General features: G+C 35.4%; 2 protein-coding genes across 6 annotated transcripts in view; one reads left to right on the top strand and one right to left on the bottom strand.

Moving 5' to 3' along the window:
• The window catches only part of LOC145672532 (serpin B3-like), a 156764-nt gene extending 115280 nt beyond the window's left edge, over positions 1–41484 (top strand). Inside the window, exons 6-8 of the mRNA XM_081741692.1 lie at positions 546–731; positions 16211–16358; positions 36354–41484. Of these exons, the coding sequence (XP_081597818.1) occupies positions 546–731; positions 16211–16358; positions 36354–36496 (477 nt within the window). The 3' untranslated portion in view covers positions 36497–41484. The remainder of the gene's footprint in view (positions 1–545; positions 732–16210; positions 16359–36353) is intronic.
• A 25745-nt stretch (positions 41485–67229) lies between these two features.
• LOC145673227 (cell adhesion molecule Dscam2-like) lies at positions 67230–577696 on the bottom strand. Of its 5 annotated transcripts, none has more exons than XM_081742719.1 (31): positions 577373–577696; positions 482703–482864; positions 397941–398087; positions 303742–303859; positions 278128–278576; positions 272068–272212; positions 206585–206736; positions 202291–202401; positions 196144–196305; positions 193225–193509; positions 185970–186089; positions 182731–182907; positions 160913–161060; positions 157877–158025; positions 149675–149797; positions 146583–146883; positions 140969–141144; positions 133024–133170; positions 122067–122222; positions 119323–119440; positions 115716–115894; positions 113057–113326; positions 110860–111041; positions 105575–105824; positions 101627–101770; positions 96124–96264; positions 94062–94199; positions 91680–91816; positions 85650–85800; positions 81461–81551; positions 67230–67585 (listed from the first exon to the last, which is right to left on the bottom strand). In XM_081742719.1, exons 1-31 carry the CDS (start codon positions 577659–577661, stop codon positions 67330–67332), a joined length of 5574 nt encoding a protein of 1857 aa, XP_081598845.1. In that variant the 5' UTR covers positions 577662–577696; the 3' UTR covers positions 67230–67329. The 5 variants fall into 5 exon arrangements, 2 of the variants coding, with proteins under 2 accessions (XP_081598845.1, XP_081598846.1); XM_081742720.1 differs by lacking the exon at positions 193225–193509 and adding an exon at positions 192845–193129; XR_014128732.1 differs by lacking the exons at positions 67230–67585; positions 81461–81551 and adding an exon at positions 88798–88905 and having other exon boundaries at positions 85770–85800.
• Positions 577697–1042057: the final 464361 nt, after the last annotated feature.

Genomic DNA, 1042057 nt, shown 5'->3' with positions numbered 1-1042057 from the left:
ATTTGTTCGTTTCATTTTACGGACCCCATAATTTCTCAACTTCAGAGCCTCATATCTCCCTTATTTGACAACAGTAATAACGCACTTTTTAAAATTTTCTTTCACGTTTTATGCCAATTGTTTCAATGTCATAAAAATGATATACATTTCATCTGAAAAACTAGAAATTTGTATTAGGATTGCAACACTACTTGTCTGACACTACTGCCGTATTCTTGGTCACGAGTCCCACTCCCGTAGGTATCAGGTTACCTGCATACATTTTTTATTTTCTGCGTTTTTCCGGCGGTTTGGAGTATACTTGTCGATTCTTCGTTGATCACCACTTTCATTTAGTTATATCTTTTCTTCCATAGGAGTACTGATGTTGTTCTTGTAGTAGTAACGTAACACTAACGATAGACATCCCTTCAGGAATTTTCACAACTGTGAAGTACACACTGTATTAATGAAAGTAAATCGTTGCAGTTTATGTTAATGTGACATTTAATGCTTTGAAGCTATTAAATATATATGTATTATAAACAGAAAATATTTTTTTTTAGGGGGAACAACTAAATCTAGTAATTCTGCTTCCTGAATCAAAGAAAGGACTAAGTAAACTAGAGGAGGTCATTGATACGATTGACGTTTTCCAACTAACGCGAAACGTCTCTGAAGAAATGGTGGAATTGGAACTACCAAAGTTTAAGCTAGAGATCGCAGTAAATTTCAATGAAATATTAAAGAAGGTAAGTATACTTTAAGTCATAAGTTATTATTAAGTTTTACAAGCAGTATATGCGTCATGGCTAGGTCTTTGAGTGTCACCGTTAGGAGGAGATAAAAACAATAGATACGATCTACTACTACTTTCCAAACAGTATGTACTTTTTTTACATATACAATGCATAAGTACATAAATGATGTATTGCAATAGAATAAATATTATCAATTACACAGCCACACATAAAAAAAGAAATGTTCTGAGCAGTGGACCCCAAGATAAGGATTCGATACTTTGTTACATAGAATCCAAATTTCGAAATCCCAGGGTGATTGACCGTGCCAATTATTTTATGGGCGAAAAACTTGAACAGTCTTGAATAGAGAAAATACACGTAACACAGTCATACGCTAGTATACACAACACTTATCGCAACAGGAGAGGATCTTGCAGCCCACGTTATTACATATGCCGCAGTGATCTTAGAAATACCAGGCGTATTTGAATGTAGCAGTCAACACCAGATTTGTCGATGCCATCGGTATAATGAGGCAAATGACGGACAGTTTGAATACAGCCTCCGAGGCGGCGTTCCTAATTTTGCATCTATCGTACAAGTACACAGTTTACAATATCAATCAGGGACTTACACAGAGTCGAGTCCCAACAAGTTACAGGGTGGTTTAGGGGGACTGGTTTTGCATATTTGAATACTCCATGTCGTGTTTTTTGTGAGCAGCCTGTCACCGCAATTCTGTAGTATTGTTTTTATCATTATCTGTCTGGAGAGTTCACTTATCCTCGTTATCGAGATGTCTACCTCTTTAACACATAATTTTCAACTTTGTTATATAACCAGTTTTCTTGCTTTAATGTGTCATCAACTCCCATCCATTGTCAAAATTTTTTTGACCCGTAAAGATAAAATTAAAGAAGAGGTGTATGATGAATTAGTGGTAGAATGTTCATTTCTACTACAAAAAGACACCACTTTCGATCCAAGGCCCAGTGAGTTTGTGGTGGGAGAATATAGTGACCAAGTGTTTCATTTTCGGAGATCATTATTGTTCTAATTACTTCAAAATAATTTAATATCATAAATATCTGTCTCTAGCTCACAGAAAACTGAAGATTTTTATTTAGGTCTAATTTCATTTTATCCAGTACAATCATTCCCTTTTGTTGTTATGCAACCATACACAACACATCAAAAACCTTTCGCCGACTTGATTGTTATGAAGATTCCGATTATCTGTCAATGAACTTTTGCTACTCACTGGAACGTTGTCTCATACATCATAAATAGGATCTAATACACTAACGGAATATCGGAGAATTCCTCACTTTCTGTATGTGAATCCTTTGCAACGCCACTAAAACATTTTGAAAATGAAATCTTTGAGTTTTACGTCCCACGATTATGCCGGTTAGGCTAAAGGAGACGGTGATTATGAGAAATGGATGAAATGGAGGAATGAAGAAAGTGGGAGGAAACGGGAGAACCCCGAGAAAACCTACGAGCACGATATTTGTCTACCACAAAGTCCACACGGCGCGAGCTAGGATCGAATAAAACATTTTGAATCATGAATTTTTGATAGACCAGTTTACAATTCTAAGACGATAACGTACCGCCTTAGCTTAATGGGTGGTAGTTTCTGACACATTTACTTTCAAAGTTAAGTTTCTCATGCTTTCAACAGCCTGTAATTCTGAATTAAACGATTTTGACGAAATGTATACAGGGTGGCCTCCTTTTGTCTTGTTTCAATTAGTAGATTTACTTGCCAAGCGCTGTAACATGTATATTTTGCAACATCCTGTATATGTAGTCAAGATGCAATTTATCGGGAATATCAGAAATCATCCCTGATTTATTTTTATATGTTCTTGTCCTTCTCCTGGAATGAGGGATTGACTCCATCAACTACATGGCAGAGAAAATCTATCTAGCTGTCTACTAAAATAAACAAATGTCACCATAACAACCTCCTCGCGTCGTGCCTATAGTTTTCGGGGATGAATGCGTTGTGACGCTGAGAAGTTGCTTCTACCCATTATCTGAAATGAGTAGGTTTTGTTAAATCTAGTTACCAGCGAGAGGATAATTAAGTAAATTAAGAAACTCTAGTTCATCTAAAATTAGGAGATTTGACTTATGTCTGGAGATTTGACCACAAGTAACACTTATAATTGACGTACACATACCTTTAGATGTTCAGGCTTCTTGGGATGACGAATGTCCACTCCTGGGCTTCTTTCTGAACGACGTTGACGGATCTTGGGACAATCGGATGTCTTTAATCCTAGGTGATGACTATGAAAACTATTGCTCTCACGTTGGTCAAACTAAGACTAGTATAGGCGGCTTCGGCTTTATCACGACTGGCCGACTAAAAGCCAACCATCATAAGATGGTAGTTCGTAATACTCGTAACCGCTGAATCTTAGAACTGTGAGTTCTCGTATCGAACTCCGACTTCTGTTCTCCGACTTCTCTCTCCGACTTCTGATTTTTCCCAGACTTATCCTCTTTACTTTCTCGTTTATCACTATCCTGCACCTTTGCTGATAACGCTAACTGGAGCTGGTCTATCTTCTTCTCTAACTGTGCAATCTGTGTTAAACTTTGGGGTTCCTGCTTAATCTTCGCTTCTTCTTTGTTTTTACTATCTTTTCGAAACACCGCTCGATCTATCTCCGTATCACTATCGTCGTCTTCTACTTGCTCTCTTATCTTTTTCACTAATTCTTTAATTGTTACCTTTCCGGTTTCTCGTTTTACCCTTTTGTCTACTTTGCTCTTATTTCGCGCTATCTTTTGTAAATCTTCTACGAACTTATCCAAATTCGAGTAGGCTACAGTCCCTACTTTCTCCATGTAGTAAGGCTGCAATCCACTAACTATAATCCCGATTTTCTTTTTATCTGTCATATTCGAGTCCAATCTCTCGCACATCACGAGCATATCATATACATAATTTATAATAGCCTCATCTTCCTGATGTAACCGTTCCCGGATTCTTTCCTCTATATCTAAGCTTACGTTTGTTCGCGTAAACTCGTTAACTATCTCCGCCTGTAATTCCTTATAAGTTATATCATCCAAATTTTTCCTCTTTAAGAACAACTTGATCCACTGTCTACCAACCCCTTTAAATACGCTTGGAAATAACTCTTTTCTCTTATTTTCCGCGACACCTGCCATTTGACATGCATCATCGAACTCATCAAAGAATGATGTTATGTCTCCATCATTCTTTAAATCAAATTTGGGAAGTTTATCTACATCCGCATAAAAAGTCACGTTCGATGCCATATTTGTTTTACTATTGTTATCTAAATTTTCTGAATTCCCGTCTTTACTATTATGTAACAAATTTTCGTCAAACTGAATAATTGATGGATAATCTTCGGAAAATGATTTCACTACCGGGCTACTTGGAAAATTAAACTCAGGTTCTTTTTCTACTTCAATCTTCGGACTTGCGGGTTCCACTTCCATATTTTGACTATTTATGTTTACTTGTTTTCGTCTTTCAGGCGTTCCCAAACTAAATAAATTATTAAACTCTACTCGTATGCCTTTATTTGCTTTTTGTGCTCTAGTTAGTACTGTATTTTCACTCATTTATTTATAAACTTTTAACTTCAAAAATAACTTAACTGAACGTGAGGGTGGGTGGTGAGGGTTAACCTATTTTTCTTATTACGAATACTATTTTTCATTTCTTCTAAAGTGTCTACTAAACATTAACTATATTCTTAACTTATTGTAATATTCCGGGATATCGAACCAACCACATTTTCACCATAACAATGGTGTTTTAATATAGCTAAGAAACTTGTAATCGAACCGGAAATCGAACCAAGAGTATCCCCACCATAACAATGGTGGGATAATATGCTTAAGAAAATTATAAACGCACCGGGAATCGAACCAAACGCATCTCCACCAATTTAAACAATTGATTTTGTTTAAAACAAATTTTATATACGTTTTAAACATTTTAAATACGTGTATTTTCAAGGCTTGTTTTAAGCATATGTTTATTTTTACAGTACAACCCCTCAAATCCGAACCCCGGAAATCCGAAAACCCGTCAAATCCAAACACGTTCTCAGGAGAAAAAAAATAACTACAGCTGAAAAATGAAAAAAAAAACAGATTTAATCACACAAATTTAGTTTTTTTAAGGTTTTAACATTTTTAGACTTAATGCTTATTCTAAATCATTATCTAATTATATTCTTACAAGAAACAGTTATAGATATGCGACAATCATTTTGGACATGAGTGTACACCCGCCAGTCAAGGTCACAGCCCTTTCGACCACTGGACCACCCTGTCTAACCTTAGTCGTTGTTTTACCGCCAATTCAGTGACGAAATAAGTACGTAATATTATTTCCGAACCCCCCGAAATCCGAACAGGCTTCAGCCCCAATTAGTTCGGATTTGAGGGGTTGTACTGTATTATATTTTATTTTTGTAAAAAAAAATCTGCCAGCGAAGAAAAGATACCAAAAACTGCTCCCCGTTCAGAAGGCTATTTCCTTTCCGTCCAGTGTTGCTATACTTGGTACAATTGTACCAATTCAGTCCCTTTTGTGAAAAATGTTGGTAAAATTCTACTCAATTCAGCACCATCTAACAAATACTTGTTATATTTGCAAAAGTGTGAGTAAGACTTTTCCTACATCTCATATTTGATTTGTTCCTCGTTTTATATATTTTTCATATATGGCAATAATACCGTTTTGGTTTATAGGTCACTTTGAAATAGAGGCGCGTTTGGTTTCCTTACAATACATACCGAAGATAACTGTTTTCCCTTTTAATTTGCGGTCTCTATTATACTTCCCGCATGCGAGAAAAGTTTTATCTACTTCCACGGTTGTTCGAGGTTCCTTTATTTGGATGTTTTTAAAAAAGTATTTTTTATAGAGTATATTCTTGATTTGGACTCTTGGAAGAGGAGGGGGGAGTGTTATAGAGCCATGTGTTATTCTTTTAGTTTCGTGTTATAGAGCCATGTGTTACACTGGTATAAAATAATGAATTCAGCCCTTGTTGTTTCAGTTTGGTTCTACTTTTCACTCCACTCTAGAGCTAGGACTGTGGCAGCACTGTTCCCGTGTGAATCTTTTGATTTCTCGTGGCTACAACAGGTCCATGTGATCTACGATTTATTTTGTCTCTTCTTTCCTGTGCTTTTATCGTTTATTGTGTTGTTTAAATGCTTATCAGTTAACTTGTGAGAAAGTGTTGTAGTCCAAGGTTGGACTGCTTGTAGAAATTATATTAAATAATAAATAAAAGAAGTATCATTGAAACAAATTTTTGTGTTGTATTCAGAAAACAAAGGGCTCTTTACTAAATTGCAGTTCTGAAATTAAAATATTGCAGCCATTCGTTAATACATACAGTACATGTTGGTTCTCAGTCTTCGTACAACTTGGAATCGTTTAACATGAGTTTTACGGGAACAAAAAAAAAAGGACATCATTTTGAGCAAACTAAATAAACTAATTTTATGCGTTTCGAAGATACTTAGGATGCAGGATAAATTTGGCTCCAACTTAGTTTTTTTTTTTTTTAAATATTTTTAGATATGGGGAGTTTAGAGCACAAGGATCCAACTCCATTTTCAAAAAGGTTTATTTTTGCTCAGCAAACGTAGTATCTTCGTAGCGAAGAGTCCGAAATAAATGAAACAAAAACCATATGAAAGGGTGCAGGGTGAGCTAGAGTTTCATATGATAACCTCTAGACAAAGGTGTTTCTGGAACGGGCGAACAGGAAGGCTAATTTCCCGCTCCCTGCTCATAAAAGTGTACGCTGCAGCGTGGGAAAGATTAACAAGCCAATCTTCAAATGCATAATTACGTTAAATAAATACAGGGTGTGTCAAAAGAATACACCGACGGAAAACGTCATATCTTCGCAACCACGAATCCGAAACGAAAGAAAGAAAAACTACTTGACAAAGTGCAATCTAGAGTTTTATATGATTGCCGCTAGAAAGGGGCCTCCGTTTAGAGGTCATCCGCCCTCCTACCTGACTTTAAGATTTTCGGGCAGTAATGCAGATTTAGAAACCTTTTGCTGAGCAAAGTCCAACAGAACAAATTTGAAGTCCTTACACCGAATAAATACGGATTTTGACCAGTTAAAATCCATTTCCATTGGCCGCAAGGAGCTATAGGCCTCTATTGCTCTTATATATTTTTTTGGGCTCAAGGATACCAAATATGGTTCTACTATCGAGTTTCGGGCCTGCTTAAAATTCTAGAAATTGGGCCTAAGCAACTTTCCACTTTTGATCATGTGTATTTCCTTCGTATTTATTCGGTGTAAGGTCCTCAAATTTGTTCTGTTGATCTTTGCTTATAAAAAGGTTTCTAAAACTGCCTTATTACCTCCAAAATCTGAAATTCAGCGTGGAGGTGGAGGCGTTTGCCCTTCTGGTCCCACTGACGTCTCTGTCTAGTGGCTGTCATATGAAACTTGCACACGCCCTTTCACGTGGTTTTAGTTTCATTTATTTCCTACTCTTGACTGCGAAGATATTACGTTTTGAAATATAATTCTTTTGCTGAACAAACTGAACTTTATTGAAAATGGACTTGTATCCATCGTGCTCTGAATATCCCAAATATTGCTTTTCTTCAATGCAATTATTGATTTAAATAACCAATACATAGGCTTGCAGAAAATATTTTAAAGTTAGCACAATATAAAGTGCTTCAAACATTACTTTTTGAAAATGTATTATTTTAAAATCATTTTATTAGCATCAGTGTTCCAAAATAGCAATCAAATTTTGCAACTAAACTTTCACCCACCTCCAGGTGGCCAATTGAGTAAAACTTTTGTACACGTGTGTACAATCCGATAACGATACTATTATTTGAACCAAATACCGCAAAGAATGTTATATTGAATCCAATATTCATTCGAAAGTCATTTTACAAACCACTGGTTTTACACAAATGAAATTAACTAAAGGAAGAAAAAAAGGTTTGTTATCAGTAATAGCTTACGAAGATAGAAATTCAGAATTTTGAATCCGATATGGACACTCAAAAATCATTTCCAAACCGCTGGTGCTACAAAATCGAAATTTCATATATTAAGGTGCATTATCACTGGTGGACTACGTAAATAATATTTTTTTAAATACATTTTTTTTTAGAAAATCACCTTGAATCCAATATGGCCAACAAAAATTCATTAAGAAAACTATATAAAAGCCATTTTTAGTCAAACTATTTTATTTCTGTTATCAATGTTGCGCTAATCGGTATATACAGGATGAATCTGTAATACTGGTTGCAAGTAAAAAGTTATTACACGATTATGAAATATATGTTTAATATCATGTTTTAAACTGTTCAAAATGTTTAGAACATGTATTTTTCGTGCGTGTTTTAAAATATTATTAAAACATTTTGAACATCTTTTTCATATTTTAAACACACGTTTTATTCTTTTGCAAAAAAAAGTCTTTTCCAACCTGTTTCTGAGGGACCTTGCAGGTGGAAGAGAAGAGCATTTCTTCTCATAGAGGATTACCTGCCGTATATTACTCATCCAGAGAACTACTTTCATAACCTTTCCCAAGTTCGAAATTCTTCACTTTATGTGGTACTGGGAAATTCGGGATACTGCGAAATTTAGCATACTTACCCTACTGTATATGTAAAAGAAATATTCTTTTAAACGTCAGATCGTGTCTTCTTCTAGAATTGATTCAATTAGTCCTAACAGTTACAAACATATCTATTACTTTAATATTTCACAGCATTTGATCATATTAATTCGATTTTCACCAACATTCGTACATCTTTTCCAAAGCTAGAAACAATGGATAAAAATTTACAGAGTAATCAGAATTTCGTAATGTAGGTAGGTAGGTAGAATTCCATAATATGCACCATTTTGATTAGTTCAAAAGTTTAAAGTTTAAAATCAATATACATATAGACCTATATAAAGTAAGACAACGTAAATGCATGAATAGGGTACTCGAAACAATAAGTTATTACAACCATATACGGAATAACTCAATCGAAAAGAAATAAATATATAACATGGAATATATCAACTTTAAATAACATTAAAAATAAAGAATAAAGTATCACCTGGGAGGAATCATATCAGGGAGAAAGCTTCTGTTACGGAATGGCCAAGTTATACATGGAATGTTCGGATTTTATTTCTTCTCGTTCTGATCACAAAAATTATCACAGTGTTGTGGAAAACTAAGAAATTAGATCCTTTGCAGTGTATTTTCTCCAATTAATTTAATATCTGAATTTTACTGTAGAAACTTGATTTTATTTTTAAATTCTAATCCACAAGGTAAATTAATGATGAAATGGGCATCTAAGAAACAAGTGTACCTCCTAAAAAATAGCGAAATGGAGCTTAAGTCTCTGATTATTTGATACTTCAGAAAAGCATAGAAAAATCCCATATGCATGATCCATCGTAAAATAAATAATGACTATTGAACAATGTTATTAGCGTTTAACGACTAAAGAATGTTTCAAGATGAAAAATATAGCTGAACAAACTGATATGGGTGAGTAAAAATCCTCATGCGTAGTTTTCGAGAAAATCGATAAGAAAAGTTGCATTTTTATAATCCTAAGAATGTATGCTGTAAGTTAGGCTGAAACTGATCCTGATCAAAATTTACATTATAACAATAGCAAGACGACAGCTTGCAATATGGTAAACAAAGAGTCTGCCAACCTGAAAAACCCGGAAAAGTCAGGAAATTTAGCTTACTTGTAAAACTTCATGGAAAAGTTAGGGAATTTTACGAAAAGCTGAAAAAATCGGAAAAGTTAGGGAATTTTAAATACAAAATTTTAACTTCTCAGGACCTATTTCTCTTTTTGCCTTACCCTATTCGGTAGGAAATATTTTATTAAAAAATAGTTTCCTTTGTAAAATTTCTCTAACTATATATATATATATATATATATATATATATATATATATATATATATATATATATATATATATATATATATATATATGTGTGTGTGTGTGTGTGTATGTGTGTGCATGCATAGTAGATGAGAAACTTCCTTGTGGGGAAAAATATGATTGCTTATTTACATTATATAGACCTGGACATTTGTAAATAATGTACTGAATAACCTAGAAAAGTCAGGGAATTCGTGCTCGTCAAATAAGTGGGAAACCTAGTTAATAAGATATACACAAGTGTGAATGTTCAAATCTAAATATAGTTATGCCTTTGTTGTGATTTGAAGTAATTAAATTTTAAAAAATAAACTTTTAAAGTTGAAATTAAATTGTCACAATAATTTCAAAATTTTCAAATTGCCTGCACGCTAGCGCCATGTATTGGCATCAGGCATGCAGGTAGTTAGTGTAGTGACATCTATTAGTGCTACTGTTATAGCACTACTCACATACCGACACGTTTCACTTTTATAATAACGACTATTTGTTCCCGTCGTGGCTTTAACTTCTGCAAAAAACCTTCAGGTTATCAACTGCTACTACCCTGATTAGGAACTGTTAGCGGCATAACTGGCAGACTGGACATTTTGCTATTATAAGAAGGATAAATAAAAATTGTTGAAAAGGTAGAAATAATCAAATGCAAAGGTTATAGCCAGAGAAGGCGGTGAAATGTACCTTTACACGGATTGCTGTGTTATTATATCAAAGATACTTCGTATCCAAAGATAACTTTGGCCAGAAAATCAAATTCAAATTCCTTCGAATTTCGAAATGATTGTTGAAAATTCAAAAATTCAAAATTGTTCATATCTTAGAAGCGACTTAAGCTACAAGGATGAAATAAAACATGAATATACTTTGTTTGAAGGGTCTTACCGAAAACAAGAAACAATGTATTTCGCCCCTCGAATTTCTAGCGAAAAGCGCGTCAAAAATATTTGAATTCAAATAGTTTGGCTTGATGTTAAAGTAACCACCTTCTATTTTCCACCATAGAAGCAGCACCAACTCACCTATAATATATTTGGATCATTTTTTGATACTCGCGGTGTAACTTGGTGTAAAACGAGGAAAACCAAAGTCGGACACGCCTGGAAAATATGCAAGTCGCGTTACGCTATAAATATTTTGGCCGGCACGAATGCTAGAAGAATTCAAAGATGGTTGAGTTTGAATTTCCAACTCGTCATGAATGGCTTCATAATCGTACTTCTTCGAGAAACCCGGTGAGAGCGCTAGTGCCGCTGATAATTGAACTGTCGTTTAACTACTGTTCCGTTTTTGCTTAAACTATACACTGGCAATTTGAATAGTTATAGTGCTGCAATTCTAGGGCTGGAGAGGGAGCAGCAAGTTTCGGATATGTGTGCATCTGTCATCATGTTCTTCGGAAAAATCATTTTACACTATAAGTTCGGAGTCGCGACCTGTTCGAGAGAAGAGCTCATAACAATTGAAAAAGCTATTGTGACAACGAAACTTCATAATTACTGTTGACCATTTGGTACTAATCTTTGATGGAATATATATATTCGACACGGAAAATGGTCGAATAATGAGCATGAATGAAAATCTTATTCTGGATAAGAAAAGTTGCCTCTATGTAAGCAATTTATTTATACTACTAGTTTTATTGTAGATATGGTATGGCCATATACTGCAATCACAGATGACGCAGCTATAGTAAAATGTGTGTTTCAAGATCCAAACGGATTAGCGATTTTCATAGCACAAGGTAATATTTATTGTGTGGATCGTGGGTTTCGGGATACCACTGTATATATGGAAGGAAGAGGACTTATAGTTTTAAAGCCTACACAGAACGGTAGGAACAGGCAATTGATTACGACTGAGGCGAACTTTCCCCGTTATGTTATAAAAATTCGCTGGTCTGCTGAGGCTGTTCATGGTATTCTTAGACAAGTATTGTCTTCTACGTCAACAACTGGGCAACAAGTTGCTTCTTCAAGTTGGATTGTTATGCCGGATACCTTCTCTTTTGCACAATACTTTCGGTATTCGTCTTAATTCAGATGATAGCCTCGACGACGAATTTCAACAAATGAAACGACAATACATCGCAGAGAACACATTAGGATTAGAAGTAGAAGAACACGGTTGGGACAGGTGTACACGCTATTTCGCAAAAGTCACATCTACGGACACCTGGACTTCTCGGAGTTGACACAAAGAGATCTAAAAATTCTTTTTACAAGTTCCTATCAGTTGTCTCAGGCAGTTTCCTACTCGGTTGAAATGATGAACGGGAGGTCCCTTCGTGGCTAAGCGCTTAGCGCACGCGCCTTTGACGTAGGAGACCCGGGTTCGATTCCCGGAGGGAGTTCATGTGGTTCGGATTCCACATTAATGAGTAGGACCACATCTCATATAGCCTCGTTGCTGAGAGGGACATTAAACTCAAAATTAACTCAACTCATGCAATGATGAATGAAGATAACGTCATCAATTCCATTTCCTGAAAGAAAATACCCACATCGATAAATTCGAGGTACAATCTCGACATACCTGTAACAGGAAGTTATACATGTGTTAAATTGAATTTGTTCCAAATAAAATAGGATATTCGGATCTAAAGCGTATTTATGTTGCCGGCCTTGTCACTCCAGTAATAAACACACATTGTGACGACGATTGAAGGTTCCACATACTGCGTGCTTAATTTTTCTTGTAATGCTTTCTAATACAGGAAAGACATTTCAAAAATACTTTGAATATTTTTCTGTTATCATCATCTTGTGTATTATAATATTTTGTACACTATGTATGGGTATACATTATATGTAAGGACAATAAAAAAAATTCTGGAAATCACCATTTTAAAATATTGGTATCCTACTAAGGGGGACAAAGTCGATGGCACTAGTGCGCTCACGCTGTTTCTGGAAAAGATAGGATTAGAAGAGTTATATTCCAACACAGAACCATTCATGATGAGTCAGAAACTATCGTTGACTTCTTCCAGTATTCGTTCCGGCCAAAACATTTATGGCGTAACACAGGTTGCATATTTCCAGGCGTGACCGACTTTAATTTGCCTAGTTTTACACCAAGTTGCACGGCAAATATCAAACCATGGTCAAACTATGTTATAGGTAGGGTGGTGCTGTTTCTGTGGTGGAAAACAGAAGGTGGTTACTCAAACATCAAGCAAAACAATTTGAATTCGAATATTTTCGACGCGCTTTTCGCTAGAAATTTGAGGGACAAAATACATTGTTTTTTATTTTCGGCAAGACCCTTCTAACACAATATATTCATATTTTTTTCCATCCTCGTAACTTAAGTCGTTTTCGAGATATGAAAACTTCTTTATTTTCGAATTTTCATCAATAACTTCGAAATTCAAAGGAATTTGAATTTCATTTTCTGGCCAAGTTAACTTTGGATATGAGATGCCTTTAGGATAAATATCACAGCACTTCTCACCGCCTTATCTGGATATACTCTTTGCCATTACAAACATACCTACAAGTACAAATCAACTACTTTTACAAATTTTGAGTTCTTTCTTTTTATCTATCTGTAGGCCAGTCAATGAAGGATTGAATAAGGAAAAAAATGGTGAAAAGCTGGAACAAATTTTCTTTTCTTTATAACATACTAATTTTGTACCCCTCTAACACCCCGGATTTGGCCACCATCTTGGAAAAATGGTACCAAAAATTAGTTTCTTGTAAATATCTCGCATGAAAAGCATTTTTACATTAAATTCTCTACAAGAAATGTTTTCATTTTTCTCTAGGATGCACCGTTCAGATACTATAGGCGTGGCTAATTACGCATTGTTTTGTAGCAGAACATTAACGACAATTTTCTGATGGTATTTTGTTTTACTGATTTTTTTTATAAAATATAAATTAATATATTTTTCATTCATTGCAGATGTGACTAAGAATAAGTAATCAGGTCTATTAGATCATTTATGTTTAAGATATCGTCAGCTGAAAAATGTTTTATCTCTGATAGACTTCTCAGTGTATAGTAAAAGAAAAGAGACTGAAAAGATTAGTAGACTGCAGTATTAAAGTGAAAAATGAAGATGAATGCTAACTTAAGAAACTGAAAAGTGTTAAGGTTCATGAAAAGTGTAGGAAAGTTTATGGAAAAACAAAAAGCAGCAAATCGTTGCTGTTACGACGTACTTCATCACCTATACCGATGATTCTTAGGTCAGAAGTACTAAGATTTAAGTTTCAAGAATCCAGCCTGTTTCATGGAAAATGTACATAAAGTGAATTTTTAGAGAGGCAGAGAAAAAAAAAAACAACTTGTGAGTGAGCGTGGGAGCGTACATTCTGTCGAGACCATTCAAGTTAAAGATTTTGTTACGGAAGCAGCGAACAAAAGAAATGACTACTGAGCCAAAAAAGTTGGTATTAGAGTTGGCAATATTCATGATTTAGTTGCTGGTGACGCCAGATACCATTCCCCATGCATGAAAAAGTTCTACAAGATTTCGTCTGGAATGAAACGTGGTCGTTCGAAAGACAATATTGTTTCAGATGCTATTGGTCATGCTTTCAACTAGGTTGAAGGTAACAAGGAACAGTGCCAGTTTTCGTTCAGTGAATTTTTTCAAGATGATGGATGATGCCAACTGCAAAAAGGATAAGAAATAAACTGAGAGAAAAGACAGAAGGTATTATTATATCAACAAACAAATGATGCAGCATGCAGAAGAGCCGAAACTTGAAAGAGAGCAGCCTCAGCATATGATGTACACAGTCCTAACGAAGAGAACACATTAAGAAGATGATTACTACCATACTTTTGATTAAGATGCACCACAAGTTCTATTTGCAATGGGGATTTTTAAAAAAAATGGTCTAGCTGCTGCAATTGTGGCGTGAGAAATTGCTATATTATTTCTTTCCCATTTTTTTGGTATTCTTTCTTGTTTTTCAAGATACGGTGTAATACAGTAGTTTCGAAAAGGCATTTTAATGTCCCAGGAATGAATGGATTAACGTCATTCAAAAACATTATTTGCTGATGGATACTCATCAGTTTCGTAAACCTGGGAGTTGATATGTTTAGCAATTGTTTGTCCGGCTGTCATTCTGATTCTCAATTTCTCTTTTGACGCATTATGCCATGCATTCGTGAGAATTTTATGTCCTGTATTACGGAAGCAAACTACAAGCTTTCTGTTTTTGTTTGTTAATATAATATTATCTTCTGAGTACTTTTCATTCCGTTTTTTTCTTTTTCAGTTCACAGTGCATCATCACAATCTTGAAAACCTTCGCTGAATGAAAATTGTCACTCTTCCGTGTTAGCTTCAAGGTACTGTAGTTGAAAGCATTATCCATAGCATCTGAAACAACATTATCTTTCGAACGACCACGTTTCTTCCAGACGAAATCTTGTAGAACTTTTTCATGCATGGGGAATAGTATCCGTTTTCAGCAGCAACTAAATCATGAACACTACCAATCCTAACACCAACTTTTTTTTTTTTTGCCCCAGTCGTCATCTATTGTGTCAGCTGGTTCACAATAGAATCTTTAACTTGAAAGCTCTCGACAGAATGTACTGTACGCTCTCACGCTCACTCACAAGTTTTTTACTCTGTCTCTTTAAAAATTCATTTGATGTACATTGTCCACAACATGGGCAGGATTCTTGAAACTTAAATCTTAGTACTTCTGACCTAAGAATCATCGGTATAGGTGATGAAGTACGTCGTAACAGCAACGATTTGCTGCTTTTTGTTTTTCCATAAACTTTCCTACACTTTTCATGAACCTTAACACTTTTCAGTTTCTTAAGTTAGCATTCATCTTCATTTTTCACTTTAATACTGCAGTCTACTAATCTTTTCAGTCTCTTTTCTTTTACTATACACTGAGAAGTCTATCAGAGATAAAACATTTTTTAGCTGACGACATCTTGAATACAGATGATCCAATAGATCTGATTACTTATTCTTAGTCACACCTGCAATGAATGGAAAATATATTAATTTATATTTTATACAAAAAAATCATTACAACAAAATAGTATCAGAAAGTTGTCATTAACGTTCTGCTACAAAGCAATGCGTAAGTAGACACGTCCGTAGCATCTAAACGGTGCATCCTAGAGAAAAATGAAGAGAACATTTCTTGTAGATAATTTTTTATAATAACATATTTGGCTCTAAAGTGCTTCCCATGTGAGATATTTGCAAAAACAAAATGGCACCATTTTGCACATTGGCGGCCAAATCCGGGATGGTAGAGGGGTGCAAAATTAGTACGTTGTTACGGAAACATTTATAAAGAAAATAAAATTTGTTCCAGCTTTCCACCATTTTGTCCTTATTTTACCCTAAAGCATCACTTATTGACTGGACTACTGGGCTAGTATTCTTACATCTTGTCATCTAACAAACGTTATTCCTAACAATAACTTCTCGGAGTTCATAATACAGCATGACGTGTATTAAATTATTAAATAATATTATTTATTAAACATATTATGTTTTAACAGATGGGAGTACGTGTTATGTTTGATGAGCATGCGGCAGACTTCTCAGGAATAAATAATGGAGCTGAACAAATTTACATCAATAACATTCTTCATAAATCTTTCCTTGATGTTAATGAAAAAGGCAGTGAAGCTGGTGCAGGTTCTGCCGGTAAGTGATAGTCAATAAACATGAATTTTTGATATTGATCGTCTAATTAAAAAGAAATTTGGCTTCAGAATTAAAGACCAGAGTAATGGAGGACTAGTTATCCTTTCTTTTCACCATATATATAAGACGTCTTGGGCCACTTGCTTCCAAGACAACAACCCAACCTGTTCCGGATTTGACTCCGATTACATGTTAATATAGGTCCCACAGAATCTTAACCTGAACAAGGACACTAAATCAAAAATCTTGTACTAGATAGTGTTATTTGTTAGTCGCATCCTGCCTTGGGATCCAAAGCTTCTTAAAATGTTATGTATAAACGAAGTATTGCTGTATACATGTGTATATAGAAGAAGAATACAGGGGAAAACAATCCGCTTTTCAACTTCAAGAAGTCTGACTGCTTTTCCGCTGAATGCTTTTTTCCTATCAGTATTTTTAGTGGACTAACAATGTTTTTCGCATGTTTAAATGTGTTACAATGTAGTGGTCAATCCTAGAATAGCACTGGAAATTCGACCCGAAAAACCTCGTTATTGTTTGCCCCTTAAACTCTTTAGTTGTGTTTGTATTTTTAAACTGCAAGACTATTTACGTATCAGAAAAGTAATGTAATACATGTTGGATATCAAGATGGTCCCTCTGACGATTGTTTAGAAAACAAGCTAATATTTCCTGAGAGTCACTTTATCATAATTAAGAAATTAATTTTAAGATTTCTCTGGTTATGATTGATATTCTTGTAAGGATTGAGGGTCATGAACTCCCATTAACTTTGAAAAAATGAAATCTTTGAGTTTTACGTCCCACGGTTATGCCGGTTAGGCTAAAGGAGACGGTGATAATGAGTAATGAATGAAAATGGTGGAATGAAGAAAGTAGGAGGAAACGGAAGAACCCCTAGAAAACCCACGCACACGGTGTTTGTCCACCACAAAGTTCACTTGGCGGGGGCTGGGATCGAACCCGGGACCCCAAGCACCATAGGTGAACGCTCTACCACTGAGCCACCGCGGCCCCTCGATTAACTTTGCTATTCTCAATGTCGTTCATAGGGTTAGCATTAAGTGAAGCTAACAAGGGAACCTTCCGAAAATGATAGTTTGTGAGTGTGTAGCCCCCCTCACTCCCATTCCATTTTAAAATTTCCCAGTTACTGTTGGCTGAATTGGAATGAGGCTTCATGTACTGTTCGTCGACGCAAACTATGTTTTGGTTTTATCTTTGTAAAAGTTGGCAACCCTGTGAGTGATGACTCGTGCTTCCTGTGCACCGAACAAAGGAGGTGCAAGAGACTTGACATCGGAGAACGGAAGTGACAAGTTCGAAGATAGTGTCGCTCTACCTTACCAGTGTACAAGTGATAGTTCGATTCTCTTAGTGTACCCCAACTCAAGTTTTGTGTGTGTAATATTTGTAGTGAAGTGTTTGTCTCCAAATAATCTCGTGATATTAGTGAACAATTGCCCCGCCTCATGGCGGAGGTATCGGGAGGTGCTTCCCCTCCCCCCTCGATAGTGACTGTACCAATTAGTCATAGCGGTAACGAGGTGCACATGGACGAGACTATTCCAATAGCTACCGAAGTCACAGTTAATTCCACCCCGGCGATTAATTTATATTTACCTCATCATGCACCACCATATGTGGTTCATGTTGTACCAGCCTCTACTTCAGACAATAATGCAACTACGGTGCGTAAACACCCTCAAGTTCTCGGTAAAATACTCTTCCAAACGAAAGTGACGGGAGTTAAATCGTTTCAACCCACTGGGAAAAACCTTATTAAGATAGAATTTCATACTGGCCAACAGGCGAATGAGTTCCTTCAGCATGACCTCCTCAAAACCCATGGATGGTCGGCCTTCGTTCCGTATTACACAACCCGCTCAGTGGGCATTATTCACGGTGTATATCCGGAGTTTTCAGAAGAAGAAATACAAGATAATCTAGAGTGTAGAGCACAAGTGATACACGTCAGACGCATCAAAAAGCGAGTGGATTCGGACATCCGCGCTACTCACTCCGTAGTAATAACTTTTGACTCCCAACGTCTTCCGGATTTTTGTTCACTGTATCATTCAGGACATACCATACACACATATGTACCGGCAGTCAAACAATGCAGAGAGGGATGTTACCGTCTTGGCCACCTTCAGAGGGCGTGCAGATCAAAACAAAAACTTTGTTACCGTTGCGGAGCTCCTCATGACCCCAATGCATGTACGCAAGATCCCAAATGTATTAATTGTGGGATGCGACATATGGCCACTGATCCACAGTGCCCAGAACGAAAACGCCATCAACGCATCAACCAACTTATGGCGACAGAGAAAATTACATATAACGAAGCCCAAAAACTTATTCCCTCGACCAAACCATCTTCTCCTAAAACCTCCTCTAACCCGGTCAACAATTCCTCTTCTCCCTCTCACACACCGGATCTACCCTATATTTTCAAGGGCCCCTCCACGTCAGCCACTTCCTTCCAACCCCCACCCTCCCGCTTCACTCCACCCACTCCCTCATCAACACATCGAATTCCTCCTCGGCCTGTAGGAAGAACGCAGGACCAAAGCAAAAAACGTAGAGCGCCTCGGCAAGATGAAGAGAAGGGGTCGTCAGAAGAGACGATACACTCGTGTTTTACAGGATCATTCAACAGTAAACAACGTAGGACTCAGGAAGACTTACAAGAACACCCAGAAGAGAGCATACCCATACATCGTCGCAGGACGTTGTGCCATTCAAGGACCTCCGCTGTAACTGATCCATCTCAAGACTCATTAACCAACTTTTTACACAACTTATTGGCTAGTATCGAAAAATATGCTGCTATCAATTATGGTATTCCATCCTCAACGCAACCCACAGAAGAATCTCCGCTCTATAAACTTTTACGCGAATACTTCCGAACTCTAGAGTATGGTCATTAATTCCGCCTTCAACATTTTACAATGGAACTGCAGACAACTCAGAGGAAAGGAACCCTTTCTCTGGCATCTATGCCGTATCTTTACACCCACGATACTACTTTTACAAGAAACATGGACTTCTTTAGACTATGCCCCAAGGATTCCTGATTATCGACTGTACAAACAGCATAGGATAGATGGTTATGGAGGAGTAGCTGTTGGTTTCCATAAACAGATTCCTAATGAGGAAATCCAACTGATAGATCTTCAACATCCTTTGTTGCAACCGCCAATCCAAGCACAAGGTTTCCGATACAAACAGTTACATATTCTAAACGTATATTCTCCACCTAACCAGGAAATTCCGACGAACCTCTGGACATACTTCTTTACGCAATGTAGGCCACCATGTATCATCGCAGGCGACCCGAATACTAAAAGTGTACTATGGGGATCATCGAGAAACAATAGGGCGGCGGACCACCTAATTGAGGCTCTGGAAGGACAATTATTATTAATAGCAAATGATGGAACGGCTACTCGCCTACCCAATTTGAATTCTCCTCCTTCTGCACCTGACATAACTTTGCTTAGTGTAGACATCTACCTTCAACACACCTGGCAAGTGTACGGCTACACGGGAGGCAGCGATCACTATCCTATAATCACCAACTTGGCACACCTGCACGGAGCCCGATCACCATCTCCACCAGGCTACGCTTTTACACCGATGCCCCATGTCAACAGTATTTATGACAAGGAACACTATCAGGTATATATAGACCATGCAATCACTTCTTTGCAGCCTACAGACGGAATCAACTCATTACAACAATTGACGGATTCCATCGTCGCCGGCGCTCATCAGGCGGAACGAGGCAGGGAACCCCGAAGAGAAAGACTTCGACGTTATAAATATCCATGGTGGGATACTTATTGCCAAAAATTACTGAACAATAGTAAAAAGGCGCAGAAACAATATTTACATGATAGAACTCCGGAAACATACTTTCTATCAAAACAGGCACAGGCTAAACTCAAACAATATATACAAAGATGTCGTAAATCACATTGGCAACAGTTTTGCAACACTCTCCAAGCAGGAACCAGCGCAAACTCCATCTGGAAATTCATAAGGAACAATTTGTCATCACGCCCTCTACAGGCAGCGCCACAGCTCAACCCCTCCTGGTTAGAGGAATTTCACTGCATTTTAACGGCCCCAACAGCCTTGTCTTCACGAACAGCATTGATGTCAAACCTTCCTACTACATCACTATCGCCTGCCCTCGCAACCATCTACTCTGAAGAATTTGCAGAAGCCTTATCTGCGGGAAGACACACGAGCCCGGGAGCAGACCGGATCACCTATCAGCACCTGCAAGATCTTCCAGCCTCAGGTCATCAACTACTAAAGCAGTGCTATCAATATGTCTGGTCTACGGGACATATACCGCACAATTGGAAATATCATTTAGTAATACCGATTCTTAAACCGAAAAAACCAGTGGGTCACGCCAACAGTTATAGACCTATTACACTGCTTCCCTGCCTCAGTAAAGTGCTGGAAAAAATTATATTACGGAAAATGGAATGGTACCTTGAATACCATAATATTCTTCCACCTACAATTATAGGAGCTCGTAAAGGTAAGGCTACGCACGATGCGCTCTCCACCTTTCTCATCGACATCTGGCAAGCCTTTCAACATCGACAATATGTAGTGGCTCTTAAATTGGACTTTGACAGAGCATATGATCGGATCAACCTAGATAGACTGGTGCAGCATCTTTCAGATATAAAAATACCATCTCAATTTATCAGGTATGTACACAATTGGCTGGTTAATAGACATATTAGTATAAAATATCGAGGGAAAATCTCTGACCCGCGCATCACCTCTCAAGGACTACCTCAAGGCTCATGTCTCAGTCCGCTTCTATTCAATCTTTACATGCTAGAATTTCACCTAGCATTGAGACAACATGTCAGAATCCTGAGTTATTTCGATGATCACTTAATATATGTACGCAGCTCATCTTTAACTGAAGCCAAACACAAACTTCAAGCCGCTCTACTATACATCCAACATTGGAACTTAAATAACGGTATGCACGTCAACTGGGAGAAAACTACCTATACCATTTTCACAAGGAAACGACAAGTTGGAAACTTTCGACTGCAAATAGACAACCACATACTGACACAACAACCACAGCTTCCTTACTTAGGAATTCACTTTGACTCCCGTCTATCTTGGAAGCCTCAATTAGCATCCCTTCAGGTCAAGATTCAACCTTACATCAATATCATAAGAAGTGTTAGCAACAAAAAGTGGGGGATGGACATAGGACCACTCCTTCGAATATCTCATCAATGTATAGAATCCATATTGAATTATGGCGGTTACCTCCTATCTCCGATTCCAGCGAGACTCAGTACTATACCTCTCCAACTTCAAGCTCTTACTCACCGCACGATATTCTCATTACCGCAATCTGCACCGACAAATGCTCTCTTAGAAGCAGCAGGTACAATACCGTATCAGATACAAACACAGTACACGGCTGCCCGATACATCATGAGCAGATTAGGAACTTCTTCATCTACAGTTATTCCGAAATTGGAACTGCTATATACACAAAATCGAACCGGTTCTTTACCGTATCGCCACAGACTTCCCTGGCTGTATCAGGCTTATGTTAACCTCCGCCGTTGGACACATGTTATCTATCGCAATCCTCGCCTGCCATGTTATAATAGTCAGTATACTACCACTCTTCAATCAGTGGAACTGGGATTTCCAATCACCACTAACAAAAGAACGAATCTCTTATGTCCGCGAAGCGTGGCGCCGAGATGGGAAAATTATATGGAGCAACATCATCCTTTCCGCACTCTGATCTATACAGATGCTTCCAAACGAACGCAAGGAAGACTGGAATATACAGGAGTGGGCATATACATACCCCACACAGCTCAGTTTGTAATTCAACGATTACCAAATCAAATGTCTATATTTCACGCAGAACTCTGGGCTATTCGCACAGGCTTAAGACATGCAATACAGAATAAATATCGTTCCTTCGGCATCTGTAGTGATAGCCTTAGTGCCTTACAAAGTTTACATACAACGGCTTTATCGAATCGAGTATCATGGATTCATAATAATATTAAACAACAACTTTCGATTCTTAGGGAAAGAGGTCAATCTGTCTCCTTTTTCTACAGTCCAGCACATCTCGACATACCTGGCAACACTGTTTCAGACATATTGGCAAAGGCCGGAACACAGGAAGATCATATCATCAACATCCCTCTTCCATCACAGAGTCTACACGCTTTACTTCAGCATCAAAGACAAGAAAACTGGAGACGCTACCAAGAGCAAACAAGACATGGCAAAGGTAAACACTTCTGGAATATATTTCCAAGTCCTACGACCAAAAAGTGGATTTCACCCGAAGGTTGGACGAGGAGACACGTCTGCTTACTTTTTAGGTTATATCTAGGTTTAGCCCAAACGCCCTATCGTTTATATCAGCAAGGATACCGCAATACTCCTTCCTGTTACTGTGGATATTCACAAGGAAGTCTACACCATCTCATCTTTCAGTGTAAGTTAACTCCTGCTTATCGTGATATCCTTTACATGGTTCTGTACCGGTACCACAACACAACACCAGTGAATGTGGCGTTTATCTTAGCGCATAATATACGCACCGTAGTTTATCATCTTCTCCAATACATAATAGTGAACAACATTTCACTCTAACAATACCTTTTACTACAATTCAGTGAACATATTTAACAAGACCAGTTCATCTTAGTGGACCGTATAAAGTGCATCAATACCGTCACAATCCTCAGTTTATAAACTGTCCAAAGGTGAAAGCCGGGGCAAGAAAGCAACAAGAAGAAGAAGAAGAAGAAGGAGGTGCTAAGTGGTGATGACAATCTAAAAAATAGTCCCTTGAATTCAAATGCCATCGTAAAATACTTTTACTGTTTTTAACACTTTAATTATTTTGTTTTAATGGTGAACTTATTTAACGCCCTTTGATATTTGTATTTCTGATGAAGGATATTTATTATGAATATTTATAAAATCTTTTCTGGCATGCTCAGCGTAAACATACTGACGCTGAGGCAAAAAGCCGCGAAAGGTACTCTAAGTGGTTATGGCGGTTGATAGGTTCTACTACAGTGACGCTCGAGAAGAATATCAAAGTTTTTCCTCACAATCCTTCAAGATTTAATAAGTTTGATAATGAAAAGAATGAGCTAAATCTGCGCAGGTATATAAATATCAAATTCATGCAAAATCTATGTTCGTATACCAAGACAACGTTTGATATGTGAAATCATGTAAGCAACGAGGCATGATCAAGGAACCTACACAGGTTAAAGGGTGAATTCAACTTGGAATTGAAAGGTAATAACTTCCACGGAAGCTAAATAATGACTGGCCAACGAGCAACAAGAAGCATGGAGAAATCTTCTTCGTAAGAATAACTACATGATCCCCCCCCCAAATCCATCAATTTATAGTGTGGTTAAGTGTGATACCGAAATGGCGTGTGTTTAACACTAGTGCATTGCGTAATATAAAATTTGGCCGGCATTCGTAGTGCGTCATTTTCCTTAAAGAAAGGAAGAATAAAATTAAAAATATATAATAATTTCTTCGCATAAATTACACATTTATAAAGTTTTGGGCTCATGGTATTTTGGTACATGTTAAGTAAAAATCACTAACAAAATGTTGTAATGTCATTAACGTAAGTACTATACATAACCTGTGTTAACTGAATAAAATTTACATACAATCAATTTCTTTATGTACAATTACCTTTACAGCATTTCTGCACAATCACTACCCAAAAATGGTGGATGTTTTCGTCTAGTAACTTGTACTCATTCCGCTATCGCCAGCAGGCGCGGCAAGGACGGTGGGCGCTCGTAGTTGCAACCTCCATGAAACAGTATTTTGGTTCGCGATCCAACTTGGAGGTTTGCGCACTCTCTATTGTAGTATTATCATTTTAGTTACGAATGCCTCTTTCATGCCAGTGGCTAAAATCCACCACAGGTAAGCTGTTTTGAAAGGGAGTTGTTTCCAGCAAGGTTATAAGATTTGGTTATCCCGAATGGAATCAGGTAAGGATCAGACTCTACCAGTCACAAAAGTGGTTAGCTCGAACAAGAATTAGACTCTGCAGACCATAAGAACGGCTGCCCCGAACTGGAACCGAACCCAACACGATCCAATCGTGTTACAAGAATGGCTTTGCCGAACAGGGACAAACGAGAATCGAACCCTGCATGTTTCGATGGCGCTCCGAAACAGGAACAGAACTCCTTCACCGTACATGTAAAAAGTAGTTATTTATGTGCAGAAACGTAAAGGTATAAAGTATCTGACTCGTACTTAGAAATTTTCTGTAATTGCGAAAAATGGATGAAAGTAATGTTAAGTTAGTGCTGGACGCACTTAAAGCCAACAAAGAGGAACTCATTGAACAAACTAATAAAGAAATGCAAAATTTACGTGAATCTTTAGAAAATAAAATAGAAAAAAGTAATATATCTTTAGAACACAAAATTGAAAGGGTTAGCGAGCAAACTAATAGTGTACGGGAGTTTTTAGAAAACAAAATAGGAAAAGTCGGTAAACAAGGTAACGTATGGGAATCTTTAGAAAGCACAATAGATAATTTTGGTAAATCTTTGGGAAGTAAATTTGTGGAAGTCAATGAAATAACTGTAAAGCACGTTAACGATAAACTCCAGGCACAAATAGAAGTTGCAAAGAAAGAAATTTGGGGTAAAAGTGAAGAAAAGGGGGTCCAAGCACTTGAAAAAATTGAATCAATTGAAGCTCCAATTGAAAAGGCTAGTTGTGCAGATGTAGAACAAAGGTGCCAAAAGGTTGTAAATGAATCAGTTTTTGTTAGCGCTTGCAATGGTAAAGAAACAAATAGTCAGCCAGTGTCATACAAATGTAAAGGTTTAGTTAGCCAAACTGTTACGTCATGTAGGCCTAGTGTTCGTTCGAAGTTTAAACAGAAAGTAAATGCTTTGAACATAAAATATTTGTCATGTTACGGAGGAAAATGCACTGATAGGTTTTGTACGTGTAATTGTACTAATGTAGTAATATTAATGAATGGAGGCAAGAGAATGCGCTCTTTACTCATTAGTCATATGTTGAATTTAATGGAGCTAGGATGCGTCCAAAGCACGTCACAAACAGATAAGTTAGCATGTATTCCAAGTAATGACATATGTTCGTACTTCGTGAACATAGTTAGGGTTCAGATTGACAAAAAGGAAAACGGTGGTAACAGTTCTCACTTGGTTGTGATAAATGTGTATGTTGTAAATTTCAAGCGCATAAGGTTTTATTGTTTTCTATGCACCCAAATATGTGTAATGAATGATGAAATCAGTTCAGGCACTAGTAACATCAATGAGAATAATGTTAGTGGAATATCATGGCACAAACAAGTTGAAAGTTGTCGAAATAATTTTAGTAAGTTGCAGTATAATTTGAATAAATCCGTCAGCAAGTATAAATATTGGTCACAGCGTAGTAAGCACACGTCCGATAAGAAACGAAAGTTGTGTAAATTGAAACGAAAAATAAAAGGAATGCACAAAATATTGCGATCTTTTGAAAGAATGTCAAAGTTTGTCCGTAGGAATTTTAAGAAAACCCAATGTAAGCACAAAGGCAATTGTATGGTGGTAAGTAGTAATGAAAAAAGCAATGTAGTCACTCCAGAAAAAGCACAATCAGAAAATGTAAGTGAAAAGCGAAATGAAAAGTTGAAATCTAGTAAATCTTGTAAGTTGTTCAAAAGGTCAAAAGTCAATGCGAAAGGAAATAATATGCAGAAGTTAGTTGTTAAAAATCATGATGGTGTCCGTGAAAAATGTAGAAATCAGGTAAAAAAAACCGTGTTGTAGCGAAGCGTCGAAAATTCAAAACAAACGTGAGAAAAAAGCAAAAGTTAGGTTAGTCCAACGAACTTGTGCTAGGTGGCACGAGCATTCAGTAACAACACTTACGCGTAATCACGCAGGGAAAATGAAAAACCGGGTTGAGTATAAAAGCAAATTCAATGCTTCATATATAATTAGGCAGAAAAGTTCACGCAATAAAATTTTGAACGAAAATAAGTGCAGTAAACATAATTACAAAATACGTAAAAATTGCAAGTTCGTGAAGCAATGTGGTAAGTCGAAAGTCAAAATTTCTGTCAATATACGATTTGTTGTTGCTACTGACAGTGAAAAATCATACGCGTATGGAAAGCCAGTGTTTATCAAAGTAAATATTTGCTGCAAAAAACATACAAGCAATTACGAAGATGTGTTTATTAAACGTTTTGGAATAAAATTCAAAATTCTTGTTGTACTTGAAAAACCAAGAGTAGGAATTGGATAAAAACATGCTTGCGAGAAAACTGGATGGTGTACATTTTGAAAACTTGACCGTAGCAATGTTTAAGATTCTTGAATATTACCAAAAAAAAAAAAGATGATGAATGCAAGATTAAATATTTTGTTTTTAGAATGTAAAGAAATTAGAAATTGAGAAGATTGGTAAATTGTTAGATCCTTTAACTGGTAAATCAATTGGTTCACATTCAGTGGATAGACTTAAGGTGTGGAAACCTACGAAACAAACTCGTAAAATCTTGTTAAATCTTGCAGTAAAACATAGTTCTGAGAAATACCATGATGTAATTTCAAGCGAATTTAAAAATTCAGATCTAGAAAGCAGTGTTGAAACTGTTCTTTGCAATGCATTAACTACAACACCAGTATGTTTATCTCAAAGTGTTCAATCCAGAAGTAATAACCAACGAATACATAAAATATTGGAGAAATTGCTAGATATTGATAAGTATTTAAATTTTCTGTACTGTAAAAATTTGTGTTCATCCGATGTATTGGAATTTGCGTTAGTAAACTTACAGAATCCTTATGTGGCACTAAATGAACAAGTACAAGGAATGTAAAAAAAAAAAAAAAGGTTGTTTCATATGATATATGCAGGCATCTGTGACCAGCTATGCGACTTCCAGATGGCCGTTGATATTTCTTTTCCAAAGCAATGGAAAAACCAGCAAAGAAATATGCCAAGTCATGGAGATGAGGTTCCCCCCCCCTTTTATGTGTAATGGGTAATGTAACATATTTTTAACGCTCGGAGTAAGCTATTTTGGTAAATCCCATTCTTTATTATTTTAAGTTTTTAACCTTGTATTCTTTAATTCGGCCTCATCTCGGGGTGGTAGAACAAATAATTCATTGTGGGTAGGTTTCTTCGAAATTTAGCCAAGCAGATCCCGTCGAGTGATCAGAGAGAGTCATAACTGAATTATTACGTTGTAAAAATTTAGCTGTGAATCTTTAAGGCGCCGATAAATTTTATTAAATCTCGACAAAACGTATATTACTCAATATTGTGTGAAATAAAGTTTTTAATATGTAATATGTTTTAAAAATTTGTTTACGAATAAAAGATTCCATTTCATATATTCGTGTTACTGTATTATTGCATTGTGTTTGAAGTTAACTAACTAATTAATAGTGCTGTTTAAATGTTGAATTTTGAGTGTTTGAATGATAAAAATTGCACATTATTAGGAGTTATTTTGAGAATTAGTTATAAGGAAGCATATATTGATGAAAAGGTTATTTTTGCATTTCATGTGTCGTTTTTCTCAAAATATTGAAAATTTCATGTGTTTAGTACGATAAGAATATTTAGTGTAAGATGTAAAAACACGAGTCAGATACTTACAAAAAAAAAAATTGAAAATTTTATGATTTAAGTAATAATGTAAGAAATATATTGGTTTGATGTTAATAAATAGAATATGAATAGGATATAATATAAAATGAAAATATAATAGATAATCAATATTATTCAACTTATATTGAAATATTGTATTATGAAAAGAAATGTAATCTTATATTTACGCATACAAAAGAAGAGCCCATTTAAAGTATATAGCCCATAAAATAAAAAGCCCATCTACGTTTGTGTAAAGTGTTAATGAACGATAATGGATCAAATGTTAATAATGGAAGAAAGAAGAGGAATAATAACCGGAAAAATAACTCTAAGAAGAGGAAACCTAAGATCCCAGGGTTCTGATAATCTTCAAAGAAGATCATCGTCCGTGTCGCACGCCATTTGTGAGTGTGTAGCCCCCCTCACTCCCATTCCATTTTAAAATTTCCCAGTTACTGTTGGCTGAATTGGAATGAGGCTTCATGTACTGTTCGTCGACGCAAACTATGTTTTGGTTTTATCTTTGTAAAAGTTGGCAACCCTGTGAGTGATGACTCGTGCTTCCTGTGCACCGAACAAAGGAGGTGCAAAGTGGTGATGACAATCTAAAAAATAGTCCCTTGAATTCAAATGCCATCGTAAAATACTTTTACTGTTTTTAACACTTTAATTATTTTGTTTTAATGGTGAACTTATTTAACGCCCTTTGATATTTGTATTTCTGATGAAGGATATTTATTATGAATATTTATAAAATCTTTTCTGGCATGCTCAGCGTAAACATACTGACGCTGAGGCAAAAAGCCGCGAAAGGTACTCTAAGTGGTTATGGCGGTTGATAGGTTCTACTACAGTGACGCTCGAGAAGAATATCAAAGTTTTTCCTCACAATCCTTCAAGATTTAATAAGTTTGATAATGAAAAGAATGAGCTAAATCTGCGCAGGTATATAAATATCAAATTCATGCAAAATCTATGTTCGTATACCAAGACAACGTTTAATATGTGAAATCATGTAAGCAACGAGGCATGATCAAGGAACCTACACAGGTTAAAGGGTGAATTCAACTTGGAATTGAAAGGTAATAACTTCCACGGAAGCTAAATAATGACTGGCCAACGAGCAACAAGAAGCATGGAGAAATCTTCTTCGTAAGAATAACTACATGATCCCCCCCCCCAAATCCATCAATTTATAGTGTGGTTAAGTGTGATACCGAAATGGCGTGTGTTTAACACTAGTGCATTGCGTAATATAAAATTTGGCCGGCATTCGTAGTGCGTCATTTTCCTTAAAGAAAGGAAGAATAAAATTAAAAATATATAATAATTTCTTCGCATAAATTACACATTTATAAAGTTTTGGGCTCATGGTATTTTGGTACATGTTAAGTAAAAATCACTAACAAAATGTTGTAATGTCATTAACGTAAGTACTATACATAACCTGTGTTAACTGAATAAAATTTACATACAATCAATTTCTTTATGTACAATTACCTTTACAGCATTTCTGCACAATCACTACCCAAAAATGGTGGATGTTTTCGTCTAGTAACTTGTACTCATTCCGCTATCGCCAGCAGGCGCGGCAAGGACGGTGGGCGCTCTTAGTTGCAACCTCCATGAAACAGTATTTTGGTTCGCGATCCAACTTGGAGGTTTGCGCACTCTCTATTGTAGTATTATCATTTTAGTTACGAATGCCTCTTTCATGCCAGTGGCTAAAATCCACCACAGGTAAGCTGTTTTGAAAGGGAGCTGTTTCCAGCAAGGTTATAAGATTTGGTTATCCCGAATGGAATCAGGTAAGGATCAGACTCTACCAGTCACAAAAGTGGTTAGCTCGAACAAGAATTAGACTCTGCAGACCATAAGAACGGCTGCCCCGAACTGGAACCGAACCCAACACGATCCAATCGTGTTACAAGAATGGCTTTGCCGAACAGGGACAAACGAGAATCGAACCCTGCATGTTACAAGTTGCAGTGAAAGATATAGCCTATACCAATTGAAAGAGCTGTAATAGAGATGAGCATTCCCAAAAAATTAGCTGCCCATAGCAATAGGTTCAAGAAATATAAGGGGTGGAAGTTCGGGAAACAGCAAGGTTGGACAAGGGGAAAAAGTGCAAATTCCGCAAAAAAAAAAAAAAAGGGGGGGGGGGCACGGCAAAATACAATGCTGACAAGTGATGTATAGAAAGAGACTTGCCACAATAGGGAATAAATAAAGGCCACCAGTTGGGTTAACAGTGTTGCCAACTGCAATGAAAAGTGCATGTTTTGCAAAGAGCATTATATGAAGTGAGTGCAATATTCAGTGTCATGTAGAACATAAGATATGACGTGTATAATCAGTGGTACAATCTAACAAAAGAGAATAGAAAAAACAGAAGTACGATAAATACGGAAAAGACGAAGTTGGCCATAATGCACCACATTTGATCACGAGCTGTGGATATTAGAATGAACAAAACAAGAAAGCACCAACTATGCAGGAAACCGACGTACCTAGAGTCGAAAAGAAAAACGAGTTCCAAAGTTGGCAGCACTGGCCATGAAAATCCAGACAATTCTCATATAGTTAGGCCACTCGCTTCACAAAAAGAAAATTCCGGCAAGAGGCATTAGCCTTCGCATCATTTGTACATGCACGTCCACATTGTACGTGCAATTGTTCGATGAGACAATGGTCCAAACAGAAGATACATTTGCAGTGAGCACAGCGGAATACTGTCAATCCTTCACACATGGTACAATGATCGCCTGTGAATGTCTCGAAACAGTACTCTAGAGGTGTCGGAACCTTTGGTGGTCTTTTTGTCACGTATCCACATGTGTAGAAAGCAAACATAATCAAAGGCTTGATCTGCTGTGTGTTGCTGTCTGCAGTACTATCACCGCCTATATGATATATCCAGAGTATCCAACCTAACTCTGCGACTGAAATAGTTTCAAAGCGAAAAAAATGTGACACATCCAGTTGTGCAGGAATGTACCCATGTCAGTGGGCGACAAACTTCTGTGAGACGCAAGTGCCCCCAAGTCCCCCATCATAGGGTCCCAGGGGCCAACTTCAAAATTTCAAATAGCACCATCGGTCGAGTTACATTTCTTTCGATAAATCATGGAATATGCAACAACGCATATCAGAAATATTTACTATATGGGATTTCAAAATGGCCGCCAAAAATATCTGCTCGGTGACAAGAACAACGTGCATTTTTGGCGGCCATTTTGAAACCCGTGCTTCATATGGCAAATGTTTCTTATAGGCGATGTTGTATCTATCCAGAGAAATATCATCCGCCCCCTGTTCCTATTTGAAATGTTGCGGTTGACCCCTCGAGCCTTATGATGGGGACCCTGGGGACTTGCTTCTTACAAAGTTTTCTTGACCCTCGACATGAGTACATTCCTGTGCAATTGGATTTGCAACATCTCTTTTCGCTTCGCAGCAATTTGAGATCACAATGTTCGATGCCATGTTAAGACACAACATATATTTTTGGCGGCCATTTTGAAAAACATGCTTCATATAGCAAATGTTTCCTATATGTGTTGTTGCACATTCCATGATCTATCGAGAGAAGTACCACTCGGTCCCTGTTGCCATTTGAAAGTTTGAAGTTGGCTCCTGGGGCCCTATGATGGGGATCCTGGGGGCACTTGCTTCTCACAGACTTTTATCACGCCCTGACATTGGTACATTCCTGCACAACTGAACCCGTCACATTTTTGTTCGTTTCGCAAATCTTTCAGGTCACAAAGTTTGGTGGGACACCCTGTATATTCCCACATACGACCCAACCATGACATAATGTTTACTTCTATTATAGGTTGTTGGCTCAACCCAACCATTTCATGTTCCCCGACTTGGCATAGCCTCAATCACTCTACCATTGATGCATTCCGAGTGATGCCTGTTGCCGGAATTTTCTTTTTGTGAAGCGAGTGGCCTAACTATATTAGACTTGTCTGGATGTTCATGGTCAGTGCTGCCAACTTTGGAACTCGTTTTTCTTTTCGACTCTAGGTACGTCGGTTTCCTGCATAGTCAGTGCTTCTTGTTTTGTTCATTCTAATATGCACAGCTCGTGATCAAATGTGGCGCATTATGGCCAACTCCGTCTTTTCCGTATTTTTCGTACTTCTGTTTTTTCTATTCCCTTTTGTTAGATTGTACCACTGATTATACACGTCATATCTTATGTTCTACATGACAGGTTGATACTGAATATTGTACTCACTTCATATAGGGCTCTTTGCAGAACATGCACTTTTCATTGCAGTTGGCAACACTGTTAACCCAACTGGTGGCCTCCATTTGTTCCCTATTGTGGCAAGTCTCTTTCTATACATCACCTGTCAGCATTGTATTTTGCTGTGCCCCCCTTTTTTGCGGAATTTGCACTTTTTCCCCTTGTCTAACCTTGCTGTTTCCCAAACTTCCACCCCTTATATTTCTTGAACCTATTGCTATGGGCAGCTAATTTTTTGGGAATGCTCATCTCTATTACAGCTCTTTCAATTGGCATAGGCTATATCTTTCACTGCAACTATCATTTTCGGAAGGTTCCCTTGTAAGATCGAAAAAATATATATATAGTTCTTTGCGAATAAATATCTAACACTGGTTGTACTCTTGTTTTATATTCCTTTTCATATCTATATGATATCTTCAAAAGATGTAGTTAAGGGGCCTGATCTCTGCGAAATTAAAATGCCGCTACTTTTACAGTAATTATGTGATATCGATATGTATATATATAGATAGATAGATAGTGCAAATCTAACGATAAATGTGTGTGCTTAGTAGTATAAGTGATATTACCTGTGAGATCGATAGTGAATGGGATAGTAAGCCAATGACAGAATAAGTAGCATTAGTCACCGTGATATCAGTGACAAGACTTTGATCTCTTAATCCCAGAAATGGGAGAAATGTATTCGGTAGATACTTCGACGAACAGAATATGTGTTAATGACGATTAGTAAACGTAATCTTATGTATATTATGTGTGTATAAGAAATGCAATAAAGTGAAATGCATGGACACCAGAAAGGATGCTTAATAAGTATGCTATTATAGCTTGTCTAGAACTACGAGAGAGGACTCGTATAATTACTTTAAAAATTTTCATATATGAGATAAAGACTCATTTCTAACCATCACCTCAAGTTTTTTCCTTCACTCTTCATATTGTAGATTGTAATTATATTCACGAACTTATATTTCCCAAAAGTTATATATATATATATATATATATATATATATATATATATATATATATATATATATATATATATATATATATATATATATATATTATTGCATGTTTATACAATTCTGTGTTTAATTTCCTAATTGATGTAATAAATGTTCGCCAATTGTAGTTAGATGGTTTCTTTAAACTATTTTCACCCATGTCGATACGCTGTCCTGTATATATGTGAGTGTGTGTGAATGAATGATAAATTTACTTTTAAGTGATAGCATTTAATATTGATTTACTATGATAGTGTTCATAATAAGTGTGTAATAGCATGTTATATGTATTAGCGTATGACGGAGGTCATGAAATATAACCAATTCTAAAGTAGTATAAATCGGCGCTGGGAGAAAGTCAAAAATAATAGGATGAGCCTGAATATCGATGGTCTTTTCAGAAATCTCAAAACTTCTATTTGTGAAGAATATATACATTACTTTAGATTTTTTCTTGGCTAATTCAAATGTATGTTCGATCTCCATTATAAAAATTCAAATACTGGATACAGGTTATTTAACATTTCGAAATAATAGACAAACAATTAAATTAAAACTTCTCGTCACCTGGGCTGGGTTAGGACAACTCCCATTTGTGCAGTTGCCTGGATCCAGGTCGGGATAGTATGAGGGAACGTGTCTCTTCGAGATCACTTTAGAATTGATCCTCGAATAATAATATTCGAATATGAATCACCTTTTAATAACTATTCAGGTTTCTTTACCATAGGTTTCTATAATTGTCCAGCAATCCTTTATCCCTAGTTCCTTCTTCCTTTCTCCTTTTATTATTTCTCTTTCCCTCCTTTCTCCTACCTTCTTTTCTTTCTCACTCTTTCTTTTCCTCTTTCTCATAAAAGTGAGGAGGGGTCGTGACTGGGAGTTGTCGTTATAGACACGCTCATTAAATTGTTTTGATGTTTCTATTCGGAAGTCCTATATGAATTAGTTGACAAACAAACACATGAAGCAAGAATTCCAAAATTCATTTTATTTTTTATTTTTTCATTATTGGCTAAATTATCAAGTTAAAGATGCAGTTGAAAATAGACAGCGACACACCATTCTTCCCACTCATGATCAATCATTTCTCTCTTCACAACTACATGGCGAACAAATTTTATCTGATCCCAAACGGTTATCGTCGAATATACGCGGTTAAAGAAGCACTCTGATTAACTAAATTCAAAAGACCTCAACAATTTATCCCTCTACAAGGAACGTTCTCTTCATTGGCTTCGTGACCAAGTCGTGGCGGATAGTAATCTAAAGGTTGGTGATTCGCGCCCACTCTGGGCTACATTTTTTTTTACTTGTTTAAAGTGTTGTTTAGACTCACCTTAATGTAAACACATTACAAATATAGGCGATTTAACATATTTTGGGGGAGTAATTTTGTGGTTCATTGACGCTTACGGCATGGGAAACATAGTATGCACGTTCCCCAGGTAAATGTCAGGCATATGCCTAGGGGCGGGCATAGACTATGACTATCACTTGCCATCTATGTAATTTCTCTCTCGGAGGTACATAAGGCACATAATGGACACATGTGTGAAATGAATAACGTGATAAATATGTCTGAGTAAGAAGCTTCGGGTCTCATGAACTTCTTTACCTCACCGTGTAATGTGATAACTGTTCGTCTCTATATGTGATATGTTTATGTACATGAGGTTATCTGTAAATCCAACTAGTAAAATTACTTTCATAAAATGCAAATAAGGAGCTTAAGTTCTGACGTTAAAGCTTAGTTTCTTTTGTTGATAGAATTTTTAAATAGTGTAAATGTGTAGATTTCTGATATGTACTAGATGGCTGAAAGGAATATATAGAGTCGACAAGTGATGCTAAAGATGGAATCCAACTACAAAGAGGATTTCGAGTTCGAGCTGATGTCATGCCGAACTGAATAAAATAAGGGTTGGTGTTCGAATCCTATATAATTAATTAATCACGCTGTTGACCTAATCTTGATGATCGCCGATGTACACTCATGTCCAAAATTATTGTGGCACGTCTATAAATATGTTGTTCTACGAATATAATTTGATAACGAATTCGTCCGGTATTTCTTATAATGTTAGTATGTGTATAGTCGGTAAAGACATGTATGTAGCAAATTTCATGTCAAAAGAGCAGTAAATAAGAACAATAAAACGAAAACAAAACTTTCTTGTCCATTTAGCAACATTTTATTTTACTCATTATGATTTTCGTATTTATAATTCTTTTCCTATGAAATTTACCGCAAATATATATTTCCCGATCAGTATTAAAAGTACCCTGCAACATCATTATCAAATTATATTCTTAGAAGAAGACAGTTATAGATATGCGACAATCATTTTGGACATGAGTGTACATACAGATATGTTAATATGTAACTGCACACTTCTTTACAAGTTTACTTTGATAACCCTCTCTTTAAGAAACGCCGTGTAATCCAAAATACTATAAATCGCCATAATTATATTCAGGGATTCTAATCCAAAGTGAACTTGGAAAGCGATATCCTGAATCCTTTATTCTTAAAATTGGAGTCCGTATTCTCTGCATTGTTGGACAGAGGACGTGACAGTGCTTCCATCTATTGGTTAATAGCACCCCTTTGAACTAACCTTACCATGTCTGCGTCCCAAAGCTTATGTCCAATAAGATAACGAACATTAAATTGAGTGACACTTGTTTGACACACCGGCTTCCTTTCCTACTTTCAAGCCTGGAGCTAACCTCATAATTACAGTAGCTTTCCAATTGGATCAGACTCCTGTATAAATATTATGATCTCACCAAACTCGGGCCCATGACTATGTGGGAGAAAACATTCTAATAGATGGCAGCAAGCTCTATCTATTAGAGTGTTCTTAAATTTAATTTAATCTAAAGTTCTTGAACCATTCTGTTGCGCTATACTTTCATTAAATTTATTTATTTTCAAACTTTGATTAGATTGCCTTAAAATTTTTTTAATGTTCTTTCATTTTTATATTTTAGTGGAAGTGGGAGAGACGAGGATTATAGGTGACCAAGCAATTACCTTTTCAGTAAATCGTCCTTTCCTTTTTTTCATTCAAGATACCAAGACTGGAGTTGTTCTATTTATGGGATCAGTGCGAAACCCTGTTGAACCTAAATGAATTCTATATACAAGTATTTGAACTCTTGGAGCAAATATATAGAAATAATACATATACCTCTTGAACAAAGCTGTTTAGCTGTTGAAGAAAATCGCTTATGTATGTAAATAACTATTACAATAGAGATCAATTGAGGAGTTTGTAAAAAGAAGTACCTAGAAATTTGTTTGTTAATTATTTATTTACTGTTAGAATAAGATTAATGCCGCTCTGTGATATAATTACGAAATTTGTAACCTAATTTGTCTGAAGAAACTCAACACTGCTTATTTAATTACTGCTATAGAGGAGTCATCTGAAATTGGTCTCTGAAATTTCTTACCACCTGCGGAGGAAAAATGCAACCTCTAGTTTGGTGCTAATATTACCAACTACGTCCACTCTGTATTATACCATTAAGAAAACTGCAATTACATCGATCAGTGATGCCAAAATGTTGACACAAAAGGTCGCTATACGAGAGGTGAAATGACTCCAATTTGGGGTGAAAAGCCGCTTAAAAAAGTTATTCGTGAAATCCGTTGTCTATAAGCATTGTTTAAAAGTTGTAAATGTAAAATAAACAATATGTTCTACTCACATCTTTGTCAACAGGGTACAACCAATCCTTGAATTCAGGGATCATTTCACATTGTTTCGGGTACTTTTGTTCATATTTTGGAGTCAAAATAGTTCCGAAATAATTAACACTACAGTACTTACGTTATGCATTTTTTTTAAAAAAAAAGTGCAGAATAATTAAACGATCCCAAAGGACAAATATAAGAAACACCCACTTCGCCTTTATTCACGCATCTATAGCTAATATCGTTGCTATCGGTAATGCTGTATTATTTGTGTTTCTCAACGGAAGCTCTGCGAATTAAAGGACATCAAGTTTGTAATTGTTCTCCGTTAGGGGACAAGAGTAACAGATAACAATGCAGGATTGCGGCGGAGTGAGTACGCTGTATTCCCAAATCCTTTATCACTTGCGCTGATTAAAACAAACAAAAAGAAAGAACAAAAACTGTTTTGAACTAATAATGTTTTTCTACATATTAACAGGTTGTTTGCAGCAAAAAGTCGCTAAATTTGTAAGTACGTAGCTAAATAATCATTTAAAAATCGCCAATCGGAAAAAATATTTTTTGTCACTATCGTAGAGGTCGAATTTCCGAGATTTAGCGACTTTTCCCCCAAATTGGCAACACTGACATCGATACACCGAAAAACCCTTGATAACTGAGTAGTGACAACGCCGCTGCGAGCTGTCAGAGATCTTCTCTTGCTGGTTCCTCTTTAGTAACTTAGAACCTTTGTACAGAGAGCTATTTTCCGTCGTCTGTCTAAATTTTCTGCATTTCTACCTTTGATGCGGTTTATTTTTCAATTAGAAGGTTACTGATTTAGATCTCACGTTGGACTTTCGATCCTATAAAAGTTTCGGTGCTGAAAGCAGACCTTAAGTAAACAAATTAAAAGTCAATTATTATTTTCTGATTTAATATTGAAATAGAAATGAAATCTTACTTAAGTAATCATGAATTTTAGAAATAAGTATTATTAGTAAAAAGTTGATTGGTGTGCTCATACTTTTCTTTTGGTTTGAATCTTCTACATTAATCTACGCAATTCATAAATTCCTTTTTGATAAGAAACAAAGCTAATTATTTTTTTTAAAGTTGATTTAAAAGGTTATCGATACTTATTAAAGTAAAATTATAATCAATGCACTTTTTTTTACATGGTATTTAAATAAGTTCAGGACAAAAAAATCTCGTTTATGGAAGTTTAAACATTTGTTTGTTGAAATGATTCAATGATGCGCTTTTCCCCTAAAATTTTAACAAAGCACCGAATAATGTCTAAAGGGCACTCGTGTTCTTCATTCATTTTCATGCAAGTAGTGAACTTTAAAAAATTGAAAATTTTCGAAATTTTTATACAAAAAAAAAAAAAAAAATAAATAATTAATACCCTTTAAAATTTAATAATGAAAAGATATTTTTATGTACGATTTTCAGGCGAAATTGTATAGCTTCAACAAGATGAACACACATACTGGAGAACTGAAAAGGTACTTACTCCTCAATAAGAAAACCATATTATTTGTATCTAAGCATCCTAATCTTCCTTATATTTCTCCATGTACACACGTTAGTGAAGGTAATCATTTGCGAGAACTTTGCTTATTATTAGCAGGTGCCAGGTAGGAAATGGTGCATTGATGACATTGATGTTTACCTAGCAGCTCAACCAAGCGTCCTCTGTGGCCCTTCTTAAATTCTAATCTTTCTATTAGGTGCTCTTCCACACTAAGTTTAGTTACTATAGATATAAATATAGACATAAATATAGGTACCGTACATATTTTGGGTGCCAAAATCGCTCTATAGTTACATAAATTTGTGTTAAGCTTACCATTAGATCCTTAAAATGTCATCAAAGGTCTTCCATTTTGTTGACTGCCTTTCCAAAGTGACGTGAAACTTGTGCCAAGTGCCCATTTTCTCTTTTTAATACTAGAATGTTAAACCGTATTATACTACTGGTTCGTTTTCATGAGGGTCTTGGTTCCATTGGCTGCTAGCGATTTTGCTGAATAACTAATGAAATTGCGTACAGCATCTGGCGCTCAAGACCCGCTTAAGAGTAGAGAAATGTTCAACTCATGCTTCAGGAAGTACTCTGTTGAGTAGTCCAAGTAGTTTAACAAGGGAAATATGTTAAAACCGCAACTATTCAGGCAGTTATGAGAAGCTCATGTTTACGTTCTGAGAAGACACTGTCACTAGAGGGAAACTGAGTGATGCACTATCTCCAAGAAAAAGAAGCTCGTCAATTGATCACTTTGACACAATGTAATATTGTAAGAGATGATATATGAGCTGAGTTTTGTTACCAAGTAAACATGCCACTTTTGCTGAACTAGGGAAATACACTGAATGAATGAGAGCGTTCTTGACAAGTAGAGAGAAAAACAATGGCTGATGACAATACAAGTTTAGAAGTGTTATTGCGCAGATTAAGAATAAGGGGATGCTAGACAAAATATTTTAACATCACGTTTCTTGGAATAAGTAGTTTCCTAATGTATTGTATTCGCTTGCTCACCAATAGTGTACAGATTTACAATATGGATATAAACTGGTACGTAACAAAATGACTATTCAATGAACAATTGACTGCGTTTCATCAAAGTTTAAGTGATTGTATATGGGAGGAAATAAGAAAATCAATTATCTTTGATCATGTACGTAATTAGCGTGTTGAAATGAGAGTTAAAATAAATGTAAACAAGTGGAGTACCAAACAATGAATTAATATTTCTGTTTGTTGTAACGTCAATATAAAATCACAGACTTTCTGTTGAAAAAGCAACAGGAAAGAGTAAGTTTGTAAACAATTATAATCAACATGGTACAAATACTACGAAGAATGTCAAAATATATTTCATTATTTGAGTGTGTTACTTCCTTGAACAAAGAGACATGATAATTTAGTAAAATATCGTGTAGTTACCATTTGTTGAAGAACTGCAGATCAATTCATAAATACGTGTCTTTGTTTAATTTTGATTTGAACACAAATTTCAATGAACCATGTTTCGAAGTGTTTTAAAAATCACGAGAGAAGTGCTTCAGAAGCACAGATGTGCTGCACTGTTATTAATAAAATTTGGTAGGTTAGAGGGACTTATTTCCTTGAGATAGGCCTGAATTTAACACTGAAAGAGACAGAGGAAATAAGCGAATTTTGAGAAATCTGTGCGTATAATGTTGTTTGCCATGAGTTTTCAACTATGACATTATTTTCTCTTGTTTCATATTTGTGACCTGCTTGTAAATCTTTAACTTTGATACTATTTTATCTACTAACTTTTACTCTTTAATTATTTTTTCAATTATTTATACTAGTATATTTAGTGGCTTAATTGCTGGAACAAAATATTTGAAGTGGAAGTGGAAGTTAAGTGAAAACAGCATAAATCAAATAGTTTCTTCTCGTAACGAGACGATAAAAGTATTTAGTAACAGTTAGGGTTACCATATATCGTCATTTATGAGAACATGTCCACATTTTGAGAACAAACATTTGCGTTCACGTATATTTTCCGAAACACATTGGTTTTTCTGCATTAAGTAAGTCCAAGTGTATTGTCAAAGCAATTTCAGACATTTCACATGTAAAAATATGATTGGCTATGTGTAATCAAGGGAGCATGCTATGTAAGAACTTTTGTTTAATTTATCTTTCATGTATATCAATATACGTATTTTTCATGATATTTTAAAAGAAAAGTTGAAAGTAAAAAATAAGTATTATCCTCCGTTTGCCGAAAGTGTCAGATGGAAGGAGGTTTATCGGCACTTTGGCATTTCAGAACATGGCAACCTTAGCTTAATTTAATTGCCATTTATGAAATTGGTGGTAACTATACTAGTTTGTGCGGTAGAGTAAAAGCCACACGTGTCAATCACATATATATATATATATTTATTTGATCTTATGTATAAATCGATGGTTTGGTAAGAGTGTACTTTGAGGAGAACAAGTGATTTTGTTACAGAATGTGGCATTGTTCAAATAAGATGAAGTAGGTATAAGTAGTGTAGGGTCGGGTTAGCTTAGGGTTAGGGAAGTTTAGACCCATTTTGTTAAAAAAAAAAAAAGAGTGCAATTCATCGTATTGCTATTTATTGTGAATCGGTTCCTATGCATGTTCTGCTAAAAGTGCACTTTTTGCCGATGTTTCCTCCAGAGATAGAAAAATAACCGGTTCTGACCCGCTTTTGCACCAAGAACCCATGCTAAAAATAGGGACTTGTCCGGAGCGTTTTCACAAGAACCGGTTCATTTTCCAACCCTGGTTTCCTCTAAATAAATGTAAATAAATTTATATTTTTGTATTTGTTATGTTCATAATATATTACACTACTGTACCTAAGACACATGTATATATCTATAGTATATAATTACACAATGCATAAAATGTATTTATTAAATTATTTTATGAATACCAAAAGATATGCCCTTTAGTATATTAATATAATAATAAAGTGTGTTCCTTCAGATTTTTTAAAAATAAAATAAATGTTGTGAAGTTTATATTTGTTAATTTAATTTGTCTACAAGTATTTTTTGTAATTAATTACATATATTACGTTTTATATTGCAAGGTTATAATGATATTGGAAATTCAAAATTGAGCTTACAAGCAACTTGTGCATAATTTGAAAAATGCAATTCTACAAGGGACCGGGAGAATCACGTCTCACTATTTCTCTACGACATATCCATTCTTGACATACAAATTTCACCAAGGATGTACGTAGGGGTGAGTTCAGGGGTCCGGACCCTACCCCGGTATCCTGAATTTTCTGTAAATTTTGTCTAATTTTTGGGATTTTAAAAATGTTAACATAATTTATCCTTATATTGAATTTGGATCCCCCAAAAGTTTTGCATCCTTCCCGAAATAAATTGCTGCGTACATGCCTGAATGTCACTATTTATAAATATAACTAATTAATCTTGCGCTTGTTTTATTGTTTGCTCACGTATCAATTTCATGAGTTTTTCCATCTTTTCAGTTTTTAATTTTACACTGAAAAAACGAATCTTCGTCAAACGTATAGTTTTAAATAATATTAAATTGTACCTTAGACACTGGATATGGGAATTCTATTTACATTTTCAGAATCGAGATAGTCGGAAAATGGTGCATAATGGATTAAGATTGGTTTTACACATAATATAACTGCATATGTATGAAACTAATGTGCCTTGTCTTTATACTACGCTGTGAGGGCACACAAATCCATATGCAAATGAATATTTCCCCACTTTTTTTAAAGTTATTGGCGATATATTCGACGGAATGAACACTTCATGCGCTCGAATAAAAAGCATTACGTTTCATTCTCGTACGATTTCTAATTCAACGTTCTGGAAACACAAATTATTTTAACCCAAAATCAATAAGTCAACTCAAAAACGATACATGTCAGTTGAAATTGATGTTACACAAATAGATATTCATGAATAAAAATTATGTGCTTTGATTTTATGCTATGCTTTGGATGCCTGCGCTGTCCAATGTTTCGTTTTGGTAATATTCTCGAATTTGGCACTAAATAATGATTATCAGAATACAGGATGTCCACATGAAACCTCCCTGGTTACAAATATTAATTGCATGGAAACTATTAGTGCCAGAGAATAACGGTTTGCGGCATCTTAAAGAGCAACTCAGTTTTTTGTTATTGATTGTTAATTGTTATTTGTTGCAGGTATTCAGTAACAAAGTTTATATGATTTTTTGTTAATCGTTGGAGGTGTTCATGAACAAAGATGACAACAGCACAAGAGAGAGCGCAGTGTGTGGTGTGGTTGGCTGAGGCTAAATTACCAACACACCGACTGTTGTTTTTCCACAGCTACTCCCTTTGCAACTAAACGTCATATTCCAACAGGATGGTGCCCCACCGCACTGGCGTTTAGACGTTCGTAGGGCTTTAGACCGAACGTTTCCACAGCGATAGATTGGACACGATGGACCGACTCCTTGTCCACCTCGATCTCCCGACATAACCCTATAATTTCTTCCTATGGGGCTATGTCAGAGTCTACGCCATACCTGTACGTGATATTCCTACTCTTCGTCATGAACTCACACCGGTCATACTACACAACACATGGCAGGATATTGAATATCGACTGGACATTTTGAGAGCTACTAATGAGGCCTATATAGAAGTGCATATATAGACAAAAAAAAACAAAAAAAACTGAGTTGCTCTTCACGATGACGGAAACCGTTATTTTCTGGCACTGTTTCCATGCAATTAATATTTATAATCAGGGAGGTTTCATGTGGACACCCTGTACTTTATTCCAAATCAAATATTAATATAAAGATTACACACAAGGGTTTGACAAATAATTTGGATTATTCCAACAGTAGCAAGATTTTGCTGCGCATTTAGCACAAGTAATATTTATTAATTTAGGCAATTATTTTAAGTTTACTAAATGAGTCCGACGACCTTCTTTAGCATCAGCTTGAAGGTAAACTTAGAAAGAAATAGTGATACAAAATTCATTTACTCTTATCATCAATCATTTTAATCAATTTTTACATTAAAATCATTTTATTACATGAGAATTACTTAAAACAAAATTCGACATCATGACTGAGAATTAAGTCTGTATCTAATGATATGAAACCTCTTCGTGTCCTGTTTAAAGGATTTTTCTCTTTCCTCAGTTCAGTTATGTCAACCCCTGGGAAAAGTCCCATTTCTTGGGATTTTTTAACAATTATTTGAAATTGGATAAAGGGAAATTTCGTCAAAATTGACCACATATATGGATTTTTTCTTATGTGTATAATCCACACCAATAAAATTTTCTACAAGCAGGGAGTATACATAATGAGTCATCAACGTGTTGTCAATATTTAGTCTGAAGCCTTATATTCGCTATCGACAAAATCCATGCTAGTGGGGAGTGACTTCATTATATGTGGTTCTTAAAAATCAAGTAAAAAGAAACAAAATGTATTCTTTGATATTTGAAGAAAGAATACAAGAAAACAACGAACGAAAGAAGGAAAGAAAATAACATATCAAACTGGAAACAATTAATGTCCATACGTTCTGTAAATGAACACTGAGCCCACTGTAGCATATGCATTTGATTGTGTAAGAATAGAAGAACTTGAACTGTTAACTGGATCAATTTGTAGTACTGTAATATTAAGAATTTAATAGATAACTAACATTGGACTCTGGCAACTGAATTGTCAGGGAGAGTCAATTTAAATTGTTCTCTGGATGACACAAAAATATACAAAATGTAACACCACAAAGGTATAAAATTCTGAGCTGTTTTCTTCTGATTGTTACAAAAATGAAATAGAGTAATACAAAATGGTATAAAAATACCGAGCTTGTTATAATGGACCTTCATGGTTGGTATAAAACTAAAAGGGGCTTGCTATAAAAGTGAATAGGTCACACAAATTTATTCCTTCGTTTATTTGAATAACACAAAAAGGTATAGAAATTCTGAGCTTATTCCGTCGTTTGTTTGAGTAGCAGAATATGATATTTCTTTGTTTTTCTCTGGTTGGTACAGAAAGTAGAATTTGAGTAGTACAGAATGTACATAAAATAGACCTTCTCCGTTTTTTTAATTGCAAACAAAATTTTTTCTACTTGGTATAAAATTGAATAGGTCACTCAGTTTTAATAGCACAAAAGGTACAAATTGACCTTCTTTGCTTAAGCCACTCAAAATTTATTATTTCGTTTCTTTGAGTTAGTTAATATGGTACAGAAATACTGAGCTAGTTAAAATGAAACTTCTTCGCTTTATTTTCGTGGTTGGTACAAAACTAAATAGGCCATCTAAATTTATTCCTTGGTTTATTTGATTAGTACAAAATGTTAATTCTTTTCTTTTCCTGCTTGTTTTCAAAACTGAATATGTCACAAAAAATTTATTACAAAATGGTATAAAATTCTGAGTTAGCTAAATTGGACCTCCTTCGCTTTCTTCGTTTATTTAAATAGCACAAAAAGGTATAAGATGCTGAGTTATTTAAAATGGTATTTCTTGTTGATACCAAATTGAATAGGTCACTCAAATTTATTCATTTGTTGATTTGTGTAGCACAAAAATACTCAGCTAGTTAAAATGGCCCTTCTTTGCTTTTCTTCTGATTGGTATAAAATTGAATAGATCACTCAAATTTATTCCTTCGTTTATTTAAATAGCACATAAAGGTATAAAATGATCCTTCTTCGCTTCTTCTGGTCAGTACAAATTCTTTCCTTTTTCTGCTTGGCACAAAAAATAATACTCCATCCAAATTTAGTTTTTTCATTTGTTTGAATGGCACAAAAGTACAGAAATTCTGAGCTAGTTAAAATGATCCTTCTTCGGTTTTTTGTTTATTTGAATACTAGTGAGCTGGTTAAAATGGCATTTCACGCTGGTACAAAAAGTAGGACACCTAAATAAAACGTATATAAATTCTGAGCTAGTTAAATTGGTCTTTTTTCGTTTTTTCTTTCGTTTATTTGAGTAGTACAAAATGGTTCTTCTTTGTTTGGTATAAAAAGTAGAACACTCAAATTTGCTCTTTCGTTCATTGGACTAGTACAAAGGTACATAAATTCTGAGTTAGCTAAATTGGACCTTCTTCGATTTTTCTGGTTAGTACAAAAAACAGGCCACTCAAATTTATCTCATCGTTTGTTTAAATAGTACAAAAAGGTATGGAAATTCTCAGTTAGTTGGGTCTTCTTCGCTTTTTCTGATTGGTACAATTTTGTTCTTTCATGAAAATACTCAGCTAGTTAAAATGATCCTTTGGTTGCTACAAAATTAAATAGCTCACTCATATTTATGCCTTCGTTTATTAGACTAGTTTAAAATGATATAAAATGATCCTTTTTTGCTTATTCCTCTGTTTGTTGAAATAATACAAAATGGTATAAAATACTCAACTTCGGTTTTTCAAATTAAATAGCTTACTCAAATGCATTACTTCGTTTAATTGATTTTAGAGTTGACACAAGTTATAATTCCTTTGTTTATTTGAATACTCCAAAATGGTGCAATTTCTTTTTTTTCTCGGTGGTACAAAAGTAAATACTTCATTGTTTATTTGAGTAGTAAAATTCTGAGCCAGTTAAAAATGCCATTTCTCATTGGTACAAAATTGAATAGGTCACTTAAATTTATTATTTCGTATATTCAGCTAGTTCATTTTTTTTCTCGTTGGTATAAAAGTAGAACATCAAAATTATGAACTTGTTAAAATGATCCTTCTTCGGGTTTTTCTGATTGATACAAAAATAGAACATTTCAGTAGTTCAAAAGTTACATAATGGTCAATTTTCGTTTGCTTAAACAGTACATAATGAGCTAGTTAAAGTAGCTCTTCTTCTCTTTTTCAGTTGGTACAAAAGAAAATAATCCACCTAAATTTTATTCATTCTTCACTTATTTTTTTCTGGTATTCCTTCGTTTATTGGAGTAATACAAAATGGTATAAAATGGAATTTCTCATTGGTATAAAATTTATCTTTTCGATGGTTTAAATAATACAAGATGATTTAAAATTCTCAGCTAGTTAAAATGAAATATCTTTGCTTTCTTTCTCGAAGTAAGCCAGTCATATTTATTCATTCTTCACTTTTCTCTGCTTGATACAAAATTGAATAGGTCACACAGGTTTTGTTTAAAGTTATTAAGGCTTAAATATTTGACCATTGACCTCGATAGTCAGTACTTTTCGAACATGTAATAGTTGATGACGTATTACTAGATTTGGAAACAGCACCTCCATACGTTGCTCTGTTTAAGAGTTATTCGCGTTTTTAAATTTTTGACCTCGATGGTCATTATTTTGAAACTTGTAGTACCTGATGACCAATTACTAAATGTGGCAACAGCACCTCAATATGTGGATCCATTTTCGACTTATTATGTTTTAAATTTTGACCTTTGAACTCGATGGTCATTATTTTGGAACTTGTAGTAGTTGATGACCAATTACTAGATTTGGAAACACGATCTCAATATGTGGCTCCGTTTACGAGTTATTAGGTTTTAAGTATGTTGACCTTTGACCTCGATGGTCATTATTTTGGAACATGTAGTACCTGATGACCAATTACTAGATTTGGAAACACGACCTCAATATGTGGCTCCGTTTACGAGTTATTAGGTTTTAAGTATGTTGACCTTTGACCTCGATGATCAGTATTTTGGAACTTGTAGTAGTTGGTGGTCGATTACTAAATGTGGAAACAGCACCTCAATATGTGGCTCAGTTTTCGTGTTATTAGGTTTTAAGTATGTTGACCTTTGACCTCGATGGTCATTATTTTGGAACTTGTAGTAGTTGATGCCCAGTTACTAGATTTGGAAACAGCACTTCAATATGTGTCTCAGTTGTCGAATTATTAGGTTTTAAGTATGTTGACCTTTGACCTTGATGATCATTATTTTGGAACTTGCAGTAGTTGATGACCAATTACTAGATTTGGAAACAGCGCCTCAATATGAGGATCCGTTTTCGAGTTATTAGGTTTTAAGTATTTTGACCTTTGACCTCGATGGTAATTATTTTTGGAACTTATAGTAGTTGAGGACCAATTGCTAAATGTGGAAACACCACCTCAATATGTTGCTTCGTTTACGAATGATTGGGCTTTAAGTGTCATACAAAGGGCGTATCCCACATAAACTACCAGACCTAGATAAAAAATAGGTATGATATTTGTAATCAGCATGTCCGAAAACCCTCATATACCGAGTTTCATCCAAATCGGTTAAAATTGTCATACAAAGGGCGTATCCTCCATAAACTATAAGACCCCGATAAAAATAAATATGATATTTGTAATCAGCATGTCCGAAAACCCCTATATACTGAATTTCACCCAAATCGGTTAAAATTGTCATAGAAAGGGCGTATGCCACAAAAACTATAGGACCCAGGTAAAAATAAGTATGATATTCGTACTCAGCATGGTCGAAAACCCCCATATGCCGAGTTTCATCCAAATCGGTTCAAAGAGCGTATCGAATCGCTATGTTACATAGGTATTCATTGTCTTAAAATAGGGGTTGAAAAAAAATCTTATGTAATTTCTGCTATGGTAAAATAGGGGTTGGAACGAGTACACCCCTTAAAATGTACTCATAAAAGGGAATGAATCTTATGTATTCTGTGGTCTGCTGTGTGTTCGTAGTGTTAGTGTAATTTCTGCTATGTTCAATTAGGGGTTGGAAAATAAGCCCTATTAGATCTGCTATGTAATCTGTGCTATGTTAAAATAAGGGTTGGAAAATATGCTCATAAAAGGGAATGAATACACCCTTGTTATGTTACGTACTCTTATGTGTTATCTGCTCTGCTATGTGTTCGTAACTGATATGTTACATAGTCTTATGCTAAGGGGTTGAAAACGAATACACCTCTGCTATGTGTTCGTAGGGGTTGGAAAATATGCTCATAAAAGAGAACGAGTTCACCCCTAAAATGGAGGTTGTTGTGTGTTACGTATTTTATGCTCTGCTATGTATTCATAGTCTCAGTGTAATTTCTGCTATGTTAAAATAGGGGTTGGAAAATAAGCCATACTCTTGTATTAGCTCTTCTATGTGTTCGTAGTCTTATGCTATGTTAAAATAAGGGTTGGAAAATATGATCATAAAAGAGAACGAATACACCCTTGCTATGTTACGTACTCTTATGTGCTCTTCTATGTGTTCGTAAGGGTTGAAAAATATGCTCATAAAAGAGAACGAGTACACCCTTGTTATGTTACGTACTCTTATGTGTTATCTGCTCTGCTGTGTGTTACGTAGTCTTGTGTGTTATCTGCTTTGCTATGTGTTCGTAATCTTATGTGTTATCTCATATGTTAAAATAGGGGTTGAAAAATATGCTCATAAAAGGGAACGAGTTCACCCCTAAAAATGTGCTCATAAAAGAGAACGAATACACCCCCTAAAAGGTGCTCATAAAAGGGAATAAATTCACCCCTAAAATGGAGGTCGTAAAAGACCGTGGGCTCACGGTGTACGGTGCTCAATTTCCCAGGGGCTTGTGAGTTGTCCTAGGTTGGCCAATACTGTTCCAGATCGATCCATTTTCTACTACTGACCAGTTACACCTTATGCCATCATGGAGATATTTGGAAGAGCATACCTTAAAGTGCAAACTGGGAAAATAGCTGTAAATGGTTTTAAGTCCACAGGAATTTTCCCACTGAATCCAAATATTTTCAGTGATGCAGATTCCACAACTTCTGAAATTGAAGCACAAAAAACATGCAACTCAACCTTTAAACCTACTGCGACCCAAGATCCTGTCCCTTCTACATAATCGTTTGAAGAGTTTCCCTCAATTAGATCTCAAGATACTCACAACACAGTATCTGGTACTTCAAATCTAGTAAGTCCATTTCATATTTCGACAGTTCCTATAATTAAAAAAGGCTCAGCAATTGAGGTAGAAAACCAGCACGTGCTACTGTTATAACGGGTACTCCTCACAAAGAAACAGTTCTTACTTCCTTATCAACGTCCCGTAAATGCAACAAGTCATTATCGTTGACTACCGTTGACCACAAATCTGCAAATGTAAAAAGGAATACATCTGGACAGAAAAGAAGACAAGGATCTCTGGAATTAGCAAGACAAGAATCAGATTCAGAAGAATGTAGGACGGTGATTTCAGATTTAGATCTTTGTGATGATGAATATACTAACTTAGATATGCCTGTTGGACACGAAAAGCCCGATGACGAAGACGCAAATTGTATATTCTGCGATAGGAAATTCTCTGAAGATACACAAGGGGAGCTATGGGTTAGATGTATAATGTGTTCAATGTGGGCACATAACGAATGTGCTGGTGCGGAAAAGGAAGACTACATCTGTGACTTTTGTAAATAGACAGTCATCACTTCTACATTATTCTTTCACCTTATTTTGTACCTTCAAGCATATTTCTTAGTTCTTTGTGGCAAATTTCGAAGGTAGCCCATATTTAGACAATACTTTCAAAACTTAACATTATGGCCTCTCACAGAAAACTGTTTATTGTTGTTAGTCCTGGAATTTTCAGCTATATTTGTAACTCTGTTACAAAGTTAACGTTTCTCAACATATTTGGAGTTGTTATTTCGTACATTCCTGAGAACATTTTATTGATATTCGAAAAATAAAAATGGTAACCCCTATTTAGACCTTCTCCTCTCTCTCTCTCTCTCTCTCTCTCTCTCTCTCTCTATATATATATATATATATATATATATATATATATATATATATATATATATATATACAGATGGTGATCAGAAAAATGGAAACACCTGTAGTTGGCAACACGTCAGATGTATGGGTTGCCAGTGGTGTCGTGGCGCCCGCAGCGCCGGACCGCTGGTGGTGGTTTGTTAGGTCGGTATCCATACTACGTCAGGCGCAGTGGAACAGCAGTGTCCAGCGGTTGCAGCAGACGGATGTAGTGTAAAATGGGAGACCTCTCAGATTTTCAAAGAGGGCAAATTGTTGGTGCGCGGTTATGTGGAATAAGTGTGACGGCAGTGGCTACTGTGTTAAGTGTGTCGCGTGGGACAGTGTCGAAGGTGATGACGGCCTACACAACACACGGGAAAACCACATCGGGGAAGCGGAACAGTGGGCGGAAGAAAATCATGAATGACAGGTCACGCCGTGTATTAAAGCGCATTGTCACGCAGAACCGTCGTGCCACTGCGGAGCAAGTGACGGAGGAACTCAATCACCACCTCCCTCACCCTGTTTCGACAATCACAGTCCACCGCGAATTACATGACATGAACTTACGGGGTCGTGTTGCACGGACCAAACCACTCATCAGGGACATAACGCTTTCGCACGCCGCAAATGGTGCCGCGACCATGCAACTTGGACCGTTGAGGACTGGAAACGTGTGATATGGTCGGATGAGTCATCCTTCACCCTATTCCCAACCACGGACCGTGTTTATATGTGGAGAACGCCCAAAGAAGCTTATGATCTGCAGTGTCTCCGCCCAACTGTGAAACATGGCGGCGGCTCGGTGACGCTGTGGGTCGCCATATCATGGTTTTCATTGGGTCTTGTGGCCACACTTAGCGGACGAATCGCTGCCAACGATTATGTCGCAATTTTAGGAGACCACTTGCATCCTATGGTCCGGATGTTGATCTCGGACAATGACGCCATCTTCCAGGATGATAATGCACCCATTGACACAGCTGGCGTTGTTGCAGCGTGGTTTGAGGAACATCGGGATGAAGTTCAACACCTCCCTTGGCCCGCCCAATCCCCAGATCTCAACATAATTGAACATTTGTGGTCCGTCTTGGAAACACGACTCCGGCTACGATTTCCACCTCCATCCTCTCTCACAGAACTGGCCGATGCCCTGCACGAGGAATGGTGTAAAATTCCACTTGCTACCATTCACGACCTCTATCCCTCCATCAAACGTCGCATCAACAAGGCTGTTCTGAAGGCGAAAGGTGGCCCGACACCATATTAATCTGGTAAGTTGCAATTTCGTTCAGGTGTTTCCATTTTTCTGATCACCATCTGTATATATATATATATATATATATAATGATCGAAATTGGCCGCTATCAGTGTCGAATGTATAGTTTTCAGGGTCCCTTAGATGAACAGTGATACTTTCGGTCCCGTTTAAATTCAAATTCAACCCCGCAACTTGGGGGAGGAAGAGATATTTTAAAATGATCGAAAATGACCGATATTAGTGCTGAATTCACATATTTTGGGGTATCTGAGATGAACGGTGACACTTCTGATGCCATGGCCCGGAACATGGGGAGGGATATATATATATATATATATATATATATATATATATATATATATATATATATATATATATATATATATATATATATATATATATATGATCGAAAATGACCGATATTAGTGTTAAATCTATAATTCTTGGGGTCGCTGAGATGACCGATGACCGGTGACACTTGCGATGCCGTGCTCCGCAACATGGAAGAGGAGGAGGGAGAGATATATAATAATGATCAAAAATGGCCGATATTAGTGTCTGATACGTAGTTTTTGGGGTCACTGAGATGAAGAGTGACACTTCCGATCCCGTTTAAAACCAAATTCAGCCCCGCAACTTGGGAGACGGGGAGATAATAAAATGATCGAAAATGACCAATATTAGTGTCGAATTCATGGTTTTCGGGGTCGCCGATATGATCAATGATCTTTCCGATGCCGTTTAAATCTATGCCATTAAAAACGAAAACAGCATATTTGACGGGTACTAAACACATGAGAAACGTAGTTGTGCATTTAAATTTTCATCTCAACCCAGCGAAGCGGATAATACGAGTATATGCTAGTTTTTATTTAAATCTTTAAGCGTGTCCAGAAATTCCGTTGCAATCCCGAAAAATCTGAAACAGTGAGACAGATATGAAAACAGAGAAACATGTCTTTCATCATTTCAAAAGTATTTAAATACAAAGTATCAAAGTAAAATAAATTGTCCCAGGGTCCCCCGTAGGATCCCAGACGGAGTCCAATTCAAAATATTGAAATGGAAAGGGGTTCAAGTTGAGTATCGTATGAAACCTTACGTATGTTAAGTAAAAGAAGAGGAAACAAATATTGACACTTGATGATAAGCCTGTGTGAAATGGCAGTGGGTCGAATTATCAAAGTCTATGGCCACTCCTATTAATCTGAAACGGTGAGACAGGTGTAAAAACAAACAAAGAAACAAGCAAAAACTAGAATGTATCAAAGGAAATAACTCGCTGTCATTTCGCAATGCTTATCGATAGTCGAGACTTGTCCAGTGTTCAATTCTGTATAATTTAACACGATCTTTCACATTACGTGCTTATTTACTCCCCTTGGCATTTGAAACTTTAGAGTTGTACCTCGTCTGGGATCCTGCAGTTGAAAGTGGAACATTTCTTTTTTCCTTTGATATATTCTAGTTTTTTGTTTGTTTGTTTTGTTTTTACATCTGTCTCACCATTTCAGATTAATAGGAGTGGCCATAGACTTTTCAATGACGCTTGTGTTGACATTTTAATCACCGCCATTTTGCACAAGCTTATCATCAAGAATCGACACTTGTTTCCTCTTCTTTCACTTAACATAAGCTTTCATGCGATACTAAACTTAAACTCCTTTCCATTTCAATATTTTTAGTTGGACCCCGTCTGGGATGCTGCGAGGGACCCTGGAATATTTTCTTTTTACTTTGAATCATTATACTTTTGAAATAATGACATATCCGTGTTTTTGTTTTTACACCTATCCTACCGTTTCAGATTCATACGAGTGGCCATAGACTTTGCAATGAAGATTGTGTTGATATTTTGACCTACCGCTATTTTGCACAGGCTTATCGTAGAGAGTCGCAACTTGATTTATCTTCTTTGTTTAACACCAACTTTCATATGATATGCAAGTTGATCCTCCTTTCCATTTAAAAATTTTGAGTTGGACCCCGTATGGGACCCTGCGGGGGACCCTGGGACAATGTATTTTACTTTGATACGTTATACTTTTGAAATGATGAAAGACATGTTTTTCTGTTTTCATATCTGTCTCATCGTTTCAGATTTTTCGGGATTGCAACGGACTTTCTGGAGACGCTTAAAGAATTTTAATAAAAATAAGTAACGTGCTGCTCTCAAGCGGAACGCTTGAGACCTTTGATCTTACCTTGACCCAAGCTTTCAAGAAAAAAATATATATCACCCTCACTTTGTGGGTCCCGATTCAAGTACATCCGTAGTAAGAGGTTGTTTATTTATTTATTTTTCGCTCATTGTACTAGTCATACACTCAACGAGATGATTCAAATAAGGACAACACAATTGGCGGAAAGTATATCGTTAGAGGAGTGCATGAGATTGCATTAACATTTGTACAGGAATATATACTTAGTATCATCATAATGGTTAGGTACAGGCAATGTAAAAATTTAATTTGATATAAAGGTAAAGCTGCGGTCATCAGAAGTGGAAAATCAACAAATCCAGGTGATTAAAGTAAATAAAACGCTGTGTTCTGGATGCGAAATAAGGTTTTGGTAGTTCTGATGAATGAAGTTGTCTTCTGTTCCTGGGGCGATTCAGAAACTGTTGGAGATAAAGGAGGCTCTTGTTAGTAGGTAGTTACCATGCATATGATGGGCAAATATTAAATGAAAGTTCGTGTGGTGCTTTGGTCGGTAAATATGAAAGATTTCGGGGTCTAGTATGTCATGGTCTAACTGTAAATGAAACAATATCATAAAGTGCAGAAGAGGAGAATCGACGTACAGTGGTGATGCATCGGTATCACGGCCGTAGCGAAGGATATCGAGTAAACTGGAATGGTGTTGAATACTGACCTAACCAGTGTGACTACCCAGTAAAAATATTTCATACTAACCTAAGCAGAAAAAGTACTAGGTCTGGGGAAAATGTACTAAAATTTTATCTGATCCCGTTTCACCCTATTTATGACATTTTATGATATTAAGGTGGGTCACTAGGTGTTCTCGGTGAAATGCTGAACACTGCTTGAATAGTGCGGTGTTGCCAGATGGTGTCGAGTGTTTACTGATGCCAGATAATAAAGGAAGTAATCGTGGGATTATGCTTGGATACGTACTGGAGAAATTAGTTTACGATCCCTCGGCTACGTTCCACTTCTCGAACTGCAACGCTAGAATGCAACAATGTTCTTATTGTTACTACAAAGTAAATGTACAAATTTGGCAACGACACATTATAGCGTTCTACGTAAGTTCCTTCTCAAAATCTATTTCCTTAAATATAGATTAATATTCAAATAAAATACGAAACATGACACAAAAAACGGTCAAACAATATATCTGTTTCATAATGAGATCGTTATTTTAAAGTACTTTACATGTACAAATTAATATTTAATAAAACTGAGCAATTCTAGTAAGATCTAGCAGCAAGTGCCATCTTGTGTGCTCACTGTAAAACGAATCAATTATTTTCTTTTATTTGTTACCTTTTTCGGTATCACAATACACAACCATATGAATCAGTATCTTGTGTTGTAGCTGAAACATAACTCTATTTTATAGTACAATATTTATAATATGTAACGTTTCATTGCGCAGTAGTTAAGGGAACGAGCTAAAATATGTACTGACTTCCGGGTGGTGATCCACCTATCTTATTAGAAAGTTTCTGGCAGCTCCCTCTCCCCTGTGCATGAGGGAGTGACAACCACATTCTTGAAAGAACCCCCAACTTTAAATTTCTTACAGTAACAATTCGATACAAACTGTGCAAACCACTTACAGCCTCCCAAGTTTGAGTTTACAGCCCCAAACTAAAACTCCTGGCAGAATCCCTGTTTAATTGTCGTATTAGAACTCACTGTAAAAATATTAAAGTAACACAAATATGACAAAAATAGAGGATGTCGGGAGAAAACAAGAAATATAAAATGGGCTTATTGAGAAAATTGAGTTTCAATGACTTAACAGCCTACTGTTTAAACGGATCACCAAATATGTAATATTGTTTACTGTAGTCATTTATTAGTTGGAGGAGGCGACCGGACGGCACCTAAGTCCCATTTTCGCTCTTGTAAATATCATTGTTTAAAGAAAAGAAGAAAAAGTTACCATGAACAGTACAATGCCAAATTTTCATGAGAATCCTTTTTCTCTCGTAAATGTATTTACGAGAAAAGAAGAGGAGACGAAGGGTACTAGATTTGTTAGTGAACGTACTAGAACACTGAAATATTATAAAAGATATTAGATCTAGTACGAAAGTACTAGCGGTGGTTACACTGGACCTAACACGTGAACAAATATAATGGGTACGAATTTTTTCTAGATGGGCTATTAATGGTGAAAAGTCTGTAAGATCGTAGTTTTCGTGTTGGTTGCGGCAAGCTGGTGCGATATTCTAGGCTAGAGCATGGCAATCTAGACTTTTCTTATAAATAATCATAAGTGTATAGTCCGGGACGGCCCTAAACAATTCGCTAACCCGTGCAATAGCAACCACCCTCTTTAGAAATAATATGCATTAGCAACGAATTTAAACAATGAACATTTCAGGTAGTGGCTCGGCGTAGATCCCTAGAGCTGCGAAGTCCCCCTGAGGCAACCTGATCTACAGTATATTCGCTGTACCACTTTTACCCCCATCCCCCGCCGTATTTATTCAAAGTTCTCCTCGGATAAAATTTTCTGAAAGCATCACTGACTTTAAGTATTTTTCCAGTTGTTGTACTCTTTCGTGTTCCTTTTATTTCGAGGGTGAAAATTAAATGCGATATAGCTAGAAGACAATAAGCAGAATTGAGACTCATGCATCTCTATTTTTGACATGTTTACCTCTGAATAAAACCTTACTTTTTAAGTCTGCTCATTTTCTATGCTAGAACTTCCTTAGGTAATGTTTAATTTTTAACTAGTAAGTATTGCCTTTGCCCATAAACAAATCAATAAAGAGGATTTTTTAAACTTGAGCAAAGGGTGATCATGTCGACAACGAAATTTCATATGCAGTTACTCTGCTTTATCGTGTCATGATATATGATCTTAGCACCATCCACATGACCATAAACAAATGCAACGTAAACATGATTTATGAGTGTAATATGGAAATACGTGTAGATAGGTAAGATTAGTAAATTTAACTAACATCGTCATGGCGTCAATCAGGTGCTAAGAAGAAATCTTTATTTTACGGATTGTTTTCGTGTGTAACGATGCTAGTTTTTGTTTGCCTCCGCCATGTGCAAATGCACGCGATACACATACGGTGGAACCGGCTCTGATTGTGGTTGTAGCTACTCTCATAACGTGACATGCATACAATACTCAAAATCTTTTCAGTTACTATACGCAGCATTTCAAAATCTGCCAAAGAATTCTAGCGCAAGGATATTAACTGTATTGTAAATATGTTACTACGAAACTTCAAATTTCGTGTGGAACCATATTCATCTTTCATCTCAAAGTGACAGCTCTTAGACTGGCACCTTATGACGAGAAATAGAAGTATTCTAATGATGTAAAATATTTTAAATTAGTTCTTAGAAAGGTTAATGGGTAGCAAGGCTCTTTCATATCCTAGTTGTTACTTTGAAGCAATAGATTGAAATCGAGGCTTTCGTTATTTCTGGTTGGCCTTGGACTGAAATAGTGTGACGTCACATCCTTCTCGTTGCAATGGTGATCGCAGTTTTATTTTCTAAACAACTTGGCCTAAGAACCTAAGTACAAAGCGAAAACAGTGACGTATTAACTTCTGGATTGCAAACATTAGATTAAAAGGAATACTTGTAGGCCCTATATGTAAAAAAGATTTCCAATGAATGAAACTACGAAAAGATAGGAAAAGCAAGCCATTTTGTAAATAATATGATAAAATATGACAAGCGTTGAAAGTGAAAGGTTTCCTTTCATACCGTAGATTTTGTGTATTTATCTATACATTTGGAGGTTACATTAAGTGTCAAAATACTAACTTGTTTATCATCGGATATTAAATAATTCTGGAAAATTTTTATTTAGTACCATCAGTGTTGGAGATTATCAGTGCGGATTTAGATGAAATCGATCAACTATCGACCAAATATTTACCATTCGCCAAATACTCGAAAAAAAGTGGGAATACAATACCCCGGTATATCAACTATTTATTGATTTTAGAAAGGTTTACGACTCGGTTAGGAGAGAAACATTATACAACGTTCTTACAGAACTTGGAATACCGAGAAACCTAATTAGATTAATTAAGATATGTTTAAATGAATCCCAAAGTAAAGTCCGGGTAGGAAAATTTTTGTCCACGAGCTTTCACATCGAAAATGGCCTGAAACAAGGAGATGCGTTGTCACCATTATTATTTAACTTTGTGCTGGAATACGCTATAAGGAAAATCAAAGATACCAACCAGGACCTACAGTTGAACGGTATTCACCAGGTTATGACGTGTGCTGATTATGTAAATTTAATAGGTGATGATAGAACAACAATAGAAAGAAATGCAGAGATCTTATTAAACGCTTGCAGGGACATGGGTTTAGAAGTAAATGCAGAGAAAACTAAATACATGGAAGTGCGTCGGGACCGGAATACAGCAGATTATGGATGCGTTAAAATATTAAAGAATACTTTTGATAAAGTGGATAGTTTCAAATATCTAGGATCAATATTAACAGAGGAAAATTATATTCACGGAGAAGTTAAATGTCGACTAAAAGCAGGGAATTCGTGTTACTATTCGGTTCGAAATCTCTTGTCGTCGCGAATTCTGTCGAGGAATTTGAAGCTTAAAATATATAAAACGATAATCATGCCTGTTGTTTTGTATGGCTGCGAAACATGGTCACTTACTCTGAGGGAAGAACATAGGCTGAAAGTATTTGACAACAAGATCCTGAGACTAATATTCGGACCCAAGAGGAACGGGAATGGCGGAAACTTCATAACGAGAAACTACATAATTTATATGGTTTACCCAACATTGTTAGGGTCGTCAAGTCTGGGAGGCTTAGGTGGGCGGGTCATGTAGCTAGAATGGAAGAAAGTAGAAACGCTTTCAAAGTTTTGACTGGAAGACCAATCGAAAAACGACCATTGGGAAGACCTAGGCGCAGATGGGAGGATAATATTAAGATGGATCTCGCAGAGATTGGAATACAAAGTAGAAACTGGATGCAGTTAGCTAAGGATAGAAGTCAGTGGAGAGCTTTTGTGAACGCGGCATTGAACCTCCGGGTTCCATAGGCCATAGAGTTAGTTAGTTAGTTAGTATTACCCATTACATTGCATTTATGTGTAGGACTACAGAATTAGTGTTTAAAGCTTAACGGATCAGAAATAGGTTCAGACTGAAAATTCTCAGCAAGCATATGGCTACAAGCCTAGTGTCTTTTTTTTGATTTTTTTTTTTTTTTTGTTTTGTAGCCACTGTAATTATGCACTCACATTTTAAAGTGTGGGTGTAAGAAATCTGAAAGCGCCAATATAATTAACATTATATTCAAAGTAGACAGTGATTTTTCCTTGTAGACAAATCGTATATTTGTTCTAGTTTCATGTGCTGACAGCTCGTCAGTCTCTACCTTACAGCTCTTTCCCATTTGGCGGCGAACTGCCGCGCGCTGCGGCGGCGAATTGCCGCGAAGGGTAGAAAGACATTGCAAGCAATGGGGCTTTTCCTATATGGATGTGTGTGTGTTTTACATATATATATATATATATATATATATATATATATATATATATATATATATATATATATATATATAAACGTGGCGGATCCAGGATATGATCAAGTGTTTAAATAATGCGGTAATATAGAGGTTAGATTTTATTGAGAGGATGAGTGTTATTATTTGTTATTAAATCAATAAGTTATTGGACGGTATTGAAAATAAAAGACAAGTGTTTTTATTTTCCCCTTTGCCAAAATGCAATGTTTTATTTACAGGTAATTACAGAAATTAATTTAATGATTATATATAAAAAGAGATAGCCATTAATTTTGAGGTTTAACTTTATCGTAGGAAACCAAAACTAAAAGCTTGGGCCACTAAAAGTAATAGCGTTTTGTGAGTAAAAAATATAACTTATATTAAACAGGATTTTAGTCTAGTTTTCCGTCGTCTACCCATTCTTCGAGTTACGATTATTGGGAGTTTTTGTTTTGAGATTTAATGTAAACCTCAAAAATGTCTTCGATAGTGTCTGAAGAAGGATATGCTAGATATCCGAAACAGTTACAAATTATAATTTAAAATAAAGTGGGTTTTAAGCTTTGGTCAGTGTCTCTTTTGTTAAAATAAAAATGATATTTGCAATTTTAGAGTCTTTTTTCTTTAACATTAGAGTAATTTTTTTTTCATAAAATATATACATTTATTTTTTAACTTTGTTTTTAGATTTAGATTTTTGTTACACAAGGGAGGGGCTAAACCATAGTTTGCCGCTTTATCCGGTGTAAAACAGGTTTGAAGTCCATTTTATCCAGTGTATACCTGAGAGTCAAGGGGAGCTATAGACCCTAGAGTCCCCTCTTGGATAAGCCCTTATATATACTGTATTTTATATATATATATATATATATATATATATATATATATATATATATATATATATATATATATATATATGATTTATGTATGTATGTATGTATATGGGGGGTTTGTGTATGTGGTTATGTTCTAACTTAGGACATCTGGAGTGCTTTTAACCAAACTTGTTACATACAATATACGGCAAAAGATGACGTAAAAATAATCGAAAACGATCGATACTACCGAAGTGTCGAATCCATAGTTCATTGATTAAAATGAGTCCAAATCAACACAAATTCTTTAATAGAAGATTGGGATAACGACAGCGTCACAAAGTGTCGTATCTCAAAAAAATCGAAAATTGAGATATTTTACTATGTAGTTGCATACACTGACTTCTACCATTTCCCAAAACGACACATCTGTAATGTGCGTTGTTTTGACGGTGGTGATGACGTCACTGTGTCGTATCTTAAGACGAAGCATATAAACCATTTTCACAAACAGTCGTATCTTGAGTTACGACAGTTTGTGAGCAACAGATCTTTCGCAACTGGACAGACACGCCTATATTAAAAGCAATTTGTTTATATATACAAAGTGGCCCAAAAGTAGGTATACATAGTCCCGTACTGATAAACTCATTGCTTTTTATATCATTTCTTATTGTTATCCATCAGGTAGACTTAGTTTCTTTATCATTTGTTCCTAATGTATTTTTACTTATATCTTAAGCTCGGAACAGCCGAAGCAAATAAACTTATAAGTTAGTACGTTATACTTGATCAATGCGGGGCTGCATACATATATATTTACACGGCATGGGATCGGCAGGTTGCGGATCGACATGACATGACATTTTTGACTTTCACGTCCCACGGTTATGCCGGTTAGGCTAAAGGAGACGGTGATTATGAGATATGAATGAAATGATAGAATGAAGAAAGTGGGAGGAAACGGGAGAACCCCGAGGAAACCCACGCACACGCTGTTTGTCCACCACAACGTTCACTTGGCAGGAGCAGGGTTGGAACTCGCGACCCCATGAATCAGAGGTGAACCCTCTACCACTGAGCCACCGCGGCCCCAGGTTGCGGATCGAGAAGGCCTTTAGATATAGAGGTTAGCTGCGAAGATACTGAATAAGCAGTTGCGGGCAGACAAATAGTGGCCCTCCAACTTGGGGGTTTGGGTGAGCCTAACAAACTCATCCTGTAATAGAAAAAAAGGGACACTTTTTCAGAAACAATCACAGAAGCCTCGGACCAAGACTGATAACTTGGCACGACATCAGCAAACGAAAATGGACATGAGATTTGGAACATGAAATATTAGAATTCTTTATTGGGAGGTGCGTTAAAATCCGTAACGAATGAGTTAGAGAAATACAGGATGGACCTACTAGGAGTTCAGATTGGTTGCTATGATGGGGTATGCGGTGTAAACACGTAAGAATATCAGAGAAATTTCTCTCCGATTCTTTGAATCTAGGCATGGACAAAATGAGGAAGATTCAGTCCACAGTGCTATAAGCACATCTATTAAGCACTGTGGCAGTAATTTTGTACCTTCGCAACTTGAACCGATTGTTAAACTGGCAAGGAAAAAGAACCCATATACCGTTCATTGTGTTGACAGAAGCGATGTATGAGACAAGATCCCAATGTCTTTGTATTCTGTCAGTTAGACGTGACAAAATGGAGATCTAATAATTGGACGGAAATGCGCAAAGTGAAAGTGAACAAAGACTATCCAAACTGCATTCAGTTTAAGACAAGTCATTTTGAGGACACTTACATTACTATTTCCCTTAAAAGAACGCAGATCGAATCCACCAGATAGAAGTTCTTACTTTGCAGACTTGTCAAAAATTATCGCTCCAGAGAAGTACGAGGACTCGTTTTGATTGATTGATTTTTAACGTCCCTTTCAGCAGCGAGGCTATATGAGACGTGGACCTACTGATTAACGTGGAATCCGAACCATATGAGCTCCCGCCGGGAATCGAACCCGGATCTCCCACGCCTACGAGGACTCGTTATCATTGTGTTCGGGCCCAACGTCAATCATTCGAAACCCTGAACATGTTCAGTTTTACAGAAACTTACCACATTAGCCATCCTTCTCAAGTGCAATATCAAAGCATGCAATTTGAAAATTACTTTGCAAGATTTTATATTCTGGCAATGACAACTTGATAGCATTATTTTATGTTATGGTTAGTATGCTCTTAATATTGTGTTTCTTGTGTGTTCTCAGGAATTTCGTTTTACTCTCAAGAATCTCAGGAAGCATTTGTTAAATTATTTTGTGTAATAAACACGAAGTTTTTCAATAAAAGTGCGATATATTCCGATTGTTCATCTATTAATGTAGTTCTCAGTATAAAAAAATATGCGTCGTATCTTTCATACAAGAGAGGATTACCATCGTCACAAACTGTCGTATCTTTTTCCCGCCAAATTTTCCACAAGCTTTTACAGGCAAATTCCATAAAACTTTCTATACTGATTTCTTATGATTTAAGTTATAACTTGGTAAATTTTCACTCCTTTCGGTAAAATAGATTTTGAGTTATGGCTGTTCAAAGTTGTGTGAAAACCTAAAAATCGCTCTCCTGAAAAGTTTAGAAAACTGAGATACGACAGTTTGTGACGCTGTCGACGAAATGTGCGGGTAGCGCTGGGCAAATGAGCTTGTAATTCTATAAATTTCTGGTGCTCCAAAACTGAAATACATGCTATCAAATATTTCAACAATATTACATATTTTACAGTCTTTTGCTATATATTTATGTCTATTTTGCTATATATATATATATATATATATATATATATATATATATATATATATATATATATATATATATATATAAGGTAAGTGCACCAATAGCTGACACTTTAAGGATGCATTTCTAAATGTAATGCTTTGATTTGTAAATAAAACAACATAGGAAAATTATGCCTTTAGTAACTGAAAGGTTTAAGTTTAAGGAATGGTTTTCAATTGATATAAGACCTTCAGATAAACATATATGAGTTACCGAAATTTATATGGAACATAACCTACTTGTACCAGTTGCTGACACGCAGAAAATACCAATGATCCAATGCCTGACATAGTAATGTACCAAAAGCTGACATTAAAATGAAATAATTTATTAGTAAGAATAACATCACGTATTCTTTTAAAATATAGGTTAAACAGAAGTAACAGATTTATAATAGGTAGAATATGGTTTTTGTTTAGTATTTATTCAAATATATCCATTTAAAATTTCAAGACATTTCTTACCTTTTGTTAACGCGATAATTCTCAATTTCTTCTATCAGATATGCCCCCAACTTGGAATCAAATCAGATTTAGGTGAATTGATTTTTTTTTAAATATGTCTTCATATGCATACAATAGCTTGTCTTCAACTTTCGGCCAACACCAGCCATATCTAGTCTTTAGCGTAACTTTGACGAAAGCTTCGTTTTGCTTAGTCTTCAAAATCCATCCTGGAAAATATTCACTTTTATATTATATATTTCTTCCACTCTGCCGATGTTGCGACTGAAACTATTTTCTCTCTCCTACTCTTTAAGGTAGGCGTGATTGTATGGTGCGGCAAAATAAAGATCTTTTAAATGGCGAGGGAATTAATAGTATCAGTACTTTTCTTTGCTCCCTGTTCATGGTTAGGAACGTCAATTTCTGTAGTTTTCGAAGTCCTTGGAACTGAAAACATAGTTTCACTTCTATTTTGATGAGTAGAAGTTTTAGTTACTTCTGCAACTTGTTCTTGCGTAGAAACGTGTGTTCCTGTAATTTCCAAAGTGCTTGAAATTGATATATTAGTAGTGTCATTCGTATTTTGTTGAGTAGATATTCTCAACTTCTTTGTTGTCTATTCTGGGTGCAGAAACATGTCTGCTACACTTCTCTGCATCCATAGGAGGAAAAGATTTTTATCTTCTATGTTGCGTAAAAGCGTGCCAATCGGAGATTTCTTTTAACTTTCTCAGTACAAATTCTTTGCTTTAGGAAACACAAGAATTAATTTATTTGGCCGTGATGAGTTTCATTGGAGAGATTTCCGGAAGATATCTCTCAAGTTGTTCCTCCTTTCCTGAACTTTTGATAGTCTATATTATCAGCGTTAAATGCGTAGAGACCACATGCTCTGAATCCATTTTGTATTGCAGTAGGAGTTATTGACATTTTCATTGTATTTTTCCAAAAGAGGTGCAAAGTCTTCATTTCTTAGCTTTCTACCGTCATGTTTGATTCTCCACTGATGCACCCACATTTCCAAGCGCTCTTGAGTGAATGGAAAACTGAAACATCCATCGGTTGAAGAACATGAGTGGAATTCGGATACAAAGCTACAAGCACAATACCATTGTTACTACAAAAAGTGCTTAGAGGCTTAGTGAGATGCTATGCATGACCATCAAGGAAAACCAACACAAGAGTTTTGATATTTGACTTTTCAAGCCATGGTTGAAACACATTAGTCATATATTCATAAAATGTCTCTACTGTCATCCAACCTACTCAGATCTACCAATACTCCAATTCTTAGGCATTGAATTAGCTACAGAAGCTGGTATTCGTTTGCAACTCTATACAACCATCGGGGGAGCCAAAATACATGCACTAGTTGTAATCAGCATTGTAATCATACATTCTTTTTCATCATTGCTTGCATATGTGTATATAGTTTTTTCTTCCTTACGAACTAACACCTTATTTCCTTTCGGAAACGAAAAGGCTGCAGTCTCGTCTGCGTTAAGAATTCTGGATGGATCTTAAGGTGCCTGGATAAAATACCGCACTCTCGGCTGTTCACACACCTCGGCTCATCTGGTTTCCAACTACAGGAGAAAGTGCCACTATCTATCTGTGTTCGTTCTAATCAATGAAAAGTTAAAAAGAAGCAGATCACGAATTTTTATTTTGTCTTAAATCTGTTTCAGAACAACCACATTTTTTTCTGTAAAATGATGTTTGCATCATTGCGCTGCTCAAATCCATTGAAAATGTTTATGTCAGGTCTTGGTACAAAACAGTATTTTGCTGCTCTAATAAGTGACAACCCCTGTCAGCTTTTGGACCGAGACATCCAAATTTAGTGAAATTGATACCACAAGACAAGTGTTACTTTCTCGTGTAAATTATGTATGAAATTCATAAATTAATGTCGTTATGCTGTTTACCAATGCCTGACATGCAGTGTCAGCTACTGGAATAACCCTACACAAAAGGACACCAATACCTGACACCCCCCTCCTGAAGCTTTAGAATTTGAAATTGAACAAAATTTTCCTCCCGCAATTCACTACACTGTTTCACCAACAGAATACATATTAAACATGCTACTGAACTAGAAAAAAATCATAAATTAAGATAAGAGTAACAAGGTAAGTAGGCTTACCGTATTTCTTAAGAATTCTTCTCATTTTTGCATATTTCTTCACAGCACGTAATTCAACTTTGTCATACTTCTATCAGTTGGCACGCAAATTAACCACGACTAAGCAAAATGTTGCTAAACCATCAAGAAAAGTGTGTGCGCTGAGAAATATGTTAATGATCACAAATAACCTTATTGTGTTCAATTTAAGATAAAAGTGTCAGCTTTTGGAGCAGTGTCAGCTACTGGTGCACTTACCTTATATATATATATATATATATATATATATATATATATATATATATATATATATATATATATATATATATTGTTACATAAAAATGTGTAATCCGGATTTTAGTAATAATCCTGTAATGTATCTTACCAAAGCAATACAGAATTGATTATATGATATTTGATAAATATATTGTATATTGTATATTTTATAACTATTTTAACACTTCTATGGAAGTAATTCCTTGAATAGTTCCCTGAATTCAGGAACTAGAGAAGTGCTTTAATGAGACTTCAGTCAATAGTCGGAAGACTTAAAACAAACGAATAAATCCGAAATACTATAATAATAATAATAATAATAATAATAATAATAATAATAATAATAATAATAATAATAATAATAATAATAATAATAATAATAATAATACCTACAGACCAGCCTTGGGCTCAGTGATTGAGTGTTGACTTGGGATTCTGGGATACATCTCAACCACCGACTATTCTAAATAGACTTTATACTGGTTTTCCCAGTCACAACAGGCGAATATCGGGATGGTATTTGAAATATCCAGACCTGGCCACTATTTTGCTGAAGTCTATGAATTCTGGAAACAGTATAGAAACATCTCCTTCAAGATACCACTTCTCTAAAAAAATAGGGTCATGTCTTTTATTGTTGTTTGCTTTCTGTCTGTCTTAACAAGGCGAGTAGAAGACACTTTTTGCGTCTCTACATTGCAACCACCATAACACGACAAGAGTCACAAGGTTTTGTTTCTTCAGTTGCACAGCAACCCTGCTCGCATATTTTTCATTCGCGGCAAAACGCCGCGTAATATGAAAGGGTACACTTCTCATGCGGCAAACTGCTGGGAGCAGCGATGGCAAATCGCCGCCTAATGTGAAAGAAGCGTTAGAGTTTCTACATTGCGTATAATTGCCTTTGTGGATTACGTGGTAATGACGCTAGCATTTCTTATGCAATTTCTATCTTATCATTTTACGTAGAAATGTGGTCCCTGTAGAAGATTGCTTAGATGTTACTTCATGAATTACTGAATTTCACTCGTAAATTTTCTAAACAGTGGCTCCATATTCTTAATCTGTATCTTTTCTTACTAACTTTACTTTGTCTTCAAAACATTTTACAGTTGTCTAATTAACAGTCTGTAATGATTACCAGCAGGCTTAACACTATACCTTTCGATTCATGTATTTGTTTAGAAAAAATAAAACATGGCGATCACCATGGTAACGAGGAGGAAATGACGACATCACTATTTCAGTCTATTACTCTACCCAGCCCCGGGGAAAATCATTTAGTGTTCTGAACTTAGAATAAATGGTTAAATTTCCCATCCTAATTTTCTTCAGTGTATCTTAATGAAAACACATTCTGACCTTTACAATATCAAACATGAAAATAATTTGATTGAAGTTAGAATGTATATTAAAAAGGCACACAATATGTATTGTTTTATTATAATAATAGTAATTTTATTTCCAACTTTACTTTTTCCATATGAATATTTACAAATACACAAGTAGTCAATGTTTAAAATTATTAATATTATACAGCAATAGAAAAATCTTGGTTCGTGTTGGAAGAAGGTCTGGACCAAAGAGAAGACCTTAGTCCTAATTTCAGCTTCTTTAATGTGTCTATGTCACATTCGGCCTCACTTAACTCCAACCGATCGCTGGTGGCAGTGAGCTGCGATTCAGGGTGCGGAGAGCAAAAGGCTGTTTCTGCAAGTGACAACGGAGGGACGAATTGACCGCCAGATGTCCTCAGCGACTGTTTGCTTGGATGAAACCAGTTGGACCTAAAGAAAGAAAAAAATCACTGATAAAAAAGGGTGACTGTATTTTTAAAAACAAAAAGGACAACCATGGTACAGAAATCACATTAGTCTGATGTAAGTGACATAAACTAGTTTTGTTATCTGAATCTCCCTTAAACACGACTAAAAAGGAATAAAAATAAGGTGCAGGATTAGTTTTGGCGCACCACAATTTGGAAGATTTATAGGTAAAATTCAATGCCTGAAAATACATGTTTATAAGAGCCAAATTTCTGCAGGCGACAAAAATAAATACAGCTGTAAAATAAAATAATACAGCTATATTTTAGCTTTCCAAGAGTACAATAACTAGTGTAAAAATATTTCAAATGCTTTACGACGGATAAAGTGAGTGAGTACATATGAAAAATGGCTCTATTAGACGCTATTTCCTACAGGCGGCATATTTCTGCACGATGTATAGAACATGTATTTTATGTTTACAAGTGGAGCATTACTAGTATGAAACCATGACAAGTGCTACTGAGACTCGTGTCATTCCGAAAACCCACTTTTTCCAACTACTCTCGCTTGCGCGAATACCAACCATCGTTGACGCACCCTCGCGAGGGCTAACCAACTTCGCCCTGCATTTACTCTTAGATACATGTACCATTCGTGCTTTTTAGTGGCCACCAAACACAGATTGGTTTGCTTCCCGTTCTATAGTTTTTATGCTGCACATCCGGAAGCCGTATTTATACGCAAATCGTAAAAGAATTGCAATTATTCAACAATTACTTCTGGTGGCCTCCTTGAATTTTATGTATGCCGAGTGAGATATTTTCATTTCGCCCGGTGGAAAGCCTTTTGGGAACAATAAGAAGGAAATTAGTAAAAAATAATATATTTTTTCAACGATTCTTTCTAGTGGTGTGCTAAAAGTAAACTTGTACGAAAAATAGAGTAACAACTATTGAAAAGGGTAAAGAATTAAAAGATGGTACGTATTGTTCATTTAGTGCACAAGAGAATTAAAATGTACTTTTGGTGATATTGTACTCCGGGTGCGAATTACCGGGGGGATGAGAGGGTTCCCCCTCAATCACATTTTGTACCCCGCAAAGAACTTAATTGAAGTATCCCCACCGGGGATGCTCGCTTTCTTCCGCAAACTGTGCTTAATATATTAGTATCAAGTTGGCCCCACCACTTTTGGACGGAGAAAAATAAATAATGCTATTTGTTTGTGCTACGTTAGTGCTGGTTAGTGCCCAAATTTCAGCGTTTGTGCAATCAAAAGAACAAAGTTATGAACAATTTAATTTTCGGGGCGAACTTGACGTCAAGTTGGCACCGCTTTTTTCCCTAATTGAGATAGAATGGATTTTCTAACGTCAAACGTTTGTGCTACGTTAGTGCTGGTTGGTACCCAAATTTCGCCGTTAGTGCTATTCAAATAACGCCGTTATAACGAAACTAATTAGCGTCAAGTTGGCCCCGCCTTTTCCCCCTAATTTAGATAGAATGGATTTTCTAACGTCAAACGTTTGTGCTGCGTTAGTGCTGGTTAGTGCCCAAATTTCGTCGTTAGTGCTATTCAAATAACGCCGTTATAACGAAATTAATTAGCGTCAAGTTGGCCCCGCTTTTCTCCCTAATTGAGATAGAATGGATTTTCTAACGTCAAACGTTTGTGCTACGTTAGTGCTGGTTTGTGCCCTAATTTGAGCTTTAATTCTGTTGAAATAACGCCGTTATAACGAAATTAATTAGTGTCATGTTGGCCCCGCCTTTTTTCCCTAATTGAGGCAGAATTTTATATTTAATGCAAACAGTTTGTGCTTGATCGTTGGTGTTTGGTCGTGCTTCAATTTGTTCGTTAGTGGTGTTGAAATTACACGTCCATGAACTTTGCGTCTCCACTTAACGCATTAACGATAAAATTAGTGTCAATCATTATTCCATCGTTAGTGCTACTTAGTGCAGCAACTTCTTACGTTAGTGATTCGTTAGTGTACATGCTACAAGTAAAACACCTTTAGGGCTTCAAATTATCGCTAGGCCCCACTTTAAGGACTAACGAAATAATTAGTGCCATTCGTTAGTACATCCTCAGTGCTTCTTACTGCACTAAACACTAACGTTAGTGTTTCGTTAGTGTAGGTTTTAGAGCCAAAGCAATGGTCCTCGCTGATCTCTCCACACTATGCATTAATGAAAAAATCGTGCCATTCGTTTGCACATCGTTAGTGCTTTTAGGAAATACTAATAGTTTCGTAAATGCTTTACTATTCGTGCAGATATAGCCAATTGTATGTCACGAAACTCCCTTGAGAAATACATGGGGAATTATTCATTGCGTGAAATTCCCGGCAAATTCAAAAGCACTAATAACTTCTTCTAGTGCAATCGTTAGTGCTTCTTAGTGCACCATCTCCTAACGTTTGTTCTTCATCAGTGTCGATGCAACAAGTGGAAAACGTTTGTGATCAGCGTGATCTTGATCTCTACTTTAAGCACTAACAAAGAAATTAGTGCTTTTCGTCAGTGCATCGTTAGTGCTTCTGGAAAACACTGATTGTTTCGTGAATGCTTCACTATTAGTGTAGATATAGCAAATTATAAGTTCCAAAACTCCCATATAAAATGCATGGACAATTTTCTAATTGCGTCAAATTCCCGCCAAATTCAAAAGTACTAATGACATCTTTTATTGTACTCGTTAGTGCTTCTTAGTGCGCCAACCAATGACGTTAGTGCTTCATTAGTGTATTCTCTAGAACCAAACCAATGATAGGGAGTAATTACCCTATAAGCCCCACTTTAAGGATTAACGAAAAAAATAGTGGAATTTCTTAGTGCATCATTAGTGATTCTAAAAACGCTAATAGTTTCGTTAGTACTTCGTTATTGTTGTAGATATAGCCATTTATATGTCACGAAACTCCCAAAAGAAAAACGTTAATTTTTTACTACTCAAATTCTCGCCAAGTTCAAAAGCAGTAATGATCTCTTCTAGTGCAATCGTTAGTGTATCGTTAGTGGTTGCTAGTGCACCAAGTCCGAACATTAGAGCTCATTGTGAATGTTTTTGTAGGGAAGAGCTAGCGTGTAGTTAGCATCCCCTAAGTTTTATTTTATAGCGTCCATACTGTTGAAGCACTAATGTTCGGAGTTCTGCAATAAGACCTATTAATGAAGTAGAAACCATTACAATACACGTGGTCATTAGTGCTTTTAAATTTGGCCTTAATTTTACAAAATGAAAAATGCTACGTCCGCAAAGTTAGCCCCGTACGGTTCTCAAATGCTACTATTTTTTTTTTTTTACATATTAAGAGCTTCTTTAGTGCACATTAGTGCACTAAACACTCACCTTAGTACCATGGTACTTTAAAAGATATTAATGAATAACTCGGGCAGTTCGAAGTTTAGATTTTTCAACTTTCGCACAATTTTATAGTAATTGTGCCACAAAAGTGGAACTGACACTAGCGGTTAATGCATTGCTAGAGCTCTATGGCACAGTAAGCCCTAGAGTTAGTGCTAGCATAATTTAGGAGTTATAAGTGCATAACTCACTCAGGACTATATTTAAATTTATCGAATTTTACAATAATTGTCTCGCAAAGGTAGAATAAACGTCGAATTTTTGTGCATCGTTAGTATTCCAAAAAGTTTTCACGGTAGTGCTATTTAAGCTCTAAAGTTAGTGGTATCATAGTCTGGGAGTTACTGATGAATAGCTCGTACGGGGCTAACTTTAGATCTTTTAGTTTTTGTAGAATTTTACATTTATTGTCAGATAGAAACAAGATAAACACCATTAATCAGTGTATTGTTGGACCTCCATTAAACAGTAAGCTCTAACGTTAGTGTTGTCATAATTTAGGAGTTATTATTGAATTACACGGATGGTACAGTATTGAAACTTACTGAATTTTACACTAATTTCTCCATAAAGATAAGACAAACTCTAAAGATTAGTGCATTGTTAGTGCTACATAAAACTCAAAGCACTAACGTTAGTGCTATCATAGTTTAGGAGTTACCAATGAATAACAGAATTTAAAATTATCAAATTTTACTCTAATTGTTTCACAAAGGTAGGACAAAAACTGAAGGTTAGCGCATCCTTAGCAGTCAAAAAAGAAAAACAAAAAACTAGGTACTAACGTCGTACTATCAAATTTTAGTGGTTGTTAATGAACTCAAGCGAGGCTATTCATTTTACACTAATTTAGATTCACATTAGATTTTTCACTTACACAATTTTACACTAATTGTCCCACAAAAGTGGGAGTAATACCAGGGCTTAGTGCATTGCTAGAGCTCTATAAAACACTAAGCACTATCGTATTTTCATGAATACTTCAGGCAGGACAATTTAAATTTATCGAATTTTACTCTAATTGTTCGACAAAGGTGGATAACCTCCAAAGCTTAGTGCACTTTTGGTGCTCCATAATACACTAATCACTAACATCAGTGCCATCACAGTTTAGGAGTTATTAATAAATAAGTCGGCAGGGATAAAATCAGGTTTTTAAACTTTTACACAATTAGTGTAAAATTCAATAAATTTTAGTTTAATTTCGTTCGATTTATTCACTTATAACTCCTAAACTATATCATAATTGTCAGTGCTAACTATGTTTTAGAGCACTAACAAAACACTAATATTTAGAGATTACACTACCTTTTGATTGACAATTATTGTAAAATTCGATAAATTTAAATTTAGCCTCGCGCGAGTTATTCATTAATAACTCCTAAATTGAGATAGCACTAACGTTAGTGCTTAATTTATGGAGCACTAACCTCTGGTTTTGTCTCATTTCTGTCTGACAATTAGTGTAAAATTGTATAAAAATTGAAAGATTTAAAGTTAGCCCCGCCCGAGTTGTTCATTAATAACTTGTAAACTACGATAGCAGTAACGGTAATGTTTAGTATCTTTTGGAGCACTAACGATGCACTAACCTTTGACGTTTACTGCACCTGCATGGGACGATTATTGTAAAATTCGATAAAACTAAATTAGTCCCGAGTGAGTTATTCACTTATAATTCCTAAACTATGAGAGCACTAACGTTAGTGCTTGATGTTTCGGCAGGCAATAACGATGTACTAACTTTTGATGTTTATCCCACCTTTGTAGGACAATTATTGTAGAATTCAATACATTTCAATTTAGTCCCACGAGAGGTATTCACTAATAACTCCTAAACTCTCATAGCACTAATGTTAGGTTTAGTGAACGAAGCACTAACCATATGGACTCTTTTGGTAGTAATTCAGATGCGTGCAAATCTAAATTTAGACAAGTGGCATTTTCCAGTTTGTAAAATTCCCGCCAAATTTAAAAGCACTAATGAACATATATAGTGTAATGGTAACTATTACATTAGGAGGTTTTATTGCAGAACTCCTAATATTAGTGCTCCAATTGTATGGATGCTAAAAGGTGAAACTTAGGGGAAGCTAACTACACGCTAGGGCTAGCCCCTTCGCACAAAAGCATTCACGACATGAACCACTAGTGTTCGGAATTGGTGCATTAGCAAACACAAACTATTACACTAGAAGAGATCATTACTACTTTTGAATTTGGTGATAATTTGACTCAATGAAAAATTCCCGATGTATTTTTTATGGGAGTTTCATGATATAATTTGCCATATCTACACTAGCTACTATTGAAGCACTAACAAAACTATTAATGTTTTCAAGAAGCACGACCGATGCACTGGGTTTCATCGTTAGTGCTTTCTCGGGAAACTAACATGTATTTAGACCTCCCAAAGTTTTTTTTCTTCTGGCATTCAAACTATTGAACCATTAATGTTGGGAGTTAATGCTCCAAGAAGCACTAACTAAGCACTAACGATTTTACTAGAAGAGATTATTAGTGCATTTGAATTTGGTGGAAGTTTGAGACAATGAAAAATTGCCCATGTATTTCTTATGGGAGCTTCGTGACATAAAATTGGCCATATCTACAGTAATAGCGAAGCACTGATGAACCTATTAGAGTTTTCTAGAAATAATAACGATGCAGTATCGATTTCTCTAGGTTTCATCGTTAGTGCTTTCTTAAGGGCTAACGTTTTTTGCTTCTAGCGTCCAGCCTATTGAAGCACTAATGTTGGGAGTTGGTGCTCTAAGAAGCACTAACGAAGCAATAACAATTGCACTAAAAGAGATCATCAGTGCTTTTGAATTTGACCAAAATTTGAGCCAATGAAAAATTCCCAATTTATTTCTTATGGGAGTTTCGTGACATGTAATTGGCCATATCTACACTAATAGTGAAGTACTAGCGAAACTATTAGTGTTTCCTAGAAGCATCAACGATGCAATAACGAAAGGTGCTAATTTTTTCGTTAGTGTTTGAAGTGGCGACCAGAGTGTAATTACATACCATCATGTTTTGGCTTTAGAGCCTCCACTAATGAAGCACTAACATTAGGAGTTTGTCCGCTAAAAAGCAGGAGCAATCCACTAACGAATGGCACTATCTTTTTGTTAGTGCTAGAAGTGGGGGCAGAAGGTTTTGGTTCTAAAGCTTACACTCATAAGTACTTACGTTAGTGTTTGGTGCATTAATAAGCACTAACGATGGACTACAAAACGGCAGTATTTCGTTTGTGCTTGAAGTGGGGTCAATGTCAACTTGATCCCAAAGGGTTTTTACTTGAAGCACCTACATACATCAACGAGCACTAACGTTAGAGGTTGCTGAACAAAGAAGCACTAACGATGCACTGACGATTACACAAAAGGAGATCATTAGCGCTCTTGAATTTGGCGGGAATTTTTCGCAATCAGAAATTATCCATAACTACACTAATAATTCAATACTTACGAAACTATCAGAGATTTCAAGAAACACTAACGATGCACTAGCGAATGACAATAATTTATTCATTAGTGCTTAAATGGGAGGCTAAGTTGATACTGGCCCTCCAAATATGTTGTACTTGTAGCATCTACACTAATGAACAACTAACGTTAGTTGTTGATGCACCAAAACGCACCAATGATGTACTAATGATCGCACTAGAACAGAGCATTAGTGCTCTTGAATTTGGCGAGAGTTTGACGCAATCAGAAATTACCAATGCATTTCTTATGGAAGTTTCGTGACATGTAATTAGCCATAACCTCACTAATAGTGAGCACTAACGAAAATATCACAGTTTTCTAGAAGCACTAACGATGCACTAACGAACGCCATTAATTTCTTCGTTAGTTCCTAAAATGGGTGCCAAGTTCACGCTAGCCCTCCAGAGGTGCTTTACTTGTACAACCTACACTAATGAAGAACTAACATTAGGGTTCGTACACTAAGAAGCACTAACGATTGTATTAGAATAGATCATAAGTGCTTTTGAATTTAGCGGAAACGATTAGTATTTTCTACAAGCACTGACGATGCATTAATGAATGACTAATTATTCAGCTAGTGCTTGAAGTGGAGGCCAGCGTCAATTTGGAGCCATGAGGGTTTTCTTTTACTTAAAGTATGTACACTAATGAAGAACTAACGTTAGGGGTTGTCCACTAAGATGAACCAACAATTGACACTAATTTTAATGCCTCAGGAGGGGCCAAGTTCACTGGCGTGAAATTTCATCACAACTATAGAACAAATGGAAGCACGACCAAGTTCTAACACAGCACAAACGCTTGGCATTATAAAAATTCTACCTCAAAAAAGGAACTAAACCGGCTCAACTTAACGCTAATTAATTTCGTTATAACGGCGTTATTTCAACAGCATTAACGATTAAATTTGGACATTAACCAGTACTAAAGTAGCACTGATGTCTGGAATTAAAAAATCCAATCTATCTCAATTTCGGGAAAAAAGCGGGGCCAACTTGACGCTAATTAATACGTTATAACGGCGTTATTTTAAAAGCAGTAAACGTGAAGTTTGGGCACTAACCAGCACTAAGGTAGCACTAACTTTTAGCATTAGAAAATCTATTCTATCTCAATTAGGGAGAAAACGCGGGGCCAACTTGACGTTAATTAATTCGTTATAACGGTGTTGTTTTACCAGTACTAACGGTGAAATTTGGGAACTAGCCAGCACTAACGTAGCGCAAACGTTTGGCATTAGAAATGAAAATGAAATGAAATCTTTGAGTTTTACGTCCCACGGTTATGCCGGTTAGGCTAAAGGAGACGGTGATAATGAGAGATGAGTGAAATGGTGGAATGAAGAAAGTGGGAGGAAACGGGAGTACCCCGAGAAAACCCACGAGCACGGTGTTTGTCCACCACAAAGTTCACTTGGCGGGGGCTGGGATCGAACCCGGGACCCCAAGCACCAGAGGTGAACGCTCTACCACTGAGCCACCGAGCCCCCCTGTTTGGCATTAGAAAATTCATTCTATCTCAATTAGGGAAAAAAGGTGAGGCCAACTTGACGCTAATTAATTTCGTTATAACGTCGTTATTTGAAGAGCACTAACGGTGAAATTTGGGCACTAACTAGCACTTACGTTTGGCATTAGAAAATACATTCTATCTCAATTAGGGAAAAAAGGCGGAGCCAACTTCATGCTAATTACGTTCGATATAACGGCCTTATTTCAACAGCACTAACGATGAAATTTGGGCACTAACCAGCACTAAGGTAGCACTAACGTTTGACGTTAGAAAATCCATTCTATCTCAATTAGGGAGAAAAAGCGGGGCCAACTTGTCGTTAATTAATTCGTTATAACGGCGTTATTTCAACAGCACTAAAACTCAAGTTTGGACACTAACCAGCAGTAACGTAGCACTTACGTTTGGCATTAGAAAATCCATTCTATCTCAATTACAGAAAAAGGCGGGGCCAAATTGACGCTAATTAATTCGATATAACGGTTTCATTTTAACAACACTAACGGTGAAATTTATGCATTAACCAGCAATAACGTAGCGCAAACGTTTGGCATTGGAAAATCCATTCTATCTCAACTAGGGTAAAAAGGCGAGGCCAACTTGACGCTAATTAATTTCGTTATAACGTCGTTATTTGAAGAGCACTAACGGTGAAATTTGGACACTAACCAGCACTTACGTTTGGCATTAGAAAATCCTTTCTATCTCAATTAGGGAAAAATCGGGGCCAACTTGACGCTAATTAATTTCGTTATAACGGCGTTATTTGAAGAGCACTAACGGCGAAATTTGGGTACTAACCAGCACTAACGTAGCACAAACGTTTGACGTTAGAAAATCCATTCTATTTCAATTAGGGAAAAAAAGCGGGGCCAACTTGACGCTAAATAATTTCGTTATAACGGCGTTATTTGAAGACCATTAACGGCGAAATTTGGGCACTAACCAGCACTAACGTAGCACAAACGTTTGACGTTAGAAAATCCATTCTATTTCAATTAGGGAAAAAGGCGGGGCCAACTTGACGCTAAATAATTTCGTTATAACGGCGTTATTTGAATAGCACTAACGGCGAAATTTGGGCACTAACCAGCACTAACATAGCACAAACGTTTGACGTTAGAAAATCCATTCTATCTCAATTAGGGAAAAAAGGAGGGGCCAACTTGACGCTAATTAATTTCGTTATAACGGCGTTATTTGAATAGCACTAACGGCGAAATTTGGGTACTAACCAGCACTAACGTAGCACAAACGTTTGATGTTAGAAAATCCATTCTATTTCAATTAGGGAAAAAGGCGGGGCCAACTTGACGCTAAATAATTTCGTTATAACGGCGTTATTTGAATAGCACTAACGGCGAAATTTGGGCACTAACCAGCACTAACATAGCACAAACGTTTGACGTTAGAAAATCCATTCTATCTCAATTAGGGAAAAAAGGAGGGGCCAACTTGACGCTAATTAATTTCGTTATAACGGCGTTATTTGAATAGCACTAACGGCGAAATTTGGGTACTAACTAGCACTAACGTAGCACAAACGTTTGACGTTAGAAAATCCATTCTATCTCAATTAGGGAAAAAAGCGGGGCCAACTTGACGTCAAGTTGGCCCCGAAATTTAAATTGTTCATAACTTTGTTCTTTTGATTGCACAAACGCTGAAATTTGGGCACTAACCAGCACTAACGTAGCACAAACGAATAGCATTGTTTATTTTTCTCCGTCCAAAAGTGGTGGGGCCAACTTGATACTAATGGTTAATATAATGCCAAATTTCACTGATTTTTGTCATTTCTAATTACCCCAGTATTTTTACCGTTCAATTTAGTTGAACTATATTATTACGACTGCAGTAGTATCCTCGTACCCTTTAGTTCGTCGTCGTTCGTACATTTGAATGTATTAATTGTGCATAACAGAGTCACGTGGCCACTAAAAAGTAAACAAACTGTTTCTTCCATCATGCTTGGCGAAGGACGGGCATGTCATATTTATCCTCTACATTTGTATCGATTATCTTTTTGTTTTAATTTTTATTATATTTCATTTTCTAGTGTATTCTTTGTTAGCACATGGTCCTCATTCCCTATTTATTTCTATCTACGCAACTCAAAAGCTGCATTTAATTTGTGGTAATTGGCATAGTAATTATATGGTTATCCACAATGTTAGCGTTGCGTTGATACACAAATTTTACTATATGGAATGTGCCTTTATATCACAATCATCTTGTTCAGGCAGTTCGGAGTGATATGTCTGTGCCATTTTTTTTTCTTTTTAAGAATTCAGGCATATTCTGATTCATATCTCCACAGACTTTGCGTACGGAAAAGCAATGCAGAAAGTCCAAAAAGCCATTAAGATTTCTATGCCGATTACCGTAAACTAAAACGCAAATTTTGCGTTGTGTCGATGGAAACGGCTAGGAAAGTAAATAGGCCGAATAATTAAGTGAATAAATCTTAGAGAGCTATGGGCACAAGAGTGAATACAACATTTAAACACATTCAGAAAAGTTACGTGTGCTGTGTCTATGTCAGACAACATACACATATTAGTCATTATCGGTAGATTTATTGAATTAATAAATCTTTTATTTATTATAATGTCATATCATATTTATGTGTGTGTATGTGTGTAAGGGCTAGGCATTACTTTCTCATTTTTAATTATTGCACCTTCATATTCCACGTCCTGTTGGCCTAATTTACCCCCCCTCCCCCTATATAAATCATCTAATTCGCACACTGGACATATTTCATTTTAAAGATCTGTGTCTGTAGTTCCTTTCAGAGGTTAAAAGATTCATATTCAGATACTTCATTTTAGATTTCTTATAATCTAAAAACAGTTAGCTTTTCGATGTACTTAGGCATGTCATTCAAATTTTGTCTTTTTCCCTCGTAATTTTCGTAATTCGAGTTGATTCCCTTGTGCTCTGAACGCTCTCCATATGGAAGTATACTTGTTAATTACTTATACAAGGAAGCGTCAAAGCAAAATTTTGAGTGAACGAAGAGGGAGGAGGACAAACCAATGGCAAATTGAACTGGTATGGGATACTGGTAGTAAGATGTCAAAATCATACCAGCTATAAAAAATATAATAAGCTCTACCACTATATAGAAGTTATATTCGTGTGCACTCTTTCATAGTTGATAACGTTCAGGGTAGGTTTTAATGAACAGTATTTTACGAATACTCAATTTAAATTTGTTTCTGTTCGTCTTTTTTCTATCTTTCTTTCTTTCCAATTCTAGCACAGAAACAGTGATTTGTTCTCGGTTTTCAATTTGACCACTGAAACAAATATTTACTACTTCACTCATTCATTTTTTTTAAAAAAGCAATTATATTATTGTCAATATCGATTTGATTTTATATACAAGGTACATATTCCCAATGTCAGCATTAAAAAAAACATAATTTCAAAATAAATACACAACACAACTGTATTCAATATAGTGACTCCACAGTCCATAGGTATGTGCTTTCCCACCAAATTAGACGCACTTTTTCACAGTCAGTTGTAATTTGTGGTGTTACTTGACTAAAAAAATAGTCACTACTAAGTATAGAGAGTTTGGGAGACACTGTATGGTGTTTTATTAGGTACGTAAAGAAAGTAAGGGAATCATTTTTTTATCTCAAAATATTCCGAAAGTTCCGTATTATAGCTACTTTACATAAAATATACACAGAGAAGTTACTACTCCTAAAACCATTTTATTTGAAGAAAATAATCCTGTACGTAGCTTAGCCCTATGGTTTTTGCAGTTGAATACTACAACATACAGTATATACAAATTAAGACAAATATTAAAGGATCGTTCTGTGCTTCTTAGTGCAAATGTAATTACAACTAATATATGCGTAAAAAGCATGCATGCTACCTTTTGCAAACAACAATATGATAGTTAACAGCGTATTTTGCTACATACAGTACACTCTTACTGTACATAAATAAATAACAATTTATTTTGCAGCGAAATAAAAAAGAAGTTGATTATTATTGGCAACAAAGACATACTTTTTAGCGCCACAAAAATTTGTTTGTGTATTTTTTTCAGAAACTACACATGAGAAGTTACCCTCAAAGCAGAGACGTCATTTAAGGGGGCAGGAAGGGGCAATTGCCCCCCAAGAGTTTGAGGAATAGATATACTTTAATCGATTGTTTACTAATATACTAGTACAAAACGTGAAAGTCTTATGTTGGTGGTGCTCTTGCCCCCCCCCCCTTCTCAAGAGAAGTTTGAAATGAACCCCCTTTCTCAAAGCAGTTATTTTGTTCAGCACAATCTGATGTATCCACTGATATATAATTTTGTTCAACACAATAAGTTATTCTATCAGGCCTTGTTTCCATTTTGTACTGAGCAAGGCTATGTGATAATACGTGACAAAACAAACAATCACGTCGTGATTGTGTTTTGTCACGTATTATCACATAGCCTTGCTCAGTGTGTTGTTGTGTTTTAGCACAATAAGTTCTATCGATTAGCATATGTTTCATCTTTGAACATTTTTTTTTCATTCTTTCGATAGGATGGTTGTGTAGCCCTCCTAGTGTGACAGAAACGTCCTGCCAGTAGGACGGAAGTATTGTTATACAATGTGATTTTAATATTTTGTTATATTATATTATTTTTATTTTTTGAGCTCATTTATTAGTTACAATATGGTAATACAAACAGTAAAATTAACAAAGACTAAGAAACATTTTATTCCCTTTTCTTAATACAATATTACAAATGTCTGCAAAGGACATAAATTGCATTTGAGTAAAAAGAAACTATATTATACTTGTATATTCCTCATGTATTTAATAATACTATACTTATTTATGAAGTAAATATAAAATAATAAGTCAGTCACTGACAATAGACTTGGCTTTAAAGCTGTTAATGGAGGAACAATAACATTAAATTCTACCAATCAGGTTTTCGCTAGAGTTTATGTATGCTTAGTACCGTATATGGAAACTCAATTATATTCTACTGGCAACGAAAATTCAATCATTTTCAAAGTTTCTGTTTGCCAAGTTCTAGTGTTTTTTCCCAGGACGCTATTTTCTTCTGGTAGACGCTTGGACATGCTTTCTTTAAAGGTAAATAAACTCTTCACATTGAAACCTATACAGATATTACGTATCTTTCGTTTCTATATGTTGAATCGGTTTTTAAATGAAATTCTCAGTTTAATTTGGGAAGGTAATTAGACGTAAGGATATGAATAATACTTGCAAACAGATGGTAACGAGTTAGTGGAAGAAAATGAGTGAGATGAGATCGGGGAAGGCTGCACACGTCATATTATTCCCAAGCTTACAAGCCCCGGGATTGAACAAGGGTTATATCACTAGAGATTAGAGTTCTCGCACAGATTACAATACTGACAATGTCACACTATCCAATAACATCTCAAATATTTGTTTTTGCCTTAATCTTAAGTTTCAAAATAAAAATTAAATAAATCCTTTATAATTTAACAAATTAAAATATACCTCGATTTTCCTCTTCGTGGTAGAGATTTTTGTTCCGATTTCGGTGATATATCTGGCGAAGTACTTGATTGGCCAGGATGATAAATAAAATCTACAAATAAGAAACATTATGAGATATAATACTTCAATTAAGTATATACATGAAATGTGACAATTTAATTCTCAAATTGGACTTGTAAAACACAATGTGACTTTGAAACTTTACACTCTTGTTTACCTTTACACTAAAGCGTGAGATTAAATAGCCAGCGTGAGTGCTAGACGAATGAAATGACGACTGTGACGTGACTCCATCTAGTAAGTGAGTATGGTTAAATAGTCAATATCTGATGATTAGTTCGTTCAAATCTTTAATGATTAAACATTCAGACATTTATCATTTCGATAGAATGATTGTGTAGTCCTGTTAGTGGGACAGAAACGTTCTGCCCGTCCGTAAGGATGCGCGTGCAGGTGAATAGATGTCAAATATATTTTATTCTCTGTTTTAATAACATAGACAATACTGGCAACACCGCAGTCCTCTTAATTGCTAACAGCGTTTGAAAGGAACTTCAAGCACCACCATCAAACGCCGTCACTTAACATAGTTTAAATATATCTGAAACAGTCTTAATATTTATTTTTGGAATGGTAATGTGTTCCTTGTTTGCTTTTTTAAAAAGTTTAGAGTTACTTTTCAGTACCTAGCATATACAAGACGGTGACCTACGGCTTAAGGTGGAACCAAACTACCATAATGGGTTTAAATTTCAATGCTCTCCAGGGGCGCACTCACGGACCTCTCCAAAACTTCCTAACTAAACATACATTTTCACTTTCTCAATAAAACTATACTTGTTTAACAGGGAGCAGGGGCGAATCCAGGGGGGGGGGGGCGATCCAGAAGAGGAAATTTTCTTATTTTATAAATTAAATCCCATCCCAGAGTTTGGAGCTCTTAAAAGTAGCTCTAGGTAGCAGTATTACAACCCACCGCCCCTAAGAAGTCTGTCCTAGATCCGCCCCTGACAGGAAGTGATTGATATAGGATGAAAATTTGGTCTTACATTTCATCTGTATTCTTTCTATTATAAAAACAATTTAGTTCTATAATTTGTTTTCTGGAAATACAAGTGGAAGTATTTTACAATTACTTATCGTTCTTTTGGGGAGTGCAGAATAATGCCTGTTCTATACTACATAGACGTAGTATAGTATTGGACCGTCTCCCAAAACTTGAACCCATCCCAACAGAAATTTCAGGGTGCGCGCCTGATGGTCTCCCACCAGGAATCGAACCCGAGAGCACATGTGCCAAAGACATGTGTGCCAGCCAGTAGTCGAGTGAGAAATCTCTTGAGTTCTATTATCCTTATATTGCGTAACAGTGTACCAGCAAATAACCTTTTAAATTTATCTTTGATGAGAAGAGTCAGAAATCGCAGGATGATATAGTTCGGTTGTCATTTGTTTGGTCAGGAATTCTCTTTCTCTCACTGACCACACTGTTATGTTCGATCACCTAGTCGCACAGAAAATTGTTTTAATTAATTTCGCAATAATCAACTAAGAAATGGTTTGCGATTTACGAAAACATGACTTAAAATATGATTAACTCATGAGTAACTAACTACATGTTTTTAACCATATGTAAGACATTATGTAGACAATCCGGGCATTAAATTGTCACTTCTTGCATCACTCTCTCAACATCTTTGAACATGTTTTATTTTTAGTGAAACTTCCATACTTAACGATGTTGAATACCTGCGCCATCTTTGCTTTTAACCCCATTGATTTACGTAAAGAATTTTTTTTAAATGAACTGGAAATTGAATGGTTTGATTTTGACTGATTTTGTCTTTAAAATATAAATTTAAATATTGTTTACTTCATAAAAGTTGAAATTTGTTACATATAATTCCTGTTTAAAAATGATTTTAAAAACATATTAAATTTTTATACAGTGTAAATTTCATTTTAAAAAAACAAGGAACATTAAGCTAGACTTGACTCATTTTAAAGAGAAAATCCTATAGAAATAAATGCGCTAAAAACAAAGATGGCGTTGATATTCTACATCGTTAAGCACAAGAATTATACAGACATTGTGCAAAAAAAAAAAAAAAAAAAAAAAAATCGACTACTTGATGGTACGAAACATTTGACATATTGAATAACAATATCATTCTATACAATTTTACCGAGTATCAAAGATAAAACAACTACTGAAAAAAAAAATAGAAAACAGTCATATCTTAATGATGACCGTTGAGAATAAATTATGTACATTTTAGAACTAAAAATAGAGATTATTAAAAGAAGTGTCGTTTGTTTTTTTCATGTAGAGTACATGCTGTTCAAATTAATTTGTTTGTTCATATGCTGTTTCAATATCTTCTCTCATGAATTATATCTTAGGGGAAGTGCATAATGGGACATAAAACACACAAACACGAAAAAGGAGATGAACGAAACAAAACATTGTGATTTTCTGAAAGTACAAAGGGTTATGGCTGACATCTAGTGCTGTTTTCATGAACCTTTCTTGCTTTTAGGGACAGTAAATGTTTCTTGCCAATCACTTAATGTTGTCATGCGTAAAAATATTTATCAGTGAGTAAAATCGGATATTTGTTTTTTTTTTTTAATTTTCTGTTTTTAATAAATTTTATTGTCATAGTCTATTGACTTCTAGACAGGATTTCATTTTTATTTATTTTCGCATTATACAGAAGGAAAGTGTAATTATTGCTTTAATCTTACCTGGGCCAAACAAGAAAGGTATGGTACAGTGACACTGATTGTTACTTTACAATATTGTATTCTCGCGTATATAAACAGCACTTTCTGAATACATAAATAAATAAATAAAAGAATAAATAAAACAAAAACCTTGCTCTAGAAAGCAATATTCTGAGAACCGTTGGTAGAGAATTCTAATACACTGGCCGTAAATAAATGTGTTAATTGCCCAAAGAAAATCTACACTTGTTTCATTTAATAGATAAAAAAAATAATGAAATAAAATCCTTTTGTTTTACGTTCCACGATTATGTCGTGTAGGCTAAAGGAGATGGTGATGATTAGAATGAATGAAAGGGTAGAATAAAGAAAGTGGAAAGGGGAGGACGGATGAACTGAGAGATAATTCACTTATTTGATGTTTATCCACCACCACAGCCTCTACTAACATCGATAAAGTTCAATGGAAATACAGAAAGAGTGTTTTCGTGCAAATGTAGCTCCTTTCACACAGTTAAGACCTAATAACAATCTAAAATAGGACGAAGTCTCCTTTTTAATTGAATAGCTTCTTTAAAAAAAATAATAAACACGAGTCATTTATTGTCCAGATAAAAGTAAACGGGAAATAAAACGTCCTTTTTTCTTAAACTGAACGTCCCTTTTTTCGCTCGTAGATACCTAGTATAATCACAAAGTGTAAGTTTAAACTTGTTTCGACTTCTACAGTTTTTATGACGGAAAGATCAACACTTCTACATGAAATTCAGTCATAAAAAATTACATTGAAGAGAGATTCGATACCCCTAAATTTTGGTTCCTGTAAATGTTAAAAGATAATGTAAAAATTGAAATAAGATTAAATACATAAAAATCTAGTTATTTCAAAAGCTAGAGACTGTTTCGACACTGGCATAAATAACAATTAGTCCTTGAATAATAAAGTTTCAAGAAGAATCATAAAATATATCGTCTGAAGTATTGTATTATATGAAGCAGAAACACAGACATTACGCAAAAATTATGAAAAAAGACTGAATACTTTCAAATATAAGTGTGGAGAAGAATGGAGAGAACTAATTGGGTCGAACGGAAAACGGATGAGAGAGTATTAGAAATGATGGGGGCACAAAATAATAATTCTGGATGTAATTGAAAACAGGAAGAGAAACGGTTGGGCTATTGGCTGGGAAGGAACTGTTCATGAAGATCATGCTGAAAGGTACGATGGCAGGAAAAAGAGGGAGGAAGCGAAGAGGGCTACAACTAATAGGCAGTATTAAAACAGAATAATCATATGTGGAGCCAAAGAAAAGTCAGTTGAAGACAGTGGTGCATGAAAGTTTTACAGTTGCGGCAAGTGACCTACCGATAATGGCAAATACCTATGATGATGATAAATACATATTTTATATTAAAAAAGGGAGAATAAAAAAGAAACAATAGTTAAAGAAAAGCTTACCCCGTTTACTTGCAGATTCCCACTCTTTACTGGAAGTGGTACAATTTGATTTTGATGGTTCCTGATCTGAGTCTGAACCCATTGTGTCATAGTCCTCGCTTCCAAAGTCTACCTTTCTTCGACCTTTCCTTCGTCTTGTGGGTTTTGAATGCTAAATTAAACATAAAAAGAAATGATTTTATTAATATATTACGCTTCAAAATTGTATACTTTAACAAAAATTTTACTTGTGTGTATGAAATATAAAAGTTTTTCTGTATCCTATTTACCTGTAGCGTAATGCAAACAACATTGCATAGACGAACATAATAAATTAATTCAATTAGGATCGTATAAAAAGTGGCGTTTGCAGATCAGTTTTCCCTTTCTACAAGATGTTATGGAAAAATATAAATTTACTATATGAAAATACATGAATTTAAAAATGTTAATGCCCTGAATCAATATAAATTTACATGATTGAACTCCCTCGTACCCTAAAACCTATTCTGTATGTATGTGTCCTCTGTAACTGTTTCAGATTCAGAGAGTAAACTTGAGTAGCACACTGGATAATATATTAGTAAAAGTTATGGGTACTGTAGTTAAAAATGATGTATCTAACATAGGACTAAAGCAAATTTCGGTATTAATTCCATGCAAACGGTAGAACGAGTTCTTTACGAAATTCTGTACACTGACTGCAAATCTTGACTACAAGTTTCATATACAGATTTCAGTTTCCATTCTGAGCGGTGGCACCCAACTGAACTTAATTTTAAGAAACAACTTTTCAAAGAGTCAGTACAGAACAATAGTTGAAACGAAATTTCTAGTTTTTCGTTGCACGATTATGCTCTTTAAGCTAAAGAAGACGGGTGATTAATGAAGTGAATGATTATAAATATATACGTCGTAATTAAGTGAAATGAGAATATCAGAGAAAATGTGAAAACCTACGGGCAGGGCGTTGTCCACTGCAAGGTCTTGTAGTGAGGGATCGAAACATCAAGCCTTCGTATCAGAGCTTAGTTGTTCACTATTGAGCCACCATGTCCGTTTTCAGGACATTTAATATTTTATGAATGACATCTTCCTTTGTCAATACTTTTATGAATGACTGTTTTTAAAAAAATACATGCCTGATCCTAATGTGCTGGATTAAATCTGTGCGGCGGTCAGGCTTTCTTTAGTTAACTATGAATATAACGGATAGCACTGCCCCCATTATTGATGTCATGGGGACATATTGAGTTGTAATAATTGCTAAAAAACCTAGGTCGATGAAAATAGCGAAACGCGAGTGTTGGTGTAGCGTCAGTGCACGCGAGCACCTGAAGGTTAAGGATATACACAGTTTAAGTGTAACATGAATACACAGCAGCTCTTTCTGTCTCTTTTCATTATGATTTTGATCTTTGTTCTACGTCCTGATAGAACACCGTTAGGAAGAATGAAGTCTGTATTAACGTGCGAGCCTAACCATTACTCGAGGTTCATCGCAGACGTTGAACTCAAAGTGCGATCATAAGTACTGAAAGCATATGTACACTCATGTCCAAAATTATTGTCGCATGTCTATAAATGTGTTGTTGTAGGAATGTAATTTAATAACAAATTCGCCCGGTATTTCTTATAAAGTTAGTATGTGTATAATCGGCAAATACATGTATGTGGCAAGTTTCATGTCAAAAGAGTAGTAAATAAGAACAATAAAACAAAAATCTTTCTTGTCCATTTAGCAACATTTTGTTTTACTCATTCTAATTTTCGTATTTATAATTCTTTTCCTACGAAATTTACCACAAATATACATTTCCCGATTATACACATAGCGTCAGTATTATAAGTACCCTGCAAAATCATTATCAAATTATATTCTTACAAGAAGACAGTTATAGATATGCGACAATCATTTTGGACATGGGTGTACCTTAGTAATGAGACTACGAGTGAATCCTACTCAATATTTTGCAACATCTAAGGAAAAATCATCTTATCAGTGGTAATGTGAAATTCCACAAACACTTAAAGGTCACGAAAAACTGATAATTCACATATTTATATCTTGATTTAACTTCAATTTATAAAGTGATTCTTGTTTTGCTAATATTTTGCTCATATGTTTTTTTTTTATTTTCACACCCTTTGTATCCCATGAGACAAGTAAAAAACATTAATTTGTTTCTTTTAACGAGTTCTTTCCATTAATATCAGTCTTATCATGTTTTGTGTAATACATTTTTATTTCAAAATACTTTTATCGAACCTCACACCCTGATCTGAACCTCTTCAGAATGATCTCAGAATATCTTGTGGCCATTTATCATTACATGCAGCCATTTCGTTCTACGCTTGAGGTTTAAAATGATAATTCTCCTTTTAATACAATTCTTTGTTTTCTTCTTTGTAGCCTTATTTTAAAAACTGAAAAATATGTATAGCGAATCCACATAGACACCCTACTAGCTGCTGAAAGACTGTTCTCGTTCTGTGAGTGACAAAGCAGGTACGTTTAAACAGAACTACTATTACCAGCCAGAATGAAATTTGAAATGCAAAAGCTATGCAAATATTAAACATATACAATCAATTATTATGGAAGCTTTGAGTTCGGAAGTTAATAAAGAAAACAAAATACAATACTTAAGCCAATGCTTTATAATAGAAAATCAATAATTTCCTCGATACAGTAACTTAGTAAACATATTTCTTAAAGACTTATACAATCACGTCATCAAACGCTATTTGATGCAAGGTATATTTTTCGATGAAACTTTCTCTCATCTATACGGAACTGAATAATTTTTGCACATGTTATGGATAAACCCATTAGTCTATTGTGGTATCCAAAAATCATTCATTCAATTCTATTCAGGAGCTCCTTCGTGACTAAGAGGTTAGCGTACGCGCCTTTGGCATGGAAGACACGGGTTCGATTCCCAGCGGAAGCTCATGTGGTTCGGATTCCACATTAATCAGTAGATCCCGTTGCACATAGCCTCGCTGCTGAAAGGGACGTTAAACTCAAAATCAACTCAACTTAATTCTATTCAGGAAACTAAAAGTAACATCAAAGAACACTTCTCCGCACTAGTTACTTTTTCAATGACGTGATTTATGTACGCATATTCAAACACAATAATTAACTAAATTTTACTAGACTCACTTGAAATTTATAAATCTGATATTGCTGCTGTAATATCAGTTTCCAAAATGGACCATAGGAAGACGAACAATAAGAACGAGATTTACATTAAGTAAACAAGAACTAAAACTGAAAAAGAAAATCAAAATATTAATAAAGAAGAAAATAAATCTTAAAAATAAAATTGTACCATGCAGATTGAAGAGAACGAAATAAAATGATTTAATATAAATTAATTTAGAATTTAATTAAAAATTGAACTTAAGTAAATTATAATTAACTCAAAAAATTATCTAGATTAGTTTCGACCCTTCGAGTATAGTCTTAAAATTTTGGCATATGATCTATTGATAAATTGCACAACCAAATGTTCAGAGATAATTTGGTCCAAGATATTGATCGAAAGAAAATTGCTCAGAATAATATGAGACAATAACTTCTTTCTTTAGGAGCAATTTATTAACGGTAGTCTTTCCCGCAAGACTTTTTAGCTAGAGGAGTTGAATCCATTCTACAGAACGGCAATGTCAGACATGTGGACATCCAAACACTACGATTAAAATTAAACTTTATTAATTTATTTTCTTGAGATTCGTTTTAAAACTTTGACAAAGATATTTCTGTAAATGTATATCTAAGTGTTACACTGTAATAAACATTAATCTGATAATCAACATAGACCTGTATATAATCTCTTTAATAAAATCTTTGTTATGCCGGCCAAAAGTATCAAAAATTTTCCACTCTACGTGTAGGTTTATGTGTAATCTGAGTTTGAAAGCAAGTTTGAGTGTTGAAAGAAGGCAAATACTGGAATGCAATTTGTAAAATGGATATAAGTAATTATGAATAGAATTAATAAATAACCCAACTTACTGACACAGCGGCGTAACTAAGGGCTTGTGGGCCACCCGGCAGACTACGTGGAGTGGGGCCCCTTCTCTACGTCCTACTTCACGATTTGGGGCCCCATGGTGGATTGTCCCCCAGCAACGCGGGTCTACGGGGCCCTTATTTACGCCCCTGTACTGACACATTCATTATCATATTTCTCAAACTGGTGTTTCTAGAAGCTTCAAAAGTTGTATTTGTTCTGAAATTCGTTTTACTGAAATTTCTTGATTTCACTTGATCCAAACTCAATTGTAATGATCAATAATTCGGAAATGAAATATCTACACATCATAATAATTCATATTATGCTAGTACGCGTGCTAGGATCGTCAAAGTATTTTACCATACTAAGTTTGGTCACTATCGGATGAGTTTTCTCGATCACCATTTAGTGAAATTTCTTGATTTCACTTGATCCAAACTCAATTGTAATGATCAATAACTCGGCAACCAAATTCCTACACACCATAATATTTCATATGCTAGTACGCGTGCTAGGATCGTCAAAGTAGTTTACCATACCAAGTTTGGTCACTGTCGGATGAGTTTTCTTGATCACCATTTAGTGAAATTTCTTGATTTCACTGAATCAAAATCCGTGTTTGATGCTCAATAACTCGAGAACCAACGGTCTTTAAAGCATAATATATGTTATGCATATTTAACTCGTTGAGGTCTATCACCATGCCAAGTTTGATCAGGATTGGATGAGTTACATCAATAGCATGCGAAGTAGGCTATATCCTTTCATTACGTTCAACTCCAACTCTGATTGTCTACCAAAGGTTTGCATAGCATATTATTTCATATGTGTAGTACCTTGTAAGGTTCTATCATAATTAAAATTTTAATCAAGATCGGTTGAGTTCATCAATCACGTGTTACGTTAGTGAAATTTTCTACATTTCGCAGAGTTGAAACGCAATCCGATGGTCTAGAACTCGAAAACTAAAGTCTGGACACTATAATATTTCAAAATATGCTCGAATTTATACAAAGCTTGTCAACATCTACCACTGTGTCAAGTGCTCAAGATTGAATGTGTTTTGTCGATCGTGATTTAATGAAATTTTTTGATTTCACTAAATACAAACCCAAGTTTGACGGTCTATCACTCGGGAGCCAAAGATCCGTGCACCACAATATTTCATATGCATATTGAGCTCATTGAGATCTATAATCATGCCAAGTTTGGTCAATAGTTTGCTATGTATGAGTTTCATTAACAACATGTAATATTATATATACACTGTAATGTCTTTTCATTAATTCCAATCCCAACTCTGATGGTCAGTAACGCAGGAACAAAAATATTTCACAACTATTATATGTGTAGTAAGTTTCTAAAGTTCAATCACCATCCCAATTTTGGATCCAAACTGAATGAGTTTAATCGATTCCGTACGGTATATACTATTCCTGTGATTGATTTTTAAGAGAAAATTAAACGAAGGATGAAAATTTAATAAATATAAATTGGTGATAATAATATCATCACCTATTATTATTATTATTATTATTATTATTATTATTATTATTATTATTATTATTATTATTATTATTATTATTATTATTATTATTATTATTATTCAATGCTCTATCTGAAATCACAGATGTTATCAGATAAAGAGTATGTATAGGGGGCAATGAGCAGGGAGTAGAGGGACATCAAGTATGCACAGTTTACGAAGGGAGTCGCCAAGGTTGGGAACTACTGCATTAACAAAACACACTTTGTAATATGGGTATATTTTAACACTTTATGTACTGCAAATTACCATTTCGGAAGAAATTTAAGGGAGACAAAATTTGATTTCTAGAAATTCCAGTTTATTCTAGAAAAGTTGGCAAATAGTTATGATATATCAGTACCTAGCTGAATTCAAGTTAAATACAATCATATTTGTATGTTTACATTACCAAAGATACATTGGTTTCTTTCTTAAGCTAAAACATACTTAGTCCTAAATTTTCTACTATCAACACGTAAAGTTGTTGATTATACTTACTTTTGTAGGGGGAGAATCACATACATCTGAAAGAGATTGTTCGTGATAGATAAAACTGTGAAGAAGTGTGCTGTTTTGATGATTCACGGGTTCTGCTATATGAAAAGTAGCGTAGGGGGAGATATCCTCCGGATTTTCTACAACAAAGCAAGAAAGAAATATGGAGACAATTACAACTCATGTAGTCATCGACAAAAGAAAATAGCATACTTTACATGAATAAACTGCATATACACTATTCTATGTTATATTTGCAGTACGCACTATAAGATATAGTTTCATTCCTATAATAAAAGTATGAGTGTAAAATTCATTAGTATAAGATTTAATAGATAGTTTTATTAAATATACATATATTACCTTCAACATACAAATTCAGTAAAATAAGACGCTGCAAATACTTTCATCAATGGTAGATACATGTGACTATAGATTCCATAACTGTAGAAGAGGAGGAAGATCTGAGAAGCTCGTGGCCATATTGAAGCAGTGTTCGCAAGTTTTCTGATTCCAATTTCTCACCAACGGCATAAAAAATTCCTATTTAGTGAAAGTTTCCTTACTTTGTATATTTTGATCTTTCTGAATACATGGACGGGTTAATATTAAAAAGTGTAAGTCACATTTTCTTTGTTTCCTAAAAAATAACTCAAAAGTACTGTAATAATTCGGAAACAACAGCTGCTTCTTTTATCACAAGTACATCCACTGCCACCTATTGTCAGTTGAATGAAGCTCTGATGTACATTTTCTGTTATTGGGTTGACTTATTTAGATCTTTTTTTTCTGTCTCTTTCTTTCTAAAAAAAAGTGACTTTTACAACTGTGTCTTTAACCTGTCCATATGACAATATTTTATGCGTTCTTATAAAAAGACGCATGTTGTTACCTGATAAAAAAAAAGTTTCAAACACATTGGCTGAAATATAAAATAAATAAAATAAACAGATCATATTTTAGCAGTGGCGTTTCATGACATAAATTTTCGGTAGTTCAAAGCCGTTAGAAAATGTGATTTCTATAGTCGGTTAGTATTTTCAATATTCTAAATAAGCAAAACGATAAAATCAATTTAAGTAACCCTATATACTTATACATAATAAAGAATATTCATTCATAACAAATGGTCCATTTCATTTCTGTTCTGGACAGCCAATTTGTCAATAACTCTATTGAAATCTAGTCTTCACCATTTTTTCCTCTATTGACCACTATAACTATTGTACTGAGACGATTTTGAGTTATGGCATTTCTTTAAGCTTTTATATTCTTCAGTTTCTGAAGTGAAAATCGGAATATTCACTATGATTTTCAAGAATTTTGCTGTATGCTGGAAGATTCATAAGCCCCAATGTCTTTCCACAGATTCTCCATCAATTTCACGAATATACATTAACGGCATATGTATTCGACTCGAAAGTTCTGTTGTCTCATACACTACAATTGCCAGGTATGCTGTTTCTTAAACTATTAACACAATACATGCAACATGCAACGCAGCAAATTATTATAACGGTTAGAGATGCTTTTAATTATGAATACTTTGTCCATATGCTCCTCTACGTTGTTATCTCAAGACACGCCATGATTATTAATTTTGTATTTACGTTCTCTGTCAGAGATTAGGTTACCTAAGACGATATTTATAGTTTAAAAGTGATATTACTGTAGTGTGTTCGATGCTCTCCATCCGGAATTGGACCCGGAACTTGTGAACCAAAGACATACACTAGTCAGTGGACAAAAGAGGGGGAAAAACATTTTATGTTTGGAAATAAGTAACCAAAAACACAATTTAAGCATAAACACAAAACATAATTTTGAACTCTTCTGTATAAGTACGTTTTTAATTTTTAATTTAATCTCCCTTGAAATAAAAAAGAAAGTACTTTTTGATTCTATACAGAGCTCAAAAGCTGTGCCGGAGAATGGTTCCACTCTGGTTCCACTACACCCCTGGTGATATCTATATATAATGTAAATTATCTACTATGTACTTAGTACTATATTTAGCATGTGACATATCTAGTATTGTAAATGAACTTGTTTGTTGTTCGCGAGCTTGAGACTCGACGCAGAATACATGTGGACACAGTTTGGATTTTATATGAGTCATAAACACTTCTTATTATATCATATAACTCGGGTAAATATTTTTTTTAAAAGAATGATACAAAAGTTCAGTGTTAGATACATTGATATAGCTGCACCCATGCAAGCTATACAAGATGTTGAAGTTGTTGTTTATTGTATTAAAAATCGATTTTCTCATGGACTCTTCGATTACGAAACGTTATTGACTAGCTGCACTTGGTGAAAACTAATTTTCTAGTTAATACTAACAGTAAATAGAACTATGTTTTAGAATCATAGTAACAGTACCTGGTACCTTCTCAGAAGCAGGTCCCAATTTGTTTATAGAAGCATAATATTGTTCTCTTTGTACAGCATTTTGTTTATTATCCAAAGTGGCTGATAATTGTGACTCGTGGAGCTCATTTAAATGACCATGTGCGTTTTCTGAAACAAAGACAAGATTAAATATATATATTTACATCAACATATATATATATATATATATATATATATATATATATATATATATATATTTTAAATTACAATGCTTAATCGCTTAAAACAGCGTTACCGAAACCGTTGTCCGTGGGCAACTAATGGTACTTGAGGTCTATCCTTCTGGTGTGCTCATATTGAACATCACATTTAAAAAAACGTTTAAAAATAAAATTCTAGTGAATTGTGTATCACACACCATAGCTGAGAATCTCAAAGAGATAGAGGTATACATTATATAATAGGGTAAAACTTATACAATTTATAATATTTTATGTAGATATGTTATTCTAAAATATTCTCGATGGCTTCCAATTAATAAAAAAATGTGTGTATACTTCTATTAATACCAATATAAGGTTAATTCAGTTTTAATTGACACTGTTTCAAAAATATAAGTACACAGTAGGATGACCCGCAGAATGTTTTAATAAAGGTGGTCCTCGCTTGAAGAACAGTCTGAGAAACTCTGTCCTATAATGCACTAATTGTAATTGTACTAATTGTAACATTATACAATATGATGAAATCTTAATAATCTTCAACACAGAAAATGTTTATTATCCCTTTTGCCAGTAGTATACTATTTTAAGAAGAAATTGGATAGTAGAAACTACATCATCGTCAACACAATGAGGTTAACATAACACAACTAACAGAATTAACAAGTAACAGTATCATGTATACATCTGTGGAAGAGTTTGGTTTCTATGGTGTGATATTTTTTAAATATTGAAACCAAAAGTGGTGGTATATTTCTATCACTTTCAGCTTCGATAGAAATACTAGAGAAGAGACCTAATACATTCTTGTGACAATTAATTGATTGTAGAAAACAATTTCTCGCTATCTACTACCCCTTTTACTGTCTAGCGATCAACTTTAAAACTGAAAGTGGTTTGACTTATAGCACTTCCGATTTGAAAAGAAGGTTAAGAGACAAGATGGTACCTATTCTTAGAACGATAAATCATTTATAAACGCTTCTTGTTATCTCTTATCATTTTTGTTCTACGTAGATGAAATATTGAAACCGAAAGCAGTAGTGAATTTCTACCACTTCCGGTTTTCGGTAGAGTTTTAAGGATGGAGATGAAATAAATTCTTGGGAAATTTATTCGATTGCAGGAACCTTTTCTTTCTATCTACCGGTATTACTGTTTTTGTTCTGCAGTGATGAACGGGAAAACCGGTAATAGTTAATTACTATACTTGACCGGCGAATTTGATTCCTAATTTTTGACACTTTACATCCTTGTCAAACTGATGGTAGTTCCTGCGAGTTTTTATCTCTCGGACGGACGGACACATAGACAGACAACGAAAATATATAAACAAGTTTTTCTCAACCAAACTCCTTAAAAATGGTTTACCAAAAGTTAAAGGTAAATATCTTAATTGTTGTTTACAGTAATTATGGTATTAGATAACTTTCTCCTTTTAGGTCGTAGCGACAAAATTGTAGTTTTTATCAATGTGACTTCCCTCAGGAGCCTCCATTGGCCCCTGAAAAAGCGTGGTAGAAGGTATGGTTAAAGGTAAAGGAGGATATGATGTACAATATAAAAATAATATATGCCATTTAATGCAAGCAGATTAGCGGAGAACCATGCCGCATGGAAACTTTTCAATTTGTAGCATGTAATCTGTGAGTGGTGGTACTGTCTATGACGAAAACTAAATATGGAGTTCTTGAACTACATATGCAATTTTCGTTTGATGATTACTATACAATACTTACGACAATGCTAGGCAGCCTTTTAAAATCTTCAAGCTACAAGTATGCAGAAATATACTCAAAAAGATCAGAAAAGTTAATATCACGTATTAAATATTAAAAATAAATAATACAATCATATTAAACAGTACTTACTACTTCTCCAATAAAACAAGGCAGCGATTGATGTTCCAAGTAAAGCAAGCGTTGAAAGTACGAAAGGTACTATAATTCTAACATCCATATAGAAAGATTTTGTTCGTTGCTCCACAGTTACTAGTTCAGGCGGAGGAGGTTCTGTAAGTAGTAAAACGAAATGCAATGGTAAACTGTTACCAAATATCTCAAACTATGTTCTTCTTATGTATCTGAATTGTATCTAAATGATATACCATAAGTAGAAAACGTCCTACATAGCACATGTTCACGAGACGGGAAGTGTCCTGGTAATTTTAGATTCTCAGTCGAAACTAAAGATAATGAAAATATCCATGAGATTTCAATGCCATATACCTGCCACGAGATAATATTTGGATGTCGAAAATTCGTCCTATGTTCATTTCGTAAAGAGCACAAAAATCTCCCACAAGAATTCTTCATAACGTCCCGTTTTCGGTACGTAAACACGTATCTAGATTTCCGCAGGACGTTCACCGGCAAAAGTGGTACATCCCGTGGAAATTTCGAGACTAATATCTTTTTGATATCCAAGGGTTGTCTCTGGTATGTGAGATCTGTCTTTACATGCTGTGGACTAATGCCACAGGTAAAGATACAGGAATGCTTCCCTTAGATTCCAGGTGAAGCTATGGTTTAATGCTAGAGTTACAATATTTTTTTTATTTAGATGTGTCTAGATGATGGGCATTAAAACTTAGTTTCATATTAGAAATTGTACAGAAAAAGAATGATAAAAGTTATATTAATATATATAGTAACTTCTACAACCTAAAATAGCTAATGTTCCCTAGAAGTTTCTCATTTTTGAGCTAACTTGTTAGATAATAGTGACAACAGACGCTTTCTTGACTCTCTGACCAACAATGAGTATTTTTTTAGAAACAACACTTCCATGTATATCTTAGAATGTTACATTACTGAAATGTTTCTTCATTTCTAAAAGTACATTTCAAAAATATAAAACATTGTAATTTACAAACTTAATCCATGATTTTAAGGTTCTTTTTCGTTTCATGCTTTTTTCCTTCTTTTCCAAATATAAATTCCAATATCGGCTTTGCGTCACTTCAATTTAAGTTTATGGAGAAGACAGCTAGACAAATAGTTTTTATGTTTGCTTAAATGTAACTTCTTCATACACAAGATGTTTTCATGTTGTATCTTAATTGCTGATAATATTTCGAAGTTGCGTTGTGTACTACAACAGCAGCTATTAAATAGATGCAAATGAAATGCCCATCCTAGACCCATCATTTTCAATGGCGAAAAAAATACTACACTACCTTGTTAATCATAATATTTGCCATCTGCAACCATACGCTCTTGTCATCGCCCAGCAAACGATTGAATTCCGTGGTGAAAGAAATCTGGAGTGTGCATATTGAAGAAGCCCTCAATCGTACGCTACATCGCCTTATCTTCAGCGAAAGTATTCCTTCCCAAGAAGTAATTAAGATGCTTTAAGAGTTTGTAGTTACTGGGAGAAATATTAGGGAAATACGATGGATAAGGAAAGGTTTCATACTGCGACTCATGGAGAGCCTACATTGTCCATTGTGCGTTATAAGGGCCAGAATTGGTGTCCAACAAGAGAACATTATGTCTGTTGACCATTGCTGGAGGCTTGTGGACAAGTTTGCGCTCCATTAAATGGAGTTCAGCATGTAACTATATGCAGTGATGGTTTCATTTCATCTGAGAAAGACATGGTGGATCACTATAGACCACCATACCAGTAAGAACACCTTCTGTGGGTGGAGATGTTATTAAGAAATTGTCTTTCCACCTTACTGATTGCACTGAGTCGCCAAACGATAGTGGTGTCGTGTATGCCTAACTCGTCTGTAATAGCGCGAATACTTTTCTGAGTGTCTGTTTACACTTTGTTCCTGGGGAGCTCGTCCAGACACGACGTTGGTCGGTATCCACGGGGCTTATTTTGCAATATCGGAACAAAATTTGAGAAATTGATGGCAAATTATGCGTTCTTTCACCACTTTGGGTTCAAATGCATCATTAATGTTTCTTGGAGCTTGCTGTGCAGAATGTCTCAGTTTGGACTCGGAAAGAAAATCACTCGAAATTGCATATTATCCATCGTGCATTTCATGCAACTATATTAAAAACACAACCTCCTGATGTCTGGGTACCACAGCCTGTTTGACTACCTCTGAGTAGCGTTGCGAACTTGTTTCCCAAGAGATATCAAAACGGACCTTTCAGTCTCACTAACTTAATGTCTATATATATTTCAAGGTTCTACACGTGCACCCAACCACATGCTGGCTATAAACACACTTCAGATGACACCAATAATGAAGATGTCATGAACCATCGCCAATAATCGGCAAGTAACGAAATTCAAGCAATCAGCAATATTTCTGGATAAAACGAACCAGAACACTTCAAAAGGCGTCAATCTCTACCGATTGATCATCCACCGCTTTCTAGAATGCCTGGTCTCTGAGCATGGGCGGCGATTAGGGGGAGGGCAAAGGGGGGCAGTTGCCCCCTCCCCACTTTTTTGAAGTAACCCATTAATGTATATAGTTTCATTTAGAAATGTAAAGTTTTTGTATGTATTACTGGTTCATAGAAAAAATTGTGCCATATATTTGCCGTTCCGTGAGTAGGTATTGGTTGTCTTCCCGTGGAGTAAAGAAAACTACAGGAATTGCGTTTCAATTGCCACAGAAAATAATCCTAAAATTAACCTATTGGAGCACAACAATTTCAGCATACTTTTACTTCTTACAAGTGCTCGATATCTTAGTCAGCCGCTTTGAAACTAATTCAGAGAACATTTCGCAAAAGAAAAAGTCTTTCACAAGTTATTTTTTAATTGCACAAAAATTGACAGTTCCTAAAATGTCTTTTCTTTCTAAAATAAGGGAGGAAAAGTGTAATAAGAAACAACTCCTACCTTTTCCATTGTTTTGTAGGTAATGTGTGAATGAAGTGGTGAGTTAGAGGTGTACCAGTGTATATACAATTAAATTTAGTGAATTCAACATAATTCTAGGTTTTAGTGTTATTTTGTATAACTGGAGTAGGGAGTGATTCTAAGTATTGTTGTGTTTTGATGTGCTCCAACAAAATTAAAACTGCACCTAATGGCAACGAACATGTTTCGGGAAGTTGCAAAACCAAATATTTCTTTAAATGTCGTAGCATATGCTTGTAGTATTTACTGTCTTTCAGAGTAATAATATACATTTAATAGCATGTGTGGAATTAAAAATTAAGTTGTTCAGTAATCCCTGTTTCAATATAATTTTTGCAAAACAAACATCATTATTAGAGGCAAGAGTTTTTCTCATTGGGCGACAAAATGAAATGCGTCAGAATTAAGTAATTTTCAGTTTCTTGACGTTTTGTGATATTCTATGTGGATTTTCGTTGTTTTCTGTTGCGCGATAAAACTCGAAATTGGCAGCTTTGCACGAAATTTCTAACAGTTCGCGATATAATGCGAAATTTTAAACATACGTTTTCATTAATTTGGAAACACCAGTTTTCCGCTGTCGGAATGGTAGTACGTGGCATGAACGGTGCACTTTGGGTAATTCGGATAGAGAACATGTTGCAGGACCTCTTCGGTGGAAAAACTAAAGCACACTTACGTTTGTTACGAAGTGAAAAGGGGCTAGTGTGGAATGTGACTTTTTAAAAATGTGCTTAAAGTTCATCCTTGAAGCTTTCTTCGCAAAGAGAAGACTCCAAAACTAGAAGTATATGATGCTTTGGGAAAGCTATTTGATCCTTGTGTAATTGCATGTGGCAGTGAACCGGACATTGTTACGTTAAGGAAGTTTTTTTTTTTAAAGCTTGGCCTTCATTTAAAAAAAATGAAAGCATCTGATTATGAAGTAGCGCATTTGGAGTTTTACAAAGTACCCTATGAACACTTCACAAGTGATTCGTCTGGAAAGTACAGTGTAATGAATATTTTGAATAGACAAAAGTTCTGAAGTGATGATTGTTTGAAGTTTGTTGTAAACGCACTCACATATATATGGCTTCCAACAAGCAATGCCAATTGTGAGAGTTTTCTTTCCCCTATGGACTGGTGATAAGTGGCAAACGTACAACAATGAAGGAAAATGTGGAAATGTGTAACATGCTTATGTTTAATGCTTAAATGTAACTTGTCCCTATGTGTTTCATAAGACAGCAAAACTTTCCTACTCATAGTAAGTTTAGTTACTAATTTTCTTTCATTTGATTTAAAATATATATATAATTTCCCATAAATGAAATTTACAATGTCAAATGCAATATTCAGTGCATTTTGTTTTTAGGTTATTAATGGTTTATTTCTGTAGTGATCTACGAATAGAAGGAATAATTATAAAAATGTGGGGAATATCTTTTTCACAAGAGCTAAAAACTGCAGAAGTTATTTGGAAAATGCGACAAAACGCGAAATATGAAAAACGAAACGCGAAATTTTCAAACTCTTAGAGCGAAAAACTCGTGCCCCTAATCATTATTTATTACTATGATTAATATTATCCTTTCTATTTTTTTGTTTTGTAAATTTGTTATTCAATAATCTGATCTCACAGTTTTCCAGACAGAGTTTTAAGATGTTTATGAGCAAGGCATCAAATATCTTCTTACACTTTCGTTCTTTGAGAGTACTAAGGGCTACTACCTATTGGCGTTGCTCTTGTCAATTTACTTAATAAAATATGAAATATTATATACGGTATTTTAACTGAAAAAGATAGTATCCTATTAGTTATACAACCTTTCGTCAAACAAAATATTAGAAACAAGCAGGAAAACTAACATTTATATGCAAATATTCAGATCATGTCTTGCCCCCCCCACTTTTAACGTCCAACCGCCGCCACTGTCTCTGAGAGTTCCTTCTTGCTAGGACGTCTGGTCTCTGCAAGCACTTCACCACTCCGTAGGATGCCTGGTCTTTGGATTTATCACCATTTCTAAGACTCCTGGTCATTGAGTAGCACCTATCTGTACCTTGGCCGCAAGAGCCTTAGTTTCTATTGCTCTAAGACGCTTGGTCATTGGGCTCCTAAAAATTCACCAGCAAACCACCAAAATAACTGGAGGAACTTACATCTTATCTGTATTATTTATTACTGCTGTATATAAGAAGAAACGTTCATAATAAAAGATGATGGGAAAGTCCAAATTCCCGTTTTCCATCTTTTAGCTCTACCCTAAGACAGAGCAAACATTATGCAATATATATATATACATGTTGATCGATATAATTGGTGTTAAATTCAACTAAACTGTTACAAAGGGATCATTGCTTAAGAACCCAAGATATTGCTAACATATTAGTAGTAATGTCCAGTTGTATCCACCTATCTTCAGATGACAACAAATACGAAGTTGAATAAATACATCTAATCATAATAAAATTATTATCACAACTCCAGATTTATATTTTTTGTACTACAAAGTATATAGAAGAAAGGTGGCATATTAGTGAATACATTACCTCCATCTTTTGTTAAAGTTATAAATGTAAATTCAGCTGTTGAAGATCCAGCCATATTGTTAGAAGTAATTTGTAGGATATAAGTTGTAGAAGGTGAAAGACCAGATATAACGAATACTTTTTGCGGCTTTAGGTCATTCGAAACTGGAAAGAGAAACAATACTACAGGTAAGATTTTCTTAGTATATTCCGGACATTATAATAATATAATGCAAGTACATACTGATAATATTTGATACTATGTGTTTCCTTGAAAATGAACCGAAATATCTGCACTTAAAACTATTTGATGTTGTTATAGTAATCACAGTATATTAATAATCAAGCGATCTAATAATGATGTAATTTCAGTATGACGAAAACAGTACATCCTAAGCGCATTTACACTTCTTAAACGAAGCTAATGATGTGAGTATATATCACAAACACATATTAAAGAATGAATTTCTTAATTTATAAAATCAGAGAAATAATGGGGAAAATGAGTGAATACTTACTGACATACGTAAAATGTTTTACAGAACAACGTTTACTTAGCTTCATTTAAGAAGCATTGCATGCATTTTGAATTTAGCGTCCGTTTCAGCAGCGAGGCTATTTGAGACGTGGACCTACTGAGTAACGTGGAATTGCGAACCACATGAGCTCCCGCCGGGAATCGAACCCGGGTCTTCCTAATTTAAGAAGCGTACGTGTGCTTATGATATACTGTTTTCGTTACGTCTTTGTATCAAGGTCATGTCTTCAATATTATATTGTGTGTTGGGTACTATAATTTGGAAAAAGGAAATTTCTGTTTACAGATAATTTATTTTCATCCCTTATAATGCTAATCAGTGGTTTAGGCAACAGATAATATTCTTTGGAAATTAGGCGCTAAATATTTCTCGGCAAATATTGGAATTCTGATACCTTTAACGTCTAGTTACTTCGTAAAATAAACTACACAAGTAGCTTTCGAAATTCATAACTGGATATCAAATTATTTATATTGAAATTCTTAATAATGATATTATAATGTATTCAGAATATAGCACATCATTTGATCTGGTAATAATTTAATGATATTACAATTTCGATCATTTTGTTTCGTATCTACTTTAAACATTTGAAACAAAATACAAATTTCTAACAACTGAGACTGCTGTCCTAATTCCAAAGACAGAAAATTGTTCCACTTATTTCATTTTTTTTATAAATTATCGTATTACATCTTTACAAGATCTAAATATAGTTTTTCTGCAATCAATCATGGATATTGTAGGCTCAAGCCATGCATAAAATGAATATATTTTCATCATTATTTAGCAGTTAAATTTTGTAACTGTATGGTCTTTTCCTTCTCACTTTGTCTCAGTTAAAGTTATACATAAATACTTGGAAATCCAGATTTCTTGAGACTTGATACACACTATTAGTGGATATAACCACAAAATTCCTTACTAATCATTCCTTACCAATAGTGATTATCACATAATTATTCAGCTATACTAAATTTGAAGAACAAACGTTGAATTCAAACAGCAATTGTCAGAAAACATCGAAGTTTATATAGAAATTTATATATATGTTACTAGTTATGAAAAAATAAAGTTTTATATTATCTGAAATACGAATGAGTAAAAGAAATGATTATCTGTCCAACACTGAATTTGATAAGTAATGGGTGATTCTGAAAGTTCTTTTCCTGCTGAATTCGAAAATGGTATTCGTTTCCCTGTATCAGGTCTCAAGTTTAAAAAAAAACGGAAAATGTAATTCCAATTTTCAATTTTTTAAAACTAGCTAGGGATGCGCACGAGACAAGATTTGAGGCTGTCTCGTCTCGAAAATGTGCTGTAAAAGTGATGTCTCGACTCGAAAAATGTGTTCTCTATTGGAAGAGCTGTGTCTCGACTCGAATTTTGTCAGGAAAATTCTGTCTCGACTCGTCTCGTGCGCATCCCTAAAACTAGCTTGGATTTTTTTTAAAAAAAGTTTCTTGATTATAATAATGTTCGTAATGTATTAATATTCATACATTTCAATATATGAAACAAACTTTTATTAATATGAAATAAACTACCCCTTATCCCCCCTAACAGACGAAATGTGCAAAAACTTCTGCAAGAAAACTGACCATCAGAGGGAAATTTAACTATCTATACTTGGTTACACCGACGATGCTGAAAACAATTGAGCATCAATATTACATGTTTACTTTCTTGCTTCTTCGTACGATGAGTTTCATTTCGCTATTGGAGTAATGTAGTACAACAGATAGACAACATTGAAAGTCGTGTTCTTGCGACATATTAACGTGTGGATGTTTCACTGCAAAGCAGCTAATGTTGCTTCGTGTTGTGAAAATGCAGTGCTACATTTCTGACAATGCTTGGAAGTGTATGAACAATCATGGCAATTTCTATTATGTATATGGACGGATAACTCCAAAATTGAAGCTCATGGGGATAACATCTGTTGTTAGAAAAACGTATGAATTACATTTTTTAAATCGAAGGTTGACATGAGCAAATCCTGGACAAGGCAGTTTTGTTGTAAATCCAGTGCAGTGAATCTAAGCGGATGGCTACGTAGTTCTCACAAATGTATGTCATTCGCTGCAACAATGCTATCATTTGAATCACGTGACCACTTACACGACTGCTATTTTTTCAAATGTAATGGGAATAACGTATGTCGGGCCCGCAATCAGAGGGACTAGAGGGACCTGCCCTCCCTAAACTTTTCATTACCCCTCCAGACCTCAACACAAAACACTATTATTAATACAAAAACACAATTTAGATATTTGTAAGTGAATTTTTTAATGACTTGGCCCCCCTAACTTATTCATGTCCCCCTCCTGGAGCCTCTGTGGCTGTTTCGGGCCTGCCGTGTTACTCGCTACGCTGTAATGTAAAGGCATCTAACTCTTTTAGGATTGAAAGCTACTTACCACTTCAGAAATCAGTGTTGGTCCACTTATCTGTTACATAAAACAATAACAATGATCGATACAGACCAAGGGTTACATCTTACAACTTGCTGGTCGACTAGTAGACTGCAGTCCACGCGTTGGCCACTCCTACTATAATGGATAATTTGGCACTAAAATCATTTATGTTACAATTAGTTCCGAGTCAAGTCGATTATTTATTCTCATCTCAAAATGGTCTTCCAAAATATTCCGGCCTGTAATAATAATAACTTGTATACGCCAGTTACCTCACCAGTTATTCCATTTTCACATCTTCATTCTTGCGCGTTGCAATCATTCATCGTATCGAGAATGATAATAAGTTAGTTTACTAACAATACAGTGGAGTTTTTTCTTTACAACGATAACGTTGCATTTTGTACATTTCGTTAGTAATCAGGGCAGCAGTGCTCAAGCACTAGTCACAAAATAGAAGAAGAAGAAAATGAAATGAAATGAAATGAAATTTTTGAGTTTTACGTCCCACGATTATGCCTGTTAGGCTAAAGGAGACGGTGATGATGAGAGATGAATGAAATGGTGGAATGAAGAAAGTTGGAGGAAACGGGAGAACCCCGAGAAAACCCACGCAAACGGTGTTTGTCCACCACAAAGTTCACTTGGCGGGAGCAGGGTTTGAACCCGAGACCCCTAGCACCAGAGGTGAACGCTCTACCACTGAGAAGAAGAAGAAAATGTAATATTTATAGGTTGATCAATATATTTTTCTTTATGCTTGCTATGGTGATGCTAGTCGTTGTCAAGGAAATGTTTATAAGATATAATTGTGAGAGTCGCCATAATTAGTTGTTAGATGTACAATTTTGAATTGTGAAGTAAAATATGTTAAGATCTTCAAATATAGTGTTCTGAGAATTTGGGACGTGTATCTTTTTTAAGCTATCTTTAATATGCGTAATAGCTAAAATATATGTGAGTATATATACGAACTGAGGCATTGTGTGATTATACCTTAACACATTACTTACCTAATGTCCAGTGACTTTGGCTGGTCGTTCGATACTTGACTACAAAATATAGAAGAGGGCATCCATTGTCAGGCCACATATGAAGGAATAGTTTTATAAAAGTAGAATTTACTTCCATTATTTCTGAAGAATCTGGAATACCTGGAACCTGGCCTTCAGTACGGACTACAAGAGTAGAGCTGGCTGGACTGGAACCAATTATTGTGTGCGCAGTTAAAAATAAATTATATGCAGTTCCACACAATAGTTCCTGTTAAAAGAAACAATAGTTAACTATTTGAAGTGGAAGAAATTTCAGATGTACATTCTAAGGTTCTGTCAATTCAAAATTAAATAAGCATACTATACTTCTCAGTGTCAGTATGGATGTATCTTTGTCTTTTAGGTATATCTAATATTAGTTTATTTATATTCTGGTACAATACACGTCTATTCACTATAGCCTATAGTCTATCTGGCGAACTAAAATTCATTTGGGAACGAACCCTCTAGGCATTTCCAAGATAGATGATAGAAATTAAATTACAGTCTATAAATTATTTCAAAATTTGTAATAGATTTTCATTGCTCCACAAAAATTAGTACAAGATAGAAAAGTGGTATTACTGTATATTACAGCTACATGACTAGTTAATGTTTTTGCACTTTCTGCGTGTGGTTACGGAACCTTTTTCCGGTAAGCTTTTTCTTTCTTTCTATTTTTAAGTATAGACACAGAATCGCGAGACGCTACTTGATTTAAGAAAGCGACGATATATCATGATTAGCTGAACACACATAGTCCAGTTGAACATGCACCATCTAGCTGGTGACAGCACTTCATGGAAGGACATCGAGTAAACTTTAATGTCTCTGAGGTTATGAGAGACGGGGTTATTGATTAAAATGGAATCCGAATTTCTGCATAGTCTTTTATGTGAGGCTATTACTCTTTTCTGTGTCGAATCAGAAACAATGTGCATAAACCACTTTGATCATGAAAGGTGTTATTTATGGTTTGATACATTGCATAGAGAATTAAATATACAGTGTGTTTCAAGACAACACCGACAAAATTTCGTAGACGATTCCCGACACCAAAATAGGACGAAAAGAATAGACCAATCTGGGTGCATAAATGCTTCCTTCCGGAGTTATAGGCTGCCGAAAATTTGAAAAAATGAACTTTAAAGATTCATAGCTCCAAAACTATGGGACCTACCGTAGTCGGGTCAAGACTTCACTTAGGAATTGGTATGTGCCCCATCCAAATATCCAGGTTTCAGAATCTTCCGGTACTTCTGCAGCAATTTTTATAGCTGTAGTTGGTGAGTACTTCAAATTATGTGCCCGTAGCCAAACTCCTTCTATAAAAATCGTTGCGTGAGTATCTTAGGATTGTGAGACATGAATTTTTGGATAAGGCACATATTAGTTCCTAAATGAAGTCTTGATCCGACTAAGATAGGTCTCATAGTTTTGGAATTATGAATCCTTAAAGTTCATTTTTTCATGTTTTCGGCAGCCTATAACTCCGAAAAGAAGCATTTGTACACCCAGATTGCTCTATACTTTTTGTCTTATCTTGGTGTCAGGAATCACCTCTCAAACGTTGTTTTGAAACACTCTACATTGAGCATTAACATGAAAAAGAAGAATTTCCATGTTGATGTTATACACCGTATATTATTCGTGAAGAATCAGAGAAGTATCTAAGAATGTACATGAGATAATTTCTGTGTACATGTATCAATGCCTAGGTACACTCATGTCCAAAATTATTATCGCATGTCTATACATATGTTATTGTAGGAATATAATTTGATAACGAATTCGCCCGGTATTTCTTATAATGTTAGTATGTGTATAATCGGCAAAGATATGTATGTGGTAAATTTCATCTCAAAAGAGCAGTAAATAAGAACAATAAAACGAAAATAAAACTTTCTTGTTCATTTAGTAACGTTTTGTTTTGCTCATTCTAATTTTCGTATTTATAATTCTTTCCTATGAAATTTACCACAAATATACATTTCCCGATTATATACATAGTATCAGTATTAAAAGTACTCTGCAAAATCATTATCAAATTATATTCTTACAAGAAGACAGTTATAGATATGCGACAATCATTTTGGACATGAGTGTACATTTCAAATATTTTAAATAGTGCTTATAACTGGATATAGTTTTTGAGCTGTACCTAGATAAAAAAAGTAAATATATTGAACTTTATCGTCTTAAATAGTAAAGTGTGTGTATCATCAACTTTTCGCATAAAACGGATACTTTGTACAGAGATACATCTTCACCAGATCTAACCATGTACGAAGCCCTTTTCGATTTTTAGCTCGGGGGAATTTGCGAGAATTCAAAATGTATGTATATTCCCGGCGATTTCTAAGAATGCCTAGTTTGTATGCAACCAACATTACATATTGGCTATGTAGATTTAGATAACAGCAGAAAATAAATACCTAGGTGATGGAATAATTACATTCTTCTCTCTCTCTCTCTTTTTTTTTAAATCCAGGTTTTGAATTAGGACCCGGCAACAACAGTTGCTTGCAGCTAGTATAATATAAAACCTGTTAACTTGGATCTACGCGTAACTCGGTAATTCGGTTCTTTTACGAGATTTGATCATTTCATTCTGCTGAAGGATTCGTTCTTTCGGAATCATGGAATTACCACTCAGTAGTAGCGAACCGGAGCAAGCACGAGTATTATTGAGTGCAGCGAGCCCAACCACTTTGCAAATGAGAGCCCAATGCAGTTAATGAACGCCAGTCTCATTGCGATAGCAAGCCCGAGCTTGATCCAATGTGAGCTTGAGCTTGAGCTTGCGTAGGCCTAAGTGAGATTAATAAGCGCAAGCTCAATTGAGAATATTGATTCTCAGCCCAAGTGAAGCCCGATTACAAAGTGGCCATTTGAGAATTGTTCCTGTCTGCGTTTTCAATCTCAACAATTCAATGTACAGATATGATATATGCAGTAGTAATTGGCTAACATACAGTTATTATTTACACTATATTAATTATTTACTATTGTCATTAGAACTTTACTTTCAAGTAATAAAAGGGGTTCTATATGTTTACACATATTACACTTATTTTCCAGATTTCTGTGAATTTTCCAGATTCCAGAGAAATGCCAATAATTATCGAGGCATTTCTCTTCTGTCAACATCCTATAAAATCCTTTCAAATATTCTATTAGCAAGACTGACCCCATACGCAGATGAAATTATTGGAGATTATCAGTGCGGATTTAGACGAAATCGATCAACTATCGACCAAATATTTACCATTCGCCAAATACTCGAAAAAAAAAGTGGGAATACAATACCCCGGTACATCAACTATTTATTGATTTTAGAACGGCCTACGACTCGGTTAGGAGAGAAACATTATACAACGCTCTTACAGAACTTGGAATACCGAGAAAGCTAATTAGATTAATTAAGAAATGTTTAAATGAATCCCAAAGTAAAGTCCGGTTGGGAAAATTTTTGTCCACGAGCTTTCACGTCGAAAATGGATGGAAACAAGGAGATGCGTTTAACTTCGTTCTGGAATACGCTATAAGGAAAATCAAAGATAGCAACCAGGGCCTAGAGTTGAACGGTATTCACCAGGTTATGGCATATGCTGATGACGTAAATTTAATAAGTGATGATAGGAGAACAATAGAAAGAAATGCAGAGATCTTATTAAATGCTTGCAGGGACATGGGTTTAGAAGTAAATGCAGAGAAAACTAAATACATGGAAGTGCGTCGGGACCGGAATACAGCAAATTACAGATGCGTTAAAATATTAAATAATACTTTTGATAAAGTGGATAGTTTCAAATATCTAGGATCAATATTAACAGAGGAAAATCATATTCACGGATAAATTAAATGTCGACTAAAAGTATGGAATTCGTGTTACTATTCGGTTCAAAATCTCTTGCCGTCGCGAATTCTGTCGAGGAATTTGAAGCTTGAAATATACAAAACGATAATCATGCCTGTTGTTCTGTATGGCTGCGAAACATGGTCACTTACTCTGAGGGAAGAACATACACTGAAAGTATCTGAGAACAAGATACTGAGACGAATATTCGGACCCAAGAGGAACGGGAATAGGGAATGGCGGAAACTTCATAATGAGAAACTACATAATTTATATGGTTTACCCAACATTGTTAGGGTCGTCAAGTCTAGGAGGCTTAGGTGGGCGGGTCATGTAGCTAGAATGGAAGAAAGTAGAAACGCTTTCAAAGTCTTGACTGGAAGACCAATGGGAAAACGACCATTAGGAAGACCTGGGCGCAGATGGGAGGACAATATTAAGATGGATCTCGCAGAGATATGAATACAAAGTAGAAACTGGATCCAGTTGGCTAAAGATAGAAGTCAGTGGAGAGCTTTTGTGAACGCGGCATTGAACCTCCGGGTTCCATAGGCCGTAGAGTTAGTTAGTTACTAGTATTGCAAGTTATGTCCTAAAGTAATTATTATATAAGTGGGCAATTACACAAATAAAAAAAGTTGAGGCAATCTCAAATCACAAACTTACTTTCTTTTTATTTTTGTTAAAATATCCTCTATGTTAAAATATTAACAGTAAAATTCAACACAAAATTTGGCACTTACTGTATCACTATCCTTTGAAGTCTTTCAAAAATACATTATCACTAAAGATAAAATCTTAATTGAAAAACATAACAAATATAAAATAATTGTTATAGGGTCTTCTTAGAGGTTGTTAAATTAAAAATATCAGCTCAGTAAATTCGCTGCAGTGGTTAAAATTTTATTTCCATGCAACTTACCTTCTCATATCATATTGGTTCTTAATTATATTCCTTATTATATCTGTGGCTAATATTATTTGATTTGATTTTGAGTTTAGCGTTCCGTTCAACACGAGGCTATATGAGACGTGGACCTGCAGTTCAATGTGGGATCCGAACCATATGAGCTTCCGCCGGGAATCGAACCCACGCCCCGTACGCTAACCACTTAGCAACAAGGGAGCTCTGTAGCCAATATTAATTGTTCTAAATGCTGTGTTTTAAAGATAGCATAAAACTAAGTTAGTGACGTTAACAATATATGGCATAGATAAATGCCATATATTCATTTTACCCCCAGTCATTTTACCCCCAGTTATTAGTAAATTGCTAAATTATAATATATTAAATTATGCTACATACTAATATAGTGGAATGGAAGTTTTGATTGTATACAAATATTGCATATATCATAAATCTCAGTGGGGTAATGGTCCCTATTATTCCTGTGCTTACATTTACCTTTAATTGATATGTTTGTATTCGACGTTGTATTGGAAGCTCCTGCCAGTCACCATGAATTCGGCGAAAATGTAGAGTAAACCCCGTGAGTGGGGCATTCCCTAAATCTCCAACTTTCCAATGCAGAAGAATAGTATTGCTTGTAGTACTGGACACATACAAAATGGGCGGAGATGGAGGGACTGAAATTAAAAAAAAAAAGTACTAAATGTATTCTTAAATGTATTCTTGCCTAAAACAATTCACAATTGTAAGAAACCTATGTTGAAGTTACCTGGATTAATATGCTTATCTGCAGATGCCATCGGTTGCACATTGGAAGTTTTATACTGTACAGGATGTCCATAACCTTTTGGGTAAAATTTATACAGATGATAGAGGGGTTCAATATAGGAACCCCTCTCCTATTTTGAGATAGGAAACCAAAGGCCGAAAATGGCTAGTTCAAGCGCCACGCCATCTTGAAGTTACAGCAATCTGTGGGAACAAGTACGACGTTTCAATAACAAATGTGTTTATGAAGTCGATGTAGCCTGCTTTATTGTGCAAAACACTACATCTGAGAATGTAAGGTTTAGTACAAACACAATACTGCTGCACTGTAACTACCAAAAACTCACAGTAACTGTATACAATGACAACCACCAACCTCGACTCACGTAGCACAACGCCTAAGGAAATTTTGCCTTACTCACTCAAATATCCCCGGCGTCTCTTGCACACTCAAGTAGGCAGCTAGAACTTGCACGCAAGTCCTCCTCGGATTCTATTGGCGATTCATACTAAACCTTATATACTCAGATGTAGTGTTATGCACAATAAAGTAGGTTACATCGACTTCATAAACACATTTCTTATTGAAACTTCGTACTTGTTCATACAAATTGCTGTAACTTCAAGATGGCGTGGTGCTTGAACTAGCCTTTTTCGACCTTCGGTTTCTTATCTCAAAATGCGTATATTGGATCCCTCTATCACCTGTATAAATTTGACCCAAAAGTTATAGACACCCTATATATATGAGAATGTGAAATAACATGGAAAAGGAGTGTTAATGTTATTGACTTAGAGATAAGCTACAAAAAGACTGATGCTAAAGAGATTTACGGAAAGAAGAAACGTAATTACAAGTAAAGGTTAATTGTGTTGTTTCCTTACATGTAAGACCGAGACAACAGTGCACTTCCGATGTCGTTTAAATTCAAATTCAGCCCTGAAACTTTGAGAAGGAGAAGGGGGAGAGAACTTCTTGACCCTCACACAACAACTTTGTGTGGCAATGTCTCGAGTTGGAAATCCCGAAAATGTATGCGTTAGTTGAAGAATGCAAGACAAAAGACATCGTGTATCAGAAAGCGCTTCAGTAATAGGAAAAAGTGACTGATTAATGGAACATATTACTAATTTTTCTTGTTTTAACCCAGCAAAGCGGGCTATCTCATTTTCATTCTTTACACTACAAAGTAGTTTATGCATTGGTTTTCTGTGATATTTTCCATAAGTAGAAGCTCTGCTTTGTTATAATTAAAATATAAACTAATTATTTGCTGAGCAAAACTATATATTTTCATTAAAATTCAACACGTGTTACAGTTTCGCCAACTAACTTTTTGGCTTCATCAGACACTATGTAATACAGTACAACTGTACAATCGTATATACATCGTTTATACTGTATCACATAGTGTTTAATGAAGCCAAAGAGTTAGTTGGCGAAACTGTAACACGTGTTGCATTTTAATAAAAATATATAGTTTTGCTCAGCAAATAATTAGTTTATATTTAATTGGTTTTCTGATTACTGTTTGAGAATCATAGAGTTCGAGCATCAATATCAAGTAAATTTATAATGATATGCTATAATACCATAACACAAGAATATAAAATCTCTATTTTTCTACAACACAAGAATGTAAAATCTCTATTTTTCTACATACAAGAGTGTAAAAATCTCTATTTTTACACAACATAAGAATGTAAAATCTCTATTTTTCTTTAATGAAGGAAAATTTAAAATGGAAAAGAAATTTTCTACCTCCAAAAATATAAGTATGTACTTAAAAGTTTATACCATTGAGGGTATTTATTCTGTTTATAGTGGAATCTTAACCATTGCTCGATTTTCTCGTATATCAGATCCAAATATAAACAACAGCAAATGATATATTAGGTAATAGATGCATTAGTCATACTTTACCTTGAATAATAAGTGTATAATGAACACGATCCACGCCTTCGCTATTTTGAGCTTGACAAGTATAATTTCCCGAATCAGACCTTCGAACGTTATCTAATTGAAGAGCAGCTGTGTCCAGAACTCTTAGTGTGTCCGAGGGTCGAACGAGAGACACTCCTCTGAACCATTCCCATTGAGGAGTGGGATGGCCTACCATCAAACACTGCAGCGTCACTTGAGTTTTCCAAGGCTGTGTCACAACGCCCCCAAACGAATAGATTCTTGCAGGTACTAAAAGATAAACATGGATTACTTTCAATACCAAAGAAAGCAGTGTAGAGACAAATATTTTTCAAAATTGTTATAAACAATACGTTACATGACGGTAAAGATCATTCTAGAACCTTGGCTACTGAAATCAATTGTATTCTCTGAATGAAGTACGTTTACACATAGTATTCTATACCATACAGACATTTGAGCGATGGCAATAATTAATTAAATGATCCTTTAGAAACTGATGATACGGTCGAAAATCTTGATACCTCTCACTGCGTCTTTATAGACCTGATATATTTCTCTCAAAATAATTACAACATCGTAATAATTATTAATAATATGCGCATAGGAAGACCAGTTTAAACGGGAATTTAGACAGATTTTTGGAAGATGCACTTTTGCACAATAATTTATACATTGATTGCTTTTATTCAACAATTTGGTACTTGTAGGTTTTCAACTTCTTCGATCACATCTTCCTCAATTATTAGTTTTCGAAAAGAATTTGTTGGACGTTTTGTGCTGAAACTATAATAAACAGCAAGTTTACTTTAGGTTTGCCAAAATTTGAAAATTTTACGATTTAAATTTGGCACTATAAAGGAAAGAGGAATAAAAAAATATTTCTATTTAAAGGTCTTCAAAAATTTATGTTCGTAGATGTTTACACATGCACAAAGACTATGATTATGAAGAAGTCATTTTTTAAATTAAAGAAATCTATTACAAATTTCTATAAAAATCGTATTCCTATAGCCTTGTACATTTCTTAATTTACTTTAGATGGAAATTAAGATTACACATGCATGAAGAAGATAGCCATAGATGTTAAAAGCTTCCCTTACCTAGCACTAACTTAATTAATATTTTCCCAGCCTGGGAAGAATATTTTCCATCCCTCTAAAAATTTTCCTAACAACTTTAATAGAACTTTTAGCAATACAACATTTGTTAAGGGCTGTAGTATTAGGGATGTTGTCAGTTACGAAACACACACACTTTGATTAATACCTTGACTGGGATGTCGTCTGTGACAGCTACACTACACAGCTTTGGTGATGAATTGCCATTTTCAAAGAGAGAAAAAAAAATATAAAATTTGTGTACGAAGTGCATTGTATTAATCATTAAACTAAATCCTTTATTCGCTGTAACGATCGATTTTTTTCTTGAAAAGCTTAGATTTTAAATTCTAAATCATTGTCATTATATTAAAACGCAAATATAGTTATTGAATTCTAACTAAAAATTTCTAACAAAATCTAATACGAAAAGGCTCTAAAATGATAAGAAAATAAAGAAAGATTAACAATTTGAACAATTTTATGATGCATTATCCAGGCCGGTAGCAGCCCAAAAATGTAGTGGGGGCGGATAAAGTTAGGGGGCGATCCAACCATATTATAGTCCATCATCATATTATACTTCATTTGCAAGCCTACCGTGAAAATTTTAGGGGTTAGCAAAAATTTAGGGGGTGCCGGTCCCCCTAGACCTTCCCTGGATACGGGCCTGGTATTCTCTGTTTGTGTGTAGTTGATTATTAAAGTGAAATTATGAAAGTGCATATCGAGCCAAGTGCTATATTCAAAACTTCATTTCAAATCGTTCAGCCGTTTTGTAGTGTAGAGTGACACACACTTCAATTTCATTTATATAGATTGAACAGATTTTCGAAATAACAAAAAGGAAATTTATATAAGGTAAATTTTGAAATTTTCCTATTAGAATTTTATTTTTCTAAAAAAATGAATCCATCTCTGTATCAAACAATCTGAAAAAGTTCTTAAACAATTTTAAGAACAGTAGCTAACACGCTCTGAGTAGCCCCAGAGCAGAAGATTAACACTTTTGTCGCAACTATCACCACATATCCTTGTGTTTTGTTACTGTACTTCATTTCATCATGTAAATTACATACCATGCTCAGGTCACCTTCTTCTGTATGCTTAACCAGATAAATACCTAGGTATATCGAGAAATAAATAAATCCTGATACTCATTTCCCAATGATACTACCTACAAATGAATATTTAATGCTTCAGAGAAGGCGTTACCTTCTACGTCTCGCCCATTTTCAGATGAGAATGAAATTTCTCATTTTTTTAAAAAAAATAAATTTCCTTTACCTGGTCTCAACGAAGCAGCTTGAATGAAGCTAAAGACAAATGAAAAGAGATATAATTTTTCCCCTTTGTGAAATTACACTGGACTGAGAGCTAAGATTGTTTAGAAAAAAACTTGAAGAAAATCAAGCAACTGTCCTATAAGGTTACTCTGAATATCCCATAAAAAGGAATGATGGATTGATTTTACAACTGCAAGGAATTTTTAAGATTTAGATTTCCTCGGATATTTTTTTTATTAAATAACTTTAACTGTTACATTTTTAATGACTTACCTCTTGAGGTCGGGGCTTGTGATACAACCCGTGAACTTTGTCCTTCTCCCACTCTGGTTACCGCTGTAACCCAAAATTGATGTTCCATATGCTGTTGCAGTCTTGTTACATGAAATACCGTTGTTTGGCTGGATAACTCCCTTTTGTTATGATTCACTTCCTGACCACCATCCACTATGCTGCAATTGTAAACAAAATGAGTACTCACAAAAGATACTGTAATAAAGAAATACGAGACTAAAACTAATTTATTTCCTAGAATTTACTGCTTTCTGATGAAAAAGGAAATTCATATATATATATATATTCACCAAGGAAACACCACCTCGTACTACTTCATATTACATACTTACGGTCATTAGTACCGTCATTACGGTCATTTATTTAGCAACAAATTGAACAAAATATATTATAAACATTGTAGTCTTCTGTAAATACTCATTGGACAATAATTATAAGTACTGGGCCCATAGCCAACCCAAAAATGTAGGTGGGGACCCGGTAGAAGTTAGAGGGGGCCCGAACCAACCATTATAGTTCATCACCATATTATGGTTCATTTGCAAGTCTACTGTGAAAATTTCAGGGAAGGCCAGTAAAAATTTAGGGGGCCCGCCCCCTAGATCCCCCGTGGATACGGGCGTAATAAGTACCACATTGGCCATAAAAATAATGTCGATATGATGGTAATGGCAGATTCTTGATAAATACATTACAAGTTATTCCTTTTTCCTTATTTTTATCATTTATAAGAATTTGTTCTTATTGTTCGCTATTTGTTCTTTATACATGTATATTCCAATCTAAATATTATATTTTATAAATTTTAGATCCAATAAATAACTAAATTAGGTTAAAAAAAATTTATAAGAATACAACTTATTTTATTTGTTATGCGTATGTTCCTGTAAATCTTCACAAATACATTTAACTTTGATTTTTATGTACACTTTATCGCAATCGCTTACATAGACAAATGGTTTTCAGAATGAATTTATCGCTTGAACAGAATCGCTGTTCAATGGTTATCGGTTGAGTGGAGTGTCGAAGTTTATGAGAAAGATGTCGGAAGGAAATAAAACAGAACAAATACTTAAATCCAAATTCATTTAGAGTTGAAATTATCCTTTTCTTCTTTATTCCACCATAGTCTTATTAAACTGTTCTTATATCGTACTTTCCATTTCTCCACTTGGATATTGTTGTCTTAAGCTCGTTTCGAGGTATCGCAGTCCTCTTCCACTTTAAACATCATAAACACTTTACGTAATGTTAGATGAACAAACTTAAGATTAACCTCGCGTTGTGTTTTATTAACGTGTTCCATGGAATCAAGCTCCGTTTACCTAACATTGTTACGGCCACTAAGTCTAGGAAGTTCAGGTGGGCAGGTTATGTATCCAGAATTTTAACTGGAAACCAAATTGGAGAAAGACCGTTAGAACGAATTAGGCATAGATGGAAGGACAATATTAACTCCCACAAATACGAATACAAAGTGGAAACTGAATACAGTTGGCTAAGGACATAAGTCAATAGAGAGATTTTGTAATACAGCATTGAACTTTCAGGTTTCATAGGCTACAGTTTTTTTTAATAGCTATACGTTTTTTGTTACAGTTTCAAGGACCTAACGTTCTCTTCATCAGACATTTAGAAATGAGGAAGATATAACGGCTGAGGAAGATATAAGATTTGCTGTCATCTGTCTTTTCTAAATGTCTGATGAAGAGAACGTTAGATCCTTGAAACTAACAAAAAACGTATAGTTATTAATATAATTCATTTTGTTCTGGTCAGAACTGTGTTTTAAATGTTATTATGATTATCCAGAACCATGGAGTTTATTTAATATATATATATATATATATATATATATATATATATATATATATATATATATATATATATATATATATATATATATATATATATATATATATATGGAGTTAAATTTTGTTTAGCTACATCAGTCTAAGCTTTGAAAACATTATTTATAATGTGTTAAATCTTTTTAGGTATACTCATACGTTATAATGTTGTGAGCAGTGGTCTACTTACAGTATGTCATCTGCAGTAAAAAGTGTTATGGTAGTTTCATGGCTGTACTTTTGAAAAGTAAAATTACTACATGTTTTCAACATGTTAAATATTTTGTTACTGTTGTACCTTAATTCATTTTTATCAATGTAGGCATTTAAATTGATTTATCATGAATGAATCAAAGGTAGTAGCTACGAAACAAAACACTGTAGCTCAAACAGAAAATAATTTAACACGGAATATCAGAATGTTAGGGGTGTGTCACATTCAGTAAATTCAAAGTAGCAAAAAGTATTATAACGGAATATAAAACATTAAGCAACTACAGCGAAATTAAACTACCGCTAATTTTAGTTTTTCTGTAATATCTTCGAAATAAATAAAAAATATTCGAAAAGCAGAAACATAGTGAATTAAACAATACGATTTTGCATGTGATACCGTGATCACAACTCATCTATCTGCTTTCGATTTGCAACTGTAAATAGATTTAACATTTTTTGCTGGTTCTGTAAATAACGGAATATCAAAATCAAATCGTTATGTATGAGGGTATTGCTAAACGTGTTTTACCTTGACACTGGAATATCGCACCACTGGTAACAAGCCGGTCATGGCATATAGTGCCATCTATGGAAGAAATAATGTATTAGTTTCAGCTGTCTAGATGCATCAGTTTTTTCCAAGAAATATTTGAATTAGTCACTGTGTGTTAAGGTTGCATACTGCATGACAAATGCTGTAGTCCACATGGCTGTTGTTGTCAAAGCTGCAGTGAAAGATTGTGACTTCGAAGATATTCAGCATCCACTCTACAGTTCACATTTAGCATTTCACCTTTAGTAACAACAGCCGTGTTAACTGGAGCATTGTCATGCAGTGTGCAACCTTAACACACAGAGACTAATTCAAATGACTTCTTCCAACAAATTGACGCAGCTAGATAGCTGAAACTGATACCTTATTTCTTCCATAGATGGCACTCTATGCCGTGACCAGCTTATTACCAGTAGTGCGATATTTCAATGTCAGGCTGAAAACTTTTGGAAATACTCTCGTATCAGTGGTTCATCGGTGGTGTAGATGATAGGAGGTAGTGTCTTCCAACAGTAGACGTGTCTCCAGTCCCCATGAAGATACAAAAAGGAGAGCTGATCGTGCAGCCGAGGTTCTTGTCAGTTCGAGCCAGAGTAGAACGACTTATGCAGTTCAGTCTCTGAGAGGGAAGTACTCACTGTTTGCCGTCTTTCAGGAGGAAGGAAAGGCTTACACTCAGTGCTACCTGGCCATAATTCACAGGCTTTGAAGAGTTTACTATTGTCTAGCACACATATGGCTTAGGTACAATAAAATTTCCCAATTTCCCTTGTTTCACCCTAATTCAATATTATTTTACGAAAAAAATGGAGAATTAGTAACCATCGTTTCTTTCTCTCTCTCTCTCTCTCTCTCTCTTTTTTTTTTTTTTTTTTTTTTGAAAAATTAATACAGATACTCCAAGTTCTTCTTGTTGTAACAATATACAATACAATCCACAATTAATTTACTAACAGCAAGCTATTACCTACTGTACAAGTGATACTTGGTGATGATGCCGTTCTTCTCTATTGGTGGTAACCACGACACGATAAGCGAATCCGATGAACTCACAACTACCTTGATATCAGCTGGTGGTCCAGGAACTGAAACATAGGAAATAAAATAATATTGTACTAATAGCTTTGAAATTGTCCATTCTTCCATTAGTGTCGATTAAAGACTAAACTCATAATTTATATCTACATGTACTTTGTAAATTTATAAGTATGTACGTCTATTATTGCTTTGAATATTAAAATCAATATGCTTACTAATTCTTTTCGTTCCATAGTATTGATACCGCTGGACCTACGGAGTAAGTTGGGAACTTGCTTATTCCCGCTGTTTTATCAGGAGGCTGTATCCATCCGCATTTCTTCCCTAGACGACAAACTCAAATATGTAATACCCAGAATGGCCCATAAAGCAATTTTATTACACAGGGGTAAAAGTGAGCTGGGGTACGCCGTTACCCCACTTCCAAAAATATCTATGACGTCCCTTCACTTCCTAAAAAAAATACAATGAGCAACGATAGGCACGGAGAACGACATGATGTCATGCGTCCCCCTCCTTTTCAGATTTACTTTTACTCCTGGTGGTGCAACATTTGCAGTACAAGAACACACTATTCTGTTGATAGTTTTCTGTTCGTTACTTTTCAACTTACTAGCATTAATAACACCAGGCTCACATAACCTCACCTTACACGAGACTCTCATCACCATTCGTGACAACAGAATTATGGGAACTACTACTCTAGTAAAGTAGCTAATATGCTAATGAAATCAGAATCTAAAACCTGATAGTAATACCTGACATATAAGTCACATTGTATAAATACAAATGTTAATCGTTAGCTATGGTTTTTAGAAAACAGTATGTACAGTTAATAGTTAAACAAAATTTGATAACGAGTACAATCTTTAATAATTAGGATCATTATTTGAAGATATCGAAGGCAATTAATTGGCGCATATAGACTTTTTCTATTTCTTTTCTTAATCTTCACTTGCAATAGAGATCCTAGCTCATACCTATCTATCTGGAAATTTGTAATTTCACGATTCGTTGCATTCACTTTTCACATGATCACAACTTGATTTTAAAATAACTTCACGTATGTGGAAGAGTTTAAGAAGAGCTGTTACCTTATAAATTAAAATTAAAAAAAAAAAAAACGTATTTTGATATCACTTTAAAAGTATATTAAAATCATGTAGAAATTTATTCTTTTAAAGTTTTTAGAGAAATAAAAACATATTCCGAAATAATATTTTAATATGCATTTCCTAAGTATTTCAAATAATCTTTTTTTAAAGTTTGATAACACGATTTAATGCACTATGCTATAACTATTTGCCTTAATACATCCACACTGATGTATTCGGTCAACCAAGTAACTAGGCTAGTTGAAGCCCGGGGCAAGTTCGCCCTAACGCCCCCCTGACCAACCAAACCACAACGTTCTCTCAAATATTTGCCAAATTTTGCGCCCTCCCAATCTGGCGCCCGAGGCACAAACCCCGTTTGCCCCACCCTAGTTACGTCACTGTATTCGGTAAACCGTCTACTTACCAAACACACATTACACGCCCGTTTTATCCGGAATTTATTTTCTCATCTACTCTAGTTTCAAAACAGTTCTTGGATTTTCTCAGGGTCTAACAAATTGTCAGACCCTGAGAAACATTGTCAACCTAACAATCTCAGAAACATTGTAGATAAGGACGGCCAGAGTGTTGTACTAATTTCATAACTTCCTGTACATGTTGAAGGCAAGGGTAATATGGAGCTTTCCCTTGGCATTACTTATGGGCCATGTGGGCCTATCTTAAGTGAAGTGCTCACTATACCATTTATAACTATTTAATTAGGAAGAAAATGAAATTTAACAATTCTTCGATTATAATTATTTATTGAAATTCTAAATTCCAAGATATTTAAATATTTGAAAATCCACATTTATGGAATTATTACATACTACAAGCATGTCGACCTGTTGTACTCCTCCCACGACCTCCACCTTGCACGCATACAGCCGTGCTTTCGGTCACAGCAGCTTTCTTCAATCAGGAAATAACATGTGCTACTCCCATCACACGTGCAACCTCTGTAACACTTTGATCTGCCTCAAGACGACCACCTGTTCCTGCACGATTATCATCACTGAGATGAACCCTTTGTGCCATTTTCCAACAGACCAATTAGCTTGCACTACAGTATCGTACTCACAACAGCGGCTGTCGTGAGTGGCCGTGTCTTTTGCGTGCAACTTTCTGAATCAGTATCAGTCTGGCCGTTGTTCGTGAGCGGAAACCTCGCATAGCCCGGTTGCCTCTCCTCGTGGACGCCATAGCTCACTAGTGCCTTCTACTGATATATTTATGCCACTACATGGCGACGAAGCCGCGTTCTCAAAATTTATGACTGAAAATGTGTTTTATCCCTAGTAATTGCCAACCAGTGTAAAATTCGAAAGTGCCACAATGAGGTCAAGAAATGACTAGATATTTTGAAACACATGTAAAAATTGTAAAACTGAAGATTCTTTAGAAATCATATAGAATAAACTTAAAACTATTTGCTTAAAATAAACTTTAAAACCTACATATATATCTTTGTAATCTTTATTATCAAAACTGAAAATTGTCTTCGTACTACGATATCTACGATCATGTAGTAGTTTATAATTGTCGCGGTATATATGTTGCATAATGGAATACATACCGTCTTCATCTGTTCTGCAAAAAATAACTCTACTGGGCATGCCATCTCCGACAGAAGTATAGGACAACACGTGGACGCTGTAGTTTGTAAACTTCCTTAAACCATTCAATACAGTTGTCAATGCAGTTGTCTTTTTTGATTCTAGATGTTCATCTCCTGAAAGTCAAACAAATACATTAGGAAAAGTCTTAAAAATAGAAATCTAAAATAAAAGGGGCTTTGAGTATATTGCCAACCGTAACTATGTGCAGAGTTACAGTTATAAGGTTTTTGATGAATTACAAAATATATCTGGAAATATTCAGCACCAGTTTTATAAAAGGGCACACTGGGTACGGTATGAACCCTGGAGTGCAACATCCATAGAAAGAAAAAACGAGGGAAAAGAAGAGTAAAACAAAATAGGATCTTTAACTAAAGTTTTAATAAATGTTTTAATCGCTATTATTCATAACAATGTATTCTTACCAGCAACGAAAACGAGGGCGTGATGGATTTTATCTCTGTATAGTGAGGGTGCGGCAACTTGATCCTGGACTAATGATTGGTGCATAATTTATCTTACTAGAATCAGGGCGTACAAGTGAGGGGAAACGTGGGGGACGCCGTTGCCCCACCTCCAAAAAAGTATGTACGGCATCCCACAGTTCCTACAAAATTATAATGGACAAAGATAGGCAGGGGGACGTCGTGATGTCATGCCGCTACCTACCACCCCCCTACCTTTTAGATCCACTTTTATCCCTGACTAGAATACACTTACGACTTATCTTTCGTCCCCTCTATTGTTTTTCCCACAAGTACTTGCTGTTTTCATAGGAAAAAGGTCTGTGATACCATTAAAAAGTTAAATATATATTTTTGCAGTCGCTACGTGAATTGAGGTTTCCTCTTTTATGGATGCGCCTTGCCAATGCAGAAGAAAGGGAGTCTATAGGCTGTGAATAGTGGAAAGACCGTTTGCAGTCCATTTATATTTCCCATGTTGGCTGAACTGGTCTGAATTAATTTACCAGTTTTGTGTGTAATGATAGTTTTTTAATGTTGAAGCTTACAACATTAATACTAACTAATAAAATAGGTGTAAGTCATGGTTTGAAGATTCCCCATTAGATGCAGTGACAAGAAAGAATCAAGCAATTAACACTCAACATTGCACGAAATTAAGCACAAAAAGTACGTGGAGTGTGACTCGACATCGAACTGGACTGGTGTGGAAAAATGTCGAGTCCCACTCGACAAAGGGTCGCAAAGGGTTAACGGTGAAATCCGTTCCGAAGCACAAGTATTATATATATCATGAGCTTAACCTGCGTCTTAAAACATGCTTTTGATCATCGTTGGTGGTTGCTCACAGTGACCCAGGGCGATGTCAAGTCCGAGCCTGCCAAAACTTTATATAAAGTCAGACTGCATAATATAGAAACAACATTAACTGTACAAGCGAATGCCTATGAAGTAAAGCCATAACTACGTGTTCTTGTGAGAATGTCTCCTTAATCTATCCCATCATTTCATTTCTTCAATTCCCAGATTTTATTATACTTCTGTGAGTTACATGGGAAAGAAACTGAAAACCTTATAAATGCTCTACGGTTTAAGGGTTCTACTAGCTACCTTGGTAAGTGAGGTGGAATCTCCCTCTGGGAAGAAAACGGAGACGAGAAAGACATAACAATATATTCTAAAACGCATCATTGAAATTGGAATAACTCATTGAGTTAATCTATGGTGCTACCTGCTTCCTGAAGTAAGAAAGACCATGCAAGAGATTATAACAAATACATATATTGCTTCAAGAATGTATAGAACAGTCATTTTTTCTAAAATCTCGGTTAAATCTTTAACCAATGTGTATTTTCTTTGAGTATAATATCTGTACGTCCGAGATTCTAAATTCATTCCTTTGAGCAAAACTTTCTTTTGGCGACAGAATAGGTAAGTCTAATTTGACGTGGTACACAACACCGTGGTAAAGAATTTATCAAGATTACTTTTTCTTAAAAAAAGTAAAAAAAAAAAACTTTCAAATTATTGAAAATACACAATAACAAGAGAGATTAAAAAATTCGTCCTGAAACTAAACTTCTAAACTTACACAAACTACGCTGCGGCTTATAATAGTAGTTAACCAGTTAAGAATAAGGGTCACGACGCACAGGAAGGATGTTTGGATAAAGTTGCATTTTTCTAGAAAACAAGTTTTTGAATCATAACTCTGAAACAAAACTGTACTGCATACTACAGGGTGTCCAATATACAATGCAGCCAGGAGTTTGGGATAGTAGAACTTTTGAACCTGAAGTGATGTACAAATAATGGTTAAACCAAAATGTAACTTTGTTCATGCATATATTTTTAAACTAGGAAGTAACGATTGAAGTATATTAGAAACCACACAGTGTTGCCAGATGTAGCCGAAGGTGTAAATCAATTTTTATGCAAACCATGTAAATTGACTCATAACTCATACGTATGGATGTTCTGTCATTAATTTTTAGTTTGTTTACTTGGAGTAGCTTACAAACTATGGAACAGAATTTTTTTTTATCTCCACCGATAACTAATCGGATGAGGCCTCTGTAAGGAGGAATTAGAGAAATTGTAGTTTTCATAAATTAACAGTCTGAATTGGCAACATTGCTGATGTTTCAGTGCATCGAAAGGTGTATTAAGAATTTGTCTACATTATGCAATTCCTGAAAACAACGAAAAAGAAACTTTGAAATTATTATGATAAAACTTTTACTTACATGCACCCGACAACACTGCTAATTCATTTCTATGGGGCTACTTAAAGCTAAAGGTATACAAGAACAATTCTCGAACTATACAAGACCTAGAAACAAGCATTAGCAGTGCCATTGAGAACATTAATATTTCTACTCTTCGTAAAGTTGCTGCCAACACGGTGAAAGTGTGAACCAGTGTTTGAATCAAATCAGAGGCACTTCCAGCATCTGCTGTAGAGCTGATAACTCATTGCGTGGTAGTAGCACTGTTCCGGGAGCATGTAAGTAAAAGTTTTATCATGATAATTTCAAAGTTTTTCTTTTTCATTGCTTTCAGAATTACATAATGTAGACAGATCCTTAACGCATCTTTTGATGTACTGAAACACCAGCAATGTTGCCAATTCAGAGTGTTAATTTATGAAAACTACGATTTCCCTAGTTCCTCCTTACAGAGGCCTCATCCGATTAGTTACCGGTGAAAATATAAAAAAAAAATCTTTTTTCTGCGTCATAGTTTCCAAGCTACTCCAACTAAACAAACTGAAAATTAACGACAGAACATCCATACGTATGAGTTACGAGTCAATTTACATGGTTTGCAAAAAATTGATTTACACCTTCAGCTACATCTGGCAACACTGTGTGGTTCCTACTGTACTTCAATCGTTGCTTCCTAGTTTAAAAATATATGCATGAACGAAGCTTCATTTTAGTATAACCATTATTTGTGTGTCGCTTCAGGTTTAAAAGTTCTACTATCTCAAACTTCGGGTTGCATTGTATATTGGACACCATGTGTTACATATAACTTTATTAAGGGAATCAAAGCCACTTACAGACCAAATTTTATCAAAATTGGATTAGTTTCTAAAAAGTAAACATAACTTAATGCGATTATTCTATTTTAACCTCTCTGAGGGTTTCGATGTACGTGCGTATGTCCAGTGCGTACATTTTCAACGCACGCTTATCTCAGAGATTCGACGTACACACGTACGGATTGTGTAGCTCCACAGCAATGACTGGGATGTTGAAATAGCAGGAATATTAACGAACCACTTATTGACACCTACTTAACAACGGCTGTCCGACAATTATTCTCTTCAAGCTTTGATCATCTACATGGCTATAATTCAAATTAAGCCAGCGATCAAGTCAATCTTAACGCGCTATACAGCATGTTGAAAATTCTGTCAAGCATTAAGCATTCTATTAGCCAATACGTAAATCTTTTGGAATCAAACAGGTTGTGTAGATCACATAGACTCTGTTTCTTACTACCATTTATCAAATTTTTTCAATATCATGTGATAAGTTACTGAAAAATCCAGCTTTAATAATTCCGAGAGAAATGCTAATTTTTGTGGTCCATAAACAAGTTCTTCTCGAAAAGTGTTTTATATGGGAAATTGCCTGAAATTGACCTCGAAATTAGTGATAGTGACGCGGATTGTGAACAAGAAGTGATATCACAAGAAATAAGTGATAATGGTACAGATGATAATGTGTGTAAATATCATATAGACCCAATAATACCTTATACCGATCGTAGGTGTAAAGTAGTATGTAGTATGTTTTGAGACGTGCTTCAATACCTTTCATACTACAGTATTGAACTTCAAAATAGGTAGCCATCAGTTTACAGTTTTGATATACATTTGTGGATATACACAGCAGTAAATTTTACTATGTTACACAAAACATTCATAATTCTAAATGTAGCCGTTTTAGAAACATAAAGAAGTAGTTGCATGCTGATCTAGATTCAAACATTCACTTGATAGCTCTCAGCGAGACACTTAATTTAAGCATAGACATAACAAGTAAAACATGACGCTCCAAATTTCTATAAGAAATTTGGTTTAAATCGGATGAGTTCAATATCACGTACGTTATTATTGCTCTTACGATTGATTTTTTAAAAGGAAAAAAGTTAAAATGAAGGACCAAAAGTTCTGAATGGACACGCAAAACTTATATTCAGCGTATATTTAGAAAAGCTACCTAACATTTTAACGGATTAAAATTAAAAATTAAGGCTATGAAAAAATAACTAATTTTAAAAATAACGTTTAAAATGTTTAATCCTTACCAGTTTATTTGACGATTATTATCAATTATAAATTAACTCCTGAAAAAATATTCAATTAAATTAAAAATTAACAAAATTATTATTAGATTACTTTAATTATTGATTTTAATTATTGATTTAATTTAATTCATAAAAACTTCATTTTAAAGGATGAAAAGCTTGCCTTTTACAACTTTCTTACATAAGTTAATTGTGAAATGATAGAAAGCAGATTCAAGGGCACTTCCAAAGTCAGTGATCTCAAATTTCCACTTCGTCATGTTTTCACAAATATAGAAAATTCGCCTTTACATAAATTAACTTTTCAAAATTGATGAGTATAGCACTAAATTTACTTAAATATATCATGAATGTTTTTAAAGTACAGTTTCATTCCCATCCGAAGATGGGTGAGCCGCAGACAATAACGCCTTCTCTGAGGCCACGAGCATCAATTTATTTGTAGGTCTATTTGGAGATGGGTATCACGATTTTATTTATTTATTGCATTTTTATTTACGCATGCATAAGAAGGTCTTAGCGTATCATGTAATGTAAATGATGAAGTGAAAAGTGCAGCTAACAGAACACAAGGACGTAGGATGTTAGTTGTGACGAGGGTGCTAATTTTCTACTATGGGGCTACTCAGAGCGGGTTTAGACACTTGGACCATTGTTTGATAACTACAAAAGGGTACATTGATGAAATTACATACACTGGACGAAGAATGGCGACAATAAATGCGATAATGGGGATTATAAGAGAACAGCGGTTTGATCACGTTCGTGGAATTGGTGAATAAGCATAACGTGGTAAAGTTGGTGTCTTGTCTAAGAGTTAATAAAGAATCGAATGATCGTTTGATATGTGGGATTGAATGTAGCGAGAGCGGAAAGTGAACAGATAACGTGAAAGTGTTGGTATTGTTGTACAACGGTAGATCTCAGGAGTCGGAGTGTGTGGCGGCATTGAATAAGCTAGGCGTAATTCCTGTAGTTGTCATAAAATTTTTGTGTAGTTGATAACCAGGCAACATGTTCATGGGTAAGAGCAGGATGAACAAAAACTTTATATGTATAAAGAATGAGTTCGATGTTAAGATCCCAATTAATGCCTTTCAAACTGTGCAACAAGTTGATCCGACGGCGAATATTAGCTTATAAATTAGAAAGATGGGCTTTCCAAGAGAGATGTTTGTCGAAAGTGACACCAAAGTACTTCACACTGTTTTGTAAGGATATTGGCGAGTCTAGTAATGTAAGATGTAAACGTTCCGGATTTCCTGTTAAGCAGGACTTGTTGCGCTTAATTTCAAATAACGTCATTTGTGTTTAGATAGATTTAATTTAAGTTTCCATTTGAGACACCAACTAACAAGTTTATCAATTGTTGGTTACAATGCTGCGTATTTTCGGTCTACTGAGGAACACAAATCGAGATATGCCGTATCATCAGCATAATAGTGGTGACAAAATACAACCTTGGGGTACTCCAGACCGTGGGATCAGAGTTGTCAACCCCAGAGAACAAAATTATCGATTTTCATCTTTAAAATTATCGTATATTACAAAAAAATATCGTATATTTGTTATGCACGTGATCATTGTAGAAACGAGTGTAATATTGGTAATAATAACAATAATATATAATAAACTTACCTAGTAATCTTCAGTTTTGAACTCGAAATTGGTGTCACTGTCCTATCCATTATTTAATCCTTATTAACACTATTCTAAACAACAACAATTTTTCCACCTCTTCGTAAACGTAATTGAATTTTAAAAAAATGATGCAGAGTTGCCATTTTCCATTTCTCAAATCGTTATTGATTTATTTTAGTGGGAATGATCGTTAAAAACCTCGATGTGTATGTTCTATAATTATATAATGCACATCTACAATTTATTTGCATTCAAAAACTGCAAAAATAAAAGTGTGCGTTCTAAAATTGTCATATATTCACCTATTATCACAAAAGCATTATAGCATTAAGGTTTAAATTATCGTATATCAAGATAAATTATTGTAAGGTTGGCAAGCCGACATGCATAAAGTAATAATATAGTATAAGAGGTTTCAACTGCTCTTCCCGCTGAAACTGTGGAGACTGTAGCGCCGCCACAAAAGTAAGTTGGATACTACGAACTACTAAAAGCAAGAACGAATCAAATCATTCAGAGCGCGTGAGTCTGATAGAATTAGCCACTTAGCGACTGCCAGTAGCAGACGATGCAGTTAGTTACAACTCTAGCCGGTAGTGTCGCAGAGTCACTTTTATTGCATTGTGGGAACGATTTAATTTTCCATTAGAAATATAGGAAGTGGTTAATCAGGGTAATCAGTGCCTGCGTGTGAGATGAAGTGATGTAATTGTGCCTGATTTCTTTGTATGAAAGTTGATTATGAAGAAAACCTTGAGATTACAGGATATAGACTTTTTCAACGGAAGTTAGAGAACATCTATTGATATACGAAGTTCATAATGAATTAATATGCAGAAACTGCAGAAAATCCGATTACTTGAACTTTCTCTTTAAAATGCTTTCTTTGTTCTTGAGATCAGTCAACTTTCGTTTTCAATAGTTTAAATTCCATAGCTTTAAAGTAAAATAAAATTATTTCGCATTCAATCGTATTTACTTATATCGAACTGAAGTTAAGTGCCATCTAATTCCAATAATAACTAACAATAAATTACCGAGTAATAAGAGTATTTAAAAGACGACTTGAGTGAGTGTGTTACTGACTGACTAATCATCACCCAGGCCAAATCGATTAAACTAGAAAGTTGAAATTTTGACAGTGCACAGGATTTGTGATGCAATATCACTAAGGAAACATTTTTAGAAATTCTACGAGGAAGGGGGAGAAATGGGATAGCAATTGTTATAGTATATTTATTGTCCATATCTAAGAATCTCTAGGCGGTAGAAACATGAAATTTTGTTATGGCTTCCCATTTAAAATAATTAAGATATGAATTTCGCCGTTTTTTCATTTCTCCTAGAAGGGAAGAAGAGAGTTGGGTTACAATTATTATAATAGGATGGCCATATCTCGAAATCCCTTAATGTTAGAGATACGTAATTTGGTATTTAGACTTGTTATTTAAAATATTTAAAGACGTGTTTAAGCAGTTTTAATTTTTTCTCTAGAAGGGACAAAAAATGGTGGAAATAAAAATGGGAGTTACAATTATTGTAATAAATCACCGTATCTCGAAATCCCATAAGGTTAAACATATGGAAATTGACATGTTCGCTTTTAATTTTAAATAATGAAAGATATGTTATAGCTATATTTGGTGTTTCCCTTAGAAGGGAAGAAAAGGTGTAGGGATTGCAATCGTTGTAATAAAATGGCCATATTTCGAAATCCCTCAAGACATGTTAGTGATATGTATGAAACTTGGTATATAAACTCCTTATTCAAAATAAGTGGGCATATGTCACAGCGTTTACGAAAATTCTGTCACACTGTTTCCGAGAATTCTACTTTTAACGATAGAACGGGGTCAATTTCTATTTATTTTTCAATATATAAAAATGACTGAGTTTGTCAGTCTCATCATTACGGGAAAACGGGTGAACCATTTGAAATGATTTTTTTTAAAAACACAATTAGTACTTCAGCTTACATGGGTTATCATCATTTCGCTTTGATTAAAATAGTATTATAAGGGAAAAAAATAAATTTTCGCAAAGAATAATGTCATAAACGATTCTTGCCATGCGAAGAAAGGAAGCAAAGGCAGAAATGAAGTGCGAGCCGTAGACCGACAAACACGGGATCTGCGCGCGAAGTCCCCAGGTAGCTGAAGGCTAGTGAATTATATGAAAATGAAAATGATCTTGTGGGTCATCGAGTCACGGGTAAACAGTTAAACCGTTTGAAATGAATTTTTGGGTATATAGTCATCAACTGCCTCAAACTGTTTCTTATCATGTTACTTTGATTAAAATAAATATATCCTAAGGATGTCATAATTTATGTGAATTCCCACTGAGTATTCGGCACATTCTTGTCGAATGTCCTGAAAGAATGTCATGGATTGCCTTGTACACTTATTCGTGTTGGAGAATGATATTAGCATTGTTAGCCGGTACTTCAGTTTGTTCATCGTTCTCACTCACATTCTCTGAGCTATTTAAGTATTTAGTTCCTTTTTCTATCACTGCTATACTTTTATATTTTCTTCTAACTTTTTATTGTTTTTCTATATATTGTTACTTTTATGTATTTCATTTTATATATTTATTGTTTTATCTTCTGACTTTTTTTAAAAAAATATTTTTACTTTAGCAGCGCTGTTTTATTCTCTCTTAGTATATTCTTTGCAGTTTTTCTTCTTTGTTATTATTGTTGCAGTCTGTGTTGGAGCTGCCATATAAATCGTGAGTGGGCCCCATTGTCTCGACGCAGACATCCTCATTATTCCCCTAATCAATCAAAATGTGCGAAAAACTTACTATCTCATGATCCCGTAAAGTTAGAAGATTGAGTTCAGTATATTGTCTCTTCATTAAAATATAAACGCATAAATCCGAGGAGTTTTGAAAATTCTAATTTTAGAGGGGACGAAGGAGACATTTTCTGTAATTTCTTTCTCCATGTAGAAAGTGATGTTACCTGTTGCTTGTGATTGTATCATAAGGATACGGTTGAACAGTTTGAAATTAATTTTTTGACATTTAGTTAAGTATCTGTCTCAACGTAAATTTTCATCATGTTACTTTAATTGAAAAGCGTATCCTAAGAGGGAACAGTGAGAATTTAGAATTTATGCCAAAAATACAATATTTTACGAGACAAGTTAGGGAGATCAAACTTGGTACATAATATCCTCATTCAAAGTAAGGATTCCCCTTCCCTCGGTGTTTTTGAAAATTTCCGTTTTAAGGGGGGGGGGGATATCGCCACATTGAAATCTACGTTCTGATTCTTGTAATGACATCACTGGAAAATGACTATAACCGTTTCAAGTGAATTTTGGAACATAGCTACTATCCACCTCAAGCTGGATTTTATACCATGGTCACTTTGATTAAAGGGCATGTCATAAAGGAATAGAGGGGTTTAAAATTCCTCCCTAAAATATCATCATCACAGGTATTCTGTCATTATGAGCAGGTCACTTGCCGCAACTGAGAACTTCTATGCTGCATTACAACAGCATGTTGTATATTTTACTTGTAACAATCATAATTTACTTGTAATTTTGGGCCATAATGTATTTTAAATATATACTAGACAGAAGAAAAGAAAGACAAAGAAATAATATAGTTATAATGTTAATATATAAAAAATATTCAAATGTTTTTATGTAATCTAATCTTGTTGTCATCGTCATGACAACAAAAATTAAATAGTATTATTCAGTTAATTAAGCAGACATCTTAGAAATTTGTGCAGAAGTAAACTGTACGCTTCTCCTTTACATTTATTAAACAAAGTGTACAAAAAGGGTAATTTGTGTGTTCTATGGCTCAATATTAACATTTAAGAACCAGACATATCGTTATACCATGGTCTTTCCCTAAGCTCTTTGTTTTCACATACGATTTTTCTGTTTTGGTATTGTCCATAATTGTAATCTACTTCGTTCCCTTCCTCTCTTTTCTGCCACTATACTCTCTAACACGATCCACATAATACACTTCCCTCTTAGCCAATGTCTCAAACAATTTCTTTCCTCTTTAACAATATCTAAAATTGTTCTTTTCTCCCCCATGAACATTTTATAGTATTTTATCATTAAACTTCCATTGAAATACATACCCTAAAGGGGAAGGGGATTTAAACTTCTTATTAACCTATTTTTCCGTGCCAAGAACGGACATTTCAGCTAGTATGTTATAAACTGACCACAGATTTGATGGTATCCTGTTTCACCCACTTTCGATTAGTTATCGACACTTATTCGGCTTAAACGACTCAGTTTCTTTCCTAAAATTGCAAAGTTCAAAATACTTTTAAATATTCGTCGTTACAAACACATAATTTATAACTAAAATGGGTGAATTTTATACTTGATAAGAACTAAAATGCTCTTCATGTTTGCTATTGACATCGTAGGGATTCGATTACGGATAACCTGGCGAAAACGCTATTGCGAACACTAGTTCTTTCTTCCAATACACGTAAACGTACCTAACCACTCTTCTGCCTGCTCGTAGTGTAGCTTGTATCCTTGGATGATGCCATTTGCATGAGAAGCTGGAGGTGCTTGCCAACTCACTTGCAAACTTTGTGACGTTAGGGCTGTACATCGAACATCCTGTGGCGGCATACTAGGAACTAAAATAAAATATAACATGTTGTAAATATTTAAGTATTGAGCTTTAGAGTAAAATAGATTAGACTGTCTTCAAAACGAGTAACCAACCTTCAAAGTTACATAAAAACAAGAATTGTATATTATCATGCAAGTATATTTCTTCATTTGTTGTACCGTTTACTATAAACGGCACATTTTACTAGTGCAAATATAAGATCATATAGAATGAATATAACATACGCCAATAAATTTCTGGAATCTATTACACTTCATCCAAAAAATGTGAAGAAAAGCTTTCTAGAAAACGTGAGTATAAAATTCATTCTTACGAAAAACGATAACATCTTTGCGGAAAAATAATCATAGATACGTGCCTTTTCTAAATTTGGAAAAATTATTTTCTTAACTTTTTCTATCGGGAGAGTTTGGTACGGTACAAATTCAATCAATATTGTTCATGACAATAAACAATATACTCGGATATATCACTATTATTACTGAACGAAAGACTAGTACAGAATAAAGAAATTTTCGTAAAAGATGAAAATTAAATGTAGTTATTGACGGTATAATTAATCATTAGTTAAGGTATTATTCCCCCGGGGAAGCTCAACTAAAGAACAGAAAAAATTATGTGTTGATAACTATATAAAATAAAATAGGAATAAACTATGCTGTCTTGCATAATATTCTGATTTGATAATGGTCAAATACAATCATCAATATGTGTTGTTAAGATACTATTTTAAATTGTGAGAAATAAATTTGCTTAATTGCCAGAAAACTCATCTCAATAGTAAACTAACTGTTGGAGATTTTTTCACTAGAAATATGTTGTCATGTTATAAGGTTATTAACGAAACATTTATTTTTTGATTCACGAACAAAATTGCCAGTTGTTTTTGAGAAAATCTTTAAGAAACAACCAATTTCCAAGAGCAGCCATGGCTGAACCTCGCCCGCTTCAAAAAAGACATTTTCATTCTAGATTTTTTCTAAGAAAAAAAAAAAAACTTTATTCGAGTCGTTTACGATAAAAATCACCCTTGGAAAGTACTAGTATTGTGGGGATAAGATGAAAATTCGAAAAAAGTCCTTAGAGAATTTTATAAAAACCTTAAGTTTAAAATTGATCTCGATACGTTAAAGAGTATTATATTTAGACGGTGAACATATTCACGTACGGACGAAAAGATTGACATCCATTAAAAAAAAAAAAAAAAAATCATTTCTCACCATGTAGAGGCTATGAAACATGTAAATGTGGTTGAAATCTCGAACATGAAATCTCGATTTTTCAACAATCACAATACATTCTTCTTTCCTACGGATGTTCAACAGTAAAAGGTACAAACTATTGCGTACAGACTATACAAAATTATAATACTATAATACTATAATAGTATAATACTATACTATAATACAAGATAAACTAAAGTTCTTACTCTAAAAAAAAAAAAAAAAAAAAAAAAAAGGGAAAGAAAGAAATAAAAAGAGAAAAAAAGTTAGAGAACGGAAAAACAATTGTAAACCATTCAGTTCGACGCCACATTGGAAATCTGGATCAAGTGATTATGTTACAGAGTTGAAAGCAGAGAGGCAGTAATGAAAGAGAATAAAATTAATGGAACAGGTTGATCGGTAGGATGGCAAGAATGTAAATGGATAATTATAGAAGAGATCGGTTGGTTTATTTGGAGTTTAATGTCTCTTTCGAACACCGAGTCTGTATGTTACGTTGTCTACATACCAACATGGTACCCAAACCACGTAGATCACACTTGTAATCGAATCCAAATGTTCCGTGTCTTAAGGCACGTACCTAATAATAAACAAACATGTAGAAGCTTAATTAGTCCGTTAGGAACGTAAAAGGAATGAACGCCCTAAAAACCATCCAAGCCTATGGTTGGGTATTGAATGCCCTATTTGCTAAATTAAACGTACATGAGGCTAATAAACCACACCCGTTCTCTGCGTCTAGATGTTGTAAACTACAGATTGTATATAAACTACGGCATACTACCATTAGCAGGCCGTAACCATATTTAGCATAGGGCATTAATCTTTGTATAACTGCAGGATATGTGAGCATAATAAAAAATAGTTCAATGTAAATAATTATAACTTTTGATTAAGCATAATTTTAGCCTACGGAGTACTGCGAAGTGAAGGCTTGAAGGAGGAGAACTAGTGAGAGTTAATAGACAGTAAAATTGTGTAGGAAAAAATACAATGTTCAGCCTGGGAACACTAACACTTGAATCTAGATTTCAATGTGGTACTTAAGTTCATGCATCACGGCTATTAGTGTTTTACTGTTTCCAATTTAGTCTTTTCTTTTAACTTCCGCCTTTTCCCTATCTGATAAAACATTTAGCGAAAGGGTTTATAACGTACTTTGTGCTGTGCGTTTATATTATTTTCTCGTAAGGCATATCAAGTTTGGGAGTTAAATAACAACATTCGAGATTCTTTTTTATGTCATAGATATTATGAGGGAGAATGGAGCTAGTGTTTATGCTAAGGAGTAGGTTTCTTATAATTTTAAAATGACTCCAAATCTTCATTGCGTTTCAAGATTTTTGAGAGATGTTTGGAAAGAAATGCTCATAGAATTAACCAGGTTGTTCCTATATTTCGTCATCTTCAATAATATCTGTAAAAGTGTAAGAAATTGATACGAATAATTAATGTTGGAAAAATCTATTTCAGTGGGTTTCGATATTGAATACGATTTCCGTAGTGCTTCATAATTTAGCTAATATGTTGTGTAATTCATTAAATTTTATCCCAGAATGGAAGGCTATTAACAGAAAATTAATGGCATAATCCAAACGTTCGCTACTTTTAGAAAACCATTTAGAACAATATTTTAGAGGTTGCTTACGTTTAAGACTACAAGTGGGAACATTTGTTGAGAGTTCTGTTGAGAACATTTTATCGATTTTAGTGACACAAAGAAGCAGAGAAAGTCTGATTAGATGCAAGTACATTTATTCATTTTCTTTTTAATAAGCATTGATAATGGCTGGCGAATTGTAAAATCTTCTCTTCTTGGTGTTAAAGGTGGTAGTTCTTATTTTAGGGTCAAGTTAGCATTAGGAACGTAAGTTACTGCATTCTCCATATGATGTTTCAAAATGGCCAAACTGACATACTATATAATCAGTTGTGATATACTAGATATGCATAACTAAAAGAGAAATCTAATCCATTTCGAAACCACTTGTAACGCTATTGCATTAAAATACATACATGCTGTTGTAAGTAGTTTATAAGATTGTAAAAAATATATATATATTTATTTATTAAACTATTTTGGTTAATGTTTACTCTGTTTCAACACTAGTAGTTGTATTTGAAATCATTTAGAGAAAAAGCAGAAAAATATGTTTTCTAGTATGTTTTAAAAGGAACAAAAATTGAATAAGTTTGTGTAGAATTTTTAAATCCACAAAACTAATGAAGAAGACAATTATTTTGTATACAGGATATTGTAATTTGAAGCCATTGAACTCGAAAACGGAAGAGTTTACCAGAAAAAATTAAATAAAATTTTGAGAAAGTGATCAAGTCGTAAAATATTTACTCTGAGTTTTGTTTATTTTCCTTTCATTCACATAAAATATTAAATCTATTTTAAGATTAAGTTGAAGGTTTTGTGTTTTATGAAGAAATGTAATAAAATTGCTTAAGATGCCTAATTTACAATTGCAGTTTACTGGTTGTTTTGCGTTCTGCTAACGTGAATTACCGATATGAAGTACTAAATGTTCTATGAATTCATAATTCCTCTGGTAAAACATATGCAAATGTTACGAATTAAAACCCACAGTTTCACTAACCAAGGGTAGTTCATACGATTCAAAATATATTTATATTACAATAATTATAAAGATTACAGAATCGGTGAACATCACTAAATAGTCCAATATGGGTTCACATAAGGTTGTATTATTCGCTATTTCATTTAGAAGATCGATCCAATTTGTATTCTCATTTACAATATTTTTACAAGGGCACGAAGATATCGGTTGTCGGTTACTGGTACAATGTCGTAATTATTTCTTCGAATTAGCATGTGTTCTATCGTTTTTTTCAATTTTTTCTATAGTTGTCTTTGCTCTATTCTGAAAGTACATAGAATTTCTTGAATAAGTATTTAATGACATACAGTATGTTCCCGTTGGGTTGTTTTGGTTACAAGAAATAATAGATTATGTAACTATAATAAAGATGATAATATTCAAAGGTTCTGAATCGCTACAGCAAAATAGAAATAGATGAAAATAGGGTGACATAATGAATTTTCATAAAATGGAAATTTGTTGTGCCCAATGCTTATATAATTAAATTGAAAATGTAATATTAATTATTTCCATTAAGTCCGGAATTCATATTACGAATTTCTATTGTTTTGGTTGAAACGTATTTACAGAATAATAATTTATTAATTAGGATGTAGAAAGATTTAACCCTTTTAAATTATGGCTTTTTTGAGGTATTTTGCAGACTTTCACTCAATCATCTACTGCGTCAAGACTATTTTCTCGTAGGATCATGGTTCATACCCCGTTTTGTTTCTAGTAAAGCAGTGTTTCCAACTGCGTCCGTAAAATTTCCCTAAAGTGTATCAAATGCGGGAAATTTCCGCTCAAAGTGGGAAAAGGGATTTTCTTTTTTAAAAATAACTTTTATTTATCGCGAATATCTCCCCTTTGGTATCGGATACGATCATGCGAATGCTACTTAAAAAACTTTGCTTTGCTTTATGATGAAGAGAATGAGATACAAAGAGTGGCCCTGGGATGAATAGTTTTGATGCTACAGCCGATTTACATAGTTTCCCTTGATAATACCTTTTTAGTGAATTTCTATACTATCATCATCATCATTAAGACTGTTCATTGTGGGAATATAAATTGTATCTCGTTTTCTTTACCATAAACCAATCTTTCAAACGGTACCATTCACATGTCTCTAGCATGTACCATAGTGGAGAAAATTCGCAAAAAAGGGAAATTTTTGTCAAAAAATCCCTTTCCCCCCGATTTTGGGCTCCTCTGGCCGGCCCCTGTGTCAACCCACAAAGCCCAGAAAAATCTCAAACATACTACATACTATATTTAATAACTGTACGAAGTTTCAATGTTATATCTTGAAAAATAAGAGAGGAAAAAAATATTGCCCCACGTGCAAACAGTATCAGCTTTCCCCTATGTGAGCAATGGATAACCCATTTTTATATGAAAATTTCCTGACTCATCCCTAAATATTGTAGAGACATGATTGATACACCGTTTTGTTTGGACAAAGCCAGTCTTTTAAACGGTACCTCTCGCATGTCTCTAGCATGTACCATAGTGGAGAAAATTTGCGAAAAAGGGAAAGTTTTGTCAAAAAATCCCTTTTCCCCCGATTTTGGGCCCCTCTGGCAGGCCCCATGCTAGAGACATGCAAGTGGTACCGTTTGAAAGACTTGTTTATGCCAAAGAAAACGAGGTACGTATCATGACTTTAGAATAAATAGTGATAACACTGTAGATACTTTACTAAAATAATTGACTAAAAAGTGTAAAAAATGAAAAAAATAAAGAAATCGAGATTTTTTGAAACACGTCTGTTAACTCTAGCAACATGAGTCATACCTCATTTTCTTCAGCATAAGACAACCTTTCAAATGGTACCACTCAAATTTCGCTTTCGTGAACCTGTGAAGAGAAAAATGGGGTAAAGGGATTTTTTTCTTTAAAAAATCCTCTTTTTTCCATTTTGGACGAGATTTTCCCGCTTCTGGTACACGATAGGGACATTTGAGTGGTATATTTCAAAATCCTGTCTTATAACAAAACCAACGAGGTACAAACCATGATTCTAGGGTAAACAGTAGTGTGTCAGGGATTTTTTTGAAGAAACTTCTCAAATATACCCTTTTTTAAAACCCATTGTCCATGTTTGTGACGTCACAGCCCCCAGATAGAACACGCGAGGCTAAAAAATGCCCATAAAATATGTTCTATGATGCTTCCATATTTGAATGAATGCAAAATACCCGGTCTAAAAAGCTTGACTAGAGACTTATAAAGCAAATTCCGAAGGTCGACGCCATAGCACAGGTTGTGCCATCATAATTTAAAAGGTTAATAATTGATTTCTTATATATAATGACGAAGATAATATTAATGAATATGTAGGTCAAGGTATCGTTTATCCGTGAATAAAATTTAAACGTCTGAAATACTAATTACATATTACTATTCGATAAAAGAAAATCGCAACTTACGAAGTTATGTGAAACAGTTATATTGACGTCTGATTAAAAACTGAGTTTTTTTGATAGACTGAAGTAAACTATAACTAATAAAATTGGTGGTTCTAACTGAAATTGTTATATAAATATGGAATTTTACTTTATTTTTACTGTCGTAGGAACAATGATGTGTGCTATATTAAAGAAAATAATCTATGAAGTATTGATGATTTGATTTTAAACTGTTTAAATTGTTCAGTAAAGTACTTTATAATATTTATTAAAATGTACTGTTATTTGGTATGTTTTATTATTATTATACGTTGTATTAAACAATATGATCGAATTTCTCCTCAGACGGGTGCTAATATTTCAAAACGAATCTAAATAACACAGATATTGTTTCAATTTTGTTTGAAGATATTTCTTCTGGCAATCCTACCAAATTTCAATCTGTGTTATATGGTAAAATATGACTATCACGGTTGCAGCAGTACGCATCTTACGCAAGTAACCCATATAATTTCGAATTTGACATAAGCTTGATCAATGCCTGGGTGGCTATAATCTAAAAGGAGATATTGGAAGAAATTAGATGTCTAATTGCAAAAGATGATGATTGTTATTATTTCTTTAGGAGAAGGACTAGAGTACTAACTAAAAAGACAACCAATCAATCAATTCTTAGGAAAAAGAGAGACAATTCTTATAGACAAGTACAAAGATGAACTTATTGTTTTCATTGAAGAGATTTAACTGCTGTCGCTGTTCTGTCTGTATTAATTGATTCTTTGTGTATATATATATATATATGTTCAGTCTCTCAGGAGTTTACGGATCTGATTCCAGTCTTTTCTGTTTGTGTTTTATACAAAGATTTACGTAACTTTTTATCAGTATATATTAGGTTCTTTATGAACCATTTGAACTTAAATCAGTTTTCCAGGTTTATATGTAAAGGTTAGTCAAATGAATCTCGGGAAAATGACACTATTCTTCAATTACCATGTATCTATACTTATGAAATTGTTGGATTAAGAAGCCATTACCAATGTCGATCGATACTTCAACAGCTTTTGACCGTTATAGTGAAAAATCAAGACTTGAAGGTATGGTTTCCTAAGGAGGAACATATCATATTTCAGAAAAAAAGCTAGGATCTACATAGTAACGGTACTTGAGTGGTCTGGTCTATGCAACCTACAGCCTTCCAATCTGTTCCCATGCGATTTCCATGTTTTCCGGGAACTGAAGAAACATTTAAAGGATTTTCTCCGTGTCCAAGAAGTGTGGGAGAGGGTGCAACATTGGTTTCATACACACGCTAAGAATTGTCCCTCACCAAAGTGGAAAAACTTTGTTGTTCATGGTAGAATTATTAACACGTGAGTATATTTAAGATCTTTAACTGACTTTCGCCATATTTCATTTGATTATCTATTATACATTATTTTGTTACAGCCAGGAGACAGAGCAATACAAAGGTTTTTAAAAAATATATAATAGGATGAATAATTATTTTCTAATTATTACAATTTTACACAATACTGATAACTAATACCTACCATCTTCAAGTGTTTGCGTGACAACTGGTTCAGTCAGAGGACCAAGACCGACTTGATTAAAAGCCTGGACCACAACAGCATATTTCGTAAATTTGTTAAGGCCGGTTAGAACCAATTCTCCCTTTTCTTCAGTTTGGAGTTGAACTGTAGTAAAGTTATAATTACTTCCGGTAGACCTAAATATAAAATTACATAAAAATTTAGTACATAAATGGAGCAAAATGCACAGAAAAGATAAATTGTTCGTTGTTTATATTTACTTCAAATTAACTTATTAGAAATCTTATGTTCGAGTTTGCGTAGAAAATCTCAAGTCTTGTCATAAATATCCAACTTTGGGTATTTAAGTTCACACGTTAGTTTTTTTCTTTTAAATTATACAGCTGTACACAAAAGTTGAACAATTATATATTACACATGCCATAACATAAATAATATTTACAATTCGGTTTTGTCAATTTTTCTTTAGTTTAACGTCCCACGATTATGCACCGAGACAAATGGAGATGGTGATGATGAGATGGATTATAATGATGGAATGAATAAAATGGTAGGAAACAGTAGAATCCCAAGAAAACCCATTGGCACATTGTTTGTTCAGTACAAAGTCTATTTGGAATGGACTGGAATTGAACAGGGGCCTCACGAAGCAGAGATAAGCGCTCTACCATGAGCCATCGCAGCCCCGGTTCTGTTTAATATTTCAACCGCTTAAACAGTTGTCACCAAGACTCGCTCCCTTACATTGAAAAGGATCAATTTCCTTCAATCCAATAAGCACAAACTCCTGATCTTGGAGGAATACATTTGCAAGGAAAATATTGTAACTTTTATTAATTACATTACTTTTTAATTTTTTATTAATTTTTAATTTTGAATAAAACTCGTTTATTTGTACTGTACAGTACAGTCCAACCTCTAAATATTGGAATTTAATCAAAAGAACTCAAATTTACTAACGGAAAATTTTACTGTGGATTTCGAGAGTTGTTCTCCTCAGCACTTTACTTTAATTGATCGATTCTGACAAACGACATGCCTCATATGATAAGACATCAATATATGAGAAATTTAGGTTATTCTAATATAGACACACATTAGAATATACGTTTATTGAATTCGAGCAATTGATGGATTTTATTACATAATTTTGAAAAAAATGAAAAAAATATCTTAATAATTCAACCGCTAAGACTTTTTTACGGAACTGTTTCAGTTACTTATACTGTGACTTTTTTCACCAGTTGTCATCACAGAACATGTTAGATTCCAGAGATCTATGAAGAAGAAGTTGATGTATACACATAGTTTCTCACCATAGGATTGCATGAATTCGTCGACAAAAAGTTCACTTCCAAGTTTTTAGAGCCCTTACATCACAAAGTTCAAGACGTTGTGTTCATTATAACTTATTCGATGTTCACTTTAGTCTGTTGAAAAGCCTCACAAGATAAGTTGCTGAAACAGTTCGGTAAAAACTCTCAGCGACGCAGTTATTAAGATTATCTTAACATTTTTCAAAATTACAGAATGAACATGTTTTTAAAATTGGGCTGTGTTTATCTGGTTGCTTATTAGTTGAGCAAGTTTAAACGCCTAAAATCCCCCCTTTGAATGATGACTAATTACTGACAAGGGACGTATGCGAATCGTGACAGCTAGATATTTATGAAAATTTCTACACTGGCTAATTGTAGATCGCTAATCATCGTAATGATAGTCATTCGGTGCAGAAGTGCCTTGTTTACCCGCTGTGCATAATACATATACCAAGCAGTGGCTGAGTGAGGCTGTGTCGAGTTATACCCCAAAAACGCCAGGAAAAGGCAGCAAATGAAAAATGTTTGAAGGTAACCTGATACCTACAGGAGGAGAACACGTGACCAAGAACACGGCAGTAGTATCACACAAGCAGTGCTTCCACCCCAACACACTTATAGCCTTTCAAATAGAACTATACCATTTTATGGCATTAAAACAATTGGCATAAAACGCGAAAGAAAATAAACGAACGGTGGGTTATCAGTGTTGTCAAATAAAGGAGATAGAAGGTTCTAAAGTTGAGAAATGAGGGGGTCAGTACAGAGAAATGAACAAATGTACAACAACAACAAGACTGCAGAAGGAACAAATGTACAATAGGGAGTAAACTACAGCAGGCCTAGCATCCAGTGACTAACAGGATTGATACAGGATTCACCCAAGAAAGGGCACATGTTAGAGTAGTCTTAGAAAGAAGAAGTCCCATTTGACACACAGGAAATGTGAATAGGAAGTCTTCTTATAGCGTAGCAATTCCAATGGCATTTGTGAGAAATCGATAGCTCGAGCCGTTCCCGAGAGCTATAAAACGAACTATCTTGGGGTTGCAATACTGCATAAAATCCTGCATGCCTTCTAAACCACAGAAACAAAAGGGAACGCGTAAAAATATTAAAGAAAAGCTTTGGCACGAAAGGTAACAAACCTATGACAAGAAAGTACGTAAGAATCGATTCGCAAAGATTAATGACCTGTGATGGGTGTCAGTCAAGAGTGTAGGAAACGTTAACATGTAAGACAACGATGAAGACAAAACACATTGCATTCAGGTTAACAGTAATACAGGCGCATAATATTTTAATATAATACACCAATACACACAACAGAAAAAACATAGATAGTATGGCAAAATACTACATTTCTCGCCCTAGTCGCACACTCGATATGATGCATCAAACCCGTTAGTCACTGGATCTTGTAGTTTACTTCCTTGTACCTGCACACATTTTTTTTTTTTTTTTGCCTTTTTCCGGCGTTCTTAGGGTATGACTTACCACAGCTTCACTCGGTAACTGCGTGGTATATATATTATACGTAGCTGGTAAACAAGGCATTTCTGCACCGAGTGACTATCACCACAATGATTAGCGATCGTCGATTAGTCAGGGTAACAATTTTAATAAATATCTAGCTGTCACCGTTCATATACGTCCCTTGTGAGCATTTTTGGATTCCATTGGTAATCAAACATGGGACCACGCACACTAAAGCCTTTACAATTCTAATACAGCCAAACTATTTTCGAAAATATGAACAAATCCTTAATTAAATCTATGTCCATAATACTCTCTCCACTTCTGAAAAAAAAAAGTCTGAAATCCTGAATGATTGGTATTATTAAGGAATACCAAGGACGACTAAAACAAAAAACCTATGGTGAGAGACGTTGAGGAGGGGAAGAAGGACAATATAAAACAGAACAACTATTACAGGATGATTTTTTTTTTAAACTCATGGATTTCATTTGGGTCCACAATTTCTAACTGAAGTCCGATTTTCAAGCGGTTTGTGGCAAATGATCAATGAAGGATGGGAGACTTATGGAATTATGTTTACTGGTTTAAACTTATCCGGGATAATATCGGCCACGCCTAAAGAAAAACAGCAAATATTCGCCACTGTAGCTTACAATTGGAATGAGGTGCAGTGTGGAGGTTTGAGTTTTAGATGGCAACTTCGTCAAGTCAATAAGAAACAGGAAACTGGGCCGTTGTATTGGTAATTGAGCTGTACAGTTCTGTACTACTGTGTGAGTATGATCAGGACACAGTGAGAATAGTGTCCTCTGTGGAGCAACGTGAGTTTATCGTTAAAAGTTTTTGGAGAACGGAATCTGCTGTTGTTACCCAAAGGGCATTTAGAAACAAATTTGAATCACGTTCTTCCTCAGACTGGAACGTAACATGGTCATTAAGGGAATAAATTGGAACAAACAGGATAGCTTTTGAGTGAGACAGGAAATCGGACCCGGCAGGCGGGTGTTGTGGAAGATGTCAGTTATTGACTCCCTAGGTCGCACAAGAAATCTCTGCGTAGTTTGTCGCAAGAAACTGGCTATAGCTATTCAATATGTGATTTATGTGTGTTACCACTAACACTAAATTTGTATTCTCACTCACACTTAATTTATATTTTGCAATTTTTTCTTCCAAAATCCCAAACTTCATTCCAATCGTAAGGCACACTGGTGAATATTTGCTGTTTTCCTTGAGATGTGGACGATAGTACCCCAAATGAATTTAAACCAGTAAACATAGCTCCATAAATCTCCGATCCTTCCTTGATAATATGCCACAAACTGCACGAAAATCGGACTTCAATTAGAAATTCTAGATCCAAATGAAATCCGTGAGTTTTAAAAGAATCACCCTGTATACTATAACAATATTATGAGACAACTTATTCAAAGACTTAAATTAGTAATATACGTCGGGAAGGAAGTAATGCTGGTAGTAACTGCAAAACCTTAGTCTATATGTGCCTTGATAAATAAAATCATTTGTGTATTAAAATATTGCCTAATAATTCTACAAGTTAAAAGAAATTGTAAGTATGGCTTTTCTGTCAAATGCTGAGAATAAATACAATAAAATATATATGCATACATAGTATGTTTCAATGATTTTCACAGTTGGAAACATAAATTAAAACTACAACATTTCTCCTTGTTTCCTGTAGATATTATCCTAGTGCGGGGAAAATTAAGGGTAACGCAAGAAGGAGGTGAAACATATGTGGGGGAAAAACACACATACACACAACAAAATAGGAAACTGTTGTATGTAGCGTTCAGTGCACAAGAGAATCTGGTCATTTTGAACATATTTCATTTCTTAACATGTCTATTTATTTCAGAGCTTAAAATATCCGTATTAAGACATTTAAATATCTTTATTATTATTATTATTATTATTATTATTATTATTATTATTATTATTATTATTATTATTATTATTATTATTATTATTAAAGTGTGAATTTTTTCTTGTAATTAAATATTTTGTACATACTTTTATTTTTCCCACATCTTTGGTAATGTGACTTGATTTACAATACTAAAGGGCAATGTAGATGTTTTTGCTAAAATAAAGAACTTGTGGAGAAGAAAAGTAAATCAATTCCGAGTCATATTTATGGTGTGTTAGGTCTTATTTACTCGTACGAGGAAGTGCAACCTTAATAGAAATTCAAATTTTAACAAATGACTCACAACAATACTACTTGAAACAGATAGGAATTCAACAAATTTTCACTTTAGATTATCTTATTCATACAATAAACAATTCTGAAAAAGGAAGGTACAGGGTGAAAGCAGAAAGAAAGATAGTATTCTGATGTGACTGAATTCATCGAGAAAGAGACAATTACTGAGAAAGAATAATCAAGAAAGAATGAAGAGAGAACTAGGAAAACATCAGAGATATACGTCATTTGAATCTGAGTCACTATCTGAATAATCAGAATCAGATTCATTGGAATCAGAGAGTGACAAAGTACACTTCAACACTTGAGGAATAGGAAGCATACTCTAGAAGCACATTTGATAATTTTACTAGGCAAATGGTCGGTATCGTAGGTAATTACTAATTGCAAGAATAAAGTTCAAAAATGCATTGGCCTAATGTACTTTAAAGTGTACATTGGCTGACTTTTACCCAACAATTTGAACTTCAGATTTCTTACCCAAGTGTACCGGTTTGGAGTTACAGAAATATAGTACCCTTAATTATATATATATTATATATATATATTTATATTAGCACTTTTAGAAAGCATGGTACCTGACATCTACCTCATCTCCTTATATCCGACGTAATATCCTTGAATGTTTCCATGTTGAAGCTCTTTCAGTGGAGGCATCCACGTAACTCGTAAGGCGGTTGAAGAGATTGGATATACTGATAAATGGCGCGGAGGTCCACTTGGTTTCTGAGGTTCTGTTGTCACTAGTAACTCTGCACTTGGATCACTTCGTCCCACTGGACTTTCAGCAATAACTCGAAACATGTATCGAGTGGCTGGTTGCAGGTTTTCTACTAACACACTTTGATCTGCAGTTGCCAGTTCCCTAATGTTGGGTTTATTCCAAGGACCTGAAAGTTATAAAATCAAAAATATTAGATGAGTAGATCAATGATAGGATTCAATTGAAATGTCAAGAAGGAGACTATTTATCTCGGCACGATATGAATCAATGGCCTAAACTTGTTGCTTATGAAAGCACTGCCAAGAATTGATATTACAATCGTTACAGACATAAAAAGGAAACAAAAAACTCTGGATTCATACAAAAGTAACGAAATAATAATAATAATAATAATAATAATAATAATAATAATAATAATAATAATAATAATAATAATAATAATAATAATAATAATAATAATAATAACGTTAGGCTTTAAAAAAAAGCAAAGCAAAGAAGGTTAAAATAATACGTAGATAGAAACAACAATAATAATAGGACTTGAAAACTAACCATAGAAAAGTAGATGAGAAATTAAACATATGAAATGAAAGATTGAGTAAATGTTAGCTAATTTGATATTACGGTTAAAAGCAGCGTCGAATTTTCGAGTAGGCAAAGCAGGTAAGTTGTGTAGGGTTGCAGAACTCAGGAGGGCCAAAAAAGAAAAACAAAATCATTTGGAACAATTCTTTTCTTTTTTCAAAAGAAAAAAAATATTGTAACGTCCAACGTTTTGTTTGAATAGGATGAATGAATTGTTTTAAGAGTTTTGTGTTGCTATAATACTTCTGTAATTTTCATTTTGAATATAAAATTAATAATAATAAAGAAGAAGATTAACGACCTATCTACACCCACAAAGCTGCCTTTTATACACTAAAAACTAAATGCACTATAAAAGTACTCTGGTGTGAGTGAGAGGTCTTCGGAAATTAATTGCTTAGGACCGTAAAATGTCTAAATCCGCCTCTGCATAAAAGTTTGGTACTACGAAACAGGCCAGTAAAAGTTGTCATCTCCGAAACTCTCTTTCTTTTTTACAGCACTGAGAGAAATGTGCACCTGAATCAAAATTGAAGAAAACACGTTTCTTTCTATTTGGACAGGTTTTCGTCAGTTGGTTTCGTTGAACGAATTACGCAAGAATTGTGGTTAAAAGTTATTGGTAATTAGACAAGTTAGGTTTTGATTCCACATTGTTGAACTATGGTAACTTCCAAAACTATGGAGATTCAACGTTGGAACTGGAAGAGAGACCCATGGGGTACAACTTCTAGATTTAATGGAGGGATATGGACGGAGGAAGAAATTTATTCTTTTAACTCTAAATGCATATCAAAGAACAGTTTCTCTCTTTTTAAAATCATTTTAGATTGTTAAACTACACTATACATACCATAAGTATGGAAAGTAGTATAGAATATCTCTGACTGCCCTTCCGTCCGTCTGCCTTTTTGTTTGTCGACAGGAATTAGATAAGGAACGGTAAGAGACAAAGAGAATCTTTTCTTTTAATATTAATTCAACACACCAAGAACTGGTTCCAATTCCACTCTTTATCATTTTATTCAACGAAAAGAGTAGATTTATTCTTACAGTTTTAATATTCGGACCTTCATAGAGAGAGAGAGAAAAAAAAAAAAAAAAATGGCAAGCTTTCTTCTTTATTTTTCAGTTTCGGTTTTTAGGGTCTTGAGATATGTTTCGTCTCTTCTTTCATCTTTCTTTTGGAACTGGTAGTTATGAATACTACTTCCAGTTTTAATATTTAATCCTCATACTTCGGAAGCCCATCTAGTTTCTACCGATGAAACAAAATTAATTATTGAAACCGGAAGCAGTAAATGTAACACTTCAAAATTCATTAGAAGAATAATGATTGGAATCAAGTCTATTGTTGGATTGTTGAATCTATCCTGAGGACACATTGGTGATTTCAGATTTTCCCCAAGAGAGACTTTCAATATTCGCCAACGGGGGAGGAGGGATGAAAGCAGTACTGCAAAACTACTAGTAGCCCATGTTGAGCACAATCGGAGATATGCCGCGAGGAGAAATTTCAAATTTGTCCCCCGGGTCAACTCATGAATTTATCGTTGGACAGATAGGTGGACATAGTTTATATAAGTTTCGATATTTATGTCAAGTATCAGGTGTTCTAAAAATGGCACCAACGGATGACAGAGCGTTATTATTTAGGTCAAAATAAAGCGAAAATGCTATATGATGATATATTCTACAGGGCCTCCTTCAGCGACTAGGGGGAATCAAAATTTCACTATGTAAAAACGTCGCAGATAAAATTTGGAATATTAGCTTTGATCCTCAAATCCATCAAACAATTACCCCGATTGTTACGCTAGTACGTCAACGTTATCAACTTTTACTGCCATCTGGAAAGAATCAATGTAACTATTTGATGGATTGGTAGATTTTCTCTGAGGCTCTATCTACGCGTTGCCAAATAGCTCATTTCGCGTTTCCAGACGAGAACCTGAAAGGAATACAATTATATATATATTTCGCTTCATTACTTATGGAATAATGCTCTGTAATCCATGGGCGTCATTTTTAGAACACCCGATATAATTGAGAAGTCTGGAAGAAAAGAGCCTAGCTACTGGAAAAGAATGACTACAATGCCTGGAAATTCCATCTCAAAACTGAAGTTGAACAAAGAACAAAATTTACACTTTAGAGGGAATTCAAACAGTCATTGGATTATAATCTGAGATTTTCGTTCAACAAGGACTTTATTAATTTTCAGGATAAATGTACGATTCCAATTCAACTATGAAATAAAAAGGAATGTCAATGACTATAGCCTTATCTCTTTAGATAAAAATATGAATTTACCTAAGATTTTTAAAACACCATGGACTTAATTTTAAAAAAAAATATATACTCTTACTTACCTCTTGTTTCTTTAAGTTGTACTATAAATTTTGTGACACTCGGAAAATCTCCTTTCCATTGTAATCGAACGGCTCTACTCCCAATTTCCACACTCTCCAAATGTTTTGGAGGATTTGGTGGCTCTGAAATACCACAAAAGATATGCAACTTTTTAATGATTTATTCAGTTTTCCTCATATGACCCGATCTATTACAAAATAATACTAATAATAATTTTATGTGAGATTAAGTTAACAGGAAACACAGATGTGAAGCCGCGATTCCATCTTTCATTGAAAACAATTCAAAACATGAAAACTTTTAGGGAAAGCTGATGACCTCAATTCTTCTAATATTGTCTTCGGTGAAAAAACAAAAAAAAAATACAAGTAATATCTGTGTCACTGTTAGAAGTGTGGCTGGCACTGTTAGAAGTATGTGTGTGTCACTGTTAGGAGAGCACCAAAAACAATAGATGCAATTTATTAATTAGCAATCTATTTTTTACATACATATATATATTCAGACATTGCAAAACCACACTCAGGAATTGTAACTATCATTCTACTTAAAGGTTTCTGTAATTCGTGAATCTTTAAATTTCCGAGCTTTCGACTCTCCCCTGGAGTCTTTGTCACTGAGGTTAAAAACAGGAAGAAAATGAACAGAAACATAAAGGAATAAAAAGGAACGGACTTAACAAGGGGAAGAGCTGTGTGGAAAACACTTTGTCAAGTGCGTCAGCGATATGCAGATGTTTTTGAAGCAAAATAAACTATAGCGGAGTCAGTTTGTGCGCCTTTTATGTTTCTGTTGGAAGGTTGCCAACTCATTTTTATTATCATGCCAATGCTGTGAAAATTTTTCGTAAAGAAATTTAAAACTTCGAGTAAAAGAACATATTAGAGATTCGAAAGAGGAAAATCCGATGTCAAGTTTATCGAAACATTTAAAAGAAGCGTAACACAGAACAGAATATTCAAAAATTTTATTTGGAGCTAGAAATAGAGAGTAGAGAGACTGTTTTTTTTTTAAAAAAAAAAAAAAAATTATTTATCCATTAAAAAAAATTAAACCTAGACAAGGGATGGCTGAGTGACGAATGGGAGGCGGTTATCACAAAACTTTCACAGCAGTGGCATGATAATAAAAATAACATGAGTTGGCAACCTTCCAACAGAAACATGAAAGGCATACAAACTGACTCCACCATATTTTAGTTTGCTTCAAAAACATCTGCATATCGCTGACGAACTTGGCAAAGCGTTTTCCACACAGCTCTCCCCCTTGGCAAGCCCGTTCCTTTTTATTCATTGATGTTTCTGTTTTTTTTTTCCTGTTTTTAACCTCCGTGACCAAGACTCCAGGAGAGAGTCGAAAGCTTGGAAATTTAAAGATTCACAAATTACTGAAACCTGTAAGTAGAATGATACATAGATGTAATTTATTAATTAGCAGTCCATTTCTTTTACATACATAGAGACAATTTGTTAATAAACAATCTTTTTTTAACATACAAAGATGCAATTTGTTAATTAACAATCTATTTTTTAACATACATAGATGCAATTGTTAATTAACAATTTATTTTCTTGCATAAAGTATCTGTTCCAGAAGAATAAAATCTACCAATTATTATTGACAACGATCGAGCTGATATATACTTTTTAGCATCGTAAAAATTCGTTGTCTCTATCTTCTTGAAATACTACGATTAAGAATTTACTCTTAATCATCTTATTTTGCTTAGCTCAATACGATATGGCAACTGATATATGTCTTACCTCTGGACAATATAATAGCTAAATAAAATTTTAAAATTAAGAGTTAAATCATATTTTTTTGATTATTTCTCATTAAGCATACTGTGTACTGTCGTTGTGCTAGCAAAATGAAATAAAATGAAATCTTTCAGTTTTTAATGTCCCCTGATTATGCCTGTTAGGTTACGGGAGACGATGACTAAAGCAAGTGAATGGCGATGGAAGAATGGGTGGAATAAGAATGTGGGAGGAAACGCGACTATACTCGAGAAAACTCATAGATACGATGTTGTCTACCACCGTCGTACTGCTAGTGTTATGAGTATACCCGAGTAAACTCATAGATACGATGTTGTCTACCACCGTCGTACTGCTAGTGTTATGAGTATACCAGAGTAAATTCATAGATACGATGTTGTCTACCACCGTCGTACTGCTAGTGTTATGAGTATACCCGAGTAAACTCATAGATACGATGTTGTCTACCACCGTCGTACTGCTAGTGTTATGAGTATACCCGAGTAAACTCATAGATACGATGTTGTCTATTACCGTCGTACTGCTAGTGTTATGAGTATACCCGAGTAAACTCATAGATACGATGTTGTCTATTACCGTCGTACTGCTAGTGTTATGAGTATACCCGAGTAAACTCACAGATACGATGTTGTCTACCACCGTCGTACTGCTAGTGTTATGAGTATACCCGAGTAAACTCATAGATACGATGTTGTCTATCACCGTTGTACTGCTAGTGTTATGAGTATACCCGAGTAAACTCATAGATACGATGTTGTCTACCACCGTCGTACTGCTAGTGTTATGAGTATACCCGAGTAAACTCACAGATACGATGTTGTCTATCACCGTCGTACTGCTAGTGTTATGAGTATACCCGAGTAAACTCATAGATACGATGTTGTCTACCACCGTCGTACTGCTAGTGTTATGAGTATACCCGAGTAAACTCATAGATACGATGTTGTCTACCACCGTCGTACTGCTAGTGTTATGAGTATACCCGAGTAAACTCATAGATACGATGTTGTCTACCACCGTCGTACTGCTAGTGTTATGAGTATAACCGAGTAAACTCATAGATACGATGTTGTCTACCACCGTCGTACTGCTAGTGTTATGAGTATACCCGAGTAAACTCATAGATACGATGTTGTCTACCACCGTCGTACTGCTAGTGTTATGAGTATACCCGAGTAAACTCATAGATACGATGTTGTCTACCACCGTCGTACTGCTAGTGTTATGAGTATACCCGAGTAAACTCATAGATACGATGTTGTCTACCACCGTCGTACTGCTAGTGTTATGAGTATACCCGAGTAAACTCATAGATACGATGTTGTCTACCACCGTCGTACTGCTAGTGTTATGAGTATACCCGAGTAAACTCATAGATACGATGTTGTCTACCACCGTCGTACTGCTAGTGTTATGAGTATACCCGAGTAAACTCATAGATACGATGTTGTCTACCACCGTCGTACTGCTAGTGTTATGAGTATACCCGAGTAAACTCATAGATACGATGTTGTCTACCACCGTCGTACTGCTAGTGTTATGAGTATACCCGAGTAAACTCATAGATACGATGTTGTCTATCACCGTCGTACTGCTAGTGTTATGAGTATACCCGAGTAAACTCATAGATACGATGTTGTCTACCACCGTTGTACTGCTAGTGTTATGAGTATACCCGAGTAAACTCATAGATACGATGTTGTCTACCACCGTTGTACTGCTCGTGTTATGAGTATACCCGAGTAAACTCATAGATACGATGTTGTCTACCACCGTCGTACTGCTAGTGTTATGAGTATACCCGAGTAAACTCATAGATACGATGTTGTCTACCACCGTCGTACTGCTAGTGTTATGAGTATACCCGAGTAAACTCATAGATACGATGTTGTCTACCACCGTTGTACTGCTAGTGTTATGAGTATACCCGAGTAAACTCATAGATACGATGTTGTCTACCACCGTTGTACTGCTAGTGTAATGAGTATACCCGAGTAAACTCATAGATACGATGTTGTCTATCACCGTTGTACTGCTAGTGTTATGAGTATACCCGAGTAAACTCATAGATACGATGTTGTCTACCACTGTTGTACTGCTAGTGTTATGAGTATACCCGAGTAAACTCATAGATACGATGTTGTCTATCACCGTTGTACTGCTAGTGTTATGAGTATACCCGAGTAAACTCATAGATACGATGTTGTCTACCACCGTCGTACTGCTAGTGTTATGAGTATACCCGAGTAAACTCATAGATACGATGTTGTCTACCACCGTTGTACTGCTAGTGTTATGAGTATACCCGAGTAAACTCATAGATACGATGTTGTCTATCACCGTTGTACTGCTAGTGTTATGAGTATACCCGAGTAAACTCATAGATACGATGTTGTCTACCACCGTCGTACTGCTAGTGTTATGAGTATACCCGAGTAAACTCATAGATACGATGTTGTCTACCACCGTCGTACTGCTAGTGTTATGAGTATACCCGAGTAAACTCATAGATACGATGTTGTCTACCACCGTCGTACTGCTCGTGTTATGAGTATACCCGAGTAAACTCATAGATACGATGTTGTCTACCACCGTCGTACTGCTCGTGTTATGAGTATACCCGAGTAAACTCATAGATACGATGTTGTCTACCACCGTCGTACTGCTCGTGTTATGAGTATACCCGAGTAAACTCATAGATACGATGTTGTCTACCACCATCGTACTGCTAGTGTTATGAGTATACCCGAGTAAACTCATAGATACGATGTTGTCTACCACCGTCGTACTGCTAGTGTTATGAGTATACCCGAGTAAACTCATAGATACGATGTTGTCTACCACCGTCGTACTGCTAGTGTTATGAGTATATCCGAGTAAACTCATAGATACGATGTTGTCTACCACCGTCGTACTGCTCGTGTTATGAGTATACCCGAGTAAACTCATAGATACGATGTTGTCTACCACCGTCGTACTGCTAGTGTTATGAGTATACCCGAGTAAACTCATAGATACGATGTTGTCTACCACCATCGTACTGCTAGTGTTATGAGTATACCCGAGTAAACTCATAGATACGATGTTGTCTACCACCGTCGTACTGCTAGTGTTATGAGTATACCCGAGTAAACTCATAGATACGATGTTGTCTACCACCGTCGTACTGCTCGTGTTATGAGTATACCCGAGTAAACTCATAGATACGATGTTGTCTACCACCGTCGTACTGCTCGTGTTATGAGTATACCCGAGTAAACTCATAGATACGATGTTGTCTACCACCATCGTACTGCTAGTGTTATGAGTATACCCGAGTAAACTCATAGATACGATGTTGTCTACCACCGTCGTACTGCTAGTGTTATGAGTATACCCGAGTAAACTCATAGATACGATGTTGTCTACCACCGTCGTACTGCTAGTGTTATGAGTATACCCGAGTAAACTCATAGATACGATGTTGTCTACCACCGTCGTACTGCTAGTGTTATGAGTATACCCGAGTAAACTCATAGATACGATGTTGTCTACCACCGTCGTACTGCTAGTGTTATGAGTATACCCGAGTAAACTCATAGATACGATGTTGTCTACCACCGTCGTACTGCTCGTGTTATGAGTATACCCGAGTAAACTCATAGATACGATGTTGTCTACCACCGTCGTACTGCTCGTGTTATGAGTATACCCGAGTAAACTCATAGATACGATGTTGTCTACCACCGTCGTACTGCTCGTGTTATGAGTATACCCGAGTAAACTCATAGATACGATGTTGTCTACCACCATCGTACTGCTCGTGTTATGAGTATACCCGAGTAAACTCATAGATACGATGTTGTCTACCACCGTCGTACTGCTAGTGTTATGAGTATACCCGAGTAAACTCATAGATACGATGTTGTCTACCACCGTCGTACTGCTAGTGTTATGAGTATACCCGAGTAAACTCATAGATACGATGTTGTCTACCACCGTCGTACTGCTCGTGTTATGAGTATACCCGAGTAAACTCATAGATACGATGTTGTCTACCACCGTCGTACTGCTAGTGTTATGAGTATACCCGAGTAAACTCATAGATACGATGTTGTCTACCACCGTCGTACTGCTAGTGTTATGAGTATACCCGAGTAAACTCATAGATACGATGTTGTCTACCACCGTCGTACTGCTCGTGTTATGAGTATACCCGAGTAAACTCATAGATACGATGTTGTCTACCACCGTCGTACTGCTAGTGTTATGAGTATACCCGAGTAAACTCATAGATACGATGTTGTCTACCACCGTCGTACTGCTAGTGTTATGAGTATACCCGAGTAATCTCATAGATACGATGTTGTCTACCACCGTCGTACTGCTAGTGTTATGAGTATACCCGAGTAAACTCATAGATACGATGTTGTCTACCACCGTCGTACTGCTAGTGTTATGAGTATACCCGAGTAAACTCATAGATACGATGTTGTCTACCACTGTTGTACTGCTAGTGTTATGAGTATACCCGAGTAAACTCATAGATACGATGTTGTCTATCACCGTTGTACTGCTAGTGTTATGAGTATACCCGAGTAAACTCATAGATACGATGTTGTCTACCACCGTCGTACTGCTAGTGTTATGAGTATACCCGAGTAAACTCATAGATACGATGTTGTCTACCACCGTCGTACTGCTAGTGTTATGAGTATACCCGAGTAAACTCATAGATACGATGTTGTCTACCACCGTTGTACTGCTAGTGTTATGAGTATACCCGAGTAAACTCATAGATACGATGTTGTCTACCACCGTCGTACTGCTAGTGTTATGAGTATACCCGAGTAAACTCATAGATACGATGTTGTCTACCACCGTCGTACTGCTAGTGTCATAATAAAAAGAAAAGGCTTAATAAGGATATTCTTCAGTATAACTTTCATGTTAATGAGTGGCCTGCTTATTGTAGAGTAGCAACTTTTAAGTTTACAAAAGGAGAAAAATATTTTCTCGAAAATCACACATGAAGATTTACACTCATCCACATCATTTTGTTCAATGTAATTAGATGTATCGATTAGTATACAAACGTCATCTTTGAAAATTTCTTCCTCCTAAACACTAATAATAGGCAAAAATAGGACATTTTATATATTAAACCATGCTTCGTAGAACAATGGGAACAAGGATCTTAATGTTTCATATTATGCTGAATCGGAATAGTGTATTTAAAATTTTCCTGTTTCATAATATTTTGACAAAATTTTCATACTTAGTAAAAAAAAAAAAAAAACTTGGTAAGTAAAAATTTCAAAAGTTTACCTAAACTGATCTCTAACGTTAAATACAATGACCTTGTATCACCTTCAAGGATAAGCACACTTTCTCTCCTCATTTGTTACTTTGTTTATTAAAGTTTAGTGACCCTTCTTCAGCACTGAGGTTATATAGGAAGAGAACTTACAATTTAAGGTAGAATTTGAACCACTGTAATGCATTTTAATGCTCTTCCGCCGGAAATCGAACCGGGAACCTGTGCATCAAAGGCTCATGCTCTAACTCTAGACCAGCGAAAAGAGCACATTTTCCCCATGTAGAAAGAGTTCCTTTCTTACACTATAAGATCAACAGTGATGGACTGAAGTTCATCTTCAAGTTATACCTACTTATGAAGGGAATCCCCTTTATCCACTGAGAGGTCACCAGCATCTCCCCAGTGTTGGCGTCAGAGTGTTCTAAAGCAAGATTATATCCGCCAGGATACGTCCTGACATTACCAAGTACCAAATAACAGATAATTTTTTTCATTGATAATTCATTTCAATTCCGGTTATCACGGATTAAATTATGAAGGTATTTTTTCGTGACTACAATAATTGCTATAATTGAGGTATACCTATATCATTCTCGGAGAATCCTGTGGATTGATCTTATTCCTTTTAAAGAAAATCTCATTGTCTTTGTCTGGAGTTCCAGGTTGAAAAAACTAACGTAAGTAATTTTTTTATTGTCGGTAAGCTGGCAAGCTTCGTGGAATTAATAAGATTTGTAATTTTTGTATTCGTTGGCAATCTGGCAATCTTGGTGGAATTATTATCAGTTAATTGCAATTTTTGTATTGCACAGTAAACTGCTAACCTTGATGGAATTAATACTAGTTAATTTGCAATTTTTGTATTGCGCAGTAAACTGTTGAGTTTGATGGAATTAATATTAATTATTCGTAATGTAACTGGAATTCCAATTATAAGCTTGGTGGAATTAATATTAATTAATTGTAACTTTTTTATTGCGTAGTAAGTTGAAGCTTGCAAGAATAAATTTCGAATTTCAAGTGCTACTATGACTAATGCTATGTATTAATGAACAAGTGGAGAGTTATTGGTAATCTTTATCAAATCTCACTGGTTACTGATTCCAATTAGAATAACTTACGTTGAACTAGAAGCTGCAGTACTTGTTGCTCCCTGCCATACATGTTGGTAGCTTGACAAACGTATCCTCCACTGTCTACTGGAATTACGTTACTGATTTCCAATTGAGAAATGATTCCATTGGTTGTCGACAGTTCTTTTGTTGAATATCTTAAAAGATAAAAGAATTATATATATATATATATATATATATATATATATATATATATATATATATATATATATATATATATATATATATAGAGAGAGAGAGAGAGAGAGAGAGAGAGAGAGAGAGAGAGAGAAGAGATGATGAAAGTAATGGGCATTAGCTAAGAAAAACCATATATCAAACTGAAACTGTTCTTTTCAATGTAACGTCAACTACTGTGTACTATAATAGGAACTTACTTTTGTTTAGTATTCGCTTAAAAATGTTTCAAATTTATCAAAAAGTAGATACATAAAAATAAATATGGATATTTCCCTCACCTTGGGGTAATTGAGATCGATAATAATCCCATATAAAACGTAATGAATAAAGATGCAGTAATTTCTATTTAACTGCAGAGATCATCAATTATCGTACCATAATTGTTGAAACAAATAAACTCGTTTATCTAATTTTAATTTTTAAAATGAATTCATTTCAAAAGACACATTGAAAAAAGAAAAGATTTTATCTGGTGATTATTATGATTCTCATTACCCCAACGGTAACCATTTTTGAAATGGTTCAACTATTCCCTTATTTTTTCATGAATTCAAAGGGTAAATTAGAATAATGCAGAAATTGCCCCTTTTACCTTTTAGAAAAGGAATTTCAAAAATATTTGGACAGTTGACAAGTGTTAGCGAGTATGTACGTGTCAAGTAACGACGAGTATATACGTAGAAGGGCTGCTCATTTTAATTCCTAGCTGATGTACCGAAAATCATAGAGATGACTTTACCAGCTATTCGCACTTGCTTCCATTCAAAATAGTTTCCTGCTGAATCTATGAGTATATACCGATTCCAGCTTTATCACCATCGTTGGAAACAGTCCTGGAATGCTCTTGATGGTGTTAAATATTTTTCCTTTTAAGGTAGATTTCAGTGTAGTAAACAGGAAGGAGTTACATGGAAGTAGAGCCGGCGAGCACGGAGATGGTGTAAGAGGGGTAGTTTTTTTTTAAAGTCTGACATTACTTCTGAAGTGCAACAGGAAGCGTTGTCATGGTGTAAATGCCACTGTCCAGATTCGTTTATTTGTCTGCCCATTTACGACGAACGGACTCGAGTAACACCTTTTTATTTGAAATAATTTTAGTAATCTACTTCCGTCAGAAATGTATTGATTATATTTAAATAGAATCACGAATAATTATAGATGTTGCCATATTAGTATTGATGTTGAGCTTCGGTTAACTTCTATGTAAATGAATGTATATTTTTTAAAGAAAGTAATTCTATCGCGAAAATAATGAACCGATTATACTCGCACGTTTATTCTAATACAGTCAGTCCATTTCAAAAGATAACATCCTCAGCAGAAGAAGATATTCATAACATTCACCCAGTAATATTTGCTTCAAGGTACAAGTGTAGTTTTCTTTTAACATTGCAGAATTGCCTTTAAAAGAAGATATGTGACAACTTCAGGTTTTGAAAGAATCTAAACACTTCCATTGTATTTTTTTAAACTAAAGGTAGTCAAAGTCAAATGAACTTCTACTTATCGAAGGTATTTGCTGAAATGCATATTACAACAATAGTCCTACACAGGAGTAAAAGTGCATCTGAAAAGGTAGGGGGACGGTAGGTAGCAGCATGACGTCACGCCGTTCAACTTTCCTATCTTTACCCATTGTAATGTTTTAGGAATTGGGGGAACGCCGTACATAATTTTCTCGAGGTGGGGACGGCGTTTCCTTTCACTTTTACCTTCGGTCCTACAAGATCTTGTAAAACTTAGTAATAAATATGTTGTAAAACAGAGTGTGAGTAAAGGAAACTGCTATTAGTAACGTTAAATAGAAGAAAAATAATGTTAGATTATTACTGGTACGGTATATTGTAATTTATTGATGGTTGATAGTAAAAGTTAATATATAGTTAGATTTATAGAAGTAGTAATTGTCTCTCTGAATTTAATTTAAAGCACGAGAATCCTTGGTGGATTATGTAGGTGTATTAGTTATATGTAGTGATGTCATTCAACGATTCACACGGTTTCACTCGAACTGGTTGTTAAAAAGTTTCTTACGTTCCCGGAGAGGGTTGTCAAAATTGTCTCTTCACCTCTAGATTTAGCACTCACAGATAAACAAAAGAAAATTATAGTACTACTTTTGAGAACCTAGTGTATAGTTTTATTTTTTTCCTTTCCAGTTTTTAAAAAGACAACTAAGACATGTTGCAGCTAATTCAGAACACTAATTCTCTATACCATCTCATCAATAAAAATTTAATTCTGCCGATGTGCGGACACATATCATTTCTGTAACATATGTGAAGTTTCCTGTTAAAAATGCAAACTGATACGAAATGGGACATCTGATGCTTTTCTGTTTTGATACTTAAGACAAACGTCGCTATTGTCTTTCCATGGGCATCAGAAATATCTTATTTTAGTTGGAGACAAATTTTATATCTAATCAGGAAAATGCATGACTTCCAATTCTGCCATATCATTCGCGTAAAGCTTTAACAACAAACTGTCATGTAAACATGTTGCTGCATGATTTAATCCTAGTTACTGTTACTATTTTATCACTGGAATAAATAATAATAATATACCTAATGATTTGTATATCATAACAATTCTCTAAGCTTCCAAAAGTCTGAATTCTGATTTTCAGCAAGTTATGTGTAGATGAAGATTTCTGTTTATATAGTTGATATTCGATTAATCTTTGCCGCAAAGACTGAGAATTATTTAAATATTAATTCCGCCAACTGTAAATAGTAATCTCCATAATTAGAGTTATACAAATTAATCCACTTACAGTATGATTGACATTTAAGTAATAATAATTTATGTAATTGATAAGTTTTCGGAAGTCAACTACCTTACCTAAAATTAGTAGAAGAGCGTAATTGCTTTTGGTTTCTAATCCAAGTCACATTAATGGGCAGATCGCCTTCCACTTCACATTTCAGAGACGCAATGTCTCCTTTCTTCACAGTCAGCAATCGAGACTGCACCGGGAAGTGAGGAGCAGCTAAAATAAAATTTAAAGACTGTAATTTTTACTGTCAAACATATAACTAATTTAAAAACATAACTATTTTGAATTCTTTTTCACATGTATTTACTATATTATTTACCAAAACCTGCTATAATATTTTACTGATTTCAGTGAATAAGGTATGGTCACATCAGCTGACTGCTGACTCAATGAATACTCACTAAATTTCAATTCCCGCATTGTCTTCATGCACTTGATAGATTTGAACCTAAGAGGTACTTAGGTACGGATATACTACAGTTCCTAAGAAAGAAGTAAACACCTTCCATATATTTTTTCGTTAATAACAAAGGAAACTAGGGTAATTTGATTAATTATTCCTTGTTGTACAACAAATATAATACTATGCAAATTATCAAGAGTGCTGGAAGAGCATTCTCGTTTACATTAGTTAAAGAATAATACCAATCTCTTGTTACTGACTCTCCCCCTAAAAATATTTAACATAATGTGTTTTATATGATGAAATAATTTTAAAAGTTGTAAAACTTTGAATTTGTATTTAACAAGATGCTTCGGGGTACGCTTTTTTCAACGAAAAATAAAAAGCCAATAATTGCCAATGGAAGTGTAGTAACATTTCTATTTTGTGCCGTTTAAGCAAACGTATACGGATGATTAATGAAAGCGTATGATCATGAAAGAATTGATGGATTTATAACGTAGGGAGAAATGGGACAACCGGAGAAAATTCACGGATACGATGTTGTTCACCACAAATTCACATGGCCTTGGATCGAACCAGAGACCCCTTGCGTCAGGTGAGCGTTCTACAACTCTTCTTTCATACAAAGTATCTTTCCGACGTAGACTTTCCATGACTACTAGACATGACAAGGACACGAACATACAGAAACACTGAAGACAGTTAATAATGTCCATATTCTTCAGAGCGACTAGAATTTCCAACAGGTTTCACCTTACGATCATCACCTCACGACTTGGACTACTCGAATACAGCACAGTCGTTTACCAATGAGCCACATTGTCTCCAACTGTACTCAAGTTTCTGTGTTTGTATCACTGTCGAATCCAGTAAAAATTAACAAGTCTAAGAAGGCTGAATAAATAAATAAGTAAAAGAACTAGTTACAGCTCACTTCTACTGGGAGAGATTAATGTTTCGATCCTAAATGGACAACATTGTGTTCGTTGGTTTTTCGGGTTTATTCGGTTTTTTTCTGAATTATGAATCTATCTATTCTTTCATAATCATTTACTGCCATTAACCATCCGTTTCGTAGCCTAAAGAGGATAAACGAGAGACGCAAAATTAGGAACTTCATTTCATCTGTAATTATTGTTTTAATCTCTTTCATTAAAGAAAGAAAGAAAAAAGCCGATACTCAAACCTATTTCTGAAGCATTTTACTTTATACATATATAGCAGAAAAGTTCAAGTATGACAAACTAATTGTAATAGTTAATATATATATATATATATATATATATATATATATATATATATATATATATATATATATATATATTTCAACTTTTACAATTAGTTTGTCATACTTGAACTTTTCTGCTAATAAGTAGAATAATTACTGTAAACGCAAATGACGTTTCAGCAGTCCTCACAACATCTACATCTTCCACACTGCATTGACATGTTTACTATCAGGAATTTCTTTCTTAGCTTTAAAATGGGTTAGGCTCCTTGAATTATTTCGAATTCAACATCTCTTTTAGCACCTACATCATCCTTATTGTATGAGACGTTGAATTCGAACTACATAAACTTTACCGCAAATCACACCTATTTTATTTCTATCGCACCGAAAGCATGTACGCTAATTATATAGCCATGAGAGTAGTATTTGAAACTGGATTTGTCATTATATTAGACTAGCCTTTGGCTAGCTGGGGGCTCCACCCCAGACCCCTTCATTTGTTTGGCCTACGGCCTCGCGTCTCTTATGTATCAGTCTTTGCATCAAGAGTAAAATTTCGTGCATTTGCTCTTAACATTTTCTGAATTTGGCTCAGCTGGGGGCTTAGCCCCCTGACCCCCGCGTTTACTTGTCCTACGGCCTCGCACCTCTTAAATCCACAATTCTAACAAATTTCAAGTCTTTTTTCGTATTGAGTTGAGTTGAGTTGATTTTAGTTTAGCGTCCCTTTCAGCAGCGAGGCTATATGAGACGTGGACCTACTGATTAACGTGGAATCCGAACCACATGAGCTCCCGCCGGGAATTGAACCCGGGTCTCCCACGCCAAAGGCGCGTTTTTTTCGTATTGAAACTATCTAAAAGATAAGATTTTGTATCCAAGAAAACACCCATTTAAATAACATGGAGAATTTCTTCATTCCCCTTTAGCCCCCTGAAAATAAAAAATATTCACTTTTGGCAACTTTCCTGTGGGTTAGTCCCGGAAATCTACAATAATGCCAAATTTTAACTTCTCATGTCAACCGGAAGTACCCATTATTTTATGTCAGTTCATGTAGTTTTATATAATTGTTTACGATACGATGAATCATGAAGAAACAAATATTTTTGTTCTTTACTTATTTGTTTCTTTGTTTAATATATGTAAACAGAGAGAGACTGATAAATGGGTATCATTTATTTTTAATTTCCCTTATTTTGTACCCTGAAATTTTACATGAACGTATCCAATTTGTCAGCTGTTTTATTCCAAACAACAAGTTACATTTGAAGCTTCAACAAACTTTCCCGTGCGCCCGTCCGCTTGGTCAGAAAAACAGAAAACTGTAACACTCCGTGGGATGGGCCTTCTTTACAGTACTTTGCTCTCGCGTAAATGTGCGACACAAGGTTTAAATCCACTGTTTACAGTTTCCTGCGTGTACTGCTCCGGGACTTGGATATGGTGGCCTGCTGTCAATTAGCGGTCGGCCTAGGTCAGATATCATCCCGGGATGTGTCTGGTGTTAATTAAGAAAATCCGGGTAATCTTACTCAGGATGGCTGGCCTGATAAAACTGTTACATGTTTTCGACCGAGTGTTTCCACTGCGAACTAGTTTTAATGCAGTCAGTAAGCGACTTAAGATACTTTTTTTGGGATACGATTTGTACTTGAGAACAAAATTATCATGAGGCATTTTATTTTGCAATAAACGGTCATATAAACATATCTATCAGCGATACTTTTGTTTACTTTTAGACGGGGATTTACCCACCATCTCCGAGTACAGTATTCCGATAGTACTACATGTATAGATTTATATTTAAAGTATTTACTGATTACTGAATTCAATTACTACATAGCTTTGAGTAATTAAGTTTGTGCAACCTCTTCGTAAGTAATACAATAAAACCTTTCTTTAGTGAAATCGAACGGGACTCGCAAACATTTCCGGTAAATATAGGTTCTCGTTAATGAAGGTAGATCCATCCCCCCCCCCAAAAAAAAGTGCATGTATATAATGGACTTCTGAGATAAAATAAGATCATGTATGTACCTTAGTCAATTTACAGTATATTTTTTTCTATTTAGAATTAATCAGGGGCGGATCCAGGACGGACTTTTGGGGGCAGTGGATTGTAATACTGCTACTTAGAGCTACTTTTAAGAGTTCCGAGCTCTAGGATTGGTTTTATTTATATTTAAAATAAGAAAGTTACCTCTTCTGGGAGGAAGGGCGGTATACACGTTAACGTTATTTTTCCAATAGTTAAGGAGAATTGTTTTCTGTACACATTATAGCTTGCCTGCTCTACTTTTCGCAAACACTAGCTCGAGAAACCACACTAAGCATATCAGTATTATTTCGAGCTAATGCAAATTGTCGTTTAAAAACTTTTGACAGTAACTTGGTAACTCATTAACCTACACCGTTCTTCTAACTCAATGCCATATTCCTCTTCTCCTTTCAGATTTTCCACATAATTTTCAATTAAGGCATCTATATCCTTTCTATTTGCACACCACTGTCTGTTTCACTGATGGTGAGCGCATTTCCTAGGATCTCTAAAAACATTCTAAACGTTGCATTCTGAAACTTGAAAAATTTCCATTAAAAGCCTTATTTTGATTTCCATTGTCCACGCAACAGAGTTAATGTTCAATGAAGGGAATTTAACAGTTTTTTTTTTATCCTAAATTCATGAGACCGCGAAATATTTTCGTTTAATAAAAGGTCCGTTTAAAGGCAGGTTTTACTGTAACTCTCATTTAGGTACAAATAATCATATCTCATGGGCTTTCCTATATCACTACCACTATTATTATAAGAAATACAAAAATCATTAAAAAACAAGTAATTTAAAATTTAATTAAAGTAGTTTATTTTGATTACGTTAACCATTTTTGTGAGTTGCCTTTTTTTGCATATAGAAATCTTACCCAAGGAATGAAAAAGAGAAGCACGGTAGAAGGTTTCCTACCCCGTCTAACAATTATGGAACGCAAATAAGCATCCATTCGTAGTAAGTTTCAGTGACCGTATATAGTGATATGAAGCCTTTTCATACGCTGCCTTTTGTTCTGCTCAGAGAGGAAAAAAAGAGAGAAAGGGAAGAGAACGGTAAAAGGAGAGAGAAAAAAGAGAAAAGGTATTTATAGGGTTTCGTATGTTAACATTAGATAAGCAGAAAAAGTTAATGAATGTAACATAAAAGTAAGCCAATGATAAAAAAAAAGTCATTTTCTAGTTTGGATTTTAGGCGGGTGTTTATTCTATAATGAAAGAAATAAAAAAAATATGTATCCAATTAAAACATTTAGGTATTCGTACTAACTTTGAATAATTACTGGATTTTCTGGTGTGTTCTCTCTTTGAAAGACAAAGTTACATTTAAATGGTACATATCTTACGTAAGTAGCTAAAATCTATTATGTACAATATAGTCGGGTGCATCAAAAGTCTGAGGCGCTGGGCCAATTCTGTTATCAGTAAAGATACGAAAAAATGGAAAGAAAAGAACTAACTAACTAACTCCATGGCCCATAGAATCTGGAGGTTCAATGCCGCGTTCACAAAAGCTCTCTATCGACTTCTATTCTTAGACAACTGGATCCAGTATCTACTTTGTATTCCTAATTCTGCGAGATCCATTTTAATATTATCATCCCAGCTGCGCCTAGGTCTTCCTAATGGTCGTTTTCCGATAATTTCCGACTAAAACTTTGAAAGCGTCCCTACTTTCTTACATTTTGGCTACATGACTTGCCCACCTAAGCCTCCTAGATTTGATGACCCTAACAATGTTTGGTAAACGATATAAATTATGTAGTTCCTCGTTATGAAGTTTCCGCCACTTACCATTTCCGTTCCTCTTGGGTCCGAATATTCGTCTTAGGATCTTGTTCTCAAACACTTTCAATCTGCGTTCTCCCCTCAGAGTAAGCGACCATGCTTTGGAATCATACAGCACAACAGGCATGATTATCGTTTTATATATTTTAAGCATTGTTTTTCCTATAATCCCCTATTAAATTTACATCATCAAAATACGTCATAATCTGGTGAATACTATTCAGCTCTAGGCACTAGTTGCTATCTTTAATTTTCCTTATAGCGTACTTCAGGCCTAAGTGGAATAATAATAGAGACAACGCATCTTCTTGCTTCAGGCCATTCTCGACGTGAAAGCTCATGGACAAGAATTTTCCTACCTTGACTTTACTTTAAGATTCATTTAAACATACCTTAATATATCTAACTAGCTTTTCTGGTACTTCAAATTCTGAAAGAATGTTGTACAATGTTTTTCTCCGAACCGAGTCATAATCCTTTCTAAGGGGTCGTCCACATATTAGGTAACGCAGCAAAAGGGGGAGGGGGTTAGGCCATGTGTTACGAAGTGTGACAAAGGGGAGGAGGGGGTTCACGTCTCCGTTACGTAACGCATTTTTTTCCTGTAATTTTTATTCTCAGGTTTATATGCAATCCTTTAAACACGTAATTTTATTTAGTCCTTTTCTTTTTATAAATAAGTAAATAAATATTTCCATTGTTTTGGAAAATTGCGAACAGGCGTTTCAACAACAGGCGAACAACAGGTCTATAAATTGAATCATGCAGAAGAGATTCGAAAACGTTACTAGATACCATATGACTAATGACGAATCCTACATGCATTACAATACAATAAAATTCCGTTTTTTGGCTATCGTAGCATTGCATTTACCGCACATGCTTTTCTGGAGATAGTTGTTAGTGACTGTAACCACCACTTGAAAATGCCCTTGCGTTCCCACTTGTATCGCTATTTCTGAGAATATTATTCCAAACTTTTGATTTGAATCATTGCCCACTCTATTCTTCTAATGAGTTTCGTATGTGAAACAGAAGAAACTCTTCTTCGTAAAATAACATTTTCCGCGAGAGAACGATCAACGATTTGCAGAGCAAAGTAAGGTACTTGAAAATTAGTTTGTCGGGTATTAATTTTGTACTGATTTTTTTTTATTTGAATATTTCTAAAGAAATCGAGTTTATTCGCATTCTAGCATTAATTTTGAATTTGTAAAGGAGTAAAGTGAAGTCCAAAGTCTAAAAATGTTCTAAAGTTTGTTCACAAAGAGCTTGTTCACAGATGTCTCTGCTCCTTCACGTGTGCAGCCACTTCGAATCTGTGGTCGACGAGGAAGACAACTTTGCACCGTCGACATTGGCGAACTTAAATTGCACTAAGGATCCTGGATCCCTGGAAAAGAGGCCGATGTCATTTTTCTAGATCCTGTTTCATCTGCATTTTCGGGCAGTTTTTTGTCCTTGCCAATCATCGGTGAACTAAAAAGTTCGATGAATATACAGAAATACTCATTCTTGATTGAGCGTTCTCAAAATAAGTTTTTAAGGCTTCTTACACTTAAGAAAACAAAATTGTACCCAAAATTTGAAAGCTACATTAACCTTCTTGAAAATTTTAAATTTGAAACATTAGAACTCAGGGGAAGAAATATTGATTTATTATTTTTACACAAACTCTTTCATGGCAAAATAGACTGTCCTGATCTTAACGAACAAATATGTATTCAAGTACCATCCATTAAATTGCGCACTGCTTCGAAAAATACATTTTTTTTTGTATGACAGCGAAAACAAACTTCTTAAGCAGATCTCCTATATGGAGAGTTAGTGCAACCTACAACAGGTTAGTTAAAGAAAATTTCAACCTTGATGTACTGGCAACGGATGTAAGTAAAATATTTTTAAGAAGTCTATTAATTCTGTAAGCCGAATGTAATTATTACCAATAGTTTTACTAACCTATATAATCTGTATAACGTATATACTATGTAACACTGTAATTAGGCTTGTGCCTGTTGTGTTATATGTGAATAAATCAATAAATCAATCAATAAATCGAATCCAATAGACTTTTTCATATTAGCTTTTGCTCTCTTCAATAACTTACGAGTCTTTATCCCGGCGAAATTAAAATACCGCTAATTTTACAGTAATTATGTGATATCTTCAAATAGATAAAAGATAATTGAAATATGGAACAAAAGCGCCCTAGACAATATTATTTTGCGTGAGGTACCGTTATCACAAGTCACCTAGCGGCTTTCCATTTTCAGCTGTTTAGAAACGCGAAAACAAATGCCGATTTACAAAATGGCTCGAAATCGAAAGCAGATAAGTGTCGTGATAACGTTTTCTCATGTAAAATAATATTGTCTAGGGCGCTCTTGCTTCATATTTCAATTATCTTTTTATCTATTTGAAGATATCACATAATTACTGTAAAATTAGCGGTATTTTAATTTCGCCGGGATGAAGACTCTTAAACTACAAATACAAATCACTGAATAAAGCAACGTTTATATTTTAAAATAACTGTGTAACAATTTCGCCAACTAACTGAACATATTAGCTTCATCAGACACTATGAAACCAATATGTTCAGTTAGCTGGCGAAATTGTTACACAGTTATTTTAAAATATAACAAACGTTACTTTATTCAGTGATTCGTATTTCTAGTTTAAATTATGTTTAAAAGATGGGTCGATCTTCTTAGGAAAACGAGAGTATGCAATTTCGAAGAATAAAGACTGGTTAATTAAACTATCTTATGGGGTTAAAATATTATTACGGTACTACGATTTTTAATACTTTGATCTATTGGCGAAAAAAAACCCACTAGAAATGTGTTCAGAATAAAGTATTTTGTAATAAAAAAGTTCTACCATTAAAATAGTTTTTTTGGTAATAACCCCCATAAAAATTCTACTATCAAAATAGTTTTTTTTATTGTAATAACCCCCCAAAAAAAAGCAAAATTGGTTAAAAAAAATCAAAAAGTGTTACGTAACAAAGGGGGAGGGGGTTAGGCCTTGCATTACAAAGTGTGACAAGGGGGAGAGAGGGGGTAAAAATTGGTCAAAAATAGCGTTACGTAATATGTGGACAGCCCCTAAATCAATAAATAGTTGATGTATCAGGGTATTATATTCCCATTTCTTTTTCGAGCATTTGACGAATGGTAAGTATCTGGTCAATAGTTGATCGATTTCACCTAAATCTACACTGATAACCAATAATTTCATCTGGGTAAGGGGTCAATCTTGCTAATGGAATATTTGAGAGGGTTTTATAGGAATATTGGCAAACAAGAAATGCCTCGATAATATAACCAACTTTTGATTATACGTATAATGCCACAGTTCGTTATGTTAGGTCTTGTACAGGTCCTGTATCTACGAATACTGTCACAGCATATTTCACATTTTTTCTTTTTTCACATGTAAGTGTGAAATAAAACATCGCGACACGTGCTATTCCGAACACGAGAGAATGTGGTATTGGCGGTTCCTAAGACTTCTGATTTCTCTTCGAAGCATTCTCTGTCCACTGCTGTTAAAGTTTACCTTTTGCATACTTCGGACCCACATTTAAGTCAGAACATATTTGGAAATTCTGCTGAGAGCATGTTTGGGAATCATACCCTGTAGAAAATCTCCTACACACTTTGCACATTGATGAACTATTGTGCCGGTGCTGTGTCATCAGTTATAGCTCAGAATACGTAATAAATAAATGCAACCAAATGGGGATGGAACTGATGCACAACACGGTACTTAACTGTAAAATGGTGGTTGAATTTAATGAAATTCAAATGCTTTTGATTTGAAAAATGACTAGTTGGGGAAAAGGGTGAGAGAAAGAGAAAGGTTATGACTAAAAGATAAAGGATGAGCACTAGCCTGATAGATCCAACAGGACTGGCGTCGTCCTGGTCATCTGGAATGATGAATATCTTTCTCTGGAGAAGTCTGGATTAGCTGGAGACAGTCAACATCTGGATCTTAATCCTGTCGAACAGCAAGGGGCGTCGATAATGCTTCTTTACGATAATGTCTTTCTACATCTTCATTCTAATAGACTGCTGGAACTTGTTGAGTCTGCGGTGATAAACCAACAGAATGGTACTCTTTGACTTGTGGAGTCGGTGGTCCTCCAACGGTGGGATCCACTTCTCTCTGATGATCCTGCACCTGTCCCAATCGTGTGTTGAATACCCCCTGTTGTTCTGTTCCTCGTGGTTTTGATCAATTCAAGAATGATGACCTAATCGGGAAGTATCAGGCTGTGCTTGAAGGTATGCGGAAAGGAAAGAAGGAAGCTAGTCGAGTTTATTTAACAAATATGCATTTACAAAAGCCGTCTGAGAATGTACACTTCTAATCAAAGTTTTCTTTCAAAGTTTTCAAAAGTTCATGCTTCTTTATATCCAATACATAGTTACTTCATTTCCAATAGACAGATACTTCACACTATGCATTATTGAATTTTGTATGTATGACTTGATTTACTCTTATATGGACCGTCATTCCATGGTTACTCTAATTCGAAATAATATAATGTTGAAATCTAACTTTTGTACGATTCTGGACAGTCCTAGCCGAGAAACTAGACATTTTTCCACACAGGTCCATAAGAAATGTTTCTCTTATTTTGATGTGAGGAATCATCTCTTAGAGTTTGTCACTGTAGTTCATTAACACCCTATACCGAGGACGTTTAGGTGTCGTTAGGACTAACCACTAAACATAACGTAATATGGATAGATGTTCTTTAAATAACTACTGTAGGAAGCAAACCATGATATTAAGCATTAATGGGAAACAGATTCGAGTTGAGTTGAGTTGATTTTCAGTTTAACGTCCCTTTCAGCAGCGAGGCTATATGAGACGGGGGGAAAGAGATTCGAGTTGTTATAGGTTTCCTCACCTTCCAAGGTGCACGTTTCACGTGACAGTTTTTGTATGGTCTCACATTTCGTTCGAAGGACCTGCTGAACTGGTAACATTCCTTATTCATTTAACATACGGCATCTTATCAGACGGCATCGGTATCTTATTCATTTAACATACGGCATCGGCATCTTATTCATACAGCATCGGCATCTTCAGCCCACAAACGGCCAATGAAATTGGAAAAAATCTACAATTTTAGACTGAAATGTATCTATTTCCAATAACTTTCCCCTTTTCTCATTTTTTCGTGTCTACTTATAACGGAGTTGACCTATGGCCCCGGACTTTTGATACACCCGATACAGAATGGACTATTTATGTTGATAATCATTTAACTTTTAAATTAATGGGCAAAAAACGCTTAAAATTTTGTACCAGGTAAGTATAAGCAGGGGGACACTGTTTGGCTTATTCTGTAATAACACAAGATTAACAATGTTTGCAACCCAACATAAAGTTGTAGTGTTTTTTTTTCAAATAACCGAAACTACGTTATGTTATTATTAGAGTTGCTAATGATAACGAAACTGAAAATTCTTCCCAGAACCGAAAACCACATCGTTTAGAGTTTCAATATCAGAACCTAAATAAAGGCTTGAATTCGGTTCTGCTTCCATAACAGATCCAAAATATATTTTGACATATCGGTTTTGTTCCCAGAACCGAAAACCACATTGGTTTAAGCACTGATGCCAGAATCTAAATGAAACTTAATTCTATGCGGTTCTGAGAAGAGAACCGAAATACATTTCCACATAGCGGTTCTATTCACGAAACTGGAAAATAGTGTTTTGGGATCCGGTTCCAGAACCTAAATAAAAGCTTTAGTTAGGTACTGCTTTCAGAAGAGTACCGAAATATACGTTTTCCGGTTCTGTTCTCGGAACAAAATAAAATGAAATAAAATAAAAATAAAATTTAAAAAAATAAAAATAATAAATCTCATATATTTATTTGAATTGGAAATGATAGTGACACTTCGGGGTGTCCCGCGAATGGGACAAGTGAGGCGGTTGCTCCATGCATTGCCAATAGAAAGGATCAGATCTTTCAGAAAAAGTAACAATTTTACTATTTCTAATTCATTGTTGAGATTTAAAGTATTTAGACATGAACCAAAGACATTTTTTTATAATTGTTTACTTCTGTATCAATGTAGCAAAGTGCACTCATAATATCAATAATGGGTTCATTAAACAAAATTTTGTGGTGGATTGCTAGTGTAACGTTTTTCATGTAGGAACTTCTTTATAAAATTCGTACGGAACAGCGACGAAGTTTTAGATACTACTCTAAGCTTAGATGTTCTATATTCAATAAAGCACTGGGCATTAAACGGCTTCTGTACTTGAATGCTTCGTTAGATCATAACTCAGGTGCTTACCAGAAATTTTTGTTGGGGGATCCAAAGTCAAAAGTTTCGACAAATAAACTCCCGCGCGTGCGCTCCTGTTATGTCATGTTAAGATTACTACTACTATTATTAATTATTATTATTATTATTATTAATAATAATAATATCCCGTTGCTTTAAATATTTAGTAGGATATCACTATTACTGATATGGAAAAGTCGAAGCTGGTACAAAACAGTTACAGTAATCTACACCATTGATCTCGTAATTTATTCCTGGCCCCAGACCCCACAAACTTGGGATGCCTCTGATAACATAAATATTTGCATGTAACTTTGAATGTTTGCATTCAGAATAACATTTAAGATAGATAGCAAACAATTGAAAAATTATCTATCCCATTACAAAAGAAATAAGTGATCATGCATTATACCTAGGTATATTGTTAATTTCCGACCATATAAACCGGATTAGGAAAGTGTTATATTTATTACTGATTTATAGATCTATTCATAGTTTATATGTAGGAGACAGTTACGACAGCAAAAATATTATGAAAAAAAAATAGCTATAGGCTATCTGTTCTGTCTGCCTATTACTCTTTAATACCTCACTTGCTTCTCGACAGCGATGTCACGCAAAGCTAGGAGCGAAGCCTGTGCGCTTATAGCTCAAACTATTTCTCTAGTAACCTTGGTCTGTGATGGATTGTCTATGTTATTCAGAACGTAAGGCGAAACGTTTGTTTTCGAAGAAATATTTGTTACTGAACTTTATGTGAGACCAAAAGGAAACTGTTCTTTCATGAGGGAGTGACAATAATATATCTATTTTTTTGTCATAAAATATCATAGATTATGATCATAAATGCATAAATCACATTTTGTGAGGCAATGTTTCGTTTTCATTGCATGTTTGTGATTTTAACTAGCAAACTGCGATGTGATATTACTTTTAGAATACCCTAAGGTGTATAAGTTATATTTGTGTTTCGAATGTTTTGGGGTTTCATACTCCCCAAAATAATAATATAAGGAAAAATATTCTCAAATTTGAACCACATTTCCTAATATTAGAATAGCTTTACCACTAAGTCACCATGAACCCTATCTTTCCAGAGCTTACACATGTTGACAACAATATTTCTAAAACTCATAATTTACAGTGTTTATATGGTAAGACTAAATGAACGCGTTCATGTATTTGAACTCCTGACACATTGAAAGAAATCGCTTTTAGTATTATTGTATTTAAAGAAATTCCTTTTAGTATTTTTCTATTTAAAGAAATTCCTTTTAGTATTGTTCTATTTAAAGAAATTCCTTTTAGTATTGTTCTATTTAAAGAATTTCGTTTTAGTATTGTTCTATTTAAAGAATTTCGTTTTAGTATTATTCTATTTAAAGAATTTCGTTTTAGTATTATTCTATTTAAAGAAATTCCTTTTAGTATTGTTTTATTTAAAGAAATTACTTTTAGTATTGTTCTATTTAAAGAAATTACTTTTAGTATTGTTCTATTTAAAGAAATTACTTTTATTATTGTTCTATTTAAAGAGTTGTTGGATATAGTCAGTGGCGTATTTAGGATTTTGTTTTGGGAGGGGCTTTGCTAACTTTCGGGGGAGGCTTTGCCTGAAAATGTGAAAATTCTGCAAGATATTTCATATACTTTACTATAGTAAGTAAGGTTTAAGCCCGGAAGCCCCCCCTAAATACGCCACTGTTAATAGTATTCAAGAACGAGTATTTTGTTCCGTAACAGAAGAAAACATTTTAATTATTAACTTGGTAAAGAAACTAATCTTGAAATCAGATTTCCTTTTAAACATGTTTGTAATTTCATAGACCTTTCTCAACTTAATTAATAATCTAATTTACTATAATGTTCAGTCGCTTGATATATTCCATATATTCTTAACAATTTTACATCAACTTTATCTAATACCAGTTGCTTCCCGCAAGTCTGTGGCTTGTCTGTAAGTTGCCTACCCTTGCGACATCTCTCTGTGTTAGGCAGAAGGTAGCTTAGCTAGTAACAATTGGCTGATTCCGATGAATAACCGGCTAAGTCGAGAAAAGTAAATTTTATAGGAGAGCAGTTTAAAGTAAAATTTTACAACAGTTACAATGCATGCTACTTTTGACATAACAAAATGCTGTAACTTCCTCAATTTTATAACAATACTTGTATTTCATCACTCTTTATTATATATTTATTTGTATTTGTGGGCAGAAGTACTTTTAAATTATGCACAAGCTGCTCTAGAAAGGAAGAAGATTATGAAAAAAAGAAAAGATATAGATGTAATTTCTTTTCTAGTTGTCATAGCAACGAAGAATAAAGGATCCATCTTGTGTACACTGCATGTACAATTTTTAAAGAGTGTAAAAGTTTAATGTGTCACACATGGGCGGCGATTAGGGGGGGCAAAGGGGGGCAGTTGCCCCCGCACTTTTTTTAAGTAACCAATTAATGTATATAGTTTTATTTGGAAATGTAACGATTTTGTATGTGTTACTGATTAATAGGGAAAAATGCTGCCATATAATATTTGCTGTTGCGTGAATACGTATTGGTTGTCTTCCGGTAGAGTAAAGAAAGCTACAGTAATTGCGTTTTAATCGCCACAGAAAATAACCCCAAAAAATAACCTATTGGCGCACAATTTCAGCATACTTTCATTTCTTCTTACAAGGGCTCGATATGTTAGTGAGCCGCTTTGAAGCTAATCGAAAGAACATTATGCAAAAAAGTAGGGCCTATTTCACAAGTTATTCTTTAATTGCACAAAAATTGACAGTTCCTAAAATGTCTTTTCTTCTTTCTAAAGTAAGGAATATCGATTAAAAAGAGCGTGATAAGAAACAACTTCTACCTTTTCCATTGTTTTGTAGTGTAATATACGAGTGAAGTGTTGTGTTTAAGGATGTACGAGTGTATATACAATAAAATTTAGTAAATTGAACATAATTCTAGGTTATTTTGTATAACTGAAGTGTGGATTGTAAGTATTGTTGTGTTTTGATGTGTTCCAAGAAAGTGAATTCTGCACCTAATGGCAACGAACATATTTCAAGAAGCTGCAAAAGCAAATATTTCTTTAAATGTCGTAGCATATGCTTGTAGTATTTACTGTCTTTCATTTTCTAAGAGTAATAACATACATTTAATAGCATGTGTGGAATTAAATATTAAGTTTTTCATTAATCCTCAGTTTCAATATAACTTTTGCAAAACAAGCATCATTATTCATTACTATGATTAATATTATCCTTTCTATTTATTTGTTTTGCAAATTTATTAAATAATCTGATCACACAATTTTCCAGACAGAATTTTAAGATGTTCATGAGCAAGGAATCAAATCTCTTCTTACACTTTCGTTGTTTAAGAGTACAAAGGGCTAGTATCTACTTGCATTGTTCTTCTCAATTTACTTAATAAACTATTATATACGACATACGGTATTTTAACTGAAAATATAGTATCCTATTAGTTATACAACCTTTCGTCAAACAAAATGTTAGAAACAACCAGGAAAACTAACATTTATATACAAATATTCAGATCATGTCTTGCCCCCTCACTTTTAACGTCCAACCGCCGCCACTGGTGTCACATACTATAATAAAAGGTAATATCATGATATCGTGTGTAAAGGGATTTTGTTAAATCAGTAGCCTTAGTTATATATAAATATATGAACTGGCGATTTCGTTGTTATATAATTTGGTGGTCCTCACCGCAGGATTGTCGTTATAATTTTATGAATTTGCCGTTATAATAAATCTACCATCTATGATTTCAATGTTGATCTTCATACATAGCACAAGCATAACATATATCGAGAAATGGATTCACGTGTCAAAAAGAAATCACAGCTCCGTCCTTTCCTTTCCTCTCTATTTAGCACTTTTCATTCACATCGCTTCTAGTCTTTTCACCTTATGCACACGTATTTTTCCTACCAGAAATAGTAACCGAACATATCTCCTTCCTCCGTGCACGGCGAGGAGGAGTGGTGTGAACGAAAAACAACAGTCGTTAGTTCCTCGAATTTCCGATAGAATGCAGAAATTTACAATATAAGAAATATTGCTGTGGTAGCTCCGACATAAAATTTTTTAACTTGAAAGGTCGTGCAGATCTCGCCCTACAGGCGAGCACAAGTCAATATTTAGACCGTCAGGGTTGCTGCAAGAGTCTAGCGGAGAGGATTAAAGCGAAACTAATGGAAATCTACTCTCCAAATATCAATTCTATTAGAATCAAAAGATAAAAGCTGACATCAACAAATCATTCAAGATGATATTCTAATACGATACTAGATAGAATTAATAACAATTACAATCTATATATAAAGACAAACCATTAAGATAATATAAAGAACTAGAGGTATCCTTTCTTATGTCACAGTATTGTTCAAGTGCAGTGTTGGTAGTTTGAGGGAAATTTCCCTAACCTAATCTAGGGAAATTTCGTAGGTAAATTTAGCGAAAAGGAAAAAGGGGATTTTCTTCGATAAAACGTGAAAATCCAGGGAAATTCTCGTGCTGACTGATTAACCAATATATGTGCTTAAATTTTTCTATGTTCTTCAGAAATAAAGCAATGCAATAGTAACAGTGTGTATGTGTGTGTGAGTGCATGTTTTAGCATAATTTGCACCCATTGTTGACTGGTTGTATTTATGTGTATCTTTTTTGTAAAAGAAGTGAAGGACTAAGTAATAAAAATAGAAGAAAAAACAAATGTGGTTTACACTTCTTTTAAAACAGTTAAATTAATCTTCTCACATTACTTCTGTCATAGGAATTGAACACTCAAGAAAAGAAACTTGGTATGGCCCCGCGTAGCATAGTCAGTAACACTCTTGCCTTCTATGCGAGCCGTCCCGGGTTCGATTCCCGGTGGGGTCACCCGGTCGAAAAAGTGTAAGCCTGCCACCCTGGAATGAGGTTCTCCTGGGTTTTCCTCATTCACACCAGGCAAATACCGGGGTGGTACCTAACTTATAAGTCCCAGGCCGCTTTCATCCTTCCCATATCCTTTATTCCTTCCCTTTCCCCGGATAGTGTGCTCGCCGAGAGACGTCATCCTTCAAATCGTGAAGGGCTAAATGGCCTTAGATGCCGAGAGCCCAGAAATCTAAATCCTAAATCCACTCAAGAAAATTAGATAAGAAAAGAGAAAATCTTGTGTCAGTTGAGGGAAATTTTCTTAAAGAAATCTACGAATACTGTTCAAGTGCGGTCTCGATTGGAGCAATCGATTCGAGATATCCCCTCCCAAGATGGCGTATTCCTCAAGTTTCACTTAGCTGATATATGTTAACAAACAAAGTGCACGAATCGGAACTCCATTTGTATACAATGTGCAGTTCGCAGCAAAGAAACCTGCAACATGAGCATGTAAGTTTATTGTGAAATGACGAAGTCTTTTGCTCCAAAATAAGTGTGCAGGGGAGGACGCCGACGTTTCGCCTGTGTGATTCGTGCCACTTAGACGTTATGTTGATTCCCTGGGCTGTTAGGACTAGTTTAATAATAAACTTTCATGCTCATGTTACAGGTTTCTTTGCTGCGGACTGTGCAAGCATCAGACAACGTTTATTAAAGATTGGTTAGCCAAAATGATGTTACTGTATCCAATTCAATTATCACAGGTAGCTCACTATGCGTGCATGAATGGATACAAAAGTAGAATAAAATTAAACTATGTTTGTTATAAAATATGAAGATTCAGGTTAGCAGACGGTTCTACCAAACTGAAAATTTATGTTGGCATTACTCGAGCAGACGGTTCTACCAAATTTCGACACGTTTCTTACATTTTCAGGGTAGGTTAGAGCTTTGTATTTCTTTTAGCAAAGCATGCACTAAATGAAAAGTACCATTACAATTTGCAGATTGACTTCAGGAGGCCTCTGTATAAATACAATGTGGACATATGGCATAAAAACTACAACGCATGAAACATGAAAAAAAAATTGTATAGGTGACCACTAAAAAGCACGAATACTATGCAACCGAGTCAGGGCAGCAAAGGGTCCCACCGAAAGCGAAGGGGCGCGTCTGTAAGGTGCAGGCTCGTCAACGACGGAGAGTATACGCATAAACGAGGATAGTGGAAGAGCACACTTACATATACACAATACTTTCACTACCACTTAAAATTCATTTCAATATGCTGTGCACTGACAGTAATAACTTATATTCACACTTCCATTCCCCCGAGATAAATGTATCACATCGTACTTTACCTATAAATTTTCATGGTACACATGTGGTGGGTTAGTTACCTACAACTATGGCATGTGTTGTATTACTTGTTATGTTTTTCAGCGCTGTGTTCTTGTGGTATTAAACTAAGCTTAATCCCTCCAATGGTGCAGGAGTAAGATAATTGGTAGTTAAGGAAACTGGAAGACAAACTTGGAACAACAGCCTAAAAATTACCGTAATGTTTGAACAATACAAATCCTACAACCCTTTACGTTATCCGCTCTACGCTTTACGACACTAAATCGGAAATCATTATTTTTAAAGGTAAATCATAGCGCCTGTAATTTTTAACTAACAAATTCCACCAAAACAAAATAATTATATACTATATACAAAATATAGAGGGTTCAATCGAGCAGACTGTTCTACCAAATAGAAAATTTATAGGTAAAATATGTGAAACGTTTTTCGCGAAGGAATGGAAGTGTGAATATAAAGTAATTATTGTCAGTGCACAACATATTGAAATGAATTTTGAGTGATAGTGAAACTATTGTATGTGTAAGTGTGCTCTTCCACTATCCTTGTTTATGTGTATATCCTTCGTTGCTGACACGCCTGCTCCCTACGGATGCAACCCCTCGCCTACTTCCGCTCGCGCCTCCTGCTGTGCTTCTGCCCTGACTCGGTTGCGTAACATTTGTGCTTTTTAGTAGCCATTTAACACAAACAGTTTCATATTTTATTCACTATAGTTTTTATGCCATACGTGCACATTGTATTTATACGGAGCCCTCCTTAGTCAATCTGCAAGTAGGAATGGAGCTCCTCATTAATGCTTGCTCTGTTAAAAGAAATACAAAGCTCTAATCTACCCTGAAAATGTAAGAAATGTGTGTCAAAATTTAGTAGAACCGTCTGCTAAAGAGAACGTGAACCCATTTACAAATATACTTTTTTTGGTACAGAATATCGATAAATAAAGTACGACTTGTATGAGAGACAGGCCTATTGTTCCTTTTAACAGTGAGTAAGGATTATTTTACGCAGTAATTGCCATCATTAGCAATTTTTGACGTAGGCAAAGTAGCCTACTCCCTCCACAATCGAACAGTTACCTTGCCAAGGTGTAACAAAACACTTATACGTTACATAATTTTGGCAAAATTTCCAACAACTCATAAACATACAGTTTAATAAATAAGCAAACTTAATAATAGTTTGACAATTTTCTAGGTAGTAGTCTACGAGCCTTTTGACAGTGTAAACTCAATACATATTCCTATTCACCCAATGTTATTACAAGCACACAACCACATTATATTACTGACTCGTAAAGGGTGAAAGAAGAAAGAAAATGACATATTTGATATATTATGAAATTCCAAACAACGTTGATTTTTTCGTCCTACCATTTTTTCTAGGAACACAGACAATCAACAATAAAACAGACATACTATGGAACATTACGTGAAATTACCTCTTTTTTCATTTCCAATATGGCGAATAGATGCGAGTTCGATAATATCAAAGATCTTGCATCAGGGCACATCTAGGTCTTTATATAATCTCGATGAGACAAACATATCAGTGCGTCACGTTAGTTCCTAATCGTAAACAATGCATGCGGTCCCCGGTTCGATTTCACACTCAGTCGGGAAAGTGTAAAAGTATTTTCAGGCCAACCATCCTGAGTGAGGTTTCTCCTCATTCCCACCACACAAAACGTCGGAATACTACCTAACATAAAGATCCCAGGCCATTTCCTTTCTTATTCACACCTTCCTTCCTTCCCCATTGTTTGATAATAGGAAGCAACGTTTACTGACAAGTAAACATGAAACCTTGTGTGCTTCATAATGTTTCTAGCATATATTCTTTTGTGGATGCTCCTATGATTTGATTTCTAACATATGTGAGCAACGACATGGATTTTTGAACATAAAACCTCAATACATTTAAAATGCTAATTATATATACACACACAGGGTGTTTCAAAATCCGATAAGGTTTGGGAGGTGATTCCTGATACCAAGATAAGACAAAAAGTATAGACCAACCTGGGTTCACAAAATGCTTCCTTTCTGAGTTATAAACTGCTGAAAACATGAAAAATAAACTTTAAAGGTTCATAGCTCCAAAACTATGGTACCTACCGTAGTCGGGTCAACACTTCACTTAGGAATATGTGCTCTATCCAAATATCCAACTTCAGAATCCTTCGGTACTTTCGTACAATTTTTGTGGTGATCTTCATATTATAAGCTCGTAGCCAAACTCTCTCTATAAAAATTGTTGAGTGCGTACCTTAGGATTCTGAAACAAGGATATTTGAATAGGGCACATAGTAGTTCCTAATTGAAGTCTTGACCCGACTACGGTAGGTTCCATAGTTTTCGGCAGCCTATAACTCCGAAAGGAAGCATTTGTGCACCCAGGTTGGTCTATACTTTTTGTATTATCTTGGTATCATCACCTCCCAAACGTTGTCGGTATTGTTTTGAAACATCCGATATATATATAGTTTTATACATATTAACTAGACAAAAGGAAAAAGTTATAAGTTAATAGAATTAGTTGGGCGATCCTGTATTACATTCCTTGGAAATGAGAATAGATGCAAGCCGTAACCCTTTCAATCTCTCTATCCACTCCAATGGATATGTAGCTTATCATGTCATTTGCTATCCTTATAACCAGATGTATCAGTTGAGAATCTATGGTACCCTAGATACAGTGGTGTATCTAGAAAGTAAAGACTGGGAAGCAGTCAGAACTCAGACTATAATAGGTATATCATGAGTTTCTAATTTTTCATGGGTCCTGGAGAAGTCTCTAACTTAACTCTCTTCCGATTGATAGTATGTCTAGGTTGGACGTTGACATTGTGTACCTCAAGTATTGTTCTGTACAAAGAGAAATACTGGAACTGAAACTATAGGGTCTACCTAATGTTTCAAAAATTTCCCAGTATGGAAAAAAGGCAAAACATGCCATAAACTTACACAAATATATAAATAATAGCTTCATTTATTTTTGTCATTCAAGAAAAACAGGGGGGCGTAGGCTTCCCCGACCCCGGGCTAGATCCGCCACTGCCTAGATGGATACCAAATGCACAAACAACCCTTCTGCATCCGTTAGTATCGTATTAATTCCTTCAAACGTACTGTAGATTAAAAATCCAGGATATTCAGAGACGTACGCACGGGGTGGGTACTGCGAATCCGGTCCTTGTAGCTCCTAAAATTCCGACTTTTGTAAATTTAGTCTAATTTTAGGAATAATGTTTACAAATTGTAATATACTTCAACCTCATACTGAACTTAGACCCTCCCGAAATAAAGTCCTGCTTACGTTGTTGGGGACACTGTTAAAATTTAGGGCATGGCCATAGTTATACACCTCTTTTTTGGTGGAATATCAGAATTAATTAAATAATAGGTCTTTAGTCACCAAAAGTGAGTGACAGAGAATAGATTATTCTTACAAGTTGAGTTTTGATGACTAATAAAAGCGGGATCTTTTCTCAAATATCGCACAAATGAGGTTAACTTTCGTTTTCGAGAAACACTGGAACATTTGAACTTTAGAACATTTTTTAGGGGAACAAATGATGGAAATTCGAGGTTTTCCCACATGAATTAGTATGTCTGGTAGTAAAAGAGTAGATTATTCCTAAAGTTGAGTATTGATGACTAGTAAAAGAGTAGATTATTAGTACTATCTAAATGCAGTTTTTTTGAAGCGATTAAACCAAAATCAGGTTTGAATGAGTTAAAGAAACTTGCAAAATTTGGCTGAAACAGAACAAGAAAGTAGAATCAAATTATGTAACAGTAAGCAGAAGTGGAACAGCATTTAGAAATACTTACAGTTAACTCTCAAGATAATGACTTTCCCAAGACCATTCCCGATGCCATTATTGACTTCACACAGGTAGAACCCTTCATCATCTTCTTTGGCATTTTGCAGGAGTAATGAGCCGTTGCTGAAAATTCGAAGAGCATGAGCACGGCCTCTCAGCTCTTGGTAATCACCAGCTTTGCTTTCTGAAGAAAGAAAAGGAAATGACAAGTCACACAAAGTAATGACATACAGGGTAGAATAAAAGTCTGAAAGCAATCTGAAGATTAATGCACAATTCCGTAGTGGTGAATTGGTAAGAAAGATATTTAAATAACTGCCAATTGGACGGTTTTCGATGGGAAATGGATTTGCATATTTCTCGTGACTCAGTGGTTCATTCAGTCTTTGTAAAATGCGTATCTGGGGAAACCTGGAGGGTAAAAATGGCCAAAGCATGGTGCTGTTCTATATTTCTAATGATGGATAGCGCCAATAAAAAATGTATCTGTCTGAAATGTATTTATATGTATGAATAACTGCATTTCAAATAAAGAATGTAACCCAATTGCTAACATGAATTTCAATAAGTGGGTTTGACAACATTAGTATCGGGTGTCCCAAAATTCAAGCAAGAAGTAATTTTTGATAGAAACCACAGATTCTTAATTAAAAATTGTATTTTTTTTTATTGATTCATGAAGTACATAGTATAAGGTTATACATGGAATAGCACATCGGGTAAATGGCCTCCACGGCTTTGCCGGCACATACGCACTTTTTTGTTGAAATTTTCCATAACCGTTTTGCATAAATGTGGCTGAATTTTGTTGATCCTCCTTCAAGGCGTGGGCACGGCGTTAAATCTCATGATCTGGGGAGGGACCAATTCTTATCACCAAAACAGGAAGTTACACAACCAGAATATGACTCATGCAATAAATTGTCTCTCGGGCTGTATGGTATGTGGCACCATCTTATTTTGTGTTAAACGAGTTGTTGAGGGACGGGCAGAGTGATTAAGATCACAAATTGATCCTGTCTCCCTATTTTTTAAAAAAAATAATCTCTACACAATTGAAATTAAATCACTATTCCGACCATATTTTACAAGAAAATTGCGAACTGTAACTGTCAAACCGCCATTATTTTTAAAATATTGATCAAATTTAATGTCTATCTAGAAGAGATAGTGAAAAAGAGCCTACATGATGATGATGATGGCATTTCGGTAGGAGGTAGAATAATTAGATGCATAAGATTTGCAGACGATATGGCGCTTGTTGCAGAATCTGAAAAGAAAATCAATAAAATGTTAGAAAAAATGGGAAAGGGCTTTGAAGAATATGGGGTGCAAATAAATGTTAGAAAGACAAAAGCCATGGTGATTGGAACGAAGGGATCTGTGTCAAATATAAAAGTAAGAGGGGAGAAAATAGAACAAGTGAATAGTTTTCGATGCCTGGGTAGTATTCTTAGTAATGACATGAAATGCGAACATGAAATAAAAGCATGGATAGGAATGGCGAAAGAAGCCTTTAAAAGAAAGAAAAGTCTGTTTTGTGGGACCTTGAACAAAGAGTTGAGAAAAAGACTCATAAAATGCTTCGTGTGGAGTGTTGTACTGTATGGGTCGGAAACGTGGACATTATGTAAAGGTGACGAAAATCGACTGGAAGCCTTCGAAATGTGGGTGTGGAGAAGAATGGAAAGAATTAGTTGGGTCGAGCGGAAAGCGAATGAGAGAGTGTTAGAAATGGTGGGTGAGAAAAGAACACTTTTTGATATTATTAGGAAGAGGAAGAGAAACTGGTTAGGACATTGCCTAAGAGGAGGTTGTACCATGAGGAACGTCCTAGAGGGTATGGTGGCGGGAAAGAGAGGGAGGGGGCGAAGGAGACTACAATTAATGGATGATATTAAAACAGAAAGATCATACGCGAAGACGAAAAGTTTAGCGGAGGACCATGGAGCACGGAAGCTTCTCAGCTGCGGCAAGTGACCTGCCAATAAAGGCAGAATACCTATAATGATGATGATGATGATCAACAATGAAAACGCATTATTCTTTTCATATAGTAGGCTACTCTATTTTGAATAACTGGGAACTGTCAGCTGTCACGCTCTTCTTTCTTTTTCTTTTTGTTTCGTTGGCGACACCTCACCACACAATGGTGCAAAATTGAAGTCTTGCGTGAATTTTGGGACAACTATTAGCATTGCCTTAGAATTATTATTTGTATTTCACTTACATTCCACATAGCATTAAATTTTCTTGGTATGGGAAATACACAATATTCCCATACATTAAAACATGATGTTTCTCTTCTTACTTTTCGAATTTCGTGCTCTTCTACTAATATTGTTAAAACTATTCAAATATTATTAGTTACTCGAATTATTATTTTTATCTAAATAATCTAGTATAACGTTCCACGATTATGCATCGAGGCTAAGATGAAGAAAGTGGGGGGAAACGGGAGAGTTCTGAGAAAGCCTACGCACACGGCGTTTCTTCATTACAAAGCCACGAGCTTCGATTGAACCACAGACCCCACTTCTCTGTGGTGAGCGCTCTACCACTGAACCACCGCAATCCGTTTAGCGGAATTCGTAATAATTCTTAGAATAATGAATTATTCGAGTTTTAATAGTACTATTCCCTTCTCCAAAATTTTGGATGTTTCGTGTAATTTTTGAACTCTTTATATAATTATATATTAAATATTTGATATAGGAAATCATTGTAAAAGAAAGAAAGCAAGTAATTTTACTAAGATATTCACAATGTTTTGAATCAACTAGTAATTCCTAATATCATGTTAGTTTTCATGATCAAATTAAAAGCTGAAGCAAAAGATAAATGAAATGAACGAATCAAAATATCTAGTTTTACGTCCCACGATTATGCTCTTTAAGCTAAAGTACATGAATGATTATGGAATAATTGATGGAATGATATTATGGTAGTAAACGAGAGAATCCCAAAAATACCCACGGACACGATTTAGTCCACCACAAGCTCTCATGACTTCAGATCGAATTCAGCGACCCTCGCATCATAAGTGATACAATTTACTAATCAATATTATATATATATATATATATATATATATATATATATCTTAATTCTTAATTGGGTACTGGGTAGCGCGCGCGCCTTTGGTGCACAGAATCCCGGTGGAAGAGCATTAGTTTTATTAACTTCTTAAATATATCTGGAAAACTATTAAATTTAAGTGTGATTAACTAAAACAAATTAAAATACCTGTTGCTTTCTTCCATATGATGGTTGGTGGCGGCACACCATCAGCTTGACAATGTAACATGATATGTTTATTTCTTGCAACGCTAGTATCTTCTGGTTCCACTATCCATCGTGGGGGAACTGGGGGAACAGAAATAAATGATAACTAACATAATTATATGCCGTGCAACTTGGTAATATATAACATCAATAATTTCCACTTGATTACATGCCACTTCGTACAATAACTTATATTGTTATTTTAAAACATTACTTTGTAATTTTCTTAACTCATATTTACATTTAAGAGCAAACTATAAATTCATGATTTAGATTTCTTTTTATATTAATAGTACAGAATGTTCAGCAGCTTCTATCATGGTTCTGAAGAAGATTTTTTTTTTAAGGAACATAAGCTCAAGGTTCAAAGATGCACATACACGTAGTGAGACATTAAAATGTTTGTGTCATGTTTAGAATATCTTTGGTGTATTCTTTGGTTCTGAAGTTAGAATCAAAGAGTTTTGTTTTGTTATCCAAGTCACAATAATACCAAACTTGCACTTAAAATAATGTACTATTAATTACTAATGAATTGCAAATTATTACTGAATTTTGGGCGAATTATTACATCAATAATATAATAAACATATTCCATGTTTTTATGATTTATTAATGAAACTGAAAATATTACAAAAGATATATAACATTTTCAATATATATTTTATCTTAGAAACACCTACTATTAAAAAAAAATATATTCCAATTCTGATATGAACATGTTGGACATTACTTCGTATAGTTAGTTAACTATTTTGTTCCTTCAAATATTTCAATTTTTCATTTCTTTTTTTTTTATTTATGTTTTAGAATTTACCGTTTTACTGATTTTAACTGCTATACCAGTTTTCTTAAATATGTGACAGCACTGCTGCATACTGCTTTAGTTGAATTTCTTGTTACATTTTAACCTCTCTGTTTTTTTTCTTTTCTAACTGTAAAATATCATCTAGATAAAAGAAGTGGATTGATTAAAATGTGGCATGGAATTCAACTACGCGAGCAGCAGTGCAATTATATATTTGTGAGAATTGCTATAGCAGTTGGCAGCAGTAAAAGGGTTAATGCAACAACATGCTATGATATTAATTTCGACTCTTTTATTTGTTTTCTTTTTAAAATGTATTACTAATGTTATATTTGGATGTAAAACAAATTAATATTTGGGCCTTCACTTCAATGCATGTGTGATACTTACTTGACAGCTGCCGAACATTAAAAATCAAAACTTAAGGAAACTACTAGATTAATAGTAAATATGAAGTTTTCTGAAAGAAGTTTAAAACTAGCGTTACGATTAGAGCAACCCATATTATAGTTTGTTTTGATATTTATACTTTATCTTTTTACAAGTTTATGTTTTATTTTATATTTGTTTTTAACAAATCTTGGAACACAAAGATTGTTCTAAATATCTTATTTTCTGTCTTATTATTAAATATTCTTTATTAATATTTTACAAGCACATCACAATTTCATTCATACCAATGAAGTGAAACCAAATGTATTTTTTTAAAATATTATAAATTGAAAATGTTTGTTAAAGTAAAATAAGTTTATACTGATAAAATGATGAAGGCATACAAGAACACACTGAAATAATACCAAAGCATTGCTTAGGAATGACAATACTCCTTTATGTCCATCTCAATCTCTTCATCTGCACTACCTTAAAGCAGACCCGTACGACTGAGATATTACTAAAACATGGAGGTCGAGATGTTTTTTGGTGCTAGTGATGGAATGGGTTACGAACTTCTAACTTGGGACCCGAAAGATCCAGAGGCAATCAGACCATGACCCACCAGACTCAGGATTAGGGTTAGAATATAGATTCTGAGCTTTCGGCATCTATGACCATGTTAGCCCGTCACGTATGAGGAATGGCGTTCCTTGTCAATGACACTATCCGCGGAATTGGGGAGAAATAAAGGAATCGGGAAGGAAGGAAGCGGTCTGGGACCATGACGTTGGTACCATCCATTCATTTGCCTGTTGTTGATGAGGAAAACTCAAGATGGGTGGCTTGACAAAGCTTTTACATTTTTCGACTGCCTTCACTGGGAATCGAACCTGGAACAGCTTCCACCAGAGGCAAGAGCGTTAGCGACAATCCTACACAGAGCCACCACTAGACCAAATGAACCAGACACATTGTCCGTGTGACTTGGTAGCCCGGATAGGCCCATAAACCAGAGTGACCCGGTCTGACTAGATAGACCCATGATGTGTGGTGATTCGGACAGACCCGAAGACGACGACGAAATTTCGTCACACACACGAAAGTATTTGAGAGATTGGTAATGTAATTTTAACACACCATTATCTCTTCTCTCTCTATCTCTCTTCTCACTAAACCCAGAATTCTCTTTCTTGTTTGTGCATCTGTATGTGCCAAAGCATTGAACTGAAATATAACTACAAGGTATATCAAAATATAAATGCGTGAGAATTACAGGAAAGATGAGGTACATATTTGAATTACGAGGTCATCAAGTTTTAATCAAAAGAACTTTAAAATTGGTCATTTAGAACAGTGATAGGCAAACTACGTTCTCGCAAGCCAGACGCGACCCTCTAAAAGGTTCTATTCGGCCCATGACATGATTCCTAATCTGACGAATTAGAAGAACAGGGTTACTGCAAACGAGTTCTATTAGAAACAGACTGACAGATTATAATTTAACTTCACTTCTAAGAATCACTGTATTCCAGTTCAACCCAAATTATGAGAAAGTTCAATTATTAATAGGGCTTAGTATTACAAGTCACTCAATCTAATTGGATCCCGGGTCTGTTCGGATCACTGGACCTACCTTGGTCATCGGGTCTTTCTGGATCACCGAATCTGTCTGGACCAGACCGGGTCTGAGAAGCGAGACCCAGATCCAGACCCGGAGAAAGGTCGTGATCCATGATCCGTTTCATCACTGGGAGGCTTCACTTTACAATCTTGACTGCATATATTTTGAACATATTATTATGTAGAAAATCAACTGAAATTGACCCTATCTCACCATTCCCACCTACGGGCCTGCCCTGAAGAGGTTGACTTATTGCAAGATTCGAGTTAGTCTCAGGGTTGTATTATTATTATTATTATTATTATTATTTAAAGACAACCTCTGAGAATTCAAAATTGAGTTAAGCACGGAAAAGTTTCCCTCAATTTGAAGCAGATGATGAGTTGCTATGGTTCACGCTGGGAATTTACCACAAAACTTATATGTTACATACTGTAATGTGCGTAAATTGTTGTCCTGTTCCTCACAGAACTTCGATGATACTTTTAAATTCTTAACTTAGAAATCTCAATATAGGTAAGGAAGGAAAAAATTTTTTTTACTGTTTAAAATATCCATTTATTAAATGTATGATTTTTTCTTGTTGCTGGAAATAAAATTAAAATAGTAAATGTAATTCGCAGCTACAGTAATTATTAACTATTAAACAATTTTCTAAGAGTTCTGCTTTATTTTATACATTATGTTTTTACACTTTATTTTGCACAATGTGCTTTTATGTTTTATTTTTTAAAATTATACTTTATTATGTCTATTATAATTAGTTTTATCTGGACTCTTAGAAAACCAAAATCATGTTCAGCGTAACAACCATATGAAAAGTGTTGTAATGATTTTTTATGCTTTGGGGTTGCTCTAGTCATGATCTATCCTTGCTATTGAGGTTTGTATGTTGGGTTTCTAAACCATCTTATACATCAATCTATACAAACATGTATTTATATATCAATGCAATACATTGCGTCTTATGCAATTCTTAGTATTCATTTGCAAATAAAATAAGCATTACACATTCCATCATCAATTGTAGAAATCAGTAATACGAGTTTAGTATTGCATCAAACCAAAACTTAAGACAAGAAAACTTGGCTTTATACATATTGTATATAGCTGTACTTGTGGCAGACAAAGTCATAAAAAGTATTGTTGAATTAAATTGCAAAAAACTTATATTTCGTAGTGGTGGTGTATCTCTTCGTTTAAATATTGTACTACTTATTTTAGGAGTAAAAGTAAAGTCAAAAGTCATCATAATCGTGAGTATCGCAGAGACAAAAGTTACTGAATGTTGTTCCTTCTGAGACATCTATGCTTCATTACGCTACTGGAATGTTATTTTGTCAACCGTCAAGTCGAACATTATTAAGTTAAAAAAAGATCATTAGCGATACATATCACCCATGAAATTTAGAAATAAAAATGTACAGTTTATAAAAATAATGCTTAAATTTTCAGTTCTTTGCTACTACTGAAAGCAGTGTACATGACTTCACGAACATAGCGTGCAGTAGAAGTTATAATACTTTATTTATATGTTTTTAAATGAAATTTAGCCTTTTAAGACAATGTACACAAGGCAAACTCGCATTTTTTAATGTTGAATCGGAACTTCGTTGATTAGCTCCGAGAATTAAATTTGTGCCTCTCGAACGAAAGGAGACAATGCTATACATTTAGGCTAGAATGTTTTTCTATTATTGCCTTAGTTATGTAAATCGTTTTATCTTTGTTCCTTCCATCGAGAAATCTATCATCGTATTATTGTACTAGTTACGTCTACCATTGTATTAGTTACGTAATTCATTTCATCCTTTGGTCTTCATTGGAGAAAGAGTTTTCCTCTTATTATTCTAATTCTGTATACATTCTTATCCATTTCATTCACTGATAAATAGTTGTCTATCTTTATATGAGATGTATAATATGTTTCATCTTTGTTTATTCTCTAGAAAACATATTTTCTTTCGTTGAGTTAGTTACGTAAACCGTGTTATCTTTTCATTCCATCAAGAAACATTTATGTATCGTTATATTGATTACATAACTCTTTTTCTTCGCTCGAGAAACACTTTTATCTATCGTTGTTTTAGTTATACAATTCATTTTATCTTTGATTTCTCCATCGAGGAACATTTGTAATTCTGTTGGTTACACAATTATTTTTTCTTTGTTTCTTCTCTCGAGAAATATTTTTATACCATTCAGAATTCGTTTTACCTTTGTTTCCTTGCAAGAAAAAAATATTTTTTATTGTAAAGATTTAGTTTTATCTTTGTATTTTCATTGTATATTTACTAAGCATCTTAGACTATAGAATTTGTGATAGTTGAATCTTAAAATCTACGTTGACACTATCCTGACCGAGGTATGACAACCACTTGACAAAATTGAAAATGAAATGAAATGAGTTCTTTAAGTTGTACGTCCCACGGTTATGCCAATTAAGTTAAAGGAGACGGTGATGATGAAATATGTATGAAATGGTGGAATGAAGAAAGTGAGAGGAAATGGGAGAACCCGAGAAGACCCACGCACACGGTGTTTGTCCACCACAAAGTTTACTTGGCGTGAGCTGGGATCGAAACCAGGGACCTCATGACTAGAGGTGAGCGCTTGTGATCATATGAATCAAGTTCGTTTGCTTCACTTCGGAAGCATTGCAGATATGGACAAAGATCTCGTTCAACGTCACATATTTATTAGTTTAGCTAACAACAACGGTCGTATTAGTAAAAATTGAACTCTGTATCTCGGTGAACCCAGTGGATAATCCGGTGATTCTGATGTCGATTGGTTTCAGACCTTTTACCCAACATTGAAATAAATATAGACCTGCACTTCTTTTTAAAGCCCATTGGTCTTCATTAAAGTGAACAGCAATTTGTGAACAATCTTCATGTGTCTTTTAGTAAAATGCATGTAAGGATTAAAGAAACTAAGAATTTATCTCAGCTTCATCACTTTGAATGCCCTAAGAAATAAGTCTGTTTGGAAATCTGCTTTTATCACACTCTAATGAATCTAATATACACACAAACGTCAATGCAAGGAAAGACCACAGCATACTCTGTTGAAAGTACAACTAGAATACAATTTGTATAGTCTACGACAAAAGAAAAGACTATATTTCTTATAAAGTTTAAATGTGAAATATACTATTTCCTTCCATCGATGATTGCACTGAGCATTATAATCTTTATTATTATAAAATTACGTTATAGTTATTGAAATTATTAATTGCATGGAAATAGCCTAAATAGAAGTGCATAATAGTTCAAAATAGGAATAAAACACCCTATAAAGAAACTCTAAAACTGGAGGTATTTATTATTACAATTTATTTAAATAAATATAGCAAACAAAACTGACTAACTTTATACTAAAAAAAAAGTACTTCTTTCATTCTAACTATTTCAAGTATATAAAAATATAAATTACAACTATATATGTATTTTAAAAATACTAAAGCTTTGGATCAACATTTGTGGCAGTGAAAACGAAAAATACAAATATCGAAAGCAAAGGTACATTTTTCATGTTACAATCAAGCTATCGTTTACAAACATAGAAAATAAACATACATTTAAAAAAGCTGCCTTATTGTATTAAGTTCTTTTCGTTTTTCAAAACGATATAAAAGGATGCTTGATAATGTAAAAAAGTAAACAGTCAAAAGAATGGGTTAAAACAGACATTAAAAGGTTCTTGTTTTGTTACACACTTATGATTCATGCAACAGTACACTTGCAGTTATAAAGCATCTTCTCCACTAATAAAAAAATACAGTATTCTTTCTTTTTTTTATGTGCAAGGTTTACCTTAGGAAACAAACCTTAAAAGCCGCCAATGTCATCATGGACGGATGCATATCCAAGTGCCAAAGTATTAAACAAAAACGCAAATGGTACATCACATATGGTGGATTCTGGCTACAAACATTTCAAGGGAGAAAGAAATGTTTCTTTCGTTTTATTTTGTTTTTTTGTTAAAAAGAACACAAGGAGGTAGAAGAAATCCAGTTGAAGGTTTTACCTTTGACCTGTAGCTTGGCTGTGTACCTCACCTCTGAGGCAGCATTTCTCGCAATGCACGAGTACTCGCCGGTGTGTGAAGCCGTGACTCTAGAAATAGTGAGAAGACTAGCGTAAGGTTCAGGGTGGGATAGATTCACTCCCAGAATGGGGTCTATCCTTCTGCCATCTTTGAGCCAGTCAATTGTCAATGGGAGATCTCCCTGGCTCACACCACAAACGACGCGAGTACGCATGCCTTCACTGACACCGTCTTGGAAGGAAAAGGGCTCGATTTTAGGAGGAACTGGAAGAGCGAAGAGTATATAAATTTTAAGAGAAAGAAATGTAGAAAAATATATAAAAAACACAGTAAATAAATCAAAGAGTTGATATCATTACCATTAACCATTAATTGTTGAGTATGCATAACTGCAGCAGCAGTATTCCTTGCGACGCAGGTATAGTTCCCATTGTGTTCTGGTGACAAACGCTCAATCAACAAAACGCTATTGAATTTATCCATATGAGTGATTGATATTCCTGGAGAAGAAAGCAGGGGCTGGTCGTCCTTCAGCCAGCTAATGGTCAGCGGAGGATCGCCTTTAGTTACTGTACACATCATAGTGGTTCGCTCGCCCAGATGGAGATCTTTATCGACATAAAATGGACTTATTTTTGGAGGAACTGGAACAAGGGAAATTTATTGGATTTGTCAATGCATCATTTCCATGAACTGGTACTGGTAAAATAAAAAATATCCGCTGAAAGGAATAACTTATGACATGGCCAACAAATAAGAAACAAATCGCGGATGCAAATATGACAGAATACTTTCTTTCGTTTCTATGTTTTTTTATCCTATCTTTTCAATTTCTGCGCTTTTAGAATTTCCGAAATTAGCTTCAAATTTATTTCACGCTTCTGAAGTAAAACAAACTTTCACAACAAACAAAATTTCTTAATCAATTCTAAGTCTTAGTCAAAATTTCTTAGTCTTGAATTCTTACGCAATTGAAACTTTAAAGTTGAAAACTGCTGTAACGATTTTCATCAGATTTGGTGAAAACACATCTTTTGGCATGAGAAATCGATTTAGTTACAACTCTTATTAAAAAAAATATCTCATTTAGAGACGTCAGTAGCATAACTCTTTCTGGGGATACCTTAACTGTATTTTGACAATGACTCCAACGAGGTTTTTACGGAATCTAGTAAAATCCACTTCGGATGCAGATAAATACTTAGGAATGTCTTGTTTTTGTAAAAAAAAAAATTATATAGGGGCATTTATGGAGAACCTCATTCTTAGGCAAATAAATATTTTTGTGGACAACTCTATTATACGAACAGAATATTAAATTAGATCTCTACTTCGGGAAATGTAACTTCTACTAAGATTAGTAAGATTAGGCTGAAAAAATGTGTATTTCATCTAATCTATTACTTCTGTGTTTGTCTCTTATGTTGACCACATCATATTTCAATTATACGATCAATAATAGAAAACAATCATATCCATCAGTTTGCTGAAAAGCGACAATAATTGTAAATTACTTTAACATGCTACTTTCCTTAATTAAGAAACTAAATAATATTATGAGGCACAACTGAAATCTAAATTATTGTTATTTTGAAATGATTACACACTCAATATAAATAATTTAATATTATCTAAAAGATTTTTTGTACATGGAAAATGACTAAAGGTTATTCTGACATTTATATGAATATTGATTATATCTCCTAGTGTTGGTTTAAAGTTCACAATTAATGGTATATGTCTAGTGTTTGTAGAAAGTTTAATAGTTGTTTGTTCGTACAGCGTTGAAATTACAATAGCTCTGAACTTTGTAACCAAATAACAATTTGTTCCATGTTTCTACTTTGGAGTTTATCTTGCTATTCATCTGACGTTATTTCATGATTTTATTAAACTCATTGCACATTAAAACTCACTACTTATATAAGGGTAGGTTTTTCATATATGAGCAGCTCGGGAGAAGACAGTGATAAGCGCCACTTAAGGTAAAATTGAGTTATTAAGTAGAATGGGTTCGGATGGTACCATAGAACAGTATGTAGATAGTTTAATTTCGAAAATGCGCCTGAAGATGGCACGGAAAGTTTGTTTGGTATGTACCATTGCATTGCATTACTTAGGAATGTTGAATTTTCCTTTCCAGTTTAATCCAAAGTTTAAAAATGTGACTCATCATTGTGTTTCCCCGAACCTCTCACATAGAGAGATTGAATTCAGAGTGATTTTTAAAGGGCTAAGAATTCAGAATGTATTAAGAGGTCAAACGCTCGTGAACAAATATGAGTATTTTTCGATATGTGTAACTTATTTTCATTTGATTACATTTGCCTCACTATTTCATATCACAAATTAATTTATAATAATTTATTTATTATCACGTTTTCTGACTAAATAGATGCAATCGGAAGATAATAATTTCTATTATTATTTGTTTTAAAAATAGTATTATATAGTGGACCTTTTTAGTTAGTTTTTACGTTTTTGGTATTTCTTATGCGTATGATGATTGAATATCGTTTCTTTTAAACATACCAATATTTACAGAATATTGAAAGTGTTAATTTATGAAGTACAGTAATACTCTCACTTGTTCCTGAGAATGAAATCCATATAGGGTGAAATTAAATGACAATCTTTACTTAATGTGTTTACAATTAAGTAAATTAAATATGCTATGGGCAGATAAAGATAGGTAATACATTCTATTTATCTTTACTTGTCATGCCTCATGTTAGAGTCGTGTGTATATTACTACAGATGATTCGTTGGTTAATTCTAGAATGTTTCGTTGATAAAAGACAATGTACAATATGAATTTAAATTAAAAAAAAGATAGTCCAGCTAAGTCAAATTTGTTTTAACTATTTTAGCAATAATTTCCAAATATAAAGGTTAAGTTCTGCAAATTAAACATAATGTAATTTACATTTGTGTACAGGAAATATTAAAACATAATAAACTAATTCATTAACACCAATTTGGTAAATATTTTCTGAACAAACGCTAATTTGAATGTTACTGAATAAATGAAGTCTAACAATCAAAACGACAGTGCCAGCTACCAGTTAGAGTATTCAAATGATTGTCAAGTATGAATCATAATGAACTAACCTATTGTTGGAAGGAAAGTGTAATGGATATGTATGAGAATTACAGTAGATTCAAACATGCAATCGATTTCTTCAAAACACTACGAAACTGTTAAAATACTTTGAGATGAGACTAGAAGAACTATTCAGTTTGAATGTCTGTTGCCAAAATAGATTAAATATGTTTACCGATTACGACCACCTCTCCACTACGCCTGGAGCTATGTCCTTGCTTATTGGATGCAGTACAAGTGTAAACGCCAGCATCTGTGGAGGTATGGACACGTTCCACCACTAAAGTACCATTCTCATATACCTTTTGACGAAGGTCTTCAGGTAACTCTCTTCCACCTGGAAAATGATAAATTTGTAGTTAATGACTACTGCAAAATAATTGTTAATAAAGGTGTGACTGTAGGAGAAGAGTTCTAAATGATTGTACTCACAGTATTTGTGGACTGCCATTGGGTGTTGAACATGTGTAAGTTTATTTTATATATGTACTTCTTTAATAATAATTATTCCTTAATCAAGCGGCAATCTGAAAATCATTGTATTATGTACAATTGATCAAATATGTCTATTCAATGGTGGTGTATTTGCTTGATTTGCATATTTACGTTCTTTATTTCTTTATCAGCAGCGAAAGTATGTGGGACAATACCTACAGGTTAAATTGGAATCTGAACCACTGTACGTTTGATGTTCTTCCACCGGTAATCGAACACTCACTTAATGTTAGTTCCAATATATTTCGTATCTGTTCAAATCTATAGGAGTCGTCGGATGGTGTCAACAAATTGTGATACTTGTTGAAAAGGCAGTACAATTATCTACTGGTTATTTATATCTTGAAACAAGAGATCTCGCAAAAGTACTCCAATTTTTGGAGAATTTGAGATCTTACACAACAATGATCAATATAAAAATATGATATTCCCTTCCTTACTAGAGTCGCTTGACCTTTGTTCAACATAGCTTCCAATTTCGTATTCCAAGTCAAGATACTTGGAAGAGACGCAGCAAAATGCAAAGAGCGATACTTAACCAAATGAATGTAGCATCACAAACGACATATCTAACCGACAGCTGTTGAGTATGGAGAGATCTTACGAGCGGACAACATTTAAGTGGAATCTTTGTCGTTGTCAACATAGACCAGAGTTCCCCAACCTTTTTCAACTTGCGGCACACTACGGGTGTAATTTGAATTCTCGCGGCACACTCATAGATATTATCATTTGTAAATATAAAATACCGTGGTATTTTTTTTTCTGTGAATAATGATCTTTCTCACGGAGAAGTTCAATCACTAGTTTTTCCCCGTGGTTAATCATTATGCTGTACTTTTTATTCTAATTTAAAAATAGAAAACAATTCAATGAAATATTTGACTCAGGTTTGCAAAACTACGCTTTCTTTTTCGAAAACTGTATCCAACCTTTCACTAAGAAGATAGAGCACTAAATAACAAACGAACAAGCAAATCTCTTTTACTTTTAAGACACAAATGTAGGTAATTTGTATGCATGTTTGCTTTGTCGAAAGTATTGAATGATATTTTAAAATTTCAGGTTACGAAATAGTCTGCAACAATAAAGGAGCAACAATGGTCATAACAATGATAACAAATACTTCTTTCAACATTAAAATTGTACACGGTATGAAACTTAAAATTGTAGATTCATAGTAATGTGAAATACAAATATACATTTTCCCTTATGTCTTGCAATCTGATTGCTATAGAATTAATAAATTTGTTTCGATTTCCCCGCGGCACACCAGCGGCCCATGCACGGCACACCGGTTGGGAAACGCTGACATAGACGGATACAGGTAACTTAAGTACTGACACGACGACGTTCCATTTAATGGTTTCTCTCTATATAAACGCTTGTTAGATTATTAGCCGTATTGAATGTTTGTACACATGGTGCATAGATATAATGTCTTCATGAACTAACAGTGAAATATATGGACAAAGTTTGTTGTCTTGGAACTCAATATTAAAATCCCTCAGAAGTATAATATTATATATATATATATATATATATATATATATATATATATATATATATATATACAGCGTATTATTTCTAAAAGTAAAGTACGTTGGACTTCAGGTTCATAATGGTTAAAAAGTTGCATACCTTTCAGGGTGTTATTATAATTATTACTATTACTATTATTATTAGTAGTAGTAGTATTAACAATAATAATAATGTTCACTAGCATATCACTGCAGTTTTGTAACTAAAAACTCTTACTGCATATATATAGAGATGATTTAAAATTGTATGATACTTACACTTTAATTTTATAATAGAAAAAACGTAATGATAATCAATATTTTTTTTAGTGATTTGTTTCTTGCTTTTTTCTCTTTTTGAGAATGGGCGAAAATGAGCTGGTATTGTTTGTTTTCAAAAGACATCAAGAGTTCAACAAATACTGAATTTCAATAACAACACACATAGTACATTGTTCTCATAGTATTCTTCAGAATACTAATCATGCTACGAAAATGTTGTACAAATCCCTACTAAATTAATGTAATTAAAGATAGTTTTCTGTAATCTAAAAACAATTGTATTTATCTTAAACACAAACTAATTTACAAATTTAAAGAATGTAATCTAAGGATTATGGTACTCGTAGTGGTATTTACTTTGCGAAAAAATCTACGGAATTTTTTAACGTAATCCTCTTCTTAATAATAAATAAAAACAATTAATTGGATGTATTAAAATAGGAACTGAGCAAAGGCTCCTCTGCGGAGAAAGTACAGAGGTGGAGCGTCAAGAGAATTTTTGTACTGGCTTTCAGTTGAGTCGAACTTCAGCGACAGTCAAATTTGTTGGGATTATTCCATTGTGGGAGATCAGTCTTTTTTTTTTTTAAAAAAAGTCTGGTCGGTTCAGAGCCTTTATATTACCGTACGAAAATGAAATGAACAATGAAATGAAATGAAACAAAGAAGGCGCTAAGAGATGCCAGCGAGCGTACAGAAAGGCCCAAATATTTCTAGCTCCTAAATACAATTAACTGATTCCAAGAAGAAACAACGATTCGCAACTCTCTCTAGAAAGCAAAAAAGGAAAAGAAAACAATAAATACTAATCTTCAATAAAACTATATATTTGCTATTTGATATTTTCGAAGTTTCTCGTCAACTCTCTTTTAAGAAAGCAGATGAAATATTCCGTTTCTTTTTAAAATGTGCCGGTATTCGTACCCTTGTGTACCGCCAGAAATAAAACACTATATCACTCTCTTACAACCAAGTGAAACTAATTTCCTACCCTTTTCTCTACACTTGAACATCTCTCCTATAGTCATATTAACTTTCTCGTCTAGCACTTCTCACAGTACTGGCTAGTGTCTTTACAACTTTTGTATGGTATTTCTGTAAGGTGCTGTAGACTGAAAAAAATATACGTAAATACTATCACGAGTACCATAATCCTTAGTTTACATTCCTTAAACTTATAAATTAATTTGTATTTTAGAGAAATACAATTGTTTTTAGATTACAGAAATCTTCAATTACATTATTTGCAAATATTAATTTTTCAACTTTACGTTTTCCATATGTAATAAGATTATTTCACAAATTACTCTACTGTAGCAGACTTCTTCAGAGGCAGTACTGAAGGTTGTTGATTGGTCACATTGGCAATAACGTTCTGTCCAACAAACAAAAGTGAAATTCAATGCCGTCTGTATTAGAAATGCCGAAAGCTGTTAACAAGCATTTCACCTGAGAAAACATATTAGCATGACAGCTTCTTCAAGAAACCACAAGAATGGTCTTAGTTTATATCTATTACGAAGTTACTGGTATTGGAAACTATCAAGAAATGGACTGGAAAAAAATATTAATCTATAGCATACATAGATAGAATAAACTGTTGCCATAAAACTCCATAACTCCATTTGAAAAATTCATGAAAAAGAAAAAGGATAGAATGTTAAAACATTCCAAAGACTAAGCAACGTTTAAATCTGCTCAGAACGTAATCCTACCAAGTTAGCAAGAGAAATATAGATTGGATATATTATGTAATAATAAGAAAAATACTTAGAAATGTCAAAGAATCAATGTAATTCACCTTACTTTTAAACAAACTACCAATCACAAAAAACATACGAAACGAAAAATTATTTTTGAAATAATATAGTAATGTATATATAGTGTGTTCATTCTGTATGTTTTAATAGAAATTACTTGGAAATTCCTTTGCTGGATTAGTCTAATCTTTGCTAGAGATAAACCAAACAAATGAGAAAGTTTTAACTAAAACAGAAACAACATAAAATTTAAAATACATTTTGTATTTGTCGTAAAAGCATATGTAAACTAGGAAAAATACTAGGTTTCTTCGTCTTTTTCAAACTTTCTGGACAAGCTTCATTTTCAAAACACAGTATCTATTTACTAACTAGAAGTAGAAAGTCTTTAAAGGAGAGGATGAGTATAAGATTTTTTTGAATTGATCGTAAATTATTCAAAAGCCTAGCCAACCTTTCAATACGCAGCAGTGATAAAGGGTATTTCAATTTTCTTATGGAAAATAGGGCATCTCAATCTTGTCGTGAAAAATGTATATTATATATATATATATATATATATATATATATATATATATATATATATATATATATATATATATACCTTCATTGCCTACAACATTTTTACGTTCTCGAACGTAAGGTTCTGTCGCTTAGAGCTCAGGAGGAGATTCTTGTATGTGGAAAAACTGTATGAACCATATGTAAAGAAAGTTCAGTTAACTTGCAAAGTTTTCTACATCCATATTATTTCTCAAATGTACTTCCAATTTGACTTTCACAGAAAGGGAGTATAAAGGTGCTAAAGAATTACAGTTGTGAAATAAGGGAAAAGTGTATTTATTTCACACGAGAAAGGTTCAACACATTGTATCCACATCGCTTCATTTCATACCCCATAATACATATTTTGAGCTCTGAATATGACAATATCTTCACTTTTTGAAAGATGCTGTACCTTAAAATCCGTTCTGTAGTTATTAATCAGTGTTTTAAACTAAGAACTCTCAGGAATCACAAACACACAAATTTTGGAAGTCTCTACTACAATAGTAATAAAGCACTTGAAATGGCCAGGCAATGTACAACAACTTCAATGTAGAATACTATGGTCATAATATAACACATTACAAATGAATAGGAACAAGGTTGCAAGGGTTGAAAGTTTTACTTTTTTGAAAATCTTTTATTTCGAAAACTTAATTGTATAAGTATCATATCCAAGCAAGTAGACGATATTCAATACGTATAAATATCATAATGCTATTTAGCGCAATTTGATATCTCAAACCGTTCCAGAAATATAAAAATCATTGGTAAAATTCGCAACAGTACTTGAAATTAGTAATGGGAGAACTTGTAATTGCAACTACTAAAAGCTATTGCTGTAATATTATGAAACAAATGTCATAATAGCAAACATTTTAAACATTTCCTACAAATATGTCATTTTAAACAGTATACGAAACTCACCCCATATATTTCATATAAGCAACACTAATCTGGTGGTATTACAGAATTGTCAAATGATTTCTCCCTGTCGATATTTGCATCGCACAAAATTTCAGCGCTGTTTTATTTATACGATTATGTTACAAGAGTGCGTCAAATCAAAGACATATTTAATCCTGTTTAGCTGTCTTCAGAATATAAATTAGGAACTCTCTACAAGGAGGAACACAACTACGTAAGGGGAAGCGAAGTTAGTACACTAAATCTAGCTAAACAAGATTTTGTAAGGAAAGAGATTATAGCTCACCCGGTAACAATAGCAACAAATTGACTGCCTTTCAGCTAAGAATATACTAGTCTGCATACACAGCTATGAAAGTTACGAAAATTCTTTTGATGTAATCAATATAAAATACAATTTTTCGGGAAGAACCCAAGAATATGATCCTCCTGAGGGAATTTTAAATATTCGGAAGGGAAAATTGTATACTTATAGGCCACCCCCTAAATTCATAACTGTTGATCAGAGGATCAAAAACTGCAACATTTATTACTACTAGTAAAATTGATAATGGCATCGTGTAAGCTTTCGCTTGAATAAGTTAGTTTTAATTGATCTAAACTCATTTTCTTTAACAAAATTGAAGAGTTCATTTTAAATACCTGCAGGTATGGAAACACATTACATTTATTTTATAGTGTTAATTATTGTACTATCATTGTTACGAAATATTTGGCGTGGAACAGTTTAGCACGACAACTAAGAAATATATTTACGTTACTCAGGGTTACATGGAACACAACAAAACATACCTCTTTCCCAGCGAACCAATTCAATCGGGTATCCTGCCACAGGACACTTCAAAATAAGAGTTTCGCCAGCAACAGCCGTAATTTTAGGTATTGGGCGAATAAAAGGCATGCCTGTAAACAAACAGAGAATGCATACTTATTACAAGCAATATGTGCGTCTCTGTTACGAGTATGTTCATCCTATTAGGTGTATGTGTATAACCCTTTAAAAAACAAAGAACACTAGATACAATCTGATACTTAATATACTTATTTGTAGGTTACACATAGTACATAAATAAATAATCTATTCTAGCAATAGCAATGAATAAGATGCTACAAGTGCCAAACAGGGGCGGACCAAGAGCCTTGTAACCAGAGAGACTATCGGGTTGACACAGTCAGGGGGCGCCAAAACGAGCCTCAAAAAGTAATTTTATAACGTGTTTTCTACTGACTTTTTTGGTTTATATACAAGGTATGTTAGAAAAGTAATGAGACTAATTTTGTACTAACTAAAGTTTTTATGTTTTTCAAGCAACAATGTTATCCCCTTCAAAGTAGTTCCCTTGCGCAGATATACACCGGCAGAGTCGTTGTTCTCACTCTTGGTAGCAGCGCTGGAAGTCTTCAACTGATATGGCTTTTAACTGGTCGGTCACAGTCTTTTGAATGTTCTACAGAGTTCCAAAATGACGTCCTTTTAGGACATGTTTCAATTTCGGGAAAAGGAAAAGGCACAAGGACTCAAATCAGGGGAATAGAGGCGTTGAGGAACAACAGTAATGCGTTTTGAGGTCAAATATTCACTGATGGAAATAGCCGTATGACACGGGGCATTGTCATGATGAAGCATCCACTTGTCTGCAATGTCTGGTCTCACACGAATTACTCTTTTCCTGAACCTTTCTAGGACACTTTTATAAAACACTTGGTTGACAGTTTGTCCTGGTGGAACAAATTCTTTGCGCACGATATCCTGTTCAACGTTTTCGTCAGTTTTTGAAGTTGAAGGTCTCCCTGAGCGAGGTTCATCTTGAACGTGTTCTCGGCCTTCCAAAAATGATTTGTGCCAGCGGAAAACTTCCGCTCTTGATAAGCAATGTTCCTCATAGGCCTGTTTCAAGTTTTCAAAAGTCACACTCGCGGATTCACCAAGTTTAACACAAAACTTTGTTGCACAACGTTGCTCTAAATTCTGATGCTACATTTCTGTAACAGACAACAAAAACAAAACTTCACTGATGGCGCTGTCAAAAATAATGTGTAAGCTGTACGGAGTTATAACTCGAACTGAGGAAGTGGAAGGGATAAACAAACCGGTCTAGCACAGGTCAGTAGACACAACGTTGCCAGATCGCCCGCAGTGTTGCCAGTCTCATTACTTTTCTTACACACCTTGTATTCTTGTAAAGTAGCGTCAATTACATAATCTTTTCCGATTCCATGGAAGAAGAGAGTTTCATAGTACTAGGTGGGCTGTATCGATAAATGGAGACATGGCATGTAGAAGAAAGAGTAAAGGGAGAATTGGTATTATTTATAGAGGGCCGTGTTCTTTATAAATTTTTGCAGGCAATGGATGTTACTGGATTTTATATATTCATTTTTTTCTCTCTCTCTCAGTGGCAGTGAAGGGAGAACAATCTACACAGCACTTAATTTTGATTTCTCAGAAACGACACCGCCGCGCCGCGCCAAACTGTCGGCCTTTGTTGAAAGTAGTGTCTAGGAAATATTATTGTTTTGTTATGTACAGTTCTTGCCAAATCATTCATTTCGACAGTGTTTGTGAAATCGAATATACCACTCTGCAACAAAGTGGGAGGGGGTTAGAAGGGGAGCTAAAAAAAAAATCAGCGACTACCTTTGAATTCTTCCTCCCGCCAGCACATGTTTTCGTTGTTACTAATAACAATGACCGATAAATTAAATCTTAAGCTCATCAGTTTAACAACAATCATCACCACTACAACAGGGACGTGATTTCAGACTTCGCTTGAGGGGGCAAGAGCGCCACCGACATAAGACTTTCACGTTTCGTACTAGTATATTAGTAAACAATCTATTAAAGTACATGTATTCTTCAAACTCTTGGGGGGGGGGAATTGCCCCCTCCTGTTCCCCCTAAATGACGCCCCTGCATTACAATAGAGCCAGTAAACCCGTGCTATCCAAGTATATCGGATGTATGATGTGGTGAGGCTGTGCGGACTATGTTTAGTTAGGGAATATTAATAAAGCATTGTAGAATTTTAAAATGTCAGAAAAAAAAATCCAGATCTTACATTGCAGAAAAAGAAAACAGCAAAAAACCCACGGGGAAGGAAAACAAAGTCGGATATATGTTAGAATAACTCTTGATGTTATTGATGAAAAAATCAAATGAAATCATTGAGTTTTACGTCCCACGGTTATGCCGGTTAGGCTAAAGAAGACGGTGATGATGAGAAATGAATGAAATGGTGGAATGAAGAAAGTGGGACGAAACGGAAGAACCCCGAGAAAACCTACGCACACGGTTTTTGTCCACCACAAAGTTCACTTGGCGCGAGCTCGTATCGAACCAGGACCCCATGCATCAGAGGTGAACGCTCTGGTATTGAGACACCGCGGCCCCCAATGTTATTGATATAACAAAACAATTTACGACACAGCAGTAATCATAGCACCATTAGTAGTATTCAATAAATGCTTTTCGATATTGTTTTTGTTTATACATAATCGGTACATAAATAATAATATAATACAAAATGTAATTGACACCACTGCATATTTTTAAGTGCTAAATATACCTATATCAGTATTTGGGTATTAATTTTTCTTCTTAAAAATGGGTTTAAAATATTAAAATCACTGAAATAAAATTATAGTAAGAAAGAAACTAACTCCATGGCCTATAGAACGCTGAAGTTCAGTACCGCGTTCATATAAGCTTTCCATTGACTTCTGTCCTGAGCCTACTGGAACAAGTTTCTATTTTGTATTCCTATTCCTGCGAGATCCATCTTAATGCTGTCATCCTATCCGAACCTGAATCTTCCCAATGATCATTTTCAGACTGGATTTCCAGTTAAAACTTCCTACCTTCCTCCATTCTGCCTACACAACTTGTCTATCTGAGCTTTCTACACTTGATGACTCTAACGATGTTTGGTAAACGGTATAAATTATGCAGATTATAGTAAAGTAATTATACGATGTTTAGAAATCTATCTATATAATTCAAGTTGTAATACAAAGTTTAATCCGGCATTTGGACAAAGTAAGTAAAACCTAGCCCCAAATATTTGTCCCAGAGTAGGTCAATCCATAATTGGGAACATTAAAGGTGAACTTCATTGAGGTTGGTGACCACAAGCTACATGGAAGATAGTTTGACCTTGATATCGCTTGAGCTCGAATGACTCCCTCCAATTGTAAAATAGCCATTGAATGAATGCATGATCCATCTACTGATAATTGACGAACACCGCTATCTCCTTACAAGTGATCAAACTCCGGAGAACACCGTCCAATTTCAAGCTAAAATGGACTATTGGGATAATTTTACATAAACCACTCTGTCGCTCTACATAGATTTAAATCATACAGTGAATTGTGTGAAATAATTAGCTTTAATAGGAACGTACAGCACTTTAATATTATCAACTTTTCAGGATAGTGACTTGGGGATTGGCACTGTTGCAGGATAAGATGGGTAGACAACTTACATAATTGCTTCCTTCCATGTCACTTGTGGTTACTGGGCGCACCTTTTGCGCACAGAGTCCCGATTTAAGGCGATAGAACGGTGAAATTTGAACGCTTTACGGTGGTTTGGATTCCACTTTAAACTGCAGGTTCACGTCTCATTTAGCCTCGGTGCTGAAAAAGGATACTATATTCCAACTAACCAAGACACATTTACTTTTGGGGGATGTATATCTTAAGCTGCGATGTTTTTACGCAACACTCTCCTATTCTTTACAACCATTTGCAACATCATCTATCGATAAGAGTCGTTTTTGAGCTTTCTATTTTCTATACAGCTTCTGGCATGAGCTCATGTGGTTGGACGTTAATCAGGAGGTCCACGTCTCACACAGCTTCGCTGCTGAAAGGGATGCTAAACTCAAAATCAACTCAAATTCTATTACAACTACAATATGTAATAGAAATACGTATAATAGTACAATATGTAATAGAACTTCGTGAGAAACTAATGCAATTGCTATACAATATTGTAAATCAAAATATTCATGCAATATGAAGTGCGTTGATAAAATGAAATATTATATATGAAATGAAATTATGATATATGAAATTCGCTTACCATAAATATTGAGTCTAGCTGAATGTGTGGCTTGGCCGGCACGATTTTCTGCAGTGCAACTGTATTCTCCACCATCTTCTACTTTCACACTGCTAATGTTTACTAGGCTTATAACGTCTCCGTTTACGGTTACGTACTGTCCAATGACAAACCTGTGAAGAAAATTGTACTCAAATAATAACAATTAACAATTTAAAACTATCTACATAAAAATGATCATCGTGGCAAAACTACTGTTTGACGCTCCTTTACCCATTTAAGCCCACTGTTCCCAAATGGGAACACTTTATTTTTTATTCCTTTTTGTTAGTGAATTACTTGTTATGTATTTATTTCGTCTTTTACAATAAGGTCCTGGTACCAGTCCATCTGCTACAACTAAAATCCTCAAAATATATTAAATGCGGTCAGAATAAATAAGTTTAGAAAAAATTATGAAACTCTGAAACAATAACTAAGTTGGACTTGGATGGGTAACGTAAAATTGGATCCTAGACCTGAGAATATGATAATGGAAGTTCCTATTGAATTTCAAGTTGAAGGTTTAGCAACAATGAACATTTCAAAGACGGCATCACATGAGATTCGTAACATTTCTCTTATGGGTGATAATTGTCCATTATGTGTACTGCATAATTTTCGAATGTTCATTTCAAAATGGATGGGACAAGGGGCATTTACGACGTTTATTTATTATTACTTGTTTCTCCAAACTCAATATAAGTGTATGAAATATTGAATACCGAGGCCTTTTCGATTACAGAATATGAATACATCGCTCAGTTGAACGAACTTTTGTATGTGATATTATTTGAATTTAGAACATATGAATTTGTCACTCCCTTTCACGAAAGTTTGTATAGAATGTTTTTTTAAAGCTTAGAGAATATGAATCCACTATTCACCTGTACGAAATTTTTATGTAGGGTCCTTTTGTTAAGGAAACACATATGAATCAGCCGTTGACTTGCACGAAAGTTTAAGGAGGCCTTTTACTTTAATTTTATTTGCTTCTATTTTAGTCATAATTAAATACATTATCTATCATTGTAGAATTTTATCTGTTTCTCGTTCTACATATTTACCGATACTTGATGCGTTTTCACACTTTAAAAATATATATAAATGCTTTTTTGTGCAGTAAAATGAAGAAATGGGGTAAGATTTAAAAAGCATTAGATGCCTTAAGTGGTTCGCTATAATCTAGGGATAGCCAATTCCGGAAATTTTACTTTTCGGAACCCGGAAAGTAAAATCGGAAAAATTCCGTTTGGGAAAATTTCGGAATTCAGAAAAATGCCGGAATTCGGAAAATTCCGACTTCGGAAAAATTCGGTCCGGAATTCGCAAAAATTCCGAATGTTTTCGGATTCCGGATTTTTTCTGAATTCTGGAATTTTCTAAATTCTGGAATTTTTGTGGATTCTGGAATTTTTCCGAAATCGGGAAAGTGTAATTTTCGATTCCGGAAAATAAAGTTTCCGTAATCCGGATTCCGGAAAATTTTGGCCATCCCTATAATCCATTATAATCAATTGTTTCTAATACTTTTATAGCCTTAGGTCCTTTTATTCATTTTCACCCACAAAAGAATTTCGATTTTGTGCATTTTATAAAAGGGATAACTTTATTATTTTTTTTACTCTTTGTTATGCTTTCATATATAATCAACTCTTGAAGTTTATTTTACTTTCAGAATCTGAACCGTAATTTACACATATGCCCTGTGCGTTATACTGTACATGCCAACTTCTGAGTATTCCAGGTTGTATAACGAAACAGGATAAGGTTGCAGGATAAGATATCATCTGTAGCGTTGTTGTCCTGTGCGATCCAACTAAAACTATTCTTAGAAGTAAGGTTTTTCAAGTGTCACACTCCGATTTGCTTGAAACTCCTAAATAAATAAAGGAATCAAAAGTAGAACGTGCGTGTTTTTTTAAATATCGGTTAACGTGTGGGATGAAGGGGGTAAACACCCCCTAAAATGCGAACATATGGCAATATGACACATTTTAGCAAAGCCATAACTAGCAACGCACAATGGGAATTTCCTTGAAACTTCTGGTACATTAACTATTTATTGATTTTAGAAAGACTTACGACTCGATTAGGAGAGAAACATTGTACAACATTCTTCCAGAATTTGGAATACCGAGAAAACTAATTAAGTTAATTAAGATATTATTAAATGAATCAAAGTAAAGTCCAGGTAGGAAAATTTTTGTCCACCGAGGTTTCACGTCGAGAATGGCCTAAACCAAGCAGATGCGTTGTCGCCATTATTATTTAACTTTGTCCTGGCATAGGCTATAAGGAAAATCAAAGATAGCAACCAGGGCCTAGAGTTGAACGGTGTTCATCAGGTTATCGTGTGTGCTGATGATGTAATGATGATTTAGTAGGGATTGATAGGAGAATAATACAATAGAAAGAAATGCATAGGTCCTATTAAACGCTTGCGGGGACATGGGTTTAGAAGAAAATGCAGAGAAAACTAAATACATGGAAGTGCGTCGGAACCGTAATATGGCGAATTATGGATACTTTTGATAAAGTAGACACTTTCAAATATCTAAGAGCAATATTAATAGACGAAACTCATATTCACGACGAAACTAAATGTCGACTAAAAGCAGGGAATTCGTGTTATCATTCAGTTCAAAATCTCTTGTCGTCGCTAATTCTGTCGAGGAATTTGAAGCTTAAAATATATAAAACGATAATCATGCATGCTGTTCTGTATGGTTGCGAAGCGTGGTCGCTTACTCTGAGGGAAGAACATAGACTAAAAGTATTTGAGAACAAGATACTGAGACGAATACTCGGAACCAAGAGGAACGGGAATGGAGAGTAGTGGAAACTTCATAACGAGGAATTGCATAATTTATACGGTTAGCCGAACACTGTTAGGGTCATATAGCTAAAATGGAAGAAAGTAGAAACGCTTTCAAAGTCTTGACTGGAAGACCAATCGGGAAACGACCATTAGGAAGACCTAGGCGCAGATGGGAGGATCATATGAAGATGGATCTCCTAGAAATAAGAATACAAAGTAGAAACTGGATCCAGTTGGCTAAGGGTAGAAGAAGTCAGTGGAGAGCTTTTGTGAACGTGGCATTAAACCTCTGGGTTCCATAGGCCATAGAATTAGTTATTCACTCCAGGAGTTTCAAGCAAATTCACATTGTGCATTGCTAGTTATGGCCTTGCTAAAATGTGTGATATTGTCCTATGTTCGCAGTTTAGGGAGTGATTACCCCTTCATCCCTCACATTGACAAATATATATATAAAAAAAACACGTATGTCCTACTTTTGATTCCTTTATTCACTCCAGGAGTTTCAGCCAATTTCGCATTGTGAGTTGCTAGTTATGGCCTTTCTAAAAGATGTCATATTGCCTATGTTCGCACTTTAGGGGGTGTTTACCCCCTTCATTTCCCATGTTGGCCGATATGTAAAAAAACACGTTTGTCCTACTTTTGATTTCTTTATTCACTCCAGGAGTTTCAAGCAAATCGGTGTGTGACACTTAAAAACCTTGCTCGTTCTATTGTCACAGTCTTCCGTAGCTCTACAAAATGTCACCTTTGTATGAAGTCAAAAAATGAGTTAAATTAGGGTTACAAGATATGAGAACATCTCCCAACCACTGTAAGTTAAAGAAAAGCACGTAAAAGTTAGTAACGGAGTGGAACTCCTTTCTATATCCACCCCTAATCCCATCTCACCTCAACTTTATTCGGACTGTACTTGGATTGGGAGTGTCACTATTCATCTCAGCCCCCGAAAACTATTTGAGAATATTGGTAGTTTTCTACTTTTTTTTACATGCCACTCCTTCCCACTCTACTCCTGTGTACAAGGGTGTCTCACTGCTGAAGTATTTCTTTTGAGATTGTATGTCGTATGTATACAAAGTTTGGGAAATTGATAAAGGTGCTGTAGAGTTATGGTTGAACATACACACGTTTTGAGTACAAAATACCTCTTTGTCCCCTTTGAAATGAAAATTAAAAAAAAATATAAAAACAACTGGAAATGTTTCTGTTTATTTTTTAATGAGGAACTTGTATACAGAGTTTTACGTTCCTAGCTTAAAGGGTTAGTAAGATACAAAATGTTTCGTATGAATTCTGACCCTCGCTTCCTCTTGGAATATGCATTTTAATCAAAGTAACATGACAAATAGCCATTTCGAAGTAGGTAATAACTATATACAAGAAATAATTTCAATTGCTTCAGCTGTTTTTCCGTGATTTGATTACAAACAAGACCACTTTCACTTATGATAGAATATGATCCATCTCCATACGGTCCAACTAAAAATTACTCTTACTCAAAAATATATAAATAAGTAGAAATATACTAATATAACAATGAAATATTGTATTGTCATTTGACGTCTGTGGCTGTGCTAAATTTCATCATTGTATGACGTTGATAAATGAATGATATTAAGGTTAAAATTTGAAATACGGTCCGTACGGTCCATCTCCGTACGGTTCAAAAAATGAAATGAAATTTTGAGTTTTACGTCCCACGATTATGCCGGTTAGGCTGAAGGAGACGGTGATGATGAGAGATGAATGAAATGGTGGAATGAAGAAAGTGGTAGGAAACTGAGAACCCCGAGAAAACCCACGCACACGGTGTACCGTACGGTTCAAGTATAATTACTTTTTAGTTAATAAACATACACATATATAGAAATACATGAATATAATAATGGAACATATGGTCATTTGACTTCCGTAGCTGTGCTAAATTTCATCAATGTATGACGTCAGGAGATAAGTGAAATGAAGGTTAAAACATGAGATACGGTCCGTGTATAATTATTTTTAGTTGGGAAAAGCATATAAACATTTATGAAAGTAAAACTGAAATAATTCATTGTCAATCGACTTCTATCGATGTGCTAAATTTCATCATTGTTTGACGTCAGGAAATGAGTTAAATTAAGTTTGTGAGATTTGATCCCTCGGATGAACCATTGTGAGTTAAAGAAAAGCATATAATAAAACATTTTTCAAATGAAAGAGGCATACTAAATTTATTACCACTAATTCAAGGTATTTAGGTTATATCTTGGTGGTGGTTGTTGTTGTTTCTCTAAATCAAACCGCCTTCACTCGATCGTTCGGGATAACGACAGCAAAATCAGAGCATAGCTCAGAAAGACAAATACAAGTATTAAATGAACTTGCTTGATTCCTTCCCAAATTAAAAGGTCAACTACGAATATAGCTTTAACACAAAATTTGAATGTGAATTGAACTTCTCTCCTCTAACAAGTGAATATATTTAATCTTGATTTAGGTTAGAGACACATTTTACGGATTGTGGTTACAAACAAGCAGGTTGTGACATACTGCTTGTTTATAGTGTGAATTTTGAAAGGATACATAATGAGATTGTAAAATACGAGGTAAATCTTTTCCACGTAAGAACAAAAACATACAACTCAAAATTACAGCTGGCGTCAACAGAAATGTTTATATACAAAGTCTGAATCACGACTAATATAAATGTATTATGAGAGTAAATTGAGTTAAATGGAACCTTAGTTGTATGTACGAACACAAGGCTATCAAATCTTTGATGAGGTACCTCTCAAAATCCACCAATGAAAGAGTTTTTACGATTGCAAGCTGTAATGAGAACATACGATTTGATTAACAAAGGATGGGTATTGAACTTGAAACATATGAAGTGAATGGAGCACACACGTATACTGTTGGTGGTGCTTGTTCTCATAACAAGAAAACCCTTACGAGAGGCGGAATTCAATGGACGTCAACGAACGAAATTACGTCGTTGAGGATGAAAAGACGAGTTTTTTCCAATGAGGTTTCGTCACTGGAGAACAGTGAAGGAGGTATTATTTCCTCTCTCCGCTGGAGAATTTAATTGTTAGACCGCGATTTCTTGCTTTTGCTGGAAGCATAGAGAGAGTGCCACCTGGAACAAAAGAGGACTCTCCGCGCGACATTGAGGAGGAAGGCTGTTGCCGCGAGCGAGTGAGTGTGGCAGGGCGGAAGAATGGAGACGACAAGGACAGGCAACATTGAGTCACTTCGCATCGATCCCCGTCACGCTGAAAAGAGAAGCCAGAAACGCGTGAAGTCGCGCTAATATGAGAGGGAAAAACCTTCCCTTCTCTTTTTCCATCCCTGAAACCCTCCCCTGACTAACTTCAACCCAATGTAACGATCCGAGTCGCGATCATAAAACCGTCAAGTTGCTTGTTCCCGCCTCGCTCTAATGACTTTCCTTATCAATTCTATTCGTTCAGTTATCCATGCGTTATTTCAGTCAGCTATAGTTCTCCTACCAACATTTTTTCTTCTGTTACATTGAAATGAGAAAAAAATGAAAATGTGTCGTCAGTGTTACGTCGAAACTAGGAGAACAAGATGAATAATTATTATATATTTTCATTCCACTAATTCCTTTCACATTCTTTCATTCCTTTTGGTATTCATAATGAACTTGTCTTTTGCGGAACATCCCCATGCTCAAACGAAGAACGAATAGGAAATCTGAAGAAGTTATTGAAGTCTTCTGAAATGACATAAAAAGCGAAAGCACTTTATTTTTGTAGTAGAAATATTCTAATATATCAAGTGTCAAAATTGAAATTTAAGCAATTCTAGAAGGTCATAGCACAGGAACTCAGGATTTTTTTCTAAAGAGGACATGAGACTTCGAGGCAGAAGCACAGTTGCGAATACATCCACACCTTTACTCCCATGTGCAGATAACATTACATACAAAACAACAATTATTTAGGAGTCGCGGTGTGTCAGCGGTACTGTTGCCAACACTGGAAAATAAAATTACCTGCACCCCGTCAAAATTCTTTATGCTATAGGCCTAATGTGAACTTTCTCTGTTCGGATAAATTCACGGCAAGGAAATTTACTATCGTGGCCAAAGTACACTAGCACCTGTATTCTGCATACCCTTGGTACATTCATTAGTGAGCTTAAGATATACACTGTGCTAAAAATGAGGAACTGAAGTCGGTACTGATCATTTTATTCTATTTACCAGTAACTGCTACTTCTTTAAAATTGCCGAAACGGATGAACAAAAAGTATATTAAACCTTACGTGACAGTTTTGAATTTACAAAATGAAATTTACTCTTTAAACTTATACTTCAACCACAGGAAATTGCTTTAAGAAGTCCTAACGAAGAAAGTTGGAAGTTTAAGAAAAGTTGTCACATGCAGCAGCTAGGAACAGGAAACTGACAAAATGCCTAAGAGTTATTTGCCAACAATCGATGGACAATGTAAATTTATCGCTGTATATATGCCGCACAACTATGACAAATTATACATCTCTGCCTCTATTGTTGAAAACAATGTTTCACAATAAAATCTAATTGCTATCAAATTTCTTATGTTAAGTAAATGAGAAACTACTATAGATTAAAAAATATCGCTTAATGTATAATAGAAGGAAATTTGTATTCATAAAAGCATTGTTGACGGATTTCGATGTTCAATGTTTTATTGTGGATTACAGATTTCGAAATACCAGTCATAAAAGGGCTGGTAAGAAATTTGTACCGGTCACAATCAAAATAACAGCAATATTTCCACTCAGGCCGGTAAAATACCGGCCAGTTGGCAACCCTAGTCAGCGGGTAGATCGCTCATCTATCGTACCCAGTGTCCCTGGTTTGATTCCAGCTCTCGTCAAGTGACTTTGTGGTGGACAACACGACGTGCATGATTTTTTCAGGATTCTGCCATTTTCTTCCACTTTCTTCAGTCCATTATTTCGTTCATTATAATGTTCACCGTCTCGCTTAATCTCGGAGTATGAACGTGGTACATTCAACTTAACATAAATATAACGAAGTATTACGCACATTACATAATTTTATTAATTACAGTAAATATAAACCTGGTATAGTATATTTCTGAAATATATTAAATACTATAGCGTGTGAGTAAGCAAATGTAATGTTTTGACATAGATTTCGAGGAATCGAATCCACTTCGAAAATCCAGGACTCTACAATTTGTCGATCCTTACCAAGGATGTTATAAAATAGAGGATCTGCCCATCCGTATCTTCAACATATAAATTTAATGAAGCCAAAAAACAACCGAGCATCGTCTGGGCCGGCGCGTCTGATTGGCTACTCTCGTTTCCGCCATGATTGTTGGCTCGAAACATTGCGATATTAGTGGGGCGGAGTGGGAAGAGTAGGTGTGGCGAAGCTGTGACGTATGGCTTCAGGATTTTGTTGTATGGGCAGATCCTCTATTTTATAACATCCTTGATCCTTACCCTATCCTGTGGGCAGCTATGCCTTAGTGATTGTTAGTAATTCAGCTATATTTCACCTATAACTTGTAGATTTATTTTATTACCTTAAATAAATCACAATCACATTTTACGCTTTGTTATTGTTTTGGTATCCCACTGGTATACGGCCAGCTCGCACGTTTTTGGTATAGTGGACCTGAGTTCGATTTCCGGTTGAAGAACATCGAGCGCATTACAGGATTCTACCTTAAATGTAAGTCCACGTTCCTTACTTTCCACGCCAACGTTTCTCGACATATAAATTTCAGAGAACTCAAGTACAATACTTTTTGTCGTTTTCTCATAGGTCCACGTGAGTAAATTATATATTCTCAGTTCTGAGAAAAGGGTGCTAAACTGAACAAAATATCAAAAAGTAATCAAAAGTCAGTGCTTTTAATTATAAAGTTTCGGCAAAATTTTATTGTAGTTTTTTAATGCTTTGGTCCGAACTAAATTAGATTGTTAGGAATACCTCACGGATTCAGTAGCAGGCATGTGTCTAAACATTATAAAGTAAATCATGGGCGTCTCTGGCATGAAAAAGTTGAGAGTGTCGACTTGAACAAAGGATGATTGTAGACTCCAACTAACTTTACGCCAAAATCGTACGGTAAACGGAATACTGCTTTAGCAAGCAGGATGAGTTTATACATCTACCGGTACAATTAATCATAGTATATTCTTCCATCAGCGTCTGGTTGCATGTTACATATTTAGAAGTTTCTATATATTATGATCCATAGGGAACCTCACCTGGATGTAGAAATTATACTATTAATTTTATGCCTCTCCACCTTCCATTTTTCCTTCCATCACCTTCTACTACGTCACTCAAAATACAACTTCTTTCCCAACAATGTCAGAACCCCCTTTTAGTAATTATTTCACATATTGTTTCATCCCTATTATTCCCAATGCCTTTTATTAGTTTATTACTCCAATCTGCTAAATTTTTCGATCTTCCTCGACATACAAATTTTGAACTCAAGTACAATATTTTCTGTCTGTTTTTTTCGTAATGTCGACGTTTTTGCTCACTACAATGCAAATCGCACCATTTAACTTCTTTCCGTAACTCTTTATTCAGTGACTCATCATATGCTCAGTGATATGCTTATCATTATCAGCACAATCATAAAGATATTTCACAATTTCTCACGTTGCTTTTTATTTTTCGCTTACATTTCATACCTGTGCACCAATAAATTGTCATAGTCTCGAACATTCCAGCCACCACTGTATCATTCTTTCTCACATTTTTTAAACTTTCAAATTATCTTTCAGTTTTTCTTTACTTTCTTTATAACGAAATACTTTAGTTTGTATAATATTTACCTGTACCGTGGGCAAAAAGTGCTCATAAATATGTAATATACTTAGTAGAATGTTCATTTTAAATTAACAGAAAAGAAGAATGTTTTTAATATATGTAGGAGATTATTATGGGATAGTTGTGGCTATGTACATGTTATGTGTTGACCTAGTCAAGTGAATTTATGTATTTTACGGTCTTAAAAAGAATATTTAAGACATATCAAGCAACAAAGGTGAGACTAATGATCTTTGAATATCTGAGTTGATTCTTGCATAAAGAAAAGTTATTATCGCTTCGTAACATATATTTTACCAGACGGACCAGGTTGACGACGCTTTTCTATAGAGTCGTTATAAAAATTTGGTTTACCAAACCCGGGATCTTTTGAAAATTCAGTTCCCGAAGAAGGAAAGTAGGGCTGAATTTACTTGGATTTTACCATTTATGAATACGAACTTAACCGTATTACGAAGCGGTAAGGTCATCAAAAGAAAAATGGATAGTGAAATAGTGCAACAGGAATCTAATACCGGTAATCCAGGTGAAATTATTGCAACACCAAGTTTGTCATCTGAGGATCGACTTTTGTTAGCTGTGCAGCGACAAATTATGCAAATGACGACTGAGATAAAACAAACCATGGAACAGAAGCTCAATGAATCTAACACAAACATGGAACAGAAGTTCTATGAAGCTAACCAGACCATGGAACAGAAGATAGAACTGAAATTTAATGAAGCTAGCAAGCAGTATGAAGAATTAAGTAAACGAATAGAACGGATAGAACTGAAATCAGACGATACAAAACAAACAATCGTCCAGGTGATGAACGACATATCCTCGCAGTTTGAAGAGAAGTTAAAAAGGTTAGCCGATGAGTGTCAAGAAAAGCACGATCATCAAAATCATGAAATCTGTGCTGTAAAAAAGGATTTAACGTTAATAGAATCTTCCGTTAAACATCAAAAGATCCAGTTGGCTACTATGCAGGAAGAAATTAAAACGTTACAGGCTAGAGACACCATTTATCGCAATAATCTGGGCAGTGATCGCTTCGAGTTTCCCCAATCACCGGATATAAATACGCCTTCGCCGGAATCTGAGGAGGATATTATATTAGAGGAAAATTGTCCGAAGATCACTGATGAACGAAATATAAATGGTATAATGACACAGCACGCTACGGACCGGAACAATCACACCACAAGAACAAGGAGTGAGAAAAGAAAGGTAAAGCTAAGTGTCAAGATGAGCGAAATCAAAGCCATGAGTAAATTTAGTGGTAAGTGCAATGAAAATGCTAGTTCTTTCTTAGAGAAGTTCCAAGACGAATGCAGTATAATGTCTATCGACCGATCACAATACATGAAATTAATACCCCATGTATTACTCCCACCTTGTTCCTTATGGTTTAAGGCAATACGTGATCACATTAGTACATATGAGGAATTTAAAGCGGCATTGATCGCGAATTACGAAAATGACTTTTTGCTGGCAAACAGAGATGCCACTCTTAGAAATCAACATTTCAATCCTCGATTGCACAAATCTATTGTAGAGTTTGTTATAAATGTCTATAATGAATTAAAGGTTGTTAATCCCTTGCAATCGGAATCAAGAATAATTGCATCGATTCGCAATTTGCTTCCATTTAAATTACAGCAGATCTTATTTTCCACACAGTGTATGAGTTTCAGTCATTTATTAATGCTTGTACAATGCTACGAAACTCAATACCATGCTATGAATATAACACAATCAGGAATGGGTAAAAGTAAGAATAATTCAGATCATTTGGTCCCTGTTCGGAATTTGAATATCCGAAGTGTGAATAATAATGAACCGAACCTAAGACGAGTATACTCTAGCAATCAAAATGAACAAAATAGACAAGGCTATGTAAGGAATCCGCCTAACCTAATCAACCGAAGTAGACACAAAAATAATAGAAATACATGTCGAAATCCTAGAGATGCTATCAATCCTATGTATAGACATAATCATTGTTCACGAGATGGTACTTCGTATCCAAATTCAAATCACGATGAAAGACATGTACAACCTAATGTAGAACCTAACCACGATTGTGCGGTACAATGCACTTTATTAGATTCATATGCCAGTGCGAATGTAACATGATTACCGTTAACGAAATTAGGTTAAACCCATGTTGGTTATAGATTCTTGTGAATTTTCGTTTTAAAGTTTGTGTTAATATTAATAATGAAAACGACGGTTATAAATATTTGAAATGCATCTAGTTAAAGAGTTAGTAGCACCCAACATTCTTGATCAAATAATTAAGAATGAAAAATAACAATAATAATGAAAAATGTGTTTATTTAATAACAAAAAGGTGTCTTTTGTTTCTGTAAAATAAATTTATTTACTTCCATTTGATTATTCAAACGTAGGTTATGTTTAATTTTTATTCTTTCTTATTAATGTGAAGAATCATAATTCAATTTATAATTAGTTAAAGGCAAAAAAATTACTTTATATCAGATTGATTTGTGTTTAATTGTCAAAGATTATGTTAAGAATAAGATCCATTCTATAAAATCCATTATTCAATAACTACCTTGAATGAAATTCTTCTTTATTTTGAACATCTTAGTGCTACTATGTATACATTACAATTGCAACATCTAACTTATTTGTTATACAATGCGCCCGAAAAGAATAAATATTATTTGTCACATCATCGTTTGTAATAATGATCGAAACTAGTAATCTTGATAATTTGTGTTTCACCCTCGTTAATTATATTTCTAAGCGACGATGTTTTTAATGATAAAGAATAAATAATAATGTAATAAAAGAGAAATATTAATGAAATCAAAGATTTATTGTAAATGTATTTATGTGAATGATAATAATTAATATTTTATATATATATGAGGGTTAACCAAAAAAAGTAATGAAGATATATACGAGGTGTGATCAAAATATAAAGAACATATGTAATGTACGAACATTAATCTAATCAGACCAGTGGTTCTTGAATATAAAAGCCAAGCCTACTCATGACTTTTATATTCAGTCCCTTTATCGGGCGACATTTTCTATAACGAAATACTTTAGTTTGTATAATATTTACCTGTACCGTGGGCAAAAAGTGCTCATAAATATGTAATATACTTAGTAGAATGTTCATTTTAAATTAACAGAAAAGAAGAATGTTTTTAATATATGTAGGAGATTATTATGGGATAGTTGTGGCTATGTACATGTTATGTGTTGACCTAGTCAAGTGAATTTATGTATTTTACGGTCTTAAAAAGAATATTTAAGACATATCAAGCAACAAAGGTGAGACTAATGATCTTTGAATATCTGAGTTGATTCTTGCATAAAGAAAAGTTATTATCGCTTCGTAACATATATTTTACCAGACGGACCAGGTTGACGACGCTTTTCTATAGAGTCGTTATATCTTTGACATCGTTTTAATTTTAGATTAAGAGTCTGTCAACGGCAGTCATGCCATCAGAAAAGCAAATATGGTCATTGTTCTAGTTTCTATCAAATTAACCATCTGTTCCCTAATCAAATTCTTCCCTGCTTTTCTAGATAGTAAGTAATGCCGTTGAAAGGCAAACGTTTTTTGTCGAACACCTTTTCTAGCTCAATATTCTATGTCATATCTTGTATTCAAATTTTTCATGGTTAGTTCATATATGAGTTTCTTTCGAGTCTGATCTTTCGTTTCATTCCAAGCATCTTTCAGATTGCTCAGTTTATAAAATCAACCAAAACTACGTATAACTTTGAAAGCTTTCATTTAGTTTATTCGATGGAAACTAGTTAACCCTTTTGTGCAATATTCAACACCTTTACTTCTTCGTCAGACAGTTTATTCTTTCTGTCGTACAGCTTAGAACGCAATGTACTTTTCCGATCATATTCTGCATTTCGCTGCTTAAAAACTCATTTCCAATCTTAGTTTCTATGTTGCAGTAGTAGTTTGTCCTTGCTACCTTTCTATTTCTATTGAATTTACCTCCATACACATTATTCAAATTTCTTCATACTTCCTCTTTTTACCTCTATGTCTAATGCATATTTCTTCACTTTTATGAATTTCTCTTCTTAATTCGCATTCAACTTTCTATATATTTTACATTCTTGAGTACAATGTTGAAAAACAATAGAAAAAGTAAAGAAACACAGTTTCTTCTATAATCTCTGCTTCTTATCTGTTCTATCTTTATGATACCATACTTTTACTCTCAAAGTTCAAAATCCTTCCACACTAGTTAGTTTCTGTATCTACTTGCTCTCAACCTATATACTTTTCTTCGACATTTCAAACAAATTTGTTTTTACTTCCCCATCTTTAAACTTTTTAGTATTTAACTTGTCCCTTATTTTTCTTCCGTATATATTTATCACTGTGATTTCAAACTCAATCAGTACAATATGTTCTGACAATTTTCACGTTTGTTTTTCTTACCATCTTCAGTATCTTTGTTTTGACATAGCACTTATATGCTGTAATATTATCTATTAATAGTAGTCATTATCTCTTGCTTTATTTCCACGGCACTCAGAAGACAAGTATACACAATGTAATACTGCTATTTAATAATAATGTAACATTCACGTGTTTCTCCTATTTCTTTATTTCTTCCATGTAAGTACTTTAAGCCCTCATTCATTTCCTCTTCTGCACAAAATTTTGAAGGAGACGCGTCCCCCTATCCTCCCTGACAGAGAAGCCCATGCAGTACGCTATACCTAATTTCTGTTTCCACCAGCGTACTCTATTCAGCAGTGGAGAAGCAGACATCGTGTATCGAATTCAGAGCAATTCATCGTGAGGGAAGAAGAAATAAGGAAAAAGGACTGGAAAGAAAAGTGGACAAATAAAGAAGAAAGTAGAAAGAAAAAATAAGCAAAAAGATTTAGATACTTCTTGCTTTTCTATTAGGGAACAAATTGTATTCTTCTCAACAACAACAAAGGATTACATTCACAACAAATAACTAAGATACATGCAAGAAAAGAGAAGGAAATTAAAAGAGAAAAATACAACACGCTTCAGTAACCAAATAATTGCCTCATAAACAAAGAATATAAATGCCTCCTGTATAATAATGAGAGAATCTCAAAAATGCTAACTGAAGAAATAGGGAAAGATACGGAAACTCAAATAAATTTCCACAATTTAACAACATTCTTATTTTCAAATGAACCTACTAAACTTATCTGGTTACTCACAAGAGATCTATACCAAGTAAGTCATCTAATCGAACGTGAAGTCATCACTTACAGGAAGCGATATACGGTTAAATAATCCATAATAAGTTCTAATCGACCGACATCTTGTTGGAATTGCTGCGGATACAGGCACATCACTTATCTAACAAATCAAATATGTTTGGTACAAATACGTCTTTGGTAGACTTAAACAGGTTTCTGCAAACAGTCACTATTCTGAAAGAAAGAGGCCACGATTCTAAGGCTGGTAGTTCATGCACGCTTTACTTACACAGAATATGTATTCCTAAACTAGAAACATCTAAACTACCAATTGACAATTCACTTCGTTACAATCGGTATCGTGTTGCTAAATCAAGATTTTGTAATTTGTTACTATATCTCCTTCACGTTGTAAGATTTCATTTTCAAATCTTTAGATTATGTTGCGTCATAGTTCCACCCAAACTTGCTGTTGGTCTTCTGATAGCGACTCTAGTGTCCATTGGAGAGAAACTGTTCTCACACGCAGATATTGGTGTAAGATCCTGTGTACTGGTGGCGATGTGATACTTAGGGTTCACTATTGGCATCGGAATGTCGTTTGTGTGTCCGAAGCATGAGCAAACAATTACTTCATTTTCATCAGTCACGGTTGTGATAAGGCGACTAGGTCTGACTTCGTCTTTCAAAGTTACCTAGCCGCACCGAAATTCCGCACATCACCAATTATTTATCCGTTTGTGATGAAGCAAAGTTTGAAAATATGGCCTAGTAACAGTTCATACTGAAGATACTCAGAAATATGTTTATTACTCTTGGCCACTCCAATGATATGGTATGGTTGAATAGTTGTTTTGAGTTTACTAGGATTACTGTGCTATTCATTTTCACACATCTAATTGCTGTACAAACGGAAAAACTCTAGATGATCTTTCCAACTTAACGTCATCCAATTATTTTCCAATCAAATTCGGAACACTAAGCTTGCCAATTTCAACAGCTTTATCACCATTGACATTATTGTTACCTACCACTCTGATTGCAATACTTACAAGATGATTATAATGTAGAAAAGAGTTGTGTATGTATCCATCTAATCCAGTACTTGTTTCATATCTTTATTATCGTTTGCCTACATGACTTACTTAACATGTTGATCACTGGAAATGAAGAAACATTGGAGAATTTCCCTAGACTCTTCATAATATGAGCTACTGCTGGAGCTGTGAATACACCTCGTAACTACGCTATTACTAATACCTCTTCCATGTGTGAGATCTCCAATATACTTCATCGCTGTCATAAGTACTTGTTTGATCATCATGTGTGAACAAATGCAGCTCCAAAATATACTACCTCGTCGAATAGCGAAATAACCATGACTAGTGAAAATTTCAAATTCATCTTGACTCATTCCGTAATAAGCACTCTTGCTACACTTTGAGTCCCTATCTCCACATAAATGGAAACATTTCCTTTACGTATTGAAGATGTATCTGTCGATTTATACTCTTGTGCACAGATGTAGTTTCAAATCATACTACTTGAAATAAATATCTGACTCAAATACCAAGTACAAATTGTTTCCAGGAATTCCATCAGTTTGGTGCATATATTTTCCAATTCGAATGAGTTCTCTATTACCTCCAGCATATTTGAATTTTGTCCAAATCTTTCCACTTAGCTTTGATGCTAAGCCTTTCTGATTGATCCAAATGAACATTATTTTGGTGAATATTCACTGCTAGAGCAGCCTGAATAATGAAATGGGCACGAAGCGCACGTGAATAATTACGCCAGTCAATATACTTTACACTGAATTCTGAACATAGATAAGGAACCAAATTTCCTCAGTTCAACTTCCATTCATTGTGTAACCAAGCGACCGTATATATAGTATTAACATGTGAAAACCATCTAATCTTATAACTACTGAGAACAACTCGTCTGTAGCTCCAACAATGCTATATTAGAACAAGACAATGGTTCTTGGCTTAGAATATTACTATTCTTATTAGTGTCGGTGTGTTAGTACAGTGATAGAGTGACCTATGATTCAATTCCCATGTAGGGTATGCTATCTGCTATGCAATTAACAGTATATGCTTCTTCTTCCTAACGAGGCTGGGCGATAAACCCCTGCAACTCCATCATAAATAAGGACGTAATCATTTTACAAACTACTTGGTGAACCTTCGCTAATATAACGCTACTAGTTCTCACAACCTTTCGTTAACCTTATTTAAGAATTGCAAAATGGAATCAGAGGGAAAACATATAATGATGATGATTGTTTATTTACATAATCTATACATATAACAAAGGGAATCTGCTGGTCACTACTGCTTATCTGCTAAACCAGGGCCAAACTCCGTGTGTTATAAAAGTTAGTTTAACAGAGTTTAATTAAATAATATAGATTCTGTCTGACTTACAAAGATCATCATATTAGCAAAGTGATTTGAAGTAATACGCCAGGCATATGATAAGCCTTGGGCTATATCGCTTAGAACTTTCTTAAGAGTGATCAATTAAAGACTGATTCAGGATGAATCAGACGCTCTTAAGAGATGAAAGAAGGTAAAATTTTCGCACAGAATAGCTGCTGCATCGTTTGATACAAATTTCTGAACATGCTTAACATTTAGGCCGGGCTAGGATTTTATCATTTCATTTTCGTTCAAATACACATTCTAAGGGGAAGAACGGTGGTTCAAATATACATTTCAAATATATTCCGTAAATCTATTTTTCCCTGATAAGGACGAGAATTTAGGATTAGGAGATAGATTTCTAGGTTTTCAACATCTGTGGTCGTGTTAGCCAGTCACGTACGAGGGAGGACGTCCCTTAATGATCACACTATCCGAGGAAAGAGAAGGAAGGAAGCAGCCTCGGACTTATATGTTAGGTACCATCCCGGCATTTGCCTGGTGCGAATGAAGAAAATTCAGGAAAACCTCTCTCAGGATGGCTGGCCTGAAAAATCTTTTACACTTTTTCGACAGAGTGTTCCCATTGGGAATCGAACCAGAGATCGTTCGCAGAGGACGAGGATAGTGTATTTTAAAATCATTAAAAACAAATCACCGAAAAATGTTCTTGTGACACCTCGAAACCAACTGGGTGGAATGGCTGACTTCGGCAACATACTTTCTCATAGAAAAACGAGGAAATATCAGGTATTTCTGTCCAAATCATTCAAGAGTATTTCCTCAAAATTAAGTCAGAAATTTCGACGAATGTGTAATGGGTTACCAACATTTAGAAATTAAATTAGTGGAGGCCCTCGTGTAACTTGATTATGTTTGCATTATATATGGTTGTGTATTGTATTCATTTCATCAATGTGAAGAACAAGATGATTTATACTGTAGTTCAACAATCTGTGTGTAAAAAAGGATATTTTTTTGGGTAAAGAACACACGCATTAAATAAACACATATATTAAGCAATGTAAATATGAACTGCCGAGTAGCAAACAAAGCTAGCTTACGGTTTGACCATATTATGCAGTGCTTATGAGAATTAACACAGTTGGAAGTGCTTTTTAGTTGCTATTTGAAATATCAGAGAAAGCTTTGGAATCATAAGAAGCTTATATCTTTCATGTTTATTCATCAAGAAAATTTTATGAACTTTCCTACTCGAGTTTCCTATGTATTTGCTTTCGCTATATGGTTAAGAGTTCCATTTCCAGCTGAGACAATTCTATAAATAAACGATATTGCTTACAAAGTGTACGTGAAAGCAAGTTATAAAACACGAAATCAAACATACTATGTATGTGTATTCATTGGCAATTCATGTCTTCTCTAATACCGAACTCAGCACTCACTAATTAAAAGCTCACCATTACACTCATTCATTATACAGGAAAGTAAACTTTCAATTTGTGATATATACATTAAATTGAGTATACATTTTACTATATATTGTATGAGAAGCATATAAAAAAGGGGTCAATATTTTTAAAAACAGAAGGAAACAAGAATAAGATAAAAGAAGAAATATATTGTGATTGATATACAAGTACATACCTTGCCTATTTTTCGACATAATCACCATGAACCTCCAGACATTTCAGGGTAGCATGACAGAAATTTTCATGTACAATCTGTGTAGAAAATCTGCCGCTTAAGAATGCAACCAGTCCAGAACTGATGTCCTGAGCACTTCACAGTAGTTGAAACTGTTCGATACAAGCCACTTTTTCAGGTGAAAAAAGGAAATAAATCGCTAGAGGCTGTAAGGAGAGAATAATTGAATAATTCCTATCGATATTTTTGAATTGTCTCAACAATACAAGCAGCTGTATGTGGACAGGGTTGTCATGAATCAGAAGAATTCCAGAGTGTGGCATTCCTCTCTGCCGATTCTGATGGGCGCACCACTGCACATTATTTAGTATTTGGCAATAAACATTTGCTGTAACTCTTCGTTCTGGTTCCAAGAATTCCTCAAGAATAACCGTTTTGCTCTCAAAACACAATTGCCACGATTTTGTAAAATTTGTTCGAATTTCTTGCCTTTAGGAGAACCAAAGGTCCCGTCATTGCATTAACGTCTGTTTCGACTCTCTAGTGGCGTACGATATTCAGGTTTCATCCTGCGTCATTATGTGAGAAAAGAGGGCATCCTCATTCTCCCCTCAGGCGGACCAAACAATCATGTACAGCTGTTATTCCTTGGTCTTTGTGAGCATCTATCAGAGTTTTTAGGACCCAGCTCGCACCCAGCTGGTGATAACTCTCTCGCAGAATGATTCGTTAACACGTTTCACTAGATCGTCTGTCTAAACACTATGCCTTCTGCTACGCATCGTCATAAACGTTTGGACGCCTTTCCTAGTTAAGTTGATTTTGACTTTAACGTCCGTTTTAGCCAGAGTTGACGTATGTCAATGAAAACTTGACCCGCGACCCACTGAACCACCACCCATCGTGACCCACGACCCACATGACCCACCATCTACCGTGACCCACTCTGACCCACCATGACCCACTCTCATCCACTGTGACCGACTCTGACTCATCAAAATCCATCGTCATCAACTCTGACACAAAATCCATCCACGGCCTCTTCTCTACTGACTAAAGAGTTTACACTTGTAATAAAACAAGACTGTGAAATTGTCACTAATCGGAGTTTGAATTTCTATGGTCAATCGCTCAAGCACCACTCTGTTACAATAACGGTGGATCTGACCTTTACGATATAAAATGGTAAAGTGTATGTCAGTGAGGAAACTGAAGCACTTCAAGGTAGGGAGAAATTAGTGTGTGCCTAAAATATACTTGTACTAAGAGAATATTCTTACAAGTGTTAGTTTCTCAACGCATTCCAAAAGAAACTTCGCAGGAAAATATTCCTGTACAATATGGAAAAGGTTATGATTTCTCAGTTCACAGTATTTTTCTCCAAAAGACTTGAAAAATCAGTTTTTCATAGTGTATAAAGGTGCTCGGGTGCCCTCTGTGAGAGCATCTCCACAAAGTATGCTCATAATTGTAATTTGTGTAATCACTAAAACATCACGTTAAATTTAAGTTACAAATATGCATAATTGCAATTATTATGAATATTTATTCAAAGTATATTTATTCAAAGTAGTTTATAAAAAGGAAAGAAGAGACATTAAAAAATCGGTACAAAGTTGAATAACACAAATAAGCCATTAGTAATACAAGTATACATTTTCCATAACTCGTAATTTTCCACCTTAAAACAAATCTGAAATCCTTTTTTATTTTTCTGTTGGCCTCCAGGACTTTTTCGTGGTAAATTATCCGCAGCGAATGATGTCCATCCTTCAGCCAAGAAATAACTAGCTCGTCTACTTTGAGCTTGTCTACCGGTTGGCCATTAACATTGATGAACAACAAGTTAGACAATGTTTGAGAGCTTAGTCTATTTCTAATATCAGTCATCTGCGAATTCATAAGGGGAAATCCCCGTTCGCACTCTGTCGTAGAAATTGATAATACTTCTACCCGACGTAGAAATGTCTGCCTCTCCTCATCGACAATCTGCTTGTTAGACTTACGTCTGATAACGATTTTTCTCGGCCAGTTTTGAAATACTCAGCAAGGAGTATCACCTCTCTATCACCATAGATCTTTTCCATATCGATCATGTCAGTTGGCAATGTCGACTCATGGAGAACAGAAACTTCATCTACCACACTTTTGATAGGAAATCTTGTGCATAAATTACCAATTAAAACCTGATAAAATGATTTCGTATCTGTTTATTTGTTTTGATGTCATTGATGTCATTGTTTTGATGTTTGTTTTAATGTTTATTTTTGTAATTACACATGAAGGTTTGATGTTGTTACCAAGTTCCCTGCCCCCCCCCCCCCCAGAAGGCAAAAGGGAACGAGGTTCCAGGGAAGTGTTCAGAGGTGCCTTGGAATTTCCCCCTTCTTCCCCTTCAATTACCACACTGCTGTTTGTCATTGGCGAAATTACGATGAATTTTAATTAAATTATTATAGTATGATTATTTCCTTTTATCGAAGGACCCTAAGCACCAGAGGTGAACGCTCTACCACTGAGGCACATCGGCCCCTCAGAAGACACTGTCTACAATGCAGTGATCAGAGTGAGTAGGTAGGTCAGACTGAGTCGGTGGGTCACAGTGGGTCATGGTGGGTGATGGGTCGCAGTGGGTCATGGCGAGTAGTGGGTCGCAGTGGGTCACGGTGGGTGGTGGGTCACATGTTGACCCATGACCCACTGACCCACCCAGAAAACTTGACCCACTTTACCCATTGCCTCACCGACCCACTGCCCCACTCCATCTCTGAGAGGTTATATGAGACGGAACCTACTGATTAACGTGGAATCCAAACTACATGAGCTCTCACCAGGAATCGAACCCGGGTCTCCTACTCCAAAGGCGTGTACGCTAACCGTTTAGCCACAAAGGAATTCAACGCCTTCCCTAACACTCTGTACCATTGTCTGACCCTCTCTTCACTCATTATTGTCGGTTCGTAAATGATATACAAAATTTCAAATGGATGTCAGCTGCATTCTGTCTTTAGCGTTCAGAAATCGTATGACAAATCTTACTTCACATTTGGCGGGATTTTGTATTACGGCAGCCATTTCACCTTATTGCTACTCGTACGTATGCACGCAACTCCACTTGTATGATTCTATCTCTGTTCCAGGCACAGAATACTAGAGCATGCTGCTACGCATGCTCAACTTCATCAGTGTTGCCAATCCGGCGTAAAAATTATCAGATTGTTTTGAATGCATTTTGTTTTACATTTGAGATCAACAAATGAAAATGTATAGATCCATCTTTATTGAGTAACCTGGAGAAAATCAATTAAATAATAATTCTAGTTTTATAAATGAACAATGCTATATAATAAACGATGAAGGGTTAACAGCTTTCCGTTTATACGAATGACTCACATATTTGTCTGCTTTTTCATCCCCGAAAAGGCTTTAAACGGCGTCAATCTGCTCAAAGGTATTTTATCCAGATGATTTTCTTTCTATTAGTAAAGTATATTAATTTAACGAGAAATCTCCGAGAAAGAATGGTAGTATTTACTTCTAAGAACTACTGTTTAAAATTGAATTCAAATATATACTTGGAATTGTATCAAAAGTTTGTATCCCATCGGAATTCGAGCCTAAAACCATTCGCACGGAAAGTACAGTGTTAGGCATTCGGCGGTCATAAAGAGAAAGAGGAAAGGTAATGCATTGGATCGTATAATATTAAATACCTTTTTTTAAGGTATGAAATCAAAAGGACATATCACTGTAACACAGAAAAGTATTTAACTGAAATAGTTTCCGTGTACAGCAATACGTTTTCCCCAAAATCTAGAAAATCTTAGAATTTCCGTAACAGCACAAGTCATCTTCCTCAGAGTTCTGATTGATGAAGACTTTCCTGAGCAAAACAATCGCCGACATTCGGGGAAAATGACAATTCATTACCTTTAGATCTTGACTATAGGAGAATCAGGAAGAGTAGAATTCTAGTTGGTTCAGCATTGCTTCCGACGTCATAGACACATTTGTTATCTTGAAGCTCGACTAGCCCTTTTTATGTTTAATTGTAGCTAGCTATTTACGGAAAGTTTAATGATAGCTAGCTATTTACGTAAAGTTTAATGATAGCTAGCTATTTACGGAAAGTTTAATGATAGCTAGCTATTTACGGAAAGTTTAATGATAGCTAGCTATTTACGGAAAGTTTGTAGTGCATGATCTCGATTACATAGCAGTATGTCTCTGTTGTGATGCGTGTAAGGGAAACAGTGGATAACACCTTACGTAGTCTACAAGGTCATCATCTTAGTCTTTTATGATTATACGGAAGAATTTTACACCATCTCAGGCTATTCTTTGGTGTCAATACAGTATGCTGACTGCAATTATCATACAAAATTCATTTCTTGTTGAGTCACTATTATTAACAATTCTACCTGTTGGCAGGTCTTGGGATTAATGAGTTTATCTCTTCTTAGGTTCCAGCCTGGAAATGTTTCTTCCACGTTTCTCGATCTCTTTTAAATCCTAATATTATCTTCTATTTTTCAAATCTTCGATCATTTGTGTTCTTCTTCTTCTTACTTCTCGCTTTACTTTCATCTTTTTCTCTACGGTAGTATAAAGGAGATAATTTCTTCGCAAGATATGTCCAATCCAATTGACCTCCCTACGAAGGATGCTGACTTACATCGTCCTCTTCTCTCCTACCAGTCTTAAAACGTCTTCATTTATTACTCTTTCCCTCCATTTTATCTTCCCCAACTTCCTTCAGCGTCATTAGATGGTCGCAAAATAGCGTTGTTGCATTCCATCAAATTAAGTGGGAACATTCTTCTAGATGACGCTGTTTCAGTTGCCGATAAGTTCGTATGGCACTCACTGGCGAATATTTTGTTTTCAAATAGTCTTTAGACTGTTACCAACTATCTTTTGGGTAGGTATTCAATCTGGAAATTAAATCTCGCAACGTTAGAGATTGACTTTCGTCGACAATTCCTTAGCTACTCATCGTTCATATGTAAGAAATCTTTCACGCATTTCGTTTTATAGGTTGAAATCACCCGAATGGCGCTTCCGGAACTATCATTACATTGTTCGTAATGCCTAACATATCTAACATGCTATCTTATATACCTAAGAGAATAAAATTCTTCAATGACTCCAAAACAGTTCACTCTCACAGTTCAAACGTGCGCTCAATTCTAACAGCTCCCGATTCTCTAAAGAATCCAAACCTCAATAAATGCAAAGCTATAAATCCTGTAGTTTAAATATAGTATATACCCAGTACTAACTTCCGTTACTTATAATAGAACAAAACTTTTGAAGGAAGAATTTTGTTTAAATTACTACACTCCGTACGTATCTGTTCTTACAAGCAACGTACAGAACAAGGCACGATCAGATCCGACTCAAACTTTACCCAGAGAACATATAATAGAAAAGAAGAAAAAATGCCAAGTTAGAGCTGCCCCCATTCAGAAACACCGGAGATATGCTCTGCAACATAACGCACCACGCGACAATATGATATAAGGTAAACGTCGCAAGATATCCGATTATGTCGGAAACGGAAAGGATTGGCAGCACCAGGATATCAAGATATTTGATATGCTATAACACTGACTTGGCGGCCATCTTGAAAGCCGCCATCTTGGATATAGCGTAAGGTATTGAAATGAGAAGCGGGGTGTATGATATATCAATGTAAGGTAAAATGCAAAAGGAAAACCAATGATGTAACCGCGAAAAACATATGTATGATGGTATGGACGGGACGAAGTGTAGAAGACTCGGGTAAAACAAACGTGTATTCGAAGGGCAGAATAATAGGGCAAGACTCCACGATAAATGGTACGCGACAAGTAACTTCAACAGTGTCTGTGCATGGAAGTGCATTCGCCTTGACAGATTATGCCTTCCGAGGATATTGGGATTCCGTTTGGAACAGTGAAAACCACAATTGCAACCAGCGATACGATCACTCGTTTGGAAACTACATAATATACAAAGGACTACCTCTTATGGAACAGCAATTCGGCACCTCACTCCGGAGTGTAGGACATATCATCTTGGATTGGTGATCAAAAGCGCGACCTACCTGTGATTGAAGCCTACTCCTGGACACCGTTTTGTACGTTTCTTGTTCAATTTTCTTGTTGTTTCGTGTGAACAAGAGACATTTCGGCCCACGTTTGTTTAAACAACACTATCTGAAACAAAGTGCGTACGGATGGGAAAGGCCAGCCCTGTTCTAGCTTATATTTCTTTATGAATGTATCTTTTCCTTTGCACGGTTTGCTACACTGTTTCACGACGGTCCCAAACAGTCAGAATATCAGATAAAGGCACCAATATCCTCGGAAGGCATAATCTGTCAAGGCAGATGCACTTTCATGCACAGACACTGTTGCAGTTACTTGTCGCGTACCATTTATCGTGGGGTCTTGCCCTATTATTCTGCCCTTCGAATACACGTTTGTTTTACCCGAGTCTTCTACACTTCGTCCCGTCCATACCATTACACGTATGTTTTTCGCTGTTACATCATTGGTTTTCCTTTTGCATTTTCCCTTACATTGATATATCATACACCCCGCTTCTCATTTCAATACCTTACGCTATATCCAAGATGGCGGCTTTCAAGATGGCCGCCAAGTCAGTGTTATAGCATATCAAATATCTTGATATCCTGGTGCTGCCCATCCTTTCCGTTTCCGACATAAACTGGTATCTTGCGATGTTTACCTTATATCATATTGTCGCGTGGTGCGTTATGTTGCAGAGCATATCTCCGGTGTTTCTGGATGGGGGCAGCTCCAATTTGGCATTTTTTCTTCTTTTCTATTATGTGTTCTCTGGGCGAAGTTTGAGTCGGATCTGATCGTGCCTTGTTCTGTACATTGCTTGTTAGTTGTTGGGATATTTTCAACACCGTGTCTATTATAGAGGTGGCCAAACTTTTAGATTTGAGTGCTATTTCTCATTTCAGAAATCAGTGGCGGTATAGTTATCTCTTAACTAGCCCGCTAAAGGGAATAATGAAATAATAACAGTGATCGATACAGATAAAATGATACAGACCACCACCATCTACCTCACACGACTTGCCAGTCGATTAGTAGACTATGATCTACGCGTTGGCCACCCCTGATGTATTGGTTTACATTTAGTATCGACAGCAACGACACTATGTCACACCTAAGTAGACTGTGACATTGTTATTACGTGTTTTACGTCGATATTATATAAAATACTCAATTCTAAAGCCTACCATAAAAATAAATTTTAATCCACGTACTCGACTAACCAAGACTATAAGGACATTTATTGAGTTTAGGCTGATGCTGTATGTGATAAAGTTTCCAAACTCAAACTAACCAGAATATTTAGGTTTCGTATCACATAACAGGAATCTCGTCTTTTTACGTAAATTGGTTCCTTTCTTTTCGTTGTGTCACAACTATTGGCCGTTTGGATGGACATTCGCTCTGCTGGAAAACGCTCCTTCTCTTCCGGTTGGAAGCATCGGAGCTCCAGATCAACACACACATACACACACACACACACGAGAAGGAAGAAGGAAATTGTAAAAGTGTGTATGTGTGTGTGAAGGAAGGGAGAACGTGGTCTGCTTTGCTTTCCTTTGCTGCTGCTTCTTCATATATCCCACCCACGTTAAAAGACAAAACTCAAGGGGAGGCTCCGTACGACCTCTTAACTTTCAACATCCGCCATGGAACGTTTCTACCACAGACGAGAGAAACGTGAGGCGTTTGTGGCTCTCTCTTGCCATAAGGGGTCGTCCAACAGCAGTTCCGTCCCAAAATCCCGCGTCGGTAATGAAATCTACTCGCTTGACTGAAACATGTCTAACTTCTTGTTAAGCGAAATGAGGCCAAATACCCCGCACGCCAAGTGTTTTAACGTTTATACTAGATACGAAGAAGCTTTCTAAAAGGAAGGATGAGCTAGTTGGATGCTGGAAGGAGTAGATGAAAGATATACAAGATATATATATAGGGGGAGAGAGAGACCGATGCATATTTGAGAATCTTTGAAAGTGGTGGTTATCTCAAAAGGAAAACTGAGTCGCTACTATTTCTAAACACAATGATTCCAACCAATTCCAACAATTCCTTATTACTTTTTAACCCCTCAAGGCCAGACTAATCAAACAAAATGTGTAGATCTAAATTTAATAACAGAAAAAGATAATTTAAAACAAACAAAATATAGTGTGTCCATTGGTAACTTAAAATCCCAAGAAATTAAATCGTTATTCTTCATCAGTCAATAACATGTATGTATGTTTTAGAGAAATAGAATAATGAAAAGAATGCTCTGCTAATAAACTTTTATGAATAAACATTTATTTTGTTTGATTATACAGAACAATGTATATGTAAGAAGATAAAAATAAAGTAATGAAAACTTTACTTACAACTCATACTCATTTCTAAAATTTTCTTATTATAATTTTGTTTTAGGTGTTTTGGTACTACTGTCTTATTTTGACCTCGAAATTATGTTCTACTTATTATATTTACAGAAGCCAAATTATTGTAGGAAGATATACTACGTAGTTGTCATCATCATCATCATCATCATCATTATCATAGGTATTCTGCCCTTATTAGCAGGTCACTTGCTGCAACTGAGAAGCTTCTATGCTCTTCAGCTTCCATGTCGTAGCTAACTGAAAACTGTGGTGTATACAATCTTCTTAGTTTGCGGAAAGTAATGCCAGAATTACAGAATATGTATTATGCTATTCATGGAGAATAGATAACTGAAAACTGTGGTGCATAGAAGCTTCTCAGTTGCGGAAAGTAATCTGCCAGTAATGGCAGAATATGTATGATGATCATGGTGAATGGCTAACTGAAAATTATAACCCATAGAAGCTTCTCAGCTTACAACAAGTGATCTGTCAATAATGACAGAATATCTATGATGATCCTAATGGTAAATGGCTAACTAAAAACCGTGGTACACGGAAGCTTCTCAGTTTGCGGAAAATGATCTACTAATAATTCTAAAATACCTATGAAGATAATGATTTTCATATCTTGCCCTTTTAGAAGGATACTACCATCAGGAACCATTCAATTCTCAGATTAGTTCGTTCACATGTCTACAGTCTTTTCAAACTTGAAGCTCTGAGACGGTATCTCCACACAATTTGTTCCTTCCAAGACAACAACAATTCAAACAATAAGTAACAAGATATGATATGAATATCGAAGAACATGACGTTATTGAATCAGTGTTGTCAAAATTGATTGCTCGATCAACGAAGAGATTATGGAAAAATGTTAGTACCAAACGTATTTATCCCTCTGCGTAAAGTCCAATGGCGGACATACAGGGTGTTCAATGGTGAGTCTTAAAACGGAGGCTGCGCCCATGAGATTTTTTTGGAGGGGGGGGCAATTTCTAATTGCAAATGGCACAACTAAACTTTAATTATACCACAATAATGGTTTTTAGGAACGCTAAATTGAATAAAATTAGGCAAAGCAAGCTATGTTGGTTCTTTCACAACTAACTTCGGTTTCTTCTACTACTATTATTTTTTGGCGGGGAAGAATGGTAAAGTTTGAATGATTGTGCCCAAGCACTTGGGGGAATGGGCAACGCTGCCAACACATGCTTCTCATATAGTCTTATTGTTTAGGAAATCAAGATCACGATATCAATCATGTATCTATACGAGCCGAAGACTCATTACTATTTGTACACTCTGAGGACATCTCAATACTCCCCTGATTCCCATCTACGACCATTTCATGAAATTATTTACTTCTCCAAATCACCGCTCTGGATGGGAAATCATCCTCTCACGTTATACATCAGGCAGTTTGAAGTGTCTGGTCTAATACGTCTGCAACAATATGACTATATAACATTACTCTTTCTGGTTTTCAGGTAAGAAACGTCGTATATTTTAGATACTTAACCAAGCACGTAGGCAGAAATTTATTTCTGGAGAGATCCAAAGCTTTCGGGAGGGGTCCAAATCCAATATAATGGTTAATTATATTAACATTTATAAAAATCACCCCTAAAATTATACTAAATTTATAGAAAAGTCGGGATTTCTAGGTAGATCCGGACCTTCAGGACCTACCCTTTGGATACATCCCTGTACTTAAGCGATAATTGTTTCGCTGCTTCTATCGCCAGCCTCCTCAGAGACTGACTTTATTGTAAAGTTTAAATAATTAGACCATAATTTACTTGCATTATTATAGTACAACACATTAAAGAATAACGAACTTGTTAAATCATGGAAATCCAGAAAACGAATTTAAAATAAAAAAAAATGGCAGAATTCGAGACTAGTACAAATCAAGGGGCTATTTGGGTTTCTCAGAGGGTTATTTGGGTCTTTCGCTGTATCAACATTGTTCATATTAGCGTTCATGTATATTCTTAAATTATATTCTTTTTCTATATAATTTGTAAAAATCATAACTTCAGAGAAAAATAAAATAAGTACGACAATTCTTTACAAAAGGGTATTAAGAATAGGCTAAAACTCCTTCAGCGTTGTAATAATAAAATACCATTTATTTTCTTATCTGTTACATAAAACTTTACACGTACAGGATCGTCTTGAGTGGTTTGACTTATTTTCTTTTTAAAGTAAACACTTTAGTGTAGAAGTAAAAGAAAAAGACTCCTCACAGAATATCAGAAAAAGAAACTTCGGATAATTTAAGATTTTCTACATTAATTGTCAGTGAGTGAAAAAGAATACAAATTAATAATGAAAACTAGTTCAAACTCAATTTTAAAATTAAAAAAAAAAAAATGAACTGACAACAAGATTTGTGTTCAAAATCTTCTTAACTAGTAGTCCAATCAATCAAAATTAAATGTATAAGTGAGACAAAAATAAAAAATTGTACTAGAGAAAACTAAGTGAATTAACTTTTTTTAAAAAATATAAACTTAGGAGAAATTACTAAGTTCTCAAAGTTACCAAGTACAAGACAATGAAAGTTATCGAGAAATGCGTAACTTAGAGGTTTTTGCCACATATAAAGTTTTCTCCCATGGGCACCAACACATATCTTACGGTACCATTGTTTACAATGTTAGCACCTGAGGACGCGGTGGTTCAGTGGTAGGGCGTTCACCTCTGGTGCATGGGGTCCCGCGTTTAAATCCTGCTCCCGCCAAATGAACTTTGTGGTGGACAAACATCGTGTGTGTGGGTTTCATCGGGGCTCTCCCGCTTCCTCCCACTTTCTTCATTCCAACATTTCATTCATTCCTCATCATCACCGTCTCCTTTAGCCTAGCCGGCATAACCGTGGAACGTAAAACTCATAAATTTCATTTCATTTCAATGTTAGCAGCGAATCCATTCCCTTTTGCTCACTGTTTCTTTAGAGTAACATATCACCTTACAGAATCCGCATGATACATTGTCCTCGGATTCATTCTGATCATTATCATCTTCATGTGCAGCCTACGTAACACTTGAAGTCACAGGGCTATTTATTTTTATCTTCTTGATGCTTTTCGTCTTCGAGTCCGCTTTGCCAGGTCGTCCCTCGATTGATAACTTCCGTTTCGTGCAAAGCTGTTGGACAAGTTAATAGGCGTGTAGTTTGCATTTTCTTCGTGGAAATATGACTTTTTTTTGTCGGAGTGCGAAGAATTTAAAGAACATCGATGTTGAGCATGATGTTGCTGATGGAAATTCTTCAGATTCTGATAGTGAGCTTGAAGAAGGAATTTCTGCTGTTGTTTTAACTGTTGATATCTTCCGGTAACGTGAGACATGTACAAGTAGCGGTTGTTTTGCTTGCAAATTCAGTTGTCATGAACATACTGGCGGTAAGAAATTTGAGTAATTGCATCCAGATGGTATGGATATATGCCTCTACAGCATATGATGGAATTGCTGCTCTATCCCATGTGTCCTTAAATATCTTTCCAAAACTGGCTTCTGTAATTCGATTATCACTTGAACTTGTGGGTTCTGACGGACTGATGTTATAAAAATACTTTGTTGCTTCTTTGTGGTGAAAGGTCTTCATTGTTTGAATACTGCTCTATTCAGTGGTTGTAACACGTGGTAGATTGTTTACGGTATTTTTCTCATACTCTAACTTTCAAGAATAACAAATGGTGGGAAGTATTGTTCAACTGCTTTACAAGCGACTATCACAGTGATATTCTCCCCTCTTTGGACGTTAATGAGAGCAACCACCTCATTTCCCCCTTATTGGCAACAATCTTGTTTGATTTGTTGATAAGAGGAAATCCTGTTTCATCCACGGTGTATATACGTTGTGGTCTTGTGTTCGTGCCAATCGGCAACAGATTTCAAGAGTTGAAAGGAAAACTCACTGCTTCCTTATTAATGCCCTCAGCTCCTGCAACACCTTCAGGCTTTCGTAATGGCCAGCTCGGACGTCTTTTACTGAAACTTGAAAACCAATCTTCGCCTGCTAATCCTTTATTTCTCCAAGGATGCGGAATTTGATTTATTGTTAATATCGATGCGCAGCTTTATATATCGTTTCTGGGGTGCAGCCTAGTCCTTTCTCCGCGATACTAAACTCTTCGCAACATTAACTCTTCCTCCTGTTCTTCTGTCAATATTGTGGGATATGTTATGACCTTCGGTTTTGCACTTTGAACTTTTTTTTTATCATTATCACTCAAGATTTGTTTCATCTTTTTTCCTACACTTTCTTCCCAAAGTTTCAAAAGGAACATTCAGTGCTTGAAGCTCCACGTAAACTCAAATCACTTTCAGTTGAAATTTGTATCGCCTTTTCCAGTCTTCATTATTCCACCTATTATTTTTATGTTTTAATTTGTATATCCGTACCATGTAAAAGGAAAATGAAATGTTTTATTTTTCATACGTACATCCTGTAGGAGGCTGAATCATAAATACGAAACTAAAATCCATAAATTAATTATATTTACATAAGTGACTCAAATAGCCCTTATTGACTCAAACAGCCCATTTTCTCGACTTAAATAATCCTGTTTTGCACTGTTTATTTAGAAACGTACTACTTTCACACGAGAGAAAGAGGGGAGAAATATCAGTTATAACATGCGGACGTTCTGTTTTACGTGTACGGTAATAATTATACAAATATATACATTTACACAAGTTCAGCACCTTATGCAGACACTATTTTATATCAGAGCAAATATGAGATATTGCAATTCAGCTAGCTCAGAATAATCACATATTCACAGCAACTGATAAGAGAGCAGCAGACCAACGACACACACAACCTTCCCTTTGCTAACGAACTCACAACTGAAAGCAGCTTCAGCGTGCTTGTGCGCAGTGATATTTTTTTCTTAAGTTTGACCCAAATAACCCCACGCTCCGCCAATTCTTGCCTCAAATATATGATAGAATACCTGGTGGAATTTGTTTCGAATGTGAATATGCTTTGGACTCAACAGGCGCTGTACAATTGAATGTGAATAGAAGCAGTTCTCATAAGGACCAAGCTCTTTTTATTGTGCTTGAGGAATCTTATAGGTATTACGGAGTGGGCAGAAGTGTCAATGCTTTGAAGGATGGGATGTGATCTCTGAAGGTAAGTGCAGAATACTCTTGATTGATTGACCACCTGTGATTGATTGACCGCCTCGTCGAGATATGGCATATTAAAATTTTCGTGGAGCTCGTTGATCGTGGTTTTCTTGGGAGTGACCGATGATGATTCGAGCCGCTGTATTCTACACTCTTTGTAGTACGGTTTTGTAAGATTACGGTGTTTTTTTACCATATGGGATAAATAATTGGGCTCTTATGATCATATCTTACGTTCTAATGGGTGTGGCATGCGTGAAGAAGTGGGCATTTAGAATACCGCAGATGGTCTGGAGTCGGTGTTTAGATATTTCCTGCTGAAATGAATTAGTATAGTTTTCTGAGAGATTGTGGCAACATGCCATTTCTGCATTCAATTTTGCACTTCATTCACGTAGCACTGCAACCATTGCATTACATAACAAATATTGCTAAGCTATGTAGCTAGTTTAGTATACGGCATGCTGGGTACTAACTTTAGTATTGGGGAGATCGAAGACCCTTGTACTACTGCGATGAAGTTGAACTTGCTTGAGGAATGTCCGTTGATGCTCACAAAGAATGTTCGGTGGTGCAGAAATGACAGAAAGGGCGAACAAGTTCTATACTTTCGTGACCTCGGACCGTAACAACGCTGGAAAATGTGAGAGCGTCCATTCAGCAATCTCCAAAGCGTTCAGCACTTAAACAGGTTCTCCAGGCATTTTTTTTCAGTGTAGAACCTGTTGCTCTACAGTTTGATATCCAAACCTGAATAGTTTTTCTATCCGGAACAGAATCATGTCGACCGAGTGCGAACCGAATGCGAAATGCCCGCTGAGTAGTAATCACAGAACCACCATTACGAATATAGTCCTCCACAAAAAAACGCACGATGTTCACTGTGTCACACCATTCCGACTACTGAAAATTGCACGTATACCGCTATCGATCAATATCCCCTACACTGCTGTATTCCCACCACAACTCAAACAGCGCCCTCTCCAAATACGGGAGGTCTTTTTGCCGGCTCCTATATTTTAGATTGTTCCACTGGATAGTGTACTTGATTAAAAGTACGGTATTTTTCTCTTTCGTTTTGTTATTGTGGATATTAGCCATTGCAAACGTTTTCTTAGAAATTACAGACAATCGTCTACAAAGGACATCCATTGTCCCTTTTTAGCTCGTTAAAACGAGGGATAAGTATATTACCATTTGAGACTGATAGTGTTCAATTTTAACTATGCAATTTCGTGTGTGCTGTATGGGGGACAACTCTTCCGTAAACTTAATGAAGAATTTTACAGGGAGTCCATAAAGTCCTGCAGGGAAGTAAAACTCTATAACTTGGAAACTACGTAATGTATTTGTTAATACATTTTTGGTTGTACTTACAGAAAGGTTCAAAGTTTTGTTTCTGCTCGTTATGGTTCATAGCTAAAACTTCAATTGTACACCATTCACGTCCAAACATCTTGCAGTCTTTTTGGGAAACCAAGAATTGCGTGTTGGCGGTGCTCGTCTGGAATGTTCAGAATCACATAAGTTATTTTGTTCTTGAGATCGTGCAGATTAGCTGGCTTCTGCGAATACACCTTGGTCTTCATGTGTCCCAACAGTCAGTAATCACAAGGCGACAAATCTGGTGTTCTTGCAGACCAGGTGTAGGTCCTCTTCGGCCAATCCATCTCTCCTTAAATTCTTCGTTAAAAAACTGTCGAACTTGAAGGGCATAGTGCGGCGGTGCCCCATCCTGTTGCATTTGGACCTCATTAAGGATGCCTAACCTAGTAAATTCTGGCAAAAGGAATGTCTGTAGCATGTTCAGATAATTGTTACCATTTACGGTCTCTTCCTCGAAGAAAAAAGGACCGATAATGTGGTGCATTAAAAAAGCACACCACATATTGACTTTGGGACTACCCCGCTTGTGCTCCTTGACTTCACGTGTATTTTCCACCCCCAAATTCAGCAGTTGTGCCTGTTCACTTTTCCCGTCACATGAAATGTGGCTTCATCTGGAAACAGAAATCGAGACAGAAGGTCACCATCTTCATGTAAGCGGGTAAGCATTGACTCACAGAATTCCATTCTCATGTCACAGTCTTCGTCTATCAGCTCGTGCACAAATTTTAACTTATAGGGCCGGACCTTCAAATTCTTGCGTACGATCTTGTATAACGTTGACTTCTTTATTCCCAGTTCCAATGACCTACGTTTAAGCGACTTCATTGGACTCCTGGCTACGCTGTCCTGCAACGTGTGAATCACATCATCACTCGTTCCTGGCCTTCCACTGCGTGGTAAAGCTGACACACTTCCCGTTTCTTTGAACTTCTCATACCACCTCTTGATACTTATTTCTGCTGGGGGTGTTTTCCCTTACGTTGTCTGGAACTTTCTACGCACTGAAACGCAAGATTTTAATTCCGCAAACCACAGAACACATTGTGCCTTTTCTTTAATAGACGCCATCTTAAGTCACGTGATTACCAGCGCAAATGTCATCGAGCATTGTGGCCAGAACAAAACTTTAAACTTCCCTTCTTCCCATCCCAAAAATTTATACACTTAAACGTAATGGTTTCCAAGTTATAGAGTTTTACTTTCTTGTAGGACTTTATGGACTCCCTGTACTTTCCCTCGAATTCTCCCAACTTTAATCCCTGATGCTAGGAAATTGTGAAGGGAAAAATCAGTCACAAGGGAAAGAAAAATCCTCATAAATGGGAGCAGGTCAAAACTTCCACAGCCAAAACTCCCACATTCAGAAAATGTCAAAACGATCACACAATCGGTCATAACTCCCACACAAATGGACAAATCTCCCAAATGTATGAACGATCAAAACACCCTTGTACTTCTTTTTATTATTTTTAGCATGCGAAACTTACAAGACGTGCAACCAGGATCATTTCAAAGTGTGGGAGATTTGTCCGATTGTGTAGGAGTTTTGTACACTTGTGTGGCGGTTTTGACAACATCTGCGTGTGGGAGTTTTGTCCATTTGTGTGGGAGTTTTGTCCATTTATGTGGAGATTGTGACCGTTGCTATGTGTGGGTGTTTTGTCTATTTGTGTGGGAGTTATGACCGATTCTGTGGACGTTTTGACATTTCTTGATTGTGGGGGTTTTGGCTATGAGAGTTATGGCCGTTCTTGCATTTGGGAGATTTGTCCGTTTGTGTGGGAGTTATGACCGATTGTGTGGGCGTTTTGACATTTCTTGAGTGTGGGAGTTTTGGCTGTGGAAGTTTTGACCTAGACCCTTGAAAATAGCCTACAATTTCATCTCTTACCCTGCTTGTCTACGTTGGTTATTACGAAATAAAGGGCTTTGACTATAGAATTACAATGAAATGAAATATTTCAGTGTAATGTCTCACGATCACGCCCTTTAAGTTATGGGAGACGGATCTTTAAGCTAAGGCAAAGATGATGGAAGAATCAGTAAAAACAGATGTGGGAGGAAATGGGAGTACCTCGAGAAAATCCACGGTCACGATGTTGTCCACCCAACACAAGCTTATTTGGCCGGAGTTCGAACCAGGAACTCCATGCAGCAGAGATAATCACTCTACCACTCAGCCACTCTATCTTCCTATACTATTACTGAAGCTTACGATTTGACCTGATCTTGAAAGGACTTTTAGCTTATCTGCCTTACAAATAGAGGTTAATTAAAATAACCCAGGGATTTACATAATGTACATAGGGGTGGATCCATGGGGGTTTCCCTATCCCTTTCCGAAATTCTGACTTTTCTGTAAATTTAGTCTAATTTTAGTGGCGATTTTACAAATGTTTCCCACAATTTATCCTGATATTGAATTTGAACTTTTTCCATAGTTTTTAATCCCTCTCGATATATATTCCTGCGTGTTTGACTTAACCATTCTATTATTCTACCTAAATCTAGAGTTTCAGAACAGAGCTTTGGAAATTACAAACTCTCTATTTTCGATAAAAATGGTAGTGGAAATAATACCTTTAGTTTAACCAGAACAAGAGAAAAGCTATCAGTTATGTTATAGAACTACGTATAACGCTAAATGGCAATAGAAACTTCTAGGAAACAACACTTGAGAACACTAGCGCCACCGTTCCTAGAAGTTGAAAGTTCCTCAGTTCGGTTAAATCAAAAAGGGAGGAAGTGAGGAGGAAAAGATGATGAATTAAAAAAAAAGGAAGAAAATACGGGGAAATGTATGTGAGAGAAAGAAATGGAAGAAGCCTGTGAAAGTGATTTATAACTGGATGAATTAAAGAAGTCAAATGAAGATGCATGAAGCCAATAAAAGAACCCGGCAATACAATATTTTTTCATTTCACTCCCGAAAACAGATGCTTGCGACGCACATATTTTCTCCCCCACTCTCACCCTTTTGCGTTCTTGGTTTTTGTCACGCTTCAAGCCCTCTTACTCGTTGCATTCCATAGCGTTTATTGAGAAATAGTAGTGTTCTTTGTTTTTTTTTTATTACCGAAGCACAATTCCCCGTTTCACTTAGCCTCTATTATAGATAATAAACCTCTCGCCTTGGAAACAGAAAGAACTCCGCTTTCTTACAGTTTTAAATCTATCTATATCTATCTATCTATCTATATAAGACGTTTATGGATCTGATGAAGAAGTAGCCAAAAAGATGGTTTTTCTTAGCATGAATAAAGTGTATAGGCCAGAATTGAGTATTTCGCCAAGGGGAGCTATATGCGTCCATGTCATTTTCTTCATTGTAAAATAAGATCAACTGTCAAAATTGTCATTTTATCCAACGTAAACTTCAAGCTCAAAGCGGCTATAGTCCCGTATAATTCTTATGGACCCGCATATACAAAAGGTTGTTCGTTCTATATCCGACCATTTTCGACGTGTACTCACCTTAAGAGATACCATGCCGCCACCCCCGATTATATTCTATTGGACCACCAGCGTTGTGGACTATTACACGAAATGTCAGTTTATATTATAGCAAGCTCCGGTACAGGACAGTCAATTGAAGTCTATCCCACTCCTCCCTGCACGCTTTTCTATAGACCATGCAGTGTGCGCGGGCGGAGATGTTGAAGACGTCGTTTCAACAGTCCAAATGAGCAAAAATGCAGAGACTGACATCTGGGCTTTTCAACAGGAATGTCTTCAAACGGAATGACACGAATTCCTAATTGGGGGCGCGGTGGCTCAGTGGTAGAACGATCCCCTCCGGTGCTTGGGGTCCCTGGTTCGATCCCAGCTCGCGCCGTGTGGACTTTGTGGTGGACAAACACCGTGCTCGTGGGTTTTCTCGGGGTTCTCCAGTTTCCTCCCACTTTCTTCATTCCACCATTTCACTCATCTCTCATCTCTAACCGGGATAACGTGGGACGTAAAACTAAAGACTTCATTTCATTTTCATTTCAAGAATTTCTAATTCCTCTGCCATTTCCTGACAGAAACGTAGTGATGTTCTGGCGGTATGACTAATCCTTCTCCAAATGGATCATTGCCTGGTTCGTGTTATTCCATACAATTGTGGGATGCCCCTTTTCTCCGATAGATAGGTATCAGAATGGATTCTTGGAAGTGTCGTGTATTCTCCTTCATGTTTTGGTCCACTTTGTGTATCAGCAACTTACCCTCATATTCGAAAACCGTAACAACATAAAGCCACCAGGAAAACTTTCTCTGTACTGACGAACAAAGTTGCTGCATTCCTTGTTGTCAATGTCACATATGTGGTCGCTCGAATGTAACCACCAGAAGTGAGATGGGCATATGATTCATCCATTGTAACAACCTTCTTCCATTTGGAGCTCGCAAGGTACTTTTCATACAGTTTCCTGCAGTTCGTATTATGTACAGCAATGGATGCTGTAGCAGGTGGTATAGACGGGCCTTCCGTACACTTCAAGCTGAGGCTTCCGAATTGTTTTGTTTGCAGTTGATGGTGCGAGGTCAAATCTGTGGACCAAGGCACGTTGCATCGAGAGATTTTTCCTGGCACTCCAATCGACAGATCCCGCTTTGCACCACTCTTGTCACTTTCCTTGCAGCCCTTCTCCTGGTGGTTTTCGTGGGTGAATGTTTCGCAAGGGGAGCCTGTTAAAACGGGCAACAATAGCTTTTGCAGTAGTCACCCCGAGTCTTAACCCATTCCCCGATACTGTTTCACAATGCGTATGAACGAAAACTTAGCATGGAAATGGGGCATTACGTAACACTTCCACTACTGGTTAATTTTCGGCACCACTTCATAACATTACTACCAACACCCATACACATACAAGGTCAGACACAACACTGCTCCCACCAGCAAACCCATAGTTCCAGCGTGATACGCTAGGTGGCAGCACCGGATCGAAAATGGTCGGATATACAGCGAACAATCTTCCGTAGAAATGAAACCTGTCTCTATTGCTAACCATCAGTTCAATTGAAAACATTCCAGCTAAGGGGATGGCCAATTTGCGCGAAATAAATGTATTTTAAAACAAATCTAGGAGAGACTAATTCTTGGAGTTTCCCTTAGTTGGAGTCGATAAAAACTTAATTCTCTCAAGAGCCGGCACTGCTCCTGGGCTGGTCGGTGATAATCATCATAACAGTCAATTTATTTTTGCGTCTTTTATACTGCATTACGCTTCGCAATCTTCGCGAAGGTTGTTACGGAGTAAGGCCTCTTGACTCGCTGGAGCAATATTTTGTAGTATTGTGGTGCATTTACTAGACAGGATGAGTGTAAATTAGTTGTGATTTTGTCACCATATTGTACATTCGAATGTTTGTCTAAAGGCTGAAGTGACGTGATCGAAGAGACTGTAGATGGCTTGAAGCCTCGTCCTTCCATTCTCTGCAATTCTGGTGTCAAATCACATGTTCCCTTTCTTGTTACATTTTTAGTCTCCTGCAGTGTATTTGACAGGGCGCTAAATATGGTACGGCGCTATGATACTGGTACAGAGTATCTTATAGACCTTAAATAATTTGGAACAATTCTAGAACTGTTCTAACAGGTAAGTAACAAAAACGAGATACAACTAGTTACTTGCAGTAGTAGCACAGGAAAAATATGTTCATACGCCTTAAAAAGTGGAAGAAAAACACGGGAACATTTTGCTATTCGCTTTCTTGAGGACTCATAAATGATATAGAAGCCTGTAATTGGGTCTCCAGTTAGCTGCGTGGCAGGTTGTGCGTTGTGACATGAATATTCAACAAAGGAAGGGTATGGTTTGATACAGTCCCTCTCACTTTTCTACCTCAGTCCAGCTTTAATTAAGTTATATTCCCTTGAGTTCGCTTTGCTGATGCAACTAAGCAACGAAATTGTTCCTTCTTCCTACAAGACCAAGCGTGTAATGCCGTGGAGTAATAGAATACAAGAACTCTCTTGTTAGAAGCTGTGCAATATACAACACCAATTCCTTTCTTTCACTTTAACAGGAAACTTAAAACATATCCAGTACGTACATAAAGAATAGCACGTTTGTTGGTAGAAAGAGACGCGGTTTCTTCTTGGAAAAAGAAACTTAGATTTCTAAGCGCACTGTTGGGTTGGTGAATGAGGTTTTTGTGTGCTTACTGAGTAATACCAACAAGTGCTAATCTTAGTTTTATATTTTAGACAGTCCCTATGTTTATGTTGTGTTAATTGCTAATATTAATTTTATATTCTTTTCTAAACGGAATATTTGATAGTGTACTCTTTATAGAAGATTTTTTAGAGAAATCAAAACTTTAACATCCCACGTTATGCCCGTATGGTAAAGGAGAGGGAGACAGATAATAAACGGGAATGAATAATTACACAACCATACACCAAAAATAAAAAGTTCTGTGTAGCTTACCCCAGGGCATGGATTCTACGTATTTTGTTACACAAAATCGAAATTTTGAAACCTCTACTGTGTCAATTTTGTTTTATGGGCGAAAATGTATGTGCTGTCTCACGTACCAAAATTCACTGGTGTTTCGCCCATTTAAAAAACTTTACACGGTCCCGGGGTTCCGAAATTAGGACTCTCTGTACCAAAATATATCGAATCCATACCCTGCGGGCCACTGCACAGAAGTTTGTTTTTGTATCGCTGTTTTATGTGTATTCTCCCCATGCAAAACCGCTAAAGTTTCTCGTCCATGAAAAAAAATTGACACGGTCGATTGTCTTGGGGTTTCGAAATTAGGAATCTCTGTACCAAAATACATCGAATCCGTAGTGTTGTGTCACCGGCATTACATTTCACAAACCAAAGGCGTATAATGCGTTGTTTCACCATTTACCACTGTACCAGATCTGCAAACTATTCGAATTTGAACTCGTAAAGAAAACTGACTTGCAACTGCGTGTTCTAGATGATACACCTTCACAACCGTGTTCAATAACACACTGATTCCTGAATTACCGGGCATCTCAATTATTTTATGGACATATGAGAAGTCGGAATTGGTACACATGATTTCCGTCCATCCACTGGTTGCACTACATCTTAGTAGCTAACTCTCCCTTTAGGTCTCAGGTGCGAGCGGTTATGGGCTAGATTACCAGTAGAATTATATTGCGGGAAGGTGACGAAACCTTATTCGAACTCTGGATTTGTGTAGTTATTTTTAGCGTATCTAAAGTATCTTTCATTATTATATTAGCTCTCTTCAATACATAAACCAAATACTGATATGTTATCTTCCTCCGGTCTAAAGTGGACTCCTGTTTCTTATTTCAATCCATTTCGTCTCATTTTTTTAAAATCAAAATCTTTAATTTACGGTCCAGCGGTTATTCCAGATCACGGATCCGTGTCACTCCAGATCACGGATTTGTCCGGATTACTGGAACTGGTAGTTCATGGGTCTAACTGCTTACGGAGCAAGGAGCATGAAGTTCGTAACTGTACTGCACTGTACGTGCTTTAGTGTATTCTGGACATCGGATTGCTCCTTTAGTGTGCATTAGGGACAATTCACTATGTTTGATGATTATACAACGTTATTAGAAAAGGACAAGATGTAATATGCCCCTTCCACACACACACACAAGCAATAACACCGTGCAGATGAAGATTAAATAAACAACAAATGATACTAAAATTACCCTGGAGCGTCTGGGAGATACAATAAAACCTTTACGTTTAGGTTCTAGAAAGCAAGCAATTGACTAACTCGTTTTTCAAACTTCTTTTCATCTAGTTTTGACAAAGAACTAGTTTTAAATGGGTATTTACATAAATATATTGCTATGTATTTCAATGTCAGACGATGGGAATTATTATATAGTAGAACTTACGAAAAAGGAGACCGACCACAAGAAGATAAATATATAAAATATAAGTCGCTGTCTCATTTCCTGTGTACTTTGAAAACTGAAGAAAATATATATTTGTTTCTGCAAAGCAATAAATTATGTTCTTCGGTTGTGTTCTTTTCCGATAAGTACAAGTGCTTCCGCAAGAGGGCAGGGCAATAAGTCTTCTTTGTTTGTGTGCTTTTGTGAAGGTAGCTCCGAAACAAGGAAACAAGAGAAAAGAAATGTGTCTGTGCGCCAAATAGGACAGCCATATTGACAGTTAGATAGAGTGTTCGGATAATTTATCTTACGTTAAAGGATTCTTAGATGAAATTGATAAAAACAAACCCAATAAATTATTATATATATTCTGGATCTCTGAATGTGAGATTAATGTATAAAATCAATATAACTATTTATTTGATAAGTTCTCTCTTGCGAAAGGCACGGAAACCAATCTTATTTTTGACTTAATCTGAAAGATTGTTATCTTATAGAATAATTGTTTCCTTGTGTTAGAGATATATCAAAATTTGTATCAAAACTTGGATACAGTCAACAAACTATAAAGTCCTGTTTTGTTTTCATATCATTAGTAAAAATATGAAAAGTAATTGTATTATCATGAATAAAGAAGGAATAGAAAGTGAAAGCTTCCGAAAAGAAAAGGATTATCTTTTCTTGTTATCTTTAACGAAATACTAAAGAGAAAATACTTATAAAATTAAGACCCAAAGAAGTTTACAAGAAATAGCCTAATATAATAATGAAAGATACTTTAGATACGCTAAAAAATAAAAATAAAAAAACCTACACAAATCAGCCCTATTTATAACAAAGGAAATTGCATTTAGCAACATTACATTATCGTCAAACGAGAAAAATAGGAAATTGGACTTCCGTTGTTTTCACGAAGTTCGTGTTTTACAGCAGGAGATACAGGATATTCAAAAAAAATCGATTTACGTAGGCTACCAGAGAATATTGCAAAGATTACGTTTAGTCAACTATCCACAATCTGAACTGGATTTTTGTTTCTTAAATTCAGTTATCTGAAGGAAAGTTTGTCTCTTTGAGACAGCAGAGCTGCCGAACGGAATTCTCTCTTAATATCATATCTTAATATTATACGTAAAACTTTTCAAACAGAAAACGAAATATTTAATTTTAACATTAACATGCAATACCGGTATAGAAAAATAATATTTATTGATAAATACAAATTAACGAAAAATATAGAATTTGATGACTTGATGATGGTATAGAAAGGGATGGATTAACCGGAAATAAGTAATTTATACTACTTCCGGTTTGAAAAGAGAGTTTTTGGATGAGGGTAACCAGAAATGTAATGGGGCGTACACAGTAAAAAATGAGGCGTCAAAACAACACGAAATGACTACCACTTTAGCGTGTTACTTATGTGTTAATTCAACAGCAAGGATATCACCTTCCGAGCCTATTAGAAATAATTAGGCCTATTTACTGGCAGTGAAAATCTGCATTGGTTTGTATAGCCAGGTATAAGCAAAGTTGGCATTTATACCAAGTAACGAATAACGTACTGTGTTTTTTGTTATCGATCACAAAAATAGTATTGTAAGCCTGTGAATGGTCTGATAACAGTTATGTGAGTAGGTGTTCTGATATATGTTGTTCTTATCTGTTATTCTTATGTCCTAGCATACCCTCACATACCCTCACCTCATATACCTACGTCACGAAAGAAAACCAAATGGACTTAAAAGAATGTAGCCCTGGCTGATATTCTACAAGGGTTCGCACAAACGAAAAAAAAAAGAAAAAGAAAGAACGTCAGAGCAATCGAAGGAAAGATTTAGCAACCGGGCCTGTAACTTACCAAACTTTTTTTTTTAAATTTTTTTACGTGATTGGTGCCAACTAACAATTTACAAAGACAAAAATAAAGTGTAGGTAGCATTAAACTTCGAAATTTCAGTATTCCTTGCTCAGTATCGTAAACTCAAATAGAAAAAGGAATATCTCAACCTAAACAATAAACAGGCAAATATCACTTCGATAAGATTTCCTGATCCGTTAAACAATTGTCTGTAACTACTGTGATTCTACTGGTCTTCTTTTTATCTTTTAAGTTTTAAGTCTCACGGTTATGCTGGTTAGGCTAAAGGAGACAATGATGATGAGAGATGAGTGAAATGGTGGAATGAAGAAAGTGGGAGGAAACGGGAGAACCCCGAGAAAATCCACGAGCACGGTGTTTGTCCACCACAAAGTCCACACGGCGCGAGCTGGAATCGAACCAGGGACCCCAAGCACCGCAGGTGAACGCTCTACCACTGAGCCCCGCGTCCCCCATGTGATTCTACTGGTGTGTAATTTGTATGTTTCCAAAATAACTTATGCTACTAACATTGGGTATTATTTAGTTTCTCCCCAAATCACTTGTAAGTGATTACGGTTCGTTACTTGTAACTGTGATGTAGTCATGAGTATAAATAACATGTGGACATATGGCATAAAAACTATTGTGCATAAAACACTAACTAACTTGTGCTAGGTGACCTATAAAAATCAAGAATGCTATCTAACTGAATCAGGGCAGAAGTGCGGCAGGAAAACTCGAGCGGGATCAAGCGCGTCAGCGATGGTTGGTATGCCATAAAACACATGTCTATGTGATACTTCTATAATCAATTTGTACACTGTATTCACATAGCACTGCACTTCAAGTTCGACCTTGAAATCCATTAATTAATTTTACACTTTGAATTTTAAGATTATAAATGTAGTAGTTTATTTGTTGAAAACCGTTTATTTCTAAGGTGTAATCTGATGAAGTGATCACTTTTAAACCACTGCTTAATTTTTCAGAAAGTTTGTTTGGAAACTTCGAATGTCCGAATTTTGTTTAAACTTTCAGTTCAAAAATTTTGGTTTGAAAATTTTGGTTCAAAAATTTGATTTGAAAATTTCAAGTTATAATTTTTTTAGTTCGACACAGGTTGAAACTTTTAATTCGAAAATTTCAGTTTGATATTTTACGTTAGAAAAATCTTGATTTTTTTTGTTCGAAAATTTTCCTTTCAACTTTCTAGTTCATAAAAATTTGGTTTGAACTTTTTTGGTTCGAAAATTTTGATTTCATGTTTCTAAAATTGTAGTTTAAATTTTTAGTTTGAAAATTTCAGTGTGAAATTGTTTGGTTTGAAAGATTAGAAATCGATTTTTTCATTTTTAGTTCGAAAGTTTTTAGTTTTTCAAAATTTGTTTCGAAAATTTTTAATTCGAAAATTTCTTTGAATTTTTTGGTTTGAAAATTTGAATTCGAAAATTTTGATTTCAAGGTTTTTGTTCGCAAAGTTAAGTTTGATGTTTTTAATTCGAAAAATTTTAGTTTGAATATTTTTGATTTGAAACTTTTGTTCGAAAAATTTTAGTTTCAAATTTTCACTTGAACTTTTGTATTAACTGGAAATTAGTGAAGACTCAAAATTTAATCGAAGTTAAAAACCGTTTATTTGTTAATCGAATAGTTAAAAACAGTTATTTTTAATCGAATAGTTAAAACCGGATAAATTTTGACGGTTAACCGTGAAACAATTCCATCTTTGCATTCACTGATAATTTTTGGCACGTACTAAAATATTTTGAGATGATGATTTAAACTAAACCGTCAAGGTTATTTAAGATATAAATCACAAGAACTAACACCAGGACCAAGAAGGTGACCTTAAAGTATCATACAGCTTCGGTGGTTCTTTCTTATCAGAAAGCTTAAGAGGAGTGAATTAAGGTACGCCTATCTTGATTATATGTAAATAAAGTGACAGCAAACTCTACTTTGAAGAGCTCACACAACGTCTATGTAGAGCATAAATCCTAAACAGTAGAAGAATTTAAGTTAATATCAAAGTCATGTAAGCTCTTATCGAGAATCAAACTAATGACATTCGGATCTAGACAGTGCATGCCTATAACTTAATAAAGAGAATACATGAGGTTAGAAACATTCCCAAATTATATCTTTAGTAATTTTAGGTGACCAAATACTAAAATTAGTTCTGGAGACCATGACTTTGGTTCTGCCAAATTAACCCACAAAAAGTTCGTACCAATCACGAAATTTTAAAGTTTTCGTTCATGTATCCTTGCCCTATAAAAGTCTATACTCATCCATATAATGTAATAAAGAACCAAGCAAGCTTACAAATATTACACAATATTGAGAACATTATTATTCATGAACCTAAACGACATATAACCTAAACGGTTATAACAACTGCTGTCGTAACAGTTTTCCATCAGCTAAGCCCTTGCTAATTAAACTAAACATTGGAAAGCTGAACATTTAAATCACTCAAAGCAATAACAATGTTTTGTACTCATTTCTAGCTCGTTAGAAGAGTTATTACAATGAACCAATCAGATTTAAGCAAAAAGTAAATGTGACGTCATTATTATTTATTCACGAACGGAAACGAAAGGTAGTAACTAGGTTCGAAATCATCTCGCCAGTTCCATCTTTTACCTTCTCTAGAAATGAATGTATTCTTTCAAAGTAAACCATTACACACATATGTTCTTGTTTTGTCGTAAGAAATAACTCCTCGATATTATCTCGTTACATAAGTATGATTAATCGTTATTACAATGAACCAATCACATTGAAGCAAAAAGTAAATGTGGCGTCATTTTTTATTTAAATCCGCAAACGAAAACGAGAGATACTAACTAGGTCCAAAATTACCTCATCCCATCCCTTTTCTCCTTCTAAAAGAATGAATATATGTATCTTTTTAAAATAAACCATTACACATTATTTGATAATTAAACACCGTATTTGTTCGAAAAAACAATGCCAACGATACTGACAACGAATACGTAAGCATATGTAACACGATATAGCTGACATTTCCTTTTAAACATATAAGTCAATACACAAAGAAGCTTTTGAAATCTTTCCAACAGTTTTATTTAATCCACAAACAAATACGATATAAATTATTGTTGTTTATTTTAGAGGTAGAGGAAGTTCGTGTATTATGGAATAGTTGGATAATATGGAATACCTCATTATCTCACCTGTGATGCATTGCTTCCAAGTGGAGAGGAAAGAAACTACTACCTCACGTTCCGATGATGCTTTACAGTCAGTCTCCTTGTCATTGTGATATTCGTTGTGTTTCTGATTTCTTATTTCTGAAAACTTTTACAGCTAAGTGTTTTACAACCTGTATTTTCCTATTGAAATCTAATAGAACAACAATTCTTTGTTTACTATGACGTTGGATATACAGAGTGGTAGTTTGATAAGCGCCATTATCCTATACGCCTTCGAATGCATTTAACAGCTCTTTCATTTCCAAGTTGGCGTGGAGAGCAATACGGAATACCCGTAAGAAAAGCATGGTACTCCGTATGGTATTCCGATTACTGAAGTATCTATCGGTATGAACTATGATGATGACAATGCTAAGCATATTTTTTATTACAGCAAATTTTTTGATGATACAAGGGGTGAGCTTGGGTCCAGCGTTCATCATGTTTAATGTGAGCACACAATGACTGCCGATCCTAAAGCAGAGTATTATATTTGTGACTTTTGCGAGTAATCACATTCAGTTATGGCTTGGCATTCAGAAGTTTCATATATTGTCACTGTATTCTTTGTATGTTCAACAGAAAACTCATTTCTTTTCTATATAGCATTTATATTCCATATTACCCGATTATATCATATTACCCTCCAAAGTGGTTTCTTTACAAATTATAAGTTTGGCCCACCCCTGTACCGAAATTTCTTTATCATGATACGCGTAAATAAAGCCAAATATGTAAGGCATATATTTGTTTTCCTTTTTGTTTCAATGTGCAATTCTTAACTGGGTTACAAGCGAAACAAAAATGGTATTCCATAATACCCGAACTTCCTTTACTAGCCAGGTCCGGGATCGCCTTCCCCTTCTTTTATGCATCTCAAATAAATGTATGTTTTCCTGGACACACTTTTTGACAATTGAATATCTTGGGTCGAGTCCCATAAATCCCGTGAATGAAAACTAAATCTTAACCAAAAGTTAAGTATTCCTCCCAAAGTTTTCGAGTTGAGTGGAGTTCATTTGGAGTTTAACGTCCCGTTCAGCAGCGAGAATAGGACCTACTGATTAACGTGGAATTCGAACCACATGAGCTCCCGTCGGGAATCGAACCCAGGTCTCCCACGCCAAAGGCGCATACCGCGCTAACTGCTTAGCCACGGAGGAGCTGCCAAAGTTTTCGAGTTTCATATTAATACTAAAACTAATTCATACTATTACTGGGGTCTACTGATTCATAATGTAATAGATCATCAAGAAAGAGATCAAAGACCTTGTTTCAGAAATTTTATACCCAAAAAAGGAAACGAAACAAGCCATCATAACCTCCAAGTTAAAAATCCCAGTTCAGTGACGTCATACGAACACATTAGCTCGGACCAAATACCTGTAATTCATTCGCACCAGTAGGGGGCGCGGTGGCTCAGTGGTAGAGCGTTCACCTTTTGTGTATGAGGTCCTTGGTTGAATCCCAGGTCGCGCCAAGTGAACTTTGTGGTGGACAAAAATCGTGTGCATGGGTTTTCCCGGGCGTTCTACCGTTTCCTCCCACTTTCTTCATTCCAGCATTTCGTTCGTTTCTCATCATCACTGTATCCTTTACCCTAACCGGCATAAGAGTGGGACATAAAATTAAAGATTTCATTTCATTTTTTTCCATTCGCACCAGTGTTATTCCAAATATATAACGATATAGGATAATAACATCTCATCAAAGGGATAACAATCTCCACATTTTATGCCATAAAAGGGAACGAAAATGAAAACTATACATAACCCCTGTACTAATTCATACCGGTAACGTAATAAATCATGAAGAGAGAGATCAAAGACCATGTTTTTAATAATTATATACCCATAAACCATCCTAACCTCTGATCCAAAAAATCCCAATCCAATGACGCCATGCAAACGCATTGGCCGTTCCAAGGTACCTCTGACTCATTGGCACCAGCGTGCATGGCCCCTGAGTAAGCATAAGCAAAATTTCAATAGGTGACGCAATAATCGGTTCTAACTACCTCTGACTCATTCGCAGTAACGCTATGATCCATGGGCCCCCAAATTGGATAACCAAGAGTGAGATACGGTGACCCCCATTACTACTGCTACACTCAATTACGCTATTAATGCTGTCAGCCCTTGTGAAGTTTCAGTCTAGCTTCAAAGAATATTATTGGATTATAATGTAAGTTACACGTTGGGGAGCACCCACGGGAATGTACCGGGGTCCGGACACCTCAAAACTTCCAAACTCAACATACATTTGTACACTTTCTCAATAAAACGATATTTGTTTTACAGGGAAATGATTGATGTAGCATAAACATTTGATCTTGCTACATCGCGCTATAATTGACTTCATCTATACTCTTTCTCTTATAAAAACATTCTAGTTCTATCATTTTTTTTTTTGTAAATATAGGTGAAACTATTTTACAATTGCTTATTGTCTTTTGGGGTGCAAAATAATACTCGTTCAATACTATTTAGATGTAGTAGTTTGTAGCATTGGATCCCCACCAAGGTTCTGACACCTCACAACAAAAATATCTGAGTGTGTGCCTGGTTACACGCCACCACCGTGGAAGTATATTCTTAAAATAATACTAGTAATTATAATCAAAATCGGTGAATTTATGCCAAAGTTACGTTTAGACATACCTGCACTTGTTGACGTGTTTCATGGTCTGGCTCCAAAAAACTATTATTTGATTCTCATAAAATTTACACGCGACTACAGATAAATATACTTTTTCAAGCACACGCTTTCAAAGAATAAGCAAAATCAGTGCATCTCTACAGGGCCGGATTAAGGGAGGGGCTTACGGGGGCTGCAGTCTCAGGTCTCCAGGTGGACGGAGGCCTCCACTCTGATCAAAATCTCAACTGGCTATCTAAACAGAATCACACAACATACAATTATCACCATGAGATAACAGTATCAAACATATTCCTTTAATTTCCCTGCAGAACTTTCACAGAAATATTTTAGGCGAAGTCAGAAGGGGCTAAATATATTTTCCAGATCCGGGCCTCCAGATGGGTTAATGCTGTCCTGCATCTATATATAAACAGGTCGAATTGAGAACATCCTCCGAACTTTTCAAGTCGGTTAATAATATTGCAATAAAATGGTGTGTGGCAACACTGCTCGTAATGGTTATGTAAGCAAATACATAAAAACAATGTGAGAAAAGTAGAGACAAGTTGCCAAAGCGGAAGTTCGTTGTCATCTAATTAAAAGAAGAGGATAGCAAAATGTATCTGACATCTACTTCCTTCTTGTTTTTTAATATTTGATATATATATATATATATATATATATATATATATATATATATATATATATATATATATATATATATATATATATATATATATATATAATTTCTTTCTGAAGCTATTACGCAGCATCTCTTACAAAAGTGGAAAACAAGAGAAAATAATTAAAACACAGAGAAGTTGAATAATTGGTTAGAATTTAATTTAAACACTTGTAATTTGTACAGAAGGATATTAATTCGTTTCAATCTTAAGTTTGTACTTTAATCTTCAACTTTTGAAACGTATACAGGGTGTTTAAAGTTTTTTCACACTCTTGGATTTAGATTATACTTGTGTAACAGCGAAGTCATTGAATTATTATAGTTTAGCCAATAGAAAATAAATTGAAACTTATAGAGGATCATCCCACGCTTTAGCTCTGTCGACTAAAGAAGACAGATGTGCTATGAAGGTCAATTATTATAGTGGAATAAGAGTGTGGGAGGAAACGGAAAACCCTCGAGAAACTCAGCATAAGATGTTGTCAATCACACACCCATGAAATCGAGCCTGAGACTTCTCGTACCAAAGTGAACACTCTATCACTGAGCTACCGTACCCCATTTTAACGCTCATTTCCAAACCGAAATTGAGCTCCTTCGTGGCTAAGCGGTTAGCGTACGCGCCTTTGGCGTTGGAGTCCCGGGTTCGATTCCCAGCGGGAGCTCATGTGGTTCGGATTCCAGGTTAATCAGTAGGTCCACGTCTCATATGGCCTCGCTGCTGAACGGGACGTTAAACTCAAAATCCACTCCACTCCAAACCAAAATGATGTAAGACATGGACCAAGAGATTAGCGGATTATTTAAACCATACACACTCTCAGCGAATATACAAAACTCAGGTCCCTCACACCAACAGCAAAAATTAACGGCAGAATTCAAGTAAGACTTAAACAAATACTTGGGCTTGTACCCGAGGCACAGAACTCCGAGATTACCCTAAATCTACAATGTATGGCAAGTTATGTTGTCCGAGATCGGACGATAGAACTTCTGAAATAACTGACCCTATAATCTTTGGAATATCTGATGTATTAAAGACTCAGGGAAATCTGGAAACGGCATAGAATGATTTTCTACTTAAAAGAAATGTTATTTTAAACGCACTCTTCTTTATATTCATTACCTTAATATTATGCATTATTCTTAAATCATTGTTGCTATATTTCTTTAATGCATAATTCTGTTTATTCAGGTAAAACGGCGCTGCCACAGCTTCTGAAACCTAGACTAACAGTTTCGTTTGAAGGGAGGTGAAATATGTAATTAGACATGAATATGGACTTCATCAATTTGCTTTGGGTTATTTTAAATTGCGTTGCAATTACATCATCATAGAATTGAAAGTATTGTAGAAAGAACATTTATTAAACTCATTTTTGTTTGGTTTCTTGTATTAACAATTTTGTACGTTCCGAAACACATGTTTCCAATATATAGTATTTTGTAAAGAATAGATCAAAATAAACCGAATCCAAACCAAGTGATGAACCTATGAACTATAAGGCGGGACTATACAAGAAGATCAAAGACAAAAGAAAGTTATATGAATTCCTCCGTTTCCACATGTATTGTTGGAAATGTTGGCTGGCATGTTCCGAGTATAGGTTACTCCGATGGATCACGTTCTGTAAGACTTTCTATAACCCATCTCTTTGTATGTTGTCAAAGGCGTGGCGTGTATTATGTTGCAGTGCCGCAGTGGTTCGTGAATTTCTGTAGTACACCTTGTTTTTCAGGTTGCACCATATATAAAAATCGCAACTGAATAGATGAGGAGACCTTAAGGCCATAGATCATTTGAGACAGTTCTGTCAGGTGTGAAAACAAGCCTTATGTCCCGATCAGGAAGTCACAGTCGGAAAGAAGGATTGCCACCGTCGACAGTGGCAGGCCGCCGGAGGCAGCCGGCACCCGTCTGTGGCGGGACGATGATCTACTTGTTCAAAGTTGCCGACCTTTTGCCGAGGCGGCAAGCGGTCGAAAATCGTAAAATAAAATGCCCTTTGCCGACTCTTTGCCGACTGTTGCCGACCGTCAGAGTCGACAAAACAGTCGGAAAGGCCTCTTTCCGACCCTCTGCCAACTCCTTATGCCGGCCTCTTTTTCACGGCGGTGCCGGCGCATTTAATGCTCATATCCAGCTGTTTGCCGAGTGCTCGGCAAGGCAACTATTCGTCGCGGTCGAAAATCGCCCAGAAAGACGCCGGTGTCCGGTGCCGGCAATCCGACCGCGACATCTGGTCGGCATCGACAAATTGTCCGACTGTAGGCGGCAAGATCTTGATGGGGGTACTGTTTCCACGAAGGAGTATGTTGTCATGCAGTTTTGCTCGAAATATACGAAACGTCGTTTTTCCATGAAGGGCTCCAATATGTTGGAATATAACATGCTGAGTTAACAGTGTCTCCGAAAACAAAATGGGACCAACGATTCCCATCCTCAACACAGCACACCACACTGCAATCTTTAGATCATATTCCGATAGTTCGAATATTTGTTGTGGGTTTCCGACCACCCAATGCGAAAAAAAAATAGTAACAAATAGAACCATGCCTCTTCCGTCATGAGGCAGACATTCGGAATGAGAAAAACATTTCCGATTTCCTGCAGTAGATATGAAATTGTCTAGCATTGACTTCGGGCTACAACTTCTGTAAACCCATAATCCTCTAGGGTGCACCGGTATGTTGTTCGAGACACTACCGTCTACGTAGCAGACGCCTCCTGGACTTAATGGGAATCTGTAACATCCGCTGTTGAATATCTTTCTTCTGAGTCTCGTTCTTTTCCAACGTGGAATTCATGTTCCAATCAAGACACGGATCTTATTGGCCCAAACGTCCTTATGAGTTCGTGTATGGATGATTTTGGAGTGTGGATCACTCTCGAACTCGGCACGAAATTTTTCTTGTACTCCTTTCAGGGATCCGCCCTGTGAATAATATTCCTCTAAAATGAATATCCTAGCCTCCTTCGTCAGCGTCAGTTTCGTGTTTACGCTGCTGGTTGACTTCATCTCGACTCAACTGTTTTTCCTACACAGTTGCAACTAGTGCTTTCCTTTCCGCATGTTTCCTCCTTCTCCATTTAAAGTCAACGTGCTTAGCTCGCTACGTGGAAGACGAAATATTATTGCATGTTGGTATGTCGAATACATTAGCTCTTTTCGGATTCTCATCTCCCAAGACTGGTTAGTTTTATGTAGGTCCAGCTTTATATCTTTTTCTTTCATCAAAAAGTACCAACAATGAACATGTTAGCCACAACGCTTAAGGACGAGAAATTCTTCGTCCGTAAAATAATAATAATAATAATAATAATAATAATAATAATAATAATAATAATGTAAAGGACAATTTTTATTCTGTAAGAGACAAAGAGCCAGAAAAGTATGATTTTGCCTACCTGGTGTTAATTGATCATTTTTGGAGTGTACTATTATCATTTTAAAAGCTGATTCACTGAAGAATTTCATTTCTGAGCTTTTTAATTAACGTGGCTCCACTAAATAATTCCTTACTTCAATGATGTTCAACCTGAAGTACGTGTATCCTCAAAAGTACGAGAGGGCTTCTTAGGAGTACGTAAAATTTAAAATTACAGAGTTCTATTTGATTTATAGGATGATTCTTCTATTTGAGTAAAACTAGGTTATTTAATTAATAAGAAATAAATTGTATAATTTATTTTCGATTTAGTTATATAAATTTGAAATAAGGACAAATGAAATCTAGCATACCCAGTTGAATGAAAAAATCGTCGCTATGCTCGTCGACGTCCAGTAAGTCATTATCAAAGCCGTTCTTGAATTCAAGATGATAATGTCTCAATATGAACCTTATCATCAGAATTGTAATGGAACCGCATGCCTTATGTTTTTAAAAAGACAGTTCACTCGTCATATTCTCTATACATAAACACGTCCACATCATAAAGTTAAAACTAAGTGACAATTGAATTTTATACAGCATTTACTAATACAATGTCTTCTACCATACAATCAAATGACACAGAATCGATTCAGAAACCCTTCGTATATATATATATATATATATATATATATATATATATATATATATATATATATATATATATATATATATATATATATATATATATATATATATATAGTTTTTCTTCATAGTAAAACAGGGCCATAGAATACAATAATATGTTAATAATGTTTAAGCATATAATGTGACTAGCAGAATATCCATTCTTCACATGGGGAAAATAAATATCATTTTGGATATAAAGGGGGGTTTAAACTGCATCAGAAGTGTCACTGTTCGTCTAAGCGACCCTGAAAACTATGGATTAGGGACTAATATCTGTCATTTTCGATTATTTTTTATATCTTCCCCTCTCCTCCCCAAGTTGCGGGGCTGAATTCAGATTTAAACGGCATCGGAAGTGTAACTGTTCATTTCAGCGATTAAAAAAATGAATTCGATACTAATATCGGTCGTTGAATCAAAGGATCCAACATATTTTAATCAAAAATTTTCTTGTACGCCTTATATCTGGAGAACTACATACAGTGTAGCCAAACCCAAACTATCACTTAACTCAGTATGATGTGCTTATTCCAAAAAAAAAAAAAAGAAAAAGAAAAAAGAAAAAAGAAAGAAAGAAAAGAAAAGAAAGAAATGCGAAAACTCGATTTTAGAGCCGTTCAAAAATTTTGTGGCCCCTGATCCAAAAATAAGTTATTGGTCAAGATCGCAATTTTTTAAATGCATTTTTTTGATCATTCCTAACATTCTTGACCAAGATCGCAATCTTTCAATCCATTTTTGATCATTTCTAAAATTCTTGATCATTTTTAAATAATTTGATCATTTTTGATGATTTTTAAATAAAATCTCCTCATCCCCTCCGTTGTACGATTAAAGTGAAATAATAAAAATCATCTCCGGACCAAACCTCATCTATATTGAAATTTTTATCGAGATTGATCAGGTGGTTCAAGAGCTATAACGTCACAAACGTATTGTATTCACTTTTATTTTTATACAGTACATGTAGACAAGGTATTTATTATTTTTTTTAAATAGTTAACAGCGGTATTATAAGATAACCCATATTATACTTCTATATCTGGCTGTTGAAATGCATGCAAACTCACGTATATATTTTTTCACATGCTTTCACACTTTACTAACGCGAAGAATTATATGCTTCCCCAAATAAGCACTGTATACATAGATCCGAAAAAACACAATAATAGTTACCTGTTAAACCATGTTATCACATGTGCTGCAAAAGCAGCGTGTTTTAAAGGATGTCCTTATTATCACACACACATATATATATAGTACAAAGTTACATTACATTTTACGTAGCTGTTTTACATATAATTAAAGCAAGGAAACACCATATTGTATTTCCAATATTAAACTATAACAGTACGGTGATGAAAGGAAAGGAATTTTGTTTAATTATCTTTTTAAAAATAGGTCTTGTTTTAATTAAATTTTTTGTAACGTTCAAAGAAAGGAATAATTTTTCAGGAAAAAATGTAGTATGGTTCTTTGCAATACAAAGGTTGTTAGAAGCAATTTTGGTTTATTTATTTGATGATTCTGTTATAAAAAGAATTACAGTATAAATAAAATCTTTAATACCACTTCAAAAACTGAATGTTTATTTTGAAGAAAATTAGCTGTTCTCCTCATACTACGAACACTGTAAGTAGTTCAATTTTGTGTAGTTGAATTTAATACAGGGAGCAGCATTACTCGTGAGTGAATAAATAAACATGTTGAAACTTGTTTGAATATCTTTAGGACATGTAGTTGGTGTTCATGAGTGTTCTACGTATTTTCTTTTTTTAATTAATTTTTATGATCAATCATTACTCATCTCGTGGGCAACATTACTATAGTCAAGAGAGAGATCTACAAAACCAGTGGAAAACTGCCTTTAATGGTCCATGGTGAATCATTAGTATGAATACAAATTGTTTGCAGCTAGCAACAGCTTGCCCCTTGGTTTTCTAAGAATTCTCACGTTTCATCATCACATTCTAATGGACATTTGCTCCCATTAAACATTTACTTTAGTCAAGCATTTGGTTTCTCTACCATAAAGGGTGTAATTGTAAGACATTAAACAATTTTTTTCCTTTTTTCCCCTCAAAACCTTACTCAGCACATATGGACGGCTTGGGGAAAGACAATGATGAGTGACATTTTCTAACTTTCAAGTAAACTGGAAAAAACTTCAACATTTCCATGAAATTTAATGCAATGACATATACCAACCATGCTTCCTTTGAAATTTGAAGATACATTTCCGAAATAAAATTACTACTTACTTTCCAGTGGTTTGATCACAACTGCTTACACTTAACTTACTTTTACTAGACGTGGAGTTTACTATTGTCTTGTCTCAAGTCTCTAATACCCGTTTCTTGCTTCTTAACACTATAAGTGTGGCCCCGTGTAGCGTAGTCGCTAACGCTCTCACCTTTGGGGCGAGTAGTCCCGGGTTTGATTCCCGGTGGGGACACACGGTCGAAAAAGTGTAAAAGATTTTTCAGTCCAGCCATCCTGGGTGTGGTTTTCCTGAGTTTTCCTCATTCACACCAGGCAAATGCCGGGGTGGCACCTAACTTGTAGGTCCTTGGCCGCTTCCTTCCTTCTCCAATTCTTTCTTTCCTTTCCTCGGATAATGTGATTCCCGAAGGGCGTCATACGTGACTGGCTAACATGGCCATAGAAATCTAATTCCTTATTAACACAGGGTGATTTTTTTTAAAAAAAACTCACGGATTTCATTTGGGTCTAGAATTTCTAATTGAAGTCTGATTTTCATGCGGTTTTGTGGCAAACGATCAACGAAGGATGGGAGATTTATAGAACTATGTTTACTGATTTAAGTTCATCCGGGGTAATATCGACCATGCCTCAAGAAAAAAGCTAATATTCGCCAGTGCACCTTACAATGGAATGTTTTCGATTTTTGAAGCGAAATTGAAGAATTCAAATTAAGTGTTAGTGAGATTACACATTAAGTGTTAGTGGTAACACTCGTAAACACCCATAAATCACAGGTTAATAGTTATAACAGGTTTCTTGCAACAAACAACGGACTGATTTTTTGGACGACATAAGGAGCTGATAACTGACATCTTCCACAACATCCGCCTGCGGGTCCGATGCTTCTCTGTCTCACTCAGAAGCGATCCTATTTCTTCCAATTTATTCACTAGCGCCCATATTATGTTCTTGTCTGGAATAGAACGTGAAGCTATTTTTCTTAAAAAAAAAAAAATGTTAGGATTTTGGTAATTTCTGTTCCTATTAGGTTAATTTAGGTTAGGCTCAGTCAGTTTAAGTAGTTTATATTATATTAGTATAGTTATATTAGTATAGGGGTACAGCATAATTTTCCAAAACAATGATAGAATTTCGCTTATTTCTACTAATATTAGTTTAGTTTAGGTTAGTTCAGGTTAGCTTAGGCTAGTTTATGTTAGGTTAGACTTTGTTACGTTATGTTACATCGAAATACTTGCATTATCCATTTCTCCTGTAAATTTTGTGTTTTTTACGTGCTTCTGGACCCCGTCTGCTAAACATACTCCCAAATGTATTTCTAAATGTCCTTTGCGTAGCAACAACAGATTCTGTGTCCCAAAAATTTTTTAACGATATACTCATGTTGCTCGAAAGAATATACTATTATCACTGTATCCTAATCATACTCACACAGTAGCTCAGAACTGTACAGCACGATTCCCAATACAACGGTCCAGTTTCCTGTTCCTTATTGACCTTGGCGAGTTTGCCATCTATACTATTGGAAATTTCATGACGGCCTTAGGGTGAGGTCCAGAAAATTGACCTATTACCCTTCTCCGCCCATTACATGGTAGTGAAACAGATATTTTTTCTGAAATCCGATGTTGCCAACAAATTCGAACTCCATGACAGCTCTCAGCTAAAATAGGAGGGGGTGAGTAAAAGCTGATCTCCGTTACTTGAGTAGGGAATGGAAGGTTTTAAATGTTTTGGCGAAGAAAAAAGTAGCCTGGAAAGCTGCGAGTCCTTCGTGTTGCTTTGTTATTTGACACTTCAACAGAATATCTTTCTTCTTCCGTTAAGAAGGAGCGACCCATATGTGCAGGTCAGTTGGTCAATGTTAGTTCATCTCCCTGTTCTCTATATAGAAAGAATGAAATAAAGAAGGCAAGAAATACATTTTGGCATTTTTTAAAAGATAAACATGCATCTATTGAAAAAAAGCACGAGGAAGATTTTAATCTATATAAAAGTATCTTCAATTCTAGTCGAATAATAATATCTGAAATGCATGATGAAGAAGTAACTTTCTCATTTACATAATAGATAAGGCAACAAGATATCAAAAATTTACGAATAGTGTATTTCAATTATATTTTACATTTTATTAAATTACATTATTTTTAATTATTTTATTACATAATTACACTATATTTTACATAAATTATTTTTATAGAATTCTTCACTAGAGCATAGGCCGTCTAAATTAATTTTCTTTTACTGAGTTTTCCTCATGACACCGGAAGAACATAGGCATAATATTAAATTTTCTTCTTTCTCTTCGTTATTTGATAGTTATGTATAGGCCACGGGGTATAGATTGAGTTACCCAGGATGACCATGGTTAGTTATTAGCGGAACAACTATTCTCATCTATTATATTATTATTATTGCTGAGAGGTATTTACGTATTTAATAGAGATCTAGGTATATTTTGAATGAATTTTAACGTTCTAATGAGAAATGGGGAAAACATTTAGAAAGGATGCTGACAAATAATAAGTAAAAGGTAGTATCTCACAATTCGTTTGAGAGGAAAACGAAAATCGTGGACAATTCTGTCAAGATTTCTCGTTGCATAATTCTGTAAACTTTCCAATTGTAATGTGAAATTTAGCACCAGGAAATGTTGTTTTACTATTATAGTTAATTTAATATGCTTTGTTTCGGATTGATTCCCGACCAAACACAGAATTTTCAGTTTTTAATCTACATCTTTAGATAATTGAATTAAGAAAGAGGGAACCTTGGCCTAGAACAACAATCAAGAAAGCAATGTGATAACCCCACATGACATAACTTGCCTTCGTTGTAACATTAAATTATTATTTTTATTACCGCTAATCATAAAATTATTTATTAACTGGCTGAAGAACCGGCGTTCACGGGAAGAGTAGATTTATGGAGAATATTTGAAATGTGAATCATATTTGAACCCTTTTTTCGCATTTAGAACAGGTATTTAAATGGAAATTAAATTATAAAAGGTTAGGCGACCCAAGTGCTATTTTCAAAAATTGATTTTAAACTGTTTAACAGCTTTTGACATATTCTATATTTGAACCCTTTCCCCCTAGGATACGCCTTTAATGAAAGTGACATGAAAGGAATCCGACTCTTATAAAAAAGTTCATGTAGGTAATTTTCCTCGAATAAAATTTCCTCAAAACATGTCGCTCGTATTTCATGTTTAAGCAATAACTGCAGCATAATATGATATACTTTAAGAAATTGGAGTGAGAAAATTTAGTGGAGTGGCCTGTATCTTATTACATATTGAGAAAATAATTATAGAATTTTTCCTCTTAAAGTGGAATTTCACAAAATGCTGGAGCAAGTGTTCACTTACTTTTAATAATGAGTTTATATACTGTTTCATCTCCCTAACATGTCGCGAAATATCGTATTCTTGACATACATTTTAAACCCTATTCCTCCACCTTAGCATATACATTTTGATGACATAACGACTATCATTTTACTGTTAATAAAACTTTCAAACTATGCGAATTCAAGAATGAGATTAAAACGTATTCTTGAAACACTAAATCGATTGCAAAAATCCGTTTCTTGTTTTACTCATTAAAAAGCAAATATTTTACTCATTATTTAATTAATATTCTTAATTTTATCGAAACAAAGTTGAAATAAACAAAATAAATAATAACAGAATTCATTCTTCTTAATAGTTGAAAGTGGTGTATATTTTGTATTTTAATACATACTTTTAAGAATAAATTATGACATTTGCATTAAATAGTGAATATTACACATGATTTCTTGCTATAGATAGATCAGACAATAAAAATATGGTATACTCTGAAATATTAAAATATTGATTTGGTCGTGTACTTAAAAATCTTTTTTTTTTTTTTTACTAGCATTAACACAAAATAGAGCATGTACCTTTCGTTGACGAGGGGGGGGAGAGCAAAGCGGAATCCCAAACCCACGGCGAGGGGGAAAAAGAAAGAGAGAAAAGTGACCTCTTAAACCCACATGTGTAAGTCATAAATCAGAGTATAACAGAGACCCAAAACTATGGCAACGTTGGTGGATACACATTTACTTACAATGTCACTAGTAAGGGGATACGAGTGTTCGGACATTGCCGAAACCACCCACGGAGAGCTTTCTTGTTCTTGCGACGAGATTAACGAAGAAAACTCAGATCTCCATACCGCACCGCACGTCATTCCAATATTGTAAGGTACATTGGTCAATTTTTGCTGTTTTTCTTGAGGCGTGGCCGATATTACCCCGAATGAATTAAAACCAGTAAACATAGTTCCATAAATCTCCCATCCTTCCTTGATCATTTACCACAAACCGTATGAAAATCGGACTTCAGTTACAAATTCTAAACCCAAATGAAATCAGTGAGTTTTAAAAAAGAACTCACCCTGTACTATAAACAGTTAAGAGTGCTCTATATCGAATGAATAATAATTGGCAGACTTATTTAGACTTCGGGTGTATAACTGGAAGGTTAAGCTAAAGATCTCCCTCCAACGCCCTTATATACTCGTACCATTCTAAAAAAATGGCTTATTGGCTCTGTTCCTTAATAAATTTCATAACATTTTCCCGATTTTTAAAATAAAATTTGAAGTTCTAAGAGCATTGCTTTTTATAAAATAGTAATTGATACATAATTTGTTATTATTGTACAAGTAGTACATCGCCATTAGTACGTCCATTAGTTTTAAATTTACAGTTTACCAAAAACATTGCCTACAACGTTTTGACGATACACAGTTAATTTTCAAGTGAAACATGATTTGATTGATGCTTATTACGGCGATTTTTATTTCAGATTTTTTCTAAGCAATTCATTCTCGAAATTTAGTAAATAATTTATGAACAAGTGCCTATATTTATTAGCAGAAGTGCCAGTTCTTCGCACGGGAAAAAGAAATTATAACGAGTACAAAACAACAAATTTGAATATTGTAGAAATTGTTGCTGTCCTTCTTTTCTTTTCTTTTCGTTTTTCCATTTAGAATCGGAAATTTCAGAAACTCTGCAACATGTGAATCTTTACATGGGTCACTTTCTAAATACAGAATTCAAAACTTGAATATATAGAAACTATACTCTTTTCCGTTATGAGTAGAAGTTTCGAAAACACATCTTCAATTACTTGTAACGATAAGTTTTAAGAATCCTTAACTTTAGGAATTCGTGAGATACTCCTTTCTTACATTTTATTACTTTAAATTTTAAACTCATTTGTAAAATATTATTTCAAGTAATGTTTTGTTTTTTAATTGCTTGGTTTCGTGACGAAATTAGTTTCCTGTTGAAATTTCATGTTTCAGTTGCAGTAGTGTGTCTGGACGTTGATGATTAGGAATTAGATTTCTGTGCTTTCGGCACCTATGGCCAAGTTAGCTCATCACATATGAGGGATGACGTCCTGCGGGAATCACAGAACAAGGGGCATTTGAGAGAAAGAAAGGAGGCGGCCTGACCCCATTACGTTAGGTACTACCCCAGCATTTGCATGGTGGGAATGAGGAAAACCTCACTTAGAATGACTGGTCTGAAATTTTTTTTTTACAGTTTTTCGACCGAGTGTCACCACTAGGAATCGAAGCTGAGACCGCTCGTACCAAAGACGATTAGGCGTTGAACAATCACTACGCTATTAGTAAATTCGGGTTCCATTCGGAAAGTAACCTCCGATTGGTCACTGTGCGTGAAGTAGTGGTCGCAACGCTATCATCTTTGCACAGACGTGCGCGGCAGATCAGTCTGTATGCAGCTGTGATAAAGTGAAGGTTGTTTGATCACCAGTTTTACTTTTGTAGTGTCTCAAAAAATGTACTGCAATAGAAAACCTCGCCAAGTGCGAGGTGCGACCTGTTACACGTTTTCTTCTGCAAAATAATACTCGACAGCAGCTATTTATCTGGAACTTATTGCCGCGTATGAACCAAGTATGACGAATGAAGAAGTCATTCGTAAATGTGTTCGTTCATTTAAAAGTGGACGAACAAACATTCATGACGAAGAGAGAAGTGACAGGCTATGAGTGGTCACTGATGAACTCGTCCAGAAAATTGATGGAAAATTTCGTGAAAAATCGACGTTTCAGAATGCATGAAGAAATGGCTTGGATCTCAGCGCTTTGGTGATGATGAAGAGCTGAAAGATGCGGTCACAGACTGGCTTAAGGAAACATGCGGTCTTGATTTTTATGCTGATGGAATTTCTAAGCTAGTGCAGAGATATAAGAAGTGCTTGAATGTTTATGGAAACTATGTTGAAAAATAGAGCAAAGCAGAAATTTTCAGATGTATATAATAAATTATTCTTATTTACTTTGGTGTTTCTTTTTTTTAACCAATCGGAGGTTACTTTCCAAATGGCCCTCGTACATAGGTGCTTTTAATTCGTGAATTAATAGCTAACAGCAAACGAAAGATAATCTTCATAGCAGACAATAATCTCTCTCAATATAATATATATGCGTCTTATTGTTATGCAAAGCAGAAGTTACCAACTAATCGAATTGCAACTGACTCCAGTAAAAGTTCCCTTTACGATAATTAACTGCTTTATTGAATTAGACAGACAAACGTGCACCAATAAGACGAAACGAAGATGCGTTTTCAAAGTTTACGGTTTGTAGATACTATACATAACAGACGATGAAATAAGCAACAGCAGTTTACTAGTAAACTTTTGACTTCCTTGTTTCCCAATCAACATAGATAAAATCAAGTGTTCAAATTGCCTATCCTCCTATTTGGAGATAACACGTTTATTTACGCATGCAAATTAGTCTCAAGAACATAAAATTAATAGAAATATGAAGAGTATTAATACAAGATTATCTCTAAATCTATGTGGGTACATTGCTAATCTTGTATGTCGTACGAAGGAAGTTGGTTCTCCAGAAAATCCATTACCTTATTACACATAATCCTATCATCCTTGCTTTGATATTTATGGATTTAGCTGTGAAATTTATGATATCTATTCGGAACAAAATATTAATAAATATCGCTTAAAGTCAACGAACTTTCTGTGTGAATCGCCGAAAGTTACTCTTTTGTATTAATTAATATCTGATTGTGATACTATCAGCGCTGTTAAAGATGGCGGCTCATTTGAAAATGAATTTGATTACACAGAACGTCTGAGGGCACAGTGGCTCAGTGGTAAAGCTCTCAATCCTGATAAGAGGGGATTCCAGATCATGAGAGTTTTTAATGGATAAGATAGTGTCGGTATGTTAATAAAATCCGGTACAGTTTAATTGAACGATCTAAGGCATTAGACTGACCACTCTAAAGCAAAACACATAAAAGGATCGAGTTCTTCTGAAGAGCAGGGAATTTTTTTCATGTTCTCGATGTTTCTGTGTTCCTGTCCCTGTCTATTTGATACGGTTTGCAGTTTAGTATCCCGTTCAGCAGCGAGGCTGTATGAAACGTGGACCTATAGCTTAACATGGAATCCAAACCACATGAGCCCCACCGAGAATCGAACACAGGTCTCCTACGTCAAAGGTGCGTACGCTAACCTCTTAGCCACGAGGGAGCTCGTGTCCCTGTCGAATCTGATAGAAATTGAACAGTGCAAGAACGAGTTTTAAAAGGGGCTTGAGTGCTCACCTATGATGAAAAAGGTATCTAGTTTGATGGCAGGGTATGCGAGTTTATGGCTCATAGCATTGTCTGTAGGTTTGTCCGTAGTTTTCCCGTTTTCTCTACATTTTCATTCTGCGAATTATTTCATAATAACTCACTTGCCTTCTTTAATCTAAAGGACATAAACGTTGGGGCGTTAAATTAAAGCTGTATGTAAACTTATAGAAATTACGCTAGCCTAAAATGATTGTTAGTTAACTATAAAAGGCACTTTCCATTTGATTATTTTCTTCGAGTGTTGCTGTTTTCTATTGTTTTCTTTAAATTTAGTGTCCCTTTCTGCAATAGCATTGTTTAATGGTTATGTGTGCAGAAGCATGCATATTATTTTGGTTTGTGTTGCTTTTACTCACTTAATTCACCTGATATAAATTGTTTTGAATATATGTAGATTTTTCCAAATAATCTATAAAATATTTTTACTAACACTTCATGGGTTCAGTTTACGCTGACTAGCTAATGTTAATGTGTTCCTTATTATGTTCCTTATTAATGTGTACAAAATTAGCTTAGTTACGTAAACTGTACAAAATTACACTGCTCAAGATATTTCAACATTTATGCGGAAACAATATCAATAAACTAAACCAATATATCTAGGCAAAGCCACAACGTGTCAGAAGAGTACACAATTCTAAAGAGGATCAATGGAGGTGATTATAAGGTATACTGTAAATGTGAAAATATCTTGCAACACACACCTTCTTTTTTTCTTTTTTTTTTTTTTTTTTTTGTCCGTCGTCCCGCTAAAGGGTTTTGCCCTTTCTTCGGGTAAGTGCTTTATATAAAATGTAGGATGCAATTTAATGTGGTCGGTCTAAGAGGTGCACAAGTATATAATATTTATTTATTTATTAAATACATATAAACAGAGAGGAGATGGAAGGGTGACAATAACATCTAATGAAGTACAACACACCTTCTTACTCTAATTCCTGATCTATTATTTCTTACGTATTTCTTATTGCGAGAAGCAGGCTTTTTCTTTCTAATACTCTAAATTGGTAGGATGTACAGAATTGCATAATAATATTTACATAACATTATTTTATTGCTCTGTTTAACGTAGTCGAAACTTTTTAAGGAGGAGGGCTAAGACACTAATTTCGTCTACAATAAAGATTCCTTTCCCTCACTAATTAATACCTTATAAAATAGTTATTATGCTACTATAATAACTTTTACAAAATAATCCTCGGTGTAACAACCTACGCAGATCTGTGACCGCCCCGAGATTTATCTTTAAATAAACACAACACATCAACATTGTGGGTCAACATCGAAACTTCTAAACCACTGCCAGAAATCAAACCATAGATCTATATTTAACTATAATTCCTATTTAGAACAAGAAAGACATTAGAAACCAAATGTGTTGAGAGTGTTCGTACCTGTCACTATGAGGAAGTGGAAATCCGTCCAGGCTCCAAGTTATATGAGGGGTAGGATTTCCAGCGGCACTGCATTTTAAAGAGACAGCTGGTCCTGGTTGAAGAGTTTGCTCAATAAATCTATACAATAAGGTAGGCGGTGCATCTGAAAACAAGAGATAGAATATAACTATAGAATCAGTATAATCAAACATGCTCGCACTATAAATTATAGAAAATATACATTAGTGCACAAGAAACTTGTACATCTCTCCTTTAGAAGACCATATTCTAACAAGTGTAATTAGAAGGATTTATCTTGAAATTAGCTTCGAATAAAGGTTTTTAAGAATCAAACCATTCATATTTTAAAAATACATTTTTGCTTGCGGATAAGGGTATAGAGGTAGGTATGTAGAGTTGCTTTTGGATCGGACCATATAATATATATATAGCAAAGAGTAATTTTTTTTTTTTTTTTACATAATTGCAAAATAAGAATAGGTTTCAGAAATGTAGGAAATAGTCAGTAAATGTAATATTGAAAAGTTTAAAGATGGAAACTAACTACTGAAGTACACGTGACATATAACGAATAAAATTTGGCGAAACAAATGTTCGCAGCAATCAAATGATTTCTCCGGTATTTCTAGTGTTACGTACTAACTAAAGCTCTGAAATTTTGTACAGTTTACGTAACTAAGTTTACACTTGGAATAAAGTTTAAATTTTAAAAAGAGCCCCTAATCTGTACGCAACCCACATTTCTGCAGCGTTGTGTGGGTTGCCTGGCATGTGAGCACTTACTACTAAACATGAGATTAATGGACCGGTATTGAACGAAACACTATGTTGCCGGCCCGTTGGTTCTAGTACACACGTAACTAAAAAAAAACATCGATAAATACATCTTATATATAAAAGAGAACGTACAAATCCTTTGTTCCCTCATCACGGTAATACGGCTGAACCAATTTCTTTCATTTTTGGGGGGTTATTAGGATTTGGACCCTAGATGGTTTTTATCATATCACTTTAATTTTTAATTACCAGTGTCTTGAGATAATTGACCATTCAAGTGTCCATAACGTACAAATCCTTTGTTAGTTCATCATAGGTAAAAATAAACGTATTTATATGCAACCCGCATGACCGTGTCACTCGGCGGGTTAACATAAATGACAGGCGATATAATGTTAACATTAGTGCAATCTACTATGGTTTTTATCATATCACTTGAAAGCGAAAAAGTAAAAATTATCTAAGTAACAAAGTTTATTGCGTTCCGGGGTGACCGCAGCGAAGCGGGGAGGGTTAACATAAATGACAGGCGATATAATGTTAACATTTACTGCAATCTTCTATGGTTTTTATCATATCACTTGAAAGCGAAAAAGTAAAAATTATCTAAGTAACAAAGTTTATTGCGTTCCGGGGTGACCGCAGCGAAGCGGGGTGAACGCTGCTAGTAATTAAATAAAAACTTTTCTAAAACAGTGCTCCCTTGTAAAATGGAGTAATATGTACAATTGCTAATTATTCAATAATGCTAAAATACCCACAGTTACATTACGAAAGAGAAAAAATATAACACCGTACTTTCAATCAAGTAAACTATCCAATGAGACAGTCATTATAATAGAATACATTCAACATCTTTAATTTAAAATTAGGACTTTAAGACTAAATCGACTGTTCCAGAGTTTGACCGGTGCCTCCGAAGTCCGTTAAATGGAAGGAGTCGTACTTCAGAACAACGCGAAAATATTTATATTTTGGCAGTGGCGGATTTAGCCCTGGACCGGGGGAACTAAGGCCCCAAGTTTTTGAGTGATAAAAATAATTTAAGCTATTTATATTATTTATATATTTTTTTAAAAGTTTGTAGTAAACTCATATATACTACCATAGCCTGGGTTGTGGCTGGTCCTCCCAGTTTTTAACTTCTAGATCCGCCAATGTACTTTGGTCATACTTCTCAACAATAAGAAACTCCTATTATACTTTGATGTTATACATTTCAACGATAAGGAAAAGGAAAGAGTCCTGGCCGCCCTCGTGTTCTTGAAGAAAATGTTGCACGAATTCAAACTGCTTTCCAACGTAGTCCTTCAAAAGCAACTCGTCGTGCCAGTCAGGAGTTACAAGTGCCAACAACAACAATTTAGCGTGTTTTGAGACGTTGGTTGTTTATGAAACTGTACAAGTTACAGCTATTACAAGTCTGCGTCCTGATGACAAACACAGAGCATTTTGGATGCTATTGACAATGATAAGAGTTTTGCACAACGCATCGTGTTTAGTGATGAAGTGACTTTCCGTATTAGTGGTCAGGTAAACAAACAAAATGTTCGAAATTGGGGCCTACAGAACCCATATGCAGTCATTGAATATGTACGAGATTCGCCCAAAGTCAATGTGTTTTTTGCGATACCCCGATTATCTGTTTACGGCCCATTCTTCTTTAATGGAAACACGGTTGACAATCAGCAGTATCTCGCTATGTTACAAAACTGGTTGTTTCCGAGGCTGCACAAAGACAAATTCATTTTAAAAAAGAGGATTTTTTAAAAAGAAAAGACTTTATTACCTATTTTAGGTAGAAGCGTTTTGAAATTGCTAAAAGATTTCAGTACAAAATTTTCAATAAGGCGATTACAATTTAATTTTAAAACATTTTGAAAAGAAAAGAAAATTAAAGAATGCTGTAAAAGTCTAATAAGAATCTTACTGAAATAAAAATATATGTTCAAATTTATTGCGTTTTACAACAGTCCTAAATCTCTATTTAGAGCTCAAAAAATTATTTAATGGTTCAAAAAATGTACATTTTGCAACCATTATTTCAATTTGCTTTCGAGGGATAACTTCAATTCCATTAGTCAAAAGGTTGTGGCCGTAGAATAAGAAAAAAAGAAAAATAATGAAAAATTGCTATGCAGGTATTGTTGACTTATAGTGCGAAACAACGCTACAAGGGAATGAAAGCAAGGATAGTGAAAAATAACTTACATGCTACATACATTTCGCAACAAAGAAAAATGTCAGAAACATTAAAAAGAACGAAGTATTTTTTACTCGTTTCTAGTGTTTCGAGGCGCGTATTGTTTTACATTTCTTCAGGGAAATGTAAATCTTGAAGTCACAAAAACTGTCAAAGAAGTGGTTGGAGGTGAGTGTGTTGTGTATAGGGGGGGTGATGGAAGTGTAGGGGAGTTTATGTGAGTAAATTACACGCATAGCCCAAAGCCAGCCAGGAAACAGTAGCTCATATTGAAATATGTATGTGATCGTCTCTCTGTCTCTCGGATGAAAATGTATGTTTTGTTCCAACTTCTCCTCCACCCCTTCCTTCTCTTTCTACTCCACAGACGGGAATGGGTTGTTTCAGGAACATTAGTCCCGCTGCAATGGCTATATTTTTCTTAACTCGTTCCTCCACTTGTATGTTTCTTCTTTTCCGGGAGAAAAGAAACGGTAAAGAGACGAATATATATATATATATATATATATATATATATATATATATATATATATATATATATATATATATATATATATATATATGCAAATGGCATGAATAGATGATGTATAGACAAGGAAAAGTCGTGGTTCTTTCTAGTGACCTCTGCAGGAATAAGAAAATTGAGAAAAATAAGGTAATGGATTTGTCTAACCCTCAGAAGAGAAGTTTATTTTATTCATTTTATCATAAAAGAAAGGCGTCGCTTCATTGTGTGTATGTATGTATGTGTGTGTGTGTGTGTGTGTGTGATTGGTGACACTTTATACTTCTAAGTCAACAAAAGTAGGAAATATACCAAATAATATTGTGAACTGTGGCTGTACTTTTCTTTTCACGAAAAAAAAAAGGAAGAAGTTAGGAATTTCTTGTCCTCAGGGGTGTAGCCACGGGTAGAAATCGGGCCTCCGCCCCTTCAAAAGATTCTCTGCTTCATCCCCAAAAGAAGTTTGCCTGTTATTTGTTTATTAAACTTATACAGAAAAAAATGTCTGTAATAGAATTTGAAAGGATATTAAGAAAAAAGCACCTCTAAATGTTAAAATACCTTGTTGTGATCAAGCCTTTGTCCCACTGCAGCAACGCATGCAGGAATTCATTTCGCGGACCCAAAGCTTCTCGGGGGAGATCCAAATTTAATAGGAGGATACATTATATTAAAATTTGTAAAACCACTCATAAAATTAGAATAAATTTACGGAAAAGATGGATTTCTAGTGGTGCGTGGACCCCAAGACCAATTCCTGCGTACGTTCCTGTCCCGTTGTACACCTTAGCTTATCCTATTTGGAAGTAAATAAATTGAAATAATGTAATTTTTAAGTTGCAGTTAAATCAGGCCATAATAATTTAAATATGCAAATTGCTTGCACGTTAGTGATATCTGTTGGCTTTGTTCTACTCGTGGCTATTCCCATCATAGCGATTCCCTGTTGGTGAATCTTTTTCTCACAAGAAGAATGTCGTGACTGTTTCACTAAAAGGAAGTAGTCTGGATCAAGGGTACAAAATCAATCATATGTGAATGAAATGTATACACTTTGTAGTACAAAATATTAATCATTATTACTTTTAATTTTTATTTTATTATGTATAATAGGAACCCAGAGTTAAAGTTTTAAGTACAGTAAGAATAAATAAGTAAATTGTAAATATATTCTATTGTATTCTCGTACTAGATAACTATAACCTTCCTGTGGTAAGATTAGACATGGTTTCTTCTTTCAGTACTAACAACGTAGTACTTTGCAGTTATTTGAATACATAGTAGACCACATAGCTGAAATATGTCAACAAATGCTTGTTTGTGATTGGTCAAAACTGGAAACTATCAATAAATGCTTTAGACGACATAGCTGAAATATGTCAACAAATGCTTGTTTGTGATTGGTCAAAACTAGAAACTATCAACAAATACTTTAGACGACATAGCTGAAATATGTCAATAAATGCTTGTTTGTGATTGGTCATAACTAGAAACTATCAAGAAATGCTTATCAACAAATGCTTTCAATAATTTCAACAATATTATTAGTTTTTAATGAAAAATAAATGTCCAAATATGAGAAATACACCAATGGATAGAACTTATCAAGCTGAACAGAATGGTATGCATAAACGTAAAACATTGTCTGATTTCTCAGAGAGAGGAGGCAGAAATGAATATTGAGTACACAGTGACGCACATTATGAAACACCGCGAAACTCTTTATCTATCTATTATTTATGAAATATGTAACAGAATTGTTGCTTCTTTCAAAAAGGATATAATATAATGACAAGTGGTACACAAATCAAAGACTGGGAAGGGTCATTGGAGAATAAAGTAATTACTTATAGAAACAAGGAACACGTGAACGGATCCTTCAAAATTTCTTTAGTCTAGAAGATTACTCCAAATATTAATGTCCACTGGAAGTTAGTAAGTAAGTAAGTATGCATCATAAATATTCATATTGTCTGCTGTGTTAATCAAAACCTTATCTCCAATTTCTAATATTTTGCAATCACCACACTTGGTAGATATTTTTTTTTAAAACATACATATATTTAACATCTAATAACACTACAAAATTGTACAAATCTCTTGTTGTATCATAGTGTCCCAGATACTTATTTCTGTTTTTATGAGGCATTAAATATAGTCAAAAAGAACATATAAAGCAGTGGTTGTTAGTAGCATAAGAGTATAATCTCTCTTTCAGCAGCCAGCTATATGAGACGTGAACCTATAGCTTCGAACCTTTTAGCTCCCGCCGGAAATCGAACACGGTGTCAAGCAGTTGTGACATACACAAAATTTATCAAGGGGTGATTGAAGGACATAAGCTCATATTGTTTCAGAACACTCATGATATTTTTATACATAGTCTACCGCTACAATGGTTCATTCTTCCGTATTGCTTTATTGAAGGGAAAGAGTTCAAAATAGATTTCCCCTTTTGTGTATGTCTACGGTATCAAGTAGGTCAATTGCAAATGCTCCGAAATTGGAGATAAAGAGTTTTTGCTTTACACAATTCTGATAAAGAGAAACCAAAAGCAAGAAAAATAATTACCTCCTAATCGAAGTTCAGCTGATGCTTGTGCTGTGTCTGATTCAGTTCTCACAAAACACTGATACATTCCTTTGTCCTCTCGCTGTACGAGCTGAATCTGCAACGACATATGTCCACTAAGCATAATACGAGACCTAGGAGTCAATAGTCGACCATCCTTGTACCACGAAACTCCGGTCACAGAAGATTCTGGAGTAGCAGAACATCGAAATTCAGCAGAACTTCCCAGATCCACAGTTTGTATAGGAGGCGACAAGTAAGCTCTTAACGGTGAAGATACTAGAAGACGTAGCTCGGCGCCTGCTTCTCCGCCACTGTTGTTGGCAACGCAGCGATATAGACCTGCATCATCCAGTTGAACAGCTTCAATAGCAAGTACTGCACCCACTACTCGGTAACGTGGGCTTGGTTCGATAAGAGTTTGCTCTCGGGATGATGAACGAAACCATCTGAAAAATACCAGAAAATATATTTATCGAGGAGCAAAATCGTGATAAAGCAATATTAGGAAGTACTCAAAACAAAATTCCTAATTATTTATAAATTTATTTAGCGATGTATAGCGTTCATTAAGAAAATAAAACAGAGACATATAGACATCATGCCCAAATACAGGAAATATTACTATATAGAAATATGCAATATAAATCATTCATAAGAGTACTTAAGTAAGTACGGTATGGAGATATGAAAATCAACTATCCCGGAAAGGAGGTGGCTTGAAAAGCTGAGGAGGTTCACTGGAACAATTCAAGAGTGAACAAGAGATAACGAGGTACGAATAAGAGTCGTAGCAGCAGTTAATAAAACTGAGTACTTTGCAATATCTTTTTTCTGTCAAGAGTTTCCGCGTTCAAGTCCTGATAGCAGAACTTCTAAATTTGAACGCATTACGTGGTTCAGATTTCACCTTAAATTATAGCATCTGTGCTGAAAAGGGATGGTAAAGTTCAAGAAAGCAACCAACTTACCCTGTAGGTGTTTGTCTTTGATATAAACACTAGGCCTAATAGTGTTTCGATGAGTGGTAGCCAATGAACTGTAATATCGGGTGTTGCAATAAGAAAAATCGAAGACAAAAGGTAAAAAACTGGACTCACTAATTAACCAACACAAGTGTGGCGCAAACACTAAGTATTATACTATGAAGAAATTATACACAGGGTGTTTCATAATTCCTATTACAGTGCTTGCAGGTTGAAAGTAGACACAAAAACCAGCGAAAAAGTTTATTACACCGAAGTTGAAAGCTGCGTCTTTTCCGAGTTATGAGGGGAGAAATGCAGAAAGTGTAACTTTGAACCTTAATAGCGTAAATACTAATGGTGTTAGGAGGAAGCGGTGTGGTGAATTTAAGAAGAAAGTAACACTTGTCTTGTCAGGAAATACCAAGTTCAAGAATATGAGGAAAGTAGATACTGAATTTTACAAATTAAGTCAAAGTCTCATAGATAATTATGGACTGAATGGAGCAAAGTTTAATAAAATCTTGCGTAATTTTCCGAGCATCTTGAATGTGGCATTTTTCGAAAATAAAAGTACGGTTTCCTCTTAAATTCACCATACTGCTTCCTCTAAGGCTATTAGTCTTTGCGCAATTAGTGCTCAAAATTCGATATTCTATACTTTTCCGCGCTCATTGCTCGGAAAGGACGCCGCTTTGAACTTCGCTGTAATGAAAGTTCTTTTGCTTGTTTTCGTATCTACTTTAAACCACCAAGCGATGTAATAGGAATTATGTAACACCCCATATTATATATATATATATATATATATATATATATATATATATATATATATATATATATATATATATATATATATGTATATATATATATATATAAATTGTTTTGAATCCCCTTTATTTACGGCTTCTCTAAGCAAATCTGGTGAAACATATTTGGTGCAAACAACATTGTCGCCATGAGACGTTCTGTGAATATAAACTGGGATTTCCCTTTGCACATTAGAACACCACGTATTTCTCTTGCTTTTCTATTCCATTCTGTACTGTCTTTATTTATGTAGTTTTTGTTCTCTCTTTGTATACTCTACTTCCTTGCTCCTATTATCATCAATTTGATCTATCATCAAATCAATAGTCCTTTGAAGGTTTGAACTAACCTTTTTTGAAGAAGGAAGATCAATTTGTCTCTGTTGAATCTGTCCAAAACAAATTTTCAGAAGTAGCAATACTTTCTTGAAGGAAGATTCGTATTAGTAGTTCTTGTAATATGATTCTAAATATACTGGCTTAATAATATATGGATTTCAAATGTCTGATAAAATATTACTTACCTTACTTATATAAGAGAATAATTAACTGATAAATGCGTGATTACACTCATTTGCTTTCCAGTCTGTTACACATATTTCTTCTCATTTTGTAACTCTAAGATTATTTTAAAAATGTGTCATTATATTGGTTAGACTTCAACACTGTCCCGTAGATACTGTTCTGCTCTTTTAAAAATACGAATACATCAAGTAAATTCTATTTGCTGATTTCAAGTAGGCCCATTACATATGTTTTAGAAATTTTTTCTAGTGTGAAAGCTTCTCATTCACTGGAAAACCTGCTGCGTTGCGTGAGCACTGCAACGGCCAAAGCCTTTTATTTCTGGGATAGGAGAAAGCAGACTTAATATTCGCTCCAATTGACCTATTACAGAATATGATCCTTGTATCTCGTTGTTGCAGAATCGAAGTTCGTGACTTCAAAATGGACTGTTTTCTCGTTTTTGGACAATTTAATGGATTTCACAATTAGAGAAGTGCAAAAATATATCACTTAAGGTATATAAGGGCGTGATACAAAGCAACGTTCTTTACCTTGACACTGCTATTACTTGCAATAATTTTACACGAAAAACTTTGGTCGTTGGGTAATGTTGCAACAGTAATATTTCCCACCACTGGGTTTAGTTCAAATTTTAAACAGTAGGTATCGTCTCATATAACTTTCAATGTTTAAAAGGGACGTTAAACCAAAGAAATTGTAATGGATAATGGATACACTGGATAATGGAGCCGATTGAGTCGAAAACATCCAATTTTTACACGGTCAAGCAGTGTCTTCTTTGGGACATAAAAACGTAAATTACTCCTGAACATCAGTCCACCAAACTTTCCATCCACTCAGCGATCGAACATTTGAACTAACATCCAATGAGAATGTAACAAGTGTGCATGTAGTCCTCTCTATTAGTCTAGTACCTAATGCTTGTACCTTTGGTACATGTGGTTTCCTGTTCGATTCCTGGTGGGACGGGCATTATAGTGGTTCGGAATTTGACAGGAAGATATTACCTCGACAACAACGGATAATACATCATTCTAGCAACCATAGTACCAATCCCTACACGAAAGACCTACCTGCAACCTGCTAAATCTATCTAGATATATATTAGTTAATGTATAATAACACTATCCATGGTTTTGGATTGGATATTGTAAAAAATAGAAACGCTGACCAAAGCTTCAACATACACAGGATTTTAAACAATAATGTGTAACGGTTTCGGATATCTAACATATCCTTCATCAGATACTATAAAACATAAATGATGATACAGACATATATGTAATCATTCTTATAAAAAAAAGTCTACCTATTGGCTGAAGCCTTCAGCCAATCCCGTAGGTCCCCGTGTTCACTTTCCAATCAATCACGTTCCAACATTTTGGCACTTATAAGAGCCTCTTTCAATTTCATCTTGTCTACGATATCCAAAAATCTGCCGTAATTTATTAATAGGTAAGCCCCCTGTCCAGTTTATCTTTTCCTACCTTCTTTATCCAATTTGCTTCTTTTCACTTCCTTATTATTATTCTCTTCTCTATTTCCAATACTTCGTCTTATCTCAACTAATTTCGTCATTAATCTCCTTAACATGTTTGTATATCACATTGGTATCTTTCTTGCTCCTCACATCATCTTTATGTTGTTTTATTCTTTCTTTCATTTTTTCGAGTCTTTCCTACATACGACATATTGCAGTTCCCACTCCATGTATGTATGTATGTTCCAGCATAACTCTGAAACGTCTGAATCAACTTCAACCAAACTTGGTACACGTATTACTTACAATTTTGTAAAGAATACAGTGGGGTAAGGCTCTTTCACACACCTAGGGAAAGAGAGAGAGGGGTGACTTATAAAAATGATCGAAAATGACCGATATTAATGTCGAATCGGATGGATAAACATTACCGATATGGAAAAGCACTGTCTTCAGAATTATCATACACGAATCAATGAATAATGCCATTCTGCTGGATTAAGTTCACAGCCAAATTCCTGAAATAAACCATTAACATTGTTACAAAACACAATTCCTCCAGTTTTGGAAACGTTTATCGCGTTCAAAACATGCAGATTTTGACATTTTTCTCCAATAAATTTCACTCCTGAAATCGAGAACCTAAGATTTTCTCTTTTGTTTTCGATAGATTTATGTCTCGTACCAGATCGTTTAACTCATCTTATGTGAGGACATGTGGTGGACTCTGTCTTGGTTGTCTAAACTTCCTTCTTCTATATCAACTGTACAATTTTTCGGAGCTTGTGGCACAAATAGCTCTTCACCATGGGACACCTTCACCTTGCTGACACCAAATTAGGATATTGTATGTGATGTCTTGATGTGAAGAGAAACGCTTTACATCTCTAAAATAAAGGTAACAGTCACCTACGTGGTCTCTGGGATCCCTCCAAGCTATTAGCACGGTAAACTTTAATCCACTTAGCTTTCGTTGCATCCAGTTTCGTAAGTTCTTGGAATAAGAATTGCAACAAATTGTGCTCGTCTAACGAATCGATCAAAAGTCTCCCGAGATACCAAGTTCCAATTCTTTCTGTTAGCCCATACGCGTCTCTCGAATGCGTGGTTCACATGGAACTGACCTTGACTAGACTCTGTATGTTCTAAGAAGCTAATGTATGCATTGTTCCTCAACGAACCTTACTTACTTGCATTTTTCTTGCATTCTTCGAACTTGAAACAGTAAGAATTATGAATATAGTCTGACTTATAACCAACCTATGTTAATATAGCGTCAGTTTGGTTCTAATTCTAATTTTTCCTCTCTTTATTAATGTTCAAAGGAAACATAAATGCAGTTATAATAAAAAAGGTTTCAAATTTCTATCTTTAATTTTATCTGTCCAAATATTACATTATTGAAATGCTTTATTTTAACGCTATTTTAACGTGTTTGTAATATGAAGACGTCCACCTATGTATGCCGTAGTTTTCGTGTAAGTTTAAATTTAAAAAAATAAATTTCTAGTTTTACCTCTGTTATGCCCTTCAGATTAAAGAAAATGGACAATTTATGAGAGTGAATATGGAGAAATATGAATATTAATTATGAAGAAATTTGTACAGCGGGAATGTGGGAGGAAACGGGAGAATATAAGGACATAATATTGAAACAACAATGATTCAGAATCTTCATGCTTTAAAGTTCAATTTGCTATTTCCTTTATTTTTCTGTGAAGGTTTCCCCTGTACCACTTGAATGACGTCCTACTCCCAGAAGTCTCTGTCAAACCACATCATATCTAGTTGCGTGCAACATTCATTAGTTGGAATTAATTCGAATTAGTCCCACAAGCAGATTACGGTTGTCATGATTTTGCGCGTCCACTTGACGAGTTGAAACAATAAAAAACATTTCGAAAAAGATACTAATGAAATTTTAGTATACTGGCTGTGTGTTAATAACGAACAAAATTCTCTACGTTTACTATGTCTTTTGAAACATAACTGAATCGTAAAAAAATATGCTATTTTCAATTTACTTCTCATTAGCTAAATGCTCTTTTCCATTACACGTTACACGTCTGAGAATGAAATGTGAACAGCTCCAGACACCAATTCATAATAGGATTTCATTTGAAGCTTTGAAAAGGGAATACCAACCAGTGAGAACGTTTACAAGAATTAACGAGAAATTGGTTAATTTTTCTTAAGATTGAAATAAGGAATCAGTATTTCATCCGCTTAGTTCATTAGTTTCTAAATCTCTTCAGTTATAGCTCTAAATAGGGTTCTCTATTTGGCTATGTTTTCAGCATGTTCAAGTAAAGAAGCAACTGTTTTTCTATGGGCAAATATATCTCGGTTTATAGCATAAGTTGGAGACGATTTGAACACTCAAATGTCATATTACACTTGTTGAAAAAAAAATAGGTGCTACATAAAGGTTTCAAATCTGGTACTGTATCACTCTGCCAGCTTTGAACCGTAGATTTGCGTCAGATCTAATTTTCAGGGTACTGAAATAAGCTTTTCCTTCTATTACCCAAGGGTAGCAAGCCTAAACCAAGCTTGCATATCGAAGTATTTTCAGGATAGACTTATTTTCCCAAAAGCGGCAAGTTTGGTGCAATGTTGCAATCGAGAAACTAGCAAACTTGCTGTAGCGTGGGTCAGATTTGCAGCCTTTCAATAAATTCTAGTGTCAAGTCTACAAACCTGGTATTTAGGCCTCGTTAAGGCAGTTGGAAGAAAAAATGTTAACAGGGCTATTGAAGTACAGGGTTTGTCCGAGAAGTAATGAGACTAAGACTATAAACTGGCATTTATTCATCCGATTTTAACAACTTCTCAAAATTTTTCAAAATACCTTGGGCGTCGATGCACCGCTGCCAGCGCGATTTCCAATTTCATACGCTCCCTGGAAGTCAGCTTTCGAAATGGCTTTTAAAGATTTGGTTACAGCCGTCTGGATGGCGGCAACGCGATCAAAATGGCGACCTTTCTGGACGGTTTTGACTTTGGGGGAAAGAAAAAAGTCTGTTTTATCTCCCACAACCTGCACCATTTCACGGCAACTCGTCGTCGTTTTTGTTCACCACTCAACACTTTTGGTACCAATTTTGCATAAACTTTTCTCATGTTCAAATTCTCGGTTACAATGTTGTGTACCGTTGACATGCACATGTTTAGTTCTTTCGCTATTTAATCGCAGACTCAACTGACGGTCAAAGTCCAAGAGTTCTTTCACCTTTGACACGTTTCCATCCGAAGAGCTCGTGGAAGGGCGTCCACATCGATCTTTGTCCTCAACTGTCTCCCTCATATCTTTGAAGTCCTTCTGCCAGCGAAAAACCTGGACTTTCGACAAGGCATTGTCTCCGTAGGCCTTCTCAATCAAGGCAAGAGTCTCTGAAGCAGTTTTGCCCAAGCGAACACAGAATTTGATGACGTATTGCTGCTCTATCGTCCGCTCCATTTTTAGCCTTTTATCCCGTGACCAAAATAAAAAAAAACACTTTGCGCAACAATCGGCCCTCATTCTCTCACTGCTCAGAAGCGACTGCCGCGCGGTGCAATGCCTGAGTAAGATCCCCATTACCGATACCTCCCATTGAGAGCGCTCTGGCGGTGACTGGAGCGCTGCGCAGCGGCCAGTTTCATTACTTCTTGGACAAACCCTGTAAAGTTTAATTAACTGACGTTGGCCACCGTATATGCAATCTAAATACATTTGTAATAGTTCAATCAACTTTACGTTAATGTAAAATGATGAGGAAGAACTAAAATTATGTAAAAATATTTTGTCACCGGTTTTACATATCTGCCAAAACTTTCACAGTTCTAGTTAGTATGAAAGTGTGTGAAATTTAAGTTACAAGATTGAACTCTTACAAACAAACAAAAACTGGAAAACAAAATTGTTCGGTATGATATAAGATCATTATTTTTACATATACTATGGAGAGCAATTCATAATTGAGTGGCTACGGATAACATAATGGAACGTCACATTTTCTAACTTTCTAGTTATTAGAAAAGAAGGTTCATCATTCGTATGAAATTCCATGCAATAATACACATCAAACAAGTTCCCACTGTGTTCTACAGGTAAATGTCCCACATACTCTTATGTGATTTAATCACGCACAATTCCATGTAATAATTCAATTTCTCGGAAGTGATGCTTACCTTTGTGTTTGCACGAGCCGCTCAATTCAGCTTGGGGTTTCAGAAACCGAAAGATCAGAAAAAAGAGTTTGAAATGTACGATAAAAATAATTTTAAAAAATAAATAAATAAAACAAAATATACGACGCGAACGGAAGGAAAATTATAGAAATTTTATACTTGTATTACTCATACATGTTAATATTTATCTTAATTTGTAAGAAGACAGTGTAAAGTCGTTGCAAGGAATAGTCAACAAATTTATTTTCCACAGAACTTCCCTGTGGTTTCATAGTGGTAAGAAGACTCTGGATTGACTCTCAGTTGGAGCTCATGTGGTTCGAATCCCACATTAAGCTATACCTCCGTTTCACATATTAAAAGGAAGTTAAACTAAAAACTAACTAACGAACAAACCAATAAATGTTCAGAACGTGTACTCTCTTGGTAAGACGACTAAAAATCATGAGGTCCGTACGATGTTTCTAGCCGATCTGTTCGACTTGTGACACAGTTACGAAGTCATTCGCTTGGAACATTTTGGGAATTACGCAGAATCGTTTTGACGTATGATTAGCGTTATACTAAACTATTGGCTACTACAGGAAACATGTTAATCGAAGTCTTTAGTATAGCACTAATCACTCGTCAGAACGACTCTGCATAAGTCCTTTTAGAACTAGTCTCCTATTATTTTGTTGAAGGTAAATTGTGCTCATGGTTAATTAACAAGTAGCAGTTTCATGTGTATATCACCTGACGGAGTTTGGTTTGCATTGTGTGACATTTTCTCAATTATTATTTAATTTGAAAATGGTAAAGGATTTATGAAACTTCCGGTTTTAGTAGCTATATTAAAATAATCGTAGAAAACATTCTTAGGACGCTTGATTGACAACAGAAAATCTGTTCTCGCCTTTTTTTTTTTTTTTTTTTTTTACAGTTTTCACTCTATAATAATTAACGTCAAGACCGGAAGTAGTTGATATGATTGAAGATAGGGTTAAGAGAGAAGATGGTACCTTATTTTTAGATCGCCAAAACAATTTCAAAAACCTGCATCGTTCAATCTATTATCGTTTCTGCTCTCGAGAGATCAATGTTAATACAGAAAAGGTTAATTTCTACCACTTTCGGGGGACCGCGGTGGCTCCGTGGTAGAGCGTTCACCTCTGGTGCTTGGGGTCCCGGCTTCGATTCCAGACCCTGCCAAGTGAACTCTGTGGTGGACAAACATCGTTTGCGTAGGTTTCCTCAGGGTTCTCCCGTTTCCTCCCATTTTCTTCATTCTCATCATCACCCCCTCCTTTAGCCTAACCGGCATAACCGTGGCACGCAAAAGATTTAATTTCATTTTATTTTCTACCAGTTTCGGTTTGAATTTCGATTCATAAGGAAAGAATTCCGTTCATAACTTTCTACCCTCTACATTTTCACCAAATTTATTTATTTATTTATTTATTTATATGAAAGTACACAGGCACACACCCATAACATATCTTCTTGACTCACATAATTGATGGTAACATGACCTTACAAAGAAGAAAAATAAAACATGGAAAGAAAAGAAAAAATAAAATAAAAATACTAAAAAAATAAAAAGGAAAGAATGTACAGTCCAGCCACGAGAACAATAATATATATATATATATATCAGTACGTTAACAAATGATAGATCATACATGGTCATTATTCAGTATTTCATAGAGAAATTTAACAAATTTAACTTTTTCATATGAAAATAGGTCTATCCTATCATTTAATTTATTATAGACTCTCAGCATTCGTATAATAGGTGAGTGTGCATGAGTTGAACTTTTCGACATAGGTTTGTAAAATATATTTTGATTTCTGGAGCGATATCTTGGTACATAGAAAGAGATATGTAGCAACAGTGTTGAACTATTAATTCTATTTGTCAATATATTTCTTAAAATAATAAGAGAATGTACAATTCTTCTATCCTTTAAGCGACTTAGGTTGAATAGCGAGCGTAAAAGTGACACTGACAAGTAAGTTGCTGAATCTGGTTTAAATGTTTTATAATATAAATATCTCAAAAATTTGTTTTGAATCACCTCAATTGCTTGGATGTCTCTCTTAAAGTGGGGACTCCAGATTACCGACGCATATTCTAATTTGCTTCTAACTAGGTTTGCATATAACTTGATAATTACTGATGGTTGTGAAAATATTTTTGTGTTTCTGATAACAAAACCTAAGGCTCTATTTGCTGAGTCTATAACACTAACTAAATGATTACCAAATGTTAATTTACAATAAAAAATTACACCAAGATCTCCAATCGATGTAACATTCTCTATTTGGATATTATTAATTTTGTATACATATTTAACTAATTTGTTTTTTCTATTAAAGGTTACACTTTTACACTTATTTACGTTCAGTTGTAGTTTATTTAAATCACACCAATCTGTGATTTTATTCAAGTTTTGTTGTAAAATTTTGCTATCTTCTTCAACTGTAACTGATTTATAAATATTTACATCGTCGGCAAATAACAAACAATTGGAATTTTCTACAACCTCAGGCAAATCATTAATTAGAATTAAAAACAACAAAGGACCAAGATTGGAACCTTGCGGAACACCGGATGAACTTACAAACTGATAAGAAATTTCTTGTTGAAACTCTACATATTGATTTCTATTATGTAAATAAGATAGAAACAACATAATTAAATTTTTGGATAATCCGAATGTTATAAGTTTCTTGATTAATATTTCCTGATCTATTTTGTCAAAAGCCTTAGTGATGATTTGTCACATAGTTCTCGTGATCTTTTGTCTTCCAAACGGATGGACATACAGGATAAATATATAAAGAAGGTTTGGTAGAATGGAAGAGAAGTGATAATCCCAAGTTAACTCATGGACATGATATTATAGTCCACTACGAAATCACTTCACTTTGGTTCGAATTGAAGACCTGAATTGCAGAACATCCCAAGTCCACCGGAGTACTTTTGTGATTTTAGAAGAAAGACAAGAAGATTATATACGTAGCATGCTATTCTGTTTAGCTGAAATTATTTTGTATTTTTGTTTTTAAATTTTGATTTTGATTTATGTATTATGCTAGTGAATAGACCTTAAAACATAGATGCTAACATAAAAAAAAAGCAAAGTACAAAGAAACAGTCGACAGTGGACTTGGGATGTTATGCAATTCAGGTCTTTAATTAGAAAGCCTATTTCTCAAGACAAATTCTTTTTCTGAGCCACAGTATTGAACTTTTACAAACAATTTAGCAAACTTCATGCTTCCTTCTCTCTTCAAAGTCATACTTGCACATTATTAGTCTCTACAAGGATTGTCCAAAAACCACAAGAAATAAACTTGTATAATTATTTTCTCTATGGTACTCCCCCTCCCCCAAAATTTACTTACTTTACTCTCTCTCTCGAATTCTGAAACCGGCAGGAAAGTTTTACTCAATATCCAATTTCCACATAAACTTTATTTCTAGGAATTCTCAGTATTGAGAAAAATATTCTACAAAACTATTTTTGACAGAAAATACAAAATAGTTGTTAAAAAGTGTTTTTAATACAAAATACTTTTGAAAACGTGTTCAGGATACATTTACAAAATACAGATAATTTGCTTTCCGATATAATGATCAAATTAATAAAAAAATCTATCAATTATAAAAAAAAAATCGGTAATCTAAATACAGTGCTATGAGTATATTCACTATAATGTAGGAATTCTCTGTGGTACTCAGAAGGAAATGTTGAACCGTTACGCAAACTCACTTTGAGCAAGTTTCAAGGAACAAACTTATTTTTATTTCTTTTCTCAGAAACATGTTTTGCACACTACTTCACCTAACACACAAAGAAAACCAACGAACACTACAACGAACGAAACTTGTATAGTTAGTCTGTTAGTAAAGTTTCCTCTCTAAGCTACTTTGTTTACGGTTCGTCGATTTCTGAAGCGATGAAGGGAGTTATGAATATCCCTATATGTATAGTTCTTGGATGTTGCGCTGAAATGCTGGCACAATTAAATAATCCACACATTCAGCGGGGATGATTTTACATACACCGTAAAACACATTCTTGCATTCTGAACGATCTTTCGGTACTTCTAACATTGCATGTGAAGTCGGACTTCCTTACATGCGAGCTCATTATCAGTGAGATCAAATAGGAATGCTTCAATGTAGCTAGACGTGTACTATCCACTGTACAAGATTGAGTAGTCACATTGTGTCAACTGTTTAAACTTTCTTCGGAGCATAAAGCGAGTAATTATTGACATTATAACATTAGTGGGAATGAATTTAATAATATTTTTAGCTGAAATTCACGGATTTTACTTGAAGTTAGCGGGCAAGGAAAGGATGTTTGTAGCTGATTTTGGTAATGATAACAAGATGGTGTCCATGGAACATATTGCACATGTTATGCAGGGTGTTCTAAAATATACCGTGCTCACCTTAGTAGCACATGTAATAAACTATGCCGAAAAGGTGCCAGTCATGGAGGTGCTGATTATTTATATGGGGTATAGTATAGCAAGCTCGCAGTAGATGTTGACGATTGTCATGGCCGAAGCTTGTGCATTGTCCTACCGTACACGTTATTGATAGGGTTCGGAGATCTAGTAGGTTAGAGTAGACGGTACATACCATATAGGTAATGCTAGTTTCCCTTCGTAATATGAGGATGTGCATTATAGTGCAGTAATAGAATCCTATATTCGGATGACGGGGTTGAATGTACTGTACACTAGCCATAATCTCTTGAATGAAGACTAGAAATTAAAAGGGTATGCGCTCATTTGATTACTGCCTCCATACCTGGTTCTCCCATATTTTGAAACTAAAATACCAGAACACCATATGAGAATTTATAACATATTCTTAGTTATACACTTGTTGCTTGTTAAAATATCAGGATTAATCTAATAATATAATACAACTCACCGAAAGTGACTGCAACAAGGTAAATTATTCCAAACAGTTGAGTTTCGATGATAAAAAATGAATTTAAAAAATATATCAAACGAACGATTAATTTATGATTTAGAGGAGAATTGGGACATTTTGGAGCAATTCCTTCAGAACAATATACAGATAATGTAAATTTGGGACTATATAATTTAAACCGAGATATCTGGAAGCCCTACACGTACTAAAATGCTAGATGTAGTCCTGTATGGTACGTGTGTTCACACACTGGATTTCTCGCTTGTCTGAATCTCTACGGACAAGCACACTACCGTTACTATGTCTGCTACACAAACAACACTCACCACTGAATACCACCACTCTCCATTTGCATTGCCATTACGGTGTTACTTAACATTACCGAAGGCGTTCTTTGCGATAAAACTTCAGGTGTACTGTGCGAGAAGAAATGAAAATCGTAGACAGTTCTCCAACATGTTTAGTGTTTGTACGAGTCGCATGATGGTCATGTATGTTCAAATTGCACTGACAGTTGCCGTCCGGTCAATTAAAGAGGTATGAACAGCCTTTCTCGTAGGCGTTCCTCATCATATAACAGGAGCATATCTACTGTACTATTTTAGTAGTACACTACGTCACACATCCCAAGTTTCAAAATTAAGTCGTTTGTCCCAGGTGTTGATCAGTCAGTCAAGGGTCCTTCTTTTATATATGAAGACTAGCAAATGTCCCTATGTGTTACTGTGGGCAATATTTTGCGTTCTTGCTTCTGTACCCTTCATTTAGAATTGGTTTGAATTCGACATATCGCAAAAAAAATGCGAACATCTCGCATGGATATTTTAAGAAAGCACCTCCTTTACCATCCGTTCTAGGTCAAATACATTTTAAATATTTTAGGAACGTATTTTAAATATTTTAGGAGTAGCTGAAATGCCCATTCTTTACATTCGAAGAATAGGTTTGTGGGACGTACTGGACCCTCTTTTCCCTTAGGATACGCATATCAGTGAAAGTGCAATAACAAAAACCCATGAGACCTTCTATATTGGGCTTAAATTTTGATCCCCTTTACCCTTACAACGCAACCTTTAATGAAAGTGACAAAATATAAACCTAGTTTCATTTAATCATTAAGTTTCAAATTAATTTTTATTTTTCACCCCTTTTCACCCCCATAGAACTGATGGGAGTTGAACTTGGTCTTAGGCATCAGGTGTATTACTATGCGTCTCAGCGACCTCAAAAATCATGGATTCGAAACTACTATATGTCGTTTTTGATTATTTTTACATGTGCTCACACTCTAGCAGTGTACCATAGTTGATTCAAATTAGCTCAGATGTTCCAGAGTTTGGTGGAACATACATACAAACATATTTTTATACAGTGCGTTCAAATAGTCTCTCCACAGTGGATATAGTTGCTGTCATTGTGAGAAAAATTGAAACATTTACCATTATCCATGTGTGTGTGTATTTTACATTGTATAATACACTAGACTTCAACTTCCAACTCAACAGAGGCCTATACGACACAATAAGAATGGTTTACAGTACATTGTAGTCAGTTATTGTGCTTAAATGTTGGTCTGAATTCTGTGGATTAATGAGCGACACAGGTGTACACTCACCCTGTTGAATTAGAAACAACTACCTAATACTGTGTAGCACCACCTTTCGCTCTGATAACGGCAGCCACCTGCCGCAGCATGGACTCCACGAGGGGCTGAAGTTTTTGTATGATATCTCAATCCATATCTGCTGCAAAATCTCCCACAGAGCCCGCAGGTTGGTCGGAACAGGGTTCACAGCCCGAAGGTGTTGTTCCATGGCGTTACAGATGTGTTTGATGGAATTGAGGTCCGGTGACCGTGATGGGCAGCGAAGTGTTGCCAGATTTGATGAGTGTTTACCAAACCAGCATGCTGCCTTCCTAGAGCGGTGGGCCGACGCGTTGTCTTCTTGAAAGATAAGGTCACCATTCGGATGTTTCAGCCGAGCAAATGACAGGATATGATCATCCAGAAGACTGCGGTAGCGTTCACCTATGAGGAACTCTGTCATACGTGTCAGGGGACCCTTTTCAGTCCACGCAAACATGCCGCAGATGAGAATACAACCACCACCGGCCTGCACAGTTCTTTGCTGCCACGATGGACCCGTTGCATCGCGCGGTTGGCTACGCACACGTATATGACCTCGGTATTTACCAAAGTTGAACGTTATCACCTGTCCAGGCAACCCTTTTTCACGTTTCCACGGTCCAGTGGCGGTGTTCCTCTGCCCATGATAGACGTTGTTTCTTGTGTTGTGTAGTTAGAAGGGGTACTCACGTGGGCCAATTGCTTCTGTACCCCATGGAGAGTAGGTGGTTGTGGATTATGCGGTTCCTAACACGGCGTTGTTGTTCTGCATTGGACCTCTCTAAGATTTAACGCACTCTGGCCTGTCTTTCGGCTGTTACAATGCGGGCCAGTTGGCGGTTACCCGTCGTTGACACGTCTCTGGACGCTGCAGTTTGCCTGTGCGGGTGCGGTTTTATCGGAAGGTTTACTCAGATACACCCTTGACACAGTTGCCTTTGAAAATCCGAATGCCACAGTCAATTCCGAAATCGAACCACTCAGTCGCCTGGTCCCTATGATTTGACCATGGTCAAATGCACTCAGGTCCTTCGTTTTGTCCATCACACACTGCACTGACACGGATACGGAGAGAAGATGCACACGGCAGCAGTACATGTGCGGTGCGTTTCATTCACACGCACTGGTATAGCTTTTGCAGGATGGTTTCTGCAAGTGTCCTGTTGTCTCTAACTCAACTGATGATCAGTGTATGATACAATGTTTACAACACAGCAGCAAGTGTTTTCAGTTAAACATGTGTTTTATGTGGGTAGCAGTACAGAGAACATATCAAACATTATTCGTTGAAAAGTGGTTCACCAGTATTTGTTGAACAGTATCAAAAAATAATCGACCTAAAACTTTTAAAGTACTGAGAGACTCTATCATATAAAAAGTATATACAATTTACCGATTACCAACCTCTACGCAGGCATACGTAGGGTGGATTCAACTATCCCTTCAAGCTGAGATAAATATTTTCAAAATTTATGTGGTGAAATGTTTTTAGATATATTTCTACCATAATTGTTAAATAAATAAATAATCTACTGCGGAGCGACTTTTTGAACACACAGTATATAAATATCTCCTTTTCTCCCTTAAAACAGGAATTTTCAAAAATGTAGAGAAATGAATCCACTTATTTAAAATTAAGAATTTACATACTTAGTTTCATCTTTTTAAGTTGACAGGATTGAGAGATACTCCATTTTTCGCATATATTTTGACCTCAGCTTCTCCCCTCAGGATGCGCATTTTAATCAAAAGAATAAAATGTTGAAATTTCAAGTCAGGCTATGGTCCTGTAATGTACCGAAAATAATCAAAATCAGCGTAGTGGCTAAGAAGAGATCGTAGACAAATATCGTTACATTATTTTTTGATATACACATTCTAATATAGACTTCCCCTTGCAATCACATAATACGAGAATTTTCAAAAACGTTCGGACACGAGTCTGCTTGTTTCAAATGAAAAATTTATATACATCGTTTCAGGATCATAAGATACTTCATTTTTCATATAAATTTTCACCCTTTCCTTCCCTCTTAGTATATGCGTTTTAAACCGAAATACATGATAAAAAGCTTAAAATAGGTTATGACCCACTCATGTATAAAAAATAATCAAGATCGATCCAGAGGCAAAGGAGGATTTCGCGGGAAAACATCTTTGAATTCATTTTTATTTTCACACATATAGGTAGAGAAAGCTTCTTCCGTCTTAAAACGGAAATTTTAAAAAACGTTGGGACATATTTACTTTTATTTTAAATGAAAAGCGTATATGTACCGAGAATGCACTGCACCTCGCTGTACTTATCTGTACTTGTATTAGCGGTCGACTCAACAGCTCGAACGGCTCACATGCAGCCCTTCAATTCACGTTTCGCCGCAGATCATCGCACTTTTATTTAATCACCCTCGGCAATAGGCATAGAAGCTAAATATGCGATTCTGCTTGGTTGAATTTATCCGTTTCTCGTCAGGTAGAAAATATATAGCAGAAATCAAACGCCTTCTGTTGTCGGTCCTCGCCGCCGAGCGTGATGGCCATCCCCGCTTATCTGGTGGCTAGCACGTGCGCCTTTGGTGTACGGGTCCCGATTTCGATTCCCGTGAGAGATCCTTCGTGAATTTTAACTGCCCTCAATGTTTGTATATTCGTGTTCCTGTCGTTCTAGGTGATTGGAAAAGCAAGTTAACGAGTAAAGCAAGTAAAATTAGCGATAAGTAGTTCAAGTAAGTTACTCAGACACGTTCGGCGAGTCAGTTAAAAAAAGGTGCTAACGTAACGGGCTAATAAAATTAATAGTTTATGGCGTGCGTTCAAACCCGGCCCAAGGAATGATTTTTTAAAAAATCTAATAACACTTTTTTCATTAAAATAAGATGAATATTCAAAAAAGTGATTTACTTACGTTACGCGTGGAGTTTTGCTATACCAATCTATAGTGTAAGTAGTAACAGTAGTAGTAGTAGTTGCAGTAGGAACGGGTTCGAAGCGGGTTAGGCTTTTTTTGTCCCACCTTGACCCCCATAATATAAATTTAACCTTAGTTGCTTCTTTTCTTATCTTCTTTAATTTCAACAAAATGACAATTTTCTTCTATTACTATAATACACAATAGATCTACATACACCAGAAGGTTTGGGCAATCGTAAACTGCAATCAGAAACGTGTATTTAGTTCCTATGGCTAGGGTGTAGCGTGAAAGAATATGCCAGCTTATCACAGGTAACAGCGAGGGAATTCAGCTCTATGTTAGCTTTGTTAGCTATGTTAGCTATGTTAGCTCTATGTTAGCTTTGTGCAACAAGTTAATAATAGTTGACAGCTCTCCAGCGCATTCTTGAAAACATGAGAGAACTGAACACTTTTGGCCCTGTAAAATTACTAAAGTCGCCACTTCAACGACTTCCCGAGGAACAAAAGAAAAGCGCAATTTTCAAATTTGTGGTGGACATAGGAGTACAAAAAGACAATATAATGATCCATAGGCGCCGACTTTGTGGGGACAGGACACTTTTGGCCCCCCCCAATATTTAAAGGTGGGGTCCTCGCCCCCCAAACATAATCCAGTTTAGAAAAAAATAACAAAGAGGAGTAAGAATTTCTGTCGTAAACTTTGTCGTACTTTTAATTCAATATTAGGAACAGCCTTCTTATTCGATAAAAAACGTCACTTTCAAAGTTGTGTTTAATAGAGCACTGAAGCTTCAACCAACACTATCGCAGCACTGATATGACAAGGGAAGATCAATGTGGTGCGCAGACTTGCAGTGAAGTTCCCAAATTTTGAACTTGAATTTGTTTTAGGCAAATTTGATCTAGGTCGTGAATTTCGCAGCGGAGCGGATGGAGCTGGCCGAGATTCTGTGGAGGATGGGCTTTCATCAAGCAGTTGATAGAAAACGTCTAAATATGATTATATATTTATTCATTGTTTGCCCCCCCCCTTTGGAGCAAATCTGTCTTCAACATTAGGGGGACGGGTATATTATATATATATATATATATATATATATATATATATATATATATATATATATATATATATATATATATATATATATATATATATATATATAATATAACCGATGTTCAAAATATTATCTTCTCACACACAGTCGCACACCTTCATTTAAATTAAAAATGGAAAAAACAAGAGAAATCAATTTCATCTCACTTTCTTTTGAGGGAGTCGGACACAAATCATCACACTTATCTGCAAAACGCACTTTTCAAATCGAATTATTGGGGAAGCCTCCAGTTCCAATGTTGGGGGGACATGTCTCCTAATTTCCCCGGGATTTGTGCCCGTATCTGCAGCTGAGACAATTTACCAGAATCAGGAGAGGGACATATTCTCCTCTGGCATTTATTGCAATTTGTGCCCAAGTAGCGGTTGTGGAATTAATACATATTGATGAGACTACTAAACCCACTAGGAATGCGCGCTGAATGTAGTAGCGCTGTATCTTGTCAAGTCTCTGTGGCGGACTTATGCAGTTTTCACAGAATTTCACGTTCACTCGTTGTTCTAAACTGCTGTACATGACGAAATCGCAGACGTGGTAACACATGTAGTCAGAATAGGACCAGCTGTACAGGCATGCTCGTATCCACGGGGGGTCTAGGGGGCCGGGCCCCCTAAATTTTTACTGGTTCCCTAAACTTTTCACGATAGGCTTGCAAATAAAACACAATAGGGTTGGATCGGTCCCCTAATTTCTACCGGCCCCCCTACATTTTTGGGCTGGTTACGAACTTGTGTACAGCTCCCGATGTAATATACAGGGCGATGTCTCTTGGCACACTGATTTATGAAGGTCGGTACTCCCTGTGCGTGTTGCTTTGCGCTGTCATCTTTTGGCATATTGCAGTAGTCTTGAAAGCTTTTGATACCACCTCGTATATAAATAGACAGACAGAAAATGCCTCCTTCTCCATTAAAACAGAAAATTTCAAAAAACGCTGAAGCAATTTTCCGTTTACTTTTAATTAGGAGTTTATACATCGATTTTAATCTTTCTTAAGTGGAGAAGAAGACCGTGAGATATTGTATTTTTAGCATAGATTTCATAGATTTGAATTCCCTCTACATTCCTTGGGATACGCTCTTTAATCAAGGAAATGTGATAAAAACCTAACCTAGGAAGTTCAACTCATGCATCAAAAAACATCAAAATTGGTTCACGGATAAACATCTTACGCTCATTATATATATATAGATGTAAAGTCCAGTGACGAAGGGTACTATGAGGCTCTGAGGCCAGGTCTACCTTGCTTTCTACTGTATATTTTCTTTATCTTTGATTTCTTATAAAATAAAGTCAATACTTCAACATTCCGTTTTCTTTCGGTAAAAAATAGTAGGTTGGAAACACTCGGAGTCCCTTCCGTCTGAGCCTCATCGGCTCGCTAGACAGGCTTACGGATTATGCTGCTCAGGGAGCGAAGCCATAATCGCTGGGGATTGCGCGCATTCTTGGGAAGATGCGATGGCTCGCCTTACAACGAGATACTTTGAATAAATTGATAATTACTTGTATTTTTGGGCAGAAAGTGCTTCTACATAAGCACTATACCAGATATAATGTTAATTTAAAAATAACAAAAGAAGAATGTTTCTAATATATGTAAGAAACATACATTATAGGATAATTAGTTGCTATGTTGTTGTTGATAGAAACCTAACAAACATGTACGATTGCAATACAGTCTATGTGCATATTCGTTCAAAGAAAATCAACGAATAAAATTGTTTAATACGTATCATCGTTTTGTGATTTCAATATAAAAGGTGAGAATACTAGTAAATGTAATCACAGAAGATATTTTAATGTGTAAACAATTACTACCACTCGAAATCTACTTATATTATTAGCCGAACCAGGTAGATGACTACCTTTGGTGAGTCGTAAAAATTTTGGTTTACCTCACCCGGGAATCTTGTAAATTCATATCCCGAAGTAAAGTAAGGGTGAATTTACTTCTGTAATAAAGTTAATGACTACGAACTTGACAAGACTTAGAAGTGGTAGAATAATCACAAGAGAAATGAACAGTGAGGCAATGAAGAAAGGAACCAGTGATAGTAATAACGGTGAACAAAGTGCAGCACCAGGAATGACATTAGAAGACCGAATTTTACTAGTCTTACAGCGGCAAGAACAAAGCCGAAAAGACGATATGGAAGCCATGAAGCAGGAATTAAAGCAGACGATAGACAGACAATATGAAGAATTAAAGCAGACGATGGAACAGAAGTCCGAGGAATCCAACAGACGATTGGAGCAGAAGTCAGATTAGACGAAACAATTTATTATCCAGGCAATGAATGACATCACTTCGCAGTTTGATGAAAAGTTAAAAAGAATATCTGAGGATTGCCAGGATAATCAAAACCATCTAATCCAAGAAGTCAGTGGTGTAAAAAGGGATTTGGAAGTAATAGAATCTTCTGTACAGCAACAAAAGATTCAGGTCACGGATAACTCCAACCAGATATGTGCGAATACACAGTTGATAGCTACCTTACAAGAGAAAATCAGGACACTACAGATCAAGGACAACACATACCACAACAACATGGATAATGATCGTGTAGAATTCCCTTGTTCACAAGAGATGACTTCGCCTTCACCCGTATCTGATGAGGACATTATTTTGGAAGAAATTCATCCGAGAAGCACAGATGGGCGGAAAAGAGATGGTGCAACTACACATCACGCCATAGGTAGGAATTGTCACTCAACAAGAACACGGAATGATAAAAGGAAGGTAAAGTTAAGCGTAAAAATGAGTGAAATACGTGCTATGAGTACGTTCAGTGGTAAATGTAATGAGAATGCTACTTCTTTCCTAGAAAAATTTCAGGACGAGTGCAATATAATGTGTATAGATAGATCACAATATATGAAACTAATCCCTCATTTATTACTCCCACCATGTTCTTTATGGTTTAAAGCAGTACGAGATCACGTTAGTACGTATGAGGAATTCAAAGCAGCGCTAATCGCAAATTACGAAAATGACTTTTTGCTTGCAAATAGAGATGCCACGATTAGAAACCAACATTTCAATCCTCGTTTGCACAAATCTGTGGTCGAGTTTGTTGTAAATACATACAACGAATTAAAAGTCGTAAATCCATTGCAATCGGAATCTAGAATCATAGCATCAATTCGAAATTTGCTACCGTTTAAGTTACAACAGATCCTGTTTTCTACCCAGTGTATGAGTTTTAACCATTTATTAATGCTTGTTCAATGTTATGAAACTCAATACCATGCTCTGAATCAACAAACAGGAATAGGCAAAAGTAAAAATAATTCAGATCATTTTGTACCTGTTCGGAATCTAAATATCCGTAGTGTGAACGATACAGAACACAACTTAAACCGAGTGAATTCAAGCAATCAGAACGAGCAAAATAGGCAGAGCTATGTTGGTAATCAACCTAACCTAAACAATCGTGACAATAATTATGTCAGATCATTCAACCGAAGTAGACACAAAAACAATCGAAATACATGGCGAAATTCTAGAAATGCTACAAATTCTATGTATAGACATAATCGTTGTTCAAGAGATGGCATGTCGTATCAAAATTAGAATCACGACGCAATACATGTACAAAATATTGCGGAACCTAATCATGATAGTGCAGTACAATGTACTTTATTAGAACCATATGCTAGTACAAATTTAAACTGACTCTAGTTAATGAAGTAAGGGTTAAACCCATACCAGCTATAGATTCTTGTGAATATTTATTTTTAAGTCTATGTGTTAATATCAATAATGAAAACAATTTTTATGACTTCGGTATACAAGCATTATACTTGATAGGATTAGTTAATGAACTCATAAATATTTTTTTCACATTTGTTCCAACAAATGATAATTTTCAAATGATTTTTAATTCTTTCTTGTTAATATGAAGAATTATAGTTCGATTCATTAAAAGCAAAGGTTATTTATAATATATTTGATTTGTGTTGAAACTTAATTGTCAAAGATTATGTTAAGTATATGATTCATTCTATTAAGCTAATTATTCGACGACTGTCTTCATGCACAATCTTATATGTTACTTGAATAAGATCCTTCTATATTCTGACGCCCAATTGATACAATGCATACTTTAGAGTATCATCTAAAGTAATTAATATATAATGCGCCCTTGATCATGGTGACTCATGTTTAAAAATGTAATTGCTTCTTACTATTTTGAATTCGTACCCTTCGTTAATTATATAAATAAGCGACGACGTTTTAATAATAAAATATATATTAATGTAATAAAAGATAAATGATAATGAAATGAAAGATTTATTATAAATATATTTATATGAATGAAAATAAGTAATGTTATATATATGCGAGGGTCGATCAAAATGTAAAGGACGTAATTATGGAATATTGTTCTTATAAACGGACCAGTGGTTCTTAAATATAAAAACCAAGCTCCCTTGTAACTTTTATATTCAGTCCCATCGTCGGGCGACATTTTTATACAACGAGATACTTTGAATAAATTGATAATTACTTGTATTTTTGGGCAGAAAGTGCTTCTACATAAGCACTATACCAGATATAATGTTAATTTAAAAATAACAAAAGAAGAATGTTTCTAATATATGTAAGAAACATACATTATAGGATAATTAGTTGCTATGTTGTTGTTGATAGAAACCTAACAAACATGTACGATTGCAATACAGTCTATGTGCATATTCGTTCAAAGAAAATCAACGAATAAAATTGTTTAATACGTATCATCGTTTTGTGATTTCAATATAAAAGGTGAGAATACTAGTAAATGTAATCACAGAAGATATTTTAATGTGTAAACAATTACTACCACTCGAAATCTACTTATATTATTAGCCGAACCAGGTTGATGACTACCTTTGGTGAGTCGTTGTAGCCTCTAGGAGTTTAGTTTTAGCGTTACTTTCAATGCTAATATGTTAGTAAATGATTTTCTTAACATAGAGTAAGAAGTTTCTGTGCAGAATTATGTATTTCTATTAGTGATAACTTGTTTAATTTAAGTATATACTAGCTGAACCTGCGCTCTCTACACAGCACATCATTCGCATATCAGCATAAATCTCTCTCTCATTCCTCACAACATATATACATGTCCTTTTACAGACACAAGTGAAAGACGTCTTGATTTTTAAAAACATCGGCAAGGGGTATCATAAAGGGGAGATTTTTTGATTATTTTTTCTCAATATCTCGCACCGTTTGCAAGATTTATCCTACTTCCGGTTGGAGTTTCTGATTCATGTATGACCAGTGTTTTCTTTCCTCTTGCATATAGTATGTAGTAAGCAAATACATTACATATACAATTAATTATAATGTCAGTTATATATATGGTGTTCATTTTGCAAAACACTCAAAAAATAAAGATTTATCTTAAGACTCGAGAAATGGTTATCCTTCCTTTTTCATTATTATTTGGCCACGGAACAAACGCCTGAGACATATATAACCACAATATACAACATTCCTGTGGTGTTGGAATGTATAACGCATAGGATATGATGCTTTAGTTTTTTTTATTTTAACGCTTCCAGCGTACCCTAAAAAATGTAATAAAGAAATAATTGCCATGTTTTTTAAAATATTCAATTAGAACTGGACAATCTACGCAAAATTTCCAATCGATCATTGAAAACGTCATCTTTCTAGAGCATGTAGTTTCCGAGATCTCATTGTCGAAAGAATTGACCACAAATATATGAACATAGTTTAAAAGAACTCGGAAGATGGAAGCACAATTCACATGCATTGATTTTAGAGAAGGCTTATTAAAATACAAAGGCTTTGAACAATAACTTTATATCATAAACTTTATGAGAAAGATATAGTTAACTAATGTAGACTATTTAAAGTACAAATACTTAAAATGTTTGTCTCTCTTAAACGTGAAATCACACATAATCGTAAATGAAAGATTTGAAAGCCAAAGTTATAGGTTGGAGCTCAGGCGCTTTTAGTTGCTATTGTAGCATTTTAATAGATAGATTCTCAGGAGCTATTCACAGTAGCTGTGTTTTTTCCTACATGAGGCCTGGTCCATAATAGCTGGTAGCATATAAGTTAGATACATTCACTCTACCGTACAGGATAAAATAATAATATTTGTGTGTAATTTTAGTTGAGTTTTCCATTTCATATAATGAGTGGAGTATTTACAATTTTATTTCGAGGAGCTTTGCTTCTTTTGGAAGGGGCTTGTTAACTTTATACCTGGAAATGTGAAAATTTTGCTATATATATTTTCTGCTATAATATTTTTAAAAAGCGATATAATTACGGTGAGTGCTTAAGCCGTGAAGCCACCGCCTTAAATATGCCACTTCATAGAATACAATATTAAATATCTTGTGTTGATTCAAATGAAGTTTCTTCTGAGGATTAACATTTCTAGTGAAGTCATTATCACGTGATGCATTAATTAAATGCAGTATTGTACTTACTTTAAAGTGGGAGATGCAAGTAACAAACGCTTATCCAAGAAATTTGACAGCTAACAGTAATAATGTACTTTCTTTTCTTCTCCCTCCATTTTCAAATATGCAGGAAATGAAAACAGCAAGTGAGGAGGAAACTCCCCCTCATCCCCCCTGCAAACCCCATACAGAAGAAAATATGAACTGCACTTCAACATATCTGTAGTGGAGGTAGAATGGGAATATTTGTTTATTAGACCTACACTACTTGTGGGATTACGCTTCGCCGCTGACAAAGTCCAAATACCAACTTTCATGTCTAACCTTCAGAGATTGCGAAATATGGACATTTTAATACAATAATTGCCATTCCTATTTCCCCTTTTTTACCTAATCTCCGAGAAACTTTCCTTAATGGTACCCTGCATCACAAATCCCCTGTACTGTTCAAATTTCAAGTTTCTAGCTTAACCAGTTTGGCATGTGGAAATTGATCAGTTAGTCACTCATGACTTCTTTTATATATAGAAAGATTGCTGAAATGACCAGTCATTGTGTATTCAACAGAAAATAATTGAAAATTAAGTAAAATTGGTCCTACTGAAAGTATTTAAGTTTCATTAAGCTTACCTGAAATCTGGTAAAGGACATCCTTGAGAAACGCACATTAGGACAGCTCCTTCATCCAACGTTGCATGTACAACAGAAGTGTGCTCCACAATTGTTGGTGGAATGACTCCTCTTCGTTCTGAAAAAAAGTAGTCTTATTAAATACTTACATTGTATTGTTTTATAATAATAATAATAATAATAATAATAATAATAATAATAATAATAATAATAATAATAATAATAAATGCACAACCATATTGAATAACGCTAATCAGGAAGTACAGAATATAAAATATACCACCAATTCTGATGAATCTCTAAATCAACGCTTTGAATTCTTTTTTCACTGATGACACCGTACGCGGCATAAAATAGAATGGAACATTGTCGCTGTAGTTTGTAATGTTGACTGGTACAGGGTGTCTCAAAATTGATTTTTAACTTATTACTAAAAGCTTCGTGGTAAAAATAAAATACGTCCCTAAACTTCGAGGCCTTTCGTTGATGTAAACATTTTTAAATTCTGAAACATCGAAATCCAGTCCATGCGATTGAGCAACACACCAGTTATGAAAGCGTGCTTTAAATCATAGAGAGGAAGAAATAGTAACAGAGTTTAAATAAAATTGATTAACTTGTTCCTATCTCGAATTGGGACATCTACTTTAATTTGGGAATATATCTTTGAAACTTTGTAGATGTTACCTAATCATGTTTAAGAAAAAATATACAGTCATATTCAAACTCGTTCTCACGCGTGACTAACGCCATACTAAAGAGTTCGACTAACATATGTTTCATGCAGTCGTCAGGCACTTAGTATGACGCTAATCACATGCGAAAATGACTCTACATATGGTCATTTTTTTTTACCAGCTGCAATATTCATTGTAAGTAAAAGGAAGATACTTGTAGAAAATATTTAAATCCTATTCACCCCTTATGATACGCTTTTTAATGAAAGTGTATGATTAAAACCCATAAGACACTATTTTTTTACAGTCACTAAAACGCAGCACTTCATAACCAGGCAATCCGGATAACTCGGGCGCACCCTGGCAGTGCGAAAAAAAAAAAAAAAACGCTGCGCGCAGACCCATTCATGTTTTCATAAAGTATTTTTCTGAAGGTTATCTTATTACTAATGCAGGTTATCTTAATGCAGTGTGTATTCATTAAATTTCATTTTCATGTATAATAAAGGCTCTATGCCTTCATAAAGTACGTAATTTTCCTTTGTTTAATGGTATTTGGGCAGTTTATTCTCTGTTGTATTCTAAAGCAATCAATACATACAAGTACAGTATTGTATTATTCATTTTAAGCCCTATTTCCGATTACCCAGCTTTTCCACAAACCTGGCCACCCTTCAATCCATATTAGGCCAAGTTTTTGGAACTCGAACGAATTTTGAAGCTTCTTACTCCTCAGAATGCATCCTTTAATCAAAGCGACATGATAGCAGCCCAGTTTGAGATTACGTGCCAGAATATGTTTCAGACAAGGAAGGCATTTTCATGGGTTCATAAATAACAAAGAACGTACGCGTACATATTAATGTGGTCAAAACAAATATAGAAATACCCCCTTCTCCTTCCCCTAAGACACGTGTCCGCTTACTCATAATGAGGAGTTTATATACCAAGTTTCATATTCTTAGCTTGAGGGACTAGTGATATATTCAATCTTTGTGCATAAATCTTGAACCTTCCCTTTCCCCTTAGGACACGCCCTTTAATCAAATTGACACGACAAGAACCCGGTTCAAGATAGGTACTAATTTCACAAGGTAGGTACTAACTCCAAAATTCATTCCAAACTGCTCAGTTGTTCTCCGGTGATGCCATCACAAATAATAGACAACATTGCTATTAATGTGAGAAAAAAAACAACAGAAAATTGACTCCTTTCCATAATGAAAAGACAATTTTAGAAACGATCCGACACGTGTTTATTTATTTTAAAAAGTTTACAAGGGGGAGTCAAAATGTAATTATAGCTCTTTATTATCACAATATAATTACACATTTACTTAATTGCCTTCAAAGGAGGTACCTTCGGAACACTCACATACACACACTTGTTTCAGCGATCATGCGATTGCTGTAAACACCGGCTGCGATGCGATTGCTGTAAAAATCTTCTGTTGGTATCTTCTGAAGTTTAGCCGTCAGGTTCGATTTGGTCTCTTCTTTGAAGGGTACTTTTCACATCCAAAGTACATCAAAGACTTTGGGAAGAGCTAAACATCTCTTGGCGCTAAACAATTTTTAAGGCTATCAGAGTCTCTGAAACCGATTTTACTTCATTTGCACATGAACTTGATGGTTGAGTGTTGCTCGATAAAACTTGTTGACACTTATTAGATTCATAATTAAGCAGCGTAAGGACTGTGCTGGACAAGATTCACTGCAATTGCATCACAATTGCTAAAACTACAACAGTCCGAGAACTTTTTGATTCGCCCTCGTATATACTGAGTTTCATCTTTCTATCTTCAAGAGTGCGTGAGCATTAAAATTTCCCTTTAAGATGGATATGTTAATTAAAGTGACATGATAAAATCCCACCCTGAAGTAGACAATAACGGTATTCCAAAATTCATTTCAAACGCTTTAGTAGTGCTTCTGTGATTCGATCACAAAAAAATATCAGTTTAGATGTTATATTCCCTATTCGACGAGTCCATGTACTTGTTTTGTGCAGCCGTTGTTCTTGTGTTTATATACTGTTATTAGTTGAAGGAGCTATTGGGAAGGGAGGTATTAGTGATTTCCTTTATTACTTTTCAGGATAGTCAGAGCTTAAGAGCACTAAAAGTCAATACACAGTCCATTTCTTGGTTTGTTATATTATAATATCGTTCAAGTGATTCTTATGATTTGAAGTGGAAAATGGAAACGAAAACCAAATCGCTAAACAAAGTAATGCATTCCAATATTAGGACTACATATAAACTATTAAAACTTTGTAGGAAAGAATAATAAAAGTGAATTCATGTTGCATTTAAGAAAACAACACGAAGAGTTGCTTCTATGGTAGGCAGAACTGTGAGAACTGATTGAAATTGATACATCAAATGAAATGAAATCTTTCAGTTTAACGTCTCATGTTTAAGCCCTTTATGCTAAGGGAGACGGTGATTACAGCAAGTGAATGACGATGGAAGAATTTGTGGAATGAACAAGTGGAATGAAACTGGAGTACAGGAGTAAACCCACGGACACAATTTTGTCCACCACAAACTTACTTGGCCGGTGATTGAACCAGGGACCCTATGCACCAGAGATAAGCGCTCTTCCACTTAGCCACCGTGCCCTCTGAAATTCATATATTTTACGTATTCAACCATACTTTTCAAATAAAGCATATGCGAAATCCACACTGTAAATCAATGGCGTAGGCAAGGGAGAAGGCGCTTAAGGCTGGCCTTCCTTACTGTAGTGATATTAAAAATTCATTCTGCTAATCTGCAGTATACTCCATTTGTAATCCACTCATACAACATGTCTTATATCACAAGTATTATACAGTCATGTTAAACAAAACTTATTTCCCAGAAACTCTCTTTAATCGATATAAGATTTTTTAAAAAATAGTTATATAGTGTATTCTTTTTCGCTGGAGGGAGGGAGCTCTTTCTTATCACTATATGCATCAAAATTTATCGTCAGTAGAGAGCATTAAAAAAGAAACAGGGAAGGACTAACCTACCCTTTTAAACTAATCCCAACATTAAATGATATTTATAACGGATGGTCCAAAAATCGCGCACATAAAAGTAATAATAAAAACCAAACAACATTAAATAATACTACTACATATTATTTGATATAGTAATATATATTTTCACAACATATGAACTCTTTTTAACGTTTATTTTCATAATATATTCTCCAAATTGCTGCCCAGTTCAGTAATGTAAATAAGAACTCGTTTTACTATGTCTGAGATCATTTTGTGAAGCACGTGTGCACTGATGTTGTTAATATAATTTGTTCTTCTTTAGATTCTCCAGTGTGTGTGACCTGTTGTTATAGATATTACCTTTAAGATAACACCCCGAGAAGAAATGGTGTGAAGTGGTACCCATAATCCTTTAGAGATGACACATTAAAAAAAAACTCGCTCAAGAAATGCACAATGTCTTTAGATGTGTATGGCACTGTCCTGCTGGGTAAGAAAGTTTTATCTTGAAACGTGCTCCCATCGAATGACGAGAGTTCAAATTGAAGGGCAGATGTACCCTTCCACCCTCTGTCCCCCCCCACATACACGCAGGTTACTTCACTGCAGGTCTATCGTTCGATAATCGGCATAAATCTGACTAACCTTTAAGCCTAACAACTGTTTACAGTTAATTTCGCAGTACACGTCTCTGCTGAGTTGAATATTAGTGTCTTATATTCGTATAGTATAACATACAACATACACAAACAGAACAATGTATGTTTCAATATTTTTCTCACAATAAGAAGTACCTACATCCAGTGAAGAGAGACTGTTTGAACTAATTACGTGTAAGTGCATGGATGCTGGATAATATCATACATTTTTTAATTGTAATTAAGAACTGAAGAAATAAACTGAAGTAGTAAAAATGGGATAATAGTTTGAAAGCATAAAAGATATACTATTTGTATGAACTCTCTTACTCTTCGCTTGTATATTTCGTCAAATTTCAACAATGTTTAAGCGAAATTATGTATATTTGCTCGTAAACACCCACTTTTCCTGAAGGCAAAATTTTATTTCAATGATGAAAACTTTGGAAGAACAATCTCAGAAAAGACAGCAAATTAAGTCAAGAACTTTACGACAAGAAAACGCAAACCAAACGTTCTAAATTTGATACAATACTAACAATGATGAAGACAAGTTCACATTTCTAACTTCATTGTTTTAAACATCATCGTTAGTAATAAGATCTAAGGTAACAATTTTTCACTGTTCAAGAAAACGAAACCATTAGCCAGAATCTCGTTCGTTAAGAGATCGTAATTGTGTAACTTGACACAGGAACTATAGAGTTTCTAAAAATGAAAGTGGATCCTACGAGAAACGATGACGTCACTTAACAAGCTTCATTTGATCTTTATAGAAGTTCCTTCTTCGTACCTTTAAGCACTAAAACAATAAGTGTCCTAGAAGACATTGTTATATTTATTATCTCCACTACTGAACCTGAGCCAAAATCAAGTGAAGCTTCCAGAATAAGAACTAGATACCCTCTTTAACATGCAAGCGAAGAGGTATTTGAAGCACTTCATAAACAGCAAGATAATAAAAAAGTAAAAAGAAGGTAATCAAGCTTCAGGTCTTACTTTGTATAATCTTTGAAACAAGGACTGAAGGTTTCAACATTTAGGATAAATGAGGACATGAAAAAAAGTTTTACATTTGGACTACTACGCAGTTTCTTATACAAAATCTTGTTGTTTATAGTGAGAAACTCTGGCGACAATTAAAACTTTATTACTATAGAAATTGGGCATGGTGGCTCAGTGGTAGAGTGTTTATCTTCGGTAAGAAAGGCGCCCGGAGAGAAGATATATATTACCGCAGAATAGGTATGGTAAGGGACTGTTGTTGAAACCCGAACAAAATAGAACAACTTTTGTTCTTAGCAATTTTAGAAAGATTCAATAAACACAATATAGCGATAGTATGTATAACGCTTTTTTTTTGTTTCAAGAATTAGTTGTAATAATAAGTTGGTTTAAAAATAAATATTATACCTGCATCGTTCAAAATATGTTTCCCTAAACTGTAAAAAATTATTTTTTAAAATACATTTGTGATCTATGCATACATGTGTAGGTGGAAACATCCTCACCTCTTCACATATTCCCCATTGAGATTCAGGCATTTGTCTGGCCGTTGCATCAATTTGTTCAAATCTTTTGCTAAAAGATCAGGGCCCTGGATATTTACCACAGATCCTTCTCTACTTCATCACCTATTGACAAGAGACCTGATGACTTATGTCGAACCAGAACTCTTTTCTAGGAAAACGCAATTGAACATAAGCGACCTGGTCTCTTCTTGACGATAACGTCCAGCCCCACTCAGCACGGAAACAAGACGCAAAATTGAAGAATTAGGGTGGAAACGGCTGTCTTACTCAGCACGGTAACAAGACGCAAAATTGAAGAATTAGGGTGGAAACGGCTGTCCCACTCAGCACGGTAACAAGACGCAAAATTGAAGAATTAGGGTGCAAACGGCTGTCCCACTCAGCACGGTAACAAGACGCAAAATTGAAGAATTAGGGTGCAAACGGCTGTCCCACTCAGCACGGTAACAAGACGCAAAATTGAAGAATTAGGGTGCAAACGGCTGTCCCACTCAGCACGGTAACAAGACGCAAAATTGAAGAATTAGGGTGCAAACGGCTGTCCCACTCAGCACGGTAACAAGACGCAAAATTGAAGAATTAGGGTGCAAACGGCTGTCCCACTCAGCACGGTAACAAGACGCAAAATTGAAGAATTAGAGTGGAAACGGCTGTCCCACTCAGCACGGTAACAAGACGCAAAATTGAAGAATTAGGGTGGAAACGGCTGTCCCACTCTCCGTACAGCGTCAATTTAGCGTCGAGTTACTTCTACCTTTCCCCGGTGCGAAAGTGTGCATTCCAGGCTGAACGTTTCGAAACAGATGAAGACGTGAAGCGGAATGTAAGTAGTGTGTTAAATAGCCAGAGACCTGAATTTTTGCAAAATATTTGGATAAATTGATGCAACGGTGAAACAAATGCTTGAATTTGAATGGGAATTATATGGAGAAGTGAGGAAGGACTCACCTATACACGTATGTGTAGTTTACAAGTGTATCTTAAAATTCAATATTTTACAGCTTAAAGAAACTTATATATTGAAGGACTCACGTAGTTCATTTGTTCAGTGCTGTACTCGTAGAAAATCTCCAAAACAAAAAAAAAAAAAAAAGTACGAGGAAATTTCAGTCCCATTCGCGACTTTACTGTAGTTGTGGCTTGCTAGACAGATTGTGGAACTGCATTGAATTCATTCAAGTTCCGAAAGTCCTTTAACACCTAAAGTCATTAATACATAAATTTCTTTAAACCTGAGACGTAGTTCATAGTTAATGGGTCAGGTTCTCTCTATTTCAGTTGTTTCAGTATGCAGATGTCCTTCTTACTGGCTATTTTCTACCTGATAGAACAATCACTGCTGAATAGTACAGAAACTATTTTGATCAAGTACTGGAAAAGGTAAAGTCTGTTAGATAGTAAAGAGGATCACACGAAAATAAAGGCTAATAAATTTTATGCAATAAGGAAAGTTATTATATATATATATATATATATATATATATATATATATATATATATATATATATATATATATATACTTTAATCATAGGCAACCAACAATGTTTTACTGCTGTATAGGTTGCATACAAATTGGAGAATATCATGGATTTTAAACGATACAGTACGTTAAAGCCTTAGTTTCCCATGAAGATGTTAACAAATTCACTCCATTAACGAACTTAGTCGAGATAGTCGCTTTCGCTATTGCAAAAACAAAATTGAAAAAAAAAATTGCTTTCTTTCAAGCGTTATCGGTTGAAGTAATGGTGTACGTACGGACAGATGAACCGACGTACTAACAGTATCTTAGTATGATGCTAGTAAGGGGAAATGGTCAAGTCAAGAAGAAATTAAATTTGTATCTTGACTACGGTTGACAACTTTCCAAAGCAAAATGTAGGGATATTTCATGCAGTTATTCGAGGAGAAGAGCGGTAGGGCAAGAAGGAAGAGAAATGTTTCGATGTTCCTTTTTCGCAGTTACCTAAAATGTATCTTCAGTGAAGAGCGAATCATATGTATCTAATTGATCAATTGATTGTCCCATAGGCTCTATATATCTATATATAAGGTAGGTGCAGGTAAATACACCATGTTAAGGGTGTTGTATTTTTTATGGTCTTAATTTTCATGAAACAAAAATAACAAGACATGAACGTTGCAGAGTAGCCTTTTCGGCGTGTAGAAAAAAACGTGGCAATGATGCGACTCTCTTCTATTTTGTACCCAAGGTAAAAGAAAAAGTGTTACAAAGTGGCGTATTTACCAACACGTGCAGGTAATTACGCCAAGTCTAGGATACTACTAGAAACCTGTAATAAATCTTGCAACTGTTTACATCGTCTGTATTATATAAACTCAAATATTAGTACACAACATGGCTGAAGCAAAATATAGAACTACCGGAGTGCAAGATGAAGATAAAAAGATAAAATATAAAAATAAGAATATCCAAAGTTGAAATGAAGTTCTAAACTGAAAAGTTTTAGTTCATGAAAAGATAAAGAAACAGTGTCATTGTACTGTGACTTTAAAAAACTACACCGATGTTACAAGGAACATGCGGAACAAATGAAAAAATCTTTGTTTTCTGCAGTCAGTTCTGCACAAGCCATGGCGTATTTCGCTGCACCATGCTTGGTATTGATTTAGCAGCCATGGAATCATAAATACTGAAATTACACTTACGAAACAAAGTGTTCCAGGCGGACATGAAATAAGGCGTACACTGCTATAAATGATCGGAAATGTTCTGAGTCAGTATTGTACTAATAACGGGTTGAAATAATAACGTCCTTCCACGGAACCTTCCTGAAGCAAACAACATTGCACGGCGTGGCGGTCTCAGCACTGTCTCCCTGAGTATTCGTAAAATTGGACATGTCCAAGACCGTAGCATATATTGGAGGCGCATTTCAGCGGATTTCGTTGGAAACGTCCTAGCACTGAACACTGGTGTATATACCTGCAGTAAGCAACTATGTTTGTCTTAATAATTCTTGAACCACCCGACGGATCTCGATCAAATTTTCAACATAGATGAGATTCGGTTCTGGGAGTGATTTTATCATTTCAATTTGACACTACAAAGAAAGAGAAGGGGAATATATATAAACATAAATAAAACTTAGTAACTCTTGAACCACGAGATCAATCTCGATCAAACTTGCCACATAGATGAGGTTCGGGTCTAAGATGGTTTTTATCATTTCACTTTGAAGGTTCAACTTAGGGATAGGAGCAAGGAGATATTTAAAAATGATCGAAAATGAAAGATACTAGAGTCGGATCCACAATTCTCGAGGTCTCTGAGATGAACTGTGACCCTTCCGGTGCCGTTTAAATCCAAATTCACCCCTTTATGTCCAAAATGAAACTCATTGTCTCCGTGCGAAGAACGGGTATTTTGCTAGTTATATATAATAAAAAGTATTACCATTCTAATATGAGCATAACTCTCCTTCACACTTCCTCACTATATACATGTCCGTTTGCAGATACAACTGAAGGGCGGGAAGACTCACAATGGGAGTGAAGTGTTATAGACAAATATTAAAAAAAACATTTTAATAGAAGAGATATTGCGGTGTTCGTGGCAAACTTGCACAAATGGTAGATGATATAAAATTGATTTTTTTTGCTTATAAATCCACATCCCTGTACACTCATTGCGTCATTACAAACCTTCGAGGTTGTCAGCATGTTACCTTGTCATTGAGATTAGAGCAAGGCGCCTGGAATATCCGTCAATCCGTTATACGTAGCTCTTCTACTGCATGTCTGACAATAATATCAACTTGAGCAATGCGACCCAGGGACAATGTTAATCTAATGGGCTCGAAACGACCACCGAAACATTGGAAACAAAAGTGATGACACTTTTCCTAAAAATGTTCAATGATAATCGAGAAACCCACAGAAAACATGGAAACGAGAAGCTAAAAAGGCACGTTTCTAGAGCTTGTAGTTTTCGAGATCTCATTGCCGAAAGGAAATTGGTCACAAATATATTGTATAGACATACGCATTTTAATACATGGATGGCCAACTTAAATAGTATGAGCCTATGTATAGGTCTATATGATATGTAGTTGTCTGCCGCTGTTGTTGTGTCTCCTCTTATTTTGAACGCTTTATATGATAATGTTGAAACTAAATTCCAATAATAATAATAATAATAATAATAATAATAATAATAATAATAATAATAATAATAATAATAATAATAATAATAATAATAATAATAATAATAATAATCACGTGCTTCGTCAATAAACATGGAAGTCTTGACATGCTATCTTGAGATAGCTACGTCGGGATGTGGGAGATTTTTTTCAGAAGTCGGGGCTGTACCGACAAAATCAGGACGGATGGTAACCGTAATGACGACAATGCTCGTTCCCATACGAATGTCATTGCAAAAGTTACAATAAATGCGTGATCGTATGATTTCGTACTACGAGTCGCCTCATTCAGATTTGGCATTTGATTTCCGTCCTTTGCCTAGGCTAAAAAATACTTTGATGGAATTCTATTTTGCTTCAGACGATGAGCATAAAACAACGATGAAGGAGCATATAGCAGTCTTAAAGGAATTTGCTTTCCACGCTGACATAAAGGCTTTAATTTAGATGTATTGTGCTTTATTCCACGAACTTTTCAAGTGACCCTCCTATATATCAATTGTTGATAGTATCATACACACTATTATAACCTTCTATTCTTGTACGGAAGTAATTTTGGAAAGGAACATGGAGTCAATGTTGTTTAAAGAAGACAGAAGGCTGTTCACATATGTGATTTGTGTGTATGGGTGTGTGTGTGAAAGAGAAAGGTTTCAATTACAAAGGAAATTGCTGTCATCAAAACTGTGGTCTCTTCTTCACTTCAACGCTGCGAAAGTTATATTTTGATGGACATGGAAATGAAATTCAGGATTTTGTTGTTAACAAGTTCGTTACAATGTGAAACCTCCAGCAGACCAAAAGAGCTCTCAGCAACGACATGGGAACCTTGAATGAGCTCGATACACGCACGTACCCTGGCGAGAGGGAAGAATAAATGTTTAATTTCCCTTCTATTTTTTTATTTTTCTTTTATTTTCGTAGATGTAATGATAGGCTACATGTTGATACAAGCGATAGGAAACCGCTGCGTTTTATAAGCTTAATAAATTATAACGTGCTATTGGCCGTAATGCTTAGCTGACATGAAGCAGGAAAAAAAGTGAAGAGAGGGGGAGGGGAAAGTACGTAAATGTAATAGTGGATATAATGATAAACGCTGACGTTACTGTTTACCTCTAAGCGAACGTTGTCCTAGCGCAGTATTTGCATCAAGAGACCTATACAGAAAAATTAGGCTCATCTAACAGTGACCTCATTTCATGCATCGTGACGATTTCATTTAATGCTACAAAGTCGTAGATATGGTAGTTTCATGTTTATTTTGATCATAATATAAACTGAAAAAAGAATACAGTGCATTCGAAAAGGCTATCCGCGTTAGAAATAAATGAAATAAAATCGTTTAGTTTCACGTCCCACGCTTATGCCGGTTAGGCTAAAGGAGACGGTAATAATGAGAAATGAAAGAAATGGTGGAATGAAGAAAGTGGGAGGAACGTGAAAATAAAAGACGTGAAACTCTTAGTTATATCGGCGGAGAATTTTTCTTCCCCATAGTGACGATGCCAGAAGAGGTAAGTATTTGGATACCCTACTTGTGACGAGTCTGCTCCCCAGATATGTTGTATTACTTGACATATATAGGTCAAATAATATAAAACTATCCTTTTCCGTATACAAAGAAATAGCTTAGTCGTCTCTCCTAAAATTTTCTTTGTCACTCCATTTGCCTTCCAAGAAATTAAATCTGGTGTTGTCACTACCTCCACTAAGTTAAATCTGAAATTATGCTCCTAGCGTCTAAAAGAAGAAAATAGCCTATAAGTCCTTACGCTCTTGTCATCAACTTTAAGAATTTTATATAACGAAATTGAAATGAAATCTTTCAGTTTGACGTCCTACAATTATGTCTTTTATTCTAAGGGAGGCGGATGATGATAAAGTAAGTGAATGATGATGGAATGATCAATAAAATTAAAATATAGGAGGAGACGGGAGTACCACAGGAAAATTGACGAACAGGATGTTGTCCATCACAAACTTACTTGGGCGAGGATCGAAACAGGAACTCCACGTACCAGAAGTAAGCAAGCCACTCTACCACTGGTTACCGTCCCTTCACTTTATGTAGCGCTAATAATTTAGAAAACAGCCATTGGAGTGAATATTATATTTGTTCTTAGAGTAACATAAAATCATGTTTAAACACGACAATGTCACAAAGATACAAATCGAAAATATAACCACTTGCGCCTAGGGTTGTCTACTTTGAAAAATAAAATTACTGGCATCTACTCATAATCCTCAAAACAGATGAAGAGTATTACAGTAATTTAAACCATGAAGTATGTGGTTAAACCTTACAAAAATATCGGTGACTTGGAAATCCTATTTGCACCTATGTCAATAGTACTAACGCTACTGCAGGTGAAAGTTTTCAAACAGTACCACTTCCAAAAGTTAATAAATTTGTATAAAGTACCAAAAGTGCAAACAAAGATGCTTAAAACGTATAAAACGTTTATAAAGCCTTTTCTTATTACGACAAGATTGCTTGTAATTAGAGCTTACAATAGATTGATTGATTGATTGATTTGGGGTTTAGCTTCCCTTTCGGCAGCAAGGCCATTTGATACGTAGAGCTACAGCTTAACATGGGACTCGAACTATATGAGCTCCTGGCAGGAGTCGAACCCAGGTTCTTCCGCGCCGAAGACGCGTACGCTAACAAACTAGCAGTAAGAGAGGCCAATTTATATTAGAGGGTAGTTCATGAGTGCAGGGCACAAAAATGTGTATAAATATCCTTTCAGAAGTTCCTTGAGGGACGACAGATATATGTACGTTATATCATTAAGGAGAAGCAGAAGCGCAAATCCGTCTTCAACATTGGAGGGTACAAGTAAGACCGTTTCTTTTCTTTCTTTCTTTCTTTCTTTCTTTCTTTCTTTTCTTTTCTTTTTTCTTTCTTTTTTTATTAAACGATGGTCAAAATATTTATGAAGTTGAAAACCAATGCTGTGGAGGATCAGGGAAAAGAGTTGTCTTTAACATTGGGAGGCGGGCAGATTTGAGGCTTGTTCTGGGGGGACATCAATTTCATCTAACTTTCCTTTGTGGCAATCGGACATAAATCATCACATCCCCCCTAGAAAACACATTTCAAATCTGATTCTTGAAGGCGGGGACAGTCCCCCCAGTTCCAAGGTTAGAGGGCGACATGTCCCCCCGGGATTTGCGCCAGTGCATACTTGAGTTTCCATAGTTTTTGTATATGTATATTTCTTTGTTACTAAAATACTGTAAAATCAAGTAGTATCTTAGTTATGTATTGAAAGTTGTATGCACTAGTTTACTGTTATCCTGCAAAAAAAATTACACTTTACTTTTGTTACTGTTATTCAGGCGTATGATTTGTGGTATCCTCCTCTCTCATAAATGTAAAACGAAGCGTTAATATTAGGATCTGGAAAACATAACAGTCTACAACATAGGAAGTACTACAGACTAAGTTGTAAGTCATCACAGGAGCCATTCCAAGTATAATTTTCTCAATTTTCCTTCTATTTAAGATAACTGTTAAATGAAAACCAATATCAGAATTTGGAGAATATAGACACATATAACAATATATGGAGTGTCATGTTTTTTCCCAAGAGTCATTCCAAGTAAAATGGTTTCAATTTTATTTCTTTTTTAATAATATAAATTATTAAACGAAAGGCAACATCAAAATTTGGAGATAAAAGCGGTCTACATCCTACAGAACATAGCAGAATTTGGAGACTATAGCAGCTTTGCTACTGTTGTTTAATCAGTTCTTGTACGCTTTTATTCTTTATTTTTTTTTTTGTATTTTCGTTATTTGTGAAGAAAATAGTTTTACAGATGACATATACACGATGAAATTATAGACGTTTATCTCTCAGTTGAACTAGTTTCAGCATACTTTGTTTATTGAAACCTATTTTCTAAGTCATAACTGTAAAAATCAGAACTGTAAAACCACTATAAATAGTATACCCTAGTAGATTCAATATACTGATATCACTTTTGCTTTATTTTGACCGCACAATATTTATTTTCACATTAGGGACAAACTCAGTGACACAATTAGCTACGAGTGTACCAGTACCACAAACAATTTAAATGAAACTAAATGAAATATTTTAAGTTTAACGTCCCACGATTATGCCCTTTCGGCTAAGGGAGACGGATGATTAAGGTAAAGTGAATGATAATGACAGAATTTGTGGAATGATAATGTAGGAGGAAACAGGAGTATCCTGAGAAAATCCACGGATAATGATGTTATCTATCACTAACTTATTTGACCGGGGAATGAACCAAGTACTCAACGCACCAGAGATAAGCGCTATACCACTTAACCAATATATTCCCGAATTATTTTTCGTCACGGATTTCGATTATATTTATAAATATTAATTAGTTAGTGTCAGTAATTGCTAAAATGGTGAAAGTAGTTTGATATTTCTAATAAGTGCATCTGTATGGGGGTAGGGTCGAAATCGACCTTTTGGGAATATCAATGTAGCTACCGTGGGAAGATATGTAGTCTATAGGTGGGTCGAAAACGACCCCATGGGAATATATAGGTAACCACCGTGTTCCTCCCAAAGGATCGAAATTACATGAAATTTGTAATTCACTAATGCTTTATTTAAACTCCATCTTTCACAGAATCCGCCTTCATATGTTAATCTTCTTTCTCTTTTTAGATATAAATGGCTTAACATAAAGGGCCTGTCGATACCACCTAACTCTGTAGTTCTTAAACTCAAAATCAACTCAACTCAACTCTGTGGCTCTTTTCAATGTCTGTATTATAGATTCAATCATTTATCAATATCAACCTGTTAATCAGAGTTTTACTACGTCACCTACTGTCACTGTTGCCAATCTGAAACATTATAAAATTCCATTTCGAGGGACAAAATGCACCATTTTACAGTACTTCTGAATTTTCCACGTTATAATAATAAGAAAAATTATAAAATCTGAGAAAGGAAACCAGTACTGTCTGTTACTCCTTTTTTTTTTTTTTTCATTATCTGAGTGAATTGTCAATAAATACCAATGTTCCATGTTTGTGCTTTCATTAAGTGCAAGAAAGTACATTCCTCAGAAATGCAGGATCCCTACAACGTGCATTTGCCATCACGTTCTGCTGAGCATAACGATACTTAGATAACTTGGTTCTACATTTTGGAAGTTGGTTGTTTCTTGTTCATATTTCACTGTCTTTCATCGTTCATTTCTTTTTTCTTTTTCTCTCTTAAATACCAGAGCACAATTTGTGTTCCGTGGAGCGAAATTTTCGAAAATCAAAGATGGGAAAGTCACTTCACAAACTACTTCCCCACTAGCATGAGATTTCCGCATAACCAACAAAACACTACGCGCCAAAAATTGGACAATTAACACTGATTTAGCACTTATTGATGATTCACTGTTTACTATCCGCCTCTGGAGAATTCTGTTTGTTTTTTTAAAAGTGGTGTACTTACGATTTTGTTTCGGGGACTTTGCTAACTTTTTCCCCCTGAAAATGTGAAAATTCTGTAAGATATTTCATTTACTTTAAAATAGTAAATAAAATTTCTGGGGACTTAAGCCCGGGATACTCCCTTAAATACAACACTGGTTATTAGATACAGGCCTATAATTGTGAGAAATTTGATATATTTGGTCGATTTCGATTTAAAAAATACCTTTATCTCTTTTCGATATATTAATGTCAAAAAATCCCACTAAATGGGATTTTTATCTTCATGTTAGCATTACACTTCCTCACTATATCGAAGTCTAGTAGAAGACATGTCCTGAGTGGGAACTAGTGTTGTCTTCTTAGCTATTTTATGACTAAATCTATCCATTTTAATATGGCATGTTGTCAGTAAAAGTGTGGTTTAGCTGTTAGCTATATTATTGACTATTGTGAATTTCTAGTCATTTCTGCTTTGCAGTAGTTGAATATCTTTACAAATCAAAATTTCTCTAAAATTATGAATAAATACAGAATAAAATATGTTTTGATATTTTGTTAATCCCTTAGCTTGTAATAGTACTTACACAGAATCACTAGCTATCGTGGATATATATAATTTAACATCATATTTCTCTCACGGCAGACACGTTGGCTTAGTGGTAGAGTGTTTCCCTCTAGTGCAGGGAGTCCCTGGTTCATTCCCCAATCAAATAAGTTTGTGGACAACATCGTGCTCGTGGATTTTCTCGGGGGTACTCTCGCTTCCTCCCAATTTCTCATTCCATCAATTCTTCTATCATCATTTCAACGTCTCCCTCAGCCTAACAGGCATAAATGTGGGACGTTAGACTGAAATATTTCAGTTTTCATTTTGTTTCACATTTTTGAAATTCCAGTTTCACAAAGATAGAGTTGCAGACATTCAGTATCTAGTCTTGTATTTTAGAATATAATTTCTTATCCTTCAGTTGTTTTGAAAATATACCTTTGCTACAAACGTTGCCAGATGTTCAAAATATACAATTTTGACTTTTTTATTTTAATTATTTGTGTTTTAAGTACTTCTGTACTTTTTTTTAAAAAATCTAATTATTTCTCGTTTGTATTTTACCACATTTTAAAAAGCATTTTCAAGCATTCTCACTGTACTAAATTTTTCTCACATTATGTATTTGACACAAGCTTTTTCTCACATTATGTATTTGACACAAGCTTTTTCATGTTTCTCTCACGGCAGACACGTTGGCTTAGTGGTAGAGTGTTTCAATAAAATTTAAAATTAATTGAAAAAAAATCTTGTCCTATATAAAGATTATATATAGGACGACGTACATTTGTCCTGTATTTGCTTACTACTGTTGTCAGGCAAACAGTTAATACAAACAGTCGCTGAAAACTGAAGTAAATAAAAGTATCGTTACAATTATCACTATAGAGTACTAACGTTATACGATTTTTTTAAATGTACCAAAATGTAAATGTAAAAATTTGAAGTCCACAAAGAAAAAAAATCGAAGTCCACAAGGAAACTTCACTAAATTTTAACGCAAGCTTCGACAGCTAATCAGCTTACTAACGGTAAGAGTGTATTCTTTGTTTCTGTCAACGGCAGATGTGCAACTTAAAGAGAATTGAAATTAGGAATTAGGAATTGTCCTCTGTTAGAAGCTTGGGGAACAGGACATAAAATTAGATTGTGGAGAGGTATTTACGCTATATGTTTATCCAGCTCGTCATCGCCTGTGCTGATTACTACAAACAAAAAGAAGAAAAGTAACATGGTGAATCAAAACTGGTTCCAACTAGTAGTTCTTGATTATACAAGAATACACCCTTCATTCCAAAAGAAACCGAACGTTTTAAAAAAACAAAAAAGCAATGTACATTTTGGAACAAATCATTTTTATTAATCAATGTATTCCCCTTCTGCATCGATACACATATTTGCACGCTCCAACAAGTTGTCAAACGACTTCTCCATGTCCTTTATTGGAATGGTCTTTAGGACGGCGGTCGTCGCCTTCTCAATGGCATCAATCGATGCGTGCCACTTTCCTTTCATCGCCAAATGCAGTTTCGGGAACAGATAGAAATCGCACGGAGCGAGATCTGGTGAATAGGGCGGATGATGCAACCGAATAATGTGATTTTTGACCAAAAATTCAGTTAGAAGTCGCGAACGATGTGATGGTGCATTATCGTCCAAAAGAGTCCAACTGCCGATTTCGCGATATTCGGGCCGAATACGACGAATTCTTGCCAGCAAACGCTTCATGACGCCCAAGTAAAACTCTCCAGTGACTGTCTGGCCGGGCTGAACAAATTCTTTGTGGATAATTCCTTTTGAATCGTAAAAACAAAACAGCATCACCTTAACTTTTGACTTCACCAAGCGACTTTTTTTGGGTGTTCCTTCATCCGGCGCTCTCCATTCAGCACTTTGCCGCTTTGTTTCGGGCTCATATTCAAAACACCACGTCTCGTCACCAGTTACAATCGATTTCTAGAAGTTTCGATCCTGCCGAGCACTTTTAACGATGTCTTTGCAATGCGCAATTCGATCAACTTTTTGGTCTTCGGTGAGTTTGTGTGGTACAAACCGCGAATTAACCTTCTTAAGGCTCAAAACTTCGGTCAAAATGCGGTATGCGGTTGTTTGAGGAATGCCTAATTCCATTTCAATAACTTTCACCGACGATTTTTTGTTATGTTTGATGAATTCACGCACTTTTTCGATGTTTTCTTCCGATAATCCGGTTCTGGGACGGCATGATCTTTCGTCATCATCCAGCGTCTCTCTACCCGATTTGAATCGCCTGAACCACTCGTAAACTTGCGTACGGGATAGACACTCATCACCATATGCATTTTGTAGCATTTGGTGCGTTTCACTAAAAGTTTTACCCAGTTTAACACAAAACTCAATTGCAGCTCGTTGTTTGAAACTCATTTTCCGACCGATGTGCACAACACACTGACAGTTGAAACGCAATAACTTTGTTGCCGTGCATCCAAATGTCATGACATTTATACCAGTTGTCAATGAGGGACTACGCCATCTACCGGTAAAATATTACAACAGATGGCACTAGTGGTACTATTTGTTTTCAAAAGTTCGGTTTCTTTTGGAATGGAGGGTGTAGATTGTTGGTAATATAAAAGCTGATAAATTTGTAAGAAAATCGCTAATTCGTAATTTAAAAACCACCAAAATGTGACCAATCGGAAAACCCTCTTGACATTATTTTGGAAGTCAAATCCTTAGATTTAGCGACTTTTTCCTTAAACTGGTAACATTGCTTCAGCGGAACACCCTTATTTCCGTTTCAATTGATTGCACCAGTGTTGCTAACAGTAGGAAAATGTTTCTAAACGTAGGGATATTTAAGATTTTTTTTTAACAGTGGGAATATAATGACGAATTTCGTAAATTGGTAGGAAACGTAGGTAGTTTTTAAAATATTTAATGAATGAAAATAAAGTGCAATTAACCGTCTTACTGTTAATGTTAATTGGCAAATATCACTATGCTTTGCATTATACTAACAAATATTAATTCTAACGAATCAGATTATAACTTCAGAAAGGGAAAAAAATTATCGTAGAGTTTGAGTTGACAATAACGTATTTCCTCTATGGCGAGTGACTCAAAAACAAAAAGTAAAGAGACATCAAACGGGGCCAGATCTTCGTAATTCACTTTTAGTTATAAATTCTATCCTCAAGTTATAAATGAAATGAAATGAAATTTTGAGTTTTACGTCCCACGGATATGCCGGTTAGGCTAAAGGAGACGGTGATAATGAGTAATGAATGAAATGGTGGAAGGAAGAAAGTGGGAGAAAACGGGAGAACCCCGAGAAAACCCACGCACACGGTGTTTCCTCAAGTTATAAGAAAAATACTTCAGAAACTTTGATGTAACGGATCATTATATGTTTATCTACAACCAATATATTGTAAAAATTCGCTTGCTCTTTGTGATATTCGAACCTACTGTACTGGAAAAGAGCTCTATGTGAAATACAACCATGGCTTTCAATGTTTTCAATAATAATAATAATAATAATAATAATAATAATAATAATAATAATAATAATAATAATAATAATAATAATAATAATAATAATAATAATAATAATAATGGAAAGGAAACCGCAGCATGCCTGAAGGATCTCTGGTAAATATTACATAATTTTATATAGCGAACTTCTGTATAATGTCATTTGAAATACATTATCATAATTCAGTATTAAAAATTACCACTATATAAAATTTTTGGTTAAAAGTTTGGTAACACTGTTCTGCACACAGTTTCCTCTACACACAAAAAAATTCCAATAACAGAAACGGTAGGTAACTAGGTTGTCTTTGGTGAATCCCGGCATGAAACTTAATGATATATTAAACTTTTTCATTGTACTCTTTCAATTGTTTCCTATCTAGTCTCTGTGGTTAAGGGGAAAAGAGCTTCATTTTAATCTTTCATTAATTGTTGCTAGTAATTGAGTTCCACAAAGTAAAAGAAAGAAAAAAATATATTATTACCAGCAGCAATTAGCGTTATTATTATCTAAAAAATGTATTGTAACCATAGGAACATAATTGACTCCAATTAATTTCTTTTTCCATGAGAAAAATCCCAGAACAATTGAACAGTCCTTTGTGTACACAAAATCTACTTTATAATAAATATATAGCTTAATACATATTTTCTCAGGTCTATACTTCATAGTATTGTGATACGAATTTCATTTTTTGTTAGGAGCACCAGCACAGGGGCGTCATTTTAGACTTCGCTTAAAGGGAGCAAGAGCACCACCGACATAAATGGTATTAGTATATTAGTAGACAATCGATTAAAGTATATGTATTCCTCAAACTCTTGGGGGAGACAATTGCCCCCTCCTGCCCTCCCTAAATGACGCTCCTGCACCAGTAGTATGTTTATCATGCAAATAGACTGAGTTATTCGTGATTACGCACAGCGGCGCAAATCTGTCTTCAACATTGGGGGGGGGGGACAGGTAAGACCGTTCCCATGATTTTTTTTTAAATAGCGATGGTCAAAATAATTATGAAGTGAGAAACAATGGTGTGGAGGATAATGGGAGCAGAGTTGTCTTCAACATTGGGAGGCGGACAGATTTGAAGTTTATTCTGGGAGACATCATTTCATTTCACTTTCCTTTGAGGCAACTGAACACAAATCATCACATTTCTCCCCAAAAAACACATTTCAAATCGGATTATTGAGGGGACAGTCCCCCCAGTTCCAAGATTGGAGGGGACATGTCCACCTCATCCCCCCGGGATTTGCGCCAATGGTTATGCAGAGCGTCATAAGTTATATGGTTGTTTTTGATGTAGAAAAGGTTCATCATTCCTGCAGTAATGAGGATGTAATTGTGAATAAAAATGTATGCATGGAAATTACCAATTCAAGAACAACATAGAACAATCGATAATTCAATGAGCTTCTACTGTGCATTAAGCAGATTTTATAAAAATGTTATAACTTTTTACTCGATTTCATTAATTTCTGCAAAAGAGTAAATGTACTTCCAAATCAAGTTATGATTCTAAGCGGTTAGCGTACGCGCCTTTGGCGTGGGAGACTCGGGTTCCATTCCCGGCGCAGGGCATCTGGTTAGGATTCCACGTTAATAAGTAAGTCCACGTCTCAAATAGTCTCGCTGCTGAAAGGGACTAAACTAAAATCAACTCAACTCAAGTTATGGTAAAGTATGTTGTTTAGAGCTCAATCAATTTCAGGTTAATGCTTTTATATATTCTAAATTAAGTTATGGTTAAAGTATGTTGTTAGAGCTCAATAAACTTTATGGTGTTAGCATTTAAATCAAGTTATAGTTAAAGTATGTTGTTTGAAGTTCAATAAAATGAAATGAAATAAATCTTTGAGTTTTACGTCCCACCGTTATGCCGGTTAGGCTAAGTGTTTATATATTCAAAATGTAGATTTATTGGTTGACAGACATATCGTAATATGACTCTAGTTCTGGACTGGAGAGAATTCAGATCTTTTCAAGCGACAAATGTGAACCTTTGGGAGGTAGGGGAGGGGTAGAAATTTTTCCTACACTTTTTAAAGAATTATGGGATTAGAGAGGCAGTTTTTCAGGATTGCAAAATTTGATTAAATTACATCTTTCTCTTAGGATCGTTATTCAAACCCAGACCTTTTTTAAAGCTGCAACAAAAGTATTAGTTAAAAGGTGAACGTATGGTTGGTGAAAGCTTAAATATCATTGCTTCAGCACAAAATAATAAATTTAAAACTTTTATTTACTTGGAGAGAAAGTCACCTTTAATTTACTATGAATTTATCTCTGACTTAGGTAACAAAGAACTCATTCTGTTACCTATTTTCGCACACAGGAGGATTATTTTTGAAAACTGTGCAGTGGCGGCAATAGACGGCAGTTCTGTAGGCTTCGCGGTGCGAGCTCTCAAGTTGTGAAATGCCATTAACATACAACTTGTTTTTAACTTTGCAAGGGGGAAGGGAGAGAGAAATTGGTTTCATCACCACTGTTTAGGAGCCACTGTTTAGGTGTTATCTTTGTATCCGTGTTTCTTGAACATAATAATATGTTATTCTATTGAACACCTTTTTAATAGCAGTTGCCGACTGAGCTGGAAGGATTATGTTTAGTCAGGAAGTACAAGTATACTACAGTGTAAAACTATCAAATGTACAGTCTTGTTAAAAACACTTGCTTAAAAATATCTTCCTCCCTTTGGAAAACCCTGTAATTATTCTTTAGTGTTGTTCAAATTTCAATTAAATTAACGATAAATATGTAAGTTTAAGTTACAGTTAAGATTTGCAATGAATAATTGTCAATTGCAGCTGACCACTAATCAATGAGAATCAACTGAAATAAGTTAATCAATTGAAATTAATTGCTATGGAAAGTAATTGCAATTAAATACAGCCATTCAATTGCATTTGAATGTAGTTTGCAATTAACTGAGTTGCAAATAATTTCCAGAGAAATGTCTTCCAACTAATTTTTATTGATAAATGGCTGACACTGTAGTTTTGTAAAATATAGTAAAATTTAGCAAATAGTATTTATAAAATCTAGTAAATAGTAAAATCTAGGAATAAAATCTAGTTAAATCGCTAGTAGAAATATTGCTGGTAGAAAAACTAACCGAATTTCACTGTATCAAAAAGGGGATGTATAAGCGTCAGAGACGCTCTTGAAATCTTTATCTCCTAATAAAAGATTTTGCTAAATGTGGTTAAAAATCAATTGACTTTGTCAGTTTTCAAAGTGATTTGATAACCAAAAAAAAAAAAAAAAAAAAAAAAAAAAAAAAAAAAACTTGAAGAGAGAGGCAATTCTTATTTTACTCGAAAAGTGAACCAAAACTGCATAATATTATTTTTTTAAATAAAGAATTATGTATTTTTTTTAAAAAAAATTAACCTATCCAATGAAATATTATATTTTATGGGGTAAAACATAGTCATTGCGCAAAAGTGATGTGAAAAAGACTGGAGGTATTCGAAACGTGAGTGTAGAGAAGAATTTAAGTAGGTGGAGTGGAAAACAAGTGAGGAAGTGTTCGATATAGTAGGGGATAAAATAACAAGAATTAGAAAGAGGAAAGGAGTTCGTTCAGACATTTGCTGAGAAGGAACTGCATCTTGAGGGACATATGAGAAGGTGCGGTGGAAGACAAAAGAGGGCAAGGATGAAAGAAGATACAGCTAAGAAGAGAGATTAAACCAGAAAATTCCCACCTCATGACGAGGTTAGCTGAAGATCAAGGTGCACGGAGACTTCTCAGTTTGCAACAAGTGACCTGCTTAAAATGGCAGACCTATGATGATGGTGATAAACTATAAAACACATTTAAGAAAAACAGGAAGTTTTTTGATCCCCTCTTTTTAAATAACTAAAAAAGAAAACTATGTAAATTGTGTCCAGGTCACGTATGCGAGTATAGTTAATTAACTCATAACTATTTGAAATTAATATTACTATAGCCACATTGTCGCATAATATACTAAACTAATACAGCGAAAAATTGTATATTAAGCGTTGGTTTATCTCTGAGATGTTAGATAATTATATTTACATATCATTAGAGAACAATTAGTATTCTGTATACAGATCAGGATAACGTTGGAAACGTAAATGAATAATTTAATTATTTATTGAATTAACAAACGAAACATCTAATTATAGAGACAAATAATACATATACCTTTATCTCCATACAGCTATTATGTAGTGAGTATGACATGAAAGCAAATGAAATAAAACAAACTACTATAAAATATTAAATATCAAAGGAACTTCCTCGTGGTTATATGATTAAAATACGCGTCCTTGGGGCAGAGATATCCGATGGAAGCTCATGTGGTTCGGACCCTATGTTAAGCAAAGGTTCACGTCTCATTTAAACCTTGGTGTTGAGCTAAAGTCCGAATCAACCACTAACCAAGTATCAAATATTTTACAATATACTGTGTAATACTTATTTGGATCATTAAGTTTGGTAACATAACACAAAAGTTATCAATATATTTTAATGTTCTGTTTATGAAAGAGACGATTTAAGCTCATGGAACTTAGAAGGCGTGTTATGCCAAAATTACTCTCTACTGCTAGTAACTTAGCAAACATGTTAAGCTTAGTTATACTATATTGTTACTAACTTATCAAGCATGCTTAGTCACTCTGCACTGATAGCAACTTAGCAAGCATGTTACGCTTAGTTACGCTGTTTCGTTATCAATTTAGCAGACATGTTATGCTTAGTTACTCTTCTGGTAGCAATTTAGCAGTATATTATGCTTAGTTATTCTATATTGCCAACAACTTAGCAGGCATATTACTCTTAGTTACTCTGTACTGCTAACAGTTAACATGCATATTACATTTAGTTATTCTGTAATGCTAGCAATTAAGGAGGCATGTTATACTTAGTTATTCCATACAATTAATTACTTGGCAGGTATGTTACGCTTACCTATACTGTACAGGTAGCAACTTAGTTGGCAAATTGTACTTACTGTACTTAGATACTCCGTATAGCTAAGAAATTGTCGGCCATGTTACGCTTAGTTACTCTACAAAACTATCAATTTAGCAGGTATGCTACACTTAGTTACTCCGTACAAGTAAGAAATTATTACGCACGTTACGCTTAGTTACTCTGAACAAGTAACAACTTAGCAGGCATGTTATGCTTATTTATACTGTAAAGATTACAACTTAACAGGATTATTGTACTTAGTTACTCCGTACAGCTAACAAATTGCCAGATGCTTAACTACTTTGTACATCTAGTGGTTTATCAGGCACTTTACACTTAGTTACTCTGTACAATTACACTTTTCTCATCGATTTTTCTCCAACTACAGTTGCTCAAGAAAAGAGGCGAGAAAGAATTTTCATGACAAATTACGAGGCAAGACATAGCTCTTCTAATGAAAGCAGACACTTTTTAAGACAAAAAGTCACTTTCGCGACATCAGCTAGAGACGAGACAGCTTTAACTCTTGTTTCGTAGGCAAATCTAGTTCAGAGATGGCTGAGATATTTCTTGCATACTGCAAGTAACATAGTCAAAAGAGAAATTTCTTATTCACACCAACTCCTTCATTTTGGATAGGCATATCTGAAAATGAGATCAAGCAGATAAGGTAATTGTGAAATTTAGGCACAGTCATATCTCTATATAGACTTAACTATCTCCGCTGCTCTATCAGCTAAGGGAAGTATACCCTTTGGATATAGACTACGTTCTCTGTTTTTGTATATCACGAATCCGTTGTAATAGGCTTAATTAATGGTTATAACTCACTCTAGCATTGTACCTACTGTATATTTCAGTCAATTGCTAACTTATTTCCGAACAACGTAAGACTGAAGGCATCATCTCCTTCGTATCACGTTACTCCTTATATTTTGAGAGAGGGGATTTGGAATGATTAAAGCGGTAATATGAACATGATTATAAGATGTTTTATCAAAATAATAATAATAATAATAAACTTCAAATAGACAGTTAATTAAAGGATAAAACTGTATATAAACAAACATTTACCTCAGGCCCGTGGCCAGAGCACTTTGACAGAGGGATCCGGTATTATTTTTGGGAAGACTGACTTAATTCCTCATCCATGCGAATTACATTCCAACAAACAAAAAAGTCTCAGAGGGACAGAAAATGGTCGCAGGGAAGCTCAGCCCCCCTAACCAAACTCTGGTTATGGGCCTGATGTACCTACAGGAAAAAAAAGCTGTATTTTATGTTTATTAATTTCTGGAAGTGAGCTTATAGATGAGTTTCTCAAGTTTTGCACAAAGCAAACACGAAATAGCAAGAATTAATTGTTGTCAAGTTCTATTATAAATAGTGACTGTAGTTTTCAAGAAAATCTTCGTTTACGTGAATATTCACCGTCATATAGTGATTGTTCCCAGTTTCGTTCTGCCCTAAACGGGAATAGATACTACAATTCTTACTTGTAGTGACTACCTAATAAAGGTAGGTGTATTCTGTTTTTGCATAAATAATCTTTTTTTATGGCATATCAAACTGAACACAATTATTTGGCTGTACGCCAAGAAAATTACACTGTACAATGTATGAGAATATTCTTTACAAGAACAAATATGCAGAATAATTTTAAGAAAAGCACGGTGGCTCAGTGGTAGAGCGCTTACCTCTGGTGCGTGGGGTGTCGTGTTCGATCCCCATCCAAGTAAGTTTGTGGTGGACAACATCGTGTCCATGAGTTTTATCGAGGTACTACCGCTTCCTCCCCCATTCTCATTCCATCAATTCTTCCATTATCATTCACTTCCCTTAATCATTCGTCTACCTTAGCCTAAAGAGCATAATCATGGAACATTACACTGTTTTTTTTTTCAAAATAATTTTATAAAGTTGGTGAACGCTCATAAAACTGCACACAACGAACTTTAATAAGAAATGTTCCAAGATTTCTAAAATCCTAATGTGTCGGATTTCGTACGCATGTTATTCTGCAATAATGCATTTGGGTATATTTGCAATTAAGTTGTGATACAGCTGAATAAATATGGAGGAAATAAGAATTAGATGCAAGTTATATGGAAATGGCAGTGATTTGTACGATCAGTCCATCAGATGTCAGGTCAAGCATAAGTTACGTTATTTTTCTGAAGAGTTATAAACTGCAACTTAGAATTCTGGTATTATTAGTGAAAATTTCGGTACTTTTTGTGTACGCTCAAACATTTTTAGATTCCACAAAATAGAATTTTCGTTATGTTTATTATAATGTAGCATTATCACGAACAACTGAATCTTATAGTGATACAAATATGGCGTGGGGGGCCGCGGTGGCTCAGTGGTAGAGCGTTTACCTCTGGTGCTTGGGGTCTCGGGTTCGATCCCAGCCCCCGCCAAGTGAACTTTGTGGTGGACAAACACCGTGTGCGTGGGTTTTCTCGGGGCTCTCCCGTTTCCTCCCACTTTCTTCATTCCACCATTTCATTCATTACTCATCATCACCGTCTCCTTTAGCCTAACTGGCATAACTGTGGGACGTAAAACTCAAAGATTTCGTTTCATTTCAAATATGGCGTGGGGCTATACGGTATCCAAAAATCTTTGTTGCCTAGAAGTAACTATCTCTCAGTACAATCCATAAGGTGACAATATATATATATATATATATATATCAATTTGGGGTCGGCTCAGTGCTGCTTATGAAACATCTAATGTCAATATAGTAAATCTACTCTTATCATCATTACATATTCTACTACCCAACAAAGAACATCATTTTTCAAGATTCAAAGTTCTTTGGGATATTTAGTTAAGTTATTTTCTCTTTCTTCTAGAAACTGAGCTATTAGACCAACACAGTATGTTTAATATATACAGAATTCAACATTCAAAGTAATAATGGACAACATCGTGCCCGTGGGGTTTTCTCGAAATTAATATGTTTTCTAACCACATTTCCATTTAACAAATTTTTTCATTTAGTCATCTGTCTCTTTTAGCCTAGAGGACAATCATGGAAGCACACACAATTTTATTTCCAAGTATAAAAAGAGTAATAACTTTTGCTCAACTTCTTCATAATTAAGACAAAAAATACAAACCCTCATATATAAAATAGGTTAAAACAGCAATTTGTTTTGTTTAAATGGAAACTGAAAATATAGACATATATTAACTATTAAAACTAAATATTTTCTAATGATGCATATTAAACGCTTAAAATGATAGAAAACACTATACACACTTAAATACAATCAACGACCTTCTTATAATAGAGGCAACATGCAGCTTTTACAAATGCTATATTATACTGGTCAAAACTATAGGAAATTTTTTTTGTTATCATTATGTGTCGTAAAAGTAATTTAAAGTCTTCTGGTTTACGTCTCATGATTATGCCCTGTAAGTGGACTAAAGAAAACGGATGCATAAGGAAAATGAATGATTCCGAAAAAAAATTAGTTCGAATGAGAATCTGGGAGGGAACCGAAGAGCCCCCGAGAAACAAACCACACTTGTCCACTACAAACTTATACGCTCAGGAATCGAACCTGCGACCCCTTGCAATAGAAATGACCTCTCTACCAATGAACTACCATGCCCTCCATGTGTGTAATAAAAATTCATATATCTTAAATGTACGTAATTTTATCATTTTCCACTGAACCTATAAATTGGGCACAAGCACGCACGCACACACACACACACACACACACAATACGCATATAATATTGTGTGTGCGCGCCTCATGCACATGTATGAGGCAACGGTAATCTCGAAAAGTACACATTCTATATGCATTTGAATATTGTAAATATTTTTTTACGTTAACATCGTATTTATATGCATATTAGTAAAAAGGGGTTTCAAAATTACAATCATACCTTATTCTACTCTGCAGCAGAGAAAGTGGTTGGAATTTGTTAGAGAGATCTCCCTAATTTAAAATTAAAATTAATATCAAGCATTTTTTCTGAACAAGATTAATAAAAATATACAAACAAATGAGGTCGCATAGTACCTCACACACTCCACCAGTTTTTATCTTTTTTGCAAATAACTGAAAAACAATAAATAATCGATAATTTTAGAAAGCAGACAATTTGATACGCATAAAATGTTATTAAATAAACTATTAGCTGCTTTCAAGGCACCGAAAGAACCCAGATTGGTGGAAATGATTGTGATTGGTACAGTAATATTGTATTTAGTACCATGTATAGGCTAGTCAAATCTACTTTTATAATTAATACAATTTAGAAATCAAAGGGTACTACCACAATATTTTCATCAGTTTGCGTCAAGATAAAATATGCACAATGGTCGTTTGTACTACAACTAGTCGGAAGGCTTAATATCCCCCATTCGTATCTTTCGTTTTAGTTCAGCAATGGTTGCAGGACGTGTTCGATACACTTTACGTTGAGATATCCACAGAGAAAGAAGTTGTGAACACTGAGTTTAGGAGACCATGAAATATATATTTTATACGTGAAATGGCCTTCCTTTCAAGAACTAGCGTTCAGTATCACTCCAATAATTCAGTAAACGAAGCCCGAAGAACTACTGATTAGAAAAATAAATCGTATAGTTTTGAAATGTGACACTGTTTTCGGGGGATTGCGCTACATAGTAAAAGTCACCAAAGTAGGGGATCGGAGGACTATGCAGGGGAGATAAAAGTAGATTTTTCGAGTTTTTCTTAAATATCTCAAAAACTAAGGGATTTAGCAAGAAACATTTCAGGTGCAAAATTAAACTAGATTAAATTTCCTAGGACAATAGTCCTACATTTTATTCGTAGGATCGAGGGGGATAAAAAGCATTTACTTTTTTAAAAAACATCTTATTGTAACAAAGTGTTCAGGTAACCTTCTGAAGAAAACGCATGCCTATACAACAATGTATGGAAGCAATGCACAATTTTATGCACAAATACACTAACACACGAAGTGCTAGCGCGGGAGCAAGCCGCTTTTGTACGAATCACTTGCGCGTCGCATTCCTCACCTTGTTTACTTCTCTTAATGTGCCGAGCGTATGCAGACTTAGATTTTGTTTCCATAAAGGAGCCAGCAAGAGAAGGTGTCTGACAATTCGCAGCAACAGCGTTGCCACTACTCTAGGGTTGCCATTCGTCCCGGATAATTCGGGACGGTCAAGGAATCGAGATCTGAGTCCCGGCATCCCGAAAATATTTGAATCACAAAGAAATCTGTTATATTTAAATATATTATAGGCAATCAAGTACTGGAGAAGAAAGAAGTTGTCAGGGATCTGGGAGTATGGTTTGATGCAAATCTAAAGTTTACATATCATATGAATATCAAAACAAACGAGGCGTTTAAAATGCTTGGATTTATTAAACGATCGTGCTGTCATTTTAAAAACATAAAAACAATATTAACATTATATAACTCTTTTGTTAGAACAAAATTAGAATAATAGTTCTTCTATAATTTGAGAACCATTCTACCAAAAACCAATGCAACAAATAGAGAAGGTACAAAAGAAAATGTTAAAATATATTAGTTATAAAATTGATAATATACAAACTCGTTATGTATCTTACAATATACTTCTCAGGAGGTTTCAGCTTTTGTCACTGAAGTATAGAAGGTTTATTCAATGTTATTGTACTTGAAAAAACTTATTGATGACCAAGAGGATAATATGTCTTTCTTAGGTAAATTACCATTTCATTGCCCTCGTCAAAACCTGATATTCAGACAAATGTTTTATATGCCTGACAACAAAACAAATTTAGCTAAAATCTCTCCGTTGTATAGGTTATGTGATAGAGGCAATGAAATACATCCTATGGGTCTGGACATATTTCAATTAAAATGCTCAATATTTAAACAAAAATGCGTCCAAATGTTACTTAATAAAGTGTAAAGATTGTTATTATATCTGGTACTTATTGACTGTACGTGAACAAAACATGAGTAATGGTTAGTTGTTAGAATTACTTTACATGTAGCACATTCTGCACCATTATAAAATTAACAATTTGTACTTTGTAATTGCCTTCGGTGTTAAGTACAAATAAATTATTATTATTATTATTATTATTATTATTATTATTATTATTATTATTATTATTATTATTATTATTATTATTATTACTGTTTATAGTATAATTTATTGTCCTGTGAACTTAATCCAAAATGTATCACATACGAAAAAAAACTGTCAAAACTTTGGCCGAAAATGTAAAAAAAAAAAAAAAAAAAAAAATAGAAAAACCTAGAGAACACGCCCTGATATTCAAACAAACATAGGAGAAGGTAATAAGACTAACGCTACATAACTATAAACTATTACAATGGAACATGTGTTGGAACTCTGAATTGATAAACAGGTCTTATTTACAGCATCAGCACTATTGGCATACGAAACGGCCACTGGAGGCCTAAATTTGGAATAACTTTTTTTCTAAATATCCAAGATATTTGAATGTCTTTTTAAGCCTTCCAGTTATTGTTTACAGCATAGTACATGAACGTAATCTAAAATTTATCACATACGAAAAACAATATAACCCGTCAAAACTTCGGCTAAAAACGTAAGAAAAAAAAACAAAACAAGAACAAGCCCTGTTATTCAAACAAACATAGGAGAAGGTAATAAAGCTAACACCAGATAATTATAAATTATTACAGTAGAACATCTGTTGGAACTCTGGATTGATAAACAGGTCTATTCACAGCATCAGCACTATTGGTATACGTAACGGTCTCTGGGTGCCTAAGTTGAATAAAATAGCTAAATAAGCACAATACACTATAAAACAAAGGTGCACACCGCAGAAGACAAAGACAGCATAAAAGACAAAGATAGCACAGCATTTAAATGAATTCTAACCAAAAAATGTTCACTTAATGCTTTCCACCCATTTACCCCCAGGGGGTAATTGGGCGATACAAATTTTAACCGCCTCACAGTGAGGATTCAAGATTGCTGCTCTTCATGGCACCATCTTTGTGATGTTTTTAAGCAGCAGTAAAAAATCAAGATCAAAACATTAATAGAAGCGCGATTTATTGTGACAAACCAAAACACACAAACCTGAAAGTCGGTTTCAAATATACCATCTCTCAATAAATCAGTTTTTGACATTTTTGTCGTTATTACACTCTCTCAAAATTCATCAAAGCTTTTTTCTCTGATGAAGATTTACCCACCCAATTCGGGCGTAATTAAATTCCATAAAATACCTGAATTGCAAAATATAGATTTTTAAAAAGTTTTCCGCCCAATTATCCCCTTCACCCAATTCCCCCTTCTATTCTATCTTACGTACTAGACCATTGTCCTTAATAACACATACAAATTATCATTGCACACAACATATCTACAAAAAAAAAAAAAAAAAAAAAAAAACTCATTTCATCTTGGATAAAACCAGGAACCCATCGCAGTAGAGGGGAGTTCTACCACGGAGTCAGAATGTCTCCAATGAGTTAATTTGTGTATGAACATTTGACATGAGGTTTTACATAATGAGATAAGGTATTTTTTAAAAATATGTTCCTTTTATCATTTTAAACCGTATAAACATAAACAATGTATCATATTAAATAGTACCCAGGGCACATATGTAATTTACATGTCACAATTTGAAATTAAATATTAATCATTTAACAATTAACTAATACATTCCAGCGGAAAATCATGCGTTGCGTTCTTATACATGACAAATTAATTAAATACATTTACAAGTCATTAGAGTAAAACTCATTTTGTATCCACATGAGGATAAACTTCGAATTCTATCTGGTTTATTTACTTACTTCTAGATCCAACATTTGGGATATTTAACTACGGAGATAAACAATATATGCAGTATTATACATATAGTGATTGTCTATAATTGTGAATAGCAAAGCATATTGTAATCCTACAATATCATTAGCGTTTAATGAAAAAAAGATAAACTCTCAAAAGAAGAGGCATGTATATCAATCGATATATGGCGTTAAGTTGAATAAAATTATAGGCTTGAGAGTAAATTATCACGCGTATTTTCGAAAAATCAAGAAAAACAATTTTGTGGTGTTAAAAAAAGTACGTCGCTTGTTGTCAATAATATAACTAATAGCTTTTGTTTTGCTAAAACAGACTGATTATCAACGAACTTTCGTTACTGCATTCTCTATGTCTTTGTGTGTATATTATTTGCGAATTTTTCAATTTTGAGTTCTCCATTCGATAGAGCATCAAAAACTATCTAAAAGAAGTTATGGAAGTTTTAGCATCACTCTTACCGTTCCCGAGAAATTGGCCAAAAACGTTCCGATTTCGAGAGACTTAAGGAGGCATATCTCGGGAACTGTAAGTCATAGTGTAACGGAACGTTACAAATTGTCTTTTGTTTCGATTAACTCTTTGTCTATTCATGTTTGAATTAGGTTATTATGATCTTTCACAAATTCAGTTTGACCGACCTATACTTTATCCGCAACTTGTTTCAAGGTATTGGCCAAGAATTACTTAAAATTCTGAGTCATTTTCGTTCTCCTTTTAAAAAACAATAAAAGGTTGATATGACTTTTACTTCGTGATTTTCATGAAGATAGAAGTTAAATAATTTTATGACGATTACTCGTCAATAATTGAATCTAATTTATCGAAGACAATAATAATTATTTGTTATAGTTTGTCACGATATCCTAATATAATTAAACAATTTTGGAAGAATGTGTATTTAATGTAACTGAATTACGTTAATATAACTTGCTAATTTTAATCGATTCTGCTTCAACTAACTTTCGTCATATCTCTATGAACTCCAATCAGAATATGCATTTCCCAAGTGTCTGTTTAGTAACTTATGAGAAATATGTATTTAATGGTTATCAATGTAGTTCTGCTTGCTAAGGCTATACAGATGGTGATCAGAAAAATGGAAACACCTGTATTTGGCAACACGTCAGATGTATGGGTTGGCAGTGCTGTCATGGCGCCTGCAGCGCCGGACCCCTGGTGGTGGTGTGTTAGGTCGGCCTCCATACTACGTCAGGCGCAGTGGAACAGCAGTATCCAGTGGCTGCAGCAGACGGAGGTAGTGTAAAATGGGAGACCTCTCAGATTTTCAAAGAGGGCAAATTGTTGGTGCACGGTTATGTGGAGTGAGTGTGACGGCAGTGGCTACTGTGTTAGGTGTGTCGCGTGGGACAGTGTCGAAGGTGATGACGGCCTACACAACACACGGGAAAACCACGTCGGGGAAGCGGAACAGTGAGCGGAAGAAAATCATGAGTGACAGGTCACGCCGGGTATTAAAGCGCATTATCACGCAGAACCGTCCTACCACTGAGGAACAAGTGACGGAGGAACTCAATCAGCACCTCCACCACCCTCTTTCGACAATCACAGTCCACCGCAAATTACATGACATGAACTTACGGGGTCGTGTTGCACGGGCCAAACCGCTCATCAGGGACCATAACGCTTTCGCACGCCGCAAATGGTGCCGCGACCATGCAACTTGGACCGTTGAGGACTGGAAACGTGTGCTATGGTCGGATGAGTCATCCTTCTCCCTATTCCCAACCACGGGCCGTGTTTATGTGTGGAGAACGCCCAAAGAAGCTTATGATCTGCAGTGTCTCCGCCCAACTGAGAAACATGGCGGCGGCTTGGTGATGCTGTGGGCCGCCATATCATGGTTTTCATTGAGTCCTGTCGTCACTCTTAGCGGACGAATCACTGCCAACGATTATCTCGCAATTTTAGGAGACTACTTGCATCCTATGGTCGGGATGTTCCCGGACAATGACGCCATCTTCCAGGATGATAATGCACCCATTCACACAGCTGGCGTTGTTGCAGCGTGGTTTGAGGAACATCAGGATGGAGTTCAACACCTCCACCTGGCCCGCCCAATCCCCAGATCTCAACATAATTGAACATCTGTGGTCCGTCTTGGAAACACGACTCCGGCGACGATTTCCACCTCCATCCTCTCTCACAGAACTGGTCGATGCCCTGCACGAGGAATGGTGTAAAATTCCACTTGCTACCATTCACGACCTCTATGCCTCCATCCCACGTCACATCAAGGCTGTTCTGAAGGCGAAAGGTGCCCCACACCATATTAATCTGGTAAGTTGCAATTTCGTTCAGGTGTTTCCATTTTTCTGATCACCATTTGTATATATATATATATATATATATATATATATATATATATATGAAACATGGTTCAAGGAATTCATGAATAAGTACCGAGGATATAAAATACTATGGGCTTTGCACTATGTAACTATATACAGCAGAACATGTATAATTTGATTAAATGTCGATGCTGGATACAGGGGCGTAAATAAGGGCCCCGCGGACCCGCATTGCGGGGGGCCTCAAGCCTTCAGAGGCCCCCAAAATCGTGAAGAAGGGGCCCCACTCCACGCTGTCTGCGGGGAGACCCCCAAACCTTTAGTTACGCCACTGACTGGATATGGGATTAATAAACGATATAACGGAGGATTGAATGATGGTTTTATTTAACATGTATAGGCATATAGTTCATGTCGTTTACATTGTAGTCTACTTACACCTTTTCTTGCTTCGTCTTTTACTGAGGTCCATTCCCTTACCTGCAGTTTTCTTCTGATATTAAATCGCCGTGCGTAGCTACAAGCCTTGTGACAAGATTTACATCCAGTCCCAAGGCACAGTACAATAGAGAGATTATATTTTGCGAATTTTTCAATTTTGAACCCTCCATTTTGAGCACTATAATGATTCATTTCATATTCTTTAAAGTTTTACATGTTGATTATCAAAATTCATCATCTAAATCCGATTGTATATTAAACACGGGCAACTTATTTTTTTTTTTTTAAAAAAAAAAGTTGTTACTGCTTTCACGATTTCAGGACCTTTTTTTTGTTTTTAACGGAACGTAATATGCATATCATGAAAAATAGCAGTACAACATAATAGGCCTATATATTTGTAATTATTATTATACTTTGCAATATTTTGTATATCTCCTAAATCCATTGTAACGTTTGTTGTCTTTGTAAAACAACATATCATAGGACTTTTAACAGATCTTTTAAACAAAATATGTGGAAAAAATTTAGTACTTAAGGAAATTATAAATGGATAGACATATTACAAGAATTGTTTAATGAGTATAATAATAAAGTACGCAGAACAATTGGTATAAAACTTGTAGAAGTTAATAAGAAATAAGAAAAATCAATTCTTATGTATGTATGTAAAGTTCGTTCTCGCAATGCTCTTGGAGCATTCTTTGCTGATTTTTTTTATGAACTGTATATGTAAAATAATAGTTTATTAAGTGGAAGATTATATAAACTAGAATTTGCCTTCTTCCAATGGCAGCACACATAATGTGTATCAAGGAAGGTGTCACAGTTCTGAATGAGGATTAGAATTACGAATGAGATTTCTAAGCTTTTGGCATCTATATAGTAGGGTGGGCCGAAAAAGGCCAAAAAAAATTTTTTTTTAGAAAATTAAGATTGAGTACCGTGCAAAAGTTGTATAATGTTATATTATGTTTCCTCACCAAAACAGAGCCGGATTAAAAGATATTTAACCGGGCCCCGGGGGCCCCAAAGAACGTTAATTTTGAAAAAAAAAGTAGCCAGCAATGAAAACATTATTAAAATATATTTTTTTTAGAAAGTTAAGTTTGAGTACCATGCAAAAGTTGTATAATATTACGTTATGTTTCTTCACCAAAATAGAGCCGGATAAAAAAATATGTAACCGGGTCCTGGGGTCCCGAAAGAACGCTAATTTTGAAAAAAAATGTAGCCAGCAATGAAAATATTATTAAAATATATTTTTAGAAAGTTAAGTTTCAGTACCGTGCAAAAGTTGTATAATGTTATGTTTCCTCACCAAAACAGAGCCGGATTAAGCGATATTTAACCGGGCCCCGGGAGCCCCAAATAACGTTAATTTTGAAAAAAAAATAGTTGCGAGTAGTGAAAATATTGAAATAGTTTTTTTTAGAAAGTTAAGTTTGAGTACCATGCAAAAGTTGTATAATATTATGTTTCTTCACTAAAATAGAACCGAATAAAAAATATTTAACGGGCCCCGGGGGCCTGAAAGAACGGTAATTTTGAAAAAAAAATTAGCCAGCAATGAAAATATTATTAAAATATATTTTTAGAAAGTTAAGTTTCAGTACCGTGCAAAAGTTGTAGAATGTTATATTATGTTTCCTCACCAAAACAGAGCCGGATTAAAAGATATTTAACCGGGCCCCGGGGGCCCCAAAGAACGTTAATTTTGAAAAAAATAGTTGTGAATAGTGAAAATATTTTTGAAATATATTTTTTTAGAAAGTTAAGTTCAAGTACCGTGCAAAATTTATAATGTCATGTTTCCTCACCAAAACAGAGCCGAATAAAAAGATATTTAACCGCGCCCCGGGAGCCCAAAAGAACGTTAATGCTGAAAAAATATGGTTGTGAGTAGTGAAAATATTATTGAAATATTTGTTTTTAGAAAATTAAGTTTGAGTACCGTGCAAAAGTTGTATAATGTTATGTTTCTTCCCCAAAACAGAGGCAGATAAAAATATTTCACCATGCCCTGTGGGTCCGAAAAGTGTTATTTTGTTGTTCTTTTTAAATATATATACCATTATTTTAAGTATGTATAGAAAATTGGTTACGATTCCTAATACTTTAACTTGACCCCAGGATTTTAAATGTTCTGATCTGATGTGCAGCTCTTCGCCTGATTGGTGTTTAGTAGATATAATAGTACGGACACAAATACATAAGGTAAGGTTGAAAAATTGACCAACAAACACCAAACCAGCGCAGAACTCACCACGTGGAGATGGCTACATAGCGAGTTCCTCCCACCCACCTTCCTCTTACTTAAAGCTCCTTAGCGGAATCTTGGAACAAAATATTGAGATTTATGTCCGAAGCTTGGTAGATACTTTCGTGCTTCCAGTTTTGCGCGAATATAATCGTCTCGTGCAACACTACCGCATACTTCTGAAGAATATTCTGAGACACTTCTCCAAAGCCTGCGTGTGGAAGGGGAACGTGACAAACTGAAACCTCCTCTTTCCACAATCATTTCGGTTGGTTCTTCTATTGATACGTTAGCCGAAATTGGAGGTTTCGTTACTATTACTTCTGACCAATCGGTCAAATCGATATAATCCGCATATTCTTCAGTGCTTTGCCTATTGCAATTGTCAATTAGAACTATAGTCTGGTATTTTTGGCCATCAAAATAGAGACCCTTAAAATTAGTAGCTTTACACTGTAGACGGTTTCTTTTTTTCTTTTTGCTAGTTTCGTACGGATTTTGTTTTTATCTACTACCTTGTCTTAGTTAGTTTTGTTCAGTAAATTCATATCTTCTAAAACAGCGGATACAATTTTAGCAGCCGATCTATTCGATATACCTGTTAAATCTTTTGCGGTACTTACTTGCTTAGGGCTCACTATTGTTTATTTAGGTTTACTTTAGATTTTATTCTCTAAACGATAGCTCCATGCGAACTCTTCATCGTCTGAATTCGGGGTGGAAGCGCTTAATGTATGTTCCAAGTACGGGATTGAGGCTAACGATTGTAACTCTCTTGTAATTGGTACCGCAGCATCATAATCGATCTGTGTGTCATGCTTTCTTTTGAGCCTATGGGTTTCTGCTTCAAACTACATTGCAACTCGTCATTTGTCTCTGATTTCTCTGATCTAATATGAGCTCCCACTCCAAAAGCGGTATATAATTTGATTTACCACACTTACAGGTTAATCTATCGCAGCATTTGCAAGAGAAAATATCACATAACTTCTGAGCACCGTTCTTAAATTTCTTTACTTTGGCTCTTAATGGGGTATATCTCATTTCTTAATGGGGTTAATGATCGTTTTGCATTTTGAGTTGTAATTCAAAATCATATGTTTAATTCGAAGTCAAGACAATACAGGAAGAGAGGCTCGCAGCCATATTGTTTCTAGTTTATTTGAATTCAGCAATGTAAGCGCCGCCTTCGGAAAGCCAGTGTTATGTATTTTGCATCCAGATGCGAAAAAGTGATATTCTCTTAAAGTTTGAGAGTTCTGAGGTGGGCCCAACACAAAGGTTTTTCGTGTGTTAATATGGTAGTTATGAAAGTTAGTTAAGCTCTTAATAGTTATTTGCGTATATTGAAACCATGTATTTCATGTTTTATGTATTAATAGTATTGTCTGGTAAAATGTTATTATTACCTAAAACCATTTTATTTGAACAAAAAATTAGGAACTTTAGGGCCACGGGGGCCCGGTTAAATATTGTTTTAAAATCAACATATTTGACATGGCTTCATTTCGTACCAATGCACAACTTTTGATAACTACTCAATCCTTAATATCTGAAAAAAAAATTTTTCGACCCACCCTAATCTATAGCCATGTTAGCCCGTGACACATATGAGGAATGACGTCAATCGGTAATCCGGATAACTGGAGAGAAAGAAAGGAATGGGGAATGAAGGAAGTGGTATGAGACTTACATTAAGTACCATCACGCCATTTGCCTGGTGTGAACGAGGAAAACCCAGGAAAAACCTCACTCAGGATCGCTGGCCGGAAAGATCTGTTACACCTTTTAGACCGAGTATCTCCACCGGGAACCGAAACCGGGACCGCTCGTACCAAAAGCAAGAGTGCTAGCGACTACGCTACGCGGGACTACAGTTCTGAATAAAAAAAATAATATTGATTTTTTTAAAACCCAACGACCAATACAGAATATTTTCACTTAATTTGATAGATCTATGAACTGGAAAACAAGTTTACCGGCTCTCATGAAAAGAAATGTTAACTTTCACATATATAGCACGATAGGGAGAGATACAAGAGAAGAAGATAAAATACTTTGCAGTCCAAAGTCGCTCCAATTAAGTTGCACAGTGACATCCCGCTACCAAAATCACATTAACTTTTATTTTGCATTTGGCAACGTTGGTAAACGCGGAAAAGGATTAGTCCAGGCCATGTCGTACGATAAAACAATTAAGCCTCCAGCTCTAATGGTTTCCCGCAAAATGGTGTTCTCTCATCTCTCTCTCTCTCTTTGTCTCGTAAGCAGTGTCATTGTTTTATATGACACATTTAGGGAAAGCGGGAGTCTATTGATTCCCCATTACCTGCCAGATATTTAGTCTTATATAGAGAGAAACATAGAGGGATCGATTCAAATTTGCAAAAAACGGGATAAGGGAAGCAGGAAATGAGTCTTCCGCACTTTACTTCCGAAAGTAATTCACCGTTCTTTAAAAAATAAAAAAGTAATGAAAAAACGGGAAAAGGAAGATTGGATTACTTGCGCGAATTAAGTATTCATATAACTTCCAAAAATATCATTGTAGGAAAGGAATAATGTCAAGTTATAAACTACGTAAATTTCAAAATAAAAGTTTTACAAGTGTTCTGTAAACTGATAGCATCACTATTACTGAAGAAATTGGAAAGCAAACGATGGAATAGATTAAACAAAGGACAAACAACACTATTTTAACCAAATAATAATCCTTCCCTGCTTCCAAACTGTCTCAGTCATGAAATGTTGAAAGTTACAGCATTCTCATTTTATGTTCACAGTTACAGTCTTGATTCTCCGTGAAGGATTTACTATCGGACTAGAAAACAAAGAACATTACAATAAGAAGACAACTGGGATATTAGTTAAGAGAACCATATACAGCAACAAAGAAATTAAATGAATTAGCCAAAACATGTTGTTTAAGTAGCATTGACTCAGTAGTATTGCCTCGAAAGTTTGTCAAATTAACCTCAAAGTTTATCATGTTGTATAAAATTATAATATTTATTTTCCATTGTAGTCCCATTTCCTCCCAGTTTATAATTCCACAAATTCTTTAGATGGTACAAAACAACGTGTAAATAGTACCGTAACTTTTCTTCCCTCAGCGGGTGAATAGTTTGTTAATAAATGGTAAATAACGTATAAGAAGAGAAATACTTCATTTTCGAAAATATCCAGAATTGACATCGAAAATTCTTTTGTATGCTGATGCACCTGCTTAAGAAGCACTTCTTACAACTGTCTGTACAGTGCAAATAAATGAATTTGATGGGTTTGGCTGATTTTTTCAATACTTTGTTCCTAGTTAACCGTAAACATAGTCAAATATTAGTTTTGAAAGCTTCCGGATTCGAAGAAGAGAAATATATAAATCAGAAAAAAAAATACTTGTCTCAAACACAGTCTTTCGGAACTTAATAATACAGAATAGTTGAATTACAAAGATTTTAAAGTAGTAACTTTCAATAATGGAAATTTTTTGATGAATTTGAACAAGGAAATGAGCAAGCTGCAAAATACATAAAATTTAACATGTTCAGTCCTAAACCCTAGTGGGGGTTGTAGTACCTTATTAATGCAAGCGTTAATCGAGATTGGGTATTACGTATGAATCTCTTAGATACCTTCCGCGGAGTATGGTCATAAAATTTAACAACATAAATCTGCAGGCCATATTTGTATATTTATGCTGTTGAGACGCCATCAATGTTAGATGTGTTTTTGAGAAATAAGACGAAAAATGGTAAGTATTAAGGAAATATAAAGTTTCTAAAGAACAAAATTGGTTTAATTTCTTGCAGTAATTATTATTAATCTTGGTTGCAATAATAATAATAATAATAATAATAATAATATTTGTTTGACATCTATTGATGAAATTGTAAAGATTTTGTAAGCTCAAAGTTGTTATTAGTTTTATTATTTTGCGGTATTTCGCTGACGAACATAGGTGAATATTTAGTACTAAAAATAGTTTTACTTCTATATCTCTAGTAATACATGAAAGAATATAAGTGAACGAAGAATAAATAACAAATATTGTAGCAGTGTTACCCTATGATAACAATAATAAGCCAGTTTTGCACTTTTTCCACATTGCGTTGTTGTTGCAAAAAATGTTTCCAGGTAAGTGAAAGAGCATTTGTTCAAAGCATTATTGAAGCAATTCCATCTAACAATATCAATATTTATATAAATAAAACAGATTGTAACGATACCTGCTCGCTACCTTCTCTTAGAGGAAAGGGTGACATGTAACAATAATCGAAAACGACCGATGTTAGTTTCCAACCTCTATAGTTTCCTGTGTTGCTGAAATGAATAGTGTGTCATTACAGATCCCGTTTAAGATCGAATTTAGACCTCATATGTATAGAAGTGGAAGGGAGTGATGTAAAAATAACATAAAACGACCGATATTAGTACTCAATATTGAATTCGTGTATTTTGAAAGTTATCGTAGTTCCACAATTTGAAACAAAAATTGCCTTTTTCCGTCATGTTTACATTGGACAACTGCATGCCTTGTCCATTTCATCTATACATTCATTTGTAACTAGACATAGGGTATTACGGCATAGTTACGCTCTCTACTGTATATTCGCTACGTAATTTAGAGATTAAACATAATTTCTGTGAGGTGAAAAATGCACATAACTGTAGGCACTATAATACATCGATTAAGACAAATATGATTGCTTAAAACTTATTTAACGATTAGGAAACGTTAATAGCATTAACTTTTCAACATATTCCATAATCACTTTCCTCACCCAATATTATAGCATTCACCTCTAATATGAAGGGTCTTTGATTCGATCCTCTGGCTCGAAAGTTTACGCTGAATAACATCGTGTCTGTGGGTTCTCATGTTCAATTATTTCATAATTATTCACTTTCATTAATCCTGCTTTAGCCTACAGGTAATAATCGTCCGTCGTAACATTTGAAATTTTACTTCATTTCATTCAAATGATGTACACTCATGTCCAAAATTATTGTCGCAAATCTATAACTGTCTTATTGTAATATAATTTGATAGTGATTTTGCAGGATACTTTTAATACTGATACTGTGTGTATAATCGGGAAATATACAGTATATTTGTGGTAAACTTCATAGGAAAATAATTATAAATACGAAAATTATAATGAGTAAAATAAAATGTTGCTAAATGGACAAAAAAATTTATTTTCGTTTTATTGTTCTTATTTACTGCTCTTTTAACATGAAATTTGTCACATACATGTCTTTGCCGATTATACACATACTAACATTATAAGAGATACCGGGCGAATTCATTATCAAATTATCTTCCTAGAACAACATATTTATAGACATGCGACAATAATTTTGGACATGCGTGTACATTGAACTACGGCCATACCGTTCAACACATCTGCACGAAATTTTTAATTTAAGTTTATAAGAGACTATTCACAGGTGTTTTTCAAATTTTCTTCCTATCCCCAAAATAAGGGTAATTTACTGAAGAGTAAAAATAACGAAATCTGATTTTCTCAAAAACTGCTCTAATGATTTTGATAATTTTTCATTAATCAATATTTCACAAACAACCTTTTAAAACTGTTTCTCTGAAAAAATTGAGAAGGGGTAGTTTACTCTTACGGTGTTTTTCTCGGGCGACGTTCCCTACAACAGTGACTCAGACAATTTTATTCAAATTCAAGAAATAACTGTCTCATTAATGAATCTAGAATATGGTATGAATGATTTTACATTAAAAAATTCACACGGGATAGTTTAATTTATGGAGATGAGTTTTCTCTGACGATTTTCTCAAAAACGACTCAGGCACTTTTATTCATATTTCATACATATATATCCCTTATCAAACTTATAGTACGGTCTAAATCTTTTTCATTAAAAAAAAAAAAATAAATAAATAAAATAATTAGCTCGTGGATGAGTTTCGTTCGATACAATTGTTTTCTTCGAAAACACACAATTTTGTTCATATTTCGTTAACAAATGTGACCGTAATACTTAACTACACCATAATAATTACGTATGATTCAATTTAAGAAGTGGGAGTTTGCCACAGTGCTCCACACCCTTTACTTTTTTGTACTTTCAAATAAGGCCCACAACCAGAGGGGGGCTAGGGGGCCTGCCCCCTAAACTATTCGTGGCTCCTCCAGAGCTCAATACAAAAAATACAATTTGTAAAAGTGTAAGAGAATTTTTAATGACTTGGCCCCCATAACATATTAATGGCCCCCCCAAACTTCTGTGGCTGGTTTCGGGCTTGCAGCACATTCGCTTTTTTACATTGTAACACACAACAACAGTGTTACACTGAGGAAAATTCGTTATCCGGACAGCGGTATATTGTACAAATAAACGGAATCCTTATGTATACTACGGAAATCTGTACGGATCACACGTTATCCATACGCTACATATATACTGCTTTTTCTCCGCTTAGATGTTACATCATGTCACTTCAGGATGTCTAACATCTAAGATTCTTCCGTATATTATATATGTATGCATATGTTTCTTATGCCATCTATATGTTATATGTGTCCGTCTGTATATGAGATCATTACAATCTATATACATTTCTTTCATACGGAAAGTACATATAGATATAACGCTTATACGGAAAGTATTATATAACATAGTTTTCAGTTAGACGTTTGCCGGTGGATGTTACGTTACTTCCAAAAAAAAAAACTACAGGATTTACGCATGTAACCTAGTTTTTACGTAGTCACATACATTTTCCTCTGTGTATCAAAAAATATTAGTAATATAACAGAATATCATCAAAACTATTTTAACAAAAATTTACATAATAATATTAATTGATTAATTTGGCCCAATGTTGATCGGAAAATTTTCTCGGAGTAAAGATATTAATGGAAGTCTGTTGAATTCTTTTGGAAGCTTGTACGTGAACAACCTTTGAGCTATCGCAATTCTGAATTTCGGAACATAAGACCTGTACCTGAGAGCATGAAGTGCGTAAGTCCATTTTTAGCGAAAATGAGTTAAAACCAGTTTTGTATATCTTTCGGAGGTCTGCAACGAATGGTTGGTTGTATTTTATTCTCTACGGGTTGATGACGTAATTAACCAAATATATAATGTAATATGTCCAATATATATACGAATATATATATATATATATATATATATATATATATATATATATATTAGGGCTTAAGTAAGTGTTTTTGCTGTTTTCTGGAAAATAAGGATTTGTGACTTACGCACTTCATGCTCTCAGGTAAAGAAATAGACTAATATTACATGTAGTTTGAGTGAAAGGTCAGAAATTATGTGTGGGAAGCAGAGCGCGACAGTTTAATTTGCCATTTGCTATTTGATGAAGAAACAAAATCAAGTTTTATTTTTGTTGGATACGAGTACTTTATCATTCTCTATTCAATATGTTCATGATATTTAATTACTTGACCTACGTAGATCGTTAACTCTATGAGGAAAAATGAATTTTAATCAAGAAATAAAGAAAAAAGAGAGAGAGAGAATGAAAGAAAAGAAGAACGAGACACGGAAACTGAAATATAAATTAAGAAAGGATTTTTAAAAAAATATCAAATAATTACGGTAGAAATTTAATGATACGATCTATTGGCTATGAAGCAATGTCTACCATGGATAAGAAATTGATTGACTAGACCGTGTTTTTGGTAATTAAATTTATAGTGACAAAGAATATTAAATTATAGTTACACATTCTGTTAAATGGATTGCAAGATATGATATTACTATACGACAAAACAGAACTACAGAATCTGTATGTTATCTGGAGGCTAATACATATGAACTAACAACATTAATTTCAATAGTAAATCTAATGACACCATAGGACATTCTGCATAGCAATTAATTATTATGCAGTACCTCTCTCCAGACTACTACACTATGTCATTATTGTGGTAGATATATTATAACAGAGAGGCTGGTTATTACATGATTTCTAATGGACCTCTGTTGAATATTTACTGAAAAACATAAAAACAAGGAAAGACCATAAATTCTTGAGGTCATGTTGTATTAATAATTTAACAGGAGGAGAACGCGTGGGAGGGGGAAATCATTAAGCTTAAAGCGTACTCTTTTACTACGAAAATTTATTCCGGAGTTATATAATTGCAGGCGAGTGGAGAATTTCAGTGCTTGTGATGGTACCCGAAATATATAATTCAAGTTCCATAAATTTCGAAGGGGGTGCTTGCTCTTGGATGTAGGCATGACAATTGTTCTGCTAATGTGGCATTACCATGAAGCTTCTAAAGCAACGTACGTAAATCACTTTCTTCTCGTGGCAATAGTGACACATACATACAAACACACACACACACACACAAACACCTATACAGACGTACTGAACGGTCGAATGCTACGGAAGAGATTCAGAGGGGATGGAAGGGGTGAAGTAAGAGTACTGAGGAAGCCCCTAGCAGATTTCCATTTGTATAAATCCCCTCTGCTTAATGCTTCTCTTGGAAGTTTCGTCTCTCACTCTCTGCGCGCGGATTGTAACTAGGGTTGCCATGTGTGTAAGTTTTATTGGTAGTCTTAAAAGTCAATGAAAATGCTTCATGTTTCACAGCCTTACTCAAAATCCACTCACATCAATGCAGAAGCTGCTTGCGATGGGAGTCAAACCTGTATGTAACAAGTAAAGTTTTATCACTTCTACCAAAGGAAAGAAAACTTTTGTAATGCATTATTTGTATACAGGAATTAACACACTAGATAGCCTTTCTTCCGTTAGTTTAAAGAGATAAGACTTTAATTTTTACACATAAGCCGCCTCTGTACTAGTAGTTAACGATGTTGAGTAACTGCGCCATATTTGGTTTTCAACTCACTGATTTATGTAGGGACATATTATTCTTCCTTTTTTTTAATGAACGGAAATTTTAGTCATGTGATTTTACATATGGACTGTTGAAAGTTACAGTGGTGTATACCACTTTAAAAACTAGATGCAGATCTAGGTAAATCAATCTGTTAAAAGAAAATATAAAATAAATCAAAGTTTCTTCTGAAAGATGGGAGATTTCAAAAGATGACTGTGAAAGTTATAGTGATAAAATAAACAGCTGTTTTGCTTATCAGAAAAGTGGTATTAGTCACACAAGAAAATATGACTTAACGCCACTGTAACTTCCATCCGTCCATATAACACAAAATCAAATTTTCACTCAATGAGGGACATTTTAATAGATCTGAATAAGAAATCAGTAAAGGCCATCCTTCCCAGTCTAGTGGCTAGCGCGTGCACTGGTGCATGTGATATCGAGTTCGATTCCCTATGGGATAGGGTATTAAAATTTGAACACAGTGCTGTGATTTGGAGCACTGATCCACTTTAAGCCGTAACCTTACATCTTATATAGCCTCGGTGCTGAGTAGGAACGCTAAACTTCAACAAATGACTAATACAGAAATCAGTAAAATCAAATCGTTAAAATCTCTATTCATGCCAAAGAATTTAAGAGAACACTTGCCAACATAAACCAATGTGCTGGAAAGCAAAGATGGTAGAAGAATTAGACATCCTCAGTTTTTGAACCTAGAAACACTTCTAGGATATAAAGTACGGACAGTGAGAGTTTTAAGTGTCTTGATGTTACACATACTTTGTTATGGCCAATTTCAGGATGGCACTCAATTTCTTTTTAGGCGACCAGGTGAGTCAAGGTTAGAACGCTAGCCCCTGGTATTAGAAGTTCTCGATTTAATTCCATTTTATGGTGAAATACAACTTGCATCTAGGTGTTCGTTTCCTTCCAGGTTCTTATTCCACTAATGCTCTCATAATAAGTCACTTTCGTTGATTATATGTCTCTTTAGCCAAAGAACATAAATGTGAGACAAAAGCTATAGCTTTCGTTTTATATTTTCACCTTTTTGAGATAATCGAATCTTTTAAAAGTTTTCTGATTACCTGACATGTTATCCTTTAGTCTTCTTGTTAGGTTAGCTAACTTTCGATTGGTTTGACACAATTCTGTACTCTTTCCTATCCTAAACCAGACCTTTCATTTTCATGTATTTTCCCTTCCTCTCTTCTTATATTATTTAATCCATATATTTCAATAGCTCTATGCATTTTTATCTTCTTCCATCCCCTCTATAGCTAACAACGTGATTAATATACAGTGTGTTTGGAAAAGAACTCCCTAGTTTTAATGTGTCCTAGAATCTGTACAAAGTGATATACACTACTCTAGTTTGTGGTGTTTGATTCATCAACTCTCCAAGTTTGGCTCCCGTGGAGTTGGCAGGTCTGCTTGACCTTGAGACGGCACCAATGCTGTTTTTTTCCTCTGTTTCCTCAGTTTAGTCCAGGAGGGCGTGCAGTGCAGAGCAACTCAGCAGCAATGTGTACTCCGCAACAGAAAGCACAGTGTGTTATTTGGCTTGTGAAAACTGAGTCAGTATGGTGGTGCAATGTAATTTTAGACGTCAGTATGGTGGTGCAACAGTGCAACGTAATTTTAGACATCAGTATGGTGGTGAACAACCTACAGCAAAAACTATCCGTCATTGGCTAAAGTCTTTCAAGGAAAGAAGTCTTTCAAGTGGAATATCATCTCGACGTGTGCTGGGCCACAAATGGATCCCACGTTGAAATCTACCAACATTAAACAGAACTTGAAGGAATTCTTTTTCATGATATGTACTCATTGATGTAAGTTTTCATTTATTTCCCAATTAAATTTATACTTAGAACTAGGGAATTCTTTTTCAAACACCCTGCACAGTATATCTCTCATAATATGTTGAATTATCCTATATCTTGTTTTCAGAATATTCTTCAGTATACTTTTCTTATCGGTGAAAGATTTATAAATAAAGGGAAAAGGGTGTATGTTGTATTTATTGATTTAGAAAAGGCTTTTGACCGCGTGAATTGAGAATTGTTGTAGTTGGGTTGAAATGAAAAGATCATTGCGGTATCTGAAAAGAAAATGAATAAGATGTTAGAAAACTTAAGAAATGGCTGTGAAGAATATGGGATGAAAATAAGTGTTAGAAAAAAAACATGGTAATTGAAACGAAGCCGTCAGTGTCAATATTCAAATAGGAAGGGAGAAAATAGAACAGGTAGCCAGTTTCCGATACCCGGGCAGTATTACTTGTGATGATATGAAGTACGAGCGTGAAATAAAAGAAAGGATAGGAATGGCGAAAGAAGCCTTTAGGAGGAAGAAAAGTCTATTTTATGGGATCTTGAATAAAGAGTTGAGAAATACATACATACAGAGCATAGTTTATTGTGGAACATAATTTTTAAAATGCAGAATAAATCACAATCAATTTTTGACCGATTCGTCTCCAAGGAATAGAGATGATTTGGATGACTACTCGTATAGGCCATAATGAATAAGAAAGGAAAGTTTTCGTAGAAAATTATTTTTCTCATCATCCTATTTATAACCAAAAGTATTCAATCTGTAATGAAGTTACTCTTTCGTTCTCGCACCCATGATCTATTTCATGTATAAGTAATTGAAATGACTGGCAAGTTCCAACGAAAATATAACATTGCGTCAAAGTCAAATAATGTAGAGAAAAATAATTTTGTTATTACATAAATTAGTTGTGCCCGAATCTTCGGCGCTCTGTACTCTATAGGTTACAATCTTGTTTAATTAAAAGCTCTAATTTAGCACTTGTCCTAATGATATTTTACAAAACTCGTTCATATGCAATATCATCACTATCCATTTTCAGATAATTAAGTATCAATGTTTAAGCTATAATAAAATCGTCACAACAGTTTTACCTACAAACCGCCTGCGCACTAGTGACATTTATAGCAATATCAGGCAGTTAGAGATGTACTCTTAGGAATTAGTGCTATGTACAGACAGACATGTTGTGTATTATTAAATAGAATGTGCATATTATGCACCAAGTATATGCTCTAGTTTCCATTTTGGGGTTACTTTCACCCTCTTTTAACCCCTTATTCAGCTTACTTCCTAATCCTGCAGAAAATAAACAAACCACTTTGATTAGAATTGGATAAGTTTTACAAAAACTATCTGAGATGGACAGATAAATATACAAAGTGACAAATGGTAAGAAGCTTTGTTATGATCGCTTCAATTAACTATATTTTGGTAGTTAAGGCTAGGGTTCGGATATTATCCGTAGGGATCGCGTCTTTGTGTCCTAGAGGCCCAATAAAAACATCCGACATGTAGGATTGTCCATAATATGTTTATTTGCGTTTAACATTCAAATTCTTAAATTTGAAATATATAATTGCCAAGAAATTATAGTTTTTGTCATAAAAATATCATATCCAAATGGCAAAAGCTTTCTCGTATGCTGCGAGAATAGTGTCATTAGCAAATGGAGTATTAGTTTAGTACGGCTTACTTGATATGACACTGACCTACCATGAAACGAAATTAGTTTTATTATTTAATGTACCCTTAAAGTACCGAAGAGAAAGTGTTAAAAGCTTACATGAGTAAGAATAGCAATATTTCTTTTTGTTTAATTTAATCCTAAAGTTCCCATATATTATTTTGTTTTCAAAAATTTATGAATTCTAGTAATAACACAATTGTTATCTTATTCACCTATGAGAAGGGTAACAAATCTTGTCATGACAACGGAAAATCATAAATTATTAAAAGAATAAAGTTTGATTCTCAAAATCATTGGAAATCTTCGAAATTTAGTTCTCACGTCAAGAGTTGGCAAAGGATCTGAGAACAAAATCTAGTTCTGACGACAAGTCAGTCAACCTGTTGAAAAAGTTCATAAAGATGAGATAACATACGAACAGTCTCGTTCATCTTTCGCGTATATGTACTCACCTAGATATTCACCGACTTTTTAACTTCGAAGTGTTGGCAACCCTAATTGTGACTTCATAATAAGTTTTCCGTAGCTGATGCTCAACTCGATAACGAACCACAATTTTGGTACTCCTCTGCGCTGATTTAAAGTTCCAAAGTTCTGCTATACATTCACCTACACATTTGCACTCTTCTTCTCTCTCCTACACACATATACAGATTATATATATACGTATAACACGTTTTCGTGCTGCTTCTGGCGTCGAAAATAAACTCAAGTTTCTTGTTGTTTCATACTATTCACGTTTTTCTAGGAATTCCTTATGGAAAGTTTTGAAGAAGGTACTTTTGAGACAGGTAAACAAAATATTATGCCATAATGATCATTCTGCAGTAGAGTCAAATAACTGAATATGAAGCCAATTTTAGTATGTTCAGATGTTATTTTTGTTTTTCAAACGGAAGAAAATCTTTCAAAATGATTCCCGGAAAACAAAAAAGTGTCTTCTTGAATTCTATAATGTTAGCACATACACTGTTCTATATTTTTGAAGCGAACTTATTAGTAAGCGAAGGATACAGTGAATGTATATAACTATCTCTTCAGTGACAAATTTAGTAACATAGAATTGATTTTAATGAAACTTGAGTTGTGGTTTCTTTAAGGTTTCTCAAACAGCTTTCTACATCGAATTGAGGTTTAGTAATTAATTGTGCTACTTGGAATTGAAATCGAACGAAGTTATGGGAAAATTTTCCTAGCTTTCTTCGGTTGAGTTGATTTTGAGTTTAACGTCCCGTTCAGCAGCGATACTATATATAAGACGTGGACCTACTGATTAACGTGGAATTCGAACCATATAAGCTCCCGCCGAGAATCGAACCCGGGTCTCCGACGCCAAAGGCATGTAAGCTAAGCGCTTACTAGTTAGCCACGAAAGAGCTCCCTAACTTCCTTCGGTAAGTTTTTATTATCCGTTGGAGTTAGGGATGCGCACGAGACGAGTCGATATAGAATTTTCCTGACAAAATTCGAGTCGAGACACAGCTCTTCCAATAGAGAAATATACATTTTTCGAGTCGATTTTTGAGATAAGACAGCCTCAAGTCTTGTCTCGTGAGCATGTGTAGTTGGAGTCCTAGTTAATTTTTTTCAGTTGGTTTTCAAGTTAGAAAACACCTTAAAACATATGAAAGAGGACGCTGATTTATGTGTTTAATAATCATGACAAAATTACTTTGTGAAATAAGGAAAATCGGTCATCATCTGCGGCATGCTATCTGCCACAATTTTTGAATATTTAACGCCGAAAGAGAATTATTCCTTTGATGGTGTTCGTTTCGACCAAATGGAATTAAAAATACGAAATGTGGTGCATTGAGAAGTTTTTGTTTAGAAAATACAAATATTAACTTCACCTGTACGATATTAATTGAAGGTACAGGCAGGAAGCAAAGAGTGATATTAAAAGATCAGAAATGTGCAATATCAAACCCAATCGATCTTCCAAGAAGAGAGCCATAAGGGTCAATATTAGGATCCCTGCTATTTTGTTCATACACAGCAGAGGTATCGAAGTTGTGCGCTAAAATACATTTAAAATAGCTGCAATTGAATTGTATGGTATGCATGATTACGTTGATTATGAAATACACTTGCGTGATATTATACGAATATGCCGAGCAAAGTAACTCAAGTGGTATAACGTTGGCTTTGCATTTGGGAGGTTGTAGGTTCGATTCCCACTGCCGATCATCCTGACTGGGGTTTTCCAGGATTTTCCTCAGTTCTACCACTCAAATACCGGGATGGCACCTACTAAACAGGCTCTGGCCGATACCTTCTCAAATCCTTTCCATTGTTGTTGTTGTCAGATATCCAGTGTAAAATGGTCTCTGAGCGGTATCTGGTAATTGTTAAATAAATAAAATAAACAAATATCAAATTCACTTGTATAATTTAAATATAAATTTAAATTTGACTTGATAAAATTTAATATTAATACGAATATGCAACTTGGTTTCACAATATCGATAATAATATATATAATTCAGATGCACGATATCAATACGATTATACAATTCACTTGCACGAAGCTTTTTGAGTCACTACATGAACAGGCAAGAAATTCGTTAGAACTATATATAATACGAAACTTTCATTTACTTTCACGAAATTCGGAAATTCTACTCCAATGAATACGAGGATATTATTATTACATATATTTTTTTTTGAGCAGCTGTAGATGAAGCAACAAGTTGCCATATGTAAACTCATAGTTTCAATCAGTATAAAAGTGGATCTAGATGCAATAGAGTCACAATAGTTGAACAGTGAAAGAAGAGTGTATATACCAAGCACAGCTTTATGTTTGTATTTAAGAATTCATTATATTTACACAATGATTTAAGAATTGATAAAGATTTATTAGTTGCAGTAGATATATGCTGCTTCCAATCTAGCTCCTCATCTAGTAATAATCCAAGATTTTTACTGAGGGTGAGTAAAAGCGTGTTTCGAATTAATATTAATTTGCTCATTTTGAATCTTCTCACATTTCCTCTAGTTCCTATGATAGTGAATATGCATTGACTTATATTTATTTTCAAGGAATTGGATGAGCACCAATCGTTAAATGCTTCTAAATTCTTATTTACGAGGACAGCACTGTATGATGCATGCTTTGGATATATAGATAAACAGAATTGTGTGTCGTTGGCATATAGTTGTACAATCAGAAACAATATTAAGTATAGGTTGGAGTTATCATTTCTGATACCTCTAACCTACACTTAATATTATCTCTGGTTGTGCAAGTATTTTAGCCTGCAACTTCGGCATGTCTGCTGCGTATAGACAAAATAGCAAGAAGTTCTAGTATTGATCGTTGTGGCACTCATCTTTGAAGACCGATTGAGTTTGAAATTGCACATTTTGGATCTTCTTAATATCAGTCTTTGTTGCCTGCCTGAGATATACAACCTGAAATATTGAATAATGTTGGGAGAAAAGTTGCAGTATTTCATTTAGCTCAGAGTAAGTCGTGATGAACTGTATCAAATGCTTTTGTAAGATCCAGTAATACCAAAAATGATATTCTTATCTAATGCTCGATAAATATCGTCAGTGATATGAAGTAGGACTTTGGTAGTACTATGTTAATTACTAAAGTCTGATTGACATAATAGAAATATATAATTATTCACGAAGAAATCACTCAGTTGTTTATACAATTTCCATTCTTCATTCTCTATTAGGCGCAAGGTCATTTAGAGATGAAATATTTTGCTTTTTAGGTGCTGGCTTTACAAATGCTTCTTTATATTATCTAGGAAGGGAGCGTGTGCCTATAAAATAATTTATATGTCAGTGGTGATATAAAACAAGTATAGGCCCTAAGCATCTTTCTTGTAATATCGTCGTGCCCAGCTGCATTCGAATTTAGGTCTTTAATACCATTTTGAACATCAATATCACTTACGTTACATATTGAGAGATGTGGTCCAGGAAGTATGTCTTCGACTATATTAACATTTATGTTAAGGAGTTCAAGCAGATTCATACTTGAACAGAAGTTAATCTTATTATATGCACTTATGAGATATAGAATTGCATTCTGATTTATATGCATATAATTGCATACTTCACCAAAGAGTGAAATAATTTTGTTGCAGTCTGCAAGATCATATTTCAATTCTTGAAAACGTTTTCTATTACCATATTAATACCAAGAGAGCACCTTCGTGGCTAAGCGGTAAGCGTACGCGCCTTTGGCGTGGGAGATTGGGTTCAATTCCCGGCTGGAGCTTATGCAGTTCGGATTCCACGTTAATCAGTAGGTCTTGTCTCATATAACCTCGCTGCTGAAACGGACATAAAACTCCAACTCAACTAATACCGAGAGTTCTTAATCTGTTCCATACTTTCTTCGGGCTCAGATTATTACTATTGAAATATTGTGTAAAATATGCCTTTTTTTCCTGCTTTATCATGGCTGTAGTGAAATTACGTAGTTGTTTGTATTCATTCCAGAGAATATCTGATCGTGTCCTTTCGAATTTAATATATGTGCGATTCTTTAATTTTATTAATAGTTTAACTTATTTTCCGTAATTTTCGGAGAACGTATAGTAGCATGTTTATTAAAAATGTTGATAATTGTATTTTCTAAGAATCCGACTTCCTTAGATAAATCAGGTAGGTTTTCAATAGAGCTCCAATCTATGATTTCTATGTCATGTGTAAATTTGTTGAGATTGAAGTACTTGTAATTGCGATTATTTTCCTCATGTTATTTGCTAGCTTTTCTAATTGTAAACACATAAATGCTAAAGAGTGATCCGAACTACTGATGGTACTTTTACTTTGCCGCAATACAATATTGGTGTTACTAACAGTATATACTCGTATATCTAATAGTTTCAGTTGTTTCTGTGATATGTGTCGGTTCTTGTACAATTTGCGTCAGTTGAAAGCTGTTAAGTATTGAAATAAGCTGTGTATAGTTTCCAAGTCGTAAGGAAATCGCAATTCATATCCCCTATGACGAACAGATTGTAAGTAATAAATCCTACATTTGCGATCACCTCTTCGAGCATCACCAATTTAGAGTATGGAATGCTTGGTAGCCTACATAAGGCGCATTTACCTAAGGAACTAACGTAAATTTTAAAACATACATAATCAATTTCAACTTTCTGTGGAACATCGAAATTAAGCAGTTTCACATTTAGGTTATTACGAACATAGACTGCAAATTCTCCTGTCCACCTGTCGATCCGATCAATCACTACGCATTAGATGATAATGATCTACTTCTATAGCTGATGAATTTAGTGAACTATCGAGCCATGATTCAGTTACGATAATAGGGTAGTATTTTGTTTATTGGCCAAGATTCGTAATTGATCAATATCTGGAGCAAGTAAATGAATATTTTCTTGTGCAGTGCTAAACTTTGTTGATTTGTTGGTAAAGGATCCAGCCAATATTCATGATTCGTTAACGTTATTTGTGAGAACTGTATCTCTCCCTGTTATATATGACTTTCTATCCATAAAATGATCAATCTAGAATAAACTAAGTACGCGGAACATTTTGTAATTATTTGTCGATATTTAACTTAAGACCCTTACCTGCAACAACCTAGCTATCAATTCAGATACGCATATCTGTTTTTGTAGCTATAATAGCCGGAAAACTCGAAGATAAAAACATACTGAATACTACACATACATAAAGATTACACACACAATAATCATACTTAGAAGTTTGAAAAGAAAGGCACTAATAAGTAGAAGCTTTGTAGCTAAATGTCTGTGTTTACAGTTAACTAACTAACTAACTCTATGGCCTATGGAACCCGGAGGTTCAATGCCGCGTTCACAAAAGCTCTCCACTGACTTCTATCCTTAGCTAACTGCATCCAGTTTCTACTCTGTATTCCAATCTCTGCGAGATCCATCTTAATATTGTCCTCCCATCTGCGCCTAGGTCTTCCTAATGGTCGTTTTCCGATTGGTCTTCCAATCAAAACTTTGAAAGCGTCTCTACTTTCTTCCATTCTAGCTACATAACCCGCCCATCTAAGCCTCCTAGACTTGACGACCTAGACGTGTTTACAGTTAAGCATCCCAAATTATTGTTTGTTACTCACATTACTACTTGCTGTGAATACTGGCCAGATACATTGTGAAGTTACTGAATACGTAATTACATAGACACACACACACACACACAAATAAAATTCTGTGCACTGGATCACATAGTATGGATTCGATGTATTTTGTTACACAGAATCCAAATTTCGAAACCCCAGGACAATTGAACGTACCAATTTTGTTTTAGGGCGAAAAACGTGTGTCCTCCCTACTCAAAATCGCTTAAATTTTTCGCTCATAAAAATTGACACGGTCAATCCAGTTGAGGTTTCGAGATTTGGATTCTGTGTAGCAAAATACACCGAATCTATACTCTGGGATCCACTGAACAGAACTATTATTTATTTATTTATTTATTTATTTTTATATGGCTGTGTTATATGTATCCTCCCTACCTAAAATTGTTCAAGATTTTCACCCATAAAAAGGAGTTGACACGGTCAATCGTCCTGGGATTTCGAAATTTGTATTCTGTGAAACTAAATACATCAAATCTATATCCAGGGATCCACTGCACAAAACTTTTTTTTTTTTTTTTTTTTTGTATAGCTGTGTTACGTCTATCCTCCCTACCCAAAATCGCTCAAGTTTCACTACCCATAACAAAACATTGAGAGAAGCGATTTTCCTGGAGGTTCCGAAATTTGAATTCTGTGCCACAAAATAGATCGAATCCATACCCTAGGGTGAAGTGAGGAAATTTTACAGTACGCTTGATAACTGCAAATCCCACAAAACTAAGCATTGAAAACTAATTTCAATCTTTTGATTATAACAATTTTATTATCAATGTACCGGTAATGTACAGTCATGTCCAAAATGATCGTCGCATATCTATAACTGTCCTCTTGTAAGAATATAATTTGATAATGATTTTGCAGGGTACTTTTAATACTGATACTATGTGTATAATCGGGAAATGTATATTTGTGGTAAATTTTATACGAAGAGAATTATAATACGAAAATTAGAATGAGTAAAACAAAATATTGCTAAATTGACAAGATAGTTTTTTCGTTTTATTGTTCGTATTTACTGCTCTTTTGACATGAAATTTTTCACACACATGTCTTTGTCGATTAAACACGTACTAACATTATAAGAAATACTGGGCGGATTCGTTATCAAATTATATTCTTACAGCAACATATTTATAAACATGCGACAATAATTTTGGACATGAGTGTACATTAATTTGGTAACAGTATACCTAGATAGTACGTGAAAATTGTACAGAGCATAAATTCATTTTTAAAAGAAGTCAGAATATGTTTGGTATTTACCCGGATTATCAGAGGTATGCACTACATTTTTAAAATCTAAACTGTGATTGAAATAAATAAACTGGAGTAAATATATATGATTTTTCTTACCTCAGAAAGTTAACTCCAGAAATTTTACCTGCATTTTTAAATATGCAAATGTATGTGGTATATTGTATACAAATTATACAGTGAATACCTTCACGTTTTTGTAGGAAGTTTAAAGCATGTTATTAATGTTTCAATACTAGTGCATAGTATAACCAACCGAAATAGAAAATAGATTCATTTTTACAACAGGTTAGAATTAGTGAGTTCTTTTATAATTCTGGTAGATTTATTACAAACCAATATCCTAACATAAACTCTGAATGAAATACAGTATATAAATTGTCATTCATTTCAGCTTTTCTCCGACAGTTTCCTTAATACTGAGGCAAATTAAATTAATCAAACATGTATCTCTCTCCTTGTTTCAAAGTCTTACCTAAACGATGCATTATGATGTATATTCATTGGAATACGGCACCTCTGATATAGCATCGTTTCGGATATACACAGGTTGAATCACTTTACATTGTACACACTCAGACTATGGAAGCAGAGATGGACAGACCATCGATGAACCTAAGACACGCGTTGATATACTGGAAACAGTAATAATCAGCGTACCTAGATATACGTAAGGGGGAACAGGAGGAATGATGACAGCAATTCTAGGAGCAACAATTAATTATTGCAACCTTGGGAATGATACAGCTTTCTCGCGGAAGTGGAATTAACATGGTCTTACACTGGGCACAACATTGCTAGAGGAAATGTTCAAACAGACATGCATCTGAACGACGACTGTCATGTTTCCTGCACGATGAGCATTCGGTTATCAAGTGATCCTATTCTCTAACACCCTGTATTTCCAGAAAGATGCAAAACCATGTATCTATTCATATAAACACTTTTCTTGCTCATTTTTAGAGAGAGAGAGAGAAAAAAACGTGTTGAAATTTTGGATATGCCTTAATGATCAACCCTGTATAAGCATACGGTAAAGTGAGTATATAGTTAAAATCTATACTTTCGCAAATTGAAGACATTTAGGAAGTTTGATTCTGGAATAACATAATAGATTCTGAAATAACACAATAGAAAATGTCCTGAGACTCGTACAAAAGTTGTAACAACATTTTACTGTTAATGATTATCTGTTGTAGAAAATTTTCTCCATTTGCAGTGTGTTGGTTTAGTATCTTGGTTGAGAGACAGAGAGAGAGAGAGAGAGAGAGAGTTCCGTTGGAATATGATCAATTGAGAAAGAAGAAGCTTCCTCAGAGACCAAAGAGGATCCGAGACAGTGTTAGTCCACTTTCAACAGGAATTTCGTAGTCAAAGAAAGAGAGAGAGAGACAGAGACTCAGAGAGCAAAAGCGTCGGGGGAAAAAGCGTCCTCGTCGTCGGCGACTGACAGAGGAAACTCTTGTGTTTACATTACGAGGGAAACTTCACTTCCCAAAGTTCGCATTCCACGGAGGTCGCAAGAAACATCGTGTAATTGTGTTAGCATTGATTAATATGGAGAAGACTTGCTAAAAGACCGAGAGGCACAAATGTCGCTCAAGCAACTTCTAGGGGGGTTGTTACTAGCATGTATTATGAAGCTAAACATATGTTTTCATAGCCTCTCATGCGATGATAAATCCCAAGAACATGAACGATTTTTCAAAATATTCTAACTTTAGATAATTGTATTTCGTTTGAATATTTAATAACGGTGCGATGAATTTAGCTACACATACTTACACTCAAGAGTACGACCATATAGAAAACTTTTTACAGTACTTAGAAGAACGCCACCATTATTACGGCACAAAAGACCGGTTTTTGTCGTAATTTGTGCTACAGAGAACAATTTTCAGTTACAATTAGAAGTATCAATAGTGTTATCTGAGAAAGCGAATCTTTACTTCAAATCATTTAGCTAAGAGAAAAAAGAACTTACGCGTCAAATTAAGTGTTCTTCTGAATTCGATTTTTTCGATCACTATTTAAGTTACACAACAAGGTATTTAAGATTAAAAATGGTCATAACGTGGATGAGTTTGAAGTGATATAGTTAATGATAGATCACATTCTTGAGGAATAGTGAACCAAAAACTGTCACAAATTACAAATAGCTTCTGTAAGACTACTTGAGGTAGAATAAATAACTTTCTAACACATTAACAATAATTATAGAGTACATGTCATTTTCAACTGAATGCACTGTGACGTCACACTCAAGTGCTCTCCTTTGAGTAAATCATACCGAAAGGACAAAGAGCTAGCACGTAACCTCATGTTGTTAAAAGAGAGTAGTGCGAGGCAAAGAACATCGATAGTCGATGGGTTTGCATGTATATTACCCATGAATACATGACTATGTGTACACTGCCAACTTGTATTTATATCTTGTTCCATACTCTCTTTCCCTCATTGTGTTTTCCACTGCTTCTCTCAGATTTTAAAAGCACTGCTGCGTAATACATCGGCCTGTTAGAAATAACTAATAAAACAAAATGGTTATGATTGTTCATCTCCTTGAGAAATAATGGTCAAAAGTGTTACAAATATCAATATTGTTTTCTTCAAGGCAATCTGAACTAGAATGTTTAGTGTTTAGATCTGAAAGTTGTTATTATGAAGATGATCTTAAGGCAAAATGGTTATTGAGGAAAAGTGACCACAAAATATTCTATATTAGCAGTAGCAGGGTGTTCCTTTACGATGAAACATATTCGAGATTATTCAAGATATGCCAACCAAAGTGATCTAGACGTGTACGAGATTAAACTGAGATGTTTATAATCAATGATTTTTCTTGAAAGTAGTGTTCGAATTACTATTCCATGTATTAGTAGTGGTTTCTGGAAGATTATTTCAAGTAGAACGGCTAAGTTTTCAACGTTGGCACTAGTCTTATGGAGGCGGATTTTTCGCTAGTTACTTATGATTGCCTAGGTTCGGTCCTTAATAAATGGTTGTCGAGATATTGATTAAACCTTTCAATTAACAGATTGAAAATATTTCGATATCTGCTGTACAAAATTAGTTCGAGACAGTTTAAATCACATTAAGCAAATTTTGTATGATCGTAGTAGAGAGCATGCTGCCCTTGCTCAGCTAAAAACTTTATCCCGCTCTTGTCTTTGTTTTCGCATGCACAGAAAAGTTATAGTATATCTGGTAGTTATACCGTAGAAGAACTCTCAGTATACATCACCCGATTCCAACGACACAGCATGTATGTCTGTAAGGGACATGATTATATTAAGACTACCCGCATATCAATTAGAGAACAGGTTACCTAAACCAAGGAAGGAGGAGGCTGGAGAAGATAAGGAAATGGAGGTCTGAATGCATTTATCATATGGCTCAATTGCAATGTTCGAGAGCAGATGCACATCCGGAAACTTTTATTGAGAGGGGACCAAGTTTTGCGGGGTTCAATACTACAAGCCATCAATTTAGTAATGATTCTGCACCTCAAAAGACGATAAGTAATTGAAAAATACTTCCACCCACATTTTCAGATAAAGAATGATAGAACTAGATTGTTTTTATGCAAGAAAGAGTACAGATGAAGTGTAATATTAAATTTTCATGCTACATCAATAGTTTTCATGTTAAACAAGTTTAGTTTTATTGAGAAAAAGTAGAAATATATGTTGAGTTAAAAAGTTTCTTGGGGGGGGGGAGTCTGGACCCGGTAGACATCTACGTGGGTGCGCTCCTGTTGGAGAGTTCTTCACTTAGCATGACGTGTTCGGCTGGATATGCATTACGAGATCTTGCTTCATGGTCCACTGTCCTCTGGTCAATATGCTACTAGCCTAACATTAAGGATTCCAGTACATCGGCATCTGTACACGGAGGACAGGCTAATCGTAATATGGTAATAGCTTGACGGTCGTCGGAAAGCACAGAAGGTATAGTTGTTTGTGTGAATGCGCTCTGTCTGCAACATTTAGACATCACTGAACATCTACTGTGCAATTTTAGTGACTTTGACCGTAGTAGCCGTTCTGTAAGTCTGCAAGAGATTGCGTGATCGCTCCGCAGAGTTTGTAATAAGCGTATGTCAGGTTATCACTACAATCTATATAGTAAGAAGCACGTTCGAACTAAAACACGGTTTTTCATTCCTGATTGTAATGCAGACACTTTTAATTTACTGACACATAATAGCGTTTGAAATATTAAATTCTATTAGAATAAGCATGATTTTGTAGAAAAATGCAATGTATGTAAAAGTACACAATTTATTTGAGTAAATCCCATTTCAGGGGTATACATATCTTATCATTATTTCCATTTCAGCGGTGTACATATCTTATCAATATTTCCATAAAAAGATATGCTTCTTCTTTGCAGATCATTCCACTTGACCAGTTCATCCTATTTGATGCTTAAAGTAAAGTAAAAAGCGATAACATACATTTACTTTTAGCAACCTTGTATTTTTCTATTTTCTTTCGAATTGCTAAGAATTAAGTTCCAAATTTAAAGTTCAATGGTTGTGTTCTTTAGGCTAAAGGAAACGAATTCTTTCTGGAAGTGAATGATTGCGGTATAATTGGTGAAATGAGAAGGTAGGAAGAAACAGGAGAATTCAGAGAAAATCCGCAGATGCGATGTTGACAACCTGAAATTCACATGGATTGGGATCGAATCAGAGATCTCTTGCACCAGAAATGATCCCTCTAGCACCGATCGACCATACCCCTATTGCTATATACAGGATGTCTCGAAAGTCCCCTGACAGGGTAACTCTATTATCATCAGAGTTACAAGAAAATGTAAAAGGAAAAACCGTCTCGAAAAGCTGTCACTCCGTGTGCATCCAATGTTAATTGAAAATGCAACGTTGCCATTTACCCGGACTCACAACATAACTGAATGAAGTTACTGTCTTTTAAGCTAACGTGTCGATGGCCAGTCCGCATTTCAAACAGTAACTTCATTCGCTTATGCTGAGAGTTCAGAAATATTGCAACGTTACATTTTTATTTAACATTGGGCACATAAAGAGTGTGCAGCCCAAACGGCTCGTCCGATTTAAAAAAAATCTTCACTTTAGATTGAAAACATCATATTTGGAGATGGTTTCCCCTCTTACATTTTGTCATAGCTCTGATAATAACAGAGTTGCCCTATGTCATGGGACTTTTGAGACACCCTGTATAAACAGAACAAATGAAATTTCATAACTAACCTTCTCAACGTTATATTAGTTTAAGACAATATTGACTATTTTCTTTACAACTTTTTTGCTACTGCTGTACAAAAATATACATCTCCCAATATGTTTGGATTTGTCATTTTGAGATACTTGTGAGTCTTGTTGAGCCAAAGAAAAAATATCCACTCTTATGCCACAATAAACAACAATATTTTTTTCTCTCTAACTTTTTTCCGTTTTCTTTCTATCGTTTTGTCAACAAAGCAGCCATACAGTAGACATTGAAGATAAATCTAAAGAGTTACCATGGAAACTAAGCTGAATATGTATATGAACAAACCAACGGCGATACCTTTGAAAACTTCAGAGAATTTTTATTTGCTTGGTTTTGTGTGTGCGCGCATAAAAGCAGAGAAGGGTATTTTTCTTTAATCAGCCTTGCAGCTGCTTTAAGAGCCAATTTTGCAATTCACATGCAGCAGCTTTGTAAGACAGGGAAATGGGATAAATCTTATAAGGATTTGCCAATACTAATTTCCGGGATGCTTTATATCAGTGTTCTGTTTACGTCTATTTTAGAGAAACTTTCTTCGTCTCAAGACGACTCGAAATCTTTCTCTACCTACAGAATTTCCATTTATGGTTTCCAGGGAACCAGAACTTTCTGTGATAGAGATTCAGTACATTTACATGGGAGAGGAAGTTTCTAATATTTCCATTTTGTACAAGATAAGTAATTGAGCTAAGCAAGGGAAGATCTTTATACAGGGTATGGCAAAAAAAAAAACTCCAGGATTTTGTATGTGAATAATCCCCATTGTCGAATAATGTATGTTTCGATGTATTTTGTTATGGTATATTTAACGTTTTTTTTTCCCTTCACGTATACGAGTCAAATAAAACATCACCGGACGTGATATTTCGAGCACAAGGGGTCTGATGCTAGCAGTCCTTAACATTTCCAACTTCTCGCCAAATATTTCTGTGTTTACTGTCATCAAGAGTTATCTTTTGTCTATATTAAACCTACCTTGAAATAAGGGCATATCTGAGAATGTTGTTGAGAACATGTCTGGGAATAACGAGGGTAAGTGAAAAATTATCCGCAATTTTGACATAATTCTTCTTGCAGTGCCCATACTGATCTCTGTTCTCGTTTATTTTATTGTTATGCTGTTGTGGTTATGCTATAAAAGTTTGAGCCTAATTCCTCTATTCGTCTTCCTATTGTTGCAGATATCCTGGCCGCTCCATTAGAAATTTGTACCAAAGAGGAACAACAAGCAATGATCCGGTTTTTGTGGTCGGAAAGTATATCAGGAACCATGACTAATTTCCAGACGATTTGCTGCTTCATCAATAGTTAGTCGTCTGTATAATGTCACGTGCACGCTCAGTGTTGTCATCATTTGTGGCTGTAGATGATCGTCCGGTTCCTTCATCGTGCGTAACACTTCTGCGACCATTTTTGAATTTTTCAATCCATTGGTAGAGACTTCGTTGCGGCAAGACTCTGTCCTCGTATTGTACCGAAAGTCTTTGATGGATTGCGGCCCCTGATACACATTCCGACCACAAAAACCGGATCACTGCTCGTTGTTCCTCTTTGGTGGAAACTCCTAATGCAGCAACCATGATCTATCTGCAACAAAAGGAAGGCAAATGGAGGAATTAGGATAAAACTTTCTTAGCATGACCACAAGAGCATAACAACAAAATGAACGAGAGGTCAGTACGAAGTTATGTCAAAATTGCGGATAATTTTTGACTCACCCTTGTTTAACCTATAGGAATCCCTTGGACATTCACATTGTCGAATAGGAATTTTTTCATTGCGTGTGTATGATTTCCTTTACTCTGATATGGACCGCTATTCCACAGTTTGTCGAATTCGACATACCACGTGTTGGAATTTAGATTTCCCACGATTTTGGACAGCTCTAGCTCTGAAACTGTTCACTTTTCCCTTCAGAGTATATAAACATTTTTTTCTTATTTTCAAGTAAAGCATCTCCTCTTACAATTTGTAGGCATAGTTCGTTAACACCCTAGACACACACACACACACACATTATATATATATATATATTAGTAATTTACAGATTACACTAACAGCATAATATAGAAGGAATGAATAGTAGTTGGGATCTCGTATTATTGTGTACTGGACTAGTTAGTAATCTTATCCAAATATGAAGCAAATGAATTGCTACTCTGACTCACAAGGTTCATGGCTATAATCTCCTGAGCAGTGAGAGGAAACATACATCACAAATAGGAGGTGTAGAGAACAGGCAGCAAGATTTAATCCCTTGATTTTGTAAAGGATTGTGAAAGCAAGATATAACGAGAATATATTAACGTGAAACACAATTTAAGGATTAAGAGTTTCTCCATCTCCTTGTAACACGTAATCAATAAACCAGCAGTGAGAATTTGTATTCTTCAGCATACAGACAGTCCTCGACTTACGTAAATACATATAATTATCAATGTAATGGAAACACGTCATGTATCTGGTTAGATAACGCTCAGAAGACGACCACAGCGCAGGGTTGTTGTTCATGGTGTGTTAGGGCGAACTCCATACTATGCGAGGGTCAGTAGAACGACAGCATACACTAAGCTGAGCAGACGGTTATAGTGTAAAACGGCCGATCTCTGATTTCTGAAGAAAGCCAATTGTTGGCGCTCGGGCATATGGTGAGAGGGTGAGGAAACTGTAAAGTATGTTGGGTGTGTCGCAAATGGTAATATTCAAGGTAAAAAGGAACTACACGTAACTTATGTTTTTACGTACGCCACATACTATTTTTTCTCAGTGTATAATACTCATTTTAAACTATGATTCATGATAATACATTTTGCTGAGGGAAACTGCAACGAAGCCGAATGGTATCATGTTGATGCGGACGTATTCAACGTACAATAATTTTAGGACAGTGGTGGCTTATATGTGCGAATTTTTGTCTGCAATTCTATACATAATAATAATAATAATAATAATAATAATAATAATAATAATAATAGTGTCACTAGCACAAGAATACAGAAGTCATTGTAGCGTTATACAACCTTCTCTGATACATTTCAGAAAGTTTATTAAAATCTAACACGTGTAAGACTACTTAGGAAAGAATTGTTACAGGGAAGGTCAATTTTTAAAATAGAGCAAAGTAATGTTACACTGACTATAGCAAAGCCAGGAATATGCTAAAATAGAAACATACAACTCCATATATATGACGATGTCAGTACAAATTAGCGAACTATTTGGATCACTATCTGATAAACATGTTAAGAAATGTAGAAAATTTGAAGAGGAAAACATAAATTAACGAACATTTCTTTCATCATTTGGTAAACATGTTAAGAGATTTACAAATTTTGAAGAAAGCAATATAAATTATTAAATAATCGTGCGATAATATGATAAACATTTTAAGAGATTTCAAAACTTTTAAGAAAACTATAAATTAATGAACAATTGTGTCATCAGCTGATAACCATATTAAGAGATTTGCAAAATTTGGAGAAAACAATATTAATCGACACTAGAAGTGCCAAGTGGTCATTTAATGGATTTTCTTAATTTAATCGTCCTGTTCTATAATTAATTAAAATAAAATCTGTAAATCTTTGGCTTGTAAATAATACATAACTGAAATTTGTACGTATAAGTACTGTGGGGAGAAGTGCTAGGGCACATATCTCCAGAAGGACCAAGCAGTCATCTTGACCGTAGAATGGAACTTGTATAGGAAAAGTAGTTTATTAATGGATAATACATCACGGATAGTGTTGCATTATTTTCACACCTACCTATCTACCTATTACGTATGAGCAATGGAAGTTGTAGAATTATTTCAGTGATCAAAGAGTGAAGCCAGAAGAACGTCCTTCCTACTCTTCAGGAAGTTAATGGGCCTCAATCTTTAGATAAAAATAATTCAGAAGCACCAAACGGACAAGAGAGTCTTTAGAAATATCTTCACTGTTGTCTAGAGCATCAGGAAAAGACTCTGAGAAAGAAGGAAACACATCTTCTACCTCTAGAGCTTAAGAGGTGTATGTTGCACCTGATGGGAGAATGTGGGTCAAGGTGAGAGGAAATTATGTAGAAACTCCATTTGGTAGGAAACCTGTACAGAAGGTTATTTGTAAAACCTGATCCATCTTCATGTGCGTTTCATTCTGTTGTAGATGGCAGCCCGGCTAGTGCATTTCGCTTCACTGGGGATAAATATTATATGGTATATTGTCAAATATTCAGTCAATAAAACTCATAGGAAACTAAAGAGCTCAAATTCGAACATTTGGGTATCCTTATACGCGTATATCAAGATGTTACTGACAGCAGTAGAATTCCAGTCAAAAATTTATGAAACAGTGTTCAACAAAACTCTACTGAAAACAATGAGCAGAAATAGTTCTTGAAAATAACGAAATAACTCCGTTTTCAAGAGAAGTCAACTAGGTTATAAAGATTTGAAACGGACAATGAAACAAGTGCTTCGAAAATTGTAAGGAACATTACAAACCTAACGAAATTATGTGTTTACGAGCAGTATAGCATATTGTTAGATACAAATTTATACAGTACTAGCAATTTATACAGTACTAGTACCCGATTCGCTGGGTTAAAAACAAAATTTAAATACATAACTATGTATCTCATGTGCTTGGAATCAGCAAAATATGCTGTTTTCGTTTTTAAAGGCATCGATTTAAACGGTATCGAAAAGAGCACTGTTCATCTCAGCAACCCCGAAAGCTATGGATTCGACACTAATATGGGTCATTTTAGATCAGTTTTATGTATTTCTCTCTCCCTTTGCCAAGTCGCGGGGCTGAATTTGGATGTAAACGGAATCGAAAGTGTCACTGTTCATCTCAACGACCCGGAAGACCATGTATTTGAAAGTAATATTAGTCATTTTCGATCATTATATATATATATATATATATATATATATATATATATATATATATATATATATATATATATATATATATATCCTTCCTACCCCTACCTCAAGTTGAACTTCTGCATCAGAATTGTCACTATGCATCTCAGCAACCCCGAAAACTATAGATTCGACACTACTGTCGATCATTTTCGATCACTTATAAATGTTACCCCCTTCCTCCGTCAACTAATACGACAAACCATCTCAGGTCTAAACCTCATCTATATTGAAAATTTCATCGAGATCGGTCGGATTGTTGAAGAGTGGCGAAGTCGAAAGACGGTTCCTTTTATTTTTATTTTATATATCTATATCTATCTATCTATCTATCTATCTATATATATATATATATATATATATATATATATATATATATATATATATATATATATTACTATTTCCCCTACCCAAAGTTGTACCGTCAAAGTGGTATGACAAAAGCCATCCCAGGACCGAACCTCATCTATGATGAAATTTAATCGAGATCGGATGGTTCAAGAGTAATGAAGTCACAAAGACAGTCACTTTCATTTTGATGTTTTACATATTTCTCCCCCATCCCTTCCTTAAATCGAAATGTCAAAGTAAAATGATAAAAATCACTTCAGGCAAGAACATAATCTATGTTGAAATTTAATCGAGATCGATTGGTGTTTCAGGAGTTAACCTCATCCATGTTAAAAATTTGATTGAAATCAGTCGGGTGGTTCAAGAGTTATTAAGCCACAAACCTAGTCACTTTTATTTTTATTTATATTGATTTTTAAATCTCTCCTCATTCCCCTCAAAGTGAAATGATAAAGTATATATCAATCTCAAACCTCATCTATGTTGAAAATTTGATCGAGATTGGTCTGATGGTTCAAGAGTTATTAAGTTTTATTTATTTATTTACTTATTTCTATCTCCCTCTTCACTCCCTCCCCTAAGTTAAACTATCAAAGTGAATAGATAAACTCACTCTCATGTCTGTATCACATGAATGTTGAAAATTTGATCGAGATCGGTTGGGCAGTTCAAGAGATTAAGTCACAAACATTAGTCACTTTTAATTTTATAATATAGATATGTCAAACAAGTCGTATAAGGTTGGGACAGATTTTGCTCCAAATACATAATGAATGAATTTTCTTACTTAGATAAGGATGATACGCGCCCAAATCACTTACAAATAGGAAATTATGTGGTGATGAAATTAATGGAATGTTATTTTTTTAAAAGAAAAAGGACTCAATGTCACTTGTGACATTCTTTTTTACGAAAAGATGTTTAGAAGAGTATTTGAAGGATATCCTTCAAATATTTTTCTAAACATCGTTTTGTAAAAAAGAATGTCACAAGTGACATTGAGTCTTTTTCTAGGGAGTTCTAACAGAAAAGAACTCCCTAGATAACCTGTGCATATTATGCAGCACAACGTGATGAATTATGCTCGTTTAAATACTTGGATTTTGTATAAGAAAATTACTAAGAGGAATATCAGCAGAAGAAAATTCCTCTGGCAACTGTCCAAAATCTTGAAAATATCTGTAGACGTTAAAGAAGAAGGAAGTGACAGTCTCTCGAACGACGAATAGCAGCAATCATCTTCCAAAAAACGAAATCAATGTCAAATTTTGTTCAGAAAAATGAACAAAATAAATTATGTTTACGAAAGTTGTAAAATATGTATTTGTGGTAAATGTTTCGGAAGTTTAAAGTAACAAGTAGTTTGTAAAAAATTACTCAAAAATAAATTTCTTATTGTCCACGTATGTCTGTTACTGAAATATACACGGTTTGGTAGACATTTTTGTGTTTTGTGAAGAATAAACTTGTCTACGTAAGAATCATCGCAAGAGAGAAAAGTATGAAACAGTACATTGAAAAACATTCACTATTACGTTTTCGTAGAATATAGAATTGTTTTGTTCATTGCTCATGTAGGATTATCCATTGTCCAATAAATACGTATATGTAATGTGTACAATATGTATGTAAAATATAAGCAGAATACACTCCTACGTCATAAATAGTATGTAAGATATTTACTTACTATATACAATATAACAAATTTATAATTATGTAGTGTAAGATTCTAGTAAGAAGTCAAGGAATAAAGAATATAGAAATATAAACCTAATACTTTCAAGTAAATCCTAAAATAAATTTAGTCATGTACAAGCTGTCAAATTGACCGCTTGGTACTTGCTTGCAGGCAAAATACTTGACACGTGTAATGTTAATGAATGATCGTGTGATAATTTGATAAACATCATAAGAGATTTTAAAGTTTGAGAAAACTATACAAATTGATGAATAACTATCATCATCATCTTATAAACATATTAAGAAAACTACAATATTTGAAGTAAAAATATGAAGTGATGCGTAATTGTGTCATCTGACAAATATATTAGGAGATTTATAATATTTGTTCAACACGTTAAGAGGTTTACAACCCTTGAAGAAAACAATGTAAATTTATGTATAACAGTGTCACCACTTTATACACATGTTAGATGGTTTACAAAATTTTGGGAAAATGTTTAAATTAATGGATTAATTGTATCATTATCCAGTCAACATGGTCAACACGTATGTTTCTATGGGTGCACTTCATGGAATATGGGTGTTTTCGTGTCTTTTAGTTTATTGCCTTTTAGTATATATATAATTCATTTGCATATTAAATTACCGATCCCTTTTTGTTGAAATTATCCATAAAGAGTTTTTCTGCTTATTAGACACATTTATTACAAATAAACTACCAACATTTCTATAAATATTCAAATTTTCTCTCCTTTCTTTCTCATTGAAGATAGTTTTGAAAGTAGAGAAAACTGCTGACTGCAGAATTTGCATTGCGTTCCATCTTTTGTGAGGCAGGATCTTCGTCAACATGCAGTGACTAAGCAATATTCTCAACTCATCTTTTCACAATCTTTTATGCCATTTCCTTCTTCTCCTCCTCATGAGTTGCAGTATGGACTTATTTGCTACAAAACTTTTTCGTTGACTTTGAAAATTAGTTTCTAAAAAATGGCAACTGTTTAAGACAGTTTCTAAGTTTGAGCTTAAGAAATGAGCAATACTTCGGAGACACTAATAGCAGAAATGGTTCAAGTTTTATAAACATTAAGTCAAAGTTACTCGATAACAATTAAACAAAGTACATCTTTTACAAAACGTTATAACTGAAGTAAGTGGCGTACCCAAAGAGAGGTCCGGATTTTAATCCCTTAGAACAAGGTATTGCAAAAAAATAAACATTTACCAGAATAACATGCACAAACCCTGAAATATGGCCGGTATGAATGGGTGTACATGCTCACCATTGATCTGGTTATAGGGCTAGGGTCCATAACTACACGCACTACTGGTCCCATGACCGTGTGAAGGTTTCTCAAATCATAATGAAACGGTTTGTCATCGTCCTAAAATGCACGTGTCCAGCAGCTGTTCTTCTAACCCAGTCATCGTTGTGATAAAAATAGTATCTGATTCATCGAACCATGCAGCGTTGCGTCGTTGCTTGGTGGTCCAATGACGAAGAACAATTGTCCCTTTCAATCATAATAGATAATACAGTGCGGTTAACATTGGTACACGTGTAGGATGTCGACTGCAGAGACCCATATCTAACAATGTATGCTGAACTGTGTGCACAGCGTGTCTCTTTCAATCTCGCTATGTCCACTGTTAAAGTCATTTAAAATCTGCTAACTGTGCCATAGTTTGCGTTCTATACTGTTGTAGCAACCTCGACAGTCTACGATGTCCGATATTTTTTGAACGAGGTGAGACCACCCCATGCCTTATTGTTTGACGCCCGTTTCACCATCCTCTTCCCACCTTTGGAAGACACTAATCACGGTAGCTGCGACAACCCAGGAAGTTGCGCTTTTCCTAGATGTTCGTTCTCAGTTATCTGTCCATCATAATCTGGCCCCCTATAAGACTCTAATGTATCACTAACCATCCCTATTCTACGCACAAGCATTACAGTGATAATGTTGAGTATACATTGACCAGCTAAAATATTATGATCACTTGCTACTTTTATAGAACAAAGTCGTTGAACTGACGTAAGAGTCATGGAGCATAGTAAAATGCTCGTCAGACTTGATTAGTATCTCACTCGATCAGTTAGTGTTGTTCTTTTGCGTATAATGGTGAAGGCCAGCGATATCAAAGTTTGATACGGCCCAGATGACTAAGAACGAGCATTTCGGAGAACGTGTGGACCAGTAAGGAAAAAGGACTGTGAAACCAGCACCAAACCACAAGAAGTGGAGAGCCACACCTAATTAAAAATGTCAAACTACGTCGACTGTTGAGGTTGGTATACAGCAGCATAGGTACAAACTGTTGTATGAACAAAACACGAATATGTTAATCGTATCTGTTAGGTATTGACCTTCACAGCCGATGTCCCACATGTCTACCAATCTTATCGCACGACATCGTCGATTACGACTACAATGAGCACATATCCGTCGTCATTGGAGTGCTAAGCAATGATACAACGTTGCATGGTCCGACGAATCATAGTACCTTCATCACATCAATGGTCACATAATCCGTCATCTTCCAGGGAAACAGCTGCTCCAGATTTGAATTGTAGGATGACGACAGATTAATAATATTTGTTTATCTTTTAATTAACCAGCAGGCTCGTAGCCAGACCAAAAATGTAGGGGTTCCCGGTAGAAGTTAGGGGGGACCCGATCCAACAATATTATAGTTCATCATCATATAATACATTTGTCTACCGTGAAAATTTTAGGGGCCCGGCCCTTCCTAGCTCCCCCTCCCCCGTGGATATTTGGCTGTTAACCAGTACATAGCATCCTAACTTTTAGGGTCTCATATTCGGGGTTCTTACTCCGTGTAATAGGACAAAGATTCAAAAATGAAAATGAAATGAAATCTTTGAGTTTTACGTCCCACGGTTATGCCGGTTAGGCTAAAGGAGACGGTGATGATGAGAGATGAGTGAAATGGTAGAATGAAGAAAGTGGGAGGAAACGGGAGAACCCCGAGCACGGTGTTTGTCCACCACAAAGTTCACTTGGCGGGGGCTGGGATCGAACCCGGGACCCCAAGCACCAGAGGTGAACGCTCTACCACTGAGCCACCGCGCCCCACCGGACAAAGATTCAGAAAATATATGAATTACGCACATTCAGTAAACTCTGGTTTCTGGCAGGATAGAAGGAAGATGACTCCAGGTATGGTTCTTGTTTTATCTTATTTCATAACAAACTGGGTACGTAGTGATAGAGCACTTACCTCTGGAGCGTGGAGCACCTGGTTCGATATCCGGCCAAGTAAGTTTGCGGTGGACAACATCGTATCCGTGGGTTTTCTCGGGGTATTCCAGTTTCCTTCGATATTCTCAATTCTTCCAATTCTTCGATCATCATTCACTTGCCTTTATCATAATCTCCCTTAGCCTAGAGAGCATACTCGTGGGACGTTAAAATGAAAGAAAAGAATAACAAACTGGGCCAACACTAAGGAATTGAAAAAAAACAAACATCCTCCGAAAATCTCAGCCAGAATAACCGGCTACAAGATTTAAATCTAGAAGTATCTCGATTCAGAATCAAGCATCCTGATCTACAATCCTAAACATGCTCCAGTTAAAGGTAGCATTTTATAATTATAATTATAATATTATAATTATAATATATATATAATTATTTCGCTGTAGGTAGCATACATTAACAAGTGATATTTTTCTGATGTAATGCTCTGTCTAAAACACTGTAGTAGTCACGTAACAATGGTTTCTTTGTTAGAAACAAAAATAACTGTTCACAATTTATTTTCTATTGTTGATGTTCAAGGAGTTAGGTTTAGCGAAACTCCTTTATATACAAGTACTTACTTGGCCCGTGTGTCCGTCTGTACTTCTGGGAGTCAACAAATCTAAAGAATCATTTGATGGATCATCTTCAATTTTTACCAGGATATAGATCTACAGTTAGAAACCTAGTTCGTTGATAGACGTGATATTGAAACCGGAAGTGGTAAACAACCATTTCCGGTTTCAGCATTGATCACTATAGAGCATAAACGGTAATAGATAGCGAGAAGTTTTTTCCCGGAATCGATTAAGCGTTCCAAGAATACATTTCGATTCCATTCATACCTTTCTACTAAAACCGGAAGTGATCGAAATGCATTAAAATTTCCGGTTTTGATATTGTGTTACATCGAGCAAAAACAATGAGGTAGCGAGAAGCGTTTTAATCGATTTAGCGTTCTAAGAATAGACACTATCTTATCTCTTAACCTTCTATTCCTACCAAAAGCGGCAGAGAAATCACCCTCTTCTGGTTGTTGTTGTTGACCGCTATAGAGTAAAAACGATATTATATCAGTGTTTGTAGGTTTATATTGGTCAATTAATCAGCGCGAGATCTTCCCTGAATTTTCAACGTTTATCGAAAAATTCCCTTTTTATTAAATTTACCTACGAGATTACCCTAGATTAGGAAAATTTCCCTTAAACTACGAATAATGTATTAGATAGAGAAAACTGGTTTGCTACAAGCCAAGCGTAACTCAAGTCAGCCAATCGGAACTCATGTTACGGCAGATGTACCAGTTCGTAATGGATTTAGATGCAGAAGCGATTCGTCCATTTGGGACTGAAACGCATCTTTCTCCATACAAAGTATATGAACCGTGCAGTCTCCACACAGTTGACCTAGAATAATCTCAAACTCTTTGACGCTACATTCCCGACTGGGTAAGTCCGATCAGATAAGTATGTTCAACGGAAGAAGCACGACATTCACAACCTTTTAACCTACGAAGCTCTCCAATTACTTCACGATGAGGGCCAACACCAAACATTCTGTACCAACTTCTCAACAGAAATCTAACTCGAGACCTAGCGCATTGCACAGAAGCAGACCTACAACGCGTTAATTAAAATTTATAGAATGTTTGAAATCCATAATATTTTCCATCAGTTGTTTCAATTAAACTTCAGTTGTTTCAGATTCTCAATAAAAGTACATAGATTGGTTACAGCATGTAAATTGGAAATCATATTGACAAACTTTGGATCATGCCAACCATAATTTACTCTTGTTCGTTCTTAGTATTACTAAATACGAGATTGCCTACACAGCAACATAATATTGTAGAAGATAAAAATTTAATAAAACACACGGACAAAAATATACAGCCAACGTATCCTGAGGTCATTTCTTTTTATTTATATACAAAGTAATGTTCTTTATATGTCGATACACTACATTGATGATAAAAATATCGAAAAATAAAGCTTTATGGAAACTGGAATTGAGCTGACAGTCACGAAGATCTACATTCTACAGACTAGCTTCTCCCGCCTCTTACTTACCGCCCACAGGAAGGAGGTGGTTTGAATTATGGAAGTTGGGTATTATTCCTATTTTTCACCCTTCCACCTAACAACGGCTTTGGTTTTATATATATGTATGTATGCGTGTGTGATATTTGGCATATCGGTTTTCCTCAGAAAGGATCTTTGGCACTTTTTGTTGAGACCAATACAAAAGGAGTGTTTCCTCTATACAGTGTTGTGGATGGAGATAACAGAAGGTAAAAAAGTAAAAGGAAGACCTGCTTTATTCGCCATCTCACATTCTTCATCGAAAAGTCAGGTTCTACGACAGATTTAGCGCCCGGCAACCGAACAGTCTTTTTTTCATTCGTTTTGCCTTTATCAACCTCCTTTTGTTATTCAAGGAAGCAACGAGTTTGAATCTTCGTCCTCAACCCCTCCGCCCCGCCCTGCTTGCCACATTCTGTTTCTGCATAACCGAAACTGACGCAACATTTTCACGCAGAGGGACGGCCACAATCTCTCAGAAATTTAGACGCCTGTGTGCACCATCTGGAAGGGACCATGGCGCCAGCGTCACTTTCAGATGAGTGGCCACCTAAGTGAAGCGGAAATAAGTCTCACGATGCGAATGCCATGCGGTGTAGTGGGATGTTGCGATTTGATGCAAGGCAAATGAGAAAGAAGAAGCAAGAAAATATCAGAGAACGAATCTCTGTGGCATTTTCAGTTCCGACGGAGAAATGAGGACAATAAAAGCTGATAAAGAAAATAAAAAGAGAAATTCTTCTTCGAGCCAAATATAGTAATCTAAAAGTCGTACATGTGGAAAAGTCAGCATTATTGTCCATATCAGTGTTTTTAAAAAGCTCATAGGTTTTGTTTATTCTGTTTTCCGCTGATGGTTACACCATCGCTACGGTACGGAAAGTTTTATTACTGAGTACGAGGTACCAGTAGTGTTTAAAAAATAAACAGTACAGTATTTGCACAATATTTTACAATTATTTGACAGGATTGCTACATATCGTAAACTACTTCTTCACGTAAGTTCTACCATTATTGAGACATAGGTAAATAATTTTTTGTATCTCTCTGTCATAGAAGGATGCCACCTGTGATAATAGTGCTTCCTTCACATCACCTTAACATCAAATATTTGCTACCAAGGAATGTTTTCAGATAAGGTTTCACAACTCTGAGCTATAGGAAGGAGGATCAGATTATTGTAAATTTAGTGACGCGATAAGATGTTGAGTTTCTTTGCCTATGTGTAACCTCGCATTGTTATGAACTAAGGCAATTGCATACAAATACTTTCCACGCCATTTGTTCTGTATCGCAAAATGGAGTTTGTTTAGCGTGGCACAGCCTTCCCATTTGTTGATTGTTTCGTTTCTGGACAAGACTCCATTCCTCAAAACACCTTGCCTGTAAGAGGAAATTGTGCATACGATCTTCCTGAACACTGCTTGATTTAATTCTTGTTCCACTTTGTATGTTGAGTTCTTCCCTCCATGCAATGCTGCTTTGATTTTAGAAGACACCCATGTCTTATCACGTGTAAAGATATGCGTTAAAAACTCATTTTATTTCTCTACATGTCGTGGAAGAAACGTCAAGGAACTGACGGATCTTTTGTTCTTGTGTTCGCGGAAAGATTTTCTTGGTATTCATCTTGTGCACAATTTCCAAAGAATCTACCGTGTTATACAACAAGTTTCTGAAGAATCTACCGTGAATATTTTATAAAATGGAAAGAAAACAACATTACCACGAATAGTCTGATTTCACGAATATTTTCGCTGACTACACGCACCAAATCATCCACGGACAAGACGGTCGGCCGCTCTGAGGCCTGTAATGCACAATTACCACGATCTTCATTTAACTTCCTAACCCAATTTCCTTTCTCATTACATTGCCCCCACACACCTCACAAAGCTAGCTAATGAATATCTGCTGATGTTGTGCCGTTTCTTGCATTCAAGAAATAAATCACGTTCCTCACCTCACAGTAAGCAAATCATTCGAAAGTTTAACATTTTCACACACTCTCAACAAGAAGCAACTACACTGTGACTGTTTTCATAGCTGCATGGAATGGTTGGAGGAAGACGTTCGCATGCCCAAAATCTCAAATGCACCACCAACGTGAAAATATTTTGAAATTGTATTTTTAAAACAGCCCTCCTATTTACCTTTATTCTGAATAATATATCGGAGTGTTTCAGTGCCTTTGGTGAGAATAGAAAACTCATGAATATATATACACACACACGCAAAAAAAAAGCTAAATGCTTTACGGAAAATACTAATAAAAGTGTGCATTTTTCACAGGGAGAACTTTATGCAATCCGGAAAATAGTTCAGCCGTATCCATAGTCTAACTTGAAGCGCTTCGTTATGTTCTATACACTTTAAATATCTTACGATATGCATTTCAAAAGATCTAAAAAGCGTATGATCTCGTTCCTGCAATTACTTGGATCTCTAAAGGTAAAGGGGCTTTAAAATATTTTTCCATTCTCTAGATTTCCGAAACTATAAGGGATACGGGATATAAACTTGAAATGTTCTGGAAATATTCCCCATATACCCAAGGCTGATGATAAAGTGAGGATTTACAAAATGTGACGCATAAAAGAAGAAACGAGCGTGAGCGTTTGCGTAATGTTAGTAAAATCGAATTTACATTAACGAGTGCTTCGAAAACAGAGAAAAATGTGTAGACCCCTATTCTAATTATCTTTCATTTTCTTAATAGATTTTATTCTTCCTGTATGTATAACGGATCTAATAATAATAAAAATAAATAGAGTTGAGTTGAATTTGAATTGAACGTCCCTTTCAGCAGCAAGGCCATATGAGACGGGACCTACTGATTAACGTGAAATTCGAACCACATGAGCTCCCACAATAATAAACAGAATGTAAGGGGTTTTGCCTCTTACGAAAACTTTGCGATTCACCATACGTTTCCTCAGCATCCATGAATTGGTCGTGATTCGTAGTTTGAGAATCGCTGGTATAGTCAGTACTAAAATAACCGATTACAAAACTATTAGTATTCTGATCATTACTTACACGTAAATAATTTTTATTGTAATACCGACCATATTCTTCACATTAAGCATCGCTTAATTTAATAGTTGAATGTTAACAGTAGTTTGGCATAATTCATTGTATTCTGACATTGAAAAAAAGCTATATTACACACGTCTCGTTGTGGATAGTTGTTATGTCTTCAGTAATGCTTTTGTGATGTGGACTTCCATTATCAAGTAACTTTGATCTCTCCAAGCGTACGATTTGCTGGTCTAGCTTTTTTCTCTGAAATATCGAAACCACTATTTCTGTCGCAAACTTTGTTTCGATGCTATTAGTTGCAAAGTTGAGCTCAGAGTTTCATCCTCTTAATAGGTTTATCTAGGAGAAAGCACGTTATTTGTTTCCAACCTTTTAGCAGGATATTATTTCTTTCATGTATAAAGCTTTTTGTTGAGTTTTCTTTATATATATATATATATATATATATATATATATATATATATATATATATATATATATATATATATATATATAGGGTGTCCACAAATTCCGGGAACCGTTAGAATGAAATATAGCTCGTAAGCTATAGCAGATAAAGACGTAGTTTTTTGCAACATGTTCTACAACTTAATAAAACTTATATATATATATATATATATATATATATATATATATAAACATATAAACACACATATATCTATATATATGTATATATAGATATATATAAGTCTAAGGTTTATTTTTAATTGCACTATCACATATTCCTCATTACCTCATTTCTTCATTATAATGGTAGTTTATAACTTTCTTTTAATGATAGTTTTTCTTGTCGCGAACTTAAAACTACAAAAAATAACGGAATATTAGAGAATAAAAAGCGTGATGTAATAATAATAATAATAATAGCCATTACTGTATTATCCGTAAGTAGGGATCACTCCATAATTATGGTAGAGTTGGACATCGATAACTCGAACCTCGAATTTTTTCACACTTCCTTGAACTTTCCATAACATTAAACGTTCAAAATAACCTCTGTAAGTCGAATGCTTTAAAAAATTACACCTCGATAAGTCGAATTTTTTAAGAGTTTCATAATCATACTTAAAAATTTCAGTAGCTCGAATTTTCGTATCAGCGAACCTCTACGAGTCGAAATTTATCTCTATAAGTTGAATTTTTCTCGAGGTGACCTCAATAACTCGAAGCTATAGCTCTATACTTTTACATAATTGTCATTGTGGAGCTCTTTGCTTGTTTTTCCTTCTAGTTTGCAGTGAATCCTTTGGAGAACCATTACGTCTTTCTGTGCTTGCAATGGAGCATTGGGAGATTCCTTATCACAACACTGGGTTAGCTCAGGCACGTAGCCAAGGGGTCGAAACCAGAATTGAAAAAAAGATTAAGGAAGGATGAAATAAAAAAGGAGGAAAAGAAGAATCAGTGTTAAAAATAAAAAGCTACAGTAAACGTTTGGTTACTCTTTCTTATGAGGAGTCTTGTGTGATGGAAACGGTTGGGGGAGGGGGGGTGAGTTAAAAATGGATATTATTGTAATCGGAGCATTCCGAATTCCATCTAGCTCCATGCTAATCCCATGGATTACAAATGACGATCAATAAACCGAATCGATCAGATAGACTCTCAGGTAGAACTTAAGAAATGTCCACAATCATCAATAATATGAGCCTGGCAACATAGATTCCAGTTACACTTGTTAAAGATATTTTCAATTTCGTAGCATCTTTTACTTGAAATTTCTTCATAGTTTGTTGTTAAAATACTTACTAATATATCCTCATTTTATTGTCCTAACAAACCAATGTGGGTATGTTTCCAATAAAATAGTTTAGATTGATCGAGCCCCTGGTGTGTAACCACAATATTTCACGTCACTCCCCCCATCATGAAATCCTGGTTAAATGAACCAATATATGTTGCAAGTAAAATATTTTAGAATGATCGAACCCCTGGTGTGATAACCATAGTATTTTGTCATGGACCCCCTTCTATTACGAAATCCTGGCTACGTGCCTGGTTAGCTTGCAGTGGAGCATGTCGGGACTTTAACCCCTCTCTACTCGCAGTGCAGCATTGAGTGTCCTATTCCTCCTCACATAACTTGCTTCATGAGGAATCCTTCCGAGACCATCAGGTCGAAGGAACACCTATTTCACCCAAACTTCAGAGAATTTGTATCTATTTGTATTATAGTGGAATTTTGTAATAAAATCTGGTAGTGGAAGAAAACGATTTCGGACTGTTAGTGATGAACCAAGAGTTGTGTTTGTGAAAGAGCCTTGCATGCAAGACCAAGACCATGTGCTGCTCTATCTTTCAGGCACTTGCACAGATAATTCACTGTTCACTTTGCTAATTATTTCTCTGCTTTGTAAGTTTAAAGTTATTTATCAAGATGCAACCGTATTATGAATCTGTACGTAAAATTCTAAAGCAGATTCCTGTGAACGGAATAAAGAGAATATGATGAAAGCGTAATAAAATAAGTCTTAGGAAGTTGCTTCCTTGTCTCTTGTTACAATCCTCCGATGTTCAATATATTATGGAAAATGTACTCTAACAAAATTTTTAGTAAATTTCATTGCTCATAAGTGTAGGAAGGATATTACATAAGCCAATATAAGAGTGCTGAACATGGCAAGTATTTAATAAGGTATGCCTTAGTTGAGAGTTTCTAGTCACTTCAAATGTTAACAAAAGTGCTTATTCTTCAGAAATAATGCTGAACGGCACTGTGAAACGACAATATGTTAACCTGCACCTGAAATACAATAATGTATCAATGTAATGGTAGTCAATTACGTCCGGGGTTTGACATATGAACAAATGTTTCTATAAGGTATAGGAGTAATTATAATATGTATCACGTGAAACGAGGCTTGTTAATGCTATTACTATTGAAACTGAAATGGTATATGTTGGCAATGTAAGAACATGAGCACGGATGCTTGCAGTTATAGAGGACTAACAATTAAATATTCCAAAGCTATTACTATACGATCAAGATAAACTGATATTAGTACTTAAAAAACAGCTCGCTCCTACTGGTAACATACAATGGCATATATATCCATCTCTACTACTACTACTACTACTACTACTACTACTACCTTTGATAGCAATACTAACACCGTCCATAAATTGTAGACGAATAATATGGGAGCTATTGCATGTATTTCTCTTGTATGCTGACCTTGTTGATGTATTCATCTTGAGATTAACAATATATCTAATTTTCCATGACTTTGCCATGAAATCTGTGGTTACTTACTACTTGTAGTATGTGTATTTAACTGAATGATGTTTTGTACAGTGTAAGTTACGTTTCGGTTTTAATTTTTACTGCCAAACGTTGTTAGAAAATAATACCATGTTCTGCACTTCATTCCATTACAGAATCTGGAATTAGATAATAATAATTTTTCCCCAGAAGAAGGTGGAGACTCAATACTGGGCTAAATTTAGTTCTTCGTGGGATATCTCGTAATGCACTACGAGGGACTGAATTTATAAAAATCGAAAAAAAAGTTGCGCATAAAAATTATTTGTATCTACCTTTCCGACGACGTGTAGTCCCGTATTTCGTGAGGAGTGGGACAGAGGAAGCTGCAGATCTCCTATCTTATTTTGCGCGATCTGCCGTGGACGACGCGAAGGATAGAGAGGTAGGACAACCAAGGGGTGCAAGACCAAGACCAAGACTCTTGCACAAGTACGGTACTACTTGATTTCTTTTATAGAATGTAAAAACGAAGGGGAAAACTCATTATATATTTCATTTGAATTTCTTGGCTTCAATAAAAATGCCACTGGAGTGAATGTGTTCCCAGTAGTTTATGCAATCCGTGTGAGCCGATCTGCATATAATTATAGTATGTCGTTTTCTGAATCGGTTGTTCGCAAAACGACCGAGGGCATAATTATATGAATTGTTACAGGGTATAAGAACTTCAATGTCTGATTTGCTTTGGTCGTCATTTGGTTCGTTTACGACGGCCCATGGTTGGATTTTGGGAAATTATACGAAGAATAGTTTGTCCATAAGAAGCGGATATGCAAAAGTAAACTAGGACATGTTTTGGCCACGGTAGCTTAGTGGTAGAGCGTTCACCTCCGTTACATGGGGTCCCTGTTTGATCCTAGCTTGCACCATGTGAGTACTTTTTGGTGGACAAACACTGTGTGGGTGTGCTTTCTCGGGGTTTTCCTCTAGGGTCCTCCTACTTTCTTCACTCCACCATTTCATTCATTTCTTATCATCACCGTTTACCTTAGCCTCGGTGCATAATCGTGGAACGTAGAACCAGACATTTCATTTCATTTCAAAACATATTAGTGGTGTTCTTCTTCTAAACTAAAGAGAAATGTAGTATTGAACATCGGAAATGTCGTTCACCACAGGTGCCGACTACATGGGTATGGCCTTGGCTCGGAAATTTTTAATGTGAACTCATAAAATTAATATCGAAATAACATTTTCATGACATTGACAAAAACTTAGTGCATGTGATCAGAGGTTTGATTTTATGGGCGGATGCTTATATTTTCTACGTTGAATAATTGTTTATCAATATAACTTTTAGTCTCCTTAGGTATACGGCCCATCGAGGATTGTGCGAAATAACATTATACAACAATAAACAACCCATATTTACAAGATTACAGAGTGATTTTGTACAGTTATTTCAGGTAACTTGGAATTTGATGCCGTTATTTTGTATTTCTAATATAAATCAAAAGGATTTGTATACATTTAGTTTGCACAAAAGACATAGACAGTTGAGTCGTTTTCGGTTTTCACTCAAATTATTATAAAATATTAAGAGGTCTGATTATAATCATTATTATTTTAATTTTCTCTCTCTCTCTTTTTGGCCAATATTGCTAAACATATTATAATCATCATCATTATCATAGCTATTTTTCCATTATTGGCAGGTCACTTGCTGCAACTGAGAAGCTTCGATGTACAGTCGTTCTCAGCTAATCTCTTGGTGTTGATATAGTAATTTTCTGTTTTAATACCTTCCTTCAACTACAGACTCCTTTGCCCCTCCCTCTCTACCCTTCTACAATACCCTCTTGCAACTCTAGCAAGTCCCAAGTCTCATAATACAGTTCCTCCTCAGCCAATATTTCAACCAGTTCCTCTTCCTCCTCTTAATTACATCTAAATTCTTCTTTTCTCCAATACTGCTACTATTTATAACACCTTGTCATTCGTTTTCCGTTCAACGCAGCTAATTCTTTCCTTTTTTTCTCCATGCACACGTTTCAAAAGGCTCCATTTTTTCATCGTTTTGCGTAACGTCCATGTTTCTGCCCCATAAAGTACATACTAGAATCAGTAAAACAAAATCTTAACATTTAATTGGAAGTGTGTTCAATAAAAAGATTAGCTAATCGTGGTTGAAAATCAAAAAATCTGACGCCTTTAGAATGTAAAAATAATTTTGCAATTCATGGCATTTCACTAATCTGTGCCGTCTTGATCTTCTTTCATGCATCTCAGGGGTAGCCTCCCCAGTTTGCGAATCTGTGTAGTATTGGATCTGTTAAAAATATATATAAAAAGATTACGAAACGTTATGATTTATAAGTTGTAAAGCGTGGGCACTCATTGAAAAAAATGAAGGTCATCGCCTATGTTGTACACTATCATCATACATGAAGGTAAACCATATTATATTGTATTTAAGTTACTATTGGCGCATTGTAAAATTTATTATCCCTTGCATCTAGAGTAAAATTTACCTATGAAAAGCATAAGATTTCTTAAAAGCAACACTTGCAAGATTCTTGCAAGCAATACCAAGACCAAGACCAAAGGTTCTAGTGCAAGACCAAGACCAAGACTGGGTGTGCAAGACCAAGATTACCCGGATCTTGGTCTTGCTCTTGCATTTGCTCATCACTAGTAATTTATGCTCTATCTATACATGCTCAAGCAGAACTTTACAATAAATTTTTATTTTTGGATTAACGAAATAATACAAACGTCCTCCGACTGAGGAATTTCATAGAAAGCTTGAGTTTACTTTTCATTAAAAAAAATATTGTTATCATTTAAGTCTCTGAATATTTGAGCAGATGAACAAACAGAGGAACAGATAAAGATACAGAATTTCTGATCTTCAGTTTTAAAAGTCTTTGAACATAGAAATCTCTTGAAATGTGGACTTGTAACAACTCAACACTTTTTAACTTCACAATAAAATAATTTACGCATTAGAGGCATCAGTTCAATGTTACCGAAGTTAGAATGTAACATCTGTATTATATCTTCTACGTGCGTGTGCACCACTGAAATATAACTTCCCAATCGAGATGATATATATCGAGAGAGAAAGGTATTAATTGGATTAAACGTGACCAATACAATGTTTACTTAGCGAGCTATTGTGCCTGCATACAGTGTTTCAACGAACTTTATTTCTAAGGTTTCTAATCTGCAATGGCCCTTATATAAGAATATTTTATGGAATTCCATTTGAAGCCAAATCAACAGGAAGTTACAAGTTACTAATGAACTTCATCAAAAAATTGTTCATTTTCAGATTCATTTTTTTAAAACTCGTATCAAGTACACGTAAATTAACTTAGTAAAGAGAGACGGGATATAATCTACCAAAGGACTTAAGGGTAAAAGAAAAAAAGGGGGGATTGGGGCAGTTCCTAAAAGCGAAGGCTTACAAACTTACTATTTAATTCTGAATATGATTTAAAGATATAAACTTGGTTAGGACATTTTAACTGTTCCATTCTTTATAAAACTTTTTTTGAATGGTTTCGCTGATTCAGCCCGCTATTATACAGGATATTAAATAATCCGAGCCTAATCTGGTTTTTCGCTAATAAATTATTATTATTAAGATATTGTAGCAAGGTTGTTAGTCTTGTATTATGTAAAATGTAACAGTGTCATAACATTTTGTTGGAAGTGGCCTCCATTGACGCACAAACAAAATTTTCGAGGCTACATAAAAAATAAAATCTTTGTCTTATTTCCCATAGTTATGCCGGCTAGGCTAAAGGAGACGGTAATGATGAGAAATGAATGAAATTGTGGAATGAAGAAAGTGAGAGAAAACGGAAGAACCTCGAGAAAACCCACGCACACGGTGTTTGTCCCACAGAAAATTTACTTGGCGAGAGATGGGATCGAACTAAGGACTCCATGCACCAGAGGTGAACTCGACCACTGAGCCACCGCGCTGAGGCCCCTCAACGCTACATATTTCGGAAAGTGACTGCCAGTACATTGATCATCACTAGTATCACTAACGAGTTTCTTCGTTAGTGTCCAAGTGCTGGACTTACTTAGTGCATATCAGTCTTCAAACTTATCGAGAAACATGTGTTGACATGCCTTAATTGAGTCTGTTTCTTAGTATATCCAAGCAGTGGCGATACTTTGCTGAACAATGAACTGATTCATTTGGTTGCAATTTCGATAACAATTAAATTATCATCATCCGCTAGTATAACCATTTACATCCGAGACCTCACAGATAAGTGAATGAACAAAAACAGAATGCTACGATACAAGCTGAATAGACTATAATACCGGTTTCGATCACGAGGAAAAACAGTAGCTTTCTAGTTATGTATACTAACACTGTAGGATACTGACTTGCGACACATCAACTCACATGACAGAATATAATATTCCTAGCCGAAATGAGACTCCTGATGTTTCAAACTATTCCTGTTGAAATTTTGTTGCAATATCTTTCATTATTGCAAAAGTTAAATCAAACGTAGGTTTGGCTTGGAGTATGGTATCAGGTACAATGTCACTCACTAATTCCATTATGGAGTAAACCATTTACTAAAGCAATGCGGGCAAAAGAACAAACATTGGAAACATCGGAATTATGTTACTTCGAGTAGTACACAAATCACACTTCTGTTTTTGACATTTCCCAGGTCATTTTGTTCACTAAAAGTGGTGCAATAATGAGTATTTGGAATCAGATTAGGTTCTTAAAATGATAGGCTAGGCTAGGATTTGGATTTATGGGTTTTCGACATTTATGGCCATGTTAGGCGGTCGCGTTTTGAGGGATGACATTCCTCGGCCAGCACACTATCCAGGAAAAGGGAAGGAAGAAAAAATTGGAGGAGGAAGGTGCCTGGGACTTATATGTTAGGTACCACCCCGCCATTTGCCTGGTGAGAATGAGGGAAACCCCATTCAGGATGGTTGTCCTGAAAAAGCTTTTTACACGTTTTCGACCGAGTGTCGAATCGAACGGTGTTTAAAATGAAACGCATTGGCTTTCTATTTATTGATTTATTTATGTTGAGGAAACAATTACCTCACATCAGCGAGATGTATTACGATGATGGGAATTGTACTTCCAACTCCTCTTAGTGTGTCAGTATAAAACATTCACCAATTTCATTCTTATTTGAAACAAACATATTACACATTCAATATTTAATTATCCAGCTCTAATTGAATATTTAAAAAATGTGGCCATTATTTCTTTATTACATATTTAGTGGTAGTGTTGAAATTTTTTAAAAGTAAAACATCATATCCTATGAGTTATAGATTCCAACACAACATTATTGTATGCATGGGTTGCATATCTCTTAGGAGTTTGATTCAGAGCTAGATGATGAAAAACGAAGGATAACCGTTTCTCCAGGCTAAGATAAATCTTTATTGTGTGTAGTGTTTTGCCCCAATGAACACCATATATCACTGACATAATTGTGTATATAATGTATTTGCTTAGAAACTCCAACCGGAAGTAGGCTCAATCTTGCAAACGGTGCGAGATATTGAAAAAAATAATTTTTAAAAAATCTTCCCTTTATGGTGCCCCTTGCCAATTTTTATCAAGACGTCTTTCACATGTGTCTGTACAAGGACATGTACAGATGTTGTGAGGAATAACAAGAAGATTCATGCTCATATGTGAATGATGCGCTGTGTAGAGAGCGCAGGTTCAGCTAGTTGAACAAATTAAAATATCATAAGATTATCGGATTATTTAAATTTTGGTGAACAAATTATATTAATCCCTGAGCATTTCAGTGGTCTTTAAAGTAAGATCGTGTTTTAGTGTAATATTTTTAATCAGTTATTTCTTTGTGCTCTCACTTTTACTTATATATTACCTGCACACCAAGAAATGTCTGTGCCTCGTTACTGCAGAGACTCATCGAGCCAGAGAGAGAAAAATTAAAAATATTTTGACAAGTCAAACCACAAATAATCTGTAAAATTGAAATTAATAGAGAAAATCTAGCGATTTTAAGACCGCTGAGCTTGAATCACTTTTTTAAAGATTATAAAATTATAAACACTTAGGTGAAAATATATTTTGTACCGTCTGAGGTTTTATTTCCCCTATTTCATAGCTCAATGCAATAACCATATAAAAACTTATAAAGAAACGTTCTATTTCTTGAACATTAAAATTTGCTACAAATATTTTTTTAACTGCTTGAAATCTCTTGCACGTGAGGAAGTATTTGAAACTTTCTTTCTGCCAAAACTTTCGTTCAATCCACGCTAAACTCATTACACATTAGACACATCAAAGCAAGAAAATGTAACACATGAAAATCTGTGAAGACGGAGGAAAGTTACTCAGTTCTAAAACGTGCTTATAGGATCATCTGGAAGGGAAAATATCGTCGTTAAGATTCTTAATTTAACGGGGTTTATACCGAAGCCATAATTCAACATCTCCAATATTTTTGTGGATAGAACTGGAAGTTTTCTTCATCAAGAAAAGATTACAGAATTTCCGTCGTGATTAGAACTAAAATTGTTTTCGTATTTTCTAGTAAAACTAAAAGGAAGTCAGGGAAGGATAAAATTAATAGTTAAGTACAAAAATAAAAAAAGAAATGCTAAATCATTGAAATACAATAATTTCTGCTGTTTCATTTTGTGCTTTATTTCGTTTTAATCTCATTAAATTTACCTTTCGAGGTAGACACTTGATTGGACAAAATGCAAATATATACACCTGCAGATACACAAAAGGTATCTCAAAAGAAATTATGAATCATTGAAAGAAGCTTTAATACGTACCTTAATTATCGTGGAATTGATTCATCTTTCTCGAAGTACTGCCAATTCAATTGAATGTAAACGTACAAACGTTTCTGCAATTTTTCAAACGTACCCTGTAGTTCTTATTGTAGAATACTATCCAAGAACTCGAATTTTGTCCATGTTAACGTCTTTTCTAAATTATATCTAAAAAATCTAAAAGTCATATGATGGTCGATCTTTACTATATGAAGATTGTGATATTCCTGACATTTGCCCATATTCCCCGAAGTTAAGAAATAACTGTATTGGTCGTATGTGATTTGAAGTTATCATGCTGCAATACCCAATTTGTTTTCACGTATGACACATCAATTGTTTTCGTGGCATGTGCTTCCTCAATGTCTGCATGAGTGTTCTATAATAATTTGCATTTGCGATCATGTTTGTGGAAATAATGTGTTGATAAACCAGTCCTTGGCAGTTAAAAAATGCAAACAACATATTATTTTAGTTGATTTGATTGATCAACCTTTTTCGCGTTATGTAATGAAGGCGACTTTCAAGGGCCACCTTCTGCTTTGGTAAGCAGATCTTCCTGCAGAAGTCGGAAAATTTCTCGTATGAGTTTCTTCAATCGACATGAAAACTTTATAGCAGACCTGTGTTCTTCCTTGACATTAATTTATTCCTGATATCATAAACCCCAACACTTGTAGGGGTACTGAATACAACAGTTACTGAATTTCGCTCAACAACCAGCATACGCGCTGTAAACACTAGCCCTCTGTTGTTATCGCTACTAGAATAAGTGGGTTACACTTTGCCAAACGTGTAAAAGTTATACACCAGGATGTCGAACGTCTAGGCGAATTTTCTCAGTTGTTGCGGAACATACTATTTGAAGAAACAGTGAGAATGTAGGCACTGGATCTATGGAGGTGCATTCTTTATCGGAAGAGAAATTTGGAATCAGTGTCAATGCCTTGTAAGAAAGTCTGTATACTGATTAGCTCTTAACTATTATTTTTGGTTCTTTATGTAGTTTTCCCTTTCCAGGAAAGAAAATATTAATTTCCATAGGCCTTGCAAAATATAAACATGTTTAACATGGATTTCAATAGTGATCAATTCAAATAACAAATAATATTTATGAACATATATAACCTTTTTTATAATTTGTTACGAACTTAGGAACCTCTGATTATGAAATTATAAATTAATAGTAGTTGAGATGTATTAGGGAAAAAATGGTGGCGCATGCAGGAGAAAGATTAAAGGGACTCAAGACTTTCAGGCTAAAAACTAAATGCATAAATAAAAAGGAAATCAACATTTCCTGATACAAACAGACGCAATAAAATACTAAAATTAATTGGGTTAAATCAGTTACAACATTTTAATCTTCTTTGTTATAATTCATCGTAATCCTGACGAGATATTTGAAAGAATCACATAAGAATATAGCATTGAATATGGTTGTAGGATGTTATACAAAATACTCCAACGCATAGTTAATACCGTTTTTTTTTTATCTTAACAATATAGCCTATTGGTAAATAAAATCGCATTACGCTTAATTATGTAGTTAAGGAAAGTTAAGTGTTCGTTGGTTGTATCGTAATGGTTTTCCGGTTCTATAAAATTCGATATGAGTCATTCGGAGAACAACAGATACATTACGGAGTAAGTGTTCATGATTGTCAAGAGGACTCCATCTCCGCCTTGCATGTAGAATTCTTCTGAACTTCTTTGTGGTGGACAAACACCGTGTGCGTAGGTTTCCTCGGGGTTCTCCCCATTTCCTCCCACTTTATTCATTCCACCATTTCATTCATTTCTCATCATCACCGTCTCCTTTAGCCTAACCGGCATAACTGTGGGACGTAAAACTCAAAGATTTCATTTCATTTCATTTTCGTATGAACTCACAAACTCACAAAACTTACAACTCACAAACTCACAAGTCTCACAAAATTTAAACATCTTGTATAAACACCTTGGTGAACTATCCCATGCTTTTTCTTCCCTTCTAAGTACGATTCCCAGATTTTTCGATTTAAACATGTGAGTATCGTTTCACAATGTGAACCTAAGCTTTCCAAACTATGCTAATTGAATACTGAAACTTGAACTAGTACACCTATAACTACTGGTTACAAAGGAGTAATAAGATCAAAGAGAATCTGTTCCTCGCACGTTAAATCCATATCAAAATCCCATTGTTCGCTATCTTTCACTGTTTTTGTTCTAAGCGATAAAGGTTGAAACAAAACTGCTTTATTTCAACTACTTCCGGTTTGAATAGAGGGCTAAGGAAGGCAATGAAACCTGTTTTTGGAATGCTGAATCGATTGAAAAAAAACGCATCTTGATAGCGTGTACCATCTTTGCTCTACGAAAATGAGTATTGAAACCGGAAGAAATAGTAAATTTGAACCACTTCTTTCTTTTGGTAGTGTTCGGGATATTCATGGTACGTTGTCTTGAGACGCTGAATCGTTTGCAAAAAAAAGCCGCTTCTCACTATGTTACCGTTTTTGTTTCATGGTGATAAACGTTGAAACCGGAAATGACTACTTTGAACCACAGCCGGTTTAAATAGAGATTAACAGAGAAATGGAAGACGCTATTCTTCAGACGCTAAATCGATTCTAAATATCTCTTATCGTTTTTACTCTGATTCCTGTCAACAGACGGACGGACAAAGTCGTTCTACAAGACTTGCGACACTTATGCATAACAGTTTGGAAGTCTGATAGTCCAAATACCAAATTTCATGTCTAACTTTAAGAAATTCTGAGATATTTGCATATCTTATTATAATAATTGCTACCCCATCGCTTTCTCTTCCCACCTCTTTTCTTCCCCTCTCGATCAAATATAAAAGAAATGTTTAAACACAAGTTTAATCATTTTAAATAAAATGTCAAAATACCAAATTTCATGTCTCTACCCATAAGGAGTTCCGAGATATGGACATCATCTTGTTTAATAATCGCTTCCTCCATTTCATTCTTTGACTTCAAATTTAATAAAACCCTTGCTTAGTCCTAGCAGGACTAAGGGGGCTACAACGTGCCACGATTTCGAAATTTGAAATTTTATAGTCGTGAATATGTGTGATCCCTTTCTCAAATATTTTTATTTTGTGTTAACAAGTTTGTAAAACATTTGTTTCCACGGGACAAACCTTTCTATCCTGTTTTCTTTATGAATAATAAGAGTCAGAGATGGTATCTCAAAATGCATTGAGGCTTGGTCCTGCAAGGGTTAGCAGTACCTTACTCGCAAATCCTATGTGCTGTTCAATTTTAAATTTCTAGTTTAAGTAATTTTGCCTAGCCATTGATTGGTCAATCAGTCAGAACTTCTTTCATAAACAGAGATTTAAGGATTTATAAGACTCGGTATTAAAAGTCTGTTATCAGATGTACCTAGGTAATAGAACTATGATAATAAGTGTGATGTATGACATAGGCCAGGGCTTCTGAGGACCAGATTTGAGCACGGTGTCACTTCACTAGTACGGCCATGTCCGGTTCAATCTTCATGACGCACATTATCAAGTAATTTTCAACTGATAAACGATTCCTTCTTTTTGTTTTAATGGTTATCATGGAAGAAAAAACACTCCGGACAATGGTATCAATTTTGAAAATGTATGACGGATCGGATTCGATATTTTTAATATGAAAGTGACCAAATTTGGTTTCAATCCATTCGCTTCTAGGGAAGTCACTGTATTTACTATATCCGAAAAATGTACTTTACTATTATAGAAATAGATGAATAACGTGAGATTTCCCAAATAACTATATCAAAATTTCCACACAAGCTTATTACAAACCAGAAATTATAAGGGGGTCGCTGGCAAGAGGATGTTATAAAATGGGGTTCGAGACAAGAGTTAGCTTGAGAACCACTGACATAGGCTATCACAGTGTTGAGTCTCATAGTATTGTAATAGTAAGTTTGTGAATCATTGGACAAGGAATTAATTAACGGTAAATATCCATAAGATAAGAGTTACCTCTTTTTAAGTATCTGGAACCACTGACACCCTTGAACAATAATTTCACATTGTTCTATCGTCACTACTGGGGTTTATAAGCGTGGTATAATGCTATATTAACATACTGAAGTTCCTCCAATAGATCGATAAACCTGAGCAGTGGTCATAGACGCATTCATAGCTATAACTTTTGTTTTAAAATGTGTTAAAATATGTTTACTTACTTGTCCGCAGCACGCGTACTCTTCTTGTATCCCTTATTTCTAATTCTTAAGGATAAGATCCAAAAAAATATTATGTTGATATAATTGATTTATTAGGACTTTGATATTGAATTAATTGAGGAAGCCAAAATGTTTCGAAGACAAGTATCTCTGTCTGTCCTTAATCCATAAAAGTGTCAGGTAAATTAAAGGAAAGAAGTGTTTTTAGATCTTATTTCTTTCTCATGAAACATAATAATTTATTCACACAAAAATCATTGAATTTAGTTTATCAAAACAAATAATGTTGAAAAAAGAGACAACAAATGAAACTGAAAGTCAGTTCTTTTGTTCACTTACGCGAAAGACCAAACATTCAGCTTTGAACTCTGCAGTGACAGTATAAAGCAGTCACAAAAAAGGAAAACAACTTACATGCGGAAAAAAGTTGTCTTACGTCACCACCAACTTTGTCGTTTCCTCCCATACTGTTGTTCGTTGTTCTCAGCAGGATTAGAACCATACTTCGAATGAGCATAAGAATTCGAATGAGTTTTTAGACTATTCCAGGCCTTTTTATTTTGACTAACTTACACTATCTTGAACCCTGGGATTCTGGAATAGTCTTGCTTTTTTTTTGTTTTAAAATAATATACATTAATGATTCAAGTGATTTAGTGGCCATCTTCAGACTTCAGCCTGAAGGCTAATTGATTGTAAATATACTTAATCTATCTACTAAAGTATTTTAAAACTCATTTTGTAACGTTATTTCTTCTGCTGCGTTACATTTCCTGGTTCCAAATGTATTTATTGAATATTTATACAGTTCACAAGATTATCATGGATCACACAACACAGTTATTCACTTTTGAATATATATATTCACTTTCAACATATACCGTGTTTGTCACATTATAATATTATACGTTCATTCTTTTTAAGATGGCTCTTCGTTCTATCTATCTTTCTTAGTGACCATAACAACGACACCAAACAGATAAACAAGTTGCCATAGCAACGAAATTAAGAAAATATGATACAAGTATTTAAATTATTTCTTTATATTTTTTTCTTCTTCTTCTTAATTGCTTGTATCTTTAAAATAGCACTTTTGCCCGTAAATATAAACAATACTTAGAAAGTACATATAAAAAAATATACATTATCGTTGTAATTTTGTCTCCATCACGACAACCAGGGGCGCGGTGGCTCAGTGGTAGAGCGTTCACCTCCGGTGCTTGGGGTCCCTGGTTCGATCCCAGCTCGCGCCGTGTGGACTTTGTGGTGGACAAACATCGTGCTCGTGGGTTTTCTCGGGGTTCTCCCGTTTCCTCCCACTTTCATCATTCCACCATTTTCACTCATTTCTCATTATCACCGTCTCCTTTAGTCTAACTGGCATAACCGTGGGACGTTAAACTTAAAGATTTCATTTCCATCACGACAACCATCACCAAATTTACAAATTATATTTTTTCCTAGAATAATTCTCTTATGTTCGTTTCAAGAGAAATAAAATAATAATTGCTTGATTAACGATAGAATGTAGAACGTCCTTCCGGCAGGAAGTAACGTCCTAAAAGTCCTAGCATGTTTATCTATAAATTATGTTTTTTTTTTGTGTGTGTGTGTGTGTACTTCAGCATAACAAAGTTCTCCTGGTGGAAAAAGCATGAACTCTATAGCACAGAAAAAATCATGTTGGTATGACTGGCAGGACGCCAGCTGTACAAAAGTCCTTCCGGCAGGACGGAGGCTTATACGTTCTATTATTAAGTCTCCCTTCCACGTTGGAGTAAAATTGTTAGTATATCTTAAATAAAATATGAAATTTTTGTTATCCCCACTCTATACTTGTAATTTCGTTGCAATTGGGTCTATTTGTAGATATTCTCCTTTTATCTCCTTCATGCGTTCAGATAATGTTTGAAAACTCCTATGTCAATAAAGCCTAGGCAGATAAGTTTAAAAAAAGTAACCTTTCAAAGACATGAATTAGAACTGGAGAATTTAATTCGAACAGCGCGTTATGACAAAAGCCGCTTGAAGAATAAAAGAAATAAGTCGGTAAGAGAAAAATGAGAATTGCAGTTAAAGAGGGCTCAACAATGGCGTACTTTGACCACCGCAAACACCATGAAAACGCGTGCAAATTGGAATCTAGTGAAGGAGAGAGAGAGTTCTCGCCCTCGGGTCGTCGAGTTGAGAGCCTAATAGCGATCCATTACAGCCACTTGTTGGAAGGTCCACACAAGAGTTCAAAGAGAGAGGGAAAGAAAAGAACGAGTCCACTCACCACTGACGAATATGCTGGTCGCGCTGCTCACCACCACTTGACGAGTCAGTCGATGAATCGTTCGGCATCTATACGAGGGAAAGCTGTCGTTGGGCTCCACGTTCTGGATCAGGAGGTCGCCCGTTGGCAACAAATGGAACTTGCCGTCTGCGGGAAGAAAAGAGAAAGAAAAATAGTAGTAACGAAAAAAAATGCCAATAGAAGTTTCTCCTAAAAACAAATAAAAACATTTTCTACCATCTTCTCTCATTTTTCTTCTGTTTATACGCAGTGGTGCCACCAGGAATGTGCTTTTGGATTTTGGCTTATGCGATAATTACATGTAAAACAAACATTTATTATTATTATTATTAGTATTATTATTATTATTATTATTATTATTATTATTATTATTATTATTATTATTATTATTATTAGACAGGAATAGTATTAAAATTAAAATAAGTACATGTACTAGTGTCCATACAGGGTCTCTCTTCATATTTGTGACTCTCCTTAATTAATAAATAATATTGATACTCACATATATGTTGTAGGGTGTTATGTACAAGGGTGTTAGAAATTATAAACACGTAGCTTGTCTTTAGAGCTCCACAAATGAAGTAGTCAACTGCGCTTATAAAACTAAAGTGGATGCTTATAAATCAAACAAACACAATGTCAGACACAATTAAAACTAACTAAATGGTAACTAGATATATAGTAAAATCTGTGGAAACATAGAAAAAGTTTGAAAACATTAGTATAAAGAGATGCTGCAAAACTACAGGTCTTTCTTTTAACTCAATACAAACATTTTAACCTTAATACGTGTATATTTTGTTGTACAATGTTTTAGTTAGATCTAAATTTGAGTATCCATCTGTAAACATTTTTCTCCACAGTCGACGTATACCCGCAAAAGATAGAGCAGATTCAAAAGAGGGTAATTAAAACTGGACCTTTAGTTTAAAATAGGATATGATTTTGCTATCTTAATGTATAACCAATGGACAATAATTTTGAAACTTAACATAATGAAAACTATGCGCGTGTAAAATGACCAAACACTAGGAAAATGTTTGAAAGTAGCAAATTGCCAGTATAACTCAAAATATTTTAAAGTTCCCAGATTCAGAACAAGATAAAGTATGATATATGTCAAAAGCTCTAAAAGTATTTCTAAATAGATTATTAAGAAGCTACAGGAGAAGTAAATCATAAATTCTATCTTCAATTGTTTCAAAATATAGTATTAATGTAAAGGGACTTCTTAATCTCGTGATCGCGACCCTTAGAGAAGTCACGGAAGGAATACATAGTATTCCAAAGGGAAATGGAAAAGATAAACGATGTAATTAGGATCTAGTAGTCTGAAGATGTTGTTAAAGATCATTTTGAGAGACATTTTTGCTTCCATACGTATTACCAAATTCAGCAAAGAATATTAAGCAAAGTTTTAAATAAATAGAGAAACCTTTAGAAAATAACTGGAATAAAATAAGAAGGAAATTGGTAAAATTCCATATTGAAATAAAATGAAAATACAACTGTAGACGATAGGGGACAGTAATCAAAGAACTTATTACAATACGGTAAATTACTTATGGGGGTCACGAGCAAGAAGATATTAGGAAAGGGGGGTCGTAACTTCAAATAGGTTGAGAACACCCAGTATAAGCAATTAAGTGAGCTGTAATTAGTCATTAGTTAGACGTAATGCTGTACCGATTTCTTATCGCCGTTCCTAGCATATATAAATGATTATGATATTAATTATATTATGTACTTACACCAGATCAATATAATATACTTTACTACAATATATAGTCAAAACCTGCAATACTGAATTATCAACTATTCTATATCAACTATATCAACTACTGAATTATCACGTATATTTGAAGCTTCACTAAGGTATGGTGGATTTCTTCCATAAGAGCACAAACATACGCTGGAGCTCCTTCGTAACTAAGCGGTTAGCATACGTGTTTTTGGCGTGGAAGACCCCGGGTCGATTCCCGGCGGGAGCTCATGTGGTTCGGATTCCATGTTAATCAGTAGATCCCGTCTCATATAGCCTCGCTGCTGAAAGGGACATTAAAGTCAAAATCAACTCAACTCAAAACATACGCTGCAGAGCCTTGTTCAAAAACTCTGATCATGTCTTATCCTTATTAATAGTTTTCTACCCACAATCATAATTTTAATATTTTATGAACGATATTTGGTATAAAGTGTCTGTAACGCACTCTTTTCACTACATCACATTTACATTGTATATCGAACTTCTCAGAAGAAACAGCAAATCTTTAAATTTTAGGTCCCACAGTTATGCCGGCTAGGTTAAGGAGACGGTGATGATGAGAAATGAATGAAAGGTGGAATAATGGAAGTGGGAGGAAACGAGAGAACCCACGCACCTGGTGTTTGTCCACCACAAAGCTCACTTGGCGCGAGATGGGATCGAACCAACGACGTCATGCAGCAGAGGTGAACGCTTTACCACAGTGCCACCTCAGAAGAAATAGGTACCTGACCTCAGTGAGAAGATCTAAGAAGTTTATATTACGTGCAAAGGTCAATTATAGTAGCAGTACAAGTATATGGTAACACCAAGTATACAGGTAAACATCGTCATCATAAAAGTCATTTGCTGGATAACATTTTGGTAATACAAAGTGTAATAGCTTGCCTAATTCCATTTTTAACTTTAATTTAATTTCCGGAATACAACATAAGCTACATTCAATAATGCTATAGTATTATTCTCATATTACAACAAATCATCACAGACTTTAAATTATATCAACATTTTGTTCCTATTTATTCTATAATTTTAACAATAAATGATCTTATTACGTTGCGATTTGCATATCATTTATTTTATTAAATACTAGTTGAATATACCCATTCTTCGCATGAGGGCTGTGTTTGAAAGTCAACGCCTGTGGGAATATCACTATTCATTTCAGCGACCGCGAAAACTATGGATTTGACACTAATATCGGTCATTTTGGGCTATTTTTACGTCTCTGTATACCTACCCCCGCTGACCCCCGGCTCGCATATAATGCTAGCTGAATTTGCAAATCATCGCTAATAGAAGTGTCACCATTATTTTGGATTACTTTTACATGTCTCGGTATCTTCCCCTGGTGATCTCCGGCCCGCAGCGGAATAGAGTGAATATGGGAGTTAATGTGATCAGAGTGTCACCATTGATCTCAGCGACCGCGAAAACTATTAATTCGACACTAATATCGATCATTTTCTACTACTTTTACATGTCCAGGTAAACGTCTCCCTGAGACTCCCCTGGTTCCAATTTTTTTTTAAAAAAAAAAACGCTTCGCTTTGGGCTGGGGCCTGGACCAAGGTATCCGTGACCAAAAGTTCGTAACTCTCGATCAACTTGTCTGGTCCCGGTAAACGCCCCCCTGGTTCGAAATTAAAAAAAACAAAACGCTTCGTCTTGGTCTGGGGTCTGGACCAAGGTACCCGTGACCCAAATTGGTAACTTTGGGTCTACTCGTCTGGTCCCCAGGCCGCACACAGACATACACACACACAACCAAACAAACTCTTTATTTTATTTATATTATTTATATATAAAAGAGAACGTACAAATCCTTTGTCCGCTCATCACGCTAATACGGCTGAACCAATTTCTTTTATTTTTGGGGGGTTATTAGGATTTGGACCCTAGATGGTTTTTATCATATCACTTTAATTTTCAATTACCAGTGTCTTGAGATAATTGACCATTCAGGTGTCCATTACGTACAAATCCTTTGTTAGTTCATCATAGGTATAAAAATAAACGTATTTATATGCAACCCGCATGACCGTGTCACTCGGCGGGTTAACATAAATGACAGGCGTTATAATGGTTTTTATCATATCACTTGAAAGCGAAAAAGTAAAAATTATCTAAGTAACAAAGTTTATTGCGTTCGGGGGTGACCGCAGCGAAGCGGGGCGGGTTAACATAAATGACAGGCGATATAATGTTAACATTTAGTGCAATCTTCTATGGTTTTTATCATATCACTTGAAAGCGAAAAAGTAAAAATTATCTAAGTAACAAAGTTTATTGCGTTCCGGGGTGACCGCAGCGAAGCGGGGTGAACGCTGCTAGTTAGATATATAAGATTACTATTTTCTAATTTAATTACAAATCTCTTCCTGTGCATTATAAGTCAAAACTTTTGTTGTTATCCTCTATTTTCTAGCATCAAACATCATATATTCCATCCGCAGAATTTATAAAGAAGAAAAATTAATGGCTATGAGCTTAGAGTCCAGAGCGCCAATTTTACAAAACTAATTTCGCATTAGTGATATCGGCTCAGATATACTTTTGCAAGGCAAACAGTTAAAAGAACAGTTTACAGCTAAATTATGCAACAGAAATAATAATTAAAAAAATTAAAACTGCAAAATGAAATAGAATACAAAAAAGAATAACGGAGAATTGTAATTGGTTGATTATAGTGCATAACAAATCTGAAAAAGTAAAAGAAACAGAACGCTTGGTCTGGTATACAATCATTTGTTAATATGAATACATGGAATTTCACAGTGAGATTAGTAACAAGTTTATGCTGCTCCATAAATCAAGTGATTTACAAAATATAAAGAATTATTGCCCAGTGATGTTAGTTCGTGTTCTATAATACATATGCAATTATAACATAAAAGTGTGATTCATTCAATATATTTATGAAATATTATGAATGAATCACATCAATTTTACAAGCACAAATCAATTGTAATAAATCTTATATATTTAAGCGGTTTTGCTTGTAAAGACTTAGCATTTAAAGAATAAACCACAGGTATTATAGGACATGTTGCAAAAATAACTTATAAAAATGAATTGTGATTAAATTCAATACTTGCACAACTCTTAGAGAACCCAATCCTATGTTAAAAATATATTACAAAAGGTAAATAAATAAAAGATATAGGTGTTATGCTGGCTAGTCAAAAGGAGACGGTGGTGATGAGAAGTGAATGATAAAAGTGGGAGAAATGCTAGAACTTCGAGAAAACCAACACACACGATGTTTGTCCATCACAAAGTTCACTTGGTGCGAGCTGGGATTGAATCAAGGACCCAACGCACCAAAAGTGAACGCTCTACCACTGAGTCACTGCAGCCCCTTAGGTATTACGATTAATATGAATATGACACTGATCATCGCATTTTCTGTGTGTCGAACTGATTTCTAAACGACTTTTTTCAAAGTTGCCATTGGGATCAATATATGTGCCTTTTCAATTTCTTTCCGATATTCTGCCTCCAGCTTGTCTCTTATGCACAATTTAGTTTAAACAGAGCAGTGATTGGGCTCAATAAAATCCACATGTTTAAGTAGAGCATATGGACTTATTTACGGGATTCAATATTTGGTGTACATTATCATCATGAGTATTAAATGGGCCACTCCTATTTAAAGTTACTGCAACTGATTAGGGTGTTTACATACACTTTGTACAATGCTTTAATAATACTAAAACAGATGTCTGTTTCACAAATGCAATAAAATAGTCTAACAATGTCAGTGTCAGTATTTACATATAGATTTTCTTATAAATTATTTTATTCACATTTCTTTATGTTGAACATTTCAGCCTCTTTATGTTCCTTCTTTAAAACGAAATGAAAGAGAGAACATATGCTAGAAAGAAGCAAACATTACACAATATTTTAAAATTTAAAAATAAGTTGCTTTTCAGCCTTATTTAAATTCCCATGCATATTCCTTATATGTAATTATCAATGTACCGTCTCTTGGAATAGTGTTTCCTTTCACCGAGTAAATACTGTATTATACTTTCACATGCGCTCATAACTAGCAATAATTCATATTTTTTATTTGAACGAGCGTTAGATGTTATATAGATGTTTCAACCCAGCTAGCCTGAATATTTGTTCAATTTAGATAAATCTGAATTTTTATTTTTATTTTTTTTGGCACAAGGGAATTGTATTATAAAACAGCGATTTCTGAAACAATTGCTCTACCGTATATGTTGGCACTGTATCAAAACAGATTACAGTAGCGACGTCAGACAAAATCTTTAGTTTATCGTATCATAAAAAACAAAGTTGAGCAAAGTTTTAGTTTCAAAATCACAAGTAAGCAATTATATATAGCGAATGCTCTTCATAAATGCTTTCCTTGCAGTTTGAATATTCTGAACTCGTAACCTCAGAATGACAATCTCATCCTGTTTGTAGGGATTGCTTATAAAATCCTTGGGTCTTCGCCATTATGCTTCTGATACAAGATAATAGAACAAAGTCGTAAAATAGGAAGATGATAAAGGCTTATTAAATGTAATACGTAAAACATCTGAAAACACAAACTTCGTTTTGTGTTCTTTTCCCAAAGTGAGTTTTCTCGAAATTCTGGCTTCAGAAGATGGTATATCTGTACAGTTTCATGAAAATTGTCACTACCGATAAATAAGTGTTCCGCAAAAGAGCAAAATTGTTTTCTTGCAATGCGAAAATAGCAAATTAAGCCCATTTTCTACTAAAAAAACGTACCTATCCTTTATGAGTGTTTCTGTAGTCAAGTCATATTTAAATTTGCCCTACATTAATTGAATATTGTTAACAGCATACTTATAAATACTTCTTTCAATAACCTTGATAACTTGGCATTCATAAATAAGTGTTCCAAAGGCCCCTTCAAAATAAGTTTTCCAAAACGACATCGCATCAGAAACGGTATATTTACTCGTTACATTGTACAAAACAGGTATGTTTGCATAGTAGTTAAATAGTTTTTTCTAAATGTTAAAACCTAGACAAATCACTCTATTGAACCCTAAAATGATATATGTTGAAAATGATATAAATATATAACAAAAATATGGCCAATTTAGAAATAAATAGTACAGATCTCCCAGCAGGAAATTGAAAAGTAGAGGACAGTTTGGTTTATACGATAGAATATTATGCTCTGAAACACATAAAAATATCAACGTATTCTAAGAAAAAGCCACCCTTCACCTCAATGGGCAACTGAAAACAAATTTAGATTAATACAGAATAAGAGTAACCTTTTACTTTTTAATCTTAGTAGACTTGCTGTATTGTTTAAAAAAAAAGAAACTGATAGAAACAAATTACTTAATTTACTGCTTAAAAGAAAAATTCTTGTGATACGAGTTGCCCATACCTTTTCATCAATCCACCACTATTATACCTATACATTATACTTTTATATTATACTTTTACATTTTAAAGGTATAATAATGAACTGTAAAATAGTAGTACACGTGTTCCTTTGCGACACCTTTGTTGTGGCATACGTCTTTTGGTTCCAGCCTCAATCAGGGTTTGTGCAGCTGATACGTCATCCACGAGCTGTTGCTTTATTACTTTCTGAAGCCGAATGTTTTCCTCTGAGATTAATGTTTCAGCTTCATGAAGTTCAACACACGTTTTCCCCCCCACTCGTATTTTGGCACTCACTTTTGTCTTTTCTGTTGTTATCTTATGTTCACTTACCTGCTGTTCTAAGTTTTTTTTTCTGTTCATATCTTCACGATACTTCTTATGTGCTTCTTTGTAGTACATTAACATTTCTTTAGTGATATTAACTTCATTTACATTTTTACCCACTGTATCTTTAATCATTTGTAGCCCATTGATGGTTTCTTCATTCAATCCTTTCCTCTCGGATGCCATCACGTTCTTATTTGTCGAGAAACCAAGTTCAATAGACGCCTGCCCGTGTGAAAGTGTTAACATTGTTTTCACAAGTTTAGAATATGCGCATAGGAAATAAAGATTAGAAAAACAGAGCGGATATGGGAGGATAGGAAAAATCAAATTTAAAAAATAGTGAGAATTAGTGACTAGTCCGTCAGAAAAAAATGCAAAGACCCATTTATCATATTGCTAATATGTAACAATTTAGATCATCACTGGAACTGTCCTTGGCTTGTATTTTTAATAATTCAATCACTGCAAAATATAGGAAATAAAGGACAAGATTAGAATATAGGACATAGGCCAAATATACACAAATTTCCGAAATATAGGAAAAATAGGAATATAGGACAGCTGGGAGTCCTGATAGTATGCAATTTCTGTATATACTTATATGTTACATACGTCATTTACATGCAAAATAAAATTTAGAAATAGCTAACTATTTCAAAACTTTAATATAATTTTCGTTATAGGAACAATAGGACCGTTTGTTGTTATTGTTTCAGCTGTTGCCACTTCCAGCTCTATTAATACTGCTGCTGCTCCCGTTTAAATGTATTTTTAAATGTATTTTTCTGACTACTTGTTGCTGTCTTGAGAAGTCAATCTTTATCAATTACAACTTAGACTTTCTGTTGGCAGGCACATTGCTAACTGTCTGCCACTTTTAAGAGTCTTCCTCTTACTTTGAAAGCTTTGCATAATAACGTGAAAACTAAGTTCCAATAATAATAATAATAGTTTCTACTTCATCAATAAATATGAAAATTTATATATTTTAAAGTTCTGACAGAGGCACGTCGGGACGTGAGACAATTACTCCAAGTTCGTTACACGTGGCAACTATAGCTCATTACATACTTTGAAAGTTAAAACTGAGGGGACAATATTTGACACAATTTAAGCCTTAAGAAATATACAGGGTGAACAGTGATGCACTTTTCTTGAAAATATATATTTTTTTCTGGAATATAATTTCAAACGTTTTTGCCCCTCTTTCTATTACACAGGCGTACTTACGTAGACATCCATCATTAGGCAGTTTAGTCGAAGTGAGCATTATGGCTTCTACAGGCCAACAGAAAGCGTTCTGTGTGCTTGAAGCGGCCACCAAGATCTCCAGACCTCACCCATGCGATTTCTTCCTCTATGGTTTCATCAAAGTTCATGTAGTTGAATTACGTGAGTGTATCACTGCAGCGGTGGCCGATATCGATCCTGACGTGCTAGGAAGAGTTTGACAGTAACTTGATTATACAGCAGATTGTATCATGCAACTCGTGGATTACATATTAAACATTTATAATATACATTATACATTGGGAAAAAGTCTTTCAGTTGATCAAACAGTGTGTGTGTGTGTGTAATCTCTGTTTACATAGTGTTATTAAAAGCAAATAAATATCATTGAAATCAGGAACGTCATTTCGAATCACCCTGTACATTTATGCCTGAGACTACGGGCCCAACTCACATTTTCGTTTCATTTAAGAGTTTATATATATATATATATATATATATATATATATATATATATATATATATATATATATATATATATATATATATATATATATAATGAATATATTTCACTCTTCATTTAATCCCCTCATGCCCTAGTTACGGCATTGATCATAACTACCCACTTTAGATATTAAATTAATGACCAAGCGAATTTCTGATGAATAACATCATGTTTGTAGGTTTTCTCGAAGTTCTCTAGTTTTCATCCACATGGTTATTCCGCTAATTGATTTAAAATTATACGCTTTCAATTATCACCCGTCTACTTTAGCTTAAAGAGCATAACTATATTACGTCAAAGTAGAAATCCTATTTCACTTCATTTAGAGTGGATTAAATCTAAATTCTCTGCAATAGAAATCCGTGCATGCTATCAAATGCATAGATCAGATTCGTGAGTGACCAATATCAGTCTCTCATAGCTGTACGAAAAGATTTTATTTGGATATTCAAAACTTCATGCAAATCTCATTCCTTTATAATACATAATCCTAGAAGGTAAACTTAAATGATATGTTTCATTTATGTAAACAACCTTGAGCATATGACAAATATCTATAAAAAAAAGGAGAAAGCTTACCAGTTAACTAACAGTTCTTCCTTACCGAGATATTTTCAAGATTTCCGTTCTGTCATAAGAGGCAAGAACAGTATTGCTTTTAAGAACACGATTTTCTTCTTCTGTACTATATATATATATATATATATATATATATATATATATATATATATATATATATATATATATATATATATATAATATGAAAGTCATGTCAGAGGCATCAGACATATCTCTCGTCTTCTTCCTCTTGATGTCTTTCTTCGCCAGCAGAAAATAAGAAAATATGTATGTGGGGAGAGACAGAGAGTGAGTGAGATTTCAATATCGCTGCACGCCCTGAAGAGGACCCGTTGGCCAGGAAATTTCCCTATATTGAGCTTCGACTCAAAGTCAAACACAGGGATTCGTTTTTCGCAGTAGAGCAAATCGCATGGGAGAGAGAGAGACAGACAGAGTTGTTGAGTTTGAGAGGGAGTCGTAGCAAAACGGAGTCAATTTTGGAAGCTGAACTTTCTTCTGACCCCTCAAGCTGTTCAAATATCATCCAACTAAACTACATATCTATCTATGTATGTATATAGGAGGACGACAATGGGGTCCAGTAGTTCGGAATCCACTTTTGTTGTGTATTAATTTTCCTACTAATTTTAACAGAAACAGATAATACTCTTTATGTGTACGTACCATCAGTTAAAACTAATGAAACTGAGTGAAACCATAACCAGCCACATTTATGATATATGAGAGAATGAGAGAAGCAATAGTTTAAACTAAAAGTAGCAGTATAGCATTATACTTAGCCCATGAAGGCCTGTGGCGAACCAGATGCCTTTTTGTTGGTTGAATGGTGTGTGGTCAGCCCATAGATTGCTACTGTTCTTTACTTGGCTTTGCAGTAATAATCACTATGTCTTAATTGATGTCTTTAATTATCACTATGTCTTTAATTATCTCAAGATGTGAGACAGAACTAGTGGTGGGCACCAAAACCGGTTTATCGGTTCTCGGTTTTTAGGAAAACCAAAACCAGTTTCTGAGAATTTTCAAAAAACCGGTTTTTCACCAAAACCGATTTCGATTTTCTTTAAAACTGGTTTGTTTTTTACCGGTTCCGGTTTTCTTTAAACCCGGTTCCGTTTTTTCACAATTGAACGGTTCTATTTCTGACCAGACTATTGTTTCGTTGTTCTCAGAAACAGATTCCGTTTCCAGAGAAATAAGGTACAGTTTTGTGTGTTTCCCAAAAGGTTTCACCGAAACCAGTTTGTGCAAACCAAACCGGTTTTGGAGAAAACCGAAACCTGTTTCGGTGAGAAACCAAACTGGTTTTTGGAGTAAACTGAAACCGGTATCTGTGAGAAACCGAACTGGTTTTTGGAGAAAACCGAACCGATTTTGGAGAAAATTGAAATATCGGTTTTTCGGATTTCGGTTTTTCTAGAAACCGGTTTCCAGTTTTTATAAAAAACAGTTTTGCCCATCATTAGTCAGAACTAAGTGTTTTGTGCTTCTACCGAGAATCGAATCCAGAAATATCTGTAAAGCGTAAGTCATATACAGAAACGCAATGGAGATTATCACGTTATGCCATTAAAGCGTAATTCCATACATAGGAACGCAATGGTAATTATCAAACTATGCCATTAAATCATAATTCCATACACTGAAACACAATGGAAATTTATCACGCTATACCATTAAAGCATAATTCGATTTACAGGAACGCAATGGAGATTAACATTCTATGCCATTAAAAATTAAGAGATGGATTTTATATTTCTTATTTCGTTCAGCACATAATATTCTTTTTTCTTGGAAAATTATTTGAAAAGTATAATACAATAAAAATAATTTAATATGTGTCTTCAATTTTCTCGCTTTAAGAAAAAAATATAGAGTCAATTCATGCTAAGTAATCGAGAAAAAACAAAAATTGCCGCTCGACCTTTTCAAACAATTCTAATTTTTTCATGAATGTTTAACCTGTATCAGGGTACTTCAAAACCACAATTAATTAGTTTTTACAACATCCCATGGCGATGCAGCGGATGACGCCATTTTGCGTTTTCTCGAATTTAAGCGTTTACGTTTTTTGAATATCACAGCATGTATTTGTCCTACCAAATTGAAAATTGCTGGACGTCTCCAATTTGTGCAGAGTCAAAACTTTGATCTCTTAACATTTTTGCCAAAAAACCACTTGAAGGGCGTGAAATCAGAGCCTACACTAGCAATATTTTTGGACATTGAAGACATGTTTGGGAAGAGGAAACAACTGACGTAGAGGTCTGAATTTGTGTGTGCATATAGTCCGGGATCATAAGTTAATACACAAAAATTTACAGACCTGTAGCTGCTCCCAAAGGCCTGAAAAACCGTAAAGTTGGGGAATTATGCCAATTTGGCATCTTTCACTGTCCAATATCTTCAATAGGCCTGTATAAAAAGATATGATATTTTGGGAATAGTTAGTCCTTTGGTATACCATAACACTCAACAAAGCGCGTTTTGTGTTTTTGAGCAGAAGGGGGTCAAAGTATTAAGTAATGAAGTCATACTCTAGGAGGTGTTTTGTTCACAAATTCAACTGGAAATTCGTTGTTGTGAAGTGAAATAAAGTAGGATGAATGGTTAGTCCAGTCAAGGCTCTAAAGTTTGTTTCTTTCCTGTAATTGTAACACTGTCTCATTACATCCACAGCAGCACTAATGAAGAATGTCGCTATCAGAAAAAGGCGAGACAAGTCAAACTGCACACTTAACAAAAAGTCCGTAAGTACCCATTGTTCTTGCTTTTGGCTTTATCAGTTATGTTCAATCCTGTGTATTCCTGTTTTAACTGTCAACTCATGCAGGAGACTGTTGTCCTTTCGTTTGATCTACATTCTCAGGTCATTGAACACTTACTCGCTGTAAACACTGACTGCAGTTGTTGTTATTGTAGTTACCTTTTAACCACTTCCTTGTGTTCGTCGGAATAATCTGTCAGGAGTACTTGTTGCGAATTCTGAGTTTGACGTAATATTACGTTCATTTATAGGTTTTAGGTCATCAGCGTGCAAAGTTTCATTGAAATTGTTCCTGGTGTTTCAGAGTTATTCTGAAACATTTCCGTACAAAACTGTGAAGATTTACAAAACTGTGAAGATTTTTATATGTCCTATTCCGAAAATTACACAGGCAAGGGGATAAGTTTTTGAAGTTCGTGTTGTTCAATGAGTAGAATTTTATACTCAATTTTGATAGTTTTGTAAATAACTTTATTTTGCATAATTATTTAGAATTGAATAATGTAGAAATCATTAACCCTAACAGCACAAGTACATAGCAGGCATATGCCCATCATGTTCCCTCAGGGACATGGGAACGTGCCCAGTATGTCTTATGTACCTATGACAAAGAAACCACGTGGTTAGCAAGTTATAGTCACATTCTATGTCCGCCCCTAGGCACATGCTTGACATGTAGCTGCGGAACGTGCCTAGTATGTTCTAGGTATGTTCTCCATGCCGTAAGCGTCAATGAACCACAAAATTACTCCCCCAAAATATGTTAAATCGCCTATATGTGTAATGTGTTTACATTAAGGTGAATCTAAAAAGCACTTTAAACAGGGGGAAACATTACCCCAGGGTAGGGTGGGCGCAAACCACCAACCTTTGGATTACTAGCCGCGTGGTCTTCCAACTTGGCCACGGAGGCGATGAAAAGAACGTCGAATGATAAATTGTTGAGGTATTTTGAATTTGACTAATCAGAGTGCTCCTTTAACCGCGTATATTCGACGACGACCGTTTGGGATAAGATAAAATCTGCTCGCCATGTAATTTTATAACAAAATGGCAAGTATCTATTTATTTCATGTCTGTTCCACATTCACTTTCATATGATCGGCGACTGTTGCCATCTAATAAGGTTGATGCTTTTGTTGCTTCTAGTACACAATCGCTTAGAAAAAGAAGCAATAAATCCATCAAATGTAGAAGATGAATTTAGAACACCTAAATGTAGCATGCCTAGCACATCTTGTGCTGTTAGGGTATTTGAATCAGTATGTTCCTAAAGGACATACATAGAACATGACAGATATACGTCCCAAGTGATGACATAAAAACAAATGACTGTTAGAGTGCGAAACTGAGCCAGGTATATAAATGCTATATTTGTGGTACATAGTTGCAAATATCAATTAGGTGTAACAAGTACCTAAAACTGTAGGTAGCTGAAGTACATACTTAGCACATGAATATCATATGTGCTAAGTGTCAAAGTAGCTGGGACACCTAAATGGCACATGCCTAGCACATCTTGCTGCTAGGGAATGGGAATAGAAAAGATAATATGTAAAATCAGTTGCGGTTCTAGAAGGTAAAAACTGGGGCCAGCTAAACCACGAGTATCATAGGTATATCATGAATTTACTACACACTTTCAAAAATGTATAGATAATAGCTTAAATTATCTTTTGTTACTCAAAAACTGGAGAGCTAAAGCCTCCCGGCCCTGGCCTACAAAAGCCAATTTTCATAAACCTAAACTGTAAACGGTCATTGCACGTACTGTTTCATTCATAATTTCACAGTTTATCTCCTGTGAAATCTGCTCACTCTTCAAGCCTGCCTAGGGCTCGCGTCTCGAAGGTTGAAAACCACTGTTTTCGGCTAAAGAGACAATGATAAGTGTTAAACAATCGCTATAAAATAAATATTGTACATACATTATAAACAAAGAAAAAAGAAAGGGTAGTCAGCGAGAAATTCAAGTAATGGATTCCGTCACATCATCCATATGACGTAAATCTAGTCCTGTGGTCACCACCACTCTACAACTGGCGGTTGTAAAAAGACGAGGAGTATTATAGAATATCGTAGTGTAGAATGTGAGTATACTTGTAATATTTCGTTTGCTATGAGACGACAATTTGAACACTACCTTAACTTCTTATATATATATATATATATATATATATATATATATATATATATATATATATATATATATATATATATATATATATATATATATATATATATATACCTTTGGTATAGCACACGCCTTGCATAATGAAGAGATTCAAGTGTCGTATTAGACCAAGTTGTAGTTGGACTGAAAAAGGAAAAAAATGAAAGAACTCTTGTCCTGCAGGGCTTTGGAAAAGCTGTTAATAGCCAAGAGCTGGGCACTCTCACGTACAGCGTCATTACTGTCGCAGGGGGAATCAGCTTTCACAGGGAGTGAAACGTGCAAAGCTTCAATTCCGTGGCTACGTCGTTATCCCTGAAATCGTTAGCTGATTTCCCTCTTATTTTTTTCCTTTCTTGTTTTTATGTGTAAAAAAAAGAGCTAGAAGATATCTTATTGTCTATCGTTTCAGAGACAAAGGTGATTATATTTCCTATTTCCTCTCCTGGACATAAAGGACGACAATTGTAGCTTTAATTTTGTACTAAACGTAGCGTACTCTATTAAACGTAACATTTGTCCTCATTAGTCTTTTTGGATCAGTTTAGTTTAATTACACTTACAAAAGTTACGTTAATCTTCAAGTATACAATTCTTACGCTGTAAAATGATGCAGTAATACTTAAATGAAATTTTGGCAAATATTTTGCCAAGATTTCTTCGTTTTACATGTTAGGATAACGAAAGGATATACTATATCTAATACGACAATAGTGATATCGAGGTAACAATCAATTCTTATTAATTTAATTTCAATGGTTGATCAATATTTTTCGTACTATTTACGAATGAGGTCATGCAAGCACATTTTCCTAGGATTTATGGCAATAAAGGTGAAAATATTATACACTATATACTAAGTTTATATTTATATAATCAATGACCGCACTATGACACTACAACTTGAAATATTTTTTACTATTTTGATGTCACTAACTATTTACAAAAGGAGTAGATTTTGCAAGAGGTAGCCACAGCTTATTACTTGTGAGAGTTGAAAGTACTTTTCAGAAGGTCTCGTTATAATAATGTTAATTCTCTTCTATGGCATATTCTGAATAATGTTTCGCACGAGATATTATTTAAGATTGTTTCATCACGAAAAGATGTGAAAGTATTATCTCGTTTCGGGAACTGAGCTCCCTCTTGACTAAGTTTATAGCGTGCGTGCCTTTAGAGTGGGACTCCTGGATTCGATTTTCGGCGAGAGCTCATGTGGCTAGGATCCCACGTTCAGATTTAGGTCCGTGTCTCCAATAGCCTCGCTGCTGAACCCGGGACGATAAATTCAAATCCAATCCAAATATCTCGAAAATTATGCTTATTCCAAGGAGTTTGACTGATCTTGTGTCATGTCACAAAAAGCCTGCCTCATTTCGTTTCATGAGCAACATTAATTCTGAACCCTGGATACACACTGAATTTGCACTATGTTTGGGAACTTACTATTAAACTTATTTTCTTATGATGCACGTTTCATCTCCTGATTTGAAAGACAAAATCTAAGGCCACACAAATCAAATATTCAAACTGATATATATCGAATCTAAAAGAATCAAATATTGAAAGTGTAAATAAATAGATTCGCTATTTCCGGAAAGAGGAGGAGGTGGAACCTACTCTTAATACGCTGTATTCATATCAGAAACTGTTTCTCCTTATAACTTACTAGTTGAGGAGTTTGGTTTACAAAAATACCTTTATATATTTAATCTCCTTGTCCGTGTAGCCATGCGTCCGTTTGGGAACGGAACGTCTCTAGAACTACTTGATGGATTAGCATTAATTTTGGCCAAGATGCAGAGGATCAGAAATTAGGAATCACTTATGTTCATTGACGTAGATAAATTCACTTGTTTGTTTTTACTTTACTTTCCCAAATGTTCCATACTACATTTTCTTTTTCCCCATACCCGTATTATGATACTTTTAAGACACAATTTATAATTTTCTCAGTGACTATGTTCAACTCTACACGTAACACTTCTTTCTTAAGTCTATTCTTAAGCATAATAATAAAACGTATTGCACATTAAGAACATATGAAGGAAAGACAATCGCTACTTCACAATGTCCAGGCATATTTCCACCATCAAAATTTCTAATATTGTTCCATCTTGGAATAACCGCGTAAAAATGCATTTATATCCTTAATAAACATCGAGTAAAGCGAGTATCAAAATAGTTGCCACTCTTTTATCATATTATTGACAACATGCCTTAATGATACTGTTATAAGGATGAAGGTACAATTTAATATCACAATATTTAGTGTTATAAAGACACACGTATTTTGCTAATCTCATACTGGTAATTTTATTTTATTTTTAGAAATGAATTGCTTAACTCAAAAACATTTTATATCTGAGTTTAATAGTATTTTATTGAACATTTAGGAAATGTAGAGTGTTTAATGTAGTGTAGTGAATTTGTGTATGTGGCCCCGCGTAGCGTAGTCGCTAACGCTCTCGCCTACGGTGCGAACGGTCCCGGGTTCGATTTCCGGTGGGAGCACTAGGTCGTAAACGTTTAAAACGCTTTTTCAAGCCAGCCACCCTGAATGAGGTTTTCCTGGGTTTTCCTCATTCATTCCAGGCAAATTCCGGGGTGGTACCTAACTTATAGGTTCCAGGCCGCTTCCTTCCTTTCTTTTCCCCGAATAGTGTGCTTGCCGAGGAACGTCATCTCTCAAACGTGACGGGCTAAATGGACTTAGATGCTGAGAGCCCAGGAATCTAAATCCTAAAGTGTATGTAAGGAATAATTCTTTTTATTAACTTATTGAACATGCAGATTGCTTCCCTCTTACAAACTTGGAAAAGGCTTGATTTTGTGGCTTGATGAACAAGACTAGACGCGAAGTCTACTGGACTTAACTATTTATTTAGTGCAACTTAGAATGAGAAGATAGTGATTGAAAGTGTTATTTTATAGGGTAGGTTGAGTTTAGACTTAGTGCTGTGGACTTAACTGTTTATTTTTAAAAGGTTAAGGCGTTGGTTCGCTAGTTACAGGTAACTAAACTAGAGACCAAACGGAATGAAACTAGAAAGGTTTTAATTTATATACTACGGAAGAGGGAGAAACGTGGTAAAGTACCTGTGGTGTACCAAATCCAAAATCTCGACGTATGTGAAAAAAATGTTAGTTTGAGAAAAGTTCGTTTATTAGCATTTTTACAATTCTACGTGATATGGAAGTTATATAATGGAGACTAATAGCCATTTATATATGTAGGCATAATGCTAATTTTTCCGGTTTGTTTGGATAATTTAACATGCAGATAAAAAAAACTAAGAGATCCGTGTGTGCATAATAATTATGTAGAGTTTGATAAAATTAAATTATGATTAGGGATTAGAGTAGTAGAAAATGGATCGATCTGGATCAGACCTGAGCCAGTTTTGATCAACTCACAAGCCCCTGGGAAAATGACCACCTTGCACCGTGAGACCACGGTCTTTTACGACCTCCATTTTAGGGGTGAATTCGTTCCCTTTTATGACCACTTTTTGAGGGGTGTATTCGTTTTCTTTTACGAGCCCATTTTAGGGATGACCTCGTTCCCTTTTATGAGCACTTTTTCAACCCTTATTTTAACATAGGAGATAACACATAAGATTACGAACGCATAAAAGAGAAGATAACACATAACACTACGTAACACACAGCAGAACAGATAACACATAAGAGTACGTAACATAACAAGGGTGTACTCATTCTCTTTTATGAACATATTTTTCAACCCCTATTTTAACATAGGAGATAACACATAAGATTACGAACACATAGAAGAGAAGATAACACATAACACTACGTAACACACAGCAGAGCAGATAACACATAAGACTCGTTCTCTTTTACGACCTCCATTTTAGAGGGTGTACTCGTTCCCTTTTATGAGCACTTTTTCAACCCTTATTTTAACATAGGAGATAACACATAAGATTACGAACACATAGAAGAGAAGATAACACATAACACTACGTAACACACAGCAGAACAGATAACACATAAGAGTACGTAACATAACAAGGGTGTATTCATTCTCTTTTATGAACATATTTTTCAACCCCTATTTTAACATAGGAGATAACACATAAGATTACGAACACATAGAAGAACAGATAACACATAACACTACGTAACACACAGCAGAGCAGATAACACATAAGACTCGTTCCCTTTTATGACCTCCATTGTAAGGGGTGAATTCGTTCTCTTTTATGAGCATATTTTTCAACCCCTATTTTAACATAGGAGATAACACATAAGATTACGAACACATAGAAGAGAAGATAACACATAACACTACGTAACACACAGCACAACAGATAATACATAGCACAGCTAATAAAAGAGCATGGCGTATTTTCCAACCCCTATTTTAAGATAACAGAAATTACGAACACATAGAAGAGCAGATAACACATAACATAGCAAGGGTGAACTCGTTTTCCAACCCCTATTTCAACATGACAGAGACTACGAAACATGGCGGACATAGCACAGGGGATGTATTCATTTTCTCCACCCCTAATTGAACATAGCAGAAATTACACTGAGAGTACGTAACACACAAAAACCTCCATTTCAAGGGTGAACTCGTTCCTTTTTCAACCTGGGTTCTATAGTTTATGTGGCATACGCCCTTTCTATGACACCTAAAACGAAGCAACGTATTGAGATGGTATTTCCACATTTAGCAATAGGTCATCAGGTACTACAAGTTCCAAAATTAGTGGTCATCGAGGTCAAAGGTCAACATACTTAAAACCCAATAACTCTTAAATGGATCCACATATTGAGGTGCTGTTTCCAAATCTAGTAACTGGTCATCAACTACTACAAGTTCCAAAATAATGACCATCGAGGTCAAAGGTCAAAATACTTAAAACCTAATAACACGAAAACTGAGCCACATAGTGAGGTGCTGTTTCCACATTGAGTAATAGGTCATCAGGTACCACAAGTTCCAAAATAATGATCATCGAGGTCAAAGGTCAACATACTTAAAACCCAATCACTCTTAAACGAAGCAACATATTGAGATGGTGTTTCCACATATAGTAATTGGTCATCAACTACTACAAGTTCCAAAATAATGACCATCGAGGTCAAAGGGCAACATACTTAAAACCTAATTACTCGAAAACGGAGCCAAATATTGAGGTGCTGTTTCCACATTGAGTAATAGGTCATCAGGTACCACAAGTTCCAAAATAATGATCATCGAGGCCAAAGGTCAACATACTTAAAACCCAATCACTCTTAAACGAAGCAACATATTGAGATGGTGTTTCCACATATAGTAATTGGTCATCAACTACTACAAGTTCCAAAATAATGACCATCGAGGTCAAAGGGCAACATACTTAAAACCTAATTACTCGAAAACGGAGCCAAATATTGAGGTGCTGTTTCCAAATCTAGTAACTGGTCACCAACTACTACAAGTTCCAAAATTAGTCGCCATCGAGGTCAAAGGTCACAGTACTTAAAACCTAATAACACGAAAACTGAGCCACATATTGAGGTGCTGTTTTCACATTTAGTAATAGTTCATCAACTACTAGAAATATCAAAAATAGTGGTCATCGAGGTCAAAGGTCAACATACTGAAAACCTAATAACACGAAAACTGAGCCACATATTGAGGTGCTGTTTCCAAATCTAGTAACTGATCATCAACTACCACAAGTTCCAAAATAGTGGCCATCGAGGTCAAAGGTCAAAATACTTAAAACCCAATAACTCGAAAATGGATCCACATATTGAGGTGCTGTTTCCAAATCTAGTAACTGGTCATCAAATACTACAAGTTTCAAAATAATGACCATCGAGTTCAAAGGTCAAAATTTAAAACCTAAATAACTTAAAAACGGAGCCAAATATTGAGGTGCTGTTTCCAAATCTAGTAATTGGTCATCAACTACTACAAGTTTCAAAAATAATGGTCATCGAGGTCAATTGTCAAATATTTAAGCCTTAATAACTTTAAACAAAGCCTGTGTGATCTAGTCAATTTTGTACAAGTGAAGAAGGAATAAATTTGAGTGGCTTATTTAGTTTTGTATTAATGAGAAAGAAATCCAATTTTAACTAGCGCAGAATTTCTGTAACAAGAAAGAAAGCAAAGATATGCCATATTAACTAGCTGAGAATTATATGTCATCTTGTATTATTCAAGCAAAACGAAGAAAGCGAACATGGACCATTTTACTCAAATTTGGATGGAGTATTCATCTTTGTATGAACCAGAAAAAAAAATGAAGAAGGTTCAATATTTCTATACAATTTTGTACTACACAAATAAACAAAATTTTATTTTTGCATCAATCACAAGAAAATCAAATAATAGAGGGAACAAATTTCAGTGGTCTATTTTATTTTTGTACCAATCAGAAGAAAAGCAAAGATATACCATTTTAACTATTTAAACAAACGAAAAGATAAATTTGAATGACCTATTCAATTTTGTACCAACGAGAAATGCCATTTTATACCATTTTGTATTACTCCAATAAACGAAGGAATACCAGAAAAAAAGAAGTGAAGATTAGGTGGATTATTTTCTTTTGTACCAACTAGAAAAGAGAAGAAGAGCAACTTTAACTAGCTCATTATGTACTGTTTACACAAACGAAAATTGACCATTATGTAACTTTTGAACTACTGAAATGTTCTATTTTTGTATCAATCAGAAAAACCCGAAGAAGGATCATTTTAAGAAGTTCATAATTTCGATGTTCTACTTTTTATACCAACGAGAAAAAAAATGAACTAGCTGAATATACAAAAGAATAAATTTAAGTGACCTATTCAATTTTGTACCAATGCTGAAATGTTATTTTTAACTGGTTCAGAATTTTACTACTCAAATAAACAATGGAATATTTAGTTTTGTACCACCATTTTGGAGTATTCAAATAAACAAAGGACTTATAATTTGTGTCAACTCTAAAAAGGATCATTTTAACTAGCTGAGTATTTTATATCATTTTGTATTATTTCAACAAGCAAAAGGAAAAAGCAAAAAAGGACCATTTTAATTAGTCTAATGAACGAATGCATAAATATGAGTGAGCTATTTAATTTTGTAGCAACGAGAGGATTATTTTATACCATTTTGTACTACTCAAATAAACGAAAGAATAAAATTGTAGTAACCAGAAAAAGCGAAGAAGGCCCATTTTAACTAACTGAGAATTTCTGTACCTTTTTGTACTATTTAAACAAACGATGGAATAAATTTGAGTGGCCTGTTTTTTGTACTAACCAGAAAAATCGAAGGAGGTCCCTTTATACTAGCTCAATGAACGAAAGAACAAATTTGGGTGTTCTACTTTTTATACCAAACAAATAAGAACCATTTTGTACTACTCAAATAAACGAAAGAAAAAGCGAAAAAAGACCTTTTTATCTACCTTAGAATTTCTAGTGCATGTTGTATTATTTAAACAAAACGAAGAGCTAAATTTGAGAAAGCGAACATAAACCATTTTACTCAAATTTCAATTGAGTATTTAGCTTTGTATGAACCAGAAAAAAGTGAAGAAGGACCATTTTAACTAGTTCAATATTTCTGTAGAATTTTGTACCAATCAGAAGAAAATCAAAGAAGGGTCATTTTAAATAGCCAAGCAGAAAAAAGGAAAGAATTAACACTTTGTACTAATAAAGTAAACGAAGGTATAAATTTGTACTGACCAAAAACGGAGAAGACATTTATTGAGGTGTCCTATTTCCTCTTTTACCAACGAGAACCATTTTTAACTGGCTTAAAATTTTATACCTTTTTGAAAATTTTTTATCAAATCGAAAAAAGCAAGGAAATACCATTTTAAATAGCTCAGCATGTTATAGCTTTTTGTGTTTTTGATCTACCCAATTTCTTGACCATGTTGTACTATTTAAATAAACAAAGAAATAAATTTGTGTGACCTATTCACTTTTATAGCAAGCAGAAAAAGGAAAGAATAAATTTGAATGGCTTAAGCAAAGAAGGTCAATGGTAACTAGCCTATTGAAGAATGAATAAATTTTGTTTGTAATTAAGAAAGCGGAGAAGGTCTACTTTCTGTACCAACCATAGAAAAACAAATTTGTTTGACCTATTCACTTTTATAGCAAGCAGAAAAAGCACGAAAAAAAGGGAAGAAGGTTCATTATAACAAGCTCGGTATTTTTATCTTTGTGATGCTACATTTTGTATTATTTTTGTGTCATCCAGAGAACAATTTAAATTGCCTCTCCCGTCACTAAGAAAGGCTCATAAAATATTTGAACGTGAGATTTGACAAACCAGAGTTGCGTAATAATTGTGTAGAACAGACTACATAGCAATTTGCGTACTAAAGAAAAAAAGAAGAAAGAGCATACTTGACCAGCAGAAGAAGAGATTATATCAAAGTAAGAGAAGTTTTCAAAGTTCCATGTTGCTGCGGATATTTAACATTTGTACTGCTAGACTTTCCTTCCTCATCTACGTCAAAAAGACAAATATATATTTTTGCATTTATGTATTTTATTATAATGGAATATAAGTTTATGGAGTATATTTGGAAATAATAGAACATACATCACGATGTTGTATTGTTTTGAAACATATTATTAAACACGGAGAATGCATAGAATGTTTTTATTGTAGATATATAAAATTATTTATTTGATTTGTTTTTGCTGAAGAGTAGAAAAATGACTAGCATGGAAATTGTTTATGTTTCACCTAGAGAAAAAGAAATTCAGCGTGAAAACGAGAAACCTATACTGTTAATCCAGCCGTCTGACCCCGATTTGCCAGATGAATTACATGATAAAGTGAGAATCATATATCCAACACAAGAAATAGAAGAAGTGTATTATTTTAGACGCTATAATAGATATAATGATGAAATACTCCCGGAAAGTGATGATGACAGTGTTTCAAATATTACCTGTTTTGAACTGGAAGCTAATGAGTGCGGATGTACTAGTGAAAGTATTAGTCATACATGTGTTATACAATTATTTAATGAGTATACACCAAATTCAGTATTATTATGTGAAGCATGTTCTAAACATAATGAGAATAAAAAAGATCACAACTGTTTGCTGCAGTATGATTACGAATTATTGCAAAAGGTGTGGACAATCTTGATTAAACGTAACATGAGAGAGAAAATCTATAAACTTTATATAAAGAAGCATTTTAAAGGTTGTAATATTAAGAACACATATACTTTGGAGAAAAAATTTAATCTGGTATATGAATACATTACAGAGTGTGATTATTATATCAACAAATTAGTAGAAATGTTTTTAGAGAAAGATAAACAATTATTTAATCCTGTAAATGAACACTGAGCCCACTGTAGCATATGCATTTGATTGTGTAAGAATAGAAGAACTTGAACTGTTAACTGGATCAATTTGTAGTACTGTAATATTAAGAATTTAATAGATAACTAACATTGGACTCTGGCAACTGATTTGTCAGGGAGAGGCAATTTAAATTGTTCTCTGGATGACACAAAAATAATACAAAATGTAGCATCACAAAGATAAAAATACCGAGCTTGTTATAATGAACCTTCTTCCCTTTTTTTCGTGCTTTTTCTGCTTGCTATAAAAGTGAATAGGTCAAACAAATTTGTTTTTCTATGGTTGGTACAGAAAGTAGACCTTCTCCGCTTTCTTAATTACAAACAAAATTTATTCATTCTTCAATAGGCTAGTTACCATTGACCTTCTTTGCTTAAGCCATTCAAATTTATTCTTTCCTTTTTCTGCTTGCTATAAAAGTGAATAGGTCACACAAATTTATTCCTTTGTTTATTTAAATAGTACAACATGGTCAAGAAATTGGGTAGATCAAAAACACAAAAAGCTATAACATGCTGAGCTATTTAAAATGGTATTTCCTTGCTTTTTTCGATTTGATAAAAAATTTTCAAAAAGGTATAAAATTTTAAGCCAGTTAAAAATGGTTCTCGTTGGTAAAAGAGGAAATAGGACACCTCAATAAATGTCTTCTCCGTTTTTGGTCAGTACAAATTTATACCTTCGTTTACTTTATTAGTACAAAGTGTTAATTCTTTCCTTTTTTCTGCTTGGCTATTTAAAATGACCCTTCTTTGATTTTCTTCTGATTGGTACAAAATTCTACAGAAATATTGAACTAGTTAAAATGGTCCTTCTTCACTTTTTTTCTGGTTCATACAAAGCTAAATACTCAATTGAAATTTGAGTAAAATGGTTTATGTTCGCTTTCTCAAATTTAGCCCTTCGTTTTGTTTAAATAATACAACATGCACTAGAAATTCTAAGGTAGATAAAAAGGTCTTTTTTCGCTTTTTCTTTCGTTTATTTGAGTAGTACAAAATGGTTCTTATTTGTTTGGTATAAAAAGTAGAACACCCAAATTTGTTCTTTCGTTCATTGAGCTAGTATAAAGGGACCTCCTTCGATTTTTCTGGTTAGTACAAAAAACAGGCCACTCAAATTTATTCCATCGTTTGTTTAAATAGTACAAAAAGGTACAGAAATTCTCAGTTAGTTAAAATGGGCCTTCTTCGCTTTTTCTGGTTACTACAATTTTATTCTTTCGTTTATTTGAGTAGTACAAAATGGTATAAAATAATCCTCTCGTTGCTACAAAATTAAATAGCTCACTCATATTTATGCATTCGTTCATTAGACTAATTAAAATGGTCCTTTTTTGCTTTTTCCTTTTGCTTGTTGAAATAATACAAAATGATATAAAATACTCAGCTAGTTAAAATGATCCTTTTTAGAGTTGACACAAATTATAAGTCCTTTGTTTATTTGAATACTCCAAAATGGTGGTACAAAACTAAATATTCCATTGTTTATTTGAGTAGTAAAATTCTGAACCAGTTAAAATAACATTTCAGCATTGGTACAAAATTGAATAGGTCACTTAAATTTATTCTTTTGTATATTCAGCTAGTTCATTTTTTTTCTCGTTGGTATAAAAAGTAGAACATCGAAATTATGAACTTCTTAAAATGATCCTTCTTCGGGTTTTTCTGATTGATACAAAAATAGAACATTTCAGTAGTTCAAAAGTTACATAATGGTCAATTTTCGTTTGTGTAAACAGTACATAATGAGCTAGTTAAAGTTGCTCTTCTTCTCTTTTCTAGTTGGTACAAAAGAAAATAATCCACCTAATCTTCACTTCTTTTTTTCTGGTATTCCTTCGTTTATTGGAGTAATACAAAATGGTATAAAATGGCATTTCTCGTTGGTACAAAATTGAATAGGTCATTCAAATTTATCTTTTCGTTTGTTTAAATAGTTAAAATGGTATATCTTTGCTTTTCTTCTGATTGGTACAAAAATAAAATAGACCACTGAAATTTGTTCCCTCTATTATTTGATTTTCTTGTGATTGATGCAAAAATAAAATTTTGTTTATTTGTGTAGTACAAAATTGTATAGAAATATTGAACCTTCTTCATTTTTTTTTCTGGTTCATACAAAGATGAATACTCCATCCAAATTTGAGTAAAATGGTCCATGTTCGCTTTCTTCGTTTTGCTTGAATAATACAAGATGACATATAATTCTCAGCTAGTTAATATGGCATATCTTTGCTTTCTTTCTTGTTACAGAAATTCTGCGCTAGTTAAAATTGGATTTCTTTCTCATTAATACAAAACTAAATAAGCCACTCAAATTTATTCCTTCTTCACTTGTACAAAATTGACTAGATCACACAGGCTTTGTTTAAAGTTATTAAGGCTTAAATATTTGACAATTGACCTCGATGACCATTATTTTTGAAACTTGTAGTAGTTGATGACCAATTACTAGATTTGGAAACAGCACCTCAATATTTGGCTCCGTTTTTAAGTTATTTAGGTTTTAAATTTTGACCTTTGAACTCGATGGTCATTATTTTGAAACTTGTAGTATTTGATGACCAGTTACTAGATTTGGAAACAGCACCTCAATATGTGGATCCATTTTCGAGTTATTGGGTTTTAAGTATTTTGACCTTTGACCTCGATGGCCACTATTTTGGAACTTGTGGTAGTTGATGATCAGTTACTAGATTTGGAAACAGCACCTCAATATGTGGCTCAGTTTTCGTGTTATTAGGTTTTCAGTATGTTGACCTTTGACCTCGATGACCACTATTTTTGATATTTCTAGTAGTTGATGAACTATTACTAAATGTGAAAACAGCACCTCAATATGTGGCTCAGTTTTCGTGTTATTAGGTTTTAAGTACTGTGACCTTTGACCTCGATGGCGACTAATTTTGGAACTTGTAGTAGTTGGTGACCAGTTACTAGATTTGGAAACAGCACCTCAATATTTGGCTCCGTTTTCGAGTAATTAGGTTTTAAGTATGTTGCCCTTTGACCTCGATGGTCATTATTTTGGAACTTGTAGTAGTTGATGACCAATTACTATATGTGGAAACACCATCTCAATATGTTGCTTCGTTTAAGAGTGATTGGGTTTTAAGTATGTTGACCTTTGGCCTCGATGATCATTATTTTGGAACTTGTGGTACCTGATGACCTATTACTCAATGTGGAAACAGCACCTCAATATTTGGCTCCGTTTTCGAGTAATTAGGTTTTAAGTATGTTGCCCTTTGACCTCGATGGTCATTATTTTGGAACTTGTAGTAGTTGATGACCAATTACTATATGTGGAAACACCATCTCAATATGTTGCTTCGTTTAAGAGTGATTGGGTTTTAAGTATGTTGACCTTTGACCTCGATGATCATTATTTTGGAACTTGTGGTACCTGATGACCTATTACTCAATGTGGAAACAGCACCTCACTATGTGGCTCAGTTTTCGTGTTATTAGGTTTTAAGTATTTTGACCTTTGACCTCGATGGTCATTATTTTGGAACTTGTAGTAGTTGATGACCAGTTACTAGATTTGGAAACAGCACCTCAATATGTGGATCCATTTAAGAGTTATTGGGTTTTAAGTATGTTGACCTTTGACCTCGATGACCACTAATTTTGGAACTTGTAGTACCTGATGACCTATTGCTAAATGTGGAAATACCATCTCAATACGTTGCTTCGTTTTAGGTGTCATAGAAAGGGCGTATGCCACATAAACTATAGAACCCAGGTTGAAAAAGGAACGAGTTCACCCTTGAAATGGAGGTTTTTGTGTGTTACGTACTCTCAGTGTAATTTCTGCTATGTTCAATTAGGGGTGGAGAAAATGAATACATCCCCTGTGCTATGTCCGCCATGTTTCGTAGTCTCTGTCATGTTGAAATAGGGGTTGGAAAACGAGTTCACCCTTGCTATGTTATGTGTTATCTGCTCTTCTATGTGTTCGTAATTTCTGTTATCTTAAAATAGGGGTTGGAAAATACGCCATGCTCTTTTATTAGCTGTGCTATGTATTATCTGTTGTGCTGTGTGTTACGTAGTGTTATGTGTTATCTTCTCTTCTATGTGTTCGTAATCTTATGTGTTATCTCCTATGTTAAAATAGGGGTTGAAAAATATGTTCATAAAAGAGAATGAATACACCCTTGTTATGTTACGTACTCTTATGTGTTATCTGTTCTGCTGTGTGTTACGTAGTGTTATGTGTTATCTTCTCTTCTATGTGTTCGTAATCTTATGTGTTATCTCCTATGTTAAAATAAGGGTTGAAAAAGTGCTCATAAAAGGGAACGAGTACACCCTCTAAAATGGAGGTCGTAAAAGAGAACGAGTCTTATGTGTTATCTGCTCTGCTGTGTGTTACGTAGTGTTATGTGTTATCTTCTCTTCTATGTGTTCGTAATCTTATGTGTTATCTCCTATGTTAAAATAGGGGTTGAAAAATATGTTCATAAAAGAGAATGAGTACACCCTTGTTATGTTACGTACTCTTATGTGTTATCTGTTCTGCTGTGTGTTACGTAGTGTTATGTGTTATCTTCTCTTTTATGCGTTCGTAATCTTATGTGTTATCTCCTATGTTAAAATAAGGGTTGAAAAGTGCTCATAAAAGGGAACGAGGTCACCCCTAAAATGGGCTCGTAAAAGAAAACGAATACACCCCTCAAAAAGTGGTCATAAAAGGGAACGAATTCACCCCTAAAATGGAGGTCGTAAAAGACCGTGGTCTCACGGTGCAAGGTGGTCATTTTCCCAGGGGCTTGTGAGTTGATCAAAACTGGCTCAGGTCTGATCCAGATCGATCCATTTTCTACTACTGATTAGAAATTAGTTTTCTGTGCTTTCGGCATCTATGGCCATGTTAGCCCGTCACATATGAGAGGTGACGTCCCTCGGTGATCACCCCCTCCGAGGAAAGGGGAGAAAGAAAAGACTGGAGAAGGAAGGAAGCGGCCTGGGATCTATATGTTAGGTACCATATCGGCATTCATATGGTGTGAATGAGGAAAATCCAGGAAAACCTTACTGAGGATGGCTGGCCTGGAAAAGCTTTAACACTTTTTCAACAGTGTGTCCTCACAGGGTAACCTGATAAAATTAGAATATTATTTTTATTTTTTATTTTATAAATCTACATTATCGTACAGGGATGGCTTTTTTAAATCAGTGTTTCTTCAGAGGCACACAAAAATATTCAGACTAAATTTTTATTATATTTCAATACGCAGAATTACTTATTTTACAAATTAAACTCAAACAAGGTCTATAGACACCGCCCTCTTGGCCTTCCGGAGTTTAGTTTTATATAGCACACCCGTTCTGAACGGAATGATTGACTGTCACTCTTTCTTCAGAGACGTTAAAAGTGGATGATCTAATAGCCATCCAAGTCAAAAAGTAATAAATAATTTATTTGATAAATAAATTGGAAAGATTTACAAAACACACTCGTTTCTTCATCCATACGTTGTGTTTATATATTCCACACGCGTCCTCAACGAAATGATTGGTTGTGTGTTTATGTGCCACTACATTCTCTAAAAGATTAAGCACCTCTAAATTGTTAACATAAGCGTGTTTTGTTTAGGAATAAAAACCTCTTTGTAGAAGCTAGAGCTTATATCCACAGAGGTTAGTGGGACAAAATTAGTATTCAGTGGGAATGGTAATTTGTAGACGTTGCAACTTTGACAACATTTAGTTTCTTCTAAAGACTAACCTCAAAAATACAATTAAAGAAGAGGAAAGGAAAGGAGAAGATGCTGAAGGATATTGAGGAATAACAGAATAAAGAGCCCAGTAGAGGGGAGAAATGATGCTAAAAAAAGTATCTCTATTAGCAAGATTTAACACATCGGGCACGATCGAAAAGCTCGACTTTGATCTAGTAGAAAACTGTGCTGACCTAAAAAACCTAACTCTAGATATAAGTGTTCGACCATTATTCCTGACGTGTTAGTTGCTGCGCATTGAAAGGACTCCGTGCACCAGCATGTTCATAGTAATTTGCTCGCCTTCATACAGGAATGATCATGTTTTATACTATGCAGTAATTGCAGTCATCTTCCTTCCTTTTTAGCTCATACAATCCCAGACGTCACTATAACAATAATTTGTAACAAAGTGGTTTTTCCACAGTCTTCTGGGTGAAAATTCACCGTATTTACTCGATTATAGGCCTGAAATTCTTGAGGAGCACTTTCTGTTGCATAATATCGTGAAGTAGTAAGGAATATTCGGACCAATGGCAAAACTAGCTATAGATACTTTTTAGTTGGTATTTATAATACATTGTAAACAATAATAATCATTTGTGTATGTTCATAATACAAAGATCTGTTATTTATTGCTTATTTTTTCAGTTTACAATTTGCCTGTATGTTCAAGCATATATACATGCTACCGATATATATGGACAGCTAGAGTAACAAATGAAGATGTTTTAAAACAGATAGGGGAGGGCGTTTTTAGCAAGTGTCATTCATACAAAGGCCAATCGGATTGAACACATCTTGCGAAGAAATTGTCTTCTTCATACCGCCATATAGAAACGTGAAACAAACATTTCCAGGCCCAAATTAAAAAGAAACATTAGTTCCAGGATCTGCCAAAAGGCAGAATACTTAATAATAATACCGGTAACTGGATCTGGAAAGATACTTCTCCAATTCACTGGTTTTGCAGTCAGTGTTCAGCCGTATGGTTTGATAGTTACGTGAGTTATCTGTATTGATCTTATGGCCGGTGCTTGTATTTATATTAAAAAAGAACGTTCCTCAAAACTGACTAGACGAGTGATTTATTGAGTAAACACAGTGCCTTCTTGTTAAACAAAATTTCTTTATTGTTTTTTCGCATTCGAATAATACCTCCTTTCTTGGAAATTTCTAATACTGTACACATTTAATACCTCAGTACGTACAGTTTTGAAATGAGATTTAAAATGTACACTCAATATAAACTAAACATTTAATATGTATAAGAATATAAACAAGTCCATTATTAAAAACCTTTTAAATTGAGATTGATTTATTTATTGCTTCCTCTTGAATAAGATTATGAATTAAGAAAGAAACTTATTCTGTATCTTTGCATGACTTAGTATATGTACTTAGAGTTGCTTGAGTCAGAATACGAATGAATGAAAGAAAGTTGTAGTATATTTATCCATTCTTAGTTCCCTTTTTCCTATACGCCTCCAAGCTTTTTACACTTAATGCATTTTACAGCGTTTGAAAATTGTTTTTTGTCAATGACATGCATCATATTCCCCCTGTATAAAAAGCAGACGAAAAAAATAAATAAAATTGGGAACATTTTTTATTACCTACTTTGTGTTGAGTTTATATAGCGTAGCTAGTATCATCTGAAAGCAAGTTACGCTGAAACACTTTTATAAACTCTGAATAATTAAATTCACTTGGGAATTGAAAGTATATATATGTATACATATGAGGAAAAGTAAAAAAAGAAAAGTTTACAAGTGGCATAAAGTGAGTTTCTTTCATCTTCCCATTTCTATTTCAATTTCGTTTTTCACTTCATTCTACGTCCTACATCCGAACACACATAGAACTCAAATAACGTTATTTTCAAACATAAATAAGATTTCTTTTAGAGAAAATTACGAAAAAGGAAGAAAACGGATTCAAAATAAGTAAAAGTTCTGTAACTGTCGTGTATTTATTTGTTAGAAGAATATTTTTGGAGTCGTTCATTAGTCTTGACGTTTCTTTTACTTTGGTATGAATTATACTGCTTACACAATAGTGTTACATAACTTTTAGTCTTACATAATTTTTGGTTTGTTACATAACTCTTTCTTAACTATAAATCTTATAGTTCTCTCCGTTAATCTAGTGGCTAGCGTCTGCGCCTTTGGTACACGTGATCTCGGGTTCGCTTGCAAGTAGAAAAATACCAAAAATCACAATCATTCACTTTCATTAACCATCACTTCCTTTAGCCTAAAGAGCATAACCAGGGACAGATTTAAAAAAAAAAAAAGTCTTACAAATTATATGTACATTATTGTTAGAATAAGACATACACAAATAAGTATAATGGGCTACTTAAAAGTGTGTTGTGCAGTACCCTATAATAATGTACGTTACTACTATATTGTATCAAAACTAAAAAGTAATTAATCATTGGACTGTTTGAATCGTTCGTAAAATCAAGTTATTTAAAATATTATTTTATTTATTAATTCAGCCTTACAGAACTTTTAGTTATGTGTGTCATTTCAAATATATTGCTCAGTTAGCCCAAACTTTGTGTTACTCTGACTACTACTGCGTTTTAAGTCTTTGCTCGTTGCATGGTGGAGTATGAGTCTGTTTCGATCCTCTGTGGTCCTATTCATCCACTGAAATTTTAACCTTCCACATTCATAACTTGTAGATTTTATCCGACGTCTTCACTATGCAAAGAGTAAAGCCTTAAGACGCAGCAGTGGTCAGAGGTACATCAAAGGTGTGGGATAACTGTGAGAAATATGTTTGATATGAAACACATGATTAAAAGTTTTGAAAGGTTGAATTAATTAATTAAATTTCATTTTAAAAATGATTCCAACAGTCCAATAATTAACTGCTTTTTAGTTTTGACACAATTTAGCAGTAACGTGCATTACTGTAGGGTACTGCACAGTATTTTCACATATACAGGACATAAATATATTAACAGTCTGTTCTTGAAGAATAACAAATGATTAATTAATATTGACAACGGACGACATACTTTTAGGGCCATAAATATTAGTTTTTCTCGAACACTACGATAGAGAATTTTTACTAAAGCATCAATTATATTCAGATCGATGTTGTATCGATTGATATTGATAGCACGTCTCGTCTATTGTCAACGTTATAGTTAAAAGAATACGAAAGTCTAAGAATTGAATTGAAATGAAATGGAACCTTTGTTTTTCGTTCCACGATTATGCCGGCTAGGCTAAATTAAATGGTGATGATGAGAAATGAATGAAACGGTGGATGGGAAGGAAATGGGAGAACCCCGAAAAATCTACGCACACGGTGTTTGTCCACCATAAAATTCACTTGGCGCAAGCAGAGTTATCTCAGTGAGCCACCGCGGCCCCAAAGTCTAGGAATTAATCATAACTTTGTACTATGATGTTTGTATTAAATTAGTTAACTGTTTGTAGTCATATAGTAGTTTGATGAAATAATACTGCAGTATCAATTTTGGTCTAAATAGATGACAAAATATTGTACAGCATAGATTTACGAGGAGTACCAAGAAAACGTTTTTGTCGGTTTTCTGAAAACAAAAGAACATGAGGATTTACACTCACCTACATAATTTTGTTCAGTTGAAATAGACCTATTGATTGTTATATGTCTCAACTTTGGAACTCTTTGTTTCGTTATAAGTATTGCGAAATGATTAGAATGTTTAATTTTGTTTTCTCTGATTCGAGTTGTCATTATTTAAATACAGTTTTGTTTGCAGTGTTTCAATTAAACTGCAGTAACTAAATGATGAAAATAAAAAAAAATACTTTTCTTGAGATTCTTGTTAAAAAAAGAAAATGTAGAATATAATTAGTTCTGGGTTGTACAGACACTACGAACAGTAGTTTTGATCTTCCGTCGAGTATGGTGAATAAGAAAATGCTATTCTTATGCTGGGAATGCTTTAGTTTTACAGTATTTGTAAACTAAGACTCAATACTATGAAAGTTATAATTAATCAAGCTAAATTTGCTAAGTGTGCTCTTGAAAGCGCAGTTAAAATAGGATATGTTAATATGTGATACAGTACTAAGAAATAAATCATGAAACGAAGTGTGTAAGCCTCATATTCTAGAAACTTCTTGAATTATCACATTACTAGTGGCTATATATTTTTTTTATTTTCATTGAACATTTCTTTGATGAGATCAAATTTAATTTTACGTTTTCAGGCGTTAGTGTTTTTGTGTTGATTTTATACAGTTTCTTTCGTTATCTTTTCCGTAATTTAATTGCTCCTATTATATAAATGTATACAGTAATTTTAATAACTTGAAACAATCGCCATAGTTAAAACAATATAGTTGTTTTAACTATGGTGGATTTAAGCATAGAAAGTAAGATTACGATTAATGGTAATACAAACACAAACTCTGAAAATACTGTTTGTAACTCTTTAACCATAAATAATAAGAAAATGGAAATGAGAAATCAAATGGTAATACAACCACAAACTCTGAAAATACTGTTTCTAACACTGTAACAATAAATAATAAGAAAATGGAAATGAAAAATCAAAATTTATTCAATGAGAAACTAAATGGTATTTAATCATCTGAAGATGTTAAATCAGTAAATACAAAAATGGTAGACAAGAAAAAGTGAGAACAAGATTACATCACCCAATAATAACGTTAGAAACTTATGCCAGGCCCATCATTCAGCACTTTATATAGTGTATACTAAATGGCAAAACGATGATATTGGCAAAAAAAAAAAAAAGACATTATACCTTTAAGCAAATAACTGACAGATATTGGAGGTATCGAAACAATAGCAAATGTAAGTAAGAATTTGATAAAAAATCAATTCTGTTCAGGAAAGGAAGATAGCAGCTTTTTTAGATCATGAAATGTTAAAATTAATAATTGAGATGCATTCATTCCAAATCACCTCTTGTATTCTATGGGTGCTATACGGGATGTGGATTCTGATATAACAATAGAGGGCTTACTTAATGAAATAGAATGTAAAGTACCGGTGGAGTTTTATGGAAGATTCAACTGAAAAATCGGTTAGGAAAAGAACTGTACTTTTAACTTTTCAAAGCTCAATATTTATAAAATAAAATCAAGTGATAGTATTTACGATTGCAAGTACTTACTTACATACGAGCGTTAGGGTGGTGTATAAAATGCTTTAGGTATGGTTACATCGAAAAGAATTCTAAAAATAACAAAGTTTTCTGTAACAATTGTGGATCAATACACTCGAGAAAATTATAACAACAAACTTTCTAAGGGTGTTGACTGCGGAATGAATCAGAAATATGCTGATAAAAATTGTCCTGAAAGAAATCGACTGAAGGTCATGAAACCCATGGCACTTAATAAAATTTCTTTTAATGAGGATAACAATATTGATAACAAACAACAAGTTAAAACGCAACCTGTATTTAGTATCGAGTAAACATGACTACTAAGCCTTCCAACATTAGTAGTGGAATGTCAAAATAGAAAACTTACAAATTCGCACTACCTTATATAACCCACAAGTAACTTCAAAAACATCTGATTCTCCTCCAGATACGAGGAGCCGCCACACAGTTCAACAATACAAAATCTTCAGAATTAGATTCTAGTAAACTAAACAGTAATACTAGTAATAGAAATACAAAAAATCTATCAGTTTTTCTCAACTTTTACATTATCTTAGCAGGGTAGATATTCTGAAAACAGATATAGTCAATATTCTTTAAGAAAATCTCCCACGAGTTGTGATTTAATAAAAAGGGAACATAAATCAAAATATCATATTCAATAGATATAGAATGTCTGAAATGGAGTTAAAGTAGAAAGACCCATTCAGGAAATCATCTTTATATTCTCCTACTTCAAATGAAAATATGAATACGAAATTGGTTAGAAATATTTATAAGGAAAAATCGAGGAAATAGTAAATATTCTACTACCTGTTTATCTACAAATTTGGACCATAGATTTCAATCCCATTTAGAAACATTATCATATTAATGCACCTTTATGTTCTTTTTTTTTAGAAAAAAAAGCTTGCCCATGGAGAAAAATAATATATAGAAATTAATGGTTCCACAATGGAACTCTCAGAGGGGAAAAATTTCAACTTACTAATCTAATTGCCCTTTTTCACCTATTTCTAATAATGTTATAAGAAATTTGGTGCATCAATCAAGTTCAGTTGAATCTTCAAAATTATAATGTTATCAATCAAATTAGACACAATAGACACGATGGTATTGCTACTTGTATTAAAAAAAAAAGAATTACAATATAGCACTTCGTTTTAAACCTCGATAATTACAAAATGAGTATTCAATTTATTGGTGTAAAGGTAGAAAAGGTAACATTTCTAAATTTGTACATACTTCCTGACATTGCGCCTTACGTACATTTTTGTTACAAATGTTTCAATCATCTGTAAATGTAGATTATATAATGGCGGTTTCAATTCGTTATTTCCACTATGGGGTTCATATAGAAACAATATTATTAGCAGAAATTTATTAAATGCATTGTGAAAATCTAATTATCTTCTAACTATCACTGTCTTCTCTAGAGGAGTAAGAGGCTGTATGGCTGTTCTGGGAGTGGACTGGGTAGCGTAGTGATTACCGTATTAGTATGGAACACAGAAGATCCTGGGTTCGAGTCTGGGTCTAGTCGTGCACTTATTCACTCTTTGTGTATCATTTAAAAAATCGTTTTGAACTATCGACATTCTAAAGTTAAATCTAATCATTCAAAAAATAAAAAGAAGATAGTTGGGATAAATCTTCTAGACGTTTATTGGAAGAGAAACTAAATATACAATTTGGAAATTTTTGTAAGAACTTTTTTTTAAAACATAACAATATATTAATTTATCATATTTATATATGCTTTATAAAAAGATTCATTTCACATGGCTTTCGAGAAAAAATAACAATTATGGATCATCTCAATATTGTTTTTGGTATAGCAGCAATAGCATGCTGAACATTAAGTGCGACCTTTTGCCCCGCATAACTCTACTAGAGAAGAAATGTCTCCTCCAGTTCCCTTCCAGGCGGCAGCGTATTAAGAACTGACGAAACGTTGCCACGTTGGACCGCAATGGATATACGTTGTACTAAGAAAGACGCTGAACGAACATCTCCAGAAACGATAGATATGCGTCTGCCAACCTCTCTGATAAAATCAAGGCTTCTAGAACCCCATGCCCCCTGGTCTCGATGGATATTGGAGCAAAAATAAATTTGTCGAGGAGATTGTTGTATTTCCTTTCCTTTTCTGCCTCTCTACGTCTAGCAACTTCTCCAGCATTCATAACAGTCAATGGGAGGCTTGAATGGGCAAATGTGTCCGAACATCAAAATCCCAAACTAGTGATTTGCCTCTCATCCAAGGTATTAATGTCATGCCGTCAGGTCGTTTACCATCAGAACGAACAACAGCCTGACGGTTCACGAATGGAAGGAATTCCTGCCGTTGTGAGGGCTCGCAAAATGATGTCATTAACAGATGAATGTCTGGTGTTCCTGCCTATGCTCTTCATGCATGAGAGGCCATGCAGGCCGCGTCGGGTAACTTGATCCCCGCAAGCTGGACAGCGATGTGGCTCACAAACATCTGAACCTAGTCTTAAGGCTACTGAGATTCGGAAGTTTTTATTAGACATGTGAAGACCTAATTGGGGGAAGGTAACGCATTTAACCATGCCCCAACATGGGGGGATGACGCAGCAAGAAGCCTAGTTTTATCCTCAGGAACAGTAACGGATTGTAAAAGAAGTTCATGAAAATGTGCTGCTATTGGTGTGTAACAAGATGCCTGAAAACCTCTTTTGCTGATTTAAGGAAGGTCCGTATCTGTTATATTTATCCATTTACTTGAGCCTTCTTGAACTATTTCATCTGGATCCAGGTGGTAACCTTGTGGAAGGAGAGCCTCGATTAAACGAAGAGATCCGTGGTAGGACGCTAAAAAGGAAGGAATCGCCATATCAACGGTTCGTCGAATACCAAGACCTCCTAATCCAACAGGTAAGGATGCTTGCATCCAAGAGTCGTCACTCAAGGAGCAGTTCAAAATTGACTCCAGACCCATTTTAAGGATAAAATCATATTTTTCCAGTAGTGGAGTCTTATTCCAAGATGGAAAGCATCTTAAGTAGTTTAAACGAGGGATCGATAAAGAGGCACGTAGAAGAAAAAGCTGCATGGACAGAAATCGAGGCGAGACGAGACAAAAAATATTCTAACTTCGATATTTTGCTTAACAGGACATTGTTAAATGCTTCCTTTGTGAGAGCGGCGCCTAGAAGACACGCATTATGGTTAGTTAGAAGACGTATTCCTGGGGCAGCTTCGTCAAATTTTTTAAATAATTAGTCGAATTTGTAAGAACTATTTTTTAAAAATATGAAGATAACACATCGACTCTAGATAAACATTTGCAATAGATTGATGAATTCCATCGAAGTGTAAATCTTGCTTCAGTAAATAATAATAGAACTTCAAAAAATTTAATTTCCAATCATGATGAAGAATTAGAGAAACCTTTATTTTAATGAAGGAATAAAATGTTGTACTTCAACATTAAGAGTAAAAAGATACCACTCCAGGATTAGATTAAATCAGATATGAATGAAATAAGGATTCACTACTTTAATAATCTTTCGGGTTCACTATTACATATCCTCTTAAATTTTATTTAAAAAAATTTATTAACAAGTAAAATTTCGTTACACTGAAAAAATCCTAATCAATTCCTATACTGAAAGTTAAAAAACAGTTGGTGCAGCCATGAATTTTACTCCCATTTCTGTTATATCTAGTGCTTATAAAATTCTGGAAAATTTAATGTAAAATAGGTTGATTTGGTATTCAAAGAACCGAAAGACAAATATTAGATAAACTCATGAAAAGAACAAATTCAAATCGAGTCTTTTGCAGGCAATATTTGTATTTCAGTATCTACTCATAACATAGATAATAGTATCAAAAAATGGCAAAAACATTGTCACATTTAACAGGCTGGCCTATAATAATGATATGAATATTAACTGGAAAAACAAAAATTCATAAGTTTTTGAAAGAAAAAAGATCTATTACTCAACGTTACTTCAAGTTGTCAATCAAAATGTATATAATTAAAATTATATTAGATATCTTCGTTAAATTTGGACAGCAAACTAAAATGGAATTCTCTTCTTAATTATTTAAGTATTGAAATCACGGAAAGTGTGAAGCCTACAAAACTGATGCAATTATATCATCAACGTGTTATAATGAAGATGATGTATGGAAGCATATTCTATTCTTCTAACATTCAATATTTGTGTCAAATGTGAGAAAATATTCAATATGAGGTGTCAAAAATTATTTTATCATATTTTATCTTAACTGAATGTTTGTTCTAGTTATACTATTTTAGCAGAAACAGATAATTTTTCTTTAGTAATTAAAATGAAGAAAATTGTAAGTCATTTTGTAGTATCTCAAATAAGTATCAAAATTAAAGTACTTGGATATGTTGAAGAAAAGTAGAACTCCATATAAGTTTAATACATTGTGGATATTAAAAGCCGGAAATTTATGCATAGAAATTTTCGAGCCTTTAACATTTAAAACCTTTTATGCATAAACTTCCGGCACTGCAGTGTTTTATATGAGACTATGAAACAACCTTAACAACGAATGGTATAAAATATTACCCCACGCTATAAAATATTATTTAAAATTAAGAATGAATTATTAAGAACTTACATATAACATACTTAGGTTAGGGAATCACATGTTTAGCAACTACCAGCAGATACAAAATTAATATTTTCAGATTCACCTAATGTTAGAAACAAGAATTATTAATAGCCTTTTATATTCTGGTAAACAAAACAATATTAAATTTCAAACTACCATTATCCAATTCCATTTATGAAGGGGAAGCTTTTACTATTCGTCAGACTCTAACGTATGTTAAAAATAATAACATCAAATCAACTCGTATTTATACTAATTCGATAGATAACTTCACATTAAATATCTATACTACAAATTATGTAATAATAATTGTAAAATTCATCTCCTTTTCGTTAAATATCAACATGATATTAAAAATTTGGATATAATTACAGATACCACTGCAAAATTGCACGTTTATAATTTCTTATTATAATTGTTGATATCTCATTAATGAATCATTTAGATTCAAGCTTGGAAATTCAGATATAACCATGAAGATTAATCTGGCAAATTCGATTGGTCCTTATTACTGGCCTAAAATATTAAACCATAGGATATACTAAAACATGGTCAAGATCCAAATGTGTTTTAAATTACATGATACTTTTTGGTACTGGACTTACGACAATTAAAAAGAAATATACCAACGATTGTTGGTGCGATAAGGCATTGGTATATTGGATCACACTGTCTTTGAATGTGAACTACTTAAGGAACATTGTGCATCTCTATTTTGTAATATGTATCACAATGGGGTATTTGGTTCATTCTGCATCATTCAAACATTAGTGGTATACATTTGGAAAGTTGTAAAAGCACTTTTACAATATCTTCAAATGACTGGTATCAATATATAAAATAAATTTCAACCATGGAATCACATTTACATAATAAATAACTTCAATATGTTAACATGTATTGAAAATTAGGTTATCAACTACTGAAACAAACTGATATATAATCATTTAATATTGGGAAAATACTTAAGTTCGAAGAAAACCTTTATGCAATTTTCTTTTTCTCAATACGGCTTCCAAGTATTGAAGTCCACTTCAGGTTGACAAGTTATAGAAGATTATTATTTGCCGTGCCTTTAATCTTAATCACCTGATGAAGTGTGAAAGAAAGAAAGGAAGAATGATACTTCAGGTGAGTTATGTTCAAGTACTGATCCAGGTTAAACGTGAAACAATTTGATTCTGATCTATCAGCTGATTAAGTACAATGTTGTAATTAGCGTATTGCGGAATAACATAATATCGAACTTTTTATGCACGCTTGCAATTTGGTTTCAACTTTTCTTCTAACATACTCGTTTATGTGAATTAGTTAACCCTAGATAACAGAGCCGTTAATGTTAGTTTAAAGGGACAAGTTTTGCCGATAGATGTCACTACATTCTTCGTATCTCTCTCATGTATTTTTTACCTTTCACAAAAATGCACGATTTCTCTTATAAATTTCAACTTAGAGACTTCAAATTTTTAGAGAAGGAACTTCATAACCTATCGTAGGCAATAATCCGTGTCGATTTTTTATTTAGAATTTTCTTCATTGTTGAAATGGCTTGATTGTTGAAATGGATATCCAAACCTTTAATAATATAACTATTTCAACAATGAATAAAATTCTAAATAAAAAACCGGCACAAATTGTTGCCTTCAATAGGTTATGAAGTTTCTTCTGTAAAAATTTGAAGTCTCTAGGTCGAAATTTGTAAGAGAAATCGTGAATTTTCATGAAAGGTAAAAAATACATACGAGAGATGCGAAGACTGTAGTGACATCTACCGGCAAAGCTTGTCCCTTTACACCAACCTTAATAGTAAGATTTTACAAGCTATTACGACAATATTGTACAGTGCAAACTTATGCATTCACATTCATCACTTTATTACTTGGTTATATTACTGTTAATTTACAAGTAGTAAGTGCGTAAAGAAATATGTGTGTGTCACACGTTAGGTATATACAAACAACAATAGGTACAACTCGTTAGTATTAGTATAATGTACTATATACACACAGTAGATGAATAACCATTTCTTCCAGCAAAATAAAAAAAAACTGTCAGTTATTATTAGTAATTAACTTTTCGTTTAGCGCCAGCAATGTACTCTTTTAGAATTTTTCTGAAAACACGGATGAGAATTTATGTTTTTTTTCTTTTTTAAAGCTTCATGTGATCTGCCGACTGATGTTTCATCTTTGGACACTATCTTAGTTAAACAGAAATTAAAAGTTGATTATACTTTTAGGCTATATCTCATTAACTGTACTACGTATGATCGTCCTACTAGTGTCATAATGAAGAGTCTAATAAGAGTATATTTTAATATCAATTTCACCTCAGTATGGTTCCCGTACAGCATCAATTTTTAGGTTTGCAAAGAAATTAGTTTTTCTCTATCTCTCGAAATCTACACATAAGCTTTTTCGTTTACGCTTATTATTTCGTTCACCTCTGTAAGTTCTATCGATTGATATATGTATTATCTCTGGATATTTTGTTATTCTTTAAACACTAATATGATAAAAGTTTGCTGACAAATGCAGTAGCTCAAAGCAGTTACGCAGCAACCAAACATACTTAAAAGTTATTAAGGTTGCATATGGTCCAGGTGTAATTTAGTTCTATCTACCGGGAAATCTCGTCTACATGAAAAAACACAATACCATTAAGGAAAATATGGTAAATAAGAAGTACAAGTCATCACGCTTAACTTTCTTACTAACATTTTGAACATTAAATTACGATATACCCATATTGTATTTATTTAAGAAACAAACAAAATTGTATGAGTCCTGAGTTACAAGAAGAAAATTTCACCACCAAGAGTAAGCTACCACTCTTGTAATTGAATTCAAATTGAAGAAACATGAACCATATAATTATTATTAATAATAAGTTCATTACAATCGGGTTGGTTTGATTTCTAATAGGTTAATTTTATCGGGTTGGTTTGATCTTCAATGATACATCACTTGTCATTTGAATAAAGAGCAATATTACTTTTTTGGTTGCTCAGTAATTCAATGATTATGTCTGTTCGAGAGTCTCCAACACACTTCCCTTCTTCGTCTTAAAGATATAGATTTGAAATCGCACGAAGAGTTTAGGTAGACCATGTATTTTAACTTTATTTATTGAGTTTAATGTTACACGATTATACTCAGAGAGTGAAGGAGACGCTGATAAAATGGATGATAATGATGGAATGAATACATAGGAAGAAACGGGAGAACTCCCAGAAAACCCACACACGTGGTATTTTTTTAATCACAAAATTCACTTGGCCCGGTCTGTGATCAAACCAAGGATTCCATGCACCAAAGGTGAGCATTCTACCAGAGCTAGCCTGGACCTTATTTGAACTTTAATTTCAGGTTCCATCAGGCATGAAATCATTGTGATGAAACTATATTTATGTTTATTGTTAGCAAAATTCTCTCAACTTTGGTTAATGATAAACGTGTTCATACTGTGAGAAATGAATCTACTGGTATTACTATCGAATACAATTTTATTTATTTTTCAGAAGTATAGACTTAAATTCATAAGTATATTTGGACAATACGTTCTCTTTTTATTAAGGTACATAAGGATAAGATTAACTGCTTAAAATAGAATCGGAACTACTAGACTGTTTGTATTCAAGGTAAGAACTCCCACCAGGAAGTTAAACTATGGATTACACTGGGTAACAAGTTTTGACCAACTTTATGTTTATCTGATTTCTTTTCTTTTCTTAATACCGTTGGATGGTACTAATAACGAGCATAGCATTAGTTTTCCCGAAATGTCAAAAATCGCCTTAAAATTCGTCTCTGACCCTTAGAAATCGGGTAATTTGTCCAATTTTTCCTCCATTTTTCGTTAAGACGTAATAACTAAGAAACCACTTGCTTTAAGACAACCGGTTATGCCTTGCCTTTTAAGCAAAGAAACAGGCTTTTAAATTGTGTAAGTTTATTTGCAATATTACATGCGAAAGAAAATTTATTCAACAAATTTTGAGAAAATTCTTAAGTTTTCTTCAAAATTAAGTATTTTTTTATTTCTGGAGTTGGCAACACTGTTTGTACAGTTAGTCAAATTACATCAGATATTTTTTTGATCAGAAATTGATTATGTAAGTTTTAAACTGGTATTCACGAGACAAAACACAAAACGATGGGGACAAAATTAGAAATTTGGTTATGAAATCAACTGGAACTTAACAAAGAAAAATGAAAAAAGTCATTTTTCATTTCCGTGTAATAGTTCCTAACCTCTATTTTCAACTAAAATCTATTACATTTCTAACACTTTTCGTACGCAGAAGAAGTGAATATTAAATGCCTAGTTTATATAAGCCGCAGTTTTGATCCGGTTTTGATTTTTATCGAGAAATTTAGAACTAATTGCTATCTTACAATATGCTTCACTGAAGAAATTATGCAGTATTAACTTAGTCACTATGGAGTACGAACACAGCGTACAAAATAAAAAAAAAACTTAGCAAAAATATATCCACTTTCACTACAAGCACATAATGCAGAATATTTTAAAAATGAGGACGCTTGCTTTCTCGCTTGTGCAAAGCTGATTTGTCATCAGAAATAAATGTCCAAATATAATTTCCCATCATCGCGGTGTCACAGCGCCCTTGGTATCTTCTTTCCATTTGTTCAATGTCTTGATGAAAGCGTTTACCATGTTCTTCACTCACATCTGCTAAATTTGGATGGAAAAAATCAAAATAGGAAAACAAAAAGATGCAATTTCAAAGACATTTTACAACCCTAATTGCGATATAGGTCAATTAATTCCCTATGATTTCACTCCTATTTTTACCAAGAAAACCTTGCGTTACCGCCCTAAAAGCTTCCCAAGCACTTCTTTCCTCTCGAGTCATTCTATTCTGAAGTTCTTCAGACTAAAGCATCACACGTATCTGTGGGCCAGTAAATACGCCAGCGGTGATTTTAGGGTCAGTTAACTGTGGAAACATTTATCTTATGTAAGAAAGAGCTGCAGAATATGGATCTAATGCTCTAACAAACTGTTTTATAAGTCCTAATTTTATGTGGAGTGGTGGTAGTAAGATTTTCTCTCTTTCAACTAAAGGTTCATATATGACATTGAGAGTGTTAGGAAGTAAATGTTTCCGTTCTGGCCACATCTTGAGTGTATAATGACGGTCAGTAGCTCTGCTATCCCAAAGGCAAAGAGAACACGAATATTTAGTATAGCCAGTCTGTAAACCTAGAAGAAAACCAATCATCTTAAAATCTCCACAAATACCTCCATTTATATTTTTGGTACTCAATCTTTTCCAACAATAATTTTACGTTTTTGTAGTCTTCCTTCATGTGGAGTGAGTGTGCAACTGTTACATAAGGATTCACATTTCCATTGTGCAGAAGAACTGTCTTCAAACTTCTAGATGAACTGTCTATGAAAAGACGCCACTCCTCTGGTTGATGTGGGAAACCGATAGCTTCAAATAGACCCACTAACGTCATGACAATAACACAAACTTCCTTCCATTTTGAAGAATTGTGAAAAAGTCTTATGCCTTTTCCTATATTTTACATGTTGGAAGGAGAAAATTCCACTCATTTAAACTTAAAGCAAGAAGTTCTGTCTTTATTTGGGAAGATCTAAATCTCTTATCAAGTCATCAAGTTCTTGCTGATTAAGCAAATGTGGTTCCATTTTCCTGGTTTCATGCGAAAAACTAATATCAAGATCGGAAGATTCCTCTGGCTCTCCTTCCGATGACAATATCTCTGGTGGTTTGGGTACAGGAAGTTCGTCACTGCATGAAACTGGAGCAATGGATGAAGGTAAATTGGGGTATTCTATCTTTCTCCTATTCTTTCTGTTTTTATAGTGTGTCACGTCGACTGAACAGAAGTAGCAATCATTATGGTGATTAGTATGCCCTCTTCAAATTCGAGGAATAGCAAATGGCATACACTTTCTGGTTCCCCGTAACCAACCTTCTAATGTAGAGCGGTAACTACCGCAACAAACATGCGGAGTCTAATTTTGTCTTGATCACCTACGGGCACTCCAAAGTAAACTTCATATGCAACACAGAATTTTGTTCCACGCACAATGTTATGTTTAAGTTGTTTGGGGCTTATGTAATATCCACAGACATAACAAAATTAGTCTGCTGACATTTTATCTTCTACACAGCACCTGGTGAAATTAATTCAAATGCCACTGATATAATATAGTTATCACTATAGTTACTCAATACTGTATGCAGCTGGCTATCCAAGTGGAGTCATATAGCAATTTACTGACTTTACTTAAGTAAAAGTTAATATTTTTTGTAAAAGGGGAAAAAATAAGAAATTATATTTTTCTAAACATTTATTTTCATTCAAAATAAATGCTGTATTCAAGATTTGTAATTATAGAACGCATATGTTACGAAACGGAACTTGCTAATTAATCTACAAGAGTTTGTTCTGTTTTGCCATCTATGGACAGCCAAAGTAAAGGCTGAAATTCTTCCTCTAAAATGGCGCTCTTGAACAAAGACAAAATTTGTAAAATTCCTTCCAAACAGTCGCCATTTGAAGAAAACTAATACCAGATTCGTAATTAGCACGTCAAAATCATTCGGCAAATGTAAAATCATTAAGATAAACAATTTCTTGTTGAGCAGTGTTATGTACTCAGAATATATGTTTGTTAGAATCATGACCAAAGAGCTCCTTATATTTGAATTTAATAAATAGTAACTAAAAGTCAATTCTAATTTTTACGTGCATTACTATTCTAAATATTTTCAAGGTTTCCTTTGAGGTTTCCACTAAATGAGTGGTTACAATTAAAGTTTAAAAATAAAGACCAAGAACTATTCCGTTTTAATTGTGTTAATCTATTTCATTTTCTATATAGCGTGGTGCATTCTTATCTGAGAATAATAGCATTTATGATTTCATTATTTTCTTACCGATTCTAATGTTAGTTCATGACACATTGATATTACAACTGTCCACTTATTAGATAACAGAATCGATCTATAATTAAGAAGCAAGATTAAAATTTTGTATACATGTAACAAATAAAAGTAATGAATTGGAAGTTCATCGAATTAAAGTGTGTGTTTGTGTTTCAGTATAATTCTAGTACGCCTGGAACGATATTAACCAAACCTGGTATACATATTACTTACAGTCTGCAAAAGAATACTGTTGGGATAAGATGATCAAAAAAGACCGATATTAGTGTCGAATGAATAGTTTTCAGGACCACTGACGATTGCAATCAAATTGAACTACTACGGGACTAATTAGACAGAAATGTCCAATATAGCGTATCACGAGTGTTATGCAGTTTTGGAAAGTTCTCCAGCAAAAATGGTAACATATCGCCCATTGGTCCTGCGAAACTGCATCCATCGTATGCTGAACTTGTGTAAGATAGCCACTCAAACAAAGCGCGGGTACTTCTAGAAAACTAAAATTTATTGAGCATTCTATGCTACAATATGAAACAGCGTGTTTCAGCGTTAAGTGCTTTGTTATTACAATTTTGAAATGTTTTATCACACTCACAATGTTTATTTTCAGACGAATGTGCATATATCGTACACAAGGAATGTAGTCTTCTGGTCTAAGGAAAATTCTCATTTACACATGTCGTAAAGGTGATTAATACCTCAGCTGTAAGAGAAAAGAACTATGGATCGTATGTGAGTACAGCTGCATTTTCAGGCCAATGAATTGAGTGTTGTTCTCCACATATGCATGCTCATTGAAAAGCCTCCACTCAAAACACGGACCTTGCAATACTAGATAACTTATTGCGGAGAAATAATCAAGTTACTTGTCTTCTATGATCTGTACTAGACAGATGAAAAATTGCATGAAAATATTGAGGAAGACTCTCGAGCAATAATTCTTCAAATGGTCCGCAACATTCAAAGAGGGGTCCAACACGATGGAGAAGATGCGGATTCAATGGATATACAGTTCCTATATATAAATGCTGAACTATATAGTATGTACAGTACTAAATAAATAAACTAAATTACACTAAAATGCTCTCTGTTGTATCCAAACCTAACCGTACTGGGACATCTCGGACATACTGTATTATTACTATTATTTTACGAGCCTTGAATGTGCTTATGTAAAGATTAATTTAAGCTTTCGAATTTGATTGGACTTTTGAGAGCACAAATGAACCTTTAGTTCTATAGACTAAATCACACTAACATAATTTTATATAATGCACATCTCCGTAATCAGATTGTAGCCAAATTTTATGCGAGTAAGGTTAGTTTTCCCATTATTTAAACGGAACTCTACTTTCGTTTCGCTATATAAACGAAAACTATGAAAGTGTATTAAACATACTTTATAGCTACTAGATAAGTCATTCGTGAACCCATACCTGTAGCTTACAAAAGTAGGAAAATTACAAAATGACAGAAAAGATAGTGGTGGACAAATCCTATTTTTTTCACCTACTGATCTGGCTCCTGCGTTTTAAACTAGATAAATCCAAAGAGCTAGTGTCTCTTGCTTTTCAGATGGAATGAAATGTAAAATATACATGGTCTCTTTGCTATGAACTCTAATGCGAGTCTGCAGTGATATGTTGTGTAGTTCGAAGTTAATTGTCTGTGGAAAGATATTTAATTGGATAGCTTTGGATTTTCAAAAAGAAATTTATCTCACAACGTTAACTAAGGTATATGTGAAACAAAAAAAAAAAAAAAAAACGTTTCCGTGAATGAAATATAATGGTTTACTTCTTCCTGTTGCAAAAAAATTTCACTTCGGTTCTCAAGTATAAACACAGATTTTGTTATCCAATTGTTGTTGGCACACACACATATATATTTTCTCTCTCTCTCTACATATATATATATATATATATATATATATATATATATATATATATATATATATATATTGTGTGTGTGTGTGTGTCCCCTATATTTGGATTCCGTTGAATACTCTAAAGCTCTACGAACTAGTTTTACAGGGCGTTTTATCCGAACTACGGCCTTCAGTTGCGCCAATAATGCTGCATAACACCCGACGCAACCAGCATCATTTTCCTCTGCTGAGCCAATATTGTACCCTCAATATCCTGTACCACAGTATATATATATATATATATATATATATATATATATATATATATATATATATATATATATATATATATATATATATATATATATCAGCAAGTTGTATATACCGGTGTACAATGTTGAATAGAGAATATTTTTGTAGTAGCGTCTGCAACAAAGGCACAATTTTCTTCCATATGTTTCAGCTGCTTATCATCTCCAAAGGGAATCTGCATGACTACGTTTTTCTTTTCTTTCTCAAAAGCTATCCATCTTTTGCAAAATTCACAGACATACTCTCTTACATACACAGAAATACATACAGACACACATAGAGATGCATAAATATACATATATATCTAGATAAACAACATATATATACGGTACAAAAGAGGTGAATAATTCAAGTGAAGATGGAACATAACACATATAACCTCAAGTTATATCACTACGCGTAAATCTTCTCGCGAACCATTACAACCTGCAACTCCTTAACTAACTCCTAAAAATTCTCTCCGTTTGTTCTGAAACTTTAACGAGGGGAAAGAGATGATGTGTTCCAACTTTTAAAGAAGATAGCAAAGCAAGAATACGATGAAACAGCAAAAAACGAATGAATACAGAAACAAAAAGGAACAGCGGAAGATTTTTTAAAAAAAAGTATGAAGAAAAGAACGAAACAAGAAGAAACTTAGAATGAACAAACAGATACAAAAATGCATTTTGACGTCGTTTATACGTTTTTTTTTATTTTATCTTTTTGGTGCATAGCCTACAAAACGAAGAAATATTATCAAAACCCCAGCCGGACTCCTGTTAAAACATTAAAAATTTTATGAAGGGAGAATATTGTCTGAGTTTTGAGGGAGAAATAAAACCGCCAACTAAAGCTTGAAGGAGCATTCATAATCCATTTTCATTTTTTGTTTTTACAAAAAAGGAAAAATCTTTTTTATTTGTTAAGAAAAACTCATTCCGAAAGTTCGAACACTTATTTCGTTCACTTATAAGCCATAACATGTATATTTTAAAGTCATTGAATCATTAAATATGTTATTCGCTTTTCTTTTATTTTTTTAAAGGAGGAATGGAGAGCATTTTGTGGATATTGTAATATTTTAGAGACAAAATTTTTCAATACTGTAGACGGTTGTAATGTACTAACTATAATCTTCAAGGTTTATTGCCAACTTCATTGACTCAAGGTCTAAATGTCGTGCTCTGAATGGACATACTAAATTTATGAAAGATTTCGCGACAATATTATGTCTTCTGTCAATAATAAAAGAAAAGGAGTGACTGCAAACCAAGCTTTTATTCCAGTTTTAAGTATCAGGTGAAACAGCTAACGAATACTACCACCCAATGTTTCTAATAGAAACGTGAAAGAGAAGTTATGGCATGTTTTAAATAAATAAAGGTACACACAAAAGTCTAAGTAAATACAGAGGTGAAATGAAAATCTGACGTGGTTGAGTGAATTAATATAACTTTTAAAAAACGAAAGTTGCTTAAAAGTATTTTAATAGTCTAGCGTCTAGTGTAGATATCTTACGCTGTTACATTTTATTTTATGAGAACACTCTTTTAAATTTAAAATATATATGTGCTAATAGAAAAATTGTACCTAAGACTTTTAGGATCTTTACATTACAATAACTTAACAATAATTAATATCATATTTAATTAACAAAATATTAAAAAAGGTGTTTATGAATAGAAAGGAAAAGTATATTAATTATACCCGAAATTTTCCGCTCTGCTAAGAATAGTTGTTGCCTTCCTCTTTGGGAATATGATCACCCCGATCACTAAATCACCATATTCTATTTTTTGACTATTGAGTTATACTCATCAAAGCTTAATTCATTAATGAAATATTTAGTTATTAATTTTTTTATTGATTTGTATTGTATTACTTGTCGAAGTTAAGGCTAGCCATGCCTTGCCTCCTATATAACCATGCAATAACCAGGATATAATATTACAAATATTTCTAGAACAAAGATTGAAAGGATACACATCTACAGATACAAATATAAAATTATTTTACATAATCCAATAAGTATAAAATATGAATTCTTACGTATAGTAAATAACGCAAAAAAAAGCAAAAATTACACACACGGACATACGAGGTTTGTCCAAAAAGAAACTGAACGTTTGCAATAACGTTTTTATTCTTATTGTATTACATTTTAATCACTGTCTTTCTCAAAGTAAACTCTTCTATTGGCAATACACCATTCCCAACGTTTCTTCCATTTTTAGAAAGCCTCCTGAAACATACTTTCTGGGATGGTGCACAGGTCCCTTGAATCTTTTCTGTGGTTTGGAGACGACGTCCTATCAAAGTGATTTTAAGTTTTGGAAACAAAAAAGTCTGCTGAGGCTAAATTTGGGAAATACGGTAGAAAGGCACAACAGGAGTATAATGTTTTGGTAGATAACTGCGGACGAAGAGCGAAGCGTGACTAGCAACATTAACACGGTACACTATTCACATTTGTTTTTTTTTCACAATTCAGACCTCTTACTATGTACAACACTCCTATGCATGTTTCCCTTCTGACCATGTGATACAAATTCATTCTGAACAATGCCTTTTCAATCATAAAACATAATCAACATCACCTTTACCCTTTGCAGGCTCACGTGTGCTTTTTTCGGACAAGGAAACAATAAATGAATTGAAAAGCATTTGGAATGTCTCTGTAAATGTTTTGCCAACTTCGTAGCAAAATTTGACACACGCGCGTTGTTCTTTATGCTCTTTCATTGTCACTGTATTATTAATGTGACGAACAGCTTGTGCACGTTCTCACTTAAGCGGCTGCAGCTCGTCGACTAATGGTCATAGTGAAACGAAGTAAATGGCAGTTTGTTGTCTAAATGTGACGCTAGGTGTGATCACTAATGCGCTTCATTTGCCGGTTGGTGCGCTATTTCAGAAGTTCGGTCTCTTTTAAATGCTCGTATATATCACACACACTAAGAAAAATCTGTTATCTGGACAGCAGTACATTGTACAAATATAAGGAATACCTGTGTTTACAAATATAAGGAATACCTGTGTTATCCATATGCTACATACATACTGCCCTTAGATGTTATATCATGCCGTTGCACGATGTATGACATTTAACAGTCTTCCGTGTATTACATACGTATACGTATTATATATGTCAGCTATATGTTACATACATCTATCTGTATGTTAGGTCTTGACCATTTATATACAGTTCTTTCGTTCGTGCGGAAAGTATGTTTGTTTGGAAAAGTTACATGGAAAGTATATATAAAATATACGTACCTTTCTCAGTTATACGTTTGCTGTACGTTAAGTCCAAAAACTACAGGATCTACACATGTAACCTACGTTTTCATATACTTTACATACATCTTTTTTTCAGTTTATCATATATACACACACAGATTACAACAAATGAACGTATAATATATTCAGATAAATTTTGGAGAACAAAATAAGAAAGGAAAGAAAAATAAAGGTTATCAATAAAATCAATAGGCATTAAAATCATTAATAGAAGGTAAATTGCCACAAACTGAAAAGATTCCATTAATCAGTTCTAAGATCTGCTTCATGTTGACGCAATAATTTTTCATTAATAACATCTTTAAAATGTAAGCTTCATACTCCTCTGTCTTTTTCCTTGAACCGTACTTGCTCCCATGACCCTCATGATAGTTCCATCTCAACGAATATCCCAACCAGTTTCTCGTTTCATCTTTATAATTACATCTAACATTATCTTTTTTCAACTTCACTTTCGCATTCGTTTTTCGGTCGACTTAGTCAATTTTCTTCATTCTTCTCCACATCCACATTTCCAAAATATTCAGTCTTATTTTTGGTGGCTTTTGCATAATGCAAATGATTCATACTGATCAAAGGAGTAAATACTTCACACAAAACATTTTATGAGTTTTTTTTTTTGTATTCTTCTTCCTAATTTCTGTGTTCGTCAAGTCGATTACTACTTTCATCTCAGCACTTCATGTTTTCGGCAATACTACCTAGGTAAGGAAACTATTCACCTGTTCTAGCTTATCTCTTCCTATTTCTATATTTGATTTTGACTACTTCTTTCCAACCATCATTATGGATTAAATTATGAACAAAATCATTTATCTTGCTCTCGAGAAAATGTTCCACTTACTCAACATTTACAGTGAACGTTTAATGAAGGAAGTATTAATAGGAATTGGAGATTTCAAGATTGTTAGGCAGATCATTAACAAGATCAGGTATGGAGTTGCTACGGTTATAATAGCTAAAACCGAAGGAGAACTACAGGAGATGATTGACAAAATAGTTGACACTGGAAAACAATGTGGAATGGAAATCAACATCGGAAAGTCGAAAATCATGAGAATATTTCGTGGAAACACGCCTTTACGGATCAGAGTAGAAAAAAAAAAGAGGTCGATAATTTCAAGTATCCCGGAAAGTATTTTTACGAGAGACGCTTACTGCACCGAAGAGATCAGGTCAAGAGTTGCCATAGCTAAAGAAGCATTCAACAAGAAAATATCACTCTTAACTAGCAGGCTCAATATTGAACTTAAAAAGTTGGTTAAGTTATATATATGAAGCACTGGATTGTATGGTTCAGAGACTTGGACATTACGGAAGTTAGAGAAGAAATATTTGAAGAGCTTTGAAATGTGGTGTTGGAGGAAAATATAGAAGATAAAATGGACATAAAGAGCAAATAAAGATGTTTTAAAACGGGTAGGAGAGAAAGGGACACTCCTAGCCACCATCTTTCGTAAGAAGGCCAATTGGATTGGACACAGCTTGCGAAGAAATAGTCTTCTTCAAATTGCCATAGAAGCAAAAATGGAAGGGAAGCGAGGAATAGGAAGAAGAACAATACATCTGATCGATGATTTGAAAAATAGAATAAAATATTGGGAGTTGAAAGAGAAAGCTTAAGATCGAGAAACATCTAAAATTGAAAAAAATCCTCATTATTCCAGGACCTGCCAATAATAATAATAATAATAATAATAATAATAATAATAATAATAATAATAATAATGACTGCTTATAAAATATTTACTTGTGAGATGTGGACAAATACAGTGTTGTGATATGGATGGAAAATCAAATCCAATCAATTAAATATTAGTATGTTTTTTTTCGAGAAAAATGAATTATACTGCAGTGTAGACATGTTAACAGGATTGTTTTGTTTAAAATAATTGATTAAAACTTTACTTAAACAATTGATTTTGTTTAAAACAAATTTTATATACGTTTTAAACATTTTGTTTTAAACACGTGTATTTCTTAAGACTTGTTATTGTATATTGTATTGTTTAAATGCTTATAAGCTAACTTCCAAGGAAGTGTCATAGCCTAAGGTTTGACTACTTGTAGAACTGAAATTAAATAAATAAATAAAAAATTATCATGGAAATAAGAATATTTGTGTTGTATTCAGAAAACAAACCAATGGTTCTTTGCTAAATTACGGTTCTGAAATTAAAATATCGCAGGCATTCGTTAATGCAGTACATGTTGGTTCTCAGTCTCCACACATACATAATTGAGAGAAAGAAAGAAAGAATCCGAAATGAAAGAAAGAAAAACTACGTGACAAGGTTCAATCTAGAGTTTTATATGATTGCCGCTAGAGAGGGAAGAAGTCCGTTTAGAAATCATTCGCCTCCTAGCCCGAACTTCAAATTTTGGGAGCAGTAATGCAGATTTAGAAACCCTTTGTTGAACAAAGTCCAGAGAAAAAAAAATTAAGTCCTTATGAAATTTTCAGAAGCAGTAACTCCGAAATGACTTGTCTTAGGGCTAAAATAACCGCACAACCGTATTTCTGTTAAAATTATAGGCTTAAAAACATGTAACATGACTCCCTTTGCATTTGAAATTTCGAATACTAATCAAAGATGGCCGCCATGATGCTTGATAGTACTATCTGATCTGTCAGACTACTTTCATGTTTCATCATTCTCCCTTAATCCGTTCTCAACACACAAGAGTGTTGAGGACTTTTGTTTCGCCATATATTATATTGAGAGATTTGTGAAATCTCCATAGTAGGTAGATTTTTAAATCTACCTAAAAAGCTTATTTACCACCAAGCTTATTTAAAAAGTTTATTTCTCTCATAAGAAAGTACTTATGAGAGTCACTGGCAAGAGAGGTAATAAAAGGGGTTGTGATATAAGTTGAGAATATCTATACTAAAATATTCTGTACCCAACACAGTGTAGTCTTAACCAGGATAAATTAAATGAAAAGATCGATTTCAAGCAGTGATGCTATTCAGCCGGTCAGCTAGAACCGGTTGTTAAAATATTTCGAGTTCACAGAACCATTTGTTATACCCAAGCATAACAGTAAATTTCACCCAGTTATACACAGGAACAGTAAATTTTAGTTTAACTATCTTTGTTTTTAAAATTCTTTTGTTTTTAAAATTCTTACAGATAAAAAGTTAAACATCATGGCGGGGTTAAAGATATGATTCCGCAGAATAAAGTGTAAGCAGTTTATTTCTTAACCTTAAATGATCTGATATAAAAAATGAGAACTGGGTTCACATGAGTGTAGCCCTGAAGGTTATTCATATTTTAAACGCACACATATCAACATTTTTCGATCCATTGCTGGATTAAGGTCTTTCCAATACTTTTTTGACAGCCATCTATCTTGAGTAATTTGTTTCCTAATAGTACCTAATTTCGTCAGATATTCGCAGTAGTACCTAATTTCGTCACACTACCTTGTAATAGGATGCCGTGTAGGTCCTTACTTGTTACTTGTGGAATCAAGTAAAAAGAACTGCTTTTGTCTGCTTTGTACGGTTTGTTTCCTAGTATCTATTTCTCTACCTATCTCTCTGTACCTCTCTTTTTCTGTCTGTCTGCATATCTCTCTCTCTCTCATATTATATATATATATATATATATATATATATATATATATATATATATATATATATATATATATATATATATATATATATAGCTGGTTGTTAAAAATTAGAATAACATCACTGGTTGCTAGTAAAGAGCAAATAAATCTTACCAAATCGAGTATGAAATATATGTTTAAAATCATGTTTTAAACTGTTCAAAACGTTTAAAACATGTTTTTTCCGTGTGTGTTTTAAAAATGTTTAAAACATTTTGAACATCTTTGTATGTTTTAAACACAATGTTTTGTTCTTTTTTTGTAAAAAAAAACTGTTTTTTAACGCTGCATGTTAATGTCTCTTTTGTGATTTGTGGAACATTTCGTAATTAGTATTTTACACAAAATTATCCAAACATAACTCAACTTCATAAACTAGAGTGTTTTCATTGTTTCTAAGCAAACGAATAGCTAGATACTAAATAGTTCTTACTTGTTTATGAATTATTCTTTTTTAAGTTACGGTCATTTCCAAAAAATCTCAACTGTCGATTTTTGCTCTAACGCGTGACCAGCAAAAAACTCTTATAAGGGAAAATGTACAAAAACTCCCTGAATAATCGTCAAGGAAATTTAAAATTTGGCCTGAATACGCTGACAGATTATCTATGTACTCTTCTGCACATACAAAGGACGTACGGATATTAAGCAATAACTTTTATCGACATGAGGTCATAAAGTTTTTTGTATATCATTCGGAGTTAAAACTACCAAAATCCGTGTCCTTGAAAATTACAATTCAAGACAAAGTGCTAATTTATCGATTCATCTAGCTCTCCTGGCTGGTCTAGTGAATACCATACGCATCTTTGGTGCACGGAATCCCAGGATAGATTCCAGGTCGAAGAACATTGAACGATGCTTTACGGTTGTTCCGATTTACACTTAAATAGTAGTTCAACATCTCATATAGCCTCGGTGCTAAAACGGAACGCGAACTTCAATAGTCGTGAGCTCTGATTCGGACATCTTTAGGAAGCAATCGTAAAATTCCAACTATGTAGATGGGTATCGCAAATGTTGGAATTCTATCGTTTTAATGTAAGAAAATTAGTGGAGCAAGAGAAAATCTGAGGCATGCCTGCACTGAGAGTTCTTTCTCCAAAATTTTCAGTTTCCGTTCATTTGTAATTTCTACTCAAAAGTTTATGATCACATGACAATAATATGTTCTTAAATTTCAGTGTATAACTTGTGTTACAAACGTTAAAGTAGGTAACTGATGACGTGGTGTCGCGAATGAATACATGCATATAGGCAGAAATGTAGCTACGAGAAGCAAATAGGGCCCATAAACGATGTCCTGGACCCCCGAAATAAGGCTCGTCTCTTATATGTTTACTAAACTTATTAATACTTACAAAAAATGAATTTTATAAAAGAATGTGAAAGAAAATTATTTTTTGAAAATTAATAAAATAAACCACATGAACACGTTAAAAAATTAAAACAACTGATTAATCATTTTTTTACTCTCATTTGACTAACTGGATGCACACAGTTATGAAATTACTGCTTAAAAAGGTTCGACTTAAGTTTTTATTAGTTCTTTCTTAACTATTTATACGCCTATAAACGCAGTCAAACAACTCGTGGATCTCCATAAGTCGTTTCTGCATCCGTATGAAAAGCTTATTCATACATTTACCACACGCTGTGATTCTAATTTCACACACATTTAAGGCTAATACTTTAACCCATAACTGCCTGAATTATTTTTTTCCTGATTTTTAATATTTTTAATTACGTTTGTTGCATATGATCGTAGTAAATGTGAAAATAACAAAATTTTTGTTGTTATTGTTGTAATGTGTTCACTGTGAGCCGTGTCACAAAATTCTACACACAAAATCTCCCAGGCCTAAAACGTTATCCCTATTTGCGTGTCCATATGGACACGCTGGGAAGTTATGGGTTTAAAAGGCATAATAATAATAATAATAATAATAATAATAGATATGTTTGGCAAATTATTAATGTTTTCATATTCTTTTAAATAAAGGACTTTTGGTTTCCTCTTACTTAGTGTGCAAAAATCCGTCCCCCTGAAAAAGTCATAGGCTTCCCTAGAACAAGTTGGCTACACAGCTGCATGTAGCACTACCAAATCTGAATCAAAAACTAAATAATAGATTTAATATGAAAATACAGATGTTTCAAGTGCATAAAAAACAAACATGAGGATGTAAGTATTTCCCTTAATAAACAGAAAAGTATGAAGCAAATATATTTAAATAGTAATATAGAACGATTCCCTCTGATTTCACATTGTATGGCAAGAAATATTGGCGTCGATAGTAGCAAGGAAAAAAGTTTTATATGTTTTAAATATTTATGTAAAGTGTAACTCTGTAGGAATATCAACTTTACACTTCGGAAAACACAAAAACTTGAAAATAGAGGGGTTCAAAATGAAAAACTAAATATTTCTAATTGTACATTCCAAGGTTAATATATAGACTAAAGGAGACAATTGATTAATGAATGTGAATAATTATTAAGTATTTCGTGGAATGAGAATGTGAGAGGAAACGAGAAAACCTCAAAAAAGCCCACAGACACGATGTTGTGCACCACAAGCTAACTAGGCAAGAGACTTAACATTAGAGCTGAGTTTCTAGCACTGAGCCACATTGCAGTATTCCTATTAGTTATCATAGTAAAAGGCTTGATAAGGTATTTACTTTCAGTTTCACTTTCATAGGTGGCGCGTTATTCAGCCTAATATTGTTCTTCATGAATATGGCATATTTTTAGCGCCATAGAGATTGAATCGCTCATTTTAAAAGAGGCATTTTGAAATTCTCACGTTAGCCCGTAACGTATGAAGGATAAGGTCCCTCGGCGATCAAACTGTTCGTGAAGAAAGAAAAGCGGAAGGAACGAAGTAGCCTGGAATCATTATGTGAGATACCATCTCGGCCTTTCCTGGTGTGAATGAGGAAATCCCAGAAAATCTCACTCGGCATAGATGGCCTCAAAAAGCTTCTACACTTTCTCGACTGAGTATCCCCACCAGGAATCACTTGCACCACACACACTTCTGAGCGACTACACTAAGCAGGACTACTAACTTGCCTTTACGTATGTTATTTTGTTTATTTCAATGATATATGGGACATTCAGTGAATGAGGGAATCAAATTGACTTTTGAACAGTTTGTATATTTTTCATCTCTATCTAAAACTTCTTCCAGAGTTTAAAACTTCCATGTACAGAGATCGTGAATAACTCTTACAAGATATTTTTTTTAAAAAAAAGGCACGAGCCACCACATTAAACATTCCCACTCCAATCTCTTAAATTAAATTAGATTATGCTGCAGTTGTTATTGAAACATTTATTTGTGAAATACGAACAAAATCATGAGGCATCTATAGGAAACTTCCACCGAAGAAAACTCATGTCCCCAAAATAAACTCTCTCTTGCGAATATTTTCGGAAGAGGTAATTTACGCAATATTAGAGGTTATTAATGTTATAGTTATTTATGAAGTGGGAAGAAAATCGAATGGATCAAAAGATTGTGATCTTGGCCGAGAATTTTAGGAATGACCCCAGCATCATAAGATTGAGATGTTGGCCAATAATTAGTTTTTGTATCAGGGACCACAAAATATTTGAACGACCCCTAAATCGAGTTTTCGCACTTTCTACAGAATAAGCACATCATTTACTGAGTTAAGTGATGAATTGGGTTTGGCTACACTATGTCAGCGTTTCCCAATCGGTGTGCTGCGAGGAATTCGAAACAAAATTATTAATTATATACCAACCAAATAGCAAGACATAGGAAAAATATATATATTTGTATTTCACATTACTATGAACCTGTCGATGTGACGAACGATCGAGGTTTGAAACTCCAGCACTCACAGCAAGACATGGTATCATTCTGGATTTCTCTCCGGAGAGAATATCCAGCTATTCTACAAAGGCTGTGAAAGTTTTCACTTCCTTTTCTACATCCTACTTAAGTAAAGTAGGATTTTCTGCAATGAACATAATCAAGTGTAAGAATAGATCACAACTGTTAACTCCGGAACACGATATGAGAATGTGTTTATCAACTATCCGTCCAGAATTGAAGAACCTTATGAAAGCACATCAAGCTCAAGTTGCACAATAATTTTGAATCATGCACCATGAAAAATTGTTACACTACTAATATTGTTGAACAATTCTAATTTCAATATGATATTTAAAAATTGTAACGTATATTAACCAAGTTAATAAATTATAATGTTCATACTGTGTTACATTTCTGTACATTTTAATGTTGAAAAAAGTATTGTTATCAATATGACCATTATTGCTTCTTTATCGTTGCAGACTATTTCGTAACTTGAAATTTTAAAATATCATTCAATCCTTTGGACAAAGCAAACGTGCATACAAGTTACCTACATTTGTGTTTAAAAAGTAAAAGAGATTTGTTTGTTCATTTCTTATTTAGTGATCTTTCTTTTTAGTGAAAGGTTGGATACAATTTTCCAAAAAGAAAGTGTATTAAAAAAAACTGAGTCCTATATTTCATTGTAACTATTTTTAATTTTGAAATTAGAATGAAAAATAAGCATAATGATTTACTACGGGGAGAAACCAGTGATCGAGCTTTCTTTTTTGTGAGAAGAAGATCAGTAATCACAGAAAAAATCGCCACGGTATTTCATATTTACAAATAATAATATTTATAAGTGTGCCGCGAGAAATCAAATCACACCTGTAGTGTGCCGCAAGTTGCAAAAGGTTGGGAAACGCTGCTATATGTAGTTCTCCAGATATAAGGCATACAAGAAAAATTTGATTGAAATATATTGGATCTTTTGATCCAAAAAAAGTAAACTAGCCTATCTGGATTATTCCATGGAAAATTACTTATCACGTATCATGGGGTTAATAATGACATGTTCCTTTATGAATTACGAATAAATTTGTCTGAGGAGTTCTTTTTTTTTTTTTTAATAGCCCGGAAAAGCGTACCTCAGTAATAATCTACCCATTGTAGATTTTTTAAAGCAAGAAATGAAGTATGCCATACTGTCAGGTCAGTAATGAAATATGGACAAAATCGCCCGAAAAGCTCACCTTAGAATTAAACTTCACTTTGTGGATTTTTTAGGACCAAGAATTATGCTATATTATAAGGTTAAGAATGAAACATTTATTTATCAAATACGAACAAAATCAACTAAGTAGGTTTTGAGAAAATTGTTCAAAAAGATCTCACACCCAACAATAAACTACCCCTTTTGAAGTTTTCCCAGAAATAAACACTTATACTAAGGATGGGTTGTTAATGAAAAATTCATGTATGAAATATAAACAAAATCGTTAGAGGAAAGATTTTTTAAAAAGAAAATAGCAATTTTTCAATTCCACGCGTAAGTAAACTACTCTTCGTTTAGGGTATGGGAAGAAAATTTGATAAAAGTTGCTAGGAATCTTATATAGAACGTTAAGTTTAAAACTTGGTGTGGATACGTTGAACAATATGACCTCTAGGCAAGTAAACATCGAAACAGAAGAACAGACGGACAGTACCCAAAAATTTCCTTTTTCGGTATGTACGATTAATGAAATGTTCAAATTTCTGTCATTTCTTTCTTTCACAACTTTGACAACGTGGCTCACTTTCGTTGTCCTCTGAACGTCATATACAAGTATGTTTCATTTTCCATTATTGTTTCTTTTATTTTCCGCTAATACAGTACTATTGTGGACTTTTCAAAACTGGGAGAAATGCATGGTAAATCAAGATGTAATCTGTGGAAGACATTGGATTGCACTCAATAACATTATACCGATTTAGAATGAAATGATAATTAATGTACAATGATAATTAACTTAATTTTCGAGGTATCTACGTAATCCAAAATCAGAGAACTGAAAACGAGATATGATTATTGTGTTTTTAAATCTGGTTATATAAGGGAAGAGTTTAATATAGCTAAAACAAGAATAGATTTGGAAAAAAGAATTTATTATTTTTTGTTCTAATAACGCTTTCCACACACGTTTGAAAAAGTATAACTATCTCGTGTGGGAAATCGGTCGTATAACCACGTCGATTTACTACCTCTTTCTGCCACCAGCAGTGACACTATCATTGTGAGTTTACCGTCTGGTTCGCTGGGTGCATAAAAATGTGGTTGATCCCACGAAAAATCAGAGAAAACGCCGGATGAATTTGGTGCTGTATGTTGCATCAGTATGAGACATAATCATACAAAGCAAGTTATGACCCTAAAGCCGCTAAACATTCCAAGTCTAAACATGTTTTGGAATTAATTTCTATGATTTGGTTCTTTAACTGTCAGTTCCCGGAAAATATATTTATTTTAATCGTGATGTCTTTAAATTTTGCAGCTATTGTTTATCTTGAATTCATACTTTTAAAGCAATTTTTAGGCATATTGTAGTTGACGGCTTAGAACTTTACTCTGTAAAATTGGAATGTTCACAAAAATATCAACAGTAAACAAGGCAAACTTTCGTAGCCGACGCATTTCTTATCCTAGGTTACATTAAGAAGTGCAAATAGAACAAAACTTTAAGATTTACGTGCTTCAGAATCCAATGGTTACTTCCAAATCCAGAGACATAAATGATACTTGTTTCAGCTCATTGAAGCTATAATGTGTAAACCAATTACTATTTTACGTATGGTAAATACATAGAAATACCGTAGACTCTTTTAGAAGTGTAGAATGACTGAATGTTGACTTTATGAATCATATATTTCTAGGGTCATTGATATATATTTTTTAAATCGAATTATTATTTTAAGCTTGAAAACTGTATGAATAAACTGTGCTAAAGACATACAGCAGATCATGCGAAACGTACACTTATAAAAGAAAGGATTTGTGTTTACAATTAGGATTAGGCATATCTTAGAAATTTCGTCCAGATCTTTATGAAACTATAACTCTCAAATATTCTGATGTCTGCATACTAGAGTTACGTGAAACAAACATTTATGAATGAAAGGAATATGGATCGCCAGCGTTAATATCATCGTTATCTATGCGAATGTTAACGGATTTATTCCATTTATGAATTTGGTCGATAGTTGCTCTAGCTATCTGTTACAAAAGAACAAAATTCAAAAATTTTGCTTTTGTTCAAAAACTATCGCGTGGAGTAAAGGACGGACGGACGTACCTTCATTACAATATTATAAAGCTCACTATCGCGATATTAATAACGAACGAATTCTATGGCTTATGGAACTCGGAAATTCAATACCCCACAAAAGCTTTTCATTGACTTCTGTCTCTACCCAGTTGTATCCAGTTTCTACTTTTTACTCCTAGTCCTGCGACATCCATCTTAATATTGTCCTTGTATCTGCGCCTAGATCTTTCTAATCGTGTTCTTTCGATTAGGTTTCCTGTTAAAATTTTGCAACCGTTCCTACTTTCTTCCATTCTAGCTACATGGCCTGTCCACCTAATACTCTTAGAGTTGGTGACCTTAACAATATTTGGTAAACGATATAAATTATGCAATTTTTCGTTACGAAGTTTCTGCCATTCCCCATTCCCGTACGTTTTCCTCAGGGTTATATTTTTAAACACTTTCAGTCTCTGTTTTCCCCTCAGAGTAAATAACCATGTTTTGCAACCATCGGGATCGCAATAAGTAAGAGAAATATTATAAAACAGCTACATCCGTCCATCTGTCTGCGAGTAGGTGTCAGAGAAAAAGCTATAAGAGGTAGCGAGAAAATGTTTTTGTATGGATTTAGGATACCAGGAATAGATTATACGAAATACACTATTATTTATGGTTTTAATGTTAATCTCGACAGACCAAAAACCGTAATATTTGACGATAATACGAATCCCGACGGTTTTTTATGTGCATTCAGAGGCGCCTTTTGAATTCCACTAAGGGAACATGAATCACATGGGTACAAATTAAACTTTTATCGCTTCATAGCAAGGACAAATAAAACTTACTAATTCTTATATAGCAATAGTTTTGATTCCTTCACTTGAGCAAATACTTCCATCACGTGCTCGTTAAAATCATAAATTTACACCAATTTTTCTCGATGAAATGCCATATCCTGCATGGTAAGTTTGTTAGTATTGATGACGTTTATAAAGATCGCTTTTTCGCGCTTGAACGTAGAAATGACACCTTTCACCTGCGACAATTGTTATTGAAATTGTAAGCACCTTTTCTAGCACTGCTACAGATTTATAGAAAGCATGTTTTGTATTGCTTCTAAGACAAAATTGTAACAATGCTGTTGTCCCTGAAGTCTTATCCAGATCTTAGAGCGAGTATAACTCTTCTGTTCTCAGTTTAGGAGCATTTACAGTAAAGATCGTGTTAATGGTTACATGACAATTTTTTGGGAATATTTCACAATATTCTGGAAACTTTTCAACTAGATATTTATTTTCTTTCAACTTCATAAATCACCTGTATACTGAAAGTTGTCCTAAATACTTAATAAAATAATATCACATATTTCAAGAGCTATCATGGAATTACTATATTATCAAGATATGAGTTTTATTTAAGGATTTACTATACATTTCTTTGTCCTTGTATATGTGACAAACTAACTACTTCATCTGAAAAATCTTGATCAGAGGTCTAAATCTCACAGCATCAATAATTGTTTTTTTAACTGAACCAAATAATATAATTACATGACAGTACTCAGAATAAAGGTTCTGGCCTCTTGAGATTTGCACAAAATCTGTATCCTGTAAACTAGTTTTGTGTTCATTTCTTTTTGTATTCATTTCCCTAGTATGTTCAAAGCATTCAATAAGACAATGTTTTTTGTTCAAAGACATTGTTTACATATCCAGATCAGTATATATATATATAATGTTACCCGCTATTCGCATGTCCACTTACATTTAATGAGTAAATTATGCCAGTTTCAGATTGCGTAAATTGTAGCCCAAACATTTTAATAAAATTGACACAATAAAAACTAAGTTCGAGGTAAGTGATCACTAAGTTACATTCCAAAATCCATTTCAAATCATTCAGGGGTTTTCCCGTAATTGGATCAGCCATAAAATCAGTTTCATTTTCATATAACTGATTACAATTTTATTTCGTAATTTACATCTCTTTCAACGTATCTGTCCGTTACAATGAACTATTGTGCTATTTCCTCCATAAAAAAAAAAAAAAAACTTCAAAGATCGAGATATGGTACGCGTTGAATTGAAGCTCTTAAGCAATACGAGCTACACCTACTATTGCTCGAGCTCATTCATGGCTAAGTGGTTAGCGTACGCGCTTTTGTCGTAGGAGACGCGGGTTTGAATTGCGGCGCGAACTCATGTGGTTCGGATTCCACGTTAATCAGTAGGTCCCGTCTCATATAGCCACGCTGGTGAAAGGGACGTTAAACTTAAAATCAACTCAACTAAACCCACTCTTGCTACTTATTAAGAAAATAATAAGTTTTCTATAAACTAAATGGTACAAAAGTTTGGAAGAAATCACATAACGTAATATTACTTTCATTAAACTAATATATTTACTCTGCTCTTTTTCTCAAGTACATTATTATATAAATGCGAATTGACAATACTACGTCTGTTTGCTTGTTCTGTAACTAAAAGCCTGAAATTTAACGAGAAGCTACATTATATATTCGCGAAACATTAGGAATAACCTTTTGTGGTATTACTCTCGTGATGGGAATAGCAGTAATTCTTGTTTCTTCTCTTTCTCTCTCTCTCTCTCTCTCTCTCTCTTTCTCGTCGTGAATATTCCATTTCCACTATTACAATCCTGTCGAATGAATTTTGAATAGACTCTGACAGAAGTAGTAATTGTTCAGCTTAGATTGAATAATGCTCTTAGGTTTTCCAACTTCGTCTGTAAGAGTTTCTCGGGGTTTTTGGTTGGGGAGGAAAAGTGGGTGAGTTGTTCGTTGAACAGACTGTTATGAATTATTCTCTTTCACTACTACGCTGTGATCACACATAGAACTTTATGGTACTCTATTTTTGCACTTACTTTCCAAAACAGGCTAAAACAACACACGGCCTTTGTTGCACTAAAATCAAACCTTCCATTACTTCCACTTTGTCATATGTCTACTCACTGTGTCTCACACAGACATACACACGTCACACTAGTTTATAAAATGTCAGGGAACCAAATAAGAATAAAATGTAAAGATAAACGTATTCCAGTTCTATTTCCTGGCAGTAGATCACTTTTTTCTCAGCGTATTTCTTTTTAATGTTTGTATGGTAGCATACGCGTATTCAGCATGGAAAACAGGATTTCATAGCCGGTAGAAGCTCACGTGGTTCGGATTCCATGTTAGGCTGTAGGTTCACGTTCTATATGGACGGAAATGAAATTTTTAAGTTTTACGTAACATTGAAATCTTTAAGTTTTACGTCCCACGGTTATGCCGGTTAGGCTAAAGGAGACGGTGATGATGATTGATGAATGAAATGGTGGAATGAAGAAAGGGGGAGGAAACGGGAGACCCCGAGAAAACCCACGCATACGGTGTTTGCCCACCACAAGGTTCACTTGGCGGGGGCTGGGATCGAACCCCGAACCCCAAGCACCAGAGGTGGACGCTCTACCACTGAGCCACCGCGGCCACTAGGCTAGACTAAAGGATACCTTTATGATTAGCAATGAACTAAATGGCGAGGTGAAAAAAGTAGGAGGAAACGGGAGAACTCCAAGAAAACCCACTCACACGGTGTTTGTCCACCAGAAAGCTTACTTGGTCTGAGCTGGGATCGAACTAAGGATCCCATGCACTAGAGGTGAACGCTCTACCACTGAGCCACGGCGGCCCCTTCCATATGGACGTGCTACAATGGTTTTCATTTACCTTTCCTGAAGAAAGACACACAAATTAGGTCTAGATAAGTCAATCTGCTAGCAGAAAATGTATACAAGAGCTTCATTCAACAGCCAACAGATAGAAGTGAAAATTCTAGTGATAAAGGTAACAGGTGTTTTGTTTCTGAATTTATTAGAGTATCTTTCTGCGTTAGTTTCTGAAGAAAGAAAAAAAAAGTGACTTACACCACTGTAATTTTAACTCATCCATATAGCTTCGATGTTGAAAGTAACTCTACACTCCAATCCAACTACATTTCTTTTCTTTTCTTTTTCTTTCTTTTATTGTGTAAAAAAGAAATTTCATGAACATTACGCGTCTAATATATTTTTGCAGACAGCAAAATTACGAACTATATAATTTCTTTGTTTCCAAGTGACATTCGACATATAGCAGTGCTGTTTTTATCTAGTATTCCTTACACATGAATAAGTTTTCGAGAAAAAACAAAAATGATAGATTGAATCAAATCACATTTGTGATGAGAACAGTCGTATCCATAATTTTAAGCCGTTTTATATTGACTTTAACAAAAGTAAACAATAATAAACACTTCTGACCAGAGTATATACACACTTGTTTATTAAAAACTAAATTACAGTGTAACGGTTTCGACAGCTTAATGTTGTCTTCATCAGACCCTAACTGTGAGATATATATCTTAGAGCATAGATATTTATACTAAAAGTAAAAGTACTCAAATTCCTTGTGTGCATGGAAAGCCACCTAAATTGTACTTCCCCGGGCGTCATCTGTCGGACACCTGTCCTGACTTAATCCCCCTTCTACCTGTGTTTATCTTTCCAGACATCTGTAACACACCTGTTGTTTATACTTGACCAATTGCCTTAAAACTTTCTCTTAATCTTCCTTTGATGCCTGTTAGATATAAATAACAGACTACACTACATACAACTGATTACAAATACAGCAATATAAAAATATATATAGACATAAAAAATAAACTATAAAATATAACAATATATAAAAGAGAGAAAATAATGCCATATATAAACATGTTAAAGAAACAGGGCATGATATATATTGGGAAGGTGTACAGGGGTTAGAAAGGGAGAATAGACCAATGATAAGGAAATGGAAGGAAGCACAAAGGATAAAGAGAAAAGTGACAAATCAACGAACTGGACAATTGGACTGCTAATACATGATCTAAGGGATAAATTATTGGAACAATTGAAGTAAAAGAACAAGATTGAACATATTTATATGTAATTTATAGTCATATATTTAATATTATATATAATTTAATATTGTATATAGTTAAATAGAGTTTTAGTGGAATCCGGTTTTAGTAGAATGAATGTAAATAAAATCTATTCTTAGAACGCTTAACTGATTACAGAAAACCTCTTCTCGCTATCTATTACGGGTTTTACTCTATGGCAATTAACATTAAAAGTGTAAGTGGTTGATTTATGCTACTTCCGGTTTTAATGGAGAGAGAGAATATTCGGACGTTTATTGATGGCACGAAACCACTTCTCTCTATATAACGCTATTTTAATTCTATAAGGACCAACGTTAAAACCGGAAGTGGTTGATTTCTACCACTTTTTGTTTCAGTCCCGTCTCCCTTAACCTAAGAGCATAATCATGGGAGGTTAAATTGAAAGATCTTATTTCATTTCGTTTGTTTCAGTAGAGAAGACTAAACTGGAGATGGAATATAGAGTGGCCCAAAAGTAGGTACACACCCCTGCATTGATTAAGTATAACATTCTATTGGGTTGGCAACTAAGTTCCCGCCGTTTTTAGTGTCAGGCACCCATGCTTCACACTTCTGTACTTTGTTCATCGAGTGAAGATGCTTCTCTACTGTAGTGTGGGAGCAATCCATTATCTCTGCCAGTTCCCTTGTTGTTTCACGCGGATTTTCATGCAAAAGATGGTTCATCGCTCTTCATCGAACTCAACTGGACGGCCAGAACGAGGGCGTCTTTGAGGTCAAAATTTCATTTTTTGAACTTTGCATACCAATCACGGGCGTTTCTTTCAGCTATAGCACACACTCCATACACAGCACAAATGTTGCGAGTAGCTTCTGCGGCCTTAGAACCTTGATTAAAGGCAAAAAGAAGGAGGTATCGAAAATGCTCATTCTTCTCAACTTGACATTCTATGTTAATGATCTGTAAATAACAAAAAAAAAAAAAAAAGAATCATAGTAACAACGAAACATATATTTAGGTACAACAATATATTCTCTTTCGAATGATGTACAAATTCGTGCCAAAAGTATTTAATGTCATACAGATATTTCCAATTTAAAAAACGGCGGAAACTTAGTTGCCAACCCAATAGTTTATGGATTTATTTGCTTCGACTGTTCTGGGCTTAAGTTATAAATAAAAAGATGTTAAGAACAAATAATAATAAAAAATAGCTCTACCTCTTTAATAATAAAATACAGTGAGCTGATCGGTACGGGACTGTATACCTACTTATGGGCCACCCTGTATATACAGTATTCTTAGGATGCCTAATTGGTTGCAGAAAGCCGCTTTGTTAACGTTTTTGCTCTATAGCGATCAACGTTAATATCGGAAATGGTTAATAAAATATTTCAGTTTAACCTCCCAAGATTATACTCTTTTTACGGCTGAGACAATGATTAAGGCAAGTGATCCTCTTAAGTTGACCCTCTAAATTTGGTGATGATTGAACAACTAGTCCTTAAGATTATTTATCTTCGGGATGGACGAACAGAATAAATATATAACGGAGTTTTGGTAAAACCAAACTCCTTAGAAAGCATTAATACATTAAGACCTCTACATCAAACATAACTATGTCTACTTCTTCTTCTCTTGTTCACCTGAGCCATAGGTTGGTAGGCAACATGGAAATTTTAAAACTTTTCTCCCGCTTGGGAGAGCTGTTTTATACTTTGATAAGGCCTCTTCTTCGTAACTGCATCTGAATATTCTATCCTTGGTCTTCCTCTTCCTGGGTTTACTTCTGCCTTTCCCTCTATCAACACGGTGATCCAATCGGAGTGCCGAATAAGATGGCCAAGTATGCTGTTTTTTCTTTTTCCTATTACCTTCATGATCTGTCGTCCTTAATTAGCTTCCTTTAGTACGTCTTCATTCCTGTTCCTTTCGGTCCATGATAGCGCAGCATTCTGCGCCAACACTACATTTCAAATGCTTCCAGCTTGGATATTTCAGCTTCTCTCAAGGTCCACGTCTCTGACCCGTAAAGCGTCACGCTCCATACCAGTGTCTTAATAAATCGTTTACGAACGTCCAGCGTCACATTTCTTGATGTTAGCAGTCCTCTTTTCCTATTGAATGTTTGTTTAGTCTGCGCTATCCTGGAACTTACGTCTTTTTCACGTCTTTTGTCCGAGGATATTAGACTTCCTAAGTAGGTGAACGTCTTAACGTCTTCGATTTTCTCTCTTACTATCCATACGTTTACCCCTTCCTCTCCTGCTCTTGTGCACTTTAGTTTTCTTCTTATTCATCTTCATTTTGCATGTTTTTTTTTCCACTTGGTCGTTCAGGTTTGAAAATGCTTCCTGCAAATCCTTTTCGTTTTCCGCTATCAGTACTATGTCATCAGCAAACCTTATTGTGTCCGAAACCTGGCCATTTATTTTTACGCCTTTCTTGTTTTTATCAAAGAATTCTTTCAAAGCCTCTTCTATATAGACGTTGAACTGAAGAGGTGAAAGTCCACATTATTGCCCCACTCCTTTACTTATTCTTGCTTCCTTCTGATCTCTTCCTATAACAGCTGTCTGGTTTCTATAAAGTTGGTATATTATTCTTCTGTCTCTGTAATACACTTTCAGGTTCTTTAACGCTCTGAACATGATAATCCAATCTACATTGTCAAAAACTTTCTCTATATCTACAAATGCAATCACAATTGGTTTGTTTATTCTGATGTGCTGTTCCATAATCAACCGTTGACTCAGTATTGCTTCCCTTGTTCCCCTTTTCCTCCTGAATCCAAACTGGTCCTCCGACAACCGTTCTTCGATTGTCCCTTCTATTCATTGTGCGATAGTTTTGCACAGTATTTTTGATGCATGGGAAAGCAAACTTAACGTTCTGTTTTCTTCGTATATCCGTGCGCCTTTCCTCTTCGGGATAGGTACCAATATGCTTTTCTCGAAGTATCTTGGTATTTTTCCCGAGATGTACACTCATGTCCAAAATCATTGTCGCATATCTATAAATATGTTATTGTAAGAATATAATTTGATAACGAATTCGCCCGGTATTTCTTATAACGTTAGTATGTGTATAATCGGCAAAGACATATATGTGGCAAATTTCATGTCAAAAGAGCAGTTAATAATAACAATAAAACGAAAATAAAACTTTCTTGTGTATTTAGCAACATTTTATTTTTCTCATTCTAATTTTCGTATTTATAATTATTTTCCTATAAAATTTCCTACAAATATACATTTCCCGATTATACACATAGTATCAGTATTAAAAATACCCTGCAAAATCATTATCAAATTATATTTTTACAAGAAGATGTTATAGATATGCGACAATCATTTTGGACATGAGTGTACATTTCATTATTAAGATTAACTAGTTTCTTCTTTGTTGCTATTCCGAGATTCTTAATCACTTCCATTGGTATTTGATCTATTCCTGGGGCTTTACCATGTTGCATTTTCTCCAAAACATTGTCAAATTCGCACTGTAGAATTGATGTTCCTAATTCATTTTCATCGACGTCGTCTTCCTTCTCTATCTCTTCTTCATTCACTCTGTCTCCTTTGTACAGTTCTTCAATGTATTCCTTCCATTTTCTTGTTATCTGTTCCTCTTCTATTATCGTTGTTCCGTCCTTGTCTATGATAATGTTTGTGCGTTTCTTTTTCTAACCAAACTGTTTTCTAAATGACGTTTCTGTATTGCATTTGACTATATTTTCCTCAATTTCTTTGCACAAGTGATTTATCCAGCTTTCTCTTGCCTCCTTTACTTCTTTGTTGATTTGATTTCTGCACCTCCTGTATTTCTCTTCTTTGTTTGTTATCTTTAACTGTCTTCTTTGCTCCGTCATTTTCAATATTTCTGCTGTTATCCAGGGTTTATATTCGATTCTCGTTTCTCTTCCTATGTGCTCATCGGCAGCTTTTGTAATCCCTGCTTTTATGGCTTCCCTTTCATTGTACCTCCAGCTACCTATAACTTTCTGTCCTATATTCTTATTCAAGACAAAACCGTCTCCTGTTGTACCGTTTACAGCTCCTGAGTAAATCATTCTGAAGTCCCCGCTCCAGATGTCTCCTCCATCAGGCCACCTAACTTCGTTGATTCGCAAGATATCTACCTATCTTCATGCGTTCCATTTCTTTCTTCATATTTTCCAGTTTTCCACACTGTAACACCAATTGCACATTCCAGGTTCCTATCCTGCAGGAGTTTCGTTTGATGACGACCGAGGAGGCCCTGCTGTGTTTCCCTCCACTGCCGGGGACAACGCTCTGTGAAACAGTAGTGTCGTATTCCCTAATAATACGGTACATTCTCTTATTTCTCTTTCCATGTTGTTTTCTAGGGACTAAGTAAAGTGGTGGTGTTCCAGGTCCTTTTACCTCGCAGCGAAACAGCCATAAAGAACATCCTGGCCCTGCCTGTTTTTGTCCACTCTTAACAGTATTTTAATACCTTATATACCATAGGGGAAGCGGCCGGTAGTTGCAACAGGGGCAGGTTGCAAAACTGTTAATATCTTATCAACGCAAACAGTTACGAGAACGAATCTGCCTTTCACGCATGCGCATTTTATGGAGTAGCAAACGTGGTTAAGTGTTGGTAATCGCGAACTTGAAGAAATTGTTAACAGAGAGAAGAAGTTATTTGTAGAGCGGCTACTACAAATAACTTGAATTAACTATAATATTACTAAAGAAACATATGTGCTTTCTCTTGTAAAATGATAACAGCCATGTTTACGATAAGGTTTATGCCAAAGATACGGTATTTTCTTCATTTTCTGAAGTAAAGTGGGTAACGGGTAGGTTGCAACAGGTGTCGCAATATGCCCTTGTACAGTGAAACAAAACTTAACTAGAAGAATTGTAAAGAAACCAGAGGACAAACCCAGAAAAGGAAAGATACTCTGAAGAGAAACAAGACAGAAAACTTCGCATTGTAAGAGTACTGATAGTTCAATGGATGATGATGAGTACTTTGTTTAGTATGCCTCAAACCATATGAAGATAATGGAAGACAGTGTTTACAGTGTTTGGATTGTGACAGGTGGGCTCACTTTAAGAAATGTTCGGAAGAGGATCCGTTTTATGTGTGTCATCACTGTTTCTGATATTAATCGAAGTGTTTCTTTTATTTATATATTATTTTTTTCTGTCCTACATTTTTAATCTACAAATAGCTTATTAAACTTTTAAGCCTATTTAAACTTCAAAATATTAAAATATTTAGTCTATTTGGTAGGCCTATGTGTAAAATGATAGCACCACATAATACATTCAGTGCAGATAGCCTAATAACCTTATAGTTTATTTTTTTAAGAATAAGAACATTTTAGTTATTTGTGTGAAAAAAAGATAATTTCCGCTGTAGGCGTTACCTACAATGTCGGCATATGCTGATAGTGTCTAACGTAATATTTATATTGTTTTTTTTTTTTGTATCATTTGTTATATGAATGTATTTCACATTCATACTTTCATTTGTATTTCTGTGTGTTGCAACGAAAGTTTAGTGTTTGGAAACTTTAAATTTTCGAGAAAAGTACAATAGGGTCGAAGTTCCCAAATTTTGTGTGCAAGTAGAATATATCCCGTCATGCATCTAAAAAGTTTAGTGGATGTATGTTCAAAACCAAAAATTATACAATTTTTTGAAGTTGAAAAATTTTAAAAGTGTTGCAACTCGCCCCCGTCTTCCCTACTATTGAAATGAATTACTCTGTGTAGCAATCTTTCGGGCGTTTTCGGTTTCTTCTTCGGTGAGAACACTAGGTCGAAAGAAGTGTAAAAGCATTTTCAAGCTAGTCATCCTAAGTGTTTTTTCTGAGTTTTTCTCATCTATACTAGACAAATCCCAGGATGGTACCTAAAATACATTTCCCAGGCCGCTTCCTTCCTTCCCTTTCCTCGGATAGTGTGATCACTGAGAGACGTCATTCCTCATACGTGACGAGCTAACATGGCCATAAATGCCAGAAATGTAATTCTAATCCTTATCCCGTTTTCCTAATCAAATCATAACAGGTACTTTAACAATCTATATAATAATAAAACAAAAAAAAAAAAAAAAAAAGAGAAATAGGCTTTGAGTTTCACGGCCTTTATATTCTGGCAACTCTGCAACGCAATGCATGGAAAAAGCACTCATATTTCCTGTCCCAATGCCTGCTCCACCTATTAATACCATAAACAGAACAACAGCAACTGCAGTAATACATCAGTCATGTAGTAATCGGTTTTATACCAGTAATTTTCTGTTTATCCCCATATCCATTATCGTGACTTTTGTCATTATTGGTAGGTAATTTATTGCAAATTAAGAAGGTTCTATTCACCGCTATCCTGATCTAACTTCTTGACCTTGATATGGGATTTTTTCGAGCTCACATTGTCGAATAATTACAGTATATGATTGGTCTAAAGTAGGCAAATTATAAGCCTTGATAAAAGTGAGCACGAAATCATTTGGAACAATGTCGGAAGTGTTATGGATCGTCAGCAGAAAGGTCTCTTGTTCTCGGGAAAACGCATAATAGATGTTTTCTTTCACGCTTCTAAATGGAAAAAACGTGAATTACACCATGACAAGATACATCGCATTACACGTTATTCCGAACACAAAAAAACATGGAGCTGCCTTTTCCTCACACTTCAGGCTTCTCTCCGAAGCACTTTATGCCGATTGTTGTCAAGGCTTTCCTCCTGCCTACTTTGCACCCTTCTTGAAATCAGAGTATATCTGAAAATTCTATTGAGAGCATGTCTGAGAATTACACCCTATGGGAAATACCCTGTACACTTATTGAAAATTGATGAAATATGCATTTTTGGATTGTGTATGCGTGGATTTCTTTACGCTGGTAAGGATCACCATCCACAGTTTCTGAAATTCGAAATAGGGCCTGTTCAAATTTAGCTTTTTCGCGATTTTGGAGAGCCCTAGCTCTGAAATCATGCACTTTTCGCAATAGGTGCATATGAACTTTTCCTCTTATTTTGATGTAAGGAATCACCTCTTACAGTTTGTCGGTATAGTTCATTAACAGCTTGTACATATATATATATATACAGGGTGGGCCATTTTAATTAATCCACGGAAATATCTGAAAAATGATAAAACATAGAAGAAATGTTTCAAGTACACGTTATATATTGCTAAGGGGGAAAACCAATTCCGCCAAAAGTACCCCTCCCCGCTCCCCCTAAATGGGGGTAACGGGGGTAACTTTGAAATGTCAAATGGGAACATGGGTCGAGTAATACCTCGTTCGAAAGATCTTGGAAAACTAAGTAACGCTGTACCAAAAGATGTTTCATATTGTGCACCAGTTTCAAAATGGCCGCCATAATATGGTTCGGAAACTCCAGTACCCGTAGTGTGTAAACCATGGAAGGTAAATGAATGGAACAAAATTGAAATACGTAAATATCATAGGGCATATCGAACGGTGTGGTCCCTGTGATCCCAGTGGCCTCCCTAAAGGGGTCTTGGGGGCTAACTTCAAAATTTCAAATAGTAACATGAGTCGAGTGGTACCTCGTTCGATGAATCTTGCAAAATCTAACATATTGCAGGAGAAAACGATTGATGTGAAATGGCAGTGTTCTTAAAAGGCCGCCGAAACATAGTATCCGTGTCAGAGAAAAGGTTTAGTACGCGTAGTATGAAAACGATTGATGTGAAATGGCAGTGTTCTTAAAAGGCCGCCGAAACATAGTATCCGTGTCAGAGAAAAGGTTTAGTACGCGTAGTATGAAAGCGATTGGAGATAAATCAACAAAAGAAAAACTGGAGTAGCTAACTGACGTAAGGCACATCGAGAGGTGTTGTCGGGGTGACTCCAAGGGCCAACTGAAAGGTATCCGGGGCCAACTTGAAAATTTCAAATAGCAGCTTGAAGCGAGTAACATCACGTTACATAGACAAATTAATATCAAACAGCTTCTGTAAGAAAATTTTCGACATAAGACACCGTTTTCAAAATGATCGCAAAGACATGGTGACTGTGTCTAAGAAAACGTCTAGTGCCCATAGTATGAATACGGTTAGACATAAATGAAAATAACGAAAATTAAATAGGAAAACCACGGAGGCGTTCCAAGGCTCGAGAATAATACAACAGAGATAAAAATATTAGTGTAAAATTGCCATAAATTATAGAGAGCAATCCAAGTCCTGCAAAATAATCTCTCCCTGCGCTCTGTATGTGAGTGGGGTGGAAAGTAAAGTGAAAGTTTCAACGAGAACTCTACTTTAATTCGTAAATTAAGGCTAACCTTACAAATAGGTATGGTGTGGTTGAAACATTTGTTTGTAAGGATGACGCTGTAGTGACTAAAAAAAAAAAGAAACTTTTATGCAATGCGTGCTGGTTATTCAGAAAGCATTTCGGGGATATACGTACACACCGTTTCGTCCCTCAAGCTCACAATATGACATGAATGCTAATAGTTAATCAAAATGTAACTGTGGCCATCCGCGTTAACGTAGTGCACCAATTCTCTATGCATGAACTCTGCCTTCCAAACAGCATTGGGTAGGTCAAGCGTACGCCCGAACCGTTGTCCGGTCGGACATTGAAATTTTGAAGTTTGCCCACAAGACCCCTACAGGGAGGCCACTGGGGTCACAGGGATTACATCATTCGATATGCCCTATGATATTTACGTATTTCAATTTTGTTCCATTCATTTACCTTCCATGGTTTTCATACTACGGGTACTGGAGTTTCCGAACCATATCATGGCGGCCATTTTGAAACTGGTGCACAATATGAAACATCTTTTGGTACAGCGTTACTTAGTTTTCCAAGACCTTTCGAACGAGGTATTACTCGACCCATGTTCCCATTTGACATTTCAAAGTTACCCCCCGTTACCCCCATTTAGGGGGAGCGGGGAGGGGTACTTTTGGCGGAATTGGTTTTCTCCCTTAGCAATATATAACGTGTACTTGAAACATTTCTTCTATGTTTTATCATTTTTCAGATATTTCCGTGGATTAATTAAAATGGCCCACCCTGTATATATATATATATATATATATATATATATATATATATATATATATATATATATATATATATGGGTCAAATTCTTTGCGTTCAGTTGGAATTTAGAAAGAGAAGAAATGGTCTTGGTCATCTGAGGTTAAGTACCTGCTGTTAGAACTAAATATCTTTGGGTTTAAACAACGGATTTCATGACTTCGTAGGGACCACGGTGGCTCAGTGTTAGAGCTCTTATCTCTGGTGCGTGGGGTTCCTGATTCGATCCCCGGTCAAGTAAATTTGTGTTGGATAACATCGTGCTCGTTGGTTTTCCCGGGGTGTTTCCGTTTCCTCCCACTTTTTAATTCCACCAATTGTTCCATTATGACTCATTTGCGTTAATCATCGTCTCCCTTAGCCTAAAGAGCATAATCGCAGGACGTTAAACTCTTAAGATTTCATTTCATTTCTCATGATAGTTCGTTAGTTTAACTTGAAAGAATTTTCCTTATTGCAACTTCTTTCTCAACTTTTACTGTTTAAAACAGTTATGAAATCCATGTCCATTAAATTGCTAAGTTGTACAGTTTTGAGAATATGACAAAGGTGGCAAAAAAAAAAAAAGTTCTCAAATGCTGAACGTCGTAGCATTTCAAAGAATGGCATGGAAAGTACACTGAACAAAGTTACCCCGTCAATTTCTTTTTCTATGGTAGCTTAGGTATACTTCTTTGATTCGAGAGAGAAAGAAAATGAAAAAAAAAAATCTTTCCACAAGTGAGTGTGACACCTTCAAATAGCTAACATTGACTGTTTGGAACGAACTACAGTATATCGAAACAGCTTTGGATGTAGTAGTCTACTAGAAAGGTATTTCATTTTGTGATGAATAGAAGCATTTCAACGGCGACCGCACAAGTTATTAAACTTAGTAGAAACCTTTCTGAATACCACTCGAAAGAGAGAGAGCAACTTTTCGAAGATTTTATTTTCCGTCTGCTCCATTTTCTAGTTTCTGAAGTTCAGTTGATATTTGAAAGTATCGATTTCGCTGTATATGTTGAAATACAAAGAACATATTTCTGTTTTACCTTTTTTCAGTTTCATACAAAGCTGTGATCTTTCACTACTCTATCTTTCTATTACTTCCTGCTCCCTCTCTTCCCTTTATACCTCTACCTCAATTTAGGTTAACCATTGTTTTCAATCAAAGTTTCCAGCTGAGAATTTGAATTATGCACAAACGGAAACAGGAATTGTTTCTTTTTTTTTAGAAAAGGAGAGAGAGAATAGGCCATATCTTTGACACAAACGGCTCACTTCCATTTTGCAATTGATCATGAGTCAGCCTCTAGAAAAGGATTTAATTTCCTTGTTTAGCAATTCGATTTTCAAAACCATTGCTGACGTCCTATTGTTGGATCTGGTCTCTGTCTCTTGCAATTACTGATTGAAGTCTTTAATGCTTGTGTGTACACTTTGCATTGTGTGCAGATATTGATGCCACGTAACGTGCATAAAATATGACTTCGTGTTTTGTGAGCGAATAATTCACATGTTATTCATTGTATGTAGAGCCAAAACATGTTCGTTTCATTAACCGTTCATGAAATAGTTATTAATTTTGTGCTTCCTATTTCCAATGTTATTGTCAACATGAATGTCTACTTGCTCTTGGGATATACCAGTAACTATTCCATAAATTTTAAATTCTACAGGATAATTATGTTTTTGCACAGACAAATATACACTTATTGTTAGAATTGTTCTGCATGGAAAAGGGAAGAACAATATGTAAAATTCTAGAAATTACAATATTCTTGCAATGATTTCTACTATATTGTAACAGCATCTGAATGTATTATGTTTGATTGACGACAAAGCACCTTTGCATTGTGTGAGATAACGAGTTCGATTCACGATGGAAGTTTATATTTGTCAGTGTTGATTCAGTACCATAACTGAACTAGATAGTTATTTGAAGGAAGGAGTAACGAATTATAGTCTACAAAGTTGTATATAGTAATATTCAAAAGTAATTGACACATGCACTATTGAGTTTAAAGTATAGAGTCTGAGAAAATATATTCTTTCGCGATCTGAAAGATCAAAAATATTCCCCTAATTAGTTGTGATCAAGGGAGGCTCTTGAGGGCAAATACTTCAATAAAAATTACAATTTCATCGATTCAAGGTAAAGGAAGAAAGGTTACCTAATATCCTAATTGTTTTATACATCAATTAAGACATAAAATAACTTTTCTCATACAAGAATTAGGATATTAGGTAACTTTTCTCATACATCAATTAGAACATTAGGTAACATTTTTCATACAACAATTGGAACACTAACATTTCAATACATCAATTTTTAGGGTACTTTTTCCCCTTAATTTCAAGCAATAAAATTGTAATTTTTATTGACTTCCATTGATGTGACTTCCGTAAGGGCCTCCACTGGTTAGTATTACAAGAATTATTAGCTTCCAAGATAAGCATGCAGGAGCTTATATATATATATATATATATATATATATATATATATATATATATATATATATATATATATATATATATATATATATATATATATATATATATATATATATATATATATATATATATATATATATTGTATAGTGTGTATGTGGTAATTTATTTCTCGATAACTACTGGCTGGATCTGTACGAAAGTTGGTGGACAAGAAGCCTATTGTCCAAGGCTGTGGTTTCTCACCTTTTCCGACTAACGATACACTCTACTATACATCAACCACATCTCCACTTACTTGTTTGATTTTTTGTTAAAATAATATACATTATAATAGTCAGTGGTGTACTCAGAATTTCATCAAGGGGTTGACTCAATCTCTTTTCCATTCAGGACACACATGATTTCTGAATATATATAGTAAATGCTTATTTTTCGACAATATCTTGCTCAAGAGAGTTTAAGCCCGAAGAAAACCTTGTTTACGCCACTGATAATAGTGTAAAGCTATAAGCTTCTATAATGTTGTACTATTCGTTGTTGCTGCCGTTGGAGACACTGACTAGGACAATTCTGATCACATAAAGTGGGAGTACCTTCGAGAGACTAAGTGCGAAAAAAAATGATCGTAGATTCCTATGAATTCCCTTTAGGTCCAGCTCTTTGTTGCTGCATTTCTGCCACAGCCAGGGATAGAAATTTAACAATAATATTGCAGGATACATACGACAATTTCGTTGTAGATAAACAAAATAGCTACAATACAGAAAAAATACAGTATTTTAAAGTAGCAAAAGTGATACATTAGTTATATTTTTAATATAGAACGATTAAATAAGTGACGAAAGCAGGGAACATATCATACCTATAAACATTCTGCCATAATTAACCATCTGCTCTGCTCCACGCGATTTGCTAATTGTTTCACTGCCAATTCGAGTGTTTTCAAAACATACCTTTGTCCAGTTACATTCCTTGGAGCCATTGTTAAGGAGCAATTTATGAAAAAAAAAAAAATTGAAATCAGCAGCGTACAAGGAAGAATATTTCAAAACATTCTGTTGTTTCCTAGTACAAAATCTAAATCATCCAACCCGTTTTTTGAACAGAATTTTGATTATGAGTCGAAGTCAAGCAATGAAGATTTATGGAATCCCCAGAAGGTGCCTACAGAGAATAATTGAACGTAAGGCAGGTTTCAAAACAGTTAAAAGGAAAGGAGGCCACACATATTTCACAAAAGAACAAAACCAGGAATTGATATAACGGATTGTCAAAATATTAAAATGTGGTTTCGGGTTGAAAGTAGATGATCTGCGTAAATTTGCATATCAATTTGCAAGAGAAACAATGCGAGACAATTTCTCATATGCAAAAGAACGGTCTGGGTACGAGTAGGTGATTGTTCTCAAAAGGAGACATTCTCGCATTACAATGAAAAAACAAAACAAAACAATATCTTTGTCAATCCTGAATTAAAGAGCCAAATAAGAAGAATGGGTCTGATTTTTTCAGTAATTTTGAGAAAGCTCTAACAGAGTTAATTTTGATGACAAAACCACAGATCACTTACAATTGTGACAATGCAAAGTTAGCAATGAATCATCGTGTGAGTAACTAATACTGCATATAAAAGAAATATATGTTTGGGCAAATATTAGCTGAGAGAGGTGGAATAGATACGGTTATGGCGTGTGCGAACGCAGTAGAAGATTTTATACTACCAATGATGATAGAAAGGGAAATGTTTTAATAAGGTTTCCAGGAAGGTTTTCCTAATAAGTCATTAGTCACGATGACAGAAAGTGGCTAAGAACAGAGATGTGTTTCTACAATGGCTTGGGAATTTTGAACACCATCGTGTTAAAGATCATGCCTCTTACGACTTGTGGTCTCAGTAGTCTCTCAGAGTTCTTGAGTTCTGCTCTGATTATAACTATGCTAGTTCTACCAAGTCATACAACACACCAGTTTCAATCTCTAGACAGATCATTGTTTAAGCTCCTCAAGTCGTATTTTGATAAAACGTGCAATTCGTACATAAAACAAGTTTCTATCTAGAGGAGAATTAATGAATCCGACTTCAGTAAACTGTTCAAATCGGCACGGTTGCAAGCAGCTAAACTGAAAAGTGACAGAATAGTTTATCAGAGGGTGTGTGGGCGTGTATCCATTTAATTCAGAAGTTGTTCCTGATATGAATTTTTGCCTGCATCCACCGTGATAGATGAACAAGAAGTACTGACAACCAGTTGTGATTGGTTCTCACAAAGCCAAATCGGGACCCCAACTACAGCTTCTCCACAAAACGGGAAAAATGATATCGTTCTTTGATTAGGTATACCTCCGGAAAGAGTTCAAAAGAAGAACAGTCACACGCAGCATGCATAATAATATCACTGGAATTCATCGATCGGGCACAGACCGATCATAAACCATGCTTTGTCATGGGTACTGGATCTTCTACTGTAAATCGAAAGAAGGCCAAAGGAAAGAAGGTCAAATGGCAAAACTGATGACAATATTTGTGGATTTGTGGTATTTTTCATTACCATTCCAGTTCTTTATTCTTCGGCGATTGGATATTGTTGTAAAATGTAAAGCGTCGTTCCATGCACAGTGTATCGGAGCTGCAAAAGTGATGTGGGCGATGTTTGATTGCCTCGACTTCTTAGACACAAATGTAACTTCAGACTTAATTGTAACTTTTTTAGTCTCAAATGATGTTTTTAGCTGCATAAGAACAGTATAATTTCATATATTATTTTGTAATGTACTATGTTCCGAGTACACCCTACTAATGTTTTCGTGCTTACCCTATATCCTAAAAGAGAGCCTATTATGTTCGGTTTACAATATTTCTCTTTGATAACTCATTATTTCATGCTGCAATATTATATGCTAATATTATTTCGTAATTCAATGTGACATAGTGAGAGTAATTAATGATGTTTTTGTAGTTACATAATTCATAAAGGAAAATAGTTTTCTTTTTCACAGTTTTTCTTTGATAACACATGTCTGCTGTCTTAAACAAATACATACAGGGCTAGATGCAAGATTTTTTGACGGGGGTGCACCAATAACTACCAGTACATTTGAATTAAATTTATTTTTTAAAAATGCCTTTAAGCATCTGTAGTATGCACGAGGAATTGACTTAAACCAATGGTTTTGCAAAACTCCGCTTTTTTAAAGCCCGAAACGGAAACATGACATGAAATTTTCGGAAAGTATTGCTATTTTCACTGCTAGCTCCTCATTTTAGATAGTGTATATTCACAACGTAGTCTGGTCTGGTACACCTCCCTAACTCCGGCCCTGAATACATATATTTTCCAAATATATTGAATCACTAGCAAGTAAATTTAGTGGCCCTATCCACATTTGAGCCATTCACGATAGAAGGTGTTTCAAAATGAATATCTGGGTTATAAGGCTTTGTATTATCCATTACAATTATAAATAATACACCAAATGAAAGAGCAACTCAAACAGTTTTGTACGCATACATGCACATGCACTGATTTCTCTGTTTGGCGTTAGAAAGCGCCAATAGCAAAGAAGGTGACTCGTGAGCAGAAAACTTTTCCTGTTTTGCAGTTTGCAAAAATTGAATCTGTTGTTACAGTGCAACCGTCTATAAGGAGAATTTTAAGAAGACTTTATCCTTTGCAGTTAGAAATAATACATGAAAGCTCTACAGCTCTACATACTGCGGTTTACGTGCCAACTTTGCAAATGAAACATTGCTGCATGAAGACGAATATTTTCTGGATCGTGTCGTTTTCAGTTATGAATGGACATTTCACCTAAGTGGCGACGTACATACTCATAATGTCAGCAAATCCCTACGAAAAGGTACAGTTACAAGGAGACTCCTCTAAACTGAATGTGTTTTGTGTCATATTCCGGTGGAAAGTTTATTTGCCTTTCTCGCCCATCGACTCGATGTGTGCCGTGTGACGAATGGTACTAACATTGAATACTTCTAACAAAACTGTTTGAGTTGCGCTTTCATTTGATGTATTCAGAGACGGATTTAGGTTTGGTGGGGCCCTAAGCTATTGAAAATAATGGGGCCCCTTTATATATATATATATATATATATATATATATATATATATATATATATATATATATATATATATATATATATATCTTGTCATAAAGGGGCACCTTTCTGTGTCCAGGAAAGAAAGAAACTAGTGATATTTTAGGAAGCAGACTAGCAAAAGGGGCCTCATTACTTACGTCATAGAAGCCTACACAACAAGCAACACTGTAGTTGCTATATGTAGATATTATTTAATTTATTGTTTTTCTTATATTTTGGAAATGGATATCCAGATTTTCCTTTAACTGTTTGGGGCCCTCAGCAGAGTGCGGTCCTAAGCTATAGCTTTTTTTCTTTTTTTTTTTTTTTACCTTATACGTAAATCCAGCACTGGATGTATTATTTATAATTGTACGTTAAATGTAATCAATACTACAATGCCAAGAACCTCAATATTCATTTTGAAATACCTTATACTTTGTTCTTTTCCTATTTCCTCTTTAACGTTAGAGGATGTGTTAACATTTCTGGATGGAAGCGATAGCTAATGGGTGTATATCGTTTATTTACTAAAAATTCCGAAAAGGTAATGAATCTTGAAGCAGCAGCTGGTGACATATTAAAAAGTTGTGCTAATCACGCACGCTTACCATGTACCTATATGTTTTAAATAATAATAATAATAATAATAATAATAATAATAATAATAATAATAATAATAATAATAATAATAATAATAATAATAATAATAATAATCGCTTCTCATGAGAATAGCGAAGTAAAGCAATGCCAAGTCTGGTTAGAGGAAAAATAGTGACTGTTCGTACTCGCAAGATGATATTGGCATTGCAGTGTACACCCAGTCGTCAGGAAAATTAGGGAGCTACTTGAGGGAAAGAAGTAGCTAAGCCTCATATTAATGACGAGGCTAGCAGATGTACTGACCACATATCACCAGCGCTTCAACATGAGTGCCAGAAACCGGCTGATAAGCTCTGTCCCCCCTAAGGGCTGTTGTTGCAGTTTAGGTATTTCAATAATAATAATAATAATAATAATAATAATAATAATAATAATAATAATAATAATAATAATAATAATAATAATAATAATAATAATAATAATAAAGAGGCAAAGGAAGGAAGAATGAAAGAACGCTTAGTTATTTTATATTAAGCTATCATAAGCTTACCAGTGCTTTGAAGAAGTATAATAGTCAGCTAGAAAATACACCAGACGTGTACCTTTAAAAATTACATACCACCATAATTCAGATATTATAAATTGCATTCTCTTTAGCATCACCCTCTAACAATATGCTTGAGTAGCTTCCCCAGAGATTTAAAGGTTCTCATTATTCCTCAGACGATACATAATAGCACTTATTTGGAGCTATTACCGCCGTTGCTAATGTAATGCTTCACACTTAACCTCTCACTCTCTAAACTTGTGACATAATGACACACGATTAGATATTGTTCACGTACCTCCTTGGAGCGTTGGATAAATGTAGATGTTAGGCTCTTGCACCCAGGAGAGCACTCGCACAAACTCCTTCACGAAACTCGGCACAATACATCTTAATAAAGTGGAACAACCGCGAATGGCTGGCATGGCTTGGGCTTCCACTAGATAAGCCTGAGTCACAACTGAAAGAGAAAGATTTGCCTCCATTAGACCAGACAAAAGATTTTTTTTTAAAGTACGTAGGCCCTATTCTTTTTACCATTTACTAATCAATTAAATTCTTGGTGCTTCAGAGAAAGTACATTTTAGGAAGAGACAATACACGGAAAAGAGGAGGAGGAGGATTAAATTCTGTCCCTTAAATACAGATAGGTTAAATCAGCCTTATTCAAATCTTTTCTTCAAGTGGAGACCACTTCTATTGGCTTACTCAACTGTTGTTCCCCTCTAAAAGTAAATTTATATTTTTTTTAAAAAAGTTTTAAGTGTGTAAATGTATATACTCATACTCTTTTAAATACTATCAATTAATATATGCATAATTTGTATGGGTATAAAAGAAAATTTACAAGTTTTGCAAGTATAAATAATTACACTTATCAAAACTCTAAAGGAAAGTGATTATGTTTGTGAATTAATAAGTCTTGAACTACTCAACCGATCTCGATAAAATTTTCAACATTGACGAAGTTTGGGCCTGGGATGGTATCTATTATTTCATTTTGACGGTGCGACTTAGGGGAGGGGGATATTATATATGAAAATGATCGAAAATTACCGATATTAGTGTCGAATTTATAGTTTTCGGGGTCGCTGAGACAAACAGTGACACTTTCGATTCCGTTTAAATCCAAATCCATTCTAAGAGGGAGGTTGGAGACTTGTAAAAATGAACGAAAATGATTGATATTAGTGCCGATTTCATAGTTTTTGGGGTCCGTAAGTTGATTGGTGACAGCTGTGGTGCCCTTTATGTCCACAATGAAACATATCCTCCCTGTGCGGAGAACAGACATTCTGCCAGTATTTTGTAATAATACATCTATAAAAGCTATTAGGAGTTTTATAATCTTTAACTTATTTTGTATAATTATTATTTTATAATCTATGCCTGTTCGAAATTCTCAACTATAATGTGCAATACGCAATTCAATTGAATCCTATTTTGACTAATGTTTAATCTACGAGGTAAAACTTCGAGGACTAATTCCAGTACGCGGGCTACAGTTTGAAAAAAATAAATGAAATCTTTGAGTTTTACTTCCTACGGTTACGCCGGCTAGGCTAAAGGAGACAGTGATGATGAGAAATGAATGAAATGGTGGAATGATGGAAGTGGGAGGAAACGGGGGAACTCTGAGGATACCCACGCACACGATGTTTGTCCACCACAAAGTTCACTTGGCGCGAGCTGGGATCGAACCAGAGACCCCATGCACCAGAGATGAACGCTCTACTACTGAGCCACCGCAGTCCTATTGCTACAGTTTGAGAAACGATGGGTTTGTACAGTCAGCGACAGTAGAAACTGGAGGTTGGATACATAAGAAATGATAGCTTTTTCCAGTAGCAGAATAGTTTCACTCGATGTCTGATAGTCGGACAACCAACATGACAGCAAATACGTGCCCGAAAACATAACATGCCAGGATATTCCTCCATTTGGAGGAAAAAGTATTACCATCTCAGAGCATCACTTAGAGAAACAACCACGAGATAAATCTGCAGAAAATCCATTCACTTTAAGATCAAAGAGATAGGAATTAACGCAAAGGAAACGAAAAGAATAATACGCATCATGCAGAGACCGAAAAAGTATGGAAAGCTAAACAAAATGAGAAAAGAAGGAAAGAGGGAAAGGAAAGAGCAAAAGACATGGGAATAAATTAAATTTTAACACTTAAGGATAAACAGTGTCCGTCTTTCCTCCTGCCCCCTGTATCCGTCCTGGTTTTTCTCCCTTCATAGGATAAATCTCATTCAGCATCAAACGGGAACATCATTCATAGTGTTTAATTCTTTGAAAAAAAGTAACTCAGTCCAGGCCGAGACTCGGACCCTGGAACCTTAGCATAACAGTCAGACGCTGTAACCACTTACCTACACACACTATAACAAGTGTATTTATAAACCAGCCATTACCCTCGCTATCAAACGTCTTAAATCAGCCATTGTTGGGAGTTACCCCACTTACACTTGAAGTTTGAATTTTATTTACGGCCTTTAGCTATCTACGGCAACAGGCCCCATGTTTTCATTAAAAGCATTTGTTCTGTAGATTAAAATCAAGAATAACTTAATCTATACTCTTACTTACTGTTGTCAATATATATATATATATATATATATATATATATATATATATATATATATATATATATATAGAGAGAGAGAGAGAGAGAGAGAGAGAGAGAGTGAGAGAATTGTAGGTATATAAAAATCGGATTAATGGGGGTTAAAAGAGTGATTTCGTAACTGCGAAATGGGTGACCGCATCACTACTGACATCTGGTAGCGGTGTTACGTAACACACACATTAGAAATAAAGCTTCGAAACGACAAATTGCCGTGGATAAGTCGGTAAGGTGTCTGCTTATTGAGTAGGCAACTCGAGTTCGAGTCTTGAATACACCAATACTTTTTCCTTCAAAATACATTTCTATGTTTTTATGTGTTATTAATAATTGCTTTCCTGCATTTTTTGTAAATTATCTTAAATTAGTGAAGGTTCAGTAAAATCAAGAAGGTTAAAATACATATATATGATTGTTTTATCCGTATGTACAGTCCAGAGATGGAGCGGGTCGGGGGGCCGCGGGTCAACAGAACGTGACCCACTGCAACCCCCCACTCTGACTTAACAACGTATTACGACCCACAGACTCATTCTGCTCAGTGCATTGTAGACAGCTTCTGAACACTGGTGAATTTGTCTTCTTTCAAGGCATCCTTTTTCTTTTCATTTGTTTCTATTGACAAAAGAACTTCAGGCAATTTTAGATATTGATATTTGCAACTGTAATAATAGCAATAGGACTTATTTGAGACGGTGCCTGTGATTTCTTAGAGGAGCTAACTACTGGGAAAAATGTTTCAATCATGTGTAATATATGAATCATTATATAAAAAATTGAATGTAACTATGTGTGCATGATCATCATATCCAAATTGCAAAGTCAAATGAAATGATTTTTGGTATATACTTAGGCCTCAATCTCAACTAGGAAGTTATCATAAATTCGGTATCGATTTCATTATATTACATATTCTAAGAGGGTCCGAATTTTTGCGAAAAATTTAGTATCTCACAAGCCGTTCAAGTTGGGAGAGCTGATATTCAGTATATTAATTCTTTATCTAATATAAATAAAATAAAGATTTTGTTTGTGTGTTTGTCTGTCTGTCTGTCCGTGTGCGGCCTGGAAACCAGAGGAATGGACCCAGAGTTACCAAAATTTGGTCAGGGGTACCTAGCCCAGGCCCCAGATCAAGACGAAGTCGCTTTTTTAAATTTCGAACCAGGGGGTCTCAGGGTGCTTTTACCGGAACCGGCTTGGGAACCAGACAAATAGACCGAGAGTTACCAAATTTTAGTCACAAATACCTTGGTTCACGCTCCAGATCAGAGTTAAACGTTTTTCTCAAAATTCGAATCAGGGAGTCTCAGGGGAGCGTTTATCGGGACATGTAAAAGTAGTAGAAAATTTCCGATATTAGTATCGAATTAATAGTTCTCGCGGTCGCTGAAATTAATGGTGAAACTCTGATCACATTAACTTCCAAATTCACCTTATTTGAGCCGGGAGTCAGCGGGGAGGGGGGGATACCGAAAAATTTAAAAGTAATCTAAAATGACCGATATTAGTGTCCTATCCATAGTTTTCGCGGTCATTGAGATCAATGGTGACACTTCCATTAGCGAAGATTTGCAAATTCAGCTACAATTGTATGCAAGCCGGGAGTCAGCGGGGAATACTGAGAAATGTAAAAATAACCCAAAATGACCGATTTTAGCGTCAGGTTCATAATTTTCGCAGTCGGTGAGATCAATGCTGACACTTTCATTAGCGATGATTTGCAAATTCAACTACCATTGTATGCGGGCCGGGAGTCAGCGGGGAGGGAGGGGACACGAAATGCCGAGACATGTAAAAATAATCCAAAATGACCGATATTAGAGTCAAATCCATAGTTTTCGCGGCCGCTGAAATCAATGGTGACACTTCCATTAGCGATGATTTGCAAATTCAGCTACATATGTATGCGGGCCGGGAGTCAGAGGGGGAATACTCAGGCATGTAAAAATAATCCAGAATGACCGATATTAGCGTCAATTCCATAATTTTCGCAGTCGGTGAGATTAATGGTGAGACTTTCATTAGCGATGACTTGCAAATTCAGCTACAATTGTATGCGTCCGGGAGTCAGGGGGGAGGGGGGATACCGAGACATTTTAAAGTAATCCAAAATGATCGATATTAGTGTCACATCCAAAGTTTTCGCGGTCGCCGAAATGAATAGTAATACGGTACTTCCACAAGCGTTGACTTCCAAGTACTGGCGCCATGCGAAGAACGGGTATATTCAGCTGGTATATATATACTTCTTTAGTTCTTTAATACCAATTATGTATGTACTTTGCCAGTACATGTCCCATGGCGATAGTTTTTGTTGGAATATTTTATTCCCCCCACTCCGACTATGTTAACAAAATCGTAGTCGTAATTATTCGTACTAACTAACAAGAAGTAACTATAAAGTTATGTAGCTTCCTGTGTATTTATATAAAGTTATAAAGTTATCCTTTATATATAACCTTATATATAAATAGAAACCTTATATATAAAGTTTCCTCTTCTGGGGGGCGATCGCCCCGATCCCTCCTGGATCCGCCCCTGATTCTACCTAGGTATTTGTTAAGGAAACCTTTCAAACAGTGATGATTTCAGGGCATTACCTGTTCGAGAATTTGAGACCTTGTCGACATAAATTTCCCCCTTCGTGGCCATATTTTCGATCATGCTCAAAGTGGACTAATAATGTTTTATCAGTTTTCTCTCATTCATATATTGACCATTACCCGGGGAGAATCTTCTGAAATTATCAATGCTTATAATTAGTTTTTCATTACAAATCAAAGGATAATAATGAAATATTGAACATATTTAATATTTTGTTTTCAGCTTTGGATTTTAGATCTGCAATTCATATAATGTTCCTTTCTAATCGAATTTGAGAGAAAAGTAGTTGCCAAAGATTTATTCAAAGAAATGTTCTCAGTCCTCTGATTAAAATATGAACACACTTTTAAGAAAGAAAAAAAAATTGAATAATACCTACAGGGTTTGAACACATACAATTATGATTGATAAACTATTCACCCAAACCGCTCCACCAGTTCGTACGTTTTCACTGAGCTTCTTTAGACTTTTGTGTAAAGTAGTTTCCTGCTCCACATTTTTTTTTTGTTTATTTCGATACGACTATAAGTTTGTGGTGAATATTTGGGCGTTACAGGTGTTGCAATGCATAAAAATCTTTTTCGTATAAACTACATTCAATTTTACGTCCTAATAACTTATATACAACAGGTTGAATCTGTGAAATGATTGGGGTTGGAGTGATCGTAAATGTTTTCATAGTTAGGAGCCTGGATATGAAAACCCGCTTAACGTGGGGATTTACTTTTGTGAATTTTGGTACATTTATTTATACACATCTATGGAAAATTTGATTTCTATAGTTATTTCAGGATTCTAGTTATTTATATGTTTGTTTATGAATGTATTTAGTACTTGGACTTTTAAGACTATAGATTACGTTTTGACGTTTAGAGTTGGGATATCTTGTTTGTATTTAGGTAGTTTATCTTGGGAATTTTTAGTTTTGGGGATTTTTATTTTGTAGTTAGAATATGATTATTACTTGGATATAGATAATTAAATTATTAATTTTTGTTTTGACAGATGACTATTGTACTTTTACATTCATTATTAGGAAAAAATATACGTTGCATTTGTTTGTAAATATACTGCTGGATGTGTGTAACGATTTCATTGAAATTAAAAAGGTGAGGAAATCGGCAGTCAATTTAAAGTATAAATAGCACTACTCATGTGATAGTGGATAGAATTGGAACTCGTGCGCTAGGCTGTGATTTGTTCGTAGCCGTCCGTATGTTCATAATTACGACTACGATAGAGAAGTGGACAGTTAAATTCTCAAGGTTCAGTATCTGACCCTGGGTCTTCATTTTAGTTTTCTACAAGATATACATAGTCAGAAGTGAAAACATGGAAATGTATACAAATTCATGAGTATTATTTATCAAATATCGACGAAATGTTTTCTGTAACAATTTCATTCCGAAACTGGAAGAGAAACGTGAAAGGCAAGAATCTGTATGTTATTACGGGAAGTTAAGTTTTGTATGAAATTTTGTGATAACAACGCTCAAGTTATTGCTATATGGATAGTAGAGTTATATAGCAATTTCTTCCAATATCTCAAGATTTATTCTATATTCTGTGATTGATCCAAAAATATGTTGAAGTTTATTAGTGGCAAATGCTATTCTGCTTTTCATGAATTTTGTGAATACGGCTATAGTGTATGTATTAGTCAAATTCTTGTGAGTATTGAGTATAAATGAATTGTGTTTAAAGTTGTTTCGAAGGTTCCTTATTAACTTGTTTTGGAACAAAACCATATATTTATTGTATAAAGTGTAATTTTCGCTATGAAAGATGTTGTAGTGATATGCGAAAAATATTGGTAAATGTTAACTTTCCTAATTGAATACTCTTTTATCTCAAAGTTATCCTATTAAGTTGATTGAAGATTATTGAAGATTATCAAATAAAATAACTTTAATAGAATATTGAATATATTTGTGCTGATAATCAATGAATACACAGTTATTAATTTTTTATATTTGTTGTAGGATCTATTTTGGAGTGATCAAATTGTTTATAAAATTATTTAAGTCAAATTTTATCTCCTGTTTCCTTAATGAAATTTACATATTATAATCCGACGAACTTTATGTATTATTTCATTGCATAATTCAAATAGCCTATTGAGCGATTTACTCAGTTGATAGTATTAATGCTTCTGTTTCAGCTTATTTATTACACACACACACACACACAAACACACACACAAATATATATATATATATATATATATATATATATATATATATATATATATATATATTTCTTTAGTTATTTAAAACCAATTGTTTATGTACTTTACCAGTACTTGTCCCATAGCGTTAGTTTTTGTGGAAATATTTTATCTTCCACTCAGGCTACGTTACAAGTCACAAATTCAGTTTTCCACAAAAACAGTATTGTTTTATTTTAATAATTACGAAAGATGGAAAGATTGGTCATTCATTCTAAGTGCACAATTGTGTGGGTCAGGGCTGAATGGGCTATGACTTTTCCTATAGGTGCCGTGAGAATGCTTTCTTCAGCGAAGGTTTTTAAACTAGCTATCTTATAAACTGACAATAGAAATTGAAATAATACATAATCATCTTGTCCATCACAAATAGGGATTTGTTTATATAAATTACTAAAGCTGTCTGAAGCAATGTCTACACTTACTTTATCTAAATTAGTATCAAAAGACATAAATGAATTCCCTACACGTGAATCACCAGACACCAGTCCCGATAAACGCCTCCCTGAGACCCCCTGGTTCGAATTTTGAGAAAAACGTTTAACTCTGATCTGGAGCGTGAACCAAGGTATTTGTGACTAAAATTTGGTAACTCTCGGTCTATTTGTCTGGTTCCCAAGCTGGTTCCGGTAAAAGCCCCCTGAGACCCCCTCGTTCGAAATTTAAAAAAACGACTTCGTCTTGATCTGGGGCCTGGGCTAGGTACCCCTGACCAAAATTTGGTAACTCTCATTCCACTCGTCTGGTTCCCAGGCCGCACACGGACAGACAGACAGACAAACACACAAACAAACTCTTTATTTTATTGAGCTGAGCTCGCTTCGCTCGCTCAGCTCTAATACTCGGGTTAGCCGTTTGGTTGTCTGCGAACTCCTCCTAGACCGTTTGGCCGATCTCAACCAAACTTAGCACGCTGATAGAGTATGTCGTGCTGAGTGAGAACATAGGTCGAAATCAAAAATCCGATGTACCATCGAGGAATAATCACCGAAAAACGCTTCCATAGACTTAACATGGGGAAAAAGTTTTCACGTGATTTTTTTTGTGAACAATTAAAATCTGCGCGTGATTTTCAAAAATTCCGGCGAAGCCCTTTTATTTTTTTAGCGTAAAAATTTACAATTTTAATCACAATTTAAAAACAAATTAACGATTTTTTAAACTTTTTTTAGCCGGAACAAAAGGTCAAGACGAAGAATTGTGCGATTGTTATGAAAAATACTGATTGCTTTAAAAAGTCAGAATAAACTGATTACGTTGCTTAAGCTCGCTCAGCTCATTTCATTGCAATCGAGTATATCCATTGCATTCCTAGTTTATATTAGATAAAGAATTAATATACTGAATATCTGCTCTCCAACTTGAACGGCTTGTGAGATACTAAATTTTTTGCAAAAATTCGGACCCTCTTAGAATATGTAATATAATGAAATCGATACCGAATTTATGATAACTTCCTAGTTGAGATTGAGGCCTAAATATATACCAAAAATCATTTCATTTGACTTTGCAATTTGGATATGATGATCATGCAAATAAGTCCTATTGCTATTATTACAGTTGCAAATATCAATATCTAAAATTGCCTGAAGTTCTTTTGTCAATAGAAACAAATGAAAAGAAAAAGGATGCCTTGAAAGAAGACAAATTCACCAGTGTTCAGAAGCTGTCTACAATGCACTGAGCAGAATGAGTCTGTGGGTCGTAATACGTTGTTAAGTCAGAGTGGGGGGTTGCAGTGGGTCACGTTCTGTTGACCCGCGGCCCCCCGACCCGCTCCATCTCTGGACTGTACATACGGATAAAACAATCATATATATGTATTTTAACCTTCTTGATTTTACTGAACCTTCACTAATTTAAGATAATTTACAAAAAATGCAGGAAAGCAATTATTAATAACACATAAAAACATAGAAATGTATTTTGAAGGAAAAGTAATTGGTGTACTCAAGACTCGAACTCGAGTTGCCTACTCAATAAGCAGACACCTTACCGACTTATCCACGGCAATTTGTCGTTTCGAAGCTTTATTTCTAATGTGTGTGTTACGTAACACCGCTACCAGATGTCAGTAGTGATGCGATCACCCATTTTGCAGTTACGAAATCACTCTTTTAACCCCCATTAATCCGATTTTTATATACCTACAATTCTCTCTCTCTCTCTCTCTCTCTCTCTCTATATATATATATATATATATATATATATATATATATATATATATATATATATATATATATATATATATATATATATATATTGACAACAGTAAGTAAGAGTATAGATTAAGTTATTCTTGATTTTAATCTACAGAACAAATGTTTTTAATGAAAACATGGGGCCTGTTGCCGTAGATGGCTAACGGTCGTAAATAAAATTCAAACTTCAAGTGTAAGTGGGGTAACTTCCGACAATGGCTGATTTAAGACGTTTGATAGCGAGGGTAATGGCTGGCTTATAAACACACTTGCTATAGCGTGTGTAGGTAAGTGGTTACAGCGTCTGACTGTTATGCTAAGGGTCCGGGGTTCGAGTCTCGGCCTGGATTGAGTTACATTTTTTTCAAAGAGTTAAACACTATAAATGATGTTCGCGTTTGATGCTGAATGAGAATTATTCTATGAAGGGAGAAAAACCAGGACGGAGGCAGGAGGAAAGACGGACACTGTTTATCCTTAAGTGTTAAAATTTAATTTATTCCCATGCCTTTTGCTCTTTCCTTTCCCTCTTTCCTTCTTTTCTCATTTTGTTTAGCTTTCCATACTTTTTCGGTCTCTGCATGATGCGTATTATTGTTTTCGTTTCCTCCTAGAGAAACAACCACGAGATAAATCTGCAGAAATTCCATTCACTTTAAGATCAAAAAGATATGAATTAATCCAAAGAAAACGAAAAGAATAATACGTTTCATGCAGAAACCGAAAAAGTACGGATAGCTAAACAAAATGAGAAAAGAAGGAAAGAGGGAAAGGAAAGAGGGAAAGGAAAGAGCAAAAGACATGGGAATAAATTAAATATTAACACTTAAGGATAAACAGTTTCCGTCTTTCCCGCTGCCCCCATCTTGGGTTTTCTTCCTTCATAGGATAAATCTCTTTCAGTATCAAACGCGAACATCATTTAGTGTTGAATTCCTTGAAAAAAGATTAACTCAGAGACTCGAACCCCAGACCCTTAGAATGACAGTCTCACGCGGTACCCATTTACCTACACAGGCTCTATCTACTACGTTTATAAATCTGCTATTACCCGCGCTGTTATCAAACGTGTTAAATGAGCCATTGTCGGTGAGCCACTCCAGTTCCATTTGAAGTATAAATTTTATTTACCTAACTTAGCCATCTATAGGTAGCAATCCCCTTGCTTTCATAAAAAGCATTTGTTCTGTAGATTAAAATGAAGAATGAATTAATCTGTACTCTTGGGAGCATACTGGTTATCTATCTGTCCATCTATGTATCTATCTATCTATCGTTGGAATCAAACCAGGGTCTCCCACGCCACAGGTATATAATTGTGTCTTATATAGCAGTTAATATTCTTGCTATTAAGTATAAAGTTAAAGAAAACTTGTAGCTTCAAGAAAGATATTTGTTGGTCCTTTAAGGTCAACACAAGAACAAAAAAACTAATACTAGGTGTGCCTTTACAAGTGACTACTATGGTAACAACAGAATGCTGCCTCCGGGGGTTAGTAAAACGCTTAACTGTGTGGAAATCGCTGCACACAACAGGTCTTAAGAACACTCACAATACGTAAAATTGAAAGAACAGAAAATAGTGCATTTTTTGAAATGAGCATACAATTCACACTTCACCCAAAGTCCCAATACGGGAAATCAGTCAATATCTTCAGTTGGAATTACTGAAAAAGACAGAAACTGGCTATTTAAAACTCCAAGTGTAAACCTGCGCTTGGAGCGATTCTATTAGCTATATCACAACGCATTTTCGTGAGTTGCTCTGTGGTCAAACGTGCTTAATAGCGCTGTTAAAGTTCTAGAACCGGAGGGCGGCGGTTCGAGCCTGAGCACAGTAAAATTCTTTTTTCAAAATAGAAATGGCTTTTTAAAAATATATATAAAGTTGTATTTTGAAGTAATTGTAAAACAAATTCAGATGAACTTTCACATTTCCAAGCTCACTCGTATTTATTCGCCATGTCCCAAATTTCACAGAAATAAATCTCTACGTTAAGCGGGTTTACATATCCAGACTCCTAAATATGAAAACATTTACGCTCACTCCAACCTCAATCATTTCATGAATTCAACCTGATTTATGTATGTTATTAGGACGTAAAATTGAATGTGATTTATTCTACAAACACTTTTATACATTGCAAGACCTGTGACGTCCAAATATTCACTGAGAACTCATAGTCGTATCGCAATAAACAAAAGCTAGTACGGAATAGTAAACTGCTTTCACAAAAGTTAAAAGAAAGCCCGCAAAAGCATGCAAAATGGTCGAGTGGTTTAGGTCGATACTCTATCAATCATATGTTTGTGTGTTAAAACCCGATAATAAGTTTTTCTAAGTGTCTTCCTATTTTCATTTGGAGGCGGAAAAAATTTCTTTGAGTAACTCATTGGAAACTTATTTTCTTTCAAATTCGGCTAAGACGGAACAATATATCAATTGCAAATCTAAAATCCATAGCTGAAAACAAAATATAAAGTATGTTTTCCCATTATTATTCCATTATTATCCTCTGGTTTGTAACGAGACACGGGTTCGATTCCCGGAGGGAGTTCATGTGGTTCGGATTCTACGTTAATCAGTAGGTCCACGTCTCATATAGCCTCGCTGCTGAACGTGACGTAAAATGCAACATCAATCAATCAATCTCCAAGAGAGAGAAATAAAAAACTTTGTTATGGGAAATTCTAGTTCAAAGTTCGAAACACTTGCTTTGCACGTGATTTTTTGTTTCTTTTTTCAGGGAACAGAAAAGTTCTGGCGCCTAAGAAATTATACCATATAATATTGCAAATTTGCAAGTGGATGTATTTACATTGCAATTTGTGGTAATAAAGATATTATGATTAGAAAACAATATTTTAATAAGTAAGTTTAATTTCTTCATCCATCGCAAGTCTTAGGAGCCCCTTATACCTCGCCGCCCCCCGAATATCGATATCGAAAATTTCGAATGATATATTCATGTCCACATATTCGCAATATCGAATGTTGATATATGATAATATATATATATCGACGATAGCGATCTATCGACATATCACAGGCCCAGGTCCGAGAAGTGATGCTTGAAATATACTGGAATCAACAATCAAATTCTAAATAAGTTCTCCATTTCCGTATTCAATGTTGAGGGGGAAGAGTGTAAACCCGAATAGAAATTTTAAGAAAAACAAATGTTAAGATAAAAGTAGGTTTTCGTCTCCCCTTGAATATAAAAATTAACAGATAACTGTTACTGCAATTTACCTTTTACTTCTGTTTCTGATTGTTATCACAAATCAGCGACAGTACAATACTTTACTTAGTATACCAATACACTCTATAACTTTTCACAACCAAGCAAGCCGGAAGATGAATTTCCTGTGATATTAAAGTGCAATGTTCTACAAAATAGTCATAATTCATTGGCCATATTTCTATCAGTACTTTGGTACGGACTAAGAGCTACAAGACTAACAGAACTAGAAATTAGAGATTTCATTCCTTTTTTCTCTCAGACTAAAAGACTTCTGCATTTTCCTAAGATTTTCATTTTCTTAATATAAGACCCCTGTTCTGGGCTAATTCTGGCTACCGCGGTTTCGAGGTAATCGGTAAACGAAAGAGCAAAGTTTGTCGACTCTCAACTCTCTACAGTTTGTGAGAAGATATTTCACAGTTCATGTTGTTATTTCTTCGTTACAAAAACACTTCTAGCTGACTCTATTCATGGTGAATTACGGAACTTATAAACATTTACAATTATTGAAAAATGAATAATTATTTTTAAACATAAAAAGTCGTTACAGTTCAGTAGAATGCAGTAGTAGAATGCAGAAGTGAAAGAAAATATTGTTTATTTTTTGAGATGTGCAAACTGAATGTGAATAATAAGTGTTTCCCATTCTCTTGTCCAGAGGTGGATCTACGATGGACTTCTGGGGGCTGGTTGGTTGGTAATACTCCTATTTAGAGCTACTTTTAAGAGCCCCAAACTCTGGAATGGGTTTTATTTATATATAAAATAACAAATATTCCCTTTGTGGGAGGCAATCGCCATGATCGCCCACCGGATCCGCCCCCGCTCTTGTGAAGCAGACTTTGAAGATATTTAGCTCGTGTATGCTCCTGCGATGGTGATTAAGGATTGTAACATCTGGATAATTTTTATACTGATATCGGATAGAAACTTATCCGGATTTGCAATATCCGGTTGACGGACAAGAAAAACGGATGACGAATAACGGATAATATCAGGATAATGGTTGACGGATAATATCCGGATAACGAATAACGGATAATATAGAGATAACAGATAATAGCCGCATGATGGATAACGGATGACGGATAAGATCCGGATAACGGATGATATCCGGATAATTTATAAAATTAAGATGACGGATAATATCTGGATAATAGAAAATTCGGATAACTGATTACATCCGGATGACGAATAAAGGATAATATCCGGATAAAGTATGTGGTTTGAAAAAGACAATATAGGGGAGGGACTTATCAATGCTTTCTCCTCATGCAGTTATTAAAAGACGATCATCGGGCAGTGGTCTTTACCATTGAAAGATATTGCTTCTTAAAATGTTTCCTAGTAACTTCCAATTTTCTTGTTCTTGTTGGGCGCGGTGGCTAATGGTAGACCGCTTACTTTGGCGCGTGGGGTCCTTTTGTTTCGATCCCCGGCCATATAAGTTTGTAGTGGACAAGATCGTATCCGTAGCCTCTGTCAGGTTACTCCCGCTTCTTGCCACTTTTCACTCCATCAATTCTACTATTATCATTGACTTGGCACGGCAGCTCAGTGGTAGAGCGCTTCCTCTTTTGCGTGGGGTCCTTATTGTTACGATCACCACCCAAGGTAATTTGTAGTGGACAATATCATATCCGTGGTTTTTCTCAGGGTACTCCCACTTCTTCCCACTTTTCATTCCACAAATTCCTATATTATTATTGACTGGCTTTAATCATTACGCGCGGTGGCTCAGTGGTATAGCGCTTCCTCTGGAGGACCAATTAAGTTTGAGGTGGATGAGATCGTATCTGTGGGTTTTGTCAGGGTTCTCCCGCTTCCTCCCACATTTCATTCCAGCAATTCTTCTATTATCACGGACTTGCTTCAATCCTTGGGCACAGTGGCTCAGTGGTAGAGTGCTTCCTCTGGTGGGCCAATTAACTTTGTAGTGGACAAGATCATATAAATGGGTTTTTCAGGGTACTCCCGCTTCCTCCCACATTTCATTCTACTAATTCTTCTATTATCATTGACTTGGTTCAATCATTGGGCGTAGTGGCTCAGTGGATGAGCGCTTCCTCTGGTGAGCCAAGTAAGTTGTGTGGAGGACAAGATCGTATCCGTGGGTTTTGTCACAGTACTCCCGCTTCCTCCCACATTTCATTCCTCGAATTCTTCTATTATCATTGACTTGGTTCAATCATTGGGCGCAGTGGCTCAGTGCTAGAGCGTTTCCTCTGGTGGGCCAAGTAAGTTTGTAATGGACAAGATCGTATCCGTGGGTTTTCGCAGGGTACACCCGATTCTTCCCACTCTTCATTCCACCAATTCCTCTATTATCATTTACTTGCTTTAATCATTGGGAGCGGTGGCTCAGTGGTAGAGCGCTTCCTCTGGTGGGTCAAGTAAGTTTGTGGTGGACAAGATCGAAACAGTGGGTTTTCTCAGGGTTCTCGTGCTTCTTCCCACTTTTCATTCCACCAATTCCTGTTTTATCATTTACTTGCTTTAATCATTGGGAGCGGTGGCTAAGTGGTAGAGCGCTTCCTCTGGTGCGTCGGGTCCTTATTGTTTCGATCCCCAGTCAAGTAAGTTTGTTGTGGACAAGATCGTCTTTGTGGTTTTTCTCAGGGTACTCCCGCTTCTTCACACTTTCCATTCCACCAATTTCTCTATTATCATTGACGCTATAATCGTTGGGCGAGGTAGCTCAGTGGTAGAGCCCTATCTCTGATGCATGGGATCTTTATTGTTTCGATTTCCGGCCTAGTAAGTTTGTGGTGGACAAGGTCGTATTCGTGGGTTTTCCCAGGTACTCTCGCTTCCTCCCACATTTCATTCAACCAATTCTTCTATCATCATTGACTTCCTTTAATCATTGGAGATGCCTTGGTCCCTTGAGCATTGTGGTGATGTCAGAAATCAGATTCGGTCCCAAGCATTTAGGTTGTGATGTAAACCTTTGCTGTGGTTCAGTCTCAGTATTTCATTACGCGAGATAAAACCATCCATACAGCTATAAATGTCGTTCTATCTTGCGCAAGCAGGTATTGAATTTGAGCCAATTCGGAACCACATTTTTGGCGCTTTGAGGCCAGAAACCGATTTCGGACATTACGCTGTCCTCAAACTACTAGGATCTTTCCAATGTTACCATCCGCGTCCAACAACCCCATGTTTAAAAGGGAAACAGAAAGGACTCGTGTCTAAAATTTCCGGACCAGTTTCTTGAGGTTCGAGTTTAGGGATCGATTTCTGATATCACCATTGTGCTCAAAGGATCAAAACCTTTCAAATGTCGCCAACGCCGTCCAATAACTTCATCTTTAATAGGTGAATAGAAGGGACCTGAGCCCATAACGGCAGGACCCCATTCCTTGAGCCTCGTGGCCTGGGCCAGACTTTTGACATTACTACTGCACTCAGAGACAGTGGTTAGGGATGGGCACGAGCGAGTTCGAGCGAGTTTTTTTTTAAACTTGATTCGACTCGAAACAGACATCTTTTAGCTCGACTCGAAAACTCGACTCGAAAAATTTCTTCCAACTCGACTCGAAACTCGACTCGAATTAGGATCGAGTTTCGAGTCGAGTTGAGCCAAGTCGAGCTAAATCTTGTGTGTAGTTTCAGGTTCGTTTTTCACTTATTCTGCATAAACAATATAATTATTATCAATGTTGCTACTTCCACTACAACTTATTATTATTATTATTATTATTATTATTATTATTATTAAATTCTGTAATTAAGCTTGAAAGATAGGCGCTTTGCGTCTGAATACTAAAAACTAGTTGACTGCCGATTTCGGTAGTCGTGAAATCTAGGAAACAAGGACATCGTTCACGAGGTTCTGGGTTTGAGTTCCAGAGGAGCAAGTATTCGTGCTTGGGCCAAAATTTGTTAAAAGTTATAGCGTGCCAGGCAAATATGTTTAAAACTGTTCTGCCTGGGTCTACGGTTGTCAAGAACTTGTGCGGCTTGGCTCACAGCTTATTCAATATCGAACCGAACCGAGAAGTAGGGATGCGCACGAGTCGAGACACAATTTGTAAAATTCGAGTCGAATCGAGACTGCTCGTAAAAATCTTGATTCGACTTGAATGTCTCAAAACTCTTCACATATTTTTAAAAATAGTTTTGAAGAAACTAATTACTCAGAAACAGTTTATATATTATTATAGAGGTGCGGATCCAAGGGGAGCTACAGCCCTCTTGACACTCAGGTATACACTGGATAAAATAAGCTTCAATCCTGCTTTACACTGAATAAAGCGGCAAACTGTGATTTAGTCGCTCCCTTGATCATATCCTAGATCCGGGACTTTAAGGGTTCATAGCTGTAAAACTATGGGATCTATCGTTTGGGATGCGCACGAGACGAGTCGAGACATAATTTTCCTGACAAATTTCGAGTCGAGACACAGCTCTTGCAATAAAAAAGAATACATTTTTCGAGTCGAGACAGCACACTTTCGAGACGAGAAAGCCTCAAATCTTCTCTCGTGCGCATCCCTACCTATCGTAGTCGGGTTAAGACTTCACTTAGAAACTAATATGTGCGCTATCCAAATATACAATGTTTCAGAATCTAAAGTACACATGCGACAATTTTTAGAGTGGAACTTTGGCTATGTGCATATAATTTGAAGTACTCACCAAATACCTGTATAAAAATTGTTGCAGAAGTATGGCAGAATTCTGAAACATGGATATTTGGATAGCTCACGTACTAGTTCCTAAATAAGGTCTTGACCCTACTACGGTAGGTCGCCTAGTTTTGGAGCTATGGACCTTTAAAGTTCATTTCTTCATATTTTTGGCAGCCTATAACTCCGAAATTAAGCATTTGTGCGCCCAGGTTTGTTATTACCTTTTGTCTTATCTTGGTGTCAGGAACAGTATTTCTTCCAGATATGTTTTTGGGTCACTGACCCCCTCCCAGAGGTCTGAGAGTGCCCCCCGGAGGAGACCAAAATATTACGTCTATAATACAATAATACATAGAATAGTACCAGCAGTGCCCCTTCCCCCACCCTGAACATTTTTTTCTCAAAGAACAACTGGTCAGGAATCTCCTTGCATTTTTTAAATGGAGTATCGCATCGCAGTTTGCAGTGCAAATGGGAATGCAATGCAGTGCAAACATGGAAATGCAACATTGCATTTACATGTTTGCACTGCAAATTGCGATACATCTTTGTGTCTTAAATTACTACGTAAGCTAAAATAAGGAGCAAGTTAAAAATATATTACTATTATTTCAAGAAACTTCCCCCGACTTGAAGGGTCGGTTATTGCAAGAAAAAATGCCTCGACTTTGGATTACAATAGTTTTCCACTTTTGTCTTTCCTTCTCTTTGTCAGTTTATTGTTACTGGGTCATTCTTCAGATCTTCTCAGGTTTTGGGTGATTATCCTTGTTTCTGAGCGTGTAATAATAAAAAAAATGTTTCTTGAAGAAAAGGCGCATTGGCATCAGATTGGACCTACCCGATATATGGTATATATAGCATGATTGTGGCTTGGTTAGTAAAACGCAGAAGTGCGTACAGTAGATCAGTAAAACAGTAACGGTATTCTTCAATGCCAAAAATACAGTATAGGAAATTACACTCATCTTTGTCTCTCTTTTCTTTTAGCTTTTCATTTGAAGTACTGATATACCTGATACCCATTTACGTTCCTTGTTAAAAACAACATATGTTTTAGCAAGATTTCTTCTTGGGAGACGCCGCGAACCTCAAAAAACATCCCGAACAAATGGACTCTGTCTTTCTGTGTGTGTTTGAACCAATGAGTTGTTTTTCCTAAACCTAATTGTTGAATTTGCCGCTGTGGTAAAACTATTTCGCTCAATTTGACAAATAATATAATAAAATATAATACTTATCCAGCAATGAGCGTGGATTGCAAGGAAAAGCAGTGAACCCTAAAGTACCCCTGTAGCATGGGCGGATCCAGAACGGACTTCTGGAGGTGGGGGTGGATTGTAATACTACTACTTAGCTATTTTTAAGAGCTCCAAATTTTGGGATGGGTTTTATTTACATATAAAATAAGAAAGCTTCCTCTTCCGTGGGAGGGGGGCGATTGCCCCGATCGCTCCCTGGATCCGTGTCTGCCCTATAGCCTCTCCCCGAAATTAAATGCATTGATCTATTCTATCCAATTCGAAGTCATTTTCGCTTCCATGTTATTGGTGACGGAGCTCTTGTTCTTTGTATCTCTGTACTCAAGAAAATAATAATAATAATAATAATAATAATAATAATAATAATAAAGCATCTGAATAATAAAGATATTTTTCACCCTTCTTTAAACTTTCTGTGTATTTCTCTGAATCTGGATATGTTGTTTTATAGTGTATAATGCAAAAAGGCTTCAAACAGCAATCTGGCAAAAAGTGTTTGTGTAAAAGACACAAACGTCTTATCAAGTTGTTCTACAAACAACTAAACAGCTGACCTCGTTTCTGTTTGCCTTTAAACACAATGTTACGATTTACAAGGCACAGACAAAAGTAGAGAGCAACATCATATTCGCCTAAGGGCAACTTCGTCGCTAAACTGAAGACTAGCACTCTGTCAATATATTGCATAGCTATCAATAAGTCAGACTCACAGGTTCTTTCCAAACGTTTTGTATAACAGGTTAATCAAACTACGTTGTTGTAGGTAAGGGATGAGACTTTGAAAGGCCGATGTGTTGGAGGTCAGAGCCGTAGCTAGAAATTTCGTTGCCCGGGGCAAAGTAGAATTCGGCGTCCCCGACACTCACCTTACCAAGATTTGACTTTACTTTATGTGCTTTTATTTTTAACATATAAGAGAAACACCTTTTTGTTGTTATGCTACGCTTTTTTTCTTTTTTTTTACCAAGCCGCTTAGACAGCCAAAAGCGATCGTTATGTATTCTTTAACAAATAAGAGCCACTCTCAAGAGGCTTATTTTAGACCTGCTGCTAAACTTGCCAAACTACCTTGTATACAAATCCATTTGGAGAATAATTATGAAAAATGCATGGAGTCGATTCTCCTACGTCAGGACGACCATGTTAGACATGGAGTTGCTGGACGCGAGTGGTAGCGTTGGAAAGGTCCGGGTCCCCTGAGTCGAGTCGAGTTCTCGAGTCGAGCTAAAAGATGTCTGTTTCGAGTCGAATCAAGTTTCAAAAAAAACTCGCTCGAACTCGCTCGTGCCCATCCCTAACCACTGCCCCTGAATGCAGTAGTAATGTCAAAAGTCTGGCCCAGGCCACGAAGCTCAAGGAATGGGGTCCTGACGTCATGGATTCGGGTCCCTTCTATTCACCTATTAAGGGGATCTTCTACCTCTTCGCTTATGTTTCTAACTTCCCATTTGAAAACATGTAAATTTTAATATGATAATTTCTAACAAAGTATTGCAGGTAATGACTTGAAATGTTTAATACAAATACACTAGACCCATATAAATCCAACCACGGTTTCCAATTTACGTTACATGCGTTAGATTAATTGCAATATATTCTTCAGTAAGTTTGGCAACAGAGAATAAAAAGTATGCTGCAGAGGGCTGACCATCTGTTCTAGCTGCTTTTAATGTGATTCTTACTTCTCAGTGGTTAGAATGGTCTGGACTGGAAGAGCCCAAAACCACTTCTTTCTTCCTTTCACGGTTTCTTTGTTTCTTCCACCCCCTGCAGTCACAAGAAGACAACTTGTTTCGGAAAGCATTTTGAATTAGTAGCAAAAAGCAAAACTGAATGACACCACGGACGGATTAAAGGGAGGGGCGGTCACTCCCTCCGAGAACATTTGAATACTTTGAGTAATCGGAGTAAGAAACTAGAAATTGCGTAATCTAATCAGAAAAGTTTCTTGAAGTATACAGATCAAGACGCATTTCAAGTGTCACAGCATTGTACTCTCCTCCCCTCCCCTCCCAATTCCCTTCTGAAGAAGTTCTCTTTTGTTCCTCTGTTCCATATTAGCCTTTACACTTACACTTTCGCTATCCAGTATTGATTTTGACCATACCATCTGCACAGCAAGGCGAGTAAGGTTTACGAGTCCTTCCTGCCCCCTTTTTCTGCCCCTTTTTTAAAACCTGCTAATTATAATAAAATTTATCGAAAACAATTCATCTCAACGATAAAGACTTATACACATTCATTATTGCAATCTTAAAATAAACTCGCCGCCTGTCGCGTATGCTAGCGATCTAATATATACGAATAGATGAAAAGTTAGTTTGAAGCCTTATGTATTGTTTTTCTGTAAGTAAGTCCGAATTCATACTTGTTTCTATTGTTGCATCGACAAAAGTGAGAGCCAAATCGATTTAGGCTCGTTGGTCTTTGCGAGGTCCCTAAAGATGCAAGGCCGTGGGCAGTCGCCCACCACTTGAAACGCCTCTACACTAGAGGTCTGCACGTGCTCGGGCCTACAAAGCATGTATCACTTCGGGCCCGGGAGGGGTTCGGGCAGTAGCGTCATTTCAGATTTGGCTTGGGGGGCAAGACCCCTTGATATATGTAAAATTTCGCGTTTTTCACTGACTTACTACTATTCTATTGATAAAATCTATATAAATCTCAAACTCAGGGGGGCAAATGCCCCTCCGTGACCCCCTAAATGACGCCCCTGGGTTCGGGCTGTGAATTTTTAAATATACAACCATATTTCTTGGACTTTTTCGGGCCTAACTTTGTAAATATAGTGTAAAACAGAAATTGTACCGTTCTTTCTGAAGGACTTTTAAAACACAACTGCAAAATCAAACCTCGAATTGCTGTAAATAAAAATACAATCTTGCATTCATAATTAAGTTTCTGTGATTCGGGCTTATTTCGTCCTCATTTGATTATCACGGAGCTCAGTCCGGGCTCGGGCCTAAATGCTAAGACATATTTCGGACTCGGGTCGGGCCTCACATTGTAAATTCATGGGCCGGGCCCAGGCTGAAAATTCCGACCCGTGCAGATCTCTGCTCTGTACCCGCACACATTCCTTCCTAGTCCAGAAAACCTCCTCCCCTCCGCATCGTCAATAATGGTAAATTTGTTCCTCGTATATTTGCTTATTATTGTAAGAGATGTGCAAACGAGAACTCTAAACTTTGTTCGTTCTCTGGGGTAATGTGAGTAATGCAAATGAAGAAAGATATGCGTAATATACAAATGTCAAAAAACTTGATATCAATTTGAATAGACCTTTTACGTAATGTTTATTTTAAAAATAATAAACTTATGCAAATATATCGAGGCATCTGAAATTTAATGTTAAATAGTGGCGAGTGAGCCAGAAGGGGCGTGCACTATTCAGTTAGTCAAAGAACTCATATATGTAGCTTGAAAACTACTACTATTTAAACCAATATTGAATTAGACAAATTTGTAAAAAGTAGGATAACTATAGTTGGAAATAGTGTGTGTATTTTTTTAGGAGGAAACCCAGAAGTACATTCTCGATAAAATAATAATAATAATAATAATAATAATAATAATAATAATAATAATAATAATAATAATAATCTTCCTCACTTCAATCATAGGTTGAAGCGCAAGAAGGAAATTTTAAAACTTTTCTCTCCCCTGGGAAAGCTGTTTATAATTTGATAAGATCTCTTCTTCGTAACTGCATCTATCCTTGGTCGGGCCGCGGTGGCTCAGTGGTAGAGCGTTCACCTCTAATGCATAGCGTCCTTAGTTCGATCTCAGCTCGCACCAAGTGAACTTAGTGGTGGACAAACACCGTGTGCGTGGATTTTCTCGGGGTTCTCCCGTTTCCTCCCACTTTCTTCATTCCACCATTCCATTCATTTCTCATAATCACCGTCTTCTTTAGCCTAACCGGCATAAGCGTGGGACGTAAAACTCAAAGATTTCATTTCAATTTTTCATTTACCTTCCATGGTTTTCATGCTGCGGGCACTGGAGTTTCCGAACTATATCATGGCGGCCATTTTGAAACTTGTGCTCCATATGAAACATCTTTTAGTACAGCGTTACTTAGTTTTCCAAGACGTTTCGAACGAGGTATTACTCGACCCATGTTCCCATTTAAGTGAGGTAAATAAAATTTAAACTTCAAATGGAACTTGGGTGGCTCACCGACAATGGCTCATTTAACACGTTTGATAACAGCGCGGGTAATAGCAGAGTTATAAACGTAGTAGATAGAGCTTGTGTAGGTAAATGGGTACCGCGTGAGACTGTCATTCTAAGGGTCTGGGGTTCGAGTCTCGGCCTAAACTGAGTTAATTTTTTTTCAAGGAATTCAACACTAAATGATGTTCGCGTTTGATACTGAAAGAGATTTATCCTATGAAGGAAGAACACCCAAGATGGGGGCAGCGGGAAAGACGGAAACTGTTTATCCTTAAGTGTTAAAATTTAATTTATTCCCATATCTTTTGCTCTTTCCTTTCCCTCTTTCCTTCTTTTCTCATTTTGTTTAGCTATCCGTACTTTTTCGGTTTCTGCATGAAGCGTTTTATTGTTTTCGTTTTCTTTGCATTAATTCCTATCTCTTTGAACTTAATGTGAATGGAATTTCTGCAGATTTATCTCGTGGTTGTTTTTCTAAATGATGCTCTCAGATAGTAATACTTTTTCCTCCGAGTGGAGGAATATCCTGGCATGTTATGTTTTCGGGCACGTATTTGCTGTCATGTTGGTTGTCCAACTATCAGACATCGAGTGAAACTATTCTGCTACTGGAAAAAGCTATCATTTCGTATGTATCCAACCTCCAGTTTCTACTGTCGCTGACTGTACAATGCAGTTTCAAAAGTCAGTAGCCATGACCATGTGAACTTACTTCGTTACTCAATGTGTAAATAAATTCCTTTCATTCGTCAATGGGCATCAATGGGCATAATTTTCATTTGAAAACTATAAGTTCACTCTGATGCATCCTGTACGGTACATGTCAAAGAATAATTAAACTCAAAAATATATTTTCTTTCTAGCCTCACTTGCATCTAAAAATCATTTTATTCTCGTGTAAATAGGCCATATACGTATATTTTTTGTTTACACTATCATAAAAAAAATATATGTATTTGCATAACCAGCAACTATAGAATAAAAGTTACAAGTACTATGTGTGTATGTAACTGTTAGGAGTATGTGTGTCATTGTTAGGAAAATACGAACAACAATAGATATGGTCTGCTATTTAACAATGTATTGTTTACGTATCCAGTACATAAATAAACAAACAATTGGGATAATAAAGAAACGATATAAAAGAAAACAATATAATCTACTTGAGGACAGGGCTGTGCAGTTTAAGAGAGAAATTACAAAAGGGATGACTGACCAGTCTTTTTGAACAAGATTGTTGGTGTGAGCGGTTCTGGGTTCGATTCCTGCTGAGCATACTCTGTCGAATATGAAAAGTGTGTAAGGTTTTTTTCAGGTCAGTCATTCTTAGTGAGTTTTCCTATATTTTCTCATTCACCCCAGACAAATGCTAGGATGGAACCTAACAGAAGTCCCAGACTGCTACTTTCCTTTCCCGTTCCCTGGACAGGGTACTTTACAAGGGACTTCACTCCTCATACGAGACAGGCTTAAGGTCATATATGACGTAATGCCTAGAAATAAGTGTAAGGAAATAAATAAATTTGAACAGAACTGTATGTTATGATATAATTAGGAATTCTAAAGCTGTCAGAAAAAATATATTCTAAATTTATTTACACTCATTGTTCATTCTAAATTGTTCACTCAACAATAACTCTTGGTTGCAGGCGTCCCTTCCTGTTAACCACGGAGGTCTCGGCATTCGTCGCGCCATGGATCTGGCTATTTCATCTTTCCTGTCTTCATTCTATGGCGCTAAGCCATTGATCGAGACCATTCTCCAACAAGATCTTAGCCTAGTATCGGATTCGGATGTCAACGATAGCATTGTTAAGTGGTCATCTATAGTGGGATCAGATCCACCTGACCTTGATAAGAGAGGACTACAATCCTCTTGGGACGATCCTTTTATAAGTCATCACTTTTCAGCATTACTTCAGTCATCCGATAACCCAGAAGATAAGGTCAGATTTCTAGCTACATCATCTCCAGAAGCAGGCGCTTGGCTTCATGCTATCCCGTCACCTTCTTTAGGATTACATCTTCCCAATGACAGTTTTCGAATTGCCAGTGCACTGCGTTTGGGAGGAGATGTTTGCGAGCAACACAGATGTCCTGCCTGTAGAAGTGTCGTAGACAAGAAGGGCCTTCATGGACTCTCCTGTGCCAATAGTGCGGGCAGACATTCACGCCACTCCAGCGTCAACGACATTATCATGAGGGCACTAAGTTCAGCAGGCGTTCCTTCTACATGTGAACCGTTGGAATGCAGTCGTGCAGGCGGCAAGAGGCCAGATGGTATGACCCTAATACATCTAAGTGGAAGAAAGGAAAAGCACTTCTATGGGATTTTACTTGTTCCGACACCTTCGCCCCTTCAAATTTACATTCTTCCTCAGCACAAGCTGGCAACGTGACTGCTCGCCGAGAAACAGAAAAACGCAGGAAGTATAGCAATTTACTCGACAAATATCATTTTGTCGCTATAGCTATTGAATCGGGTGGTTCATGGGGTCCCGAAGGCCTTAACTTTATAAAAGAAGTTGGTCACCGCATTTCTTTATCGTCAGGAGATGCTAGAGCAACCTCTTTTCTACTGCAACGCATCAGCATGGCAGTACAAAGAGGGAACGTTGCATCAGTTTTGGGAACGCTACCCTCTGGTAAGGAACTGGAGGAGATCTTTTGTCTGTAATATCGGCGAAGGTTTGAGGATGCTGTTGCGAGGCTTATCACAATAACGTGTAAAAAAAAAGAAAAAAGAAAAGAAAAAAGATCAATGATCTTTGCGTAACATGAGATAATCATGCTATATGTCACATACTCAATCAGATAACCCACACATGAAGAATTCGGAAGTTTTCAGATCTTTTTAATACAGTTCTTTTTCATTTGTGTGTGTGTCTGGGTAATGTAGTGTTGGAAAAACAGAAGTGGATTTTGAGTAATTTCAGTTTTTAAGCGAAGTGTTTTTAAATCAAATAATGGGACTGATTTGTGCATTTACAATTATCATAAGATTTTCTTTTCTTTTTAATGTAACTGTTTTTCGTTTGTATAGCCTATGTGTAATTACCCAAATGTAAATGCCAGTGTTGAAATATTTGAATATTTTATGTATGTAAAATAAATTTAAGGAACATCAAAATAACCATGCAAAGTAAATTACATAAATTTCTAATTTAAAAAATCTATGTATGGAGTAATTTACTCTCTGGAGTGAGGTTCTTCGGAGGATGTTTTAAGAAAATGCTTTCTTTTTATTTTGTTTATGCTTTACAAATAAATGTTTCAGAAAGGACTGCAAAAAAAAAAAAAAAAACTTTTTGAATAATATTTTTGCTTGTCAGATTGTTAATTTACCACTTTTTATGGTTTTGAGCTATTCAAACAGGGATAAGCTACCATTCTTTTAAAATCAAATGTACGATATGACTAGGGTGATCAGACATCCTCTTTTACCAGGAATATCCTCTTTTTCAGTCTCTAAGATTATGTTCGGGGCGATTTTGTAGAAAATAGTCAAATATCTCTTTTTTTCGGGTTCCTTTATGAACCATAATAATAATGCAAATTATTATGTGAAAGAAATACAGGATGGCCTAAAAGTAGATATACACCCCTGATTTTATCAAGTATAACATTCTAGCTTACAGATTTATTTGCTTCGGCTGTTCCGAGCTTAAGATATAAGTAAAAAGACATTAAGAACAAATAATAGAGAAACTAAGTCTACCTGTTGGATAACAATAAGAGATGATAAGAAATACAGTGAGCTGATTAGTACAGTACTGTATACTTACTTTTGGGCCACCCTGTATATTTTTTAAAATCAATTTTGACAAAAATAAAATTCCAATCTTTTCTTATAAAAATAAGTTTAGAAAATTTATTCTACCTATTGATACTGATCTTAGTGTTGATGTGGAATCCATAGTTTTGAAAATATTTAATTATTTTTCCATATAGGGTCTATTCTGTTCGTACAGAGAATTTGAAAGACTTATGTGATTTTGTAGATATTCAGTATAGGAATCGAATATGCCATTCAAAAATTAGGTGATTATCCTTATTTCCTTGCATAACTAGATTAATTGATATGTTTCCAGCTTTGAAGGCTTCTTTCCTTTCCCAAGATAGCGTCCCCCATTTAATACGTTCTTATTTTGAAAGCGAACTTAGTGAGGTAAGGTTATGGTTTATTCACTCACTTATGTCAGTTTTCCATCATAACATTCTTGCTGTGGAAAGGGAAGAGAATTCTGTTTTTGAACTCATGTCTATTTTACAGAATATTTTACAAGTAATAATTTCAAACTTCTAAAAGTTAAAGAAGTAATAAAAGAGAAACAAGATGAAGAAGGGTATGACGCAGAATGTAAGAAATTGGAGGATGAAATGTATCGTGTTTAAATGTCACTTGTGGAATATTTTCAGAAGTACATCAGTATGAAGAACTCTGTATTTTTAAATGGATGGATTTGAAGTCAGTGTCAAGTTGGGAAGATGTGGAAAAAGAGATCTTTTATGTAAATGATAAACTAAATAGTGTTGGTGTGAAAGTTGACGAGTAAAAGCCTTTGACCAACATTGGAATTTCCAGAAATTCTTAAATGCCGGTAATTTAGAAAATGGTGAACAGTTATCTAGCAATAGTTGGGTTAAATATTTTTCTGAATCAAGAAATGAAGAATGTTTTTCAGAGTTAAAATTGCTGATTTTTTTCTCATTGGTTAGTCATAATGGTAACGTTAAAAGAATGTTTTTATCTTATTAATAATCAGTGGACAAAGGAATGGAGTAGATTATCCATAGAAACAATTAAAAATATTGCATGTGTGCAGTATTATTTTAAGGAATATTCATATTGTGAATTTTATGATTTCCTTTTGAAACATAAACAATTGTTAGTAGAAGTAGGAGCATCAAAGAGATATGATACAGCTGAAAATGAAAGCAAATCCAATTAAACATAAGTAAGTTGTATGAAAAAAATACATCATTCGTGAATCAGTGTAGCGTTTTAAGTTTATTACAGTAATATAGTATACCATATTTTCTATCTCAATAAAGTTTTGTACACATCTTACCGTTCAAACAATGATTTTTGTTCATAATGCCAGATTTAAGAAAAGAATATAAAATGTATAAATATTTCTTAAAGTTCTCAGATGTCTACTTACATTATATATAAATTCTTAATCCTTTCACAATATCATAGTATGTGATATTATTTATTAGTCTCACAACCACCTCATCAACTTGGAACGATCATACGTGATGCCTTAAGTCCACGATAAAGCTATTTTCAGTATACGGTGATTATTGTAGGTATATATTATTTCTGTCCACGTTATTTTAGAAAAATATCCACTTTTTTCAAATCAGTAATCTGGTCACCCTAAATATGACACTAGTAGAAATTCTACAGTTGTGCGAGAAAGCGTTTCTAAAGTTTCAGCGAATATCAAACATTAAAGAAAAAAATCCATCTGTATTGTTAGAAAAAGAAACTATAGGATTTTTAAAACTTATTACTTGACAGGTTCAGTAATTTATCATTTCTCCAATGCTTTTGGGCGTAGAGAGAAGAAAGAAAACAATGATAATTTACCTTTTACTTTTGAAGTTTTACTTTTTGTAATTAATGACAACTGTGGAAATTTTAAGAAACCAATGGCCATATGGTTTCGTTGCGCGAATGTTTTTCCTATCTCCCTTAAGAGATTCCAAGTAAAACTCAAATATGCGGAAAATAAAAGTCAGATGCTTTCGCCGAAAGAAAGTTGATCTCTTTCGTCTTTTTTCTCTCTTTCTCTTTCATTGACTGCTTGGTTTCATCTCAAATTGAAATTCAGATTTCCAGTTGTTGATTCAACAGAAGAGAAAGTTTTCCCCTCCAATTCTTCGCGTAGAAAAGTATGGAACTCAAAAATGTTTTTTTTATTTTACTTTCGCTGGTTGTTTTCCTAGTTTTACACTTTTCTTTTATAGACCAAGGACTATCATGAAGGCTGTGTGTGCGACAGAAAAATATTTGGAGAGCACAAACTATCTTTTTACACACTACGTTGATAAGGGTATTTAAAATACGTGCTTAAATTTCAATTACATTTAGAACATCTTTTTCAAAAGTAAGGTTCATTTTAAACGGGAAGCTGTCTAAGGAAATCTTAGGCCACCAGAAGATTGAACATCCAAAAAGAATATTAAGGACAAATTTACACACTGATTCCCTACCTCAAATTGAATCCAGGGTCAGAATACATCTATCATACGCACACTACTTGTCTAGAGAGAAGGAAAAGGAGTTGTATGATCTACAAACCGAGTCGTTGGTTAAAAGAAGAACATATGAAATTGTGATTTAAATAATGAAATTATCAGGTCGTCTAAAAACCATTGGGTCTTTTGCGCATAACATGGCGTTAATGTCCCAAATTCAGGGCCGGATTAATCCATCTGGAGGCACGTGGCTAGAAGAAAAATGTGGTCTCTGCTGATTTCGCCTAATACATTTCTGTAAAAGTACAGTAGAAAGTTAAGGGAATATGTTCCATATTTTTTTGTCATATTGTATCTTATAATGATGATTGTATCTTGTATGATTCTTTTCAGACAGCCAGTTGAGATTTTAATCAGAGTGGAGGCCTCCGTTCACCTAGAGCTCCGGGGCTACAGCCCCCCTTAATCTCAGGGCATATGAGCCGCAGTGGGCCAGACTTAACGTCAATTGATATATCACAGTTGAAGCTAGTAGATGTTGAAGAAGTGTTCAAATTCTTATAATCAGACGTAAACTATTGCTCTGAAGATGAGTGAACTTTCTGCAAAAAAAGCGCTACATTTTGCATGTAATAATACAACACTGACAAAGTAACCAATATATTAATAACCCTTATGTAACCGTTTAGACAATGAAACTTCGTCTCCATCCGACATATTATGAAAGATCCATCCAAGAATAACCAGCGATCATGTACCCAGGGCCAATCAAGGTTTTCCCTTCACTTTTTACATCCACATGTACAAAACGTATTCTTTTTATTAGGTGCTTGTTACATACTTTCCCCAATTATTTGCGCATCTATTCTGAATTCTTGACACTTACACATTTGTTCTCTATATTTCTTAGTTCTTTCTTTTAACTCTTTCTGTTCTATTTTGTCCAGGACTGCATCCCTTAACTCACGAGTTATGGATCTGCTCGTTCAGTTCATCAATACCTCCTTGCTATGTTTCTTAATTCACTGAACTTCTTTCCACTTCAGTATCATATTTATCTTTATGTCATTCAAAAAATTAAGTGCTCTTCACTCCTTATATACTCTTTCAAAATCTATTTTATATCCAGTTTTTAAAATATATTTATATGTCCCACCGTTCAATCTTTTTAATAAGACATCCTCTTTGTGTTGTTTTACTCTATTTATCCAATCATTTTTGTTTCTCCTACGTATTTTGCATTACAATCCTTACAAGTTATACTATATACTACTCCTCCCTCTCTTACCTTATGTCGTTTACGTTCCTCTTTCCATTTTCTATAAGTCTGCAATCCTCTTCCTTCCTTTCCTCAAGAATGTCTTAAAAGTTCCGTTTTTCATCTAAACATTTAATTCCAAAACAATTTCTTATTACTTCCTCTTTTTCTCTTTTTTCTGTGTCTTCTCTCGTTTCTTAAGTCATTTCTTCTGTATTCATTTTCTCTTACCAATCGGTCAAATATTCCCATATCCTCTTTCCTCGTTCTGTCGTCACTATAATTTCTATCCTTTTTTCCAGATAGTTATAAAGTTCATTCATATCCTTATGACAATATATCCTCGCAAAGCTACCATCTTGTCTTGAACTTTCCATAGTAATCATCTATAGTCATATTCTTAAAATTTACCTCATTCACCTCTTCCAATTTTATTTCTAATCATATTCCTTTTATTTCATCCTCAATTCTCTCTCTCTCTTGTTTTTTGCAATTTCCTCTTACTTTCCACATTTACAGACAATCCTCTACATTGCTACAAAATATTATCAGATTCTGTCCTCCTGCTTTCATTTTTTTCCACTTGTTCATTACGGTTTTCAAGGAGACTGGACTCAACCTCAACCCTATGCTAAGATTTTATTCTTTATACAGGGTTTGTTCGTAAATTAAGGAGATTAGCCACCAGGAGGTGCTCCATTCGCCAGTATCGCACTCCCCGTCAGAGGATGTGTAATGGGTGGTCGAAGGTAACCAACGTACCGGTGGCAGTCGCGTCCGAACTCTGTCGCAGTGAGGATCACGCGTGGCGCAAAAGTTTTTTTGAGTTTTTGTCAAGGCAGAGAACTGAGAAATGGGAGCGGTTCGTTGGAGCAGCGCTACGCGATTAAATTTTGCTTTCACGTGAGCAAAACTGCTTTCATGACGCTTACTTTTGTCAAGGAGGATTACAAAGACAACGCCCTGTAAAGGGACCAGGTTCTCTGGTGATTCAGTGAGTTCAAGAACGGACGAGAGACCGTTGAAGACACTAAGCGAATGACGATCGGGGTCCAGGAGATTTTTTTCACTTTAGCCACATTTCGTCCAAACCAGTCGTTGAAGGGCGTCTAGATCGCACCATGTCTTCAACGATCTCTCGTCCGTTCTTTAACTCATTGAACCACTGGTAAACCTGGTCTCTTGACGGAGCGTCATCTTCATAAGCCTTCTTGACCAAGCCAGCATCTCGGATGCTGTTTTGCCCAGGTGAAAGCAAAATTTAATCCAGCGCACGCTCAATTTCTCACGTTCTTTGCCGTGACAAAACCTCAAAAACAACTTTTGCGCCACGCGTGATCCTCACTGCTTCAGAGCTCGGACGCGACTGCCGCCCGGTGCGTTGCTTATATTATACCCCTATCACAAATTCCTAAGCCAGAGAGCGCGCTGTTGGCTACTGGAGCTTCGCGCCGCGACCAGTCTCATTATCTTACGGACAAACCCTGTAATTCTGTAAATTGGCTACCTGTGGAACTTCGAAATTGGCCAGGTGGAAGCAACGTTATTTCTAGGTTAGTAACTTAATTTTAAATTTTCCTTTTGTGTTGGCTATGTATGCTATTTTTATTTCTTAGAAATACTTTCAGGATATGCTTTCTTGTTGTATGTTTTGGTAAGCCAATTAGTCCAAGAATAGGGTGATCATAAAATTTTCAGCTGAAAACGGGACAAGTTCTAGCTTTTTAAAAATCATAAGAAATAAGAAACAGATCGGTGCGTAAATTAGTTCCTGTTTACCTTCGCAATATCTATTAATTGTAATACAGGGTGGTCCGGAAGTGGATGTACCTTCCCTTTAGTTTCAACAGTATAGTGTTAGTTATGGTAGAATGTCTGTACACAGTTACCCTGAAGTATCAAGAGCCTTAAGAGTCATAAACATCGGTATGATCACCATCCATGTCGTAACATAGCTGAATTCTGCACCAAGTTCTCGCAGATGTTTTGCGGAGATACTCCGGAGTCGCGAAGGTGAAGGCTTGTTCTATAGCTGCTCGTAATTCCTATGTTCTGTGATATCGAGTCTTTCTTGCTTGTTGCTTTATGAAACCCCAGAGAGCATTGTCTGCTGTCGTCAGATCGGGACTTCTTGGTTCTTGGAGGCCAGGCAAAGGTTGCTGGTGAAGATGCATAACCCCTTCCAATCCAGCGGTCAGGAAATGTGTGATTCAGGTAACTGCGCACGTGAATCGATGTACTGGTGCTCCACCCAGGATAGTAATGTTGTCAGACAATGAAAAGCAATGTTACTAGACAATGCTAAGAATGTTACCAAACAAATGTGGGTAAAACCGAAAACACCAATTAGGGGTACGTCCACTTCCGGACCACCCTGCATAATAATATATAGGCCTATGAACTATAAAATATAAACATTTATCTTTCAAAATAGTGAGACATGATGCTGTGACATGAAATTTTGTGATAAAAATTTTCGCGTTTATATTTCTTCAACCTACATACAATTTACTTATAGTGACTATGTTCTTAGAGAAGTAAGAATGAATCTGAGAATTGGCTATAAAATGTCTACAAGTGAAAATAATGTGGCTAGGATTGCTACTAGTGCTAAATTAGCAACTTTGGACTTTTAGGCCTACCTTTGTTCTTATCAGCGCTGTGATATCACAGCTTCCCCTCCTCTCTCCCTCTTTATTACAGAAAGGGGATCAAGTAATCCGATAATTATGAAAAAGGAAAGACATGTTGAAGTTGGCTCAAGAAACAAGCAACTCCTAAAACCTCTGCCGCCTTTCGAACAGTACTACGAACTACAGATCATTTTTAATGTACGGAATTTCAGTTCAATTCTTGCTTCTTTGTTATTATTAATTATTAATACCTTTACAAGTAGTAAAGATACTGAGTTCGTTATCTACTTCTTTCACTTGCATAAAAACGGAACAAATACTACTTTTTTCCATCTACTGACGGGACGGCCGGGACACATCACTAAACCGGGACTGTCCCGGTGAAAACGGGACATATGGTCGCCCTATTCAGGAGAGAAAGAAGAAATACTTCTCCTCTTAAAGTAACTTTTTCAAATGTACAGCAGGCAGTGGCAATATTTATTGCTTTTATGTATATTGTCGGTTACTATTTTTTTAAAAAAAAAATGATGTCACTAAACCGCCTTTAAATTTATATTTTACATTGCAAAATAATTGATACAAAGATATCTTTATTAATGTATGACAGTTCTTTGATTTCATCACATGTTGGAATCTTTTTCGCTTCCGCGAATCTCCAAGAATCTGGCAACACGTGACGATCTAATTTATATTGAGATATGTAAAAAAAAAAATAAAATAAAATAAAATAAACAAGTTCCTCTGCTCTAGTTAATAGATTAACAGTTTTTTCCCCGGTCACTTTTGATGTTTTTAATACTTAAAAGGGAGAGTTAATATGCATGTTTTGAATATTTTCTACGAGTGATGACATTATCTGGATTTACCATCATGTAAGAAAGGAAGAAAATAAATTACCGTAGTATTTTTAACTAATAACAGCTGAAGTTACAACATTTAAAACATAGAGTGCAAATGACAAATTAACATTCATATTTAATACATATAATGTTTTCACATTGTATAAATAACTTTTTAATGAACAAACTAATATGCATATAATAGATACTGCGTTATAATTACCTCAAAGAAAGACTAATTCGAAATTAAGTTACCGGTAATCCTATTTTGCCATCAATTGTCTATGAACTATAAACAGAAACTACAAAGATTTGGATAATCCTAACCGTAAAAAAGGGAACACAGTGGTTCGATGGTAAAGCGTTCACCTCTGGTGCAAGAGGCCTCTGTTTCAATCTCAGACTCGTAAATTTATGAGGGATAGCATAATATATCTGTGCGTTTTCTCAAGGTTCTTCCGTTTCCTCCCACCGTCAGATTGTATCAATTCTTTTTTCTAATTATTTACTTTTATGAATTCTCTGTCTTCTTTGGGATACAGGGCATAACCGTGGGATGCAAAATTGAAAGCTTTTTTTTCTTTAGGTGTAATATAAATACAAGAAACTCAAAAGAAAAACCGAATTTCCTTGTTTTATCTATCTATTCAATTAAAAATGAAAGTCACTATGTTTGTAACTTAAAAACTCTTGAACCACCCGATAGCGATCAAATTTTCAACATAGATGAGGTTCGGACCTGGGATGAATTTTATCATTTCACTTTGACGGTGCAACTTTGGGGAGGGAGAAGAAGATATATATATATATATATATATATATATATATATATATATATATATATATATATATATATATATATATATATATATATATATATATATATATATATATGTATATATATATATATATATATATATATATAAATGATCGGAAATGGCCGAAATTAGTGTCGAGTTCATAGTTTTCGGGGTCGCTGAGATGAACAGTAGCACTTCCGATGCCACTTAAATCCAAATTCAGCCGAGAACAGTAATATTTAATTTTTATTTATATAGGTTACTTATTATTTTCTGATTTTTCATTATATTTTCTATTGTTTCTATCAATTTGAGAGCGCTTCATTAATAGTGAAAAGTAACTGACAAGGGAATATTACTATTTTTTCTTCTTTTAACCCAGAGAAGCGGGTAATTGACTCTACTACAAATATAAAAAGAAAATGCTTTTGCGATCTCTTGTTGACTTATTTACAGGTTGTTCGTCTAACAGTATTATAACCAACAACGTAGTTGCTAAGCAAAACTTTTTTCTTTTTGTATACATTTTTTTCCCTTAAAGAAGCACTTAAAAAACTTCCACTATATGTAAGTCTTAGCAACTTTCAAGAGATACGAAGTTTATCGTTACTAAATCCACCATCCTTTCGTAAAAAGAGAAAAAAAATACCATAAAGAAAAAGGAAACTAGAAACAATTCTTCGAGGATAAGGAAAAATTGAGCAACAAAGTCTAACAGCTTACATAACTACTATTTCCGGAATTTCTCAGTTATCCTTTGATGTGAAGGTAAACGGGTTCCTTTACTTAAAAACAAACACAAAATCGTAGTTTCGTTCTTTTGACTTTTAACTGCATACTTTCTTGTTTCTCTCTCTCTCTCTCTCTCTCTCTCTCTATATATATATATATATATATATATATATATATACAGGGTGGTTCAGTAATGTTGGACAGCCCTGAATAAATCGGAAACCAGAAGAGATATTAGCAAGAATTTGGTGGATCCAGATACTTGTGGAAGGGGGACGTCCTTTGAGGTACCACACAATGTTACCAGGTCAACAGTGTTGCCAGCTCAGTACAAAGTTTTATTTTTTTAAATGGAACATATAGAAGTTTATGCCATCAAAACAATTAGTACAGAATGTGAATACCAACAAGCGAAACCGCACCGGCCAGTGTTGCCAAATAAGGAAGTTATGAAGCTTCAAAGATCAAGAAATTAAAGTGTCTGTAGAGCAAAACTAGCAAAAAGGCAAGAAAAATAATACTACGGAATGAAAAGAAGTAACCGAAAGAGTAAACCAAAGAACGCACAGCATCCAGTGAGTAACAGGGTTGCCACAGCAAAGGGGGAAAAAATTGAAAATTTTGCAGTTGCTATAGGAGGAAAAGTGCCCATATGACATAATGCTGGAAATACCATAGAAAGTCTATGTAAGATTCAGGAATCCTAATAGCGGTTGTTCGAAAGCAATATCTCTAACCGTTTCCGAGATACACCAAAACTGTGCGGAGTTTGCAACACTGCATAATAATTCCCTCGCCCTCCAAACTACAGGAACGAGTAATGAAAATGATACGCCCAACAAAATGTAGGAACTACACGGGTCTAATCGTCAAATCAATTATGCAGTGTTGCAAACCCCGCACACCTTTGGTGTATCTCGAAAACGGTTAGAGATATCGCTTTCGAACAAACGCGATTAGGATTCCTGACTCTTACATAGACTTTCTATGGTGTTTCCAGCATTATGTCATATGGGCACTTTTCCTCCTATAGCAACTGCAAAATTTTCAATTTTTTCCCCCCTTTGCTTTGGCAACCCTGTTACTCACTGGATGCTGTGCGTTCTTTGGTTTACTCTTTCTGTTACTCCTTTTCATTCCGTAATATTATTTTTCTTGCCTTTTTGCTAGTTTTGCCCTACGGACACTTTAATTTCTTGTTCTTTGAAGCTTTATAACTGCCTTATTTGGCAACACTGACAGATGCGCTTTTGCTTGTTGGTATTCACATTCTGTACTAATTGTTTTGATGGCATAAACTTCTATATGTTCCATTTAAAAAAATAAAACTTTGTACTGAGCTGGCAACACTGTTGACCTGGTAACATTGTGTGGTACCTCAAAAGACGTCCCCCTTCCACAAGTATCTGGATCCACCACACTCTTGCTAATATCTCTTCTGGTTTCCGATTTATTCAGGGCTGTCCAACATTACTGAACCACCCTGTATATATATATATATATATATATATATATATATATATATATACCGGGTGCACCATTTATAATGTCCCACCTTTATAACAGAGGAACTAAGAGAGTGAGAGAAGCGAAACTTCGCACAAAGCAACTACAGAAAGGGGGACATCTATCCATGTATTGGGTAACATCACTAGGTGAACAGTGTTGCCAACCCAATATAAAGTTATAATTTTTAAATGGAATGACCTAAATTTAATATCATAATTCGAATCAGCAATGAAAACAAAGACGAAAGAGATGACACTCGCAGATCAGTGTTGCATACTTTTCGAGAAATATTGTAAAACATATGTCAAATTTAAACGCCTTTAACACACACAAGGAATGAAGTAGTAACTATTTGTGCACATTAAATGAAATACTGGGAAGAACTCTTTAAAATGACTTCAAGTTTAGAAGGATAAGTTAAACAGTGTTGCCACAACAGAAGAGAGAAAAATTGAGTTTGGAAATAGTGCAATAACTTGGAAAAAGTCCCTAGTACAGTATAGGTTTAAATGCATGGAGGAAATCAGTATGTCATAAGGAGCATTGTCACGTTTATTTGAGATCGATAAGTCAAGTACTTACCAAGATATTCGGTACTCTGTAAAAGCTGAGAATTTTGTGCTGTACAAGATGGTAACGCTGTTTCAAAATTCCCTTTTTTCCCCTCAGCGTTGGAGAAATCGTGAAGAAATGATTAAAATGAAATAAAACATTAACCAATGGACATACAATGAAATGAAACCCATTTGAGTCCTTGAAGGGACTAATTAAACGTAATGTGATATAAATTGTTCTTGAATTAGTAATATCAATTCAAATTTTAACAGGATGGTAGAAATACGTTTACGAGACCTACCTACCAGCTATTTCGTGCAGTGAATATACTTATTCTCGTGCAACTTTAGGGGAGTAATATCGAAACATTTCAATATTATCTGTAAATATTACCGATTTGTTATTATTTCTTTTTTAAACACGAATGAATGAAATAAGTAAGAGTGTTCCAATTGAAACAATACAAAGGATGATTTGTGAGCACAATTTCTTTGGCTGTATTGTAGCTGTTGGGTGTAGCCAAGTGGTGTAATCAAGATAATTATTAACTTTCTTCGTTTGCACGTCTAAGAGGACCATTCGGAAGCATTGTTCAAGAAATTGTTCATACAAGAAATGCAAGAAGTCATTATAACTGCTATGCCGATGATCACTAACAAAATTTTAAATATTGCTTTGCGTTGACGTAACCCATATCGGAATAGTTCCCCAAGTCTTTGGCATTACCCATCAGGTCACGAAACAAATTTCTTTGTGTGGTATACTTTGTACAGATGAACTCTCACTTAGGAACTTAAAATTTTAAAGTCATTGGCCCTAACTGAATTTTTTTTTATTTATTATTATTTTGCTACCATATTATAAATCGGTACAAAGGTTAGCTGTATGAGTTGTAGCCTATATGCACCAACGAAATAGGCATTTTTTTTTCTGGAAATACCTAATTATATGTACCATAAAATTCGTGTATTTTTTAAATTTCTACTTTGCCGCCAACTTTTCAAATTGCACGTTATCTTTTGTATTTGTCAGCTCATTTATTGAATGTATAGTTACAAATCATCGAATAAGTTTGAAACGCGCTACTGCCTTTCATGTGAAGCTCGACATAATGTTTTAAGTACATTTTTAGGAAGATTTGTCGTGCAGCTTTACTTTTCCCGTACAACTCGAAATAATTGTTCAAAAATTACAATTCTTTACAAATTCCTTATTAATGTTTACTAAATGATTTGCGCTGGCCGACATGGAAACATGTCAAATGGAATAGTTAAATTTCAAGGGGACCATCATAATCAATTGTTGAAAAATTAAAATTCTTCTAGGATTTGCGTGTAAATACGGCGTCCGGATGTATGCATAAAAACTGCAATGCAAAAAACAAGAAACAACCTTTGCTAGTAGGCCACTAAAAAGCACGGATGCTATCTAACCGAGTCACGGCAGGGCGAAACTGAAGGGCATCTCTAGAGAGGGGATGAGTCCGAAGGGAGCAGGTGCGTCAGCGAAGGTTGCTATATGCAAAAATAAGGATAGTGAAATGAGTGGATTTTGGTAATGATATGAGTTTCAATAATACTTGTCACGGTTTCATACTTGTAGCGTTCCACTTGTAAACATAAAATACAACTTACGTACACTGTGCACAAATACAGCACCGGTGGAAAATAGTTTCTAATACAACCATCATTTATATGCACTCACTTATTTTATCCCTAGTAAAGTAGCTACTCGTAAGAATTTTACACTATACTCCTCGCCACCCGAATTGGCGTGTGGCATCAACCAATAAACTCACAGTGCACTGTTACTAAACCTTCAAAGAGGAATCAAATCATTCATAATTATTTTTTTTCGTATTTATGGACAATTATGAATGAATAGGTTCCTCCCTGAAGGTATAGTAACAGCGCACTACTATCTTGTTGGCTGATGCCACACACCAATTCGAGGGACGCGAACCATTGGCGTCTCTGGCATGTAAAATTTGGGGGGGACATCAAAAGGAAATGATCTAACTGCTAGTATCTTAACGGAATGTTAGATTATGTTACTTCAAAATATAGGAGGGGACGCGTCCCCCCGTCCCCCCCGCCAGAGACGCCCATGACGCGAACTATAGTAATCTACACTTGTAAACATAAAATACAGGTGTATTACTTTGTATTTAACTCTATCGCTTGCAGAAAATTGTTCTTTATGTCTTTTCATGCAAAATACGGACTTATACCTGTAAATCTTTCAAAATTTGTTGCGCCAAAAGTAAAAAACCACCATATTTACTATAAATTCAAAGGTAAATAAATTGACCAAAATGCAAGTAATAGCAAGTAGTAAGACTGACGTAATGTACTGTACACTGGCTCACGCACAACAATGCGTGATATGTTTGTAATATAGTGCTGATGGGATTCACTAAAATTTTACTTAGGTGTTTTTTTCTTTCTTTTTGTCCTTGAACATAAAATATGAGTTAGCATACGTAGGTTGGCTTTGGTTAGCTTAGTTTAGTATACATTTAGTAAACTCCTTCTATGATACTGCAGCAAACGTAAAAATTTGTGAATTTTGCATTAATATCACAAAAATCATTGGTTCAAGTTTTCTCTTACATACACAATTGCTAGGTCGTAATTACTGAATGTCTTAAAATGTTTTATACGGCATTGCATGTTTCATTCTGCAGTGAATTGTGTTAACGAAATTTAAAATATGGCTTTTTTTTTTCGATTATCGGTATGCAATAATAATAATTATTGCATCGTTTCTGCGTTCGTTTGCGATTCGCAAATTTTACGAACATTATTACGAAATTAGACTCATATACTGTTATTTAGCGTGGCACATAGACTGTTATTTGTTATGGTACCAATAGCTTCTAATGTTTGCAATTAGTATTTAGATGTACCGCTACGTACAACATTATGTCCTAGCAACTGTTCGGAAAATTTTTTGCAATATATTGTACGACAGTCACTTCGAAAGTTCTGCACACTGAAAGATGTTATGCAAGCTAATAATTTATTGTACAAAATATCTTTACAGGCGTTCAATACAATCTTCATACTTGTTTATGACAACTTCCCAACATTTGGCAAATTCTGTATTCGGGATAGGCACCTTCATTGTTGAGGTGTCTGATCACTCGGGTCACCTCACTGAAAGCTTCGTCAATCGAATCAAAACGTTTTCCGCACAGTGGTTCTTTTAATTTGGGAAACAATTCGAAGTCTGGTGGGCTCAAATCAGGACTCTCCATTCGTATCATACGCGAAGATCATCGTAAGTAAAACGTTTGATTGTTGCTAGCAGAATTTCTTCGGGCGTGAAGAGTCTGAACTGTTTTAATGTGACGACTGAAACTTCAGTTCTGGTTCAAACTCTCGTATCCAGGTTTCATCAATTGCAACAGTCGTTTGAAAAGCTGATCTCCTTCTGTTTGATAACGTTGAAGCAATTTTTCTGCGATTCTTTTGCAACATGCTTTCTTCTTTTTACTCAGATCATGCGGAACCCATCTCATCTTCCTTTTCAGCTTTTCAGTAATAATTTTGTAAAGTGAAGTGACAGATATTTTGGTCTCATATGCAATTTTCTTACATATTTTCGTCGACCCTCTCTCAAAATGTCATTCACAATAATCTCAGGAGTGTAGTCTGTTGCAGTTGATGGTCTTTCACAACTTGAGGTGTCCGCAATGATTACACGACCTTCACGGAAACGAGCTGAGCACCGAAATACAGTGCTATGATCCACTACACTATTTCGACAAACCTCCCGCAAAACATTGTAAATTTCAGTTGAATTCTTTCCACATAGAGTTTCGATGTTGATATAGGAACGCTTATCATCATGCGCATATACACTGTCGCTGAAATGCCTCCTCCATACGGACAAAAGCCCGTGTGAGTTTGCAACTTCGTTCAGTCCAAATAGATGAAATGATAGTTTCTACTGACCACCATGCATGGGTTTGCACGTATTTTTCTGAGAATTATCGCTTTTCAGACATATCATTTTGCAGTATATCATAATTCTGTATTCAATTATTGTGAACCATTGTACAAAAAACAAAAGATTTTGATTGAATTATAATAGGAAAATACTGTGGTTAAGCCTTCTTAAAGTTAAACTGCGAGGGCACGGTTGCTCAGTGGTAGAGCACTTACCTCTGGTGCGTGGGGTCCCTGATACGATTTCCGATCTAGTAAGTTTGCGGTGAATAACATCATGTCCATGTGGTTGTCGGGTACTCTCACATTCTCATCCCATTAATTGTTCTATCATCAGTCACTTGCCTTAATCATTGTCTCCCTTAGCCTAAATGGCATAAACGTGGGACGTTATGCAGAAAGTTACGCTGCGCTAAGTAATACGATGTCGTATATAATTTGCAGAAGAACTATGGAATATTCTTTACACAGTATGTTTACACTATTTTCTTTACAAGCATACCCACCTTTGCTAACGCGCCTGGTCCCTATAGACACCTTGATTTTCCACTACTTTGGCCCAGCCCTGACTTGGTTAAATACTCCCTTGTTTTTTGTGGCCATCCAGCATAGATTTGATTTTTTTTTACACTATTCGTTTACTCGTCAACTCACTACGGATCCAATCGTTCATGGACCCACCAGGTTCTCCATTTCCGATCAGATACATTTCCTGTTTTTAATGGACATCTAATAGGGGTTGTTTGGTGTTTGTTCCATTATAGCTTTTATGGCATATTTCTACGTGCTGTACTTTTACTCGTAACGTTTGGGTCCTCATAAGGGAGTCGGCACCTATGAATCCATAAATGCAACTCACTTCTTAAAAACAATTTATACATTATTTGTAGTTAATTTCGTGGTGAATGAAATACAAAATAAGTTTTGTATGGTCCCCTAAAATTGGTCAGTACGTATAAATATTGGACGATCTGAAAAATTTTGCTACCATTTAACAGAACTTAGCCTATGTATTTTCTATTCAAATTTTACAACTATTAATATCTACGTTTTATTGTCTTTTCCAACTTATATTCAGGAGAAAGAAATTAAATTAAAGAAATATATGTTTATGATGATCAAGAAACAATTATTTGTAACATACATTACAAAATTCATGAAACAGAAAAAATATTCTGTTTCCTTCTTTTAAATATCTTGCTTTAATTCAGCATGTCACAGAAAATAACTTGTCACAGATTAGTACTTTAATATTTCTCCAAGGCAGAGGGAAAAAGGGAATTTTGAAACAGCGTTACCATCTTGTACAGCACAAAATTCTCAGCTTTTACAGAGTACCGAATATCTTGGTAAGTACTTGACTTATCGATCTCAAATCAACGTGACAATGCTCCTTATGACATACTGATTTCCTCTATGCATTTAAACCCATACTGTACTAGGGACCTTTTCGAAGTTATTGTACTATTTCAAAACTCAATTTTTCTCTCTCCTGTTGTGGCAACACTGTTTAACTGATCCTTCTAAACTTGAAGTCATTTTAAAGAGTTCTTCCCAGTATTTCATTTAATGTGCACAAATAGTTACTACTTCATTCCTTGTGTGTGTTAAAGGCGTTTAAATTTGACATATGATTTACAATATTTCTCGAAAAGTATGCAACACTGATCTGCGAGTGTCATCTCTTTCGTCTTTGTTTTCATTGCTGATTCGAATTATGACATTGATTTAGGTCATTCCATTTAAAAAATCATAACTTTATATTGGGTTGGCAACACTGTTCACCTAGTGATGTTACCCAATACATGGATAGATGTCCCCCTTTCTGTAGTTGTTTTGTGCAAAGTTTCGCTTCTCTCACTCTCTTAGCTCCTCTGTTATAAAGGTGGGACATTATAAATGGTGCACCCGGTATATATATACCGTCCTATCATTGGTAACAAAGTGAAACCAAACATTACGATATGATGGGGACGAATCTCCCTGAGCGACTTTATTAGTCACAGTGTATTCGAATGTTTTGTTTGCTTTAGTTATTGGATGGGTCAGGAATTAATTTGATTGCGATCTAGAGTGAACAACAGCAAATTTCGGTAGATTATACGTAAAGCATGGATTTCATTGAAAGTCAGAAATTATTTTTAGAGAATAACATAGAAAGATTTAGGTCAACCGTACGTATCATAAAGAAAATTGTACCCAGTGAATGGTAATATGAAAATAAGTGCATAAATTTAATCTCTGTAATGTAGTGCACGTGGTACACTGAGGGGGAAAATCGTATGTGGCGTGCGTAAAATCGTATGTTACATGTGTAAATCCTGTAGTTTTTAGACGTAACGTACAGCAAACGTTTAACTGAAAATGTATGTTTTATAATACTTTCCGTATAAATGTTCCATCTTTACGTACTTTCCGTATGAAACAATATAGACGGTCAGGATCTCACATACAAATGGACGTATATAACATATAGCTGACGAACTTACGTACATCTATGTAATATACGGAAGACTGTTAGATGTCATACATCCTGCAATGGTGTGATGTAACACCTAAGAGCAGTGCGTATGCAGCATATGAATAATGTATGTTCCGTACTGATTTCTGAAGGAAGCAAGAGGATTCCGCATATTTCTACAATATACTGCTGTCCGGATAACTGATTTTTCTCAGTGTACATGGACTTTTCAAAATAAAGTGAAGTGCTGTAAATACTGTTGATTAAACTATACGATCAGTGCTATTACTGGCGTTATGATTTTGTAACACTAAATGATTATGCTGCCATCGCGTCACTGCAAAACTCAAAGGGAGAACAAACAGGAAAAAAATCTGGTTAGGTTGGTTTATGTTGTAAGGAACTTCATCTTCATGGTGGTTACTGAGAAATTGTGACCCAAGATTCAATCTTCGAGACTGTCTTTCTCAATGAATTTCACATCATGACCTCCCTTTCATCATATCCCCTTGCCAGCGACCCCCATAAGCGATTTCCAGTTTTTAATAAACTTTTTGATTATTATTGTTTTCTTTATTTGTTTACATTTTTTCTGGATATTTGTTGCTGGATTTGATAGTAGCTATGGAAATAAAATATCTATCAAAATAGCTTCTAAAATACTTTTTAACCACTGGGTCCTAATTACATTTATCTTTCTCAACTACCTTTGCGGTTCTCAGGTTGAGAAAGTGGCCAGTTCATGGCAAATGACATATACAGTAAAGCACTAATTATCCGCGGAATTGGGTGATGCGGCGCGGCTACACGCATAAGCAAAATTCACAGATAATCCGCAAAATGGCCGGAAAAGATACAAACAGACCCTTAGCCAGGAAGAGGCTAGAGTAGGTAGTGTCTGCCATAAATTATTAATTGCTCCCTACGTCGTAGAACTTTTTTTTTAATTAACCGGAAACCGTATTTGAAATTCTAGGAATTTTATTTACGAAACGAAACTCAATTTAGCGGAACTTCCTCATTTCTACGTGAAATGCTGTGGTTCTTGCTAGATGCACCGAACATCTCCCATTGACCTTTTCTATTTCAAGAATTTCAAACCCAAGTACCCTATTATTGCACCATGACAAACAAACCATACCGAGAGAGCAGACGTACTTCCAAAGAATACTTGCATCAAATTTCACAACGTTAACTGCGAATATGAATAAACTGTAGTCTTATTATTATTATTATTATTTTTTGAAAGGTGGTAAATTCAATGCAAGCAGTGAATAAAACGTAGACTTCTAATGTGTATTAGTACTTAACTCCTGAAATTGTTAAAACATGAAATATTCAAATTTATAAGAAAAAGAATACTTAAATTTTATTGACCAATAAGATACAAAATACATTGCAATGTAACTTATAATAATTATTTAGAATAACGAAACAAAGCAGAACTTTACGGTTTCAATTATACATCCACTGAGAAAAGAAAATGTAGGTGGCGTACTTAAAAAGGTAGGTTACATGCGTAATTCCTGTAGTTTTTGGACTTAACGTACACCAGACGTATAACTGGAAACGCGTGTTTTATAATACTTTCTGTATATGTGTTTCATCTGTACGTACTTTCCGTATGAAACAATATAGGCGGTCAGGATCTCGCATACAAATGGACGTATATACCATATGGCTGACGAAGGTAACATAAGTATATGCATGTGATATACGGAAAACTGTTAGATGTCAGATATCCTGCAACGGCATGATGTAACATCTAAGGGCAGTGCGTATGTAGCATATGGATAACGTATGCTCCATAGTTATTTCTGTAGTAAGCAAGAGGATTCCGTATACAGAAAGTATTATAAAACACGCGTTTTCAGTTATACCAGTACGTTTGCTGTACGTTAAGTCTAAAAGCTACAGGATTTACAAATGTAACATACGATTTTACGTACGTCACATACTATTTTTTTCTCAGTGTAGCTAAACATACTATTTTAAATATGTATATAATATGACAAAGCTTTATACATTCTTGAATTTTGATAGCGGAGTATTTTTCAGTATAATAATTATATCCTTTGTCAAAGAGCTACAACTTCGTTACAAATTCAATAAATAATAAACACATGAGCAGTTTTGTGGTCTTGTCAATTCCATCTCAGTATTCATTTTTGTTCCCTCAGTATTCATTTCTGCTCCCTCAGTATTCATTTTTGTCCCCTTAGTATTCATTTCTGTTCCCTCAGTATTTATTTCTGCTCCCTCAGTATTCATTTCTCTAACAAATTGGGCTGAACACAAATCAATATGAAAATGCTTTTTGGAATAACTTTTGTTTACTGTATTGGATCTATACATACAATTATGCCTAAATGAAAAGTATAACATGAAAATGAATTTTTTTTCACGTCCCACGGATATATCGGCTAGGTTAAAGAAGACTATGATGATTAGAAAAGAATAAAAAGGTGGAATAAAGAAAATGGAAGGAAATGGGAAAAATCCGAGAAAACCCACGACTACGGTGTTTGTCCACCACAAAGCCAACTTGTCGCAACGTGGGATCGAACCAAGAACCCCATACACTAGAGATGAACGCTCTACCACTGAGCCACCGTGCCCCTTTAATAAACAGTAGTTTTCTCTAGTTTATTGGTTTAGTTTTCCACATTAAAAATACGTCAACTGTTTTAATTTTTTATGTTAAAACATCTCTTTACTTGTGGTTGTTGTTTTTTTTTTTTTAAATAAATAACCATTTGTCAACAAAAGAAGGAAGAAGTGAAAAAGAAGAAAAGAGGAAGGAGAAAACAGTGGATAATTTCACAAAACGGATAATCCGCTAGGGAATAATCAAGAGAATAACTGTACATTAAAAAATGACAGTAGGAATGACGTAATGACGACGAATTCACAACATGTTAATCGTTTTAATTAATTAATTAGTTCATCATTGAATTCAAAATACTTCAGCACATAGGTCATATAATCTATGCATATTATCGAATCAAGGATGCAAAAAAAAATCAATGAAAATAAGCTAATAAATACGTAAACAATTTCTATACATAGAAGATACGGTAACCATAATGATGCAATGATATACTCTTGTGTCAGCTACCATTTAATCTGCTTTGTCGCTGTTGATGCAATACCATTGATCATTGATGCATAATTCCATTTAAAGTTCCACTGTGATATTGGTAATGTGTGCAAGGAAGTAAAATTTCAGCTCTCGAAAGAGAGGTCAGTTGCATATACACACGTATATATACATATATAAAAGGCATTATCGATGACATAAGAGTTGTTGAGAGATTTGGAGAGAGCGCTTATGTGACAGAAGCTAATAAAAATCACGTACATGGTAACCTGGCTGTGGTGCTTTGGCTTTCGATTATTGTCGAGTACGCGAGGCTGGTGGATTTCTCGTAGACCGAAAGCCACAGACAGGCCTGAGGGTTACCGATTCACCAACTGATCAATTAAGCACAGGAATTCCAACTAAAACACAGGCCACCACTGTTAATATACAGAGATTGGTACACCAAGGGTAATGCGGTTTTGTGGAAACATGTGGACATATCCGCACTCACGTTGACGCTGGAAAAGAGTTGCTTCTAAATGGTGAATGTAACCAGTATGTCATAGGATTTTTTAATAAATAAATAAATGAGAAAAAAACTTATGCGGGCAATTTCTGCCTGTAATAGCGTTGGACCAAATATATTATATTACTTCCTGTTGCAAGTTTGCTTGCTAAAGCTTTTGGAATTAGAAATATTATAAGAAAATGCTGCTTCTAAATTTTACAATATTTTTCAGCGTTTAATGAAAACAAATGTCCAAAAGTGAGACATATATATCAATCTATTGACCTCGTTGAAATGAAAAAAAAGTTAAGTGGGTGAGAATGAATCCTCGAGTCGTTTTCCAGAATATTTAGAGAAACCTATTTTTTTATAGAAAAAAATAATATTGATGCTGTACCATAAGCACGTCATCTATTAAGATACAATATAACTCTATTAAGAATATAGAGTTATTTAGAGTTATTTCAAATGATTCATCGGGTTTTTTATGAATGTATTTGACAAAGTATCACATCCAATATAATGATTGATACATCATTTGAAAAAAACCCATGTTCAAGTTTCTTACACATCATTACAAATATTCTATGTGCGCTCCTCGTATTACACGACTACATCTATGCTGTAGTCAAGCTCAGCCAATACACGTTCTAGCATGTCCCTGTGAATGTTCGCTAGCGCAGCAGTGCCCTTAAACTGTCGATACCGTCGATATATATAATGTGTGTATGTGTGTGTGTGTGTTAGGCGATAGATCACATCGAATTAGATAAAATAAAATGGTTGAGGGTAAATTTTTCACACGCAGTTATAGAGGAAATTGATAAAAAATAAATTTTTATGGTGTTGAAAAGTATATGAACGTTGCAACTCTGATCAGTTGATAGTTTTATTCTGCTGGAATAATTTCTTTATTTATTTTATATTAAAAATTTACGCTGTTAAGTAGAAGATTGTATCTATCGTTCTTTAATCTCCTCTAACAGTGACTCATATAGTCATAATAGTGACGTACACACTTCTAACAGTGACACATATAGTGCTAATAGTGACACAATACTTCTAACAGTGACGCATATGCTCCTAACAGTGACATATACCTATAGTCTAATAATGACGCACATACTCTTAACAGTGACAATACTCCAACAGTGATAAATAGTATTAACAGCGAATCACATCCTAGTAATTGTGACAGCATATTCCGAACAGTGACTCACATCCTACTAACAGTGACAACATAGTCGTGACAGTGATTCACGTACTCGTATCAGTGACAACATAGTCCAAATAGTGACACATGTAGTCCTAATAGTGACATAATACTCCTAACAGTGATATGTAATCCATACAATGACTTACATACAACTTGTAAGAATTAAGACACTATTACTACATTTATTATTCAAATACTTTAAAAAGCATTTGATTAAACCAGGATTCTAGATTTAAAAGTACATAGGCTACCATTAGGCCAGTTGAATAAAGGAGCTCAGGGTTACATATGATATTTCGCTAAAACAAAAGACTCCGTATTTCAATTATATCTTTATAAAAGATATTAGATAACAGGAAGTTTACCATAATTAGTACTGATATATTGAAGTGCCACTGAATTATGGAAACCTGAGTAGTAAAGAGTTGCTGCTCGTTTGGCCTTGATAATGGCTGTTAAACCAGCAGACATAGATTCAACAGGTCTACAGACGTACTCTGGAGCTATAGCGGGCCAAACGTCTTCTAGAGGTTCGCATGAATACGTTGAGGATGCTGGCAGTGGATGTTATGCTTGCATACTTTTCTCCAAAATGAATACAATTGTGAATGAGCTCAACGATGAAATATGCTATTCCTTGCCAGCGTTTCATGTACTTACTGGAAGTGACACAACCAGTCAGTTCGCAGACATTGGGAAACAGAAAACATAGAATGTATATTGTAAAAAAAAATCACACTTGCTAAGTAATTTAAAATCTGGTAATGTGGATAATGCACGTGCAGAAGCATTTTTGGTGAATCTCTACACCGATTCACAAAAATCTTCGATCACTGCTGTCTGCACTGATTTGGTCGGTCACAAAAAAGAAGACCATCTTCCAACAATGAAGTGTGCTCTAACCTCTAATGCTCCACATCAAGAGAGCACACCTTCAAACATACATTTAGTGACACGCCAGCGACTCGAATATTGACTTCCTTCAACTCGATCATTTTAGTTGGCGAACAACGAATGGAAAATTGGTACCCACATTGACTACTCAGGAGTCTATGGATAAAGTTGCCCAGAGTTAAAGTCTTGTACATGTAAACATACGTGGGACACAAACAATTGCAAGTGTGTGCAGGCTTCAGTGGAGTGCATGAAAACTTGTAGCTGTAATGGTAACAAGTGTTATTACTTATAAACACTTATGTACCAGATAATGATTCATCTGATGAGGATTCAAAAGACTAAATAAATATGTAATTTTGCACAGATTGATATGATAATGTAGAATACTATTACAGTTTTGCTTGTTTCCAGTAATTAGTAAGTATTTAATGAAGTCCGATGTAATCTCATAAATTGCATACAAATTGAGTTATTGAAGTTTCTGCAGAAACATTTTTTAAAGTGACCATTGAGAAAATAAAGACCATTCTTGATTTTAGAAATACCCTTCAGGTTTACAACGATGTTATCAATCGCCCTATATATCACCTGTAAATGGTGTTTGCCCTCACTTAAGATATTTACATATGTTTTTACCTTATTTATATATTCTGCTTTTTCATTATGGTAAGATAAACGTTTTTGTTAAAGAAATAAAGAATTATTTTCAACAACCGGTGGAAATAGTGAACAAAAATAGAGTTGAAAAATTTGAATCAACCTGAATATCAACTGTAAATGGATTTTAGCACTATAAAAGACATCTCTACTTATCTCAAAATTTTGTGATCATTAACGCACGGCCGTATCAAGTGACCGGAGATCTAGAAATGATCATGACACTGCAAGAGAGCTCAAGGGAGAGGGTGAGAACTGTTCTTCAAATATTGGTGAAAAAAGTAGCTTTTATCTCAGAAACGAAACCTTTATTCGGGACGTGAGCTGAAATTCAGTGGTACCATTCGGAGCATCAGCATTTGAATCAAAGTGGACTTTCCTTCAAACTTACCTCGCTGTACGGCTATGTTTGGAGGTAAACCTAACAATATTGGTGCCGTTAGAAAGATAATTTAATGCTCTACAAATTTAATTAGGGATTTTTTTTCATATCTCAACTCATTGGGGAGATACAGAGCAAGAAATAAAATTTTAAGGATAAAATATGTCAGTTTTTAATGTTTAAATTAAATTTACCGAGAACCCATTGGGTCTATGCAAAGCATGAATAGAAAAAATCGTAAAGCACGCCTTCAAGATAAAACCGGAAAAAGAAATTCATTAATATCTTGATTAGTTTCGGAGATATGGCCTTTTATTTGAAACGCTCATTTTTTTTTTAGCTTCAGTAGAGGGAGAGGAGTGTACGGGGGGACCTTCGGCTCGCACCAAGCAACCGACAGTCTAGAAATGATCAGGGTAGTGGACTTGATGATTTAGGACTACCGGTTGCTTTTACTCTCTCGGGTTGATCCAACTTCTTATTTTGGGGACTTTTCCAGATTCTACCTCCCGACTATATAAGAGCAGTCAAATAGAGTTTTTAATTTATTTTAGCAAATCTTTATTGTAAGTACATAATGTATTTCCTTTACTTTAACATTTAATAGGTTAATGATTATCGTCAAATTAGCGGTTAACGTGTTAACGTTTAATCTCAAATTAGAGGTTAACAGGTTAATAATTAATTTCATAATAACGGTTAACAAGTTAATGATTAACCTTATATAAACTGTTAAAAGTTTGATGTTTAACCTCAAATTAACATTTAGTAGGTTAATGTTTAACCCCAAATTAATGGTTAATATATTAACGTTTAAGCTCAAATTAATGGTTAACAGATTAATGATTACCCCCAATTTTCGGTTAACAGATTAAAATTTCACTTCAGAAAACGTATAACAAGTTAAAGTTTAACCTCAAATTAACACTTAACAGGTTAATTCCATATATTTTAGCCTACTTCTTGTTCCATATACCAATCAGTGACACCTTTTTACGACCCATCTTAATATCAAATAACTCGGGAACTAAAAGTACACACAAGAAAATATTTTACATGCGTACTAACAATGTAAGCAAATCTAGGTTTACGCACATGTCAATCTCCATGTTTAAAATATATAGAGTTTACCATTTATCTTAAAATACTCTTATCACTTTGACCTACTAGATTAAATAAAAGACTCCAATTTCGTATCATGGAAATATGAGCATTGTTTAGTATACTCTACACTACCACAAGATTAACAATATTGTTAATCCAACAAAGATTTTTTTTTTCAAATTGCCCTACGTTAGGCTGTTGCATATTTCTATCTACAAATTAAACGGAAACTCACAGTAATACACTTCTTATTCAGCATTAAAAATCACTTAAGCACCACATTCAATCACATAGTTGTTTTCAATAACGTAAAGATCATAATGCCGTCCACAGTAAATCGATATTTCAGACCGTTCCGTTGATATAGCAAATAGGTAAAGTTTATAATACTGCTTAAAATTATGTAATTTCAAGAATTTGTTGTAATTGCAACTACCAACTATTGTAATGTTATAGGAAAAATGAAAGCAACAGTTACTTTTAATATTTTCCCATATACAGTATATGCCATTTTAAGCAGTATAGCAATCTTTACCATTATTTTTCATATCTCTGGAACGGTTTGAGATATCAACATTTTGTAAATGGTTATTATCTTTATGTCTATGGAACAGGGGTAGAAGTGAGGAGTAACGCGGGGGGACTTCGTCTCCTACTTCCCAAAAACATATGGGGCGTCCCAGGCCCGTATCCAGGGGGTCAGGGGGGCTAGCCCCCCTAAATTTTTGCTGCCCCCCTCTAAAATTTTCACGGTAGGCTTGCAAATGAACTATAATATGGTGATGAACTATAATATTGTTAGATCGGCCCCCCTAACTTCTGCCGCCCCCCCCCTAAATTTTTGGGCTGGCTACCGGCCTGAGGCGTCCCCCACTTTCAAAGAAAAATGCAATGGACAAAAAAAAAAGCACGGGGAACGACGTGATGTCATGCGTCCCCCTACCTTTTCGTATCCACTTTTACCCTTGCCATGAAAACCCACTTTCGTGGATGAATATGATACTTATCTAAGCAGTGTTTCGAAGTAAAACATTTTTTAAAAGTTAAATTTCCAATCTTACATATTTTTGTTTCTATTTGTTCGAAATCCGTCAAATCATTGTGCAGGGCAAGTCAAAATAATGGACTCGATTTCAGAAATTTATTCTGTGAAATCTAATAAACATATTGCTAAACCGTTAAATAGGTTCGCAATCTACCTTAAACGTGACCGATTTTGTGACGTAAAAGGTAGTTAGAAACTTCCGGAGGCATGTTGAACGGAGACCTTTTGTCTGGGTTGCGAACCCCAAACCATTCTCATACATGAAATTACTGAATGGCCTTAACATCCACTCAGTTCCTCCCAGAAGTAATTTAAATTAATGTAAGTCTTGGGGGCGTAGAAAACGTAGCTCATAATTGATTAGAAACATGGGAACAGAAATTCAAAGATAAAATTCGATAACACAGAAATAATTTAGAATAAGAATTTAATGATCTGATGTTGAATAATTGAATAATCACAGAGCATGGTATGGACTGGTATGACTTAAAGACTAGAGAAGACAAAGCATAATCACTTATTTTTGGTAAGGATGATGAGGAGAACCTCTGATGGACAAAATGACGGAGTAGAAAAGCTAATGATGAATAAACTGACTCGCAGAGTTTCGACGTCAAAATAGAACTTCCAATAGCCGGAAGAGAATCCGATAGTATTTATATGATTTTTCCATCATGTCAACATTCTTACACATTCTTTCTGAGTCTTCCTAGTTCTAGAAGTCATAGCCGGTCATTTGCATTGTAGAAGTCAAGGCACTCTAAATTTTCCATTGGATTATGAATCCTAAAGAATATTTAAACTGCCTCCACTTCATACATTGCCTATTTTACGTATACGCATTTTAAAATTCAATTAAATATTTTGTTTGATTACACATTATGGTACACAATAATATGTTATTGTAAGACATGTGCTAAGAAAAGTCAATCGGCAAAGTTTCTTTTTAAAATATCTCAAATGTTCTATGTGAGCCCCTGACTCTTAGCGGTAGAAAGTGGAAACACTGTGTGGAAACTAAAGTTTGAAAGCTAGCCTTTCGAAGCGCATGTCTCATAATAACACATGTTTATTACTTTTTAAACTTTTGAAGAATTAACTTCTGAAATCGGACCCATCATTTTGGTTTGCCCTGTATTTAATACAAAAATATTTTGGATGTGCATTGTCCCATTCACCTCACTTAAGTTAAGCTCTCAAAGTTCGGTTGTTTCTAGATGTTTGTAATAGTGCAACGTCCTTAATTTGTAACATGGAATAATAAAATCTATATTCGGATGGCAAAATATGGTATGTATATCCGTCCATTTGGTAAATAGGAAATCTTTAAATAAGGCATATCAAATTTTTCCAGCATATAGATCTCAGTGTGACCAACCACCGGAGCGATAAGCAGAAAGTGGACCAAAATTTGAAATATCGTGTTTTGTTAAAAGTCTGCACCTCGTATATTTGATTAATAAGGTTGAAATTGATTTAATTGTACACATTTATATAACATATTTTACCATCCTCGTATAGAAATGTGATTTTGTACACTTTGGTTCAAAATTTAGATATAAAATATTCAATATCAAGACGCAGTGCTATTTGAAAAAAAAGTATATAATATATGTTAAGTTGTCCACACTGTTGATCTTGCGATATTTTAGCGTATGTCTAATAATGCTCTCCTGTTGATATTTGATAAAAAACGAAATTCCAGCATTTTTATAATATATTAGCCTGAAAGTGCAAGAATGTTTCTGGATAAGTTATCCACTCTGTGTATTTTAAGTCAAAACTCTCCAATTTTAATACGCATAACTGTGAAATAAAAAAAGTCTGCACAAAAAGGTATCACACACACATATACAAATCAAAATCGATCCGAAATACATATTTAGATTATATATATATGAGTTAGCGTACGTGCCATCTGCGTGGTGACCCAGGTAGATTCCCGGAACACTAAATTCTTCATCCCTTCTACTTCAACTTTAATTATTTATTTTTTCGAAACCAGAGTCTGCATAAAAAAATATTTCCCGTACTTACACAGTTGCAATCTGCTTTCCTGTTAAGTTTGGGTAAGATTGAATAAGTTGTACACATCGCAGCATACGATATGTTTTGTAAGTTCAAACTCCCAAGTTCGATGGTCACATGACTCCGAAACCAAAAATATGCATAATCAAATATCTCATATGCATACTAAACAAGTCAAGATTTGCCTTCACGCCAAATTTGACCAAATTCGAAAGAATTTGTAGATCAACGTTTTTGTTTCTTTTTTTAAAAAATAAAGTGAAGAGCGAAAATATTCAAAAATCAAAAGTTGTGATTACAAAGTTGAATATTTTCTTCCTATTCCTCTACAACAGTACAATGGGAAGGGGTGAATATACTCTTTGCTTTTATTTGTGTATATATAAAGAAAAACTTTCTCATTTACCACAAAAAACAAACAAAAAGCTGGAATACTCTAAGTGGCTTACTTCGTTGATCCTTTCTTTGCTACTGCTAAGCTTTCGTGCTGACGTATTATATGAGTAAATCCATGATTAGCCTCGGAGGAGGAACTTTTGTACGTTGCATGCCTAATTAGTTGCCTTACTCTAGCCGCCATTTCTACACAGACTACTGTTCATGGTTAAACAGCGTCAAAGAAACTGTGATCAGCGGGGCTTACATAATGGGCAAGGCTTTCTTTGTTGCTTCTAACATTGTGTCTGAGCGCATACAATGAGCGGAGGAGTCTCTTGTATTTTTAGATTACGGAGGTTAGAGTGGATGTTTCTACGTTGTGATAGTAGTACGTGGTTATGGTAGAGAGTTTGCTTTTGGGATGGAGGCAAATAGCTTGGGATACACTAAAGAAAAAAAATGTTGGATGAAACAAAGAACATTTTTGCGCTATGTTTAATGCATTAAAATGTATCGAAGGCCGCACGACGTTTGCATACTCCTAATTACAGTGTAACTACTATTAGAGAGACATATGGTACACAGAAAACACGAGCTAATTAAAAATACGACCAAATTTAAAGTTTAAATGTCTATAGAATGTACTAGATTTTCAATCATTGTCTTAAGTGATGTGTTAATACGAGTGTAGGTTTTGTCTTTCTCCCTTACATTTCCTCCATAGAGGGGAAATTTCAAGCTCTCGGACCTTTTCCCTTTGTCTCTACTACAAAGGCTACATGTGCCAAATTTTAATTTTTCCTCTTTATAGCAAGTATCCTATAGGAAGTTTCTAATTGCTGTCATAAGTCACATAACAGATATATAATTTTGTTCTTGTACCCTAATTTTCCTCATTGCAGGGAAAATTTTCCAGTTTTCAATTTTTTTCATTCATTAATGTCACAAATACTACAATTGTGTCAAATTTTACGTTTCCATGTTTACAGGAAGTACCTTATTCAATCGTTGTCAAACAATACGTAATTTTGGACATATCGCCTAACTATTCTCCTTAGAGAGAGAAATATTTAGTTTTTTCTTCCTCTCCTTTATCTACAAATCCTACACTTGTGCCAAATTTTAAGTCCCCGTGTCTATAGGAAGTAATCTGTAGGATTTGAACCAAGTAACATAACTAGATGTAATTTTATCCCTGCCTCGTAATTTTCCTCCTTGCAGAGCAAATTTCAAGTTTTCGAATTTTTTCATCCCTTATTTCCGTTAGCAATTTTACGTTTATGCCAAATTTCAAATTTTCACGTCTACTGGTAGTAGCCTATAGGTTTAAAATCCAGTGATGTATAACTATATAAATTTGTTACTTTATCCAAAGTTTCCTCCCTAAATCGGAAAATATGTAGTTTTCTGATTTTTTTTACTTTTCTTTGTTTCGTCAATTCCACGTTTCTCCTAAGTTCCAAGTTTACATAGCTACTGTAAGTACCTTATATGTTTTGAATCAAAACGCATTAACTATATATAATTTTTCCCTTGTACCTTAGTTGCTTCGTTGGAGGGGGCAATTTGGAGTATTCGAGCTTTTTCTCTTTACTTGTATCAAAACTCACACATTTGTAACCCAATTTCAAGTTTCCATGTTTACAACAAGTATCCTAAAGGATTTAAATCAAGTAACGTAACTGTATGTAATGTAATTTTGTTTTTGCCCCTAATTTCCCTCCTTAGAAAGAAAAATTTTCAATTTTAGGATATTTTCCTTTACTTCTATCACAAATCCTCCATTGATGTCAATTTTCAAGTTTCTATGTCTACAGGAAGTACTCTAGGCTTTTGATTCATGTAACTTGCTACATATAATTTTGCCTTTGCAGCCTAAATTCCCTCGTTGGAGGCAAATCTTTTTAGTTTCCGTACTCCTTTTCTTTTACTTGATTAATACTGAATCCATATCACAAACCCTACACTTGCGTCAAATTTCAAGTTTCCATCTGTACAGGAGGTACCCTATAAGTTTTAAATCAAGTGACATAAGTTTTGCATTTGCCCGCTATTTTCCCCGGTTTTTGGATTTCCCCTTTACTTGTATCACAAACCTTACATTTGTTCCAAATTTGACGTTTCTATGTGTACAGGAAGAGCCTTATATTTCTGATGAGTGAATGTCATTTTTTAAAAGGAATTTATGACCTTCTATCCAGGAGCGGATCCAGGATGGACTTCTGGGGAAGGGGCGATGAATTGTAATACTGCTACTTAGAGCTACTTTTAAGAGCTCCAAACTTTGGGATGGGCTTTTATTTATATACATAAGAAAGTTTCCTCTTCTGGGGAGGGGCGATCGCCCCGATCGCCCCCTTGGATCCGCCACTGCTTCTACCTCATAGACGGTTGGATATGAAACATTGAAATTTCATAAAAGCCATAATCTGGTGAAGATTAGTAACGAAGCCTATTTTCGTAGCACTATCTTCTTGGAAAACAGTTATGTATGTTCGAAAAAAATGTCTGAGTTGCATCGTGTAATATACACATTGCGTGCTCAGTCAAAGAACTTAATTAATTAATTCTAGTTTCAACAGGCAAATTAGGGAGGGAGAGGGGATGATAGAACCTACGATCCGAATGCTGAATTTACATTTTGAAATAATCTCTCGTTATCTCTTTAGTTTTCACTCTATAAACACCTACTATTAATATAGAAAAAGACATATTTCTACAGCTTCCGATTACAATACAAGCACTAGAGCTAAGATTAAATAACGCATGGGACAGAAAATTCGTTTGCTCTATGTGGATCAATATTGTAAGTGGAAGTTGTAAATTTCTATCAATTCCGGTTTCGGTATAAGTGTAGAGATGAAATATATTTTTGGCTGAATCCATATATTTAAAAAAAAAAAAAAAAAGAATCACTTTCTCTGATCATTTACCTCTTAAAGATCAGTATTCAAATCGGAAACGGTATCATTCTGTTACTTCCGAGGGCACAGTGGCTCAATTGTAGAGCGATTACCTCTGGTACGTAGGATCCCCGGTTCGATCCCCAATGCAATAAGATTGTGGTGGACAACATCGTGTCTGTGATATTTCTCAAGTTACTCTCGTCTCTTCTCACATTCTCATTCCACCAATTCTTCCATTATGATTCACTTTCTTTAATCATCCTTCTCCCTTATCCTAAAGGGCATAATTGTGGGACATTAAAGTGAAATACATTTCATCTTCCCTCACTTCCGGTTACAATAAAATAATTAGATGTTATGAACAATATTTTACATTAAACGTTTCTCTTTATTGACTTGCTCGATGAGGATCAATTCTGAAATAGAACGCTGCAATGGATTTTATTCATTCCTAATTTCAATAGTGATAACGGCCGAAAATGGATTTATTTAGAAAGATACTGAATCCATATCCCAAACTAGTTTTTCGGTATTTTTTATCACTTTTACTCTATTGTGGTTAGCACTGAAACCGAAAATGAAAGATTACTACTACTTCAGATTGGAATAGAGGGATATAAACCAAAATGGAAGTTATTCTTCGTACGCTAAATTTATCTCAGGACAGCGTTTCTCGCTATCTCTTTACTGACTTTGTTGAGATAACTATCTGATACTGGAGGACGTAATCGTTCTATAGAGCTCTTATTACTTATGCAAAGCGCTGTTTGGAAGTCTAAAAGACAAATAAAATAATACCGTTATACCGTAGGTCGCAACGACTTTTATATATCAGACAGCTATTGCAGCAAAAACAGTAGAAGATAACGAGAAAAGCTGTCCTGATATAGATTTAGCGTACGAAAAATAAGTTTCCCTTTGCTTTATATCCCTCTGTTCCAATCTTAAGTAATAGATATCTATCATTTCTAGTTTCTATACTAATCAAAATAGAACAAAAATGATTTTAAAAATATACCGAGAAACACATTCTGGATAGTATATTAATATTGATTTATGTGGATTTAAACGGATATATAAATAACAGATATATATGCATTTAGCGTCTCAAGAATAGGATCCATTTTCGCCCTTATCTTTCCAGTAAAATTGAAAGTTTTAATACCTACCACCAGTTCTGGATATTCAATGTTGATTCCATTAAACAAAAATGGTAAAAGATAGGAAAAACCTACCGTTTTTTAAAATACGGTTTCAGTGTCTCAAAATAGGTTTCATGTTCTCTGTGATCCCTCTATTCAAACTGGTTTCTATCATTTCCAGCATCTACACTAATATTGTCATAAAGCCAAAAAGATGTATAGTTAGTGAGAAATAGATTTTGATTCGGGATGCTAGAAACAGATTCTATCTGAATTATCATCCCTCTATTGAAACTTAAAGTAATGCATCTATTGTTTCTGGTTTTAATATTAAATTTCCACAGTTCCGAAATCTACCGTAACTTCACATTGTAAAATGAAACCCTCTTACTTATTTTTATTAAGAGCTATGTTCTCGAGTTTGTCGAACGCTAGTGGGTGTAGTTCAGGATTGAATTCTCATTTAGGAGTTCTATTACTTTTTTTTGTTTAACGTCCTAGACTTATGTACCGACGCTAAGACAGACGGTGATGATCAGGGCCCGGATCTTGTTGACCTAAAATTTTCTAGAAAGTGACCTATAAAATGATACTAAAATTCCTGTAAAATGCCCCTAAAATTCACAAAAATTGACCTTAAAACTTGCGTTTTCTTAAATGTTTATTTCGTAAAACATTGACATTTTTTAAATATCCATTGGATTTTAATTAACGTTTGTCACTCATATTCAAAAAGTTTTGTTTCAGTTAGTTGCAGTCCATTGATCATTTATGTCCGATGATCAGTCCATTGTACGTACTGAAAGCGTCAATTCACTCCCGAGTTGAAACTAGAAAGCACTGTTAAACAATAAAAGTTCGCAAGTGTAGACTAAATGAGAATAATACATAAAAACCCTGTTTAAAATCCTTGTACGCTTTCTAATGCATTTTTAGTTATTCATGTAATCACATCCTTTGTGGTCAAAAACTCAAAACTATCCCTTCGGCCACCTACCAACCTCCACCTTTCGTCAACCAGCTACAGCTTAGTTTTCATTAGCTTGTTAAGAATGCAATTTTTCCACCCCGATAGTCAGGAAGCATGAAAAGAGATTATTTAACATCGTCTTTTTCACATTCGTAAAGAGTGTTCATTTTAAGAATTCCTTATGTAGAAGAAAAAGAATAAAAATACCATAAATGACCTAAAAGTTACCTTAAAATATTAAAAAATGGTCTGAAATTTCAAAACGGCAAAAAGTGACCAAACGTTGACCCTAAAAAAATATATTTTTAGAACCTAGAGTTGATGGATAACGTTTTTATCAGAATTTGCCTTGTCTTATGCGTAACAGAAAAAAGTTGACTTGTCAACAAAATCCGGGCCCTGATGATGATGATGATGGAATAAAGATGTGAGGACATGGGAGAACTCCGAGAAAGCCAAAGTACATGGTGTTTGTCAACCTGAAAGTTCACATGGTGTGGGCTGGGATTGAACTAGAGACCCCATGGACCCGAGGTGAGCGCTCTACCACTGGTTCGCCGTTTTCGTGAGTTTTTTTCTTTTGATTGACCCAAGATCGTAAGGAAATTCAGAAAGTACTTGAATTAAAAAGTAGCGAATCTGGTCTAGAAAGTAGGAAAGAGCTGCAATAGGGGCAAGTACGGTCACCACTCATTTCCCAACTGCAACTAATATAAAGCAGGCTGACTATAAATACTCCTGTACTATATTGATAATAAACTAGTTGTAGTAGCTGTAAAGTATCCTTTCAGGAGTTCAGAGTCACTTTTCAGCATCAATGTTTTTGAGACAAGAGCCTATACATTGATAAGAAGTTCGAAATACAAAGACTTGCACTTGGAGTGGATTGGATTGATTCGAGTGTAGCGTCCCTTTAAGCAGTGTTGCTATATACGACGCGGGCCTACAGCTTAACTTTGGAACTAGTGCTCCGCGTAGCGTTGCTAATGCTTCCATCTTTGGTGCAAGCATTTACCGGTTCGATATCTGGTAGGGACACTCGGTTTAAAAGGTTCAAAATTCGTTTGAGGACATCCACCCTGGGTAAAGTTTGACTGTGTTTTCCTGATTCATACCAAAGGTGGCCATTTTCCACTGGGCTCGCTCGGGCTCGCGCTGACCTGTCTCAGCTGGGCTCGCGCTCACTTCTCTCAACTGAGCTCGCACTCACTCGGGCTCGCGCTCACCTCTCTGGACTGGGCTCGCACTCACTCGCGCTCGCGCTCACCAGTCTCAGCTGGACTCGTGATCACTTCTCCCAACTGGGCTCGCGCTCACTCGCGCTCGCACTCACTAATCTTATCTGGGCTCGCGCTCACTAGGGCTCTCGCTCATCTCTCTCGACTGAGCTCGCACTCACTCGGGCTCGCGCTCATGTCTCTCGACTGGGCTCGCACTCACTCGCGCTCGCGATCACTTCTCCCAACTAGGCTGGCACGCGCTCGCGCTCACTTCTCCCAACTGGGCTCGCACTCACTTCTGTCTACTGGGCTTGCACTCACCCGGGCTCGCGCTCACTTGTCTCAACTGGACTTGCGATCACTAGCGCTCGCGATCACTTCTCCCAACTGGGCTCGCACTCACTCGGGCTCGCGCTCACTTCTCTCCAATAGGCTTGCGCTCACCCGGGCTCACGCTCACTTGCCTTAATTGGGCTCGCGGGTATATGGTGGGTATAAAGAGGTATTAAAATCTAAACTTTGACTAGCAGTAGGCCTAATTCAGTAGAAAATAGAGCTATTAATGCTATATATCAGTTGTCAGATATAAAAATAAAATAATAAAGATGTTGCAGGGTTTAATGTATTAAACGTGGACGGACTTTGAGGAACTTAAAATAAAATGCTCCTGATATTTAAATCTGGGCTTTGACTACTAGTAGGCCTAGTTTCTCAATAGAAAATAGGCTGTATGCCTAACGTCATATAGGAGTTATCAGAGATCAGAATAAAATATTAAGAGTGTTACAGAGTTCAAGTCTTAAGGCTGTCATCACACTTGCAGACCAATACTAATTAAATGAATCTCTTTCTTATTTACTAAGATCAAAACAACTTATGAACAAAAACAAAAAGCTTAGTGTTAGTAAATAAGAAAGAAACTTGTTTGAGTGTTTGTCTGCAAGCACGACGGCAGCACTAAGAAGCAAAGCCTAAATATATCTGAGTATGATTATTTCGTAAAATTAAAAAAAAAAAAAATCACCAGTCCTGTTAGCAAACAAATTCTATTATGTAAGTTCTCATGCCTTACCATGAAATTATTATAATGCAGTTGATGAATTGTCAGGCTTATAAGAAAAATTTGGTTCGAAAATTTCCAGGGCCAAAATTAGGCTTACTGTTGCCCATGTTTCACACATTAAACTTGCAACATCCCTATTTTATTCTGATATCTGATAACTGCTATACGACATTAGTAGCTCTACTTTCTACCGAGTTTTTTGGCCTATTTGTAATTGTAGTCAAAAGCTAGATTTTAATATCCAGGGCATTTTATTACAAGTTCCTCAAGGTCTGGCCACGTTTAATACAACGCAACTCCGCAACGTCCTTATTTATTTATTATTTTTTTTAATACCTGATAGATAAGTCATATAAGATAGTAGCTCCATTTTCTGCTTAGGAAGTAACTAACACCTGAATTTCAATATTCGGTGAATTTTGTTACAAGTCCTTCAAGGAAGCTTATGTTTGCTATCGGTGAGCTTTTGTCCATCCCAGTAATATGAGACTGTCGGTGAGCTTATGTCCGGTGAGCTTTTTGCCGGTGAGCTTATGTCCAACACCCACATTACGCATAGATATCTCTTGTTTTTAACTAACACACAGATTCTTAGGTTTTAATTTTTTATTTATTTATATTTTTGTGAGAAGACAGCTTTAGAAGTAAAATTAGAAGTAGAAATTTAGGGAGACATTACAGGTATTCAACATTCGTGAAATTACAGAACTTATAATAACAAGAGCTAAACGTTTCCCGAAAATCTGCTAAACGTTTGGTAAAGGAAGTAACAGGGTCTGATATCAGTGACTCTAAGTGTTTGTTAAAACCATTTTATAATAAAACAGCTACCTCTGCGGAAGCTAAAAGCAAACCAAAAGGTAAAAGGGAACTTTCTTTGATCCCTTTATATCGGTTTGAATGTAACACAACGAAATAATAGTACTTCAGAGGGTATTGCAATGTCAATGGTCTCATAGGCTCCAGTAATACTTGCAGGAGTTCCGGCCTATCCTACAGGGATGTGCTAATCAAAGCACTAAAAATTAGAGATTTTTGAGAAATTTTGGTAGTGTATACCTCCAGAGCAATAACTTTTATATATAGAGAGAAGGAAAAGTAGAAAAATATTTTCTAAATTTTTTGAAATGTACTTTTGATCGGAGGGGGCTTGTAAGAGAAGTAACACGGATAAAAATTAAAAGACTTTTTGTTGCTTCAAACTAAAAGAAGAAAACTTCCCTACTATATTAATTGTCGTATACAACAATCAGGGCCGGATTTCAGCGGATTGGACCGATTGTTCCCAGTCGGGTCCCGCGCTAGAGTGTAATCTACTATTCAGTGCCGTCTTAGCAGCATAATGTTCCCCTGCGGGAACCAGTGTGGCTCCTATGACTAAATTCTGCAAGTAATACATGCAATTAATACATTCTGCTCGCGGGTCCCTCGGCCAAGTGATCATCAGACTGTTGGATGGCTCTGTTACTCGTGGCTTGTGAAATACTCACAACAACATATTGTCATACATGTACATCCATGAACATATAAACAAGGGAGCGTATAGCCTGCTGGCCTCTATCTAGAATTTGAGGGAGTAAATAGTTTGTATTAAAAACAATATTTTCTAAAGTTAATTCTGCAGTAGTTTCTTTATTTCTTTACGTTTCCAACTTCCGGTGAAAAAATAGGCCTAGTAAATGATATGACACCTCAATGAATACCAGGATGATATAGTCTTAATGCGATTTCTTTACTTGTTTTTCTGGAACCGGGAGTCCCACAATAGTGTTCCCATTCCGGCCTGCATCTTCTAAGTCCATTAGATTACTTTTACCCCTTACTTCGAAGCAAGAAAACTTTAATTTTTTAACTTTGTGACTTCCCTCTGGAGCAACCACTACTTTTAATTATGTATTTGAAAGCATATTGTCCTGCTAAAATACATTAAATATGAATATTTCTTAATTTACACCAAGTTTAAGAGTATTAAAACTGAAAATTTGAAAGTATGCGTTGATTATAGCCTGTATTTTGTTAAAACAACACCAAAGAAAATTAGAAGTTAATGAAAGCTCAATAAAGATGTTTATGAATGAAATTTACGTCATAACATCAGTTTGAGTCAAGAAGTAATCTGTAATACTTTCGAAAATGGTAAACATATTGTGGTTTTAGTTTTCAATTCATCTGTACATTTCCTTATGTATATTAAAAGCCGGTTCTTTAATGGCGTAACATAACGGAAAAATAGAACTTATATAAAACAAGGTAATATTAAGAACTGCGTTAAAAGAGGAAATGTAATTATGTCAATTTACGAAGCTATCGTGAAATTTAGAATGTTTTGTGTTTGTTTGTTTGGAGCTTAATATTCTTTTTCATCAGTGAGGTTATATGAGATCTCGCTCGTCTGGAAGATGAGAATACTTACCACTTATTCACAGTGAATCAATATGAATAAGTGCCTGGCAACCCCTAGATATTTCGTCAGGTATGTGCTAATCTTCACGGTAAGATTTGATAATTCCGCAATGAAAATATTGTAAAACATCAAAATCGAGTTGTAACCAGGGGTAAAAATTGATCTGAAAAGGTTGGGGAACGCATGACGTCATGTCAGCCCTTGTGCCTATCTTTGTCCACTATATTTTTTAGGAAGTGGAGGCAGGCCCGTATCCAGGGGGGTCTAGGGGGCCGCCCCCCTAAATTTTTGCGGGCCCCCTCTAAAATTTTCCCGGTAGGCTTGCAAATGAACTATAATATAGTGATGAACTATAATATGGTTGGATCGGGTCCCCCCCTAACTTCAGCCGGGTCCCCCTACAATTTTGGGCTGGCTACCGGCCTGAGTGGAGGGACGCCATATATATTTTTGGAAGTGGGAGATGACGTCCCCCGTGCTTTCCTTCACTTTTAACTCTGGTTGCAACAAACGACACGCCATCGTTTCAGGGTAGCTTTCGAAAAAAGACTTTAATGAAAGGAGGTGTGTTATTATTATTATTATTATTGATGTTGAATTGTTATCTTTCTTTTTTTTTTTTTAAATAGCCCATTGACTTATATGAGGAAGTATTTTTCTTTTAAATAGACGAGATTTTACTCATTCAATTTTACTAATTTCTTCTTCTGGCCTATTTAAGGGCTCCTTGCTTTAAAAATATTCAATGTAATATTGTTTTAGTTTTTATTTATATATATTAAAATTACATAATACAGTGGTTAAATTTCGCATAGAATACATTTAAAGATCTCAAGAAGAAGTAGTCAGTAAAATTAACTGGCTAAAATTCTTTGTTTCCTCATATAAATTAATGGGCTGAATAACCATTATGATGCAAGTTATCAACATTCCTAAGAGCTACTCTTGTTTATTGGGATTTAAAGAAGCTATAATTAAATAATACATAATTATTTCGCTCGACTTTTCTATGAACGCACAGCTTCATTAGTTGTTAGTAAATAAATTTCCTACTTCGGAAGGTCAAGTAGTTTCTTTATTCTATGATCTCGCACACACAGACACACACAAAAAGCTTGGGTCATGGAAGTTGTTACTAAAACAACAAAAACAAATACCTGCCTCAAATACCATCCTCTCATAATAGCCATGAAAAAGTCGGTTCTCTATCGAAAGGTGTTTGAAGTCCTCTGGACAATAAAATGACAGCTCAGACCTCAAGAATGTGATTTTTCATTTTGTAAAGTTGTTTAATTCTTCCTTTACAATTCTGCACATGGAATGAATTTCCTTTTTTTTTTTTTTTTTTTTTTTTTTTTTGACTCTAAAGCAAATTAGTCCACGTGAGTGTGAAGTGAGCGCGGGCTCGCACTCAACTGAGCTCACACTCACTCGCGCTCACTCGTGCTCGCACTCACTAATCTTATCTGGGCTCGCACTCACTCGCGCTCGCAATCACTTCTCCCAACTGAGCTCGCACTCACTCGCGCTCGCGCTCACTTCTCCCAACTGGGCTCGCGATCACTCGGGCTCGCGATCACTTCTGTTAACTGAGCTCGCGCTCACTCGGGCTCGCGCTCAATTACTGAGCCCGAGCCCGGTTGAGCGTGAGTGCCGAGCTCACGAGCGTCGGGCTCGCGAGTTTGGACACCTATGATTCATACCAACCAATTGCCGGGATGGTACCTAATCTAAAGATTCCAGACCGATTCCTTCATTTCCCATTTCTTTCTTCCTTCCCTACTTACTCGGATACTATGCTCGCCGAGGGACGTCATCCATTATACGTATGTGACAGGCTTACCGCAATAGATGCCAGTACTGCCCAGAAATATGTATAAATGATAATAAATAAACATGGGATCCGAACCACATGAGCTTCCACCGGTTCCAGGTTTCACGCGCCAAAGTCGCGTACGTTAACCATCGAAGGTATGCAATACTATTTTAAATGAATAGATATGTTGTCTTCTGAAAGGAAGTTCTAATGATTATTATGTTTATCATTGGATTATCTGAATTTTGAATCCCTGATTTAGATAATATACGACTGCCGAAAGTTACTAACACAAAAAGATATTTTGATCAAAAAGGTCGTCCATTACTACTGGAATATACAGTAAACAGAGCTTTGTTGTGAATACATTTTTTAAAACATATCTTCTAATAAATATAGAAGAATACGAGCAAAATCATGATTATAAATGACTAATATAAATTCAGAAATCAATAGCGTTCTCTCTGACACGGAACCTGTAAGCGACAGTTGTAAATGGCAATATCTTTCCTCGCTTTGCGAAAGAAAAAGAAAATGTTAGTGTAAAAGACCGCGCCACTTGACGCTCATGACTTTAAACTGAGATTGGAGAAAATTACCTTTCATAAATCACTTGACGATTCCTGTAGAACGTAGAAAAGATTATATTCTTGGGTTCATTTGGGCGATTTACCCTGTTTTGTTATCTTAATTAGCATAATCATGAGGGAGCAGCGACTGTAATTAGATACGATCTAGGGATCAAATTGAGTCCTTCAGTTTGTCCTTACAGTAATTTGTGAATACCCTTAAGGTTGAGTTTATACAATGGCAACCATCAAGAAGAACGAAGAAGGGATAGAGGAAAGGAGACATCATGGGTAAATAGAACGGGGTGGGTATATCTGCCTTGCTTTATGCCATATTCTTACACAGCGATCGTCACAACAATTTCTATGACATTTCTAGCGTTTCACATTGTAAAGTTTATACTTCTTGGCTTGTACCTCGGAAGGTCCAGAAAGAATCAGATCTAGTGGCCCTGGTAGGCTTTATAAGGCAAGGAGACCACGATACCTAGTCAAACACAGGGACAACTTCGTGTTTGCTAATGTGCGAGGGCATATCAAAAAGTAATGCAAAAGTTGTAATATCATCTTTTGCTCACCTTCTTTTCATAATTAATTTCCTCTTCATTCAGAATTCCTCAGTTACATGTTTCGATAGCTTCTAAATCGTTTAAATTTTCTTTATTTGTAAGAATTTCTTGTGGCCCCGCATAGCGTAGTCGCTAACGCTCTCGCCTTCGGTGCGAGCGGTCCAGGGTTCGATTCTCGGTGGGAACACTCGGTCGAAAAAGTGTAAAAAGCTTTTTCAGGTCAGCCATCCAGAATGAGGTTTTCCTCATTCACACCAGGCAAATGCCGGGGTGGTACCTAACTTATAGGTCCCAGGCCGCTTCCTTATTTTTCTCCGGATAGTGTGCTCGCCGAGGAACGTCATCCCTCATACGTGACGGGCTAAATGGCCATAGATGACGAATGCCCAGATATCTTAAATCCTTGTTAGAATGTCTTGTATATTAAGGTTTCTTAATATTTCTCACGGTGGTAATTTATTCTTTTTGACCTAGTTCCTCACTGCTTTATAATAAATGTTCCGGTGTTTTTCGTTGTCCACAATCGTATAGGTCATCTACAATGATGTTTATCTTTTCAGATGGCTTCTGAAAAGGGCTATAACCTGTCAAGCATTCTATAATCTTTTCCGACATTTCTCCATTTCGTTTCTTATTAGTAATATTGGGAAGGATCCTTTTAATTAATTCTTTTGTGAGTGGTTTCCCGATTTTGTTGCCACTTTACATTTAGTTTTCCCTTTCTTTTGGGTATTTTTTCCTATTATTTCAATAATTTGGTAATATTCCTATAAAAATTGTGGGTTTCTGGTTCCTTCTTCGGCCAAGCAAGTTTGTGCTGGACTAAATCGTGTTCGTCGGTTTCCTCGAGGTACTTCTGTTTCCTCTCAAATTATCATTCCACCAATTCTTCCACCATAATTCACTTGCCTTATTCATCTGTCTTCTTTAGCGTAAAGAGCATAATCGCGAGACGTTAAGCTGATTCATTTCATGTTCACTTTTTTAACCAGTAATTTATTGTATGTCTTAAGGTGGATCACTAGATGTTCTCAGTGCTATGTTGAACGCTGCTTGAATAGTGCGGCGTTGCCAGATATTGTTTAGTGATGCCAGGTAATAAAGGAAGTAATCATGGAATTCTACTTGGATACTTACTGGAGAAATTAGTTTTCGACCTTCTCGCAATTCGCAGTTAAGTTCCACTTCTCGAACTGCAACGCTAGAGTCCAGAAATTTTCTTATTGTGACTACCACAGTAAACGTACAAATTTTGCAACAATGCATTATGGCGTTCTGCGCAAGGTTCTTTTCAAAATCTATTTCCTTACATTTAAATTAATATTTAAATAAAATGTGAAAAATAACACGTAAAACGATCAAACAATATATCTGTTTCGTAATAAGACCGTTACTTTAAAATACTTTACACATACAAATAAACATTTCATAAAAGTGAGCACTTCTAGTAAGATCTAAAAGCAAGTGCTATCTTGTGTGCTCATTGTAAAACGAATCAAATATTTTCTTTTATTTGTTACCTTTTTCAATATCAGAAGACACAACCAAATGAATCAGTGTCTTGTATTGTAGCTGAAACATAACTTTGTCAAATAGTACAATATTTATAATATGTAACATTTCATTACGCAATAATTAAGGAAATGAACTAACATATGTACTGACTTCCGGGTAGTGATCCACGATCTGGTATTCGACTGCTCTTCCATCGTTAATATTTGAAGGGATTCTATTGGTACTCTTGAGATAATACTACGAGTTTTAATTAGTAGACCTCTTTGTGCTTGTAATTTTTATTTAATTTTAACATTAGCAAAGATGTGGTGTGTCCATATCCCTGTTCCATTAGTTATTGTTGAAAATATTAGTGTTTCGTTGTTCAATTTCAGTATGTTGGCTAGTATTCTAAAGTCTTGTTTCGCGTTGATAGAAGTTTATATGCAATTTTGGTTCCTCTATCTGTAATTTCGTCTATGTGTCTTTTTGAAGTTTAACTTTTTATCGATCCATACTCCTATTCCTTGTTCAGCGTAAGCTCTAATTCCCGATAAACAAATATTTGTATCCTTCCACTTGTTACAAATACGATTGGCTAGTGATGTATCACTACTACTCCCCACAGGGAGGAGCAAATTATACAAGTGCATTTTGACAATACTGTCTCGCGTTATCCAGATACTTCAGCAACAACAGAAAAAAAATTTAAAAACTCGAAAGATTAATAAAATATATTTGAATTTCGCTGGTAAACAATTGTTCCTTAGTGAGTAAAGGTTACCTTGTTGCTGTTTCACCACAACGCTTGCGGAACCGGGATTTACGCCAGCCGTCTTTCAGGCTTGAAAGCAGAACACGCGTCCACAGTTGAATTGGCGCCATAATTACTACACATGCTTAGTGTTTACTTCTATTGTTTCATTAGCCACACTCGATTGCATCATTATTAGATAATCCGTATTATATTTTTGTCATTTATAATAATGTAACAGTTTTACGTGGAGCTTCATAGTGAAAGTAATAATAAAATCATATGAACTATTTTGCGGAGGAGTACAAGCGTCGGTAGGCCAACGGCAAATCAGCGAGATTTAGTTTCACGTGGCTTTGTTTATCGCAGTTTAGAGCTTAGGCCGAACAGGGTTTAAGTATTTAAATTACAAACTACTTTGTTCTTTTATTGCATGTTTAGTATCTTGTTTCCTTTCTCTTATAAATCTTTTCTAGGGGATGCAACTTGTAACTATTGCTATGTTGTCTGTATAGCCCACCACTACCATTATTTATCTCTGAGTTTACGTAATATTTAAAGGCAGGGTTGGATTACTATATTCTACATTTTTGGTCGACATATTGATCTTTGTGGGCATTCTTTTGTTACCATCTTTTTAACGTACGATCCTGGTGTTTTGTAATTTACCTTTCTTCTCTCGCAGTAGTTGAGTATTAGTTTCTATAATTTTCTAGCCACTTCTAAATCGCTAATCTTTTGAATAACGCTGGTCCAAAAATTGTCAAAAACTCCGCTAATATCCACAAATATTATCATTTGATATTTGTATGTGTCATCGTGATTCCATATGTTCTATTAAGGCGATTATTGCGTCTTAAGAATTCTTTCCTATCCTAAATCCGTACTGTATCTTGTAATTTTCTATATTTCTGTATTTATTTAAACTACTTACTACTACTCATCAAACATTTTTCTTGTTACGTTCAGCAAACAAATAGGCCGGTATGATATTGAATATATTTTTTTTTTATTTTCGCCTTCTCCCCTTTTTCTATTATCACCAAGCTGGAGCTATTCCAAAACATGGGAACTGTCGAAGAAGGCATTCATCACAAATGCTGGTAAGGTAAGGTAAGGTACCCATTTAACTTATAAGCAAGGTACCCATTTGTTTATTTAGTTCATAAACATTTCAGGTACAATGCAGTCTTGTCCTGGTGCTTTCCCGTTTTAGTCTCTTTATATATTCTTAGATTTATTGGTTTATTACTTCTCATATTTTACGATTGTTTCAGCCATTTTAGTCATTTCTTTTACTGCGCAATGTATCCTCTTCTTTTTATATCTGATGGTAATAATGTTTCCACAAGGTACTCTATTGCATCTTTACATCCTTCTGTGAAGATGCCATCTGGTTTTCGAAGGGTTAGTAAGGTTGTTGATTTTAAAATCTCATTGTTTATTGTTTCGTAGAGTTCACCCCCATGAGTGAGCTCTTTACCGTAACGTAATTGTTCTATGTTTTATTCTTAGTTTCTTTTATTTTTTCGTGGTGTTTTTGTTTCAATCTTCTGTATGCGTATTTTTCTAATCTAGCTTGACTTTATGATTGGGTTCATGACGTGTGGTAGTATAATTTTCGTAGCTCTCTAGTCTTTTGTTTCAGTTGACTTAGATTGCTGGTCCAAAATGTTTGTTTATTTATTGGTCCTGACTACTTGTTTATTTATGTTGCTTTCATTATTATTTCTCTAATAGATCTCTCAATCTAAGTTTTAAGAAAGTCTAAATTTGCATTTTGTTTTGTTCGTATTTTGTAAGCGTGTGGTTTTTCAAGCTTTTACCATTTTATGTTGTTTGGACTATATCTTAGTTGTTCATTATTATCTGCTTCTTGTTTAAGATTTCTTTCTTCCTTGATGTCAAAACAGAAGGCATTATGGAATAGGGAATTGTGGTCATTGCCTGTTGCTGCATCTAGGACTTGCCAGTTTTTTATTCTTCTATTTATTTTTCCCGTTGTCATGGTAATATTTATAATCGACTCAGCCCTTTGCCTGTTTTTGTATGTTAGCAGTTAACCTTCTTTATTGAATTATTTTCATTTTTAAAATCTACCAGTTCTGCCTTTTCATCAATTTTTAACTATGCCATGCAAGATTTTGAGTTTGAGTCTGTATGTATAATGATGTCATTATTTTTTATATTTTTACATGTTATATTTTTGTATAAAGGTTTTATGTTCATACTGAATTGACAATAGATGTTTGCCAAAATATAACTAAGTTATGCTATTGTTTATACTTCGAGACATTACGTCTATATGTTTCCCATTTGAACCATTTGAGCATTTTTATGTCTTTGATAATATTTATACTTACAACGTTTGGTTTTTCATCTATATTTTTCAAATTTGCTTTCTCTCCTGCTCTAACTATTTCAGCATCTGTTTTCATGTTCAATATTTTCACATTTCTAGTGTATGGTTCCTGTATCAATATTAGCTCAGCTTCACCGTGACTTGCGACCAACCTTATTTCATCCACCACTACTAGAAAACTCTTCGCATATATTTGCAATATTGTGATTTTTTTCAGGTTTGAATTAGTTTGTACTGTGTTTCTCGTTGTAAAGTGTTATACGTTTATACATTAATGCAATAAATGCTTTTCCCAAAAGATAATTGTGTAAGTTGCGCATTCCTTCTCTGTTTTTGCCTCATATTTTTGTTTCTACTTCTGCATTAAATACATATCTTAGGTTTTTCTTTGTTTTTACAGTTGGTATTATCTTGATTTTTCATAGTACAATGGAATCAGACCACATTTTTCTCTTTGCAGTACTTGCTGAGACGTCCGTATATCCACAGGTAAGGCATTTTGAAATTGATATGAAATCTTCAATGTCGTGGATCTGGTAACATAAGTACACTTTGCCTTTTCTTCTTATTCCGAATGTCACTTCAATTACTAATTTGCTTGTGTGTTTGTTTATTGGCAGTGTACGAAATCTGAGTTTTATTTTCTCTCTTGATTCTTCTACCTCATTATCGTTGAAGCTTTATTCAATCAGGGCTTGGACCATGTATTCATCTTTAAATCTCGTTCTTACATCCTAGATTATTATTAGTTCTTTTTCTTTCTGAGTTTATCTACCTTCAAGTTTCTTGTAACTTCTTATTTGAGACAATTGGTTCCATGTCTTGTTATGTGGTCATATCTATGGTTAATAAATTTTTGGTGCTTTTAACTCCTGTTATTTTTTTTTTATTTTATTCCTGACTGGATTGCTTTAGTTGCTTTAGTTTCTTCCCTTGCTTTAGTTTCTTGCCTTAAACTTGCTACATTGATATTATCGTTTCGTTTTATAAATGTTGTAGACCTCTGCTTGATCTTGGCTTGCTCGATCATTAATGTTTTTTTGCTTCCTGCAATATTTTGGCTTGTTATGTTATTCACCACTCCTAAACATAATGGCCTTTTCTCTATATAGATTAGTTTCTCTTGTTGTAATTTTATTATATCTCCTATTAGTCTTTTATTTTCTTCTCATAAGTTTCTGTTTTCTGCTCTCAAAAGTTCATTAATGCCTTCAGTTTTTGATTATTTAATGAGCCATTGGATTAAGTTTGCTTTGATACTCTTTGTTATGTTTGAGCTGTTTTTTTTTTATATTTTGCTAATGATGACTCAAAGTCAGCCACAATATCCTCCTCTATTTTTGTTTACTTTATCTTCATTAGTGTTTGTTTTTTGTTCATCGTTCCCCGTTTCTTGGAGGTATGTGCCTAATGTATCGAAATCAAGAGTTTTGATTATTTATGTTTTGTTTAGGAGATGAAAGCAACGTACTGTCATTAAGTTCTTGACGAAGGAGAGATGCAGGTGTCTGGCATCCACAGAAGACTACAGAGTGTGTACGGAGGTGGTGGCATTGATAGAACCAGTGTGCACAGGTGGATGCAGTAGTTTACAAAAGGGAAAACAAGTACGAAAGACAAAGCATGCTTGAGGATACCATCAACTGCGCAGACTGATATGAATCGTCAGAGAGTGAATTAGTTGATTCGTGCAGATAGATGTGTCACAATCCGTGAGCTTGCTGCATAACTGAACTGTGGTCATAATGCCTTACCAAAGATCGTGGAAAGCTTGGAGTATCGGGAAGTCTGTATGAACTGGAGAACGCTCATTAGCTAACACCCACTTTTGTAGGAGAGAAGGTTGGAAGTCTTCACTGATTAGTTTGAAGTGTTCGAAACCAATAAAGACACCTTTTCACCATCTGATAACAGAGAATAAAACATTGGCACATCTTTCTGATCCAGAAACGAAGAATCAGTCCATAAAAAGGCAACATACTCCTTCTCCAACTACCCAACATCTAAGAAGTTCAAGAGCCAGTAATGCACACCCGATTTTTTCAAACAGAATTCGAGTATTAGGTTCAACAATGGAGTAAATGCATCTGTTTCAATGGAGATTATATTGAGTATCAACTATATATAGACGGAGAGTCATGTTAATCAGAGTTGTAATTATCACTAGACCAAGGTCTAGGGGCACAACGTTCTTCAAGGTGCACATTCGACGAAAATGTAACTAATAACCAATATGAAATAGTTTTCAAGAGGCGAATAAATAATAACAATAATAATAATAAACACGATTTGTTATAAATAAATTTTCTTACATTGTTTCAAAATTAAGTTAAGTTTTCACTGTTTCATTTACATTCATGATTTTAGTGAGAATAGAAAAGGTAATGTTGAAAAAAAGTGCTTTCAGCTCTTGTAATCAAAATAATTTTGGATTACAGTAGAAATACAACTTTCAGCAATCAAAATAATTATTCTAATCGCTTTACTGATATTTTTAGTGTTTGAATATTCAAACTATTTCAGACGGAAATTCAAAACGAAGTTTTTTTTAAATCATTCCATTGGACTAGTACTTATTGTAAAAGGAAAAAAAAAATAATCACTCTCTAACTTTATTCTTTTTATTTTTTTAAAGCGTAGATTTGTAGCACTTGAAATCTTTCTTTGCAGCAGACTCAAAATGAAAATTGTGGCCCCGCATAGCGTAGTCGCTAACCCTCCCGCCTTTGGTGCGAATAATCCGGGATTCAATTCCCAAAAGACACTCGGTCGAAAAAGTGCAAAATTATTTTCAGACTAGCCATCCTGAATGAGGTTTCCCTGGCTTTCCCATTTCACGCTGGCTAAATGCCAGAACGATTTCTAATATAGTTGTCCCAAGCTGCTTTCTCCCTCCCAGTTCCTTTCTTCCTCCCCATTGGCGGCGTAAGGGCGGGGCGAGCGGTGCCTTCGCCCCGGGCCCCACTTTGTGGGGACCCCCGGACGGTAGGTAAAAAATAATTACTAAAGAAACTTGTTAGCTTGTGGTACAAGCGCCGTCAAGGTTTATAATTGACAGCTTCTCTGAAAGTAAAAGTAAATATTGATTGTCAATCAATATTACACCAAGTAACAGATGAAACAACAATAACATCTGTCTAATAAAACTAATCAGTGCCGGATTTCCGTATAAGTTAAACAACATGTACGTTAGGGCCTCACTCTCTTGAGGACCTGCAAAGAAATTTAAAGAAAAACTGAATGTAGATTAAAAAAAATAACAGTTTTATTATCTTGTGGGCTCCCAAAGAAATTTAAAGGAAAAGCTGAATGTAGGTGAAAAAATAATAATAATAAGGTTTCACTCTCTTGGGGGCCCCAAAAAGAATTAAAGAAAAAGGCCGAATGTAGGAGGAAAATAAGTAAAATCAGTTTCACTGTTGGGGCCAAAAAGAAATCCAAAGGAAAAAATGTATGTGATTAAAATATGAATAAAATAAAAATTTCACTCTGTTGAATTACTTCAGAGAAATTTACAGGAAAAATCTAAGTGTAGATTAAAATATAATAAAAGAAAAGTCAAAGTATATTGTGTTGTCTACATTCTGCTAGCTTGCTTCCTCAAATATCACTATTTATTTATTTATCAGTTCAAGGGAAGAGCACAAAGAAGTGATGAACGTACATAAAGCTTTATAAAGATAACCAAGAAAGTTATGTCGCTTTCTATGGACGTCTGTGTTCAAATGGCCCTCATAAGGTGAGTTGAATGCAAATGAAGATAAGGCGAAGATCAGTTGTTTGTCTGGGGTATATCCAACACACTACCTGGTTGTGGCAGTTCAGCCACATCGTGAACTTGCATAAGGACTGAGGGAACATGGGACCTCCACAAACCGTCGTAAGGGCGTATATGCTGTACGAGTTCAAACAGGAGTCAAACGCCACTGCAGCGAGGCGGAAGACATGCCAGGCCTTTGGTGAGAGTGTCGTGACTACGTGGACAGAACAGCAATGATTTAACAAGTTTAAGGACGGTGATTAAACGCTCGAAGACGCACCACGTGCCGGAAGACCAACACACCTACAAAATGAAGATCTTCAGGCAACAATTGAGGCGAACAGTGGCCACACATGTGAGAAACTGGGACTACATTTCAGTGTGAGTAAAGAAACCATTCGGCAGCACCCCCATCAACTTGGGAAGCACTATATATTGGGTCGATAGGTCCCACATGATTTGACTCTGGGCCAGAAGGCAACGCGAGCAGACACCTGTGTTTCTTTGGTGTCTCGTCTTCGGAAGGAGCCATTTCTGGACAGGATATTGATGTGTGATGACAAGTGAGTCCTGTACGAAGCTCCACGGCGCCGTCGTCAGTGGTTAGCATTCCATTAACCGGTTCGAAAATAGCCGAAACCAGCAACTCCAGTGGTCCTCCTGTGGGTTTGGTGGACTGCTTACGGCATCGTGTTTCGGGAAATGCTACCAGCTGGTCAAAGCATCAATGCAACTGTGTACTGTCAGCAGTTGAGCAGTGTTTTAAGTAAAACTCAGAACTCTGGAGAAAGCACTTTTGAATCGCAAAGGTTTTCTCCTTGTTACAGGACAACGCTAAGGTCCACGTTGCTAGGATGACCCAGGACATTCTATGCTTTGGATGGAAAACATTATTGCATCCGCCACACTGCCCGGACATTGGATCGTCCGATTATTACTTGTTCCATTCCTTGGACAATCACCTTAGAGGACGCAATTCAAATCCCTTATAGAGGTTCAAAATGCACTTGATACCTTCTTCGCTTCACGGCCCACCAAGTTATACGGCGATAGAATCCATGGCCTTCCAGAACGTTGGCAGAAGGTCATCGATGCTGATGGGGACTATTTTTGATTTTCCAGGTACGTCTTAGGTGACATATCGATGTTCAGTGTGGTTGGTGACAAAGTGACAGAACTTTCTTGGTTACCTTTATATTAGGGTACTAGCATTCTGTTCCTAACTAAAAGCTCTTTAGTGCAGACGCTATAGTTGCTGATTCGCTTGGTTTCCTTCTGTCTTTTTTCTTTTGTCCTTTACAAGTTGATTTTTCAGCGAGAGAAACTTTTTTGCTTGGCTGGTTTCTCCTTTTTTGCTCTTGGTTTTTGGTGTACATATTTACACTTCAGCCCACAAATTTAGAGTAAATAAGATGTTCAATAAGAAAACAAGTGTTCAAATGTTCAAAATTAAAAAATGTGGATTATGTTATATTGCTCCCTTCTATATTTAGATAGAAATAAAATAAAACTATTTTCTTACTTTGCCAACTTTGTGCAGCAGCCAAATGATGAGAGCGGGGAAAGGTTAAAAGCATGTTTGTTGCTCTGATTTGGTTTTGTTCTAACCGAGTGACCTGGATGGGGTAGGATTGTTTATATATAATACGGTCACTAAGGTGTGCTTAGAAACCTAAAGAACAACTTGACCTTTCTCCACAAGGTATACTGAAATATGTATTTTCAATGGGGCTTGAAGCTTACAAAAGTTTGGCAATCGCTCTTCAGATTTTGATAACACTACCCGTATCTGTCACATCATTTGAAAGGTCTTTCTGCACAATATAGCTGATAAGACCATACTTACGCTCCACTACGAGTCAAGAAAGACACGAATCCGGACATTCTTTCTATCGATAATGGAATAGCATCAACTTTGGATGTTGATAATATAGTTGATACTTTCACAGCTACTAAAGCAAGGAAGGTAGCATTCAGAATGCTGGCGGAATACAGGCTAATAAGGTAGTGGACCTATTGCCGAAAGTAGTTTGTTTCAACTTAAGACAATAAAAATACAAAAGTACCAAAAGAATAATAAAAAGCCGTCAAGATCTGTTAATTGACTGGTGATGGGTGGTAATGAAAAGTAGGATGGTACACAACCCATAGTAGAATTCTGTGGTCACACATTTAATCTATGATGTAGCTTTGTCGCCAATTATTCAATACATTCAGGATTTTTTGTTACAGTATATTCTAATACTAAGTGTGTTAGTAAGTGGTAATGGAAACAGTTATAAGTGGCAGAATATAAATATGACTGAATTATTAAATACAAAATAATAGAATCATAAAACAAGTGTGAAATCTGGAAACAATAGTAAAAAGAACAAACAGGAGAGAAAGATTCTAATGCTTAACTTATTGATATTTCGGCAAAAGCAGTGGCACTAAATAGATCGTATATTATCACTTGGGAGAAACCTAGTAAATGATAAATGAAGAAGACACACAGGAGAGAAATCTATTCCAGCCATTATTTACTAGTTCGGTAAAAAAAAAAAAAAAAAGTGTTTGTCATGTATTACCACTGGGGAGAAAGCGAATGTTAAAGTGAATGGGGCTAATTGTATGAGAAAAATCTAATCAAATAAAGACCATGTAGCGTAAACTCAGACAGGTGAGAGACTATAAATAAACTTATTATATGAGAAATTGCACAGGACAAATACCAAAGGCGAGAACCGATCAAGAAAATTCTATAGAAAACAGAACTTTAATTTAGAATTCGCATCGGTTATATAATTTTTTGCATATTTTTCAATATCAGCTCATTGTTACATTTTGTACGTAAATTTGCCTCTAAATGTATTATTAGGAGCATTACTTAAACTATTCTATCTAATTACAGTACGCTTTTAACCTAGAATAGTATAACTTAGGTGTCGGATAAATTCTCGATTCTTTGTTGTTATGTTTTGTTTGTTCTTAAGATTGTCCTATCTGTCATAGGTTGTAGTTTCCGTTACACTTGTATCCCTAATCCTTTTTCTGTCATGCCCCTTGTTTAAAACTGAATATATATGATATATATGATGAATGTCACCCCCATTTATTTAACATATCCCAAATTAAGATGGTTTAAACACATACACACACACCAACGGGAAATGGGGAGGACTAGTAAACGGAAAGAATAAGTATGCAAATGAATGTCAAAAATAGCAATGCATAAATCATGATTGTTCGAGAAGGGGCCCTGATCTACTTCACTGGCCCCGGGCCCAGTTTGCCTTACGCCTCCACTGTTCCTCCCCAATTTTTTGGGTAGTGTGCTCGTCGAGGGACGTCATCCATACTCGTAACGAGCATATATAGTCATAGATGCCCAAAGCTCAGAAATATAATTTCTAATCCTATTCAAAACACTAATTCATTTAAAATTATATTAAAGGGTTGAAACAGAAGTATGTATAATACAAGTTTTTTTTTTTATTATTTTCTATCGTGCAAAAATTTTATATATCGGGATGACGGGCGGCAAACACCTTTCAGTCTAGGGGCGGTAAAACATTAAATTTGGATCTGGCTCTAACTGCGGTGCACTTTGAACGATCTACAACGGTTAATAATTAATTTTAAGATCACTTTTGTATTAATTTTGGTACACTCCTCGTGATTGTAACCTGTAGTATTCCCTTAATCTTTTTCTCTTCTCACTAAGTATAATTTTTACTTTCGAGCGAAAAACAAGGAGAGGAGAGCTTTGTTTAATGTGAGATCGTGTAGTGGGGAGCAGATTATGCCGTAAGGGTGGTCAGTGGCGGATCTAGAAGGTAAAAACTGGGGGGGCTAGAACCCAGAGTATGATAGGTATATAAACTTTCAAAAATATATAAATAATAGCTTAAATTATTTTTGTCACTCAAAAAACTGGGGAGACTAAGCTCCCCGGCCCTGGTCTAGATCCGCCACTGAGGGTGGTCTATGTATTTAGTAACTTTTATTTCTTTAATATCACACGATTATGCACTTTTAGCTAAGGCAGATCGATGATTAAAGCAAGTGAATGGTAATGGAATGTTTGACGGAATGAAAACGCAGTACGGTAGGAAACGGGAGTATCTCGAGAAAACCCACGGACACGATGTTGTCTACCACAAACTTACTTGGTCAGGATCGAACAAGGAACCCCATGCACCAGAGGTAAGCGCTTTACCACTGACCCAATATGCCGTAATTGCTAAATGCACTACACTTCATTGCAATCGCTAACTATCGGTGTTCTTGTTGAAACTTGTTTTGCGTTATACAGGATTTTTTTTTTAAAAAAAAAAAAGGATTATGAACCACTTCACTTCGTAGGTATTGCATAATTTTGGTAGTGGTTCGTAGCAAACGGTTAGTCAGTCAAGTCTTTCGTATGCTCAGTGAAGTACGAAACACAAACACTCACTGAACTAAAAACAATACTAATTGACGAAAATATGACGTACTTTGTGTTCACTGAGAACACTGAATGAACTTAAAATGCTAAACTTAGAAATCACACAGCAAAAGCAAATTTACAGGTTACTTTGTAATATATACATGTACTACTATTACTAATAATAAAACACAAGACTGTGTTTACTTAAGTGGATATTAAGTACACGAAGCAATGGTGAATACGGCGAAAATGAACGACATATATTAATAATAGTAACTAGAGGTTTGTTTAATGATGCCATAGCTGTGGTCTACTCCTGTAAGCTGATTAAAAGCTCCCGATCCTTTTGAAGTGGCTGGAGATATTGTTCCACCTCGTACATCCAGTAGGTACTCATTCATAGCCTCAGGGCAGAGAAGATAGTAATCAAAGCCAAGTAGAACTAGTCAAAGTGAACGTTCATTTAGAAGTTCTTAGAACAAGTCCGCAAATAACCGAACGAGACATGCGTAAAGATCTTGTGTACGTGAAATTTGCTTCTACACGTGTATTTTCTCCGTATCTTTATTATTATCATTAACTAAGCACAATGTCAAAGAAAACCACATAAAATGTTACACTAAATCTTCTAGTGCTATAAATGACTTTTGATGAGGTCATTAGACTCAAAACAAACTTTTTCATATAGTTACTAATCTGCAAAAGTCGAAATAATTGGTAACAACAAACAACTCTCTCACTCACTCTCTTGGTAATAAATAATTTAAGTTTTTATTGTAAGATAATTAACAACGCAGTACTTGGTCTGATAGTAAATCTTCAACCATTATAAAAAAAATATTAAACTGGGGTTGAATAGAAGGAAACACAAACTTTTAACGAAGTAAATTATGGAAGTTTCCTGGCATAATAATCAAACTTTGAAGGAAATGATTTTATAACAACAAAGGTGACAAAAATCATTCATTATACTGAGCAATACTGTTTCCAATTGTCGTGAATAAATGAAATACAATAAAGAATATAGAAAATCTATAAACTGAGTCAGATATCTTCTAAATGACACTATCTATTAAACACATATATTCGAAGGCTTTTCTTACAGACTAGATAAATGGGCACGTTCTAGTTTACAACGTTTATATTACTAAAAGAACAATTAGTTCATTTACTAGCGTTTTGTAAGAATTCTTTATCCCATTTTCGTCTATAATTTGATTTTCCCCCTGAAAAATCAAGGGCGTTACAAAAATTTATCAATATTTTGGGAATAAATCTTCACATCAAAATAAGAAAAAAGTTTATATAGACCTGTGGTCGGAAGTGCATATTTTCTTGGTTTAGGGTGCCGAAAACGTGAAAAAATGAACTTTAAAGATCCATAGTTCCACTACTATAGCACCGATCGTAATTGGATCAAGGCATCACTCAGGAACTAGTATGGTAACTATCCAAATATCCATCTTACAGAACCTCCGGTACTTGCACAATCATCTTTAGAGAGGCCGTTTGGGAGTACTTGATCACTCTCCACCTGCTTCTCTAAAAATTGGTGTGCAAGTACTGGAGCATTCTTAAACATGGATATTTGGATAGCTCACATACCAGTTACTCAGTGATGTCTTGACCCAACTACAATACGTCCCATAGTAGTGGAGCTATAAACTTTTAAGGTTTACTTGTTTCACTTTTTCGGCACCCGATAACTCCGAAACTATACACTTTTGAACATAGGTCCATATTATTTTTTTAAAAATTTTGATGTAAGAAATCTGTTCCTAAAACACAGTGTGTTTGAAAAAGAACTCCCTAGTTTTAATGTGTCCTAGAATCTGTACAAAGTGGCATACACTATTCTAGTTTGTGGTGTTTGATTCATCAACTCTCCAAGTTTGGCTCCCCTGCAGTTGGCAGGTCTGCTTGACCTTGAGACGGCACCAGTGCTGTTTTTTTTCCCTCTGTTTCCTCAGTTCAGTCCAGAGAGACGGCAGTTCAGGATAGGCAGGGCTGACCCAATACCTTGGCCACCACGAAGCCCAGGCTTAACCCCACTGGACTTTTTCTTTTGGGACCACATAAAAATGTTGTGTACAGTGAAAAGATCAGAGACATCAATCATTTACGGGAAAGAATCGTCGCGGGGGTTGGGACAGTTACACCTGAAATGTTAGTGAATACGTGACGAGAAGTGGAATATCTCGACGTGTGCAGGGCCACAAATGGATCCCGCGTTGAAGTCTACCAAGATTAAACTAAACTTGAAGGAATTCTCTTTCATGATATTTCCTCATTGATGTAAGTTTTCATTCATTTCCCAATTACATTTATACTTAAAACTAGGGAGTTCTTTTCCAAACACCCTGTATTGTGATACATTTATGTAACGCCATGTATATCGTATAAGTTCAACCAAATTCATCCAATCGGAATCAAACGTGGCGTGGTGGTAGACTTTAACTAATTTATAAGCACATGAAATATTAAGCACCCTGGACAAAAAAAAAAAAAAAAAAAAGCTACGAAGTGCGTACCTTATTGGTCAATAAGTCGTTACATCGCCATCGTTAGAAATTGCTACGCATCTGGCAACCTTCTCTGGGTCTTCGCGACCTTTGTCAGGCCTTGGCGAGGTTGAATGTATCTACGAAGTCGATTATGACTTCGTTCTTGCGTAACTATCCGTACAGTCATATCTTTACCAGTTTAGCCACGCCGAGACAGAGAAGAGCACTTAACATAAGCAATACTTCACAACAGAAGAGGCAAATGAAAATAACGGCGTCTGCAGGTTAAAGACATCATAAACTCCTCTTCTATGACACAAAATTCTACCAACCTACGCTATGTAGTTTTCCTAAAAACAAAGAAGATTGGATATCTTTTTTGATAGACCCCATATTGCTATACCAGGCCACAGTGTTGCCGGCTAGGGTAAAAGAGACGGTGATAATGAGAAAGGAATAATATGGTGGAATGAAGAAAGTGGGAGGAAACGGTAGAACTCCGTGGAAACCCACGCACACAGTGTTTGTCCACCACAAAGTTCACTTGGCGCGAACTGTGATCGAACCAGAGACCCCACACTCCTAAAGTGAACGCTCGTTCATTGAGTCACCGCGACCTCTGATTGTGGGGAGTCATGACTGTTCGTGTTTTTTTTTAATTACTTGTACTTTCGAGTAAGGGTTGTTATCACTTTCGTGACATTTTATAAATATTGGAGTTAAAGCTATGAATAGTTATGACCGTTTGGTGTGCAGGGTTGTTACTGTGTCTGCGGGCGCTCTGACATTTTCGAAGTGTGGGAGTTATAGCTATGTGAGTTATGATCTACAGAAAATTTTTCACTGACTTCACAAAAATATTTACGATTCAATGAGACTTTCGATATGGCGAGCGGCATATTTATTTATTATTTCTAATATCTTTACTCTAGAAATTACTGTAAGATAAATGTATCGACACCTCATTCTTTAACTTGCATCAAGTAGTTGCTTTTCTACGTAGAAATGAAGTCGTTCATAAACTTATATTATATATATATATATATATATATATATATATATATATATATATATATATATATATATATATATATATATATACAGGGTATTTCAAAACAATGCGACTTACCGTAGTCGGGTCAAGACTTTACTGAAGAACTAATATCTGAGCTATCTAAAAATATATGTTTCAGAATCCTGGGGTACCTATAAAACAATACAGAAAGCTTGGCTACGGGCATATAAGTTGAAGTACTCACAAACTACCTGTGTAAAAACTGTTGCAGAAGTACCGCAGGATTCTGAAACATGGATATTTGGATAGAGCATATACTAGTTCTCAAGTGAAGTCTTGACACGACTACGGAAGGTCCCATAGTATTGGAACTATGGACCTTTAAATGACATTTTTTCATGTTTTCGGCAGCCTATAACTCCGAAAGGAAGCATTTGTGCACCCAGGTTGGTCTATACTTTTTGTCATCTTGGTTTCAGGAATAACCTAACAAACGTTGTCGGTGTTGTTTTGCAACACCCTATATATATATATATATATATATATATATATATATATACGTAAAAACCATTCCTCTTATTTTCAGTGTAGTCGTTGTTGGGTTAAAAGGATTAACAATACTGTCTTTTAAAAGTTTAAAGGACGGTAATTTGGTTTGTTTCTTACACAGTTCTTACGTATATTTAAAAAATAAAATAAAATACAATTTTAATACGTTTGAGGAAAATCTATAGTAACTCAAAACATTTAATTCTACAGGGAAAGTTGTATTATACAACTTATCTCAAATACCAATAGCTAAATTTTACATACTCTTCTAAACCATAATGTATCAAGCATAAAATATACGAGTGGTTTATATCAAACACAGATGACAATGCATGAGTTTCGTCGGTGAAAGGCTAGCATTCTCGCTTTGTAATCAGATTCGAACCTCGGGACCAATTATCTTCACTAAAGGTTTTTTTTTTTTCAGGATTGTGACAATTCATTTAAATAGACCTTCCTGTAGTTCTCTCTTTCCATAATTCCACCAATGATTCGTGGTACATTGTTTCTAGTGTAAATAAATCATCAAAGTTGTATTCGTGAATATGCTAAGAAATCAATACAAATTGACATTATCTCATTTTTTGTTTATTTTCCAACTTTAAGAAAAAAGGTAAAGTGTGTTCTCCATTTGAGACAGCGAGGCCTAAGAACTGGGTCGATTGAAGGCTCGTCACTTAATAGACTTTGGCATATTCAGAAGGTAATAGCCTTCATCAGTGGTGATTTCAGACGATTTCTCCGAGCCGGAGGTTCAATGCCGCGTTCACAAAAGCTCTACACTGACTTCTATCCTTAGCTAACTGCATCCAGTTTCTACTTTGTATCCCAATCTCTGCTAGATCTATCTTAATATTGTTCTCCCATCTGCGCCTAGGTCTTCCTAATGGTCGTTTTCCGATTGGTCTTCCAGCCAAGACTTTGAAAGCGTTTCTACTTTCTTCCAGCCTAGCTACATGACCCGCCCACCTAGGCCTCCTAGACTTGACGACCCTAACAATGTTGGGTAAACCGTATAAATTATGTAGTTCTCTTTACGAAGTTTCCGCCATTCCCCATTCTCGTTCCTCTTAGGTCCGAATATTCGTCTCAGGATCTTGTTCTCAAATACTTTGAGTCTATGTTCTTCCCTCAGATTAAGCGACCATGTTTCGCAACCATACAGAACAACAGGCATGATTATCGTTTTGTATATTTTAAGCTTCAAATTTCTCGACAGAATTCGCGACGACAAGAGATTTTGAACCGAATAGTAACACGAATTCCCTGCTTTTAGTCGACATTTAATTTTCCCGTGAATGTGATTTTCCTCTGTTAATATTGATCCTAGATATTTGAAACTATCCACTTTATCAAAAGTATTATTTAATATTTTAACGCATCCATAATTTGCTGTATTGCGGTCCCGACGCACTTCCATGTATTTATTTTTCTCTGCATTTACTTCTAAACCCATGTCCCTGCAAAGCTCCATTAACTTGGAACGCCACCATTCTAAATTCATTGTTTTATATTTCATTGTTTTACACCCATTTTGCACCATTTTGCACCTTGATTTAAAAATTTTGTATTCTCACCATTACTGAGAAATTCAAAATTCAAAATGGTATTCCAAGTTAATGGTATTTCAGCCATTAATTCATTTCCAAGATTTAACAATACCATCATTATCTAGTAGTTTTGCACCGTTTTGCACCCTCTTTCAAAAAATTTGCACCAACACCCTAACCGAGAAAATAACATTTCAAAATTCAAAATTCAAAATTCGAAATTTGCCACAAAAGCAAAATTTAAGTTTCAACCTGCCATAAGATAGAGTACATTTTGCACCTTCTGAAAATACCAATATTTCATTTTGTACTCCCACAGTTACCGAGAAATTTAAAATTCAAAATGCCGAATTACCATTAACTTGGAAGCCACTATTTTGTACTGAAGAATTAAGAATACCAGCGTCTTCTACGAGTTTTGTACCCTCAGAAAATTTCGATATTTCATTTTGTACCCTCGCCGTTAATAAGAAATTCCTAATTCAAAATGCCGAATTACAATCAACTTGGAATGCCACTATTTTGTACTGAAGAATTAAGAACACTAGCCTCTTCTACGAGTTTTGCACCCTCAGAAAATATCGATATTTTATTTTGTACCCTCGCCGTTAATGAGAAATTCCGAATTCAAAATGCCGAATTACCATTAATTTTTTATGTCGTTTCATTACTGTACCCCTTCCATTTCTGACTATAAATTTCCACATTAATGTAACTATTTACTACTAATATAGAAATAATGTACATCGTCAGTATACTTAGTCACATTTTAACAGATTATATTCAACTATCATATTATTAAATATATTCGGAGATGTCTACGATTACACAGGCCTACAGAAAAAAAAATTTTCTTGGTGCCTAAAATTTTAGAACTGATTTTAACTATGTGTGGGGCGCTGAATCCAATAATGTAAGCAGTTTTTTTCTATCAGCTCTACTTTGGTAGATACAGGCTACTGTACCAGTAGTGTTATTTACGTTACAATGTATGTGGAAGAAATATTACAATCCAAAATAAATATGTAAATTATAAATGATGTAACACTATTTCTGCATGCTTCTTGCAATAGTATACAAAATAAGCAAAAGAAATACAAATATTCTCGTAATAACAAGTTTGAATATGATCTTATAAACTCTGCAACTCAAATAAATCCTACTGTGCTCTATAGAGATTTCTATTTGGAAGAACGGCGCTCTTTTCTCATTAGTGCTGCTATCTGTCGGTACTAAACGGAAACTAGTCATATAGTAGTTCCAGGAACGTCCACTAGATTGCATTGGTATTCTACTTGGCTAGTGGATCGTAGTTGTTGTCTTGCAGGTGGAGTGACATGTTGGAACATGTGAGTTTTGTTCTGAAATCATAACTTGTATCGCGTATACTAAGGCTTTATATTTAACATCCGTGTTAGTGGCCTGAACATAAAATGAGTTCAAGTCGAAGAAGTTGTGTTAACCATCCTGATGTGTTTTGCTACATATGTGGTGAGTACACATTTAAAGACAATAGAAAACATATCAGTGACTTTGTAAAAAAAACCATATCATGCATATTTTGGTGTACGCCTAGGGGACCAAGATAAAACGTGGGCTCCACATATTGTGTGTAAAATATGTACTGAACACTTGCGACAGTGGACAACTGGAAAAAGAAAAAGTCTTAAGTTTGGTGTTCCAATGGTTTGGAGGGAACCCACAAACCATGTTGATGACTGTTATTTCTGCCTAGTAAATGTTACGGGTATGAATAGAAATAACCGGAACAAGTGGACATATCCTGATCTGCCTTCAGCAAGACGTCCAGTTGTTCATTCCGATGAAATACCAATCCCAACGTTTCACCACTTGCCAGAGCTTTGTGAGACTGAAAACGAACGTAGTGAACATTCTTGTGACATGGATGATGGAAGTGACAGTGATTATGAGGGAATGTCAACAATTCCTCAACAGTTTAATCAAGATGAGCTAAATGATCTAGTTAGGGACCTTAATCTTTCAAAAGAATCGTCTGAATTACTTGCTTCCAGATTGAAGGAGGAAAACGTACTAGAACAAGGAACTAAAATCACATTCTACCGAACAAGGGAAAAGGAGTTTTTACCATTTTTCACTGAAGACACAAATCTCGTATTCTGTCACGATGTTAGAGGTCTCCTAGAACACATGGGTCTTCCAGAATACAATCCAGATGATTGGCGCCTGTTTATTGATAGCTCCAAGCGAAGTTTAAAATGCGTCCTTCTACACAATGGCAATAAATATGGCTCAATTCCAATCGCTCATTCAACACGACTGAAAGAAGAATATGAAGCAATTGCTTTGGTTATGGAAAAAATTAAATATCAGGACCATCAGTGGGTGATTTGTGTGGATTTAAAGATGGTGAACTTTCTTCTTGGACAGCAAAGTGGCTACACAAAATATCCTTGTTTTCTATGTCTGTGGGATAGCAGAGACAAAGCAAACCATTGGTCAAAAAAAGAGTGGCCGCAGAGAGACGACATGGTTGTTGGTAAGAAAAATATTATTAACATGCCTATTGTTGAGTGTGACAAAATCATTTTGCCACCTCTACATCTCAAGCTCGGTTTGATGAAGCAGTTTGTAAAGGCGCTAAATAAGGACGGGCCGTGCTTTGCTTACATGGGAAACAAGCTACCTCAGATCAGCACAGAAAAATTAAAAGCTGGAATATTTGATGGTCCCCAAATAAGACAACTCATGAAAGATCCGGCTTTCGTGGAGTCCATGAATGAGACTGAACGTAGAGCTTGGACCTCATTTGTAGAAGTTATCAAGAATTTTCTTGGCAATAATAAAGCTGATAACTATGTTGAGCTAGTGAACCAGATGCTTAATGCATTCCAAAAACTTGGATGTAATATGAGTATCAAAATTCATTACCTGCACAGCCATTTGGACCGTTTCCCAGACAACGTAGGCAGTCTGAGTGAAGAACAAGGTGAAAGATTTCACCAAGATATTAAAACAATGGAGGACTGCTACCAAGGAAGACGGGATGCCCATATGATGGCAGATTACTGCTGGAACCTAAAAAGAGACTGTGCAAAGAAACATCCAAGGATGTCACGAAAACGAAGCTTCCGAAGTGTTGAATAGATCGTTTTGAACAAATTATTTGATTTTTTATTCATAAAAACTATTATAAAATGTAGTTACAGAGTTATTATGTACTTGATGTTTGTGTTTATATGGTTTTCATTATTTTCAAAGTGTTCCAAATAACAGATTTAAATGTCATAGTTTTCTTTTCACTTACAGTAAAACAGCACCTATGCAATTTTCAACGTTGTAGCAGGTCAGTCTTGCAATTCCTATATCTCAAAAACTAAAGCTGTTAGGGGAAAACTAACGCCATATTTGGATTCAGCGTCCCAATTCTACTTCAAATCAGCTAAGAAACACCCGGCACCAAAACCACTGTAAGCCAGTGTTATCTATTAGCAAAAAATGAAATGAAATATTTGAGTTTTACGTCCACGTTATGCCATTTAGATTAAAGGAGACAATGGTGATGAAATAATGAATGGAATGGTGGAATGAAGAAAGTAGGAGGAAACGGGAGAACTCCGAGTAAATTCACGCACACGGTGTTTGTCCACCACAAAGTTCACTTGGAGCGAGCTGGGATCGAAACAGGTATCCCAAGCACTACCAATTAGCACAGTTTAATTTATTATTCACTACTAAACAATCTTATTGCTGTAATATGAGATTTTAGTGTAGACTCACCATCACTTTTGGGATGTTGAATTATGATTAGTCTTTAACTGTGAGGATACCAAACAAAATGTCAGCATATTCTGACGGAGCAGAAATCACTGGAAACGCTGCTGTTATTATTTCTTCAAAATGTGTTCGTGGCATTCCAAGTTAATGATAATTCGACATTTTCAATTTTGAATTTCTGTGAGGGTACAAAATGAAATAACGACATCTTCTAAGGGTGTGAAAATCATAGAAGGCGCTAATGTTGTTAATTCTTCAATATGAGTTGGTAGAGTTCTAAGTTAATGGTAATTTCGCATTTTGAATTTCGAATTTCTCATGAACTGGGACGGTACAAAACGAAATATTGACATTTTCTGAGGGTCCAAAACTTGTAGAAAACGCTGGTATTCTTAATTATTCGACACGAATTTTTGACGTTCCAAGCTAATGGTAATTTTGTATTTTGAATTCGAAAATTCTCATTAACTATGAGGGTACATAACAAAATGTCGACATTTTCTGAGGATGCAAAACTCGTAGAAAACGCTGGTGTTCTTAATTACTCAACAGGTATTTTTGGCGTTCCAAGTAAATGCTAATTCCGTATTTTGATTTTAAACTTTCTCATTAGCTGTGATGGTACAAAATGAAATATCGACATTTTCTGAGGGTGCAAAACTCGTAGAAGACGCTGGTGTTTTTAATCCTTCAGTACAAAATAGTGGTGTTCCAAGTTAATGGAAATTCGGCATTTTGAATTCGGAATTTCTCATTAACGGTAAGGGTACAAAATGAAACATCGATATTTTCTGAGGGCGCGAAACTCATAGAAGACGCAGGTGTTCTTAATTCTTCAGTACAAAATAGTGGCCTTCCAAGTTAATGGTAATTCGGCATTTTGAATTAGAAATTTCTCATTAACGGCGAGGGTACAAAATAAAATATCGACATTTTCTGAGGGTGCAAAACTCGTAGAAGACGCTGGTGTTCTTAATTCTTCAGTACTAAATAGTGGTGTTCCAAGTTGATGTTAATTCGGCATTTTGAATTAGGAATTTCTCATTAACGGTGAGGATACAAAATGAAATACGACATTTTCTGAGGGTGCAAAATACACTGGTAGAAGACACTGGTGTTCTTAATTCTTCAGTACAAAATAGTGGCGTTCCAAGTTAATGGTAATTCGGTATTGTAAATTTTAAATTTTTCGGTAACTGTGGGAGTACAAAATGAAATATTGGTATTTTCAGAAGGTGCAAAACGTATGGCAGATTGAAACTTAAATTTTGATTTGTGGCAAATTTCGAATTTTGAATTTTGAAATGTTATTTTCTCGGTTAGGGTGATGGTACAAAATTTTTGAAAGAGGGTGCAAAACGGTGCAAAACTACTAGATGATGATGGTATTGTTAAATCTTGGAAATGTGTTAGTGGCTGAAATACCATTAACTTGGAACACCATTTTGAATTTTGAATTTTTCGCTAATGGTGAGGATACAAAATTTTAAAATCAACGTGCAAAACGGTGCAAAATGGGTGCAAAACGATGAGATATAAAACAATGAATTTTAGAATGGTGGCGTTCCAAGTTAATGGAGCTTCCCTGCAAGCGTTTAATAAGATCTCTGCATTTCTTTCTATTGTTCTCCTATCATCCCCTATTAAATTTACATCATCAGCATATGCCATAACCTGGCGAATACAGTTCAACTGTAGGCTCTGGTTGCTATCTTTGATTTTCCTTATAGCGTATTCGAGATCGAAGTTAAATAATAATAGCGACAACGCATCTCCTTGTTTCAGGCCATTTTCGACGTGAAAGCTCGTGGACAAAAATTTTCCTACCCGGACATTATTTTGGGATTCATTTAAACATATCTTAATTAATCTAATTAGCTTTCTCGGTATTCCAAGTTCTGTAAGAACGTTGTATAATGTTTCTCTCCTAACCGAGTCGTACGCCTTTCTAAAATCAATAAATAGTTGATGTACCGGGGTATTGTATTCCCACTTTTTTCGAGTATTTGGCGAATGGTAAATATTTGGTCGATAGTTGATCGATTTCGTCTGAATCCGCACTGATGATCTCCAATAATTTCATATGCGTATGGGATCAGTCCTGCTAATAGAATATTTGAAAGGATTTTATAGGATGTTGACAGAAGAGAAATACCTCGATAATTATTACGTCAGTTTTGTCGTCTTTCTTGTGAATTGGAACAATGATTGATTCTTTCCACTCTTGTGGCAATCCTTCCTTGTTCCAGATACGAAGAATGAGTTTGTATTTTGTTCCACAAATTTTCGCCTCCTGCTAAAATTAACTCAGACGGAATTTCAATATACAGAGAGAGAAAGCAGTGCTGCAAAAAGAACCGATAACCCTTGTCGAGTACGAATGGAGATTTGCCCCAGGGAGGAATTTCGCAGCTCTAAGGCAGAAACTCCCCCGAAACATCCCTTATATTCGCTACGTGTTGGATTTCACCAATGGTCGAACTAGGATCACTCAGTTTGAAGCTAGGCGTTTCATCGACTACATTGTTGCAGTCATTATTTTCCAACTTTATATATATATATATATATATATATATATATATATATATATATATATATATATATTAAAGAAAATGGATCAAATTGGTTCTTCTAAGTATTGTTCTTCCCTATACATTGTTCTCGGATATAAAAAAGGGAACTTAGTTTAACACATTAACTGTCTTATAAGTTGAATTAAAAAATTAAAAATCATACAGGACACGTAAGTTTGGCCCTCCACTGTACAACACGTGTTGCGGTTGCCGATAATTTTTTGTTTTCAATGTCTCATGTGTATCTTCCTCTTCCGTCATCAGTAACCAGTTCACTTGTGAGTGTCGTGGTGTGAAAGTGGTGCGGTAAAATGGGCGACCTGACAGACTTCCAAAGAGGCATGATTGTTGGTGCCCGTCTGGTTGGAGCTTCAGTGGCAACAGTAGCGAACATTGTGGGGACGTCGACAGGCACTGTGTCCAATGTCACGAGGGCATACACAATTCATGGGCAAACGACGTCTGCAGAGCACAACAGTGGTCGAAAGACAATCCTGTCAGATAGGGACCGGAGGACATTAAAACGGAAAAAAATGAAATTTTTGAGTTTTACGTCCCACGGTTATACCGGTTAGGCTAAAGGAGACGGTGATGATGAGAGATGAATGAAATGGTGGAATGAAGAAAGTAGGAGGAAACGGGAGAACTCCGAGAAAACCCACGCACACGGTGTTTGTCCACCACAAAGTTCACTTGGCGGGAGCAGGGTTTGAACCCGAGACCCCAAGCACCAGAGGTGAACGCTCTAACACTGAGCCACCGCGGCCCCGGCATTAAAACGGATTGTAGCAGCCAAAAAGAAGACCACCGCAATAAAAATCACGTCTGAATTCAATTCCGACATACAGAATCCGGTTTCATCGAAAACAGTGCGACGGGAACTTCATAAAATGAAAATTCATAGCAGGGCCGCTATCGCCAAACCCCCTGGTCGCTGCAGTAAATGCGAAGAGACGTATCCAGTGGTGCAAGGACCACAAGGCATGGACTCATGAACAGTGGAAACACGTAATGTAGTCCGATGAATCGATCTTCACCTTGTTTCCAACAACCGGTCGTGTTTACGTATGGAGAACACCGTCGGTGGGATATGATACAGACTGTCTGCTCCCAACTGTAAAACATGGGGGTGGTTCTGTATGGGGGTGGTATGGGCAGTGATATCGTGGTTTTCTGCAGGTCCCATCATAGCCCTGTATGGAATGATGAATGCAAAGGCGTATGAGGCCATTTTGGGGGGCCAGGTTCTGCCCATGGCTCAAATATTGTTCTCTGATGGTGATGGCATCTACCAAGATGATTTGGCACACTGTCACGCTGCAAAAACGGTGAAATCATGGTTTGAGGAGCATGACCAGGAGCTATCACATCTCCCCTTGGTCCCACAATCACCAGATCTGAACGCATTGAGTCATTGTGGTCTGAGTTAGAAAGGCGTGTTCCGTCTCTTACCCTCCACCATGGAGCATGTTTTGGAGGAACAATGGTACAAAATTCCACACACCATGATTCAGGAGCTCTATACGTCCATTCCACGTTGGATCCAAGCTGTTTTGGACGCAAAAGGAGGCCACACACCATACTAGGTATGATTTTCACACTTTTGCAAACGTTTTAGATTTTTGTCCAACCCCTGTATAACTCACACGTACCTTCATCTCTGAACCTGCGTGGTGCACAGGCAAGTCATGCTATCACATTCATGATCTAATGGGTTGCCTTCTTCACCTGGACAAAACTCTGAAGTTGATTAATTTACTGACACGCAAAAATAAATAAATAAAATCATTGAAGTAGAAAGATCGCTTTATTTTCGAAGTTCTTAATGTATTTTCCGTAATAAAACAACTTGGCGCCTAGCAAAACTACAACAACAACAACAACAACAACTACTACTACTACTACTACTACTACTACTAATAATAATAATAATAATAATTATTATTATTATTATTATTATTATTATTATTATTATTATTATTATTATTATTATTATTAATTATTATTATTATTATTATTATTATTATTATTATTATTATTAGTAGTAGTAGTAGTAGTAGTAGTAGTAGTAGTAGTAGTAGTAGTAGTACTGTGGCTGTCAATGTGTTAATTGCCCGAAGGCATTTGGAACAACAAGATGGAACTTTTGAGAATTTCATGAGCTGCTAACAAAGTAAACAACTTTAAAGAAACTGTTGAATACATTTTACGCTACAATACATTTATAAAATAAGCATAGTCCGGGAACTATCTGAAGCATTTTATATTAATTTCACACACACAAAGATATCTGGTTACAAAAATATCTGGTTACAAAGATGTATACAAAAAGCATTGAACTTACCTGCTTTTATCTGGACGTCTCTACTCATGATGCGGCCAATAACATTAGACACTACACAACGATAAACGGTGCTGTGGATATCTTGTCGGTAGGCGCTTGCGGAGAACGGAGGGAAATAAAGTGTTCCATTATGCAGTACACGTCGCACGCCTACTACGTCATTCACGGGACTACCGTCCGCAGTCACCCACTCAATCACCGGAGGTGGAGATCCGTGGACTGAGCAATCTGCCCATCCGCCCGTCGAGTTAGAAAACTCCAAGCGCGATGGTGGCTCCAAAATGAACATCGGACCTTGGAGATGGGATTCGTAGCTTCCCACAAAATCTGAAACGATAAGAAGATAGAAACAATTTAATATATTGATTTAATAAGATGCTAAAATGTATGAATTTACTATAAAAACTGGGATATTTGAAACTCAAGTCGATATGTATTCAGTCAAAATAGGAACTATATTTAAAATATGTTCATGTAAAGTTAATAAATAATGTAGATGACTGATCGGAAGAATTCCATAATATACAAGCTACTCATTATTAAACGTGCAACAAAACCAAATATATGTTGATGACATCCTCCAAGTAAGAGAATGTATGCGCCACTTTCTCAGCTTCGTTGTTTTTTTTTACTTTGAATGTCCTAAATTTGTTAGAAACATTTGATGATTTTATACTCATTTTTTTAAAAAATTAGTTTATATATATTGCTGGCTGAAATGCCCGACATTGATAAAGAAGTAACGCAAAAAATCTAAATAGCCTATGGTTTCTTTACTACAATTACCTAGAAGTATGCTAAGCAAACGGTGTGGCTTCAGCTTTATATATTATAATTATAACCCTAAATAGTTTAAGGTCTCTTCGCTGCAGTTAACTTAAAGTATATCAAGTCAATGGTGTGAATTAATATAGCCGGCAAGTATACAAATAAATATATACTCACATTCAGATTTGTATATATGTAAAGGTTGGCACATAATTATCTAATGCCGTTTGATTGACTGCAGTATTTGTAATTCTCGACAAAAAGTTTCGATATTGAAACACTGTGTAGTCTGAGAGTGAGAACAACGGTCACTGAAATTAGCAGATGGAGCACCACCACACTATGGCGTAGCAGTGCGAGATTGGCTAAACGAAATATTCCCAAACCACTGGATCCGTCGATGTGGGTCTATGGAGTGACTAGATTGATCTCCCGACTTAACATCACCTGACTTTTTTCTTATGGGGTATTTTACAAAGGTATCAACATTCCATACGCAATTTGGCCGAACTACGGGAAGTTATCACAGAAGATTTCCACAGAATACCAGTACGAGTCTGTCAAGTTGCCTGTGACAACGTTACTCTTCGTTTATATGCATGTATCGATTTCGATGCTGCATTGGTGGACCATGCCATGGAGAACAGATTAAAATTTTTGTAAGGAAAGGTATAGGAGTAGTGTGTTTATGTACAAGTTATGTTGGTAGTTTCTTTAAGCAGTCTTTGAAACATAATATGGGCTACAATATATATATATATATATATATATATATATATATATATATATATATATATATATATATATATATATATACAGGGGCAGATCCAGGAAATGATCAAGAGAGGAGCTGAACCATATTTTGAAGTTTTATTCAGTGTAAAGCAGGATTGAAGCCCATTTTATCCAATATATATATATATATATATATATATATATATATATATATATATATATATATATATATATATATATATATATATATATATATATATATATATATATATATATATTTAAATCCCTCTACCAATATGGGGACCGTCATAAAACGTATCCTTTTTGCAACCGGTAGAACGGCTGGAGTATAGAAATTTGTTTTTGGATATATCGTCTCTAGACATTGAGGATGACATCGTAGTCAACTTTTTTTCTTCAAAATTGATGTATTTCTGCCGGTTCCCAAACTGGCGTTCTTCTGGAGACAATTCACTCAAGTACCTCTTCGGAGTCCAGTATAGATGCTTTTTTGCGTACAGTTACAGGCAATTTCTGCGCCCATTCAAGCAGAAGTACCAACGTTTGCTTGGGCGTCCAATTAGCCTTACAATGAAGCGGACTTCCGGCGAAGCTGTGTATAGATGTTTTACGCAGCTCTAGCTATGGTAACAGATATGTATGTATTTACATGATGGAGCGACGAGCTATTTATTCTGTTCCTTCAGCTTTTTACTATATTCCCAGGCACTTTTCTCGCCTCGTAGTGCACGTAGAAACTTGAAACAAAAAATGAACTACCAAATCGTATGTGAAGAATCAAATAGTAGTGCTTCCGTATCCAGTGGCGTAGCAGGAATACTTCCACGGGGGATCAACTTCAAAAATTTTAAATGGAATACTTCCACGGGGATCAACTTTAAAAAAAAATATGGAAAGTGGTATCAATTTCGATTTCTTTGGAAGTATTATTGAAAAACAAGCAATTTTGCAAGAAACACTTTTCTTTAAATTCTATGGTTTGGCGTCTGTGTGTTATTTGTTGTTGAATTGCTATCAGACCACCCGTCTCACGCATTTTCCTTAGTTCGTACTTCGTAGTGCAGGTAGACACTTCAAACAAACAAAAAAAATGAATTACCAAATCGTATGTGAAGAATCAAACTGTGATTCTTTCATATTCAGTGGTGTAGCGAGAATACTTCTGCAGGTGATCAACTCCAAAATTTAAAATGGAGAGTGGTACCAATTTCGATTTATTTGGAAGTATGAAAAGAAAACAACTTTTACAGGAACATTTTTCGTTAAACTCTACGGTTTGGCATCTATGTATTATTTGCTGTTGAATTGCAACTAAGAACAACAGTTTTAGTTGGTAATGACTCCAAAAGAACATCAGATAGCACATGTTCTATTAAATAGTTGTTGAAAATTCTTTACAGCATTCAGTATCAAACGTTAGGGCATATCTCGTCTACTTATCAACAATCGAACACAATATTACAGGACAGTACTAATTTAAATTTCGGAATCTGAACCAATTTAAAAGAGGAAAACAGAGAAAAACACTCTTTGATTTTAAACCAGTATGAAACAAATTTGGATGTAAAGTCCAACAACCCTCCCCTCCCAAAAAAAATTAACTTACGAAATCACCGCCACTCCCTTAGTCTTCTTAACTTATGTAAGCATTTTAATAAATCACTTTTCGGAACTCATTGCACAAACAATTGTTCAAGAATAGTACAAATAAACAAATTGAAGATAATAAATAAAATAACATGAACTGCAAGCTCTGAACATTCTCACAAAAATATCGTACCCCCCAAAAAAAAATAAAACTCACAATAAATTTCAAAGGATCGTCCAGCACGAGCGATGCACATTCAAATGCGCACCGGGACATTGTAGATTGCTCTTAACACTTCATTTCCTCTTAATCCATGGCAGACATTATAGGTTTTGTTCATTATATCTTCCTTTGTAGTAGGACGCTCTTGCTAAACCAGCTCCTTTACACGTCCCCAAAAGAAAAATCGAAAGGAGTCAGGTCCGGAGAACGAGCTGACCAGGAAACACGATACACCTGTTTGGAAATAAATGAGCAACAGTTTGTCCGGCAACTCTTGCAAAATGAGCAGAGTAACCGTCTTGTAATCACGTTATTTCACGAATTTCTAATGAGGCCTCTTCCAAGAGCTCACAAAGAACATCTGACAAAAAAAATTAGCGTATCCTACTTCTGTTAAAATGCCTTCGAAGAAGTAAGGACCAATTTGGCCTTCCACTATACCACAACAGACATTTAGACTCCAGATATGTTGATTATCAACTTCACGTACCCAGTGAGCATTCTCGCTGGACTAGTAGTGAGCGTTGTATACGTTTACCTACATTAATCTTGAAGGTCGCCTCAGCCGTACACAGAATGTTCTGGTGAAACATGGGTTCCTGGCGCTCACCCATTGACAAAATTCCAGATGGTTATGGAAATCTTGTTCTCGGAGTTTTTGGTGCAGACGAACATAAGGATTTAACGCGTGATTGTGCAGAGTTCTCCAAATCATTACGTGGCTCATAGCAGCATCCCTTGCTAATTGTCCTGTTGAGATTTGGGGAACCATAAGGACTGGATCAAGGATGTCGGGAGACCGTTTATCCTTAACATAGCGCCTGATCTGCAGACTTTTGTTGTGGTGAGGATGGACATGCCCAATCCTTTGCACACAAAGTGCCGACCAGATACTCGTGGACGTTTGCGGACAGATAGTCCGTGTCTGTGAATATCTGAGGGTTCAGTGAATATATTCTGATAAATTCAAATCGGTTGCCAGAATTCCGAGCTTTTGTGTTTAACACGCCCTAAATATTGCGCCAATGACGACACACTCTCCCATTTATGATTGAAGAGATGCTCTTTTCTTGTTGCGTTATCATTTGAGTCAGAAATACTACCTTCCGTTTTCAGGTGAGACATACTAGTTCTTGTAGGCTGATTTTGTTTTCAATCTGAAGAGCAAAAACAGGCGTCCTGAAAGCCTTTTTTCGGGACAGTTAATTCTTTCATTGAAAACCGGGACGTCTGGCAACCCTAGCCCGACGTCAACTTGCCCAGAACTCGTTTCCGTTTTTCACATATCACTTTGGGATTAACATGAACACACGAATCTTATGAGCGTTCAGTATTTGTGATGGTGGAAAAGAACATTTGTTCATCAGTGTGCACTAATTTGTATAGAACTTTGCAATTTGTTCCTTATTAAAAGTTGTTGTTCACGATTACTTACTGCCACGGTGGCTCAGTGGTAGAGCGTTCACCTCTGCTGCATAGAGTTCTTGGTTCGATCACAGCTCCGCGAAGTGACCTTTGTGGTGGACAAACACCGTGTGTGTGGGTTTCCTCCAGGTTCTTCCGTTTTCTCCCACTTTCTTGATTCCACCATTTTATTCATTTCTCATCATTGCCGTCTCCATTAGCCTAGCTGCATAAGCGTGGGAAATAAAACTCAAAGATTTCAATATACTTGTAGACACATGTGTTCTAACAAATAAATCGGGAAGTCACTTCTTAAACTCGTATAAAAACCTTTCACAGCACTCTGTTTATCTTTGTTGAACCTGTCATTGATATTTAGTTCTTCAGCTAAGTCAAACTAGCTTCAGATATTCTTACCGTGATAATGACATTAAACGATCAGCTAACTGTTTCACATGGCATTTCAGCTCTTTTCCATACATATCGGGGAAAGTACTTTCTCAACTCCTAACTTATGCGCAACAGGTAATTTCATTCCTTGCTTTCGCTGTGACAGTCTGTGTTGCAGAGAAGTATTTGGGACAACAAATCTATGTATCAAATGCCATGTGAAGCAGTTAGCTGATCGCTTAATAGCATTGTCATAATAAGAATACCTTAACCTAGTTTGACTTAGTTGAAGAACCAAATATGAAAGCATCACCATTTGTTGTTTGAAGTGTATACGTGCACTACGATCCGAAAAAAAAGGCTGGGACCGGTGATCTGATACACCCTGTATACATGTTACTTTAAAATTTCTGCAAAATTCCTGAAATTGGTTAAGTGAAATAACATCTGAAATTTGAAAACATTTCTTTCAGTTTCAAACAGTGTTCAGTTCTTTTAAAATAAAACGTTTACTTTAATTTAAATGGGTGAATATGCAACTGAGGAAAACTGTGTGGCGTGTTTTCTTCTTCTAATTTTCTGTTTTGTAAAAGTAAAGCGTTGACTTTCTTTTATATATCTACAGAATACTTCAAAAGTAGTGTAATATACAATAAATTGGTAAAACTGAATTTGCGGTGAAAATGTGTGAGAAGAAAGTTTCTACAATTTTAAACATTATGTTCACTTCTGTATATATGAAGTGTTTCCGAGGTTCCCAACGTAGTTTCGTTGGGGTGAAAGTTGTTGAATATGCATCTCAACTAAAAGTTCAGAAGAATAAAATTTGACAGTTTCAAGCGTAGGTTTCAATTAAAGCGGGTTGCAGGACATTTTAGATACCGTATTTACGCGAGTCTAAAACGCCCTCAAATGTGAGATGAAAAAAACTACTCGGCATTGACTTTTAAGAATGAAAAAGATAAATAAACATGTGAAAACACAATGAAAATTTTTCGTATTTGATTTTCAGTTTCCAATTTCTGGACAAAACAATTTCCCATTTTTCGGAAAATGTGGGTATTCCTAGTACACATTTTTCACAGAATCTTGACTTACGAGATTAGCTATCTGCGGCAAAACTCAATCGCTTTCTGCTGTAAATTGGGCCTTACTGACAGTGCAAAATGTAGGCCTAAAGTTGCAAACTCGAATGTAAGACACACCTCGATTTTGGGGCCGAAAAATAATTAAAAATATGCGTTTTAGGTTTGCGTATTTGAAAATGAAGGGAGGGCAGGAGGATAAGGCAAGACGCTCAGCCATTCACAATATCATTCAACCGAGCGAAGTAGCTCAAGTGGTAGAGCGTTGGCTTCGCATTCGGGAGGTCGCGGGTTCGAATCCCGCTGCCGACCATCCTGACTGGGGTTTTCCAGGGTTTTCCTCAGTTCTACCAGGCAAATGCCGAGATGGTACCGACTAAACAGGCCCTGGCCGATACCTTCCCAAATCCTTTCCATTGTTGTTGTTATTGTTGTTGATAGACATCCAGTATAAAATGGCCTCTGAGCTGTATCTGGTGGTTGTTAAATAAATAAATAAATATCCCAAAGGAAAACTATCTGCGACCTTTTCTTACCCACGATCGTGAATACAAACTAGTATTGTGTGGTCATTTCTTGAACATGGATAAGAATATTGCACTTTGTTATTAGAACATATAAAGAAAGCATGGTTCATGCAAGTTGGTGCCCTAGCACACTACGTCTTGCTCATACTAAACTACTTGAACACTAGATTTCAGGCAAACTGTATTAATTGTCAAGGAGCCCGAGGCTTACTTTGAGTTCGATGAACTACGCTTGCTGGGAGTACGGTTAATCTCTGTTGTAATGCAGCATATAGATTCGTAAAGGGCCTCATCTTCGAACGAAAACAAATGATATATAACGGAAGAAATTTGCCAAAATTGTCGCCCCCCGTATTTTCATCCTTTACCATTCCGTTTCAAAACATGGGTAGAATTCAACAGAGGGCACATTGAACAAATGTGCTCTCATCTATGATACGGGACTTTTTGGACACCCTGTAAACAAACTTTATATTTCTTTGGTTCTTGAAACTTGTCATCCTCTTAAAAATTTTACCCTTATACGTATAGCTTTACTACGAACTTTTATATTTACCTATCATCCTCTGCAACACAATCTACTTTTCTTTTTCTTGACACACTCCCTCTTTAAATCAAACCTCTTTCAGACTGTTGCTTCGTAATGAACAATTTAATTCAGTCTCATTTCTCATTACAACCTTACGTGCTCATTGACGAGTGTCACATCAAGAGGCAAGTAAGTCTTGAAGTCTAAAATACTAATTAATCTTTAAAGAAATCTTACTCCCAGTAGTGACAGAAAAAGCAATAGTGTTGATTATCCGCATTAATTGAGACCGCGGTTACGCATCTAATTAAACATGCGTTTGTTTAGCAAAGAAAGGCACTACAGTGCATTGTTACTTTTCTTATAATACGTCAAGCTTGAAAAAGAAATCTCAAGGAACCTTCAAAGCCTTCAAGTATTAGTTTAGACTATCATGTTTACGTTGTTCCAAGGAAAATATATAAAGGAGAAAATGTCTGAACAGTGATTAGAAGGAATGATGCTTGCTTCAATTCGTTATTTCTGATCACTGTTCAGATGATGTAGGTCAATGAAATATTGACCCACCACCCATCGTGACCATGACCCACTGTGATCCACCATCCACCACTTCGACAAACCGTGACCCAGTATGTCCCACTACCTAACGTGACGCACTCTGACCCACTATCCATCAAAATCCATCGTAATCAACTTTAACCTATGATCCACGTCCTCCTGTCCACTGACTAAAGAGTTTACACTTGCAATTAAACAATGCTGTGAAATTATCACTAATCGGAGTTTGAATTTCTACGTTCAATCGCTCAAGCACCGCTCTGTTACAATAAGGTGGATTTCACCTTTACAATATAAAATGGTAAAGTGTGTGTCATGGGTAAAATTACGATGAATTTGAAGTATTATATATAATTATTTCCTTGCTGAATTACAGGTACTTTTCAGTGGAAAATAGGATGAAATTTGAAAGTCTCAAATCAAGGTATAGTGGACCAAAGTAAATGTGAAAAAATATGTAAAGTTTTCCCTATAATTAACTATACAGTGAAAACTTAAGACTTCCATGTAATTAAACTCACAGTACAAATTTTGTATATATATACGCTAATTTTCTCGCAACCTTATAGCTTCAGTGCCTTGTGCTGAGAAGGCTCCATATAATGAACATAAGATTCAAAAATTATTATATTAGAAAAGAGTGGATATATGATAAAACTGCTTTCTAATTAATTGAGACTGTATTTTTTGTGTCTCAATTAATATTTGTTTCTTAATTTTTTCTCAATTAACATCGATCGTTTTTGATTAATTTTACAAACCAACCCACTACCAATTTCCCATATATAGAAAGTCTCTCCCATAGAAGAGAAATTTAAAAACTGCTAGAACAAGTTCTCTTTATTTTTAATAAAGAGTTAATATACTGAATTCCACTCCCTAAGTTGAACGACTTGTGAGATACTAAATTTTTCGTAAAAACTAGGACCTCCTCTCCCCCTTTAGTACATGTATTATAATAAAAGTGATATGATAACATCCCTGTTGGAATTAGGGTCTAACTATCTACCAAAATTCATTTATTTGGCTTTGCCATTTGTCCGTAATCACTCACACACAGTTACATTCGCTTTTATGTAATAATTCATGTATTACAGGTGATTCAAAAATGTATTCTTTTCAGTAGTTAGGTCCTCTAAAAACTCACAGGCTGTATCTCGAAAGCCAGGTAGTAAATCCTATTGTTGTTACAACAGTTACAAATATCAATATCCAAAATACCTGAAGTTCTTTTTCCACATAGATATACTCATCTCAGATAAGTAAACAGAAAAAAAAATGAAAAATGAATAAAATGGAAGCCTTGAAAGTGAAACATAGGCACATTCACCAGTGTTCAGAGGATGCTGTTTACTATGGACTGAATACAGTGAGTTAGTCGATCTAACTGTGTCGGTGAGTCAGAGTGGGTCACAGTGGGTGGTAGGTAGCAGTGGGACACGTCCTGCTGATCAGGACCCACTGATCCACTCACAAATCTTGACCCACTGACCTATTTCATCTCTGGTGCAGACATTATATCCTTTGGGGACTTTCCTTGGGAAAAATATTCATGATAGTCCAAGTCTTCAAAAGTGTGAAGGCTGAATGAGATTAAGACATCACTTCAACAAACCAGAAAACAAGATACAGTAATCACAAGAATTTTCATTGAATTTTGCGTAGTGAGAACAACCTAATTAAAATTTCGTACTCATCAAGATTACTCGAAAAAAGTATAAATAAGTCATGAGAGCCGTCAACGGAACAACTCTATTCTTCTTCGGTCGGGGTAAAATAGTACTAGTTTATCAAGTTGAATGTGAATGTTCAACTTTCTAAATTAAAACATTCTGATTTGCTCAGTGATGATATTAATGTATATTAAGTAAACAAAGCTTGTAACATGTAAAATATCACAAACATTATCACAAAGACATACTGGAAGTGAAAATACAAGTATTGATAAATTACTTTCTTATTGGAAAAAGTTTCTTCAATTTACACACAGTATGAAAGATTATAAATTACTTTGAATAAACGGTCAGTAATAGAACTTAATTACTTGACCAATAATTATGTAGTAATGTTTGTACTAAATTATTTTGAGAACCAACTTACATCATTTACTTTAATTATTTTAACCACAGCCAAAAACAAACAATAATTAAGGAGGAAAATAAGTGATTGAACAACGAGGAAGAGTTGTACCTAAAATGACAACACATGAAATGAAATTATTCGTACTTTTAAAGAAGCTAGAAAGCAGTTGACTGTACCAGTAAATATATCAGCACAATCTTCCTGTCTTTACCCAACAATGAAAATTTAAAATTACCCTTACCAATTTCAACCTAGAGATTACAAATGTTCAGAAAAGGAAGTTTATATCTCATTTAAGGGCTTGATTGCGCCGACGTTTTAAAGTTATTTGCCTTTCTCATTGTTAAAACATGCTATACACCATGAATGAGCTCGGTATTTCGTTTTGTAGGCACTCCGTTTGAACTTTTTACATGTCAACAGAGTTTTTTCTTAAATATCGTCAACCAGAGCCGTAAATAGAGATTTCGGCGTCCGGGGTGAAGTGGAATTCGGTACAGACACCTTACCAAGCTTTCTTTCTTTTCTTTTTCTTACACAAGAAAAGCAGCTTTTGTTATTATACTACACTGAATTTTTATTAAGCTGCTTAAAAGAGCATTACAACAGCCAAAAGCGATCATTATGTATTCTTTTGCAAATAAGAGCTGCTTTCAAGAGGTTTATTTTCGAATTTTTGTTGAACTTGACAAAACTCCCTTTGGTTCTATACAAATCCACTTGGAGAACAGTACAACTATTTGCAATATTTCATACTATCGATAAGGAATGAAATTTCAGTACAGTAGAAACTATTTGCTTTTAAAATGTTCGAAATGACTTATAGCATTAATTTCCAGGAATAATTGTAAACTTTTGTAATTTTATCCTGTAGGTAAATAGGATTTTAATTTCAATTCTTGTACGATAAAAAAATATTTTGTGAGATGTAATGGACATTTAGAAGGAACCTTCTTTGCGAATTTCTCAATATTGATCTATGCAGCTAAAGAATATGTTTAATACTGTATTTCAAATCCAAAATATAGTTCGCTACAGCATTTTGAAATAATAGTAATTACTTAATCTCTTAATGAATAGAAGTTCTGAATTTAAGGTTGCTTATTGTTAATTAATATATTAAAAATACACTAACACACATACATACATATATATATGTGTATACGTTTGGTATGTATGCTGATAGAAAAACCACAAAACCAGATACGTATGCACAAAAGAAAATATCCTGGCGATACAAGTGGTTGATGGAGAAATGATTCCAACTAATTCCTTCAAATTGGAAGCATTTCATATAGTTATCAAAGGAATAAAAAAAAATTACACTGGTAGTGATCAGTCTTCGAGAAAATGGAAATTCGCTGACATCTTTTTTTACAACTGCTTGAAGTTCGAAAGTGTTGTTATTCCTCTTGTTTACCTACACTTTTAATATTCCCGCACAAACAGCAACTTGCATGTCCTCTCGTGTCTCTCCACTCCTTTCATTTTTGTATCTTCATTCTCACAAAAATATTAATCCCATTGGGTAGAAAAGCATGATTAAGTAAGCAAACTCATCACCATCAACGCATTTCAGAATCAGACTTTGTTTCTGATATTGAAAACGCTCTTGAGTACATTATAAATCATTACTTAGCACCTTATATATATCACATCGTCATTAAAAATAATATACAGCAATAACTTTCTTTAAGTACTAACATGTAACACTTCCCAAGTGCAACACTCCGATTTTGATAAAATTTGGCAGGTAGATATTACACATGAAATAAATTAATACGTATTTTCTTTTTACGGAAAAAGTTTTAGAGTGTAGAAGCCCCAACCCAAATTTTGAAAGTTGGCGCTCGGAAAGCAAGAAGAAGTGGACCGAAGTAAATGAAATTATGCATAGATACCGTAGAATTAAAACGAAGGAATACGTATTTCGTATTTTCTTTTTTTTTTTTTAAAAAAAAAAAAAACATATAGTAATGCTTGCCTAAAACAGGTGGATTGGGCACGGACCTTTCCAAACCTTTCATTACGAAATATCAAAAGTGTGAATAAGTATATTTAGAGTGCCTAAAGGATAAGGAGAATTACTACAACACTTTGTGTAGGAACAATAGGCAAAAAATAAGCGAACACGTGTTTTTAGTTTCTGCGGAAAAATAGTGTTGGGCCAAGGCCCCTTCGAAGAAAGTAAATATTACAGCAGAAGCGCAAGAAGGAGTGGACCGAAGCGAATAAAATTGTGTTTAGACATAGTCTATATAAAATAAAGCAATTCGTGTTTCCCAAGTGTCCCGTACTGATTTGCTTCAAATTTGCACCTCAACAGTAAACAGCAAATAAATCGACACGTGTTTTTATTTATGGGAAAAACACTGTAAGGTTTAAAGGCGCACCCCGAAATACTATAAAATACGCTATATTTAGAAAAAACTAGTGTGAAAAGAGTGAAATTTTACCAATAGATAGATGACCTAAAGGTAGGAATCAATACAGTGAATTTCGAATGTTTGGTGTTTCTGCCCTCAAAAGTTCAAGTTCAAAGACTGAAGTTAGCGCCCCCTAGCTACTTGCGAAACACGTATTGCTTTATTTTACATATACAAGACCTATGTATAATTTCATTCGCTTCGGTCCACTCTCTTCTGCACTTCTGCTTTATGTACTTTTTTTTTTTTTTTTTTTTTTTTTTTTTTTTTTTTTTTTTTTTAGGAGAGGACCTTGGCATCCACACAGTTTTTCCGCGCAAACTACAAAACACGGGTTAGCTTATTTTTGTGTATTTTTTCTTAACATACTTTCGTTGCGATTCTCTATGTAATTTAGGCACTTCGAAAGTATACTCATTAGCACTTTTCATATTTCGTAATCAAATATTTGGAAGGGTCTGTGCCCCACCCATTTATTTCTTTGTTTCAGGAAAATACGAAACAAGTATACCCTCATTTCACATCTACTAGGTACAGTATCTGTGTACAATTTCATTCACTTCTGTCCACTTCATACTGCTTTCGGGCGACAACTTTCGAAATATTGGGTAGGGGCTTTGGTCCCCAATAATTTTTTCTCCGCAGAAAATTAAAAAAAAAACACGTCTTCGTGTATTTTATGTGTAGTATCTAACTGCCGAATTTCATCAAAATCGGAGTGCTATAGTTGTATCAAATTGTATCAAAACCGAGTACAACGTTGATTTAATAGGGCGTCAATACTTTTTAAATCATTTTAGCACTTTTTCTTTCTTTTTGCTCGTTCGGCGCTTTCTAGCCATCAGCGCCCGGGACGACCGCCCCGCGCGTCCCCTTCTAGCTACGGCTCTGCGGGAACGTATCCGAGATTTAAGGAAACTAGTATAAAACGATTGACAATTTTCTTATAAATGGATATAAAACATTTTTAAAGTTCTGCCAGTAACTTTTGGCTTTTATTATGTGAAAGTGGCCCAAAGATTCCCAACACTGCTTGTAAAAGTATTTGACATCCCATACGATTAATATATATGATAATAGTTGAAACAACGTATTATAATAATCATTTGTAGATAGTCACATGTATTCTATGTACAAGCTAAAAAACATTGTTACTTTTTCTTATCGTCCTGTATATTACTATATAAAATATTCTGTCAGTTTTTTCAGTTATTTTTTTTATCATTGTTTGATTCCTTCATTCATGTTGTTTCTTCTAGCTTCCGAAACCGCGAGAAATCTCTCTATCTGCAAACAAAACAAAGTGCATGCACGAGCCAATGGTGAGCACAGCTGCCAACTGCGAAATGAGAACTTCCGGTGGTCCAACGCGCCTTGATGTATACAGAACTATACGCTCGACAATCTATACACTCGCGACTGTCGCGCACCAGCCGATGAAACCCTGAACTGCAGTTATACAAAAACAAGTTATCTCAGCACCGTTGGGACCACCAACGTCAATTTTCAAAGTTGATTTCTACGCACTAGTGGTGGTGAGAGGAGACCATCTAACACGGTTTCCCACTGGACGACCATATAGTGTCGCCTGATCGACCAGGTCGCCTGATGGAATGAAAATCGCCAATGTATGGTCGTTCCATCGGTATCAGGATATATATATATATATATACAAAGTGTTAGTTAACTATACTGGCAAACCGTAAGACGTGATTCCTCACATCAAAATAAGAGAAAAAGTTTATATGGATCTATGGTGAAAAGTGCATAGTTTCAGAGCTAGTGCTCTCCAAAATCGCGAAATAGCCAAATTTCAGCAGGCCCTATTTCGAATTCCAGAAACTGTGCATGATGGTTCTTATCAGAGTCACAGAAACCAAGCTTACACAATCCAAACGTGCATATTTAATGAATTTTCAGTAGGTGTACAGGGTATTCCCTATCGCGAGTAATTCTCAGATATGCTCTTAAAACAGTTTTCAGATATACCCTGATTTCAAGGAGGGTCCAAAGTAGGCAGGAGGTAAGCCTTGGCAACAATGGACATCCATTGCTTCGGAGAGAAGTTAGAAGTGTTAGGAACCGATGGCTCCATGTTCTTTTGTGTTCATAATAAGGTGTGATGCGATGTATTTTGTCATGTTTTCGTCACTTATAAGCGTGAAAGAAAACGCCGCAGCATACGTTTTCCCGAGTACGAGAGACTGTGCTGCTGATGATCCTTAATACTTCCGACATTGCGCCAAATGATTCCGTGTTCATTGCTATCAAGACTTATCGTTTGCCTACTTTGGACCAATCATAAAGTCAGAACATATCTCAAAATTCGGTTGTTAGCATGTATGGGAATTTCACCTCGCAGGGAATAATCTGTACACCCATTGAACATTAATGAAATGTGCATTTTTGGACTGCGTATGCATGACTTCCTTCACGCTGATAAGGACCACCATCAACAGTTTCTCAAGTTCAAAATAGGGCCTGTTGAAATTTGGCTTCTTCGCGATTTTGGACAGCTCTAGCTCTGGAACTATGCATTTCCCCCACAGATCCATATGAACTGTTTCTTTATTTTGATGTGAGGAATCGCCTCTTACAGTTTGTCGGTATAGTTCATTAACATCCTGTATATTATATATATAACTACAGTATAACTGTAGTTATGTATACTACAGTCCTGTATAACTACAATGTTGTGTGAAATAAATTAATACAGTATAATACAGAAGACAGCACATATTAATGTATTTAAAATTTGATATAATTTTTAATACACACGGAAATCCGAGCGGTATAAAGAATAATAAAAATAATAAAGTATACAGTAAAATTCCGAGAGAACAAACTGTGGAACCAAAAACTTAAAGATTTCAATTCATTTCATTTTAAGTTTCAAGAAAGATTACCATCATATACGACTGACACGGATTTGTATTACCTTGTACTAAATACAGAAGTAAATCGTAACAAAAAGCAAGAAATTTGGAAATTCTAATGCTTTGTAGTATTTAATTCTCTTTATGGTAGCATTTAACAAAACACAGAAAACCATAATGAAACAAAAGCAGAGAATACGTTTTTCATACTGTGCGAATAAGAGGAAATTAAGAGAGAAGAAAATCTCAATTATTCTTTATTAAATTCCTCCTAATGGATATCAGAGGAAAAAACCTAACAACAAATCGTACTGGGGATATTTCCAGTGAGAGTGTAAAAGTAGTCACACAGGAGCCATTATGGGCACCGTTAAATGTTTTAACAAGAATATAATGCAACGCATGGATATGGTTAATAACAGTAGAGAACCATGGTAATATTCGCTGCATACGTTGTAAGAAAGAAAGAGAACCAAGATTTTCCGCACGGAGAAAAGCTTATACATCCTACTAAGTTTTCCTGATTTTGCTCTAAAATAAACTAAATGTTATTTGTAAATGCAAAACTTCTTTGCCGGATTGATACTTTGTTATATTGAGATTTCTTTGTGGTCACAGCTAAGTAGGACTTTTGAGTGATATTATATCCTTGGATACTAATAGAGTACTAAAAGGAATTATAATAATGGAAGAGAATAATTGAACAATTAAACTTCTGTATGGATCTTGTGTATAGAATATTTCGAAATCAGGAGTTATTGAATTTATATTTCTTTAGCAATTAATATGGCAATAGAAATAAAAATATATACAATATGAAATGTAGCATACTAGACACAACATATTATAGTAATAATAACGTACAATTATGTCTAAATAATGGAATCGAGTCTTTAAGTTTCTGTACACAACTACACGATAGCGTATCAATATCCACTGTCAACTTCAGCGTCATAGCAAAACTATTTTCTGTATTTATACTCATAGACTTTCCTAGTAATATGAAAGTAATATTGATAAATGCTCTGCAATTTAAAATCTATTAAGGAATCAACAAGTAAAATACGATAACTTATCAATTAATCACTGGAATGGATTTAATGGAAATTCATTAAATTTAAATTTCAGGTGAGAGAATAAGGAACAATTGGTGGCGGAATCTTCAGAGACACAAACTAATGAGATAATTTTGTACATCTGAAAGTATAATTAATGAAATTTCTAAACTATTAACAATTTTTGTATAGAATTTACAAATCAAATTACTTGATAGATCAAGTTGAAGAATGGATGTAGAGAAAAGGCACCTTGTCTGGACTCAGTGTACACTTTTTCTTAAGATTCGTTCAGGCATGTTTATTTGATCATAATATTTGATCATCCAGGACACTCTTTGTGTCGTTCCGTTCTTCTCTCCTGTAATTTGCGAGTATTTGACATTATTTCCAGTGTCAAATTAGGACCAAAAAATGGTTTCTATTTTTTTTAAAGTCACGTTGATTTTTTTAAGAATAGGCCTATAACGTAAAACAAAGGAAGATTAACATTTCCAAGGACCATGATCACTCTATACGTTATTTAAAAAGACGCTCGATTTTTGAGATATTTTGTTGATTTTGCCTTTTGACCTTAACCAACCTCAATCAAGTATTGCAGTATGAAATTATATATTATCTTAATACTAATTTGTTATACATCGGTAGTGCCGTTGCTTATAAATGAACGTTTACGAATGGATAGGTGTCTTGATTGAATACGTTTGTTGATCGCCGCATTATCCACCGAATTGCTTCATAAAGATGTAACGTTATATATTATCTTAATACTAATTTGTTATAAGTCGGTAGTGCCGTTGCTTATAAATGAACGTTTACGAATGGATAGATGTCTTGATTGAATACATTTGTTGATCGCCGCGTTATCCACCGAATTGCTTCATAAAGATGTGAAGAACGACTGGAGTTCCACGTGTTTCAGTTCAGTTCCACGAGTTGTTGCTTTGAGTTTCAAGTTTTATATGGACTCTTACTTCTTGTGTAAAATTCCAGAGTCCTGTTTTGTGTTTGAAGATGAGTTCTGATTGTTTAATTACAAGATACGTCGCTTAACATCCACTTTACATCTAGCAAACATGACTTCGAACAAATCACTAGTCTGCTAGGGAGAAAAAAATTATTATATCCAATATGAAAACAACAAGAGTTGTCACATTGGAGTTCCAGTCACATGAAAATATATATGCGTAAGTGTTTAAAAATTGTTTTAGTGGAGATTCTACTCTAAGAAAAATCCGTTATCCGGACAGCGGTATATTGTACAAACCGAACTCCATACGTTTACTATGGAAATCTGTGTGCAGTATGCATTATACATATGCAATTATAACGATAACTTTTATAAATATATACAGGTTGATATAGACAATAATCCAGGGCGCAAAATTTCGCAGTCAGACGCACTCGCCAATTCAAAAATGATGGTCGCCACTATCTCTCAATCTCTCAAGTACAAATTATGAGATGCCCCATCGGGCTTTGTTTTGACAAAGAAAGAGATTACATTAGGGCATAAAATTTTAAAACCAGACAATGAGACTCAGGATAATCAATTTTGAGTTGGACAATTCATATACATGTTTAAGAAATCTTATCATAAGACTTTACGTTTGTGTAACGTTCTCTCTGTGCACTGAAGTACCAGCTATCGATTGTAATTTTTATTATTTATTATATATAAAGTACTGGTCCATTGTTTTCGCGTGAAACAAAAAACTGAGCAGCTCTGAGTAGGCAGAAACCATTCCTAGTAAAACTGGTGGCCAGCTCTAAATTTCTAGTCGCCAATGGCGACCTAGCGACCGGAAATCTTGCACCCTGCAATAGCCATATATTGCTAGTGATATATTGATATCATTTGCTTGTATGGCCAGATATAAGCATTTATGTTGTGAAGTTGTGGGGCCAGAGGCATATTTGCACGCTCGACCCTAGCCATAGCAATTAATACACGTTTCTGATTGGTTACAGTTTGTGATTGTCCAAACCTGGTGTATGTATTATGTGTCACTTTGTTGAAATTGAAGAAGAAAATTGAAGGAGCAGCTGAGGTTAAATTTATATCGTGGAGATCAAGGTGGAACAAAACGAGCCCTGCGGGGCTTCTAACCGTTCCTACTACTACTGCTACTACTTATACTATGGATTCGTATAGTAAAATAGCACGTGTAACGTAAGTAAATCACTTTTTTGAGTATTATTTTCATCTTATTTTAATGAAAAAAGTGTTATGAAAATTTTTTAAAAGATTAAAAGCTTTCCTTGGTCCGGCTTTAAACCCACGCCAAAAGCAATTATGATTACTAACCTTTCGTGCTAGCGTGCTTGTGTACGAGAACCGACAGTAGCCAGCCTTTGATTTCTGCTATATGTAGGCTACGTGACGAGAAACGCATAACTTCAACCAATCAGAACAGCGTATTTAGCTCCTATGGCTAGGGTCGAGCATAATTTAAAAATACGCTGGCCAGTCATGTATAAACATGTTTGTTTAAACAGGAAAGAATATAATACGCAAAGAGGTCATTGATAGTAGATATATTTTCAACTATAAGGAAGGAATTTTGTAAAAATAGAAAGGTAAATACGGAAAATCTTCCGAAAATACATCAGTTTGTACAGAGGTAAAAGTGGATCTGAGAAGGTAGGGGGACGGTAGGTAGCGGCTTGATGTCACGCCGTTCCCCCAACCTATCTTTGCCCATTGTAATTTTTTTAGAAAGTGGGGGGACGCCGTACATATTTTTTGGAGGTAGGGGGACGGCGTCTTGCCGCGATCCCCGTACTTTTATCCCTGAGTTTAAATTTATTCTATTTTGTGTGTTATAATTGAAATATGTATTGAGTAAATTACGTTTAATTAGTTTCAGAAATTCTAATATAACGAACTTAGGGCAAAAATAGATCCTATACTATATACATGCTGTCTTTTTCCTGGATAGATATTACATCATGCAGCTACAGGATGTCTGACATCTAACGGTCCTCCGTATATTACACATTTACATATATGCTACATACGTCAGCTCGAGTCAAGTCCTCAAAACCGGCCCGTCTCCTTTAGCCTAACCGGCATAACCGTGGGACGTAAAACTTAAAGGTTTCATTTCATTTATTTTTCCTCAAAACCGGATGGGCTTATAAAGAGGATCAAAGTAAGAAAAGTGAGATGTGTGACCAATAGTTGGCACTCCTGTGTTCCCGTGTCTAGCCGTATCGTGCGTTTAAGTCCATTTGAGTGAATATCTCCTTTGGAAGTGTGTGTCGTGGCATCTGTTGCATAGAGAATCGGAAAGAAAGTTTCGGCGTCCAGTGCTAGAACAAAAGTTGCTTCCGAACGAACAGTGAAAGATAAACGTAAGATTCTGCGGTAAGTTTTTATCTCAAATTGAACCTGCACAACAATTGATGAAATTCAGTGATATCTCGTCTTTCTCGTTAGCTGTACAAAGCTGAACGTTATGCGAAAGGTTATGTCTTGTAAACCGGATCTTGAATTGTCATTGATAGAAAGGTCCCATAAAATGGATCAGTAGAATGCATTTGTTTCTCTTGTGAAAGAAATATTTTCATATTAAAAAACAATTTATTTGTTACAATTTTGATCAGTTGTGTGGATTTGTAATTAAATACATCAGGACTTAGTGATATTTTTAAGTAGAAAACCATCCTTCTGTTTCTAATAAAACGTGGATCATTTTACTACACATAAAAACATTTTCACACCACATACTAGATAACACATGGATAACGTATTTAATGTCATATTCCTCTTTCCCTCCATTGATTGTTCTGACTACGGGCTAGGGAGATCCGTGGTCAGAAGTTCATGGTGCCCGAGGAAGATTGTATTTTGGTGCTCAAGGAAAAAATATATTCCTTTGTGGAGAGTGCTTTGCTTCAGAAAAACTTAAGAAAAAAGGATCCAATGCACCTCGTGTAACACGTAATTCCATGGTGACTGTGTTGTTGTCAGAGAGGAAAAGACATTCCTCTCTGGAGAGTGCTTTGTTTCAGAAACACTTAAGAACAAATTATTTTAGATACTAGGAAATTATGTCATTATATATTGAGCTACTTTTTATACATTGCTTTCCATTTATTATTCATTTAGATTTTTTTGTGTATCTGTGCTGTTAGAAATGGGTTTATGATCCACTTACCAGGACATATGATCAACTTTAAAAGACACATTGATCTAGTTTTCGTACATGTTCCATGTTTTGTTTACTATACATTTATGTTTAATTAGAAATAAATAAAATTTCATTTCTCAATAAATAATGTATCTTTCTATCACATGAGTGTGAAATTTCCTTATTTGTATTGTATCTTTCCGAGTTGCAGCTTTTTCTCTTGAGGACTTGACTATATATGTGATATACATCCATCCGTATGTGAGACCCTTACTGCCTATGTACAGTTCTCTCTTTCATACGGAAAGTACGTATAGATAGAACACTCATACGGAAAGTATTATAAACATACGTTTCAAGCTATACGGGGTGTTTGCTGCAACATGTTAAATATAGTTGAACTTTAAGTTCAAAATCTATAGGATTTACGCATTAACCTACGTTTTTACATAGTCACACGTTTTTTTCTCTGTATCTTTATGTATTTTTAGGATATTTGTTTCTTCTTCTTTATGAGTACAGTACATCATGCTTTCTTCGGGTCTTGACAAACTGAGAAATTCTCTTGGAAAACAGATCGTTGTGGTCGATGGCAGAATGCGAACCCAGAATCTCTCGACTGTGAAGTATGAACACTTATCACTCATCTATCTACGATTTTAGGTAAATATTGATTTAAAAAATAAATAAATAAATGGAACATTATAATAGCAACAAATACTAGCTTTTAAGCCATATATCTCTTAAAGAAGTAAATAAATTCTACTATATATATATAGACATCAATATTTCATCTCAACCTCTTATACAAATGTAAAGAAGCCAAGCACTTAAACGTCAAGAGAAACAAAAATAATGGAAAATATTTCTTAAGAATAATACAATATGATTTATGTTTCTCTTGAGTACGAAAAAGGGGAACGAAGAAGAAAGATAAACATTTATCCTTTTAACTTAAAAGATGCATTTTCGAGGCGGAGGCAATGTTTTAATTCTGCTCTCCGACGCCTCCATCCTCTTTTTCTTCTCCCACCGATTACCCCAACTAAAGATGGGAAAGTCTCGAGCAGAGTGTGGGGAATCAGTTTTGTTTGACAATAACAAAATGCGATTTTCATGTTTCTGTTGATGCACAATGTTCGTGGGATCCGCTTCTTGCATTGAGATTGGAAGTGTTGCTATCAAAGTTATTTCATACGCACTCTTTCTCACACAGATAAATGAGAGTTTTGGGAGAAAGATGTCAACCTGCTAATACTTTAAAAAAAATACTCAAACGAATGCCCATGTATCCGTTAGTCCAGGAAACAAATCATGTTTGTTCATGAGTCTAACCGTCCGGGAGATAAACCATGTCTTTCCATCCTGGAAACAAATCATGTTTGTCCGTGTGCCCGCCCATGTGAGAAACAAATCACGTATGTCCATTTGTTCAACGGTCCGAGAGAAAAAGCATGTCTGTCCGTGTGTACGCCGTCCGTCTGGGAAACATATCATATCTGTCCATGTGTCCATCCATCCAAGAGATAAACCATGTCTGTCCATTCGGGAGACAAATTATGTATGCCCATCATCTGTCTGTCCGAGATACAAATCATGTCTGTCCGTCCAGGAGACAAATCATGTTTGTCTGTGTGTACGCCGTCTGTCTGGGAAACAAATCATGTCTGTTCATGTGTCCATCCGTCCGGGAGACAAACTATGTCTGTCCATCCGGGAGACAAATCTTATGTGTCCGTCCGTCTGGGAAAAATGTGTCTGTCCATGTGTCCATTCGGCCGGAAGACAAACCAAGTCTGTCCGTCCGGGAGACAAATCTTGTGTGTCCGTCCGTCTGGAAAAAATGTGTCTGTTCATGAGTCCATCCGTCCGGAAAACAAATCATGTCTGTTCATGTGTCCATCCGTCTGGAAAACAAATAATATCTGTCCATGTGTACATCTGTCCGAAAACAAAAAACATATTTGTCCGTGGATCCGTCAGTACGGGAGACAAAAATAATCTCAGGAACTACTTGATGGGTAGATATCAATTTTGGCCATAATGTATGGGGGGAGGGCAAAAGGAAGGAGTGGAGTTCTTTGATAGAGGTGACATTAAACCAGAGGAAGTAGAAATCAAACATTTCCAGTTTTAACTATGTTTACTATAGAGAAAAAACGTTAATAGATGGTGAGAAACGGTTTCCTGCAATCGATTAAGCGTACCAAGAATACATTTCACTTCCATTTTAATATCTCTACTAAAACCGGAGGTGATAGAAATCCACTATGACTTCCCGTTTCAATATTGCTTTACATAGAGCAAAAAGGATAAAAGCTAGCGAGAAGCAGTCTTTTTGAAATCGATTTAGCGCCCTAAGGACAGTTACCATCTTCTCTCTTATCCAGAGTAGAATAATTTGACAATTTCCGATTTCAACTTTGATCGTTATTGAATAGAAACAGTAATCGATAGCGAAGTGCGGTTTGCTGCAATGAATTAAGCGTGTCAAAAATATAATCCAACTTCACTCTAATCCCTCTATCAAAACCGGAAATAGTGGAAATTACTACTACTTCCAGTTTCAATGTTAATTGAGAAAATGGCACGCTATATAAACCAAACTCATTCACGTGGTGTATGTGTGGAACTCCTACTTGTTTGTTATTATAGCTAAGAATTGTAGGTGTGAATACTGTAGAAGTCGAATATTGGCTTCCTATATAACCAGAAGCCCGTTTATGAAGTAACTATTCAATAGGCTTTCACAAGTTCTTTCTCCGCGGCATGTTATATATGTAGATTCTTTAAATCATAGTTTATTTTATTAAACAACGAAAACATGTATATTTGAATGTATTATTTTTAATTTTTGTGATGAATAAATTCGAGCTAAGACGATTAGAAGTATACCTCGAACAATGCGGTTTTTGTAACCTTCTCTTCTGGCATAGTTGCTAGTATACGCGTTTTTGATGGACTGGCTCCTGGGTTCGAATCTGGATTGGAAAGCATTGAAATTTGAATAAACTATAGTGGTTTGAATTACACATTAAACTTATCTCATATAGCCTAGGTGTTGAATATAGAGACTAAACTCCAACCAACCAAGTGGCTTTTATATAGCGTGGGGTTTTTGGAACCAATAAAACACTTTATGCAAGGGTAAGGCTTGCGAAATACTAATAATTTGTAGACTGACTATAAAACCCATGCTAAGTCCCAAAATGAAAATGTTGAGTAAAAAGCTCAGATTTTACTTCAGAACTGGTTGGACATATATCCACACGCATTCTTCGGGCAATTATTTGAACCACTTTCACAGTGAATACTAGATAGCCTGTTTTTCGCTGAGCAGTGTTAGGCACATAACCCACATTTTGACATTAAACCGAACTTTTCTATTTTTGCCACTTAGCACGGATTTCATTTTTCAGTCTATATTTAATTTAACCTTCTAAGATTAAGCCATTTAAACTAAGTGAGACAAATGGTTAGTGAAAGTTAATGGTTATGAAAGAAAATGAAAACGTAGACGGAAATGCGAGAGCTCAGAGAAACGCCACATGAACACGGTGCTGTACATCATAAGCTCAGATGCTCTAGAGTCACATCAGGGACCTTCCGCACACTAATAATTTGAGTGACACAGTCCTAATAGATATACTAGAATTCTTGTTGGAAGTCAAGTAGCAATCTTCCAACAGAAAGAAAACAAATAACACTAGGATGATGTACTGTGCTTTAATCTCATAGCCAAATCTAGCGTATTACAATTTTGTTCATACGAATGTACATTAATAAGAAAACTAAAACAAACAAACAACACAACCACACATAAAAAATAAAAGTTTTCTATGCAGCGGACCCCAAGATATGGATTTGATGTATTTTGTTATACAGAACCCAACTTTCGAAACCCCAGGACGATTGACCATGTAGATATTTTATTTTGTGTGATTTTGAAAAGAAAAGATACACGTAACACAGCAATTCAAGAAATCAAAAGTTCTGGCAGTGAACCCCAAAGTATGGATTCGATGTATTTTGTTATACAGAACCCAACTTTCGAAACCTCAGGACCGCATCAATATTTTATTATGGGCGACAAGTTTGAGCGATTTTGGATAAAGAGGATTTGTCAAACCCCTCTTCCAAATGCATTTTCCTCTATCATTTCTCTCCCTATCCTAATACGAAATTATTGGTTCATATATAACTTTCTTATGAGTCTTCAATCAATTCCATTCTAGCGATTCCTAGTTCATTCAGTCAAAAGCGTTTTCTAGATCCGTAAACACAACATACATATGTTTAAGTTATTCTCTCGTGCTCCTACTTCCTCCTAAACTCGAACTGTTTCGTATCAACTTCTACATTTGTTCTTCCATACAAACTTCTTTCCAGAATTTGAAGCATAATTTTTCCTGTACACTTACACATGTCAATAATCTAGATAATATCCTACAATATAAGGGAAGCTACTTCCGGAGGAAGCTCATGTCGTCTCATACAGCCTTATGTTGAAAAGACAGAAAGAGAATTCCAAGTAACTAAGAATCTCTGACTTTTTGTAGTATCAGGCTTTGGCAGAATATAGAATAACATACAATGCTTATCTTCATGATTCCTTGATCCCTCTCTAAATTAATCTAATTGTCAATTTAAGACGTGCTACTGATTTTTACTGTTCTTCGTAAAAGGTCTATTAACAGGGAATAAAGAAAAATTTACTATGATGCTTCTGACTACTTATGACGTAATACAGAAATGTTATTTTAAAGAAGTAGATATAAAATTGACTTAAGTCATTGTATTCTTAGCTGATTTATATTTCCTTTCGCCATGATCACCTACTAGCTCTGACATAGCTTCCGCTAATTTCTTCCCTTGAATTATTTTTATAATGATATTAAAAGGTAAGAGCATGTCTATTTACTACTGTTTCAGATTTTTTTTTTTAGATATTTGGCAGTTTTAGCTTTTGATTTGGTTTAATGTTAACCTAATTTGGAACGCCTCCTAAATTCCTGTCATTTTGGTCCAAATCAATCGAGCTTGCCAGTTTCCTTCATGGCGATTTTGATTTAAATGCTCATGCTTTTTTTCGACATGGAGCCACCAACTTTGTTTCTTACCTTTTCACACTTCTTTTTCGTTATGACAAAAATAGATAACCATTATTGTTTAATAATATCCTAAAAATAACTTAGAAGAAACAGGAATCACGGGCATTCAGTTTATTTCAGAAAGCACATGGAATGCCACATATGAATAGCACTTTCATGGTTCAATCTAAGCCGAATAACTCATCTTCAGTGGCAAGAGGAAAAGAAGTGCACTTGAATTGCTTCTTCTCTCAAGAACAGAGGATCGTTTGTTCTCTCTGCATGGGATCATGGGAAACCAAAGGTATGTCGCTTGCGTCCTCAGAGACAAAGAGAGAAAGAATTTCCCGCCAACTGCTGGTGACGGGAGTGAAAAGGATGGAAGCGAATGACATATCTCAGTGGAGAATTATGAATATGTCTCCAGCGGCGTCACAAAGGAATTCTGCTACTCCGGAAACCTCGCAAGTGTTCTTATTTATCAAACATGATTTCTTTGTATGACTGTTATCAAAACTTTTAAGTTTGTAGTCTGCTTATGCTCATAGTGTTTAAAATGTATCATCAATATTAAGAAGTTAAGCTCTATTTATTTATGAAAGTGTTCTTGTGGACACATATGGTACAGCATGACTCCACGTACTACAACAGCTTGAGCTAGTGAGTGTAGAGAAAGTATATTTTAATTACGTTGTTATTTTAAGTGATTGTGTAGAAATTGTGTGCGATATATATTTATATGGATCGTTACGTAGGTTGTCATCATAGTATGTAGAACATACTGCAGGCAGAAGAAGAATTTTCTGACATTTTCATATCTTTTTGATTTCGTCTACCAAGTCTTTAAATTTGCTCATTTTCGTACTGAATGTTGTAGTAGTACTATTGACTCACAACATAAGTACATCTATGAGAGTTGCTTCTTGTTCCATTTTACTCATAATAGTGATCTTGGGACTGTTTGCAAGTACCGTTACATCCGTTCTGATGTCTCGACTCCAATAAAGTTTTTATTTATCGTTTTTAAGTACTGAATTTGGCTCATATTTGTATTTTGGCTTGGTTAGTGATTAATTCCATGCTATTTGCCAGAAACTGGTGAAAGGGCTTTTTGCAACATTGTTGCTTTTTAAATAGTCCGTGGGAGTCATTATGCGGCATGAACCTGAAATGTGTTCAATTGTTTCTAATGTGTATCCCCATTTTCTCCATTTTATTCTATATTTATTGCTTTAATATGTATTTACTCTGTCACCCTTAGCCTAACGGACATAATCCTGGGACGTCAAATCGAAATATTTCATTTTCAATATGTATTTACAGAATTTTTGAGTATCACTCTGTCCAGGATGGGCATCATAAATTGTACTGTTTCGTAAAAGACCAGTTTTCTTCAGTCAGCCATTTGGTTGACATTCTTTTTCTGTACTACGGTGTTTTAGGCGATTCTTAAAGGAAATGTGGAGTTCTTTTGCTTTCCATTTGCTAAGTTTTTCTTCGTCTGATTCATATTTGTTGTGAACACTGTCGTGGCTAAATGGAACGTAGCTTTTGTATCTGCATCGCATATTACATAAAATATATGATTGGTTTCTTTTCTGTTGGCGAAATATTGGCAAGGGATTTCAATTTGTTCTTGTTTTGGTATATCTGCGATACCAGTGACTACTTCGTCTGTAGAGTCTCTCTCTCTATCGCAGCATTTAGGTTTCTCACTCTGAATTCTGTCATTGAAGTCCTTACCATTCGTGTCAAATTAATTAAGTCAGTCTCTGTCCATTTGATTAAACCAAATGAATATGTAATGAGGGGTACTGCAAATCTGTTGATAGCCTTAACTTGGTTAGCATTAGTAAGCTGAGTTCCGAGTATCGACTTAATTCTTGACTGGAAACCTTTTTGCAATGTGTTTATACCTCTGTTTCATTGTTTTTTGTCCAATGCCTAGAAGCTGCATTATTCTTAGGTATCTGTAGTGCTTCCCTTCTCTTAAATCTTCTATTTTGTCGCATTCATGAATTGGAAATTCTTTGGTATTGCTATTTTCCCCTCTTTGCAAATGTATTAACTTACATTTGATTATTTCTAAATCCATCTACATATCAGGGCTAAAAGTTATTACTATTTCAAGTAATCTGTGTAGTATGCTTGAAAAGTTCGCGTAGAGTTTTAGGTCATTCATATGTAGCAGGTGGTCGATTTTACAACATGTCTTTCCTGATTTCACCTTAAAACCGTAGGATGTGTTTGATAATAATCTACGGAAAGATTGACAGCTGTACAGAATCATAGGGTGCTGAGAGAGTCGCCTTGGAATACGCCTATATTTCTCGAGATAGTATATTGCTCAGTTCATTGGAGAGACAAAGATTTGTGGACCATTGAAACGCTTTCTGTTAAAAGGGCGTATATGCAGTAAAAAGATTCGGGAAATGACAAAAAAAAAAAAAAAAAACTATTTTCTTACGAGACGGTTTGGTTTATGAAAAAAAGAAAAATATATCTAAGTGCATATGGTAACTGAATGTTTATTAGTTATATAGGATGCAACTATAAGTAATTGTTTAATTAACAAAAAACATTAAACTTGAGACACATACTTGTACACCCTTTCAACAGAAATCATGGTGGCATGAAATGTGAAATAGGGTCTTTCTGAAATATATCTAAAATTTCAGACTGTGTTGCATTGGTAATATATTGATGACAGACAGCTATACCACTACTATTACTATAACTACTACTACTACTACTTATAATAATAATAATAATAATAATAATAATAATAATAATAATAATAATAATAATAATAATAATAATTTGATAGCAAACATTTTGTCTCGCAAATATTTATTTATATTTTTTTTTTAATATTTAATCTCAGACAGGATAAGGTTTGCATTAACATTTGTCGTTACTCTTTTCCACGTTTATGCTGCGCTTAATGCTGGAGTAGACCTTGAGCCAGCTACATGCTAATTAAGAACCCTGCAAACTATACATTGCGTATAAAAAGTTATGTTCGCGGTATCTCTTTCCGGATCCAAAACAGTGGCAACAATGAAAAGAGTGTGATCTTTAGCTCGTCTTACACCAACTAAGGCAATTAAGGTGTTTTTTAGTTTTGGAATGGGGAACTCATCCTTAAGAGAGAGAATCTGGGAATGCAAGGAATATTACAATAATAATTATTACACTCGGTGCTGTGCTTTTAAGAATAATATAGTACTACCACAAACCAGCAGAATACAGTATTTTGGGAAGGAGAAACAATACAGCAAGTGCTAACACCTTATAACATATGTCTTCGTTGTGAGTCACTGTTCTCAATGTCACTGATTGGATGGCAGAATTATATAATTGAGTGATAATCTTAATGATCATCCAGCACATAATCCAGCTGATCTCGTTCGTCTTCAAAGGGACAACTCCTGTTGAACTCAGTTTACTTTTAGAAAATATTTCGTAGTGTTGAGTGACACGATGAATGTGTTTTATTAGACCATTAACACTTGGAAGACCTGGTTTATTCGCGGAATAGATAAAATGGTTGAGATTTCTCATAGCAAAAGTTATTTTATTCTCTCTGTATTTGTTTCTGACACATGCGTTACAGTAACTCTTGCTTTTTAAATAATGTATCTATTATAATTTTCTGGCCTGGAATCGCTTTTCTCCATTACGTGTATGGTTTACTGTTCTATTCCCCTTCCAAACCAGTATATTATTACACAAGAATCAGTTCATAACAAAAACATGATTTCAACAAAATTATAAATAACGGACGACGCGAAAGCAATATGCTTCCCTCCAGAATATCAGTATAGCCAAGTGTGAGAGGTTCAGCGTCAGGATATGTCTGGTAATTTCTCTGTTATTTTCTTCATTGTTACTCTCCTGTTTGATTTTCAGTTAAAAGGGTGTATTTGTGGAATTACGCTCTTTTAACAGAAAATGCAGATTTCAGTGCCTTACATTACGTTTCAAAAAACACACGTCCTTTCAAGAAATTGTTACATCTACTTCTAAAATACTCATTTCTTTTAAAAAGTTAAAATTGTGAAAAATGTTTCATATGTCCTTTTAATAGAAAGCTTCTTCCAAAAATTTGATGATTCTGGGATGCATTTCATACATTTGTAGTGTCTCTATCAGATACAAGTATTGAATTGAATCGAAGGCTTTTGGATAGTCTATAAATGTTTATTAGTGTTATTATACAGGATGGGCCAAGATAAACTGAACTTAAGACATAAGAAACCGAAAATTGCTAGTCATTCGATGTAACAACACGCAATAATATTTCGTACTCTACGTAGAAAACCATGAACAAAACGCATTGACTTGAACATTGAGATGGAGAGGCGCGGGTGGTGGGAAACACGATTTACAGCTAAAGGAAATATAGTCTAGGTAAGTCAATTACTAGTATAGATACTAAAATGTCACTGACGAAGGAGGCCAGGATATTCGTCGTAAAGAAATATTACTCACATGATGGGTCACTAAAAGCAGTACAAGAAAGATTCCTACCAGGGTCAACTGTGAGCCAACCTCCAAGTCATTCATACAAGAACGCATAGTGAAGTTTGAGTAAACAGGGACCATCTTGATAAGGAGCGTCACACGCTGACATCAGCGCGTTATATTGACACCTTCGAGTCGAGACACGCTCGCATTTCTTAAGTTAAACCATAAATCACGCCATACTGTAGAATTATTCATGGAATGTTTCTTTATGACATAAGATGTAAACAAAATTGATTTAGATTTATCGGAGAAATAAGCATGGGAAGGAAACTAATGCATCAATAAAACATCCTTTTTGAACTTCTTCTACAGAAAGGGTATATTGTATTACCGGGTAAATAATGAAATATGAAAATTGTTATAGACATTGTCTGAAAGAATGACTGAACATAATGCATCTCACCACATAATTATGACACATTTGCAAACCTCTTGAGCCGTTTTTGAGAAACTTTCCGAAGAAACACTTAACCTTGCAGGTAAATTACCATTCTAGAGTTGTTTCCAATGAGGAAATGGAGATATATATATTAATGATACACTGTATTTATTTGAGAAATATACCAAAATCATTGGACCTTTTCAAGGAAGTGGCAATTACCGATTTTAACTCTGCAGTAAAGTGTCTTATTTTTCGATAAAAAGTACTACAAAATTAAGGCAGAAAATGGCCTTGAGAAATCTCAAGGCCCAAACTAAAATTTTGATATGGCTTCTAGGCTTTCGCACATACAAACAAATGAACAGATGAAAGATGAGCCGAGATCCAAAAATAACTTTTCGGCATTTCATGTTGTAATAAGTCTGTTAATAGGTCGAATTCATTTCTTATTTTTTTATTTTTTTTTATTTTGATGACCATTATTAATATTAAGCGACGATAAAAGAGAAAAAGTATGATATCCTGAAAATAATCGAGTTTGATATTTCAACGGATTTGCACGTTTTATTTACATGCTGCAGAGCTGATTTTGTTGATGTCTCAGTCTGTTCCGATGTATATACACTCATGTCCAAAATTACTGTAGCATGTCTATAAATATATTGTTGGAGGAATATAATTTTATAACGAATTCAACCGACATTTTTTATAATGTTAGTATATGTATAATCGGCAAAGACACGTATGTGGCAAATTTCATGTCAAAAGAGCAGTAAATAAAAACAATAAAACGAAACTAAATCTTTCTTGTCCATTTAGCAACATTTTATTTTACTTATTCTAATTTTCGTATTTATAATTCTTTTTCTATAAAATTTATCACAAATGCACATTTCCCGATTATAGACATAGTATCAGTATTAAAAGTACCCTGTAAAATCAAATTATATTCTTACAAGAAGACAGTTATAGATATGCGACAATCATTTTGGACATGACTGTACACTAGGGTGTCCCTTATTTTGGGTAATTTCGTGTTGCGATACGCATACCTTCCAAATGTATTCTATGTGACCATAAATACGCATTAATGAAATAGCAGCTCTCTACGAGAACGTTAACCGGCGCCGACTTGACGACAAAGTAATGAAATGGCGTTTCCAAATTATAATATAATTTAGAATTTTCAACCGTTATGACGGAGAAGCTAAAAGAGACAGAGAAACGAAACTTTGCACGAAGCAACTAGAAAAAGGGCGACATCTGTTCGTTTATTGACAAACATCACCGAACGAACAGTATTGCCAACCCAAGACAAAGTTGTGCTTTTGTAAATGGAATGACCAAAATTGAATATCGTCATTGGAAGCAGCAATGAAAACAAAGACAAAAGAGATTGTAAAGGCAGATCAGTGTTGGCGCACGCGCACTCCTCATGCTCTTCTGCCTTGCATTATAGGTTTTAAATCGCACAGCTTTTGTGACCTTTTCCGAGTTATTGTATCTCTTCCAAACTCAATTTCTCCCTTCTGTTGATGGCAACACTGTTCAGCCGATGCTTCTAGAATTAGAGTCAACGCCAACAATTCTTATCAATATCCGATTTAAAGTATACAAAACGTTAGTATCTCACTCCCTGTGTGCGCCAACACATATTACACGTTCTTTCTCTAAAAGTTTGCAACACTGATCTGCCTTTACAATCTCTTTTGTCTTTATTTTTATTGCTGGTTCCAATGATGACATTCAATTTAGGCCATTCCATTTACAAAAACACAACTTTGTCTTGGGTTGGCAATACTGTTCATCCGGTGCTGTTTATCAATACACGACCAGATGTCGCCCTTTTTCTAGTTGCTTCGTGCAAAGTTTCGTTTCTCTGTCTCTTTTAGTTTCTCCATTATCACAGTTGTAAATTCTAAATTATATTATAATGTGGAAACGCCATTTCATGACTTTCGGCACGGGTTAACGTTCTCGTAGAGAGCTGCTATTTCACTAATGCATGTTTATGATCACATAGAATGCATTTGGGGGAGAGATGCGCATCGCAACCCGAAATTATCCAAAATAAGGGACACCCTAGTGTACACACACATCTAGAGACCAAGTCATTTAACGTATTCAGACCAAATTTTGAACTTAAGACTTTTAAAGGATTCTGATTATTTCCTTCTTAGATGGGGAGTGAAGGGAAAAGTGAAATCGCGAATATATCACCTTGATGCACATACGCGTAATACTTCATGTAAAATAATAATTATTGACGCAGATTGCATAACTTTATTAACTACAGTATATGTATTATATACGGCAGTGAGTTTAAGTAAGCGAAACTAACTTGCTTTGACGTACATTTTGAAGAAATGAACCCCTTTCAAAATATTGGGGGGAGGGTAATTGCCCGTTTGAATCCCTCCGCTACAGGCGCCCGTACAAACATAATTTTGAATGTTGTTTCTCTTTCAAAGTATAAGGACAATTTACTGGTAAGTGAAAATAAAAAATAATTCTATTTGCACAAAAACAGTTTCTCTGATTTAAATTTTTAGAAATCAGTAATTCTTAAAGCCTATTATGTGAATGTAATTTTGCTCTTGGCGATGAGTTCTTTTTAATTTTCTCAGAAAAAGACTAAAGCAACTTTGTTCGTAGTCGATATCTTTTTCAGTATGATGTCCCACACTTATATACTGATGATAAAGATGACGGTGAGGAGATGGATGATAATGATAAAACGACGACAGTGAGAGGAAACGGGAGAACCCCGTGAAAATCCACGCACACGGTGTTTGTCTACATAAAGCCGACTTGGCGGAAGCTGAGATTGAAAGAGGAATTCCGCGCGCCAGAAGTAAGCGCTCTACTACTGAGGCATTATGGCTTCTCATAAATAAATATTTTATTAATAATTATAAAGCATAACTAATTAATCATAAGAAAATTCACAAGTTAAAGTCTACTCTTCGGGAGTAAGATATTCTCGGACGATTTTCTCAGAAACAACTCAAGTGACCTTTTTAAAATAATTCCTAAATAATTACATTACTTATCCTTTCCAATAGTTACATTATCAATCCTGTAGTATTCATTAATTTATTAATTGTAAAAAAAATATATAAAAAACATAAGGTCTACTTTACTCTCGGAAGTAAGTTCGTTTCTTACTATTTTCTGAAAAACAGCTGAAACAAATACATTAATGCTTCATTAATAACCCTATAATATGGCATAATTCATTAATTATGAAAATAAATCTATAAAGGGTATTTTACTGTTGGAAGTGATTTCTTTTGGCATAATTTTGTCAGAAACGAGTAGGACAATTTTGTCCACATTTCATAAATAAATGCTTCATTAATTAGTTCCACAATGCCTTTGAAATATATTTTCCGATTTTATTGCAACATAATGTGTGTTTCTTTTGACAGTCAAGAATCGACATCTCCACTGCTTGAAACTGAAGTCGGTCATGATAAGAGAAGGAATTCAATCCAAATATAGAATTATGTGTATAGTGATAATATTGTATTGAAAGTCCTAAAGTGTGTCCTTTCACTTTTGAAAGTGTACCCATACTAACAGTATAAAATAAAGGCAAGTAGAGGGTCACGTGTACACCTCGTGAAAGGAGTTTGGTTTGTATGGCTTGATATTTTCTCAATACTGAAGCCGAAAGTTGTAGTGGATTTTATCATTTCTGGATTCAGTAAAAAGTTGAGGACGGAAATGAAATAGAGAGCAAGTCAAAATGATGGCCCCAATTTCAGAAATTTATTTCGTAAAATCTTTGTAATAAACATATGTTATTATGAGATATGCACTAAGAAAGGTTAGCTTTCAAAGTTTGGTTTCCACGCAGTGTTTCCTCTAAGACTCAGGAGCGAGCGTGAAATGAATTGCTAATATTGGCCGCAACATGCTTCAAAAGATTTGGCAAAAGAAATGAGACTATCGGCTTGATGTCTGCCGTGTTACGTGAGGTGCCTACATGGAACACTCGTGATATGTTTGAAGCAAACGTTGACAGTTTACCTTTCTTAGTATATGTCTCACATGTTTATTACACAGTAAAACTTTCATAGGTAAATTTACAAAAAAAAAAAAAAAAAAAAAAAAAAAAAAAAAAAAAAAAAAAAAAAAGTTGGCAATCTGTTTGAAAAGCCTCTATGTAAATCAATTTATACCTATAAAGTAAAATTACTATTATGAAATGGTGTAAACTTACATTTTTATCAATAAAAACATCATATTTCCTTATAAATTTACTGTAAAATTGTAAAAAAAAAAAGCAGCAAATTTTGTAATTAAATCTAAGGAAACCATTATCAACTTACAAATTAAGAATAAATGATTTTACACTGATGTTTGTCAATTAAATTACAAATTTTTTTCCAGTGTAGATTTCATAGAATAAACTTCTGAAATCCGGTCTATCATTTTGACTTGCCCTGTATATTCTTGCTATACTTAAACAATTGCAGAAAACTTGTTTCTCGTTATCTATTACCATTTCTATAGTGATCAACATTAAAACCGGAAATAGTTGATTTCTACCACAACTACTACTTAAAATATTACGTCCATGAACGAATTCGATTCTTAAATTCTTGACTCTCGAAATATCGATCAAAATTGGTGATGATCCATGAAGAAGTTCTTGAGGTTTTCTGTCTCTCGGATGGACATACCGAGTAAATATATAAGAAATTTTGGTAAACCAAACTCTTTAATTAATATAAATAACGAAATACCTTATATAAAAATATAAGACGTGTTGAATTTTCACTCACTTCTACTATATAGTGAGAATTTCAAGTTGATTCTGCATTTAATCTTCCAAATATTTACTTGTACACTAAATTCACATTGAGCTCTGCCAGACCTCGGTATACTTTAGTAATTCTACATAACAATACCGAAATGTGTCTTAATGTAGGAATATGCAGTTCTTTTTTTTTTTAGAACAGTGAAGAAAATTTCTAGCATAGGAGATTGCAAATTACGTATGTGTATCATTGTTGCAAGATTCCAAATAAATTTAATTGTACTTCAATCATATATGATAGCAGCCATGCAGCTCGTAACGTTACAGCCAGGGACGGATCCAAGGGGGGAGATCGGGGCAATCGCCTCCCCTGATGAGGAAATTTTCTTATTTTATATATAAATAAAACCCATCCCAGAGATTAGAGCTCTTAAAAGTAAGCTCTTAAAAGTAGCTCTAAGTAGCAGTATTACAAACCACTGCCCCACCCCCCCAGAAGTCCGTTCTGGATCTGCCTCTGGTTACAGGATAGATTTGAGAAGATTTAGCACATACAAAAAATTAAGAATAATACATAGTGTTTCAAAAAGAACCATCCAATTTAAAAAGTAAATATTATTCATAGTATAAAACATAGACATATAGATATTGTTGACAAAATTCACCTTGAAGAGTTGTTATACGGACTCACACTTCGCGAAACATAGAATGCAACATATTGTATGCTGTGCAGTCACGATTATGACAAATACTAACGTCACCGGTGAAGGAATTTCGCTACTGCATTCTACCGGCAACCACGTGAAACTTGCGAATTCTTTCTTCCCGACGATTTATTGTTAGTTCAAAACGAATACACAAAAGTTTCATTAGCTAAGATTGTTTGAAATCAGATGATTCTTCTTGAAGCTATGGGGGGCATAGGGGAGCATTGCACACCGTTTTGACAAAAAATAAAATGCCACTTATAAGATCCGTCAATTCTCATTTGTATTAACCTTGCCCCCTAGCAGACAAAAGGTCTGCCCCCCCAGCAACCAATTCCTAACACCACCCATGCTTGAAACACACCGTATTTTCGGAAGATGAGAAGAATTGAATTTACTGGTAAAATTAATTCACAGTGTAAATTTTAAAAGTGGCTGAGATTTTAAAAATTGCAGTATGTAAATTAATAGTTAATTTGGTCCATTATATATGCCATTAAAACAATGAAGTGGGTCAGTGGTAGAGCGTTCTCCTCTGGTGCATGGGGTCCCTGGTTCGATACCAGCTCGTGCCAAGTGAACTTTGTGGAGGACAAACACCATGTGCGTGGGTTTTCTTGGGGTTCTCCCGTTTCCTCCCACTTTCTTCATTCCGCCATTTCATTCATTTCTCATCATCACCGCCTCCTTTAGCCTAGCCGGCATAACCGTGGAACGCAAAACTCAAAGATTTAATTTCATTTTTCCCATTTTGACAATGACAGTTTCAATTGGAAATTCAAATCATCCATGCGCTATATTTACGTCGTAATAGAAATTATAGATTAAATCCAATATTTAAAAAGAACATAAATATCGTAAATCATAGTTATAATTTTGAATCCTAAAACTATAACTATGATTCTATACTAAAACTATAACTAAGTATAACTAACTAAAACTAACTAAAACTATAACTAACTGAATAACTCATATATATTTTCAAATTTATGTTATTTCGTACAAACTGAAAGAACGTATGACACAAACCGTAAACCGATCTCATTTTTCAAACTCCCTCATTTTGAAATCACTAAATTTCGATTCCATCTTCTTGTATTCCTTATTTATATTTAAAAACGGATCTGGAATCACTGCTTATGGTAGGAATGAGAGAAAATCTAACTTCGTTAAGACGTGGAGACATTTTTCCACATGGAAACTGGTCGTCTTCAATTTAGATTAAGAAACGAGATGGGCTAAGGAAGAGGGAAAATTAATTTAGTTTAGTCAACATTGAAGCGTGAAAATACCTCTACCATCATTTTCCCCTCAGATAGGGAAATAGTTAGGTGAAAGTATAAAAGGGAAAACGAACGTTCGAGAAAGAGATGAGAAGGGTGTGTTTATTCAACGTCCAAAATCTCAGCTAACAAGGTCCACAAGGAAATCTCTTAGCGAGAGAGAGGCCAACCCTGTAGGCAGATAGAGGCTGCTACCACACACACACATACAACTTCCAAATCCCATTCTGAAAGCGATTCTGCTTCCATTCACTCCTGGCTTTTCACAACGCAAAGAGTCCTCCATACACCACAATGCAAGGACCCCTGTACGTCCCTGTGAATAGCACATACTGAAGGCGACAGAGAATGTCTTGTCCGCTGGCTTTATACATAAATCATGGACCAACGTTGAGAGAAGGAAAGATGGCGTGAAAACGAAGGGAGCTTCCTCCGGAAGCTGAGACTTGGACCAGATTGAAGGACGCTGTGAAAATGTGCGGCCAACTGGAGAGCGCTGGAAGATGAGTTCCAGCTTCGTCATCAAAGAGCTGTCTTTGTGCAAGGATGTATTTGTGGTATTAGTGAATATACGCGAGTGTGAGGAACGCTGAGTGAATAGACGAGGGGGTGAGGTTTGGACCAAGAGCTGAAGTGTTATATAGTGTCACTGTGTCGTTGGAAAAGTTTCGTCAACGTTAACATAGAGGGTTTAATACCTTTCTTAACGCCACAAAGTTAACAATAACCAATTGTTTCTGCTCGGCAACAAGCACGGAAAAGAAGAAACTTTCTGTTGCTTTCCTTTACACACAATAGAACAATGAACAACGAAACGAAAGCATCATTAACTGTAATTCAAAGTTGAGAAACTTTCGTTGTATATCTTCTTTTCTATTGAATTCATACTGTTTGTATACGTAATACAACACAACATATTTTGAGGATATTTTTTAAAATGCAGATGTTCCAAAATAATACTTATAGAGTCTGTTGTTTTTGATTTTGAAGATGTATGTTATGATTAGGTACATAGGCATTACTAAAAGGATAGAATGGGACAGCAACCGTAAAACACCTTTACCCCGGAAAGTTTTTCTGGATGACAGTAATGTGTTAAGTTTACCACAGTTTCCGCAAAGCGATTTAGAATTTTCGCTTAGCTTGGATTATAAAGTAGCCTCTACACGATGATAATACGTGTGAACTCTCAAATAGGGCTTTTCAAACCCGGAGATAAAACCTAAAATAGACCATAAAGCGATTACTATTAAGTTGACAATCATAGTGCAAGAGCATAGTGTGGGTGGGGTGGTTAAGAATTAATGGTGACCTCGTGGCGAGTCGAGACAAAGCTTTCATTACAACTAAGTAAGACCTCTTCCAATGAAGACAGTTATACTTTATGAGATGAGATAGTATTAAAGAAAGAAACTAAAACAACAACACACAACATTTGCCAATTGATAAAAAAGATGTAAAAAGACAATCACGTAACAGTTTCAACACATCATTTATGTCTTCATCAGGCTTCCACACCTCCTCAGAGAAACAGTGGAAGTCTGAGGAAGCACAGACGACATCACGAAAGCAAGGTTGTTATTTTGTTGTACTATGAGCAACAGGCTTGTCAACCGTACAATAATTTATCATGATATACGATAATTTAACCTTTAATGTTATTACAGTAATATTCTTGTGATAATAGGTGAATATACTATAATTTTAGAACGTGCACTGGTTTGCAGTTTTTGAATGTACAAGTAAATTGTAGATGTGCATTTAATAATTATAAAACACACACAAACACACACACACAGACACACACTGAGGTTTTTAATAGTCATTCCCGTCTTAATAAATCAATAACGATTTGAGAATTGGCAAATGGCAACCCTGTATTCATTCTTTAATTATTCAATTACGTTTACGACAGGATGGAAATATCATTGTTGTTCAGATTAGCGTTAATAAGAATTTAAAAAATTGAGGAAATCTGTTTTGTACCTAACCAAAACGGGATTTTACGTGTAACATCCGTAATAATGTTCAGTAACGTAATCAAAAGTGTATCTTTTTAACTAAGTAATAGTCCGCATGGAAGCTATAATTAACTGAACTGTTATGTCAATGCAGTGTTAAGTCATGATCCGTATAACGATACAAGTGTTCCCAGGCGGATTCCTTGTAATCAAGTGTTACGAAATGCAGTGTTTCTCCACTCTATCTAGGCATAAACGTACCAATCTGTGACGCGCACACTACGGACGCAGTGACACGCTGCCGCTTGGAGAAAGAAAACAATATTGACATTGATCATGTTACCCTACTGTGACTTTGGTAAAACAAAATTTAAAAAAATATTTAAGTTTGACTTACGATGTAAAATTACAAAAGTAAATAGATCATGAAACATATATGGCTACGAATAAAAAGTTGGAAAATACGAAAAAAAAGTGGACACCGGATATACAGTATTCCAATTCAAGTATCCGCAATAAAAATGTAAATATAGGTTTTCATTTGGAAGAGGCACGTAGCCAAAGGGGCTGAACGAACGGATTTTGGCTGAATGAACAAATATATGTTGTAGAATAGTTTAGAATGATCGAGCCCCTGGTCTCATGACCACAATATTTTATGTTACGGATCCCCCCTTCGTGCCTGTTTGAAACCCTTGAGATAGCCTCGTTTTGACCGAATACAGCATCAATTACATTGTAACTAATATTAGCACATGTTTGCCACAGTTCTCGGTACAAAAAAAGGAAGATTTTACGATTTTTAAGGGAAAAAAGGAACATATAAGATATTCAAAATTTACGTATAACAAATACGTATATGGTTTCACATAGAAAAGTAGAATAATTTTAACTGCAAACTGAGGCGATTCCCTAAACATAATCGCATTACACCAAACACAAGAAAAGTGTATTACAATACCTCTTTGGATGCCATTTTAAACTGTATGGACTCGCCTCCAGCAACCTCGGTGCTGAAAGGGCTCTTAAACTCAAATTCATCACACCAAGTATACTGCAAAATATTTGTTGCCTGTTAATTGTATTTTAATGAAGACTTTGAACCTTTTAAGAGTCCCATATGTTATATATATATATATATATATATATATATATATATATATATATATATATATATATATATATAAGGGTGGCAACGTAAATCCATTTTTGCTTTTTAATGGTCTCAGGGTCAAATTTTATTCCTTTTTATCTCAAATGTTTACTACAAAAATTTCGAAACAATTACACAATATTTAGCGGTCGCTCAAGGCATCCATAAATTCACTTAAAACTTCTAAAATGTGAAAATTCACATATAAATGGTATGAAATTCACAAATATGTTGGGAAACATCCTTTACTAATATTTATGTTTTACGAATGTTTATTTTTTCAATATTTCAGTTTGCGAAAGTATATTCAACACAAGAAACAAAATATGCCTTGACTGAGAATGAATTTACTTGGGGTGAGGAAATTTCTTTCTGTGCTGCTCTACAACTTGGAGAAGAAATTGGGCCTGATCTTCCTGATTGGTTAGTTTTCAATTGATGTTTTGAATCAATGCAATTCCTCGTTCTGCCAGATTATTTACAACATGCAGAGCTTGCGCACACTCTCGAGCCTGAAGGAAAGTATCCTTCGTTTCCTATGTTTCAAGGTTTTCTAACAAAAAATCTGTGGTGATCTCCAGTGCTTCAAACAGCTCTCTGGTGTTCCTGAAAACGAAGTCACTAAGGGCTTTATCCTTTGTGGTCTCCTCATATCTTAAGCACACGCGTTCTTCTCCTTCACTTCCATTCCTAAATAACGCTGTAACCATGTCTTTCTTCGCGGCTGCTGCGACTTCAGGATCAAAGAAACTGAGACCAATAAGTGGTTTGATCAAATACCACAAATGTTGTGAAAAACTGTGCATTGCTGCTTCTGCAATTTTCGCATTAACAGTCTTAAAGGAATGAATGCATTTTAAAAGATTCAGATAATGCTTCTAGCTGAAAACGCAAGAATAGAGGAAGTGCATGCCTTCAAATACACTGCGACGACGAATATGTTGCAAGTCGTGAAGCCCGTTCAGCTCACGAGATATAAGGTCAAACTGTAACCGGAAAAGATATATCTTCAGGCAATAAATTAATTTTGACATCCATCGTGCACGATAGTAGCCTCCAGGAACGTACAATGTGATATCTCCTGGAAGAACTTCACCAAAATATATGAGAGTAAATTTTAAAAGTTGTCGGTAATCATCTCTGGGTTGATAGTGCGTCAGTTACTGCTTGAAGAAAGATATCAGTTCATACTTTACTGGGATCAAAATCTCTGCTACAGCTTCGTCCTAGATTCCGGTGTCGAACTTCCGCTTGTCAATTGAGTTTCATGTCTCAGAGAAGCATTGAAACTTTTATGTTGGACCCATTAAAAACTCGAAAATCATGTCGATCACTCTCGACACAATTAGTTCCATTATGTGATATCTGCAAGGAACTCTGATCTGATGATTCTGCATTTTCTGTTCCAGCAGGGTACAAGCTCCATTTTATGACCCTGTATTCAGGCACGTAGCCAAGGGGTGGGTCCGGGGCGTCCGGACCCCCCCTTCGAGACCAGAAATAAAAAAAAAATAAGAAAGGATAAAACAAAAAGAAACTAGAAATAGGAATAGTCAGCGTTAAAAATAAAAAGCTAAAAATAAAAATAATTTTTCATCATCGCTTCTCTGTAGTATTAAACATGTTATTTCAGAAACCGTTTTCAACTGCTCCTTTAACTTGTCATTTGGCACAGACAGTATTTGACAGATATTAAAAACAAAAAGTTATATAGATGAAAGTTCCGTTAATATTTGATTCAATAGAGGAAGAAGCGCAAATATTGTAAAATATTTTACAAGACATTATTGGATACGTTACTTTTTAAAAAATAGTTGAGGTCATAATAAAAAAATGGTTATATTTGGGTGAACAGAAAAAGGAACCTCGATATTGTAAAATCTTGTTAAATCTTATTAATATTCTTTTATTCGACATTTCTTCATAGTTTGTTACTTGTCCTCATTTTATTGTCCTAACAAACCAATATGTGTTGCTAGTAAAATGGTGATCAAGCACCTTGTGTGATAACCACAATATTTCATATCACACTTCCCCCCCCCCCCCATTACGAAATCCTACCTAAACGAACCACTATATGTTACCAGTAAAATAGTTTAGAATAATCGAACTCTGGTGTGGATAACCCCAGTATATCATGTCTCGGACCCCCCCTATTACGAAATCCTGGCTACGTGCCTGCTGTATTAGATGCTTTTGTGTCAACGAACATGAAATGCATAACTGATTCTGACATAATCTTGTATACTCAATGTCTAGCACATTTAAGCATTTGTTTCACTTGATTTTTATTGCAAAAGTAATTGATGTGCCAATTGCAAATATAATTGAAAGAACTCTGAAACATGGCTTTTGCATACTTTCGAAGAAAACAGCGGCCGGGGTTTAATAGAATTACCTTCACAGAGTATATTCATTATACCTAAAGTGTATTGCACATTTTATCTTCTTTGTTAGGTTTGAGAAGAAAATCTCAGGTAAAAATGAGAAAGTCAAATGACGTCACAAGAGCCCAATGTAATATACTCGTCACGCACCCTAAATATGAGACCTCTGAACATATCAATAAACTTTATAATACGTCCTGAATATATCTGGAGGTCATATACTCTAAGTGTAAAAGCTATACCTCAAAGAGAAAAAGTTAGATTGATCAAGGTTAAGACAAGCTGAGTTTCTTAATGTTTAAATATCGTAAACGTAGCTATAAGTTTGAGTGCGTTGAGCGACCTTTAAATATTAAAATACTTCCACAAAATTTTGCACGCATATTTAAGTAACAAAAACGAATAAATTTAGGGGCTGAGACTCTGTCAAAATAAATTTCTAAATTTTCCCATACAACTAATTGCCATCCTAATATATATATATATATATATATATATATATATATATATATATATATATATATATATATATATATATATATATATATATATATATATATATAGGGTGTAATAAAAAGGTATGGCAAAATTTCAGGGGTGGATTCCTTATGTTTAGACCAGAGCCCTGCAAACCCAGGCCCGAAAACGGGCCGGGCGTAACCGGCCTGAGAACAACCAAGTCTGATAAGTCAAGTCAATCCTTCAATGGAAAATGAGAAATGTGTCGTCATAATATTGCAATGTTTATTTGTCCTTCCCGAATGGGAAAATCGTGTGAAAGGTTACCCAAGGTTTGTTTTCTATATCCATATTCTGTCTGTCTGTCTGTGTGTTATCTGTGCTTGCTCTGTCCAGCCATGTTTATTATACCTAGATACAATAATACAGCTCATGGACGTAAAAGTCTTATACTACACTCATTAATGCATTACGAGTAACAGAGAAGATATGTAAAACTTCTACACTGTATGTGATACTAATACTACAACTACTACTGATAATACTATTATTACTATTATGATTACGAATGCTAGTGCTAATTCCACTATTGCTGCCACTGCTACTACTGTTACTATTACCACTACTGCTACTACTCATTACTATACTAGGGTCCGCGGTGGCTTTCTTCACGAGGCGTTCACCTCTGGTGCTTGGGGTCCCGGGTTCGATCCCAGCCCCGCCAAGTAAACTTTGTGGTGGACAAACACCGTGTGCGTGGGTTTTCTCGGGGTTCTCCCGTTTCCTCCCACATTCTTCATTCCACTATTTCACTCATCTCTCATTATCACCGTCTCCTTTACCCTAACCGGCATAACCGTGGGACGTAAAACTCAAAGATTTCATTTCATTTTTTCATTACTATATTAATACGACAGCGAATACCGCTACTGCTATTACTAGTAATACGAAAACAAAGCAATGAAAATGAAATCTTTGAGTTTTACGTCCGACAGTTATGCCGGCTAGGCTAAAGGAGAAATGGTGAATGAATAAAGTAGGAGGAAACGGGAGAACGCCGAGAACCCCCTCCCAGACGGTGTTTGTCCACCACAAAGTTCACTTGGCGAGAGCTGGGAACGAACCAGGGACCCCATGCACAAGAGGTGAACACTCTACCACTGAGCCACCGTTCCAGGATCACTTAAATCGAACCTTGCGTCTTGGTGATTTATTTGATCATTATATTTTGTTATATTTGTAGTATACTATAAACAATACAGGAACTGAACATTACTACAAATTGCGGTAATCTTATGAGCACGCCAGTTCACGGTTTTGGCCTCCGTGATCTAATGGTAGCGTACTAGTAGGTCAAGTTCTACTTAGTAGGTCAAGTACTTGCCTTTATTATACGTTCTTTAGGTAACTACGGCTCAGGGCGTATGAATGATGATGGGATGAATTGGTGGAATGAAAACAATGGAAGGAAGCGGAACCACCCCGGAAACTCCCACGCACACGGTGTTTGTCCACCACAAAGCTCACATAGCACGAGCAGGGATTGATCCGACGACCTCTAGCACCAGATGTGAGTGCTTTTCCTAATGAGCCACCGTTGTCCCTCATAGATCAAGCATCGGTACACATTCTACGCATACCGGCCATAGTAACTAGTATTTCTTCTTTTTTCTGTGCTTAGAAGGTAAATTCGGTACCACCAAACATGTCAACTCTGACGCGAAGTCGTAGCAGTTGTAGTAGTATTAGCAGTGGTCATAGTAGTAATAGTAGAAGTAGTAATATTAGTAGTAGAAGTAGTAGTATTACATTACTTTGCAGTCTTGAATAAAAGAGAGTTTCCCGAACACATTACGATTAGCATAGGCTAACATTAGTTTCCGATCCGTCTTTTAGAGTGTCCAGGCCAAGCCGAGCCGGCCGGTTAGGGCCCAGTCTAGTTTGAAACGGGCAGAGCCGGGCCGACTAGGGGGCGCCCGACTCGTGCAGGGCTCTGGTGTAGACAAGCAAAAAAGTTCATATGGCCATATATCGGGAAATACATCGTTACAGGGTTACGGCCATTGAGCCGCCTGACGTTGTAAAATGGTCACATTCTAGTTGCTCCTTAATGTGACTCAATTTAAACCTCAATAACTCAGCCCCTAATTAAGCTAGGAAAATAATCTATATATCTGTGTATTTCTGAAGGACAACGCTTTCCGCCGATATGTATTTTATGTATGTAGGGGGTACCGCGAGGAATAGGGGAAGAATTTTGTGTTTTTGTTTTTGTCTTTTGTTTCAGCATTCTGGGGATGGCATTCCTTGTACATTGGGGGTACACTCATAAAATTCATATCGGCGGAAAGCTTCATCCTTTAGGAACACATTATTATGAAAAGATCTTCCTAGCTTAATTAGGGTTTGAGTTACTGAGGTTTAAATTCAGTCACATTAAGGAGCGACCAAAATATGACTATTTCACGCCGGCAGGTGGCTCAATGCCCGTAACTCTGTAACGATGCTTTTTCCGACATATGGTCATATGAACTTTTTTGATTGTCTACCCATAAGGAATCCACCCCCGAATATATATATACACGTTCAGAATCTCCTTGTTCGGAACTCACAACCACTTGAAGTTCTCCGTTTATTAGTTCACAGCCGGTTCTGTTTCTGACATCAGTATATAACTATCGATCGAAACTGCGGTATGATTGAGACTATGTTGACAGACAAGGACTTAGGTACTAAAACCAAATTAGTCTTAATCATAAGGTTGAGGTGTCGGTTAGATATTATAAAACACATTCATTTTCTCTCTACACATTACATCTTTGGATTACATTGTGAACAGTGTGTGATAAATCAGTTTTTCTAATGGGCATTTACTTTCTGACCAAAAGTTTAAATTTAACTAGTCTATTGCTTAGAACTAGTTCTCAATATATCGCACACCTTAAATGGCAAACAAATATTTTTAAGTTTAGGGAGATACAAGGCATCAAACAATCCAGAAGTGCACTGCTTACTTCACAAATAGAGAAAACGGACTTTTGTGGTATGAAATCAAAATTCGAATCCCCTTTCTATAGTTATGAAGGAAGCTTCAGTGGAATAGTCAAAAGGAGACTAACAAAATATGTAAAACGCTTATTGTGTATAAAAATAAGATGTCATTAACACCTAGAGACTCATTCCGTACCGGTTTGCGGGAAAGTCATTTGCCATGTATTATCATTACAAATATTTTAGAGTACCAGCAGAAACGTTATATTATATGAGATCAGAAACTTAGGAGCCTAACTATTACATCAATTGAAATTTTAAAAACCTATGCGCAGACAGGATATCCTAACCACCAAATTACAGTTTTAAATATAACTTTTCTTTATTTTCAAAACTCTGCTTCCAGTGTCCTCAAAGTTCATGCTCTATTAGCGCCCATATACTTATCCTACTCTTAATCACACACATTGAAAATTTGTCGGCATACCCATTATAAGTGCAGTGAATCACCATGTTTCTTATACTGCGTCTACAAATATAACGCTTTAGGCACGCTCATAATGCGTAAACAATCATATTCATATCCCATTATATCTCTTTTACAATATTTCTACCATTTACTGTACGAAGTAGCAATTGGTCACAGCTACAAATATGGTTTGGTTTCTTGATAATATTTGTTTAATAGCATAAGAACTCGTATTGCATCAGCGTCCTTACCGTTTCACTATGCTTAAACAATGGAAATGCTTTCATAACCATTGCAGCTGAGCTGAAGAAAGCATTAACGAACGTAGTGCAGATAGTAGTTGGGCTATCAAAATAGCATAAAAAAGCGATATTAGTAAACTTCACTGTGTACTAAATGTAGTATTATAATTGAAAGTTCAACTTTTCAACTTTGCATGTTTTCTGAGATCCACAGGAAAAAAATATTCATGTTGAAGACTTTAACGCTTTGTGCAAGTTAGTTTCCTTTACATTTTTTCATTCAATAGAACAAAATATTGCATATATTACGCATTATTATAAATGGTACACCAGATTAACAGTATTACCAACTCAATACAAACTTGAATTTTTAAAGATACTACGTTTATACGTATGAAATATTTAAAATATATATATAATTAGTAAGTTAGTTTTTTAAAAAAATTAAAAATTCGTATTAGAAAACTTATTTTTAAAATTCTGCAACCAGAAATTCAACAAAATAAGGTGGGTTGCATATAACTAGGGGTTAAGAGCATCTTTGTAGCCAGCTTTCTCTAAATAGTTTAAAACTTGTTTGTTAATACAGTGAACGCTCTCTTAACCGCCCTCGCTTTAACCGCTCTTCGGATCAACCGTCCATCTTCCAAGAAAAACATTTTAATAAATAATTTTCTTCATCTAATTTTCTATATCAGCTGCGCTCAGAGCTTAACAACAATGTACAGTACAACAATGAAAATACGTAACTAATCGACCAGACGATGTTTTTTGTCTTAATTTTATTTCATTCAGCATTTTTCATTCAGTCGTATTTTTCACTTTTATACTTTTCTTCAGTCAATACAAACACACCTTAAATTACTGTATTTTATGATTTAAAGTGGTGATAGTCAAGTGCTTTAACCACAAACAGTATGCACTACAATATATACAGTATTGTACTTCATTCAACTGAGTGTTACTGGAGCAGTTTGTGGTTAAAGCATATGATTTTGGTAGTTGCATTTTCATAATTAATAGTATAATCTTATTTTTAAACATTATAGACATATTATATGATTGAAAGCCTAAAAAAATTGGAATTTTCGTTTTAACCGACTTTTTCGTTATCCGACCCAAGCTCGGTCCCGTAGTGGCCGGTTAACAGGGATTATACTGTAGATGGATTTGGTTATTGGCGATGTCATGGCTGTTCGCATGGCGGTCTTGTTAAACTTTTGCCAGAATAGCATCCATTTTTTTCTGTGATTGGCCACCTACTCGAAGGAGTATTTTGAATATCAACATTTTTAGAATGAAAAAGCGTGTATCTTGCCTACAATAATACAAATTTCTTCACGAGCCTGCGCAGTATTTGCACGTTTATCGAAATAAAATTGTAAAATGCAAACCCGTTTTGCGGGAAGTTCACTCATTTTCACGGCGTAATACCTTACATCTGATTCTAAAAATTCAAACATAGTTTGCACATCTATTAGCCTCACCTGTAAGCTGTCAAATCATGTTAAACCGAACCCCTTGTAACACATACCTTCCCATTTTGGACACTAACGCCCTCTCGTGCGCGAAAGGATAATTACTTTTTAGATTACGTGATATTTTGATGAGTTTTATACTAATGTAACGACCTATAATAATAATAATAATAATAATAATAATAATAATTTTGATAGTTAATTATTACGCATTTTTTTATGTATGTTTTGTAGGAAGATACGATATAGAAAGTTAGTGTTTAACTAAACTACTGGGAAAAGGAAAAACTGACTTCAAAACGGCACTAACATGGGAGGCTCTCAGAAGTTGTCGCTAAAATCTGATTGCCGCATAGCACATCTGATAGAACATCATGAGAAATGAACATAAGCAAAATTTAAGGTGCTATGGACCAGAAAGATAGGGGGCTTCAAAATTTGAATATCCAAAAACTTATATATTGGAATTATGTACGTTTAAAGTAAATACCTTGAAAACCGTTGGAACAATCAAAACAAAAGTTCCACAATATAATATGAACAAAATGCGTTATCGAAAACCATAAACAGTGTTGCAATAGGTGAAGCAGTGTTGCCAACTCAGCACAAAATTATTTTGTTTTAAAAATAGCACCATACGCAAGTGTGCACAGATTTAAAATGCGCTATTATCACTAAACATAACAGTGAAGGGTAGTGGTACAATGTTGCACACTATTGGAGCTACATGTGCTGAAAATGTACAACAGAGAATGCGGATATTTGGCAACAAAGAGTAATAACGTAATGCACTAGAAACAAGTGAGGATTGTGAATTATACTTCTGTAGCCCCGATGAATCAGCGGACAACTCTTGAAAACAAAATTATACACGCGAGGAAAGAAACACATGTTTTCTAATTCTGTAAACTGGTTTTTGGTTATCTTACCAACACTTGAAAGAATACTTTCTTGGTTTCTGTCTTTCGTGTTAAGTGACATATTCTTTTACTTCTTCTTCTACATACAATATGATTATGTTTGTATACTGTAATATTACCGTATTCACATTGCAAATTATAATTATTTTATTATTACCTCATTTCGTTTTTAGTCGGCCAGGATAGCCGTGTGGTCTAGAAGGCTAAACAACCGACATATTAGGCATCGCGGGTTCCAATAACGCCTCGGATATGTTTTTGGTGTAGTTTTCATCTTATATTTTATTGTAATCTTTCTCTTTCATAGTGATTCGGATCCCACTTTACACTCCCATATACATTCGGAGCTGACACAGGACGTAAAAATGGCATCACTTAATTTCGTTTTTCAAATGCATCAATATTTTGTGACACTGCTGACATTTTGCTATGTTATACTATCTGTATTATGCATTTGAACTAAATTCATAGTATGAGACCCAGATTCCTTTATTACCATCTGTTGCCTCATATCAGACTTCTCCATTGTACATTTTCAGCACATGTAGCTCCAATTGTGAGCAACATTGTACCACTACACTTCACTGTTACGTTTAGTGATAATAGTGCATTTTAAATCTGTGCATACTTGTATATGGTGCTATTTCAAACAAAATATTTTATGCTGATTTGGAAACACTGCTTCACCTCTGGCAACACTGTTTATGGTTTTCAATAACGCATTTTGTTCTCATTATATTGTGCAACTTTTGTTTTAATTGCTTTAACGATTATCAAGATATTCACTTTAAACGTACATGATTCCATGATATAATTTTTTGGATATTCAAATTTTGAAGCCTCGTAGCTTCTATCCTTCTAGTCCATAGCACCTTAAATTTTGCTCATGTTCATTTCTCATGATGCTCTATCAGATGTGCTATATGGCAATCAGATTTTAGCGTCAACCTGTGGGACTCTCCCTGTAAGAAGCAAATAAAACTTTAAAATGAAAACAAATATAAAAGCCCTCTTCAAAAAATTAATTGAAAGGTAGAAAATAATAAAACCGCTAACAAGTAGATCGCAATAATGATAAAACATTTCAAAGAAAAATATAACATAACTATTATGTATAAAAAATTTTAAAGTCGTGCCGAGTCAAATATGCTTCATACAGTTACAAACGAAATAATATATTAGGGATTAATTTGTTCGGCTTGGCACAACTTCAAAAAAGTGTGTATATATAATAGTTATCAATTATTTTCTCCTCTCAAGAGCTTAATTATTGTCTACTTTTTAGTGCTTTTCTTGTTTTCTGCCTTTTAGTGCATTGTTTGGAGACGGTTTATATATATATATATATATATATATATATATATATATATATATATATATATATATATATATATATATATATATATATATAGGTCCTATATATAAATTGGCATTTCGATATTTTACAATATTTTGATATTTTGATATTTTTCGCCGTTTCGATATTTTGTCGATATCGATTTCCGATATTTAACCACGGATATTGAACAGCTTTAGCTTTGAATATATTGCGTAATGATTTGAATAATTGAATAGTGATTTAAACAGTAACTTTAAAAATGAATTCCCCCTCCCTCCCATCATGTATAGTCATGATGCTGAACAGGGACGTTCAACTGAGATTAACTTACCAAGTACGCACACACGTGTTGGAAACTAAAGGAATAGGTTTCCTGTTACATTGTGGAATTACGTTAGACTTACAAAGTGTGTGGATTCAATAGTAAATCAGGAAGTACTACATCTATAATTTCCAGTTTCAATAAAGGAACAAGGTAAGAGATAGAATGTGTTCTTGAAACCCTGAGAATATTTCACAAAACAATTTCCCTTTCTCTATCTCTTCTGTTTTCGCTCTTATGTAAATTAATATTGTAACTGAAAGTTGCATTAGATTTCTACTACGAGCCTGTTTCTAGTAGAGAGAAACAAAACCACAGGTGGAAATTCTTCTTGAGATACTCAATCTATATTTCAAAAACCACTTCTCACTATTACTATTACAATTTTTGCACCGTGTTGACCAAATGTTGAAACCGGAAATTTAAAACTTCTTCCAATTCCTATTTTAATAGGTGATTAGGCTTTTTGCTAAACTCGCTTTTTAAATGTTTTAGTGATTAACTTAACTCAGTAAAGAACATCAAAAATGTAGAAAGTTAGCTAAAGTACTATTTAGAAAATAGTGTTAAAAATATTAACTGTTTCCAAAAGTTTCCTCGTAGACCAGAAATTTGGATGCGCAGTTTTATGACGTCATATTGTTGAACACTCATTCACTATGCGCAGGATCTTGAAAATTGTTTTATTAATTGGTGTTTTAGGATTTTGTAGGTAGTATATGACTCACTTTGCAAATTTTTGGTGTTCTTTATTGTGATTAAATTATTCACTAAAATTATAAAAAGTGGTGTAATCACAGCAAGATTCTTAATGGAGAAGATGGAACATATTCTTTGGACACTAAATTAATATTATGAAACCGGGAACATATTCTTAGAACACTAAATCCATATTATAAAATCAGGAACATATTCTTAGAACACTAATTTCATAATATGAAACTGCTTCTTGCTATCTGATACATAATTGAGGACAGATGAATGGACGTTCTATAACTTCGGCTACTTATGCTTAACACCATAGTTTAGTTGGTAGGACTTCAGCGTTCCTTTTGAGCGCAACCTATTGGGATCTCACTGCCTTTCTAAGGTTATGACTACGAAATTTACATCGTGTAATCTCAGAAATAGTCTCACTCGATATCTCAGTCATAAGGAAAATGGTGCAGGAAATGTCCACTGAGACAACAAAACAAGTTGTCCGTGAAAAGAGACTAGTTCCCCAAAGATCCAAACATTCATTTTATGAAACATTTTCATCCTAGAAGCCGCAGTGTTAGATTTTTCTTGTTGTTTGTTGCAGTTTAGAGTCTTTCTTTCAGTATCGATAGGTTGACCATAAAAGCCGATTTAATCGAGACTGTTCTGTTAGGATAACACAAAATATTGTCCCGATTTTGTAAATGGAAAGTCATATTTAGGCCCGACTCTATTATTATTGTTAGAAAACGTATAATCATTAGAAATATTTTGCTTACCTATTTCAATTTTAGGAAATATAATTGTGGTGATCTTAATAGTTACTTGGTAAATCCAGTGACATATCTAAGGGGGCAAACGGGACTTGTGCCCTGGGCGCCAGATTGGGGGACGCAAAATTGGGCAAATATTTATTTTCACTAGAAAGCAAGGAAAGGAGTTCTAGCAAACTAAAAATCATAAAAATATACCTCAGAAACTTAAGAGAAGGCCAAGGACTCACCAACCTTAGGATCATATCTATAGAGAATAAATTAGCTTCAAAGTTATCTTTTGAGGACATTGTAAAAGCCTTTGCAGCCAAAAGAGCCCTAAAGGTTAAATATTAGTGTTTCACCTTTTTGTGTTTTCATTTAACTTACATCTATTTAAGAGATTTGCAAAATACTCTAGTATAATATTCGAGACAACAACTTGATTGTTTGTAATAATTAAATATTCTATTCTAAAGCAACATATTCTAGATACATTCTATACATATGCACATCCGGATATAAGTTTAAAAACATTGTGATTTGCAGTTATTATTATAAGAATATAAGAATATGTCAAGCATGCTACTTTCAGATAATTTGGCAATCACGTAATAATTAGTTTTGTGCTTTATCTTGTACTAAAAATTAAATTATGTACTGCAATTTTGAAATCAATCTTTACCACTTGAAGAAAAAATGTATTAGGAGATTTATTATGTGATGCCAATATTAAGTGTAGTCGGGGTTGTGCTTTGATTTAGTTGGTCATGGAGAAGGGTCCTAAGGGGAGTTCTTGCCCCTGGTGACAACTACCCTAGCTGCGTCGCTGGATAAATCTGCCTAGTATAGCGTCTCTTTTCAGCACCGATTCTATATAAGACGTGGATCTACAATTTAAGGTGGAACACGAATCACCGTAATGGGCTCGAATTTTTAGGACTCTCCCACCGGGAATAGAACCCAAAACTCCGTTTATCAAAGGCACTCGCACTAGACACTAGACTAGAGGAGAATGTTACCATAGTGTGGAAGTGTAAAAAAAAAAGTAAAAGAAGGAAATATTTACATGCTTACATTCAATGAAATTAAAATTTACGGGTATGAGTCAGTGAACCATTATAAAATTAAGTCATTGTGTAAGCGTTTCTTTGTCTCCTAGTGTTTCTTGGAAAATCCGGAGGCCATAGGTCATGCGAAAGTAGTCATTTATTTAAGATAGCAAAAGAAAGGAAGGAAAGTGATCACGTGACTGCTCTTCTAAAAATGAATAGTTTGTGGCTTAATAGAAGAAAATAAAAAAAAGTAAGAGAAGCTGGAGAAGTCACGCCCCTTGCTTCCCTTATAAGATAAAGACTTGAATCTTCTTCCTCCTTTGTTTTGAGTCACGTTATGCTATTGATTCACCCAAACTGCGATGTCAAATGAACACCTGAAAGTACACAAAAGAAACATCTGCTTATCCACGTGTAATTTGACTTCAAACCTTCCTAAGATAACACTTTATCTGTAAAGAGGCACAAGCCAGAAACTCATCGATTATGTAGTGCAGTGCTGTGTGAAGTTAAGTTGAAAGAAAGACCAATAAAAAACCCTTACAAGACACACAAACACACAGACAGACACAAAATACAAATCTAGAACACAAGAGAGCGGAAGAAAACCAACAACAAAACGAAGAAGAGTTTTGTTGGATCGATATTGAGGAGTCTTTTGCTCTTTGTGTGTTTCCCACGCACAAACAATGACCTTCCGCTTTTTCCTGTGAGAACACGAGCAATGTTCATGCAAACTACTAAGAAATTAGCAAAATTGGGCAGATATTTTGGGTTTTATGCAAATTGTGCAGTCAGCTAGATACAATTTCTCATACACTCATGATTTCTCATAAACCTGGAGCAATTCTCAAATGTATCTCTTTGCCATTAACAAAAATAAATAAAGAAAGAAAGAACTGTGCAAAAAAATGTGGCAGATAATCATATTTCTTGCTTTTTATTTATCGACCCACGATTATGCTCTGTTGGTTAAAGGACAAGGATGACCAATAAAGATAATGATTACGAAATAATTGCTTCTACATGAAAGTAGGACGAAACGGGAGAACTCCAAGAATGTTGCCCACCACAAACTTCCATGGCTTGGGATCGAACCGGAAACTTCTGGCACTAGAAATGAGCGTTCTACTGTTACAGCTGAGACACCGTGTACCTGGTAGATCATGATTCATTACAATAAATTTTCTGTACAATGTTAAAATCTCACAAAGTGTATAGCTAAATCTTATTCTGAATGCTGAACCCAGGGACACAACTATCTGTAGAATAAAGTCTGCAGAACTGTTACTGTAGTTTGAGTAAATACAGGGTGTTTCAAAACAACACCGACAATGTTTGGGAGGCGATTCCTGCAGACAAAAATAAGACAAAAAGTATAGACAAACCTGGTTGCAGAAATATTTCCTTTCGGAGTTATAGGCTGCCGAAAACAGGAAAAAGTAAACTTTGAAGGTCCCTATCTCTAATATTATGGGACCTACCGTAGGCAGATCAAGGTTTCACTTAGCAACTAGTATGTGCCCTATCCAAATATCCATGTTTTAGAATTCTGCGGTACTTCCGCAAGAATTTTTATAGAGGTAATCGGTGAGTACTTCGAATTATATGCCCGTAGCCAAACTTCATCCACGGGCGTGAGCAGCACAGGATTCTGAAACATCTATTTTTGGATAGTGCACATATTAATTCTTAAGTGAAGTCTTGACCCAACTATTCCATAGTTTTGGAACTATGGACAATTACAGTTCATTTTTTCATGTTTTTGGCATCTTATAATTCCGAAATGACGGGTTTCTGCACCAGTTTGGTCTATACTTTTTGTTCTATCTCGATCTCAAGAATCACCTCTCAAACGTTGTCGGTGTTGTTTTGAAACACCCTGTATATTTACATGCTCAAAAAGTAGAGACCTGCAGAGAAACGAATTTTTATGCTCCTCGTCGTTTTGAATACTCTCTACTCGCACTAGTAGAGATGTTCTCATTCATAGGTTTACAAAAAAAGATTTAAGAAACCAAGAACAGATGTGTTTGTTTATCGCGATACGAAATTGTCCTCTGTAACCCCACATAATCGCGTGGAATCAAACCGGAGGGTTTTTCTATGAGAGGGGGGTACTCTACCACACTTTAAATATTCAATTATTTTATACCAGCTTGACAGGGACACGAACACAGAAATTTCGATGACAATACTGCTCAGGGGAACTCGAACCCCAAATAAATCCATTTTGCCTCACGATCACCAGCCTAATGCTTCAGACTATTCGACTACAGCAATCGACATATCTACCGTATCCCCTTTTTGTTGGTTGCTGAATTGTCAGTATACAGGTTTTTCAGCAGTAGAGTTGAGTTGAGTTGAAGTTTAACGTCCCTTTCAGCAGGGAGGCTATATGAGACGGGATCTAGTGATTAACGTGGAATCCGAACCATATGAGCTCCCGCCGGGAATCGAACCTGGGTCTCCCACACCAAAGGCGTGTACGATAACCTCTTAGCCAGGAAATTCCTTTTCAGCAGTAAAGATGACGTAAGGAGACAAAGAAAATTTTAAATATTGAGAATGGCTGACGGTGGGATGCTAAGGGCCGATTAAAATCTTTATGCAGCAGCGAGATTAGAGGGACATGGTCTATTATTATAGTAGTATTAAAGGGGATTCGAACCTAATACTCATGAGATACCCACAGAAATCGACCGTGGTAGGTACAAGACTACAGTCAAATTCTAAAATTCAATTGTTTTTGTATTACTTTCAAGAGTAAAATAAAAAGAAAAAAGAAAAAAAACAGTCGGTAAGATTAGTGAAAGCAACTAACGTCCGGAAGAGAAAGGACAGGCCGTGCATTTTAAGATATTTTCTTTTGTTACAGGATAACAACGTCCAAATGCTTTTCTCTTGTAGTTCTCTCCTGCTGCTCATGACTACTGGTAGCCCTGAATCCCTTAATGCTTTGTTCTATTTAAAAAAAAGTCTTGTAAAACACCATTCGTTCTAGCATTCCTTTTATCTCTTCCGCTAACAGAGCAACAAAGTCAACCGATAACATGGAGAAAGGCTCATTTACAAAACCCAAATTGCAGCTTCCGAGATCACAAATGTTTTCATGCTCTAGCATACTCGAAAGTGAACAATAGAATAGCATCCAAGAGTCAAATATATTTCCCAATGGTACCGTTTCGTACTTCTCTGATTTTATATAATGCCTTTTTTTAAGGATGCTGTTATCATAACAAACTTCTTAAATTTAATAAATTGAATAAGTTGATGCTGTTTCAAAAGTTTGTCAAAATACATTATTATCTATATTGTACTGTTAACAATAAAGTTTACTCATTACGACGTTCAAGCGCTATTTACTTGTTAAAATTCCAAACTATGGTGTGCATAAGTGTCAGAAGTCTTACAGAACGGGCTATGCCCGTTTATCTGTTCGTTTGTCTGTTTTTCTGTCTGTAGACAGGTATAAGAGCAAAACCGGATATGCAGAGTTTCAAGAATTACTTGTGTCGTCAAGTTTTCTGTAGACTGGATTTCTTTTTTTTTTTTCTATGGACTTGTACTTCAAGTTTCCTGAAAGCAAAATAATTGGACTTTGCTTCTTCCCTAAGGCCCTTCACTAGATTGAAAGCGCGCGGGGAGGTCTTGGAAATTGCATTGTTTAACCGGTGATACCAAGTTCTACACCATTATTAGTGCGGTCCTCTGGCCTCTGTAGTTCCAAAGTCTTAACAGGAATATTCGGGTTCTAGACCCATTATTGAGTGAAATAGTTATCAAAGGATTCAACTTATTCTCAACGTGGGAATTGCTCCATGATAAGCAACCAGCCATCATCAAATTGTTCACTGAGTATAAGTGCTAGTGATGCATATATACTGTTGTGGAGACGCATGTCTTTATTATGCAAGTAGTCATTCATCAAGCTTAAATTCTGCACTTTCCGCCAAATGCTTTGGTTGGAATCAAATTTACAACCAGACATCTCAGAATTCGGAAATATAATTCATTCAGAACTGTACATACGAAATACACCTTCAGCACACTTGGATTGTGCTATTCAAACCAAGGTTTGAGAAACGTGGTGCCACCTAGTGAGCAACTGTGTAACCTGCCTCAAGCATTGGTGCAATGTGTGTATTGGTACAGTAAGTAATGTTTCCTCTGTATTCAAATTCCATTTTAAATAAGTTTAGTTGTAATTCTATTTCACACCTGTCCGTGTGAAAAGTACCTTCCCCTCTATGTTTTAGCTTCGTAGCAGTCAGCACAACAGTGAGATCAGATCTATTCATGATTTAAAAAAAAGCACTGTGGCAATCAGCACCAAAAACTAGTCGATGCAGTCAGCACGCGTGGTAAATCAACATCACATTGATTTTAAGGTCTTACCCTCTGATAAGATAAGCAAATGATAACAATTGTGCTGTTGCGACAACATGGGGACAGGTGCCTAGCGAAAAAGTAGGATGTTGCGTCGCAAGAAACTTCAAAAGAAGCCCACATAGTCTTTGACAGGCGCGCACCCAGAAATGTTTGTTTAGGAGGGCCCAATGTGGAAGACTTTTAAGGATGCGAGTGATCTTCTGTAAGTGGATATGGTGTAGACCAAACTCAAGAACATTGTTTAAAAAGAGACATAATCATCGTTGAATCCTGTCTAGACTAACCAATCCCCCGTAGATTCCCATCCATACAAAGAAAAGTTTTCATTAAATTTCAGCAATCTTAAAATTATAGTAGACTCTTTAGTATCCGGCTCAAATATTATCCGGCACAGTTCCAAAAAGAGAAAAAGACGAGGTAATTTTTTTTAACGATCAACTCGGTCTTTTAAACTACTACAATCTGATAGCATAAGTGGAGAGACATTGTGTTGTGGATGATTCCTAAGTCGGAGAGGCAGTATTTTTCGAAAACTAACAACTGTAAGTTTGGACTCTTTTGTCTTAGGCTACCGTTTCACGTTTGAATAATTACACAGCCACATACACAAAAATAAAAGTTCTGCGTACCGGACCCCAGGGTATCGATTCGATGTATTTTGTTACACACAATCAACATTTTGAAACCCCAGACAATTGACGGTGTCAATTTTTTTTATTGTGAGCGAAAAATCCTGAGCGAATTTGGATAGGAAGAATACAAAAAAAATCTGTGCATCCATACCCTGGGGTTCGATGCACAAAACTTTTATTTGTGTGTGTGTGTGATTGTGTTATTTATCAGTGAACAGTAAAATAAGCTATTTTAAGAATTAGAGCTAAGATTTACGTTAATGTCCTGTTTATTTTAAAACTGTATATATTCATATTGTACAGTGTGCATCATATTATGTTTCCTGGAGTCACGTTCAACATTATGAAGCTTATCTTAAAATGTGTACATTTTTTTTTATTAGTGGACTGACGTTTTGTATAGTAAAGTTTCAAAACTTATAAGTACAGTACACAACCAACATTTACAAGGAAGGAGCAAACACTCAGGTTACAAGGCCGATATTTCTGGAGTTTCTTCTGTTATAGATGAATGAGGAGTATACAGTAATTTTAATACATGCAGTTGGCAACTGTGCACAGTTTCAGCCACTTGCAACCTACGGCACTAGATGTATGCAAACACAAATGACGACTTGTTTGGAAAAGTGGACACGCGCAAAAGTCCACTCAGTTATTCGATTTCTGCGGGCGAAAAATGTAACCGCGCCTGAAATTAAAAGCAGCTGGTAGAGGTTTACGGAGGAACTGGAATGCCTCGTCAGCATATCGCAGGATGGTGTCGAAAGTTTGCGGCTGGTAGAGGAAACGTCACCAACGAGGAGCGCAGTGGCCGACTCAACACGGCATCAATAGATTTGAACATAGCTGGGGCATCATCGACAACTCTTCCTACAGCCCGGACCTCACTCAGAACACCTGTTTCCCCACTTCAAATAGAACCGCAGAGACCGTCGCTTCGCTTGAGCTGAGGAGGTGAAACACTTCGTGGCAACGTGGCTGAACACGCAAGGATAGGACTTTTACCAGGAGGGAATATTCAAACTCATACTACGATGCGAAAAGTGCCTCAACTCATATGGAAACTATCTCGAAAAATAACCTAATGTACGTACTATCTGTTGCCTGCACTGGCTGTATGAAATATTATATACACGTTTCACTGCAGGCTTTGTAACCTTACTTTCTGATCATTCCTCGTGTAAATTACAGGCTCGTACTAAAAAGGTCAGAAAATATGAGTAAGAGCCAGCTTTTGGTATAAAAAAATGTGATTTTAATGGTTTGAGTGTGGCAGAAAGAAAATAATTATAGCACTCCGGCTACCTGTCTTTTTTTGTTATGCGGCCTTCTATTCTGCAACATTAGGTCGGATAATACGGAATCTACTGAATTTATAAGCTTTTCAGATCTGTCACTTTATTTTCCCGCTTTTTAAACGAGCTTTCTAGGTTTTGCTTTCTCAGTAGAAAAGAACGTTCATGTATGTATTTTTGTTTAGCAGTGGTAGATTGTTGCTGATGCCACCTAAAATGGAAACAAAAACAGTTTACACACCGCCAATATTATTCGGATCCAACCAATGCATATGCATGCGTATGAATGTGGAAAAACAGAACTTGCTAGTTTCAGCAAGATATTAACTGAGAATTAGCATATATATATGTATCTGCGTGGAACACGGAATGTATGCTATTATCCAGTATATAGGAACGTGTGTATATTTGCGGTTTTAGTGATACACAGCTTGCATCAGCATGCACATAATGCATATTAGTTTATAACAGGATTTACCAATACAACTAGATGCATCCCTAATAACACAATTACAACAGTACATACTGTCTGTGAATATGAGTAAGGTTGTGGTCATTTGATGTCCTGTGATCATATTTTCATCGGGATGAAACAGATCCCAAGAGGACTCGAGTTTCGTAGTCAAAATAGCCAAGCTCATGCTCCACAGTGCTGTATAGAAGAAACACCATCATATATTATGTTAGCATTACACATCCCTTTCTACATGGATGGAAAACACATTACAAAATTGCTGCGCTATAGGGTGAGTCAGAAATATACACGTAGCTTTTGAACATTATTCGATTTAACTGGAATAATGGTGACACGTGGAAGACAAATGCTGAACACTGACGATCAACGATTCACAATTTTGTCGTTGCACTAACAGAAATACATTTGTGTTTTGCCAAAAAAAAAAAAAATCTAAAGTGCTTGGAATCTTACAGTTTACGGTGTATGACATCAGTACTGAAACCGGAAGTGTTACTAGATTGCTATAACTTTCGGTTTTAGTACAGAATAAGAGTAGAAGTAGAATCTATTCTTTGAACTTCAATCGATTTTTTAAAATCTCGCTTTCTCTTACCGTTTTGCTCGACGGTGATCAAAGTTGGAACCAGAATCTATCCTTGGAACGTTGAATTCATTTTTCTAAAATCCCCCTATCTTTTATCCTTTTGCTTGACGGTGATCAAAGTTGAAACCAGAAATGCTTGATTTGTACAACTTCCAGTTTAAATTTAGGATTAAGAGAGAACTTATATTTGTGACACTGAATCCGTAAAGAAAAAAAAAACACTTCTTGCTATATATACAGAATGTATCAAAACAACACCCATAACGTTTGGGAGGTGATTCCTGACACCACGATAAGGCAAAAAGTATAAACCAACCTGAGTGCACAAATACGTCCTTTCGAAGTTATAGGCTGCCGCAAACATGAAAAAGTGAACTTCAAAGTTCCATAGCTCCAGAACTATGTGATATATCGTAGTCGGGTCAAGACTTCACTGTATCCTATCCAAATATCCAAGTTTTAGAATCCTGTGGTACTTCTGCAACAATTTGTATAGGGGTACTTCAAATTATATGTCCGTAGCCAAACTCCTTCTATAAAAGTTGCTTCTTGAGTTCCTTAGGATTCTGAAACATTTATTTTTTGATAGCGCACGTACTATTTCCTAAGTGAAGTCTTGACCCGACTACGGTAGGTTACATAGTTTACGAGCTATTGACCTATGAAGTTCATTCATGTTTTCGGCAGGCTATAACTCCGAAAGGAAGCATTTGTCCACCCAGGTTGGTCTATAACTTTTGTCTTATCTTGGTGTCAGGAATCACCTCCCAAACGTTGTTGGTGTTGTTTTGAAACACCCTGTATTACCGTTTTTGCTCTACCGGGTCACATTATGTTTGTCCACTAGAAAACCCAGTTTGCAAAAGCTGGGATCAAATGGACCCCACACAACAGAGGTGAGGGCTCTACCACTGAGCCACTGCAGTCCGATCAATATTATTGTAAGTTGCAGTGGATACAACCACCTCTGGTTTACGTAGGATGGTAAGGACAGAGGAATCTTATTGAGATATTGTACCCATATGAAAATAAAAACTGTTTATTCCTATCTTGCTAAAAATTTTTTCTATTGCAAATTAACATTGAAACCGGAAAAGATACATTGCTATCAATTCCGGTTAGAATAAAAAAATCAGGACGTAGACGGAATCTATTCTACGGAAATTGAATAAATAGCAGAAAACTATTTCTCACTATATCTTACTGTTGTTGCGCTGATAACCAGTCAAGGAGGGACTGATATAGCTGCATTTGAAGACTTTCAATAACTTTGCGTGCAACTCGAAGTTTGAAAGTTTGGAAGTCTGAAAATAACATATTCTTTTAATAGGTAATGAGTAAGTACAGTGGCTCAATAAAGAAGTCGGACATATACATATTCACTCATTCCAAGAGAGAATAGACATTCTAAGAGTACGCTTCAGAGAACAAAATATATATTTCAATTATTCTATATTATTTACTTATGGAAAATAGAAACATCATTAAAAAAACTCAATTTCATGACTATAAAAATAAAAAAAGTGAAAATACAGCAAAAATCCATACCAATAAAGAACTCGGACAGGTAGCACCACTCTCTTTCTTTTTGGGCTTAATAGGGGAATTTCCAAGAGTTTGTCTACTTGACAGTTTCAGGTGTCCAAGTGAAACGAGTTGAAGCCGCACTGTTTGTACGTAGGTAAAACTGTGTGTTTAAAATTTAAAATGGGAAGTCAACTTGGGCAAACTTCTTTAGCAATAAGAGAACTTATTTTAAAATATTATAAAGAGGGAAAATAAGTTCGTGATACTGTGGAAATAGTAAGTAGGTCACACTCCAAAGTTCATGACATTATTAGACATTTTAAATCAACAAAATCACTGGAAAATAAACCAAAAAGTGGTAGACCTAGAATGTTCTTCAAACTCAGATTAGCGATGGATTGTACTATAGGTTAATAAAAGCTCCAAGATAAGTGTCCTAAACTGGCCAAAGAAGTATCAGAACATTTTAATAAAAGTGTGCATCCCGAAACGATAAAATTGATTTTAAGAAGAAACATTTTACATGGAAGAGTTGCCCGTAGAAAACCATTCGTGAGCAAGTGCAATAGACAAAAGAGGCTTAGTTTTGCAAAAACTTATAAAAATAAAAAAAAAAAATCATTTAGGAGCACTGTGTTATTCGCGGACGAAATCTTTCATTTGTTCCGCTCAGATGGTCAGTGTTATATCTGGGAAAAACCTAATGAACTCCGCGAGAGTAATCTACGATCCACTGTGAAATATGGAGATGGCTGTATAATGGTTTGGAGGTGTATGTCCGGTGCTAGTTCAGGTAAACTGTGTGTAATCGATGGAATTATGTACCAAACGAAATATTTAAACATTCTGAAGCAAAATTTGGCACAAAGTGATGAAACATTGGCGATAACAGAGAACTTCCAGTACTACCAGGATAACGATTCCAAGCACAACGCACTCAATGTGCGCTTGTAGCTCTTGTATAATTATTAGCATGTGCTGGAAACACCTCTGTAATCTCCTGATATTAACGTTATTGAACACTTATGGGCTCATTTGAAAAACCAGTTAAAATATCATACTATTAGAACAAAGGAAAACTTGGAATCAGCACTTTAACTGAATGGGCAAAACATTATCCTTCCTTCTGCACAAAACTTGTAAAATTGATCCCCGGAAAATTGAAAGCGATCGCGAAAAATAAACGATTGACAACAAAATATTATAAATATCTAATAACAGTCTAAAATTTTGTTAGAAATCAAGTGTCCGAGTTCTTTTTTGACATGGATTTACGCCATGTTTTCACTTTTGGTATTTTTTATAGTCATCAAATTGAGTTTTGTCATTGATGTTTCTATTTTTCAGAAGAAAATAATATAGAGTAATTAAAAATTATTTTTTTTGTTCTTTGAAGAATACTCTTGGAATGTTTATTCTCTCTTTCAATGTGTGAGTATGTATATGTCCGACTTCTTTATTGGGCCACTGTAGTTCTATTTGATATTTAAAGAAAGAAAAAAAATCCCTTTGCAATTTGAACCACGCAGCGCACATTTTAGATTTTTCTATTACTGAAGTAAATATACCAAAAAAAAAAAAAAAATCACGTTCGCTTTCGCGAGCTGTTAGTCATCTTTTCAATAACATCCGCTCGCTGAGAATTGCATCATAATGAGACCACGTGTGGCTGTCACAACTTCGATCAAATGGAGCTTGTTTTAAAGGGAAGAAGGCGAGCTCCTGCCCGAATCGTTGATCTGAAGTTTAATGAGATTTCAATTGATGTGCTGTTGTACAGCATTAAACTGAATACCACTGTACACAAGATGGAAAAAATGATTTTGTTAGATATATAACAAATTCAATGACAAACAATTAAGTTGAAGAAAATGAGTTATTACGTTTGAAAATGTTAGCATAATAAAAAAATAAAGAACAGAGTAATCTTACTTTAAGAATCTCTTGTTTACATATATAATAACCTAACTAACTCACTCTATGGTCGATGGAACTCGAAGGTTTAATGCTGTGTTCATAAAAGCTCTCCATTGACATTTGTTTTTAGTCAAGTGGATCCAGTTTCTACTTTGTATTCCTATTCCTTGAATCTCTTAATATTGTCCTCCCATTTGCGCCTAGGTCTTCCTAACGGTCATTTGTCAATTGAATTTCCAGCTAAAATTTTGAAAGCGTTCCTACTTTATTTTATTCTGGGTACAATATCATTCTGGGTAACACTTTTTCTAATGTTAGCTGGGATGTCAATTACAGGTCTAATTATATTGTACCGTAAATTTTGAAGTGTGAGGGGTTTGCTGTGGTATATCGTGTTTTTCAGATAACCGCATAAACAAAAATCATGCTGATCCAAACCATGTGGCTAGGAGGGTACAAATCTATTGGCATCTGTTGCTCTGGGAAGAATTCGAGGAGCATCTCCATGCTCATGTTGGATTTTTGAGTACTTGTTTTGTCCTGCTGAAACCAACAATAATATTAAACATCTCCAAGCACAATCACGATCGGCTTGATAAATCAGCGTACATAACTGAATTTAGAGTTGCGTTGAGAAAAATTGGCTCCACAGCTTAGAAATTGTGTACGATCTTCCGCTTCTAGACCTATCTACTAAACTACCTTCTCACAAAGACGTTACACTATGCCATACATTGTTGTTATTGTCTGGCATAGGAATGCCAGGGAGCCACTAGTAAATATTATATTATATATGAGCGGGTTCGGCAGCAAAGGGCGTTAACTCACAAAGGGTTGAAATCGAGCAAAACGGAAACGGAAGTTAGTGAAAATTTGTACTGAAAACACAATGAAAATATTACACTCAAATACTCCAGTTATTAATTGTTGGTATTTCCTTTTCAGAATTGACACTGTTACCGACATAATTCAGAGCACATTATTGTTGAAAAAACAGTTTTTCAGAAGTATAGCGTTCAAAGTGTTGGTTATCATGATTTACGTGAATGAAAATACACTGCACAACACTGCCTGACATGAATGTTTAAGCATCATCATCGAGAGAGGCGTCATATTCATAGCTCTTGTCAGCTACAAGTTGTTTGTAGAATTTAGCAAAGAAGGGAGGCACCCATTGCAGGCACTTTGCATGTTCAGAAATTTGCTTGCGTGGATTGGGCGTGGTTCGCTGTACTTTGGTTCAGGGACATCCTTTGAAACCAAGCCGAAAATCTTCCTCTTCTTCGCAGGTTCACTTGCCACCAACCATTAGACTGTTAGCAATAGGTTACAAACATGGTGAATGGATTTGAACTGCACAACTTCATACGCGACATGTCTCGAAATCGCATTGCTTACAATATTTCTGATGTCTGCCGTTTTTGAATGACTGCAGTTCCGATATTTTCAAAAAATCAGCACAGCACGGCTCATATACAAAGGGGTTTTTCTTGTTAGCCTTACGAATGGCATCACGCCAATGAGTCGGATTGTAGATATTCTGACAGTGTCGACGTACGTGGTTTTCTATTATAGCAACGCTTGTCATCATAGTATACCACACAGAAGAAAACACTTACATCACTGTTTTAAACTTTTGTTTATGCGCGAGACTCATCAAGAATGAAAGCATAGTTTTCGTTCTGCTCCGCACAGTTGTCTGCTATCACTACTAGTGTATCACCTGAAATATTTTGTTCATCAATGTATTTTTTCAAACAGCTACTTATTTCGTCCCCCTTCCCAACAACTTACTCATCCCAAACATAACAATAGCTTTTGTTTTTCCCCACAGTCATGCACATTGAAATTCAACGTGAAAAGATTTCTCTTGTAGAATGTGGGTCAAGCCGAAAGCTTGGGTGTTGGAAGAGCTTGTTGAAAATTCATGCAGATAACGTGGTGCAATTTGTCTGACTTTGGTTTCTCAGTTTCTCCTTTAAACAGGTCATGAGCAGCTTCCGCTTTTCGCTGGTGTAGATTTAACGATTGTTGTATATCCTTCGTTTCGTCCGAGGGTTTGGGTAATGTCTGTAATTTTATGTGAAGTGCATCACACGTAGAACACGTATCTTTTTTTGAATGTTTTGAAGTGGTTGTTAAGTTCTTCGGTAAAGATTTGGCAATACTTATCAGAAGACACCAGCGTAATCCCCTTTTCATGAGTAGTACTCATTATAATGCCCGTAGCAAAAATCTATTGAATATTCCATAGTCATGTAACGTCTGTCTGGGTTATGATGTCGCCGGACTTGGCTTTGGTACTTGGGTAACGACTCAATAGGTTTACGCACATGGTTGATGTCACTACTAGTATATTTCGACGGATGATTGTGGTATTTTCCACGGCCATTAGCAGGCGCACTAGATAGTCCATTTATTTTCACGGTCTTCAGGAACTGATCAATACGGCTTCGCGAATTTGTAGACCATGCATGACCAGAAAGGCCTTTTTACGAACTCGAACCTCCGTCCCTCCAGTACGAATATAATACACAATGGAGTATTTTCTCTTAATGGGATGTGTTGTATAACGTCTCTTGACAGGGTTCGACTTCATTTGTCCAAACAGATAAGTATTCTATTTATTATGATCACATATCTGCCAAAACATTTGAAATACTGTAACATGTTTCTTTTCTTTTATTTTTTCATAACACTTCAAAGGACAGCCGCAGTCTGCTCCTATTTCCCTTGCATTGTTTGTCGTCCCTTTCCCTCTATACCGAACATATTCCACTCCACTGCATCTCTTCTTTTCTCTGCCTTCTGCTTGTATTCTCTCCGTTTCCTTTTCCTTGACTTTTTTCTTGGAGAATCCTGAAACGAACAAACACTCGTATTAAATAGTTAGCACACGCGGATAGAAATTCCACAACACGTAAAACACCTCAACCCACAAAGTCATTTCTGAAAAAAATACAATGTATCTCTCAAATTTCATCTGTAAATAGCTGTGTATATTATCTTTTCCTTTGTTCATAACATTCGTTTTATCAATGCTGCTCCTCCATCAACCACCAAGTACAACTTTTAATTCGCACCCATATTGTGACCACGTAAAAGCTGACAACCGACAGACACAAATATTCAGCTCAGATTTATTGTTTACATTATTCATAATCACTTATCTGGCTCTCAACATTCCCCTTAGATGAGCTACTTTCATCGGGTATATAATTCGGATCAACATCACTGTCGTCACTAGTCAACAATCGAAAAATGTGCTTCAATGTCTTCTAAAACATCACTGGATGCAGCATGGGACACAACACCTTCTGCCATCTTGATGTAGCTTATCAGGTTTCACTTGCAGGCTGAAGTGGGTTGCATGGATTAGCCCATGTAGTTCTGCGTCTTCCGTCAACCGAATGTACTTCCTGTACCATTCGCCACCACCAGAATGGCATGCAGAACAAGGATCTTCTGTTTACTCCATTTCCACAGGAACGTGGAGTACCGCGTTTTACTCCCGAGCCGCTCATACATACAAGGGGTTGAAGGCAACAACACCGAAAAACTATGGGAAATGATTCCTTATATGAAATGAAAGAAAAAAGTTATAATAAACATGGGTCGAAAAACGTCTCCTTTCAGAGTTATGAACCGTCCAATATTCAAAAAATCACGTTTCAAAATGCCATAGTTTAGAAACTATAGGGCATATCCCAAGCGGTTTAAAGATTTACACAAGAACTAGTACGCGTTCTGTCTAAAAATCCATGTTTCAGAATTCACCGGTACTAGCGAAACGAACGCATCGTTAGTACTTAAAGTATCCCTATAAGGAGGATAAGGAAGGGAAGTATCCCTATATCTCAACTTCCTTTTTACAGTTCGTTTCTCCGATAACGGAGGATGGTAATACATAGATATTTAGATAGAGCGCATACTAGTTCCTGTGTAATTTCTTCAACCGCTTGGGATAGGTTCTATAGCTTCTAAGTAGGGCGTTTTGAAACGTGGTTTCTTGAATTTTCGCCGGTTCATAACTCTGAAAGGAGACGATTTTCGACCCATATTTATTAGAACTTTTATCTTTCATTTGATATAAGAAATCACCTCCCGAAGTTTTTTGGTGTTGTTACCTTGCACCCTATATATATATATATATATATATATGTGTGTGTGTGTGTGTGTGTGTGTGTGTTTGTGTGTACAGAGAGAGAGAGAGAGGCAACGTTCACTCCAATTTGTTGCAAAATAATCTTCAATACCCAGACTCTATTCTTGCGTGAGAGTCGTGGTGGAATAGCTTTCCTACGTCCCTCACCTTTTGTCAATTCTAGCGCAAGGCTCCTCACAAATGTTGGAAGCAACATCGCTCGTAAATGTTATCGCGTTTCCCAATTATGATATTTGAAACTCGGCAACTTTTGAACTGCACTGTATAATAATATACTAACGAAAAACGTGAAACTACTTACTCTACATCGGTGAGGACTCTTGCCCTCACTCCGACCCCAAGCAAAATCTCAAAATACGATTATTCGAACATCAACTTGAAGAGTACGTCCATTTTTGAGGAATCATTAGGGCAGAAAAGGGCCTTTTCACAGCCCAATCTGTCGTTCAAAATTATGTTCTTAAAGCAGGAAAATATACATACTGTATACACAACTGATTCATTTATTTCAGAAATCCTCTATCGACAACTTCTGGTGAAAAAACACAACCCTTGCTAAGAATTCATGTATCGTATGGTATTTTTTTTTTAAGTTAACATTTCCGTTAACAATAGGACTTCGGTTTTACATCCTTACTACGCTGAAAAAATAGGCAGGACAATAGCACTTTTTTCTCTCTCTCGAAATATGAACTTTCGGAGATAGGAAGTTTTTGACGTAAATGATTCAATTATTCTTTTCAATAGCCAGGCACATTTGTTCTCCTATACATGGTCATGGTCATGTATCTATACAGATCACAGCGAAGGACATTCATAGTACGTTTTATATACATACTATGTTAGCTGAAATTTCATAGTGAAAGGACTCTGCAGATCAAGTTACAAATGTTCTCACGTTCAAACTGACTAATCGGACAACTGATTTGCTTTGAAGCAGTCAGTCTATGGATGACTGTAGTAATTGTTGAGTTTAAGTTCTGACTTTATATTAAGTGTAATTCTGAACAATAATTTTCCCACATTCTCATTCCACCAATTCTTTCATCGCCATTCACTTCCTTGATTCATTTGACTCCCTTAGTCTAAAGAGCGTAACGTGGGACGTTAAACTGAAAGATTTCATTACGATTCCAAAAACTACGCCCCAAAAATTTAAACTTATTCATTATCATTCTGCTCAGCTCAATGAGATTTATCAATTGGTAAATGTGTATGTCAACTTTGAACATTTCTTTTCCGTTATAAGCCAATAATGTTGCAAAATTTATTTACACAGAAAATTCTCGCCTCTGTTCTCGACATGAGTATTCAAGTTACTTATATATATATATAACTAAAGCATCAATTTATCAGATAATAATAACAATAATAAAACTTAGAACCTCTGCAAACTATCATATTAGATACAGAGGAAATGAAAACTAAACTTGTAACCGTTAATGTGTCTCAAGAGTGCAACTCGTCGCCCATATGGTAGATACAGCTATAATTTAAGAGTGTATCTTTTTTTTTTTTTTTTTTGAATCATCCAATCAATATCTATATCTGCCATAAAATGGCTTCTTTTTTCAACTTTATTTTTAAGCTTCCTCTCCTGAATTTGAACTTGAAGAGACCCTTTCCTTTGCCATACCTTGGGGGAAAAATTATAATTCACACTTTATATGTGTTAGCGGTTGTAAAATTACATACACCGCTCACGAAACATACACCACTTAACACAAATTTAAAAGCAAGACAGACAGTATTGATAAAAGCAGATCGATAATCCCTACAAAGATGAAATTATTAACTTAGAAATAGCATTAACTACATATTAGGTAACATCCTAAACTTAATACTAACAAAATGATAATAATATTAATTCGAATTGGTGTGTTGCATCGGCCAATAAGCTCGTAGTGTCCTGTTACTAAACCTTTACGGAGAAATCTAATCATTTAAAATTGATTTTATTCGTATTTGTGGACAATTATGAATTATTAGATACCTTCCTGAAGGTTTAGTAACAGCGCACTACGAGCTTATTGGCTGATGCAACACGCCAATTCGTGTGACGCGGACTATAACTATTTGGCTCATGGAACTCAGAGGTTCAATGCCGCGTTCACAAAAGTTCACCGTTGACTTCTATCCTTAGCCAACTGGATCCAGTTCCTACTTTGTATTCATATTTCTGCGAGATCCAGGTTAATTGTGTTCTCCCACCTGCACCTACGTCTTCCTAATGGTCGTTTTCCAATTGAATTCCCAGCTAAAACTTTGAAAGAGTTCCTACTTTCTTCCATATTGGCTACCTGACCTGCCTAAGCCTCCTAGAATTCATGACAATAACAATGTTTGGTAAAAGGTATAAATTATGCAGTACCTCATCAAGAACATCCACCATTTCCCATTCCCGTTCCTCTTAGGTCCGAATATTCGTTTCGGGATCTTGTTCTCAAATACTTTCAGTCTACGTTCTTCCCTCACAGTAAGTGTCGATGTTTTGTAACCATATAGGACAACAGGCATGATTATCATTTATATATATATATATATATATATATATATATATATATATTCGAAGCTTCAAATTCCTCCACAGAATTCGCGACGACGAAAGATTTTGAACTGAATAATAACACGAATTCCTGCTGTTAGTCGACATATTAATAATATTAGTAATAAATAAAAAAATATTTCTACAATAATATTGCCGTTTATCGAAAGAAAATGCCCACAAATTATATATATATATATATATAAACTAAATGGTATGCGTGAGTGTAAATCTTCACGTGTAGTTTTCGAGATGGATCAAAATTAATTTTATTCTAAAAACTAAACATTCATGCTGTACAAATACTCTCCTCTTACTGAGGTAAAACCTATACTGATATTTACCCTCTCTGAAATTACTCTCTTACCCATATTTCTCCTAATGTGTTTGGGCACCCCTGCGGAAAAGTTGTGGCTGGCCTTTTTTATATACGAGGTGTGTTAAAAAAATCAATCATTTGGTTGGCCAAACACACTTATTGTTTTGGAAATCCGAAACACTAATCCCCTTCAAAGTAGTGTCCTTGGTAACGCACATACTTCTCTCAATGTTCCCGCCATTGTTGAAAACACTTTTGGAAGGTAGTTTTTGGAATGGTGAACAACCGTGCCGTCGCAGTCTGCATGATGTTTTATCTTGACTCAAATCGGGTCCTTTTTAGTGTGTTTTTCAGGTTGTGAAATAATCAAAAGTCACACGGAGCCATGTCGGGTGAGTAGGGAGCCTGATAACTTACGTGAATTGTGTGTTTGGTGATGGAAGCCTGAATCAAATTTCGCGGACACTCTCCTCATAACCAAATTATCGTTCGAAATTGAATGTACTGATCTGATTCAATGATTTTCGCTTGGGTATCGCAAAATTGTTGGCAAAATTCGCTGCAGTGTCGTTGCTGAAGTTTTTCTGTCATTTTTATATATATAAAAAAACTGAAATCCGACGACCGCTCACTAAACGTCTTCATTCGCTGGCCGAGTGCCAACGACAGACACTTTTTGCTGGCGGAAAAAAATACAACTGCGCATGAGTATCCCCTCTACATCTACACTGAAGAAAGTCTTCTGCGCTTCATTGGTTTACGCGGAAAAAAATAAGGTTCGATACTTTTTGAACGCACCAGCGGCGTAGCGTAAGGGAACGCCGGTATGCCCGGCATTCCCTATTAATAAGAAAAAGTACGTATATCATTGTATATAAATTGTTTGCTTGTAATTATCACAATTATTTCCACTGCAATCTTCTGGATGTGCTCTCTCGCCTTACTTTGATAAGCGGAACCTACGCATGCTCGTCACTCAGATGCACATTTTCTATCTTTCCTCTTGTCGTATGCTATGTTCCTTGGGCATCCAGGCCTACTGCAAGAAACGGGGTTTTCGTCTGCTTTCTGTGGAGTGCGCATGCGTAACTACTTGCTTTCTTAACTCCCTTCACCCCTTGCAACTCTACATTTTGCTTTAGATATACGCTGGCATATCTTCAAGTATTTCCAACTCTATCTATTTTGAACTAAGCTATAGTTTCTGTACAGAACGTACGACCACTAACGTCAAGGAAAGAGAACAAAACAGAAATGGCTAGTTCAATGCCTTTTTGAAGCATGTCGGTTATGTAAGTAATCGTATAAAAATAGTTATGCTTTAATCGTAATTAAAGGCAAACTATTAATCTTCATCATAAATACATAGTATGGCGTGGCGTGGCCAGAAACTCATTGAGGGAGAAACTCACACACACAAGCATAAATATAAAGCATTCTGTAGAATCACGGTCACCGATCTGGCAGACCAAGGGAGCCAGCATTCTCGCCCCTCGCAAAGATTGCTTGGGCCCTTCAGTCATTAGCACATATCCCGAGGAGATGAGGGGGACATGACCCCTCCACCCGATTTGAAATTGTGATGATTTGTATCCGAATGCCACAAAGGAAAGTGGGATGAAAGTGTTTCCCTTGAATTGTTTCATTTTAAAATAAGAATCGTGTTTTTTAATATTTCATTATCATTTATTATTGTTAGTCTATTCTCAACTATTTGTTTAATTCCTGTAACGATTCCTATAATGCTATTGTGATCATCATAATTTTGCTCAAATAAGAGTATTGTTGCGCCATACATAGTTGATTTTCTTTCATAGTTTTGGGGAAGTTATTATTTATATTATTACAAAACAAGTGTCCTAAAATTTTAATGTGGATCATTGTGGATGCGTAAATAGAAACATATCAATTATAAATATGAATGAATTCAGATTTCAGAATGTGTTCACGACACTTGATACGTATCACAATTTTATCTACAGCGCCTGGTATATAATATACAACAGGTTCACCTCAGAAATCAGATTCATCTACCGTAATGAGTTTCATCACCCCTCCCCCAGAGTAAGCCTCAAATATGCCCCCCTCCTTCAAATCTGCCCTCCTCCAAATGTTGAAGACAACTCTGATCCTCCACAGCATTGTTTTTGAACTTCATAAATATTTTGAACATCGCTTTAAAAAATGGGAACGGTTTTACCCGTTTCCCGAATGTTGAAGACAGATTTGCGCCCCTGCCTTCAGTATCTCGATATCTGACAACAAAATACATACCCAGAAACAGGCCCCCAGAGTTGGTTTAAGTGTTTTCTATTTACATCTTCAAATGATATACGTATACACTCAGGCCCATATTCACGAATGGGCGTCTGAGTTTCGGACTCAAGATGATAAATTTCTAGGGGTGACTTTTTAAAGAACGAGATTGAAGTATGGTATGCAGAGAAAGAAGCTGCTTACTAGAAAGAATTAAAGGGAACTATACTGGAAACAATGTTCATACAACAGCGGGGCCGAGTTTTCTTGTCACACGGTAGTGGTAAGAAGAAGCTGAGACAATTGCTTATTGGCTTCTGACGTAATCCACGCATTTGCTTCTGTATGCCCCACTAGGCCACCAATTAGGGGGCCTCCCCCCTAAATTTTTTACAACCCTATATTTCCCATCGGTATAGCTATGTATTGCTGATTTTAGTAGCATTGTATCGTACAAGTGACTAATTTTGGCATCCCCATTTCAGAATACCACGTTACGTTACTGGAACGCACCTCGTAAATCTTTGCTAACTTTACTAACGTTTTTCTAAATACGAAAGTTAGTATTACGTGTTAGTCAAACTGTTAATACGACGTTAAAAGCGACTCTGAATTGGGTGAGATGTACTGTATCTTGTCAGCAGACAATGCTTGATCAGCTATTATAGATATAAATGTTTCTTTATTAATGCACACATCGAATGGGAAATTATTCAAAGTTATAATATTGATGAATAACACAATGGGAAGTGAAATTTATCTGGCGTCCAAACAAACATAAAAATAATTTAGAGTGTTCAGATTTAGAGAATAAATAACAGGACACTGGGCAAACTGGCATAATTTTGACAACCCACATACTCCTAAAAATGAAGGCCACAGTGGCTCGATAATAAGCGTTCACCTCTGGTGCATGGTCCTTGCTTCGATCCCAGCTCATGACAAGTGAACTTTTTGGTTGACGAACACCATGTGCGTGGATGTTTCGCGGGGTTCTCCCCTTTCTTCCCACTTCCTTCATTCCATCATTTCTTTCATTTCTTATTATCAGCGTCTAATTTAGTCTAGTCGGCATAATCGTGGGACGTAAAACTTAAAGATTTCATTTTCAAGTCCTTTCCGAGATATAAACAATTTGTAATTTTTGAATTTTCACCAATAACATCGAAATTCGAAGGAATTTGAAGTCGATTTTCTAGCCAAAGTTTTCTTTGGATATTAGGTACCTTTGGTATAAATATCACAGCAATCCGTGTAAGGTCACTTTTCACTGCCTTATTGGGCTCTATCCTTTATGAAGTGTTTATCAAAAGCATAGACTGTTAAGTAGCAGATTGTCTTTATTTGAACTCATATGCTCCTAAAAGTGATACATACATTCCTAGCAGTGACATGTACAGTCCTAATAGTGACACACATGCTCTCACAGTGACACAATACTCCTAACACGACACACATACAAATAGGAGTGATGCATATACTCCTAACAGTGACACAATACTCGTAACACTGATACACATATTCCTAGCAGTGATGCATACACTCCTACCAGTGATACACATAGTCCTAATAGTGATGCACATACTCCTAACAGTGATGCTTATACTCCTAAGAGTGACGTATATACTCTTAACAGTGACATACAGTATATAATCCTAATAGTGACGCACATACTCCTCACAGTGATACAATACTCCTAACAGCGACACACATACTCCTAAAAGTGATACGACTATACTCCTAGCAGTGCCGCACACCTAACAGTGACACACATATTCCTAGCAGACACACACACTTAACAGTGACGCACATACTACTAATAGTAACACACATAATTCTAACAGTGCCACACACCAATTTGTAAAAAAAAGAAGAAGAAGAAGAAAGAAACTTGCTTCACACATTAAATTTTGAGCTCAATTGTCTTGAAAAATGGCATCTCCAAGTACGCCCTTTCTCGGTAAAAATCTACATTCTCCAACGCCATCTTTTCTCTCTCTCTCTCTCTCTCTCTCTCTCTCTCTCTCCCACTCTTTTGAGATATTACATCACCACTCAAGGATTCACATCTAAATATATACATATCTGATAGTCACTATACATATATCTATATATTTTCTTGTTCCGCCTTTTCGAAGTTTGTTACCGTTTTCTGAAGAGAATATGTCAACTCAGAGAAGTCAAGAGATAAATCACATCCTTTCCCTTAAACCCCCTTCTCACATTTCAGATGACACGTATTTCCTTCTGATACCCTTTTTTCTAGCCATTTTATTCGAATTCTTTAACAAGAGAAAAAAATAGAGTTTGAGAGATTCATTTCAATTTACTTCCCTGAATACGTCATCGCAGTTTTATCTTCAGATTCTGTGAAATATTATCGACTCGAAAGTGCTAACATCTCCTTCTTGACCTCAAAGAAAGGGTTGAAGCTGTTTCCTTTTTTGGTTTCTTGATTCTTCGTCGGAGAAAGGGGGAGGAGATGACTGTCGTTCAGTTTCTGTCCAAGCAATCCCTTTTACTCCTAGTTTTGCATCAACGTCTGCAGAAAACCTTACGATGAATTCGTCTACTCTTTTCGTTTTTTTTTTTAAAAAAAAGCTCATTCGGCATCGTAAAAATCGCCTTTTTTCCCCTCATTTTTTGTTGCCATTTGTTCTTCTGACCCATTTCTCTTCCAAGTTCTCTCGCTGTAGAAACTGTAGTGACAAAAGGGAACGCCTCTGTCTCTCTTCCATGCTTTGATCTCCTCCCGTGTATTCGCCTGACTTATAGCTCTTGATGTAGTTTGTTTTCAAACTAGCGTCACTAACACCAGTTGTCTGACTTACTGAGAAGGAAAGAGAGAAAGAGAAAAATTTTCCCCTTCGTTTCTGCCATATACCATGAACTAAGATTGGCATGAGATGAACGAAATCTTAAATCTTTCTGTCACTAATTCCAGCTATCACATTTACATCTAACAACTTCAGCGTTCTCGAATGCGTATCATTCCCTCAACGATCTGAGCTATTGGTTGAAGAATTCATGTTTGTGTTCACCGTTGTTGTAAGAAAAAGAGAAATACGCGCGTTTATTATTCTAAAGTAAAGGACATGTATGAGAAACATCGAAAGTGAAATTAAGAAATTTAAATTATTTTCAAAATTGTTTTGTAATATTTATATTTGTCTGGATATTCGATTTGCTTTCATCTACTTTCATAAAATCAAAGTATTTTAAATGAAAACCTCACCCTATGGCTCATGCTAGTTAACTAGTTTCTTTTACTACCAATTATAGATGGATGGTACAAACATTAACAAGTCCTTTTTATTTACAAACAAAACTACGTGCTGTTTAACTAAAACTTACCACATAAAGCAGATGACAAAAATTATCACCACTCGGTATGTAATAAAGGGGGAAATTAGCACCACCACTGCTTAATATTATATATACACAGGGTATTTCAAAACAACACCAACAACGTTTGGGAGGTGATTCCTGACATCAAGATGAGTCAAAAAGTATAGACCAACCTGGATGCATACATGCTTCCTTTCGGAGTTATAGGTTGCCGAAAACATGAAAAAATGAACTTTGAAGTTCCATAGCTCCAAAACTATGGAACCTTCCGTAGTCGGGTCAAGACTTCACTTAGAAACTACAGGGTGTCCAATATACAATGCAACCCGGAGTTTGGGATAGTACAATTTTTGAACCTGAAGCGATATCACAAATAATAATTATATCAAAATGAAGCTTTGTTCATACATATATTTTTAAACTAGGAAGCAACGATTGAAGCACACTAGGAACCACACAGTGTTGCCAGATGTAAGCAAAGCTGTAAATCACTTTTTCTTTTGCAAAACATGTAAATTCACTCATAACTCATACGTATGGATGTTTTGTCGTTAATTTTCAGTTTGTTTAGTTGGAGTAGCTTGGAAACTATGGAGCAGAAAAAAGAATTTTTCATTCCCATCGACAACTAATTGGATGGGACCTCTGTAAGGGGGAACTAGGGAAATCGTAGTTTTCATAAATTAACACTGTAAATTGGCAACTTTGCTGATATTTTAGTGCATCAAAAGGTGTGTTAAGTATCTGTCTACATTATGCAATTCCTGAAAACAATGAAAAACAAACTTTGAAATTATCATGATAAAACGTTTACTTACATGTACCCGGCAACACTGCTACTATCAGAAATGAGTTACCAGCTCTACAGCGGACACTGGGAGTGTCCCCTGTTTTGATTCAAACACTAGTTCGCACGTTTCACCAGGTTCGCAGCAATTTTACGAAGATTTGACGTGTTAATGTTCTCAATGGCACTGCGAATGTTCGTTTCCAGGTCTTGAATAGTTCAGGAATTGTTCTTGTATACCTCTTGCTTTAAATAGCCCCACAGAAATGAATAGCAGTGTTACCGAGTGCATAGCATTAAAAATTTTATCACGATAATTTCAAAGTTTCTTTTTCATTGTTTTCAGGAATTACATAATGTAGACAGATCCTTAACACACCTTTTGATGTACTGAAACATCAGCAAAGTTGTCAATTCAGAGTGTTAATTTATAAAAACTACGATTTCCTTAGTTCCCTCTTTCAGAGGCCTCATCCGATTAGTTGTCGGTGGACATGAAAAATTATTTTTTCTGCTCCATAGTTTCCAAGCTACTCCAACTAAACAAACTGAAAATTAACGACAGAACATCCATACGTGTGAGTTATGAGTAAATTTATATGTTTTGCAAAAAACTTGATTTACACCTTCGATTACATCTGGCAACACTGTGTAGTTCCGAGTGTGCTTCAATCATTGCTTCCTAGTTTAAAAATATATGCATGAGCAGGGCTTCATTTTGGTATAATCATTATTTGTGTACCACTTCAGGTTCAAAAGTTCTACTACCCCAAACTCCGGGTTGCGTTGTATATTGGATACTCTATAGTATCTGTGCTATCCAAAAATCCATGTTTCCGAATCGTAAGGTATTAACGCAACAATTTTTATAGAGGGCGTTTGGCTACGGGCATATAATTTGAAGTACTCACCAACTATCTCAATAAAAATTGTTCTCGAAGTATCGCAGGATTCTGAAACTTGGATATTTGGATAGCGCACATGCTAGTTTTTAAGTGAAGTCTTGACCCGGCTACGGTGGGTCCCATAGTTTTGGAATTATGGACCTTTAAATTTCATTTTTTCGTGTTTTCGGCAGCCTATAACTCCGAAAGGAAGTATTTATGCACTCAGATTAGCCTATACTTTTTGTCTTATCTTGGTGGCAGGAATTACTTCCCAAACGTTGTCAGTTTTTTGAAGCACCATATAAACACCATTTGAAATATTCTTCCCGCCTAACTTGCCTGGAGCTTTACGCTACTCCAACCTCTCTTTGCTTACATAAATCACTAAACAATCTTAGCCTATTTCCACTCAGCTTGTCTAGAGCTTTGTGGAGATCCTTTCTTTAGCTTCATGGGCCTTGAAACACCTATGTACCTTAATTACAAACAAGTAAGTCCAAGAGAACACAAGAAAATTGAATTATTATATGCAAAATTGGAAATATCCAAAAATGTGTATTTTTAAGTACCTAAAATAAAGCTAACAAAACTGCTATTCGTGAAAAAGTAAGTAATATCCAATACATTTTACCTTTAAGGAGGCACGTTATTTAGGTAATTCATTACGTCAAACAAACGAACGTCATTTACTTGTGCGTAAATTAAGCCATATATAACACTGATGTAGCACATCCATTGAATTAACACATAAACCACATACACTAGTAAAAACGTATGAAGAATTTAATGATCTTCGTTTGATTTGATTTGATTGCTTTTGTACGTTCAACAAAATTTCAATTATAATTATTCCGTGAAATACGTCGTTAGTAACATTTGGTTGACATTCAATAAATCGTCTTAAATTTTCAACTATTTCAGACGAGATTAGTACAAACTTTTTTTTCTTCATTTATTTCATTGCTTAATTCGTCTTCATCTTCTATATAATCATGATGCGGGTTATGTTTTTGTGTCTCTCTCCCCTGAAACTGCCGCTGGACAACTGAAAACTTTTCCAACACTCACAATTATTGCATTGTGATTACTTTGAATTATTCAAAAAGAACATTAAAAATCCGATTCACCTACGATTTTCACCGTTGATTTCAATATACTTTTCATGGGGATTGAAACTTTTGTTCGAGTTATGCCAGTTTTAATTAACAAGAGTTCGCTGTAGTTACGAACATATATTTGTTGTTTCTACAGTCATGTTTTAACTAGCACCTTCATTAGAAACCACGATGGGATTTTTTTTTTAAGAGTAAATATGATTGGTTGGTTACTTTGGACTTTAACGAACGATTCAGCACCGAGGCTTACATAAGACTTGGACTATAGCTTCATGCAGACGACACATTTTACCGCACGCCTGCGACAGTGCGATACATTTGTTTGCTTTTTAAGAATGAACCATATATAAATATATTATAATAGTCAGTGGCGTGCGCAGAGTTTCATCAAGAGGGGTTTAAGCTTTTCAATCTCATATTCTTTCAGAACATGCATGACTTTTGGATATATTATATTTCTTAACATAACCTTGTAATATCTTCCTTAAGGGAAGGTGGTGGCTTAGTGGTAGAGTGTTCACCTCTGGTGCATGGGATTCCTGTTTCGATCCCAGCTGGCACCAATTGAGCTTTGTGGTGGACAAACACCACGTGCGTGGGTTCTCTCGAGGTTATCCCGTTTCCTCCCACTTTCTTCATTCCACCATTTTATTCATTTCTCATCATCGCCGTCTCTTTTAGCCTACATGTAATAACCGTACAACGTAAAACTTAAAGATTTCATTTCAATTTTCTTCCTCAAGGGGATTAAAATCCAGTACCCCATTTACGTACGCCACTTATAATATTGTAAGGTTAAACTTTTCTATAAAATAGTGACTGTATAATACTGGGCATTGTTGCTGCCATGGGGGGCGTTAACTGGTACACTTTATCTCAAAATTGATTGTAACTGATCTGTTCATTAAATTACTAAAATTTGGCGACACACCTTATGAGATTGCGCGATACACCAGTGTGTCGCGATATAACGATTGAGAAACACTAGCTTAATGCGAGATCCGAGCAACAGTAGTTCCCTCCGAGAGTCGAAAGCGGGTTTCCCGCACCAAAGGGACAATATGGTTTGAGACTATATATTTTACTATTCCTAAGATCATAAATCAGAAAAATATTACTTCTTTTTTTTTTAGTTATTTTAATATTTCTAAGAACAGAGATCATATTTCGTTGTTTGTGTATTTATTTTCTGCTGAGAAATTTTAAATTTACATATTCAGGACATAAATAGTTAGTAAAATTTAAATGTTTGGCAACATGAAATTTGGGGAAGGGAGATCTTGAAATTTGAAGCATTATTCCTCACAATTTACAAGGTGAGGATAAATCTAATGAAGGCAGTGCTACCAACTTCTTGCCTTCCGTGGGATTACATATACTTAGCACTAGAATTACCAATAGCGTAGCGTGGTATTCCGAAGTGGGGATGCCAAAGTTAGTCACTTGCGCGATTCAATATTATTGCAATCAGCCATACATAGCTATTCCGAGGGGAAATATAGGGTTATGAAAAATTTAGAAGGGAGGCCCCCCTAATTGGTGGCCTAATGGGACATACAGAAGCAAATGCGTGGATTACGTTAGAAGCCAATAAGCAATTTTCTCAGCTTCTTCTTGCCAGTACCGTCATGACGAGAAAACTCGGCTCCAGTGCTGTATAAACATTGTTTCCAGTATAGTTCCCTTGGGCACCTTCTTTCTCCCCATACCATACTTCAATCTCGTTCTTGAAAAAGTCGCCCCTACAAATTTGTCATCTTGGGTCCGGAACTCAGGGCTCCATTCGTGAATATGGGCTTAAGTGTATACGTATATCATTTGTAGATGCAAATAGAAAGTACATAAACCAACTCTGGGGGACTGTTTCTGCGTATGTATTTCGTTGTCAGATATCCAGGTACTGAAGGCAGTTGAGTAAATCTGTCTTCAACATTCGGGAGACGGGTAAGACCGTTCCTATATATATATATATATATATATATATATATATATATATTTTAAAAAAAAGCGATGTTCAAATATTTATGAAGTTGAAAAACAATGCTGTGGATGATCAGAGGAGCAGAGTTGTCTTCAACATTAGGAGGAGGGTAGAAGATTTGAGGGAGGAGGGCATATCTGAAGCTTATTCTGGGGGGAAGGGAGATGAGACTCAAATTACGGTAGATGAATCTGATTTCTGAGGCGAACCTGTTGTATATTAAATAACAGGCGATATAGATGAAATTGCAGTACATATCAGTATTACAAATCAGTGCCGTGAACACATTCTGTAATCTGAATACATGCATATTTATAATTGATATGTTTCTACTTATACATCCACAATGATCCAGATTAAAATTTTAGGACACTTGTTTTGTAATAATATAAATAATGATTTCCCCAAAAGTATGGAAGAAACTCAACTATGTATGGCGCAACAATACTCTTATTTGAGCAAAATTATGATGATCACAATACAAGAATTAAACAAATAGTTGAAAATAGACTAACAATAATTAATGACAATGAAATATTAAAGAATACAATTTTTTTAAAAAATGAAACAAGTCAAGGTACATCAATTTCATCTCACTTTCCTTTGTGGCAGTCGGATACAAATCTTCACAATTTCAAATCGGATTATTAGGGAACACAGCCCCCTTGCTCCAAGATTGGAGGGGACATACTCCCCTCATCTCCCCGGGATATGTGCCAGTGACTAAAGGGCAAAAGCAATCTTTGCGAGGGGCGGGCAGAGCTGGCTCTCTTGACCTACCAGATTGGTGACCGTGATTCTACAGAATGCTTTATGTTTATGCTTGTGTGTGTGAGCTCCCTCAAAGAGTTTCTGGCAACGCCACTGGACATACTGTGAATTTATGAAGAAGATTAATAATTTGCCTTTAATTACGATGCATTTAATTACGATTAAAGCATAACTATTCTTATACTATTATTTACATAACCTATATGCTTCAAAAAGACAATTAACTAACCATTTCTGTTTTGTTCTATCTCCTTGATAGCGCTCGTACGTTCTGTACAGAAACTATAGCTTAGTTCAAAATAGATAGAGTTGGAAATACTTGAATATGCCAGCGTATATCTAAAGCAAAATGTAGTGTTGCAAGGGATGAAAAGAATAAGTAAGGAAGTAGTTGCGCATGCGCATTCTACAGAAAGCAGACGAAAACCACGTTGCTTGCAGTAGGCCCGGATGCCCAAGGAACATAGCATCCGACAAGAGGAAAGACAGAAAATGTGCATCTGAGTGACGCGCATGCGTAGGGTTCCGTTTGTCACAGTAGGGCGAAACGGCGAGAGAGCGCATCCAGAAGATTGCAGTGGGAATAATTGTGATAATTACAAGCAAAATATTTATATATAATGAAATACGTATTTTTTTCTTATTAACAGGGGATGCCGGGCATTCCGGTGTTCCCTTACGCTACGCCGCTGAGAATTACAGTATCGAACTTAACAGTAGGGACATGAATAGCGTGCGCAACGCCCTTCACAGGCACGGGAGACTCAGGTTCGATTTCTGAAACGAGTTAATGTGGTTCATGTCCTACAGCAAGCAGAAACATCGAAGTTCCTTAATATTCGGATACAGAGGAGGGGCATTAAACACCAAGTCCACCAATCTAGAATGGTGGTATTGGTTTGATTTGCTAAGCATTCAACAAAGCTTGCTATTCTTTTCCTTTACCATGAAAAATCGATATCTGATTCCAGTGAAGTACAGGAAAGACAAATTCCTCGTTTAGCTATATGTTTGTATTTTACGTAGCATCACCCCCATGTCGTAAACGCCGTTATCACTTAGTGGCTCACTTGTCGGTAAATGTCGATCGTCGACATATCCACGCGTCGAAGGATTGCCGCTAGTGACGGCAGGGTTTCGTCGAGTCGAAACAGATGTCTAGAGTCAGGGTGTTGAAATTACCACCGCTCAGCAGCGAGGACTTCATTTTGGTCCGCGCTCCTTCGATTCGTCGCGGAAAATCGCGAAGGGACCAACACGAATTATCGCCAGTCATATGCATGCGGTTATTATTTATATTACTTTTTATTGACGAATTGTTATTAAAGTGATCTCCTGAGATCAAGAGTATCCCTGCCTCTACATCATGAAGTAAAAAATCTTGAGATGAGTGCGTATAATTCTATAAATTTATATGGTAACTGTCGCCAATCATTACAAAGTGAATATGGGATAACTCTGAAATAAAGGGAATAGACGCGCTTTATTTTGTTATAAAATTACATGGTGAACGCGTTTTATCTGATCCCAAAGAGTTATCGTTGATTATATACATGGTTAATGGAGCACTCTGATTAGCTACATTAAAAAGATCTCAACGATTTATGACTCTACAAGCGAGATTTTATTTATTGCCTCTGTGGCATTATTGATGGTTCGTGCCCACACCCGAGTAATTTCTTTTAGTGTTTCTTAGATTCACCTTAATGTAAACAAATCACGCATATAGTCGATTTAACATATTTTGGGGGAGTAATTTTGAGGTTCATTGGTGTTTCGTCGGGTCTCTGGCGGTGGTGGAATAAGTTTCAAAACGGACGTGGAGCCACCGCGGATCGTCGCTCCGGGGCTGCCAATTTTTGGTAAGCAGTCGCTAGTTGCCCATCGATGGTCCACCAACGCTTTCGGCATAGGGAATGTTAAAGAGAGACATTGAGCCTACAGTAAATAAATGAATAATTTCATCAACAGTATGTTACCAGTACAGTAAAAACTGAAACAATATATTTTTATCTAAATAATATCTAATATTCACTACATATTTTTTCGTTATCACCTGTAGCTGTTACAATATTCCCTTTATTTTTCTACACAGACATGAAACTATTGCGTCATCATCATAAACTACTTGTGCTTCCTAAACGAACCGTTTTTCTACCTATATTTCTTGTAATGTATGTTAAATAAATAACCAGCAAACTTTGGAACTTAATTCCTTTTAAGTTATAAATTGCATTATATAAGTGTATTATAAACGCAATATATATTCCCCACTTTTCAATTAAATCGATAATAAATAAGTAGGAACCAGAGACATGGGTTAGTAGTTAATGCTGTTGCTTTCTAATCGGAAAGTTTCGGAATCGAATCCGAAAGATAAGTTCTTCCCAAAGTTCTTCCTCAGTTCCACCAGTTTAGTGCTGAAATGGTACATTCATATGTAGGGTTTGATCAACTTTATTTCTCTTTATTTACCATTGTTATTTAGTTAACTGTTGTGTGCAATTTGGTCTCATGACTCATGTCTAAAATTTGAATATAAAAGCAATATCGTGCCCCTGGTTTAGTGGCTAGCTGACGTCCCTTTCACCTTCAATCTTTGGCGTAAAAGCATTTGAAGGCATTAGATTGGTTCAGATTCCACTTTAAATTGTAGGTTCACGTCTTATATACCCTCTGTACTGAAAAGGGACGTTAAATTTCAACAACAACAACCACTACTACTACTAGTACTTAGTATAATAATAAACTAAGGTAGTATTAAAGATATGCTGAAACTTTTAAATCTCCGGCATTGTACACCATATTTGTTTTTGTGGGTTATGTCAAAACACCAGCTCCCATCGCTGTTATATTTGAATTTTTAGATTGGATTTGTTATTTCTTAATGCAAATAGCTTTCCAGTTTCCTCGCGATGTTAGGCCAACGTAGAAAATTCATCCCTTCCCCTTGCGAATCGAATCCGGAACTGTATCGTATGCATATAAAGCTGAATATTTGTATTGGTTGGTTGTCCCGTATACAAATCCACGCCATTGGCTTGGTATGCTTCTAGGTATGGTACTTTGACGATAGGATATTTAGAATTTCTAAAATGTGTATCCTAAGGGGAACAGGTTCAAAATTTACATAATCAAAAACTCCTAAATTTATACAACCCGAGTGGCTCTGCTGTTGAAAATCGTCCAGCTCGTGGAAACACGAGCATTTATGCAAGTACGTATATTGTGATGTGTAAGTGGAGCAGTCCAAAAAAGTTCTCGGGATATTGCTATAGTTTCAGCATTTGTCATACAATCACAATGGATCTTTTAAAGTATAGTCCTTAGGTTGTCTAATTACGATATTTGACAAGTGTTGACAGGTCATAGCAGGCAGTGTACGAATAATTAGCAGAACCGATGAGTGTATGGAGTTCTATTGTCAAAATGTCGCAGCTCAAGCAACCGCACAAACAAGTTCATGTGCAAATTGGGGAAAATCTGCTTCAAAGATTTTGATAGCCTTAAAATAATTCAGTACCATCTAATTTTTGGTTCTTCCCAAAGTGAAAAATGGGCCTCAAAAGGTACCCGTGGAAAGGCACGATCGAAGAGATCGAAACCAATACTATGGTTGAACTTCGGAAGATACCAAAACAGAACTTCCGTCAGTGTTTCCAGCAATCGCAGGAGTAGTGGAGCGAATGTATGTGTCCCGGAGATGCCTACTTTGGAGGCAAATAAGTAAATGTACTTATATGATGGTAATAAAGAGTGACAACGAAAGTTCGAGAACTTTTTGACTATCCTCGCATATAATATTCATATTTCCAAATATGGTTAATGAAAAACCTCTCTACAGAAAATTTCAAATAAGAAGTCGTGCAAAGTAATTACACCATTTTCCCTGAGACTTGGTACGTACATACAACGAACACTACTTCGCATAACGAAACATGGACGAAAACCAGTTGGTGATATATACATTCCAACTTGGACTAAGCTGAGGAAAATTTCAGTATATTATAAATTCAGAAGAAGCCTCTGTGTAGAGGATCTCTAATTACGCATCACTTGTTCGTCATTTCCGCTTCTGAATCTATTCAAATACAAGGTTTGTAATTACTGCACATATTCAAAGGATCAGTCAACATACCTCCCACACTTCTTTCCTTCCCCTCGCCCGCTGGTGGTACTAATTAAGGCAGTTGAAATAGGGCACAGTGGAAAATCAAAATCTTGGAAGCAAATCTGAGGGTGAGAAAAACGCTCTGAAACCAAAATATTACACGTTCAAAGTCTACCAACGAAAACAAGTTGTTACGATAATTTACTATCATGTAAACAACAGTTAGAAATTATTCAAAGTACAGGGTTCAACCAACTTGAATAATCGCTTTTCGTAAAGAAAAAATGAAACTGTTCTAGGTTAGACAGAACCCTAAAAGACCACGAAGATTTTATAAGTTGTTTTTAATAAAAGAGAGAGACAGAGGCTAGAAGATGACTTAACATGAACTAATGAGCTTTTATCAAATGTTAAATTCAGCATTTCGGTCAGGGATATTTCAAAACCAATATTCCTCATAGTTCTAATGCTGCCTTGAAACTGCCCTAGCCTCTGCATGAAATCAGACAAGGGCTCCCTTCTAACTTATTAAATTGTCTTCAACAAAACCCGAAAGAAGTAAACAGGCTGATAAATGAAGGTTTTATGATCCAAAAATAAACATTATCACGTGCATGACACATTTCTAAGAGAGGAACTTCGAGAATTTATTTCTGAAATGGCAGGAACAGTTAAGAGTGCTATATTGCAATGCAAGGAGACTAGGTTGAACTGAACAAACAATGGCTAATATACAGGGTGATTTTTTTTATAAAACTCACGGATTTCATTTGGGTCTACAATTTAAACCAGTAAGCATTGTCTCATAAATCTCCCACCCTTCCTTGATCATTTGCCACAACCGCTTGAAAATCGGACTTCAGTTAGAAATTCTAGGCCCAAATGAAATCAGTGTTTTAAACATCACCCTGTTTGTAAACGAAATAGCCTCAAAACTTCTTAATACTCTTCTTAGTATATAAAAGTTTCTCTTAAAAATGGTAACAATTTTGGACACTAGTGGCGCGGAAAGGAAAGTAAAAGGAGAGAAATTGTATACTTTACTTGAAACATGGAATTCTGAGTACCGTGGTACGGTATTCAGCAAACGCATGGTGCAAGATGGTGTTGAAACAACTGCAGACACGTGTACAAGCGGTTCAAACACATGAAAAAAATCTGAAGTCATAAGCAGCAATAAAAACTAAAAATAAAAAAAAGATACATCATTGTGCGTTTTAAGCATACATTACCCTAGTAGCAGAGACAGCTTGCAAACCGCTTGGTGTAAGTTTGCGCTGGAAATCGGCAAGCTTGCATCTGGCTTCGTTGGAAAGCGTGCAAGCATGTGTCAAGCTAAATTCCAGTAGTGAAGTTACATGGGTGCAACCTTGCATTCAGTGTTTCATTCAAGATTGACGCAAGCAATTTACAATGAATGTCCAGTGATGCTATGACAGTCTGTGAAAGATGCAAAGTATCGCTTGCAAGTACAACAAAAGGTAGGTTGTATGAAAGCACGCGTTGAAAAGGCAAACGTAGAAAGCCAAACGCCAACCACGCGCCAACTAGCCGAAAGCTTTCTTGCTACTTGGGTAGTGCGAGACACATAGAAAGAGAGTGGAAGGAAGAGCATATATAAGTCACAACATATTAGTACGAAAGATAGTGAATGTCTATCGAAGAAACCCAGCAATGTCTGTGTACGAAGAATGTCTGAAAATACCGGCATCATACCATGAAATCTACAGTGCACAAGATTTAAAAAAGCAGCAAGGTTTGAAGACGTTTCGAGCTATGAAGGTGCCAGACCGAAGAGAGAAATAACAAGAAATTGCATAAATGCGGATGTGTTGAAACTGGTTAATATTTTTTGTTGAAAAAAAGCCATGTAACTATGTAAATTGCATTTATAACCATTCAAAATTTATAATTACAACTCAAACAAAGCAACATATTACTTGAAGATGATTGTCTTTAGCTCAAGCATGAAAGATTAAGGGGCTTTCGTACATTATATTGAAATATTTTCTTCAATAACAAATATTTTTTCTTGTTTTTTTCGATGAAAACGAATATTTGTTATGTTTATACTATCCTGTTATAACATATTCTGCTAAACACGTCATGAAATGTTCATAACATTATGATTGAGGAAAACTACTTTATAAATATTTTAGTTTATAAAATTAATATTCTCCTCTATTTAAAAAAGCATTTCATCTACAATTTTTTTTTAAAAAAAGAAGTTTTTATTTGACTTTATTAGAAGATCAGCTAATGAATAGCAAACAAGTCTGGTTGACGATATTAATTTTCAGTTTGCGTTGTTAAACTTATCAGCGCGTTCAATTGGAAATTGTTTGACATTATAGTTTACTTTCAATTAAATATTGTTGATTTCATTTACATTAGAAAGTAGGCAGTATTATTTATTTTCAACAGACTAGTTTTTCTTTTTAATCTATGCGTTCTGTGCGAAGTTTTTTTCAGTATAGACTCAATGTTCATGTGTTTTATTTTCAAATTACACATTATTCGTCCAACTTGATTTACATATAATATCGTTATTCTACAATTGTATCATTATTTTTGCTCATCTGTCTTGTTTGCCCTGCAGATTATAATAGATGAATGTTAAACTATACACAGTCGTATCATTCAGTTATTAAAATATTTCACATTCCAGGAACCGTTTGTTGAAATTGTCTTTCCGTCGTAGATTTAGAATAGAATAGAACTTTTCTAGTTTGATTCGGTGTATACAATATCTGGTGACCACATAGTTTTTCTCGTTTATGGCATAATTTTTGTCTTATTTGCATTAACACACATTTTGTTTTCATTAGTTCAATTCGCTACTACATTTATACAATGATGGAGACATTCTACCTCTGTATAATCTCTGATAACCTTTGTTATAGTTTAATGTCATCTGCATACATCAGAATATCAACGTCATTAATTCATTCAGGTAAATCATTTATGAAGATCGAGAACAGTAAAGGCCCCAAGGAAGATCCTTGTGGTATCCCTCTTTGAATTATTCCAGCATCAGATAATGTAGAATCTGTCTTTACTTGATATGTTCTTCCTGATAAAAGAAAAATATGGAACTATTTTTAAACCTTGGAGTCAATCCTATAGCTGTTAACTTGTCAAGTAAGAGGGGATGTGGCACAGAATCAAAAGCTTTGACAAAAAGATCTATATTTCCAGCATCTAACTGTGACCTTTAAGATACAGCCTTTCAAGTTTCTTGGGCTATATGAAGAAGATTAGTGACAGTTGATTATTATTATTCTTTTAGAAAACCACGTTGAGACTCATGTCGTTGACAGTTTACTTTAAATTGAATATATTCTTCAATAATATATTTCAATTCTTAACTAAAGAAATTTGTTATAGTAACACACTGTAATCAATAACCGTGAAAATAAGTGCCTCCTACTATAAAAAATATACGGTTTACCGTTTTTCTAAAATAATGGTAGGAGACCGTTTTCTTGTCAGATGCTTGTGTCGGGCATGCGCATTGGAGAGAAAAAGCACATGGTCGAAGCGAGGATTGATGGCGCGTAGGTTCGGATGTGTTGTGCTTTGTTTTGTGTTGGTTTTTTTTCTTTCGTTTGTTTGTTTAGTGTGTGGTTTTCTGGTGTGATATATAAATACTAGTGTTGAAGATATCCTGGAAATTCAACATTAAGCAAGGTAATGTATGGGAAAGCACCATGTTAATATTTGAACTTCGTTCGGTGACAAACAAAACTTTAGTTGGCTATCATGGCAAGCAGATCGCTCCAAAGTGCAACGATTCGAAACCAAGAAGCTGCTGGATGTATAAAGTCTTATAATAATGTAGCCAACTACGAGTGGTGGTGAAGCTAGAATGAAAATCACAATGTTGAAATACTTTTTTTTTTTTTAATTAGGAAAAGTGCTTCGTAGTTTACCGTACTTAGTACAGCATTACATAAATTGTGTTGCATCAACTGGAATTTTTCATGTTACAGAAATAAAAGAATACTGTCACTCATGTGTGCCCGAAGGAGGGGCAGGGGGTCGCTCTCCTAGCTAATGAAAACGTATTAAATTTCTTAATACAAATAAAAAATATCAAATGTAATAGAGTATATAGTAACCAGGGAGATGAGTCCCCTAGAAAGTTTTCATCGGGCGCCCATGCTGTCATTAGTTTTTCTGAATAAATGAATTGTTAGATTTGAAAAATATTTCTGTAAATGTTTTTATCTTTAATTTTGTTCTGAGTACCTATAATCTGTTCTGGTGCCTTGTTAATACATTTGAGCGTTTAATAAATATGAAAAAGTCCGATACTCTGGAAGTTTGGTGACTTTTTTTTAATAGCATTGATGCCAGTGTTACATAATTATGCAAACACGTATTTATTAATTTGGGATAGCGGATACTGGATACTGTAGGCAGTGTTGTGAGAAGTCATATGGTTTTACACTTGTTTAGTCGTAGTTCTGGTCATTCTAAGCTATGTGGTCGGGTGCCTGCTTGGTTATCTGAAACCGTAATAATGCGACTAATCGAATGAATCGCTGATTAGAATATTTGAGGTCTATTAGTCTACTGGTACTCATAGCGAAAATACATGCGATAAAGCTAGTCTTAACACTGCAACAGAATATCGATTTATGAATATCTTAAAAGGACATGGATGTTTGTGTCAACTACATTTTCAAAGCGTGCGAAAACTCAGCTATAAAATTCAAGAGATAGTTTTTTTTTTTTTTTTGGTATGTAATATCGAATCCTCTTCTGGTGTTTTGTTCAATACATGACAAAATTGGTAATTTTGAAAAGAAAAAGCAATGTATGTTCAAGATGATATCAGAACAAGGGTTCGATATTAGAAACTAAGAATTAATTTCAACTTTTATTCTTATGGATATTATGCACGTCGTAGGTGCAACACTTCTTTCGTTCATTTTTGTGTTTTCTTTAGTTAAGTAATATTTCAGTAGACCAACGTGCACTCTAGTTGCATCCATCCAGGAAAAAATTATTGCTAGCAGGTGTGTGTACTGAACTGATACAGTTCCAGCAATTCGATGAAACTTGGGTCAATATATATTGCCCAGCAAGAATTCTTACTGGATCTAGCAAGAGGGCACGCTGCACTGGCAAGGACCTCTAGATACGGAATCGGTGTGATAATTACCGTAAATCTTGTACGGTAATAACACACCTGTGCTTTTTTTAAAAAAACGATCCCTAAATTTTACGGTAAATTACCGTAAAATATACGGTACCAAATTTGTTTCTAAATACGGTCAATATTATTTTGCTTCTAAATATACGGTCTGCCGTTTTTATGAAAAAACGGTGGTCCGTAAAATTTAGGGTAATCGGATGGCAGCGAGAGTTGACGGTAATCGGTCAGTAAATTTAAGGCGAAATTTTTTACAGTGCAGGTCTGTAATTCTTTAGATCGTATTTATCATTTGATTTGTAAACTGGTGAAATGAATAATAATAATAATAATAATAATAATAATAATAATAATAATAATAATAATAATAATAATGTCAACGTACTATTTTAATAATAGAACCGGTTGTTAAGTGCTTTGAATGACACCACTGATTCTGAATTTCATATCATACACTACTGTTTGTCAAAATTCCAAGAGAGATTCTAGAATATATATTAGATGAACTATTATATTTGGAGGTTCACCACAAACATTTTTCTCACATCACTCACTAATGCACGTGGAGTAACACTAAAGGAATGCAACCACGTAAGTTCCTAGCTGCTACGAGAAGAATCCGTAAAAAGTTGATAGTAGTATCCAGCAGAATGAACGGACACAGTCGCACTAGGACATTGGTAGACCCGTTAACTAATTATACGCAAAGGATCTGTGGACCCGGAATTTCACTAAACGGGAGCTAGTCGTTGTACAAGTTTTTGGTCGGCCATGAGACATATGCACCTTTACTTAATTCTATAGCGAATTCAACGAACGTGTACGCTATCTTGACACGCGGGGAAAAACTCCTAGAATAGAGGTGCTCTATGTGTGAGCTTGGTTGACCGACTGGCCAATGTTGGCAGTTCATTTCAAAATGTAATCAGATTAAGCCACTGTATGGATATGCAAATAAAATATTAAAAGAATTTGCGTTAATTCACAGTTCACTGGCCACAATGTAGAAAAACACAATAACTGACCGTGAGCTACTAGATAAAAAGTGGCTGAACAATATTTCTAGGCAACAGTCTAGCGAGGTTGCAACTGTCCATGCTACGTATTACCATGAGTGATTGAAGAAAACACTTAATTTAGTTTCAAATAACGATAGAACGTAATATTTGCATATTAATGAATAAGGAAGAAACACTGAGGATCCAAGTAATAGAAATACGATTTACATATATATATATATATATATATATATATATATATATATATATATATATATATATATATATATATATATATATATATATAGAGAGAGAGAGAGAGAGAGAGAGAGAGAGAGAGAGAGAGAGAGAGAGGGAAAGAGAGAGACAGAGAGTTCAGAAAATGAACGTGGCCTTTGTTACTAAAATATTCTCAGTGAAAAAACGTTTAACATATGAGCAGTCCAGGGGGAAAAGAGAGGATGTCCATTATTACTAATTTTTCACGAAACGATTTTTAAAGTTCAAAACATTTTATTTCCTAAACTAATCGTGGAAACGGCTTCAAATTTGGTTGTTGCTCAATGTATATTAGTGTAAGTAAAATAATACAAAAAAATCTGACATGGGGTTGGTTTGTACTGAGGAAAAAGGAGTCAATTGCAGACAAAACAATGGAAAAAAGAGGCGATTGTTTTTAAAAAAAAAATTATAAACAATATTAAAATAGAATGTTTTCTTCCTTTGTCGCTTTTATTCTCCTTTACTCCGCTAATTATTTCTTTGATAGTTTCGTATAGAAAGTTTGAGCATCTGGGCTGCATAAGACCTTCAAAGCTTGCAAATTATGCCATTTTTCTTCCAAGATAGACAGCTTCCCTTTTTTTAAAAAAGGAAAAGATCTTGTAAATCCCATCAATAATTATCGTGTTTATCATAACATACTATTTAAATTGTTCTCAACCGATTAAACCTAGTCTTCATTATTCAACGAAAAGTTTGGAAATGTCCTTTTATTCTCGAATCAGCATCAAGTATGGGAGAGTGGGGCAAGAAAAACAAGTGGGGTGCAAAGGTTCATTGACTTTGTTGACCTGATAGTCAACGTCGTATAAACGACTATCTGACATTGCTTACGGAAAACTACAGTTGCTTAAGCAAGTTTGACGACATTAGAATGTTAAAAATTAAGTTCTGGGGCAAGACATATATTTTTAACTCATTTAGTATATAATAATTCATTGAATATACCTGTATTGCACGCATGTTCGTGACAGAACAAGATGGTATGAAAATCTAAATTTTGTCCAAAAGTGGACATCGCCCCTTTTTCCCTGAACTCTTCATACCCAAGTGCATGTATGGGTGAACGATGAAAGATTCTTTTGTTCCAATTCGTGGGAAAGAAATGGAATTATTAGCAGTTCACATCGAAGAAAAAATATTTGCGTCGCAAAAATAAAATATAAATTGGAGAATGATTTCTGCCTTTCCAAAATATACAGAGCGTCCACAAAAATTACTTATATAACCAGGTGACGGTTATAACGACGTTAGACAAATCACAATGGTAGAGTGTGCTTACTAAGATAGCGTTCAGCTGTAGAGGTGGTTGAACTGGAACTCGACCAAGAACACAGTTTGCCAGCGATGGTATTTATGCATCCATTATAGCCTGAACCATTTGTAAGTCTAGTGGTCAGCAGACAACATCGAACCGTCAACTCAGACAAGTCTATCCTCATTACAGTGCTCCAGCAGCGTTGAACTAGCACTGTGAACAACAGCCATGTGGACAAGATGTTTATCAGCCCACGGTCATATTGTGCGCTTACTGACCAAATTGTCAATGTGCTTTCTGACAATCATATCATTGTCGTGTCTTCATGCCCTGTACGTATAAAACAAATTGGAACAAAAGAAACATTTACATTTTCCCCATTCGCTGGACATATATGACATCATTTGAACGTCTATCTATATTTTACGACAACGAAGCATAGCGATACTTGCCCTGTATTTCTTGTTTATCTGACCATGCTACAGTGCGTTAATGCTCATACACCGTCCTTTCGTAATCATTATCTTTCATCTTTCAATTTAACGTTTCACGTTTATGCCCTTTTTGGCTAAGGGTGACGGAAGGAAATTGAATGATGATAAAGGATTTAATGGAATGAGAATGTTGGAGGAAAATCGATACCCCGAGAAAATCCACGAACACAATGTTGTCCATCACACATTTCCTTGGCCGGACCCTACGCATAAGAGGTAAACGGCTCTCTCGTAATAATACACTCTACAGGGGACGGAGAGAGGTGCTGTGGTCAGGCATACCATTCTGCTGAAATTGTAAACCCATTCATATGCCACATCCTCTTGTAAACGTTTTGAGAGTTTGTAATTTCTGTTATTGTAAGTTTCAGGAAGAACATAGTACTTTGTATGTATATTTCTTTCTCTTTCGACAAATCCTGTAGATTATAGTTATTATAACTCAATTAGAATATTTATTAAGTTCGCATAAAAAAAAATATTGGATAAGGTAAAATCTTGGTTTTATACTCTAGTTTGAAAAAACGAGAGTGTTTTATTTTTCAAGTCTCAGTCAGGATAAGGCACATTGTACCTTTGAATTTTATCAAAAGGAAAGAAAGAGAGAAAAAAATGTTTGTGTTGTGCTTTGTCCCTGTAACGAAAAGAAACAAAGATTTTTTTAAAAAAAAGTAGTGAAAGTAGGAATGGGGAATGTTGAAAAAGCCAATAGAAACTAAAAGAATAAAGAGGAAGGAAATGCAACGGGAGAGTGAAAGCAGAGAGAAGTAATAATAATAATATTAAAAATAAAACTCCTGAATTTCTTGCTGTCTCATGAAAAATACAAATCTCATTAACATTTCTGATATCCGTCGTGGCGAGGTTTCTCTGTTGAATTATCTTGACGGTTTCTAACCATGCGGCGAGGAGGGGACATTCTTTTTTTCAGTTATCCTCTTCTCCCCGCTTTGAGTATTTCCCCCCCACACACACCTCTTTCTTCCCAGAGTAGCAAGCAAGGCAAAAAGCAGGCTAGCCAACATTCGAACTTACCCGTAAAATTTGGTGGTTTTAGGATTTGATAAACTTATAAAAGACATACAAAGCATAACTCTACTTTAGCTAAGCTAGTTGTTTAGCTCTAATCTTTGGTTCATTGTACGTTATAGTTTAAAATAGAGCTTAATTATAAGTTCTAACAGGATACATTTAATTTTTTAAATAAAATTGAAACTATATAGTTTTTAAGTTGCAATTAAACCTTCAGAATAGTTTTAAATTAGCAAGGCAACACCCCCCCCCCAAAAAAAACGAGAGACAGAGAAAGAGTAAAGAGGAGCTGCTGGACCAGGGAGTGAATTCTTTGCCGCAATAATGCACAGGAAAGCACCGTATTTTCAGTGGTGAATAATGAACTACTTGCAGAAGATCCTCGTTCCTACCAAAAAAAATCTACAGAATGGACTATTCAGTATTCCATACGATATTGCAATTGATAACTTCGAAAATTAGGCAACAAGATACGAACATGTGGGAGTCTGTATCAGGTGAGAAAAGGTCTGTAGATCCTTGTATCCACTAGATTGTAGAACTGAAAATCAAATGACTTGTCCAAATGCGTAAATGAGAGCAGTTATCAGGCACGGAAAGCTAAAGTAAAGAAAAAAGAGCAATTTTCTAGTATAGGTAGGCCTACTGAGTGTATCCGCTCAGCTCACTACCCACAAAAATGCCTACCTAGCCCATAAAGTAAATTTATACCGCACTGGCAGCTCCGCTTATGCACTGCATCCGGTCTTTTGGTATTATGCCAGCATTGTAAAACTGTTTCCTAAAATTGCACGAAGGCCACACAATACTGATGACAATTAACTTTCATTGTTTTTGTTTCTGGTGCTGGTTTACTTTTGATGCATCACATCTGAATTTTATAAGTGTAGGATTACTAATTTAAATTATTACAAGTGCTTTACGACAGATAAAATAAGTGAGTTCATATGAAAGATGCCTGTATAGAAACTATTTTCCACCGGCGGTGAATTTCTGCACGCACCTTCGCTGACGCACCCCCTCGCTAACACTCGGGCTCTTCATCTTCGGTTAGATAGCATTCGTACTTTTTAGTAGTGACCTAGCGCTGGTTGTTTTGTGTTTTTGGGCTGTAGTTTTTTTGCATGCATCCAGACGCTGTATTTATATGCATTATAAAAAAATATAATAATTTTTCAACTATTGCTTATGATACTCCCTTGAATTTTAACTATGCCATGTGGATATTTTCATGTCGCTCAGCACAAATCATTTAGAAAACAATAAGAAGGAAATTGGTGAAGAAATTCTAATTTTTGAATAATTATTTCGAGTGGTGCGCCAAAAGTAAAGCTGCACGCTTTTTTAAAACGTTACATTTTTTTGGTATACAAATTCCACAATATACTTGAATCGCCTATTTTTATTCTTTTAAAAGAAATAATTACATTTGTTCACATCTGTAATGTTCGGGCGGGCACTACCTACTTCACTGCATACCTACTCCAAGGTCTTTATTCTTGCAGTTTTTTTTTTAAATAATATAAATCGTACTTCACGTTATACAAAAAAAAAAAAATCCTATTTTTCATATGACTCTATTAATATCATGAATGCTTCTCTTGTCCAGGCAGCATCGTTTCGAAATTATAGCGAGAAATAAAACTGAATGTCGTCAGGCGCTACTCTTTTCTGATTGGTAGTTGTATGGAAGTCCAGAAGAAAATAGAAACTGCTTCTATTTCCTCCAAGTCAGGATCCAAATAAAGACAGCAGAAAATTTCAATTTGAACTAAGGGCAAGTTACTTCTCATACGATCGTTAAGTAAGGTTGTGAGTTTTACATCGTGAATCGCAGCCTTACTTCAGTCCCGTCTGAGACAGGCTTTATGCTGGTTAGGCTAAAGAAGCTGGTCATGATGAGAAATGAGGTGGAATAAATAAAGTGGGAGAAAATGGTAGAACACTGAGAAAACATATCCATACGCTGTTTGTCATTTGGCGTGGGCTAGGATCGAACCAGAGACCCCATGCACCAGAGGTAAACACTCTACCACAAAACCACCGCGGCCCTTACAGATATTTATGGTGTGAAATGTTTGTTCCACTATATTCAAAATACTTATATAAACAAATGTAATAGTATTTGTAGTTCAAAATGATGAACTGTGATGAAGTTTGGTTTTGGCTATCCGTAATTTAGAGGATTATCATCAATCAGCTGTATATTTTTAAAGTTTCAGAGTTGGAATCCCTGTAAGCAAGAGAGAAAAAAACAAAAGAAAGTCCTTTGAGCAATTTTGTACGTACATAAAAAATTACCTCTTGAAGAAAAAAAAACTCTTGTGTGCTTCATATCGGATTACCTCCTTGTCCTTTTCCCTTTCCTGTCGTCGAATCCTTTTCTCTCTTATTTCACTCTTTCCGGCGCTTGTTTCATTTATCTTTTTTAAAAAGAATATATATATATGTTCTAAAAAGAGAAGCTAATGCGATCAACGGAAATCGCCCGCAAAGTCAAGTTAAAGCGATTTGGAATTATTTCCGGTAAAAAAAAAGGTAGATACAGAATAATAATAAAGTAAAAAAATGTTAAGTTAGTTAAGCATACAGAGTACATGTGTCTGTGTATATATGTATATGAGTATGGTGCTTAATATACAGAGTGAGCCAAAAGAAGATGAGCCGTACTTTATTTGGCATTAAGGGTTCTCTGAACTATCAGAAAAGAAAAAAGATTAAACGTAAATACTTTTGGTTACAAAATTTAATATATCATAAACACTATAGTTGTAATAAATACCATTGTTATTGTATAACCCTAACATAAGCTCTTTCCATCTACTTTTGGTTCACCTTGTATATTTTAAGTGGCTTATGAATTAGCTAATACATAGTGTTCAAAAAGTCTCTATACACCTGAATCGTGGCAAGTCAAAGTCGCATTCAAAGTCACATGAAATAAAATTTTATGCGAAGGTTTGCAACACTGCTATATTATCGCCTTGCGAGAATTCCTTTCTTAGATTCCAGTCGGCAAAGTGGCGTTGAAGTAATTGTTGCATCTAGTTAGCGGTCTCTGAAACAATTGTGTTAACTTTGGAACAACGAATATTCCTGGTTGAACATGTGTTCCGTGAACAAAGTGAGTACAGACAGACAGTCAAAGATATGTTTGCAGCTAGGTTTCCGGATACACCTGTTCCGAATGGTCACACTGTAAGGGCATTGATGGATAAATTTAGAGACATTGGAACGGCAATGGACTATGATCGAAGTGGTAGACCGTCAGTGCTCGATGAAGAAAAAATGCTACACATATCGGATGCAATGCAACGCAGCCCCCATAAACCACTTCGAAAACTTGCCCAGGAAGAAGCAATAAGTGTTGGCACGGCACAAAAGGTGGTTCGTAAGAAACTGCGTCTTATCCCGTATAAGGTGAGAGCGGTGCAGCAGTTACTTCCTCCCGACAGTGTAAAACGAGTGCAGTATTATGAATGGTTTACACGGTTTGTTATGGACAAGCCTGACGATGTTTTGGATAATGTTTTTTTACTGATGAGGCCTGGTTCCATTTATCAGGTTACGTCAATGCCCAGAACTCACGATTGTGGTGTGCAGAAAACCCACATTTCATACATGAAGTTCCTCTGCATGACCAGAAGGTAGGGGTGTAAATTGCAATATCCAGAAGAAGAATAGTCGGCCCCATATTTTTCAGACAAACAATAGATTCAACTCGTTATTGTGAAATTATTCACCAGTTCATGGGAGAACTAACGGAAGAAAAAATTCGTAATGCTTAGATACAACAAGATGGCGCTACAGCACATACCGCTAGCAAATCCATGAGGTTACTGCAAGAGGTTTTTGGAGATCGAATAATTTCAAAGGGATTGTGGCCACCTCGGTCTCCTGACTTGTCTCATCCGGATTTTTACTTCTGGGGTTATGTAAAGAATTCTGTTTATAAAGGGAACCCCCACACGCTACAAGAACTCGAAACAGCTATTCGAGATTTTGTTCATAGCATTCCACATGAACAACTTGTAAGAGTATTTGAGAACAAGAAGAAATGTGTGTAAGCATGTTTGGAGGCTCATGGCGGACATTTCCAATATTTGCTGTGAAAATGTGTGTATATGCTACGCCCTGTACATAGTGCTTTTATGCCATAAAATATAATAAATTTTGAGTAAAATAATTTTATCGTTGCTTTGAATATGTGACAATGCACGTGTATAGACTTTTTGAACGTTCTGTATATTCACAAAGATTGTTCTGTCAGTATCTGTGAGAACAACATACGAAATGTTAATACAAGTGCTTGTTTTAAAGTTATCCATCAGAAGAAACTTTGTGGGAAATACTACTACTACTACTACTACTACTACTACTACTACTACTACTAATAATAATAATAATAATAATAATAATAATAATAATAATAATAATAATAATAATAATAATAATGAAATCAATTGTTAGAAATTGAAAACAAAATTACGAATAATCATAGCTGTTATTTCATGTAATAATGTGAAAGATTCTGAGTTTCTACTCATAGTTTTAAGCAACTGAAATTATGTGTTAAATTTGGTTACATTTTTTTTTATAAGAAAAAGTCGTAATAAGTTTTGTTTATTGTTACTTTTAAATTTTCCTTTAAAAAGTTGTATTTACATTTGTGAAAAGAAATGATCAAAGTCCATTATTTCTCTATTAGGAGAAAATTTTAATATGATCTCTTTTACACTGAGACAAATCCGTTACCCAGACAGCGGTATATTGTTGGAATATACGGAATCCCTATGTTTACTACGAAAATCTGTTCGGAGCATACGTTATCCATATACTACATACCTACTGCCTTCCTCCAGCTTAGATGTTACATCATGCCGTTGCAGGATGTCCGACATCTAACAGTCTTCTGTGAATTACATACGTATACGCATATTACATGTCAACTATATGTTACATACGTCCGTCTATATGTGAGATTCTTACTGCCTATACACAGTTCTTTTTTCATATGGAAAGTACGTATAGATGGGACATTTACAAGCAAAATATTACAAAAGATACAGTACGTTTTCCGTTATACGTTTATTGCAGGATGTTACATAGTCGGACGTTAATTCCAAAAACTACAGGATTTACGTATGTAACGTTTTTACGTACGCCACATACATTTTTCTCTGTGTAAATATCAAAATATCGAAATCGTAAAGAACGATATCAAATTTAGGTTTTAAATTAATTAGAAAATACTGTAATATAAAATTGTCATTCCTTTTGAGACTTACGTCTATGATTTCGCTAGTTCCTTGTTACCTGGCGCAATACTACTCCTAAAATAAGGAATGTTGAACAGTATCTCAAAGATTATATTCTTATATGGCCAAATTCGTATCCATAAATGAATAAAAGGAAGTATACACCTTATTAGCGATAGCTCAAAATGACTTTATATAAATTATTTTACCTACTGTAAATACGATCCGTGTTAAACTACAACTCTCCCCAGTCAACATTTAAAAATTACATAGTATTGACAATTAGTTCACAATTTGTTCGCTATGCCCCATAAGTTGGTCATGCTTATTTAAGGAAAGATAGACCAAAATAACGCGAGGGCTAATTTCACGCGATTCCCCCCCACATTCAAAATTTAAAAAGATATCCAATAATTAGATCACAATTCGTTCCAATTCATTCATTATGTCTCATAGTTTGTTCATGCTTACTTAAGGAGAGAGAAACCAAAACAAGGTTGAGGAGCAACTTCACGCTGATCGCTCTCACATTTGAAACAAAAAAATATAAATACTACAAATAATTTGACCACAATTTGTTCACCATACCCCATAATTTTGTTCAACTTTATTTAAGGAGAGAGAGTCCAAAATAAGGTGGGGGTCAACTTCACGCCAGCTCCCCCACATTCAAAATTCAAAAATTAAATACTATCAATAATCAGGCCACAATTTTTGTTCACTTCCCTATAATTTGTTCACGCTTATTTAAGGAGAGAAAGAATAAATCAATGTAGGAGGCCACCTTTATCCTTGCGAACTCAAAACACAGAATCAAATCAGAACCATACCTACAATTGGGTGTCAATTTGTACCAATTTATTCACTATGTCCCATAATTCGTTCATACTTATTTAAGGAGAGAGAAACCACAACAAGGTGTTGCCGTGAACTTCACATTTGTGTACTCAATGACACAGAATCAATCTAAATCACTTAGCAATATTCAGGTCGCAGTTTGATCCAAGTTGTCTACTATATTTTCGGATTTCCACATACCAAGAAACGGTAGCCCGTTTTCTGCAATCGATTAAGTGTTTTCTCTGGTTTTATTTCTTTAATTCAACCGAAAGTTTTAGAAGTTTACCACCTCTGGTTTGGATATTAATTCTCAGATAGCAAAAACAGCAAGAGATAACAAGACTTTTTTTTAAAACAAAAAATATAGCATGGCGCCATCTCTGACCTTTCCTCTGGAAGTTATAGACCTACTACGGCATAACACATTTTGGAAAAAAATGAAATGAATTCTTTCAGTTTAACATCCAACGGATTTTGCTAATTAGGCTAAGGAAAGACAGGTTGACTGCAACGGAGGTAAAGTGGTTTCCTTAGCTTGGTACCATTTTAAAATTACCATTATTTCTGTGATTTTTATTTACTTCTATATTGTAAACACATGCTATAAAAAATCCACGGGCTACGATCACTTTGCCACTTTCTGAGGCCAAACGAATATTTCAATCTATATTATTAAGTACGAGGTGAGGTATTGATAAAGACCTCAAGGCCTGAAGCAGTTGTTGTAGTGAAACCTGAAAACAGGTCTCGTGGCCTACACAAGATATGTATATGAGACCAGATTTCGTGTCTCAAGGCAATCAACCTGTGAATAATGATGGAAGAATTGGTGAAATGGCAATGTGGAGGGAAATGGAAGTACCCAAGAAAACCCACGGATACGATATTGTCCATCAAAAAATTAAACTTACTCGGCCGGGGATGGAACCAAGGATATCACGCACCTGAGATAAGAGCTCTACCACTGAGCCACCGTGCCTCCTTGTATAGTTTGGAAATGAATTATAGTTTTGCAATGTGAAACGAAACTCACATGTTATTAAATATACTAAAATAAATTACAAATATTTTCAGTTGTCTTACGAAATCTCTGCTGCAGCTTGAGTCAAATTATACATGTCTGCGCAATGAAAGGAAAAAAGAAGTCAGCTACATGGGTTTCTTTTACTGATTATTATGTTCTAGGGTGTGCTAAGTCTGAAAATGATTTTTTAATTTTTTTTCTCATCACGTATAGTTTGTATGCAAAATAAGGGAGCATAAAAAACTGATTTGTCAAAAAAAAAAAAAAAAAAAAAACGTACTACTAACACCTAGAATAGATTTATATCTGCCACTCATAACATTTTTTACTGATAAATATTCAGTAGTCACTTTGTTGGCCTGTGAAAACTTTCATTCTTCTCTTGGTTCTCTTTTGGTTTTCGGTATTTCGAGTTTTCCGCTTAAGCATCAAACAGTTATCCAAACTCTTCTTCCCTCCCTGTATTCATATTTCCTCATCTTCTCCCCCTCCTTAACATTCCGTTATACCTCATTTTACACTCCTTATCATCATTGTAGAATTCACTGTTGATACAAGAATGAACAAGAATTGAGTAATAGAGAATAGCTCAAAAGATTGATTGCTCAATGGCAGATGACGAAGATATACATCCTGAATTCGGAATGCATCCAGTATTTTTTCCGTATTCAGCATGCGAATATTCACAAGAATAAAAAGAAAATTCCCATGCAGCTTTCTTGGTCGCAGATCTATGTTGTTTTTAATAAGGAGTTTAAATACAAAATTTCGTCTCCCTGACGTAAGAGGCATGTGAGGTATTCTCATTTTTAATCCCGCTTCCTCCTTTAGGATACGTAGTTCAATGAATATGACAAACTGTCCGATTATGTGCAAAATTTCATTTCAAACGGAGACATGGTGTGGATTTGAGAGGCACAGTAGCTAAACGATAGACTTTTGGTGCAAAGATCCCTGGTTCGATCCTCGCCCTACCCACTTAGGATACGCTTTCAATCAAAGTGTCGTGATAAGAATCCAGCTTGAGGTGGGTACTATGTTACAACTTTATTTTAAACAGTTCAGCCGTTTTCCTTTGATAGTTTCAAGTGGCAAAATATATACGTAATTTAATGGCATGATTTATCACATTTGTGTTAACGAAAAAAATTATAAAACATGTTAGTTTCCAATAGTATTTTAAGTATTACAGTAAACAATTGTGTGATAACCTAAAAAGGTGACTTTTAGGTAAGAAATTTGAAAATATTAATTCTGTTTCTTTGATGCGTTGTCATTTTAGCGCTTGTCCGTATTTTGGATCAAAAAATTATGGCAACCCTACTTAAGATATTCATTTTAATCAAATGGGCATTATAAAATCCTAGTTTGAGGTAGCTGATAATTATGTTCCAAAATCTATTTCAAATGGTTTAGCCGTTTACCCGAGATTCGATCACCTACAAGATCAGTTTCATTTTTATACCGTATATTAGGTTGTGCTTCATATGAAAAATTAAGCATGCCTTAAAACAAATTATCATGCTTTAAAAATAAAAATAAATTACGTATTAAAACCAGAAGTTCATTCAATATCAAGTGCATTTTCCCCATAGCATCAGTTCAAAGTGTTAGCTACAAGAATCAATTTCAATCCATTCCATTAGCAACAGTAGACTTCACCTATAAACGCAGCAAAATTTTATTTGCTCTAAATAAAGATGGAACCGTGCTAAACACAAGTTAAAAGAAGATATCAAAAGCCGGAGAACTGTGAATATCAAAAGGCTTTAATTCTAGAGAGATCTGGGGTCAGTGGCTACAGTACACAAGGAATGAAAGGAAATCTGGTTTCTTGTATACAAGGAGCAAATCAACACTGTAGGAGTAAAGGAATAGAACGAAAAAATATATTAAAAAAATACTGTATATCTGTTCTTGGAAAATGCCATGATAGAGTAATACATGTATATATCAAAGGGAGACCAAATCTAAGTAGTTGATTTCACGGTTTGACTTGCCGCAATAATTAGAATGCTTTTGAAACAAAAAGAATCTATTCACAAGTTTCTATGGACTCAAGAGTCTAGAAACGTTCATTTTGTTTCCGAGAGAAATATTAAGTTCCTAATATGAAATATATATACACACACTACAATAATACTGAATATCGGTGCTGAAGTGTTGTACAGTCAGCGACAAAAGTTCTATCCGTTTGGTAAAATTTATTTTGGGAATAACAGTGATATGACTGGAGCGTACACAAAATTGCATTTTTTAAAATTTTCTGATAATTGTACTCAAATTGTCCTTCCAGTCTGAAGTTATTTACGAAAACTAATTTCATCAAACGGAAAGGACTTTTGTCACTGACTGTACATAAATATATAATTCTATAGCTGAAGAAACCAAAAGGCTCATCGTCACAGAAACAGGATTTCCCATTGGATTCTGTCGTGTGAAAATCCAATTCATTGTCAATTATTATCTCCCTTTATATAATAGTAACTTACTATCCGCTTTCAATAAAGCAGTGGTTTTAAACTTCTTTACCTGGTGTCCTACTTCATACACACTGCTTAATTCACACTCCTCTCCTTCCCAGGGAAATGATACAATATTAAAACCTGTAGTTTCTGCTAAAGCTAAATTGTAAATAGTCATTACAATTGGTGCTTTACACATAGATTCACAGTTTAATTCTAACAGTATCCTGCTTGCTCTTCACGCTCCCCAAATAAGGTACCACTGCAGAGGGATAAAGTGAGAAATGGAACCTGTTCTTGGGATACTAGATCAAAGCCAAAGATTGATTTCCGAAATCTCTTACAGCTTTTTTTTTTTTTTTTTTTTTTTAATGCGACTCAACATTGAAATCGGGAAAGTTGTAGTCCATTTCTTTCCTTTCCTGTTTCAGTAGAGAGGGATAAGGACAAAGATACAAAATAAATTGAGAACACAACCAAATTAAACAATCGCTTCTCCCTATGTGTTATCGTTTCAGCTCCATGATCATCAGCAGAGCTAAAAGTGGATCTGAAAATTTAGAGGGACTGACGACATCACACCGTCCCCCCGTGCCTATCTTTGCCTATTTTAACTTTTTAGGAAGTGGGGGACGCCATAGATATTTTTTGGAAGGGAGACAACGGCGTCCTCCCGCCTTCCCCCCTCACTTTTATCCCTGTCTCATCAGTATTAAAACTAGAAATGGTACCAGAGGCACAATGATAAAGACGGTAACCATCCTTGGAATACTGAGGGACAATATATTAAAAAAAAAAAAAAACTCAATTCCTCGCTATTTACGCGATTTTTAGTCTATTGGAATCAGCATTGCATCGAAATGGTTCAAATAAATGGATAGGAAGCGAGGCTGAAAGCTATTCTTGAGATGATATACCCAGGTAAAATTTATATTCTCGATATCCCATATTATTATTGTTCTAATACTTGTCCATAGACGGACCATGCGGACGGACAGAGTTATTCTACAATAGTAATGAGTAATTTCGGAACGATATATTAAAAAAAAAAAATAAATAAATAAAAGATTCCATCAGTGGAAAGAAAGGATAGAATTTGAATGTCGTTGGTGAGTTAGTGGATTCGTTTGATAAAACCAAATGACGGAACCAAACAATGTACGTGTGGAACCAGTTGATGGATTGGTATGAATAGAAGAGGACAAAAGTAATATTGCGGAACAGGGAGACATTGTATGACAATGAAGCATATAATGAATCTACTGTGCATATATAGATTTTAAAAAAATTAAACCTTCCTTTTTTGTTTTGTGTTCCTTCCTTACGTATTCTAAGAAGAACAAAAAATGGAATTTTGTGCTTAGGTCTCAAAACAAAGCAATCTCTTTTTATACACGTCTACTTATTTTCTATCTCCTACTATAACGAACTTCCCAATAATTTACTATCTGAGAGAAGTATTTTGACTAGTTTGGCTGATATCGAAATTATACTGAAGAATAATATGGGAACTCGTAATTATCCAATTCATGAAAACTAAAAGATTCGATTCAGAGAAAGGATTGAATCCTTGTACGTAAGAAACAAATGCCGAAACCAAAGAAGTCAGTATTACAAACTTCTATTCTACAATACTTTCCGTACCTATGCATAGCATAGTTTAGAAGCTTAATAACTTGGAAGACAGAGAATATTTATTGCTAATGAGAACGGTGTTCCTGTGTATTCAGGCTGAGAAAACGAAATAGAGAAATGAAAAGTGAACAGAGCCAAGCCACATCTAAATGCTACCTTCTTAAAATATCACGTACAGAAAATACTTCCCAGTTCAGGTTCAACACCATTACTAGTTTTCTTGTTTTCAAAACTTATTTGCATGGCTGTCTGCAGTGGGGGAAAGAAAGGGGGAATTGCCCCCTGCATTTTTGAAAGAGTATTCCATTCTTGGAAGTAACCTACATAGCAAGACATACTAATTTGCTTACTCGCATACATGATGTTTAATATATTTATACTAATCGATGTAATAATATAGTTTGTTTACTATAGTTCATAAGGATATGTGAGTAAACAACTGCTGTTTCATATGGTGGATTATGTCCATGTGTACATCAAAATACGTGTGTATTCGCGACTGCGCTTTATGTTAACCTTTGCAACCCTTAAAATTTGTCTTTTGTTCCCCTTTAGAAAAGAACCCTGCAGGCGTCCCTGCTAATTTCGCATATTGATCTCTTCAAATTATTCGCTCTATTGTAACCATAGAAATAAAAAAAAAAAAATACAAGTGAATCAAAGCGTTTCTATATCAGTTTATCTAGAATTTCCTGCCTGTGGTATAGGATAATGTGGGTTATTTATAACCTTGTAGATAGGGATATATTGATAAGGATTCTTGTTTGCATTATGATAGTGATACGAAGCATATAAATGATAAGATGTATGCTGAGTCGTTCCAGTATTCATTATTATCAGTGATCACTACATGATTCAACTTCGGTTACGAAGGTAAAGAACTGATATTTGGGTATCAGTTTAATTTACATTTAGCAGTATTTGCATCTTGCAAATATTCATCGAAATTTATATCTTGTTTCATCTAGCAGAGGGTACTCATAATTCGCTGAAAGAAATATAAATATTAAATGTAACATGAAAAGTACGCTCAAGACACGTTCTTATTTCTTCCTTTAACCTAAAAAAATGTATTTTTATGTCACGGCTTTAAATCCATGTCGATAGGGAATGTTTCTAAATTACATCCAAGTCACTTGTATCAAATTGTAGGAAAATATTTCAATAGTTACAGTACAATCTGCAATCAAGATATCACGGACATAAATTTGCCATTGCCTGTATCAAAATGATATATTTAAATGCTTGGATTGTTACGAAAAATCTTGATATTGAGGCCGAATTGTTTTATTAAAAATACATAGTATCAAAATTCATATGAAAGCACAAAGGACCCCAGAATAAAATTTTTAATTTAAAAGAAAAACTTGTATTAAAGGAGAGTAAAAAAAAGAACTCGTCTTCTTACTGGTCGGCCCTCTTCCTACGACCTTTTCGGGGAAGTAATACTCCCGGATATGTTTTTTTTTTTCGCGTGCTACTCTAGCTAACTGTCGAGTGTGACGTATTATCATGGAGAGTCAAGGTGGAACAAAACAGGGCCTGGGATGCTTCTAACACCCTTCGCTCGCTCAGCTATGTTTCATACTGAAACTAAATTATTTTCATCTTATTTTAATAAAAAAAATCCATGGCTGGGTTTGAACCCACGCCAAAAGTGGCTTTCATTATTAGCCCACCCGTTAACACGCTCGGCTACGAGAGGCGACAGCATCTGTCGTTTGTTTTCTGCTATATGATGCTACTTGGCGAGAAACGGTTAACGCCAACCAATCAGAACAGTGTATTTAGTTCCTTCTTCCGGGAGTGTTATTTCTCCGAAGGAGTCGTCTATTCCCAGAATCCTCGTGTTAAGTTTCTTTTTCACAGATTATATCCTAACATATTGTCAGGCGAATAGTTCTTAATGCACTTGTAATCTATAACCTATTCCAACATCCAACATTATGAAGTACACTTAGCACAATCCATCCGGAAAAGAAAAATAATGAAAATATGTTATTTATCCGGTCTTTTCCCTATCATTAAAAAAAACTGAGTGACGAGTATCGGAAAATTGCTTTTTGCTTTGAAGCCATGCGTCAGTGACATTGTAAATAGAAGCCGAAAACCACATGTATTAATTTTTCACAAAAAACAACAACAACATGAACAGAGCACATACATTCGTAACAGTGATGCCACAAGCGATGAAAAGTACATATTAGCATTTGGTGACATACTGCTCGTTTGTTTATTTTCTTTCTTTAAAGAGCAGAATATTTGTGTAGATGACGAAAATTTATTAGGTAGGTTGAATAATTTACATTATTGATAGCGTTGCGGTGATCTATTAGAAAAAAAAGGTTCATTGAACACGGTGATTAGTTGTAATAATGCATGTGAACTAGGAGAAGGAAACAAGTATTTTGCTTTCAGCACGTAACACATAATCTGTTTCACTGCATTAACATCGAACGTTAGTTATTTTGTGTTTCTCTTTTACCCGGAATAGAATGTAAACAATATCGTACGTATGCAATACAAAACTTTCTCTAGGTGTCAGGTTCAAACCTCTGTTGTCTACTTTCGTTTCAGAAATTTACACAGGGTGTTCAATGTACAATGCAACCCGGAGTTTGGGATAGTAAAACTTTCGAACCTGAAGTGATACTCAAATAATGGTAATACGAAAATGAAACATTGTTCATGCATATATTTTTAAACTAGAAAGCAATGATTGAAGTACACTAGGAATCACACAGTGTTGCCAGATGTAACTGAATTTGTATTTTTTTTTCAAACCATGTAAATTAACTCATATGTATGGATGTTCTGTCATTAATTTTCTGTAAGGCAGCTTGGAAACTATGAAGCAGATAAAAGAAGTTTTCATTTGCACCCATAACTAATCGGATGAGGCCTCTGTAAAGGGGAACTAAGGCAATCGTAGTTTTCATAAATTAACACTTTGAATTGACAACATTGCTGATGTTTCAGTTTATCAAAAGGTGTCTTAGGTATCTGTCTACATACGCAATTCCTAAAAACAATGAAAAGCAGACGTTGAAATTATTATGATAAAACTTTCACTTACATGCCCGGCAGCACTGCTACTATCAGGAAACGAGTTATCAGCTCTACAGCGATGCTGGGAGTGCTTCCTACCTTGATTCGAACACTGGTTCACACGTTTCATCATGCTGACAGTAACTTTACGAAGAGTAGAAGTCTTAATGTTCTCAATAACACTGCGAATATTCGTTTGCAGGTCTTGTATAGTTCCAGAATTGTTTTTGTATATCTCTGTCTTTAAGTAGCTCCATAGAAATGAATAGCAGTGTTGCCAGGTGCATCTAACTAAATGTTTTAACATGATAATTTCAAAGTTTCTTCTTCGTTCTTTTCAGGAATTGCATAATGAAGACAGAACCTTAACACACCTTTTGATACACTGCAACATCAGCAATGTTGCCAATTTAGAGTGTTAATTTATGAAAACTACGATTTCCTTAGTTCCCCTTATGGAGACAACATCCGGTTAGTTATGGGTGGAAATGAAAAATTCTTTCTTCTGTTCCATAATGTCCAAGCTACTCTAACTAAACAAACTGAAAATTAACGACAGAACATGCATACATATGAGTCAATTTACATGTTTTGCAAAAAAAAAAAAAAAAAAAAAAAAAAAAAAATGATTTACACCTTCGGTTACATCTGGCAACACTGTATGGTTTCTAGTGTACTTCAATAATTGCTTTCTAGTTTAAAAATATATGCATGAACAATGTTTCATTTTCGTATAATCGTTATTTGTGTATCACTTCAGGTTCAAAAATTCTACTATCTCAACTCCGGGTTGCATTGTATATTGGACACCCTATAGTACGCCATGTTGATTTCTAGATAGAAATACATTATAATATAGCCCCTAGCTTCGCGTTCACTTTTCTTGCATGCGGTCCGGAGTTCTCTTCCTAGTAGAAGAGTAGTAAAATAATTTGAATCTATTACGGATATTCAGATTACAACTTTAACTGTAAGTCCACGTCTATAGCATCGATCATGAAAAGGGGTGCTAAATTTCAACAACAAACAGAAAAAACAATACATTATAGGATCTAGTTTATTTACGAAAATATTTATAACTGTGAAGACACAAATTGCAATATATTTAAAATTGAAGTGTGGAATTAATTTTTGGTATATATCATTTAACATAGTATTATTCTTCTCTTGCTAGTGTCGTAATGAAAGATTTGATGGAGGTATGTTTTAGTATCGGTTTCTACCTTAGTAGGTGGCATGCTATGAAAGCTATTATTGTTAACCAAGACTTTAATCATCAAAATTCGATTTTAACCGACTTTTAAAAAGTTAGATTCAACGCATTTATATATTTGTTATTGTTATATTTACGAATAACTTCGTCATATGTGCACCGACTTCGATTATTCGTTTTCCGCTGGAAAGAATGTACCTTCGCGGTAGTCTAATATAAATTTCTGTAGGATACGATGGTAATCTTTAGAGCTAGACTATGAAACACTTCAAGGGATGCTGAGGTTAAGTACTGCAAAATGATATACATGCTTATAGGCAATCACAAATTCTTTAGTGTGATTGTGGTTGCATAACAGCAAAGGGGGTTACTGCAAACTTATCGGACACTTCCATAGTATATCATACTATCTCTATCGTTCGTAATATTTTAAACTATTGGATTACATGTGTGAAATTAGCTCAGATTTTTTAAACTTCAATTTTCTCGAAAACTACTTACGAAGATCTGCCCTTAAAGTATGTCGTACTTGGTTAAATTCAATGAGATATATTGATTGATTAAGTTTCGTCTTCGGAGTTTTCTTCGCTGTAAGTTAATTATGTAATAGTGTAATATTAAACCATAAACAAATGTGTTTATTGAGATACGTTGTAAGGTGTCTCCTGGTTCGTATTTAGTAATCTTCAAAATAATTCAAACGTTTTAACACTTTCTTAGCTGGTTTTTAATACTTAACCATAAGAAGCGTACATAATCAACTTTCTGCATATACAACAAGATGTCTACACCTTTATACAGACACTTATTTTTACTCGACAAGATGTCTACGTACATGTACATTTATTTTACGACGTTGCTATAGTAACAACTCTCTTTTTAGTTACCGATTACAAAAAAATGTCTCGAAATCTCTATGTGTCTTTCTTTTCTTTATACATAATATTGCTCAAATAATTTGCCTCTGATCCCTTTTTATAAATTGGCACAGATTGCTAATATTATATACAACGTTATCGTTGTAACGTCACTTTGATAAAACTGTATGCTTTAAAAATGAGTTACATTATTTTGTACAGTTCTTGAGATATAAGAATAATGGCAAAAGTATGGTGCAAAACTGTAAATTTCTCGATTCTTGTGCATCAAAGCTGCTGCAATCAGCGTCAATATAAGTTAAGTAAGCTATAAAAAAATAGCAAAAGGAAGATATGGCATTAAGAAATCTTATTTATTATTTATAATCAAATAATTAAACAGGATGTAAAATATTAAAAATACTTATATAAAATGTCTTCTAAGTTTACATCAATAAATTAAGTATGACGTTATGAAATTAATACAGTAGTAGAAAATTAAAACTATTAAGTTATGAAACTGTAAGAAAGAAAGAAATAATTATCGAAACTAGACTAGAGTATAATAGTATTGTTTGTAGTAAACATGAATATAACTTAACACTAAAGGAATGACTACTGTTGACAGCATCTTCTTATAATACTGAAAAACACCAAACTTTGGCCATAACATAACTGGCAAAAAAAAGCAATCCTGAAGTTAACAAAACAACGAAAAGGAGTTAACACATTTGTGTCTCAAGCTGCAAGTAAAACCGCTGGTGCTCAGGTGTTCGTACGACAGGTATATGTCCGCTGTATAGAGATATTAAGTCTGTGTATTTAACTTCTGCGATTTTCAGGTTTCTCAGATTAATATTTTCTTCATGTACTTTTTGAGGCGCTTCAGTTGAAGCTTTTAATAGACTGATTGCATGTAGTTTCTTTTGTCCAAAATAGTCGTCAGGGACCTCTTGAAAGCTTTTGTTTCCATTACGTTCTTGAACTTCGTGGTCTTTTTCCTTACTTCCATCTGATTCTCAAGTTTGTAAAATTCTAAGATCTCTGGAGAGTTGCTTAACATTGAGAAAGTCACTGTGCTATAATTCCACTCCTTCAAACGGTTCTTTTTTTTACAAACAAGTTTGAATACAAACACCACTTGTGAAGAGACATAAATATTTTCTGCTTTATTCATAGATTTCTTAATTGTGCTATGGTAGCATCACCCTCGCTTTGGCCATCAAAACTTACAAAATACTTGAGGGAAATTTAATTTATATTTGTACTATGAACAACAGTCTATATAGAAAGCATAGATGCAATAATACAATTCTTGTTCTGACCTCAACAACCATCTGCAAAAATGTCAGCCCTTATACACACCTTTTCATCTTCTTCTCCAGACTTATATACTTCCGTAGGTATTTCTGATGAACCACTTCCAGCTGTCTGTCTCATACCAAACACAAGAACAGCCTCTGCTTGCTAGGTCATAAACGGCCAGGTTAAAAATATCGTATCTCCTTTTGTAGAAAACAGCGGTTTCGTTTATAAGCTGTTGGGTAACATGTTGCAGATCAAAATAAACACAAAACAGTTTTTCCTTTATTTCTTTTATCACACTTTCCTTACATTTTTCTTTCAATTCCCGTACTTGTTTCTTTTCAGCAATGTATGTTTCAATTCTTCTGTTTAACAGCTGTGCTTTACCTTCATCATTATCTTGGTAATAACTAACGGAAAGAGAACACTGGTGATGAAATGAGAGATTCTGTTTCTTAAACACTGTCCAATAGATTAAAAGATCGAGAATGTCATCTTCTGGGTTAAGTTCTCTCTTTTTATAAGTCGTACAGTCAGCGACAAAAGTTCTTTCCGTTCGATGAAATCAGTTTCGTAAATAACTTCAGAATAGAAGGACAATTTGAGTACAATTTTCAGTAAATTAAAAAGAATGCAATTTTCTGTACGTTCCAGCCTTGAAACTCGGTGAAACTGTGTACGTTGCACTGTTATTCAAAAAGTAAATTTTACCAAATGGAAAGAACTTTTGTTGCTGACTGTACATTTTAGTAATATTTAGAACTTTAGTTAGTAACACAAAAATATTAAAACAAACTACATATCAAGATGGAAAGAAAACCAAATAGAAAATCATTTGAGATACAACTTTATGCAAAAATAGAAGATTGCATTAGTTTTTTCTTACAAAATGTCATATCTCGAGGTATGCCCGCTCGAGAGAAATATAATTATCTAAAATGGAAATACGATGCACAGTAAGTAGCTTATTCCACGGTCATCTTTAGGAATTAAGATATGGCGGTTACAGAGAACTATAGAGCTCCGAAAGGAGAATTCGGGAGTACTGGTAATTCAAAAAATGACTTTTTAAAATTAGATACGACGCTTTGCAAAGAAAAGGGACAATATGGTTCTTCAATATGATTCCTGCTGCCAACCAAATTACTTATTGTACTTTCATCAACTGATAAACTATTGCAAAGTTCGTTTTGATAGGAGAGAGGGAATAAATAGAAGTATTTAAGAAGCGATTGCCATGTTTTGACACCTGCAAACAAAGTTTAGTTTCTTGCTCTTGTTCGAATATGCGAAGAAGGAACACAAAAGAGAAAAAAGTTTGATTCTTTCTATACATGCACAGTAGTTCATTATGCTTGTTTGGTCATACAATGTCTCCTTGTTCTGAAATATTACTTTTGTTCTCTTCTATCTATACCAATACACCAACTGTGTTCACTCGTCTGTTGTTTGGTTTCGTTATTTGGTTTCATCAACCGAATTCATTAACTCAATTCACCAACTACAATGACCTTATGAGTGAATCCATCTTTTCATTCTCCTAAGTGAATCATCTTTTTTTTTTTATTTCGCCAGTCAGCCCGGTTCCTTTCAGAGATTCTATCCTACCCTTATACTGAAGAATTCATTCTTTTAGAGCGAATTACTCCGGAATTACCCACCACACCGCACCACAAGTGCAGAACTACTCTGTCTATTCATCCGGTCTGTCTGTTAACAAGTATCAGAGTAAAAGTAATATGAGATTTTGAGAATACACATTTACATAGATTCAACTTCTTAAGAACAGCGTAGAGATATATTGAAATTGTTTAGGACAATAGTATAAAATTTTTAGGCCTAAATCTATTTGGTTTTCAGAAAAGAGAAAACTAGGATGTAAAGACGAACTAAACAATTGAGAGGGAAACTGAAAACAAACAAGAAAAAAACAAAAATAATGTTAAATACTTCAGAAAACCATTACTGATGTCAAAGAATCTATTGATATCAGTGTGTAAAGATGTATTAAAAACCTGGTATGAAGCTGATTCAGTACAAATGGATCAGAAACATAAATAATTCGGTTTGTTAGTTGACTTAGTATTAAACGCAACTTTCAGCAATGAGGCTAAATGACACGTAGAAACTCACAGGCTAACGTGGGGTTGAATCATATGTACTTCTGACAGAAATCGAACCCGGGTTTTCAGTACCAAAATAGCGTGTGCTAACTGTATAGTCACAAGGGAGTTTGAAGTAAACACTTCGGAAAATAGAAAGAAAAAAATAGTATGGATTAGAGATCGGTGCTGAAGATTTATACAATTATGAAGGTTAAAAATGAACCAATAGATTTTGACAACATTATAGAAAAGATCACAGTTTCTAAATTAATTTGTAATTCAGAAGAAACTAACAAACTAATAGAACAATATGTAGTGAAGGTGGAATAATATACGTAAGTCATGTTGATCGATTGAAAGGTAATATAATTGAAAGTTTAGTATAGAGGCTGCTGTATCATGTCATGCAAAATTGTTGTTGGATTGAGGTTTAGTGTTAATTTTAACACCAAGGCTGTATGAGACGTGGACCTAGAGTTTTATGATGGAACCCGAATCATAATAATGCGTTAATTTTATTAAGGTTTTCTCACCCGATCGAATCCGGGATTCCGTGGAGCAAAGGCATGCGCATTAGGCACTATACCAGAAGAGAGGCATACTCACGATGAAGACCAGTACTCTAAGCTTACTGTTCATAAAAGGGCTACTGAAAATAGGAATAAATCCTAAAGAATAAGTAAGTAAAGAAGAAGAGAAAACAATACAAAGGCTAGGAAAATGTATAATAATAATAATAATAATAATAATAATAATAATAATAATAATAATAATAATAATAATAATAACAATAATAATAATAATAACAATAATAATAATAACTATAAAATCGCATAGAAGACCCGATTCGCACTAAACAAACTTACTACTAATAATATAAAGAACAAAAACAAGCTAGAAAAACAGAGGACATTAACATATATGTTGAACTTTAAAAGCAAGAATAGAGTTTGTTAAAAACAAACATCATCTGCAAAACATTGAAGGAAGCATGTTGGTATTTGTTCATTTTTACTGTCCTAAGTATATTTGACACGATTTTAAAGTTATTATGATCTCTTTTTGCCTATATCTTTTTCCATTTCTTTTTTTCAAATATTCATTTCATAAAGCAATTATGCTATTAAAAGCTGCTATATGAAATAACAGCTTATGAAATATGAAATAAAATCAGTTATAAAACTTTTTGATAAATGTTAAGTTTCTTGTACTGGCATCTTCTCCAAAGCTGCGAAAACGAGAATGCGTTAGTTTTCTGAAGTAGCAGTCTTCTATAAATACCCTACTCAATTTACAAAATTTCTTAAAACCAGCATTAGATTTATATTTTGCAAAAATAAAGTTACTTATTTTATGTATGAAAGACCAGCATTGAGAAACTTAATGGTCATTAACGGGGGAACTTCACAATAAATGCATCTTTCATTCTGCATAGTAACCGGTTAATATGGTCTTGGAAAACTAAGTAAAATTCACCAGATATGCGTAAACTATTTTGGATACATCTTCAAATTTTTGTAATATTATGGAGCAGCAAAGGATGACATGTAAGGTACTTCTTACGTCATTTCATATGAAATTTATTATCTTCATAAAAGTTTAATATAACCTGCTGAGGAAAAGAGTAAACTGTTTTCATTTCTTTAAATTAAAACTTTAGATCTTTTTCTATTCGTAAAGGTTCTCGAACGTAAAGAACCTGAAAACGCAGTTCTCTTTTCCAGTTGTAAAATTTGATTAAAAAAACGATAAAACTTAAGTATGGTCACGTGAACTTGAAGTGTTAAGCAAGTCTTGAGCCAAGAAGGCATTATGTCTCACACTTGAAATGTTGACTCGAATCCAAGCATTTTAGTTCTTCTCATAAACTCATGGATGTAACTAAATTGAATTGTTAATTAGATAAAATCTTTAGTTTAATGTATTCCGGTTATCCCTTTGAGAACAAAAGAGACGGATAATAAATTCACTAAATAAGTACAGAGCAACTAGTGGAATCATCATTAAGGTCATAGGTTAATTACTGTCAATGTTAATAGGAATTACTATCGCTGTCATTAACACAATACTCACTAAAAAGCTAGAATTCACCATTTATCAATTTTAAATTACGGTCCCCTACTAATCTATTTGTTTTGGAGGTAATTACTTTCCTGAATATTATTTATCACTTGAATTCTTTCTTCGCATCTCAAGTGGACTTTGTAGCGGACAAACACCGTGTTAGTGGCTTTTCTCGGGATTCTTCCGTTTCCTCCTACTTTATTCACTCCATCATTACATTCATTGCTCATCATCATAGTCTACTTTACTCTTACTGGCATAACTGTGAGACATAAAACTTAAATATTTCATTTCATTTTTCTTCTTCCCCATTTGTACCTTACACAATTACTTCTATCATATAATTAAAATGTTGTTCTTAGTGTCACTTTATTTTCTTCCATTTAGTTCTTTTCGCTATTGTTCTTCCCTCTGTAACTTTCGCTGGCGCTTCCTTGTCAGTTTTCCCTTCTTATCACCCACTCATCTGATTCCATTCAGACGTGAGTGTTTTCCATAACTACCTTTATTTCACGATCACAAAATATTTCTTTTTCCCTTCTAAACACTTCTTCCTTCATTTCTATGCTTACTTTTATTCTTTGTTGTTTATATTTCATAACATTACAATTACATTTATGTTGATTCCTAAAACTAATCATTTGTCCTCTTTTTTCCTCTCCAAATTTTATTCTTGACAAGGCTGCATTTGTTTTAGTTACCATACCTTTTGTCTTTTTAATATCTATAGTGATCCCAGAAGATTGTAGGAAGAAATAGGATGAATCAAGGACATGAAACTTAAACTTATGTAGATAGGAGACATGATGGTTCAGTGGTGTAGCCAAACAGTCTGAAGTGTTAGGATGACGACTGAGAGGCGGAACTCATTGGAGATCAAGGCTCTCTGTAATGCATGATTAGATTTTTAACTGTTTTTCAAGTTTGTACTGTTCGAGTTTTAACTGTTCGTGTCCCTGTCGATTTGCTGGTTCTAGTTTGCGTTTTGGTTTTGTGTGTATAAAGAAATAAGTCGAAGGGTTCTTTTTTTTTTTTTTTTTTTTTTTTGAGTGAAGTGATAGTGTGCGAGGAGTCCTTGGTTTTACCGTACTCTATATAAGTTTGTATTGAATAACGTTGTGTGTGGGATTTTTCTGTCAATTCTCCTGTTTCCTTTTACATTTTCATTCCACCAGTTCTTTCATACTCATTCACTTTCATTAATCATCCATTTCCTTTGCCCTACAGGGTATAAATGAGGGACATTAAATTAAAAATTTAATTTCTGTTTATTTAAAACTCGCATAGAATGGAGTCGAACTAGAAATCCCAAACAGTAGTCCACCATGGCATCCCCAAACCATTGTCTATGGTGCATTATTTTGCTAACAGAGAGGAAAGAAGGGAACAAGTAGTTGACCACATGCAAACCACCCTCAGCGGAAATCGAACACAGAGTCTCAAGCAGCAAACCATGTGCATAACCGACTTTAACACAAAGGGGTGGATTTTTAATGAACTGTTGAACACAAAACAGAAAGTCAACATTAGCTTCTTGCAGTATTGTGCTTATTCATAATTCACTGTCATTATGAAAGGTAAATAAAATAAATAAAAATGTATGGAAACAGAGTGAGTGCTGCATAATTTGGAGACAAGCCACCCTAATGTCCAGTCAGCATCAATTTGGACAGGGCTTGTCCTAATTAATTAGGGAGAGAGAGTGATATTTCATCTATGTGTATAACTGTATATGTAACGAGATCATGTGGATGTATTATATGTATGTACTCATACATCAAAGTCACATTGGTCATTGTATCTGTATTCAGCATTGGCGGAATTAGCTGAAAACTGTAAGAATATAGTATGTGTGTATATAAAACGGAAGATACTGTTATTTTAATAATAATTTTACTCAGGATCAGATTAGTGTCTAGGGTTAGTAGATTGCAGCTTAAGGAGGCATATTTTACTTTCTCTTGGAATATATGTTTGATTTTTTATGAGCCTTGTGATTAGGATGGAGCATATTAGAGCAATAGGGCGGTGTGGTGTTGTACCAGCGGTCTGATGAGTTAATCGGACCACCGTGAGGGTAATTACATTTGGGTTTCAAGTTCCTCGAAGGTGATGGATGTTTTAAATTGCACTCTATATTTCTGTCCGTGTGTCCCTGTCAAATCTGGTAGAAATTCAACAATGTAAGAAAGAGTTGAATAAGTATCAAAGGAAGTGGTAGAACGCTCAGTTCTGTTGTAAAGGATCCCTGGTTTGATTTCAGCCATGTGAGCTTGTTGTGATTAGCATCATGTTTGTCCTCCGACATTCCCATTCCAAAAATTTCTCCATAATGGTTCACTTTCAACAATCAGCTTTATGCTTTAGCCTAAGTAACATAATCTCGAAAATATAAACTAGAAACTTTATTTTATTTGAAGAGCCGTCGAAAAAACGTTGTACACCAAGGGGGTCGTGAATCAGAAAACTGTGATAACCCTTTTCTAGGTAATACTCAAAATTGTTTCGGTAAATGACCAGAACACTTACAGAGTCAGTAGCAACAGCATTATCATACCGTTTCTAAATCTAATATAGTTTTAGAAAAAGGTAGTCACATACTGAAATAAAATTTTAACAAAACTTTATTAACAAAATTTAAGAAAAAGCTACGGTAAAATAACTTATCATCGTTTGTTTCGAACTGAAAACTAAGAAATATTTGTGTACACGGAGGCTTTTTTTTTTCAATGATGCGTCAGAAGTCTTGCAATATTCTGGTACACAATATACCGGTACTTGTGTTCGCTACAGTAAAACGAAAGCAGATTAATATACGTACAACCCCTCGTGTTGGATTGTCTCCAGTTACCTTTCTGCCAGTTCTATTCCACGTCGATACCACGTGTTGTTCTTAGAAGCAAAGAAGTCAGTTACGGCTGTTTCTACCTCCTGCTGGTTGGAGCAGCATCGTGATTTAAGGATGTGCATCACACGGTGTTTGTCCACAACAAAGTTTATTTGACGGGAGCAGGAATCGAACCAAGGACATCACGTACCAGAGGTGAACGCTCTACTACTGAACCACCGCAGCTCTCAAATAGATTTGAAGAAGAATATATCATAACAATCCGTAATTATTACGCAGTAAGAGGCATTCAAATAGATTTGAATAAAACAATCAATAAAATTAAGCTATTAAAATTCAATTAATTTGAAAGAAGACAGAAACATAATTTCCTATATACATCGTTGCTATACAGCGCAGATATATTCAGCACCGTTAATATTCATAGATTGAAGCATGTTGCGGGAGACCCGAGTTCAATTCCAGTGAAATCTCTTTTGGATTCATGCCTTAAATTAAACGGTAGGCCTACATTTCCAATTAGTTCAGTGTTAAAGAGCAATGTTTCTGAACTCAAAGAAAAAATAAATCAAGTAATTGTAACATTTTACTATTTCACGCTACGCATTTCTAAAAATAAAATATATATACAGGATTTGCACTTCAGATTAGTTTACGAGTTAAGAGAGAAAAAACTTTGGAGATAACATAAAAAAATGTATCAGCATAAGCCCTCTAGTTGGTCGTGTCTCTCCACTGCCTTTAATCCTCTGCAAATCCTCTATCTTTTTCCCCACCTGAGTTTCAGTCACAATTTAATTACCTTCATTTCCATCGCAAACCAGGCAGAATAATTGGATCAACGAGACGAGTTCTTAAGACGCTTTAATTGTTTCACTCCTCCCGATCACATTTTAACTTCAAGTTTCGTTCCAAAAATTACATTTAAAATAAAATAAAAAATGAAATGTAGTAGACCCTTCGTGAAGCCACACACACAAAATGAGAAATTCATTCGTTATATGGATTTGAGTAACGAATATCCAAATCGAAATATTCCTCTCTCTAATTGCTTTAACAATGTAAATGATTTTCACTTAATGTTTAGTGGATGAAATGGACAGCACGGATTTCAATGGTGCTTAAATGCGACTACACTTTGAAATATGGAAAGGTAGTTAAATCTTCCGGTTTCAAGTTTAGCCTTCATGCTTTCTGCGACATGAGGCTTTTTTATTTTCTTACTTCAAAATGCTTAATTAATGCTATTATTTACGTAATAATGCTGGAAAATAGAACATTTAATTTAGATAGATAATATTCTGGATACATGATATGGTAGCATGATGTATTAATAAAACTAACTGACAAGTACACTAAAAACATTAATAAGACTTGACTTACGGTTCCGGTAAGGTAATATCATCTTCATCAGACACTTTATCATACATGTTGATTGTTTTCAAAGCTATAATCAACAATATACAAAGGAGCACTATGGATTTAGTAGTAGAGTGATCACTTCTGATGCAAAGAATTCCAGGTTCAATGAAGGATATGTGAAATTCTCGTGGACAGCATCGTGTCTGAAGGTTTTTTTTTCAAGGTTTTCCCGTTACTTCTCATATTCTCATTCCATTATTTTTCACAATCATTGACATTATTAATCATCAGTCTCCTTTGGCCTACAGGGTATAATCATGGGATGTGAAACGAAGTTTTCATTATTTCCCTGAAACCTATGACAAACAGATATGCTTTCTAGCTTAACGTCCTACGATTATGCACCGACGGTAAGGCAGACAGATGATAGTGAACGAAATGGTGGAATGAAGAAAATAGAAAGAAGCGGAATAACCCCCAAAAACCTCGCACACAGGTATTTCCCATCACAAAGCGTTGCTTGACGCGAGCAGATCGAACCAAGGACCCCACGCACCAAATGTAAGCGCAGAACCAATACGAAATATATCTAAATCAACTGAACACGTATGAACTTAAAAAGTATATATATAAGAATAATCACAAGTAATATAAAAAAGTACAATGTAGAATATATAAAGAAAACAAATATCCGTGATTAACAAGCGATTAATCTGGATTATTACACGTAAACAGTTATCCGGCACTAAATATATAATACTGTTATATGTAAATTTTATGTTTTGGTTCTCATCACATCTTCAATTCCTAACACTTTATTGTTGTTAAACGTGATGTAATATATACAACTGTAAAAAAAAAAAAAAAAAAAAAAAAAAAAAACTAATATAAGTTGAAGTAATATAACTGAGACATAGTTTGTTCAAACCCTAGAGTTTGTCCCTCAAATATTTGTAATATGGTTTAACACAATGTTTATTTGAGTCAGTATTTTCGCTGGTCTCATTGGAAGAGTAGAATCCCTTTAATCAGGTAAGTGTAATCCTCATTCTCTCCACTTGCATTATAGAGTTTTTAGTCACGAGGAAAATATTGTGATTCTTTTTATTAATGTTTCTTTCTAGTACTTTCTTCTTAGAAACTAGCTCGTTGTATCGTATATTATATCGTGGTAACAATGTGAAATTAATTCAAACTAAATCATACGTACATGCTGGGATAACATGAAGATATACGTGGAATACAGCGTGTATACATTTTTAGAGTGCTACTGTATAATCATATTATGCTAACGGCAACGCGGAAAACATGGTTGAATTCAGGTGGTTAAAGATAGCATAGCAGATGTGGCACATTTTCACGTTTCATGTTGGTGTTAACCCAACTGTTATATGCTTCAGCGTCACAGGTGGTCGTCAGAACAATCATGTTTACTTATCTATATTCATGGGTTATAAAAAAAACAGTTTGAAGTTGTTCAGGTCATGTAGTCTAAATTTCTAATTACAAACCTGAGGAGTAAAAGTGTATGGATGGTCTGAGAAAGGTAGTGTTAACGCTGCGGTACAATTAACCGTTGACCCAATTTCAATTTCTCCAATACAGTCATATTTCTTTCACTTTTTAAATTTTCTCCCTTTCTAGAAATAGAATACTGGATGTTCGGTTTAGAATAGTAGTAAATAGCGATAAAATCAAATTTATAAAAGTACCTTAAATAAACAAGAATGTACTCAATAGGCTATTTTAATGTAAACATTCCGGATAGTGTCTAGCTTTAGAAACGAATGGTGCAGTATCTGTAGTTAAAAGAATCTACCGACGAGAGAATGAAACTACATCAACATTTGAAAATTTTTTATTTTGAGAATTTAGTGAGCTGAAGAAGAGTAAGAGCATATATATATTAAATGGATAGGCCTTCATTGCAGTAGTTACATTTATAATATTATATATTTTACTATATTTTATTTAATCTACTAAATTTTTATATTGTAGTCACGAAGGATTCATAAAGTAAGAGGAATAGTAATATTGAATGAAATCAGATAAAATTACAAAAAGCTCCCATAAAATTACAAATAATGCCGAACGTTTAAGACTCAGTGTTTCTAGACAGTTAACACAGTTAGTGCACAATTTTTGGTAACCTAAAACTACAGCAAACTTTATTTTTTTTTATTTGTTTAACTTAAGTTGACTTTGGAAAATAGACAAAAGTCGACTATAACTTTTTCACATACTGCAATTTTTACATTTAATTACAAGAGAACATTGACACTTATTTTCTATTTCGTTGGGAAAAATTGGCATTATTTTCGGTGTGCTATAACTTCAATCTGTATCATTTTGTTCCAAAGCGGTACTCTCTCTAAGGAATGGCCGCAGGCACCAAAGTAGTTTTGCGTAGGCAGAAGTTCGCTACGGATAAACGGTTAAGACAGTGGTTGGATACTGACCAAAGACCACGACGGTTTCCTAATCCCCTAGAAGACGTTGTTGGTGACCTATGATGAGATTGATGTAGCACGTCTTTCTCCCTCGTGGCGAAACCAGTAATACAGATCGTTACAGTGTTGAACTCAATGAAATGCACCGCAATTTTGCTTGAAACCATCCATATCATTCGAAAACTTCTGGTGTTCATGTTGCATGACAAATGTACACATATATCTCACACAAAAGGAGACTGCCCATGAGTTGCAGTAAAAACTCTTCGTCATCTACCCTATTGTCCTGACGAAATTTCCAGGACTATCATCTCATCCAACATCTCGAGCATTTCTTGGGAGAGAAGGCTTTCCTTGATGGTCCGACGTACAATGTCCTATTGAGGATTCCTTTGCATTGCAGACTTCAGACTTCTTTCGCCATGGAAACCATTCCTTTTTGAACGATGACAAAAATATGTGGTTGCAGATGACAAATGTTTTGATTGTAGTTCTTTCCTTTTTATTTATTTTTTGGAAATAATGTAAATAAAATATATAAAACGATAATCATGCCTATTGTTGTATGTGGTTGCGAAACATGGTTGCTTACTCGGAGGGAAGAACGTAGACTGAAAGTATTTCAAAACAAGATACTGAGACGAATATTCGGACCCAAGAGAAACAGGAATGTGGACTGGCGGAAACCTTATAACAAGGAATTACATAATTTATATCGTTTACCAAACATTGTTAAAATAAGCAAATATAGGAGGCTCAGGTAGGCAGATCATGTGGCCAGAATGAAAAAAAAAAGTAGAACACTTTCAAAGTGTTAACTGGGAGTCCAATCGGATAACGACCATTAGGAAGACATAAGCGTAGATTGGAGGACAATATTAAGATGGATCTCGCAGAAATAAGAATACAAAATAGAAACTGGATCCAGTTGGCTAAGGATAAAAGTCAATAGAAAGATTTTGTGAACGTGGCATTGAATCTTCGGGTTTCCATAGGCCACAGACTTAGTTAGTTGTAAATGGTGTACTTCGGGCGACCATTCATTCGCACAAATTCACTTATCCGTATTAATTTCTAAGTTTCCTTATGTATACAAACTTTCGAAACACGCTATAGCATTCTGGAAAACTAGATAGTTGTTTTATTATTAAAATTTGGTATAATGAAAAACTAATTTAATATGTGCTTAATGTAACATTATACTATACACAGCGTTACTAACTGTTTTCCACTTTTATAAAAAAAATCTTAGAAAAACATCTGCATTTGTGCTAGTTCTGAGCCATTCCCTTTTGCATCGACATATATGCACTGTACTCACTGTCATCTTGCATTTTAATAGAGAACACAAAACCTAATGTGTAACGTTTGATTGGAAATGTCACATCTCCATTACCTTTTAAGCTATCAACTTGCAATTAATGTCACACTTCTATAGCGCAGACAGGAGAATGAAAATTTATTACGATGTTGATGAACCTGCACGTGAAACATGAACCAGAAATTGTGCCAAGAATTGCAGTTACTCCTAGCAAATTGCTATATATTATGTTCTCATATATATTTCATGAATACTACATGTGGAATACATCGTATATGCAGCAATATTTTAACATTACTCGATGAACTTCGCAGTATAAAGGATCTTAAAGTTCGCATATAGAATAATAACATAATAACGCATTTAATTCTTTTCATAATTATTACAAGATACAATATTACAAGATATAAATATTACAAGATAATTTTGTGTACCAGTTCTTTAAAATATCAAACTTTTTGTCAATCTATATTAGGTTACTTTGAGTTCAACGTTTCTTTCACCTTTACCAACTTTAATTTGACATCTCATCCTTGAGTTATGGGCCTATTTTTTTATCGTCCCTTTCAATCTTCGGCAATGTGTAATTCCGAAATGACGTATTTCCACACCCATGTCGTAGGGTTCTTTCCTGTTTCCTGTGAGGAATCGTTTTTATCATCATAGGTACCTCAGTTCGTTGGTAATCATCATAGGTATTCCGCCATTGTTGGCATGTCACTTGCTGCAACTTGAAGCTTCCATGTTGCACAGTTTTCCGCTAACTCATCGTCTTCGCGTACGATTTTTCTGCATTGATATCGCGCATGAACTATAGGATCCTTCGGCCCCTTCCTCTCTTCTATACCATCATACTCTTTAGCACATCACTCATGATATAATTCCTACTTAGCCAATGTTCCAACCAGTTTCTTGTCCTCTTCTTAATAATATCTAAAACTGTTCTTTTCTCCCTACCATTTCTAACACCATCTCATTCGATGTCCATTTGACCCAACTAATTATCTCCATTCTTCTCCACCATCACATTTCGAAAGCTTTCAGTCGTGTTTAATCATCTTTATGTAATGTCCACGTTTCTGAATCGTACAGTACAATACTCCACACAAAACATTTTATGAGTCTTCTTCTCAACTCTTTATTCAAAGTCCCACAAAATAATATTTTCTTCCTCCTAAAGGCTTATTTCGTCATTCCTATTTTTGCTTTTATTTCACGTTCGCACTTCAGATCATCACTAATAACAGTACCTAGGTACCGGAAACGAGTCACTTATTCTATTTTCTATTTTCTTCCTTCCTATTTCTATATTTGACAATGACCGCTTCGTTCCAACTACCATGGCTTCTGTCTTTCTTTTATTTTCATCTCATATTCTTCACAGCTCTTCCTCAAGTTTCTAATATCTTATTGTTCCTTTTTAGATTCCGCAACAAGTGCCATACCATCAGCAAACCACATACATCTAATCATTCTAACTCCTACCGAAATGCCACCTTGATTATGTAGGCACGTTTTCACTATCTCTTCTACATTGTAAATAGATATTAAATAATGTTGGCGAGGGACAGCATCTCTGTCGAACTCTCCTTCCAGTTGCAAGCTTCTCTGACATTTTCTCTCCTATTCTAACATTTCCTGGTTCATATATCAGTTTCTTATGAGTCTTCGATCTTTCCATCCCAACCTAACCTTCTTTAGAACTTCCAACAATTCCCAATTCACTCGGTCAAAAGCCTAATCTAGGTCAATAAATTTAATATAGCCTCTTTGTCTTTTTCTGCAAACTTTTCAACGATCATCCTTAATAATCCAATTGCATCTCTTGTGCCCTTCTCTCTCTCCTGAACCCAAACTATTCCTCCTCAACTTTTTCATTTGTTCTTCTAAACAATATTTTGTTCAATATTCAATGCAAATGTTTTGCAGCATTTGATGTGAGTCTAATAATTCCATAATTCTCACATCTCTCTGGATTCGATTTCCTAGCCATCGGTATCATGATCGTCTTCAGTAAGTATTTTGGCCAGTCTCTTGTTTCATATATTTCATTGTAGAGTTTGAACAATTTTTTCTTGCCCCTGAGTTCAATTGTTGGGAAGATCGAATCTATCCAGGATGCCTTTCCACTCCTAATCTCGGATATAGCTTTTTCAAACTGATCCTGAATATCGGTTTCCAAATACCCTGTACATGTATATATGTACTGAAAAAACATTAAGTACTCCTAAGATTTATAGAAGAAGTGATAAAAATAAAACGCAAATTCTTTTACTATTTATAAATGTGCATTATTTACATTAGATCAAAGTACTTTCCAAAGCACGTCACTAGAAAATGTTTGTTTGTAGTTGCGAAGCACAGAAATCAAGCAAAGCTCCAAGAGCATTCTGAGAACTAATACATTAAAGTGAGTAAACACTCTTTGGAGGAATAGCTGTCAATAAGATATCGAATTTTCTCGGAAATAGATTAAGTTTTGAGAATTTAAGTTGGCAGTACATAAACAGAAAGTAATTCTCCAGAGACACAGGTATTCTACATTGGCACTTGTCGCACTTTTTCTCTTGACACGGAAATATATATTCAAAAAGAGAAAATGACTGGTTAATGATAACTAACTGAAGAATGATCGATTTTCGTTAGAGTTTTGAATTCCCTTGTAAAGTCTTCATCTAGTTCAAGTATCAGATATATTTATTCATGCAATTCCCTCATTTTTATAATTTATTTTGACCACTGAAAAATTAGGATGTGTAAACTACGAGGATTTTTAAATAGAGATCTTGATCTGTGTTTTATTTTTAAAGACATGGAAATAAAGAGTACAGTAGTTTGTTGCTAAATTTGATGGCTTATCTTGACCAGAGACAGGCTCGGATCGTCAATGGAGAGTGCGTTCCACAGTTTTGCAAGCCGGAAGCTTCTGAATTCGGTTTGTTTTGGCTTGTTTACGTTTCGTTCATTTAGTTCTTTTATACTTTAAATTTTTCACCGACTTCAGAAAAGGTGGAGGTTTTCAGTATACGAGAGAGATTGAGAAACCAAAGTTACAAGGCCGATATTTCTGGAGTTTCCTGTTATATAGGAATGACGAATGTGCCGTGATTTTAATATATAGAATTTTCAACTATGTAGAGTTTCAATTACTCGTGCGAGTTGTATGTAAACACAAATGGCGACTTGTTTGGGATACTGGTCTCGCGAAGTCTTTAGAAAGAAGGCACATGGTGACTACTGACCGATACTATCAGGCTAGGGGTGTTCGATAAGGCTGAAGACCTACCGAACTTCGGGAGTGAAAATTTATCGAGTTGTCATCGGTTACTCGAAACCGTTCGAGTATTTGAAATTATCGAAGTTTCGGGTATTATCGACATTTCGAGTATTATCGAAGTTTCGGGTACTATCAACATTTCGAGTATTATCGAAGTTTCGGGTACTATTGACATTTCGAGTATTATCGAAGTTTCGGGTATTATCAAAAGCAGTGATGAACAGTTCGGTTCCTTCACCTCTCCAATGATTTCTTCTTGCAGCTAAACTAGGCAAACAACTTTTTTCATCTGATAAATTATTGCAAAGTTGTATTTGTCGAAATTATATGTAAAATTATTTTTCTGCCTTCTCCGTTATTGACGCAATCGGGAAAGTGACTATTAGTAGACTAATGTTGTCTTGGATTCAAATTCCATTCGGGGGATGCATGTTTTCTCTTCCTCTTTCTCTCTTCTGACAGACTGCTTAAACCTTGTACAGATCTGTGGGGGAAAACTTTTCCTTCATTACATTGCTAAGGAGAACAGTTTTAAAATGAACACTCTGCATATATGTAATACATATTATATACAACTATGATAACCTCGAATATATCATTTCTTTCGAACACTCCGATAATCCCGAGCTTTTCTAAACATTCAAGCAACTCGACAAATGCGATCATATTGATATATTTCTGTATTTGCTGTTTTCAAACAATTCGAGGTTCTCGAACTGTTCGAGTGTCTCTAAGTTGTTTAATGTTTCTTACATTTCGAGTGCCTCGAACACTTCGGGAGTCCCGAACATTTTGGGAGTCTCGAATATTTCGGGAGTCTTGAAAGTTCGATAATTCGATAAAATGAAAATTCTTTATCGATGAAACGGTTTTGAAATTTTATCGAATTGTTATCGATTACTCGATTATCGGAACAGCCCTATGTGAGGCTTGACACGATTGCGCGTAGCAGTCAAGAGGAAACGGCCAGGACTTCTCATGGAGGGCGTCATGTGCTTTCAACACAACGCGCGCTCGCATACAGCCCAGAAGACCACCACGCTGTTGAAGCAGTTTCGCTGGGACATCATCGACCACTTTCCCTACACCCCAGACCTCGCTCCAAGCGACTTTCACCTGTTCCTGCGCTTGAAGGAGTATCTACAAGGGTGGTGAAACACTTCGCGACACCATGGCTGATCACGCAAGGACAGAATTTTTACAAGGAGGGAATTTTCAAACTCAACCTACGATGCGACAGGTGTCTCAACCGATATGAGGACTATATCGAAAAATAACCTAATGTATATACTATTTGTTAGCCAGTATGAACACGTTTATATACACGTTTTAAACGATATATACACGTTTCACTGCAGGCATTATAATCTTACGTTCTGATCACAATTCGTATATGTTGAAACTATGTTTAGGCATAACTTCGACATTGGTGCACCGATCTTGATGGTTCTCCTAATGTTTAAAAGAGCATACTTTCCCGGTAGCCCCGTATATATTTCAGCAGGATGTAATGATAATCTTTGGAGCTAGACTATGGAAATTTTCAACGTCTGACAGTGTTAATATCATTATTAACCGTCTTCATTCTGTTCATGTTCACGCATAAGTTCAACACAGATATACAGATTTTCACTATTCCTTTTTAGTTTCAAAGAGTAAATTCCAAAAAAAAAAAATTATAAGGAAAACCGATTAAGGACTGACTCCTATAAAGGAAATTAATGTTTTACTTTTACTTAAAGTGTCTAACTCAACTACTGGGGTAACGAGAAAGTAAAAAAATAAACTTAAATGAAAAATAACAATATTCGAAAATACAATAAAACCAGAGAATAATTTAAATAAAAACAATATAAACAAACAAACTCCAACAAAAGCGCTAGAAAGAAAAAAAATAATAAAAGCGCAAAAAAGCGAAAAAATAATTGGTTTCTATTATCTTCAAATAAATATTTAAGTCTATGCCAATAAACAAATTAATACATCATAAAATTATCATTGAAAATAATAAAAAAACAATATTAAATTTGTCTGTATTGACCAAGGTTCTTATAAAATAGAAAATGTGCCCTTACAACAAAATCTTGAAGCCATACGTCACAGTTTCACCACCCCTACTCTGCCTACTCCGCCAAATAGGATCGCAATGTTTTGAGCCAATCAACGATGGTAGAAACGAGAGTAGCCAATCAGACGTGCCGATGCTCGGTTGCTTTTTGGCTTCACCGATTTAATAAGATGAAGACACATATGGGCAGATCCTCTATTTATATCATCCTTGGTATTGACACAGACTTCATTTTTTTGGTCGATAATAGTAATTAATTATTTTCTACTTTTTCGAGCTTTTATTTTCAACTTTTTAGCGTTTTTGTTGAATTCGGTTAATCCTGTGTTTTTAAAAGATTTTATTCTGTTATTTAATCCCCGTAGATAAATCACGATGATGATGTGCACAAAATATTATTCTTTTTCTTCTTTTTTCTTTGAGTTTAACGTCCCACTATTATGCCTGTTAGGCTAAGGGAAATAAATGGTATAGGCAAGTGAATGATGGAAGAATGAGAAACTGGAAGGAAACGGGAGTACCCCGAGAAAACTCACGTACACGATGTTGTCAATCACAAACTTGTCTTAATTGTGGGGCACATCGCCATTGTAACAAGAGTACGGAAAGTAAAATTGTTGGGGTCATTTTCGGAGCAAACGATGTGCAAATTAAAGAATCAAAGACACTCGTATAATTAAACTGAGAGATACAATGATTGGCATGGGTTCATACGTGAGAACGTAAGTCGTAATTACATGTTTCAAATAGTTAGTCATACTTAACAGTCCTTCGTGTTTTGATGTTCACGGCAATTTTGAATAATAGAATGGGTATTTCTTGGTCCATATACATAGAAATCGCCTATTATTTCAATATTGTGCGTAATAGATAATTTAAAGAACTATGAGAGCATACAATAAATCACCTAGTATCAAAGGTCGCCAAATCCACTTTTTACCAAAATTAAGTTAGGCCTATATATCGCTTGTTATATGTTTGATCTAAAGGAATTTCATGGAAACAGAATTTTGTTTAAAATCTTAATATTTCATACTAAGAAACTAGTCCAAATATGAGACTATGTACGCGTGTATATGGAGCTTTAATGCACGTTTTACGAGATTACTCGAAAGTAAGCAAAATGGATGGAAATGGCGGATTTTTTATACTAGGCGCCTCAAATGAGCTGTGCTACTGAATTTAGTGCGATATCTGAGTCGTAAGATTTTGAAATTTGAAATCTATTATAAAAGTCAAGACACCTGCACTTGCGAAATGTGTGTGAAGGTGTGTCTGTCATAAACAGATAATGGAATTGGAAGTTTCGATAAGATATCTTGTTTCAGTAAGTTTCAAACCTCCCAACTGGTCTAGTTGGTCGAGCGGTCAAAGGCGTTAGACTGATGATTGTGAGGTAATATCCATTGAGGGTTCGACCATCTCTGAAAAGCATGGATGTTTTCAACAGTCTTCGATGCTTCTATGTTCGTGTGCCTATTGCATTCAATTTAGTAGAAAAGTGATTTTGAGTATCGCCGAGTCAAATGTCTTGGTTGGGGCTAATGATTATATATATATATATATATATATATATATATATATATATATATATATATATATATATATATATATATATATATATATATATATATATTAGGGATATGACTTTTTTAACTTTTTACAAAATTTTAATTTTCCTGATGTTGTATTTAATGAACTTTTGCCTATACGTTACTTCTCTGGTGTTATTTTCGTTCGGGGTTGGAAAAAAGTCCCGCACCTAATCTATTGTCATATGCGAAGTAAGTGAAAAAAAAAGATATATGATAAGAATTTTCGATTCGCAAAACATGATAATGAAAAGAAGTCTGTCATCTAGGAAAGATTTAATAGACATTGGTATAACAAACACTTTTGCAAATCAGTTTTATTGGTGTTAGTAGCCTAGTAGATAGATTTGCCGGTGATAAAACTTTAGTATTCTTTGCTTTTATACGTATTTGTAACAGTGCTTCCCTCAATTGTCTTTCTAATTGCGATCTCTTCTATTTTTAGATTAAAATATCATTCAAAACAAAAAGATCAAAATCAGCAGTTGAATCAGCTGGAGAAAAGTGGACACAGAATTTAGCAACATGTAGAATACCCCGTCCCAGCATACCAGAAATGAAAACGGACATGAGTGAAATGTGTAAAATGCCTACAAGCAGAGACATAGTCGGTAGATATTTGGGGTTGTACGATGAACTGAAAGGGCAGTCGGAGAGAATGAAGATAATCTCTTAAGAACTGTGTTGAAGAAGCTGAATTTTCCTTTGCTTACTATGCAGCAAATTTCAGCAAAAGTTGCCAAGCTGATACAGTTGCTTGTAAAATATAGAAAAAGGAGTAATGAGGTATTTGAAAAATCTCTCACTAGTGTCTTCGATATTACAAAAGAAAAAACAAACTGGCTTTGCAGTGAAGACAAAGAATTGTTTAGAAAACAATTTGAATCTGGAGGCAGAGTCGGATACAGTACAGAGAAAGTTTCCTCTATATCAACGATCCATCCTTCAAAAAGGCGAAGTAGCTCAATTGGTCCGTATACAAGCCACGTGCAACATGTGAGTATCAGTGATACTGAAGAAGGTAAGGTCAGCAGTGACACTAAATTCTCAGAAGAGCCTCCCCTATGAAACGTAAGTATCAAGCAACAAAATCTGCAGCCAAACTCGTGTCTAAACTGTCTCTGTCTACCTAGGTACAAGAAAAGCAGCGAAAGTTCTTCAGAACTTGGCTGAGGAAGAAATAAATGTACCCACACCTTCACAATCGGGCATTTTGCGTCGAGTGATCAAGGAAGCTGAAACAATGAAGAACCGGCTTAAAGAAATTTTCGGTGAAAAGGAATTCTGCTTGCATTTTGATGGAACGAGAATAGGAAGAAAAGATTATCAAGTGCAGAATTATGAAAGAAGACTTCGCCTTGGAATTTTGGTTTGTGAAAGCAGATCCGCCGAGAACATCTATATCTTACTGCAAGCCTTGTTGAATGAGTATAAATGCATGGAGGAGTATTAAAATGATCATTTCTGACATCACAGCATTGAATATAGGGCACAAAAGTGATGGTGTTGTTATACTCCGGAGATATTTTAAACAAATGGGTTTTGATGAGCCTAAGTTTATAGGATGTCCGCACCATATTCTTGACCTGGTTCTGCGTCACTGGATGGATTCAGTATTCCCAATAAAATCATGGTCATCCAGCTTCAACTGTCAATTCATTGAAGATGTTGCTGGGTATGAGGACTTACAAGAAAACTAATCTGGCAGAGGAAAGGTACCACCACGTGAAAACCCAGGGTGGAGAAACGATTTCCGGTTTTTATTTGAATTTGTGAAGGATATAATTTCTACCGGAAGAAGAACAATTGGCCTCAGTTGAACTGGCAGAAGCTACCTTCCCTCAACAATGCTAGGTGGAATTCACGTGCAATCTATGCATGGTTGCCTTTTTTCTCCTTCCAAAATGGAGAGATCAGCTACAACGTACTTGCGACTTCATCGTAACTAGATGGACAAAGGTATGATTTTCAATTCAGCACTATACAGAGGACACACACAATGAATTACATGCTGCTATCTCCGACCTAAAGTGTCCTAAAGTTTTAAAGTGTTTTTCTGCTCACTGGGTAAAAGAACGTTCTATGCTTGATGTGCCTCGCTCAAATATGGTGGCCGAGCGAGTTGTGAAAATGATGCAAGAGCATCACAACACTTGCAAAAGTGACAAATATCTCAACAGCAAGTTCATTAACAGTAATTCACAAATTTAAAACCATTTTACTAATGTACTGTATAGAATATTCAGTGCCAACAGCTCCCAGACTGTGCAAGTAGACGAATTTTCTTTTAATGCTAAAACAGCATCAATGTAGGCGCGGGAGCTGTTTTTGCAATTAAACAAAATAAAAGACATTTTTGAGGTTTGCAGCCAAATGTTCATTGTTTGCCACCCCAGGCTTTTCAATTTGCAAAAAGTCATATACCTAATATATATATATATATATATATACCTAATATATATATATATATATATATATATATATATATATACTGTGGTAAAGATAGTAGAAAGAATCACGCAAAATGTATGTATGGGATTTGGTTACCCGTTAAAATGTTAACGGGTTGACTCTGTTAATAAAGTCGGTTGAGATAATCTAGTTGTCTATTGCAAAAAACAGGATTTAAAAAGTCGCTTACGTGTACGGGATAGCCATCGGTAATGTCGTCGTTATCCATTGTAAACGGATTGAGATTATTAAAGAACTCGTTCGAGATAATCGCTCAAGATATCTATTGTTAAACAGAATTAATGAATTCTCTTACATATATGACATATAAACTATAGATAGGTACCGTTAAAGTCACCGTTATTCGTTAATACATTAATGAATTGACTCCATTAACGAACTCGGTCAAGATCATTTCTGTAGCTATCTGTTGGGAAAAAAAGAATCGAAAAAATTGCATAAATATATGATATAAGCCATAGATAACCACCGTCAAAGTCGCCGTTATCTGTTAATACGTTAACGGATTGATTCCATTAACCTCGGTCGAGATAATTCCTGTAGCTATCTGTTGGGAAAAAAGATTCGAAAAAATGCCTAAATATATTATATAGGCCATAGATAACCACCGTCAAAGTCGCCGTTATCCGTTAATACGTTAACGGATTGATTCCATTAACCTCGGTCGAGATAATTCCTGTAGCTATCTGTTGGGAAAAAAGATTCGAAAAAATGCCTAAATATATTATATAGGCCATAGATAACCACCGTCAAAGTCGCCGTTATCCGTTAATACGTTAACGGATTGATTCCATTAAACTCGGTCGAGATAATCCCTGTAGGTATCTGTTGGGAAAAAAAGATTCGAAAAAATTGCATAAATATATGATATAGGCCATAGATAACCACCGTCAAAGTCGCCGTTATCCGTTAATACGTTAACGGATTGATTCCATTAACCTCGGTCGAGATAATTCCTGTAGCTATCTGTTGGGAAAAAAGATTCGAAAAAATGCCTAAATATATTATATAGGCCATGGATAACCACCGTCAAAGTCGCCGTTATCCGTTAATACGTTAACGGATTGATTCCATTAACCTCGGTCGAGATAATTCCTGTAGCTATCTGTTGGGAAAAAAGATTCGAAAAAATGCCTAAATATATTATATAGGCCATAGATAACCACCGTCAAAGTCGCCGTTATCCGTTAATACGTTAACGGATTGATTCCATTAAACTCGGTCGAGATAATCCCTGTAGGTATCTGTTGGGAAAAAAGATTCGAAAAAATGCCTAAATATATTATATAGGCCATAGATAACCACCGTCAAAGTCGCCGTTATCCGTTAATACGTTAACGGATTGATTCCATTAAACTCGGTCGAGATAATCCCTGTAGGTATCTGTTGGGAAAAAAGATTCGAAAAAATTGCCTAAATATATTATATAGGCCATAGATAACCACCGTCAAAGTCGCCGTTATCCGTTAATACGTTAACGGATTGATTCCATTAATCTCGGTCGAGATAATTCCTGTAGCTATCTGTTGGGAAAAAAGATTCGAAAAAATGCCTAAATATATTATATAGGCCATAGATAACCACCGTCAAAGTCGCCGTTATCCGTTAATACGTTAACGGATTGATTCCATTAACCTCGGTCGAGATAATTCCTGTAGCTATCTGTTGGGAAAAAAGATTCGAAAAAATGCCTAAATATATTATATAGGCCATAGATAACCACCGTCAAAGTCGCCGTTATCCGTTAATACGTTAACGGATTGATTCCATTAAACTCGGTCGAGATAATCCCTGTAGGTATCTGTTGGCAAAAAAGAATCGAAAAAAATGCCTAAATATATTATATAGGCCATAGATAACCACCGTCAAAGTCGCGTTATCCGTTAATACGTTAACGGATTGATTCCATTAACCTCGGTCGAGATAATTCCTGTAGCTATCTGTTGGGAAAAAAGATTCGAAAAAATGCCTAAATATATTATATAGGCCATAGATAACCACCGTCAAAGTCGCCGTTATCCGTTAATACGTTAACGGATTGATTCCATTAAACTCGGTCGAGATAATCCCTGTAGCTATCTGTTGGGAAAAAAGATTCGAAAAAATTGCCTAAATATATGATATAGGCCATAGATAATCACAAAGTCGCCGTTACCCATTAATACGTTAATGGATTAATTCCATTAAACTCGGTCGAGATAATTCCTGTAGCTATCTGTTGGGAAAAAAGATTCGAAAAAATTGCCTAATTATATGACATAGGCCATAGATAACCACCGTTAAAGTCACCGTTAACGGATTAACGGATTGAGTTAATATATTAACGGATTGATTCTATTAACGAACGCGATCGAGATCATTCCTCTAGCTATCTGTTAAAAAAGGAATTGAAAAAATTGCTGAATATATGATGTAGGCCATAGATAATCTCCGTTAAAAACGTCATTATCCGTTAATACGTAAACGGATTGATTCCATTAACGAACTCTGTCGAGATATTTCCTGTAGCTATCTGTTGGAAAAAAGAATCGAAAAAATTGGCTGAATATATTATATAGGCCATAGATAACCACCATTAAAATCACCGTTACCCGTTAATACGTTAACGGATTGACTCCACTAACGAACTTATCCGAGAAAATTGCTCTAAGTATATATTGCAAAAGTAGAACTCAAGCTTGCTTAAAGGTCTATATTTATGGGATATAGGAATAGCTACCATTAAATTTGCCGTTACCCGTTAGTATGTTAACGGATTCGCTCCACTAACAAACTCGGCCGAGATAAAGGTTCAAGCTATTTATTACGGAGAACAGAAAAAACTGCTTACATGTATGGGATATGGGCTATAGATAGCCACCGTTAAAGCTGTCATTATCAGTTAATGCGTTAACGGACTGATTCCGTTAACGAACTTGCCCGACAGAGTCGCTCTAGCTATATATGGCAAAAAAAGAATAAGTGCTCTTATATGTTTGGGATATAGACAGCAACAATTAAAGTCACCGTTATCCATTAAGTAGTTAATGGATAGTCTCCATTAACGAACTCGGCCGAGGTAATTGCTCTAGCAATCTATTGCGAAAAATAGAAAAAAAATCACTTTGGTTCAAAAGTTATCGTACGGAGTAGTGGGTGGACGGATGGGTAGGAGGACTAATAAAATAATCTTATAAGTTCTAGTGCGTGATCATAATAACATATAGGGTCCCAGTTCCGATTCCCAGTAGGAGAGCATTGAAATTTGAAGCATTACGGAGACTCGGATTATGCATTGAAATGTAGGCTCACATTTCATACAATGCCTCAGTGGTGAAAAGGGACGCTAAACTTCACCGAACAAGTAAGTTCCATTTAAGTGCTGCAATAGATTCAGTTTGTTGGATACTTTATTATGTTCCGACGTTAAGGTTTCTCTAATTAAATGAGTTGATTTTGAGTTTAACGTCTCTTTCAGCAGGGAGGCTATATGAGACGGGACCTACTGATTAACGTGGAATCCGAATTTGAGCTCACGCCAGGAATCGAACTCAGGTCTCCCACCCGAAGGGCGCGTACGCTAACCGCTTAGCCACGAATGACCCCTTCTTTAATTAAATGTAACGTCACAAATCACAGACAAAAAATATACAGACCGCAAACTCCGCGAAAAGCTGGACACCTGGGGAACATTAGCGCCTCTCAACATACGACGACGAAACTAACCAGTCGATCTGACGTCACCTATTTCGAAAGTAACCAGTCTTTATTAGCACACAAAGATACTGATTTCAATAGCACAAGTTGGAAGTTGCTTGTCTGTATGTATTCTTTGTCTGTGGCACAAATTGTGTCTTCATACTAGAAGCTTCTGAGTTAGTCCAACGTTTATATTTATTTTTACATTTCCATCAATTGTAAAAATTGAAGGGCCTTATACAGAGTCGTTTTGACGCGTTATGGGGCGTTTATACTTAGTCGATTTGCGTTCGATTCAGTTGAATTGACGTCACTTTCAACTTAATCGACCGTGTAAACCGGACTTCAACTTAATCGCTTGTTGATCGAAAGCGACTAATCGACTAGCAACTGAATTGAAAGACGTTCTATTTTCTGTGGTCGATTCTATTTTCTTCTGCTATAACACCGCAAATTGTACCAATTACTTTTTGCTTCGACATCTTTAAAATTGCCAGTCGATTTCGAATCGACCAGAGGAGAGCGAATCGACAAACAGCATTCAATTTCGGTTGAAACAATTGAACACATCCATCGATCTCATTCGGTCTAGTTGCTTCGATTTAGTCGCAAATGCAGAGAGTCGATTTAGCCGTGCGACTAAATCGACCAAGTGTAAACGCCCCATTATTGTGCCATACTAAAGAGTTCGACTAACATATGATTCCTGCAGTAGTCACACCTTTAGTATGACGCTAATCATTTTTCAAAACGACTCTGCATAAGGCCCGAAAATACTGAATAGCTTAGTTTAAAATCAAATAAACCATTATTTCGTGACAGGTTTTTATTTTCAATATTAATATGTTGGAATAAAGAAGGCTACTTATTGAAAATGATCCAAATATTTAGTTTATAACAAAGGAAAAATTCCAGTATTGATTCGATTTCGTATTGATTTAGTATAGCCATATTCATGTAAATATAGCTGCTCTTTTTGTTTTGCTTATTTTTCTACGGTCCCTCCTACTTCTTTTTTTAAAAAATAGATCTTTACTTTCTGTGATGATGAAGGAGGAATTCCTGGATTCCTTTTCTTTCCTTCCACATGCATTAGCATACTTTGTATTTTGTATAGAAAGGGAGGAACAAGTTTCCCTACCTCCACCCTCCAAGAAAGCCCTTAGGAGGAAAAGCATCCGTGATGCAAAAGGGCTGCCACGCTTTCTTTCCTTGCCCTTTTCCTTATTATTATTATTTTCCTTTTTTATCTTAGTCTGCTGAAACAATAGAAGGGCCCAAGAGGTAAGCACAATGTGAAAATTGTAGATAATAACGTCCTCCAGATCGATGTTCATTTGTTTCACAGTTCATCGATCTACCGTGTAGAGGCGCTTTTGTTCTTGCTGCTATGTTTCATGGTGTGAATAAACGGTACAGGAAGAATATTGTTCCGATTTTCTAACAACGGAGGAAAGGGAACAAGAGGAACAAAGACAAAGAAAACGAGAAGGAAAACAGAATTAAAAAGGAAGAAAAAAGGGCAGCGTAAAGTTTTGACGGATTTTAACAAGATTGCCAACTGAACAAGTTTTGCTCGTAAATCAGTGTTACTGTTCTACCTATAAACTTCCAGTCATTTTAATTATTCAAAAATACTGTATAACAAATGGCAGGTTTCAAGTCTGAAAATCTTAGGAATTATTACAAAATAGAGTAATTATGTTGATCTGAAATGGCGTTTACAGCTAACAAATATTATGAACATTAAAGATGTCATAATGTTATCGCAGCTAAGGCCGGATTTAAAAAAAAATGCATATGCGTATATGAGCGGTTCGGGCAAACATATAGTAAACTGGAAAGAAGGTTGATTATTTCCATGCAATTCAATGAAATAACATATAGTAAACAAGCTTCCCGATTCCATACTGTTCTGTGGTTCGATCACAATCCATTTTACCTAATAACTCAATTTCACTAAAAATGGCGCTTACCGTAGCCCGAATTCCTCATATATAAATCTATATTTTAAATGTTAGTGGGTATTCTAAGAGCATTCACATATTTTGGCATACATTTGAAGTTATGCATAATTTTAATGTTCTTAAACTCTTGAATCGGTATTATTGGACAATTCTTTAAAAGTTTTTTTAATCCTCTGAAAATAGGAATGCTCTTTTCTAGCACGTTTTTCAAATAAAACAACTTTCGTCACGGTCACAAATCATTACACACAGATTGAGCATTCTGAAGTATGTAGAAGGGATTATTAATAATGATCAGTGATGTTTTCAGATTTTTCCCGTAAAACAGACTATCTTTTTGTTATATTTCCAATCTTCGAGTTCTATCCTTTAGTTTTGAAGGGGAAATATAAACACACACAAATTAAAGTACGAGAAATAAAACGAAATTCCGCTGCAGAAAAAGAGTGGCAACCATTATGATTACTGCTGCAAAGAATTTTTGATTATTATCCATTACCTCTTCAATACTTGAGCTGTTTAATATCATTTCTTTTACAGTGAAGGATGAAGAGAGGGGAATATAAATTGGCAATGTAAAGTAAAACATGAAACTGAAATATGCAAAATAAAAATATTTTTCATTTAAAATGAAAATGAAATCTTTGAGTTTTACGTCCCACAGTTATGCCGGCTAGGCTAAAGGAAACGGTGATGATGAAATAATGAATGAAATGGTGGAATGAAGAAAGTGGGAGGAAACGGAAGAACCCTGAGAAAACCCACGCACACGGTGTTTGTTCACCACAAAGTTTACTTGGTGAAAAATATGTTTATAACTTTAAATACATTTGATATAGAAATATGTATTTCCTTACAAACGCTGATTTTAAATAATGAACGTATTAAAATAGGTAGCACACAGAAATATCTTCACTTAAAAAAATCTAAGACCCATGTTATTTAGATTTTTATTAGGCCATTGATTGATGAAGGAAGAAAAAAATTAAACAATATCCCTATATTCCTCTTTCCTGTTTCGCCTATCTAAAATTTAAAAACAGCAGTGCCATAAATCGCATGCCGATGAGATAGAACTTAAGCTCATTCGTGGATAAGTGGTTAGCATAAGCACTTTTGGTGTGAGAGACCCGGGTTCGATTCCCGGCGGGAGCTCATGTGGTTCGGGTTCCACGTTAATCAGTAGGTCCACGTCCTATATAACTTCGCTGTTGAAAGGGACGCTAAACTCAAACTCAACTCAACTCAAGAGCTAATTACAAGGAATATGTGTGCCACTTACAGAATTGAATATGTCACTGTTACGTTAGGTAATTACCATAACAATGATAGACACAATCTGTTATTTAGTGTGTTTTACCAGACAGTGTATAAATAAACCGTCTGTTCTAGTAGAATAAAAACTTATTTATTATTATTAGCAATAACGATATATTCTTTTCAGCCCCATAAAATTCATTTCTCTGATTTCTCAAATACTATGCAATACAGTAGAATTTAGTCTCAATCATCTCGTTGCATTTGTGTCTCCAGGTAATATTATAATATTAATAACAAAATTTGAAGTTTAAAAGTTAATTAATCACAAAGCCTGCACATTCGTCATGCTAGTGTCATAAGAAAAAGCTGATAAAGGCATGCTCTAGTATAAGTTTCATTTCAACACATGGCGTGGTTATCGTACAGCTTCAACTCTTAGGCAGTGTTCGTTAGTTTAAGGGAAATTTTCCCAATCTAGGGAAATTTCGTAAGTAAATTTAGCGAAAAGGTAGAAAAGGGAATTTTTGGATAAAACATTGGAATTCCAAGGAAATTCACGCACTGACTGTCCAATATAACTTAAATGCTTAAATTTTCTTTTGTTTTTCAGAAATGAATCAATACAGTAACAACAGTTTGTGTGTGTATTCAAAGTAGCGCACGTTACACCCATTATTGACTGGATGAAAATGAAATCCGTCGTACTGTTATGAAGGCTAGGCTAAGAAAGACAGTGATGATGAGAAAGAATGAAGGAAATAGGAGAAAAACGGAAGAAACCAGAGAAAACCCACACACATGGTTTTTGCCAACCACAAAATTTGTTTGGCGCGGGCTAGGATCGAACCAAGGATCTCACGCACCACAGGTGAACGCTCTACCGCTGCTCCACCGTGGTTCCTGTTGGCTGAGTGTATTTATCTGTATTTGTTAGTAGAGAAAAGTGAAGGATAAAGTAAAACAAAGTAGAAGCAAAAATCAAATGAATAAAACAAATATTACTGGCACTTAATTTAATATAGCTAAATTAATCTTATTTCATAACTTCTGTCATAGGAATTGCATACTCAATAAACTACGGAAAATTTTGCCAGTCAAACGAGATTGTTTTAAGGAAACCTACGAATGTTATTAGATATATGAAAAAATTCGTTTCCTCTAAAATTTCTAGGAAACTACTGCATGAAAATTTACATTCACCTAGACAAATTTAGTTTATCTCGATAAGATTTAGCGATTGGAATATGTCTCGACCTTTGGGCAAATTATTTTCTGTTATACGCTAATTAATATTGTTTAGTTTAATATAAATTGCCGGCAGGTGTAGTAGGCGAAACAGGAATTGGGTAAACAGTTTTAATATATTCAGCGAATCAAGAGTTGGCAACTTTGCATTAACGTGTTTTCTTCTTTTTCACAGCAATAGAAACAAAGACATTGGACAGGGCGACAAGGCAAGAAAAATTTAAGAGCATAAAACTTAACGGACAGAGACAGAACCTTTATAAAATCCAGTCCCTTTTCTTTGTTTCAAAACGCAGAAAGGAAAGAAAAAATGATAATTCGTTAAAATATATTCAGAGAATTTAGAATCTCCAGTTCTTTCTTCCACAGGGAAGAAGGGGATAGGAGAGAAGAGGGAAATAAGGCCTAGAGTTAATATAGGCCTATATTATGAAAGACGCAGGTGAAACTGTTTCTTTATTAAATGATCGATCATAGACTTTTCTGTATTTCAAGCTTCACTGGTTCTGCCTAAGAGGAGTCCTCAATCTCCCAACATCTCTAAAACTAAGCCAGTGTCTCTTCAGCGATGGAAAATATTCAGGATTTCATTATGAACAGAGATGACAGGGAGAGAGGGAAAAGAAGCATAATTTTCCTCTTCAAAAGTTACGGTGGAAGATTGAAATTCCTATAAGATTAACTTGCAAAAGTTTATCAACTCCTCCTTGCCCCTTCTCTCTCTCTCTCTCTCTCTCTCTCTCTCTCTCTCTCTCTCTCTCTCCATCGCACGTTTTCTATCCGAGGGTCAGAATCTGAGGTGGTGCAAGTTCTTAAAGACAAGACTTCGTTACATGTTTTGCTCTTGAAACATGTTTTTCTTTTATACAGTTACCATGTCACTTAAAATTTACGTAGTTCGTCTTGCATATTTAGTTTCACTAAGTAGTAAAAAACAAAACCACCCTTGATAGAACTTTTGACCAAGTATTAGGTTATCTCATCTTAGTAAAGGGCTTCGGTTCATAACAGTAGAAGAATATTCACTTTGGAACAAATACAAATTAAGGCATTTATTTGTGTACAGATACGGAATGCGTGTCAAATTTCTATAACAGTAAATCTCACATTTCTTCGTCCAAATAGTATTCTAATATTGTTTTACACTCTTTCTTTGTTGGGTCATGCCGATAATATTCCTGGAAAGACAATGTTCAGAGGCACCACTAGAAATAATTGTTCAAAATCACTAGTTGCCTTCTAACGACTTATTTTCTTGGCACTTGGCTAGTAACTGCGTGCAAAATTTATAATATGCCTATATATTGTTTGAAATTTACAAGCCATTAAAACGTTTACTCGTGGTGAAACAGGTAATAGCCTTTGCTAGGTGGTCACTACAAGCTCGCATTATATCTATTATTGTTCAGGCTAAGATGAAGCTGGAGGGTCCACAAGGCAGCTTTCGTAAGAGGTAAGCGAGCCAGCTACGGTGAGTAAGAGCATTAATGAAGACAACTACGAACGAAGCACGCACTTGCCTGTTCTAGATGGTTAATACAAGTTAGCTTAGCATGTGCCACAGATTTTAATGCTGATCTATGTTCACAGATGACTAGTATGTTCTTCATCTACGTAAGTTCCTTAACCTTGAAACGTCCATTGACGCAACTACTTCGTGAAAGCTTAAAGCCTCAATAGCTCAGCCCCTAATTTAATAGGAAGATAATTTTAGTATAAATGTGTTCTGAAGGACGAAGCTTTCCGCTGATATGAATTTTATGTAGCTATGATAACACAGCAGAAATTCACGAAAATGGGATGGGAGGTCATCCCTCAGCCTCCCCATAATCCAGACTTGACTTCTTCAGATTTCTTCCTTTTTGGTCGTGTCAAGGTCCACCTGCGAGGGAAAAACATTCGACGGTGACAAAGTCCTAATTTCTTGTGTAAAACAATAGTGTACAAGTCAGCCACCTGAATTTTACGAAAGTGCATTCAAGGCATATAAAGAACTTCAGACGAGATACGTCACAGCAAATGGAGGTTGAGTAAAATGGTCTTGTAGCCAAAGGATCGAAGTATGTTCATCTAAACTTTTGTCATCATATTGTAACTAATAGAACCTAACCATATTATAAACATCTGTTCAAAACTTATTGAGCACTCCTTGTAATAACACAACATCTCAGTGTGTATCCCATACTTAGCTAACAATGTGGAAATATTAAGCAGATATAAAACACAAGCAGTAGAATTAATTTACCCCGCTTCAGAGAACTCTTACAACAAATATGTTAAGAACACTGTACTTTAGCCACCCTTAGTTCTAGACGTGATTCAAGGAAATGTGCAATACGCAGAAGTACTGCAGTGATTAAATGCTTTGCTGAATATAATTCAGTTAACCGTAATCAAAGGCTGCAACTTTTTTTTTTTAAATTAATATTAAACAATAGTATACATGATTCTTTGAAGATGAAAAAACTTTGCTAAGAAATTTAGTAATCTCTTTCATTCATTGAACGGAAAACTTTTGTTCCTCTGTAGAGAAACTTCTTCTAAAGAGTTTCGTTCCAGAGATTACCATTAAATATTTGTGAGTGATCTCAACTACCTGCATCGTTAGTTAGTAGTTCATTACGTACAACTTCAACGTTCCTCTTTTATTATTTCATCATAATATACATAAAAAATTAAAAGTATGATCGTTTTACACGTTTTCGTGTTTAAGTTTACCTTGATTACTTATATTTACAATTTGAAATACTAGTAAAGAGTGTTGTAGAATCAATGAGCCTATTATGCCGATCTTTCCATTGATGCAAGTGGACGGTTATTAATTTCTGGGAAGGCTTAAGATGAGACCTGGGTATTCAGTGTACTGTTAGAAATGTGTCGATACGGTTTTAGTTAACCATGAAGTACAGGAGGGGATAAGGTGATGCAGTATTAGAACGCTCATCTCTAATACGAGTGGTCCTTAGTTCCATCCCGTATCACGTGAGTTTGTGGTGAACAATATATCTCGGGATTATCCTGTTTCCTCCTATATTGTCATTCCACCAATTCCTTCTATAATCATTTGCTTCTTAATTGTCCCTCTCCTTTGCCTACAAGGCATATCTGTAGGACTTAAAGATCAAATATTTAATTTGGGTTTTTCAATTTATGAAATGAAAGAGAATGAGGAAGCCATTTTGTGCTGTAAGATGAAATCCAGAAAAGGATAAAGTATTTCTGGATGTAAGACTGACATTTAATGTATCATACCTGCAAAAATTTGCAAATCGGAGCAATAGAACAAACTGAAATTTATGAACAAATTAATATGTTGCTTAAGGAGATCTGAAATAATTTCCATTATTCAAAATTAAAGTTGTAGATTGATTTATGATGTTTCCTTTTGTTTAACACTCTTATATAACACGAGTCCTACTATTTACATCATGGGTTCTGAATCTCGTGCAGTTGGTAGGAGGACAGACTATTATCTAAGTTCTTCTTGCACAGAAGTACACAATTTTCAATATAGAAACTTGCTTCCATAAGAACTGTGTTACAGGGCCCGGTTATAAATTTTAGGTATTACATTGGATGCTCATCATCAACACTTCGCTCCACACCATCAATCGCTTGTTGTGTCCACATTGTACGACGTCTTACGGGATACGTATCAACGTTTAAAGTAAACGTATTGCGAAAAAGATCCATAGTTTCTCGAATTAATCGCTTCGATGGACGATTATGAGCACCGTAAAATGCATGTAATGTCCGATGAGTTTGTCGAAGTGAACCATAGTTTTCTACATAAATTTGCACAATTTGGAAAACATTGCTTCGGCGTGAGTCTATTCATGATGAATTACCAAACCAAACTAACCTGAAAACAACCGAGAACTGTAATATCAGCTGTCACAGAAACCAGTACCAGTGTTGCCAGTTTAAATTTCTCCGCCTCTAAAAAAAAAAAAAAAAAAAAAAAAAAAAAAAAAAAAAAAAAGAGAGAGAGAACAATCCCTCGATCAAACCTGGGTCGTTCGCTTCATTGCTAAAAGTCTTGCTGGCCATGTTACCGTGTCTATAAAGAAATAATGTACTATAGTAGTTTTTACCTTATAAACACACATATTTCATTGAGTAACTAAACAATTCGATAGTCACTGGTGAATTAAACATTGATAACAATAGAACTCTAAGACAAATTTTTAACAATAATAATATCTCATAACTTATTTTATCTAAATATCTTACTTGGACTTGTGACAAGTTTCTTGACATATATTGGGCTCTTTGATACATGTTTAGAAATAAAACAAAAACGAAGAAAATTGGATGAAAAATATATTTTTGGGTCTCATGCCTGACGTAGATAACGAAGAAAATAAAATTGATGTTCTATATATATTCTCTAACCCTACTTTTACTTTTCTGGCAAGGAGTTTTCTCATTTTGCTCTCCCCTGCTTTGGTTCCTCAGGGAAGTTCGTCAATCAGGGATATTTCCACCTTTTCTTTTCCCTCCTTTATTTCTTTAGGAACAGTTAAAAAAGCACGGGATCTTGATAAAGGCAGTCGATGAAGAACGACGAATGAGTTTATATATCAACTCCTAACTTCTTGATTGCATCTTCTAGATAGGAATATTCCACTCAACTCCACCCCTTTCGTAACTTCATGAAGAATGAACAGACAGATGAAGAGAAAATAACGAAGGAAAGTTCTTATAGAAGAGAGAAAAAAGAATAGAAAAATACACGCAACGTCTTCTTCGATGAAAAGCAAAAAGCTATGTTCTAAAAACTTTTACTTGAAAGAACTTGCATGGTCAACAAATACACTATCTTACATTCTCAATCACGTGAACAACTGAGTAATTTCGTCTCAGTAATAATGGGTAGTCGATAGATATGCTATCTTACATTTTAACACGTCTGAACTAATGAGTACTTTTGGTTTGATAACTATGGGTGGTCAACACCGACACCGGTACCTTCTCACTCACGTAAACCCTGAGTGATTTTGTTTGATAATGGTTTGTCAACTCACGCACACTACGTTACATTCTCATTCATGTGAACAACTGAGTAATTTTGACTTGATAACTATGGTTGTTGACAACTACACTATCTTACATACTCACTCGTCTGAACTAACGCGTAATTTTGGCTTGATAACTATGGGTGGCCAACAAATACGTTAACTATGGGTGGTCAACAAACAAACACTCACATGAACCCTGAATGATTTGCTTGATAACTTTGGTCTGTCAACATACTACCTTGGATTCTCACTCACGTGAACAACTGAGTAATTTCGGAGCGATAATTATGGATGGTTGGCAAATACACCATCTTACATTCCCACTCGTCTGAATTAGTGAGTAATTTTGGCTTGTTAACTATGAGTGGTCAACAAACATGATAACTATAACTATGGGTGGTCAACGAACACACTCTCACATTCTCAATCACGTCAACCCTGAGTAATTTTGTTTGATAACTATGATTTGTCAACATACACTAGCTTACATTCTCACTTACGTGAACAACTGAGTAATTTTGGCTTGATAACTATGGTTGATTAACAAATACACTACCTTACATCTTACTTACGTATTAGTTATTTTGGCTTAGTAACTATGAGTGGTAACCATAACTATGTTTAAATAAAATATTTTAAAAAATGCGACTGAAGCTACACTATTGATCTTTAAATTCAGTCATACTGTTTAATCATGTGGCCGAAGTCACCTCATGTAATGGATTCACCTGGTATAACATTTTTATCACTAAATTTTGATTTCACAAAATAGGGAAATGGTCAGTTGAAATACAATAATGGATTTAAATCATTAATTTCGAAATGCATTCGTCAGAAACTTAATTTCTGTTCAAGAAAAAACTCAAAGCAGATCGAAGTCACCTCATTTGCTGCATTTCTTTCATGAGAATGTTGATACAACATTAAGGGTGGAAGAACGGAATCAATGCTGGAAAAGAACCCCGGCTAACAGAGTTTGTGTTTATACCATCCCTAATACTTCTCAGTAATAAGAAGCCTATAGTACAAATTATTCCCAGTAAAATAAGATTTCCTTCTGTGACAACGAACTACAGGGCCTCAATTATTTCCTTCTAAGTTCAATTTTCAGAGTTACATTCTTTCTAAATTTTTCTAACAAAGACAAAAATAATTGCAGGAAACGAAGTGTACCAACTATTGAATTGGAATAGGGAAAGTATAATGGATGACGTTTTTAAAACGTAAATATTGAGCATTTGGTATGTGAATGAGTAATAAAAATAAAGATAGAAATGACGTGGAAAAATCTTTGGAGAAAAGAGAAAATTGTATTTTGTAGCCTATTGAATAACAGTTGTGAAAACACATTTATAAATCTTTTCGTGTGAAATACAGCATTGAACGGAATATGTACAGTAGCATGGAAAGAACGTAACAGCAAATAATAATAAAAAGGTTCGGTGTGAGGATACAGGAGAAAATTAACTGGGTAACACAAAGTAAAGAACAGAAAGTATTAGTAAAAGTTGGACAGAAGAATAATAACAGTAATGACAGCTAAAGGAAAGGGCGACAAACGAACTTAGAAAGTGAACCATTGGCTTTCACACTTTGTTTTCAGCTCACAATGGATCTATCGAACCTCAACCCTTACAGATTGGTTTCCACCCAAAAAGGACAATCACAAGCGAATTGTATTTTTCTTTGCACTCCTTATATAAGACATTTTATGCTTATACACAACATAATTTGCTAGTCTGTGAACATGCTCTCATGTTAGGGATAATAATTGCTAAGGACTCCTTGTGTATCAGACTCAATTTCTTAATTACATTCGCTTAGATAGAAATATTCTACTCAACTTTACCTCATCCATCTCAGTGACAAATGAACAGACAGATGAAGAAAAAAGTTCTTTCAGAAGAAAATGAAAGTAAGAAAACATAATACACATCTAAATGAACACACTAAATGAAACAAAAATCCTACCAAGTTCTACAAGAACTTGTGCGGTCAACGAACACACTATCTTACATCCTCTCTCGCGTCAACTAATGAGTAATTTTCTCTTAAAAATAACACGAAACGTGCTATGTATACTTAACATCGTCATCATGTTGTTATTTTTTTTTACTTCCATTTTTTTAAAGCATTAGTGTGTTAGTGCCATCTTCCTTAGGTTCTTTTTTAGTGGTTCTACGAAGACAATGATACTTAATCTAGTCACGTAAGGTCCATTCGTTCTGCCCACAATATGCTTGTAAGAAAAACTGCTCCATACTCTTGATGAGAGAGAGTCTACGGCAATTTTTGCAAGAAGTAATCAGAAGTGTACAAGAGATATTCCCGGTACGAAATGGTTTACGATTTTTTTTGTAAGCGTACATGTCTAGAGAACCAGACGTAAAAAAGAGAAGGAAAGGAGAGAACCACTTTGTATGTTTTCCTTTTATTTTCCTCCATTACTTTTTATTTTTATTCGCTTTCGTCTTTACTTTCCTCTTCTAAGTTTTTTTTTTTTTTTGAATTGCTGCGATGCGAGAACTGGCGCCTTGAGAATTATACCGGGCGGGAACACGGTAAAAGCAAAAAATAAAGAAAATATACGTAACTCTAGTCACGATGGGTTAGCTAATGCTATAAGACGCTTTCTAAAAACCAAAGCCCTCTTTTCGCTCGTTCCCAGCCAAGAAACATATTCTTCCTGTTAAAAGATTTACCATCAATTGACTATGAAACAGCCAGTTTGTACGTCAAACACGTTCTTACATCAAGAGGTATTCATTCCTGTATGTGTGTGTGTGTGTGTAAGTGTGTTCATGTGTCTTGTGTCTAATGTATTGTAATATACGTATCTGCGTTCTTACTGTTTCGGTGAACTTAAACTGTTTCACAAATGTAGTGGAAAACACTACGTCAAAACCAGTTATACATTAATTTAAATATTAGGATGATAGTTTTACATGTATTTGTAAGTATTTCGTATGGTCAGTTTATGCTATAATTTTGTACTACAAAAAGTGGACAATGTTAAAAGCAATGTCTATTTAAATTCCAGATGTGAATATGAATAATAATGGAGAAGACTAAAAGAACAGATTCAAAATTTTCCAAGGAAAGGTAGGAATATCAAAGAGAGAAAGGAACACTAATAGGGATGACTGAAAAAAGGAGAATGAAACAAAATTGTATTACAGTGAACGAAAAAATGTATGTTGCGAGACGATGATAGCCGATACAATAGCCAGGGAGAAAATATCAGCAGCATTACAGATGATAAGTAAGTAATGGAATGAAAACAAGATTGATTTATAGTCAAGGAAATATTGTATTCCGACATAGATGATAAACAATAGAATTGCAAAGGGGGAAAGGAAATCTTTACTTTCAAATTTACGTTTCCACGGTTATAGTATACAGGATAAAGGAAACGGATAAATTAATGAAAACAAATGATTACCAGAGAAGTGGTGGAATGACAATGTAGGATGAAACAGGAATAAACTTGTTCTATTCATATATGATTACCTAGTATTTCATTTCAATCAGCTACATCCTTGTAACCAAATTTAGGATTTTCTGTACAATCATCATATCATCATAGGTATTCTGCTTTTATTGGCAGGTCACTTGCCGCAGCTGAGAAGCTTCCATGCTCCACGATCCTCCGCTAACCTTTTCGTCTTCGCGTATGATCTTTCTGTTTTAATATCATCCATTAATTGTAGTCTCCTTCGCCCCCTCCCTCTCTTTCCCGCCACCATACCCTCTAGGACGTCCCTCATGATACAATCTCTTCTTAGGCAATGTCCCAACCAGTTTCTCTTCCTCTTCCTAATAATATCTAAAAGTGTTCTTTTCTCACCCACCATTTCTAACACTCTCTCATTCGTTTTCAGCTCGACCCAACTAACTCTTTCCATTCTTCTCCACACCCACATTTCGAAGGCTTCCAGTCGATTTTCGTCACCCTTACGCAATGTCCACGTTTCCGCCCCATACAGCACAACACTCCACACGAAGCATTTTATGAGTCTTTTACTCAACTCTTTGTTCAAGGTCCCACAGAACAGACTTTTCTTTCTTTTAAAGGCTTCTTTCGCCATTCCTATCCTTGCTTTTATTTCACGTTCGCATTTCATGTCATTACTAAGAACACTACCCAGGTATCGAAAACTATTCACTTGTTCTATTTTCTCCCCTCCTACTTTTATATTTGACACAGACCCTTTCGTTCCAATCACCATGGCTTCTGTACAAAGGTTTAGTTAAATCTCTGAAATTGTTAGCATTTAAACTTCGCCTTCGCTCACACTTCTTTTCTTCTTCTTCTTCTTTTTCTTATTATTATTACAAGGATATGTCAAACGTTTGGCAATATTTTGCTCACTTACTTACTTTATACATCAAGTTACAATGAATGTTGCTTAGCATTCAAAGTAGATGCTATTGTGTTGTATTGTCAGAAGCTACCTTTGGAACAGTTCTTTGATCGGTCGCTGATAAAGTCTTTGTCCTTCGAGCCGAAGAACTTGATGTTGCAGCTTCCCACCATTCCTTGGTTGCTTGAAGAATCTGGATCGCAGGAGAACACGGATCAGAATATACAAGGTGTAACAAAAAGATACGGCAAAATTTCATGAATGGATTCCTTATGGGTAGACAAGTTTATATGACCATATGCCAGGAAATACATCATTACAGAGTTACGGCCATTGAGCTGTTTGATGCTGCGAAATAGTTATATTCTGGTCGCCTCTTAATGTGCCTCAATTTAAACCTCAATAGCTCACCCCCTAATTAAGCTAGGAAGGTAATTTTGGTATCAATGTGTTTCTGAAGAATGAAGCTTTCGACTGATAGGTATTTCATGTATGTGGGGGTTACCACACCGGACGGGGTAGAGAAACTACCTGTTTTCTTGTTTCTTGCATGACGTAGTTACCCTACCCCGTCCACCGTGATACCCTACATGAAATACATATCAGTCGAAGGCTCCATTCTTCAGAAACACATTGATACCAAAATTACCTTCCTAGCTTAATTAGGGGGTGAGCTATTGAGGTTTAAATTGAGTCACATTAAGGGGGATCAGAATGTGACTATTTCACAGCATCAGACGGCTCAATGGCCGTAACTGTGTAACGATGAGTTTCCTGAGATATGGTCATATAAACTTTTTTGTTTGTCTACCCATAAGGAATCCTTTCATGAAATTTATTGCCGTGCCTTTTTGTTACACCCTGTATAACAATCAGAGAATTCGAGGCCCAAAATGGTTGCTAGATGTGGCACTAGTTCAGCAACTTACTAGAGCTTGTATCGGGTTGTTCAAGATGTGTTAAATTTTGAGTTGTTTTGCTGTAGAAGGATTTATTTCCTATTGACCAACGCTAGGTGCTATTTTTGGCTCGCAATGCCATATACTTGTTTAAACTGTTCGGAGTAGATGTTGGCATTTATTGTTCGACCGTTTGGAACAAACCTCTAGTGATTTATCCACTCATAGATGCAAAGGATCATTTTGTGAATTAGGCAAGAAGTACCGGCACCCGGACCTGCTTAAGCACTGCTTATGCACGTTAGGATTGTGGGAAAAAAGTCACTTCTTTTTGCGTGTTATTTTGTGTTCAGGGAATGTATAATATGCAGATTTTGCAGGAGAGTCTTCTTTACAACTACTCACTTCTATGGCAGAGTTAGGATATATTCGTGTGGAAAAATTCGCCAGTCCTAGATGTTTTTGCTGAGGTCATAAATCATACGAACTGTAGGATTTCGAGCTTCTTATAATAACCTTTGAGTAGCAGTTGTTGGATTTGACTTTATTGTCTGGCATTAAATGACCTAGAAATCCGGTTTCCGGCCTACCTAGCATTGGCTGAACAGGCATATACCTACATCCCGAACAAAAGTTTTGAACTTCTAGCTGTTACGTTGTGGCCAACTGTACCTTCAGCTTTAGCACAGATATTTAAAGTTGTTGCCGATGTTTTGGCCCAGTTGGAATGGGAAGGTTAATTTTCATTATATCTTGATCTATGTGACTGTCAAATCACACGCAGAATGTAGGACTCACAATATTTCAGGCTGCAAGATACTGTATTCTATTCCTGTGCTAGGGAGCACTTTCGAGGTTTTGAACAGCGTCGGTCACGTGGTATACACGCCCTAAATGGTGCACGTGTACCATGATTCAGCTTTGTTATTTTCTCATGCTTATCACTCGTGGAAAGTAAGCAAAAGAGAACTTCTACAGTTCGGTAACGAAAAAAAGTTCTGCTTAATCTCTTGTTTGCCATGTTCGGTGCACACGGGTATCAAATTCACTTATTGGTCATTTTGGCGCATTTTATATTTTTCTATCTAAAGCTTCTTTTACACCTTACAAGATTCATGTCCAGATATTGAAAGAATTGTTAAAATGTATAAAACAGTGTGAACTTTTTCATGTATTTAAGCGTATAATACAAACTTTGTCTTTTCTCTCACAAGTTTAGGTCATTGGATGGATTTGATTCCCTTACGCTCTGAACGGTCCATATGTACAATATACACACTACTAATTAATTTTAAAACGTTTTGTTTACTATAATGTACAAATACTGCTTATTACGTAGGTGTAATACTCAATAAATTAGGTGAATTTACAGATTCCCTTTAATTAAAAGGAAAACTGGGAACCATCAAAACATATCAAATATACATTTGTTATATATGAAAATATTTATTCGCCTCTCTAGTTTATCCTAACATTTGAAATAATATTTTATTTTTAGAAAAATCTGCTACTCAATGGTTTGAATAATCTCTCGTTAGTTAATTTTTATAATGATTATAACGTTAAACTCTTGTACTTCGCTTATAATTAAAACAAATATTTACGAATGGATATCGGCACTCTAAAATATTGCATTGAAAAATATTTTGAAATGTTATATATATATATATATATATATATATATATATATATATATATATATATATATATATATAATATGTACTGTATTGAACGGTTGTTTATATTTAAAATATTGCCCTGAAGTAGTGAAACATATTCTCGCCCGTAGCATTTTCATGTTATCACATGAATATTAAAGAACAATAAATACTCGAAAAGGTAATTAATCAAAAACGCATAATTTATGAATTCTCGTTCAATTAAATTTTCCCTAGCTTGTTTTGTGACTTTATGAAAAAAAAGGAAAGAAAGAAAGAATTCATATTGATTACCTATATAGCAGATGTGTGGAGTTGGAATATGCACGTAATTAAATTTCGAAATATATATTTTTTGAAACATGTAACTGGTTAGTATTTCCAGAACAATATAATCAAACTTACAAGAATTTTTTACAGTATATTTTAATTTTTAATCTAGAAATAGAATGTTATGAAAACAAGAAGTTTCGAGAACTAGGAATAAATATTCAGCTTGAAACAGAAAACCATTGAGTATAGAAAAATGCTTCACTCTAAAGAGCTTAACACATAGGCCTAGTGTTTCATTGTTTCGTTACGTTGCTGAATATTTATTCTTGATTCTCGAAACTTCTCGCTTTCTTAACAGATACATACATACACGCAAACGCATTATATATATATATATATATATATACAGGTTGTTTCAAAACAATACCAATGATGTTCGGGATGTGATTCCTGACACCAAGAATAGACAGAAAGTATAGATCGAAACAACAAAACAATGTCACCCTGCTGATGTTTGCACCACAAAATTTCAGAATTTTTGTCGATTAGTTTGAAACTTACAAGGGCGTATAAATAATCCACCACCAGGGCCGGATTTAAGAGGGAGTGCACCGGTGCACGTGCACTCCCTTCGTTGTAACTATACACTAAAAATGAGAAGCTAGCAGTGAAAATAACGCTTTCCGAAACTTTTTGCCGTCATATTTCCGTTTGGGGCTTACAACAGGAGTTCTGCAAAAGCAATATTTTAAGTCGATTTTCTGAAGGTTGAAGGAAAATGATTCACTAAGTAAAGCAATATAACATTTGTCAAGTAGGGAAGAAAACATAACCCAGGAAGAGAGAACAATTTTTCCTGCATATCACTTGCGACCCTTTTTAAAATACGCCCTTCCTCTTTTCTATGTATCAGCCTTGTCAAGTGTAAAGAATATTGTCACATGTCACTTTTAAGAGTTTCAATGAGATTGTTTTTTGGTAGTTATGGTGCACCCCCTCAGAAAATCCTGGATCCGACCTTGTCGACCATAAATACACTATTGTCCAAAACTTAAGCGTAATACGGGAAGTTGAATATGTGGGTCGAGAAGAGTGTTACGCGTATGAGAAATATGCCAGTGGGCGCGTATTACTTCTGCCCTAGCCATAGTAAACGTCAGCCTGACCAAAAATAAATGAACACTAGTGTTTGCAGCCGATATGCGTGCATTCTGTGTAGGTCTGTTTTTGTAAGCGGAGGATACTTCCGAGTTAAATGTGGTAACAGACAGCAGGAATATGGCACAAAGACATAATTTGTTTGCGTCTACCAAGGGTCGCATCATCGGGCGCCTGGAACGAGGTAGCACACAGAAAGGAGTACCACGAGCCTTTAATGTGCCATGAAGTGTCATGTTTAGGTTGAGGAAAAAGTTTATCTACACAGGAGACGTAAACCATAGGTCCGATAGAGATAATCGACGTCTGTGTCAACTTCACAACAGGACGGATATCTGACCTTACCTTCACGTTGCATGCGACCTGTAAGGTAACTATCAGCGGAATTTGTAAGTGCCTTAGGGGTAATAGTGTCATGCCAAATTATGTACCAGAGACTGTGTGCCAATGTTCTGTATACACACGACTAGCAACATGTGTCATACATTGGTTCCACTGACTCCAACGCAGAAAAGGATCCGTGTTGAGAACATTACTAGTGGACCGCAATGAATGGAACCGCGTACTCTTTACGGATAAATCCCGATACAATTCCAAGAGCAATTTCCATCGTACACTGATCGGGTTCGACCAAGGAGCTCGCTTTCATCCCATGAACATTGTGGAAAAGGAGAAGTATGGTGACAGTGCCGCACTTTCTGTGTTGACATTATTTTGATGGTCGTACAGACATGAATATTGGAATACCTTGTATGGTTCTGTTTAGAAACTCCGATTATTATGGCTGGAAACGACAGAGACAACAGCAACACCACGAAACACACGACGGCGAGGGAACAGCAGCGCCACCGCCTCACCTCGAGCATTCTAAGGAAAGGCATCAGTTTGCGACTGGAATCTCTTCTCTAGCTTGCTCTGGAACTCTAGGAGGTACCTATTTTAAAGTCTTTAGTTTGCTTCGAAACTCTAGACTTCCCATTTGTCCTCTTAGCTTCTCGGAGCTTTGTTGGGCATCCTATCCTCAGTCAATTATCTTGCTTCCGAGCTCTGTAACTCTTGTTCTCCTCACTGCTTGAACAGAGCACTGGGAATCGTAAATTCCACTCTACCTAGCTTACTTGGAGCTCTGTGGGACATACATAAAACGCTTTGCGCAGTCCTCGATACAAAATTTGTTGGTAGACATAGATCCTAGAGACAGTAGTAGATCTTGAGCTAATGCAGATGCAGTTTGACATCGTCAGGTACTTAATGTCGAATAGCGGTCCTCATGCTGGGTTGTGATACGTGGAGGATAAGTCTCACATTGCTTCTCAGTGTTTTCGTCCTTCTGGTATCTTGCCCACAGTCAACAAATTACACTACAAGACACAATTTACTTTTACACATACACCTCGCAGACTAATTCATTTCTAGTGCTTTTAGTACAATTACGTGTAATGTCCAAATGTTTTCCTTGTAACATCCTCCATGCTGTCTATGCACTTGATATTTACCTACGTAACGAAACATGCTGTACATAACATTTCATTACCAATTACCAGTCTGGTCTTTCATACCAGCCACGAATGATTAATCACGCCCATAGCGAGCATTTGTACCGCTCACATAGTTACAATTTACGTCATTAGTGTAAAGCATGGCGTAGTATTTTCTGACATCCACAAAATTACATTTTCTGCTATTGTGTATCGAGGTTTCGAAAAAAGAAGCAATAGCTTAACTTCTGAGCATGACTGTATACCAAGAGAGAGCGTATGATACTGCACTTCAAATGCATCAAAGTAAATGTGCTTTCCTATTCCTTGAGTTCAATTTACCAATATTGTAATTTCAGAATTAATTTGTGGGATCATGGTTGTTTGGTCATTTGGGAAACGTCATGTTCTTAGGTTTCCCCGTGGTTCTCCCATTTTTCATATTTTAATTCTATCTCGTATGCTTTAGCCAAAGAAAGCAATAAATCATGGAACGTGACACTATTTTCTCATATTTTATTCGGAAGAAATGCATTTATTAATATCCTAGTCCGAGTTTTCTCAGCGCCAATCAAATGTGTACCCAAATCCAATTAACATATCGAAAGTTGTTGACAAATGAACATTTAAGGAACAGTATAGAATTTTGAACGAAGCAGTACTAACTACAAGAAAGAGCATGTAATAATGTATGTGAATCCGTCCAAAAGTATCTTCATCAATTTGTCTCGCCGTACTGTACTGCTAATTTTATTATATTTATGTTAGAATGTAATATTTTAATGTGACAGGGAAATTGGTAATGGTATATTGATAGGTGAACATGAAGATACAGATTGCTCATTTAGAATTTATCAGTAGGCAGAAATTTCTAAAACATTGAAGTATTATATGTTACCCAAACTTTCATAGAATTTCCCCCTAAAAGCTGAAAACTTACATCAAATGTCGACCTTCCCATTCAAAGTTGTCGTCTTGATTTTCTATTGAACAGCTCCAGTAATTTTTCGTTTGTTGAAAGTATATTCAGGAACTTTTACAATCCCGCTTATCTCTTGGAATGAGTTGAATCGCAATTCCTTCAAGTGGAGTTTTATTTTAAGGAAAATGTTGAAATCCGATAAGTCTAGGCCTGTATGTTGAACGACAGTGGGCATACTTCTTGATCTAAACCGTATGGTTCTGTTGATCATCGTTCCCTAAGACGAGGACCAAACTTTACTACAATTAGTGTCAAGTTTAATTCAACTGCTAGAATGCGTTAACCTATCTCCTATGACAATCCAACTTTATTACAAATATCATGGATTGACTTCTGTCCTCATAGCCATGCAATTGTTTCCAGAGTTGAGTAGGATGGCAGTTGACTGTAATATTTTAAATCAACAAATTCCCGGCCAACTTTAAAACTCTTAAACTACTTAAATATTCTTATTTGGCTTAAAGTTTACTCACCGAAAACTTCGTTAAGCTTTCGGAGGATTTCAGCATAAGTTTCCTTCTGCTTAAAACAAAACTTAATGGATATCCTTCGTTTCTTAATGTTATCCATTTCAAAATGCTCAGAAACAGCAGAACACATCGTAACGAAACCAGTAAAAATTAAGTAAAGAGGAATAGTTCAATGCGGCTTGACCTGAGCTCCAATTTACACTGGATTAAGAGGAACTTACGACAACTGACTACTTTATAATAAACAAAATGACACTTAGATGTGTCTAGCCCTTAGTCAAATCTAGAATTCGTGCATACATATACACACATGTCAAATTCACTATAGTCTATAGCAGAAATTTACTACCAGAATATAAGGACAGTCGTATCATACAGATCCTTATCAATTTAATGGAAAAATTTGAAGTTAGAAACGTGTCAGAAGGCTAGGTTGGCAACGGTCAATCGGCTATCGCCGCGCCGTGACGTTGGTGCCTTAAGGCAAATTCCATATTATGTGAGGAACAGTAGAATAGTAATATGTTGTGAACTGAGTATAGAAGGTGATAGTGTAAAATGAGCGACCTGTCTGATTTCTGAGAAGAGCAAAGTTTAGGCGCTCAATTATGGGTGTGATCGTAACGAAAATGGCGAATATATTGGACGTGTCGTAATGAGCAGTGTGCAAGGCATAAAAAAATTAAAACTCATGGCAAAACTACATCGACGTAGAAAGTGGTCTGAAAAGAATGCTGAGCGATATGTCCTCCCAAGCATTAAAGCAGATTATCACTCAGAAACTCTTGCCTTTTGGAGTTGAAGTGAGGTAGGAACTCCAGCAAAATCTTTCACAACCCATGTCGACTGTTACAGTTCGTTGTGTATTACATGAAATGGATATTTGGGTCGGGTTTGCATGCGTAAAACTGCTGACAAGGGACTACCATGCCTTAACACGACCCCAATAGTACCACGAACACGCAACATGGATCACTGATGAGTGAGAACGTGAGACTTAGTCGGGTTAATCATCGATCATCTTTTTTGAAATAAAAAACCGTGTCTATGTACGGCGAACGCCACGAAAACCATACAAGCGCCAATATCTTGATTTGTAGTGCATCACATCCTGATACTTATCAGTTGCATGCTTGTAATTACGTCGCAATTTTAGGAGACTATGTGCATCCTATGGTCCAGATATTGTTTCCAGACAATGATGTCATATTCTAGGATGATAATGTATCCGAAGGCTGACACATTAAGGGGCAGGAGTTTTTGTGTTAAGTGACTTGGAAGGCGCACAACACAAACTTTCGCACTAATAACTGCTCAAAGAATTCTCACACTAATATGGCTCTTGTGCCCATCAAATATGAGCAGTGCTTTTTTGTCTACACCGAGTACTTCCCTGAGTATGTTCACATGTGGAATAAAAGTCTCAGTAAACCAACAATAAAATACTGGCTCAGTCATATATCTATTTAAGGAAACAGAGTAAAGAGTGCCAGGATATTTCATCTCTGTCCATGCTGGTTGAACAGTAGTCTTCCCTGTAAATATTATATGGGGTGGCATTACTTCATCTGATGCACTAATACCAGCAGAAACAGTGAGGTTTTCCTTTCCTGTTCCAGGAACACGACGGTAAAAGTTGTTGCATGACTTTCACCAATTGCTTTCAGTTTAGAAGGATCTTTTGAGAACCCTGTCTCGTCCACATTAAATACAAGTTTAGGTTGTTCATTGAGGTGTTCTTCAATAATAAGTTTATTTAATATTTTGTAAAACTCATACACCACAAAAGGATCCAAATTATTTGCTCTCACTTCCTGCAGCTATTCCGGTATCTTCACAGACAATTCAGGGCACCTTTCCATGAAGGCAAGATACCAGTCCTCCCCAGGTATATTGTTCTTGAATGGAGTTTTAATATCGTTGACTCTCACATACTCCTGCACAAAATCTAATAGTTCTTGGCGACCAACAGAATATCCCCACTGCTGCTTAGCAATAATGAAGCACTCAATTTCACTTTCCTCTTCTTCAGTGAACACAGGTTTTCATCCACCTCCAGTGATTGATACAGATGTTCGTCTACGATTAATTCTGTGGTCTATGACACTTGTGTGAATTTTAAAATATGTAGCCTGTCTGAAGGATATTGGTCGAGATTTTACTGCATTCACTGCTGCTTCAATATCTTTCGCCGTGTAGGTCACTGGCTGCCGCTTTCTTTGATAATTCCTTGGCATTGCAATTGGTCTCCTAGTCAATTAAATCTGTAGGTGAAAAGAAATATGCTTCATGAGATGATTATGATGCATTACCATACATGTTAATGTTAAGCTATTTTAAGTACCTTCATTTCCTTTATTTTAAATAGTTGCCGGCTGTCATTTACTTTGACCGTGTGTCCCAACTTACTCTACAGGCATAAAATTTGTGTCCCCATTTACCCCACTGTAAAAGACGTGGGGTAAGTGGGGACTTCTCAATTGTACATATACTGACAAATATAACACAGTACATTCAACATTTATTGGTACCTTATTATCTCTTATTAACCGTACAATGTTTTTCCCCAGGAGATTCTGTGATAATTATCTCAGGTTTGCCAAACGCTGAAAGATCTACGAAAGTTGATCGCATGCTAGAGCATGGACCCATTTTTGGCATAGGGGTATTCTTTTATACTCTTCATATTAGTTAAAACCATTCTATCAGACCAATGGTACTATATACAAATTTGGAGGAACTGTTTTCATATTTTTAACCAGATTTTAGAAAACGCACTTGTTCCCGCTTACCCCTGTCCCCACTTACCCCAACTACCCCTATAGATATTCTTTGTATGTGAAGAAAATGCTGGAAAAATTCAATAAATATTGACATTTTTAAGAAATGCTTAAACGAGTATTCGTTCAATTTAAAGAAGGTTTTATTTATACAGAATTTCATATCTTCAATTTAAGCAAAGCACCCCATTGGACACTTTCTTAATAAACAATCGGAAATTTCAAGATTATAGAAGTTTGAATATTGTCCACATTTCTTCCTTTAAGAAGCGAATCTTTTCGCGAACTGGATCACTTTAAAAACTCTTAAAACACCGAACACTTAACTGAAACACATAAAAAAGAAAATCTTAAGATTGGAATTTAACGTCCCTTTCAATGCAGAGCTTTTATGATACGCGGATCTATAGTTTAAATAGGAATCCGAAACACAGAAATGCGTTCAAATGTAAAGGCTCTGCCACCGGAAATCGAACCCGGGATCCCGTGCACTATAGGCGCACACAAACCACTAGACCAATGAGAATAGCTTTTTAACTATTATACACCCAATTTCATATTTGCAACTTAAGCAAATTCGTACATTCTACATTTGATAATTACAAAATCGGAAATTAGAGATCTTATAGGAAAGTTTCCTTTTTCTTCCTTTAAATCCGTCATTTTTTGATACGCTGAAACTTGTATTTTAGCTATCTTAAATGTGGATTTTCTTTGTCGAGCTTCATTACCCGGTTTCAGGCATTCACGAGATACTTTAAGAAAGAGAAAGAAGAATAGATAAATTGGATGTCTCGTTTACTTCCTTTGGGATATGTACTCCTTTAAAAATATTTTTATACGCTCCTTCCGTAAATATTTCACATTTCTAGTAATAGTATAACTTGTTGATGATTGAATCGTCTTCTTGTACTCCTTTATATAACAATATATAATAATTTATATAGTAAATTGTGAATACCTTTATTGTTCTTCCTTTCTCGGTAGTGCAATTAATTTTAACCATTCCACGAACTTGTATTTTCTTAAAGATACTTTCTTTTCGTTCAGCCATTATTGACCAGATTTTCACAGGACTGGCTTCCACTTTCTCTCTTTACATTTTTCTTTGTGAAAAGCGCGGAGCCGCTTAAGAGAACTAACGTGCTGTTTCTTAATTAAATTTAAAGGTAAATAAGCTTTGTGTTAACATCCACTGTATCTTTATAAAAAGCTCGAAAAACACATTAAAACTTGTACTACTTAAGTAAATACTTAGGAGAAAATTGCAAGAAAAAAATTATCAGTTTTTAACCTGAAGCTATTTTCTACTCACAAAAAAAGTTACGAAGCTCATCATATGATGACATAATTCACAGATTCTCATTATTCACTTTAAATTTACTTCGTATCTTCTGAGCACATTCTTATAAGATTATATTAAAACTAGCAGAAGTGCCCGTTCTTTGCAAAGGAAGATTAAGGTTAAATACTATAAATACGTATAAAATCAGAAATTTTAATAGTGTAGAAATTAACCCATTTCCGTACATAGAAAAGAGATATTTGAAAATGCAGAAACACTTAGCTATTTCCCTATTTTCAACTAAATATTTATACACCCAATGCAATATCTCGAACTTATGCGAATCTCTTCATTCAGCACTTCCAGAAGAAAGAAAGGAAAATTTGAAGCTTATAGATATGTGCCCCCATTAGGAGCAGGGTTTTAGAAAATTCTGATGCATGTGTTACCTTATTTTCTGTTAAGAGTAAGCACAGTTACTTTGACATCTCCAATATAATCAAACCCTCACATACGACACTTTTTTCAATATGGAAAGACAATATGTATATAATAGAAAGAACTCGTTTTCCCTCCCTTTCTAAAGCGGATCTTTCGGAAAGATTGAAGTACGTATTCGCATATTTTTTTCATTAGGTGTTCATAAACTGAATTCCACACCTTCAACTTAAACTAATTCTCTCATTTGGTACTTTCGGGGAAAACTTGAAACGTTTACAGAGATCCATTAAAATATTATGACTATTAATACCTCATTTGTGATAAACTAATAGCTCTGTTGCTAGGTATGCAGTTAGATTATACAAAATATTGTTGCTTTATTTGTAAATAAGACTGTACAGATCATTCCTTACACTACTGCAAAAGTAACTGTCGTACTAGAGAAATTCTTCAGCCAAGCAGAGAAAACGTGCAACGTGAACTAAACGAATTTTACTTCCCCCGTTACATATTAAACTAGCTATTATAAAATATTTTGTAAAGAATATGAACCACAAGGAGGAGGTCTATAAAAGGAAACTTCCCTCAAAAAAGTTATGCCCAAGTTAAGGAGGATATCTTAGTAGGCCACAGGTTCGACAACTATTCAGAGATCAATAGTTTGATGAAATATTAGAAGGTGGTGAGAAAGTTAGTGGGAAAGCATTAAGAGCGTTTGCTCACAGATCTTAGAAAGACGTTGAGCAACAGATCACAAAGAATTTGTTACTAACAAGTAAGTTATTGTGATGTTACAAAACACATGATTGCAACATGTCCTCTCAACTGAACTATCTTTATTAAAACACTTAAAATAAACCCAACATGAATTTGTCATGTACAAAGGATTTCAAAGTTTACCTACAATTGAAAAGTAATTGCAGATCTGAACTTCTAAATCGTACTGTCATTTTCTCCTTCTTAAACCTTTGGGTTTTACATGTATCACTTGTGATTCTTATTTCACTATGTTAGTATTATTTCATGACCATTGTACTTGTATACAAAAATAAAAGGAATATTTGTGTATATATATTTTCCTAATTTTAAAGATTAATACTGAATTTGTCATTTCTGGATTGATAATGTTTACTTTGTACATTATTGTTTATTTTTCTGTAGTAGAACACTTCACAAATTTGTTCTACTCCCACTATTCGACACATGTTACGCGATATTGATTTGCTCACTTTAAATCTGTAAATTAGTATATTCCTTCAATTCGACCCAAACTTATTACACTAAGGTTAAATAAATGTCAGGAACCTTAACCAGTGTCGCTTACAAGGATTTTGGTTCAATGTTTACACAACATTCTCATTCTAATTCCGTTGGGAAACTGATATTTTTGTACATGATTTTCTTTTTTTTTTAGATAAAATAGAGATAAGTATGCAACTGTACATAAAAAGGTTAATTTTGCAAACTTGAGCTAAGTACATATTTTTATTATTCAATCCTGTCATACTATACTCAAATGAATGTAAAAAATCGTTAAAGTAAAGAATCTACATGTCTTCGATCAAAAATAGTTGAGCAGTGAGGATTTCTGTTTCGTGTAATAAATTTCATAGAATGCTTATTGTACATGACAGACATCCTTGTACTTTTACATACAACATACATCTAAACCTATCAATAGAGGTAAAAGAGACTTTCGTGAGAGGAATATGGATTAATGTGTGCAAAAGAATACTTCTGTAATATAAACTATTAGTGCTTGCTTCTAAGATAACTACTACCCCTACTCCTCTCCTAATTCTCAACTTTTTTACTTTATCTTTATTATTTAAATACACCTTTTTTAATCACACAGGAAGGAAATCACAATATTTAGAAAGTAAATAGATTTTCACAGTCAATTTGTTTGAAATAAATGACCAAAAAATTTCAATGTTCTCTTCTGTAACATAAAAGACAACCTATTTTCGTATTTGAGTGAAATGGACGGAACAGTGAAAAGCGCACTAGTATATATAGTTTCAGCTAAAATGAAAAAAATGAGTTTAAAATGTGTTTATACGGAAGACTTTTTATCTAATTATATGACATGTTTCCTTGTTTACAAGTAATATTCTTTTTTCGCATAAAATATGTCTTTGTTGCTTGTATAAACATTCTTGTTTGTATAAGATATTATTTCTTTTTAGTTATCTGAAATGCATTTTGTTCCCTCCGGCTTACTAGCACCACTTATTACGTTAAGCAAGAAGAATATAACTTATCTTCGGACGGAATACTCAGACAAAGGTGCATGTGGATCACAATATATTCATAGTATCGGAAAAGGGCACTAATCTATTTTCTATATCCTTTAGAAATATGAGCAATAAATGGAAAATTCTTCAATGTAAACGCATATTGTATAGAACATCTTTGAGCCACAAACTTCTCCTGTGGGATACAGGATTGTCACAAATAGAATGTATCAATTATGAAAGGAAGAATTATATTATTGCTACAAGCTACTTCTAGACCAAATCCAGACTTGTAATCACATCTATATTACATTATAAAATGTTACTAGCATCGGTTGAATTAACAAGAATACAGTTACAATAATACAGAAAAAGATAGTATTTCTATTGGTTTTTATTGAAATGAAATACGATAAATGTTCTTTAATATTTAATATGTTAAATCTCATGTAGGCGTCTCTAAACGTTAATAAATGAAAAATAGTAGAATAAAAAAAAACATCACACGATTGAATGATTAGAATCAATGACCAATTAATTTACATTTCATTCAGTGATATAGATATACAAGAAGAGTATCATAATTATATAATATTCCATTTTGTTGAAAATATATATATTCAAATGCAGTATAAATTTATTATATATGTATTAATGTTGATTTTAATATTTCAATACTGGATATTGAATTTAGTTTAAATTCTATGACAAATAATTAGAAGTTGATTACGTCTCTTTTCAGAGGCACAGAGCAATAATTACGCATTCCCACCCGGAATCAAACGCAAATGTGGAGAAAAGAAATGCGAAGATATCATGACAAAGAAGTATAAGTTTTATGCATCTGAGTAAACGGATGACACAATCAGCGTGTTAAGATATGTATTCAAAGCTTCATGATTTCCATTCTTTTCTCAGACTTCTCCGGTATTCTAGTAAGCGATTCCCGCTAGTCAAGTGGCTAGGGCGCACATTTTTAGAGTACGTGGTTCAGGGCACGATTTCCGGTGGGAGAGCCTTTGGAATTTTAACTCTCCTTGCTATTTCTGTATTTGTTGAGTTGATTTTGAGTTTAACGTCCCTTTTCAGTAGCGATGCTATATGAGACGTGGACATACTGATTAACGTGGAATCCGAACCACATGAGCTCCAGCCGGGAATCAAATCCGGGTCTCCCGCGCCAAAGGCGTGTACGCTAACCGCTTAGCCACGGAGGAGCTCATTTCTGTGTTTCTGTCTCTGTCTTTCAATGTTCATAGAAACCAACACTAGGTAAACAGCGGTAATTAGGGAAATAAAGTTACTGAGAAATATTCGGTTAATGACTTAGCTTTTATTTTAAAAAACTGCTGGCACGCGTATCTCCAGTTTCAATTCCCGGTGGAGAGCACAATAATAATTATTTCACAATCATTTACTTTTATTAATCACCTGCCTCCTTTAGTCTAATAAGGCATAACCATTGGACTTTTAACAAAGGAGACATTACAATTTCTTTTCTGAAAATGAACTAACAGTGACACGGCATACACCAGGTAAAAAAAAATTTAGTTCGGTTTGTATTGCACTGGTAACCGACTTTTATTACATTTATGATTTACGTAATATTTGTTCAATTAACACTGCGATTAGAAGTGGTATTAGACTTTTAAGATTCTCGGATTGGGTAGAGCATTTGAAGTGGATACAAAATATATTCTCAGAGCCTTAAATTGGTTGCAGAAAAGCGCTTGTCGTTATATATTACTGTTTTTTTTACCCCTATAGCGAAAATCGTAAAAAACAGAAGAGGCTGATTTCTGCCTATTCTGACTTGTATAAAGAGGAGACAAACGAGCGAAAGACCGACAAAGAAGAACTGGTAAGATTGTGTGAACAACGATAGAAAGCAGTGTGGTATCACAGTGGTATGACACAAGATAGAGAAGGTGTAGAACAACGATCCAAAAAGGTGATCCTAGCTAACTGGGGAAAAGGTTTAGAAGAAGAAGTAGAGAACTAGGGACGTTTGTAGGATTATTTCCTGTTGGGGCAGTGGGAGGAGCAAAAGACCGACAAGTGCAGTAGCAAATACTCACACCTTGATGCAAGGATGCACATTATACTTCATGTAAACTAGCAATAATTAGGAACACTGCATAACCTTATTATTTAAAGTAAATACGAGTTGACATATATTTCCAAGTTCTAAACATGTGACTACTTTAAGGAGGGGAAGAGGATAGCTCCTCTTGGTAGCTATGCCAGCCATCCACCTGTCTCACCTGCCTATATTGTAATGTAGATCAACTAATATAAAAATATTATTTTCAGTATACAAAAAAGATGCCCTCCCCTAAAAATTCTTCGTCCTTCCATTTGCCCTTCCAAGAAAAACAAAAGCTGTACCGAACACTCTCAAATAACCAGGAAGGAAGCAATTGTTCTCCTTTTCCTCAACCTGGGGGCTGTCTTGGAAGCAACTATCAACTTAATAACATGTCTCGTAAATATTTTGTTTTTTCCTCATTCTCTTTCTCTTGAGGGCAAAAGAACGTACTTACTCTAGAGAACAGCCATTAAGGTTCCTTTAGATTTACCTACACATAAACGTGCTTGTATGTGTTACAAATAATTGGTAAGTAATGTCTTAATTAGGTAGTTTGCGACTTTGACTGGCAGTAAATTGGCTTAAGTCAAAGGACAAATTACAGAATAATTTTCCTCCTTTTGACATTACATAATCTGTTCACTTCCAGGTTAAAGACCTGAAATGAATATACAGTATAGTTAATTATTTCTTCCCAGTCAAAATGTCACAAGTTATACATACGAAAAGAAATTTCCTTTATATATGTAAATAATTGGGTACATTTACTTAAAAGGAAACCAAGGTTTGTATAAATATGATACAAAGAAAGTTGTAAATAATACGTTCCAAAGAACTTAGTTTAAGTAAAAATAGTAATAAAATGGTTGCAAAGAAAGAATCGTTGGAGTATATTATTCGAAATTTTCTTTGGACGATCATAAATACAAAAATCAAGCTGAAGTGACTGGCGTTGCTGGAGAATAAAGAAGTATATAACCAACGATCTATTTCCTATAGTTAACAAGAAATAAGACAAATCAACGGCATGAATTCTAATTCTAAATAGTCTATGGACCCTTATCTACAGCTACTTGAAAGTGTGTCAAGCCAACGGCATGGATTCTAATTCTAAATAGTCTACAGTTTCTTCCCATAGTTACCTAAAAGGTGTGTAAACTCAATGGTGTATATTCTAATTATAATTTTAAGTAGTCTACAGACGCTTACCTATAGTTACCTAAAGCAGTGTCAAGCCAATGGTGTGGATTCTAATTATAATTCTAAATAGTATACGATCTCTTCCTTATAATTACGTATAACTGTGTCAAGCTAATGAAGTGGATTCTAATTCTAAACACTCTAGGGTCGTTTACATATAGTCACTTAAAACTGTCAAGCTAACGGGATAAATTATAATTCTAAACAGACTACAATTTCTTCCCCATAGTTATCTAAAAGTGCGTAAGCCCGACGATGTAGATTGTGATCCTAATTTTAAATAGCCTACGGCCGCTTACCTATACCTAAAACGGTGTCAAGCCAATTGTGTGAATACTAATTCTGAAACAGGATAACATCTCTTCAATTCACAGACACTGGCAGATTTTCAATTTTGCAAACACACGTCCATTGCAGGGGCGAATGCTGGATTTAATCATCTTGCCAAATGATAGCAGTACGCGATACACAACAACTTGAGCAATCCATCAAACACAGGGCTTAATGTGCTATTCAGAGACTCTTGTTTTCATTGCAATGAATACGATAAAGGAAGACGGTCACTGTAAGATGGATCTAGATAATTAGGGTGATGCTGGTATGTTTGCCTTGGATGATCTAGCTAACCAGAATCCTGAAGTACTTCGTGCAATGAACAGTGTAAATGTCTCCGGAAGGTTCTTGATTATTGTGAGATGACATCCTAGATTTAGGAAATGTTCAGACCTTCACGCTATTCTCATGTCGTTGCTATAACCCCATGCCATGCTGACAGCATGGTTTTGAAACCCCTGGAGAGGTGTTTGATAGTATCGTTCTGTGTGTTCCATTGCGGGTGTGCATAAAGAAGTTAGATTCGAAATAATGTACTGTACTTGAAGATGTAGTTCCTGGTTCAGTTAATGAACTAAGATCCTGAATGAAGTCTATTTCTTTTTCTGTGTACAGTATTGACTATATACCCCTCAAAGTTTAGCTTCTTATCAAGCTAGACTGTGAGATATCGAACTTCTGGCGGAGGTAGATGCCATTAAAGGTAATGTCAATCGAAATATTGCGTCGTCATCTGGGGCTCATTATCACGTTTTATCCTAATTTCCACGCTGGTGAAGGTGTTGGCGAATAGTAGCAATTCAGCGTTTTACCCAATTCTGCACATGCTCACATATCAACAGCCTTAATGTCTACCTTGAGTGCTTCATAATTTACATTTATGGATATATACATGGCGCGTCCTTGGGGAATTCGGCGACATTCCTACTTACATAAATTTATGAAACAACTGTTGTACTATGCTTATTTGTCACTCTCTACCAAACACTTAAAATATTTTAATTCACATCTCATTAGCGTTCGTTCCCAGTTGAAAGTTGTAGATTATATAGACATGTAGAATACTGCTTAGGATTCACTACCATATCCATTTAACTCCGGTAGGCAAACCCAGCATGTTACAAAAGGGAACACTCACTACTGCGCTACTTTTTTTTTTTGATTATATCTCAAAACTAAAGATTTTAAGAACACGTACAGTGTTACCACGTAAAGAAGTATTTTGGGTAGCTAATATAAATTACTCGTGGCTAAGCGGTTAGCGTACGCGCCTTTGGCGTGGGAGACCCGGGTTCAATTCCCGGCGGGAACTCATGTGATTCGGATTCCACGTTAATCAGTAAGTCCACGTCTCATATAGCCTCGCTGCTGAACGGGACGCTAAACTAAAATCACTTCACCTAATATAAATTATTAAAACTAATATGTCGTAATGTAGAAGTATGTTTGGTACACAATAGCATTACTAAAACTAATATATCGTGAAATGTCAAAGATAGAAACAACGGCAACGAGGAGGTCAATATCAAATATACTGTAGAAGGGAAAAAATTAGAACAAGTAACTAGTTTTTGATAGTTGGTTAGTATTATGAATGTGGACATGAACTTAATACGTGAAATAAAAGCACGAGTAGGAAAATACGAAACAAACATTTAGTAGGAAGAAAAGTCTATTCTGGGAATCCCCGAATAAAGAGTGCTTCATGTGTATTATTGTAGTATGGAGTAGAAATACTAGTAGAAACATTACACAAAAGCGATAAAGAAACATTACAGGTCTTCAAAGTGCAGGTATGAAGAAGAACTGAGAGAATTAGTGGGCCGAATGGGGAAGTATCAGAAATAGTAGGGGAGAAAAGAACAATTTTAAATGTAACTGGAAGTAGGAAGAGAAACCGGTTGGACGTTGGGTGAGAAGAAACTGTATCATGAGGGACGTGCTAGGAACTATGGTGGCAGGGAAGCAAGGAAAGGGCGAAAGCGGCTATAGTTGATGAATGCTTTTAAAATAGAAATTCTAACGTAAATATGAAATAGTAAGCTGAAGATCATGATGTATGGAAGATGTTTGCTTTGCGGCAAGTAACCTGTCAATTAATGAGAGAATACCAATAATGGTTATGAATATGGTGATACCAAAAGAGTAAATCTAACCTTGCTCATGTTGAAAAATAAAAGTTACTCTTCTAAGAGAATTTTGTTTGATATAACAAACGGATATGCTTTATGTTCATATAGAGTTACCACGCCAGTTTACTGAAAACAGTATCTCTTAATCTTCAAGATTAATATTTGTATCACCTAACATGTTTGATTCTTTCTTAAAAAAAGCCGCAAAATCATAGATCAGTTACAAAATAATAAAACAATATTTTAAAAAGGGACATTTTAAGATATTACTATTGCTAAACAAAAATGTCTCCGAGTTAGTACTGACGACGTCATGAGAGACAAACTATTCCATGGTAACATACAGTTTAAAATATTGAGTATTCTTCTTAAAATATTCTATTGATAAATTAAATGAACTTGCAAAATAGCATTAGAAATACTAGTGTTTCCTTTATGATAATCGCTGATTGGGTTATGGGAATGCTTCGAAACAATGTTATATGCCTTCTTATATTTTGTACTACATTACATATAAAGTCAATATTTAGCATGGACCCACAACTTATGGACATGTAACGTCTCAACTCTTGTTTACAACCAAACCAAATATGGTACTGATAGCATACATATTGTTATGAAAACCAATCGTTCCCCTGATGTTTCTAAGGCGATAAAAATAAACCTTCTAATGGCTTAGCTGTTTGGACAAAGTGCATATGAACGAGACTCAGCAGATGGCAGCAGAATCATAAACAAGAAGGAAGAAAGATCATTCAAACCTCGCTTCCATATTCAGCAGAACGGTAAAAGTCCGAGAAAAACAGATTTGTCTTCTTTTTTTTTCAGTCCGATCGCAGTAATATAACGACCTGAATCGTATTTTTCTGAAAGGAATAGAGAGCTAGCAAAAATCAGCATTACAAACAGGTCGTCAGAACGGTTGAAAAGTTTGTGGCTATGTGTCGTTTGGGGGAGGTGGAGGAAAGTGTGGGCAAGAAGAAAATGAAACGGATGAGCAGAAGAAGAAGGTTGGTAAATGAGGGAAGGAGGTTGTTCCCCTAGTATTTTGCCTCCTCTACCTCGTGCGGCAGTTAAATTGACCAAGGAAAAGAGCCTCCGTGACAGAAATTTCACCACAGCAATTTCTCTTGACAAATTCTCATTTCAACTGTGGTAAACTGCAGGCGAGTTGTATTGCCAACACTTAAAAGTTAGGTTCTTGGCACAAACAAGAACCCATTTTTCATTCCTCCTCCCAGCATTCCCTTTGGTACTTTAGACCTTTTCCACCATTCTCGCGCTATACAACTTCTTATTCCTTTCCAAGGTTCTTCACAAATCACACTCATAAACAGTCCACACAATTTCATTTTATCTCTTTTATTTTTCACCGCCGTAGTGAATATTGAGTTAATTTTTGCCTCCTATGTACAGGGTGTCTTGGATTTGGCACAACTTAAACTAATTTCGAGAAAAAGACAAAATATCTTTTTCGAGAATTAGAAAAGATAGTCGAACAAAACTACAAGTTTCGTATCAATTACTGTTCGATTAAATTACAAAGTTTCCAACTAATGAGATTATAAGCATTCTCCACTTATTTTTGTTGTTGTTGTTGTTGTTTAATTCCAATTAAAGACTATGTTTCCGCCATCTAACAGGGAAATAACTGAAGACAAATAAAGAAAATAAGAAAAACATTGACACATAGCAGTATTTACTCTCTATTAGAATCAATAATGATAGAACCCTACGCATTATTAAGGTATCAAGCAAGATTTGCTTTTTCATTTACGTCTTCGCTTCTGCTTCAGAGGAATATCCTGAAAATCTGAACGGTTTACCGAACCAGGGTCGCCCACAGGGGGGATGTATGGCGCAAGCTGCGCCATTGAGAAAAATTTTGTGGGGGATTTTACTCTACTTTCGAACTAGCAATTTTACTGTCGGAATAGCATTAAAACACGATTTTGAGAAGCTAATTTTCAAAAATTTTCCGGGGTGAACCCCCGTACCCCCTGCTTCGATACTCGATGAATGAAGTACTGCGCAAGTAGCCGTATGAAAGGAAAGGTTGGTTCGTTTTAAGAGAGAAGGGCCGCCCACAGGAGGGATGAATGGCGCAAGTTGTGCCATCGAGAAAAAAATTGGGGGGAATAAAAAAATTGGGGAAGAATTTTACTCTAATGTCGAATAAGTAATTCTGCCGTCGTCAGAATAACATTGGAACACGATGTGATTTTTTTTTTTAATCTCGAGAATGAATCCACCTACCCCCTGCTTAGAAACTCTATGAATGAAGTACCGCGCAAGTTGCTATATGAAAGGATGGCGCCAAGTTCTGGTGAATAACAGTTACAAACACTCAAGGAATCACTTTCAAATTTAGATTTGAAACTTGCCTATGTTGTCTGTCGAAAATTATAAAGTAGTTTGACATAATTGTGAGCTAGTGGTAACCATACAGACAACAGCCAAGTTTCAAATCTAAATTTGAAGTGAGCCAGTGAGTGTTTGTAACTGTTGTCCACCAGAACTTGGCGCCTATTTTTGTAATTTCAATTCTTTTTAAGGCCACTCGTACTTGGCTCCTTTACAGGAATGTTTTTTGTTGGATGTCATTTCTTTTTGTAGGCTAATTTCGAGGATAACATTTTCTTTTGGTATCAAACTCAATAACTTGTAACTTGCGTCTTACTTTTCATGTACAAGGGAATTATATCAATATTTTGTAAAGAAAAAAATAATACTACTAATTGTAAAAAAAGAATACCTGTGCCATACGCAGTGTGTAGAATTTTTTATATCCTTCAATATCCTTATAGAACATATTTAGTATTGTACACTACCAAGACTACTAATAAAAGTAATGCCATTTTTATAATTACTACTGCCCCTACTACTACTACAAGCATTCTATAATACTACTACAGGAAATAAAAACAACAACAAAAATAACAATTACTAGTACTATAAAAACTACTGCTACACTGGGCAATTGTTTTTAGAGGACTTGAGTTTTGAGGAGGGAAGAGATTATTAGTTTTGGGGGGGGAGTGCGCCATCAGCTTTGGGGGGGATGGGCACCCCTGTACCGAACCTTACATAGGATAAAATGTTTACAATGCAACAGTATTTCTCGATAGCCTACATATTACGTTTTGATATTTCATAACGCATGTATAAATACTGTCTTCTCAAAAATCATGTATTTACTGTAAATTGAGCATTAAGCATTCTACCTGAAGCTATTAAGGCCGAACTCAGACATAAATTTCGAAAGAATGTATGTTATTTAAAAATAAATAAAAAAAACTTGAAACTGACTCAGAATGCAGCTTTATAAGGCATACTTTGAGATATTTTTTGTTTGAGACATGTTATCTCGATAATGCTCTCCCTAGATAGGCCTTGGACACTCTAAACCTTTCTTCTCTCGATTTCCTAAATAACTATCAGAATTGCATTTTGAAGAGGCACGCTGTCCCAAAAGCACTTGAATTCGTCATTGAACATACTAATAAAAAGGAGTTCTGCACCACAATGCACAATCAACAAAAGCTTACAGTCAAAAACTACTTTATATTATTATTATTATTATTATTATTATTAATTTTCTTCTTAGTCTAGTGGCCAGAGTGCGTACTGTTGGTTCATTGGGTCCGGATTGTATGGTACTACAGTGGACAAATACTATTTTAAACGTCTCGTCTTACATATCTCCGTTGCAGATGTAGGACATTTCATTTCATCCCACGGTACCTCATCTGTTCTATTTTGGAGGATACTGTCCAAAAAGAGAGAAAGTAGTATCAAACCAATATACGGAAAATGAAAAATATTACAATTTAAGTATTATTTTCTTTTCTTTACGTTTTTAAAAACAGGTATTGGAAAAATTTAACTACTGAATGTGATCAAATTGAATGTAATTAATTCTGTAGTGACGGAAGCAATAGGTTTTACGTCAGTTTCGAAGGAATCATTCCGTACTGACCTTCGCAAAAATTGCGGAGCTTAATGCAATATAAAACGTGGAAAATCAATTATAACTATTATGCCTAATATGACAATTCAAAACCAAATTGTAGACTTTGCGTTATGTTGACGCAAACTGTTACAAAACAGCTGCAAATGCTTTCGAGGCGCCTACCAAACCTCTTCCGCTTCTGCAATAAATGAAGTTTTCCCTTCTCTCTACAATTGAGTAGAAAGCACGGAAGTTTTCACAGACACTTAGAGATTAGTTCGGAGACTAGTTGTGTGGAGAAAGCGTCACCATTGATCTCAGCAACCGCAAAAACTATGAATTTGACAAAAACCATGAATTCGGTCATTTTCTACTACTTTTACATGTGCCGGTAAACTACCCCCTAAGACCCCCTGGTTCGAATTTTGAAAAAAAAAAAAGGTTCGCTTTGGTCTGGGGCCTGGACCAAGATATAAGTGACCAAATTTTGGGAACTCTCGGTTCACTCGTCTGATCCCAAGGCCGTACAGAGGCAGACAGACAAACACGCAAACAAACTCTTTATTTATATTAAATATATCATTCTTACTTTGTAGATTTTTTTTATCACTTATTACTATATTTGTTTTACTTTTTACCTTTCTGCTATTTATATTTTTACATTGTACACATACTACAACCCTTGTTCAAAGGCTTCAGCCCGGAACATAAGTGGAGGAGGCTTCTCTTCTCCCCCAATAGTGAAGGTGAACACTTCTGGACGTGTTGCATCTTCTGCGATTCATGCGTTAACATATAAATAATGTTAATCACCGTGCTGAAGCGATGTTCTTGAATGAATTTTTCATTTTGCTAGAGGATGCTGGTGTTTTCTGTCCGGACTAAAGCACAGAGAACGTCGTGAAAACAAGAGGGATATTTATAAGTTGTATTTTGAAGTATTTCCATAATAAATTATGGTTTAATAGTTAGTTTACCGGCGGTAAAGAAATCAAAACTGATCTGCCTGTGAGCTGAAAAAGTAAACAGTGGCAGATCATGATTGTGTGCTACAGAGGTGTAATCCTCCCCATACATTCAAAAACGGCTTTAACTGAAGTGACAGTGAATTTAGATTACTATTACTGTAATGAAACTTTATAAAAATAATTACTCATAAGGATGGATAGGAATGTTCTAGTACTCCAGCCAGGCAGGTAGCCAGGGGGTCCGAGGGGTCCGGATCTCCCCCCTTCGAGACCAGAAATGAAAAAAATTAAGGAAGAATAAAAAATGAAATGAGAAAAAGAAGGATCAGCGTTAAGAATGAACTACAGGAAGCTTTTGGTTACTTTCTTATGAGGAGATTTGTATTACTTACAATACATGGTGGCGAGGTGAGCGAGATATCCTGGAAGAGTCAGGGAATTTGAAATTTCTAGAAAATTTACGGAATTCTCAGAATTTCTGCTACTAGTGAGGGAAATTTCAAGCTTTCGAAAACATAATGCCGTTATGTAATAGTGTAGACATTTTTTATCATAATTTTTTGTCATCGCTTCTCTGTAGTATCAAACATTTTATTTCAGAAACAGTTTTCTACTGTTCCCTTAACTTGTCATTTGGAAGACAGTAGTTGACGCAATAATAAAAACAAAAATTTATGTGGAAAGAAAGTTCTGTTAACATTTGATTCAACAGAGAAAGGAACGCAGATATTGTAAAATATTTTACAAGAGATTATTGAGTATGTACTTGCTATAATAGTGAATATGTACTTTTTATAATAGTTGAGGTCATAATGAAACGAAATTTGTTATATTTCAATAAACAGAGGAAAGACGTAAATATTGAATAGTCTTTTCAATACATGTTTTTATTATTTTACTCGAGATTTCTTCATAGTTTGTTACTAAAACACTAACATATCCTCATTTTATTGTCCTAACAAATCAATATATGATGATAGTAAAGTAGTTTAGATCAGTGCTATTCAACCGGAGGTACGCGGAGATGTTTCTGAGGGCACTTAATCCTAAAATAAGCATATATCCAATATTTATTGAATTATCGTAGTTGGAGATTTTTTTTCTGTCCAATGATTTACCTGCATGAACTTCAATACAAATGAAGCACAGAAATTGCTTGAATCCAGAATCAGCTCTTAAGTCTCGCACTCTCGAAGATTCGACCAAAAATCAACAAGTTGGAATCCCGGAAACAAGCTCAGTCATCTCCTTAACACTTTAGTTCCAGTTACCTTTAGTTTTTGAATTTTTAACATTGTCTTCAGTGTGCAAATTATCAGGGAGGATGAGGGGAAAATCGCCCTCAGTAAAACTGGATGTCTCTCATATGTTTTGAAATTTCCCATGTTAATTTTTTCGGATGTGCACTTTATCTCCCTTTAAATAGTCTTTTGATTGGCAAACTGATTGTTCTTTTGTTGGGTCTCTGTTTGTCCCCCTTTTTAATCAACAGATCATGTATATTAAGGTAAATAAGTCAATTTCGATTTACAGAAGTAATTTCTTTTAAACAGCTTCAGGAGAACACAATTGGATGGCGAAATGAGTCTAGGGGTACGCGAGAAAAACGGTTGGATTGGTCGAGCTACTGGACCTTCAGAATTTCATGTCCCTCCCCCCCCCCACCGTGTTAGGAAATCCTGGCTAAACGAACCAATATATGTTCCAGTAAAATAGTTTAGAATGATCGAGCCCCTGCTGTGATGACCATAGTATTTCATGTCACGGACCCCGCCCCTCCCCGCTTCACGAAATCCTGGCTATGTGCCTGCTCCAGCATGCAAACATATGCTGCTAGGAGAAGTTTACAGTAACGAGAAGGTACTTTCACTTTAGCGTACATACAATATTGGATAGTGAATTACATAATGAAATAGAACATGTCTTCTGAAGAAAAGGAAACGAAATCACAGTGTCAAAACTATGGTGTATGTATCTCGAGTTATTCCGAAGTAACAATAAGTCTTAATATACGTAGTATATTTGTCTCTACAGTAAAATTTCGATTATCTGCGGCTTTCGTTTCCTCTTTCTCTTCTTTCTTGCTTAATTTTAGACAAAATTTTGTTTTCAAAAGATTCAATTGCAAATAAAGAAGAGGCATCTTAACATGAAAATCTAACCAGTTGAGGGATTTCTTGTGAAAACGTAAACCACCAAACTTGTAAATGCAGAAAACTACAGTTTATTAAGACATAATTGTGTATGTAGACCTCATATCGTAAATAACAAGTGTTCAAAATTATAGTGGCGGATCTAGTAATGGGAGCCTAGTTCCCCGGCTATTTGAGTGCCAAAAATAATTTAAGCTATTATTTATATATTTGTGAATGCCTATAACAGATACCTATCATAGTCTGGGTTATGGTTGTCCTCCCCCACTTTTTACCTTCTAGATCCGCCACTGGTATTTTCGTGTTGATTTATATCCCTTTTCGGCCACCTTGCGGGTTATTTACTGGTAATCGATAGTTAACTCTAGTTATTAGTTATCTGTTACATAGTTTGGAAGTGTAATATATTCATTTTATAATGTTCCATTAATAAAATTAAATACTGTTTTAAGATTTCCATTCATCGTTAGTAAATGAAAGGCGTACATTTCACTTTGTTTAACATCATTTTTAATATAGAAAAATGCCTAATGAGGAAATCAAGTGAAGAGGAAGAACAAGTACCTTTCTTCTCTTGGTAGTTTTATTTGTATTGAAGTAAAGAAAGATATTTCAAGGAGGATTGATCCATCGTAGGGTCAGTCTTCTGGGAAATCTGCCTGTTATGATCAGCGAGGAATGAAATCTGGTACACAAAGCACAATAGATCGTAGGAATATTTCTTCCAAAAGGAAAGAAGTAAAGAAAAAAAGACAAACGTTTGGCAATTTGAGCAAATAATACGATCAAGTTCTTTGATTTCTGATTTGTTTCTTTCCCCCTTTTTTATTCGTGTACAATTCACTTCAATAAATCGATAACGAATGTTCTTTATATCTCTTCAGATACTTTTTATTCTCTGCTGAACGTACAGAATTTGCATTTAGGAATTTAGTGTGAGTAAAGGTAAAATCCATGAAGTGATCGAAGATATTTTCTGAATAGAAAAAGTAAATTATTAGCTATAATGCATGATAATATTTCTAAATTGCGTGTATATATATATATATATATATATATATATATATATATATATATATATATATATATATATATATATATTATGATTATTCATACCGAAAAGAATAAAACTAAGTCTATGGTTTATGTAACCTGAAGGTTGAATACTGCGTTCTCAAACTTCTCCAATGACTTCTGTCCCTAATCAACTGGATCCAGTTTCTACTTTGTTTTCCTATTTCTGCGAGATCAGTTTTAATATTATCCTCTCTTCTGCGCCTAGGTCTTCTTCTTAATCCTTTCCCGATTGGATTTCCAGTTAAAACTTTGAAAGCTTTCCTACTTTCTTCCATTCTAGCTACATGACCTACCCACCTGAGCTTCATATACTTGATAGCCCTAGCAATGTTTGGTAAACCTTGCACATTATGTAGTTCCTCGCTATGAAGTTTCCGCAATTCTCCACTCCCGTTCTTCTTGGGGACCGAACACTTGTCCAAGGCTCTTGTTCTCACATACTTTCAGTCTACGTTCTACCCTCAGACTAAGTGACCATGTTTCGCAACCATACGGGACAACGGGCATGATTGTCGTTTTATATATTTCAATTCGTCGGCAGGACCTTTAAACTCCTAGACAGGATTGTGAACGATAAAGAATTTTGAACTGAATAATATGAATTGCCTGCTTTTAGTAGGTATTTGTTTCTTCGTGATAATGGTTTTGGTCTGTTGATATTGATCCTAGATATTTGAAAATATTCGCTTTATCGAAAGCATTATTTGGTATTTTAACGCATCCAAGATTTGTAGTATTACTATCCCTACAAACTTCCATGTACTTAGTTTTTTCTGCATTCACTTCTAAATCCTGTAAGTGTTTAATAAGATATCTGCATATCTTTGTATTGTTCTCCTATCATCGCCTATTACATATACATCATAGTTCTTATATATAAATGTAACGAAAATCCCAGTTTATTCCTCATAGATGACGTGTATGTCGTGTGAGCTCTGCAACAGTGCACTTGTTATTCATTTGTCAACAGCTTAGGCTCAGGTTTGTTCAGTGTGAGAATTTGTTGTACTCAAGTTAAGTGTCGTATTCTCTAACGTATTGAAAGTTCCAATGGCATAGTTTATAAAAGCACTTCAACTGTGATGGAAACGTGATAAGAATACAAACCGAAAGGTATTCGAGCCAAGTTTCTTTGATGTACTTTCATCAATAAGATAACACCTATGGAAATTGAACAAGAAACTTAAAGAACGGGGCATGTTGTAGATGCGCCTATGTCTGAACGGCTAAGAAGCATTTTCACGGAAGAAAACAGACAGTTAATCGCTTAAGTAAATGTAAAGTAAATAGAAGGCAGTTTGAACACCATCACCATAAAACTGGTAGTTCCTGTCTGAATATAGAATGAGACTGACTTGTGTGAATTAAACTTGAATGTTGTATAATGGTAAGTTGATGTTTGCACGATTATGTATAACTTTATTTAGTTTTCTGCGTTAATTTAGTTTGTAAGAGGACCACCTCAAGGAAATAAAGACGAAGTCTAACGGAAGTCTTGAAGAGATGACAATGATCAGTATATATCAACGTAAAGTGTGTTATCTAATATAGACAGGAAATATGCAAGACATGTATAAAAGCTATTCAGAGTTTCAGTTAGAGATCTGCTGCAAAAAAGCTTTTGCGTAATTTTTTTTAGAATATACTAGCTGAACCTGCGCTCTCTACATAGCGCATCATTCGCATATGAACATAAATCTCCTTCTCATTCCTCACAACATATGTACATGTCCCTTTACAGACACAAGTGAAAGACGTCTTGATTTAAAAAAAAAAAACGGCAAGAGGTATCATAAAGGGGAGATTTTTTCGATTATTTGATCTCAATATCTCGCACCGTTTGCATGATTTAAGCCTACTTCCGGTTGGAGTTTCTAATTCATGTATAACCAGTGTTTTCTTTCTTCTTGCATGCCGTATGTAATAAGCAAATACATTACATATACAATTAATTATAATGTCAGTTATATATTGTGTTCATTGGGCAAAACACTCAAAAAACAAAGATTTATCTTAGACTCGAAAAATGGTTATCCTTCCTTTTCCATTATTATTTGGCCATGAAACAAACGCCTGAGACATATACAACCCCAATATACAACAATATGGTGTTGGAATGTATGACGGATAGGATATGATGCTTTAGCTTTTTTCCTTTTTTAAATTTCAATGCTTCCAGTGTACCCTCAAAAATGTAATAAAGAAATAATGGCCATGCTTTTTAAATATTCAATTAGAACTGGACAATCTACGCAAAATTTGCAATCGATCAGTGAAAACGGCATCTTTCTAGAGCCTGTAGTTTCCGAGATCTCATTGTCGAAAGCATTCGCCACAAACATATAAATATCCTCAACTTATAGTTTAAAAGAACTCGGAAGATGGAAGCACAACTCACATGCATTGAGTTTAGAGAAGGCTTATTAAAATACAAAGGCTTTGGACAATAATTTTATATCATAAACTTTATGAAAAGATATAGTTAACTAATTTAGACTATTTAAAGTACAAATACTTAAAAGCTTTGTCTCTGTTAAACGTGAAATCACACACAACCGTAAATGAAAGTTTTGAAAGCTAAAGTTATAGGTTGGAGCTCAGGCGCTTTTAACACTTATGTTTCCAAAACCACATAAGCCTCCTCATGAGATCTCCTCTTATAGACCGATCCAACTCACAAGCACATTCAGTAAAATCCTTGAACGCATTCTCGTCAAACGCCTTCATATCTACCTCAACACAAGAAATATCATTCCTCTCACTCAAGCAGGTTTCCGTCCTTCTTTCTCTATAAACGATCAACTCTTACGACTCACAAGCCTTATCACCACACACTATAACAGAGTGAAACCATCATGTCTCGTACTATTCGATCTCGAGAAAGCGTTCGATAAAGTGTGGCATCTCGGGCTTATTCATAAACTAATCAGGCTTCAGCTTCCTACAACATACATCCGGCTTATCTTTAACTTTCTTTCAGGTCGTCTTACTTATGTTGCCATCAATGAACATCTATCTCATCCCATATTCTTACTATCCGGAGTTCCACAGGGTTCTGCCCTCTCCCCACTGTTGTACATTCTGTTTGTTGCTGACATGCCATGTCTCCCAGAACAAGTCTATTCTTTTCAGTACGCAGATGATACTGCCTTTCTCGCTCTAGGAACATCCATCCAGCACATAAATAATATCCTACAAACAGCCATCACAGATTTCAGCTTTTGGTGCCGAAAGTGGAAACTCACCATCAACGCTACAAAAACACAGGCCATCATCTTTCTTCCGCCAAATAAAACAACTAAGGTTCGCCGCAATCGCCGTTGCCTATCTCTTCACGTGGACGAGGTTCCACTACAGGCTACTAAGGCAGTCACCTACCTAGGCATCACATTCGACACACACCTCACCTGGAAGCAACATCTTAAAACAGTTGTGACCAAAGCGCATAATCGTCTGAACTTACTTAAACGTCTCGTAGGAACGACATGGGGTCTCAAATCACACACAGTCTTAAACACCTATAAAGTATTTCTCCGTCCTAGTCTCACTTATGGTTTCACAGCTTGGATTGCAGCATCAGACAAATTCTACAAGAAACTTCTTATTCTCGAACGTCATGCTCTCCGCATTGCCTTTCGCATAAAATTACCTAGCCCCACACAAGACTTGTATCAACGCACTACCTTTCCTACCTTGCAATACCATCTTGAATCCCTTCGACTCTCCTACATAGGACGCCGATTTCAAACCCAACATCCACTACTTTTTGACACAATGCACTACATAGCCCTACATCCCACACCCGCACGGTATCTTCACACGTCATTATCTCTTCTATTTACATTATACCATTACACGCTTCCTCCTGATGATCCCTCACTCTTGCTTCTGAACGATTACGTCACTCATGTTCATTCACCTCTCATTTTTCCATCATTTCATGCACAGTGATTTTCTCATACTAACTTGGGTTCATCATGTCTCTCATCATAGCCTAGAGTCCCCCTAGGCAAGAAGATAATTGCATTCGTCCACTAATATGTTCCTATGTGTTGTCCTGTGCTTGCACCTCATCTCATACTTCATCCTCATTAATTATATTACTCTACTATTGCGTTATTATACTCTAGTTTCTATTTCCTGATTATGTTTATTGTATATGTTACCTCAATTGTGTTTCTCATTTATTGTACTGTTGATCTTTGTTTAACTTCATCTTTCATAACAACTATGTATGTATGTTTATGTTGTCTATATGTATTTGTCTATTTTCTCCACCTCATGTTAAGGAACGCAAAGTTCCTTAAGTCCATTACTACTATGAAAGAAATTCAATAAAGCACTTAGACCAACCAGAGATCTCACAACCCTCAATTCCTTCACATCTCTTCCCTAAAAGAGGGCGTAACCCTCTCAAAGGTAGCTAGCCTCAGCTAGCAATGTAAAAAAAAGCGCTTTTAACATACTCACCTGGCGACTATAGTCGTAAGTCTATAAGTCGTGCGATTAATACTAGGCTAATTGTTCTTTAGTTTAGTTAGTTCTTAGTACGTGCGGAGGATTGTTCCAATCGACATCGGCCTTCGGGTCCGAGCCGCACAAGTTAGTTAGGGCTTTTGTTGATTACTAACTCGGTTGTCAAGTCCGCTCAAACCTGCACGGGGCGCTACACTTTAGTGTTTTTGCGCAACGTCAGGCACTCTACTAATTATCCCCCTAGTTGGTGACGCAACACTTCGGTGTTAGCGGTACGCCAGTTTCACTAGTTGTCTGAACATCGTCCTATAATCTTTAATAGTCTCATCTCTTAGCGTCCTTTTTTTCCGGCGGATCTCGACTGACGAAAGGCTTGGCCTTTCCGACGTCCTCCTTACGACGACGACATGCCTAAGACCCCGGACTTCTCTTCTTCCAAGGGCAAACATCAGGGCCTACCTTCAACTGTAATGGGACCACCGCGTGAACCTAGGCGAGAAGTTCCGCGTTCACAAAAGCGAACGAAGGCCCCTAGCTCCTCACCATCCTCTGAGGGCTCGCCCCCTCGCGATAGAGAGCGTTCTCGCTCTCCGGCCAAACTATCGTACACCGAAGCCTTGCTGAGTCCACCACGAGCAACTCCTAGTGTATCTAAAAACAACTCTCCTCTCTCTACACCAACCTCTTCAATAGAAAATCTTATGGACATAGGTGCCAGCAATACGAACAATACGAACAATCCGCCCAATCCATCAATCTTCAATATCCTATTCAGTAATCTCAGCCCAGCTTATTCTAACATCAAATCTTTCTACCAGCAGCTCATGCGTTATTGCACACGACTTGATCTCCAACAACTAGTAAAAACGCAGAATGGCATTATCTTGAAATCCAGCAATGCTAACCTCTATCAACAGCTCATCAATAAAGTGGGACCAGCAATGTTCGGCCCTGATGCTAAAATTCAACTTTTAAAGCCTTCTACTTCCAAAACGCCACCTCCACCCCGTCGTACGCCTCTCCTATCAGCAGTAATACGTGGGGTCGACCCCGGCCTTACAGAGCAGGATATACTAGAGGAGCTGAAAGAGGAGGGTCTCCATCCTAAGAGAGCCATCCGTATTCGGAATGCTAATGGGCCCACCTATATGGTTCGAATCCTTACTGAGGATCAAAACCTAATAAACACTATCCTCCGCAACGGAGTTTACATCTATAGATGTCACCATCGTGTGGAGCCGTCACGCACGCCACCGCCCATCCCGTTGCGATGCGAAAATTGCCTCTCGTACAATACGCACCCCACCAACAAGTGTACTTTACCGCCAGTCTGCCCTCACTGTAAGGGAGCGCATAAAGTGAAAAACTGCCCAAATCTACAACAAACGGCCTCATGCAATACTTGTGATGGTCCACATCCAACCTATTCTTATCGATGCACCAAGAAGCCGCCACCTCTTCCCGAAAAGCCAGAAACGGTCGTTCCTCTCAGGCTCCACCCTGCAACTCAAGTGTCGACCGGTACTCAAACGTCACTCCTACCACCTCCAACAGTTGAGAATATTCTCCAATTCATCACACTAGTTTTGCAGAATACCTTTCCATACCAGCGGGAAGCCATCCTCAATCATGCCACCAAGGCTGCCATAGATATCTTCCGCATTCACATGGCTGCAACTTATTCAGGCTTGTCTACCTTTTTTCCATTTTCACTGCGACCCGGAAACTGAACATGAATAGAAGACCGATGGGAAGGACAATTCGCATCCTTTATTCAAACGTCCGTTCATTATCTATGAATCGAACACTTCTGGAAGCTACGGCTACAGCGTATCACGTCGATTCCATTTTACTAAATGAAACTTTCCTCAAATCTTCAGAGCCTTATTATTTTCCACATTTTCATCTACTACGCTCTGATCTTCCACACAACGTCGCACGGGGTGGCGCCGCTGTAGCTGTACGATCTTCATTACCTTTCAGACATATTATACCAACACCCGCTGGTGCATTCCCGGAGAGCGTCATCACCACCTTATATTTTCCTGATAAACTCATCACGGCCGCCACTATATATGTGCGCTCCACCCAGCCGCTCCCATATCGTTTTATTACCTATCTTGACATGCATTTCAAGAGCTATGTACTCCTGGCAGATCTGAACTACGCTTCACGTACCGTAGAACAAAAACAACGTTTTCAGGACTTTTTACTCACCACCAAAGCCTCCTTTATGCCGCTCCCACAGCCTACCCGCCCAGTTAGTGGTACTACGCCTGATATTGTCCTCATCTCTCATAATTTAGTCTCATCTTCTACTTTTGAAGTCTTAGGGACCATCGGCAGTGACCATCTCCCGGTCCTACTTATGGTTACCCACCCTGGGCGAGAGACTGCATCCGTACCTTCACATCTCTCCTACAATTTCCATCGAGCAGACTGGCAAAAATATAAAACCTACATCACTAATACGCTAGAAGGCACACCTACCGACATCACCAATGCGGATTCTCTAACTTTGCTCTCAGACACACTGACCAATGCTATACAGAGCGGTACTGACCATGCGGTCCCAAAACAATCAGCACATCCTTCACGGCCTCCTCTTCCACCCAGAGCACTAACTCTTCTGGCACGCTTCCGTCAATATCTACTGGAATACCATAGAACCAACGACCCACATTTTCTCCACTTGCATCAGCAATTCCAACGAATGGTCAAATCGTACATAACAGCACGGAAACGACTAATGTGGCGTCACTCTTGCAACCAGATGCGTAATGAACATAACCCAGCCAGATTTTGGAACCAGTTCAAACGACTCACTTTTCAAAATAATAGTACTCAATATCCTATTCTAGTCCACGATGCAGCTCCACCATCTGACGAAGACAAAGCACAGGCTTTCGCCAATTACTTCAAGACCGTTTTCACACCTCATACTGATCCTCTCTTCAGCCATCCTACTCATCAGCATATAGCCGAAGCAGGTACTCCAAACCACCCGATTTTCCAACCGGTCTTTACACCACAGGCAATAGTCCACACAGGCCTTCTTGCACCTATCACAACCGAAGATATCCACTCTGCACTTTCCAATCGCCGTAACACCTCCCCGGGTGTTGACAAAATTAGTTATCGCCAGCTATCGCAGGCACCACTGCTCTTCCATACTTTGCTCGCCCTGCTCTATACATCAATCCTAACCACAGGCTTTTTTCCCTCCTCGTGGAAACTGGCCAACATCATAGTGTTTCTGAAACCGGGGAAAGATTCCACACAAATATCATCCTACCGACCCATCAGCTTAACCTCCGCTCTCAGTAAAACATTTGAACGCATACTCGTCAAACGGCTGCACATCTATTTACAACAACGCAGTATTTTACCACACACTCAAGCCGGCTTCCGTCCGTTTTACGCCACATCAGACCAACTTCTTAAACTCTCATCTCTTCTAGTTAATCATTTCAACAAGAGCCTCCCATCGGTCTTGATCTCTTTTGACATAGAGCGTGCCTTCGATACAGTATGGCATGAAGGTTTACTCTATAAATTAAAACAGATCCTGCCTATTGCTTGCGTCCGCCTCATAGCCAACTTTCTGTCTAACCGGCGTGCCTTCATCTCCATCAATGGCGCACGATCTGCAGAATTTATATTACAAGCAGGGGTACCCCAAGGGTCAGTGCTATCCCCTCTATTATATATTCTCTACGTTGCAGACATGCCCATACCAGCATCACCAGTTCACGCCTTCCAATACGCGGACGATACAGCCTACCTCGCTCTGGGATCCTCTGTCGACCGCATCAATATTCAGCTCCAATCCGCCATCGATACCTTACTTGCATGGTGCCTCCGTTGGAAATTAAAAATCAATCCACTGAAAACACAACTGACGCTCTTCGGGCCAAATAAAAACAAGTACTGTCCAACACGAAATCCTGATCGCTTACGTATCAATGTCCTGGGCGCACCCATACCTTTACGTAATAGCATTAAATATCTCGGCGTTCATTTCGACAGTCACCTTACTTGGAGACCACATTTACAACATCTGGAGAAAAACATACGCCGGCGTCTTTATTTGCTGAGTCGTCTCAAAGGAACTACATGGGGCCTAAATTCGGCGCTCTTGTTATATACCTATAAGGTATTCGTCCGTCCCGCTCTTAACTACGGACATGTGGCTTGGCTCTCTGCAAATAAACACTTTTATGACCGCCTCCAAGTTCTGGAACGCCGAGCTATTCGCATCGCCTTTTCCATACCAGCCAGAACACCCACAGCCGTTGTCTATAGCCATACTACTATGATTCTCCTCTTAGCGCACATCTACCACCTTCACACTCGATATATTATGGGTCACATAACAGCCAATCATCCCATCATAGCTGAATTACTGGACCAAACTCCCACACGCCCACGCAGAGCTTACCCACCGGTGGACCATCTTTTAGCAATCTACGAACGAGCAACTGATAGTGCTGATTACAATCCTGCTCGACTCATATTAGCGCCACCCCTACATCTATCCGAATTAGATTTCTCGCATCCATAATCCGCTAACATCATTATTCAATACTCACAACGGCTATATTTTCTTACTCAATTGTCGTAAGAAGCGCATACAAATTCACTCACATTAAAGTATATCCTGTTTCGAACTAACTTTACTTTCATCTCCAGTCTTCCACACCTCCGGCCAAGAGAAGGCATAACCTTCTAGGGCCCGCCCATCTCTGGATGGGAATGAAAGACAGTGAAAAAAAAAGCGCTTTTAATACATACTTAGATCGATACTATAATCGATCTCACCAGCTATTGACGTACCATACGTCTGAAAGCTGTTTTTTGATCGTTACCTTCCTATTCCTCATCCCGGGTACTCTGTCGTTCCTTCTCAAGAGATCCTAGACGTCAGACTGATCCAGCCAAGGGCGTCTGGTTCTACTGTAAAGGCAACGGGAGCAACTCAACCTAGACTACTATCCAAACGGGTAGTCTAACCTTTGTTCGTATTATCATCTCATCTCGTCATCACACAGTTAGGGCCACACTGCTTTGTTTTCGGCCTTCGGGCCAAAGATTAGCATCATGTCCCTGGATACATCTCGCGACCTAGGTCATCACCAAGGTCTACCTATGGTAGTAGCCGCTCCTTCTGCCACTGCTTCAGGAGCAAAGCGCAAAGGTGCCAACAATCCGAGTACGAGTCGTGACACCAGTCCTGCTAGGTCGTTAATCGGGAAATCATATACTGACAATCATAAATCACCGCCACCAAAGAAAATTCACCAAGGCGACTTGTCAGACACAGCAAGTGAATCAGGTCTTGTAATGGACCTTGAAAATTTTCCCGAATTAACAGAGACCACTCGGCCACAAATTTATCAGTTTCTGCTGACTAACTTTGATCCAAAGTACTCGCAGGCACATCATCTGTATAAACAACTAGTTAAATACATGCCACGCGCTAACATAAGTCAAATCATACCTACACGTAACGGCACTATCTTACGGACTCCAGATCCAAACTTTCGAACAACCTTGCTTAACAAACATGGATTTGAAATATTTGGGAAAGGCACTACACTTACTCGACTCACTGAAAAACCGCTAAAACAACGGCCCCCACCACGTAAAGAGCCTTTTCTGTCAGTGGTGATTCGAGGCGTTGACACAGATATTACGGATCAAGAAGTCACTGATGAACTTGCATTAGAAGGTTATACCATATCTAAATGCATTCGTATTCGAAACAATAACGGCGCAACATATATGGTGAGAGTACTTACACACTCTCAAGAGACCATCGATGATCTTTTGTCAAATGGAGCATACATCTATCGTAAACGACATAGGGTCGAGCCTTCCAGATCTCAGCCACCTCTTCCCTTACGCTGTGAAAGATGCCAAAAATATAATGCTCATTCTACTGATAAATGTCCGAACCAGCCAATCTGTGGATACTGCTCCGGACCACACAATACGCGCCAATGCCAAAATCTTGCACAACCTCCAACCTGTTCAACATGTCATGAGCAGCATCCAGCATTTAGTTATAAGTGCAAGCAGCGGCCTCCTCCGGAACCAACCAAGCCTGAAATGACTGTTCCTTTGCAGCATTACACTAAGTCCATTCCATCTTCTTCCATACCTGCTGACAAACACCAGGCTGTCTCCATTGAACAATTCCTTGCTTTCATCACACTCACACTTCAAAATATACATCCTTTTCACCGCCCTCACATCCTCCAGCAGCTCCAATACTCAACACGTGCAATCTTCCACATGAATTTCCATGCTACCTACAGCGGACGTAAAGTATACTTTCATGTCAGTCCACTTGAAACCGAAGTCTAACTCCATCCTCCTCTTTTCACATATCATCATGACACTATCCTTTATATTTGTTAACATCAGTTCTATCATCCAGCACAAACCACTATTTGCACTTCTACTGCAAGAACAGCGCACTTCCGGTTTTCTTCTCAATGAGACTCACCTTACACCTCGAACCTCCTGCAAGATATCCGGATATTCAATCATAAGGAAAGACAGTACGATGCCAGCTAGACGTGCAAACGGCGGAGTTGCAATAGGGTTTTCACCTTCTATACCGTGTCGTCATTACGAACTTCCACAGCAAAACCTTCCAGAATATCTAATAACAACTCTATACTTCAAACACTTGTATATCACTCTTGCTACCATTTACATTCGACCTGGTCATGCTATTCCGATAGATTTCTTCCAGTATATTTCAAATAACTTCCAACATTATATCATAATGGCCGACATCAATATCCATAGCAGAACACCTCAGCAGCGACAGGCTTTTCTCAACTTCCTTACAACTCATACCACCGGTACCTTTCACCAGCTACCTAAGCACACCCGGCCATCATCTCAAACCACACCTGATGTTGTAATTACTTCTACAAACTTACTATCTTCCTGTACCATAGAAGTGCTAGATCCAATAGGTAGTGATCATTTGCCAATTAAACTTATCATCAATCGCTCCCATCCTAGAGCCTCAAACCACGAACGATTAACACGAAAATCTCTCAACTACAACAAAGCAGACTGGACCGAATATCGCAACTTTTTAACTGCAAAACTTTCTAATATTCCCGAACCTACATCAGAAGACAGTATGTACCATTCTCTTGATCTCCTCACCAGTGCGATCAATCAGGCCTCCAATACTTACATTCCTACATCCAGTTCGAACCCGTATAGTCCGAAATTACCTCCGCATTACCTTCCGCTCATACGTAGATCTCGTCAGTTCTACCGAGACTACGAGCGTACGTGAAACCGAGAGTCATTAGTTCACCACCGGTATATGCAACGCATCGTCACCAATTACATCATCACATATAAACATCGGCAGTGGGCTAAAACCTGCAATACACTGGCTGATACTTCTCATCCGACGCAATACTGGAAGAGATTCAATCAACTCAGTGGCAAACGTAGTATCACAACATATCCACTTCTTCTTCATAATCAACCGCTTGCCACAGATACTGACAAGGCAAATGCTTTCGCCAATTACCTGCAGGATATTTTCACACCGCCTCTGGCCCATCCTTATCGAATTGATTTCCAATCTCCACACCTCCAGCCTGCACTCTGCCACACCTTGGTCAACAATCAAGAACTCACATCGCCGATTACAGTTGATAACATTCTAAATGTAACCAAACGAAAACGAAATAGTGCACCTGGCATGGACAATATCTCTTACAAGCATATTAAAGAGGCCCCTTACTGTGTTCTTCATTTTCTAGCTCTACTCTTCACATTCATACTCCGCACCAGTTTCTTTCCTCTCACGTGGAAAATGTCCAAAACTTTAATGTTTCCGAAACCGAACAAACCTACCAATCTCGTATCTTCCTACCGCCCTATTCAATTAACCAGTACACTCAGCAAAATCTTCGAACGAATTCTTGTTACTCGCCTCCACACCTACTGCACAGATCATCGCCTTTTACCTCTCTATCAAGCCGGCTTTCGTCCTCAGTTCAGTATAAATGATCAGCTACTTCGCCTTGTCAACCATATTTACAACCAATTTCATTCCACAAAACCTTCCTGTCTGGTTCTCTTCGACTTAGAAAAAGCCTTTGACACTGTCTGGCACCAGGGTCTGGTTTACAAACTTACGAAATATAATCTCCCTCTCACCTATATACGACTCATATTCAATTTTATCACCGGACGCATAGCCTACATCTCTATTAACAATGCATTATCTTATCCAGTCTTTCTATATTCAGGCGTAACACAGGGATCTGCTTTGTCTCCACTTCTTTACCTTCTCTATGTGGCAGATATTCCACCTCTTCCACCAACTGTCAGTACGTTTCAATACGCGGACGACACTGCATTTCTGGCACTAGGCAAAACCATACAACAGATCAACAAACATCTTCAGGCAGCTCTTGATTTATTCACATCCTGATGTTCCAAATGGCGACTTAAAATCAACGCCGATAAAACTCAAGTAATTGTTTTTGTGCCTCCTGGCAAACGTACTAGGGTTCACCGCAATCCAACGCTGCTAAATATCCATGTTCAAGGAACACGAATTCACGCTTCCAACACAGCCAAATATCTAGGGCTTCTTTTGGACAAACATCTCACCTGGAGACCTCATTTAAAATCTATTTTATCAAAAGCCTATAATCGAATTAACTTACTGCGTCGCTTGACTGGCACCAGCTGGGGTCTCAAAGCCTCTACAGTTCTCACCACATATAAGGTCTTTCTCCGCCCAGTACTGACTTACGGTTTCACAGCTTGGATACCTGCAGCACCTTTCTTTTATAAAAAAACTACAAATCTTAGAACGCCATGCCTTCAGAATCGCTTACCGTATATCCTTACCTAGCCCCACTGCCGATCTCTATAGTCGTATTACTTTTCCCACGCTTCTTTCACATATAGAACATCTTCGCTTGAAATATATCACTGATCGACTGACAATGAACCACCCTCTACTCATGGACACAGTACATACTGCAGCCGACTTCGTCACCTTCCCACCATTACGCCCCACCCCTCTCTCTCTGCTTTTTACTCTCTATCGATACACTGTCCCTCCGGATCATCCCGACATTCCTCTTCTAGATGCATTTCATCTCGATATTCATTCTCATTTCGTCTTTCCATCACATCATTCACAGTAATCCTACCGTACTAACAGGGCACCAACTGTCTTACATCAATGCCCCGCGTTGCCCCGGGGCGAGAAGATAACTTCACTTGTTATTCTAACATTACCTATGTGTTGTGATGTGTATTGCACTTATTCATTACTTCATACCTTATTCATTTCATCATTACCTTATGCTTATGTTTATGATCATAAGATCATAAAGTCCAGTGAATTAATATGCTCCTAAATAAATAAATAATAAATAAATAAATATCACTTATCCCAACAACATTACCAGAGATTCCATCTTCCTGCTGACCTCTTCCCGAGTCGAGGGCGTAACCCTTGGGTGGGGCTAGCTTCGGCTAGCAAAAAAAAACGCTTTTAATATTACACCTTTGGAGATCATCACAATCTTAGCTAATAAGAAGAATACAGCTCCTGGTTTTGATGGTATAACTTACCGACATATTACAGAGGCTCCACTGGCGGTTCTCCTCCTATTCTCTGCTATATATAATCTTATCCTTTGAACTAGTGATTATCCGGCTTCTTGGAAAACCCCAAAGGTTTTAATGTTTTTGAAACCGCTTAAGGGTAAAACTAAGGCAGAGTCTTTCCGCCCAATACAACTTACGTCTACACTGGGAAAGATACTTGAACGCATATTAGTTCGTCGCCTACATACTCACTTCTTCCACAATCATATTCCTCTATGCCAAACTGGTTATCGCCCGAACTACAGTCTCAATGATAATCTACTCAAACTTACCACTTTTCTTATCAACCACTTCAATAGCATCCAACCTCCTGTTTATTATTATTTGATTTGGAAAAGGCTTTTGATTCAGTTTGGCACGATGGATTAATTTACAAACTTCATCTTCTACGACTACCATTCGCATATATCAGACTGATTTATCACTATCTTACCAATCGCATAACATATGTCTGCATTAATTCATCTTTATCTTTTCCTATTTTCCCACGTACTGGTGTAACCCAAGGGTCAGCGCTATCACCATTCCTATATATATTATATGTTCGAGATTTGCCTATTCCTCCTGACCCTATCCACACCTTTACCTTTGCAGATGATACTGCTTACCTTGCCTGTGGGAAATCTATTCAGCATATCAATAGTATACTTCAAGAGGCATTAAATAAGTTCTGTGACTGGTGTAATACTTGGCGACTCCGAATCAACTCCACTAAAACACAGGCACTTGTCATCATACCATCAGAACGTACCAGTCGGGTCCGACGCAGTAGATCTCTTTTACATCTTACCATAGCAGGCACACGCATTTCCCTCACATGTAGAGCGAGGTATTTGGGTGTTGTCTTTGATGACAATCTCTCATGGCGTGGACATCTTCAGCATCTCATATCTCTAGCGCAAAATAAACTAAATCTTCTGAAGAGATTAGTAGGTACTTCATGGGGCCTTCATCAAAAGACTGTGTTACATACTTACAAAGTCTTCATACGACCATCTAAAACTTCATGGACACATCGCATGGCTTAATGCCAGTAACAAATTCTACACCCACCTCCAGATAATTGAAAGACATGCATTATACCTGGCATATCGCATCAAACTGCCTAGTCCTACCCGGCTACTATATGATCGTATTCCATTTCCACATCATCTTCATTTGGAAAAACTGCGTACCAGATACATCACCACTCGTTGGAGGCAACGATATCCCATCCTTCGCAGTAGTGTACGTATAGATGCCGAACAAGACGTTCCACCCCGTCTACATCCTACACCCCTTCAGCATTTATTTACGATGTATGTTCAAATCCTGACAAACACATAGACGACTTTCTATTAGCATATTAACCACCAGACTTATCACCCAACATCTATCCATCTTTTGCACCTTAATTCGCAATAACAAGGCCATCATACTGCCTCTCATTATGTGCCGAGTCGCCCCGGCACAAGAAGATAACCCTTCATCTGTCTAACTAACCAATATCACTGTGTTGTGGCGTCTGATTTGCACTGTATCATTTCATACATACATCATGACAAATAGTGAACTTACGACGAATGACGATTATTAATCAATTGATGAATAAAGATGCCCATGTAATGGATGAATAAATATATCAAATAAATGAAATAAAACCTCTTTGCCCTTCCACTTTATCCTTAATTACCCTATACACTTAAATTCACTCCCAAGAGAAGGTATTCCCTTCTACGGGTTTTGCATGATAAAAAAGCGCTTTTAATTGCTATTGTAGCATTTTAATAGATAGATAATATTGTGTATAACGTTTTCTTAATCTTTCACGCATATATATGGCTAAAAATAGTGGATATAATAGTGGATTTACTTTCCTTGTTTGATACGATATTTTATTATGGAAACTATGATAGTTATATGTACTTGTAATATACACACCCCTGCAGGGCATTAAAATAAATTTGGATCACACCAAAATTTAAAATCGCATTAAAAATTGTTTCAAAAAGTGTTGCAACTTCTGACAGTATAGCATCTTTCAGTTACTTACTTGTTAGAAATATCGAACTTCATTAGCTTTTCAGATCTTACGTACTTACCACAAGAAAGGGATCTTACCGTAAGAGAAAGGGCTTCGTTGCAATTCTGTCTCTGGATAGTAAACTGGACTTACCTGCAAAGAAAGAAAACAATTAATTAGATAAAATATTATTGGAGATAACAGTAATTTATATTACTGATATACAGGGTGTCCATAACATTTTGTGTCAAACTTATACATTTGATAGTGGGGTCCAATATACGTATTTTGAGATAGGAAGTCAAAAGTCGAAAACGGCTAGTTCAAGCGTCACGCTAGCTTGAAGTTACAGCAATTTGTCGGAACAAGTACGAAGTTTCAATAACAAATGTATTTATGAAGTTGATGTAGCCTACTTTATTATGCATAACACTACATCTAAGTATGTAAGGTCTAGTACAAACAACCTATTGCTGCACTGTACGTACCAAAACCTCATAGTGATTGCACAAAGTCTCTTGCACAATTAAGCACAATTAAATAATAATGGAAAACTTCGTTCAATTGTTTATCCAGAATTTTACGGTTGAAAGGTACTATGAACTTAAAAAGTGCAAGATTCAAATATACACTCCTTCAGCAGGGAGCTATGTTTAGGATGCATAATTGGGGAGAAGATGCTAACGAAAATTGAAAAAAATGTAAGCTTTAGTTTAACGTCTACTCTTTATGTCTTTAGAATAAAGGAGATGGTTTATTAATGAAAGATTATGAAATAGACAGTAGAATGAAAGTTTAAGAGATACCAAGAGAACATCGAGATAATCGACGGATAAATATTCTCCATCATAAACTCATTTGACCGAAGATCGGACCAGGGATTCTTTGCACTAGAGGTGAGCAGTCTTCAACTAAGCCATCATGCCCTCCTTGTGAAAATTTAGGAATATATTAGAGAGTGTTCAGAGATGAGGATAAATTACTGCCGGCAGTGTGAGACAAACAACGACTTTTGAACTTCTTTATAAAACAGGTGAGCCTTCTATACCGACCAAATTGTTGTTTTCCACGAAAAGTAAATACATATAAATTGGAAAAAAATAAAATAATGATGTGGAAATCGAATGAAAGAGAACTAATAAACGAAGATTAAAAACATAGTAATAAATGAGAAATTTCCGTCTGCTAAACATCCTTTATTGAGGAAAACTCAAAATTCAAACGAGTGAATAATATTTATCTTTCCTGCCTTTTCATAACGATACTACAGAATTGTTTATGTTTTCTTGAGAAAAACGAAGTTACAAAGATGTCATTTTAGACAAATATTTATTATAGAAATTTCATAGTCTTTACAGTATATATATATATATATATATATATATATATATATATATATATATATATATATATATATATATATATATATATGGCCGAAAAGTAGGTATACAGTTTCGTACTGATCTGCTCACTGTATTTCATATCACTTCTTATTGTTATAAGCAAATAAACCAATAAGTTAGAATATTATACTTGATCAATGCAGGGGTGTATATATAAACGACGACTCTTTCAGATTTGTGAATTTACCACTATAAATATTTGTCAAAATTCCCATATTTACATTTGGCTATGTTGTTATGGAATACTGATTATACAGGTATAACAACTAGTCATAGACATTGTTTATAGTGTATTGCTATGCGTTTTCTTCAATTAAATCTTCCATTTTGTTACTAATTTTCGAGTACAGTTAAAGTGTAATCGTTTATATTCTATCTACGTCTACTAATGTAAATAAAAGGGGCGAGTGAGTAATAATTCTGTAAGATATACTCAGAAATAATATCCAAACTACATAGTGACTAAGGGGAGTAAGTTAGTTAATCATTATGTTGGGAAAACACAAGCATATTAAGGGTAATCTTCGCATCAATTCAGTAACAAGCAATGTCTATGTTGAAAGATCCATTGCAATCAAAAAAAAAAAAAAAAAAAAAAAAAAAGAAAAACCTGCAATCTAACCAAACATTCAGGAGAAATGCGTCACTTTTGCACACGTCTCGATCTCACTTTGAGGACTTTCTCTGTTTCTCAGACTAGCTATTCTTTTGTTCACCTCTCGGCGGGAGCTCATGTGGTTCGGATTCTACATTAATCAGTAGGTCCACGTCTCATATAGCCTTGCTGCTGAAAGGGACGCTAAACTAACATCAACTCAATTCTTTTGTTTACAATATAAATTATTGTCACATATCATTTGGAGCAAATTGGCAAAACGATATATTCTGGCTGCCTTTTATTTGGCTAATTTATAGATCTCACCGAAATATAGGATTGAAAAAAAAAATCAGATATTGCATACTGACTTTTCATTGCCATTATCCACGTCGGTCCCGGCGTCCCCCACAGGGGACATAAAATATGACGATATTATTCTTTCTTTACAACTTTAAAATCAGACTGGCAACATTGAAAACTGTTTATAGATCATACCCTGTAAACCGTTTTCAATGTTGCCAGTTTGATTTTAAAGTTGTAAAGAAAGAATAATATCATCATATTTTATGTTCCCTGCGGGGGACGCCGGGATTGACATGGTTATTTGAGACAATTTAAAAGTAACATATAAGATTAATTTGTGCAATTTGAATGTAACGTCTGAATAAATTCTTGTATTTTTTTTTCTTGAAAACAAATAAACAAACCTGAATTTCCTTAAGTATAAACTGACTTTGACCCAGTGGATTCTCCACAGTTCTGCAAGAATAAAGTTACATCTCCAGTAACAGTGAAAACACACACACACACACACACACACACACACACACACACACAGGTCAGCATGCACCGACTTGCGGGCCAAGTGCCTGTACACACACCTCGCACACAACTCCGAAATGACTTGCGGGGACCATCTGAAAACGAAACGTTTCTACGAAACTGTAGGGTTAACAGTAGAGTCAAATCCTTAGATAGTGCATTTATGAGTTAAGCTACGTCATTCTTGAAGTGTGAAGTACCTATAATGATAAGAAATCACTTAACACACGAAAAGTCCCCGAAAGTAGGTGGCCCGTAAGTCAAATAGCAGATACTGTATGTATTTACCGACTTACGGGCCGACCTCATAAGTGATTGTTTTTACATATTTAAAGTGTGTGTTTAAATAAGCTCCTCCCACATTTGTGACGTGGTAACTCTTTTAAAGAAATGGCCCTCCCATTGCTTGTTTTGCTTTCTGAAAGGTTCTGAGAGGATTTTTCCCACATTAGATTCGGCGGTGCGGTTAATCGATGTCCTGCCGAGTGGAATTCTATTCTTCTTTATAGTTTTCCTATCTTTTCTGTGGAAATTGACAATAGATCGGTATACATATCGTGGTCATAAATATAATTTTAGTGAATATGAAGAATTTATTAGCGTATTATGGCTAAAGATAGCGTCTTGCAAAAAATAACCTTCAATTGTCTTCAGACTTTATATGTTGTACTTCCTACACACTTCTTTTTCTTAAATTATACATTACCTGATTGATTGCTTGAATTAGAGTTTAGCGTTCCTTTCAACACCGAGGTTATATAAGACCTGAAACTAAAGCTTAATATGAAATCTAAACCACATGCGATCCCATCGTTCTATAGTAAATATAGAACCTGAGCATAGCTTTATGGTTATAAACATAAGTAACTCTCAATTTTGCAAATTTCGATTGTTAATGTTCTAAAATCTTGCTCCTTATTAGATTGGTTGGTTTTTGTCTATGCTCTTTTTCAGCAGCGAGTCTATTCAGAATAGGACCTACAGTTTAAAGTAGAATATGAACTACTGGATTGCGTTTGACTCTCTCTCACTGAAAATCAAACCGCACTTTAAGCAAACAATGACACGCACTTTAGCTACACAAGGAGCACCGCTTATTTCGGAACAGTTCTCCCGGAGAGGGCTGAATTACAAGTGCATGGGGATGAAAGCAGTTATGTTAAAAAAAAAAAAAAAAGTAACCCTCGCCGGAAAAAGTAATTGTCGGAAATATGGTCCGAGGGCAAGAATTTCTTAGCTCCGGAGGAATGTTTTCCTTCGGGCACTCCCTGAAATCTCACTGAGGAGGAAGGTTTGTACTTTTATTCATTTCGGAAAATTACATTTCTAATTTTATACTTCACAGTTACGCTCCTTAGCAGGGCCGTACTGCAACCCAAGGGCCCACCGGGAAAGTACTTTCTAGGGGGCCCACTTACATGTACGTACTGCTCCCTTCCCCGACAATAAAAGAAGTCCGGGAATGTCACTCGGATCAAGTACACTGAAAAGTCTCAAAATGCAGATTAAACATTTTTAAGGCAGTAATTTATCCCCTGACACTGATGTAATGCCCAATCCTCCATTCTTCTCTTGCAACTGTACAATCATCTGCACAGGCTCGATTACTTCATATCTCCCCCTAAAATAACAATGCCGCACTTATGCCATAAACCTTTTATAGGCGCCCGTGGTGCATATACAAATACATATATGAAACATCAGACGTAATTTATACTTTATACAAATGCGATACTTCTCCATTATCCTGAACTAACAGCAGAATCGTAGCTAGGGGGTGGGAGAGCGAAGCCGTAGCCCCGGGCACTGATAGCAAGAGGGTGCCGAACGAACAAGAAGAAAGAAAAATTGTTGGAAATCAAAAAGTAGTGACGCCCTATTAACTCAATATTGTGGGATTGCAAAGGATAGTTTTTTTTTTTAATCTTCTTCGCTTTTCTCGCAACGCAAACTTTTTAAGAAGTCGCAACAAACTTTTATTTATTACTTAAAGAAAGTTACTATATATAATTTGTAATTGACGATGTGATATAGACGGCCGGAAGCTGCTGTTTGTACGAGAATATTAGAAATGAAGGTAAACAAGGAGGGGGGGGGGGATAACAACATTTTCGAACTTGAAACAACTGTAGAATAGGGGCTTATGGAGTCAGAACTTAACCCAACGCATTCCTTTTTTTTTTTTTTCAAAGACTGGTCACTACCAGTGATCTTTTTTTATTCCATTGGCACGAAATGATTCCAATTTGAAGGAATCTATTGGGATGATTTCAACATCAACTGCTTGTATCGCCATCTAGATACTTACAATCATATACACATATTATATTCAGGCTCCTTCTGAATTTCTGTTACGTTTCACAAAATATTTTTTACCGTAAAAGAATCGAAATTTAAAATGCTATTTGTGTCGTTACATACAGATTAAAATTTGAAAAGTTTACAATTATTACTGGAAATTAATGCTGTCACCCATTTCGAACATTTTAAAAGCACATAGTTCCTAATGCATTGAAATTTCATTTATTATCGATAGTATGAAACGTTGTAAATAGTTGTAAATTTTATAGCTGTGCTCCAGTTGCATTTGCATACAACAAAAGGTAGATTTTTTCGAGTTTAACGAAACTAACATAAGCCTCTTTTTTTTTAAAAAAAAAAAAAAAAACTTATTTGTAAAAGAACACTAATGATCGCTTTTGGCTGTTGTAATGGTCTATCCAAGCAGCTTGATAAACATTTATAGTAGCATAACGACAAAAGCTGCTTCTCTCTTATATATATATATATATAAAGCTTGGTGAGGTGAGTGTATGGGAGGAGAGCGCCGAATTCTACTTCGTCTCGGGCGAAGAAATCTCTAGCTACGGCTCTGATTGTCAGCGATTCAAGTTATGGCATCATTTGAGATTTCAATTTAGCTTAATACTTCAATATTAGCAAAAGTATCAAGCAGAGTGAGAGATCAGGAATCTTTCAAGTTTTGAATTACGAAAAATGTGAAAGGCTGTTTTCGCATCATGGGCTAGCAACGCTGGTTTGGGATTAGCTGACTGTATTGCCGGTACTCGACGTGTGCCTTTTTTTCATATACCGCTAATTACAGTATGAGGCGGATGGCCCACTAACAAATTCACCGTCCAGGGCCCACAAGAAAATTTTCCGGTTTCCCTCTTCGTAGGCCATGCTCCTTAGACTACAGAAAATGGATTAATCCATGAAAATGTATGTCTATTAAGTAATTGTTAAAATCAGAATGTGGGAGGAAAGGGGAGAGCCCCGAGAAAACCACGGACACAACGTTGTCGAGCACAAACATGCGTGGCTGGGGATCAAACAGGGCCCCTCGCACTAGATGTAAGCGTTCTGCCTCTGAGCCAACGTGCCCTCTCTTTATTATATTAGAGAATTTATATATTTGCTACGTATAATTGCCGAAGGAATTGCTTTGACAGCCCTAAGAATTTTGAAACAGGTTCAGAAGTACAGAGTTGGTTCAGAAGTAGAGTGAAACCTCTCTAAAGCCGACAGCCGAGGGGAATCAAAAATTGTCCACTATAGAGAGGTGTCCGCCTTAAAGAGGTTTCAATATTTTCATACGTCAATTAGTAAACAAGGTAATATGCAATTAGAAAAAAATTTTTTTGCATGAATCATGCATTTACGAATATTACAGAAATGTTACTGTACCTGCATTATTCTCCGTCATCCAATACTCAATGTTCGAGGCACAACATGGAAATAAGATGTCATAGTTCTCTGCACTTTACACTTATCACTACTTCCTACGTTTTCAGTATCTCGCTTTAATTTGTGGGTTAATTGCAGTCCAGAAGTGTTCCTTTTGAGACAATATGCATACCTCCGGGCAAAAAGCACTAAACTTTTATTCTGGTTGGTTAGAGATTCCAGCGGGACACTAGCATAACGTCTCATCCCAAATATCGGGCAACTGTGAATCACTTTTCTGTCTAAAACAGCTTGAGTAGGAGTGGATGCAAGCAAAGGACATAAGAGTGTTGTTAAACAGAGACGCTTGGTCTTGGTTGCTAAACAAACAGTTGAAGCAGCAAAATGTTGTCTCAATGCTTCCTTGGTGATACGTGTATGAATTACTAAAAATATATTTTTAGTACATTTTTCAACTTGCTTCTAGAGAAAGTGTCCGTAATACGGAGGTAAATAACACCTATAAAAGACAGAAAAGACTGTCCGTGTCCGTACTAGAGAGTGTCCGCTTTGGAGAGGTTTGCCAATATGTTTTTCCCTATTACAATGTTTGGGGATTACAAAATATGTCCGTTACGGGAGGTGTCCGCTTTATAGAGGTATCTGTTAATAGAGGTTTCACTGTATAAACTACTATTTCCATTCATTGTCAGCTTTTAGCAATCCTTGATGAGGTTACACACTATGCAGTTGTCCCATTCTGTTCTCGCAAAAATTAACTTATTAGCAATTAGAAAATTTTCTTTTGAAGTAATTCAATTCTGCCAGTAAAACTTCATTTTTTTTTTTTTTACCTGAATACTTACAACCTGTATCCTAATTACCTTATAAGGTTTACCATATCCACCTAGATCCTACTCCAGTATCTAGTAAATATAACCCTTATCCGACATAACATAAACTACTACATATGAAATTAATGATTTTAGTTGAACATCCGACGGTTATGCTCTTTATGCTAAATGATACGGATAATTCATTAAAGTGAAAAATGTGAAATTACTATTTTGTGTTCTCCCACCGGGAATCGAACCTGGGACCACATACACTAATACTATTTTCGCAGAGCAAACTTTCGAGTGAGAATTACCATGTATAATAACATTGTATACCATGAGAAAATTATCACAAATGAAAATATTGTAACAATATAATAGTTATTAAATTAGATAAGAAAATGAAAGTAGTCTCCCTTATAAATTTGGTTTACTCACTACTATAACAATTGGATATTAACAATTTTTTCGAAAAAAAAGTAATTGTCTAATGCAAGAATGAGCCATACAGGCATGTCGTCACATAAAATTTACAAATAGACCAATTTTGTAATACAATTAGTCGCAAATCAGTTTCAATGTATGTATACTGAAACTCAAATTTACTTTTCCAATAAATAAAAAATGTAACACATTTTAAACACTGCATACGAGAGGAAGTTTAATTTTATTATATTTGTTTCACTTACTATCAATTCAGTGTTAGGTAGGCCCGTAGCCAGAACGATAATACAGGGGGACTCATTCGTGGCTAAGCGGTTAGCGTACGCGCCTTTAGCTTGGAAGACCTGAGTTCGATTCCCGGTGATAGCTCATGTAGTTCGGATTCCACGTTAATCATTAGGTTCATGTCTCATATAGTCCCTTTGCTGAACGGGACCTTAAACTCAAAATCAACTCAACTCAATAAGACAAAGGAAGGTGATAATTGGGTCAGGGTAATTGGGTTATAATGTAATATAGCCTATGTCTGATGGATGTTGAAAAATAGTTGGTCTATGAAATAAACCTGCACAATTTAATGGAGTAGCAAAGTTCATCCAGGATGGGTTTAAGCTCGCAAGTTCACGTAACTGCAGGTGTTTGTATATATAATTTAATGTATTGGTCAAAGCCCCTTTACGTACGCCACTACCACAATTATATCATCAAATAAAACGAAAACAAACAGGTGAAATATTACTTTATTATTATAAAAAAATGTTCTTTTTGTTCTTAAATCTTATTATTCCTAGAAGTTCGAGGAATCTTTTACTGAATAAGCATTACCACAATCATTGAATGTTACATGAAAATTGATTTTGTACAATTTTGGTTATCAAAACTTACGATTCCTGAAGCTCGTGAGTCTGAGACTGACGCTTATAAAAGTTCCAGCTCCATGTTTGAGCGCGAGGTCAAGCGAATATAAGCCCCATTGTAATTGACAAGTCAGAACCCGAGAAAGTCCCTGTAGCTAAACGCCGTTGAAAGTAGAAAGAAAGCACGAGCCCTATTAACCTATGATGCAAACTAACGCATCCACATGTCTTTCTAGTTTCATTATCGGTCTCTCTCTCTCTCTCTCTCTTTTTTTTTTTTTTTTTTTTTTTGTATAACTTCTATGTTATTTGTGACCGAGTTTCAGCAAACAAGAACCAGTATGTTGCAATGATTTAGTGTGACATCTTCCCTTAGTGAACTGTCGGGGGCAGAGCCACTCCTCTGGTGCATAAGGTCCTTGCTTCGATCCCAGCTCGCGCCAAGTAAACTTAGTAGTGGATAAACACCGTGTGCATGAGTTTTCTCGGAGGTTCTCCTGTTTCCTCTCACTTTCTTCCTTCCACCATTTCATTCATTTCTCACCATCACCGTCTCCTTTAGCCTAACCGGGATAAAAGAGTGACGTAAAACTTAAAGTTTTCATTTCATTTCATTTAAAGAATTGTTAACTCTTTATATCAACTGATGTGTAAAACTTAAGGATGAAAGTAAGTGTCGCATGCTCCGTCACTTTCAAGTGGCGTATGTCTGTGAAACTTGAACCATACATAGGAAGTATACATCAATAAATTTATTTAATCAAATTAAAATTTTAAAAATTGAGGGTTTTAATCAAAATAAAAAAAAAAAACATTAGAGATTTCTGCTGAATTACTCGTCTCATGACTCCAACATGTCTCCTCCCTCCCCCCCCCCAAAAAATGTTTTCGATGTGTGACCATCTGTTTGTTTATTTGTTCGAGGCAGAAGCTTATAGACCACACTATTTAATGCACCGAAAGCAAACTTCGAACTTCTGGATAATTCTTCAGTCCCTGGGTTTGTATTTTTTTTTTAATACACCCTAAGATTAGGAAGATTTACTGGTGACAATATTATTCGTATTACTGAAGTGAATATTTTCTTAAAGAGCATTAATATTGCGGCGAGATTTTATGAATAGGTTTTACATATAGGAATTAGTTTGTATTTTAGTTAGTTGTATAGACATTTAGCGTTCTTTACAAAATGAAGAGTACATGAGGCGTGAACCAACAATTTAATGCGAGATTTAAACTATATGATGTCCACGAAGAACGCAACCTGAGTTCCTCTATATAAAATGGTAACAGAAATCGTACTACAATTGAGTTATATTCCTCAATTGAGTTTTATACTTTCATTTTAAAATTTAGTAAATCACTGGAACTTTCTTTAAATTCACTACCTATGCAAACGACAGGCAAAAGTTAAAATTTCGAAATGAATTCGTTCAGTTTTACCTCCCACTTTTATGTCGTGTGGGGGTGTGGTGGTGATGAGAACGAATAAATTGGTGGAATAAATGAAGTGGTTCGAAACAGGAAAAACCCTGAGAAAACACACACACATAGTGTTTATCCATCATGGCGCGAGGTTGGATCGAACCAGAGACCCGATGCGACCCGATGCACCATAGGTGAACGCTCTGTTACTGCACCACCGTTGTACCTTAAAATTTTGAATCATTGCTTTAAGAAGTGTTGCAGTAGGATGACTTCATTCTAATATTTCGGTTAGTTAGTTTAAGAATTGTCCTTCTACGAGTCCAAGAAAGAGAAATGATCAACAAAAGTAGAGAGTACGAGACTCAATGAGAATACTGAGATCGAGAGTGTACAAATTATATTAAGGATAGCGAGCATGAGTCCAAAGAGTCCGGCAAATATTTCCATTTCTCAATCCAAAAGTATTATTATTATTAATAGTAATAAAATTTAATTTCCGGATATTGTCATATTATGGAATTTTGCATACTTCCTTAGTTACATGATTGCAATTTTTATCTTAAAAGAAATTAATGATTTTCATGATTTGGTGAGAGTTCCTTTGGACACACACACACACACACATAAAAAAAGTGATTTAACTACTTGACACAAGGAGGGGGAAAAAGCTGAAGGTTCTTCGTTATAAATTCAAAATATCTCTAGAGCTCCCCCCTCCCACGTCGCTAAACTTTTAGTGTACAAGCCTTTGGAGTGGGAGACCGGGTTTGATTGCCGACGAGATTCCATGTTGTTCAGATCTCACGTTATGCGGTATAGTCTAGGAGCCATACTACTGACGACTGTTGCACGGAGGTGTATAGAGAATTTCTCTTCAAAACTTGTTCCCTATATGCCTAAGGATAGTTTTTAGCTTGGGTACGCGTTTCTGGTATGGAGAAGTTTCTCCCAAAATGACCGCCAATATGGCGGCCAGCTAATGTTTAACGATGGTGAAAAATAGCCCTACCACTATTGCTTTTAGCTCAAAATTCCAAAGGACCAAAATTAATCAGTACATATTTTTGGATAATGTGCAGTTTTAAAAGAAAAAAAAATAGTTTTAAAGATTATGAAAAGCTTTATTAATGAAAACACTGCATTCTTTGCAACATTACTAAGATAAAATATACATTTTGATAACTTACACAATCTTAAGCATAGGAATGATTATAATTAGGCCTATTAAAAACTAGAAGCAGTAAATGGTTATTAATGAGGTCTAATCTCTATATATAATATAACAGAGACTAATTCCAATCATTGTGGCAATTTGAAAGTTCACAAGTACAGAATCTGGAACACGCTATTACATTCTTCTGACAAGTAGAAATGTGAGGGAAGTCAGGAGGAAGGTGTTGTGTGGTAATTTGAGAAATACATACTATTTCAAATTCCGCATATTCGTATTCAATAAGATTATGTATATCGCGTAGATCTGTTAACAGACTGTACCATCAGTTAGCTTGTAAATATGTCCTCTGGATATGTAATGCCGTACTAGATGATAATGGTGGAAACTTTGTGAAGTATACAGTTTACAATCAATGGTACTTTATGACTGTTAAGTTATCCATTTTCCTAAAGTCTTTAGACAACATCCTTGTCAAAAACTTTTTGCAGCATTTTCAGTTATTGAGCTTGGTAGTTCATCTTTTCTGAAGTATTTAATCAAGTATGAGTAGTCTTCTGCCAGCTTTAAAACTGTTTGTTTTGTATTAAATTTCTGGTAGTATCATATCAAATCAGAGAATGCATCAGGCCTGTATCCACGGGAGGGCGTAAGGGGGGCGCCCCCTAAATTTTTGCTTGACCCCTAAACTTTTCACAGTAGGCTTACAAATGAATATGGTTGGGTCCCCCCTAACTTCTACCAGCCTCCCCCTACATTTTTGGGCTGGCTACCGCCCTGAAACGAATTGCAAGAAGTACTTCAATAACTTGTATTGAAACAGCATAACATAAATCGTATACTGGGATATACCTTGTAGATTGTCCTTTCCCGGAAAAGGTCCGAAACGCGTTTACGCCATTCAGTTGAAACTCTTTATATATATATATATATATATATATATATATATATATATATATATATATTATATATATATATATATATATATATATATATATATATATATATAATAAACAGCACAAACAAAAACATCTGTGTCTAATATTGCTATTAACACATTCTCAACCAATGGTGTAGTACTAAAATTTTCATAGAGTATACGCTGTTTTGTGATCATCTATGATTGTCGTAAAGGACATAGAAGTCATTTTTAATAAACAATGTACAACCCATGAATTAATTAATTGAATTTAAATAAAAAGGATATTTACTATTATATAATCTAAAAGCATTTTATACTGTTTACTTGATGGCATTCTTTACTTAAATCACAACATTAATGACATAAATGCGTGTAGGTATGGAGAAGGAAACAACTCACTTAAAGAAGGAACAGAAAAATTGCGCCCGATGTGCCAGAAGTAAGAAAATTTTCCCCAAATTTAACTCTATAAAATCATTGACATTTTTTCTTCAAATAATAGGTTCTCTATTGATCAAAGTTACGTATTAATATTAGCATGATATTGAAAATATTCATACCTTAGTTTTAAAATATCAAACAAGTTTGGTTCCCTTTAGCAGAGAACAAGGTTTTAAGCAATTGAAATATCAGAACCATCGACCTTCAAAACGCTAGGATATCGACTCAGAAAAAAAAAATTACGCCTCTCTGCATCGATCTATCCCCATAGCCTAAAACTTACAATTTTGTGCTTTGGTCTGGAGATATATCATTGGAATAATGGCCTGATTAAGTAAATAAAATTAAATGAAACAAAAGTAGAAAGTATTATATGCTTTGAAGCAGAAGGTAAACTCTAATGACTAAGATTAAGCAGAGAGTATACGGTGTACCTTCGTGTACCCTCGACTACAGCCCTGCTCTCAACCATACCTGCAATATGATTTATGTGTATCGGCTTCTAGAAGGGTACTACACTGAAATGTTCTATCGCATTGTTTTCTTCTAATTTGTGAGCTCTCCATCCATACCACTAAAATAAACTATTTTACTTGAAGGTCTGTCCTTTTATTGAAAAAAATATTCTACAGAACTGTTGAAATTGTGTTTTGGTTTGAATTGAAGCACAAAATGCATTCACGTCTTCAGGCAAAGGTATAGCACTGCTTGAAATTGTTATGTTAATTGGGTCCTTTTTAATTCGTGTCAATCTTTTTGCAGCCTTTATACTATCATTTTTGTAAATATAAAAGACAATATCATCCCTTTTGGATGATTTTAGAGGTAAATTATTCTCTTTAGCATACTCTCAGCGAAATTGTCAAAGCTTTTCATTGAATTTACAGCAGTAGCAGCTATGCAGCGAGCATGAACCATAAAATCAAATACTATGCAGGATGTGTTTCGATGACATTGGAATGTTTTTTTATTTTTATTTCAAGCTCTTTTACTAAGTTTAATTCTGATTTGTTTAATTTTATCAGATTGCCATTTTTGGCCATGAAGAATGACGCTGGTGTTAGCTCAAATGTTAAAAGTTTATTAATTGAGAGCCACGATATTTTGAAATATCAATTTTGCTCAGCATTAGATGTTTTCACTTTCATATCAATAAATTTTGACTTTTCTTTACTTTGGCTGGTCGGCCATATTGGCGGCCATATTAAAAGAAACCTCCCCATACCAGAAATGCGTACCCAAGCTAAAAACTATTCTTAGGCAGATAGGAAACAAGTTTTGAAGAGAAGTTCTCTATACACTTCCGTGCAACAGTCGTCTGTAGTATGGCTCCTGCACTAGTAGGTAAACGTCTCATACAGATTTATTGCTTCAAGGGACGTTAAACTCAACATCAAATCAAATGAAAATCAAAATATCTATCGATTTTCATGAAACTTGAAGAATACTCTTTTTACGGGTATAATAAAATGATTAGTAGATTTCAGTTGTGAGAAAAAATCGAGAGAGCATCAAATGCATCTTGGAACACTAACTGTTTTCATGAAGTTGAATGAAATTCCATATTCAGTCCTACCTCAACGCGGAAAACCCACATTCTTTCCCAGTTCGAGTTCATGTCGTTCGAATTCCAAGTTGAACTCTAGTTCCAGATCTCATATAATCTCGATGCTCAAAACAGATTTAAACTCAGTCCAAACCTAAAATCGAAGTCAACTTCGTATTCACTGATTCCTGAAAATGTTAAACCTTGCATACTTCGTTCCTGTAGTGTCCCCAGGAAACGGTATATTGAAGCAGCACTAAAAACGTGATCCAAAATCCTATACTCGTTGATAAGTTGCCATGGTGAAATGAAGAAAGCGGGAGTTAACAGGTGAACCCTGAGAACCCCCTCCCCCATACTCTCTGTGTTTGTTTACCACAAAGTTCACTTGGCACGAGCTGGGATCGAGCCACCAACCCCATTCACCACAGGTGAAGGCTCTACCACCGAGCCATCGCGGCTCTTACGTGTCGAAATTGAGAAAACGTTTTAATATTGTTATCTTCCACTACCGGATTCCTGAAGAATTTGTGTAATTATTTAGATGCCCCGTACACTTCTGCGAAACTCTAATAGAGTTTTGTTATGCTTGGTGAGTCCATATACCTTAATAAAGTTGTTTGGACTAAGCATTTTCTGGAATATTTTGCGTTGTAAAAATCAAACAAATAACAATTAGCTTTCCAACTATATTATCTCCATACTAATAGTCTTCCCATTTATTATTAATTTTGTTTATTTTAAAACATTTTGTTTGATGAAAAGAAACAATTATGGTTTAAACAACAAAAGAAAAGAAAGAAAGAAAGAAAGAAACCTGGGAGATAATTAGGGGCCTACTACATATTCTTCCAATTTTGTTTTCCAGATACAAATCGCCTGGTTCAAATTGCTAGTTTCGAATTATTCTTAAAGTAGCCTTCGGCTAGCTGGTGACTTCAGCCGAAGACCTTTATATTTACTCGGACCATGATCTCGCACCTCTAATATCACTACCATGTCTATAATTTTAAGGAATTTCGAGATATGGGAATTTTATTATAACAGTTGCAGCCTCCACTCTTTTCTCTTCCCTTTTAAGGGAAACATAAAAAAACACGCCTGAAACACATATTTCATTATCTTAAATTAAAACCTGAAACACCAATTTTCATGTCTCAAAAATTTAGGGATTTCGAGATAGGTCATTTTATTTTAACAATTACAACCCCACTCTCTTTCTCTACCCACCATTTTCCCCCTTGTAAGTATGGGAAACAACATAAGACAGGTATTTAATTATTTTAAATGAAAAGTCTACATGCAAAATTTCATCAGTGGTTGAGCGCTTACCTCTGGTGCGAGGAGTATTCAGTTCAATCCGAAGTATATGAGTTTGTGGTGGACAGCATCGAGTTCGTGGGTTTTCTCGCGATTCTGACGTCTTCTCCCACATGATCATTCCATCAATTCATTTATAATCATTCACTTTTATTAATCATCCATCTACCTTTGTCTACAAGGTATATTCGTGGGACATCAAACTAAAAATTTCATTCAATAATTAGTCAATTGCACATGTGTCATATATGTTACCATATCTGTATATTTCTTGGTTTAAGTGTTAATTCATGTGTTTAAAACACTTCAGTCGATATGTAAATATTCATATGGACTAATACGCGTATAAACAATTTATCAATACGTTCCATTAGTTAAAGAAAACGATGGTAAGTACGAAGATATTATGGTGAAATAACATTTAAGCTGTAAAGCAGTTTGGTAATAGCACTGGAAAATTCTCAGAAAGTTCATGGATATGATTATCATCTTAAATTTGTGCATAATACTATTGAACTAAATAAAGAATTTAGATTATTTTTGCTTTGAAAAATGTTTTCTAGTGAGTAAATATCCTCGGGCTCTCCCTACGAACTTGCATAACAGAAAATAGCGCTTTACTATCATATCATTTCGAAATGCGCTTCGTAAGGTTGGTTGGTTGCCCAAACACGAGTACATTAATTAATTTATTAACTCAGGCTGCAAATAATGTCAATTTCCGTAAATGTAATAAATAAAATTACTATCACAACTGCCTTCGTGTACTTACGCGTGTAGCTTACATTAAAGCTTTTAGTAGAACTACAATACTTGAATGCGTATGTACGTTCATAAGCACTGATTATGTTGCGTTGCTAAAGAAAGTAACACCAGTTACATATTTAAGTGATTTACGAAATTCAATGCATGGATTTCACTACTGAGTAATGATATATGCTAGATATTTCATCGTATAATATTGCAAAAGTATATTCAAATAATTTGTAATAAATAAAAAGATAAATAATTTAGTTTTTGAAGAAGCCATAAGTTATTATCATTTATTTATTCTTTGTTTTATTTGCAACGTCTTACACACGTGAAAAACATTCATCTTATCTCTTCTGAGCGACGGGACAGTTTCCCCTGAACCGACATATAACGTACAAACATGGCAGTCATTGTTTTAAATGCGTTGTTTTAACAGACCGAAATTCGATCGAAAACTTCAACTAGTTAGAATTAACGCATGAGTGAAAGGAAGTGCTTCTCGTAACCATCTGGCTCTGAAGTATTTATAGAAAAAAAAAATGGGAATGTCTATTACATGAGGTGTTCATAAATTACTTTACTAGTAATAGGAGCAAATTCAGGATTGTCTCTTGGGAGGTGGTTGATGAAGGGGTGGTGAAATGTTCTCAGTTTTCTTTCTCAACCAGATTTTTCACCGCTGTCGCCTGTCCTCATAGGAGGTGAATGACCTTTGGTCCCTCTGGATCCGCTTATGACTATATGCTCCTTTACTATAAGAACCGCAATGTTATTGTTTCCTGCAGTTAAAAGAAAGTTAGTCTAAATGTTTCTCTTTTCTTTTTATGTATATTTCACCAAACTTCAACACGCATAACAGATTCCCTATAGAAAATGCTTGTTACACTACTGTGACTAGGACTTTTAACAAAATCAAAAATTCACCATCTGCCGATTCACAAGAAATTGTAAGTATGTTGAAAACCATTCGCAAATATAGGAAAAGAGTCACTTGTTCACAAGTATGAGAGGAATTGCGGATATTGTCACGAAAATAAAGGTATTGAAGTGGCAGTTGGTCGGATATATTGCAAGTAGAAGTGATATTTTTGATTGCTTGTCAAAAGACAAGGAGTAGAGGAAAATCTCATACAAGGCTGCAACTAAACAAAGAAGTACTGCATAATAACTTTAATAAGAATTGCGAATAATGGGTGATTGTGGAGAAGAGTAGGAGACAGGCCCGTATCCAGGGGGTCTAGGGGGGGCCATGCCCCCCTAAATTTTTGATGGCCCTTTAAAATTTCCACGGCAGGCTTGCAAATGAACTATAACATAGCGATGAACTATAATGTGGTTGGATCACCCCCCCCCCCCCACTACATGTTTGGGCTGCTACCGGTCTGGTAGGAGAGATTAACCAAGTAGAATATGGATAATATTTGACTGTTATATACAATTTGATTTTTAGAATATAATGAGATGTTTTGAGTCGCTCTATTTTTCGATTCATCTATGATAAAGTAAGTCTTTTCGGAATTTGTTTAGGTATTTCTTTACTGTTGTCATATGTAAGAGTAAATGTGTTTGTCAGTTGGTTTGAAGTTTAACGTCTCTTTCAATACCGACACTACATGAAACGCAGACCTAATGCTTAGTGTGGGACCCAAATCGCATAAGCTCCTACAGGAATCGAACTCGAATATCCCGTTCTAATAATATAGCCACGAGCGTACTCTGGTAGGTGTAAGAGGATTGTGGACGTGCAGAGCAGGGATATATATGCGAACACCTGAAATTTGAACTTGAACACCCGTTGACGAACTTCTACATACACCACTGCATAGGAAAATCAGAAATGATTATGGCAATAACAGTTAATATGACATGTTATGCTAATATCCCTTCCCTAGTAAACGAAATTTTAACTAGCGATTTTGTCTTTCGTTTGCCAGCCAACACCTAAGACAGCTTAACTAAGTAGGTTGAACTTTCTGTTCAGGACTTTTTTTTTTTAATTTCTTCCGATAGAAAAAGTTGCTTCGTGCTCATGATTTACGGTTCTTTCTTCAAGAATTTATGCACAAGCCGAACTAAGAATTTATGCACAAGCCGAACTAAGAATTATCATGTATATTGTTATAACTTCAATTATTATATACCTAAAAATCGACAAATCTGCCTGTAAATTTCTTGAAACTATAAAATTTGATTTCACGTGGCTATATCCACTCAACTGTTTTCGGCGCGGAAGACCCAGAATTCAATTGCCGGAGGAAGCTAGTGTGAATGAGACCCACATTAAGCTGCATGTCCACAACTCATAGGCCTGCAGCCTCGGTGCTGAACGGACACTAAATTCCAAATCCTCCAGTCAACTATACATATAATATTAGAGGTCTCTTCGACCTTGTGGTCAACTTTTTTAGAAATGTTATCTGAAATTTTAACATTTGTTTTAACATCATAACTCCAATAAACGAATCATAGTTGTTGATACATAGGAAGACACCAAGGATGCTCATCTCCTCCGCAATTCAGACGAATACGTCTAACTTCTCCTAAAGTGTACGCTTCGTCGTGGGCGATACCGTTCATATTTTCTGTGTGCGCGGTTATGGGTTCAAAATTCGGTGTGGTAGTAGTCTGGGATACAAACTCAAGTAGCGGCGGTGCGGAATTCAACTTTGAACAGGTCCCACATTTGACAGCCCTTGTTCCGCAGAGGGAGGATAAACTGAAATCAATATTAGCATTTCCTCCCTAACACTCGAAAGAAACGTCTGCTTTTAATCATATAGTATGGTAAGGACCGATCTTAAGCTATTTGCTGCCCGGTGCAATGGTGGCGTATTGTTTGCCGTGGTGTAGTTTGCCACGGCTTGATTTTCGTGTTGCTTGCCACGATTTTGCCACAATATTTGCATTTCGATCTTATCATATCTCATTATCGTGAAAATTCACACACACCTGGAGTAAAAGCAGGAGTTGCCAGGTACCTGTGTTTTTGATCCTCTGGAACAAGTGGTAAATGTTCTCGCCTTTGGGACGAGAGATGCCTCATTAGACTCATTGCTGAAAGAGAACATTAAGCTCCAAACAAATAAATACAAATCACCATTAATACCACAATAGCATAGTAAATTGATGGCCCTATAATTGCATTTGCTGTTTTAAGGGAGTTTTAATATAATCTCCTCTGTTATATAATGTTCTGTTTTCCGTTTTGCCACGCGATTAAGGAACTGGGTTTTATATACTAAAAAATAAAAATGAAATATTTAAATTTTACGTCACACGAATATGCCATGTAAGCTAAAGGATATGGTAATGATGCGAATGAATGAAAAATAGTGTAATAAAGAAAGTGAGAGGAAACAGAAGAACACTCACGCACACGGTGTTTGTCCACCACAAAACTCACTTCGCGCGAAGAAATTCTGAGTGCCTTATAAAGTTCAGGAAACACAAATATGACTTCAATTTATAAATTTCATTGTGAAAATCCGAGACTGTAGCTGCACTTTATACTTTTTACTCTTTGAAAAAATTATAACTAAAGTCATCAGAATAGATTGTAATTAATTTCTTGATTGCGTCACTGTCATCCAAAGTGTTACTCTGAGACTTACTTAAAAAGTTAAGCAAATATTTTCATTTATGCACACACAGAATCCACCTGAGATACAATCTTGTGTACGATTACATAAAAAAAAGCCAATATTTTAAATTGTTCTTCTTTCGTTTCTTCTGGAAGTGGTTCAGTATCAAATGAGTTATCTTCCGATTGCGGGATTCAACTTCTTACATTTATATGGTCTAAATTTGATCTTCAAACACCCGAGAGAATTAATGGTTCTAACTTAGAGAAATGTAATCTGCTCGTTTACTTCTGCCATAGGTTTTATTGTCTCAAATCGTACACAGAGCTCCTTTGTGGCTATTTGAATAGCGTACGCACCTTTGGTGTGGGAAACCCGGGTTTGATTACCGGCGGAAACTCATATGGATCGGAAACCATGTTAAGCTGTAGGCCCAGGCCTCATAATCTGCTGCTGAATGGAATACTTAACTCAAATTTACTCCAAGCTCCTTCGTGGCTAAGCGGTTAGCGAAAGCGCCTCTGGCGTGGGAGATCCGGGTTCGATTGCCGGCGGGAAATCATGTGGTTTTGATTCCACGTTAACCAGTAGGTCCACGTCTCATATAGCCTCGCTGCTAAACGGGACATTAAACTCAAAATCACCTCACTTCACCTCAAGTTCACTCCAATTCGTGCACATGTTGTTTCAGAAAGGCTATGGAAGGATTGCCGCCCCTTGTATTTTAATAATCTTTGTGGGATTGATTGATTTGCAATTTTAGCGTCTCGTTCAGTATCGATGTTATATGAAATGTGGACTTAAAGTTTAACATGGAATCCGAACAACATGAACTCCTTTCGAGAATCGAACCCTGGTCTCCCATGTGAAAGGAGCCACTAGGATAGGGTGACCACATCGTCAAGTAGAAAAAACGGGACGCCTTTTATTTTTGGATAGGTTGCTCCCCTAAATATATTTTTAGCCTCTTCGCCGTTCTCTCTCTTTTTGTATCTCTCATAAAAAGGGGCAAATTTACACTTTTTCGTTTAAAAACTTCTTGAAAAAGTTGTAAAATTAGTTAAATAACAAGTAACTATCAGCAGCTAACAAGAAATGAAAATATAAAATAATGAAATATTTGAAAAATTACTAAAAATATATGAAACATTTTATCAATTATTAAAATAAAAAACAAAAACATGACATGAGGTATGTTCATGGCAATAATGTAATGCAAAACATGAGTTCATTTTATGAGCTAGATTCATGAGAATACCTAGCTGTTGTCCTAGTCATCTTTAAAACTTCCTTCTTTTCTAACAAGTGTACCAGTGACGACGCCAGCTTTAAGTTCTTAGGGGGTCAAAGGAGGGGCAGATACATTTTCGGGGGGGCGGCTATTTGCCATACCAGAAATGACATATTTATTACGTTTGACTTATTTTACATTACATTGTGTAATTACATTGCTGTTTTCATATTAGACCTATATGATTATAAATTAAACTTATTTCAAGTAAAATTTGTAACTAACAAATAAGTAACGTCTGCACATGAAATATTTTTCAATGAAACTTTTGAAGCCTAACATAAATTGAATTACTTTCGTGTATGCTACAACACATTCGTCTAGTACTATATGCTACGTATCTCTCTCTCTCTCTCTCTCTCTCTCTCTCTCTCTCTCTATATATATATATATATATATATATATATATATATATATATAGAGAGAGAGAGAGAGAGAGAGAGAGAGAGAGAGAATTTATGAGGTGCTGCTGATAATGTCCTAGTCCAATCCATAAGGAGTGTAGGTACTAGGTAGAAAAATGAAACCGTAGTTTAGAAAAACATATCTCTGTATGTATAAATACAAATTTTCATATTAATAATGAAATTCTTATTGTTTCTCAGGCCTCTGAAGTGATTATGTGTACCCAAATAGATAATTTCACGAACATCTAGATCCTAACCGTTACAACATTTTGTTTTTGAGTGACAAAAATAATTTAAGCTATTATTTATATAGTTTTTAAAGTGTATAGTAAATTCACGATATACTTATTATAATCTAAGGTCTGGCTGCTGCACCCCGCTTTCTCAGTTTTTACCTTCTCAGCAAAACTTGTGTCAGAGATTCTGAGCATTTCTTTGGAACTCGTCGGTAGCATAATTGAGAATGGCTTGGGTATGCGCAAGTTCTCGGCATAATGGGTTCCCAAAAAATCTGTCAGGAGAATAAAAGAGTGACGGCATTAAGAGAAGTCTTCTTCCAATTTGACCATAATGCTGATCAATTTCGCTCACAAGTAGTAACCATAGATGAAATATGGTTGTACCACTATGATCCTGAATCGAAGCAACAGTCTATGGAGTAGTAGCACTCATTTCTCCATCGCCCCAAGAAGTTCAAGACACAGAAGTAGGTTGAGAAGCTGTTTGCAACATTCTTCTGAGATAAGTATGGAGCCGTACTCATAGACTACCTCCGCAACCGTCAGATATTTAATCCAGAATCTCTACATTACTTACAAAAGTGAAAGAAAAATTCCAAGTTCAACGCCGCGGAAAATGAAAAGAAAGGAATTCTGTTCCTTCAGGAGAATACACCTGTCCATCAAGCCCCTGCGAATACAACTGACATTGCATAATCTAGGATTTCAATGTCTAGATAATCATTCTTATTCCGCAGATTTAGCTTCGTCTAACTATTACGTGTACTTATTTCCCAAACTTAAATAACACTTGAAAGGACGCCATTTTAGATCTGATAGGGGTAGTGCTACGAACAGTGGTGCGAGGAAATCTTCAGATTTTTTTAACTTCTCTGTAAAAACTGGAGCACTGTACAAGGTAGTATATTGACTCTCGGGGTAAGTATAGAACTGTAAAGTAAAACTTCATCGTTCCACGTGCACTCCTTCTGGGTTGGACTACGAATTTTTCAGCAGTTCCTAGTCAATATGGTAGACGTCACGTCAGTACTTTGAAACAAAATAAGTAAGGGAGCACTAGTATAAACCAATTACTAACTAAAGATCAGCACTCTGACAATACGTTTCATTGGGAATCAATTTAATTCCATAAATTTATTATTATCATTTGCAGGAAGGGAGAACACAACTCTTTTTATCCCCTTCAAAAAATTAAGCCCTGGTAGTTGCAAACTAAGCTGTTATAAGCACATCCTCTGAATATTGAAAGCCGAGAATAATGTTCCAGAAAAAAGAATACAGAGCCTTTAAATAAAACAAAATATGAAACTGAAAACTTTAAACCTGGATAAATACAAACAAGTTACGTAACTGGTTTTACCTTTCTTTTGTTTCCAATCGAAGTTGAACCAATGAGAAGAAAACAAGTCGACCAATCTACTATTGTTCGCTAGGCACAATAATTAAAAATCATAAGAAAGAAGTATAACTAATATTTACCTTAAAAGGCGCTAAATTTGAAAACAGAAATATGCGTGCATACCCAGACGCTCAAAAAAGAAAGCTTGAGGACTAACCTGCCACATAGTAAATGCATGGAAAGTAGACTACAATTTGACAATGAGATTGGTTATGATACTGATATAAAATACTACATGTTGAATGTTTAAAGATTGTAGGAGTCTGGGGAGCAGTCTAGGTGGCAGTCAGGGGGGCAGAAGTAGCTACTAGGGGGGCGCTCGCCCCCTTGCCCCCCCTCTGGCGTCGTCACTGAAGTGTGCAAAGTTATAACAGTCACAACAATCCATTTTGAAATTGTATAGCATTTGAAGAATTGCAGAAAGGGTCTCCTCTACCATCCTGTTTCTTTCGTCTGTCCATTGGATGTTCACGAGCGAAAATATTGTTTGAGTATTGCCATTATGGGCAGGGATCGCAAACACACATTGGTATATATTTAAAGATTCAGAGTGCTGTTCAGACCTAGTATGAGTTTTGAAAAACAAACTTACTTCTCGGGGCACTGGAGGGACTTTTTTTTTTTTTTTTTAAAAATCCTATCTCCATTCTTTTATACTATTATTATTAACGAAATCCTTCAACGAAGCCACGTGATCGAAAAGGAAAGAATCATTCATTTCAATACTTTTCTCTTTGAAGTAAGCAACACTATTTTCAACCTGCCCCTAACTGAAGATGTTCAACAGCATTCATTTGAATATTGAAAAAGTAGGGAACAATACACTCCATTTTCTTAGATATTCAATGCAAGTTTCATAAAACTCATTAATTTCATTTTTGAAGTTGATTTTGTCCTGTTGCGTCTGTTTCTCTTTTCTTTTAGATATAGCTTTATGCATGCTTTCCATTATTGACATCCATAATACTTGTTTATGCACTTCCTTTCAATTTTCTTAGTTCCGTGGTGGAAGATACCATATTTATGCTTCACTTAAAGGATTATTGTCTAGTCAAATCACGGAGACACTCTACTGTACTGATGACAGCGCCTCAATTTTCCACGGCCCAAAAGAGAGCAAAATCAGTTGATTTGAATTGATATTGAGTTTAACGTCCCTTTCAGCAGCGAGGTTATATGAGACGGGACCTACTGACTAACGTGGAATCCTACCACATGAGCTCCCACCGGGAATCGAATCAAGGTCACCCACGCCAAAGGCGCGTACGCTAACAGTTTAACCACGAAAGAGCTCGAGAGCAAAAACAGGTTACATTTGTTCTTCATAAGGCTTTCAGTCCCTTGCACTCTCATCTGCAGAGTGGAAGTCTTGAAGTGAGAAGACCTGGGAGGGGAAACAATGCAGCCACCACGTCCACCATCGCAAACGTAGTAGTGATGCTGCTCAGTAATTAGACATGTTCCAATATAATCACATAGCTTAGAAAATAATAGAAATTAGGAAATTTTAGCGATTGGAAAGTGTCTTTATACCCAATGTAAATACGGGACATTGTGGCGTCCCGGGAGATTTTTTCGGGACACTGGGAATGGTAGTGAAAAAACGGGACAATTCCGTTTTTACGGGACGGTTGGTCACTCTACACTAGGAGATTCTTTGTGTGGACTTGAAAATAACCAAGTAACAATACAAAAGTCTCTAAATTTTTGTATTACCAATAGACTAAACTCCCCTAACCAAAGGTATTTAAAAGATCAGTAAATACATGTTTTTAAATCTAATTTTGTTTAATTTATTCTCTACAAAGGTTATAAAATAATAATAATATATATATATATATATATATATATATATATATATATATATATATATATATATATATATATATATATATATATATATATATATCGCGGCTCCTCCAGAAAGTTCGGGTCCCCATTTGTTGGGATTGCTACCCCCCTTATGGGTAGTCCTGATGATAGCCTAGATTTAATATTGGCTACACAATCAAACACAAACAAATTGTACGTCATATCAATTTTGAAAATGCATTTGGAGATTTCTAAGCAAATTATCATATCGAGTGCTTGAACTCACCTTATCAATTTAACTGTGGCCTTAACAGCCAATAGCGCAGTAACTCAATAACGTGCTTGCGAGAGTTTGTAATGTATATATTCTGTTTATAAATATAATAGATTTGATTGTTATGATCATTTGGCAACCCATAGCTTATGAGTGGATTTTGTATAAATCTTCACGATTGTGATATAAGATAAGCCAGAGAGAACAATACCGTGGCAAACAACACCAAAATGCAGTTGTGCCAAACAACACCGTGGCAAACAACACGTAATCGATGCAATAGTAACATTTGACACCCCTACCTCCACCTCTAGAAGTAATACATCTTAAGAGCCACGAATTTAAGTACTTTGTTGCTTATAATTATTGTAGCTTTAGTAAAAAGAAGATTTAAAAATTATTATTATTATTATTATTATTATTATTATTATTATTATTATTATTATTATTAATAATAATAATAATAATAATAATAATAAACTGTTAATAAGAACAGTTGTTGATCAGTGAAAAGGTACAAAGTTACAGCGCTTTCGACAGGAATTAACTTTGAGCTATAAATATTCATTTTAATTAATACATTTTTCATACATTTTGGTTTTGTAAACTTGATATTAGTTTCTTGTCCCCCAAATTCTTGCCCGCTTCGTGAAGTGGCACGTGTTACACACACATTAGAGCCAACCGTGAGTAAGGTTCCAGCTAATAATACCTACTGTTGCAAGATAACAGTTAATTTAATTACACAAAATTTTGATTAATTTTTATTCAGTTCATTAAAACCTTTAGCGAGTACATTTCAATCAATAGTCATCAATATCTCGTTACGGAGTTTAAACAAAAAATGAGCTTTTCTCCCACAGTATGTACTACAGATGATTTGAGACCCTGCTAACAGGGTCAAACAATGTAAACAGTTCACTGTCAGTGACAGTCATTTCAAGAAGGTAACCGACAGGAAGGAATGGCGGTTCATTGTGCCGCCTTTCTAGCTAGGTATATACTCGTCAAGAGAGAAGAGACATAGCAAAATTACTATTCTGTAGTCAAGGTCACATGGCGCGTGACTATATCAAAGACTTCAAATGGGGGCGGAGGACTTTGCCCTCATCTACAGATTTTTTTCTTCAATCTTTGCAATGAAGCAGTCATATTTCCGTGAGAAGCCCTTTTGGGTTCTAGTGTAGAGCAGCCTAGTTTAGGAATGGCAAAATGGGAAGTCATTGATACGTTTTAAAGAACAGGGAAAACAGAAGAAAGATACTGGAGACTTGAATTTACCTGGAGGGGTCGCTTCTATTTCTGCCTGGGCTCCTTTTCTCTTAATTCTAAGAAGAATATAAAGGTTGAATAAGAATATAGTAACGATACTTCCTGTACGATGGAACAGGGTGACCAAGGACATCCCTTGGGAGGACAGGGAGTAATTGCCCTCACGTGAGTTTGAGAAATGCATGCTTTAACGTGGAAATCTAATGTCGTTGAATAAACTTGCTCGTCTGGTAAAACCTGAAATGCCACTGATTCTAACTCAGATTGTAAAAATATAGTATATTTACTTTAAAACCAACGTAATACCTAGAATTTTTAGATAATATCATAGTTTCTTTTTCTAGCTGTGTATTATTTCTAGTCTTCCAAACTATGCTAAGTATTGTCCAAATATCTTGCGAAGCAGGAGGAGCGCCAGGAAAACCACCCTTAACCGGAATTTACGGACTTTCTTTTAAATGCGCTCGATTTCTCTCTCCGTGTATTTAATAATCAGAAAGGCATGGAACAATTAACTTAGTTAAACGTGATAATCTAGCTTACCAACATTATCGTGAGTGTTTTTTACTTCATTTTTAATTGAGCTTCAGGTAAGGGCTTTAAAATATTTCTTTTCTACGTTTATTCATTAGCGAAGTTCCAAATAAATTAGAAAGACCAGTTTACTTTGTAAAGAAAATAATTTAAAATAAAAAGAAAGTTGGTCAGAGCCTTGAAGTTATAACCCATAACTTATTCTTGACAGGGACGAAGGGAATCTAAGAGAAACAACCAAACTGAAAGTTTTAGGAACTCCAAATTAATCTCTCGATTGCTAAGTAAGAACGCTAACTATTCATATATGTTCATTTAATAAACTTCGCTGAGAATTTGAGCATCACCGGATGTTAATTTTAGTTCTGTACGGTCATTTCATCAAGTCCCATTGACATAATGTTTGTATTTAGTATAGTAATCACAACTACTTTTGAAGCCTGGGTTCTACACAAATCATAGAACTTGTTGGCATCACCTGTGATACATTGGAAGATTTTAGTACAGTTCGGAGCAGCCTTCCAAGCACACACTCGAGAAAATATCCAACAACAAAAGTGCACCAACAATGTTGCCAAACTTGGAAAATATAACGAAGGGGCGACAAGAGAACATCAGTTAAAAACAACTACACGAGTGGTAGAAATTATTCGAATTAAATCGTAACAATAATAACAATAAAAATTTAATACAATGATAAAAAAACAGCCAAAAAAGTACGAAACGAAACTTAGCGGCATTTCGACAACACTGAAACTCTGAAGATGTTCTTCATATAGGACGAGAGACTACACTGGTAAAATTTCACAGATAGTGGTCGACAACCAGTACACACCCTCGCGTTCTATTGGGTGGTGAAATCGATAGATTTAGGTCAAGTTTCACGACTCGTTGCGATCACTATAAATAGAATCCTCTGCTTTCTTAAACGATAAAACAACACTGAATTTGTGCTGTTTGCAGGAATCGAATCCAAGACACACTTCTAGAATTTAATAATGCTTCAGGATCGTAGTTAGAGAGTGATCAGAGGGGTCAGCCCGCTGAATCAAATTTCATCCTCCCCTGAAACTTGCAGGTCGTTGTTCTTACGTATATAGGCCTACATGCATAAAGATTAGTGTAAACAACGTTTCTTCTCTATTGTCTTGTATATTTTCCACCTGAATCAACCAAATCTCTTAATTGTTTGTATATATTTTCGCAACCGGAAAGTAAGATTCTTTTAATGGGCGATTAAAGTTGCTCTGCATACCGTAGTCGCTAACGTTTTTGTCTTTGCAGCAAGCGGTCCCGGATTCGATTTAATTCTCGAACACTCGGTCAAAAAAGTGTAACAACTTTTCCAGGCTAGCCATCCTGTGAGGTTAAACCATACACAACCGGAGTTGATTTTTATTTTCTTAGTTCTACAAAATACTTGAAAGGAGTTATATAGCTTTATGGAGTAAGAAAATTTTAGGGACGCTAAACAATATTTACAAAGAACGGGAGATGTACTTCTTGGAAATACCAATGACATTGAAGAAGGATCGGAACTAAATTGTTGGTGTCTGAAGAGGTTCATCACCCTGCTTCATCTATTGATTTTCGCTATAATAAGAGAATCCGTACTAAGAGTCTGCATATTAAATAAGACTATAACTTCCATAAAGATAATTGAACATATATCCATATACTTCCATAAAGATATAATTTAAAGAAATTATGGTTGCAACGAAAGGGGAAGTTTCAAGTGTTTATGATAGATACATAAATGATTACGAATCCTGTGTTCTTGTAAAGCGCAAACATTTTTGACTTTAAGAAAGCAATTCCGATAATAATACTCTAAATTGTGAAGAACGTCAAATAAATACCAATGCTTGGGGAACCTGGTTCGATCCCAGCTCGTGTGAACTTTGTGGTGGACAAACACCGTGCTCGTGGGCTTTCTCGGGGTTCTTCCGTTTCCTCCCACCTTCTTCATTACACCATTTCACTTATCTCTCATTATTATCGTCTCCTTTAGCCTAACCGGCATAATCGTGGGACGTAAAACATAAAGATTTCATTTCATTTTTTTTTTAAATAAATACGAAAACACCTAGATGTTGCTAACGTATTTATTCAACATTTTCAGGTCTCATGTAACAAATCTGAGTAAGATCTTGAGTTTTTGTCACATCGTGTTAACTCTGATTTGCTTAATTAGTTCAAATCTATTCATGTTGATTGGAATGTTCAAGTGGAAGAAGTTGTAGATGTTTTCAAAAGGCTTAGAACTCAAATCTCTCTAGAATATAGGAAAAAATGAAAGGAAATCTTTGAGTTTTACGTCCCACGATTATGCGAATAGGCTAAAGGAGACGGTGATAATGAGAAATGAATGAAATAGTGGAATGAAGAAAGTGGGAGGGAACGGGAGAATCCCAAGGAAACCTACGCACACGGTATTTGTCCACCTAGAATATAGGAATCAAGGTATAACTATTCACTAAAATATCTATTATATGCGCTGTTTAATAAGTAATTATCCAGTTCTCGCTTTTCAACTAGAAGTGAAGTTTCTGGTATTTCTTTTATTTCCAGCACTAAGGGAAATAAGATTGATATAAAAAAGTTACAGACCAGTAGCATTAGTCTCTGTTCTGTCAAGGTATTTGAAGTTACGTGTATTATTCACAAAACAATATATTTTCCCGTTTATCCAATCAATTTAAAAAGCCAACATGATTTTTCTTTTTTACCCAGGAAATCAACAATAACTAATTTTGTTGAGCTCACTCACTAGCAACATAAATTGATAATGGAAATCAAATGTACAATTTATACAGACTATAGTAAAACATTTGATATCATACATCATGATATTCTTCTTATGAAGCTTGTCATTATTAATTTTTCACATTAAATTTATATATCGCCATATCTCCACGAGCGCAGTCATCGTGTAGTTATAAAAATATCCTGACTTCTGAATTTGTAATTCATTCAGGTATTGCGCTGGTTCAAACTTAGGACCTTTGCTGTTTTTGTTATATATTAATGGTTTACCTGATGTAATGAAATCAGAGAAGTGTTATATGCAGTTAAACATTAGGGAAGAAGTTGATCATATAAGAAATTCTATTCTATATATTGAAACGAGAATTAAACATAAGTGGCAAAACATTGAAGTGGCACACGCAAGGGGAATTTCTGGGTTTTAATACTCTCTTGAGCAAGATACTATGGAAAAATAAACCTTTAGCACATTAAGATTTTTATACAAACGCATGAAATTCTATGAACTTGTTAGGTTAATACCCCTTGACGAACTTCTGCATCCGCCACTGAGCAAGTACATTGAATATAATTCGCTACCGTTCATTGCTACTGAGAACCAGGAAATGCGCAATGTTTGTCTAATGTGGGAGAGGTTTCGCTGCACATTGTTAAACAGAGCAAATCAGCAGGTAGAGAGAGACAAGAAAACTAGCCTGTAAACAGGTAGAAAGGAAAGAGGAGGAGCACCGATGAGTTTTCAATAGAGAGTTGGACCCCTACGTTGAAAAGGGAACGTCCGGAAAAGGTTTAGCTAGCGGTTCTTATATTCTTGAGAAGCAGAAAACTAATTTTCACAATCCTATCGTAAATTCCATTTTAGTTTCTTGTTCCTTGATAGAAAACTTCTATGGAAATTATTCACCCGCAGAGGTTGCTTCACTAGAAATAAAGCTCATCCTTTGCTGCATGCATTCTGTTTCTTCGGAATCGAAACTTAGGTAAAGAAGTGTAATGGTTAGCCGGTTAGTGGTTTGAATTCGAATGCAATCGCGATAATTCAAGTAAGATGGGACCGAGGTTGACTCGAATTAAACAGAAAATCAATGAGTTTTATTTCTTAAATGTTCTATTCTGTACAAGTCAATACGCAGGGTGGTCCAAAAGTGTGTAAACACGTTAATAAGTGATAAACGCTGCAAAAATATAAGTAACGATGTAGTCAAGAAACAGGGATGAGGAAAATGTTTGAGGACACTCACAATGACATCTGCCATCTTGTATTTTTCGCAATTGTCTTAAATGGAAATCATAATATGTGTTATGTCATTTTAATAGCATTTTTTGTACAAATTGAATGACAGTGTTATTTGTGCTGTAGCGCTAACCATTACAAAGTTAAGACTATTTTATTGTTGTTGTTGTGTCCCCAACAAAAGCGGTTACTCATACGGCAAGAGCCACTCACTGTTAAAGAATATGCTGTATATGAAGTTCTGAGTCATGTACACTTTTAGCAAAGTGACGGCTGTAATGGTGGAATGTGCGTCTACAATTCGTTCCTTGAGATGATGAACATCACTAATTTTCACCGCATACACAGCAGACTTCTCATGGTTCCACAGGTAATACTATAGTCGGTCACGTCAGGGAAACGAGCTGGCCGTTACATAGCACCTCACCACCAATCCACGCATCAGGAAACTGCTGGTGGAGGTACTCGCGGAGACAGCTACCGCAGTGGGGTGGGTCGTCACCGTGTTGAAAAAACTTGGGAAATAACCCTGCCTGCGACAACAGTGATAAGATATGATCCGCCGATGTCGATGAAGGCTGGGCTCACAATGCGAGTCCCCCATATATCACATCACACATCATCTTACCAGGAAAACCTGCGATACTTCAAACCAACGTGGATTACTATCACACCAGTATCACACGTTATGTTTGTTAACCTCGCCCGATACGTTAAATTTTGCCTAATCCGTAAACAATACGGTAGAGGCAAATACGTTATTTGTAGTTGTTACAGTAGCTCTATGGCCCATTGAGCAAACTCTAGATTACTAATTTATGTATGGTAAGGTCGGCCGAATAGGGTCAACGTCTGAATAGGGTCAAATTTGCGTTTGACGCTGTGAAATGTGGAACAGAAACGGGCGAACCTGTGCTGCTGTCTGGTGACATTCTTTAGACATAGCTAGTCTTAGAAAACAAAGAAAAGAAGCAGCTTGGAGGTACATTGAGGAAGAAAAGTGGGATCACATTACTCTCTAAAAGGTAAGTACATGGAAAATTTTGTTAATTTAAATTTCGAAGGTAACTATTTTATGTTGTTTCTCTCATGTGCTATTTCGTATCAGTAAGAAATTTTGTATGTAGTTACTTCATAGTGTGTGTGACCTGAGGTAGTGGAGTCATGCGATGCAGGTGCATGTCAGTGTTGCCAATACTCATAAAACAATTTGTTACGGATATGGGTGATTAGGGTCAGTAAAATGTGGGCGAAAAGGGTCACACATTTTCGATAACAAAATATATTACAAGAGGCATTTAGAATATAATTCTTGATTTGATGTATTTTTTTTCGCCAGTTCGAGTATATCAATGTTACTAACTTATTAAAGTTACCGTAGTTACTAAATGTACTTAAGTGTACTGTAACTTACCGTAGTTACTAACTTGCTAAAGTTACGTACTAACTTAAACGTAAATAATTTAATGTTACTGATTAATTTTACTTTATATTTTTTCTTTTCAGAAGGGAAGATATCGGCGAAAAACGCAACAACAATGAAAAGAACAGATGAAGCTGGCAATGAAGTGATATAAAGAACGAAGGAGCCAAATACATGCGGTAGATTTGTTTAATGTGCCACACTCTTGTCTCCAGAGAAGGCTACAATAACATGTACGTGATCCATTGAAAAGTATAAAATAATGTTGAGGGCAGACATTGTTTTCAAAAGAGCAAGAGAAGAAACTAGTATCCAGAATTCTGAAGCTGTCTGGGTGTGGTTTTGGGTTAGATCGTAATGACGTACGACGTGCTGCGTACTTATTTGCAGAAAGTAACGGGTTGAAGCACAACTTTTCACGTGTATATCGGCTGGCTGGTATTGAGTGGTTAAACTGTTTCGAAAGCGCAATCCTCAGATATCCTTGTGCAAACTAGGATGATCCATTGCTAGAAGTGGTGGTTTGAACAAAGAAACCGCCGCAAAGAACAGAAAAAGATCACAACCGCCTGGGAAATATGCAATCGATCGAACATTTTCATTGTCTGATGATGATCTTTTAGAAAATGTTGAAACACAAAGTTCTAAGCAATCGAAAGAAAATACACTGTGAAAATTTTGCTTTGTGTCTTACTACGATCCTCGTTCACAAGATTTGGGTTCTTGGATCAGATGCCAAGTTAAAAGTACAGAATGGTATTATGAAGTCTGCGTCGGAGCTGAAGGTAAAAAGTTTTTTATTTGTGGCAAGTTTAGGCACATCTAAGCTTGAAATTTCTGTGACGAAAGTGTACTCACGTAAAATCTACCAGAGACTTATTACATTCTTGAACACTCGTAGCGAAATAACGTGTCAGGCTTTATTATTACTTTTTTTTTTTTTTTTACAACAACAACAATTAGTTATCGCCTTCTATCTTATGTGTCAGCATAAAACTAATATTTATCTTGAGCAACTAATACAATGTACAATTTGTATCAGCTACTTTTTTTAAAAAAAATCGAATTTATTCACCTCTCAGATTTAAATCCGAGTTTATAAAAATGTAATACAATTTTCTTAACAATAAATAATTCTAGGCTCCTATATTGGGTCGTCAGTCTGTCAGTGTGCTATGTAGAAGTGTTATTATGTGTGTCTTGAGTAAATATGTTAATATTTGTATGTATTTTAACAGGTTTCTAATGACCCTTTTCACCCGACAGAGATTGGGTGAATAGGGTCATGCTCAACTTTTATAATTTTAAAAATAACGTTTTAAGAATTACGAATAAGAACACCAAACGAATTGAGAAATATGAAGGAAGGATGTGTGTATATAAAACAAGAAAAAAACAGAAATTAATGTATCATAATTCTGAGTAATTCTTCTTTTTCTTTTTCCTGACCCTATTCGGCCGACCTTACCATAAGGTGTTGCATTTTATGTAAGGTGTTGGCAAAGTTGAAGCTTATAAGGGTGTTATTTATTCACTGACACAACACGCATGATCGATATGCGATTAACACCATCTTCATAGACTTCACTATGCGTACTTATCGTGGGACTTTTACTGAATGATGGCAACATTGCCACAGTTATTGCCTCGTCTGTCGCTGGGCTTGGTCTACTTATCTTGGCTGGGTCGATCAACCACAAATCTTATTTCTTGAATTTCTCCAGTGCTTTGAACACAGTATTATTGCCGATACGAGTACTTTGCAAATGAGAACGATTAAAATCGCCTTTAGCCAGTCTGGTGTTTCGTTCTCCAGAGATGAGCACGATGTAGATGCGCTCTATATGCATCAAGGCCATCTTCTGCTAGTAAATCATCTACAACGATATGAAGAAAGAAAGTCATAGCTTCGTAAAAAAAGAAAAGAAAAAAGAAAAAGTCCTTTAAATTTCTGCAAGATTTTGCTATTAAAATGATGTATCCCATGCTATAGTTTCCATTTAAGACAATTGTGAACGTTCAAGATGGCGGTAATCATCATAATGAGCCTTTAAACATTTTCCTCACTTATTGTTACTTTGATTAGGTTTTGCAACATTCATCACCTATTGAAGTATTCTACACTTTTGGACCATGATCTAGTATGGATAAACTAACTATAAATCGTGTATTTCAATATCATCTCATTATTTAAGTGTTAAAAACAAGTATATTATGGACTACCTTAAGGTTGTACTATTTTAGATTTCAAAACTATGCTATGAACAAGTATCGGAATTTTTACAGAACGGCTATACTCATCTGTCTTCGATAGGTATAACTAGTGATGAGCAAATTCCCGGGAAGATATTTTTCGGGAATATTCCCGGGAAGATTCCCCAAAATGGTAATTTTCCGGTAATTTATGTACTATCACAAAGAAAATTGCATTATATTACTATATTATGATTTCAAAGTTAAATTTGTTTTTTTTTATATCATAATATATTACTATTGCTGTCTCCAGAGGATTCATTAAAATGTATATTCTGAACGGTATTATGATATTTTATTATATTTAGGGAATAAAAAATGAAATCTTTGAGTTTTACGTCCCACGGTTATGCCGGTTAGGCTAAAGGAGACGGTGATGATGAGTAATGAATGAAATGGTGGAATGAAGAAAGTGGGAGGAAACGGGAGAACCCCGAGAAAACCCACGCACACGGTGTTTGTCCACCACAAAGTTTACTTGGCGGGGGCTGGAATCGAATCCGGGATCCCAAGCACCTATATTTAGGGAGTACTCATAAATGTATAGTACTTAAATATGTTCTATGCAAGTAAATATGTGAAAAAAGGGTATAGTAAGTCCACATACTTTTACATCGGTAAACAGTTTTAATTTATTTGTAAGTAGATTATCTAAATTTGACCCTACTACTGACATTATAAAGATATTAAATTTTACTAGCTGAACCTGCGTCCTCTACACAGCGCATCATTCACATATGGGCATGAATCTCCTTGTTATTCCTCACAACATCTGTACATGTTCTTTTACAGACACTAGTAAAAGACGTCTTGATAAAAACCGGCAAGGAGTACCATAAAGGGGACATTTTATCGATTATTTTGTCAATATCTCGCACCGTTTCCAAGATTGAACCTAGTTCCGGTTGAAACTTCTAATTCATTATGATCAGTGTTTTCTTTCTTTTTGCATGCAGTATGTAATAAGCAAATACATCACACACACAAGTAATTATAATGTCAGTGATGTAGGTGTTCATTGGGCAAAATACTCCAAACAATAAAGATTCATCTTAGGGTGGAGAAATGTTTATCCTTCGGTTTTCATTATCATTAACTATGAAAGAAACGCTTGAGAGATATACAACCCCTATATACAACTATGCTCTGTTGGAACGTATAACTGATAGGATATGACTTTTAAAAAAATCATTTCTTGTGTACCCCTAGAAAATGTAATAAAGAAATAACAGCCAGGTTTTCAAAATATTGAATTAGAACTATAATACCTACACAAACTTTGGAATCGACCAGCGAAAAGGGCATGTTTCTAGGACTTCTGGTTTTCGAAATCTCAGTGTCGGAAGAATTGGAGAGAAACATATAAACTTTTCTTTGGAGACAAACATATACATCTAGCATTTTAATATATAGATAAACAAATTAGGCTGGGTAACTGCCAGAAGACATATGTCTCACCATTTTATCAACATTTGCGCATACATATTTTTGTTCACAATATTTGGAAGATACTCACATATCTTTAGAATTTTGCACGTAATACTGCCTAGGGATGGGCACGAGCCAAGCTAAAACTCGAAGCGAATTCGAGTCGAGTTCTGAACCGAGTCACTGTTTTGAGGTAGAGTTTTGAGTTGAGTCGAGTTTATAAAATCGCTCGCTCGTTTAGCTCGTTTTAACTCGTTTTGAAATCATTACCTGATTAGACTGGAAAACGAAAGCTATGAGAAATGTAAACATAAATGTGGAACATTTTTAGTGTTGCTCACGAAGTGAGACAATGCTCGCATCTCCCCTCGTCTCTATTAATAAGACGACAATGGATTTTTATAACGAGACAGCATTTAAATGTTGTGAGCGCTAACATAAGTATATACTGTAGTTCTCACCACCAAGGCTGAGACCTACAAGGTGAAAGTTTTGAGCCGAAGCGAAATCCCAACCCGTTAACCGGCTTCACTCGGTTCAACTGAGCGAACAGCTCTAGCCGGCTTGATTGAGATGAGGCAACGACTCGGCTTAGGTGAGCCATAGTCTCGAGCCGGCTCGTTTGGGGTGAGCCATCAGCTCGGTTTGTTTCGGCTCGTGTTGGTTTGGGTGGGTGAGTTGTTGGCTCGGCTCGATAGGGAATGAGCTGTGAGCCGAGCCGCTCGAACCGTTGAGAACGCTAAACCCGGACCAAGCAGTTTTGAACATGTGTGGCCGGCGCCCTTTAACTTCTAACGATTTTTGGTTCGAGCCCGGATACTTGCTCCTCCGGAACTGAAACCCAGAATCTCGTGAACGATGTCCTTGCCTCCTAGTCTTCACGACTATCGAGGTCAGCAGTCAAAAAATTTTTAGTATTCACATACAAACCACCTATCTATCATGTTTATACACAGTGTTGTTATAATAATAATAATAATAATAATAATAATAATAATAATAATAATAATAATAATAATAATAATAATAATAATAATAATAATAATGTTATAGTAGTAGAAGTATCATTGATAATAATTATTTTGTCTATGTAGGATACTTGAAGAAAGTACTTGAAACTACGTACAGCATTTGGCTCAATTTGGCTCGTTTTCGATCGACTCTACTCGAAACTCGAGTCAAATTCGAGTCGAGTTAGATGAAATTTTTCGAGAAGAGTTCTCGAGTTGAGTTCAGAGATGTCTGTTTCGAGTTGATTCGGGTTTCAGTGAAGACTCGCTCGAACTCGCTCATGCTCATCCCTAATATTGTCAACACGACCTTTCTTCCTACCTATTTCTCAAAATTTCATGCGTTATTTCACATGTAAGAGAAATCCGAGTACCTCTTCAGAAATTCAAGTCAGAGACAGGAGACAGGAGACAGGAGACAGACCGACGTCTATTACTAACGGTGATTCGGAGTGTATTAATAGTACAGTACTTCATCTCTATTCCTACATAATTTCTACATTACTTTACGAACTGGTTCCTTTTCATCATTTGTAAATTAGTATTTTGCTACTTTTTAGTGCAAATGGAAGTGGAAGTTAAAAAGTCATATTATTAGTTATATAAAGTACAATCAACGAATTTTATTTTTTTTACCCTCTAACTTATTTAAAACCTTTAAGTAAATCATAATAAATTAAAATAAAGTAATTAGTTTTATGGTTCTTATAATTTTGAAGAGAAAGTAAAGAAATGGAAATAAATTCCTTCCCGGGAATTTATATGCCAGGGAAAAAACCGGGAATATTCCCATTTTTAAATTTTCCTTCCCACCGGTTATATTCCCACTGCCCATCACTAGGTATGACAGCAAAAAGTTTATAATAAAAGAGAGATGGTTTTCTTGTATGGATTCATCCTCCAAAGAATATGTGATATCCCCGTTCTTATTCCTCTATTCTAACGAACCGGATATAGCAGGATGGTCAGAGACAAAAAAAAAAAAAAAAAAAAACTTGTTTCTTAATATGGATTCAGCGTACCAAGAACGTAACACTTGTCCAACAATATCGCTCTTCTAAAATCAGAAGTGATTGAAATCCATTGCAACATCCGATTTGCTGTAGTTGACATCAATACAACATTACAGTAGTAGGTAACGAGAAACTTTTTCTATAGTGTACCAATAATGGGTTCAATATCGGAGTAACCTCGAGATGTCTGATTAGTTATATTGCAATTTTTATGATACTTCCTTCAGTTCGCCAGGTTCTGATTTTCTTGCATGATAGCATTATATGTTTTTATCATACTCTGCGCAGGTTCTAGTAATGGCAAATACCCTTAAGAGTTTTATGACAAAAGAACTGCACATTATTATCATCCACGAAAAGTATAATTTCTTTCCTATATTAAATCCTTTTTTGAAGTGTGAATCACAATATATATGTAACAGATTTTGATGTAAACTGCAGAGTATATCTAATACTTCAACATGATTTTATTTGACTTGATTTTCAATTTAATGTCCCTTTCAGCAGGGAGACTATCAGACGCGAGACGTGGAGCTACAGCCTAACGTAGGATCCGAAACATGTGAATTCCGCCGGGAATCGAACCTGGGTCTCCCACGATAAAGGCGCGCATGCTTACCGCATAATCACGAGGATACTCTCTTAACATGAGTAAAATAATTTGCTAATTTGCCAGGACTGTGATGAAATTTGTGCTGTTTATACACAATACACATTATTAAAACAAACAGCTCAAAGGTGTTCAGTTGCTTTCGTTTTGGAAATTTGAATACCAAAAATGTTTCTCGCAGTGGGAGATCAACCGCAGCAAAAGTGGATAATGTTCTGACAAAAGTCAAGCAAGACCGGAGTGTAAGCTGTCATAGTATTGCTTATTACCGAAACATTAATGGTGTTAAACCATTTCGAGAAAACTGGCTATAAAAACAGCTTGACATTTTGTTGATACATGAACTGACTCAAACACCTTTACTCGAACGAATTTTCATCTGTGAATATCTACTAAAACGTAACAAACTAGAGTTATTTCTTTGACTTGATTTGATTTTGAGTTTAACGTCCATTCCAGCAGATAGACTATATATGACGTTGACCTACATCTTAACGTCGGATTCGAACTACATGAGCTCCCGCCGGGAATCGAACCCGGTCTCCGACGCGAAAGACATGTACACTAACCACTCAGCCATCTCTGCATCTCTGGTATCATTTCCAAATTGGTTTGCCCCGAGTGATGAAAAGTAAATAACCTAATGAAATGAAATGAAATCTTTACGTTTTACGCCCCACGATTATGCCGGTCAGGCTAAAGGAGACGGTGATGATGAGAGATGAGTGAAATGGTGGAATGAAGAAAGTGGGAGGAAACGGGAGAACCCCGAGAAAACCCACGAGCACGGTGTTTGTCCACCACAAAGTCTACACGGCGCAAGCTGGGATCGAACCAGGGACCCCAAGCACTGGAGGTGAACGCTCTACCACTGAGCCACCGCGCCCTCTGTAAATAACCTAATGGTATGCGAAGAACGATCGTGGTAGGAAGTCTGTTGCAAAGTCTACACTCACTTCTAGGAAGGATATTCTTTGAGTTTGATGGAACTATTAGGTTATTGTGAATCACGAGCTGCTTTCACCGAGCAGAACGAGAGACTCTATCATGGACTGTCAACAATTAACATACACCTAACAATTCGAAAGGAACAGCCTGAAGTCAACACAAAGGGTGTCATACACCACGTTAACAACACGAGATCGCATTTACATTTAACGACCCGTCAGAAATAAAAAAAAAAAAAAAAACGACTGCTATTTACCATTGCGTCCAGCTTATATCGTGAGGCTGGCATTACCGGACTACCTTTTGTTCGAGTCACTACAGAACTTCCGAAATAGTGATAAGTTAGTTAGTTTCAAAGAAACATGTGAAAATCACATGAACAATTTTTTGACCAGATATAGCAGACGGGATTATAGTGACGGAATTACAGTGTTCCCGATAAAATGGAAGAAGTTCATCAACAAAGTAGTGCATGCGCAGTTTTATAATGTTATTTTCAAATAACAACAATTTATTCTCAAGTTTTACCTCCAAAAGCCCAATACTTTTTTGACAACCTGATATTTTCCGTTTCTAAAAATCAATATTTCTAAAATTCTCTTATTCGTTTTCCGCTCCACCCAGCTAGTTCCCTCCATTCTTGTTCACATCCACATTTCGGGCGTTTTTTTAAAGTATTGTTGCGCAATGTCCATGTCTCTCACCTATACAGAACAATATTTCACACGAAACATTTTATGAGTCTTTTTCTCAACTTTATATTCAAGGGCCCACAAACAGCATTTTCTTCCTACTAAAGGTTTTTTCGTCATTTCTATCCTTCCTTTTATTTCACGTTCATACTTCATATCATTCCTAGTAATACTATCCACGTATTGCAAACTAGTCACCTGCTCTATTTTCCCCCTTCTACTTATATATTTGACACACACCCCTTTGTTCAAATCATTATGGCTTTTGCCTTTCTAACATTTATTTTCATCCATAGTTTTCTAATATCTTTTTTTTTTTTTTTCAGATTTTGCAACGAGCCCCATATCATCTGCAACCCATATACACCTAATCATTCTACCTCCTACTGAAATCTCATCTTTATTATGTATGGTCTTTTTCACCATCTCTTCTAGATATATACTAAATAATGTAGGCAAGAGACAGCATCCTTGTTGAATTCTCCTTCCAATTGCGCTCTCTCTGTCATTTCCTCACTTATTCTAGCACGTACTTATTGTTTTGCATATAAGTTTCTGATGAGTCTTCGATCTTTCCATTTCAACCCAACTTTCTCTAGAACTTCCAACAATCCCCAATTCACGCGGTCAAAAGCATTTTCTAAATCATTAAATACCATATACCTTAATAATCTATAAATTCTTTCCTTTTCCTATAAATCTTTCACCGATCACCCTTAGTTTCATCTCTTGTACCCTTACCTCTCCTGACCCGAACTGTTCTTCAACATTTTCATTTGTTCTTAGATACAACCTTCTGTTCAGAATTCGAAGATTTTTTTAGCTGTATGAGATTTGAAATGAAATGAAATGACATCTTTGAGTTTTACGTTCCACGGTTATGCCGGTTAGGCTAAAGGAGATGGTGATTATGAGAAATGAATGAAATGGTGGAATGAAGAAAGTGGGAGGAAACCCGAGAAAACCCACGCACACGGTGTTTGTTTACCACAAAGTTCACTTGGCGGGAGCAGGGTTTGAACCCGGGACCCCATGCACCAGAGGTGAACGCTCTACCACTGAGCCACCGCTGCCCACTGTATGAGATTTGAGACTAATAGTTCTATAACAATCACATCTTTTTTTTTGTTAGATTTCTTAGCCATCGGCATCATCTTAGGTTTCGTCAGGAAGTATTTTGGACACTCTTCTATTTGATATATTTCATCGCAGAGTCGAAACAGTTCTTTCTTACCCTTGTCTCCTACGTTCTTAACGGATTCGATTCTTATATTATCTATCGGGTTGACTTTCCATTCATATGAGTCCTCAACATATGCTTTTCCATCTTCCTAAGGCTTCACTTCTTTCGCTGACTCCCATTTCATTCTTATTTTCTACTGCCATCATATTAGCCATCGTAATAGCCCATTGTTTCTTCTGCAGTTCCATAGATTTCACCTCCTTGTACATTCCTTCATATTTCCGAACTCTAATTCTTCTACGTCCTCGCATTTTCTTTTGTACAATTTTCCGTGCTCTATTAGTTTCACCTTGTAACTCATTGTTTAACTTCTTGTACATTTTTCTGCTCTTTTCAGTATCAACCTGTTTCCACGTCTTTCTTTGCTTCATTTTTTGCAACATCTGTTATGTAACCCTGGATTCTTAACCACTTTATGTTCGTGGTAACATACTACTTGTTCTGCAGTCTCCTGTGTACTAAGTTTGACATGGATCCGCCGTCTATTACTACCTGCACCTATCGTTTCCTCATTTGAATATTTTTCTTCGAATTTCTCAACGGAAAGATTTCTTATTTTTTTGTTTCTCAATTTTTCATAATTTAACATCTTGTTGCCTACTTTCTTCCTGCTTACATTTTTCAGTTGCATGTCTACTTCGGCCAGCACAAGGTTATGCCGAGAAAAATGTCAGCCCGGGAAGGGTCTTCACGTTCTTCAAGCTATTTTGACATCTGTCCTGAATCATAAGTTATGATCTTCCACCATCTATTGGGGATTTCCATGTATATCTTCTTCTCTTGTGCTGATTGAACCACGTGTTCCCAATTACTAGTGAATTCTGTATACAGAAATTAACCAGTCTTTCTCCCCTTCCATTTCTTTCGCCTAAACAATATTTGTGTATGACATTACTTTCCTGTTTTTCTCCCAAACTGCATTCAAATCTCCCATTACAATTACACATGCTTCCCTCTTCTCTCTGTCTGCAATTACTTCTATTTTCTCATAATTTTCCTCTACTTGTTCAAATGAAAACAAATTCAACTATAACATATCTGAAGGATTCGCAGAATAAAATTACTTTGACACTAATAATCACGTTTGAATTCATTCTTACCCATTATTGTACTTTAACACATATACAATTGAAAGTACTAATTTATAAATTTAAATTAAGTAATCAACAACAAGAAATGCATTAGATTATGGAATATTATAGAAGATAAGATATACGTTAAATTATGTGAATAATTTGAAATGGACTCGATAATTAGTGTAAAAATTTCAATAAACGGTGTAGCAAGCACTTATCTAGAAACAAACAAAATGAGTTAGGTAACAGAAGAAAACAAAACTATCTAGTTTCATGCACGCTAACTAGTTACTTAGTAGCTAAATAAGTTATTTAGTCAATAATTTTAAAATATATTTCGAAAGGAAATTCACACGCAGAGTAGAGTGAAACTCATCGCACAATAATAATAATAACATAACGTGCCACTGAAAATACTTCAATGAGTAAAATTTATGAAAATAATTTATAGTTATGTTTCGAAAAATTCCTTTTCGGGAAATAATATATTATTCCAGATCACCGACAGGATCACGAAGTAGAATCATTTAAAAAATGAATATTGGAAAGCCTACTTAATTATATATAGAATTAAAGAAAAAAGTGGAGAGACAAAAACAAGAAAATATAAAAAACTATCTTATATTTTTAGTCTATATTCAGATAACGGAGATTCTTAAAATTTTATTGTGATTAAGTGCAACCATTCTTATAGCAGTGTTTGTGACATTTTTGAAATTAGTAATCATTACACTATACTTGTTTCGGAAAGAAAAGCAGCACATCAAATCACACTAAATAAATTAGAACAGACTTCAATAAGGAATACCTATATCACATGGATATGCCCAGCAAATTTTTCTTCGGGGGATCCCATGATCTTTCATGAGTCCAGATATTTACATACTAAAAGAGAATCGAGAGTCTTGTTTCAGGATGCGGAAGCGTTAATTAACTCACTCTGCATCAGGAGTGAAAGCATTAATAACTTAGAAACTATATATTATTATTATTTGGAGTTGAAACATTAATTTGACACTGTATAAACTTAGTCATAAGTAGTAGGAAATGTGCCAATAAACTATTCATAAGAAAAGAAAAAAAATAGGAAGTTCATTTGTTGAACTTCCGATTTGTATAAGTTGTAAAAAATCGAAAAATACGACGATAAAATAAGATCAGAATCAGAACCTCATCTGCAATAGTCTAATAATAAACTCGCAACTTGTACATGGAGTGTGGTTAATGAGAGTAACAAAGTAGATGATTAATGAATCAGTGGCGTAGACAGGAGTTTGACTCGCCACTCTGTCTTCAACCCCACACGATTACAGCAGATTAGTTATATACTGTATTCTTAATATTTTTCAACTGTTTTCGCTACCATAGGTATCAAAATGTGTCATATGCGAGTGCGAGTAGTGATTATAAAGCGAATGTTCAAAGTTATTACTATTATTATTTGTCTGTTTAACCAAATTGTCAGCGTGCGCGACCTCTGTGTGCATGATCCCTGTTCTATTCTCGGTGAGAGCACTAAAGTTTTCCAGTGTTGATCTATCATCATGAGGTAATTGGGGGGCTGCCTGAATTAAGAGGTAACAAGGTCCACTCCAGAAAGCTAGAAATAGTGGCTCTGGGAACCGATGTGCTACCCATGTAGCTCTCAGTTGAACGTGAGCCAACTGGGAACAAACCCTGGACTCCATGAAGTTATGTTTTTATATTATTTGCAAAAATCGTCTGTATTTTAAATCTGTATAACTGAAGAATACAAAAGTAATCTATTTCCTATCTGCTTCTCCTGCAATTTTCCCTACCTCTGCCTATTGAAAGAAACAAAATACTGAAGTTCGTGTTACAGCAGTCGAAGAAGTTTTAGCCGACCTATGGCTCACATTTCAGCCGACGACTCCAGATAATGGTTGGGGTATATGTGTGTGTTCAAGTTTTCATCTTCGTAAGGCAATTATAACCGCTCTATGATGCTTTTTTGGTTATGTCATTAATCAGTATTGCATTAATTATATTATTGTACTTGAAAAGTTCCTACTTATTATCATATGTTGACGTGGTTTAGAATTTTTCTTCCCTATCTATACTATTATCTAAAAGAGTAAACGTGACTCACTTATCAACATAAAGATCATATTATCCGAAACACCAGCTGAAGTTTTTCGAAGAAAAAGGGGGGAACAAAATACCGGCACAAACAAAGTAAAAACCTAAGCAAATCTAATGAGCTGTGACATGTATCTCGAAGAACCGAATATCTGTAAAAAAAATCTAGCAGAGTAGTTTCCCCCTTAGCGATCTCATCCAGCGTGAGCTCACATGCGTACAACTATAGCTGGAAAAAACAATTTGGGCAGGAAAATCTTTTTATTAACGAAAAAAAGATAAGAAAGTTTTTCAATACATATCTTAAGAGAGTTTAAAGGAAGTTCAAATATCTTTTCCTGAAAATAAACTATCTCACGTGAAGAGGATGAAACTCCGCATATGAGCTTTCCAATAAAAATAGAAGTAACTCAATGTGTGTTAAGCATTTTTTTAAGAATCCATTCTTAAATATGGGAAAGTAAGCAATTTCTATATTACGATTTTCGAATCTTTATTGTGAAACCGTCGTATGTGATGACTTACTCAAGCTAGATATGTAAAATTCGTTATTTAAACTCTTAATTAAAAAGAAGAGAATGTATGTTTCGACGTTTTAAAAATATCCAATTTTTTATACACAAAAATTAAATATCAGCATTCTCTTAAATTTGAGGGATGAAATTCCGTATATAAACTCCTAATTGAAACAATACGAAAACATATTTCAGCATTTTTAAGAATTCGGCTCCATAAGACACGATTTCTAGTGTTAAATATTTGATTTTTTATCAGAAAGTGACTAGTGTGAGGATTTGCTTGAACTGGAGGTATAAAATTCGGTATATAAACTTATAATTAACAATAGGTAATCATGTATTCCAGGATTTCGACATTCTGCTTGAAAAGTGAAAATAGAGGCACTTTCTTCAATATTTATTAAACTTTTTTCTTCCTGTGCGAAGAACCGACACTTCAAATTGTTTTGTTATATACATTATGCATTTGCTAAACATGTTTAAATAAACACTTAGCAGACAAATTCTATTTTGGGGGCCAGGAAGTGGTTTGGAGGGCCGGACTTCCATTATCTCCCCCATGATTATACTTCTTTTGTATCACTCTACAAACTTAACTGGAACAGATGATCACACACTTTTGTACTCAAATGTATAACAAAAGATCGCACAAACGCTAAAAATGTCTCAATATTCAAAGGAACATTATTGAAATGCAACATTAAATGCAACAGAACAAAACTAGAAAATTTAACTTGCGACCACGGCAGCGAATTTAACTTGCTGTTAGGTGTAAGGACCAAGTTATTCTTCCGCCCAGATCAACGATCACGTTTATTTAGTTGAGTTTAAGCTTAGCATCTCTTTCAGGACAGAGATAATATGGGAAGTAGATATAAAATTTAACGTGGAATCCGAAATATGTGTAGTGATGTCAACCCGTGAAAAGGAATCATTTTGTGGGATTTTTAACATTAATTTCTTCAAAAGGGGTAAAGGGAATTTTTGTCGCAATTGGCAGCAAATAAGGGATTTTTCATTGAGAACAAGTAAATTTTTTATGGGTGGAAAATAGGCCAATGAATCATCAATAATCTTGAAATCTTATTTTTTAGAAAATTACTATAACGTGGGAAATTCAAAAACAAAATGGGAAATTTTGCCTCTTGAAATGGAATTTTAGAATGTTTGAGCTTGGTATCACTGAACATGGGTATTCCCATTGGGAAGAGAATTCTGTTCTCCCACACCGAAGGTGATTACATAAACCATACAGACGCGATTAAATTTAACGGTGGAATTTGCATTTTCTAGCAATCGGTTAAATTTTTAAGGCCCTCTGCTCACCTTTGCCAAGGTTTTCCTTAACGACTAAAGATAGACCAGAATTTTTTGACAGAACATAAATATATATGTCTTTGGCAAGGGTCTAAAAGGACCAATGTCATTTTTTGGGCAAAAAATGAGACGTTCATCAAATTTTAACGCCTACAAATGGATATTTTCTGTGCAAGAAAAGTATGAATGGTATATATTACAAACTATTTCGTGTTGACATTTGCTCTTCTTGCACAAGAAAACATCCATTTATAGACGTTAAAATTCAAGAGTATCTTATTTTTGTCAAAAAGTGACATTGGCTCTTTTAGACCCAAGCCACAGATATATATATACACGAAAAGTACGAGGCCGACCCGAAGACCTGTATTTGCTCAGCCTACTTCCATAGGTTCTCATAGCCATAACATATCGCTAATCTTAAGAGATTTCGAGTTATGGCCTGCCATCGCATGCTAATACATACTCTCATGCTCCTGCATTTTACCTTGTATAACAGAATCTTTCGCTCAGCGTACCTAGCATAGATGACAAGTTGAACTTCTAGTTAAGAATTTTAGCTTCGTTCACTTTAAAAGATTTCATTTGCAACACCTACGATGATAGTTTTATTAATCTACATTCGTTAGGAAAATGAACGTTGTGTATTATGAAAATAAAAGTAGGTGAAAGGGAGCTAGTGTTTTCCACGAGACGAAAATTTTTAACCTCATCTGTATTATTGGCTCGAAGACGAGAATTATAATTTGTATTTGGGTCCAGACGAGAAATATGACAATTCTGTAGGGGTGAGTCTAGAAGGTGAAAACTGGGGGGGGGGCAGACAGAAAGAGACTATGATAGGTGTATCACGGGTTTAGTATAGACTTTCAAAAATATACAAATAATAGCTTAAATTATTTTTGTGACTCAAAAACCTGGGGGATCCAAATACCCCAGTAATAAACTTGGGTTATAAGTTATTACAACAATCTTCTTTAGGCTTCTAGCCACTCGAGAAAATGTCATAACTTCTAGAAAAAATAAAGTAGAAAAATCAATGCGCAAAGTTTTTACAATGCATACATTTACAAAACAACACGAGAAATTTTCAAAAGTTAATCAATACGAGACGAGATGGAATTCTTTGAGATTCAAGATGAGATGATACATCTTCTCTGAAGTGTTTGAAACGAGGTGATAAACCCTTATATCCTGTCTCTCTTATGTGAGCAACACTAGAAAATATCACAAAAATTACATAAGAATTACGATAAATCTCTTGTGTGCTGAAAATAAAAAGAAGTTATTATTTTTTATGAAATATCCTTTAAATTATTTTAAACTAGCTGTTATGCCCGTTCTTCACACGGGTGAGATAAAATATCGATGGAAACAAACTGAACAACAAAAGAGCAATTAAGAAACATTTCTGAAATTGGATCTAGTTTGTATGAAAGCATATCCTACAACGTAGTGTGTTTTCATTGAAATGATTTTAATAGTGAACACGGTTTATACCTAATACAACAATTAACTAACCTGTTTTCAACCACAATAAAACCATCTACGGTACTACTAAACAGAAGGAACCAACATGAATGTAGATAAAACTATGAATTTCACACTAATATCGGCCATTTTCGATTACTTTTACATGTCGCTTACTCCCCAGTAGGAGACCCTCAACCCGCTAATGGAAGTGTCACTATTGATCTCAGCGACTACAAAAAGTATGGATTTGACACTAATATCGGTCATTTTCGATTATTTTTACATATCTCGGTAACATTTTTATTATGGACCCGGTTCTTTAACTAATAATGGCTAAATTTGAAAGTAAACTCAATGTTCAGTTTCACCATTGAGCTCTGCGACCCCGAAAAATATGGATTCATACTAATATAATTCATTTTCGATTATTGTTACATGTCTTGGTACCTCCCCCCCCCCCGCAGGTGCGCCTAATGGTAGCTGAATTTGAAAGTCACCGCTAATAGAAGTGTCACTATCGATCTTAGCAACTGCGAAAACTATGGATTTGAAACTATTATCGATGATTTTGGACATTTTTACATGGCTCGGTATTCCCCCCGGTGATCCCCGGAGCGGATACAATGGTAGCTGAATTTAAACGTTATCGCTAATGGAAGTGTCACTATTGATCTCAGTGACCGCGAAAACTAGAGGTTTCACATTAATATCGGTCATTTTGGATTATTTTTACATGCTCTATATCCCCCTAACCCAGGCGCACAGCCGAATGGGGTGATTTTGGAAGTTAATGGGATCGGATTTTCGCCATTGATCTCAGCGACCGAGAAAACTATGAATTTGACACTAATATCTGTCATTTTCTACTACTTTTACAAGTTCCGGTAAACGACCCCCTGAGACGCCTGGTTCGAATTTTTAAAAAGCTCTTCGTCTTGGTCTTGGGCCTGGACCAAGGTACGGTGACGAAAATTTGATAACTCTCGGCCCATTCGTCCGGTCCCCAGGCCGCACGCAGGCAGACAGACAGACATAAACACAGGCAAACAAACTCTTTAATTTATTTATATTGGATAATAGGGGAACTGGTTAAGAATGTGTGATCATAATATAAATTTTGTAGTCATTACAATTGTGCATCATATTACAAATCTGAGCAAAGCTAATCAGAGGAAATGTGCATGCGTCAACGAAGTGAACATCATATTTGACAATACATAATTTTTTCACATATAAATAATACATCTGAATAATTTTCTTTCTGCCGACATATAGTCATTCTGAACAATGTTTTTTTTTTCGAAAAGCAAAGCCACATTTATTAATTTCTTCATTTAAAAAGAAGCAACAACTGAAGGTATTACACTAATTTTTATTGGTTTGTACGTACAATTTAACTCAATCCACGTGTTACGTTGACAATGATTGACAAGAGGAAGACGGGGCAGTGGGAGGAGCCATGGTCTGACAAAGTCTGCTCATAGTATGACTGACATGGAGTGGGCGGGGCAACTGAGGCAAATGTGTGTGTAATTTTGTTTAAGTATATAAAGCATACTGAAGAAGAATTTCTGTTAGAATTTAAAAGAATACATTTCAAGTAACCAATACGTCCATTTACGCAATTTAAACACTCCTAAATAATTTTAATTTCGTAAAAAAGACAAACGACCCCGGAAGTAGCTAAACTACAAAAATAGCTGTACACAAGTGATTTTCGTAGGGTTCTAAATGTTAAACTTTTAAATACATAAAAACTATTGAACTTTGCTGCAAAGTATACCAATTAGGAGGTATAAATTTCAAATTTTATTATTCACAATACAGATTATTCAAATAAACATGCAAAATACAGGAAAACTAATAAGAAAAAACTATGACCGACTTTTGGGACGCGATTTTTCGTCCCCGAAAGTTTTCTGACCCCGGAAGTAACTGCTTTTACACAAAACTCGACCCCGCAAGTCGAATCCGCGCTCCCACACACACACACACACACACACACACACACATACATACATACATACATACATACATACATACGTACATACATACACACACACACACACACACTGTGTATATATAAACATACATAATTATTGAAGTTAATTTTAAATACATTACTCATCACAAAGAATCCAAGCTATTCAAGAAGTGGGAAACAACTGATATAGCCAATTTTTTTTTTAGTTTGAGTTTCTACTGTGTAAGATATATTTGGTTACATACCCATTAATACTTATCTTATTAAGAATATAATTTAAATGCCTATACAAAAACCAAATAGCGATGAAAAGATACTTAGCTTCAGTTCTCGTATATTTAGAGTATTTTTAACTTGTGAAATAAGGTCATGATAATGCTTTCATGATGCATTGAAATTCAAGTATGTATTTGATTTCGATCATTTCTGAAGCAAATAAGTAATTCAACCAACCATTCCTTTACAACATTAAGAAGTTGACCTACTGTTTTATGTAAAATCTGAATTATACTTGCTCCTACTGGCAACTTAACCCTGGTATTTCATGGTAGATTAACACCCTACGATCATACCCTTTTAATCTGAATTAATGAAAGTAAATAACTGTGTAATTAATTTTTGTGCTCTCTCTCGCCGGTAATCAAACCCGGGGCCACGTACATCAAAGGCACATGCGCTGGCCACTAGATCAGCAAGGATGGTTATCCAGTCTCGAAAATGTGTTTGGTAATAATATATCTACAAGAAAGCTAAAAAATGTGCAAGATGTTCCGAATATTTAACGGGCACCGAAATTACTGAACCTCTATTAGTGTTCCCGTCCTAAATCTGCTCTACATAATTTGACAATTGACTCTAAAACACAATGATTCTAACCTTTAGGCTAGTAAACAAGTAAAATTCGTGTGTATGTAGCCTATTTCTTTCCAAAATTTTAAATTTTATTTTCTGACATTTTGTTATTATCTACTTAATTGTATCTTGCAACTGCTTATTTGAATTACAAATGTAACACTTACATATCTGTCTCTGTCTTTGCGTGTATGTTTTTACATTAACATTTCAAAGGTAAATGACAGTTTAAAATATAGTACAAGAATATTATTTCTTTCCTTAAATACTTGGAAAAATAATAATAATACATAAATAAATAATATGCACATGTGTTATTAAATTCCGAAATCGTAAAATTAATTAAGAATGTTTTCTCATAATAATTTGATATACAAGCGTCGCAATTCAATTATTCGTCGAAAATCTACTCCAGGTCCGAATTCACCCTTGAAACAATGAAGCAGTCTTTCTCCAGTGAGAAGCAGAAGAAAATGTCTCCTTCCGAGTCTGTTTCTTAAAGATTGAAGATTAACTTCTATACGCATTGGCCACAGTACTACTTCCTTTTATATATATATATATATATATATATATATATATATATATATATATATATATATATATATATATATATATATATATATATATATAGTAGTTTACTATGTTTGTTACTTAACAACTCTTGAACAACCCGACCACCGAACGATCTTGATCAAATTTGCCACTTAAAGTGGATACTTTCAAATATCTAGGATCAGTATTAACAGATGAAAACCATATTCATGAAGAAATTAAATGTCGATTAAAAGCAGGGAATTCGTGTTCTTGTTCAGTTTAAAATCGTTGCCGTCGCAAATTCTGTCGAGGAATTTGAAGATCAAAATATATATATATATATATATATATATATATATATATATATATATATATATAACCATGCCTCTTATGTATGGCTGCGAAACATGGTCGCTTACTCAGAAGGAAGAACGTAGACTGAAAGTATTTGAAAAACAAGATCCTGAGACGATTATTCGGACCCAAGAGGAATGGGAATGAGAAACGGCGACGGAAACTTCATAACGAGGACCTACATAATTTATAAGGTTTATCAAACATTGTCAGGGTCATCAAATCTAGGAGGCTCAAGTGGCAGGCCATGTAGCCAGGATGGAAGAAAGTATGAACGCTTGTAAAACGACCATTAGGAAGACCTAGGCGCAGATGGGAGGACAATATTAAGATGGATCTCGCAGAAATAGGAATATGAAGTAGAAACTGGATCCAGTTGGCTAAGAATAGAAGTCAGTGGAGAGATTTTGTAAACGCGGCATTGAACCTTCGGCTTCCATAGGCCATAGAGTTACTTAGGTATGAGGTTCGGGCCTGGGATGGATTTTATCATTTCATTTTGACCGTGCAACTTAGGGGACGGGGAGGGGAATACATTAAAATTGTCGAATTGACTAATATTAGTGTCGAATCCATTGTTTTCGGGGTCATTGAGATAAACAGGGACCCTTCCGATGCCTTTTAAATCCATCTTCATCTAAGCAATTTAGGGGAGAGGAAGATATGTGAAAATTGCCGACATTATTGCCGAATTCCTAGTTTTCGGTATCGATGAGACGAACAAAAAACACTTTTAATGCTGTTTAAATCCAAATGCAGCTATTTACGTCCAAAATAAAACGTATTCTGCCCGTGCGAAGAAAAGCTATTCTGCTAGTTTACCATAAAAGTAAAAACGACTGAGGCATATACTCTAAGCCCTTTACATATTCATCCGGAGCTCCCCGCTCTGCGCTACTGATGACAAGATTGTGACATTGGCTCGTATCAAAGTTTACATAATCTCGCGGAGGTATACGCGCGCACACCCATCCGAGCTATGACCTAGAAAAGGCAGATAGAGTCATTGAGAAAATGGGTGCTTACACACTCTCGCTTAGCTGTGTCGGTAGTAGCCACTTCTTCTTAAAATTATGTAATTTTCCTCTATTTGTACTTAAATATGTATGCATATTAAATATACTAACTAGGGAAGGTCGCGGGGTGTTACTCTGACTTCATATCGATACTATGCTCAATCGACTTGTTTCTACATATGAAACAATTTCGCAAGCGGCGAAATTCTCGATCAGAAGCATCTTTGAATTATGAGCGTTAAAAGTTCATAATTGAACAGATTTTGCAAAAAGTTTGAAGTAACTATTTTTTTGAGATACACTCTTTATTTTTAGTATTTTGGAGGATTACTTGGGTGCCCAGTACAGTGGTGAGTCAGAAAATAAACATTTTGCAAGATAAGGGCAGTTATTAGGGAGGAGGTGAAGGGTAAAAGCGTCTTCCAACTTGCAATTTGCGTAGTGTTTGGCACACCAGGTCGATAGGCTGACAAAATGTATTGGTCACCTTCCCTCTCCATTCGACTGTATTGTCATTCAAATGCCACTTTCCTGTTTGCCCACCTTCAAATTGAACAGTGCCATTTGTCTCCAAAACGCTTGCCTGAGGCACTAACACGAACGGGACTCCGAACACTTTCGGCCTCTGCTTATGCATTATGGAAAATGGTGTTTCAATCTCTCAACGCTAACACATTTTTTTTTTTAATTTTCAACGCATTTTACTGGCAATTGTTGGAAAATTGTGGCCAAACTTCAGCGAATATTTTATAATACTCGACGATAAGTGTGGCCAAAAAATAAAAAATCGGCAAGCGACGATATATGCAAACATCGGTTTTCTCCAGAATAATTAAAGCCACCTTGTTCACAATTTTGCGCGCATATTCCTGCATATCATATGTGTGTATTTTTTGGGTCTATTTTGTTGCTGAATATCTTCAAACCGTCCCTAAAGTTTGTACAATATTTTCCCATTATCGGCATTTCAATTCCCTGTAATTCAAATACGCTTCGATCGAGGATTTCTCAGTTTGCATAATCGTTTTACATGTAAAAACGAGTCAATTGAGCATAGTATCGATATGAAATTCAGAGTAACACTTCGCGGCCTTTCCTAGTAAGATTAAGAGTTTACGAAATAAGCATTAAGAGTCGTTAAATCTGAATCTATGAAGGGAATCCGAAACATAACATTTCTGCCCAAGTTTCTACATATATTAACATTTTCACGTATGTTTGTCTTTATGTAGCCCCAGCGTCCGTGAAAGAACAGGGGGTACGAACATATCATCGTACTACCCCTGAAGTCACCACCGATTCACTTGTTTTCTTTTGTTACAGAAAATTGTAGAAATTTTTATTTGGAATTAACAATCTGAAATTCTGTTCTCTCTGCGGAACCTCTACGTTTAACAACGAACTTGCTTTCCTAACAACTACCAAGTGTTTCACCTATTTATGTCACCACAATGTTGAGGAGGAGGCGGCACACATATGCCGGTTAAAATTGAAAAGGTCATAAATGAGAGCTACAACATAAGAAAGTTCATGTGGTAAGGAGACCTAAGCAGGAATTATCAGAGACAAAGTTGTTCATAATAGCACTTTTCTTTTAAAAATAAAAAAATGATATTAGCCAACTTTAAACTCGATATTCTTGGAAACAAGTTTTATACACTTATACCGTTATATATTTCATTCAAGCAATAACGGTTATACTACCAATATTATTCCATGCATATGACAAGAAAATTAATACGTAAGTTTTCCTACTTGTAGAAGTACTTCTCAAAGTTTTGCTGCAAGTACTTACAAAAGTTTTCCTAGAAGTACTTATACGGTGTATAAGTATTCCTGGAAGTACTTACAGTTTTTCTAAAAGTACTTAAATAAGTTTCCAAAGAAAGAATACTTTCCCTACATTTAAAATGCATTGCAATTCACTGGCACATATATTTGAATACTATCGTTCTATGCTGATCGATACTATCGTTCAAATCTTAATTTGCATTTAACAAGTAAAAGCCGAAAATCTGATAAATACAAAACATACAGTTCCATAGGGCGAGCATGGCTTTTGACTAAGTTACGTCTGATATACAGGGTGTCCGGAATGGGACTGACGGTTTTTAAAAGTGTATAGTTTTAATATGGTCAGAAATACAGAAAAAAAACATGCATTTTAAACTAGAACTCAAAAAGTTTATTGGTCTTACATACAAGTCATTCTAACTCAGTGTAACTCCACGTGAGCTCCATTTGTAACTCTTACAATATCTAGCCTGAACTCAATCTCTCTCCACGTATTCTGTAACATCTGAGGTGTTACTGAAGCAATCGCATTTCTAATACGGTTCTTCAGTTCAAGGTTACGCACCTTTTCAACATAATACACAAGGTTTTTCACATACCCCCACAGCAAGATGATCAGGGGGTAACATCAGGAGAGCATGGAGGCCACCTGATTGGCCCATCACGGCCTATACAACGGCCAGGAAATTCAGTATCAAGGTACTCCCTCACTTGTAGGCTCCAATGTGGCGGAGCACCATCCAATTGGAATATCACTTGAGGTTGCAGATGTTGTACTGGAGAACAGCAAAGTATTGAAGCATGTCTAAGAATACATTTCCTGTTATGGTTTGCTCTATGAAAAAGAAGGGGCCTATAACTACATTATGTGTTAAAGCACACTAAACATTCAATTTGAGACTGTCTATAGAATGTTCTATGTACGCATGTGGATTCTCAGATCCCCATATCCCAACACAGTGTCTGTTAACACAGCCAGACAAGTGAAAAGTTGCCTCATCAGAGAAAACAACGTTCAATAAGAAATTATGGTCATAATCAATCCTGTTCAGAATTTCAGTAGCAAATGCTGCTCTCTGTGGCTTATCGTTGGGCTTAATTTTTAGCAACAATTGCACATTATACCAGCAAACGTAATCGTTTATGTACCACATCGTGCACTGTTGACTTTTGGAATTGCCAATTGCCTGTTCATTGCGCGAATTGACTTCCTCGGGCTACGTAAGAAACACTCTCTTATTGCGTCCACATTTTCTTCTTACACACGCGATTTACCACCGTTGTGTTGTTTCACTACACTCCCCGTTGATAAAAATTGATCCTTCCACGCCTGGATACTGTTGCGTGATGGAGGATCCTTGTGGTAAACACGTCGAAAATTTCGTTGAACTTGAACAACACTTTTTGTCTCTGCAAACCACCACACATATTGCGTCTTTTCGACTGCCGACGCCATTTCTGTTTATCGCCGACACTAGCGCCGTCATTGGTAGTTGTTCAAGTATAAAAATTTGCTGAACAAAACTGAGTTTTCCTTCAATATGAATGTTTTTTCTGTATTTCTGACCATATTAAAACAATACATTTTAAAAACCGTCAGTCCCATTGCGGACACCCTGTATGTGTCGTCTCTAAATATTGTAATCCTTCTCAAGAGTAATGGTAGAATAACTAAGTCATTGGAGGGGGCTAGGTCATTTGCCAAGATTTCAAAACAAGAAGGATTTCAACGAGAATTGAGGCTGATCGATTCTTCTCAAGAAACGGTAGAAGGGCTATAAAATTCTGTCTCTAACGATCTCCATAAAGTTATGTATGTCACTTTAAAATTTTCCATTGTTTTTTTTCTATTTAATAATTCTTTTTACAAAATTTCCCTAGATTAGGGAAAATTCTCTCAATCGAATAACACTTATTCTAAGTAACAGCCACTGAATTTACAGAACAGATAATATACATGCTGTTTTCCCTCGTATGCAAGAAATACGAACACATCAGCTTTTGAAAATAATACAGACATTTGAATCAGTGTCGAGTAATACTAGAATCTAAATTAAATGCTTACTAGCAGTTCCTGATCATCCTTAAAGAAGAAAAGGGGCACAGAAATAATTATTTTGGACGTTTTGTTATCAATTGTGGCACTATAGAACAAGTTAGTTACAGTCATGGGCGTCGAACTTATCCTGAAAGAATCAATATCTGCCCCCAAATTCATAGCTATCTCTTAACAAGAAGAGTCAAGGTTAAGTAGAGGTAATGATATTTGAGTTGAGTTGATTTTGAGTTCAACGTACCTTTCAGCAGCAAGTCTAATGAGAGGGTAAGGATACTTATGAAATAATATCGGATTTCAAGGACATAAAATCATATGATTTTTCAAATATTTTTTCCAGTTCCGCATGTTTAAATGCAAAGAAATGCTATGCTTTAACTAAAGATGAAACAAAAGTGTCGCACGTTTATATAATTACATCCATAGTTTAACTTTTGCCAAGCAAAGAATACAACTATATACGCTCTGCTTGTGAAACACCTGACGACTGCTCCTAAGTAAATTTCAGTTTGCCAGCCATGATTATGTCGAGAACAAGACGTTTAAACCCTCTACATTATTATTTTCTCCAGTAAACAATATATGACAGCTTACGAACATGCAGAGAGTAATACCCGTCAAGATTATATACAGTATGTATAAACTCTTCTGTTATTATCAAATTTGTTTACAGAAATACGTATAAGTACAAATAAACGAACGATCGCAATACATAGAGATCTTAATGTAAACATGCCAGACTTAAGATAACAGTCTAGAAAAGTAAATCGAGGCGAAAAAACAAAGGAAGATAAATCTGGATCTAACGTTTGTTTCCGCTTCGAAGTCACGTATCAGTCCTCTCTCTCGTCAATGAAAATAAATAAAAGCTTTTCTGATCGATTCTCTCCGCTGTTTGCGTCCTAGAGCAACGAACAGGGACTTCTTTTTGATTTGTTATTGCAAAACAACGCAGTTATCTCTTTTTTGTGTCTTTTCGTTCTCTATGACTAACGAGGACAAAGTACGTATATGAAACTCAGGAATCGGAAGATAAACGATTTTTTCTTCTCATTTACTTTTGACTTCTAACGGAAATATCAACATGAAGGACTGTCATACCCTAAACACCATAATTGATATCAAATATATATTTTATACAACAAATCTTTCTTTATACTCTGATTTCTCAAACAAACATGTATACTATAATTCTATTGTTCAGTTAGAAACAAAACTGTATCTCTTTTTTACGGAAGGAATCATGTAGAGACATGTTGTTGTTAGCTAAAAGCCTCAATCTCTTTGAATCTTCTTTAGAGCCACTGTGAATAGAATCAGTGGAGGATGTTGAGAGCAAGCACGTTAGTGAAAGTTTAGTTTTATCACTACAAACTAAGGAAATAAAGTTTCATAAAATTAGTAACGTTAGTAAATCTTTCTTTCCTTATAGTCTGTTGAACCTATCAAACTATTGTCGGTTTCTTGGTACATGTGCAAAACTTTACCTAAATACTGATTGGCATGTGGTTAATAGTTTTAGGGCTAGATCCAATCTAAATTAACGCTTTTGAAATGTCGCTATCGTTTAATCTATATATCGAAGAAATATATCTGTATATGAGACAAGGTAAACAGTGAATATTCGCGCCATTTATCATATGCTTTAGTCATTTATTTTAAATGTGGCTGCAAATGAGAGCTTTGTTTTACAAGGTGTTGCAACTTTGCACTGATGTGTGTCAAAAATATGTTTTTGAGGTCGTTGATCTCCAATATTATTTAAAATGTTGTCTATTTAAAGAGAATGACTTTCTATGCTTCTGTTAGGCATTATCGTGTTTGAAAGTTTATAAAGTCCATTATGTCGAAATTATAAACAATTCACAAGAAAACAATGTGTTGAAGTCACAATCTTCTTCGAATGATTTTATTTTGCAACGTCGACATCCTTTACATTTGCAGAAAGCTATACAGGGCTACATTTAAAGCAGTTACATTTATTACTGAAGCACATCTGAGAACAATTGGATTGTAGTATGACTCTTGAGGACTCGCATAATAGTGAAATTGTTATGCATCAAGGCATCAAATATCCTTTTCCGTTCTGTGTTCAACCATAATCACTTCAGCTTGTATGTTCAGACAGTCTAGTAATTTTGAGATATAAGTTCAATCCTACGATTTTTTGGCGTCTGCAATGCAGCGATCATCTACCGTTATCTCTCGAACATTTAACAACACATGAAGGGTCGTTGAATCTTCATTATAAGCTTTCCAAGTTCTCCACATTGCTACCTTATCTGAAACTTTAGATACTGTGTCGCTTCCAGTCAAAGAATGAACTGATATTTCATAGTATTTCTCACGCCTAAGTAAATGCAATATCGCAGTAACATTGACGTAACACATACTTTTTCACAACCATATAAGACCTACAAACAATCATATTCTAACTTTGCTGCGTGACTAACAACCAACACAACTACATCTGAGTTTACAGTACAAATTTGTATATTTCTTAGCATTCTGGTACACCATCTGCTATGCTAAAATATTCTCATGTCTGCTTCCTTTTGAGAACATGGCAATATTCAACTTACATAAGCGAATTGTGAGGAAACAGTTCTGTCGTCCCGAGTGATAAAAGATCTTTCCGAATATTCTGCCATACACACAAAGTTTGCCAAGGGAATTAATATTTCTGTTTGGTTAATTTCAACTTGAACTGTTGGTGTTCTTTTACCTCCTTCAACCCTTCCTCGAATGCCTATCTCTCTCTTCTCATGATTACTATCTGCTTTATAAATATCAAATAAAATGTGCCAATACATTTTATATGTCTCTTAAATCGACCTTTAATTACGTTTATGTTAGGAAAGGTGTGTTTTCTGCATCATCCAGAATAACTATTTCGACAACAGGTACATTTTATGTAACTAATCATGTGTATTATGGGAAATCAGTATCTGTAGGCCGGGCATTATATTTCATTTACCTCCATACCTAATACTTCCATTACACGTTGTCAATGATAAAGAAAATACTTGATGACCATGACTAGAGAAATGAGAAAGATCGCTATTTCCTACTTTGTATTCTACGTACATTCTCAGAAAAAGTCAACGATCTTATTTGATCGTTGAAACTTATTGGGACGTTTTATATTTTGATTTGATTACGGAACTTAAAAGCATGAGTTTAATCTGCATCAGTGTTCCGTCTATACTAACCTTACAGTAAACAAAACGATCAATGAAGAACTTAATACTTTGTTCTTCACCAAGTGCCTCATTTTGCGGTAGTACTTTCATCATCTTCAACATCCTCTCGTGAATCTACAGAAACTAAATTTTGTCATGTTCACAAAAGGGTCTTCCAGTTCTTTTATGGCTTCTGCTTAAATTTCAAACATCATGGATCTGGAAACGTTTCTTCGTGATGGAGAACGGAATGTAAGACAATAGAAAGATGAATCTGGTCCAGGAATTCCTCAACTATTGTAGATTCTTCTCATCCAGAAATCATCCATCTATGAAGTCCTTCGAAAATTGTTTTCAGTGAGTCCCGCATCTCTCTCCTCACCCTTAAAAGCACGTTATTGTGTTCGAGCTTTATCAAGAGGCTAGAAAGAAATTAGTCTTGCAGTTTTATTAAATAAAATTTTCTTCGATAAACTTCTGAAAAACAGTGAGATGGCTCTCTTTAATGCTTACCGTTTCTCGAAGGTGAAGAGAAACAACTCTAGAACAGTTTAGTACGATCCAGAGCAAGAAATAACTATACAATGTTTGATAAAGACTCACGTAGGGTGGAAAGTTACCTTCATGAGTAGAACAATCTCCTGTAAGAATTACAAGGACGACTTTCAACACAAAGTTCCAGAAGGAATAAATAGGGACTTTCCTTAGTTCTAATTTCTGACCACTCTTCAAATAACAACAGGTCATTATTGTCTTCGTTCGATTTAAGGTATTATTTGTTTGCTTTGGTCTTCCGTTGGAAAAGTGCATATACTCTTAACTGATGGGCGAAGAGCATTTTCTTACATGTACCGCTTTTAGCGAAGCATTGAGAGTTCCGGAAGTTGAAATTTTAGTTTGTTCTACGGCAGATATCCAACAACTTCCTTTGATAATGTCTTCAATGCACTTAAGAAGTGCCTTTCTTATGTGTAAACCATTTAGAATTGCAACAAAGATTTTTATCTTCGTAATCATTTGACCTTCCTCAACAGTTTTGAATAGTGGAAGATCGCAGGCCGTTACGGTCATTTGATTTAGACTGATATAAGAGGTAGATTTCGTAATTATATCAATGTGATTCTTTACCATTCTAATCGTGGAAAAGGGGCAAAAGAGCACTTAAGCTGGAAATAACTTACTTTCATCAGTGGTGTCTCTTCAGGAAAGTTGTATTGGTAAAAAATTTTAAAAAGTCTTGCTGAACTTGACTGACTACCTATTAGCTCCAGGAGCATTGTCAAGCCTCTGATAAGTTTTCTTTCAGTGGTCAACTACTCTGACTAGAACCAACCAGTTCACGACGTGCTTTAGCCATATCTCTAGTGAGAAGTTTAATTACAGGGAATGAATATTGCTACATGAACTAATAAGATCGCATCATACTATTGCCTATCCTCTGATGAGAACTTTACTTTCAGTGGGGGAATATTGCGGCGCAAACTAAACAGCTCTCGTCCCCTATTGCCAAATTTTCGATGACAAATTTGCTTTCAGTGGGTAAATATTGCAAAGTTAACTAATGAGGTCGCATCACGCTATTGCCAAACATCGGGCGATATGTTTACCCGTGGCATGTTCTTACCAAACTTGTGATTGAAAGTTTGCTTTTAGTGGGCGAATATTGCGACGTGCACGGGGGAGTTTGCGACACACAATTGTCGAATAGCTAATGAGACATTTACTTTAAGTAGAGGAATATGACATATTAAGAATACATAGTATATGAGCTAGCTTCTGAAAAATCTGAATAATGACTTTGTCGTCAATAATGGTTCTTTTTCGTAATATACCCGAGCACTAGTAATCATATAGAAAATGAAATAACTCTGAGCTGCAAAAATCAAGATTTCCTGCAATTGCAGTACGCTTAACACTCAAGGTGGCTCAAAAGCCCCTTGAGGATAATGCATTTGAAATGAATTATTTATAAACTACGAAATTAAGCAATTATCAAAAGTTGTATCATAACACAAACTTAAGTACCTAAATCAATTGTTCAAAGTATATTTCATTGTTTCTATGTACACTCATGTCCAAAACGATTGTCGCATATCTATAACTGTTTTTTTGGTAAGAATATAATTTGATAATGATTTTGCAGGGCACTTCTAATACTGATACTATATGTATAATCGGGAAATGTATATTTGTGGTAAATTTCATAGGAAAAGAATTATAAATACGAAAATTAGAATGAGTAAAACAAAACTTTGATAAATGGACAACAAAGTTTTATTTTCGCTTTATTGTTCTTATTTACTGCTCTTTTGACATGAAATTCACCTCATACATATTCTTGCCGATTAAACACGCTCTAACATTATAAGAAATACCTGGCTAATTCGTTATCCAATTATATTCCTACAACAACATATTTATAGACATGCGCCAATAATTTTGGACATGAGTGTACCAATTACATCTTTTAAGCAAGGAAGAGCATATTACGTAGGCAATTTTGTTGGATGATCTTTTACCAAATTCACTAGTAATATGTTCTTTTACATTCTTCAGATCAATTATTTTCTTTTAGAAGAAACTGCATCTTTCATTACTTTCCAGATATAACGCAGCATAAATAACTCAAATCACATCTTGGCACGTAATTGTGTTAATGTAGTCACAACTTCTGAAGTACGAGTACATTATCAGTCTTTGATACCGTTCTTTTACTTGCAAAATAGCTTAATTACAAATATAACAAACTTGTAATACTTTATAAAATCCTCTTACAACGTTTATTTGCGACCCATGTATTGTCACGAACCACAGCCTAATTTATATTTACGTCAATCAGCTGCTGCTACTGTAGTCGAGATTTTTTTTTTTTTTTTTTTTTTTTTGAGAACTGAATAACTGCTAGTGCCAAGCAACTTATGACCGTCTCTTAGTGTAGTTATTGTAGAAGTAAGCTCTCAGGAGCTTTGATAAACATGGTGACTTACAAAGAACTAACGCTTTCCAAAATTACTAGTGGGAAACAATCCATCAAATAACGCTAAGGAAAATCCAATAAAGGTTTAGCAATATATTGTATTATTGACAGCGTTAACAGCAGTAGGTTGTAATCTATGGAATCAACACATTTACTCAGATTAAAGGAAATATCAAAGTGTTATTGGGGAATCTTTCAATAGACTAGAGATAGCTCATATGCGATCTCATGGTGAGCAGAGGTACAAGCCAAATTGAGACAGTTCAACATAATGCTGATATTAAAAATAGCAGCTTTAACATGCTTGAAACAACATCAGAGAAGACAGAAATGAATGAACTTACAAGATAGACTAAGAAAGTTTCTGCGAAGTTACACGATTCAAGATATTTTTGGAATATATGATACATTTTAGAAAACGGAAATAAAATCCGAAAGAGAGTGTGGAATCAATTAAACATGATGAAACCTTAAAGTCAGAATAGCAGAAACTTAATGTGTGTACTGGAAAGTGGAGAAAGTTGATACGCAGTTTCTAATCTAAGCTACTAAGGTATTTTCTAAAGCGCAAGGCGTTTTGACAGTAGCAAATATGGTTCCTAATGAGGTAACCAAACTCAAAACTTCACATCTGCAACATGCATTATTCACGTCATAAATACAGTATTTACAAGCAAATTTTTACATATTGTATGTTCTTTGTTGCTATCAAATAAGTGGATGAGAGCTTTTGTGTTTTATTCCTTATGCGACACCAAGGTAATGAGAAACGGGGTCTCCGAATCAGAACTGGGATTTAAATCCGGGCCCCTATGTAAGATCATCCCACATAATATATTGGTAAATCATTCCCGCTACATTATCTTGTTTCTACGAGAGCTTGAGCCCAGAACCATGTCACCGGTTTCAGCATCATCAAATATAGTATTTAAGTATGACAATATTAAGGTGAATCAATAGGGTTCAAATTTAGAAATATGAAGTTGGGGCTCAAGTAAAACGTCCAAACAACCAAACTGAATTTTTCTACGAGTTTTACTGTCTCACTAAGCGAATGTTAGAATGGTATGGGTGCCAATGCTGGGAGATAAGGGAGTTTGGAAACTTGCAAAATCTGTTTGGACCTTCGTTTTTGTATTAAAATTCTTATTAATTTCTTGTAGACGAGTTATACAGAAATCGGCACCACTGAAGAATGATAGCTAGAAATGTGGACCCTGAGTGATTTTGATCCACTAATTTTTCTCCATTCTTTACATTTAACTGTTTTCAATGTGTAAAATGGCTTCGCAGATAATTATACAATTATACTCTGAGTAAAGTAATATTTATGTACAAAATCGTTATTTCTTCGGTATCATTAATTACGTACCGGTACACAAAGAACAAAGACATTTTAACATGACAACACTTGATCAGTAACTACTGTTTTTGTGAAGAACCTGATCCTACAACGCATGCAAAGCTGGAAATCCCGCAATTCATATAGGCACGTACTACATACGTAACTTAATTAACATAATAGGAAATTTTTGAATAAAATGTGTTAAAAACAAATTGAATGTTCAAACTCTTTTGTTTCAACTTACTAAGTCTCTTAAATACGAATACGAAACATCATTGACATTAAATTACATTGGTAATAATTTCAAAATCTGATAAATAATATTTTGCTTCCTGTGAATCGACAGCAGCGACACCATGCCTCGCAACTCTGCTCTGTTTCACAAGTAGTATATATATATATATATATATATATATATATATATATATATATATATATATATATATATATATATATATATATATATATATATATATATGGGTGTGGGGGTTGTGGGGGGTGTTTGCCTAGATGACGGGAATATGCTATCATTCGTGGTGCCGTCTACGTGCTTCCACCCAAGTTAACTTCAGCATAGGCAGTGCTTAACTGATTCTTCATAGAATAATGTACATTTGCCTGGTTTCTATTAAATGTAACTCTGTGGTATACAACAGCATGTCTACTTAGGTTTTAAAGTGTCACTACCAATTCCAATTAGTGGACATTTCCCTTAATTACTTAGACTGACATGTGCCATTTTTCTGCTTGGACATACAGGGTGTTTCGAAACACCGTCGACAACGTTTTGGAGGTGATTCCTGACACCAAGATAAGGAAAAGTATAGACCAACCTCGGTATGCAAATGCTTCCTTTCGGAGTTATAGGCTGCCAAAACATAAAATGAACTTTTAAAGCCCATAGCTTCAAAGTTTTAGAACCTACCGTAGTCGGGTCAAGACTTCACTTACGAACTAGTATGAACCCTATGCAAATATCCAAGTTTCAGAATCCTGTGGTACTTCCGCAACAATTTTTATAGATGTAGTTGGAGAGTACTTCAAATTATATGCCCGTAGCCAAACTCCCTGTAAAAAAATGCTTCGTGAGTACCTTAGGATTCTGAGAAATGTATTTTTGGATAGTGCACATATTAATTCTTAAGTGAAGTCTTGACCGGACTACGGTAGGTCCCATAGGTTTGGAGCTATGGACCTTTAAAGTTATTTTTTTTTTTCATGTTTTTGGCAGCCTATAACACTGAAAGGAAGAATTTCTGTATAGAGGTTGGTCTATACTTTTTGTCTTATCTTGGTGTCAGGAATCATCTCCAAAGCGTTGTCGGTGTTGCTCTGAAACACCCTGTATAGTTTATTTTATTTATGTACGTATATGTAAAAAAAATAAACTGTTAAGTAACATTATATATATATTTAGTTATTTCTCTTATCTTTACAATGACGCGCATATTACGTTTGACAGACTTCTTGGTCTTTAAGCGAAGTAAGATCTAAAATCTAACAATTGTATGTGCTGTATTTTCTCTAATTTTAGAGTGAAAAAAGTACTACATAGAATTGAAGAGAAACTCTCCACACCTGGTACCCCTGGCGAAGATTGACACGTACAAGGATGCCGCAATGAAAGCCTCTTTACTGGAAGACCCAAAGGGCGGTCTTGCGAGAGAGAGAGAGAGAGAGAGAGAGCGGAAAGAAAGAGACAGCGAGGAGAAAAAAGAAGAAGAATCCCGTTGCAGTTGAATCCACTAATCCTCTCTGGTTTCTATCTTCTCTCGCTGTTGCAGGAAATGTTTTCCGTCATGTTGGCGAATAAGCTCTTTTCTGTTGTATGCTTCTTTCTCTCCTCCCTATCCCTTGTGAAGAGGCAATAGGGCCTCTCTACTAGAGTTGTGAAGTGGGCCAAGAGAATCCCAAAGGAACTCGTGATTGGAAAATGTAGCTATATGTGTTGTTAGCACTAAGCGTCAATTGAACGCCGTGTTAAGGATTTTGTTGTATTAACAGACGTGTCTCATTTTCGCAACAGCTCATTCGTGCGTTTCTCTTCTCTTATATAGACATTTTCATCAGTGAATGCCTTCAGAGGTATTCATTTCTTGTCGTAAATCTCGTAGAGTTTCATCATGCCAGAGCTACTGGTTCATATCATTCTTGTTTCAACAACGTTAGGTGAAAAAGTATTATCCTCGGAAACAAGGATAGCAGAGCAAATGGTCCAATATGTGGTGTCACTGTTAGGAATTGATGTGTTACGCTTAGAATAAATCACACAAAATTATATACAATTTGTTATCTAATAGTGCATATTTTCCATAAGGAATACATAAGTAAATAGTCTATTTAAGCAGAATAAAACGTCTCAAAAACTACTCATCACAACTGAATGCTCGTTGTAGAAAACAATGTAAGTGTCACCTTGCAATTGTTTCACTTATTTTATTTTTTAATAAGTTTATACCTTAGTTAGATTATCATACTTCCTCATACGTTAGGTTATATTTCTAAGAGAGAGTATTTCCTATTTTGTGACATTTGGGCACAATTTACTATCTTTTGTAACTATTGTTACAGTAACTTTTGCTGGTGGTACTTACACTGTTTCCTACAGCAAGTCTTCAATTTAGTTTCAGTTCGATTACATCTATGTATGTATGTCTTATCTTTGGATAATATTATGGTTACACAATTTTTGAAATAATTTCAGTGTTAATAACAATTTTGAGGTTTATTTCATTAACCATACAATGTACTGTTTTCTTATTAGTGATACGTATGTCTTATCTTATCATTGGATAATATTATAGTTTTTAAAACAATTCAACTGTTAATAATAATTTTTGGTTATAACTTATTAACCATATAATGTACTGTCGTCTTACCCGTGTCATAATGAAAGCTTGTTAAGGGTGTGCTTTATTATCATATGATATGTGATTTATTATAATTATCAGTTTTCATCTTAATTTTTAGGTTTATAAAGCATAGTTTTACTCGATTTTTTAAAAATACTATGCATGGTGTTTGTCGGTCTACCATGTCATTTAGTTCACCTCAATAAGACCTATCGTATGACAACTGGCATTTTATCGACCTATGTTACATCTTTGGTATGAGTTTTCCGTTAAAGACTAATAACATCTGTAGTGTTATAAAACGTATGAATGTGCACTCCTACTCGACCCAACTACCTTATTTTCAGCAAATACTTACATTTGTTGACTGCCATATGCATCACCGATGATTCACAGTGGCCTTACTTCTCAGAGCCATGTGCATGGTGTGAGATTCACAGGCTTTGTGTTGTTTGAAGCCGTGTGAATCACCGGTGATGCACAAGCACGTAGGTTTAAATGGTAAAGTATATTTTTACGGCCTCAGAAAGATGTCTGGTATCCTTGGTTTTCGACTTCTGAGTGTTTTTTCCCCGTACAATTGTTTGATAATTTTGATATTTTCATTTAATAAAAATGGCCCGACTGTTCATTTTACCCGATTTCGCTGTGGCAGTCAACGTGTTAAAAATATTTATTCGCCCTATGCTTTTTTCAGTGTTCCTACTTATACTTTTCTCGTATTTCTTTGTTCTCTATACCGAATCTCTAAATTTCAAACGTAAATTTCCTTAAAGATAAAAAAACGTCCATATTAAAAGTTTCAGGAAGTATATCCGTTTCTCAATCAAATTTTGGTTACGAACATAATCTTAGTAAGGTCCAACCATGATACCACACGAAGACGTATTAGTAAGAAACGAGTATTGAATAGTTTTATTTATTTAAGTTAAAATATGTATTTATCTTGAAACCACCTACCACGGCTGGAAAGAAATTATTAGTAGTAGTATCGTCACATGAGAAAAAAGTATTACTATCGTCATATAAAAAGAAAATATTGGTAACAATGTTATCACGTGCATAAAAAGTATTGGTAATAGTGTCGTCACATGAAAAGAAAATACTGGTAAATACTGTCATTACGTGGAAAAAAAGTATTAGTAATATTGTCGTCACGTGGAAAGAAAGTATTAGTAATACTGTCGTTATATGAAAAAAGAAAGTATTAGTAATCCTGTCGTCACATGGAAAGAAAGTATTAGCAATACTGTCGTCATAAGAAAAGCAAAATAAATTATTGGCAATACTTTGTCACATTGCATATAAACACGAAATTGCATTACTGTTTCAAGCACATATATTGGAAAGACAGATGTATTCACTGCAATATGTGTGCCTATAGACAATGACGAAGCTGTGAAATCTTGATTGTGACCGCCCTAAAGCTACATGTTCGAAGTGAGAGCGCTCATGGATAAATGCTGACAAGGGAACCTTCCGAAAATGATAGTTGCAGTGAAAGATGTGGCCTATGCCAATTAAAAGAGCTGTAACAGAGATGTTCATTCCCAAAAAATTAGCTGCCCATAGCAATAGGTTCAAGAAATATAAAGGGTGGAAGTTCGGGAAACAGCAAGGTTGGACAAGCGGGAAAAGTGCAAATTCCGCAAAAAAGGGGGACACGGCAAAATACAATGCTGACAGGTGATGTATAGAAAGAGACTTGCCACAATAGGGAACAAATGAAGGCCACCAGTGGGGTTAACAGTGTTGCCAACTGCAATGAAAAGTACATGTTTTGCAAAGAGCACTATATGAAGTGAGTGCAATATTCAGGGTCAACCTGTCATGTAGAATACAAGATATGGCGTGTATAATCAGTGGTACAATCTAATAAAAGAAAATAGAAAAAAACAGAAGTACAAAAAATACGGAAAAGACGGAGTTGGCCGTAATGTGCCACATTTGATCACGAGCTGTGCATATTAGAATGGACAAAACAAGAAGCACCGACTATGCAAGAAACCGACGTACCTAGAGTCGAAAAGAAAAACGAGTTCCAAAGTTGGCAACACTGACCATGAAAATCCAGACAATTCTAATGAAGTTAGGCCACTCGCTTCACAAAAAGAAAATTCCGGCAACAGGCATCACTCGGAATGCATCAATGCTAGAGTGATTGAGGCAATGTCAAGTCGGGGAACTTGAAATGGTTGGGTTGAGCCAACAACCGATAATAGAAGTAGTGAACATTATGTCATGGTTGGGTCGTATGTGGGAATATACAGGGTGTCCCACCAAACTTTGTGACCTGAAAGATTTGCGAAAGGAACAAAAATGTGACGGATCCAGTTGTGCAGGAATGTACCAATGTCAGAGGGTAATAAAAGTCTGTGAGAAGCAAGTGCCCCAGGATCCCCATCATAGGGCCCCAGGAGGCAACTTCAAACTTTCAAATGGCAACAGGGACCTAGTGGTAACTCTCTCGATAGATCATGGAATGTGCAACGACACCTATAGGAAACATTTGCTATATGAAGCATGTTTTTCAAAATGGCCGCCACAAATATATGTTGTGTCTTAACATGGCATCGAACATTGTGATCTCGAATTGCTGCGAAGCGATAATAGATGTTGCAAATCCAATTGCACAGGAATGTACTTATGTCGAGGGCCAAGAAAACTTTGTAAGAATCAAGTCCCCAGGGCCCCCATCATAGGCTTGAGCGGGCAACCGCAACATTTCAAATGAGAACAGGGGGCGGATGATATTTCTCTGGATAGATACAACACCACCTATAAGAAACATTTGCTATATGAAGCACGGGTTTCAAAATGACCGCCAAAAATGCACGTTGTTCTTGTCACCGAGCAGATATTTTGGCGGCCATTTTGAAATCCCATATAGTAAATATTTCTGATATGCGTTGTTGCATATTCCAAGATTTATCAAAAGAAATATAACTTGACCGATGGTGCTATTTGAAATTTTGAAGTTGGCGCCTGGGACCCTATGATGGGGAACTTGGGGGTACTTTAGTCTCACAGAAGTTTGTCGCCCGCTGACATGGGTACATTCCTGCACAACTGGGTGTGTCACATTTTTTCGCTTTGAAACTATTTCAGTAGCAGAGTTAGGCGGGACGCTCTGGATATATCATATAGGCGGTGATAGTACTGCAGACAGCAACACACAGCAGATCAAGCCTTTGATTATGTTTGCTTTCTACAGGTGTGTATATGTGATAGAAAGACTACAAAAGGTTCCGACACCTCTAGGGTACTGTTTCGAGACATTCACAGGCGATCATTGTACCATGTGTAACGGATTGGCAGTATTCCGCTGTGCTCACTGCAAATGTATCTTCTGTTTGGACCATTGTCTCATCGAACAATTGCACGTACAATGTGGACGAGCATGTACAAATGATGCGAAGGCTAATGCCTGTTGCTGGAATTTTCTTTTTGTGAAGCGAGTGGCCTAACTATATTAGAATTGTCTGGATTTTCATGGCCATTGTTGCCAACTTTGGAACTCGTTTTTCTTTTCGACTCTAGGTACGTCGGTTTCTTGCATAGATGGTGCATTCTTCTTTTGTTCATTCTAATATGCACAGCTCGTGATCAAATGTGGCACATTATGGCCAACTCCGTCTTTTTCCGTATTTTTCGTACTTCTGTGTTTTCTATTCTCTTTTGTTAGATTCTACCACTGATTACACGTCATATCTTATGTTCTGCATGACAGATTGACCCTGAATATTGCACTCACTTCATATAGTGCTCTTTGCAAAACATGTACTTTTCATTGCAGTTGGCAACACTGTTAACCCCACTGGTGGCCTTCATTTGTTCCCTATTGTGACAAGTCTCTTTCTATACATCAATCATCATCATTGTATTTTGCCGTGCCCCCTTTTTTTTTGCGGAATTTGCACTTCCCCCCCCCTTGTCCAACCTGCTGTTTCCCAAACTTCCACCCCTTATATTTCTTGAACCTATTGCTATGGGCAGCTAATTTTTTGGGAATGAACATCTCTGTTAGAGCTCTTTCAATTGGCATAGGTCACATCTTTCACTGCAACTATCATTTTCGGAAGGTTCCCTTGTGAGGAGCTCCATGGCAAACATTCAAACTTGGATAGTTTTACTTTTCCCAGTGACTATTGGCGTGCTACAGCATGGAAGAACACTAATTTTGATAAACAATTACCGACAAGGACGAAATGTAGCCGTGATCATACGAGCCAGAACCGAGGCGACAATTCAATGAATGTCGCGACCCATTGTTTCCGTGGCGAAAAAAACATGTGCTGCGAGTCAGATAACCAGAGAGTAATAATGATAGAGGCGTATGATGTAAAGGGTGTCACACTGCATAATACGGTTCGTCCAATTCTTAGAATACCCCGTTTCGCAGGAGAAACGGTGGACAATCCAAGCACGTCCGTCCATTCTAATGCGTTACAATGGTCTTTATCACAATCATATTGTGAGCGACATAAAGAATTCAATCTTGTAATTTTTCAATAACGTATACGACTCCAATTATGGGTAACTCTCTTTGTTCTTTATCTGATTTTCCTCAACAGAAATATATAAATAAATAAATCGCAAGGAAATCATCCGATCTTGACCAAACTTTGTACAATAGTAAACTTTGATGAGATTAGTATGCTATGTGGAATATTACGATGCATATAGGTTTTTGGTTTCTAACTTATGGCCATCATATTTGAAAGCTGGTCCACAATTTGCAGACATCTTTTCGTTCTCCCTTTTCTCTACCATAATTCCATATAGTCCATTCTATAAAGTCCCTCAAGAGAAAATTTCTTCTCAAATCCAATCTCCAAACTGGTTTCAGCATTGCTTCTTTCTTATACACAATTCCTAGTACTTTTTCATTAGTTTTCTGTTTGGTTAGGATAGTGCTTTCCATTCTTCTCCACACATCCATTTCGAAATCTTCTAATCACTTACTTTTATATAATATCCATTTTTTGGCTCCAGGCAGTACAATACTTCACAGTGTTTTTAGACTTTCAAGATCTGCTACGCATAAGGATGAGAGGTTTTATAGAACATCTGTGTCCGCTCGTTTGTTTGTCGACAGATATCGGAGCAAAAATATTAAGAGATAATAAGAGTTTGCTTTTCGAAATTAAATCAGAGTACTAAGTATAGGTTCTATTTCATTTTTTAATTATCTCTTCAGCCTGGAAGTGACGGAAATTGCCGATTGCAACATTGACTGCCATAGTAAAAATAAATTGTAATGCACACGGAGAAGCAGTTCTTTTTCACATAGATTCAGTAACACAAGAATATGATTTGCTTCCAACTTGATTTTTCTATGACAACCGGAAGCGGTAAAAATCTACTATATAGGGTGTCTCATAATTAATATTACAGCGCTTGCAAGTCGAAAGTAGACATGAAAACAAGCCAAAAAACGTTTATTACACTGAAATCGAAAGCGGAGTCATTTTCGAGTTGTGAGCACGGGAAAGTGCAGAAGACTGAACTTTGAGCATTAATAGCGCAGAGATTAATCGGTATTACGGTTAGAAAAAGCGGTACGATAAATTTCGAAGGAAACCATGCTTGTATTTTCGAAAAATGCCACATTCAAAATGTTCGGAAAATTACGCAAGATTTTATTAAACCGTGCCCCATTCAAAGCATATCTATAAGACCTTTACTTAATTTGTGAAATTCTGTATCTACTTTCCCCGTACTTTTGAACTTGGTATTTCCTGACAACACGAGGTGATTTTTGCTACAATTCACCACACCGCTTAATCTAACACTATTAATCTTGGCGTTATTAAGGTTCAAAGTTGAGCTTTCTGCATTTTTCCGCGCTCATAACTCGAGAAAGGACGTAGCTTTCAATTTTACTGTAATAAACTTTTTTTTGCATGTTTTCGAGTCTACTTTCAACCCCAAACGCGGTAATAGAAATTATAGAACACCCTGTAGATTCCAATATTGATTTCCGTAGAGTGAAAACGGTAAGGAGAGACGTCAAATGAATTCTTAATATAAATTCAGAATTTTAAGAACAGATTTCATCTTAACTGATATTGTTTTAGTGTAATCAGAAGCAGTAAAAATTGTACAATTCTTGTTTGAAAATTGTTGTTTGAAATTGATTCGTGTCGGCGACGCAAATACGCTAGTTGTCGCCCGGGGCAAAAACCCATCTTAGCGCCCTCTGACCAACAATCCAAAAGGCTCCCCCAAATATTTGGCCAATTTTGCGCCCATCCAATCCGGCGCCCGGGCCACAAAATCGGTTTGCCCCTCGTTACGTCACTAATTCGTGTATAGTAATAACTGAACGTGATAGATAGAAACGTCTTTGATATTGGATTCAATTTTCACGAAAAGTGGTTATATCTCTGATTTACATCCCTCTATTATAACGAGAAGTTATAGATAGTACTTCCGGTTTCAGTACTAAATTTTCATAGTTGAAAAACCTACCGTAAATTGACTATGCGAAACGAAATTCATTTCTTCACTTGTTACTGAAACACCACATTTCTCTTCTTAAAAAAACTATTTTATTTACAATTTCTAACATTGCTCTTTTTTATATATATTTGTGAGGCAATAGTTTCTGTGCAAGACCTACTGGCAACCCTGGCAGCTACTCTACGACCACATAAGCTACTTTCCACATGAATAATCTGGAACTGCTTTTTCGGCCGATAGCCATCAGAATCTGACATTGAAAGGAGATGAGAATCTCTCTCTCTTTTTTTTAAACCCCAACCTTTCCATTTATTTGTTTTATTTCAAGCTGCTGTTTCTTCTCTCAAACTTTTCCTATGAAAATTTCATGTTTGAAAACCGTATTTTTCTTTTCCTTCAAACGAGCATTGCTTCGACTTTATATATATATTTATATATATATATATATATATATATATATATATATATATATATATATATATATATATATATATATATATATATATATATATATATATATGTGTGTGTGTGTGTGTGTGTGTGTGTGTGTTAATATAAAAAACAAAAGGGAAACTACATAAAAGAAACCACATGATGGTGAAATATTTTGCGAGTAGTTTCCCGTATTATGGATGCTTATTGAAAAGGAGGATTTTCTTTTATCTTCAAATATATAAAATGTTTTCTTATTCAATACCAAAAGTACATACATCAAAAATACAAACACAGAATTGCGTAGATTTCTGTGAATCTTCCTCTCGAAATATTTTATTTATTGATTTATTTTCCCAAGATTTAGTCCATTCATATTCATTCTTTTATAATATAGTTCGCTTGAATAAGAGTCAGAGGTAAGGACTTCTCTTCGTCACAGAAGTTGAAGTAAGTCTACGTAGACTGAGATATAAAAGAAATTACTTTAGTACTGTTAACTCCGTGACGTCAATTCAACTTCATGGTAACAAAGTACTAGCCACATACTAAGAACGTACAGTGATAGAAGAAAAACTTAATGCTAACATAGTCAAAATTAACACAAACTCTATTCGCTGGTCTAGTGGGTATCACGTGCGTCTTTGATACACGGGGTTCTGGATTCGATTCTTGGTGAAAGAGAATTGGGTTCACTACGATGCTTCGGATTCCACCCTAAATTGTAGGTTCACGTCTCATATAGGGATGGTAAACTTCAACAAATAAGCCTTTGGCGTGTGGGATCTGAGTTCGATTCCCGGCAGGAGGTCATGTAGTTCAGATTCCAGGCCTACGTCTCATGTACTCTCGTTGCTGAAAGGAGTGTTAAATGGAAAATCAATTCAACAAATAAACATACAAACAAACAAATTAAACTGACGTGATCGAAAGAAAGGCTTTGTCCCATTAAAATGCAAGCCTTCAGTATCAAAAGTTATACTGCTTCCAGTATACTTAGTGTGTTCCCATCTGTTTATGATAAGTAAAAGCTAATATCTGAAAGATATTGTAGGAGGCTACCAAAATAAAAAGCGTTATTGATTCGGTAGATTGGTGCGAACTTCAACTTCTCCGTCCCTCAAAATAAGCTTTTATTGTATTTACCATAAAACTAATTTCTCTGGAAGTACTACATTTACTGTAGTTTATAATGTAGGTATAGATTTACTTCTATCCACTGTATTGTCTAACTTTCTTTTACTCTGAACAACGTCGATTATAACATCAATTTAATTCTATTCATTACGTTGGAACTATGAATAAATATGCACTTTAATAAGAACAACACAGTTGAAGTGGCATGTTTCGTGCAGTTATAGTGCGCTACACAAGCGGCTGTCCACGAAGGAGTGAACATAACTTTCTTTGGATGGAGACGTGGTTTAGCTTTATTGTTAAGTGGTTCTCTGGAACTTAATCCATGCCCTTACCTGCTGGGGCTGCGATGGACAATCCATTCCTCGTTGCACGTCACCAGGCGATGCATCAGGTATCCATCTTGTTCCTTAGACCGAGGAACGAAGACACTTCCAGCTGTTGTTGCTTGTGTTGCTCGCTAAGTTAATGTGGCATTCATTGTTCCATCTTTGTCTCTTTTTTCTACTGCCTTTAGATCATTGAAAATGGTTTTTGTGGAAATCATCTTTACAGGAAGCTATCACACCATTTGACGTAGATTTCTTTCCACTTTGTCCCTCAAAAAGTCGTTTTTCACATACGTTTGTGATCCTCCCGATCATAAATTCCATGACTGATATAACTTCAACCGAGCTTCTTGAACCAACGCAGAATTGTCCGCATATGGATGGCTCTAGATACAAAAGCTGTGTTAGTCTTTTCAACCACTATGCTGGTTTCGTGCTCCAATTTCCAATCATAGAGTAACACACACTGTACACCACATTCAATATGTTGTATGTAACTCTCTCTCTCTCATGAGACAACCATTGTATGCACGAGGGAGAATTTCACCGCCTTTTTCGCAGAAGCTCAATTATCTGTATCTCATTTCTGTTCAGTTTAGTTGAGTGTATCCATTCGTACAAACGGTTCTTAGTCTCTGGGTTTCAACGAAACAACATCTCATGATACACAACTCAATATCATAATGGATTCGTGCGTTTTGAAGAGATTATTACATTTCTAAAGAAAACAGATGATAACATCATACTATGCGGTGATTTGAATGTAGACTGGCAAAGAACTTCAAAAGAGAAAACTGAGCTTGAATTGATTTTAAACACTTTCAACCTAACTGCAATCATAAATACTTCCACTCGGCAAGATAAAACAGCTTTAGACCAGTTTATTATTAATGTAAAAAATTGCAAACATTCAACCCAAGTTTCAAGCCTCGGTTATTCAGATCATGACCCAGCATTCCTCCACATTGATAAGGAAGGGGTTGGAAAAAGCAACAAACCTTCTAACAGATCGTACATTTTAATCAACAAACGAGACTTCAGTGAAAACAATCTAAATAATTTTCTTCAATTCTTGTGTGAAGATTTGTCTTTTACTGATTCTACCATTTATACATTGATGAAAAGTATAATACATTCATTTCAAAGTTTAAATTGATATTTAAATCTTCATTCCCTAACAAAATTTAAAAATTAAACAAAACTCAAAAAAATCCATGGACTACCACTGGTATTGTCACAAGTAGTAGAACCCTAAAGGAACTACACGTCAAGTGTAAAAAGACAAACGGTAACTGTGTGAAAGATCTTTACAAAAGATATAAGAAAATATACAAAAAAGTAATACGCCAAAGCAAACGGAACTACTGAAGTCACATAATAAAAGTAAAGCCACATGGAAAATAATAAATCAGGAGAGTAACAGACAGGAACAAAATCAAGAAAACATAAAATTACACATAGATAATTCAAACGAAATTTTAAATAATCCAACTAGGATTGCTGACCATTTCAATGCGTATTTCAGTTCAGTTGTTAAAATGCTCCCCAATCAGACATTTCTCCCAAAGCATAGCCCACAATTAAGATCTATACCTATGACCGTATATTCTATGTTCCTAACACCAGTTACTTCAAACGAAGTAGAATCTGTTATTTCAAAATTAAACAATAACATTTCCACTGGTATTGACGAAATTCCTACTTTTGTGTTAAAAAAGGCAGCAAAAATAGTAGCTTCCCCACTTGTCTGTATCATCAATGCATCTTAAAAAATGGTACATTTCATACGAAATTAAAATCATCAATTATAAAACCATTATACGAGAAGGGAAGCAGGGACAAAGTGGGAAACTACAGACCAATTTCTCTTACGTCAGTGTTCTCTAAGATATTTGAAAATGCTTTCCTTTCTAGGTTACACCAACATCTAAAATGTAATAAGATTATTTGCTCATCTCAAAATGGTTTTTTAAAAGAGAAATCAACCCAAACTGCTATCTACGATTCCGTTATGTACGCCATACACGCGATGGACACAAAATGCTATCCATTCGGCATCTTCTGTGACTTGACGAAAGCATTTGATTTCATGAACCACGAGATTTTATTAAATAAGTTGTATAGATACGGTATCAGGGGTATTCCACTATTGTGGATAGAATCCTATCTCTCGAACACAATACAAATTGTAGAAATATCCCACCTAAACCAAGACTCGAAATATGTGAGTAAGCACAAATCAAGACCTGTATACATCTACGTAGGTATTCCACAAGGGTCAATTTTGGGACCTATACTGTTTCTTCTCTACATAAATGATCTGCTAGACCACCTTAGAGAGACTAAACTTATTTTGTATGCAGATGATAGAAACGTCATTATAAAACCAGAACCACCCAAAATCCAAAAGAAAATAGATAACAATATGTCACAAGTGGTTTCGTGGTTTGCAAATAATAAATTATTTCTAAACTCAGACAAAGCATCCTGCTTATACTTCCATTCTAACCACGCTAAATTGACACCACATCCAGTACTTCGAATAGACGAGAAAATAACATATGCCAACCGAAACATTTAAGTTTCTTTGTCTTCTGATAGATAGTAATTTGTCCTGGTCTCAACATATTGCAAAATTATGTCATGAATTATCCTCTGCAATCTTCCTAATAAGATCACTTGTTCCCATTTTAAGTAGAAAAGCAGTACTAACAGCTTACCATGCACTGTCCCACAGCAAAATCAAATATGGAATAGCCTTTTGGGGTTCGTCCACTGAATTTAAGAAAGTTTTTATACTCCAAAAGAAAGTGATAAGAATAGTCACTAATACTTCATATTATACTTCTTGCACAACGCTATTCAAAGATTTAAATATTCTTCCACTTCTTTCATTGTATATATACAAAACATTACTTTTGGTCCACAAGAAACAAGAATTGTACAAAAAGAATTCAGATAAATATGGATATAATACGAGAACGAAGTCACATCTCCAAGTTCTTCTTCATAATACCACTTTGTTTTCGAAAACAATTGCATACAAAGATGTATCAACTCTTTAACTCTTTGCCTAATCAAATTAAATCTCTTTCCAAACATGAAAATTTCAAAAAGTCAGTACATACTCTGTTGTTAAACCACTGCTTTTATAATATGGAGGAATAATTGCAAACTGATCTAGGTTCTGCTAAGTCGTAAATGTAATTTTTGTACATATTATATTTTTCTACTTTGTAAGCAAAGAAAATGTTGTATGGGTGAGTGATGTATCTTAATAATCCTTCCAAGGAAACCACATTTTATCGTTTTTCGATCACCTAGAAGATATTGTAAAACTAATGTTTTTACAATAATATGAACATATATTTTGTATAATATCATTGACATGTTCTATACAATATGGCAATCAGCCAATTTAATTGGTCATTGAACGCAATAAAATTCAAAATTAAATAAATATATATATATATATATATATATATATATATATATATATATATATATATATATATATATATATATATATATATATATATATATATATATATATATATAGGTTTCGGCAGTGTTTTCACATGAATTAAAGAAAATCAAATTTTGGTATAGAAAAAGGAAAACTGACCAGTGAATTTAGCAGCTAACACACGTCTAGTCGTCCAGATCATTTTTAAATTGCTTAAAGAAGTTCGGTACATTGACTAAAAGTGTCATCAGTTGATCCGTCGTTGGATCTGTACTCATGACGAACCAAGAAGTGCAGCATCTAGCAATATCGAATTAATTATTTTTAAAATATTTAGATATTTTTAGAACACCTCTTTAACCTCTAACACAATTCCTGGTCAAACAGCTAAGGATAATTCCTTTCAGCGAACGTGGCTCAGGACGCATTTCCAGTACGTGTACCAAATTATAGGTGTCTAACGAGGATCAAAAAGATGAATTAGAAAATTCTAGAACACGAAATAACGGAAATAAAACCCGAAGTGCTGACTATTCACCACTAATTAGAATGGCATGGAAGGCCATAGGAGTTTGCGTGCTGTAATTTCAGAAAATTTATAAATCTATACACATAATATCTGTATATATAAAATGAAAGTCACTATGTTTGTGACTTCGTACCACCTGAACCACGTGACCGATCTCGATCAAATTTTCAACTTTAATGAGGTTCGGGCCTGGAATGGTTTTGGCATATTACTTTGAAGGTAGGGTAATGGTAGTAAATATCGAACGCCCCCTAAATATCGAACACCTTGGTCATTTCGTTAAGAAATAAGGAAACCAAAACCTTTGCGTACTATCTGAAATTTGTGAACACACCCTTCCAAACCTGGCCTTATAAAAATCAATAGGTCGATACGTTTCGATATTAGCGAACGCGGGAAAGTTTCCTAGTCTGTGGTTTGGTGAGAGATTGAAGAAATCGCTATATTTTTTGTAAGATGCAGCACCGCAGTAATAATCCTTTTTCTCTTGTGTGATGTTGTCATTATAAGGTATCCTTTTAATAATACGATGTGTTAATATTAATATATGTATATTTATTTGTTATAATGTTTCTTTTCAGCTATCATCTTATTTGAAGGGAAAAGAAAATAATGTTCGATATTCGAGACCCATTTCGGAATATCGAAATGCCGTTCGATAAAAGAGGTTCCTTTAAGAAAAAGTGTTCTTTTGTATCGAACATTATTGTAATTGGAAGGGCTATTGTTGATTTAAATATTAATTTAACTAAGTTGTTGATTTCTTTTGCACTGAATACCGAGTTTTACACTGAATTGTAAGCCATCCACCTTGTATCTGATAGTTCATGGGTTCAAACCGTTATAAAAATATGTAGATTTACAATTTTTAGTAATGTTTCGTCAAAGAGAGCCTATCTAATTGAGGTCTTACGTCGTGCTGATCACATTATTTCAGACTTTTGACCCTTGCTCTTTTGCTCAATGTATAGACTAGTAACCGAGTTGAAGTTAATCATAAACAATTATTACATTTTTGTTGAGTATCCTTAACTACTGCTCAGGATTTGACAATGGGCAAAATTAAGAAAACCAACAATTAAGGTGTCCCCAAAATCAGAATCAAACCTGTCAGAAAATGAAACCATTCCATTATTCGTTATCTGCCTTGACAAGCTGTTCAGTAGGTGAGGTCCGGTATGATGTCCCAAAGGCAGGCATCGAGAACTTTCCAGGTTCCTATCACAACTTTAAACAATAAATTATCTGGGCGTCAGAAGACTGAGATTGCTCTTGGCCGGAAGCCGTTCCTGAGCCCACAAGAAGAAGAGGGAATTTCTGAATGGGTAATGAACATGGCAAAGAGAGGATTTCCGTTTAAAAAAAGTAATTTACTGGACACTGTTCAGGAAATTGTACAGTCTTTAGGAAGAAACACATCGTTCAAGCATGGAAGACCAGGGAAAATTTGATTCAGGTGTTTTATGGGAAGACATCCTTGTCTGTCTCAGAAGAAGGTTGAAACTACTAGCAAGGGCAGGGCTGCAGTTTTGGAAGAGAGAATGCGCGGCTGGTTTGCTGAACTTTAGAGCTATCTTGAATCTGAAGGATTAAGTGCAATAATGGAAGACCCAAGAAGGATCCTCAACGCAGACAAAATAAACTTTCTGTTCCACATGGTTTCAGGAAAGTACCTTGGTGTGAGAGAAAGACAGCGTCAAATTACAGCAACATCTAAAGAAAAAGAGGGCATAACAGTACTTGGCAATTTCTGTGCTCGCGAGCTTTGCGCTCAAACCATGATTATCTACAGCAACATACGACTTAAGCAAATTATGAAGAAGAATGTACCTGAGCTATGGATCTATGAGAAAACAGAAAGTGGCTGAATGAAGACTACAACATTTTTGACTTACCTTTAACGGTTTTGGCTGGAGACTGAGAAACTCACACTTCCTGTTATTATATTTCTTGGGGCACAGGAATCATCTATCACTTCAAGTCAGTGGATATTGTCACGATTATCGAATACTGGTGTATTGTCTTTTCCCTAATGCCACTCATCTTCTATAACCAGCAGATGTAGGTGTATTTTTCACCCTTGAAACGAGTATTGAAGAATGCTCTTTAGGACGAGAAAATCAAAACTCTCGGTAACGAAGGTAAATTTTGCACCCCAATTGAAGAAAGTTTGTAATGATGCCGTCAAACCAGAAATTGTGAAAAGCGAATTTCGTAAGTGTGGTCTTTATCCATTGAGTCCTGCTGCTGTGGACTATATCAAGTGTGTTGAGTGACTAGAGTACCCCTTCATCTTCTCAACAAAAGTTCCCTACTCCTCATCAAAAACTGAAGTTCGTGCTTCATGATCTGGAAGAATTCGTGCCTCCTTGTGTTCTTAATATGTTCCGTGACAAACTAAGACGTGGCGAAGAGGAACAGAGTGATGGTTATTCAGATTTGGATGCTTATTGGAAAAGTGTTAAAACCCGGTACAGTGTGACACATGAAACTAAATTGGCTGATAAAAACTAAACAACAAGTGATTGAAGCTCAGAAGAAGAAAACGAAGAGTAAGAAAGTGATAATGGTGAATTCACATGGCATAATGAACGCTTAAATATGTACGCACCTTCACCCAAGAAGGATCTTCTAGGTGCCATCGTTTCCAAAACTGGAGTAAAAATTCACAAGTCAAAATATTGCATCAAGATGAGATTGCTTCGGGATTATTATGCTCGCCTTTCTCAAGTAGTAGTGACAATTTTTCGAAGAGTTTCTCAAACTTCCTCAAGCCACGGAGAAACCCCAACAATTTAAGCTGAAGAAATTATATGCAATATCTTCCGAAGAATACCGGAAAGAACCGAAGAAGAAGAAAGGCAACCAAAAAGATTAACGTAAGATGCTCCTCTCTGTGCTGAATAGTGACGATATGAAACAAACATTTTCTAGCTTAGAATATTTTAATATGTATTTCTCTTTGCGTCTGCTATCTCAGTTTAAATTTTAGAAATATTGCAATGTGTTTACAATGAAACTACATCCGTATTGTCCTTAAAGTGAATTTGTTTTAAAATAAAATATTCTGTTTCTATATTTAAACCCCGCTATTCAATATATAAAACAGCGTGTTCGATCATTAAAACCTCATTGATCAATATATAACACAACCCGTTCGATACCTGAAGTAATACAACTTTGCTATTTAAATGTTCTTCAAATTTCAAAATTTTTAATTATAATTGTCATTAAGGGTTGATTTCAACCAATAAATAACACCTTTACAGTTTTATCGCTAAAACAGTGCCCTGTTCTTCATTGATAAAAAATAATGATTAAATATTCATAGGAATGTCCTTAAGTGTTCGATATATAGTGCCATAACCCTACACTCATGTCCAAAATTATTGTCGCATGTCTATAAATATGTTGTTGTAGGAATATAATTGGATAACGAATTCGCCCGGTATTTCTTACAATGTTAGTATGTGTATAATCGGAAAAGACATGCATGTGGTAAATTTCATGTCAAAAGAGCAGTAAATAAGAACAATAAAATTAAAATAAGACTTTCTAGTCCCTTTAGCAACATTTTGTTTTGCTCATTCTAATTTTCGTATTTATAATTCTTTTCCTATGAAATTTACCACAAAAATACATTTCCCGATTATATCAGTATTAAAAGTACCTTACAAATTATATTCTTACAAGAAGGCAGTTATAGATATACGACAATCATTTTGGACATAAGTGTACATTATAGGAAAGGGGGAAGGGGATATATATGACTTAATAACTCAAACCATGCGACCGATCTCGATCAAATTTGCCACATAGATGAGGTTCTGGCCTGGAATGCTTTTTATCGTTTCACTTTGACGGTGGAACTTCGGGGAGGGAAAGATATTTTAAAATGATTGAAAATGACTTATAGTAGTGTAGAATACGCAGTTTCAGGGGGTTGATGAGATGAACAGTGACACTTTCGATGCCGTTTAATTCAAATTCGGCCCCGCAACTTTGGGGAGGCGAAGGGGAGATATAACAATGATCGAAAATGACCGATATTAGTGCCGAACCCACACTTTTCGGGATCGCTAAGACGAACAGTAACACTTCCGATGCCGTTTAAATCCAAATTCACATTTTATGTTCAAAATGATACCCATGTGAAGAATGGGTATTCTGCTAGAGACGGATGATTAATGAAAGTTAATGAGTACTAAAGAATTGGTGGAATGAGAACGTACGCGAGCACATGCGAAGCCCGAAAAAATCCACGATGCAAACATATTATCTACTATAAACTCGTGTGACCAAGGCTCGAACCAGGAACCCCTCGTACCAGATGTGAGTGTTTTATACTGAGTTGCTGTGATCCCAAGAGTTGATCTCGCATGATGGTCTGTTGATTTGTGCCGCACTGAAATCAGTCATTGCTCGGAGCCCACATTAATAATAAATCTCCTCTTTAAGTTTGGTGTTCCATAAGAACGCAAAATTTAACCTCAATTATAGCTACAATATGTTAATTAGGTCTCCAGACCGAGAATATGAACAAATTTGAAACATTAAAAAAATAGATCGTAGCTCATAGTTATAAGCGATTAAAATTAACTTATTTCCCTACTCAATTATTGTTTAGCAAATTAATTAGTCTGAAATGTTGATAGAATATTATCGTAAACGATACTGAGACTCAGGCTATGTTAGTAGGAAGTATTAATTAAAAAAGAGAGAAAATAAGAGAAGCTTTTCGGAAATAAGAAGAAGCATGAAAATTTGAGTTTCAGCGTGTTTATTACCCTTCTCCTCTTTCTGTAGGTATGAGAGCCAGTAGAGAATGAAATTTCTAACATATTTTCGTTTCCCTCTCCCTCTCATTCACTGTAAATTATTTTTGCTACTTCACTAGCTCGAGGAAAGATTATATATCCATCCTTCACTTGAGAGGTTGATTGAAATCGGTTTACATTATTCTCTCCAACGCAAGCAAACAACAACGAACCTCTGATCACATAATCTATAAGAAGAGGAAGAAGAAGAATCAAGGCGTAGCTGGAAAATAAAGCAACCACAAATGTATTTAACAAATTTTGTGTGTGTGAGTGTGGGAGGGTAATGTTGGAAGACTTAATAGAAGGATGGGGGATACTGAAAGTGGTTTCAACAGGAAATTAAACTCATTTGAAGGACCAACCTGATGTTACTATGGTGATCTAAATTAGTTTACCCTTCTTATCGGGTAATTTGCTACCGCTGTAATACAAAACGTGACGGCTACGAATTTTTTTATCCTTGACAGTAATAAGTCATCATTGTGTGCACATCTTAAACTTACTTGAGATTCTGAAGCCGTTGTACTTTTCTCCATAATCCTTATGACAAAAGCTCTCTCTGTCTCTCTCTCGCCTATCTATTTAGCGCCAGCAAGTAAACATATGCATCCATAAGGATTAGTGTTGAAGAAAACGTACACACAAAACTTGTTAAAACTTTTACATGATAAACATTTATTTACATAAAAATTATAATGCAAGATTCTTCAATATTACTAGAATACAATGAAACGAAGTGTCCAAAGATCTTATCGTACTTAACAAAATGATACGGTATCAATCAGTAAATCTTATTGTACTCAACAAAATGATATGACATCAATCAGTAGACTTTATTGTACTCAACAAAATGATACGGCATCAATCAGTAGACTTTATTGTACTGAACAAAATTATATGGTATAAATCGATAGATATTATTGTACCAAACAAAATGATATGGCATCAATCGGTAGATCTGATTGTACTGAACTAAATGGCATGGCCCCAATCTGTATATTTTATTATGCTCAACAAAATAATATGGCACCAATCGGTAGATATTATTGTACTGAACAAAATGGTACGGTATCAATCGGTAGACCTTATTGTACTCAACAATATGATATGACACTAATCCCTAGCTCTTGTTGTACTAAACTACACGGTATGACACAAATCGGTAGATCTTATTGTACTCAAGAAATTAATACGGCATCAATTATAGATCTTGCACTCAACAAAATGGTATAACACCAATCGGTAGATCTTATTGCACCAAACAAAATGATACGGCGTCAATTGGTAGATCTGATTGTACTCAACAAAATGGTATGACTCCAATCGGTATATCTTATTGTGCTGAACAAAATAATATGGCACCAATCGGCAGGTATTACTGTACTGAACAAAATGGTACGGTATCAATCGGTAGACCTTATTGTACTTAGCAATATGATATGGCACCAATCGCTAGTTCTTGTACTGAACTTTATGATATGGCACAAATCGGTAGATCCTATTGTACTCAACAAAATAATCTGGCACCAATCAGTAGATCTAATTGTACTCAACAAAATGATATGGAATCAATCGGTAGAACTAAATGGTATGGCACCAATCAGTAGATCTTATTGTACTCAACAACATGGTATGGCACCGATCGTCGAATTTATTGTATTGAACAAAATGATATGGCACTAATTGGTAGATTTATAGTACTGAACAAAATTATAGGGATCAGTGTAAATCCTCATATGTAGCATACGAGAAAATGAAGGAAAACGAGTGCTTCTATATTTAAGAATTGATAGTGTACGATAACCATGTCACCTGTTAAGGTTAAACTGATACGGGAGTATGATTTACGGAAACTTCAACTTTTCCCCCTTAGGTGTCAAATCTCGCAAACCACTCTCTTATATGTAATCTGGATGCAAGGAGATTATTTATGTAAACTTTTAGGGTTCTATTTTTAATACTTTCGGAGGATCTAGTAATGAGTGAATGTGTTATTAGATTTAATCTTATTGATCTGAAAGTTGGATTAGAACAATTAATTCTCGTTAAATCATATTATTGGCTAGGAGCATTGCCTTTGTCACAGTTGTCGAATCTGAAGAAGGAAATATTATAGTTCATTAAAGATAGTACACATTGAGAGAAATGATATACAAATAAAACCTTTCTCCCGCATTTTCCAATCTTTGTGGAAAACACACAAAAAGAGCTGTTCTTTCCAGGCTGTTCAAAATTTCAGGAAATGTTACAACACTAGTCATATCACTTTAGAAAGTTTCAATTTAACGATACTTAGGGAAAGTAAGTAAAGGCTTGTGGTTATACCATTAAAAATACTGGTAGAAAATGCAGAAATATGGTATTTCAAATATTAGTTTAGATATTGACTTTCCATTTGCATATTACTCGAAAATAACTTTCCTCGATACAAGGAAAACTGTATCTCGATAACGTACAAAATGAATTAAGAAAATGAGATTTCGCATATTTTGCTATAAACAACCAATCATTATTAATGTATACATTTACTCAAATCTTGTACGTAAAATACTTTAAAGGAGATTCAGATGATGTTAACAAAGTAAATAGCACGTTTATATATAACTTCTGGTAATATCAATAAATGAAATTGATTGCAAGGCCGCTCACAGAACGTTCGTATTAAGGTCATTTGACCAGTTCATAACATCCAAACGTATTTTTTAAAAGTATGGAAAATATGCTCGAGTTCGTTCCATCTGTATTTCTCTACCGTTTATAATTTACTAACGATTCCAATTATCGTTTTCGAACATACCACTTTGTACTCGAAAAATGAAAATATTTTCCAAATATTTGATATTTTAAAACAAAAAAGAGCATATTCATGGAATACGTTCGTTCATATATTTGCCTCTTTCTTTTTTTTAAAAAAAATACAAAATGACGATATAGGAAAACAAAAAGTTTACATAACTTTTAAAACTGGACAAAGTTCATGATGCATGTGTACGCTGATGCATAATAAAGTACATACATTTGCACAATTATTCTGCATGCAAATGTTTGATTTGTTTATTTTAGGCTAACTGTTTACATCATGTGTTGAAATTCAGCAGCAGACAAACTGTTTGAAAAGCAAAATGAAATTCAGAGCAGTGGATCAATTCCCCTAGCGGCATTGGGTAGATAAATTGGCATTGGTGCGAATGGTACAAGTGCTAGACATACAATTTTATTTCTCATTCATCTGCATAGTTGGCATTTGAAACTGTTAGATATATACGCCCTTGAAACATTTTATGTATAAAGGGCACATAAAGAGTTCACTTAAACATAGCTCAAATTATGCTTAACATTGAAGAGTTTTAATTTTTGTTAGGGTTTTATAGCTTGTTTTGTCTTATAGCGGTGTTCTTCCCAATAGTAGGTTCTTATCCATTTACCTAGTATATGTAGTGAGACAACTAACCACCAAAGCAGAGGTAATGTGGATAAATTATTTTACCTATGATTTAGAACACTATACATGAGTAATTTATTTATTCGTTTATTTCAAACACGGTAGGTGAAAGAACCTAATTGCAGCGTCTCTAACATATACAGCGCTTAAGTTTGACATACATCCACTCTGAACGTCTCTATAGTGTTAATTCTGACAGTTTTAGTGTTAACTAACCTGTTATAAGTTACTCTCTCCATATTGGTTAAATTCTTTTCGCATTTGTTCTAGATTTATCACAGGTAACCTTACATTTAAAAAAGTATTTGCATGTGACAGGGTTAATCGTACGAGAGGAAAATGGGGCGTAGACCTTTTGTTTAGCGCTGGTGGGTGGTGACGGCGAATCTGGTTTTACTTCCGGTCACTATCGCAACAATTAAGAGTCACTCGAATGTTTTTTCTGCTCAGCAAAGACAGACTTCTGTGGTTCCTGCTACCCTCACATTGTGCACCTACCAATGTTCCACAAACACATCACGACTCTAATGAGTGACAATTCTGCGGATAAGTAAGCTAGTGCCACATTCCGTACCAGTCTCGAAACTTTTGCATACAGCAAAGCAAGGCAAGGCAAAAAAAATCAAGTACAGTAGAGCGTCGATTATCCGAACGTCGGTCAACCGAACGACCGCTTAACCGAACTGTGTACTCGCTCGCACCTGTTACTCTCCCACCCTACCGTCCATCACCCCCCTCACTCCCAAACCAAGTTTCCCACAGTAGTCGCCGCACTGAGCCACCGCTGGCGGAACATTGCTTCTAATGGGGCCTTCATAAGGCGCTGCTGACCAGGCAAGCCGCCAGTCGCTGTGTTTCAACAATCAGCACACTTCTGTCGGTTTGGCACTGGCTGTAGAAGTACAGTACAGTACAGTACAGTACAGTTCGATTATCCGAACAAACCAGTTTTCCGAACACCCATGTCCCCCAATTACTTCGGATAATAGACGCTCTACTGTAATCATTATAATTGTTATGCCGATTATCTCAAACTAAATCGCAAATTTTGAGTTGCGGTGACACAAACCGTTACTTAATGTACTCACTGACCTCTCGTAACAAGATTCATGGTCAAAGTTGAAGTTACTTGCTCAAACATTAGCTGTTTGTTACAATCGTCTAAGTGTTGCAGATAGACTATGTTCGTCACTTAAGAAATCACACAATCAACTAATCTTATGTTGTCTTCTTATTCAACCAACTTCAGCCCTAGTTCATATAGAGCAATCAGCCTGCTTTCTGCACTTGCTGCTATGCCAAGACCTAATTAACAATCCTATTCACTATAGACACAGATGCTTTGATGAAACATTCATTTGGACTGTATTATGTACTGGAGTTACCAGGATTCTCTATGTTCTGGGGACAATCTCGATTTGATTAAAAATGTCCGACGTTCCGTTCATTGTTGAAGTTGGTGACTATTATTATTGTTGGAATTACGTTATTGTGCAGATTCTTCAAAATATTAGAGCCTACCCCGTTGGCCTAATAGGTAGAATGTGCGTCTTTGGTGCATGTAGTCCCGGATTCAATTTCCGGTGGGAAGGTATTACAAACTTCTAACAGATTATGGTGGTTAGAATTTAGCCTTAAAATGCAGGTCCCATCTTATATTGGTGCTCAAAAAGGGACAAAATTTCAACAAACAAAAAAAAATCTTCGAAATAAGAGAAAACGTCGCCGCAGTGACAGGCAGGCAGGCAGGCATATATTTAGATATGTAACAAATAAGCTTAAACATAGGCTACATACTATTTAAATTGAAGAATTTTTGTTATATGATATATCGCATATAGGATTTGTCTCACTTTGCTTTTGTCAACTAGATAAACATGATTTTCTCTTCAATAGAAAGACTTGCATGTGACGGAAAAAATATTGCTGGTACATTCTTCGTCATACAAGTTGCATGAAGTATCTGTACATTTTGGTTTGGAAAGGAAGCAACCTTGGTATACACGGTGGCGTTCTAGATACATTTTTACTGCTATATTATGTATCATTCAAGTATTCGCCTTGGGAGGTCCTAAGCTAGGAATGACTAAGTAGATATTGCAACCGAAAAATGTCAACGAAAGGGTACATGAAAACTTTCAGTGCTCGCATATCACTAGGAATGCGCACGAGACAAGATTTGTGGCTGTCTCGTCTCGAAAATGTACAGTAAAAGTGATGTCTCGACTCGAAAAATGTATATTTCTCTATTGGAAGAGCCGTGTCTCGACTTGAATTTTGTCAGGAAAATCCTGTCTCGACTCGTCTCGTGCGTATCTCTACATATCACTCACCAGCCCACTCAAATAGAAACACGTTTGTAGATTATGTTAGTATTTTATGATACCTTATCCATTTAGAAACGACTGTGGAAACAAACGACATGTAATACTCTCATAATCAGCACGTTCCGCTATGAAAAGAATGCCATGTTGGTTTTGCTTCGCAGTAAACATCCATGTATGTGGTAGTTGCTGTTCAAAATGTTCGCAAAAACGCAGGACACATTAAATACGTACTGAATGTATTTACTGAAAATTACGTCAAATATTATAACAACCACCTCGGTATTTGTTACACAAAAAAATACTGAGCAAGTTAACAAATTGAATTATCATAAAATTAATAAATATTCATATATTATTTTTGGACATGTATGTCTAAGGTGTGCAAAAGTTTTAATTCAATTGTAGAATATTATTATTATAAGAGTTACTAATTAACTATGTAAGTGTTAATTTAACTTTTATGGAATATACTTAAACAAAGAAAAGTTGAATACAAGGCGAGACGTATTGATAACATATTTCTTTTGGTAATTTTATACGAATATATAACATTTAATTAATAAATTTACCAAATCGTTGGCAATGATCTAATTTTACATATATTACGAGTATTCATCCCGATCACTGCGGATTCGATTGTTGTGGTATTTGTCATGGTAACGATAATTCTGATAATCGAGGTAGTCCTATATGTTTATTCTGAATTGTAGATCCAAAACGCACAAAATTAAATGTATGGATTATTTTACTTCCGAGAGTTTGAATCTACGAATAGGAACGTAGTGCTAGTACAGGAGGAATATAAAAATATTGTGGGACGGAACATATATAGGAATTTGCAAGTATTACAAGAAAGTCTTACGACAATGTGCCCTACGTATAATGTAGATTATTCACTGAACGCTTTACTATCTTCTCCTTTAGCCTAACCGGCATAATCGTAGGACGTAAAACTCAAAGCTTTACTAACTTGTCCATCTTTCAGTTATAAGAAATATGTAATTATTTAGTACAAAATGATATATCGCGCCTGTGCTCATCTGCAACCCATCTAACTTTGCAGTAATGTGTGTTGCCTACATAATGCGTTTGGTGTTTTATTGCCTGAGTAACCATTCAGATTTCGATTACCATATGATATGATAGACTTTAAAAAGGGACACACACACACACACACACACATATATATATATATATATATATATATATATATATATATATATATATATATATATATATATATATATATATATATAGAAGAAACGCTTCTACAGTCGAGACACTTTTCAGACATGATTATTTACACACTACAAACGTATTAGTAACAAAAGTAATAAAACACAAAAATCCTTGGACTTTCTTCTCCATTAGTCTTTAGAAAAACCTTTTCCATTGTCCCATCTTAGGAGGTAGGTTGCTTAAGTTGTGACATGTCCAAAGATGGAACATCATACTCTTTCAGAATTATCACACTGAGTACAAAGGTACACTTCTTCAGTTGAACCTGAACGGGACACACGATTCCACCTGGTACATCCATGGCATTGGACCCATTCTTCGGTCGAAGTACTATAAGCTACAACACACACCAAACCTTTTCATTCCTTTCTTCTTTTGGTACTACATATATCTGCTGTCTACCGTGAATACACTCTAGAAGTTGAAGGTTGGTAAGACCGATTGTTCTTTAGACATTATTCAAGATCACTTTTGCACTCTAGGTATTTCGTGGGTGAGGTATGCCTGATGTATTGTATGGCGAAAAATAATTCACTTGCGATCCATCTACTCGTATTTGAAATCTGAAACTGAATACTATCCTCCTGATCTTTCTTAATTCCTATTCTTTATTCTTTTTCGCAAACACAAATGTTGGAGAATATAATTTCCTCAAACGTTAACAGTATGAAGAACTGTCACGTTTCTGCTTCTCTTTGTGCTGGTAAGGGCACCAATTTGCTTCTTCCTTTCCATGTCCTAGAATGTTTGAAGCGCTCTGTACCGTTTTGTTCCAATTTCCTCACAATTTTAGATGGTAATACCTGTGAATCCATTTGTTACTAAAGTGCTAACAAGTTCAAAGAAGAAAATAAAGAAAATTAACAAACATATCACTGGAGGGGTCAGCAACTGGCGCTAAGGCAGTTTTAAACCCTCTTCGCTTAACATTTTAATTGATATACGCTCAACCATTTGTAAGTTTTCATATTGAAGGCAGAGAATTGGAGCACGGTGGCTCAGTAGTAAAGCGCCTACTTATAGGCGTGGGGTCTCTGGTTCAATCCCCATCCAAGTAAGTTTGTGGTGGATAATTTCGTGTCCGTTGGTTTTTGAAGACAGAAAAAATTATAGGTATCAATAAATAATAAAAAAAAGTTCCAAAAATACAAAATTGTGTTGTCAGTAAATAATAGAACAAAACGTCACAAAACGTATTCAATGATACTCATTATTGCTTTAATTCGCGTATTTCTTCACTAAAACTTTACTATAATTCATGTAGATTTATCTTCAAATGAGCAATCTAAGTAGCCCCCTAACATTTCTAAATTCTCATATAGTTGCTATAAGCTATTGATCAAAACAATAGCAACAAACTTTTATTTAAAAAGAACTCCTATTTTAAGTATTCTTAACTCAACATACGTTCTTTCACTAAAACCTATGCTAAAAGTATGTTCTTTGCAAGGTATTTATGAATAAATATTTTTCTATAAGTACGAATAGGCTACTATAGGATGCATTTCCATTTCTCTTGTCATGTGCTAGAACGATCGTTTCTAATATTCCTGAGACGGGACACTGTCCCATCTTAGGAGCTTTGTGCGTGTTCTGTTTAAGAATCAGTCTCCAGTTTCACTTGCTCTCATCTTGTACATAAAAATACTCTAAGCTGACATGGCATCACAATGCTTTGTCTCCTTTTCTTGAATTATAGCGTATCTACGTGGAAGAAATAGTTTGTGTACGTGTCCTGGAACAGCTGTAAACACATTTTGTACGCTTCATTGATGTTTTACAAAATGTGGTCCATACTTACGTGTGCCTTCTGTCTTTATTTTCTTACCTTGCAACTCGTCGCTTCTACTTGGAACAACCTTTGTCAAGAACTCATCTTACTGACACTACACAATTGCGAATCAAAAAAGTTTTTAACGCACAGTTCCACTCGGTCATGAGGTCATATCGTTCAATATAGCATGACAAAATTTAAAGCTTAAATAAGATTTTCCAGTTTACATTAACCTAGAAGATAGGAATACGTACTTTTTGGGTGAAAAATCAAACGTTGCCTCTAACAATTTTGTTTATATTTCATAAATAAAAAAATTATGTATTGGCTATAAAATCTAGCGGCCGAAACTTTGTGACCACAGATTATTTGCCATAATCTCGGTGCACAAAATCGAGCCAAGCGAAACCTTCCCTAGGCACAACCTTACGTGACGAAAGTTTATCTACGACAAACCCTCAACATAACAACGTCTTCAGCGTAGAATGCATACATCGCTGTATGCATATGTATTAAATAAGCATGTAATCACATTAAAATAATAGTGAAATAAATGATATTATATATATATATATATATATATATATATATATATATATATATATATATATATATATATATATATATATATATATATATATATATATACTTGGAAAATAATAAATATTATAAATGAAGAACCAAACGTAGATGGTAATAAGAGCTTTTATAAATTTTACAAACATAGAAAAAAGGCTTAGCGTTACTTCGCCGCATAGATTGATATAAAGGTAACACATTTATATTTCATTTATATTGAAGCGATTTCTTAAAAGAATAATAAAAAACTTTTCAGTTCAAGTTCTACAAAATAATTTAACTAAAATACAACTATTTATAGATTATATGGATAATATTACGTTTAAATATTTACTTATTTTCATCCCGTTTTTTATGTGTTTCTAGTTTCTAATATAAGTTCTTCATTTTATTAGTACTATTACATTAGTAGTAGTAGAAGAAGAAAAAGATAGTCGCTGGTGTCAGTGAATTGAGCCTAGATCTTCTTCAACTTGTCTGACGAATGCTGTACACATTTTAACAACTTTCAGAGCCGCAATCATGTTTGTATTCTTGTTCATGCTTCCGACATTTAGTCAGACAACTTGTGGCTAATACTTTTGATAAAAATAAAATATATCATTGAGTATACATATATATATTGTCTAAAGACTTTCTTCCATTGTACAATAGTATGTTCAAAAATTTAATACATTTTTAATGAAAATTGTGTGCATAAAACGATATTGGAAAACTGATGGAAAGTGTCATCATTAAAATCAAATTGCTGTCCTTTGTTTGTTTGTCAAATGATACGAAAATAAAATTTTCAGTATAGAATGAAAATGCTGCTTTGGCCAAAAGAATTTCAATAGTATAGATCTCTTTATGAACATTTCATGTGAAATATTCAAGTATCGATACAAGCGGAACGAAAGTTCCTTTTCACCTGTCCAATATTTTATAAGTATAGAAGTGAAACAAATATATTCAACGGTAAATGTATAATAAAATGTTATAGCACAAATGATTACAACTTAATAACATTTATAATATTACGTTAAATAGGGAACATTTTTCGTCTCACCTAATTAATTATCAATATGTAAGCTGTAAATCATTCATGAGAGCATGTATTTGTATCATTTTACTACTATTTTTTTTTCGGTTACTAGCACAGAGCTTCTGGTTTTTAAAGCCCTCTATATAACATGTATTACATAATCTAATAGGCAGATGTAGTGTACTCATTGTGACCACGAATGGCAATTATACGCTGGCACAACAGGATGCTCACGTTAGATACATGTATCTTTTATATATGGTAACGACCACATTGCTCCAGGGTGTGTGCGTTTCGCGATTGGGATCTCACCGTAACATAATTATTAGGTTGTTTGGTCAGATCCAAATGCATTTTCCTACTTTACGAGAGCTGGGATTTCAATGCTTTGTAGAAGCAAAACTCTTGTACTGATTTCGCTGTGATTTATGGATTAAACATGCAAGAGTTTTGTACGATAAAAAAAGGGGGACAGTTTCATGTAGTGTAGTACATTTAAAATCGCAAATACTGTGCATTTAAAAAAAAACGCAGAATGCTGAGCTCTGAAATACATTAGGATATATGTATTAGACACTTTTGTTTCTTTGTAATGAATGTATGCTATTAAATAAAATTTAAAATGTAATAGACGAAAGGCGGAAATAATATGCATTATTTGCGTTTGTATTATATTTCAAAAGGTAATAAAGTTGGTGCCCAGTGATATGCAAACATAATAAACAGTAAATTGAAAATTAAACGAGATGGATTCAGATATACAAAAGCTTCTCTGTAAATTAAAAAAAAAAATCTCATACCACTATTATCAGAACTTGTTCTTTTATGTAGAAACTTTTGAATGAATGCATGAATGAACTGTGCAAAATAAATCAGATTATCAATACCTGCTTTTAACACATTTGATTGCTTTCGAGACATTCATGATTAAACATGGCACAACAATAACAAGAACAATAAAATGTTATACAAGGTGATTCAAAAAAATGCAACTTGGACAATATTGTAAAAATGGAAAGAAAACCGAAGTGAAAGTTATTTCCTGTAACATTCATAATGTATTTTTATGTAACATATTAATCATTGATGTGACATATTAATCATTATTTACTGATCATTCCAATTTTGTTTCATGATCATGTTGTACATGACTCGAATATACAACCAAACGGAAACACATCTATTTTCAGAAAAGATATTATGATTCACCTTGACATGTTATGATTTTCTGTCCAGAAATAATTTAGAAAAAGAGCTGTTATAATTTTTACATTTTGTATCTATCAGTTCTTTTCCTCGATTTGAACCTTTGTCAAATATTCACACGAATTCCGGCTGAAATCTTCAAACACTTTAAGAAGACTGCAACCGTAAAAGAAATAATACACAAAGGCAGTGACAACATGCGACACTGAATCTAGTGACAAGGTATTTGTTAAGATAGTGTCCCGCGTGACTTGAAAGTAGCTAAATAACCATGTTCAATTACCATAGTGAATCGGATACGATAATAAAATCTACTCCGTATCTTATATGGCCTTTGTAGAAAAGAGCTATATCAAGCACCAGTTGAGTAAACGACTGAATTCAACGTTGAAGTTCCAAAAAGTAGGAATCCATCTTGTTTACAGTCAAAAATTTTACCCTTACAAAACGAAGTTCTGTTATACTGTTGATAGTGTGGTGGGAACGACCTATACGCGGAAGATTGATCTTGGATGATGGCCTGTGTACGAGCAAAACGTAATGAATTCAAGCTTCGGTCATGGCACAGAGCCCAAATTAACAGAAGGTGTCTTTCCTTCATAACCTATATGTTGCAGAAGGCGTAAAACACAAACTCTAAACTCAAACCCTAAACAACTTTGTACAAGAACTGCACGTTAAGGATATCATTAAGATAAATATTGTGATTAACTAACAGGGCATTAGAAATACATATTCCATGTTTAGTAGCATTATACTATTTAATTGGTCAGTTGAGCGAGAAACCCACGGTATAAGGATCTCAAGTTTAAGTTCTAATAAAAGAAGAGGTAAACATTCAAATAGGTTCAAGCAGGGCATCGTGGCAGAAGTCGTTGAGCGCTTACCTCTGGTGCGTGCGGTCTCTGGTTCAATTCCCGGCCAAGTCAGTTTGTGGACAATTTCGTGTCCGTGCGATTTCTAGGAGTACTCCCGTTTCCTCCCACTTTCTCATTCCATAAATTCTTCTATCATCATGTACTAGCGTTGATAGTCGTCTCCCTTAGCTTAATAGACATAATCGTGGGCCGTTAAATTGAAATATTTCATTTCACATTTTCAAATAGGTTCAAAATCAAAAGTGTGGTACGTGTTATATGAGCAATGTACAATGATCACACTGTGACCAGAAGCGCAAGACAATGTCAACTAATATATACAACTTTTGTAAAGTCTATAGAAAGCACATGTTCCTGATTTAATGCTATCATCATATTATTATTGTTATTATGTTCCAACTACTGCGAACAGAAATGATATAATATTTACTTTCAATGTACCGTAGTGTTTAAAAAACATACTACCTACTTCGGTTTTAAAATCTCCATTTCGAATTTAGTCAAAGAAATTGATTTTTAAGACTAATTGACATCTCTATTTAGAGCCAAAGCATTTGAACTTCTTATGTATCGTTGTCATAATATATTATATGATCTTCTAAGACAAAGGTGAGTGGTCCAGATTTTTTAAACAAGCCTGTACGTTTGCTAGGATATTTGACAATACATTTTCTGGGCAATTGATCAGTTATAATGAAACAAACTGAAATAAACATAGTGATCCCCAGGCATTAAAACTTTTGAGACTTTTATAATGGCATCAGTTATATAAAGTGGATCAAATTCTGTTCTTGCGGTTGTTGAACACCTCCATCCGTTGATTTATAGAGGAATATTCTTCCGCTTTCTTTTAAATGGATGGGGATTTTAACGGGTTAACTTTATTATCTTTGTTCAAGTCTATTGAAATGTCTCTTACTTTGTGAAAATTATTTGAATGTTGAATATTATAATTCATAAATAAACCCTAATTTAAATATTGCATTTATGTATAATGAAACATGAAAAACAATGGAACTGAAGAAAAGGCTAAAATCACAACATTAAAATGACCATTAGTTTCAAGAGAAAGAGAATACCATTTTATAATATAAATAACCGTTAAAATAAGATATTTGTACGAATTATTAGTCCTTATCAACTTCTATTGAACTCATTCCTAGCCAATTTTCAAATACTTGGTGAAATAAACTCACTGAAAAGCTCCCTTAACCAGAGGCATCCATCGATTTCATGAGCTTTCACTGTCAGACATATTTCACTGACTTTCCGATATTGTGAAAATAGCTAAATAACAATTCAAAAGTCACTACATTCCGGTATTATCACTTCACTAAACTTTATTCTTATCACCAAAAGGTTTTCAGAAAATTACCTAATATTATATATATATCTATATCTATCTATCTATCTATCTATCTATCTATCTATCTATCTATCTATATATATATATATATATATATATATATATATATATATATATATATATATATATATTTATTTATTTATTTATTTATTTAAAAATTAATTTAATCTCTAGGAAAGTTATGATCAGTGTTTCGCCGTCAGAAATTTCAAACTTGAAAAATCACAATTAACTCAAGTAAATTTGAAAAATATTTTTCTTTCGCCTCCTCAGAGCAGAGCCCTGCAAACAAAGGCCCGAAGACGGCACGGATGGATCTGTATTGTGCCTGGCTCGAACCGGGCGGAGGACGGGCCGGGCACAAACGGGTCGGACCCTAAACTGGTCGGGCACAAACAGGCCGAACCCTAAACTGGCCGGGTACAAACGACCTGGGTTCTAAACGGGCCGGGCGTAACCGATCTGAGAACAACCAAGTCTAATATGTCAAGTCAACCTTCAATATGGAAGGAAAAATGTGAAATGTATCGTCATAATATTGCAATATCTATTTGTCCTTCTCGAATGGGAAGATCGTGTGAAAGGTTACCCAAGATTTGCTTTCTATATCCCTATTCTGTCTGTCTATTTATCTGATTTGTTATCTGTGCTTGCTCTGTCCAGACACGTTAATTATATCACACAGCTCATAGACCTAAAAGCGTTATACTACACTCATTAGTGCGTTACGAGTAACAGACAAGATACGTAAAAATGCTGCACAGTATGTAATACTAATACTACAACTACTACTGCTAATATTACTATTACTATTACGATTACGAATGCTAGTGCTAATCCCACTATTGCTGCCACTGCTACTACTATTACTACTACCACTACTACTACTACTCATTACTATACAAATACGACAGCGAATACCACTACTGTTATTACTAGTAATACGAAAACAAAACAATGAAAATGAAATCTTTGGGTTTTACGTCCCATAGTTATTCCAATTAGGCTAAAGGAGACAGTGATGATGTGAAATAAAGGAATGGTGGAATGAGTAAAGTGGGGGGAAACGGGAGAACGCCGAGAAAACCCCCTATACGGTGTTTGTCCACTACAAAGTTCAGTTGGCACGAGCTGTTATCAAACCAGGGATCCCATGCACCAGAGATGAACGCTCAATCTCTGAACTACCGTTCCAGGAACACCTAATCGACCCAGGCGTCTTGGTGATTTATTTGATCATTATATTTTGTTATATTTGTAGTATCGTAGCTATATATCGTGGTTATATTTGCAGTAGTCTTGTGTAAGGGGTAGTGAAGTGTAATTGTGTCAGTGAGTTTTAAGAATACATTGAACTACTGCAGGAAGATCGCAGTCGAAAATGAAAAAATGCATATATATATATATATATATATATATATATATATATATATATATATATATATATATATATATAAGTGTTTAGTGGAAGATTCAGAATACCGTGTGTAACCTAAATAAAGGATTACATACAGGTGGGAAACCTGTTAAAAATTGGTTTTATTATTTTAAATAAATTATAAGTGTTATAAGGTGACAAACCACCATACAGGGGAGAGACCAATAATAAAATTTAAAAAAATATTAATAATATTTTACAAAGGTGAGAAACCATAACATTTTAGAATAATGTTTTTATCAGTTTACTCAATTAACAACTCATTGATTATGTGTTTGCACTTATGTATTGAGGTATGTATATTGTTTAATAATGATTATTTTTAATTTTTCAGATCAAGAAATAAAAGGTGGAAACAAAGTCTGATTTAATAATAAGGTATCAGGCAAAGAATATAAGCCCCACACCCACCTTTTGGAGTAGGTCAAAACGAAAAGAGAGATGATATGAAATACTGGAGAGAGATTGAAAGAGTTAGAGCAAATGCATCTGCCAATAGCACCGTACGAACACGGCAGAAGGGAGGGGTAGTGGAGGACCAAAAAAATCATACTATAAACAATACAGGAACATGTAACACACCATTTGGTATTTGCCTTGTTAATTGAACATTACTACAAATTACACTAGTCTTATGAACACGCCAGTTCACGGTTTCGGCCTCTGGTAGCGTACCAAATTTACTTAGTAGATCAAGTACTTGACTTTATCATACGTTCTTTAGGTAACTACGGCTCAGGTCGTATGAACGATGATGGGATGAATTGGTGGAATGAAAACAATGGGAGGAAACGGGACCACACCGGAACTTCCACGCACACGGTGTTTGTCCACCACAAAGCTCGCATAGTACTAGCAGGGATTGATCCGACGACCTCTAACACCAAATGTGAATGCTTTACCTACTGAGCCACCGTTGTCTCTCGTAAATCAAGCATCGGTTCACATTGTACGCAGACCGGAAATAATATCTAGCATTTCTCCGTTTCTTTCTGTACTTAAAAGGTAAATTCCGTGCCACCAGACATGTCAACTCTCATGCGAAGTCGTAGCAGTGGTAGTAGTAGTAATAATGGTAGTAGTATTACAGTACTTTGCAGTCTTGAATAAAGAGTCAGTTGCCCAAACACATTACGATTAACATACGCTGACAACATTAGTTTACAATCCGTCTTTCAGAGTGTCTGGGCCGCCCGTAAATACATATGCTCAGTTCGTCCCGGTTGGGGCCCGGTCCAGTTTGATGTTACTTCAAACGGGGAGGGCCGGCCGGGTAATCCACCCGGGCCCATCGAAATCTGATGGAGTTCCCCTCGTATAAATGTCCCTACGTTAATAGACATCTTTCAATGGAAAACACCATAATACGAAGAAACTGGCAGAAATATACTGCAGGCTCCTACACGTGCTCCCAACACCACGTGGTGGCTGCAAACAGACATCATACGACAACCACGAAGAAGATGTAGTCAACCATTGTCAACAATTATGGAGTGAGTAAGATTAATCAAGTCAGCAATATTTCTGAATAAAAGGAGCCTGAACACGGAGGAAGACATCAGCCTCCAAAGATTAATCATCACCTCCACTCTAGGATGCCTGATCTCTGAGAACTCCTTTATGCTTACCACTCTCTAGGACACCTGGTCTCTGAGAACTCCTTTATCTTTACCACTCTCTAGGACACCTGGTCTCTGAGACCTCTTCTATCCTTACCACTCTCTAGGACACCTGGTCTCTGAGAACTCCTTTATCCTTACCAATCTCAGAACATCTGGTCCCTTAGAACTCCTTTATTCTTACAACTCTCTAGGACGCCTGGTGTCTGGGAGTTCGTTTTGCTAGTATGCCTGGTCTCTGCAAATAAATCACTACTCTTCAGGACACCTGATCACTAGGTTTCATCCCCCTCTCTAGGATGCATGGTCTCTGTAGGTACCTACCTTACACCTTGGCCGCAAGAGCCTTGGTTCCTGTCGCCCTAAGACGATTGATCATTGGAGTCCTACAAATTCACCAGCAAATTACCAACATATTGAAGAGAAACGCATTTTACCTGTAATATTTATTATTACTGTTTATAAGAAACTTTTATAGCAAAAGTTGATTGGAAAAACTCCAAATTCCTGTGTACCATCTGTAATTTCTACCCTAAAAGACAGAATGTTGCAATATGTAATTACTATGGGAGAGAACCCTCCCTTTTATGAACATTCTCATATACAGACAGGACAGTTTTCTTTTACTTCCACGTTTTAGTAATTTATTCACAAAGGACAGGAATTATTCTCAGCAAATAAGCATTAAACACAGAGAATACTTTAAGCAAATTTGAAAATAAATATTCAATTGATTCCTTGAACTGGTTCAATACTGACAAGCAAACTCCAACCAGAAACTGTTGTAATCAAGATTATGCGGCGAACAGCTTTCGCAGATTTCCCTCTTCCCCAATAAATTCATAAACTGGCATGAATGGTTTGTTCTGTCTATATTTACAGCATTTAATAATAATATTGGATGTTCTTATTAAGTCAGTTTTACTTTTAATACGTAATTTTGTAAACCAATCAAGCGACTTGTATCGAGGAATGACTCGTGTTTAAGAAAAAAATTATCATACAACCACTTTGCAGTACAAGGCCGTATAAGCTCTCCCCAGCAATTCTTATATTTCTTTATGGAGATAGATATCTCCTTCATCTCCCTACTAATTTGAAGAGGTTCTAGGTTATTTAAGGTAATGGAAGCATTTATATGTTCATCTGCCTTTTGTTAGTGACAAATTGTTTACACTGCAGTCTGTATCTGCATGCTACATGTTGTCATGCAAATAATCCACGAAGAATGCAGAAGGGTATCAGTTACTTATATCCTAAGAGCCAGTACAACACAAAATACTCTTGCAGTGTGTGCATTTTATTTTATTTGCTCTTCAACTTATATTTTCGACATATACCTTCGTTTTCCCTTTAAGTTTCTTGGAGCTCCCAAGACAGTGAAGCCTAGACTACTTACTTAGTTTATAAGTAAATCCAGCACTGAGTAAATGCAGTATTTCCATGTTAGCATGATTTTATATGTATAGCTAATGTCTGTATACAGCATACAGTTATCGGACGAGTTGTGAGAAATATAAATTTGTATGATATTTCTCTAATGGATACTACTCTTTTACGGTCAAACAATTTTGTTCCATTAGTGTGAGTTGAGAGATTTCATTATGAATGAACTCGTGCATAAGCATTAAAAAAAAGACTGTTCGTATTACTAATTAATGAAATTAGTATACCTTTAACGAGAGGACTATTTATTTAAGCAATACACACAACTAAGATTTTTAATGTCAAAAACACTTATGAAACAATAGTCATATTGCATACTTTGCTACGGATATATTAAGGTCTACATATTGATGGTGGAACATTATATTAAAATTCCCTTTAGTAATTACACATTCTAGAAAAATATATAATTTGTTCAATCATGAAATTCAGGAAATAGGAAATCTGTACCTTGCCTATGTCCAAAAAATATTTATTTATGATTGATATTATATCCAACAATTCTCCAATGGTATTGTATAGTGTGTCAGTGTTTCCTTGTAGATATTTGCATGGTTTGAACAAAGTTTAAACCTTTTTAATTAATTATTTTAAATGTTACAAGGGCGTATCAAGATAAATTATCTATCTTGCATAAAGAAAAATTATAATTCGCTAGATGTATTTGCAACGTACACTTCAATTTCAGCTTAATATACTATGTTAACATTAGCAGTTAAAATTATATATATATAAAACGAATGTCATCTTTATGCTTTGAACACGAGCAAATATTTTGAATCTAGATTGCGTATGATATGCAAATATGCATATGTGTAATTACATGTATTTAGAAAAAATATGTTAATATATATTACGGCACAAAGATTTATATTTGCATTAATTAATAACTCTTTACATCAAATATTTTGTTTATTTAAACAAATCAACAGAACATAATATACGATTGTAGACTCAAAAAATGAATAATATTTGTCTCATTATCTATTTTAAAAAATACATTTAAAAAGTCACATATTTTTCAATTTTTTTACGCTGTGACTAGCTTTAGAATTAAGTATGACAATTAAATATAGGAACACTATACAGCTACTTTTAGCAGAAATATCCAAGTATTCGTCATCTTTCCTCTTTAAAGCTATTTCATTTCCGTGTGAATAATAGTTACAGTAAATGCAAATTTCTTCTTTTGAATCTTTCCTATCTTACAAGGCGATAACTGCTTTTAACAACATTATTGTTGCTCTTGTTATATATCGGGACTCAAAAGCGTGTGAAAATGACCAAATTAAAAACTCAAAGTCAAATCTTAGAGAAGACTGGGGTTGTTTTAGTATATTAAGAGAAAAATAGATTTCTCTGAAAACTAGTGCTACAGGCGATTTAACTCATACTAACAACGAACCTGAAACCAAACAAAGTTTATGGCACTGCTGCGCACAGTAAATGTGTAGTAAATAGGTCTAGGTCAAAACTCCCACACTCAAGAAATGTCAAAACGCCCACACAATCGGTCATAATTCCCACACAAACGGACAAATCTCTCAAGTGAACGAACGGTCATAACTCTCACAGCTAAAACCCCCACACTCAAAAAATGTCAAAACGCGCACAGAATCGGTCACAGCTCCCACAAAAATGGACAAAACACCCACACATAGCAACGGTCACAATCCCCACATAAATGGACAAAACTCCCACACGCAGAAATTGTCAAAACCGCCACACAAGTGGACAAAACTCCCACACAATCGGACAAATCTCCCACACTTTGAAATGATCCTGGTTGCACGTCTTTTAAGTTTCACATGCTAAAAATAATAAGAAGTACAAGGGTGTTTTGATCGTTCGTGCATTTGGGAGATTTCTCCATTTGTGTGGGAATTATGACCGATTGTGTGGTCGTTTTGACATTTCTTGAGTGTGGGAGTTTTTGCTGTGGGAGTTTTTGTCCATGTGTGTGGTGGTTGTGGCAATTTCTGCGTGTGGGAGTTCTGTCCATTTGTGTGGCAGATTTGTCCATTTATGTGAGGATTGTGACCGTTGCTATGTGTGAGAGTTTTGTCCATTTGTGTGGGAGTTATGACCGATTGTGTGGGCGTTTTGACATTTTCTGAGTGTGGGAGTTTTGGCTGTGGGAGTTATGACCGTTCATGGATTTGGGAGATTTGTCTATTTGTGCGGGAGTTATGACCGTTTGTGTGGGCGTTTTGACATTTTCTGAGTGTGGGAGTTTTAACCTGCTCCCTAGTAAATGTTTTTCTCATTTTGATACAAATAGCTCACTGACTCAAATAGCTCCGGTCTCCCCTAGCAGCGTCATTTCCGCTGGCGATAGTGTGATAGCAAGGCTCCTCGATATAATTTGAGTCTTTTTCACGTTTTTCATTGATATAAGAGATACGGGCGTAAAGAGTATGTGTGCCACCATAGGCAGCTCAATGGTCGTAACTCTGTAACGATGCATTTCCCGACATATGGCCATATGAACTTTTTTTTACATGTTTATCCATAAGGATTCCACTCCTAAAATTTTGCCGTACCTTTTTGTTACATCCTATATCTATCTATCTATCTATCTATCTATCTATCTATCTATCTATCTATCTATCTATCTATATATATATATATATATATATATCACGCACAATGACATTTCACATAAATTAACCAACATAAGAAATTCTACGCTATAATATTAATACTTAGGCAGTCTTGTGGAGGTTCTTGTATAGGTTGTAAACGATAAGAATTAACTATACAACTCTGTTCGTGAGTCTGCTACGACTAAACAGATACACTAAAGATTATGAATTAACTTCATACACGCAACGATACTGTATTTCTTTTCACGAGAATGTGCAAACAAGGATTATATTTTAAGCATTCAGTGGACTTGGGTCATTCACAGAATATTTTACTAACTACCATGAATTTGAATATGTATTCTTCTAAGAATCCAGATGGTTTCATGTCTGAGAATAAACTATTCTAATATAAGGTTTGCATATCTTTCTGAGAATGGAATAGAATAAGATGAATGATTGTAACTAAGAACAACGATCTTGCTGTTTCATAATTTTTTTTTTTTTTGAATGTTGTATTTAAGAAGGGAGAAGAAAGCATGGGACATAAACGTTTTTCAGAATATACAGTTTTATTTACGAACTAGAATATTATTCATATTATATATATATATATATATATATATATATATATATATATATATATATATATATATATATATATATATATATATGATAGATTACGTCTCATATAGCTTCACGTGGCCCCGCTATACGCTTTGGTCTTTGCTGTGAGTGGTCACGGTTTCAATTCCCGCTGGGAACACTCAGTCGAAAAAGTGTAGAAGGTTTTTTAGACCAGCCATCTTGAGTGAGGATTTCCTCGGTTTTCCTCATTCACACTAAGGAAATTCCGGGATGGTACTTAACATATAGGTCCCAGGCCGCTTCCTTCCACCCCTTTCCTCGGGTAGTGTGACCGCCGAGGGACATTATTCTTCATACATGACGGCCTAAGATGGTCATAGATGCCGAAAGCCCAGAAATATAACTAATCATCCTAATCATATAGCCTCGCTGCTGAAAGGGACAATAAACTCAAATACAAATAGAAAACCACATGAAGTGTTAGAAAATTAGATAATTGAATATGAATGCCCATGTGTCGTTTTCGAGGAAATCCACAAAAACTAATCTTTATGGCGCTGAAAGGTACACTCATGTCCAAAATGATTGTCGCATATTTATAACTGTCTTATTGTAAAAATATAATTTGATAATGATTTTGCAGAGTTCTTTTAATACTGATACTATGTGTATAATCGGGAACTGTATATTTGTGGTAAATTTCATAGGAAAAAAATTATAAATACGAAAATTATAATGAATAAAATAAAATGTTGCTAAATGGAAAAGAAAATATTATTTTCGTTTCATTGTTCTTATTTACTGCTCTTTTCACATGAAATTTGCCACATACATGTCTTTGCCGATTATACACGTACTAGCATTATAAGAAATACCGGGCGAATTCTTTATCAAATTATATTCCTACAACAACATATTTATAGACATGCGACAATAATTTTGGACATGAGTGTACATCATTTGTCGGTAGTACTGGAGTCGTATGAATGAAATATAAGCAAATGTTTCAACGCAAGTGCATGAAGTAAAAGCACGTGGTTGAAAGCAGAAGATCGAAATATTTGCATTTGCTTCATCTATATGATTAAGTTCCACCTTTTACTTCACGCTTGTATTTCCCATGTGGAGAAGAATGGAGAGATTTAGTTGGGTCAAGCGGAAAACCAATGAAAGGGTGTTAGAAATGCTGGGAGAGAAAAGAACAACTTTAAACGTAAATGAAAAGAGGAAGAGAAACTGGTAGCAATTTTGAAGAAGAAAAAATTGTATCATGAGGGACATGTTAGAGTGTTTGGTGGCAAGAAGGAGAGGGACATGGTGAAGGAGGCTACAATTAATGGACGATATCAAAACAGAAAATACGTACCTGAAGACGAAGAGGTTGGCGAAATACCATAGAGCATGGAAGTTTCTCAGTTCCTGCAAGTAACCTGCTAATAATGGCAGAATACCCATGATATGTACTTCCCGTGATCGAAGCATGTCTTTCAATCTCTGCAACCTCATTACATACCGTAAGCCTCTCGCTTAGTGTACACATTCAAAAAGGAGCTTGCACAATTGAAGCTGTTTGAAGTTGAATTGAAATTTAGAGGAACTTTCAGCAGCGAGGCTATATAAGAAGTCAAGCGATAGATTGACGTGGAAACCGAACCGTATGAGCTCCTGCCTGGAATTGACCCAAGTCTCCCGCGCTAAAGGTGAGTACACTAACCACATAGTCACGAGGGAGCTCCGCAGTTGAAGTTAGTGTCATGTGTGTTTGTCGTAATCGTGAAAATGGAACCGGAATCTGACAGTGAATAGATATGGTGCCAAGGTGCCAAAATGATGTGGTGATGTTTTAGTAACACCACTTAAAACATACTCAGTGTGTTTAGAGAATTCACAGTTACCGAATACGCGAAAGAAAAACACAATAAAAGCATTGGTAAACACATATCTACAAACTTTCGGAAATTAAATTACAACCCAACAAATGATGAAAAAAATAATAATATGAAAAGCAGAATAAAACACACCACCACATTAACAAATCAGGAAATAGAGAAATAAAACTTCTGCGGGGGAGGCAGAGTGTTGTATTGTTACAACAAGAATATGTGAAACCTTTATCAGTAAAGTACATGGTAGGAATACGATTCGCTACCGCAAGCATGCATATTATCCCTACGATTACAGCTACTAGGCTACTACAGTACAAGTAACTATTATTAGTATTTAAACTTCAGGTACGTTGTCAGCTCGAGTGAATGGAGAGGCTGATGTAATTACATCGATAGAAATCTTAGGAAAACGTCGGCATCTAGTTCCACTACTTTAGACAAAATGGCGCAGAAGATAGGATTCCGCCCAAAACGAAGCACAAGACTGTAAATGTGAAATAACGGAGTCCAACAATATAATAACAACAGAACTACAAAGAAGTGTTTCAATTGATCCGTTGTTTACAGCAGTGGCAGAAAGGGAGGTCAACTTGGGCTCAAAAAAACTGGTATGTGCAATGTTGGACCGACAAGAAGAAAAAAAAACCAGCAGAGGAGCCCAGAGTTTCGCGAGTATACGCAACTGTAATCACGTTTTGTTGATTTTCTTTGTATACGTCTCAGATGTATATGTACGGTAGTAATAACAGTGCTTTCTAATTAAAAAAAAAAACATTCGAATTCCTGCTATGAGAAAAGAACTGCATTTCGGAATAGAAAACAAGACTGACATATGTGAAAAGTAGGTTTAAAAGAAAAAAATGAAATGAAATCTTTGAGTTTTACGTCCTACGATTATGCCGGTTAGACTAAAGGAGACGGTGATTGTGAGAAATGAATGAAATGGTGGAATGAACAAAGTGGGACGAAACGGGAGAACCCCGAGAAAACCCACGCACACTGTGTTTGCCCACCACAAAGTTCACTTTGTGGAAGCTGGGTTTGAACTCGGGACTCCATGCACCAGATATGAACGCTCTACCACTGAGCCACCGCGGCCCTGGCCTAAAAGAGTCAAAACTTAGTTTTTAGTTTTAAAAAAAGACTTGATAAGTAAGTGCATTTCTTTGGCAAAGTTACGGTTTTATGAAAGCATTAGAAGTCGAGTAGATAGATCAGGAAATTACTACTCATTTATTATGAGTTCTTTTTCTTTTTTGGAGCTAGACTGGATAGTTGCTAGGCGGTTAGTCGTTAGTCTACTACCGGGTTTTCATAAAGTATGGACGGATTTAATTCGCTTATAATTTACATAAAAATGCTCATATTGAAATCAAATAAAGTGCAAACGGTAGCGGAAGGATTAAATTTTTACCTGTAATCTGCACCAGCTCAGTTCATTCACCGCCACACCTCCAACTGGGCGCCACTAGGAATCGACTTCTGTGGGCTGTTGATGATGCTTTCCCTTACCCTGCTCACTGTTGCAGGCGATGTTGGCGGCCTCCCACTTCGAGGACGGTCCAGGACGCTTCCTGTCTCCAAGAACTTAGCATGCCACTTTCGGATTGCACTCTCAGTCGGTGCCGGCTTTTTGAACTCTTTGGTGAACTTTCGACACACCAGAATTGGTGATTTTAGCTCTGTGTACCGCAGAACACATTGCGCTTTCTCTTTCACTGACGCCATCTTTGATACGGTAACAGTGTTGCCAACTAAAAATTTAATCCTTCCGCTACCGTTTGCACTTTATTTGATTTCATTATGAGCATTTTTATGAAAATTATAAGAAAATTAAATCCGTCCAGACTTTATGAAAACCCTGTATAATTATACGAGAAAGGATCAGAAACTAAGTTTGCAATGCCGATGATTCTCGAGGAATGAAGAACGTGCGGTAATTCTAATAGAAGGAGCTGGGAACTGTGCTGAGATTCAGCCTCTCCATACCAACGGCGCTAGTTATAGGTAAACACAAATAGCGACTCGTTTGGAAAAGTGCTCTCGCGAAGAAGTCCGATCAGTTATTCTATCTCTGTAAGTCAAACGTGTGACCGCAGCTGAAATTCACCGGCAGCTGGTATAGGTTTATGCAGAGACTGTAATTTCTCGTCACCATGTCGCAGAATGGTGTCGAAAGTTTGCGGCTGGTAGAGGAAACGTCACCGACGAGGAGTGCAGTGACCGACCCAGGATGGCATCAACGGATTTCAACAGCTCGCGTGGGGGAGTTAATTCAGGAGAACAGGAGCATCACGTTACGGCATCTGATGGAATAATTGGGAATAACGTTCGGAAGCGTTGTGCACGATATTCTGGAGTACCGGAAAATTTGTTACCGATGTGTTCCACGCAAAGACAGGATTTTTACCAGGAAGAAATCTTCAAACTCATCCTACGATGCGATAAGTGCCTCAAACCATATGGAGACAATGTCAAAAAATACCCTTTTGTACGTATTATATGTTGACTATATTGGTTGCATGAAATAATATATACACGTTTTACTACAGGGTTTGTAACCTTACTTTCTGATCATTAATCGCACTTTTGATTGGTAACTCGGCTCAAAGTGATCTTTTAAATTGGAAGTGCTCGATGATTTACTAGAATGAATTGCGGTCTACATGGATTGTAATAGCGTGTTTCAAAGCGATACAAATCGTTTCATGAGCAATAAAATTCTATCGACGATTAAAATTGTATTGAAATACTTTCAAGCTCACCCTCGAGTTTAACTATGTCAAAAATGTTGCATAAATATATGAAAGCATTGGAAATGTCCTTTGATATACATGAAACTTGTTACAAAGTAATATTTTCTACTATGATATTTCTGACGAACGTCTAAGAGCTAAAGAGCTTAGAAATACAGAAGATTTTAATTTCTCAGACAATATGTTTTGACTTCAAATTGTTCAATTTAAAATTGTCTGGTATGAAACAGTCATAATAAGGTAAGTTAATACATAAGGAAAGATACATATATTAAATATATTTTAACCCAAAATATGATTTATGAATGATAGAAGAAAAACATTACGCTGAAACGGAGTGGTTTTCAAAATACGAATCCTACATATTTATTAAACGAGTAATAAGGGAATGTAGATTTTAAGCTGATTGTATTGAAATGAATACTGCATTTTCTTACGTATTTCCTCTATTTTTGTTTCCTAATTTTACCAAAACAAAACCCATAAGAGGAAATTACATTAGAATAAAGGAATTAGAGAGGGAGTTTGGCAAATAAAAGAAACTATATAAACAAATATTTCCCTAATACTTACAGTATTATTTATCTGTTTAAAAATTCTATTATTTAGAATATCTCTCTGTATTGTTGTCATTTAAAGTCCGTCTAAAGTTCAAATGACGTAAATAAAAGTCTAAAATATCATTAGAATATAATGAAAGAATCAAGTGAAATGAAATATTAGTTTAACGTCACACGTCTGCCCTTTAGGCTGAGAGAGATCGATGATCAATGAAAGTTAATGATCACGAAATTATGTTTTTCCTCCTCCTACCGGGAATCAAACCCGAAACACCACACGCTAGCCACACGACAAATGAAAAGGATTACGGGGTAATAAAAAAATATTTTTTTCAGTTTTATGGTTTCACGGTTATGCAGGGTCGGCTAGAGAAAACGGCGATGATGAAAAATGAATGAAATGAACGAAGTTGCAAAGGAACAGAAGAAACCCGGAAAAAGAAACCCACATGGTATTTGTCCGTCATAAAGTTCACATGGCGAGAGCTCGGATCGAACCAGGGATCACACATACCAGAGCTAAAGGGGCTCTAATACTGAACCACCGCAATTCCTAAAGGATAATGAAGGAAGGTGTTCAATGATTATTCATTTTCACTTTGTTCATCTTAATCAGCTGATATATATATATATATATATATAGAGAGAGAGAGAGAGAGAGAGAGATGTGATTAAACTGCACAAAACTATTTTATGCTGTAAATTTTCATGTATTTCTTTTAGAAAATCGATTTTGTTTGTGAACTTGAAAATTTGTGTGGTACGATAACTACCCCGTGTATTAAGATGGAACCAATACTGAATTATATTAACATGAAATCTTTTTTTTTAATTATCCACTAGCAAGATGATAGTTTATAATATCATTAATAAGATATAGTATAATAACTAATATCACTAATAAGACAAACTCTTAAATCTTTATTTATTTTTTTTTTACTATAATAACGCGCAAAGATTTGTATATTAATCGATAAATGACATAGCGCTATAAAAATAGAACATACTTGAGGATAAATTCTTATAGATAGGATAAATTCTTATAGAAAAGCAAAGCAGACACTTTTTCGTCGCATTTAAAAATATGGTACTCAATTATAATATAATTGATAGCTTTAATTTTACTGAAACAATTTGCTTATTCATTTTTTATTTACTATATATACATATAAAAATATATCTTTAAAATTTTTTTGTATCTATTGTTTAATATCTTCTCATATACACGCTTAAGAATGACGCTCAACTACTAGAAAAAAATCCATACTCGTTTGCTAAGGATTTGGAGGCAAATACATCAGGGAAAATTATCTAAATAAATAAAAAGGAAAGTCACTATCTTTGTGACATAATAACTCTTGAACCACCAAACCGATCTCGATCAAAGTTTCAACATATATAAGGCTCGGACCTTAGATCGGTTTTATCACTTCACTTTGAATATGCAGCTTAGGGGAGGGGAGCGAGGGGGAGGTACACAAAAATGGCCAAGAATGATCAATATTCGTGTGGAATCCATAGTTTTTGGAATCACTGAGATGAACAGTGACTTTCCGATGCCGTTTAAATTCAAATTCACCCCCGCAACTTAAGGGAGGGAAGGGAGAGATACATAAAAACGATCGAAAATGACTGCTATTAATGTCAAATTCATAGTTTTCATGGTCACTGAGGTGAACAGTGATATTTCGATGCCGTCTAAATTCAAATTCAGTTCATAATAGTAATAATTAATTTTATGGATTCATATAGATAATATAATTTTATATAGATTACTTATTATTTTCTGATTTTTCATTATATTTCTTTGTTTCTATCGGTTTCAGAGCGCTTCAATAATCGTAAAACATGACTGATTAACGGTACATATTTTTCTTCTCTTTTTCTTTAACATATTTTTCTTTTCTTAAACATGACTGATTAACGATTAACGGTACTAACTTTTCTTATTTTAATCCATGGAAGCGCCTAATTAAATCTACATCACTAAATAAATGTATGTACGGTGTTTGATAGTAATTTGTAGTAAACCAAAAACTAAAATGTAAAATTAAAACAAACTCGCTGTGTAGATCTTACTTAAACACTACGTAAACGCAGTGAAATTGGTCTTGCACTTTTTAAACTGCATACAATGTAGGCATACATTTTAATAAACAGGAAAATGGAACTTATAAGACAAACAATATTCATAGAAATCATAGTGGTACGTGAAATATGATTTTTTGGGTCATAGTATCTTAAGTATTTCCTTTCAAATTCAGGAATAATATTCCTATATTTGTACAAAGAATTCACCATTTCCTGCATCCTAATGCTAGCTAATAAATTAATTTTATAGAGCTACTGACTGCTAGTTAGAACAAAAGCGAATTGTGTACGACGTGTAGAATATAATACGTGATAAAATCGATCCGATAGAACCTAGAGAATTGTTCCATGAAAAGACGGAAAAACACTTTCTCGTAACATGACATGTGGATTTCGCCAGTCTCTTATGACGATATGTGTTGTCACTAATGTGTTCAGTAGCGTATATCAATGCAGGTATTTATTGCTGTCTAAATGCATAACCTTGTTATCTAAGCTATTAAACATGTTGCTATAGTACTGCGACAACAGAAAGATGAATAATCCGTGAGGTTGTAGTTCACAATCAAGATAGGACACGTATACACACGCTATACAAGCGAGTCTATTTATATTTCTAAGCGTATTCTCTATCAACATGTTGTTTGTGTGAGGAATTGTGTTCTCTCTCTCTGTTAGGTCATGAATATCGCGTGTGGATTTTGTTTGTTTAAGTAAAACATTTCAACAGGAAAACCATAATTTAATAATGTACTGAAAAATAATGTTATGTAATTATTTAATCAAGCAATTATTATTTAAAGTATCCCTGTCATGTATTTCAAAGGCAAATAAGAGGAAAATCATAACCCGTTACGTACAAAGAATCTTTATCATTTAAAAGTAACTGTGAGGAAACAAAATTTAATAATTCTAAAACGAGCTATTATATTTAAAAAGCTACCAAGTGTATTGAATTATTTAAATGCCTTTCGTACATTCTTCAGCATTTACTGTATTTCAAAATTTCAATGAGTAACTTAACTGGTGACTCTACCAGTTGCGGAAAAAGTTTGAGGGTCAAGTAAATTCTTATTATAAATTGAGGTTATTAGATTATTGTAGTTTATTGGATTGTTACAAGAAAACAATTAAACATCAAATAGTGAACCACAATTTTGATGACCCATAACACAAGACCCAAAGGAACGCTCAGGAAAATATTTCATATGCTTATTAAAGTCAACGTTAAATGCCAAGTTTAGTCAAGATTGTATAAGCTCTGGAAATCAAAAGGATTAGTGATTGCAAAAGAATTAGTTAAGTCCTATTCCCAATTTTGATGGTGAATAAGTCGGAAACCCAAAATTTGCAGAGGAAAATATTTGATATGTATAGTAAAGGAATTTAAGATTTATCTTAGTACCGAGTTTGTCTAAAATCTCGTGAATTTTCTAGACCGTAACAATTCGTGATATTATAGTTGGACTAAGTTTAAACTCTGACTTTAATGCTCAATAACTTTGAAGCCAAAGGTTTGTACACAAAGATATCACATATGCGTTCTAAGCAAATTAAGGCCTACTTTCATGCCAAGTTCTTTCAAGATCGTACGAGTGCTGTAGATCCAGCATATTGTATGACGTATTCGCCATTAACTACTTTAAGAAAATACTGTGCAGACTAAAAACAAAACATAGGCCTATAGACGTAGCAATTAAAAAATCGAAAGTTAGACAGTTAATATGCATAAAATTCTATTAAACGGATAAATAACTATTTTCAGCTCCTTCTTCATAAATCCGAAATCTTGGTAAGACTTATAACGTCATGATTGCGGCACTGAAATTTCTACACGCTCTTTTTACTCATCTAGAGTACCTCACATGCATGTCCATGGTCTCGATTTCGACTCCCAATGGCGGGGACAGTGGTTCAGATCTCTTTTTCTATTATAGGTCTTGCCTATTAGAACCTTGGTGTTGATAAAAGATGTAAAAATTAACCAATCAAATATCTACGCTATAACAAATTTATAGAAAACAGATATTACGAGTAAATAGCCTTTGGTAAATAGTAAATATCCTACTTTCCCAAATTATTACATTCAAAATATGATGAGGAAATGAAACTAAATCTTAGGTTTGGGTTTCCGTTCATATCCTCTGTAGGTTGAAGGGTACAGACAGTTAAGAAAAGTGAATTAGTTTGTAGAAATCGATTAATTAATTATCTTTCCGACAATAAACACAAAACAGCACACATTTTCTTTTCGAAATGTAAAAGTTACTACTATATTTGCATTTAGCAAAATATTGTAAACTCCCGATTATATACGGAATTGGGTACACTACAAAATTTTCGAATATACTTTTAGACACATTTAGGACACTTTACACATTGCCGACTCTGTTTGAACAACCCCAGATGACACATATTCACCCCCTTTAAGATACTGCTTTTTCCACGTATGTCTCAAATGTGTTTTTGCAGAATGTGACATAACTTTGTTTTCGAAGTGTTTGTCGAAAAAAAAGTGTTTTAAATATGTTACACTAGACACTGTTCTTAAAAATTAACGCTTTTTGGACACGGGAAGTACACTTTCTGAACACTCTTTTGTCAATTCTCTCCTCGAAAACTGCTCTAAAAGTGTTTAAATGATTTTTATTTTTAAAAGTGTAGCGACAACCACGGATAATCCACAAAATGATCAAAAAATTATATAAATCAACATGAAAATGCTTGTGATCAATTTGTATTTACAGTAGGAGCCTACCTATACAATTTTGACTTAAGAAACAATAATTTTCTGCACCTACAAGTTTGTTGGTTACTTTTTCTCAGAAACAAACGGTCAACGTTTTTATTTTTTGTTTAATTCTAGTCGTAATTTTATAGCTTATTATTGAGTTTTCTTTCAATGCCGTTATTTTCAGCACAAAAAAGAACAAAGTAAACAGAGAAAAATCCGTTCTTCGGACAGTGATATATTGTACAAATAAACGGTATCCTCTTGCTTATTATAGAAATCAGTACGGAGCATACGTTATCCGTATGCTACAGAGGCACTGCCCTTAGATTTAACATCATGCCGTTGCAGGATGTCTCACATCTAAGTTTTCCGTATATCCCATACATATACTTATATTACCTTCGTCAGCTATATGTTAGATACGTCCATTTGTATGTGAGATCCTGACCGCCTACATTGTTTCATACAGAAAGTCCGTATAGATGAAACACTTATACAGAAAGTACAGGGTGAGTCAAAGTCCTTGGACCCCTGCATAAGTTTGAAAATCGACGGGAAAAGTAAAAAGTGATGATGGGAACAGAGGTTTGATGAGGGACCGCAACTTTTGGAGTTATGTTACTCATGGTCGCCATCTTGAAAACCGCCATTTTGGATTAAAGTCATTTTTTTTAAATGGCAAGGGGGTGTATGACACATCAAATAACACTAGCTTGAGCTCAGGAATTTAGTGGTCTAATTTGTTTTTTTCTATCTTGTAAAGTTTAGAAGTTATTAATATTCAAAGGTGGGAAATTACCTTGATACTGAATGCTACAACACATGTTCTACGTGTTGTCTATCCCGTGGAATGCATAGGCACTGCCCTTAGATGTTACATCATGCCGTTGCAGGATGTCTCACATCTAAGTTTTCCGTATATCACATACATATACTTATGTTACCTTCGTCAGCTATATGTTAGATACGTCCATTTGTATGTGAGATCCTGACCGCCTACATTGATTCATACAGAAAGTCCGTAGTCGCCGCAACCATTCTGACTGCACACGGAGGAGAATGTCTCCTGAAATTTGGTCACAGGATTGTAGGATGCGTTCATCCAGGTGTCTCAAATCACGGATTGTCTCAGCAAACACTATCTGCTTAAGATGTCCCCATAGATAAAAATTAAGGGGCGTTAAGTCAGGGAATCTGGGCGGCCACTCCACGGGATCACAACGACCAACCAACTTCCCTGGCAATGTTCCATCCAACCATTCACCGACACCAAGTCCATAGTGTGGAGGGGATCCATCGTGCTGAAAATAAGATGGGAAAATGCCGTCAGTGTTCAGTGTGGCAGGGAACACCATCTCCTGCAGCAGCATCAGATACTGTAGTGCAGTTAAGGTGTTGTAAATGAAAAATGGCCCAATGGTGCGGGTGTCCCATATGCCACACCACACCATCACCTTCGCTGGACTATGTTATCGACTCGGATCAACCCAGTTCGGATTTGCGTCACACCAGTATCGACAATTATGTCGATTAACCTCCCCGTTCAAAGTAAAATACGCCTCGTCGCTGAACAGTATGCCGTTGGCAAACGCAGGATCAGTTCGTGTTGTTCAGTAGCCCACATGCAGAACTCCAACCGGCGATCAGGGTCATCCTCGTTCAGTTTATGTTGCATGTGCAGCTTGTAAGCATGCCACTGATTGGCGTGCAATATCCGGACAACGGAGGATTGGCTTATTGCACATGCTAGGGACAAACGACGGGTACTTCGTTTAGGACTTTTCACAAACGACGCAACAACTGCCATTGCAGTTTCCTCATTGGTAGCAGTCTTTGGTCGTCCACTACGTGCCCTATCTTGAACACAGCCCGTCTCCCGGAATTTGGTGATCACGTGAGCCACCGTGCTAGGCGATACCGGTTCTCTGTCTGGGTGCCGTCTGTTGTAGTCAGCTGCTATTGTTCGGTAGCTGCGTTCCCCTGATATAAGGATGATTTCGATCTTCTGTTCACGTGTCAGACCCATTTTAGATCACTTGGAACAAAGAGAGAACTGGGTCAGTATCAAGGTAATTTCCCACCTTTGAACATTAATAAGTTCTAAACTGTACAAGATAGAAAAAAAAACAAATTACACCACTAAATTAGTGAGCTCAAGCTAGTGTTATTTGATGTGTCATACGCCCCCTTCCCATTTAAAAAAATTGACTTGAATCCAAAATGGCGGATTTCAGGATGGCGGCCATGAATGACACACACTCCAAAAGTTGCGGCTCCTCATCAAATCTCTGTTCCAGTCAGCACTTTTTACTTTTCCCGTCGATTTTCAAACTTATGCAGGTGTCCAAGGACTTTTGACTCACCCTGTATTATAAAACATGCGTTTTCTGTTATACGTCTGCTGTACGTTAAGTCCAAAAGTTACAGGAATTACGCATGTAACCTATCTTTTTAAGTACGCCACCTACAATTTTTTTCTCAGTGTAAAGGAAAGGAAAAGCTCGGATAATTGAAAGTTTATTGTATGATACAATTATAAAGAAGATAAAGCAAAAAGAAAATAATTTGTAAAAGTTTCTGTGTATTTTCCAAATTTTGAAAAAAAAAATAAAAGTTAAGAAAATCTGGAAAATGGCTAAACGTATTTAAAACAAGCATGTATGCTTTGCTATTTATTTGTCTCCCTTCCAAATATTAATCTTATTCTCGGTTTTATTCTAGCTATAGGGAATATACAGCCTGTCCCAATTAAATCGCATTATTTTCATTTGGTGGTGGTAAATTAATGTATGTGTATTTCTTTCTTTTTCAGATGTAATACAGTAGAAGAAACACCAGAATTTTGTTAGAAATTTGTCAATCCCAAACATCTCGCCAGGTGTGGTGGTGCCACCAGGAACAGTGATTTGGCGGCCAACGCAGAAAAAGCGCAGGTAGTGTGGAGGTATGCAGAACTTGGTTCCATTGTCGCTTGGCAACGACGATTCGGCCAGGAATGCCAGAGAGAACAATTCGAATATGGAAACAGAATTTCCTGGCGACTGGTTCAGTGGCTAAAAAGCACGGTGGTGGTCGCGAAGGTGTATCAGAAGACAATGTGCAGCGCATTTCGGAAACATTTCAAAGAAGTCCGCTTAAGTACATTCGCAGAGCCTCGCAAGAACTGGCAATACCTAAATCAACTCTCCATAGAGTTGTGCGAGAAATACAGTACAGAAATGAAGAAAGGGAGATTCAATTGGAACACCCTGTATACTTTCATTGTAAAAGTACAGTTTAAAAATCCAATGAAAATTAATTATTATTCTCGCCTTAGAAACACAAACTCTTAATAAAGTAAAAATACACTGAATCTCCTAAGCCATACAGTCTCTCCTGTGTATGTAAATACACACGTAAACATATGTTCAGGAAACCAACGTACACCATTGTTTTTCTCTTTTATTTTCTTTCTTTTTTTTTTAATTTAAGAAAAACGATTAAAATCTGAGTCTGTGAAAACATTACTGACAGTGAAACAGTTTGCAGACAAGAAACATTTTTTTTTTTGAATCTCTGTACCATCTCTAGATAGGTTGGTAGGATTACTTTAGCACCCCGTTCAGCAGCAAGTCAATATGACACATGGTCCCAGAGCGCAAGTGGAATTCGAGCCACATGAGCTCTACCGAAAATCGAATTCGGGTCTCCCAGGCCAAAGACGAGTATGTATATACTTACAAGGGAGCTCCCACACAAGTTTGAGGCCTTGTTAAAGACTATTCATATTATGGCGATTTGTACACTCCGCATCAAAAAAAATTGCGACAGCTAACGCCGGGCAGCTAGGCCACCCAATATACACCTTCTTATCCCATAATCGTGTCTGGTAAAGAGACCCCTCTCTCCTCCTTTCTTCTCTCCCATACTAAAATTAGCTAACAACATGAACGCAATTCTAGTTTCAAACTACACTTGTATTAGTAACGATAAAATGAAATAACAAAACCAAGACGAAACAAGATTCTTAAGTTGATTTAGGGAGAAACAGAATCACACACAATGAAAAAATCAAACCAATGGATGTATATTACACATAGGTTCAGAAATGAGGCAGAGAGAGAAAGCGAGAGAAAAAGAAAAACAAAAGGGAGAACAGACACAAATGGGGAATTTAAACTTAGTAAGAAAACAACCTAACATTATAAAGTTCCGTTACCAGAAATCCAACAATAATATAGAAATAAAGTTTTTTTTAAGGATGATTCGAATATATAGAGAATGCTTGAATTCAGTGTCTTTTTCATAAAGGATAGCATACTCAATTTCCAGTAGAATTGTAGATCTCACAGACACATCTAAGATAATGTCAAAAGTTTAACATACATGCTTTGTTTCAGCGTGGTTTGGTTGTAAATTCGGTAGTGTTGATTGGGCGTACTGATGCAAAACACATTCTAATAAACCCAGTAGATAGCGTAGATCATATCTTCCATTCCAGAATACTAATGCAAAGCGAAAAAAAAGAAAAAAAGAAAAGAAAAAGGAAGGAAATAAGAATGATTGAATGAGTGCTACTTTACTGGTAAATCTTTGTCAGAAATATCCTATATTAAAGGTCCAAACCGTATCATAATGAAAAGTTATAAATGTTCAAATGGAAAATTGGATGATTCTTATAGATATAACAGAACATGCATGTTTCAATTTTCAACATGAATAAATCACATTAAATTATAGGATGGGAACAAATTTGTGTCGAACTAGTATAAATAAAATTTTGTTTTCAAATAACCAAAGAGGTTGCTATTTTCTAGTCTTTTCTGAAGATTTATCTGTTCTGAAGATCCAGCATCACTTTCATCTCTTGCGGATATGACGTTATAACTTGCACAGATACAATGAACACGTTAGAGCTCAAACGGATCATAGTGTCAGTCGGATGATGTTGGTTAGCTTATGGACCACCACTTGCTCGAGGATTCAAAGCTGAAGTGACCCGGTAATTCGACTGAGACTCGGTAACCCAGATGATAAAAAAGATATTTTGTTTATTCCGTTGCGTTTAAACAGTATTTCTTTCAGAGATGATCAGGACTGGAGACGTTATCCCCAGAGCACAAAAACTCGACGCTGAAGTTGCAAGTTAATTACGTTTTCCAGACCAGATCTATCGGTCTCTTTTGGAACATGCTCACGCACATCAAGTGCGTGTGTGTGAGAGAGGGGGGAGAAGTGAAAGATGCAAAAATAGGATAGGGAAACTTCAAGAAAGAGAGAGAGAGAGAGAGAGAGAGAGACGAATATAAATATGAAACATACTTATCATTACAGTGTATGATGAAGAATGCACACACAGTTTATTCGAATTCTCGCCATTGATGCTTTGTAAGTTCTCCAACAGAAGATAAATCTCTGTTTGCAGCTATTATTTTATGCGAAAAAGTTATACTACTTAACGGGGAATCGAACCCCTATTTTCCGGTTGGAAATCTGGTACTTTACCACTACACCACCGATTGCTTTACCCAAACTGTCTCCAACAAATGCTGTAATATTTCTTTCTGAGAACGCTAACACGAAAAGTGTTTACTGCAGTTCACTGAAGTGTTTCGAATGTCTGGTAAATCCCTTGTCCTTTCCCAACCAACATTCGTAGCCAGAACAGGATTCTTACCTATGCTGGACAGCTGTATTAATTGTAACTCCATTACGTACCGCTACGCTATCCTGCCACCTGAAACTAGAACCGATATATTACTTACTTTAGCCTTGATCATTGAAACGATCAAGCTTCTTTCTGTAAGGTTATTTGCACCTAATTGCGCAATGAAATTCATTTATTCGATGACATAGAAAGAAATTAGCGCCCACTAGTAAAGGAAACAACATACAATCCACTAAAAAATTACATAAATAAAAACATATTATGAATTAATTTCGCCCTGCAAGTTCAAAAATACACGAATGATAATAATAATAATAATAATAATAATAATAATAATAATAATAATAATAATAATAATAGCAACAATTGGCCTCTTTGCTGGGTTAAATTGAGAAAAAATATTAATATGCTCCGTTATGCAGTCATTTTTTCTATTACTAAAGCGCACTTTCATATCGGCCATTTTCGATGAGTTTTATATTTTGCACGTTGCGGAGCGCAGCATATTCAGTGTCATTGTTCATATCAGCCACCCGGAAAACTATGAATTCGACAATGAAATTGGTTATTTTGATCATTTTTATATATATCTGCCCCTCATCCATGTTGCGGGCTAAATTTGGATTTAAATGCATCAGATGTGTCACTGTTCATCTCAGCGACTATAAAAATTATAGATTCGATACTAGTATCGGTCGTTTTTCGTTCTCTTTTAAATATTGCTGTCCTTCCCCCTTGTTTTTAGTTACACTTTCTAAATGATATGAGGAAAACCATCTCCGGTTCGAACTTCATCTATGTTGAAAATTTTATCGAGATTGGTCATCTCCTCGTCCTCCCCCTTCCATACATTCCACCACCAAAGTAAAACGGTTAAAAGCATTCCATGCACAAACGTAATCTATGTTGCAAATTTCACCCAGATTGGTCGTTTAATTCAAAACTTATTAAGTTTTCTTTATTTTTTATATTTTCTATTCTCCCCCTCCCCTAAGTAACACCATCAAAACGAATAGATAAAAATATTCCCAGGTCCGAAACTTATCAATGTTGAATATTTGATCGAGATCAGTCGGGTGGTTCAAGAAACTATAAGTCACAGTCACTTTAATTTTATAATATAGGTTATTATTATTATTATTATTATTATTATTATTATTATTATTATTCGCGTACTTTTGAATTTGCACTGCATAATATGTTTTTGTTTCTGAATTTTTCCGGGATTGAATTTGGTTTCCTTTACTAGTGGGCACTAATTTCTCTTTAGGTCGTCGAATAAATGAATTTCGTTGTGCACTTAAGTACAAATAACCTTACAGGAAGAAGCTTGATCGTTTCAATGATCAAGGCTAAAGTAAGTAATATATCGGTTTTAGTTTCAGGTGGCAGGATAGCGTAGCGGTACGTAATGGAGTTACAATTAATACAGCTGTCCAGCATAGGTAAGAATCCTGTTCTGGCTAAAGTTGCATTTTTTACAAACTGATAGTGAAGAATCGATTTCTCATATTAGACGTGCAATGCTTAAGAATGTGGAAGCAAACACCTTTATCATGATAGAGACGATTTACGAATGTTGGTTGGGAAAGGACAAGGGATTTACCAGACATTCGAAACACTTCAGTGAACTGCAGTAAACACTTTTCGTGTTAGCGTTCTCAGAAAGAAATATTACAGCATCTCTAAAAGAAATACTGTTTAAACGCAACGGAATAAGCAAAATATCTTTTTTATCATCTGGGTTACCGAGTCTCAGTCGAATTACCGGGTCACTTCAGCTTTGAATCCTCGAGCAAGTGGTGGTCCATAAACTAACCAACATCATCAGACTGACACTATGATCCGTTTGAGCTCTAGCGTGTTCATTGTATCTGTGCAAATTACAATGTCATATCCGCAAGAGATGAAAGTGATGCTGGATGTTTGGAACAGGTACATCTTCGGAAAAGACTAGAAAATAGCAACCTCTTTGGTTATTTGAAAACAAAATTTTATTTATACTAGTTCGACACAAATTTGTTCCCATCCTATAATTTAATGTGATTTATTCATGTTGTTAATCATATTCATTAATGTTGAAATTTGAAACATGCATGTTCTGCTACATCTATAAGAAACATCCAATTTTCCATTTGAACATTTATAACTTTTCATTATGATACGGTTTGGACCTTTAATATAGGATATTTCTGACAAAGATTTACCAGTAAAGTAGCACTCATTCAATCATTCTTATTTCCTTCCTTTTTCTTTTCTTTTTTTTCGCTTTGCATTAGTATTCTGGAATGGAAGATATGATCTACGCTATCTACTGGATTTATTAGAATGTGTTTTGCATCAGTACGTCCAATGAACACTACCGAATTTACAACCGAACCACACGGAAACAAAGCATGTGTGTTAAACGTTTGACATTATCTTAGATGTGTCTGTGAGATCTACAGTTCTACTGGAAATTGAGTATGCTATCCTTTATGAAAAAGACGTAATGAATTCAAGCATCCTCTATATATTCGAATAGTCCTGAAAAAATATATATAGAAAAACAAATGTTATTTATATTATTGCTGGATTTCTGGTCAAGAAACTTTATATTGTTAAGTTGTTTTCTTACTAAGTGTAAAATTCTACATTTTTATCTGTTCTCCCTTTCCTTTTTTCTTCTCTCGCCTTCTCTCTCTCTTTCTCTCTCTCTCTCTCTTTCTCTCTCTCTCTCTCTCTCTGCCTCATTTCTGAACCTATGTGTAATATACATCCATTGGTTGCAATTTTTCATTGTGTGTGATTCTGTTTCTCCCTAAATCAATTTAAGAATCTTGTTTCGTCTCGGTTTTGTTATTTCATTTTATCGATACTAATACATGTGCAGTTTGCAATTAGAATTGCGTTCATATTGTTAACTAATTTTAGTATGGGAGAGAAGAAAGGAGGAGTGAGAGAGGATCTCTTTACCAGACACGATTACGGGATAAGAAGGTGTATATTGGGTGGCCTAGCTGCCCGGCGTTAGCTGCTGCAATTTTTTTGATGCGGAGTGTACAAGCATTGTGGGGTATTAAATCTAGTTGATATAATCTGTTTAGCGTTTTGCATTAAGGAAAGATATGAAAGAGATAGTTGTTGAGTATTTACCACTGAACCACTGCAGTCCCCAATTACTATAATTTTCATTATGGGTAAAATAATTTTGTCATGTTTGGTAGCGTAGTACTTGTATTTTAATCCAGAGTTCTTGGAAGTGAAATAGTCAGATAGGAAACGGGACATACTGTGAGGATTGACCTTTCATGATGGTCTACGTAAATAGGCCAACTGCAATGGATTCAAAATCCCTTTTAGTAGTTAGGACATCACTTTAACCTTCAAACGTCGATTGACACAACTGGTGCGTCCAGGCTTTAAACCTCAATAGTTAGTCTCTAATTAAGATAAGAACATAATTTGGTATTAGTTTGTTCTTGAAGGATAAAGCTTTCCGTCGATATACATTTTATCTATGTGGTTCGACCACAGAGGAAGGGAAAAGGTACAGTTTTTTTTTTTACTTTTTTTGCATCAGGTTTTTTTGGGAGTCATTTAACCCTTGGGGAACACTCATAAAATTTGGTATGTGAAGAAATGAAGTAGTCCACGACATGGTAATACCTTGCATGTATACTTGTTGCTTATATGGGAAAGGAGAGTGGAACAAAATTGGCCAATATTTTGATTCTCAGTTTTTTTTTTTTTTTTTTTTTTACGTATGTTACATTTATTTTCAGGACGGTTTCATATAAGAAAAGAAATTTTTCAATGAATCGGTCTAGAAGCACACTTCTTGTTGCTTACATGATGTGTGCAGCAAAACAGATGTGCATATAACATGACACTGGGGGCAAGGTAAATGTCAAATTCAATGAGTTTTCTTTTACGTATACATTTTTATTAGAATATTTTCTAAATAAAACGTATTCACTACGCTTTTGTTTTTAATAAAACACAAAAATTATATTTTCTTTGACATACATACACAATAATTTCTTGTAGAAAAGGAAGAGTAACTAAAGTCATTTTCACCCCTACATTCTTGTCTACAAGCTAAGCTAAACATCATTACTTTTATTTCTTCTTCTTCTTCTTCTGCTACTACTACTACTACACATAGGGATGGAATTGTACAAATGTTAAGTCGTTGGAATCTGTTCTATAAGCTTCCCAACGATGTATCAATCACGACTGTAATAATTAAGGGGTTACCAGGATCCCCAACGTAAGAGTCTACGATTTCTTTCAAGTCCCTGGTGGACGTATAAATGTTACCTAGGTAATTGTAGGTCTCGTCTTGCAGAGCTTCGTTGTGGCAAAACAATGCAAACTACCAAATATTCAAAATAATCTTTGATATAATTATCCTATTTTCCATCTTTGCTTGTATTTCATAACCATCTTTTATAAATACAACAGTAATAACTGGTCCCTGTTGAGTATGTATGCAAAATGGAATTAACCAACTACTGGAAATTTAAAGCCATATTTTATGAGTATCTTGTCGTAACTCTAAACAAACAAAACAAAAGAAAAGAGGAAAACAGACAGTCTGTAAAATGGAAAATGAAGTACATTTTCTATTTCAAAATTCCTTGAAAAAGATTAGATTCGACAAATAAATGAGGAAAAGACAGGGAAGGCTTTTTCTTCAGGCTCCCAAGAAATGAGCGAATATTAAAAATGACATCTACTCTAATGACGAGGAGTTAAAAGAAACGAGCAGAAGGAGAAAAATGATGTGGATGAACAGAGACAAATTGCATCCTCAAAATCTCTTCCGCATACCAAACCATTAATGTGTGTTACAAAAAAAATCTCAGAAGAAAAGTAAGACGTTTTTTCCTACAGCTACTGTAGCTCTTCACAAAATTAGTTATTTTGAATTGAGAGTTAGACAACGGAAGAGTACATTTCAGAACAAACGACAAAATTTACTCTTACCACCTTTTTGTCTTATTCGATAATAAAAATGAATATTTTCTTAAATTCATGTGAGCTGTAAAAGTAGTTAGGAAAATAAAAAAGAATCAGTTTAACGTCCCACGATTATGCCCTTTAGGCTAAGAGAGACGATGATTAAGGCAAGTGAATGATGATGGAAAAATTGGTGTAATGAGAAAGTAGGAGGAAACAGGATTATCCCGAGAAAACCCGGATTATCCCGAGACACGCAGTTGTCCACCACAAACATAGTTGACCGAACATCAAACCATGGACCCTACGCACCAGAGGTAAGCGCTCTACCACTGAGCCACCGCGATGAACATTTTGAGAGACATAGTGGCTCAGTTGTAGAGGGCTCGCCACTGGTGTGATCAATACCTGGTTCAATCCCAGGTCATGTGAGTTTGTGGTAGAAAACACTGAGTCCACTAGTTTTCTCGAGATTCTACCAGTTTCTCCAACACTCTCAGTGGGAGAAAATTAGGAAGTGTCTCGTAATTACCTTATATAAATTGACTTTCGTCAAACGCAAGTCGTAATGAGCACAGCTCCTGAAAATACCTTATTAAGGCCCTAAATAGAGTTTCCCCACCAACTAACCCTTTAAACTTTATTATGATCGTTACTAGTTAAATGGCTCTTTCAACTGAAAAATGATTAAAAATTAACGTTGTTTATAATGCTTAATTCATAAAATATTTGGATAATTAAATTATTACACAACTAGTTGATCTAAAGATGGATATTTAATATACTTTTTTTTTTCAGACTATGGAAAAATGACACACGAATGAACACAGAGATCGATGCCTATCTGCGGAATCGAACATGTGGGAGTTATTCCCTGGGACCAGTGCTTCTTTCAGACCTGTTTTTTTTGGGGGTACCGTCTTCCCCCGGAGCTCTGAGACTACCTCCAAGGAGCAGACCAAAATAATACGTCTATACTATAATAATAAATAGAATAGTATTAGTAGTGCCCTCCGGAATACTAAGTATGCCCCCCGGAACATTGTTTCTGAAAGAAACACTACCTGGGACCATACTGAAGATCGTGTGATACAGAAACAGCAAGCTGCGACTGTGTGGCTTTTTCCTGTGAATCCTGTTTGGCATCGCCAGAAACGTTCAGATGTGATAACTTTGAACGACTATACAGGTTACACAGAGTCTTTTTATGTGTTGAATGAGGACGTCTAGCAGCTCAGTGCACTCTATTTTTGCATACATATCAGTCAGAGGTTACATCCGCCAGACTACCTTGCAGAACACATACAGAGGTGTCCGTTCTCATAATGTGTTCCTGCTCCCCACTAGACATAGATAATTTTCTTAAATGAAATTGTTATGGTGGTGCCGGGGTTATGGTATGGGATATCATTGTAGAAATACGGACACTCCTGTATGTGTCCCTACAGAGTACTATGACGGACCACGAATGCAATCTATCGAGACATCCTGTAACAATATGTGAGACTTTTTTATGGTACATATGGCCCTAAATTTCGTCTAATGGGTGTTGCCGGGAGTTGAATCCAAATGATCTGCTGGATGGCCTCATCCATAGTATGGGAACAAACTGTGCAACCTGTATGGCCGTCCGAAGTGATCACACCTCATAATGATCGTTTCTGGCAATGTTCAATATTTCCCAAGTGCAATCTACAGGATGAACTCATACAAAATAGGTTCCTTACAGTTGCAATTTGCTATTTCTGTGTCGTATGAACTTCAATGTGGTCCCTGAATATTCCTCCCACACGTACGATATTGCTGATAAACATCGGTCCCAGTCTTCATTCGTGTGTCACTTTCCCATAGTGTCCCTTAACTTGTGGAGAAAGGTGTATTAAAATCTATCTTTAGATCACCCAGCCATCCAATACTCTAGTTATCCAACTTTTTTATGAAGACCTTCTGCCTGTTGGGTCTATAGCCTTTACAAATTGTTTAATTAGGGCCAGTTCGATGTGAAAGGGGAAAGAAAAATATCTTCACAACCAACCACATTTTCCCGCTGCACATTTTTACATTGCTGTACTTACATTACTTATTTACAAACACGCCGTATACAAAGAGAATGTCCAGATATACATACATACATACATACATACATACATACATACATATTATATATATATATATATATATATATATATATATATATATATATATATATATATATATATATATATATATATATATATATATATATTAATCACTTTGTATCTCCCAAGAATGTAAATAAATCTATTTTAAGTTTGTAGAAATCGATGCTTTCCCAGTGCGATTTATAATTTAACAAGTTATAGTGTCTGAACAGTAATTTCAGCATCTGCGAACAACACAAGTTTAAGTGTAATAATGTTGCTAATTATTCACACAAATTCGCTATATTTTCTGTAAATAAAGATTACTTATACCATTCATATGTTCGAATCACTAAAAACCTAGCCCTGACACTGACATTCTGATTTCAAATTTAAAATTACCACTATAAACCACTTTCGAATTCCTAATTTTCATACAAGAAATAGTTGTTTTTAGAAGAACAATGTTATTTAGCTTCAGATGCAAAACAATTCTTACTTCTAATAGCATTATAAATTAAAATACTTTGACAAAATACATGTTTAACACAGGAAACATTAAAATAACAATTAAGAATAGTTAAGTGGTAGTGGTTTACATTCTATTCATATGTATTAAATACTGAATTCATAAATTAAGACTAAAAATGCATAAAACTGAGTGTTTTGAGCAATAACGTGGTTGGTTGTTTTGGTGAGAGAATCGAAAATCCAGCCGCCTCTTGTAATTGGCTTTGACAAATGTATTGACGCAATTTAGCGTTGAATGAACAACCGCGTGAAAGGAAGCTCGTTTTCAAACAGCCGGAATCAAAACAGATAAACGTCCTTTTCTTCATGATTTATGCCCATAATTAAAAGCCTGTCCCTTTTTCCTTTTTTACTGCAAAGAAAAAATGAATGCACGTAGTTAAAACAAAAAGCATGGATGAACATTATGTTTAAATATGTCAAAATAAATTATCTGTATATTTTCCTACTCTTTAAATTAGACTTGTTGAAGTATCCGTTTAGATGATTATACGAGGTGATCGTATTTAACAAGCACTGCCACGAGATTCTTGGTATTTACATACTGCAAAACCCAACTATGTTCTCATGTGCAAGCTCTTACAACAAGTGTGTGCGTCACTGTTAGGAATTTATAAGTAAGAAAATGAAATCTTTGAGTTTTACGTCCCACGGTTATGCCGGTTAGGCTAAAGAAGACGGTGATGATGAGTGATAAATGAAATGGTGGAATGAATAAAGTGGGAGGAAACGGGAGAACCCCGAGAAAACCCACGCACACGGTGTTTGTCCACCACAAAGTTCACGTGGCGGGGGCTGGGATCGAACCCGGGACCCCAAGCACCAGAGGTGAACGCTCTACCACTGAGCCACCGCGGCCCCCTTATAAGTAAGAGTGCAACTCTTAAGACAACACTGACAAGATACAAAACTGCTACATTGAGAAAAATCCGTTATCCGGACAGCAGTATATTGTACAAATATACGATATCCATATATTTACTACGGGAATCTGTACGGATCATATGTTATCCATATGGTACATACGAAGTGCTCTTTTACCGCTTAGATATTACATCATGCCGATGCAGTATGTCTGACATCTAACAGTCTTCCGTATGTTACATCGTATATGTATGTTACATTCATCAGCTATATGCTATAGCCTTTCTTTGTTTCATACGGAGAGTACGTACAGATTGAACACTTATACGGGAAGTATTATAAAATGTTTTCAGTTATACGTTTGCTCTGGGATATGATATAGAGTCGTACGTTAAGTCCAAAAACTACAGGATTTATGCATGTAACATACGTTTTTTTCTCTGTGTGAATTTAACAATACACAGTACATAAATAAACTTTGGTAAAGAGAGTTAAAAGCATTACACGCAATTAAGAGTAACAAACGTGTTTTGTAGTAAGAACAGCTACACATCTTTTAATTATAGGACACCAACAACGCTCTGCTGCTCTGCAGGTTGCACAGAAGGTAGGGATCTCATATAGTTTAAAGTATGAAGTATGTTAAAGTCACTGTTAAGAGTGAAACTAGCCGTTAAGAGGTATTGACTCTATTAACGAATTCGGCCGACATAATAGTTTTAGCTATTTGTTGGAAAACAAAAGCAGAATTTAAAAAAATCGCTTTCTTTCAAGAGTTATTGTGTGGAGTAACGGACAGACGGTATAATACTTATAAGTCTGATTTAGTATGTGATCCTATTAAATGAGCAATATATTCAATCAGAACAAAAAACAATTAATTATTATTGGCAATGATTGACATACGTAGTTTCTAACACCTTAAAAATTCAATTTTCTCGATCTTTTTCCCCTCTGAATTCATTACACGGGATATGGATAACCACTGTTTAAATCACCGTTACCGTGAATATATTAACAGAATTGACACTTCTAACAAACGGTCGAGATAATTGTTCTAGCTGTCAACTGAAAAAGAAGATATTTTCGTTCAAGAGTTATAGTATAGAGCAAAGTACATACTGTACTAACATCACAATGTTATAAGGTTCGCTAGCAGGATCGTAAATGCTACTTAATGCGACTCTTCCTACTTATTTAGTTTGAGCCTACGGGGACAAGAAGAACTAAGTCAGAATTACCTGTACCAGATTCGATCTCAAGGCTTTACATTTACGAAGCGACATTCCAAAACTGTTCATTCCTTGCGTCGAAATTTATATACACTATGTATATTTTTTATTATGGGAGTTAGGGAATCAATTTATATTCCTGTATTACTTCCTGTAGGTCCACATCTCACCCTCGGAGTTGTAAGGGACACTAAACTCAGAATAAACCAACCGAAAAAGAGAAAACTTTATAACAGTACTGTGTTTCTTGATGTTTATTTATCAGTCCTTTGCGAAGTCATGCAACAACGATACTGCTCTCGTTATCTCGATAAATACAAGGAAATATTTTTGTGCATGAAAATCAGAACCTAGTCATTTCACATAAATAGATATTTTAAAAAAACGCATGCAAAAATGTATTTACGAAAATATTACGGTTTTACTTACCAAACAGGAAAAGAGCAGATTTTATAAGATAAAATCGTCATCATCTTCGTGTTTATAATTAACTAAGCCTCCAGGTAGAAATAATTCCTTGTCTTGTTTTATAAAGTTCACACAAAATGCACAAAATCTTTTTATCTTTCGTACCCACTTTAGTAAACGCAGAACAATCAAATTATATTTATACAAAAGTGAACACACAATATAAAGGAAAGTGCACATAAAATATATAGATAGATAGATAGATAGATAGATAGATAGATAGATAGATAGATAGATAGATAGATAGATAAGCATTATTACCTGTCATATAGGTCTACTTCTTGAACAAGAATTGCATACGCGTTGGTTCTTTCCCAAAAGCATCCAACACGTCTGATATGAATTGGGTTTTATTTTTATTTATAAGTTCCCGATGGAGACTCATCATACACAATCCTGTCAATCTTTCTTCAGAGATAGTTGACCTTAACCACGTTTTCACACGTCTTAGGGTGCTAAAACTTCTCTCAACACTACATGTTGTAACGGGGAGGGTAACCATTACTTGTATTTCTTGCTTTATTGCTGATAAAATGTGGCGTGATCCATCAAATAAAAAAAAGAGAGAGTTTCTCTAAACTGTCTGCATCTAGATTTCTGTGTTTCCATAAATCGTACCAGCATTCAGCTTAAGGAAGGAAATTGTCAAATTCATAAATTTCATTTATTTCATCCATCATTTTCATGAATTGTAGTTTAAAGGTGTTTTTTATTTCACGGGGATGCAGTGTGAAGAGTGAAAAGCCTGGACTATGTTCTTCCGAAAATCTATTATTTAGCGACTGTAACAAAGAATCTATGTACGGTATAAATATGGTTCGCCGATAATATTCTTCCGCATTTGTGTATGGAGGATTAGCACGATGAATTTGTCGAGATGCAAGTCTGGGAACTGACAGCTGAATATTCAGTTCATCAGCAACATGAATTCCTGTAGTACAGGTAAAATTATAGTATTTGTTCAATATGCTCTTTGCTGAATTCAACACATGTTTGTAGACGGGAACACAAATTGCTAAGCACATATGAAACACAAGATAGCCCAATTACTACGCACACATTCTAGATTCCTATGCAAAGTTGTATCGAGTTCAATTGTTGTAGGATCATCACAATTGAACTCTCTGACATCTTGATGAGAATTACCTTCATATCCACATAGAGTATTTTTATTTCAACCGTGCCCTTTCTGGTGCTGCTGTCGATGTGTGTTTTGCCGTACCTCCCTCGAAAGATGAGGGACAAGTTGATCCAGCAGAGATCTTTCAATTGTTGGATGCGAAAGCGTCGCTACAATAAATTATTTCACGGACTTCACTGTGCTCTATCTTGTTAACCACTCTAAGTAGTCTACGTTCTTCACTCGTCAAGATCAAACGACTGAATGCAGTGTTGCCACAGTACTAGCTCTGGAATGGGCTGAAAAATAGTACCAAATTGAAACACAAAGGGCTGAATTCATAATTTAATACCAGTGTAATATATGGCTATATAACACGAAACTTAAAGAAGTTCTAGAACGCTCCCCCGCTTTTACAAGAGTCTAAATCAAGAAAATGTTTTTAAATACTTTTTAAAAACATCCAAATAGGAGGACCCCGAAAAAATCTGGAAGTAGAAGAAACTTTTCTTGTACGTTGGAAGTATAACAGAGGCCGCAAATTATAAGGGAAAACAGTTATCATCTTCGGTATGTATTGTAAGGAAACCAAACGCGCCTCTATTTCAAAGTGACCAATGGACCAAAAGTGTATTATGGCCATAAATGAAAAAATATATAAAACTAGGAACAGATCAATCAATCATGAAATGTAGGAAAACTCTTACTGACACTTTTGAAAAGGTGACAAGTATTTGTTAAATGGTGCTGAATTGGGTAGAATTACATCATTTTTTTTTCACAAAAGGGGCTTGAAATGCCAGCATGGAACCAACGGGCCTATGAATAACAAAAATTGGTGAATTTGGTACAATTGTACCAAGTGTGGCAACACTGACTGAATGAGAAATTGGCAACAGAGCTGAGGTCATTCACTTATTTTCCCTAAGCAATGGAAGGGTTTCATCCGTCAGAGAGTGGCAGGTGTATGTTTGACATATTTTCCGAGGGCACAGGTGAATTAGACAGGCTCTAGTAGTATTATTTCCACAGGTTCATCTTACAACAGCATTGTTTACTAAACAAAAGAACGAAATAAAATATTAACTATTTACATATTGTGAAGGATTTTTCGGAGACTCTGTAGAATAAATTCAAATAAAAAATAACTGCAGTCTCGATATTATGTCATTGTTATCTTTATGATGCAAAAATCATACATATCGAGTAATAACATTACTATTAAATATATATCCCATTCTATAACTCGATATTCTCGTTGAATTTTTAAAAATGCATTTTACTTTAACAAGTAAACTGAAATATTTCTGTTCTATTTTCCTAAAATGCTCATTTCATTCCAGCAAATAATTTCCGCGCAGAATCCCGTCTTTTCCCTTCACTTCTCTGCTTTTCAATTTCCTCGGCATGACTTAAAAGAGTATTTCTGTTGAAAACATTCAGAGGGAAATAGAGAAATCCAGTGTACAGGATAGCAACTGAGAAAGGAGCCAAAAAGACCCAAATAACTGACAGTGAGTTCGTGTTTTACAAGAGATTCCTCTTAAGGGATTTTTGAGGCTGGATTTCAACTATACTCGTTCTCTGATGGGCTATTTCTGTATTCATTAAAGCCTCTGATTTTCACTCACCATTGTTATATATAGAGGAGCGAACATTGCATTACCTCGTAGCTTCCACCAATCTAAACCCAGAACCCACCACAATATTGCGAAACCAATTACAAAGCGAACACTTTCCCCCTTCACTCCCTTGTGGTCATCTTCTGTGACGGTTTGTGGTTTAGCGACCTGCCTATTCGCGTTTGCTTCCACTCGCGTTGAACCTCGTACGTTACGTTACGTTCTCCCGTCATTTGCCACGCTATCTCCTAATAGATTGGCTGGGCAGGGCTGCACACAACAAAGTAATTTTCCGAGAGCTAATTTCGTGGAAAATTGAGATCAATTAAACAAAGAAATTCAGCTCAAATAAAATGAAATCAGCTAGAAAAAGAAAAAGACAGGATCTATTTAATATTAACAATTTCCTTTCCTCGTTTTTATAAGTATATTGTACAATATCAAATGTTATGCTAAACTTACTGAATACACTTGTTAGAACTCATACGCTTATTAGCACTTAAAGTATATTATTCATCTCGTAGATGATACGGAACACAGTGACTCAGTGGTACAACATACTGTGAAAAATCCATTATCTGCACAGTGGTATATTGTACAGATGTACGGAATCCTTATGTTTACTACGGAATTCAGTACTGAGCATACGTTATCCATATGCTATATACTTTTCCCGCTTGGATGTTACAGGATGAATGCCGTCGCAGGATGTATGACACCTAACAGTCTTCTGTATATTACACACATATACGTATGTTTCATACGTCAGCTATACGTTACTTACGTCCATCTACACTCATGCTCAAAAATTAAGGATAATTGCAGATTGCGGTACTGCACAACGTGGCACTAAACAAAACTGGCGCTAATAGCATAGGCACATAGTGAACACAACATACGAACAAACGAAACATATCGGTACCACGGTATTGATGATATCCACGGTATCCACGGTATTGGTGATAAATTGAGAAATACATATGCTACACAACGCCACTGTTCCCTGCGCATGTACCCCGACATCAATATGGGATATGATCACCATGCACACGTACACAGGCCGCACAACGGGTTGCTATACTCTGAATCAGGTGGTCGAGCAGCTGCTGGGGTATAGCTTCCCATTCTTGCACCAGTGCCGTCGGAGTTCCTGAAGTGTCCTAGGGGTTTGAAGACGTGCAGCAATACGTCGATCGAGAGCATCCCAGACATGCTCGATGGAGTTTAGGTCTGGCAAACAGGCAGGCCACTCCATTCGCCTGATATCTTCTGTTTCATGGTACTCCTCCACGATGGCAGCTCGGTGGGGCAGTGCGTTATCATCCATCAGGAGGAAGATGGGACCCACTGCACCCCTGGAAAGGCGAACATACTGATGCAAGATGACGTCCCGATACACCTGACCTGTTGCAGTTCCTCTGTCAAAGACATGCAGGGGTGTACGTGAACCAATCTTAATCCCACCCCACACCATCAAACCACTACCTCCATACAGGTCCCTTTCAAGGATATTATGGGGTTGGTATCTGGTTCCTGGTTCACGCCAGATAGTAACCCGGCGAGAATAACTGTTCAGACTATACCTGGACTCGTCCTTGAACATAACCTGGGACCACTGTTCCATTGATCATGTACTGTGTTCTTGACACCAGGCTTTACGGGCTGTCCTGTGAACAGAGGTTAATGCAATGCACCTCGCAGGTCTCCGGGTGAATACACCATGTCTGTTCAGTCGTCTCTAGACTGTGTGTTGGGAGACAACTGTTCCAGTGGCTGTGTCAAGGTCCCGAGCAAGGCTACCTGCTGTACTTCGTGGCCGTCTGCGGACACTGATGGTGAGATATCGGTCTTCTTGCGGTGTTGTACACTTTGGGCGTCCCGTACTGTAGCGCCTGGACACGTTTCCTGTCTGCTGGAATCGCTGCCATAATCTTGGGATCACACTTTGTGGTACACGGAGGGTCCGTGCTACGACCTGCTGTGTATGACCAGCCTCCAGTCACCCTATTATTCTACCCCTCATAACGCCATCAATATGTGTTCTTTGAGCCATTTTCAACACACAGTCACCATTAGCACGTCTGACAACATCTGCACATTTAAACGCCGCACCGCACTCTGACATGCACCAATACACCTCTGCGTATTTGGACTGCTGCCAGCGCCACCGTGCGACGACCGCACCGCATGCACCGCACCGAATGGACAAATGGACCGCATGGTCATACACCGACGTGATATCCATCCGAAAACCGCCCACCAGAGCGTTGTTTGACCATGTATCCGCATTATCCTTAATTTATGAGCACGAGTGTATATGTGGGATCCTGACCGCCTATATACAGTTATTTTCGTTCGTACGAAAAGTATGTTTATTCGGAACACATACGGAAAGTACGCATAAAATATAATTTTTCAGTTATACGCTTGATGTACATTTAGTTCAAAAACTACACGATTTACGTGTAAAATACGTATTTTTACGTACGCCACTAACATTTTTTCTCAGTGCACTCACTTCTGGTTCGGGGAGTTTTTGGTTCGATTCCAGGTTATGTGACTTTGTAGAAGATAACATTATGTTAGGGTGACCAGACGTACTGATTTTCGCAGGACAGTACTATTTTTTTAAAGAGCTGTCCTGCGTGTTGCGAAGACGCCTAGAAAATCGAGAAATGTCCTTTTTTAAAATGTCCTGTGAAATGTCTTGAGATAACTTATTTGCAATATTTTAATGTTTCATTCTTTATTCGCAATATTTTGAATCACAAGCATTCTTTTCCTGAATTTGTAACGTTCTTCAAAAGATTAGGAAAGGAGGACAATCAACAAAACATTGTTTTACAATACTTTTTTTTTTTCTTTTTTTTTTTTTTTTTTTTTTTTTTACTGAGAAGGGCTTGTTGAGACATTGGTAAGGTAGGGAAGATAAGAAGTTTCTGCGTTCCAGTCTAACTTTCCCTCATTCCTATTCCTTAAAACAAAAAAAGAATTTTGGCCCGACAGTAAGTTTCACTGTACGACCATAAAATAAACTACTTTGTCATTCATCAAAGCATTTGGAGTTGTGTTGAATTCCTTCAATACTTTCGCTCACTGCTTTTCGTTCATTTTAACAGAGATGAATGATTAACTTAAGGTTAATGTTAAATGAAAAAAAGAACATAGGTATTTCCAACGCAGTAAACTATCATATACTATTATACAACGTATTTGTGTCCTACTTTTCGCTTGTCAGAGTCTGGTCATGCTATATTATATCCATGAGTTTTCTTCGGATTCTCCTGTGTCCTCTAATATTCTCATTTCACCATACGTATACTCACTCTACGGTACTCATTTATCTCATTAACCACTCGTCTCGTTAAGTCCACAAAGTATGACCGTAAGATGTGAAACTAAAAAACAATATCATTTTGCTGATGGTACACTGATAAGTTTCCTCTGTGCTTTATTTCTTTTCTTTCAATTCTGCAGTCTCCGATAATGATCTAAAGATGAACCGAGAAATGCTTGAAGCTAGAATTGAATCCATAATATCTGAAACACAAACTCTAATAATGTCGATGGACAATCTTACACTATCTTAGTGGTCAATCCACATGAAACAATGTTTGTAGGTTTCCTTAAGAAAATTTCCCTTAACTCACTCAAAATTTTCCCTTTTCTTATCAAATTTTCCCTAGTTTGTTGAGTGTCCAGTTCCTATGACAGAAATTGTGTAATAAGATGCATTTCGCTATATTAAAGGAAGTACCAACCACATTTGATTTATTAATTTCCTTTTTGCTTCTACTTTTAACCTTTTTCTTCACATTTTACTATATATACGCAATATCCTTATTCAATAATGGGTGCAAATTATACTAATTTTTACACAAATATATTATTGGTATTGTAGTGGTTTATTTCTGAGAACAAGAAAAACTTAAGTATTTATATCGGTCAATCAGTCAGCGTGAGAATTTCAATGGATTTTCAAGTTTTATTGAAAAATTCCCTTTTGTTAAATTTACGTACGAAATTTTCCTAGATTAGGGAAATTTCCCTCAAACTACGAGCACTGATTATGAAGAGATCTAATATTTTCCTTCCCTTTTTTGATTGCTTGGCCATTTTATTTTTTTATGTTTTATATACTATTACCATGTTAATTGGCACTACAAAACTTTTTTTAAAGTTTAATCCCAGCCCGTTTATGCTAGTGTTCATTTGTTTTGAGTATCGTATGCCAACTAGTGACTTTCAGACGTTTCTGTGGCATAATTTTGGTGTTGTGATTCCGTTCGTATCACTGGTATCTCCCATTGTTGTTCACCACACGGAAAGGCGAGACAATGAACTGTTCAACGCACAGACTTTATTCTCCCGCCTTCGCTTTAAGTCACGTGGCAGTTACGCAGCAATCAGGGGCCGGATCCTGAATCCTGCAAACTACGGGTCGACGGGAGACGCCGGATAAAGAGAGCGCCAAACTGGAAGATGAATTTTGTGTTTTAAATGTGAATATCTGTTAGAGAAAATGTAATGATAAAACATTCTCAAAATAGCTTCTAACAAATATTGACTGAGATACAGATAAAATATATCAAAAGGACAATAAAGCCGAATCTTCGCATGGTTGGCTGTAAAACACCCCTTTATAATTGAAATGGACTCGTACATCAATTGAAGGCCAATACCAACCCAGAAGTAATGCTAGTTTGAGGAGAATTCGTTACGGCGAAGAGGGATTTCGGATCTTTTTTAAAAGAGGAGAAAAGGGAGAGTTTATGAATATGAGGTAAAATGTAGGAAAATTTAGCTTTTCAATAGACGTTATATTAAGCACTACGGCAGTACGACTAAAGACAGCAACATTCTTTCCACAATCCCAACATATGGACAAAATACAAAAATAACAGACTCTTCATTCCTCTCTCAACAACCCTTCCACGATCCTGCTAGAGAATATCATTACTAAATACGTCTTTGAAATGGGAATGGATCAACAAACAAAAGGAAGTCAACTGTACGTGTTGCTTATGGAATGGGTGGCATTATCACAGTAGAAAGAAATGTCTTCAAGGGTGCTTCGCCTTGTCATAAATAGTATTCCCGCATGATGCTTTGGTTTATTATAATCACAGTTAAGGGTTGAGAAAGGTCAGCGACCCGTTTAAGCGACCAGTAAGGCTTTTGTTGTCCATTGGTCCAGGGAAGGGGCGAATACTATGTAAGACGAGCGGTACAAATGAGATTTTTTATCATTTCTGAGGGAAATTTTAACATAAGTTCCTAATATCACTGGCTCACAACCGCTGCCCACTGCTTAACGATCAGTTTGTAAATGTCTATTAGTCCATTTGTCATTCCTAAACATTTTCATTTCTATGCTGAGTCGTTTATATATATATATAGAATGATGTGTAGGTTTTTTTTCAATAGTACGATTTTAAAAAAGTGAGCATTTTATCGGGAAAGAAAGCTATGAAACTTGCAAAAAGATGAGAGGCAAGCGAAGGACCGAAAAAAAAAAAATCTTTCAACTTCTGAACAAAATTTCGAAAGTGGTAATCATATTACTATTGAGGTGGGGGAGTTGTCAGTACCTGTTACTATTAACGAAGCATTTGTAAGTCGACAAACTTTTGAAACTTTGAGTTTGTTTTACTTGATTGCTGTAATTTAAGTGTTAAATTAAAATGGAATGGATACGGCCTCTTGGGTAACGGGTCTGAGTTAAATTTAATGTATTTCAAAATTTGTTTGAACAATTAGTTTCCACGCAGTATATGTTTATATAACTCGAAAGGGTAACTGTAATCAAAATCTGAACTGTAATCGAAAGCTCATTAGGATATAAGTAACACATTTTTCCCCAGAACTCTCACTGTCAATCACAGCAGCGTATATACCGTATATGGTCGTTGTATTATAATAGTGTAACAATCGTTATCAATTAATTCTCTCGCTTTAAATTTAGATGGAGCGGCATTTTTAAACATTTTACAAGAGTCCTAAAACAAATTAGGTTTAATTATTAGCTTCTTTTGTTCAGGGAGGTGGTCCGAGAGTCTAGATCCCCAGAACTTTTAATTTTTAAGAAAATTAGCACGATTTCAGGGAGCAAATACACAAAATTATTTGCATTTTATATGCTACTTCGAAACATCTTCGGACCCAAAAGGGAAATCTTGGGTACGCCACTGCTTATGTTTATATTATATTACTCATTGCTTGATTTCAGTCGTCTATGTTAAAAAGAGATATGAAAGGACTGAATTGTTTTATAGATCTAAGGGGCCCTGAAAAGAATTTTTGTGAGATAGCCAATTTCGAAGTTCCGTCATTGGATCAAGGACAAATTAAATATCGATTAAAAGACACATTTTTAAAAATCATTTGTTGTGTATTAACAAGTTCAGCTAAAATTTAATGAAGAATTATTTGAGATCAACTATATCTCAAGAACGATTAAATTGACTAACTTTGATGGCCATTCAAAATGACATACTATTTGAAACGGATATGGATGGAATAATAAGAGATTTTCCCAAATTGAAAGGCAGAAAAGTGTCTTTATAACATGAACCTTTTAGTGACAAACAAAACGAGAAATTAAGGAAATTAACATAATCGTATCACTAGAAAATACTACGTAAATAGACTTCTAATGAAGCATGAGAGCATACCACTATCAAAATTAAGCCTGTGTTATTGTTACACCTGAAGCTCATGAGTTCTATTCTGTTTCGACTTTTATGTTTCAATTGGACTTCTCAAAACACATCTTAGGTATATATCTTAGTTGTATCTTGTGCTTATTTAATAAAAATTGTTATTAATTATTAAAATTGGAATGTTGTTCAGTATTCATCGGGAGTCAATTACTCATACATTCGCCATTTTTCGTTAATAATCACAGGGAGACTACAAATATTGAAGAAATTTGTAATTGTAACAATTATTTGAAAAATTCTTGTCCATTACGACTTTCTACTCGCTTATTATGATTTAGGTGGGGGCGCCTAAGCATTGTTTGCTTACACTTAAGAAATGTCTAGAACCGTCCCTGGCAGCAATCACGTTGCAATTCACTTAAGGGCATTTTTTGCCATATCAACGATCAAGATGGGAGGTTAAAATCTTACATATCTCATCTTACATTGCTACATGCATTTAGTTCGGATGTGAAAGGAATTTCTGGTCACCGTGTAGTTGTGATTAAGTTGTCACACGAGTTTTAAATCTGCAAATTGATTTCACGCTAGTGATATTTATTGGCGACAGGCAGACAGATAGCGCGGCTAGCGACAACTATTAGTATCACTGTTAAATATCAAGAATTACCATGACACATTGTCATGTCTTTGTCTTTTTATAATAAGGATTTATTGGAACTCTGTAAGTGTGTAGTTTTTGAAGGTAAAAAAGGCGTGACCACTGGATCAATTAGATTTATAATTTAATGTACTGTAAGAAGTTATCCCATAGTCAAATTAGGAAATCAATAACTAGAAATGATTAATTCGTGATTAACTGTTCTAAATAGACAGAAATCAAAAGACTTTCCTGCAATTCTAACATGTCGGATATCACGTCATCACTGTCAAGCTATATAAATTCTGCAATATTCTTAGCGATTTAACAAAAAAAAAAAAAAAAAAAAGTGAGAAGATGAGACATATACCAATCACAAAATCTTATTGAGTGTAAAACCTCATGCGTATTTTTAGTGAAAACGAAGAAAAATGAATGTATTCGTAATACTAAAAATCATGGCAAAGGAGAACAATGTCAATTATTTAAGATGAAATTGATACTAAAACGTATGTTCATTAAGTTCTTCATTATGACTAGAGCTGAGTTTAAATTTGTGGCCCTTTGTACGTCCAGCTGTTCTTTGTTATCTGATATTTTAAGTAGCAGTCTAGCAGGAAACAATTCCATTACTTACATCATAGAAACACTGTTGCTGCATGTGTATTTTATTTTATTTATTTTTTTAAATCTTGTTTTTATAAATGTACAACCAGTTTTTTTATCTTTACATTTTTGGACCCACCTAAGAGAGTAGGGCCCTAAACTATAGCTGTAGCGTGTTTAGCTTATATGTAAATTCGGCATTGATTATGACACTAGCAAGATGACAATGTATAGTACGGTTAATTAGATATAGCCTAATGTTATTAAAATTAAATTTTAATTTGTTTAACTGCAATATTTTCTGGAATGAAATAAAATGAAATCTTTAAGTTTTACGTCCCATGGTTATGCCGGCTAGGCTAAAGGAGACGATGATGATGAGAAATGAATGAAATGGTAGAATAAAGAAACTGGGAGGAAACGGGAGAACCCGAGGAATCCCACGCACATGGTGTTTGTCCACCACAAAGTTCGTTTGGCGCGAGCTAGTATCGAACCAGGGATCCCATGCGCCAGGGGTGAACTCTCTACCACTGTACCACCGCGGCCCCTAATATTTTGTGGAGATAAAATATATATCACCTAATAGATAACTTTGGGTTGAACAAAAGAATGTGTGTCTGGTTAAATTCTCATAAGTGATTTTCGAGAAAATTGAACAAAACGAACATTTGTAACTCTAAAAAAAAATTATTCGTTCGTCGCCAATAATAATTTACTGTTTTTATTTTCCTGCAAGAAAAATGCTAATTAGCAGATGAATTGTTTGTTCTTGTTTGTCTCTTCTTAACCGTGACACATATGTCCCCTTATGCACATTCAACTTGTAGTTAAATTGATACTACACTAAGTATTATCAAAAACCTTAAATGAAATCTTCAATTTTTTTCTGGAACTTGAATGATCTTTCCGGTAAAACACGTTATGTCCTGCTGATACGTTATGTCCTGCGGATTATGTCCCGTCAGAATGTTGTCCTCCTGATACTTCTGCCAAACTTCATAAGTTAATCACGTCGGCTTTCGTTTTTATTGGTGGCACGTAGTGTTTCAGTGGTATCTAACGTTTCATTGTATCTACGTACCTCTTTGTGTTCATATGTCCAAGCATAAACTAAACTTTCCAGTTGGTGTCGGTTACATTTAACGTGAACCAACCATTGATGCACGGTGTCTCTCCCTGTATATATATATTTTACAGGGACCAAAATTTCACTAAAGACAACGAAAGTTTATAAATACTCTGCTAAGACAAGATCCACTTTTTCACTGTATAAATCTGGTTGTAAATACATAAAAAGCAGTTTTATTTCCTCCACACGTAATCCAATGATTTTTCCTTTAGGAAGCCAACCCAAAGTGTCAATTATATGAAGGGAGAGAACTATTTCTGGTGATACAGATTGCAACGTTCTGTTATGCACATTTTCACATTCTTGATTAACTTTCGTCTTATACTCGATCTCGTGCGTATGAGTTAAGACAGAAACCATTCCTACTAAACACTGGTCGCCAGCTCTAAATTTCCAGTCGCCAATGGCTATCTGGCGACCGGAAATTTTGCGTCCTGTGTATATATATCTAATAAACACAGATCATTAGTAGATTAATTACTTCCTTATTCTTTTGATACCTTTACAATTGAATGAAACCTTCCATGACTAAAAAAAAAAAAAAAAAAAAAAAAAAAAACCTCTGAAATAGCAAAACATGAAGTAAGTAATTTTGAAACACATTTAAGATTGATAGAAGAAAATACTCTATTCAACAGTAACTTTAGTACTACACAGACATCAAAAGGGCAAAAACTATGTACTGACTAAACTTTAAAAAAAAATAATCGTCTGCAGAGATTCTTTTATGTTTCTTCTTTTATAAATTTGTTAGAATCAGCAATGAGTAATTAGGAAAGTAGCAAGCAAATGTAATGAAAGAAGAAGATTAATGCTACACGTTTAAAGAATTGATTTAAAAGAAAGAAAAGAAAGAAATTGAGTGACTTTCCCAAAGGTACAGAATAACTTTCTATTACCTTTCTGCTTTAAATCAACGGAAAAGCTCACAGTAAGGTAAAGAAAGAATAAAAAAGAAAAGACAAAAAAAAAAAAAAAAAAAGTCCAATGCAATCGGTTGGAAGTGGATTAAAGTTGTCGATTGAGAGAATCCGAGCCCTATCTCTCTTTCTGGTAGGTGATGCAACGGTAACAGTCCTTTTCGTCGGGCCCTTAAGGGCAACGTAGAGGAAGGAGGACGCGCAGTCTTCTTTTTTAACATCGCTTTTATATAGAAGACAAAAGGAATTGCGTTAAAAAGAACCAAAAAGTATTCATTGGTAGTAATCGTAAGAAGACATAAAATTCCAGAGAAACTTTGAATTCAAAGCAGGTGAAAGAGACATAAGAAGAGCCATGCAAGGAGGTGAGTTTGAGTGATTCCTTTTTAGCTTTGTCCTGCCAAGAAAGAAAAAAAGACGGAAAAACGATCATCATTAAAATACGAAGGCTTTTAGTGATTTTCACTTCATGTCGAACGGAAGTCGTTGTCCGTATTCTTGTCTCTTTCGCTCTCTTCTAAGCGTTCTGTCCCGTCCGTTTGTCCCCGTTTTGTCTCATATAAGGGACACAGAGAGCAATAAATGAATGAGTCAGCGAATGATCTCCCAAAAGATTTCCTCAAACAGTTCTTTTCTTTCTCTCTCTCTCTCTCATTTTAAGACGTTCCTTTCTGACGACGACGACGACTAGCACTTACAACCAACTTGATTTGTATTCTATGTGAAGGGTTTATATTCCATCCCTTTAAAACCCGGTATCAGGGAGTCAATGATCTTGAACAAATCAATTTCTTGTGTTCGTTCACAACCCTTCGACCTGAATTCACAATGACCCCAAGCGACTAGAATAAAACCGTATTCGGCAGACATTTCAATTTTTCTTTTCTCGTCCTCATAATCCCGCTGACCGATTTTCATTTCGTCCCCTTTTAGTCGATTCTAGAAAGAAAGAAAGAAAGGGAAAAAGGTTTAAATAACTTTTACAATGGGATACTAGAAATGTAATAGAAAGGTAATATAGTCGGAGGTCAAAAGATATGAGAATCATTGATGAAGTTGGTGCTTAAGCGATATAAAACTAGAATTGTAATCGTAATACACAAAGTATGTTTTCATTCATTCTTAGCAATGTTGTGAACTCATAAATTAAAGGTTTAACACACATAAGACATGTAGTAGCTGTTCTGTTCTCGCGCTGACGGCTAGTACACGCGACTTTGGTTCTGGGTTCTATTACCTGTGAGAAAGCTTTGAAATTTGAATGTATTTAGGGTGATTCGGATTCCATTTTAAATGTAGGTCCGCGTCTCATATAGCCTCAGTGCTGAAGAGTGATGCTAAATTTCAATCAATTGTTGGATGTATAACATGGGCGGAAAGTAATGCAATACATATAATATGTTAAGTTGCCAAGTTGGTCTGTTGCGAATAGAATATAGATTCTTGAAAGCAGAATAATATTGAGTATGGGTAACCAGGACAAGAGTGAACACTTTTTGTAAATCAAAGAATTGCGGTGGAATAGTGACAGAGAAAAACGCAATATGTTCTCTACGTAAAAGCCTGTTATCTCTAATAACATACACAGTTAATTGCGGGAAATCAAGCAGAGGATACAGAGGAATAACATAGTTTTGACGAAGGAAAATTTTGTACTCTTGCCCCATATGGTGCGGTAAGAGTAAGCAATGGTTGGGGCAACGATGTACAGTAGAATCAAAACATAGAAACGTAGGCATAAACATCAAAAAATACAATGAATCATAGATATGTATGTACTGGTTACATGGAACTAAGGAAGTTATAAAATACCAAACAGATTAGTGTCAAATGGAAATGCCAACAAATGTTACAGTACTGTATATCATACATGATATAATTACAAAATATGAAAATAGGAAAAATCGGTTCAACATTCATCACGAAACACAAAAATGTTACTTGCGGTGCACACAGTGGTCACACACGTACACAGGCTTCCTTTGATTAAGATTGGAACATTATTCGGGAGACCACTTGCATATGATACAAAAAATCCTCATTTTACCTGTTGGTGTATCTGAAAACAATTTCCAACTGAATTGGGTGGGCGTACCCATGAGTGTGGATGACTTTGATACGAATTTCTAGCTTCTTTTGTGTTCCCGTGCGACATGACATATGCTCAACAACTCGGGCTGCGAAATTCTAAACGATAATGCAAACGTTTTGTTAGTAGTCTATAGTCGCCAACTTCTGTCTTACATCTGCATTTTTTTTTTTTTTTACTCAATGTTACGTGTTGGCTCCTACATTTTCTTTACCCAACTTTAAAACAAGCGGCAAGTGTGAACGTTGACACTTGCCCGTACACTCTTGCCCCGCTTCAGGTATCTTCCAATAATTGCCTGCCATCTCCCGCCAATGAACTTTTTTCTTTTGCGTACCACTGATAAGAAATACGAACATATACAGCTTTTTCAGGAAATATTTCCAATCCTGAACCTTCAGCTGAAACTACGTTATAAGCTGTGACACTTACTACGAATCTTTTACTTCTTTCCTTTTGTAACAAACTTTCTACTCTGCTGCTCTTCACACTACACGCACACGGCTCCCCTCCTTTTCCGTTCCTACATGTGTCATGCCGAACTAATTTTCAACATTCATTTGTTTACCGACGTTGCCAATTCTTCGTCAATAGCATTTTCACTCTTGCCCCAGCGTTTACTCTTGCCCTGGTTACCCATACTTGATATTTGGACTGTGTGTGTGTGTCAATTAGGTTAACCTTTGTAGATGAGACAAATTATGAAGTGGGACTACGTGCCCAAATCTGAATATGGATTATAATATTGAGAATGTGTTCATATATTAGTTGTGAAAAAGTGGGGTTGTGTATCTATAGTTCTGAGAGTAATGATTGAAAAGAAAACAAAACGATCTGTATAAAGCTGTGCTAACTATTAACATACAATCCCAATATACAGTTTGTTTAGAATTTCAGTTACCGAATTCCGGAAGGTGATTTCTAATAGAAAATGAAAATGAAAGAAAAAAGATGTATTAAACATGAGTTGGAAAACCATTCCTTCCTCAGTTATAAAGTACCCAAAATGCGAAATATCACTTTTTATAATAATATGGTTTGAAAACTATGAAACTTACGCAAACACTTCAAGAAATTATACAGGAAATAGTGTGCGTCTATATAGTGTGCGTCATGTTTGAGAATTTTCATAACGGCGAAGCGAATGCACAATCAATAGTTAAAAATGTATTCCCGTATCCCAATTTCTTTTACACAATTACTTTTCAAGTGCCGAAAGATGGTTAAGTGTTAGGATTATTTGTGTCACTGCTAGGAGAAATCAAATAACCGTAGATACGATCTCCTGATTAACAGTACCTATTTTACATACACAGTACATATGTAAATAAACAATTTGTTCCAATAGAAGGAAACAATCAGATTAAGAGCAAACGACATACTTTTTAAGGCCATAAAAATCGCTATCCCCGCAAATAAAAAGAATGCATGAAATTTAACAAATCAAACATGTAATTTTATTCAGTTCGATGTTGCCTACCGATTGATGTATCTTTAGATAATACTGGTTTGCTGGTTTAAAATAAGAAACATTAGTAATATGTTCCATTAGTCAGCCACTTTTAACTATGGATTCGACATTAATATTGGCCATTTTCGATCATTTTTATATATCTCTCCTCTCCCTAAGTAACAGGGATGAATTTAAATTCACCTCAGCGACCCTTAAAGCTATGGATTCGGCACTTACAGCGGTCATTTTCGATCATTTTTATATATCTCTCACTGCTCGAATGTGCGGGAATGAATTTGGATTTAAAACGGAAATGTTCCTGTTCATCTCAGCGACCCCGAAAACTATAGATTCGACACTAATATCAATCATTTCGATCACTTTTATATATCCCTCTTCCCCTAAGTTGCACCGTCAAAGTGAAATGATAATAATCATCCCAGGCCCGAACATCATTTATGTTGAAAGTTTGAACGAGTTCTGTCGGGTGTTTCAAGAGTTATTAAGTCACAATATATATATATATATATATATATATATATATATATATATATATATATATATATATATATATAGTCACTTCCATTTGTATTTATATAGAAGATAGATCAATCAAAAATCAAAATTTAAGAATTGAATCACAATTTTCGGTTATAATCTCATTAACCATAGTGTGTATTGTTATCTTTGTAATGTTATAAATAAAAGCTTGGTGAAGGTATATCTCAGACTCAGATTCACTTTAATAAGGATGTGGCTATCGTGCAGCATTAGATTTACAAATGAAATAGTTTTTCTCAAAATTTAAGCATTGGGATTTAAATTCACTCAGATTATTTTTTTCAGTTCTATCTATTACTACATGGTCTTGTTCATCCATCATTTGGTGTTGTTTATTGTAGGATGTATTGGTTGGCAGTCGAAAGCGGTACTAACGTCAGCTAAAATTACTTATGTTTAGTAAACAGTAGTGTCCTTTCAGGTTTTGCAGGTTAAAGGAGGGGGGAAGGCAAGAGGCAAGATAGTTTACCAACATAAAAGTTTCACGTTTTTTTTTATTAGTATACAATTTATTAAAAATATGGTCTTTCTCAAACTCAGATATCGCACAATTGCTCCCATGTCCTCCTCAAATGTTGCCCCTGGTAGTATACTAGCCACTTTTCCATTATATAGACAAATTTGTTCACGGACAGTGGAGTTAAAGCAATGGTTAGAGAGTAACCTTTATCCATTTTGAATGAGAGAATATTTTACATTCAACATTCATGAAGCAATGTATTACTGGAATTAGGGGACAGTTTGGGCTGAGTGAGTGTTATGACCTACTTATTGATAACGAGAGAGAGAAAGTTTTAAATAAATTTACATTTTGGAAGCCTGCTATGAGCGTACAGTTTTCTGGAGAGTGTCATTTAATGTTGAGAGGTATGAAAATAAATATGAATATAGAGCATAGGTGGATTTTGTAGTTATTTCGTTTACATGTATTTTTTGAGAAATGTATTTCAACACAAATCTATGGAGATGAAAAGAAGTATATATGTTTTGGAGATAAATAATCCTGCCAAAGCTCTTGTTAAAAAAAACTAAGCCTAAAGGTATGAACGTGTTGGGAATTTCATTTTCCTGACTACTTTGCAATTCACCTGGTAGATTATGTGCCAACCGGTCTCACTAATTTTCACTCTGTCAAGCAAGTTTTCAATCATCTCCCGCTCAGCACAATTCACATAGTTGTGATTATGCCATTATAATTTTAGACACTGACACATGTGATTATCTTGCTATTAAATAGTGATTAGTAATATAAAACAATCGAGGAAACCATAAATAGAACATTCATCCAATTAATAATAAGAAAAACTATTAAAATATCAATAATAGGAAAAAATATTCTAGAAATTTAATAGTAAAAATAAAAAGTAGAAAAATACAGTAAATAATTAACGGAGGAGAAAGAAAAAAAGCAATAAATGAAAAGCTAATCAACATTCTCAATGGACAAGGTCCCACAAAACTGTTTCGCATCTATATAGAAACTTTTCTTCTTCTTATGGGAAGAGACGATCTGGAACTGGAAGAAAGGCTAGTACTAGATTTAACTTAAGTTTGATAAGCACACATTTATCCAGAACACTGTAAAACATTATTTTACAATATTCTATGTCTTTAATTTGCACGCTAAACTTAATTACTAGCAACGTCATTTCGGATTTTGCTTGGTTGATGGGGGCAAAGCCCTAGATGTCAGTGGATTTTCAGGTGTTTTCATTGATATATTATCATCTTGTGGATTAAAATGTATCCAGAGGGGCATAATTTCTTTCCTTGAGCCCCAAATGATGCTCCTGTTTCAATATACAGTATATCATCCAAGAGCACTGAGATAAATAAACAAATTACTTTAAACTTCAAATTTTTCCGCTTCTTTTTCGTAACATGCATCCAGAATAAACAAATCGTATTGTGTCTCATGTTCCAAAATCGAGATTTGTTTAACACAACGCTGATACGGAAATCGTTATCTGTTCCGATTATACAAATCAGTAATAGGAAAGGAGCTATTTCGTAGTTATGTGGATAGTGTACATACCTTTGCGTAGGAGACACGGGTTAGGCTCCAAGCAGGAGCTCATGTGGTTCGGATCCTACGCTAAGCTCCAGATCTACATCTCATATAGTCTTGCTGCTGAAACCGACGCTAAACTCAAATCTAACTAAGTAATGAAAAGAAACTCCTTTTTCAAATTGTTAGACCAAAGGAATAGTAAAAATATTGAATTAGCTAACTATACAATCAAAGTTTTGCAATAAAATGACACGTTGATTGGGGGAAAAAAAATCAAACATGGTTGATTCTAGTAAAAGTGCGAGAATCCTGGCGAGGTGAACTGCCAGGCACTTTGCCTATGTGTTATATGCTATACGTACATATGCTGGAATTATTGTGCAATTATACAAAGTGAATTGAAAAGTGAACGGCAAAGTGAATTGTTTACACTAAGTTTTCAAACTAATGGTTACAAATTAAATGCAACAAAAATCTTAAATATAACGAACTATAGTTCAAAATGGCATTTCTTCAATATATACTTAAGTCACGTAATAACATATTAACTTTGCTGTTATGTTATATAAACAATTTAGTACTTAAGAATCATTTGTTATTGATATTTGGAAGCCAACACATTTGTACTTCTATATATCATGTGGCCATTAAAAGTATGAGACAGTGTGCTGTGTGCATATATATAAGAGGAAATTTCGTCAGGTTGAAACTGATGTAATTAAGACTGGTACATTTATTACATCTTACACTGTACATGTATGGAATATTACATAATAATACAGTAAAAAGTATGGGTCACTACAGTAAAGTATCTTGCTTCAATTTCTTAAACAATTCTGAGGCTGAGAAGTAAACTTTGCCAAGTCACTTTTTGGCTGAAGTTGAGTTGTTATATTTTTTGTTACTTACATTAGGATAAGTGACACTAGGAAAGTTTTGAGATGTGGACAACTGGAAAGCAGAAAGTGAACAAGTTTTCCGTCAATAAACAATCGACGCAATTCAACAAATTATTGTCTTGAAAACAGTTTTTCGCTTCTCCTGTGAAATTAATATTTTTTGACACACTAATTTACTTCTCAACCCAGAAATTAGGTTAGGGTGCTATTATTATTGAAGGATTTATTTGTGAAATACGAATGTTTTTGGAAAACTTTGTCCGAAGAACACTCATTCCCAAAAGTAAACTACCTTTTAAGAATATTTTAGAAATTACTTATGCTATATAGCTATATGTGTTATTAATGAAGTAAGTATTTATGTGCAAAGTATCAATACAATAGCATGAGTCGTATTGCACGAAATTGTTAAAAGGGAAACAGTCGCAAGAATAAACTACCACTTGTGAAGTAATTTACGCAGTTGTAATGAGTTATTGAAAAAATATTTCTTTCTAAATCTTTCTAAAAATTTACCCCTAAAAATAAACTACACTTTTAGGATAATGTACAAATAATTTATTCCATATAAGTATGCGAGTTACTAATAAAATATGTGTGTACGAAATATCAACAAAATAGCATGATTCGTATATGACGAAATTGGAAAGAAATTAATCCAATCCCAAGAATAAAGTAACCCATGTTAATAATTTCATGAGAAGCGATTCACGTGGTATTATTGGGTTGTTAAAATATTTCTTTTATAAAATATGAAATAAATCGCTGTAATCATTCTTGAGAAAATCGTCCGATAAACTCACCTCCAAGAATGGAAATTCAAGGTCTCGAAGAAAACAGGCCTTTAAAAGACAGTTTTTGGTCGGCTTTCTCCTTGGGCTTTTATTTTATTGTGTTTATTGAACATTTGAATTTTAATGAGGGAATAATAGTACATTCTATCTTCCTTTTCCCATTATAACACGAAATCACGAAAAGTTGAGCAATCAAAGAAAAATCGGTTACTTGATACGAAATTGGACACACTGGGTTTACTAGTTCCAACAAATTGCTTGAAGAATTCTAAAGAGTAATTTTCAAAGACAAAAGTATTTTTAATAAATGTTTTAATAGTGTTACAAATAACTAACTATTCTGAAAATTTAACAATTAGATTTCGTGGAAGAATCGTTTACAATCTATCTAACTAAATAAATAAAAATGAAAGTGACGAAAATGTTTGTGACTTAATAACCCATGAACAACCTGACCGGTCTCGATAAAATTTTCAACATAGATAAGGTTCGGGCCTGGGATGTCTTTTTTTTTTTTTTTTTATCATTTCAGCCTGACGGAGCAACATAGGGGATGGCGAGGGGATATATACATAATGATTAAAAATGACCGATATTACTATCGAATCCATAGTTTACGGGGTCATTGAAATGAACAGTGACACTTCCGATGCTCTTTAAAACCAAATTTAGCCCCCATGTCTTGTTCTAATAGGGGATGGTGATAAGTAAAAGTAATTGAAAATGACCAATATTACGGTCGAATTTATAGTTTTTGAGGTTCCTAAGTTAATTTTTGACAGTTTAGGTGTCCTTTATGTCCAAAATGAAACGTATTATCCCCGTGCAAAAACGGGCATTCTGTAGTTTATGCATAAATTAAAACATCAGTTCGTAACGGTTTAGGAGATACATTATACAAAAAATCATTCAAGGAAGAAATCTGCATCTGTCAATATAGGTAGCATTCATTGAAAATGAGTATAAAATGAAGTCTTTAAGTTTTATGTCCCACAGTTATTCCGGTTAGAATAAAGCAGACAGTGATGATGAAAAATGAATGAAATAATTGAATGAAGAAAGTGGGAGAAAACGGAAGAAACCCGACAAAACACACACACACACACTGTGTTTGTTCACCACAAAGTTCACCTCCAGCAAACTGGGATCGAAACAGGGACCCCATGCACTAAAGGTGAATGCTCTACCACTGAAACACCGTGGCCATAACATTTATAGAGATCGCTAAAATTAGATCGGGAGAATGTTAAAAAGCAATAAAAAAAGTTTCTTATTTCAAACATTGACACGGCGTTAGACTAAAGAAAGAAGTAATAATGAATAATGAACACTAGGATTAGGCACGAGATTTTTAGCCTGTCATGTATGAAGAATGACGTGTCTCGGCGACCACACTACCCGGAGAATTGAAGAAGAAAGAAAGAAATTGGGAAGAAAGGAAACGACTTGGGACTATTATAATACGTACCATCCCGCGATTCTCCTCGTGTGAATAAGGAAAACGTAACTAGGATGGATACCCTGAGAAAGCTTTTACACTTTTCTGAATGAGTATTCCCACTGGGAATTGACATGGGGCCACTTAATCTAACATCATATCCAAACCTGCCGTAAATATATTTAATTTTGTAAACTGAACTTCGATTATTCTAGATTCTAATAGAGTGTCTGGAGCTCACAATGAAGTTTCCGAACGGAAAACGAAATGGAAGTGAAATATTATACCAAACTCGGAAATGTATTGTATGTATTTCTCGATTTATGATACCTTGTTCTTGGCTGCTAATTTGAATTTCGGCAACCCGTAAAACATCCGTAAACTTACAGACACTGGATTAGGTACTTACGTAACCAAACTGATACCATGGATATGTTGAGTTGCGTAACTAACACCTCCTGTCTCCGAAAGAAAAAAACAGTTTGAAAATTAATCAAGATAGCCAGACTTTGAAGGAGCACGGGTTCACAAATAGGGAATGTTCTAAAGGTACTTTCTAATTGCAGAATCTACTTCACGAAAACGAAAGTGGTACTTTAACATGAAAGTTACAAAAAGAAACTTCAAAAAATGCAAAAATTTCCGTTATCCCCCACCCCCAAACAATACTATCTTTTATGGGAAAAGAACCTCCATCCCAAAAAGCTGCTTTTCTTAAACATCTCCCCAAGAGTAAACTATCCCCTGTGGATTTTTCAGGATAAATGGGTTATGCCATATTATTTTATTACACAACCACACACAAAAAGTAAAAGTTTTTTGAATCGGACCCTAGGGTATGGATTCCATGAATTTTGGTACACAGAATCCAAATTTCGAAACCCCAAGATAATCGACCGTGTCACTTTATTTATTTATAGCCTTTCTGCATATAAAACATCTTTGACACAAAATAAGTAATTCTACCAAGGATCTTATAAAATAGAGGATATGCCCTTACAACAAAATCTTGAAGCCATACGTCACAGTTTCGCCACCCCTACTCTGCCCACTCGGCCCAATAGGATCGCAATGTTTTGAGCCAACAATCATGGAGAAAACGAAAGTAGCCAATCAGACGATGGCAGAAACGAGAGTAACCAATCAGACGTGCCGATGCTCGGTTGTTTTTTGGCTTCAGCCATTTAATAGAATAAAGATACCTATGGGTAGATCCACTGTTTATAACATCCTTGAATTCTACAAATTCTTCCTTTTTCTCGTCATAGAACTATCTATTTTAGGAGATGAAAACTATGTTATTTACTAAAGTATTAAAAGTGTCTGTAACTGACAAATTTAAAATTTTGGTACGTTACAAACTAACTAACCAACTCTATGGCCTATGAACCCGGAAATTCAATGTCGCATTCACAGAAGATTTCCATTGACCAACTGGAACCAGTTTCTACTTTGTATACCTATTTCTGCGATATTTCTCTTATAATATTGTCCTCCCATCTGCGCCTAGGTCTCCTAATGGTTGTTTTGCGATTGGAATTCCCGTTAAAATTTTGAAAGCCTTCCTCCTTTCTTCAATACTAGCTACATGGATGTGCTTTGTATAAATCGTTTAAGCTTAAAACATTAAAATACGCAATGCCATATGATTCGACTCAAATTTCGAACATTTATTATTTGTTATCTAATATATTAATAAGAAATAATTAAATATTCAGAATGTCCTAGAGGAAAAATATATTAAACTGTAATATATTAATGGAAATCATATATAACGGAGTATATTTATTTTATAAAGACTTACGTATCTGTAAACGTAGGTAAATGTTGTTGCGTTATATTTACAAATTAATTTACTAGCAATTTACAGGCTTTTATATTAATAATCACGCAATAGACCCTACTAAAACAGCAAAATCTAACCGTTGGCGTAACTACAAGTTGATATTTAATTGTCTCGTCTCGTACCTAGTGTTGAAAATGAGATGAGAATTTTCATGTTTTTCATCTCTTCATGAATTTAAAAATAAAGTTCTTGTATCGTGGGTAGAAGAGGATTCTTCTACGCAGCATCTTTCCTAGGAAGGTCAACTGGATTGAACACATCTAACGAAGAAATTGTCTTCTCCATACCGCCACAGAATGAACGATGGAAGGAAAGTGAGTAATAGGAAGAAGAAGAACTAGAGGTTTACACGGGTCGGAATTTTTAGCCCGAACCCGGCCTGGCCCGTGAATTTACTATGTGAGGTTAAGCCCGAGCCCGACCCGAGCTCGTGTGATAATCAAATGAGCCCGAAATAAATTAAGCCGGAACAGAAACTTAATAATTAACGCAAAATTGCGTTTTTACTTACAGCAATCAGAGGTTTAATTTTGCAGTTGTGCTTTAAAAGTTCTCAAGATAGAACGGTGCAATATATATCGTTGTACAGTATATTTACAAAGTTAGGCCTGAAAAGGCCAGAGAAATATGGTTGTATATTTAAAAATTCACGGCCCGAGCCCGGTCCGGGCCCGAAGATATATATGCGTTGCAGACCCAAGCCCGTGCAGACCTCTAAGAAGAACACAACTAATCGATGATTTGAAGAATAGAAGAAAATATTGAGAGTTAAAATTGGAAACTGAATATCAAGAAACGTGAAAGAAACATTTCTCGGCAAAAACCTAAAATTGAAAAGAAAGGAAAAATCTCATTAGTCCCAGGATCTGCCAAAAGGAGAATACTTAATAATAATAATAATAATAATAATAATAATAATAATAATAATAATAATAATAATAATAATAATAATAATCGGGGTAACACTATATATTTTCGAGAAGGAGAATTTTTTAAACCTAGATATGACAGAACATTGTTCGCGCAACACAAAATCATTCTGAAATATCTATTCGACATGAAGAGAAGTATTGTACTTGTTTCCCAATTATAAAAGCTACTCTTCAATGAACTGTTAGATGTATTTCTCTAGTGCCATATACGCCTTTTCAGTTCCCGTTGATTACCATTCCCTTAAAATATGCTGACATTTAAAAAAAAAATCCAATTTTCCGTGATGAGAGGGAAATTGTTCGTTGAAGTAAGAATATTGACTATAACTTGACAAGGGAGAAAATACTCATTCTGACAAAACTAACACTGCTGCATAATACATGATACTACGTCATGATAGCTAGCAATTTCAGCAAACGAAATGCAATATTTTCTTTCGTAGCCAGACACTCTTTATGTCCTGCCTTCATCAACTGGAAAGGTGAGGAGAGCAGCAGTTTCTGAAATGAAACGTTGTTATGTGTGAAAGAGCAAAACGCGCCAATTCAGCAGAATAAGGGTTGACGCATTTCCACCAATGGAAACGAGGAGAGGAAACTGCAACCAACAGGCAGACTGAAAACGAAAACGTGAAGGAGATAAGTGACATTGTTGTGTCAACGAGGCAAGAATTGTGTGTGTATTTGGCCGCGAACTATCATAACACAGAGAGCGACAGAGAGAGCGACAACACGCTACTGCTACACACAGAGAGATAACGAACGAAGCCTTTCTAGTTTAGATAACTAAACGTCTTCTTCAAAGGTTCATTGTTGTGTCAGAGAGAAAGACTGCGTCACGTGGGAAAGTGACGTTCCAAAAGTTCTGGAGAAGAGACACTCTAGAGTTTTCGGCCTTATTGTACTCGTTCCGTCTTGGGAATTGACATAACAAACCTAAAATCACACACTTAACTACACTATGGTGTATATACATCTTCAGGTTTCTCTCTGTGGAATATGTTTCCGAAAATATAATTCTACTGAGAAGGCGTTCTCTAACATGATGTCACACAAAAGAAGTTTTTAAAAATTTTAAGTGTGTAGTGGTGAACCATGGTTCGTTCGTTTATTATATGTCAGAAAGTCATAGGGGAAAGATGATATATATAATGGAACTTTTCAAAATTTATATTTCCTTGGCTATCTTTTTTTTTTTTTTAATTTCAAAACCAATTTTTAGTTGACACAAGGTACAATCTTGAGTAGTACTTTCCAACTAAATGATCTGTAACGTCACAGTTTGCTACTACTACACTCACTAAGACCAACAGAGAAAGGAAGGAGTTCGAGTTCGTAGGAAACCTGGTGTAGGGCTGTTCCGATAATCGAGTAATCGATAACAATTCGATAAAATTTCAAAACCGTTTCATCGATAAAGAATTTTAATTTTGTCGAATTATCGAACTTTCGAGACTCCCGAAATGATTGAGACTCTCGAAATGATTGAGACTCCCGAAATGCTCGAGACTCTCGAAATGATCGAGACTCTCGAAATGATCGAGACTCCCGAAATGTTCGAGCCTCTCGAAATGTTTGAGACTCCCGAAATGTTCGGGACTCGCAAAGTGTTTGAGGCACTCTAAATGTAAGAAACATTAGACAACTTCGAGACACTCGAACTGTTCGAAGGTCTCGAATTGTTTGAAAGCAGCAAATACAGAAATATATCAATATGATCACATTTGTTGAGTCGCTTGAATATTGTGAAAAGTTCGGGGTTATCGGAGTGTTCGGAAGAAACAATGCATTTGAGGTTATCATAGTTGTATATAATATATATTACATATATGCAGGGTGTTCATATTAAAACTTCTCTCCTTAGCAATGAAGTGAAGAAAAAATTTTTCCCCACAGATCTGTACAAGGTTTAAGCAGTCTGTCAGAAGAGAGAAAGAGGAAGAGAAAACATGCATCACCCGAATGGTGGAACCCAAGACACCATTAGTCTACTAATAGTCACTTTGCTGATTGCGCCAATAACAGGGCAGACAGAAAAATAATTTTACATATGCTTTCGACAAATACAACTTTGCAATAACTTATCACATGAAAAAAGTTGTTTGATTAGTTTGGCTGCAAGAAGAAATCATTGGAGAGGTGAAGGAACCGAACTGTTCTCACTACTTTTGATAATACCCGAAACTTCGATAATACTCGAAATGTCGATAATACCCGAAACTTCTATAATACTCGAAATGTCGATAATATCTGAAACTACGATAATACTCGAAATGTCGATAATACCCGAAACTTCGATAATATTCGAAATTTCGATAATACCCGAAACTTTGATAATACTCGAAATGTCGATAATACCCGAAACTTCGATAATACTCGAAATTTCGATAATTTCAAATACTCGAACGGTTTCGAGTAACCGATGACAACTCGATAAATTTTCAGTCCCGAAGTTCGATAGGTCCTCAGCCTTATCGAACGCCCCTAACCTGGTGTTGATACAAAACAGTACTGGAAGGCAAACAACAATAACGATAGCGTTGTTGATGGTTTTGCAGGCATACTACCTATTCGTGGATCCATGATGCGTGTGCACTGCCAACTTTTGCTTATTTTCCCTTCTCCTTCCCTCGTTGTATTTAACCTTTTTTTTTTTTTTTTAAGATTACACTGACAACACTTGCTTATTTCCCCTCTACTTCTTTCCTCGTTGTATTTCAGCCTGATTTTTTTTCCTTTTTATGATTCTATAAATTTACTCCTGTATCATGACCCTTTTAATTGGAATGACTGATCTATATTCTCAAACGAGAAGCAAGATTTATGGCTCGTCTTTACTAGTTCTTACAAAGTCAACAACCTTTCTCGCTGGTCTATAGGCTAACATGGCTAATGGGCGCGCCTTTCGTGAACCTGTTCACGGGGGTTGATTCCTGGTGGGATAGCATGAAAATTCTAAGGAAGGTTTGGGTTCCAACTTAAAGTGTAAGTCCGCCTGTTATATACCTTGGAAGTTGAATAGGGACGGTACATTTCAACAAAGTGAGAAATTTAGTAAAAGTATTTTTGTATCCTGTTCATACAAGCATTTAACGTATCTACTGTATAACTGTTAATAAATAACAACATTTTATTAAATCACGGTTACACTTTAATAATAACTTATGTTATAATTTTGAAAGAACTAGCGCTCATGTCAATGGTAAAATGCTCACGTTTAGATAAACTTCTAATTACGCTATTCATACTGATTTGAATCCAATGGAACTAATTTTAAACATATCTGTTCCTAGAGCAACAAGGACTACAAGAAGTTGGAATGGAAGTAAATATAACTATCTCAAATTTGAGGTCAGTTTTTCGTGACTCCATAGAGATATATATTTTAAAATAGTTCAATTGGATTTGAACTATTGGATTACAGCAGATTTCAGATGAGAAGCGGCATGGCCTTGAGTTGGCTTTACGCGGCGTCCAATTGGCTTTGAGCGGTGTTGACAATTCGCGACAAGCAGTTCTGCACGCTGACTTCTCGCGCTACTGCGAATCTTGACAATAGCAGAGGCGCTTATTAGAAATATTGTATTAGCACATTAACTGCTCACTTTACGAAGTAGAGGAAAGAATTACGAACACATACGTGAAAACTACTTTTTATGACAACTGGTTGTCATGATACACGCTTTGAAAGGTTTCCATATAAAACAATTAGTAAAACGAGCGTTGAGTCCCGTCTAATTTCCAGTGGATTTTTCTTCGATTTGGAAATGGAACTCAACTTTTATTAAAGGATGATCAGGGGTGTAACCAACAGGTTGTTCTAGGGGAACATTACTTTCAGGGGGAGGAAAGCTTTTCACACATTAAAAACAGAACAAATGACCTATTTCAGAATATGAAAGCATTTTAACTCACCATGTATACTATACACATATTATGTTTTCTCGATGCTACCTTAACAAAAGACAGATCTTGACAGTACTGAAGTTGAAAAGCGGATTGTAAGAGATAAATCAATAAGCTATTCATAAGAAAACAAATGCTGTTTCTAGCAGTCTGTTTATCCGACTTTGTGTTTATGTAGGTTAAAATACTAAAGGGAAAAAACTCGAAAAAATATCAACTCAGATATTATTATACAATAATATAGTAGTGAGAGATCCTGGGGGGACTGAGGGAGCCAGGGTCCCTCATTTTATTTGTAAATTGCAATATTAGGCATAATTTGAATACAATTTGTCTTAAAATCATCATATATGCTTTCTGCATCTGAATGCACCCCCCCCCCCAATTTACAGAGAAATCAGCGTCCTTGTAATTAGATACAGAAACTGTATTGATGATGTTTTCTTTTTTCTTTTTTTAAAAATCGTATTTTATTATAAACGTTCCTAATTTGCATTAACTATTAAATAAGTTTACTAAACATATACTAGATGAACCTCATTTCGGGGCTGGAAATAGTTTGGAAAGTCAAGGCCCTCTTTTCCCCCGTTTCTACACCCTTGAGAATAGTAAGCGATCGAATTAAATAACAAGCCTCTGCAATTTGATTCATATATATATATATTCGATTCCCGGCGGGAGCTCATGTAGAAGAACAGAAGGTATGGGACATTCGTAATATTGTTTTGAAATTGCCTTCATGCAAGATTCTTCCTTATTCGACAGAAGAAACGCAGTATGATTTTTTTTCCTTCGTTTCAATACCTTACGTATGTGTGGCCAATTACGTACTCCTTCTTTACTCCTCTAGCAGGGATGCAAAAGCACCAGGCGTCTGAGTGGTGTCATAAATTATTGTAACCCAAAACAAACTCGACCATATCGTGTTGCTTACGAATCAGATGGATTGTTGTTGTGAGACCTCCATCAAGTATAAGAGCATGTTATTATAGGAACAGACATGGAAGCAAAGGAGCTGATTGTGTGTGTAGGAACGCAACTTCTAGCATAAACAGAATTCATCAGTGTCTGGGTTGCTTTCTTTCGTGGTAGTTCATTTGTTCTCCAAAATTATAGTTGACAATGTCTTTAAGGAAACCCAGTACAAGTGCGGAATTTTCTTTCTTTTCTTTTCTTTTTTTCTTTTTTTTTAAAGTGCTACAAAGTGAAGCTCGAAGAATTATTTTTTATGTTTACAATTTTTGGAACTCATAATAAAAAAATTACAAGAGTCAGATTCAGACAATGGCGAAATATTAATTGACATAGACGATAGTGAAAGTAGTGTTGAAGACGAACGTTTAGCAGTTCCTGTGGAATAAGTTAATAGATAGGTTATTCAGTTGCTATATATACTTCTAGGATACACAGCCAAAATCTTTGAGTTTGCTGGAATAGTATATTTACATTGCGATTAATGTTGCCAATGTATGTGTAATAATCTCAACTAGAGGAAGAGCGAGAAGGGAAAGGGGAGTCCGAAATCCGGCAACACCGCGCGGAATATCGCACAGCATTGGCTACTGCCCGTGATGCTTTACATCTGAAAAAACAATAGAAATATATCCAACCTTGAGCACTTTATCATTGATATGAGTGGTAGCTCTTTGTTATAAATATATAGTTTTTACGGGTAGTTTGGCAAGATTGTTTTGTATTATGTTATGATTTGCTCTTTCTTAAGAGTTTGACACCTTGTATCAGCACCAAAATTATTTGAAACATACAATAATAGTTTAACGTTGAATTATAATCTCATGATCTCCAAACAGGAACGAAATTCATGTCTCCTGAACCAACCCCGAGAATCCTGTTTTAGTCACAAGAAAATATAAGCGGTATATATATATAAACATAATTACCAAAATACTATAAAGGCAACCAAGAAAGTTCTGTCGCGTTTTGTCGAGGTTTGTGTTCAATTGGCCCTCACAGTGTGAGTTGATTGCGAATGGAGATAAGGCAAAGGTCAGTGGTTGGTGTGGGTATATCCAAGATACTACCTGGTTGTGGCAGTTTACTTACACCGTGAACTTGCGTAAGGACAGAGTGAATATGGAACCTCCACAGAGCATTATAAGGGCACGTATACTGTTCGAGTTTAAATTGCGGTCAAACGCCGCTGCAGCGGGGCGGAAGATATGTCATGTCTTTGGGAGCGGTGTCATAACTACGCGGACAGTGCAACGGCGGTTTAACAAGCTTAAGGGCGGTGAAGAAACACTCGAAGACGCACCACGTGCCGGAAGATCAACACATGTACAAAATGAAGATCTTTAGGCAGCAATTGAGGAGAACAGTGGCCAGGCATGTGAGGAAGTGAGACTACAATTCAGTGTGAGTGGAGAAACCATTCGGCAGCACCTCCATAAACTTGGAAAGCACTACAAGTTGAGTCGATATGTCCCTCATGATTCGACTCCGAGCCAGAAGGCAACGCGAGCAAACACCTGTATTTTCTTGGTTTCTCGTCTGAGGAAGAAGAAATTTCTAGACAGGTTGTTGACAGGTGATGAGAAATCGGTCCTTTACAAAGCTCTACGGCACCGTAACGATGGTTAGCATCCCATAAACCGGTTCCAAAACAGCCGAAACCAGCACTGCACCAGAAGAAGATCCTTCTGTGTGTTTGATGGACTGCTAGCGGCAACGTGCATCAGAAACTGCTACCAGCTGGTCAGAGCATCAGTGCAGCTGTGTACTGTCACCAGGTGAGCTGTATTCAAGAAAAACTCAAAAGTCTGGAAACAGCACTTCTGAATCGATTACTCGGCTAGGATGACTCGGCACACCATTTTAAGCCTTGAATGGGAAATATTATTGCATCCGCCGTACTCCCCGGACATTGCAACGTTCGATTATTACCTGTTCCATTCCTTGGACAAGGAGGTGCAAACTGCACTTGATACCTCCTTCGCTTCACGGCCCACCAAGTTCTACCGCGATGGAACCCATGGCCTTCCAGAACGTTGGCAGATCGTTGATGCTGTTGGGTACTATTTTTGATCTTCCAGGTGCGACTTAGGTGACATATTAATGTTCGAAAGTAGTGGGTGAAAAAGCGATAAAACTTTCTTGGTTACCTTTATAGAAATGTCTATGCACTGAAAGTGCTGATCTTTTGTGAGATAGTTATATTAAACGTGCAGTAAATTCCGATTGTCTTTGTGATAATGCTGTATTAGGTGATAGTGAGTAGTACTAATTCGTACGTGTATTAGTGGTGCAACATAACTCATCGAGGATGCGTAATTACTTAAAGAAAGTTTATTCGAAATTTTCAGTGGAACAGACGGTTTGTAGCCTGTATCCCTATAGTATGCAATATAGCAAATCTTTCAATTATATGTTCAGAGTCACTGCATGAACCACAAGAACTGTTGTACAACCAAGAAGAAGAAGAAGCGCTAGCATTTGCTTATTCAACCAATCGCAACCACTGCAAGCCCTAGACTCCAGACTTATTATCTCTCCACAAGAATTGTGTAGGATTATTAAACGAACACTGCATAGGAAAGCTGTAGGCATAATGTAATTTTATCTGCCGATGTCGAACGAAGCCTCCGGACGCTAGCTATTAACCTCTGGCATCTTTGCAGAGCAATGCAATCTAAATTTTTGCAAAGGAGTGTTTCCGATCACAATTCCTAAATCAGATGGGTAAAGTAGGTACTCCTACTGGAGAAGAAGAAGCGGCCATTACAACACTCCTCCGATCAGTTGTATTGTCAGTGATGACTTTTTCATGCACGTTAAGTCTTCAAGTTTTCTTCAATATCATATTGAATATTCATACAATATTTAATAAGGATTGATATGATATTAAATACTCGTATGTAGTTGTTAGGTTTGGTGACACCGTGTCTTCTCTAGCAAGTGCATGTAAAGTGCAACCGGGTACCAGGGGCGGATCCAGGACAGAATTCTGGGGGGCGGTGTGTTGTAATACTGCTACTTAGAGCTACTTTTAGGAGCTCCAAACTTTGGGATGGGTTTTATTTATATATGAAATAAAGTGTTCTCTTCTGGGGAGGGGCAATCACCCCGATCGCAGCCCCTGGATCCGCCCCTGTCGGGTACCCATGATGAGGCAGGACAGAGTCGTACCCGGTTGTACTCCAATAGTTTCTGGAAGTGAAAAATAGCTGAATTGTTTTATTGTTTAAGCTAACTCTTCAATCTGAAAATGTCAGTTGGAAGTATTACAGTAATGAACAAAATACTGCAAATGTTTCTTTGTGTTGAGTTTATAAGTCTGGAAATGTTTTTGACTAAATGATTTGTAACAACGAAATCTACAGGATACTAACCATATTTTAATAGTCGTAATTATTATTTGTACAAAACTATTTATTTATTTATTTATTTATTTATTTATTTATTTTGAATAATTAATACAATACTAATCAGAAAGTGAATATGCTTGTCTGCAAATGTCACAATTAAGCGCCTTAACTATAACGGTAACCAAGAACGTTCTGTCTTTTTTAAACCCACAACCTTCGAACATCGATATGACACCTAAGACGTACCTGGAAGATCAAAAATAGTTCCCCTCATCATCGACGACCTTCTGCCAACGTTCTGGAAGGCCATGGATTCCATCGCCGTAGAATTTAATGGGCCGTGAGGCGAAGGTATCAAGTGCAGTTTGCACCTCTACTAGGGATATGAACTGGCGTTCTGTAATGTGACTGGCCAGGAAATGGAACAGTTGATAATCGGACGGTACAGTGTCCGGGAAGTATGGCAGATGCAATAATATTTCCCATCCAAGGTGTAGAATGGTGTCTCGGATAATCGAAGCCAAGAAGGGCTGAGCGTTGTCCTGTAACAGATGAACCCCTTTGAGATTCAGAAAAGCTGACTCCAGAGTTTTGAGTTTTTTTTTTTTTTTTTTTTTTTTTTAACCCGGCTCAACTGGTGACAGTACAAAGTAGCACTGATGCTCTGATCAGCTGGTAGCGGTTCCCGATGCACGATGTCGCGAGTAGACCATCAAACATACAGGAGGACCTTCTGGTGCAGTGCTGGTTTGACTGTTTTGTAACGGTTCATGGGATTAGAACCAATGATGACGGCGTTGTGGAGCTCAGTACAGGACACACTTCTTCCTCAGACAAGACAGCGAAGAAACAAGGTGCCTGCTCACGTTCCCTTCTGGTCCGGGGTCAAATCATGTGGGACCCATCGAGTCAACTTGTAGTGCTTCCCAAGTTTATGGAGATGCTGCCGAATGGCTTTTTCACTCCCACTGAATTGTAGTCCCAGTTCTTCACATGTCTGGCCACTGTTCGCTTCAACTGCTACCTGAAGATCTTCATTTTGTACATGTGTTGGTCTTCCGGCACGTGGTGCGTCTTCGAGTGTTTCTTCACCGCCCTCAACCTTGTTAAACCACCGCTGCACTGTCCGCGTAGTTATGACACCGCTTTCAAAGGCATGGCATAACTTCCGCCCGGCTGGAGCGGTTTTTGACCTCAGTTTGAACTCTTACAGTATACACACCCTTACGACGCTCTGTGGAGATCCCATGTTCACTCCGTCCTTACGCAAGTTCGCAGTGTACGTGAACTGCCACAACCAGGTAGTATCTTGGATATAACCACAACCGACAACTGACCTTCGCCTTATCTCCATTCGCATTCAACTTATGCTGTGAGAGCAAATAGTACACAGACTTCCACAAAACGCTACAGAATTTTCTTGGTTACCTTTATGCACCATTAGACAATTGCTCGGGACGAAACACATTTTCAACCATAATGTTTTGTAACAGTTAGGGTGTTGTAAGTGACGAATATATGAATGCAGATGTTATGCAAGCTTTATTGCGAAAATATGGCAGGAATTTGTCATCATGAAAAGGAACAGGGCGTTAAAAACCAAATAAACACATGAATAGCGCTATGAAGTAGTGACATGAAATGCCAGATGTCATGAATAAAGACGAGCTCGAAGCAAATTATTAAAGCATTTGACTACGTCGGTCACCAGTGCTTACTGCACTTGTGTTTGCCATGCTATCCAAGAGAGAATTCATGAGTTTCACGATATGTTGTCGCATTCTTCCTTTAGAGCAGTTTTTCGGTCCTGAAGGGTCAACGGTGGTAGATTCCTCTGTGGAACTCGTTGTCCTATTGCAACCAGGCATGCTTAATGGAATCAAGATCAGGATAATATGGTGGCTACTCCATGCAGTAGATATTCATATGCTCCAAGGTTTCTTCAACTTGGGCAGTTGTGTGTGGACGTACGTTGTCATCCATGAACAAGAACTTTGGGTCCACTGCACCATGAAAATCACGAACATATCCTGTGAGGATCTCATTACAATACCGTTCCTCGGTTATGGATCCGCCGACATAAATGTGCAGTGATGTTCGTCCATTTTTCATGATGCCCGCTCATACCATAACACCAGTGTCACCATACCTGTTCTATTTACTAATGTCCGGTGAATAGTAAAGTGTTTCTCGTTCTTGTCACACTAATTGATAGCCAGAATTACTCATCTGAGACAATCTCATCTGAGAGAGTCATCAGGTGACTCATCTGAGAACACACCATCTGCCCAGTTCCCCTCGGCCCAACGAAGATGTGCCATACTCCACTGTAATCTAGCACGGCTGTTGATGGAGTATGTTCGAATACATTTAACGGGTTTCTGCACATACAACCCAACAATATTGAGTTGTGAAATTTCATCTCTTTGCTAATGATTGTTGTATGAGGAAATAAATTTACATACTTGTTTTAGTAATGATTGTTATTGTTCTGTGTGGAAAGAGATTTACATTAAAAATGTTTTTTGACTAATTGATGTCGTATATGGAAAGAATTGTATAATTAAGAAAAATCTCTTTTACTAATGAGTGTTGTATGTGGAAAGTAATTTACATTAAATTCTTCTCTTTTACTTGTTGTATAGAAATTTACATTAAATATTTCGCTTTTTAATATGCATTATTGTATTAGAAAGAAATGTACATTGAACATTTTTCTTACCAATAATTTTTCTATCTGCAAAAACATGCGGATGAAAAATTACTTCTTTATTAATAACTAGCAAATGACCCCATGTGTTACTATGGGTAATATTTTGCGTTCCTCCTTCTGTACTTTTCATATAGAATTTGTCTGAATTTGAAATCTGAAATAAATTCTAACATCTCGTATGGGCAATAGAAGTAATGTTATACTGCTTCTTCTATTCTTCTCTTGAATTAGTCATCAATATGGAATATTCATCAGATTTAAAATAAATCTACTGCCTAATTAGTTTAATTGCTTCTCATTCCCTCTTTTCCCTCTATCTAATTCCAAGAGAGTAAGAGAAGAAAAAGATTACGCAACAGCACTTTATGCATCATATGTTACACCTCTAAAGAATAGAATCTTTAACGATCTTTAGGAATACGATTCCAAAGTATTTGGCTCTTACATAAATGAAAGCCACCATACATCATTTACTTACCTAGAAAGAATGCATAAACTTCTAGTGTAAGAGTTTAAGGAATTCTTACCAACTAGCAGATCCAAAGTTCATTTCTTAAATCTATATATGTTAGAAATAGCCTCTTAAATGAATTCTTGATTCAAAATTAAGAAATTTTGCTATATTACATCAACTATAGCTTCTATCACACACACATTAAGAGGGGAAAAGACGAAATTTCTTAAAGCTATATTTCCAAGTGCAGGAAATACGCTCTTAAATAATTTCTCTAAATGTTTTTCTTAACTCTAAGTTCAATTCTAATTAATTTACAAATCAAATCCATGTGAGGTTCATAAAAGGCATTCTTTTATAACTGTTAATTTCTAAAAGTAAGTTTCGCCATTGGAAACATAGCTGAGCTTTCATCGCTATGGTAGGACATCTGGGCTACGTCTACTCGTGTGAAGCCAGATCACGGACAGCACAGTAAATAAAGGATTGCTGCTATTCAAACTGATTTACAAAATGATGTGAATAAAGGTTAGGAAAGATAGGAAAGATATCACAAAATAGATCATTTTGATCTCCACTAAAGATTAGGTCATAAACTAAACTTGAAAGTAAGATCCAGTTCTGTTCTTCTTGAGAGCGGAACCAATTTAAATCACTTGAATCGTGCTTCACCTTAAGTGACCTGACATCAAATAGACTCGAATTCAGAGCCATTAAGTTTACATGCAAGGACCTAATGAGTGATCTTAAGCAGTGTTGGGTAACGCGTTATAAGTTACTTTACTTTCCCTTAAAACGTAACGCGTTACTTGCCCCCCAAAAGTAACTGTTACCCTACTTCGAAAGTAACGCGTTACTAACGCGTTACTTTTAGGTCCGAAATTTTGAATATGGGGAAAAATTCTTATTACTTCAATTGTGTACTACCACTATTATTATTATTATTATTATTATTATTATTATTATTATTAATAATAATAATAATAATAATAATAATTTTAACAATATTGTCTATAAACATGAAAAATAGGCGATTTCTATCTGAATACTAAAAAACTAGTTGATTGCCAAACTCGGTAGTGGTGAAGTCTAGGAGTCAAGGACATTGTTCACGAGCTTTTGAATTTGGGTTGACGGTGTAGGTTGAGTGTTCAGGCTTGAGCCAAACATTGTTAATAGTTATAGGGCGCTGGCCAAATATGTTCAAAACTGCTCGGCCCGAGTGTAGAATTGTCAATGACTCGAGCAGCTTGGGTCACAGCTCATTCACAATCGAGTCGAACCGAGAAGTGAGCCGAGCTAACAGCTCACTCAACCGAGGCTGCTAGAACCCTCGGCTCAGTATAGCCGAACCGAGCTAATGGCTCATCCTAACCAAGCCGGCTCGAGCCAATGGTTCACCCCAAGCAAGCCGACTCGATTCATGTTCTCAGTTGAGCCGAGCCGAACTAGGCTCGTTATAAAAATATCTACTGGTTTCGTTATCAAGACGAGACGAGACTAGATACAAGCAGTGTTTCCTCTCGTTAGCAACACTAAAAGCATTCTATATTACTGCTTACATTTCTCATGCTTTTCGCTTTGCAATGTAATCAGGACATGATTTCAAAACGAGTTGAAACGAGCTGAACGAGCGAGCCATTTATCAAACATGACTCAACTGAAACTCGACGTCAAAAACAGTGAATCGGCTCGGAACTCGACTCGAGAAAATTACCTTTGACTCGACTCGAAACTTGACTTGAATTCGACTCGTGCCCATTCCTATGCGTTAGAAAAAATGGATGTTTATTATTATTATTCTGCTAAATAATAATAATATGTAAAATTAAAAATGCAGGATATAGAAAAGCATTACACTGCAACTAATAAAATGAGAACACATGAACTGGGGGTGAATAAAAACTTGCTTGTAACTCTAAAATCGATACATGCTTTTCAAAGCTAGTTGTTTCAAACCCCAGAATCAACGGGACAGTAGGATATGCAAACTGGTCTGAAAGAACTTCAATATCACATACCATCAAACTATTTTCTGATAATAAAGTAGGCCTGCTTATCAGAACAGTTTACTCATGAGTTCCGTCGTGGTTAAGTAGTTAGCGTACGCGCCTTTGGCGTGGAAGTACCGGGTTCGATTCCCGGCGGGACCTCATGATTCGGATTCCACGTTACTCAGTACATACTGTCTCATATAGCCTCGCTGCTGAAAGGGTCGTTAAACTCAAGAGTTTATTCATATTAACCTTTTACTATATATCGTTAATTGTGGCACCCTAACTGTTGATAAATATTTTCCGCCGGGGCCCTTCAGACATTTACTATTGAATTCTGTCCACCATCATCCTCATCTTTTAAGGAAAAGTATTCCTTCAAATGTTCGAACGGTAAAATATTTTCGTTCTCCATCTTTATAAAAACAACACTAATCAAAGTAAACTAGACCATCGGTACCGTTGCACTCGTAATTTACTCACTGAATGTATTGATTTGGAGCTGTCAAGATCTATGACGAAATCTTCCAGGTGCTTACAATCACTACACGTGATTTCCCTGGTGCTGTATTCATTTTCCAATAACAGCAAGTTGCATTACGATCTTATCTGTTTCTCTGTGTGTCGGTGACTGTCGGTCACTGACGTAAGTAGTTCATGCTTCATTTTTCCATTCTGAGAAATTCACTTACAGGAAAGAAATATTTGTTTCTGGAAAAAATATACGTATATTGCAGTCACTCATCCGAAATGTAACGCGAAAAAAGTAACACAAACTAGGTACGTTACTTAAAAATTTGTACCATTACAGTTAGTTTGGAAAAAATGTAACCCGTTACTAGGAAACGTCACTTAAAAAGTAACACATTACTATCGTTACTTTACTTTCCAAGACTGTTCTTAAGCAAGACAAAATATCTAATAATAAAAAATGGCAATATTCTCTAAAAGCATCTTACTTGAAGTTTTTACTATGAGATCAAGCGCCTAAGCCTATTAGGGAAAAGCAATCACTGGTAATTCCTAATAATCTCAAAACAGGGGACGTTTCTCTAAAAGGAATGTACAAAGCATCGAACTCTCAAGGGCACTCTTGTCCATTCCCTTCATTCATCCTATATCATACAGAACCTATTATAAAACACAGTCAATTTTGACTGATAACTACTTCAAGTGCCTCCCATCCGTTCGGGGAACTTAGTAAGTAGAAGCATAACTGTCTCTCTCGAAGAATGAAAAAAAGTAGTCCTTGAACGAGATTGCTTGTCCCTTATATATAGGCACCCGGAGTGGTAGTAATGCACTCTCTTAACAATACGACTTCAATATACTCCATACAGAAAAGAGAGAGAGACTTTGCAGAACAAGTAAAAGCCCCTTCAACTCCTTTTGAGGATTTCTATGACTGCTGGGTGCTGCGTGACTGAAAGCAATGTTTCCAAGTAGGCAAAGAAAATATTACAAAGAAATTTCTTTTAGTTGTAATATAACCTTAATCATAATCTATTACTAGATCTGGGGGGCACCGTGGCTCAGTGGTAAAGCGCTTACCTCTGGTACGTAAGGTCCCTGATTGTTCGATCCCCTACCAACTAAGTTTGTGGTGGACAATCATGTCCGTGTATTTTCTCAGGGTACTTCCGTTTCCTCGCACATTCTCATTCCACTAATTATTCCATCCTCATTCACTTGCCTTAATCATTCATCTCCCTTAGCATGATGATCATAATCGTAGGACGTTAAACTGAAATATTTTATTTCATTTAATTACCAGATCCGGTTTTCTATCTAAATTAAACATGCATAATATTGATATCAAATTAATTTGATGCTAATAATTTAAAGATATATATAATTTTGCATTTCAAAAGCAGCAAGTAGTCTAAAAGAGGTCACTTGCAGTGAACGGTGTGTTTCCAATCCATGGAATGGTTTCCTGTTTCATAATTAACGTGCTTAAGCCAAGTCTCAACCCCTTAGTAACGAAACGATCAATAAAGGAATTGCCGTATTTGTAATAGGCCTCAAGGAATTTCAAGGCAACTGCCATCCATTGAGTTTTGTGCTCCTCTGTCAACATTTTCGGTGTCGTCCTACTTGCGACAGTCCTATGTGCGACAGGAACTGTTAACTGTTCTATGAGCGACCGATTCGATCTATTAACTAGCCTATGAATCCCGATTTGTTCATATTAAGATAATGGAAGAAGATAAGTTTCCCTTTTTCTTTAACTTGTTTCACGTTAGTGAAGTTTAGAACTAACAAAATATACATTTCCAGAGGTCTCATTTCTTCTACACGTAACACAATTACAAGGAACATATACTCTTAACAATTATCAATTAAAAATTTAAACTTAATGAGATACGTATAGGAAAAGCCTCAGCCTCCTCCCTTGCTTCATATACACCTTTACAAATAAACATCTGAACATAAACAATTTGTTAACAAACACCCTTAACTTTACCCTTACATTCATAAATATAAAGCGTTCTTTAATAAGCATTGTATGCAAGTATTATTAACTAACTATTTAAAAATATGATGTATATTTTTCCTTAACTATCCCTCACACTTTATCCAGGCTTTGGGCTGGCAACGTATTGGTCATGGCGCTGATATGTTTAAAAGTTGCGGAAAGCAGGATTTGCGAGAATAAATAATCTCTAATAATCTCATGAGCAACTGTCTTTATCATACGTAGGAACTTAGTAGTCTTCTGTGAAAATTATCAATTTATAGTAAGCAGTTTTTACCTAAAAATACATGTTACACATACTGTACACTGTTCAGTCAACTGGGTTCCTTATCTCACACAGAAAACTACGGTAGGTGGTCAAAATTATAGAATATATATATATACACACACAGTTTTTTCAGTCACAATCATTAACATGTGCTGACCATTTTTGTCAAAATTATCACATACACACGCACAGAACATTACCGGAACTTTTGCACATAGGCAAGTGACCGCAAACACTCATATTTAGTGTACGCTCGTATTCATCGAGAATGGAAGATATTCTGTAGTCTAACATTAAATGTGTCTCTTTCCTTCTTTTCTCCTCCAAATTCAGAAGCCTTCTATCATACAAAAGATAGTTTTGCTGAGCTCCATTCTTCAGATTAGTTATTAGATGCATGAATCTCGGATGTAGTTTTTCTAGCAAACCATTAAGCTTATGATTCCAGCCCTCCAATACATTATTTATTCTATGCCTCTTTTGATAACAGTTCCACATTTCAACGCTAATATGCGGATTTTCCAACCATGTATCAGCAAATTAGTTATAGAAATCCTGAAGTTTATCATTCATAGGGAAGCCCTAGCACACATTCTCATATAAAGTCTGACTTTGACGTTCTCCTTGTACTTCCTTACCAAACCGATATCTTGCACTTTCCTCCAAATGCATTGATTAAGATGGTGATTACAATCATTGACATTCGCTGGAAGAAATACTGCCCTCAAGCTTGAAACAGCTTTGTGTAAATTAAGTACAAAAAGCAGAGCTTTTGAATAAAGGGGATATTACAATTGGCTTTTCAATAATTACAAGGAATATGCTTTTCGTGGAAACATCCCTGTTGTCTCGTTAAGTTATTTAATACGTTTTATGTAAAGATAAGTTTTATTTCACTTACAGTAGAGGATAATATATATTAAGAACAGTATCACTGACACTTGTACGTTTCACAGCTAATAACGCCAGAGGCATACATATTTTACGAGAGGGAATCATATCACCTTCCACCATCTCATGTAAATGAATCGGTCGGTCATAGGACAGATAACAGCTCCTGTCGCTAATAGCACTGTTGCTTCTAGAACTAATTCACATTTTCGGGACCCTCCTTGCACAAAATATATGCAGCATAGCTATTGGGTCACAATTTCATACAATAATCTCCGCGAAATTTTTGCGTCAACTTAAATGTCCCTGTTATCACGAAATTCCTGTCACAATATTCGGTTGCCCACTTCGGTCCTCATCGCGAACGTTGGCGTAACAACCTTTAAATGTGAGGCACCAATGCCTCGCTCTACTTTCACTTATCACATCTTTACCGAAAACTTCACACAGTTGTCGATCAATGTCAATCGATTTAGTAGATTTAGTATTTTTAGCCAACAAAAACCGTATGACCAACCTCACTTCGTGACTGGCGAGATTTTCAACTTGAGCACTCGGATTCGCAATGTATTATGAACAGAGGAGAAACAACATGAACTTTACACATCCACATTTGGTGGTGCACTTAATCGGTAAAGTCTCTGAAGAGAATGGCGGCGCTCGCCCCGACTCCAGTGGGACCCTGCCGAAATGTGAGTGACTTTCTGGATAATCCTCGTATAGTCTATATATGCGTGTGTGTGTGAGTGGGTGTAATAATTGCAGCCCCTCCATTGTTTCTTCTAGGCTCATTTATTCTCTCCTATAGGGACAAATATATTTATTTATTTATTTATTTTAAATAAAACGTCCAAATAGCAAATTTTATGCCTCTAACACTATAGGTTTCCGAGAAATGGCCATCTTATAATAATTGCAATCCTACGCATTTTTTCCCGCCCACTCCATTGTAGGTTAAATATAAAAGAAAGCTGAAACACTTGTGTTATTATTTTTTTTAAAAAAAAATGTATACCAAATTTCATGCACCTATCTTTCTGGAATTTGGGAATATGGGCATTTTAATATAATAATTGCCAATCGCTATTCCTCCCTACCAGTAGAATTCCCAAAAATTCTTCCTTAGCGGTACTTTACGTCATAAATTCTATATACTGTCCAAAATGTAAGTTTCTAGCTTAAGAGATTTGGGCTGATTCGTGTTACGGCATGGAAGGTCGTAACATCTCTCATCCTATATTTTTCCCCCTTGAAATACTTTTAATACTGTAATGCGTTTTTATTAATTTATTATACGCTTAACACACGTTATAGGTGCCCAACAATGTTTCTTGCCTAGGAAATTAAATTGCTGAAGAACAGGAGATTTGGGCTGGGCATTGTTCAGCTTGTTAGAACAATATCTCTTATAGATATAGAGATTGACGTATGTAGAAAGAAACTAGCATTTAATTCTGGTACTTCTCCTTTAATAATGATTGTTATACATGAAAAGAAATTTACATTAAATATTTCTCTTTTACTAATATTGTTGTATGTAGAAAGAAATTTGCATTAAGTATTTCTTCATGATTTTTTGTGTGCGGAAAGAAATTTACATTAAATAAATTTATCAATATCAAAAAACTGGAAAAGCAGCTGGAGAAATTTAACACTTAAACGTAGGGGAACAAGGAAAGGAAAGGAAAAGCAATACTTGGAAGCTGCTAGAAATTGTTGTCTTTGGGGCCTTTCATTTAATTTCAATTTGTGTCTGACGTGAATCGAAATGTTTTCACAAACGTTCCTCCTTTCTTCTTCTTTTTCTTCTTCTTCTTCTTCTTCTTCTTTGAAAAAGAAATGAAAGGAAGGAAGAAAGAAGGGAAAAGAGAAATTCTGAAATAAATAAATAAGGCGGGTCTTAAATGAAAGTTCTTTTCTCTCTGCATCTATTTCTCTTCTCTCTCTCTCTCTCTCTCTCTGTGTGTGTGTGTGTATGTGTGTGTGTATATGTGTGTTTGAATGTGTCTCTGTGTGTATGTGTCTGTGTGCCGCCAACGAAATTAATCTTGTCTTCTCATAAAGCGATTTCTGTCTACGAGTTGTAGCAGAGCGTCTCTTAACGACGCTCGAGGCAATATGAGCCAAGCGGCGTTACTGTCATCTGTCAGGTAAGCCTAGCTGTCATGGGAGAACCTTCCGAAACGACTTAAGAGGAAGAAAATAAACGCCCGAATTCATTTCTTCCCCTTTTTACGTCTCTCTCGGCGTCTTGCTCTAAAATTTCTTGGGCTACCCCCTCCTTTCAATTGCTGTTACTGCTGCTTCAGCGTCTGATAATTGTTCGCATTCCACAAACACTTGCAGCAAATAAATGATGCCATATTACATTTACATAACAAATCGATCTGTTTGTTGTATGTGTATGAGTGTATAACTTACATTAAGTTGCAGTTAGAACAAACTACTTAATAAATCCAGAAATGTGTTTTGAATTGTTAGATTTGGTACTGATATAGGTTACATTTATCGTTGATAATAAGATAATACTGGTAGTCTAAAGCATAGTAGAAGCTAGCAATACATACAGGAGTGATAGATAAGTAATACACACAATTTATTAGATGCATGTTTTCAAAGTTGAGTTGAATTATCTTTATGTAGTATGGTGTTTCCTTAACAAATGTCGGTACTGTTAAGACTATAAACTGTCTATGTCGCGTATGGCATATGAGAGTGAAATAAAATATTTTATTATTAATTGATTTAAATCCTAAGACTTCGAAAACAATTTTTTAAAAAATAGAAGGCACAGTATATTTCATTAAAATATGACAAAAATACTATAGTTATCAGAAACATATTTAATAATACTTTTAGGCATGAATACGCCCTTTAATGTGATAGGTCCTGGAACATGCCTTGCCTAATGACTACCTGCAAGAACTCCAACATATGAAGTCTATCTCCGTACAACTATCCCTACTCTTTTACAGGACCGGCGGGAGCTCATGTGGTTCGGATTCCACGTTAATCAGTAGGTCCACGTCTCAAATAGCCTCGCTGCTGAACGGGACGTAAATCAATCAATCAATCAATCAATCTTTTACAGGATCTCTACACTGTAAAAAATGAGGTGTTGAAACAATACAAAATGACTACCACTTTAGCGTGTTACCCGTGTGTTAATTCAGCACGAAGATATCGCCTTCCTAGCATATAGGAAATATCTAGTTTCTACCTGAGAGAATTTGCATTGGTATTTGTCGTTTAATATGAGCAAAGCTTTGCGAAATATCTTTGGCACTTATGCCAAGTAAAGAATAATGTTCTATGTTTTCTGTAATTGGTCACAATAATATTGTTGTAAACCTGTGAATCGTCTGACAACAGTTACCAGGCAACAGTTCTGTCATCTTATGTTCATATATGCTAAGACACAAGAATAACAGATAAAGAAAACAGATGGAAGCACAGCTATCTGTGTAACTGTTGTCAGATGATTTACAGGTTTACAATATTATTATGGCCGATTACGGAAAACATAGAATGTTATAAGTTTCTTGCCATAAATGCGAAATATGTTTCGCAAAGCTTTGCTCATACCAAACAATAAAAAACAATGCAAATACTTACAACAAGTAACGAGGTATTTCTGATATGCTCTGAAGGCGATGTGGCTGGTGTTGAATTGACACACAACTAACACGCTAAAGTGGTAGTCATTTTGTGTTATTTCAATACCTCATTTTTGCTGTGAACCATCTCCGAAGTCACTACGTTCAACTCCGTATCAATGCAGTTTACCCGATCCTTTGTCAACTATTAGATCAGACTCCAACTGTACCAAATTACGCATGTTCACCAGTCGATCATCTTCTTGCACTCATGAGCGTGATCAGGCCATTCTTCTCTACAACCTACATCGTAGCATTTACAATCACCCATCTATTGCGCATAACTTCATTATTGGACTCCTTTGTTCTCACTAACAGGGCTCCTATTGTCTCAATCCGCCCCGAGTAGCTCCCAGAGCAGAAGTTTAACACCCCCAGCTAATATCATGTGACCTTATATTATCTGAACAACAATTCATTAATATCATCACTTTCTCTCACACAGCATTATTATGTACTCATGAAAATAAATCAGTCAATAGATAAACAAAACCTCATATTCACTCCGAATACCTTCTTACCACATTTAAGTTGTCACTGGCCCAAGAAAAAAAAGCGTTAACTGCTGTAGCCCGCCCATTTGTTGATGGAAATGAAACTGCATTATTTTAAAAAATGGTGTTATAAATTAATTATAAAATGGATTACATATCTATATCTATCTATCTATCTAAATATTATATTTTATAGATATACAGGGTGGTCCATTTTAATCTTTCCACGGAAATATCTCGAAAACAGTTGAACATAAATGAACTGAACAAAAAATCAAATGGGAAATACCACGGGGCAAGTCGAATAGTGATGTCGCGATACCATCAGGGCCTCTCTTCAAGGGGGCCCGGGCCCAAATTTAAAATTTTAAATCGAAACGTGGGACGAGTGACACCTCGTTCGATAGATTTTAAAAACTAAAAAGCGATGTTTCAAAAGATTTTCCATATCTGTCACCCTATTCAAAATGGCCCCCAAGATATGTTTCTTGTATCAGATAAACGTCCAGCACCACTAATATTAAAAGGGTTGAACATAAATAAACCAAACTCAAACTCAAATAGGAAAGCCATAGGACAAATCGAATGATGTTGTCACGTTGTCCCCCAGGGCCGGCTTTCATGGGGGCCCAGGCCCGAGTTGGAAATTTTAAACGAAAATATGGGTCAAGTGATACCTCGTTCCATATATCTTCATACACTAAACAGTGTTGTGACATAAGAGTTTTCAAAATGGCTGCCAATACATTTGCCAGTATCAGATAAAACTTCCAGTACCACTAATACGAAAACGGTTGGTGATAAATGAACAAGATGAAACTCATATAGGAAATCACAGAGGGTATTTATCATTCCACGCCTCGAGAACAATATAACGCAGAAAAAGATTATTAAAGTATAAGTGACATAATGCTAAAGAGGAAATCGAATTCTTAGAAAATTATCTTTCCCATCTCCCTCCGTAAATGGGTGAAGTGGGAATGAATGGTAAAATCTCAAATGAGAACCCCACTTTTACTTCCAATAGGTATGGTTTGTCTGAAACACTTGGGTGTGCAGTCAGACACTTTAGAATGTGGAGGTTGGATATATATAAGAAATGATAGCTTTTTTCCAGTAGTAGAATAGTTTCACTGTATGTCTGATAGTTGGACAACCAACATGACAGCAAATACATGCCCGAAAACATAACATGACAGGATATTCGTCCACTTGGAGGAAAAAGTATTACTATCTGAGAGCATAACTTAAAAAAGAAAAGCAACCACGAGATAAATCTGCAGAAATTCAATTCATGTTAAGCTCTAAGAGAGAGGAATTAATGCAAAGCAAACGAAAATAATAATACGCATCATGCAGAGACCGAAAACGTATGGAAAGCTAAACAAAATGAGAAAATAAGGAAAGAGGGAAAGGAAAAAGAAAAATACATGGGAATAAATTAAATTTTAACACTTAAGGATAAACAGTCTGCGTCTTTCCCCTGCCCTCTGTATCTGTCTTGGTTTTTCTCTCTTCATAGGATAAATCTCTTTCAGTGTCAAACGTGAACATCATTTATAGTGTTTAATTCCTTGAAAAAATGTAACTCTTAGTCTACGCCGAGCTTCCAACACGGAACCCTTAGAACGACAGTCACACACGCTACCCACTTATCTACACAGGCAATATCAAGTTTGTTCCTAAATCAGACATTATACCCGCTATTATCAAACGTATTGATAAATTAATCATTGTCGACGAGTTACCCCAGTTCCACTAGAAGTTTGAATTTTGTTTACGTCCTTTAGCCATCTACGGCTACAGGACCCTTGTCTTCAATAAAAGCATTTATTCTGTAGATTAAAATCAAGAATGAATTACTCTATACTCTTACTTGTTGGGTGCATGTAAGTAAAAGTTTTATCATGATAATTTCAAAGTTTATTTTTCATTGTTTTCAGGAATTATGTAATGTAGACAGATCCTTAATACACCTTTTTGTGCACTGAAACATCAGTAATGTTGCAAATTCAGAGTGTAAATTTATGAAAACTACAATTTCCCAAAGTCCCCATCCGATTAGTTACAGGTGGAAATGAAAAATATCTTTTTATGCTCCATAGTATCCAACCTACTCTAACTAAACAGACTGAAAATTAACGACAGAACATCCATATGTATGAGTTATGAATCGATTAACATATTTTGCAAAATAATAATAATAATAATAATAATTTACACCTTTAGTTACATCTGGCAACACTGTGTAGTTTCTAGTGTACTTCAATCGTTGCTTCCTAGTTTGAAAATATATGCATGAACAGTTTCATTTTGGTATAACCATTATTTGTGTATCACTTCAGGTTCAAAAGTTCAACTATCCCAAACTCCGGGTAGCATTGTATATTGGAAACCCTTATTATCCTACCACTAAGAACAATACTGTCATTTGGTTCGTTTTTAAGCCAATGATATATGTTTTAACTATAGCAAGCTCTTGCCGTTCAGATATTTATCTTGCGTAAATCACACATTCTGATAACAACCAATCACTTGTTCATAAGCAGAAACATTTTGAAAAATTTTAAACTCTTTTAACTTGATTATGGTAGGTGTCGTTCTGGGAATGAATTTTAAAGAAGCTTTTTCTCTTTTACTTTCATACGTATGTAATAACTTGCCGACTACTATATTGTACTAATTATGTTGTAAATAAATAGCTTGAAATGTTTAGATCAGTGATAAAGCGTGCGACTTGTCATTGTGAGCTCCTAAGTTCGATCTCGTTCCAGTCAAACATTTTGGTACGTTATGATAAATTCCTCAATGCATAAATAATTGTATAAAATAATTACATTAAAATAAGTCATTTGTGTATATATATTCATACAACCATTTCAGGGCATAAGTAGTTATGTTTAAAATATACATCTGAGGTACGGTGAGTATTTACGGAACGTCGGCATATTATTTTGAATGTTACATACAAATTAATTAAAACAGGGATTGGCAATACGTAAGTATGTGTTGTGTATTTGTCTGAAGCAACACACTTCAGATTCTGTCTATAGAAGTAAGTATTGCAACCGGAAGTGATAGTAACTTGGAATCACTTTCTATTTTGGTAGAGTGTTGTCGATAGTCATTGGACGTTAAGACGCTGATTCATTTGTAAAAGGACGATTCTCGCTATCTGTTAGGTTTCATTTCTATATTGATAAACGTTGAAATTGGAAATGGCTAATTTTAATCCCTTCTAATTTGAATAGAGTTTCAACGGAAAAGATTGAATCCATTCTTGAAACGTTGAAATAATTGCAGAAGGGCACATCGTTCCCCGTTCTCTTTCTATGGAAATCGGTATTGACAACGGAAGTAATAGCAAATTTGACCTCTTCCGTTTTAAATAGGACATTAAATGGGAAAATAAAACATATTCTTAAGACATGAATTGAATGCAAGAAACAACCTTTTGATAGGTTTTAAGCATTTGTGACCAGTACTGCTACTATAAAGAATAATAAATTAGAATCACTTCCGTCTTTAACAGTGTTGTTGATAGCCATTATACATTGCATTGAGAGGCTGATTTTTTAAATAAAAATGCTTCTCGCTATCTGTTACCGCTTTTGTTCTATGGCGATAATAATAGTATTCAAACTTTAAAAAATAGTAAACTGAACCACTTCTGACTTTGGTAGAGTGATGATAGTGTGTGTATAGTATTTATATGTTTGCAAAACTCTGTTTCTCGTTGCCTGTCATCGTTTTCGTTCTAAAGCGATACAATTTGAAACCGAACTTGGCTAACTTCAACTACTTTTGGTTTAAATAGGGATTGATGAAAAATATTCTTGGGATGCTGAATTCTTAGAGGAACATTTTTTTAGGATCCCGAGTTGTATCTTGATATTTCTGGAAATAAGAATTAAAATAGGAAGTAATAGTTAATTTGAACCACTTCCTGTTCCGGTAGTGTGTTGACAATAATTATGGTTTATTGCCTTGAGACGTTAAATCGTTTGGACAAAAATGTTCTCGCTATCTGTTACTATTTTAGTTCTATGGCGAGGAACTTTCAAACAGAATATGGCTGATTTCCACAAATTCTGCTTTGATCAAAGCTGCCACGGAGGAGGAGGAGGCTATTCTTGAGACGGTGGAACGATTGTAAAAAGCCACTTTATAATATATTCAAAATAATTAATATATATTAACTTCCCGTGAGAAATGACCGAAAAATTAGCACTAAGAATCACAAAGCATTGAAACCCAAATCACTATAATTACGGATGGAGTAGATTAAAGCCACTTTAATGGGTACCGTTGCCTGGCCACCAAGGCTTCCCCCAGCACCGTCTCCTGGGTGCCGGTTTAACTACACCAAAATTAAAGAAAATTCTTTCCCAGAAAGAAACAAAATTCTCGGAGTTCACAATTACTAACGAAAAATTTTACGCCCGAGGGGTTCGTCTGTCACTGGAGATACGCTTCCCTACAAGTAGGCAATTCTTCCTTCTGGGCCGGTTGTCGTCACTTCTTCTGAGGATCCTACTGGATAATGGGGCTGGATTCGTGGGTAGTATGCGGCATAGAATTACGCAGCAGAGTCAGGGGAAGAGGACAAACTCAAAAATTTCTAGAGAAATCCTCTCCGGTGACCTGAGAATTGACTACACTGTCGGCACCGTCTATCGGTTTTTCGACTTCTGTTCGAACACATCTCATTTTGTGACATCGAAACTAACGTATTCGTGATCTGAAGAGTCTATCGGTTCTCTACATACTCATACCGACCCTGGTATTCACCGGTCAAAAACGTGAGGAGTCACTGGAAATGTCCTTTAAAATTCAAATGTAATTAAGCTTAGAGTACAAATTTTATGTCCATTTTCCTCACAAATTTATGACTTGATTGCCTTATACTCTGAACGCTCAATATAATAAACACAAGCTTCAGCAATTATAATAGAAAGCAGTAGATATAAATTACGAAGCACTGTAGTTTCTGTTTTTCAATTAATAATTGTTTCTCAATTTGTTTCTCAACTAATATCGATCGTTTCGATTATTTTTACAAATCAATCCATGACCAATTTTCAATATATAAAAATGCCCCTCCCCTTAATAAAAGAGAATTTAAAAACGCATGTGCTGTATATTTATAATAAAAACTAATATAGTGAATTTCAGATCTCTAAGTTAAACGACTTGTGAGTTCACTCAATTTTTCGTAAAAAATCCGACCCCCTATCCCTTAGAATATGAATTATAATGAAAGCGATACGCATATGATAACTTCGAAGTTGGAATTGGGGAATAACTATATGCCAAAAGTCATTTCATTTGACTTTGCAATTTAGCCGTGATCACGCACACATAGTTACATTAAATTTTTATTTAATAATTCATATATTACAGGTGATTCAAAAATATTTCTTTTCCGGTAACTAGCTCCTCTAAAAACTCAGAGGCTGTGTCTCAAAAGTCTTGTAGTAAATTATATTGCTATTATTACGATTCTAAATATCAATATCAAAAAGTGCCTCAAGATCTTTCTTCAACAGAAACAAATGAAAAGCGAATAAAGAGGGAGGCATTGAAACTAAAACGAAATAAATTTATCAGTGTTCAGAAAAAGCTGTCAACAATACACTGAGCAGAATGAGTCGGTGGGTCGTAATGGGTCGGTGAGTCGGAGTGGATCGGTGGGCCAGAGTGGGTCAGATAGATTGTTGGGTCAGAGTGGGTCACGGTGGGTGGTATGTCACAGTGAGTCAGTCCTGTTGACCCACAACCTACTGACTCACTTATACATATTGACCCAATTGACCCATCCCAGCCCCCGCCAAGTAAACTTTGTGGTGGACAAACACCGTGTGCGTGGGTTACCTCGGCGTTCTCCCGTTTCATCCCACTTTTTTCACTCCACCATTACATTCATTACTCATCATCAAAGTCTCCTTTACCCTAACAAGCATAATCGTGAGATGTAAAACTCAATGATTTCATTTCGTTTTTTCCACTTGACCCACTTTATCTCTGGACAGCGCACAAGGATATGTAACTTAACCTTCCTGACTTCACTTAACCTCCACTGATTTAAGATAATCTACAAAAATGCAAGAAAGCAATTATTAATTGAAATGCGAACATACAGAAATGTATTTTCAACAGAACAAAAAAGTACCTGCTCAGATTTCAACCCGGGTTGCGCCGCTCAGCAAGCAGACGTCTTACCGACTTATCCACGGCAGAACTTGCGACTTTTGGTTTTGAAGCTTTATTTATACCGCGTGTGTTACGTAACAACGCTACGAAATGTCATTACTGTTGCGACCACCTCCTTTAACATCCGTTTCGTAAATTTAAGAAATCACTCTTTTAATCCTCAATCAATCCGATATATATATATATATATATATATATATATATATATGTATATATATATATATATATATATATATATATATATATATATATATATATATATATATATATATATATATATATATATATATATATATATATATTGGTGCACCAGTAAGCTCCCAATAGTACAAATTACTTCATTCTTGATTTTAATCTACAGAACAAATGCTTTTTATGAAAGCAAGGTGCCTGCTAGCCATAGATAGCTAAAGGCCGTAAATAAAATTTAAACTTCAAATGGAAGTGGGGTAAAATGGAGACAATTGCTGATTTAACAACACATTTGATAATACCGAGTGTAATGGCTGATTTATGAACGCACTTGATATGGCCTGTGTAGCTAAATGGACAGCGTGTGTGTCTGTCAATCTAAGGGTCCTTTGTTGGAATCCCAGCCTGGATTAAGAGTTACTTTTTTTGAAAGGAATTAAACATTTTAAATGAGTTTCGTAATTGATACTGAAATAGATTTATCCCATAAAGGGAGAAAAACCCAAGACAGACACAGGGAGCAGGTGAAAAGACGCAGATGGTGTATCCTTAAACGTTAAAATTTGGCTTATTCCTGTGTCATTTGATCTTTTCCTTCCCTATTTCCTTCTTTTCTCACTTTTTCAGTTTTCCATACTTTTTCGGTCTCTTTATGATGCATAGTATTATTTTTCTTTTCTTTGCATTAATTCCTATCTCTTAGAACTTAACGTACATGGAATTTCTGCATATTTCTCTCGTTATTGTTTCTCTAAGTGATGCTTTTACCAGCAAATACTTTCTTGCTCCAAGTGGAGTAATATCCTGGCATGTTATGTTTTCGGATATATATTTGCTGTCTTGTTCGTTGTCCAAATATCAGGCATACAGTGAAACTTTTCTGCTACTGGAAAAAGCTATAATTTCTTATATATCCAACCTCCACTTTCTAAAGTTCGTGGCTGTAGAAGTGACTGGTACTGTAATGGACCAATATTGTGCAGACGACTTTTGAGCAAAACCAACGTTTGTACACAATGTTCTAAAATTGCATTGTTTGACAAATTTCGTATTTCAGTTGATTCATTTTTGCACATATCATTGCCTGCAATCAAAATGAAAGGTACCATTTAACAAGAATTTTACCATTTTTTTTACATTACACACATTTGTCTCGTATAAAAACACATTTCCGATAATTTTGTTCTGTAGATACAATTTGCAAAAACTAAGGTTCTCATTTGCAATTCCACCGTTCCTTCACCTCCCGCTTCACCCAGTTACGGTGGACGTTGGAACGATTATTTTCTAGGAATTAGATTTCCTCCTTTGCATTATGCCACTTTTACTCTAATCATCTTGTCCTCTGTTGCAACATTTTCGAGCCGTGGAATGATAATTACACTCCGTGATTTCCTATAGGAGTTTTATTCTGTTCATCCGTTAATATCTTCAATCGTTTTCATAGTGGTTGTGGACGTTGGCGGCACTATGTCTTGGCGTTACAGGCACCATGTCTTGGCTGCCATTTTGAAAACGGTGAACCATATGAACAATCCTTTGCAGCAACGCTGTTTAGTGTATGAAGATCTAACAAACGAGGTATCATTTGAACCATATTTTCGTTTAAAATTTATAAGTTGGGCCTGGATTCCCATGAAAGCCCGCTCTGCGGGCACCGCGACAACTTCAATCGATTTGCCCTATGGATTTCCTATTTGCTTGGTTCATTTATGTTCAATCGTTTTCATATTAGTAGTACTGGACATTTATCTGATACAAGTAATATATCTTGGCTGCCATTTTGAATACGGTAACGTTATGAAATGCCTTTCGCCACATCGCTTTTTAGTGTTTAGAAATCTATCGAACGAGGTGTCAATCGCCCCATATTTCTATTTAAAATTTGGGCTCCGGGCTCCCTTGAAGAGCGGTTCTGGGGGCACGGCGACATCACCATTCGACTTGCCCCATCGTATTTCCTATTTGAGTTTTTGTTCAGTTCATTTATGTTCAACCGTTTTCGAGGTATTTCCGTGTAAAAATTAAAATGGGCCACCCTATATTATATATATATATATATTCCAATAGTCTTGTACTTGACTAGGTTCAAGTCACCGATGTTAATGGTAAAGCACTCATCTTTTGAACATCATGATGTCAGAGGGTTTTCTAAGAATTTTACCGTTTCCTTTTATTTCACCGTCTTCTTTAGCCTTAAAAAAGCATAACCATGGGTTCTTAAAGAATTGATTTCATTTTATTTTTTGAATGATTTTAAGCTTAAGCATCAGGCTTAATTTGAAAATTCTGTAGAAAACACACAACAAAATTCAGGGAATATTGTTTTTAATGAAAAATACTGCGAAATAAATATAGTAATTTGCACGTCATAATACCAAAAATAATGAAATGTTAAATAGTAAAAAAAAAACTTACTTTCTCTACCCGCAACTAGAATAATATATGAATTAATGGAGTAGATAATTAATATGTATTATTTGAGTATTTTAGTAATAATGAATATACACTATAGCGGTTGTGACGAGTGGTTTTGAAACATTTCACAAAACAGAATGAGAAAAAGTTATTTGACTATCGAATGCTACAGGAAAAGCATATGTATAATTTCATATTATAAAATTAATTAAGTTTACTTAAGGTAATGGAGACGATCAAAATTTATGTCAGTTTGTGTGTGACACCATCAGGACTATCGTTTACAAATTAGAAGCTTTCTGCATTACAGTTCTTGACGTAAATTGAATATTCTTTGTCGCAAATTATAAGGCTTCCATAAACTTTGGTTCTTTGCAGAAAATTGAGGAGTTTCCATGCACCACAGTACTTTGCCAGAAATTGAGATTCTTTCATGCAGTACAGTTCTTCGATGCAAATTTAGAAACTCTCATATACTATATATATATATATATCACAGTCACAAGTTCAGAAGCTTCCATGTACTACGGTTCTTCACCATAAATTCAGAAGTTTTCATGCACTATAGTCCTTCGCCAAAAATTCAGAATTTGAGAGCATTATGGTTCTCAGTTAAATCTTTCTTCTGCAAGCAGAAATCATCTTTTGTAATGCCAACCATCAATTACAATGTTTTCTTTCTCCTCACCCATTTTCCTCACCACCATATCTTTGTCTACGTTCCTTAGAATACATTTTCTTCTCAAGCAATGTCTTAACCCGTATCTCCTTCTGTTTTAATTTTGTAACATTCTTAGCACTTTCTCATGTTCCGATCTAACTTTTCTCCTTTTTTTCTTTATAACCACATTGCATCACATTAATTGCAATATGTAAAATTTTATCCAGTACTAATTTCGAGCTCAAAGAAGTCTAAAATCTCGACAGGTCTTTCAGGTGTGTATCGGTCTACCTCTACATATGGAGATGTATGTGTGTATTTGTTACATGACATCAGCAAAAATCGAATAACACTAGATAAAATTTAAATGATTAGTAGTAATTAATTATATTGCTATTCAACTAGTACTATACGTAATAAATCAATCACAAATGAAAGTAATGAGACTGTGTTTGACAAATTATAGATAAATTACTTGATGACAAAGAAGAGGGGGTGAAATCCGATTGTGAGATCAATACTGTGTTATAGCAGCCTATATTAAAGGCGGTAAGATAAAAATGGCAATTATGCTACATATCAATGTTTCAATTCGAAGTTATAAAATATGAAAATGGGGAATTATGACATAGTATGCATCTTAAAATCACATATGAATTTTCCTGAAAATATATTTGAATCCAATATAATTATTTAGAAGTAAACTTCATTACGATATAAAGGTGTCCATTTGTACCATGTAAAGAAATAAATCACGATTCATTGATTGGATTATCAAATTGTGACTTTACTTCTTTTGTTGTAATTATTTTCTTTATTGAATTTCCATTTCTTGTTGTTGGCACAAAGGGTCTTTCCTAGTAAGATAGTGAAATCGGCCCTTGATCCAAATTGGGTCGCTATTGACCTAAAAGGTTACCCTTGACCTAAAACTACCTCAAAAAACATTTTGCCCCCTTCCCCTTACCGAATGATCGTATCATACATGCTCAAAATTGAATATTTTTTAAAAAAATTTGGTGGGGATCGTCGAAACATTTTGAAAGTTTCACACATTGTAGATACTATCTAGATGTAAATATGCAATTTTTTCAAAACCATCGGTGCTATTTTCTTTACTTTTTTGCGTGTTGAAAATTTCAAAACATTGTTGAAAAAATGTTTGGGGGGGGACACGTCGCTGATTTTTTGGTTAAATAATGACAAAGTTACACAGCTCGCGGTAGAGAGCGCCACTGTGTGTGGCCAGTGAAGCAACCACTGCAGTGGTTACAGTGGAAGCACTGTTACGGAGAGCATTTGGTGTTTCTATTCCGAAACGGACACAATCGAAGCAGCCGAAGAACGTCAGAGTCGGAAGGAACGCAAGAGAAAGGAAAATTGTGAACTCTGGCAAAGGATTGTTTGAAGGGGCTCTCATCTTGAGAGGCCCTAAATTGATGAGAAAACTGTGCGAAAAACGTTTGTTTTCAGTATTATTTCTTTTTAACAATGTTGCTATCACTTTCAGGCCCTGAAAAAATATATGTTGTACCTAAGGCTATAACAAAATTTTAAACCAAAAATTCAGCAACGTGTCCCCAAAAATTTTTTCTACAAGTTTTTGAAATTTTCAACACGCAAAAAAAAAAAAAAAAAGAAAAAAAGAAAATAGAAAGAAAAGAAAGAAAGAAAGAAAGAAAATACGCATCATTGGTTTTGAAAAAAAAATGCACATTTATGTAGATAGTATCTACAATGTGTGAAACTTTCAAAACTTTTTGACCACACCCACCAATTTTTTTTAAATATTCAATTTTGACCATGTATGATACGATAATTCGGAAAGGGGAGGGGGTAGGGATCATTTTTTTAAAGTAGTTTTAGGTCAAGGGTAACCTTTTAGGTCAATAGCGACCCAATTTGGATCAAGGGCCGATTTCACTTTCTTACCAGGAAAGACCCTTTATATGACACATAAAATACCGTGTCTTCTCGTGGGTACTGCCGTTAAAATAAAAAGAAAAAAGTAGTTTGTAGGTTCTATTTTAAGCACCAACGCTGCATTGCCTTAAGTGACATTAAAAATGCCAAAAAGTGGTAGAAAATTTCCAATCTAAATTATCTTTGAAGAGATTCCATGAAAATGGCTAGCATAAGCAGCTTATAGAAAGAATTTCTTTTCATAATATCGGTCTAAGTAATATCTGAATAGATGAGGTCAAAATGGCTTACACTGTGATGAACATCAAATAAAGTACAATACAACTGGTATATTCAATGACCTATGGACCTTTACTTGTAATATGAAACTACGTAGCAGACAAACTAGTAGTAAGCATTCTTGTCCTGTAGTCTGGAGGTTTTGGTTCCGAATTCAGAACCTTGCCATCCTAATTAAGGTTTTCGCGAGTATTAACACAGTTCCACGAGATGTGTGGAGGTCTGATGCCTTAAAATATACGTTATAGCAGACTCCCTTTCACATCTTCTCCTCGCTATTGTTGTTGTTTAAGGTTATTGATTGTCAAAGATTCAATTAAAAATTATCATCACAGTCTAGAGCTGCAAGTTCACTAAGGAGAAAACAAATAATACACTGTTCTACCTTATAAATTCTCTGATATAGGCGAATATTAGAAATATGTTATGTACAATGATAAACTTCATCTGAATGTGGTATACATATTTCACGAAACAATGAGTTTCATGTTAAGATCATGCCTTCAATTTATCAGTAACTTGCTTATATCAATAGTACTTTTCCACTTCGAATGCTCATCATCTACTACTTTTGCACAAATTAATGAATTACGTGTACGACGAATGACACTTGTTGCTTGAAGATTTGAGTTACTAGACGTTGCCAACTCAAAACTCTCACAAGGGAACATTCTTTTTTCGACAATTCGATTTCTGAAAATGCTTGCTATCATCGGGTGCAGCACTCAAAGAAACCGAGAAAAACAAGTTTTTAGAGACAGACCGTAAACAGGGCCGGAGATAAAGGGATCCAAAGTTCAAATACATTACGCAGAAACTGCATATAAACATCATGTAATTTTGAAACGAGTGGAGGAATTGAGATCAAATTTGAGGTGTGAGTATAGAGTATGAAACTCTTCGGAATAGGTATATTGCGCATCACGTCGGCCATCTTAAAAGTCGCCACATTGCAGTTATTGAAAATAAAGAAACGGGAAGGAAATCATGTGGCATATGAATTTAGGCTAGCTTGTTCCCAGAAATTTAAATATGAAGTTAGTGCTCACTGTTGTTCCCACTTTTGTATTAACCACACAATCATTCTTAAGGTACACAACAGATGCAACTAAATGTGAATGTTGTCAATCCAAGATTAGTCCTAATATACCTTTCAAGATTGCCTTAACAACATAATAGTTTCTTATCAACTGTAATAATTGTAGAACTGTTCTCAAGCACTGTTTTGATCTTGTTCTTGGGTTACGTTGAATCGACTGAAATGGCAGAAGACACTACCATTAATTTATCCTGTTCAAAACTCCCAGAATCCGTTACTACTCAACACATAAGGGTTGGTAAAAACTAACTTCATATTTGAATTTCTGGGAACAAGCTAGTGTAAATTGATGTGCCCCATGATTTCCTTCCCGTTTCTTTATATTCAATAACTGCAACATGGCGACTTTTAAGATAGCCGACATGATGCGCAATGTACCTGTTCCGAAGAGCTTCATACTCGATACTCACACCTCAAATTTGGTCTCAATTCCTCCATTCGTTTCAAAATTACATGATGTTTATATGCACTTTCTGCATCCTGTATTCGAACTTTGGACCCCTTTCACTCCAAACGTGTTTTTCTATGTTTCTTTGGATGCTACATCCGATGATAGCAAGCATTTTCAGAAATCGAATTGTCAAAAAAACAATATTTCTTTGTCAGAACAAACACGTTGCAACTCTCAACTGTGACACAGGATTCTAAGTTGATAGGAGCAATTCAACCAGCTCAGCATTATACCGAAGTATAAGTTTATATATGACGTCATCAGCGGCTTATGTTTTTTATGTTTTGACCATGAGTATGAAATGTAAAATGAAATAAATGAAATAGGAAAAAAAAAACAAAAGAAGCAATTCCAAAAAGGAATAATTATTCAATATTTTTAGATAATTGAATATTTTACGACAAAACTAACTAACTCTATGGCCTATGGAACCCGGAGGTTCAGTGCCGCGTTCACAAAAGCTCTCCACTGACTTCTATCCTTAGCTAATTGGATCCAGTTTCTACTTTGTATTCCTATCTCTGAGAGATCCATCTTAATATTATCCTCCCATCTGCGCCTAGGTCTTCCTAATGGTCGTTTTCCTATGGGTCTACCAGTCAAGACTTTGAAAGCGTTTCTACTTTCTTCCATTCTAGCTACATGACCTGCCCACCTAAGCCTCCTAGACTTGACGACCCTAACAATGTTGGGTAAACCGTATAAACTATGTAGTTCCTCGTTATGAAGCTTCCGCCATTCCCCATTCTCGTTCCTCTTGGGTCCGAATATTCTTCTCAGGATCCTGTTCTCAAATACTTTCAGTCTATGTTCTTCCCTCAGAGTAAGCGACCATGTTTCGCAACCATACAGAACAACAGGCATGATTATCGTTTTATATATTTTAAGCTTCAAATTCCTCGACAGAATTCGCGACGACAAGAGATTTTGAACCGAATAGTAACACGAATTCCCTGCTTTTAGTCGACATTTAATTTCTTCGTGAATATGATTTTCGTCTGTTAATATTGATCCTAAATATTTGAAAGTATCCACTTTATCAAAAGTATTATTTAATATTTTAACGCCTCCACAATTTGCCGTATTACGGTCCCGACGCACTTCCATGTATTTAGTTTTCTCTGCATTTACTTCTAAACCCATGTCCCTGCAAGCGTTTAATAAGATCTCTGCATTTATTTCTACTGTTCTCCTATCATCCCCTATTAAATTTACATCATCAGCATATGCCATAACCTGGTGAATGCCGTTCAACTCTAGGCCCTGGTTGCTATCTTTGATTTTCCTTATGGCGTATTCCAGCACAAAGTTAAATAATAATGGCGACAACGCATCTCCTTGTTTCAGGCCATTTTCGACGTGGAAGCTCGTGGACAAAAATTTTCCTACCCGGACTTTACTTTGGGATTCACTTAAACATATCTTAATTAATCTAATTAGCTTTCTCGGTATTCCAAGCTCTGTAAGAACGTTGTATAATGTTTCTCTCCTAACCGAGTCGTAAGCCTTTCTGAAATCAATAAATAGTTGATGTACCGGGGTATTGTATTCCCACTTCTTTTCGAGTATTTGGCGAATGGTAAATATTTGGTCGATAGTTGATCGATTTCGTCTAAATCCGCACTGATAATCTCCAATAATTTCATCTGCGTATGGGGTCAATCTTGCTAACAGAATATTTGAAAGGATTTTATAGGATGTTGACAGAAGAGAAATGCCTCGATAGTTATTACAGTCAGTTTTGTCGCCTTTCTTGTGAATTGGAACAATGATTGACTCTTTCCACTCTTGTGGCAATTCTTCCTTGTTCCAGATAAGGAGAATGAGTTTGTGTATCTTGTTCCACAATTTTTCGCCTCCAGCTAAAATTAACTCAGCCGGAATTTCATCAACACCCGGAGATTTGTGTTTCTTTAATTTCTTTATAGCGGCTTCCACTTCTATTCGATTGGGTTCTGGAATATACGGTTCTGCGGTGTGTATCTCCTTTTCTCCACGCACATTAGTTTTTGGCTGCGTGTTCAGCAAATCGTTAAAGAAATCTTTCCATCTATTTAAGAGGCTATCCGTATCAGTGAGAACTGTTCCGTCAGATTTCTTTAATACATAAGCACGAGGTTGATAGCCTTTCTTAAATTCGCTGATCCCCTTATACATGTCCCGAATATTTTTATTTTTACTATTATCTTCAAGTTCCTTAATTTTAGCTTTCAAAAAATCCCGTTTCTTTGTTCTAAAAGTTTTGGAAGTTTCCCGCCTGATATCTGCGAAATTTTGTGTAGTTATTTCATTCGGATTTTGTAGCCACCGTAATTTTGCCTGTTTTCTCTTCTCTGCTAGTTTAATGCATTCTTGGTCGAACCATGGTTTGTTCCTACGTATTTCCGCGTGTCCCAATTTTTCTATTGCTGAACTTTTAATGCTATCTCTAATTTCAATCCAAGTATCCTCAACACTAGTGCACTCCGAGTCTTCTAAAACCGAGAATCTATTCGAAACTTCAATCTGGTATTCCTCTCTTACCTGGCTCTCTTCTAATTTCTTTAAATTAAATCTCTCCGTTTTCGGACATTGAGTATTACCTTTATTCAACGATAATCTCTCCCGTATTATCGCTGCTACCAGGTAGTGATCAGTGTCACAATCAGCCCCTCTAAACGACCGGACGTCAATTATGCTAGATTGTCTTCTTCTATCTACTAAAACGTGATCAATCTGATTATGTGTTTTTCCGTCTGGTGATGTCCAAGTGTATTTATGAACGTCGCGATGTGGGAATTTTGTACTCTTCACGATTAGGTTTTTGGATGTTGCAAAGTTCACGAGTCTAACACCGTTGTCATTACTTTCCTTATGCAAACTTTCGTTCCCTATAATCGGTTTGAATATATCCTCTCGTCCTACCTTCGCATTGAAATCCCCTAATAGAATCTTCATATGGTATCGCGGGAGTTGGTCAAATATCCGTTCCACTTCTTCGTAAAAACTGTCTTTTATATCGTCATCCTTATCTTCAGTTGGAGCATGTACATTTAAAACAATAATATCACACCACCGTCCCTTAAGAGTAATAAAAGAAAGTCTGTCAGTAACAAATTCAAGCCGTTTAATTGCTGGTAATATTCGTTTGTGAACGAAAAACCCTGTTCCTAACTGGTGATTTTTATTTCCTTCCCCGTAAAAGAACGTAAAATTTCCGGAATTCTCAGATCCATTTCCTTCCCACCTAACTTCCTGAACTCCTACTAAGTCCATCCTGCATTTCTCTAACTCACTCGTTACAGATTTTAACGCGCCTGCCCTATAAAGACTTCTAATATTCCATGTTCCAAATCTCATGTCCATTTTCTTTTGCTGATGTCGTGCCAAGTTATCAGTCCTTGTCCGAGGCTTTTGTGAATGTTTCTGAACAAGTGCCTTTTTTTACAGGATGAGGGTGTTAGCCTTACCCAAACCCCCAAGCTGGAGGACCACTCCTAGTCGTCTGTCCGCGACTGCTTATTCAGTATATTCGCAGCTAACCTCTATATCTAGAGGCCTTCTCCTCGATCCGCAACCTGAGGACGCGCCATGCCGTGGTGACAGGAACCCGACATATCATTTTACGACATATCAACATTATTACGGATGATTCTTTATATTACATAAACAAACTATTTTATCTGCTAACTCATTGAAGAGATATCTTGCGACGTCGCTCCACCTATTTTTAAAAAAAAAAAAACTTTCATTAGCGTTTGTGTTTCTAGTCTACGACTCTGTAGATCAATCGCTTGACTTGCAAACAGCAACTGACCCATAACACATCAGTGTTTAGTTGAATACTTCAGAATACCAGGAGTGGGTACTTAAATTGGGGTTGCAAATAAGTTAGGAAAACCACTTTTGGGAAAACCTAAATAGAAATGGAATTAATAGAAAGCAAGACTAGACAAAAGTGGGTGATAATCTTGAATGTATCAGATTATACTACTATATATCCATTAGCAAGCTTTAATTTTTACCGCATTGATAAAGTTGTTAACATAAGTCACAGTTACTTTGTAAATCACACAATGTGATACGAATTCTGAAGTTAAACATTCTCAGTTTAAAGCTCTGATCAAATTTCGGAAGGCTGTTCTTTCAAAGTTAAGAGGATTTCAGCCTCGTCTGTCTTAAATTCATTTTATGCTATTTTCCACTCTCAGCCACAGGTTGTAACTTCTGTCAACCACGCTAGCACGACTATCTTAAGTCAGTTGGATTATGCAAAAACCTTCAGCACAAACTTTTCACCTACATTCACGAAAGCTTGTCACTTCTCTGTGGTTATAATTTAGTATACACGGAACAAAACAAGAGCAAAATATACGCTGTGATAACAGAAGTTTCTGAAGTCGCTATAAAATCTATTGAGAAAACGTGATTACAGATCATTTTAAGTTTGTTATGGAGAAACTTTCTACTTTATTTTAGTTTATAAGAATATAAAATCCATAAAGGCTATAAAAAGACCATCACAGTTATCTCTTTTATCTACTATTTAGAAAAATGTCTTTTAAAATCTAGTTTATTGTCAATGTTACCACTAAACTAATCTGAAAATTACAAAGTTACTTGCATCATCATTCTGTAATGTAGAAATTTCGTAACTACGGGTCACGAACATCTGGTAACCCACGAAGAGGGATTGGCGAGACTTTTGTTTTGGGACAAAATGAAAGACTCGACTCATGTATGTTTAGAGGGTGAACATGTATCTTGTTTATGATATTGTAGCTAATAGATGAAAAACACTTGAATTTTTACGTAGCAAATATCAACATAGACAAACTAGTTTGACACACTTCGTAATATCAACACATGAACACATGAGGATCTTGTTCTCAAATACTTTCAACCTATGTTCTTCCCTCCGAGTAAGCGAACATGTTTCGCAACCACACATAACAATAGGCATGAGGATCATTTTATTTATTTTAAGCTTCAAATTCCTATACAGAATTCGCGAGGACAAGAGATTTAGAACTGAATAATAACATGAATTAACTGGTTTTAGTCGACATTTAATTTCTTCGTAAATATGGTTTTGTCTGTTAATATTTATCCTAGATATTTGAAAGTATCTACTTTATCAAAAATATTATTCGATATTTTAACGCATCCATAATTTGCCGAACTTCCTTGTCTTTAGTTTTCTCTGCACTTACTTGTAAACCCATGTCCCAGCAAGCGTTTAATAAGACATTTGCATTTCTTTCTATTGTTCTCCTATCATCCTCTATTAAATTTACATCATCAGCATATGCCATAACCAGGTGAACCTCATTCAACTCTAGGCCCTGGTTGCTATCTTTGATTTTCCTTATAGCGTATTGCAGAACAAAGTTGAATAATGCCGACAACGCATCTTCTTGTTTCAGGCCATTTTCGACGTGAAAGCTCGTCGACAAAAGATTTCCTATCCGGTCTTTACTTTGGGATTCATTTAAACACATCTTAATTAATCTAATTAGAGTTTCCAGTATTCCAAGTTCTGTAAGAACGTTGTACAATGCTTCTCTGCTAACCGAGTCGTAAGCCTTATTACAATCAATAAATAATTGATGTACCGGGGTATGTATTCCCACTTCTTTCCGTGTATTTGTCGAATGGTAAATACTTGGTAGATACTTGATCGATTTCGTCTAAATCCGCACTGATAACCTCCAATAAATTCATTCGTGTATGGGGTCAATCTTGCTAACAGTATGTTTGAGAGGATTTTATAGAACGTTGATTGAAGAGAGATGCCTCGATAATTATTACAGTCAGTTCTGTCGCCTTTCTTGTGAATTGGAACAATGATTGATTCTTTCCACTCTTGTGGCAAATCTTTTTCCAGATAAGGAGAATGAGTTTTATATATCTTGTTCCACAATTGTTTCGCCTCCAGCTAAAATTAACTCAGCCGGAATTTCGTCTACACCCGAAGTTTTGTGTTTCTTTAATTTCTTTATAGAGGTTTCTACTCCTATTCGGTTAGGTTCTGGGATATACGGTTCTGCGGTGTGTATTTCCCTTTCTCCACGCACATTAGTTTTTGGCTGCCTGTTAAGCAACACGTCAAAAAAATATTTCTAGCTACTTAAGATGCTATCTGTGTCAGTGAGAACTGTTCCGTCAGCTTTCTTTGATATATAGCCAGGTTGATAGCCTTTCTTAAATTCGTTGATTACTTTACACATGTCCCGAATGTTTTTATTTTATTGTTATCTTCACGTTCCTTAATTTTAGCTTTCAAAAAATCACACTTCTTTGTTTTAAAAGTTTTGGAAGTTTCCCGCTTGATGTCTACGAAATTTTGTGTAATTATTTCATTTAGATTTTGTAGCCAACTTAATTTTGTCTGTTTTCTTTTCTGCGCTAGTTGAATGCATTCCTGGTAGAACTATGGTTTGTTCCTACGTATTTCCGCATGTCCTAATTTTTCTTTTGTTGAAATTTTAATGCTATCTCTAATTTCAATCTAAGTATTCTCAATACTAGTGCACTCTGAATCTTTGAAAACCGAGAATCTATTCGAAACTTCAATTTGGTATTCCTCTCTTACCTGGCTCTGCTCTAATTTCTTTAAATTAAATCTGTCCGTTTTCAGACATTGAATATTTCCTTTATTCAACGATAATTTCTCTGTTATTATCGCTACTACTAGGTAGTGATCAGTGTCATAATCAGCTCCACTATACGACCAAACATCAATAATGCTAGATTTACTAAGACGTGATTGATTTGATTATGTGTTTTTTTCGTCTGGTGAGGTCCAAGTATATTTGTGAACGTCGCGATGTGGAAATTTTGTACTCTTAACGATAACGTTTTTGGATGTTGCAAAGTTCAAGAGTCTAACACCGTTGTCATTACTATCCTTATGCAGACTTTCGTTTCATATAATCGGTTTGAAAATATCCTCTCGTCCTACCTTCGCACTGAAATTAACTAATAGAATTTTCATATGCTATCGCGGGAGTTGGTGAAATATCCGTTCCACTTCTTTGTAAAAACTGTCTTTTACATTGTCATTCTTATCTTCTGTTGGGGTATGTGCATTAAAAACAATAATATCACACCACCGACCCTTAAGGGTAATAAAACAAAGTATATCATTAACAAATTCAACCCGCTTAATTGCTTATATTATTCGTTTGTGAACGAAAAAACCCTGTTCCTAATTGGTGTTTTTATTTCCTTCCCCGAAAAAGAACGTAACATTTCCGGAATTCGTAGTTCCATTTTCTTCTCACCTAACTTCCTGAACTACTAGGTCCATCCTGTATTTCTCTGACTCATTCGTTACTGATTTTAACGCGCCTGCCCTATAAAGACTTCTAATATTTTATGTTCCAAATCTCACGCCCATTTTCTTTTGCTGAGGTCGTGCCAAGTTATCAGTCCTGGTCCGAGGCTTCTGGGAATGTTTCCGAACAAGTCTTTTTTTTTTCAGTATGAGGTTGTTAGCCTCACGCAAACCCCAAGCTGGAGGACCACTCCTTGTCGTCTGTCCGCGACTGCTTATTCAGTATATTCGCAGCTAACCTCTGGATCTAGAGGCCTTCTCCTCGATCACCAATCTGAGGACACGCCACGCCGTGGTGACAGGAACAGTATTGAAAATCTTACATAAAATTGTATTTTTCAAGTGGCAGTATGTCATATCATTATTATTAGTTTACATTTTATAAAATCTAAATGTTAAACGGAAACTTAGAATACGACGTTTATTCAGTGTTGCAATCTAAGGATGTAGAGGAGCACAAATGTCCATGTTTTGAACGCATCTATAGTAATACTAACGCAACACAGACAGACTGGAACTTTATCCCCAAAGTACTCCCAAAGCATAAGTATGTACTCTGCCTCAAAGTGCCTTAATTCTATGATCATGATATTATGTATATCAAAAAATACGAACAAAGTTACAAGAAATTGAAAATGTTACTCTTTTGGATGACTTTAAAAGATCCAGTCATAAGTCTTGGAATATCGCCACATTGTCAAAAGCAGGCGCGTGTATACGCCATATTTGACAGTAAATACAAGATTAAACTGACCCAATTAATATTATAACCCTAAGTAGTAGTTTCTATCACTTCAGACTTATGTAAAGAGAAGTGAGTAGAGATACATGGGTAAAGATGAAGTGAGAGAATATTCAAAGTAACTGAATGATATGCAACCAACCTAACAGCATGTATAGTTTGGTTGCATAACCCTAATAGTAATACATGGGTCATCACCGTATCAACTGGATGAATTACACTCACTGAATTCAATTCTTAATATTTGACTCTCTACAGCCTCGGCAAAATAGATGTTGATCCATTAAGCAATTCTTCAGATTTGTATCTCTCGAACACACGAACAGACAGAATAAACATATGAGTTTTTGTAAAGCGAAATCTTAAAAATTATCGTGATCTATATATAACTCATGTCTCTAACATTAGTTACTGGTCTCGAAATATGAAAGCAGGTCATTCTTGTCAATAATAATAATAATAATAATAATAATAATAATAATAATAATAATAATAATAATAATAATAATAATAATAATAATAATAATAATAATAATAATAATATAAGTTTACTGTGCATTTCTAGTTAGGTAGCGAAGGAAAGCGACAGAAGTTACAGCGACCAAAATGAAATTTTTCTACACTGTATTTCTACCACGGGTCAGAAATCCCTCACTTCTCGAACGATTTGGTTTAGGAACAAATTTTGTGAACATTCTTTTTCCTCAGCTTACGAACAATATTTCGAGATATGACCGCAAATACACACCTGTACTGACAATTCCACGCATCTATGAGTGCTTACACACGTTTACTGTATAAATTACCTCAAAGTTCTAAGTTCAAAAACTACTTTCTGCTCTTTTTGGACTATTTTTTTTAACTCCCATGCTGTTTCGTTTAATTTAGTAATATTTGCTTGTCTTTAACAAGGTTAATGTTATTTTCATTCCATATTTTTCCTTATAGAAAAAAACATTTGCCCTATATGTGAAAGAAATACATACAGTGCCATGTTTCTGTTATTACAATACAACTGATTAATTTAAAGGGAAAATAATTTTCGGTTACGAAAAGTGTTACAAAACGGATTAAGTTCGTAAACCGGTGTTCTACGATATATATAATTTCTTTAATTATCTCGGCAATATTGTTGTCAGTTTCATATTTCCACACCAAATAAGTGACATGAAGATGTTCTTTTTTGATCCAAACCATTGCACTCTAAAAGGCCGAGACATATTAACAGTCTGCAATTAGCTCTCTTGGAAACGTAATATTGTAGTGAGGAAAATATTTGTTCAATATGAGAGGATCCTGCAAGTATGGTCAATTCATTGTACCTGATTCATGTCACATCAATAATAGGTCATATCATGTATAACCTTATTGCTGCATATATATTAAATCAATCAAGCTTACTAACAATCATTTACTAACAACATCACGTTTCCTTGTTACGGAATGTAATGGCATATTTATAATTCACGTTCCATAGGCACGTTCTCCATTTCCCGTGTATATATTCTTCTCAAATGATTCTGTTTGTCTTGATATATATTTTATTGAAAAAAAATATGTTTTCGTCGTCATTCAAAGGTAAGTATTTGAGATTTGAAATTACAATATACTAGTGGTTAAATATATCTTTGTGCTTCTTGTCCTCTGCTGAAAACTAAATTTTCACTCATAGAGATATCTTCAGTGCAGATTAGCAGTGTCATTTCAGGTCTTGCTTTAGGGATTGTGGAGGTAAGACTCTTTGATATAAATAGAATTTTTCGTTATTAATTACTATGGAGGCACGGTGGCTCTTTAGTAGAGCTCTCCTCTCTGGCGCGAGAGTTTCCTGCTTCAATTCCATGCCCCGCGAGTTTGAGGTGGACAACTTATTTTTTACCATTTATGAGTTTTACCTAGATTATCCCTTTTCCACTAACATTCTCATCCCCTAAATTAATTCATAGTAGTCCACTTGCAGTAATTTTAGGTCTTTTGCCTAAAGGACATACTTATTGGACGTAAAATTATTATTCATTAGTAAAATTATCAAATTTTATTTCATTTCTCATCAGTATATTATTACTATATTGATTACTTGTATAAATGTAAATGTATAGTAAACTCAAGGTGAAAATGATGCTCTTGGCGCAGATAATAGAGAAGTCGTAGATTATTGAGACGATCTATCCACACTACATCTCAACCAATGCATTGACTACATCATTAAGACATTATTAGAACCATGTACCTTCTATAAAATATTTTATTTATATCTATAAATTTTAAATCACTAATCAATAATATTGATCGCTATGAACGGGAAAGGGGTTGTAATCCTAGTGGTGTAAAATATTTCATGCATTGCAACGAATGGATGTAATATCTCACATCCGTGGTCATAATTGGCCGTAACCGGGTTGGAACCTAACTTATAGATTCCAGGCCGCTTCTTTTCTTCCCCCATTCTTTCTTCCTTCCCTTTCCCTGAATAGTGTGCTCGCCGAGGGACGTCATCCCTCAAAAACGTGAAGGGCTAAATGGCCTTAGATGCCGAAAGCCCAGAAATCTAAATTCTAACCTATGCTAATGGTTTAGCCCCTTCCTTGATCATATCCTGGATCCAGCACTATCTAAAGAAACTTTAAAGCATTCTTACTTTCTTTGAAAAATGTAGAAAGTTAGGTTATGGATCCCAAATACTTGTTCATGTTCTAGTGCATTTATTCTATCTACTCAAAGTGAAGCACTGCTTGTTAACAAATTTTTCGTAGAAAGCAAAGTATAAAAAAATAAAGAACTCGATAACCTGTGTATGATTTCTTTATATGAGAATTTTTTGTTACTATAGTAACTTTCACAATCACTCTCGAAGAATGAAGTAAAAATAACGCATTATATACTGTATATTCCAGAAAACTACAGAAACACAATACAACTCAGGAAGTCTTAATTCGATATAATCTCTTCTCTTCTCTTATTTTACTCAACTCAGAAAACAAATTAAAGCAAATAATACAAAAGAATATACACAGTATATTGCTTGTTTAATTGGCAGCCTTGTTATGCCTTTTTTGATTTTCTTTTTCACAAAAACAAATTAGAAAATAGTTAATGAGTAACTTATTGTTTGCCTTTACCTGCAAACACATACACAACCATGATATTTACGTAGAAACATATAATGATAAGAGGATACTTCTAGCAAATAGAAACTTTCGAACAAAAGCAGTTCCCGTTTTTTATATAGATTTTGTAATACTAACCGATAGCAATTAAAATTCCAGTTCAGAAGTCATTATGCAGTTTAAAATAAAAATGTAATAGCTTTTCAAAGGAAGTTTCTTGTCTATTTCGAGGGAACAAAAGTAGTTTTGCTATTTTGAGTTACTTCAATTGCACTGGACAACAAATTTTAACTTTTTTCATGCTTTTGGAAAAGAAAAGTACATTTTCTTATGCAAATGAGGATGTTGAATACAAAAATTAGAATAAAAATGCTGAATTGGTTCGAGTCTAAGTGTAATCGACAGAAATATGTGTTATGCAGTGTTGACACCTTTAGGTTCTTGAATTTTCTATTTGGCGTTTTACTGAAGTAGCTACTACTTCAATTTTGTTATCCGAGTATAGTGGTTCATATGGCATTCGTTTCAGGATAAACCAAGCTTGAAAATGGTACTATGCGCATGTGTACACGATGTGTAAGAGGAGGGAAATTTAAGGTAAAATTATATGCTAAATGTACCCAAATATATCTAAAACTACTGTAATATATATATGTAATACATCTGCCAAGTTTCATTGTAATATTTACAGTAGTTGTGAGGGAAAAAATATTTCTTAGTTTTGCTTGACAGTACCAAATTTCATATAGGGAAAAGTGAGCTATAAAATAAAAAGAATCCAAAGAGTACTATTTATTTGAGTATCATGACATATACGTCACTCTCTTCAGAACAAAACAGGCTTTCTAATGATACCATGAGAATGTGCATGTATATGATGTACAAGAAAAGAGAAAATTGAGAATTTTCCGTCCACAAATCTTCTCCTTATCCTTTAACACTGCATCAAATTCAGGATCACTAAGGAGTTAGCGAATTTGAGAGCCAATAAGGACTCCCTACCTGATTTTAGTTTCAGCAATTTGTGGAAGGTTACGCAGAATATATTTGAAGAATAGTTTTGATACGTCTATGAATAGCTGTCATTCATCGTGATTATCTTCTATGTTAAGTTTTCTCATAAGATCAGTTACATTTCTACAACATACTATGTCACTTTCCACTAAGAAAATACTGTTCCAGGGGATTCTGACGTGTTCAAAACACGGATACTTTTAGAACTTCAGAATAAGCTCTCCACTGCTTGAATCGGGATGCCAGTTCTTCTGCGCCAATTTTTGACAACCCCAGGTAATTTAATTTAGGTTGAATATCATATGGCGAATAGATAATATGTTGGTTTTGTGAAGTCAGGATCGGTGAACGACGATGAATCTGCAGCAAATTTGACAACCTGGGTCGACTTTGTCCGTCTTTTGCTCTTCATCGGATGGAATACTGGAGTAAGATACGGGAGGTTGTAGGACCTTTAGTTCTTCAGAATGTGGCACAGTGACGAACATCTCAAGGATTATTTGCATAAGTAGTAGTCTACTTTTTTCTTTTTCTCGATAGACCTTTAATTGGAGATACTATGCAAAAATAGCAGTTTGAAGTATGATCTGTCGGCTCGCTCCATATCATTAGAAATGTAAACGGCATGCATGGCCTTTATCCATGTAGTCACTCAAGCAAGTTTGTAGAACAAGTATTAAAGGAAATATGTGATGCCCACTTCTTGTTCATATCTCCCACTTTACAGCCAAAGTACAAGTGATGGGGTTTCTTTGTGATAGGCATAAAATTCCACTTTTCGCTTCACTTCGTTAAAAATACAATTTGCTCTCCACTGTAAACATTTACGCCACATGTTTCTGCTCAGTACAGTCATAGAACGACTAATAATAATAATAATAATAATAATAATAATAATAATAATAATAATAATAATAATAATAATAATAATAATAATAACAAAACGCACTCAATATCTCAACACGATCACGTCCGGGATAGCAAATTGTAACTACAAAAGATTCTTACACAACACGTTTCTTCTGGTAAACTCTTCAATACAAATTAAACCGTGATGTGGTTGATGTTTCTTTGTCAGCGATGAAGTGCGAACAATAAAGATAACCGGAGACGTACGCAGGAATTTATTTCGGGAGGGGTCCTTAGCTTTTCGGGGGTATAAATACAATTTGAGACTAAATTATATTAAAATTTGTAAAATCGCACCTGAAATTAGACTAATTTACAAAAAAGTCGGAATTTGGGGGGTCAAGACCTGCAGAGCCCACCCCCTGGGTACATTTCTGAGGATTTCTGAGGATTTAGCAGTGAAACTAACCGTCAAACAATGTAAGTTAATTGAAATAAAAAGACAGCTCCTGTTGCCACGAACACTTAATTTGCCCACCGGAGCACACCCGGTAATAACGTATTTTTTTGAAATCCGAACCAATCTTCAAAACTAATTTCATATTCGTTATGAGCACCGTAAAATTAGTAAGGGTTGGATACATTTATCTCCAAAGCATTTTCACTGTTGACCAGTGTTACTTATTTTTTTTAAATTGAATAGACAAACTGAGTTTATAGAATTACAAAAAATAAAACAAGAATTCTAATATTTCATATTTTTTCCAGTTCTATTTATTCGGTTATTTTGAAGTGTCCGACTGAATAACGTAGAAGCGTGCTTTTACAATCAGCGAAATGGCAGTGTGAAACATGCAGAGCAAAAAAGGGGAAGGAAAGAGGTACGATAATATATATTAAACATGTGTTAGTCCTGTTACGAGTAATCATGGATCCGTTAATCTAAACCTTCAACTGTGATACCAATGTCTTGTGTGGTGTTCCCATTATCTTTTCTTAAGATCAGATTTCAACTCTGATCCTTCTGCTCTGCGAATATTTTACTGAAATGGGAGCAGCAAACTATAGGGTCATAATTATAACATACAGTTGGAAATGAGTGGAATAGACGCTTACATTTCATAACGCTTTTGGTAAGTTGATTCGAAATTTGTAGACCTACTGTTTAACGTCGTTCCCAAAACCAGGCTCTCCGCTGGTCTATCGAGTAGCGTGAGCACCTTTGATGAAATAGGTCTTGGATTCGATTCCCGGTAAAACTTTCCTTGAAATTTGATCGCATTACGCTGGCTCCGATTTTACCTTAAATTGCAAGTCCTTGTCTCACACAGTCTCAATGCTAAAAAGAGACACTTAACTCCAACCAACAAACTTGGAATTCTAACCACGTAAACTCCCACCAAAATTTGAACTTCTGTGAGTCTCTCCCATCAAAGAGCTCTAATAATAGGCTCTAATAATAGAGCCATCTTCGAAACTTTTTTACACTGACTACCTCCCTTAAAGCTCTGTCTCCTATTATTGATAAATTATCATACTGCCTTCGTTCTATGTGATTTGTGTTTTAATTTCACACTGAGCTTCATTAGCTAACACTGTACAACAGTGAATTTTTTTTTTTACAGAAATGTAAATGGTCATCCTATATTGATTTTTGAGCCTGAATACGAAACTGACAATAAAAATGTGCTCCTAAGTTTTACTTGTAATTACACAATTTACATGTTGCATATAACGCTATAATAATGAAATTGTAAAGAAAGGTGAAAGTCACAAATATTAACATAATTACGGAAATAAAAATAGCCGTCTCTTATAAATGTTTGGGCACTGAATATGAATACCAAAAATATAACGTCCTCCTGGCAAACTATCGGTGTAATATCAGTCTTAACATTTTGCATATAGCGCTACAGGACAAGAACTGTATTAGTACAAGTTACCTAAGGTATCTGTTTTAAACACGCCGTCTCTTTGCTTGTTTCTTGTGAGGAACATCTGGAGCATCTCTTGGAATCATCCAGCAGAAATTCGCTAAAATTGGGAATGGAGGACGTGCATTTTGATTGACATATTGCACCCAAGTTTCTCGTAGAGAGATGACAATTCTTCCACTAAGTCTTTGTAATTTTCGGCTCGGAGGTTACCCAAGAGTCTGGTGCAAACATTGCGGAAACAATGCCACGCATGGAGCTCATCAGCACTGAGAATAGATTCAAACACCTCGTCTTGCAATAGCTTGCGTATTTGCGGACCAATGAAGACTCCCTGCTTAATCTTTTCTGTACTTAGACGCGGAAACTTTTGGCACAATTATGCCAATGCACGTTCATTCCTGTTCATGGCCTTCACAAATGCTTTCATGACTCCAAGTTTGATGTGCAATGGTGGTAACACAATGCCTTGTGGGTTCACGAGAGTTACATTTGAAATGTTTTCTTCACTTGACAACAAAGTTGTTCGTCGCGGCCATTCCTTTCGAGTGTAATGTACATTCTTTGCACGACTGTCCCCCCTCATATATGTAACAACTGTACTTTGTATAGCCACCCTGTAGACCAAGCAAAATTGCGATCACCTTAAAATCATCACAAGCTAACCACTTGTGTTCACGATACTTTATAAGATCCAGAACGCGTCCCAACATGGGATAACTTCCTTTACCTAGAGATGCATAAGCAACAGGGGTTGATGCTGATATCTCCCTACTGTTGCACAGGAGCACAGTCTTAAGGCACCTTTTGGAGGCGTCTATAAACAGTCTCCAATCTTCTACTTTGAACATCATTGCAAAATACTACTCAGCGGTGCAGCAGAAATATTTTGCAAGATCTTTTAGACGATTGCGTAGAGTTGATAACTCTAACTGTATTCTCCAGAAGGTTCCACTGCTGTAACCTAGATGTAAGAGCGCAGCTTTATTCTTTGGCAGTTCCAAATCTCTAATCAGGTCATGAAGCTCCGCTTGTGTGAGTCGGTGTGGTTCAGGATAGTTGATTTTCGGCTCAAATGAAGGCAGTGTCACTGGTATGTAAATTAGGTTCATCTTCACTTTCATTCTCTGTATGACTTTCCATCGGAATGGTAGCCGGAGGAATCTGGAAAAGGTAATTCTTCTCCATGGACTGCTGGACGAATGACAGATGGTATCACTGGGTATTCGATCTTCCTCCTGTTCTTCGTATTTATACCTTTCTTCAAGCAGGGTAGCATGCAAAAGTAGCAGTCTGTACTATGGTTTGTTGGTTCACGCCAAATGGCGGGCACAGCAAAGCGCATGGAAACTTTCTTCCCATGCATCCAGGCAATGAGAGTAGATGAAAAATTCGTACAACAAACGTGGGGGGCCTATGATTTATCCTGGTCTATCCTACTTAAAGTACATTAAATATGCTCTTTGCACTGCAGCAGTCAATGGCCGGTTCCTGGAACCACAAATCCCGTCCACACATATGTAGCACACACTGTCCACCGAATTTTTACAAACGCGGGGCATTCCTGCACTTTCCTTGAATCACTGACACTTCGCAATGAAAACAATATGTACAACAGTGAGAATGTCCTCACTCACTACTTTTAAACTGCTGGTTCACCAGTAACAAAAACCGTCCGCGAAACTACTGCTTGAAGCACGCCATGAATACAATTAGAGACGTTAACTGGAGCTAGTTGCAACGTTCAATTATTGCCTCATGTGACTCATGAGACACTCGCACTAGCTGTAATAATGTACAACGTTGCAAAGTCGAATATGCAACAAATACTTGTCAAGAACGACACTTTGTACCGTGTAAAAAATTAATTTCAAATCATGTACTTTTAATGTCCAATAGCGTTATATGCAAAATATAAAACGCTAAATTACTCAGAAACCTGAGCCAGGTCAGAAATTTAAGTGCGATTTTCGCGTTCTGTGGCCAAATACAATAAAGAAAGGCTACTTTCGTTTCTGTAAAAATTAAAAAGTGAAAAATGTTGAACAGCGTAATCTCAGAGTTTGTATTTCTTTGCGCTTTTTTATCCTTGGAAGCAAACTCTTAAAATACGGTGCTATAGAGCGATGAGTCTACACATAAGAATCCGGAAAGTCTTAGATATTTTCATAGGACACAATACTTAAAAAAGTGATATCACGTATGAACTAAAAAGAAGGATATATTCTCTACACACAAAAGAAACTGAGAGTTTTCTTTAACTTAATAACTCTGGGAATTATGTATTCTATTGAAATATAAAGTGCATACTAAATAGATTTGAATAATATTTCGTATTATCTATCATAAACTAAGAAGGTAGAATTATTTTATCATATATACACGTATTACCTTTCACTGAAATGAGTAAAAGTACTATTATCCCAGATAAAGTAAAACGCTCAGAACATTCTCTCACTAAACTAAAGGTCTCAGACTTGAATTTTGTAAGCGAAATGCCTCAGTGATAAACTAAAGTCTCTTGTAAACTAAAGTTGTCAGATTATTGTCTTCCATAAACTAAAAATCTCAGACCTCAATCTCTCATAAACGGAAGGGTTCCATATTGTCTACCATGAACGAGAGATGCCAGACTACTGTCTTCGACACCCTTAATGTCTCAGACTATTATCGTCCCTCAAATAAGAGTTTCAGCATGTTGTCTGTCATAAAGTAAAGAACACAGACAAGTATCTTCCATAAACAAAAGGTCTCAGTCTATAATCTTCCATAAACTAGAAGTACCAGATTATTTTCTCCTATAAACTGAAGTTCTCAGATCATTGTCCCCCATAAACTACAGATCTCACACCATAAATTAAAAATCCCATAAATTAAGGATCTCAAACTATTCTATTACATAAACTAAAGGTCTCCGACTATTGTCTTCCATTAACGAAGAGGCTCAATCTATTATGTTGCAGGGGCCGCAGTGACTCAGTGATAGAGCGTTCACCTCTGGTGCTTGGGGTAATAGTTCAATTCCAGGTCGTGTCAAGTGAGTTTTGAGTGGACAAACACAGTGTGCGTGGTTCTTCTGAGGAGTTTTTCTGTTTCCTTCCACTTTCTTCATTCACCTTTTCATCCATTTCTCATAATCACTATCTCCTTTAGCTTAGCCAGCATAAGCGTGGGACGTAAAACTTAAAGATTCCATTACATTTCATTTTTATTTTGTTGCATAAAGCAAAACGGTCTATTGGTATTTATCTGAAATAGGCCAAAGGACTCAAACTATTGTAAAGAATAAACAGCTCATATTATTACCTAGTACAAAAAGGAGGCTTTGATTATTGTCTTGGATAACCAAGAGCTCAGAGAATTGCCTTCCATAAATTTAACAGCTTCCAATGTAGTCTAGAACTACATATCTAGAACTACATATCCTAGAACTACATATCCTAGATCTGTTTCTCATAAGTTAAACGGTTGTAGGTGTGATATCTCATAAACTTGAAAATTCAGAGTATTTTCTCCTTTTAGATAATAATGCTTTGATACCTTGTACTTGGCCTGTCACCAACTCAAGAGTCAAAACATGAAAGGAAACTTCATTCTGAGTTTTTCTCATCTAATGTCATACAGACTGTTTCAAAACAACACCGACAACGTTTGGGAGGGATTCCTGACACCAAGAAAAGACAAAAATTATAGAGCAACCTGGGTGCACAAATGCTTCCTTTCGGAGTTATAGCCTGCCGAAAACAGGAAAAAATGAATTTTAAAAGCTCCATAGCTCCAAAACTATGGGACCTACCATAGTCGGGTCAAGACTTCACTTAGGAACTATTATGTGTCCTACCCAAAGATCCAAGTTTCAGTATTCTTATGTACTCACACAACAATTTTTTTTTAGAGGGAGTTTGGCTATGGGCACATAATCTGAAGTGCTCATCAACTACCTCTAAAAATTGTTGCGGAAGTACCACAGGATTCTGAAACTTAGATATTTGGGTAGGGTACATAATAGTTCCTAAGTGAAGTCTTGACCCGATTACGGTCTTTGGAGCTATGGACCTTTAAAGTTCATTTTTTCATGTTTTCGGCAGCCTAAATTCCGAAAGGAAGCATTTGTGCACCCAGGTTGGTCTATTCTTTTTTTTTCTTATCTTGGTGTCAAGAATCATCTCCCAAACGTTGTCGGTGTTGTTTTGAAACACCCTGCATATGTTCATTCATATCCCTCATAAATGGTGTATATATAATGAAGAATGATCACTATGGATGGGAATGTTTAGTGTTGATCTAGCTGTTTTAAAGGAATTAAGATGCTACTTAAGTAGTAGCGAGTTGCGGTCTACAAAGCCAAAATGTACTACATAATACTACTTAGTAGAACATACGCTATCTAACAGACTATACAGGGCTTCATTACTAGGAAATATAATTCTAGTTTTCTTACAGTGGTAATAGTGCTATTGAATAGACTTGTTTCATTCCCGCAAACAGATAAAAGCGCCTGCGTACGTACTATAAGGGATTTTTCCTTTTGAATGCCTTTTGGTTGACCATATTGAAAAGAGCAAAATATAATATAATTCTATGCTTACATTAGATGAACCTCTTTTCAAGCTTTTCAATTTTGCTTCAGTAAATTCCCCTCCTCTCCTCTCTACATCAACAGCGGATGTTTCTCTTTCTTTGGACAGCTACAGAACTAGCTAGAAGGAAAAACATTTCCCGCAGAATCAGACCACCAGAAACTTCCCAACGTCCACAAACGCATGTGTGTGTAAAAGCCTTTTTATTCTTTCTTTCTTTTTTTTTCTAAAAGAAGGCACTGGAGCATAGTTAACCATATCACAACTCAGCAGGGCGGACGGATATAAGCATCAAGTATGAATGTCTTCTCTGTGACAAAATGAAACTGTCAGTGTGGTATAAAAGCCATAACATACACACAACACCTCTGCATTAGCCAGAACTTCATTGTTGGTTACACCAACAGCTGGATACAGAGAGTGAGCGCGTGGAGGAAATAAAGTGATTAAAATATTTAAATTAACTATTTAATTCTGTTGTCTCCATCTCTGTGTTCTAACAACAAAAAGCACTTTTAAATGTATCCTCTCGTCCGCAAAATCTTCAGCTCATGTTTTCCTTCTTTTTCCTCAATGGCTGATATTTGTTCGTAGTTGTTCTTTCCCCAGAGATGAAATACTAATGTTTTGATTCATAAATAAGTGTATAATAACCCAAAGTGTTGTCCTATATGAATTACTAAGTTACTCTTTGCTGAAGCTGGCAGGAATTTGCATTCCTCGCAAGCAAAAAAATTTCAAGAACTCGTTTATTTATTTATTTATTTTTTTTAGAACATACGCGTATGATTGTATATTCCGATTAATAACAGCTATTGCGTTAAATACCAGAACTCGAAAATTCGGATAACTCATAGAAACACTTTTTTTTAAAAAAATAAACTATCATTATTGTTTATTTTCATAACGTTCACACACTTTACAAAAGATATAATATAGGAAAAGACGTCATTTGCGGAGAGCAGGGTGCAATTGTCGTCACTGAGTTTGAGAAACATATACATTTTAATAAATTACGTATAATATACAGGTTGAGGCAAAAATCCAGCACCACACTTTTACTTTTGAAATGGCTTGAAGAAAGGTAACGAAACTACGGATGTAGGTAATTAGGGCAGGGGCACCAAACGGTGCCATTTGACATCATTACGACCATTTTTTAATCCACCATTTTGAATTCATAAAATCATGTGTCGCATGCCCCTTCTCGTTTAAAATAGGTGGTGTTGGACTTTTGCCTCACCACCTTATATGAAAAAGAACATAAAAGTCTCATGTCGGTGAACTATTTTGCCCTCCACTGGCAAAATGTGAAAATTGCTACTGCATGTAGGTTATCTCAATTGTTGAAAAGTATGTCGTATTCTACATTCAAGTTACATGAGGTAAAAATAACATATGCACAAATACTACTACCAAACATTTAATTATTTCTCAACTAAAGTAACTAGCTTCTGAGCTGTTACTTCCTAACTTTTAGCCGAGGGGCCGCCTACATTATCATATTTAATAAAAAGATGACACCCCAACGAATACATTAAATATTATTTTTTCCTGCAGCCATGAGTGCTTGTAGTAACTAAACTATATCTGCTACAGATGTGGTTGCGCCAGATACATGCAATTAGATTATTAGATGGACAAACATGATGTGAGTACACAAATATTAATGCTCAAATGTAAGTATGGCTACGCCTCTTGTCCTATAATTTTCAAATAATTAAATTGATACAATGTAGTTTTTAAGTTGCAATTAATTCGTCACAACGTGACGGGGCCAAATAGCCTTGATGCTGATGTCCTCATTAAACCTCAACCAATCAATCAATTCGTCACAATAGTTTTAAATCGGCAAATTGAGTTTAACACAGTTTAACGCTCAATAGCACTGAATACCCTGATGAACCACTTCCTATATAGCCTAACTAATTGAAATTAATTGTTTCCCCACAATGCAACGAAAGTGATTCTGCGACACTACCGGCTAGAGTTGTAACTAACTGCATCGTCTGTTACTGGCAGTAGCTAAGTATATCATTGGCTAATTCTATAAGACTCAGGCGCTCTGAATGATTTTATCTGTTCTCGCTTTTAGTAGTTCGTAGTACCCAACGTACTTGAGTGGTGGCGCGACGGTCGCCACAGCTAAAGCGGGAATAGCAGCTGAAACTTCTTATACTATATAATTACTGTATGCTCAATAGAAAGCGATTTCTATAAGGAAACAATAGCATAGTAGCGACATCTATCGTGACTGTTTACTGTTAGGATAAATCTGAGACCTTTGTCGTTTATTTCTATAGTGCGTCCAGTAAGAGAACGTCTCTGACAGCTCGCAGTGACATTGCCACTACTCACGTGTCAAGGTTTTTTTTCGGGGCAACTGTAGTGGCAATTTAATTAATGGTATAAGACAGAGTGATCGTGGTTGGTAACACTGGTATCAAAGTAGCGGCTGCAATGTCCCACCGCATGTGGTAAGAAACGTCAGAGATCATCTCTTGTTGGCCGTGCTATAGGACATGCTCAAAAGTTCTACTGTCGTTCGCAGTTTCGAATTTTTTTAGATAAAAATAACATATTTAAAAGTTTAATTACTCTCATTTCGTAGCACCTATTTATACTTTGGAAGGCTATTCTTCCAATTTTAGTAATATCTTTTCCTTCATGGTTATTTTGAAAAACGAAATGGTGCGATTTTTAAAAGTTGTAATTAGAGGCAAGTAGTTTATGATATAGACTGTTGGGTTGTCTTCGGTGTGGGAGAGCTGTGTTTGATTCCCGTGAGAGCTCATGTGGTTTGTATCCCACGTTAAGCTGTAGGGCGCCATCTCTTGTAGCCTCCGTGTTTAAAGGGACCCTAAAATCATTAACTATTATTCCTATAATTTTCAAGTAAAAATTACAAATCTAAAAATCCATTACGTTATGAAAATTTAAAACTTACATATACATTTTTATATGCAGACAAAAGACAATTATTCGCAATGATAACTTCGTACTGATTCGATGAGGTGAACCTGCGATTATATGAAGATCTCATAGTTCTTCTTCCCACTCATCCATTCTTTCCTTGGGTATGCGTAATTTCTCTCAACTTTATTGTGCGCCTTATGGGTAATTGTACCAACAATAGTCAAATAAAGGTTCCATTGAGCTAAGTTCAACTTTAGTGCAATTAGGTGATCTTTGTTCAAGATTTTTTCTTGCAACGTTCAAAATCTGACTTCAATATATCTGGTTGAAGAGAACACATCAATTTGTAAAATAGTATGTAATTCGTGAACATCCTTTGTTTCTGATCTGCGTTTAGCAAGAAAACAAGTGGGAGAAAAGTCTGTATACTGATTTTTTGTGCCAATTGCATTCCGTACAAAGAATGAAAAATGTATAGTTACTGCAGTGCAAATTAAGAATACGAGGGCCATTTGATGAAATGATTTAACACAACTATTTCTTTGTAAATAATATTCTAGTGCATCATATAATCTTATTTTTCTGGTACATGGGTATTATTTGCATACATATTTATAATATGCCGGCAAACTGATACCCAAGTTGGAACAGGTAAAGTTGAGGGGCGCTAGTAGAAACACATCTATAAAAGATTATTTCGCTAAATGCTTCTAAAGTCTTATTTTCTTGATGCTTGCCCAGAAACTGCGTAGAGATATATAATGTGTCAGCAAGCTATTGCCATTAATAAATTCTGTATTTAGACTGAGCACGGAAACCAGTTTATATGGGATGAAGAATTTCTGGGATGACATTCATAAGACTATTGGTGAAACATTTGTTAATCTAGACTCAATAAAGAAATATGTCGATATTGTGATACATTATTAGGTCAACGTGTTTTCGGAAGAAGAATTATCAGTCTCATAGCAAATGTTTGCTCGTTACTTGGCCCAGAAGTACCTCATTTGCCGATTGCGTAAATTCAGTTTTGATAACAGGAAGATCCGTAAGCATAATTTTGCCAAAAAAAAAACCATCAATATCAGAAGAACATTGTCTTCAGGAGTAACAAAACAGTCCTGCAAGATCACGTGGCTTAAGCGTTCATCTACATATAACTGTTTAAAGTGACGGTATAGATGCTATAGGGTAGTAGATTGGTTTGAGGGTAGAACCATCATCCGTCTCTAAGTGTGAGATTAGCACTGCGTCATTGATGAGTTGTAGATGCTAACATGCTCATTCGAAAACATGGTGAATTGGAGAGTAGATACTTGCACTTTGAACATTTGTTTTCATTGCAATTGAAGAATAATTGCTTCGTGACATTAAATGTGAGAGTAAGACAGTGGAAGCGTAATTGCGGTCACTGGCTTCATATAAGCATCGCATATAACAACATAACAGAGATCAAGCGTCATAGTGTAATCGTGAGCTTCTTATATATAAAAGCACTACGTTTTTTTTCCACATACGTTCCCCATCAATGCAAGATGGAGAAAGAACGATATTTGTTTACACCACTCCACCCAATGCGTATCCAATTGAACAAGAAAATTTTCTTGCTGTAAATCTGCACATTTAATTTCCAATGTGGTCGTCCATATGAATATAAGATCATGCAGTGGCAAGTTGAATTTTAATGATAAAATTATCAGTGAAGGATGTAGCACACACATCAAAATTCACGTAATCGTCCATTAAATGTGTTACAAATGTAGCAACGATCTAATTAACTAGCAGTCATATACATTACAGCAGATATATGTAAAAAGATGATCTTTGTAAGCGAAAAATAGCACAATCTTTCAAGTTACAATATCTATAAAATATCGTAATGTACGACTGAAAGTTGAGGTGCTAGAACAATCACTTTAGGAAATGTGACCATTTCGGTCGCCAAGCAGAATCATATGATCAAACTTTCCTGTGTGCAGGTATAACATGTCTTCATTAAAGATTATCTCTCTCGAATCACGTGATTGTTGCCCCGACGGAGAGTAGAGACCTACGACTACATTAGATGAAAGTGATCTACTCCCACACTTTGTATGCCTCAAAAGAGATGCTGTGGCGTTTGGCTTAGATTATGGACCACCACCTATAAATGTATTCGGTCCGTAGTTGCTCCAACTTGGACGAATTCTCGACGTGCACGCAACACCGTCATGGTTTGTCCTTCTATCCAGTTTCCCAAATAGCAATGTAACTCCTATTTTATAAGGGAGTAGAATAAGCCCACTGTGTGGCCAGACCGAAGCCCTAAGTGCCTATCAGTTAACTTACTGATCTAGACGGCTCTGCTAGCGAGTTATATACTCTCATGCTCGTAGGCATAGTGTCCGAGTGTTATAAGGCAAGCTCATCCCCGTCCATGCACCTCGTTACCCGGATTCCTGGGATAAGTTCACACAAGCTACCGAATCCCACGGTATATCCACAACATGATGGAATGCAATCCAATCTGGAAGGCCCAGACATGCCCGAGAGGGCTCGTTTAGTCCCGACCCTGCCTACATCTATACGTTCACTGTCTACCATCTTTCTCGTGGAGGTACCGCACACACGTCGAGATACTCCCGTATCTGATAACGGATCCAATGGTAAGTATGAAGTCACCATGTGAGTTTAAAGCCAGCTCCCTATTCATCAAAACTTCTTCCCTGCTACTGGAATCAGAAACCGTTAAACAGATACTTGGGATGGGCACTTTTCCCCAGTCACCGTTCAGTCCTCTGCAGTCAGTAAGCTGATACTCCCCTTCCTGTAGGATTGCCCAATCAAAACGGGAATTCCTCTAGGTACGGTAGAGGTACGCCGTACATTACCAGAACCAGTGACCGATGTAGAACGCCTGTAAGCAGATATATTCATTCGGAAGTTAGAGACCTCCTCTAATTGTCTAGCTCAAGCAATATGGGGATGCCTATCTTTAACGTACACGTTATTCCTAAGCTACTTTCCGGATCCAATGGTACGTGTAACCCTCTACTGGGAGGGTCCACCACGCCCTCCCTTAGTAGGACGTTCAAGCAATACGAAACTTTCTCTATTTACGGAAGAGGTACACCGTATGTTTCTCCTTTTAAAGACATTTGGGCGCGGCGGCTTTCCTAGTAGGATCGTGAATCCTACACCCCTTGTTTCCCCATTTCGGAGGATAGCCGAAGATTCGCCTCCGCCGATAGGGGTGGCAATTTTCACTACCTACCTCGATGAGGCTGTAGTGAGTTCCCTCGCACTCCTCCTCGCACTTCTCGTAGTCCTACCTTCCCTCCCGAATCTGGGACCCGGAATAACCTACAACTACAGTGTTGTTCCAGTATAATGCAAAACCTCTATCATCTAGCAGCATTTTGGAGTCAGTATATAATGCTCTCTTTCATTAAAATAGCCATATCGGAATATACTAGTCCTAACTTAACTAGAATAGCCACGGATAAACTATAGTAAGCCAAAACAATTTCCTGAAGAGAGACGAAGTCAACATCTTGTTGATACATGAACTGTTTGAACAGTTCTTTTTTGATAGAATTGAATTGGTGAATTTTTGGTAGATTTTGATAGAATTGGTAAGCTTATAGAATTGATATTGAAAGATATGAAAAGAGTCACATAAGGCGTACATATAAGAAGGACACTAACAACAAGAATGTAAGAAAGTATGAAAATAGATAAATATTATAACAAATTAGTATTAGAAACTTGAAGACTGGGGCCCGATGACATTTCGGGGACAATTAGTTGAGGATCCTTTGGACAGCACATTACTCTAGACTGAATGGAGACATTTGTGAAGTAATCGTTGTTTTCTTGGAGGAAGATTTTACAGGTTGGAAACTTTATGTTTTGTGGTACGTTTCTGTGTGGAATGTAATCCTCGTTTCAATTGAGTAAAATTGTGTTGAGAAAGAAATTCATGGTCAGCGGCTTGTTCTTCATCTTCAGTTTCTGAGGAACTGTTGATTTTGATTGTGGAAATATTTATATCATTGTCTTGAAAACACAAATTCTTTGGAGGTATATAGAGTGGCGTACTGTTTAATCCTCCATATCGAAGTCAAGGACGACGTTGGCCACTATAGTATCGGAGTGATGATCCAATGAGCTAGGAGGAATGGAAGACTACTCAGAGCACTGTATATCAACACTGGAACTAGCAGAAGTATTGACGTCAGTAACAACATATGTTGAAAGGAGAGACGGGACAGAGAAATTTCCACCAATCGTTCAGTTGGCACTGAGGCACGGAGTATATAATAGAGTGTAGTGGCACACCAACTGCTGTTGAATGAAGGGAAGGAACAAAAGCAGTTTCAGTTGTCACAGACGTCGATAGCATCAGATTGGAGTCCCTAAGCATAAGAGGAGGCAGCGATCGAGGTGGTGGTCGGCCTTGTAACATCTGAAAGATCAATAGTTTGTCAGATTTTATAAGAATGTAAGTAATACGCTTCGGACCGGCGTGAAAAGAATGCAAAATATTATTACAAAATAAACAAGTTGTCTGTTGGTCTAGATATGTTACCTTAGCGCGAAAATGTTAAAAATTTAATTTTCACGAGATATGTTTTTCAGTTTCATATATACCACTCGAAAACTGTTTAGCACTAGAAATATAAACTTGTTTGACCATGTTTCATTTTTCATTCTCTTCAAGACACCATTTTCCCTTAAAATTGAACTTATGACACTAGTATAAAGTTCGATTGGGTACGTATGAAGGTGGTATTGTCACTGGTGTTTTTGACCTTCACTAAATTTTCTTTGCGCCGTTATGGATAAAGGAGATTTCACAAGGCCAGTATAACATTTAAATTTATATAAAAAAAAAAAACATTAATATTAGAAACTTTTAATACAAACAGTACTCTTAAGTATTTAATTGGATTCCAGCATGATGATCCATGTACAAATTATTGTCGCATGTCTACAAATATGTTGTTGTAGGAATATAGTTTGATTAATTCGCCGGGTATTTCTTTCAATATGCAACAGTTATAGATATGCGACAATCGGTTTGGACGTTAGTGTACAAGTTTAACTTCTTTTTGATCGTAAGATTTCGATCCATTCGTAAATCTGAAGAGCAGGGGGGACGAATCAATGGTGTTGATCTTTCAAAAGCAATGTTGACAGTAGGCCTAATTAGTCGAATCGGGCGATATATAGTTCACTAACTGGCATTATCACGACTGAGCAGTAAAATTATAAAGTCGGTTCAAAGGGAGATCAATTACAGTCAGTGAACAATGTCACTTGGAGTGACTATTCACTAATATATCAACGCACCAATATATAATTACAAATGTCTATCGTCTGGAGCACTCGATACACATGTCCGAACCCAGCAAGCGCTAAGGCAAGAATTCTGAGTCACCACGGCCTGTAAAAGGTATCGGAGTCAGAAGTAACTACACTTCCAATGAAGCACTTCATTGTTAATGTTGTTAGGAATGGAGATATCTAGCTTTGTACTTTAAAATATTTTAATCTCATTAGTATTTTAATGTATACGTATAATTGTATTCAACAGAAAATGATAGCGCAAAAACATGATGGAGATACTGACAACAACAAAATATTTACTTATTTCCTTTAACGTTTTCTATTGTCGTTAGTCTCAAATTGGACATAGAGAAGGAATTACTTTCCACAGCCAGCCCATCTATGATGGCAAATCATTGAAACAAATGGCTCAGGCTGTCTGTCTAAGATCAGGCTGACTATTCTTTAAAAGGCTTATCCTCAGTGGCTCGTACTGGTACTCTTCCGAGCTCAGGCCTGGCTCATGATAGCCCAATGTCACATTCATTTATTTTATTAGGCTTTTGTCAAAGGTTCGAGCTCACTATCAATGAAGATCACACTCATTTAGACTCTCTCTCACTATTATCATTGCAACTGATGTTCGCTGCACCTTCTGTCTTGCTATCAACTTAAGCTCAGACATGCCCGAGGGTTCAATTATTGAGCTCTAGAACTAGGCTTGCGAGTTCGAATATCTCTGCAAAGTGCAGTGCTGTATATGATATTATGCTTAGATCAAAATAAAGTTATCATAACTTTGGTATTCAACTATGTTCCAGATATGTCCAACTTTATGTGCAAAAATGTAATGTAACTTTGTATGTAAACTGTTTGACAAGGGAAGGTGTTTTAAATATATAATATTGCATCTAAGTTTTAAGAACTAGCACTTTTCGGGTAACCACAGAATACTTTTCAAATACTGTTTAACTTAATCACAAAATCTGTTTTTAAACTGATTAAATACTATTTTTTTTAAAGTATAGGTCTCCATCTTATATGTGAGTTTCACTGAAAAAGGGCATTAAACTGTAATTGATATATCAACCAATCAATGTTTCAACTATATCTTATGTACGTTTGCTGGTAACTACACTGAACCATCTAGATATCGAAATTTCTTTTATTAGTTATTTTAGTTTTATTTGAAATGTTGAAAAATCTAAGACATAATTAATGAATATACTGCATTAGTTTTGCGTTTTCATTTAACCATATTTATCTACACAAATACCTAAAAGAATAGGATGCACGAAAGTGAGAATTATTACCACCAGTTTTACAACTTCGCCTCATAAGGTAAGTTAAATGAAGTCATCTGTTTAAAGATAATAACAGCAGAAAAGTCGTGACACTATGTGTTTGTTGTTTGCATGGTACTTACATTACAGTTACTTGCGCTTGTTGGTACCAGAAGTTCAAGTCGCAATAAACAGCAATGCCATACATCACTTACCTAAAACAGAAATAAAATACACACACAGTTTAGAACATTTTAGATCAATCTTGTAGTGAAAACATGCAAAGTTGTAAAGCATGTGAGTTCAAACATATTGAAAATAATATTATATAAACACGTACCGTAAGTATGTAGAACAATAATTTCATTCTCTTATCTAAATTAACATACGCTTAGTTAGTGTATCTATTAGTAAAAATATATGCTTTTAGGGTAAAAGAGACAACATACTTTAGAAAGCAATACGTGAGCTTTGAAAAAATTAATTCGAAGATACTTAACCCTTCATAAGTGAGGCACAGTCTCAGATTCCGGCTTTTTTTTTTTAACAGATGGCAGAAGTTGATCCTCTTATTAACTTTCTCTCCCGCAACGTACTTCAATGTCTTGGGTGTGTCAGTAAGTTTCTCATTATATAAGGTAATCATATTTAGCTTAACGAGAAAGAATCCATAGGAGAACGAAAGAAAAAACTGATCTCTAAGACCAGCCACAGTAAAGATGTTCCAGAAATTCACCACATTTATAGTATGTTTGTTTTATCATGGCACGCTTCCCACCTTAAGAATGGATCTGTGTGCAAAGCGTTCTTGCCACGCCACAGTTAAGTTTCGAGTTACAATACGCTAGGAAACACAGCAAACCGCCACACCACTCACAAGTCACTGTAATACATTTATTCGCTTGTGGCAATTAAGCACTTCAAATACCCGTCAAATAGCAACGACCTCATTTGATGGGCTGGCTGACCATTAACGTCACCTACACGACAAAGCCAATAAGACGGCTATTGGATTAAAACGTTCACGTGAGTGCTAGAAGAAAGTACTTTAAAAGCCAACCAAGTGCATTGGCGGGAAGCGTGCCAAGATAAAACAAACGTATTCTACGAAGAGTTAAGTTAAAGCTTAAGATTTAATGACAATTTTAGGATATTTTATTATATCTAATTAACCATAAATTGTCATTTTACTAGGGTGATAATCAAAGGCTTCAGGAAAGTATACTTTAGCATTAGCTTCATCTTAGTAAATAGTATGTTTCTTAGACTGTGATTGCTGGTCACGAGTGACGTATCTTTTAGCACCACAGAAATTAGTTTTGAGTCATCTTTTTCTCGAGAAACAACTCATGAGGAGTTATCCTTAAATATATAATTTTCTTCAGCTCAATGAGATCTACACTGCAAAAACACACATAAATCAATGTTTGAACGTGCTTTGGATATGGTTTTCTACGTAACGACTTTTGGTCATGGTGTACTATATTCCAGAATGTTATAAACTGTTCTATTAATCACCAAAAAATCTCTAGAATGCATTCTAACAGGATTTGCCCTAAGCGTTTACAAAATATACTTCTTATGTGTCCAGTGACTATATAGGAACAGAAACAGCTTTTAAACAGTGTTAGGACACTTCACTCAATACCATTTACACATTCACCAGAGGTCAAAACTGGGAAGAGGCAGCCAGACCGCAGACTACGATGGCTAGATCATGAGTGTACTATATACTTTCAAAAATATATAAAAATAATACTTTACATTATTTTTGTCACTCAAACTCTGAAGGGCCTAGGTTCCCCCTGGCCCCGGGCTAGATCCGCCACGGACATTTATGAGTCATTTCTACCCTTATACTTATTAAAAACATCAGAAGATCAGGTATATTTTGAACACTTTTAGGACAGTTCTTATAAACTGCTATTAGAATGAATTCTTGACATTTTTGTTGATTGGTAGAACAGTCCAAGACATGTTCGGACATGTTTCTAAAACCTGTCTAGAAACAGTCGAAACGTATGTCATCGTCAGTCATTTTCCCCTTATACAATAGTAATATTGTGGAATTTAAATTGTTAAAAATAACGATTAGTTGATAACAATATACATTGAGTGTGGATAGTGTCCATATTTTTTTCTACGTGAAACACACTGGTACATGTAATCACTGTCTAATTTATAGCGGGGGTTAGTATCAAGTCACCTCTAGTAAGAAAGGACCTTGGTTTGATCCCAAATCACGTGCACTTGTGGAAGACAATATTGGACGAGGAATTTTCGAATTTCCTCTGTCTTTATTTTACCCCACATCATCATCATAATCATTTGCCTCAATTTAGCAAACAATTACGAAAATTAAAACGGTATTTCTCAATTCTTGCAAGTCTAGGACTACCATCGAAAGAATTTGAACTGATATTAGGTATTTAAGATTTACTAATACAAGAGGTGTATCTTTCACTTAAAAAAAACATAATTAACTCTTTGAGGCACGGGAGCCAGCGTTATTTTGTACCCCTTGCAAGAAAAAGTTTTCTTTTGAAGTTTTAAAATTTTCATTAAAATTATACACGCAGACAATCTCAAAACACACCAAATTAATTTAATTTTATTTTTCAGTTAATATTGGACGAAAAAAAAATGAATATCAAAGGTGATAAGCACAACTTCCCACCGTGCCTCAACGAGTTAACCGAATATAGAAATTTCAAATGAAACATTTGATACTTATTAAAATATTACAGCTTTTGGGCATCTTTTTATTTTATATTATTTTATCTACTGTTATTCCTTTTAAACTAAATGAGAGAAATAAATAATAATGACGTTAAAAGGACTACATATTACTTATTCTCAAAGTGGGATTCGCACCCAGGACAGATAGTTCTTCGTATGCTGATGCATACTGATCGAAAATACTTCGAAAGACGAAATTATCCCGTTTGATGGTAATGCAATTTGTCAATTTCCACAATGTAACACAGTATTTCAGACATATTTTGTGCACCAAAGCAGATATTTTCTAAGGTAAATCATATATCTTTGAATCTGGAATTTATATTAGGTCTTTTGTTTCTATTTATAGTATCCTGTCTTGTGACTTAAGTAAGAACATTCCTCAAGAACTAAATAAACAAATTATAGATGGAAAACCAAAAGTCATATTTTACATTACACATCTCTTCGATGTAAATATATGAAATGCACATGTTAGATAACGGAACGTTTCTGTTGAGAAAAAAAAAATAAGTAAACGAACTTCGAGGTTTCTGTTTCATCATATTTACAAAAATGTTGAACTAGATTTATATATATATATATATATATATATATATATATATATATATATATATATATATATATATATATATATATATATATATATATATATATATATATATAAATCTTGAGTTTTAATACTCTTATATCCTGGATATTTTTTAACGATTTCATGAATCAATAGAATTGGAGACTCTCTATTGATTGCCCTGCCCTCTTTCTCAATTCTTAAAATATTTTAGGATAAGCTTTGAATTAATGAAAGAACGGATTCTATCTATTCACTATTATCACGTCCCAGCATGCAAAGCTGTGGAGCACAGACTCTGTTGCCCCTTATATTCATTTAAACATTATTTTGCATGGAATATGCAAACCAAGTACCACACTCAAGGCGAACCAAGCCGAGGGGAACCTGTCCTTGACCGAGTTCGTCCTCCAAATATAGTGATCTTTATTTTATATCTTTAGACCAGCGGTCCAAACTTTTTTGACTGACGATCACTTTACTCACGTCATCGTTACATATTTATTGAATTTTTTATTGACAACAACACAAATTATAATAGTGTATGTCTTCAAGTTTCTATGGAATAGTGACTATGTAGTACTAAGCATTGTTGCTGCCGTTGTAGACGTTGGCTGGTACAGTCGGGCTCAAAAATTGATTTTAGCTACTTATTAAATGCTTCATGATTTTCAAATTCTAAACTTTTGCGACCCCTTGGAAGTGCGTGACACATAAATTGTGAACCATTGCATTAGATAATGGTCTATATGACCACCAAATTTCGTTCAGATCCAGTTAGTACCTATCAAGAAATAAAATATCACATGCAAGTCAAGTCGTTATGTAGAGCCGCACCTGTTTCTCGCAGAGCTCAATCACCAAATATAGTGGTCTTCATTCCTTAGAGTTTTTAGATGGCAAGCTACCATCTATCAAATTTCGTTTAGATCCGACAAGTAGGAGCAGAAAAATAAAGTACCTCACACACACACTTACAAATAAAAATAACAACTGACATAATTCAAATACAGAAATGAATGCGAATGACAGAGGTTTTTTTGTTTCACTAAAGAAGTATTCAATATGATACCTTAGATGATCTAAGGTATCAAATTCCATCTCAAATCTATGAATCGAGTCTGCATACACAGCAAGAGCCTTTATGGGTAGGTTGGTAAGATTGGACTTTAGTGTCCCTTTTTGCACTGAGGCTATAAGAGAAGCGGACTTACAGTTTAAAGTGAAATTCAAACTAATGTAGTGTGTTCAAATTTCAAGTACCTTCCACGGGATCGAACACGGGACCTCATGCACAAAGGCTCGCGCTCTACCTACTAGGTCAGCAAGAAGGGCTAGAAGCTTGTATTATCTGAACTTATTTCGACTACACTTCCAGGAGAATAATAAGAAAATTATTTTCTTTAATGTCGTTCCACATAGACAAGTCCATTAGTTTAAATTAAGTGATCGTTGTGGGTAGGAGATTATTCCAGTACCTATAATTGCAAGCTACTCATCCACACACGACTCCATGATGACTAACTAGATGTCAACGTATAGGGCAAGGTGGGTGGGGCTGTTTGAGAATAGTAAGAGAGAAATCGATTTCCTGTAAACTAACGCAATAGACGATTTCATTTATGGTGAAAAAATGTGATTAAATTAGTCGTAGTACAATATTAAAAAAAGAAAATAGAATTCCACTATAAAACAATATTCAGAAAAAAAATAAAGTTGATAGGGCAGAAAATTATACCTGTAAAAACATGAGGTATTTGGGTTTCTGAAGGGATTATTTGAGTCATTACTCTAATGTTCTTTTATTTTATTTTATTTTATTAAAAAAAATATTGCATATTAAGTCTTGTACAAGTTATTACATGAAAATCCCACGCGAATAGTTGTTTTTGAGAAGGGCATATTATCCAAATTAGAAGTTTCTGCGTAACAGTAAGTTAAAAATCAAGATCACCGTTCTACGAAAATCATGAAACAAGATAGTTTAAAAGCTTTTAAAGAAATATTCACTTCACAGGCACTCGTGACATATAAACTATTTTCTCCCAAAGCTTCTATTATATAGCTCATAATGTGATTGTTTACATATATGGCAGCGAATACATATTGTTTGACAGACCCATCAGAGATATACCTAGATATTAACTATCACAGTTCAAATGACGCATTTCCTCGCATTCATTTACATCGTTACATTCAGTAAATATTGATTGACAAAGCTATCTAAGGGATTTTTTTTTATATATTCTCTTTGAGTAGCCCCGCGTAGCGTAGTCGCTAAGGCTGTCGTCTATGATGCGAGCGGTCCCGGGTTCGATTCCCGGTGGGAGCACTCGATCGAAAAAGTATAAAATCTATCTTCGGGCCAGCCATCCTGAATGAGGTTTTCGTGTGTTTTCCTCATTCACACCAGGCAAATTCCGGGCTTGTACCTTACTTATAGGTCCCAAGTCGTTTCCTTCCTTCCCCAACCCTTTCTTTCTTCCCTTTCCCCAGATAGTGTGCTCGCCGAGAGACGTCATCCCTCATACATGACGGTCTAAATGGCCATAGATGACGAAAAAACCAGAAATCTAAATCCTAACTCCTAACTCTCTTTGTCTTTGAGATAGTCTTGCTGCTCTTTCCGACACAATATACAATATTTATTGAAAGGACTTAATTTGCAACTCCTCTTCCATGTAAATTCAGTATGTTATTGAGAAAATGTTTTCGTAACCTCTTGGTAATATTTTTCATTAGTTTAAAAACTTCTCTGTCCAATGTTTGTAATTCATGGGCAGTATGTGCTGGTAAACAAACTTTCAATCTTATGCTTGACTGAAATAGCTCTGTTATTTACTTTTGCGAATAAGGAAATGCTTTTCGCAGACGTAACGGACAAAGACGACGAAATGGTGTCCAAAGCATATAAACATTGTTTATTACACACATTAACTCTTCAGTAGATATATGCACTCACACAACTTTGGTATCTTACTTGCTGTGTATAGACTATGTAACATTGTATCAGGCCAAGACATTAAGTGTTGCTAAGAAAATATTGTAAGGAACCACGTATTTCTACACCTTGTGCCGGTTGCAAAGACACTTCAGACGACAACCACGAAGAAGACGTCATGAACCATCGCTAACAATCAGCAATGGATGAAGATTAAAGTAGTCAGCAACATTTCTGCATAAAAGGGAGACAGGGCATCGCAGAACCATTAATGTCCACCGACTGAGCAAACCACCAATTCTCTAAGATGCCTGGTCATTAAGAGCTCCTTAAACTTCTTTCTAAAACGTCTGGTCATTGAGAGATACCTATGTTATACTCTCTAAGATGACTAGTCATTGAGATACTTCCATTCTACTTTCTTCTAAGACGCACGACCATTGAAAGTTTCCGTTTCTGTCTCTAAGATGCATGGTAATTTAGAGACATCTATCCAATTCGCCCTGAAACGCATGGTCAGTTAGCTCTCATTCACCAACAAATCACCAAATTATTTAGAAGAACTTACACTTATTTGTAATATTTGTTACTATTGTATACAAAAAGAAGTTTATATAGTAAAAGATGATGAGGAAATCCAATCTCCCGTGCACCATCTTTTAGCTCTAACCTAAAAGACAAAAAACTTTACAATATTCACATCCCCGTTAACGTTTGAATAAATTGAGAATAATTTTAGTGAAAATTATTATTTGCACAACAAACTCAAAGCTGAACACAAGTTTATGGCGCTGTTGCACACTGTAATTGCGTTATATTATTCAAATTGTCCTATACTAGTATAATCTTACAAGCCATGTACGGCCACTGTGCAATCGAGGCTTAGGTGAGCTCAGGTTTACTATGCTGAATGGTGTTCGCGATCATTATTCTTAAGGAGACTAATATTAGCTAAGACTCCCATACGATCACGCTAGGGTCTGCTATCTCCAATGACATTCGCAGTAAGCCTATATCGAGCTCATTAAACTCATTGCACGCGCTATTTAATAGGGCTAGTACTAATCCAAGTTCGCTCTCATTACCCTCATTGGGGATCACACTTGCTTTCACTTAGGCCCCAGCTCGCTACCCAATTATACGGCTCGTGCTCACGAGACATAATCTAAATTCGTTACCAAATTCAAGATAACAAACACCCACTCCAGGTGCATTTACTTCACATTCAGGTCCAAACTCTTATGAGAGCCGTTGAACTTGCTAACTTCATCGTATGGAGCTAACAACCAATCACAGGATGTCTTCTTCAAAACAGCCAATTACCTGTGTAATTCAGCCGTCAATCTGTACAAAACCATTACATGCTCATTCTGACTGCGAGATTTGCAACCTGGCCACATTATCATTAACTTCTTCAATATTAGTACTGCCACCGATAACACACATGAGAGGCAGAAGTTGTGAGTACCCAGTTTTCGTATTGGATTGCAATAAGCAACTCCGAATTCAAACTATTGAAACCTGTCAAAATACCCTTTTGCCTTCAATTCTTGACCGTGAGAGTGGGATTCGCGAGTTATAATACTTCTGCTACAGGATACCATTCGTGCATGAAGCAAAACCGTCGTACACTAAAGAACTAGAAGCAACAACACTTAATATTACACTCACTAATGTGTCTTTGAAATTCAACGAATATATTTCAGTTTAACGTTCCATGATTATGCCCTGTAGACTAAGGGAGACTACGATTAAAGCAAGTGAATGAAGATGGAAGAATAAGTTGAATGAGAAAATGGAGAAAAAGGGATTTCGCTGAGAAAACCCACGGATATGATGTTGTCTACAACAACTTCCTTGACCCAGGATCGAACCAGGACCCCACGCACTAATGTGTCAAAAAGTTCTAAAGCCCTTAAAAACTTTATAGTTGAATATTGTTTTCCAATGATAATTTATAAACACCCTACACTACTGAAATGAAAAACATGTTCTTAAAACCCGGAGAACATTAATGAAGTAGTGACATCAGCTTCTGTAAATAACAAACTCTATTCGTACTGAAAGTGTCTTACTATTTTCTATATTCAACAAACTTTTTACTCATATTGGATATTATGTACTCTGTGTGAATAAAAGTTATTCGAATTTTACGAATCGAGGAACACATCGTGACAAATAATAGTGAACGTAGGAAGCAAGGTCACTTGTTTGAACATGATGAAAAAACAGTGAAAAATCATTGATGCTCATTTCCTAAATCTCTAGTGCAAAGCAATTCTACCGAAATAACAAGCTGTCATAAAAACTAACGTGTACTACTGAATTTATAGTTTATAACTTTTCACTTGGTATATATATAATTCGTGATATCTTTTTTATGCATTAGTTATTAAATTCAAATTAAAGTTTCACTCACTATATTCGCTGGCAAGTTTAAGGGAATATATTATTTATTTCTTGTTTGTAAACATTAGACAGATTTCGTATCAACAGAGCTACTCTTATAACGTCATTAACAAAGCCCGTGTTAATGATAAATCATAATAAAGTTATCAAACATCTAGACCTTATATACTGCACCAGTCGAATATCCTTGAGTAAGAGCTTCCTTCGCAGAGTATATGGGCTCTGCGTTTATTTCCCCCTCTCGACCATGAAGTACCAAAATGAAAGGCATATGGATTTATGTTCTTTGAAGCAAGTTAAAATTTTGATCCAAACAGGCTGACGTAATGTAATTTCCAGAAATTGTGTAAGTGAATAAGATAACCAAATGCCATATATTTGAAATCAGCATCATATTACCTGCTTCACTGGATTAAAATAAGAAAAATTAGTAATATGTTCCCTTAGTCAGGCAGTTTTTATTAATGCTGAAGCGCTTTCAAATCGATAGAAACAAACAAAATATAATGAAAAATCAGAAAATAAGTAGTCCTTATAAGTACAAATTAAATATTACTATTGTGAGCTGAATTTGGATTTAAACGGTATCGGAAGTGTCACTGTTCATCTCAGCGATCCCGAAAACTATGGACTCGACACTAATATCGGTCATTTTTGATCATTTTTTATATACATGTATATCCACACTCCTCCTCCCTTACGTTACACCGTCAAGGTGAAATGATAAAATACATACCAGGTCCGAACTTCATTTATGTTGAAAATTTGAGCGAAATCGGTCTGGTGGTTCAAAAGTTCTTAAGTTACAAACATAGTTACTTTCAATTTTAAATATATAGATAAAACCACAAGAAAGTTAAGTAAATCGTAACACATGTAATTTCTAAAGTTCTTGTAAGTTAATGTGATAGTCTAGTGTTGCGTATTAAAAACAACTCAAGAAAGTAAATTTCATTGTAACACACGTAATTTTCAGAGTTCGTTCAAGTATTTGAGTTAATCTAGTGTTCTGCATCAATTAGCTCGAAAAAGTTAATTAAATCTTAACATAGTAAATTTCCAGAATTCGTGCAATTGAATGAGATATTCGAATGTTTGCATCAAAGAGTAAAGGGAAGTTACTCAACATATGTAATTCCCAGAATTAGTACAAGTGAACGATGAAATAATAGTATGCTAAGTATCAGAAAAGACATACACATTTCTTGCGTATACATTTATCTTTCTGTATACAAAATTAATTGGGTCTCTTCATTGAAAAGCAAACAAAATTGTGCGTATATTATAGAAGTACTGTAACAAACAAAGAGTCCTTCACAAGGTTCTATTAATTAGCGATAAAGTTGCGAAATCTTTCTTCGTCTTGACTTATCAACTACTCAAAGAACTTCTATCATGAAAGAGGAACACACTTGAAACGAGACAAACAGTAAACATCAGAAAGCTGCTTATACTTGTTGTGTTTCTATTATGGCTCTACTCAAAACTTCTTACAGAGTGGTCTGCACTATACACATTTTATTTTTAAATAAACCTATACATATCCTTACTTCCTTCTCCTTTTGTTTAGCCTAGCGGAAAGAGATAGAGGAAGAAAGATCGAGAGAAAGCAGCAAGAATGGCCTAAAATAAGATGTTAATTAAGAAAAGACAATAGCCTCGAACTGGAGTGTGACAAAGATCTCCTCTTTCTGACAGACCCAGCAAGTTGGAGCAATGAATTTCATCAGACGCTTTCGGTGGAAGCATAATTGTTAGCGTGCACTGGGAGACGACAAGTTTGTAATTGGAAGCAAGCGAGGTGGAAAATGTTGACTCATACAACGAACGAAAAAAGGTGGAAAAATAGAAAGAAATGAAGACTATAAAGGAAGAGAAAGATGAGAAAAACCTACGGAGAAAAGTTACAGAATAAAAGGAAAAAAAGGAAGCAAAAACTTGACTTTGGTGGTTGGTTGATAGAACAATAGATATAAACAGGAAACCGCTTCGCTTTATATTTGTTTAAGTTTACCTCGTTAGGGAAAGGTATGAGAGAGAGAGAGAGAAACAATTCTATACTTTATAATACATATTATTATTATTATTATTATTATTATTATTATTATTATTATTATTATTATTATTATTATTATAGATATTCGGATTCGTTGACAGATGACTAACCGCAAGTCCAGAAATTTACGTGTTGTGCAGCCTTCAGCTGACATCTTCGTCTTAACATAATATAATCCATCTAAATATTATCTACTAATTGTCTCTCTTTTTCTCCCTTCTCTCTTTTACCTTCCATTCACTGGACTTTTTAATCACATTTCTTAGGGTGAAATTCCTCATGAAACAGTTTTACAACTGTATTTTTTCTGTTTTTCCTAAGTTACATTCTATCTAATTACTACTTATCTCATCTATTATAATATTTGTTCTATTTCTTAATTAACTCAACATGCCTAATTATTTTCATGCTTTTTCACTCCCACAATTCGAAAGTCTACAATTTCTTTTCGTCTCTTTTGCATAGTGTTTATGTTTCTATTTCATTAAGTACAATACTCGACACCAAACTCTTAATTCAAAGATCAATACAATATATTTTTCTTCTTGCTAAACACTACTTTTGCAATTCTATCTCCGCATCCATTGCACGTTCACACTTCATGTTTTACTAACAGTACTGCCTACACACAAAAACTGTTTACCTGTTCTAGTTTCTTTTTATTCCAGTGGTTAGTACAAACTTCTACATGTTGATCACCATTAATCCTGTCTTTCTAAAGTTTCTTTTATCACAAACTCTTATTTTCGCTCTTCCCCAAGTTTCCGAATGTTTTGTTAATTTTCTGATCTTATTTTACAACAAGAGCCGTCTTATCAACAAAATAAGAGTTGCACAAAATATGCACAAAATATGCACAATATATGCACAATATGCACAATATATGCACAATATATGCACAATATGCACAATATATGCATAAAATATGCACAAAATACGAGGATCTTGTGCATACACTTCTTTCTTTTTACCTCCTAGCTATTCGCATACAAAAGAAAATGTTATTCGCTAAATGTGGTATATGTTACAAACGATTAAACGTGTTTACAATTACAACACTATTGTCTAATTCTGCGTCATACATTTATTTCTTTATCCCATTCATCAATCATGTCTTCATAAAATTCTTCCATGGTACAATATTTAATTGATATTCTTCCGTTACGTCTGTTATATAATTATTTTTTAACTATCGATGCGAGGCTTTTCTATAAACAAATCATCATATTTAGCTAATAAACTTTCGTCTTCTTCTATAACACAAAATTACTTGTCACTGCAAAACCTGTCTATACCATCAACCCTCTTCGATTTTTTAAAAAGATTATCTAATAAGCTCAACACTCTTTTTCGTTTAGTTGTTGCCTTTCCATTACCCCTCTGGCTATGACTTAGTCCTGGTGCCATCTTTAGGTCCTTGACCCATACACAAATAACTAAGGAAAATAACAGCATGACCGCACCCTCAAAGATCGATCTTCTTCCCTTTGACTAGATAAACGTAACAGTGACAAGAGTACACCCAAAAACACAGACGAAACTATTTTAGTTTTCCCATGACTAACAGAAACTGAAATTTTAGTCATCCATCCTGAGCCATGTGACCGTATTCTTCATTCATAGTGTCGTTGAGTCAGTTGTTCCAAATCTTGAAATTTCACCTCAGCAGTGTCTCCTTTGCTACTGAAACTTCACTGAATCCTTTAACTCCCTGCGGGCGATGACTAGTATGGATCGTTAATTATGAAGATGACAACTGAAGCAAATTATCCAAATATTGAGTTCGGGATCTGTAACCGGTTCGGTTAACAAGAGAAAGTTTCTTGTGATAACAGTATTGGGAGTAAGGATTATTTTTAGTACAAACAAAAACTCCATACGCTTTATACTGTTTAATTGGATGTTTCAAACTACATGTTGTACACTTAATGATTCTCTTATGTTGATGTGGTGCCCTTGATTTTCCTGTAATTGACTCAAATATTTGATGAATCATTTGAACTTGCTGATCATGCTCTGTAATAGTATTTAAAACCACATCCAAAATTATTTTAGGCATATGTAATAGTTTATATGTAATACTAATATTCTCCACACCACAAATTAGTTGGCTACGTACAGTAAAGTGAGATTTGGAACCGAAGCTACACTTTGTAGATTGTGCTTTTAATTGTACGATGAGCCTGGGTAACGATTGACCCGTCAATTGTTTCGTATTATAAAAAAGATTTCTTTCATTAAATTGGAAATTGGGATAACATCTACAGAAACATGTTGTAATATCAGCAAATTGCATCTGAAAAAAATACATGGTGTAATTATTTCTTTTAAATTAGCAAAGTACTGGTGATAAACTACTGATAAGAAAATTTAAGAAAAGTATGATGGATGAATATATATAATTCAGGATCTCTTCCTGTTCTTTAAACAATTCCATATAATGTAAATAGATCACACCTTCATTTTCGTGGGTTGCTAAACTTATCGCCATTTTATTGGTTTACAAGAGAAAATATTTCCAACTAAATATAATATATACTAAAAATTAATTAGACGTGCAACACGAACAGTAAGAAGGCGGTCATTCACCTGATACGAACAATAATGGTTCCCCCTCGACCTAACATGTCTCTACAATTACCAATTAATGATATCTACACTCACTTTCATTTTATAACGGATGGTAAGGGACGTTTGACTCACCCTGTACATATATTACAAAGTTACTACTGAAACTAAATATATTAGTAGACAATAAACATGACATGAACTCAAATTTGATTCATATATCACATGGAAAACGTTGACACATAAATATACAAATATACTAGGAAAATCTTGTGCCGTTGTTGTGGGTGGACCATGTTGCATTACCCTCTCCCTTCCAGAAAGTTCAACTTTCACAAAGACTAAACTAAATTTTTAAAAAAGGATTCATCAATATCAACACAATCTCTTCCTCTTTAGCAAAACGAAAGTTAGCCTTCCTGAGAAAGGCAGCCTCAACAGATTTGTATTTTACAACGTCGCTTAGCGCACGTGAAAATTAGAATGTAGCTGGAAAAAAGATAATCATTAAACACATTTAAATATTCAGCCTTCACTGGTTGCAGAATTGAGTAAATATTTGGCTTGATGAACAGTACCTTCAAATTAACATAACAAAATTTTATTAACAAAACAAAAAATTAAAAAAGAGACTTTCAAAAACAAGAATAAACGTCTACAATTGGCACGTAGAATAAAGCATACGAACCTTAAATTATATCTTTGATTATCGATTTTATATATACACATGGTATTTCCATACCATCATAGCAAACTACATGTTCTAACTTGAAATTTGCTTCAATATTGCTACTGCCTTAACAGGTTGACTGCCATGAGCATCATATACGCTGCTCACCTTATTTTTCTGTGGCGCCATGAGCACCATATATGATGCTCATGTTTGATATCACAAATTACTAACCTATTCAGGTTCTTGAGCATCATATATGATGCTCATTGTCACATAATACTGCGAGACCATGAGCATGACATATGGTGTTCGGCTCCCATTGGTACATTTTCGGGAGAGCAAAATATCGCAACAAAAATGTCATATGACTATCCATAATTGAGCCAAAGGTAAGAAGAAATTTGTGGCCTCCTGGAACCAGTACCCTAAGATCATCTTGGCAGTCAACGGAGCAACAACTTGCGATAATATTTCTTGTTGTATCACTGCTAGATGTATAGTTTTTACAAATCACGTTCATTTACAGTAACATTTTTGTAAAACTTGTATTAATATCACTTTATTAACTTCTATAAAACTAAAGTAAAAGTATCAGGACCTTAATTAAGCTTTAAGTTTTCAGAGCATGAGCTAATAAGTACTGCCAGCAAATTACAATGTTGAATGATATATATATTTTAGACCCATTACTTTACTCTTCACATTTATTTTGAAGTAAAGAAAGTGCATACTTTTCAGCTAGGTACAGGGTATTAATGAAAACTCTGGTGTTAGTTTTGGATTATTTTTAACAATGAAGCCATTATCATCCCAAATTTATATTTTGCCAGGAGCTTTACAACAATACTATCTATTCATGGAATTAATTTCAAAATTTTAAAATGTGTACTTTTTGAAAAATTTTAACTCTTTCCCCTCGAATGCGGCGAGAGCCCCGACATTTGAGATTTTCCTTTCCGCTCATATGTCGGGGCTACCCCGCACTAATTTTGACTCTTTAATTACTCGCATGTCGACAGAATCCCGCTTGTATGATTTAGTCGACAACTTCTGCCATCTTTTTGCCGTCTATTCAACTCCTTACTCTGCTGTTTCTGCCACAGTTTTCAACAAATGAAAAGCGATATACAAATGTAAACAAACACCAAAGATGGCTGGGTTTGTGAGAGACGAAGATATACAAAGTGTTTTGGAAGCTTCAGATACCGATTTCAGTGATAGTGGTAGCGAATATTTAGATAATGATAGTTTGAGTGAAGAAGGTAGTGGTGATAAATCCAATGAAAATGATGACCAAATGACAGGTGATGTGTTGGCAAGGGACAATTGGACTCCCTATGGTAATAATGATGCAGATTTTCCAAAAGTACTCTTCACACCAAATTCCGGGTATAAATCACCAGTTGTTGGAAGGCCAGCTACAGAAATTGAATTTTTTCAATTATTTTTTAGTGACAGTTTGCTTGAGGAAATGACAAATGAAACAAAGAGGTATGCTAAGTATAAGATACAAATGCCACTACAAAAAAGGTCCATTTGGTCCACTTGGCATGACATGACAGTTCCTGAACTGAAGGCATTTTTGGGTGTAATACTATAATAAATATGGCACTAAATCCTAAACCAAACATACAAGATTACCTTTCAGAGGAATGGTTGGACAGATGTTCATTTTATAAGGACATTTTCAACCACGATAGTTTTTTTTTTTTTCATTTTTTTTGGATGCTTCACTTGTGGCTCCCAGCACCTCAGATGCAACAAGGGGTTCGTGCAAGGAGTTCAAAGATAAAAAAAACATTGTGAAACATATTGACAACAACTTTAGGGAAATTTTTGTTCCAGGACAAAATGTAAGCATTGATGAAAGTACAGTGGGGTTCAAAGGGAGAATAGTTTTTAAGTGATACAACCCACAGAAGCCAATCAAATGGGGACTACGAGTATTTGTAATGGCCGACTAAAGTACTGGGTATATCTCAAAAATAAATCCGAGATGTACAGCTTGCTGTGTCAAAACAAATTCGAGGGGAAAGGGTTAAGAAAAATTTTGATTTTGATTTTGGAAAAAGCAATTCTGTATTAGCATACTAGATGATGTACATCACAGAAGGGGTATGAAAAATGCTGTAAAATGACACCTCAACCAACTCTCTGGCTCAATTAGTAGAGCCACAATTCCAATATCAAAATACATTGAACATACTATTTTGAGCAATTTTTTGGAACTTTACATAGCCTTGTCTTCAATACCGGTTGATATATAAAGATGAAATTTGGTATTTTGCTTATTCTATATGAATGGTATTTATATGAAAAACTTCATGACAATCTGAGACGGTAAGGTAAATTTTGTCTTCAAATTGTGTTGATTTGACCTGGAACTACTCAATTGTGTTATAAATGTTTACAAAGTTCCTGTATGTCTTTTCTCTACAATGTTTTCAATGTACAATAAATTTGGTATTTCCTCGACACACAACGTGGTCTCAAAAAAGAATAATTGTCCTAGCGCACAGCGGCCTCAGACGGGGATCGGTATTATTCCTTAGCTCAAATTAGCTTCTGGAGTTGGAGTTAGGAGGAATCTTCTTCGCTCGTAGCAGCTTCAGGAGATAGGATTTAAAAGAAAACTCCGTAGCTCATTGCAGCTTCAGGAGTTAGTATTAGAAGGAATCTCCGTAGCCCATGGCGACCTCGGAAGAAGGTTATAGGTAGAAGAGTGTTCGGCTTTGAACTGACAGTTTTCTCGTCTCTTCTTCTTCTTTTATAGGTGTATTCTTGGAGGGAGAATCCAGGAAGAAGAATTCTGTCTTCCTCGTAGTTTTTCCGAATCCTCTTCATTTCTTCCTGATGGCGTCGTCTCGCTCTGTCGTCTGCTAATGTTTGTTTATGATAGTAAAAACACGTGTTCGTAGTAAGAACACGTGTAGCTTGCAATAAATGAGGGTATGGATCCTTACAACATTTATAGAGTAGAGCACAAATAAGATCTCTCTTCGAGTTTATTCAATTATTGCAGCCGAAATGGGTAGAAATCTAGCACTACAACCTTCGAATGTACAATGTTCATTAAGATAGAGGGCGCAAATGATCATAATAGAAGACGACAATGGAAGTTTGATAATGATTCTATATTCCAAGAAAATATTTCATTACAGTTCATATTCTTCTACTGAAACCAGAAGTAGCTGAAACCAGTGCAACTTTCGCTTGCAACATTGATTTCTACATAGTATTAATTGTAAAAGATAGTAAAAAAATGTTTTTGATACGAATTCAGCGTACGAAGGACAGGTTCCATCTCTGACCTCATCTTCCCATTGCTCAGAGAGTTTCAGTTTTGAAAGCTCATGGTTTGGAAATCTATACAAGAGTTTTACACTCTGAAAAGAAATTCACTTGTGTTTTTCAGTTTATCTAATTGCATTTTCTATCGTTGGATGTAATTACTAGCATACATCTATTTATTCTTAATTAGACCTTATGTAGTACTGAAGGCTTTTATTTCGTTATAGCATCTATATACCTAATCCATGTGTCAAAAGGAGTAGAAGACATTCATTGGAGCGAAGCTATTCTTCACCCGATTTAGGAGTTCGTTTATCCGGATCCTCCTCCAAGATGTGTCAACTAGGGATGGCCACAAAGTTCCGGTTCCGGCGGAACCGGTTCTCGGAAATCCGGTTTTCACAACCGGTTCTGGAACCGGCTCCGGGCCTGGATCCGAAAACCCGGTTCCAGAACCGGATCTTAGAAACGGGTTCCAGATCTGGATCCGAAAACCCAGTTCCAGAACCGGATCTTAGGAACCGGTTCCAGACCTGGATCCGAAAGCCCACAAAGACCCGTAAAGGAGACACAAAGTTCACCTTCAAAAATGCAAAGAGGACCATGCGCTTGTGCCCCCAGAAAAAAATTTGGTCCACCAGTGGGCGTTTAACCAAATCAGTTGGCCAGTTTGCTTGTTTAGTCTATGAGTTTGCCAGTTACCCAGTTTATTTAGCCAAATGAGACAAGCGGCCACCGCCTGGGCGCCTGCCTGTCGCTTCCACCATTTCATCTAGCACACTGTTCACAGCCTGCCAGCAGCTCGGGTTTAGTGTAGGGATGGTCCCAAAGTTTCGGTCACAAAGTTTGGAGATCCGGTTTTCAGAACCGGTTCTAGACCTGGGTCCGTAAACCCGGATCTAGACCTGAATCCGAAGAACCGGTTCCAGATCTGGATCCGAAAAACCGGTATTGGAACCGGATCCGTTCAGACCCGAAAACCGGTTCCACAAGGAACCGGTTGTGCCATCCCTAGTGTCAACCATTCTTCACCAAATTTGATATGGTGATTTGGGAGCACGCGCTGGCTGTTGTAAGCGGTCACATGACCTGTTCAGATATATCATTGAGGAATAATCACCGACAAACCGGATGTCTATAGATTTAACCTTGGAAAAGCATTTGGCGCGCAAATTCTCATTGTAAACAATGGAAAATAGAATTTTCAGCATTAGAAATAAGAATGAAGCTAATTTCATTTTGTTCTGTTAACATATTTTTTCAAAGTCATTATGTCTTTCGCTGATATGGCAAATTCAGCTATTTGCATGTATACACTGCAAATTTGATATACACTTAATATATCGACAATTTACTTCCTAACATGAAGCTGCTCCTACAGAATACGTTAATTTCTTATGTAATTTTGCTATCTATTGAGAAGTTTTGTTCAACTAAAGCTTAAACAGAAAAGCAAGAGCAATAGCACTATCTCTACTTAACTACTCACGACAGTAAACAGAACATAAGTGATAATAGGGTGAACTATCACTCAAAAGGTCAGGAGAATCGTATATTATCTTCAAGTAATCCTCTTAACCTAATATATTATTACTGTCGGATAAGACGACCAGAAAAAAAGAGAAAAAATGATTGAATTTAATCACTCAATAAGAACTCATATATTATCATACTTTGCTTAGGAAAATCCATTTTCAGGATTTCTCTTTTATAAGTTGTTCCCAAAACATATAACCAATATGAATATTCTTCATATATATGATTGGTATCTTCAGTGTGATACAGGATACAGGAAGAAAAATAAAATTTTAGGAAAAAATCCATCTTCGCTTGTCAATTATTTGCTAAGAACTTCCCGCGCAAAGAAAGGAAGATAAATGAATGCGAAGAGCTTAGCGAGTCTGTCTCTTTTTTTAATGTCCTCTACATTTTTCTTTGTATTTTTTGCTATAAAAATGAAAAAAGCTTCCCCTCTCTTTCTCTCTCCGATTTAGGGTTTTGTGGCAGTAGGTAAAATCAATGCTTGTATGCAAAAGATGGATTTCAAACACAAAGCACGATTCCATGTACTTCCCATGTGGACCAATTTATCTGCTACTAAAGCCACGTGTAATCTTTTCCTCGGTGGCGGGAAAAGGTTTTTAGTTCCATGCAATGAGGATTAGTCTCTGTCCCAGGGATTTTATCCCTACCCCTTCAAATATTTGCTGGGTGCAAACACACACTAGATATACGTAGCTATATATAAGTGTACATGTGCGTGTGTGTGAATGTGTTTGAGTCTAGGGGAGAAAGAGAAAAGCTTTCTAGACTAGCAGATGAACAACACAATTAATTGCGTTCGTATTTGTGTTTTTACTCCCCCCGATCTCCCCCGTCATCCGAAATACCCCGTAGTTTAAGAATGTTCAATATATATATACAACGAATATGGTGTTTGAAAAAAGCTACATGCGTAGCTCTGTACAGTGAAAAATTAAAGCAATTAGAAACAAGCTTTGATGAGTTTTTCGGTTGTCCGACATATCACTTAATTAAAAAAATGAGAGCACTTCATGCTAGCTGGCGTTAGGGCACACACTTTTTCCCTGGACTGTTTTTTTTTTTTTTTTTTTTTTTTACTTCATTTATCAATATGAAGATATCAACCTTTTACACTATAGGCGACCGAGTATCAGAATGTATGCAACAGTCAATTGTCGTAACGAAGTCATAATTATATGGTCATTGGTTGATTGGATTTTAGCGTTCCTTTTCAGCACTAAGGCAATGTAAGTCCCGCATCTACAGTTTAAGGTGGTACCCAAACCATCTTAATACGTTTAATTGGAATTCGAACCCTGGACTCTGCGCGTTAGTCACTAGACATCAGTTGCTGTATAGTTATTCTTTTAATCCTAATTCTTAACCTATTTTTCTATTCCGTATCTTAATTTCTAGTTTGAAATACATTGTAATGTCCTACACGTGCTTCCAACACCACTGCTGGCTGTAAACGCACTTCAGGCGACAACCACGAAGAAGTCCATCAACTATCGACTACGATCGGCAAGTAACAAAGATCCAAGCAGTCAGCAACATTTCTGAATAGAAGGAGCCGCAACACCGCAAAAGGTATCAATCTCCACCTTTTGACCATCACCTCCACACTTTAGGACGCCTAGTCTCTGGGTTTTATATCCCTTTCTAGGACATCTGGTCTCTGAGAAGTACCTACATACAACTTGACCGATCGCCCTAAGACGTTTGGTCATTGGGCTCCTACAAACCCACCAGCATCCCACCAGGTTATCTAAGAGGAAGTTACTACTGTATATAAGAAGAATCTTCTATAGTAAAAAATGATTGGAAAATGTCCAAATTCCTGTGTACCACTTTCTAGCTCTACCCTAAAGAGAGAGAATTTTACAATATCCTTACTAGAAAACTACATGAACTGACAAATTAAAGGAGTACTTCCGGTTGACGTGCAAAGTTGAAATTTAGGATGATTCTAGCTTTCCGGGAATAACCGCCAGAAAAATTCCCAAAAGTGAATATTTTTAATTTCTAGGAGTCTATAGGGGAATGAAGAATTTCCCCCATGTTATTTAAATGGGTCTTGTTTTGGACCTATAATCTCATGTTTTAGGCACTTGTAATAAGAGTAAAAACTTGAAATTTGGTATGCTTGTACATTTTCGTTAGTATTACCAAAGTAAGTCAGTAAAAATTAAAAATTTCAACTTTATAGTGGTTTTATGGGGAACTGAAAAATCTTTCTCATGTTATTTATATGGGACACCTTTTACACTCCGAAATTATTGGACACTTCCTGTAGGGCTTTAATTATTAAATTTAACATGATTGTAGTTTTCCAGGTCTAACCGCCAGAAAAAGGGCTAAAAGTGAATATTGTTAATATGTAGGGGATCTAAAGGGGAGATGAAGAGATTCGCCACGTTATTTAAATGGACCTTTTTAGAACCTGTAATCTCATATTTTAGATACTTGGAATTGGAATACAAACGTGAAATTCGGTATGCTTTTATGTTTTCGTTATCGTCACTTAAGTAAATCAGTAAAAATAAAAAAAATCCAGCTTTAGACTGGTTTTGTGGGGAACTGAAAAATCTTTCCCATGTTATTTATATTGAATGTCTTCTACACCCCAAAATGTTCTACCCCCAGACATTTTCGGTAGAATTAGAATGATGAACTTTAGCATGATTGTAGCCTTCCGGGACTAACCTACAGGAAAATTGCCAAAAGTGAATATTTTTTAGTTTTTCAGGGGTCTAAAGGGGATGAAGAAATCTCCATGTTATTTAAATAGGAGTTTTCTTGGGATAGAAAATCTTATCTTTTAGGTAGTTGAAATAGGAAAACAAACTTGAACTTCGGTAAAATTGTAAGTTGAAGAGGTGTGAGGCCGTAGACCGAGCAAAGGCAGGAGTGAAGCACCCTTGGGCAAATTCAGGAAGTATGAAGAAGAAAAGCATGAAATTCACTGGTGGTGCAAAGGCTGATACATAAGAGATGCGAGGTCGTAGTCCGAGTAAACGTCGGGGTCTGGGGCCGGAGTCCCAGCTAGTCTTTGTTGTAAAATAAAATTTTTAGGTTTACATCTCATGGGTTATGCCCTGTACGCTAAGGGAGATGGATGATTAATGAAAGGGAATAATTATAAAATAATTTGTGGAATGAGAATGTGGGAGGAAATGGGAAAATCTCAAGATAAGCCATGCACATTATATTATTCAACACAAACTTACAAAGCCTAAGATCGAACTAGGAACTTCTCACACCAGAGGTGAATGCTCTACGATTGAGCCACCGTGCCCACAGATATACTTTAAAGAATCATAAAGGAAAACTAACATTCCAATGACACAGTGATCCCATTTAGCTATTAGGGTAAGTTAGGTTGAACCAGCTTGCAGATAGGATATTCAGAGGGACTCCATATTTTTACTTCATGTCCACATAAGACCTTGTACTAATTCTGAAAAGGTATCTGCTCCTAATAATGAATTATTTCTCTATCACGTTACAAAGTAACGTAGTGAACCTTAGCTAATCATTCAAATAAATAATGGCATCAAGAAACCGGTTTACTGGAGCAATTTCGGAGTTAAATCTTCAGAACAGTTAACTTCTAAACTGCTCTCAGGAACTGGTTCCTAAATAGCCGATCCATTTGGATGATGCAATAATACAATATTTTGGCCAATCTTGTTTTGAGGTGTCCACTTCATTCGATGAATGTCCTTTTTACCTTAAAATCAACAGCAGACCTGGTTCTCTGGAGTAAAAGAATCGTATCTTCAGCAAGTGTCTTTAATTGATAGTTGACATCAGTTCCGTTGAAAGAATATGTATATCGGATGATGGAACACATCAATCTGTTGTCTTAACCCTTTGGGGATCCTATGGTACAATTTTGTACCATACGCGTTTTTCATGGTACATTGCGTTATTTCTCTTCTATTTGAGCTTTTTCGTCCGGTTTTTTTTTTCAAGTCCAGAGGCCTTGTAGAAGACATTACGAATGGTTTCAGACCTTCCTGCGTCCAGACATAGGAGGTGATGACGTCATAATCAAAAATGTATTTTCTCATTTTCTAAGCCTATGTTCAATATTTTTGGCGGGCTTATTTTTCCACGTAGAAGATTGAAATTTTGCACAAACATTCAGTCCACCGAGTAGTATTTACCAGTTTTTTTGTTCCGATGTCAGTGCTAAAACAGGTGGGAACCAGAGGGGCAAAGGGTTCAAAAAAGGGATATTTTTACCCCCAAAATCCCGTTTCTCGTCATTTTCCCACCTCACATACATGATGGGGACACGTGAGTCATACCGTCTGAAAGGCAATTCCATTCTGAAGAGAATGACGGTCGAATCATTGTCCTAGGGTAATTAGGGACGTCTCAGGGATTTTTTGAAAAATATACTTCTATATAGGGAAAATGGGACATGGTGGGTATATTTTTTTGGCGGGCTTACTTTTGCACCTAGAAGATTGAAATTGTGCACAAACATTCAGTCTATCTAGTAGTATTTATCAGATTTTTTTCAGATCTCTGCGTTAAAACAGGGGGGTCCAGAGGGGGAAAAACTGAAAAATCCCGTTTTTCAGAATTTTCCCGCCTCACATACATGATGGAGACACGTGAGTCATACCGTCTGAAAGGCAGTTCCATTCTGAAGAGAATGACGGTCGAATTATTATTCTAGGGTAATTAGGGACGTCTCAGTGATTTTTTTCAAACTATACTTCTGTATAGGGTAACATGGGGAAATTTCTGATTTTTTTTTTCTGGCGGGCTTATTTTTGCACCTAGAAGATTGAAATTGTGCACAAACATTCAGTCCACCGAGTAGTATTTAACAGATTTTCTTTCAGATCTCTGCGTTAAAACAGGGGGGGCAGAGGGGCTAAAAGTTGAAAAAAGGGAAATTTAGACCAAAAAGTCCCTTTTTTCTGCAATTTCCCGCCTTAGATACATGATGGAGACATGTGAATGGTACCGCCTGAAAGGCAGTTCTATTCAGAAGAGAATATGGGCGACACATGACCCTAGGGTAATTAGGGATGTCTCAGGATTTTTTCCCCCTCAGATCATAGTGTTTTGTGGTAATTTGGGGCATGGTGGGAAATTTTGATAAAATTTCTCTCTCCCTTACTATTCAAGATAGAAACTTGAAATTTGGCACACACATTCAGTATACCAAGTACTATTTCTCAGATTATTTTAGATGGCTACGTTGACACAGGGGGGTCCAAAGTTCGCGAAAAAAAATTCCCTCCGAAACTTTCACTTTGACATTTTTCCCGCTTCTGGTATATGGTATGAGCATGCAAGTGGTACCATTTGAAAGACAGCTCTATTCTGAAGAGAATGAGGTATGAACTATGATCCTAGGATAAATAGTGTCGATGCAGTAGCTGCTTGACTGAAAGTCTAAAAAATAGCCCAAAAAGCCAGGATCCGGAAAGGGTTAATCCTTTAGAGATTATTGTTAATTGAACAGCCAATCGTTCAATTAAGGATAGATAAGTTATAGTATAAAACGCACAATCCGAACGGAGAGGACAGTTGTGATTTATAAGCCTCATTTGCGTTTAATTTTCAAATAATTCATTCAATGCCCAATTATAGGCTTGGATGACTTTTGTGCTTTTTAAATCTCTGAAGGAAGTCTGACGGAATCCCTAAAGGGTACGTGCCCTTTAAAGGCAGACGTGGCAAAGAAACACACAACCTTAAAATCCTTTAAGGCAATGCGTGGCATATAAACCATATTTGAGCGGAGATGACGGGACAATCTAATAAAAATTCATTTTCATTTATTTATGGCATCTCTGTAGAAAGATTGATTTCAAATAGATATTCCTAAGGAGTTAGTCAAAAATTGAGTATGTAGCTTATACAGGGAAATAAAAAATATGCATATTCGGTCGCACAGTATAGCTTGCTTCGTATATGAATGGACTTGAAAAATGAATTATTTTTGTTCTTGAATTAATAGAGCATTTCACTCAATTAAGAAGAAGTAATTAGTGCATTTGTGATATTATATATATATATAAAATAAAGACATGTACAGCTATAAGCATAGAAGATGTGTTTTCAGTTTAAGCTGTTTTCAGGCAGCTAAGGCTTAAAATATTTTTAAGGCTAGTTGCGGTCCACATTCGAGAATACGTATTTTTCCCAAATTGTAGGGAAAATTAAAAGCACGGCTTATGAAAGCAAGAATATACTTTTTTAAAAAAATTAGGAAAATCAAATTTAAAATTTCAGTTTATTTGAAAGAAGGCAGAAATATAATTTCGCCATATGAATCAAAGGATTAGAGAACAAAAATAACGAGGTATTCAATATCTTCAAACTTAGAGCAATTGATGAATCGGAAACCATGTGAAAGTTACATATATTGTAAAATTATCTAGTTAGATAGAAGATAGAACAATTTATAGAAGGGAATTTTTTCATAACTTTTTATTATAAAAAGCTTTTTGATATAAAACAATAAAACAGATTTATTAAGATTAATACAAAATTTACTAAGTAATTAGCGTAAATAGATGTTTCAAGGCCCAGACAGCTAAGAAAAGGATCTCTAGGAAGCTCCAGGCAAGCTGAGTGGAGATGGGTTAGGATTCTTAGTGTTTCGCGCAAGCAAAGAGAGGTTGCAGTTTCTCAAGCTCCACGCAAGCTGGGTAGTAACGGTTTAAAATCTTTCAAAGCTGCATACAAGCTAGGAAAACAGTGAAGTTTTTACCATGTTTTAGGTATGGCAAGTAGACAAAAAGCCTCAAAGCTCCAGGCAAGCTAAAAGGCTTGGGTTAAATTAGGTATTTCTCCGAGCTCTAGGCAGGCCCGTATCCACGGGGGGTGGGGGGCAAGAGGGGACCGCCCCCCTGAATTTTTCATGGAAGGCTTGCAAAAAAAGCTCGATTAATTCTATGTAAGCACTAAGAATAAAATGCAATATAAAAGAGATTATTCCAAGAATTTTTCCATTTTAACTATTTGGTGAACACTTCTAAAGATATTTTAAAGGAGTTAAAGTAAAGTTGATTAGTCTTCTCGAATCCCGATATGAAATGACAATACATATTCAGGGTAGTTTTTACGAAAGGAAGGAATATTTTCATAATACTTCATGCCACAGTTCCAATAGCGATCTGGAAGGTAGGAGACGAAGTTTGAAGTGCTTGCTGCAAGCCAAATCATAAAAACAGAAGCAGGAACGAACCGTTTATCTTTTGTCGATTGCAGTAACGGCGGTAGGTTATTGTTATTCTATTATGTAGTAGTACATACATGCATTACAAAATCCTCGTCAACAGCAAACCTTAGATTAACTGTGGAACAATTAGTTGTGAATTGAATTAAGAGCTCCGAGATCCGTTAAAGGCGATTGATTCTAGTAGGGTCCAAATTATTGTGGTGTGATATGTAAAACAAGAACTGTGGTGGAACATTCACCGAAAAAGTAATGGTTGCAAAGACTTTCATATGTTTGTTCTCGTAGAAGAATAAAGTTAAGCTAAATTACCTTAATTAGATGAGTAACTGAGCAAGTGAACATATTTAACGTTTAAGTTTAAGGATTAAATTCTGGGTTGTGGAGCCAGGACTAGTAAAACATTTCAAGATTTAGAGGAGAAATTAAGTACCAAAATGTTTTGTATTGTACTTGGGGTGGGGGATCCCGTGGAGGTAGCTAGTTTTTTCATATAAAAACGTTGTAAATTGGAACTATTTCTTAGTCGCGTACGTGTAATAATGTTGTAATTCAACTTGAAAGAAGCAGTGATGCCTTTACTCGATACTAGATGGGTGTAGCGTTTTACTTACATTGAGAAAACTCCGTTCTCCGGCAGTGGTATATTGTACAAAACACGGAATCCTAGAATCCTTACTACAAAAATCAGAACGAAGCATACGTTATCCGTATGCTACATAGGCACTGCCCTTAGGTTGCAGGATGTTTGATGTCTAACAGTACATACATATATGTATGTTACCTTCGTCAACTATATGTTATATACGTCCATTTGTATGTGAGATCCTGACCACCTATATTGTTTCATACGGAAAGTATATATAGATGGAACACTTACACAGAACGTATTATAAAACATGCGTTTTCAGTTATACGCTTGCTGTACGTTAAGCCCGAAAACTACAGGATTTACAAATGTAATCTACGATATTACGCATACATTTTTTCTCAGTGTAGCTTTGAATAACATTATAGTATTTTTAAAAGCTGTTTTGGCATGTATCTTCTTGGTATAGTGTGTAGGTGGTTCATTTATATAAAAGGAGTTTAATTTAAGATTTTAAACAAGAACTTAGTATTAATATTTTTAAAAAATACAACTGTAATTGTAAACAAGGGAATTACTTCAAAGTTACCCGTCTACCTAATTTTCAACAGAAACCATAATAAAATCTACAATCATCAATTTCTACTTAAACTTTACTCATTTTATGTTCTGTTACGTTACCTCGAGGGTGTGAGTACGGGCGAGGAACCACAATTACATATGGAAGTCCATTGTTAACCTAAAGGGGAGACTGGCGGGCCGCGCGGAGCACGGTCATGGGTAGTTAATGGGGAGTGCGGAGTTGAGAGGAAGAACGAGCGAAGCGAGAAGCCGAAATAAGGTGGGATAACGCACTACTAGGTTACTTAGGTTAGGTTATGTCTACTTCGCACTTACCTTAGTGCGTACCGTAGTTTGCAGAGCTCTCCTATCTCAAGCAGAAACTCGTGAACGATTGTTGGTGGTCTTTGTTCTTTCATTCATTAAGCCATGAATATTCAAAAGATTAAAGCTTGTTCGGATATTTTTGTAACGTAGACGGGCAACTGGGGCCTTACCAATTCTATTAGCCTTACGAACTCGATATGTTTATAACTTTAACTTCGACTAAAGATAGAAGAATTCAGAATTTTATGTCATCGAAATATTTATGGTTATTAAGAAATTCGAAAAAATATATGAAGCTACTGGGCCTGGGAGGCCCCGCTTGCCCGGATAACATCATGTTTTACAAATGTTAGTACTGTTTATTCACATCCAGCGCAAAGACCCTGTACACTTGCAGGCATGTTTACTCAAAAATTATCCACAATCCAATCTGTCCTGAACCTAGAGACAAGTAGTTCCCTCTACTTGCGAATTAGTCCCGTCTTTATAACCGCTTATCAAAAGGTATTACACATTAATTACGTTTCACTTACACAAGCAATCAAATTATCAAATTCTTCTAGGTAAATTTTCAAAATTTTGATAAAAACGGAAGGGCAACTTCGTAAGTTAACCTAAGTAAAATTGAATTTCCTTATTTCACAGTAAATCATATCTTGTTCTTGATCTTAATGTTAATATTACATGTGGGACTATTAAAACATTTATATTTTAATTCTAATTCGTGTAGTTAGTAATACCCATTTAATAAAATTCAGGATTTTTTCACGTAGATTACAGAATGTTAACTTAATGTGTGTGTGTGTGTAGAGGGGGGTAATAGAATTAAGTAGAAGCAAAATACTTAAACATTCAAGAGCAGATATGATGATTTGCTGATGTTACTATTTGATGAACTATAATATGGTTGGCTCGGGCCCCCCTAACATCTACCGGGCCCCCCTCTACATTTTTGGGCTGGCTACGGGCCTGGCTCTAAGGCAAGCTAAAAAAGGATTGTTGACCAACCACAACCGATGTTGATTGTGATGACGGTTAAAATTTTATACCTTTTCTTGAACCGTGGTGGCGCTGGTGTGTTTTTATTACATGACGAAGTGATGACAATTATTTTTGTTGTTTGCTTTATGCAATTACTTTTAGTAAACGAGCATGTTCTTTTGTTTATAAATAAAAGCACACGTTGATATTTATAAATATAGCCACTTGCAGTGTACTACAATATATACCGGGCGTATCAGCCATAGGCCACCTCCATTATTAGTAAAGATACAGAAAAATGAAAAAAGGAGAAAGTTGTTGGAAATGGTCGATTTTCAGCCTGAATTGATAGAAATTCTCCAATCGCAACGACCGATTGGATTCTACACTGGTGTGGCGTCTTCTGGTAAATGAAAAAGCAACGTTTCCAGTTCAGCAGTGCACTATAATTAGACGGAGGATTGTTGCTCGAGGGAACGTAGAATAATACATTTTGCAACTATGTTGTATGATTTGTATGGTGAGGACCCAAGGGAACAAACACACTGCTGAATTGGCAACGTTGCTTTTTTATTTAACTAAAAAAAACTTACCAGTGTAAAGCTCAAATGGCTAGTGCGTTTGGAAAAAAATATATCCCATTTTAGATTGAAACCCACCCATTTTCAAGAACTTTTCTCTCTTCCCAATTTTCATATATTTCCTCATGATGAAGTTGCCCTATGATCCCTAATTTTTTATATACCCTATACAATCTTTATTTATTGGATGAAGATATACAATTATTTCAGACAAAAAAAAATCTTATAGGCCTTATATCCGTAGAACTACATATAGTGTAGCCAAACCAAAACTATGACTTAACTCAGTATGATGTGCTTATTCCGTAAAGAATACGAAAACTTGATTTACGGGACGTTCAAAAATTTTCTGGCCCCCGATCCAAAAAAAAAAAAATTCAATATATTTCATTCAATCAAAACTTTTCTTGTACGCCTTATATCTGGAGAACTACATATAGTGCAGCCAAACCCAAACTATCACTTAACACAGTATAATGTGCTTGTTCCGTAAAAAAAAAAAAAAAAAAAAAAAAAATGAAAACTCGATTTAGGCGCCGTTCAAAAATTTTGTGGGTCCTGACCCAATATCTAATTATTGGCCAAGATCTCAATCTTTTGATCCATTTTTTATCATTCCTAAAATTCTTGTTTATTTATTTATTTCTTTTTAGAAAAACCAATACTTTATGAAATACAGCAGAGGTAGTGGAATATTCTTACATGTGCCATTCTCTCGAAACTCAAAAAGTAGATTTCTAGAAAGCAAATTAATTACACATCTTTTGTTCCACCAACACCATAAAGCGTTTTACAACACCTAGAATTCAATTATTTATATCAATATATATATATATATATATATATATATATATAACTAAGCTTTGTTTTTAAGGTATAGGAGGAAATAAATTTCCCAGAAATCCTTTTCTTTTTCCGTTTCGTAGTATTTGATTGCATTGGTAAAAAATACAATTTAGCCTAGTAATATACAATATACGTAATAGCCCAGTAAGATATAACAAAATCACAATAAACTCTTGGAATCTCTTGGAAATGCTCGCGCAAGGGTGCGGTTTCGCGAAACATACTGAAGAAACACTATGATATGGAATGCAATTAATTAATTTCTTGGGACACTGTAATACACGTGTACATGAACACTTGTGCCTTACTGTTTGATTGCTACGTTTATCACTAACTAAAGAGCAATAAGTTAAAATAAACCTATGTAACTTTATTACACAATATGTCTAGGAACATCAATGACATACATTGAGAATATTAACTTTGGATGCAGCCTGTACACTTCTAAGATTTTTTTAGACGTTTTAGACGTTTGTATTCATAATTTCGAGAAATCTTATAGACTGTCTATACAGGATGTCCCGAAAGTAATGATGAAAAATGAAAACACAGATACCTGGCAGCAAAACAAGAAAAAAAGATTATATGACATGAAGTCCGGAAGTGGACAGGAGCGGGGCCAACAGCTTTGAATGGGTATGGGGGGGGAGAAGGAACTTCACACTTAGGGAAAGAACTTACCAATTTACAAAATCGCATTGAAGATGCGTGTGAACAGTTACACAACACACAGGGAGTGATGGAATGCATTCGAAACTCACGATTATCACGTTGGCTAAATGAGGGAAGACAGCAGTTTGAACATCTTCTACACGTACGTTTATTATTAGCACGTATGACCTAGTAGTTTGTAGTGCTATTCTGTGTAAGATACTACGTTGCAAATGAATTGATTTCTGCTAAAAGGGCGTATGTGCAATAAACACAATTTTCGGGAAATGATTTAAAAAACTGTTTATTCACGAGTCGGTTCGGTTGATGAAAAAAGAAAAATATGTGTAAATGTACATGGTTACTTATTGTTTATTAGCTATATATAATGTAACTGTGAATTATGGTTTCATCTACGAAAAACATTAAACTTTGGACACATACGCCCTTGTAACAGAAAACATGGTGACATAAAATGTGAAACAGGGTTTTTTGAAATATATCTAAAATTTTAGACACTGTTACATTGTAGTATATTAATGAAAGACAGAGATACTGATAATAGTAATTAGTAATAATAATAATTTGAAAGCAAATATTTTTCTCCTAAAAATTACTTTTTTTAAAAAAAAATTAAATCTCTGATAGGATAAGTTCTGAATTAACACTTGTCGTCACTGTTTGCCTTACTCCGACTTGTAGAGTCTTTGAATCCATATTGGTAAATACTGATGTTAATGCTGGAATATACCTTGGCCACCTACATGCTAAATAAAAATCCTGGAAACCTTAAAATTGTGACAGTATAAAAGATGAAATTTTCTCACGGAAACTGGCGACAAAGCAGAGACTGAACTTGAGGTGGTCTAACGCCAAAGAAGGCACTTATAAATTTAAATGGTTTTTATCTTTGTTGTTGGACGAGACATAATTAGGAATGCAAGTAAATAACATTGCATAAAAAAAATCTTAATTGTGGGATTTTTATTTTTAAGCCAAGCGAGTTTTCTTTAAGATTTATTCTCCAAATTCCCGAGTGTTTGTCCAGATTCCAGTACAGCTGATAGACCGACCAACAAGGGGACATTAATATCGTGGCATGAGAACCAGAGGAACCTAACTCCAACAAATTGAAATCAGGTCCTTCATTTTCTAATTAGATTCAATCATCACGCAGAAACGGATATAAAATAATGTAAATTTTCTTAATACAGTTTAACACAAATATTTACTTCAATTACAGAATAAAATATTCCTTGAAAAAATATTTGTTAAACAAATAAATAAACATACAGTACATCGAGTGAACGATCATTTCTTTGTGATATTTTTCTTGAAGTTAACAAAAGAAATTTGTGAATTGAAACCCTAACCTAATCTGATCTAATATCTACATTTTTACAGGTACATTCGAGAAAAGCCGAAGATTTTTTTTAAGCGATATTATTGCGGTGAATACAATTAGTCGTAACTTTCCGCAAGAATTTACAATCTGACATCAGTACATTTAAACCTGGAGATAGTTTGTGCGAGGTAAGTTATTTGCTATAGGCCTATTAGACTTTTCATTTAAAATAATAAATGGAGATTATTTAACGGCTTTCCAGATCTGTTTATCCCGTCCAACCATTGGATACTTTCAAAACAGTCTAGCTTACCTGGTTAAAACATTGAAGAACATCTCCAAAAAGGAATTAAAGAACTTCTCCCTGGCCGTTCTCGGGTCTCGACGATGAAATAAGCATAACGTATCGAGAAGTTCCGACGTCTCGTCTGAAAATCCTCGTGGACATTCAGACAATAGCTTAGACCGCGACACACACAAACAATATGAACACACGAGACGAAAACACATATTTAAATAAAATAACAACATATTTATTTATTAGATGCACTGTATGTATAAAAATAATTATCCAGGAGAAAATAATCACAACACGAAACACTGATATAGATGTGGATAACTCGCTACTTCAATAAACACGAAAATTAGACTTCACATTTCAACACACAATAGCCCTTTTAAATCTTTATCAGATACATACACGAATGAAATTTTATATCTTGTAGATCACTATAAGCACTTTTCTCACACCACTAAATGATGCACATTGGGATCAATACTATGTGATAGCATTGGGGTAGTCCCATGACGTAAATTCCTGGCTGCCGCGATAAGAATCCAACAAAATTCACAATGGTAATTCGCTGGGGTAAATGCCTGGAGTCGCAGTGTAAAATTGCAAAGACTTGAAAGGGACCGATAACTCTTCTTCGTACTTGGTCAGAGGATCAGGGAATTAACTAAATGGGGCTAGACGCTAATAAGATCCTTGGGTGACTCATAATAACTTGTGTCCCTCCATGTAACTATATGACACACAGCACACGTACAGTTCCTACGTTGGTATCTGGAGAAAGACTCGCTGAGTTGAGATACTCGGGGTAAGATCTGGACTGACCAACTGATCAAGGTTGGTAGTTCATTTTAAAATGCAATCTGGTTTAAGCAACGTGTATGGATATGTAAATTAAACATTAAAAGAACTTTCGTTAATTCACTTCACTGACCACAATGTAGAAGAAGAGGTGATTAGTTTAAACGTGAGAACTTTGAGATAAGAACGGGAAGGGCAATATTGGTTAGCATCTGGTAAACGTTCAAACACCTGGCCAGCTAGTATTTCCATAAGTAATCGAAGAAGGTATTTAATGCAGTTCCAAATAATTATATAACGTAGTCTTTGCATATTAATGAGTAAGGAAGAAACACTGAAGTGTCCAGATATTCGAAGTACGATTCTCACGCATGTATTTCACAAAATGAATATTGTCTTTTTTTACTCATTAAAATCCTTTCGCTGTGAAACAACGTTTTGCACATATGTGTTAATGAACGATGAAAAGTTCTTTTGTTCTAGCTCGTGGAAGAGAAGTCGTGTTGTTCGCTATTTCCATCGAGGAAAAGAAATTATTTTCGTTGCAAGAATAAAATATAAATGAAAAATGATTTCTATCCTTCAAAAATATACAGAGCACCCATAAAATTATTTATATGGTAATGGTAATCAAGGGCACCCATCAGGGGAGACCAGATGGGGCGCTTGCCTCCCCCTTTTAGAGGAAATTGTGCTTCGGAAGATCGAAAACCCAATAGATATTTTAGAATAGTTACCGCAAAATTTGAGACTACATTTGAAATATCGCTTATACTTGCCCCCTTTTGAAACCTCAACATGGGCGCCCTTGATGGTAATGGTTATAATTACAATTATTATAATAAGATGTACTTATCTTGGAATCTGAATTAGTGTTAGTATATGCAACGGTATAAGAGCTAGTTAGAGGGATCAAGGCGAATCCTTAGATTGTTAAAGTTTTATCAGCACTAAGAAAACTCGTTTGGGCCTTAATACGTAAATTTAGTATTTGGACTTTTCGTTTAAAATAATAAGATGTATATGTAAAGCTTTGTAAACAATTAAGCTTTTGTTTACATTTTGATCCGCCGCAATTTTGGACAGGGTTGTCGTACAAAGTCGAGATATGCTCCAACTGCTTCCAAACGATGTGCTACTTAACCCCTCTTGCCATTTGAAACTTTTTAGTTGGACTCCACCTGGGACCCTGTGGAGGCAAGAAGTTTTAATCGTTGTACTTGAAAAATAATGCCACACTACCTTTCCTTTTTTCACATTTGTCTCGCCGTTTCTGATTTATAAGGGTGAACATTAACTTTTCAATTAAGTTTATGTTTACATTTTGACCCGCCGCCATTTTGCATAGGGTTGTCGAAGAGAGTAGAGACTTTCTCCATTTTCTTTCATTTTACAACAGCTTTCAAAGAATGTGCTACTTAACCCCCATTGTCATTTGAAAAGTTTGAGTTGGACTCGTTTGGAACCCTGCGGGAGACCCTGAGGAAACTTTTTTATCCAAAAAGAGTGTCCTTGAAAATGATGGGATATGTGTTGGCCGAAGTTTCCATTTACCCAACCGTTTCCGAACACATGACTCGGTTCAAACTATTCTGCCAACTTTGTAGTTTTTACATTACAAAATATGTTGTAACTAACGACATTCCGCCCGGTGGCACGTATAACTTCGGGATTTGTCTAGTTATAACATAGCAAATGCAAATACAATTGTCTCATCCGGATCTCAGCGGAGCCATTGCGTGACCCTCCCTTGTAAGGAAGTAAGCCTGTGAAATTATAGAGAAAACAATTGTCACCTAGAACACACGCGATATCTTCGAGTCCAATCTTTTGTTAAATTTTCTTGTATAGCCTATGTTCCAAACCGCTGCATTACTTTTCAAAGTAGAAAATGAATCAAAGAAAGATTCAAAATATTCTAGACACAGTGTCTTGATTAAGAAATAAAATCATATCGGGAAGTGAATACGTTCATTTTCAAGTTTGAGTAGTTGACTACATTTATTCCATTATAAAATTCTCTAATAATGAGGAAAAGTTTGTATATTTTTTGGCTAGCTCTCTAATAATGACGAGAAGGTTGATATTTTCGGCCAATCCTTCAATAATGATTAATAGCTTCGGCTAGTTCTCCAATGATGATAAAAATCTTGTATGTTTTCGGCTAATTTCCGAGTCACTGGATCTTAGAAGCCCCAGACCAGATGGCCCGGATCAATATCATAACCCGTGACCTAGTGTCCTTGTCTTTACTAATATAACCATACCGGTGATTCTAAGCTCTGATTTACTAGTGAGTATATTTAGTGAAATATGATCATATATGGAAAGTCACATGTACATTCAGTGATGAAGGAAATGAAGATTTGATTTGACGAATATATAAAATATAATAATCTCAGTAGTCAAAAAGGCATGAATAAATATCATAATTATGAATGAATATTATTATCAGGTAAGTGAAGTTAAAACACACCACTGGACTTTACTTTCGACAATAACAAAATCAAATACAGTAAATAAAATATCACCAAAGGGTAAGAATGGAAGATTCGCGTACTGATTACAATACACACTATAATGTAGCAAACATAATGTTAGCTCTGTTATTAATGTTATCGTTAGTATGGATTATGAGAAAGATTAGGGGTGGACGGACACTCGAACTTCCAACCACAAAAAATCCAGTACCCGAGTGCTTTTCTGAAATTATCCAATGGCACTGAAAAAGGAATGTCATATAACAAGTTTATACCTTCTTCACTGTTAGCGCAGGTGTGTACTGCCGGTAACTTTCCATTCGTTAATCGCTAATTGGGCGTGCAATTTACTATAGAAACCCAACACAACATTTACCGTGTTAATAACGGTATAAGAGCTTAATGTGTTTGTAAATGACGCATTACGTACGGTATAAAAACGCTTCCTTTACGAAGGATTAGTTGATTCCCCTGAATACTTGATGCCATAGATGACGTGATGGAGAGATTAGGAAGACCAGAAATATTTTGACCAAAAAAGTTAATTCGACATAAATCGATAGGAAAATAGATATACTGAAATCTTCATAACTAGAGAATCTGTTATATTAGACACAAGAGCGTTCCAGTTTATTACTCTCTGATCTCTATGCTGTGCGAAGAATGAAATGTAAAGCCATTGTTTCTCTCAAGGCAATTTACGGTATTTATGGTTATCACTACATATGATTAATAATAACTTTTTTTTTTTTACTTTTGAAAGCTTTTGTACAAAATTACTTTGATGTTACACAGAAAAGAATATAAAGCAACAATTTTGGCGAGAAAAAAGAATAAAGTGTATTTAAACCTCCAAAAGAGTATAATACTCTAAAAAAACAATACATTAGGTCATCCTAGAGAACACATGTTATAATCAAGTTTTCTATGTAACAAACAAATGTCTAAGAATTTAATGTTTTCTATATGTTCTTAAACACTTTTTTTATTAAATGGTTCTTATTTTTTCTTTGAAAACTTTATGAATTAAGTATATAATTGAATAGTTAAGCCACATTCCATCTTTGAAAAACTACATTTCGCCTTAGTCATTTATAAGCTTGTTGTTAACACTCACTACTCGTTGAACTTTCTTTTTCTCCATTGATATTTGAACATACATTATATATATATATATATATATATATATATATATATATATATATATATATATAGGGTGTTTAAAAACAACACCGACATTTGGGAGGTGATTCCTGACACCACGATAAGACAAAAAGTATAGACCAACCTGGGAGCACAAACGCTTCATTCGAAGTTATAGGCTGCCGAAAACATGAAAAAATGAACTTTAAAGATCCATAACTCCAAAACTATGGGACTTACTGTAGTCGGGTCAAGACTGCACTTACGAACTAGTATGTACTCTATCCAAATATCCAAGTTTCAGAATCCTGTGGTTCTTCCGCAAAAATTTTTATAGAGATAGTTGGTGAGTACTTAAAATTATATGTCTTTAGCCAAACTCCCTCTATAAAAATCGTTACGTGAGTACCTTGGGATTATGAAATATGTATTTTTGGATAGTACACATATTGGTTTCTAAGTCAAGTCTTGGCCCGACTACGGTAAGTTCCATAGTTTCGGAGCTATGGACCTTTAAAGTTCTTTTTTTTCATGTTTTCGGCAGCCTATAACTCCGAAAGGAAGCATCTGTGCACCCAGGTTGATCTATACTTTTTGTCTTATCTTAGTGTCAGGAATCACCTCCTTAACGTTGTTGTTTTGAAACACCCTGTGTGTATATATAATGTGGTTTCCATTTTCCTTATATGATGTAGGCCTATTCTACCTTTCTGTTTCCTTATAGTGAATGATCGTTAACTGGTAAATTGCTCGTGAGTAAGTAATCTGAGAACTTCTATAATGTTGCAACCTGCTTTTCGAGATATCATGTTACAAGAAGAATCACTGCAGATGCTTAGTCATCATCTTGACATAAACAGCACCTTGTTTCCGGAACTCTTGCCAAGTTTACGAAAACTTCTTACGTTAAGGTGCACCGCATGGCGCTAAATAGCTCTCACCTTTGAAACACTTAGTAAACTCTCCGTTCAAAATGTGGCTTCACGCTATCTTCCGTGTACTGTGCTCTTACATGTTTTTTTCCTGCTTCCTTTTCTTCAAATACACGCTTTCTCGGAGCATCAACAATTGTAATAATAAAATGTTATGTAGTTAGCAAACACGTCCCTTGGTAAATGTAATCATTTACTTGGAATAATTACTGAATTTTAATATAATAATATCTAGGAATACAAGTTTTCGTTTCTTGCATCCAAAATGGTAGATTAACCTTTTTTTATGGTAGTTGTAAAATCCCTTGAGTTTTACCCAACTTGTTCTAATGAGATTTTGAAAAATCGTATGGTGAAATCACTTTAAAAAAGAAACTAGAATCATCCCATTTCAAAAACAGCTTTACTCCAGTTTTCAACATAAGATTTTACAATCCAATAAGCAGTGCAGATTGAGAATATAGAGTCAGAGTTACATACTCATCAAATTCACATCTCTTCATAGAAATATTCTCATGCCTTCTACTTACATTCTTTTGTCTATGCATGCCAACACTGCAATTTGACTCAGGTAAATTTAAAAAGCTCCATCGTACATAGGATCGAATGGTTCAAAACTTATAATTCTTTTACTAATTATCTCCGAAGATCTTCTAGACTCTTATTTTCTTGGATGTTTTTTTTATTAGGGACAGATGTATAATAAGCTTTCAATTTTACAATTTATACATAGTATGCCTACATACTTATACGTTATACATACCTAATATTCTTGCAAAATTATATAGTTTTAAAACTATTACTCGTAAGAAAAACATACATCAACCTGTGATAAGTGGTCAGTACTCGTACAAGCTAATATTGCCTATATTTCAGTTTAGAAAAGCGTAAAGGGATGAGCCGGTTATGCATGACCGTTATACATGCAAAACGAGAAAAAGACGAAAAACACGCACCACCCTGTGCTAGGTGGTCGCTGCAAGCTAGCTTTGCACTACAATCGAATAATCATGAACTACACTTTATAAAGTTGTATCTACGCTCACAGATGACTTATATGTTCTCCGCACACATCAATAAGTACCTTAAACATGTGTCTTGCTTTATGAACAAATAGATTTTACCTGTAAATTAAAAAAAAAATGATTTCTTATTCTTAATCTGCACTCAATACACAATCAAAACATGATTAATTGAGAGTATTTAATACTCCGAGAATTTTCATTACGTTTGACTCTTTGTGAAATTAAAACCTATAATATTATATCTGACTGACATACGAAAAGATCCGTTTCTCAATGGGTAGTAAAATAAAGTAATGGTATGCAATTGTCCCTGTTAGAGATATACACTATCCATTGAAAGTCTACAGGCCCGTAAAGACATTTGTGCTGTTTATAGGAAGAATATCTGATATTCTAATTTTTCGCATGAGTCAGATAAAATATTTATGTAAACAAACTGAACAACGAAAAAAATCTCGGTCATTTTTTTACTACTTTTACATATCCTGGTAAACGCCCCCTGAGACCTTCTGGTTCGAATTAAAAAAACGCCTCTGGAGATGCGGGCTGTATTTCGAAGTCAAAGCCCTTTGGAGTATCACCATTCATCTCAGCGACCGCGAAAACTATGGATTTGACACTAATATTGGTCATTTCTTTTATACGCCTATCCCGTCGCCAGATGTATAGAAAACATCTGGAGTATGTATGGTTACCTCACAAAGATCTTACCAGTGTGGGGCGGAGAGAAGAAGAACGGACCCCCTTATCCCACTCCGACACGTTGAATCGGCCACCCTGAGGGTAGCATCATATTCATGAAACACCTAAGAAACTTAACGGAACCGGACAGCGCGGAGATGGTAACATGCTTAAGAGTCTCAGGTCGCACGAGAATGCCAGCTCGCTTGAGGCGCGAGCTGACAATGTACCCCTCCAAGAGATAGTGCATGTTGTCACCCGGGGCCAGTGGCCTGAAAGGTCTTTTACGTACTTCTTGACTTGAGGGTTCCGCGAGATTTGAGACGTTTAAGATGGTGAGCTTCGTCCTGGCCAGTGGCTCCAGAGACAACCTGCACATCAATAAGTGTCGCTTGAGACGGAGTGTAAGTGACAATATCAGGCTTTCTTAATCCCTCTAAGGTTTGAATCCGGGGCTCCCTAACCACCGTCCATCCCTGCTCCTTAAGATTCTCGCACAGTACACCACAGATGACTCGTGGCGCTTGATTTGAATTCCGTGAGTCCTGCCACAATTCTGGATGATGTGGGCTGCTGTCTCACATACTCCACAGGCTGCTGTCTCACATACTCCTGGACCCACGTGAAGTTCGAATCCTACTCGGTAAAGAGTTGACCCTCGTGTAAAGAAAATCCACATAGTCTCTACCGGTAAGGCTTAATGCTCCACTCAAAGTGAGGGGAGCAGATGACGCAGGGGCTCAGAAATATTTCCGGAGCTCATAACAGTCGGTAGAGCCATGCAGCTTAAAAGCCATCTGTTTCCGAAATGCGCGAGTATCCCTCACGCCCAGGCCGATAGCCTCAACTCGGCAACGGAGCAAGTGTCGACTCTGTACAAGATCCCTGTCCAAAATGGGAACGGGTCAAAATGTAAACAAAAACTTAATTGAGAAGTCCATGCTTACCCCTATACATCGGAAACTGAGAGACATGTGAAAACAAGAAAGGAAGTATGGCATTATTTTCAAAGTACAACGATTAAAGTAAAAATGTCTTGTTCCAGAGACGCCACAGGGTCCAAGGTGGCATCCAACTAAAAAGATTCAAATGGCAAAAGGGGTTAAGTAGCACATCATTTGAAAGCTTTTGTTAAGTGAAAGAAGATAGAGCACAGTCTCGACTTTCTACGACAACTCTGTGCCAAATGGCGGAGGGTCAAAATGTATATAAATATACTGTTTATCGGAATATTGTGACGAAATCAACCAACTTTGACGCAGCTTGACGTACTGAAATGATTTACACGTGGTTTGGTACTGCTCGCCAATCTTGTAAATATATATATATATTTGTATATTTGATATTGCTTGAAATATTGCGATCAAACCAACGAATGATATACAAATGTAACCATCACAAATACGTTACAATACAGTCCCCAAAATGGTTGGTGCAGCATGTCCTTTATATATGAACTACGTATGACAAAATTAGATAATTACCCGAAGGTATTGAACTTTCCATTAGTAGTATGACTAGAAAGTCAGAGTTATGTGTTCATCGCATATTCGTTATATTCATGTAAATGATATCGAGAGAACCGTGGTGAACGTGCATTAGGAACAAAACATATATGTATTGTTACGGAATGAAATAATAGTTGAAGTGAATCGAAATTCAATTATTATTTAGTCTTCCTATTGTTTCTAAATACACAATAGAAAAAATAGATTGAGATTTGTACTGGTATGAATGACAGAAGTTTTAAGAGGCCATCAAGGTGACCATAGATTTTCAATTAAGCTTTTGTTTACATTTGACCCGCCGCAATTTTGGACAGGTTTGTCGTAGAAAGTGGAGACTTACTCCATCTACTTTCATATAACAAAAGCTTTCAAACGATGTGCTACTTAACCCCTCTTGCCATTTGAAACTTTTTAGTTGGACCCCACCTGGGACCCTGTGGGGACCTTGGGACAAGACGTTTCAACGTAGTTTGTTGTACTTTGAAAATAATGCCACACTTCCTTTCCTATTTTCTAATTTGTCTCACAGTTTCCGATTTATAGGGGTGATCATAGACTTTTCAATTAAGTTTTTGTTTACATTTTGACCCGCTGCTAGTTTGCACAAGGTTGTCGTACAGAGTCGAGACTTACTCCATTTTGTTTCATTTTACAGCGGCTTTCAAGCGATGTGTTATTTAACCCCCCTTGTCATTTGAAAATTTTCAGTTGAGTTGATTTTGAGTTTAACGTCCCGTTCACCAGCGAGGCTATATGAGACGTGCACCTACTGATGAACGTGGAATCCGAACCACATGGGCTCCCGCCGGGAATCGAACCCGGGTCTCCCACGTCAAAGGCGCGTACGCTAACCGCTTAGCCACGAAGGAGCTCTTTTGAAAATTTTGAGTTGGACCCTTTCTGGGATCCTGCGGGGGACCCGGGGGCGAACAATTTTATCCCAAACAGTGTGTCCTTAAAAATGATGGTACACATGTTGACCGAGTTTTCCATTTACCCAACTGTTTCCCAATGACTAGGTTCAAACTATTCTACCAGCTTTGTAGCTTTCACACTACGAAATATGTTGTAACTCACGATATTCCGCCCGGTGGCACGTGTAACTTTGGGATTCGTCTAGTTATAACATATCAAATGCATACACAATTGTGTCGTTCGGATCTCAGCGGAGCCACTGCGTGACCCTTCCTTGTTAGTAATGTGAGCCACGATTATTAATTTTGAAGGTACATTAGAATAGCTCCCCGCTATGACTTGCATACTGAAGTGTTACTTGCCAATTAGTATAAGTTAACGTAAATGACAGTCGTGTTTTTTAGAAACTATATTTTTCAAAAAGAAGACACATTTCTATTATCACTCATCATAGAGATTCCTGCAGTCTTTTTCCCCTACACTGACATTTTCAGTACACACAACACAAAATTTCAGATTTCACACACAGACACTCGCACTTTAAACGCATATGGCGCACTTTAAACATATACATGCACGAGCAAAGTAATTTTAAAATTGAACCATGTATTTGGATTGCATAAGAACACCATCAGGAACTTCAAAACCATATTTTTCCATGTCAAGGTTTTCGTGTTCTTCTGTACAGTGAATTTGCAAATATGTATGAAAGAAAGCTAGAAGAATATGTCCCTTAGCACAGGTATTTGTCGGAGGCACAGGTTTTCAACACAAACATTTTTATCATGAATGTATGTCCAGAGTCTGAACTCGTTTAAGTTATTACAAGATGTTTCTTTCTTCAATAACTGCACAAAATATTCTTCAGCTGATTTCATGATAGTGTCCAATTGTACCATATACGGTGATGTACTAAAACTTTTCAAAAACTTTACTGGGTTGCAGTTCATAGCAGCTTTGTTTGTGCCAATCTGCTCCTGAGAGAGAATAAAGTGCAGTCAGCATAGAGCACATATCATTTCCGAGTATTTGTGCTAATATATGTGAATCGGCACTAACTTTGTTGATTCACTAACACCATTTCTTAACCACACTTCCTTAACTCCCATTCTGTTTAGTTTTTCCAGTGAAAGAGAGATAAGACCATAATATCAGTATCAGAACAAACAGACTATCTTTTGATACTCATGATTTGCAGAATGTTAAGCATGAACCATCATTCGAAAATCAGCTTCTTCAATACAAGACGATCTACACTTGGAATTCTTATTTGCAAAACATTTTCCACATCTGTACATTTAACCAAAATTTCATTGTTCATTCCTGAGAAGGCGTTGGAGACATATATCGTTGGTTGGCTAATCAATTTACTTTTGCAACTATCGCTAATAAGTTGTTGGAGAAATAACTTATTTAAAGATGATGGCCAGAATTTATCTATTTGTACTGGTAAGATAACATCTGAGGTTATTTTTACAAAATAAATAACAGTACTCTTTTGCCTAAGAATACTTTCTAAGTCTTTACGAAAACATTTCAAAGTAGCTGTCAAACACATGATCGACCCTTGCAGCTTGTGATGAAATAGATAATGTGTATGTAGCATAAGGAATAGCTACATCTCCAAATGTGTTTTTCTTTTGTTACCACCTTTCTCAGATTGTTCATTGCATCACTGATAAAGCAAGTTTGTCGTGGGGTTGGCGAATAGCATCTTTGGCATCTTCGTTTAGCATGGATTCCAATTCCTGCATCAATGAGCTTTGCCTTTATAAGAAGTCCATGTTCATCAAAAAGTGTACAAAAATCAGAAAGTTCATAGTTTGCTCAAATCAATGAAGGGCGTTCTTAAACGTCAAGTAAACACAGTGTATACTTGTAACAAAGGTTTGCAAATATCAGTAAAGGACGATACTGAAAGTTAAGTAAATGCAATGTGTATTTATAATAAAAATTTGCTAACCAAATCAGTGAAGGCCGAATGGTTTTTGCAATACGGAAAGTTATTATTTTAAAATGAAATCATGTCATTTTGTTTTTTCTATGCAAATTGATTTTATATATATATTTTAAAAAAAGTCAGATCATCTTGGTATGGTAGTGTTTATTTGTGTTTTAATATTTGGACTCAGGGTATTTGTTACCGCCGAAAAGGTTGTTTCTACAAATTATTTTCCATTGGTAAAATTACAATGGAAGCACCACTTTCTGTGTAATGATTATTTTATTCAATCAGTTTTCCAATGATACGTTTAAAAACAAAATATGCACTGCCTTTACGGTAATTTCAAAAAATCATCAAATAATTTTCAAATGATACGTTTAAAACTTAAACGATTTGTTGCAGCATATACGGTTACTTCTATTTGTATAACTGTATACTCATTAATGTCTTTTTTTTAAAAAAAAAATCAAAGCATTTATCTAAGCTCGAATTTCCTACTTATTTAAAAGCAAAATTTTGCTTCATAAACTGAATAAATTAGTTTATTTATACGAACATCTTGTTTTATGTTCGTTTTGTAAATGTACGAGTCGTTTGTAAATATAAAGCATATTTCATACATATATCAACAAACGTGCTTGTGTGTAAATATAATAAAAAAGGAAGGTAAAATAACAAGAGACATATCCACATATTTGTCTGCTGGGGTAAGTATTAAAATATGAGATGAAGCCCAATATACATTCCGAAATAATAAAAAAAAACTCATCTAGTACAAAACAGAGTTTTTTTCCCTCCTAGTGACATTCATGCCATGCCGAGAAGCACTCATGGAAAATTCAAGCATGTTTCGCAAAGCCTCCAGGGTAATGTGTGATTCTTGTTCCGTGTCAAACCGCCGGTCATCTGACATAAATGTTACAGACATGGACGAAACCTAATACCATATAATCCTGTTTTCAGGTACCACTAGCTTTAACGACAGATGTTGATGATTCTTGACATTTTTTTTTATTTTTAGTTTCTCACTCTTTACAATTTTCTTTTATACATGTATTTAACATGTTAAAAAGCATCTTACTTTTGCGAAAGATGCTTTACTATGTTAAATTATATTTGCCACGTTTCATTAACTATATTTTGATGTAAATTTCAAATTTAGCTTTATTGTTTAATTACTAATTACTTTGCTTTAAATTTATGATAATATTTACGTTTTTTAAAATCAATTTTCAATTAGTATTTAAAATCAACATGAAATTACATTTTATTGATTTCTGCATAAACTCAAGGTTAATAAGTTTGCAAAATGTAAAATTAGTTTCGGTCGTCTATATTCTTTCTATGCCAAACTATCGCCTCTTTATCGTGGCATTCTAAGTTCAAACTCAGGAAGTGTTAAATGCGTGTTATTATGGATAAACATTGTAGATTGTGTTACATTGCATTATCCTCCCCCAGAAAATAACCTTTTCATCATCATAGTGTGTATTTATCGCTTCCCACATAAGAGTGTCTTTGGTGTTTGTAGTTCCTTGTTGGATTGAAAGTAGATGCAAACAATTTTTTAATAGATCCAGCATCTTGAGAAAAATGAGAAGTTTAATTTGTATGTTCGGGTTATATTGATTCCACGCATATACAGAAAATCGTGAAACTATGTTATTCCAAAAACTAAATTTTCAAACATCTTTATACTCAGAGAATATGTGGTTCATTTGTTTTCCTTCTTTTCTCGTAAGTTGGGAGGGTTATCCTAAATGACGACTTAAGTCATAATTCTGAAAACAAATCAAGCTTCTCCTTGTACTTGATTTTGACTTGAATCTAAGATCATCATCTTGTTTCTGAGAATGACATAAGCTATTTAATGCTTCATCCGAAATCTCAGAATATACATCTTTCTAATTACATACAACAATTTCACGAATCACCAATAACTTTGGTATTAATCCTGAAACACAGAGGAGTGATGTAGTACCTCACTAGATTTTAGTTAACCACAGATGGCGTACTTTATGTTTCATCGAGCTCCGGGTTTTTGTATTATTAGTTGAAATTATGATCTACTATTATGCTGACCTGTTTTTGTTGAAGTTTTAATTATTTTTCCACAGCTAAAATTTACTTTGGAGTTCCTTAGCACTCCACCTGTATATTTCTGAGTTTCGTTCTTATTTGAAGTTTTATAATATTGTTTGATCAAACAATAAGCCACTGTGGATTCTTTGGACGCAACTTACAATGATTTAGAGGTGCTGTACGAAATATTACTAATTAATTAAATGATTGTGACAGTTTTGAAAAAGTACGTGAAATGGAAGATAACATCGAAACTCAATCCACTGAAATTCAACACAGAATAAATACAATGCTCCGTATTTATATATATTTATAAAATATAGGCCTAGTTAACTAATGTCAGCAATTAAGCTTTAGTATCAGTCTTAGTCATCTCCAAACTTGTATTGCAATTTAATAAATAAAAATTATTAAAAATAAAAATAAATAAAAAGAAGAATATTACATGTTCTGGTACCGAAAATAACGATTGATATGGTGAACATTTTTAACCCTCCCTTGGTACGCTATGTTACGCGTAACCCCTTGGTGTACGCAGAGTTTTAACTTTTAATACAGTAGGAAGTCGAAAATTCGAACTAATTGGAACCACAGGTACTTTGGATTTTCAAATTTTTCGGATTTTCGAAAATGACCAAGAAAATGCAATTTAGGCTTAAATATACTAATATATTATACGATATTCTCTTTTATCAATATAGTGGTTATACAGTACATACAGTAATTACAATACCGTACATAAGGCTACTTACATTTAATGTTCCTGAAGTACCTGCTCGTACGCTAAATTACACTGTTCTTGTAACTCACACATAAAACTTAACTTGTATAGGCCTAAGGGAGAATAAAAATAAAAATATGTATGACAAACAATTACATATGAATGAGCTTTTGTAAAAACGCTGACTTCATACAAAGGAAATTGAATTAGCATACTGTCTGTCACTAGCTCCTAGCGACCGCGTTTGGATTTTTGACGTTTCGGATTATCGACTTTCTACTGTATCATCATTATGAAACCAGCAGGTCTTTTCCATTTAGGTGTTAGACGCTTTGCATCACTCGTACCCGTAGCGACGCCTAGTACCAGAATTTTAAACTGGAAATAACTTCATGCACATTATGGTAACATGTTACACTAAGAGAAGGTTACTTTATGTCCACCACGAAAACATTTTTAAAAATCTGTTCTTTTCTAAAAATTAAGAGTATTGAATGACAGAATATAAAATTTATCTTACTTTTGACATAAGAACTGAGTTATGACATGATACCAAAGAAATATCCATAAAAATTCTTAATCCTAATACTAGAGTGAACAATTTTAACCCATGTTGGTGTATGTAGGGTTAACTAAGTTTTAGGTACATCTGTAAAGTCATCTGCACACAAAAGAGGGAAATTGAGGTAGAAATTTATGAAAATCCATATATCTCATCCTAATATTAGAATGCTAAGAATGACGAAAATCTTGAAAAATCAGTTGATAGCTTAGCTGGCGTGATTCTAGCCTGTAGCCTCCCGATTGTACAGAAAGAAAAGACAACCGTTAAACTTCGTATGACTTTTAACATAAGTATGACTTTTTAATTTATACATTATTTCTTCTTTTTATTTGAGTGAGACGTAGAAATGTTGCTTTGTTGCCCTATATGGACAAAAATACAAAGACTTAAAAAAAATGCGTTTTTCAATTACTAACAAAACGTTATAAATTGTATGAATAAATAAGTTACACAAAACATTCAATAAAGTTCAATCGTTTGCGGACTGATAGATTAAAAAAAAAAAGAAAGTTGAAGGGAAAGTTATAAAACTCATAGAATTCTATCGCCATGAATAAACGCATTCATATTTCCACAACAATATAGAGATAGAAGTTCAACTCCTATATACCGAAATGTCGCACTACTTTTGAAACTTTGGGAATATGAAGTCGAAACTCGTTCCTACTTTTTTTTGTCTCCTTCTATCGGAAGTCGGAGCAGCAGAAACGTTAGGGAAGAAGAGAAGAGGTCGAGAAGAGACTTGGAAAGTGCACCATTTCTTTCTTTTCTTTTTTTTTTTTTCGAGGAACAAGCAGAATGTGAAGGAGAGGATGGAGGAAAGAGAATGTCAATGAAAAATGAGATCGCCTCAGGTGAAATCTAGCTTCGAAGACTTTGGCGGCAGAGAAACTGCCACGAGAAAGGGTTCTAGCGTTGTACCTTCCCACTTCAAAAATAGTCACATAAATTAAATTAGAACAAGATGTGCGCACATAGAGACATGTGTCTCTATACAGCGTGTGAATACAAATTTCTGAGCATCCTGTCGGGGGGGGGGGGACAAAAGAAAAGAGAACATGTATGTATATATGTGTATATAGTAAATTCTTGAACCGTATTCTATCTCTAACCCTATTAGTATTCAGTGAAAGCACGGGGTCGTGTAACATAGAATCCTCTACCGTATAACGAATATTTCTATTTTTGCACGCAAGCCTATGAAGCTACACAGTATATAATTTAGTGAACATGCCTGACCGTCGGGTAAGGAAGAAAAGAAAATATTTTACAAGATTACCCCGCTCAACTCTAGAAGAATTGTAAGCTAGAAGAGAAATACTTTTTGAGATATTATTTAGATTAAAACTGACATGTAGATTCCAAATATCGTTGCAAATTGATCACTTCAACGTTTATCTAGTCTGGGACAAATGTCCTTAGAGTCAATAAAGTATTTGTTAAAGAAATAAGCATACGTTCTACCCATGTTTATTTCTTTTAAAAAAATCCCATATTGACTCTAGGGACATATTTGTCCCAGACTTTAACTAGATAAACGTTGAAGTGATCAATTTGCGATGACGACTTTTGGAATCTACATGTCAGTTTTAGTCTAAATAATATCTCGAAAAATATCTCTCTCCTTACTTACATTTCTTATGGATCTGAACGGGTTAATCTTTTCTTCTTTACTTGACGGCCAGATATAATCACTATGATATGTTTTAAAAGCTTTTTTATTCTTCTGCAGTGTTATCAATTCTAATGTTTGTGCAT

Source organism: Thermobia domestica, chromosome 16 (genome assembly GCF_964235325.1).
Source record: "Thermobia domestica chromosome 16, izTheDome1.hap1.1, whole genome shotgun sequence".
In the NCBI taxonomy this organism is placed as follows: domain Eukaryota; kingdom Metazoa; phylum Arthropoda; class Insecta; order Zygentoma; family Lepismatidae; genus Thermobia; species Thermobia domestica.
This window is presented reverse-complemented; position numbering and strand designations above follow the sequence as displayed.

Coding starts and splice junctions, on each gene's coding strand:
- LOC145673227 (XM_081742719.1), bottom strand. CDS start 577,661: ATGTTCATTTTGGAGCCACCATCGCGCTTGGAGTTTTCTAACTCGACG. Junction 113,327..115,715: donor ACAAGCCCCGACCTCAAGAG/GTAAGTCATTAA, acceptor TTTATCTTTTAG/TACCTGCAAGAATCTATTCG. Junction 96,265..101,626: donor AACTTTAACAAAAGATGGAG/GTAATGTATTCA, acceptor TACTACTTACAG/AACCTCCTCCGCCTGAACTA.